General features: G+C 44.8%; 8 protein-coding genes and 1 non-coding gene across 15 annotated transcripts in view; 6 read left to right on the forward strand and 3 right to left on the reverse strand.

Annotated features, from left to right (window-relative positions):
• The window catches only part of LOC144672510 (E3 ubiquitin-protein ligase TRIM7-like), a 19,679-nt gene extending 13,198 nt beyond the window's left edge, over positions 1–6,481 (forward strand). Inside the window, exons 4-5 of the mRNA XM_078534353.1 lie at positions 1,700–1,833; positions 5,961–6,481. Coding sequence (XP_078390479.1) covers positions 1,700–1,833; positions 5,961–6,481 — 655 coding nt within the window. The remainder of the gene's footprint in view (positions 1–1,699; positions 1,834–5,960) is intronic.
• A 21,604-nt stretch (positions 6,482–28,085) lies between these two features.
• On the forward strand, positions 28,086–89,929 carry gars1 (glycyl-tRNA synthetase 1). 2 transcript variants are annotated; one of them, XM_078536412.1, is made up of 17 exons: positions 28,086–28,324; positions 36,986–37,087; positions 37,913–38,015; positions 40,993–41,134; positions 43,328–43,416; positions 44,107–44,183; positions 44,952–45,097; positions 46,141–46,290; positions 48,001–48,163; positions 50,258–50,422; positions 51,495–51,607; positions 70,188–70,328; positions 75,215–75,300; positions 76,734–76,843; positions 83,076–83,169; positions 86,605–86,795; positions 89,612–89,929. In XM_078536412.1, the coding sequence occupies exons 1-17, from the start codon at positions 28,106–28,108 to the stop codon at positions 89,726–89,728; spliced, it is 2,208 nt and encodes a 735-aa protein (XP_078392538.1). In that variant the 5' UTR covers positions 28,086–28,105; the 3' UTR covers positions 89,729–89,929. The 2 variants fall into 2 exon arrangements, with proteins under 2 accessions (XP_078392538.1, XP_078392546.1); XM_078536420.1 differs by having other exon boundaries at positions 51,495–51,602; positions 70,183–70,328.
• Positions 89,930–94,452: 4,523 nt separating this feature from the next.
• Positions 94,453–348,858, reverse strand: LOC144675940 (E3 ubiquitin-protein ligase TRIM7-like). Of its 3 annotated transcripts, XM_078536462.1 has the most exons (8): positions 348,744–348,853; positions 345,442–345,606; positions 331,350–331,396; positions 109,642–109,737; positions 107,850–108,080; positions 104,159–104,181; positions 98,826–98,959; positions 94,453–96,660 (listed from the first exon to the last, which is right to left on the reverse strand). In XM_078536462.1, exons 5-8 carry the CDS (start codon positions 107,988–107,990, stop codon positions 96,137–96,139), a joined length of 822 nt encoding a protein of 273 aa, XP_078392588.1. In that variant the 5' UTR covers positions 107,991–108,080; positions 109,642–109,737; positions 331,350–331,396; positions 345,442–345,606; positions 348,744–348,853; the 3' UTR covers positions 94,453–96,136. The 3 variants fall into 3 exon arrangements, 2 of the variants coding, with proteins under 2 accessions (XP_078392588.1, XP_078392595.1); XM_078536469.1 differs by lacking the exon at positions 345,442–345,606 and having other exon boundaries at positions 348,744–348,858; XR_013575212.1 differs by lacking the exons at positions 94,453–96,660; positions 98,826–98,959; positions 104,159–104,181; ... (1 more) ...; positions 109,642–109,737; positions 345,442–345,606 and adding an exon at positions 229,595–230,250 and having other exon boundaries at positions 348,744–348,858.
• Positions 348,859–349,067: 209 nt separating this feature from the next.
• On the forward strand, positions 349,068–539,812 carry ctdspla (CTD (carboxy-terminal domain, RNA polymerase II, polypeptide A) small phosphatase-like a). Of its 3 annotated transcripts, XM_078536481.1 has the most exons (8): positions 349,068–349,228; positions 489,106–489,257; positions 505,853–505,885; positions 508,905–509,006; positions 520,556–520,612; positions 530,997–531,089; positions 535,826–536,011; positions 538,854–539,812. In XM_078536481.1, exons 1-8 carry the CDS (start codon positions 349,159–349,161, stop codon positions 538,977–538,979), a joined length of 819 nt encoding a protein of 272 aa, XP_078392607.1. In that variant the 5' UTR covers positions 349,068–349,158; the 3' UTR covers positions 538,980–539,812. The 3 variants fall into 3 exon arrangements, with proteins under 3 accessions (XP_078392607.1, XP_078392614.1, XP_078392620.1); XM_078536488.1 differs by lacking the exon at positions 505,853–505,885; XM_078536494.1 differs by lacking the exons at positions 505,853–505,885; positions 508,905–509,006.
• A 103,001-nt stretch (positions 539,813–642,813) lies between these two features.
• vill (villin-like) lies at positions 642,814–725,486 on the forward strand. The gene is made up of 20 exons (XM_078536427.1): positions 642,814–642,957; positions 676,642–676,731; positions 680,867–680,941; positions 682,787–682,983; positions 683,897–684,005; positions 686,498–686,608; positions 687,431–687,636; positions 688,863–688,941; positions 696,535–696,633; positions 702,764–702,917; positions 703,874–703,974; positions 705,520–705,657; positions 707,627–707,785; positions 708,277–708,453; positions 710,405–710,550; positions 711,860–712,004; positions 715,491–715,679; positions 718,021–718,095; positions 719,721–719,966; positions 721,689–725,486. Exons 2-20 carry the CDS (start codon positions 676,660–676,662, stop codon positions 721,800–721,802), a joined length of 2,592 nt encoding a protein of 863 aa, XP_078392553.1. The 5' UTR covers positions 642,814–642,957; positions 676,642–676,659; the 3' UTR covers positions 721,803–725,486.
• On the forward strand, positions 649,789–649,891 carry LOC144679271 (U6 spliceosomal RNA). Its single transcript, XR_013576300.1, has one exon. It is a non-coding gene; the product is annotated as a U6 spliceosomal RNA (small nuclear RNA).
• Positions 725,487–737,598: 12,112 nt separating the features above from the next.
• On the reverse strand, positions 737,599–860,070 carry plcd1a (phospholipase C, delta 1a). Of its 2 annotated transcripts, none has more exons than XM_078536451.1 (15): positions 859,848–860,070; positions 801,216–801,380; positions 774,753–774,981; positions 767,752–767,881; positions 766,945–767,173; positions 766,241–766,442; positions 760,862–761,006; positions 751,360–751,512; positions 748,181–748,327; positions 746,634–746,790; positions 743,457–743,573; positions 742,722–742,900; positions 741,670–741,805; positions 740,252–740,401; positions 737,599–737,774 (listed from the first exon to the last, which is right to left on the reverse strand). In XM_078536451.1, the coding sequence occupies exons 1-15, from the start codon at positions 859,873–859,875 to the stop codon at positions 737,692–737,694; spliced, it is 2,250 nt and encodes a 749-aa protein (XP_078392577.1). In that variant the 5' UTR covers positions 859,876–860,070; the 3' UTR covers positions 737,599–737,691. The 2 variants fall into 2 exon arrangements, with proteins under 2 accessions (XP_078392577.1, XP_078392571.1); XM_078536445.1 differs by lacking the exon at positions 859,848–860,070 and adding an exon at positions 830,406–830,642.
• A 51,790-nt stretch (positions 860,071–911,860) lies between these two features.
• On the forward strand, positions 911,861–1,066,010 carry dlec1 (DLEC1 cilia and flagella associated protein). The gene is given in 41 exon segments (XM_078536422.1): positions 911,861–911,972; positions 915,134–915,256; positions 922,255–922,386; positions 924,006–924,098; positions 925,961–926,101; positions 927,552–927,720; positions 930,623–930,739; positions 939,932–940,122; positions 960,170–960,381; positions 961,682–961,766; positions 970,933–971,020; positions 976,709–976,882; positions 977,901–978,037; positions 981,450–981,542; positions 982,365–982,455; positions 991,062–991,224; positions 993,792–993,984; positions 999,798–999,880; positions 1,001,179–1,001,353; positions 1,002,704–1,002,797; positions 1,004,859–1,004,989; positions 1,011,642–1,011,800; positions 1,017,548–1,017,687; positions 1,018,643–1,018,796; positions 1,020,215–1,020,325; positions 1,020,984–1,021,114; positions 1,021,232–1,021,423; positions 1,024,223–1,024,299; positions 1,026,352–1,026,503; positions 1,027,980–1,028,095; positions 1,031,274–1,031,344; positions 1,040,293–1,040,513; positions 1,041,318–1,041,449; positions 1,042,399–1,042,521; positions 1,044,636–1,044,730; positions 1,045,692–1,045,779; positions 1,050,621–1,050,815; positions 1,056,896–1,057,021; positions 1,059,337–1,059,490; positions 1,061,920–1,062,043; positions 1,065,537–1,066,010. Coding segments are annotated over 39 exon segments (5,226 nt in total). The 5' UTR covers positions 911,861–911,972; positions 915,134–915,256; positions 922,255–922,278; the 3' UTR covers positions 1,065,664–1,066,010.
• A 4,972-nt stretch (positions 1,066,011–1,070,982) lies between these two features.
• acaa1 (acetyl-CoA acyltransferase 1) lies at positions 1,070,983–1,101,509 on the reverse strand. Its single transcript, XM_078536454.1, has 12 exons — positions 1,101,115–1,101,509; positions 1,097,291–1,097,384; positions 1,096,395–1,096,452; positions 1,096,219–1,096,298; positions 1,090,804–1,090,846; positions 1,086,766–1,086,873; positions 1,086,129–1,086,209; positions 1,083,757–1,083,947; positions 1,081,921–1,082,100; positions 1,073,158–1,073,213; positions 1,072,292–1,072,437; positions 1,070,983–1,071,374 (listed from the first exon to the last, which is right to left on the reverse strand). Exons 1-12 carry the CDS (start codon positions 1,101,280–1,101,282, stop codon positions 1,071,299–1,071,301), a joined length of 1,281 nt encoding a protein of 426 aa, XP_078392580.1. The 5' UTR covers positions 1,101,283–1,101,509; the 3' UTR covers positions 1,070,983–1,071,298.
• Positions 1,101,510–1,101,939: the final 430 nt, after the last annotated feature.

Raw genomic sequence — 1,101,939 nt, forward strand, 5'->3', positions numbered from 1 at the left:
TTATTGTCCCATCAGTCTACTCTCCGTCATCAGTAAAGTAATGGAAGGGGTCATAAACAGTGCTATCAAGTGACACTTACTTAGCAATAACCTGCTGACTGGTGCCCAGTTTGGGTTCCTCCAGGGCCACTCAGTTCCTGAGCTCATTACAGCCTTGGTTCAAACATGGACAAAAGAGCTGAACTCCTGAGGTGAGGGGAGAGTGACTGCCTTTGACAGCAAGGCATCATTTGACCGAGTGTGGCATCAAGGAGCCCTAGCAAAACTGGAGTCAATGGGAATCAGGGGAAAAACTCTCCACTGATTGGAGTCATACCTAGCGCAAAGGAAGATGACTGTGGTTGTTGGAGGTCAGTCATTTCACCTCCAGGACATCTCAGCAGGAGTTCCCCAGGCGCAACCATCTTCAGCTGCTTCATCAATGACCTTCCTTCCATCATGATGTCAGAAGTGAGGATGTTCGCTGATGATTGCACAATGTTCAGCACCATTCGTGACTCCTCAGATACTGAATCAGTCCATGTCCAAATGCAGCAAGACCTGGACAATATCTAGGCTTGGGCTGACAAGTGGCAAGTAACATTCACGCCACACAAGTGTCAGGCAATGACCATCTCCAAAAAGAGAGAATCTAACCATCGCCCCATGACGTTCAATGGCATTACCATCACTGAATCCACCACTATCAACATCCTGGGGGTTACCATTGACCAGAAACTGAACTGGACTAGCCATATAAATACTGTGGCTACGTGAGCAGGACAGAGGCTAGGAATCGTGCGATGAGTAGCTCACCTCCTGACTCCCCAAAGCCTGCCCACCCTCTACAAGGCACAAGTCAGGAGTGTGATGGAATACTCTCCACTTCCTGGATAAGTGCAGCTCTCACAACACTCAAGAAGCTTGACACCATCCAGGACAAAGCAGCCCGCTTGATTGGCACCACATCCACAAACATTCACTCCCTCCACCACCGACGCACAGTAGCAGCAGTGTGTACCATCTACAAGATGCACTGCAGAAACTCACCAAGGCCCCTTCAACAGCACCTTCCAAACCTATGACCCAGACCAAGGGCAGCAGACACATGGGGACACCATCCCCTTCAAGTTCTCCTCCAAGCCATACAGCATACTGACTTGTTCCTTCACTGTGGCTGGGTCAAAATCCTGGAACTACCTTCCTAACAGCACTGTGGTGTACCTGCACCACACGGACTGCAGAGGTTCAAGAAGGCGGCTCACCACCACCTTCTCAAGGGGCAATTAGGGGCGGATAATAAATGCTGGCCCAGCCAGCGATGCCCACATCCCTTGAATGAATAAAAAGAAATCCCTCAGCTGGATCACCTCTTAATCTTCTATGCCCAATCTGGAATGCACTGCCTGAAAAGGTGGTAGAAGCAGTTTCAACAATAGCTTTCAAAAGGATATTGGATCAATACCTAAAATGTAAAAAAATGATCAGGGCTAAGGGAAAGAGCAATGTAATTGGATGAATGAGATAGCTCCTTCAAACAGTCTGCACAGGTACACTGGGCAAAATGGCTTTTTATGCGCTGTATCTTTCTAACTCCCAAAGTAGCTCAGTGTCAAACTGAGCCTGAACATTTTTGTAAAGCATCTTGGACCAGTTTAAAAGTCACTGTATAAATGTAAGTTGTTTTTATTTTAAAAAATATTTTCCTCTTTCGTCTCAGGGCTAACGAGCTTCAGAACCAAAGAACACCGACTGCCCACAATGATGCCTTGGACATCCATTCTATATCTGAACAAATCAAGGCGCTGATTGATAAATCTATGATCTACTACACGATTATACTGAGCATGATAGGTAAGAAGGTGCAGCCTTGCAAACGTAAACCACGACAATCCTCGTTCACAGCTGAACAACAGCCTTAAACACTGAAAGGAGACATTTGGAGCACATTAAAGCACAGTTAGAGACAGGCAGTCAGACAGAGATCACAGAATCAAGGAACAGCATAGCACGGCAAGAAACCATTCAGCTCATTAAGTTGGGATTGGCTCCTCCGAAGGGTTGGTCAGTTAGTCCCACTTCGCCTTCTGGTATTTATGCAATTCCCTTTGGAATGCTCATGTTTTCTTTATTCTCTCGTGGGATGTGGGTGACACTGGCAAGGCCAGCATTTATTGCCCATCTCTAATTGCCCTTGAACTGAGTGACTTGCTTGGCCATTTCAGAGGGCAGTTAACAGTCAACCACATTGCTGTGGGTCTGGAGTCACATGTAGGCCAGACCAGGTAAGGACAGCAGATTTCCTTCCCTAAAGGGCATTAGTGAACCAGATGGGTTTTTACGACAATCGCTGATGGTTGTCATGGTCACCGTTACTGAGACTGGCTTTATATTCCAGATCTATTAATTAAATTTAAATTCCACCAGCTGCCATGGTGGGATTTAAACCCATGTCCCCGGAGCAATGTTTTTAAAAGGGTGGGAAGGAATCTTCGGGGAGTACCCTTTGCCTATCAGTGGCAGCCCTCCTAAGATAGTACCCCATTTTTTTCCTACCCGACTGCTCTCCAAAACCGCCCCCCCAATACCCCTCATTCCCCCTTCTCAAGCTGGCCAAACCCTCCCCATCCAATGCCCCAGACTTACCTTACTCCAGTATCCACTGGGCCGCCCTCTTGGGACTGGTCGCTGTTCCGGCAGTGCCCACTAATGAGCTGTTGGCGCTGCTGGAGCTCGTAGCCAATCCGATTGGCCCGCAGCTCCCAAGAGTGGAACTTCCTCCCCAGTGAGGGGCAGAAGTCCCACACTCCACCCGTCCGCAGCGTTTTATGGCTGCGTTTTATGTCTGCTGCCCCCCTCATGCGCCGCCCCCACTGTACAATTTTCAGCGATAGTTCCTTCTTCTTATGCATCACCCTATTTGTTTTCCATCAAAATAATCTTTACACCTGTATCTTATCCTATGTCCGATTTTAGAAACAAGAAAGGACAATGCAGCTTCTGAACACAAAAATCTGAGCTGACACTCCAGTGGTCCAGTGAGGGTGTGCTCGACTGTTTAAGGTGCTGTTGTGAGATGTTACACCTAGGCCCTCGGGTGGATGTCAAAGATCCCATGGCGCTATTTTAAAAAGCCGGAGAGATATCTCCGACGTCCTGGGTAATATCCCTCAATCAACATCACAAAAACAGATTACTTGGTCACGATTGTTTGTGGGAGCTTGCTGTGCGCATAATGGCTGCTGCATTTCCCATATTGCAGCGGTGACTGATTTCAGAAAGTACTTCACTGCCTGTAAAGCGCTTTGGTGGTCATGAGAGGCGCCATATAAATGCAAGTCAGTCTTTCTTTACATGAAAGTGGCCCCTGTAGTGTAAAGATAACAGGAAATAATCTTACCTAAGGTGCCCTAACAATGGAACAGGAATGAGACACTCCGATATCTGGTGGGACCGGAGAGGCTGGGATTGTCCTCCTTAGAGCAGAGAGGGTTGAGGGGAAATTTAATAGGGACGTTCAAAATCATGAGGGGTCACGCATGATATAGAAAGTAAGAGAAACTTGTTTTTACTGGTAAGAGTGGAGCTAACCAGCGGGTACAGATTTAAGCCAATTAGCCAAAAAAAAAACTAGCGAAGGTGAGGAGAATGTTTTTTATGCAGCATCTTGTTCCTTTCTTGTTTCTAAACTCTGTAAGAAAAATGTGAACTTTCCAAGGGTAACGGACATATGATAAGATACAGATGTAAAGATTACTTTGCTGGAAAACAAACAGGGTCATGCATAACAGGAAGGAACTATCACTGAAAATTGTACAGGCAAATTGGAGGAGATTCAGAAGGACAATGTATCAAACCAGAATGGTTACTCGTCAGCACAACTGGCTCTCCAATGTAGCAAACTTGCTGTAGCAAAGAAGCTTCCCCCTGAACTGTCCCTTAGATATAACAATGAATGTTATAACCCAGGGAATTAATCTTCTTGCTTTCAGGAGTTTCTTAATCTCAAGAATGTGGTTGGATTCCATTTTGGTGACTTGGGGAGCTCATTGATTCACAGTCTCATGCAATGAATGTCTAAACAGCTTTCAGTAAAGCCACAGTACGGTTCATCTTCCAAAAACACACACACAAAAAAAGATTTTCAGTACAGAATGAGGCCGCTTGGCCCATTGCTTCCCCTGACCAGTCACCAGAGGACACAGCAGATTAGGATAATCGGCAGAAGAGCCCAGTGTGGAGATGAGGGGAGTTTATTTCCAGCATTGCAACTCGTTGCGATCTGGAACGCGCTGCCTGAAAGGGCGGTGGAAGCAGATTCAACACCAACTTTCAAAAGGGGATTGGACGAATACTTGAAAGGGAACATTCTTGAAGGGCTATGGGGAAGGAGCAGGAAAGTGGGACAACTCGCATGGTTCTTTTAAGGCGCCGGCACAGGCTCGATGGACCAAATCACCTCCTCCTGTGCCGCAATGTTCTATGATTTAATTATAAAATAATAGCAACAGTAAGAGGCACTAGAGTCATTCACAAGAAGACCTGATAAATCTACCTTTTCTATCTTATGTTTTTCTCCAAGGTACGTGTGTGTACTGACACCGCACCCCCGCCCCCCAACTCTACCTCATCACCACCTCTCTTGACCCTGGTGTCTTTAAATTGTTAGATTTTTTTATCCGACATCCAGTACCTGATGAGCAGAAGTTTCCTCCAATTACATCTTGGGAATAAATATAACAAGCTTTGCTCCTTAGCTATTCACCCCAACCTCCTACCTGACAACTACCTGAGGCTGAACCAGACTGTTTGCAACCTGGGTGTTATGTATATATGGGCCCAGGGATGTACTTCTGGCTGCATATCGCCTCCAGAATCAAGACTGCCTGCTTCCGCCTCCCTTAGATGTGGCTCAGTTGGGTAGCGCTCTAGGGCCAGAGGCAGGAGGCTCTGGGTTTGAATCCCCTTTTAGGACAAAAATCTATGTTGACACTCCAGTGCAGCACTAGAGAGAGAGAGTACTGCACTGTTAGAGATGTCTCCAATGAGATGTTAAACTGAGCTTCTGTCTGTCCTCGATCTTAGTTGGGCGTAAAAGATACCAGGGCTTTTATCTCAAAAATGAGCAAGGGTGGTTCTCCCCGGTGTCCTGGCCAATATTTATCCTTCAATCAACACCACAGGAATATGGTATCAAGTCATCCTCACATTGCTGTTTGTGGGATCCTGCTACCACATTTCTTACATTACAAGAGAGACTACACTTCAGAAGTACTTCACTGGATTATAAAGCACTTTGGCATGTTTGGTGGTGATGAAAGAGATGCGAGTCATTCCTTTTTCCCTGTAACATCACTCGACTCTGTGCCTGCCTCAGCTCATCCGCTGCTGAAACCCTCATCTACTCCACATCCACCTCTAGGCCTGTCTATTCCAACGCTCTCCTGACTGGCCTCCCATCATCCGCCCTCATCCAGCTGCTGCCCGTACCCTAACCCGCACCAAGTCTCCCTCAGTCAACAGCCCTGTGCTCACTGACCTACACCTCCCAGGCCACCTCGACTTTTTGGGCCCTAAGCTCTTTGCTAAACCTCTCCCTGCTGTCACTGAGCTGTCAGCCTGTGGCTTAGTCCGTTGTACTCTTCCCTCTGAGTCAGAAGGTTGTGGGTTCAAGTCCAACTCCAGTCTTGTGCACAAATATCTAGCCTAGTGGAATGCGAATCTTTCTTTCTCTATCTCTCTCTCTCTCTCCTCTTCTAAGACATTCCTTAAAACCAATCTAACCAATTGTTTGGTCACCTGTGCTAAACATTACCTCGGTATCAAATTCTGCTCCTGTGAAGCACTTTGGGATGTATTACTACGTTAAGGGCGCTATATAAATGCAGGCCCCACACTGGTAAAGACTGAGAATCTTACTCTGAAGCTGTTGGTTGTGGATTACCGATGTAACAAACACCCGCATCTCTCTCCTTCTCTAGGTGAATGGGCGCAGCTCACACTGGACACCAAAACCGCGTACTGGTTCTTGACCGTCTCCGAAGATGCCCGGTCACTGACGTTCGGCTATGACTTGCAGCCTTACCCGTCCAACCCCGAAAGGTTCAGGACCCACCGTCAGATCCTCTGCTGCCAAAGTTTCACCTCGGGCTACCACTCTTGGGTGGTGCAGGCCGAGGGCATCGCTTGGGGCATTGGGATTGCGTACGGGAGCATAGCGAGGGAGGGCGAGCGCTCCGACCTGACAAACTCCAGCAAAGCCTGGTGCATTCACCTGAATCACGGTGCGCTCACGGCCAGTCACAACGGGCTACACATAGACATCATTAAGGAACCGGTGTACACCAGGTTCCAGGTTGAGTTAGATTATGAGTCAGGCTACGTGTCATTTTACCAGGTTGCTGATACTCTCCAACACTTGTATACATTTAGAACTGAGTTTACTGAGCCGGTGTTTCCAGCATTTTCTTGTTTCTACATTTCCTCCATAAAACTGTGCTAGACGGGTCATTATGTTGACTTTACAGCACAGGGTCAGGGCCATTCAGCCCAACAGGTCCATGATCTCCACATGGGCATCTGCCCACCTCAGTATATCCTTCCTTTGTCATGTGCTTATCTCGCTTCCCCTTAAATGCATCCACATTCATTTCAATCATTCCGTGCCGCACTCTGGGACTTAGTAGCTACGAGCTTTTATTTACAGTTGGGAAATACTGGAAATACGCAGCAGGGCACATCTGCTATTGGCTTCCACCCCAGGCAAAAAGCATTTTCTCCACACCAGCCATATTAATGGTTTCTTTCTTAATGTTAAGGATTTTTTTAATGAGTGATTCTTATGGGCGGAAATTTTTCCAGAATTTCATGATGTTTATTTTTGGCTTTAAAATTCTTCAGCTCCCTTAGGCAGCTCTCTGCCTTCAGGGAGCTTTCATTCCGCGCTCCCCCCGCGCCCACGCTGACTTCAGCGCTCGCTCTCTTCCCACCCCCCACCCCGGCAGTGCTGAGGTTATCAGCGCGCCTCTCTCACGCTGGTCGGCCATGAATTGGCCAGCCAGCATGAAATCGCGGTCGGGGGGGCCGATGGTGGGCGGTGGCTCGTTTCCTGGCACTCCCAGACCCGCCCACCACACCCGCCTGAAGACCTGAAAATCCTGCCCCATGAATTATGTTTCCATATGCCATTTACAGTTTGCATCCAACATTGTTAACGCTTAAAAGTTGCATAAGTACTTTATAACCACCCTATCAGTAGAGAATAGGCCCATCCCCACAGGCAACACTTTTCTTCCAAAAATATACTTCGTTCATAAAATTTGTAAAACTACATTCCCTAATGTCAAACTTGAGCTGTTCAATTTCTTTCATTATAGAATGTGGCACTGTATAATTGCAGTGAGGCACCTCAATTGCAGGTTATATTTACAATATACATTTCATGTCAAACATACATCCCCAGGGGTTATTCGCACAGTTTCCAATGCCTAGGTGTACTATGGTGGGAGGGCTTTAGAAAGTGGCCTTTCTCCATTGAGCCTTTGTGGTGGCTGCCCCAAATGGTTAGTGCGTCCCTCTGCATGGAGTCCTGGACCTTAGCCAATGCCAGTCTGCAGCACTCGGTGATCCGCAGCTCTTTTCGCTGGAAGGTCCAACAAAATTCGGCAGACCAAAGAGCGTCTTTCACCCAGTTGGTGGTCCTCCAGCAGCAGTTGATGTTTGTCTTGGTATGTGTCCTTGGGAACAGCCCATAGAGCACAGAGTCCTGCAATACAGAACTACTCTGGATAAATCATGTCCAGCTCTTCTACACAAAGATACTGTTACTGGTAACTGTGAGACATACTAATCACACACATGGCTAGTGCCTTATTTACATCACTAATGTCTCTCCTACTGTTCTATTTGCCTAGATCTGGGTTCCACATCCAATTCCCCTGTGAGAGTTCTGTCCCACTGAGAAGCACAGGTCAGATTTGGCACCCACCAAGTACACGCTCATGTACAGGATTTGTGGGCCAATTCCTGCTGCTGAAACCGCTGAGCGCACATTTTGTGAGTTTGCCGAGCTGGCTGGGAGATGTCTCACCCACCAAGAGCCAACCCTTTCAGAGCATGTCAGAGCCACCCAGCCCCTCCAATATGACGGACTTCATTTACATGAAGGAACGAAAGCTTCTTCACTTTAATAAGCCCTTGTCAACTCTCTCAGAGACGTCCTACGGAACTCCACCAGCTAAGAATGACTTTCAGACGCACTGTACATTTTATGTAGGCAAACACTGCAGCTAATTTTGCATATAGTCAGATGCCATGAGTGCCAACTGGATGAAAGAGCTGTGGTGATGTTCACGGGGTGAGGAAAGTTGTTCAGAAGCCTCTGTTGTATTTATCATTACCCAGTAGCAAGCGATATCCCGAGAGTCTCCCCTCCCATGGAGATCCTTAGTGCCTTGGCTTAATGTTGGCTTTACAAGGCTGCCCTCAATGGCTGACATGGTGTTGACCCTGCAGAGGAAATGGGGTGGACGATATTGCCTGAAGAGCTGTGCACCTTTTGGCACAGTACTTGCTGGTGAATGAGTTGATTCTCACAGCCACAGAGTGACAGTCCACACCTTAGGTCAACAAACCAACACTTGGCTGGTTTCAGACACCTCCCCCACATGAGGTCCAGAGGCTTAAACCAGTTTCCATCCCAGTTTGGGGCTCATCAGTAGGACAAGGTATATGGGGTGTTGTGGGGAACGGGGGTGGGGGATGCTTTTCAAAGGTATTATTCCAAGTAATATCTGTGAGGGTGGGTGGGGAATTGTAAGAACTTGCTATTTATTGATGGGTTGCTAATAGCTATCTCTAACTTCGATGGATCAGAGGAATTGTTAATGTGCGCAAGAAAACAGAACGGTTTGGCCTGAAATGGTTTCTTCACCACTCCAGTGGTGTCTGGGTGAGATGGGGATATTTTTACTGACTTCTGGTACTATCCTTTTAACTTTTTAAAAAAGTTCTCTCATGGGATGTGGGCATCATGGCCAAGGCCAGCATTTGTTGCCCATCCCTAATTGCCCTTGCACTGAGTGGCTTGCTAGGCCATTTCAGAGTTAACCACATGGCTGTGGGGTCTGGAGTCACATGTAGGCCAGACCAGGTGAGGACGGCAGATTTCCTTCCCTAAGGGGACATTAGTGAACCAGATGGGTATTTAGTGCAAGCAACAATGGTCAATATTACTGAGACTAGTTTTTAATTCTACATTTTATTAATTGAATTCAAATTCCACCAGCCGCCAATGTGGGATTTGAACCCTATGAGCCCAGAGCATTAACCTGGCCCTCTGGATTACTAGTCCAGTGACATTATGCCACCGCCTTATTCATTGTATGATTGGCTGATTCCTCTGCTCCAGATATTTTCACTGACTGTTTCACCAAATAATCTTTGGAAATGCTGTGTACTCATCTTCTGGCATCAAGATTTTCTTCCGTAAATAAACTGTGAATTCTCCAGCTGTTAAGTTGCCTTTTCTTTTGCTTATGTAGTGTAACTAAGGGCAAATACAGGGTAGCCATTCAGAATCGACCAAAAAAAAAGGTCAATTTCTACCACTACCTGTTGTCATATATTTAATATCTCGGAGCTATGCAGAGATGACACTGGTTTTGATGTGTGTAACAGGCTTTATTCGCAGTGCTTTAAAACGTCTACTCCATGTTTCAGCTCTGAATTCCATGAACAGGTTTGTATGGAGGTTAATCATTCCACATTAAACATGGGCACTTTTTTATTCATTCATGAACGTGGGTGGCAAGGCCAACATTTATTGCCCTAATTACCCTAGAGAAGGTGGTGATGGGGAACCACCTTCTTGAATACAACTGAGTGGCTTGCTACACCATTTTAAAGGACATTTAAGTGCCAACTGCATTGTTGTAGGGTCTGCAGTTACATTAGGTCAGACCAGGTAAGGACGGCAGATTTCCTTCTCTAAAGGACACTATTAATTCCTGGGTATGTCCTGTCCAACCGCCAGGACAGAACCAGCAGAGGTGGTGACACAGTGGTATACAGTTGGTGGGGGGGGAATTGCCCTGGGAGTCCTCTACATAGAATCCGGACCCCATGAAGTCTCATGGCATCAGGTCAAACATGGGCAAGGAAATCTCCTGCTGATTACCACATACTGCCCTCCCTCAGCTGATGAATCTGTGCACCTCCATGTTGATCACCATTTGTACTCTGGGTGGGGGACTTTAATGTCCATCACCAAGAGTGGTTCAGTAGCACCACTACTGACCAAGCTGGCCGAGTCCTAAATGACATAGCTGCTGGACTGGGTCTGCGGTAGGTGGTGAGGGCACTAAGAAGAAGGAAAAACATACTTGACCTCATCCTCACCAATCTGCCTGCCGAAGATGCATCTGTCCATGACAATATCGGTAGGAATGACCACCGCACAGTCGTTATGGAGACAAAGTCCTGTCTAAACAACCCTCCATCATGTTGTGTGGCACTACCACCGGGCTAAATGGGATAGATTTCGAACACATCGAGCAACTCAAGACTGGGCATCCATGAGGTGCTGTGGGCCATTGGCAGCAGCAGAATTGTACTTGAACACAATCTGTGACCTCATTGCCCAGCATATCCCCCACTCTACCATTACCATCAAGCCAGGGGATCAACCCTGGTTCAATGAAAAGTGCAGGAGGGCATGCTACGAGCAGCACCAGGCATACCTAAAAATGAGGTGTCAACCTGGTGAAGCTATAACACAGGACTACTTGCGTGCCAAACAGCATAAGCAGCAAGTGATTGACAGAGCCAAGTGATCCCAAAACCATTGGATCAGATCTAAGCTTTGCAGTCCTACCACATCCAGTCATGAATGGCGGTGGACAATTAAACAACTCATTGGAGGAGGAGTCTCCACAAATATCCCCATCCTGAATGATAGGGGAGCCCAGCACATCAGTGCAAAAGATAAGGCATTTGCTACAATCTTCAGCCAGAAGTGCTGAGTGGATGATCCATCTCGGCCACCTCCGACGGTCCCCAGCATCACAGATGCCAGTCTTCAGCCAATTCAATTCATTCCATGTGATATCAAGAAATGGCTGAAGGCACTGGATACTGCAAAGGCTATGGGCCCTGACAATATTCCGGCAATAGTACTGAAGACTTGTGCTCCAGAACTTGCCGCGCCCCTAGCCAAGCTGTTCCAGTACAGCTACAACACTGGCATTTACCCGGCTATGTGGAAAATTGCCCAGGTATGTCCTCTACACAAAAAGCAGGACAAATCCAACCCGGCCAATTACTGCCCCATCAGTCTACTCTCCATCATCGGTAAAGTAATGGAAGGGGTCATCAACAGTGCTATCAAGCAGCACTTGCTTAGCAATAACCTGCTCACTGGCGCCCAGTTTGGGTTCTGCCAGTGCCTCTCAGATCCTGACCTCATTACAGCCTTGGTTCAAACATGGACGAGAGAGCTGAACTCCACAGGTGAGGTGAGAGTGACTGCTCTTGACATCAAGGCCGCATTTGACTGAGTGTGGCATCAAGGAGCCCTAGCAAAACTAGAGTTAATGGAAATCAAGGATGAATCTCTCCGCTGGTTGGAGTCATACCTAGCACAAAGGAAGATAGTTGTGGTTGTTGGAGATCAGTCATCTCAGGATATCACTGCAGGAGTTCCTCAGGGTAGTGTCCTCGGCCCAACAATCTTCAGTTGCTTCATCAATGACCTTTCTTCCATCATAAGGTCAGAAGTGGGGATGTTCGCTGTTGATTGCACAATGTTCAGCACCATTCGCAACTTCTCAGGTACTGAAGCAGTCCATGTCCAAATGCAGCAAGACCTGGACAATATCCAGGCTTGGGCTGACAAGTGGCAAGTAACATTCGCGCCACACAAGTGTCAGGCACTGACCATCTCCAACAAGAGAGAATCTAACCATTGCCCCTTGATGTTCAATGGCATTTACATCACTGAATCCCCCACTATCAACATCCTGGGGGTTACCATTGACCAAAAACTGAACTGAACTGGACTAGCCATATAAATACCGTAGCTACAAGAGCAGGTCAGATGCTAGGAATCATGCGATGAGTAACTCACCTCCTGGCTCATCAAAGCCTGTTCGCAATCTACAAGGCACAAGTCAGGAGTGTGATGGAATAATCCCCACTTGCCTGAATGAGTGCAACTCCCACAGCTCTCAAGGAGCTTGACATCGGCTAGGACAAAGCAGCCCGCTTGATTGGCACCTTATCCACAAACATTCACTCCCTCACCACCGACGCACAGTAGTAGCAGTGTGTACCATCTGCAAGGTACTCACCAAGGCTCCTTAGACAGCACCTTCCAAGCCCATGACCACTACCATCTAGAAGGACAAGGGCAGCAGATAGATGGGAACACCACCACCTGGAAGGGGTGGTGAGCTGCCTGCTTGAATCACTGAAATCCATGTGGTGTAGGTACATCCACAGTGCTGTTAGGGGTTAAGGGTTCTTTGGGCCCAAGAAAAGCTAGTTCTTTTTTGACTGATGTAAACCCCCTTCTATCTTTTAGCATATTCCTCAAACCTTCTCTCCTCAGAAACACAACTTTGCTTCCTCGACTCGAGACGTGAACTCTGTTTCTGTCTCCACAGATGCTGCCAGACCTGCTGAGTTTTTCCAGCATTTTCTGTTTTTGTTTCCTTGGTTGTCCACTTTCTCAATTCTGTTAGCCTGGTGTTAAAAAAATAAAAAGGTTGTGGCTTATTTCCCTTCTCACCTCCTAAATTAAAGACTGTGAAGGTTTTTAAAGACCCATCATGATAAATCAAACAGCCTTGTACAGGAGGTGGGGGTGGGGGAAGCAGAAGAGAGATGCAACAATTGAGTTCTGAACTATCACCCACAGCGAAGGTTAACACTCAAGAGGTTCAGGTAGGGTTGCTAACTGTGATTAAATGTATTCCTGGAGGTTTCATCACATGACTTGCCCCCACACTCCAGCTATTGGTCGCCAACACATCCATCCTTGTGACACGCAGCCTTCCTACACCAATTTGAAAGCAAAAAGACTCATTGCCCAATTGGCTGATGCTTGCCTGTCAGCCAAACAGCTCGCCCCAATTTTCAATATTTTTATACCTGGTAAATAGAAATGTTCAAAGGAAAGGCCAGAAAACACAATCTTTCTTAATGTCCCGATGATTTTTCTCCAGGGTTGCACACAGCAGTGTCCTGGAGACTGATCTTCAATTCCCTGGAGACTCCAGGCCAATCCTGGAGGGTTGGCAACTCTAGGTTCAGGACGTTGAGGCTGAATTTACACTGTCAGCAGAATTTCTCAAAGTTAGGACTTTGGTATTGTAATGATAAAGCCCACAACTCACCTCTGTGATCCAGATGCTGAAATCACTCTTTATACGCAGGGTGGTGAGATAGCTCCAAATCAGGATGGCCCTGATCCCAGCTTAGTTAATCCATCCATACAGAAAGATCCCGTAGATCCTCATCACTTTATAGTATCAGTTCTTAAATGGTTCCATAGTTTTGCCTCCCCCAGAGGCCCATCCCATTGCAAAGAACATCTGAAAATTGATTAGCAATCCACTTTTCACTTGTTTGAACCATGTTTAGAAACTTTCTGTGCTGTTCACTGTCTTAGATACCCACAGCCTTCACATATAATGTTAGAACCTTGTAATCTGTCATTTCTTAACATTGAAATTTTGGGAATTCTGTGCACCACATGAAAGAACTCATGTCTCCTGCTCAACATTCTGTACAAGGCATGATTCTGGTCTTGTTTCAGCCACTGTGAATGTGACAGCTCCCAGTCCATTATATCAGGTATCCATTGCCAATGGGACCAAACCCCAGAGGATACGAAACTAACCAAGGCTACAAACTACTGAGAAACTACCTAGTGCCAACCAGCATATGGCTGGAGGAGGGAAGGACAGAGAGCCCAGGCTTAGTGACAGCTCCACCACTGGGCTGGAGGAGGGAAGGACAGAGAGCCCAGGCTCAGTGACAGCTCCACCACCTGGCTGGAGGAGGGAAGGACAGAGAGCCCAGGCTTAGTGACAGCCCCACCACTGGGCTGGAGGAGGGAAGGACAGAGAGCCCAGGCTTAGTGACAGCCCCACCACTGGGCTGGAGGAGGGAAGGACAGAGAGCCTCAGGCTCAGTGACAGCCCCACCACTGGGCTGGAGGAGGGAAGGACAGAGAGCCCAGGCTTAGTGACAGCTCCACCACTGGGCTGGAGGAAGGAAGGACAGAGAGCCTCAGACTCAGGATCAGCTCCATGAATTATTTCCTAAGAGTTAGGCAAGCTGATAGAACCTTAGTTTAACATGTTATCTGAAAGATGCAGCCTTCCACAATGCAGCAAGGGGTGCCTGCCTACATTTCAGTTTCAAGTTGTGAAGTAAACCCACTGCCTTTCTGACTCAGAGGCAAGAATGTCACCACTAAACAGAGACTAATACATCTCTCTCGAATACTAGAACCAAAGTTGGAAGCATCTCGACCTTGAAGTGTGACTGAGTTACACTCCTACCCTTGGGTTCATGAACCACTTTGGGAGCACATTATAAATTTATCAATCTAGACGATGTCAAAACCATTCATAATTTTGAAGGCCTCCATCAGGTCAACCCTTAAGCATTCTTTTTTCAAAAGAGGCCCAGCATGCTCATCGTTTCCCAATAGTAAAACTTTGCAGTTCTGATAGCAACCTTGTAAAACAATTTACACCCTCGCAAGTACTTCTAACTCCTTTTTTATATTTTGGTGACCTGTGCTGGACGGTGACTAACTCTAATGAAACAAAATAAGGGACAATTCACCCTGGTGCTGATGATCATCACTGCAGCAGGAGGTGGGTTGGAGGGTTTGGGGGAGAGATCTTCTGGTGGTGGTGAATCTTCTGGAAAAAATAGTTCGGGACAGAATTAATTAATTACGGATTAATTAAGGAAAACCAGCACAAATTTGTTAAGGGCAAATCAAACAATCTATCAAACTTTCTTGAGTTGTTTTGATGAAGTGATGGAGAGAAGCAGAGGAACCTGGGTTTATATGTGCAGAAATCATTGAAGGTGGCAGGACAGGTTAACAGCATTGTTAATAAAGCGTGCGGCATCCTCCTGCCATGTCCATAAAACATGAAAGAGATCATAAACTGTTCAAATCAAACCTTAATTTCTGCTTATTTAAAAATGGACTTCGCTGGATCAAAAACATGGCTGCTATGGGTCACAGAATCACACAGTGCAGAAGAGGCCCTTCGGCCCATCGAGTCTGCACCGACACGTGAGAAACACCTGACCTACTTACCTAACCCCATTTACCAGCACTTGGCCCATAGCCTTGAATGTTGTGACGTGCCAAGTGCTCATCCAGGTACTTTTTAAAGGATGTGACGCAACCCGCCTCCACCACCCTCCCAGACGGTGCATTCCAGACTGTCAACACCCTCTGGGTAAAAAAGATTTTCCTCACATCCCCCTAAACCTCCTGCCACTCACCTTGAACTTATCTCCCCTCGTGACTGACCCTTCAACTAAGGGGAACAGCTGCTCCCTATCCACCCTGTCCATGCCCCTCATAAACTTGTACACCTCGATCAGGTCGGCCCTCAGTCTTCTCTGCTCCAACGAAAACAACCCCAAATCCATCCAACCTCTCTTCATAACTTAAATGTTTCATCCCAGGCAACATCCTGGTGAATCCCCTCTGCACCCCCTCCAGTGCAATCACATCCTTCCTATAATGTGGCGACCAGAACTGCACACAGTACTCCAGCTGTGGCCTCACCAAGGTTCTATACAACTCTAACATGACCTCCCTATTTTTGTAATCTATGCCTCAATTGATAAAGGCAAGTGTCAATTATGCCTTTTTCACCACCCCACTAACATGCCCCTCCGCCTTCAGAGATCTATGGACACACACGCCAAGGTCCCTTTGTTCCTCAGAACTTCCTAGTGTCATGCTGTTCATTGAATACTTCCTTGTCAAATTACTCCTTCCAAAGTGTATCACCTCACACTTTTCAGGGTTAAATTCCATCTGCCACTTATCTGCCCATTTGACCATCCCGTCTATATCTTCTTGTAGCCCAAGACACTCAACCTCACTGTTAACCACCCGGCCAATCTTTGTGTCATCCGCAAACTTATTAATCCTACGCCCCACATAGTCATCTATGTCATTTATATAAATGACAAATAATAGGGGACCCAGCACAGATCCCTGTGGTACGCCACTGGACACTGGCTTCCAGTCACTAAAGCATCCTTCTGTCATCACCCTCTGCCTCCTACAACTAAGCCAAATTTGAATCCACCTTTTCAAATTACCCTGTATCCCATGTGCATTTGCCTTCTTTATAAGTCTCCTATGTGGGACCTTGTCAAAGGCTTTGCTGAAATCCATATAAACTACATCAACTACACTACCCTCATCTACACACCTGGTCACCTCCTCAAAAAATTCAATCAAATTTGTTAGGCATGACCTCCGTCTGACAAAGCCATGCTGACTACCCCTGATCAAACCTTGCCTTTCCAAGTGGAGATAGATTCTCTCCTTCAGAAATTTCTCCAATAGTTTCCCGACCACTGACGTGAGACTCACTGGCCTGTAGTTCCCTGGCTTATCTCTATAACCCTTTTTGTTCAAAAGTATTCACAAATTACACTGCATCTCCATGGTGATTTGAAATGTTGCAGTTCATCAGGCAATTGGACACATCACCTTTAGAATATTGTTTGATTTGTGAGGCACGGACGGGGCGAGCAATTGGGGGGTTGATCCTTCGAGGGGGCAAGAGCCCAGGCTCTCTGTAATTTCCTGTCCTGTGGTGGCGCTGTCATGATGTCCTTTTTGCCTCCTAGATTTCGCCCACCTGCAATTTTTTTTCCCTTTTCTTCTTTCATGGGACAAGGAGTAGGCCATGCAGCCCGCTCCGACATTCAATTAGATCATGGCTGATTATCTATCTCAACACCGCGTTCCTGCACACTCTCCATGTGGTATCATTAGCCTCTATCGATTTCTGTATCAGACATGCTCTTGTGGCATGTGGGCATCGCTGGCAAAGCTAGCATTTGTTGCCCATCCCTAACTGCCCTTGAACTGAACATTTCAGGGGGCAATTAAGAGTCAGCCACATTGCTGTGGGCCTGGAGTCACAAGTAGGCCAGATCAGGTCAGGATGCCAGATGAGTGAATCAGATGGGTCTCTACGACAATTGATGGTAGCTTGTCACAATCGCCATTATTAATGCTAGCTTTATATTCCAGATTTTATGAATAGAATTTAAATGGAAGAGATGTGAACCCATGTCCCTGGATTATTAGTGCAGTGACATTACTGCTAGGCCACCGTCCTTCCCCCACACCTCCAGCATCGGCCACAGTCAGGGCTGCCTCCCCAGTCCCAAATCAAACGCTGAGTATTTCTAGTATCTTCTGTTGTCTGCCGTATTTTGCTTCCACCCCTAGCTTTCATCTTCTTCCGGAGGTGGCGCTGTCCTCACAGGCTCCTGGTCGCAGACATTACTGTTTTTGGGATCTTGCTGTGCATGAATTAGCTGCCGGGGTTTATGGGATCCTTGGCTTTATCAACAGCGGGGCAGAGTACACAAGCAAGGAAGCTGCGCTAAATGTTGATAAAACACTGGTAGGGCTCCAGCTGAAATATCGCAGCCAATTCTGAACACCACACTTTAAGAAGCCTGTAAAGATGGTGCAGAAGTGATTTGCTAGGGATGGTATCAGGGATCAAAAACCTCTGTTATCGGGAGAAGCTAGAAAATCTAGCATTGTTACTCTGAGAGCAAAGAAGGAGAAGAGAAATTCTCAGAGGTGTTCAAAATCTGAAGGTTTGCAAGAATTAGTGATCAGAAACTACGTCACATGAACGTACGAAATAGGAATGGGGGGGGGAAGCCATTCATCCCCTTGTACCTGTTCCGCCATTCAATAAGATCGTGGCTGAGCTGATTGTGGCCTCGCCTCCACACTTTGAATGGAGGCAGGCTGCCCAAATCCTGACTCTCCAAGTCTTGTTCATCTTGGGCTTGACGACCCAGGGCAGTCTTGTTTCTGGATTTTGAGAGGGAGGTCGAAGTCAGGGCTGCAGGCTGCGGAGGGCAGATCTCCAGAGAAGATGAGATCAGTGACAGTTCTGGATACAGTGGCTGGGTGTGTGCAACATTCACTCATTCCTGAGTGAAAGCTCACACAGTCCTCCTCAGAGAAATCAGTGCGATGCGCTCAACTGGAATGAATTAGAGACCCATGTAACTCACAAAAAACGATACTGGGACAGATTCCTAGTAATATTCTCCGCAAAATATTTTTAGGTGGCAACGTCAGTCTTTCCTTCGTAGGCTTGTTGCTTCTTCCTCCTGTTAGGAACATAATATATGGGGGAGGCGATGGCATGGAGGCATTGTCACTGTGTTAATAATCTGGGGACCTGAGTTCAAATCCTGCCATGGCAGATGGTGGAATTTGAATTCAATACAAATCTGGAATTAAAAGTCCATGAAACCATTGTTGATTGTTAGGGAAGGTCTGGTCTGGCCTACATGTCACGCCAGGCCCACAGGAATGTGGTTGACTCTAAATGGCCTAGCAAGCCAATCAGCTGTAACAAACCGCTACAAAACCTCAAAAAAGGAATGAAACCAGACGGACAACCTGGCATCGACCCAGGCACTGGAAAAGACAACGGCAAACTCAGCCCTGTCGACCCTGCAATGTCCTCCTTACTAACATCTGGGGGCTAGTGCCAAAAGTGTCTCACAGAGTAGTCAAGCAACAGCCTGACATCATCATCCTTATGGAATCATGTCTTACAGATCATGTCCCACCATCACCATCCCTGGGTATGTCCTGTCCCACCGAAGCATAACCTCCCTATCTTTGTATTCAATTCCCCTCACAATAAATGATAACATTCTATTAGCTTTCTTAATTACCTGCTGTACCTGCATACTATCCTTTTGTGACTGATGCACTAGGACACCCAGATCCCCCTGCATCTCAGAGCTCTGCAATCTATCGCCACTTAGATAAAATGCTTCTTTTTTATTCTTCCTGCCAAAATGGATAATTTCACATTTGCCCACATTATACTCCATTTGCAGATCTTTGCCCACTCACTTAACTTATCCATGACAATTTGTAGCCTCCTTACATCCTCTTCACAATTTACTTTCCTACCTATCTTTGTGTCATCAGCAAATTTAGCAACCATACATCTGTCCCTTTATCCAAGCTATTTATATAAATTGTAAAAGGTTGAGACCCCAGCACTGATCATTGTGCACATCACTCATTACATCCTGCCAACCAGAAAAAGACCCATTTATGGCTACCCTCTGTTTCCTGTTGGCCAGCCAATCTTTTATTCATGCCAATATGTTACCCCCTGCACCATGAGCTTTTATTTACCACAATAAGTTTTGATGTGGCACTTTATCAAATGCCTTCTGGAAATCTAAGCACAGTACATCCACCAGTTCCCCTTTATCCATAGCACATGTGACTCCTTCAAATAACTCCAATAAATTGGTTAAACATGATTTCGCTTTGACAAAACAATGTTGACTCTGTGTGATTGCGTTAAACTGTTCTAAGTGCCCTGCTACAACATCTTTAACAAAAGCTTCTAACATTTTCCCTATAACAGATGTTAAGCTAACTGGCCTATAGTTTCCTGCTTTCTGTCTCACCGCCCTTTATGAATACAGGAGTTACATTTGTTATTTTCCAATCTAATGGAACCTTCCCTGAATCCAGGGAATTTTGAAAAATTAAAACCAATGCACCAACTATCTCACTAGCCACCTCTTTTAAGACCCCAGAATGAAGTCCATCAGGACCCGGGCACTTGTCAGCCGTCAGCTCCAACAATTTACTCAGTACCACTTCTCTGATGATTGCAATTTTCCTGAGTTCCTCCCTCCCTTCCATTTCCTAAGTTACAGCTATTTCTGGGATGTTACTTGTGTCCTCTACTGAAGACGATGCAAAATACCTGTTCAATTCATCGCTTTACTTTCCATTATTAATTCCCTAGACTAACTTTCTATAGGACCAAAGCCCACTTTGTTAACTCTTTTCTTATTTAAATATTTATAGAAACTCTTGCTATCCATCCTTATATTTCCAGCTAGCTTTCTCTCATACTCTAATTTTTCCCTCATTAAGCATTTTGTCATTCTTTGCTGTCCTTTATATTCTGTCCAATCTCTGACCTAAATACACCTGGAGACATGGAGACATCCTCATATCTCCAAGAGATAACACTGCTCAGATCTATATTCATACAAATGCTCACTTTTTCGCATTTGTTCTGGTCACTTAATCTCCGTTCCTGTGTAGGTGTCTCCACCATCCTTGTTCAGAGTATTACTTCGTTAGTTCCAACATAGTCTGTACTGATTACCTGAATCAGTTTCCTTCTATACTGATTCATTTTAAACTCCTGTTCATTCTTCCAGTAACACAGCATTTTCCAGCCACCTATTTGTCTCCTGGTTGTTGTGGGGAGTATTTTCTATGTATTTTTCCCTCATTCTGGGTTGCCTCTTTGGCGAAATGTTAACAACACATGGGAATGTTATTCCTCTTTTACCTTTTTGAAATAATGTTGGTATAACTGTGTAGCTTGCGAGGCCATTTCAGAGTGGATCCTGAGTCACATATAGACCAGACTGGGTAAGGACGGCAGATTCCCTTCCCTAAAGGATGTTAGTCAACAATCTGATAGCGTCATGCACAACATTACAGATAACCATCCTTTCTTCAGAGTTTTATTTAATTAACTGAATTCAAATCCACTAAATGGTGAGATTTGAACTCACATCTCCTGATTATTATTAGTCCAGAGGACTAGACTAAATCCAGTAACATAATCACTACGCCCCCACACCGCAGATTAATGTAATGAAATCAGATCCCGATGAATTAAAGGATGCTATAGCTGGCACTTTTAAAAGAGAAGAATTGGAACAGTTTTTTGTTCAACCTATAAGGACACAGAAGTGGGAACTCTGGACAACCCAGCAACAGCTTCCAAATCATCGATGAATGTTCGGGAAGTGACTGCTCGTACTGAACTGTGGAGATCGTTGGAACCCAGGATCGGAGGCCCTGTGTTCAGACGGTGGCTGCAAAGTAAGAGAGGCAAATCTATCAACTTGTAATACATGGTCTTATTGGGACCCCAGTGATCTCCTGGACTAGTTTTTGATTTCCTAAGGGGATTGGAGAGGAATTTCCCAGAAACGCCTTCTCCCAAGTTAGCCTTGGTTTTTTAACCTGTTTATTCACCTCTCCCAGAAGATGAGACAGTCTGGGTTGGACTGGAGAGGTCTATATATTGTGTTGCACAAGGGCATTGCGGTTGAATGGGACAGGCTGGATGGACCAAGTGTCCAATTTCCTGTGCGGCATTTTCCAGATGTTATGTTTTCAGGGTCATGTTATTTTAGTGACTTAAATGTGAGAAGTTTTAACATCTGGAAATAAATATTGAAGGAAAATGAACTGTGTGCTTTCTGATTTGTTCATGGATCGTATGAAGAGGCGAGTTTACCAATGGGGGATTGAGACTGTATATTGTCTGGGCTCAGCTATACTGATTGGGTGAAGCCTCTGAGCCAATACATCAAGCACAGCCCCGATGCAATGTACAGTCTGCACATATAAATATATAAAAGGATGGGCAAGAACAGACAATCAGGTCCATCATACTCATCCCACGCAATAAGTAATATCATCTCGCATACTGCTGTCCTACCAACTAGTAATGCTGTCTCTGGGATCGAACAAAGGAGCGTCGTCACTTTAAGAAAATTATCAGCAAATCCCCCCTCCCTCATTCCTGAGACTCCAGCAGAGTCACATGACATTCTAAATGAACCACTGACTCCCTGGAACTGGCAGTGTTCACTCAGGAACTTTTCAAGTTCTTTCTAAGGGGCTATAGTGAACCCCACACTTGCCACATGTTTGTGAAGGCTTTTTTGAGAGCATGATGACTCTGTGACAAGCCATGCCATCCAGTATCTATCAGCACAGCCTCCAGTCCTACCATCCATTCTATTTCAAATAACCACATCGTATCCAATCCCCTTAACGTTTTCAAAGCATCAATCATATCCCCTCTCAGCCTATACGTCATAAAGTAAATAACCTCAAATCTCACAGTCTATTCTAACCAAGAGCTTGTGAAGATTTTAAATCATCCTGTTACCCCTTCTGCATCTGCTCCAATGTGCCAATATCCTTCAAAAAATAGAGATACCAAAGCCTCATGCGGCCTAAGTATAGAATTCAATTGCTCTCACTGGGGCTGCCAATGAAACAACAACACAAATTATTTTCACTTATAGAGCACCTATAACACACTGAAGTGTTCCAAGGGCTTTCACAGGGGAATTATCAAGCAAAATTTGATACTGAGCCGCATACAGAAATAAAGTGGCCCACTTGTTTTGTCAGGATAACAATGAGATCAATGGCGCTCACTGTGGTTTATGCGCAAATGGTACAGAAAGTTTAGGCAAGGCGAGATGTGTGGTTTAATTCAAAAATTCAAAAGTTCCAGTTCCACTTGCATGGCTCTGCTTTTAGTTTGACGGAAAGGGCATTTCTCTGTCTGCCTCACTACTGGAAAACATTGAATGGTGTGAAGATGCTGCATTTGTGCAGGAGATTTAAACTAATCACATCATAGAATGCTAATTCTGATCCATTCCAGTATAAGTATCCTTATAATGACATGATAACTGTTAATTACTGCCACTTGACTTTTCTGCGACTGAAAATTAACTTCCACAGGCGTGGAGTATCATTCCTTCAGGTTTTAATTGTTGTTAGAGATTCTAAAAATGTCACCTTTGAAATTTAAAAAAACTGTTTTATTTTTCTCTCTAGCTCTCTTAATCCAATCTTTCTTTCCCTCTCTTTATTTATCTTTTTGTATCTGATTTGACATTTAATTCACCTCCTCTAATTTACAGATCTTTCTCAGTATTTCCAAGGTGAATTGCCCAATCCTTCAGTCTGATTGGTTGAGGAGATATGCAGTCACTAGCCCTGTTCAGCCAAGACCCGGAGGTCTGGGTTCCACCACTGCACTGTTATCAGCTCGTGCTTTTAGTGACTTGCCACACAAAATATGACAGACAATGGCAAGACTAAATTATGGCAGAAATGGTTAAGTAGCCTGTTAGAGCCAAATCTGTCCCACTAGCTAATTATGGCAGACAGGAATAGCTCCTGCTGAAACATAGAGTTATAGGGCTGGATTTCACAAGGTACCGTGGTTCCCGATCCCCCAGCTAAAAGGTCGGTGGTGAGCCCGCCCATGAGTCCGCCAGCTGCCCTGCAGCAATTTAATGTTGGGAGCAGCATTATTTGCTTCAAGTTGAGACTCCTGCATCGATCTTGGGACCAAGTCCCGAGAGCTGCCAGCCAATCAGCTCAATTACCTCAAGCTGCAGGGATGTCTAGTCGATGTTCTTCTGCGACCTTTACGGCACACACTGGCGCACCAGAACCAGATCACACAGATCAGGTTTGCAGCTAGAAGGGAAAAAGCAAACCCCTTTCGCCCAGGACCTGCTTACTTTCAATTCAGACCATTTCCACATTCCGAGATAGAACTCAACAGGAGATGGTTTCTGCTGAGATGTGGTGATATGTTTCTATTGTCTCCGCAATGACAGGCGATTAAAGTTCAGTCTTTTGCAAAGTATTTCTTCCTTTCAAGTGTCTCTGTCTGAAATGGGCCTTGACACCTTTTCAGGTGTGACATTCCATGTCTTTTCTGGACTAGTTGGTCAAGTGTAATCCACAGAGGAATTTTCCAGAAAGTGGTTACTTTACATTCTCAGCTAGCTTTTGCTTGTATGTCCTTTTTAAAGAGATGTCTTACTTAAAAAGTTGAATCTATCTGTAAGTAATTCGGGGTTGTGATCCGCTGTCATGAAACCCTTCCCGATTACATCATCCACCTGCTGCAGTTCAGCCTCCCTCCAGCAGCAGCGCTGTCCCCTCCTCCTTGATTACATCATCCACCTGCTGCAGTTCAGCCTCCCTCCAGCGGCAGCACTGTCTCCCTCTCCCCAGATTACATCATCCATCTGTTGCAGTTCAGCCTCCCTCCAGTGACAGTGCTGTCTCCCCATCCATGCCGCAGATTACATCATCCACCTGCTGCGGTTCAGCCTCCTTCCAGCGGCAGCACTGTCTCCCCCTCCCCAGATTACGTCATCCATCTGTTGCAGTTCAGTCTCCCTCCAGCAGCAGTGCTGTCTCTCCAGCCATGCCACAGATTACATCATTCACCTGCTGCAGTCCAGCCTCCCTCCAGCGGCAGCACTGTTTCCCCTCCCAATTACACCATCCACCTGTTGCAGTTCGGCCTCCCTCCAGTGGCAGTGCTATCTCCCCATCCATGCTGCAGATTACATCATCCATCTGCTGCAGTTCAGTCTCCCTCCAGCAGCAGCGCTGTCTCCCCTTCCATGCCACAGATTACATCATCCATCTGCTGCAGTTCAGTCTCCCTCCAGCGGTAGCGCTGTCTCCCCCTCCCTGATTACACCATCCAACTGCTGCAGTTCAGCCTCCCTTCAGTGGTTGTGCTGTTTTCCCCTTCCCCATTACACCATTCACCTGCTGCAGTTCAGCCTCCTTCCAGCGGCAGCACTGTCTCCCCCTCCCCAGATTACATCATCCAATCCCTCTACACCTCCATCCCCCACCAGAATGGTCTGAGGGCTCTCTGCTTCTTCCTCGAACAGAGGCCCCAACAATCCCCATCCACCACTACTCTCCTCCGTCTGGCTGAACTTGTTCTCACACTGAACAATTTCTCCTTTAACTCCTCTCACTTCCTCCAAATAAAAGGTGTGGCTATGGGTACCCGCATGGGCCCCAGCTATGCCTGTCTCTTTATGGGGTATGTGGAACATTCCTTGTTCCAGTCCTACTCCGGCTCCCTCCCACAACTCTTTCTCCGGTACATCGATGGTTACTTCGGTGCTGCTTCATGCTCTCGTCGGGACCTGGAAAAATTTATTAATTTTGCTTCCAATTTCCACCCATCCATCATTTTCACATGGTCCATCTCTGACACTTCCCTTCCCTTCCTTGACCTCTCTGTCTCAATTTCTGGTGATAGACTGTCCACCAATATCCATTACAAGCCTACCGACTCCCACAGCTACCTCGATTACAGCTCCTCACACCCCGCTTCCTGTAAGGACTCCATCCCATTCTCTCAGTTCCTTCGCCTCCGTCGCATCTGTTCTGATGATGCTACTTTCAAAAACAGTTCCTCTGAGATGTCCTCCTTCTTCCTTAACCGAGGTTTTCCACCCACGGTTGTTGACAGGGCCCTCAACCGTGTCTGGCCCATCTCCCGCGCATCCGCCCTCACGCCTTCTCCTCCCTCCCAGAAACATGATAGCGTCCCCCTTGTCCTCACTTATCACCCCACCAGCCTCCGCATTCAAAGGATCATCCTCCGCCATTTCCGCCAACTCCAGCATGATGCCACCACCAAACACATCTTCTCTTCACCCCCCCTGATGGCATTCCGTAGGGATCGTTCCCTCCGTGACACCCTGCTCCACTCCTTCATCACCCCCTACTCCTCAACCCCCTCCTACGGCACCTCCCCATGCGAACGCAAGATATGCAACACCTGCCCCTTCACTTCCTCTCTCCTCACCGTCCAAGGGCCCAAACACTCCTTTCAAGTGAAGCAACATTTCACTTGCATTTCCTTCAACTTAGTCTACTGCATTCGTTGCTCCCAATGCGGTTTCCTCTACATTGGAGAGACCAAACGCAGACTGGACGACCGCTTTGCAGAACACCTTCGGTCTGTCCGCAAGCATCACCCAGACCTCCCTGTCACTTGCCATTTTAACACTCCACCCTGCTCTCTTGCCCACATGTCTGTCCTTGGCTTGCATTGTTCCAGTGAAGCTCAACGCAAACTGGAGGAACAGCACTTCATCTTCCAACTAGGCACTTTACAGCCTTCCGGACTGAATATTGAGTTCAACAATTTTAGATCTTAAACTCCCTCCTCCATCCCCATCCCCTTTCCGTTTCTTCCCCCTCCTTTTTGTTTTTTTCCAATAATTTATAAAGATTTTTCTTTTCCCACCTATTTCCATTATTTTTAAATGTATTCCACCCATCATTTATCTATACCTTTTATGCCCTTTCAGTATTATTTCACCCCACCCCCACTAGAGCTATCTGTACCTTGCTTGTCCTGCTATCCACTCTTAATTAGGACATTCTTTTAGATAATATCACCACCTTCAACACCTCTTTGTTCTTTTGTCTGTGACATCTTTTGGTTATCTCCTCCTATCACTGCTTGCTTGTCCCAACAACCACCACCCCCCCCACCTTCTCCCTCCCCCCCTTAAACCAGCTTATATTTCACCCCTCTCCTATTTTTACTTAGTTCTGTTGAAGGGTCATGAGGACTCGAAACGTCAACTGTACTCTTCTCCGCCGATGCTGCCAGACCTGCTGAGTTTTTCCAGGTATTTCTGTTTCCGTTTTTGTTATCCATCTCCTGCAGTTCCACCTCCCGCCAGCATCAGTGCTGTCTCCCTTCCTCCTCCCATAATTACATCATCCATCTGCTGCAGTTCAGCCTCCCTCCAGCGGCAGCGCTGTCTCCCCCTCCCCAATTACATCATTCACTTGCTGCACTTCAGTCTCCCTCCAGTGGCAGCGTTGTCTCCCCCTACCAATTACATTATCCACCTGCTGCAGTTCAGCCTCCCTCCAGTGGTCATGCTGTCATAGAGTCATAGAGTTTTATAGGATGGAAAGAGGCCCTTCAGCCCATCGTGTCCATGCCGGTCATCAAGCACCTGTCTACTCTAATCCCATTTTCTAGCACTTGGCCCGTAGCCTTGTATGCTATGGCATTGCAAATGTTTATCTAAATACTTCTTAAATGTTGTGAAGGTTCCTGCCTCTACCACCCTTTCAGGTTGAGTTCCAGATACACCCCCCACCCTCTGAGTAAAAATTTTTTTCCTCAAATCCCCTCTAAACATCCTGCCCCTTACCTTAAATCTATGCCCCCTGGTTATTGACACCTCCACTAAGGGGAAAAGTTTCTTCCTATCTACCCTATCTATGTCCCTCATACTTTTGTACACCTCAATCAGGTCCCCCCTCAGCCTTCTCTGCTCCAAGGAAAAAAACCCCAGCCTATCTAGTCTCTCTTCATAGCTGAAACACTCCAGGCCAGGCAACATCCTGGTGAATCTCCTCTGCACCATCTCCAGTGCAATCGCATCCTTCCTATAGTGTGGCAACCAGAACTGTACACAGTATTCCAGATGTGGCCTAACTAAGATTTTTACAGCTCCATCATAACCTCCCTGCTCTTGTATTCAATGCCTCGACTAATAAAGGCAAGTATCCCATATGCCTTCTTAACCACCTTATCTACCTGTCCTGCTGCCTTCAAGAATCTATGGACATGCACACCAAAATCCGTTTGATTCTCTGTACTTCCTAGGGTCCTAACATTTATCGTGTATTCACTTGCCTTCTTAGTCCTCCCAAAAAGCATCACCTCACACTTTTCAGGATTAAATTACGTTTCCCACTGCTCTGTCCATCTGACCAGCCCGTCTATATCGTCCTGTAGTCTAAGGCTTTTCTCCTCACTATGTACCACACCACCAATTTCTGTGTCATCTGTGAATTTACTGATAATACCTCCTACATTCATTGTTCAAAAATATCACAGTCCCCCTCCCTGATTTCTATACCTAAATCCTCCTCGACGATATCCGGATTACATCATCCACCTGCTGCAGTCCAGCCTCCCTCCAGCGGCAGCGCTGTCTCCCCCCACTCCACGGCGCTGATTACATCATCCTCCTGCTGCAGTTCAGCCTCCCTCCAGCGGCAGCGCTGTCTCCCTCCCTCCACGGCGCAGATTACATCATCCTCCTGCTGCAGTTCAGCCTCCGTCCGGCGGCAGCGCTGTCTCTCTCTTTCCCCCCTTCCTCCCCTCCTCCCACCCACCGGCTCATGCTCCTCCGGTTGGCCGCCCGCAGTCGCGCTGCCGCCGCTGCCTTGCACTCGCTGCTGGCCGGAGCGCTGTGCCGGCCCCGGACGGTGTGTGTGGTGTCAGCCGCAAGCCTCCAGAAGCAGAAGCCGCTGTGGCAGCGCCTGGCCGCCGGGATGGAGGGAGACGCGGGCAGCGAGGAGCAGGTCCTGGCGCCACTGAGGCAGGCGGTGCGGGAGCAGGTAGGAGAGGCCGGCGGGCTGGTGGACAGGGCCGGGCAGCGTGCACTGGGCCACACCGCAGATCCAGGGATGGGGGTGGAGGGGGAATCAGGCATTTGGAGAAGCTGGGGGTTGTTCTCCTTGGAGCAAAGCGAGATTGGATGGAAGTGTACAAGATAATGACAGATTTGGGGTGTGAGGCTGATTGGTTTACTCTGCAGAGAGTCACCATGGACTCGAAGGGCTGAATGGCCTCCTGTGCTGTAAATGACCCTCTAGTGACAATGTACATTTGGCTGCAGAGGACCATTCAGCCCAGCCCGGTGACGGAGTCTATAATCTGTTAGTCTGATTATGATAATTACTGAATGTGAAATAAAAAACAAATGAGCTAATTTCAAACATTTCACTCATTTACTCACTTGATGCCGGGTTGCTGAATCCTCAAGACCATCCATTTATAAGATGCTTATGTATGTTTTTATTTGAACTATTCAGTCAGTAATCCAGAGAATAAATGCAAATCCTTTCCTTTTTGTATGAAATGGAACGCTTGCGCTTTTTTTTTTAACGGTGCCTTTTACAACCTCAGGACGAGCCAAAAAGCTCGACAGGCAATGAAATACTTTTTGAAGTGTAGTCACCGTTGTAATGTAGGAAACGTGGCAACTGATTTGTGCACAGCAAGCTCCCACAAACAAGTACGTGATTACTGATAATCTGTCGATTGAAGGATAAATATTAGCCTCGGACACCGAGGAGAACTCCCCAGTGCTTTAAATAGTGTTGTGCTATCGCTGGACCTTTCATGTCCACTTGAGAGGGCAGATGGGGCCTTGGTTTAACGTCTCATCTGAAAGACGGTGACTCCGACAATGCAGCAGTCCCTCAGTACTGTACTGGAGTTTGTACTCAAGTCTCTGGAGTGGGACTTGAATCCTCAACCTACTGACCCAGAGGCAGGAGTGCACTGCACTGCATACAGTGTCTGTGCCCTTATCCACTGTGGACTTGTATATATCAAAAAAATTCTCATCTGCTTATAGTGACATTGATGTTACGAGTTGGCTAGAAATGTTGGTTCTGGAGTGGCAAATTTTGGTATTTTTTTTGATATAAATTTTGGGGAAAAAGTATTTTCCTTGTGGTCTTAATGATTTGAAAATTTGTTCTCACCCAGTCTATTTTCCTTTGGTGTGTTATGGGAATGAAAGATGAATTCAGAGCAGTCACTGCAATCTGAGTGGGACATCAGAACATTTGATAGCAGTGATTAGGGACAGTCTGATTTTGAGGTAATGTTGAAATCAATCCATTAAGCTAATTATGAGAGTGTAGCATGTCTCTTCAGATTGATTGAGGTGATTTTTTTAAATTAAGCTGAATTCCAGTCAAGTGATTGTCTCCTTTCCAATGTTTTAAATGAAGAGCTTTGAGATTTTTTGTTTTAAATTAGACTCTGCTCCACCCTGTTCTCCTTTGTTACTGAGATTGAGCTGCTCAGAACGCACTGTGTGCCTGTGATTTTTTGACTGATTCTGCAGTCCTGCCGCATGTGTTTCTAAGTGCGATGTGAACTCAGACTGAGTAGAATATCAGCATATCCCGCCTGCTGCAGTTTCAATTGGCCGATTCCTCCCCCTGCCACGTTTCCCTCCTTCAACAGATTGCTGCAGCCTCACCCTGCCCTGTGACTGGTTTTAGCTTTTACTGCATTCTCTGTTCAGTGATCGCATACAATCGCTGCCTGGTTGTACATTTTCAGTGATGTGTCTTCTGAATCTTCACTTTCTTTTCTTTTCAATCTCCATTATCTTTGCAATGGATTTTTATTCCAAAAAAGAGCAGCGATCAAAAACAAAGCCTTGCATTTATGTGGTGCTTTTCATGACCACTCAAAACGTTTTATAGCCAATTAAGTACTTTTGAAGTGTAGTCACTGTTGTAATGTAGAAAACACAGCAGCCAGTTTGTGCACAGCAAGCTCCCACAAACAGCAATGTGGTAATGACAAGAGAATCTGTTTTTTGCGATATTGTAACATCATCATCTTTGCTCCCAGTTACGGTGTGCTGTAACCTCCACTTCTGTGCTCCCATTTGTGGTGTGCTGTAGTATCATGTCCTCTGTGCTCCCAGTTACAGTGTGCTCTAATATCATCTCCTCTGTGCTCCCAGTTACAGTGTGCTGTAATATCATCTCCTCTGTGGTACTCGCAGTTACGGTGTGCTGTAATATCTCCTCTGTGGTACTCCCAGTTACGGTGTGCTGTAATATCATCTCCCCTGTGCTCCCAGTTACAATGTGCTGTAATATCATCATTTCAGTGCTCCCACTTACAGTGTGTTGTAATATCTCTTCTGTGCTCCCAGTTACAGTGTGCTCTAATATCATCTCCTCTTTGCTCCCAGTTACAGTGTGCTCTAATATCATCTCCTCTGTGCTCCCAGTTACAGTGTGCTGTAATATCATCTCCCCTGTGCTCCCAGTTACAATGTGCTGTAATATCATTTCTGTGCTCCCACTTACAGTGTGCTGTAATATCATGTACTCTGTGCTGCCAGTTACAGTGTACTTTAATATTATTATCTGTGTTCCCAGTTACAATGTGCGGTAATATCATCTCCTCTGTGCTCCCAGTTACAGGGTGCTGTAATATCATCTCCTCTGTGCTCCCACTTACAATGTGCTGTAATATCATCTCCTCTGTGCTCCCAGTTACAATGTGCTGTAATATAATCTCTTCTGTGCTCCCACTTATTGTGTGCTGTAATATCATCTCTTCTGCACTCCCAGTTACCATATGCTGTAATATCATCTCCTCTGTGGTACTCGCAGTTACAATGTGCTGTAATATCATCATCTCTGTGCTCCCTGTTATGGTGTGTTGTAATATCTCTTCTGTGCTCCCTGTTACGGTGTGTTGTAATATCATCTCCTCTGTGCTCCCAGTTACAATGTGCTGTAATATAATCTCTTCTGTGTGCTGTATCATCATGTCCTCTGCTCCCAGTTATGGTGTGCTGTAATCCCCTGTCCTCTGTGCTCCCAATTACAGTGTTCAGTAAAATTGTGTTCACCGTTCTCCCGGTTATCTTACGGTTACAATGTACTGTAATATCGTGTTCATTGAGCTCCCCCAGTTATGATGTACCATAAAATCATATCCTGCGTGCTGCCAGTTACTATGAAGAATCATGTACTGTGTTTACCATTGAACATCAACAGTCTGTTAATAGGAGCTGTACCTGAAGGTCACACAATGTTACCTACTTTGTTTCAGGTGTACAAAGGGCATCTTTGCAGGGGCATCACGTGGTCTCTTTACTGTGCACACTGCCCTGAACTTCCTTCTCCTCCCCTTCTGTCCCACCTTTCTCCTTTCATATCTCTACGCTAGATGTACCCTAGACCTGTGATAGTGATGTGCCCATATCTTGTGCACACCACGACTGTATGCATGTGGAGCTGTGGTTCGAGCCAAGTTCCTGTCTGCCCTCTCGTGTGGATGTAAAAGATCTCACAGAAGAATTTCGATGAAGAGCAGGAGAGTCCTGCTCCAATTTTTGACCAATTTTTATTCCTTAACCGAAATAACTCTTAACAATCAGTCTTATTATTTAATTGCTGTTTGTAGGAGCTTGCTATGTGTAAATTTACTGCTCAGTTACCTGTATTGCAGCACTTCCAAAAAAAAAGCACTTAACTCAGCTGTCAAAAGCTGTGGAATGTACTGAGGTTGTAAAAGGTGCCACAGAAAAGCAAGTCTGTATTTTTTAAGAGCAAAATCAGACAAAATTCCAGGTGCAGTGTAAATGCAGTCTTGGCTGTCATTCAATTGATACAGAGCTTCACAAAGCTGGACAGAATTATTCCCAAAGGATATGCCACCTGATTAGAATTGTGGAATGGTTGCAGCACGGAAGGAGGCCATTCGGCCCATTGTGTCCTCCCTGGCCCTCTGAAGGAGCAATTCACCTAGTGTCGTTCCCCTGCAAATATTTCCTTATCCAGGTGATGATCCAATTCCCTTTTGAAAGTCTTGGTTGACATTCTCAGGCGATTCATTCCTGATCTTAACCACTCGCTGGTTAAAAGACTTTTTCCTCATGTCTCCATTGCTTCTTTTGCCAGTTAACATAAATCTGTGCCTTTTTGTTCTCAATCCTTCCATCACTGGGAATAGTTTTTCCCTATCTGCTCTGGCCAGACCCCTCATGATTTTGAATCCCACAAACAAATCTCCTCTCGATCTTCTCTTAACAGTCCCAACGTCCCCAATCTACCCAAGTAACTGAAGTTCCTCATCCCTGGAACCATTCTCATAAATATTTTCTGCATCCTCTCTAATTTTTTAAAATTCATTCACGAGATGTGGGCTTCGCTGGCTAGGCCAGCATTTATTGCCCACCCCTAGTTGCCCTTGAGAAGGTGGTGGTGAGCTGCTTTCTTGAACCGCTGCAGTCTTTGTGGTGTAGGTACACCCTCGGTGCTGTTAGGAAGGGAGTTCCAGGATTTTGACCCAGCGACAGTGAAGGAACGGCGATATATTTCTAAGTCAGGATGGTGAGTGACTTGGAGGGGAACTTCCAGGTGGTGGTGTTCCCATCTATCTGCTGCCCTTGTCCTTCTAGATGATAGTGGTCATGAGTTTGGAAGGTGCTATCTAAGGAGTCATGGTAAATTCCTGCAGTGCATCTTGTAGATGGTACCCACTGCTGTCACTGTGCGTCGGTGGTGGAGTGAGTCAGTGTTTGTGGATGTGGTGCCAATCAAGCGGGCTGCTTTGCCCTGGGTGGTGTCAGGCTTCTTGAGTGTTGTAGGAGCTGCACTCATTCAGGCAAGTGGGAAGTATTCCATTACACTCCTGACTTGTGCCTTGTAGATGGTGGACAGGCTTTGGGGAGTCAGGGGGTGGGTTACTCGTCACAGGATTCCTAGCCTCTGACCTGCCCTTGTAGCCACAGTATTTATATGGCTAGTCCAGTTCAGTTTTTGGTCAATGGTAACCCCCAGGAAGTTGATATTGGAGGATTCAGCGATGGTAATGCCATTGAATGTCAAGGGGCGATGGTTGGGTTCTCTCTTGTTGGAGATGGTCATTACCTGGCACTTGTGTGGTGCGAATGTTACTTGCCACTTGTCAGCCCAAACCTGGATATTGTCCAGGCCTTGCTGCATTTGGACATGGACTGCTTCAGCATCTGAGGAGTCGTGAACGGTGCTGAACATTGTGCAATCATCAGCGAAAGTCCCGACTTCTGATCTTATGATGGAAGGAAGGTCACTGATGGAACAGTTGAAGGTGGTTCAGCCGAGGACACTACCCTGAGGAACTCCTTCAGTGATATCCTGGAGCTGAGATGACTGACCTCCAACAATCACAACCATCTTCCTTTGTGCTAGGTAAGATTCCAACCAGAGGAGAGCTTTCCCCATGATTCCCATTGACTCCAGCTAGGGCTCCTTGATGCTACACTCGGTCAAATGCTGCCTTGATGTCAAGGGCTGTCACTTTCACCTCCCCTCGGGAGTTCAGCTCTTTTGTCCATGTTTGAACCAAGGCTGTAATGAGGTCAGGAGCTGATTGGCCCTAGCAGAACCCAAACTGGGTGTCAGTGAGCAGGTTATTGCTAAGCAAGTGCCGCTTGATAGCACTGTTGATGACCCCTTACATTACTTTACTGATGATCGAGAGTAGACTGATGGGGCGGTAATTGGCCGGGTTGGATTTGTCCTGCTTTTTGTGTAGAGGACATACCTGGGCAATTTTCCACATAGCCAGGTAGATGCCAGTTTTGTAGCTGTACTGGAACAGCTTGGCTAAGGGCATGGCAAGTTCTGGGGCACAAGCCTTCAGTACTATTGCCTCATCTTTTGCACTGATGTGCTGGGCCTCCGTCATTGAGGATGGGGACCTTTGTGGATCCTCCTTCTCCAGTGAGTTGTTTAATTCTCCACCACCATTCATGACTGGATGTGGCAGGACTGCAGAGTTTAGACCTGATCCTTGGCTGTGGGATCGCTTAGCTCTGACTATCACTTGTTGCTTATGCTGTTTGGCACGCATGTAGTCCTGTATTATAGCTTCACCAGGTTGACACCTCATTTTTAGGTATGCCTGGTGCTCCCGGCATGCCCTCCTGCACCCTTCATTGAGCCAGGGTTGATCCCCTGGCTTGATGGTAAGGGTAGAGTGGGGGATATGCTGGGCCATGAGGATCCAGATTGTCCTCGAGTACAATTTTGCTGCTGCTGATGGCCCACAGCGCCTCATGGATGCCCAATCTTGAGTTGCTAGATCTGTTCGAAATCTATCCCATTTAGAACGATGGAGGGTATCCTCAATGTGAAGGCGGAACTTCATTGCCACCGACTGTGCAGTAGTCACACCTACCGATACTGTCATAGACAGATGCATCTGCGGCAGGCAGGTTGGTCATGTATGTTTTTCCTCTTGTTGGACCCCTCAGCACCTGCCACAGATCCAGTCTAACAGCTATGTCCTTTAGGCCAGCTCGGTCAGTAGTGGTGCTACTGAGCCACCACTCTTGGTTGGTGGATATTGTCCCCTACCCAGAATACATTCTGCACCCTTGCCACCCTCAGTGCTTCCTCCAAGTGGTGGAGGATTCATCAGCTGAGGGAGGGTGGTACATGGTAATCAGCAGGAGGTTTCCTTGCCCATGTTTGATCTGATGCCATGATACCTCATAGGGTCTGGAGTCGATGTTGAGGACTCCCAGGGCAACTCCCTCCTGACTGTATACCACTGTGCTGCCAGTGGGACAGGACATATCTGTAAGGTATGATTCCGTGAGGATGACTATGTCAGGCTGTTGCTTGACTAGTCTGTGAGACAGCTCTTCCAATTTTGGCACTAGCCCCCAAACGTTAGTAAGGAGGACTTTGCAGGGTCGACAAGGCTGTGTTTGCTGTTGTCGTTACTGGTGCCTTGGTGGTCCTTCCAGTTTCATTCCTTTTTTGAGGCTTTGTAGTGGTTTGATACAGCTGAGTGGCTTGCTAGGCAGATTTCCTTCCCTAAAGGGCATTAGTGAACCAGATGTTTTTTTACAACAATTGACAATGGTTTCCTGGTCATCATTAGACTTTCCAGATTTTTACTGAATTCAAATTCCACCATCTGCCGTGGCTGGATTCGAACCCGGGTCCCCAGAGTGTTACCCTAGGTCTCTGGTCTCTAGTTCAGCGATAATACCAGTACGCCATCCCCTTCAGAAGCTTCCTAAAGTGTGGTGCCCAGAACTGGATGCATTAGTCCAGTTGAGACCGAACCAGTGTTTTACACAGGTTTATCATAACCTCCTTGCTTTTATACTCTATGCCCTTGTTGATAAAGTGCAGGATGCTGTGTGCTTTATTCACCACTCTTTCAACCTATCCTGTCACCTTCAATAATTTCTTGCACATCTACATCCAGGTCCTTCTACCCCTGCATGCCCTTTAGAATTTTACCCTATTGCCTCTCCGTGTTCTTCCTACCAAAATGAACCGCTCCACAATTCTCTGCATTAAATTTCATCTGCCACTTGCCTGCCTATTCCACCAACCTGTCTATGTCCCTTTTAAGTTCTACACCATCCTCCTCATTGTTGACAATACTTCCAAGTTTCATATCAGCCAAAAATTTTGAAATTGTACCCTGTACACCAAGGACCAGATCATTAATATCAGGAAGAGTCCTAACACCAATCCCTGCAGAACTCCACTATAAACCTTCCTTGAGTCCAACAAACGACTGTTCACCGCTACTCTTTGTTTTCTGTCACTCTGCCAATTTCATACCTATGTTGCTACTGTCCCTTTTATTCCATGAGCTCGAACTTTGCTCACTGGTCTGTCGTGTGGCACTGTATCGAATGCCTTTTGGAAGTCCATGTACACCACATCGATAGCATTACCCTCATCAACCCTTTTTGTTAACTCAACAATAAACTCAAGCAAGTTATTTAAACACATTTTTCCCTTAACAAACCCATGCTTGCTTTTCTTAACTCACATTTACCAAGTGTGACGATTAATTTTATCCTGAATTAACACTCATAGAAGCTTCCCCACCAACAAAGTTAAAGTGACTGGCCAGCTGGGCTTATCTTTGCACCCCCTTTTTGAACAAGGGTGTAACATGATCTTTTGTCATCCAGGGAACTTTGCCTACCTTTCTCCTTGGTGGGATTATACATTGACTGTGCCTGAGCCATCCCATCTTTAAAGGCATCCATTCGAACCCCATTGGAAGTTAGTATTCCCCCAGTTAATTATTCTACCCTAGATTGCTCCTTGTCCTTTTCTGTAGATAACATAAACCTTATGATACAATGATCACTGTCCTCCAAATGTTCCCCTCCTAACACTTGATCCACTTGACCCACCTCATTCCCAAGATGAACTGGATTTTCTTCAGGTAGAATTTTTGCAGGAACTCCTCTCCCAAAGAACTGCAGTTAAACAGTTGTGAACTTGATCAGCACCCCATCCATCACCTTGAGCATTCACTCCTTTCACTACCTGCACACGGTGTGTACCAGTCTGAGTTCCCTGCGCATAACGTGACTTTGTTTCTCTAGTCGGGTGGGGGTGTTGTTGAAATCCGCAGCTTCCAGCTGTGAGTCTACACGGATCTAACATGGTCTCAATCAGCTCTCTAACCTTCCTTTCCAGGGAGAACTTGTTCGGAAGCTAAAAGCAGAGAATTCTCCACAGGTGGATGTCGGTAAAGCTGTGGCAGAACTTAAAGCTCGTAAAAGGATCCTGGAGGCTAAGGTATGAACCGCAATCTGCCTGTTGGCCACAAATCAATATGACACTGATCCCATTCCTACATACCTAGCCACAGCAAGAGAAAGCCCTGTAATGAATCACTTCCACACCATGCTACCCTTCTCCCCTTTTATTTCTTATATCTAATGCTGCCCCTTTATGAAAATCACCAGGCGTACACTGTCATTGCGATATATAAGAACCACTGAGTATGTGCTGTCACTGCGGTGTATGAGAATCACTGGGTGTACACACTCTCTGTGGTGTATGAGAATCACTGAGTGTACACTCTCACTGTGGTGTATGAGAATCACTGGGTGTATGCTCTCTCTGTGGTGTATGAGAATCACTGGGTGTACACTCACTAGTGTATGAGAATCACTGGGTGTACGCTCTCACTGTGGTGTATGAGAATCACTGGGTGTACACTCTCACTGTAGTGTATGAGAATCACTGGGTGTACACTCTCACTGTAGTGTATGAGAATCACTGGGTGTACACTCTCACTGTAGTGTATGAGAATCACTGGGTGTACACTCAATGTAGTGTATGAGAGTCACGGTGTACACTCATTGTGGCATGTGAGAATCACTGGATGTACACTCTCACTGTGGTGTATGAGAATCGCTGCATGTACACGCTACTCTGCAACGCAGTTTTCACTTGTGTCAATACTAAACAAGGGTGGTATTGGTTAGGAGTCTGTCTGTATGTTTGATGTGTGTTCTACATTGAATGATTCAGGGAGGAACAATATAAAATCATAGCAATTGTTTTGCCTCACTGACTTGCTCTTATTTCAGCCTCCCATCTGTCCTTTTCCCACAGGAGCTGGCTCTGCAGCCGAAGGATGGCATAGTTGACCGAACAAAAATGGAGGACACACTAAAGAGGAGATTCTTCTACGACCAGGCTTTTGCTATATATGGAGGTAGGGGGGACCAATCTGGGGGCAATTGAGCATTTGTATAAATGTACAAAATTGATAAGCAGGCAAAGGCCAGCTAATCTATCAAGCCTGTCCCAGAGTGTGGTGACTAGAGATCCCTTTTCCCCCACTGCCTTGCAGTCTCCTGGGAGAGAAAGAATCCAGGGCCAATAGAGGAAACGGACTGTTAAATTTTTGCACCCCACCGCAACCTTCAGGCAATTGAAACCAATCCAGTAGATCACACTGACCAAGTGTGCTCTATAAAGACATTTGCCACCTTGATGCTATGTCTGCCGCAGTCAGTAACCAGCCCAGCTTCCTTTCGAAGATTCAGCATTCACGTACTGGTGGGCATTGTATTCCAGAGACTCACTACTCAGGGAAAAGAACCACTGACCTTCCAGTCTACTCTTACTTAACTTGAAACCATGCCCTGGTCTTCTCCAATCTGTTAAACTGGATTAATCTATCAATAGGCAAGTGTTTAATCCTTCAGTTCCTTACAGAGTAATATCAGGTCTTTGTTGCTCTACGGGTAACAAAGTAAGGTCCCTGAGGAGACAACAGGGCTGACTGTTCACCTGCGACCAGTTGGAGTGTGGGCGACATGGCTGAGACAGCAGTCATTGCCTCTCCCTTGTTGGACATTCAGAGTCAACCATCAGCTATGGGACAGAAATCACAGGCAGGCCAGACCTGCTTGGTGTGGCAGATTCCCTTCTCTGATGGGCAGCAATGTAGCTTTCATGGCTTTTTTTTGTCTCCTGGCACCAGCTTCACAAATTACCCTGAAAGCTCAGCGGGTGAAAAGTCTGCCCAGTATGGTACTGTAGCCCAGAGATCAGGAAGACTTCCTGTTTAACCCATGATCTGAGCTTCCTCAGCTGATCAAACACCTCATTACAGCCTTAGTCCAAAAGACTACTCTTACAAAGGACAAAAGAGCTGAACTCCAAAGGTGAGGTGAGAGTGACTGCCTTTGACATCAAGGCAGCATTTGCCCAAGTGTGGCATCAGGGAGCCCTGGCAAAACTGGAGTCAATGGGAATCAGGGGGAAAACTCTCCACTTGTTGGAGTCATACCTAGCACAAAGGAAGATGATTGTAGTTTTTGGAGGCCAATTATCTCAGCTCCAGGGCATCACTATAGGAATTCCTCAGGGTCGTGTCCTAGGCCCAACCATCTTCAGCTGCATCATCAATGACCTTCCCTCCATTGTATGTTCAGAAATGGGGATGTTCACTGGTGATTGCACAATGTTCGGCACCATTCGTGACTCCTCAGATACTGAAGAGGTCTATGCCCTCATGTAGCAAGACCTGGACAACATTCAGGCTTAGGCTGATTCGTGCCATACAAGTGCCAGGCAATGACCACCTCCAACAAGAGAGAATCTGACCATCTCCCCATGACATTCAATGTCTTGACCATCGCTGAATCCCCTGCTATAAACATCTTGGGAGTTAGCTTTGACCAGAAACTGAACTGGACCAGCCATATAAAGCAGCAGGATCAGGTCAGAGGCTAGGAACCCTGTGACGAGTAACTCACCTTCTGAATCCCAGAAGTCTGTCCACCATCTACAAGGCACAAGTCAGGAGTGTGATGGAATACTCTCCAATTGCCTGGATGAGTGCAGCTTCAATTGCCTGGATGGTTGACACCATCCAGGACAAAGCAGCCATTTGATCAACGCCCCATCCACCACCTTAAACACTCACTCCCTGCACCACTGTCCCACAGTAGCAGTTGTGTGTACTATCTACAAGATGCATTGCAGCAACTCACCAAGTCTGCTTCAACAGCACCTCCCAAGCTCACGACCTCTACCACCTAGAAAGACAAGGGCAGCAGATAGATGGAACACCACCACCTGGAAGTTCCCCTCTCAGCCACACACCATCCTGACTTGGAAATATATCACCGTTCCATCACTGTTGCTCTTTAACAGCACTGTGGGTGTACCTACACCACATGGACTGCAGTGGTTCAAGAAGGCAGCTCACCACCACCTTCTCAAGGGCAATTAGGGATGGGCAATAAAGACACTCGCATCCCATGAAAGACATAAAAAAGTGTTTATGGCATCCTGGGCTAAGGGAGGGAACGAAACTTGTAAAAGTGAAACAGCAATCCAGCTGAGCACAGATCTCCTTTTACACTGCAAGTTACAAAGTTCATTCCTGCCTGGTCACAAGAACATATTTCTGGGGTGTCTCCTGTGTTTGTTACCCGTCCCTAGCTGCTCTGGTTGTGTTAAGAATCTGGTAAAGGAGGAGCAAGTTTCTTGCCACACAGCCCTAAAAATACTTTCCCTGGGGGAACATCAGCGAACTGGCTGGGTTCATCATTTCAGCTACCTTCTTAGTGCTGACCCGTGCATCCCCAGATTAATTGACTGAATTCCCATTTCCACTTGCCACAGTGGAGTTGGAACACATAAGCATAGGTTGCTGGCCCTTTTTTAAAAAAAATGTGGAGATGTGGGTATCACTGCAAGAATGTCATTCATCGCTCGTCCCTAATTGCCCTGATACCACTGTGTGGGCTGCGAGGTTGCTTCAGAAGGGAGTTGAGAGTTAACCATGTTGGCCTGGGTAATTTTCCTTCTTTGATAGAGGACATTAATTAACCAGTTGGGTTTTTATGACAATCTGACAATTTCATCACTACTTTTACTGAGACCAGCTTTTCCGTTCCAGATTTTTTAAAAAAACTATTCCAATTCCAAAACTTCCCCCAGTGGGATTTGAACTGCGGTTCTTTAGATCGTTAATCCAAGACTCTGGTCCAGTAACATAATCACTACACTCCTGTAATTGTCCACTACCAACACTACTCAATGGGACTGAGACGGGAGTGGACTGTCAGAGCCCCAACTCTGGGGAGAGTGTGGGAGAAATCATGGTGCGAGATGAGGGAGGAATTTGCACCCAGTATGTTCATGTAAATGGGATCTAATTGCACTTCGGCCAGGTGTGAGTGGATTGTACGACTTTGGTCCTGTTGGCTGTGCTCTGAAGAACAACATCCTCCAGATCTGGCGGCAACACTTCATCCAGGAGGAGCAGATTCTGGAGATTGACTGCACGATGCTGACTCCTGAACCCGTCCTGAAGTAAGTAGAATCATAGAGCGATTAGAAAGCAGGAGGAGGTCATTCAGCCTGTCCATGTCGACACTCTGCATGAGCAACTCAGCTAGTCCACTCCCCTGTCTTTTTCCTTGCAGCCCTGCACATTTTTTCTCTTCAGATAATTATCCAGTTCCCTATTGAAAGTCCTAATTGAACCTGCTTCCACCACACTCTCAGGCAGTGCATGCCAGACCCTAACCACTCGCTGCATAAAAAAGGTTTTCCTCGTTGTCATTGCTTCTTTTGATAATTAACTTAAATCTGTGACCTTTGGTTTGCGATCCTGTGGAAACAATTTCTCCCTATGTACTCTGTCCAGACCCCTCATGATTTTGAATACCTCTATCAAATCTCCTCTCACCTTCTCTTCACTAAGGAGAACATTCCTAGCTTCTCCAATCTTAATTAGATTGGAGGACAAAAAGGATGGTGATGCAAGGCAAGAGGGGTTGATAATGGGACAATTCAGGAAACAAACGGTGGGTCCAGAGGAGCTGTGACATCTTGATAACGTTTTGCCGTGTAGAATGGGGAGGTGAATGACGTAGTGGTATTGTCGTTGGACTAAAGTAATCCAGAGACCCAGCGTAATGTTCGAATCCTGCCACGCCAGATGGTGGAATTTGAATTCAATAAAAATCTCAAATTAAAAGTTTAACGATGACCATGAAACCATTGTTGATTGTTGTAAAAACCCATCTGGTTCACTAATGTACTTTAGGGTAGGAAATCTGCTGTCCTTACCTGGTCTGGCCTATATGTGACTCCAGATCCACAGCAATGACTCTTAAATGCCTTCTGACCAAGGATTAGGGATTTTGACCAATTAGGGATGGGCAATAAATGCTGGCCTAGCCAGTGATGTCCGCATCCTATGAATGAATTAAAAAAACATTTTTTTTTAGAAAGACTTAATCACAAGGTGGTGAGCCTTCATGATCCAGGCCTGGGGCTGCTGTTCGACTCTGTCGTGCCGGCTAGGAACCAAGGGCAGGCCATGGCCATGGTCCTTGGTTTCATTGTCAGGATGGGAAATGGATACCCAATCCCCTCCCCCAACCCAAGTGAACCTACAGTGAGTGTTGATGGCGTCACATTTGGGATACAACTCAACAGTTAGTGAGCAGCCAAAGACAAAGGGGATATTATTTCAAAATAACCTTCACTGAACACTTTCATTGATGGTCCAGCAGACAGAGCAGTTAGACTGTTAATCTGGGGAGTGGAGCTCAGAACCCCTGGGAGTTGGAGTCTTAGTCATAGGAGCTGTTCTCTGGTAGTTTGTCCAAGTTTCCTTTCTCCTTTTGAGCGCTCTTGTCCTACATCTAAGTTTTGTTTATACAGTTATCCATTTATGCTGGGCATCCTTCCTCCAATTGTTTACATTAACTGTTGCAAAAACTACTGAAAGTGTGTAAAACCCACAACCTGTGACACATCGACCATCCTGCCAAAAATAAAGAAACCGTAACGAAAATAGATTTTCATTTATATAGCGCCTTTCACCACTGCAAGCCTTCCTAAACTCTTTACAGGTGATGAGGTCCTTTTCTTACTTTGTAATGTGGGAAATGCAGCAGCCAGTTTGTGCACGGCAAGCTCCCCCAAACAGCAATGAGAAATTGACCAGGTAATGTTTTGTTGATGGTGTTGGTTGAGGGATAATTATTCATCAGTATACCTCCCCTGCTCCCCTTCGAAATAGTTCCAAGGGATCTTTTACATTCACCTGAGAGGGCAGGTGGGGACCTCAGTTTAACATCTCATCCAAAAGACCTGTGCCTCAGACAGTGCAGCACTCCATCAGTACTGCACCGGAGTGCTCTGTTCCGAAATGGGATTTGAACCCACAAACTTCTGACTCAGAGGCAAGAGTGCTACCCACTGAGCCATGGCTGACACTCTGGTCTGTAGTATCAGTGGTGACCCTGTCACGTATCTCTGTGCTCAAGCACATTGTAGCTGAATTGCCCAGATAGCGTGTAGGAGGTTTTGCAGGCTTGTTCTTTAAAATAGATTATTCGGTGGGCATTGGTAGAGTTAATACAGGGTTGCATTTAACCCATTACTTTCAGGAGGGGCTGTTTTACAGGTTCAGAAGGCTGGTAGATTTTATGAAAGTGAGTGTGGTGTTGCAAACATTCTGGCACTGAACTTTGGTGACCTGTGTTGTAGAACCTCTGGACACGTGGATAAGTTTGCTGACTACATGGTGAAGGACCTGAAGAATGGCGAGTGTTTCCGTGCTGACCATCTGTTGAAAGGTAATGGTTTCCATCTTGTGTGCGGGCTGGGTTATGTTATGAATGCTCTGGTTGCCTGCACCTAACAGCATCTTGGGTGTACCTACACCACAGGGACTGCGAGGTTCAGGAAGGCAGCTCACCACCGCCTTCTCAAGAGCAACTAGGGATGGGCAATAAATGCTAGCCCAGCTAGCAATGCCCACATCCTGTAAATTGATAAAAAAAAGCCGTGAACTTCCAGATGCTTAAAAGCAGCATTGAGCTCTGGTTGACTCTGGCGATGGGAGATGCAGCAACAAATTGTTGGTGGCACTTTCCTTGTCTCAGTGAATTTTGGCCCTGGATATCATGGCCAGGAGGAGGCCATTTGGTCTATCATGTCTGTGCTGATCCTTTGCTAGAGCAGTTCAGAATCTAGCCCATGCTTTACCCATTGGCCACCCCACCACCCCCCCCACCACCACCACCACCACCACCACCACCACCCACCACCACTTCCCTAAAAGCCCAGTCATCCCCCTTCCTTGAAGTCCCCACCTCTTCCCCCAAAGGCCCTATCTGGGATGAGGGGCTGGTCCTATGAAGAAAGGTTGGACAGGTTGTGCCTAATACCCATTGGAGTTTAGAAGAATGAGAGGTGATCTTATTGAAACAAGATGCAATGTTGCCAGTACGAGTTTGATGACCCTTAATCATCTTCCGTTGTAGCTCATTTGCAGAAACTGATGTCTGATAAGAAATGTTCAGCAGAGAAGAAAGCAGAGATGGAAAACACCATCACTCAGGTACAAGGAACTGCTTCACTCTCCTTAATCTCAAGTTTGTTTTAGCTCCTTTTTGCCCTGCTATTTTACTCCACTCAGTAGTGTCCATTCCTGTTGGGCTATCATGTTATCACGGACCATCCTACCTAAGGTGTGCTGAGTGTCACATGTCCATTACCGGGCATCAGTGCAGCACAGTTTGGATTTACAAACATACGAATTAGAAACAGGAGTAGGCCACTCGGCCCCTCGAGCCTGCTCCGCCATTCAGTAAGATCATGGCTCTTTTAAAGATGTATTGTTGGAGCGTGGGTTTCACAAGTTTCCTTCATTTCTCCCACTCCACCCTTAATTTTTCCCCTTGCATTCCTTACCTCGAAGGGGTTCACTTCCACTGGAGCGCAGCTTACCCTGCTCTGTTGGTTTATTTGGCCACTAAACATCCTAGGGCACAGATGGAAGAAGAACAGAGTATTCTTCCCATGCCATAGGAACAGGAGAAGGCCATTCAGCCCCTTCAGATCTGCTGTGTCATTCAATGAATTGTGACAAATCTGTGAATCTCAATTCCATTTACCTACTTTGTCCCATATCCCTAACACCCTTGCCCAATAAAAATCCATCAATCTCAATATTGAAAGCTCCAATTGTCACAGCGTCTGCAGCCTTTTGGGGAATGAATTCCAGACTTCCATTAACCTTTGCACATCGTGGACGTGATGATTACACCCTCAACCAAATAGGTATCACAAAGGAATGGTAATTAATTTTGTTTATTTTCCTTATTAGCTGGATAATTACAGTCAACAAGAGTTAACGGATCTGTTTGTGAAATACAACGTCAAGTCCCCAGTCACCGGGAACGACCTATCTCCTCCCATCTCCTTCAATCTGATGTTCCAGACATCCATTGGACCAGGAGGCAACATGCCAGGGTAAGAAGCCTTTTAAGGGAATCAAGCACATGATAAAGAAATAGATGATTAGTCTGATAGATTGAGATGAGGAAGGATGGAAGGTGGCTGTAGTGGAGTACAAACACCAGCACAGACTGCTTGGGCCAAATGGCCTGTTTCTGGCTGTATGTCCTAAGTAATCCTTTTTTTATCGTTCATGGTATGTGGGCATCGCTGGCTAGGCCAGCATTAATTGCCCTTGTTCAGAGGGCATTTAAGAGCCAGCCACATTGCTGTGGGTCTGGAGTCACATGTGGGCCAGACCAGGTAAGGACAGCAGATTTCCTTCCCTAAGGATAAGTGAACCAGATGGGTTTTTACAACAATCTGCAATGGTTTCATGGTCATCGTCAGATTTTTAATTCAATATTGAGATTCAAATTTCACAGTCTGCCACGGTGGGATTCGAGCCCAGGACTCCAGAGCATTACTCTGGGTCTCTGGAATCCTAGTGCAGTGATAATACCACTATGCCACTACCTCCCCTTGTATAAAACTCACTGTGTACAGTGTAAGGACTGTACATTCCAATATACCCACTGTGTACAGTGTAAGGACTGTACTTTCCAATATACCCACCGTGAACACAGGACTGTACTTTCCAATATACCCACCGTGTACACAGTAAGGACTGTACATTCCAATATACCCACCGTGTACACAGTAAGGACTGTACATTCCAATATACCCACCGTGTACAGTGTAAGGACTGTACTTTCCAATATACCCACTGTGTACACAGTAAGGTCTGTACATTCCAATATACCCACTGTGTACAGTGTAAGGACTGTACATTCCAATATACCCACTGTGTACAGTGTAAGGACTGTACATTTCACCCAGAGTCTCTTGCGATGACCAAATGTTGTATTCAATGCGTTCACATGCAAGCCTTGGAGCAATGGACCAGAAATTGGAGGGGAGTTTATGTCAATCTGTCTGCCTCTTTTAACACAGTGAGTTTCTTTTGGTGGATTGCCACGTGGAGACTGACTTTAAACTCCCCCAGTTTATATTTACAGATACCTCAGGCCGGAAACAGCCCAGGGAATCTTCCTCAACTTTAAACGACTGCTGGAGTTCAATCAGGGAAAGCTTCCCTTTGCTGCTGCTCAGATAGGAAATTCATTTCGGAATGAGATCTCCCCGCGATCAGGGCTCATCCGTGTCAGGTAAATGACTCCCCCTCTATAATTTGTTGGGCCTTTTTTCTCTCTCTCTCTCTCTTGCTCACGCTCTTGCTCACACTCTCTCTGCTCTCGAGCTCGCGCTCGCTCTCTTGCTTTCTCTTTCACACTCGTGCTCTGTTTCACTCACTTTCTCACGCTCTCTCTCTCTCTCGCTCACGCTCTCGCTCGTGCTCTCGAGCTCGCACTCGCTCTCTTGCTTTCTCTTTCACACTCGTGCTGTCTTTCACTCACTTTCTCACTCGCTCTCTCTCTCTCTCTCTCTTTGTCCTTCATCAGTTATTTCCATGCTAGTTGAATTAAGTGTTCAATTCTGGCCTTGGTTATTGGGTAGTTTGAGGACGTTTTAAGCAGCCAGCTCATCCTTGTAGCTGGTTTTTCCACAGGAGCAAGGTGATATTTGTTTTAAAACAGAGAGAGAGAGAGACATGAGTTTTATTTATCTTCTCTCCTTTTCTGTTATACCCTGAGTGCCCATGTCATCGTCCCTGACTCCTTATAGAATGAAAGGACTAGGCTACAGACATCAGTGTGCCAGCTCTGCGCTTTTACCAGACAGCGCAATAGACAGCCCTGTCCTAATATAGAAGGGTAAGGAGCGCTTAGAATGAGGTTTTTTGGATTTTGAATGGAATTGTTTGTTAATTGTACAAATTAAGGTTAAGTGTACACAGATGGACAGTAGTCATTGGATGGTATAAAGAGACATTTATTGACACTGGTGTTGGGCACTACAGTTATGAGCTATACTTTTATAATGTTTCATTTTGTGAATAAATCTAAAACTGAGTGAAGATTGACTTCTGGCTTTCTCCTTCAGCTGGCTGCCAGGAGTTTAACATTGATTGGGTAGATAGGGAGAAACTACTTCTGCTGGTGGCGAAGTCTGGGACAAGAGGGTCATAACGTTAAAAATAAGAGCCAGGTCATTCAGTGGAGAAGTTAAGAAACACTACTTCATGCAAAGGGTGATAAAAGTGAGGAGATCTGTTCAATTAAAAGACAATAAATGCTAGCTGAATTACTGTTTAAACCTGAGACTGATAGATTATTTTAGACTGAGTATGAAGTATATGGATCCAAGGTGGGTCGATGGAGTTAACTTACAGATCATTCATGACGTTGTTGAATAGCCAAGGGGTTGAGTGGCCTTTTCCTGTTCCTCTGGCCAGCCAGCCCTTTCCGGTGATTATGTAGATGTTAAAGAAAGAACAAAGAAACAGTAGGAGGCCATTCAGCCCTACAAGGTTGCTCTGCTATTGAATTAGATCATGACTTATCCATGTCATAATGTTCATCTTCCTGCTAAATGGTCTTTGGTTGATGTTTGAAGGCACTTAATGACTGGTCTTAATGCAGGGCACGTGATCTAATTAAAGGCAGAACAGTCTCAAAGGGCTGAATGGCCTACTCCTGATTCTATGTTCCTTACCCTTACAGGGACCTAGTGGTTATAGTACTGAGCTTAAACGCCACCATGTCCCAATTGTGAAATTAGCTTCGGTAATCTGGTGATTTGTCGATTGCCTAGGTAAATCCAACAGGCTGATGAATGGCCTATCATGGTCTGGACTACATAGGTCCCACACAATATGATTGAGTCTTAATGGACAGAGAAAGAGACCTTTCTAAGTCAAAGGGGTTTAGGAAGGGAATCTTTGAGTAGTGACTCTAAATATCCCTCTTGTTATTCAGGGAATTCACGATGGCGGAAATTGAGCATTTTGTTGATCCCAATGAGAAGAATCACCCCAGGTTCGGCACTGTGGCAGACCTACAGATACTGTTGTACTCCAGCCAAGCCCAGACCAGCGGGCAGTCAGCACAAAAGATGCGACTTGGTGATGCTGTGGAACAGGTAACATTCGTGCCTGCAAATGCGCACGTTCGGGTTTGGACGAGGCAAGCTCGGATCTGTGAGAACGCCAGGCTGAGCAGCGTCCTTACACAGGAACGCCAGGCTGAGCGGCGTCCTTACACAGGAACGCCAGGCTGAGCAATGTCCTTACACAGGAACGTCAGGCTGAGCAATGTCCTTACACAGGAACGTCAGGCTGAGCAATGTCCTTACACAGGAACGCCAGGCTGAGCGGCGTCCTTACACAGGAACGCCAGGCTGAGCGGTGTCCTTACACAGGAACGCCAGGCTGAGCGGTGCCTTACACAGGAACGCCAGGCTGAGCGGTGCCTCACACAGGAACGCCAGGCTGAGCGGTGCCTTACACAGGAACGCCAGGCTGAGCGGTGTCCTTACACAGGAACGCCAGGCTGAGCAATGTCCTTACACAGGAATGCCAGGCTGAGCAGTGTCCTTACACAGGAACGCCAGGCTGAGCAATGTTTTTACACAGGAATGCCAGGCTGAGCGGTGTCCTTACACAGGAACGCCAGGCTGAGCAATGTCCTTACACAGGAACGTCAGGCTGAGCAATGTCCTTACACAGGAACGCCAGGCTGAGCGGTGTCCTTACACAGGAACGCCAGGCTGAGCGGCGTCCTTACACAGGAACGCCAGGCTGAGCGGCGTCCTTACACAGGAACGCCAGGCTGAGCAATGTCCTTACACAGGAACGCCAGGCTGAGCGGTGTCCTTACACAGGAACGCCAGGCTGAGCGGCGTCCTTACACAGGAACGTCAGGCTGAGTAATGTCCTTACACAGGAACGCCAGGCTGAGCAGCGTCCTTACACAGGAACGCCAGGCTGAGCGGTGTCCTTACACAGGAACGCCAGGCTGAGCAATGTCCTTACACAGGAACGCCAGGCTGAGCAATGTCCTTACACAGGAACGCCAGGCTGAGCGGTGTCCTTACACAGGAACGCCAGGCTGAGCGGCGTCCTTACACAGGAACGTCAGGCTGAGTAATGTCCTTACACAGGAACGCCAGGCTGAGCAGCGTCCTTACACAGGAACGCCAGGCTGAGCAGCGTCCTTACACAGGAACGCCAGGCTGAACGGCGTCCTTACACAGGAACGCCAGGCTGAGCAGTGTCCTTACCCAGGAACGCCAGGCTGAGTGGTGTCCTTACACAGGAACGCCAGGCTGAGCGGTGCCCTTACACAGGAACGCCAGGCTGAGCGGCGTCCTTACACAGGAACGCCAGGCTGAGCAGTGTCCTTACCCAGGAACGCCAGGCTGAACAGCGTCCTTACACAGGAACGCCAGGCTGAGCGGTGCCTTACACAGGAACGCCAGGCTGAGCGGTGTCCTTACACAGGAACGCCAGGCTGAGCAGCGTCCTTACCCAGGAACGCCAGGCTGAACAGCGTCCTTACACAGGAACGCCAGGCTGAGCGGTGCCCTTACACAGGAACGCCAGGCTGAGCAGTGTCCTTACACAGGAACGCCAGGCTGAGCGGTGTCCTTACACAGGAACGCCAGGCTGAGCAGCGTCCTTACCCAGGAACGCCAGGCTGAACAGCGTCCTTACACAGGAACGCCAGGCTGAGCGGTGCCCTTACACAGGAACGCCAGGCTGGACGACTTTTTAGATTGGAAAGCGAAAAAGACTCATTCCTTCAACAACTGTGTGTTGAAGACAGAGAAAAGATTTGAGTTTCTTAAAAGGGGAGGTGAACTCGATTGCGATTGGTATGTTGAGATTGTCACCAGCCCTGGGTCCAGGGGACGGGGGGCAGGTGCAGAAATGTTTGGTTTAACTAATTCACAGGGTGGGATAAGAAAAGTGGGGAACTTGGTCGAGGTCAGCCACAAACTAATCGAATGGCAGAATAGGCTCGAGGAGCTGAAACGCCTTCAGAAAATGTCCTGGGCTGCCCTGGGCGTATGGAGGGGGAAGGGGTTCAGAGGTGGAGTTCTGGGAGGCTTGTACAGATGTTGGGAGGGAGTGGGGGTTAGTATTCCAGATGCATTGCGGTGATGACCCCCTCCCAGCCCAGGACTCCGTCACTCGCGTGCTAACCAAACGTGGCCCCTTGTCTCCCACTGCAGGGGATCATCAATAACTCGGTGCTCGGATATTTCATCGGAAGGATTTACCTCTTCCTGGTAAAGGTGGGCGTGTCGGCCGGGAAGCTGCGTTTCCGGCAGCACATGGAGAACGAGATGGCGCACTACGCCTGCGACTGCTGGGACGCCGAGTCCAAAACTTCTTACGTAAGCACAGTTCCTGTTGGTGCTGCCAAGCTCAGCGGCTGAGAGAGACCCCGGGTGGGGGTGGGGGGTGGGGGGGCGAGGGGGTGGGGGCCTGGGCAGGCAGCAGAAGAGTTTTGATTCGTTTTGCCGTCTGGTTAAACAAGTGCCCCCTAACCACCTCACTTCCTGTAAGCTAAACAGTTTCATTTGTTTTTTTTTCCAAACCTCTCGAACCGCCTCTTCCTGAAAGGTTTGCCCCCTTTTGTTGGCCGGTGGGCGTCAACTGCCCTAATCGGTCAAACGGCTGTTTTCCCCAATCTCCGATATTAAAATGTTGAAAGGAGATGTGTGGAGAAGGCTGAGCAAACCCTTTTATTACACTTTCCACCAGCAACCCCCGCAACCCTGAGTTGCCCCCAGAGATTGATGTTCAATTGCTTGGACAATCCGGGGGGTTTGGCATTTACCCCAACACTGCACACCATACCCTATCAGGAGCCACTCTCAACCCCCCCCTGCTACTGTCCCGGTATTTGCTATAACTTTACCACAGTAACTCTGGTTAACTACCACACTCCCCAGTCCAGGGTGATGTCAGTTCAGATTTTCCAGACTGAGAGCAATAGAGTTTTTTTTGGAGTGAAGCTGTCGAGGGCTACAAAACACAGAAGGATCAATGGAAGTAAGGTACAGATCAGTCATCCTCAGAGTGAATAGAGGAATGGGCCCACTGGGCTGAACAGCCTACCCTTACCCACACCGCCCTGAATGAATATCTATCGGAGGCATGAGTCAAACTATATTTAGTTCTGGCAAACATAATTAGGATGATTTTTAAAATATTTTTTTCATGGGATGTGGGAGTCACTGGCTAGGCCAACACTTGTTGCCCATCCCTAATTGCCCTTGAGAAAGTGGTGATGAGCTGCCTTCTTGGTCCACTGCAGTCCATGTGATGTAGCTGCTGTAATTTAGATTTTAATGACTGACAGGAATGATTGGATAACGTATATTGCTCTCTTACACACAGACTCACTCTCACACCCTCTCTCTTCCATTCTCCTCCCTCTCTCCCTTCTCACTGTCTTTGCAGGGCTGGATCGAGATAGTTGGCTGTGCTGATCGATCGTGCTACGACCTCGCCTGTCATGCCAGAGCGACCAAAGTGCCTCTAGTGGCTGAAAAGGCTTTGAAGGAGCCCATATCCTTTACATAGCAAGTCCCACACTGAGGATTCAGTGGAGTTAGATCGCAGTGACTGTGTCCCTCTCCTCACTACAGTGGGTGTGTGAGATCGCAGTGACTGTGTCCCTCTCCTCACTACAGTGAGTGTGTGAGATCGCAGTGACTGTGTCCCTCTCCTCACTACAGTGAGTGTGTGAGATCGCAGTGACTGTGTCCCTCGCCTCACTACAGTGAGTGTGTGTGAGAGATCACAGTGACTGTGTCACTCTCCTCTACAGTGAGTGTGTGAGATCTCAGTGACTGTGTCCTTCTCCTCATTACAGTGAGTGTGTGAGATTGCAGTGACTGTGTCCCTCTCCTCATTACAGTGAGTGTGAGATCGCAATGACTGTGTCTCTCTCCTCTGCAGCGTGAGTGAGAGAGATCGCAGTGACTGTGTCCCTCTCCTCTGCAGTGAGTATGTGTGAGATCGCAGTGACTGTGTCTCTCTCCTCTGCAGGGTGTGTGTGTGTGTGAGATCGCAGTGACTGTGTCCCTCTCCTCTGCAGTGTGTGTGTGTGAGATCGCAGTGACTGTGTCCCTCTCCTCTGCAGTGTGTGTGTGTGAGATCGCAGTGACTGTGTCCCTCTCCTCACTGAGGTGAGTGTGTGAGATCGCAGTGACTGTGTCCCTCTCCTCTGCACTGTGTGTGTGAGAGATCACAGTGACTGTGTCACTCTCCTCACTGAGGTGAGTGTGTGAGATCGCAGTGACTGTGTCCCTCTCCTCTGCAGTGTGTGTGTGTGAGATCGCAGTGACTGTGTCCCTCTCCTCTGCAGTGTGTGTGTGTGTGAGATCGCAGTGACTGTGTCCCTCTCCTCTGCACTGTGTGTGTGAGAGATCACAGTGACTGTGTCACTCTCCTCACTGAGGTGAGTGTGTGAGATCGCAGTGACTGTGTCCCTCTCCTCTGCACTGTGTGTGTGAGAGATCACAGTGACTGTGTCCCTCTCCTCTGCACTGTGTGTGTGAGAGATCACAGTGACTGTGTCACTCTCCTCTACAGTGAGTGTGTGTGAGAGATCGCAGTGACTGTGTCCCTGTCCTCACTACAGTGAGTGTGTGAGATCGCAGTGACTGTGTCCCTCTCCTCTGCAGTGTGTGTGTGTGAGATCACAGTGACTGTGTCTCTCTCCTCATTACAGTGTGTGTGTGAGATCGCAGTGACTGTGTCTCCTCATTACAGTGAGTGTGTGTGAGATCGCAGTGACTGTGTCCCTTTCCTCACTACAGTGTGTGTGTGTGTGAGATCGCAGTGACTGTGTCCCTTTTCTCACTACAGTGTGTGTGTGTGAGATCGCAGTGACTGTGTCCCTTTCCTCACTACAGTGTGTGTGTGTGAGATCGCAGTGACTGTGTCCCTCTCCTCACTATAGTGAGTGTGTGAGATCACAGTGACTGTGTCTCTCTCCTCTGCAGTGTGTGTGAGAGATCACAGTGACTGTGTCTCTCTCCTCTGCAGTGTGTGAGAGAGATCACAGTGACTGTGTCCCTCTCCTCACTACAGTGAGTGTGTGAGATCGCAGTGACTGTGTCTCTCTCCTCTGCAGTGTGTGTGTGAGATCGCAGTGACTGTGTCCCTCTCCTCTACAGTGAGTGTGTGAGATCGCAGTGACTGTGTCTCTCTCCTCTGCAGTGTGTGTGTGTGTGAGATCGCAGTGACTGTGTCTCTCTCCTTTGCAGTGAGTGTGTGAGATCGCAGTGACTGTGTCTCTCTCCTCTACAGTGAGTGTGTGAGATCGCAGTGACTGTGTCTCTCTCCTCTGCAGTGAGTGTGTGTGAGATCGCAGTGACTGTGTCTCTCTCCTCTGCAGTGAGTGTGTGTGAGATCGCAGTGACTGTGTCTCTCTCCTCTGCAGTGTGTGAGATCGCAGTGACTGTGTCTCTCTCCTCTGCAGTGTGTGTGTGAGATCGCAGTGACTCTCTCTCCTCTGCAGTGTGTGTGTGTGAGATCGCAGTGACTGTCTCTCTCCTCTGCAGTGTGCGTGTGAGATCGCAGTGACTGTGTCCCTCTCCTCTGCAGTGTGTGTGTGAGAGATCGCAGTGACTGTCTCTCTCCTCTGCAGTGTGCGTGTGAGATCGCAGTGACTGTGTCCCTCTCCTCTGCAGTGTGTGTGTGTGTGAGATCGCAGTGACTGTCTCTCTCCTCTGCAATGTGCGTGTGAGATCGCAGTGACTGTGTCCCTCTCCTCTGCAGTGTGTGTGTGTGTGTGAGATCGCAGTGACTGTCTCTCTCTCCTCTGCAGTGAGTGTGTGTGTGAGATCGCAGTAGCTGTGTCTCTCTCCTCATTACAGTGAGTGTGTGAGATCGCAGTGACTGTGTCCCTGTCCTCACTACAGTGAGTGTGTGAGATCGCAGTGACTGTGTCCCTCTCCTCTGCAGTGTGTGTGTGTGAGATCGCAGTGACTGTGTCCCTCTCCTCTGCACTGTGTGTGTGAGAGATCACAGTGACTGTGTCACTCTCCTCACTGAGGTGAGTGTGTGAGATCGCAGTGACTGTGTCCCTCTCCTCTGCACTGTGTGTGTGAGAGATCACAGTGACTGTGTCACTCTCCTCTACAGTGAGTGTGTGTGAGAGATCGCAGTGACTGTGTCCCTCTCCTCACTACAGTGAGTGTGTGAGATCGCAGTGACTGTGTCCCTCTCCTCTGCAGTGTGTGTGTGTGAGATCACAGTGACTGTGTCTCTCTCCTCATTACAGTGTGTGTGTGAGATCGCAGTGACTGTGTCTCCTCATTACAGTGAGTGTGTGTGAGATCGCAGTGACTGTGTCCCTTTCCTCACTACAGTGTGTGTGTGTGTGAGATCGCAGTGACTGTGTCCCTTTCCTCACTACAGTGTGTGTGTGTGAGATCGCAGTGACTGTGTCCCTTTCCTCACTACAGTGTGTGTGTGTGAGATCGCAGTGACTGTGTCCCTCTCCTCACTATAGTGAGTGTGTGAGATCACAGTGACTGTGTCTCTCTCCTCTGCAGTGTGTGTGAGAGATCACAGTGACTGTGTCTCTCTCCTCTGCAGTGTGTGTGAGAGATCACAGTGACTGTGTCCCTCTCCTCACTACAGTGAGTGTGTGAGATCGCAGTGACTGTGTCTCTCTCCTCTGCAGTGTGTGTGTGAGATCGCAGTGACTGTGTCCCTCTCCTCTACAGTGAGTGTGTGAGATCGCAGTGACTGTGTCTCTCTCCTCTGCAGTGAGTGTGTGAGATCGCAGTGACTGTGTCTCTCTCCTTTGCAGTGAGTGTGTGAGATCGCAGTGACTGTGTCTCTCTCCTCTGCAGTGAGTGTGTGAGATCGCAGTGACTGTGTCTCTCTCCTCTGCAGTGTGTGTGTGAGATCGCAGTGACTGTGTCTCTCTCCTCTACAGTGTGTGTGTGAGATCGCAGTGACTGTGTCCCTCTCCTCACTACAGTGGGTGTGTGAGATCGCAGTGACTGTGTCCCTCTCCTCTACAGTGTATGTGTGTGAGGTCACAGTGACTGTGTCACTCTCCTCTACAGTGTATGTGTGTGTGTGTGAGATCACAGTGACTGTCCCTCTCCTCATTACAGTGTACGTGTGAGATCGCAGTGACTGTGTCTCTCTCCTCTGCAGTGTGTGTGAGAGATCACAGTGACTGTGTCACTCTCCTCTACAGTGAGTGTGTGAGATCTCAGTGACTGTGTCCTTCTCCTCATTACAGTGAGTGTGTGAGATCGCAGTGACTGTGTCCCTCTCCTCATTACAGTGAGTGTGAGATCGCAATGACTGTGTCCCTCTCCTCTGCAGTGTGTGTGTGTGAGAGATCGCAGTGACTGTGTCCCTCTCCTCTGCAGTGTGTGTGTGTGTGTGTGAGATCACAGTGACTGTGTCCCTCTCCTCACTGAGGTGAGTGTGTGAGATCTCAGTGACTGTGTCCCTCTCCTCTGCACTGTGTGTGTGAGAGATCACAGTGACTGTGTCACTCTCCTCTGCACTGTGTGTGTGAGAGATCACAGTGACTGTGTCACTCTCCTCACTGAGGTGAGTGTGTGAGATCGCAGTGACTGTGTCCCTCTCCTCTGCACTGTGTGTGTGAGAGATCACAGTGACTGTGTCACTCTCCTCTACAGTGAGTGTGTGTGAGAGATCGCAGTGACTGTGTCCCTGTCCTCACTACAGTGAGTGTGTGAGATCGCAGTGACTGTGTCCCTCTCCTCTGCAGTGTGTGTGTGTGAGATCGCAGTGACTGTGTCCCTCTCCTCTGCACTGTGTGTGTGAGAGATCGCAGTGACTGTGTCCCTGTCCTCACTACAGTGAGTGTGTGAGATCGCAGTGACTGTGTCCCTCTCCTCTGCAGTGTGTGTGTGAGAGATCACAGTGACTGTGTCTCTCTCCTCATTACAGTGTGTGTGTGAGATCGCAGTGACTGTGTCTCCTCATTACAGTGAGTGTGTGTGAGATCGCAGTGACTGTGTCCCTTTCCTCACTACAGTGTGTGTGTGTGAGATCGCAGTGACTGTGTCCCTTTCCTCACTACAGTGTGTGTGTGTGAGATCGCAGTGACTGTGTCCCTTTCCTCACTACAGTGTGTGTGTGTGAGATCGCAGTGACTGTGTCCCTCTCCTCACTATAGTGAGTGTGTGAGATCACAGTGACTGTGTCTCTCTCCTCTGCAGTGTGTGTGAGAGATCACAGTGACTGTGTCTCTCTCCTCTGCAGTGTGTGAGAGAGATCACAGTGACTGTGTCCCTCTCCTCACTACAGTGAGTGTGAGATCGCAGTGACTGTCTCTCTCCTCTGCAGTGTGCGTGTGAGATCGCAGTGACTGTGTCCCTCTCCTCTGCAGTGTGTGTGTGTGTGAGATCGCAGTGACTGTCTCTCTCCTCTGCAATGTGCGTGTGAGATCGCAGTGACTGTGTCCCTCTCCTCTGCAGTGTGTGTGTGTGTGTGAGATCGCAGTGACTGTGTCTCTCTCCTCTGCAGTGAGTGCGTGTGTGAGATCGCAGTAGCTGTGTCTCTCTCCTCATTAAAGTGAGTGTGTGAGATCACAGTGACTGTGTCTCTCTCCCCTACAGTGAGTGTGAGAGAGATCGCAGTGACTGTGTCTCTCTCCCCTACAGTGAGTGTGTGATCGCAGTGACTGTGTCCCTCTCCTCTGCAGTGTGTATGTGAGAGATCACAGTGACTGTGTCTCTCTCCTCTGCAGTGAGTGTGTGTGTGAGATCGCAGTGACTGTGTCCCTCTCCTCATTACAGTGAGTGTGTGAGATCGCAGTGACTGTGTCCCTCTCCTCACTACAGTGAGTGTGTGAGATCACAGTGACTGTGTCACTCTCCTCACTGAGGTGAGTGTGTGAGATCGCAGTGACTGTGTCCCTCTCCTCTGCACTGTGTGTGTGAGAGATCACAGTGACTGTGTCCCTCTCCTCTGCACTGTGTGTGTGAGAGATCACAGTGACTGTGTCCCTCTCCTCTACAGTGAGTGTGTGTGAGAGATCGCAGTGACTGTGTCCCTGTCCTCACTACAGTGAGTGTGTGAGATCGCAGTGACTGTGTCCCTCTCCTCTGCAGTGTGTGTGTGTGTGAGATCGCAGTGACTGTGTCCCTCTCCTCTGCACTGTGTGTGTGAGAGATCACAGTGACTGTGTCACTCTCCTCACTGAGGTGAGTGTGTGAGATCACAGTGACTGTGTCCCTCTCCTCTGCACTGTGTGTGTGAGAGATCACAGTGACTGTGTCCCTCTCCTCTGCACTGTGTGTGTGAGAGATCACAGTGACTGTGTCACTCTCCTCTACAGTGAGTGTGTGTGAGAGATCGCAGTGACTGTGTCCCTGTCCTCACTACAGTGAGTGTGTGAGATCGCAGTGACTGTGTCCCTCTCCTCTGCAGTGTGTGTGTGTGAGATCACAGTGACTGTGTCTCTCTCCTCATTACAGTGTGTGTGTGATATCACAGTGACTGTGTCTCCTCATTACAGTGAGTGTGTGTGAGATCGCAGTGACTGTGTCCCTTTCCTCACTACAGTGTGTGTGTGTGTGAGATCGCAGTGACTGTGTCCCTTTCCTCACTACAGTGTGTGTGTGTGAGATCGCAGTGACTGTGTCCCTTTCCTCACTACAGTGTGTGTGTGTGAGATCGCAGTGACTGTGTCCCTCTCCTCACTATAGTGAGTGTGTGAGATCACAGTGACTGTGTCTCTCTCCTCTGCAGTGTGTGTGAGAGATCACAGTGACTGTGCCTCTCTCCTCTGCAGTGTGTGTGAGAGATCACAGTGACTGTGTCCCTCTCCTCACTACAGTGAGTGTGTGAGATCGCAGTGACTGTGTCTCTCTCCTCTGCAGTGTGTGTGTGAGATCGCAGTGACTGTGTCCCTCTCCTCTACAGTGAGTGTGTGAGATCGCAGTGACTGTGTCTCTCTCCTCTGCAGTGAGTGTGTGAGATCGCAGTGACTGTGTCTCTCTCCTTTGCAGTGAGTGTGTGAGATCGCAGTGACTGTGTCTCTCTCCTCTGCAGTAAGTGTGTGAGATTGCAGTGACTGTGTCTCTCTCCTCTGCAGTGAGTGTGTGAGATCGCAGTCACTGTGTCTCTCTCCTCTGCAGTGTGTGTGTGAGATCGCAGTGACTGTGTCTCTCTCCTCTACAGTGTGTGTGTGAGATCGCAGTGACTGTCTCTCTCTCCTCTACAGTGTGTGTTTGAGATCGCAGTGACTGTCTCTCTCCTCTGCAGTGTGTGTGTGTGAGGTCGCAGTGACTGTGTCCCTCTCCTCTGCAGTGAGTGTGTGTGAGATCGCAGTGACTGTGTCTTTCTCCTCTGCAGTGTGTGTGTGTGAGAGATCGCAGTGACTGTCTCTCTCCTCTGCAGTGTGCGTGTGAGATCGCAGTGACTGTGTCCCTCTCCTCTGCAGTGTGTGTGTGTGTGAGATCGCAGTGACTGTCTCTCTCCTCTGCAATGTGCGTGTGAGATCGCAGTGACTGTGTCCCTCTCCTCTGCAGTGTGTGTGTGTGTGTGTGAGATCGCAGTGACTGTGTCTCTCTCCTCTGCAGTGAGTGTGTGTGTGAGATCGCAGTAGCTGTGTCTCTCTCCTCATTACAGTGAGTGTGTGAGATCACAGTGACTGTGTCTCTCTCCCCTACAGTGAGTGTGAGAGAGATCGCAGTGACTGTGTCTCTCTCCCCTACAGTGAGTGTGAGATCGCAGTGACTGTGTCCCTCTCCTCTGCAGTGTGTATGTGAGAGATCACAGTGACTGTGTCTCTCTCCTCTGCAGTGAGTGTGTGTGTGAGATCGCAGTGACTGTGTCCCTCTCCTCATTACAGTGAGTGTGTGAGATCGCAGTGACTGTGTCCCTCTCCTCACTACAGTGAGTGTGTGAGATCGCAGTGACTGTGTCCCTCTCCTCACTACAGTGAGTGTGTGAGATCGCAGTGACTGTGTCCCTCTCCTCACTACAGTGAGTGTGTGAGATCGCAGTGACTGTGTCCCTCTCCTCACTACAGTGAGTGTGTGAGATCGCAGTGACTGTGTCCCTCTCCTCACTACAGTGAGTGTGTGAGATCACAGTGACTGTGTCCCTCTCCCCTACAGTGAGTGTGTGTGAGATCACAGTGACTGCGTCCCTCTCCTCACTACAGTGTGTGTGAGAGATCGCAGTGACTGTGTCTCTCTCCTCTGCAGTGTGTGTGTGTGAGAGATCGCAGTGACTGTGTCCCTCTCCTCTACAGTGTGTGTGTGAGATCTCAGTGACTGTGTCCCTCTCCTCTACAGTGTGTGTGTGAGATCGCAGTGACTGTGTCCCTCTCCTCTGCAGTGAGTGTGTGTGTGAGATCGCAGTGACTGTGTCTCTCTCCTCTGCAGTGAGTGTGTGTGTGAGATCGCAGTGACTGTGTCTCTCTCCTCATTACAGTGTGTGTGTGAGATCGCAGTGACTGTGTCCCTCTCCTCTACAGTGAGTGTGTGTGTGAGATCGCAGTGACTGTTTCTCTCCCCTACAGTGTGTGAGAGAGATCACAGTGACTGTGCCTCTCTCCCCTACAGTGAGTGTGAGCGATCGCAATGACTGTGTCTCTCTCTCCTACAGTGAGTGTGAGATCGCAGTGACTGTGTCCCTCTCCTCTGCAGTGTGTGTGAGCGATCGCAGTGACTGTGTCTCTCTCCTCTGCAGTGTGTGTGTGTGTGAGATCGCAGTGACTGTGTCTCTCTCCTCTGCAGTGTGTGTGTGAGATCGCAGTGACTCTCTCTCTCTCCTCTGCAGTGTGTGTGTGTGAGATCGCAGGGACTGTGTCCCTCTCCTCTGCAGTGAGTGTGTGTGAGATCGCAGTGACTGTGTCCCTCTCCTCTACAGTGTGTGTGTGAGATCGCAGTGACTGTATCACTCTCCTTTGCAGTGTGTGTGTGTGAGATCGCAGTGACTGTGTCCCCCTCCTCTACAGTGTGTGTGTGAGAGATAGCAGTGACTGTGTCCCTCTCCTCTACAGTGTATGTGTGTGAGATCGCAGTGACTGTCTCTCTACTCTGCAGTGTGTGTGTGAGATCGCAGTGACTGTCTCTCTCTCCTCTGCAGTGAGTGTGTGTGAGATTGCAGTGACTGTGTCTCTCTCCTCTGCAGTGAGTGTGTGAGAGATCGCAGTGACTGTGTCCCTCTCCTCACTACAGTGAGTGTGTGAGATCGCAGTGACTGTGTCCCTCTCCTCACTACAGTGAGTGTGTGAGATCGCAGTGACTGTGTCCCTCTCCTCACTACAGTGAGTGTGTGAGATCGCAGTGACTGTGTCGCTCTCCTCACTACAGTGAGTGTGTGAGATCACAGTGACTGTGTCCCTCTCCCCTACAGTGAGTGTGTGTGAGATCACAGTGACTGCGTCCCTCTCCTCACTACAGTGTGTGTGAGAGATCGCAGTGACTGTGTCTCTCTCCTCTGCAGTGTGTGTGTGTGAGAGATCGCAGTGACTGTGTCCCTCTCCTCTACAGTGTGTGTGTGAGATCGCAGTGACTGTGTCCCTCTCCTCTACAGTGTGTGTGTGAGATCGCAGTGACTGTGTCCCTCTCCTCTACAGTGTGTGTGTGAGATCGCAGTGACTGTGTCCCTCTCCTCCGCAGTGAGTGTGTGTGTGAGATCGCAGTGACTGTGTCTCTCTCCTCTGCAGTGTGTGTGTGTGTGAGATCGCAGTGACTGTGTCTCTCTCCTCTGCAGTGTGTGTGTGAGATCGCAGTGACTCTCTCTCTCTCCTCTGCAGTGTGTGTGTGTGAGATCGCAGTGACTGTGTCCCTCTCCTCTGCAGTGTGTGTGAGATCGCAGTGACTGTGTCCCTCTCCTCTACAGTGTGTGTGTGAGATCGCAGTGACTGTATCACTCTCCTTTGCAGTGTGTGTGTGTGAGATCGCAGTGACTGTGTCCCTCTCCTCTACAGTGTGTGTGTGAGAGATCGCAGTGACTGTGTCTCTCTCCTCTACAGTGTATGTGTGTGAGATCGCAGTGACTGTCTCTCTCTCCTCTGCAGTGTGTGTGTGTGAGATCGCAGTGACTGTCTCTCTCTCCTCTGCAGTGTGTGTGTGTGAGATCGCAGTGACTGTCTCTCTCTCCTCTGCAGTGAGTGTGTGTGAGATCGCAGTGACTGTGTCTCTCTCCTCTGCAGTGAGTGTGTGAGAGATCGCAGTGACTGTGTCCCTCTCCTCACTACAGTGAGTGTGTGAGATCGCAGTGACTGTGTCCCTCTCCTCACTACAGTGAGTGTGTGAGATCGCAGTGACTGTGTCCCTCTCCTCACTACAGTGAGTGTGTGAGATCGCAGTGACTGTGTCGCTCTCCTCACTACAGTGAGTGTGTGAGATCACAGTGACTGTGTCCCTCTCCCCTACAGTGAGTGTGTGTGAGATCACAGTGACTGCGTCCCTCTCCTCACTACAGTGTGTGTGAGAGATCGCAGTGACTGTGTCTCTCTCCTCTGCAGTGTGTGTGTGTGAGAGATCGCAGTGACTGTGTCCCTCTCCTCTACAGTGTGTGTGTGAGATCGCAGTGACTGTGTCCCTCTACAGTGTGTGTGTGAGATCGCAGTGACTGTGGCCCTCTCCTCTACAGTGTGTGTGTGAGATTGCAGTGACTGTGTCCCTCTCTTCCGCAGTGAGTGTGTGTGTGAGATCGCAGTGACTGTGTCTCTCTCCTCTGCAGTGAGTGTGTGTGTGAGATCGCAGTGACTGTGTCTCTCTCCTCATTACAGTGAGTGTGTGAGATCGCAGTTACTGTGTCCCTCTCCTCTACAGTGAGTGTGTGTGTGAGATCGCAGTGACTGTCTCTCTCCTCTGCAGTGTGTGTGTGAGCGATCGCAATGACTGTTTCTCTCCCCTACAGTGAGTGTGAGAGATCACAGTGACTGTGTCTCTCTCCCCTACAGTGAGTGTGAGCGATCGCAATGACTGTGTCTCTCTCTCCTACAGTGAGTGTGAGATCGCAGTGACTGTGTCCCTCTCCTCTGCAGTGTGTGTGTGAGCGATCGCAGTGACTGTGTCTCTCTCCTCTGCAGTGTGTGTGTGTGTGAGATCGCAGTGACTGTGTCTCTCTCCTCTGCAGTGTGTGTGTGTGTGAGATCGCAGTGACTGTGTCCCTCTCCTCATTACAGTGTATGTGTGAGATCGCAGTGACTGTGTCCCTCTCCTCTGCAGTGTGTGTGTGTGTGGGATCGCAGTGACTGTGTCCCTCTCCTCTGCAGTGTGTGTGTGTGTGTGGGATCGCAGTGACTGTGTCCCTCTCCTCTGCAGTGTGTGTGTGTGTGAGATCTCAGTGACTGTGTCCCTCTCCTCTGCAGTGTGTGTGTGAGAGAGATCGCAGTGACTGTGTCTCTCTCCTCTGCAGTGTGTGTGTGTGAGAGATCGCAGTGACTGTGTCCCTCTCCTCTGCAGTGTGTATGTGAGAGATCACAGTGACTGTGTCTCTCTCCTCTGCAGTGAGTGTGTGTGTGAGATCGCAGTGACTGTGTCCCTCTCCTCATTACAGTGAGTGTGTGAGATCGCAGTGACTGTGTCCCTCTCCTCACTACAGTGAGTGTGTGAGATCGCAGTGACTGTGTCCCTCTCCTCACTACAGTGAGTGTGTGAGATCGCAGTGACTGTGTCCCTCTCCTCACTACAGTGAGTGTGTGAGATCGCAGTGACTGTGTCCCTCTCCTCACTACAGTGAGTGTGTGAGATCGCAGTGACTGTGTCCCTCTCCTCACTACAGTGAGTGTGTGAGATCACAGTGACTGTGTCCCTCTCCCCTACAGTGAGTGTGTGTGAGATCACAGTGACTGCGTCCCTCTCCTCACTACAGTGTGTGTGAGAGATCGCAGTGACTGTGTCTCTCTCCTCTGCAGTGTGTGTGTGTGAGAGATCGCAGTGACTGTGTCCCTCTCCTCTACAGTGTGTGTGTGAGATCTCAGTGACTGTGTCCCTCTCCTCTACAGTGTGTGTGTGAGATCGCAGTGACTGTGTCCCTCTCCTCTGCAGTGAGTGTGTGTGTGAGATCGCAGTGACTGTGTCTCTCTCCTCTGCAGTGAGTGTGTGTGTGAGATCGCAGTGACTGTGTCTCTCTCCTCATTACAGTGTGTGTGTGAGATCGCAGTGACTGTGTCCCTCTCCTCTACAGTGAGGGTGTGTGTGAGATCGCAGTGACTGTTTCTCTCCCCTACAGTGAGTGTGAGAGATCACAGTGACTGTGTCTCTCTCCCCTACAGTGAGTGTGAGCGATCGCAATGACTGTGTCTCTCTCTCCTACAGTGAGTGTGAGATCGCAGTGACTGTGTCCCTCTCCTCTGCAGTGTGTGTGAGCGATCGCAGTGACTGTGTCTCTCTCCTCTGCAGTGTGTGTGTGTGTGAGATCGCAGTGACTGTGTCTCTCTCCTCTGCAGTGTGTGTGTGAGATCGCAGTGACTCTCTCTCTCTCCTCTGCAGTGTGTGTGTGTGAGATCGCAGTGACTGTGTCCCTCTCCTCTGCAGTGAGTGTGTGTGAGATCGCAGTGACTGTGTCCCTCTCCTCTACAGTGTGTGTGTGAGATCGCAGTGACTGTATCACTCTCCTTTGCAGTGTGTGTGTGTGAGATCGCAGTGACTGTGTCCCCCTCCTCTACAGTGTGTGTGTGAGAGATAGCAGTGACTGTGTCCCTCTCCTCTACAGTGTATGTGTGTGAGATCGCAGTGACTGTCTCTCTCTCCTCTGCAGTGTGTGTGTGTGAGATCGCAGTGACTGTCTCTCTCTCCTCTGCAGTGAGTGTGTGTGAGATCGCAGTGACTGTGTCTCTCTCCTCTGCAGTGAGTGTGTGAGAGATCGCAGTGACTGTGTCCCTCTCCTCACTACAGTGAGTGTGTGAGATCGCAGTGACTGTGTCCCTCTCCTCACTACAGTGAGTGTGTGAGATCGCAGTGACTGTGTCCCTCTCCTCACTACAGTGAGTGTGTGAGATCGCAGTGACTGTGTCCCTCTCCTCACTACAGTGAGTGTGTGAGATCACAGTGACTGTGTCCCTCTCCCCTACAGTGAGTGTGTGTGAGATCACAGTGACTGCGTCCCTCTCCTCACTACAGTGTGTGTGAGAGATCGCAGTGACTGTGTCTCTCTCCTCTGCAGTGTGTGTGTGTGAGAGATCGCAGTGACTGTGTCCCTCTCCTCTACAGTGTGTGAGATCGCAGTGACTGTGTCCCTCTCCTCTACAGTGTGTGTGTGAGATCGCAGTGACTGTGTCCCTCTCCTCTACAGTGTGTGTGTGAGATCGCAGTGACTGTGTCCCTCTCCTCCGCAGTGAGTGTGTGTGTGAGATCGCAGTGACTGTGTCTCTCTCCTCTGCAGTGTGTGTGTGTGTGAGATCGCAGTGACTGTGTCTCTCTCCTCTGCAGTGTGTGTGTGAGATCGCAGTGACTCTCTCTCTCTCCTCTGCAGTGTGTGTGTGTGAGATCGCAGTGACTGTGTCCCTCTCCTCTGCAGTGAGTGTGTGTGAGATCGCAGTGACTGTGTCCCTCTCCTCTACAGTGTGTGTGTGAGATCGCAGTGACTGTATCACTCTCCTTTGCAGTGTGTGTGTGTGAGATCGCAGTGACTGTGTCCCTCTCCTCTACAGTGTGTGTGTGAGAGATCGCAGTGACTGTGTCTCTCTCCTCTACAGTGTATGTGTGTGAGATCGCAGTGACTGTCTCTCTCTCCTCTGCAGTGTGTGTGTGTGAGATCGCAGTGACTGTCTCTCTCTCCTCTGCAGTGAGTGTGTGTGAGATCGCAGTGACTGTGTCTCTCTCCTCTGCAGTGAGTGTGTGAGAGATCGCAGTGACTGTGTCCCTCTCCTCACTACAGTGAGTGTGTGAGATCGCAGTGACTGTGTCCCTCTCCTCTGCAGTGTGTGTGTGAGAGAGATCGCAGTGACTGTGTCTCTCTCCTCTGCAGTGTGTGTGTGTGAGAGATCGCAGTGACTGTGTCCCTCTCCTCTGCAGTGTGTATGTGAGAGATCACAGTGACTGTGTCTCTCTCCTCTGCAGTGAGTGTGTGTGTGAGATCGCAGTGACTGTGTCCCTCTCCTCATTACAGTGAGTGTGTGAGATCGCAGTGACTGTGTCCCTCTCCTCACTACAGTGAGTGTGTGAGATCGCAGTGACTGTGTCCCTCTCCTCACTACAGTGAGTGTGTGAGATCGCAGTGACTGTGTCCCTCTCCTCACTACAGTGAGTGTGTGAGATCGCAGTGACTGTGTCCCTCTCCTCACTACAGTGAGTGTGTGAGATCGCAGTGACTGTGTCCCTCTCCTCACTACAGTGAGTGTGTGAGATCACAGTGACTGTGTCCCTCTCCCCTACAGTGAGTGTGTGTGAGATCACAGTGACTGCGTCCCTCTCCTCACTACAGTGTGTGTGAGAGATCGCAGTGACTGTGTTTCTCTCCTCTGCAGTGTGTGTGTGTGAGAGATCGCAGTGACTGTGTCCCTCTCCTCTACAGTGTGTGTGTGAGATCTCAGTGACTGTGTCCCTCTCCTCTACAGTGTGTGTGTGAGATCGCAGTGACTGTGTCCCTCTCCTCTGCAGTGAGTGTGTGTGTGAGATCGCAGTGACTGTGTCTCTCTCCTCTGCAGTGAGTGTGTGTGTGAGATCGCAGTGACTGTGTCTCTCTCCTCATTACAGTGTGTGTGTGAGATCGCAGTGACTGTGTCCCTCTCCTCTACAGTGAGGGTGTGTGTGAGATCGCAGTGACTGTTTCTCTCCCCTACAGTGAGTGTGAGAGATCACAGTGACTGTGTCTCTCTCCCCTACAGTGAGTGTGAGCGATCGCAATGACTGTGTCTCTCTCTCCTACAGTGAGTGTGAGATCGCAGTGACTGTGTCCCTCTCCTCTGCAGTGTGTGTGAGCGATCGCAGTGACTGTGTCTCTCTCCTCTGCAGTGTGTGTGTGTGTGAGATCGCAGTGACTGTGTCTCTCTCCTCTGCAGTGTGTGTGTGAGATCGCAGTGACTCTCTCTCTCTCCTCTGCAGTGTGTGTGTGTGAGATCGCAGTGACTGTGTCCCTCTCCTCTGCAGTGAGTGTGTGTGAGATCGCAGTGACTGTGTCCCTCTCCTCTACAGTGTGTGTGTGAGATCGCAGTGACTGTATCACTCTCCTTTGCAGTGTGTGTGTGTGAGATCGCAGTGACTGTGTCCCCCTCCTCTACAGTGTGTGTGTGAGAGATAGCAGTGACTGTGTCCCTCTCCTCTACAGTGTATGTGTGTGAGATCGCAGTGACTGTCTCTCTCTCCTCTGCAGTGTGTGTGTGTGAGATCGCAGTGACTGTCTCTCTCTCCTCTGCAGTGAGTGTGTGTGAGATCGCAGTGACTGTGTCTCTCTCCTCTGCAGTGAGTGTGTGAGAGATCGCAGTGACTGTGTCCCTCTCCTCACTACAGTGAGTGTGTGAGATCGCAGTGACTGTGTCCCTCTCCTCACTACAGTGAGTGTGTGAGATCGCAGTGACTGTGTCCCTCTCCTCACTACAGTGAGTGTGTGAGATCGCAGTGACTGTGTCCCTCTCCTCACTACAGTGAGTGTGTGAGATCACAGTGACTGTGTCCCTCTCCCCTACAGTGAGTGTGTGTGAGATCACAGTGACTGCGTCCCTCTCCTCACTACAGTGTGTGTGAGAGATCGCAGTGACTGTGTCTCTCTCCTCTGCAGTGTGTGTGTGTGAGAGATCGCAGTGACTGTGTCCCTCTCCTCTACAGTGTGTGAGATCGCAGTGACTGTGTCCCTCTCCTCTACAGTGTGTGTGTGAGATCGCAGTGACTGTGTCCCTCTCCTCTACAGTGTGTGTGTGAGATCGCAGTGACTGTGTCCCTCTCCTCCGCAGTGAGTGTGTGTGTGAGATCGCAGTGACTGTGTCTCTCTCCTCTGCAGTGTGTGTGTGTGTGAGATCGCAGTGACTGTGTCTCTCTCCTCTGCAGTGTGTGTGTGAGATCGCAGTGACTCTCTCTCTCTCCTCTGCAGTGTGTGTGTGTGAGATCGCAGTGACTGTGTCCCTCTCCTCTGCAGTGAGTGTGTGTGAGATCGCAGTGACTGTGTCCCTCTCCTCTACAGTGTGTGTGTGAGATCGCAGTGACTGTATCACTCTCCTTTGCAGTGTGTGTGTGTGAGATCGCAGTGACTGTGTCCCTCTCCTCTACAGTGTGTGTGTGAGAGATCGCAGTGACTGTGTCTCTCTCCTCTACAGTGTATGTGTGTGAGATCGCAGTGACTGTCTCTCTCTCCTCTGCAGTGTGTGTGTGTGAGATCGCAGTGACTGTCTCTCTCTCCTCTGCAGTGAGTGTGTGTGAGATCGCAGTGACTGTGTCTCTCTCCTCTGCAGTGAGTGTGTGAGAGATCGCAGTGACTGTGTCCCTCTCCTCACTACAGTGAGTGTGTGAGATCGCAGTGACTGTGTCCCTCTCCTCACTACAGTGAGTGTGTGAGATCGCAGTGACTGTGTCCCTCTCCTCACTACAGTGAGTGTGTGAGATCGCAGTGACTGTGTCGCTCTCCTCACTACAGTGAGTGTGTGAGATCACAGTGACTGTGTCCCTCTCCCCTACAGTGAGTGTGTGTGAGATCACAGTGACTGCGTCCCTCTCCTCACTACAGTGTGTGTGAGAGATCGCAGTGACTGTGTCTCTCTCCTCTGCAGTGTGTGTGTGTGAGAGATCGCAGTGACTGTGTCCCTCTCCTCTACAGTGTGTGTGTGAGATCGCAGTGACTGTGTCCCTCTCCTCTACAGTGTGTGTGTGAGATCGCAGTGACTGTGGCCCTCTCCTCTACAGTGTGTGTGTGAGATTGCAGTGACTGTGTCCCTCTCCTCCGCAGTGAGTGTGTGTGTGAGATCGCAGTGACTGTGTCTCTCTCCTCTGCAGTGAGTGTGTGTGTGAGATCGCAGTGACTGTGTCTCTCTCCTCATTACAGTGAGTGTGTGAGATCGCAGTTACTGTGTCCCTCTCCTCTACAGTGAGTGTGTGTGAGAGATCGCAGTGACTGTCTCCTCTGCAGTGTGTGTGTGAGCGATCGCAATGACTGTTTCTCTCCCCTACAGTGAGTGTGAGAGATCACAGTGACTGTGTCTCTCTCCCCTACAGTGAGTGTGAGCGATCGCAATGACTGTGTCTCTCTCTCCTACAGTGAGTGTGAGATCGCAGTGACTGTGTCCCTCTCCTCTGCAGTGTGTGTGTGAGCGATCGCAGTGACTGTGTCTCTCTCCTCTGCAGTGTGTGTGTGTGTGAGATCGCAGTGACTGTGTCTCTCTCCTCTGCAGTGTGTGTGTGTGTGAGATCGCAGTGACTGTGTCCCTCTCCTCATTACAGTGTATGTGTGAGATCGCAGTGACTGTGTCCCTCTCCTCTGCAGTGTGTGTGTGTGTGGGATCGCAGTGACTGTGTCCCTCTCCTCTGCAGTGTGTGTGTGTGTGTGGGATCGCAGTGACTGTGTCCCTCTCCTCTGCAGTGTGTGTGTGTGTGAGATCTCAGTGACTGTGTCCCTCTCCTCTGCAGTGTGTGTGTGAGAGAGATCGCAGTGACTGTGTCTCTCTCCTCTGCAGTGTGTGTGTGTGAGAGATCGCAGTGACTGTGTCCCTCTCCTCTGCAGTGTGTGTGTGTGGGATCGCAGTGACTGTGTCCCTCTCCTCGTTCCTCACTCACTGATGATGTTTTAACTGTGATTTACAGTTGGGAAGCAGTAAAAGCAGGCGGGCTACATGATGTTTAAACAATGGCTCCAGGCCATGGGAGATGCTCGATTTGATCGTTGTGCTGTATGATTCCAACCATTCCTGCACCCAGGGGATAAGAAAGAATATACTGGCATTTCTTTAGTGCCTGCCACATCTGCAGGTCCCTCCAAGGCACTTTATAATCAATGACGTAACTTTTAAAGAGTCGTCACTGATGTAGGAAATTTAGCAGCTAATTTGCACACAGCAAGCTCACAAAAACAGCAACAAAATAAATTACCAGGTAATCTGTTTTTCGTGCAGTTCTTTGAAGAATAAATATTGGTCAGGAAACCGGGGGAGGGTGGGGTGGGGTGGACGTCAGGCAGGTGGAAAAACACCTTTTCACATGGAAGAGTTTTGCATCACCTAGGAGGGCAAAGTAGGCCTTAGATAATGTATCATCGGAAAGGGGCTATCTCCGACAGCGCAGCACTCCCTCAGTACTGCACTGAAGTGCCAGCCTGGACTTTGCACTCAAGTCTCTGGAATGGGACTAGAAGCAGCAATCTTCTAACTCTGAGGCGACAGCGCTGCCCCTGAACCCCTGCCGATACTGTGAGGAACAAATCAACATGCCATTCTCTAAGCATTTCAGTGTGAGCTGAAACTTATATAAAAGGTGAAAATGTTGGCAGGTGCTCGTGACCATAATCCTTGCTCACCACCTGAATTAGATTCTCGTTCCAGGTCAGGTTTGGCCTCCCTCCCAATCCCTCATCCCCAATGGTCTTTACTTTCCACGCCAGAGTTGGCAGCGAACATCATCGTGACCTTCTGTATTCTGCCTGGATTCCTGTCGGGACCAGGATGAACATCTGTCCTCAGACACCTGATGCTGCTGTTCTGAACTGCATATGTGTGTGTGTTTGGTCAGACGCTCATCGTTTAATTCACCCTCTCCCCGTGCCAATCTGACAATGATTACCGGCTGCAAGGTCCTTTCATTGAATCGGTGTCTCCGTTCAGTGCCTAGTGGGCATTGCCCACAGTAAACTGTCTCTGGGTTGGCATTAAATCGACAGTCTCACTCAGAGAAGCCATGTGGCGGAATTGGGGGAAATTGTGATGATGTGATATCCTGCTGTGTGTCGGGGGTGCTCCTGTGTGGTTTTACTGGGGCAGCGTAGAGGGAGCCTTAATTCTGTGACTGATCAAACTGCCCCTCACCCAGGGTGCTTGATACCTGAATTGGAAACTGCTCAGCTCTCCAGCACTGACCTTGTCAAGCACAGAATTCTACCTTCAATATTAATTTTGAAATAAAAAGCTCCCTCAATATCAAAAATGAGGTTTGATGAAAGGTAAAGGAACAGGTTAAATGCGTCAGCTGCCAACAGCAGCAGATGGCCTTTTGGAATTACTGTGCATGATGCCTTATCCTTAACTTCGGTACACAAAACTGTCAACATTGTTCAGTTCGAACCCAACAAGGGGGCCATTGGCAAGGAGTTCAAGAAAGAGGCCAAAATTGTGATGGAGTACTTGAATATCTGTGACGAGTGTTACATCGTAGATATGGAGAAGGAGCTGAATGAAAAGGGGTATGTTTCCCAAATCTATTCCGTTACCGCATGGCCAGGACTACATTAGTTTTGGACGTAAAGCTTTCACCTAGTCTGGACTACGCTCGGGGTTTCTTGGCTCATTCGGATTCTTGGTGGAATGAGTGGATGTGGCAAACCAGCAAATCCCCTCGCTTTACCCCAGAGTTTAGAAGGAGAAGAGAGGAGGGAAGGGAGGTACATATCTGCTGGTCTCAGCCCAGGCCACTAGGTATGGCACTATACCATTCTTTCATTACAGTCCCAAGCTGAATGATTTTAGGCTTGACATCACTGAGGCTGAAAAGAGAAAACGGACAGGTTTGCTTGAGACAGAGAAGGAGGAAGCTCCAATATTGAGTTACCAGTTTGGGCCTCTTCACTTTCACACCAGGTCCCAACTAGCTTGGGCCTGTTGTTCAGCCCCCTGGCAATTTTCCTACCTGTGCCCGAGTTAACACAAGAACACGAGATAGGAGCAGGAGTAGACCACATAGTCTGTCGAGCCTGCTGCGCCATTCAATACGATTATGGGCTTCATCTCCACTGTCCTGCCCGTTCCCCATATCCCTGTTTTCCCTGAAAGATCAAAAATCTGTCTATCCCAGCCACAAAGATATTCAATGATGGAGCATCCACAACCCTCTGGGGTAGAGAATTCCAAGGGCTCAGAACCCGTTGGGCGAAGAAATTTCTCCTCATCTTAGCCCTAAATGATTGAGATTGTGCCCTGTGCTTTAGATTCCCCCAGCCAGCAGGAACAATGTGTGCATTCTGTCAAGCCCCTTCAGAATCTTGAATGTTTCAATGAGGTTTCCTGTCATTCTTCTAAACTCCAGAGAATAGAGATCCAATTTACTCAGCCTCTCATCCCAGGGACCAATCTAGTGAACCTGTATCACCTCCAATACAAATATATTCTTTGTTAAATATAGAGAGTGAAATTGCACACAATATTCCAGATGTGGTCCAACCAAAGTCCTGTACGATTGTAGCAAGACTTCCTTATTCTTGTACTCTAGTCCCCTTGCAATAAAAGCCAATGTGCCATTTGCCTTCCTAATTGCTTGCTGTACCTGCATACTAACTTGCTGTATTCCTTGTACTAAGTCTCTTTGAACATCACCATTTACAAGTTTCACGCCTTTGAAAAAATACTCTGCTTTTTCTATTCTTATGACATAAGTAAATAGCCTTGCCACTTCCCCACGTTATACTCCATTTGCCACTTTGTTGCCCACTCATTTAACCTATCGATATTTCTTTGCAACCTCTCTGTGTCCTCTTTACAATTTACATATCCACCTAGCTTTGTATCATCAGCAAACTTAGGTACATTACTCTCTGTCTCTTTGTCAAAGCTAAATCATTAATAAAGATTGTAAATAGCTGAGACCCCAGCACTGATCCTTGTGTCACTTCACTAGCCGCAGCCTACCAACTTGAGAATGCCCCATTTATGCCTACTCTGTTTCCTGTCCTATCTACCCCCAATTCCATGAGCTCTACTTGTGTGTTAATTTACTGGTTCTCCATTATCCACCCTATTAGTTACACCCTTGAAAAATTCTAATAAATTTGTCAAACATGATTTCACTTTCCTAAAACCATGTTGACTTTGTTTGATCATACTATGCTTTTAAGCACTGTTAAGACTTCCTTAATAATAGATTCCAGCACTTTCCCAATGATTAATATCAGGCTAACTGTCCTTTGTTCCCTGTTTCTCTCTCCCTCCTTTCTTCAATAGCGGTCACATTTGCTAACTTCCAATCTGCTGGGGCTGTTCCAGAATCTAGGGAATTTTGGAAAATCATAGGTAGAGCATCCACTATCTATGCAGCTATCTCTCTTAGAACCCTAGGATGTCAGCTGTCAGGTCCTGAGCTTTGTTGCACTTTAGTCCCTTGAGTTCCCCCAGTGCTTTTTCTCTGCTAATTTAATTTCCTTCATTTCCTCACTTTTTAGCACCTAGGCTACCCTCTATTTCTGGTATGTAACTTGTGTCTTCTACTGTGAAGATAGACACAATATTTGTTCAATGTGTTCACCATTTCCTCTTTCACCATAATAATTTATCCTGCCTCTGCTTCTAAGGGACCAATGTTTGCTTTAGCTACTCTCTTCCTTTTTATATACTTGTAAAAGTTTTTCCAATCCATTTTTATATTCCTGGCTAGTTTGCTCTCATTTTCTATTTTTTCACTTTTTAATCAACTTTTTAGTGGCCCTTTGCAGGTTTCCAAAACAATCTTCAGACTTGCTACTACTCTTTGCAACCTTATAAGCCACCTATTTTAATGTAAAACTGCCCTTAACTTCCTGAGTAAGCCATAAGTGGATTTTTTTTGCTGAGCTTTTGTTTTCAATGGAATGTATTTTTGTTGAATATTTTGAATCATTTCTTTAATGTTTCCCACAGTTTATTTGCAGCCTCTTTAGTCAGTCAATCTTAGCCAATTCTCTCCTCATACCTTTAAGTTTAAGATTCTTGTTGGTGATTTAGAGAATGTTGTTTTATTGTGATATGATCATTATTTCCCAGTGGATCTTTTGGCATGAGATTACTAATTAACCCTGCCTCATTTCACAATACTAGATCTAAAATGGCTTTGGCCCTAGTCGGTTCCACGGAATTTTGCTCCATGAAACTGTCACAAAAACATGCTACAAACTCATCTTCCAGTCCACCCTTGCCCACTTGTTTCGGTTAAAATCTCAGTCTGAGTGGACATAAACATTCACTGTCAGTGCAGAAGCAAAACTGACCCGTTAAGCCTGGGCAGCTTTCCAGTGACTCCGTAACCCACAGAATTTAAGCTCCTGCTCGGGTTCTGCCTGACAGGTGGAGTTAGAATCAGCCTTGTGTGCCTTTGAACTGGATTAGAATGGAGATCACGATGTTGATTCAGACCTTGTGGAGGAGATTAACTAGAAGAGTTCCAGGGTAGAGGGATCGTAGCTAACATGGAGAAGCTGGAGATATTCTATCTCAGATAAGACCATAAGACGTAGGAGCAGAAGTAGGCCATTCGGCCCATCGAGCCTGCTCTGCCATTCAATGAGATCATATCTGATCTGATAATCCTCAACTCCACTTTCCTGCCTTGTCCCCATAACCCTCGATTCCCTTGCTGAATAAAAGTCTTCCTAGAGCAGGGAAGATCAAGGAGAGATTTGATGGAGGTGTTTAAACTCATGAATAATTTTGATAGAGTAGATGAGGATAAACTGTTTTCACTGGCAGGAGGGTCGGTACCCAGACTAAAGGTAATTGGCAAAAGAGCCAGAAGGAAGGAGATTTTTTTTTTGCATGGAGTTGATGCGATCTGGAATGAACTGGCTGAAAGGGCGCTGGAAGCCGATTCAATAATTACTCTCAATAGGAAATTGTTTAAAATACCTGAATAGGAAAGAAAATTGCAGGGCTGTGGGGAAAGGGGAGGTGGAAGGGGTATGGAGACTAATTGGATAACTCATTCAAAGAGCCAGCCTGGGGTCGATGGGCCAAATGGCCTCCTTCTGTAGCCTGGTTGAATGTTGCACCTCCTGCCAGTTTGAAGCTGACCTGGATATTCACTGTGTTGAAGCAGCATTTCAGGACAGTCGCACTCCAGCTGCTGGGATAAGTGAGCTAGTGAGAACGTTTCATAGAAATCAATGTACGACTTGAAACACGAACCGGTATTCCTTAAATTTGTAATTTTATAAAACCTGCTTCAAGGCAGAAAGCCAAAAAAACACTGGAAAAGACCAAGGGCACTGCCTAAATGAGTACGGGAGGTAGCATAGTTGTTACGTTACTGGGCTAGTAATCCAGAACCTGGACCAATGAGCTGGAGACAAGAATTCAAATCCCACCCCTGGCAGCTGGAGAATTTAAACTCAGTTAATTAAATAAATTTGGAATAAAAAGCTAGTCTCAGTAATGGTGGCCACTAAACTACCAGATTGTTGTAAAAAACCGATCTGGTTCACTAATGTCCTTACTCTGTCTATGTGACTCCAGACCTACAGCAATGCAGTTGACTCTTAACTACCCATATACTTACACCAAGTCCCGTTCATCCATCAAACCCTCTGTTCCGCTGACTTACATTGGCTCCTGTTTAAGCAGTGCCTTGATTTTAAAACACTCATCCCACTATGGCCTTGCCCTTCCCTATCTCTGTAATCTCCTCCAGCCCCACAACCCTCCGAGATATCTGGTCCCTTCTAATTCTGGCCTTTTGAACATCCCTAATTTTAATCGCTCCAGCATTCGTGGCTGTACCTTCAACCTCCTGGGCCCTAAGCTGTAGAATTTCATCACTGCACCTCTTCATCTCTCTATCATCTTTCCTCCTTTAAGACGCTTCTCAAAACCAACCTCTTTTACCAAACTTTTGGTCATCTGTCCTAATATCCCCTTATGTGCTGTGTCAAATTTTGCTTTATGATGCCCTTGTGAAGGGCATTGGGAGGTTTTATGATGTTGAAAGTGCTATATAAACAAGCTGTTGTTACTGAAATGGCTAAGCAAGTTGCTCAGTCAATAAATGCTGGTCTTGCCAGTGCCACCCACATCCCTGGAATGAATCAAAAAAGCCTTTCCATTGGTTTTCCTACCTGATACTGCCCTAGATTTCTTAAAATGACCTTGACTGTCCAGTCCAGACATCCATCCCACTCTCTCTGTGATAACTTACCAAAAAAAAAAGCTCTTTATCAGTCCCCATCAAGGAGAGGAAAAAGATAAACTATATTCAGCCCCTGTATCGCTGGGGCTTGACCTCCAAGTTCAACCCAGCTCACAGCAGTTGGATAAGCACTGAAATATTTTAATCCTGGGCTGTTAAAGGTGTTGGCAATGTGCGAGACTGATGTTGCTTTATCCCTCTTTCCAGGGAGTTCACCTTTGAGTCAGAAGGGAAAAGCTTCACTCTGAAAAAGAACATGGTTGGAGTGAAAAGGTTTCAGAAGACTTTACATGGTCAGTGGCTTCCTCTTGTTGAGCGATTGTGTTGTTATTTCCAAATTAGCCCTCAAGCTGTTTTACACTTTATCTCACCAGCTCTTTCTCCCCCACTCCTCACAGAGTTGTGTGAATTCCTTTGATTGTAAATAGTGTCTGCAAACACAGCATCACATTGTTCGTAGTCCTCTTAGTAGCTGGGTAATGCTTTGCTAGTAAATATTGTGACCATCTCTACTTTGCATCCCTATCCGATATACCCCAAAGTCTGGAGTACAGAATAACTTTCCGATAGATGTCACCCATCAGGCGTTATGCTCCAGATATAGCACCATATTAACATAGGTAATATGACAGTCATTTAGAAACATTCTGGGACACAGACTTGAAGTGAGAATTTTTACTCTGGATTGTCTTGCAGTGGATATAAATTTATGGCCCCTGACTGTCTGCCTTTCTGCCGATACTTCCTGAGGCCAGCACACGCTAGCCTAGGTTTGACAAGTGGCAGGGTCCTACTCAGTATCTGCCCTCTCTGCTGAGGCAGTTAATGTATGTGAAAGCAGCGGCTGCAGGGCCCTGTCACACCCTCACCAGGTGCCAATTTGTCATGGTACGGTTCAGTGTGGCAAGATTGGTCAGAGGGACAGAACCCTCAGTCATGCTTTTCCCATGTCTGGGGGCCATTTGGAGCTGTCCTGACTTAAGGAGCTAACTAAACACAAGACCGGGGATGAAGTCCCCTGGCATGTTTCTGTCCTGTACTGGGTAACACAAAAAGAGACACAATACTCAAGCATGGGGCTTAACCAATGGTTTGCAGCATAACCTCCTTGCTTTTGGACTCTCTCCCTCTGTAAAGCCCTTGATCCTGTATGATTTTTTTTTACAACCTTACCAACTTGTCCTATTACCTTTATGTATGTATGCCCCCAGTACAGAGTTATCTGTAGATAGGAAGAAAATAACCATCGACAGGCTGTTGCTTCCCAGCACGACCATTGCTGATGACTTTGTCCTGGAGAAATGTCACATATAAAATGACTCTTCATAGTGTTATCGCTTGGCTTTCATATATTTGTAAAAACCTGATACACGCAGCTGACAGTCATCAGACTGAGAGACTCACATTTATATCAAGAACTTCACACACAATGAACTAGTTTGAAAGTGCAGAAGATTACACAGGCAAATGTAACAAGTCATAGCGAGATCCCACAAATATGAATGTGGGGAATGGACTTTGTTCAGCTACAGCATCACGAGTGGGACTTTCTCTGCAGCTGAATCTAAAAAGACCGTGGTGAGCCTCTGGGACAGTGGGGAATATTTTCAGTGATTCTGTGGAAGGGAGTCTGTGGTGAGCAGGTTTTACCCCAGTCTCCCTGAACTCTCGAGGTTTCCTACTTTCTCACACTAATGAATCATATTTTTTATTCCTGGTGCTTCAGTTGAGGAAATTACTCCAAGTGTGATTGAGCCGTCCTTTGGCATCGGAAGAATCATGCACTCAGTTTTTGAGCACACCTTTCACATCCGGGAAGGGGACGAACAGAGAACAGTAAGTCCACACATTCTCTCTGCACCATATTTAGTATGCCAGATTCAGAGAGAAAGGGAGAGAGAGGCAGACAGACAGAGAGAGAGATGGGAGTGGGGAGAGAGTGAGCATAGAGCAAGTGAGCAAGGATGAGAATTTTAAATTGTTGTAGCTAGAGGCGGGCAGGAGGCTGTGATTGGCAGCGAGGATGGACCAATAGGTGGACAACACCTGCTGTGGAATGAAGGAGTCTGAGAAGGAAATAAAGTGGAATGGGATAGATGTAAAAGAGGGATCGGGAAGATACGAGCAGCTTGAGAGTAATTGGAGAGTGTAAAGAGGAGGACCTGGGACAGGCATTCAGTAGCACCTAGAGGAGAGTGCGAGAGGAGGAACCCGAGCCAAGCAGTCAGCAGCACCTAACATCACAGGAGAAACATAAGCTGATTGGTTGGTGAGAAACTGCTGTTGGGGGGTGGCATCAAGTAGCTGAGAATTAGAAAAGCACATTCTTTTTAAAAGAAGGGGGGGGCTACTTACATTTAAGTAAGAAACACAAGCAATAGGGAAATAAAGTGAAGCTGAGGCCAGGTAAAATAAAGTTGCATAAGTAAACCAAAGTAAAACAAAGTTAACGCGAGGAAATTAAATTGAATTCACGGCAGTACAGCTTGGTTGTGTGGAATGTGTGTCCTGTAATATGTGGGAAGTTGTGGGCGCTACCAGCGTCCTAGATGACCACGTGCAGGAAGTGTCATCAGCTGCAGAATCTTGAGCTCTGGGTTTTGGAGTTGTGACTTCAGAATGGTATGTTGCCTCCCTACTGCCAGGGTCTGGGATGTCACTGAGCGGCTGCAGAACATTCTTCTGGGGGAGGGTGATCAGCCAGAGGTCCTGGTCAACGTTGGTACCAATGACTTGGGTAGGAAAGGGGATGAAGTCCTGAAAGCAGGCTTTAGGGAGCTAGGAAGGCGAATGAAAAGCAGGATCTCTAAAGCAGTAATCTCAGGATTACTCCCAGTCCCACGTGCAAGCAAGTATAGAAATAGGAGAATTGAGCAAATAAACACATGGCTGGAAAGCTGGTGTAGGAGGGAGGGCATGAGATTTCTGAGGCATTGGGGCCAGTTAGACCATAAGACATAGGAGCAGAAATTAGGCCATTCGGCCCATCGAGTCTGCTCCGCCATTCAAACATGGCTGATAAGTTTCTCAACCACATTCTCCCACCTTCTCCCCATAACCTTTGATCCCCTTACCAATCAAGAACCTATCTATCTCGCTCTTAAATACAGTCAATGACCTGGCCTCCACAGCCTTCTGTGGCAATGAATTCCATAGATTCACCACTCTCTGGCTAAAGAAGTTTCTCCTCATCTCTGTTCTAAAAGGTCTTCCCTTTACTCTGAGGCTGTGCCCTTGCGTCCTAGTCTCTCCTACTAATGGAAACATCTTCCCCACGTCCACTCTATCCAGGCCTTTCAGTATTCTGTAAGTTTCAATCAGATCCCCCCTCATCCTTCTAAACTCCATTGAGTATAGACCCAGAGTCCTCAAACATTCCTCATATGTTAAGCCTTTCATTCCTGGGATCGTTCTCTTGAACCTCCTCTGGACCCTCTCCAGGGCCAGAACATCCTTCCTGAGATACGGTGCCCAAAATTGCTCACAATATCCTAAATGTGGCCTGTCCAGAGCCTTATAAAGCCTCAGCAGCACATCCCTGCTTTTATATTCTAGTCCTCTCGAAATAAATGCCAACATTGCATTTGAATTCCTAACTACCGACTCAATCTGCAGGTTAACCTTAAGAGAATCCTGGACTAGGACTCCCAAGTCCCTTTGCACTCCAGATTTATGAATTCTCTCCCCATTTAGGAATAGCCTATGCCTCTATTCTTCCTACCAAAGTACATGACCTCACACTTCCCCACGTTGTATTCTATCTGCCACTTCTTTGCCCATTCTCCTAACCTGTCCAAATCCTTCTGCAACCTCCCTGCCTCCTCAATACTACCTGTCTCTCCACCTATCTTTGTATCATCTGCAAACTTAGCCAGGATGCCCTCAGTTCCTTCATCTAGATCATTAATGTATAAAGTGAAAAGTTGTGGTCCCAACACTGACCCCTGCGGAACTCCAGTAGTCACCGGCTGCCATCCTGAGAAGGACCCCCTTATCCCCACTCTCTGCCTCCTGTCAGACAGCCAATCTTCTATCCATGCTAGTACCTTGCCTCTAACACCATGGGCTCTTATCTTACTGAGCAGCCTCCTGTGCGGCACCTTGTCAAAGGCCTTCTGGAAGTCCAAGTAGATAACATCCATTGGCTCTCCTTTGTCTAACCTACTCTGGGGAAGGTGGGACCTGTACAAGCCAGACAGTCTACACCTGAACAGGACTGGAACTAATATCCTCACAAGGAGATTTGCTCGTGCGGTTGGGGGGTGTTTAAACTAGGTTGGCAGGGAGATTTACCTGAGGGTAAATTCAGAGCAGGGAATAGGAGATGAAGAATTAGTGGGTGACTCTGAAAGACAGAGGCAGCACAGGTTAAAAAGTGTGCAGCACAGGTTAAAAAGTGTACAGCACAGGAATTTGGCAGTGTTAAAAGGTATATATATAAATGCAAGGAGCATGGTAAATAAAGCCTATGAGCTGAGGGTGCAGACAGACACATGGCAACATGATATCATCACTATAATGGAAACTTGGCTTGGGGAGAGGCAGAAAATGGCAGCTCAACATCCCTGAATATAGAGTTTACTGGCAGGATAGGGAGGGGGTTAAAAAAGGTGGGGGTGTAGCATTATTGGTTAAAGAATCAATTACAGCTGTGAGGAGGGATGATATACTAAATGAAGCATCAAATGAGGCCATATGGGTTGAGCTCAATTAAAAAAAGGGGTAGCCTCACTGCTAGGAGTGTACTATAGACCCTCCAGTAGTGGAACAGAGTTAGAAGAGCAAATATGTAGACAGATTTCTGAGTGCAAAAACAATAGGGCAGTAATTGTTGGGGACTTCAACTATCCTAATATCAATTGGGATACAAACAGTGTGAAGGGCACAGAGGGCACAAAATTCTTGAACTCCATTCAAGAGAACTTTTTTAGCCAGCACGTAACAAGCCCAACGAGAGAGGGCACAATTCTAGATTTAGTCTTAGGAAATGAATCTGGGCAAGTGGATGAAGTAGCAGTGGGGGACCATTTTGGAGATGGTGACCATAATATAATTAAATTTCACATCATTATGGAAAAGGACAAAGATAGGACAGGAGTGAAAGTTCTAAATTGGGGGAAGACAGATTTTACAAAGCTGGGAGGTGAGCTGGCGAGAGTGGACTGGATACAGCTATTAGAAGGAAAAACTGTGTTAGATCAGTGGGAGGTATTCAAAGGTGAGATTCTATGTGCACAGTATAGACATGTCCCCACAAAGAAAGAGGATGGTACTGCCAAATCTAGAGCCCCCTGGTTATCCAGGAGCATACAGGCCATGATGAAGCAGAAAAAGAAAGCTTATGACAGTCACAAAAGACTTAAATATTGTAGAAAGCCTAGAGGACTAGAGAAAATACAGGGGTGAAGTAAAAATGGAATTTAGGAAAGCAAAGAGAAGATATTAAAAGATATTGGCAGGTAAAATCAAAGAAAATCCTAAGATGTTTTAGCAGAACGTTAAGAGCAAGAGAATAACTAAGGAAAAGGTCAGGTCTGTCAGAGGTGAACATAGTAACTTGTGGGTTGATGCAGAAGATGTGGGCAGGGTTCTCGATGAATATTTTGTCTCTGTCTTCACTAAGGAGAGGGATGATGCAGACATTCTAGTTAAGGAGGATGTGTGAAATATTAGATACAATAAGCATAATGAGAGAGGAAGTACTGGAGGGACTGGCATCCTTGAAGGTGGATAAGGCACCAGAGCCAGATGAATTGTATCCCAGAGTGTTGAAGGAAGCCAGGGAGGAAATAGCGGATGCTCCGAGGATCATTTTCCAATCCTCACTAGATGTAGGTGAGGTCCCAGAGGATTGGAGGTCTGCAAACGTTATACCATTATTTGAAAGGGGTGCGAGGGATAGGCCAGAAAATTATACGCCGGTCAGTCTGACTTCTGTGGTGGGCAAATTATTGGAAACAAATCTGAGGCAGGATAAACTGTCACTTAGAAAGACGCGGATTGGTCAGGGTATGTCCAGCATGGTTTTGTTAGGGGAAGATCGTGTCTTACTAACTTAGTAGAATTTTTTGAGGAGGATTGATGAAGGTAGTGCAGTGGAAGTTGTCTACATGGATTTCAGTAAGGCATTTGACAAGGTCCCACATGGCAGACTGGTCAAGAAAGTGAGACCCCATGGGATACAGTGGAAGGTGGCAGGTTGGATCCAAAATTGGCTCAGCGACAGGAAACAAGGGGTAATGGTCGATGAATGTTTTTGCAAATGGAAAAGGGTTTCCAGTGGCGATTCACAGGGCTCAGTGTTGGGGCCCTTGCTGTTTTTTGTATATATTAATGACTTAGACTTAAATGCGGAAAGCATGATTGGGAAATTTGCAGATGACACAAAAATTGGCTGTGTAGTTGATAGTGAAGAGGATAGCTGTCGACTCCATATCAATGGTTTGGTTGAGTGGGCGGAGAAGTGGCAAATGGAATTCAATCGGGAATATTGTGAAGCATTGCATTTGGGGAGGGCAAACAAAGCAAGGGAATACTCAATAAATGGGAAGTTATTGAGAGAGGTTGAGGAAGTGAGAGACCTTGGAGTTTATGTCCACAGGTCCCTGAAGGTGGCAGGACAGTTGGACAAGGTGGTCAAGAAAGCATATGGAATGCTTTCCTTTATTAGATGAGGTATTGAATACAAAAGCAGAGATGTAACGATGGAACTGTATAAAACGCTGATTAGGCCACAGCTAAAATTTTGTGCACAGTCCTGGTCACCACATTACAGGAAGGACAAAATTGCCCTGGAGAGAGTGCAGAGGAGACCTGCAAGAATGTTGCCAGGGCTTGAAAATTACAACTATGAGGAGAGATCGGTAGGCTAGGGTTGTTTTCCTTAGAACAGAGGAGGATGAGGGGTGACCCAATTGAGGTGTACAAAATTACAAAGGGCCTAGATAGGTTAGACAGGAAAGACCTGTTTCCTCTAACTGAGGGGTCAATTACTAGGAGCATAGATTGGTAGAAGGATTAGAGGGAACATGAGAAAAAACTTTTTCACCCAGAGTGTTGATGGACATCTGGAGTTCATTGCCTAAGTTGGTGGTTGAAGCTGAAATGCTTAACTAATCTAAAAGGTCCCTGGATCTGCATCTGAAGTGCTGTAACTTGTAAGGCTATGGACCAGGTGCTGGAAAGTGGGATTAAAATGAGTGGTTATTTCTTCTTTCTCCTTTTGGCCGGTGCAGACATGATGGGCTGAATGGCCTGTTTCTGCGCCGTGACTTTTCTATGGTTCTATGTCTATGTCTATGAATTATTTTTACACAGTGAGGTGTTAAGATGCTCTGCTAGAAAGGACAGTGGAAACAGATTCAGTAGTAACTTTCAAAAGGAAATATAAATAGTAATCCAGAGACCCAGGCTAATGCTTTGGGGCCATGGGTTCAAATCCCACCATGGCAGCTGGTGGAATTTAAATTCAGTTAATAAAACCTGGAATGTAAAAGCTGGTCTCAGTGATGGTAACAATGAAACGATCATTGATTGTCGTAAAAACCCATCTGATTCACTAATGCCCCTTTAGGGAGGGAAATCTGCTGTCCTTACCTGGTCTGGCCTACATGTGACTCCAGACCCACAGCAGTGTGGTTGACTCTTAAGCCACTCAGTTCAAGGGCAATTTGGGATGGGCAACATATGCTGGCCTTGCCAGTGACACCCACATCCCGTGAAAGAATAAAGGAAATGAATGAACTGACAGGACTGTGAGGAGTGGGGAGTGGAATTAATTGGATAGCTGTTTCAAAGAGCCAGCAGGGGCACAATGGACTGAATATTCTCCTTCCATGGTGCATAATTCTGTGGTTATATTATGTAATGTGTAAATATTAATGCTGACATCACCTTTAAGTAGAAGTTTAACAGGAAAATGGACAGATTGAGAGGTTGGGAGGGGAATCTGAAACAGAGAAATGTGATGGCAGTGCGGGGTTCCTGAAATGTTTCAGAATACAATTTAAAACCTGAATTCAGGTTCCTTCTGTCCGATGTAATGTCTCCCTTCCATTTCTCCTGACAGTACTTCAGCTTCCCGGCGACAGTGGCTCCATATAAATGTTCCGTCCTGCCCCTCAGTCAGAACCAGGAGTTTGTTCCATTTGTGAAAGAGCTTTGTGAGTAGTCGGTGTTTAAGGAGCTTGTTGATAAACGAGCAACTTAATTCAAATCTGTTTGATCAATGTCTGATCTTTGTGTCTCTGATGTTGACTGACACTTGCCGTGTGTTTTCACTGGAGTTTATTTTTTTGGTTGTTGTTTAACCATCTAGTTTATTTGTACTCTTGATGTAAGAAGATTTGGGGGCGGTGAAAGGGAAAGAAGGAAAGACTTGGATTTATGTAGCACCTTTCATAACCTCAGGACCTCCAGAAGCACTTCACAGCCAATGAAGGACTGTTTGTGAAGTGGAGTTACTGTTTTAATGTTGCTCTAGATGCCTTGACAGTGCCTGGGACCAAGTTCACCTGACCAACCATGTAAACTGAACATGATGGCCTCGTGACACAAGGCAGCAACAGGGGTCTGGCCAACTGGTTGACACACTTGACCTTTCGCCTCTGGGACTGGCTGGATCCAAGGCCCAGTCCCCAATAGCTACAAGGTTGCAGTGTGAGATAAGATGAGAAGGATTGCAAATTATATATTGCCTAACCAGGCCTCAACTACTGTATTTCAAAGGTATTTCATTCAGTATAGTAATTTATATTCATTAAATTATATTCAGTTGTGTCAAGCTGCATGGAAGTTACAGCACAGAAGGCGGCCATTCGGCCCAGCTGCTCCATGCTTCACACGAACCTCCTCCTGACACTGACCCCCTATGTAACACTATTCATCATTTCTTTCCTGTTCAAGAAACGCACTCTCTGTTATGTGCATTCCACAACCAGACTTCATTCTGTTTATACGGCTACATTCTTTCTAGTTCTGTGTCAGCCTTGACTCAATGATAAAATCCTCATCTGAGTCATGAGGTTGTGGCTCACTCCGTAGGTTTGGTGAGATCGGCCTAGGATTGAAGGATGCTGCACGATTTGAGGTTAACCTGTCAGTTGCTTTTTGTGCACAAAAGGGCTGTTTTGTTTCCCTAGAACAGTGACTACACTTCAAAAAATATACTTCATTGGCTACTTATTTCTTCCAGAGTATTAATTTCATCTGGCAGAGCACAGCAAGATCCCACAATCAATAAGGAGATGAGTGCCAGTTAATCTGCTTTCAGTCATGTTAGTTGACGGATCAGCATTGCTAGGACAACTCTGGTGCTCCTCTTCAAATAGTGCCTCAGTTGGTTGCACTCGTGCCTCTTGTGGATTGTGCGTTCAGGTACAACGCCAGAGCATACAATATAGGCAGATTCCAGTGCAGTACTCGGGGAGTGCTGCACTGGCAAAGGTGTATTTCAGGTGTCATGTCAAACCGAGGGCCTGTCTACTCTTTCAGGTGGACGTGAAAGATTCCATGGCACTATTTTGGAGAAGGGCAAAGGAGTTCTCCCCGGTGCCCTGGTCAATATTTATCCCTCAATCCCATCACTAATCAAACAGGTTATCTGGTCATTGTCACATTGCTGTTTGTAGGAATTTGCTGTGTGCAAATTGGCTGTCGCTTTTCCTACATTACAACAATGATTACATTTCAAAAATGCTTTGAGGCAGTAAAACACTTCTGGGCATCCTGAGGTTGTGAAAACACTGTCTAAATGTGAGTTCCATGTGATGGTTTACGTTCAGTTACTTTCAGAGGGCAGGGCCACCATTTGATGTCTTCTCTGGAGTGTGGCAACTCCGACAGTTCGGCACTCCCTCAGTAACAGGTGTTAACCTAGATTTTTGTGTTCAAATCTCTGGAGTGGGACTTGAACCTTCAGTCTTCTGACTTGTAGGTGAGAGAGCTACCCAGTGGGTGAAGGCATTCAAGGCACAGGTGGGTGCAAGTCTACAGGAAAAAAGCTGTTGCTGGTTAGAGACTATGCTGGCTGCGTCTGTCTCATTCAGGTGCAAGTATGGACTGTGCCAGGGCTGTAAGACCGCTGGGATAAAAGTACATCAGTGGAGGCATTGGAGATTTCACCCCTATCTGGCCACTGATCACTTAGTCCTGGTATAAATCACAGATAGTGAGAAAGGGTCAGATTCCTCAGCACTGAAATGCATTAAATAAATGGGGCAGCACATATCAACAAAAATGTTCTTGGACACTTTCTGCCATCAAAGGCGTGACTCCAACTGGGTAATTGTAAACATTGGACCTGTTCATTGATGGAAACAGAGACATCAGTCATTAGTTCCCTGTTCTCCATGTACAGTTTTGGTCTCTTCATTTAAGGAGGGATATACTTACATCGGAAGCAGTTGAGAAGGTTCACTAGTTGACTCCTGGGATGAAGGGGTTGTCTTATGAGGAAAGGTTGAGCAGGTTGGGCCTTTGCTCTTTGGAGTTTAGAAGAATGAGAGGTAATCTTATTGAAACGTAAGATTCTGAGGGAACTCGGCAGGGAACTAGACACTGAAAGAATGTTTCCCCTCATTGGGGAATCTAGAACTAGTGGTCACAGCTTCAAAATAAGGGGTCTTCTATTTAAGATGGAGATGAGGAGGAATTTCCTCTCAAAGGGTCGTTAATCTTTGGAATTCTTTATGCCAGAGAGCAGTGGAGGCTGGGTCATTGAATTTATTCAAGGCTGAGTTAGATAAATTTTTGATTGACAACAGAGTCAAGGGTTATGGAGACAGACAGGGAAGTGGAGTTGAGGCCACAATCAGATCAGCCATGATCTTATTGACTGGTGGAGCAGGCCTGAGAGGACAGATGGCCTACTCCTCCAGTTTCTTGTGTTGTTATTTTATGGTAGATCTGACACTGGATACCAAGTTTTCTGCTGTTTCTATGATAGATGGAGCCAATGGGGACGAACCTTATCCCTTTTAAAAAGGGCACTGGCAACTATCAGTAGATACGAAGTTACTATTTACAGGCTCCACTTGCTTCAACCATCTAAAAAGGCAAATGCCACAGATGCATGTGAACACCCTCACCTGGAAGTTCCCCTCCAAGCCACTCACCATCCTGACTTGGAAATATGTCGCCGTTCCTTCACTGTCACTGGGTCAAAATAACAATAATTCCTAACAGTGGTGTGGGTGTACCTACATGACATGGACTGCAATGGTTCAAGAAAGCAGCTCACCACCACCTTCTCAAGGACAATTAGGGATGGGCAATTACCAGCAATACCAACATCCTGAGAATGAATTTTTAAAAACTATTTAATATGATAATTTTTTTGACATAAATTTGTATGTAAGCTCAGAGTTTACCCGGCAAGTAGCTGAGCTAGAGAGGCTCAATAGAGTTGTCCCTGATCTGTGTGCAATTAGCTGAACTCATAGATCAGTATGATGGAGGGAGGGATACAGTTAGTTTGAGACCATGGCGAAGATTCCCAAGGAGGTAACGAGAAATCCAGCGGGGAGGGGGTGCTATTCTGTTGTGTTTGCTGACTATCTCTGCCCCTCCCCAAATGACACTGCCTGTCCTCCCTGCAGCTGAAGCACTCACCAAACACTCCGTTTCCCACAAAGTGGATGACTCCTCTGGTTCCATTGGGAGACGGTATGCGAGGACGGACGAGATCGGTGTGGCTTTTGGCATAACCATCGACTTCGACACGGTGAACAAAGTGCCCCACACGGCAACGCTGAGGGACCGTGACTCGATGCGGCAGATCCGAGCTGAGGTAGGTGCAAGGAGCAGGTTCACTGTTCATCCTCCCCTCCCTCTATCGTTGGGTGTACATCTACCTTAATACAACAGTGAGGGTGTCCAGATATCAGGAAGCCACTATTGGTTTTGACTGCAGAACTTGGGAAGTGGAGTATTACTCCTTAGCAGAGGAGTAGGCCGATGGTCATTGCCGGTGATTACACTCCACACTAGTCTTCTCCTGTTCTTAATTATCTCTTCCCACTGTTCCCTGATCCCTCTGTTCCTTTCTCACTCAGATATGTATCATTGCTATAACTGGACATTATTAAAGATTGGAAACTGCACTTTGGTCTAGTTCCTGTAAACTGACTCAATGAGGCAACCAATATTGTGGAAATTCGCAACTTTAATGATCATAAAACTTTAATACACAGAGTAGCAATTACATAAGCTGGATATTTCCCCAATCCTTCGGTGAGCATGTCTTCAAGTATTTGTTCATTTTTTCTGCTGCTTCTCCCTCAAGACATTCTTTAATGAACCCACCCCCCCACCTGAGCTCCATGCAACAACAAAAGATCATGGGCTGAATTTTACACTCCCCCACTGGTGGGTTTGGGGGATGGTATCTGTAAAATTCCCTGGATCGCCCTCCAGCGCCCTCCCACCTGCCTGCAGTGTTACGGTGTGATGGTGAGGTGGGCTGCCCTTACCCCAATTGAGGCCCTTAAGTGGGAAATTAATGACCACTTAAAGGCTGCTTCCTGCCTGAGCCTCAATTTTGAGGCTGACGGTAGGAATTTTGGGGCTGGGGGGGGATGCCTGGAAAGTCACCCTGCCCAGGGGGAGGGTGGGAGTACAGGCACTTCCTTCAATGGCCTCCCCTTATCGGGCAGTCACCCAACTCCCACCAGGCCTGCTCCCCGTGGGAGCTGTCTCCTCCCCACACCCCACCTCAACTTGCTTCTCTTATCAAGAACCCCATCCCTCTCCTCTCCTCCCCTCCCCACCATGAGACCAACCTCGCACTTACCCGGTCCTGGACTCCGGGACTTTGAATCTGGGGACTGCTTATAGTTCCAGTCCTGGCTATTGCGCTGCTGCCACTGTTGGGACTGCAGAGCTGCCGGCACCTCTCAGGCTGGGCTCCCTCCTGAGTGAGGAGTGGAAGTCCTGTCTTCAGCCAGTTAGTGCTCCTTGGAGCACCATATATCTGCGGGGATGTGTTCCCCACTGACTCTTTGGATGGTGGGGTGGGCAATCCTGCCATCCAAAAAATCCTACCCCATCACACAATCATTGTCAGCCCCTCGGTGTCACTGCAGCTGGTTAGACCCATTTATATAGACATGCTTCCATTTTGATCCACCCTGATTCTCAGCAGTTCTGGTTTTAGGCAGACTGGTCTGTTGAAGGTTACGTTTCTGGGGCTCAGTTGGGATGTTGGGGGTTTGAGATCTCCTGAACTATTGAGCGGTCCTGCGCTGATGCTCTTTGCTGCTCTCTGGTGTCTGTGAAATCTTTCCTTTGCTAGTTCTCATTAATGTCTCGTTGCTTTCCTGACTTTATCCAGTTTCTTCTGCTGCCGGATGGTTTAGGTGTTGTTGGGGAAGGAAGAGGGAGGATGGGGGAGCCTTCTACCCCTGATTTTCTCACCCGTCCTCTCACTGCCCCCCCCTTTTTTTTCCCCGTTCTCTCTGACTGCTGAGAAGCCAATGTCGCATGAGGTTTGAGCTTGTTCTTCTGCTCCAGTAACTAGAGTGAGAGACCTGGCTTTACCCAATGTGTAGCTGAGCCATTTCAGACCAGGAAGGTTGTGGGTTGGTTATTTCAGTGATAGTTTCTAGATCAGCAACAAGAACTCTGGCATTTTCAGAGGTCCACTCAACGCCTCCCCATATCTGTCATTATGGCCCAGATCTTCCAGTGTCTGGATCGTTGGAAAGCAGACATAACACCCCCCCAAGATGTGCTTCGGCACCCTGCAGAAGTCCCAACACACTGACTCCGTGGGAATTTCCCAGGAAGTTTGAACTTCCGATGGGCAATTCCCCTGCTCCCCGGGACCCACCGACAAAGTCTCCGACTCTGAGTTAGAGCTGGAGACTTTGGACGGTTCTGACTTGCTTACCTGGATAGTTCCCAGAAAATGTTAGACTGAAAAATTCTAATCTAACTCCTGGGTAACTATACAGCTGACCCCCCCCCCTCCGCCTCACCAACCCTCCCTCGACCTGAGTAGCCCCCCACAGGCTGCCACCCATTCACCCATACACCAGAAAGTTTGGGAACCTTTTGAACACTTGGAATACGGCAGCTAGTGCGGTACAAAGAAGACACAGTTTCTGCGCTGATTCTCTTTGCCGCTCTCTGTGAGGACTCCTACACTGACGGAGTTCTGCAGGATCCTCCATCGGAAGTCGGAGCCTTTTCAATGGATGCAGGTTAAGTGGGTATTTTCTGTCCGATCAGAGATGGACCACAGGGATTCTGACTCTGAATGCAAGTTTTGAGCCTATGTCTCTATCACACCAGCTCTCATTTCTAACTTTAGTCCTCATCCAACATTCTCCTCCCAGTTTCCTATACCTTTAACATTGTCTAAAAGTCTCTGAAGTAATAAGGCACCAGATTGCTGAAGCGATTCCTCACACTGCTGCAGTTTGGCTGTGATCTGGAGTCATTGGGACATGCATGAGCTGAGCCTGTCTGCCTCAGTTCCACTCTGGACAATGTATTTCAACAAATGAACCAGCCCCAAAGTTGTTGTCATTGGAGAGAGGAATCCCAGCGTCAGCTCACCCCGCCCCCACTCAAACTATTCACTGTTTAAATGTTTTTTCACAGGTTTCAGAACTTCCACAAGTTGTCCGAGACTTAGCCAATGGATCCCTGACCTGGGCTGATGTCGAGACCAAGTACCCTTTGTTCGAAGGGCAGGAAACGAGCAAGAAAGAAAATTGAATGTTGCCCCTCAGTATCTCTCTCCCGTCCTCTGTATAGCCCAGGCACAGTGAGCTGTGCTGTGAGTATTGGTAATACAGGCCTGACTGAAAACACGTTCACCAACCATGACTGTTATACCCATGGAATGCCAACCCGTCACTGCAGGAATATGGAAGAATTTAATAAGATTCTGTACAGTAAAACCTGATAGTGAACTGGCTGGTTGTGTTTTTCTGCTGTGCCAGCCCTCAACTTGAGTTGCTTTTAGAACTAAACATCTAGGTTACAATTTGGTGGTGCACTCTGTAGAAACACTAAACAGTTTACTCTGCTAACAGGCAGTAAAGTGCCTGAGAAACTTATTTGTCCCTCTTCAGTGAATGACTGGGGAGGAGGTTTCCATTGATGAGAGAAAAGGTCACCATCAGTCATCTGAGGGAAAAGTCTCCCATTCAACATCAGCGTACCACAGGGATCTGTGCTCGGTCCCCTATTATTTGTCATTTATATAAACGACATAGATGACTATGTGGGGGGTAGGATTAGTAAGCTTGCGGATGACACAAAGATTGGCCCGGTGGTTAACAGTGAGGTTGAGTGTCTTGGGCTACAGGAAGATATAGATGGGATGGTCAAATGGGCAGATAAGTGGCAGGTGGAATTTAACCCTGAAAAGTGTGAGGTGATACACTTTGGAAGGAGTAATTTGACAAGGAAGTATTCAATGAACGGCATGACACTAGGAAGTTCTGAGGAATAAAGGGACCTTGGCGTGTCTGTCCATAGATCTCTGAAGGCAGAGGGCATGTTAGTTGGGTGGTGAAATAGGCATAATTGACACTTGCCTTTATCAATCGAGGCATAGATTACAAAAGTAGGTCATGTTGGAGTTGAATAGAACCTTGGTGAGGCCACAGCTGGAGTACTGTGTGCAGTTCTGGTCGCCACATTATAGGAAGGATGTGATTGCACTGGAGGGGGTGCAGAGGACATTCACCAGGATGTTGCCTGGGATGAAACATTTAGGTTATGAAGAGTGGTTGGATAGACTTGGGTTGTTTTCGTTGGAGCAAAGAAGACTGAGGGGTGACCTGATCGAGGTGTACAAGATTATATGGGGCATGGACGGGGTGGATAGGGAGCAGCCTATCCCCTTAGTTGAAGAGTCAGTCACAAGGAGGCATAAGTTCAAGGTGAGGGGCAGGAGGATTATGTGAGGGATGTGAGGAAAAACTTTTTTACCCAGAGGGTGGTGACGGTCTGGAATGCGCTGCCTGGGAGGGTGGTAGAGGCGGGTTGCCTCTCATCCTTTAAAAAGTACCTGGATGAGCATTTGGCATGTCATAACATTCAAGGCTATGGGCCAATGCTGATAAACAGGATTAGGTAGGTAGGTCAGGTGTTCCTCACGTGTCGGTGCAGACTCGATGGGCCGAAGGGCCTCTTCTGCACTGTGTGATTCTGTGAACTCCATTTAAAGCCACAAAAATAACCCTTCCTAAATGGAACTAATATTTCAAAGTACCCTTTAAAAACAGATACGAATATATAATGATGGGTAATGAATCTAATCGAGAGGTTTGGTTGTTTATATATAGAATAATGGATAGTCAAGTGTGAGTTACAGACTAATTGAGGGAGTCTGGGTAGTTTACATATAGAATAATGAATACCGGGAGTGAGTTACAGACTGGAATCTAATCGAGGGGTTTAGGTGGTTCATATGTAGAATAATGAATACCTGGGAGTGAGTTATGGACAAATCTAATCGAGGGGTTCGGGGGTTTATATATAGAATAATGAATACCCGGGAGTGAGTTAGAGACCTGAATCTAACTGGGGGGTTCGGGGGGTAGTTTATGTATAGAATAATGGATACCTGGGAATGAGTTGCAGACTGGAATGTAATTGAGGGGTTTGGGTAGTTCATATCTAGAATAATGGATACCCGGAAGTGAGTTACAGACTGGAATCTAATTGTGGTGTTTGGATGGTTTATATATAAGAACATAAGTAAGAAGGGGAGTAGACTGTTCGACCCCTCGAGCCTGCTCCGCCACTCAATGAAATCATGGCTGATCATCTTGTGTTTCGATTTCCACATTCCCATCTACCCCTGATAACCTTTGATTCCCTTGCCTAACAAGAATCTATCTACCTCTGCCTTAAAAATATTCAATGACCCCCATCTCTACCGCCTTCTGAGGCAGTGAGTTCCAAAGTCGCATAACCTTCAGAGAAACAATTTCTCCTCATCTCTGTCCTAAAAGGGCAACCCCTAATTTTAAAACAGTGCCCCCTAGTTCTGGACTCACCCACAAGGGGAAACATCCTTTCAATGTCCACCTTGTCAAGGCCGTTCAGGATCTTGTTTTCTTCAATCAAATCACCCCTCACTCTTCTAAACTCCGGTGGAAACAAGCCTAGTCTGTCCAACCTTTCCTCATAAGACAAACCCACTCATTCCAGGTATCAATCTAGTCAACCTCCTCTGAACTGCCTCCAATGCATTTACATCCTTCCTTAAATGAGGAGACCAAAACTGCACACAGTATTCGAGGTATGGTCTCACCAATGCCCTGTAGAACTGAAGCATAATATCCTTACGTTTATGTTCAATCCCTCTCGTAATAATGGATTCTTAATTACTTGCCGTACCTGCATGCTAACTTGTGTCAGGTGTACTAGAACACCTAGATCCCTCTGCACCTCAGAATTATGCAGCCATTCTCCATTTAAGTAATACTCTGCTGTTTTGTTCTTCCTGCCAAAGTGAACAACTTCACATTTTCCCACATTAAACGCCATTTGCCAGATCTTTGCCCACTCACTCAACCTATCTATATCCATATGCAACCTCCTTATGTCCTCTTCACAACATACTTTCCTACCTATCTTTGTGTCATCTGCAAATTTAGCTACCATGCCTTCACTCCCCTCATCTAAGACATTGATGTAAATCGTAAAAAGTTGAGGCCCCATCACACACCCCTGTGGGACTCCACTCATCACACCCTGCCAATCCAAAAAAGACTATGCATGGATACCCGGGAGTGAGTTACGGACTGGAATCTAGTCGAGGGGTTCAGATGGTTTATATATAGAATGATGGATATTTTGGGAAATGAATCTTAAATTTGGATGTTATCTAGGTCCTGCTGCAGGCTAATATAAGCTGCTCTGTTATTGGAGAACCTAAGCCTTTTTTCTAACTTTAACAAAGAGAAGGCCATTGATGAAGTAGCTGACGATGCTGTCCTGAGCAAGTCCAGTAGAAATATTCTGGGTCTATGTGGCTTCTGTTTTGTATGATCATCTCCCAATGTCGTGTATAACTACAGCTACTGAAAGGGTGTTCTGTTGACTTCATGTTTGGCAGGGCTCCTTCATGCAATTCTTGGTCAAAAGTTACCATGGTAATAGTTTCTCTCAAAATGCTACTAATTAAATTCAAAAGTGTAGTGGGGTGAGTCAGTATAGACCATGGGACTGTATCATATCATGCTAATAGGGACAATACGATTATTTAGAGTAGTCATGTTAAAATGGAGAAGGTACTGGGACAGTTAGTGTTTCTAATTTATTATCAATGACCTGAATTCAGAAATGCCAAGCAATCAGATTTTCAAAAGACTCTATTCAGATCAGCAATGGAATTGGAAATGGCAACTTGGAAACGACAGAATGAGGTGGACCAAATGTGTATTTGGGAAGAACAATGACAATTGACGTTAATGGAAACACGAGTATTACTCACAGGGATCATCAGAGAATTCAGTGTTCAGTGACTGGGTTGAAGGGTTTAGATATGGAAATGGATCTTTCAATCACCAGAGGGGACAGATTTAAGATAATTGGCAAAACAGCTGGTGGGGGGAGGGGGAGGAATGATGTGACTTTTTTTTTAATGCAGTGAGTTATGATCTGGAACACGCTGCCTGAAAGGATGTGGAAGCAGATTCAATACTAACTTTCAAAGGGAAGTAGTTACAAGGCCGATGGGGAAAAACAAAGGGAATGGGACTAATTGAATAGCTCTTTCAAAGAGCTGATGCAGGCATGATAGCCTCCTCTTGATGATTCTGTGACAATGTGAATATAGTTGAGGATGAGGTTTTTAGGATTTTGAAAGGAATTGGTAGGGCAGTTAGGGAGAAACTTTCCACAAGTGGGGAGTCACGGACAAGAGGTTGTAACATTAAAATCAGAGCCAGGCCATTCAGGAGGGAAGGGTGTAGGAGTATGGAACTCTCCCAAAGGCAGCATCAGATATTAGCTCTACTAATAACTTGAATCTGGGATGATAGATCTTTGCTAGACAGGAGCATAGAAGGATATGGAGCCAAGGTGTGTGGATGGAGTTAATATAGATCAGCCATGATCTCATTAAAGGGTGGAACAGGTTGAGAAGCTGAATGGCCGCTTCTTCTTATGACCAACCAACCTTTCCCTATTTGTATGTTCCTATGGAATGTAGGAACAGGAGGAGGCCATTCAGCCCTGCAAGCCTGTATTGTCATTCAATTAGATGATGGCTCATCCTTACCTTAATTCCCATCTGACTGGCAGATGGTCTTCAGGTTGATGAAAGGAGACACTTCACAGATAGTCTCAATGCAGACCACAGTGAAGACTACAATGAAACAATATCAAGGGGGTAAAAAGCACTGAATAAGATCTTTAGTGATCTCTGTTTTACAGTTACTACAGACAGAGAATCCCGATACATTTAATTACTGTGTTTATTTACCAAAGAAAATCTTGATATCAGAAATCTGGTACAGAACATTTCAGAACATGTTGCAGAGATTACTTGGTAAAACCATCAGTAAAAATACCTGGAGAAGAGGAATCTGCTGATTGCACAATCAGTTAAAGGGACAGTGATGGAGTAAAACAAAAAATCCACCTCGTCCAGACTGGTCACTGGAATGGTGATCAACTCATATCAAACACTTAATGTTTTCTTGTGTATATTAAGATTCCTCTTCCATCAAAATTAGCGATAACTATTATCAACACATCAATAGATACATCAAGAACAGATTCTTCAGGAACTTAAACTGCTCCCCCCACCCCACCCCACACCCACCCACCTCATATATTTGACCCCAGTGTGAACTATTCTACCCACAAATCTTCGTTGCACCAGATTGAGATGAAGCTGAGTAAAGTTCTCTGATGTCACGGAGTCTGGGAATAGTAGGAATGTTCTATTTACAGGTTTTTAATAGTGTGGAATTTATACAGGAAAATGAGTCCCTTTGCCTATAAGCACCATGTTACCAGCATGCATCCAGTGAGGAACCAGTGTGAGCACTAGTTACTGATGTTATATAGAATCATTTAGATGGGGAAGTCCGAAGTTCCTAATCCATTTGAAAAAGGGCTTTTCAACCAATCTCCTAATGCTAGATCTCCAATCTCACCTGTAAGTTTGTAAATATTTCTGACAGAATGGTGCCACCTTGCTGTCTTTTGGTGGCAGATTGTCCTGGTCCTTTGAAATGTCCAGTGTGGAAAAACTGGACAAGGTGGAGACCACAGTCATAAGAGGGAATCCACACCCTCCCCCCACACCCTATCCCATTCACCTCCCAGCTCTCAAATCTTCCTTCACGTTTGGTTCTCATTGCATTTTCCTGATCGATCCAAAGCAGCAGGAGAGGAAGGTGGGAATTTTCTCCGTCTCATTGGAGTTGACTATCCCTAGGAATATGTGTGGTTCAGAGATCAAAAAGCTCATCAAATACTGACTGCCGCCAAAAAGATGTGTAAGTGAGAGGTCATTATCTCTAGTTGTAACTAATCCAACCCTCCAAGATATCTGCGCTCTTCCAATTCTGGACTCTTGAGCATCCCCGACTTTCATTACTCTACCACAGTGGCCGTGCTTTCAGTTACCAAGTCCCTAAGCGCTGGTATTCTCTCCCTAAACCACTCTACCTCTATCTTAAGTTGCTCCTCAAAACCTACCTCTTTGATCAAGCTTTTGGCCATCTGACATAATAGCACCTTATGTGGCTTGGAGTCAAATTTTGTTTTGTATTGCTTCTGTGAAGTGCGTTGGGACTTTAAAGGTGCTATTATAATAAGTTTTTATCAAAGCAGCCACCAAAATGTGACTTGCCAAGTATACATTTGGATGGAAAGTCATGGAGAATTGATTGGTGTTATGGGTATGTATCGGTCAAAGATCAAAACAGTCAGCAAGATCATTTTTGGGGCAATTTTAATGTAACTTGCCCATCAATTCCCTGATGGGTCTGGGTATGATTCTGGGTTCACATCCCCTCCCCCCTCAGAGTTTACTGAAATAACCAGAGAGCAATATCAGGTGGAATGTGAAATGCTCCATCTGATCCCTTGTCTTTCCCGCCTGGTGAGTTTGGGTTAAAATTACCACTGGGGCCTTCATATAATATCTCATTTTAACAGTTTTATGGAGGAATTGCCCGAACAAGAGAATGCTGGAAATACAGGTTCAGTGAAGGTGGTTTTAAACGTGTGTAAGTGTCGTTGATGCTCACTGACCTGGTAAAAGGACACGGTCCCAGCCTCGTAATCCAGTTGGGTGCGCATCCTGCTAATAGCTGGGTACTTCAGTAAGTAAGTCTGCTGGTTCTTCTGACAAGCCGTCAGAAAACCACGATAGAAATATAAACACCACGACTTAGTGCTGTTGGTGAAGTAAGACTCCAGCCCTCCCCGGTCTATGGTCCCGTAAGCGACACCCACCCCCCACGCAACACCACCAGTCTTCACATCCCAGGAGTGGCAGCCAGCGGTGAAACTCTGAGAGCATAGGATCTGGTGCATGTTCTCGAACATTTTGGAGTTGTGCCAGGAGTTCTCTCCCATGTACCCGAACATCACTGTCTTCTCATCATCAGAGACATTCAGGAGCCAGTACGCCGAGTCTGAATCCAGAGTCAGCATCGACCACTGATCTACGAGGGGGAGAGAGACACAAAGTGGTCAGAAGCTGTTATTTGTTCATCCTACCAACAGGTGTCTCAAAGGTAAAGGCCACCAGTGAATCTATCAACAAGTGGGTCTATCAATCACGTTGATCTGCTCTCCCCCCTCTTACCAGACAGACATGGTGTAACAATGGGAGAGTGTGGGCAAACTCCAACAAAAAGTGGAAGGGAATTGGAGGAAGAAATATGTAGGCAAATCTAGATATATATAGGTATAGAATAATAATCATAAATGAATAGCTATTTGGTAGTACAGAACTTGAGTTTGGTTAAAAGAAGAGACATGTCAAAGCTTTTCATCTTGCACTCATCAGTACACTCGCAAGAATACCAAAGTAAGGGGGAAAACAACAATTTATACCATATGTGAAGAGAGTGTTAACTGGTTGGCAAGTGGCATTGCCATGGAGAATGCATCACTGATGGTGACTTGACAGTTATCTGCCAAGCATTGTTTACAATTTAAACCAGGCAGCTTGACCTTGATTGGTCAAGGCATTGCCCTGAGGAATGAGTCAGCTGTCATTTATTTTGTTTAGCTGAAACAGGTGCAATGTGTGTACATGTTCTTTCTGTCTGCAAAGAACAGGGCCCCGTGTATTAATATGTGTAGCTTCCAGCACACGCAAATGCGCCACATTGCGAGCCCAACTGACAATCTTAAATTGGTTTTCAACATAATTTTTTTAGCACATTGAAGATTATTTAGCAAATGTTGTCCAATTGCGGAATCACATCTAATGTTTGACATCTGGTTCACTAATGCCCTTTAGGGATGGAAATCTGCCATCCTTACCTGGTCTGGCTTACCTGGTGTGACTCCAGACCCACAGCAATGTAGTTGACTCTTAAATGCCCTCAGTTCTTAAGGGCAATTAGGGATGGGCAATAAATGCAGGCCCAGCCAGCAACACCCACATCCCATGAGTGATTAAAAAGAAACCTGATTCTTTTGCAAATCCTGTGTCTTCTGGTTACTGGCCTTTCTGCCAGTGGAAACGGTTTCTCCATATTTATTCTATCAAAACTGTTCATGATTTTTACCACCTCCATCTAATGTCCCCTTAACATTCTCTGCTCAAAGGAGAACTCCTGATTCATGCTAACATTCTGGTAAATCTCAACCTAAAATGCGGTGCCCAGAATTGAACACAGTACTCCAGCTGAGGCCTAACCAGTGTTCTATAAAGGTTTGTATATTGCTTTTGTACTCAATATTATTTATAAAGCCCAGGATTCCAAATACGTTCTTAACAGTCTTGTTAACCTGTCCTACAACCTTCAAAGATTTGTGTACATACACTCCTGCACTCTTTTTAAAATTGTGCAATTTAGTTTACACTGAATCTCTCCATTCTCCCTACATAATGGATCGTTTAATTCTTTATCTGCCAGAAACTGAACTGGACCAGCCATATAAATACTGTGGCTACAACAGCAGGTCAGAGGCTGGGAATTCTGAAATGAGTAACTCACTTGCTGACTCCTCAAAACCTGTCCACCATTTACAAGGCACGAATCAGGAGTGTGATGGAATATTTTCCACTTGCTTGGATGAGTGCAGCTCCAACAACACTCAAGAAGCTCAACACCATTCAGGACAAAGCAGCCCACTTGATTAGCACCCCATCAGCAAACATTTGCTCCCTCCACCAATACACAGTGACAGCAGTGTGTACCATCTACAAGATGCACTGCAGCAACTTACCGAGGTTCCTTCAACAGCACCCTCCAAGCCACCTAGAAGGACAAGGGCAGCAGACACATGGGAATACCACCATCTGGAAGTTCCCCTCCAAGCCACACACCATCCTGACTTGGAAATATATCACTGTTCCTTCACTGTCACTGGGTCAAAATCCTGGAACTCCCTCCCTGGAGGGATGTGGATGTACCCACACTGCATGGACTGCAGCGGTTCAAGAAGGTAGCTCACCACCACCTTCTCAAGGACAAATCCGGATGGACAATAAACGCTGGGCTAGCCAGCGATGCCCACATTCAGTGAATAAATAATGTGTTTGCCCATTTCACCAGTCTGTCTTTGTCCTCCTGAAGACTTGTTACTGTCTCCGGTTACACGTGATCTTTGCCGCCAGCCTGTTGTATTTAGGAAAGCTGCCCTCTCTTACTTGTGGTTCCCAAAATGGCTGATTGGTAGATGAAGGAATTATTCATCCGCTCTTTGATAAGTTCAGGTGCGTTGTACAGATTCAGGATGAGCTTCGGAATATCTACATCAGATGGATTCTGAGTCTCGGCAATTCTGTAATGAATGAGGAAAGAAATTTTCAACATTTCTGATCAGCAATCCAACGGTTAATGAGATATTATCCCACCGCTAATCTTTACACTGACACTAAATTATAAAGTCTTTGAGAGGGCTGGCAAACTAGTCACACTTCCCTGTGTTCTTCCGATAGCCTTTCTAATTTATCCAATTCCCTTTTCAAAGTTACTATTAAACCTGCTTCCATCACTCTTCAGGCAGATCATTCCAGATCATGATAAGTCACTGAGCATTGTTTTTATAGTTGTATAGATTCTAGGGAGCCTATATATAGGATCTGGGACTGACACCTTTATATATGCTCTGGGACTGATGCCTGTATATAGGAGCCGGGACTGAAGCCTGTATATAGAAGTCGACGACTGATGCCTGTATATAGGATCTGGGATTGGCTCCTGTATATAGGATCCGTGGCAGATGCATGTATATAGTACCTGACACTGATGCTTGTATAAGATCTGGTGCTCACACATGTAATTAGGATCTGGGATTGATGCCTATACATAAAATCTGGGATTGACTCCTGTCTACGGCAAGCGGAGTGCAGCCGACTAACTGAGTGAAGACTTGGAGTTTGGGGAGAGGGGAGCTTTTAGAGTTAATTTTGTTCTTAAATTTTGCTCTTAAAATCTACTCTAGTCTGTAATTAGCAGTAACTGGAAAGTACTGTGTAAGCAGGCTAAGTTCTTTCTTGCAGTTTAGACAGGGTAAACTCACTCTCAGCTGTAGGAGCTGAGTAGTTGATGAGTTAACTGGTTGAATCTGGTTACTGTCGCCCCAGTTCAGTTTACTACAAATTCAGGGTTCTTTAGTGTAGCCTTGGCAAATAGAGTGCAGCTGAGAAACTGAGTGAAGACTTGGAGTTTGGTGAGAGGGGTGATCAGGGGAAGGGGGTGAAGGAGGTGTCCGGTTCCTCTTTCTATCTTCCTCACCCCATAGAAATTGGTTTTTGCTTTACTACAGGGAAAGGAGCTAGTTGTTTGGTGAGTATCTGGTAAGTGGGTAACTTCTATTCTATCCCTAAGGTTTAAAATAGTGCACAATTTGATAGCAAAGTTAATAGACTATATAAGAAAGCTACATAAATAAGTGATTAATATAATTAAGTAATTATTTTAAACACATTAAGGATGGTAGGACAGGTGATGTGTCAAGCCTGCAGCATGTGGGAGCTCCTGAATAACATTGTGATCCAGGGCAAACACATCTGCAGTAAATGTTTGTGGCTTGAGGAACTTTGGCTCAGAGTCATCGAGCTGGAGGCTGAGCTGCAGACACTGTGACATGTCAGGGAGGGGGAAAGTTACCTGGATGCTTTATACACCATTTAGGATAGTGTCTTCTGATTTGGTCAGTGGCCAGGGACAGGAGGGTGTGACTGCAAGTGAGGCAGGTAAGGGGACCCAGGGGGCAGGAGTGCAGAATTGTGAGCCTCTGCAATTGTCCAACAGGTTTGAGGTTCTTTCAGCTTGTTTGGATGAGAGTGAGGGCTGCAGGGTGGATGAGCAAACTGACCATGGCACTGTGGTACAGAAAGCCATCCAAGTGGGGGGAGCAATAAGATATATACGGATAGTAGGGGGATTGACACTGTTCTCTGTAGCAAAGAGTGAGAGTCCAGACAGCTTTGTGCCAGGGTTCAGGACATCTTTTTAAAAATTCATTCATGGGATTTGGGCATCACTGGCGAGGCCAGCATTTATTGCCCATCCCTAATTGCCCTTGTTCAGAGGGCATTTAAGAGTAAGCCACATTGCTGTGGGTCTGGAGTTACATGTAGGCCAGACCAGGTAAGGGCAGGTTTCCTTCCCTAAGGGGGATTGGTGAACCAGATGGGTTTTTACAACAATCGTGAGACTTTTAATTCTAGATTTTTATTTAATTCAAATTCCACCATCTGCTCTGGCAGGATTCAAACCTGGGTCCCCAGGGCATTACCCTGGGTCTCTGGATTACTAATCCAGCAACAATGCCACTACACCATCGCCTCCCCTGTAACCCTCTGCTAAGGGCTGGAGAGGAACTTGCAGTGGGAAGAGGAGGATCCAATGGTCGTGGTCCACGTAGGTACCAATGACATGGGCAGGATGAGGAAGGAGGCTCTGCATAGTCAGTATGACAAGCGAGGCACCAAATTAAGAAGCAGAACCTCAAATAATTTCTGGATTATTATCTCAGCTACGTGCAAATTGGCATAGGACAATGAAGATTAGAGAATTGAATGCATGGCCCAAAGATTGGTGTGGGAGAAGTGGGTTCCGGTTTGTGGGGCATTGGCACCAGTATTGGGGAAAGTGGGATCTGTACCATTGGGATGGTCTACACCTGAACCGTGCTGGGGCTGATGTCCACCTAACTAGGGAAGTAGAGAGGGTTTTAAACTGAATAGTGGGGGCAAAGGATCAAATTTGGGAAGATGTGGTAAACCAAAGAATAGAGACAAGGCAAGAAAGACAGGTATTAATATGGGAAATGATAAACAGACTGTGACAGGAAGGGACAGAGAGTACAAATCTAAGGGTAAATCAGCAGATAAGGCTAGACTCTACAAAAATAATAAAAGGACAAAACTAAAGGCTCTGTATCTAAACACACATAGCATTCGAAACAAAACAGATGAACTCATAGCGCAAATAGAAATAAATAAGTATGAGCTGATAGCCATTACAGAGATTAAAAACAAAAAACTACTGCAGATGCTGGAAATCCAAAACAAAAACAGAATTACCTGGAAAAACTCAGCAGGTCTGGCAGCATCGGTGGAGAAGAAAAGAGTTGACGTTTCGAGTCCTCACGACCTGTTGAAGGGTCGTGAGGACTCGAAACGTCAACTCTTTTCTTCTCCGCCGATGCTGCCAGACCTGCTGAGTTTTTCCAGGTAATTCAGCCATTACAGAGACATGGCTATAGGATGACATAGATTGAGACCTGAATATTGAAGGGTACGTGACATTTAGGAAGGACTGGAAATTAGGAAAAGGTGGAGGGGTAGCTCTGTTAATTAATGATGGTATTAGCACATTAGAGAGGGGCGACCTAAGTCCAGGAAACCAGGATGTAGAAGCGGTTTGAGTTGAGATGAGGAATGATAAAGGCAAAAAGGCACTTGTGGGAGTGGTGTACAGGCCCCCCAATTTTAACTACACAGTAGGACAGAGTATAAAAGAAGAGACAATGGGAGCTTGTCAGAAAGCTACAGCAATAATCATGGGGGATTTTAATCTACATATGGACTGGAAAAATCGGATGGGCAAAGGTAGCGTAGACGAGGAGTTCATAGAATGTTTTCGGGATAGTTTCTTAGAGCAGCACGTTCTGGAGCCAACCAGAGAGCAGGATATACTAGACTTGGTATTGAACAACGAGATAGGATTAATTGATAACCTTCTAATGAAGGCACTCCGAGATAGCAGTGATCATAATATTAATGAATTTTACATCATTTTGAGGGAGAAACGAGTGCATCCAAGATTAGTATTTTAAACTTAAATAAGGGAAGTTATGAGGGCATGAAAGCAGAGCTAGCTAATGTGAACTGGAAAATGAGGTTAAGGGAAAAGTCAATAGAAGTTCAGTGGCAGACATTTAAAGGGATATTTCAGAATACACAATGTATACATTCCAATGAGAAAGAAAAATGCCAAGGGGAGGGCCCACCATCCATGGTTAACTGGAAAAGTTAAAGACAGTATCAAACTTGAAGAAAGAGCATATAATTGCGCAAAGACAGGTGGCAGGTCAGAAGATTGGAAAGAATATAAAGAACAGCAAAGAATGACAAAAAGATTAATAAGGAGGCAAAACTTAGAGTGTGAGAGAAAGCTAGCTGGAAATATAAAGACAGATAGCAAGAGTTTTTGTAGATATTTAAATAAGAAAAGAGTTAACAAAGTGAGCGTTGATCCTATAGAAATGCCTCTGGGGAATTAATCATGGAAAGTAGGGAGATGGGGGATGAAATAAACAGGTATTTTGCTTTGGACTTCACAATTGAGGACTCAAGCAACAGCCCAAAAATAGCCGTAAATCAGGAAATGGGAGGGAGGGAGGAACTCGGGAAAATTACAATCACCAGGGAAGTGGTATAGAGTAAATTGTTGGGGCTGCGGGCTGACAAATCCCCAGGTCTGGATGGACTTCACCCTAAGGTCTTGAAAGAAGTGACTAGTGAGAGAGTTGAGCTGATTCACTGGTTTTAATTTTCCAAAATTCCCTGGATTCAAGGAAGGTTCCATTAGATTGGAAAATAGAAAATATAACTCCTTTATTCAAAAAAGGAGGGAGACAGAAAGCAGGAAACTACAGGCCAGTTAGCCTAACAACCATCATAGGGAAAATGTTAGAAGCTATTATTAAAGATGTTATAACGGGGTACTTAGAAAAATTTAAGGCAATCAGGCAGAGTCAACATGGTTTTGTAAAAGGGAAATCATGTTTAACCAACTTATTGGAGTTCTTTGACTCCTGTCTCTAGAATCTAGCGTTGACTCCTGTATATGGCACCTTGATATAGGACCTAGGGCTCACACATCTCTAGAAGGTCTGAAACTAAAGCCTCTATGTAGGATCTGGCACTGGCGCATGTATGTAACATCTGGGGTGCACGCTTGTAAATCGGATCTAGGCCTGACATCTGTATATAGGGTCTGGGACTGAAGCCTGTATATAGGGTCTGGGACTGAAGCCTGTATATAGGGTCTGGGACTGAAGCCTGTATATAGGGTCTGGGACTGAAGCCTGTATATAGGGTCTGGGACTGAAGCCTGTATATAGGGTCTGGGACTGCTGGGACTGAAGCCTGTATATAGGGTCTGGGACTGAAGCCTGTATATAGGGTCTGGGACTGAAGCCTGTATATAGGATCTGGGACTGAAGCCTGTATATAGGGTCCGGGACTGATGCCTGTACACAAGATCTGGGACTGACGCCTGTCTGTAGGATGTGGGACTGACGCCTGTCTGTAGGATGTGGGACTGACGCCTGTCTGTAGGATGTGGGACTGACGCCTGTCTGTAGGATGTGGGACAGAAGCTGGTAGTCAGGTTTGAACCTGTCTGAAATTGGACTGTAAATTGAGGCAAATTCTTTCGCTAAGTTTAATAACCTAACTGACAGACAAAGACACAGTTACCAGAGCAGCAACAATTATTTACTGTGCGACTGAATGAAACTTACTGAGAAAGGACCTGGTTAGATTTCTGTTGGAAAGAAAGAGAGAGAGAGAGGCAATGTTAGGGCATCAAGTTAACACATGGTGAACTAAAACAAAGTTAGACTGACATTAGCAAGTGCTGTGTATCATTGCAAGTCATAGGAACCCATTCATCAAGCCTAAGGTAGCACAAGAGCACATGGTGTGAGACCCAAGCAGCAATGCTGGCTGACACTCACAATGCTCTAATAATGACCAGCCTCAGGAAAAGACCTCATACTACAACAACTTGCATTTATATAATAACCTTTAATATAGCAAAACGCCCAATGATGCTTCACAGGAGCTTAATCAAACAACATTTGACTTCAAGTCATAGAATAATGGAGTGATAGAGTACAGAAGGAGGCCATTTGGCCCATCATTTCTGTGCTAGCCCTTTGAAAGAGTAAGTCAAATAACCCTGCTTCCCCTGCCAAAGGCCCTGTGAAACTCCCTTCTATCCAAGTTTGAAAATTATTAATGAATCTACTTCCACCGCTTTTTCAGGCAGTTTCCAGATAGCTATAATAATAATTTTGATAATAACTGGCTGTGTAATTTTTTTTAATAGTTGTATGAAACCTGGGAATGTCACCTCTTCTGCTGATTAAATTAAATCTGGAACCTCCAGCCAACAGAAAGACTTTCTCCTAATTTACTCCATCAAAACCATTCACAATTTTGAACAACCCCATTAAATCTCCTCTTAACCTTCTCTGCTCTGAGGGGAACAATCCCAGCTTCTCTAATCTCCAAATAACTGAATTCCAGCATCCTAATAAACTCTAATAAATCCTAACAAATGTTAGTAAATCTCCTCTGCGTTCTCTCTAAGTACTTCACATCCTTTCTGCAGTATGGTGCCCAGAAATAGACAGATACCAGCTGGGGCCAAACGAGTGATTTATAAAGGTTTACCTTTACAAAACTTCCTTGCTTTTATTCCCTATACCTCTATTTATAAAGCAAAGGATGCCTTTTTAGCAACCTTCTTAACTTGTCCTGCCACCTTTAAAGATTACTGTATGTATACCCCAGGACTCTCTGTTCCTGCACTCCCTTTAGAATGGTACCATTTAGTTTATATTGCTTCTCTTCTTCCTTCCTATATAAGGACATATCTGGGCAAGAAGAGAGAGAGACGTGGCGAGATAGTGGTGTTTAAGGAGTGAATTCAGGAGTGTAGGGTCGAGGTAATTGAAGGTACAGCTGCCAATGTTGCAGCGAAGGATATTGGGACTGTACAGGAAAAATAATTAACAGATACTTGGAGAGGTTTAAGTTGCTAAGGAGAGCCAGCACTGATTTGTAAAAGGCAGGTTGTGCTTGACTAATCTGATTTCATTTTTTGATGAAGTAACAGAAGAGGTTGATGAAGGGAATGCACTGGATGTTTAATGATTTGAAAAAAAGGTTTGATAAAGTATCACATAAAAGGTTGGTTAACAAAATTGAGGCTTGTGGAATATGACGGTCTGTGTAAAGTTGGTTAAAAAATTGGCTTAAGGACAGAAAACAACGAGTCATGGCAAATGGTTGTCTTTCAGACTGTAGGATGGTAGGCAGTTGGATTCTCCAGGGTAAGTGCTGTTTTTGCTTTACGATTCAGATATACAGAATAAAATAGGGAACAGAGGGAATATAGACTTAATGGCACAGTTCTAAAGGGGTTGATGTGTATAAAACTTTGAATGTGGCAGGACATGGTGAGAGCACAGTTAACAAAGCAAATGGATTGCTTTAGGGAGAACTAGCATGGACTCGATTGGCTGAATGGCCTCCTTCTGTGCCATAATGACTCCAGGGGCTGGATTTAATGCTCCACCGCTGGTGGGTTTGAAGGTAGAGGGCATTTATTTCGAGAGGACAAGAATATAAAAGCAGGGATGTGCTGCTGAGGCTTTATAAGACTCTGGTCAGACCACATTTAGAATATTGTGAGCAATTTTGGGCCCCGTATCTCAGGAAGGGTTTTCTGGCCCTGGAGAGGGTCCAGAGGAGGTTCACGAGAACGATCCCAGGAATGAAAGGCTTAACATATGAGGAACGTTTGAGGACTCTGGGTCTATACTCAATGGAGTTTAGAAGGATGAGGGGGGATCTGATTGAAACTTACAGAATACTGAAAGGCCTGGATAGAGTGGACGTGGGGAAGATGTTTCCATTAGTAGGAGAGACTAGGACCCGAAGGCACAGCCTCAGAGTAAAGGGAAGACCTTTTAGAACAGAGATGAGGAGAAACTTCTTTAGCCAGAGAGTGGTGAATCGATGGAATTCATTGCCACAGAAGGCTGTGGAGGCCAGGTCATTGAGTGTATTTAAAACTGAGATAGATAGGTTCTTGATTGGTAAGGGGATCAAAGGTTTCTGGGAGAAGGAGGGAGAATGGGGTTGAGAAACTTTTCAGCCATGATTGAATGGCGGAGCAAACTCGATGGGCCGAATGGCCTAAATTTCTGCTCCTATGTCTTATGGTCTTATGGGTCAATTGAGGCCCTTAAGTTGCCAATTGATGACCACTTAAGCACCTCACCCTGCCACTGCTGGTATTTTGCCTGCAGTGAGGGGAGACCTGCACCATGCGGGAAGGCCGGCAACTTTATCTGTGCAGGCTAGTGTCAGGCAAATGGGCAAGGGGGAGAACTTTGTGTGTGGGCTCCCTCGGCCCATCTGAGGAAACCCCCAAGGTTATCCCCACTCTTTAATCTACCGCAACCCCCACACACCCGCCTCTCAAACACTGCTCCCCCATCCCCCTCATCTTCCTTGCTGGGGCCTGCCAACCTGGCCCAACGCTGGGCTTATCTCTGAGCCCAGGCTCCTCTTTGTCAAGACTGGTTGTAGTCCCAGCATTCACCACCCCTCCCGGTGGTGCTGCTGGGATGGGCTGGCAGCTCGCTGAGTTGGGATCTTCTCCCCAGAAAGAGGCAGAAGTCCTACTGCCAGCCACTTAGCGCTGCTTGCAGTGTTAAATAGCAGCGGGACAGCCATCAAGAACAGGAGAGGGTTCACCCCAACATTTTAGCTGGGGCCCGTGGACAACAGTTCCCCATTAAATCCAGCCCTATGACCCCATCGACCACCTTAAACATTCACTCCCTCCACCACCGATGCACAGTAGCAGCAGTGTGTGTACCACCTACAAGATGCACTGCAGCAACTCACTAAGGCTCCTTCAACAGCACCTTCCAACCCCACTGCTTCCTAGAAGGACAAGAGCAGCAGACACATGGGAGCATCACCACCTGGAAGTTCCCCTCCAAGTCACTCATCATCCTGACTTGGAAATATATCGCCGTTCCTTCACTGTCGCTGGAGCAAAATCCTGGAACTCCCTCCCTAACAGCACTGTGGGTGTACCTACACCACATGGACTGCAGCGGCTCAGGAAGGCAGCTCACCACCACCTTCTCAAGGGCAATTGGGGATGGGCAATAAATGCTGGCCCAGCCAGCGAAGCCCACATCCCGTGAATGATTAAAGAAAAGGAAGACTCTACGACAAGAGGCCAGAATTGGAAGGGCACAGTGACCTTGGAGGATTATAGGGCTGGAGGAGTCCATGGAGATAGAGCGGATTGAATCCATGGAGGCATTTGAACATAAGGATGAGAGTTTTAAAATGGAGGCAGCAGATCAGCAGCAGGTAGTCTGTTGTTTGTTGAAAGTGTACCTGGATAAATGAGAGGGGATCCAGATGTACCAGTTTCTGTGTTTCATCATCTATCAATCTAATTTGATGCATTCTCTTGTTCAATTCATCAAAGTATTTGACACTCTTTGACAACACCTTGAGCCCTTCCTCTTCAACCATTTTCAGGGCATAGTCTTCATCCTCCTCCAGGCTCTTCCTCCACTCAGAGAACTTCTTTGATAGATTTCCTTTCAGCTGATCGATTTGTGTCTGAAATTCCAAATCATGTTCTGGTTACAAACTTGTCAGTTACCCTAGGATACAGAGGCACGTTACTGGGTCATTGGTTTCAGACGAAGTGGGAACTTGATGAAGCACATTGGAATCTTCACAGCTTTATATTAATTTTTTGTCTAAGATTGTATGAATATTGCACTCACAACATGAGGGAATGGTAGTAGGTGGAGACCAGAACACTTCCTCATGCTGGGTGGTGTGTGCACTCAACAGGCACTCCCAGGACATGTAGAGCCTAACTTCCTCTACCCTCCCCACACACTCATCAGTCCTGCCCTCAGGAGAGAGCCTCTGCTGTACTAGAGTGATAGTCCACACTCCGACAGAGATTAATTAAATGCACATTTGTGTGTGTCTTCATGTCTCGCCAGCCGATTAGGGATTTTGACTTTGCATTAGGAATCTGCTTGGTTCTCATGGATACCCTTTGCTCTCTCTCTCATTTATTTCTCTCTCTCTCTCTCTCTTTTCTTTCTCTCTTTCTTTCTCTCCTCTTTCTCTCTGGACAACGGTTCAAATCCCACCACAGCAGCTGGCGGAGTTTAAATTCAATTAATAACCTGGAATTGAAAGGAATTGAACGCATGAAACCATTGTTGATTGTCATAAAAACCCATCTGGTTCACTAATGTCCTTTGGGGGAGGGAAATCTGACGTCCTTACCTGGTCTGGCCTACATGTGACTCCAAACCCACAGTAATCTGGTTGACCCTTAACTGCCTTCTGAAATGGTGTGGCAAGCCACCAGTTGAAGGGTAATTAGGGATGGACAATAAATACTGACCTTGCCAGCGACACACGCATCCCATGAAAGAATAAAAAAAACCCAGGCCCAGGATTCTAATCGGTGTCATTGAAAGCAAATTTTATTCGGAATTGTGCTGTCTCTAAATTGGACAAGTCACCAGGCATTCATTCATACTCACACAAAGTGGACATCGCTGGCATGGCCAGCATTTATTGCTCTATTCCAATTGCCCCTAAGAAGGTGTTGATGGCCTTCTTCTTGAAGCCCTGGTAACCCACTTCAGAGGACAATGAAGTGTCAACCAAGGTGTGGGCCTGGAGTCACTTAGAGGCCCAGATTGGGTTAAGGACCTCCAGTTACCTTCTCGAGAGGAATGTTAATGTATCAACCAGTTGAGTTTTTATGTAAATCTAACAAAATTTTCACCACTTTTACTGATGTCAGCTTTTTATTTTGAGTTTGTTTTGAAAATGATTTCAAATTCTCAAATTGGCCCACATGGGATTTAAACATAAACACGTGCATACATACGATGTGTGAGCTGGTGGTATAGTGGTAATGGTGCTGGAGTAGCAATCAAGAGGTTTAGGCTAAACCCCATAAATGTGGGTTCAAATCCCATCTATGGTAGCTGGTGAAATTTGAATTCAATTAATAAATCTGGGTTTGAAAGCTAGTCTCTGTAATGGTGACTGTCAGTTTAAGCAAGCAGCTTATTCCCATGTCTTGAGCATTCAGCTGAAGAGAAGTTTTGTCTTAAACCCTGTCCCAGGGTGCGTACTCTACCTTTATTTCCAATTCTGATATTGTCACGTCTTGGTGTTTGAAATGGCAGTCTTGCTGAATTATCCGGAGGTTCTCAACTTCTTTTGTCAATTTTTCCTATGAAGACAGTTTAAATAATTCAAAGGAAAGATGATTTGAAGCATACATTAAAAGGCATTCCACAGAGAGTGGTAGATAGTGATTCAAGGACTGTACTAAAATAAAAAGCAAAATACTGCAGACGCTGGAGATCTGAAATAAAAACAGAAAGTGTTGGAAAAACTCAGCAGGTCTGACAGCATCTGTGGAGAGAGAAACAGAGTTAATGTTTCCAGCCCAAATGCCTTTTCTTCGGAATTATACTGTCTACCTCTGGTCACTGGATTGTCAGTAAAGAAGCAAATTGGGAGTTGCATTTCTATACCACCTTTCACAACCTTAGAAGGTCTCAAAGTGCTTCACAGACAATGAAGCACATTTCAAAATTTAGCCACAATTGTAATGTAGGAAGCTCAGCAGCCATTTTAAACGCAGGGTCCCACAAATGGCAACGAGATAAATGACTATATTAGGCGAGGGATAAATATTGCCCAGGTCACTGGAAGCTGATATTCGAATTAAGCCACAGGACTGATTACGTCCGTCTGAGAGGCCAGACAGGAACTCAGCTTAACATTTCAATCAAAAGACAGTGTTTTTTGACAGTGCAGTGCTTCCAGTACTACACTGGGAGTGCAGCCTAGATTCTGTTCTCATGTCTGTAAAGTGGGACTTGATCCCATGACCCTCTGACTCAGGGACAAATGTGCTACCCACCGCGTTAAGGAATTGATGCAGCCACTGTGCAGTGGCCCGAGTACGTGTCTTTATCTGTCTGATGGGCTGGAAGGATTTCCAGTAATTCATTTACAGGATGTGGGTGTCGCTGGCAGGGCCAGCATTTATTGCCTATCCCTAATTGCCCTGGTGGTGAGCTGCCTTCTTGAACCGCTGTAGTCCATGTGGTGTAGGTACACCCACAGTGCTGTTAGGGAGGGAGTTCCAGGAATTTGACCCAGTGACAGTGAAGGAACGGTGATATATTTCCAAATCAGGATGGTGAGTGGTTTGGAGGGGAACTTCCAGGTGATGGTCCTCCCATGTATCTGTGCTGTGAGCCTGTGGACTAGGAAGGGGAATAGTATTTCCATTGCTCTTGAACAGTGAGGACAGGGTTGGGCCTGTTGTGTTGTCTCTCCTGTGGTCAAATACCCTAATGACACCCATGGTTAAGGCTCAGTTTTTTTTTGTACCTGTCCACTAGTTTTTGGTGATTTCTCTACATGGACCCCTAAACCTCTCTGCTCTTTCACAGTTCCTAACATCTAACAATGTCAAATATACTCTGATCTATCACCTTTTATAACCAAAGTGGACTTACCCATACTGAACTTCATCTAAAACAAAAACAGAAAATGCTGGAAAAACTCAGCAAGTCTGACAGCATCTGTGGAGAGAGAAACAGAGTTAACGTTTCGAGTCCGTATGACTCTTCTTCAGAGCACTACCTTATCTACCTCAGTTTTGCCCACTTATTTAATTTATCATACAGTCTTCCTTCTCTGCTTCCATTTACATTACTCACTGTGCCATTAGATTGATCAGCAAACTTCAGTTCACAGTTCATAGAATCCACTGAATTGTGACAGTACACAGGATAGGCCTATCGTGTTTGCACCAGCTCTCCGAATGAGCAACTCACCTAGTACCATTCCCCTGCTTTTTCCCTGTAACCCTGCATATTCTTCCTTTTCCGGTAACTGTCTACCTCCCTTCTGAATGCCTCGATTGAACCTGCTTCCACCGCCCTCTCAGGCAGTGCATCCCAGACCCTAACCAGTTGCTGAGTGAGAAAGTTTATTCTCATATCATTTTTGATCCTTTTGCCAATTACTTTAAATCTGTGCCCTCTTGTTCTCAATCCTTTCAAGAATGGGAACAGTTTCTCCCTAATTACTCCATCCAGACCTATCATGATTTTGAATACTTCTTTCAAATCTCCTGTCAACCTTCTTTTCTCCAGGGAAAAGAGTCCTAACTGATACGGCTCTCTACTCCTCCCCCCCCTCATCCAAGTCATTTATAATTATAGTGAAAAGCTGCAGCCTTGGTAGAGATCCCTGGGGGACATCACATAATCACATACCCGTTGTCCCTACTCTTTGTCTTCATTCTCCTAACCAATACCCTAGACATGTCACAAGGTTCTTCCCTTTTTCATAGACTTTCATTTATTGTGGACAGAGTCTTAGGTGGAACCTTATTGAATGCCTTCTGGAAGTCCTTATAAATAACATCCATAGACACTCCCTTATCTACCACATTAGCTACCTCTCCAACAGCATACAGCAGGGTTGGTTAGACATGACTTTACCCTGTACAAGTCCATGCTGCCTCTCCTAATCACATGGAATTACATAGGATCTACAGCACAGAAACAGGCCATTCAGCCCAACCAGTCCATGCCAGTGTTTACGTTTCACTCGAACCATACTTAATAATCAATTTATCCAAGCTCTTCGTCATTCTGTCCCTAATAAGTCTGTAAAGTCCTAGTTTCTCTCTCCCACCCTTCTTAAGTAATGAAGTGAGAGTGGTGATTGTCTAATCCAAGGAGGTCATTCCTGAATCGATAGCATTTGGAAGATCATCACTAACACATCAATAAAGTTTATCTGCTTCTTTTACCATCCTGAGGTTGTACCCATCAGGCCCAGGAGTTTTGTCAATTATCAATCACGTTATTTTCTCCACGACCTTTTTTAAATTTACATTAAACCTAGTTAGTTCATCCCTTGCTTCAGTTCTATTTTCAGTACTTTATTTCTTCTATTGTGAATAATTACAGGGTAATTATTTAGCAAGTCCCATTTCCCTGTTTTTAATTTTGGTTTCGCTGTGTTTGAATTTTACCCTTGGCCACTGTCTTTCCCTTACTACGCTAGTAAAAATCTTTGAGAGTTGCCCTCGATATCCCTGCCAAGGTCTGTCTCGTATTCCTTTTTTGCAATTCTTTCTATTTCCTTTGTTCTTCTTTATACCTAGCTTGGCCTGTGGGAGCTCCGCTATTACTCACATTTGTATAAGCCCTTTCCTTTAGTTTTATACACATCCACAGGTCAAACTTCCTTCTGTACCGTGACCGTTCTATAATTCAATACTATCTCATACTTCTCTTAACTGAAGTTATTGAACTCTCGCTCATTTCGATCTTTATACTATACCCCAAAACTCTCCTTAAATTTAATTGGACCATTTTGATTCCTCTCACTCACCTTAATCTGAGCTTCTGCCTTCTCCAAGCTCATCAGGGTGTGAGTTTTGTGTTTGCCTGTTATTGTACAGGGGCCACACACACATTCTCCATCATCTTCACAGTAAAACTCCAGAACCTCATTGTGTTCCCGGCACCGTCTCTCTGTTGGATCAGTCGCGGGCTCGCCGGGACTGTCACGTACTCTGGCCTCTTTTGGGTCTCCTCCAGGTGAGGGAAGCTCGGCAGCGGGGTCCGAGACGGCAGCAGCCTCCTCCGGTTTGTCCGGGCGGGGGAGACCGGGACTTGGTTCCAGGCTGGGATCAGAGGGGAATGATTTGCTGCACACTGGGCAGCTCACTGCACCTTCGGCTGCTCCCTTGGCCAGGGTACCCTCGATACAGTTTGAGCAAAGATAATGGCCACAGGGCCACTGCTCAGAGTCAGGGAATGGGCAGTGGCAGGCAGCACAGGTCAGCGCCTGGGCTGGAGCTTTGTCCTCCATCCTCACCAAAACTTTGGAAAGAGGTTTGGCACAGCACAGCAGAGAGGGTGAAACCTGGACCAGCAGCTTACAAACTGACTGAGAGGGACTGAAGACTGGTGGTTACAGTTTCAAGGTTCACTCTGGCTGGAGATTAACCCTTCGTAGGCTACAGCGCGGGAGATTAACCAGACTGCAATCTCTCAGATTCCCTCTCCATGTACAATGGTTTCCTGGGATAAGTACAATCACAAAGAGGATGACAGAACAGCTGGAGCTGGGGGGGGTATGAACACAAATCTTTAAGGGTGACAGGACAAGTTGAAAAGCACCTGGGATTGACTTTACAAACAGTGGCAGAGAGTACAAAAGCAAGGAAGTTACACTTACATAAATCATTAGCTAGGTCTCAGCTGGAGTATGGTGTCCAATTCTGGGCACTACATGTTAGGCAGGATATCTAGGCTTTGGACAGAGTGCTGAGGAGATTTGCAAGATTGGTACTAGGGCTGAGGGAAGAGCTACTGGAGAAGCTGGGATTATTCTCCTTCAAGCAAAGAAGGTTAAGGATTGGGTAGCTTTTTCAAAGAGCCGGCACGGGAATGATGGGCTGAATGGCCTCCTCCTATGGTTTTGCTTTTGGTGATGGAAGGTGGGAGGTGCTGACAAGCTGTTCTGTGTACTGATCAAACAGAGTGTCTGAATTGAGCCTCCATTCCCCAGTGACCCACTCTGACTGAGTTTGACGGAGCTCCTCAGTAACATCACTGCTGCATGTCTGGGATTTTGAAAGGTCACTGACAGTCAGCCTGATGCACAAGCCAGGCTTCAGGAAATGACCACACCTGTGGCTTCATATAGAATCTGAGGGTTAAATTTTAACTTTCAGGCTCACTCACAGTGGGGCGGGGCCGGCAGTGTGTCAGGAGCCCGGCTGTTTAACCCAAACTCTGCATTTGCATTGGATTCCCAGGTTTCCCGATCGATTAGATCGAGTGGGCGTGATGACAACCCGTAGCAGTCTCTTTCAGTTCTGTTGTTTAAAGGGACTCTGCGAGGATTATTGCAGAGGACACAAGAACACAGGAAATAGGAGCAGGAGTAGGCCATTCTGTCCCTCAAGCCTGCTCCTCCACAGTAAGGTCAAGGATGATCTGATTGTGGACTTAACTCCACTTTCCTCTCTGTCCCCCATAAGCCTTGACTCCCGTGTCGATCAAAAATCTGTCTAACTCAGCCTTGAATATATTCAATGACAAGCATATGAGTTAGGAGCAGGTGTAGGCCACTCGGACCCTCGAACCTGCTCTGCCATTCAATAAGATTATGGTTGATCTGACTGTAACCTCCCACCTACCCCTGATAATCTTTCACTCCCTTGTTTATCAAGCATCTATCTAGCTCTGCCTTAAAAGTATTCAAAGACTGCTTCCATTGCCTTTTGAGGAAGAGATTTCCAAAGACTCAGAACCCTTTGAGAGACCCCTCAGGATCTTTTTGTTTCAATCAACTCGCCTCTTACTCTTCTAAACAAGACTAGCCTGTCCAACCTTTCCTCATAAAACAACCCACCCATTCCTGGTATTAATTTAGTAAAACCTTCTCTGAATTGCTTCTAATGCATTTGCATCTTTCCTTAAATAAGGAGGCCAGTACTGTACACAATACTCCAGATGCAGTCTCACCAGTGTCCTGTACAACTGAAGCATAACCTCCTTACTTTTATATTCAGTTCCCCGCACAATAAACACTAACATTCTATTAACTTTCCTAATTACTTGCTGTACCTGCATACTAGTCTTTGACTCATGCATACTAGTATTCATGCATTAGGACACCCAGATCCCTCTGAATCTCAGAGCTCTGCAATCTCTCACCATTTAGATAATAAGCTTCTTTTTTATTCTTCCTGCCAAAATGGACAATTTCACATTTTCCCACATTATACTCCATTTGCCAGATCTTTGCCCACTCACTTAACCTATCTGTGTGTCCCTTTGTAGCCTCCTTATATCCTCTTCAAAACTTACTTTCCTACCTATCTTTGCATCATCAGCAGATTTAGCAACTATACCTTCTGTTCCTTCATCCAAATCATTTATATACATTGTAAATTGTAATTGGGATGTGGGTGTCACTGGCTGGGCCAGCATTTATTACCCATTCCTAATTGCCCTTGAGAAGGTGGTGGTGAGCTGCCTTCTTGTACCGTTGCAGTCTATGCGGTGTAGGTGCACCCACAGTACTGTTAGTGGGGGAGTTCCAGGATTTTGACCCAGCAACAGTGAAGGAAGGGTGAGATAGTTCCAAGTGAGTGGCTTGGAGGGGAACTTGCAGTTGGTGGTGCTCCCATCTGTCTGCTGCCCTTGTCCTTCTAGGTGGTAGTGGTCGTGGGTTTGGAAGGTGCTGTCGAAGGAGCCTTGGTGAGTTGCTGCAGTGCTTCTTGTAGATGGTACACACTGCTGCTACTGTGCATTGGTGGTGGAGGGAGTGAATGTTTAAGGTGGTGAATGGGGTGCCAATCAAACTTTGCTACTCTGCCTTCCCCAGTATTTTCTTGCACACCACTCCTCATACCATAAAACCTCCCAAGTTGACCCATCCCTCTCTCTCGAGGCACCTCCTCACCTTATTCTTTGACCAGCCACCACTCATTCTCATCTTTTTACAATGTTACAATCAACCCTCACAGTGACCCTGCTCACACTTTGTCCTTCCATCCTCTCAAAACACAGCTCACACTCATTCCCCTCTCTCTCTAAGACAGTCCTTAGGTCAGCAGTGGGAATGCCTGGCATTGTTCAGGTTACAGTTGCTTTTCCCTCTTCATCCTCTACCTTCTCCCTGCATCCTCACTGTTTAGAAATCAAGGTTCATTGCACCATTTCCGGACATCAGAACTGTGGAACTCACTACCTCGTCCAGCTTCTCTTCCCATCAACCCTCCAACCCCACACCCTGGCCCCACAAACCTCAGGCTTTTAAAAACGAAGCTTCAAGTCACCTAACTACTATGTCCTCCTTTACTCTGACTTCACCATTTCCAACTATAACAACATCTTGCATTAGTGGTTCAGTGGGTAACAATATCGTCTCTGAACCAGGAGGTTGTGGGTTGAAGTCCCACTTCAGAGACTGGAGTATAAAATCTAGGCTTGTTGCTCCCAGTGCAGTACTGCCGGGATGACTTTCCAAACCATGGAGTAGGCCATTCGGCCCTTCGAGCCTGCTCCGCCATTCATTATGATCATGGCTGATCATCCAACTTAATAGCCTGCTCCCGCTTTCTCCCCATACCCTTTGATCCCTTTCGTCCCAAGAGCTATATCTAACTCCTTCTTGAAAACATACAATGTTTTGGCCTCAACTACTTTCTGTGGTAGCGAATTCCACAGGCTCACCACTCTCTGGGTGAAGAAATTTCTCCTGATCTCAGTCCTAAATGGTCAACCCTGTATCCTCAGACTGTGACCCCTGGTTCTGGACTCCCCCACCATCGGGAACATCCTTCCTGCATCTACCCTGTCTAGTCCTGTTAGAATTTTATAGGTTTCTATGAGATCCCCCCTCATTCTTCTGAACTCCAGCGAATAGAATCCTGACCGACTCAATCTCTCCTCATATGTCAGTCCCGCCATCCCAGGAATCAGTCGGGTAAACCTTCACTGCACTCCCTCTATAGGAAGTACATCCTTCCTCAGGTAAGGAGACCAAAATTACACACAATATTCCAGATGTGACTTCACTGCTAGCCATTTGGGCCCATCTCCAAAGTCCTTTGCAAAAACTGCTTCTCCTACAGTGAAGTTTCTTTCATAACTATGGTAATCATGTTCATTTTTCTGGGCCTCCTGACTTCTCTCTACCCTCCCTCCTAAATTTGGCCTTATGAGGCTTAACTGTGTCCTGAGACGTCTCTTCATTAATAACTCTGTGGGAGCAACACCAGTGGTCGTATGTGGCCTGGTCCTGTAGATGAGCAGGAAGCGTGATAACTTTGTTACTATAGAGTCGCCCTGTAGCTTTTTCATTCCAGCCTTGAAGGTCTGAACAGCTCTCTCGGCCAACCCATTGGATGCAGGGTGGTATGGCGAGGTCTTGACATGTGTTATGCCATTTAGAGTAGTAAATCTTTGGAATTCCCCACTAGTGAATGCTGTTTCATTGCCAGGCACTATTATCTCTGGCAAACCATGTATCGCGAAACTGATGCAATCTGTCTATGGTGGCGGCAGATGTGGGTGATCGCACCTCGTATACATCCATCCATTTGGAATGGGAGTCGATAACTAAGAGGAACGTTGTGCCCAATAAAGGCCCCACTTAGTCAACGTGGAGGTGGACCCATGGCCTTCCTGGCCATTCCCAAGGATGCAGTGGGGCAGAAAGAGGCAATTTCTGCACCTGTTGGCACTGCATGCAGCTCTTGGTCATGTTTTCAATCTCAGTGTCCATCCCTGGCCACCGTTTGTAGCTGCACGCCAACATTTTTATTCTGGAAATGCCGGGGTGAGCGCTATGCAATTCTATCAATAATGGTTGTCTTCCTCTGGGAGGCACTACGACTCTCACTCCCCACAGGAAGATGCCATCCTGGAAGGTGAGCTCCTATCTCCTGTTAAAAAAAGGCTTCATTTCATCCGACTTTAGTTCGTTAGACAATCCCTGCAATATCTGTTCCCTGAGGTGAGACAAAACTGGATCAGAGTTGGTCCATTTTCTGATCTGTTTGACATTCACTGGTGATGAATGTAGAAAGTTTAATAACAAGACAAGTTCTCGAGGGATGGGGACATTCACATTGCTGTCCTTTAGGGGTAATCGGCTCAGCGCGTCGACATTGGCAACCTGGCTTCCCGGCCAGTGGACAAAAGTATATTCATAAGCAGTTAGAATCAGTGCCCACCTTTGGATGTGTGCCGCGGTGATTGGTTTATTGCCTTATCTTCCCCAAACAAGCCTAGTAGTGGCTTGTGGTCGAATACGATGGTGAAGTGGTGACTGTGGATGTATTGGTGGAATTTCTTAATGCCAAATACAATGGATAAGACTTCTTTCTCTATTTGTGAGTATTTTTGTTCTGCCTCACTGAATGTTCTTGAAACATAGCTAATGGGCCGTTTGGAGCCACCTGCCATCCGTTGAGAGAGTACTGCCCCTACTCCGTAAGGAGATGCATCACACGTTAAAATCAATTGTTTCTTTAGGTCAAAATGTACCAACAGGGCCGATGAATGTAGTAACTGCTTTACTGCCATAAAAGCCTGTTGTTGTGGAGCTTGCCAAGTCCACCTGTGGTTTTTCTTGAGTAATCCATATAATGCAGTCAGTACTGTCAACAAATTTGGGAGAAAACGACTGTAATAGTTAACCATTCCCAGGAAGGACTTGAGGAACTGAGGGCATTCTGGCTAAGTTTGCAGATGATACAAAGATAGGTGGAGGGACAGGTAGTATTGAGGAGGCAGGAGGCTGCTGAAGGATTTAGACAGGTTAGGAGAATGGGCAAAGAAGTGGCAGATGGAATACAACGTGGGGAAGTGTGAGGTCATGCACTTTGGTAGGAAGAATAGAGGCATAGACTATTTTCTAAATGGGGAGAGAATTCAGAAATCTGGAGTGCAAAGGGACTTGGGAGTCCTAGTCCAGGATTCTCTTAAGGTTAACTTGCAGATTGGGTCGGTAGTTAGGAAGGCAAATGCAATGTTGGCATTTATTTCGAGAGGACTAGAATATAAAAGCAGGGATGTGCTGCTGAGGCTTTATAAGGCTCTGGTCAGACCACATTTAGAATATTGTGAGCAATTTTGTGCCCCGTATCTCAGGAAGGATGTTCTGGCCCTGGAGAGGGTCCAGAGGAGGTTCACGAGAACGATCCCAGGAATGAAAGGCTTAACGTATGAGGAACGTTTGAGGACTCTGGGTCTATACTCAATGGAGTTTAGAAGGATGAGGGGGCATCTGATTGAAACTTACAGAATACTGAAAGGCCTGGATAGAGTGGACGTGGGGAAGATGTTTTCATTAGTAGGAGAGACTAGGACCCGAGGGCACAGCCTCAGAGTAAAGGGAAGACCTTTTAGAACAGAGATGAGAAGAAACTTCTTTAGCCAGAGCGTGGTGAATCTATGGAATTCATTGCCACAGAAGGCTGTGGAGGCCAGGTCATTGAATGTATTTAAGACCGAGATAGATAGGTTCTTGATTGGTAAGGGGATCAAAGGTTACGGGGAGAAGGCGGGAGAATGGGGCTGAGAAACTTATCAGCCATGATTGAATGGCGGAGCAGACTCGATGGGCCGAATGGCCTAATTTCTGCTCCTATGTCTTATGGTCTTATGGAGTTCTATGACGTTTCTTGGTGCTGGCGCCTCATAAATAGCTCTCACTTTGTCTTCTACTGGGTGAAGGCCTTGCAAGTCAACCTATGACCCAGGTAAATCACTTCTTTTGCTTGGAAGGCACATTTTTTACTTTTTCAAGCAACCTCTGGCTTGTAAGAAACACTTCAATAGCTCTTCCAAGCTTCATCAGTTAGTCCTGTTACGAGGGCATCATCGAGATAAACCACCACATGGGATGGACCTTGGAGCAAATTCTCCATCGTCCGTTGGAAAATGGCACAAGCCAATGAGACTCTGAAGGGTAACCTGCTATAACCCCTATGTGTGTTATAGTCACAAAATCCTAAGAGGCCTTTTCTAACTTGACCTGCTGGTAAGCGTGGCTCATATCGTGTTTCGTATATGCAGTTCCCCCTGCTAGCTTGGAGTACAATTTATCAATGTTCGGTATAGGGTGCCTATCAATTCTGGCCACTTTGTTAATGGTGAGTTTGTAGTCCCCGCATATTCACACGCTCTGGTCAGGCTTTGGTACTAGAACTATGGGTGCTGCCCATTGGGAAAATTGTACAGGTTGTAAGACTCCCAACCTTTCTAGCCTGTCTAATTCAATATCCACTTTTTCTCATAAGGCATAGGGGACTGGCCTCGCCTTCAAATATCTGGTGTTGCTCCAGGATTCACGTGGACTTTAGCTTGCAGTCCCTGAATCTTCCCGAGCTCTTCTCTGAACACAGAGGCATATTTCTGTAATAATTCTTGCAGATCTTTCATTCTGAGTTTAAAAATCAGTCCACTCCAATTTTATTTCCTTAAGCCAGTTCCTACCAAGTAGAGTTGGACCCTCCCCTGCTTCCATTATCAGGGGTAGGTTAGCAGACCAGTTCTGTTGAAGGGTCATGAGGACTCGAAACGTCAACTCTTTTCTTCTCCGCCGATGCTGCCAGACCTGCTGAGATTTTCCAGGTAATTCTGTTTTTGTTTTGGCTTCCAGATTGCACTGGGACCTTGCATATATCTTTCACTCGTATGTTTTGGCCAGTATATGTCTTTAGTCTGGCATTTGAGTTTTCCAGCTTCAGTGAGTGGCCACCTCCACTCAGATACTTAAACATATGTACCCCTATGACTGATGTGGATGTGCCTGTTTCCTCCATGCACCTCCATTCAAAGGGGTTTTCCATTGACTTCTGCTGTCACGTAGCTTGACTCTGTTTCACCCATTTTGAATGAAAACAAAAAGCTAAAAGCTACTGCGGATGCTGGAAATCCAAAACAAAAACAGAATTACCTGGAAAAACTCAGCAGGTCTGGCAGCATCGGCGGAGAAGAAATCAGTTAACGTTTCGAGCCTTCATGGCCCTTCGGCAGAACTGAAGCATAGTTAGAAGAAGGGAGAAATATAAGTTGGTTTAAGGTGGGTGGGGGGTGGGGTGGGGGAGAGAGAGAGAGAGAGAGAGACATCGAGGGTGTGGTGATTGTGGAGATGAGCAGATAATCAAAAGATGTCACAGACAAAAGGGTCAAAGAGGTGTTTTGTCTGAGAAAAGTGCTAATTAAGAATGGAAGACAGGATATTCAAAGTACAGCTCTAGTGGGGGTGGGGTGGAAAGGCTAACAAGGTTTTAGTTTTAGATTTAAAAATAATGGAAATAGGTGGGGAAAGAAGAATCTATATAAATTATTGAAAAAAAAAAGCCGGTGGGGGGGGGAAGAAACGGGGTGGGGATGGGGGGAGGGGGAGTTTAAGATCTAAAGTTGTTGAATTCAATATTCAGCCCGGAAGGCTGTAAAGTGCCTAGTCGGAAGATGAGGTGCTGTTCCTCCAGTTTGCGTTGGGCTTCACTGGAACAATGCAGCAAGCCAAGGACAGACATGTGGGCAAGAGAACAGGGTGGAGTGTTAAAATGGCAAGCGACAGGGAGGTTTGGGTCTTTCTTGCGGACAGACAGCAGGTGTTCCGCAAAACGGTCGCCCAGTTTGCGTTTGGTCTCTCCAATGTAGAGGAGACCGCATTGGGAGCAACGAATGCAGTAGACTAAGTTAGGGGAAATGCAAGTGAAATGCTGCTTCACTTGAAAGGAGTGTTTGGGCCCTTGGACGGTTAGGAAAGGAGCCCCTTCACTTCCTCTCTCCTCACCGTCCAAGGGCCCAAACACTCCTTTCAAGTGATGCAGCATTTCACTTGCATTTCCCCTAACTTAGTCTACTGCATTCGTTGCTCCCAATGCGGTCTCCTCTACATTGGAGAGACCAAACGCAAACTGGGCGACTTTTTTGCGGAACACCTGCGGTCTGTCCACAAGAAAGACCCAAACCTCCCTGTCGCTTGCCATTTTAACACTCCACCCTGTTCTCTTGCCCACATGTCTGTCCTTGGCTTGCTGCATTGTTCCAGTGAAGCCCAACGCAAACTGGAGGAACAGCACCTCATCTTCCGACTAGGCACTTTACAGCCTTCCGGGCTGAATATTGAATTCAACAACTTTAGATCTTAAACTCCTCCACCCCCATCCCCACCCCGTTTCTTCCTCCCCCCCCCGGCTTTTTTTTTCAATAATTTATATAGACTCTTCTTTCCCCACCTATTTCCATTATTTTTAAATCTAAAACTAAAACCTTGTTAGCCTTTCCACCCCACCCCCACTAGAGCTGTACTTTGAATATCCTGTCTTCCATTCTTAATTAGCACTTTTCTCAGACAAAACACCTCTTTGACCCTTTTGTCTGTGACATCTTTTGATTATCTGCTCATCTCCACAATCACCACACCCTCGATGTCTCTCTCTCTCTCTCTACCCGCCCCCCCCGCCACCCCACCCCCCCACCCACCTTAAACCAATTTATATTTCTCCCTTCTTCTAACTATGCTTCAGTTCTGCCGAAGGGCCATGAAGGCTCGAAACGTTAACTGATTTCTTCTCCGCCGATGCTGCCAGACCTGCTGAGTTTTTCCAGGTAATTCTGTTTTTGTCACCCATTTTGAAGTTGTGTAGTGAGTCAATATCTGAGCCGATTTCTTCTGGCTCCTCCATTATATACATTTCACGACTTCTGCCTTTTTGTTTGAATTTTGGCCTCAATCTTTCTTTACAATATCGCACAATGTGCCCATTGCGATGGCAGCAGAAGCACTCAGTTCTTTCAAACTGTCGTTCGTGTGTAGGCTTCTGGTTCCAATTCTGCCATTATGAATGTGGTTTTTATCTGCTAAGCCATTGCTTTTTGCTGGTCTGTTAATGGTGGCTGTTTCCCACCTTTCTGTGGAGCTCTGCGCTTTTACGCCATTTCTAGCCGGTGCCTCTCTCCTGACGTGAAGAATGGCGCCATTTTGTGCTCCCTTGATTTCTCCTGAGTCCCTGACTGCGTCTCCATTGCCATCGCCAACTCCAGGGCCTTGCTGAAGTCTAAATTTGTTTCTGACAATAACCTTTTTTGAATGGCGTCTTCATTAATCCCACACACTAATCGGTCTCTTGACATGTCGTTAATCAACGTCCCAAACTCACAGTGCTCTGTCAATCGTTTTCAGGCTGCTACATAGCAAGTGACTGTCTCTCCAGGGGCGCGACACCTCAAATTGAATTTAAAACGTTGCGTTGTTACCGAGGGTTTCGGCTGGAAAGGGCCTTTCACTAGATTCACCGGCTCATCAAAGCTCTTGGAACCTGGGGCATTGGGTGCTGTTAGACTACGAATTAGGCCGTATGTTTTACTGCCACACGTCAATAAGAGGATTGCCCACCTGTTCTCCTCCCCCCATATGTCACTGGCCAAAAAGAAAAACATGAGGCTTTCAATATAATGTGACCAGTCATCGGTGGTCTGATCAAACGGTTCGATGCGGCCAAATTGTGGCATACTGGAGGGAGATAACCTCGATGACTACGGTGAGGGTTTACAATTGTAATGTGCTTACAATCGGCCTGCAGGCACGGCTGATCCAGTACAGTTGAGTTTTCGCAGCTTCCTTGGTGTCGTTGACTGGCTGAGTTTTTCTCGTCAGCAGTTGACACATTCTACTACAGGTCACTTTGCCCGCAAACCGGTTGCACGCTTATCTGTCGGCAGGTGAGTCGATTACTATATGCTGCATATGCAGAGACCAAAATGAAATGAAGCACATATTATTTATTTACACAAACAACAGAACACTAACATGATGTGTGCTTCCCCAACCAGACTCTACTCTAGACTAACATTAACATTGTAGCCCGTGCTGCACAGATATTGGGTCTTACAGCCACGTGCTCACAGTCTCTTAAAGGTGTATTACACCTCAGATTACCACAACTCCACAAGTGGAAACATCCTCCCAGAATCGATCCTATCAAATCCCCTCAAGGATCTTGTATGTTTCAATAAGATCACCTCTCATCCTTCTGAACTCCAATGGATATAGGCCCAACCTGTTCAACCTTTCTTCATAAGATGAGCCCCCCATCCCAGGAATGAATCAAGTGAACCTTCTCTGAACTGCTTCTAATGCAATTATATCTATTTTTACGAAAGGATTCTGTGCAAACGGCAGGTTAATGCTACTGACACTGTCGGTGTGCCTATGAACTGGCAGGACCTCGCTGACCTCTGCCTTAGGCTGTTGTGCAGATGGGTGGGAAACTCTACTGGGATCCCACCACAAGGTTTACAGGCAGGAGGATGAACTTCCTGGACATGAGACAAGTGCCTCAGGACTCTCAGAGTTTCCCATCAAGTGGCCAGTTACATTTGCAGTTGTGTTTTGAGAATAGGTAATCAGGAACTGTTTACTGACCCCATTTGTGATGATGATGCTCTTTAAACGTTAACAGGAATGTTCAGTGTTAACGTTCACATGGAGAGTTCAAGGCTCCGATTACAAACCAAATGCCTTTCATTTCACTGAAGTCAGCATAAAACTGGGTGAAGTAACACTTTGCTCTGAGATACCATCCGAGTCCCTGAAAGAAGAGCAGCATCGGACAGCACAATGAAACATTTATCAGGTTCGAACCTGACACTGCTCTCCTCCAGCCCAAAACTCTGATAAGACAGATTTAGTTTGTATCGTGTGAGCGGATACACAACACTCCCCGCATTCTTCATCTTTAGCAGCGCTCAGCAGTTCACCAGGACTGGTTTACCAGAACCAGTGGCATTTAACCAAGTGTGAAATCAAGGAGCCCTAGCAAAACTGAAATCAATGGGAATCAAGGGAAAACTCTCTGCTGGTTAGAGTCATACCGAGCACAAAGAAAGGTGGTTGTGGTTGTTGGAGACCAGTTATATCAGCACCACAACATCACTGCAGGAGTTCCTCAGGGCAGTGTCTTAGGTCCACCATTTCAGCTGCTTTATCAATGACCTTCGCTCCATCATAAGGTCAGAAGTGGGGATGTTCACTGATGATTGCACAATGTTCAGCACCATTCACAACTCCTCAGATACTGAAGCAGTCCATGTCCAAATGCAGCAAGGCCTGGACAATGTCTAGGTTTAGGCTGACAAGTGGATAGTAACATTCATGCCTCACAAGTACCAGGCAATGATCATCTCCAAAAAAAAAATCTACCCATTGCCCCTTCACATTCAATGGCATTACCATCACTGAATCTCCCATCTATCAGCACCTTGGGGGTTACCATTGACCAGAAACTGAACTGGACTAACCATATAAAGAGAGTGGGTCTGAGGGGGAGGGCATGGGTTTGTGAATTTGTGCTGCTGGAAACGCTCTTAGGAAAGTGGGGAGAGCAAGGGAGGAAAAATGGGCAATTGCAGAAGGCCGAATGGTCTTCAGTGAGATGTGAGTGAGTGGAGAGCCCGGGGTTGGCGAGTGACATTAACACTCGATATCCGGGGTGTCTCCAGCAGAATAAGTGTTTGTATCTGCACCTTCCAAAGCTTCTTATGACATTGAAGGGTTTTGTTTGTTTCCATCCTGATGAAGCAAATGTGGCTGCAACAAAACAAGGGCAAACAAAAACCTGGAATGTTCTGCCTGGAAGTGTGGCGGAGGCAGCTTCAATTGAAGCATTCAAGAGGGCATCAGATGCTTATTATGAGCTCATCACAGTCTTGGTTCAAACATGGACAAAAGAGCTGAACTCCCGAGGTGAGGTGAGAGTGACTGCCCTTGACATCAAGGCAGCATTTGACCAAGTGTGGCATCAAGGAGCTCCCGCAAAACTGGAGTCAATGGGAATCAGGGGGACAATTCTCCACTGGTTGGAGTCATATCAAGCACAAAGGAAGATGGTTGTGGTTGTTGGATGTCAGTCACCTCAGCTCCAGGACATCACCACAGGAGTTCCTCAGGGTAGTGTCCCCTGCCCAACCATCTTCAGCTGCTTCATCAATGACCTTCCTTCCAACATAAAGTTCAGAAGTGGGAATGTTTGCTGATGATTGCACAATGTTCAGCACCATTCGCGATTCCTCAGGTACTGAAGCAGTCTATGTCCAAATGCAGCAAGACCTGGACAGTATCCAGGCTTGGGCTGACAAGTGGCAAGTAATATTTGCACTACTCAAATGCCAGGCAATGACCATTTCCAACAAGAGAGAATCCAACCATCGCCCCTTGATGTTCAATGGCATTATCATCACTGAATCCACCACTATCAACAGCCTGGGGGTTACCATTGAGCAGAAACCGAACTGAACTAGCCATATAAATACTGTGGCTACAAGAGCAGGTCAGATGCTAGGAATTGTGCAGCAGGTAACTCACCCCCTGACTCCCCAAAGCCTGTCCACCATCTATAAGGCACAAGTCAGGAATGTGATGGAATACTCCCCACTTGCCTGGATGAGTGCAGCTCCAACAACACTCAAGAAGCTTGACACCATCCACCAGCTTGATTGGCACCACATCCACAAACATTCACTCCCTCCACCACTGACGCACAGCAGCAACAGTGTGTACCATCTACAAGATGCATTGCAGGAATTCACCAAGGCTCCTCTGACAGCAACTTCCAAACCCACAACCACTATCATCTAGAAGGACAAGGGCAGCAGATAGATGGGAACACCACCACGTGGAAGTTCCCCAAGATGGCCGAGTCACTCACCATCCTGACCTGGAAATATATCGCTGTTCCTTCAATGTTGCTGGGTCAACATCCTGGAACTCCCTTCCTAACAGCACTGTTGGTGTACATGCAGCGGTTCAAGAAGGCAGCTCACCATCACCTTCTCAAGGAAAATTAGGGTTGGGCAATAAATGCTGGTCTAGCCAGCGACACCCACATCCCATGAACATATAAAAAGAAATTAGTTCAATATTCTCTTGTTAGAAATAACCATTGTCTGGCACTTGTGTGGAATTAATATTGCTTATCAGCCTAAGCCTGAATGTTGTCCAGGATTTGGGCATGAACTGCTTCAGTATTTGAGGAGTTATGAATGGCACTGACCATTTGTGCAATCATCAGCGAGCATCCCCACTTCTGACCTTGTGATGGAAAGAAGGTCATTGATGAACCCGCTGAAGATGGTTGGGCCTAGGACACTACCCTGAGGGGCTCCTGGGCCAGGATTTTGCCCTCGTCGGGCGGGATCAGCAGGAGCGGGCGGGAGCGGTCAGGAAGCCGACCACCGCCCCCGATTGGGACCCGACCGCGATTGCACGCTGGCAGGCCAATTAAGGCCCGCCCTGCATGAAACGCAAGCTGCAGCGCTCAGAGCTGCCGGTGTGGGGGTGGGAGGAGGGCGAGAGCACCTGATGAGCTTAATATTCTGCCCCTGCAGCGATGCAGGTTATTGATCTCCAACAACCACAACCATCTTCCTTTAGCTAGGTATGGCTCCATTACTGAATCCCCCACCTTCAACATCCTGGGAGGTTACCAGAAACTGAACTGGACCAGCCATCAAAACCTGTGGCTACAAGAGCAGGTCAAAAGCTAGGAATCATGCGATGAGTAACCCACCTCCTGACTCCCCAAATATGTCCACCATCTACAAGGCACAAGTCAGGAGAGTAATGGAATACTATCCACTTGCAGCTCAAACAACACTCCAGGAGGCAGCTGACCACCACCTTCTCAAGGGCAAGTAGGGATGGGCAATAAATGCTGCCTAGCCAGCAATGCCCACATCCCATGAATGAATTTTTAAAAATAACCAGTTAAGTGCTTGGGTCCTAGTGACAGTTAAGCTGCCTGGGCCGTACACTATGGCATTCCCTCCCTAAACCTCTTCACCTCTCTACTTCTCTTTCCTTTTTTAAGACGGGTTGTTTAAACCTACCTCTTTGAACAAGCTTTTTGTCATCCGTCCTAATATCTCTTAATGTAGCTCGGTGTTGTACTACATTAAAGAAAATCTATAAAGGCAGGTTGTTAATGTATCGTTAACATTCATACTGAGAGCTAACAGATTCTGATGCCCGTTAATTTTAGTTAAGGGGCCCTGGACCCTGCCCTGACATGCAGCAGCCATTGGCGACAGCAACAGAAAGGACAAAAACATGGTCAGGCAAGTGTGCAAAACTTTTTCTGTTTTTTTTCCCCATCTGTCCTAAAGAGGGGAAGCTGCACCATTCCTGGAAGCACCTGCAACACCAGGTTGAAGTGTGGAGTGGATGGAGCAAACCCCTCTCCCAAATATCAACGTTCCCAGATTTTTTTTTTTATAATCGTTCATGGGATTTGGGCATCGCTGGCTAGACCAGCATTTAATGCCCATCCCTAGTTGCCCTTGAGAAGGTGGTGGTGAGCTGCCTTCTTAAACCGCTGCAGTCCGTGTGGTGCAGGGGGGAACCTATCAGACATTAAATTGATATGGGCAGATTTTTTTTTCCCAAAAATATATTTGATTGATAACATTTGTAAAAGTCCATTCCAAAACATTCCATGTCTATGAGAATGATTGCACCTCATTTAAGAAGAGAATAAATTAAAGTAGTGAGCATGATGGAGTTATTGACTAACCACAGAGATCAATCTCCATCAATTAGGCTGTAACAGTCCCAGGCTTGAGGTGAGGTAAATCCCCAATGTTGGAGAGCTTTGGGAACCATGAGTCCAAAGTCACCTGTTCCTCCCAAGCATGTTACACTCTCTGCATATCATGCCAAATCACTCATAGACTACATACCGCAATGTTATTTTAGTAAAATGACATTTTAACATTACCTCAAAAATAATTGTTTTCAGCTCTGAGTCAGAAGATCGTGGGTTTTTGTCCCACCCCAGGGCTTGAGCACAAAATCTTCGTTGAATCTCCTGTGCAGTACTGAGGGAGTGCTGCACTGTCGGAGGTGCCTTGTTTCAAATATATTAAACAGAGGTCCAGCCTGCCCTCTCAGATGGATGTGATCCCATGACCACCACTAGAGGAAGGCTAGGTCAGTTCTCCATGTCCCGGCCAAAATATTTTCTTAACCAGCATCTTTTGGGGGAGGGTGAACAGCCAGAATTCGTGGTCCACATTGAGACCAATGACATAGGTAAGGAAAGGGATGAGGTCCTGAAAGCAGATCTTAGGGAGTTAGGAAGGGAATTAGAAAGCAGGACTTCAAGATCAGTAATCTCAGGATTAGAGAGTCATAGAGTCATAGAGATCTACAGCACAGAAAAAGGCCCTTCGGCCCATCGAGTCTGCGCCGGTCAAACAAGTACCTAACTATTCTAATCCCATTTTCCAGCACTAGGCCCGTAGCCTTGTATGCCATGGCATCACAAGTGCACATCCAAATACTTCTTAAATGTTATGAGGGTATCTGCCTCTACCACCCTTTCAGGCAGTGAATTCCAGATTCCCACCACCCTCTGGGTGAAAGAATTCTTCCTCACACCCCCTCTAAACCTCCTTCCCCTTAACTTAAATCTATGCCCCCTGGTTATTGATCCCTCCACCAAGGGGAAAAATTCCTTCCTGTCCAACTGCTCACCCCAATGCTGACTGCAGGACACTCTTCCCAGCACTGGGATTACTCCCAGTGCCAGTGCCAATGAGCATAAGAATAGGAAGATTGAGCAGTTCAACACGTGGCTGGAGAAATGGAGCAGAAGGGAGGGCTTTAGATTTCTGAGGCATTGGGATTGGTTCTGGGGCAGGTGGGACATGTATAGGAAGGATGGGGTACACCTTAACAGGACTGGGACTAATGTCCTTGCGGGGAGGTTTGCTAGGGCTTTTGGGGAGGGTTTAGACTAGATTGGCAGGGGGATGGGAGCCTGAGGGGAAGTTCAGAGAGGAGAGGAGAAAAACTGGCAGTGGGAAGTAGGGAACTGATAACTAGAATATATCACAGAGTAGTATCAAGGTAGGTAGAATACTTGTAGAGTTTGATAGAATTAGAGTAGGTAATAATAAGTTATTAGATGGGGCCGGAATAAGGAGGAAAGTAAAAAAGCCTAAATCAGAGCTAATGTGCATGTATGTGAATGCACGGAGTGTGTCTATAAGATTGGTGAGCTGCAGGCACAGGTTGACAAATGGAATTATGATATTATTGCGATAACAGAGACCTGGTTCAGAGAAGGGCAGGACTGGGTGTTAATATTCCTGGGTACTAGGTGTTTAGGAGAGACAGGAAAGGAAGAAAAGGAGGGGAGTGGCAATATGGATTAAAGATGGCATTACAGTACTGGAGAGAGAGGATGTTCTAGAAAGGTCAAGGACGGAATCTCACTGGCTAGAAGTTAGCAATGATAAAGGTGCAATAACATTGATTGGTGTATATAGACCACCAACTAGTAGAAGGGATGTGGAGAAACAAATTTGCAAAGAAATTACAGAGAGGTGCAAGAATTATAATCATAATGGGGTATTAATGAGCACTTTGTATCTGTCTTTACAAAGGAAGAGGATCCAACCCAGACCGAGGTGAGAGAGGAGGTAACTGGTGCACTAATAGAACTTACATCTGAGAGGAAGGAGGTGTTGGAAAGGCTATCTTTACTTAAAATAGGTAAGATGCCAGGACCGGGTGAGATGCAGGGTACTGAGAGAAGTGAAAGTGGAAATTGCAGAGGCACTAGTGAAAAACTTTCAGTCTCCCTTAGACACAGGGGAGGTGCTAGAGGACAGGAGAATTGCGAATGTTACACCCTTGTTCAAAAAGGTGGCTCTGCTGCTCAGAGGGGCAGGAGGAAAACAAGTGTCAGGGCTATAGTGATAGGGGATTCAATAGTTAGGGGCACAGACAGACGCTTCTGTGGCCACAAGCGTGAATCAAGGATAGTATGTTGCCTCCCTGGTGTCAGGGTCCAGGATGTCACGGAGCGGCTACAGGACATTCTGGGGAGGGAAGATAAACAGCCAGTGGTCGTGGTACAAATTGGTACCAACAACATAGGTAAACTAAGGGATGAGGACCTGCAAGCTCAGTACAGGAAGTTAGGAGATAAATTAAAATGCAGGACCTCAAATGTAGTAATCTCAGGATTACTCCCAGTTCCACGTGCTAGTGAGAGCAGGAATAAGAGGATAGACCAAATGAACACATGGCTGGAGAGATGGTGTAGCTGGGAGGGATTCAGATTCTTGAGGCGCTGGGACCGGTTCTGGGGAAGGTGGGACCTGTACAAATCGGACGGGCTGCACCCAGGCAGAGCTGGGACCAGTGTCCTTGCGGGGGCTTTTGCTAGTTTTGTTGGGGAGTATTTAAACTAGTGTGGCAGGGGGATGGGATCCCAGGAGTAGGATCAGATAGGTCAGATTCAGATCAGAAAAATGGAGGTAGAACATTAGCCAGGGATGTTGTGATAGACATGGAGTTACAGGAGAAGCAAAGTTTAAAAAGTGTGCAGCAAGGGAAATTGACAAGGTTAAACTGTTTATACTTCAATGCAAGGAGTATTACATACAAGTTAAGGGCACAGGTAGACACTTAGCAGCAGGATGTCATTGCTATAACGGAGACCAGGCTAAAGGAGGGACAAAACTGGCAGCTTAATATCCCTGGTTATAGAGTCTTCAGACACGATAGAGTAGGAGATAAAAAAGGAGGGGGGGTAGCACTAATGGTTAAAGAACCAATTCCAGTTATGAGAAGGGATGATATACTAAATGGGTCAACAAACGAAGCTTTATGGATTGAGCTTAGAAATAAAAAAGGGGCAGTCACACTACTGGTAGTATACTACAGACCCCCAAATAGTGAAAGGGAGATGGAAGAACAAATATGTAGGCAAATTTCTGCTTGTAAGAACAAGAGGGCAATAATAGTAGGAGACTTCAACCATCCTAATATCAACTGGGATTCAAACAATATAAGGGGCACTGAGGGAGAAAAGTTCATGCAGTGTGTCCAGGAAAAATTTTTCAACCAATTAGTGACAAACCCAACGAGAGGAGGTACAATTCTAGACCTAGTCTTGGGGAACAGAGAAGGGCAAGTGGGTGATGACAGTTGGCGACCATATCGGGGACAGATCACAATTCAGTCAGATTTAGCATTACCATGGAAAAGGACAGAGATAAGGCAGGAGTAAAAGTCTTGAACTGGGGGAAGGCAAATTTTGCAGAAATGAGAAGGGACTTGACTGAGGTGGACTGGACAGCACTGCTGGAGGATAAAACAATGGAAAACCAGTGGGAAGCACTAAAAAGCGAGATCCTAATTGTACAAAGTAGACATGTCCCCGACAAAAGTAAGAGTGATACTGCCAAATCTAGACCCCCCTGGTTGTCTAGAGGAATACAGGGGAAGATCAAACAGAAAAAGAAAGCGTACGATAAGCACAAAGAACTAAGCACTGCAGATAGCCTAGACAAATATAAGAAGTGCAGAGACAAAGTAAAAAAGGAAATAAGGAAATCAAAGAGAGGGCATGAAAAAAGATTAGCAAGTAAAGTTAAAGATAACCTAAAGATGTTTTACCAACACATTAACGCTAAAAGGTTAGTTAAGGAAAAAGTGGGACCTATCAGAGATGAAGATGGAAACTTGTGTGTAGATGCAGAGGCTGTGGGAAGGGTTTTAAATGAATATTTTGTCTCCATGTTTACAAAGGAAAGGGAGGATGTAGATATAGTAGTCCAGGAGGAACACTGCGAGATATTGGACGGGATAGTCATAATAGAGAGGAAGTACTCGAAGGATTGAAATCCTTGAAAGTTGATAAGTTACCAGGGCCAGATGGATTGTTTCCGAGGCTGCTGAAGGAAGTCAGGGAGGAGATAGCAGATGCTCTGAGGATGATTTTCCAATCTTCACTAGATACAGGGCAGGTACCGGAGGACTGGAGAAATGCAAACGTAGTTCCATTGTTTAAAAAGGGATAAAAGGAAATGCCAAACAATTATAGGCCAGTTAGTCTTACATCGGTGGTGAGCAAATTAGTAGAATCAGTCCTGAGAGATAGGATTAATTGTCATGTGGAAAGGCATGGACTAGTCAGGGATGGTCAGCATGGATTTGTTAATGGAAGGTCTTGCCTCACAAATTTGATTGAATTCTTTGAGGAAGTGACAAGAAGGGTTGATGAAGGTAGTGCAGTGGATGTTGTGTACATGGATTTTAGCAAGGCATTTGACAAGGTCCCACATGGCAGATTGGTCAGGAAAGTAAAAGCCCATGGGATTCAGGGTAATGTGGCAAACTGGATAAAAGGTTGGCTTTGTAACAGGAAACAAAGGGTAATGGTCGATGGATGCCCTTGCGAATGGAAAGTTGTCTCAAGTGGTGTTCCACAGGGCTCAGTGTTGGGACCCTTGCTGTTTGTGTTATATATTAACAATTTGGACGTGAACGTGGGGGGCACGATTGGGAAATTTGCAGATGACACAAAGATTGGCCGAGTAGTGGATAGTGTAGAGGATAGCCATAATCTCCAAAACGATATAGATGGGTTGGTGGAGTGGGCGGTAAAGTGGCAGATGGATTTTAACATAGAGAAGTGTGAGGTCATACATTTAGGGAGGTCAAACAGTTACAGGGATTACACAATAAATGGGAATATACTAAGAGGGTAGGTGAAGTGAGAGATCTTGGCGTACAAGTACACAGGTCCCTGAAGGCAGCAGTTCAAGTAGACAAAGTTGTAAAGAAGTCATATGGAATGCTCTCCTTCATTGGCAGAGGTATAGAATATAAAAGTAAAGATATAATGTTGGAATTGTATAAAACACTGGTGAGGCCACAACTGGAGCATTGTGTGCAGTCTGGTCACCACATTACAGTAATAGCTCTGGAGATAGTGCAGAGGAGGTTTACAAGAATGTTGCCAGGGTTAGAAAAGTGTAGCTACGAGGAGAGATTGGATAGGTTGGGGTTATTTTCCTCAGAACAAAGAAGGCTGAGAGGTGACTTGATTGAGGTGTACAAAATTATGAGGGGAATAGATAGAGTGGACAGGATAAAATTGTTTCCCTTGGTAGAGAATTCTAGAACCAGGGGACATAAATTCAAGATAAGTCGCAGAAGGTGTAGGGGGGACATGAGGAAGAACTTTTTTACGCAGACGGTAGTGGGTGTCTGGAATTCGCTGCCCAAGTTGGTGGTAGAGGCAGAAACCCTTTTAAAAAGTACCTGGATCTGCACCTTAAGTGCTGTAAGCTGCAGGGCAATGGGCTGGGTGCAGGAGGGTGGAACCAGAAAGGGCACTTGGGTGTCCACAGGCTGGCATGGACAAGATGGGCCAAATGGCCTCCTTCTGTGCTGTAATGTTTTTATGGTTCTATGGTTCTATAAAGCTGGCAACTACAGGCCAGTCAGTTTGACCTCAGTGGTAGAGAAACTTCTGGAAACTTTAGTACGGGATAAAATCAATAGTCACTTAGACCAGTGCAGGATAATTAAGGAAAGCCAGCATGGATTCATTAAGGGAAAATTATGTTTAATTAACTTCACAGAATCACAGAATCACACAGTGCAGAAGAGACCCTTTGACCCACCGAGTCTGCACCGACACGTGAGAAACACCTAACCTACCTAATCCCATTTACCAGCTCAAAAACAGAATTACCTGGAAAAACTCAGCAGGTCTGGCAGCATCGGCGGAGAAGAACAAAGTTGACGTTTCGAGTCCTCATGACCCTTCAACAGATCTCAAAACGTCAACTTTGTTCTTCTCCGCCGATGCTGCCAGACCTGCTGAGTTTTTCCAGGTAATTCTGTTTTTGCTTTGGATTTCCAGCATCCGCAGTTTTTTGTTTTTATCCCCATTTACCAGCACTTGGCCCATAGCCTTGAATGTTATGACGTGCCACGTGCTCATCCAGGTACTTTTTAAAGGATGTGAGGCAACCCGCCTCCACCACCCTCCCAGGCAGCGCATTCCAAACCGTCACCACCCTCTGGGTAAAAAAGTTTTTTCTCACATTCCCCCATAATCCTCCTGCCTCTCATCTTGAACTTGTGTCCCCTCGTGACTGACCCTTCAACTAAGGGGAACAGCTGCTCCCTATGCACCCTGTCCATGCCCCTCATAATCTTGTACACCTCGATCAGGTCGCCCCTCAGTCTTCTCTGCTCCAACGAAAACAACCCAAGTCTATCCAACCACTCTTCATAACCTAAATTTTTCATCCCAGGCAACATCCTGGTGAATCTCCTCTGCACCTCCTCCAGTGCAATCACATCCTTCCTATGATGTGGCAACCAGAAGTGCACAGAGTACTCCAGCTGTAGCCTCACCAAGGTTCTCTACAACTCCAACATGACCTCCCTACTTTTGTAATCTATGCCTCGATTGATAAAGCAAGTGTCCCATATGTCTTTTTCACCACCCCACTAACATGCCCCTCCACCTTCAGAGATCTATGGACACACATGCCAAGGTCCCTTTGTTCCTCAGAACTTCCTAGTGTCATGCCGTTCATTGAACACTTCCTTGTCAAATTACTCCTACCAAAGTGTATCACCTCACACGTTTCAGGATTAAATTCCATCTACCACTTATCTGCCCATTTGACCATCCCGTCTATATCTTCCTGTGGCCCAAGACACTCAACCTCACTGTTAAGCACCCGGCCAATCTTTGTGTCATCCGCAAACTTACTAATCCTACCCCCCACATAGTCATCTATGTCGTTCATATAAATGACAAATAATAGGGGACCCAGCACAGACCCCTGTGGTACGCCACTGGACACTGGCTTCCAGTCACTAAAACATCCTTCTGTCATCACTCTCTGCCTCCTACAACTAAGCCAATTTTGAATCCACCTTATCAAATTACCCTGTATCCCATGTGCATTTGCCTTCTTTATAAGTCTCCCATGTGGGACCTTGTCAAAGGTTTTTCTGAAATCCACAAAAACTACATCAACTACACTACCGTCATCTACACTCTGGTCACCTCCTCATGATATCCCTCTGACAAAGCCATGCTGACTATCCTTGATCAAACCTTGCCTCTCCAAGTGGAGATAGATTCTCTCCTTCACAATTTTCTCCAATAGTTTCCCTACCACTGATCTGAGACTCACTGGTCTGTAGTTCCCTGGCTTATCTCTACAACCCTTCTTAAATAGCGGAACCACATTAGCTGTTCTCCAGTCCTCTGGCACCTCCCCTATGGCCAGAGAGAATTAAAAATTTGGGTCAGAGCCCCTGCGATCTCCTCCTCTGCCTCCCTCAGCAGCCTGGGACACAAATCATCAACTTGCTGGAATTCTTTGAGGAAGTAACAGAAAAGGTTGATAAGGGAAACGCTGTTGATGTGGCGTATATGGATTTTCAAAAGGCATTTGATACAGTGCCACAAAACACACTTGTGAGCAAAACTCTATGTCATGGAATAAAAGGGAAAGTGGGCGCTTGGATAAGAAATTGGCTGAGTGACAGGAAACAGACAGTAGTGATAAATGGTTGTCTTTCAGATTGAAGGAAAGTTTGTAGCTTGAAGTTTGAAGGTTTGCAGTGTTGGGACCCTTGCTCTTCTTGATATATATTAATGACCTATACTGTGGTGTGCAGGGCATGATTTCAAAATTTGCAGGTGATACGCAGATTGGAAATGTTGTCAACTGTGATGGGGATAGTCTTGAACTTCAAAAGGACATAGACATGATGATGGATTGGGCAGACAAGTGGCAGATGAAGTTCAATGCAGAGAAGTGTGAGGTGATTAATTTTGGCAGGAAGATTATGGAGAAACAGTATAAAATAAAGGGAGAGACTCTAAAGGAGGTGCAGGAACAGAGGGACCTCGATGTATACTTACATAGGTCATTGAAGATGGCAGGGCATGTTGAGAGAGCAGTTAATAAAGCATAAAGTATTTTAGGCTTTATTAATAGGGGCCTTGAGTATAAGAGTAAGGAGATCACGTTTAACTTGTATAAGACAGTTAGTAGTTGGGCCTCATCTGGAGTACTGCATCCAGTTCTGGGCACCATACTTGAGGAAGGATGTGAAGGCATTAGAGTGAGTACAGAGGAAATTCACAAAAATGATTCCAGGGATGAAGAACTGTAGCTATGAGGATAGTTTGGAGAGGTTAGGACTCTTTTCCTTGGAGAAAAGAAGGCTGAGAGGAGACTTGATAGAGATATTCATGGTCCTGAGGGGTTTGGACAGGGTAAATTGTAAGAAACTGTTCCCACTCAAGAGAACATCAAGAACTGGAGGGCACAGATTCAAAATAATTGGCAAAAGGAGTAAATGTGATGTGAGGAAAATTTTTTTCACCCGGAGGGTGGTTGGAGTCTGGAACAAACTTCCTGAGAGGGTGGTGGAGGCAGGTTCAATCGAGGAATTCAGAGGGGAATTGGATTGTTACCTGTAAAGAGAGTGTACAAGGTGATAAGGCAGGGGAGTGGGACTAGGTGAAATACTCTTTCAGTGAGCCAGTGCATACTCGATGGGCCAAATGGCCTCCTGCACTGTAAAGACACTGTGATACTGTGATACACTTACACAGATTATCTGGTTATTTATCCTTTGCTGTTCTTGGAATCTTGCTGTGCGCAAATTGGTTGCTGCGTTTTCTACATTGTGACAGTGGCTGCCCTAAGAAAGTAATTTATTGGCTGTAAAGCTTTAGGCTGTCCTGAGACCATGAAAGGTGCTATATCAATGCAAGTCCTTTTTTGACTGACTGGTTACTATCTTTGTATTACTATGCTATATTTGAACAACGGCCAGTTATATGCTATTAAGCTGTTACACTTGGGTAACATTTGCCTCTTGCTACATGTTGTTTGTTATGCTGAGGGAAAGATTCTTTTAGCTGTTTGCTACACTTTTAATGCTACATTTCAGGGACATCCTGTGCTCATTATCTGACTCTGAGAGATTAGCTCCCACTGATAAAAGACAAGGTTAAAAGTAGCTGATCTCTCAATAGCATCATGACACCTGACAGTTTTGAGAATACAAACATATGAATTAGGAGCAGGAGTAAGCCATTCAGCCCCTCGAGCCTGTTCCTTGAGCCTGAAAATTTGCTGGTAATTCAGTGAAGCGGGGCATTTTTAGTATAAAAAGTGATAGCTTGGTTTGCATATTGTGCATCTCCCCCAGTGCCTTAGCTCATTTGCTGTTAAAATCCTCATCCATGTTTTTGATACACAGACACTTTCCTGGCTGACCTACCACCTTGCACACTCAGTAAACTTGACTTCTGCTGTCCATATCCTAACTTGGACCATCGACCCATGTGCTAACGTTGGCTCTGGCATGCCAATTTTAAAATCCTCTTCTTGGGCAGACTGGGAAGTGGGGGTGGAAGATATAGCGAGATGTAAAAAATCGGTTTCCTGACGTCCGGAAGCGAGGCTGGGACCTTCGTCTCTCGACTTTCACAGCAGGTTGATGGCGGGTCGACTTTCTCGCTGAAGCTCGATGGGGACCCATTTTAACACATCTCATTAAAACCCCAACAGACCAGAATCACGGTAGGGTCAGGGTTCATGTGTGGCAGGTGTAGTTTTCAGCCAAGAGGTCATTGAGGGGATACAAAAATGGTGGCATGGATTACGGGGGTGGGCAGGATCAGGGTGGGCATCGTCATGTGGGCTCAGCAGGGTGGGGAGGCATGTCCAGGTTGACAGTGATCGGGTCCAGGGTGAGAGGGGGAGGTTCAAGGGTTAACAAGGGGAGATTGAAGGTGGCATTGGAGGGGTCAATGGTAATGAGGTGAAGCTGGTGGGTGACAGGAAGAGGGTAAAAGGTGGCGGAAACAGTCTCAAATGTTACACACACCATCCTGAGACAGAGGCAGCTCATCAGGAAGGCCAGCTCACCCGATGTCCAACTGCAAAACATCGAGATCTTCTCGGGCGGGTGGAGCTGGAGGTCAGCACAGCTGGACAACTAAAGGGAAACCCTAATAATCACGTGGAGACTGTATGAGATCTTTTTGCTTTGCAAATCCACACTGTCTGGTAAAGGCTACACGGCGGTAGGTCTGGCCCAAAGGGTTCTCACTGCAATGAGATCCTAGTAGAGCTGCCATTCACTCTGAGCCATTGGCCATCAGCTCCAGTCAGAGTTAGGAAAGAAGGGAGGGAGGGAAGAGGATGCCTACAAGAAGCATGCAGGTGAATTGCAGCCAACTTGTGACTGCAAACCTCCGTCCTCACAGGGGAATGGACCTTCCTGACAAGGGCTCATGTCTATCTATCTATCTATTATGACAAGGCAAAGGTCTTTCTATAGAGTATTGAGGGCAGTGGAGGCAAATGGAATAATGTGAGTGGGAGGTTTCTCGCACATGGCTCTCATCACCTTTGTCAAAGAGTGATGTCTCCATGCGCAGCCATGTATTAGGGGGAGGAACACCCATCCTTGGTCCCCAGGATGTCCTTCACCTGGAACAGGTAGAGTGGATGCGAACATAACAACAACGAGTAGCAAGAATGAATCCAGGAGACTTCCAATTAGTGCAAGTGAACTTATATTGACAAGTGCCCGAACTATATACAATGATTGTACATCCATGCCACCAGTGCTCATTCAAAACTTCTGAACTTTTCTAACTCTACCACTTCATCTGAGTGCATTCCCGACATCCACAGCAAAGGTGGAGGCAGCCTGCTGACTACTATGCTCTCTTGTCAGTGATGACTTTGGCAGGCATCCTCTGGAGGTCTGAGGCCTAGAGGGCCCCGGCCTTCTTTGGGTCTCCTGCTCAGTGTCAGGTGCAACCTCTGCAGTCTGAGCAGCTGGATTTGATGGGGGCACAGGCAGAGGGGATTGGGAACATCTGGACACACTTGGCGTGTCTGAGGCAGATGTGCCTGGGGTGTCCACCTGAAGCTCCTCCTCCCTTTGGGTGCCCCAGGGCTCCTCCCTGACTCCTTGAGGAGAAGGGGCATCTGGAGGGAGGTTAAGGTGCTCCGTCCTCCTCTCGCCTGGCCACTGCTGGAATGCAGCCATGGCTGCAGCGATGGTATGCAGGTCCGATTGCATATCTGGCAGAAACTGGGCCTCCATGCCATCCACCATCCTCCTCCATGTGCTCTTATGCCACAGCCATGATGTCAGACAGCACGCAGACGGACTCCTGCATCTCTGCCGAGGGCCTTTGACACCTCTGACTGATGTTCCTGTGCGTCCCTCTGAATCTCCAGCATATTATTTATGGCCGCTTTAGAAGTTTGTCATCTGACTCTGACTTCGCAGGTGCTTTTTCTCCAGCAGTTCTCTGAGTGCCAGAGAACGTCCTGACCCTACGCCAGTAATAATGTAAGGACTAAATTTCTGACTGCACACTCCCCGGTGGAACGTCACCTCTCAAGATTATAGGTTGGGAGGTCACAGGCCTACTTCTCATCATTGATGAATGGAAAATTGTCATGAGCCCTCAATTTCCTGAAGCAACAAGGCAAGACTCCCAGCAAGAGTGCTGTCACTTACAGTGTTGGACTGTGGGAGACACTGAATGCAACACTTAAGGGGGCAGTGCTTGGGGCTCCATTGCTTTCCATCGACATTAAACCACGTCATTACGGAAACCAACTGGAAGCTTAGATTTGCACTCAGCTTGGCTACTGCAGTGATGTGGAGAGACTCGGATTGTTCTCCTTCTCTCTATGTAATATCCTTGCAGGCCTAGGGTTGCTAATCATCCCTCAATGGTGCTATGACATCACAATGGAGCAAGTAGGAGAGACAGATACCAGGTACAGGGATTGAGCCTGTGCTGTCAGAGTTATCAGCACCATACTCTAACCCACTGAGCTTAGTGGTTCTCCATTCTTCTCCTTTGAGGCAAGAAAGTAACGGGGTATATTAAATAGACACGTTCAGAATTATAAAAGGTTTTGCTAGAGTAAATAATGCAAAACCTTTTCCAGTTACACAAGGATTGGTAACCATGGAGTCACAGATTTAAGGTAATTGGTAAAAGAACCTGTGGGGGAAAGGAAGATGGCGCAATATTATATTACACAGCGGGTTGCTGTGATCTGGAATGCAGTGTCTAAAGGGTGGTGGAAGCAGATTCAACACTAACTAGACTGAGTGGCACTAATTGGATAGCTCTTCCAAAGAGCTGGTGCAGACATAATGGGCTGAATGGCCTCTTTCTGGGCTGTATGAACCAGTTAGAGATTTCCATAAGGATTTAGATCAGTTTCTCAACTGGTAGAGCTAATTGCAAATGAAAAATCGAGACAGAAAAAGCCAAGTCTTGCATTTCTATAGCATCTTTCATAACCTCAGGACATCCCAAAGCATTTTACATCCAGTTAAATACATAAAAAGTCACTGTTTTATTCATTCATGGGATGTGAGCATCACTAACAAAGCCAACGTTTGCTGCCCATCCCTAACTGCCCTTGAGCTGAGTGATTTGCCACACCATTTCATGGGGGTCTGGAGTGAATTTTAGGACAGACCAGGTAAGAACAGCAGATTTCCTTCCCTGAAGGACATTAGTGAACCACATGGGGTTCCTCTGAGACTAGCTTTTCAATTCCAGATTATTAATGAAATTTAATTTCCACCAGCTGCTGTGGTGGGATTTGAACCCATGATCCCACAGCATTAGCCTGGGTCTCCAGATTTCTAGTCCAGTGACATTACCACTACATCACCATCTTCTCAGTAATGTAGGCAAATTAATGCTACCAGAATGAGAGGATTAGATAATGGGTGAATAAAGAGTGAGATAGATATATAATAAAAGGAACAGACGGCAGCAGAAAGTGGCTATGAAAGGGACAGCAAGATAACTTTCTATGCGGAAAACAATACGGGGAAACAATATGAAACACAGACAGAATGCTGAATAACTATGTATGGGTCTGCTGAGAGTTTGATGCTCTGATCAGATCTGGAGTGGAACTATATAACACTCACTGCATCACATTTCAACACAAATGGATTCTGGAGAGGAGCAAGTGTAAAGGGTATAAACTGTTGTGTTATTATAATGATATTATACCTTGGGCTTATTTACTGTACAAGACACAAGGCACCAATTGTTCATAAGGGATTTGTTGAACAAGTTGTGGAGTCATTTATTGAGACTTGGCACATGAGAACAGTTACAAATAGGTATAAAGTTTGAAGACATCAGAGTTAGGTGTGTGTGTTCTGCTCAAATCAAAAGTGAAACTAAGACTGGTTCACATGACACATTTCCCTCCTAGTGATATCATGCTGATGTCCTTAAAGGCACATTACAACATCCCCCTTTCTTTGAAAGATACTTTTCCCCCCTTCCAAAGAAGTATAACAATTTACAATACATGTTCATGTTTAGTTACTGTTACATAAGTGTACAGAACTGATGAACCTATGGCCTGAATTTTACCATTGGGGTGTGCCCAAAGTTGGCGCAGCAGGAAGCAGATGTAAAACCTGCTCCCAGCCGAGATCGCGCTGTGAATGCGATCTTACGCTGGGCGGCCAATTAAGGCCCGCCCAGCGTGAAATGCGACTGCTGGTTGGTTTTTCTGTGCATGGGGGTGAGAACTCATCGGGCGCAGGGTCCAATGCAGAGTGTTCAAAAATGGAACAGGCAGCTCCCTGAAGGCTTCCAGGAGTTGTGGGGGAGGCTGAGGGAGCTGTTTGGAAGCTCTCCAAGAAGTGTCCTGGTGCACAGTCCTGGCCTCAGCATCATTTATTTAAAAATTAATTCATAGGATGTGGGCTTCGCTGGCTGGGCCAGCATTTATTGCCCATCCCTAGTTGCACTTGAGAAGGTGTTGGTGCCTTCTTGAACTGCTGCAGATCATGTGGTGTAGGTACACCCACAGTGCTGTTAAGAAGGGAGTTCCAGGATTTTGACACAGCGACAGAGAAGGAACGGCGATATATTTCCAAGTCAGGATGGTGTGAAGCTTGGAGAGGAACTTCCAGGTGGTGCTGTTCCTATCTATCTGCTGCCCTTGTCCTTCAAGGTGGTAATGGTCGTGGGTTTGGAAGGTGCTGTTGAAGGAGCCTTGGTGAATTCCTGCAGTGCATCTTGTAGGTGGTACACACTGCTGCTACTGTACGTCGGCGGTGGAGGGAGTGAATGTTTGTGGATGTGGTGCCAATCAAGCGGGGCTGCTTTGTCCTCAACGGTGTCAAGCTTCTTGATTGTTGTGGGAGCTGCAATCATTCAGGCAAGTGGGGAGTATTCCATCACACTCCTGACTTGTGCCTTGTAGATGGTGGACAGGCTTTGGGGAATCAGGAGGTGAGTTACTCATCACAGGATTAATAGCCTCTGACCTGCTCTTGCAGCTACAGTAGTCCAGTTCAGTTTCTGGTCAATGGTAACCATAAGACCATAAGACCATAAGACATAGGAGCAGAAATTAGGCCTTTCAGCCCATCGAGTCTGCTCCGCCATTCAATCATGGCTGATAAGTTTCTCAACCCCATTCTCCCACCTTCTCCCCGTAACCTTTGATCCCCTTACCAATCAAGAACCTATCTATCTCGCTCTTAAATACACTCAATAACCTGGCCTCCACAGCCTTCTGTGGCAATGAATTCCATAGATTCACCACTCTCTGGCTAAAGAAGTTTCTCCTCATCTCTGTTCCAAAAGGTCTTCCCTTTACTCTGAGGCTGTGCCCTCGGGTCCTAGTCTCTCCTACTAATGGAAACATCTTCCCCACGTCCACTCTATCCAGGTCTTTCAGTATTCTATAAGTTTCAATTCTGTAAGATCCCCCCTCATCCTTCTAAGCTCCATTGAGTATAGACCCAGAGTCCTCAAATGTTCCTCATATGTTAAGCCTTTCATTCCTGGGATCGTTCTCGTGAACCTCCTCTGGACCCTCTCCAGGGCCAGCACATCCTTCCTGAGATACGGGACTCAAAATTGCTCACAATATTCTAAATATGGTCTGACCAGAGCCTTATAAAGCCTCAGCAGCACATCCCTGCTTTTATATTCTAGTCTTCTCGAAATAAATGCCAACATTGCATTTGCCTTCCTAACTACCGCGTCAACCTGCGAGTTAACCTTAAGAGAATCCTGGACTAGGAGTCCCAAGTCCCTTTGCACTCCAGATTTCTGAATTCTCTCCCCATTTAAAAAATAGTCCATTTCTCTATTCTTCCTACCAAAGTGCATGACCTCACACTTCCTCACATTGTATTCCATCTGCCACTTCTTTGCCCATTCTCCGAACATGTCCAAATCCTTCTGCAGCCTCCCCGCCTCCTCAATACTATCTGTCCCTCCATCTATCTTTGTATCATCTGCAAACTTAGCCAGGATGCCCTCAGTTTCTTCATTTAGATCATTAATGTATAAAGTGAAAAGTTGTGGTCCCAACACTGACCTCTGCGGAACTCCACTAGTCACCGGCCGCCATCCTGAGAAGGACCCCCTTATCCCCACTCTCTGCCTCCTGCCAGACAGCCAATCTTCTATCCATGCTAATACCTTGCCTCTAACACCATGGGCTCTTATCTTACTGAGCAGACTCCTGTGCGGCACCTTGTCAAAGGCCTTCTGGAAGTCCAAGTCGATAACATCCATTGGCTCTCCTTTGTTACCTCCTCAAAGAATTCTAACAGATTTATCAGGCATGACCTCCCCTTGATGCAACCATGCTGACTTTGCCCAATCTTACCATGCACTTCCAAGTATTCTGAAATCTCATCCTTAATAATAGACTCTAAAATCTTAAAATTTACTAAAATGCTTTCTCTTTAGCTTTTATGCTGTCCCTGACTTCCCTTGTCAGCCATGGTTGCCTCGTCCTCCCTTTAGTATGCTTCTTCTTCGTGGGGATGAATTTTTGCTGTGTCTCCCAAATTACTCCCAGAAACTCCTGCCATTGCTGTTCCACTGTCTTTCCTGCTAGGCTCATCTCCCAGTCAATTCTGGCCAGCTCCTCCCTCATGCCTCTGTAGTTGCCTTTATTCAACTGTAATACCGTTACATCTGATTCCTGCTTTTTCCCTTCAAATTGCAGGGTAAATTCTATCATATTATGGTCACTTCCTCCTAAGGGTTCCTTCACCTTAAGCTCCCTTATCAAATCTGCCTTATTACACATCACTAAATCTAGAATTGCCTGTTCCTTAGTGGGCTCCACCATAAGCTGCTCCAAAAAGCCATCTCGTAGACATTCCACAAATTCCTTTTCTTGGGATCCACTACCAACCTGATTTTCCCAGTCTACCTGCATATTGAAATCCCCCATGATCACTGTAACCTTGCCTTTCTTACACGCCTTTTCTATCTCCTGGTGTATCTTGTGCCCCACATCCTGACTACTGTTTGGAGGCCTGTACATAACTCCCATTATGGTTTTTTTAACCTTTGCGGTTCCTCAACTCTACCCACGCAGATTCTACATCATCTGACCCTACGTCATTTCTTGCTATCGATTTAATTTCATTTCTTACTAACAAAGCAACCCCACCCCCTCTGCCAACCTGCCTATCTTTTCAAAAGGATGTATATCCTTGGATATTTAGCTCCCAGTCCTGTTCCCCTTGCAGCCATGTCTCCGTGATGCCCACCACATCATACCTGCCAATTTCAATCTGCGCCAAAAGCTCATTTACCTTATTTCGTATACTGCGTGCATTCAGATACAACACCATCAGTCCTGTATTTCCTGTCCCCTTTCTCACTGTCATCCCTTTATCTGATGTGCTTGAAGTTAGATTCCTAGCCCTTTCCAAACACTCTGTCCTATTTTGTGTTCTGGAGACTTTAATAGCCTCTCCTGGGCACTCCTTTCTTTTCAGTTTTTTCATAATTTTCCATGAAGTTGAATCCATCCCCCCACACGCTAACCTGCTGCTTTGTTTCCCATTAGTCATACTTCTTGGAGTTTTACCCTTCCCTCCCCCCAACTTTCTAGTTTAAAGTCCTGTTGACCACACTATTTACCCTTTTCGCTAGAACATTGGTCCCAGATTGGTTCAGGTGGAGACCATCCCAACGGTACAGATCCCTCCTGTTCCAATACTGATGCCAGTGCCCCACGAAATGAAACCCCTCTTTCCTGCACCACTCCTTTAGCCATGTGTTTACTTCCCTTATTCTCGCGTCCCTATGCCAATTTGCAAGTGGTTTGGGTCGTAATCCGGAGATTATAACCCTTGAGGACCTGTTCTTTAATTTAGTTCCTAGTTCCTGATAATCCCCAAATAGGTCCTCTTTCCTAGTCTTACCTCTGTTATTTGTACCGATGTGGACCACAACAACTGGATCCTCCCCCTCCCTCTCCAATATCCTTTCAAGCCGGTCAGAGATGTCCCTCACCCTGGCACCGGGCAGGCAACATACCATGCGGACCCCAGGATGTTGATAATGGGGGAATCAGCGATGATATTACCATTGAAAGTCAAGGCGAGATGGTTAGATTCGCTCTTGTTGGAAATGGTCATTGCCTGGCACTTGTGTGGCACGAATGTTACTGGCCACTTATCAGCCCAAGCCTGAATGTGGTATCTTGCTGCATATGGACATGAGCTGCTTCAGTTTGACATCCTTCACTATAAACACCATTTTCAAACACAACAAGATGAAAGGCATCATCAGACAGGATTAAAGCTTAAAAGAAACACAGAAACAGGAGGAGGCCATTCAGCCCATTGGGCCTGCTGCAATCATGGATAATTTGCGATGATAAAAGGTTAGGTGGGAAAGTATGCTGTGAGGAGGACGCAAGGAATCTGCAGAAGGATTTAGACAGGTTAAATGATTGGTAAAGATCATGGCAGATGGACTATAATGTGCAGAAGTGTGAATTTATCCATTTTGATAGGAAAAATAAAAAATGGTGAGAGACTGTGGATTATTGGTATTTAGAGGGACATGAATTGTCCTGATTCCTGATTATCATAGATATTCTAACTGAGCAAGTGAGACAGCAAGTGCCATGGTCAATGATGTTTGCAGATGACACTGAGCTATATGGGGGGGGATGATGAGAACATGACCAAGTCTCTGGAGAACTGGAGAAAAGCATTGGAAGACAGGGGTATGATGATAAATTGACCAAAGTCCCAATTTATGGGCTGTCAGTTTGAGTCTTGGGAAGCGGATCAGAAACTTCAGAAACAGACCTGGAGAAAGTGAGTAGTTTCAAGTATCTGGGGTCAGTGGTGGCAGACGATGGAAGTATAGGAATAAAAATTTAAAACCGATTATCTCTGGTTGTAGTAATTGGAAGAAGTGCAGTGGAGTGTTACATGATAAAAAGTATCACTGAAACTGAACAAAAGAATCTACAAGACTGTTGTGAGATCAGCCTAGTTATATAGTGTAGAAACTTGGGCAACATCAAGAAGAGGAACAACAACTGGAGATTAATTAGATACGGACACTGAGACAGATGTGTGGAATAACGAGAAAGGACAAAATCAGGAACCACCACATCCGGGGTGGTAGAGAACGTGAGAGCATCGAAGAAAGTAGCCGAGAGGGAATTGAAATGATATGGTCATCCATTGTATAGAGAGAGAGAGAGAGAGGAAATATGGTGAGACAAGTGATAGAGATGGGACTGCAAGGAAGAGGGAGAAGAGGAAGACGTAAGACCAGATAAGCAGATGCGGTAGCGAGGGACTTAAACACAGCAGGATTGGAAGAGGAATGGGTGACTGTCAGGAGGAAATGGAGAAAGGTGATCGATCATTTTTGTAGTGACCCCAAGTAAAATGGGAGGAGCTGAAAGAAGAAGAATTGTACATAAATCGTACACAAAGCACAGAAGGTACAGAGAGCAATTAGAAAAGCAAATGGTATATTAGCCTTTATTACAAAAGAATTAGAGTATAAAGGGTAAAGAAGTCTTACCGCAACTATATAGGGTCTTGGTGTGACCACATGTGGAGTACTGTGCACAGTTTTGAACTCTTTACCTAAGGAAGGACATACTTGCCTAAGAGGGAGTTCATTTGACAGATTCTTGGGGTGAGGGGATAATTTTATAAGGAGAGACTTTAGAAGAATGAATGGTTATTGGGGAGGCAGAGAGTGTTGTTGCAATCTCTGGTAGCAAAAGCGAATGGGAGAGTGGAGAAGAGAAAGAGAACCTAACCACAACTGGAGAAAATCCCTCTCCACCCATCATTGACCATCAGGCAGAAAGCTCTGATTTATCCAGCGCCAGATCACAGGAACTGGAACAACTGACTGGAATTAAGCTGCTTTGCGCTACCATGTAGCATAGCCCCATCTTGTGGCTATAGGAGCAACTGGACTGAGCTCAGAGATCAGGAAGTGATTTCTTTCATTTTCAGTTGTGGAGTTGCTGGAAACTTATTACCCATCCCTAATTTGCCCTTGAGAAGGTGGTGGTGAGCCGCCTTCTTGAACTGCAGTAGTCCGAATGATGTAGGTACACCCACAGTGCTGCCAGGGAGGGAATTCCAGGATTTTGACACAGCGACAGTGAAGGAGCAGTGATTTAGTTCTTAAGTGAGCTGGTGTATGAGGGATAATTGGAGGAGGTGTCCCCACTGTTGGGGAATAGAGACAGTTTAAGTAAGTTATATTTGTATTTAGGTGTGTTAAGAATAAGGTATATCTTTAATGTTTTAGTTTGATTTGTATTTCTGTATTTGTGTGTTAAGAAAAGTTGAGTTTTAGTTTCATTTTGAAAGGTGCCTGCATTTTAATGAAGATTTTATGACTCTTGAAGAGAAGTTAAAACAAGGTTAAAAAAAACTGTTGAAGCCAGCTGCCAAGAGAGGCTGGACAGGAGAGGAAACTGCAGAAGCAGGTTCCAGAAACTAAAGAAGAAAGTCTCAAAATCCAGGGGAGTGGAACAGGGGAGATCCAAAACGACAGTCTAGTCAAAGGACAAGTACATAAATCTGGAAAAGGCCCTGTTCTGTGGAAGTGAAAGTAAGGAGCAGAGGGGAAGGCTCCAAGCGTCAGGCTTAAAGAGGAGAGGAAGCTGCAGGGAGCACATTTAAAGCAAGAAGCTGGAAGGTCCAAGGAGACAGCTGAAGGTCTGTAACTCTTTACTATGGGCATGTGAAACAATGGTGTTCTGTTGTCACGACTGATTCAGTGAGAGAGAATGCGTGAAAGAAAGTTTGAATGCACGTGGCAGCCCAGGGAAAAGTTCAAAGCCCTGGAGGTGAACCCTTGTGGAAGGTGTCTGAGAGAAAGCGCCGATTGGGAGTTCTTCGGGAGTGGAGATTGGAAACCCTTGTGTGAAAGACGGGGCTCAGTGAGACCAGTTGGCCTTGTGTGAAAGACGGGGCTCAGTGAGACCAGTTGGCTCACAGTGTGACAAATGTCTGGCGGGGACGGGAAGTTGAGGAGAGATCATAGCATCTGTTTGGGGTGGCATCTGTCACTTGATTTCAGAGTGTGGTGTGTCTGACCACAGGTTGACTATTAATTTACATGGAATTTACATGCATGTACTTACTGGGAACGTTAGAGTATAAGATAACTTCTGTAACTTGTGTTATCCTTATGAATCTGAATACATCTTTAAAAGTATTGGTGTGAGTGAAGGAGTACTGTAAGATAGTTCATCTTTTCACAGGCTGACTCCTGCGACTGTTCATTAGGCACTCTCCACATATCTAAACAAAAAAAATAGTTAGGATCTATCAAGCCGGGTTCCACACTGAGATCTGGCTTGTCCAGTAGTAACGCCAGCTGGGATCATAACACCATGCACCTGCTGCCACTTGTGCGAGGAGGTGGAGATGGTTGGTTTGGGAGGTGCTGCCAATGAAGTTTATTGTGCTGAATGGAATTGCTTGAAAGGAGGCTGAATGGCCACCATTATCCTTTATACTTTACTTACTAACTTGATTGAGTTTTTTGATGAGGTGACAGAGAGTGCAGTTGATGTTGTGCAGATGGACTTCCAAAAGATTAAGTGCCACGTATTAGGCTTGTTAGAAAAATTGAAGACCATGGGATAAAATGGGCATCTGTAGCATCGATACAAAATTGGCTAAGGATAGAACATTCTTGTACTGTTCAGGTCAAAGGCCTTTCACCAGAAGTAGGAAAAGTTAAAGATCTAAAAGGTTTTATCATCAACCTGAAACATGAACTCTGTTTCTCTCTACAGATGCTGCCAGACCTGATGAGCATTCCAGCATTTTCAGATTCCCAGCATTTTCAGGTTCCCAGCATCTGGTGATGGTGTAGTGGTACTGTTGCTGGACTAGTAACCCAGAGACCCAGGGTAATGTTCTGAGGAACCCAGGTTTGAATCCCACCATGACCAAATGATGGAATTTGAATTCAGTAAAAATCTGGAATTAAATAATGATGGTGACCATGAAACTGTTTTTGTAAAAACCCATCTGGTTCACTAATGCCCTTTAGGGAAGGAAATCTGCTGTCGTTACCATTCTGGCCTATATGTGACTCCAAACTCAGCAATGTGGTTGACTCTTAAATGCCCTATAAACAAGGGAAAAAAGGAATAAATGCTGGTCTAGTCAGTGATGCCCACAAACCAAAAATAAAAATAACCAAAAAGCAACCCAAGACTGGGCATTCATGAGGCAGAATGAAGCAGCAGAATTGTACTTGTACACAATCTGTAACCTCATTGCCTGGCATATCCCCCACTCTACCATTACCATCAAGCCAGGGAATCAACCCTGGTTCAATGAAGAGTGCAGGAGGGCATGCCAGGAGCAGCACCAGGCAAACCTAAAAATGAGGTGTCAACCTGATGAAGCTTGTTATGACACAGCAGTTTGTAAAGGCTGAGTTGTTTAAATCCCAGAGGGAAACTTGAACAACTGTCATAACCTATATTTTCAATTGGTATGTTTGAAATGTAGCTCTGAATAAGACCATCGAGCCTCAAGAGGTTTTTTTAATATAAAATGAAATTAAACATTTATTAATTTAACAACAAATTAAACACATACACATGTCTACAAATTACTACCATGATAGCTTTTAAATTAATCCCCAAATTAATCACTCCCAGGTCAATCTCCACCAAGGCAACAGTAACCCATAGACTTTAAACAGACGCCAGGCAAAGCACGTTAAACCTTACAAATTCAAAATGAGGTGCCTTGCAGTTTGATTTCTTTGAGACACAGTTGCAGGGTTACAGGCTGGTTAGAACTTAAATGTCTCTGCCTTACCCGCCAACTCCTTTCTGTTTATACCTAGCTTTTCCTTTGAGTGTAAATTTCCCATTGTATCCTAATTTTTAAAATTTTACCTCTCCTAACAATAAACCCTTTCATTCCACCAATTTTATTAGTAAGCTGAGAAAAAATAACCACATTGCACGGCATCTTCTAGCTAGGTGCAAGATTTTACTCCCACTCTTAAATGCTTAAATTCAATGGATGCAAATTTACATTTTACCTTCTATTCTCCTTACTGTTTGCCCAATTAACATCTCAAACTACTACACATCAAAGCACCCAGACTAGCTGATTTTAATCCAATTAAGGCACACACAGGTACACATATACAGATCCCACCACAATTCCAATTTAAAAATAATTTCCAATAACATTATAGGCATTAATATTCTTCATGACAAAGCTATAACACAGGACTGCTTGCGTACCAAACAGCATAAGCAGCAAGCGATTGACAGAGCTAAGCGATCCCACAATCAATGGGTCAGATCTAAGCTCTGCAATCCTGCCACATCCAGTCGTGAATGGTGGTGGACAATTAAACAACTCACTGGAGGAGGAGGCTCCACAAATATCCCCATCCTCAATGATGATGGAGCCCAGCACATCAGTGTAAAAGATAAGGCTGAAGCATTTCCTACAATCTTCAGCCAGAAGTGCCAAGTGCATGATCCATCTCGGCCTCCTTGGGAGGTCCCCAGCATCACAGACACCAGACTTCAGCCAATTCAATTCACTCCACGGGATATCAAGAAACTGTTGAAGGCACTGGATACTGCAAAGGCTGTGGGCCCTGACAATATTCCGGCAAAAATACTGAAGACTTGTGCTCCAGAACTTGCCGCGCCCCTAGCCAAGCTGTTCCAGTACAGCTACAATACTGGTATCTACCCAGTTATGTGGAAAATTGCCCCAGTATGTCCTGTACACAAAAAGCAGGACAAACCCAACCCGGCCAATTACCGCCCCATCAGTCTACTCTCAATCATCAGCAAAGTGATGGAATCAACAGTGCTATCATTGCTTAGCAATACAGCCCAGTTTGGGTTCCACCAGGGTCACTCAGCTCCTGACCTCATTACAACCTTGGTTCAAACATGGTCAAAAGAGCTGAACTCCCGAGGTGAGGTGAGAGTGACTGCCCTTGACACCAAGGCTGCATTTGACAGAGTGTGGCATGAAGGAGCCCTAGCAAAACTGCAGTCAATGGGAATCAAGGGGAAAACTCTCCACTGCTTGGAGTCATACCTAGCACAAAAGAAGATGGTTGTGGTTGTTGGAGGTCAGTTGTCTCAGCTCCAGGACATCACCGCAGGAGTTCCTCAGGTAGTGTCTCGGCCCAACCATCTTCAGCTGTGACTTTCCTTCTATCATAAGGTCAGAAGTGGGGATGTTCGCTGATGATTGCACAATATTCAGCACCATTCATGACTCCTCAGATACTGAGGCAGTCCATCTCCAAATGCAGCAAGACCTGGACAATATCAAGGCTTGGGCTGACAAGTGACAAGTAACATTCGCGCCACACAAGTGCCAGATAATGACCATCTCCAACAAGAGAGAATCTAACCATTGCCCTTTGACATTCAATGACATTACCATCGCTGAGTCCCCCACTATCAATATCCTGGGGGTTACCATTGACCAGAAACTAAACTGGACTAGCCATACGAATACTGTGGCTACAAGAACAGGTGAGAGGCTAGGAATCCTGTGACAAGTAACTCACCTCCTGACTCCCCAAAGCCTGTCCACCATCTGCAAGGCACAAGTCAGGAGTGTGATGGAATACTCCCCACTTGCCTGGATGAGTGCAAATCCCACAACACTCAAGAAGCTTGACATCATCCAGGATAAAGCAGTCTGCTTAATTGGCACCACATTACAAACATTCACTCCCTCCACCACCGACACACAGCAGCATCAGTGTGTACCATCTACAAGATGCACTGCAGGAATTTCACCAAGGCTCCTTCGACAGCACATTGCAAACCCACGACCACTACCATCTAGAAGGACAAGGGCAGCAGACACATGGGAACACCGCCAACTGGAAATCCCCCTCCAAGCTACTCACCATCCTGATTTGGAAATATATTGCCGTTCCTTCACTGTCGCTGGGTCAAAATCCTGGAACTTCCTTCCTAACAGCACTGAGGGTGTACCTACACCACAGGGACTGCAGCGGTTCAAGAAGACAGCTCACCACCACCTTTTCAAGGGCAACTAGGGATGGGCAATAAATGCTGGCCCAGCCAGCGAAGCCCACATCCTATGAATGAATTTAAAAAGAAAATTATGTTTTTGTTTATTTTTAGAATAGTTCCAGGGATGGTGGATTACGGTTACATGGATAGAATGCATAAGTTGGGCTGTTCTCATTAGAACGGAGAAGGCTAAGGGAAGATTTCATAGAGATGTTAAAATGTGAAAAGTTTAGATACTGTAAATAACGGCAAGCTATTTTCAATTGCTGAACGGTCGATAATCAGAGGACACAAGTTTAAGGCGATTGACAAAAGAATCAGAGGCATCATGAGGACTTTTTTTTTTACGCAGCAAGTGTTTTGGATTTAGAATTCACTCCCTGGTAGAATGGTGGAAACTGATTCAATAGTCATCTTCAAAATGGAATTGGATAAATACTTGATGGAGGAAAAATTCACAGGGATAGGGGGAAACAGCGGGAGGAGTGGGACTAACTAGATTGCTCTTTGAAAGAGCCAGGACTGACTCAATGGGCTGAATGGCTTTCTTCTGTGCTGAATGATTCTGTAAGGGGGGAAGATCCTCCAAATGGACAAAGGTGTAATTTTAAGAATAGAGAAATCACAGGGTAGATTGTCAGTTACAGGAGCTCCTGAGCTATGAACTGTGTGCAGTGGGTCACCTGGTCCACTATTACCGTGGAACATTACCGCTGTTGTCATGAAGATATTAATGTATATAATGTTATTGGAAACTTTTTACTTTGGACTTGTAGTGGGGTCGGTGTCTGTGGGTGTGAGTGTGTGTATCTTAATTGGATTAAAGCCAGATAGTCTGGGTGCTTTGATGGATAGCAGTTTTGAGATGTTAAACAGTAAGGTACGTTTTGTTGAATAAACCATTCCAGGACTCGGGGTGAAATCTTGCACCTAGCTAGGAGACACCAAGCAATGTTTATATTACTAATAAAATTGGTACCATGAAAGGGGTTTTATTGTTAGGAGAGGTGGAGTTCAAAGGGCCTGGTGATACAATGAGAGTTTACATTCAAAGGGAAGGGTAGGTATGTACAGAAAAGAGTTTTTTGTGTGAGTCAGAGGCATGTAATATCTAAGCAGCCTGTAAATCCTACCACTGTGTCTGCGAAGGAGCAAATTGAAAGGAACCTCATTTTGAATTTGTAAGATAAAATGTGCTTTGCCTGGCTTCTGTTTAAAGTCTATGGGTTATTTTTGCCTTGGTGAAGGTTCACCTAGGAATGGTTAATTTGGAGATTTGTTTACAAGTTATTATGACAGTAATTTGTAGACATGTGTACAATTTGTTGTTAAATTAATAAATGTTGAATTTAATTTATATAAAAAACCTCTTGAGGCCCTGGTGGTTTTTATACCTGAATTCAGAGCTGCATCTCAAACATGCCAATTGAAAATATAGGTTATGACATTTGTTTAAAGTTTCCCTCTGGGATTTTAAATAACTCAGCCTTTACCAACTGCTGTGTCACAACAGTTATGAAAACTGTACTTACCTCGTTGAGAGCGGAGGTTGGGAACCTCAACCACCTCCCCCTCCCTCCCACCCCCATCCCCCACAATGGACCTCGGAGCTTTTGCATATGCGCAGACTGGGAGTGGGCTGCACATGCCAAGATGGGCAATTTTACGTTCTTTGTGAGCAGTGCACCTGTGCTTAAGGAAAAAATGGCGTGTCAACCCAGGTCAGGTGACCAGGAGTGGAGCACCATGGAAGACTCTTGTCCCAGGCAGGGGACAGGTAGAGGGGAAAGGAAGAGGTCCCAAAGGGAGAGAGGACATGGAGAGTTCCCAAAAGTAGAGCCCCGGAAAGAGGACAGGGATGGGAAAAGGCCCCAGTTCAGTTAAAAAGGGAGGAGCAGAGAAACATGCTCCAAACAGGAAAAGGGCTGCAGGGAGCAGGCTTTAGGTTAAGAAGCTGGCAGAAGGTTGGTGGCTTCATAATGCAGGCCGTTGGCCGTTATCCCTTTGGAGCAGTGGCGTTCTTCTCAGTGCAGCTGAAGATCTGAAGTTTTGTCTGTAATTTGGTGCCTCGGGAGACAAGATTGAAGCCCTGTGAGATGGGCCGTTGTTGATGTCATCCCAGTCTGGTAATTGACGAGGGCTCAGGAGAAGCCCTGAAGATCCAAGAAGGCAGCGGAAGGATGGTGACTCCATGTTGCAGGCCACTGGGGTAAAGGTACCCCTTTGGAACAGTGGTGTTCTGCTCGGCGCTGTTGAATTTCTGAAGTTGCGCTTGTGAGTTGATGCTTGAGTGTATAGTCAGGTATCCAGGGGAACAGAATCTCGAGAGACGAGGTTGAAACCCCGCGAAGTGGGCCGTCGCTGATGTTGTCTGAATTGGAGTGACTTTTGGAGAGAATTACCAGGTTATATCTTCGAAAGTGAAGACTGGAATTGATCATGAGAGAGACAGAGTTTCAGTGATATTGGTTGACTCACAGTGTTACTGATGTCTGGGTCATTTGTTGAGAAATCCAAGGACTTTGTCTTGGTTGCATCTGTCATTTAGTACACACTGTGGTGTGTACAGCCACAGTTTGCCTGATAATTCACATGTATCTCATATTAACCCTAAATCTTAGTGTATAAGATAGATAATGCAAATTGTTTTATCTTTCTGACCTTGGATAATAAAAGTTTATTTTTGTTTATTCAAAACTTGTGGAATCTTGTGGAATCTTCGCTGAGCAAAGTGTCTTAAATCTCAAACTTTTTCTACTTTAAACAAAACGTTAAGATAAAAGCAAAATACTGCGGGTGCTGGAAATCTGAAACAAAAACAGAAAAGGCTGGAAAAACTCAGCAGGTCTAACAGCATCTGTGGAGAGAAAGACAGAGATAACGTTTCGAGTCCAAATGACTCTTCTTCAGAGCATCTAGGTTCCATTCTGGGTAACCACGGTCACTTTTAATTTTCCATTTGTGTGTCAAGTATCCCCATCTGCCACAGTTTGTGTGCATGCGGTTTAGGGTTTGTTCATGAGCTGCACGGGAGAATTCTCCTGCATTGGATCCATCGCAAGGTTATTGTCTGTGGCTCCTTGTGAACTCTTTTGGACTTTTCAAGCTTCAGCAGTGTTGAAGTCACATCTTTGAAGGTTAACTGCATGGATCTAAACTCACGGGTTACGTTAATGTAACTAGTGATAACCATCAAATACAGCTGGCACAATACAGAGTTGGAGAAATAAGGATAGAGATTTCACTGATTCACGTGGGGAGTGACAAATTGTTGGGTCATTCTGCACTGAGTTCATGCTGGGTTAGAAACAATGGCAGTCCAAAGCTTTTTATGGTGCTGTGTGTATGTAGTGGTTAGGTACATAAAATAATCAAAAAGACAAGTGGAATGTTAACTTTTATATCTAATGGATCAGAATATAAATGGAAGCAAACTTTGCCACAAAGCTCTCTTCAGACCACATCTAGAATACTGTGTACAGTTCTGGGCACAACAGCTTAAAATGATATGTTGACGACTGAAGGAGTGCAGTATGGATTCACTGGAAGTCCAAAGGTTAAATTATGAGGAGGGATTACACAACCTTGGAATAAAAACAGAAAATCTGAACTGGGTAGTCAGCATCTGTGGAGAGAGCAACAAAGTTAACGTTTCAGATATGGCCTTTCATCAGATCTCGAAAAAAATTAGAGATATAATGGCCAGGATTTTATGGCCCCGCAGCCCGGTGAGACATTACGGTCCAGCCGAACTGAATGGAGATTTAAATGGCTCGTCACATCCGCTGGGGGAGACATGCCAAGGCAGGGCTGGGAAGTCCGTAAGGACCACTTAGGTCCTTCACCAAAATTTTTCACATATACCCTCTTTCCTACAGTAAACTTTCTGTCACGACTATGCCAATCATGTACAATTTTCTGACTTCCCTGACTCCTTTCCGCCCTTCCCCCCTAAATTTGGCGTTACTAATTCAATCTTGTTCTGAGGCGGCGGTTCATCAACAATTCTGCCGGTGTGACCCCTGTTGTCGTGTGAGGGGTGGTTTTATAATGGAAAAGAAAACGTGCTAACTTGGTCGCTATGGAGTCTCCAGTTAATTTCTTCATACCATTTTTGAATGTTTGAACTGCTCGCTTGGCCAGTCCACTTGAAGGAGGTGGTGAAGTTTTTACAAGTAATACTGTTGAGGCTGATAAGCTGTTGAAACTCAGCACCCGTAAATGCTGTGCCGTTATCTGATATGACCATTTCTGGTAGTCCGTTGATGGTGAAACTTTGTCGCAGCTTGTCAAATGTAACAGAAGATTTTGATGGCTTTACTTCATATGTGTCCATCCATTTTGAGTGAGCATCAACAATAAGGAGAAGCATTGTTCCCATAAAAGGTACCACATAGTCAATATGCGATTGCACTCATGGCCTTCCTGGCCACTCCCACGGGTGTAACGGAGATAACTTTTGTACTTGCTGACACTGCATACAACTTTTCACTAAGCTCTCTATTTCTCCATCCATTCCAGGCCACCATAGATAGCTGCATGCTATAGTTTTCATTTAGGAAATACCTGGATGTGCACTATGTAATTAAGTTAACAATGGCTTTCATCTTTTTGGAGGAACAATCACTCTAGCTCCCCGCAGTAAGCTACCATCTTGGCTGGTTACCTCATATCTTCTGTGAAAACATGGTTTCAAGGCACAAGTCAGGAGTGTGATAAATTACTCCCCACTTGCCTGGATGAGTGCAGCTCCCACAACACTCAAGGGGCAGAATTTTCTGCCTGTCGGGCAGGTGGGTCCGACCCAAACTCCGGTGGGTGGGGAGCCGATCGCTACCAGCGAAGTGGGCCCCACCGCCATTTTACGTGGGCGGGCCAATTAAGGTCCGCCCAGTGTGACGTCTGCCGGGAAGTGCTATGCGCCCCCTGTGCGGGCGGTGGGGATTCCCTAAAAGCAAGAGTGCGCTGTTTTGTGCATGCGCATGAAAGAGCGTACATCTCCCTGAGGCTAAGTGCAGCCTCAGGGAGATCGCCTGGACTTTGAAAAATATTAAAAATAGAAAAAAAAAAATTCCCTTACATGTTCCCCTCATGTGATAATGTCACATGAGTTGGGACATTTTCATAATGTACAGAAAACTTTATTACAATTTTTAAAACCCTGCATGAAACCTCATCCCGCCGGTGTTTTCTCTATTTGCCGCCGGGGCTCCTGGCCTGCCCGCCAGCCTTCTGGTTGGACGGGCAGGTCCTTTAATTAGTTAAAAAGTCCTGTCAATGGCCTCAAGTGGCCATTGACAGGTCGGTGGGCCCACAGCTGATTTTGCTGCGCCCCCGCCTTCCTGAAAATTTAAATGGGGCGGGATGACGTCGGGGATTGCACCCGACGTCATCCTGCGTCATTTTATGCGTCGGCGAGTGGGCCCCACCCCCTGCTCGCTGATGGCAAAATTCTGCCCAAGAAGCCAGACACCATCCAGGACAAAGCAGCACGCTTGATTGGCACCCCATCCACAAACATTCACTCCCTCCACCATCGACACACAGTAGCAGCAGTGTGTACCATTTACGAGATGCAATGCAGGAATTCACTAAAGCTCCTTAGACAGCACCTTCCAAACCCATGACCACTACCATCTAGAAGGACAAGGGCAGCAGATAGATGGGAACACCACCACCTGGAAGTTCCCCTCCAAGTCATTCACCATCCTGACTTGGAAATATATCACTGTTCCTTCACTATCACTGGGCCAAAATCCTGGAACTCGCAGAATCACAGAATCACTGTGCAGAAGAGACCCATAAGACTATAAGACCATAAGACCATAAGACATAGGAGCAGAAATTAGGCCATTCGGCCCATCGAGTCTGCTCCGCCATTCAATCATGGCTGATAAGTTTCTCAACCCCATTCTCCCACCTTCTCCCCGTAACTTTGATCCCCTTACCAATCAAGAACCTATCTATCTCAGTTTTAAATACACTCAATGACCTGGCCTCCACAGCCTTCTGTGGCAATGAATTCCATAGATTCGCCACTCTCTGGCTAAATAAGGTTCTCCTCATCTCTGTTCTAAAAGGTCTTCCCTTTACTCTGAGGCTGTGCCCTCGGGTCATAGTCTGTCCTACTAATGGAAACATCTTCCTCACGTCCACTCTATCCAAGCCTTTCAGTATTCTGTAAGTTTCAATCAGATCCCCCCTCATCCTTCTAAACTCCATCGAGTATAGACCCAGAGTCCTCAAACGTTCCTCATATGTTAAGCCTTTCATTCTTGGGATCGTTCTCGTGAACCTCCTCTGAACCCTCTCGAGGGCCAGAACATCCTTCCTGAGATACGGGGCCCAAAATTGATCACAATATTCTAAATGTGGTCTGACCAGAGCCTTATAAAGCCTCAGCAGCACATCCCTGCTTTTATATTCTAGTCCTCTCAAAATAAATGCGAACATTGCATTTGCCTTCCTAACTACTGACTCAACCTGCGAGTTAACCTTAAGAGAATCCTGGACTAGGACTCCCAAGTCCCTTTGCACTCCAGATTTCTGAATTCTCTCCCCGTTTAGAAAATAGTCTATGCCTCTATTCTTCCTACCAAAGTGCATGACCTCACACTTCCCCACGTTGTATTCCATCTGCCACTACTTTGCCCATTCTCCTAACCTGTCCAAATCCTTCTGCAGCCTCCCCGCCTCCTCAATACTACCTGTCCCTCCACCTATCTTTGTATCATCTGCAAACTTAGTCAGGATGCCCTTAGTTCCTTCATCTAGATCATTAATGTATAAAGCGAAAAGTGAAAAGGCCCTTCCGGCCCATCAAGTCTGCACCGACATGTGAGAAACACCTGACTTACCTACCTAATCCCATTTACCAGCACTTGGCCCATAGCCTTGAATGTTATGATGTGCCAAGTGTTCATCCAGGTACTTTTTAAAGGATGTGAGGCAACCCGCCTCCACCACCCTCCCAGGCAGCACATTCCAGACCGTCACCACCCTCTGGGCAAAAAAGTTTTTCCTCACATCCCCTCTAAACTTCCTGCCCCTCACCGTGAACTTGTGTCCCCTCGTGACTGACCTTTCAAGTAAGGGAAACAGCTGCTCCCTATCCACCCTGTCCATGCCCCTCATAATCTTGTACACCTCGATCAGGTCGCGCCTCAGTCTTCTCTGCTCCAATGAAAACAACCCAAGTCTATCCAACCTCTCTTCATAACTTAAATGTTTCATCATAGGCAACATCCTGGTGAATCCCCTCTGCACCCCCTCCATTGCAATCACATCCTTCCTATAATGTGGCGACCAGAACTGCACACAGTACTCCAGCTGTGGCCTCACCAAGGTTCTATACAACTCCAACATGATCTCCCTACTTTTGTAATCTATGCCTCGATTGATAAAGGCAAGTGTTCCATATGCCTTTTTCACCACCCCACTAACATGCCCCTCCGCCTTCAGAGATCAATGGACACACACGCCAAGGTCCCTTTGTTCTTCAGAACTTCCTAGTGTCATGCCGTTCATTGAATATTTTCTTGTCAAATTACTCCTACCAAAGTGTATCACCTCACACTTTTCACTGTTAAATCCCATCTGCCACTTATCTGCCCATTTGACCAACCCGTCTATATCTTCCTGTAGCCCAAGACACTCAAACTCACTGTTAACCATCCAGCCAATCTTTGTGTCATCCGCAAACTTACTAATCCTACCCCCCACATAGTCATCTATGTCGTTTATATAAATGACAAATAATAGGGGACCCAGCATGGATCCCTGTGGTACGCCACTGGACACTGGCTTCCAGTCACTAAAGCAGCCTTCCGTCATCACCCTCTGTCTCCTACAATTAAGCCAATTTTGAATCCACCTGTATCCCATGTGCATTTGCCTCCTTTATAAGTCTCCCATGTGGGACCTTGTCAAAGACATTGCTGAAATCCATATAAACTACATCAACTGCACTACCCTCATCTACACACCCAGTCACCTCCTCAAAAAATTCAAAAACTCCCTCCCTAACAGCACCGTGGGTGTACCTACACCATAAGGACTGCAGAGGTTCAAGAAGGCAGCTCACCACCACCTTCTCAAGGGCAACTAGGGATGGGCAATAAATGCTGGCCCAGCCAGCAAAGCCCACATCTCGTGAATGAATTAAAAAAAAATATGGCATTGCAGGTACAAGTCCAAAGTGACTCTTGACTCTCCAGTAGGTTCACTTCTTCCTGTCTGTTAGGTCGAAACTTCAAATACCTTTCAAAAATCATTTCACTCATCCGAATCTTTCAGATCCAATTTTCACCAGCAAGGCCCACCTTGGTGACTCCTTGTTCCTTAAACTTCCAAAAGTCCTGTCTGTTCTGTTCCCTTCCTTTTGAACAGAAAACAAACTCTCACAAGCATCCTGCTTAACTGTTAACACAAAATAACCCTCTGCTTCTCTGCAGCAGTAGCTTTCTCTCTCTCTGTGTGCCTGAAATAGCAGCTGTCTCTTTCTCTCTGTGTGTGTCTGAAAAAGCAGATGTCCCTTTCTCTCTCTTTCTCTGTGTCCGAAAAAGCAGTTGTCTCTTTTCTGTGAGTTACTATGTAAAAGGTATGAAAACTGTCACTTGATATTTCAATAGCTTTCTGTTTGAGTTTCTCCCCCATGGCAATCAGATCACATGGGTCTGTCTCCAAGTAGAGGTGTTTAGTATGACCTCACTATCCACCTTATCAGAATGTTCTGTTTCACCTTAAGTTAAAATAGACATTTTAGATCTTGTAAAGTTCAGCTTCATAACACGTCACACAACCAGACCAGCTCCCACGTGCGCAGCACAAGTTGTCATAAGTGTGAGCAAGACAATGTAGTTTTACAAGCAAGATTTATATTACTGTTGACTTTGTTTGATTAACATAGATGCAAGATAAGGATTAACTTCTCAGAAGTTTATTGTGATGATTTTGTAACACGTATTAGAATGTTTCATATAAACATGTTCTCTTATAGTAGTAATGTTTATAATATGAACATGACCATGTTTCTATGTTTCTGCTACAAATTAATAATTCATTCATAGTATTTAATAAAAAATGAATGCACAGAAATGTATTACATTTAGCGACGAAAAACTGGTAAAATATTTACAGCTTCCATAAGTTCTCATTAATTTATCTTTCTTGAGGGAACAAGGGAAAGTGGGTGGAGTAAGACTGTGGGTGGTCCATGGGGTCTTTTACCCCACCTAAGTGGTCCATGGATGAAAAGGTTTGAGAATCACTGCCTTAAAGCAGAGAAGGTTAAGGAGAGATTTAATAAAAGTGTTTAAAACTTTGGAAGGTTTTGATGGTGAATAAGGAAAAAACTGTTTCCAGTGGTAGGAAGATTGGTATCCAGAGAGAATGGATTTAAGGTAACTGGCAAAATAAACCAAAGGCGAGATGAGGGGAATGTTTTTATGCAGCAAGTTGTGATCTGGAATGCACTGCCTGAAAGGGTGATGGAAGCAGGTTCAATTAATAGGTTTTAAAAGGGAATTGGTAACAGGGCTCTAGGGTAAGAGTAGGGGGGAGTAGGGCTAATTGTATCACTTTTTCAAAGGGCTGTCTTCTGTGCGGTAAGAGTATATGATTCATGGTGCAGAACTGTTGCTGTTATTTTGAGTGTGCCCAGAAGGTGGTGCTGTCCCTTCATAGAGGTTGGAGACTATTTTTCTGCCCTCCTTTCGGTTTCCCATTTTATCTGGCTCACAGTTCTGAATATTTCCTCCGTCTGTATTCTCTGCCTCTCCCCTTCCTTCTCTGCCACTACTTGATGTGAGCAGTGGCCTAGTTTCTAGAGAGGTGGGAGGGAAATGGGGGGTGCCCAGCAAGAACGAATGTGGAAAGTCTGATGTGTTTCCTCACCCGTGGCCCCTCACCCAGGCCTCTCCTCAGCCTTGCCAGGGCTGGTGGAATGCAGCCATTGAGCAATGTGCCAGCACTCAGTTCTAGCAGGGGAGTCTCTAAGGGAGGCTCCGCTCACTTAGGGAAGAAACTGAAATGGAACTGGGGCTCCCGCTGGGAGCTATTCAGACACTCAGCCCCGGTTAAACGGAGGCCATAGAAAATTTAAAACACGGAAAAGAGCCGTTTGCCCAATCGTGTCCACACATGTAACCTGTCATTCACATTGAGAAGTCTGTACATCTTGGTTTCGCAATAATTTGACCGCTGCACAACTGATCCCCCCCCACCGACACCCACTGCCCCCAGCTCTGGCCCCACTACCTCCCCTCGCATGACTCAGACTGCTGCAGCATATACTTCATTGGGAGCTAGCTGTTTTTCAGTTTCTGTAACCTCCTCCAAACCTACAACCCTCTCGATCTCTGTAACCTCCTCCAAACCTACAACTCTCTCGATCTCTGTAACCTCCTCCAAACCTACAACCCTCTCTATCTCTGTAACCTCCTCCAAACCTACAACTCTCTCGATCTCTGTAACCTCCTCCAAACCTACAACCCTCTCTATCTCTGTAACCTCCTCCAAACCTACAACTCTCTCGATCTCTGTAACCTCCTCCAAACCTACAACCCTCCCTATCTCTGTAACCTCCTCCAAACCTACAACTCTCTCGATATCTGTAACCTCCTCCAAACCTACAACCCTCTTTATCTCTGTAACCTCCTCCAAACCTACAACCCTCTCTATCTCTGTAACCTCCTCCAAACCTACAACCCTCTCTATCCCTGTAACTTCCTCAAGCCCTACACCCCTCCCTACTCTGTAACCTCTGGGGAGGCGGTGGCATAGTGGTATTGTCATTGGGCTAGTATTCCAAAGACCCAGGGTAATGCTCTAAGGACCTGGGTTTGAATTCCACCATGGCAGATGGTGAAATTTGAATCCAATAATTGGAATTAAAAGTCTGTTGATAACCATGAAAACATTGCTGATTGCCAAAAACCCATCTGGTTCACTAATGCCCTTTAGGTAAGGAAATCTGCTATCCTTACTGGCCTACATGTGACTCTAGACCCACAAGAATGTTGTTGACTCTTGGGCAATAAATGCTGGCCTAGCCAGCTATGCCCATATCCCATGTATGAACACATAAAATAAAACCTACAACCCTGCCTATCTCTGTAACCTGCTCCATCCCTACAATTCTCAGTAACCTCCTACAACTCTCCCTATCTCTGTAACATTCTCCAGCCCCTACAATCCTTCCCATCTCTGTAACCTTCTTCAGCTCTGAGAACCCTCCCTATCTCTGCAACCTCCTCCAGCTTATGAGATATCTGGGCTCCTCTAGTATTAAATCCCTGATTTTAATTCCTCCATTATTTGTAGCCTTCAGCTACCTGGACCTCAAACTCTGGAATTCCCTCCCTCAACCTCTCTGCCTCTTTAGCTCTCTCTCTCTGTTCCTTTAGCCATTTCTTAAAACTTACCTTACCTCCTTGACCGCGTTTTTTTGCACTCCTGTCCTAATATCTCCTTGTGTCACTCAGTAGTCGTCTGGTAGTATAGGACGAGTGTTGCCAAAAAAAAAGACACATATTGTCGAAGATTTTTGTCTTGCACTCATCAGAACAATTTGCAAGAACACCAAATTTAAAGGGAAGAACAATTTTTATTGCATGAGAAGAGGGTGCTGATTGTTTGGCAAGTGGACTCTGGTTGGTAGAGGTGCTACCATGCAGAATGCACCAGTTAACTGATGACTGACAGTTAATAGCCAAGCTTCATTTAAATTCAAACCAGACAGGGTTGACTCTGATTGGTCAAGGCGTTGCCCTGGGGAATGAACCACAGAATCACAGAATCACACAGTGCAGAAGAGGCCCTTTGGCCCATCGAGTCTGCACCGACATGTGAGAAACACCTGACCTACCTACCTAACCCCATTTACCAGCACTTGGCCCATAGCCTTGAATGTTATGACGTGCCAAGTGCTCATCCAGGTACTTTTTAAAAGGATGTGAGGCAACCCGCCTCCACCACCCTCCCAGGCAGCGCATTCCACACCGTCACCACCCTCTGGGTAAAAAAGGCTTTTCCTCACATCCCCCCCTAAACCTCCTGCCCCTCACCTTGAACTTATGTCCCCTCGTGACTGACCCTTCAAGTAAGGGAAACAGCTGCTCCCTATCCACCCTGTCCATGCCCCTCATAATCTTGTACACCTCGATCAAATCATCCCTCAGTCTTCTCTGCTCCGACGAAAACAACCCAAGTCTATCCAACCTCTCTTCATAACTTAAATGTTTCATCCCAGGCATCATCCTGGTGAATCTCCTCTGCTCTAGCTGCATTTGGACATAGACTGCTTCAGTATCTGAGGAGTCGCGAATAGTGCTGAACATTGTGCAATCATCAGCGAACATCCCCACTTCTGACCTTATCATGGAAGGAAGGTCATTGATGAAGCAGCTGAAGATGGTTGGGCCGAGGACACTACCTGAGGAACTCCTGCAGTGATGTCCTGGAGCTGAGATGACTGACCTCCAACAACCACAACCATCTTCCTTTGTGCTAGGTATGACTCAAACCAGCCGAGAGTTTCCCCCCTGATTCCCATTGACTCCAGTTTTCCTAGGGCTCCTTGATGCCACACTCTGTCAAATACTGCCCTGATGTCAAGGGCAGTCACTCCCACCTCACCAGTTCAGCTCTTTTGTCCATGTTTGAACCAAGGCTGAAATGAGGTCAGGAGCCGAGTGGCCCTGGCGGAACCCAAACTGAACATCAGTGAGATTATTGCTAAGCAAGTGCCCCTTCCATCACTTTACTGATGATTGAGAGTAGACTGATGGGCTGGTAATTGGCCAGGTTGGATTTGTCCTGCTTTTTGTGTACAGGACTTAGCTGGGCAATTTTCCACATAGCCGGGTAGATGCCAGTGTTGTAGCTGTACTGGAACAGCTTGGCCAGGGGTGTGGCAAGTTCTGGAGCACAAGTCCTCAGTATTATTGCTGGAATATTGTCAGGGCCCATAGCCTTTGGAGTATCCAGTGCCTTCAGCCATTTCTTGATATCACTTGGGTTGAACCGAATTGGCTGAAGATTGGCATCTGTGATGCTGGGGACCTCCAGAAGAGGTCGAGATGGATCATCCACTCGGCACTTCTGGCTGAAGATTGTAGCAAATGCTTCAGCCTTATCTTTTGCACTGATGTGCTGGGCTCCTCCATCATTGAGGATGGGGATATTTGTGGAGCCTCCTCCTCCAGCGAGTTGTTTAACTGTCCACCCCCATTCACGACTGGCTGTGGCAGGACTGCAGAGCTTAGGTCTGACCTGTTGGTTGTGGGGTCACTTAGCCCTATCTATCACTTGCTGCTTATGCTGTTTGGCACGCAAGTATTCCTGTGTTATAGCTTCACCAGGTTGATATCTCATTTTTAGGTATGCCTGGTGCTGCTCCTGGCATGCCCTCCTGCACTCTTCATTGAGCCAGGGTTGATCCCTTGGCTTGATGGTAATGGTAGAGTGGGGGATATGCCGGGCCATGAGGTTACAGACTGTGTTCGAGTACAATTCTGCTGCTGCTGATGGCCCACAGCGCCTCATGGATGTCCAGTTTTTAGTTGCTAGATCTGTTCGAAATCTATCCCATTTAACACGGTGGTAGTGCCACACAAAACGATGGAGGGTATCCTCAATCTGAAGGTGGGACTTCATCTCCACAACGACTGTGCGGTGGTCACTCCTACCAATACTGTCATGGACAGATGCATCTGTGGCAGGTAGGCTGGTGAGGATGAGGTCAAGTATGTTTTTCCCTCCTGTTGGTTCCATCACACCTGCCGCAGCCCCAGTGTAGCAGCTATGTCCTTTAGGACTCGGCCAGCTCGGTCAGTAGTGGTGCTACTGAGCCACTTTTGATGGTGGACATTGAAGTCCAGAGTACATTCTGTGCCCTTGCCACCCTCAGTGCTTCCTCCAAGTGGTGTTCAACATGGAGGAGCACTGATTCATCAGCTGGGGGAGGGCGGTACGTGGTAATCTGTCTCACTTTGGGGAAGGGATGGCGTAGTGGTATCATTGCTACACTAGTGATCCAGAGACCCAGGGTAATGCTCTGGGGCCCTGGGTTCAAATTCGCCACAGCAGATGTTTCCGTGAGGATGACTATGTCAGGCTGAAGTGAGACAGAAAGAAATTTCCAAGAAGACTTTCTAGTCAAAAGAGGAACAGGAATCTGGAAAAGGTCCTGTTAAGTGACTTTAAGAGTGAGGAGCAGAGAGAAAGGCTCCAAGCTTAAAGGGAGGAAGCTGCAGGATGCAGACTTAAAGCAAGATAGGCTTGCAAGAAGCCAAAAGATCCAAGGAGACAGCCGAAGGTCTGTAACTCTTTACTATGGGCATGTGAAGCAGTGGTGTCCGGTTGGCATGGCTGAGCGTTTGAGAGGGGGTACGTGGAAGGCAAAGCTTGAATGCACGTGGTGCTCCAGGGGAGAGGAACATCGGAAGGAGAGTTCGAAACTCTGGAGGTGGACCCTTGTGGAAGGCATCTGACAGAACACGTTGTTTGGGAGAAGATTCAAAAGCAAATTCTTCGAGAGTGGAGATTGAAAACCCTCATGTGAAAGACGGGGTTCAGTGAGATTGGATGGCTCACGGTTTGACAAGAATCTGGGGGAGCTGATGAGAGATTCATAGCATCTGTTTGGGGTGACATCTGTCACTTGGTTTCGGAGTGTGGTGTGCTTGACCACAGATCACCTAAGGGTTTGCATGGACTGTGTACTTACTGTGAACATTAGAGTATAAGATAGCTTTTGTAACTTTCATTATCCTTACAAATCTGTATAAATCTGTAAAGGTAGAGGTTTGGGTGAAGGAGTATTGTAATATAGTTAATCTTTTCTTGTTTAATAAATGTTTTATTCTTTTGTTAAAAGATCATCAGCTGATTCCTGTGACTCTGTTCAGTAGCCACTCTCCATGTTTCTAAACAAAATATAAAAGTTAGGATCTATCAAGCCAGGTCCCATCCTGGGATCTGACTAGTCCGGTAGTAACATCAGCTGGGATCATAACAGTGTGAGTTGAGACAGGGGCAGCAGAGTTTTGGATGACCTCAAGTTTGTGAAAGATAGAATGTGGGAGACCGGTCAGGGGTGCATTGGAAGAATTGCATCTATAGGTAACAAAGGCATGGATGAAGATTTCAGCAGCAGATGAGCTGAGGCAGGGGCGAAGTCAGCAACGTTATGGAATTGGAAGTAGGTGGGCTTAGCGGTGGCATGAAAATATGACCGGAAACTCATCTTTCAGAGACAGTTGCCAGGAATAGGGATGGAGTCAGTAACGAGAGAACGGGGTTCGGAGTGGGGACTGAAGACATTGGCTTCAGTATTCCCAATATTTTACTGGAGGAAATTTCTGCTCAACCAGTACTGGATGCTGGATAAGCATTCTGATAATTTAGCAACCGATGTACATTTAATGGGATGGGCACTTGCCAGAACCCTTTAAGTGAGTTTTCCTGCTGTTAACCTCGAAACTTTGCCGGGTCTGCATGTTGACAGGGAACATCACAGCTGAGCCTAAACCTGTATAAACATGTGCATAGATACACACATAGATACACATACACGTACACATAAAAGTACACAGGCACTTGCGCACAGATACATGCATAGGTATACCCATATGTACAAACAGAAGTACACAGGCATGCACACAGATACGCAAATATATACACGCATGCACATAGATACAGGCACACATTACATACAAACAGACATGCATGGACATACACATAGACACACATGTTACAACACACGCACACACACAAACAGCAAGGTTTTGCCAGCTACAATGAGATAATAACCAAATAATCTGCTTTAGTGATGTTGGTTGAGGGATGGGACACTGTGGAAAATGCCCCCACTCTTCAAAATATCGTGTTCACCTTAGAGGGTAGATGGTTTAACATCACATCCGACAGGCAGCATCTCCGACAGCACAGGCTAGATTACGTACCCAGGTCTCTGGCTAGCAGTGTTCAATAGAAACCTGTAGTACAATAATCACAGGCAAACCACGTGAGATAGTTGTGCTTGCACAGCCTTGAGAATAAAGATGAAGCAGGAGCCTGCAGAGTGTGTGTGAGAAGCGATTTTGACCTGGCAGTGCAGGCCTGTGAGCAATGCTCAGTTTACTGCTGTTCCTTCCGGAGGGTTAGTCAGGCAGAATGACATTCCACCTTCCTGACATCATTCACAGCCAGTGTGTTATTTCTAAAAACACAACTACAATCACAGGGATTGGAATGGGAACAAGGGCGGCAACGATTGGCTAAGAGGCGAGAGGCAGATGTGCTCACAGTTAAGATCCAAATATTTAGGTGTCTACAAGAGAGTTTGAGACGGAACAGGAAGTTAGTGGGAAGGGGAGAGGTGGCAGGGAAAAGACAGCATAGGAGATGGAGGGGACGGTATGTTTTGGGTAGCTGTGGCATGTAAGGAAAGATCTTTAACTTTCTGTTTACCTGGTTTTTAAAAAAAGAAATACAACAAGAGGGATCTCACCGACAGCAGAGACACAGAGTGCCCAAGCCCTGGGGCACTAGTTTAAAAAAACACAGTTAAGCAATGACTATATTTTAAAATTCTCATCATTGTTTTCAAGTCCCTCCATGTCCTCGCCCCTCCCTAAACCCCTCCAGCTCCACAAACCTCCAAGATATCTGCACTCTTTTAATTCTGGCTTTTTGACCAACCCCGACTTTAATTGCTCCACCTAGACCCTAAGCACTGGAATATCCTTCCTACATCTCTCCATCTCTCTACCTCTCTCTCCTCCTTTAAGACACTCCTTAATACCTAACTTTCTGACCAAGCTTTTGGTCATCTGACCTAATATGTGGCTTTGTGTCAAATTTTTGTTTTTTTAATGCTATCACAATGTACCTTGGGTCCTTTTTTATTATGTTATTGGTCATCTGACCTAATATGTGGCTTTGTGTCAAATTTTTGTTTTTTTAATGCTATCACAATGTACCTTGGGTCCTTTTTTATTATGTTAAAGGTGCAAGAAAAATACAAGTTGTTCATCAAAGAAGTTCAGTTTGGAATCCCTAAGAGATACTGTTGAATCACTAAGCTCAAGGGGGCATCTTTTGGTATCTTTAAACTTTGTTTGCTTTCTAGTGTGACGATACAAACCATGAGATTGAAGAAATGTTAGTGTGGGGAGGCCTGTTAGCCCGTCGTGCTTCATACTAGCTCCACACTTGGACTATCTATTCGCTCCATCTCTCCATCTGAACGCTTTCACACTTTTACTGAAAGGTTAGTGGAAGCAGATTCAATGAGAGCTTTCAAAGGGGAATTAGATAAATACTTGAAGGGGAAAAATTTGCAGGGCTGTGTGGAAAGAGGCCGCACAATCGTGAAGAACCGAATGGCCTCCTGCGCTGTATACATTCTATATGATTCTATAAGCTGTTTATCAATTGCCCCTCAAATGTTGGCATTGATTGATCCCCAGTGGCCACTTAAGGAGTTTCTTCAGATCTCTTGCTCCCCACTTTTCTCTCCTCATTTCCCTTGAATCACTAAACCCTTGCTGGTTTTACACAGGTGTAGCCTTCCCTGCAGTACCAGCTGAGCAATCCTGTGGTTTTGGGGTCCAAGTCTCAATCCAGAGGACTTGAGCACAAAATCCAAGCTGACACTCGAGCGTAGTACTGAGGAAATACTGTGCTGTTGGGCGTACCATCCTTTGCATGAGGCATTAGACTGAAGCCCCATTTACCTTTTTGGAGGGGCAGGTGTAAAAGATACCCCATGGCATTATTTTGAAGAAGAGCAGGGTGAGTTCTCTCTGGTGTTCTGGCCCCAATATTTATCCCTAACAAAAATCATTAAAACAGATGATCATTCGTTTCTGTTTTGGGAGCTTGCTGTGCGCAAATTGGCTGGCTAGTTTCCTACACTGCAACAGTGATAACGCTTCAAAAATTGGTTGTAAAACCCCTTGTGATGTCCTTAGGTTGGGAAAGCTGCCATATAAATGCAAAACAAAAACAGAATTACCTGGAAAAACTCAGCAGGTCTGGCAGCATCGGCGGAGAAGAAAAGAGTTGACGTTTCGAGTCCTCATGACCCTTCAGCAGAAGTCTTAAATGCAAGTCTTTTTGAGCCAGCCACCTGCGCTTTTTTATGCCATGGTATGTTCTGTTGTGTGTGCGAGAGCATCCCAGAGTCCACATGAGTACAGTTACCAGCAGGGGACACTGGAGAGCAGATCAGCAACAGGGGTCCAAGCTGGGTTTCCTCCCCCTGAAGCAAAGAACACTGAGCCTCCCTGCAGCACCCCCCAAACCGCTGATACTGAGACTGTACAGAGAACGAGGGAGGGTGGCAGGGGTTCAAACCCCCTGGTCGGTGAAGCTTAGTGACACACCAGGCACTGTTTGTAGCCATCATACTATCGGTGGAAGATAGTTAAACAGCCAATAAGGAAGAATGGATGGCTGATCTTAAACCCACAGTTTTAATTATATAAGGCCTCAGGACATCCCAAAGCCCTTTACAGCCAATGAAGTACTTCTGAAGTGTAGTCACTGTTGTCATGAAGGAAATAGCAAGTTAAGCCTGTGCTCTTCACACTCAAGAGCTCTGCTGCTTAGCATGTTGCCTTTACCATTAGTCTCTTTGATATATGTCTGTGTGATTTGGTTCCAACTGCTTGGAGCTGCTTGTTGTTTAATGAAAGCAGGGTGTGATTGAATTCAGCCACTAAAGAGAGCGAGAGAGAGAAATGGAGAAAGAAAGAGTGAGTGAAAGAGAGAATGAGAAAGAGGGGGAGAGAAAAAGCAAGGGTGAGAAAGAGTGAGAAAGGGAGAGAAAGTGCGAAAAAGTGAAAGAGAGAGACGGGTGAGAGAGAGGGAGAGCGAGAGGAATCTGGGTTGGAATGTCAGCCAACAGAGGTGTCAGCAGTGAGCGGAAGTGAGTGGTCAGTATGATTTTGTTGTTGAGTTAGTCTGCTGTGACCACATGCTAGAAACCTGTGGAAGGAAAGGCTCAGGCTGCATTCCAATGAATCGTAAACAGAGCTGCAGGGGGAGACTGCTGGGACAACATAACTCCATTCACAAGCACTCTTTGGCTTCTTTGATTCAGTCAGTTTTTAATCCGCCTCAGAAACCTACCTCTTGTCCCGTACCTCCCTACTCCATGGAGTACTCACTTGTGTTGCCCAACGCCTAGGGCCTTACAGAGTTAGTTGCCAGCAAGATCTGTACTTTCTTCGAACATCTCTAGTTAATTTATCAGTAAGGTTTATTGTTCCATTAATCTGTACCTTTCCCCATAGGTTCTGGTCCTTCGGATCTTGCCACATTTTTACCCCATGATTCAAACTACCAGACTCTTTGCATCTTTTAAGGAAAAATTGAAAACAAAAATTGGAACAAAAATTTCCCATAGGGAAAGACCAGAACAGTGGGCTACAGTTGTTATTTTCATATCCTTGCTCCACTGCTCCTTATAAGAAAGGAAGACTTGTATTTATATAGCACCTTTCACAACCTCAGGACAGTGTAGTCCTACTATTTCTGCACCGGGGGAGTGACAGGCAATTAGCGCACAACAAGGTAGCTGTTGACTGGACTGACAGTGTGGGTAGTACGTATAAAACACTGGTTCGGCCTCAGTTGGAGTATTTACATCCAGTTCTGGGCACTGCACTTTAGAAAAGATATGAAGACATGAAGGAAAAGAGATGAAGGAAAAATTCATGAGCATGGTTCTAGGGATGAGGGACTTCAGTTATGTAGATAGACTGGAGAATTTGGGATTGTTTCCTTTGGAGAAGTGAAGGTTGAGAGGAGATTTGGCAGAGGTGTTCAAAATTATGAGGGGTCTAAACAGAGTAGATAGGGAGGTGGTAAGGGAACCAACAAGAGGGAAAAACAACCTGCCTGCCGCAGGTGCATCTGTCCATGACAGTATCGGTAGGAGTGACCACTACACAGTCCTTTGGAGATGAAGTCCCGCTTTCACATTGAGGATACCCTCCATCGTGTTGTGTGGCACTACCACTGAATTTTGAACCGATCTAGCAACTCAAGACTGGGCATCCATGAGGTGCTGTGGGCCATCAGCAACAGCAGAATTGTACTTAAACACAATCTGTAACCCCATGGCTCGGCATATCCCCCACTCTACCATTACCATCAAGCAAGAGGATCAACCCTGGTTCAATGAAAAGTGCAGGAGGGTATGCCAGGAGCAGCACCAGGAATACTTAAAAATGAGGCGTCAGCCTGGTGAAGCTACAACACGGGACTACTTGCGTGCCAAACAGCATAAGCAGCGAGCGATTGTTTAGGCGTCCGTGTTACAGGGAGTTAAAAGATCAAAGTCGGGAGAAAACAGTTAAATGTTAATGAGGCTGGATAATCCCACAAAGAATCAATTAAACGTGGTCTCTTTGAAGTTAATCTCCATGATGTACCATCAAATATCCAAAAAACAGAGCATTCAGAATGCATATTGAACTCCATATGGGATTAAAGTATGGCTGATGAATTATGTACTGTACATAAAGTTAATGCATGGAGGATGACTTCTCTCTGGAAATTCCTATTTGTAAATAGGATTGTACATGTTCATATCCTTTACTAGTAAGGGCTTATCAGAAGACAGTTTGGATGAGGAGTTGACTGCCGATTCTGAAGCCAGGCATTCCTTTCTTTACAGATCAGGAAATGGGGAGGAGACATGCTGAAGATTCCAAGAGGGATGGATGATACTTTGTCGACAAAAGCATTTTAATTAACAGGGATAGTAAATCCACAACAATCAAGCATACCTTGTCACCCTCAGTGCTTCCTCCAAGTGGTGTTCAACATGGATGAGTACTGATTCATCAGCTGAGGGGGGGGAAGATGGCAATCAGCAGGAGGTTTTCTTGCCCATGTTTGACATGATGATATGAGACTTCATGGGGTCAGGAATCAATGTTAAGGACTTCCAGGGCAACTGCGTCCCAACTGTATACCACCGCTAGTGGGATAGGACATACCCAGAGTTGGTGATGGTGGTGTCTGGGACATTATCCGTAAGGTATGATTTGCTTTTTTAAATTCATTTAAGGCATATGGGCGCCGCTGGCTGGGCCAGCATTTATTGCCCGTTCATAATTGCCCTTGAGAAGGTGGTGGTGAGCTGCCTTCTTGAACCGCTGCAGTCTATGTGGTGTAAGTACACCCACAGTGCTGTTAGGGAGGGAGTTCCAGGATTTTGACCTAGTGACAGTGAAGAAACGGTGATATAGTTCCAAGTCAGGATGGTGTGTGGCTTGGAGGAGAACTTCCAGGTGGTGTATCTTCCATGTATCTGCTGCCCTTGTCCTTCTAGGTGGCAGTGGTCACGGGTTTGGAAGGTGCTGCCTAGGAGCCTTGGTGTATGACTATGTCAGTCTGCTGCTTGACTAGTCTGTGGGACAGCTCTCCCAATTTTGGCAAAAGTCCCCAGATGTTGGTAAGGAGGACTTTGCAGGGTCTACAAACCCTGTAGAATGTGTCAAGACTTCTTTATTCTTGTACTCCAATCCCCTTGCAATAAAGGCCAACATGCCATTTGCCTTCCTAATTGCTTGCTGCACTTGCACATTAACTTTCTACAGTCCTTGTCCAAGCACACACAAGTTTCACGCCTTTTAAAAAATATTCTGCTTTTTTATTCTTATGACCAAAGTGAATAACTTCCCACTTCCCACATTATACTCCATCTGCCATCATGTTGCCCACTTACCTAACCTGTCTATATCTCTTTGCAGCCTCTCTGTGTCCACCCTACAGCTTACCTTTCCACCTAGTTTGGTATCATTAGCAAACTTAGATACATTATTCTCTGTCTCTTCATCTAAGTCAGTAATATAGATTGTAAATAGCTGTGACCTCAGCACCGATCCTTGCGATACTCCATCGTTCACTGCCTCATTTATGTCCGCTCTCTGTTTTCTATCCGTTAACCAATCCTCTATCCGTGTTAATATATTGTCCCCAATTCCATGAGCCCATATCTTGCTGTTATAGAGTTGATCTTCAGACAACTTTTCTTAGTGGAAACTTTTAACTTTATTTACAAGACAGCAGCAGCAACTACACGTGTGCATCAAACTCCGTAACTAAAGAAGAATTCCCCTGTCGAGGTTCCCCACGCTGTTAACACATTGGTTTACACAGATCATGTGATCTTACAACACAGGGTTATTCTTAAAGCTACAGTCCTACATTTCCCAAAACTATAATTACTACATTCCTCCCCCTTTAACTTTTCTGTACATTTTGTATTTACAAGGATATTTATCTCATGACATTACAATATATACACAGGTCATGAAATTACAAGTTCAGTCTTTCAGGTGGTTTCCTGATTCGTGTGGAACATCGCAGCTCCACAGCTTCAGATTCTTTTGTAGGAAACAGGTTCTCTGGAAACGCATTAACATCAGGTACCTCGTTAGGCACAGGCAATTCAGCGCCTCCCATTCTGACAGAGACATCAGGCATGTCTGTCCTTGGCTGAACAACTTCAACAGGAACCAGTGGTTCAGCAATGGTTACAGGTGGAACAACATTTTGTTGGGGTATCTCTCTTTTTCTTAAATGATCCACATGTTTACAGGTGATCTGGCCCTCTACTTCAACGTGGTAAGACAATGGCCCGGTCACAGAACTCACTTTACCAGTTAACCACTTTGTTCCTCCGCCGAAATTCTTTACATATGCTGCTTCTCCAACAGTAAATTATCAGTCACGACTATGCAAATCATGAGTCACTGTTTGGTCCCCTTGACTTTTCTCCACTTTCCCCTCCAAATTGGGAAGTATTAGGCTTAGTCTTGTCCGAAGACAGCCTTGGTAAAAAGATAGAGGCATTTTTGGAACTCTTGGGTAAGCAAATGGGTGCAAACTGGTATTTGTATCACTGGATTGACTTGTGTTTGACTAGCGTTTGTGTATGGTAGTTCCAGTAGTTGCAAGTGAACAAATGGCACAGCCATGGGTTGCCTCTGATCCAGAGTTCTAGAATGATTCACAAAATCAGAATGTTGAGCAATGCTGAATCCCATACAGTATGATTTTTTTTAAAAGTCAGTGCCTTATCAGCAATTCTGCACCCTCTTTCTACATGTCTTCTTCTTTTTAACTACACAATTTAGTCTCGGCCCTCTTTTTGACATCACTGTCGGCCAAACTTCTCTCAGATGCAATCTCAACTTGTCTTAGTTCAGTGGTTGAGCTACCCATGACTTCATTATCTACTCACATCTTGGAAAGTTCTACGACTTTTGCTTTTAAAGCCTCTTTAGCTTCATTCAGCTGATTCTTCAGTTCTTCTGTCTCCTTCTTGTATCTGTTGGCTTCCTCCTGGAAACCTGAACATTGCTGTGTCTTCTCTGCCATCTGGTTCTTCAGTTTGTTCAGAGAGATGTTAACATTCTTCCTGTTTCTGTTCGTAATTTTACAGAGGCACAAACTTTGACCGGAGGGATCCTTATAGTTTGTGAAGGTCTTTCAACAGGTTTTCTTTCTCTTTGCGAAGTTTGCTCACTTCATCTTGAACTCTGTCATTCAGCAGAGTCCCTTTGGGTTTCTTCTGCTGCTCTTACATGTCATTGTTTAAGGCAGTCTTCATTTCTTCAGGTTGCTGAATAGCTACACATTCCTTTTTCATCCTGTTGCGGTCCTTGGACTCTCCAGGCTCTTTCTGAAGAACCTTGCCTTGTTCCTTTTTCAAGACAGGAACTCTTCCAGCCTCCTTTTGAAATCTCACTGGCCAATTAAGGTTAATTTCCCTCAACCAATTTCAACCTACAAGGCTTGTTCTTCTGCCTTCTAATACCATCACTGATAGCTGTGCCGATTGGTGTCTATAATGAACAGTTACTCTGATGATACCTTTTACTTGGATTCCTTCGCCTGTGTGTTTTCAACTTGGCAGATATTTGTTCCAAATTTAATTGTTGATCACCTTTATTTAAATATCTGAAAGTGTGTTCTCCTATTACATTGGTAGAAGCACCTGTGTCTACTTCCATTCTTAATGGTTTGCCGTTCACTTGCATTGTAACAAATATTGGCTCTGACGTCCCAACTTTCATGTTGAATAATGAATAAATGTAAGAATTGGTTGTTTCTGGCTCTGCTACACTATAGACTTCATTGAACTTCATCTGTTGTTTGGGAGCCTGTTTAAATCTCACTTTGCACTGTCTCATTATGTGTCCACTTCTGTGACAAAAATAACATTCAATTTTTTAAAATTGCCAATCACTAGAAGACTGATTGTTTCCAGTTCGGTGAAAGTTATTTTTTGGTTCAGTTGCTAAGCTGTTTCCTCTCATTTTTCGTTATCAGGGGCTGTTTCCCACTTCACAACAGAGTCCTGGCTTTTCGCGTCACTTTCGGCTGACTGCTCCCACCAGACTAGGAGAACGGCACCATTTTGTGCCCCTTGAATTGTTTGTGAATCCCTTACAGCGCTTTCCATAGTCAGTGCTATTTCTAACACTTTCTTAAAATCAAGATTCATTTCAGCCAGCGACCTTCGCTGAATAGCGTCTTCCTGCACTCCACATACTAAACGATCTCTGGGCATGTCATTCAAAGAAATCACAATATTCCTTTAGTTGTTTTAATTTCACCACATAGGTAGCAATTGTCTCCCCTGGGGCTCTATTCTGTGAATAAAACCTGAACCTCTGCATTGTGACCGAGGGCTTAGGTTGAAATTGTCCCTTAACGAGATCTACTAATTCACTGAAAGTCTTCGAAACTGGGGCATTGAGGACCGTCAAGCTTTGAATGAAACTGTAGATCTTGCTCCCACAAATACTCAGGAGAATCCTCTCCTCTTTTCCTCCCCCGTGATTTCATTTGATTGAAAGGAGAAAGCAAGACATTCTGTATATTGAGACCAATCATCTGTGGCTGGCTCAAAGGGATCAATTCTGCCAAACTGTGGCATTTCAGATGAGTATATCTTCATTTATTTTTAATGAATTTAGATACTCACAATCGCTGGGCGAGGTACAGCACCAAATCTGATCCCATCCTCTTCGCCAGTTTGTCATAGTGTTAATCTTCAGTCAACTTTTCTTATTGGAAACATTTAACTTTATTTACAAGACAGCAGCAATAACTACACATCTGCACCCAACTCCATAACTAAAGACGAACTCCCCTGTAGAGGTTCCCTGCTCTGTTAACACATTGGTTTACACAGATAACATTACACATTTTACAACATAAGATTATTCTTAAAGCTACAATCCTACATATCCAAAAACTATAATTACTGCACTTGCCTATTAACCTTTTGTGCGACACCATATCAAATGCCTTTTGGAAATTGAGGTACACTACATCTGCTGGTTCCCCTTTATCTACTAATTATGTCCTCAAAAAACTCTAATAAATTTGTCAAACAGGAACTCCCTTGAGTAAAACCATGTTGACTTGTTCTTAGCCTGGGCCTCTGGAGTACTAGTCCAGTGATATTACCACTACACCACCATCTCCCCTTGATTTAGAGCTTTTCATGACCACTGGACATCTCAAAGTGCTTTACAGCCAATGAAGTACTTTCTGAAGTAGTCACTTCTACAATGTAGGAAACATGGCAACCAATTTGTGTGCAGTGAGATTCCACCAATACCAATGTGATAATGACCACATAATTGATGTTGACTGAGTGATAAATATTGGCCAGGACACTAGGGACAACTCCCCTGCTCTTCTTCAAAATAGTGTCTTGGGATCTTTTACACCCTTCTTCAAGCCAGAAGTGGGGGCCTCAGTTTAACATATCATCCAAAAGTTGGCACCTCAGGCAGTGCAGCATTCCCTCAGTACTGCGTTGGAAAGTTAGCCTTGATTTTTTGCACTCAAGCCCTGGAGTGGGACTTGAAACCAGAACCTTCTTACTCAGTGGCGAGAAGCTACCCAACTGAAGGTGGAAAGGGATGTGGAGAAAGGTGAGTTTGGCAGAAAGCTCCAGGGAGCAGGCCTGTAATCATGAAACACTGACACAAGGTAGAGTAGCTGTGGAAGGCGGGGATGCCCAGTCATCTAGACATAGAAGAGCAGAGAGTGAGAGCTGGGAAGAGCAGAGGGTGTGGAGGGACAGGTATTTAAACAGCAGTGAGGATTGCAAAATCAATGCATTTATCAACATGGATTCAATGATGGGCAGGGGCAGCAAGCACTAGGAGTTTGTGCAGGGTGCAATGAGTCTAGGTGTTACAAGACTTGTCTAAGTGTTTGAATGATGGTGAGGTAGGCTAGAGGTGGAACTGGTCAATATTTTGGAGATGGATAGTTGGTCTTGGTAAAGGACAGTCTGTGGAGTTAAGCAGGACCCTGAGGGTGAGGAGTGGAACCATGAAAATAACGGTGATATGGATGTTGACCATAGAGACTACTGTTGTAATATAGAAAACTCCAGAACCAATTTGCGCACAGCAAACTCCCACCTAGCAATGTGTTGATTACCTGTTGTTTTAGTGATGCCAATTTAGGGATAAATATTGGCCAAGACATCAGGAGAGATCCACTGCTTTTCTTCCAAATATTGCCATGAGAACTCTCACAGTTACTTGAGAGGGCAACAAAGCCTTGGTTTAATGCCTCACTGAGAGGTAGCATCTCCAACTGTGTAACGCTAGCGTGTCAGCCTTGATTTTTTTGTGCTCAAGACCAGAAATAAGACTTGACGTCACAACCTTCTGATTCAGAGACAAGAGTGTTATCAAATGTGCCACACTAATTGACACAGCAGGAAAAGCGATTTTAGAAGATGTCTTTGAAGTGGATGTATATAATATTTGACTCCTGATTGATCCAGTGCCAGCCCCTGAACCCCACTCCATGAGCTGAGCCTTTGTAGTTGCTGGACCCAACCCGGACCCCAAGCCCAGCCAGCACCATCCCCAGCTCTGGATCGAATCCAACTCACACCCCGAACTTCCTGACCCCCAATCCCGACTCCTGACACCCAAGCCTGACCCCTAAACCTGATTCTGGACCTGACTCCAGGACCCTGTTACTTAAGGGCATTTTTAGGGTGCTAGCCATACAACGATTTCGCATTCCTCTTTGCTGGAGAGCATCGACTGCCAAGATGATTTCTTCAGGTCTCATCATTTAGGTACAGGGACAGTAATCTGTGCTGCACCCCTCCTACCCACCCTTAACACAAAAAATGGACAGGCCAATATAAAAACAGAAAATGCTGGCAATGCTCAGCAAGTCTGGAGAGAAAGACAGAGTTGACATTTCCAGAGCAATGATTTAGAGATTTAACAATTTTTAATCAAGTACAACAGGGAAAATGTAGTTGGGGAGAGTGTGGGAGGGGAGGGGAGGGGAGGGAATAACAAAGGAAAAGGACCATGATAGGACAGAGGGCAACATAGACTAAACGATGAGATGGATGATAGAGCAAGGCAAATAGAACAAGACCAAAAACACAAGGTGTGTCCAGCACTGTGAATAACAACTGCAGAACCACTGCCAGCATCACCTGGCCCTAATGTTTTCATCTATATGGTTTAGTTTCTGGGAGAGGGAAGGGTCTAAGTAAGGTGAAATGTCAGCAGTGCTGGCGAATAGCCAATTAGAACTCTGTACGTCAACAATATATTTGTTTCAACCTCAGAAGAACAGTTCCAACTGCAGCAGTGCCACACATTGAAGCCTTTGTATGTAACATTGCCAACTTACTACTGAGCTATGAGCTATTCAAGAGTGTGAATTCATAGGCAGTAGGAACTGGGTGCACTACAAAACATTCTACAGTTTGAATTCCTCATTATGTAACAAGGAGAAGAGACTATCCCATCGTCATTCTCAGAGTTATTTTATATAACAATTCAAATCGTCACAGCCAGGAGTTAAACATGAGCATGAAGCAGCAGAGCAGAATTATTACCAACTCACTTGGAAGAGCTCAGGAACTGCGAAGAACACAGTTTGATGTTTGGACAGCTGTTTTGCCAATGTAACCAGCACAAACATATGAAAATGACAGGAAGGTAACAAAGGGATCTCAAAGTACAAATACATCAATCATTAAAAGTTGCACCACATGTTAGCAAGGCCGTTAAAAAAAAGCAAACCAAGCACTAGGCTTTGTTTCTAGAAGGAACTGAAAAGTAGGGAAGTCACACTAAATATGTATCAAATCTTGGTTAGACCACACAGACCGCGGCGTACAGTTCTGGACATCATGTTATAAAAAGCATATAGAGGCACTGGAGAGGGTACCGATAGTGATGATGATACTAGAAATGCATGATGTAAATATATATTTGATATATATATTTATGACAGGCTGGGTCTCTTCTCTTGAAAAAGGTGGCTGAGGTGTGACCTAATAGAGATATATAGAATTCTGAAAGGTTTTGATAGAGTGGATACAGAGAGAATGCTTCCTCTTGTGGGGAAGAGTGTAACTAGAGGCCGTCAATATAATAGACTCACCAAGAAATCCAATAGGGAATTCAGAAAAACTTCTTCACCCAGAGAAAGGTGAGAATGTGGAACTCACTGCCACAGGAAATGGTTGAAGTGAATTTAAAGGAAACTAGACAAGCACATTAGGGAGAAGGGAATAGAGGGTTATGATAATAAATTGAGATGAGAAAGGATGGGAGGAGGCTCAAGTGCAGCACAAGTACTGGCATGGACTGGTTGGGCTCTATATCCGATGTATATAATCCTCTGCATGTAAAGAAAATCAAGACTGCCTCAGGCTCATGATGGCTGGAACATCCTGACTAAACACTTCCTAACTCATTTCCTGCTCCACTCCCTACTCCCACAGCTATGTAATCTCCTAGCAGAGGCAAAGAAACAGAAGAAAACCCAGGGATAATAAGGGGAAAATACTCTGGAAAATTCGTCTCTGATCCCCGTCAGACAATTAAACCAGTCCAGGAGATCCCATAGTCCATGTGTTCTCTATAAAAACACTCACCTGCTCTATGATGCCATCTCTGCCCCAGTCAAGAAACAATCCATCTCCCTCTTGAAGGCAATTCAGAGAGTCAGCATTCATAATATTAATGACCAATGTTTTCCAGAGGCTCTGGGAAATGAAGAATCACCCATCACCCATTCTATTCCCACTCTTACATAATTTAAACCCATGCCCACTCATCCTCCCAAAAATTAGAAATATAATGATTAACTCCAATTCCAGCCCTGCCAGGGACACAGCATCAACTAAGCAGAATGTCACCGTAAGATGTGTTCATTATGATCTTGATCAGTATTAATTAATTAATTAAGGATGTGATGGACTCTGTACTGTGCAAAAAGTTTGTATTGGTGAAATATCCCTTTAAACCAAAGTGAAACTAAAGATAACTCTGGAAAAAGGGGTAATTGGATTTCCTGGCTATGATATCACTTCTAAGAAAGGGACTGTGACCAAGGTTGTTATAGAGATGATAGCTAGCCGACAAATAAAGGGAAGCAGGATCTAATTAGGTATCCAGTTACAGCTTGTGGGGCAGTCACTGAACTCCTGGTGTCTTTAGGAGAAACAAGCAAAGCTCACCATGAAAGGGTCAGTTTAGTGTTTGGCAGCAAGAGGGAAGTAGAACTTCTGGAGCTCTAGGGGAAGCAATGTAAGAGTGAGCTAAAAGGGACAGAAACTTATAAGTGATGTAGTCATGTCAAAGAGTGGAATGTTTTTATCAGAGATGACCAGATTGTGAACCGGGTGGCATTGGTTGGTCTTTGTAAGGAACTTTAGAAAACTACACCATCAGGACTGTCATGACCCGAGGGAGCGAGAGTTCATATACGTACGCCTTGTTGGTATTAAGCATACTCTAGGACATTGGATGGAATAGGGCTAGTCATGCACAGTCATGCCAACATGCACCAACAGGCTTCTCCTGTAAGCCCTCTGCTGTCAAAATATTTTGTGAGAATTCAATAAAATAAACCCTGGGCACCATACTTCAGGAAGGACATTCTGGCCTTAGAGCGGGTGCAGCACAGATTCATCAGGGTGATACAGAGGCTAAAGGATTCTGATGACAGGTATATAAACTTGACTTGTTTTCTTTTGAGTGCGCAGATTAAGCTGCTGCATACCTGGTATTGAGAGCATGCTCTCATCAGAGCTCAGCTTTGCTGGGTCAGCCATGTAGTTTTCATAAAAGATTCCTGATTTGAAAGGTGGTATTCTACAGTCAGCTGAGCACAGGAACCTGCACCATAGAACGTTCCAAACTGAGATACAAAGACATTCTGAATGCCAATCTCAGAGCTCATAAATTGGATCCCACTACATGAGAAAGAAACAACTTTGGACAGATCTAAATGGAGAAATCTATATCATCAAGCAATCTCAACAGTTGAGAAGAGCAGTCAGGTCTCTAGAGGACAAGCAAACACTCTGCAAAGCCACTGCCTTCACACATCCCTCCAACAGGGACTTTATATGTAATATTTGCAATCGGATCTTCAAATCAGGATTTGGTTTAACATCACATATGAGATGGCATCGACCTAAATGGTGAATAATTGTCTCCTTGTGGAATACTCATATGTCAAAGAGATGGGAGAATCCATCATTTTTAAAATTTATTCATTCAGGGGATGTGGGTGTCACTGGCTAGGCATTTATTGCCCATCCCTAATTGCCTTTGAGAAGGTGGTGGTGAGCCGCCTTCTTGAACTGCTGCAGTCCATGTGGTGTAGGTACACCCACAGTGCTGTTAGGGAGGGAGTTCCAGGATTTTGACCCAGCAACAGTGAAAGAACGGCGATATATTTCCAAGTCAGGATGGTGAGTGGCTTGGAGGGGAACTTCCAGGTGGTGGTGTTCCCATGCATCTGTTGCCCTTGTCCTTCTAGGTGGTAGAGGTTGTGGGTTTGGAAGGTGCTGTCGATAGAGGCTTGGTGAGTTTCTGCAGTGCATCTTGTAGATGCTGCCACTGCTGCCACTGTGCGTCAGTGGTGGAGCGAGTGAATGTTTAAAGTGGTGGATGGGTTGCCAATCAAGCGGGCTGCTTTATCCTTGATGGTGTTGAGCTTCTTGAATGTTATTGGAGCTGCACTCACCCAGGCAAATGGAGAGTATTCCATCACACTCCTGACTTGTGCCTTGTAGATGGTGAACAGGCTTTGGGGAGTCAGGAGGTGAATTACTCAGTGCAGAATTCCTATCCTCTGATCTGCTCTTGTAGCCACAGTATTTATATGGCTATTCCAGGTCAGTTTCTGGTCAATGGTAACTCCCAGGATATTGATAGTAGGGGATTCAGCGATGGTAATGTCAATGATTGTGAAGGGGCGATGGTTAGATTCTCTTGTGTCGGAAATGGTCATTGCCTGGCATGAATGAAGCATTTGAAGCAAAACAGATGAAGTGAGAGCACACATAGAAATAAATAAGTATGATCTGATAGCCATTACAGAGACATGGCTGCAGGAGGACATGGATTGGGACCTGAATATAAAAGGGTATAGGACACTTAGGAAGGACAGGAAGCGAGGAAAAGGTGGAGGGGTGGCTCTGATAGTTAATGATGGTATTAGCACAATAGAGAGGGATGACCAACTTCAGGAAACCAGGATGTGGAAACGGTTTGGGTAGAGATGAAAAATGGTAAAAGCAAGAAGTCACTTGGAGTCGTGTACAGGCCCCCTAATAGTAATCACAGGGTAGGGTGGAGCATAAAGGAAGAAATAAAGGCAGCTTGTCAGAAAGGCAGTATGATAATCATGGAGATTTTAATCTACATACGGACTACAAGAGTCAGATGGGCAAAAGTAGGCTAGATGAGGAGTTTATAGAGTGTTTCCTGGATAGTTTCTTAGGACAGCATGTTCTCAAGCAAACCAGAGAGCAGGCTATACTAGACCTGGTATTATGCAAGAGATGTGATTAATTAATGATCTCATCGTGAAGGCACCCCTAGGTAGCAGCTACCATAAGATGCTTGAATTTTATGTTCGGTTTGAGGGAGAGAGGAGCGGGTTGGAGACTATGGGCAGAATTTTGCGCTTGGCGGGTGGGCCCGATCGAATCAGCGGCGGGTGGGGAGCCAATCCCCGCCGCTGAAACACCGCCATTTTCCACGGGCGGGCCAATTAAGGCCCGCCCAGCGGGGTTCCGACTCCCGTGTTAATTAAATCAGCGGCGGGTGTGTTCAGACTGCCGGTTCCAGTGGGGAACCGGCAGTCTGTATAAAGAGTGGACAGGCAGCCTCCTTTAGGCTGTTTACCATGGCCAGCGACCGGGTTCCAGAGGAGGGCAGGGCAGAGGAGGAGGAGGGGGGCAGGCTGCAGGGTAGGCCAGCGGGGGATCACTGTGCCCCTCGGTTCTCCGATGCCTGCCTTGCTGTCCTCCTCCAAGAGGTGTCCAACCATCGGGAGGTCTTGTTTCCGGAAGATGGGAGGAGGAGGGCCCCCCACGTGACCAGACAGACATGGCAGGAGGTGGCGGAGGCTGTTAGCTATCAAGATGCTGTGCGGCGCACTGGAACACAGTGCCGCAAGCGCTTCAATGATTTGTTGCGCTCTGGAAGGGTGAGTACCAAGGTCAGCCTTGGCCATTTTACCCAGCAGGTAGCCTTAGCCTTTGAGTCCCCACCGCCCCCCCCACCACGTCTTAGTGTCGTTACTGCATTGGGCATTTGGCGCACGCTGGGTGGGCAAACAGATAGTGACCATGCTTACATCAGCATTAGTGGTTGAAAAGATGGGTTCTCCACGCAGCAGATATTGGTGTTTGTGGCATTTGAGTAGTCTGGGGGCAACCTGCAGGGGAGGCAGCTAGACACATACTCAGAACTCATACTGATGGTGGTGAGATGGTGGAAGGGGAGCCTCAAGGTGTTGTGGCCAAGAGCCATCTGCTGACCTCAGCACCACACCTAGTTGCGCCTCCTTGCCATGGGCGCTAAGACCCGTGTGTTATTCAAATTGATGGACACCGAATGTGTCCAAGGTGTCCGTTGGGGGAGGGGTTTGGGACCAGCCGTACTATCTTCTGGGGACTGATCACCAGTAGTGTGGCCAGGAGCCGCTGGAGGCCTCAGATGGGCCACTGTGGTTGGGGTGCGGCGTGCAGAGTACATGAGCGATCAGCCCCAATAAATGCTCTTCTCTGTTCTGCAGGCAAAAACTGAGAGCAATATGCAGGAGAGGCAGAGGACTGGTGGTGGGCACGCCATGCTCCAGCACCTCACCACGTATGAGGAGCAGGCCATGGAGCTGGGGAGGAGGCAGGCGGTCAGGGCGGCAGATGTCGGCGAGGCTGGGGTGCAGCGGCCAGGTATTTGAGGGCCACAGTCCCATCCACTCTGTCCCCCCACCATCCAAAGCACTGATGATTGCTGCAATCGTTAATGCAGCAACACTGCTCATTCCCAGACTGATACAGTCAGACGTGTGGGTCATACACAAAGGTCCCTTGGCCCCTTGAGGACGCGCGTCTCTAGCACCTTCCAAAGTCGCCTTATCCCATTTGTGACCACTATCCCCATGGCCTAACATGCCATGGCATCGCTGCTGCACAGCCAAAGACTTATTGCATCTTAGGAGGGTTTGTACCTCCACCACCCTTTCAGCCAGTGCGTCCTACATTACTCTGTCCAAAAGGTCCTCAGCACCTCACCTGTCAACCTCATGGCACTCAACTTAAATAAATGCCACCACGTTAGTCATCCCTGCGCCAAGGGGAAATGTCGCCTTCTGTCCACCCGGTCTATGCCCCTCATAACGGTATAAAGGTCAATAATGTGACCTGTCAATCTCCTGTGCTCCACGACAAATGTTGCAAGTGTTTGCAATGTTTCCTCAACACTCCAATTCTCCAGGCCAGCATGCATCCAGGTCAGGAACCTCTGCACTCTCCCAACTCCAATGCCATCCCTCCCATGAAGCGCAGGTCACAACTGAACGCAGAAGTGTCGATGTGGCCTTGTCAGTGTTTTCTGCACTTGCAACATGACCTCCCTTTTCCTACATTCTATTCCTCAGCTAATAAAGGCAAGTCTGGCTTCGACCTTGTTAAACACCTTACGTTCCTGTTCTGCTACCTTAACGGGTCTGCCCAGCAAGGTCCCTGTAATTGTCGTGACTTCCCACGGTCCTACCATTACTCATATATTCCCGTACCTTGCTTGTCTTGCCCAAGTGCTTAACCGCACACTTATCCACATAACATTCCATGTGGCATTCCTTAGGCCATCTGACCAGCCTATCTGTATGTGCATGTAATTTTGGGCCTCCTCTTGACTATTTATCACCCCACCAATGTTCATCTCCTTAGGTTCTTGAAGGTTGAGCGCATTATGAGGCTGGGGGGGAAAGGGATGAAAGGTGTTACTGACTGAACGCTAATTGATGCAATGTCCTTGTTGTTAATTTCAGCGCCGCCCCCAACACGTCCAGAGCCCCCTCCACACCTGAGGGCCAACACTTGCAACTTGCGGCACATCCTTTCAGCGAGCCAGGCACCAGCGCAGCGACAAATACTTGGATGGAGATTATGACTTCGGCTAGTATCCCGGAGCACTGTGGAGAGGGCACTTCACAATTGCTGGAGGAGATGGCATGGACAGAGAATGCTGATGGTGCCAGCAGCCGGAGGACTGCAGGGGACCAGGCATATGCTGAGTCCGGCAGTGATGTGCCTCTGGAGACGTCAGCCATGCATCAGCTGCAGGACAAGCGGCCGGGTGCGCGGGAGCATCTGGCAGGGTTGCATGAGGGTGTGCTTCAGTTGGTCTCTGTGGTGGAGGAATCCAGGCAGAGTGTCAGTGAAGGCACGAACCTCAGGACAGAGCTTCAGGCTTCCTCCATTGAGAGATTGGCGACTCTGGAGAGGGGCTTCCAGCGGATTGAGAATCTTCTGATTGGGTTACGCTCTGACCTGCAAGCCCTCACAGCACTAATGGCCACGGATGGTCATTCTCAATGTGGGAGATGTTCTAGGCACCAAGTGTTGCCGCTCGGTGCCCATCCATCTGCGGTGAGCAGGGAGGTCCAATGTGACCTCACGTCAGTGCAGCAGCTGCCTGTCGTCACTGCGAGCTCCTCTCAGGGTGCTCCGGATGAGGGCAGCAGCTCCTCCGCCCCTCTGCCAGTGACCGTTGCATCTGTTGAGGCTGCGACAACTGGGGAGGTGCCAGTTCTGGAACTGGTCACTCCCTCCCAGGCGGGGCCAGCACAGGCTCCACAGGCCAGAGGACGGCTGCCAAGGTCAGAGGCCAACAGGACAGCAGAGTCGACAGGCTGTATCACAAGCCACTCCGAGCGATGGGGCAGCACCTAGACGTAGCTCCCGCAAACGTAAGCATAAGGCACGTTAGGCATTCCACGGGTTTGTCACTGGTGATTTTGTGTTGGCCCTAGATTAGGGAATATATCATTATGTACGTCTGAGCGACGTTTGTGGTTTATTTTGGTGGCAATAAAGTCCACTTTTCTGACCATGGCTGAGGGTGTTTCCTTTGTGCTGCATTTGTATGCTTCACAGACATCTCATGAGTGTTTGAGTGGACATTGATGTTTCTGTACTAAGCCCTTAGTTGCAGCTGATGAGGTGGAAGATGTAGCACCTAAGTGCCACGTGTGGAAGTGCCAGGCAATGCTGGTCCTGCTGATCCATGTGTGTGGAGCTAGCTGAAGGTTCGTTGGATTAAAGTGTCCCGGGTGTCCCTGCCTCCTTGGTGTAGTAGCAGGTCGGCATGCTGCCTCTCATCATTGCCCTGTGCTTCCTCACCCTCTGAGCCACTGCTGGATTCATCATGTGCATCCTCATCCACTGCGTCAAGGTCTTCATCGTCAACTGCATCCCCCCTTTCCAGCGCAAGATTGTGCAAAGCGCAGCATGCTACCACTATCACAGAGACATGATCTGGGGGGTACTGGATTGCACCCCCTGAGCGGTCCAGGCAACGGAAGCGCATCTTGAGAAGACCGATGGTTCTCTCCATCACAGCCCTTGTGGTGCCGTGGCTCCTATTGTAGCGCTGCTCAGCTTCTGTTCTTAGATGGCGGAGAGGCGTCATGAGCCACCTTCTGAGGGGATAGTGCTTGTCACCCACCAGCCAGCCATCCAGCCGAGCCGGAGCACTGAAGAGCCCCGGCACCTGGGAGTGTCTGAGGATGTAGGCGTCGTGGGAGCTGCCTGGGTACCTTGCACAGACTTGTAGAATCAGCATCCTGTGATCACACACACTATCTGCACGTTCATGGAGTGGAAGCCCTTCCTGTTGACGAAGGCACCGGGCTCACCTGCTGGCGCCTTGATGGCCACATGTGTACAGTCTATAGCACCCTGGACACGGGGGAAGCCAGCAATGGCCGCGAAGCCTCTGGCTCGCTGTATCTGGCTTGCCTGGTCCCAGCAGAAGTGGATGAAGGTCAATGCACGTCTGAACAGAGCGTTCGTAACCTGCTTGACACAAATGTGGACAGCTGATTGGGAGACACCACAAAGATCACCCACCGAGCCCTGGAAGGAGCCAGATGCATAGAAGTGGAGGGAAACTGTGACCTTCAGAGCCGCTGGCATAGGGTGTCCACCCACACAATTAGTGGAGATCACAGGCCCAATCATCTGACAGATATAGTTCACTGTCCCACTTGGCAGTCAGAGCCTCCTTCGGCACTGCACCTCAGTCATATTGAGGTAGCTGCTTCACCGCCTGTATACCCTGGCAGCAGGATAGTGGCATCTTCTGCGGCCCCTTCCACCTTGGACAACCTCTTGGACCTGCGCCCCTTGTGCCTGCGCCCGGCCTCCCAAAGGTGGCTCCCCTGGAGGCTGATTGTCCACTCCTGGCCTCCTCCTTATTCTATCCCTCATTTCCTCCTCAGAGCACTGCCTCCAGTGGAGATGTCAGATCCCATACCCAGGCTACATGGAGGCCTCCGGAAAGCTGCAGGCCCGATAAAGATTACTGACTGCAGACTGCTGATGTTTAAGCTTCAAAGTACAGAGAAAGCTATTGGAAATCGATCTGAACTGCTAACAATCACACAGGCAAGTTTAAAACACTTTCTGCATTAAATACTTCAGAAAAAACACGAGCAACCCCTCTGAGCCCACATATCCTGCCCGTGGATGAGGTTTGTTAAAAAATCAGTTACCCGCCTGCCCATTGGGCCCGTGTGTCGAGGCGAAGATCACATGGGCTCCTCAAAATCGGCATCGATTGCCAAGTTAAGAGCCTTAACAAGGCCTTTAATTAATGGCGGGCGCACGTCACGTTTCATTGCGCACCCGCCCACCTAAATATCGCGATGCCACGCACTGACATCGGGACGCTCGCACGACATCGGCGCGTGACATTTCAAGCGCTGACATGTGGGCTCCGCCAGCCGCGCGTCAGCCATAAAATTCTGCCCTATGCTTTTAAGCTTAAATAAGGGCAATTATGAGGGTATGAAAGCAGAGCTGGCTAAAGTGAATAGGCAAATTAGGTTAAGGGATAGGTCAATAGAGATGCAATAACAAACATTTAAGGGGATATTTCAGAATACACAGAAGAGAGTCATTCCAATGAGTAAGAAAAATCCAAGGGATAGACACACCATCTGTGGTTAATTAGAAAGGTTAAAGATAGTATCAAACTTAATGAGAAAGTATATAATTGTGCAAAGATAGGTGGAAGGCCAGACGATTGGACAGAATATAAGGCACAGCAAAGGATGACTAAAAGATTAATAAGGAGTGAAAAATTACAGTATGAGAGAAAGCTAGTTAGAAATATAAAAACAGATAGTAAGAGTTTCTATAAATAATTTAAAAAGAAATGAGTTAACAAAGTGAGCATTGGTCCTGTAGAAAGTGGGTCTGGAGAATTGATAATAGAAAACAAGGAAGTGGCAGATGAATTGAACAGATATTTTGCATCAATCTTCATTACAGGGGATACAAGTAATATCCCAGAAACAGCTTCAAATCAGGAAATGGAAGGGAGGGAGAACTCAGGAAAATTACAATCACCAGAGAAGTGGTACTGAGTAAATTGTTGGAGTTGCACACTGACAAGAGCCCGGGTCCTGATGCACTTCATCCTAGGGTCTTAAAATAAGTGGCTAGTGAGATAGTCGATGTATTGGTTTTAATTTTCTGAAACTCCCTAGATTCGGGGAAGGTCCCATTAGATTGGAAGATAGTAAATGTAACTATTATTCAAAAAGGGAGGGAAACAGAAAGCGAGACATAGGGAAGTTGTTAGGAACTATTGTTAAAGAAGCTGTACAGGGCACTTGGATAAGTTCAAGCTAATCAGAAGAGTCAACATGGGTTTGTGAAAAGGAAATCATGTTTAACCAACTTTTTGGAGTTCTTTGAGGAAGTAACATATGCTTTGGAAACTGGTAGATGTACTATATTTAGATTTCCAGAAGGCGTTTGATAAAGTGCCACATGAAAGATTATTGTAGAAAATAAAAGCTCAAGGCATGGGGGTAACATATTGGCACGGATAGAAGATTGGCTGGCTAACAGGGAGCAGAGAGTAAGCATAAATGGGTCTTTTTCAGATTGGCGAGACATAACTAGTGGTGTGCCACAGGGATCAGTGCTGGGACCTCAAATATTTACAATTTATATAAATGACTTGGATGAAGGGATAGATGGGATGGTTGCCAAATTTGCTGATGACACAAAGATAGGTAGGAAAGTAAATTGTGAAGAGGACATAAGGAGACTACAAGAAGACACATATAGCTTAGGTGAGTGGGCAAATATCTAGCAAACGGAGTATAATGTGGGAAAATGTGCAATTATCCATTTTGGGGGAAGGAAGAATAAAAGAAACATTATTTAAATGGCGAGAGATTGCAGAGCTCTGAGATGCAGAGGGATCTGGGTGTCTTAGAGTGTGAATTGCAAAAGGTCAGTATGTGGGTACAGCAAGAAACTAGGAAAGCTAATAGAATGTAATCATTTATTATGAGGGGAATTGAATACAAAAGTAGAGAGATTATGCTTCAGTTATACAGAGCACTAGTGAGACCACATCTCAACTACTGTGTACAATATTGGTCGCCTTATTTAAGGAAGGTGTAAATGTGTTAGAAGCAGTTTAGAGAAGGTTTACCAGGCTAATATGTGGAAAGGATGGGCTGTCTTATGAGGAAAGGTTGGACAGGCTAGGCTTATGTCTGCTGGAGTTCAGAAGAGTAAGAGGCGACTTGATTGAAACATATAAGATCCTGAGGGGTTTTGACAGGGTGGATGTGGAGAGGATGTTTCCTCATGTGGGAAAATGTAGAACTAGGGGTCATTATTTAAAAATAAGGGGTCACCCATTTAAAACGGAGATGAGGCGAAATATTTCACTTAGAGGGTCATGAGTCTTTGGAACTCTCTTCTTGAAAAGGCGGTGGAAACAGAGCCTTTGAATATTTTTAAGGCAGAGGTGGATAGATTCTTGGTAAGCAAGGGTGTGATAGTTTATCGGGGGTAGGCAAGATGCGACTTGAGGTTACTATCAGATCAGCCATGATCTTATTAAATGGCGGAGCAGGCTCAAGGAGCCAAATGGCCTACTCCTGCTCCTTGTTCGTATGTTAGTATGTTCACATGTATGTTACTTGCCACTTTCTGCCCAAGCTTGAATATTGCCCAGGTCTTGCTGTCTATGGACAAGGACTGAGGAGTATCTGGGGAGTCTTGGATGGTGTTGAACATTGTGCAATCATCAGCAAACATCCCCACTTCTGACCTTATGATGGAGGGAAGGTCATGGATGAAGCAGCTGAAGATGGTTGGGCCGAGAACTCTACCCTGAGGAACTATTGCAATGATATCCTGGGACTGAGATGATTGACCTCCAACCACCACAACCATCTTCCTTTGTGCTAGGTTTGATGTGATTCCCATTGACTCCAGTTTTGCTAGGGCTCCTTGATGTAGATGCATCATACAGATTAAGGGGTGATCTCACCAAGGTTTTTAAATGATAAAGGAAGTTGATAGGGCAGATAGAGGAAATGATTTCCTTGGGACGAGAGTTCAGCTCAAGGGAGTATAATCTTTTAAAGTCAGAACTAGGCCATTCAGCAGTAAAATCAGAAAGCATTTCTTTGCACAAAGAATAGTAGAAATCTGGAACCCCCTCACCAAAAAGGCTGTGATGCTGGCATGGGAATTAAAATTCTCAACGTTAATCGATAGATCTTTGTTGGGTAAGGCTATCAAAGGAGTTTTTTTATTTATTCTTTAATGGGATGTGGACCTTGTGGGCAAGGCCAGCATTTATTGCTCATCCCTAATCGCCCTTGAACTGAATGGTTTTTAAGGCCATTTCAGAGGGCAGTTAAGAGTCAACCACGTTGCTGTGGGTCTGGAGTCACATGTAGGCCAGACCAGGTAAGGCTGGAAGATTTTCTTCTCTAAAGAACATTAGTGAACCAGATGAGTTTTTCCAACAACTGTGATTGTTTCATGGTAACTATTATTGAACCTAGCTTTTAATTCCATATTTTTCGTAATTGAATTTAAAATCAACCAACTGTCATGGTGGGATTTCAACCCATATCCCTTGAGTATTATACAAGCAAAATACTGCGGGTACTGGAAATCTGAAACAAAAACAAAAAATTGCTGGAAAAACTCAGCAGGTCTGACAGCATTTGCAGAGAGGAACACAGTTAACGTTTTGAGTCCGTATGACTCTTCATCAGAACTAAGGAAAAATAGAAATGAGGTGAAATATAAGCTGTTTGAGGAGGGTGGGACAGGTAGAGCTGGATGGAGGGTCAGTGATAGGTTGACGGTGGTGATATTAGCTAAGGAATGTGCTAATGGTGACATTAAGGGTAGAAAGCGGAATGAGCAAGTGACAGAACTGGAAATTATTGATATGATGTGGGGTGTCAGAGGAATCGTGGATGTTCCCTGGCTCCAACCGCCTCCTTTTCACCATGGACGTCCAATCGCTCTACACCTCCATCCCCCACCGGGATGGTCTGAGGGCTCTCCACTTCTTCCTCGAACAGAGGCCCGAACAATCCCCATCCACCACCACTCTCCTCCGTCTGGCTGAACTTGTTCTCTCACTGAACAATTTCTCCTTAAACTCCTCTCACTTCCTCCAAATAAAAGGTGTGGCTATGGGTACCCGCATGGGCCCCAGTTATGCCTGTCTCTTTATGGGGTATGTGGAACATTCCTTGTTCCAGTCCTACTCAGGTCCCCTCCCACAACTCTTTCTCTGGTACATCAATGACTGCTTCAGTGCTGCTTCATGCTCTCGTCTGGACCTGGAAAAATTTATTAGTTTTGCTTCCAATTTCCACCCCTCCATCATTTTCACATGGTCCATCACTGACACTTCCCTTCCCTTCCTTGACCTCTCTGTCTCAATTTCTGGTGATAGATTGTCCACCAATATTCATTACATGCCTACCGACTCCCACAGCTACCTCGACTACAGCTCCTCACACCCCGCTTCCTGTAAGGACTCCAACACATTCTCTCAGTTCCTTTGCCTCCATCGCATCTGTTCTGATGATGCCACTTTCCAAAACAGTTCCACTGACATGTCTTCCTTCTTCCTTAACTGAGTGGTTGACAGGGCCCTCAACCGTGTCCGGCCCATCTCCCGTGCATCCGCCCTCACACGTTCCTCTCCCTCCCAGAACCATGATAGGGTCCCCCTTGTCCTCACTTATCACCCTGCCAGCCTCTACATTCAAAGGATCATCCTCCGCCATTTCCGCCAACCCCAGCATGATGCCACACCAAATACATCTTCCCTTCACCCCCCCCTGTCGGCATTCCGTAGGGATCATTCCCTCCGGGACACCCTGGTCCACTCCTCCATCACCCCCTACACCTCAACCCCCTCCCACGGCACCTTCCCATGCAACCGCAGAAGGTGCAACACCTGCCCCTTTACTTCCCCCCTCCTCACCATCCAAAGGCCAAAATACTCCTTTCAAGTGAAGCGTTCACTTACACTTCCCTCAATTTAGTCTACTGCATTCGCTGCTCCCAATGCGGTCTCCTCTACATTGGAGAGACCAAACGCAGACTGGGTGACCACTTTGCGGAACACCTTCGGTCTGTCCGCAAGCATAACCCAGACCTCCCTGTCACTTGCCATTTCAACACACCACCCTGCTCTAAAGCCCACATGTCCGTCCTTGGCCTGCTGCAATGTTCCAGTGAAGCTCAACGCAAACTGGAGGAACAGCACCTCATCTTCCGACTAGGTACTTTACAGCCTTCCAGACTTAACATTGAGTTCAACAACTTCAGATCATGAACTCTCTCCTCCATCCCCACTCCATTTCCCATCCCCCTTTTTCCTAATTTTAAAAAATATATATTTTCTTAAATATATTTTTCTTTTCCCACCTATTTCTATTATTTTTAAATTTATTTCCACCCAGTGTTTTTATCTCCACCTTTTAGCCTATTTCGATCCCTTCCCCCCACCCCACCCCCACTCGCGCTATCTGTCACTTGCTCGTCCTGCTTTCTACCCTTAATGTCACCATTAGCACATTCCTTAGATAATATCACCACTGTCAACACCCCTTTGTCCTTTTGTCTATGACATCTTTGGCAATCTCTTCTTCGCCTCCACCTATCACTGGCCCTCTATCCAGCTCTACCTGTCCCACCCCCCCCCCTTAAACAGCTTATATTTCACCTCATTTCTATATTTTCTTAGTTCTGATGAAGAGTCATGCGGACTCGAAACGTTAACTCCATACCTCTCCGCAGATGCTGTCAGACCTGCTGAGTTTTTCCAGCTATTTTTATTTTTGTTCCCTGAGTATTAGCCTGGGCATTTAGACTACAAATCCAGCAACATTAGCGCCACGCCACCATTGCCCCTAACCCCCACCCCCCCGCCCCCGCCCTCCCCACCACCCCTCACTATGAAGGAAAGCAGGGAAAATGGAGTTGAGGTACAACCACGATCTAACTGAATGGAGGAATGAGATTAAGGGGTTGAATGGCCTCCATCTGTTTTAATATTCTTAATTCAAACTAGGAAGGAGCAAGGCTTAGCAAAAAGGTTAACTGAGTAAAGTCAACATCTGAGAAAGACAGATAGAGTAGCTAATGTTTTGGGATGGATCCCTTGGTAAGATTCTTGGTAAGCAAGGAGGTGATACATTATCAGGGGCAGGCAGGATGCTACTTGAGGTTACTATCAGATCAGCCATGATCTTATTAAATGGTGGAGCCAGCTCGAGGAGCTAAATGCCCTACTCCTGCTCCTTGTTCGTATGTTAGTATGTTCACATATCTTTTACTTGCCACATGTGCGACAAGAATGAGCCCTGAGGATGTGTTACACCTGAAACAATGGCCTGTTTTCTTTCCCCTTCATGAACTAATTGAAGGCAGTCAACATGAATTTGATAAGAAAAATAAAAATACCTGGAAATACTCAGCAGGTCTGACAGCATCTGCGGGGAGGAACACAGTTAACGTTTCGAGTCCGTATCACTCTTCAACAGAATTTGATAAGAGCAGTCGTGCTTGACTAACTTTCAAAAGGCCTTTGATAAGGTGTCAAGTTAGCAATCCTGATAGAAAACAATAAGGTACATTGTTAAAAGGTACATAGACAGAAGACTTATGGAGTTTTCTTCTCAAATTTGGCTACCGTCAGAAGTTAGTCACCATTCTCCACCTACTCCATGATGACATACAAGCTGTGATCCTCCCCAACAGAATCACAACAGGCCCTATCTCAGAGAAGACTGGGATCAAACAAGGCTGTGTCATCACATCAACCTCCTCTCCATTTTCCTTGCTGCAATACTGCACTCGCCTCCAGCAAATTACCCACAGGCCTGGAGATAATTTACAGAACAGACGGGAAACTGTTCAACCTACACCGCCTTCAATTAAGAACCAAAATCACTCCAACGTCAATCATTGAGCTCCGGTATGCAATGTATGTGCTGACTCAGAAACTGAGCACCAGGTCATTGTCAACTCCTTCACTGAAGCATATGAGACAAAGCGCCATTCACTAAACACTCGGAAAACTAAGGTCCTCTTCTAACGAGCTCCCACAGCACAACAACTCACCTCATTGATTAAAATCAATAGCGAGATCCTGGAAAATGTGGAGCACTTTCCATATCTTGGGAGCCTCCTCACAATGAAGGCAGACATAGGTTATGGAATTCATCATCGCCTCCAATGTACCAGGTCAGCAACTGAGGAAAAGCATATTTGAGGATCAGGACCTCAAATCTGAGATAAAGGTTATGGATTACAGGGCAGGGGTGATCCCCGCAATCTGAGATGCTTTGGAGAATTTGACAACCTACATCAGGCATCTCAAAGCACTGGAGAAGTACCACCAGTGGTGCCTTCGCAAGATCCTCCAATCCAGTGACAAGAAAGGTGGTCCAATAGCTGTGTAATCTCCCAAGCCAACAGACCCAATATCAAATTTACTCAAAATCAGCTCCTCTGGGCAGGACATGTCATTTTTATGCCTGACACCAGATTTCTGAAACAACTGCTCTACTCTGAACTTGATCATGGCAGGAGACTCCCAGGAGGACAATGGAAATGCTTTAGGGATGTCTTCAAAGCATCCCTGAAGAGGTCAAACATCGCTGCCGACTCATGGGAGTCCCTGTCTTGTGACCAAACAAAATGGAGAAGGCTCACTTGGGAAGGCACTGAACACATCGGGACTTCTTTAAGGACATGCAGAGGTGAAGTCGAGGTGTTGGAGGGAGCGCATAAACCTCCCAACAACTCATCTACCTGACCCTCCAAGCACGACCTGCCCCGCATGTGGCAGAGACTGTAGATCGAGCATTGGACTTATCAGCCATCCCAGAGCCCATTGAACCAGAGTGGGAGTAAGTCATCTTTGATCCTGTGGGACTGCCTAAAAGAAAGAGACACACGGATAGAGGGATAGCTAAAGGATAAATAAAACAGTAAGCTAGAGAGAAGCTATGTGGACTGAAGCGATGTGGATAGTACTATGGTTTAAATGATTTTATTTCCCATTGATATAGATGATTGGATATTGGCACATGAGTCATGATTTTAAGGTTTTCTGAGGATGCCAAGTTAGATAGCATGAAAGAAAGATTATAAGAGGTTGAAAGAGGACATGACCAGGGCAGCAGGGTGGTCAGTTAGGTGAAAGATGTGGATTTACTTGAATAATTTTTGGAGAAAAGAGTGGCAAAGTGTAATATTCTTAGAATGGAGGTTGGGGAGGCAGATGGATAAATGTTTAAAAGTGAGAGTTTAGGTAAGAGAAACCGTAAAAAGGCAAAAGAAATTCTATCAAAAGCAAAATACTGCAGTTGTGTGGAAGTGGGAGTCGTTTCCATTGGGGTCCAGGACAGCTGACCGTGTGTGATCTTGTGCTAACATATGCATCTGCAACGAGCTCGCCGATTCTCGCGGCAGGGGGCAGGCAGGAAGTTGCCGCATCCGCCATTACCTCATGGGGTCTAAGGTCAGGCCGCCATATGTAAAGGACACCCTGCACTATCCCTTCCACCTTTGCCTGGCTATTGCTCCACCCTTCCCTACTAAAACTCCTCCCTTCCTTGGTAATCTTCCACACAACTTGCACTGCCAGCACCTGGCTGCAAGCATAGGCTGGCATTTAGACCTCCCCCCCCCCCAAAGAGGGCAATGCAGCAGCAACTCACTATTAATCATGGAAGAAGTCTACCTCGCCAGGCACACACCCCTTATATGCAGTCATTATTTTTATTCATTCACGAGATGTGGGCTTCGCTGGCTGGGCCAGCATTTATTGCCCATCCCTAATTGCCCTTGAGAAGGTGGTGGTGAGCTGTCTTCTTGAACTGCTGCAGTCCTGTAGTGTACGTCCACCCACAGTGCTAGTGGTTTGATACAACTGAGCGGCTTGCTAGGCCATTTAAGAGTGAACTACATTGTTGTGGATCTGGTGTCCATAAAGGGCATTAGTGAACTAGATGGGTTTTCAGATTTTATTGAATTCAAATTCCACCATCTGCCATAATGGGATTCAAACTCTGGTCCCCGGAGCACTATCCCGGGTCTCTTGATTACCAGTCCAGTGACAATACCACTACGCCACTGCCTCACTGGCAGGGAACTTAATTTGGAGGGGAAACTTAATTCCGGCGAGCTGGCCTTTTAATGAGATGCATGACATTGTTTGTTAGGAAAGCTTGACCCCCCTTTAACCCTTTTAAAGTCCCAAGAACTTAATCAAACAAATCAACTTCATCCCGCCATCAGGAAACTAACTTTTGACCTCACACCAAATTAAGATCCTCTGCCCACCAAGCTTCTGGGCCGCTGGGGGAACTGGAAGATTCCACCCAATGTTTTCGGCCGATGGGATTATCATCAACCCGAAACATTAACTGTCTCTCTCTCTCCACAGATACTGCCAGAGTCTTTCCAGTATTTTCTGTTTTTAAATGAGATTGTGTGTTTTATACAGAGAGGCATTGATATGAAAAAGGAAATGTTGTTGAATTTGCAGAGCCGTCGGTCAGGAAACAGTGAAAGTGGCGGGTGGGGGGGGGGGGTGGCAGATTACGTGCAGGTTTTGCATCCCATTGTAGGATGGAAAGGGTCCTGGGAAGATTCACCAGAATTATATCAGGAATGGAAGGATATAGTTATCAAGAAAAGCTTAAAATATTTCGTTCAAATAGCGAATGTTAAAGGGGATCCAATAGAATGAAGGGTATTGAGAGGATCAACAGTAAAAGATTGCCCTTCCTGATTACCAGTTAGTGATTAAAGGCTCAGTATTACCACAGGAAGAATGCTTTTTTTAACATACAATATTTTACACAAGTGACCATTGAGGAGGAGATTAGAACATCATTTAAATGTAAACTGAATAAATATTTAAAAAGCAGGAATATAAAAGGATTTAGGTAAAAGGGCATTAGAGCAGATAGTTCTTGTGCTCAAGGCACAGAAATGATGGGCTGAATGGCCTCACCCTGTGTTGTAATTTCTGTGATTCTTATCTTTTACTTGCACCACTTTTAAAGCACAAGCCCCTAAACTTACATAACCGAAAATATCACAGAACTATTATCCCAGCCAATCATAACCCATCAATCTTGTTTTGTCAAGGTTAGAATTCCAATTTAAACTCCACAGACATTTCGCGAAACCAGAGCTGTCTGCCTAATTTCACCCCAATAAGATCATTCGCATCTGTTTTGAATTAAGTGAGCAAGTAAGTCTCATTGTTGTTTCTGAAACCTGGCTCAGGATTTAAGCAGTCAATGTTGTTTGACCATGAGAAAAAGAAGTATTTGATTTGCAGCACTAGTCATCACAAGGGTTCAAGTGCAGTTCAAGTACCTCCGCGTCTTCCCAATTCCATGTAAAGTTAGACTTTGGAAACATAAGACTCTGAACCCCAGCAATGATAGTAGGACAATGTTCTACCAACTATAGCTCCCAGGTCATTATGTATCTCTGGAAAACATGTCTAAGGGCTTCACACAGATATGCAGTTGCTGTTACATTCCTGCCGGAGGGGAATGGGTTAAAATCGTCTCTTCAGGTGGTCAGTGCTAAGGTTAGAACAAGCCAAAACAAGCAAAATATCTCATGGTTGGACAAGCTCAATTATGCAAGGTTTGAAGCCCATTCCTACTACCCAAAATATTCTTATGAACTTTGTGATTCAATAGCTCCCTCCATGATTAATGTGTAAATACAACATCCAAGGCGTGCTGATGGAGGGCGCAAGCTTCACTGCTTGTCTATGTGGAGCCAGATGCTTGCACTAGGTCGGTGCTGCTGGCTGTGGTGATGGGGGTGGCCGTACTCTAATTTGCTGCAGTGCTTTTGGGTTATTGAAGCCAGTGGTGGGGAGTGGCGGAGGGTGGGGGAGGTGGTAGTGGGTGGAAATCAGCTACAAGTCTTGCTCCTGTGCACACTGCTGGGGTGTACGTGCATATTGATTGCTAAGTGAGGACAGGATGGTGTCAATCTCTTGTCCAGTAATACTCCCGTGAAGTGTTAAAGTGGTGATATAAATGCAAGTTCTTTTTGTTGATGTTGAGCTTGGTAATGATGCCTCCCACAGTGCAATAGCTAACTGCCATACACAGAGAATTCTACATCTGAAAAGACGTGAAACAGGAAGTAACTTTTGTCCTGATTTAAACGTTAGTATAATGCCTATACTGGAAAAATACTTCACAAATGTCAGTTCACTCCTTATTTTGCTCCATCTCTTTTAGGTTCCTCTCCAATCTGGGCCATGGACACAGCATTGGGAACCCTCAAGGCACATCCAGGTTTTACTCATCTCGCAATATTTTTTACTCTTTCATGGGATGTGGGTGTTGCTAGCTAGGCTAGCATTTATTGCCCTTGAGAAGGTGGTGGTGAGCTGCCTTCTTGAACCGCTGCAGTCCATGTGGTGTAGGTACACCCACCGTGCTGTTAGAGAGGGAATTCCAGAATTTTAGCCCAGTAACATTGAAAGAACAGTGATAAAGTTCCAAGTCAGGCTGATGTGTAGTTTGGAGGGGAACTTGCAAGTGGTGGTGTTTCCATCAATCTGCTGCCCTTGTCCTTCTAGGTGGTAGAGGTTGCAGGTTTGGAAGGTGCTGTCGAAGGAGACTTGGTGAGTTGCTGCAGTATATCTTGGAGATGGTACACATTAATACCACAATGCTCTGGTGGTGGGGGATGAATGTGGATGGGGTGCCATTCAAGTGGGCTGCTTTGTCCTGGAAGGTATTGAGCTTAATTAATTTTGGTGCTGTATCCCCAGGCAAGAGGGGAATATTTCATCACACTCCTGACTTGTGCCTAGTAGATGGTGGTTAGGCTTTGGGGAGTTACTCACTGCTGAATTCCCAACCTCTGACCTGCTGTTGTAGCCACAATATTTATGTGGAGGCTCATTTCAGTTATTAGTCATGGTAACCCTCAGGATCTGGATGGTGGGGGATTCAGTGATGGTGATGCTGTTGAATGTCAAGGGGAGTTAGTTTGGATTCTGTATCGATTTCTCCTCTGCAAAGCACTTTAGGAAGTCTGTGTTAAAGGAACCTCGTGAATGCGTTGATGTTGTATGGGCCAAAGATGTCAAAATACACCAGTCCGACAGAGATGAAAAGTGACTCTGTTACCAGAAGACTTCTTTATCCTTTAGTACCCTGCCCTGGTTACAAAAAGCACCATCCCTCAGGCTTAACAGGGAAGATGACAACATGTTATTGCTTCAAAGTATAAGAGAGAGAAATGTGTCAAGGACATGAGTAGATGCACAAGTGTCAGGCAATGACCATCTCCAACAAGGGAGAATCCGACCATCGCCCCTTGATGTTCAATGGCATTACCATCACTGAATCCCCCCATTATCAACATCCTGGGAGTTACCATTGACCAGAAACTGAACTGGACTAGCCATATAAATACTGTGGCTATAAGAGCAGGACAGAGGCGAGGAATCCTGCGGCGGGTAACTCACCTCGTGACTCCCCAAAGCCTGTCCACCAGCTACAAGGCACAAGTCAGGAATGTGATGGAATACTCCTGACTTGCCTGGATGAGTGCAGCTCCTACAACAATGAAGAAGCTGAACACCGTCCAGGACAAAGCAGTCCGCTTGATTGGTACCACATCCACAAACATTCACTCCCTCCACCACCAATGCACAGTGACAGCAGTGTGTACCATCTACAAGGTGCAATGCAGGAATTCATCAAGACTCCTTAGACAGCACCTTCCAAACCCACGACCACTACCACCTAGATGGACAAGGGCAGCAGATAGATGGGAACACCACCACCTGGAAGTTCCCCTCCAAGTCACTCACCATCCTGACTTGGAAATATATCGCCGTTCCTTCACTGTTGCTGGATCAAAATCCTGGAATTCCCTCCCTAACAGCACCGTGGGTGTACTTGCACCACATGGACTGCAGCGGTTCAAGAAGGCAGCTCACCACCACCTTCTCAAGGGCAAGTAGGGATGGGCAATAAATGCTGGCCTAGCCAGCGAAGCCCACATTCCATTAATGAATATTTAAAAAATATATGCCTTTAATAACTGTATATTCTTACAGGCATAGTAAAGCTTACCATTAAAAGAATAAAAGAAAGCCTTGCATTTATACAGCACTTTTCATGACCACCGGATGTTTCAAAGTGCTTTACAGCCAATTAGTAGTTTTGAAATGTAGTCACTGTTGTGATGTAGGAAACATGGCAGCTAATTAGCACACAGCAAACTCCCACAAACAGTAATGTGATAATGACCAGATAATCTGTTTTTTTCTAATGTTAATTGAGGAATAAATATTGGCCAGGACACCATGGATAACCCCCTGCTCTTCTTCGAAATAGTGCCATGAGATCTTTTACATCTGCCTGAGCAGGCAGGTGGGGCCTCGGTTTAATGTCTCATCTGAAAGACGGCACATCCGACAGTGTAGCACTCCTGCAGTACTGAACTCCTTCAGTACTGCACTGGAGTCTTCAATGCCATTAAATATAAAGAAAATATTTCAACTACAGACAATTGGATTTAACTGGGGTCAGCTGCACTTGTATTTCCCACAAGAGCTCTCCTCAGTATCAATGCTTCAATCATCACATATCCCAAAGTACATATAATGGCCTATTTACTCTGGAAATGAGAAAGACTAGAAACTGTTACAATTTTTTAAATTGGTGAGTTATTTCTTTTAAAATGCATTCCTTTGTGCAACATGAGGAATGTTGGTGCTAGGGAAACAAGGAGGCCATTCAGCCCTTCAAGAGTGCGCCAGCTCTTTTGAAGAGCAACCTAATCTTTCCATGTTCAGCATTGGCTGCACACATCAGATCAGACAGTGTTGCTTAGATTCGTTGCAATGTCACATCCTCCCAGTCTCCCAATACTTCTATCTTAAGTCAAAGGATTGTCTTACAGTAGCAGTCTGACGTTTACCTTCCCAAAACCAGCCTTGTACAGTGCACTAAATCTACATAAGACACTAGTCCCTTTCCAAATTCAGTAGTGTGCTCAATCCTGGGCATCCAATTTTCAGAAGAATGTGAAGGATTTGGAGAGGGGATTAGGGGGCGAGGGTTACATGGAGAGACTGGAGAAACTAGGATTGTTTTCCTTAGAATGGAGAAGGTGAGGAGATTTAATAGAATTATTTAATGCCAAGAAGGTCTTAGATAGAGTAAATAAAGAGAGAGTATTTCCAATGCCTGAAGGGTCAATAACAAGAGGGCAAGATTTAAGGTGATTGACTAAAGAATCAGAGGCTACATGAGGAAATTTTTTTTAACTTAATCAGTGGTTAGGATTTGGAATGCACTGCCTGATGGAATGGTGGATACAGATTCAATAGAAGCTTTCAAAATGGAATTGGAGAAAAAATTGCAGGGATGCGGGGGGAAAGAGTGGCCTAGTGGGATTAATTGGATTGTTCTTCAAAAGAGTTGATGTAAGCTTGATGGGCCAGATGGCTTCCATGTTTGCTGTACTATTCTATATTTCTATGTTCTGCGTGAGGACACCAGCTTGAGTATCAAATTGTGCCAAATTGGATGTGAATTTTCACCCACTGGGAACTAGTTTGAATTTGCTTAAAGTGATTGCATCCCTGAGTTAAAAGGCTAGTATTTGAGCATGCAACAGCACCCAGGTCCTGCTTACTTCATCTAAATAAAATGTTTTAATTCATTGTAGCTTTGGATTCAATGTCAATTCCATATATTGATTAAGGGCATCCTTGGGATGTTTTACTACATATATGGATTGATGTCTTCCGCTCATCCCTAATAAGCGATATAGTCTAATATTCACTTTTCCGACAAGTGATCAAATTTCACATGTGTGTCTTGGCAGTGAATGAGGGCAGGTTATTAAACTGGAAGACATATCACAATGGGGCCTATGGCCAACTTCAATACTCAACACATTTACTCTGTCCAGCAAGGGTTCCTGTGTTCCTCCAATTTTGGCCTCTTGTGCCTCACTCATACCCTTTGTCTCAACATTGACAGCTTTCAACTCTCTGGGTCCTAAGTTCTGGAATTCCCTCCCTCCCTCTCTATCTCCCTCTACTCCTTTAAATGCTCCTTAAAAGTTACCTATTTGATCAATCACCTGTCCTAATATCTGTTTATGTGGGTCAGACTCAATTTTTGGCTGCTCATGCTCCTGTGAAATGCTTTTAACAATGTTAAAGGTGCCATATAAATGCAAGTTGCTGTTGTTCCTCAGTATAAGTACACATGAGCTGGCATCTTCCTCTGATCTCCATTACAGACTAATAGGTCACTTTTCCAACATATTTTCGCAGCGGTGCAAACCAGGGCTTGAGAACTTTGTAAACGTCACATTTAATGTCAGAATGGAACTCGGGAACTCGCTGCCTCTTAGCTCTTTGTTAACCTGAGCAGCCGGTCCTGCATCCCTCTAAATAGGTTCCAACCTCAAACTTAAGCGATTGTCATTCATTCAGATGGCAAAAGCATATGCTATGCAAGCACAATTGTTATGTTCATAGATCCTTGCATCAACATTATTGTTAAAAATCTTGGTGATATTCCTCCCATTAACCTTACTTTAGACCATAAGACATAGGAGCAGAAATTAGGCCATTCGGCCCATCGAGTCTGCTCCGCCATTCAATCACGGCTGATAAGTTTCTCAACCCCATTCTCCCGACTTTCTGTTGTCACTACTTTTAGTCGCACTCTCCTGTTAATATTTTTTTCATTTGTTCATGGGAATGTGGGCATCGCTGGCTAGGCCAGCATTTACCATCATAAATTCCTATGTCAACATTTCCCATTCTGTTTTCTGATGCCGCTGTGACAGCCAAAGAGTTGGAGGCTGGGCAGGACGTGCAGCAAATTGTGGAATATAGCTGTATAATACAAATTATTTGTGAATCTTAATCACTTACAGCCGTGAGGTCACCACGTGTAATTGGTAGAAAAGTGAACCAACCATTTCCATTCTAGTTGGGAATAGTGGACTCACTATCTGCAGCCAAGATTATTTGCTTTGAGCACAAAAACTAGTGAACCAAAATCCAAGCTATCAGTACAAAAATGTGGCGATCACAATGTCGAGGTTGTGCAATCTGTAATCTGAAACAGATGGTGTCACCAGTGCTGGGAAATGGGTCAAACTTTCTATTGTGTAGTTTGGACTTAAGTCAAGCTCAAATCAGATCAATTAATGAGCTTCTAAGAAAAATAAAACAAAAACAACTGCAGCCGCCATAACTGAAACAAAAAAAACACAGACTGCTGGAAACATACAACAGGTCAGTCAGCACCTGTGAAGGGTTTGGAGTGGACCACATTGTCAGAACTAGTTCTCAGGAATGGATCCTATGTGAAACCATCTTTTCTCTCCTCCGATGCCAACTGACCTGTGGAATGCTTACCAGCAATCTCAATATTACATCGGATATACATCATGGAATTGTTGGACTGAATGGTCTATATCTGTTTTTTAAATTCATTTACGGGATTTACGGCATTTATTGCCCATCCCTAATTGCCCTTGAGAAGGAGGTGGTGAGCTGCCTTCTTCAACAGCTGCAGTCCATGTGGTGTAGGTACACCCACAGTGCTGTTTGGGAGGGAATTTCAGGATTTTGACCTAGCGACAGTGAAGGAACAGTGATATATTTCCAAGTCAGGATGCCGAATGACTTGGAGGGGAACTTCCAGGTGGTGGTGTTCCCACCTATATGCTGCCCTTGTCTTTCTAGATGGCAGCGGTCATGGGTTCAGAAAGTGCTGTCTAAGGAATCTTGGTGAGTTTCTGCAGTGTGCGTCAGTGGTGGAGGGAGGGAATGTTTGTGGATGTGGTGCCAATCAAGTGGGCTGCTTTGTCCTGGATGGTGTCCAGCTTCTTGAGTGTTGTGGGAGCTGCACTCATCTGTGCTGTATATCCCTTGTAATTTCAAAACCAGTTAACAGAGGCAGTCAATTCAACCACAAAATAGTTTTAAGTTTAATGCAGTTGACTAAACCTACTGGAGTCAACAATCGAAATTGCTTCGGGTGTGGAACATTCCTTAAAAGTGTCCTTGTTAAGTGGGCTAATCAAAGCAATTGCAAGTCATCTCTAAAGCATGTAAGTACAAGTTCAACCTGATGTATAGCCTTTATTAATAACCTCTATTATTATTATTATTCGTTCATGGGAAGCAGGCTTCATTGGTAAGGTCAGTGTTTATTGCCCATCCCTAATTGACATTCAGAAGGTAGTGATGAGCCACCTTCATAAATACAACTGAGTGGCTTGCTAAGTCAGAGGGCAGTTAAAATCAACCACATTGCTGTTGTGACCAGACCCGGGCAAGGCCAGCAGATTTCCTTCCCTAAAGGATATCAGTGAACTAGATGGGTTTTTACAACAATCCACCAGTTTCATGACAACTGTTACTGGTTTTTCATTCCATTTTATTTAATTAACTGAAGTTAAATTCATCAGCTGCTGTGGTGAGATTTGAACTCATTTCTCCATATTACTAGCTCCGTAACATAACCACTGTACTACCATACCCTACGTACTTAATAATGCTAAATAAATAAATGATCAATTAATAAATGAAAACAAAAAAGGAAATGCAGATTGGATGCTGTTTTGTTCCTAATATTTCGGTCAAGAAATAGGAACTTACCTGATATCTGAGTGGTGGCCGGGAACTACAAGTCCCAACATGCCCTGGGAGTTTCTGCATATGTGTGAATCGGGACTGGGTTGCACATGCACAGCTCAGCATTGTGAGATCTTCAGATTGGGGACAAGGGTGCTTGTATGGGGGAGACAACTGGGTGAAAACCTAATCATGGGATCCAGCAGTGGAGCGCCACAGAATCCCAGGACAGGGGTATGGAAAGGGGACAAGGAGTGATCCCAAAGAGGGAACCAAGGAAAGGGGACGGGGAGAGGTTCTAGAGAAAGGGAGAGAGAGAGAACTGGGGGCCAGATCCACCTGGGGGAGACCACTAGTAGGAACAACTGGAGCGAGAAACTACTGGGGAGACGAATAAAGAAAGAGGCTCCAACCAGTAAAAGTGCTGCTGTTGACTGCTCCAAGTAGTGAGGGCTCAGAAGAAGCCCTGGAGAACTGAAAAGGCAGTGGAAGGTCAGTGACTCCGTGCTGCGGGAGGTTGGGCCAAAGATACCCTTTTGGAGTAGTGGTGCTTTGCTCGGCATGGCTGAAGAGCTGAAGTTGTGCTTGTGAGTTGGTGCTGGAGTGCAGACTCGGGAATCTGGGGAACGGAGTCTTGGGAAACAATACTGAAACCCTGGGGGGGGTGAACAGCCAATGAGGCAGTCTGAGCTGGAGTGAATTTTGGAGGGAATTCCAAGGCTAGATCTTCAAAAGGGAAGAGTGAAGACTTGCAATTCCTCATAAAGGAGACAGAGTTCTAAAGAGATTGTGTAACTCACAGTGAACACGGATGTTTGAGTGGGTTGCCGAGAAATCCATGGAATCTGTCTTGGTTGCATTTGTTATTTAACATGTAGCGTAGGGGTGAGGCTACAGTTTGCCTGTTTGTTAATTCATATGTATCTCATGTAGGTTCTGAATGTTAGAGTGTAAGATGTAAACTGTTTTACTTTTCTGTGTATTGTAAAGTTTATTTTGTTCAAAAAACATGGAATCTTGTGGATTTATTCTCTTAGTAAGTACCTGGGATTTCAAACTTTGCCAACTTTAAACAAAAGGTTACTGGTCCCTAACCGAATAGTACCAAAAACTTATTAAAAAATTCATTCACGGGATATGGGCTTCACTGACTGGGCCAACATTTATTGCCCATCCCTAGTTGCCCTTGAAAAGGTGGTGGTGAGCTGCCTTCTTCAACAGCTACAAACCATGTGGTATAGGTACACCCACAGTGCTGTTAGGAAGGGAGTTCCAGGATTTTGACACAGCGACACAGGAACAGCGATATATTTCCAAGTCAGGATGGTGAGTGACTTGGAGGGGAACTTCCAGGTGGTGGTGTTCCCATCTTGGGGTCTGGTCCAGGATTATAACATGTCTTAATTTCTTATGTCAAGTCAATTCATTATCTCAATAACAAGAAATGCAATAGTGATTAATGGTGATAAATAGTAACTGTTCTACATAAAAGAGACACACATGAGGAGACTATTCAGCCCATATTAGATGATCTATTCAGAAAGCCCTACAGTTCCCAATTACAGCATCGAATGTATCCTTAAAGGATTCTAGTGTCTTCATTGCCACTGTGTTATCCAGAGGTTCATTATTATATTGAGCCACGGAAAGGGACTGATTGGATAGTGTGGAATCTTTGACCTAGAAGCAGTACAGTAAGGAAAATTTGTAATTTCTTTAAAAGGTCTGTGGAATCTGTCATTATTTTCATGAATGTTTGAAAAGGACCTTTAAGAGTTTGCATTAATTATAAAGGGATCAATTGTAGGTTTCTTGCATAACAAGAAAAACTGAACCATGACTTGGTGACCCTTGACCTGGAAGCAACAGGAAGAAAGTTTAAGAAAGAAGCTGTGTGGTTGGCAGATACAAAGGAGAGCTAGAGGAGCTGAAGAGTGAAGGCCCAGATATAAAGACATAAAGTGAAAGCAAACAAAAACAGAAAGAGGAACACAGAGAATTCTTATGAGAAGAAACAGAAGAGGTGAGTTTTTCTGTTTGGCAGAAAAGGAGACTGGATGTCTTACAGGTATTGTACGAGTTGGCTAAAAAAGGTCTAAAACCTGAAAAGCTGTGTTAATGGCTCGGAGATGCTAAACAGCTGGGTGTTTTCTCAGAAGTGGCCAAACCGTGAAGTAGACTGTTATTGGTTAGTCAGTTGAAAAGGAACTCTGGAAATCTACAACATCAGGACTGTCATGACCCGAGGGAGAGAGGGTTCATAGAAGTTCATAGATGATAACTGTACCCATGAACCTCGAAATTGAAAACTGTTGTCGGATAGGACTCCTGACCTACTCTGCATGAATAAAGAACAGCATATTGTGGAACTGTGCAGCTATGTAGTGCCACATTTGTTTGGTGAGTGATGTGAATGCTTGTAGTTGCATGAGATGCATCTTTGTTGTGTCAACTATTTAAAGTGAAATTTACCTTCTTATTTGAAGTATCATTTGCCTGTTAACTTATGTTTAATTTGGATTTATGTTAAAGTAACGGCTACAAAAAGTGTAATCTTCTAGGTAATTTCTTCATTTTGGGTTCATTCAGTAAATTTGGTTATTTTGGTTTCCACACAGGGATTGCAACAGATATGAAGAGCTAGTATGGACCCCATGGGCCAAATGGCCTTATTCTGTGCTGTAAGATTCTATGATACAATTTGCAAAGAGCTGCCTGACATCAATCCTAAAAGTTTGCCGCTTATTAGTTTCATACATGTATCCCTTTGCCCTAATTTCATTTAGCTTGAAGCAATGTTCCAGATTTATCTTTTCTACACTATTTTCTATATAATATGCCACTAAAGGATAATTAGAAACATTGGGCGGAATTTCATTGAGCCCGTTGTAGTAGACTTGATGGCAGGGGGTGGGATGGGCCAGGTGAATTGGGTGATGGTACTTATTCAATTCCCAGCATCGGGAAAACTGTCCACAACACTGTTGGGGTGGGATGCAGGGATCCCACCCACTGGCAGTGGGATACCTAATGAACCACTTGACTCCAATTATCCCTGAGCCCACCAGAATTTCAAGGTGGCTCAGGGATTTAACAGGACTTGCACAGCTCTCTCATGGCTCCTGAAGGATGCCCAGTAAACCCTGTCAGGTTTGCCTGCACCCTCATGGGGGGCAGTCCCTCATTGACAGGCACTCACTGCCCAATCGAGGGACCCGGCTTCGGGAAGTGGTGGTAGTTAGGGGTTGGGGAGGCCACTGAAGGGCCCTTGCCTCTGAACCCTGGCCCTCTTTCTCTGGTGACCCCACCCCACCCCGCAACCCTCTGCCCCACTCAATGGTGTCAGGAATCTAGTGGCGATCCTCTGGATAGGGCTTGGAACATTACCAACAGCAGCCACCAGCCCTGGTGCTGCTGCCAGCAATGGCAAGCTCCTGGCCTCTGATTGGCCAGGAATTCCACCATCCAGGGTCCTTGATCCAGTGGGAGGCTCAACACTGTCTAGTTAAGTGCCCGAGTGCACTTATATTGTGTCAGCAGGCCTTCTCCACAGAAGCAATGCAGTTCCTCACTTGGTGGGGTGGGGTGGGGTCCTGTTGCGGGTACTAAATCACAGCCATTGCAACGGTAAACGTAGAACCTGTCGATCCACTCAGGTAGATGAAAAATATCCCGCGGCACTATTTTAAAGAGGAGTTATCCTTGGTGTCCAGACCAACATTTATCCCTCAATCAAAATCACTAAAAAACAGATTATCTAGTCATTTATCAATTGCTGTTTGTGGGAGTTTGCAATGTACAAATTTACTATCATGTTTCCTACATTATAATAGTGACTGCAATTTAATAATACTTCATTGGCTGTAAAGTGCTTTGGGACATCCTGAAGTGGTGAGAAGCTCTGTTTAAATGCAAGTCTTTCTTTCTAAGGCAGAACCGCAGCAAAAGATGGACATTAATGCTGTTTGGAAAGTGCACAGGAAATGAAACAGAGGTGCTAATTGGAATTCTTTTAGTGCTTGTGGGCAGCAGGATTTAAACATGGGGCAAGCCTAACACTTTGAAAACAAAGACTTTATAGGCTTGCAGTTATATGACACCTTTCGTGACCTCAGTGTTAGCAATTTGAGTTAGGGGGAAACGACTGGTGAAACTTGGGCCTTCCAGGCTTGAAAGAAAATGCCTGAAAGATCATTTTGAAGATGGTCTATGGTAGATAAATGGTAAATCTAGTTTGTAATTTAAGTTAAATTGCAAGAGTAGGACAAGGGGGCAATAGACTGAAACAAAGAGAAAGTAGGAGGCATGGGTATCATCTCTATAAATGAAGGAAGTGAGGCGACCAGTTCATTCATGCCAGCTCATAAGGAAACAGTTGTATAAATTCTGGGAGCATTGCTAACTACAAGCAGATTTTAATCCAGTCAATGGACAGGCTGTTGAATGCTATTAACTTGTTAACTATTAAGGGAGTCAAATCCTAAATCAATCTCAGTTTCACACTCTGAACTCCCATAAATTTATAATCAGTAAGTTATTGATGCTGAATTACTTTATGGCCTGAATCTTCTGGTCGGCATGCGGGGGCTGGGCCCCCTCGCCGACATGTAAAATGACACGCGGTGATGTCGGGTGTGTGTCCCGATGTCATTGCGCGTCATTCTGATCTTCAGTTCGGCAGGCGAGCACCAGAGTCAGCTGCGCACCCACCGAACTGTCAAAAGCCTATTAAGGCCGTTAATAATCTAATTAAACTGATTGTCTGGGCTGCCCGTCCAACCTTGAGGTTGGCTGGCAGGCAAAGAGCCCAGGTGGCCTTAGCATTTATCATGAAACCTCATCCACGGACAGGATGAGGTTTCATGAAGGCTTAATAAATTGAATAAACATTTTTATTAAAATTCATTGACGTGTCCCAGCTCATGTGACACTGTCACATGAGGAAACATGTCTGAATAATTTTTTTTTTCTTTATGTCAATTCATAATAATCAAACTAATCTCCCTGAGGTAGCTCTGTGCCTCATGGAGATTACATGCACGCGAAAGAGCACAGGCCCCAACTCTCCCTCCTCCCCCCGCCCACACAGGGAGCGCTCAGCGCTTCTGGGTGTGCGTGTCACGTTGGGCGGGCCTTAATTGGCTCGCCCACATAAAATGGCGGCGCGCAGCCGATTGCGGGCGGTGAACAGATGCGCGCGCACCTGCTCAGCACCCCCCCCATGACAGGGAGAAAATTCTCCCCTATATGTATTGCTGAAAAAAGAGACATGTCTAAGCTTTTCGTTTTGCACTCATCAGGACACCTCGCAAGAATACCAATATAAGGGGAAAACAACAGTTTATACTATATGTGAAGAGAGTGCTGATTGGTTGGCAATTTGCCATGGAGAATGCACCACTGGTGACTGACAGTTAACTGCCAAGCATTGGTTTGAAATTTAAACCAGGCAGCTTGACCCTGATTGGTTTAAATTTCAAACAATGCGTGGCAGTTAACTGTCAGTCACCATCAGTTCTCCTCACATACAGTGTAAATTGTTGTTTTCCCCTTATATTGGTATTCTTGCGAAGTGTACTGATGAGTGTAAGTTGAAAAGCTTCGGCATGACTCTTTCTTCAGCAATACTAAACTTCTGTACTACCAAATGACTACTTCTTTTGTAAGGATATCTTCATGCACACTTTTTTCTCCCTTTTGCGGAATAGTGGAGAGGTGGCAATAGGACTCGCAGGCTGATTGTCAGCTTGTTGAACCGTGTCATGAACACCCCTTCCATAGCACCCCTTCCCTGGCATGGGACTTCAACCCAGAGCTTCTAGCCCAGAGGTGGGGACAGTACCACTGCACCACAAGACCTCCTGCTGAATTACTAACTAAACATTTGTAATCTCTTATTTATCTCATCAATTGACACAATGTACTAAATGCTTTAAAATATAAAATATATTTTCCATGTTTATTAATGTTACTAACTATAACTCTAGGGTTAACGGATAGTTCATGAAGTTGTCCGTTTCGATAATCAGTAAAACAAAAAGTTAATTCATTCACTTAGCAGCTTGTGTCGATTCGGATCGGAGGTTGGGTATGCAAACAATAATATAATCTGAACTGGTTTATCCAAGGTAGCTTGGAGGGCCAAATTTCAGCATCAATTACTCCTTGGCATAGAGTGGGTTATAAACTCCCTAAAGTTCCTTGACAAGCAGTTGAGGTGATTAATTTGCTGCTTTGATAACTATTTTTGGTAGAGTATTGATTCTAGTGAACTTCTACAGCCCCTGATAAAAAGCTGTCTCTCATCTGCTGGGGTGGAGGTCTTAAGACATGTGTGAGAGAGTTCTTCAAACAGGAGGAACAACAACCAGACATGAAAGCTGAAAGTTACAGGAAAGAGTGAGATGGAGGTATTGCAGGGTGAGTCTCTGCCCCGGCTTCAACTCATTTGCTGTTGTAAACCTTATCCATGCCTTCATTACCTGAAGATTCACCAATTCCAATGTTCTCTTGACCAACCTCCAACCATCACATTCTTTAAAACTGAGCTCATTCAAAACTTTGCCCCCTATCCTAACTCGTACCAAATCCAGTATACCCATCACCCTCTGTGCTTGCTGACCTACATTATCTCCTGGTGCAGCAATGCCTCAATTTTAAAATTCTCATCCTTGTTTTCAAAGTCCTCCAAGGCCCTGCCCTTACCTACCTCTGTAACCCCCCTCCAGTATCACAGCTCTCCGAGATCTCTCTGCTTGATTCTGACCTCTTGCATGTCCCCAGTTTTCATTTGCCTCCACTGGTGGCTGCGAGTTCTGTTGCTTGGACCCTAAGTTCTGAAATTCTCCCCTTAAACCTCCCTGCCTCTTTCTTCCCCTTTAAGTTACTCCTTAAAATCTACTTCTTGGGCTAAGCTTTTGGTTGCCTGTCATATCTTATGTGGCTAAATGTTAAGTTGTGTCTGACAACATACCCCTCCCTTTGGGTGTTTCATCATGTTATGTTTATATGCTATATAAATGCAGATTGTTGTTAGTATTCTTTCATGGGGTGTGGGCATCACTGACAAGGCCAGCATTTGTTACCCATCTCTAACTGACCTTGAACTGAGTGGTTTGCTAGGCCGTTTCAGAGGGCAGTTAAAAGTCAACCACATTGCTGTGGGCCTGGAGTCACATGTAGGCCAGACCAGGTAAGGATGGTAGATTTCCTTCCCTAAAGGACATTAGTCAGGTGGGCAAAAAAGTGGAAAATGGAATTCATAGAGTCATAAAGGTCTACAGCACAGAAAAAGGCCCTTCAGCCCATCGAGTCTGTGCCGGTCAAACAAGTACCTAATCCCATTTTCCAGCACTAGACCCATTGCCTTGTATGCCATGGCATCACAACTGCACATTCAAATACTTCTTAAATGTTATGAGGGTTTCTGCCTCTATCACCCTTTCAGGCAGTGAGTTCCAGATTCCCACCACCCCCTGGGTGAAAAAATTCTTCTTCACATCCCCTTTAAACCTCCTGCCCCTTACCTTAAATCTATGGCCCCTGGTTATTGATCCCTCCACCAAGGGGAAAAGTTCCTTCCTGTCGACCCTATCTATGCCCCTCATAATTTTATACACCCTCATGTTCCCCCTCAATCTCCTCTGCTCTAGGGAAGATAACCCCAGTCTATCCAATCTCTTCTCCTAACTAAAACTCTCCAGCCCAGGCAACATTCTGGTAAATCTCCTCTGCACTCCCTCTAGTGCAATCACATCCTTCCTGTAATGCAGGTTCCAGAACTGCATGCAATACTCTACCTGTGGCCTAACCAGCATTTTATACAGTTCCAACATAATCTCCCTGCTCTTATATTCTGTGCCTCAGCCAATAAAGGCAAGTATCCCATGTGCCTTCTTAGCCACCTTATCTACCTGTTCCATTATCTTAAGGGACCGGTGGATATGCACACCTAGGTCCCTCTGATCCTCGGTACTTCCCAGGGTCCTACCATTCATCGTGTATTCCCGTGCCTTGTTTGTTCCACCCAAGTGCATTACCTCACCCTTATCCAGATTGAATTCCATTTGCCACTGATCAGCCCATCTGACCAGCCCATCTATATCCTCCTCTAATCTAAGGCTATCTGCCTCGCTATTTACCACCCCACCAATTTTTGTGTCATCCGCGAACTTACTGATCAACCCTCCTACATTCAAGTCTAAATCGTTTATATATACCACAAACAGCAAGGGACCCAACACCGATCCCTGTGGAACCCCACTGGACACAGGCATCCAGTCACAAAAACACCCCTCGACCATCACCCTCTGCTTCCTGCCACTCAGCCAATTCTGGATCCAATTTGCCAAATGGCCTTGGATCCCATGGGCTCTTACCTTTGTTATCAGTCTCCCATGCGGGACTTTATCAAAAGCCTTGCTGAAGTCCAAGTCAAATGCATTGCCCTCATTTACAGACCTGGTCACCTCTTTGTAAAATTCAATCAAATTGGTCAGACATGACCTCCCCTTAACAAAACCATGCTGACTGTTCTTGATTAATCCTTGCCTCTCCAAGTGTAGATTAATTCTGTCCCTCAGAATTGCTTCCAATAGTTTCCCCACCACTGAGGTTAGACTGACTGGCCTGTAGTTCCCTGGTTTATCCCTTCTTCCCTTCTTGAATAACGAAGGTCCCTCAACCCAGAGAAGTGTGAGGTGATGCTTTTGGAGGGGTCAAACAACGTAAGGGTGTACACAATAAATGAGAGGATACTGAGAGGTGTAGAGGAATTGAGGGACCTTGGATTGAATGTCCACAGATCCCTGAAGGTAGCTGGACAGGTCGATAAGGTGTTTAAGAAGGCATATGGAATCCTTTAATTTATTAGCCGAGATTAGCCAATATATAATTATATTATAGAATATAAGAGCAGGGAGGTTATGCTGGAACTATATAAAACATTAGTTAGGCCACAACTTGAGTACTGTGTGCAGTTCTGGTCACCCCATTACAGAAAGGATGTAATTGCATTAGAGAGGGTACAGTGGAGATTTACGAGGATATTGCCAGGACTGGAAAATTGCAGCTATGAGGAAAAATTGGATAGGCTGGGGTTGTTTTCCTTAGAACAGAGGAGGCTGAGGGGAGATTTGATTGAGATGTACAAAATTGTGAGGGGCCTGGATAGAGTGGATGGGTAGGGGCTATTTTACTTTTGCAGAGAGGTCAGTGACTAGGGGGCATAGATTTAAAGTGATTGGTAGAAAGATTAGAGGGGAGATGAGGAAAATCTTTTTCACCCAGAGAGTTGTAGTGGTCTGGAACTCACTGCCTGAAAGGGTAGTGGAGGCAGTAACCCTCAACTCATTTAAAAGGTGTCTGGATATGCACCTGAAGTGCCATAATCTGCAGGGCTACGGGCCAAATGCTAGAAAGTTGGATTAAGCTGCGTGGCTCATTTTTCGGCCTGTGCAGACACAATGTGCCAAGTGGCCTCTTTCTGTGCTGTAAACGTTCTATGATTTTAATTATCTCAATCAATGATAATTTCATGGTCACCTGATTTATATTCCAGATTTATTAACTGAATTTAAATTCCACCAGCTGTTGTGGGTGTGAGCTGAATGTATGACCCACAGCATTGGGCCTGGGATTACTAGTCCAGCGACATTACCACTACACCACCAAGGTTCTAATTGGACTGTCCAGACAATAACCTGAAGATTATTTCTCGTGCCGAATATGGGCTAGTTAGGAAGACACTGGGCGTCTTCGAGAATGAAAAGATAGAAAAAAAGAGAGCAGTGTGGAGGGAAAAAAAGGGGTAGGGGAATGAACAGCAGAGCTGGGAAAATCTCAGGAGCAAGAATACATGATGGGGGAAAACTTGAATACAGTTGGTAGGAAAAGTCAGCAGGCCTTATTGTAATCATGTGGGGAAAGTATAGTCAGAATAAAGAAACTGTAACTAGGAGAAGCTGGCTAACAGATACCTCAAAATCCTGTGTTACTAGTCTAGAGAATAAAATGAGGGATCTAGCAGTTTACATTAGTGAGAGAAACTACAGTGGAAACTTTTTACTAAGTAGTGATATGCACGACACAGATCTTGGAGAGGTGACTTGCTCTGTAGAGATTAAAGATAACAACAGCAACTAGCATTTTTATATGATGCCTTTATTGTGGTAAAACATCCAAAGATGCTTTACAGGAGTGGAATCTGACAAAAATGAGAGAAACGCAGTCTTCCCAGAATTTGAGGAAGTTACAGAGGGGAGGAGGGATATGGCCTTTTATGTGAAGGATACAATAATTATTGAGACAGGGAAAACAGGATGGTGTAAAAAGTGGAAACATTAAGAGAAAAGAAAGACACCTGTTACAGTCAGTACTAGAACAGTGTGGGTTGTAAACACAAATGTGAGTCGGATGAAAAATAACAACTTAGTGAGGATAAACTGGGGTATCTAACATGTTGAATGAAAATATGTTTCTCAACATGATACTGGATTGTTACATGTCTCAGATAGTTATAGGAACTCACACTTGGAAGGCTCATACAAGACCTTACACAATGTAACAACAACTACTGGCAGAGAACACTTTGCAAATAGTATGTACATCATGGGTGCATTTAAGATTGGGTTTACAATGGGAGGAATACAGCAGAGACACAACTTTAGGAGGGAGCGTTTTTGAGAACAGATTCTTGACTGGAACATAATGTTAGATCCAGAGAATGACACACATGACATGGAATACAAAGTAACTAAATCCCAATCCCAAAGAAGTGAAGAGAATGAAGCCATTATGTACAATAAAAGGTGTATTGACAGGGAGGTGGGTGGGGTGATGACATTTTTCCTCAAGTCAAAATCTGCAGGTAAGTCAGAGGATGAAGAAATGAGAATAAAATTAAAGTAAGTGAAGATACTCGTCAGGGAAGCTAAAACATCAAATAATATTAAGATTACAACACAAAAAAAAACTAGCATTTAGGTGAACCCCTCTCACTTTCCATGGTGTCACATAGCAGTACTCACTACGCAACCCTATGGCTGCTTGCAGCCTGCACTTGTCTTTCCTGCGGCTTGCTCTCTGACCCCTTCCCACTCACTGCCTCTCTCCTGCTAGCTGACCTCCTCCTGCTCACTGCCTCTCTCCCGCTAGCTGACCTCCTCCTGCTCACTGCCTCTCTCCCGCTAGTCATTTCCCGCCCTGATACTCCCACTCACCTACCCCTCTCGCTCTCCACCTCTGCCCGCAATAATTTTGGGAATAGCATGATTCCACAAGTGCAATGAGATAAATGCACATGAATCTTTTACATCCACCTGAATCTCAGTTCAAAGGCTCATCTGAAAAACTGCATCTCTGACTGTAGCACTCCCTCAGTGTTGTACTGAAGTGCCAGATGAAATGATGTAGGACTTGGAACCACAACCTACTTACTGAGTGATAATGTTTATGTATCACATTGTCAATCTGCCTATTACAGGAATCGCTGCTGTTTTATAGGCAAGTCAGTTTGCGCATAACAAGGTCCTACAAACAACAATGAGATAAATTAATAAATAATACCAAAGCTACTATACTCTTCAAATAATGCCATGAGATCTTATGCTTTTATCTGAGAGGGCAGACAGGGTTTTGGTTTAATGTCTCATCTGAAAAAACAGCACTTCTAACTATGCAGTGGTGTCAGTCTAGATTACCTCCAAGCCCTGGAAGGAGACTTGAACCCGCAACCTTCTGACTCATAAGAACATAAGATAATGTTGTTCCAGATATCTTATGAATAAAGTATATTTTTCAAAAAAAGAAACATAAGATAAGAAATAGGAGCAAGAGTAGGCCATTCAACCCCTCAAGTTTGTTCTGTCATTCCATATGATCATGGCTAATCTGATTGTGGCCTTAACTCTCACTTGCCTGCCTGCTCCACGCCCCCCCCATCCCCCCCACAACTCACCCGCCCGCCATAACCCTTGACTCCTTTGTCAAACAAAAATCTGTCTGTCTCAGCCTTGAATATATTCGATAACCCAGCCTCCACTGGCCTCTGGGGAAGAGAATTCCAAAGGCTAATGACCTTCTAAGGGAAGAAATTCCTCCTGATTTCCATTTAAATGGGAGACCTCTTCTTTTAAACTGTGCCCCCCAGTTCTAGATTCCCCCATGAGAGGAAACATCCTCTCAGTATCTATCCTGCCAACAGCCTCAGAATCTTATCTGCTTCAACCTCTCATTGTTTTAAACTCCAATGAGGATAGACTCAACCTTTCCTCATAAGACAAACCCCTCATCCTAGGAATCGGCCTAGTGAACCTTCTCTGAACTGCTTCCAATGCAATATGTCCCTCCTTAAATAAGGTGACCAGTACTCTAGTCTCACCAATGTTCTGTACAGTTGTAGCAAGACTTCCTTATTTTTATATGCCATCCCCCTTGCAATAAAGGCCAACATTCCTTTTGCCTTCCTAATTACTTGCTGTGCCTGCATGCTGACTTGTTGTGATTCATGTACAAGGACGCCCAGATCCCTCTGTACCACAGAATTCTGCAGGCTGTCTCCTGGATAAAATTTTTAGGAAACGCTGAGCTAAGGCAGGGGGAAGAGTTGGGCAATGTTGCAGGGGTGGAAGTACATGATCTTAGTGATGGCGTGGGTATGTGGTTGGAAGCTTATCTGAGTCCCAGATAGGAAGCCAAGATTGTGAGCAGTCTGGTTCAGCCTCAGACAGTTGCCAGGGAGAGGGATAGAGTCAGTGGCTAGGGAATAGAGTTTGTAGCGCGGACTGAAGACGATAGCTTCGGTGTTCCTAATATTTTATTGGAGGAAATTTATGATTGTCTACTACTGGATTTCAGACAAGTAATGAAGGGATGCAGTGAAGTGGTGCAGAGGTAAATCTGAATGTTGTCAATGTACATGTGGAAACTGATGCTGTGTTTTCAGATTATGTCGCTGAGGAAGCAGCATGAAGATGAGAAATTATACAAGTTGACAGGACTCGTAATGGGAAGCTGGTGATATAAGACAGCCCATGCCAGTATGACTGTGACATGTGTCACACTTTAAACACAGTTGAAACCAAAATATGAAGGTATTGCCCAATTCTCCCCAGTGTTCTGACCAATATTCACCCTCAATCAACATCATGAGCTGATCTTTATTGCATTGCTGTTTGTGGGAGCTTGCTGTGCACATATTGGCTAATGCACTTTCTAAATTACGATAGTGACTACACTTCAAGAAATGCCTCACTTGCTGTATGGTGCCTTGGGATGTCCTGAGGTCATGAGAGATGCTATATAAATGGAAACCTTTCTCTCTCCAGCTTGTGCCAAAGTAGATTCTCATTAAGGTTGGTCTCCATTTCCATGAGCTTGGACAGGTAGGGGGTAGTAGTTGGGAAATTAGTCAGTTTTCCCACTCCCACTCGGTACTCTGGAATCTGCACGTGCATATGTACACACAAGCATGTATGTGTGAACAGAGGGGTGATTGGGCTCAGGAGTGTTGCCTTATACTGTTAAATAATCCAATAAATGTTATTGCAGCAGCTTTACATTAAGAATAGCTACTCTGTGAGGTGGTGGGACCACATCTGGATCTTCAACTCCCCAAATTTGGAATTTTCACAACTATTATTTTTTTCCCAGTAAGAAAACTGAGGGGGGAATAAAATCACTTGTGAAAATTCTGGTCTAAGATGCAAGATTGCCCAATGTGAGTATAATTTATGACTTGTCTTCAGCCTGGAACTGTGATATGACATGAAATCATGGGGCTGCCACATCCCACACATTACTAACTGTCTCTACATAGCCTGGCTTTGGTTCTATAGCTAATTTACAGGCACTGGCTAATACTCCGGTCATTCTGTCTGGCCTCTTCCTCTTATCTTCATTATTAACCTGTCTCTTACATGACTGATGTTCTTCTTTCTTGTTCTAATAAGACCATCTTTCTTAAACATTAATGTTTCATCTCACAAGGCCCTGCCTGCTATTCTTGACAGAAAGCATCTGTTCTTGTTAAAGAATTGAAAGTGATGTCCGCTTCCAGCTGCAAAGGCAATTTTTAGCATTAGCTGCTCTATCAGCTCTCTCTCCCCTCAGCTGCATGTGGCCTGTGTCAGCTAACCTTCTGTTGCAGGCGTTCTCCAGAGCAGCCTTGGCTCCTTAAGGCTGTGACTGACTGAGCCATGCAGTCCAGGGAGGTCTCAGCTTCGGTCATTATCACATTGCTGGTTGTGGGATCTTACTGTGTGCAAATTCACTGCCCCATTTCCCTACACTACAGCAGTGACTACACTTCAAAGGTACCTCATTGACTGAAGCATTTTGGGATGTCCCAAGGTGCTATATAAATGCAAATTCTTTCTTTTAAAAGTAAATGTTGACTGAGTAGACCTCACTATTGGAAGGAGCAAGTACGCTTAGGATCCTACTCCTGCTTGGTATTCTGTGACGCGCTTAGTGCCAGTACATTGCATGGTGATTGCAGGTGATAGCATCATATTTGGCTGTGATTCTCCACTGATACACCATATGCTCACTGTCTTGGCTTATAGTGAAGGATGGGCCAAACAGGACAAGCTGTAAGAGGTAAACTAGCATCTGTTTCCAGTCTTCCACAAAAGATGATAAAACCAAAGTACTTGTCTGTTCTGCTGGTCCCAGATGGATTTTAATAATATCATTATATTATGCATTTGGTGTCCTAGCTAACATTCGTCCCTCAAATAATACTACAAATGATCATTCATCTCTTGGTTGCTTGCTGTATCACGTGCACAGAATGACTGCTGCGTTTAGTCACATAACAATCATGTTGTGCAGAGGATTTTCAAACATTACAACTTGGCAACATGACACACATGGGCAAGCAGTGAGTTCCTGATTCTCTGTTCTTTCATGGGATGTGGGCATCACTGGCAAGGCCAGCATTAGTTGCCCATCCCTAATTGCTTTTGAACTGAGTGGCTTGCTGGGCCATTTCAGAGTCAACCACATTACTGTGGGTCTGGAGTCACATGCAGGCCAGACCAGGTAAGGATGGCAGATTTCCATTTCCAAAGGGCATTTGTGAACCAGCTAGGTTTTTATGACAATCAATGATAATTTCATGGTCATGACACTCACTTTTAATTCCAGATTTTATTAATTGTATTTAAATTCTGCCAGCTGCTGTGGTGGTGGGATTTGAACCCATGCCCTCCGAGCATTAGCCTGGGCTCCTGGATTACTAGTCCAGTGACATTACCACTATGCCACCACCTCAGCTTCCTTTCTCTGAGACAATTGCAGAGGCTCCCTGCCTGCTGACACAGCCAGAAATATTATCACACTGTGAGATGTTCTACCATCATGTGTCTTGTGAAGCTGGGCTTGGAAAGGTTCTAGCGGAGGCATGAAGTCCAAAAGAGAATATAGAGGCCAACATTCCCTCCAAAGGACATTTACAAAGATTTCATTTCGAAGACATCCTGGGACTCCATTAATGTTAATGTTGGAATTTGATTACAATGAAGTGCATGCTTTAAGTGAGAGCAGTTGTTACTAAGTTGGGAAAGATTAGGGAATTATTCTTAAGTGTATAAGAACTGGTTTAGATCAGTGTAGGGGAGGAAAATGGGAGTTTGTACCAGTGATCTGGCGTTTTGTAAATAAACCTGTGAAAAGATAAGACTGGCTCCAGATTCATCCTTTACTCAATAATGAACAGTGAGTTTTAAACGTGGTAGCAGAGAATAAACATTGAACTCTGGTGATTGGATGTTGAATAAGGAGGCTTTTTTGTATCTGGGGAAAAAAAGATACTACTCCTGGCAGCCTTTGGTGCAAAATGGCTGAAGCCTGATGCAAATTCTCAGGCTTTGAATATCCACTGTCTTTTTCAGAGTCTAAACCATATGAGCAATGGAAAAACGAGGCAGAAATGTGTGTATGGGTTCCCTCGTTATCCTGCAGGAAGCAAGGTATGACTTTGGCTTTGTCATTTCCAGGAAGCAGTAAGATTAGAAGTAAAGTATTTCTGAGCTGGAGATGGGGGACTTGACACCAGAAAGGGATTAACTTTTCTATTACAATTTATGGATAAGATTTACAAGAAAGATGGTTGCTGGAAACCTACGAAGTGTGGTCAACTTTTGATAAAGTTAAGAAGATGGACAATCAGTCCATGGAAGAGTATATTATGGACTTTGATAGGTTGCATAAGAGATTGACAAAGTGTGACCAAGAGATCCTGGAATCTGTGCTTGCATTTCAAGTTACTGGATTGTGCATAGATTTCACAGATAGATAGACTTCTTGTACTGACAGGGGTTCAATTTCACGGCAAGGACTCTCTTTTAGGCCAATGGCTACTGCTCTTAAAAAAATTTTTGGGAAAGCAGTCATTTCCAGCGACTTTCGAATCACATACAGGCAACTGTGCAGTGCTGCAAAAAACGGAAGGCTCCACGGTTGTTGAATTTTAAGATTGCCTGAATACTAGTCACAGGCGTCAGTATAAAGACAGGGTTGCTGATGGACGGTCTGAAGATGGTCGCACTTTTAGCCATTTGGAGAATCAAGAAAAAAAGTGGGTCTGGGATGGTGACCATAGGTGCTTGAATCCTGGAAATGCACGTGGAATGAAGTATAGGTGTTATCATTGTGGTCCCAAATATCATTACATAATGAATTGCCAGAAGTGCAAAATTCGTGTCTTTGAGATAATGCATGAAACAGACAATTCCCATGCTGAAAATGATGATGAAGGAATTGTATTGCTTACTGGGAGCTTGAGTCCAGTGATGAGTGTTTTTGGTTACTAATTTGTTCAGCTGTCCGGTGAATGGATACTGGTTGCACATCTAGGGCAGGATTTTAAATGTTGGCGAATGGGGGCGGGGCCTGCTCGCCCACGCGTAAAATGACACACGGTGACATCGGGGGGGAACTCCTGACATCACCGCCAATTGAGGCCATTGACAGGGTCAATTAAGTAATTAAATGACCTGCCCGTCCAACCTTAAGGTTGGCGGGCAGGCCAGAAGCCCCGGCGGGAATGAGAAAAAACATGAAACCTCATCCACGGGTGGGTTGAGGTTTCATGTAGGTTTTTAAAAAAATTAATAAAGTTTTTGTAAAAGTTATGGACATGTCCCAACTCATGTGACATTGTCACATGAGGGGACATGTTAGGGAAATTTTATTTTTCTAATTTTATCATTTTCACATTTACAGACAATCTCCCTGAGGCTGCACTTAGCCTCAGGGAGATGAGTGTGCTCTATCATGCGCATGTGCGAAAGAGTGCACTCTCAATTTTGGGATTCCCCCCCCACTGCCCGCACAGGGAGCGCACAGCCTTAATTGGCCCGCCCACGTAAAATGGCGGTGCACCTCCGATTGGGGGCGTCAATCAGAAGTGCGCCCGTACGCGCCCGCCCTTCAATTTTCCCCCCTCCCCACCCCCGACGGGGGGAAAATTCAGCCCCTACAGTTTGTGAGGAGGATTGGTTCAATTGTTGCTTGGAATCTCTTGATGAGGAAGATCAGCATAAGGTTAAAGAGTACGAAAGCTCCACCTGCTTTAGGTTGGGGGATGACAATAAGCTAAAGTCTTTCAAAAGAGTGGACATTCCATGCTAGCAAGTACAAGCGAATTGTTTTAAAACAATGTTATTGACAGGATTAGAACAGGTTGGAAGTCAGGCTTCTGGGGCCTTTAAGTATATTGGGTTGGAAATAAGGCAGTATGGGTCTGATGTTACTTTACATCTACAATCCTATTTAGAAAGTGTTAACCCTATCACAGTCATGTCAGGCTAGGTCTTCACAAAAGGATGTTTCCAAAAATGAGAAGGTGCAGCTATGAAGTCTGGTTGGACAATTGAACTGGCTAGGCACACAGACAAGGCCAGATGCAAATGTTGATGTTTTCGAACTGAGTACTATGATGAAACACCCCAAGGTCCAGGACATTTTGTGGGTGAAGAAAACATTTAAAAAATTAAAGATGGAGAAATGTGTGCTGAAATTTCCATCTTTGGGTGACCCAAAGAATATAAAATTGATTGTTTTTAGTGAAGTCCCTCATGCAAACTCTTGTGATGGGTTTTCAAGTGCAGCTGGTTTTATAATATTTCTAATGGGAGAAAGTGGGAAACCAAGAAAATGAGTTGAATAGTGAAAAGTACCTCAGCTGTTGAAACTCTTGCACTTGTTGAGGCAGTTGACATGGCATTCTTTTTGTCAAAGACATTAGGGGAAATTCTATTTGAGGGAGATGCCAAATAAAACATATCAACAGAATGTTGCAAAGACAAGTTGTTCCCTTTGGGATATCATGCACTCCACGAGATGTGTAAATGAAAAAAAAAATTAAGATTTGATACTGCAAGTCTAAAACAAATGGTGGAGAAAAAGGAAATCTCCAAACTCAAATGGGTAGATACAAGCTATCAGTTATTAGCTTGTTTTACCAAAAGGAACGCTTCTACTGAGAAATTATTAGGAGTTTTAGAAGGTCGACTCATGACGTGAGTCTCAAATGTTTGATTTATTTCTCTTTCATCAGTTTTTTTTTGGTCTGAAAATAAAAATGCGCTTGTTAATTTTTTTTTCTTAAGAAAGAAGGGAATCTGTTAATGTTGGAATCCTGTTACAATGAAGTGCATGCTTTAAGTGAGAGCAGCTGTTACTAATTGGGGAAAGATTAGGGAATTGTTCTTCAGTATTTAAGAACTGGATTACACGTGTCGGGGAGAAAAAGGGAGTCTGTGTCAGTGCTCTGGTGTCTTGTAAAGAAACCTGTGAAAAGAAAAGACTATCTCCAGATTTATCCTTTCCTCAATGAATGATAATGAACAGTGACTTTGAAACAGATGCCTCTTCCAGTTTAATAATCTGCCCTCATTCACTGTCAAGGCACACATGTGAAATTTGGTCACTTGTGCAAGCTATTAAAATGTCTGACACTCTAGTTTGGTACTAAGGGAGTACTTCACTGTCAGAGGTGATATCTTTTGAATGATTCATTTGACTAAGGCCTCATCTGCTCTCTGATGTGGACGTAAAAGATCCTGTGGAACTATTTCGAAGAAGCGTAGGGGAGTTCGACCTGGTGTCCTTAGCCAATATTTATTCCTCAATCAACAGCACTAAGAAACAGATTATCTGGTCATTATCACATGGCTGTTCCTGGGAGCTTGCAGTGCACAAATTGGCTTCTGCATTTCCCACATTAAAACAGTGGTTAATCACTTCAAGAAGTACTTCATTGGCTGTAAAGTGCTTTGGCAGATCCTAAGGTCCTGAAAGGTGCTATATAAATGCAAGTCTTTCCTTTCTCAGGAAATTAATTGATTAGTAATAGCAAAGACAGAGAAAATATAGATATGACTGCCATATGCTAATCAGATGCATGGTGGTGTAGTCAGTATGTGGAAGCTATAGTCACAGAACGGACAAAGCACATAAATAATTCATCTTTCTGAAAAGAGCTTGTTATGAATATATTTATTAGACAAGTAGAGAGTGTACCATCACTGTTGAACTGATGGATGGGAATAAGTGGTAGGACGTACATATTTATATATCTGAGTTAGGCTGGACTGAGAGAGTGCTCTGTAAAACAAAATAGCACAAATGTTGGAAATCTAAAGTAAAGACAGTATTAGCTGGTCAGTGAGTAGCTGAGCAGAGATAGTGGGTCACTGGGACTGATTTTCTCTCTTGAACTGGCAGATTTTCATACCTTGGGATGTTGTTCTGGGTTCATGTGTTTAGCTGCCACCTTTCATGTCACCATGGATCACCATTTCAAACTATCTCTGAGGTGATATCTTGTAGAGGCAACGACCCCTGCCAACCATGTTGTACTATGCTGATAGCACTGATAGCCCACTGCTGGCAATCATATTGTGATATGGTGTGCAGTGGTGTCTCAACGATGAGATCTTGAGACTTGTACATTTAAACATGAACCGTTTATTAAGGTCTTTATTGTAGACATGAACCGTTTATTGTTAGTCTTTAACTATTTACAAGTTACTGTCTTGCATGGTGCTGTTACCTCCATGCAGGCTGCTTCCAGAATGTTCTTTCTAGACAGTTCTCTCAGTCTATTACCATGTGAATCTATACATCATACCATGGATGGTGCTATTATCCAGTGCCACATTAACCCTTGCTATTATCCAGTGCCTCATTAACCCTTGCTTTGCTGAGCAACTTTACATTACAGTGGCATGCAGGCACATACAATCATCAGAAAAGTACACCCAGGGTACTGTACATTGTATAGGTGGTAGACAATTAAACAGCTCACTGGAGGAGGAGGCTTCACAAAAATGCCCATTGTCAATGATGGGAGAGCCCAGCATATCAGTGCAAAAGGGAAGACTGAAGCATTTGCTACAATCTTCAGCCAGAAGTGCTGATTGGATGATTCATCTCAGCCTCTTTGGAGGTCCCCAGCATCACAGATGCCAGTCTCCAGCCAATTCAATTCACTCCACATGATATCAAGGCACTGGATACTGCAAAACTTATGGGCCCTGACAATATTCTGGCAATAGTGCTGAAGATTTGAGCTCCAGAACTTGCCAAGCCCCTAGCCAAGCTGTTCCAGTACAGCTACAACACTAGCATCGACCCGGCTATGTGGAAAATTGCCCAGGTATGTCCTGTATAAAAGAAGCAGGACAAATCCAACTTGGCCAATTACTGCCCCATCAGTCTACTCTCGGTCATCAGTAAAGCAATGGAAGGGGTCATCAACGGTGCTATTAAGCAGTGCCTGCTTAGCAATAACCTGCTCACTGACGCCCAGTTTTGGTTCCGCCAGGGCCACTCAGCTCCTGACCTCAATACAGCCTTGGTTTAAACATGGACAAAAGAGCTGAACTCCCAAGGTGAGGTGAGAGTAATGGCCCTTGATATCAAGGCCGCATTTGACCGAGTGTCGCATCAAGGAGCCCTAGCAAAACTGGAATCAATGGGCATCGGAGAAAACTCTCCACTGGTTGGAGTCATATCTTGAACAAAGGAAGATGGTTGTGGTTGTTGGAAGTCAATCATCTCTGCTCCAGGACATCACTGCAGGAGTTCCTCAGGGTAGTGACCTCGGCCCAACCATCTTCAGCTGCTTCATCAATGACCTTCCTTCCATCATAAGGACAGAAGTGGAGATGTTCGCTGATTCTTTCTCAATGTTCAGCACCATTCGCAACTTCTCAGATACTGAAGCAGTCCATGTCCAAATGCAGCAAGACCTGGACAATATCCAGGCTTGGGCTGACTGGTGACAAGTAACATTCATGCCACAAGTGCCAAGCAATGGCCAACTTCAACAAGAGAGAATCTAACCATCGCCCCTTAATGTTCAATGGCATTACCATCACTGAATCCCCTACTATCAACATCCTGGGGGTTACCATTGACCAGAAACTGAATTGGACTAGCCATATAAATACTGTGGCTACAAGAGCAGGTCAGAGGCTAGGGATCATGCGACGAGTAACTCACCTCCTGACTCCCCAAAACCTGTCCAGCATCTATAAGGCACGAGTCAGGAGTGTGATAGAATACTCCCATCTTGCCTGGATGAGTGCAGCTCCCACAACACTCAAGAAGCTTGACACTCTCCAGGACAAAGAAGCCGACTTGGTTGGCACCACATCCACAAACATTCACTCCCTCCACCACCGACGCACAGTAGAAGCAGTGTGTACCATCTACAAGATGCACTGCAGGAATTCACCAATGTTCTCTAGACAGCACCTTCCAAACTCATGACCACTACCATCTAGAAGGAGAAGGGCAGCAGATAGATGGGAACATCAGCACCTGGAAGTTCCCCTCCAAGTCACTCACCATCCTGACTTAGAAATATATCGCCATTCCTTCACTGTCACTGGGTCAAAATCCTGGAACTCCCTCTCTAACAGCACTGCGGGTGTACCTACACCACATGGACTGCAGAGGTTCAAGAAGGCAGCTCACCACCACCTTCTCAAGGGCAACTAGGATGGGCAATAAATGACGGCCCAGCCAGCGAAGCACACATCCCGTGAATGAATAAAAAAAGGAATGGGTACCACCAAGCCATTGCTGCTAATACTGTGAGCAATGGGAGATGCTTCTTGCTCCTCACAGTGTCCGCACACAAGTATAATTTCCTCAAGTGCTGAATTTTCATCAGTGCAAGTACCAAGTTTGTTCAAGCTGAGTTGGGGATGGTGCCATTGTTCACTTAGGTCATCGGTCGCACTTGCCTTGTCAGCTTCATAACAGTATCGCTGCATGCTGCAAAATATACAATAGATTTCTTTGAGGAACAGCAATGAGGCTGAAGTATGTTTTATACATTAATCCACGTGTAGGTTTGGCTTTATATAAAACAAAAGCACCAGGCTGCCATCTCAACACTGTAATCCTGCTGTTCAGGAAAGGTGAAAGAGAAAGAACTGTAAGTCAGTTAGCTTGACATCAGCAGGAAAAATTCTACAATCTATTATTAAGGGTGTGATAACAGGGTTCCTGAAAGGATAGGGTGAGAAATATATTCTTAATGACACAGTTCTAAAGAGTGTGTCGGGTAGAGGGCCTATTTGCATAGATTTTTGAAGACAGAAGGACAAAGTGAGGGAACAGTTTGCAAATCATATGGGATCAGGGAAGTTTATATTGAACATTTATGAAGCAACGTTTTAGGCCACAATTTCCAGGTCTGTTCACCATACTTCAGGAAGGATTTGAGGGTCCCTGAGAGGGTGCAGAAGAGATTTACCAGAATGGTTTCAGGGATGGGCAGGTGGGTTGCGGGGGGAGCAGGGGATGGAGTGGGTTTAGCTACTTTGGAGAAGCAAGTGTTGTTCTCCTTGGAGCGAAGGAGATTGAGGGGAGATTTGAAAGAAGTGTACAAGATTATGACAGATTTAGACAAGGTAGATAAAGAAAAGCTTTTCCAATTAGCTGATGACACAAGAAGTAGGGTAGATTTAAGGTTTTGGGCAAGGGATACAAGGGGGATGTGAAGAACATTTTTTTACACAGCAATTGCTAATGACCTGGAACTTGCTGTCCACGGAGGTGGTAGAAGCCGAGACGATAAATGACTTCAAAAGGAAATTGGATAGGCACTTGAGGGAAATAAATTTGCAGGGCTACAGGGATAGAATGGAGGAATGGGACTGACTGAATTGTTCTACAGAGAGCCAACATGGACTCGATGGACCAATGGCCTCTTTCTGTGTTGTAATGTCTGTATGACTATGCGAATCACAATATGTTTATGTAGTTTTATGAAAAATGAATCTATTAGGAATTTTTGGGGTGTAAATAATGGAGCAAATAGGGATGAATGCAGTATTTTTGGATTTTCAGAAAGCATTTGATATGGTGTCACACAACAGGTTGTTACACATTACACACATGTGACTGGATTCTAGCACAGACAGAAAACAGAATACAACTAAATGGGTAATTTTCATGATAGCAGGGTGTAACTAGTAGAGTGCCACTGAGCTTGGGCCTGAGCTGTTTACAATCTATAGCAATCACATAGATGAGTTTGTGATTCTTTGAAATGTTGTACCCAAGTGAGTTGTGAATGCTCAGTCATTAAGTAAATTCAAGACTGAAACCAATAGATTTTGGGGCACAATGGGAATCAAGGGATAAGGGAGCAGGACAGAAAAAAGTGGAATTGATAAAGAAATTTAGCCATGATATTGGATGATGGAGAAGGCTCGATGGAACATATGGGTTACTCCTGATGAAATGTGTTATCACCCCACCCCTGCCCCATTTGTTACTATCCCCTTTGTCCAACAATGGTACTCACTTTTGCAATAAGAGAATTTTGTTTAGTTTTGGTAACCATGCAACAAAAAAGAGATATACTTATATCCAAAAGAACATGAAAACAAGCCCTGAGAGAGATTCACTCCTGAGATTCAATCAGAAAGAACATTTTATGAGAAAAGCCAAAGTTGGAAGAATCTATCAAGGATAGACAGGCGTATATTGGGGCTTCTCAAAATACTTTGATATTACTCAGGGAGAATTAATGTATTCGACTAAGGGGCTTCAATAGGCAATGGATTTTTTTCATCTATGACACTTGCTATGTTTCTTTTTTCTAAGTTTATTTTATTTCCTCTTTCCCAGTTGAATCTCCCATTACACCCAATATTCAGGCACAATGTGAATGCCCTCTTCCCATACTTCCAGCAATGCCGTCTGCTACTTGTGAGAATAGCCCAGAGGAATGGGGAGTAATTTTGCCTTTAAGTTTACCTTTCTGCTGTCATATTCCAGAAAACCGGTTGCTGAAGGATAGAACTGGAGCCAGTCTTTATACATTTTTATAAGTTTTTTTTACAGGTTTACAAATTACAGGTATATATCTCTTAACCCAAAGTCTATGTCTATTAATAGAGCCACAAATGAATCCCTAGTTAATTCCCACCACCTGCATACATTTAAACGTAATTAATATGCAATTACAAATGCAATTCATATTTATATAGCAGTTTTAACATAAAATGTCCCCAGGTGCTTGGCAGGAGCATCATAAAACAAAATATGGCACTGAGCCACATAAGGCGATGTTGGGTCAGATGACCAATAGCTTGATCAAAGAGGTCATAAGAGCGTCATAAAGGAGGAAAGAGAGGTAGAGAAGTGGTGAGGTGCAGGGAGGGAATTCGAGATTGCGGTCGAGGTAACTGGCCCACCAATGGTGGAGTGATTAAAATTGGGGATGCACTAAAGCATTGAGAAGTTGGGGGAGATTATAGAGATAGGGAGGGGTGAGGCCACGGAAGGACTAATAAAAGGAATGCCTTATGAGGAAAGGTTGTACAGGTTGGGCTTGTATCCACTGGAGTTTAGAAGAGTAAGAGGCATCTTGATTGAAACCTTTAAGATCCTGAGGGATCTTGACAGAATGGATGTGGAGAGGATGTCTAGAACTAGGGGTCATGGTTTAAAAATAAGGGGTCGGCCATTTAAGATACAGATGAGGAGAAATTTTTTCTGAGGATCGTGAGTCTTTGGAACTCTCTTCATCAAAAGGCAGTGGAAGCATGGTCTTTGAATATTTTAAAGGCAGAGCTAGATAGATTAGTGATTAACAAGGGATGAAAAGTTATTGGGGGGTAGGTGGGAGGTTACAATCAAATCTTATCGAATAGCGCAGCAGGCTTGAAGGGCTGAGTGGCCTACTCCTGCTCCTAGTTTGTTTGTTCATATTTGAAAACAAGGCTGAGAATTTTAAAATCAAGATGTTGCTTGACCGGGAGCCAATGTAGATAGGCGAGCAGAGGGGTGATAGGAGAACTGGACTTGGTTTGAGTTAGGACATGGGCAGTAGAGTTTTGGCTGAACTCAAGTGCATTGGAGAATTCAAGCCTAGAGATAACAAAGTCATTGGCAGGTGTTTCAGCAGCAGATGAACCGAAGCAAAGACAGAGACAGGCAATGATAAAGAGATGAAAATAGACAGTTTTAGTGATGATGCGAATATGTGGTTGGAAGCTCATCTCAAGGTAAACATACGACCAAGGAGCAGGAGTAGGCCATTCGGCCCCTCCAGTCTGCTCTGCCATTTAATAAGATCATGGCTGATCAGATAGTAACCTCAAATCTGCACCTGCCTACCCTCGGTAACCTATCACCCCCTTGCTTACAAGAATCTATCCACCCCTGCCTTAAAAATATTCAAAGACTCTGTTTCCACTGCCTTTTCAGAAATAAAGTTCCAAAGACTCATGGCCCCCTGAGAAAAAATTTCAACTCATCTCCATTTTAAATAGGCGGCCCCTTATTTTTAAAGAGTGATCCCTAGTTCTAGATTCACCCACAAGAGGGAACATCCTCTCCACATCCACCCTGTCAAGACCCCTCAGGAGCTTACATGTTTCAATCAAGTCACCTCTTACTCTTCTGAAGTCCAGCGGATACAAGCCTAGCCTGTCCAACCTTTCCTCATAAGACAAACTGCCCATTCCAGGTATTAGTCTGGTAAACCTTTTCTGAACTGCTTCCAACGCACTTACATCATTCCTTAAATAAGGTGACCAATACTGTACACAGTGCTCCAGATGTGGTCTCACTGGTGCTCTGTATAACTGAAGCACAACCTCCCTACTTATGCATTCAATTCCCCTCGTAATAAAGGATAACATTCTGTTAGCAATCCTAATTACCTGCTGTACCTGCATACTAACCTTTTGTGATTCATGCACTAGGATACCTAGATCCCTCTGAATCTCAGAGCTCTGCAATCTCTCACCATTTAGAAAATATGCTTTTATATTCTTCCTGCCAAAATGGACAATTTCACATTTTCCCACATTATACTCCATTTTCCAGACCTTTGCCCACTCACTTGACTTATCTATATCTTTTTGTAGTCTCCTCTTGTCTCCATCACAACTTACTTTCCTACCTAACTTTGTGTCATCAGCAAATTTTGCAACCGTCCTATCCAACCCTTCATCCAAGTCATTTATATAAATTGTAAACAGTTGAAGTCCCAGCACTGATTGTTGTGGCACACCACTTGTTACATCTTGCCAACCTGAAAAGGCACATTCATGCCTACTCTCTGCTTCCTGTTAGCCAGCCAATCTTCTATCCATGCCAATATGTTACCCCCATGCAATGAACTTTACTTTCCATAATAACTTTTGATGTGGCACTTTATCAAATGCCTTCTGGGAATCTAAGTACAGTACATCCACCAGTTCCTGTTTATCCACAGCACATTTTACTTCCTCGAAGAACTCTAATAAGTTGTTTAAACATAACTTCCCTTTCACAAAACCATGTTGGCTCTGCCCAATTGCCTTGAACTTATCCAACTGCCCTGCTATAGCTTCCTTAATAATAGTTCCTAACATTTTCCCTATGACAGATGTTAAGCTAACTGGCCTGTAGTTTCCTGCTCTTCTGTCTCCCTCCCTCTTTGAATAATGGGGGAGAATTTTCTCCCCGTTGTGCGGGATGGGTGGGACTGGGCGTGGGCGGGTGTGTAGCCGATCGCCGCCCACACGAAAGAGCGCAGAAATCTCCCTGAGGCACGGAGCTGCCTTAGGGAGATTAATTTCATTATCAAAAATTGAAAGAAAGAATAGAAAAAATTATTCGGACATGTCCCCTCATATGACAGTGTCACATGAGCTGGGACATGTCAATGAATTTTAAATTTTATTTAGTTTATAAACCCTTCATGAAACCTCATCCCGCCTGTGGATGAGGTTTCATGAGAAATGCAAAGGCTGCCTGGGCTCTTCACCTGCCCACCAACCTTAAGGTTGGACAGGCAGCCCAGATAATCAGTTTAATTCGTTGCTAAATGGCCTTAATAGGCCTTTGACATTTCGGAAGGCGCACAGCTGACTCCGGTACACGCCCGCTGAACTGAAGATTGGAATAATGCGAGGTGACATCGGGAAGCACACCTGACGTCACCGCGTGTCATTTTATGCATCGGCCCGTCTCCGCACGCCAACCAGAAGATTCAGGCCATGGAGTTACATTTGCTATCTTCCAATCTAATGGGACTTTTCCCAAATCTAGGGAGTTTCATAAAATTAAAACCAATGCATCAACTATCTCACTAACCACTTCTTTTAAGACGCTAGGATGAAGTCCATCAGGACCAGGGCACTTGTCAACCCACAGCTCCATCAATTTACTCAGTACCACTTCTCTGGCGATTGTAATTTTCCTGAGTTCCTCCCTCCCTTCCATTTCCTGATTTATAGCTGCTTCTGGGATGTTACTTTATATCCTCTATAGTGAAGACTGATGAAAAACTGTTCAATTCATCTGCCATTTCCTTGTTTTCCATTATCAATTCTCCAGACTCACTTTCTACAGGACCAGCACTCACTTTGCTAACTCGTTTCTTTTAAAAATATTTATAGAAACTCTTACTATCTGTTTTTATATTTCTGGCTACCTTTCTCTTGTAATTTTTCCCTCCTTATTCATCTTTTAGTCATCCTTTGCAGTTCCTTATATTCTGTCCAATCTTCTAGCCTTCCACCTATCTTTGCACAATTATATAATTTTCTTTTAAGTTTGATACTATCTTTAAACTTTCTAGTTAACCACAGATGGTGTATCCGTCCCTTGGACTTTTTCTTACTCATCTGAATGTATCTATTCTGTGTATTCTGAAATATCCCCTTAAATGTTTGCCACTGCATCTCTATTGGCCTATCCCTTAATCTAATTTGCCAATTCACTTTAGCCAGCATTGCTTTCATACCCTCATAATTGCCCTTATTTAAGTTTAAAAACATAGTCTCGGACCCACTCCTCTCTCCCTTAAACTGAATGTAAAATTCAATCGTATTATGGTCGCTGCTACCTAGGGGTGCCTTCACTAATGTTAGGAAATAGGGACAGTTTAAGTATGTTACATTTGTATTTATGCATGTTAGGAATGAGTTTTAGCTTTAAGGTTTAAGTTTGATTTGTATTTCTGTTTCTTTGTGTTAAGAAAGGTCAAATTGAGTTTTTGTTTCACTTTAAAAAGGTGCCTGCATTGCTAATGAGAGTTTATGATTCAAGAAGTTATCAAATAAGAGTACAAGAATTGTGCTGTTGCCTAGCAACAGGGGTCCAGAGAGGCAGGTCCCTCCCACAGGCACAAAGAAAAGCTAGAAACAGCAGTTTTGATTTGGAAGCTGTTGGAGTTCAGCTGGTTTTGAAGATAGCTGCCAGGCATGGGAAACTGCCTAGGAGGGACAGATAGCCAGTCCTAAGCAAAAGAAAGACCCTGAAATCCAGGGGAGTGGAAGAAGGGAAAGTCCAAAGAAGACCTAGTAGTCAAAGGGAGGACAGGAACCTGGAAAAGGTCCTGTTAAGTGAAGTTAAGAGTGAGGGGCAGAAAGAAAGGCCCCAAGCTTTGGATTTAAAGAGACAAAAGCTGCAGAAAGCGAGAACAGATTGCAAGAGGCAAGAAGGTTCAAAGAATCATCTGAAGGTCTGTAACTCTTTGCTATGGGCATGTGACACAGTGGTACTGTTGACGGCTGAGTCGATGAGAGAGAGTGCATGCAAGACATCTTGAATGCATGTGGTGACCCAGGGAAGAGGAACGTCAGAAGGAGAGTTTGAAACCCTGAAGATAAACCCTTGCGGAAGGCGTCTGAGAGAAAGAGTCGGTTAGGGAGAAGATTCCAAGGCGAGGTTTTAGAGAGTGAAGATTGGAAACCCTTATGTGAAAGACAGAGTGCAGTGAGACTGGTTGGCTCATGGTGTGACAAGCATCTGTCGGTTGCAGCGGTGGGGGGTGCTGGTGGGGTGGGGGGGGTGGGGGGTGGTGAATCTTTAAATTCTTCCAAGAGAATTATTTCCCTAAGAGCTTCATACTTTGGCTCTACCTTCAATGCCCTTATCCATCAGTCAAAAATACTTTGCTTTACCCCTTTTTTTCCTTTGCCTTCAATTCAAGTTGTTTTCAGTTCCATGACTTGGTCATGTTGCTTCATTTGCAACTGGATCTTAGCTAACTCAATTGACTCAACCCCTGGAGAACGTGGTCTCTCTGTTATCCCTATCAGTTATAAATACTGTGCTATTATCCCAACCATGTCTGCTTTCCTCGCCCCTTTGGGTAATTCTAACTCCAATTTATCGGCCAATTCCATTAGCTTACTCTTGGTTAATTTCTGTAAACCAGTCAAAGTTACATCCTTTGTCTGTGTAAAAAAAAAAGTCTTAGCAACCTCCAAGGCCATTTCAAATTCCAATCTGTATAAGTTACCTCACTGCAACTCCAATTCCTATGTCCAGTACCTCAGTACCTCCACGTACTCACTTTATAAGGATTCACAGATCCCACCAATGTTCAAGGATTTCCAATCCCACCTTATAATGCTATTTCCAAAACAATTATTATTCCACATCCAATCACCTGCTGTCCACGTTTCAAATCCTGCAAGAGCCCCACTTTGTTATGATCCCAGCTGAGGTTACCCCTGGACAAGCCTGATCCCAGGGTGGAATCCAGCTTGATAGATCCTAACCTTTATTTGTTTGTTTAAATACATGGATAGTAGCTACTGAACAGAGCCACAGGAGTCAGCTAATGAACTTATAACTACAGAATAAAACACTTATTCAACAAGAAAAGATGAACTACATTACAATGCTCCTGCACCCACAACTATATGTTTACAGATATATACAGATGTGTAAGGGTAACACAGGTTATAAAAGCTATCTTATACTCTAATGATCACAGTAAGTACACAGTCCATGTAAATCTATGGCACCCTGTGGTCAGACACATCGCACTCTGAAACTAAGTGACAGATGCCACTTCATCCAGATGCTATAGATATCTCTTCAACTCCTGCCCCCGCCCCCCCTCAGATGCTTGTCACACCATGAGCCAACCAGTCTCACTGCACTTAGTCTTTCACTTGGGGGTTTCCAATCTCCACTCTCCAAAACCTCGCCTTGGAATCTTCTCCCTAACCAACTCTTTCTATCAGACACCTTCTGCAGGGGTTCACCTCCAGTGTTTCGAACTCTCCTTCCGATGTTCCTCTTCCCTGGGTCACCACATGCATTCAAGCTGTCTTCCACACACTCACTCTCACCAACTCAGCTGTCAACAGTACCACTGCATCACATGCTCTTAGTAAAGAGTTACAGACCTTCAGTTGTCTCTTTGGACCTTCTTGCCTCTTGCAAATTGTTCTCAGTTTAAATCTGCTTTCTGCAGCTTTTGCCTCTTTAAATCCGAAGCTTGGAGCCTTTCTCTCTGCCCCTCATAACTGTGACTGCTGTGGCAGTGGCCAACAGTTGATTGGAGGGATTCAAACACGGAGTTCCAGGAAAGCTGGGAGCAGAATTGATAGGTGGCAACGTGTTCAGGGGCTTTGGAGAAGAAATGGAAGTTGGAGATTAGATGATAGTTTGCAAGGATGGTGGGGTCAAGGGTTGATTTTTTTTATGTGGAGAGAGGTAATGATGGCAGGTTTGAAGGAGAGAAAGACGACATCTGAGAAGAGAAAAACATTAACAATATCTGCTAACATTCAGATTTCCTTCTCTCTCTCTGAATAAAAATTAGAGTTTATATGTACAACAAAAATGTCAAAACAAATTAAATCAAAGAACTCCATATTCTATACAAAGCATTGCATCTCCTATAATTTCTTTGTACATTCATTTATTTTTGTAAAACAGTCCTGACAGTTGATGACTTGTATCCACCCATTCAATCTTAGAGATTTCCTTTCTCTCCAGCATTTGTTTCAAGCCTTTATTCTCACTCTCACTTTTCGTAGGGTGAACATTATCTCACAAAGAATGATTATCTACATAACATTGAATGGGCATACTATCTTCAGTGCGCCCATTGAACAGAATCTCACTTCAAATTTTGACAAAAATGCCTCTAAGTAAATGGGTTTTGAGTGAGTTAAAATCAGGCCCATGGATCCCATATCCACTGTTTTCACAAAAGCCAGTGTTTCAGCAACCAAAGTACTTTAAATATCCCTTTTTATTTTCTTAGCTTTCCAAGCTGAAGGATAACGTTTCCCATATATATTAAGAAACCAGCTGCACTAGAATACCCATCAGGAAGATTAGATTAGCATAAAGCATTGCTAAAAATGGCCAGTTTAATGATCTTTGTGTCATTCAAGGATGGGAACTTAAGTATGCATTTCCCCAGATTTAGTTTTTTTCTTCATGTTTTATTTGCCCTAAACATTCTTGACTTTAGGGTATTTCTTCATAGTCTTAACTCCCAACACATCACAACTAGCAACTGGTCTAGTCTTGAATGTTCAACCAGTTTAACTTAACAATCAAGCTTTGCAATTGTACTGTCTGTTCTTATTATGATGTTTATTATTATTATGTGAGGACCTAGTGTGATTAACTAGACTGAGAGTAAATAGGATTGTTGATTTAAAGTTATCTAGATCTGTTCTACTGAATATCTAAACTAATATATTTAAAAGCCCCATAAGCCTGATTCCCAATTTTAAATTCTACTTTAATCGTATCATCTTATTAATAACACATTTCTCAAATTTTGCTGTATCACCCTATAAGAAATCATTACCTTGCAGCTTGAAAATGCCTGAAATGATACCAATAAACATACAAACATATGAAATAGGAGCAGGAATAGACCTCTTGGCCCCTCGAGCCTGCTCTGCCGTTCAATAAGATCATGGCTAATCTGATTGTAACCTCAACCCTGCATTCCTGCCAACCCCTGATAACCTTTCACCCTCTTGTTTATCAAGATTCTATCTAGCTCTGCCCTAAAAATATTCAAAGTCTCTGCTTTCACCAGCCTTTGAGGAAAAGCGTTCCAAAGACTCTCAACACTCAGAAAAAAATTTTCCTCATCTTTCTTAAATGGCTGACCCCTTATTTTTAAACAGTGACTCCTAGTTTTAGATTCTCCCATAATAGGAAATATCCTCTCCACATCCACCCTGTCAAGACCCTTCAGGATCTTATGTTTTAATCAAATCGCCTCTTACTCTTCTAAATTCCGGTGGACAGCCTTTCCTCAGAAGACAACCTGCCCATTCCTGGTATTAGTCTGGTAAACCTTCTCTGAATTGCTTCCAACACAGTTACATTCTTCCTTAAATAAGGAGGCCAATACTGTACACAGTAATCCAGATGTGGCCTCACCAATTCCCTGTACAACTGAACCTCCCTATTTTTGTATTCACTTCCCCTCGCAATAAAGGATAACATTCTATTAGCCTTCCTAATTACTTGCTTCACCTGCATACTAGCCTTTTGTGATTCATGCACAAGGACACCCAAACCCCTCTGAATCTCAGAGCTCTGCAATCTCTCACCATTTAGAAAATATGCTTTTATATTCTTCCTTCCAAAATAGACAATTTCACCTTTTCCCACATTATAACCCCATTTTCCAGATCTTTGCACAATCACTTAACCTATCGATGTCCCTTTGTAGCCTCCTTATATGTCCTTGTCAGAACTTATTTTCCTACCCATATTTGTATCATCAGCAAATTTAGCAGCCATACCTTTGGTCCCTTTGTCTAAACCATTTATATAAATTGTAAAACGTTGAGACCCCAGTACTGATCATTGTGGCACACCACTCATCACATCCTGCCAACCAGAAAATGACCCATTTATGCTTACACTGTTTCCTGTTAGCTAGTCAATCTTCTATCCATGCCAATATATTAACCCCTACACCATGAGCTTTTATCTTCTGCAATAATAAAATATTGTTGGTCCGCTTTTAATTGACCACAGCAAAACAGATCTCACTGAAAAATACCGTACCTGGAAGCATCATTCAGGGAAGCATTTGTTTAGTTTGCATAGTTTTCCTTCTGCATCTGCTGTCTTTTTGAGCAGTTTCTGAAACACTTCTCTCTGAAATGTATCGCCCTGCAGCAACGTTCCATTTATGTTGATTGATCTAAACTCCCATGAGCCACAAGATGTATTGCAGGGATTCAGCAAGGCTCCTTCGACAGTACCTTCCAAACCCACGACCATCTAGAAGGACAAGGGCAGCAGATAAATGGGAACACCACCAGCTGGAAGTTCCCTTCCAAGTCATTCACCATCCTGACTTGGAAATATATCACCGTTCCTTCACTGTCGCTGGGTCAAAATCCTGGAACTCCCTTCCTAACAGCACTATGGGTGTACCTACACCACATGGACTGCTGCGGTTCAAGAAGGCAGCTCCTGAAGGGCAACTAGGGATGGACAATAAAAAATGCTGGCCCAACCAGCAAAGCAACCATCCCGTGGATGAATTAAAAAAACAAAAAAAAATGTTCAAGTTTACTTTTCCAGCTGTGGGAGAATCCACTCTAACATCTGTAACACCCAGTCACTCTTCAAAACCTCTAGCAACTAGTCTCACTTTAATCTCAAGTCCGACTTGCAAGTGTATTTTCAGTATAATCCACCTATGTGACAAAACTGGTTAGCCCCTTATTTATCACAGAATAAACTCCAAGATCTCTCCAACTGTCTAATTCCCCTTGTTTTTCCTCTCACTAGTTTATCCTCAAATTTATTGGCAAGTAGAAAAATTTCAAGATCATGAGAATTTCTGCTTCTAGTTCTGATACAAGATGTTCTGTGGCCTTTATTTAATTGTCTAACCATTCAAGCTATGGCCTCCACTTGCACTGATCTGCTGGGACTGCTAGTGTGAGCTCACCCTCTTGCACTATTGAAGGTTCTTTCTTCAGGGCATGGCCGTTTTCTCACGAAAGAGTCTCTTCTGTATTCATTATCTCTTCTTGGACTGCACTTTCTTCCACTTCACTCTTTCCATACCAATCCATGAACCTCACTTCTTGACCATCATCCTGAACATTCAGCACTGAGAGCTGTGCGTGCGGCTGCACTTTAAATATGGCTCCCTCCACTCATTAGACCCCTCTGGAGTACATGAGGTTTGTATGTGCAGCGTTTGCCTACCTTTCACTGTGTTGCTCTCGCAGCTGTAGTTTTCTGACTGAAAATTCTTTTCTTCGTTTTCAATGTTCACCTTTGGGTAACTGTCCTCTTCTTCCAGAAAGCCACTTGGTGAAGGATAGAAGTGGACCAAATCTTTATCCACTTTATAAGCATTTATTTACAGACACATTGCAAGCATACACCCAACAACTACAGTTTCAGCCTGTCTATCCCCAGTTGATGTCCATCACCTGTTGACAAGTGAACTGAACTAATAACTACAGTTAACATTGACTGTGCCAAGGGCACCTCTGGTTAATGTGGAGAGGAAGGAGCACAGAAACCAAGGGAAGTAAGATTGTGGTTCAGGGTAAATACTGAGGTAAGGCTCTAAGATCTAAGATGGGAAACTAGAATAATTAAGTGCTCTTTAAAACCTATTAAGCTATTTTTCAAAGTCTTAATCTTTATTTCTGTTAAATATAGGTAGTAGTCCAATAAATAGAGGTTTGTCAGGGTGCCTCATTCCTGTTAAATGACAAATGCTCCATGTGGGAACTCCAGGATAATAATGTGGAAAATGTGGGGCGGAATCATCCCAGATTTACACTAAGTGTGGTAGAACACAAGAAATAGGAACAGGAGTAGACCATTCAGCCCCTCGAGCCTGCTCCGCCATTCAATAAGATCATGCCTTTTCACGCCATATTGCCCCAAACCCGCCACATTAATTATGCATTCCCAGGAAACACACCATTTCCATGGTGGGTGGGTTCTCATTTGCCTTCCACGCCAACACCTCCCTGCTTCAGCACACCGGGCGCCATATTTAAAGTGCAGCTGCACGCACAGCTCTCAGTGCTTCTAGCCCAGGACTGCTGCACAGAAGACAGGATGGCCTCAAAAGGCAAAAAGACTACAGACCCCAGGTTTAGTGACTCATCCCTTGAGCACCTTTTGGACACCGTGGAGGCCCGCTGTGATGTCATCTACCCCCACTCTGGCTGCAGGGGTGGGGGGGCAGCAACATTACCACTCTGGTTTGGTAGGCGATGGCAGTGGTGGTCAATGCCAATGCTGCACAGAGGAGGTTGGCCATCCAATGCAGATTGAGGATGAATGACCTCATCCATGCAGCCAGGGTAAGGCAACCATCTCATCACTCTAGACTCTCACACTCAAGCCCATCACACATGCACTGGCATCTCACTCACTGTCAGCTCGAGGGACATCACCACTCATTCTTTGACATATACCCTCACATCTCCATCTGGCTTCATCTGCTCTGGAGACTGCCTCCTCAGCCCTCGCCATCTTGAGGTCACTTGCACAGATCAACTTGTGCCCCCACACAAACCCTGTTATGCCCCCCTTCCCCAGTACAGCCCTCACTCTGCAGCCTCTTCCCTTGCCTGAGGCCACTTTTCCCCCTCCCTAAGCAAGCCCAAGCCCTGCAGCCATACAAAGCCACCTCCACCTAATGGCTGGTCTGGTAGGTAAAGACCTGCCCGTGAGCCCCCCTAAAAGTGTTGTTGTGCTGTCTGCAAAGCCTGGCGCTGATGATTGAGTGTTGCCTGAAGCAAGGTAGGCAAACAGACCTCAAAGCCCTAAGCGAAGTGCAGCTTGCCAGGTGCATGTCGCTTATGTGGTGTTGTGAAACAGGCAAACAATATAGCATGGGGGAATGAGTCTGGCGGGCTAGCCTTCTAATGATATGTAGATGTATTACAATGAGGTTCCCGATGTCCGATGGCAGGAAACATGGCCCGCCATCGACTGGCTGAGCAGACAATGGCAAACTGGTTTCACGATGTCGAAGGCCAACCTCCTTCTCGACATATTGTCTGCTCATACCACTGAACACACCCGATGCCAGCAGGCACGGGAAATTCCACCCGTGAACTTGTCCACTTCAGCAGGAAGAATAGAAAAGCAGCATGTTATTTAAATGGAAAGAGATTTCAGAACTCTGAGGCACAGAGAGATCTGGGTGCCCTGGTATATGAATCACAAAAGGTTAGGATGCAGGTATAACAAATGATTAGGAAGGTAAATTGAATGTTGTCATTTATTGCAAGGGGAATGGAATATAAAAGTAGGAATGCTTTGCTTCAGTTGTACAGGACGTTGGTGAGACCACATCTGGAGTACTGTGTACAGTTTTGGTCTCCTTATTTAGGAAAGGATATAAAAGCATTAAAAGCAGTTCAGAGAAGGTTCATGCGACTGAAACCTGGGATGGGGGGGTAAGGGGGTTTATCTTATGAGGAAAAGTTGGACAGGCTGGGCCTGTATCCATTGGAGTTCAGAAGCATTAGAGGTGAAAAGTGAGAGGTCAAAATCCTGGCACTCTTCCTAACAGCACTGTGGGTGTACCTACACCACATGGACTGCAGCAGTTCAAGAAGGCAGCTCACCACCACCTTCTCAAGGGCAACTAGGGATGGGCAATAAATGCTGGCCTAGCCAGCGAAGCCCACATCACCTGAATGAAAAAAAAGATCTTATTGAAACATATAAGATCCTGAGGGTGTTTAACAGGGTGGATGCTGAAAGGATGTTTCCCCTTGTGGGAGAGACTAGAACTAGGGACATAGTTTAAAAATAAGGGGTCTGCCATTTAAAATGGAGATGAGGAGAAATTTTTTCTGACAGTCGTGAATCTTTGGAACTCTCTTCCCCAGGGAGTGGTGGAAGCAGGGTCATGGAATATTTTTAAGGCACAGGTAGAGAGATTCGTGACCAACAAGGGAGTCAAAGGGGTAGGCAGAATGTGGGTTTGAGGCCACAATCAGATCAGCCATGATTTTATTGAATGGTGGAGCGCTTGAGGGGCCAAATGGCTTACTACTTTTCTTTATTCGTATGTTCGTATGATATGTCTCGTGTCCTGGGCAACCACTTGTCAGCTGCAGGAGCTCAAGCTCCAGGTTTTGAGCAGCAGCTGGTGTTGCTGTGGTGCATCTGTGAGGCTGGGGGCTTCATGGATAGCATGTTTATAAATGTGGTCACCTCACAGTTTAAGAGTATGCAGGAAGAAAGGGAATGGATGACCACAGGCAGGTAGTGCAGGAGTGCCCTGACTGCAACTTGCTCTCCAACTGGTATTCCATTCTGAATACTGGCAAGAGTGATGGCTCCTCTGGGGAGTGCAGCCAGTGCCAAGTCCACGGCACCATAGGTTTCAGCTGTAAAGGCGTACAAGAGGAAAATTGGGAAAACACTACTGATAGTGGATTCTATAATTAGGGGAACAGACAGGCATTTCTGCAGCCACAGATGTGAATTGAGGATGATATGGTGCCTCTGTGGTGCTAGGGTCAAGGATGTCACTGAGCAACTGCAGAGCACTCTGGGGGAGGAGGGTGAATGGCCAGAGTCCAAAGAGGTAGGAAGAAAGAGGGATGTAGTCCTCCTTGCAGATTTTAGGGAGGATACTAGAAAGCAGGGCCTCAAAGGTAGCAATCTCTGGATTATTCCTGGTGCCATGCCCTAGTGAGTATAGAAATAGGGGGATACAGCAGATGAGAGAAGATGCAGGAAGGAGGATGTTAGATTCCCGAGACATTGGGACTGGTTCTAAAGGAGGTGGGCTCTGCACAGGTCAGATGGCTTGCACCTGAACAGAGCTGGGACCGATATCTTTGTGGGGCAATTTGCTATTGCTGCTAGCTCCAAATTGTGGCATCACTTGTTGTGTGCCATATTATGCATTTAAAAACAAATTTATCTTGATCATCTGATATCTCTGCATTCCTCCGATTCTAGCCTCTTATGTATCCCTGATTAGTGGCTGTGCCTTCAGCTCTGGGATTTCCTCCCTAAACTTCTCCACCTTGGTCTCCTTCTTTAAGATGTTCCTTAAAATATACCTCTGTCCAAGTTTTTAGTAACCACATCTACTATTTCCTTGTGTGGTTTGATGTCAATTTCTTTCTAATTAAGAATCTATGTAGCTCTTAGGACTTCTTTGCACTAAAAGTGTTATATAAGTGCAAATTGTGTTGCTACTGTAATAAATATCAGTTGGACCATAGGTGTGATCACCTCAGAACATATGAACATAAGAAATAGGAACAGGCGAAGACCACATGGCCTACTGAGCCTGCTCTGCCATTCAATACAGTCATGGCTGATCTTGGGCTTCAACTCCATTTTCCTGATCGCTTCCTGTATCCCTTAATTTCCTCAGAGACCAAAAATCTGTCAATCCCAGCCTTAAATATATTCAACAACACAGCATCCACAACCCACTTGGATAGAGAATTCCAAAGATTCACAACTCTGAGTGGAATAATTTATCCTCATCTTAGTCCTGAATGATCAGCCTCTTATCCTGATACTGTGCCCCCGTGTTTTAGGTTCCCAACAAGTGGAAAGAATCTCTCAGCATCCACTCTAACAAGTCCTTTCAGAATTTTGTAGGCTTCAATGAAGATTGCCTTTCATTCTTCTACAATCCAGCAAATATCAGCCCAATTTACTCAGCCCCTCATCATAGGACAACCCCCCCCATCCCAGGGACCAATTTAGTGAAACAAAAACAGAAAATGCTGGAAAAACTCAGCAGGTCCAACAGCATCTGTGGAGAGAAAAAAAAGTTAAAGTTTCGAGTCCTTATGACTCTGTTTTTTCTCTCCACAGATGCTGTTAGACCTGCTGAGTTTTTCCAGCATCTCCTGTTTTTGTTTCAGATTTCCAGCATCTGCAGTATTTTGCTTTTACCAATTTAGTGAACCTTCACTGTGCTGCCTCTAATACAAGTATATCCTTCCTTAAGTAAGGAGACCAAAACTGCACACACTACTCCAGATACGGTCTCAATTATAGCAAGACTTCTTTATGCTTGTACTCCAATCCCCTTGCATTCAGTCACCTCTAGCATTTCTGGGATAGGCACAGATGGAACAAAACCCACCGGGAACTCATGACCCAGTTTGCTATTTGACTAGTTATAGAAACGTAGAAAATAGGAGCAGGAGTAGGCCATTCAAGCCTGCTCTGCCATTCATTATGATCATGGCTGATCATCCAACTGAATAACCTGCTCCCGCTTCCTCCCCATATCCTTTGATCCCTTTTGCCCCAAGAGCTATATCTAACTCCTTCTTGAAAATGTACAATGTTTTGGCCTCAACTACTTTCTGTGGTAGTGAATTCCACAGGCTCACCACTCTCTGGGTGAAGAAATTTCTCCTCATCTCAGTCCTAAATGGTCTACCCCATATCCTCAGACTGTGACCCCTGGTTCTGGACTCTCCCACCATCAGGAACATCCTTCCTGTATCTACCATTGGGATTTGAACCCAGGTCCCCAGAGGATTACCCTGGGTCTCTAGGTTACTAATCCAATGACAATACCACTATGCCACCACCTCCTCTATCTCAGCTCATACACTCAGTTGGTGGTGAACTTGCAGCTATTGAGAGGAAGTGTGGCATCTTTGGCAGGCCCATTGAAGCGTATGGCAGAAGGAGTCAGTGTTTTCTAAGATGGAGGCAGAAAACTGGGATTGAAAAATTGGCTTATGCAACATATCATCAAGGCTCCTGATCATGTATTTTTTTACAGAAAACTGGATGGAATGTGATCTCCAAAATATCAATTAAAAGTCCTTGTATCCCATGCATTAAAAATGTAATTGAACTTCAGCCAGCCTAAAGTATCACCTCTGCACAGGAATGTGCCAATTACATAATTGTCACCAAATTATCTCTCTCCCAATGGCATTTGAAAAATTTGCCAATGGCAGAGGTACTGTTATGATAAGTGATGGCTGTGCTGCCAGCCAATCCGTGTAATGTGGGGATTACATCAAATTTACAGCACAGAAACAGGCCATTCGGCCCATGGTTCTATGCAAATGATTATGCTCTAGATAATCCTCCTCCCACCCTACTTCATCCCACACTATTAGCATAGCCCTCCATTCCTTTTTCTGTTATGTATTTATCTAGCTATCTCTTAAGTACAGAGGGAGTGTTGCGCTGTCAGAGGTGTCGCCTTTCAGGTGAGACATTAAACAAAGGTCTCATCTGCCTGCTTGATTGGAAGTAAAAGATCCCATGGCACAATTTTGAAGAAGAGCAGGGGTGTTAACCTCAGTATCCTGGGCAATATTTATCCCTCAATCAAAATCACAAAAACTGATTATCTTGTCATTATCACATTGCTGTTTATGGGAGCTTGCTGTGCACAAATTGGCTGCCATGACTCTTACTTTACAACAGTGACTACATTTCAAAAGTTCTTCATTGACTGCAAAGCACTTTGAGAAATCTGGTGGGCATGAAAAGCATTATATAAATGCAAATCTTTCTTTTTCCTAAAATGCATCTACACTATTCACCTCACCTTTAGTGAACCTTTGCTTCACCGTCTCCAATGCAAATACGTCATTTCTTAAATGTGGAGACCAAAACTTCACACACTACTCTAGATATGGTTTCATCAAAACTTTGGACAACTGTAGCAAGACTTCTTTATTCTTTCATGGACTATGGGCCTTGCTGGCAATGCCTGCATTTGTTGCCCATCCCTAACTGCCCTTTAACTGAACATTTTCAGAAAGGACAGTAAAGACTCAACCACGTTGCTATGGACCAGGAATCACATGTAGGCCAGACCGGGTAAGGATGGCACATTTCCTTCCCTAAAGTGCATTAGTGAACTAGATGGGCCTTTACAACAATTGGTGATAGTTTCATGGTCACCATAACTGAGACTAGCTTTACGTTCTATATTTATTAATTGAATTTAAATTCCACCAGTCACTATGGTGGGATTTGAACCCATGACCCCAGGACATTAGACTGGACTTCTGGATTACTAGTCCAGTGATATTACCACTATGTCACCATCTCCCACTAAACTACTCTATGTGGCAGCTTGTTCCATATTCACAGCAGTATTCTCTGGGTAAAGAATTTTCTACTGAATTCTTTATTGGGTTTATTAGTGACTGGGGCAGGCACCACTCCCAAAGTCAGCTATATTGCAGGTAAATACTGAGTAAAGCTTCCACTACTTTGTCCCAGCCTTAGCTGAAATTTCCAAAAGAGCACCTCCAATGGCTCTAGTGTGGCATTATCAGCTGTCTAAGTAATGTTGGTAGTTAGAGCCCAAGTAAGTACATTTTGTGCTCGAGGACGGCGGAGGGGTACAACCCATCCATCTGGGCTGGTTTTAAACACAGATCTCAGAGGTAAAAGCCAACCTCTAACTCACTGCACCTTCCAAACCCACGACCATTACCAGCTAGAAGGACAAGGGCAGCAGACACGTAGGAACCCCACCACCTGGAAGTTACCCTCCAAGTCTTACCACTTACCATCCTGACTTGAAAATATGTCGCCATTCCTTCGCTGTTGCTGGGTCAAAATGCTGGAACTCCCTTCCTAACAGCACTGTGGGTGTGCACCACATGAACTGCAGCAGTTCAAGAAGGCAGCTCACCACCACCTTCTGAAGGGCGATTAAGGATGAGCAATAAATGCTGGCCTAGCTAGCAATGTCCACATCCCGTGAATGAATTAAAAAAAACATGTACCCCTTCAAAGATGTTTTAAAGGCAAAACATCGTCAAAGATTGATAAGGCACAAAGGGGTCCAAAGTGCCTGTGATGGATCTTGAAGATTTCCAATGTGTCCCATTCCCGTGCTCTTTACCCACTGGTCTTAAATTTTTCTCCAATGTTTCCAAATATTTGAAATGGAAAGTAAAAGCAACAGATTCATATCAATATTTAAATGGGATGCAATAGCAAACAGATTCATGCCAATTTAACTCAGCACAATCAAGCAGCATTATATTCTCTGAAACTTTTTCTAATTAACAACAGGAATCTTTTGTACTGGAGCTGAAGACCTAAGCCATGGATTATCTACTTGACAGTGTCCAAACAAGTTGCTTTTCACAATTTGATTCCGGGGGATGAAGAGACAAAACTTACCTCCTGTATCTTGTTCCGATTCCCATCCATCAAGTTTATGACTCATGACACAGTTTACTGTAAGGCTTTCACATTCCTGAGTATGAAATGTTTGTTCACCTGCCTGGACTTGACTTGTTCTTTTTTATTTGGGAGTTTCACATCCATTTGTGTGCCAGAGAAAAAGAGATTTGGGAGGCTATTTTGATGTCATTTTTGCTCAGATTACAGCAGTCCTTGTGATTCAGGGCAAGTAAATGGATATTTTAATAAATTACTGATCGCACCAGAAAATGGTCATGTGCACTGGTCGCTGTTGCTTCCTCACCTTAACTTATTCCTGCGTTGTGTAATTATCACTGAATCTGTTAAAACAGTAGGTCTTTACTTAACTAATACACACCTGATATCAACTGTTAAGGGTTAGAGAAAATGATCCTGTGGAAAAAGAGTTATTTCCCTTTACTTATGTAATGTTCATGCAGTTAAAATACATTTGTTTCACACATTGATTAAACAGAGAATCTAAACGAGGCAGCAGTATAATCAGAAAATAAGTCAGTGGTTCTTTGGATGTCTCTTCCTTTTGATGTCCAGGGCTTCACTGTTTTTCAGTTTCACTTCGTTTGTGGGTGACATTAGCAACGCCTCATTAATTGCCCATTCTTAAATAGTGGCATTGGGCTTTAATCTGAAGCAATTGCTTCATATTTAATCACTGGAAATATTTTAAGAGTCAACCATAAAAGTGTGGATCTGGAGTCATATGTAGGCCAGGCAACAACAGCAGATTCTCTTCCGTGAAGGACATGAATGAATCCCTTGGGCTTTTTGTGACAATCCAGCAGTTTTCACAGTCACTTTTCCTGGTCCCATCCCATAGATTATTAGATTCACTGGATTCAACTTCCCAAATTGTCACAGTGAAATTTGAACTCAAGTTCAGACTTGTTAGTAAAGTAACATAACCACTTAGCTACTGCATTACTTAACAGTAGTTGTAAACCACAAGAATGAGCACTTGTACCCTTTTTCTGTCAGATGAGAATCTGTGAAACTGGGAAACCTAAAAAAAACTTGGAAAAAAACCTAATTAACACCAACGAAGCCATGAATTTAATTAAAGAATTCTTGAGAAGGACATGGATGAGCGGTGGATCACTTATGAACATCTGAGTCATATTGGTAATGCTGCTCTGAAGTTGGAAGTTCAAAATCCATCACAGCAAGTGGGTTGTGGGGAAGCCGACATTGCCTGCCAACTTTTCGGGAAACCTCACCATCCAAAAAATCCTACCCTATGAATATCACAAACTTGTGCTGCCACCATCAAAGATTTCTGTACATAAATCCCTGGGTCAGTCTGTTCCTGCACCCTGTTTAAACTTGCACCAATTTGTTTATATTCCTCCTTCTTCAGGTACCATGCCCTAAGAGAGCATTGGCAACCATGGACTTCCATTGGATTGGTCCACAATTATATTTGGCAAAGTACTACAGTGCCTTCTGCAGTATGACTGACCAGGAAACTCTTCCATTCTTATCACCTGCTATCAGGTGTATCAGAAGGACTCACAGGCTGATAATCAATCTGTTTGGCGATGTTATGAATACACCTTCCATGGCTATCAAATCCTGAAGTGGGACTTGAACCCAGAGCTTCTAGCCTAGAGGTAGGGATGCTGCCACTGCACCACAAGACTTTCCTTGTTTATGTAACCTATCCTCATTCTTATCCCAAAATGCATCACTTCACATTTCCCTGTATTAAATACATCTGCCAACTTTCCTTACTTTCTCAATAATGATAACAAAGCATAGATGGTGTGGAAAATGTCTCACTGATGCAGAAGAGAATGTTATTCTGAGATTGTGGTTGAAGCATATTTCTGGGGCCAGAGTAAGAAGGGTTTTGCTCTGAGTTCCATGCTGTGCCTGACGTGGTGCTGTATCTGATGTAGAGACTGGGTGCCAAAAATGAAAAAGATATTCTATTCCCCAGCTCTGACATTTAACAGTTTGACAAGTACAGATTCACCAAATTAACGAAAATAACACATTCAATTCCTTTAGACTACTTTTAATGACCAAATAGAATTTGATAGAATTTGCATTTATATAAGTGCCTTTCACAACTTTGGGGCATCCCAAAGCACTTTATAGACAACAAAATACTTTTGAAGTGTAGTCACTGTGGTAATGTAGGGAAATATGACAGCCAATTTTCACACAGCAAGCTCCCAGACACAGCAAGTTGATAACAATCAGATGGTCCCTTAGGTGATGTTGGTTGAGGGATAAATATTGATCAGGATCCCAGGAGAACCCTGCTATTCTTCTTTTGAAATAATGGCATGTGATCTTTTCTACTCATTTGACAGGACAGACTGGGCATCGGTTTAACATCTCATCTCAATGGCTCAGCCATAGAAGTGATAATGGGCTGGATTTAATGTTTGTGATGGGGTTCTTGCACACCAGTTGGAGAACTGGTGGGAAACCCACATTGCTTCCATGGGGGAAGGCCTGATAAAATTAAGGGCCTGTCAGGCACTTGACTGGTGAGGGTTGGGCCTTCCCTGGGATTCAGGACCCAGGCAGTGGAAATCCTGCAGCCCCGCCTCCCTCCCCTCACCCCCTCCAAGGCCTGGCAGCTCTCCTTTGCAGGCAGCGCCACCGGGAGAGATGGCTGCTGCTGGTAGTGCTACAGGGACTTCACAGGGAAGGTTGCTGTATCCCTGGACCCAGGTGAGTGAGGACGGAAGTGGGGGGTCACTTGGAGAGATTCACAGAAGGTGGGGAGGGTCGGAGGCATGGGCAGGGGGTGGTTTGCAGCAGCACCTCCCTTCCCAAGGTTGGGTCACTCGAGTGGACACTGAATGTCTGACAATGAAGGAACCCCCCCGCCCCAGTAAGCCGCTGGCAAAAGCAACAGAGTTTGCTAGTGGCCTTTGGGAGGCATGGTAAAGCCGTGCAACTCCCACAACAGCCACAACTAAGTTCCGGTGGGCTCAGGGATAATTGATGTTAATTGGATCATTAATGAGCCTAACTGACATCCCGCTGTGAGCAAGCATCGGCCCCTTCCTGCCTCCGACTTAATTGCAGGAGTTTTGCCCACCACTGGGAGACTGACTGTGGCCTCTCTTGTGATTAAGCGGGCTCATCCACCATGTTTACTGCAGCGACAGGCTGGATTAATCTCCACCCAAGGTTACCATGTGGGGATAGAGATGAAGATTTGCTATTGAATATACCATTCATATACTAGCAAATTAATTTATATTCCTTGATCGGGTTTTTTGCCAAAATGTTATATGGTCAACCTACACAATAGTGAAAGGAAAAGATGCCATCACTTGACAGTTGCCGGAATATTCTTTTGAACACAAATTTGTGATGTGCAGAATAAATAATAAATTGCTATATTGACGCATTTCTGGTAAATGTTTAGACAGTCTTACACTGGCCATGGGCATTGGGAAATAGCTAGTTATTTCCAGTTCCTGTTTTGTAACCTTGAACTTCACATAATGTAACATCAATTCAGAATGGTAATGACCTTCAAATGTGTAGTTTATTGTCAAATTTGACACTTGTTTTCTTGTTTGTCCCCACCACTTTCTGCAGCAAATAATATTAAGCATCAGGAATGGTAGGATTCAGAAACTCAATTTGTGACAGTGGGAAGCATGTTTCTCCCACCCATTGTTCTACAAAGTGTCCCACTGGAAGAAGTGAATCAAGTCACTCGTCTCCTTACCATGGTGGAGAGGAGAGGCTTTTGCAAGATGAAGGAACAGGGACTACCTCTCACTATACATTAGAGAATATAGATGTGAGACACCACTACCAACAGCTTCATGAAAGATGACACCTGAGGAAGGGATAATTCTACGAAGCCCTCAAGATAGGTGAGGCACTTGCTGGAAGTATTGATATCTGCCCATTCATTGTCAGTGAATGGGAAATCTAGATCAGGTTCCTATGCTGAAAATCTCTTCTTCCTAGCCACCAAGTACAAAGCACAACACTCTTGCACTACATAACCTTGATATTAACATACCTTCCAAACCTGCGGCCTCTACTACTTAAAAGGATGAGGGCACCAAGTGTTTGGGAATATCATTGAGTCAAGTACTGCACTGACTTGGATATATATCAATGTTTCTTCATCATCACTGGGTTACCGATCAAAATCTTGGAACTCCCCAAGCACCCAACAGCACTGTGGGTACAGTTTAACCACACAGACTGAAACTGTTCAAGAAGATGATTCACTACCGCCTTCTCAAAGGCAACTCAAGATTGCCAGCTTTGTCAGCAACATCCACGCTCCAAGAATTAATTTAAAAAGCATGGATTCATGGCACAGGTCAGGAGAATTAGGGGAAAGACTTGGGGGACAAAGATAATAAATGGACAATGAAGAATGGGGAAGGCAAGATGTCTGCCTTCAGTTAACTGAGAACAAAGCAAGTGAAACTACTGCATTGTACATAGATCAGATCATGAATCACAAAGTCCAAGTGAAATAATGGCCCAACTGTACGGCATTAGGAAGGGGGGGGCTTGCCGAGAGCCACCCTCCTGTCCTCCCTGCTGACCCCCCCTCCCCTGCGACCCTCACTCATGACCCACCACTCACCAATACTCACCTGGGATCCAGCAACAATACTAGGTCTTGGGTGGGTGTTGTACTGGCGGCAGCCACCGTGTCTTGGTGGCGCTGCCGTACAATAGAGCCTTTTATTGGCCAGCAGAGGAGACCTTTCAGGAGCGAAATTAGGAAACATGTTTTTATGTCAAGGGTTGTAGAAGTTAGGAACTCTATTCCACAAATACCAATTGATGCTAGATCAGTTGTTAATTTTAAAACTGAGGTTGATAGATTTTTCTTATCCAAAGGTTTTAAGAGATATGGGGAACAGGTGGGTATGGGTATATGGTGTTAGGTTGCAGATCAGCCATGATCTTATTGAATGTTGGAACAGTCTCAAGGGGTTAAATGGTCTCCTCCTGTTCCTATGTTACCATGTTCTTGTTTCTCTTACCCATTTTCCCTGCCCCCACTTTTAATCCTGTTAAATTCTGTTAATTCCTGTTAATATGCTTGCTTATTTTCAAAGTGATTCTGATGAAGGCCTCTATCTGAAATGTTAACCTGCCTTTTCTTTTTACAGATTTTGACAAAGCTGCTTTTATGTTTTTGGTTATCAGGTTCACTTTGTCTGGCGAACGCTAGCTGCATCCTTGATATTAATACATTAGCTGGTGCTTGAAACAATACAGGCAGAGAGACCGATTAGCTGAACAAACACTGGTAGCTTTTTGGAACTAAGAACAGAGCAATTACACCATGTGTACTTCTTCAAACACCTCCAGCTCTAGGCTTACAGTTACCCAAGTAGCCCGCACTGTGTAGTGATTGGTCAATACAGTCACATGGTCAACTAACTGCATTCTCTTAAAGGTACATAGCACTCCACTTTACTACATCCCTCCCCCTTTACTTGAAAGTACACTTGACAAGCATCACAACATCCCAATTATTTACATGAATAACTATTTACTAGTCAAGGATCTCAGGAGGCTTCCTCGGACTTGTTGAGTGTCATAGCTCAACGGCCTCAGCTGGTTTCTCTGATACCCCCTTCTCAGGGATCAACAGTCCGTCAGGCTCTTCGGCAGAAGTGGACAGGTTTGTGTCTTCAACCCTCTTGGGTCCAACAGGCCCCACCGGTACTTCCAAATCGTGTGACTTTTTTTATAATCATTCATGGGATGTGGGTGTCACTGGCTGGGCCAGCATTTATTGCCCATCCCCAAGTGCCCTTGAGAAGGTGGTGGTGAGCTGCCTCCTTGAACCGCTGCAGTCCATGTGGTGTAGGTACACCCACAGTGCTGTTAGAGAGGGAGTTCCAGGATTTTGACCCAGTGACAGTGAAGGAACGGCAATATATTTCCAAGTCAGGGTGGTGAGTGACTTGGAGGGGAACTTCCGGATGGTGGTGTTCCCATCTATCTGCTGCCCTTATCCTTCTAGATGGTGGTGGTTGTGGATTTAGAAGATGCTGTTGAAGGAGCCTTGGTGAATTCCTGCAGTGCATCTTGTAGATGGCACACACTGCTGCTACTGTGCGTCGATGCTGGAGGGAGTGAACGTTTGTGGATGTGGTGCCAATCAAACGGGCTGCTTTGTTCTGGACGGTGTCAAGCTTCTTCAGTGTTGTGGGAGCTGCACTCATCCAGGCAAGTGAGGAGTATTCCATCATACCCCGACTTGTGCTTTGTAGATGCTGGAAAGGCTTTGGGGAGTCAGGAAGTGGGTTACTTGTCGCACGATTCCTAGCCTCTGACCTGCTCCTGTAGCCACAGTATTTATATGGCTAGTCCAGTTCAGTTTCTGGTCAATGGTAACCCCCAGGATGTTGATAGTGGGGGATTCAGTGATGGTGATGCCATTGAACATCAAGGGGCGATGGTTAGATTCTCTCTTGTTGGAGATGGTCATTGCCTGACATTTGTGTGACACTTCTCAGCCCAAGCCTGGATATTGTCCAGGTCTTGCTGAATTTGGACATGGACTGCTTCATATCTGAGGAGTTGCATCTGGTGCTGAACATTGTGCAATCATCAGCGAACATCCCCACTTCTGACCTTCTGACTTTCATTGATGAAGCAGCTGAAGATGGTTGGGCCAAGGACACTACCCTGAGGAACTCCTGCAGTGATGTCCTGGAGCTGAGAGCACTGACCTCCAACAACCACAACCATCTTCCTTTGTGCTAGATATGACGCCAATCAGTGGAGAGTTTTCCCCCTCATTCCCATTGACTCCAGTTTTGCTAGGGCTCCTTGATGCCACACTCGGTCAAATGTGGCCTTGATGTCAAGAGCAGTCACTCTCATCTCACCTCGGGAGTTCAGATCTTTTGTCCATGTTTGAACCAAGGCTGTAATGAGGTCAGGAGCTGAGTGGCCCTGGTGGAACCCAAATTGGACGTCGGTGAGCAGGTTATTGCTAAGCCCCTTACAACCCCTTCCATTACTTTACTGATGATCGAGAGTGGACTGATGGGACGATAATTGGCCGGGTTGGATTTGTCCTGTTTTTTGTGTACAGGACATACCTGGGCAATTTTTTACATAGCCGGGTTGATGCCAGTGTTGTAGCTGTACTGGAATAGCTTGGCTTGGGGCACGGCAAGTTCTGGAGCACAAGTTTTCAGTAGTATTGCCGGAATATTGTCAGGGCCCATAGCCTTTGCAGTATTCAGTGCCTTCAGCCGTTTCTTGGTATCATGTGGAGTGAATCGAATTGGCTGAAGACTGGCATCTGTGGTGCCAGTGATTTCTTACACGTGCGGTGCAGACTCAAGCGCAAATGATGACGGCGTTCTCTCTTGTGGGACTGTCTCTCTTCTCTGGAGATGATCCACGTGTTGTTTAATTATTTGGCCATTTACCAACACATTATAGGAGAGAGGTCCTGTCACAGCACTCACTTCGTCTAATAGCCAATTGGGCCCATCTCCATAGTGCTTCGCGAGAACTCTGTCTCCCACTGTGAAATTTCTTTCGTGATTATGGCCATCATTTCTAGCTTTCTGGGCCTCTTGGCTTCGCTCCACCCTCCCCTCTAAATTCAGCCTGATAAGAGTTAGATGGGTGCGGAGATGTCTCTTCATTAGTAATTCAGCGGGGGCAATACCAGTGGCCGTGTGTCGCATCTTCCGGTATGTGAACAGGGAGCGTGACAATCTGGTGCTGATGGAATCCCCGTCCAGCTTTTTTATCCCGGACTTAAAAGTTTGGACTGCCCGCTCAGCCAAACCATTAGAGGCGGGGTGGTAAAGTGAGGTTTTGATATGAGTTATTCATTGAAGGTTGTAAACCTGTGGAACTCCCCACTGGTAAATGCAGTCCCGTTGTCTGACACGAGCACCTCTGGTAACCCGTGCACTGCAAAAGTCTGTCACAAACGGTCTATGGTGGCAGCAGACGTAGGTGACCAGACTTCGTAGACATCCATGCACTTGGAGTGGGCGTCTATTAGTAAAAGGAACATCGTGCCCAAGAAGAGTCCCACATAGTCGACGTGGAGGTACACCCATGGCCGCCCTGGCCATTCCCAGGGGCGCAATAGAGCTAAAGGGAGTAGCTTTTGTACCTGCTGGCATTGAAGACAACTTTTGACTAGGGTTTCCATGTCCTCGTCCATCCCTGGCCACCACAAATAGCTGCGCGCGAGCATCTTCATCCTACTGATGCCAGGGTCAGCGCTATGTAATTTGGCCAGCAATAGCCTTCGCCCTCTCAGGGGCACGATAACCCGTGCTCCCCAGAGCAATATGCCATCCTGGCAGGTAAGCTCATTATCTGCGATTGAAATAGGGCTTCATGTCATCAGATTTTGGCTCCCCTGACCATCCATTCAAGACCTGCTCCCGAACGTGAGATAAAAATGGATCTCAGCTTGTCCACTCACTGATTTGTTTGGCCTGGACAGGGGAGGAATCCAAAAAATTTAGTACCAAGACAAGTTCCTGGGGAATTGGAACCTTCACGTTGTTATCTGGCAGGGGGAGGCAGCTCAACATGTCAGCATGTCAGCTTCCCGATCAGTGAATAAAAGTGCATTCGTAAGCAGCCAACATCAGTGCCCACCTCTGGATGCGAGCAGATGCAATGGGGGTATAACCTTATCCTCTCCAAGTAATCCCAGCAGAGGCTTGTGGTCGGATATAATGTGAAAGTGGCAACCTTGGAGGTATTGATGGAATTTCCGAACACCAAACGTAATAGACAAGACCTCCTTCATAATTTGAAAATATTGTCGCTCTGCAGCACTGAGCGTGCGAGATGTATAACCAATGGGTTGTTTGGAGCCACCCACCATCCGATGCGAATGTACAGCCCTAGTCCATAAGGGGATGCCTCGCAAATTAAAATCAATTCTTTCTTTGGCTGAAAGTGGACCAGTAGGGCTGATGATCTTAACAATTGCTTTACCTTCAGAAATGCATCCTGGTGTGGAGCTTGCCAAATTCATTTATGGTTTTCTTAAGCAATGCGTATAACGGAAGTACAGTTGATAGATTTGGGAGAAATGCCCATAGTAGTTTATCATGTCAAGAAGGTCTTTAGTTCTGTAGTGTTTCTCATGCAGGTGCCTTGCGAATAGCCTTGACCTTTTCTTCCATGGGATGCAGGCCCTGCGTGTTGACCTTATGGCCCAAGTAAACTACCTCTTTGGCTTGGAAAATACATCTTTCCCGCTTCAAGCGCACCCCGCTTGTGAAAAGCATTTCAGCACCTCCTCCAAATTAGCTAAGTGTTCTTTGTCAGTTTGTCCATTGACTAAGACATCATCCAGATAAATAACGACATGGGGCAGTCCCTGTAGCAGATTTTCCATGATCCGCTGGAAAAAACACATGCCGACGAGACCCCAAAGGGTAGTCAAGTATATTGATACAATCCTCGATGTGTATTGATGGTCACGAATTCCCTAGTGCCTTCTTCCAACTCTACTTACCGGTAGGCGTGGCTCATATTGAAGTTTGAATACGTGATGCCCCCTGCCAACTTCAAATATAATTCGTCAATCTTCGGTATCAGGTGTCTATCAAGTTTGGTCACTTTATTTACAGTTAACTTTTAGTCACCACATAAGTGAACACTTTGGTCTGGCTTCAGTACAGGTATTATGGGTGCCACCCACTCAGAAAATTGCACCGGTTGTAAGATACCCAACTTTTCCAGCCTGTTTATTTCAGTCTCAACCTTGTCCTGTAGAGCATGAGGGACTGGTCTGGCTCTGATATATCTGGGGGTTGCGTTCGGGTCTACATGGATTTTGGCTTGTAACCCACAAATCCTTCCTAGCTCATCACTGAAAATGGAAATGTACTTTTTAAAAACTCCTGTAGATTTCTTGTTCTGATTTGAAAAATCTCAGACCATTGCAATTTAATCTTTCTGAGCCAGTTGCGGCCAATTAAACTGTGGCCCGCTACAGCTAAGGGGTAAATTTGCAGACTGATCCCCATACTGCACCAGGACTTGACTATCCCTATCACTCTTATTTCTTCGCCCGTTTTTAATTTAGTGTCCAATTGTTCCAAACTTAAAGGATGGACTCCTTTATTCAAGTATCTGAACGTATGTTCTCCTATGACAGCCATTGATGCCCGATATCGACCTCCATCTTGATGGGTTGTTCATTGATTCGAATGACTACCTGGATTAAGAACATAAGAAATCAGATGGCATGCGATGGTGTAGTTGTATTGTTGCTAGACTAGTATTCCAGAGACCCAGGGTAATACACTGGGGACCAGGGTTTGAATCCTGCCATGGCAGATGGTGGAATTTGAATTCAATTAAAAAAATCTGGAATTCAAACTCTAATGATGTCCATGTTGATTGTTGTAAAAACCCATCTGGTTCCTTCAGGGAAGGAAATCTACTACCCTTACCTGGCCTACATATGACAGCATTGTGGTTGACTCTTAAATGCCTCTGAACAAATATTAGGTATAGGCAATAAATGCTGGCCTAACCAGTGATGCCTGCATCCCATGAATGAATGGAAAAAAAGGAGTAGGAGTTGGCCATTTAGCCCCTCAAGCCTACCCCACCAAGATCCTGGCTGATCAGGCCTCAACTCCTCTTTTGTGCCAGCTCCTGCATAGCCTTCAACTCCTGATATTTCAGAAATCTATTTCTTTAAGCGATCTTGCCTCCACAAGTCTCTGGGGTAGAGAATTTCAGACATTCAGACATTCTCCTCTGAGAGAAGAAATTCCTTCGCATCTCAGTTTTAAATGAGTGTCCCCTTATTCTGTAACTATGTCCCCTAGTTCGAGAATCCCCCACTTGTGGAAACATCTTCTCAACATCTACCCTGTCAAGCCCCCTCAGAATCTTGTAGGTTTCAATAAGATCACTCCTCATTCTTCTAAACTCTAATGAATAAAGGTCTAACCTGTTTAGCCATTCCTGATAAGTCATTCCCTTCATCCCAGGAATCAGTCTAGTGAATCTCTTTTGAACTGCCTCCAATGCCAGTACGTCCTTTCTTAAATACAGGGACCAAAACTGTACACAGTACTCCTCACAGTTGGCCTCACCAACACCCTGTGCAGTTGTAACATGACTTCCCTATTTATAAACTCCAACCCCCTAGCAACACATTTGCCTTCTTAATTACTTGCGGCCTGCATGCAAACTTTTTGTGTGTCATGCACAAGAACACTCAGATCCCTTTGTGCTGCAATTTTTTGGAGTCTCTCTCCATTTAAATAATAGTCTGCCTTTTGATTCTTCCAACCAAAGTGCATAGCCTCACACTTTCCTACATTAAACCCCATCTGCCAAGTTTTTGCCCAATCACTCAACATGTCTATATCCCCTTGCAGATTCCTTGTGTCCAAATCACAACATGCCCTCCCAGCTATTTTTGTATCATCAGCAAATTTGGATACATTACACTCTGCCCCCTCCAAGCCATTAATATAGATATTAAATAATTTCTGCAACGTATTGCTCTCAGAAACAATCCGATGTACTGGACAATTAAACAACTCCTGGAGGAGGAGGCTCCACAAATATCCCCATCCTCAATGACAGAGGAGTCCAGCACATCAGTACAAAAGATAAGGCTGAAGCATTCACAACACTCTTCAGCCAGAAGTGCCAAGTGAATGATCCATTTTGGCCTCCTGCAGAGTCCCCAGCGTCACAGGTGCCAGTCTTCAACCAATTCAATTCACTCCACGTGATATCAAGAAACGGCTGAAGGCACTGGATAGTGCAAAGGCTATGGGCCCTGACAATATTCCTGCAATAGTATAGAAGACCTGTGCTCCATAACTTGCCATGCCCCTAGCCAAGCTGTTCCAGTACAGCTACAACACTGGCATCTATCCGGCTATGTGGAAAATTGCCCAGGTATGTCCTCTACACAAAAAGCAAGACAAATCCAACCCAGCCAATTACCGCCCCATCAGTCTACTGTCCAATTTCAATCAAGTAATGGAAGAAGTCATCAACAGTGCTATCAAGCGACACTTGCTTAGCAATAACCTGCTTACTGATGTTCAGGTTGGGTTCTGCCAGGGCCAGTCAGCTCCTGACCTCATTACAGCCTTGGTTCAAACATGGACAAAAGAGCTGAACTCCCGAGGTGAGGTGAAAGTGACTGCTGTTGACATCAAGGCCGCATTTGACCGAGTGTGGCATCAAGGCGCAAAACTGGAGTCAATTGGAATCAGGGGGGAAAACTCTCCACTGGTTGAAGTCATACCTAGCACAAAGGAAGATGGTTGTGGTTGTTGGAGGTCGATCGTCTCAGCTCCAGGACATCACTGCAGGAGCTCCTCAGGGTAGTGTCCTTGGCCCAACCACCTTCTGCTGCTTCATCAATGACCTTACTTCCATCATAAGGTCAGAAGTGGGGATGTTCGCTGATGATTTCACAATGTTCAGCACCATTCGCGACTCCTCAAATACTGAAGCAGTCCATGTCCAAATGTAGCTAGACCCCAACAATATCCCGTCTTGGGCTGACACCTGGCAAGTAACATTCATGTCATATGCCACACAAGTATCAGGCAATGACCATCTCCAACAAGATAGAGTCTAACCTTCGCCCCTTGATGTTCAATGGCATTACCATCACTGAATCTCCCACTATCAATATCCTGGGGGTTACCATTGACCAGAAACTGAACTGGACTAGCCACATAAATACTGTAGCTACAAGAGCTGGGAATCTTTCGACGAGTAACTCACCTCCTGAGTCCCCAAAGCCTGTCCACCATCTACAAGGTACAAGTCAGAATTGTGATGGAATACACCTCACTTGTCTGACTGAGTGCAACTCCCACAACATTCATGAAACTTGACACCATTCAGGACAAAGAAGCCGACTTGATTGGCACCACATCCACAAACATTCACTCCCCCCTATCACCAACGCACAGCAGCAGCAGTGTGTATCATCTACAAGATGCACTGCAGGACTTCACCAAGGCTCCTTCGACAGCACCTTCCAAGATGACCACTACCATCTAGAAGGCCAAGGGCAGCAGGTAGATGGGAACACCACCAACTGGAAGTTCCCCTTCAAGCCACTCACCATCCTGACTTGGAAATATATCGCTGTTCCTACACTGTCGCTGGGTCAAAATCCTGGAACTCCCTTCCTAACAGCACTGTGGGTGTACCTACACCACATGGACTGCAGCGGTTCAAGAAGGCAGCTCACCACCACCTTCTCAAGGGCAACGAGGGATGAGTAATAAATGCTGACCCAGCCAACGAAGCCCGCATCCCATGAATGAATAAAAAAAAATACGGTAGCTGCAGCCTTTTCTGTTACTGGAAGATAACATTGGTGGATCTACACTATCTGGACCATTGTAAGCAGAGTTGAAGAGGTTCTACAGACGTGGTATTTTTGGTGAAGAACTTGTCTGTGGAACTCAGGTTGGTTGTGCGCTGCTGTTGGCTGGGGATAAAGCTAAATTCTAGAAGAAGAAGAGTTGAAATTCTTTGTGAGGAAGACAGAGGTTTCAAGGATTTTGTGACTGAGATTGATGGCATGTATGCTGGGTGTACTGCCAAGCCAATTCGTAAGATCTGACTTAGTTGTACCTGCCATTTAAGGTGTAATTTATAACTTATAATCAACTGCAATGTGTCTGTTAATTCATGCTTAAGTTATGCTGATTCTGCACTTCCTAGAGTATAGGAAAATACACAAGATAGCATTTAGTATTTGCTTTGTTTGACTCTTGTATAGTAAAAATACTTCTGTTTAAACCGTGGAATCTTGAGGCTTAATTCTTTCAATAAATTACTAGGATTTCAGATTACTTCTTTTTAAAATAGAAGTTACTGGTCTTGAGCAAGATTGTAACATCTTAAACACCTCAGGGTTAGATCATTCCCTAATCTTCAATACTCGAGGGCCAGGATTTTTCAGTCAGCGTACGGGGTTGGGCCCGACATGTAAAATGATGCGCGATGACGTCGGGCTTGCATCCCGATGTCATCGTGATGTTTCGTTTGCAGCCGATTCCGGCGTGTGCCTGCCGATAATTGAAAGGCCTATTAAGGCCATTAACTAGGTAATTAATTTCATGTTTATGCTGCCCGTCCAACCTTATGGTTGACGGGCAGGCTAAAATGCCAAGCAGCCTTTAACTTTTTTTTTAGGAAACCTCATCTATGCGCGGGATGAGGTTTCCTAAAGCTTTTATGAATGAAATAAAAAGTTTTTCAGAAAAATAAAAACACGTCCCATCTCATGTGACACAGTCACATGAGGGGACATGTTTCAATAAATTTTTATTACATTTATTTATGTTTTTCAAAAGCACTTCAAACTCCCTGAGGCAGACTGAAGCGCTTTTTCGCGCGCATGTGCGAAAGAGTGCTGGCCCCGACTCTCTCTCCTCCCCCACACCCACACAGGTAGCGCCCGAGCACTACCGCTTGTGCCTTACGCTGGGCGGGCTTTAATTGGCCCATCCGTGTAAAATGGCGGCGTGGAGCTGATCTCAGGCGGCAGTCGGCTCCACGACCACCCCCACCCACTCCCGCCCAATGCGGGAAAAACTCTGGCCGAGGGAATGTAAGTCTAGTCTATGCAATCGGTCCTCATAATATTTTATCCCCAATATTAACCTCTTGTGAAGGTCAACATCCTGAAAGCCTTTTTCATTACTTTTTGTAAGTAAAGGAATAATAAATATTACCAACTGCAGCAAGCGTGGGATTGGATGGGAAGCCATAACCCCAGCTATAATAGGGAAAATTTAACCTCTTCAGGATATGCTTGTGGCATCAGAAAAGAACCCAAATTATGTACTGGATTTGTAGTAGGTTGTTTTTTCTAGATTGAAATCCAATTCAATAAAGAATTAAGTTCAGGCCTAGATCCACTCTGTGGCATTCTTGTGCTATCCACACATTTGGAGAGTCAGGGTGGGGAGGGAGGGGGAGAAATGGCTGGAGTCTGGAAGCCACAAGTTACATTCCCTCAAAATCTGGGTTATTGAGGACACAGACTAATGATATCTTTCCAGAAAAGAGAAAGTTACTGATTGGCGTCGGCAAACAAGCAAACATGAACAGCAGCAATGAGAAGTGGGAAGCATTAGTGAACAACAGCTGGTTTCAATATACTGCACACACCCAAGCCAAGTTGTTTGTAGAAAACTCCTAGGCAGCCCTTCCTCCATCCTTAACTGTGGGAACAAATAACTCTGTAGAGCAGAGAAGACCAAGAGGAGACTTGATAGCGGTGTTGAAAACCATGGTGGATTTAGATAGAGTAAATAAACAGAAACTGTTTCCAATGGCTGTGGGATAGACAGTCCGAGATGCAGAGATTTAAAGTGTTTGGCTAAAGAAGAGGCGACATGAGGGGAAAAAAATATGCAATGAGTCGTGATTTGGAATGTACAGTGTGAAAGGGTGATGGAAATAGATTCAATAGTAACTTTCAAAAGAGAATTAGATAAATACATGAAGGAGAAATATTGCAAGGCCACAGGAAAGAGATGGGAAGTGGCACTAACTGGATTACTTTTCGAATTAGCCAGTGCAAACTCAATGGGCTGAATGGGCTCCTTCTGGGCTGTACTATCCTATGACTCCATGAATCTTTCAAGCCCTATGAGTATTATTCCTTTTACTGAATGTGAGATGGAGGGGGTATATTTACCCTTCATATTATACCTTTTATTGGATGTGGGGTGGAAGGGGATATATTTAACCTCTGTAGTATTTCTGTCCTTTTTCTAGCTGTAGTAGAAAGATTGGTAGGCATCATGCCCCAGCTGTCTGCAGCTAATGACCATGAGAAATCTATTGTGAGTGCCTCAGTGCTGACTCACTGGGGGGAGTTTTACAGACCTGACAGACAGGGAGCAGGTCATAGAAGCTAGGAGCGGGAGTAGGCCATTTGGCCCTTCCGAGCCTGCTCTGCCATTCAATATGATCATGGCTGATCCTCTATCTCAACGCCATATTCCCACTTTCTCTCCATACTCCTTGATGCCCCTAATATCTAAACATTTATCAATTTCTTTCTTGAATATATTCAGCAAGCCGGCCTCCACAGCCTTCTGTGGTAGAGAATTCCATAGGTTGACCACCCTCTGAGTGAAGAAATTTTTCCTTATCTCAGTCCTAAATGGCCTGCCCCATATCCTGAGACTGTGGCCACTGGTTCTAGACTCCCCAACCAGGGAAAATATCCTCCCTGCATCCAGTCTGTCTAGCCCTGTTAGAATTTTATATGTTTCAATCAGATCCCCTCTCATTCTTCTAAACTCTAATGAATAGAGGTCCAGTTGAACCAATCTCTCATCATACGACAGTCCTGCCATCCCTAGTATCAGTCTAATGAACCTTTTCTGCACTCCCTCTATGGCAAGTATATCCTTTCTTAGGTAGGGAGACCAAAACTGCACGCAATACTCCAGGTGTGGTCTCACCAAGGCCCTGTATGACTGCAGTAAGACATCCTTACTTCTGAACTCAAATCCTCTTGCAATGAAGGCCAACATACCATTTGCCTTCCTAATTGCTTGCTGAGCCTGCCTATTTACTTCCATTGACTGGTGTACAAGGACACCCAGATCCCTCTGTACAGCCACATTTCCCAATGTATCACCATTTAAATGATACTCTGTTCTTCTCACTGAAGTGTATATCTTCACATTTATCCACATTATACTGCATCTGCCATGCGTTTGCCTACACACACAATTTGTCTAAATTGCCCTGAAACCTCCTCACAACCCTGCCTAGTTTTGTGTCATCAGCAAACTTGGAAATATTGCATTTGGTTCCCTCATCCAAGTCATTTATATATATTGGGAATAGCCGGGGCCCAAGCACTGATCCCTGTGATACACCACTAGTCACCGCCTGCCACCTGGAAAAAGAGCCATTTATTCCCACTCGGTTTCTGGTCTGTCAACCAATTCTCAATGCATGCCAGTATATTACCCCCAATCCCATGTGCTTTTGCCCACTAGCCTCTTATGTGGCACCTTATCAAAAGCCTTATTGAAGTCCAAATACAGCACATCCACTGGTTCTCCCTTATCCTACTAGTTACATCCTCAAAAAACTCCAGTAGATTATTTAAGCATGATTTCCCTTTCGTAAACCCATGCTAACTTTGTCTAATCCTTTTACAGAAGTGTTCTGTTACCATGTCTTTTATAATAGACTCCAGCATTTTCCCCACTAACGATGTTAGGTTAACTGGTCTGTAATTCTGTTTTTTCTCTACCTCCTTTTTTAAATAGCGGGGTTACATTTACCATCCTCCAATCTGTAGGAACTGCTCCAGAGTCTATAGAATTTTGGAAGAAGACCACCAATGCATCCAATATTTCCAGGGCCACTTCCTTTAGTACTCTGGGATGTGGATTACCAGGCCCTGGGGATTTTTCAGCCTTTAACCCCATTAATTTCTCGCGAAGAAAATTGTGAGGAACCTGTAATTTGAGATTCCCCACCCACGTGATGTTTTAACTGCCCATCCCCTACCCTCAACAGTGTGTCAGTGACTTCAATGATCCTTCAACGGTACCCCAGTCTCATTGACGGGTTTAGCGTCCAGATAGCCAGTGAGCCAGTCAGTGCAGGTAATTCCACGTGGGGGGCTGGGGGGAGGGGGCTGTGGAAAATCAGAGATGGCGGGGGAGGGATTGATGGGAATTGATTGGGATGGGGAAAGGAGGGATTGGCCTCTGGGGGTTCCTGATGATGGATGCGCTCAGGAAGCTCTCTGGATCCAGAAGCTCGGTACGAAGGCACCAAGTTCATACCGAGAGGAAGCTGCCGGATTTCCTGACCCTCGGGAGCCCCAGCCGACAGCAGTTAAAGTTAAGAAACTGAACGTCAATGAGTCTCACAGACTCATTGTCATACTTAAAGTTCCAAATCGCCTCTTTGGAGCGGAGTGGCTGCCCACTCACCTTCTGGCCTCAACTAAAGACGGTAATGTATCGGTTACTGGTGGATTTGGATCAGAAAGTGATTTTTCAGGCTTTAGCCCTCTACCAACATCACTAAAACAAAAAAACATTGTTGCATTGCTATTTGTGGAATCTTGCTGTGCTTAAATTAGCTGTCATGTTTCTTACATTATAACAGTGACTGGACTTCGAAAAGTACTTCATTGGCTGTTAAGCATTTTTTGAGACATCCTGAGGTCACGAAGGATGCTATATAAACGCAAATCTTTCTTTTTGGGTATCACTTCATCCACTTTTGTACAGAGTTATGGCTCACATCAGGAATTAAGTAAAGCAGGGATTGAATCTACATCTGATCGATTTGAGGGGCCTTGATGTTCCTGGGCTGTGGGTTCAAATTCCACTTCAGAGACTTGACCACAGATTCCAGGCCCAGTGCAGTACTGAGGAAGTGCTGCACTGTCGGAAGTATCGCCTTTTGGATGAGATGTTAAACAGTGACTCCATCTACCCTCCCATGAAAAGATCCTCTGGCACTTAATTGGCTATAAATGCTTTTGGGACTGCGGTCCTGAAAGTTGCTATGCAAATGTAAGTTTTGGTTTCAAATTTCTTTTCTTTAGTGCACTGCCTCTGCAAATTGGTATATTCAGCTTACATTTCCCCTATAATTATTACCTGTTTCTAAGATCACAAAAAGCTGTTACTGAGCTAAAAATAATCTCTCAAAGAGGCTTGGAAACATTTTTAAGAGACGGTATGACATGATCCATGTTTTTCTTCTCTCCCTCAAACAGAAGTCTTGCCCATCGAGATCACAGGAGATATCAGTGTGACCATTTGCCTTCACAAATGGACATCGACTTTGCTACCCAACTCAAAGCACATTAATGCTGCAATTAATTACAAGGTGTCAGCTGTGGTTCAGTGGCTAGTACTCTCACCTCAGAATTAGAAGATTGTGGGATTTTTTTTCTTTATTCTTTCATGGGATGTGGGCATTGCTGGCATAGACCAGCATTTGTTGCCCATCCCTAACTGCCCTTGAACTGAGTGGCTTGCTAGGGTATGGCAGAGGGCAGTTAAGAGTCAACCACATTGCTGTGGGTCTGGAGTCACATGTAGGCCAGACCAGGTAAGGGTTGCAGATTTCCTTCCCTAAAGGGCATTAGTGAACCAGATGGATTTTTTAATGACAATTGCTGACAGTTTTGCAGTGACCATTACTGAGACAAGCTTTCAATTCCAGATTTTATTAAATGAATTTAAATTTCACCAGCTGCCATGGTGGGATTTGAACCCATGTTCCCGAAGCACTAGCCTGGGCCCCTGGATTACTGGTCCAGTGACATTACCATTACGTCACTGTCTCCCCACCAAGTCAAGGTTCAAGTCTCACTCTGGCGATTTGAGCATATAGTCCAGGCTGATGCTGCAGTGCACCACTAAAGAACTGCTTCATGTCTTTCAGATGAGACCTAAAACCTCTCAAGTGGACATAAAAGATCCTGCAACATTATTTCAAAGAAGGTCAGTGGACTTCCTCCATGTATGCCATTTAACCAACATCAATCTCATGGTTGACAGCACAAGATCGTTTGTAGGATCTTGCTGTACCATGTTTCCCAGAAAGGAAGACTTGCATTAAAATAGTGCCTTTCACAACCATGGAACATCTCAAAGTGCATGATAGCCAATTAAGTAGTATTTTGAATTGTAGTCATTGTCATAATGTAGGAAACACAGCAGTCAATTTGCACACAACAAGCTCCCACAAACAGCTATGTGATTGTGACCAGATAATCTGTTTCTTTTGTGATGATGATGATTAAGGGACAATATTGGCCAGAACACTAATGGCAGCTCCCCAGCTTGTCTTCAAAATAGTTCTTGCCTGAGAGGGCAGATGATGCCTCAGTTTAACATCTCATCCGAAATATGGCACCTCCAGCAGTGCAGCACTCAACTGAAATGCCAGCTTTAACTTTGTGCTCAAGTCCTGGAGTGGGGCTTGAACTCATAGCCTTCTGACTCAGAGACAAGTGTGGTGCCAACTGAGTCACAGCTGACACTCAAATAATTCATTAAAAAAGTGACTATACTTCAAAAAATACTGTAAAGGGCTTTTAGAAATCCTAAGGTTATGAAAGGAAACATTTTTTTTCTTTGATAAGCTTATTTCACATCCCCCTTGGCATTTCAAGAAAATAATGGAAAACAGGGTATCAAAATTTATATTGGTAACCAGGGAATAGATTTCCGATTTCCTTCCAGTGCAGTCAATACCATGCCAATTTCCTGATGCCAACCCATTCATCTGAAGACCAAAATCACAGTTTAAAGTTGAAAGTTGAACTGGAGACAGAATCACAGTGCAGAAGAGGCCCTTCAGCCCATCGAGTCTGCACCGACACGTGAGAAACACGACCTACCTACCTAATCCCGTTTACCAGCACTTGGCCCATAGCCTTGAATGTTATGATGTGCCAAGTGCTCATCCAGGTGCTTTTTAAAGGATGTGAAGCAACCTGCCTCCACCACCCTCCCAGGCAATGCATTCCAGACCGTCACCACCCTCTGGGTAAAAAAGTTTTTCCTCACATCCCCCCTAAACTCCTGCCCCTCACCTTGAACTTATGTCCCCCTGTGACTGACCCTTCAACTAAGGGGAACAGCTGCTCCCCATCCACCCTGTCCATGCCCCTCATAATCTTATACACCTCGATCAGGTCGGCACTCAGTCTTCTCTGCTCCAATGAAAACAACCCAAGTCTATCCAACCTCTCTTCATAACTTAAATGTTGCATCCCAGGCAACATTCTGGTGAAACTCCACTGCACTCCCTCCAGTGCAATCACATCCTTCCTATAATGTGGCGACCAGAACTGCACACAGTACTCCAGCTGTGACCTCATCAAGGTTCTATACAACTCCAACATGACCTCCCTACTTTTGTAATCTATGCCTCGATTAATAAAGGCAAGTGTCCCATATGCTTTTTTCACCACCCCACTAACATGCCCCTCCGTCTTCAGAGATCTATGGACACACACGCCAAGGTCCCTTTGTTCCTCAGAACTTCCTAGTGTCATGCCGTTTATTGAATACTTCCTTGTCAAATTACTCCTTCCAAAATGTATCACCTCACACTTTTCAGGGTTAAATTCCATCTGCCCCTTATCTGCCCATTTGACCATCCCGTCTATATCTTCCTGTAGCCCAAGACACTCAACCTCACTGTTAACCACCCGGCCAATCTTTGTGTCATCCGCAAACTTACTAATCCTACCCCCCACATAGTCATCTATGTCGTTTATATAAATGACAAATAATAGGGGACTGAGCACAGATCCCTGTGGTACGCCACTGGACACTGGCTTTCAGTCACTAAAGCATCCTTCTGTCATCACCCTCTGTCTCCTACAACTAAGCCAATTTTGAATCCACCTTATCAAATTACCCTGTATCCCATGTGCATTTGCTTTCTTTATAAGTCCCCCATGTGGGACCTTGTCAAAGGCTTTGCTGAAATCCATATAAACTACATCAACTGCACTACCCTCATCTACACACCTGGTCACCTCCTCAAAAAATTCAATCAAATTTGTTAGGCGTGACCTCCCTCTGACAAAGCCATGTTGACTATCCCTGATCAAACCTTACCTCTCCAAGTGGAGATAGATTCTCTCCTTCAGAATTTTCTCCAATAGTTGCCCTACCACTGACGTGAGACTCACTAGCCTGTAGTTCCCTGGCTTATCTCTACAACCCTTCTTAAATAGCGGAACCACATTAGCTGTTCTCCAGTCCTCTGGCACCTCCCCCGTGGCCCGAGAGGAATTAAAAATTTGGGTCAGAGCCCCTGCGATTTCCTCCCTTGCCTCCCTCAGCAGTCTGGGACACAAATCATCCGGACCTGGAGATTTGTCCACTTTTAAGCCTGCCAACACCTCCAATACCTTGTCACTCCCTATATCAATTTGCTCAAGAACCTCGCAGTCTCTCTCCCCGAGTTCGATACCTTCATCCTCATTCTCTTGGGTGAAGACAGACATGAAGTATTCATTCAACACTCTAGCGATGTCCTCTGGCTCCACCCATAGATTGCCCCCTTGGTCCCTAATGGGCCCTACTCTTTCCCTGGTTATCCTCTTCCCATTGATATACTTATAGAATATCTTGGGATTTTCCCTACTTTTACCAGCCAGAGCTTTCTCATATCCCCTCTTTGCTCCCTAATTGCTTTCTTAACCTCCGCCCTGCACTTTCGGTACTCCATTAATGCCTCCGCTGATTTGCTTCCCTTGTACCTACTAAAAGCCTCTCTTTTCCTTCTCATCGTAACCTGAATATCTCTGGTCATCCATGGTTCTCTGGGCTTGTTACTCCTTCCTATCACCCTAGAGGGAACATGTTGAGTCTGTACCCTCCCCATTTCCTTTTTGAACGCCCCTCACTGCTCCTCTGTAGATTTCCCCACAAGTAACTGTTCCCTGTCTACCTTGGCCAGATCCTGCCTTATTTTACTAAAATCCACTCTCCCCCCAATCCAAAGCATTTTTTTGCAACTTGTCTATTTCTTTGTCCATAACAAACTTAAACTGTACCATAAAAGCAAAATACTGCGGATGCTGGAAATCTGAAACAAAAATAAAAATAGCTGGAAAAACTCAACAAGTCTGACAGCATCTGCAGAGAGGAATACAGTTCATGTTTTGAGTCCATATGACTCTTCATCAGAGTTCTCCCACTCTACCAACCCTGGCTCAATGAAGAGTGCAGGAGGGCATGCCAGGTGCAGCACCAGGCATACCTAAAAGTGAGGTGTCAACCTGGTGAAGCTATAACACAGGACTACTTGCGTGCCAAGCAGCATAAGCAGCAAGTGATAGACAGAGCTAAGCGATCCCACAACCAATGGATCAGATCTAAGCTCTGCAGTCCTGCTGCATCCAGTCGTGAATGGTGGTGGACAATTAAACAACTCACTGGAGGAGGTGGCTCCACAAATATCCCATCCTCAATGATGGGGGAGCCCAGCACAGCAGTGCAAAAGATAAGGCTGAAGCATTTGCAACAATCTTCAGCCAGAAGTGCCGAGTGGATGGTCCATCTCAGCCTCCTCTGGAGGTCCCCAGCATCACAGATGCCAGTCTTCAGCCAATTCAATTCACTCCGCATGATATCAAGGAACGGCTGAAGGCACTGGATACTGCAAAGGCTATGGGCTCTGACAACATACCGGCAATAGTACTGAAGACTTGTGCTCCAGAACTTGCCGCGCCCCTAGCCAAGCTGTTCCAGTACAGCTACAACACTGGCATCTACTCAGCTATGTAGAAAATTGCCCAGGTATGTCCTCTACACAAAAAGCTGGACAAATCCAACCCGGCTAATTACCGCCCCATCAGTCTACTCTCCATTATCAGTAAAGTAATGGAAGGGGTCATCAACAGTGCTATCAAGCGGCTCTCACCACCTGCCACAGACCCAGCCTAGCAGTTATGTCATTTAGGACTTGGCTTGCTCAGTTCCTGCTCTGTTCCCGCTCGTAAAAAGATTGTGAATGAGAGGCCACACAAAATAAGCAAACGCGATGTGAGAAAAACTTTTTCACACAGCGAGTGGGTTGGGTCTGGAATACACTGCCTGGAAGTGTGATGGAGGCAGGTTCAATTGAGGCATTCAAGAAGGCATAGAGGATTATTTAAATAGAAAGAATCTGCAGGGTTACAGGGAAAAGGCAGGAGGATGGTACCGTCATAACGCTCATTCGGAAAGCCAGTGCAGACACTTGCCTGGATGAGTGCAGCTCCTACAACACCGAAGAAGCTTGACACCATCCAGGACAAAGCAGTCCACTTGATTGGCACCACATCCACAAACATTCACTCCCTCCACCACCGATGCACAGTAGCAGCAGTGTGTACCATCTACAAGATGCACTGCAGGAATTCACCAAGCCTCCTTAGACAGCACCTTCCAAACCCACAACCACTATCATCTAGAAGGACAAGGGCAGTAAATAGATGGGAACACCACCACCTGGAAGATCCCCTCCAAGTCACACACCATCCTGACTTGGAAATATATCACCGTTCCTTCACTGTCGCTGGGTCAAAATCCTGGAACTCCCTTCCTAACAGCACTGTGGGTGTGCCTACACCACAAGGGCTGCAGTGGTTCAAGAAGGCAGCTCATCACCACCTTCTCAAGAGCAACTAGGGATGGGCAGTAAATGCTGGCCAAGCCATCAAAGCCCACATCCCATGAATGAATAAAAAAGAGTTTCTCCCTATCTACTCTGTCCAGCCCCCTCATGATTTTGAACACATCTATCAAATCTCCTCTTAGCCTTCTCCTCTCCAAGGAGAACAGTCCCTTCTCCAAACTATCTTCATAACTGATGTTTCTAATTCCTGGAACCATTCTTGTAAACCTCTTCTGCACTCACTCCAATGCGTTCACAAACTTCCTAAAGTGTGGCGTCCAGAACTGTACACAATATCCAGCTGAGGTCTAACTAGTGTCCTATACAAGTTCAGCATAGCCTCCTTGCACTTGTACTCTATGCTCCTATTAATAAAGCCTAGGATAGTATGTTTTATTAATTGCTCCCTCCACCTGTCCTGCCACCTTTAATGAATTATGCACATATACACCCAGGTCCCTCTGCTCCTGCACACCCTTTAGAGTTGTACCCTTTATTTTATATTGTCTCTCCATATTCTTCCTACCAAAATGAATCACTTCACACTTCTCTGCATTGAACTTTATCTGCCACCTATCTGCCAACTCCACCAACTTATCTATGTTGTCCAACTTGTCCAACCAGCCCATGGTTGCAAAACTCAAAACAATGTCCAACATTAGATGTGCTTCTGCGATTGGACAACATTTGCTAAATAATCCTCAGTGTGCTAAGAATTACGCTGACAACCAAATTAAGATAGTCAGTTGAGCTCACAGTGTGGCACATTTGCATATACTGGAAGCTACATGTGTTAATACACAAGACCCTGTTCTTTGCAGACAGAAAGAACATGTACATACATTATGCCTGTTTTAGCTAGAAAAAATAAATGACAGCCATTTGCTGACTCATTCCTCAGGACAATGCCTTGACCAATCAGGGTCAAGCTGCCTGGTTTAAATCGCAAATGCTTAACAGTCAGTCACCATCAATTGGTGCATTCTCCATGGCAATGCCTCTATCAATCAGAGTCCACTTGCCAACTGATCAGCACTCTCTTCTCATGCAGTACAAATTGTTGTTTTCCCCTTATATTGGGATTCTTGTGAAGTGTCCTGATGAGTGCAAGACAAAAAGCTTTGATGTTGCAGAAATATAAAATAAAATAAAATAAAAACAGGAAATGCTGGAAATGCTCAGCAAGTCTAGCAGCATCTGTGGAGAGAGAAATAGTGTTAACATTTCTAGTTGGTGACCTTTCATCTGGACTGGGAAAAGTTAGATATAATATGTTTTCAGCAAGTAAAAGGTGTGGAACAGGAGAGAAGGAGAACAAAAGAGAAGGTCTATGATAGGGAGGAGGAGAGGAGACTAAATGACTAAAGGTTTCATGGTGCAAGATCAAAAGAAGTGGTACTGGGACACATAAGAGACAAAAGATCTGTTTAGAAGAGGTGTGAATGGCAGAATGCTGAATACCAGCCGTTCAAAAGCAAAGAAAAGGGAAATAAGAGAGAAACATTAGAGGAAACAACAGACCAGCAAAGGAATAAGAAAGAAAACAAGGGCTGAGGTTATGATCTAAAATAAAATAAAATAAAAAAGTGCTCAGTCAAAAGATGAGGTTCTGTTTCTCGAGCTTACAGAAATCTAACTTGGTTAAGCTTCTGAGTGCTATCTGCAGGATGTCCTGAGTCACTCACCATCCCCACAGGATGAACCAGTACTGATTTCATAGCTCCCTGTGCTATTGCTATTTCAAACGATAAGGCCAGGTGGTACTGCAGCTTAATATAGAAAAGTCTTGTAGCCCACTTGTCTCGAGATCCTATAATTAAACATGACAAGGCACAACTAATTCTATGAGCAGGCCAGCTGGCAGAACTGGCACTAGTTCAAGGTATATATGGAGTCATGCCCCAGGAAACACATCCATAGAATCCTTCAAAGGATAATTGTTGCATATAATTTAAATATATAATTTTATTTTATTATTATATAACAATATATTATATTATAATAATTAAGGAGACTCTTGTGTCATGTAGCTTGTTTCTGTGCTGTAAATTCTATGTACAGTACTATGTAATAAAAATATGAACATTTCCAGATTGGAATCTTTATAACCCAATCACCTTCATTTTTCTAATGTAGTTCCTCAGTGTGCAAAATAAATTTGTCAGTAGAATTTGTGTGGCAGGGAATTGAATTTGGAAAAATTGGTGTGTTAAATTTTGCTACCTACTGGCAATGTGCTGATTCAGATGACACTCAATTATTTTTCATAGAAGCACACTGTATTGAATTTTATGGCTTAAAATGAATTTATCACCTTTGCTAATCACTGGTTAGGATTCAGCTGGAGTACTGCGTCCAATTCTGGGCATCACAGTTTAGGAAGGATGTCAAGGCCTTTGAGAGGGTACTGAGGAAGTTTACCACGAAGATACTAGGGATGAGGGACTTCAAGTTATGTGGAAAGATTGACGAAGCTGCAATTGTTCTCCTTAGAACAGAGAAGATTAAGAAGAGACCTAATAGAGGTACTGAAAAGTATGAAGAGTTTTGGTAAGAACATAAAAACGTAAGAAACAGGAACAGGATTAGGCCATTCAGCCCTTTGAGCCTGCTCTGCTATTCAATAAGATGGTGGCTTATTGATATATATATAGAACCTTCTACTTCAACACTATTTTCTTGCACTATCCCTGTATCCCTTGATGTTTTTAATACGTAAAAATCTATCGATCTCATTCTTGAATATACTCAACAACCAAGCTTCCACAGCCCTCTGGGGTAGGGAATTCCAAAGATTCACAACCCTCTAAGTAAAGAAATTCCTCCTCATCTTAGTTCTAATTGGCTTGCCCCTTATTCTGCGACTGTGTCCTCTGGTTCTAAACCCCAAAAGCCAGAGGAAACATCCTTCCTGCAACTACCCTGTTGAACCCTGTAAGAACTTTGTATGTTTGCACGAGATCACCCCACATTCTTCTAAACTCCAGAGAATAAAAGCCCAGTCGAGTTAATCTTTCCTCATAGGACAATTCCTCTATCCCAGGAATTAATTTGGTGAATTGACAGAGCAAGTACGGATAAACTGTTTCCTCTGGCAAGTGGATCAGTAACTAGAGGTCATAGATTTATAAGAATTAGCAAAAGAACTAGAGGGTAAATTAGGAGAAATTATTTTGGTTGTTAGGATCTGGAACACACTATTGAAAGGGTGGTAGATCAGATTCCATTGGACCTTTTAAAAGACAACTGGACATGCACTTCAAGACAAAAACAAAAAGTGCTGGAAAAACTCAGCAGGTCTGACAGCATCTGTGGAGAGAAAGTTAACGTTTCAAGTCTGTATGACTCTTCTTCAGAACTAAAGAGAAGTAAAAATAGTGAAATATATACTGTTTAAGGGGGATGTGACAGGTGAAGCTGGATAGAAGTCCAGTGATAGGTGGAGGCAAAGGATAGGTTGCATAAGATGTCATAAACAAAAGGTCGAAGGGGTGTTGATGGTGGTGATACTGGCTAAAGGAGGTGCTAATGTGACATTAAGAGTAGAAAGCAGGATGAGCAAGTGACAGATGGCTCTAGTGGGGGTGGGGTGGGGGGTGAGGACGGTGTGGGAAAAACGATGGAAATAGGCTAAAAGGTGGGGATAAAACAATGAATAAAAATGGAAATAAATTTTAAAAATAATAATAATAAAAATAGGTGGGGAAAAATATATATATAAAAATTTAAAAATAAATATTTGACAAAAGGGGATCAAAAAGAGGTGAGGACAGAGGAGAGAGCTCATGGTCTGAAGTTGTTGAACTCAATGTTAAGTCTGGAAGGCTGTAAAGTGCCCAATCGGAAGATGAGGTGCTGTTCCTCCAGTTTGCGTTGAGCTTCACTGGAACATTGCACTTCAAGACGACTAATTTGCAGGGCTATGGGGAAAGAGCTGAGGTTTAGAACTAAATTACATAGCTCCTTCAAAAGTCTGGCACAGACACGACAGGCAAAATGGCTCCCCTCTATCCTGTAACCATTCTATGCGATGGTCCATCATCCCTCTGTGTTCCACCTTAAATTAAGGAATTTAGGGTTGTGCATGTGTATCACTAAATTGTGGACTTCAGCTGTGCTAATGCATCCAAATAATTCACCCCGGGGTTTGAGGAGTATGGAGGGCAGTGGGGTGGAGAAAGAGAGGGATAGAGCAAGAAAACCTGAAGGTATGTCATACATTGTGGCTTCTGGTAACCACTGTCAGAACATGGGGAAGATCTGAGAGTCAGTTGGATACTAGCTTGGCTTGGGGAGGGGATAGAGTGCGGGGTTGTGCAGTGTAGTGCAGAGAGGTCTGAAACATAAGAACAGAGAGGCATTGGAAACCATTTTATCTTCATCCACAAATTTAGAACTAGCCTGGATAGTTTTAAGAGTACATCAGGCATCCGACTATACTCACCCTGAACCCCAACCCCATTCCTGAATTGTGGACATCTTCTAGGATTACCTGTACTTTCAATAATCCTACTTAATTAGATTTTTTTTTTCCTTTGTAGCATTCTCGCCTCTGAATCACAAAATTCCAGGTTCAAATCCCACTCCAGGGCTTAATCACAAAAATCAAAACTGACACTCCAGTGCAGTACTGAGAGAGAACTGCACTCATGTAAATGCATTCGAAGCAGTTCAGTGAAGGTTTACTAAACCCACCCTGGATTGGGCAGGTTGTCTTATGAGGAAAGGTTGGACAGGCTAGGCTTGTATCCACTGGAGTTTAGAAGAGTAAGAGGCAACTTGATTGAAACATATAAGATACTGAGGAGTCTTGATGGGGTAAATGTGAGGAGGATGTTTCCTCTTGTGGGAGAATCTAGATCTAGGGGGTCACTGTTTAAAAATAAGGAGTCGGCCATTTAGGACAGAGTTGAGGAGAATTTTTTTTCTCTCAGAGGATCGTGAGTCTTTGGAACTCTCTTCCTCAAAAGGCATTGGAAGCAGAGTCTTTGCATATTGTTAAGGCAGAGCTAGATAGATTCTTGATAAGTAAGGTGGTGAAAGGTTATCGGGGGTAGGTGGGAATGTGGGGTTGAGATTACATTCAGATCAGCCATGTTGAATGTCGGAGCTGGCTCGAAGGGCCGAGTGGCCTACTCCTACTCCTAATTCGTAGAGGTGTCAGCTGTGGCTCAGTTCATAGCACCCTCGCCTTTGAATCAGAGGGTTGTGGGTTCATGTCCCACTCCCGGAAACCAAGAACTATGATTGTACTCGAAAGAGTTGCAATCTGTGACTGTTGATAACTGAGGTGTCAGCTGTGGCTCAGTTCATAGCACCCTCACCTTTGAATCAGAAGGTTGTGGGTTCATGTCCCACTCCCGGAAACCAAGAACTGTGAATGTACTCGAAAGAGTTACATGCGATCTGTTGATAACTCGAAAGAGTTACTCCTAATTCGTATGTATATATGTTTATATGTATGAGACGTTAAACTGAGGTCACTACGGGTGGATGTAAACGATCTGAGACTTAGAAGCTTCCCGCATCTAGTGACGCACAAGGCAGACAAAGCATGTGCTTATTTCTGTAGCTACTTTTCCTGGAACAGATCGCCAGCCTGTAGCTGCATCGAGCATGACTGACCAGGAGACTCTCCTGCTCTTACCACCAGCCATGGACATACGGGAAGGATTTACAGGTTGACAATTAATCTGTTTGGCCATGCTATAAACACACCTTCCATATGGGACTCAAACTCAGAGTTTCTGACTCAGAGGCAGGGACCCTACCTACTGCGCCACAAGACCTCTCTTTGTAAAAGATCCCGTGCTACTATTTCAAAGAAGAGCAGAGAAGTGTTCTGGCCGCTCCCTTGGCCAATATTTATCCCTCAATCAACATCACAAAAACAGATTATCTGCTCATTATCACATTGCTGTTTGTGGGTGAGCGTACTGGCTGCCACATTTCCTACATTACAACAGTGACTACACTTCAGAAAGTAATTAATTGGATGCAAAGCGCTTTGAGATGTCCGGTGGCCGTGAAAAACACCCCTTTGTTTTTTTTGAGCCTCTTCCACTGTTTCTGCAAGTCTTTTTGGTTTTGCAAATTTTCCCCTTTCTGAGGGCACTGATGTCTCCCTCATTTCTCTCACTTCTCTTTGCCTTATCCTTAAATGTATTATCCATTTATGCACCTCAACAGCGAGTATCTGCAGGTTACCTGTGCACAGCAAGCATTGCATCAGAGTCTTATTGACCTGGAATCACAGAGTGGTTACAGCACAGAAGGAGAACGTTCAGTCCATCGAGCACAAATTCCGGCAGGAAATCCTAGAGACTTATTTCATCTCAAACTATGGAGAATTGTATCAGCCCGAGATCAGCCACTCAGCACAAACTGTTGATTGAACATGGCAGCCTTCAGTTTTGCTGAGGTCTAGATCCTCAAAGAACCATTGGGTGAGCACTTTATAAATATTTTTCATTACAACTGGTTCAAAACTAGTGATGAGAGCATAAACTACTTCCAGTTTGCCCTTTGTTCCTGACACTCCAAAACTAACTACTATAACTTCTGTGGCATTGTAATGTTTACAGCATTGGATTAATAACTATGTTTGGGTATGGAAGGGTAGTGTCTGTGACACTATGGTAATGTACTGTCATAGTACCGAACCAGCAATCCAAAATTCAAAAGCTGTCATGGTGCAATATAGAAGTAAATTCAAATGATTCTGATAACCAGAACAAAATAGAATTGAAAGTTACCAGATTGTTGTACAAATCCAATTGGTTGACTAGGATCTCAGGGAAGGGAGTGTCCACTCTTGCCTGGTTTGGCCTACAGATGCTCTTCAGTCCAACACGACACAGTATTTTTAGCTAAATGCCCTTTCAAGTAGCTGAACAAGCCCCTCAATCACTGCCAGGATAGCTAAGAAATAGATAAGAAGACAGTTATACCAGTATCACCCACAGCCTAAGAATCCTTCTTGGTTCACATATAACAAGTGCTATTTGTATTCTTACTTATCTATTAGTGAAATTCACTATAATGGTAAGTGGCTAGAGATGGCTAGCATTTACACCTACACAGGTAATGTTGTTGCTTTTTTGGATAAGATGTTAAAGAGCCCCCATCTCCCCTCCGACGCTATTTGAAAGACAGTAGGGGAGTTTTTCCCAGTGTCCCAGTGGCCAATATTTATCCCTCAGATATCATCGAAATAGATTATATGGTCACATCCCATTTTCATTGGAACTTGCTGTGCAAATTGGCTGCTGTGTTTTCCTACATTACAACAGTGACTAAACCTCAAAAGTACTTCATTGGCTGTGAAACACTCAGGGGTATCCTGTAGCCATGAAGCTATATAAATATATGCAACTTCTTTCTTTTCTCAGTTTATTCTTTGAATAATGTCATTTCGGATTTTATGTCTTTCCCGGGTAACTGTACCCAGTCATGTCTGTGGATTTAGTGGGTAGATAGGAAACACAATGTTCAAATTTGTCTCGTTATCATAGGGCTTTTCTGACTAATCTCTCCTAACTGTCCCTTGCAGAATACTCTACAGAAAATCATGCTCTTGAAACCTAATCCATCTTGTTTGTCAGTATAACTCAGCAAACTGGGCTAGCACTTGAAAATTCACTACTGTTTTCCCTCATATAGCTGCTATCTAAGCCAGTGAAATAACTGATAATACTTGCACTACCGTAGAATGTCATATCTTCTCCTTTTATCCAATCTGGTACTACATCTTGCTTCAATCATATAGGATACCTGTCTCATAAAAATTTTGACTATAGTAGTAGTGTCTGGATTGCACTGAAAAACTGCAAGCCAACACTATCTCTGCTCTCGTGTCAATCTACTATACCAGTTGATAAATGCAACTTTATTAAGGCACATTAGATGCTGCCTTCCTATTCCCCAGCAGCTGTTTCTTCTGGGTTTATGTCAAGCTACTTCATAACTTCTCTGAAACCAACTTTACAGATCTTCTCTGTCCTAATCTCTGTCCTAATCTATGGGGACAGTAACATAGTGGTAATTTTTTAAAAATTCATTCATGGGAATTCATTCAATGTTACTGGATTATTACTCCAGAGGCCTGAACTAATACTCCAGGGGCATGAGTTCAAATCCCATCATGGTAACTGGGGAAATTAATTAATAAATCTGGTATAAAAATACTCATTTCATTAATAATCATCATGAACTACCAGACTGTCATTAAAAGCCATCTTTTTCCACTAATATTCTTCAGAGGAGGTTATCTGCCGTCCTTACCCGATCTGGCCTATATGTTCAAGGGCAATTAGGGATGGGTAATGAATGCTAACTTTGACACTTACATCCCAAGAGCGAATTTAAAAAAAGTTCTCCTTGAGAGAAAGCTGATACATCTGAATGAGTTTTTCCTCCTACAATATTCCATTTTCTTTCCTCTAGCTAGGTCTTTCTGCCCCAGTAGTTTACTGACCTTTCGCATCCTCCATCAGAAAGAACGTCTTTACCCAAAGAGTGGTGAGGATGTGGAATTCACTAACACAGGGAGTGGTTGAAGCAAACAGTATAGATGCATTAAAGGTGAAACCAGACAAACATATGAGGGAGAAGGGAATTTCTATTATGGGTTATGATGATAGATTTAGATGAAGAAAGATGGGAGGAGGCTCAAGTGGAACATAAATATTGGCATGGATTGTTTGTTTCAAGTGGCCTGTTTCTGTGCCGTATGTCCTATATAATCTTGATATCTTTCAATGGAAATCTTGTTTCTTTCAATTCTTCAAAGGTTGTTTCATCAGATCTTTCACAAGTCTAGCCAACAACTAACACCCCATACTTTTGACAGCTCCGCCTTTAATCCCTCATTATCCATCAACATTCTTGGCTGCATTATCTCTTCTGAGACCAAATGAAGCTTTTTTAAAATTCATCTATGGGGTGTGGGCATCACTGGCTAGGCCCATCCCTCATTGCCCTTGTTCAGAGAGCATTCAAGAGGTCAGACCAGGTAAGTATGACAAATTTCCTTCCCTAAAGGACATTAGTGAACCAGATGGGTTTTTACAACAATCGGAAATGGTTTCACAGTCATCATTAGACTTTTAATTCCAGGTTTTCATTGAATTCAAATTCCACCATCTGCCATGGTGGGATTTGAACCCCAGAGCATTACGCTGGGTCTCTGGATTACTAGCCCAGCGACAATACCACTACGCCATCACCTCTCCCATCTCCCACAACTTCATTGTCAAAGTTGCTGCCAAGAAGTATGTTTTAATTTTTCTTGCACCTGATCAACTTTTATCTTTCTATGGAGCTTAAGTTTATCCAAGACTTGAATACTGCTGCTGTAAGTGGGTGGGAATTGGGGGAGCTCTACTGGCCTCTCTTTCTCACTCCTAGACAGGACATAAGCAAAACCATGTCATCTGGTGATGATCCTGTTCTTATTCTAATTCACAACTTTTCTGTCCATCACATTCTTCTATTTTATTAATCTTTCAAACTCCCTTTCTTATTCTTTCAATGCTTCAAACATACTTCCGTGCTTACATCCCCTGACAGCTGAAATTAGCACACACACAGCCTTTAGACTTGGCTCGGTCCTCGTGCTCTCGTCTCAGAATCAAAAAGGTCATGGGTTCAAGCCTCATGCAAGTTACTGGAACATATAATCCACACTAACACTCTGGTGCAGTACCTAGTGAGTGCTACATTGTCAGAAGTACCATATTAGGATGAGATGTTAAACCTGTCAGTAGCATTATTCAAAGAAGAGCCTCGGAGTTCTCCCAGTCCTTTTGTCAAGATTCTTCCTCAACAAACAATACTTTAAAAAAAGTAACAACTTTAGATCTTAAACTCCCTCCCCCCATCCCCACCCCGTTTCTTCCCCCTCCCTTTTGTTTTTTTCAATAATTTATATAGATTTTTCTTTTCCCACCTATTTCCATTATTTTTAAATCTACAACTAATACCTTGTCAGTCTTTCCACCCCACCCCCACTAGAGCTGTACCTTGAGTGTCCTGCCATCCATTCTTAATTAGCACATTTTCTTAGATAATATCACCACCTTCAACACCTCTTTGATCCTTTTGTCTGTGACATCTTTTGATTATCTGCTCCTATCACTGCTTGCTTGTCCCTACAACCACCCCACCCCTCAACTTCTCTCTCCCCCCACCCACCTTAAACCAGCTTATATTTCACCCCTCTCCTAACTATTCAGTTCTGTTGAAGGGTCGTGAGGACTCGAAACGTCGACTCTTTTCTTCTCCACCGATGCTGCCAGACCTGCTGAGTTTTTCCAGGTAATTCTGTTTTTGTTTTGGATTTCCAGCATCCGCAGTAGTTTTTGTTTTTAACTTTAAAAAAACGATGGTTTGGACATTTATCTCAATGCTGTTTGTGGGACTTGGCTGTAGGCAAATTGACTGCTGTGTTCAATACATTACAAATGGAAGTGCACCTCAAATGTACTTCAATAGCTGTGAAGCACTTTGTGAGATCCTGAAATTAGTCTTAATTCTTTCATGGATGTGGGTGTCACTGGCAAGGCCAGCATTTGTTGCCCATCCTTAATTGCCCTTGAACTGCTGAGTGGCTTACTAGGCCAGTTCAGAGGGCAGTTAAGAGACAACCACATTGCTGTGGGTCTGGAGTCACGTGTAGGCCAAACTGGGTAAGGATGGCAGATTTCTTTTCCTAAAGGACATTAGTGAACCAGATGGGTCTTTACAATTCATGGTCACCATTACTGAGACTAGCTTTATACTTCAGGTTTATTGATTGAAGTTAAATTCCACTACCAGGATTTGAGCCCATGTCCCCAGCACATTAGCCTGGGCCTCTGGATTACTGGTTCGGTGACATTACAAGGGAGCTGGTAGTGTAGTAGTAATCAGAGCCTAATAATTTCTTTAACTCTTCATTCCCCAGGAATTCAAGATGATGGACCTTCTTATCTCTCTCATTTTTTCCCTTTTATTAAACTTTTAAATTGGAGCTGAGCCAGTTCTTTTTCATTTATCTCATCTTCTCTTGTATTTCTTTCAACCTTGTTGGATATTTTGGTAAATTGACCCTTCATACAGGCTTCTCAGTTTAAAAAAGAATCCTCAGTGATGTTGCACAATACCCAAGGTTTGCCTGGTTTATTTTTTGACTTATTTCACGCCAGATTTTATATCCTTTATTTTGTGACAAAAGCTGAATGTTGATTCTACAAATAAGAAAACCTGTATCAGAAATTATTTATTTTTTTTATAAATGGCCTTGGGCAGAGTGAAAGTGTTTTAGAAATGGCTGTGTTTGTTGCTAACACCGTGCATGTGCAATTCTAGTGTTTTACTCTGGCTGGGGTTTAGGAGCATAGGGACAGAGTTATGGTTGGGAAGCCAGGAAGCATGGATTTCTTTGCCTGTCTTTGAGTTTCCGACCGCGCTCTTCCCTCCAACATTAGTAACAAAGCCTTTCCAGGGGCCTTCAATGCCCGACACACAGCCCAGATCTCTGCAGGGAGGTGGGGGAGGAGGTTTCCCAGGCAAGAGGAGTGGGTTTTGTGACCATGCAGGGGATCCCATCTGAGTTTCCCCACTCCCTTTACCCACTGATCTAGTTTCCTTGTATTTGTAACTCTCACCCTGTTCTGACACAGCTGAGAAAGCTATTATTGTTTTATGATGGAAAGGCCTAACTGCCTGAGGAAAATTGCTAAACGACTCCCATCCCCTTCTAGACCATGATGCCACTAGCGATGCCAAACTATTATTTCCCTGAACTAAAAACAGAAAATGCTGGAAAAACTCCGCAGGTCTGGCAGCATTTGTAGATAGAGAAACAGAGTTAACGTTTCGAGTCCGTATGGCTCTTCTTCAGAGCTATTATTTCCCTGAACTGGATCTCTGTTATATTCTCCCCCCAGCCCCACCGGCATGATGTCATTGGATTTCTGCGCATGCGCAGACCAGTGCACATGCGCAGTCGGGTATCGGCAGCCATCTTGCGTTGGTAGGAGACGCAGTGTTTAGAAATAGCTAGAGTTAAGGTGGAAGTTACATGTATTTACAAAGCTGGAAGGTGGAGACTAATGCCTAACTATCTGCAAGAATGCAGGCAGGCCCTTTGATGTGTGGATAAACCAGGGTGCAAAGGCATTCTCGACGTTAATCAAATTATATTTGGTCAAAACATTAAAGAAGGGCTGGAGAAGCTGTGAACAGCTGTGTGTAATATCCTTTCAATGCACAGAATGCTCCATTGTTTCTTCGGACATGGTTGATTGGCAGCTCCTTTGAAGAGATTTTTTATACTCCTGACTGGCCTCAATATGTTCAGTTCAGTTTGGTTGCATTTCTGGAATTGACAACTGGACACTATTGAGTGGATAGGGATATCACCTCACTCACAAACAACACTGCTGTAGGAGTCTCCAAAGGACAGTTTCCTCCAAACGTCTGACAGATTATCAGGCTGTGCAAGAAATAAGTCCTGAAGATATTTTAACCCCTTATTGGCTGAATGAACACAGAAAATGCTGGAAATACTCAGCAAGTCTGGCAGTATCTGTGAAGAGAGAAGCAGAGTTAACACTTGAGGTCCATGATGATGAAAGGTCATCGACCTGAAACATCGAGTGGAATTTTACTGGCCCCCAGATGGCAGAATAACAGATCGGTGGCTGGTAAATGATGGGGTGCGAGTCGGGATGGCTCCCGATGCAGTCCTGCTGTTGGGGGAATTTCCCACTGGCAGAAATGGCAGTGGCCAACTTAGGCAATTAAAGGCCCAATTAAGAGCCATTTTCCCTGGCCATCAAGTGGTGAGGGGCTGGTCTTCCTTTGGCCTCCCGCGGTGTAGGTGGCCATTAGAGCCAGAGGCTTCATGGTCAAGGGATGGGACCATCTGCAACAAAGGGTCCCCCCACCGCCCCTCCCCACCTCCAATGCCACTGCGGAAGGGGTTTCCTCTTCGATTGCCAGTGTCTGTCTGCTTGGCCCTGACAAAAAAAATGAACTTAAAATCGTAGATATAGGAGGAGTAAGAGATTTGGCTCCTTGAGCTTGCTCTGCCATTCAATAAATTGATGATGATTTAATTGTGACCTTAACTCCGCTTTCCTGTCTGCCCCCATAACCCTTCAATCCCTTGTCGATCAAAAATCTGTCTAACTCAGCCTTGAATATATCCAATGACCCGGCCTTCTGGGGGAGAGAATTCCAAAGACCAATGACCCTCTGAGTGAAGAAATGCCTCCTCATCTCTGTCTTAAATAGGAGACCCCTTAATTTGAAATGGTGCCCCCTAGTTCTAGATCAAGATTCCTTCATGAGGCGAGAAATCCTCTCAGCATCTATCCTGTCAAGCCCACCCCTGGAGTCTTATCTGTTATCTTTTATACCTCATATAAACAACAACTCTCTGTGACCCTTCCTCAGCAGTAGCCACCTCTCCAAGTGGCGTTGCTGCCATCACTCTGGTTATGCCGGTAGTGTGGAAGGCCTGCCTGCATTCCTTAATTGGCTGGTTGCCTCCCCTGCCTACTCTTGATTGCCTCATCCTGGCAGTGTTACGGTGTTGGCAACCTGAAAATCTTCCCAACCTTGGGACTTCCCCCACTTCTGGGAAAATCCCACTCATTGGGCAGAACCTTCCGGTCTGGAGTATAAGTTGGGAGGCAGGAGTGGAAGTGACAGTGATTTCCAGAAGCATTTGATAAAGTGCCACATCAAAGGTTATTGCGGAAAATAAAATCTTGTGGTATGGGGGTAACATATTGACATGGATAGAAGATTGACTAGCTAACAGGAAACAGAGAGTAGGCATAAATGGGTCCTTTTCTGGTTGGCAGGATGTGACGAGTGGTGTGCCCACAGGGATCAGTGCTGGGGCCTCAACTTTTTGCAATTTACATAAATGACTTAGATGAAGGGACCGAGAGAATGGTTGCTAAATTTGCTGACGACACAGAGATAGGTAGGAAAGTCAGTTGTGAATTGTAAGGAGGCTACACAGTGACACAGATAGGTTAAGTGAGTGGGCAAAGATCTGGCAAATGAAGTATAATGTGGGAACATGTGAAATTGTTCATTTTGGCAGGAAGAGTAAAAAAGAAGCTAATTACCTAAAGTGAGAGATTGCAGAGCTCTGAGATTCAGAGGGATCTGGGTGTTCTAGTGCATGAATCACAAAAGGTTAGTATGCAGGTACAGCAGGTAATTAGGAAAGCTAATTGAATGTTATCATTTATTGTGAGGGGAATTGATTACAAAAGTAGGGATGTTATGCTTCAGTTGTATAGGGCATTGGTCACAGAATCATGGAATCTTAACAGCACAGAAGAAGGCCATCTGGCCCATCATGTCTGCACCAGCTCCCCAAATGAGCGTTATGATTTACTGCCATTGCCCTGCCTTTTCCCTGTATCCTTGCACACTGTTTCTATTCAAATAATCATCCAATATCCTCTTGAATGTCTCGATTGAACCTGCCTCCACCACACTTCCAGGCAGTGTATTCCAGACCTGAACCACTTGTGTGAAAAACATTTTCCTCATGTGCACTTGCTTCTTTTGCTAGTCATTTTAAATTTGTGCCCTTTCGTTCTTGATACTTTTATGAGTAGGAACAGCTTCTCCCTTTCTACTCTGTCCAGCCCCCTCATGATTTTGAACATCTCTATCAAATCTCCTCTCAGCCTTATTCTCCCCAAGGAAAACAGTCCCAACCTTTCCAATCTATTGTCATAGCTGAAGTTTCTCATCCCTGAAAATTCTTGTAAACCTCTTCTGCACTCTTTTCAATGTGTTCTGATCGTCCCTATAATATGGTGCCCAAAACTGTACACAATATTCCAGCTGAGGTCTAACAGCATATCCTTCCTGTTCTTGTACTCTTTTTAAAAAATTCAGTCATGGGATGTGGGTAGGCCAGCATTTATTACCCATCCCTAGTTGCCCTTGAGAAGATGGTGGTGAGCTGCCTTCTTGAACTGCTGCAGTCCATGTGGTGTAGGTACATCCACAGTGCTGTTAGGAAGGGAGTTCCAGGATTTTGACCCAGTGACAGTGAAGGAATGGCGATATATTTCCAAGTCAGGATGGTGAGTGACTTGGAGGGGAACTTCCAGGTGGTGATGTTCCCATCTATCTGCTGCCCTTATCCTTCTAGATGGTAGTGATCGTAGCTTTGGAAGATTCCCCTATTAATAAAGCCCAGGATATTCTGTGCTTTATTAACTGCTCTCTCCACCTGTCCTGCCACCTTCAATGATCTATGCACATATACACCCAAGTCTTTCTGCTCCTGCACTCCCTTCAAAATTTCACCCTTATTTTATATTGTCTGTCTATGTCTTCCTACCAAAATGCATCACCTCACACTTCTCCACATTGAACTTCATCTGCCACCTATCTACCCACTCCACCAACTTGTCTATGTTCTCTTGAAGTTCCACACCGTCCTCCTCATAGTTCACAACACTCCCAAGCTTCAAATCATCTGCAAAACTTTGAAATTGTCCCCTGCACACCAAGATCTAGGTCATTAATATATATCAGGAAAAGCAATGGTCCCAATACCGAACCCTGGGGAACTTCATTACAAACCTTCCTCCATCCCAAAAAAGTATCCATTGACCATTACTTTCTGCTTCCTATCTTTCAGCCAATATTGTATCCATGCTGCTATTGTCCTTTCTATTCCATGAGCAATAACTTTTCTCACAAGTCTGTTGTGTGGCACTGTGTCAAATGCCTTTTCAAAGTCCATGTACACCACATCAACAGCATTACCCTCATCGACCTTTTCTGTTACCTCTTCAAAAAACTCCAGCAACTAAACACGATTTTCCCTTTAGAAATCCATGCTGGCTCTTCCTTATCAACCCATATTTTTCCATTTGACTACTAATTCTATCCCAAATAATTGTTTCTAGAACCTTGCCCAGCACTGAAGTTAAACTGGCTGGTCTGTAATTGTTGGGCTTATCCTTACAACGTTTTTTGAACAAGGGTGTAATGTTTGCAATTCTCCAGTCCTCTGGCACCACCCCTGAGTCTAGGGGAGACTGAAAGATTTTGGCCAGTGCCCCTGCACTCTCTTCTAAGAGGCGACTTAATTGAAACCTTTAAGATCCTGAGGGGTCTTGACAGGGTGGATATGGAGAGGATGTTTCCTCTTGTGGGAGAATCTAAAACTAGGGGTCACTGTTTAAAAATAAGGGGTAGCTCTTTTAAGACAGAGATGGGGAGAATTTTTTTCTTTCAGAAGGTTGTGAGTCTTTGGAATTCTCTTCTTCAAAAGGCGGTGGAAGCAGAGTCTGAATATTTTTAAGGCAGAGCTAGGTAGATTCTTGATTAACAAGGGGGTGAAAGGTTATCAGGGGTAAGCGAGAATGTAGGGTTGAGATTACATTCAGATCAGGCATGATCTTATTGAGTGGTGGAGCAGGCTCGAGGGGCTGAGTGGCCTACTCCTGCTCCTAATTCATATGTTCATATGTTCCGCTTGGGGACGAGATGGCTGGTCACGTGATCTTACGCTGGTCAGCTCATTAGATATCATGCGTGAGGAGTATGGCAAATCTTGCAGAGGGCAGGCAGGATGTCAACGCCCCCGCTGTTTCCCCTTCAGTTAGACTATAGCTCGTAGAATTGCAGGGCTGCCTAGAGGTAGCATAATATATGCCTGATGTGATCTGTGAATAAATTACAGTGATCCATTTAGTCAGCATACTCTTTGAAGCTGTCCCTCTGGCCCTGAGCATTTCAACCATTGGGAGCCCTATATCTAGCATCGGTCTACTCCTGGCCTTCTGCCCACCCCACCATACTAAGAACTCCCAGATGAGTTCTTGACCATCATAGATGAACCACCCACCCCATATCAGTCATGACCACCTACCCAGGACACTTGAGGTTCTAAGCAGGCACCCATCCGCCCGGCCCTGGGGAACTAACCCCTGCCCCTCTCCCTCCATCCGTACTTTCCACAACTGCCCCTCTTGCCTTGAGTTCCCCTTCAGTGCAGACTTTACTGCAGCTCTCAACCTTACTGGGATCTCAATGTTATGAGACCTATGAGTCAGGGAGTCAAACCTGCTGTTGTGTGGGCTTCACCATAGAGAGGAGAACACACCTCAGCATGGTTCTCATCCAGTCGGCCAATTGTGTTTACCTTTAACTCCACCCCGCTGAAAAGACCCTCCTCCCACCTCAAGGATTCATACATACAGAGCATCTATGCTGTGAAGAGCCTTGAGAAAATGGTGTGCATAACTTTCCAGACATGGTGCTCCACCACCTTTTACCCTCCCCCTGTCACCCACCAACTTCGCCTGTCACCCTTGACCCATACAATATAACCATTCCTCTCCCCTCTGATATCTTTAAACCTCCCCCCATTATCCTTGGGCTTATAATCATCATCCTCCACATGCTTTCTATCTCTCCTCTGAGCCTACACCCATTACCCTCCCCATGCCCAAACTGATCCACCCCATTATCTGCACCATCTGTTTGTCCGTTTTTGTGACACCCTCCCCCATAAGACCATCCGCTACTCGATAGCCATGACCCTGGACCACACCGCAACCCACTCCTCCCTCTCACTGTGATTTTTCCCTTCTCTGCCCAGTACGCTCAGTTCAACCCCCAGGGCCCCACCATAGACAGTAGTGACCCCACCATTCCCACCCAGAAACCCCCACCCCCCATAAGTATCCTCACGTGCAAGGTCCTTCCCTCTCTCCCACTTCCCTGCATCCTTGCCTTCCCTCTCTGGCCCTGTCCCTGTCCTGGACTCCCTCCCTCAGCCAGCCTCCCTACCCTGTGCCCCTTAAACTGCCACCACCCGATCACTGCATTGCTGAACAACACTCCCCAAAGAGGAAACAGTTCAGTCCAACTCCAGCAAGTTAACTACCTCGCCTGCTGCACACCACTGATATGCAGTTGTAAATCTGAAGGCACATATTGCTTGCTCGCTGAAAGCTTAATTGGGAAGGGAACCTAATTCTGGCGAGTGACCTTTTAATGAGCATGCATGACACACAGATGCATTCAAATGCACTTCCCAAATGCAACACTTGCCATCTGGAAGCTCCTCATGCCTTCAAACTTCCCTGAACTTAATTCCAAAAGTTCCATCCCACTGTCAGGAAGCTGATTTTAGGCCTCCTGCTCAATTAAGTTCCCCTGCCCACCTTGCTTCCTGCTCCAGGGAGCAGCACAAGATTCCACCCCTTATCTCTGTTTCGCTCTACACAGATGCTGTCAAGCCTGTTGAGTATTTCCAGGATTTTCTGTGTTTATTTCAGATTTCTAGCAAACGCACTATTTTGCTTTGTTTTTACTGTTTTTCTAAATTATTTGCAATATTTCTGTCTTGTATAATTGTGTTATCTGTGAATAAATCTAACTGTTAACATTAATCTGAATGCTAGTTGTGCATTATTTACTATTGTTCACAGTGGACAACAGAGCATGGTGGGCATAAAACACAGTCTCTGGTGCACTTTTTACCACATTGGTATGCACCAGAGACTGTGTTTTATGCCCACCATGCTCTGTTGTCCACTGTAGTTAGTAGAACATCTGGTCTCCTTTGTCCTGTTTTTTTGCTATGAATACAAGTCAAAGCAATAGGAAGAGGACACAAATTGTAACAGCTTCACTTTGTTTACTCATTTTAACTTTGCTGCTGTCTTGCACTATAGCCCTGACCCTAAACTTGGGCTGTGGGCTGTCAGTGGTGATGGAATTGCATCCAAGTATATGTCATTCTACTTAGGAGCAGAGGCAATAAATGCAGGGAAAGAACCGAGAGAAAGAGACATAAAAAAGATGAACACACAGTTCTTTTAAGTAAAAATAAATTCTAAGTGGCTCTGGGGATTCTGACGCTTGTGAGGTTAAACATTTTAACAAGGTAGTCACATTTTGCAGAAAGATTAAATAAAATTCAACAGCAGATGACATTAAGGCAATAATTTAGGGGAAGGTACTCAGAATAATCCTATCCTGTCAGTCACAGCTACTATCCTTTGATGCTATATGGGACAATAAAATTGGAGGATATAAGAGATAGGATTTGCTGAATTGGTATTCCATTTAAACATCTGGGTCTCCTGCCAACTGCGGTGGAACTGAGAATGATTATAAAGGGAAGTAAGAAGAAAGCAAGAAGGAAGGTTTAGCCCACTGGCAGTTTGTCTAGCTCCCATAGACAAGTAGCCATTGTAAACTCGGGATCAAAGCTGCAAAATGAAGAATAGCCATTTGTAGCAAATAACAGGAGACACCCAGTGCCTACTGTAGGATATCTTAGCACAAATAATCACCTTCAGGGGGAAAACAAAAATTGATAAGAAAATATTTTGCATTTGGGCCTCCCAGTCAAGGGATACAGTGTCACTGTCCAAATAGATGTGTTCTTCCATGATTCCCTAAAACTACAATTCACTGAGAATATGCTGAAAATTATTGCCTTCCATTATCAGTACTGCGGATTTTCAAAATTTGCAGATGACACAAAACTTGGGTGTACTTTGAACTATGAGGAGAATAGTGACAGACTTCAAGAGGAAGGACTTAGACAAGCTGGTGGAATGGGCGGGTATGTGACAGATGAAATTTAATGCAGAGAAGTGTGAAGTGAATCATTTTCATAGGCAGAGTGAAGAGAGGTAATGGAATGCAGGAACCGAGCCCTGGGGGTATGTGTTCACAAATCATTGAAAGTGGAAGGGCAGTATCATGCCCAATAGAGGCATGTCCTATCCATAACTTTAAAACACAGACTGTAATTGGTTTGGAATCTTCCAGAACCAAATTTTGTTCAAAAAATGGACATTAACAGGTGGCTGCTGAACGTCAGATGACTTTTGTAATTCCTGCACAAAGGATTAACTCATGTCTGAACATACCTCTGGAAAGTGCTCAAATGCAAATGGGTTTCCCAGGAGCAAAGTGACTACCATTACCAGCTCAATGGAAATTATTTAATAGACAATGGCTACCAGACTTATCAGAGCCATTAGGATGGAATATCAAATAAAGTCTTCCAGTGAGCTAATCACAGTTGGTAATGTTGATGGGTTATCAATCATTTCCTCATTGTGAATGAATCACCCTGGCTCCAACCCATTATATGGACAATGGAAGGCACTGAAACCTGCTGTCAGATGACTGAAACTTACTTGAGATTACAAATTATTTTATCCCAAGAATTATAGGGAAACCAAGTCAATCTTTGAACAACAACTTCAGAGACAACAGCAGAAGAGTAGCACATTTCTTCCTTTAAAAAAACTGGAGACTGTAGTATCTTAAAAAGTCTCCCAGCCATTTCTTTTCAAAGCCCACCAGTACAGAAACTTGACCTCCTGGTAAGAAATCTACAAATGGCTAACTGTGATCTGCTGAAAAAGCCACCTCTTCAAGGGAATCCTACTGTTATATGACTCCAGCTATTGAAGACAACCCTTCCAGGTCTAAAACGCCTTCTGTAATGGGCCCGCAACAACTGCTTTTCTAAGATGAGACAAACACGCGAACTATTCTTTTGTTTACTACTTCTAAAAGTGCACTATCTTCTTGACCTGTGTCTTTCCCAAGCGTGTATGTGTGTGTGTGTGTGTGTGTGAGTGAAGTAGCATTTAGACTTTTGGGGTGAATGTGTGAATAAATAATCCTCTTTATTTAATCCCATAAAAGCTTGTAAAGGAAAGGGAACAAGGGTTTCAGTTCTCTCCCACCCCTGTCTGTAACAGCAGACTAAGAAAGTGGCTAAAAAGGCATATGGGATACTATGCTTGCAAGAATGGTTCCAGGGATAAGGACTTCAGTTTACATGGATATATTGGAGAAGCTTTGGTTGTTGTCCTTAGAAAAGAGAAGGTTGAGTAGAGGTTTGATAGAGCTGTTCAAGATCATGAGAGGTCTAAACAGAGTAGATAAGTAGAAACTGTTCCCATTGGCAGAATGATGAAGTACCAGAGGACTCTGATTTAAGATGAATGCCAAAAGAACCAACATGAGGATTTTTTTTTCAGAAAGTAAGTGGTTAGGATATAGAATATAGCACTGCCTGAGTGTGTGGTGGGAGCAGGGTCAATCATAGCTTTCAAAAGCGAATTGGATAAGCACCTGAAGAGGATAAATTTGCAGGACTATTGGGAAAGGGTAGGAGAGTGGGACTAGCTAAATTACTTTTGGAGAGAGTCAGCATGGACATGATAGGCTGAATAGCCTCCTTCTGTTAAAAGCAGAATACTGCGGATACTGGAAATCTGAAACAAAAACAAAAATAGCCGGAGAAACTCAGCAGGTCTGACAGCATCTGCGGAGAGGAATACAGTTAACGTTTCGAGTCCATATGACTCTTCATCAGAACTTCAACAGGCAGATTAAGCACTTGTTCACCGATAATTTTCTTAAAGTAGTTATGTGTGAACCTGCCTGGTAAGCACAGTTTATTGATTGTAAGTGGATCCTAGGAACACAATTTATTTTGTACCCAGCTCCAGAATGGATGAACTGGCTGTATGTCCAGATCATTTCCTGGCTGTTTGTAGAATAAAGTCCTTTTGGGCTCTTTATCAGCAAGGTCCCATCCGTAACATCATGCTACTTTTGTTGAAAAGCAGGAGGGAATCATAGCACACACCTCTCCCTCTAAATCATGATGATCTAGCCTACCTTGATGGCTAGATCAGAATAGGACTGGGTTAAATGCTGGATCACCCGTAGGTGTAGGCAACATAAAGATGGCATTTTCCATGAGGTCTCAGATGTGCTGCATCTTTCTTAGCTTTCATATAAAATACCATAGTCTTTGTTGGTCTTATTGTAGTTACTTCTGCTCTGTTTGCTTCAGACATCCCATTATCCCCAGCCCAGGGTTGAAACTAGGAATTTTGGAGAGGAGGAGTAAAGTCAGCTTCTCTGTAAACTTGAATGAGGTGATTCAAAATAGCAGGACAACCAGAGGCAATTTTCTACTTACTAAACCGATCTTAAAAGTAATCATCTATCCCATTCTGAAACTGAGCAAAAATGATCTAGAGTCTTAGGTCCTAGTTGCAATTAAGGGGAAGTTAGATAAGTACATGAGGGAGAAAAGAATAGAAGGATATGTCAACAGCATGAGATGAAGTAAGGTGAGAGGCTCATGTGGAGCATAAACCAGTTGGGCTGAGTGCTCAAAATGTTATATACTTCATATGTAGTGTCAATACATTTTATTCCACAGGTTGTTACAGGAACACGCAGACACGTTTAATTTTTTAAAAATTCGTTCATGGATGTGAGCATCACTGGCAAGGACAACATTTGTTATATCATGTAAATTTTAACACAAGACTGCATATTATGCACAAAATAATTAGGTAATTAAAAGAAATCGGTGAGATTGGAGTCTTTAACACAATTGGTGGCCAATGTTCTAGATCTGTCATATTCACACAATTTGGTGAAAAATATAACATACTGTATTATGTAGTATCACACTTTAAAAATTACATCGCCATGTACCTAACTGAGTTTATGGACAACTTTACTGGTTCTCATCATAAATCTCACTCCTAATGACTTTCTAATGTTGAAGGTGATGCAATCACACTATCCTATTTACAAACCATAATACAAGATAAAGCAAGACATATTGGGACATACGAATTAGGAGCAGGAGTAGGCCATTCAACCCCTCGAGCCTGCTCCAACATTCAATAAGATCACGGCTGATCTGATTGTGGCCTCAGCTCCATTTTCCTTCCCACCCCCTATACCCTTTGACTCCCTTGTGAATCAAGAATCTATCTAACTCAGCCTTAAAAATATTCAAGGACCCTGCTTCCACTGCTCTTTGGGGAAGAGAGTTCCATAGACTCATGACCCTCTGAGAGAAAAAAATTGCTCCTTATCTCTGTCTTAAATGTATACTTAATTTATACTTAAACTGTGTCCCCTAATTCTAGTCTCTCCCACTAGAGGAAACATCCTTTCAACATCCACCCTGTCAAGCCCCCTCAGGATCTTATATGTTTCGATAAGATCACCTCTCATTCTGCTAAGCTCCAATGGAGACAGAGCCAATCTATCCAACCTTTCCTCACAGGATAACTACCACATCCCTTTAAATAGGATTTATATTTGCTTCTAGTCTGTTTTTCACTTTAAAAATTTTTTTTTATTTTAACCAAAAGTAAAAATCAAATTTGACTACAACTCTCTGGGCATAGCCTGGAGCAAAGTGGAACTGAAACATAGTCACAGAAGCCATAAATTTGCTTCATGCTCAAACAAATTCAGTGAGATTATCCAGTGAATGATAAATTGGTCTTATTAGAAATTATTTATTAGAAATGGGAGAATTAGAGAGGATCTCTGCTTCCAGATTGCTATCCAGCAATGTACACAGGAGGTGGCTGAGTAAGGTTGTTAGGTGATGCCCTCAGAATTGAAGAATGAGGACTCCATCCTCTCCCCGGTAAATGCTCAAACCATGCTGTGCAAAACTTTGATATCGGACTGGTCTAGAATGAACATGATAGCAGGAACATCATCAGCACACAGATTGTGGTGGTTCCTGAAGATTCTTGGATCAACTGCGGATGGACAATAAATTAATCTTTCCTATAATCACAAGACTTTTCTTTGAAAAAAAACTCCAAAACTCACATGCTATCCATTGCCTAAGCTATTTATTTTCACTTCAAGGCCCACTATCACCAAAACCCTATTCGTACTTTGTCAGTTCTAGCTATTTTACCAGTTTCCATTCTTCCAAATTTACTCAAAACCACTCTTATATCATACTTGCTCACTGATGCTCAATTTGGGTTCCACCAGGGTCACTCAGCTCCTGACCTCATTACAGCTTTGGTCCAAACATTGACAAAAGAGTTAAACTCCCGAGATGAGGTGAGTGTGACTGCCCTTGACACCAAGGCAGCATTTGACCGAGTGTGGCACCAAGGAGCCCCAGCAAAACTGGAGTCAATGGGAATCAGGGGGAAAACTCTCCACTGGTTGCAGTCATACCTAGCACAAAGGAAGATGGCTGTAGTTGTTGGAAGTCAATCATCTCAGTTCCAGTACATCATTGCAGGAGTTCCTCAGAGTAATGTTCTAGGCCCAACCATCTTCCGCTGCTTCATCAATGACCTTCTTTCCATCATAAGATCTGAAATGGGGATGTTCACTGATGATTGTACAATGTTCAGCACCATTTATGACTCCTCAAATACTGAAGCAGTCTGTGCCCATATGCACCAAGACCTGGACAGCATGATAAGTGGCAAGTGGCATTTATGCAATACAAGTGTCAGGCAATGACCATCTCCAAAAAGAGAGAATCCAACCAACTCCCCTTGATATTCAATAGCGTTACTGTCGCTGAATCTCCCACATTCAACATCCTGGGGGTTACTATTGACCAGAAACTGAACTGAACCAGCCATACAAATATTGTGGCTACAAGAGCAGACCAGAGGCTGGGAATCCTGCAGCGAGTAACTCACCTCCTGACTCCCCAAGGCCTAACCACCAGCTACAAGGAACAAGTCAAGAAGGTGTATGATGTGATAATCTCCACTTGCCTGGACGAGTGTAGCTCTAACAACACTCATTAAGTTCGACACCATCTAGGACAAAGCAGCCTGCTTGATTGGCATCCCATCCACAAACATTCACTCCCTCCACCACCGACACAGTGGCAGCAGTGTGTACCTTCTACAAGATGCACTGGAGCAACTCACCAAAGCTCCTTTGACAGCACTTTCCAAACCCTTGATCTCTACTACCTAGAAGGACAAGGGCAGCAGATGCATGGGAACACCATCACCTGGAAGTTCCCCTCCAAGCCACACACCATCCTGACTTGGAACTATATCGTCGTTCCTTCACTGTTGCTAGGTCAAAATCCTGGAACTCCCTTTCCAACAGCACTGTGGCTGTATCTACACCACATGGACTGCAGCGGTTCAAGAAGGGGGCTCACCGCCACCTTCTCAAGGGCAATTAGGGATAGGGCTAGCCTAGCCAACGATCCCATGTCTCGTGAAAAGCTAAAAATACTAGATTTCAAGGGTTGTGGAATTTTTGGGGGTCATCATGAAGTATGAAACGCAATAAATAAATGCAAGTCCTGTAAATTATGTGTCAGCTGTGGCTCATGCCTCTGAGTCAGGAGATTGTGGGTTCAATCCTGCTCCAGAGGGCTGGCACTCTAATACAGTACTGAGAGTGCTGCAACATCTAAGATGCTGTCTTTCAGGACGTTGTTGTCTCAGGTGGCTATAAACGATCCGATGACACTACTTCAAAGAGTTCTCTTGGCCTGGTGTCCTGAGCAATATTTTATCTCCAACGTCATCACACGCAGGACAAAAAAAAAAGTTTATCTCGTGCTGTTTGTGGGAGCTTGCTGTGTGCAAATTGGCAGATGCATTTCCTACATTTTAACAGTGGGTGCACTAGAAATTGTTTGGGACACCCTTTGGTCCTAAAAGGTTAAATGCCAGTGCCAGGAATTTTAAACTCGGTGCGCTCTGTTCCAGCCGCCTGCGTCCTGCCGTCAGGCCGTCGCCTATTTACTTCTTTCTCATTTGCTCATCTGGCCCGCGTCAATTGGCTCCGCGCTCGCCTCTCTGATTGGCGGAGACGCTCGTCAATCGGAAATTGTTTGGGCTTTGCGCCGTCTCAGCATTCCAGGGGCGAGCCGCGCTGTCAATCAAATTCAGCCGGTTTCAAGGCTCCCCCTTCGCCATGCACCACACGCTGCTTGCAGAGTTTCAACATTTTTTTTAAAAAAAAAGCAAGCGCCGAGCTGAAAGCTCAGTTGTCACTTTCCCAACTCCAAATGCCACCTTTCCTGTTCCTTGGAAGTCTCAACAACACAAACAGTTCAGTCAAGTCTTTATAAAGTAACATCATTATAATGTTGCACGCAGGTTAACTTTTCTCACATCCTCAAATCGATCGATTGCCATCCATTCGAGGAAGTTTAAAGAATTAAAACGGTCAGCCCGGTGAGAGGATCAATTTTTGGAGAAAAGCAAGAATGCCAAATGAAAAGCACTGTTATTTTTACAGCCAATATTTGTTTTAAACAAAAATCATGCTCTAATTGTCAGTAACTGAGACGCATGATTATATATAGTATACATGCATACGCAAAAGATACACACTGCTATCTGTGGTATTGTTCATGGATAGTTTGGAACGCAGTTGTGATGTTTTGTTAGTAACTTGGCCCCATTAGGGTTACTGTCTAAATGTCTTGGAAATCAAGAAAATTGATTTGAAACTACTCATGTCAATTGCTGGGAAATTTCAAATTCCAGATCAGAAGTGGTCAATGATTAATGTATTTAAAAAAAAAATGTTTGCTGATTTAACAAAAGGTGACATCTCAGACATGATGGTTACATATTAGATACCAAATGAGCATCGATACGTGGGCAGCTAACTTATGGCATTTTTTTCTTAAGTCAGATGCTATGTTATATAATGGCGGGGCATCATACCATGTATTGCAGGATGCATTAGTGCTGCTACAGTGAAACTATGTTCTTTAAAGTCACAAAATCTAGCTACTAAGTAGACATTGGACAAGTTGAATCAGTTTAATTGGTTTTCAAGACGCAGGTCAGAACCCAGGATTATATATAAAATGTGAGGTCAGACAGAGGTTGCAGACAAAAGCAAAAAAAGTGGTGCATTTTGGAAATCTAGGAAAAAAATTGAAAATGCAGGAAATACTCAGCAGGTCAGGTGGCATCTGTGGAGCGAGAAACAGAGTGACTGTTTCGGGTCAATGATCTTTCATTTGGAAAAGTTAGAGGATCCAGAGGTGGTTTGGTACCCATGAGCTGTTGAAGCTTGTGATCCTTCACATTTGAAAGGAAGAAAAATGTTTTTTGTTAAAGTGTCGAAAGAGATGAAGGACGAAATGAAACCGTGGACCAGGACGGATTTGAGATAGGGTGCTGCTGAAGACAGAGGTCAAGAATGTGAATGTGGCAGCATGTTGGCGTTGAGTGTGGATCTCAGGATGCGGTGAGGACACCGGTTCGAGGGACATTGAACGTCTCGGGGATATCTATGATCCTGAGTGGATCCAAAACACGAAAGGTGGAGTTTCAGAAGGAATCCATGTGGAATAAGTCTGAATGGGAGACAGTCGCTGAAGAAGGTGATATGGCTGTGAAAGTTTCGTGGATACCCGATTAAACACGAGAAGAGAAATAGAGAGTAATGAAGGTGAACAATGTCAATCAAGTTATTTTAATTTGGCCAGCAACTTTTCAAAGGACAAAATGGTTGTCAGTTTTAGATTAACATCAGAAATGAAGATTGTTGCAGTGTGATGTGTGCATGGTGCGCCACATAAAAAAGCTTGCATTAGTATATTACAGTGGATTGTATGCAGATCAGACAGGAGAGGTAGTGTTGTTTCGTATTTGATCATTTTCTAAAGGTTGATTCCTCTTATGCTACTTTTTGCTATTCTTGCAAGTGTGATGTAGATTAAAGCAGATGTCTCCAACATCTCTCCACTGCATACTTCATCATTGGTGTTTTATTTTGGCATTCAAGCCTTGTATCACCTAATCACTAAGATAAAAGCAAAATAAGACCAAAAGACATAGGAGCAGAAATTAGGCCATTCGGCCCATCGAGTCTGCTCCGCCATTCAATCATCCGCCTTCTCCCCGTAACCTTTGATCCCCTTACCAATCAAGAACCTATCTATCTCGGTCTTAAATACACTCAATGACCTGGCCTCCACAGCCTTCTGTGGCAATGAATTCCATAGATTCACCACTCTCTGGCTAAAGAAGTTTCTCCTCATCTCTGTTCTAAAAGGTCTTCCCTTTACTCTGAGGCCGTGCCCTTGGGTCCTAGTCTCTCCTACTAATGGAAACATCTTCCCCACGTCCACTCTATCCAGGCCTTTCAGTATTCTGTAAGTTTCAATCAGATCCCCCCTCATCCTTCTAAACTCCGTCGAGTATAGACCCAGAGTCCTCAAACGTTCCTCATACGTTAAGCCTTTCATTCCTGGGATCATTCTCGTGAACCTCCTCTGGACCCTCTCCAGGGCCAGCACATCCTTCCAGAGAAATGGGGCCCAAAATTGCTCACAATATTCTAAATGTGGTCTGACCAGAGCCTTATAAACCCTCAGCAGCACATCCCTGCTTTTATATTCTAGTCCTCTCGAAATAAATGCCAACATTGCATTTGCCTTCCTAACTACCGACTCAACCTGCAAGTTAACCTTAAGAGAATCCTGGACTAGGACTCCCAAGTCCCTTTGCACTCCAGATTTCTGAATTCTCTCCCCATTTAGAAAATAGTCTATGCCTCTATTCTTCCTACTAAAGTGCATGACCTCACATTTCCCCACGTTGTATTCCATCTGCCACTTCTTTGCCCATTCTCCTAACCTGTCCAAATCCTCCTGCAGCCTCCCCACCTCCTCAATACTACCTGTCCATCCACCTATCTTTGTATCATCTGCAAACTTAGCCAGGATCCCCTCAGTTCCTTCATCTAGATCATTAATGTATAAAGTGAAAAGTTGTGGTCCCAACACTGACCCCTGCAGAACTCTACTAGTCACCGGCCGCCATCCTGAAAAGGACCCCCTTATCCCCACTCTCTGCCTCCTGCCAGACAGCCAATCTTCGATCCATGCTAGTACCTTGCCTCTAACACCATGGGCTCTTATCTTACTGAGCAGCCTCCTGTGCGGCACCTTGTCAAAGGCCTTCTGGAAGTCCAAGTAGATAACATCCATTGGCTCTCCTTTGTCTAACCTACTCGTTACCTCCTCAAAAAATTCTAACAGATTTGTCAGGCATGATGAAACCATGCTGACTTTGCCCGATTTTATCATGCACTTCCAAGTATTCTGAGATCTCATCCTTAATAATCGACTCTAAAATCTTACCAACGACTGAGGTCAGGCTAATCGGCCTGTAATTTCCCGTCTTTTGCCTCACTCCCTTCTTAAACAGGGGGGTTACATTAGCGATTTTCCAGTCCTCTGGAACCCTCCCTGACTCCAGTGATTCCTGAAAGATCACCACTAATGCCTCCACTATCTCTTCAGCTATCTCCTTCAGAACTCTGGGGTGTAATCCATCTGGTCCAGGTGATTTATCCACCTTCAGACCTTTCAGTTTTCCTAGCACCTTCTCCTTGGTAATGGCCACCATACTCACCTCTGCCCCCCGACTCTCTTGAACTTTGGGGATGTTACTCGTGTCTTCCACTGTGAAGACTGACGCAAAGTACCTATTCAGTTCCTCCGCCATTTCTTTGTTCCCCACTACTACTTCTCCAGCGTCATTTTCCAGTGGCCCAATGTCCACTTTTGCCTCTCTCTTACCCTTTATATATCTAAAAAAAACTCTTGCAATCTTCTTTTATATTACTGGCTAGTTTACCCTCATATTTAATCTTCTCCCTCCTTATTTCTTTTTTAGTCGTCCTCTGTTGGTCTTTGTAGGCTTCCCGATCCCCTGCGGATGCTGGGAATCAAATAAAAACAGAAAATGCTGGAAAAACTCAGCAGATTTGACAGCATCTATGGAGAGAGAAACAGAGTTAACGTTTCGAGCTCGTATGGAAACGTTGACTCTGCTTCTCTCTCCATAGGTGCTGTCAGACCTGTTGAATCTCCAGCATTTTCTGTTTTTATTATCACCTAACCACTACTTGATGTATCTCATGTTTTCCCTACTTTTCAACCTTGATCCAGCAATATGAATCATGACCTCTCACCTAGGTTTCTGACCAAGAAAAGCGAATCTGTCCTTTCCCTTCAAGAATATTTTCCAACATTTTAACTTTTATGAATTTCTGTAACGTTTGTTATAAGGATGGATATTTGAGTCAGGCAATTGCAATATTTCAGTGCTTTTCAGAAGCCCTATAGGAGAAAAAGACAATATCTGAAGTTAAGAGCTTTTTTTTGATCATGGATCTGCGTTTACAAATAGATGGCAAATATGTATAAAATACAAGGGCTGAAAAATTGGGCTTCAAATGACAGGTGAAATGCTTTTCGCCACTTCCAATGCCGCCCACACGGCATGCCATGCTGGTAGGGCGCTGGCACAGGCATGTCACGTGTACTGGAAGATTTAACAGTGGGTAGATTGTGATGTCAAGCAGCCTCTGAACTGCAAATGTGGACCTTGTTGGCCTAGTTAAAGGCATGTCCTAGCTGCGTGAGCGAACTCCCATTCCCTTTCCTCCTGCTCCTAACTTAAAGGGCTCGCCAACCAAATGCAGGTGAGGTGCTTTTGACTTGCTTTTGCCCTTGCTGGTTTTGTGGACATTCCATGGTGTGTTCTTGGAGGAAGTTTTGGTGACTTGTTGGATTTTGAAGGGAGTGTTCCTGCACCCTGACAGGGTGGCCAAAGAAGTTTTTTTGCCTTGAGTACAGAAAGCTTGCTGAAGTTCGGGGACTTTAATTGTATCATAGAAAGTTTATGGCACAAAAAGAAGCCACTTGGCCCATCGTGTCTGTGCTCTCTTAGACAGGGAAATTGAGCACAGGGTGTAGAGAGGGGAAGCTGTGCACAGATGAAGAAAGAGGAGAGTTTTCCACCAAGGGATTTCAGGGAGCAACTCTCCTCCCTCCATTTCAGCCAGGAGCAATGTGTGAGGCATGTATGAGCAAGGAGGTGGCCGCTGAAATGTACCACCAACTTCAATAGGATTTGGAGCCTCGGAGCAGGGGAGAGATGGTGCTGCAGTGGCCGTCAAGGTCACCATTGCCCTCAGCTTCTAAGGAAGCAGGAGCAGGTAAAATAGCCAACATTTTCCAGTTCGCCATTCTCTGGAGCAGCAGGGTACTGGCAGAGGCTCTGTATGGCAGGAGGGGAGATTTCGTCATCTCTTACCAGAGAGAAACAGAGTGAAATGGTTTTCCAGAGTAGTGGGATTCCCAATGGTGCAAGGAGCCATTAGCTGCACACACATGGCTTTGCAAGCCCTACATGTAAATGGGAAGAGGTACCAGAATTGCAGGGACTGCTATTCCCTCAGCTGGTGTGCAACCATGCCAGAACATCACGTTGGTGAATGCCCGTCATCCTGGAAGCAGCCATGACACCTTTATCCTGAAGCTGTCAGCTATACCCACAGTCTTTAGGCTGCCATGACAGGCTGGAGGCTGGCTGCTTGGGGACAAGGGATACTCTCTGTACACCTGACTCATGACTCTCACTGCCACCTAACCACATGAGATGTGCCTGGTCTAGCGCTGCTACGCATTCTACTACTCCAGTGGCTGCAGCATCACTGGTGGAAAGCTGCTGACTTTCATTGGGTGGAATTGCAGACGATCTTACAGGATGCTCTTGGCCTTGAGGGTCCAGCTTCAGATTGCACCACCTTGGAATGGATGGCAATAGTCTGGGCTAGCTGGCTGAGAGGCAACAGCAAGGGCACTGGTGGAGTGGCAATAGTGGGAGGATGAATGCTGTCATCCTGAGAGAGAGACCAGCAGGTTTGCGCACCACTGCCATTCCCTCAGGGCAGTGCCTCAGCATTCCTAATAAACTTCTGGAGGATTAATTGCGGGACTGCTGTGAGAGCCTGCTTGTCCCCTTGAGCATTGAGATTCACAATCATAATGGCAGCAATCTGAGGCTGCAGGACACTCTGAGCTTCCAATGCAGCCATTGAGGTGTTAGGTAGCTTCTGCCAGTGCTGCAATTTAAGCCGAGATACCACTCACCAGACACAGCAGCACAACTGGGTTCGGAAGTGCTACCATTGAGCTGGCCATGGTTGCCATGCTGCAAATTCTGTGAGACACATCGCCCAATAGCTACCTATCTTCTATATGTAGTTACGTTGGCCACACTCAGTTACCTTCACAGCTCCCTTTTGAATGTTAGCAATTAATTCACTAATCTGTGGCCTGCTAACTTGTTCCAAAGGTTGACAGCTTGCTATGAAAAGAAATAATTTTGAACAAAGTTTAATACTTATGGTCCTCCCTAACTTATTTACCTCAAATCATCGATCTACATGAACATGACCTAATTATTTGAAAGGCCTCAATCAAATCTCCTCAAAGTTTACAAAAACAAAAATTGCTGGAAAAACTCAACAGGTCTGACAGCGTCTGTGGAGAGAAAGACAGAGTTAACGTTTCGAGTCTGTATGACTCTTCATCAGAACGGGACATCGGGAACAGGAGTTCTGATGAAGAACTCTTTTTGTTTCAGATTTCCAGATCCGCAGTATTTTGCTTTTATCTCCTCAAAGTTTAACCTTCTGCAAATGGTACCAATGTTCCACAAGAAAAGTTCTTAATCTTTAAAAGATTTACCCTAAGGTAACCTTATACATTTTTAACTTGAGTTTCCTGTCACTCAACTGTAAACAGCTCCACAAACTCAGATACTAAGGCCAAGAGGAATTTTCCAGTCCTGCGAAGAGCAGGACCTGTCGTAGGCGGGAACGGAAAATTTGGAGAGCCAGCCAAAGGTCCATCAACTTTTAGGATCACAAGAAAATCCTGGCTGTGGGCGGGGCCAGGGCCGGAAAATTCCAGCCAAATACTGGACTTGCCAGCAATGCTCGCATCCCAGTAACAAATAAAAAATATATGCCGAGGGATAGAAAGCTAATGAAATTGGTGGAGGAAGAGGTAATTGTAATGGGAATTGTCAGCAAGTTAGAAGAACCGCTAAGCACTTTTTACGAATGAATTTTCACAACAGAACAAAATTCCATATCCAGTCTCGCCGCATTGCTGGTTACTGATCTTGACTGAGCTGTCAGAAGGTGCACGTCAGGCCACTTAATTTTGATTGGGCAATATTGCATGGCACAGGAGAATAAAATATGAAAGAAAATAACCAAAATTATGGGGATAAGATAAATGTTTAAAGAATTTTAATTTACATAAAGCACCATGGTCCAATACAGGACCCATATGTGGTTAATTGGAAATCCAGATGTGGCCTAACTGCCTTTCTGATTGGTAAATGAAAAGTGAGTCACAGATATCATCTTTTGCCACATGATCTCAACACTCATTCGCATGGCGTGTGTGTGTTAATTTTAACCTTTTTGTGTGCTGGTGGTAAAATGCTCAGACTAAGAGCAAGAATGGGTGAGTCCTTTTGCTCATTGTGGGTGCTTTACTTCCTTGGTAACTGATAGGCGGCAGATGTTTCCTAAGTAACTAGCCACATGTGAAATGTATTTACCTGTGTTGTGTGGGTGTATATAAGAGGTTTCGTACCAAAATTAGTGCATATGGCTAAAATGGTGTCGCTGTGGGCATACCTGTAGTCAGCAATTTCTGTTGGGCATCAATGAAAGAAAGTTCAATACCTCTCATTTATTTGGGCGTCAGAGAATTACAGATTGGTCTTCCATTATTTGTTCTATAAATCCACTTGGCTGGCTGAACATAGTCATTTGAATAAACTGTGTTTACTTAAGATTCGCTCCCTCCAGCAATTTCTGTCTGCTTCTCTGCACAATGTATAGCTTTTCAGTCACCAGACATGACTTCTACAAATTCTGTGCAGTGGCTTAAATCTGAAGTGCATGAAGTAAATAATGACAAACTGTTTCCATTGGCAGGAAGGTCGGCAACCAGAGGACACAAATTTAAAGTAATTGGCAAAAGGGCCAGAGTTGAGATGAGAAGAATTTTTTTCAATGCAGCAAGTTATTGTGATCTGTACTGCCTGAAAGGGTATGGCAGAAGCAGATTTAATTCTAGCTTTCAAAGTCAATTGGATGATTATTTGAAGGACAGAAAATTAAAGAGGAATGGAGGAAGAGCAGGGGAATGGGACTAATTGAACAGCTCTTTCAAAAAGCTGACACAGGGATGATGGCTGAATGATCTTTTCCTGTGCTGTAGGTTCTATGATTCTAATGTAAAATATTATTTAAAAACAAACTACTAGCTAGCCCACAAATATGTTAATATGTGATTACCTTGTATAATAGATAGGGCATTGTCCTTTCTCTTTTGGGATTATGGGATAAGAGTCTTTGTTGGCTCTAAGGATACATACAGCAGGCCAAATTTGCTTGGGATACGCAAGTGATCATTGAGTATTGCACCATTTACCTTAATAAAAACATAGGTTGGGATTTATTATATTTTAGGTCACATCTGTTTTAAATTTGATAAAAAAGTGTTGTGGGGGGAAGGGATTGCCAATGCTTAACAATTTTTGTACACAAGAACACGTGTTGAAAATTCTCAAAGGAAAAGTAACTACTGCTGTGAAAAATACAGCTATTACTACTTTATCTATACATTATTAAGACTTGCATGTAAATGCCCCCTTCATATCCACAAACCATATTTCCTGTTGTCACAATTTTTGGTCATAGTTTTTTATCAATGGTTACCAATGTGAATTGCTATGTCAACACTTCCTAGTCCACATTAACTGTTGCAGGCTCTGGCTATGAGATGGAGCACGTTTCTGATGTGTCTGTGGCCATCTTGTATATAAAGCAAATTGAAGTTCATCACCTGAAAAGTTCATAATGTGAAACACCACAGTAATTTACCAGGGTTATATGAAATGTTGAACTGGAAATCAATGCACAGATAAAACTGATTGGTTTGTTGACCAAATCAGGTGAATTATGCTGGAAAAAACAGGAGGAACAGAAGTAAAGCGAAATGCAATCTGTACAATCGGAGGAAGGTTTGTACTGAAGCAGTCCATGTCCAAATGCAGCAAGACCTGGACAATATCCAGGCTTGGGCTGACAAGTGGCAAGTAACATTCACGCCACACAAGTGCCAGGCAATAACTATCTCCAATAAGAAAGAATCTAACAATCTCCCCTTGACGTTCGATGGCATTACCATGGCTGAATCCCCCAATATAAACATTCTGCGGGTTACCATTGACCAGAAACTGAACTAGACTTGCCATATAAATACTGTGGCTACAAGAGCAGGTCAGAGGCTAGGAATCCTGCAGCCTAGTAACTCACTTCCTGATTCCCCAAAGCCTGTCCACCATCTACAAGGCACAAGTCAGGAGTGTGATGGAATACTCCCTGCTTGCCTGGATGAGTGCAGCTCCAACAACACTCAAGAAGCTTGACACCGTCCAGGACAAAGCAGCCCGCTTGATTGATGCCCCTTCTGCAAACATTCACTCCCTCCACTGTCAACGCACAGTGGCAGTAGCGTGTACCATTTACAAGATGCACCTGCAGGAACTCACCAAGCCTCCTTAGACAGCACCTTCCAAACCCAAGACCACTACCATCTAGAAGGACAAGGGCAGCAGGCACATGGGAACACCACCACCTGGAAGTTCCCCTCCAAGCCACTCACCATCCTGACTTAGAAATATATCACTGTTCCTTCACTGTCGTTGGGTCAAAATCCTGGAACTCTCTCCCTAACAGCACTGTGGGCTGGCTGGATCTTATTTTGGGTTTTAACTTCAGTCCCTTAGCCGGTACTTTGGTTAAAAGCAGTAATAGATTAGAGACACTAGTCATGTATCAAAGCAGTTGCTGGAGTCCGAAACAATCAACCCTTAAATTAACCATCTGTTACAAATGATACCATGGATAGATTGTAAACCTTCATTCAAGATTTGTCTAGATCTAACAGATGGAACTAAAGGACTTTATTTAGCAGTTAGTTTAGAGTGCTGACTTGAGAAACTTAGTTGATAAGCTGATGTGATTATACAGCAACAATTTGTATTTATGTTGTGCCATTAGCGTAATAAAATATGCCAAGCTGCTTTACAGAAGCATTATAAAATGGTATACACCAAGCCATATAAAATCATAGAATGGTTACTGCATAGAAGGAGGTCATTTAGCTCATCTTGTCCATGCAGGCTCTGTGCAAGAACAACTCAGCTCATTTCCCTCAACCCCCAACACCACCAACCACACACCCCATGCCCTGCCTTTTTTGATAGCTTTGATAATAATAAAAACCACAACTGAATCGGCCTCCACCAGTCTTTCATGCAGTGCATTGCAAAGTGCAATGCAAAGAAGACATGAGGTTGCTTTGGCAGATAATGTGAAGGTAAACCCGAAGGGTTTCTACAAGTATATTAAGAGTAAAAGGATAGTAAGGGACACAATTGGTCCCCTTGAAGATCAGAGTGGCCGTCTATGTGTGGAGCCTCACGAGATGGGGGAGATCTTAAACAGTGTTTTTGCATCAGTATTTACTCAGGAAACTGGCATAGTGTACAAGGAAGGAAGGGAAACAAGCAGTAGTTCCATGGAACATATAGAGATTAAAGAGGAGGAGGTGCTTGCTGCCTTACAGCGAATAAAGGTAGATAAATCCCCCGGGCCTGACATGATATTCCCTCGGACCTTGAGGGAGACTAGTGTAGAAATTGCAGGGGTCCTGGCAGAAATATTTAAAATGTTCTTAGCCACGGGTGAGGTGCCGGAGGATTGGAGGGTAGCTCATGTTGTTCCGTTGTTTAAAAAAGGCTCCAAAAGTAAACCAGGTAATTACAGGCCAGTGAGCCTGACGTCAGTAGTAGGTAAATTATTGGAAGGTGTTCTGAGAGATCGGATATATAATTATTTGGACAGCCAAGGGCTGATTAAGGATAGTCAGCATGGCTTTGTGCATGGTAGGTCGTGTTTAACGAACCTTGTAGAGTTTTTCGAGGAGGTTACCAAGAAAGTAGATGAAGGAAAGGCTGTGGATGTTGTCTACATGGACTTTAGTAAGGCCTTTGACAAGGTCCCACATGGGAGGTTAGTTCAGAAGGTTCAGACACTTGGTATCCATGGAGAGGTTGTAAACTGGATTCGAAATTGGCTGTGTGGGAGAAGACAGAGAGTGGTAGTGGATGATTGCTTCTCAGACTGGAGGTCTGTGACTAATGGTGTGCCTCAGGGATCTGTACTGGGACCATTGTTGTTTGTTGTCTATATCAATGATTTGGATGATAATGTGGTGAATTGGATCAGCAAGTTTGTTGATGACACTAAGATTGGAGGCGTTGTGGACAGCGAGGAAGGCTTTCAAAGCTTGCAGAGAGATCTGGACCAACTGGAAAAATGAGCCAGAAAATGGCAGATGGAATTTAATGCGGAAAAGTGTGAGGTGTTATATTTTGGAAGGTCAAACCAAGGTAGGACATACACAGTAAATGGTAGGGCACTGAGGAGTGCGGAGGAACAAAGGGATCTGGGAGTTCAGATACATAATTCCCTGAAAGTGGCGTCACAGGTAGACAAGGTTGTAAAGAAAGCTTTTGGCATACTGGCCTTCATAAATCAAAGTATTGAGTATAGGAGTTGGGATGTTATGGTAAGGTTGTATAAGACATTGGTGAGGCCAACTTTGGAGTATTGTGTGAAGTTCTGGTCGCCTAACTACAGGAAGGATATCAGTAAGATTGAGAGAGTGCAGAGAAGATTTACTAGGATGTTGCTGGGTCTTAAGGAGTTGAGTTACAGTGAAAGATTAAACAGGTTAGGACTTTATTCCTTGGAACGTAGAAGAATGAGGGGAGATTTGATGGAAGTTTACAAAATTGTGAGGGGTATAGACAGAGTAAATGCGAGTAGGCTCTTTCCACTTAGATTAGGAGAAATAAACACGAGAGGACATGGCTTTAGGGTGAAAGGGGAAAGGTTTAGGGGGAACATTAGGGGGGACTTCTTCACTCAGAGAGTGGTGAGTGTGGAACGAGCTACCATCTGACGTGGTAAATGTGGGCTCACTCTTAAGTTTTAAGAATAAATTAGATAGATACATGGATGGGAGAGGTCTGGAGGGATATGGACTAGGTGCAGGTCAATGGGACTAGCGGAATAATATTTCGGCACAGACTAGAAGGGCCGAATGGCCTGTTTTCTGTGCTGTAGTGTTCTGTGGTTCTGTATTCCAGATCCTAAACACTCAATTTTGCTTGTAAGACTGTTCATTCTTTTGCCATGCACCTTAAATTAGTGTCCTCTGGTTCTGAACCTTCCGCCAACAGGAAAAGTTTCTCCCTATCTATCTACTCTGTCTGATGATTTTGAACACTTCTATCAAATCTTCTTTTCTCTAAGGAGAACAGCCCAGTTTCTCTAATCTATCCATGTAAACTGAAGTGCGTCATCCCTGGAACGCTTCTCATAATTTTTTTTCTGTATCCTCTCTATTGTCTTCCTATCCTTCCTAAAGTGTGGACACAATACTCTCGTTGAGGCCAAACCAGTGATTTATAAAGGCTTATCCAAACTTTCTTGCTTTTGTACTCTATGCCTCTATTTATAAAGCCCAAGATCCCGTCAGCCTTTTTAACCATTTTCTCAACCTGCCTTGCCACCTTCAAAGATTTGTGCACATATACTCCTTGGTCTCTCTGCACCAACTTTAAAATCGTACTCTTTGTTTTGTATTGCCTCTCCTAACTCTTTCTACCAAAATGTATCACTTCACGCTTCTCTGCATTAAATTTCATGCCCGCCCATTCCACCAGCCTGTCTATGTCCTCTTGAAGTCAATCGCTATCCTCCTCACAGTTCACAACACTTCCAAATTTTGTATCATTGCCTGTAATCTTTTCAATACACAGGAGAAATTTCTGCAGGGAACAAGTTTTCTGATGATCCAGAGATTATCTTCAAGTATGTGGTAATGACAAGTAATAAGCTGGAACCGCAATTGTCTACATCACCATTCAGTTCACTCGTGAATCAGTGTCCTTGACAGAGGAGACAAGTGTTGGGCTTTAGTGCTTGCTGCAGTGTAGCAATCAATCGCTTGATAGCTACCAGGTGACGTTGATAGGAGTTCAAATTACAGCTTGAGTCAAAAAAGTTGTGGGTTCAAGGCCCACTCGAGAGACTTGAGCACTTATCTGGGCTGGCATTTCAATATAACGCTCTATTATTGTAGGTGCTGCCTTCTGTATGAGATGTAAAAAGGGGTGGGGGGGTGATGGGAGTTGGGGGAGGGTGGAGCGATAGGAGTTGGGGTGGGTGGGGGTGATGGGGGTTGGTGGAAGGGTAGGCGGGGAATGAGGTTAGTCACCTGCTTGTTCAGATGGTGTAAAGGGATGTTTAATACTATTTTATGTAAAGCAGGGGAGTTCTCCCCGTGTCATGGCCAACATTTATCCCTCAGCCCACACCAAGAAAATAGATGAACATTGCGGAGACAGGAACTGTGTATTATAGGTGGCTGATCTGATAGCCCATTTTGTGGCATGGCCTGAGACTAATTTCTACCCCTATTTTCATATAAAATTCTAGGAATAACAGTTCAAATCATGATCTCTGAAACAAGAGAAAGCAAAGAGAAATGTTCAATAATAGGAAAGCCGAACTTGTATTCATGTGGTGCATTTCATAACCTCAGGAAGTTCCAAAGTGCTTCTTTTGAAATGTAGTCTCTGTTGAACTTTGGGAAATACACACAGCAAGGCCTCACAATTGCAATGTGATATTGATCAGATAATCTGTTTTTAGTAATCTGTTCATAGAGGGATAAATATTGGCCAGGGACACAGGGGGAATTTTCTGCTCTTTTTCAGAATTGTGCTATGGGATCTTTTACATCCACCTGAGGTGGCAGACAGGAGCCTTGTCTCTTCTGAAAGACAGCAGTACCCCCTCAATACTGCCCAGGAGGGTCAGTCTAGATTTTGTGCTTAAGTCTCTGGAATGGACAGCAGACAGTGGCAGCTTACTGAACAATCAGCAGCTACTGGGCCTCCACTGCTGATGCAAATGTCCGCAGGGATTGGAGATTATCCAAACACTTGTCCCAGCTGGTTTACAGCATTAGGTTTTTTTAGTGGATACTGGCAGGAGGGAATTTCTTGGGATATCAAGCAGCAAAAGGTGCTTCCATGATGGAGAGTGACCTTTACCTGTTTATAGTTGTCACTCAAGCACAAGGTCACTAGCAACCTTAAGCACTTGTAAATCAACAGTTGATAGACCTATCAAGAAACAGACTTAGTTGATCCAGATGACATCATTGTTTATGTCAAGGACTTTGGCAGTGCTACTACGAGACTTCATGAGGTAATTGTGAAGCTGGGTTAAGCTGTAAGAGTGCCACCTGTTATAGATATAAGTTGGAGCCATCATATTCAATCAAAGAGAAAAAACAGATTCTAAAAAACATTTGCTGTCGGGAGAGATTAGAAAATACCAAAAGCAACTCGAAGCAAGAAGCTTTCAGTTTATGATTCATCCAGTAGTTTGATGGTGTCACGAGACTCTTTCAGGGATGAACAATAGAATGCTCCTGATTTTAAATTACAGCTGGTCAAGAGTATCTTTTCAGCTCAATCAAATGAAGTGTTTTTTTTTAAATAGAATTATTGTTCTAATTTTCAAAATGAAACACAAAAGGAAAATGTTTGTTTGAAATTAAAAGAAAAATCAGTAATCTACAATGCCAGAGTTGACAGATACCGTCTTAACAATAGGAGACACAGTGACTCAGAATTGCAGATATGTACAGAGGGGACCCTCCTGAGTCACCATGTGACCACCCATGTGAGTATCATCTGGCTCTGGGAATACTCTCAACCTTGCTTCACACTCATTGGAATCTCAGCCCTCAAATTGGGACCATTCCACTCGTCACTCTGCATCTGATGTGGTCTACCCCACCATTCCTGCCTATGGACCACCCTGAAAGTTGTTTACTCCCACTGCTTTGTTTGTGTACATTGCCAACTCTTGCTGGGGGGAGGAGTGGGCACCTAACATATTTAACTCTTTTTATGCCATATAAGACTTTAGCCAGTGATTGAGAAATTTTGGTCCTTGGTGTAGGAAAAGATAGTACCAATCTTGATAATGTATTGCAAATATTTACCTGCAAAATACCTCCTTCTCCAACAATTTACAGGTATTCTAAATACCTTAATATTGGTGTGATTTAATCATTGCCTCTCCAATCCTCTTCATCCTTGATCCTTCATCAAAGTTTCCCATTCCAAAGAATAGTTGCAAACCAGGGTAAATCCATGGGAATAAAAACAAAAAACTACTGTGGATGCTGGAAATCCAAAACAAAAACAGAATTACCTGGAAAAACTCAGCAGGTCTGGCAGCATCGGCGGAGAAGAAAAGAGTTGACGTTTCGAGTCCTCATGACCCTTCAGCAGAACTGAGTAAAGTTAGGAGAGGGGTGAAATATAAGCTGGTTTAAGGTGGGGGGTGGGGTGGGGGGAGAGAAGTTGGGGGGTTGGGGTGTGGTAGTAGGGACAAGCAAGCAGTGATAGGAGCAGATAATCAAAAGATGTCACAGACAAAGGAACAAAGACGTGTAAAAGGTGGTGATATTATCTAAGAGAATGTGCTAATTAAGAATGGATGGCAGGACACTCAAGGTACAGCTCTAGTGGGGGTGGGGTGGAAAGACTGACAGGGCATTACAGTTATAGATTTAAAAATAATGGAAATAGGTGGGAAAAGAAAAATCTATATAAATTATTGGAAAAAACAAAAGGGAGGGGGAAGAAACGGAAAGGGGGTGGGGATGGGGGAGGGAGTTCAAGATCTGAAGTTGTTGAATTCAATATTCAGCCCGGAAGGCTGTAAAGTGCCTAGTCGAAAGATGAGGTGCTGTTCCTCCAGTTTGCGTTGGGCTTCACTGGAACAATGCAGCAAGCCAAGGACAGACATGTGGGCAAGAGAGCAGGGTGGAATGTTAAAATGGCAAGCGACAGGGAGGTTTGGGTCTTTCTTGTGGACAGACCGCAGATGTTCTGCAAAGCGGTCGCCCAGTTTACGTTTGGTCTCTCTAATGTAGAGGAGAACGCATTGGGAGCAACGAATGCAGTAGACTAAGTTAGGGGAAATGCAAGTGAAATGCTGCTTCACTTGAAAGGAGTGTTTGGGCCCTTGGACGGTGAGGAGAGAGGAAGTGAAGGGGCAGGTGTTGCATCTTCTGCGTGGGCATGGGGAGGTGCCATAGGTGGGGGCTATTTCCATTATTTTTAAATCTATAACTGTAATGCCCTGTCAGTCTTTCCACCCCACCCCCACTAGAGCTGTACCTTGAGTGTCCTGCCATCCATTCTTAATTAGCACATTCTCTTAGATAACATCACCACCTTTTACACGTCTTTGTTCCTTTGTCTGTGACATATTTTGATTATCTGCTCCTATCACTGCTTGCTTGTCCCTACTACCACCCCCTCCCCACCCCCCAACTTCTCTCCCCCCACCCCACCCCCCGCCTTAAACCAGCTTATATTTCACCCCTCTCCTAACTTTACTCAGTTCTGCTGAAGGGTCATGAGGACTCGAAACGTCAACTCTTTTCTTCTCTGCCGATGCTGCCAGACCTGCTGAGTTTTTCCAGGTAATTCTGTTTTTGTTTTAAATCCATGGGAAGTTGGTCCAACAGGAGGTTGTTTAGGCACCAATACGTAGTGTCTTGAAAAGTACTAATTTTAGGACATTAGTAGCAAATAGGGATGTCTTGAATCCCATTCTTCCTTGGATCTCCGCCAGAGTAATCATGATGTGGTCCATCCTATGAACTGAATTTAGCTTTGGAATTATCTAACGCAATGCTAGGATCTCATCCAATTCACTGTTCCATAATAACGACTCCCATTTCCTATTTACAACATTACAGACATTAATCCTGAAAGAAAGGAATAGCAATATGCAGCTGTTTGAAGATAAAATCTTCAAGTTGAATATCCCTTTGCTTGACCCCCTTCCACAAAATATTCTAAGAGACTTTGAATAATCGTCCACCAGAATGACCGCTGTGAAACCCAAGGATCTCTCTTTTTGGCTCATCAATTGGGAAAGTGATATTCTGGAAAAGAGTGCATTTGTCTCCTGCTTTATGTTCTTAAGGACTGCTATGCAAAATGCAAGCAATGTACCCCGTAACAGCCTGGCAGGAATCCTGGGCACAAAAACATTCAGGGCATTGGTCAACTTCCACAACTACTGGCATAAGGTGGCACCTTTGCACTACAGACTTCAGATCTTGTTGCATGGTGGTGACGGGGGTGAGGGTTGCGGCAAGGGGTGAAATTCCAACACAGTATCTGAATTTTCTAACTTCAGTACCAAGATACAAAGCCTGGCTTTTTCAAGTGCTCACATTCAAATGGTATCAACAGATTACAACAGCCAAGATGTTTATTCTGGTAATATAGTATTATCTTGGCTACTGCAAGCAATGAACTTTTGTTCTTTAGCCTGTACATCGCTGTAAAATGCCTGAGAGATATTTTTCCACATTAAAGGCATTACAAAAATGCACATTTTTCTTATGAGTGTCACACCAACCCCGTTGCATATTTCTATCTGAGGACGAGATCAAAAATAATTTCATAGGTTGGGAAAGCTAACTTGACACATGACACCCTTTCATCATCCCACAATGCCCAGTCAACTCTAGCATAACAAAGGTCATGTTGCCTCAAGGGGGATCACTTGAAAGCAAAATTTTAGGTTCCTGGATAGCTCAGCTCAGTGGGTATCATTCTTGCCTTGGAGTCAGAAGGTTGTGGGTTCAAAGTTTCAGTCCAGGGATTTTGCACAAAATCTAGGCTGGCACTCCCATGCAGCACTGTTAGGAATGCCACCTTCTGAAGCAGATATTAAACCAAGGTCCTCTCGAACCTCTCAGGTGAATATAAAAGATCCCATGGTACCAATTTGAATCAGGGAAGTTCTCTCCAGTTTCTTGGCCAATTTTTATTCCTTAACCAACATCACTAAAACCTAGCCATTGGCCAGAATCGTCCGCGCCCGTTGGCGGTAGGCACCATGGTGGGCTAGGGGGAAAGTTTGGCAGAAGGGGCAGAAATTGGTTTCACGCCAGCATGAAATCACAACGGGATCATGCGATGGTGTCCGCCATCAAGAATCCCACTAGAGGCTGGCGTGCATCTGTTAATGGGATGCAAAATAAGGCCCAACCGGAATCTTCCCCTCACACCCGATTTACTGTTATCCCGGCGGGAAAACACGCCGGCCCAGAACATATCTCGACAACTGTGACGTGCAGAAGTCGGGACTCATCTTTAGGGCCTTGCTCAGATCGTGGACATCCGAGGTGATGATGATGCTGGAGGCCTATCGCTACCACACCCTGGAGGAACACGTGCATCGCATGCTGGGTGGATCCTCATGCACATGGCTCTGCTGCGAAGCAGCTCTCAGAAGGTGGGAGGTCTCCACGCAGTAGCTTCGACTTCACTGAGGCTTTGGACCTTCAGGACTTTGCCATGGGCTAACATCATGTTCCATAGTCTCTGTTGATGCTTTGGAGCTACTTCAAAACTTCACTTACTTCGCCATGGGCTGGTACAGATGATCAGCAAGGATGGGTGGGATGGGAGAGGTAGGTCTACGTGTGCATGGGAGATGAAGTTGCACCTGTGGTGGGGGGAGTGGGGGGTGGTGGGGGGAATGAAGGTGTCAAGGGGGTGAGATTGGAAGGGGGGGAATGAAGGTGTCGGCGAGGGGTGCGATTAGGAGGGTCACGAAGGGTGTCTGGGGGGGAGGAGGGAGTATGGGGGGGAGGAGGGTGTAATGGAGGAGAATGCTGCAAGTGAGGAGGTAAGTGTAAGGGAGAATGAAGACGTAAGGTAGGGAGTTCGGAGAGTGGATGGTGTACGGAGGAGGAGGGAGTAAGGGAGGAAGAGGGAGTAAGGATGGAGGAGGGAGTAAGGATGGAGGAGGGAGTAAGGGAGGGTGAAATGTCCAGGTGAACATGCAAGGAGGGGTCTGTGGGGTCAATGACTGCCTCCTGGAGGGCGAACTCAGGGTGTGCGTGGCAGGAGGAAATGGTGAGAATGAGAGGGGGCAAAGGGAGCTGGTAGGGTGGGGACATGGAGGCAAATACAGACCCTGGGGTTGGGAAGGAGGAGGTCAATGTGGATGGGGCTGGGGTTTTTAGGAAGGTAGGGAACGTGCATGTTGACCTGAATTTCTTGGAATGACAATGGTTCGGGCTGTAGGATAACTGTAGGGAGGTCGAATGTGATGCCAGGGGGTCAACTGTGATGGCAGAAAGGGCATGGGTGACTTGGAGGAGGGGAAAGGATGGAGGACCATGTTTTTCAAATCAAAAGTGAGCGGAGCCTCGTGTTGGATGGGCACAGGTGCTACATGGGAGTGCGGTCAGTGGGTAGGTGGAGATGCCGGTCAGCTCAGATGGACAACTGAAAGTGAACCCCAGCAGGCAGCATTGAAAATACTCGGGACAGTAAGATGAGTGTGATGGATCAAGGCTCTGCATGCGTGGGACAGTGCTTGCATGAGGTTCCAAAAGGCCCTGCCACACACACACTTCCTCCAGAATTACTTGTGGTGTGGCTGCGTGCTGCTGAACTGGGAGATGCGGGGAAGGACTAGCGAAGTCTGTAAATAAAGCTGAAAGAGAAAATTACACAATATTCAGTGAAAGTGAATATATTTTCAGATTATAAAGTGACAAAATGTGTTCACCAGTGCAACCAGTTGTGATCAGAATTTCTTAACCTTTCTAGGCCTACCACTTCTTCTAGGTTCTGCCTTGACATCTGCAGCAGGTGGAGACAGCCTGTGCAATGTTGGCCCTGTTGCCTATGATGACTTTGGCGTGCATCTTTGGAGAGCTGAGGCCTGGAGGGCCCCAGCTTGCTTTGGCTGCCCTCCTGTGGACCAGCTGCTCCCTCTGCGGTGACAGAGGATGAGGTTGAGGGGGTCACAGGCAAAGTGGACTCGGAGGGAGAGGACAGCCTGTGAGATTCCCAAGTGGATGACTCAGGGGTGTCCAGCTGCCGCTCCTCCTCCCTTCGGTTGCCTGAGGTCCCCGGCTTGACACCTTGAGGGAAGGAGCACCTGGAGGGATGTTGAGGTGCCCCGTTTCCTTCTTGCGTTGCCACTGCAGGAGCTCACCCATGGCTCCCGCGATAGAGTGCAGGTCTACACACATCTTCACGCTCTGCTGGACCAGGGTTTCCATGGTGTCCACCATCCTTCCCATGGAGACCTCCACATGTGCACATGTGGGCACCACTTCATCAGAGAACAGGCGGATGCACTTCTCCGACTTGCGTGGCACTCTGATCAGGGCTTCCAACAGCTCTGCATGATGTTCTCGGGTCTTCTACTGACTGTCCAACGATGAGTTGGGAGGCCGAATCCAGAGGCTCATCATCTGACTTGGACCTCACAGATGGCTCTGCCCCAGAAGTCCTCTGAGTGTCGGGGTGCTTGGCTGAACCTGCCTCGTCCTGCTGCAGACACGTGTCCATGCGGTGACCACCAGATTGTGAACCCCAGCCTGTTCTGGATCTTTAAGTCCCACCGAGGTGTGTGTTTCTGTGCTGGTGGAGGGTGTGGGTAAGCTCTTTGACGGGTCTTCCAGGCTGCTTATTTCCAGCCCTTCAATGGAGGAGGTGTCCTCTTGGCTGGAGGTGAGGTCCTGTATGGAGCTGAAGGACTGGCTGGCTGAGGGCGTCAGTCGCATGGTAGAGCTCCCTGTGAACCAAAGTAGAGACAATTAGTGCATGGCTGCAGAGTCAAAAACAGGAGAGAGAGCACTTACAGTTGCACTGAGAGAGGAATGATCTGGGAGTGGATCCTGTGTTCGCTGCCGACCACACTGTCATCGCAGGCGCAGTCCACGTCTTTACTAGTCAGCGCAATGGCATGCTCCTCAAAGTGAGTGAGGGATGTATTGTTGGCCACTACACACCCTGTCTGGGCCCTGTCCCTCCTGTTGTGAACCAGCTTCTCCTGGATGAAAAGGAGAGAGTGTGAGCAGGATGCATGTCACTGAGTAGAATGTTTGTGTGGTGAGCGGAGCAATGGATGGGATGAGGACATGAGCTCGAGAGGATATGAGCCTGATGGAGATGTGAGGGTGTGTATGAGAGTTAGTGGTGTTGTCCCTTTAGGTGTGAGATACCTGTGGATGTGTGATGGGTTTGTGAGTGTGAGAGTTCAGAGTGATGAAGTTGACTTACCCTGGCGGAACGCATGAGAGCATTCATCCTCTTCCTGCACTGGATGGCTGACTTCCTCTGTGCTCTGTTGGCTGCTGCCATTGCCTCCCACGCCAGATTAGTGACTCTGGTGGACCTCCTGCGGCTAAAGATTTATTCATTCATGGGATGTGGACTTAGCTGGCTGGGCCAGCATTTATTGCCCATCCCTAGTAGGTGGTGGTGAGCTGCCTTCTTGAACCGCTGCAGTCCATGTGGTGTACGTACACCCACAGTGCTGTTAGGAATGGAGTTCCAAGATTTTGACCCAGCTACAGTGAAGGAACGGCGATAGATTTCCAAGTCAGGATGGGGAGTGACTTGGAGGAGAACTCCCAAGTGGTGGTGTTCCCATCTATCTGCTGCCCTTGCCCTTCTAGATGGTAGCGGTTGTGGGTTTGGAAGGTGCTGTCGAAGGAGCCTTGTGAATTCCTGCAGTGCATCTTGTAGATGGTACACACTGCTGCTACTGTGCGTTAGTGGTGGAGGGAGTGAATATTTGTGGATGTGGTGGCAATCAAGAGGACTGCTTTGTCCTGGATGGTGTCAAGCTTCCTGAGTGTTGAGGGAGCTGCACTCATCCAGGCAAGTGGGGAGTATTCCATCACACTCCTGACTTGTGCCTTGTAGCTGGTGGACAGGCTTTGGGGAGTCAGGAGGCAAGTTACTCGTCGCACGATTCCTAGCCTCTGGCTTGCTCTTGTAGCCACAGTATTTATATGGCTAGTCCAGTTCAGTTTCTGGTCAACGGTAATCCCCAGGATGTTGATAGTGGGGGATTCAGTGATGGTAATGCCATTGAACATCGAGGGGCGATGGTTGGATTCTCTCTTGTTGGAGATGGTCATTGCCTGACGCTTGTGTGGTGCGAATGTTACTTGCCACTTGTCAGCCTAAGCCTGGATATTGTCCAGATCTTGCTGCATTTGGACATGGACTGCTTCAGTTTCTGAGGAGTAGTGAATGGTGCTGAACATTGTGCAATCACCAGCGAACATTCCCACTTCTGACCTTGTCATGGAAGGAAAGTCATTGATGAAGCAGCTGAAGATGGTTGGGTCGAGGACACTACCCTGAGGAACTCCTGCGGTGCTGTCCTGGAGCTGAGATGACTGACCTCCAACAACCACAACCATCTTCTTTTGTGCTAGGTATGACTCCAACCACTGGAGACTTAACCCCTGATTCCCATTGACTCCAGTTTTGCTAGGGCTCCTTGATGCCACACTCAGTCAAATGCTGCCTTGATGTCAAGGGCAGTCACTCTCACCTCATCTCACCTCAGGAGTTCAGCTCTTCTGTTCATGTTTGAGCTAAGGCTGTAATGAGGTCAGGAGCTGAGTGGCCCTGGCAGAACCCAAAGTGGGTGTCAGTGAGCAGGTTGTTGCTAAGCAAGTGCCACTTGATAGCACTGTTGATGACCCCTTCCATTACTTCACTGACGATCGAAAGTAGACTGATGGGGCGGTAATTGGCTGGGTTGGATTTGTCCTTTTTGTGTACAGGACATACCTGGGCAATTTTCCACATAGCCAGGTAGATGCCAGTGTTGTAGCTGTACTGGAACAGCTTGGCTAGGGGTGCGCCAAGTTCTGAAGCACAAGTCTTCAGTTCTATTGCCAGAATATTGTCAGGGCCCATGGCCTTTGCAGTATCCAGTGCATTAAGCCGTTTCTTGGTATCACGTGTAGTGAATCAAATTGGCTGAAGATTGGCATCTATGATGCTGGGGACCTCCAGAGGAGGCCGAGATGGACCATTCATTCGGCACTTCTGGCTGAAGATTGTAGCAAATGCTTCAGCCTTATCTTTTGGACTGATGTGTTGGGCTCCTCCATCATTGAGGATGGGGATATTTGTGGAGCCTCCTCCTCCAAGGAGTTGTTTAATTGTTCACAACCATTCACAACTGGATGTGGCAGGACTGCAGAGCTTAGATCTGACCCATTGGTTGTGGGATCACTTAGCCCTGCCTATCACTTGCTGCTTATGCTGTTTGGCATGCAAGTAGTCCTGTGTTATAGCTTTACCATGTTGACACCTCATTTTCAGGTATGCCTGGTGCTGCTCCTGGCATGCTCTCCTGCACTCTTCATTGAACCAGGCTTGATCCCCTGGCTTGATGGTAATGGTAGAGTGGGGGATATGCCGGGCCATGAGGTTACAGATTGTGTTCGAGTACAATTCTGCTGCTGCTGATGGCCCACAGCACCTCATGGATGCCCAGTCTTGAGTTGCTATATCTGTTCGAAATCTATCCCATTTAGCATGGTGGTAGTGCCACACAACACAATGGAGGGTATCCTCAATGTGAAGGCGGGACTTCATCTCCACAATGACTGTGCGGCAGTCACTCCAACCGATACTGTTAAAGACAGATGCACCTGCGGCAGGCATGTTGATGAGGATGAGGTCAAGTATGTTTTTCCCTCTTGTTGGTTCCTTCACCACCTGCCTCAGACCCAGTCTAGCAGCTATGTCATTTAGGACTCGGCCAGCTCGGTCAGTAGTGGTGCTACCGAACCACTCTCGGTGATGGACTTTGAAGTCCCCCACCCAGAGTACATTCTGTGCCCTTGCCACCCTCAGTGCTTCTTCCAAGTGGTGTTCAACATGGAGGAGCACTGATTCATCAGCTGAGGGAGGGTAGTACATGGTAATCAGCAGGAGGTTTCCTTGTCCATGTTTGACCTGGTGCCATGAGACTTAATGGGGTCTGGAGTCAACGTTGAGGACCCCCAGGGCAACTCCCTCCTGACTGTACACCACTGTGCTGCCACCTCTGCTGGGTCTGTCCTGCCAGTGGGACAGAACACCCCAGGGATGGTGATGGTGGTGTCTGGGACATTATCTGTAAGGTATGATTCCATGAGGATTACTATGTCAGGCTGTTGCTTGACTAGTCCATGAGACAGCTCTCCCAGATGGAGATGCGTACTAGCCCCCAGATGTTAGTAAGGAGGACTTTGCAGGGTCAACAGGGCTGAGATTGCTATTGTCATTTCCGGTGCCTAGGTCGATGCTGGGTAGTCAATCCGGTTTCATTCCTTTTTTGTGACCTTGTAGTGGTTTGTTACAACTGGGTAACTTGCTAGGGCCATTTCAGAGGGCATTTGAGAGTCAACTACATTGCTGTGGGTCTGGAGTCACGTGTAGTGCAAATCTGGGACGATTCCGCCCATTATCATATTGCTGTTTGTGGGAGCTTGCAAATTGGCTGCCGTGTTTCCCACATTAAATAGTTACTGCCCTTCAAAAGTATACACTGGAGAGAGTTTCAAGAATAATTGTGGGATTCTCTGTCTTCCACAGCTGCAGCTGGAGGAGACAGATGAACAGGACGAAGCCTCCTTCAACAAGGAACAGCTGGCCAAGGGTGAGGCCAAAGCTCGGGGCGGGGGAGGCAATGGCAGCCTTTACAGTGAGAAATGCAAGACACAAAATAACTGTGCACATTTCAGCTGGATTGCTCAGTCCCTGCCCTGAACACTGAAAACAAACTACTCTGTGCCAACAATCCTGTTAATCTCAGTCACCATTCCCTTAATCCTCCCTCTCTAACACTGAAATTATTCTGCCAATTTTTTCATCTATGACTTCCTGATGAGGCAGATCTGTAAACTGCTCTACAAACACACAAGAGTGTAAAAATTCCCTGGCAGGAGGAAGTAGGGGCATTGTCATTTCCATGGGGTTGCAGTTCATCACTTCCACCGATCTCAGTAGCCCCTCATAACTCTCTTTTGCAGGAAATGATAGTGTATAACAAAGGGAGAAAGAGAATCAGGAATATGGAACCAAGGTGGGTAAATGTATCTAACTGAGGGGGTTGAATGGCCTCCTCCTGTTCCTGTGTTCCTCTAAGACGGTAGGAACCCCCAGTCATTGTGGCCTTCACCCAAATGGCGCAGGAGGCAACCAAAATTTGTGGTATCCCAAGAACTGATAACATTTGAAAGGATTTGGCTGGTGGCTTCTCTTACCAGAGTTACTGCTCATCACTTGAACCCCTACATTAACTACAAGTAATTGCATCTTCGAGACAACTTTAAAACATGAACATGTGTTATCAAGCCTTGAATGTAACTGTCCAGCCTATCAATGCCATTCTAATTCTTGACACTCTCTTCTTTCCCCAAGTAATTGTCAGCAGCAAAAACCTGATCAGAAATCCTTGAATTTTATTAATTCAATTCATTATTGAATTATGGGCATCATTAGTAAGGCAGGAATTTATTGACCATCCCTCGTTCTCCTGATGTAACAATTTGATCCAACTGAGTGTCTTGCAAGCCACTTCAGAGGGCAGTTACAAGTCAGGCACGTTGGTTTGGGACTGGAGTCACATACGGATAAGTAAGATGGCAAATTTACGGGTAACATTTTTTTTTTGTCCCTCAAGCACTATCACTAAAAACAGTTTATCACATATGAACAACAAGGAACATATGAACAAGGGGTAGAAGTAGGCCATTCAGCCCCTTGAGCCTGCTCCGCCGTTTAATAAGATCATGGCTGATCTGATAGTAACCTCAAATCTGCATTCCGCCTACCTCCGATAACCAATCACTTACTTGCTTACCAAAAATCAATCCACCTCTGCCTTAAAAATATTCAAAGATTCTGCTTCCACCAGCTTTTCGGGAAGAGTTCCATAGAATCACGACCTTCTGAAAGAAAAAAATTCACCTCATCTCCATTTTAAATGGGTGACCCCTTATTTTTAAATCCTGACCCTTAGTTCTAGATTCTCCCACAAGAGGATAATATCCTCTTCACATTCACCCTGTCAAGTCCCTTCAGGATCTTGTATGTTTCAATCAAGTCGCCTCTTACTCTTCTAATCTCCAGTGGATACAAGCCTAGTTTGCCCAACCTTTCCTCATAAAGACAACCCACCCATTCCAGGTATTAGTCTGGTAAACCTTCTCTGAACTGCTTCCAACACATTTACATCCTTCCTTAAATAAGGTGACTAATACTGTACACAGTACAATGGTTGTTTATCAGACCTTGTTGTGCACAAAATAATTTCAATGGTTTCCACATTACAACAGTGACTACACTTCAAAATATTTCATTGGCTGTAAAATACTTGGCAATGACCTGAGGTCTTGAAAGGCGCTATATAAATGCAAGTCTTTGTTTCTTTCTCTAGAAATAAAATCTAGCATGGCGAGCAAGTACTACAGAGTAGTCGTGAGAGCTGCTGTGAATCTGCAAGGCTAAAATCATTGTGGGTATAATCTGGCAGTTCTACAATTAAATGAAATCCCTGCAGCGCAGACTGTTTCATTCTCTGCAAACCTCCAGAGTAGAACTACCCAACATCACATTTTATAGTTCTTACAGGGTTCAAAATGTTGTTTCTTTTAACAATTGTTTAAAGAAAGTAACATTAATTTTAATAGACTTCTCTGTTTTAAAAAATAAACAGCCCCTTGCAATATCTTTCAGTTAAAACGGGTGGGAATTATTTGAATTTTTTTTCTGAAGAAAACATAAAAAAATTAAATATTCTGTTCAAGTGAATGTGAATATTTAAAGTTCTGAAGACCAGTTTAGGAAGCAGCCTGTTAATAGTCGTAGAAATGGAGAAAAAACAAATTGACTGAAGAAAACTAAGCCTGCATCCAAAAGAAATTAATTGGCCAATTCATTTCAATGCATGCACCAACTTTAGTGCAACACTTCAGTGCTTCTTTCCTGAGAGTCAAGGAGCTCTCATCATAGAACCATTACAGCACAGGAGGCCATTCAGCCATTTGGGTCCATGCCGGCTCTTTGTAGAGCAATCCAGTCAGTCCCACTCCCCTGCTCGGTCCCCATAACCCTGCAAGTTTATTTCCTTCAAATGCCTATTCAATTTCATTTTGAAATCATCTCTGTTTCACCACCCTCTTGGGTAGCGAATTCCAGGTCATTACCGCTCGCTGTGTAAGTATTTACTTCTCAGAAATTTAATGACTAAACACCAGAAGAAAGCATTAAAAAATATAAAAGCTCCTCAGACTGTCTGATATTTCTTGCTTTCACAGTTTGAAATCTGTTATATTATAATCTGCTTGACTGTTTTGTGCTTTTTTTAAAATATCACAAAACCTCCACTCTGATTGTGGGTGTTAAGAATCCTATCTCACACAAAGAAAGAAAATACATGTGAAGCTTAATTCCATTTCAGTTCACATACTGGAGTGTACTGGAGGACTAGCACATTCCTACATAGAGCGAGAGGAGCGAACTTTCACTCCTGAGTCAGGAGCACAGAAATGGTAAAATTCTTGACTCAGCAAATGCAACTCAGGAGGAGTAAGTGCCCTGGATAGGGTGGGGTGGGGGGGGAAACAGGTGTTACAGGGAGTCGGGCTTTCTGCCTCCAGAAACAGTGTGGAGGCAGCTACAGGGGCTTCCGAGTGCCGAGATGGGTTGGATAAAAGGCCTGCCATGGGGCTCTGGGACCTTGACCCAGTTACAATAAAAACAAGAAAACAAAAAATTCTCACCCCACACAGACTCATGCCACCCCACACCCCCAACACGGTCCCTCGTATCCTCCAAGCCAGCCTATGCCCCTCTACCCACCTCATGGCCTCTCATACCCTCCAAGTCAACCTATGCCCCTCTACCTACACCTATTGCATCTCATACCCTCCTTAACAACCTATGCCTCTCTACCCACCCCCATGACCCTATATAGCCCCTGTGCCAACTTAGCGCCAATTGATGCAAACCCATGAATCCCTCACATCCACATGGTCCTTTATTGGTCCTATGTCAACTTAATGCCAAGTCATGCCAACCATTTACCTCACACCCACCACCCTGTGCCCTTCCACCCTCCATGCTAACAATGCAGTATCCACCATGGGCAGACCTCAGGAGTCATGGTGAGATAAAATAAAATAAATTTCTAAGTGTCTATTGTAGACTTCACTTTTTTTAGATACTCCCATTCATAAAAACCCATTCAATACATTAAATCAAGTTAAAATCAAGAACTTAAAATCAAGTACATTTAAAATAAAGTAAAGTAAAATAAAGTTTTCCCCTAAAACTTTAAAGGGATTGGGGATCTAAATGACTTGAAAGGTTAACAGTTCCACTGAGCTTATCTACTTTTTACGCACATTCATGTCTACTCTCAACAGTCTATCTACCTCTGCGGTAAAGAATTCCACAGATTGACTACCCTCAAAGAAGAAATTCCTCCTCATCTCTGTTTTAAATGGGCACTCCCTTACTCTGAGATTATGCCCTCTGTCCTAGACTCTCCCACAAGGGGAAACAACCTCTCAGCATCTACCCTGTCAAGCCCCCTAAGAATCTTATATGTTCCAATAAGGTCACCTCTCATTCTTTCAAACTCCAATGAGTACAGGCCCAACTAACTCAACCTCTCCTCATAAGAAAATCCCTCCATCCCCGGGATCAACCTAGTAAACCTTCTCTGGACTGCCCCCAATGCCACTATATCTTTCCTTAGATAAGGGGACCAAAACTGTTCACAGTATTCTAGGTGTGGGCTAACTAATGCCTTGTATAGTTTTAGCAAGACTTCCCTCTTTTATAAAAACAAAAAACTACTGCGGATGCTGGAAATCCAAAACAAAAACAGAATTACCTGGAAAAACTCAGCAGGTCTGTCAGCATCGGCGGAGAAGAAAAGAGTTGACGTTTCGAGTCCTCATGACCCTTCAACAGAACAGAACAGAACAGTTCTGTTGAAGGGTCATGAGGACTCGAAACGTCAACTCTTTTCTTCTCCGCCGATGCTGCCAGACCTGCTGAGTTTTTCCAGGTAATTCTGTTTTTGTTCCCTCTTTTATACTCCATTCCCTTTGAAATAAAGGCCAACATTCCATTTGCTTTACCTATTACCCAGCTTTTTGGGGTTCATGAACGAGGACCCCCAAATCCCTCTGTGCTGCAGCCTTCTTCAGTCTTTCTTCATTTAAATAATATTCAGCTCCTCTATTCTTCCTGCCAAAGTGTATAACCTCAAGCTTTCCCACATTATATTCTATTTGCCACATTTTTGCCCATTCACTTAACCTGTCTATATCCCTCTGTAGACTCTTTGTGTCATCCTCGGCACTTGCCTTCCCATTTATTTTCATGTCATCCTCAAACTTGACGATAGTACATTCATTTCCCTCATCCAAGTCATTAATATATGTTGGAAATAATTGTGGCCCCAGCACTGATCCCTATGGCACTCCACTAGTTACAGGTTGCCATCCTGAAAATGCCCCCCTGTATCCCAACTCTCTGTCTTCTCTTCGTTAGCCAGTCCTCTATCCATGCTCATATACTACCCCCAACACCATGGGCTCTTATCTTATTAAGTAGCCTTCTGTATGGTACCTTATCGAACGCCTTTTGGAAATCCAAATATATTACATCTACTGGTGTATCTATCCTGCTTGTTACCTCCTCAAAGAATTCTAATAAATTTGTCAGGCATGATTTCCCCTTCATGACTCTGCTTGATTAGATAATGCATTTCTAAATGCTCTGCTAGTACATCCTTTATAATAGATTCCAACATTTTCCCAATGACAGATGTTAAGCTAACTGGCCTATAGTTATCTGTTTTTTGTCTCCCTCCCTTTTTGAATAAAGGTGTTACATTATTTCTACTCCAACTTTGTATGTTCATATGTCCAAATACCTCCGGCTGCTTTAGACCTTTCCCCCAAATGTCTAAGGTCCACGAGTCCAATTTTGGACATCCCAGTTACGAATATTGCATCTGCTTGAAGGCCGCTACTCATCTGCATCTGATGGATGTGCAAACTACAACTTGTCCATTACCCCCACCGAGAGAAAATTGTAGGTACTGGGTTCAGGGGCAGGACTTCTGGATTCTGGAATCATGGTTCTGGAGACATATTGGCTGAGGCGTGGAGCCCTTCCAGCTTTGCGAAAATTAGGGCCATAAGATATGCTCTGACAAAAGATCATTGACTTAAAACATTAACTCTGTTTCTCACTCCACAGATGTTGCCTTACCTGCTGAGTATTTCAAGCATTTTCTTTTTCTATTATGATAAGAAACAAGTTCATTATCCAACTCTACTTAGTTCTGACCTTCCTTATGTGGGAACCTAGGAACAAAAGTAGGCCATTCAGCCCCTCAAGCTTGTTCTGTTATTCATTGTACATGGCTGGCCTATCTCTCAACTCTATTTATCCACCTTTGATCCATATCTCTTGATACCTTTAGCTGATAAAAATCCGTCGCTGTCAGTATTGAAAATTTCAATTGACCCATTCTCCATAGACTTTTTGGGGAGAGTGCATCTTGTAGATGGTACACACTGCAGCCATGGTGGTGGAGGAAATGAATGTTTCATTTGCTGGATGGCCTGTTGATCGAGTGGCCGCTTTGTCCTGGATGGTGTTGAACTTCGTGAGTATTGTTAGTAGTGCATTTGACTAGGCAAACACCTTCCCATGGTTTGTGGGAGCCTGAGAGTAGGCCTTTCATGTGACCTCTTGACCACAAGTGGAAAGCCAGATCCTGGAGGGGGTGGGGGGAGGGTTAACATTAGACAGTAAATACCTTCACTAAAATTTAAAGCAAAAGCAGTGAAAGGCATTTGCTATTGTGCTCGTCATGGATGTAGAACAGAGACATTCTCAGTGAGTCTGTTCTATTTCCAGGCTCTGAGCAAGCTTTATACAATAAAGGCAGTCAAGAGGAGTAACACTTGGTGACAGCATTCTTATCCCATACCCCTAATGAGGAGAGTACTATATATGTAGCGCTGTTACCTTCAGTTGTTATTTTCTTCTGAAGACAGGAACACCAATATTCAGAGCTGTGGAGTGGAAAAGCACAGGTTTCAATATCAAGTTCTTTCCAGTCAGAGCTGGGCTGACTAAGGAGATTACACATCTCTGAACAGGCTGCAACAACTTGCATCTTTAACATAAAAAACTGCTCCAAGGGACTTCACAGAAATTTAATCAGAAAAAAACTGACATCGAACCAAAGAAGGTATTAGGACAGGTGCTAATTAGGACCAAATGCCTGGCCAGAATGGTAGGTTTTATTGAGCATTTTAAAAGAGGGAAATGAGGTGGAGAAACAAATTGTTTTAGGGAAAAAATTCCTGAGCTTAGGGCCTTGATAGCTGAAGGTACAGCGGCCATGGTGGGGCAAAGGATGTTAGGAATGCACAAGAGTGTAGAATTTAAAGAACCCAAAAATTTACGGAGGGTTATGAGATTTGGGAGGCTTCAGAGCTATGGAGGGAAAAGGCCATGGAGGGATTTCAACAAAAGGATGAAAATTTTAAACTTGTAGCATTGAAGGACTGGTTCCAATCTAGGTCAGCAAGCACAAGGGTAATAGGTGAAACAGGTGGCAGAATTTTGAATCAGTTCAAGTTTATGGAGGGTCAAAGATGGGAGTTAATCTTAGATGCAACAAAAGCATCAATGAGAGTTTTAGCAGCAAATGGAATGAGGCGGGGTGAAGACACGTAATATTACATAGGTGGAAGTAAGTGGTCTGTGATGGATATGGGATTGGAAGCTCAATTCAAAGCCAACAAAAAAAATGAGGTTGTGGAAAGTCTGGTTCAGCCTGAGACTGTGGCCAGGGAGGGAAATGGAATTGGTGGCTAAGGAAGGAGTTTGCAGTAGGAATGAAGACAATGGCTTTGGTCATCCCAATGCTTAATTTGTAGAAATTTCTACTCACCCAGTATTTGATGTTGGACAATCAACCTGACAACACAGGTACTGAAGGGATGGAGAGAGATAGAACTGAGTAGAGTTGGATATCATTTGTGTACATGTGAAAACTGATGTGTTTTTGGATGATGTCACTGAGCAGCAGCATCTAGATGAGAACTAAGAGAGAGCCAAGGATAGGATTGGAATACTCGCCACTTGCCTGGATGAGTGCAGCTCCAACAACACTCAAGAAACCCGACACCATCCAGGACAAAGCAGTCCATTTAATTGGCACCTCATCCGCCATCTTAAACATTCACTCCCTCCACTATCAGAGCACAGTGGCAGCTGTGTGTACCATTCAGAAGATGCAAACAGCAGCTCACCAAGGCTCCTTCGACAGCACCTTCCAAACCTGCAATCTCTCCCAACTAGAAGGACAATGGCAGCAGATGCTTGGCAATACCACCACCTGTAAATTACCCTGCAAGTCATACACTTCCCTGACTTGGAACTATATCGCTGTTCCTTGACTAGCGCTGGGTTAAAAACTCCCTTCCTAACAGCACTGTGAGTGTACTTACACCAGATAGATTGGAGCATTTCAAAAAGGCAGCTCACCACTATCTTCTCAAGGGCAGTTAGAGATGGGCAATAAATGCTGGCCTTGCCAGTGACACACACATCTCACAAACAAATGAAGTAAAATTTCTGGGGGTCTTCAGTAATAACAGGAGCAGGAAGAGAAGCTATTGAAAGAGGTTGTCTGTTTATGACTAGATAAATTAAGAGTGGAACCAGGAGAGGGCATTCCCATGCAACCTGGACAACAGAGAAGAGGAAGATGGTGTGATCAACCATCTCAAGGCTGCAGACAGGTTAAGAAGGATGAGGAAGGATAATCACATAGGATGTCATTTTTGCTGTGGCAGGGAACGAAACCCTATTGGTAAGATTCAAAAATGGAAAATTAAATTGGAAAAACTGGGCAAAGGTGTAGAGATATGGCTCTTAAGGTGTGTTTCCATTGTGCCTCATAGTAGTTAGCCAGGTGCTTTGACCCAGCTTCTGCCTGTCTTCCCAACAAGAGTCACAGATGGCCTCACAGTTAAATGTGTTTTTAATATATGAAATTTATATTACTGTATATAAAAAAATTACATGAACATTTTAGCAGTTCTAAGTATCAAAGTGTGATTCAAGAGGTGCAATTATCAATCACACCTTTAGAATAAATAAAGAATAGTGATGGTGTACTACTGACGTTTTTCAAAATGATAAATAATTTATAAGCACTGCAGGTTTAAGAAATGTGATGTTTCTTACATATGATGTAATGTGAAGTAATCCAGAATACATTGTTGCTGCAAGATCCTTTATTTATTGCAAAAGTATTTACTCTTTAAATGTGGAACAAGAGTACAGGACAATTCTAATACTGTCTAATTAGTACCTTCACATAGAAAGCAAAGGCCATGTAGCTCAAGCAAATGTCAGTGGGAATTAGGTTGGAAGGAACTCAACTCCGAAACTGCTGACTACAGAACAATATTGGAAGGAAGTCAAGATCTTGTTATCTCTTGCTTTTTTGGCAATAGGAATGATGAATGGTGCAAGGCAAGAGTGAGTAATCACCACAGGGTAGGAAAAGGTTGGTGAAAGCAAATGGACCCAAAAGCTCCAGGTCACTTCTCAGTCTATGTTGAAGTTGCAGCCATCAGCCAAGGTGGCAGTAGGGGCTCTATAACTGACCTTCCAACAAATGGACTGGGAAGAACAAGATCCGGGCAGGTGTGATGCCTCTATTGTTGAACAGCCCTGCCAACAGTCATTGTTTAGGTCTGTATATAAGGAATGGGCATTTGGGCAAGGTACAACTCAAAGAACTGTACCACAGAAAGGAGTCCACACTTTAAAGAGAGGATGAGGGAATTAACATTCGTTTTTGTGAAAAATAATCTCTTTTCTTTTACATGTCTTGTGGCAAAATGTAATATTTTACTGCGACAGCTGTTGGTTATGTGGAAATGGCCAGTGGGTGACTTGTCAACTGATTTTTATCTCTCTTCCTGGGTGAAAGATCCAAGTTGTACTTGGTAAATCTGTCCGATGATCTGTTTGACATTGAGAACTCACTGGGGAGGTAAAGTTGATTTTGTGCAATAGTGTAATTGGGGCAAACCGGTAGCTTACATCACTCCCAATTTTCATTTATGTTGACTTCAGTACGAGCTGCTAATCCACTACCTCTCTTTTTCTTTTTCACTATCACACAAAATCAAAATTACCTCCACTGTGTGGTAATAGCAGGTGCACCAGAACAGCAAAGTTCTGTATGAACAAGCAGCCCTGAGAACCCTTCTTTGAAAATGAAGGAGAAAACTCAGACTGCATTTCAATGGTGCAACACGTTTGTATTTGACGCAATAGAGGGCATATATTTCTATAAGAAGAGATCCAGGTTTCAGCATATCCTGTGGAGTGAAAAAGACAAACATCCCAAAGAACTTTACAGTCAATGAAATACTTTTGAATCGTAGCCACTATTGTTATGCAAGAAACATGGCATACAATTGCAGACAGCAAGGTCCCACAATATGATAATGAGCAGATAATCTGTTTCTAGGTGTTGTCAGAGATAAATATTGGCCAGGACACCAGGAAGAACTCGCCTGCTCTTTAGAAAAATAGTGCCATGGATCTTCTGCTAAAACTTGAGAGGGCAGACCAGGTCTCAGTTTAAAGTTTCATCCAAAAGATGGCATCGCTGAGAGTGCAACACTCCCTCAGTGCCCACCTCTGCAGTGGAATTTGAATCCACAACTGATGACTCAGAGGCAAGAATGCTACCAACTGTCATTTCCATGATCCATGTCCCAGAACTCCCTGTTTGAATATCTCCAATTGTTTAACACCCGGTGAACAGAACTGATATGATCCCAGTCAACCTCACAAATCACATTCGCTATGATTGTAACTGTGTTGCACCATACTACCTCTTTGTGGCTTTTGACACAGTCGACCATAGCATCATATTCCAATGTCCTTCCTCTGTTGTCCACCTTGTTGGGATTACCCTCTCCTCGTTCTGTTCTTTACCCATCTGATTGAAGCCAGAGCATTTGCACCTCCAGCTCTTGCACTATTACCTCCAGAGTCTCCCTCTTCTTAATCTACAGGTTGCCTTGTGATGATGCTACCTGCAGACAGTCAGCTTCTTTATGTGCGCTGATGGCATAGATCTATCTTGTGACGCCTCTCCTGACCCCTCCACTGCCACTGTGTTGTCAGATTTGACATCCAGTTTTGGATGAGCTTCAATTTTCTTAAGCTAAATATGGGGAATTCCATAGTAATACAGCTTGAGAACATGTTATTCAGCCCGTCCAGTCATGTTGATGTTTACCCTAATCGTTAGACGGCGTAGTGGTATTGTCACTGGACTAGTAATCCAAAGACCCAGGGTCTGGGGACCCGGGTTTGAATCCTGCCACAGCAGATGATGAAATTTGAATTCAATAAAAATCTGGAATTAAAAGTCTAATGATGACCATGAAACCATTACCCATTGTCGTAAAAACCCATCTGGTATAGGGAAGAAAATCTATTGTCCTTGCCTGGTCTAGCCTACATGTGACTCCAGACCCACAGCAATGTGGTTGACTCTTAAATGCTCTCTGAAAGCAAGCCACTCAGATGTAACAAACTGCTACAAAGTCACAAAAAAGGAATGAAAATCAACCTAGGCACTGGAACGGCAATCTCAGCTCTATCTAACAACTCTTATTAACATCTGCGGGCTTGTGCCAAAATTGGGAGAGCTGTCTCACAGACTAGTCAAGCAACAGCCTGACATAGTCATCCTCACGGAATCATACCATACAGATAATGTCCACCATCACCATCCCTGGGTAAGTCCAGAGGTGGCGGTACAGTGATATACAGTCAGGAGGGAGTTGCCCTCTGAGTCCTCAACATCGACTCCAGACCCCATGAAGTCTCATGGCATCAGGTCAAACATGGGCAAGGAAACCTCCTGCTGATTACCACGTATCGCCCTCTCTCAGCTGATGAATCAGTGCTCCTTCATGTTGAACACCACTTGGAGGAAGAACTGAGGGTGGCAAAGGCACAGAATGTACTCTGGGTGGGGAACTTCAATGTCCTCCAAGAGTGGCTCGGTAGCACCACTACTGACCGAGCTGGCCGAGTCCTAAATTACATAGCTGCTAGACTGGGTCTGCGGCAGGTGATGAGGGAAAAACATACTTGGCTTCATCCTCACCAATCTGTCTGCCGCAGATGCATCTGTCCATGTCAGTATCAGCAGGAGTGACCATCGCACAGTCATTGTGGAGATGAAGTCCCGCCTTCAAATTGAGGATACCCTCCATCGTATTGTGTGGCACTACCACCGTGCTAAATGGGATAGATTTCGAACAGATCTAGCAACTCAAGACTGGGGATCCATGAGACGCTGTGGGCCATCAGCAGCTGCAGAATTGTACTCGAACACAATATGTAACCTCATCCCCCACTCTACTATTACCATCAAGCCAGGGGATCAACCCTGGTTCAATGAAGAGTGCAGGAGGGCATGCCAGGAGCAGCACCAGGCATACCTAAAAATGAGGTGTCAACCTGGTGAAGCTATAACACAGGACTACTTGCGTGCCAAACAGCATAAGCAGCAAGTGATAGAGCTAAGCGATCCCATAACCAATGGATCAGATCTAAGCTTTGCAGTCCTGCCACATCCAGTCGTGAATGGTGGTGGACAATTAACCAATTCAATGGAGGAGGAGGCTCCACAAATATCCCCATCCTCAATGATGGAGGAGCCCAGCACATCAGCGCAAAAGTTAAGGCTGAAGCATTTGCAACAATCTTCAGCCAGAAGTGCCGAGTGGATGATCTGTCTTGGCCTCCTCCGGAGGTCCCCAGCATCACAGATGTCAGTCTTCAGCCAATTTGATTCACTCCCCATATCATCAAAACACGGCTGAAGGCACTGGATACTGCAAAGCCTATGGGTCCTGACAATATTCCGGCAATAGCACTGAAGACTTGTGCTCCAAAACTTGCTGCGTCCCTAGCCAAGCTGTTCTAGTAAAGCTACAACACTGGCATCTAACCCGGCTATGTGGAAAATTGCCCAGGTATGTCCCGTACACAAAAAGGACAAATCCAACCTGGCCAATTACCGCCCCATCAGTCTACTCTCCATCATCAGTAAGGTAATGGAAGGGGTCATCAACAGTGCTATCAAGCAGCACTTGCTTTGCAACAACCTGCTCACTGACGCCCAGTTTGGGTTCCACCAGGGCTACTCAGCTCCTGACCTCATTACAGCCTTGGTTCAAACATGAACAAAAGAGCTGAACTCCCGAGGTGAGGTGAGTGTGACTGCCCTTGAAATCAAGGCAGCATTTGACCGAGTGTGACATCAAGGAGCCCTAGCAAAACTGGAGTCAATGGGAATCAGGGGGGAAACTCTCCACTGGTTGGAGTCATACCTAGCACAAAGGAAGGTGGTTGTGGTTGTTGGAGGTCAGTCATCTCAGCTCCAGGACATCACTGCAGAAGTTCCTCAGGGTAGTGTCCTTGGCCCAACCATCTTCAGCTGCTTCATCAATGACCTTCCTTCCAGCATAAGGTCAGAAGTGGGGATGTTTGCTGATGATTGCACAATGTTCAGCACCATTCACAACTCCTCAGATACTGAAGCAGTCTATGTCCAAATGCAGCAAGACCTGGACAATGTCCAGGCTTGGGCTGACAAGTGACAAGTAACATTCGCGCCACACAAGTGTCAGGCAATGACCATCTCCAACAATAGAGAATCCAGCCATCGCCCCTTGATTTTCAATGGCATTACCTTCACTATCAACATCCTGGGGGTTACCATTGACCAGAAACTGAACTGGATTGGCATATAAATACTGTGGCTACAAGAGCAGGTCAGAGACTAGGAATCCTGTGATGAGTAACTCACTTCTTGACTCCCCAAAGCCTGTCCACCATCTACAAGGCATGAGTCAGGAGTGTGATGGAATACTCCCCACTTGCCTAGATGAGTGCAGATCCCACAACACTGAAGAAGCTGGACACTGTCCAGGACAAAATAGTCTGCTTGATTGGCACCACATCCACAAACATTCAGTCCCTTCACCACCAATGCACAGTAGCAGCAGTGTTCACCATTTACAAGATGCACTGCAGGAATTCATCAAGGCTCTTTAGACAGCACCTTCCAAATCCACGACCACTATCATCTAGAAGGACAAGAGCAACAGATAGATGAGAACACCACCACTTGGAAGTTTCCCTCCAAGTCACTCACCATCCTGATTTGGAAATATATCGCCGTTTCTTCACTGTTGTTGGGTCAAAATCCTGGAACTCCCTCCCTAACAGCACTGTGGGTGTACCTACACCACATGGACTGCAGCGGTTCAAGAAGACAGCTCACCACCACCTTCTCAAGGGCAACTAGGAATGGGCAATAAATGCCAGTGAAGCCCACATCCCTTGAATGAATAAAAAAAATAAGGCCCTTTGAGCCTGCTCTGTCATTCAATATGTTTATGACTGATATTCTGCCTCAACTTCACTTTCCTGTACTAAGTAGTCATTGAAATATAGTGGAGTAAAATTTCTTTTAAATCCTTGAGTTGAATTTACACCCAATATAGGGGCAAGAACATAGGTGGAAAGGTGAGCAATTTCGTGCTGCCAGGACCCTCCCGCCAGCCTTCCCGAGCCATTTTTCTGGAGGCGGAATCAAGGGCGGAAGGGTTTCCACCCACAAAAAGTGGGTAGCCAATTAAGTTAAGTTGAAGGCCAACTATGAGAAATTTCTAGTTGGCTGGCAGGCTTCCCTGGCATCAGGAACAGACCAGTTGCCTGGAGGCAGTCATCTGGCAGCTGACCAGGGGGTGCTAGTGCTCTAAGCAGGCTCTGAGGCCCTTGCTGCCTACCTGGTCACAGCTGAGACCGCAGGCCAACCTTCCCCCCTCCACTATTGTGGCCCAACAGTTGTGGCTATTTTTTAATTCAAAAGTTTTGAAAGTGCTGAGAGGACACTTCAAGACGGAGGCTCCCCTACTTGAAACAGCATGCTGCAGCTATTGGCTCTCCAGCTTTGAGAGCCCGCCTGCCATCCTTAATTGGACACGAGCGCAGCCTCTTCCCACTAATTGGCCAATTCAGGGAAAATCACTGCTGGGTGGCTGCTCCCTACACAGTGCAGGGTCGGGACCCTTATTTGACCCGACATCGGAGTGTCATCCTAAAATGCAAAATCTGGTCCTTGCGTCTGTGAGTGAATTAAAGAAGGTCAATGCTAAGCTAAACAGACAAAAATTCTTAAATTTTCTAACAATCTTGTCTAATGGGTGATGTTATTCTCTCTGTATTTGTCGAGGCATAAAGGTGTGCATAAACTAGTTGTCCAGAATTAACAGTAACCCTGAGTTTGGCGATCACTCAGTCCAGGGACTGTCTGTTTTCGTAAGAATTCATGAATTACAGCCAAGTTGCACTCATGGAAGAGCATGCATGTGTTTCTTTTTACACACTTAAAAGGATCAATGACTGAAAAGGTGGAGGGAAATGGATGGATGACTGTCTGCTTCTATCTGCATTTAAATAATTTCAAGTCACATTAAAATGCCTTGTAAGACTCTTAAGTCATTTGTCAATGTTTTATTTAGGATAGAACTATAAAAGTGGAGGAAGAGATGGTGCACAGTGTCATGTTTTAGTAGGTCTCTGATTTATGTTGCGGCTCATCAATATGATGAGAGATTTGGGATGGGAAAAGATGGTGAAGTTTAAGCTGTTAGATAGGAGAACTGGGAGGCATGTCATGCTGTCTATTTGTAAGCCACTTAAATTGATGATGTGCTGTTGGTTACAGGAATATGAGCCTCCCATCACCTTCAGCACGTTGAAAATTCTAACATCTCCTTATGTGGTCGTGTTTTGTTTTATAATGCCTCTGTGAAGAACATTTTATTACATTAAATGTGCTATATAAATATAAGTTCGTATTATTGTGAATGGAACATATCCTGTGCCTATGACAGTATCTCTGACACAGCTAATTGGGTGTCCCAATAATAGGGGGAAAGGTAGTTGGGTTGGAAACGTAAACTAACAATGACAGTTTCTGGAAAAAGTTTACAATGCAATGTGCCAACGTTTCTCCAAAGCAGCCACCATGACAGCTTTTGGTTTATAGCTCCTGGAGGAACCAAGCCTTCTGCTAAAGTGCCTAACCTGATAATGATACCCTTTCAATGAAGAGTTTATGGGCTGTGTCACACCTCGTTGAACTTGAAGGGCTGCATTAGTAAGTAGTTTTAATTGCATGCAGACAGTATCTTCTGTTGGAAAAACCAATCTCATTTGTGGGACTTATCTGTGACAGTGCAAAGGCGGGCAAGACAGTGGCGTGTGTTGTTTTGGCTCTCCATTTGAGCAACGCCAAAAGCAATGACAACTAAAGAAGAACCTCACTCACTAAGATTGCTTCCATTGCAACCAGACAACCAGAGGAGGAATGGAAAAGTAGGAAGCTGCAGGGATGGAAGGAACCATTCAAAATCACAGCCAAAAATATAGGCATTTAACCCACTGTTGTCCACATTAACAGCGTCTCTGAGCTATTGTAAAATACTAAGTAAAAATAAACACCAAAAAATGGATTTTATGTATCTCAACAATCTGATTTGGCTGCTTATGGTAGCAAAGCTGAGTCAAAATCCCTTTTTATCGAGATTTGTCTCCCAAAAGTCACTGTAATGAGCCCTCAGATTGCATAACCTTATGATGACTCATTGGGTATATACATGCTAATGTGGTACCGTGCCGTACGGGCCAAGAGTGTTTCATTTTCATTCCATAGTATGTATTGCGGTAATTATTCTCTGCTAAGGACAGCAATATAATTTCTGCAATTAAATCAGCCTCTCAAAAATCAAGGCTGACACTCCATTATTGAAGGAGTGTTCCGCTGGGTGGGACATGCCATTTGTATAAAAAACAGAGAAAAAAACCAAAAAACTGTTGAAGGGTCATGAGGACCCGAAACGTCAACTCTTTTCTTCTCCGCCGATGCTGCCAGACCTGCTGAGTTTTTCCAGGTAATTCTGTTTTTGTTTTGTATGCGATTTGTATGCCTGACACTAGACTCCTGAAGCAACTGCTTTACTCAGAACTCGGTCACGGCAGATGACTTGCAGGAGGACAGCGGAAATGTTTTATGGATGTTCTCAAAACATCCCTGAAGGGGTCAAACATTGCCAGGGACTCGTGGGAGTCCCTAGCTTGTGACCGACCAAAATGGAGAAGGTTTATTCATGTCGAAAGACTTTGTTGGGAATTCGCAGAGGCAAAGTTGAGGCTCCGGAGAGAGTGCACAAACCTCAAAACAACTCATCTGCCCAACCCTTCAAGCACCACCTGGCCCGTAGATGGCAGGGACTGCAGATCGTGCATTGGACTCATCAGCCATCTCAGCATCCATTGAACTGGAGTGGAAGCAAGTCATCCTTGATCCCAAGAGACTGCCTAGGAAGAAGCCGAAGGGAGTGCTGCACTGTTGGAGGTGCTGTCTTTAAGATGACGGGTCAAACTGAGGTAAAACAGAAAACGTTGGAAACACTCAGCAGATCAGGAAGCAGCTGTGGAGAGAAAAACCAGTTAATGCTTCAGTTCTGTGATCTTTCATCAGAACTGAGGAATGTTAGAAATGTAATAGGTTTTGAGGAGGTCTAAGTGTTCAGGGGAGGTCAAACTGAGGCCCTGCGCCTCAGATGGATGTAAAGGGTACCATGGTATTATTTTGAAGAGCAGCATGAGAGTTATCTCCGGTGTTCTGGCCAATATTTATCCCTCAATCAACATCACTAAAATACTGTCACATGGGTTGCCACATTTCCTACATTGCAACAGTGAATACACTTCAAAAGTACTTCATTATTTGTAAACTGCTTTGGGATGACCTGGGGTTGCCAAGGGTGCCGTATAAATGCGACACTTTCTTTTATGATTTCTGCACTTCACTCGAGCTCCTTGGAGTTGACGAAAGAAATAAAGCACGTGCCAGGCTTTTTTTCCTCATTGATACCTGGTGATCCTATATATTGAAACTTCAGATGAAGACATATTTGGGTTTGATATGTGATACCTCTCACAGTTGAACAGTCCTCTAACAGTTATGTCAAGGCTCGCTCGTGAAAAACAGCTACTTTGATGATCTAGGAACAGCTGTTGGTTTCTGGAAACACCAGTTTTCAGAAGAGTCAAAGAGAATTGCGAAGGTGGGAGAATGAACACAATGTATATAGGAACAGTAAACTTCACAGATCATAATTAATGTGGCAGATATTGTGTTCAGTGTTTGAGTGAATGTGCGACTATCACAATTTAGCTCTTATATTGGAGTTAAGGCAGGCTTCATAACTTGACTAAAAGCAAAATTCCGCGGATGCTGGAAATCTGAAACAAAAACAGAAAATGTCAGAAAACTCAACAGGTTTGACAGCATCCGTGGAGAGAGAAACAGAGCTAACGCATCGAGTCTGTATGGCCATACCGGCATTTTCTGTTTTTTGTTTGTTTTATAACTTGACTGTTGTCCTAAATGCATTGGATTAAGGAGGTGAACTATTCTCAGCATCAAATACTCCAGATCAGGTAAAGTTGAGCTCAGATGTAGACCGCAAACTTTGTTTATTCTCTCATTAGATGGTAGTCTTGAACTTGCTAGGAACTTGGCTGATATCTAATTTATACAAAAAAAAGTACTGCGGATGCTGTAAATCTGAAATAGAAACAAAAAATGCTGGAAATACTCAACAGGTCATGCAGCATCTGTAGAGAGAGAAACAGAGTTAATGTTTCAGGTCACCTCTGAGTGAAAAAAGTTGTGCGTTCAGGTCACAGTCCAGAAACTTGAGCACATAATCTAGACTGACACTCCAGTGCAGTACTGAGAGTGTGCTGCACTGTCACAGGTGCCATGTTTTGAATGAGATGTTAAACTGGGAGCCCCGCTACCCTCTCAGGTGGACATAAAATACCCTATGACATTATTTGAAGAGCAGAAGTTGAGTTTTCCCCAGTGACCTGGCCAATATTATCCTTCAACTAATCTTTTTAAAACACAGTTTACCTGGTCATTATCTCATTGTTGTTTGCAAAATCTTGCTGCATGCAGACTGGCTTCCAAATTTCTCTACATTACAGCAGCTTCCTTGGCTGTAAAGTATTTTGGGACATCTTGAGGTCATGAAAGGTGCTATATAAATTCAAGTCTTTTCTTTTCATACTACAGAAAGAATACTGAAACACTTGAGGGTTATCTAGTCACATCTGATGGGCTCACGATTCAACTCTTGAACCTTGTCCTTTTATGCTCTTGACAACATTACATTCAAGCAAGGTATGAACTTTTATATGTACGTCAACGTTGTCCAGTATTTCTTTCCACTGTCACTTGAGTGTCAACTTGGCTCAGCTGGTAGTCACCTCAAACTTAACGTCGTAGGTTCAAGCCCCATACCAGGTTGTCAGCGCATGCTCTAGGGTAACATTTTGCTTAGAGAGTGTTGCATTGTTGAGGTTCTGCTTTTCTGGTCATCTACTTGCTCAGGTGGATGTAAAAGATTCCAGAGCATTATTTGAAGAAGAACGGGAGAATGCTCCAGGTGTCCTAGTCAACATTCATCCCTCTTTCAACACCACCAAAATACAGATCACTGAGCCATTTATTTTATTTACTGTTTGTGAGTTTGTGGTGGTCTTTTGCAAATTACATGCTGAGTTTGCCTATGTAACAGCAGTGACTATAGGGGAGCTTTAACCCCTAAAAATGACTGGGTTTGGGTTAGGTGAGATGTTAATCTCAAACCTGAACCCAATCCACCTCAAACCTGCCCGCTTCTGGTTTTAACAGAGGCAGGAAACCAACTTACTTCCAGGAAGTGGGCCATCATTAAATAATTTAGTGAGACCTTTGATTTTATCTCTCCTCTGGCTTTAATGCTGGGCAACCGGGTTCTCTGGCCTTGGAAAGCTGGCAGCTAAAGGGAGATGAGGAAGAAGTGTCTCTGCTTGCGGGCCAGGAGGAGCAGGAGTGCTTCACCAGGCCCCTCAAGATAACCTGCCTCCCCCTCCGCAATTGGACCTCCACCCGCCCTCCTCACAGACATTCTATATCTGTCCCTCATCACTCCAACCTACCATGATCACTCTTGACCCTCCAAACCGCAACCCTCTTGCGATCTCTAACTCAAGCAGCAGGAAACCTGGTCCTGGGCTGTGACCTCTTCTGCATTGTTGCCTGCCTGACAAACTTGTCTGTCGATCAAGCTGGTCTTTGGGCGAGGAACCTGTTTAAAGAAAATGCACGCTATGGAGTTAAAACTCTACAACTTTTGGTGGGGGAGGGGGAACAAATCGCCCTAGCACCCACCCATCCCCATCGGATTGTGGATGCCACCCCCACCTTCTCAAGGGCATTTAGGGATGGGCAATAAATGCTGGCCCAGCCAGCGAAGCCCACATCCCGTGAAGGAATAAAAAAATTAAAAAAAAATAAACTTTAAAGGTCCATACTTCAAAAGTAGATCATTGGCTGCACTAGCACCTTGGTAAGTTATGGGGATGTGTTATGGGGATACATAGCTAAAAACTTCTTCATTCCTGATTTCACAATCTGCACAATCACACGTTCAATCTAACTGCAAAATATCTGCATCCTCCCTAATACTGGGGTGATTGTCAAATCTTCTGTCAGGTCTATCCGTGACTCACCTTCAATCTATCACAGTTTCATCACATCCAGATAATTTCTCCAATGCATTCTTCACCTGCCATTTGACTCCAATTCATCTGGGACTCTAAGACACATATTCTGCCCACAGATCTGCTCATCTGTTACCCCTGTATTTTACAACTCCCTGTTCACAGAGCCTTGACTTCAAAGTCTTCATCCTTTTCGAGGCCATGTCCCTCTCTACTGTTGCAATCCCCATAAGCTGTATGTTCCTGTGCCATCGGTTTCACCAATGTTGATCTACTGAGCATTACCTTCTCCTTCTGCTCCCATTGGTGGAAAAGCATTTAGTTAGTAGGCCCCACACTCCAGAATTCCATTCCTGAAGCCACTCACCTTGCGATATCTTTCCCCATCTTCAAAGTCTTCCTTAACTCATTTGCGAGGTCCTAGTTCATCTTTTCTCTTGGTCAGGTTTGACTTCCAAGTACAGCGTGCGTGCTGCACTGTCGGAGGTGTCATCCTTCAGATGTGATGCTAAACCGAGGCTCCATCTGCCCTCTTGGGTGGATGTAAAAGATCCCATGGCACTTTATCAAAGAAGAGCAGAGAGTCCTCCCCAGTATCCTGGCCAATAATTATCCCTTAAACCAACATCGTTAAAAACAGATTATCTAGTTATTATCATTTTGTTGTTTGTGGGAGCTTGCTGTGCACAAACTAGCTTCGAAATCTCTTGCAATACAACAGTGATTAGTTTCAAAAGTACTTCACTGGTATGTACATTGCAATAGGTTTGGGGGGCAGAGCTGTCAATTACAATAAGATGGCCAACTGTCTAAAAGGAAGGCTGCAGCCAGCATGTGGGCAGGTTTCCAGATTTTGTATCCAGTGGTGAAGAGGGGCAACATCCTCCGCAGGAAGGGCAGAACCCTGAGCTTCAGGAGGGTACGGAGAGGAAAGATGGGCAGGAAGGCAATGGAGGTCAAACACTCAACACAGGATTGACTGCCAAAGCTGGAGTTACCTGGTGACCCAGTGCTGCTGGAGACTGTGGCTCTCCAGGCAGATGGTCATAGACATCTGAGCCCTCACCACTGAAGACCCTCACACCTTGTGGCACTGGTCACCATGCATGCCCTGTCAGTATCGTCAAAGTCACTGTGGCTTTGAACTTCTTCACTTTCCTTCTAGGTATCAGCTGTGGACCTTGGCGGCATCTCACAAACGGCAGCACATCACTACATTGCTGGTCACTGATGCCCTCTTTGCCAGAGCTGGACAGCACGTTCATCTAAAGACAGACAGAGTCTTGCAGGGACAGAGGCCATTGGGTTTTGCCAACACTGCTGGATTCCCCCAGGTGCAGGGCACCATCAATTCCATCTGTGTGACCACCAAGGTACCCAGTGGCCAGCCAGTGAGATCCATCAGCAGGAAGAGCTTCCACTCCCTCAATGACCAACTGGTCTGCGACCACAGGCAGAGCTTCCGCCATGTGTGTGCTCGTTTTCCCTGAGGCTACCATGACTCCTTCATGCTTTTCCTGTGGCTTCCTCAGATCTTCACTCCAGCCCCCAAACTATGTGGATGGATCTTAGGGGATAAGGAATATGGTTACTCACCCCTCTATGGGAGCCCCATGCAGAGATACAACCAATGCCAATGGCTCAGGGCAACCATTGAGCAGGCCATCAGGCTTCTGGAGATGCAATTCTGGTGCTCAGACAGGTCGGGTGGTGTCCTCCAACACCCTCCTGCATGGGTCTTGGTCCTTGTGGTGGTCTGCTCTGCCCTGCTCTCCATTACATGACACTCCAGAGACGTGAGTCCCTGGAAGCAGACAGCTTGTTGGAGGAGGAGAAGGGGCTTAGAAAGGAACAAGAAGAGGAAGTGGAAGGAGACGATGATGAACAGAGAGATACCCTTGCTGCGTGACGAGATGAGCTCCTCATGACATTCTCCGGGGAGAAGACCTCACTCCTCTCCATAGGCCTCTAGCATTAGATCCAGATCAGCATCGATGAAGTGAGGGGCTGCCCTACCCCAGATGCCAGGCCTCTGGCTCCTCTGTGACATCTCATTTCCCTCTGGTTCAGTGTAAAGCTTTAGCACAAACCACAGATTTCTCCTTTAGGACAACCAGCAGCCTAAATGACGCTGCCATGGGAATCTAAATGAGACTCCTTCTGACCCACCTCCGTCCCACCCCCCAGTGGCTCTAATTGGGCAGGAAACCTTCCTGCATACCAATTATGGCTTCCCCCCAGGCGAAAATCTGAGCTTGAATCAACTTCCTGTGTAGGTAGGTTACTGACCCAAAAACAGAAGTGTGACAGCGCCCAATTTCTTTTTATGGGGTATTATTTGGGTTCCATTTACCACCTACATAAGTGCTGAAATTGGGACCTTCCTTTGAAAGGTTGGGGGGGATTGCATGCTTAGAATCATAGAAAGATCCAAACTCAAGAGGTAATTCGGCCCATTGTGCTTGTGCTAGCTCTATGAAACAGCTATCCAATGAGTCCCGCTTGCACCTTAAATCTCCCTTTGCTTTGTGGTTTGATCATCCCAGTCATGATTGTCTGGTACAGCTGCATTTTTGCAGGAGGGGGCGGCGAGAGGAGGTCGCAGAGTGATAAATTAGATTAATCCACACCGCTATCAGAGGACTAATTTTATTATCGAGGGACAACTCTTGGGACAAATGCCCCAAAAAGTGCCCACTCGGGCGCTCTGTTAACCTTCGGCGGGGGGCGGGGTAAGGAAAGAGAAATAGTCTGCAGCTAAAAGCTGGTTTTGCAATAGCCATATTAAAGGCTCTCTGCAGTTCCAGGACATTTGAATGGGACGATGTTTGGCTATGCCAATTAAAACCTCCTCGAAGTGCACAGTCTCTCCCTGTAATGTGTGGCTTTTTTGCCACACTTTAATTCAGGCAGCTACAGAGTGGCCGAGTTAAGAGGAGGTGGAGTGGAAGTTGGTTGTGTATTGGGGGGGGTAGAAGTTGGTTGTGTATTGGGTGTAGGGGGGGGGAAACGACATTCTTATGCAGAGCATTAGCTCGGATTTCTTTCCTGAAGTATTATTATTATTTTTAGGCGGGGGTGTGTGAGCAGGGAGGAGTCGATGCTGTGCTGGATTTGGTGCCGTCGTCCTTGCTGATGATCATCTTGCACTGGAGCGAGAGGGAGGGAGAGGGAGAAAAAAAAACAGCCCAAAAAAAAAACCTCCCTAAAGGCCGGGAAGTTGTGAGGAAAGAAAGAAAGTAGAGAGAGAGAGAGAGGAAAAGAGAAGGGACGAGGTGGGGGGGGGAAAAAAGGGAGGAGGAGGAGGAGGAGGAGTGGGGAGGGGAAGGAAAGTGGAAGAAGGGTTTCTTGAAACAGACGGCGCACATTTTCTTGTTGTTTTTGAATCTGAGAGAAGTTCCAGCTCCTCCATATTGGAGACCAAACGACGACGTTTGACAAGAAATAATATATAAAGGGGAAGAGAGGAGGAGGAGGAGGGAGAAAAAAAAAACCAAGCCAGAAGGAGAGACGACGCCAGAGGGGAAAAGAGAGAGAGAGAAAAAAAAACATTTTTTTTTTAAAAAAAAACGCAATCGAGGCTTCGGGAGATCAAGAAACATTATTTTTTTTTTCCTCTTCAGCATTTAACGTCGGATAAAATTGGGTTTGAAATCTCTCAGCACTCACCGGACAGCTCGGCTTCTTCCTCTCTCTCTCTCTCTCTCTCCGGGCCGCGGGCGAAAGGCGGTTATTTTTTGAATTCTCCTGACATAAACAATATAAATGGTCGATTGACTGAAAAAAAATCTTATTTTTTTCTAGGGGGGGGCGGGCGGGGGGGGAGGGGAAAGGAAAGTTGCAGAGCATTATATTTTCTGCTATTTTTTTAAAAAAAAAGTATTTAAATTTTCCACCCTTTTTTTTTTGGCCTGTGGCGCATATATATATATATATATATATGTATTAATAAATAATTTTTTTTTTCTTTTTTTGGGGGGGGGGGGGGGTGGGTGGGTAAAAGGAACATATTGTTTGTTTTCGGTGCATTTTCTGAAGGAAATCGCGGAGGGCCCGACGGCCGAAAGCAGAAAGGGTTTGTTCGATGGACAGCACGTCCATTATAACGCAGGTCAGCAAAGAGGATGAGATTATTTCATCGTCCCAGGAAAAAGGTAAGAGATTGGTCATCTTTGCTCGTCTTTTATTAAACAACCCTTACACCCACAGCAGGACAAATATTGTGAAATGTTGGGGAAATTTGGGGGGGAGGGGAAAGCTGAGGGAGTCCTCTGAGTTTGAAAAGTGCAGACCAACGTTGTCTTATCCAAGTTTAGATGCCTTTTATTTTGGTCATTTTTTTTTAAAAGGAAATGCTGATTTAATTTTCCTTCTCATTGAAAGCCCGAAAAAAAAAGGGCCAAAATGCGACTTGTAAAGAAAACCTTCATGGAGAAAGATCATTTCAGTTTTGGATTTCCTCTCCCTTCCAGCTGAAAGTCATTATTTTTCAGTTGTTCTTTGGGAGGAAAAATGAATCGCAGTTAAGATGAGTACATCAATTAATTGTAGTCGAGATAGTGGAGATCTGCCCCCCTCCCAAAGTGTTTATTTTTTTTTAGATTTTTGTACGTGAGTTGCAAAAGTATCGTTAGTTTTGTTTACGGTCCGGATTAACCAGTTAATTTTGTTTTGAACTTGTAAGGCACTCTGTTACAACAAGAAAAAAATAAGTGCAGTGTTTTGGTGTGAGTTCTTTCCCACCTACTCTGGATTGTCATCTCCCACAAAAGTTGAAAGAGAGAGAGAGAGAGAAAATAGCTCCAAAAAAGTTAAAATAGAGATTGGGGAAATAGTGCTTCCTCTGACTCAGCGCAACCACTTGATGGTTTTTCACCTAAGGGAAGAAACAAAAATGTGCATTTGCTTCTGATTTAGAAGAGGGAGGCAGCGTTCTAGATTTGGTGAAAAAATATGTTACAATAGGATTGGATTAATTTAAAATATGATAACTCATATGGTTCATATTAGGAACAAGTTTTTTTTTTAGGTTATATGCCTGTGTTTCAAACCAGGATCTAGGGCATCCTTTTTTTTTGCAGGGAATGGAACATGTAGATGAGGCTTGAATATATTATGTCAGAATAAATAGTCACTTGCATAATTGTGTGGAGTTTTGCTTCAGAAGAACATTTTTAGTTTTAAAAAAAAAGACTTCATGGCAAGCATTTTAAAATCAATGTTTTCCTGACCTGATACTCAGAAATCTGAGCACCATCAAAAGCATGGGAGGGAACTGCCCCTTCCATAGTATTGAGAAGGCTCCCTGTAAAATAAATTTGCCAAAAGTACTTAGCCATTTTTATGTAGTTTTATTTTGCTTGCGAGTTTGAAGTTTTGTGTTTTACTGCATATAATTATTTCCTTCTGTAGTAATTTCAGGAATTTCCATTACATTCAGTATTCCCAAGAGGGAGGTTTTAATAAAAATCCAGGGAATGTTAATTCCAGACAAGTACTTAAGCATGTGTGGTCTGGAATTAGCTGAAATATCGTTTGTATTTCCACACTTTCGCTTCTCTTGTAATAACAAAAATGTATCTTTTAAAAATGATGCAGATGTGTGATTAGAAATGAGAGCTTGTCATAGTGCAGTAGTGTGATATGATTAATACCTGCACTCATCAGGTTGACCGTAACTCCCCTTGTGACTTTGTCAATCTCAAAGTAACTGGTCAGCTCGGTCTGTGTAGATATAATTTGTCAAATCCTGCCTGGCCGAATGGGATGATGCCTTGTGTATATGCAGTCTTTCATGTTTTCATAGCTTAAAGTGAAACAACACAATTGATATCCAGACCCACCTACTGGTTTTATGAAGACGTAGCAGGAAATGTGTATGATATAAAATATTTGTGAAAGTTTGTTTCTTTAACTCACTCCACTATTGGGTTGTGTTGCTGCCTTATATTTTTTCCCAAAAAATACAGGCTATAGTCTTCCTTTAAAAATACCTTGCCAGTACCCATGTCATGGTGTGCTTTCCAGTTCTTTCTGTTGAGTAAGGTCTTGTGATAGGAAACTGGAGGTTAATGCTGCCGAGCTTCAGTTAACTTTCTAAATGGTTCCCTTTGTGCATGCTTTTAGCTTAGCGCTGTTTTTCCTTAATTTGAAAAAGGAACATATCCTTTTGTAAAAGGTTAAATCCTTCTTGGATTACAAGGCTGACATGGTATATGCAGTACTGTGACGTTTGGTGACATTTTCACAACATGGCTCTGCCACCAGGGCACTCCTTCATCTTGTGCCAGCCCCATTGTTTTTGACTTGTTTCAGAATGATAATTCCATATACAGTAACATTAATCCAGCAAATATTGCACCAAGATTTTTTAAGCAGTGTTATGAACGTTTCTGTGCTATTTTGTTCATAATTAAAATTCCCTTTGAGTTTTCAGTGGTAGGCTGTCCAAATGAGTTTTGTTGAATAGTAGTTGAATGGAAATATACAATACCACTGTGTGCTTTATTGTCACATATACATGTGACCAGTTTTCTGAGGATGATTTCATGATAGATGTTTTATGATGGTACCAATCCAACTTGAAAAGAACACTTTGCCTGATTAATTAAAATTAAAAATGCCCTAATCTGTCAGAGCTATTACTTTACTATTAATCATACTTGCTCAACATGGTGACACTCCCACAGTAACAAGAGGAGCCATTGCTGTTTAAAAAAAACTGGCCAGAGAAATTTCCTGATCATCTGGCTGTGAGTTACATTATAGTTGTCAAACCTTGCAACATGAAAGCCTCCTATATTAAAGGATCTGTAATATAATGTATAAATTGGAATATTCCAAAGTGGTATGTCATCTTAAGGTTCAGATGTGAGAGCCATTTAAGATTTACAATCTGAATTTCTGGGCTGAGATTATTCATTTGTAATGATGATGCTCAGGTTTTGGTTTTTTACATGCTGGCATGCATGCTGAGGCTTTGTTGTAATTGTGTATTGATTATTATCTACATAAACCAATAAGGCTGGAAGTTAAATATACCAGGTTGTGAGGTCTACAGGAAGGTTGGGAAAATGATAGAGGAGGAAGAGTAGTCTTAGTGATTCAGGATGAAATTGCTTCAATTATAAGAAGATTAATGAGAGATAAGCAAGCTATATGGAGACTATATGGGTTATTATAAGAAGAAAACGATTTGAGACTGTAGTAGGAGTTGTGTATAGGCATCTTAAGTAGCAGCTCTTAAATGTTAGATTGTATAAATGCAGAAATTAGACAAATATGTAATAAAGGCAGAGCGTTTTTATGGAGGGCTTAACTTTCATATAGATTGGAATAAGCAGACTAGTACATGTCAAAAAGGTAGTGAATTTTTTGTGTGTCCCGGATAGTTTTATGTAATAATGTAGATTACTGTGTACAGCATTGGTCACCTTATTTAAGGAAGGATGTAAATGCGTTGGAAGCAGTTCAGAGAAGATTTACCAGACTAATACCTGGAATGGGTGGGTTGTCTTATGAGGAAAGGTTGGACAGGCTAGGCTTGTATCTGCTGCAGTTTAGAAGAGTAAGAGGCGACTTGATTGAAACATGTAAGATCCTGAGAAGTCTTTGTCAAGGGTGGATGTGGAGAGGATTTCCTCTTGTAGGAGAATGTAAAACTCAGGGTCACTGTTTTAAAAATAAGGGGTCGCCCATTTAAAATGGAGATGAGGCGAAATTATTTTCTGAGGGCCATGAGTCTTTGGAACTCTCTTCCTGAAAAGGCGGTGGAAGCAGAATCTTTGAATATTTTTAAGGCAAAGGTGGATATATTCTTGAAGGCAGAGGGGCATGTTAGTGGGGTGGTGAAAAAGGCATATGGGACACTTGCCTTTATCAGTCGAGGCATAGATTACAAAAGTAGGGAGGTCATGTTAGATTTGTATAGAACCTTGGTGAGGCCACAGATGGAGTACTGTGTGCAGTTCTGGTCGCCACATTATAGGAAGGGTGTGCTTGCACTGGAGGGGGTGCAGAGGAGATTCACCAGGATGTTGCCTGGGATGAAACATTTAAGTTATGAAGAGAGGTTGGATAGACTTGGGTTGTTTTCGTTGGAGCAGAGAAGACTGAGGGGCGACCTGATCAAGGGGTACAAGATTATGAGGGGCATGGACAGGGTGGATAGGGAGCAGCTGTTCCCCTTAGTTGAAGGGTCAGTCACGAGGGGACATAAGTTCAAGGTGAGGGGCAGGAGGTTTAGGGGGGATGTGAGGAAAAACCTTTTTACCCAGAGGGTGGTGATGGTCTGGAATGCACTGTCTGGGAGGGTGGTGGAGGCGGGTTGCCTTACATCCTTTAAAAAGTACCTGGATGAACACTTGACACATCGTAACATTCAAGGCTATGGGCCAAATGCTGGTAAATGGGATTAGGTAGGTAGGTCAGGTGTTTCTCACGTGTCGGTGCTGACTCAATGGGCCGAAGGGCCTCTTCTACACTCTGTGATTTTGTAAGCAAGGGGGTGATGGGTTATTGGGAGTAGGTGAGGTGCAGATTTGATGTTACTATCAGATCAGCCATGCTCTTATTAAATGGCGGAGCAGGCTCGAGGAGCCAAATAGCCTACTCCTGCTCCTGGTTCGTATGTTCATAATATGTCTTGGAACTAATAAAAGGGCTAGCCATATCAGATTTAGTAATGAATAATAGACCAGATCTAGTCAATAGCCTTACGGTGCGTGAATATTTATCAAATTATGATTATAATATGATCGTGATCAACCTTTCAAACACTCGGTAGAAACGTGAAACAGCAACTTCTAAATTTAGGCAAGGCTTATTCAATAGGACGAGACAGAGACTGTCCACAGTAAACTGGGAACATCTGTTGATGGATAAAACAAGTAAAGATTAATGGGAGATGTTCAAAAACAAATTTAAGGTCATAGAGGAACAATTTATACCCCTAAAGGGCAAGAGCTTTATTTGTCAAAAAAAGCTGCGGATGGCTAAAGAGGCAACATAAAACTGAAAGAAAAATACAAAAATGCAGAACTCAGCACACATCCTGGCAAAGTGCATAGTAAGACTTACAAAAGGGAGTATAAAAAGAAACTTGCAAGGAGTATCAAAATCAACACATTTTTACAATTGCATTAGGAAATAGAGAGTGGTCTGGAACATTGTGGGCCCCTTAAACTCAACAGTGATATTGTCAGTGAAAACAAGGACGTGATGGACATGCTGAATAATTGCTTTGTATTAGTATTTACATTAGGGGAAGAGGTCAGCATGCTGGACAACCCAAGGAAACTAATATTGAATCAGGTATAGGAAGTCACCAAAATTAACGTAAACAAAGTAACAGTAATGAAGGAGATAAGTGACATCTCCAGGACCAGACAGTTTTCATCCCAGGATTTTAAAGGAAATGTGTAACCTTCCAGGGTCCTCTTGATTTGGGAATGGTTCCTTTAGATTGAAAAATTGCGCACGTCGCTCTCCTGTTTAAGAAAGGAGAGAAGGGGAAACCAGGGAATTATATACCAGTTAGCTAACATCTGTTGACAGGAAATAACTGGAGCCTATAAATAAGCATAGGGTGATTGAACGCCTTAAATTTTCAACTGATTAGAGGGGCAGTATGTCTGACAGATCTGTTTGACCCTTTGTTAACCAAAGATAATGAGGGATATGGAGTTGGGTCACAGATCTCAAATGGTTGGCAGAACAGGCTCGAGGGGCTAAATGGCTTAGTCCTGTTCCCGTGTTCCTATAACTTGTCCATGACAGACTATTAATACCCTTATGTGAAGAGTTATTTCTGCCAAGACCATAACATGTTTTCAACTCGACGTGCATTCTGCATCAACCAAATTCTTCACTTAGAGTTTTGGTCTGTAAACTTGCTATGCGAAATCTCATAGAGATAAAAGCAAAGAACAGCGGATGCTGGAAATCCAAAACAAAAACAAAAATACCTGGAAAAACTCAGCAGGTCTGGCAGCATCGGTGGAGAGGAGCACAGTTGACGTTTCGAGTCCTCATGACCCTTCAACAGAACTAAGTAAAAATAGAAAATATATATATTATATTTCACCCCTTTTCTATTTTTACTTAGTTCTGTTGAAGGGTCATGAGGACTCGAAATGTCAACTGTGTTTCTCTTCACCGATGCTGCCAGACCTGCTGAGTTTTTCCAGGTATTTTTGTTTTTGTGATGCGAAATTTCATGGTATTTTCAGTTTACAGAGCTTGCTTTGTGTGTATAAGTATGTATTGATTTGATGTTAGCTGTATAAACATAAAATTGAGGTTGGGTCTGTGCCTGCCTTCCAGAAAGGTGGCTTTTTGTCTTCAATCCGCCTATTACATTAATATGTTCATAAAATTCAAAAAATCCTTTGGAGCTGTTAACAACTCCCTCCTGTGGACCATTGAACCTGGAGATGGTTATAACTTTTCAAATGCATTATTTTATATCTCTCTTGAATTTTCTCCAAGTTCATGAATTTCAAAGGCTGTTGGTATATTTTAAGCTGGTGATGTGCTGGACTCCAGAAGCAGACTGAAGCATGAAAGAGTGGAAATGGGCTGGTCTTGGGTGAAATGGAACTGAAAGTGAGTGTATAGACTTAGCTGGATTCTTTGTTGTCAGGACAGAATGTAATTTTTAAGGATTGGCCACTTACTGCTGCACCTGAGCTTGTGTTATTCTGAATGCGTCCTTGTTTAATTTCTGTAAATAAATTAAAATTCACCACATTGATTAGCTTGAGTCCTCTGGAGTGGGTTGGAGAGAAGTGAAGTGCATTAGGCACCAGCGATCTAGGATTGTGCGAGTACCAAGGAGTAGAAAAGCACAGGGCTGCAGGCTTCTCTTTGTACAGGAGATGAGATCCACTTGTGGGAAGTACGGTGATAATGTTGCAAAAGGGAACAGCTTCATACCTTGAATTTACATCACGTATGTAGTAGCAAGTTGTGAGAGATGCCTGCCTTGTGACACCTTCCAACGCCCTAACTTACTGAAGAGTGAATGAAAATAACTTATGTTTGGTATGCACACACAAGAGGCTGGTAGTAACTCTTGTTTTCAAAAAAAAATATTCTAGAAGGAAATGGTGTGATATCTCCAAATTGCTTATTAGCTCAGATTGACAGTTGTTGCTGCTGCTGCATGTGGGTGTTTCGGCTGGATTGGTGCCCCAATCCAATATCAACCAAATAAAATAAACGGCCACCCTATTATCAGCCTTTTGTGTAATGTGAATCTGAAGGATGTAAGAATTTTGGGACTCTGAATATTGTGTAAATGTGGTTATAGATTTGATTTCTCAGTTTATGATGACTTCTTACTGTCAACTGCAGCTTCATTGGTAGCATTCTTACCTCCGAGTAGGAAGATTGTGGATTCAAATCCCACTCCTGGACTTGAGCATAAAAATTGAGGCTGACATTACAGTATGGTACTGAGTTAGTGCTATTCTGTCTTTTGAGTGAGATGCATCGTCTGCCTTCAGGTAAATGTAAAAGATCCCATGGCATTATTTCAAAGAAGAGCAGGAGAGTTATCTGTAGTGTTCTGGCCAATATTTATCCCTCAATCAACATCACAAAAAAAAATAGATGACCTGGTGAGTGTCACATTGCTGATTATGGGAGCTCACTGTGCCAATTGGCTCCCTCGTTTCTTGAATTACAGCAGTGACTACGCATCAAAAGTACTTCATTGGCTGTAAAATAATTTAGGATGTTCTGAGGCTGTGAAAGATGCTACATAAGTGCAAGTCTTATATTACTTTCTTTTTCTTCTTGATTGGCGTGCTTTTTGTTAAGTAAGGGCATTAAGGGATGTGAATTGAAAGCAGGTAAACTCAGGCCTGTTTCTTAATATCCTAACAGACTTGAGGGACTCGATGGCTTACCTCTGTCTAAAATATGACATTTTTTAATGCTGAAATATTGTCAGGTTCCTGAGTGGAATATAAGGATCTCAATCTGAATTACTCTGTCGTCCACTTTTTGTTTCCGTGATATGACCCTAATCCAAACTCATACGCCTTAACTCATGAGCAACAAGGTGTAACAGGCAGATCTGTGAGTGAAATGTAGGTTGTCGATTACTTGTAGACAAAATAATCTATTTAGCTGCAAATTTTGAATTGCCAACTGGGAACAAAGTTATGATTTATTTCATAGGGCCTTGTGTTTTGCAAATGGGTGAAGGTGGAATTGATGTCAGCAAGACATCAAGGTTGATGAGATCTTTTCTTGTTATTTCATATGTTCATTTGTCACTAAGATTACAAGAACTTGTACACTTTTTCTCATTATGCTTAGAATAAAACGCTTGTTTAAAGCAGCAGAGTGGTGCAGTGTGCTGGAGTATCAATTTGCAGTGTCACAAAATGGTAAGATGTAAACCCCCCTATTTGTTGAGTTGATGCCCTTGGCTATGTCACTTCGGACCAGTAAAGGCACTGAGAGAAGATGCGCTTCTTGACAAGTGCTGCCCTCGAGTCCATCATCCCCTGCACTCGCTGACCTACATTTTTAATTGAAAATTCTCACCTTTCCTGCCCAAATAACTCCTTTCACTTGGTGTCAATTTTTTGTCTGAATCTCCACTGAAGCTAGATCTACATTTTTCAAGAAGCTTCCATGAAATCTATTTAATTTAAACGATACCAACTTTCTCCAGACAGTGTCTTTCAACTTTGTTATGGTAGAAAACACTAAAGTTGCATAATATATTTATTTGGAGACAACTGACTGGGAAGGCGACCGAATGGCACTTGAAATCAAAAGATAATTAAATTTGTGTATTTTAGCCTTCAGATCTGGTGAACGGTTTGCAGGGCTAATAATGTGAACTCATTTTACAGATGCATCCTAAATATTTTTATTAAGTTTTTCCCTCCAAAAACAAACTTCAAAGGCCTTAGATATGAAGGTTGATTATGCACAGATTTAACTGCTCATACATGCGTAATCCTAAGTAATAGTAAACCTGTATCCCTCTGTGCTCATCCTGCTGTTAAGAAACAGTTTTATTTGAAGAATAAATCTCACTGAATGTGCTGCTTTGGAATAGTGAATAGAGTTTCTCTGGTTGGCTGGAAGATCTTACCCCTCCAGCTCTCTCCATTCCCTAAGAGCCAGTGCTACCTAGAGAATATTCATTGACAGAAAAAAATAAGGAAGTGAGGCCATTTAAGAATTTAGCCGGTGGCCTTTTCAGTATGTTAGGCTTATTAAAACTACAGGATTTTGGTGTATATTCAGGGGCAGCTCTTTTTGATTCCTTGATTATTATAATAATCTAGCCACTAATTATTTAAGTTGCTTTGCAAAGTCATAGAAACATTGCATTTTGTCGTAGACTAGCTTATTTAACTGGGAACTACCTTCACCTAAATTGCTTTGATGTTCTTAAATATTGTACGTGAGAGGGGAGATTGATTTTGGTGTTCATACCTTCTCTTCCCTGTGCTTTCAATCTGATGATTTGCTATTTTTATTGTACAATAGTCCACCTTTCGACAGTTAATTTCAAATTTGGAAGCATGGGTCATCTGAATACAGGAAGAAAAATGAGAGTCGGTGGTGTTATGTGATGTTCTTCTACAAATATCCTGCTATTTATCAAGGTTTTATTCCTTGAAGACTCAGAATATGTTTTAAATAGCTCTGCTATATAGTGCTGTACTCCACTCTCCCTACATGTTTTCAATTATAGAGCTTTCTGTGTGTACGGCAAAGCATTTTTCAGCTCGAGTTCAAATCATCTTGTCTTGATGCTGTTTGAAGGCCGTGCGGTTAAGCACTCTAACTTACCCTGAGAGACATATCTGATCACAACCTCAATGTTGTCATCTTGTTTCTAGTCAAAGTTTAATGAGATCAATATTATTTTGGAGACAGGAGATCCATTGTATGTCAGCATTTCAAAAACATGAAGTACATGGGGACAGATAACAATTGGCCTCACTCCTGATACCTGGCTGTACAGTGTGGATGAAACCTCCAGACTGAATCCAACCACCCTTGAGACCAGAATAATCATTGTGTTGAGGGGGATTCTCAGACCTGGTAGGTGGTTGCTTGATTCTGGAGTACATGAGGGGAGTCATAAAGACAAATGCAAAAGTTTTTGTTTACAATATGTAGCCAATCTCCTGTAGCTTTGTACACAGCTGGCCCAGAGCTTGATGTAGTGATGTCCAGCTGATGGATTAGCCCGTTATTTAAGGTTGCTTGCTTTGGGGAGCTGGCCTGAATAGGTCTTGAGGCCAGTTTGGGGCTAATTATTGTTGTTTGAAGCTTCTACAGATGACAAGCTTTGAGGAATATGCTTACAAGTTTTATATAAAAAGATAGTGGGAATGAAATTAGTATATGGCAGCAGCGTGAAACGCTAATAGTGCGTTACCAACCCATTTTACAATTCCCTGATTTCTGGTGTGGACTTGATAGGCCGAATGGCTTCCCTCCTGTGCCTTAATGACTGTATGCTTCTAGATTTTCCTTTTCTGTTGACTTTTGGTGTAGACCATGAGGAGGAAGAAAGTCTTATTTTATTGCCTGCACCTTGCATTCTTCTTCATTCACTCAAGTTTATATTCTATTATTTGTTATGGGAGAAAGGAACAGGAGAACAAATTGCATTTCTGTGGTGCATTTCCTGTTTTCTCTCGTGTATTTCATACAGTAAGATAGCTCAAAGATGCTTAAAATTAGGACAAGACAAAACAGTCGGGAAATGGCAAGGGTTAGGGGAGACAAAAAGACAGGTGAAAGGGTGGATTTTGAAGAGGGGGGGATGTTTTAAAAGCAGTAGCAAGTGGAAAGGTTGAAGGAACAAAGCAAGAAGTTAGCAGGAATGTAATGGCTGAAGAAGTGGACACCAGTGGTGGAGAATGTAGCAAATGTGGGAGAGGAAAGAGTCCATTGTTGGAGGAGCAAAGGGTACATGAAAAGATCATAAGGTAGGGTGAGATCTTAAAGCAAAGCTGAGAATTTAAAAGTTAACTTGCTGAGGCACATGGAGCCAATGATGCTTAACGGAATGGTGATGGGGATGTGCGACTCTTGTGCAAGAGAGAACACATCTTTCTGTGTTCTGATTTCTGTGATTTGAAGCTGGGGGTGGTTGAGGTGGGAAGTTTTTGAGAAACCAAGCCTGAAGGTAGTGAAAGCATGTGTTAGGGTTTTGTGATGGGGGTGGTTGCTAGTGCAGGCTGTTGAAATGATGCATAGTGGAAGAAAGCTGATTGGATGCGAGGAGGGCTTAAGCAAAGCACATTAATTCCTGTGAGTGGATGTTTTTCTTAATTGTCTTACAATTGATATTTCTACACAAGTCAATGATTCATTGTTGGGAGAGCCATTGGCCTACAGTGACGGAATAAGTCAAATTCTCTCAATAGATTTCCATGAAATCTGATAGGGACCCCACTATTAATGTACATAAAGGAGAAGGTTGCTGTTCCCCATTATCAGTGCACCAGGTTATGATGAATAAGTGAAGCCCTGTTTTTATTGTTTAGAATTTCACTCGGCATTGCGAATTGCGATTCTTGCCCATTTCCTGTTCAGATTTAGTTTCATTTATCTCAGCAGATCATGGCCCTCAAGCTTTTTCTTCACTGCTGTTTTCTCGAGTATTCTCTTGAAGCCTTTAGCCTTCTGTGTACACAGAATGAAGAATATTCACTGTTTTGAGACTGTTATTTGGTGGTAGACCAAAAATGTGTCAAACTCTGCACAAAGCAGATGTTCACAAATTGAGTAACGAAGTGTAGCTCTGGGTGTTGCTCTCTGTCCTGTGAGGGAAAGTCCCTAGGCCATTGTAGCCAGGTTGTGGAAACCTCACCAACTAATTTACACAGGGCTTTGGTTGAAGTCTGCAGGGCAGCTGGTGTACCATCAGTGAGCACCATTGTCCCAATCTGACAGCTCAGGCCCATAAACCTTTTAGCATTGCAATGGTTAAAGCTGGCCTGCTCATTTAAATTCCACATTCCGACTCTCTAATACTTTGTTAAACTCCTCTTTGTATGTGGATTTGAATGAAAGAGCCTGTTATGTTCTTTGCTAAGTATATCTGATATTGCTAATTCTTGTGGGTGTTCAACTGCTCAGAGGTACAAATCTCTCCCCTGTTGATTTTTATCTTACCACACCCATCTCTCCCAAGTGCTCTTTGAAATTGTTTTAAATTAAAATCTTGAGGCCTCATGCCCTCTTCAGTGCCCTGGGGTTGGGTTTGCTGTCTCCACTCAGACTGAAGATCCAGCAAATGTTGAAATCTTACTGATTGCAAGCATGACAAAGTCTCCAAAAGAGCCAGCGTTCTGTTGCTCCCTCCAGTCTCTCCCCATGGGTCAACAGCACTTTCCTATGCAAATGTGTAATTGACTTATATACCTATTGGAATTAATCTCTTGCTCCTTTAGATAATTACGGCCTAACGATGTGATCCACACTATTGGGTTTTATCCCTTTTTAGTTTAATTGATCTTGGCAAATAGTCAACAAGATTCCATTTTCTTTAAAAAGTGATTGGCCCCAGGAAATGTCCCCTGTGTTGAAGTTTTTAACTTTTGAGATTATAAGGTCTTTAGTTGAAAGTCCAGGCACCTTTTTAAAAAAAAAAATCATAAATGGTGCCATTCTATGATGCCTTGCCTCTGAGGTAGTTTTCTATAGTGCCAGAACCAACTAGGAGCATAGGAGTTAGGAGCAGGAGTAGGCCATTCAGCCCTATGAGCCTGCTCCACCATCCAGTAAGAACATGGCTAATCTGGTTGTGTCTCAACTGTTACAACAAAGTGAGTAAATGGAGGTCTGGTTACTTTGTGTGGATGTATTTAAAGAGGAGGAAAGCAGTGTTCCAGACTGAAGTCATAGTCTATCTTATCAATACAGTCCATGTTAGCATGCGTTTAACTTAAACATCCAGCTAAAAGGATACTTGGTCAACACAACAGTAAGTTTAAGAATACTTGGAATCTACAATGGAGAGACACGATATGAAAAATTCTAACCAATTATTTATTTTATATGAATGTGCTAAGGTTGAAAAGCATTTCCTGTACACTGAACTTGTAATCAATCAGTGAATGAAATATCATCACTCCCTGGATAATAGACGAATACCTTCATTGCTCCTCACCCTGTTCTTTCCAAATTCTTTATGTTGAGAATGATTTCTGCTTTCTAGTGTAAGGACTGAAGCGCCAGCTGCGTATATAAATTGAATAGTTTATTAACGAGGTTTAAAAGTACTTCTCTTTCATTCCTTTGTTTTCCCTGGCGTGCGGGTGAGCATTTATCCCAAGACCAACATTGTTAAAGCAGATTATCTGGTCATTACCTCATTACTGTTTGTGGGAGCTTGCTGTGTGCAAATTGGCTGCTGTGTTTCCTACATTACTACAGTGACTAAACTTGATTGGCTGTGAAGTGTTTTGGGATGCCCTAAAGTCACGAAAGACAACAAATGACCGCAAGTTCTCCGCGCCCAAACTATTCTCTAGCTTTAAATATCACAGTTTAGCCAGATCCTTATCTTCATTCATTGTCTATTAATGCATGTTGCAGCAGCTCACCTTGCAATCAGGAGTGGGAACTGGCTGATTTCCCCAAGCCTTTTTCCCCTCAATGCTTTGTGAACAAATGCTTCCTAATTTCACTTGAAATGCCTGACTCTTACTTTTAAGATTCTGCCCCGTGTTCTGGGTACAGAGTAAATATATTTTTTGATCTACTCCTATTAAATTACTTTATCATTTTAAGCTTCTCAATTTGAATACCCCATCTCAACCTTCTGAACTTGAGGGAATGATTTTATGCAAACTTTGTCATAATTTAACCCTTTAAACCTTAATATAATTCTGGTGCATCTGAATTGTACCCTGTCTAAGGCCAATATCTCTTCCCTGAAATTTGGTGAACTGAAACTCCAGATGGGCTCTGATCTAGTGTTGTATAAATGTTGCATAATTTCCTGTCATTCCAATACAAACAGCTTTGTGATAAAGGCTAACATTTCATTGGCTTTTTAAATTACTTTTTGCATCTGTAGCGATTTGTGTACATGAATACCTAATCCCTTTGTTCCTCCATGGATCCTAGTTTCTCACCATTAAGAAAATATTCTGGTTTATCTTTTACAGATCTGCCATAATTTTACCTGCACTGAGTTTCCACCATTCGTAATATCCTGCTTCCAGCCACACATCTTACTGTCATCTGCTAAATTTGATACACAACTGTATTCCTTCATTCAAGTTGTTACCAATTGGAGTATATTTATCCTTACTCTGACTGCTACCTTCAAATCAGCTGCCAGTCCATGTTAAAAGGATGCCTCCAATTTTGTGCGCTCCTAGTTTTGTTAATAATCTCTTGTGAACCATAACAAATGGCTTTTAAAAGTTGATATATGAAATATCCATGGAACTCTCTTCTTCATTGTGCTAGTGATCTGCTCACAAAATTTAACAAGTGAAGAGGGCGCTCCCAAGTTCATACCTCCATCATGCTGCATTAACACAAGGTTATTACAATTATGCAACTCTTCCTTGAGGCTTTTCCCTGCCTGGTTGAAACTCTGTAACTACTAAGCTGCAAAAAGAAATCTTTTGTTTAAGAGCTTCCATCTCACTTGAGGAGGCTTCAGGCCAACCTACATCCAACAACCTGCTCTGAAAACTGCTCACATTTTGACAGCTGTGACAAATTTCACCACAGAGCTGAGACAATCCACAACATTCTAAATAAAACAACCCATAATATTCGGAAAGGAAAATTCAATTTGCTCTATCTCTTTAAAAAAAAATTTAAGATCTGGATCCACATCTTGCCAAAAACTAATCAGTTCTTCCTTGGGCCATATCTGAATTTTGTACCAAGTTTTATTGAAATCCATCCATTAGTTTGAAAGATATTGTTTACAGACAATCGGACCAACAAATGGGCGAAAGCCTCACCTACGCCCACCTTCAGTGGCTAGGTAACTTGGTGAGTCAGAATTGAGCAATCCTTCACAACTGGCCAGTACATCAGTGCAAAAGATGAGGCTGAAGCATTTGCAACGATCCTCAGCTAGAAGTGCCGAGTGGATGGTCCATCTCGCCCTCCTCCTCCGGAGGTCCCCAGCATCACAGCCTGCAGCCAATTTGATTCACTCCACGTGATATCAAGAAATGGCTGAAGGCACCGGATACTGCAAAGGCTATGGACCCTGACAACAGTCCTGCAGTAGTACTGAAGACTTGTGCTCCAGAACTTGCCGCGCCCCTAGCCAAGCTGTCCCAGTACAGCTACAACACTGGCATCTACCTGGTAATGTGGAAAATTGTCCAGGTATGTCCTGTACACAAAAAGCAGGACAAATCCAACCTGGCCAATTACTGCCCCATCAGTCCACTCTCGAACGTCAGTAAAATGATGGAAGGGGTCATCAACAGTGCTATCAAGCAACACTTGCTTAGCAATAACCTGCTTAATTTGAGTTCTGGCAGGGTCACTCAGCTCCTGACCTCATCACAGTCATGGTTCAAATATGGACAAAACAGGTGAACTCCCGAGGTGAGAATGCCTGTCCTTGACATCAAGGCAGCATTTGACCGAGTGTGGCACCAGGGACCCCTAGCAAAACTGGAGTCAATGGGTATCGGTGGAGGGGGGGAAACTGTCTGCTGTTTGGAGTCATGCCTAGCACAAAGGAAGATGGTTGTGGTTGTTGGAGGTCAATCATCTCAATTCCAGGACACCACTACAGGCGTTCCTCAAGATAGTGTCCAAGGCCCAACCACCTTCAGCTGCTTCATCAATGACCTTCCTTCCATCATAAGGTCAGAAGTGGGGATGTTTGCTGATGATTGCACAATGTTCAGCACCATTTACGATGACTCAGATACTGTCCAAATGCAGCAAGACCTGGACAATATCGAGGCTTGGGTTGGCAAGTGGCAACAAACATTTGCATCACACGAGTGCCAGGCAATGACCATCTCCAACAAGAGAGAATCAAACCATTACCCCGTGACATTCAATGGCATTACCATTGCTGAATCCCCCACCATCAACATGCTGGGGGTTACCATTGACCAGAAACTGAACTGGACTAACCATATTAAAAACTGTGCCTGCAAGAGCAGGTTAGAGGCTAGGAATCCTGCGGCGAGTAACCCACCTCCTGACTCCCCAAAGCCTGTCCACCATCGACAAGACGCAAGTCAGGAATGTGATGGAATACTCTCCACTTGCCTGGATGAATGCAGCTCCAGCAACACTCAAGAAGCTTGACACTATCAAGGACAAAGCTCCCCACTTGATTTGCACCCCATCCACAAACATTAACTTCCTCCACTACCAACGCATAGTAGCAGCAGTGTGTACCACCTACAAGTTGCATTGCTGGAACTCGCCAAGGCTCCTTCAGCAGCACCTTCCAAACCCACAACTAGTACCATCAAGAAAGACAAGGGCAGTGGACACGTGGGAACACCACCACCTGGAAGTTCCCCTCCAAGCCACACACCATCCTGACTTGAAAATATATCGCTGTACCTTCACTGTTGCTGGGTCAAAATCCAGGAACTCCCTCCCTAACAGCACTGTGGGTGTACCTACACCACATGAACTACAGCGATTTAAGGCAGCTCAACAGCGCCTTCTTGAGGGCAATTTGGGATGGGCAATAAATGTTGACATAGCCAGCTACGCTCACATCCCATGAATGAATAAAAAAAAGTCCATGTTGCCTCTTTTGATCAGCTGATACTTGTCCATTTGCTCAGTCCCTTTATCTCCAATAATAGATTCCAGTAACTTCCCCACAGCTGATATTAAATTGACACTTGTGTAGATTTCTGCTTTCTCCCTTCTTAAATAATGGAGCAGCATTTACAGTTTTCCAATTTAAAGGCACTATTGCTGAATCTGGAGTGCATTGGGAAATTATGACAAATGCACCTGCAATTTTCTCTCTAATAGTATGGAATCTGTGAGGTCTTAGAGATTTTCTGTCTTATGTCCCATGACTTACTTTACTATATAAATTAAGAAAAATAGTAGAGGAGGAACTTGATGGATTTACTTAATTTTAGGTTTCCTTTTTGGCTGATCTTTTGCCTTTCTTCCACTGTGGATAAAACATATTCATTTAATAAATCTGCCATTTCCTTATTGTCCATTATAGTGACACCTGCATTTGTCTGTAATGGATCCACATTCCATTTTATCATTCTATTCGATATATTTATGAAAAATTTTGACATTAGCTTTGACAGTTTTTTTTCATATTCCCATCAACATCCTGGGGTTACCATTGACCAGTAACTGAACTGGGCCAGACATTGTAAATACTGTGGCTACAAGAACAGGTCAGAGGCTCGGAATTCTGAGTAACTTGCCTCTTGGCTCCCTAAAGTTTGTCCACCATCTACAAGGCACACGTCAAGAGTGTGATGGAATACTCTTCATTTGCTTGAATGAGTGCAGCTCCAAAAACACTCAGAAACCTTGACACCATCTAGGACAAGGCAGCCTGCTTGATCAGCACCCCATCCACAACGTTAAACATTTACTCCCTCCACCACCAATGCACAGTGGCAGCAGTATGTACTGTGTACAAGTTGTACATCACTCGCCAAGCTTCTTTTGACCTTCCAAACCCCACGAATTCTACCACCTAGAAGGGCAAGGGCAGCGGACAAATAGGAACACCACTACATACAAGTTCCCCTCCAAGCCACATGCTGTCCTGGCTTGGAAATTTATTGCTCTTCCTTCATAATTCTGGAACTTGCTTCCTAACAGCATTGTGGATGTATCTATATCACATGGACTGCAGCAGTTCAAGAAGGCTGTTTCCTCACGTCCTCTGAACAAATAAAATAAATTTTAACCACTTACACAAAGGAAGTAGTCCCTTTTGATGCATTTTATAGCTCTCCCAGGACACATGGTTTCAGCTATTCCTTGCATTTATGTAAAAATCTTCAATTAGCTTGATACAGTCTCTCGTCTAATAATGGCAGTGGAAAGGCAGTTTTAAGCTGTCATCACCTCTTCCCATTTTTAAAAATAAAGTCTCAATCGGTCAGCAGAATTTTTTGATCGGTAAATCTGGAAGGAAAGCAACTTTGTGGTTTTATATAGAAAACAATTATGGTGCTAGCAGACTGCACCAAAGCATTTTGGGTTTATAACCTATTTTTGATGGGATTCTTCAAATACTCAATCCACCGAGTGTACACACCTGCGCGCACATGCATCCCCGCTTGCACAAGATCTTCGCTACAATAGGCAAGGAAGTTGAGCTGCAGCTTGGTTTAATCGCATTTTGTTCCAGTGCATGCAAATATCTGTGTTACAGACTCCCAGCTTACATTTCAGTGTTTCTGTGTTTGATTCTGGATCAGAGCTGCAAATGAAAAAGTTAACAAATCATTGTTTGTAGTTCAAACAAAATGAGTTTGAATTAGTGAGTTTGAAGATTTAGTAATACTTTGCGGTAGAGTTTGTAAGAGTGTTGAGTTTTAATTGATCACAATAGTGTTTCAAGTATCAGCTTCTGAATATAAGTACAGAATGAAAAAAAGTTACGTTAGTGAGCAACCAGTAATTTTGCTCAAATTGCTATTGGTTTAATACTGCCGAATTGTACTTGCAGATGTAGATGATTGTAACATCTACCATGAATACTTCTACCAATTAAGAATACACACAAATACAGACCAAAAATGGTTGATTGCAGGAAACGACACCTGATTAAAGTTGCAGTGATTGTGTCGCAGTTGTTATTTCTATAGTGGGGACGTCATGCATAACACACCAACTGCATCAAGCTCACAGGAACAGAAATAGAATGAGCATACTCCCCTTAACCCTGCGTATTAAAATATTCAGAATAACATTACTTGGGCATGATTGCAAGATAGCATTCAGATCTTGGGTCTCAGGTGACTTATAGGTGGCTCAAACTTTGCTCTTGTATTTTATTAAACTATTTGAAGGTTGCAATGGGATTAAAATATTATAATCACACCTATCCGCTGACTCTGTATAATTATGGCAGTCAAAGAAAGTGCTACAAGGATGCTCTGAAGGCTTCACTTAGGAGTTTTGATGTTGACTTCAAGTCCTGGGAGAAGCTCGCTTAAGATCACTGCACCTGGTGCAACCAAATAAAAAATGGTGCAGCTCCTTGGAAAGCAAGCATATATCAGAGGCCGAGAGGAAACCCCGAGCCAGCAACTTGTCCAAAACTTAATCATCTACGGTAATCTGTCCTATTTGCTGCAGAACTTTCTGGGTGCAGATTGGCCTTAGTAGTGACCTGCAAATCCTTACCATAGAAACATAGAAAATAGGAGCAGGAGCAGGCCATTCAGCCCTTCAAGCCTGCTCTGCCATTCGTTATGATCATGGCTGATCATCCAACTCAATAGCCTGCTCCCGCTTTCTCCCTATATCCTTTGATCCCTTTCGCCCCAAGAGCTATACCTAACTCCCTTCCTGAAAACATACAATGTTTTGACCTCAACTACTTTCTGTGGTAGCGAATTCCACAGGCTCACCACTCTTTGGGTGAAGCAATTTCTCCTCATCTCAGTCCTAAATGGTCTACCCCATATCCTCAGACTGTGACCCCTGGTTCTGGACTCCCCCACCATTGGGAACATCCTTCCTGCATCTACCCTGTCTAGTCCTGTTAGAATTTTATAGGTTTCAATAAGATCCCACCTCATTCTTCTGAACTCCAGTGAATATAATCCAAACCAACTCAATCTCTCCTCATAGGTCAGTCCCGCCATCCCAGGAATCGGTCTGGTAAACTTTTCGCTGCACTCCCTCTATAGCAATAACATCCTTCCTCTGATAAGGAGACCAAAACTGCACATAATATTCCAGGTGTGGTCTCACGAAGGCCCTGTCTAATTGCAGCAAGACATCCCTGCTCCTGTACTCGAATCCCCTGGCTATGAAGGCCAACATACCATTTGCCGCCTTTACCGCCTGCTGCACCTGCATGCTTATCTTCAGCAACTGGTGTACGAGGACACCCAGGTCTCGTTACACATTCCCCTCTCTCAATTTATAGCCATTCAGATAATAATCTGCCTTCCTGTTTTTGCTACCAAAGTGGATAACCTCACATTCATCCACATTATACTGCATCTGCTGTGCATTTGCCCACTCACTCAGCTTGTCCAAATCACATTGAAGCATCTCTGCATCCTCCTCACAGCTCACCCTCCCACCCAGCTTTGTGTCATCTGCAAATTTGGAGACATTACATTTAGTTCCCTCATCTAAATCATTATATTGTGAATAGCTGGGGTCCCAGCACCGATCCCTGCAGTACCCCACTAGTCATTGCCTGCCATTCGGAAAAAGACCCGTTTATTCCTACTCTTTGTTTCCTGTCTGCCAACCAGTTTTCTATCCACCTCAATACACTACCCCCAATCCCATGCTCTTTAATTTTACACACTAATCTCTTATGTGGGACTTTGTGGAAAGCCTTCTGAAAGTCCAAATAAACCACATCCATTGGCCCCTCCCTCAACAACTCTACTAGTTACATCCTCGAAAAATTCCAGTAGATTTGACAAGCATGATTTCCCTTTCGTAAATCAATGCTGACTCTGTCTGATTCTGCCACTGTTTTCCAAGTGCTCAGCTATTAAATCTTTTATAATAGACTCTAGAATTTTCCCCACTACCGATGTCAGGCTGACTGACCTATATTTCCCTGTTTTCTCTCTACCTCCCTTTCTAAATTGTGGGGTTACATTAGCTACCCTCCAATCTGTAGGAACTGTTCCAGAGTCTATAGAATCTCGAAAGATGGCCACCTATGCATCCACTATTTCCCGAGTCACTTCCTTATGTACTCTGGGATGTAGATTATCAGGCCCTGGGGATTTATCGGCCTTCAATCCCATCAATTTCCCCAACACCATTTCCCTACTAATACTAATTTCTTTCAGTTCCTTTCTCTCACTAAACCCTGTGTTCCCCAACATTTCTGGTATGTTATTAGTGTCCTCCTTTGTGAAGACAAAACCAAAGTATGTATTTAGTTGGTCAGCCATTTCTTTGTTCCCCATTATAAATTTACCTGTTTCTGACTGTAAGGGATCTACATTTGTCTTCACCAATCTTTTTTTCTTTTCACATACCTATAGAAACTTTTACAGTCAGTTTTTATGTTCCCTGCAAGCTTACCCTAGTACTCTATTTTCCCCTTCTTAATTAATCCCTTGGTCCTCCTTTGCTGATTTCTAAACTGCTCCCAATTCTCAGGCCTGTTTTTTTTAGCCAATTTGTATGCTTCTTCCTATCTCTAATTTCCCTTCCCATGGTTTGGCCACTTGTCCTGTTTTACTTTTGCGCCAGATAGGAATAAACAATTGTTGCCAAGCACTGCAGATGATCAACATGGTCATCTTCACCTTGAAGGACGACCAAGAGAAAGAAGATGTATAATTGCTTGAAAAAAATTGGAAAGAGCTATTGCATCAGAGGTGAATAGATTCAGAGGCCTACAGGTTGACCTGTTTCTTTGTAGCTGATGGAATGGACCACTACCTCCTCTGTTACTTCACCCGTCCTGTGATATAAGCCATTGAGGGGCTGGAGGAACAGGTCATCAATACAACGTAAAATGATGGGTGGGAGCAGAATGGCCAAATTTATAAGCTACCTTGTATCAGGCTTCTATATCACTTATCTGAAGAAGAACTGAACCCAACTTTTAAATAATAAAACTAATTTTTACATCTGTAGTTTATTTTGCTCCAACTATTTGTGCATTTAAGTGGATAATTTTCCTACAAAGTGTCTTAATTACTAATTCCTAACTTGTATCAAGTCCCGTTCACCTACAAATCCTGTGTTCATTGGCTTTTGGGGCAGCAAGTTCTCATCCTTGTGTTCAAATCCCTCCATGGCTTCTGCCTCTCCGCACCCCCCCCCCCTCCCTCTATTTCTGCAATCCTCTCCAGCTATACTCCCTCCCAAGATCTTGGCATTTCCCCAGCTTGCCTCATGTGCATTCCCTCTTTTTTTTGAAAAATATACTTTATTCATAAAATATCTGGAAGAACATTCCAAACCATTTCAAAATCACCATCACAAAAGTACAATCAGGTTCAACTTTTACAACATGTGTCACAAGGTGCATCAATACAATCAATGAATATTACAATCATTTCAATATGGTCAATCAGACAATGGTATTGGAGTTGTCAACATCCATCACATTGCACTCTGAGGTGCTTCAATACATTTATAATACAATTAGCATTCAATGCAGACATTCCTTTTGAGCTGTACAGCCCGAGGGGTTCTCAACAGTTCCCAGCCCCTAGGTGCACTGTGGCAGAAAGGTCTTAGACAGTGACCTTTCCCCATTACGCCTTTGCGGCGGCTGCCCCAAGCTTTAGTGCGTCCCTCAGCATGTAGTCCTGGACTTTGGAATGTGCCAGTCGGGGACAACTCTTTGCACTGGAAGACCAACAAGTTTCGGGCAGACCAAAGAGCGTCTTTCACCGAGTTGATGATCCTCCAGCTGCAGTTGATGTTTGTCTTGGTGTGTGTCCCTGGGAACAGCCCGAAGAGCACAGAGTCCTGTGTCACAGAACTGCTCGGGATGAACCTCGACAGAAACCACTGCATCTCTCTCCAGACCTTCTTTGCAAAGGCACAATCCACAAGGAGGTGGACAACAGCCTCGTCCCCACCACAGCCACCTCGAGGGCAACGTGCAGAGGGGGTGAGACTCCTGGCGTGTAGGAAGGATCTGACGGGGAGGGCCTTTCTCACCGCCAGCCAAGCTACGTCTTGGTGCTTGTTAGAAAGTTCTTGCGATGAGGCATTCTGCCAAATGACTTTAACAGTCTGCTCGGGGAACCATCCCACAGGATCCACCCTCCCCTTTTCCTGCAGGGCCTCTAAGATGTAACGTGCCAACCACTGCCTGATGGTCTTGTGGTCAAAGGTGTTTCTCTGCATAAATTTTTCTACGAGGGACAGGTGGTACGGCACGGTCCCACTACTTGGAGCGTTCCGCGGCAGCGTGGCCAGACCCATCCTTCGCAACACCGGGGACAGGTAGAACCTCAGCACGTAGTGACACTTGGTGTTTGCGTACCGAGGGTCTATGCACAGCTTGATGCAGCCGCACACAAAGGTGGCCATCAGAATGAGGGCGATGTTGGGCACGTTTTTTCCCCCCTTTATCTAGAGGCTTGTACATTGCGGACACGATCCATTTTCGACCTCCAGATAAAGCGAAAGATGGCTCGGGTGATCGCCATCGCGCAGGAGTGTGGAATGGGCCAGACCTGCGCCACGTACAGCAACAGTGAGAGTGCCTCACACCTGATGACCAGGTTCTTACCTGCAATGGAGAGGGAGCGTCACTCCCACATGCCCAGTTTTCTTTTCACCATAGACACTCACTCCTTCCAGTTTCTGATGTATGCCCCGGTCCCTCCGAACCATATCCCCAGCACCTTCAGGCTGTCAGCCCTGAAGGTGAAGGGGACAAAGGATCGGTCAGCCCAGTTCCCAAAGAACATGGCCTCGCTCTTCCCACGATTTACCTTGGTTCCTGAGGCCAGTTCAAACTGGTCGCAGGTGTGGATCAGTCTGCGCACCGACAGCGGATCCGAGCAGAAGACGGCGACATCATCCATGTACAGGCAGGCTTTGACCTGAGTGCCTCCACTGCCTGGGATCGTCACTCCTCATGCCCGGATCATTCCTGATGGACTCAGCTAAGGGTTCTATGCAACACACAAACAGGACAGGGGATAGAGGGCAGCCCTGCTTGACTCCAGGTTTAATAGGAAAGCTATCTGATTCCCACCCATTGATTGAGACAGCGCTACTGATGTTAGTGTAGAGTAGTTGGATCCATTTGCGAATTCCTTCCCCAAACCCCATTTTGGAGAGCACATCCACCATGTAGGTGTGCGATATTCTGTCAAAGGCCTTCTCCTAATCCAGGCTGATGAGGCAGGTGTCCACACCCCTGTCCTGCACATAGGCAATCGTATCCCTGAGCAGCGCTAGGCTGCCAGAGATCTTCCTGCCTGGCACAGTGCAGGTCTGGTCAGGGTGGAGCACCAATTCCAGAGCGGACTTGACCCGATTGGCGATGACCTTGGACAGAATCTTATAGTCCACATTCAACAGTGAAATGGGTCGCCAATTTCTAATTTCCTCCCTTTCCCCCTTGTGCTGGTAGATGAGGGGGATGATGCCTTTCCTCATGGATTCTGACATGCTGCCAGTCTGGAGCATACTCTTGTACACTTCTAGCAGGTCTGGGCCGATCCAGTCCCACAGAGCAGAATAGAACTCTGCTGGCAAGCCATCGCTTCTGGGAGTTTTACTCTTCTCGAAGGACTCAAGGGCCTTAGTCAGTTCATCAGGAGTTAGCGGTTTGTCCAGGCTCTCCTGTGTACTGTCGTCTAAGACCTCCGTGATAGAGGACAGGAAGGACTGGGAGGCCATGCTGTCTGTGGGCTTCACGTCATACAATCCGGCATAAAAGGATTTGCTGATCCTCAAAATGTCGGACTGCGATGACTTTACTGAGCCGCCTTCTTCCTTCAGGCTGCTGATCACAGAGCTCTCTCTCTGTACCTTTTTAGAAGAAGAAACATGAGCACGTCTCATCCTGCTCCACGGAGCGGACTCTGGAACGGAAGATGATCTTGGAGGCCTCTGAGGCAAAGAGCGAGGCTTGCTGGCTCTTCACCTCTTGGAGTTCCTCCTTGACATCGACCCCCATCGACTGCAGCCGGAGCAGATTCTGCATGTTTTTCTGGATTCAGGACATTTCCCTCTGTTCCTTTCTAGCTTTCTGGGTGCCTTTGAGGATGAAAAAGCTCTTGATGTTTCCCTCGATCGCTTCCCACCAGTGTGTCAGGGACTCAAAGAGGGGTTTCACGGTTCTCCAACCTTTGTAATCCCTCTTGAGCTCCTCAATGTTCTCTGGGGTCAGCAGTTGCACGTTTAGCTTCCATGCCCCCCTGCCCACTCTCTGGTCTTCCTCTAAGTGACAGTCAGCCAGTAGGAGGTAGTGGTCAGAGAAGAACACCGACTTGACGTTGGTGGATCTGACTGCGAACCCTCGGGACACAAACAGGAAGTCTATCCTGGAATGGATGGACCCATCTGGCCGCGACCAGGTGTATCTACGCTGCGCTCCGTCTGTAGGGTTGCTGAAGACATCGTGCAGCTTGGCATCCTTAACTGTTTCCCTCAGGGATCTGGACGTAGCGTCCAATCTGTTGTCGGCCCTGCCGGATTGTCCAGCCGCATCGATGATGCAGTTGAACGCATTCCCTCTTCCTTCATTCCACCATTGGTGGCATATCTTCAGTCGAGGTCCTAAGCTCTGGAATTCCCTCACTAAACCTCCATCTATCTCTTGTCCTTTTAAAGTGCTGTTTATAACTTACCTCTTTGACCAAGTATTTGATCACCTATCCTAATGTCCTCTTTATAAACCAGTGTCAGGTTTTATCTGAGTATACTTCTGTAAATCATCTTCAGACGTTTGACTTTGTTAATGCAAGGCATTACAGTAAAACATCTCTTTGCCACTAAGACTTTGTGATTGGGCTGCTAAGACATATGTCAGAGAATCAGAGTTGGAGCAAGTACAGAACACCTGTCTTTACTGAGTTTAAAACAAAGTTTGCCATTCCTAAACTAGGCTAAGAAAGTACTCCACCTTTTCATGCATGTTTTGACCTGGCTAACTTTGTTTCATGTGCACAAGTTCTTTGCTTCCTCAAGGACATTGCACAAATAGAACATACTTCCTTGATACTGTCTTTATCTTTCTGATTGCAGAAATGAGTGCAATGTGCCATTTCGTAATGATTTACAAACCTAAAAGTTTAAATAATAAATAGAAATATGAAGATTGGGATGTTCTTTGGATATTTTTCCAATCCCATGCCTCTTTACATGGGCCCTTGCTGTCTTGTATTCCAAAATACAATATATTCATTTTTTTTCTGTCCATATTAAATGCAGCCATTGCTTCTGCAAATTATTTTTCAGAAGCACTAATACTCGGTGGAGGACATTGTGACATGATTACTCAACAGTGCCTTGTGTTTATATTGTATTGAACTTCTGGTATACAATGAAGGGCAGGTGGATACTGAACAGAAAGTAAAGGAATTGGCAACAGTGGAGACTTAATTGAAGGTGCACATTTTTTGGAGGAATATGAAGCTGGGAGAGAGATAGCAAAGGAAGGGGGTTTTGGAGGAGAGTGCCAACATGTAGAGATATACATCTTTCAACAGCAGGGTTGGAGACCAAGCAGCAATCCAGATTTAAAGGGAAAGAGGGTACTAGCTGAGCATAAGACTAGAGAAAATGCCCCAAATTAGGTAGAAGAGGAATTTCAGAATGTGCATGAGACATATGAATTCGATATGTTGGGGTGGGTGGAGGAAGCTGGAAAAGACAATGGGTGGAATTTAATGCCCACCGCTTTCCTGCCTGTGCCTGAATTAAGTTCAGGGCGGAAGACTTGTGGACAGCCTTCCTGCCTGGACGATAACTGAGGCCTGTAAGTGGACATTCAACCAGTGACGGGCAGGGCTGTCACCACGCACTTAAAGCAAAAGCCATTGTATTTGCTTCCGGTGGGAGGGGTCCCTCGTTCAAAGGCACTCAGCGCTTGATCGAAGGACCCTGCACCAGGAGGGGTGGGGCTGCATGCTGAGTCACCCCTGCCTTTTCTTCCAGTACCCTTCCCCGTTCAAGCCAGTGACCTCCATCCTGCTCTCATTCACTTGTTGCCTGTGATCCTCGCTGATTCTGGCAAGATCTTGCAGGTGCATTACTGGCAGCTACCATTTCACTCAGTGGTGCTGACAGTAACAGAAAGCTGTCAACCCTCTGGCTGGTAGCTCTTTGTGGGCGGTGGCTGGGTTGGTGGGGAAATGGGGGTCCTGGTTTCCACCCCTTGGGTTTAAACCTCAGGAAAGGCTCAATGCTGGCCACTTATTTGCCTGATGGACATTTAATTCCAGTGGACCTTCCCTAATGGAGCTGACAGGGGCTCCCGCCGCTAGGCAGGTGAGATCCCCATCACCAACATTAAATACCGCCCGATGTACGTGGGACGTTTGTAAGGGGCAGGATAGCAAAAACAGCATTAGAAAGAAGTGATTTATTAATTTAAATAATGAGGCAGTGTAAGAGGAATTGATTCTTGATGTGATGAGAATGTCTGAAGATTTCAGGAACCAGAGGGTGAGGTAAAGGTGTGAGCAGGCAATGTTCTGAGTACAACCAACGGTGTTGTCTTGGTTGTACAAATGTATCCAAAAGAAATCTTGTATGCACACTTTCTGTATGGCATTGTTTATGCATAGTGGTTTCTTTTTAATTTTGTACGTTATTTCATTGGTTAATGTGTTCACATGAAATTTCTGTCTGCTAACAACGCAAGTTCAAATTAAACAAGTGAACAACTGTACATGTAACCCAGTTCAGTGATGCATTAGGGAACTTGCATCAACTCAAGGCTCCTGTTTCTGATCAAAATCTTTATTTTCAGTTTTTCAAATGCAAGGCTTAATTTTGTTTTGTAAATTTTTTGCGTGCCACACTCCAATTTCATTGAGCTGGAGACAGTATGGTAAAAGCTAAGAGGTAAAGCATTGCTTTCTCTGAATGAAAATTTGGATTATTTACAGCATGTTACATTTGCAGGCAAATGAAACTTCAAACAATGCCAAGTTTCAATTTTTTAACATGTATTGTAAATAGTTCCAGAAACTACCTTGTCTCCATTTACCCTTGGAACCCAAAAGCAAAGCTTTATACCAATACATATGTCTATGAGACAGTGATATTTAACTAATTTTAGTGAGGGGAGGAAACCCCTTTTTCAGGAAACAATCAACAAGAAACTTAAAGCTCCAGTGTCTCTTGGGGAAATTGGAGGCCGAATAGTTGCCCTCTGTTCTGTAATGAGTCTATGACTGGAGTTGTGCTTCCCGCCTCTGCTTTCATATTCCAGCAACTCTTGCTGCAGCAATGTAACTGCTGACTCATCTTTCATAATCTCAGTTGTTTATAGTACAATTCAATTCCTGAACCAGTAGAAATATCCATTAACCATATTGGGCTACTGTGGTAAAGATTTTGCATGTGTATGTATGAGTTGAGAAGGAGGCCATTTAGCCCATTGTATGTGTGCCAGCTCTTAAAAAAGAGCTAACCAATTAGTCTCATTACCCTAATCTTTCTTCATTGCTTTGCAAATTTTTCCCTTCAAGTATATCTTCAATTCTTTAAGAACCATTTGAATCTGCTTCCATCACCCTTTCAAGCAGTGCTGGATCATCATAACTTGCTGTTTAAAAAAGATTTTCTCCTCATTTGCCCCGAGGTTTTTTTTGGTCAATCATCTTAAATCAATGTCCTCTAGTTGCAGGTTCCTCTGGCAGTGGAAATAGTTTCAACTTCTTTACTTAGTTTCTCCTTATTTACTTAGCATCTCCTTTATTGACTCTATCAAAACTTCAATAATTTAGGATGCCTCTATTATTCAGCTCAAGTGGAGTTGAAGCTGAAGCTCAGCCATGATTATATTGAATGACGGAGCAGGCTTGAGGGGCCGTATGGTGGTCTACTCCTATTTCTTAAGTCCTTATTATTGTTCCATAACTTTCTCTGCTCTAAGGAGAACAATCCCAGCTTCTCTGGTCTCCCCACATAGTTGAAGTTCCTCATTCCTGGTATCATTTTAATAAATCTCTCTTCTACACTTTCTCCAAGGCCTATGTGGTGCTCAGAATTGAACACAATACTCTGGCTGGGGCCTAACCAGTGAGTTATAAAAGTTTAGCATAACCTCCTTGCTTTTATACTTTATACCTCCTAGTTATAAAGCCAGGGATCCCCATGCATTTTTAACGACCTTATCAACTTGTCCTGCCAGCTTCATTTGTGTATGCAAGCCCCCTGATCTTTCTGTTCCTGCACCCACCCCCCCTTAAAATTGTACCATTTAGTTTATAATTGCCTCGAATTATTTTTCCTTTCAAAGTGCATCACTCTTAACCATACTTCTGGGAAGTCCAGCACACAAATTAAATTCTGCATTAAGTGAAGTAATGTAGTTGCTAATGTAAAATAGCTCTTGTCTGATGTAGTGGCCGATGTCCCAAGAGACTTCCTAGTATTTAACTTTTGTATGCTTCAAATTTAACAGAATTTATATTTGTTCTCAGGGGAATATAGTACACATTGTACCTGGTGCTATGCATTATTTTTTCACACATATACAAATTAGTGTTTGTTCACTCTTGGAGTATTGATGTTCCTCCCCTGAGGCAGTGAAATTATGTGGCCACACTGTACTAAGCACTGAGTCCTATCTTCTGTAGTGCTGTTAAACAACTTTTTCCCGTGTGAATAAACGTCATAGCTGCCTGCATACTATTGTGATGGCTGTGAATCGAGTCAAGCTTTACTGCTTTGAGCGCCAAGTAAATGGTGCTACGTTTCATTAACTGTTATGAAGTGGTCATAATTGTGACATTGCACACTGACACATCCTATTTTTCTCCATTAAACATAACTATTGAGGTGCAAGTAAAAGTGTTGTATTGTATTGTGCTCCTCCAAATCTCTTGCATTGATTGATTCTAGTTATTGGAGATCAATTGTAACTGTGTGAATGGAGCTGAAGTAATGGGATTTATGTTCAGGTAGCTTGCAGAATGGTTGTAATTTTTTTAAGAAAGCAAAACTGTAAATGCTGCAAACATGAAGTAAAATGGAAAATACTGGCAATGAACATCAGGGAAGAGAAGAAATGGGTGTACGTTTTGGGAGTGGCTCTTCACTTTTCAGGTTGAAATGTGATTGAAGTTTAGAGCCAGACACTGTGGAGAAGTATCTTGACTACATTGAAAACAAAAATCGACTTACCTGGAAAAACTCAGCAGGTCTGGCAGCATCGGTGGAAAAGAAAAGAGTCGACGTTTCGGGTCCACACGACCCTTCAACAGAACACTACGAAACGTCGACTCTTTTCCTCTTCACCGATGCTGCCAGACCTGCTGAGTTTTTCCAGGTAATTCGATTTTTGTTTTGGATTTCCAGCATCCGCAGTAGTTTTTTGTTTTTGACTACATTGATGTCATACGACCTGAGGACACATACAAGCCTGGGCCCTCTCTAACTGGATGAGCTGCAATAGAATTTGAGTAACACAGGCTGGCGTAGATAAACACTGGCAGTTACATGGCTTAAAATCACTTCACCTTTTGTGCATTGGATAGGTAACATTTGTGCAAAGTGTGTGGAAAGTGCCAGGTCAGCAGTAAGTACATGGAGTGACTTGATGGTTTGGTAAGAGTACAGCAGTGCACAAGCACACCACGGGGTAAGATTGTTCTCCTAGATAATAAGCTAAGAGCACTCTTGTTGTGTAGAAAGAGTTGGGAGATAGTGGTATTGTCGTAATGAGGCATAGTTAAAGGGGTGAGGAAGATGTGCTGTGACACTGTGGTGCAACATTGCAATGCCCAGGGGAACACTGTGGTGAACTGGCACTTGCAGACTGGGACCATTAGCTAATCAATTCATTACATTAGGGAGCTTGGGGGTTTGTATGTTTACATCTTTACATTTTTAACACAGCTTTATTTTTATCCCAAATTACTCTGTGGGGGCGATTTTGGAAGTCATTATTATGAAGGAAAGCTATCCTAATTTTAGATCTTTTCTGGTAATGCATCTGTCAGAGCTTGCTCCTCATGCTTAGATATCTTGCACTTCGATGCTAAAAAGTGACTTGATGATACAAACGCCTATTTAACAGTCGTTGCTGCAGTTCAGAAGCAATTCATTATGCAAAGTGTTTCCAGACTCTTCAATATAAGGTGCTATCACTAAGGAAGCTGGAAACCTTGAGAGACCATGGCCTTTTTGGGATACTGATGTGTGATGTGATTTTTTTACTTGCCCATTCCCTGAAATAGTTCGTAATCAGTGAATTATATTTTCAAATTCAGTCACTTTTGTAGGCAAATATAGCAGCCTATTTGCATATTCTTTATATATGCTATGTATGAAATGTGATAGCTTTTCTAATCTCTGGTGGTGATCAAACCATAGATTTTTATTTTAAAATTCCATTTAATCTTGCCTGTTTTGTTTTCCTTTGTCATCAGACTCAATTGCCGGGTTGAGAATGCCGGCTGTTGACTCTCTTCAATGGCTCTACCGCTCTCCAACTTGTGCTGTTTTTTTCCCTCTTTCCTGCATCGGCCCACCCACATCCTATTGTGGGTAAGCACCGAGCCCTCATTCTGTGCCACCCACATTGTAAGTTACATAAATACTTGTATACATGCTACTGATTTTAAATAAGTGCTGCATAATAAATAGATTTACATACAAGAGTTGCATGGTCTTTGCAGTGGATGATTCTTAATATATTCAATTACCAATTCAAATCCACTGTGATTTGTTTTTCTTGCTTATTTACTTCAATGGTTGCCTAAATTATAAATAATAGAGACTCGAATGCTTATGTAAAATAAGTATTGCACAAAAAAATTACATTCCACATCATCTTTTTATTCAAGAATGTTTTCTGGATTCCTTAATTTTTGACCTAGGCTATCAGAGTTCTGGGTTATATTAACTACTGTGTTTTGTAGGAAACAATTAACTTTTGTTTTAAGCTAGGGAAGCTTATTAATTACTATCTGCCGAACCGGAGTAAACAGGCCGTCATAACATGCAATTTATTACCACACTTTAGAATTTACAACTGTTGAGTTGCAGATGATTCACACTGCATACAAGACCGAATGGAAGCCTGGATGTGTGTGCAGTTTTTGCAGACTGGAATTAGGAAGACTTCCTTCTCGTCATCCATTTTCCATGATTGCACCAGACACACTCTCAAACCCGCTGTCCAGAAAAAAAAATTTATTCTTCCAGCTTTTGCTTTCTCAGTGTTGAAGCATGTATCCTTACAGGAAACTAAATATTTATTTTTGTCCAGGCTGGCTTATGCATATTACAGAAACGGATGTTATCCCATAAGACAGTGAGGTTTTTGATTTGGAGTAAAAGAAAACACATGCCTATTATTCTTTCAGAAAGCCAAAAAAAAAAGCTGGAATAAATACAGCAGAAGCATTTTGCCAGAATGCCCAGGAATCTGGGTAAAATGGTTTGATTAATGTTGCCAAGTTTGTTCTCTTTCCTTTCTACCTCCCACCCCTCCACCACTCACCAAGATATTTATTCTCTCATTTAGTGTGGAGTTGATTTCCTTTCATAATTTTTACACAGTCGTACAGTTTGTTGCACTGATTGTCTCCCAGCAAAAATTGGAAGCAAGTGGGCCATTTCTTCAACTGTTCGCAACAGGTAAAACTGTTGATGTCATCAGTGGATGAGAGGGTAATGCTGCTGTGAAGCACCTAGGGATGTTTTGTTACGTTGAAGGTGCTATTTAAATGAGTTGAATGGCAGGGGGTGGGGGCCAATAGCTCTGACTCAGCGGGTAAGGAAAGGTAGCTAATTTTCAATTGGGAAAGTTGAGGATTAGATCAAGTTGAAACCAGTGTGTTTTGCATTGAAGCAGCGGAAAAGGGGACCGGGCTTTTTGGAGGGGGATGAGGGTACTGACATTTGGTGCCTAAGGAGCAGAGGCTTGGGTTTGACTTGAAATTACTCACGTGTGAATGGTCCAAATGCACAGAATGACACCCTTAAATTGCTACATTGCTCTCCATTTTTGCCTATCAGAGGCAAAGGGAGGGGGCAAGGCAGCTGTGTCATGCTCGATCAATATGTACCGGATTCATGTCTAACAATGTAACAAGAAATCGGTATAGTATCCAAAAATATTGGTGAGAACCTTCTATAGGTATCCAATTAAGCCCTAAACGAGAATCTCAAATGTAGGCATTAATAAATTTGCAGAGTGGAAGTATCAAATGAGGAATGTACAGATTTAACTGAAATAATATTTAGGATAATAGTACATAAAATACCTGTTCTCTTGTATCTCCCTGTTACATATTAAATTGCAAGTCCTGGTCCTTGGATAGCTGGGATACTCTTAAAGAAGGTTTGAAATCAGCATGACCAGTTGTATATGTCATCTGATTTTGGTTGCAGTGCTGTTTGCTGTGCACTGAATATTCCCTTAATTACAAGTTATCTAAATAAAAATCGCCAACATTCTTGACAGTGAATTACACCTCGCTGAAGCTCACTGCTATATGTTCTACTCTGACTTCTCCTTGCAGTTATTGGTGAGAGGGCAAAAAAACCCCATCTGTTCCGTGTCCTCAGTTGCTGTGAAAATGAACAAGCAGCTTTATAAAGAGATGATCTGCAGTGAACCCTATTAACGTACATGGTAATAATGGATCTGTGATGAACTCTGGAGTTCGGGGCAAAGAGAAACACCGTGAATGGCGTTTTGAGTGCTGCTTTAGATTGTGCAGTCATGGCTGACTTAAAGTAGCTGCATGCCAGAAATGAGGCTTATCTAAAGCTTTATAAACTGAAAGAATAGCTAACCATTAGCATTTTCCAGCGATACGATCTTTTTGCTTCAACCAACCCCAAAAGCTTTATAAATTGTGCTGACGATTTATTTTTCTCTCCATTTTCTGCTGCTTTTTTTTTATCTCCACCACCACCACCAACCTCGTCTCTTCCTCCAAATGTTGACTGTTTGCAAGGATGTATCTTTACTGGCTCCATGTGCACTCTGGTAACATATGAATTAGGAGCATGGGTAAGCCTGTCAGCCCCCTGAGCCTGCTCCATCACCCAATAAGATCATGGCTGATCTGATTATAACCTCAAACCCCACATTCCTGCCTACCCCAATAACCTTTCACCCTCTTGTTAATCAAGAATCTACCTAGCTCTGCCTTAACAATATTCAAAAACTCTGCTTTCACCACCTTTTGAGAGAGGACCAAACGCTCACAATCCTCAGAGAAAAATTTCTCCTTGTCTCTGTCTTAAATGGGTGACCACTTATTTTCAAACAGTGACCCCTAGTTCTAGATTCTCTCACAAGAGGAATCATCCTCTTCACATCCACCCTGTCAAGACCCCTCAAGATATTAAAGGTTTCAATCAGGTTGCCTCTTAGTCTTCTAAACTCCAGTGCGTACAGGCCTAGCCTGCCCAATCTTTCCTCATAAGACAAACTACCCATTCCAGATATTAGTCTGGTAAATCTTCCCTGAACTGCTTCCAACGCATTTACATCCTTCCTTAAATAAGGAGACCAATACTGTACACACACTACTCCAGTTGTGATTTCACCCAGCCCTATATAACCTCCCTACCTTTGTATTCAATTCCTGTCTCAATAACCGATAACATTCTATTCACTTTCCTAATTACTTGCTGTACCTGCATGCTAACCTTTTGCAATTCATGCACTCAGACACCCAGATCCTTCTGCATCTCAGAGCTCTGCAATCTCTCACCACTTAGATAATATGCTTTTTTATTCTTCCTGCCAAAATGGACAATCTCACATTTTCCTGCGTTATACTCCATTTGCCCTTGTAACTCTTCCTCCATTTGTAACTCTTGCCATTCTTCATTTGTGAGACTAGAAAGTGTTTGATGGGCCTGTTGACGGGGAGCATCACTGGCGAGTGGTCTGCCCTTGCCCAGCACATGTATCTTATGTAGATTTCACTGGCCAACAGTCAATATTAGGAACCCGGCAGATCTTCCCCTTAACTTGGCTTCAGTGAAACTAACTCTAGCAATCCAAAAGAAAAGAAAGATCGATCTTGAACTTATACAGTGTCTTTCAAGACCAGCACTTCACCTCCAACACATTACTTTTTTGAAATATAGTCTCTGCTGTAGGGAATGCAGTCTCAATATGCGCACAACAAGCTCCCACAAGCAGTGGTGAGATAATCTGTTTCAGTGATGTTGGTTGAGGGATAATTATTGATCACACCAGCTCCTATGCTGCTCCTCATGGCAATTCCATGGGATCTTTTACATTCATTTGAGAGGGAAGACAGGGGCCTTGGTTTGGTGACTCACCTGAAAGATGGTACCACAAACAGTGCAGCACTTCAGTACTACACTGGAGTGTCAGCCTAGATTTTGTGCTCAGATTTAGGATTTGAACCTGCAACCATGAGTCAGAGGCGAGAGCCTTAACAGTGAGCCACGGCTGACACTTGCTGTCAGTCCTGTCCTGTTATTTTGGTACCTTTGGCTTACCCTTTTAAAACACAATAGATTATTGAATGCTGTATAGGATTATTGAGCTCTTTGGTGCTCCTGATAAAGCCTAGTGGTTGTTTGTGACTCTTGGACTTTGGGACTGCGTTGTTTAAAAATTTTTGATGGCCAGTTCCGGCAGGGCTTTGATATCAACCTACTCTTTGTTTTTATATCCTCTGCACTGCGCCTCACCTTCCAGTCTCAGCAGTTTATACTGTGGGGGGGGGCCAGATGGGCTAGCCCCAAGGGTATCTGCATAGATGTTGTCAATGCTGCTTCTCTGTTGGCTCTCGAGCCTGGCTCCTATGTGCTTTGTGAATCTTGAAATAGAAGTGACCTTCTCATTTCTTCAGAAAGTTGGCATTGAGTGTCAGCCAGTGTTGCAGCCTGGTCCCTAGGCTTGCGGTTTGGAATCCTTTGACGTGTTGTTGTTGTTACATGTGACTGTTGCATGTGGGTTTTAGCCCAGTGTCAGTGAGAGAGGGTGGGGTGGGGGGCAGGGTGCGGGTGTGCTTGTTGTAGGTTTCCAAAGTGCATGGCCAAGCAGGACCTGAGCTGAATTATGTGGTGGCATGGGCTGGATTATGAATGTATGTGATTTCAACACCTTGAGTAAATCCAGCAGGCAGATGGGATTGCTACATCTGTCAGTGAAGCATTTGAAAATATTTGTTTTTATCTGTATACAGCAGAAGTTCTTTTTAAGTTGAAATGGAAAAGTTTGGCTTCCTGTGTATATTCAAAGTATAAACTGTGCTGGGTTTCTAACATACAGATGGTCAGCAAAGATTGAAAAGCTTCATTCAAGCATCAAATCTTATTGATATTTTGTAACAAACATTTCATTGTGGAGGAATGTATTTTTTATTCAAGGTTGCTCTTCAGTGAGGGCAAGTTGTTACCTCAAAGGTTTCCTTCTTTTGGAGGTTCCAACTTTGCATCTGTAGGGCCAAGGCAACAGTCCATTTCCAGAGTCCAGCCGATTCTGATTATTTTATTTTAAAAAATACCTGCCTTGAATTTTGCCTCATTTGAGAGTACAGATGCTAAGTGTAGAGAAATGTTAAACTTGCATCCCTCTCCTTGGACAAGGCAATACAGTGCACACACAGCTTAAACGTCTTGCATATTGTAATACAGGATGAAATCTATTTAAAAACCAACTTGTGTGTTTTATGTGGCCACTTCATGTCTCAGCCTGTTTATTTATCCACTTGTAGCTTGTCCGACCATCTCAATTATTGAACTGTTTCCATCACATGGCTGTTTTTGACATAACTCCCATTGGTCAGTATAGATTCAAAAGCTTCAGTCAAGCAATAGGAGGCCATGTGGCCCTTTGTGCATATGCTGGTTCTTTGAAATAGCTATTCAGTTGGTCACCCTCCCCCATAGTCCTGCACAATTTTCCCCAAGTATTTAATTGTGGATTTAATTGTGTTGTGCAGTTTCTGCTCTTTATTCTCTTACAGTGCAAATTGGTCACATTTTGCATCAAGGAGCCGCAGTAAAACGAGTCAGTGGGAATTGGGGTAAACTGTCCATCACTTGGAGTCATACCTAGCACAAAGGAAGATGGTTACAGTTGTTGGGAGGCAATCATCTTAGACCTGGGACCTTAGTCGTTGTAGGTGTTCGTCAGAGTAGTGTTCTAGGCCCAACCATCTTCAGTTGCTTCATCAGTGACCTCCTCTTCATCATAAGGTTAGAAGTGGGGATGTTCGCTGTTGCACAATATTCAGCACCATTTGTAACTCCTCAGATACTGAAGCAGTCCCTGCTGATGTGCAGCAAGACCTGGACAACATTCAAGCTTGGGCTGATAAGTGGCAAGTAACATTCATGCCACAGAAGTGCCAGGTAATGACCATCTCCAACAAGAGAGAATCCAACCATCTCCACTTGACATTCAATGGCATTACCATTGCTGAACCCCCTACTATCAATATCCTGGGGTTACCATTGACCAGAAACTGAATTGGACAAACCACACAAATACTGTGGCTACAAGAGCAGGCCAGAGGCTAGAAATTTTGTGGTGAGTAACTCACTTCCTGACTTCCCAAAGCCTGCCCACCATCTAAAAGGCACAGGTCAGGAGTGTGATGGAATACTGTCCACTTGCCTGAATGAGAGCAGCTCCAACAACACTCAACAAGCTTGTCACCATCCTGGACAAAGCAGCCCGCATAATTGGCACCACATCCGCTACCTTCAACATTCACTCCCTCCACCACTGATGTACAGTAGCAGCAGTGTGTACATCTACAAGATGCGCTGCAGGAACTCACTGAGGCTCCTTTGGCAGCACCTTCCAAACCTGTGACCTTTATCACCAAGAAAGACAAGGGCAGCAGATGTATGGAAACACCACCAACTGCAAGTTCCCCTCCAAGCCACACACCATCCTGACTTGGAACTATATCACTGTCACTGGGTCAAAATCCTGGAACTCCCTCCCTGACAGCACTGTGGGTGTACCTACACCACATGGACTGCAGTGGTTAAAGAAGGCAGCTCACCACTAGTTTCTCGAGGGCAATTAGGAATGGGCAATAAATGCTCGCCCATGCAGTAGTGCCCACATCCCATTTTTAAAAAAATCATTTGTCGATGATATTAAATTGAGCAGGAGGATATTTGAGTGTCGTGTAACAGCTGAGGAATTTGGAAGTTATTGTAGAATGGTTACAGCACAGAAGTAGACTATTCAGCCCGTTGTGTTTGTACTGGCCCTTTGAAGGAGCAGTTCATCTAGTGCCAACCCCCTGCCTTTTCCCCATAGTCCTGCACATTCACTTTTTCAGATAATGATGGAATTCTATTTTGAAAGGCTCCATTGACCCTGCCTCCACCACGCTATCAGACAGTGCATTCCAGATCCTAACTGCTTGCTGCATGAAAATGTTTTTCCTCATATTGCTTTTGCTGCTTTTGCCAATTCCCTTAAATCTGTGCCCTCTGGTTCTTGATCCTTCCACCAGTAGGAAGTTTTTCCCCATCCACTCCGTCCAGATCCCATGATTTTGAATACCACTATCAAATCTCTCAATCCCCTCTTCTCCAAAGAAAATAGTTCCAACTTCTCCAATCTTTCTGTATAACTGAACTTCCTCATCCTTGGAACTATTTCCATGAATCTTTTCTACATGCTCTCTAATGCCTACATATCCTCCCTGAAATGCGATGCCCAGAACTGGATGCACTATTTCAGTTGAGGCCGAACCAGTGTTTTATACAGGTTTAACTTAACTTTGTTTTTGTACCCTATGCCCTATTTATAAAGCCTAGGATGCTGCATGCTTTGTTAACCACACTCTCAACCTGTCCTGCCACTTTCAATGATTTATGCACATATATGCTCAGGCCCCTCTGCTTCTGCACTTAAAATCATTGCTAGAAATAAGTTCTAGAGGAATGAAAGCTGGATGGTGACCAGATGTATAGGTGGAAAAGAGAGTTTAAAATTGTACTTTAAATTGCACTTTAAAATTGTACCCTTTATTTTATATTTTCTCACTACCAAAATGAGAGACTCCACAATTCTCTGCATTAAATTTCACATGCGACTTGCCCTCCCATTCCACCAACCTGTCTATATCTTTTTGAAGTTCTATACTGTCCTCCTCACACATTATTCACAAGTTTCGTATCATCTGCGAATTTTGACCAAGGTCTATGTCATTAATATATATCAGGAAGAACAAGGAAGGGCTCCAACATCAATCCCTGGGGAACTCTCCTATAAACCTTCCTCCAGTTCAAGGAGGCAGAGGGTGATGGAAACTGTTTACCACTACCCTTTGTTTCCTGTCACTTGGCCTATTTCATACACATGTTGTTACTGTCCCATTTATTCCATGAGCTGTAACTTTGCTCACAAGTCTGTTGTGTGGCCCCTTATCAGGAGGTAGATAAAATTTGCAAGTGGATTAACTAAGGCAACTAAGATGTAACTTAACAGTTGCTACACTTATAAATGGGAGGCAGAATGGTGTTAAAGTGACGGAGGGAGGAACTGGAAAAGATTGGGAATAGCAGCAGATTGAGCAATTATTGTATCCAGTCTAGAATTAAAGATCAATCATAATACTGAGAAAAATTGCTGAATTGGCAAAGTCTGAGGGCATCATTCTGAACCTGGTTATAGTGTCTGATCAAGCCTTGAGAATTGGTGACCTGAGCAACATTCAAACTCCAGGAAGCAAGCAGTGAAGTGTTATGTATATGGTCCCCCACATCAGCACTGAGGTCTTAGGACATGCTAGAGAATGGTCACTTTTCAGCCTCGCTCTCCCGCTCTCATTCCCCCCCCCCCACCCTCATCCCCTCTCCCCCCTGCCCTCGTTTTCTCTCCCCCCGCCCTGCTCTTGTTTTCCTCCTCCCCCCCCACCTCACCTTAGCGAATCTAAACATGAGTTTCAAGATCCGAATGTGCCATTCTTGGTTTTACCATCTCTCCCCCTCACCACCACTACCACCACCACCATCCCCATCTATGATTTGTTATGTTGCCTCAATTTTTCTTGACAGGAGATGAAAGGTGTATTTTTCAGTTTCATTGTTTATTTTTCTGTTATTATTTAATTTATATCTATTTTTTCCTTCCTTCAATTTAACCACAGGGTGTAGCCTCCCCAGGGAGAACGAATAGACAGGATATAATTGTCACACTGTCCAGCTGATTAGTACTGAGTTGTGACTTCCTGTTTGTGTGGGGTGGGAGTGCCTGACCTGAATCTGCAGATTGAGAGATTGAATGCCACCAGCTCTGTGCCAACACTCTGGCAGGATGCATTGGATCTCCAGCACATTGCATCACCTGGTCACTGGCAGAAACTATTCATTGATATTTATATTGATGAAGTGGGAATTGGATGTGAAAAGTTATATGCTGTACTGTCTAATTTTTAGTAGGGACCATATTTTCTTTCCTTTTGTAGTGAAGTATGTGTAATCACAAAAGTAGCTTAAGATGCTGCAGCTGTTTAACACCAGCTGGTAGATTTGCCATGTATGCTCTCAATAGTGGACTTAGTGGGGGATCAAGGAGCCTTACCTGAGTAAAAATAAAATTAGTGTGTGAAACATCGTGCCATTCATCAATAGATCAAACACAGTTTTTATCCTCTGTAAACTTCTATAAAATTAAACAGAATTATTTCACTACCAACTGCCTTGAAATTTTTTTAAACTATCACCTCCGAGGAGAGGCGGTGGTATTGTCACTGGACTGGTATTCCAGAGACCCAGGCTAATGCTTTGGGGACCTGGGTTTGAATCCTACCGTGGCAGATGGTGAAATTTGAATTCAGTAAAATAAAATCTGGAATTAAAAGTCTGATGATGACCATTGTTGATTTGTTGTTAAAAACCGATCTAGTTCATTAATGTCCTTTAGGGAAGGAAACCTGCTGTCCTTACCTGGTCTGGCCTACATGTGACTCCGGACCCACAGCAGTGTAGCTGACTCTTAACTTGCCTCTGAATAAGGGCACACACCCACACCCCATGAACGAATAAAAAAAAATCCACAAACTGTGTTCGAGAGTGAAGTTTGTGCCCAGAATTCCAAATATTGTCTGATTCTCAGCACCTTCTCCATCATTACAATCAGTGATATGAATTTCCTCTGATTCCCCCTCACACTTCCTGATGTTCATTTGTTAAGGCTTGGGGGAAAGAAATCTGGTCACTGTTAGGGATACTAAAAAGGAGGGATAATAAATTAAAGAAACATTTTCTCTTCTGTATACCCTTTATACCCTTTTTTTCTGTTCTTGCATTTCTACTCACTCTTACCTGTCCATAAAATCCAAGTCCATCCAAGACTGTTTCCATACCTAGTGAGAGTCATCCATTGCCTTAACTCTCTTCCCTTGGACAGGAGTATAGGAAGGGGTTGTTGAGAATGATGTCCAAGTGAAGGTTGGTTGGAAGTACTGTACCAAGTGAGAGTTCCTGTGGGATTGGTGTTGGAACTCATAATCATTTTTTAGTTCGCATGAATGACCTGGGTTCAGATAGCTGTTACAAACTGATTAGAATCATGGATGGTACCAAAGTATTGAGCTACTCGAGCCTAAAGAGGAAGCCAAGTGGCTGCGAAATAAGACTGATAAAAATCTGTGTGCTAATGAGTGGCAGACCAAATATAACATTGCAGATGAAAAGAATAAAGAAAATATACTTCATGTTTGGTGTCAAAATAGCTAAATAGGAAGTGTGAAAGGGTTATATGGGTTTTGGTAGACTTAATACTTGATGTGTACAGTCATCTGAAACTATAGTTAAAATGTGTTGCCTACTGTATTGCCAAATTGGTAAGAGTATTATGTCATACAATGACGTGCAAAAGCTATTGCTTTGGTTAGATTGGTCCTTGAGCTATGAGGTAGCTTCTTAATCCCAGGGAACTGAGTTGTGATGAAAGACGTGGCTTTTAGCATAGAGAAGGGGGTGAGAAGGAGAGAATCTTAGAGGTATGTAAAGCAGTTTGCCGTTCTGGTGCTTGCTTCAATAAACCGTGGCGTTGGGACAAGAGGACACATTCAACCAGCATTTAGGACTGATGTCAGGATTTCTTTGCGCAACAAGCGATCGGCCTGTGGGCTGGCTTCTGGTAGTGTAGTGAGGCAGAAACATTTGAATTATAACATTTCGATATTGTGATGATAGAATGTAGATTTTTATCTGGATGATGAGCCATATTTTTCCAACCTAACTATTCACTTACATGCAAGCTACAAGCTTTAGTTCATTTAGCTTTAAGCTATCTCACTTACTTATAAATACCGTGGTGGTCCGTGCATCCTGAACTTTACTCTCTGGTTCCTCTTAAATTACAGATATACTACTTCAATGTTACCCTCCCTGTTATGTTTAAGCTCAGACTCGTCACTGAAGTGTTTAACTCATAATTTTCTTCACTCTTCCTTTCCTTTTTCAAACCATTACCCAAATGTCTCAATATAAAAAAGCAGATCTGTTTCCTACAGTTCACTATTTCAATGTTTCATGAATGGGTCAATTGACTTGATATTTTAAAAATAAATTGTTAGAATGTGGGTGTCATTGGCAAAGCTGGACATTTATTACCAGCCCTAGTTGCCCTTGAGAAGGGGTTGGTGGACTGCCATCTTGAACTGCTACAGCCTATATGCTGCTGGCCCTACGTGCTGCTTGTTATCATTTGATATAACCCAATGGCTTGCCAGGCCTCTTCATTCGTGTTCTTGCTGCATACTTAGTTTGACAGTGAGTATGGGCATCCTGAGATGTGGGATTTCAATTTTCTGTGTGTTGGGGTGGGAAGAGAGTTGAGGAAAGATCTGGGCTTGAAAGTCCTTTGAAAAATGGGCTAATCACTTGGTGCATGACAGATAAAGCTCAAAGACTGCGGGAAAGATCAGATAGAACATGAGGCCTAATTTCTCCTAAGCTTCTTACATAGAGAGGGTGTGTTTGCTCTTACCAGTTATACAGATTACATAGAATATACAGGCCATTTGACCCAATCAGTTCATGCACGTGATCATGTTCCACTCAAGCCTCCTATCCTTTTGCATCTAATTCTGTAAGCATAATTCTCTATGCCATTCTCTCTACTGTGTTTATCCAACTTTCCCTTAAATACATCTACACTGTTCACCTCAACTACCCTCTGGGGAAAGAAGTTTTTTCTGAATTCCACGATTGATTTCTTGGTGGCCTTTAGTTTTGGCCTTCCCCACAAATGGAAACATACCCTCTGTGTCTATTCTAGCAAAGCATTTCAGAATTTTAAAGGCCTTTATTACTTCAATTCCCTCTCCCCTCAGCCTTCAGTTTTCAAAAAAAGTGGCCTAACCAGTTTATCTGTCCTCGATTGATATCACTTCTTAGCATCCTGAGTGCAGTTGCAAGTTCAATACTGAAAGCTGGTATTGCCGTTGCGCTGTTGGATTCTTAGATTGGGATTTACTACTTTTGAACAGATGGAGGGGCAATAGGAGGAAGGAAAATCTAAGCAGAACCCTTTGCCTTCCCTGTGCTACATACAGGACTGTAACAGGCCAGTTGGCTCAACTGGTCTAATCTGGTGTCTATGTACCACACGAACATCCCAGACACCCTTCCCACCACTTCTCTTCTCCTCACACTATTAGCATAACTTTCAATTCCTTACTCCCCTCATGTTTATGTCGCTTTCCCTTAAATAGGTCTTTGCTCATTGCCTCAACTTTTCTATGTGTTAGCGAATTCCATGTAATGCTTTGTCTGCTTGCCCAGACTAGATAACGACTGAATTTTTTTTCCAAGCATATACTTTATTCATAAAATTTATAGAAGTACTTTCCAAAACATTTCAAATTGAATGTTGCAGAAAACGCAATAGAATGCAACTTTTCTCCATACAACATGATGTATTCTGAGGTGCCCCAGCACAATTTAAATGCTCTCGATATTTACAGTATACATTCCATGTCAGGCATTCAGTTTCCAGCCTCTAGGTGTACAATGGCTGAAATACCTTAGATGATGGCCGTTGCCAATTGTGCCTCTGTGGTGCCTGTCCCAAGCGGAGATGGTGGATTCTGTTGGATGGTTCTCTGAGCAGACAATCAAAATCATTTGCCAGAATGCCACATCACCAGAACTTTCAAACAAGCACCAAGATGTAGCTTGGCTGGTGGTGAGAAAGGCTCTCCCCATCAGATTCTTCCTGCATGCCCAGAGTTTCATCCCCTCTGCATGTCGTCCTTGAGGTGGCCATGATGGGGAAGGGACTGTTGTTTACCTTTTTCTGGAATGTGCCTTTGTAAATGAGCTCTGGAAAGAAATGCAGGGTTCATCCTGAGCAGCTCCATGGCACAGGACTCTGCTTTATGCGCTGTTTTCAGGGACACACACCGAGATGAGCACCAACTGCGGCTGGAGGAACATCAACTCGGCGATGGATGCTCTTTGCACTGGAAGACCATGAAGTTTCGGGCAGATCAAAGAGTTGTCCACAACCGAGTGTTGCAGACTGGCACATCACATGGTCCAGGACCACCTGCTGAGGGAGCAATTGATGAGTTTGTTCCAAGCTGCCTTTACTGTGTAAGGAAGAGTGTGTGACAATGGGGAGGAAATTATAACCCGCCACCCAACAAACCTAGCCACTCCCTGTCCCTCTCTCTTACCACATCAAAGTGTAATGGTGGAAGATTGACTATGTAAACAAGATATTTTAGATATCAGTCCTGTTTATTTGCAGATTTGCCAATGGCTTTGCATACTGTCACTAATTTCCCACCACATACTAATGGTGCCCAGCTGCCACAGACATCTCACTGTGATTGCTCTGCCTTTTTCCATCTGCCACAGAATGCAATACTCCCAAAAGTCATCAAGATGATCATTTTTAATGTTGCCTCAAACTTCACCAGCCCTGTCACAGATGTTAAAAATCAGAGGTGTCCATTCACTCACTCCCCACACTAACTCTAATTGCTACCACAAAGAATACAAAACAATTTCAAACTCTTGCTGCTTTTATTTATTTATTAATACAACAGTTTATTTCTACTTTATAAATTTACCAAGCTTTCTGCTGTTAATCAAAATGGGTTCTGGCCACTTGACTACCTTCCTTCAGGAACCTGTTTTTTTAAAAAAGGTCCTAGTTGGCTGAAAATTACAATAAACAGCTTGTCTGATGAATTGTTTCCACAGAATGTGTTCTAATTTGATGGCAGTTTTCCAGGGCAAACAAACTTCCACTAATTTGGGATCCTGAGCCACCAACTTCGACAGGCTCACAATAATGACCTGAATGAGTCCCTCATAGGACTTGACCTGTGAAGAAATGACTCCCAGCATAATAAAAGATCAGCAGCTGAATCTTTTTACTTTTTAAGTTGCTACAGTTTATTAAGAATTAGCTGCGTTACCGTAGGCAGAAAGTGATTATTAATGATCGAGGATCTAGTTGGAAGACTGGACACCAGTGATGTGTAGGGATCTGTGTTGTGGCCATTGTTATTTACTTTCTTCGGTTATGATTTGGATGTAAGTGTTGGGCAATGGGCTGCAAAGTTTGTAGCCATTATGGGTGTTTCTTAGTGTGAGGTTGGAAATAAACTAGGATAAGTTTTAAACTGAATTAGTTTTGGTTGTCTAAGGGGAATTTTCCACATTTTTCCAACCTAAATTGCCCTTAGGCATGTTCAGTGTCTTTTTTTAACTGTTGCCTCTCCCAGGAGATTACATAAGAGTTGTTGTGAATCGCGATACTTAAGGCATCATGATTATGTGTGGCAGGCTCAGGGTCGGGCTCACTGGAGTTCATTGTTTCTGTATAATTCCTTTGCACATCCAAAACGAGAACTTGAAAAGTTGAAAATTCCAAATTTGTGAATCTTGATGCACTGGGGGAGGATACTGGTGTTTGACCACTTGTATTCAACTCCAGTGTATTATTCACATAGGCATGACCAACAATTCTCTAAGTCATGACTAAGTGATAGCCAAAGCAAATAGGGTACGAAGTTACAATGCAGCAAGAAAGCAATGTAAAATAGAACACACCGTTTTCCTTTGTATGAGATTTTGAGCAAATCTCATTTAGAATTTTGGTCCCAGTTTTGTTCCCCTCCCATGGATGATATAGAGTAACTGGAAAAAGTTCAGAGGGTAGTAACTAGGATGACTTAAAATGATAATCAGTTTAAACAATCTCAGGCTTTAAAAAGCTGGACCTCTTTGTTTTCATTCATTCAGGCCTTTGGCTTATTGTCTGCTGATGCTACATCCTGAGCCATTTTCCTTGGCAGTTTTTGTCAGTGGCGATTTGCCATTGCCTTCTCACCAGGAGTAGGAAGCAGGTCCCAAGTCTTATCTCAGCCAGAACATGAATCAAACCCATTATTTTGAACCACACGCTCACCAGCTAGTCAACTGAGCTAACCAGCGCTCTGTTTGATTTAAGTATGTGTTTAAAACAATGAATGGTCTCCACTTTTTTCATACTGAGATTATTTTGACGAGATGGGTGGGGACCAGGGGGTAATGTATGTAAGTTACGCTAGGACACAGCTGGGTTAGATAGCATGCGGTTCTTCCTTTCCCAGAGGATAGTAAACCTAAGGAACAAGTTGCCAGCCCATGCAGTGAGTGCTGATTTGCTGCCTACCTTCAGGGGGAACTAGACCAGTTCCTGGCTGAGGCAGAAATCACAGCACGCATAAGGTAGTTGGAATACTAAGAACAATCATGGTCACTGTGGCCTGCTGGACTAGTTTTGGTTGCCTAAGGGGAATTTTGCACATTTTTCCATCCTAAATTGTCCATGGGCATGTTCAGTGTTTTTTTTTGTTGCCTCTCCCAGGAGATTACATGAGAAGAATTGTTGTGAATCGCGATACTTAAGGCATCATGATTATGTGTGGCAGGATCGGGGTCGGGCTCATTGGGGTTCATTGTTTCTATATAATTCCTTTGCACATCCAGAACAAGAACTTGAAAAGCTGAAAATTCCAAATGTGTTCCTCGTATCCTTATTGCGAAAGTCATGAACTGTTCTTGGTGTGGGATTGAATAGGGCAGCCACCCTATCTTAACCCATCTGCCCTGAAAGCCTCATTTGTGCCTTTATCAACTTGAGACTCTGCAATAATGTCAAAGTTGTGAATGGACTGCTTGAGCCTGTTTGGTGGCTGGATGAGGATAGAGTTGGTAGCAGAGGCTAAAGACGATGGCTTTGCTCTTCCCAATGTTTTTCTGGGCAAAATTGCAGCTGATTGAAGACTGAATGTGAAGACAAACAGTCTGACAGCACAGAGACTTTGAGGAGATCTGTAGGGAGGAGAAAAAGACTTTAATTCATATAGTGCCTTTCACGGCCACCAGATGTTTGAAAGCACTGGTTGTAATGCTGGTGAAGAGGCAGTGCTGGGTGTCACTAGTGTATATGTGGAAGCTGATCCTGTATCTATGGTTGATGTAGTCAGCTTACAGATGACGAAAGGGGGAAGGTCAAAATGGTGTCTTGGGAGACTTTGGAGGAGTGTAAAAAAAATTGTGTTGCTGGAAGTGCTGTAATTGTGAGTGGATAGGGAAGACATTAAGTACACTGTGCTAATTGCGACATTTCAATTACATCAAATTTAGAGCACAGAAATAGGCCATTTGCCCCAGCTAGTCCATGCTGTTGTTTGTGCTCCTGTCTTCTTACTTCATCTAACACTATCCTTCTATTTCTTTCTGCCTCATTTACTTTGTCTAGCTTCCCCTTAAATACAACTTAAATTATTCTCCTTAACTTCTTGTGGTTCCACATTCTAATCATTGTCTGAATAAAAGAAGTTTCTCCTGAATTACCAATTGCATTTGTTAGTAGCTCCCTCATGTTTAAGGCCTCTAGTTTTGGCTATCATAACAAGTTGATCCCCCCCAGCACACGTCTCCGCCTCCCAACCCCACCACATGCCCGCGTTTGTGTGTGTGTGTGTGTGTGTGTGTGTGTGTGTACACACGCGTGCATTTGTAAAGTGTGGGAACATAGTACTTAGAAGCAGGAGTAGGCCATTTGGCTTTTCAAGCCTGCTATGTCATTCAATAAGATCAGGACTGGTCTTCTAGTGATCCTACTCCACTTTCCTGTCTGCCCCTCCATAGCCCCTGACTCCTTTGTCCATCAAAAGCTTTCTAACTCAGCCTTGAATAAATTCAATGACCCAGCCTTCACTAGCCTCTGGGGAAGAGAATTCCACATACAGAGGATCCTCTGAAAAATAAAATTCTTCCTCATCTCTGTCTTAAAAGGTAAGCCCCTTATTTATAAACTCTGTCCACTAGTCCTAGTCTTTCCCACAAGAGGAAACATCCTTCTGGTATCCACCTTGTCAAGTCCCTTCAGGATCTTATATGTTTCAATAAGATCACCTCTCATTATCCTGAACACCAATGGGCATTGGCCTAAACTGTTCAACCTTTCTTCATAGGATAAGCCCTTCATCCTAGGAATGAATCGAGTGAACCTTCTCTGTTCTGCTTCTAACGTAATTATATCTTTTTTCAAATAAGGAGATCAAAACTGTACACAGGATTCCAGATGTGGTCTCACCAAGGCCCTGTACAGCTACAGTAAAACATTCCTACTTTTTTTTTCCATTCCCCTTGCAATAAATGCCAACATTCTATTTGCCTTCCTGATCACTTGCTGTACCTGCATATTAAATTTTTGTAATTTATGTAGGACACCCAGATCCCTCTATACCACTGAGTTGAGAGGGGCCTAGAACCAAGAGACGTAGTCTCAGATTAAGGGGCAGGCCATTTCGCACTGAGATGAGGGATTTCTTCACTCACAGGGCAGTGAATCTTTGGAATTCACTGCCCCAGAAGGCTTTGGGGCTCAGTCATTGAATATGTTCAATACTGACAGCAATAGATTTCTACATCAAGGGATATGGGGATAGTGCAGGAAAATGGTAATGCAGTCGAAGATCAGCCATGATCTCATTGAATAGTGGAGCGAGCTCAAAGCACTGAATGGCCTACTCTTGCTCCTAATTCTTATGTTCTGCAATCTCCCTCCATTTAAATATACTGCTTTTCCATTCTTCCTGCCAAAGTGGACAGGTTCACATTTTCCCACATAATCCACCTACCAATTCTTTTCCAACTGACTTAACTTGTCTATATCCCTTTGCAGACTGTCTCCCTTCTCTTGACAACTTATTTCCTCAAATTTACATCCTCAAAAAAAAACTCTTAATAAATCAGCTGAACATGATTTCCTTTTTTCAAAGCCACGTTGACACTGCCTGATCACGTTATGATTTTCTATGAATCCTGCCATAACTCCCTTATTAATGGATTCTAGAATTTTCCTATGACAGGTGTTAGGCTTACAGGCCTGAGATTTTCTGCTTTGTCTCCCCCTTGAATAAAGTTATTAGCTATTTTTCAATCCACTTAGACCCTTCCAGAATCTAAGGAATTTTGGAAGATTAGCCATGGTCTTATTGAATGGCAGAGCAGGCTTGAGGGGCCGAATTGTCTGTTCCTGTTCCTATTTCTTATGTTCTTATTGTAACCAGTGCATCTGCTATCTCTTCAGCCACTTGTTTTAAGATCCCAGGATACATGCCATCTGGTCCTGATGACCTATCAGCCTTTAGGCCTAATAGTTTTATAATAATTCATGTTAATAAACTGGCTGTCATGTGACAATGTTGTATATTTAAAATTTTTATAAAATAGTTGAGAGCTTTGGAATTCTGTGATGAGGGTACCATCAACTATTAATTGAGAAGTATGCATAAGTGGTTATGATAACCTTATTTATGTTCCAAATTGGTAAGTAAATTTCACCATCTTTAGTTCACTGCTCAGAGCTACAAATATTGGCCAAGCTGTCCCAGTGGACATTAGATATTTTGCCATAAGGACAGTGCAGAGTTATGGGTGCAGGGCACTGGTTGGCTATCTTTGGGTGTGGGAGAAAAGCAACCTAAGGAAGGGACAGTAAAAAGAAACTACTTCCTATACCCACCTTTCGGATTAGAGGGTGACTATCAGACTTGACTATTCCACTGCTTGTGTCTGGCCTTCTGTCTACCATCCTTCATAAACTTCAGCCAATTCAAAGTGGTGCTACTGATGTCCTGACTTGCACTAAGGCCTGTTCACCTGTCACCCATATGCTTGATGACCTACATTGACCTCCAGTCCAGAAAAGTCATAAATTTAAAATCGTCATCCTTGGGTACACATCATTTGTGGTCTCCCCCCTCCCTATCTCTAAACTTTTCCAGCCCTACAACCCTTCAAGAACCTGTGTTCCTCCAATTGTGGTCTTTTGTGCATCTCCAACATCGTTCGCCCTCCTTTGGCAGCCTTCCCTTCAACTTTCTACACCCTAAGCCCTGGAATTCCCTTGCTAAATCTCTGCCTCTCTACCTCCCTCTCCATAAAATCTACTTCAGTGACCAAACTCCAATCCTAATATCTGCTTGTGTGACTGGATGTCAGATTTTTTTGGTAGCATTCCTATGGAGCACCTTGGGATGTTTTACAATGTTAAAGGTGCTATATAAATGCAAATTGTAGTTGTTGATGACTCTTGAACGGTGCCTTGAAGACTTTGTGGACACATTCCCTGTCCAGTATTTCTGCTAGCCTGCATGGAACAGCCTGGCATTGAGGACATGGCTGCGGGGTGAACAGGACTTGGTGTGAGATAGGATATGAGCAGCAGAGTTTTGGATGAGCTGAAATTTCGATAAATTTTCACAGTAGCATTCATGCGACAGAGTATGAATAACAATGCTGTACAATGCCAGGCATTGGAACTGGAGCAGAATCCTGTCAGCTGAAGGGGAATGTCAATTTAAAAAGACAAGGAAAGTATTTTTAAAGAATGCAGTTGTTTATGGTTGATTTTTAGACAGCAAAGATTAGTAGCATTGGACCGAAATGAGGAGTGTTTTCAGGTGGAAGTAGATCGGAGATTAACGAAGAATGTGCATGTTAAATTTGGAATGTGCTACAAAATATCAGTTCTTGTTTGTTTTGAGTTTGGTAATAGGTAGGAGATAGGGTGTGTTACTGCACCTAGTCATTTGTCTTAATATTCCTGTGTATTTTATTCCTGAGAATGGGCTTAGTATTACGCGCAAAACTCCCCCATGTTTTCACAGTGAAATCGTGCCACAAGTGACAGTGTTTGCAAATTGTGCTCTCGGCAACGTAATCTGTGTAGGTGTTCTGATTTACCTACAGTGGTTCTCAAATGTTTATCAATTTTGGATTTTAAATCCACGTGGGGTGAGGATACGAGCAGGAGCAGGTAGTTTGTGTGTGGGGAAATATTGGCCTCCAAGAAAATCTTCACCATTTGAAAGAGTAAATTCTGGATCATTCAATGCAGTCAAACGAGAAGCAATACTTTGCAAAACTGTCTTGCCCAAAACTAAATGCCTGAAACTATCACACCTTTAGATTCTGGCCCTATAGTAGAAAAATGGTTGCCACAAAATGATCATGTTATGTGTTCATTTACCATGATAATGTTAGAACAACAGCAGTTTGCATCTTCATGGTAGTTTTAATGCGGCCAAACATCCCAAGGTGCTCCACTAAAAGGCATAAAGCACCTGAAGTTGAACCAGAAAAGGAGGGATTAGGAGAAGTGTCTGAAAGCTTCGTTGAGGAAATGAGAGGCAGAGTTTTAAGTCAGGAGTTTCAGAGCACAGGACCAGGTGGCTGAAAGTGGATGGCCAATTTTGGGGGATTCAGGTGGAGAGGCGAATGCAGAGGAGGGAGGAGGGGTGAAGAATTTTAATACATGGATGAAAAATTTTAAATCTAATGTGCTGTGCGATGGGGAGTCATGGATTTGTGCATACACATTCTTGAATTCTCAATCCAGGCTGCATCAAAAGTTTCCTTGTGTTCTTTGTACAAATTAATTTATAGATCAACAGCAGGTGACATTTGAAAGCACTTCATCTCCTGCGCTTGGCTGGAGAGACCTGAACCGGATTAAATATACAATTTGTTATGATAAGTAACTGATATTATCATTGGATTGGAGAAATCTCCTGTTCCTGTCATTTAGATATGCAAATATAAATTACCACTTGTGACATCCAGATAGATATATTACTCCAGTGGTAAGGAAATGATGCAAAGGCTGCAGTGCATAAAGGTTGCTATTCAGTATAAATACGTGTGGGGAATATATGAAACAGCCTCGTACATTCTGCTGCACGTCTAAACTTTTCATGGGAGCTTGCTGCCCTTGAGCTGAAGCTGATTGAAAGAAACATCCCGTTGTAGACTTTAAAAAAAAACACGGTTGTATGTTTTGAGTTTCACGGCAAGTTATTGGGCTGATGTGTGCAGCTCATTTTAAAAGTCCATCCATCAAGAAAATTTTATTGAGACTGAACTCAATTTGCTTCTAGGAGCTTTTAATGCGCCAGATTGCAGTAAGCATAGAGTTCCTGCACATTTACTGAGGCTGGAATTAGGTGACCATCACTAGTCAGATGAAATATTAAAAAATACTTGCATTTAAGTAGTGCTTAATCTCATTGAAATTTATCATGTAAAATAATTTGATAACAAAACAGTTGTTCTGTAATATCCTCCAGGAAATATGTGCAAATGCCTGATCAATTTTTAGCTCAGTCTGTGGACTCTTGTTCTTTTTGCGCTCTCATCTAACCCTGATGGACAATCTTAAGGAGGACTGTGACTGAGTTTGTGTGCTATTAGTCAATGCAAAATTGTATTGCTGTTTCAATTTTTTAGTACTTTTAAACATATTAGGCTGATTGGCCTTCCTTGTTGCATAATTCTGTGCTTCCAAAGCATGTCAAAGAGGAGCAGCCTAACACTTTTTCATTCGTTCTTGAGATGTGGGTGTCCCTGGCAAGGCCAGCTTTTATTGTCCATCCCTAATTGTCATTGAGAAGGTGATGGTGATGCCCTTTTGAACTGCTGTATTCCATGTATGTTAGGGAGGAAGTTCCAGCATTTTGATCCAGCGACAGTGAAGGAGTGATGATATAGTTCCGAGTCAGGCTGACCTGTAACTTGGAGGTTAAATTACAGGTGGTAGAGTTCCCATGCACCTCCTGCCCTTGTCCTTCTAGGTTGTAGAGGTCAGGGGTTTACTAGTTGCTTTCGAAGGAGCCTTGGTGAGTTGCAGCAGTGCAGCTGTACATGGTACACACTGCTGCCATTGTGCGCCGGCGGTGGAGGGAGTGAATGTTTAAGGTGCTAGATGGAGTCCCAGTCAAGTGGGCTGCTTTGTCCTGGATTATATTGACCTTGTGTATTGGAACTGCACACGTCCAGGCAAGTGGAGAGTATTCCATCACACTCCTGACTTGTGCCTTGAAGATGGTGGCAGGCTTTGGGGAGTTAGGAGGATAGTTACTCTCTGCAGAATTCCCAAACTCTGACCTGCTCTTGTAGCCATGGTATTTATAATGGCTGGACAAGTTAATTTTCTGGTCAGTTGGTAGGATGTTGGTAGTGGGGGAAGAAAGGTTAGGAAAAGTGACTGAAGGTGTGGTCAAAGCAGTGGGTTTAGAGAGGAAATCAAGAGGCGGCCCAGAGGGTATAGTTTTAAAGAAAGCATCCCAAAGTATGGGACTCTACAACTTGAGGTAGACCAGAATGTGAGGGAATGCAAACTGAATGAGAGCCAAACAAATGGGTATGTTGCCGAGAGAGGGAGGGGTGAGACTCTGGATTTTGTGGATGAGGATAAGGATTTTGAATTTAATGTGTTGAACTTTGGCAACCACTGGAAGTTGGAGAGCAGGATCTAGTGTGAAATGGATATGGCTGACAGAGATTTGGATGAGTTAGAGTTTATAAAGGGGCATTGGGTGAGGAGAACATTGCAGTACTTGAGCATGGATGTTATGAAAGCACTGATGAGAGTTCCAGTGGCAGTGAGGTAAATTAAGAGTGGATAAGATAGCAGAGTGGAGTAAAGGTGGTCTCTTGCTGCTTAGGATATGAGGCTTGAAGCTCTGTTCAGGATCAAGCAGACCATCAATGTTGTGTACTGTTGATCTTAGCCTGAGGGAGCAGGATGGAATCAGAGGGAATGGTGGGAGTTCTTGTACACAGTTTGCCACTGTGAAGTTGAAGCAAGTTCTTGCTGATCTATGATTTCATGTCAGATGAGCAGTGATGGACATGGAACTTAGAGTAATAGCAGAACAGTACACTGGGTAACGTCGCCTACAAGAAGAGAACGATCCTGTGCCATGAATGATGCAGAGGGGTAGCATGTATATAAGCAAAGGAATAGCCACAAGAAAAAGCTGACCATGTATGTGTGGGAAGAGAATTTATTGAAAGAGATATACCGGCTTCATTGGAATGGATATAAGTGGAACCAAGTAAGGGCAATACCACGAGTGGACCAGAGATGGTGGAGGATGAAGCCATAGTCAAATCATTTCAAGTTCTATAGAAAGTATAAAGAAGTGAGTGTGTCACACCGTTGCAGTCACTGAAGATGCTGTTGGCTAAATATAGGGCAGTCATAATGCTGTCGTCCAGATGGAGACTGGACCAGAGACTTCAGAATGATAGACCTGTAGGTGAGATTTTTAAGGGCCTTTGAGAAAAAAGGGTTATTGAGGGCAGATCGGTAGTTGGAGAGGCCTTTTGAGGCCTGAGAACTGAGTAATTTTTCTGTGTTTCCTACTGCTATTAATTCTTGTGGAAAAAAACCTGCAATTATAGACCAAGTATGGCGATTGGGCATGTTTAAATGGGCAATACGTGGTACATTTTTATCTCTTGTGTAGAGTACACTGTAACATCTCTTGTATGGCCAGGTAGGTTTCAGGCTTCAGAGTTTGGTGTATATTCAAGTTGCACTGAAATCTTAGCTGCTCCTCAACTGCTAGATAAGTTTCAAGCTTACAAGTATAAAGTCTGGAAGTGCTTAAAAACATGAGTGTTGCCTGCAAATTATGGCAGGGCAGAGTGTGTGTGTGCGGGGGCTGATGGTGGGGCCCCACTTCCTGAGCCGGATGGAGGAGACCAAGTACAGTGCTCGTCTTTATATAGAATAGCCGAAAGCGAGGCTGAAAATGTTTTTTTAAAACGATTTTTGGATGCCACCGCGTTCACTCTGGCGACCTCTTGTGATAGCTGCTTCAGAAACTTCCTGCCAACAGAGGCAGATAAACATGTTAGCAATCCTTGTGTCTGCAGCTTGACCCTTGTTTATCGGGCAGACAGCTAGAGACCAATGGGAATGGGTAGCAGTGTATCAGTGACTATTTGGCACCTGATGGTATTTAGAAACCTGTCTAAACAGTTAACTGTGTCCCATTTACACAGCCAAGTGGAGCAAATCTACAAATGAAAGTTTACCCTACCTCCATGAATTTGTTCTGTTTTATTGTTTGGTGCCACCTGTTGTTGGGTCAGAATTTCGGCACTGGCCCTTGATTTTTAACCGGATTTTTCTAGGACAGAGAAATTCTCTTTTCTCCAAGTTACTGGACTGCAGTAAGGCTTAGCATTGCCGTTATTCTTTGTACTTCTGGCTTCTTGTGCATCCCTGATTTTCTTAGCTCTACCATTGGCGACATGCCTTCCCCTGCCTTGGCCCTAAGCTCTGGAATTTCCTCCCTAAACCTCTCCATCTCTCTGTTTAAGTAAATCCACCTCTTTGACCCAACTTTTTATCACCTGTCCTAATTTCTTTTTATGTGACTTAGTGTCAGACTTTGATGATGTTCCTGCACAATGCCTTAGGATGTTTTTGCTATTTTAAAGGTCCTATATAAATGCAAGTCATTGCTTCAAAAAGGGGACAAAATTCAAGGAGTTCTCGTGTTGTGTGTATTGGCCTAAAACTTCTATTTTGGCTATGGGTAATAATACAGAAGCGACCCTCTTGTACTCTGCCACCACTCCCATGTGAAAGACCTATTTAGCAAATGGAGGCCCAGCTCTCACTCGCTCTCCCCCTGGCTTGTGCTCTCTCACTCGCTGGGATAAAGCTGGGAACCATGTGTCTTGAGTAAAGCCTTGTTCTTTTCCAACAACTGTGAAATTCTTTCACCAAAAACAGATTTCAACGCTCAATGAAATACAGACAATGCAATGTCATTTTAAGTTTGTATAAGGTTTATTATTTATATTTGCAGTATTGCCACTATTTTAATTATTTGACTTATTTATCCCTTTTTTATCTTAAGCTGTTAGCAGATAAGGAGGGCCCAGGGATACCCCCAGTCCATAATTTCCTGGAGACTCAAAATGCTGATTGTTTATTGGTCGCCTAAAAGCGAGTTGAATGACGAGGAAGAGAAGTTTCTCAGCTTTTGCAAGCTATTTGATTGTGGAAGCATCACCATCACCTGCTATTGTTCTTGACCCATGTTTGCACAATGCAAAAGGCACAATGCCCACTGTGAAACCTGTTCATTCCCTCCCAATCCCATTTCTTGCTTCTCCTTTCCACCCTCCCAGCATGGAGAACTGAAGCCAGATGTAGACCCCAAACAATAAGATGTTGTAATAATCCACCATTCAAAGGGTTAACCCAGAATTGTTTCATAGGAGCTAAATATGGCTGTGTAAAAGGGAGAGCCTGGACAAGAATGTAATTGGGTGGATTTGACATTCAGTAAAATTCAACAGCATTTGAAACAAAGGCTCTTGACTGGCAATGTGCAAAAGAGGTGGCGTGTACTCTGCTTACAAGCAGCGAAGTGCCCTTCGTATTAGGAGAATTGAGTTGCCTTTACCCTGATTTATAACTTTCCCATAATAGGAATGTGGCACTTAGAATAAAGCAAGCAAATCAAGATTTGTAATTTCTTCAGAATTTGAAAATTTTTGAGCAAATGTGAGGGTGAAGAAAATTCAAAACTGAAATAAAGCCATATCCTGTGTGTGAGCCTGTTACATAAATGTCTGTAAGTGTGTGCATGTGTAATATATATGTATGTTAATACAGGTGGTTGGTGTATCCACTTGAAGTGCAGTGGTAGGAATGACAGCAGAACAATCAGTAGGAGGAGGTTATCCATGTATTCCATTTCCTCTACACACACCCAGAACTTATTAACACTCAAAAGAAGTAAATTTCATGAACAACTTTGAAAGAAAATACAACCAGATTTGGTATTCCTCACCAGTTAAAATTGAGACAAATGTTTTCATGACTGGCTTACAGTGTAGAAAATTATCAAGGGACTGTCTTCAACCCAGCTTCCTGTTTCCCTCCATTCCTCCCTTGCAAAACAAAAAGACCTTTCAGCTCTAGGCTTGCTTAGAAAAATTCTTTGGAATTGTGTTACCATGGAAAATCTCTGCGACACAGCCTTCAGCAGCCCTATAAAAACAAATTGGACGAGCAGGTTTGTACGAAACTTTGGATTTGGAGAGCAAAGCTTGCTTTGTTCCCAGGACCTCTCACTCCAGAGATATGGTACAATTATAATTTCTTTTAGGAGATGACAATACTCTGATTAGCTTTTACAGCCTTGTTTGAACAGGAACTGTGTATTCTGTTTGGTGCTTGTGAGTCTGGTGTGCTAATTCTGCTGGGTTCTGTATATACATCCTAATTGCTCACATCTGCAAATGGTATAAAGATTCTCTCCTAATGGATGACCTTAAAACAGGCCCTTGGGAGTTGAAGCTATGCATCCAGACTATCTTCTGTTGCTACACAGGAGCTAGTTCCCTCGTCTGGGTACAGCTGCGATGTTGATCAAGAACAGCGTATGTATAGTAGATCCATATCTGCAAGTGTCATCGGCTTTTCTTTATCTTCCTGTTAACATTTTCTAAATTCCTTGGATGTAATTCCTCAGGCATCAGTCTGAGTTTGATGTCAGTACAAAGCTCATTCACAAATTTAATTTTAATCCAGTAGAGAATGATAGATTGTGGAAACCCCGCCCCCCGCAATGTATACCATAAAAAATATATAATAGTGTGCTACAAATTCGTGCAAATGGCATTGTGTCCCTTCTAAAACCAGTCTATAATTGCAAATTGAAGCTGATCTCAGGAAGAGAAAAATTGCTTTGTGTTATCAGCCAGCAGCGAGGTGAGGCATGTCTGTGATATCACATGCTGTAATCCAAGAGTTACAAGAGTAGTTGTTCAGTGAAGGTACTAGCGCATGCCTGTTGCACCTTCTGAAGAGCAAAGTAATTGAGGGGAGTTGGGGGTTGTTGAAGACAACAATAAAACTACCTATTAGGAAAAAAACGTCTTCCAAAGAAATTAGCGTTGTCACTGGAAGTTTGAAATCTAAGGTTGGGCTTGTCAAATTATTTTTTTATGATGACATGAACTCTTCAACAGCGCAACTATATATTTTCACATCTATTCTCTGAATGTCGGAGGCAGTGACGTGACTGTGTTTGTCGGTGGTTGTTGTTGGCCAATCATCTCAGTTCCAGGACATCACTGCAGGAGTTCCTCAGGATTGTGTCCTAGGCCTAACCATCTCAGCTGCTTCATCATAAGGTCAGATTGGGGGTGTTTACTGATGATTGCACAATGTTCAGCACCGTTTGCGACTCCTCAGATACTGAAGCAGCCCGTGCCCATATGCAGCAAGGCATGGACAACATTCAGGCTTGGGCTGATAAGTGGCAAGTAACATTCGTGCCACACAAGTCTCAGGCAATGACTATCACCAACAAGACAGAATCTAACCATCTCCCCATGACATTCAATGGCATTACCATTGCTGAATCTCCCACTATCAACATCATGGGAGTTACCATTGACCAGAAACTGAACTGGACTAACCATATAAATACTATGGCAACAAAGCAGGTCAGAGGCTAGGGATCTGCAGCGAGTAACTCACCTCCTGATTCCCCAAAGCCTGTCCACCACCAACAAGGCGCAAGTCAGGAGTGTGATGGAATACTCTCCACTTGCCTGGATGAGTACAGTTCCAACAACACTCAAGAAACTTGACACCATCCAGGACAAAGCAGCCCACTTGATTGGCACCCACATCAACTACCTTCAACCTCCACTCCCTCCACCGCTGATGCACAGTGGCAGCAGTTTGTACCATCTGTAAGGTGCGCTGCAGCAACTCACCAAGTCTCCTTCAACAGCATCTCCCAAACTTGCGACCTCTACCACCTAAAAGCTTAAGGGCAGCAGATAGATGGGAACACCACCACCTGGGAGTTCCCCATCAAGTCACACACCATCCCGACTTGGAACTACATTTCCGCTCCTTTACTGTCACCGGAGCTCCCTCCCTAACAGCACTGTAGGTGTGCCGACACCACATGGACTGCAACGGTTCGAGAAGGCAGCTCATCACCCTCTCCTCGGGCAACTAGGGATGGACAATAAATGCTGGCCTAGCCAGTGATGCCCACATCCCATGAAGGAAAAAAAATTATTGCCCATCCCCGGTTGTCCTCAAAGTAGCAGTCGGCCTTCCTTGAACTCCTGCAGCCCTTGTTTTATGGTGTTGGGTAAGGAGCTTGTGAAGCAGTCTTGATGGACCAGTTGGTCTTTTCCTGCATGTCAGTTTTGTAAAATCCAGGATTTTGACCCAAAAACGGTGGAAGAATGATGACATATCCAAGTCAGGATGGATGAAACTTGGAGAGGAACTTAGAGGTGATAGTTGTCATTCGTTATTGCTGTTCTTGTCTCCCTCTGTGCCAAAGGTTGCAGAGCAGGGAGGTATTGTCAAAGTCAAAGCCAAAGACTTATCTTTCTCCTCACACCAATACTAACCAACCCCAATCAAAACTTGAGAGTGAACTTTGGACTGTACAACACTATGGTGAATTTCTGGTGTTTGAGTTATAAGCAGAGAATTTGTGGTGAGGATGAATGAAGAATGTAAAATGTTTTTGGATTTGGTGCAATATATTTTAATACAAATCTAGTGATATCACTGGATTTTTTTGGAGCAGTTCTTGCATTTTATTTTGGATTTTCACTAATAATGTGACTAATTTGTTGAACAATTGAGTGCAATGACATGGAGGAGTTTGAGCTATTTGGCATGAGGAATTGGAATTTATGGCAGAGACAGCTGTTCGACCAGGTGCTTCCGCAGTCCTGCTACTCCATTTGTGTAGATTAGTGAAAGTTCAGTATATTGAGTCAGTTTTTTTTCCAGTCAGCAATACTTTAGCACCTCCTAACCGCCCATCCTCCTCCTCGAACATTGTAGTTAAGATTTTTAACTGATTCGTTATTAGAAAACAGCCTTCAGGAGACAGTTTTTCTGATTGCTGCAGGTGAATAGTCTCCTTGCATAGGAGTTGCAGGGTCAGTACCCACGGCCAGCAAGGATCTGAGGAACCATCTGACGATAGATGTCGTATCTACAAAATAAAAGCAAAATACTGCGGATGCTGAAGATCAAAAATAAAACAAAAAGTGCTGGAAAAACTCAGCAAGTCTGGCAGGATTTGTGGAGAGAGAAACAGAGTTAACGTTTAGAGTCCAATATGACTGTTGTTCTGAGTTCCGAATACTGCCAGATCTGCTGAGTTTTTTCATCACTTTCAGCTTTTATGTCATGCCTCTAGCTACCTGCTTTCTTGGTGTGAAAATAAAGTTCAAATTCCTCCTTTTGGTTGCAGAATCATACACTCCATTTATTGATATTGAAGGTTTCACTGTCTCCTCTTGTAACTAAGCTTCAGGCATTATCTGGCTTGATAAATCATCACAGCAAGTTTGTCCAGTCATGTTACTTGTTCTCACTACATAAAGAAAGCCATGCATTTATACAGAATTTTTCACAACCTGAGTACAATTGAAATGTAGTGGTTGTTGTAATATAAGGAAATCTAGGTGGGAATGTAAGCTGTGAGGAGGGCACAGAGGCTGCAAAGAGATAAAGACAGGTTAAATGCATAGGCCATAGGGTGGCACGTGGACTATAATGTGGGAAGTTTTTTTTATTCATTCAAGGGTTGTGGGCTTCGCTGGCTAGGCCAGCATTTATTGCCCAAGTTCTGCCGAAGGGTCATGAAGACTCGAAACGTTAACTGATTTCTTCTCCACCAATACTGCCAGACCTGCTGAGTTTTTCCAGGTAATTCAGTTTTTGTTTTTTTATTGCCCATCCCTAATTGCCCTTGGGAAGGCGGTGGTGAGCCACCGCCTTGAACCGCTGTGGTTCAAGTGCAGCCTTGATGTCAAAGACAGTCACTCTCACCTCACCTTTGGAGTTCAGCTGTTTTATCCATGTTTGAACCAAGGCTGCAGTGAAGTCAGGAGTTGAGTGACCCTGGCGGAAGTGTGAGGTTATTCATTTTGGTTGTAAGAATAGAAAAGCAGAATAGTTTTTAAAAGGCGTGAAACTTCTAAATGTCGAAGTTTAGTGAGACTTAGGTGTGCTCGTACAAGTTAGCATGCAGATACTGCAAGCAATCAAGAGGCAAATGGCTTGTTGGCCTTTATTGCAAGAGGATTGGAGTACAAGAATAAAGAAATCATACTGCAGTTGTGGCGAGTCTGCCCCTGGAATGTGTGCAGTTTTGGCCTCCATATTTAAGGAATTATAAAGGGGGAGACAGTGGTGTAGTGGTAATGCCATTGGGCCAGTAATCCAGAAACCCAGGCTAATGCTCTAGGGACATGGGTTCAAATCCCACCATGGCAGCTGGTGGAATTTTAATTTGATCAATAAATAGGAACATAGGAGCATTTGGCCCCTAGAGCCTGCTCTGCCATTTAACTAGATATTGAAGGTTTACTAGATATCTCAAAACTACCTTCCTGCATTATCCCCAAATCTCTTGATACCATCGATGTTTAGAAATCTGACTCCTGCTTTGAACATACTCAATACTGAGCCTCCACAGCCCTCTGGGGTAGAGAATTCTAAAGATTCGCCACCCCCTGACTGAAGAAATTCCTCCTCATCTCAGTCCTAAATGGCCTACTCCTTATTCTGAGTCTCTGTCCCCTGGTTCTAGAACACCCAACAAAGGGAAACGTCCTGTCGAATCCTCTAAGAATTTTCTACTCTTGAATGAGATCACCTCTCATTCTTCTAAACTCTAGAGAATACAGGCCCAGTTTCCTTAATCTTTCCTCATAGGACAATCATGCCATCCCAGGATTAGTCTGGTGAACCTTTGTTACACTCCCTCTATGGCCAGTATACCCTTCCTTCAGTAAGGAGACCAAAACTGTACACTACTGCAGGTGTGGTCTCACCAAGGCTCTATACAACTGTAACAAAACTTCTTTACTCCTATACTCAGATCCCCATACAAAAAAGGCTAACGCGCCATTTGCCTTCCTTGTTGCACCTGCACGTTAGCTTTCAGTGACTTATGGACAATATCACCAATGTCTCTTTGGGCACCAACATTTCCCAATCTCTCTCCATTTAAGAAATACTCTGCATATCTGTTTTTCCTACCAAAGTAGATAGCTTAACATTTTTCTATGTTATATCCCATCTGCCATGTTCTCCCTTATTGTGCTTGTAACATCCTCAAAAAAACGCCCAACATGTTTGCCAAACATAATTTCCCTTTCATAAATCCATGTTGACTCTGGCCAATTTTCCAAGTGTCCAGTTAACACTTTAGAATAGATTCTAGAATTTTCCCTACTACTGCTGTCAGGCTAACAGGTCTGTAGTTCCCTTTTTCCTTTCTGCTCCTCTCTTAAACTGTGGGGTCACATTTGCTACCTTCCAACCTTCAGGCACCATTCCAGAATCCATAGAATTTTGAAAGAATTACCTATCTACTATCTCTACAGCCACGTCTTTCAACACTCTGGGATGTAGGTCATCAGGTCCAGAGGTATTTAGCAACTTACAGTCCCATTAATTTCTCCAGCACTACTTTTTTACTAATACTATTTCTTTCAGATTCTCAATCACACTAGTCCCTTGCCTCCCCAATACTTCAGGGAGGCTTTTTGTATCTTGCTCCGCGAAGACAGACACACACTACTTCTGAAGCACAATGCAAACTGGAGGAACAGCACCTCATCTTCCGATTAGGCACTTTACAGCCTTCCAGACTCAACATAGAGTTCAACAACTTCAGATCATGAACACTGTCCTCCATCCTCACCCCCTTTTTGATCCCTTTTTTCTAATAATTATTATATATTTTTTATAGATATATATTTTTCTTTTCCCACTTATTTCTATTATTATTTTTAAAATTTATTTCCATCCATTGTTTTATCTCCACCTTTTAGCCTATTTTGATCCCTTCTCCCCACCCCACCCCACCCCCACTAGGGCCATCTCACTTGCTCATCCTGCTTTCTACCCTTAATGTCACCATTAGCACATCCTTTAGCTAATATCACTACCATCAACACCCCTTTGTCCTTTTGCCTATGACATCTTTGGCAATCTCTTTTTTGCCTCCACCTATCACTGGCCCTCTATCCAGCTCCACCTGTCCCACCCCTCTTAAACAGCTTATATTTCACCACATTTCTGTTCGTTTTTAGTTCTGATGAAGAGTCATACAGACTCGAAACGTTAACTCTGTCTTCCTCTCCACAGATGCTGTCAGGCCTGCTGAGTTTTTCCAGCAATTTTTGTTTTTGACACTCAGTACTTGTTTAGTTTCTCTGCCATTTCCTTATTACCCATTATAAATTCTCCATTCTCTGCCTGTAGTGGGCCCACATTACTCTCCTTTTCCTTTTTACATATCTATAGAAGCTTTTACAGTCTGTTTTTATGTTCCTCGCTAGTTTACTTTCATGTTCTATTTTCTCTTTCTTTATCAATTTGTTGTTTCGCTTTTGCTGAATTTTAAAATGCTCCCAATCCTCGGGTTTACTACTTGTGACAGCAACTTTATCTGCCTCTTTGGTCTGATAGAACCCTTAACTTTTCACGTTAGCCATGGTTGAATCACTTTTCCTGCTGGCTTTTTGTACCTTAAAGGAATGTAAATTTGTTGCAAACTATGTATTAATTCTTTAAATGCTAGCCATTGCCTGTCTGCCGTCATACCTTTCAATGTAGTTCGACAGTCTACCTCCGCCTACTTGCCCCTCATACCTGCATAGTTCCTTTGTTTAGATTAAAGACCCTAGTTTTGGATTGAACTCCATCACTTTCAAACTTAATGTAAAATTCTACCACATGATGGTCACTCAATGAGATTATTCTCAATACACAATACTAGATATAAAATAGCCTGTTCTCTAGTTGGTTCCTCAACATACTGTTCTAGAAAATCATTGCGTGTACATTCATCCTCCTCAGCATTAGTGCTCATTAGGTTTACCCATATGTAGATATGTAGTCTCCCATGATCACTGTATTACCCTTGTTACATGCATCTCTAGTTTCCTGATTTATACCATGCCCTACGTTACCACTATTTGCTGGCCTATAAACAACTACCAATGTTTGCTGCCCCTTGCTGTTTCTTAGCTCCAGCCAAACTGATTCTACATCTTGACCTTCCGATCCAAGACCTTCTCTCACTAATGCACTGATCCCATCCTGTATTAACAGTGCTACCCCACATCCTTTTCCTTTTTGCCTACACTTCCTAAATGACGAATACCCTTGGACTTTCAGTTCCCAACCTCCTTCACCCTGCAGCTACATGGCAATTAGATCAGACCTGTTTACTTCCATTTGTACTGTCAATTCATCTACCTTGTTGTGAATGCTGTGTGCATTCAGATAGAATGTCTTTTATTCTGACTTATTATTTTTGCAATCGCTAGCTTTAACTACTGGCACACTCTTATGTTTGTCCGCTCTGCCCCTTCCTGACATGCTTTGATAACCATTTCCCTTATTGCTATCTCGCTATCTTACCACCACCCCTCTCTTTTTAGTTTGTCACATCTTCCCTCACCCCCCACTATTTAGTTTAAACCCTCTCTGCTGCCCTAGTTATACGACTTGCGAGGACACTGGTCCCAGCATGTTTGAGTGAAGACCATTCCAACGGTATAGCTCCCACTTTCCCCAATGCTGATGCCAGTCCCCCAGGAATCGAAACCCGTTTCTCCCCCGCCAATCTTTAAGCCACGCATTTAAATCTCAAATCTTATTTACCCTACGCTAATTTGCTCGTGGTTCATGTAATAATCCAGAGATTATTACCTTTGAGGTTCTGCTTTTTAATTTATCCTCTAGCTGCTCATACTCTTGAAGCAGAACCTCTTTCTTAGTCCTTCATTGATACCAATGTGGACCATAACCACTCTCTCCCACTGCAAGTTCCTCTCCAGCCCAGAGCGGATGTCCTTAAACTCGGCACCAGGCAGGCAACATATTCACCTGGACTCTTGCTCTCGATTGCAGAGAAAAGGATCTATCCTCCTGACTATGCTGTCTCCTATTGCTACCATATTCCTCTTTGCTTCCCCCACTTGCAAAAATAGCATTTCTAAGTGAGGGTCTTCTGTTGTGCAATAAAGGTTTTTATATTTAGAAACAGCAATGTGTGAGGAATTTTTCTGACACCACCTAGCTTGTTTGGTCTGATAGAAGGCGGATGATGTCTTTCTAAAACAGGTATGAGTCTGTTGTGACCCATCTTGCTTGTATCCCTTTATCCTCATGTCTTTTTCCTAAAATGGTGTAGATTTCAGATAATTCTGAGATCAGTCCACATTACATTGGGCAATAATCTAAAATAAATATTTGTTTCCTTTTACATAAATGCTTGTGTTACAAACATACGCACATACGAATTAGGAGCTGGAGTAGGCCACTTGGCCCCTCGAGCCTGCTCCGCCATTGATCATGGCTGATCTGATTGTAACCTCAACTCCACATTCCCGCCTACCCCGATAACCTTTCACCCCCTTTTTTAAAATCAAGAATCTGTCTAGCTCTGCCCTAAAAATATTCAAAGACTCTGCTCCACTACCTTTTGAGGAAGAGAGTACCAAAGACTCACTACCCTCTGAGAGAAAAACATTTTCCTCACCTCTGTCTTAAATGAGTGACCCCTTTTTTTTAAACAGTGACCCCCTAGTTCTAGATTCTGCCACAAGAGGAAACATCCTCTCCACATCCAGCCTGTCAAGACTCCTCAGGATCTTTCAATCAGGCTGCTTCTTACTCTTCTAAACTCCAGTGGATACAAGCCTAGCATGTCCAACCTTTCCTCATAAGTCAACCCTCCCATTCCAGGTATTAGACTGGTAAAACTTCTCTGAACTGTTTCTAATGCATTTACATCCTTCCTTAAATGAGGAGACCATTACTGTACACAGTGCTTCAGATGTGGTCTCACCAGTGCCCTGTACAACTGAAGCATAACCTCCCTACTTCGGTATTCAATTCCCCTCGCAATAAATAAGTGTTCTATTAGCTTTCATGTATGCAGCTACAGCAAGCAATTTAACCTTTTGTGATTCATGCACTAGAATGCCCAGGTCCCTCTAAATCTGAGCTCTGCAATCTCTCACCATTTAGATAATGTTTCTTTTTGATTCTTTCTGCCAAAATGGACAATTTCACATTTGCCCTAATTATAGTCCATTTGCCAGATCTTTGACCACTCATGTAACCTATCTATTGTCCCTTTGTAGCCTCCTTGCGTCCTCTTCCCAACTTAATTTCTTATCTACATTTGTGTCATTAGGAAATTTAGCAACCATACCTTCTGTCCCTTCATTCAAGTCATTTATATAAATAGTAAAAAGTTGAGGCCCCAGCACTGACCTCTGTGGTGCACTACATCCTACCAACCAGAAAAAGACCCATTTATGCCTATTCTCTGTTTCAGGTTAGCTAGTCAATCTTCTATCCATGCCAACATGTTGCCCCTTATATCATGAGCTTTTATTTTCCTCAATGACCTTTGGTATGGTATCTTAGCAAATGTCTTCTGGAAATCTAAGTACAGTACATCCACTGGTTCCTCTTTATCCACAGCACATGCGACACCTTCAAAGAACTCCAATAAATTGGTTAAACATGATTTCACTAAGCCATGTTGATTCTGCCTTGAATTTATCTAAGTGCCCTGCTATAATATCTTTAATAATAGCTTCTAACATTTTCTGTATGACAGATGTTAAGCTAACTGGCCTGTAGTTGCCTGCTTTCTGTCTCCCCTTTTTGAATAAAGGAGTTAAATTTGCTATTTTCCAATTTAATGTAACGTTCCCCAAATCTAGGAAGTTTTTGAAAATTAAAACAAACGCATCAACTATTTCACAAGCCACTTCTTTTAAGACCCTAGGATGAAGCTAATCAGGACCTGGGGATTTGTTAGCCCGCAGCTCCAACAATTTGCTAAATACTACTTCTCTGGTGATTGTGATTTTACTGAGTTCTTCCCTCCCTTCCATTTCCTGATTTATAGCTATTTCTGGGATGTTACTTGAATCCTCTGTAGTGAAGAGCAAAGCAAAATACCTGTTTAATTCATCTGCCATCTCCTTACTTCCCATTATTAATTCCCCAGATTCACTTTCTATGGGACCAATGCTCACCTTGTTAACTCTTTTATTTAAATATCTATAGAAACTCTTACTATCCTCCTTTATATTTCTAGGTAGCTTCCTCTCGTACTCTAATTTTGCACACCTTATTAATCTTTTTATCATTCTTTGCTGTTCTTTATATTCTGTCCAATCTTCTGCGCCGTTATATGCTTTTTCTTTAAGTCTGATACTGTCTTTAACATTTTTAGTTAACCACGGATGGTGGGTCCTCCCCTTGGAATTTTTCTTCCTCATTGGAATGTATTTATCCTGTGTTTTCTGAAATATCCCTTTAAATGCCACTGCATCTCTATTGACCTATCCCTTAACCTCAATCGCAGTTCACTTCAGCTAGCTCTGCTTTCATGCCCTCATAATTGCCCTTATTTAACTTTAAAATAGTAGTCCCGGACCCACTCATCTCTCCCACAAACTGAATGTAAAATTAAATCGTATTATGATTGTTGCTACCTAGGGGTGCCTTCACTAGGAGGTTATCAATTAATCCTACCTCGTTGCACAATACCAGGTCTAGTATAGTCTGCTCTCTGGTTGGCTCCAGCACGTGCTGTTCTAAGAAATTATCCTGAAAATATTCTATGAACTCCTCATCCAGGCTACCTTCGGCCATCTGATTTTTCCAGTTTATATGAAGATTAAAATCCTCCATGATTATCAGCGTACCTTTCTGACAAGCTGTCATTATCTCTTCTTTTATGCTCTGTCTTACTGTGTAGTTGCAATTAGGAGGCCTATACACCACTCACAAAAGTGACTTCTTGCCTTTATCATTTCTCATCTCAACCCAAACAACTTCTACATCCAGGCTTCCTGAACTTAGGTCATCCCTCTCTAATGTGCTAATACCATCATTAATTAACAGAGTCACCCCTCCACCTTTTCCTAACTTCCTGCCCTTCCTAACTGTCATGCACCCTTCAGTATTTAGGTTAGCCTTTGCTCTCACTGACCTCTGAGTCCGAAGATTCTGGGTTCAGGCCCTCCAGAGACTTGAGTGCATAACCTAGGCTTCCCACTCAGTGCAGTACTGAAGGAATGGTGAAGTGTCAGAGATACCATCTTTCAGGTGAGTCATTAAACTGAAACTCTCCCTCCCTTCTCAGATGGATGTAAGAAATTCTGCTACACTACTTAAGGATGAGAGGAGGAGTTCTGTCAGTGTCCTGGCCGTTATTCATCCTTCAGTCAGCATTTTTGAGACAGATTATCTGGTCATTATTCCAATTCTGTTTGTTATGTGCAAATTGGGAATCAAAGGCTATTGGGATTAGATGGGAATGTGGAAATCGAAACACAAGAAGATCAGCCATGATCATCTTGAATGGCGGAGCAGGCTCGAGGGGCTGAATGGTCTACTCCTGTTCTTATTTCTTATGTTCTATGTTCTTATGTCTGCTGCATTTCCTACCTTACAACAGTGACTACATTTCAAAAATTACTTCATTGGCTGTGAGGGCGTCCTAAAGTGTTTGAGATCATGAAAGACGCTGCATAAATACCAGTTCTTTTTTCTTGCGCATTGTGAATAATACAAATATGATTGTAGTGAATGTCAGTATGGGATATAGAGATAAGAGAATAGCTAGATGAAATTGTAGGGTCAAGATTTGTTTGAGGAATTCAAATAATTTCTCAGCTATGGTGCAGCTTATTACGCCCTTCCTCAACATGATTCTATAGCTTTAAAATCACTTTGGCCACCTGTTGTTTGAAGTAATATTTAGCAGTTTATGGGACTTATTTGTTGCATTGGAAGATAATTTATCCACTTGAGTTGTACCCTATAATTTTTCACTTCCTATGGCTGAGAGTGGGAGCGACATGGATAAACCTTCTGCATCCAGACCTCCACCTATGCCACAACAATTCACACGGTGTAAGTAAGGATCTCTTGGAGAGGAGATCTGAAAGAGGGGCCAAAATATGGGGAAAGGAATAGCCTGGAAAAATATTATTGGCCCAGTAATTTACTGTAGTTGCAGTTAGGCAGCACCTAGCATTTCTTCGCGCACAGCATCTGCACATCAGCTACCAAGGCCAGAATTAAATATATTAATAGCATGAATTGCAAAGTGACCGTTTTATTGAAGAAGTCTGAAACTTTTACATGGAGTTTCTACTGGTCCCCTTAACACAAAGATATATGGTTTCTGGTCAGTGGATTATTTATGTACTCCACCATGTAACACTTGGTGATGTGAATTGAGACAGGATTAATTAATAACCTCATAGTAAAGGAGCCTCTAGGCAGCAGTGGGCATAACATGATAGAATTTCACATGCAGTTTGAGGGTAAGAAACGTGGGTCTAAGACTAGTGCATTAAGCTTAAATAAAGGCAATTACAAAGGTATGAAGACAGTTTGCTAAAGTAGACTGGGAAAATAGGTTGAAAGGTAGGACAGTTGAGAAGCAGCGGCAGACATTTAAGGAGATGTTTCATAACTTTCAACAAAGGTATATCCTATTGAGAAAGAAAGACTGTATGAGAAGGATGCACCATCCGTGGCTAGTTAAGGATAGTATCAAATTGAAAGATAACATGTACAATACTGTGAAGACTAGTGGTAGATACATACGATCTTATGAATTAGCAGGAGTAGGCCACTGGGCCTCTCAAGCCTGCTCCACCATTCAATAAGATCATGGCTGATCTGATTTTAACCTCATATTCCTGCCTACCCCCGATAACCTTTCACTCCCTTGCTTATCAAGAATATATCTACCTCTGCCTTAAAGATATTCAAGAACTTGGCCTCAACCACCTTATGAGGCCTTTAATAACAGATTCTAACCACCTTCCCTATGACAGATGCTAAGCTAACTGGCCTATAGCTTTCTACTTTTTCCCTCCCTTTTTGATTAAAGGAGCTACGTTGGCTATTTTCCAATTGAATGGAACCTTCCCCGAATCTAGTGAATTTTGGAAAATTAAAACCAACGCATCAACTATCTCACTAGCCACTTCTTTTAAGACCTTAGGATGAAATCCATCAGATCCCGGGGACTTGTCAACCTGCAGTTCCAATAATTTGCTAAGTATCACTTCCCTGGTGATTGTAATTTTCCTGAGTTCCTCTCTCCCTTCCAATTCCTCATTTACAGCTATTTCTGGGATCTTACTTATATCCTCTATAGTGAAGACAGATGCAAAATACCTATTCAATTCATCTGCCATCTCCTTATTTTCCATTATCAATTCCCCAGATTTACTTTCTATAGGACCAACGCTCACTTTGTCAACTCTATTCTTTTTAAAATATCTATAGAAACTCTTACTGTCTGTCTTTATGTTTCTAGCTAGCTTTCTCTCATGCTCTAATTTTCCCTCCTTTATTAATCTTTTGGTTATTCTTTGCTGTTTCTTATATTCTGTCCAATCTTCTAAACTGCCACCCATCTTTGCACAATTATATGCTTTTTCTTTAAGTTTGATGCTATCTTTAATTTAACCACGGATGGTGGATCCTCCCCTTGGAATTTTTCTTTCTTGTTGGAATGTATCTATTCTCTGTATGCTGAAATATCTCCTTAAATGTCCAGCATTGAATCTCTATTGACCTATGTCTTAACTTAAATTGCCAGTTCACTTTTGCTAGCTCTGCTTACATGTCCTTGTAATTTCCCTTATTTAAGTTTGAAATACTAGTGTTAGACGCAATTTCCTCTCCCTCAAACTGAATGTAAAATTATGATCACTGCTACCTAGGGGCGCCTTCACTATGAGGCCATTAATTAATCCTATCTCATTGCACAATACCAGGTCCAGTGTAGCCTGCTCCTTGGTGGCTCCAGAACATGCTGATCTAAGAAATTATCTGGAAAACATTTGATGAATTCGTCATCTATGCTACCTTTGCCCATCAGGTTGTTCCAGCCTATATGAAGATTGAATTCCCGGTGATAGTCACCATACCTTTTGACAAGCTCCCATTATTTCTTCTTTGATACTCCATCCTGCTGTGTGATTACTGTTAGGTCAGAAAATTGGACAAATTTTAGAAATCAGCAAAGAATGACAAAAAGTATAAGGTGGGAGAAATTAAAGTACGAGAGAAATCTCATTAGAAATATAAAATCAGACAGTAAGAGTTTCTACAGTTTTATAAAAAGTAAAAGATGGGAAATGAGGAAATATCGGAAGCGTTGAACCTGCATTTTGTATCAGTTACAAAAAGCATCCCATGAATAGTTGAAAGTCAAGAGAGAAAGGGGAGGGAGGAACTTAAAAGAATCCCAATAACTCAAGGAAAAAGTACTAGGAAAATGAATGGTGCTAAAGGCTGCAAGTCCCCTGAACTTGATGGCCTATATCTTAGGATCTGAAAAGAAGTGGCTGCAGAAATAGTGTATGCATTGTTTGCAATCTTCCAACATTCCCTGGATTCTGAAAAGGCCACAGCGGATTGGAAAACTATCAATGTAACATCACTGTTCAAGAAAGAAGGGAGACAGAAATCAGGAAACTGTAGGCCAATTAGTCTAATATCTGTCATTGGGAAAATGCTTGAATTCATTATTAAGGAGGTAATAACAGGCCATTTAGAAAATCTTAATGCAATAAGGAAAATCAGCATGGTTTTGTTAAAGGGAAATTGTGCTTGACAAAATTACTAACTTCCTTTGAGAAAGTAATAAGCAGGTTGGATAATGGGGAATCAGAAAGTTGTAGCTTACTTGTATTTTCAAAAGGCATTCAATAAGGTGACACTTAAAAGGTTACTACACATTTTTAGAGCTCATGGTGTTGTGGGTAACATATTAACATGGAAAAGAGGATTGGTTAGCTAACAGGAAGCACCTTTTCGTCTGTGCTGAGAGGTGGTGAGTGAGAGTGTTTTTAAGGGTTAATTTCTATCTAAATTCTAGTTTTCTTTAATTGAGCGATATACTAAAAATTACTCCTTAAGTTAAGAGAAGTTTTTTATTCCAGCCTCAAAATGGAGGTATACAAGCTGCAGCTAGTTAATTAGTTAGCTAACTTAAACTGGTTTTCAGAAGCTTGAATCAGTTGTTTTTCAGAGAGCAAAAAACAGGCCTTCCTCAGTGCTGCTTTGGGTGCACAGACTGTAAAGTGGAACTTTGGTGAGTGAGTGAGGGAGTTGGCGGAAGGAAGTGCTCCTCTTTCTGCCTTTTCTCAGACTCCAAAAGTTGGCTCATACTTTGGTACAGGGGAAGAAGCTGATTGGTGAATAACTGGTAAGTTACTCTATTTATTCCAATTGTAATAAGTAGTTTTTAAAAATTTATGATATGGCAGGTCAACTCAGCTCAGCTCTGGATATCCTGCAGTATGTGGGAAGTCATGGACGCATCATGTGCCCTAGACAAGCTATATCTCCACGAAGTGTCACCAGCTGTAGAAGCTTGAGCTCCCAGTTTCGGAACTCAGGTAGTGGCTGGAGTCACTGTTGTGCATCCACGCGGCAGAGAACTATGTGGATAGCTCATTTAGGGAGGTAGTCACACCACAGGCTTGGAGCATACAGGCACAGAAGAAATGGGTGACTGCCAGGAAGTCCAAGAGAACCAGACAAGTAGTGCAGGGCTCCCCTGAGTCTATCTTGCTTGCTAATTGGTTTTCCATTTTGGAGACTGATGAGGGCGATGGTTCCTCAAGGGAGTGCAGCCTGACCAAAGTCTGTGGCACCACAGGTGGCTCAGCTGCACAGGAGGGGAGGAAGAAGAGTGGAAGAGCAATAGTTATAGGGTATTCGATAGTCAGGGGATCAGACAGGCGATTTTGAGGCATTAAACATGACTCCAGGATGGTATGGTGCCTACCTGGTGCCAGGGTCAAGGATGTCATGGAGTGGCTGCAGGACATTCTTCTGGGGGGAGCGAACAGCTATAGGTCCACACTGGATCACATTAGTACCAATGACAAAGGTTGAAGAGGGATGAGGCTTTTAAAACAGATTTTAGGGAGCTAGGAAGGAAATTAAAAAGCAGGACTTCAAGAGCAGTAATTGCAAGATTATTTCCAGTGCCACATGCTTATGAGTAGGAGGATTGATCAATTGAACACGTAGCTGGAGAATTGGTGTAGGAGGGAGGGCATCAGATTTCTGAGGCATTGGGACTTTTCGTGGGGCAGGTGGGACCTGTACAAGATGGACAAGTTACACCTTAACAGGACCAGGGCTAATATCGTCTCAGGGAGATTTGCTAGTACTGTTGGGGAAGGTTTAAACTAGCTTGTCAGAGGGATGGGAACCTGACGGGTAGCTAAAATTGGAAGGAAGTAAAGCTGGTAACGGGAGGTAGAAAAATAGCAGATGAACTTAGAATGCAGGCGAAGACGAGCATCAACTAAGCTTAGAATGCGGAATAATGTCAAAAAGACCAAGTTAAGGCTGCTCTACTGAATGCACACAGCATTTGCAACAGGTAGATGATTTAAAGGCGCAAATATAGGTAAATGGGTATGATCTAATTGCCATTACTGAAACTTGGCTGCAGGGTGACCAAGACTGGGGACTGAATATTCAAGGATATTCAGCATTTAGGAAGGACAGGCATAAAGGAAAAAGAGGTGCTGTTTGGCTGATAAGGGATGGGATCAGAACATTAGTAAGGGAGGATCTCCGATCGAAAGAACAAAATGTAGAATCTGGTTGGGTGGAACTAAGAAACAGCAAGGCGCAGCAAACGTTGGCAGGAGTTGTTTATAGGCCACCAAAGAGTAGTGGTAGTGTGGGCCATGAAATTAATCAGGAGATTAGAGAAGCATGTAGCATGGGTAATACAGTAATCATGGCTGACTTCAATCTGCATGTAGACTGGGCAAATCTAATGAGCACTAATGTTGTGGAAGACAAGTTCCTGGAGTGTGTTACAGATGGTTTTCTAGGGCTGTATGTTGAGGAACTGACGAGAGAACAGGTTATTTTAGATTTAGTGCTATATAATGAGAGAGGGCCAATTTAATAATGTTGTTGTTTTACAACCTTTAGGGATGAGTGACCATAATGTGATAGAATTTTACATTATGTTTGAAAGTGAGGTAGTTCAACCTGAAGCCAGGGTGGTAAATTTGAGGTGTGAGGAGCAAATTGGCTGATGTGGATTGGGAAAATACATTACAAGGTATGACAGTACATAGGCAATGTATAGTCTTTAAATGATTATTACATAGTTTACAGCAACTATACATTCTCAAAACCCAAAAAGGAAAGGCAGTCAATTGTAGCTAACAAAGGAAGTTAAATATTGTATAAGATTAAAAGAAAAGGCCTATAAAGTTGTCAGAAATAGTAGTAAACCTGAGGATGGGAGCAATTTGGAATACAGCAAAGGAGGGCCAAGAAACTGATGATGAAAGGAAGAATAGAATATGAATGTAAACTAGTAAAAACAGTGAAACAGACTGTAAAAGCTTCTATAGGTATGTAAAAAGGAAATGTTTGGCTAAGATAAATTACATGCAGAGTCAGGAGAATTTTTAATGGGGAATAGGGAAATGGCAGAGAAGCCTTTGTGTCTGTCTTCACTGAGGAAGATACAAGAGATATCCCAGTATTAGAGATCCAAGGGACTAGGGAGAATAAGGAATTAAAAGAAATTAGCATAAGTTGTATTGGAGAAATTAATGGGACTGAAAGTTGATAAGTCCCCAGGCCTGATATTCTGCATCCCAGAGCATTGTAAGAGTAGCTATGGAGATAATGGATGCATTGGTGATCATCTTCCAAAATTCTGTAGATCCTGGAATGGTTCCTGCAGATTGGAAGTTAGCAAATATTGTCCTGTTATTTAAGAAGTGAGGGAGTGAGAAAATGGGGAACTACAGACCTGTTCGCCTTACATCAGGAGTAGGGAAAATGCTTGAATCTGTTCTAAAGGATATGATAAATGGGCACTTGGATAATAATGATCTGATTGGGCATAGTCAACATGGATTTATGAATGGGAAATCATGTTTGACAAACTTGGAGTTTTTTGAGGATGTTACTAACAGAATTGATAAAGGGGAGTCAGTGGACCTTGTATACTTGGATTTTCAGAAGGCTTTTGATAAAGTCCCCCACAGTAGGTTGGTTAGCAAAATAAAAGCACATGGGATAGGAGGTAATATACTGGCATGGATTATGTATTGGCTAACGTAGAAAACAGTAGGATCTAACGGGTCATTCTCACCTCGGCAGGCTGTGACTAGTGGGGTACCGCAAGAATCAGTACTTGCGCCCCAGCTGTCTTCAATATATATACATGATTTGGATGTTGGGACCGAATGTAATATTTCCAAGTTCACGGGTGAGACAAAGCTAGGTGGGAATGTTGCCCATCCCTATTTTCCCTTGAACTGAGTAGCTTGCTAGGCCATTTCATTCGGCAGTTAAGAACCATATCATTGGATCTGGAGTTACATGTAGGCCAGTCCAAGTAAAGATGGTAGTTTTCCTTCCCTAAAGGACATTAGTGAACCAGTTGAGTTTTTACAACAATCAATGGTAGTTTCATGGTCACCATTATTGAGACTAGCTTTCACTTCCAGAATTTAAATTCCACCAGCTGCCATGGTGAGATTTGAACTCATGACCCCAGAGTTTTAGACTGGGCTTCTGGATTACTAGCCCAGTTACATTACCATTCTGCCCCCGTCTTCTAATATAATATGGAAAAATGTGAGGTTATCCACTTTGGTCGGAGGAACGGATGTGCAGAGTATTTCTTAAATGGTAAGAGATTAGAAAGTGTAGATATACAAAGGGACCTGGGTGTCCTCGTCAATAAGCCATTGAAAGCTAACATGCAGATGCAGCAAGCAACTCGGAAGGCCAGTGGAATGTCGGCCTTTATCGAAGAGGATTTGAGTACAGGATTCGCGAAGTCTCGCTTCAATTGTATAGAACCTTGGTTAGACTGCCCTTGGAGTACTATGTGTGGTTTTGGTTCTCTTACCTTAGAAAGGATGTTATTGCCATAGAGGGAGTGCAGTGAAAGTTCACCAGACTTGTTCCCTGGATGGCAGCACTGTCCTATGAAGAGAGATTGAGGAAATTGGGCCTATAATTCTCTAGAGCTTCGAAGAATGAGAGGTAATCTCATTGAAACCTACAAAAGACTTAAAGGGATAGACAGGGTAATGTAGGTAAGATGTTTCCCCTGGTTGGGGAGCCTAGAACACAATTTCAAAATAAGGGGGAAGCCACTTAGGACCGAGATGAGAATTTTTTTTTACTGAGAAGCTTGTGAATCTTTTGCAATTCTCTACTCTCAGGACTGTGGAAGTTCATAGAGTATGTTTAAAGGAGAGATTGCCAGATTTCTAAATACCAGTGACATAAAGGGATATGGGGATAGTGTGGGAAAAAGGCCATGATCGTATTAAATGGCCTGCTCCTATGTTCCTAGAGAGTCAGAATAAATGGGTGGTTTTGGAGTTGGGCATACCCTAACTAGTGGAGTGCTGTAGGGATCAGTGTTGGGGCCTCAACTATTTATAACCTATATTAATAACTTGGATGAGCTTGAATGTATGGTAGCTAGATTTATTGATGACACGATGGTAGGTAAGAAAACAAGTTGTGAGGAAGATACAAAGAATCTGTAAAGGGATGTAGATAGGTTAAGTGAGTGGGCAAAAATTTGGCAGATGGAGTATAATGTAGGAAAATGTGAGCTTTCTACTCTAACAGGAAGAATCGAAAAGTAGAATATTATTTAAATAAAAAGTGATCACAGAGGGATCTGTGTGCCCTGATACATGAGTTGCAAAAAGCTGGCAGGCAGGTACAGCAAGTGATTGGGAAGGCCTTTATTGCAAGCAGGATGAAGTATAAAAATAGGGAAGCCTTACTACAACTGTGCAGGGGATTGGTGAGACTGCACCTGGAGTACCGTGTACAGCTTTGGTCCCATTAATTACATAGAAGCAGTTCAGATAAGGTTCACCAGGCTGATTCCTGGGATGAAATGGGTTGCCTTATGAGGAAAGGTTGAGCTTGTTAAACCTACACTCATTGGAGGTTAGAAGAATGAGAGGTGATCTTATTGAAACATGTAAGATCCTTGAGGGGACGTGATATGGTAGATGCTGGGAGGGTATTTCCCCTTGTGGAAAAGCCTAGAACAAGGGGGCTTAGTTTGAAAATAAGACATGAAGAGGAATTTTATTCTCCTAGGGTCATTCGACTTTGGAATTCTCTTCTTCAGCAAGCAGTGGAAGCTGGGTCCTGGAATATATTCAAGTCTGAGTTAGATAGATTTTTGATTGACAAGTGAGTAGGAGGTTATGGGGGCAGGCAGGAAAGTGGAGTTAAGGCCACAGTCAGATCAGCAATAATCTTATTTAATGGCAATGCAGGCTCGAGGGGATAAATGGCCTACTCCTCCTCTTTCATGATCTTATGGTTATGAACACAATTTTAAGAGTCTTATATTTTTAAAATGAAAGAACCTTTTACATTTTTCACTTTTTTGATACTACATTCTGTAGTTAACAATTTGGAAGAGTTGCTGAGCACCTTTTAAAACATGAAGAAAAGTATTCTTGGATTTATTCGTTATTTTATCATTTTCGCAGTGTTAATTCAGACCCTTTGCTCTGCTCATTAACCACACTGGCTCTTGTGTTAATGTTCCCCCCTCCCTTCCTATTACAGCCTTATAATTTTTTTTGAAAGGCTATCCCTTGGATTACAAACTCCTGCCCTTGAAAACCTTTGTTTCGCACTGTACACAAAGCTTGAGGCCGTTTAGATACTTCCTCCGATATAGGTTTTCTCACCATGAAGAATGTAAATGGAGTCCAGTGATTGATTTATAGAAATGGTAATGATATATGGAGGCAATTCTTGAAATTAGAACCCTAAGCAATTGATGTCCACACGAGTTAAGACAATTATGCTGTTTGTTTGAGTGGGATATGGGTATGGAAGACAGTTATGTGAGTACTGGCTGCCGTTAGTGCTGACTTACTGAACAAGACCGGTGTAGTCACCTTGGTTGGATGTCAACACTGCTTTGCTCTGATAACAATGTGCAGAAAAATTGCAGCAGGAGTTTGCACCTTCAGATTAGGTGTTTTATGATATGGTTTGTATCTACAATAGATTTTCAATATTTTGTATGCTTGTAGTAGTGCTAACAAATAGCAGTAACAAATAGCTAACAAGATCACAATATGGACAAGGATGCGGGAAGCCATTGAGCCACCTTAACTCATCTACTTAGACAAAAGACCTAGATTCCCCCATTGCATCACTGAACTGATTCTTGAATGTCTGAGTTTAGCCTCCACTACTCTACCCAGTAGACCCTTCCAAATATTTTCCTTTCATCAGTTTTAACCTGGTCCCTTTGTTCTAAGTAGTACTCTGAATAAACTTTATCCATGCCTTTATCTTGTTTGTGTCACTAGGGGATGTTTCTGTTACCTACTTTCAAAAGTGTTAGATTTCATGTTCTTCTGTTTCAAAATAAATTTGTTATCTGTCTTGTACTGGAGTGTGGTCAGATTGTGGAGCTTGCCACCATGGTGCAGTTGAAGCGAATAGTATCTCCATGAGGGAGAAAGGAATAGAAGGATATGCTGATAGGGGAAGATGAAGAGCGGTAGGAGGAGGCTCATGTGGAGAATAAACACCAGCTTAGCCCTGTTTATGTGTGGTAAATTTGATATAATATACACGTCTTCAAAACGTTGTCTGAACTATTTCCCCAGTGAGTGAGGGGGCCAGGGCTCTGCCATACCCCTCTTGATCCAGCCACTGAGAGAAGACTGGTGATGTATCTGCAGGCTATTTATCTTTCTTCCCTGGCCCTGGGCGTGTGTTCGAGTTCCATTCACTGTGTTCTCTCCATCCCCCTTTCATAGCTCAATGCATAAAATTGGGAAAATGGTAGCAGCTGAAAACCTGAAATAAAAACTGGCCACGCTGGAAACATTAAGCAGAGAGGGAGGTCGGGTCAACGTTTCCAGTTGATAACTTTTCGCCAGAACCGTCTAAAGACATAAGGTCATTAGCCAGAGACTTAGTAGTAAGTACCATTCTGGATGTTATAGCTCTGTGGAACAGTGTGTTGGTACAACAGATTGATGTGCTCTCTTGTAAACTTCACTTTCCAAGCTGAGTTAAATCTCAAGATTGTGGCAGAATAAATGTAGAAGTGACATTTTTGAGTGTTGTGGTTGTCTTTTTATATTTGCCTCTCTTCGCAATGTTGTGTTTGTATTGTATTTATACCTCTTTCTTCACATTGGTTCTGTTAACTTACAGTGCAGAGAATCAGAGAGCACAGAAGGAGGCCATTAATCCCATTGTGCCTGAGTCAGGTCTTCGAAAGAGTTATTCAATTAGCCCCACTTTCTCCTTCACTCTCTCTTTAACCCTGCAAATCTTTCCTTTTCAAGCGTATATCCAAATTCATTTTTTGAAAGTTACTATTGAATCTACTTTCAACATTTTGAGACAGTGCATTTCTGTGCATAATTCGGAGTAAAAAAAACATAGAAACTAGGAGCAGAAGTAGGCCATTCGGCCCTTCGAGCCTGCTCTGCCATTCATTATGATCATGGCTGATCATCCAACTCAATAGCCTGCTCCCGCTTTCTCCCCATACCCTTTGATCCCTTTCACCCCAAGAGCTATATCTAACTCCTTCTTGAAAACATATCCCAACTACTTTCTGTGGTAACGAATTCCACAGGCTCACCACTCTCTGGGTGAAGAAATTTCTCCTCATCTCAGTCCTAAATGGTCTACCCCATATCCTCAGACTGTGACCCCTGGTTCTGGACTCCCCCACCATCGGGAACATCCTTCCTGCATCTACCCTGTCTAGTCCTGTTAGAATTTTATAGGTTTCTATGAGATCCCCCCTCATTCTTCTGAACTCCAGCAATTATAATCCTAACCGACTCAATCTCTCCTCATATGTCAATCCCGCCATCGCAGGAATCAGTCTGGTAAACCTTCGCCGCACTCCCTCTATAGCAAGTACATCATTCCTCAGATAAGGAGACCAAAACTGCACACAATATTCCAGGTGTAGTCTCACCAAGGCCCTGTACAATTGCAGCAAGACATCCTCTGGCTATGAAGGCCAGCATACCATTTGCCTTGCACCTGCATGCTTACCTTCAGCAACTGGTGTACAAGGATACCCAGGTCTCGTGTACATTCCCCTCTCTCAATTTATAGCCATTCAGATAATAATCTGCCTTCCTGTTTTTGCTACATTCAAGTTTGGCCTGGAGGGACCAGAGGAACTCCTCAGTTCCCTTGGCCTTTCCAACCCCCCAGCAGTTTTGCCAATTAATTTAAATCTGTGTCCTCTGGCTACTGACCCTCCTGCCAGTGGAAACAGTCTCTCTCTATTTTATCAAAATTTTGAGCACCTCCTGTTAAGTCTCCCCTGGCACAGATAGTCTGCTCTCAAATGGTTACCACTGGCTGCCAAAAGAGATATTTGACAAATTGCCATGGCTACCCATAAGGAATAGTCACTCAACGGAGTAGGTACTGAGGCTGTACCTCTCTAATCCATATTAGTACAACCAACTTTAAATATTTCATAGTTTAATCTATTTCAAAGTGAATTGTCTGTCAGATTTCTCATGTACTGCTCTCATGAGCATTATTACTAGATCATCCAGTAGCTCACCCAGTTTCCCATTATGCATTGAGAGATTTTGGGCAATGAGTGTTGCCTTTCTATTTGCTTGGAGGGCAGGAGGTATCATAGTAAAAGCCCATTTGTTGCTTCAGCCAATATTGGTGCACACAGTTCCATCGGGTGAGATTCTCAGCAGGTTTTCTCCTCCATAAAGGCACTGGCTTTGAGGCCACCTTGGATCAGGTCAGTTAACAGTACAGATGTGAGTGTGAAGTTAGGCCATTTTTGAGTGTTCATAACTCAACTCTCTGCTTGATAAACTTCGAGCGATTGAGGAAGTTTTTGGGCTAATGTTTGAAATATTTTCTTTAGCATGATTTGATTTTTTTCACTGCACAATCTGAGCTTTATATTTGTGAAACAGATGCAAGAATCAAAAATAGAGGGGGCCCCTGCAGTTAAGAGAGGAGTGAGCACACTAATCCTATAATATAACACAATGACCTGTAATTTTATTGTTTCAAACATGTTACAAAATATAAACAGAAAATGCTAAAAATACTCAGCAGGCCAGCCAGTAGCGGTGGAGAGAAAAACATTAACATTTGAGGCTTGTGACCTTTCATTATAACCCATTGGAGTATTTTGTTGCAAAATGAATTGGATGCATCACATATTGATATTAAAGACTTTCTTTTTGATTAATGTGACTAACTATCTGTAATGTGCTTTTCACAGTGTAAACTTGGGTGGTTTGCTGAGATAAAGAAAGTAACTGGGGCTTTGGAAAGCTTTGCTTTCCACCTGGATCAGCTGATTTTACTTATCTATCACTGATGAGGTAATGTTCCATTTAGTTGCCTCAAATTTACCTGGAGTTACAACGTAGAAACAGGCCAGTTGGTCCATGCCACTGTTATACTCCACACCAGACCCCTCCCATCCTAATTCATCTGACCCAACAGCATATCCTTCTGTTCTTCTCTCCCTCATGTACTTATCCAGCTTTCCCTTAAATGCATCAATGCTATTCGCCTCAACCACTCGATGTAATGGCGAGTTCTGTATTCTAAACACTTGCTGGGTAAAGCATTCCCCTTGAATCCCTTATTGGAGTTTTTAGTGCTAAAGTGCCCTTCCACATAATAAGAAAAGCCCATGTACACCCTGCATTTTCTGGGGACACTGGCTCACCATGTTTATTAATTAGTCCTTTTTCACAGACTCCTAATGATTCAATTAATTTTTAACTGAACCTGGGGTGGCACCCTCTCATTACAATGCCATTGACTAACAAGTTATCTGACAGGCACTCCTCAGCAGAATTTCCTGCAGATCTGGTCATATTATCAAGTGAGCTGAAACCACTCAATGTATGCTCATCTATGTAATTAATACTGCTGCTGAAAATTCCACTTGCCATAAGCTTCCAGTTTTGTACAAGGCCAAAAATACCATGACTGGTATTAACGACATTTGGTGTGTGTACTGCTATAAACTGCAGTTTTCTTGCATGAACATTTATTATAGAGCTCTTCATTGATTGGCCACCTGAGGCTGTTCTTTCAGACCATAGCTGTGAAATACTCCATTAAACTATAAAAATAATTAAATGTGGAGAGGATGTTTCCTCTTGTGGGAGAATCAGAATTAGGGGGTCACTGTTTAAAAATAAGGGGTTGCCCATTTAAAATGGAGATGAGGCAGAATTTTTTCTGATGGTCGTGAGTCTTTGGAACTCTTCCTGAAAAGGTGGTAGAAGCAGACTCTTACAATATTTTTAAGGCAGAATTGGATAGATTCTTGATAAACAAGGAGGTGATAGGTTATCAGGGGTAGGTGGGATCCAGATTTGAGGTTACTATCAGGTTAGCCATGATCTTATTAAATGGCAGAGCAAGTTCAAGGGGCCAAATGGCCTACTCTTCTACCTTGTTTGCGTGTTCATAGGCCAGAAGATTGAACAGAATATAAGAAAAAACAAAGAATGACTTCCAAAATGAGGAAGAAATTAGAATATGAGAGAAAGCTAGCTAGAAATATAAAAACAGAAATTAAGAATTTCTACAGGTGTTCCGATAGGAAAAGAGTAACTGAAGTGAGTGGTCCTCTCGAGCCTGGGATTTAATAATGGGAAATAAGGAAATGACAGATGCTTGAAAAGATATTTTGTGTCTGCCTTCACTGTAGAAGGCACAAATAACATCTCAGAAATAATTGTAAATCGAGAGGCGAAAGAGAGGGAGGAACTTAAAACAATCACAATCACCAGGAAAAAGGTACTGAAAATTATTAGAACTAAAGGCTGACAAGTCCCCAGGTCCTATATATACTTTTTAAATAATGGGCTTCATTCTATGGCCTTAAAGAAGTGGCTGCTGAGATAGTAGATGCATTGGTTTTAATTTCCAAAATTCCCTAGGTTCTGGAAAGGTCCCATCAGATTCGAAAATAGCAAACATAATTCCACTATCCAAGAAAGGGAGACAGTAAACAGGAAACCATGGGTCAATTAGCCTAACATCTGTCATAGGGCAAATGCTGGAATCTATTATTAAGGAGGTTATAGCAGGGCAATCAGGTGGAGTTTGTGAAAGAGAAATCATGTTTAACTAATTTATTAGAGTTCTTTGAGAAAGTAACAAGCAACGTGGATAAAGGGGAACCTATGGATGTGGCGTACTTGGATTTCCAGAAGGCATTTGACAAGATGCCACATCAAAGGTCACGACACAAATAAGAGCTCATGGTGTAGGGGTTAACATATTAGCATGAATAAAGGATTGGTTAGCTAACAGGAAGCAGAGAGTGGGCATAAATGAGCCATTTTCAGGTAGCTAAGATGTACCAGTTAGAGTTCCCCAGGGATCAGTGCTGGGGCCTCAACTATTTACAATCCATACCAATGACTTGTATGAAGGGACAAAGTATATCGTTGCTAAATTTGCTGATGACACAAAGATAGGTAGCAGAATATGTTGTGAAGAGAACATAAGGAGTCTGCAAAGGAGTAAAGATAGGTTAAGTGAGTGAGAAGAGATTTGTTAGATGGAGCATAATGTGGGCAAATGTGAACGTGTCCACTTTGACAAGAAGAGAAGAAAAGCAGCATATTATTTAAATGGAAAGAAATTGCAGAACTCTGTGGTACAGAGGGATCTGGGTGACCTGGTACATGAATCACAAAAAGTTAGTATGCAGGTACAGCATGTGATTAGGAAGGCAAATGGGAGTTGTTTATTGAAAGAGAAATAGAATATAAAAGTTGGGAAGTTTTGATACAGTTGCACAGTATGTTGACGAGACCACACCTGGAGTGTGTACAATTTTGGCCTCCTTAGGATATAATTACATTAGAAGCAGTGTGGAGAAGGTTCACTTGACTGATTCCTGGGATGAAGGGGTATAAGCATTAGGCAGGAAAGTAGAGCCGTAATCAGATCAGCCATGATCTTACCAAATGGCGGAGCAGGCCCGTGAGGCTCAATGGCCTACTCCTCGACCTAATTCATGTGTTTGTATATATCCAAGGATATTGTTTGTTGAGCACGCTGCCTCCCACCACTGTGTACATCAATTAAAAGCTGACCAAAATGTTGTACTGCATTAAATGACACAAGTACTTCATTTTTAAAAATGACCTTTGTCTGCTTTGGGCTGATTTTCACGAGAACCATTCCAATCATCACTGTAAACTTGCATTCATTTTTTTTATCCCAATATGTTTTAAAAAAATAAAGATTTGCATTTCTGTAGATCTCAGGGTGGCCCAAAGCACTTTACAGTCGATGAAGTACTTTTGAAATGTATTTACTGTTGTAGGGAAAAAAAACACTGCAGCCAATTTTCATGCAGCAAGTTCTAGGAAATGACCAAATAATCTTGTTTTTTAGTAATGTCACTTGAGGAATGAATATTGTCCAGGTGTTTACAAATACCTTTAATCGACTTACTTTAAACAAAAATAGTTGGAAGTGTTTCACTGGGTGACACAGGCTGATTGCATCTGCCTTGATTACTAAATAGAGAATTTGCTCGCAAGCTGAGGGTTCTGTCTTGTGGTGTTAAGACATCAATTTGCACTATGATAACATAGAGGCGTTGTAGCTGAGTTATGTGGGTGTTAATTTTGTTATACAGTATATACATTATATGCGATGAATGATTCTGTTTTTAAAAAAGAAATCCTCTTGTGCCCACTGTCTTGTGACGTCAATGTAAAGAACTCCGTACCATGTGGCATGGAACTATGGGGAGGATGGTTGAATTTTTCTGGCCAGGGTGATTTGCAGTAACTGAATCTGTTGCTCCACAAAACCAGGACAATTTTTGCATTCTGAGCCTACGAGGTTCAGAAAAGCCCTAGCCAACAAACAAGTGTGAAACTATGCATCTGTCTCTTTCTTTTCGTGTTTTGCCCTTTTTACTGAATTTTCAAGTTTGCACTCGATTACATTCTGTGAAACCATTGCACATCTTGATTGCATGATTTTTGCAGAAGTGAATGCATACATTAAGGTTACTTTGCACAGTTATGCTAGGAGCACAAGGAGCTCTTGTATTGAAGTTTGATGTCTGATCTAGGAGCTGCACATGCAGAAGCTGATCCCCAACATTCTTGCTGTTAACTCAGGTTTCAGCGGATTGCCATTATGTTTGTGGGGTTAAGTAGAACTATGGAAATCAGATCTTGCAGTAAGAATGCTGAGAGCAACCTCAGATCTACTGAGCTCTGGAAATCCTCTTGAAGCTTCGGTGTAAAATTCCATTTAGGGTTAGAGAAACTTTTCCTTTGGACTGGTAGATGGATAGGTGAGCTGATGCTTATTAGTGCTCCTGTGCCTTTGGCCTGTCTGCAGATGAGTCAAGTCATTTATTTTCTAATTCCAGAAGCTTGTTGTATGTTTCTGAGATTTAAGGGACATGCCCCAGACTGCTTGGTATTTCTCCTAATCCAGGCAGAGGCTGACCATTTCCCGGTTTAGATTAGGATGCACCTCCAGTGTTTCAGCCACCTGTTTGCATAGTAAAGAAATGAGCTGATAATTCCTGTCTTCCATTACCACTTTATTAAAAAAGGATATATATGCACTGGAGATGGTGCTGAAAAGATTTGCAAAGGTGATACCAGAACTGAGAGATTATAACTATCAGGAAAGGCTGAGGCTCTTTTTGCTAAAAAAAAAGGCTTAAGGGCAAGCTAATAGAGGTCTTTAAGATTATGTAGTAATTTTAAGACTATGAAAGGGTTTAATAGGGTTTATGTAGAGAAGATGTTTCCACCAGCAGGGAAGTTCAAAGCTAGAGGCCATAACTATCAGATAGTTACTAATAAATCCAATAAAGGTGACAGGCATGGCTCAGTTGGTACCGCTGTGGCTTCACTCAGAATGTTGTAGGTTCAAGTCCCACTCCAGAAATTGAGCACAAAAATCAAGTTTGACACTTCAGTGCAGTACTGAGGGAGTGCTTCTTTGTCGGAGGTATGTCTTTTGGATGTGATATTAAACTGCAGTCCTTTCTTTCCTCTCAAGTGGATCTTGGCACCATTTCAAAGAAGAGCAGGGGAGTTATCCATGGTGTCCTGGCCAATATTAATCCCTCAATCAATATTACAGAAAAAACAGTTATCTGGTCATTATCACATTGCTGTTTGAGAGAGGTTGCTGTGCACAAATTGGCTTCTGAGTTTCCTACATTATGACTCTGACTATGCTTCAAAAAGTACTTCGTCGGCTGTAAAACATTTTGAGACATCTGGTGGTTGTGAAAGACACTATATAAATGCAGGTCTTGAAGAATTCAGAAGAAACTTCTTTACCCAGAGAGTGGTGAGATTGTGGAACTTAATACTACATTCGGCAGTTGAGGTGAATAGCACAGATGCATATAAGGGGAAGCGAGATAGATATGAGGGAGAAAAGAATGAAGGATATGTTGACAGTGTGTTCTGGAATTCCCTCTCTACCTCTCTCTTCTTTTAAGAAGCTTCCTACCTCTTCGACCAAGCTTTTGGTCACCTGCCGTATTGTCTCTTTATGTGATTTTGTGTCAAATTTTGTTTTATAATGGTGCTGTGAAGTGAAATGCCTTGGGATATTTTATTATGTTAAAATGGTTGTATGAATACAAGTTGTTGTTGTGAGGTGTGATGTAGGGTGGAGGAGACTTGTCTGGAACACAAACACTGGCATCAAACTGGGTTGAATGAAAGAAAGAAAAAACACTTGCATTTATATGGTGTCTTTCACAACCTCAGGATTTTTTTTACTATAAATTCTATGTAATTACTGCTTTAGCCCAGGCTGGAATACGGTTTAGATATTTATCTGCTCACATGGCATTCATTAGTCATTTGAATGTTGCAGCCAAGGTTTGGGTTGCCACTTTTGGTATGTTCGTTTAGCTTCACAGCAAGTACACTTTGAGAGCGTGTGTTTTATAACATTGCCTTTTTTAAATATTGATTAAAAGTCACTATTGTGTGATTTAAAAACTTGCACTGTCAATTGGGATGAAATTGGCCTGCAGTGATGACATAAAACCCATGAATGGGTAGCCAGCACAATTTTCAATTTTACTAAAAAGTGGTGATTGAAGGTACAAATTACGACAAAACTCCTCGCGGAAACTTGGGAATGGAAGATGACAGTTTGACATTAGCTTTGGTTTACAGTAGTTACCTACAAACATCTATTTAATGTTAAAATAGAGAAAATCTGAATTATTGAATAGCTGGTGTTACTCATTTCATTCTTATTCCAAATGGCACGTATTAGAAAAATGAAGTTGAATATCAGCTGCATCTTTCGTGTAATATATTGGCCTGTATAAGGGAAATATGGAAAATAGAAGCAGGAGTAGGTCATTCGGTCCTTCGAGCCTGCTCTGCCATTCAATATGATCTATCTCAATGCCATACTCCCGCTCTCTCCCCATACCCCTTGGCACCTTTAGAGTCTAGAAATCTATCTATTTCCTTAAGTATATTCAGTGACTTGGCCTCCACAGCCCTCTGTGGTAGAGAATTCCACAGGTTTACCACCCTCTGAGTGAAGAAGGTTCTCCTCATCTCAGTCCTAAATGGCTTACCCCATATCCTGAGATTGTGACCCCTTGTTTTAGACCCCACAGCCAGAGGAAACATCATCCCTGCACCCAGTCTGTCCAGCTCTGTCAGAATTATACACATTTCAATGAGACCCCATATCAACTCCAGTGAATACAGGCCTAGTCGGCCCAATCTCTTCTCACATGAGAATCCTGCCACCCCAGGAATCAGCCTGGTGAACCTTCCTACACTCTCTCTATGGCAAGTATATCCTTTCTTAGGTAAGGAGACCAAAACTGCACACAATACTCCAGGTGTGGTCTCACCAAGGCCCTGTATAACTCAATAAGACATCCTTGCTCCTGTGCTCAAGTCCTCTTGCAATGAAGGCCAACCTACCATTTGCCTTCTTAACTGCTTGCTGCATCTGCATGCGTGCTTTCAGTGATTGGTGCACAAGGACATTCAGGTCTCTTTGCACATCAACATTTCCCAACTTATCACCATTTAAATAATATTCTGCCATTCTGTTTTTCCTACCAAAGTGGATAAGTTTACACTTATCCATGTTATACTGCATCTGCCATGTATTTGCCCGCTCACTCAACTTTGTCTAAATCATCTTGAAGCCTCTTAACATCCTCCTCACCATTCCCATTCCCACTTAGTTTTGTGCCATCAGCAAACTTGGAAATATTACATTTGGTCCCCTCAAAATAAATACCATAGTGAGAACTGGTGGTACCGAGTTAGACTGCTGACTCTGCATTGCTCTTTGGACAAAGCACCATTCTTTGGCAGTAAGATCAATGCCAGTTGAATTCTTAATGAAGAGCTCACTAGAAGTGACGTTGGCTTGAATTTAATGAGTCATCACATTATTAACTTCCACCACAAATAACTATTTCAGTTTCTCTTGCCCTGGTTACTTTGTGAAGTCCCAGCTATTGTTTCTGATTCAGATCACAACTGTTGTGTGCGTGGTCATTATTTGGGAACAATAACTTGGCACCAATAAGAAGCACTGGTTTTGTTTGGGGAAAAGCACTGAATATTTCTTGTACTTACCAAGTAATTCAACAGGGACTTTTACTTGTATCAGTTTAGAAAATACTCCGGATTAAATTTTTGATCATGGTGAATATTTCTTTGCTCTATGAATAGTGTAAAAAAAGTAAGGAAGTTACGGTCAACCTATAGACTCCATTATAGACTCCACAGTACTGTGTCCAGATCTGGAGCACCACACTTAAGGAAGATGTCAAAGCTTTTTGAGTAGGTGAAGAGGAAACTTATCAAAATTTTTCAGGGTGAGAGCTTCAGTTATGTGGAAAGACTTGGACAAACTGGTATTGTTCTCCTTAGAGCAGGGAAGGTTAAAGGAGATTTAACAGAGGTGTACAATATTTGAGAGTGTATTTGATTGAGTAGATAGAAACTTTTTCTACTGATACAAGGGTCAGTAATGATGGGACGCAGATTTGAGGTAATTGGCAAAAAAATCAAAGGGAGTAGATTTATAGAATCATAGAGCCAAACAGCTCAGAAACAGGCCGTTTGGCACATCGTGTCTGTGCCGGCCATCAAGCACCAATCTATTCTAATCCCATTTTCCAGCTCTTGGCCTGTAGCCCTATACACTATGGTGTTTCAAATGCTCATCCAAATACTAAAGTGTTGTGAGGGTTCCTGCCTCTACCACTCCCTCAGTCAGCGTGTTCCAGATTCCAACCACCCTCTGGGTGAAAACATTTTTCCTCAAATCCCCTGTAAACCTCCTGCCTCTTACCTTTAAATCTATGCCCCCTAGTTATTAGCACTTCTGCTAAGGGAAAAGTTTCTTCCTATCTATCTATGCCCCTCATAATTTTGTATACCTCTATCTGCCCCCCCCCCCCCCCCCCCAGCCTTCTCTGCTCTAAAGAAAACAACCCTACCCTAGCCTAACCAGTCTCTCTTCATAGCTGAAACGCTGTAGCCCAGGCAACATTCTGGTGAATCTCCTCTGCACCCTCTCCAGTGCAATCACATCCTTCCTATAGTGTGACGACCAGAACTGCACACAGTACTTCAGCTGTGCCCTAACTAGTGTTTTATAGAGCTCCAACATAACCTCCCTGCTCTTATGTTCTATGCCTCAGCTAATAAAGGCAAACATCCCATATACCTTCTTAACCACTTTATCTAGCTGTGCTGCTGCCTCCAGGGATCTAAGGACATGTGCACCAAGGTCCCTCTGATCCTCTGTACTTCCTAGGGTCCTACCATTCATTGTGTATCCCCTTGCCGTGTTAGCCCTCCCAAAACGCATCACACACTTCTCAGGATTAATTTCCATTTGCCACTGCTCTGCCCATCTTGCCAACCCATCTATATCACCCTGTAATCTAAGGCTTTCCTCCTCACTATTTAAGACACCACCAATTTTCATGTCATCTGCGAACTTACTGATCATACCTCCTATATTCATGTCTAAATCATTAATGTATACTGCAAACAGCAAGAGTCCCAGCACCAAAGAGTGTACACCACTCTTCACAGGCTTCCAATCGCAAAAACAACCTTCGATCATCACCTTCTGCTTCTTGCCACTAAGCCAATTTTGGATCCAATTTGCCAAATTGCTCTGGATCCCATGGGCTCTTAGCTTCTTGACCATTCTCCCATGCGGAACCTTGTCAAAAACCTTACTGACGTCCATCAACTGCACTACTCTCATCTACACAACTAGTCACCTTGAAAAATTCAATCAAATTTGTTTAGACAACAGCAGCTTTCAAAAGGAATTGGATATATACTTGAAAATGAAAACTTTGAAGGACCAGGGAGTAAGAGCAGGGAAATGGGACTAGATAACTCATTCAAAAACCCAGCACAACCACAATGGGTCAAATGGCTCCCTTCTGTGCTGTATGATTCTGTGATTTCAGAGATTTGTTTTTTATATTTTGCAGCTGTGCAACTTCTGGTTATTTACACTTTTGATATAATTAACTATCTCTGTGTAATGGCCCATCAATTCCCAGTATTGCATTTTGAGAACAAAAGTAAGAGATTTGTGGTTGGTTTTGTATTTCCCCTAGGAGCATAAACTAAAAGTGTAGCTTGCTAAAACGCCAAATTAGATACTGCCTACAATCATTATTATGATATGAACGTACAAAAAATGAAGGATAGGCAGAGGCCTCGGGGTCCATCCAGCCGTCCACAAGACGTACATTCTTCATCCCACCTGAAAGGCATGTAATCTCCTGGGAGAGGGAATAAACTAGATGAAAAGCTGGAGGCCAAGTAGGGAAATAGAATTGTGAAAATCTTTCCCCATGGTGTCTTGAGATCTTGTGGTCTGTATAGCTCAGTTACCGTGTGTCTGTTTCATCTTAAACAAGAAGCTCCCATGTTGATCTAACTTGTAGTCAGCAGAATCCTACATGTTCTTATCTGTGAAATGTTATTAAAATAAACTTAAACACTGTGAACAGGAGCATATGGTTCCCATCACAAAATGGCCAGTAGGCAACTGCATACAAAGTGTTCAGGTTTTTTTTTAGCACCTAATATGGAATCCTGTCGTGGGTTAAAAAACACATTTTTGTTGTCAGTAGCAGGAGTCTCACCAATGCTGTCGTTACAGCTCTGTTAGAGGTCTCTGGAGCTCGGCTCACAACTGTTGTACGAAGAGAGAAACATTTTAGATATGGCAAATAGTGCCAACAGATGCATTTTCTGCAGTTGCTTCCAATCTTTCTTACTCAATGGCACACCGAATGCAGCAACCTACTCTTATTCAGAAGAAGTCACATTCTACTCAAAACATTAACTCTGTTTCTCTGTCCATAGATACGCCAGACCTGCTGAGTTTTCCCAGAACTTTGTTTTTACTACTCTTATTCAGTGTGTTAGCGTGACTGAATGAAAATTTGGTGAGCAGAGACATCCGGGCCTGACCTCCTAATTTTTATTTCAAAAGCTAATGACTGAATAATGCGTGTGCTGTTAAATTTTAAATTCTGCCGTTTGATTTAAACCTGTCGAAAATGTTGAACTGCTATTCCTGCAATTGTGCTTGCTGTTTTATTAACTCCTGATACGGTATTTATTGGAGTTTGAATTTTAATCTTCATGAGTGAAATTTGAAATATGTCATCAGGCTTTAGAAATGCATAGGAAAAATACTCGGCGCCTGGGCAGATTTTATTAAAAATCTATGTTGTTGGTTAGTGGAGGTTTGTTTAATGGCCTACTCTGGAGTGATGAGTCACATGCTTATGCTATAGGCTTGACAAACTCCTTTGTGGAGCATTTCCTGCAGATAATGCGCTCTGAGGAACCCACTTCTAATACTGACTACTCTCCTAACTCCTGAGAGGCAATGTCATCGATTCAAAAGAAAACAATACCATCGTTTGGACAAATTTATATTTGTATAAATATATTATGTACAGAGGGTGAGAAGAAGTCTTGTGAAAGTACGCAGTGCACAGGGTAAGTGCCTTTTGAGTGCTGCTGAAGAAATGTACTGTGACTGACACCAAATGGATAATTCATATGTGAATTCCTGAGTAGATTAAAGTCAGCTTCATAGCTGGAGATTATTGATCATTTCATACAAGGGTCACTGTTGACAATGTATTTAAATAAAATATCCTATTCCCAGAATTTGAATTTCACTACTTGAGCAAAAAAAGCTGCAATTCTTTCTTGGAAAAACCGTTACTGTTTCCCGCCAGTCTTTCTTCATACCTTTTTTTAGTCTTTCTAATTTCCATTTTTGCTTCTCTCTGTATCTTCTGGACTCTATTTGATTTTCTTTTGTATGAATGTTGAAGCACCTTTCATGACCCCAGAACTCCCCAAAGACCCTTACAGCCAATAGGTTACTTTTGAAGTGTAGTCACTGTTGTAACTGAAAAAGATGATTTTGGTGAGTTGTTTTGGAGCCTCAACAAGAATGTTTATGATTACTTTGTCACGTGCTGCCTGTTGAATTGTCATTTTTCACTCCAATTATATTTCCTCTACACTGCAAAATGTTTTGCAGTGAAGCGATACATCCCCACACTCCTCAGTTTTCCAGTTAAGTATTCGCATCATTCTACACCTTCTGCATGCTATCGGAGTATAGGCTAGTTTATGAACCACGTGCTGAGCTAGCATATGTTGTCCTGCACCTGCATCATATAAAGTTCTGGAATGCTGCCATTCTGCCAGTATGTTTCTCGCCCCCACCACCCCCCAGCTCTACCAAACTAACCCCCCACCCCCTCAGCTAACACTTCACTTTTTGCGTCATACCTCATTGCCAAGAATATGCCTCTCTGCAGGAGTGACGTAGATTAGGCAGATTAAGTTTTTTTTTGTTTTCTTTTCAGGTTCCTTGGGAGACTTGGGCCCAATTGGCTATCACTGTGCGGTGCCTCCTTTGGCATTGACCCATATAATAGTGTCTGCACCCAAAAAAAACAACTTTTAAGTGCTTCCAAAAGCTGGACGAGATGCAGTTGTCCATTCATAGGTTTCATGATCATTGCTGAAACTGCCCATTAGCAAAGCATGACACCGGAACTTGATAAGTCTGCCTAAGGCTCCTGCAAAGCATCCATAAGGAGCAGCAGCACGATATCTCTGTCATTATTGTGGAAAAGCTTAGTCCAGGGCAGTCAGTTTTAGAAGTCCAGCTGCACTCAGGTGTCTCCAAGATACGTGAAAACTGATCAATGTTGAAGATTCGACAACTTCAGTCAATACAAATTCTTAGTCTGTGGGACTGAGCAGCACACTTACCCATTCATTTATTTTTAATAGGTCTGATTTTTTTTCTTTCTAAATATTCCATTGCCATTTCACAGAAGCTTTGACTTGAATTGAAATAATTCCGTCTTGAGACAACGGTTCCTTTTCAAAATGGCTGAAGTGAGCTCAGAAGACTAGCTTGATATACTGGTTAAATGCAGGCAAAGGCCCTCGCAGGCAAGTGTGACTTGTGGGGTTGCTGTGCTCTAGGAATGGGTACCATGTTCATTCTGATTACTCTGGCCTTTTGTTGCAAATTGTAGGAACTGCTCATGGATTGCTTTACTCGCCTTAATCTGCTTTAATCACCTTGACCCAGCTCAACAAATATAAAGCAAGTTGAGAATTCGCACCTACAAGCAGATTTTTACAGCTGTAGGAGCAGGTCGGGTGGGCAGGGATCTTTGAAGAAGATGTGACAATGCATATGGTTTCATTTGACAGTTTACTCAAACTTATTGCCAAGGCAGTAACAATTAAAGTAAAATATTATTTATAGATGAGTAAGGATGGTTGAAGCAGATTCAATAATAACTTCAAAGAAAATGGGATCAATACTTGCAAAGGAAATAATTGCAAGGATATAGGAAAAGAACGAGAGGTGTGGGATTAATTGGATAGCTTGCTCAAAGAGGCAGCACAGGAACTGATGAGCTGAATGGCCTCCTGTGCATGGGATTCTATGAATATTGATGTATGTAATACCTAACTCTAACAGGAGCTGCCTGGCTGAAGGATGGTGCCACGACAGGGTGGGAGGAGCAGGGTAAGAGGCAGCATTCCAAGTGCCCCCAGGACACAGTTGTAGAGAGTAGGAACAACAGTAATGCTTTTCTTTTGTAATATAATGCAGAAGCATCTCCTGTTCCTAGTCTTAAGTAATTTGATGCTGAAATGTGCAGAACTGAGGCTTTCAACGTGCTGGTAAGTAGCAAAAACACGGATGTGTAAGATGTAGAATACCTTTGCCTTCTAACAGCAGCAGAATTTAAGGTCTTTGCAGGAAAAATATTAATGTGTAATGTTAAGTAGTGCTTGTGGTCAGTGAGGAGATAGAGAAGAGGGCAGAGGCAGTGGAAGTTTGTCCAGTATGTGCTATAGTTGATGTATTTTTGTTTTGAATTAGCCAGCTGTGAAAATGTCACTGAAATGGTGTCCAGCAGGAGTTGTTTGTTCCAGTGCCGGAGGCAGTGAGCTGACAGGTTAGGCATTGATTTGCTTCTGACTGACGTGCAGCTCTCTACAAATAACCCTGAGTCCGCTGCTTCCATTTTGTTCCGTTATCTGAGTGGAAAACACATTTGGAAGGACTTGGTAATGCCGGCCCTTTTCTTCTCTCTGTCTTGGGCAGCCTGACAGTGTTGGTTTAATCCTTTCATGGCAGAGAACGCTTCTTTCTTGTCTGCCACATTAATGCTTGAGTGCCTGAGATACTTTTTTTCTTTCCCCTCGCATTTTGAAAGCTTGCTGATGTATGGTTCAATATTGGGTGCCCTGTGGTACTTCATCCAAAATGGACATTATTTGTCAAATAAAAAGACAAAATAAAAATCCTTGAAAATACCAATTCACCTATGACCTTGTGTGCAGGAGTGGAAACTCTGGTGTGTTTTTCCTCATTGTTAATTTGCATTACCCTTTCAGATATCATCTCACTCCTCATAGATTGGGGATTAAAGCAATGTACCTATGACAGATAAACTCACGGCGCTATCAGGAAAGATATGTTCTGAAATTATTTTGCTGAATGAGATTTTTCTGCTTGCGAGAAATCTTTCAGCTTTTACCTCTGTCACAGAAGGATGTCGGCTATAATGTTTTCGCCTATGTTTGTTAATCTGTTGGTCTATTTGTGTGTAAATAATACATTTCAAAAACTAATGGCCGAATTTCAATGAAATATGACCTACTCCTGCACCTATGTTCCAATTCGAAGAAAGAGAGGTGATCTCATTGAAACTTACAAAATTCTTACAGAGCGTGACAGGATGGATGTGGGTCGGATGTTTCCCCCGCCTGGTGAGTCGAGAACCAGGGAACACAGCCTCAGAATAAGGGGCAGGCCATTTAGGACTGAGATGAGGGGCAATTTCTTCACTCAGGGTAGGGAATCTTTGGAATTCTCTACCACAGAGAGCTATGGAAGCCCAATTACTGAGCATGTTCAAGACAGAAATCAATAGTTTTCTGGGTACTAATGACATAAAGGGATTATGGGGATAATCTAGAAAAATGGAGTAGAGGTACATGATCAGCGATAATCTGTTTGAATAGCAAAACAGACTCAAAGGACCAAATGGTTTACTCTTGTTCCTATGTTCCTATAAAACTTGATACACAGATTATGGCCCAAGGAAGAATGATTAGCTTGTGGTATTTTTATTAAAGGATCCCTTAACATTGGGAGATGGGGCATATTGACTCTTTTCTTAGAATGTTGTTGTTTGTTTTAGAATGCTGTGGATTATTTCAGCTGCTGTGGTGGAATTTGTCACAGCTGTCAGAATATGAGCAGAGTTTTCAGAGCAGGTTGTTGGATGTGGTTTGGCTTGAAGCCGCCTCAGTGAGGTAGAAGCTCTTAATAAAAATATTAACTTTTTTCAGCTTTGTTGCTACAGAGCACCAGCCAGGCAGGGAAAAAGCCTCAGAGTCAGCCACAAAAGTATGAATATTATTCTGGCCAAATCATATGGTGCACTGGTGGAAGGCAAAACTTTGGTGCTGTGTGATGGCTATTCACTTTCTTTCACTCCAGGAGCATCACTGAGTTAGATTCTGTATAGAATGAAATGTGCTACATGTCTCTAACAAATCCTCAAGTTTGACAAGGTGATAAACTGTTTCAATTTTGTCCTAGTGAGTTACAACAACATTTAAATCAATGTCAGTAATTTGCAGCCTTGATTACACATTTGGATGATGTGGGGGGGGTTTGAAGTTTTGCTTTGAAAGTAAAATTAGTGAGTCCTGTTTTTTTTTCCTATAATTAGCATCCTATTTACAAAATTGGAGGTCTGTGCAACTTTGAGAAGTGTACATTCTGAGAATGAGAATTTGATATCGGAATCTACATATAGTGAGAAATGGGCATCCTCCAGTTTTGTGTCAAATGAGGAGCTTTCCCCCTTGCTGTTAACCGGCATTTGTCTTATTGGCCAATGTAAGGAAATACTGTGGCTTCTGAGTGCTGTGGTTTAGTTTTTTTTCAAAGACTGTTTCGAGAGGAAGCTAAGTTAAGCCAATTGTCAGAGATCAATAGCAACGTACTCACTCCTAGAACCACTCTTAAGAACTCATCTGAGTTGAGCACTGCTCTGCTGGTCTGATATAAATTGGATTTGATCATTTGCATCTCCCCAGAAATGTTTCAGCAGCAGCTAGTCCCTAACCTGCAGTGTTGTACTACCTGGACTTAGGCTGGACCATCACTGGCTGTCTCAATAACAAAGCTCCATAGTTTGCATACTGGCAACCAAACCAACATTTTATATTTTTTTAAAGTCAAAGTATTTTAAGCGTAGGTATTATTTTCTGATATAACATTGAAGATTGATACTTTGAGCAGAAAGTACCCCCATCCTGCTCTGAGTGGTAGCAATCTTGCCACTGAGGCAGAAGTTAGTGAATTCTAGCCCTGCTCCACGGTTTGGAAGAAAATAACTTGCATTTATATAGCACCTTTTATGACCTCGAGATATCCAAAAATCACTGAAGTACTTTTGAGAATATTCACTGTTGTATTGCAAGAAATTTTGCACAGCAAACTCCCACAAACTACGTTGAGATAATAGCCACATTTTTTTTAACTGATTTTAGTTGAGAGCTTATCTGTCTAGGTCACTATTTATATTAGTAAACAATTCAGTGCAGCACTGATAATGTTTCATATTTTCTGAGGTGCCATCTTTTGCATGAGATGTGAAGCAAAGATTCCTTCTGCCTATTCTGTAATATAGCTGGATATAATTTGAAGAGACTATTTGAAAGAAATATACTATTTGAAGGAAAGTAGGAAGTTGGTTAGTATCCTGACCAATAATTGTCCCTCAATCAATACCACCACAGTTCTCTTCCTCTTTTTATTCTCTCTTCATTTTTTTCTCCTTTTATGTCTCTATCTGTGTAATTAAGGTGGCAATTTAACAGTTATGTAGCTTTTATATTGTTAGTCTTCCTTCTGCCAGTGTGCAGACCAGCCATCTGTGCACAATGCGAATTAGCGTAAATTCAGAGCATAAACCAGGGGAAAAAATTCAAGCGATAACTGTTTGGAATAATCTACGAGACAGGTTATAAGAGGCATATGCGTTGGGATATTCAAATATGGTTTGATATCATAATGGGAGCGTTGATATAATGGAGGGCTAAACTTCCAAATGATTTCTCTCATTTCAAGATCCTTGTTTTCAAATCCCGACACAATCTCGCTCTGTCAGAATGGGAAATCTCTAGCCGTACACCCTATCTTGCATGCTGCATTCCTCTTGCTCAAGTCACCTAAAGACTCAAACTCCCCACCAAGGCTCCCTTTGCCACCTGTTCAGTGCCGCCTTATCCTGCTTGCAATCACACTTGGACCATGCTGCTACTAGATTATGTTAGATGTCGGTATTTTTTTCCTCTATTATAAAATCACAAATGAAATATCCAAATTTTTAAAAGAACTCTTTTCTGTTGGTTAAAGCTTCCAAATGCATCTTTCGTTTAGCATGGTATAGACTGGTGGCTAAATCACCAGATTAGCTTTTGTTTTCAACAACACTATTTTAGTAATCATTACTGTCTTCTTGCCTGTCCTGGGTGTGCATGTTTCAATCCTTTCCTTACCTTCTATGAATCACCCTTTCCAAATCTCTCTCTATCTCCTAAACAGTGAGCTAACCTCTAACTCTAATGTTGATGATCTTTGGTAAAGAGTTTCCTCTTCCTTGCTCCATCTATCCTGTTTGTTGTGAATAATGTCAAGTTAATTCAATCCAGTCAAGCCTGATCCTGTGCTTTCTGAGCTCTAGTAAGATTTCTGGACCTGACTTATGACCCTCACCTTGTGTTCGGAGATGTGTGCCTGCACATTTACCCCTGTTTTGTGCTACCCTTTTATATCTCCTTTGCTCCCTGTCAACCCCTCCTTCCTCTAGGGAATGTGCTTGTGTTCACCCTAGCTGTAGGAAAGATTATCTCCCTTACCCTTCCGATTACCATCCTATTGCCCTTTCATCAATGCTCTTGAAAGTTAAGAAGAACAGTAAAAAGGAAACTGAGGCAGTAGTTTGGGCTGGTATGTGTGGAATCTTAGCAAATATTTCCCAGCTCACTCTTCTGAATGGAATTCTGAGCTATGACTGAGCTGCAGATGTGTGGATTTGGAGTTTTCGGAGATGAGTTTACAACTGGCTTGTCTGAATTCATATATAATCCTTTTTTTGTATAAATTATGCATAGTAGTAAGTGCAATGAATTTTCAAAGTATTGTCGGTAAATAACCATTCTCATTAGGTGGAAAGTATTCACTGTGTGAATCAATTGAAGCATGTTCATGCAATGCTAAAAATGACCTGCTGCTGGTAATTAGCTATTACGGAGTGCACTGTGTTTTATTGGAAATTATTTGGTATTTCCCTTTGAATTATTATCCTTGGGCTGGGATGGAATGATTTAGTGACAGAGATTTGCAATTTGGATTGAAGTAAGACTTAAAATTACGCCCTTGAAGCCTCTTGAGCCTTTTGATCTTAGAACTTTTTCAAGCTATATAAAATGTGTTCTCTGCTGAAAATGCTAATGTGTGTGTATTATCTTAGAATGTGTATTAAACCTTCTAATTTTCTTTAATATTAACGCTCTAGAACAGTATAAATAGTGTATTTTATTATATGTTCCAGTAAATCCTAAAAACATTTTACAGCAGCTTTGTGCTTACGTCAGTGTCACCTCGGGACTGAATTTTACTAGTATTTTTTGGTGGGCCGGTTGGGTGCGGTGAGTGGAAGAATTGACTACTTCCCCTGAAAAGGAGTTGGTGAGGGCTTTCTTTATGAGTGGCAACTCTCTGTTCAACTTCCGAGGACATTGAAAGTCATGAAGTGTCAACTAATAATGAACAGTGCAGCAATTTCATACAGGTGGCTATCAGAATTTGACTTATGGCGAGGCAGGAAACTGGCTTTGCTCAAATTTCTCTCCAAGTCACAGTTGTTTAAAGCTCAGAGCACCTTTTACTGGGTGGAAATGGTGGGTAGTGATGAAAGCAAATGGGATTTGGGAGAGAATTCTGGTGGAGCAAGGCACCAGCAGTAATCTGGAGTTATAGCTGTGGAATGTGTGCAGCTTGAGAACATCACTTGGGTAAATTGGACGTCGCTTCGGGAGTAGAAGGTGGGGAAATTGGTCTTCCTAGGTCCTCACCATTTTCAATTTCTTGGGGCCCAGGGAGCTCTCGGACAAAGCTGGATGGGTGGGACTGGGCAGAAGAAGAGCTGAATGAAATGGAGTTCGAGAGGGACAGAGGCAAGGCCAACAAGGGACACATTAAAGAAGCTGATTCTCAAGCTTGTTCAAGTAAATTAAGATTATGTGCTTTCTGTGTCATGTTTTTTCTGATTAACATTTATTACTACGTGAGACATCAATAAACAATTAATTCTTCAGTGAAAATGACCATATTCAATCATGCAATTCAAACAAAGTTTTTCCTTTTCTCAAAGCTAACTGATAAAGTAGAGGTATTGACATAAATACAAACACAAAAATCAGGACCACAGCAGTTTTGGTCTTGCCTCCTTGGGTTATTTTAATTGACATTACACTGTAACTACTCCACTCCAGAATTCTTGGGACCAAGGTGTTTCTGGATTTTGGAATTTTTTAGGATTATAGAATAACATTAGAATGCCTAGAAGTGTGTGAACCGGATATAAATATGTACCTGTGACCTAAAACATGCGAAAACTAGTGGTAAGACACGAAAGTGCATGTTTTCAAATCCATTCATTTGAAAATATGGGCTGGTGCACTAATGCACAGGGGTACAGAATAAGATTGAGCCCCATCATGCATTCCTTTATAAATGTTCCCTAAGGATTGTAAATAACACACACACACACACCCCTCCACAACAGGCAGACGGGGCAGAAATGCAGCAAAGTTTGAAACTGCCAGTTGCCTTCCCGTCTTAGCCACGTGACCTCCCGGTTTTCCCTGTACTCTGGACACATCGGACAGTCACTGAGTTACACTTGCCTGGCTGTGCCTGTGCCAAGTTGGTGCACAAACACCCTCGGCGCTAGCAGGTAAGTGTTTGCTAAGGTTAAAGAGAATCCTTAACATGATCAAACTGCGCAAACCCAAATCCATGGTGCAGTGATGATTTGTTGCAGCGTTGCAAGTGGTGAATCTGAGAGTTGTGAGGCCTGCTGAAAAAATTTCCAGAAATCTGGTGTTCCCAGATTTTGGAGTTTTGGACTGGAGAGGTTACAGTGTATTTAATTTTGGTTGAAAATTCCTTAGCTCTGATATCTGTTATGATTTGGTAATTGGGTTAAAAGCCCCAAAGATGATATGAATTAATGGGATGAGACAGCCTAAATCAATTTTGTCAATCAGAATTTTAGAAACATAGAAAAATAGGAGCAGGAGTAGGTAATTCAGCCATTCGAGCTTGCCTTGCCATTCAGTATGATCATGGCTGATCCTCTATCTCAATGCCATACTCCCACGTTCTCCCCACACCCCTTAATACCTTTAGAGTCCAGAAATCTATCTATCCCTTAAATATATTCAGTGACTTGGCCTCCACAGCCCTCTGTGGTAGAGAATTTCACTGGTTCACCACCCTCTGAGTGAAGTTTCTCCTCATCTCAGCCCTAAATGGCCTACGCCACAACCTGAGATTGTGACCCCTTGTTCGAGACTCCCCAGCCAGAGGAAACATCACCCCCGCACCCAGTCTGTCTCGCCCTGTCAGAGCTTTATACGTTTCAATGAGATCGAGTCTCATTCTTCTAAACTTCAATGGATACAGGCATAGTCGGCCCAACCTCTCCTCATATGACAATCCTGCCATCCCAGAATCAGTCTGGTGAACCTTCGCTTTACTCCCTCTGTGTCAAGTATATCCTTTCTTGTGTGAGGAGACCAAAACTGCACACAATACTCCAGGTGTGGCCTCCAGGACACCGAGGCCCCTTTATACATCAACATTTCCCAATCTACCCCCATTTAAGTAATACCCTGTCATTCTGTTTTCCCTACCAAAGTGGATAACTTCACACTTATCCATGTTATACTGCACCTGCCATGTATTTGTCCACTCACTCAACTTGTCTAAATTGCCTTGAAGCCCCTAAACATCCTTCTCACTGCTTACATTCCCAACTAGTTTCGTGTCATTGGCAAACTTGGAAATATTACATTTGGTTCCCTCATCTAAATCATTAATATATATTGTGAATAGCAGGGGCCCAAGCACTGAGGCCAGTGGTAGCCCACTAGTCACCGCCTGCCATTCTGAAAAAGACCCATTTATTCCTACTCTGTTTCCAGTCTGCTAACCAATTCTCAATCCATGCCAATATATTATCCCCAATCCCATGTGCTTTAATTTTGTACACTAACCTCTTATGTAGGACTTAATCAAAAGCTTTCTGAAAATCCAAAAACACCACATCCACTGGTCCTCCCTTATTTGTTCTGCTAGTTATGTCCTCAAAAAACTCCTGTAAGTTTGTCAAACATGATTTCCCTTTCATAAATCCATGTTGACTTTGTCTAATCTCTTTGATATTTTCTAAGTGCCCTGTTATCACATACTTGCAGATCTCATTAACACCTCCAACAGAAAGTAACAAAGCCAAAATTGTGTCCAATTCTGGGCAGCACATTTTAGAAAGGGTGGCAAGGCATTGGAGAGGGCACAGAAGAGATTTATAGGATGATGCTAGGGATGACAGACTTCAGTTGCATGGAGAGACTAGAGACGCTAGGATTGTTCGCCTTGGAGCAGGGAAGGTTCACCTACATATGCACTTTGAGGTGCTGTAATTTACAGGGCTTTGGACCAAGAGTTGTAGGGTGGGATTAGACTAGATAGAGCTGCTTTGGCTGGCTCATACACAATGGGCTGAATGGCCTCCTCCTGCACTGTAAGCCTTTCTATGTTGACAGGAGCTTTAGTGGAGGAATCAAATTCTGAGGGATTTTGCTAGACTAATTAGGGTGAACTGTTTGCAGTGGCAGGGAGGATTGATAACCAAAAGTTACAGATTCAAGGTAATTGGAAAAACACCAGAGGAGAGATGAGATTTTTTTTTTTGTGTATTCTTAAGCTATGATCTATGAAAGGATGGTAGATAATGACTTTCAAAAGAGAATTGGATAAATACATGAAGGGGGAAAATGTGCAGGGCCGTGGGGAAAGAACAAAGGAGTGGAACTAATTGGCTAGCTTTTTCAAAATCTGGTAGAGGCCTCCTGTGCTGTATGAAAGCCAGTATTTTGTTATGCTAAGTTTAATGTGAACAAAGGTTACGAAGCCATTATTGAGATATTTGGAAGAATACCTCAGAATTTTATTTTTAAACAATCTTGCATTAAAACATCAACCTCAACAACATTGATCAATTTCAAGGCTAGAGTTTTATGTCTCGCGGGTGGATGCATGTCTGACCAGAATGGACGTGAAATAGCACAAGGTGACGTCAGGCAAGTGTCCTGACGTCATCCCACACGCGAGCAATCTTCAGGTCAGCGGGCGAGCATGGGTGTCAGAGCTGCATTCGTCAACAATTAAAAGGCCACTAAAAAGGCAATTGACCCCAGTTTTACGTTGCCCGTGCGATTTTGCGCTTGTCACATGGGCAGGCGGGCAACCCGCTTTTAACGAACCCTCATCAAAGGGTGGGATAAAAAGGGCCTGCAGTATTGTGATTAGTGAGGCGTTTAGGAGATAGTTTGCTGCTGGTTGCTTATTTGAACTTGACAGCTCCATCTATGTTCTGAGCTTAAGTCTTAGCATTTCTAGGCTTCATTTCAGGACTCATTGGTGTCTCCAAGGCCCCCAGAAGATTTTGACCATGTGGATCCTTCCAGGCACCACACAGCCTTCCCTTACCCTGGTAATGGGGATTGTGTTCTCCATTGGTGGCATCTCCTCTGAGGAGGAAGAGAGGGCAAAAGGGAAAGGAGGCATGGTGTCCCTATGCAGCTTCCAGGGGAGCGACCTGTGGGAAGAGAGGTGCAGTCACAAGGGGCGCAGGGCCAGCAGGTAGTCCAGGGTGGAAGGGACGCAGAAGACGCCACTATCCGGCTGCCAGGGTTTACAGGCAGCGATGCAGCTACCTCAACATGTCCAAGGTGCAATTCTGAAGGAGGCTGCGCCTCTCCAGGGAGACTGTGACCCCCATTTGTCAGATGATTGGGCCTGAGATCACCCCCAACTTTGTGGGCGCACACCCCATGCCAGTGGTTCTGAAGGTCACAGTGACCCACAACTTCTATGCCTCCGGCTCTTTCCAGGGGTCAGTGGGGGATCTTTGTGGAATGACCCAATCAACTGTCCACAGTTGCGTTATGCTGGTGACTGATGCTCTCTTCAGGCGGGTAATGACATTTATTCATTTCCGTGTGGATGAGGCCAGCCGGGCTGAGCGAGCCAGAGGCTTTGCAGCGATTGCTGAGTTCTCCTACATCTAGGGCACAATCGACTGCATACATGTAGCCATCAAGGCGCCAGCGGGTCAGCAGGTTGCCTTTGTCAACAAGAAGGGCTTCCACTCGGAAAATGCCCAGATAGTGTGTGACCACAAGATGCAGAATTTGCAAGTCTGTGCCGGGGTAAACTGGCAGCTCCCATGATGCTTACGTCCTGAACCACTCCCGGATGCCGAGGCTCTTCACAGCTCCAGCTCGACTGGATGGATGGCTGCTGGGTGACAAGGGCTGTCCGTGCCTCTCTGCCACCCAAGAACAGGGACAGAGTTATAATAGAAGTCATGCCTCCACAAGGGCGGTGATAGGAGGACCAACTTCTTCTGAAGTTGCGCTTCCAATGCCTGGACCATTCAGGGGGAGCACTACAATACCTCCCCAGAGCGGGCATCACTGATAGTGGTTGCCTGGTGTGCTCTCCACAATCTGGCTCAGGCAAGGGGGGACCTATTGGAGCAAGAGAATCTTGAGGCAACTCCGCAGACCACAGATAATGAATCCAGTGGTGAGTCAGAAGAGGACCCCGGTTAGGATATGGAGGCAGACCTCTGGATCCTTCAGGGAGACAGGGGCACCAGGGATGCCTTGATCCAACGCTCCTTCAGCTAGGCTGCCAAAGATCTGCTTCCACCTCATGCCAGGGGTACCCAAAGTCCATTCAGTGTCTGTGCAATAAAGTTTAGAGCCACTCACGTCCAGCATGAGATACTGGAGTGCCCTGCACCTACAAGACAAGTGAAGCATACTCAGGCCATTAAGACAAAAGCAAAATTTATATAATTTTGGCACTCACATCAAATGAGCATAACAATATATGGTGTTAATGGTCACACCAGTAAACATATTAACAAAATATGGCAGGTCAGAAGATCACCCATGAACAATCTCTCTTGTGCTCACAGTGCCTTAAACGTGTGTTTGCGAGTGCTGCGCCTTGTGTCCCCCCTGCCCCCCCGCCTCGTCAGCATTGGAGTCAGCCAGCTGACTGTGCTGTCCTGTTGGCCTTGATGACCTTGGCGGTCGTCCCCTGGCCAGTGGAGCCTGTGCTGGCCCCGCCTAGGAGGGAGTGGCCAGTGCCATGGCTGGCCTTTCCACAGTCATCACAGCCTCATCGGATGCCACGGTCACTGGGGCGGTGGAGGTGCTGCCTTCATCCAGAGCATCCTGAGAGAGCCTGCAGAGACCACAAGCAGCTCATGCGCCAACTCGAGGTCGCTCTGGACCTCCCTGCTCGCCAGTGATGGATGGGCACCTAGCTGGGATACTGGGTGTCTCATCCATCACTCACACTGGCACTGACCTCCTGAGGTCATTGCATGTGTGAGGGATTGCAGGTCCGAGCAGCCCCAGGAACCCCTGATTCTGTCTCTGGAGTTGCCTCTCCATGAGAGTTGCCACCCTCTCAATGGAAAGGGCAGTGAGCTCAGTGATGAGGGTCAACGCAGTGCTCATGCTCCGCATGGACTCCTCTACAACAGAGACCATGGCACGCAGACCCTCATGGATCTCCATCAGATCCTCCTGCACATCCCGCTGGACATCCAGCATCTGCCACCTAATGGGTGACTCCAGAGGTGGCTCATCGTCCAGGTTTCCAGCAATCCTCTAAATGCTGGTGCCCTGGACACCCTCTACCTCTGTCTGCTCCTCAAGCAAGTGCGAAGTGCCCTCACTGTATGCACTGACATTCTTGCCAATGATCTAATACCCACTGAGGTGCTGGTATCTGCGCTGGTGCTTGGTGCAGAGAAGGGTGTGTGATGCAGGTGCATCTAAAGCCCAGTGGTCCTCTGGCATCAAGGGTGGCTCTTCGGGGTCCTGTGTTCATGGGCGAGCTGGCGATTCTAGGGGAGAACAACTACAAATCATTTAGTTTAAGTCATTACACTGTCATTGTGCATGCCAGGCGCCCTGCTGAGACAGTAGAGATCTGCATCATGGTGCCATTGCCTTTCAATGATCAATGGGGACTCCGGGTTTGAGCCTCCCATTGAAGATAAGACTACACAAGAATGTTTGCACAGTTTGACACACTCAACTCTGTGCACTGCACTCTTGCCTTCATTAGAGGCCTCTCCACGACTGGCTGACTGAGGTGGAGGTGGCACTCCAGCTCCAAGACATCCATCTCCTACCTCTTCAGAATGAGGAGGTTTGGAGGGCCCCTGCCTATCTTGGTTCTTTCGTTGGTGTTATGGCTTCTCTTCTGAAATGACAGGAGCATTGATTTGTCCACTCTCTATTTGTGTCCCCCCCTCCCCACAAGCTGAACACCTTGCAAGGCACATCTGAGAGTCTGGTCCTTGATATGCAAGGCACTCGGGCCAAGCAGCCAGGGCTTACCCCCTTGGCCAGCTCCGGCGGCATTGACAGCTGGCACTTGGACTCTAACATCCCTGAGCTCCAGGATGGGGAAATGGCCAGCCCTTAACACTTCTCCACACTGATCCATGCCAACTCAGTACTCACTCAGTTCTCCACTGGTCAGGTGCGGTGGCCTCCTCATCCCTGGATACGACAGTGTCCAGCCTGGCACTGACCTCCTCCACAAGGACAGAGAGGCATTTGCCCGAGAAATGGGGGCCAAGTGCCCATCCGACTTGCCCTCTTGCCTAATCTCTCTAGCCACTGGTGAGGTCATTGTTCGAATGAAATGGTTTCCTGGACAGACTCCAAAGATTCTCCCCGGGCAGCCTTCAGGTTTTAAAGCCCATTGGGTGCCATTGGACCCGGCGTCCAACAGGCTTCTGCCCCCGCCCAGCCCTTCCCAACCATTAAGAAGACAAATTTCACGCTGGGCAGACCTTAATTGGCTATTCAGTGTGAAATCACGTTTGCAACATGACTGTGACCGGGAGCGGATTCCACATCCGCTCCCGCTCCCGCCGACTTGGCGCACACGCCAAGTGTGAATGAAACTCTGGCCCGTATATTTAGCCTGAGCAAATAAACAAACAGCCTGCTGTATTTCATTAATCATTTATGCATTCAATGGTCATACTCAGTGCAAATAAAGTGTCTGTGCCCATTGATAATTCTGCTGAAATTGACAGCGTGATATTTACACTACAGTACTGTTTTTTCTGTCTGCCAATGTTCCAGACTGCAGTCCTCTCCAACCCACCTCCTGAGATATGAACATAGCGGCTGGCAGACAAATCCCAGTGGTGAAATGCTCAACTTCATGGAACTGGCCGCCCCATTTTCTCCAACTGCTAACTCCTACTTGTAGAAGTCTGCAGGCAGATCTGCATTAAATATTCCAAATACTGGATTCCTCCAGGGCCTTAATTGATGGCAGACTGCAGTAGTCACAAGAGCTTGTTTGCCCAAGAGTCTTCCCCGAAGTGTAATTAAACATGCGTTACAGTGGTTGGAACCTGTAACCTGCCTGTCAGCAGGGGCAGACGAATGTATAACTACAGTTTACCAGATCAGCTGGTTGTATGAAACTTACTGCTCACGTTTGGTGGATTGGATTTTCAGGACTCTTTTCAAGATCTAAGTGATATCCTACATGTCTGTGTTTCCTTGACTCTGTGTTTGGTTAAAGTTAACCAGAAATTTTATTTTAATTTCACTATAGTTTAAAAATTAGATTGTGCTTACAGGAGCTGTCATCTAGCCAGAAATACCTAGCTTACGATTGCTTAAATGTTTGGATGTTCATTACTGTGAACCCTCAGCATGATGAGTAGGAAAGTAACATTATTCTTGTAGCTGGGATTATTCAGTTCCATCCTGATCCATTGAACTAAGTAAAATTTAGCACCAGTGCAGCAAGTACTATAGAGCATTTTTGTTTTCCCTCAGTAATGATTCTCCTGTCTCCACCTCTGTCGACAATTGCATGTAGAGCCTTCTGATACCTTTCACAGTCATTATTTGTCCATCAGACGGAACATTGTGTGTTCGAGGGCTCTTCAATCACAAGTGTAAACTTCACTCAGCCAAGTCCAGTCTTGCTCACCCGCTGTCTGAATACCTACACTTTGAGCAGAGGAACAAGCAAAAGAGAAAACACTGGCTATTTTTATCTGCTTGCTTTCTTGATGCTAGGAAGGTTGAGGGCAGTTGTCTTTAAAGCTGTACAGATCTACAATAAACAAAAAAGTCTGCATGATTCAGAGCAATATGCTGGATAAAAACGCTGGCTAATTTCAGCTCCACCTCTACTGTCTCTAAAAACCTCTTGAGGCTTGGTGGTTTTGTTCCTGAATTCAGAGCTGCATCTCAAACATACCAATTGAAAATATAGGTTATGACAGTTGTTCAAGTTTCCCTCTGGGATTTAAACAACTTTGGCCTTTACCAACTGCTGTGACATGGCAGGGAATCAAGGGCTATGGGGAAAAGACAGGAAAGTGGAGTTGAGGATTAGCAGATCAGCCATGAGCTCATTGAATGGCGGAGCAGACTCGATGGGGCTGAATGGCCTACTTCTGCTCCTATGTCTTACGGTTTTATTATGAGGTTCTGCTTAATTTTGTACCTAGCTCCTCATACTGACTGTGCAGAACCTCCTTCCTTGCCCTACGTATGCCGTTGGTACCTACATGGACCACGACGACTGAATCCTCCCCCTCCCACTGCAAGTTCTTCTCCAGCCCTAAGCAGGTGTCCCGAACCCTGGCACCAAGCAGGCAACTAACTAGTGCACCACTTCCCCTGATTCCTAGTTCAATTTTGCTTGGGCTCCGTGATATCACTTGGTCAAATGTTGCCTTGATGTCAAGGGCAGTCACTCTCGCCTCACCTCTGGACTTCAGCTCTTTTGTCCATGTTTAGACCAAGGCTGTAATGAGGTCAGGAGCTGAGTGACCCTGGGAGAACACAAACTGAACGTCAATGAGCAGTTATTGAGAAGTGAGCAAATATTATGAAGATCAAAGTCATTGCCTTCAGCTCCTGCCACTAACTCTGCTCCCTTGCCACTGATTCAATCCTGCTGTCTGGGGTAGAACTGGACTGTTCACAGTCTGTGTCATAGCTGCCCTACCTACTCCTTACGTGGCTCGGTGTCAGATTTTGTTTCAGAATGCCTCTGTGGCACACCTTGGGGTGTTTTATTATGTTAAAGGTGCTATATAAATGCAAGTTGTTGTATTTTGGTGGTTGGCATTTCAAAATGTTGATGTGGAAGCCACTCGTCTTCTGCCAATTTTTCACTCTTACTTAATTAATGGAGCAAAAAAAAGTGGCTGACATATTCTTCATTACTACTCTCTTGAGTTGGCATCTAATTAATCTGAAACCCGATTCTCTATGTTACTAACTAAATGGTTTGTTCACAGTCCCCCTGGGGGTGAATTTACTTGATTCAGTGGCGGGGACAGCAAATTAAAAGTTTAATTTTCCTGGCTGCAACTTTTTTTCCTCACTTGTTTCCCTCCTCCCATTCTATTATGAAGGTACATTGGACTGAAAATTGCTGACATGGCCGCTGCAGTCATTCTGTCCTTTGTAAACCAGCAGAAATGTGATCTCCGCACGTCATTGTTTCACCATCATTAAGTGAGAACATACTGTTCTGTCTTAAAAGGTCATGGACTGCTGGTTATTTGACGTTGTACCCTGTTTTACAGTGAAACAGCCATCACCCTATTTAAAAACTTAAGAATTATTAGAAACAGGAAATGGCCACTTGAGTCAACAAGCCTGTCCCCTTTCAATTGCTCTTGACCCCCACACACAACTTGTCACCCATGTCCCTCGATCTCCTTCTGTCCAAATTCTTCAATCCCCCCACATGCCTACTGTCTCACGATATGCCTGACAGCGATGTCGAGCTACAATTCACCCGACTTAACTTCTACTCCATCTCTCTGCTAGGGAAATTACATTACAGGCCCTTTTCTTGGAAGAAATTGTACCGATACAGCATCTCCATTTTCGTGCCACATTAGTACCAACTATTACAGATATATGGGCTCACTTCTGTACTTTTTAAAAACAGTGGAAGCCTCCCTATGATTTGACAACCAGAATAAAAGCTAAGTATTGTTTATACATCTCAAAAACTAATGGACGGGTATCAGTGAAACTTGGTACACAGGGGTATGGCCCAAGGAAGCACTGATTAGTTTTTGGCAAAGATTCAGATATGGATCCTGGAATTTTTTTTTAACATTTCTTAACATTGGGAGATAAGGCAAGTTGACTGTTTTTAGAATGTTGTGGACTATTTATTTTAGAATGTTATGGATTGCCTCAGTTGTTGTGGTGCAATTTGTCACAGCTGTCAAAATATGAGCAGAGTTTTCAGTGCAGGTTGTTGGATGTGGATTGGGCTGCCTTCTCAGTGAGTTGGAAACCCTTAATGAAAGGATTTCTTTTCTCATCTTTGTAGTTACAAAGCATCAACCAGGTGGGGAAAAGCTTCCAGGAAAGGCTGCATAATTGTTGTATTGTTGAGTTAAGACAACATGGCGGAGAAATGCGATCTACTGAGTGCCCTCTTCACTTGTCCTAGAAATGTAATGCTTTAATATATACATACGTTCTCAAAAATCCTTTAATGAAAGGATATGCTGGTGCCAGTTGGCTTCACTCATGCCACAGCGTCATGAGAGGACATTCATGTACTTAGCAAGCGCACCCTGACCATCCACTATAAAGGCTGTTTTATGGAGAGGGAACAGTTTGAGGTATGTGAGTGGGACGTTTATGGCATGGAGATCGCAAGTGGAATGATCTATTTGTCTGTCAACTTTGTGGTAGCGGGTGACGTAGTTCCTTTTAGGTTGGGTTGGCAAACTGATAGGAAAATGTTCCAGGTGGCTTAATATTTATTCCGCTTTAGGGTAGCCCATGTGTTACCACTACATTCTATTCGCACAGACAGAGTTGGGTTGCAACTTCGTAGAGGGGAAAAACAAAAAAGCAATACATTTTTTTTGTACTTTGTCACTTTTCTCAGCAACTCCTTTAAGTTTTTTTGCATGCCATTATTATGACTTATTCTAATGGGAAATATAGTGCTATCCTGGTTGCTGCACTGGAGTGTTAGTTAAGTTATGTGCTGTAGTCCTTGCAGCCTTCTGAATATGGTGGCTGTAATGTCAATGGAGCCATCCTGATGCAAGCAGTGCAAACTGTACATGTCTGTGTGACACACACATGTCTGTGTATCTATGAGATAGGGTAGGCATAGCATAGAAGCAAAAAACTGCGGATGCTGGAAATCCAAAACAAAAACAAAAATACCTGGAAAAACTCAGCAGGTCTGACAGCATCTGCGGAGAGGAACACAGTTAACGTTTCGAGTCCGTATGACTCTTCAACAGAACTAAGGAAATTAGCTCTGTTGAAGAGTCATATGGACTCGAAACGTTAACTGTGTTCCTCTCAGCAGATGCTGTCAGACCTGCTGAGTTTTTCCAGGTATTTTTGTTTTTGTGTTAGGCATAGCATAGGTTCCCAGGTGTCATTCAAACCCATTGTAAAACTGTGTGCAGAAGATCTAGATTGTGGGCAGGACCAGACCACGTGTCTGAAAATTAGCATTTTAATGCTACAGCTTCTCCAGTATTTGTGTAGGCTGCAGAATGTTGATCATTACTCCGACCTTTCCACACACATTCTGCTCCATGCAGAATAGCTTTTCTCTAATAAGACTGGACAAGGAGCAATATACATCAAGAGCCATGTAAATAAGCCCTGAATGTGAAGTGATTTGATGTTTAAGGCTGGCGATGAAACAAATGGAAACCATTTCAGGAAGGGATCACTGCAGATTTCTATAAAGATTTGCCTCACATTAATATAGTGCCTTTTAAGGTGATAGAGATCTCTTCAACTTCTCAATGTTTTCTCCAGCCACATGTCTAGGAGTTGTAAATGCTCTACATTTGCTTTATCAGAACTCCTGTGGCCTCCTGGTCTCCGAATACTTATCCAGCAGCAAGTGAAGCGAGTTGAAAAGTTCAGATGTTTGCCTCGGAAGTGGTTACTAAATAGTCATTGTTTTGGCCAAGAGTGAACTATATGGTAAAGCTAGGTTGCGTTTGTTCATTGTCACAATCGGATCCTTTTAATTAGTCGTTAGGTTATTTCCTTTTTCCTTTTAAATCAAATAACTATTTTACCCCTCAACCAACATCACAAACTATTATCTGGTCTTGTATCTCATTGCTGTTTGTAGGACCTTCTGTGCAAATTAGTTGCCTCAAATTCTTACAACAGTTACTGAACTTCAAAAGGACAACTTCGCCCATGTCCTGTGAATGAATAAAAAAAACTTCTCAGGAAACAGAATTGAAAACTAATGCATTTAATTTGGATTACTTTCAAACTTTTGAAGACAGTGAATTTTTAATTAATAGTGACTGCACTTAATGTGTATCTCCTAACTTATGTAATGTCATATTGTGAGCAATCTACTGATTTGCATTGCTTGACATCCTGATCAGATCCACGGACTTGCATAATGTGCTCCTGAGCAGAAATTGCATTGCTCTTGCAGGGATCTCGTTTACCAGCTTAAGTTGCATCTCTGTAGTTTTCTGATTAAGTTGGAGCAGGCCGATAATAAAAATAGAGAGTTTGTACATCCTCTCTGTGTTTACACAAAGTGGGAATCGCCAGTGACATTTAATAGGCTCTCTTTCCATTTAAATTATTCAAGTGTCAGCTATCAGTTATCAGACTTTGTCCTGGGGTTTGCTTATAGTAGGGAGCTTTCTTTTTTCCCTTTTTCATTTGAATAATTTATTGTTTTATAAATCAGTTTGTAAAGCAATTAGTGAATGCTTAAATCATTTGATAAATTAATCATGAAATAAATTCATTGCTGTAGTTTAGCACAAAATGCAGCAATGAAACTGTGCCCATGTTGCCAGGAAGTATGAAAAAATATTTCCTTTATTGGTAGAAGGGATAAGCCAAGCTGTTCCTTTTAATTAAAATGAAATGTGAATGGGGGAAATGTGAAAATAAAGGCGAAAGTGTGCACAGCAGGCCAGCTGATGTGTGAAAGTGAAGCAAAGGTTAGATCTTCAGGTGAGACCTTTCATCAGTTTCCCTGAAGGGTCTCATGTTAAGCTAATAACCTATATTTCCTCTCTCAGATGCTGTCTTGACCTGCTGTGCATTTGCAACATTACTTTTTGTTTATGTCTCTGCCTGCTTTTTAAAATTTAAATACGGGTTACAACCAATAATTATCCCTGTTTTTTCTGGTGGTTGTTATTATCTTCCCTACACTATTAAGATTGAGATTGAGTTCTGGGGCTGTTGCATATGACAGAGGAAGGTGAGTGGGTGGGGGAATGGAATGGTTGGTCTGTTGCCTGATGGTCTGGGCTAATTTTATAGCCAAATCCCTGGATTGAGGAGACCTGATCCTCAACAACACTCAAAGCACCTTAGAGCAAATTAAATATATTTGAAATGTAGTCATTGTTTTAATGTAGATGCTTATAATTTAGACTCCTGCACTGTCAGAGTTCTGGGACATAGTTCCTGGGTAAATGCACATGTACAATTCTTCCTTTAGTGCCTGTATTTGGCAAGTGAATAGGCCAGTTGAGTTCAAGTTTTAAAAATGAGGTTGAGGATCTACTGTGGTTAGTTTTTCTTTATTTGAACAGCTAATGCAGCACTAGAATGTCACTGCTGTATAGCTTAACCTCGAAAAGGTGTCATTGGCTCCAGCACTAGGGATGGGAAGAACTCTGCCTGCTTTCCTGCTGAGGATTACCCACTGGATCCTGTTGAATAGTGCATGTGGACGAATCTCAGATGAAGGCTATGTTTCCACCCTGTGAATCCAAGTCTACAGGGACATCTAGTCTGTCCACCATCTGATTAACCTTTTACATGAATAAATGGTTCCTTGGTTGAGATAACATAGAGCACCCAGCCCCTGTTGAATCATGCTTGAACAGAAGTCAACACAGTTGGTAGAAAAGGGGAGAAAATGAGAGAGATTCATAGTTATTCTTTAGCATTTGGAGTGAAACTCAGTTGACATTCCCTCTCCATTTTGAGGAAATGGTCGAAATTCTCAGCTTAATATTGATTCTGAATGCCATTCACCTGCAGGTGATTTTGAGTAGTCAAAGGTGAAAATTATGAATGAGTTTCTTTAATTTACACGTGCCACAATAGATTAGTTGCAAAGCTTTTGTTAGCAAGAAAAAGCCAATTCATAACAGTAGAGATGGGTTGCTCGGAAGTTGCAAAGCAAGAAAACAAAACCACTAGTTACAGCTGATGTTGAAAGATCTTACCTTTTAGTGTTTAAAGAAGAAAGAAAACTTGGACTGTACATTAGATCATAAGAAATAGGAGCAGGAGTAGGCCATTCGGCCCCTCAAGCCTGCTCCGCCAGTCAATAAGATCATGGTTGTCCCGAAGAAGAGTCATATTGGACTCAAAACAGTAACCCCGTTTTTCTCACCAAAGATGCTGCCAGATCCACTGAGTTTTACCAGCGCCTTCTGTTTTTATTATGGCTGATCTGATGTGGCCTTAACTCCACTGACCTGCCTGCCCCCCCACCCCCCGACTCCCTCGTCGATCAAAACTTTGCCTAACTCAGCCTTGAGTATATTCAATGACCCAGCCTTCACTGCTCTCTCTGGGGAAGAAAATTCCAGACACTAATGACACTCTGAGAGAAGAAATTCCACCTCATCTTAAATGGGAGATCCTTGTTTTGAAGTTGTGCCCCCAGTTGCAGATTCCCCAATGAGAGGAAACATCCTCTCAACATCTGTCCTGTCAAACCCCCTCAGAATCTTACATATTTCAATATGATCACCTCATTCTTCTGGTCAGGGTAATGCTTGTTCTTATATTTTTTTTCTCTAAATTGAAGCAAGCACTCTGAGCAGCAAGTACCCATCTTCGACTGTCTTCCCCTTTTTAAATGGCTTTGTAGTGCTTCAGGGGCATTGTCGTCATTAAACTAAGCACTCTGCTTAATGTTGTGGTCAGACACTACTTTTGCCTTTTTGCTTAAGTGCAATTGTTGGTCACACTTTGAATGTTGTGACAGAAACTCGACAACATGCTTTTGTTACTTTAAGGTAGGGTTAGTGAGTTATAAAAGAATCTGGAAACCATGCTTTCTATCTCGTGTAGAGGAGGAGGGAACGGTACTTGTTTTGCTCTACTTATATTGCACCACCTGCTAGCTAATTGTAGGTTACTGACGGTCACGGAAAAATCTTACAGCCAGTATATGAAGCTTGCTGACTAGAGAGAGATGTGGGAAGAAGGAGGGGAAAGGATTTGGAGGGAGCCATAGAGGGATTTCTGGATTTAAGTTAAAACGTTTGACAGTGGGGATGTGTATCACGTCACCTATTTAGTATAATAAAATTAAACCATGTTTATGGGTTTGTGCCAGAAGGATATTGCTGTTGAGATAGGGATCATGAGTGTAACTGGGGGCAAGTGGTGGTATGGTACAGAAGAGCTGGTAGATGCTAGTATATCGTAAAATGCACAGTTAGTCATGGAGGAAATTGAGACTTGCAAAGGGATGTGTCTGGAGCTGAGCTGTGTGTAGTCTGCTTTATTTTCAGATAAATGGCCATTTGTTAGATGCTCAACAGACAGAGCAAGAATGCAGTGCAGGCTACACAACATTTCCTGTAAAAATCCTTGCTTCAAAGCCACTGAACTGGCAGAGTTCCAGTGAGCAGCAACAGATCCAGACAACAAAATGGAGGAGCAGTTCGGCGACAAATCTTATTCAACATGTATAGATTTAATGAACATGTAAAGGGAGGGAAAACTGATTTATTGCTTTTTTATTTATCTGACAGCCTCAATTAACCAAATCTCTTTTAGCCCACCCATGCATTCCCTTGTTTAAGTTGTCTGTAAATAGTTTTTTTTAATATAATGATTTGGAACCTGACTTACAGTTCAGTGCTTATAGGAAGCGTTCTCCATTGATTAAAATAAAGGAGCGAGTGTACGTATTCTTTCCAGAGACATGTACAACTATTGCTTTGGTCTGTTCATTTCATCGTTTCTGAGACAAGGATTATTTATCATTCTCCCCCATGGTACCTCAGTTCTAAAAATTCAAATCTGGAAGCCTACGTTTTTTTTTGTAAACTGTCCTTGTGCATGTTTAGATAAAATTCCAAATATAATGGGGTATATTTCTTCCACTTTCAAAAGGTTCAAATGCAGGAATATATTGTAATTTTTTGGGGATTTGAGCAGACAAAAATTGCTGTAGCCAGAGTTTATATTCTCAAACTGATTCTTTATTATATAATAGTGATAGTACAAAGAACTTGTATATTTATATAGCACCTTTCACAATTTCAGGACGTTCCAGTACACTTCATAGTCAATGAGGTACTTTTGAAGTATAGTCACAGCTGTAGGGAACACAGCAAGATCCCACAAATAGCAAGAGTGATAGCGACTAGATTTTTTCTTACTGATGTTGAGTCTGAAATTTGGGAAAAGTTTCTAGATTGCTGTGATGTTGAGTTATAGGAAAATGACTTTTCATGTTGCGCTTTGGTTGGTTACGGCAGTTGCTAATCTCTGATCTGTGACTCAAAGTAGCGTGCGATCAATTGCTTTAACGTTAACTGTGAAATACGGGCTTGGATGAGCCATGTTGCAATGTTATTGAAGTTTCATTTTCATTTAGAAGCATAATATATTCCAACAGAGAAATATGACATTCAGCTCCATCAGCTCTACCTCATCTATCTAATGCCACTCTCCAGATCACTCCCTATAACCATTATTCCTTAATTTCAACCAACTATCTAATTACTGTTTAAAATAAATTATGAATTCACTTTCAACAGCAGTTTGTGATAGTGTTCTGCATTCTGTGTAAAAGAGTTTTTCTTCTAACCTCCCCTTTAATTCATTTTGGGATTATTTTTTAGTTTTGCCCTTTCATTAAAGTCTCACCAAGCATGGAAACATTTAATCTTTTCATCCCTCTGATGATGCTGTCTCATGCTGGGGTCTAATTCTAAATGTCCAGGCTCTAGTTCCAAGTGGCCGATCTTCACATGAACATTATATTCCACTAAGGGTGGGATGGGGTGGGACAGTGAAGTGACGTCATAGTCCAACTCAGCCTTGTCCTCTCAGTTTTCCACAGAAGGTGTGGTTGCATAGTGTTATGTTACTGGACTAGTAATCCAAAAGGCTGGACTAATGATCAAGATTCTAGAGTCATGAGTTCAGATCCAACCATGGCAGTTGAGAATTCAATTCAGTCAAATAAATTGGAATAAAAAGCTGATATCAGTAAGGGTGACCATGAAACTATCAGATTTTTGTAAAAGCCCACGTGATTAACTAATGTCCTCTAGGAAGGAAATCTATCATCCTTTATCTAATCTGGCCTGTACGTGATTCAAGTTTGGTTGGATCTTAACTGCCTTCTGCAAGGCCAAGCAAGCCACTCAGTTGTATCGGGATGGGCAGTAAATGGTGACCTTGCCAGTGACCTGCATATCCTGTGAATAAAAAAATAAGTTGTCCACATTTGTAAAGAGGCCAACATTCCTCCCTCAACAAACACCTAAGAACGGATTGTGTGTGAAGAATTAACTGCCATGTTTGCCCAAAACAATGTTCTGTTCAGAAATTATCCCAGGATATAGAAATGCAAGATTTTTTTTTAAACTACTAATGGTTTCAAGCTCCATTCCAGAGACTTCAGCCCATTATGTAGGCTGACATTCGGTGTAATACTGAGGTGGTGCTGCATTGTCAGAGGTGCCACCTTTCAAATGAGAGGTTAAGTTAAGGCCTTGTCTTCTCTCTCAGGTGGACAATTTCTAAGAGGAGCAGGGGAATTCTCCATGGTGTCCTGGCTAATATTTGTCCTTCAATAGACATCATAAAAACACGTGATCTGCTCATTCATCTCATTTACTGTTTGTGAGTGTTTGCTGTGCCCAAATTGGCAGCTATGTTTCCCACCATTACAACATTGACTACACTTCAGAAGTACTTCATAAAAGCTTGATGTACTTTTGAAGGTCTTAAATGCAAACTCTTGATGCCCTGCCTCAAAGGTTGCAATTTAAGTTTTGTTATCCTCATTTAGTGTGAGTTGCACTGCACAGTCTCTTCAGTGCATCACAACTGGAGTTGAAACACAAATCTGTTTTTGCTTATGTTAATATGTGGAAAATGTTAGTCACCCTGCAGTACCCAGGGAGGAAATGGCCTTGTCTCTACTGTGCAGTGTGTAGTTATTTCCTCCCTGGCATCTGGATAAATTCTGGCACACTGAAACAAAAGCCCACTGGAAACTCAGGAAAATTAGATCATCCATATCTGCCCAGCACCATCAAAGTGGAATAGCAGATTGAAAGCAGTTGGGAGTGGACCTGTATGGGTAGCAATAAATGAGGAAGGAACAAAGCTCAGTTAGTGATGCACTTCACTGGAGTTCTGAGTACCCGTTATCTGGTGTGTGCAGGGCTGCAGACAACAACATCTGCTCCACCGTGCAATGTTTTTTCACTTGTGATTTCAGAGAGAATTGAACTCTCATGGGGTGAAACAGCTAGTTATAAATATAGTGTAAAGTTTTTATGGCTGTCGCTGAGAAACCCCAGACTCAAAGAGAGGGATCCTTGCTGAACATTGTCCAGTTTCTAATTCCTAACTTGCGTTATTTGAGGAAAGTAATGTTGTCAGTTTGGTACCAGCTGGGGCTTAGTTGTTAGCACTCGCTTCTGAGTCAGAAAGGTCGTGAATTCAAGTTCCCATTCCTCCAGAGACTTCAGCGCATAATCTAAATTGACAGTCCAGTTCCGTATGGAGGGAGTGCAGCACTGTCTGAGGTGCTGTCATTGAGATGAGATGTTAAATCCAGGCCCTGTTTGCCTGCTCAGGTGGACATAAAGGATCCTATGCCTCTATTCAAGGAAGAACAGGGGAGTTCTCCCTAGTATCCTGACCAATATTTATTCCTCCATTAACATCAATAAAACAGATTATCTGTTCATTATCTGCTTTTTGTTTGTGGGGTGTTGCTTTGCTATGTTGCTATGTTTGCTACACTACAATGGTGAAAATGCTTCAAAGAATGCTTAAAAGCAAAATACTGCAGATGCTTAGAAATCTGAAATGAAAACCAAGTGCTGGAAAATCTCAGCAGGTCTCGCAGCATCTGTGGAGATAGGAAGATAAAAACAAAAGAGAAGTAGGCCATTTGACCCATCAATCCTGCTTTGCTATTCAATTGGACCATGGCTGATGATCTAACTCAATGCCCCTATCCCCATATCCCCATAGAAGAGTCGTAAATGACTCTTCAGTTCTGGCATATTGGACTTGAAACATTAACTCTGTTTTTCTCTCCAGAGATGCTGCCAAACCTGCTGAGGTTTTCCAGTGCTTTCTGTTTTTATTTCAAGAAGTACTTAATTGGCTGTAAAGTACTTTGGGATGTTCTGAGATGTGAAAGGTACTGTTTTAATGCAGATTTTTGAATTATTTGTTAAATTGAAAATATCTTCAACAAGGAAATGACAGTAGGTTTATCTAATGCTTCCTCTTCCTGCATTGGATTCGCACTGAGAACCTGAATAGGGCTCCTCGGCCTTCCAGGCTGGTACCAAATGGCATTGCTGCCTCATCAGGCTTCCTGGGCTTGATGTCTGAGGTCAGCATTGGTTGCAGTAGAGATGCTGCAATTAGTCTGAATCGAACTGGAAGAATTTCTGTTCTGGTTCTGACTATTATTGTTTCTGCCTCTTGAAATGAGACCTCACTACTGCAATACTCAGATTTTCAATCCCCTATAATTTGCCTTGCCTTTTCTAGTGCTATTTCTCAACAAAAGAATGGCCGCATGGGTTTATCTATTGTCAAGTATACAACAAATATATCCTCAAAAGTGATATAAAACCTAAGATCTGAGTTAGCTCACCCTGATCCAGTATATTACTGGTGTGTATTCCTATACACTTCAATTATATTTGGAGTGGACTGTCTCTGTGTGTGTCTCTCTCTCTCTTTTTTCCTGACGACTAACCCCTCTCAAGTAACGCTAGTTCGTGACACTTTATGTTGTGGGAAGAGGTGACAGTTTGGAATAGGTGAGAACAGTATTGAAGTACACGGGGCACTGTTTGTCTGACACTTGCTGCAGCTTGGTGCTGAAAAAGTGGTTCACCATTGTATACTCTGTATATAAATTGGAAACAAAAACACTTTGCAGATCCCCAACAAACAAGATGCCTTTTATTTTCTCCACGAGGACAGGGGGGAAATGGCCCTTTAATCCCTGTTATGCAAGGCTTGTGTATTTCCCAGGTATGTTGGCAGAATTTCAGTACAGAACTGCACTGTAAACTCATTAAAATCTGCAAGCTCACATTTGACAGTCTGAATTTGTGCTGCCTATTGTGTTCAAGTAAAAGCAACAAATACTGGAAATACCTAGCAAGTCAGTCAGTATCTGTATTGAGGAAACACTACAGGCCATAAATATAAGATAGTCACTAATAAATCCAATAGGGAATTCAGGAGAAATTTCTGTACCCAGATAGTGGTGAGAATGTGGACACTTGTTAACAAAGTTGAGATGAATAGCAAAGATGCATTGTTTTTTGGAAAAATATACTTTATTCATAAAGTATCTGAAAGAACATTACAAATCATTTCAAAATGGCCATCAGAAAAAAGTGCAATCATATTCAACTTTTCCACATAGATCATGAGGTGCTTCCATACAATCGATAAACATTACAGACATTTCAAAATGGTCATTACAGACAGTGCAATGGTATTCAAGTTATCTACATAGATCATGTTGCACTCCGAGGTGCTTCCATACAATAAGATACATTTAGTATTCACTGCATACATTTGTTGTAAGTCATACAGCCCAAGGGGTCTATACCTTTCCCAGCCCCTCGGTGCACTATGGCAGAAAGGTCTTAGACAGCGACCTTTCCCCATTGGGCCCTTGCAGCAGCTGCCCCAAGCTTTACTGCGTCCCTCAGCACATTGTCCTGGACCTTGGAACGTGCCAGTCTGCAACACTTGTTTGTCTCGGTGTGTGTCCCTGGAAGCAACCCGTAGAGCACAGAGTCCTGTGTCACAGCACTGCTCGGGATGAGCCCCGACAAAAACCACTGCATCTCTGTCCAGATCTTCTTTGCAAAGGCATATTCCACAAGGAGGTGAACAACAGTCTATCCCCCACCACAGCCACCTCGAGGGCAACGTGCAGAGGGGGTGAGACTCCTGGCTTGTTGGAAGGATCTGATGGGGAGGGCCTTTCTCACCAACAGCCAATCTACATCTTGGTGCTTGTTGGAAAGTTCTGGTGATGGGGCATTCTGCCAAATGACTTTAACAGTCTGCTTGGGGAACCATCCGACAGGATCCACCATTTCCTTTTCCTGCAGGGCCTCTAAGACGTTACGTGCCGACCACTGCCTGATGAACTTGTGGTCGAAGGTGTTTCTCTGCATAAAACTTTCCACGAGGGACAGGTGGTACGGCACGGTCCAACTACTTGGAGCGTTCCGCGACAGCATGGTCAGACCCATCCTTTGCAACACCGGGGACAGGTAGAACCTCAGCACGTAGTGACACTTGGTGTTTGCATACCGAGGGTCTATGCACAGCTTGATGCAGCTACATAGCATCTAAGATGCATTTTTTTTTAAAAAAATATACTTTATTCATAAAATACCTGGAAGAACATTACAAAGCATTTCTAAATCGCCATCACAAAAAGTACAATCAGATTCAACTTTTACACATGGATCACGAGGTGCATCAATACAATCAATGAATATTACAATCATTTCAATATGGTCATTACAGACAATGGTATTGGAGTTATCAACATACGTCATGTTGCACTCTGAGGTGCTTCAATACAATTGTAATACACTTAGTATTCAATGCATACATTCATTGTGAGCTGTACAGCCCTGCATTTAGATAAGCATGTGAAGGAGAAAAGGAGATGGATATGCAATTAGGGTGACATGAAGGTAGGAGGAGGCTCATCTGGAGCATAAACAAAGTCAGCGTAGTTGGGCGAAATGCCCTGTTTGTGTGTTGTGAATTCTATGTAAAAACTAACTAAGCGGCGGATATTTCCAGCAGTGCCTGTTTTTATTTAAGGATAGTTTTTTTCCTTATTAAGTGGAGCATACAGGACGCAGCTAACCACCTGTATGTAAATGACGCTCCAGCAGCTCTCCTCTGATGTTACTTCAATGGGTCTGCATTTTTTTTCACCAATTATCTCTACCAATCTTCCTTTCTCCCTGCAGGTTGAATAATCCACAGGCACCAGTTGCAGTCCAGCAACCCTATCCTTTCTATGTGCCATTATTCCGCAAACGTGCGGAACCAACATCAACAACAACTGGTATTTATATAGCACCTGTCGCATAACATTCCAAGGTGCCACATGAGATGGATAGGATGGGTAACCAAAAGCTTGGTCAAAGGTAGATTTTAAGCAGCATCCTAAAGGAGGGGAGTGAGAAGCAGAGAGTTATAGGAAGGGTATTCTGGAGTTTAAGGCCTTGGTAGCTGAAGGGATGGCCACCAGTGGCAGAGCCGTGAATATCTGGGATAAGCATGAGACCAGCATTGAAGGGTGCAGAGATCTCAGAGGGTTGTTGGGCTGGAAGGGGTTACAGAGATGGGGAGGGGCAAAGCCTGGGGGGATTTTAAAAACCAGGATGAGAATTTTAATATCAAGTGTTGACTGACTGTTAATTCATGGGGCCATCACTGACCCTGTGTGCTGTTAGTTGACATGCGCAAACATGCATTTCTCACTGGAGACGATCAGAAGCCGCACCCTGATTGATTTATTTAAACACACGCTGCAGCCCACGCCCCAGTCGTTGTGGAACCTCTGCTGTGAATCTGGGAATTTCCTGCTCAGACCTGTCACTGGCTAAACTTCCTGAACCTACAGGAGAGTGCTGTTTCTATATTTCAACACAGCCCAGCCAATGTCTTATTTTGTATCCAGAATTGGTATGTATTGGCAGAAAGAGCTCCTGTTCTAAAAGGCTCCTTTCATTGGCGTGAATATCCAAGTGTTGGTGCCAGGAGTTTAAAAAAGGCGCCGAAGCACAAATAACTACAGCAAACAAATCTCACTTGCTGCATGCAGTCAAATAATAAAAGGTCCACTGAACGAGAATGCCTGAGTGAGGTGTGACCATGTATAGATAACCAAGCAAAGGAAAGCATTCCAGCAACAGTCATTTCCCCCAGATTTTTTTATTCCATTGATACGTCATGCTCTCCCCCTATCACTGTAAACTTCACCAGCCCAACACCCCTCCCTATCAATGCAATCTTCTCCAGCCCTCCACCTGCAATTCTGGCCTCTTGCACATACTGATTTTAATCACTCCTGCTTTGGTGGCTGTGCCCCAAACCTCTCTATCTATCTACCTTCTCTATCCTTTTTAAACACCTCTTAAAACCTACCTCTTTTGACCAAAATTTGATCAGCTGTCCTAATACCTCCTTATGTGATTTGGTGTTACATTTTGTTTCATAATCGTTCCTGTGGATTCTTGGGTAATTTTTACCATGTTAAAGGTGCTATATAAATGCAGGTTATTGTTTTAATGCACTGTTAAATGTTGAACTATGTCTTTCTGGTAGCGCTTTGTAATCAAACTTATAATGTCACTGAAATTTGTGTTTGTGAGAAGAAATTTAACTCTGCAGTTTTCGTGCAGTTTTTTTATATAATTGCTGTGATAAGTTCAATACTCACTATGCAATGAATAGGGCTTTGTTTGGTATAATTTTTATAAAGCAGAAGGCTTAAATTTTTTTTTAAAGTGAAGCCCCGTGGGAAAAGACTGCAGTTTTTTTTACTGGGCTTGGTACATCGTTTATCAATCCTAGACTGTAAATGGCAAAAGAACCAGTTGGGAGGTGAGGATACATTGTGGAATGCACTGCCTGAAAGGGTGATAGAAACAGATTCAATAGTAATATTGAATAGAAAATTGGATAAATACTTCAAGGGGCTATAGGGAAATAAAATCAATGAATATGAGATTAATTGGCACAGGCAAGATAGGCTGAATGGCCGCCTCTTCTGTATCATTCTATGATTCCTTGAAATGATGCTGACTTTTCTTTCTATTTTCCCTTTTTGCATCCACTGTCAGCTCAGTGTGTCGTAGTCTCACCTTGATGTCAGATAGCTGTGGGTACAAGCTCCGCTCCAAGACCTGAGCACGCAATTTAAACTGACATTCAGTGCATTATCTTTTGGTAGAGATGTTAAGCAGGCCACATCTGTCTACTCAGGTGGATGTAAAACGTCCATAACACTTTGCAGAGAACAATGCGCCTCCTCATATCATGGTCAGCATTTATCCCTCAAACAAACATAACTAAAAGCACATTACCTGAAAATTTGTCTCATTGCCACCTGTGGGACTTGTGGCGTGCATAATGGCTGCTGCATTTGTCTGCTTATCAACAGTGGCCAGTCTTTAAATGTAATTAGTTGGCTGCCAAGTGGCTTGGGACACCCTGTTCTTTGCTTGCATCCTCATCACTTTGAAATCAAGAGTTGGCACACTGCTTCCTATTCTAATTCATTTTCGCCATTGATCTTAAAATGGTCATCCCCCCACCCCAACTCCCTTCATCATCCATTTCTCCTGCTTCCTGCAAGCTTCTAATACCCATTACTTTGGAGTGAAAAGGAAAAAGAAGGCAAATACTGGAAACAGACCGCGTGCTCACCAGAGAAAACAGTGTTTCAGGCAGATGCACTTCTTGAATGACTTTATCTCCTACTCTTGCTGTGATGCGTTACACAATCGCCCTTGGCCATTTTCCTACATTTATCAATTAACCTAGTTTTGTATTTCTGCAAAAAGGAGGAATGGTCAGTTCCAGGGGAATAGTCCATTTTGTGGGACTTCCTCCCAGACATAAAGCCTAACCACTGATAGCTACTTTGTGCGCTGATCTGAAATGTTGGTGTGTTAGTGGTGTAATGATGGATATCTTAGTTTGGCTGCTAATAACCTGTGTGGTACAACACTAGTTGCAATCTAGTTTACTTAAGACCTGGATTTGGAGAAAGCTGGTCATCTTTAATCCATCACACTGGGGAAAGAGCGGTTAGAGTGGGACGAATTGGGATCTTTCAAACAAGTATTTAGAAAGGAAAAGAGTAACGAAGGTGAGCATTGGTCCTCTAGAGAGAGAGAGAGTTCAGGGAATTAATAATGGTGGGGGGGGAGAAAAGGAAATGGTGGAAGCATTGAACAGGTATTTTGTGTCTATCATCATTGTAGAAGACTTAGAAAACTTGAAAATTAAGAGGTGAAAGGGAGGGGGGTACTTAAAGCAATCACCATCACCAGAAAAAAGGTACTGGGAAAACTATTAGAACTAAAGGCTGACAAGTCCCGAGCACCTGATAGCATGCATCCGAGGGCCTTAAAAGAATATAGTAGATGCATTGGTTATAATCTTCCAAAACTCTATAGATTCTGGAAGGGACCCAGCAGATTTGAATATAGCAAATGTAACACCTTTATTCAAGAAAGGAGGGAGACAGCTGGAAATTATAGGCCAGTTAGCCTAATGTTTGCCATAGGGAAATTGCTAGAATTCATTATTAAGGAGATTACAGCACGATACTTAGAAAATCATAAAGGGATCAGACAGAGTCAACATTGTTTTGTGAAAGGGAAATCCTGTTTAACTAATTTATTCACGGCATTTGAGAAAGTAATGAGCAAGGTGGACAAAGGGGAGCCTGTAGATGTGGTGTACTTGGATTTCCAAAAGTATCACATCAAAGATTACTACACAAAATAAGAGCTCATGGTGTGGAGGGTGAGGGAGGTATTAGTATGGCAAAGGTTGGTTAGCTAACAGGAAGCAGAGAAATAGGGATTAATGGGTTATTTTTGAGTTGGCAAGCTAAAACTAGTGGAGTGCAACAGGGATCAGTGCAGGGGTCTCAACTATTTACAATCTACATCAGTGGCTTGGATAAAGGGACTGAATGATATCTAAATTTGTCGCTGACACCAAGATAGGTAGGAAAGTAAGTTGTCAAAAGGAGGTAGAGAACCTGCAAAGGGAGTGAGAAAAAATTGGCAAATGGAGTATAATGTGGTAAAATGTGAACTTGTCCACCTTGGCTTGTGTGAAGAATAGGAAAGCAGTATACTGTTTAAATGTAGAGAGATTGCAGAGCTTGGTGGTACATAAGTGTCCTGCAGGTACAGCAAGTGATTAAGAAGGCAAATGGAATGTTGGCATTTATTCTAAGGGGAATGGAATATAAAAATATGGAAGCTTTGCTGCAGCTGCACAGGGCCTTGGTGAGACCACATCAGGAGTACTGTTTACAGATTTGGTCTCCTTATTTGAAAAAGGGTTTAATGCATTAGAAGCAGTTCAGAAGAAGTTCACTCGACTCATTGCTGGGATGAGAGGCTTATCGTAGGAAGAAAGGCTGAACAGGTTGTGCCTATAGCCATTAGAGTTTCGAAGAATGAGAGGCGATCTTATCAAAACATTTAAGATCCTGAGGGGAATTGATAGGGTGATGCTGAAAGTATGTTTCCTCTTATGGGAGAGACTAGAACTTAGGGGATATATTTAAAAATAAAAGGTCTACCATTTAAAACTGAGATAAGGAGAATTTTTTTCTCTGAGGCTCGTTAGTTTGTGGAAGTCTCTTCTCCAGAAAGCAGTGGAGGCTAGGTCATTGAATTTATTCAAAGCTGAGTTAGACAGATTTTTGATAGATAAGGGAGTTGAGGGTTGTGGAGGGTGGGGGGATGCAGACAGGAAAGTGGAGTTGAGACCACAGTCAGATCAGCCATGATCTTACTAAACGGTGGAGCAGGCTTGAAGGGCTGAATGGCCTACTCCTGTCCTATGTTCCGAGCTATCACAGAATCTTTATAGCAAAGGAGGAGACCATTTGGCCCATTGTGTCTGCACCGGCTCTCTGAATGAGCAATTTACTTAGTGCCATTCTCTCGCCTTCTTCCTTAACCCTGCACATTATTCCTTTTCGACTAACAGTTTAGTTCCCTTCTGAATTGAATCTGCCTCCGCCATACACTCAGGCAGTGCATTTCAGATCCTAACCACTGGCTGCTTAAAAAAGTTGTGTGCGAAACAGGTACAATAGGATGAATAGTTGTCTCCTTTTATTGTATAACAACATTTTTGATGACTAACTTTTCCAGTTCTCTGACTTACTTTATGGGTTTGGGAGCTACTTTGGTTTTTTTTTAAGTCATAGTTTCACCGGATTTAGTGTTTGTTGCTTAAAGTAAATGTGACAGTCATGTTTCACCCAAAAGAGGAAAGATGAGCGTGACGAATCTCTCGTTCACCGGTATAATTGTGCAGCTGAAATTTCAAAGTTGTGTCAACGGTAAGAATATTTTGTTAGCATCCCATTATTTTATTTTCTGTAGGTTTGGTTCTTAGGTGGGATTTTTCATTTAACTTGAAAACCAGGAAACCTGTGTCTAATTGAAGTTTGTTAGCAAACCATATAAGGTTTTGTGGTTAAGATGAGATATGTAGTCACGGTCTGAGACCTGCTGCATCCTTGCAATGCACTACAGCTTGTGTTAATAATGTTGGTGGAATTCATGGGAGGCTAGTGTTGTTTGGAGTTTCCCCAGCCTGTTTCAGGAGATTAGGATCCATAAGCATAAGATAGTTATGAATAAAGCCAATAGGGAATTCAGAAGAGACTTCTTTACCCAGAGAGTGGTTAAAATGTGGAACTTACTGCCACAATGAGTGAGACCAGTAGTATGGATGTCTTTAGGGGAAGCTAGATAAACACATGAAGGGGAAAAAGAAATAGAAAGTTATGCGAGTAGAGTGAGATGAAAGGGGCGGGCACATGTGGCGCACAAACCAGGTCAACTGAAAGTTCAGTTTCTGTGCTTTAGCTCCATACAGGTCAGTGAATGCAAAATATCATCTTGAACCTCCATGGCAGTCTGAGCTGCACAGCTCATCGGTGGCCAAGGAACATGTTTTCACCTCTGACAGCAAGTTTGATTCTCTGATCTTTCAGCTAGAGGAGGAACCACCTCCTGGTGATGCACACCAGACTGCTGTGACAGCAATCCTACCTCGTACAGTTCAGCGTGCTGTGCTGACATCAGCGCTCCTGGTGAAACAGTAAATATGCGATTAGTGTCACTGTATTCTGTAGAAGTGATGAATGCTGTAAACTATTTTGAGTTGAATGTGGCAGAGGTTTACAATATTGCTGCAATTATGCCATACACATTTTTCAGGTTTGTAGATTTCAGCAATAAATACATAACCTCTCTCGCGACACTCATTGCCTGGGGTTGATCCTTTAATGGAAGAATATGCCCTCAACGTAGCCTTGTTATGATGTGCTCTATTAGGCATCATTTCACAGAGTGCTTCCAAAGTGCATGCTGGAAGAAGCTGAGATCCAATAAATGGTTAATTACAATATGTGTATTTCAGCAGATGAAAACAACATGGGGTTTTACAGGGTGTGAATTTTACTCTTAAGAGCTGCTTTGGAGTTTGCTACTTATTTTTGGAGCATTTCAAAATATGCAGCCTGCGTTACATACAGGGCTACAGAAAGAACACTATATGAGTCACCTTATTTTAATGTAGGACTGCTGGTCAAACTGAACAACTCTTTTTTTCAAGTGAATTTTTGAAAGCATTCTGCTCTCGTCCCCCTGCTTTTTTGGGGTATTCCAGTGTAATTCATTGATCTTGGACTGAGACAGTGGTCACCCTGCCTATAAGTCTTCACTTGTGCCCAGAACATAGCCCCATGACTTTTGTTGATTGATTTATTAATATTTTCTCTCCCTTTGGGAGCACCTCACCTTGTCCGTGGCTTGGCACTTTTTCTGCGGCTTTGGAGCTTAAATCGGAAACATGCTAAGTGGAAAGTCGCTTCACAGACTGCGCTGAACCACGTGGAAGAAAAGCAAGGGAGATCTTCCTGGTCTCCTGGTCAATATTTATTCCTCAACCAACAACTTTTTTTCAAAAAACAGACTATCTGGTCATTATCACGTTGCTGTTTGGAGCTTGTTATGCCCAACTTGGCTGCTGTGTTTCCTGCGTTACATCAGTGACTACACGTCAAAAGGACTTCATTATAAAGTGGTTTGATACATCCTGAATTTATGAAAGGAGCTGTATTAATGTAACAATTTTTTTTACATGACTGAAATAGCGTGTTGGCCCTGGGGTCCCCCAAGATTCTGTCCTTGGCCCTCTCCTATTTCTTGTCTAAATGCAGCCCCTTGGTGACATCATCTGAAAACACAGCGTTAGTTTTCACATGCACGCTGACGACACTCAGCTCTACCTCACCACCACCTCTCCCAACTCCTCCACTGTTGTTAAATTATCAGACTGCTCACCTGACATCAAGAGCTGGATGGTCAGAAATTTCCTCCAGTTAAATATTGGGAAGACTGAAGCCATTGTCTTTAGTGCCTGCTCCAAACTCCATTCCCTAGTTACCGACTCCATCCCTCTCCCTTGCAAGTGTTGGAAACTAAACCAGACTATTTACAACCTTGGTATCAAATTTATTTGACCCAGAGATGAACTTCTGACCACATATCCATCGTGACCACATATCCATCATGACTAAGACAGCCTATTTCCTTCTCTAACATCGCCCGACTTCTCCCCTCCCTCAGCTTATACGCTGTTGAAATCCTCATTCATGCTTTGAGGTCATCCAAAACTCTGCTGCCCATGTCCTTATCCGCATGAACTCCTGTACTCCTATCACCCCTATGGCTCAATGATCTACACTGGATCCTGCTCAAATAATGCCTTGATTTTAAAATTCTGATGCCTGTTTTCGCATCTCTCCATGGCCTCGCCCCTCCCTATCTCTATAATCTCGACCCGCCCCAAAACCCTCTGAGGTACCTGCGGTCATTTAATTCTGGCTTCTTGAGCATCCCGGATTTCAATGGCTTCATCTTGGTGTCTGTAGCTTCAGCTGCCTGAGCTGTACCTCTACCTCCTGGTAGTACAGAACTTGAGTATTGCTGAAAAAAGAGGCATGGCTAACCTTTTCATCTTGCACTCATCAGGGCACTCGCAAGAATACTAATATAAGGAGGAAAACAATTTATACTGTATGTGAATAGAGTGCCGATTGGTTGGCAAGTGGCATTGCCATGGAGAATGTACCACTGATGGTGACTGTTGGTTAACTGCCAAGCATTGTTTAAAATTTAAACCAAGCAGCTTGACCCTGATTGGTCACGCGATTGACTGTCACTTATTTTGTTTAGTTGAAACAGGTGCAGTGTGTGTACATACTCTTTCTGTCTGCAAAGAACAGGGCCCTGTGTATTAATATATGTAGCTTCCAGTATACGCGAATGTGCCACATTGCGAGCCCGACTGATCATTTTAAATTAGCTGTCAGCATAATTCTTAGCACACTGAGGATTGTTCAGCAAATGTTGTCCAGTTGCGGAATCACATCTAATATTGTTTTAAATCTTTCAAGCGCGGGCTGGTTGGGTACAGTCTATACCCTGCCTGTTGTGAGCAGTTGTTGGGACATGCCGTTTGACATGATCTGCCAATCTTTGGCAGCGTGAAACAGTTGTTGAAACACCTGTTGTTCAAATTTTTGAGATACCTTGCCCTTCCAGGGTAATCTGAGGTAGACTGGGCACTTTTCAGGACCGAAAGTGACAGCCTTAGGCCCATTCATGGGTTAGCGTGATATACAGTGCGAAATGATGTGATCAGGGTAGCCATTATCCTGCAGGATGTGCTATTTCAGCATCAAGCTTAGGTGGTAAGCAAATGGCTTGGGCTCTATTTACAAGTTTGCTGATAAGACAATCTTATAGTGAATGGAACTGTAAGAATCCCAATGCATATATTGACCAATGAAGGTAGGCTTGTGATAAGACTATGGTAGATCTCTCAACTAATATATCAAGGAAGGGGAGTTCATTTTTACTGCTCCATTTCAGAGGTGAATTTGAGTACAGGATGGAGCCCATTTAGACATGTAAGGAAATTGTTACATGCAGCTGTGGATTTAAATATTGCAATGAAAAGTCTCTTTTTTTTCAGCAGAAGTAGGCCATTCAGCCCCTCAAGCCTGCTCTGCCATTCAATAAGATCATGGCTGATCTGTTTTGTGTTTTGAATTCCACATTCCCATTTACCTCTAATAACCTTTGATTGCCTTGCCTAACAAGAATCTATTTACCTCTGCCTTAAAAATATTCGATGACCCCGCCTCTATTGCCTTCTGAGGCAGAGTGTTCCAACGTCGCACAACCCTCTGAGAGAAAAAAACTTCTCCTCGTCTCTGCCCGAAAAGGGCAACCCCTAATTTTAAAACAGTGCCCCCTTGTTCTCATCCACAAGAGGAAACATCCTTTCCACGTCCACCCTGTCAATACTGTTCAGGATCTTATACGCTTCTTCAATCAAGTCACCCCTCACTCTTCTAAACTCCAGCAGGAACAAGCCAAGTCTGTCCAACCTTTGCTCATAAGACTTATTCCAGGTACCAATCTAGGAAACCTCTGCTGAACTGCCTCCAACGAATTTACATCCTTCCTTAAATAAGGAGGCCAAAACTGCATACGATATTCGAGGTGGTCTCGCCAATGCCCTGTATAACTGAAGCATAACATCCTTACTTTTATGTTCAGTTCCTCTCATAATAAAAGATTAGCATTCCGTTAGCCTTCTTGATTACTTGCTGTACCTGCACACTAACGTTTTGTGATTCATGCAGTGGGACATCTAGTTCCTCTGCACCTTGGAATTCTGCAACCATTCTCCGTTTAAGTAATATGCTTTTTTATTCTTCCAAAGTGAACAACTTCACAGTTTCCTACATTATACTCCATCTGCCAGATTTTTGTCCACTCACTCAACCTATCTATATCCATCTGGAACCTCCTTATGGCCTCTTCACAACATACTTTCCTACCTATCTTTGTGTCATCTGCAAATTTAGCTACCATATCTTCACTCCCCTCATCTAAGCCATTGATATAAATTGTTCAAGCCCAGCATAGATCCCTACGGTACTCCACTCATCACATTCTGCCAATCAGAAAAAGGCCCATTTATGCATACTCTCTTTTATGCCAGCCAGCCAATCTTCTGTCCATGCTAATACGTTATCCCCTACACCATCTGCTTATATTCTCCACAATAACCTTTGATGTGGCACATTATCAAATGCCTTCTGGAAATCCCAAGCACAGCACGTCTCTTGGCTCCCATTTATCCACAGAGCATGTTACTCCTTCAAAGAATTCCAATAAATTGGTTAAATATGATTTCCCTTTCACAAAACCATGCTGACTCTTCCCAATTAACTTGAGTTTCTCTAAGTGCCTGGCTATAACCTCCTTAATGATTGATTCTAACACCTTCCCCATGGCAGACATCAAGCTAACTGGCCTATAGTTTCATGTTTTTTGCCTCCCTCCCTTCTTGAATAAAGGGGTTATATTTACTACTTTCCAGAATCTGGCGAACTTTGGAAAATAAACACCAATGCATCTACTACCTCATTAGCCATCTCTTTCTTTTAAGACCCTAGGATGAAGTCCATCAGGACTTGGAGATTTGTCAGTCCGCAGCTCCAACAGTTTGTTCAATACTGCTTCCCTAGTGATTGTAATTTCACCAAGTCCCCCTTCCACCACCTGATTTACAGCTATTACTGGAATGTTTTTTATATCCTCTATTGTGAACACAGAAGCAAAATATTTGTTCATTTGTTTATTAACTCCCCACTGTCTCTCTCTAGAGGACCAACATTCACTTTACTTTTTTCTTTTTTAAATTCCTGTAGAAACTTTTGCTATCCGTTTTTACATTTCCAGCTAGCTCCCTCTCATACTCTTTAACTTCTTTCTCCTGATTAACCTTTTAGCCATTCTCTGCCATTCTTTATATTCTGACCAATCATCTGATCTGCAACTTATCTTTGTGCAATTATATGCTTTTTCCTCAAGTTTGATGCTTTCCTCCCCTTATAATTTTTCTTTATAGTAGGAATATACTTATTCTGAGTATTCTGAAATATCCCCTTAAATGTCTGCCACTGCTTCTCTATTGACCTGTCCTCTAGCCTAAGTATCCCAGTTTACTTCAGTTTGCTCAGCTTTCATGCCCACATAGTTGCCCTTATTTAAGTTTAAAATAGTAGTTTTCCTTTCAAACTGGATGTAAAATTCAATCATATTGTGGTCACTGGTACCTAGGGGTGCCTTCACTCTGAGGTTATTAATTTATCCTGTCACATTACACAATACCAAGACTAATATAACTTGCTCTCTGGTTGGTTCCAGACATGCTTCTCTAAGAAACTATCTCGAAAGCATTCTGTGAACTCCTCACCACTGCCAATCTTATTTTTCCAGTTTATATGTAGATTAAAATCACCCATGTCCCTTTATTACAAGCACTCAATATTTCTTCTTGTTTACTTTACCCTATATTGTGGTTACTGTTAGGGGGCCTATAGACCACTCCCACTCGTGACTTCTTTCCCTTACTATTTCTCATCTCCACCCAAACTGATTCTACATCCTGACCAAGGTCATCTCTAACTATTGCACCAATGCTATCCTTCATCAACAGTGCTACCCCATCACCTTTACCTAGCTCCCTATTCTTATTGAACATCATATATCCCTCCATATTCCAGACCTAATCCTTGTCATCCTGTAGCCACGTCTCCATAATGGCTATCAGATCATATTCATTTACTTCAATGTGCGCTATCAATTCGTTTATTTTGTTAAGAATGCTATGGGCATTAAGATACAGAACCTTTAGTTTTGTCTTTTTGTTATCTTTGTAACATCTATTCTTGACTATTGGTGTATTCTTTGGGTTTATTTCTCTGTTCCTTCCTGTTAATCTATGACCCTCATTTCCCGTATTACTATTATGGTCTCCTGAGTTGAATCTACCCAAGCTTGATCCCTCAACCCCTCCCCCAGCTTAGTTTAAAGCCCTCGCTACTTCCCTAGTTCTGCGATTCGCAAGAGCACACATCCCAGCATGGTTCAGGTGTAGACCGTGCCAGTGGTACAGCCCCCACTTTTCCCAGTACTGGTGCCAGTGCCCCATGGACCAGAACCTACTTCTCCCACACCAGCCTTTGAGCCATGCATTCATCTCCCTAATCTTATTTGCCGTATGCCAATTTGCAAGTGGCTCAAGTAATAATCCAGAGATTCTTACCTTTTGATGTTCTGCTTCTTAATTTGGTACTGAGCTTCTCATACTGACTATGCATAGACTTATAGACGTCTACAGCACAGGAGGAGGCCATTCGGCCCATCATGTCCATGCCAGTCAACAAAAATCTGACTACATTAATCCCATTTTCCAGCGCTTGGCTCATATCCCTGGAGGCTATAGCAATGCAAGTGAATATCTAAATACTAATTCTATGTTACAAGAGTTTCTGACTCAATCACCTTTTCAGGCAGTGAGTTCCAGACTCCCACCACGCTCTGGCTGAAAATATTTCTCCTCAACTCCCCTCTTAGCCTTCTACCTCTTACCTTAAATCTATGCCCCCTGGTTATTGACCCCTCTACTAATGGAAAAAGTGCCTTCCTATCCACCCTATCTATGCCCCTCATAATCTTATACACCTCTACCAGGTCCCCTCTCAACCTTCGTTGCTCCAAGGAAAACAGCCCCAGGCTATCCAATCTTTCCTCATAGCTCAGACCCTCCAACCCAGACAGCATCCTGTTAAATCTCCTTTGCACCCTTTCTAGTGCAATCACATCCTTCCTATATGTTGGTGACCAGAACTGCATGCAGTACTCCAGTTGTGGCCTAACCAACATTTTATACAGTTCCAGCATAACCTCCCTGCTCTTGTGTTCTATGCCTTGGCTAATAAAGGCATGTATGCCATATACCTTCTTAATCACCTTATCTACCTGTCCTGCTACCTTCAGGGATCTTTGGATATGCACACCAAGGTCCCTGTAATTTTCAGTATTTTCCAGGGTCCTACCATTCATAATGTAATCCTTTGCCTTGTTAGCCCTCCCAAAGTGCATTACCTCACACTTTTCCGGGTTGAATTCCATTGCCACTGCTCTGCCCACCTGACCATACCATTTATATCCTCCTGCAGTTTACGGCTATCCTCGCTATTTACCACCCTACCAATTTTTGTATCATCCGTGAATTTCTTGATCATACCTCCTACATTTAAATCCAAATCATTTATGTACACCACAAACAGTAAGGGCCCCAGCACCGAGCCCTGTGGAACCCCACTGGAAACAAACTTCCAGTCACGAAACTTCCCTCTACCATCACCCTCTGCTTCCTGCCTCTCAGCCGATTTTGCATCCAATGTGCCACTTTGCCTTGGATCCCATGGGCTTTTACTTTCTTGAGCAGTCTGCCATGAGGGACCTTATCAAAAGCCTTGCTAAAGTCCATGTAGACCACATTAAATGCATTGCACTCATCAACACTCCTGCTTACCACCTCAAGAAATTTGATAAAATTTGTCAAACACTATCTTCCCTTAACAAAATCCATGCTGACTATCCCTGATTAATCCATGCCTCTCCAAGTGCAGATATATTCTGTCCCTCAGAATTCTTTCTAGTAACTTCCCCACCACCGAGGTTAGACTGACTGGCCTGTAATTACCTGGTCTGTCCCTTCTCTTTTTTTAATAAAGGGACAATGTTAGCCTCACATGTGGCCAGAGAGGATTTGAAAATTACTGCCAGGGTCCCATATCTCTTCCCTTGCCTCCCTCAACAGCCTGGGATACATCTCATCCGGGCCTGCGGATTTATCCACTTTTAAGGCTGCTAAACCCACTAGTACCTCCTATCTCTCAATGTTAATTTCATCTAATATTTCACAGTCATCTACCCTGATGTCTATGCCTGCATTGTCCTTTTCCCTTGTGAAGACTGATGCAAAATATTCATTGAGGATTGCACCCACATCTTCTGGGCCCACACATTACCTCTATGCAGAACCTCCTTCCTTGTCCTGCCTATGTCGTTGGTACCTACATGAACCACGACGACTGGATCCTCTCCCTCCCACTGCAAATTGCTTTCCAGCCCTAAGCAGATGCCCCAAACCTTGGCACTGGGCAGGCAACTCAGCCTTCTGGACTCTCTCCCTTTGCTGCAGAGAACAGTGTCAATCCCCCTCACTATACTGTCCCCAACTACCACTACATTCCTGTTTGTTCCCCCTACTTGAACGGCTTCCTGTGCTATGGCCAGCCTGCAAACCTCGCTTTCGTCCACCTCAAACCTGTTGGACAATTGCAAAGTCTGAGGCTCCTCCACTACTGTCTGCTCAGTCCCAATACCTGCCTCACGTTCACACCCTGCTGTCCCTTACTGCTGACCAAAACAGATGACCCTATTCTAAGAGGCATGAACGTCTTCTGAACAAAGTGTCCAGGTATTTCTCGCCCTCCCTTATGTTGTGCAGTGTCTGCAGTTTAGCTTCCAGATCAGTGATCCTGATCTGGAACTCCTCTAGCTGCTTACACTTTCTGCAAACACGTTTGTCATGGATCGCCTTGGTGTCCAGAAGCTCCCACATTCCACAGCTGCAACGTAACACTCGTCCTGCCATTGTTCCTCATGTTATTTAGTTGATTTCATTACTCACTTAAAATAATTCCTATGTACCTCTTTCCCCTGTGCACAGAATTCTCACGTGAACCTAATTTGCTACTCACTCAGTCTCCATCTCACTCCAGTGTGGTCGCCTGTCTCCTCAAATGCCCTTTACTGATCCAACCTTCTGATTTTTGATGACAATCTGGCAGCTTTCGAGATTATTTCCGTGGTGCCAGCCTGGATTTACTGTATTCATGTTGAGATGTCGCCATGATGGGATTTGAGCTCCAGAATTGCTAGTCCTGTATATCGAACATATGAGCTAGGAGCAGGAATAGGTCACTCGGCCCTTCAAGCCTGATCTGCCATTCAATAAGATCATGGCTGATCTGATTGTAACCTCCTGTCTACCTCCAATGACCTTTCACTCCCTTGTTAATCATGAATCTATCTAGCTCTGCCTTAAAAATATTCAAAAACCTGCTCCCACTACCTTTTGAGGAAGAGAGTTCCAAAGACTCACGATTCTGAGAGAAAAAATTTCTCCTCACCTGCCTTAAATGAGCGACCCCTTATTTTTGAACCATGATCCCAGGTTCTAGATTCTCTTACGAGACGAAACATCCTCTCCACATCCGCTCTGACATGACCCCTCAGGATCTTGTCACATCATATTCTTCTAAACTCAGTGGATACAAGCCTAATCAGTCCAACCTTTCCTCATAAAACAATCCACCCATTCCTGGTATTAGCCTAGTAAACCTTCTCTGAACTGCTTCTAATGTATTCACATCCTTCCTTAAATAAGGAGGCCAACACTGTACACAGTACCCCAGATGTGGTCTCACCAGTACCCTGTACAACTGAAGCATAACCTTCCTATTTTTGTATTCAATTCCCCTCACAATAAATGTTCTATTAGCTTTCCTAATTACCTGCTGTACCATATTGGCCTTTTGTGATTTATGTACTAGGATACCCAGATCCCTTTGAATCTCAAAGCTCTGCAATTTCTCACCATTACATAATATGCTTCTTTTTCATTCTTACCATGATCACAAAAGCAGTAATGTCACAAAAGCAGTAATGTAGTTTAGGAACAGGATTACTGTTGTACGTTTGGTCAGGAGACCCAGTGGTTCTGCTGAAATTTTGGTGAAAAAGTACATTAGAAGGGATAGCTTTCCACTGTGTAAAAATAATTGCTTTTTTCTCCAATCTCTGTTTTCTTTGCCTGTTGGCCTATACCTGTTCTTATGCTCCAACCTCCATAGATTGAGTGTTGTGGGGGAGGTACACTTTATAGTACTACTTGTTCAAAGTGCTGCATAATTATTGTAGGGAAGTATCATAATGGGCAAGATCTGCTGCCATTACTACCTGACCAAGTCTTGAACTGAATGTGTGCAGTGTTGGCTGTATTGTGTCACGTCTGATCTGCTTTATTAGGGTAGTGACCACAGCAACTTCTAACATTTGATTTTGGAAAATATTAGTGAGCACCATGTGGGGGGCCTCTTGAAGGGATTGTAGTAACTTTGTTGGGGAAAGATAAGACGTTGAGTCATATAGAAAGAAACTTGTATAGAAATTGGTTGTACTTCACTCCATACTTGAAGTAAAGTGCACACTTCTAGAACATAACATAAATGGCAGCAGGAGTAGACCATTAAACTGCTTGAGCCTGCTCCGCCATTCAGTAAGATCGTGGCTCATCTGATTGTGATTGTGACTTCACTTCCTTGCCTGTGCTTGGGTCGAAAAGTCAGAAGTGGGAAGCTCGCAAATGTTCAGCATCATTCGCAACTCCTCAGATACTGAAGCAGCTCAAGTCCAAACGTAGCAAGACCTGGACAATATCCAGGCTTGAGCTGACAAGTGGCAAGTAACATTCACGCCACACAAGTGCCAGGCAATGACCATCTCCAACAAGAGAGAATCTATTGAATCCCCCACTATCAACATCCTGAGGGTTACCATTGACCAGAAACTGAACTGGACTAGCCATATAAAGACATGAGCAGGTCAGAAGCTAGGAATCCTGTGGCAAGTAACTCACCTCCTGACTCTCCAAAGCCTGTCCACCGTCTACAAGGCACAGGTCAGGAGTGCGATGGAATACCCTCCACTTGCCTGGATGCGTGCAGCACCAACAACATTCGAGGTTGACACCATCCAGGACAAAGCCTGCTTGATTGGCATTCCATCCACAAACATTCACTCCCTCCACCACCGATGTACAGTAGCAACAGTGTGTACCATCTACAAGATGCACTGCAGGAACTCGCCAAGGCTCCTTCCAAATCCATGACCACTACCATCTAGAAGACCAAGGGCAGCAGACATGGGAGCACCACCACCTGGGAGTTCCCCTCCAAGCCACTCACCATCTTAACTTGGAAATATATTGCTGTTCCTTCAGTGTTGCTGGTTCAAAATCCTGGAACTCCCTCCCTAACAGCCCTGTGGGTATAACCCACACCGCATGGACTGCAGCAGTTCAAAAGGTAGCTTACCACCACAGGGGCAGTTAGGGATGGGCAATGCACATTGACCTAGCCAGTGACATCCACACCCCATGAATGAATATAAAAAATCATGTAATTGTCAGTTGAACCCATAGACAGTCCATATTCTTGCTAACTTATTCCGCAGGTCTGTCTTTTTGGCAAAAGGTTTTATCTGATTTGATTTTCTCTGAATTCATCTGATTTTTGAACCCTTCACTATAGTGAACAGTAAGATTGGATCAGTTTTGTTAGTAAACCTTCATCTTGAAAATTCTCTTAAGAAAACAAATTAAACTTTCTTAGCTTCTCCTCAAAAATCTTAAAAAGATCTACTTGAGGGCAAGGCAAAAGGTAAGGGAAAGGAGGTAGATTTAATGGGGAAACTGAAGCATCTGAGATAAGCAATACTCTATTCTGTCAAGAACTCTGTAGCAAAAATTATGCCAACCATTATTCTTCAGCTAATTTTTTTTTCATTCCATTCTCTTTCAGTTTCTCAGAGCAGCCTCAGCTTGAAGAAACAGAGGAGTCGAAGCTTTTTCAACTCGTTCCTATGTTGCTTTCGTGACTACAATGTGGAGTCAACGAACAGCAACAGCAATGCTCAGATCCCGACGTTGGAGGAGAATGGGTCGATCGCTAAGGTGCGTTTTGTCTCACTGCTATTATTGATCAAGCATCTGGGGTGACAGTTTATCCTTTCCTTCGCTCAGTGTGACTCCCACTGTAGACAAAATATTAATCTGCTCCATTTAAGGAATCAGTTGTCAGTCAAAATGGCTTCAGATCAGAAACTACTCATGAGTGTAGTTGATGCTCCTTCTGGCCACAGCCAAGTATTATCAGCTACTTGTTTCATACTTTTTAAAATGTACCAACATTTCCATCCTTAAACTGAAAGTTGCAGACCTTTTGGTAATAGGTTTGTTGAGACGTTTGGCAGTAGATTGAAGTACCTTTCAGAATGTCTCTGTTCTGTCGCTGTTTCATGATTAATTGACTACTTAAAGCACTTGGCTTCCTCACAAAGGATTCCAATAACGAAGACTTTGCATATTTAGAGACAGAGTTACAGATGGGGCCCTAAAGTATTTTTGGCAAAGGTGCAAACTGCTCCTACCTTTCAAACCCTGGAGCACATTCAGACATTCTGGATTCCTGTTAAAGTCTCCAGTATAGCTTTTTGTTGCAGTTTTAAACTTTTCTGAAGTGTCATTTCAAGTTGAAAGTTCACACTGCCGGGGATAACAATACTTGTTTATGAGTCCTTTACTGCAAAAAATATTGTCCATTCCATTTCAATTTTAGAAAAAAGCTATTCTCAGCTCAAAGCTGTAGCCTCAAACATCCCATTCTTTTGTGTGCAAATACAGTTCATGGGTTTCCTGCACTGAAATTATGGTATGTGCTTTTACTCAAGGTCTAAATAAAATGACGGGTGGAGGGGGTGGTGTTGGTGGTGAGGAGAGAGAGTCTCATTTGGTGTTTTCATTTTATGCCTCGAATGGAATGCTCCGCTAAGTGAGACCTTGCCACCAGACATAGCTGCAGACATTCAAAATTGGCTTAAATACGTCAAAGGCTCAGATTCCATCAGCTCGGATAAATGGGAGGAAACTGGGAGAGGTTTTAATCTGAGACAGTCTCAGGGAAACTCTTGTTTCCTTGGAACTGATTGGTTTTGCTTGACTTCATCTCATGCACTGATGCAAACATAAACACTGATTACATCAGTGTTACAGTAATGAGGACTAGCTTTATTACCTTTTGTTTAAATTTCAGTTTATTTTACATAGTATGGTTCAGGCTCCATTCCAGGAATTGGGCACACAGAAAGCTGGCACTTAAGTACCTTAAGAGGGAGTGCTGCATTGTACCTTTTTGGTCATATTGACATCTTTTTGATGAGACATTGAACAGAAGACCCTTCTCCCTTTTTTAGTGGATCGTAAGGGATCACATTGCACTGATTCAAGAAGAGTCGGGAGTTCTTCCTGGCTAATACTTATCCCTCAATCATATACAAACAAAATGGACTAACAGGTTATTTGTGGTTGTATGCAGTTTAACTGCTTCAGTTGTCTGCGTAACAATAGTGATTCCTGTTCAAAAGCAGTACGTCAGTTCTGAAGCATTTTGGGGCATCCTGAGAAACTGAGAATCATAGGAATTTTCAGCACTGAATGAGGCCATTTGGTCCATCATGGCCATGCTAGTTCTTTGCTAAAGCAATTTGAACCGTTTAAACTAACAACCCTTGTCACTAATTTCTTTAGCTAGGAAGGGGTAATAGTTTTTCCAAGGCCACCCTATTACCTATAAAACTATTAAACCAGGAAAAATGTGGGGAGCAAAATCAAGAATTGTTCCTCGCCTTCATTGCCCTGACCAAGGTGTTTGATTCTTTAAATCGTGAAGCTCTATGGATTGTCCTCCAACACTTTGGTTGCCCATTGAAGTTTGTCACCATCCTGAGGCTCCTGCTTGACAACATGACCACCACCATCCTGAGTGGAGGATCTGAAACTGACACCTTCCACATCTAGACCAGGGTCAAATAAGGTTGTGTGATCGCCCCCACCATGTTCACCATTTACCAGACTGTCATCGTCCACCTCATCCAAGATGAGCTACCACCTGGTGTCAGCATTCAGAATCTTCTGGATGGGAAGCTCTTCAACCTTGGTCGCTTCAGGGCAAAAACAAATCTCACCACCATGGACATTCATGACCTTCAGTTTGCAGATGACTGCTGCGTGATGGCTCGCCCTGTACAGGACATACAAAGGACACTTGACCTCTTCAACACTCGTTTAAGAGGCTTAGCCTGTCCTTAAGCATTGCCAAGATGAAGATCCTTCACCAACCTTCCCCGGGCCAGTCGAGCATCCCCCGTGCATCCACATAGATGGGGTGGCTCTGGAGTATGTGCAGCACTTCCTTTATCTCGGCAGCCACCTCTCCCAAGAGAAAGTCCAACACGAAGTCAACTGTGCTAGCGCTGCTGCCTTCAAGCTGCGCCAACGTGTCTTTGACAACAGAGATATTTGCAAGTCAACAAAGGTTCTGGTTTGTAAGGCCACCCTCCTCTACTGCAGCTAAACATGGACTGTCTACCGATGCAATGTTAAGATCCTTGAGACCTTCCATCAACGGTGTTTGCGTTGAATCCTGGGGATGAAATGGGAGGACCACCGGACTAACGCAAGCATCCTCAATGAAGCTGCATCTACCAGCATTGAAGCCTTACTCCTGCAGAACCAACTCCGATCGACGGGTCATTTTGGATGCCCAAAAAATGCCTCCCTCGGCAGGTTCTCGTCTCACAGCTCTCCATTGGCCAACACTCAAAGGACAGCCAAAGGAAAAGGTATAAGGATACACTCAAGGTCACCCAAAAGCACAGAGGCATTACCACTACTGACTGGGAGGAGAATGCTGCAGATCGCTTGGCATGGCACCCCCTAGTCCATCAAGGCACAAGCCACCTCTTGGCTCAGCGACTCGACAGCGAGGCAGAACAGCAGCGGCAGAGGAAGAAGAAGGAAGCCAACCTAGGGCTGCAATTTCCACTCCCCTGCGCAATAATATGCCCCAACTCCGGAAGAACATGTGGGTCCAGAATTTGCTCCTCAGTCATCTGAAGTCTCACCAAGCCTGACAGACATCACCTTGGATTCCGAGGGTCTTCCGATGACGAAAACGATTAAAACCTTTCATAATTTGAAAAACATCCTGTTAAGCCTTTCCTTTTCCTAGCCAGTGCAGACATGATGGGCTGAATGGCCGTCTCCTGTGCTGTAACAATTCTGTGAAGTAACAAGTCTCCTCATAACTATAGTTTTCAACCTCTGGCATCATACTGATGAATGCTTTCCGAGCTTCACTGTCATTTCTATAGTTGGGCACCTGAAACTGAATGCAACAACTGTGGCCTAACCATGATCTTCTTAGAAAAAAATCTCTCTTTACTTTTGTACTCTTATGTTCTTAGTTAAAGTCTTTCTGGTCTTTTTTATAGCTTTATCTACCTTCCGTTGTGCTCACTGATGCTCATTTTGAATGCCTAGTTCATTTGCATCTGTCGGTGTCCATTTGGTGAATACTCCTATTACCGTGCTTTTCCTCCCACAATATAGTGCCTCACATATCTACACATTCACCTTAATACCTGATTTTTCACCATTTGCCCTTTTGTGTTACTGGCATATTTTAAGATTGTGCACCCTATGTCCAAAAGCAAATCATCTGTATACATGACGATCCAGCATCGACCCCCACCACTTGCAACCCTTATTTGCTGCCTGTGAACCAACCATGTGACTGTGTTTCCCCTTATACCTTGATGGGTGCATTTTTACAGCTAACCTTCTGTAAAACACATTAAGAATTTCTCCACCGATCTTTTTGAAAATACTCGTTTGGTAGTACAGAACTTGAGTATTGCTGAATAAAGAGACATGTCAAAGCTTTTCATCTTGCACTCATCAGGACACTTCATAAGCATACCAATATAAGGGGAAAACAACAATTTATACTGTATGTGGAGAAAGTATTGATTGGTTGACTGGTCAAGGCATTGCCCTGAGGAATGAGTCAACGAATGGCTGTCACTCTTTTTGTTTAGCTGAAACAGGTGAAATGTGTGTACATGTTTTTTCTGTCTGGAAAGAACAGGGCCCTGGGTATAAATCTATGTAGATATATTAATACACAGGGCCATGTTCTTTGCAGAGAGAAGGATCATGTACACACATTGTTCCTGTTTCAGCTAAACAAAATAAATGACAGCCATTCGCTGACTCAATCCTCAGGGCAATACCTTGACCAGTCAGGGTCAAGCTGCCTGATTTAAATTTCAAGCAATGCTTGGCAGTTAACTGTCAATCATGATCACTGGTGCATTCTCCATGATAACGCCTCTACCAATCGGGGTCCGCTTGCCAACCAATCAGCACTCTCTTCACATGCAGTATAAATTGTTGTTTTCCCCTTATATTGGTATTCTTGCAAAGTGTCCTGATGAGTGCAAGACAGAAAGCTTCAACATGTCTCTTTCTTCAGCAATACTTTTTGAAAATGTAAAGCCGCAACTAAATTAAGCATTTAATGCTATTTTAAAAATTGCGCACCAGATGAGAATCACTGAAGGATGTGCTACAAGTTAGCAAGGCCATTTAAAAAAAAAAGCAAGTCAAGCATCAGACTTTATTTCTAGAGGGACAGAATTGAAAAATAAGGAAGTTATGCTAAGCTTGAATTGAATAGTTCTTTCGTGATCCCAAAAAGGTCAGTAAGGTTGGAGCCCAGACCAAAGTGACTGAAGTGACCATGGCAAACCTTTAATGTACCGAAATTTTGTCAACTCACTGTTTTGGCCTCTAAATTGGCAATGGGTTATCCAACATTGAATTTTATGTAAGGAAGCCACAGGTAGGCAGATAGTTGGTTAGTCATGGAACATAAGCTGATAGTCAGTGGGAAAAGTGGAAGGAGGGGTTTGACTTGGATGAAGATCTAGTTTTGAATATGTTGCACATTTACATACGAACATACGAATTAGGAGCAGCAGCAGGCCACTCGGCCCTGTGAGCCTGCTCCGCCATTCCATGAGATCATGGCTGACCTGATTTGTAAATATAGTGCATGTCTTCTAACAGACTGATCCTTGCTGACCTGACTTATGGGGTTTAACCAATGTCATAACAGGAGAGAAAATGCTAATTCCTAATGCTAACTGTTCTAACACTTTGATAAGTGCTCCATATAGGCTTGTTAGTTTAGTTGTTCAGCCGACTAATCACTGATTTAGAATATGTAGTGATTCGCTGCGAGTGAGGCAAACTTCAGTTTATGAACTACACCAGGATGATGATTTGAAACTCCAAAAAGAGACCTTGTATGTTATTTCATGAACACCATATTGATCAAAAAGACCTTCCGGGAGTGGATTCAGCCGGACCTACGAGAGGCACCTCTACGCGGACAGTGGATAAATAGGGGCGAGGTGCGGGGCCTTCACTCGCCTTCCGGGAGTGGAGGCAGCCGGACCTGCGAGAGGCACCTCTACTCGGGCAGCAGATTAATAGAGGGCAAGGCTCGGGGCCTTCACTTACCTTCCGGGAGTGAAGGAAGCCATACCTGCGAGGGACATCACTATTCGGGCTGAGTTTGAAAAAGAAAATCCAGGAGTGACATCACAGAAAAACTGTAAGTTCATTAGTTGGTGAGAAGCTGCTGTTAAGGAGTGTGTTTAAATAGCTTAAAACTAGAAAAGCACATCATTTATAAAGAAGTAGCTACTTGGATTTCTGTAAGGAACAAGAGCAAAAGGGAAGTAAAGTTAAATCAAATCAAAGTGAAATAAAGTCATAAAGTTAGCATAAGTGTAGTAAAGTTAAGTTGCTAGTAATTTATTCTACTTTAAGTGTAATAAATAGTTTTTAGAGTTACGGGGTGGCAGGTCAGCTTGGCCGAGTGGAGTGTACATCCTGCGGTACGTGTGAAGTCGTGGACACACCATGTGTTCCTGACAAACACATCTGTAGGAAGTGTCACCAGCTGCACAAGCTTGAGCTCTGGGTTTCAGAACTTGAGCGGCAGTTGGAGTCACTGTTGTGCATCCGTGAGGCAGAGGACCATGTGGATGGCACGTTTCGGGAGGTGGTCACGCTGCAGGTCAGAAGCGTACAGCCAGAGAGGGAATGGGTGACCGCCAGAGTGTCCGAGGGAACCAGGCAGGTAGTATATGAGTACCCTGAGTCTAACCTGCTTGCTAATCGGTTTTCCATTTTGGATGCTGATGAGGGTGATGTCCCTCAGGAGTGCAGCCAGAGCCAAGCCTGTGGCCCACAGGCAGCTCAGCTGTACATTGGGGGAGGAAGAAAAATGGAAGGGCAATAATTAAAGGGATTCCATAGTCAGGGAATCAGAAAGGCATTTCAGAGGCAGTAAACGTGACTCCAGGATGGTGTGTTGCCTCCCTGGCGCCAGGGTCAAGGATGTCACGGAGCGGCTGCAGGACATCCTTCGGAGGAAGGGGGATCAGCCAGAAGTAGTGGTCCACATTAGTACCAATGATTTAGGTAGGAAGAGGGATGAGGTCCTGAAAGCAGATTTCAGGGAGTTAGGAAGGAAATTAAAAAGCAGGACCTCAAGGGCAGTAATCTCAGGATTACTCCCAGTGCTACGTGCTAGTGAGCATAGGAATAGGAGGATTGATCGATTAAATATGTGGCTGGAGAACTGGTGTAGGAGGGAGGGCATCATATTTCTGAGGCATTGGGCTGGTTCTGGGGTAGGTGGGACCTGTACAAGCTGGACGGGTTACATCTTAACAGGACTAGGACTGATATACTCACAGGGAGATTTACTAGTGCTGTTGATGTGCGTTTAAACTAGCTTGTCAGTGGGGTGGAAACCTGAGGGGTGGCCCAAGTTAGAAGACAGTAAAGTTGGGAACAAGAAGTAGCAGTGAGACTAGAAGGCAGGAGAAACAAAGCAGAGCATTGAGTATACTTCGAATGGAGAATGATGTCAAAAAGACAAAGTTAAGGGCACTCTACCTGAGTGTGCGTAGAATTCATAATAAGATAGGTGATCTAAAGGCACAAATAGAGGTAAATGGGTATGATATAATTGCTTTTTTGGAAATATGGCTGCTTGGTGACCAAGACTAGGAACTGAATATTCAAGGATATTCGATGTTTAGGAAGGACAGACAAGAAGGGAAGGGAGATGGAGCTGCGCTGATGATAAGGGATGGGATCAGTGCATCAGTAAGGGAGGATCTCAGATCAGAAGAACAATGTGTGGAATCTGTTTGGGTGGAGCTAAGAAGAAGCAAAGGGCAGCATACATTGGTTGGAGTTGTTTATAGGCCACCAAACAGTAGTGGTAATTTTTGGCACGGTATTAATTGGGAGATGAGAGAAGCGTGGGCAGTACAGTAGTCATGGGTGACTTCAATCTGTATATAGACTAGGTAAACTAATTGAGCACTAATGCTGCGGAAGATGAGTTTCTGGAGTGTGTTAGGGATGGCTTTCTAGAGCAGTATGTCGAGGAGCTGAGGCTTAATTAGATCTAGTATTATGTAATGAGAAAGAGCTAATTAATAATCTCGTTGTAAAAGAACCTTTAGGGATGAATGACCACAATATGATAGAATTTTACATTATGTTTGAAAATGAGTTCACTCTGAAGCAAGGATGTTAAAGTTGAATGTGAGGGACAAATTGAGGTGGATAAGAAAAATACATTGAAAGGTATATCTGTACATATGCAATGGGTAGTCTTCAAAGAACTATTACATAACTTACAGCACCTATACATTCCTTCAAGATGCAAAACCCCAAAAAAGTCAATCAACCACGTCTGACAAAGGAAGTTGAGGATTGTATAAGATTGAAAGAAAAGGCTTATAAAGTTGCCAGAAGTAGTAGTAAACCTGAGGATTGGGAGGTTATTTGAAGACAGCAATTGAAGACCAAGAAACTGGTAAAGAAAGAGAATAGAATATGAATGCAATCCAACAAAAAGCATAAAAATGGACTGTAAAAGCTTCTATAGGTATGTAAAAAGGAAGCACTTGGCTAAGACAAATGTGGGTCCATTACAGGCAGAGGCAGGAGAATTCATAATGGGGAATAGTGAATTGGCAGAGAAGCTAGATGATTATTTTGTGTCTCTTTTCACTGAGGAAGATACAGGAAATCTCCCAGATTTAGAGATCCAAGGGACTCGGGGAAAATGAGGAGTTGAAGGAAATTAGTATAAGTAAGGTTGTGTTGGAGAAATTAATGGGTCTGAAAGTTGATAAGTGCCCAGGACCTGATAGTCTGCATTCTAGAGTGTTTACTATAGAGATGGTGGATGCAATGGTGATAAATTTCCAAAATTCTATAGATTCTGGAATGGTTCCTGAAGGTTGGAAGGTAGCAAATGGGAGGGAGAGAAAAAACAGAACTACAAACCTGTTAGCCTTACATCAGTAGTAGGGAAAACGCTGGAATCTATTATAAAGGGTGAGACAAATGGGATACTTGGATAATCATGATCTGATTGGACATAGCATGGATTTGCTATTGGGAAATCATGTTTGACGAACTTGTTGGAGTTTTTTTGAGGATGTTACTAACAAAATTGATAAAGCGGAGTCAGTGGACGTAGTATACTTAGATTTTCAGAAGGCTTTTGATAAAGTCCCCCATAGGAGGCTGATTAGCAAAATAAAAGCACTCTGGATAGGAAGCAATATATTGGCATGGATTAAGGATTGGCTAACAGGCAGAAAACAGAGCATAGGAATAAGTGGGTCATTCTCGCCCTGGCAGGCTGTGACTAGTCGGGTACTGCAAGGATCAGTACTTGGGCCCCAGCTGTTCACAATATATATCAATGATTTGGATGTGGGGACCAAATGTAATATTTCCAAGTTCGCTGATGATACAAAGCTAGGTGGGAATGTGTATTGTGAGGAAGATGTAAAGTGGCTATAGGAGGATTTGGACAGACTTAGTGAATGGGCAAGAACATGGCAGATGGAATGTAATGTGGAAAAATGTGAGGTTATCCACTTTGGTAGAAGGAACAGCTGTGCAGAGTATTTCCTAAATGGTAAGAGATTAGAAAGTGTAGATGTATGAAGGGACCTGGGTGACCTTGTCCATAAGTCACTGAAAGCTAACATGCAGGTGCAGCAGGCAATTAGGAAGGATAATGGAATGTTAGCCTTTATCGCAAGAGGATTTGAGTACAGGAGTCGTGAAGTCTTCAATTATATAGAAGCTTGGTTAGACCGCTCCTGGAGTACTGTGCAGTTTTGGCCCCCTTACCTCAGAAAGGAAATTATTGCCATAGAGGGAGTGCAACGAAGGTGCACCAGACATGTTCCGGGGATGGCGGGACTGTCTTATCTTCATAAGATTGGGGAAACTGGGCCTGTATTCTCTGGAGTTTCGAAGAATGAGAGGTGATCTCATTGAAACCTACAAAATACTTACAGAAATAGACAGGGTAGCTGCAGGTAAGATGTTTCCCCTGATTGGGGAGACTAGCACCAGGGAACACTTTCAAAATAAGGGGGAAGCCATGGAAGCTCAGTCATTGACTATGTTGAAGGAAAGAGAGTGATAGATTTCTGATTAATAATAACGTACAGGATTACGGGGATAGTGTGGATAAAAGGCATTTAAGTGTTCGAACAGCCATGATCGTATTGAATGGCGGAGCAGGCTCAATGGGCTGAATGGCCGCATCCTGTTCCTATGTTCCTAAATGTGTCTTGTTTTCTGCAATGACATTTAGCTTAAGTGGAAAAATTTGTCTACACAAGCCAGTAGTTCTGTCCACTATAAACAGAAGCATATGGTGTTAATGCATTCCGTTTCCAGGTACTATTTTTTAAACCCCATTTATCCACTATCTTGTAGTCTTGTCCTCATAGACCAAACCCACAGTACCGTAAACTGAAGGACACAGTTTAATCTCACTCCTTTCCCCAGGCTGTGCTGCAGTATCTTTAATAATGAAAAAGGTAACTAAAAGCTTTGTTCATAAGCAGTCCTAGGCAAAAGATGCATTGTGCACATTAAAAAAATTGTATAAAGTTGCTATTTCAGGCACATTTAAGTTTTTAGTGTTGGACTGTTGGCATTCCCCCCTTTATCCATTGAAATGCATAATTAAAAACATAAATTTCCATTTTTCTCACTCTTGTTATTAATGTTTTACTGATGCCTTGTACTAAATTTTAACTTTTTTATACTAACATTATTAACAATGTGATACTAACAGCAGCTGAGATGAAAATATGTATTACTCCTTTATTACTGCCTGAGGTTCTCTTTAGAGAGAACACTGGCTATATCTGAAAGATTTATTCCAATGTTCCTGTTTCTCAACCAAGTACTTCACTACCCCATCTGAAACTCTTGAGATGCTGGCTATGCATTCTCCCTATGAGAAAGATGGGATGTCATTTTGCAACCAGTATCACAGTTGCTAATGTAAGGGGAGCAAAAATAACATGGATATTTCTAAAAATTAAGTTTGTTCTGACTTGAGTAATCTGTTGGTGGTGGGGGAGGGGGATTATTTGAAGGGACAGGCTCTTGGGAGTGTATCTCAAACTCACCAGAGGACAGGAGCAGTGCTGTAGAATTGTCCTTTTGCTGTTGAATGTGTTCCTGCACTTTTTATAATTATGAAGCAACAATCCATCCCACAAAGTAGTGGGATTTGGATTCACATTTGTGGCTTTGTACATGGTGAGCTCCAGATTTCAGCTGATAGAGCCATTGAATGAAGCTGGCCAACTATCAGTCCCCAGTTGTGGAAGAGCACCTGGGAGAGACCACATTTGTCCCTCCTGGGTTCTGGTACAAACAGATCTAAGGAAGGAAAAAAGAGAATAAAAATGTGAAGCTGAGAATCTGCTGTAACCCAACTGTAAAATGTGAACCTTTTTGTTTTATTCTTTGGAGTTAGTCTGAGAGCTGAAACATTTTGATCTGACAAGTTTAACATTTCCATAGCTGTGCAAGATAGATCATTCAACCCTAAAAGTACCCACCATGTCAATTTGGTAGATGGCAGCATATGGAGGTGCAGGAACCTGGAGTGCAGAGAGTTGTCAACAGTGGTGGGAGCACCTTGATTTTGAAAGCTGCTAACATTTGAACTTTATCATCTGTCTAATATTCACTTCAGTTTTTTTTAAGCTAACTTTGTGATTGTTGGTCTAGTTCAATTGATGTGCAGTGATTCTTATGCCCTAGGCTTTAAATGTGTGCTCCAGATCACCTACAATGACCTGACCTTTGAATGTTCATCTGACAAAACGATCTGCCACGTGGTTTAATTTCTTTCAGTTATGAACTCTTAATGTCTTTTCTCTTTTCCCAGTTTTCTTTACTACTCTTTACTCTGAACACAGGACATTACACTGGGATTTGGTTCAACAAGCTCTGTCAACTCTCCAAGCTCTTGTGTCAGCTTGAATTGTGAATGTTAGCAGGCAGTCTGGCTGAGCAGCATCATAGCTCAGCTGTATCTCGTCCATCAAGGAAGTCGACTGACATGCATTTTATAACCCTGTATAAGCAGGTAGCAATCAGGAACACTAACTGAAAATCTACTTCCACCTGCTCCTTAGCCCAGAGTCACTAACGTCAATTGTTACACTGCTGCAGCCCCAGCCCAGCCCCAAAAAGAACAGCACTTAACTAGAGCCAAAGTTTGCCTAATTAGTATAACTGAGTACCACATTTCGTGGTGCATTTAAAAACAGAACATTGATGAACTGAGACTAATTTTTAAGATAAAACACACAAATCCTGCCACCAGGTGCCTGGACCCCTTCTTTTGAGAAGGCGGTTAGGAGTTGTCTGCAGACCCCCTGACAGCACTGATGTAGTGGAACAATATTTAAATATGGAGCTCAGGGAAGCAAGTAGCAAAAGTAACGAGATTATAATGGGAATTTCTAATTTTCACATAGACTGGGGAGAAGCAGTATAGCTTGAGTAGCGAAAGCAATTTTTCTACAATAGTTTCAGGACAGTTTACTGGGAAAATATGCTTTAGAACCAAGGGAGGAGGCCATAATGATGATTAACGAACCAGAATTAGTGAACAGTCTGACAAGAAGGAGCATCTTGAATATAGTGATCATTATGCAATTGAATTTAATGATAGGTTTGTGAAGGAGAAGAGGGAGTCACAAAGTAATAAATTTAAGGGCAGCCTTTGAAGGGACGAGGAGTGAATTGATTGCACTGAGATGAACTGAAGTTATTATTGGGTAACTCTGCACTTGATGTAAAATATTCAGAGAAGTATTTGGCACCTTCTATCGACCAGATTATCAGTAGCATTGGCAGAGACCTGGAAACTGGTTGTATGTCCCCCCAATAAGGGAATCAGTTAAACCACGGCTCGATGGATAATCTATTGATTTTTATCTCCAAAACATGAAATTCAGGCAGACTTATGTTACTTTAAGAATACTGTTTTAAACTAACAATAGAGTAGATTATTCCTTTTAATAGTTATCCACCAATAGACCAGTTCATCTATTGTGTGCTCAATTTTTTTCTTTGCGCACACCTCCAGTACTGTGAGCAGGACGTTTTGCACATACGTGCACTCTTAAACAAGCCACTGTGTGCTGTGTGGAGCCGTATTATGTCAGATCCTTATTATAATGGAGGATCTTACTGTGGACCAAAGACATTTGTCAGCTAATGGCCCTGCTGACTGTTCCTTCTGAGGCCTCCGTTTTGAGTCCTGTGACCTAAATTGTTTTGTCGGCTCTGAGAAATCACATGCTTCTCCAGTAGTGCAAAATGACATTTGCAACCCTTTGGAGATTTATTCCTAAAATCATTGGACAAACTTCATATTTTCATGAAGTGTAAAATTATGAGGACAGGCTGCATGACCAGCGTATTATTCCCTTAACTATAGAAGATTAATGGGTGATCTAGTTGAGGTACTTAAGGTCGTTATGGATTTGATAGGGTAGATAGACAAAAATTATTTCCTGTTGCTGGGGAGTCCAGAACAAGGGGGTATAATAGAATTGGAACTTGGCTGTTCAGAAAACACTTACTCACACAAAGGTTGGTGGAAATCTGGGACCCCCCCCCCACCCCCACCCCTCATCCGTCAAAAATGCTGTTAAGGTCAGTTGAAAATTTTATAACTTGAGATTGATTTTTGCTAGCCTAGGATCTTAAGCAGTGTTGAATGAGTTTAAAAAAGATTTAATTGAAATGCAGAACAGGCTTTAGGGGCATCCTCCAAGTTTGTATTTCTAAATGGGTAGAGTTACAGAATATGATCCCCAAAACATCAGTGGTAAATCCTAGGGACCAGGTGTTTTGTAATTTGTCCTCATGGACCCACACCACCATTTTATTAGCCATGGTGTGTATTTCTTTAATCTCTGTCCCTTGGCCTTTCTTCATGTTCCTTATCCTTAATTCTCTAATATGTATTTATTAAATAGCTCAATTGATTTTGTCTGGTTTTCTGGGGCAGTGTGCCCTACGTTCTTACAATCCAATGTGTGAAGTTTTCCTAGATTCACTCTTTGTTTTAATTCTAAAGGTAATATGAACACCCTGCTCAGTTGAAACTTGGCATTCGGGCATTTAAAATGGTCCTGGTGACTCACCCTGAGACATTCTGTCCCATTCCCACTGTCTTCCATTTCAACCTACTTCTGAGCAGGTGGCAAGTGAGCTTGTCTGAAGCCCAACTGGCTCATTCTTTAAATATGCAGATTGAGATGTGATGACATCTTAGGGCCCTCACTGCTATTTTAACCGATGGCCTGAGCAGATGAGACTGATGAGTTAAAATGGCCTAGGCCTCCCTATGCTGAGGTCAGGAGTTCCGCTGTTTGCTTAACTCCTGCTCTGTGTTAAATCGGGTCTTAAGTTTCTGTCTCTTTCTAGATTCCCCTGAGAAAAAGAAGAGTTGTTCTGCACCTACCCTGCCAATTCCTTTCATTTATATTAAATGCCTTAATCGGATCAATCCTTAAAGCCCTCATTTCCTGGGGGTAGAAGTGAGTATGCCCTGTCTCTGATAATAAGTCAGCCCCACTATCCTAGACATTATCCTGCTGAATCACAGCTTTCTCCAGTAGTTTCTTTGCCAAATGGAGCATCCAAAGCTTATTGCAGAATTTCAAATGAGATCTGGCCAATGCTCTGTATATTTGCATGAGCATTTTGCTTTAATATTCTATCCCTCTTGCGATGTTGCTAATGCCTTTTTTTGCATCAGCTAGCCAACCTTTATGATTTATGCACTTGGAAATAATCCCATTGCTCATTTGTTTATCCATCCCTATTTCATTTGCATTCCTTTCTGGCATTCTTGCACCCAAAGTGTGCCATTTCACACTTCATTATGTTAAACTGTATTTGCCAAGGTTACATTCCTAATCTGCGTTCTTTCATAATTTTCTGTTCCCTTCATATATCACACATCACTGCCCACTAAAACAAGAATGTCCCTTTCATCCCACTTTCCTGATTTCTAACTCTTAACCAGTTGCTATCAGTACCATGAGGTTGCTTCAATTCTTTATAATTCAGTTTTTATTAGCAAGCTTTTGTATGGAACCTTATCAAGCATTTTTTCTGAAAATGTGTGCGTGTGTATGTATATGGCCCTTCGTTATCCACCTGCTCAATGACTATCAACTTTTTTTGTCACACCAGTTAGATATGACTTTTTGAGATAGAATCATAGAATGGTTACAGCACAGAAGGAGACCATTCAGTCTGTTGTGAACATGCCAGCTCTCTTGAAGTTCAACTGCTAGCCCCGCTCCCCTGTGATTTTCCCAAAATCCTATAAGTTTTTCTTTACAGATGCTTATCCAATTTCCTTTTGAAGGGTGCAACATTTGCTGACTTGCAATCTTGGGTACTATTTTTGAATTAAGTGAGCTATGGCAGAATTTTCTCCTGAATTCCTTATTTGATTTAATAGCAGGAATTTGTCTTAGATTTATGGCCCCTAGTTCTGGCTTCCCCCAAAATATGTGAAAACATCTTTTCTATTTCTTCAATAAGTGGGCTCTTCTGTTGATCGCAAAATCTTGTCTTGTTCCTCATGATAACTTAGATATGTTAAACCATTGCATTGAAACACAGATAGTGCCTGCCCCTTTAGAAATTTGTTATTTTCATTCTTGGAACAGTTATGTGGTTAAGCCACAGCTCATGTGGAAGCAATCGGAAACTTGTCTTGTGCAATTAATTTGTACCCCGTAAACTGAGCCTCTTCTGAAGTTAGTGATAATTACTGAGCCTCGTCAAGCTGTTCCTCACACAGGGCGTCCTATCATTCCTAACTGTATCGGCTATCATCAGGGACTACATTTAACGGTGACTCTTCATCAGAGCAGACAGGATCATAGTTGTACATATATCGCAGCTGAGATGTTACTGCCAGCACTCTGTAACTTAAGCTGTACAGCGGCTGACTAATGAAGATAGGCTTACATTCTTGTAAAGATCAATAGGGGAGAACAACAATTCTTTTACAGTTTATAGTTAGCTGCTGTTCTGAACTCTTTCAAAATCGCAGGCTCACATCTGAAACTACGTTTTCAACTTTTATTAAATTAAATTTTTAAACAACTTTTGACTCGTTGAAATTAAAAAGGGTTGGGGTTGATTATCACTGGTTTTAGCTCCCAGGATTCAATGGCTGGACACTGATGTTTCTTTTGTTCATTACTCATTTATTATAACGTCATTGCCTTTTCACCCTAACACCTTAACAGCATCCCTCCTCCTTAATTTTCTTTCTCCCTCCTCTCCTTTCCTCCATTTTGACTTTCCTTACCCCTCTCTGCTCTCTTCATCCCTCAACTTTAAACCATCCCCTGCTTACCCTTGCTCCTCCCTTTCCATTCTCACCTCCCACGCCCCGTCTCCCCTCTCCTCCCTGTTGCCTCCCCCCATCCCCCGTCGCCTCTCCTCCCCCGTCGCCTCCCTTTCACCTCTCCTCCCCCGTTCCCCTCCTGTCTCCTCTCCCCCATCTGCCCTCCTTTCTCCTCTCCCTCTCCTGTCTCCTCTCATCCCATCTCTGTCCTCTGTTCTATCTCTCTCTCCTCCCCCTCCCTGGCTCTCTCCCCCTCCTGTCTCTTCCTCCACACCTCCTCACTCCCCACTCCACGCCTCCTCAACCCCCACCCCTTCACCCCACTTCCATCTTTCATCACCTGAATTGACTTTGGTATTGTAAATTAAGCTGCTGTTAATTTTAAGCCTAAAATTAAATTGACCAGATTCTGTTAAATGTAAATGCCATGCATCCTAGTGCCATTTCTGGATTCAGTACATTAAGCTGTGATTTTTAACTATCAAATGTTTTCAGTGCTATTAGAATTCAACATTACTCTGATTTAAAAGTAAATAAATCCAGCCGAGAGTCTGACCCTCTCACAGAGCGGTACAATTTGAAGAGTTTAGGTTCAGCTTTCTATAGCGCTTTGTCTTCAGCTCTGCAGTGACCAGTGAGAAACAGGGGCAAAAATTTGACTGGGTGACACTGTTATCCCCGGTGTAACATTAAATTTTCTAAGAGGTTATTAGGCAACAGCTTTGACTTTGGTTGATTTTATTTTCTTTCCTTGTTAATTTTTTTTATGTTGCATATTGATCAGGAATTTTCTTTGTCTTTTTTGTCTTGTTTATTCGTTTTCCAGTCTGACCAGGTACAGGTCATCCCCAGTCCCAGTGTATGTATTATTATTTCATTTTCTGCTCTACCCCTTTTGCATGCTTTCAAACTGCTTGTGGGTAGTACACTTGGACTATATGAATCCCGATAACCCAGCGTACAACAGTATACATTGTAATCACTTAATTGCTGCATGATCCGAAACAAGCTTAGCTACCAGTGGAGTGATGGTAATCAGAGGTGTATTGAGACGCTGTGCTTTAAATGTGTGGTTTATTTGACACTACATTAACCTTGTGTTTCCCTTCTTTTGCCTATTAGTACTTCGTTCAAATCTCTTGATATTTCCAGTAGTGAGGGTGGGGGCGTCAACTTAATGCAGCTGCTGGTCTTTCTGTAATTTGACCAGTCGCACGGCTGGCATATCTGTCACTTGACCAGTCACATTGTGGGTGAAGTGAAGAAATAATTTTCAATCCATGTTTCAATGAGACACCGTAAACGCCCTCACCCTTGCTCGGCTTGTCACGCATTGGCTTCCTTTTTAATCTGCCTTTTTGGTTTTAGAAACTTTTTTTTAAAAAAAAGAGCGTTTGGCTGAAACACTCGACACTAATCACGCTGGATATTTGTTTGGTTCATGGCATGACATAACTTTATCATTTGGGAACTGGACCCTCCAAAACAAACCACCTAGAATTTGGTTGCAATTAAAACTTACTTCCCTGAACGCAAGTAGGAAAGAGTTGGATGGATAAGAGATAGAAACAGAAAATGCTTCCAGTGTGATGTACTCTGTTGCTGTGGGGGTAAAATTGTGTCTGGCTGACTTATACATCTGTTACAATTGGTAAGCTAAATAATAAATTTCTAGATTTTATTATATTATTTCAACCTGTATATGTTAGGAGCAACGGATGATAAGACTGTTTTTTGGATCCAGCCATAATTCTACTGAAGTTAGTGGTCTAAATGTTTAAATCAAGATTAAGTATATTATTAAAGCAATAAATGATCTGAAAGTGATACCTTGGGATTTAAGTTGTTCATTAATTTGACGTTGAGTCTCCATTTTCATTTATTGAATTTATTCCTGCTGATCAGCTCAGAGCTATTATTTAAAGGTTAGCCCTTTACTCACAATAATTGCTTCAAATGGAACGCCCAAGATGCGTTGGCACAATTACTAAAATAAAGGTAATTGAAGGCGAGTGCAAATTAATTAAAGTTTTTCATTCTTCAATTCTACTTTGAAATATTTCTTGTGGCTTCTGACTGAAATACCATGTTATTTCAATCCATATGCACAGATGCACAAGTTTTCCCCAGTGCTCCTCAAGACCACTGACTATAGCAGGCTAAAACGGGTCCCCTTGTGTTTTGGAGGTTGTATCAAACTGCGTGATTGAACCCCCCAAAACCCAAGTTATCCTTAATGGAGTTCAAGGCTGATTTGTTTTTATTGCCTCTCTCCAATTAGGAGACAAATGGCCTTATCAAAATTATCCTAAATGTCACACATTTTGTTAGACATGGAAAAGAATGGCATCGTCGTATTGTATTTCAGGGAGGACAGTGGAGAATTGTACATTGGAATGGTACAAGTGAAGCTAGAATATTGGGACACAAATAAATCACAAAGGAAATGGTGGAGCAGGGTGGGTTTAAAGATTAAAACATAGTTTTAGAAATAAATAAAGTTGAAACATTAAAATGTTGAGCCAAATTGAATTAGAAGTATACAAAAAAATTAAAGCCCAGAGAACATTCCTCCTATCCCTTAGCAAACCTCTGTATTTATACGTGTGTTAGGAACTAGGCCTCACCACAAAGAACCCAGCCACCTTTGCCGTCTCTCCATGTTAAGTGGTTTTAAAATGTTTTGAATGTAAAATCTAATCCTTTAGCAGTGTCAGCTGATTCTTCTAACCAAGCATTCCCATGACAATGTTGCAGACTTGCTCAGTGAGTATCTGAGCTTTGCAGTCACTGGTATGTGCCGAGTCGCTACAACTCAGTGACCCTAGGTTTGAGGTGGAAGGAGGAGAAATTAGCCTGGTCTCTTGCTCCTCATCGGCCTAGACTAAATTGCGGCTGGGAAGTGTCATTGTGTGGACGCCACGTGAGGAAGAAATGGGCTTGGCTATTTAGTCCTCTGTGGTTCAATAAATTCTGATGCACTCTTGTCGAATACTGACAGATGAACAATGGCTGCTAAGATTGAGATTCCAGGTGGAAAATGGCATCCATAGAACCAGGAGTCAGTGCTTTCAGGAATGAAGGGGCAGGAAGAAAATGGCCTAGTTTTGATTTTAAGGAAAATTATGTGTTTTGGGGGGGGGGGGGGAAATGTTAAATTTGAAATGTGGGCTCAACACTGTCCTACTGCACAGAGCTGGAGGTGGTCCGCTGTGTCACAGGGTGTTGGCATATCAATTGATTCTGCACAGAGTGACAGAACAGTGGCCCACACCAGCAGCATTATGCCCAATTAATTCCCAGACCTTGACTCATGCTCCTTTCCATTCTGTTCTTGGAAATAAATAGGAGGAAAACTGAAGGCAGCTCAAATCACATGAGAGTTTCTCTCTTGTGCTTTCTGGTATTGGGTGACTTGAGTTGAATCAACTCCTGGGAACATGTAGCTGCTGGTCCTCCGCACCTGGAAATGGGACCTAAAGAAAAAAAAATTGGGGGAAGGAACAGAATATAATCAGAATATAATTCTAACTCAGTATAATAACAAAAGTTCAGTGGTGCATTCCAGGTAATTATGTTCTCTGGAGCTCGTCTCAGGTTGTTGATGAGATATTTCCTGAAATCTGGTTACAGGTTCTAAGGGTGAGCATTGCAGAGACCACATCATTGAATCGATAGGGTGAAAATTGATGGGGCTGATGTATGTTTGTTAATGAAATAATTTATTCTGCAGCCTACCTGGACAGTTCAGATATCTGATTGTGCAGAATTACAAGCTTGTTCTATAGTGTTTTGGCAATATGTGTCCTGTAATTTCAATCCTGTTTTATTTTTTTCGTTTGTTTTTTGTTTGCCTTTTGTTTTCTTTTCTCCTTTAGCCTCCGGCCAAATACCTCTTACCAGAGATGAGAGTATCTGATGTTGGAAAGAAATGTGTAGTCATCGACTTAGATGAAACCTTAGTACATAGTTCCTTTAAGGTACTGCAAGTTCTTTGTTCATTCTTGTGTTCCTCTTTAACTTGTGTATTTTTTTGTTAAGTTAAAGAATACAACTTTCACATTGTCAATCTGAAGCCTGTTGTCGGGGGAGGGTGGAAAGTGGGTGTGCATGAGAAGTAATTAAGAGTGCGTAACTGTAAAAAAAAATGATTGCCAAATTTATTTCAGCATGATATTTTTGTAGTTTAAAATTCTTAGCCTGTTCAAAATGGTCAAAATCTTATTCAGGTAACTTCAGCGTGTGAGGATGGTACTTTTCCTGGAGAAGACGGGAGGAAGCAAAATTAGAGGGGTATGGATATAGGCTTGAAAAGGACAAAAGAACAGGAGGGAGTGGGACTAATTGAAATTGTTCTATCAAAGAGCTGGCACAGGTAGGATGGCTGAATGGCCTCCTGTGCTGTTTGATTGATTGTGTGGAAGTGTAGGCTATTTGAATAACTTCACCCTTAACCCCTGAGGCCTGAACTGGCTTTTGCATTGGGTTAGCATTAATGTCTTTGGACCTGCTTTCAAATCCAGCTCCCACACAGCAGTAGTATGAAAGTGCTGCTTTGCTGTCTGGGAAGGTGCTGCAGAGGTTTGGACATTCTGAGCACAGATCCCATTGGATTTGGATGTGCAGTACAAGAAGCCACCTGGATGGTGTGTGAAGGCAATGGAAATTAAGGAGTTATCATCCGAGGCTGTGCATTGATGGTACAACGGTAAAGGGCGCTTTACTTTTGTGCCTGGCTTTTTCAGATGTGACTGGGAACTGTTTAACACTGACATCATTTGTCCAAATTCAAGCATTTCCATTCTCTAGTAGTGAGCCCTCTCTGAATTGACAAATGTAAAAAGAAATCACCAGAAATGGAAGGAAAAAACCTTCGCTGCATATAAACAAAGGATTTCATTCAGCCCCTTTTGATCTGCAACAGAGCAGCTCATGCAATGTCAGTTGACTACTAGCTAGCAATAAAATATACCCATGCTCACAAAATAATGGCATGTGCTTGCCTGGATTTCAGGGCGCCTGTTCAGATGCACTGATTGTGTGATGAGTGAACTTAAATCTAGAATGATACCCAAACATATCACGTGTGATAATAAACCTTTTAAGTCCTTGCTATCTAGGCAGGGAATTGGTGACGTTGATAATGAGCATCTTGCCAGAGAGTAAAGATATTTCAGTTGGCACACTCATGTCACTTGCTTTCAGTGGTGATGTTTGCTCTGCATTGTTATTTTTAATATGGAACTGTTTACTTCATGAAGAAGTCATTTTGTTGGGAGAAATAATATACCTAGGTTTTGGTAAGTTTGAGACCTTGGATGACCGAATGAAACTAAACCTTACAGCCTGACGTTGGTCAGTAACTGCAATATCGGGTAATCTGTGAGAGCATAGATCCATATGGCCAATTTGTGTTTTGATCTAATTAATGATATGTTGTTGCCATGTGACTTTATTTGTTCCCTATTCACGCCTCTTCTCTCCTGCATGCCATGACCCATGGTGTAGTACAGACTTTATGGGTTATGCAAATAAATCAGTTGGGGGGGGTGGGTGAGGGTGTTATCAAAGTAAAAAAATAAAAGCAAAATACAGTGAATGCTAGAAATCTGAAATAAAAACAGAAAATGCTGGAAAAACTCAGCAGGTCTAGCATGCTGCTAGAAGGCTCTGAAGAAGGGTCATATGGATTCAAAACATTAACTCTGTTTCTCTCTCCACAAATGCTGCTAGACCTGGTGTTATCAAAGTGTCCATTCTTAACGTAAAAATATGTCGGAAGATGATCTAAACTTCACCGTGGAACTTGACCTCAATCTCACATCTCTTAAACCAGCAGAAGCACATTGCTGGGGTGTAGTTACGAATGATTCGTCCAACTGGGAAATGCTGAGGGCAGTTGCAGTACAATGCACTTGGGTGTCTCACTGTGGATTAGAAAGAGAAAAGAAAAACTTGCATTTGCATAGTGCCTTTTATGACCTCTGGATGTCCCAAAGTGCTTCACATTCAATGAAGTAGTTTTTATGGGGGAGGCGATGACCTAGTGATATTATTGCTGGACTAGTAACCCGGAAAGCCAGGGTAATGCTCTGGGGACCCGGGTTCGAATCCTGTCACAGCAGATGGTGGAATTTGAATTCAATAAAAATCTGGAATTAGAAGTCTAAAGATGACCATGGAACCATTGCCGATTGTTATTAAAACCCATCTGGTTCACTAATGAGGAAATCTACCATTCTTGCTTGGTGTGGCCTACATGTGACTCCAATGTGGTTGACTCTTAAATGTCCTCTGAACAAGGGCAATCAGGATGGCCTAGCCAGCGATGCTCACATCCCATGAATGAATAAGAAAGTGTAATCACTTCTGTAATTGCTTCTGATATGACTCCGGACCCCATGAAGTCTCATGGCATCAGGTCAAACATGGACAAGGAAACCTCCTGCTGATTACCATGTACTGCCCTCCCTCAGCTGATGAATCAGTGCTCCTCCATGTTGAACACCACTTGGAGGAAGCACTGAGGGTGGCAAGGGTGCAGAATGTACTCTGGGTGGGGGACTTCAATGTCCACTACCAAGAGTGGCTTGGTAGTACCACTAGTGACCGAGCTGGCAGAGTGCTGAATGACATAGCTGCTAGACTGGGTCTGCGGCAGGTGGTGAGGGAACCAACAAGAGGGAAAAATATATTTCACCTCATCCTCACCAACCTGCCTGCCACAGATGCATCTGTCCACGCGGAGTCACCACCGCACAGTTGTTGTGGAGATGAAGCCCCTCCTTCACATTGGCACTACCACTGCGCTCAATGGGATAGATAAGAGCTAACAACTGAAGTCTGGGAATCTATGAGGCACTGTGGGCCATCAGCAGCAGCAGAATTGTACTCGAACACAATCTGTAAGCTCTTGGCCCGGCATATCACCCACTCTACCATTACCATCAAGCCAGGGGATCATCCTGGTTCAATTAAGAATGCAGGAGCAGCCAGGTGCTGAGTGGATGATCCATCTCTGCCTTCTCTGGAGGTCCCCAGTATCACAGATGCCAGTCTTCAGCCAATTCGATTCACTCCACAAGATATCAAGAAATGGCTGAAGGCACTGTATACTGCAAAGGCTGTAGGCCATGACAACATTCTGGCATTGTACTGAAAACTTGTGCTCCAGAACTTGCCACACCCCTAGCCAAGCTGTTCCAGTACAGCTACAAAACTGGCATCTACCCTGCTATGTGGAAAATTCCCCAGGTATGTCCTGTACGCAAAAAGCAGGACAAATCCAACCCGACCAATCACTGCCCCATCAGTCTACTCTCGATCATCAGTAAAATAATGGAAGGGGTCATCAACAGTGCTATCAAGCGGTACTTGCTTAGCAATAAGCTGCTCACTGACGCCTAGTTTGGGTGCCGCCAGGGCCACTCAGTTCCTGACCTCATTACAGTCTTGGTTCAAACATGGACAGAAGAGCTGAACTCCCTAGGTGAGGTGAGAGTGACAGCCCTTGACATCAAGGCCGTATTTAACTGAGTGTGGCATCAAGGAGCCTTAGCAAAACTGGAGCCAATGGGAATCGGGAGAGAACTCTCCGCTGGTTGGGGTCATACCTAACACAAAGGAAGATGGTTGTGGTTGTTGGAGGTCAATCATCTCAGCTCCAGGACATCACTGCAGGGGTTCCTCAGGGTAGTGTCCTCGGCCCAACCATCTTCAGCTGCTTCATCAATGACCTCCCTTCCATCATAAGGTCAGAAGTGGGGATGTTCGCTAATGATTGCATGACATTCAGCACCATTCGTGACTTCCCAGGTACTGAAGTAGTCCATGTCCAAATGCAGCAAGACCTGGACAATATCCAGGCTTGGGCTGACAAATGGCAAATAACATTCATGCCACACAAGTGTCAGACAATGACCATCTCCAGCAAGACAGAATCCAACCATTGCTCCTTGATGTTCAATGCATTACCATCACTGAATCCCCCACTATCAACATCCTGGGAGTTACCATTGACCAGAAACTGAACTGGACTAGCCATGTAAATACTGTGGCTACAAGAGCAGGTCAGAGGCTAGGAGTCATGCGATGAGTAACTTACCTCCTGACATCCCAAAGCCTGTCTATCATCTACAAGGCACAAGTCAGGAATGTGATGGAACACTCCCCACTTGCCTGGATGAGTGCAGCTCCCACAACACTTGAGAAGCTTGACACTATCCAGGACAAGCAGCCTGCTTGATTGGCACCACATCCACAAACATTCACTCCCTCCACCACTGACGCACAGTAGCAGCAGTGTGTACCATCTACAAGATGCACTGCAGGAATTCACCAATGCTCCTTAGACAGTACCTTCCAAACCCACGACCACCATTGTCGAGAAGGACAAGGGCAGCAGATAGATAGGAACACCACCACCTGGAAATTCCCCTCCAAGTCACTCACCCTCCTGACTTGGAAATATATCACCGTTCCTTCACTGTCAAAATCCTGGAACTCCCTCCCTAATAGCATTGTGGGTGTACCTACACCAAATGGACAGCGGAGGTTCAAGAAGGCAGCTCACCACTACCTTCTCAAGATCAACTAGGGATGGGCAATAAATGCTGGCCCAGTCAGAGAAGCCCAATATCCATGAATGAATATTAAAAAAGAAGTTTTGTACCCTAAGCTCCACAAAAATCACCAGATCATCTGTCTTTTAGTGATGTTGAGCGAGGGAGCCAGATGCCAGGGAGAGCTTCCCATCTCTTCCTTGCAGTAGTGCCGTGGGATATTTTTCATCCACCTGCGAAGCAGTTGGAGCCTTGGTTTAACGTCTCGTCCTCAGCACTGCAGTGGGTGTGCCATTTTGTGTTCAAGTCTCAGGATTCGAACTTGAGCCTATAACATTCTGATTCAGAAGCAAAGGTCACTAAGCCACGCTGACACCTTGATGTGCAGCCTTGTTCCTTTCATTTGTTGCATAATTTTTAACCCCTTGACTCTGTTTCCTACTCGCACATCTGTCTCTTGTCACTGCAGTTTAATGCATAAAATTTGTAGCATAGAAACTGGCCATGAGGCCCAACTAGTCCTTTCCAGCACAAACACAGAAAATGCTGGGAAAACTCAACAGGCGTAGCAGCATCTGTGGAGAGAGAAACAGAGTTAACGCTTCGAGTCCGTATGACCCTTCTTCAGGACAGTCCTTTCCAATGTTTCTGCTCTCCTCCTTCCACCGCTCTTCATCTTAACCTATCAGAATATTTTTCTATTCCTTTCTCCCTCATGTATTTATTTAGCTTCCTCTTATATACATCTATGCTGTTCACCTTCTTAATTCATTCACAGGATGTGGGCTTCGCTGGCTGGGCCAGCATTTATTGCCCATCCCTGACTGCTCCATGTGGTAGTGAGTTCCACATTAATCCAGATTTGCAATGGTGCGCTGGAGTAGCTATGAGTAATGCCATGCAAGTGTAGGGATTTGGGCTCATGCCAGTGATCATTGAAGTACACAGTTACCAGCATCGGACATACTGTTTTAGGGATGACACCGTGCTGAAGACCATACAGCTTTAGAAACCCAGAATGAACAGTATTCATTCAATTAATGAGTCTTTGCAGAAGCCACACCCACATTTTTATCTCTGAAACCTGCTTCTGAAAACACCAACTACCTTTGAGTTTGATCATTGATTCTGCCATTCAGCACTCCACATGCAGCTCATTGCTATACACTTAGGAACAGGAGAATGTTATTCAGCTTGTTGGCCTGTTCACCATTCAGTCGGACAATGGCTGATATGTATCTCATCTTCATTTACCTGCCTTGGTTCCATATCCCTTAGTATCTTTACATAACAAAAATCTATGAATCTCTTTTTTGAAATTTTCAGTTGACCCCAATCTCAACAGATTTTTAGGGGCGAGATTCCAGATTTCCACTCGCGTGAAGAAGCATTTCCTGACATCACGCCTGAACAGCCTAACTCTCATTTAAAGATTTCATTTCCCCTTGTTCTGGATACCCCTACCAGAGGAAATAGTTTCTCTTCATCCGCCCTAACAATTAAATCAGCCCTTGATCTATACTCAAGGGAATACAAACCCAGTCCAAGCAACCTACCCTCATAATTTAAACTTTTTAGCCCCAATACCATTCTGGTGAATCTGCACTTACAATGTCTCCAAACTATGGGAAGTATGATCAGGCAGTGTGGCCTTGCCCTGCCATTGCACCGACACTGGCATCCTTCATCTGAAGGTGAATAACAGCACTGCATGTGATACCACCATCACAATACATCTTTCTGCATCATTTTTACTTGAGCGTCAGATTTCCTCCTTTCCCATTTAGTCTTCTCCCAAAGGTGCCCGAGCAAGACAGAATTCTTGGATTGAGTACATTAGCTCAGAGCTGATTCTGCTGCTTACCTCACTGAGTTGTAAACTCACTGATTAATGAGAGTGGTAGTTAACTACATAGCAGGAATTGTTAAATTCCATTTTGTTGTGCAGAATTCACCAACTCAATCTGACATGCCCCTTTTTTGAGAATTGAATGGAATCTGGAAGCAGTACTAAAACTTTCAGTAATGGCTCATTAAAGAGAAAGAACAAAATTTTTAGAGCCCATGTATTATTTGTGGAAGCATTTTTTTTGATGCTCACACTTCTCGAAAGAAACTTTTGTCACACGCCTTCAAATAATAAGCAGATTGTCAATGCATTTAACAATTCTTCCCTTCAACAAATGTTGGCGCTCCATAGGTCTGTCCAAAATCCACATCTGTCATTCTCTCTCTCTCTGCCCCCCCTCCCCCTCTCCCTCTCTCTCTTTCTCTCTGCACCCCCTCTCTCTCTGTCCCCTCTCTCTCTCTCTGTCCCCTCTCTCTCTCTGTCCCCTCTCTCTCTCTCTGTCCCCTCTCTCTCTCTGTCCCCTCTCTCTCTCTGTCCCTCTCTCTGTCCCCTCTCTCTCTCTCTGTCCCCTCTCTCTCTCTCTCTGTCCCCCCTCTCTCTCTCTGTCCCCTCTCTCTCTCTCTGTCCCCTCTCTCTCTCTCTCTGTCCCCTCTCTCTCTCTCTGTCCCCCCTCTCTCTCTCTGTCCCCTCTCTCTCTCTGTCCCCCCTCTCTCTCTCTGTCCCCTCTCTCTCTCTGTCCCCCCTCTCTCTCTCTGTCCCCTCTCTCTCTGCCCCCTCTCTCTCTCTGTCCCCTCTCTCTCTGTCCCCTCTCTCTCTGTCCCCTCTCTCTCTGCCCCCCCACTCTCTGCCCCCCTCTCTCTCTGCCCCCTCTCTCTCTCTGCCCCCTCTCTCTCTCTGCCCCCCCTCTCTCTCTGCCCCCCCTCTCTCTCTGCCCCCCCTCTCTCTCTGCCCCCCCTCTCTCTCTGCCCCCCCTCTCTCTCTCTGCCCCCCCTCTCTCTCTGCCCCCTCTCTCTGCCCCCCCTCTCTCTCTGCCCCCCCTCTCTCTCTGCCCCCTCTCTCTGCCCCCCCTCTCTCTCTCTCTTTCTCTCTGCCCCCTCTCTCTGCCCCCTCTCTCTCTCTCTGTCCCCCCTCTCTCTCTGTCCCCTCTCTCTCTCTCTGTCCCCTCTCTCTCTCTGTCCCCTCTCTCTCTCTGTCCCCTCTCTCTCTCTGTCCCTCTCTCTGTCCCCTCTCTCTCTCTCTCTGCCCCCTCTCTCTGCCCCCCCTCTCTCTCTGCCCCCCCTCTCTCTCTCTGTCCCCTCTCTCTCTCTCTGTCCCCCCTCTCTCTCTGCCCCCTCTCTCTCTCTCTGTCCCCCCTCCCCCTCTGCCCCCTCCCCCTCTGCCCCCTCCCTCTCTGCCCCCTCTCTCTCTGCCCCCCACTCTCTCTGCCCCCTGTCTCCCCTCTCTCTGCCCCCCTCTCTCTCTCTCTCTGCCCCCTCTCTCTCTCGCTCTCTGCCTCTCTCTCTCTTTGCTCCTCACTCTGTCTCTTTGCTACTCGCTTTTTGCCTCTCTCTCTGTCTCTTTGCCACTCTCTTTTTGTCTGTCTCTCTCTCTCTCTCTCTCTCTCTCTCTCTCTCTCTCACTCTGCCTCTCTTACAGACAGAATCAAAAATTCCTTTCTCTTCTCCATTTTATTCATACAGTTAAGGCCGACACTCCTCCAAGCTTTCCTTTCTAGTTAGCTGCACGCCCTACCCTACACATAACACCCTCCTCCCTATGTCCTCACTGTGCTAAAATTAAGATTGGATTCATCATCCTCTGCCCTTAAATTCCCAGAATCTCAGAACTCTCTGGAACTCCTTCCTCTTATAATCTAAGAACTTTCAGAAGGATCACTACTTGGTTTACATGGTATTTCGCTCTTTCTGACCTTGTTGCAACCTGCATCATGGGCCTTGCCCTTTCACCTTTTTTTTATTTAAATGAGTGTGAAACAAATATTTACCATTTGAGAACACTCAGTTACATAAAAAAAATTTATCCCAAAACAACAACTTTCATCATGGAGTGAATTGTTTAATGAGAAAATCACTTTAAATGCCTCCATGGTATTGGAAACTCAGGCAATGCAGGCTTGACTGCACAACCTTGCTTTTAAGCTCTTAGCTGCCATTATATTGTGATGTGAAAATCCTACACGAATGGCTGTTACCCAGCGATGCACCATGGAGTCAGCTTACTGCTGTTAACCTGTGGGCGCCCTCACCTGGTCGCTATTTCATTGCAGCAGTTTGTTTTTTGTGTGTGTGGCCTGGTGCTGTCGTAACCACACAATCTGCACTTTGGAAAATTGTAAATGTTTGGTCAGTCTGTGTTTACTTAGCAGTTCAGCTGAGTAGATGTACTGATGCATGCTATCATACATGCAAAAATTGATCCAAAAGCTCAATTTCTACTATTTGAACTTTTTAAAATCAACTAAAAGGACTGTGAAGCTAAACCTTAGTAGAAACTACAGCACAGAGACATGCCATTCGGCTCAACTGGTCTGCACTGGTGCTTGTACTCCACAGGACCCCCCCCTTCCTACCCAAATTCATCTAACCCTATCAACGTACCCTTCTAATCCTTTCTCTCTCTCGCACCAGTTTCCCCTTAAAGGCATCTGTGCTATTCTCTCCCAGCCACTCAATGTGGTCATGAGCTTCACATTCCAGTCATTTTCTGGGTAAAAAAGTTTCTTCTGATTTACCATTTGAAAGCATTCAGTTATTTAAAAAAAATCCCAAAACAACAGCTTCTGTCATATTGAGTGAATTGCTTAATTAGAAAATCCTCCCAAGGTATTATTAGATTTGTTAGTGACTATCTTATGTTTACGGTCCTACTTCCCTGGCGAGTGGACACATCTTTCCATCTACACTGTTGAACCCCATCATACTTCTAAAAACTAAAGTTTACCTTGGATTCTGTTCTCCCTTCTGCTGCCCCCACCCTCAACTGGTTAAAAAAAAACAGCAAGTAATTCATCCTTACAAACCCATTAAGTCATAAGTTTTATCCTCTTGGCTCAGTTGGCAGCCCCCTTAGAAAGTTGAAGGTTCGAACCCTGCTATGATTTGAGCTTATGAACTAGGCTGACCCTCCCAGACCCTCCTATGGGAGTGCTGAATCATCAGAGATGCTGCCTTGAGTTAAACTGAGGGCAGAACAGGTGGACCTATGTGATTAGACAACAGGGAGTTCTCCTGGTTTCCTGACCAACATTCACCTCTCAAATCAACACCACACAAAAAAAAATACAGATTTAACTGTTCGTTCATTTCATTTGTTTTTTGGATGTAGGGGATGCTGTCAAAATGTACAGGGTAGGTTAGTAGCCAAGGTAGATGGATGGAATTAAGATACACATCCGCCCATGTTTTTATTGAATGGTGGAACAGGCGCAAAAAGCTGAATGGCTCTATTCCCTGTGTTCCTAATTTGTTGCCCATCCTGAGTTTTTCTGCGAAGTTGGTGGTAGGCAACAGGAACGGGTATTAGAATTTTTACAAGGATGATACCAGAACTGAGAGGTTATAATGATCAGGAAAGATTGAAGAAGCTGTGGCTGCTAGTCAAGAGAAAGTTGAGGAGTGGCCTTTATAATTTTGAAAGGGTTTGATAGTATAGACATCGGGAAGATGTTTTTACCTGTGGAGAGACCAATACAAGGGGTCATCCTGTAGCCACTAATAAATCTAATAGTGAATTCAGGAGAAACTTCTTTACCCAGAGTGTGTCTGGAACATGGAACTCTACCACATGGAGTAATTGAGGTGAATAGCACAATGCATTTAAGGAGAAGCTAGATAAGCACACAAGGAAGGAAAGAATGTAAGGATATGCTGATAGGGTTAAATGAAGAAAGGTAGAAGGAGGCTCATGTGGCACATAAACACCATTGCTCAGTTGGCCAAATAAAAGTTACGGCAAACCTTTCTAAAACTCTGGTTTAGGCATAATTGGAGTATGGTGTCCAATTCTTGGCAGTATAGGAACAACGTAAAGCCTTTAGAGAATATGCAGGAAAAAAATTATGAGAATGGCTCCAGGGATGAGGGACTTCAGTTACGTAGATAGATTGGTGAAACTGCGATTATTCTCCTAAGAGAAGATTTGACAGAGGTGCTCCAAATCATGAGATGTTCTGGACACAGTAGTTGGAGAGAAACTGTTCATATTGGCAGGAGGATCAAGAACCAGGGGACACAGATTTAGGGTGATTGGCAAAAGAATCAAAGGTAAAGTGAGGAAAAGCAGTTTACGCGGCGAATGGTTAGGATTGAAATTTACTGCCTGAGAGTGTGGTGGAGACAGATTCGATCTGGACTTTCATATGGGAATTGAAGAGAAAAAAATTGCAAGACTTTAGGAAACTGACAAGGGAGTGGGACTAACTGGATTGCTCTTGCAGAGACCTGGCATGGACAAGTTGGGCCAAATAGCTTTCTTCAATGTATCCATTCTATGAATTTTTGATTCTAAATGGCCTGTTCAGAGCTGGACATTCTAAATAATTGGGCCAGGAAGGGGTGGGTGGGGCACTCTGGTTCCTGATTGCTCTGCAAGGGCTCATTTAGTGAAAGTGGCAATGGGGGAAGATGGATGTGGTTAGCCTTGGATCCTCCTGCCATTGAACACTGCGAGCACTCACTGCTCCTCCATGGGTCTCGCAGGAGGAAAAGAACCTCAAACCTGTAGCTCAGCACGAGTCAGAGTGTGTAACGAATGGAGGCATAACCACACACACGACCTTGGAGTGCACGGTATAGCCTGGCCTGAGAGGAAACCGGTTAACTTTAGCTTAGTTAATTATCTGTTCCCAGCTGAAATGTAAGCATCAAGTGTGCACAGTGAACAAATTAGGAAGCATTAAGAAATTCCCTGGTTTTATATTTCCACATGGAAAATGATAGGAAACTCCGCACAAGCACGTCGTTTCTCAGATTTATTTGTGTTGTCTATGGGATAAAGACAAATAAGAGCCCAGTGCAAACAGACTGCTTCAATTGTACGTGTTTGCAGTCAAACTATGTTAACAGAATTAGTTTGCATGTTTAATAGTGATGTATAATGACTGTCTTTTGTTTATTTACAGCCTATTAACAATGCTGATTTCATTGTTCCTGTTGAGATAGATGGGACTGTTCACCAGGTAAGGAATCCTATTGTAAATGATGCATCCTTTATTATACAAAATGGTCAAAGTTCAGAGGGACGAGGGCTGGACGTTGGATCAAGCTGCCATCATGTTGAGAAACCAAGCTGTTTACACAAGTTGAGTGATGCGGGAGTGGCATTTGCAGAATCACAAGTGACCACAGTATTGAAAGGGGTGCAGCTGTAGGGATGGGAAACCTGTGAAATGAAATAACTAAGAATGAAGTGGAGGTGATTGCAGATTAAAAGAATCCCACGTTTATGCAGCTTGTTAAGAGTAGGATAGAGGTAACTCACTTCCCGTAGATAATTGCTCAGAAATTGGCAGAATTGTACAAGAAATTCTAAAGCAAACTATATTTGAGAGGCTGGACATTGCATACCAGGCATCTGTGGTCACTGGTGTCATGTGGCTGCCTCATTAGGGTCTCTCCCTCACCACCAGTACCAGGGTTCACACCTCTGCTTCATAACTGACAATCGGGCTGTGATTAGACTCACCACACATTTACATGGCTCACTACTCAGGCAAGTGCACTTACTCCAATGACTATTTGGGTTTGGATCAACAACAGCGTGCATTTATGTAGCACCTTTGGAATGGCAAAACATCCCAAGGCATTTCAGAGGTGCACTAGCAGGCAAAGCTTCAGTACCGAGCCACAAAAAGACAACTTAGACCAACTTGGTCCAAGAGGTAGGTTTTTAGAAACGTCACAAAGGAGGAAAGGTATAGAGGTGGAGAAGCTTGGTGAGAGAACTCCAGAGCTTGGGACCTAAGCAGCAGGAGGATGAAGAGCCCAAGCTTTCCTTGTGCTACTCAGGGGAGTACTTCTGTTCCTCCTGGCCTACAAGAAAAACAAATAAAAACTCTCCTCTACTGGCCCTGGCTGCTGTGCCCGACCAGTTTTGCCAGCTGGAGAAACCACGAGTGCTTCCTTGCACAAGCCGCTGGTTGACATAGCATGTTGGGCCTGGATGATGCCATCTAAGGCCCTGCAGCTTTGGGTGAGTATACCTGGAGTTTGCAATTTAAAATTTCAATAGACAGGATTGGGGTGGAAAGCAAACGGGGATTTCTCCTGAACCATTTTAACTGCCCCAGTCCATTTCCCTGGGCAGGGAAGGGATGGTTAGAATTCCCCCATCATCCAGATGTATTGTAAGCCTTTTGTACAGACATTGCTTTACTACATCTGAATTGTTGGCAGCAGCTAAACTGCAGTATGACTAAGGGGTTAGATATAGATAATTTAGCTACAGGATCACAATGGAGCAGTGTAAGGCCTGAAGTATTTTTAGAATAATTGTTTTCCTTTTGTGAAATAAGAGTTTAGGTTTAATCTGTGACTGAATATGCAGCAAAACACGATTGCTGGACTGAACCATTTGTGCAGAGTTGGTGACTCTACTATGTACTCTGGCAGAAATTGAGGTCAAGTGTCTGACAACATAGTGCACAGGGTTCTGAAATCAGTGCTTCTCTGCTGGGACTTGGATTTTAATTGTTTCCCAGACAGGTGGAATGCAAGTCCTTTGCTGTCTGTAGGTGTCCCTGTTTCTAATGGTTTACAGCTCAAAGCTTTACAAGCACAGTTTAATGCTAACATTGCTTATCTCACTCATTTGAATATTCTCCACTTGTGACATGCGTCATAAATATTAGCATAATTTCAAGCCATAAAACAAATTACTGTTGAGAGATAAAAGCAAAGCACTATCTCTGAAATCACATTTCACTGGATGAAAACTAATGCAGAAAAGGCTGTTTTTGCATTGTGTTTAGTACACAATGTTGGGTGTTGCTTCGGTTTGGATACAGCCTGTGCTATCCTTTTTGTAAAGGGGTGTGATGCTGACAGCCTATGACAAAATGTTCTATTCCCATCAGCTGAAGTCTCTCACTTTGAGCAAAGAAATTCACCTGATTTTGTTTAAACAGAAATATTTGAAGTAAGGGTGAAATGAGATAGTTTGGATTAGAACATCCTTCAGCCTAAATGTCAATCCTGCAATTTTCCTATTGCAGAATTCAGCTGTTAAATTAGCTCAATGCCCTTGCCTCAACAAATCCTCCCTTCCAGCTGTGTAAAGAACGCATTTGTCCTGAATGTACCCTACGCAACCTGAGTCGGCTTACCCTATCCACAAATAATGTTCTACTTTATGTACGTCTCCGTAAAGTCCCCTCTGGGATGACTCTTTGAACTTATCAGCTGAACTTATCAGATTATTCCATGATACATGAACTGTGCGAGAAGACATATATCCATTTCTCTATCATGCACCAAAGTTTTTTCCTGACTGAACTGTTTCTGTATTGTGACAATTCACATAGATCGGCAGCTGAGGGAGGTTGGAGTGGGATTTCCTGGAACCACATCAGTAGGGGAAATCCTGGGAGTTAACTCAAAATGTTCAGCTCCTTTACTAAAGCAGTCAATCAACTAACAACTGCATAAAAGCAAAATACTGCGGATGCTGGAAATCTGAAACAAAAACACAAAATGCTGGAAAAACTCAGGTCTAACAGCATCTGTGGAAAGAAAAACAAAGTTAACGTTTCAAGTCCGTATGACACTTGTTCAGAGCTAAAGAGAAGTAAAAATGTGATTAAATTTATACTGTTTAAGCGGGGGTGGATAGAAGGCCAGCAATAGGTGGGGGCAAAGGAGAGATTGACAAAGATGTCATGAACAAAAGGACAAAATGGGTGTTAATGGTAGCGGTAAGGGCTAAAGGACTAACAACTGCAGATGGGACTAAATTCACGTGACTATTATTTAAATGGAGAGAAGGGAAGTTTTTCCTATCTCCTAGACTTAAGAGGACCTGAGTATTTAAACTAATAAGTCTTGAGCAAGATTATGGAAAGATGTTATTTAGGTTCTTTAAATATAGCAAGACAGTAATATCATGGCTATCAGCGCATTATTAAACTCAAGAGGAAACACAAGTACAAAATGTCTTCATTTACAAAGCCCTCCACTGCCTCTCACTTTCTGACCAGGATGATCTCCAACAAGTGTCCTTGCTCGCCTGGTTTACTGTTCATAACTTGCTTTCTCTGTTCTGCCATCAGTAGTCTATCTTAGTCACAATGCCAATGCCCTCTGAAACCCTTCCCCAAATCACTCTGCCCTGTCACTTCAGTCAAAAGCTTCAACATTTTCTTTTTGCCCTAAGTGCTTTTGGCCTCTTTTCTCATTATTTTGGGATGTACTTTTATGTGGAAATGCTGTGCTAAGATAAGTTACTATTATTGAGACTTTGGATTACAACACATGGGCACTGCCCACTCTCCCAAGGTTCTCCATCATTTGTGAGTCTAGAGATAAGAGTATCAGTAACTGAGCTTAGCATCTTTTTACCTGATGTTCGCACACGTGAACTTCCAACAGGCATTATTAGATAATCAGGAATTGAAATCCTGACCATTTCTCCCTCAGAAGTAGCTCTTGACTGCCACCTCACATGAAACCAACCAGTTCAGTATGGAGTGAGGATCGAGCCACTGATTGCCCTGCTCTGTGTGCAGTACCTTTTAAGAATGAAAAAGGGAGGCAACTTGCAGAACGCTGAGTACCACTAAAAATAATTATCAAGACTGATCTGTATCTTAACTCATTTACCCTCCTTCGTTTTGTAACCATAATCCTCTTGCCAAACAAAATTCAGTCCCAGTTTTGAAATTTTCAATTCATCTACAGCCTCAACAGCCTATGAGGGAGACAGTTCCAAGATTCCATTACCCTTAGTGTGAAGAATTGCTTCCTGATATCACCCTAGAACAGCTTAGCTCCAATTTTAAGGCTATGCCCCCTTGTGTATTTTGCATATCTGTCTGTGGGTGCAAGACTAAATCAATGCCATGGTTCATGCATTACACTGGCTGTGATACTCAGGACGCTGGAGCCTGTCGGCGTTGGACAATGTCTTCCATCGAAGGATGTATGACCAGACTGGGACCTGGTTCAAGTAATCCAGGATAGGCTGTGTAGCTTATGGTTGGCCTATTCTTGATTACTTGCACTAGGGGGCAGTTACAGTACACAGAATGTTGCATCTGAAGACAGAGGAACATCATTGACTGTATGAAGCATGAATTAATGATGTGAAGTAAATTGAGGTTTTAAAAGTTTTGTATTTTACTTTCCCTCTAAGGAAAGAGACAGAAACTATTTACAAATCGGAGAAAACTACTAGCTACTGTTACTTTACAAGAAATTACCAAATGTGAAAAAGTGGATTGATGCTGATTGTCTGCTGTGTGTGTGGGAATTTCCTCTGCTGTCTGTACCTAATTTACAAATATCTCTAAAACAGATTATTTAGTCATTATCTTATTGCTGTTTGTGGGATCTTATTGTGTATAAATTCCCTACATTACAGTAGTGACTACACTTCAGAAGTACTATGGCTGTAAAACACTAGAGGACATACTGAGGTTGTAATAAGCAGCTTTCTCACCAAAGTTTAGAAAATTATTACCACTCCCTCTAAAGTGGTAGATTAGATTAGACAGAGCACCGTAATCTTTATTTTTTAGCCATGTGTCTGTGTTCCATGTTTCTTTTGAGGCTCCTGGGGAGACTTGTGTGTCGCTACCAGATGGTGAACCTCCATGAATTATAGTTCTAGACTCAGTCTTTCAGGCCAAGCATAGAAAAGCAAAGCTGTATCTTTAGGTTATTTGCAGCATCAGTTACCAATCATTTACTCCTTAGACATCCTAGACAGTCATATGGAGAGCAAGTAAAGCCGGCAAAAACAAATAAGTATGCAATATATCAAAACTGAGTGCCTCCATTGGGTTAGTATGTCAGCATCAACATTTTCCAAGGCTTTAAACACTGTGCAGAGTACAGCAGTGCTTTCATAGTTGATGACTCTCCCAACGACTGTACAAAAATACTTGTTGCCTAATCGTGACCCTGTGACTAGCTAATTTTGCATTTGGTTTGCAAAATGCAAAGAAGTGTTGGATTTAGTAGCAGGATAGAGGAACACAGCAAGCCTAAACAGTACATCACAGAATATGCATCAAATCACTGACATTATAGTATGACTAGAACTCTATCTATAAGCAGAGATTGGTTGTTGTTGGATGAACATGTATTTTACCTTGAGGTAAGCTTGGGTTTGCATGCTCCTCACCCTACAGACTAAACTGCGTCCAGCTGTGTGTAAATGCTTTCTCTCCACTTCACTTCATTGTGGGTTCCCTCCTTTGAGAAGATCCAAAGATTTCCAGTGAGGTTCCTAGAAAACCTTGGGGGAAACCCAGCCCTATTTCCCAGATGACATGCCAGGAAATCTCATCTGACTTCCTCTAGAAGGTGGAATAAATAAAGGCTAAATACAAGGTAAACCAGCAGAAACCAAAGGGATCACTTCAAAATGCCTCCATCTACCTACCGGGATCATGAAAAAGTAGAAAGATAGTGAGGAACTACTCAAGGGTTCATTTACCAAAGGTATAAATGTACTGAGGCATCAGCACAAGAGGTATCCACATCTTAAATTTACTAGCTTCAAAGGCCCTGACTGCAAAGTGGACCTGGCCCCTGGATTTTACAAAGATAGTTTACCAAGTAGGTGGTTTTCATGCAATTCTTCATTACCACATTCCTATCGAGGAATTAGAGCCCTTGTATCTAAGTCAAAGCAAAGTCTTTGGCAAGCCTGGAAATGTCATTTTTAATAGGAACTTTTTGACAGGGGTGAATTATTTCTATTGCCCCTGTTGGCGTTCATTTGTCTGTCTCAGCTGACAATGTAGCTCACTATTAAAGATTTGTGCAGTCTTGCCAACCCACTGACTCTTGAAGGAACGCTAGTCAAATGCAGAGCTCAACTTTCTGAGAGCCATGTGTCTGCAGTAATATTTTCCCCATACAGCCACAATGTTCTGTGCTGATCCACATGCAGCACCCAAGAAAAAGAGGAATATTGGATCTACAGCAAGAGACCTGGCAGGAGCTGCTGGTTGTGGATATCAAATTGAAAGCAATGGGCTATTCCAGCTACCAGAAAAAGCCCATAGAGCATGACTGCAAAGGCTGGAGCCAACTTCTGCAAATGATCAGTACCTTGCCCTAAAATAGACAGAATAAAGAGTCTGTCCAATTCAACAGAACTCTTGTTTAACATGCCAACTATGGGCTCAACCGTTACACTTCAAACCCCCTCTGGCCATGAGACCACCACCTCGAGCTTCACCAGCAGAGTCCAAACACCAATATACTTTGGCCAAGGAATTTACCAATAATGGGATGACCTTGTTATGTTGGCATGGTGCCAGAGACAATGGGGAAGGTCTTGTTCACCAAAGGCTATTTCTGTTCCAGGCAGTTGTTGAAGCTGATCACGGTATTTCCAAAGGCGCTGGTGGAAGATTAAGTGCGCCCTTTATCCATTTCCTGAGTTCTGCAGTGAGATACTTAGGGCTGTGTTTAGAATCACTTGGGTGAAAACTACAGCAGCATTTGCTGTGTTACCTTCTGACAGGAAAGTTATTCTTGAGAGAAAGTCAAATGAACTCTTGGAATCTTAAGAATAAAACCAGGTGAATCTATGAGGTATCAAGTGGCTTTTTTCCCTTTAAAAGCCTTGCTTGCTCAACTTGCGTAGTGGCAAAGCCTGGTTCAGTAGCTGGCTTTTTCTGGCAGCTGGAATAGCCCATTGCTTTCAATTTGATATCCACAACCAGCAGCTCCTGCCAGGTCTCTTGCTGAAGACCCAATATTCCTCTTTTTCTTGGGTGCTGCATATGGATCAGCACAGAACATTGTGGCTATATGGGGAAAATATTACTGCAGGCACATGGCTCTCAGAAACTTGAGCTCTGCATTTGACTAGCGCTCCTTCAAGAGTCAGTGGGTTGGCAAGACTGCACAAGCTGCAGAAATCTTTAATAGTGAGCTACATTGTCAGTTGAGACAGACAAATGAATGTCAACAGGGGCAATAGAAATAATTCATCCCTGTCAAAAAGTTCCTATTAGAAATGACATCCCCAGAAAGACTTTGCTTTGAATTAGATGCAAGGGCTCTAATTCAATTCACAGAATCACACAGTGCAGAAGAGGCCCTTCGGCTCATCGAGTCTGCACCGACACATGAGAATTCCTGAAATGGAGGAATTTAAAATAGTCACAGTACATCGGTTTATTAAGACAGTGTATCTGGGGGCTGGTTAACTGCTGTAGACCTTGTATTTCAGTATCCTGGAGAGTCATGGATCAGTAACTTACGCATTTGCCACATTTGTCATTTCCAAAGTCTCCCTGTTGCTTCTATTGGAGCATGAGTAATTCAGCTGAACGTGCTCACCCAATAGAGCTTTCCAATCCTAGCCACTAAGTCTTGGTACCTCATCCGTGGATTTCATATGGTGGCCACTGATTGTATTACAGCAATCTCCATTGACAGTCAACAGGACAAGTGGTCAATTTGTGGTCAGTTGATTTAACGAAAGGTTAACTCCAGAACACTTCCAGACCCAATGGGGTTCATACAGGACAAGCTGGTGCGTGAGTTAGTATTGCAGTAGTGCGTGAATTCGATGTTCCCATTCCATCTTTCAGCTTGAGTTTCCCCTGGTATTCTCTTGGCATTTTAGCTGGGCATGTACCAGATTGACAGAGTCAAGTGTCAAGCTGAAATTACACCAAAGACATTTGCAGGAAAGAAGGAACCCCAGTTAACAATTTTCTGCGTTTCTGTTCAAGAATATGTTAGCCTGGGTGTTGGGATAGTTTCTTCTTTTATTCTTATAATTCTTAGACATCAAAAGATGTGAACAAACAGTGAAAGGCATATTCATGACACATTATTTTCCTTCCAAACTGTGGTTGGACTCCATAACAATAAGGAAGCGGTAGAATCTTATTAGTAGCTATCGCCTCTCAACAGTTGTGGTGGGTCACAGGGTGCAGTTCAGTATGACATCTGGACATCAACACATTCCAATTTGCAGCCTGCTTAATGAAAGCCAATGACTTAGATTAGGGTTTCCTGAATCTAGTCTTGATTTCTCGTTCAGATTGGAGTCTCCAAAATCTGTTGATAGATTTCTTAGTTGAATCAAACTTTAAATATTTATATTTTGTGGATTCTCTCTTGGTGTCTAGCCTTGTGCAACATATTTCGATATTATGCCTAGTTAGGCCGTCACTTGTTTCCCCTTGGTGCTTTAATTTATTTCTTAACAAGCAGAACTTCAGCTCAGTTAACTGCAGACCCAAATTCTGCACTACCTATATTTGCGTTGACATTTTAACAGGGCCCTCTTTCAGACTCTCCATGTTTTCAGAATCAACTTTATACATCTTTGGCCCAATGAAACTTGCTGACTCTCTTGACATTGCTTTCTAGCTGTTCCATCTTCTGTCTGCCACCACCCTTTTAACCCTGTAATTTAAAATTTATATTATTTGTTTCCGATAATGTAGGAACCCAGGCTAGAAAGTTAACTAAGCAATTGTTAGCCAAATGAATAGTTGAATGCATCCTATAGGTTTACATATCATTCAGGGGAGAAGCCCAGCAAACAGGTTGAGTCACTTTTCCTTCCACACCAGCCTCTATTTGATGGATATTCATGGCTGTGCTATGTTGAGAGCTAATGGAATGATACAGGCACAGAAGGAGGCCATTCAGCCTGATGTTACATTACAGCCTTGGTTCAAACATGGACAAAAGAGCTGAATCCCCGAGGTGAGGTGAGAGCAACTGCCCTTGACATAAAGGCTGCATTTAACCTAGTGTGGCATCAAGGAGCCTTAGCAAAACTGGAGTCAATGGGAATCGGGAGGGGGGAAAGCTCTCCGCTGGTTGGAGTCATACCTAGCACAAAGGAAGTTGGTTGTGGTTGCTGGAGGTCAGTCATCTCCACTCCAGGACATTACTGCAGGAGTTCCTCAGGGTAGTGTCCTTGGCCCAACCATCTTCAGCTGCTTCATCAATGACCTTCCTTCTATCATAAGGTCAGAAGTGGGATGTTTGCAAATCATTGCACAATGTTCACCATTCGCAACCCCTCAGGTACTGAAGCAGTCCATGTCCAAATGGAGCTAGACCTGGACAATATCCAGGCTTGGGCAAATAACATTCATGCCACACAAGTGCCAGGTAATGACCATCTCCAACAAGGGAGAATTGAACCATCGCCCCTTGATGTTCAATGGCATTACTGTCACTGAATCCCCCACTATCAGCATCCTGGGGGTTACCAGAAATTGGATAGCCATATAAATACTGTGGCTACGAGAGTGGGTCAGAGCTAGGAATCCTGTGATGAGTAACTCACCTCCTGACTTCCCAAAACCTGTCCACCATCTACAAGACACAAGTCAGGAGTGTGATGGAATACTCTCCACTTGCTTGGATGAGTGCAGCTCCCACAACGCTCAAGAAGCTTGACACTGTTCAAGACAAAGCAGCCCGCTTTATTGATACCACATCCACAAACATTCACCACCGATGCACAGTAGCAGCAGTGTGTACCATCTACAAGATGCATTGCAGAAATTCACCAAGGCTCCTTAGACACCACCTTCCAAACCCACGACCACTACTATCTAGAAGGACAAGGGCAGCAGATAGATGGGAACACCATCTATGGTGTTCCACACCTGGAAGTTCCCCTCCAAGCCAATCACCATCCTGACTTGGAAACATATCACCGTTCCTTCACTGTCGCTGGGTCAAAATCCTGGAACTCCCTTCCTAACAGCACTGTGGGTGTACCTACACCACATGGACTGCAGCAGTCCGAGATAGGTAGCTTACCATCACCACCTCAAGGGCAACCAGAGATGGACAAATAATGAAACAAAACAAGAAAATGCTGGAAAAACTCAGCAGGTCTAACAGCATCTGTAGAGAGAGAAACAGAGTTAATGTTTTGAATCCATATGACCCTTCAGAGCTAAGAAGCTCTGAAGAAGGGTCAGATAGACTCGAAACGTCAACTCTGTCTCTCCACAGATGCTGCTAGACCTGCTGAGTTTTTCCAGCATTTTCTGTTTTTGTTTCAGATTTCCAGCATCTGCAGTATTTTGCTTTTATCTATGGGCAAATAATACTTCTTCTCATACTCTGTCTTTGCTTCTCTTATTTTTTTTCTCACTGCCCCTTCAAACTCTCTGTATTCAGCCTGATTCTCATTTGTATTATCCACCTGACATCTGTCATACACAGCCCTTTTCAGCTTCAACTTACTCTTTGGTGCTTCATCTTGCATTCTATTTTGGGAAACATTTAGGCAAGGAAGTTTGCAAGAATATCTAGTATTATTGTAGCTTTTGTGATAGATGCAAAAAACAAAATTAGAGGTTTGTTTGTTGAGCTCTTGACTGTTGTCTGTATTCACAGGTTTATGTATTGAAAAGGCCGCATGTTGACCTATTTCTGCAAAAGATGGGGCAACTCTTTGAATGTGTTCTCTTTACAGCCAGTCTAGCTAAGGTAAGCATTCAGCATTACAGAAGCATTCTAACTGTCTCTTTGCATTTGTATGAATAGGTCTCTGGGGAAATAAAAGCTTTGTTAGCATATGTATGTATTTTGTAAAAAGAAATTGCAAAGTTCATTTGTTGTTTTAACCTTTTTTTTCTACTTGTTTGTTTCTATTCTCGTTGTGTGTGTTTTTTTTCACACTGCCTGATGGCTATAGCACGGGTAAGTTCTTTCCCCACACGCATGGCAATACGGCTACCTGGGCCCTTGACTTGGCCTGTGTGGCCTTTTCAAGAGTCTTGTGTGTTGCCATGACTGCTCTAGAAGTAGTGGATTTTTTTTTTAGCAAGCATCTGTTCATAGCCATGTTATTAGTTTCCCCAGCAGTTCAGTTCTCTAGAATTACAGGAGGACAACAGAAAGCACAAGTGCTCAGCTCACTGTGTAGCTACAAACCCCATGCAATTTGAAAAATATTCATGCTTCCCAATCCTCCTCTCTTCCAATCTCCTGCTTGTATTTTAAATGCATATCCAGAGCTGCCTTCGGCATTATTTCTGGCATTATGGTGCCAGAGGACTGGAGAATTCCAAACGTTACACCCTTGTTCAAAAAAGGTTGTAAAGATAAGCCCAGCAACTACAGGTCAGTCAGTTTAACTTCAGTGGTGGGAAAGCTTCTCGAAACAATAATTAGGGACAAAATTAATAGTCTTATGGACAAATGCGGGTTAATTGAAGAAAGTCAGCGTGGATTTCTTGAGGGAAAATCATGTTTAAGTAACTTGCTGGAGTTTTTTTGAAGAGGTGACAATGAGGGTTGATGAGGGCAATGCTGTTGATGTGGTGTACATGGACTTCCAAAAGGCGTTTGATACAGTATGACTCAACAGAATTGAGAGTAAAGTTATAACTCACGAAATAAAAGGGTCGTAGCAACATGGAAACTAAATTGGCTGAGTGACAGAAAACAGTGAGTAGTGGCCAATGGATGTTTTTCAGGCTGGAGGAAGGTTTATAGTGAGGTTCCCCAGGAGTCAGTGTTAGGACCCCTATTCTTCCTGATATATATTAATGACCTAAACCTTTCAGGGCACAATTTCAAAATTTGCAGCTGATATGAAACTTGGAAACGTGAAACTATGAGGAGGATAGTGGAGAATTTCAAAAAGACATAGGTTGATGGAATGGGCAGACAGGTGGCGGTGAAATTCATTGTGGAGAAATGTGAAGTGATTGATTTTGGTAGGAAGAGCAAGGAGAGATAATATAAAATAAAGGGTACAACTCTAAAGGGGGTGAAGGAGCAGACACACCTGGGTGCATATGTGCATAAGCCATTTAAGGTGACAAGACAGATTGAGAGCATGGTTGAAAAAACATACCAGTAGGCTTTATGAATAGGGCATAGAACACAAGAGCAAGGAGGTTATGTTGAACTTATATATGATGCTAGTTTGGCCTTAACTGGTGTATTGTGTCCAGCTCTTGGCGCTGCACTTTGGAAAAGATGCGAAGGCATTGGAGAGATGCAGAACATATTCACGGGAATGTCACAAGGGGACATAAATTCAAGGTGAGGGGCAGGAAGTTTAGGGGGGATGTGAGGAAAAACTTTTTTACCCAGAGGATGGTGACGGTCTGGAATGCGCTGCCTGGGAGGGTGGTGGAGACGGGTTGCCTCACATCCTTTAAAAAGCGCTTGGATGAGCACTTGGCACGTCATAACATTCAAGGCTATGGGCCAGATGCTGGTAAATGGGATTAGGTAGGTAGGTCAGGTGTTTCTCACGCGTCGGTGCAGACTCGATGGGCTGAAGGGCCTCTTCTGCACCGTGAGATTCTGTGATTCTGAATGGTTCCAGAGGATGAGGACCTTCAGTTATGAAGGTAGATTGGGGAAGTTGGGACTGTTTTCCTTGGAGAAGAGGAGACAGAGAGGAGATTTGATAGAGGTATAATCAGGACAGAGTAGATAGGGAGAAACTGTTCTCACTCATGAAATGATCAAGAACGAGAGGGCACAGATTTAAAGTAATTTGCAAAAGGAGCAAAAGCGATATGAGAAAAAGCTTTTTCAAGTAGCAAGTGGTTAAGGTCTGGAATGTACTGCCTGAGAGTGTAGTGGAGGCAAGTTCAATCAAGGCATTCAAAAGGGTATTAGAAGGTTACTTGAAAAGGAAGAATGTGCAGGGTTACGGGAGAAGGCAGGAGAATGGCACTAAGTAAATCGCTCATTCGGTGAGCCGGTGCAGACACGTTGGTCCAAGTGGCCTTTTGCACTGCAAAATTTCTGATTCTGTTGCTGTGCAAGGGTAGATTACTTGCCCAGATATTTCACCTGTGCAGCCGTGCCGGCGTACCCTAGCATCCTAGCTAACCAAAGCTCTGCTCCCTTTGGCCTTAGCAGAAAATTGCCACGCTCTTAGTGTGCATTGGAATATCTGAGCTTTATTTTGTGCCATTCTCACCAACTTATGTGCTAGGGTCCGAAACTAGGGGCGTAAATATAAGATAGTCATTAATAAATCCAATAGGAATTTGGGAGAACTTTTTTTTAACCCAGAGAATGGTTAGAATGTGGAATTCACTAGCACAAGGAGTAGTTGAGGTGAATACCATAGATGCATTTAAGGGAAACTAGATAAGGATATGATCGGGAAAAGAGTAGACTATTATGTTGACAGGGTGAGATGAGGTAGGGTGGGAGGAGGTGTGGAGCATAAACTCCAGCAGGATTCATTTGATCTGAGAGATCTGTTTCCTTGCTGTAACATGTATGTGAGATGCACCACTGTCATTGTCGTCCTGTTGAGAGTGGAGTCACTGTTCACAGCTGTTTTGTTCATGTCTCTATATGTAAGCTGTTTCCTGCTTGTTCTTGGCAAAGTAAAACTTGCAATGTTGTAGTATTGGCTAGCACACACTTACCTTGGAGATGGTAGAGCGAAGGTTCACTAAATTGGTTCCTGGAATAAGAGGGATGGCCTATGAACAGCTGAGTAAATTGGGCTTGTTCTGGAGTTTAGAGAATGAGAGATGACTCATTGAAACATACAACCTTCTAAAAGGGCTTCACAGAGTAGATACCGGCTGAGAAGTCAAGAACACGGGCATAGCCTTAGGATAAGGGGTCGATTATTTAACACTATGAGGAGAGATTTCTTCTCTCAAGGTTGTGAATCTTTGGATACTCCATCGTTGAGCATATTCAAGGCTGAGATAGACAGATGTTTGAGATCTCAGGGAACCTAGGGATATGGGGGTGAGAAAATGGAGCTGAAGCAGATCAGCCATGATTGTATAGAATGGTGGAGGAGGCTCAAGGGGCCATTTGGCCTATTCCTGCTCCTAATTCTTATTTTCTTTATATTCCCTGACTTCATTGCCCTTTCATTGACATTGTGCAACTTGTTTGATTTCCAACCCACCTGTGAACTAGCGTTGGGAAAAGCCCTGAACATGCTTAAGGGGGCGGGGAATGGAAAATGAGCATTATAACATGGAACAAATGTGAGGCCGTGGATTTAATAAACTGAGCTCAGTCTCTGTTCCTGCTGAAACTTTTTTTTTCTCTTGGTCTCATTCATTTCAGGAAGGGAGGAAAAACTGAGCAGGATACTAGGTGTGTGGAGAAGCATTCTATATTATGCACGTAGTGAATAACCATCCTGAAAATTCACAGGAGGCATGATTTGAACATGCAAACACGGGCACACCTAGCCTTGTTTTAACCTTGAATTGGATGTTTTCTTTGCTCATTCCACTAGAAGTCAGTGTTGACCTTAACATAGAGGTTGGTGACACAGAGTTCTGTCCTTCTGGTAGCTGAGACACTCAATGTTAAATCAGTGATCATAAAATTTATTATCAGAAGAGGTTCTTATCAATATATTGATCATATATAGATCATATATAGATAATTCAATTATTCAATGATTATGGTGTTTTTTTAACAATAGTGATGACCTCATCACTGTCAGCCCTTTACCATCAGGGCAGAAGAAACGTGATGATATAAGAGGGGTTAAGAACATAAAACCTGGAGCAAGAAAAGGCAAATCATCCCACTCTATCTCGAGTCCTCACTCGGATATTCTGCCAGCTATCAATACCATTGGTTTCAATTCCTTAAAAGAAAAGTAAGCAGGGCTATGAGGAAAGAGTGGGAGAGTGGAACTAATTGGACAGCTCTTTTGAACAAACAGCACAGATGTGATGGGCCAAATGGCCTCCTGTGCTGTTAAGGTTCTCCAACTCCCTGCAAAATTAGGGCAGTGCTATTAATTTCTCAGTATAAACCCTCAGTGCCTCTCTCAATCCAGCTGCCTTTTGAAGGTATTCATTGATAGCTGCTTTTGGAAGTGTCGTTTAAATGAATTTTATCTCATTTCTAACCCTGCACAAGGCTTGTGAATTTGATGGAAGAATGTAGTTTCAGTACCTGAAAGAAAGTGGAACGTTCAAATTCTATCTTGTGTCACCTTGCATAAGCCTATCAACCCATTTAACAATGGGACCAGTCAGGACACGAAAGCCAAGTAACAAGCAAAGTTTTTATTAAAAAGGAAAAGCTTTGTTGTTTTTGACTATGCGCACATATTTCACAACTGAACAGGTTAACTACCCCTCCAATTAGAAATGGGCTTGTAATGTAGGACCCCATTTTTATATTGTTAATGTTTTGAAGCGTATTGTGTCAGCCATTGAGATCTAACTTGTTTTGTTTGTCCCTCCTTCTCAAAGTATGCAGATCCTGTGGCAGACTTGCTGGATCGCTGGGGCGTGTTCAGGGCCAGGCTGTTCAGAGAATCATGCGTTTTCCACAGAGGAAACTACGTGAAAGATCTCAGTCGGCTAGGGAGGGACTTGAGCAAGGTCATTATAGTGGATAACTCACCGGCATCCTACATCTTCCATCCAGAAAACGCAGTGAGTGTTCTTTTCCACTCATAACCAAAGATGCTCCATTTCTAAGTAGCTCTTCTTTTGCAGAGGGCTGAGTAAAAATGAATTCTCCTTTAAGTTATGTCAGCGTCTCAGCAGAGCCTCAGGAAAATCACGCAGGTCCCCCTCCTCCTTGCCACACATCCAAAAGTTCATCCCACTTTCAGCCTGATTTTATTCGTGTAACTCATTTCAGCCCACCTTTACCACCTGGAACTGAAGCTTTCAGTATACTGTATACCTTCTTAAACATCTTACCAGCCTGTCCTGCCACCTTCAGGGATCTGTGGACATGCACTCCCCTAAGGCACCACTTTTCCTCTACACTTCTCAGAATCCCACTATTTATTGTGCATTCCCTTACCTTGTTTGTCCCCCCCCAAATCCATTATTTCATACTTCTCTGGAACGAATTCTGTTTGCCAATTTTCTGGCCCAAGTGACCAGACCAGTCCATTGATATCTAACTACAGCCTTCCTCACCATCAACCAGACTTCCAGTTTTCATATCATCTGCAAACTTTTTAATCATGTCTTCTACATTTAAATCTAATCTTTAATATATGCCATAAACAGCAAGGTACCCAAGTCCTGAGTCCAGCGAAATCCACTGGAAACAAGCTTACAGACACAAGGACTCTTGTCAACCATAGCTCCTTGCTTCCTGCCACTGAGCCAATTTTCAAACCAATTTGCCAATTTCCATTGGATCCTGTGAGCTTTTAATTTTCTGTTCCCAGCCTGCCATGTAGGACATTTTCAAAAGCCTTGCTAAAATCCATGTAGACTGCACCAAATGCGTTACCCTTATAGACCTGCTTTGTTACCTCCTCAAAAAAAAAAGCTCTCAAAGCCTTAAACAATTCTTGACTTCTCACGTGCTCATCAGATTAATTTATTGGCATTCAGAGTAATTTTCACACTATCTGAAGGACACCACATCGGACATGCCCTCACTTCCCAATCCCAGGTAAACATCAACGTTTTGCTTGCTGCATGGTTTCCACCTTCAGGTGCTTTTTGTGAAGGTATAATTATTACATTGGATTTCACAGGTTTGGTCAATACTTTTGACCTTCCATTTTGTGTGCATTTTATTAATCAGAGGTCTTCTGAGTTTGGAAACATTACTGTTAAATTAACTAGTTTAAATTCTCCTGTTTAAAGACTTTAAGTAGAAGTCTCTGTCTTGGAATGTAATCTGTTCATGAGCTCTGCTGAAGTGCCCATGCGCCAACATTTTTGTCCATAACCCTGCAAATAAACCATCAGGTACATGTCCAGTTGCCTTTTGAAAGATTCTATGGAACCTCCTTCCACCGTCCTTTCCAATTGTCCGCTCTAGATCTAAACAATCCACTGTATGAGGTTAAAAAAAAAGCAATTCTTGTTTCACCTTTAGCTGTGTCAATTATATTAAATCTGTGAGCCATGCTTACTGACCCATTTGCCAGGGGAAACAGTTTCTCTCTACTTGGCTGCCCTTACCTCTGTATTGGCCACCAAGGGAGGAAGGAGGAGCATGATATCGATCTCTCTACTTTGAGCGTGTCAAAGCTAAGTTTATGGCTCCCCAAAGTTGATGGTTCTGGTGCTTTTTGTTAATCACACAAAAGAAATATGGGGTTTGTTTTTAGCAGGGTTCACTCTCTCAGATTGAATCTTAGGAACTGATCAAAGCATTGTTATAAAGAGAGGAAAGCCTTTTTTTTTGTAAAGGCAACCTCTGGTTTGGAAAAATTTCTGAAAATGAGTGATTCACTCAATACATTAGGAATATTAGTAGCAGGAGTCAGCCATTCAGCCCCTCAAGACTATTTTGCCTTTCAATCAAATCTGTATTTCAATTCCATCTACCCTGTTAAATCCTATTGGTCCTCTAAGCATTTAAATCACCCCTTAATCTTCTAAACTCAAGGGAATATCAGCCTAGTTTATGCAATGTGCCCTTATAATTTAACCCTTTATGCCCTAATATCATTCTGCTGAACCTGCACTGCATCCACGCCAAGGCCAATAGGTGAGGCAGTGTGCCTAGAACTTAACACAGTATTCACGTGCAGCCTAAGCAGAGCTTTAAACAAGTGTACAACTTGCAGCCCTGACATTCTCATTTATGATTTTATTTTAAAAAACTCCCCTTGTGGTTCCTCCACTTCGTTTGTGAGATTTTCACAGACTGCTCGCTGGCCTGTCCTGATCCAGTTAATGGAGATGAGGAAGGGCAGTCAAGGTGCTACAGCTGGTCTCCACTTCCCAGGACTAAGTTGATGAAGAAAAGCGGAAAGAATCAGAGGTTCCTGACTGTCATTTGATGGGATATGTTGGAAAGTGGGTTGCTTTGGGCAGGGCAGATAAGACTCAGTTGGGGTAATGGGATGCTGGAATGGGGACTACATAACAGCAGGGGAGCTAGAGTCCACAGAAAACGGGGCCATTTCTTCACCACCTAGAAGGACTAGGGCAAGCAGATACATGGGAACACCATCACCTCCAATTACCCCTCTTGAGTATCAACACACTACCCCGAATTGGACATACATGATTGTTGATGGGTCAAAAACCTGGTATTCACCTGTTAACATTGTGGGAGTATTTTCACCACATGGTTCAAGAAGGCATGTCACCACCACTTTCTTGCAGGCAACTGGGGATGGGTGATAAACACTGGCCTTGCCAATGACTCCCCCATCTCAAGAATTAAGCAAGCCTATTTAACTTAAAAAAAAAAGAAAAATCCTCTGAGTTGCCTTGTCAAAGTCTTCTATCAAGTAGAATATCAGCCCACCTGCTAATCAAAATGTTTTCTCACTTCTTGTTAAAATAGGTGCCTGTGCAGTCCTGGTTCGACGACATGTCGGACACAGAGTTGTTTGATCTGATTCCATTCTTTGAAGGACTGAGTAAAGAAGAGGATGTTTACAGTATGCTGCAGAATCTCCGCGGCAGGTAGCGATTGTGCTCCGGGCGTGTCCTTGCGGCAGATTCTTTACTTTGTTCTTGCCCAATTTTTATTTCGCCCATCCATAGCCCTGACACAACACCACCCCCCCCCACACACTCCCCTTCGCAGCGTAGCATTTTTTTTTGGTAAAAAGAAAAGGAAAACCTCCTTCAGTTTCCCCTGCCTCACGCACCTGTGTTTGGATCGGAACTGCAACTTTTGGAGGAGGAGCAGGAGGAAAATATCTTCAGACAAGAAGCACTTCAGCGGCCCTGCCATTAACTCACGATGGACACAGTGATTGACGTCCATTGAGCTTCTCGAAGCCTGATGTCGGGAAGCCGCAGATGACCAGACTTCATTTAAAAAGGAAGAACTATCAGAGAAAACACATGTAGAAAGCATAACGGAAAACCTGCTTTGGACTACAGTTTGAGTAGAAAACTTTTCCTTCTCTCTACCTACCAAAAACAAGCATTTGGGCAGTTCTGTAATATTCTTAAGTATTTTTTTTTCCTCTTTTTTTGTTTATTTTTTTGGTTGTTGCTATGCAGACAGTCACACTGATCTACAGTAGCTGACCTGATTCTGTGATCTCTTTTTTGCAGAATGAAGTGCCTTTTTGAAGAAAAAAAAGTTGATAATTTTAGATGAGAAAAAAAAGCAAAGTTACTTTTTTTGTACACCGCATATTCCAGAGATCTTTTATCTTTTAATGACTGTATGTTTTAAAACAAAAAAAAACAAAAATTAATCTTTATGAGCACTGTTATTTATGCTGAACACGTTGAATTATAAGTGCTGGGTACAAGTCTCCAGAGTCATTAAACTTTTAAATTTTATACCAATTGGCTTAAATATAGTTCATGGACACCAAATTATGATTTTTTAAAAATTACTATTTTAAATATAGGGATGGTTTAGGGTTACCGATGTCACACTTATAAGCAGCCATTGCAGTATGACATGATAAGGGACGGATCAGAAGCTGGAATCATTACCAGAGCTACCAAGTACTCGGGTAATATCATGGTGCTGCCAGATACTGTGATGAATAGTTTTTTCCTTTTCTCCCCAACCTCCATGCCATCCTTCCTCTCCCTTTTTTAACCTAAATAGAGTGCCAGGAAGGTTTGCCAAAACTCGATGCTTCCGTATCTGTAGCTGGAATGCTGGCTTATCTAAACTCCTCTACTTCAATTTCCACACGACTCAACACTGCAACAAGGCGAGGGGAGGGAGAGGGTCAGCCTTGCCTTGGATTTCGCTGAGAGGCTGGCATCAGAGTGCTCTGTGCCTTGAGGGTTGTCTGACGACGTTCTCCGCAGGCATCGGTGGTGTGTGCAGTGAAGGGAAGCGGGCACAGAGACAGATGGTGGTGGAGTGGTTGGAGGGCAAGAGATTATCGCAAGCGAGGTGTATAGTAGAGTGGGAATTTTGGGGCTTTTAAAATGCAATCTTTGCAAATAACCTTACTGTTATTCTCTGTTTATTTCAAACATTAACTGCTCTCTCCGTGAAGCAATGACAATCCAAAGCAAAAGGCTTTGGATAATGCCTTGGATTTATATTGTGATCCTGTCTGTCCATATTTATGTTACCTCAAATGCTCTGTCTGATTCTGAACCTTATTAAGTGGCTTCCTTTCTCTCACTGTCTTTCGCCGGATTTTGGGGGTCTCGTCTGAAAACTGGGTGTCTCATTTCACCACCTGTGAGTATTGAAGCAACATCTGAATTTTCAGAAGACAATTTTTATTTTTCCCTTCGTTCTTACCTCTCCCCCTTTTCCCCCTTCTTCCTTCCCTTCTACCTAGACCAACTATGATTTCCATTTAAAGGTTGCTCGCTTGCGGCAGGTCAGCGTTACTGACCCATGAACCTACTGTCGCCTCGAGAAACAAGAATATCTTGCTGGATTTTCACAGCGGGGAACCGTGGAATCTCCTTAATCTCTTAGTCTCCAAGGAGTGTTGATTATGTGTCGGTGTGTGCACACATACACACAATAGTCAATCTACAAATTGTACTGTTGATAGTGGCGAGCCTGTAAATGTGAATTCCATCATTAGGGACATTTGGTGCTAGCACAGAAGTGAATTGTTAGTCAGGAGCTAAGCATATCTTTCACAGCCAAGTCACTAACAAAAATACTCAGCAGTTCAGGCGGTATCTGTGAAGAGAAACAGAGTTAACGTTTCAGGTTGATGAGCCTTCTTGAGAACTAACTCTGTTTATGAGGCCATTGCTTGAAGATCCTTTTTGTCCTCGGCATTTGCTTGTTTCCCAATGATAGTTATCCTGCTATCATTCTTAACAAAAACAAAAATACCTGGAAAAACTCAGCAGGTCTGGCAGCATCTGCGGAGAGGGACACAGTTAACGTTTCGAGTCCGAATGACCCTTCAATAGAACTAAGTAAAAATAGAAGAGAGGTGAAATATAAGCTGGTTTCATTCTTGTTGGTTAAGCACGAAGGTGACAACTCTGTTTTAGCGATTTTATCCGTTGAACAGACAGTCAGTAATGCTGAGGGAGGAGCGGGGTGGAAACATAGTCAGATTTACCACCCGGTGACTCTGTCTGGATATGCGCAGGAGGGAGGACAAGATAGGGTCGGGTGGTTATGCCAGTGTAAGCTGGGCACAGTGCTCACTGTCTGGGGTGAGTAAGTAGAATATTGTGGAATAGCAGCTGGTACTTTAATGATTGGGGTAGGGTAGAGGATTGAAATCAACAAACGCAGCATTGTGGGCTGTGGAGTAAACATGTCAGTTCTACATTCCCACTGGGTGATACCATTGAAGCAGCTTATATATGAAACTTATTGCGTGCACTCCTTCCTTTATACAATTATTTTAGTAAGACTGTATTAGGGATAGAGTCAGCTTCGCACTGTTTGCCAGGTGCTGTTTCTTTAGTGAGTGAAATTCTTGAATCAGCCTCTTTTAATGATAGATTTTATTTACGTAGCAGTTAAGTGGAATCTGTATTCTTGTTATTGGCAGTAACTTTGGGTTTTGATGGTAAAAGACGAGCTAATACAATAGGTGAAAGGATAGTCTGTTCGTTTTCATTTAGTAAGTGCCCACAGCGCCAAGTCCTGTCCCAAATGGAAATCTGACTATGGTTGCCCAGGCAGGGTGAATGGTTGATGCTGGGGAGTGTTGCTGCAAGGTGCAGTGTTTGAGACAAAATGAGAAGAAGCCTCAACTTGCGCCCGGCCCGTGCGTTGTAGAAATAAATTCACCTTGATGCTGGGTAGGAAATGTTCCAGTCGACATGCTCCCTCAACACATGCAAATTCCTTAAAGACCTTTCTATGTGTTCTTCTCATTGCTCGCTATTGCTGGGGCAACAGATCTGTTTCCCTATGGATAGCTTAGTACAACAAAGATTTTATAGATCATACAGCACAGAAGGAGTCCATTCAGCTTCTCATGCCAGTGCTGGCTCTTCAACAGAGTTATTTACTTAGTCCTGCCCCCTGCTGTTCCTCATCCCCTGTTAATTTCCCCTTTCAATTTATTTATCTAATTCCCTTTTGAAAGTTATTATTGAATCTGCTTCCACCACCCTTTCAGGCAGTGCATAAGAATTCACTATTAAAAAAAAATTCTCATCTCCCGTCTTTTTGTCAATTACTGCAAACCTGTGTCCTCTGGTTATCATAGTGGGTCTTGGCAGTGGGAACAGTTCCCCCTCCTGATGCACTCTTATCAAAACCATGTTCATTTTTAAATCATAAGCTTCCCCATATGCTAGAGTTTTCAGTAAGCTTTTTATTGTTTGTACATCTGTCGAGTTTGGAGGCTGATTTCCATGCCCCTGCTTCCCCCCACCCAATTTGCCATTTTATAGTGGGCAAGATCAGAGCATGAACAGTTGAATCAGTTTGCATGGCGTTTCTCTGATGCTTTAGCAGTGTGTTCTCCTCCTATTATTTTAAACTGGTTAACATCTTCAGCGAAAGGGAGTTCTGAAGGACGACATCAAACTTGTCAAAAGTTTCTTCACCCAAACTTGATGTTGGCTGTAATACCCTCTATAGTGGAATAGCTTGCTGGTCAACACTGTTGATGGTCACGTCCTTTTGGTTGGCATACTGATGAGGCAACTGGTTACTTGTACAACTCTGGCCAAGCAGACACATCCAGTGAGGGAGTAACAAGGAGAATTAAATATCTGAGTAAAATAAAGTAAATATATTAGAGAGCAGAATAGCTAATTGAAGAGAGAGACTAGGAGTAAACCATAAAGGGCAGAGGTAGGTTGCTGAATAGCTGAACCATGGCTGATGAAAGTTGATTAGAGCTTTGCTGTATTTGGATTTTGAGTGGGATGAAAGCCAGTTTCAGTCAGCAGCACTGAGGTAACCCAACATAGCTTTCGGTAACTGGTGCAAAGTGTGGACAGGTGAGTACTGTTCCAGGCAAGGTGCATGCCTATTAGGGACAAATAACCGAACAAATCAAACAAAAAAAATCCAAACTTCCTTTATTTAGCCAGTGTGAATGCAGTCTGCATTATCCACTTTTTCTTAAATGTCACAAGGGGATTAACACTCATGGACTTGTCTGTTATTTATCCAGGAATATTGACTGTGAAACTACCCTTGCAATAATGAACCTGCCGATCCTGTAAGTCAGATGTAGTCATGGTTTTTTTTATACTTTGTTTGTTTGGTCTCATTTCTGTTTCTGCAGATGCTGCTAAGTTACAGTATTACCCATTGGAAGCTTGACCCAAGGCTGTTTCTACCTGTTCCTCACGACTGTGTGCCTATCTTTTAAAAACATGTTAATATAAAAGCAAAATACTGCGGATGCTGGAAATCTGAAACAAAAGCAGAAAATGCTGGAAAAACTCAGCAGGTCTGACAGCATCTTTGGAGAGAGAAACAGCGTTGACCTTTCGAATCCGTATGACTCTTCTGAAGGGTCGAAACGTCAACTCTGTTTCTCTTCTGAAGAGTCATGCGGACTCGAAACGTCAACTCTGTTTTTCTCTCCAAAGATGCTGTCAGACCAGCTGAGTTTTTCCAGCATTTTCTGTTTTTGTTTTAAAAACATGTTAACTGTTTTGCTGCACATCCTTTTGGGCGCAATCATTTCTGAGGAGAGGGCGGGTACTGCAGAATTGCTCTCCTTTTTAAAAAAAAAACAAAAATTTTCTTGTATGTACTTCAAAACGTTCCATGTCAAGGAATCGGCAAAGTGTCCTTTTCTTTAGAAAGGTATTACCCAAAAGGCTATTTTTTTCCCCCCAGTTGCAAATATTTCTTCTTGTTCCAAAACAGAGTGTTGAGAGTACTGTAACTTCATGACGTGTTAATGTTACCAGAGTACATGTTATTTTATCCTCTCGAGCACCTACCCCTACATCACAAGTAGTGAGAATGAGAATTGAAATAGCTTATTCTTCCTTAACACTTGCAGTATATGCTAAGCTTCAAACACTTGCGCGTTAATCGAGCTTTTAGCATTATGGAATGGTAACGTCTAGAACGCTCTATATGGTTTGATTTCATTTCCTTTTATTTGCTTAAGCGGTAACTCGCTCTTGTTAAAGAAACTAAACTTTGTTTCAAAATCTTTTTACCTCTGTGACTTACTAGTATGTAGTATTGCAATCAAAACAAACCTACTAACATTTCTCATGCTGCTGTATGTGTGGCACTGTGTGGGAGCGAGAGTGCAAGCATGCCTGGGTGATCTTAAGGGACTACAAAAACCAACCAAAACTGTCATTGGTATTCTTTCCCCTCTGAAGCATCAATACTATGATGGTAATTAAAGGTCCAGATATACTATGATCTTGGTTGGTTTGAGAGAAGCGGGAGGGGGCTGGATAAGGGAGATGGGAGTACTATGTCCATAGTACACCGAGTGAGTGTTTGTGTGTGTGTGTGTGTGTTTGTAACGTGCTATGTATTCATCCCATGAATCAATGTATGAGGCACATATTCAGCCTAGTTAACTAGACATTACCTTTTTTTTTAAAGAGTGTAGATTATGTACTACAACTCCTTTTAATGTAATCGTGTTCAGCTCAAACCAATGGTCTGTTAGTCTTTCCATTTTTCTTTTTAAAAAACTTGGTGAACAAATGAACCACATGCCTTAAAATCCAGTAAATGAATGTTCAACGCAATTTTTGTTCTCACACAAGTTGTATAAACTCTGTACGGTGATATAAACTAACCATTTGTTTGCTTGAAGAGCAGAAGATTGTGCAGGAAACACAATCCTGGACAGCTGTTCCAAACACAGAATTGAGCATTCCGTCAGTCTTTAATCCTGTAAAACTCTCGACTGTTCTAACACCGGTGTTTGTACATGGTCTGTTCTGTGCCTCTGATTCCAAAGGTGCTCCAAAGGATGTTTGCCTTTTAAATGGTTGCTTGGGGAGGGTTGGAGGTGGGGAAGGAGGGGGAAAGGAAATGTAGCAATGGAAACTATGCAAAACAAGCTGTCAAGGCCAGGGAGGGTTGGTTCTTCCCTCACCGCATCTCTCAACACCTTTCAGTCATCGTATTATTTCCCTGCTTACTCCTAATTGTATAAAAGAACACCGGAGAGGGAGGGGAGAGAGTGGGGTGGGAGGTGACGTGCTTGTTTTTCATAGTTTTAATGTGGTTCCAGAGTTGGTGACACTTTTCCACTTTGATTAGCAATACTTGAGAAACACTATAAAGTTTAAGAGGGAAAGAAACAGAAATGGTTGTTACTGTCGGTTACTGAATAATCTGTTTCTTTACTTTCACCAATAAAATAAACTTTTAAACAACTGTCGTACAGCAAGTATTTTTCTACCGTGCAGCAGTCATTCCTGGCACAGCAAAGCCAGGAAGCTCTGTTGCCTTGTTGCCACTATTCACCAGTGTAACTAAAGGTATAGTGGTGTTTGATGTTGAAGCTTTCTTGAAATTTGAGTTTGTTTTAATGAGCAAATCTATTAAAAGCCAGCCTGCTTTCTACTTCAAAAGCCTATGACTTCAAAGGGTCTTTTTTTTCCCCCTGTTAAATGGCAGTTATTATGCAGACAGGTCCATAAGTGCTGCTAGGCACTGATTCAATGGCTGGTGAATTCCTGAGGCCTGATATCAGCCTTGGAAAGTAGGCAACTCTCAGAATGTTTACAACACTAGATGCCATTTGGCCCATCAGGTCTATGCTGGCTCTCTGAAGGGGCAATTCACATAGTGCCACTCCCTCACCTCCTTGTAGCCCTTCACATTCTTCCTTTTCAGATAGTAATCCAATTCCCTCTTGAATGCTTCGATTGAACCTGCCTCCACCACAGTGCGACCCAGATTGATTAAGGACCTTTTGTATTGGAGGTAAAAGAACTCTGAAACTAAACCATGACAGGGCACACAAACTGGGAAAATATCCAATAGGAGAAACTGAAAAGAGACTCCCACAAGTACCCTGACATGTAAAATAGGCATGGGTGTCAGATAGAAGCAAAATAATTCTGGTCTCCCACTCCCAGCTGGAGTGACTGCATGTAAACATTGGGTGGAAATTAGATTTGGCAATGATGTGCCTGCTATCAAATAGGCATGCAAATAGCTACAGTTAATTACTTTTCATAAACTATTGTCTTAATCTTAAAGCCACCATATGATGATCAAGAAAAAGTTAAGTTGTGCTTCATAATGAAAATGTGGAAATCATAACCCCACACTATTAGCCATGCATCAGCACAGACTAGGATCTTCGCTGCTTTAGATGATGCAGTATGTTGATTCTTTAATCAATGGTGAGCTCGAAGTTAATATTTCCGTTTAATAGCTATGGTGTGAACATGTGGATCCATTAATGGTAATGCACTCTGAGAAATGAGCCTAACTCTTGGCTTGAAAGTGGCCCACACTTCTCCACAGTGACTTAGATTCTAGAAGATTAATAGAATCGTATAGCAGAGAAGAATGCCATTCACCCTGTGCCAACTCTTTGAAAGAGTTATCCAATGAGTTCCACTCCCCCTTCCCTTTCTCCATAGCCCTATAAATAATTTCCCTTCAAATATTTAACCAGTTCCCTTTTGAAAGTTATTGTAAATTTATTGTCACCTCCCCTCTGGTACTTTTGCCAATTATATTAAATCTGTGTCCCCTGGTTACCAACCCTCCTACCAGTAGAAACTTATTTCTCCTTATTTACTCAACCAAAGCCCTTCATGATGTTTTGAACATCTTTATCAATCTCCCCCTGATCATCTTCAGTCTAAGGGAAACAACCCCAGTTTCTCCAGATTCCCCACATAAGTGAAGTTGAACATCTGTGGTACCATTCTGGTAAATCTCTACACCCTCTACAAGACCTTGGCATCCTTCCTAAAGTGTGGCATCAAGAATTGGACATAGTACTCCCAACTGAGGCCTAATCAGTAAAGATTGACCAGAACTTTCTTGCTTTTGCACTCTATCTCTCTATTTATAAAAGCAGTGATCCTATGTGCTTTGTAGACATGTTTGAGAGCAGGGCTCAGTATATTAAGAGATTAATGCTGCATTCATCACTTCATGAAGTAATGCATATTGGTGCTTCAACATAATGCTCTGCCCTTGTTTTGTATTTTCAATTTGGTGAAATATTCTTTTTAAGGAGGAAACCAAGTAGTGAGTGGAAATTGGAGGAACAGTGAGGCAATGTGATTGTATGTATGACTGAAGAAGTGACTAGCCAGAAGTAGGGTTGCCTACCCTCCAATTCATGGAGACTCCAGGGCAATCCTGAAGATTGATGATCTGGACACTGCGAGCAAAACCCAGAAGAAAAATCACTCGGGCATTTTAAGAAAGTGTTTTTAAATAAAAATTCTTTGAACTCTAATGTTTACTTCATATATTTAAAAAAAAATCTTGGGATGGGGGAATAAAGACTGATTGGCAGTTAAGAATTATCTTTTTGGATAATGAGGAATATTCACTTTTTAATTGCATGTGGGAAGGTGGTACACAGTGAATATAGACGTGTTGAACAACCGGTGACTGGCTTGTGGGGGGCTGGCTTGTGGGGTGAAGATAGGTCATGTAATGATACATCCAAGAATGTACCCAACCAAAGTTGGCAACCCTAAGCCAGAGGGAGGAGAGAATGCACAGCAGATGTGAGCAGGAAGAATAGGCATGGGCCAGCATGTAGGGTGGAAGGAGATGACACCGATCAAGATATATTGTGGAGAAGTGCTGTGTTGCTCAAGGGGGCAATCACTACTGGTCGGTTGAGGGTAGCAAGTTGGCACAGGATAGAGTGTGAGAAATGGAGTTGTGGATAAGATGAAATTCAGGTGACTAGTGGGAACATAGGCAGTGGGAAACCAGGAGGTGGCAGGAACACGGGTGGGTGTGGCCATCACCTTGAGGCTTGGAAAAAACCCTTGCCTACCACACAATTGAGCAGATAATAAGTTGAGCTCACAATGTGGCTCATTTCTGCTTGCTAGAAGCGTAAGAGATGAGAAATAGCAAAGGTCAGAAGTCACATGGTAGTAGTTTAGAGGCCCCCTGAGCGTAACCGTATTCTACGATGGGATATACAGGAAGAAATAATGGGGGCTTGTGAGAAATGTGCGGCAATAATCATGGGTGATTTTAATCTACATATAGAATGGATGAATCAGATTGGCAAAGGTAACCTGGAAGATAAGTTTATAGTGTTTTTGGGACAGTTTCTTAGAGCAGCATATTCCATAGCCAACCAGAGAGCAGGTAATTCTAGATCTAGTGATGTGCAATGAGACAGGATTAAGTAATGACCACATAGTAAAGGCACCCCTCAGTAACAATGATCATAACATGATTAAATTTCACTTTCAGTTTGAGGGAGAGAAGATAGGGTCTAAGACTAGTGTTTTAAACTTTAATAAGGGCAATTGTGAGGCGCAGATGGCTAAAGTTGAACTGGGAAATTAGGTTAAGGTGTAGGTCAGTAGAGATGCAGTGGCAGACATTTAAGGAGATACTTCATAACACTCCAGACACATTCCAGTAAAAAAAAGACTAGGGGAAGGATGCACCATCTGTGGCTAACTAATTAAGTTAAACACAGTATCAAATTGAAAGAAAAAACATACAATTCCATGAAGATTAGTGGTAGGTCGGAAGATTGGACAGAATATAAAACAAAACCAAAGAATGACTAAAAAGAGAGAAATTGGAGTATGAGAGAAAGATAGCTAGGAATATAAGAACAGGAAGGCCTGAATTTTTGTCATGCCAGAGAACCTATCCATTGTGACAAAAATGATGGATGAGCCCAGAAATCCTAAGTCCACCTCCAAACATGGCATACCTTATTTTTGCAGGTGTGCGGCAGGAGTCGGGCCAGTGTTCACAGATGTGCAGTTTACAGAGGCAGCTGGCAATTTAAATCATCAGCTGCCTCCACTGAAGTGGGATTTTGGCAGGCCAGGAGTGTGAAACCTGGCATCTGCAGATTAGACTAGGCAAGCTCTGGTCTGAACTTGATAGATCCATTTGGATAGCCCTTTGGATATGGTCCTGAGACACCCTTTGGGATTGTTATAAGTGGGCATGATTATATGTAATAAGTGTATAAACTCATTGTAACTGTCCAAGAAATGTCAAAGAACTGTTAATGCTGTCAACTGTCAAAACTAATTGGAACTGTAAATGCATATTGGAACTGTCAAAGCTGCCAAGGGATTTAACCCTGATGGGCTTTAATTTTTTTAAGAAGGGGAGTTATAGAAAAAAAATCAGAGCTTGATCTTTCTATCTGTCTGTTGACACAAGCCTGAGGTCATCATTATATGATTTGTGCTTCATGACTGATTTTACACAGTGGGGTGCCTGTTGAGTGAGCGGTTTGACAGCTCCAAGTGGTTATAGAATAAAAATGTTTGTTTTTCGTAAGAGATTAGTTGAAGGAATTTTAATGTATTGAATTTTTTTATCAAATGAGTGTATTTCTTAAAATAATATTTCATCAATAGACACAACTTAATTTTATGTCAGCATGGCTCCTGAGGTCTGCCCATGGTGGATACTAGGTGAGTTGGCATGGAAGGAGTAAGGGTGGTGGTTGGGGGGCATGAGCTGGCACTAAGTTGGCATAGGAGCTATAAAGGAACATGGGGATGAATTGGGAGCATCGGTTGACTAGGGTGTATAAGGGGCCTTGTGGGGGGGCAGGGGGACGACATGAGGTGGAGGCGCATAAGTTGGCATGGATGGGGCAGGGGGAGTGAAGGCTGAAGGGATGCTTTTTGTTTCAAACATTTTTTAAAATATCTTCAATGAAATGACAGAGCACAGAGGCAGCCTCAGCCTCATTTGTTCTGGGGGCAGTGGGCCCAACTTGTAACGCAGCCCGCACCCCCATGTCCCATCTCAAAAATCTGGCCCTAAGGGTTTCTACAGGTATTTAAAAAAGAGGAACTAAAATGAGCATTGGTCCACTAGAGTGAGAGCCTTGGAATTAATAATGGGAAATGAGGAAATGGATGAATTGAACAAATATTTTGTGTTTGCCATAGAAGATACAAATAATATCCCAGAAATAATTATAAATCAAGATTGAAAGGATGGGAGGAACTTAGAACAATTACAATCACCAGAAAAAGGGTACTGAAAAAAATTATTAGACCTGAGGGCTGACAAGTCCCTAGGTCCTGATGGTTTTCATTCTAGGGTCTTAAACGAAGTGGCTACTGAGATAGTAGATGTGTTGCTTTCAATTTTCAAAAAATTCCTAGATTCTGGATAGTTCCCATCAGATTGGAAAATAGCAAATGTAACTCCTCTATTCAGGAAAGGAGGAAGACAGAAAGCAGGAAACTACGGGTTATTTAGCTTAACATCTATCATAGGCAAAATGCTGGAATCTATTATTAAGGAGGTTGTGGCAGGGCACTCAATATCTCAATGCAATCAGTTAGAGTCAGTATGGTTTTGTGAAAGAGAAATAGTGTTTGACTAATTAATTAGAGTTCTTTGAGAATGTAACAAGCAATGTGGATAAAGGGGAACCTGTACATACGGTGTACTTGGATTTCCAGAAGACATTTAACAAGGTGCCACATCAAAGGTTACTACACAAATTAAGAGCTCATGGTGTAGGGATAACATATTAGCATGAATGGAAGATTGGTTAGCTAACAGGGAGCAGAGAGTAATGGGTGGAGTGCCACGAATCAGTGCTGAGTTCTCAACTATTTACAATCTATATCAATGACTTTGTTGAAGGGATGGATGCATAGCTGCTAAAAATGATGAGACAAAGAGTATGTTGTGAAGAGGACTTAAGGAGTCTGCAATGGGACATAGACAGGTTAAATGAGTGGGCAAAATTTGGCAGGTGGAGTATAATGTGTGAAAATGTGAACTTGCCCACTTTCGCAGGGCAAATAGAAAAGCAGCATTTTAAATAGAGCTTTCAGAACTCTGCGGTATAGAGGGATCTGGGTGTCCTGGTATATGAATCAGAAAAAGTTAGTATGTAGATACAGCAAGTGATTAGGAAGGTAAATGGAATGTTGGCATTTATTGCAAGGGAAATGGAATGTAAAAGTAGGGATGTTTTGCTATAGTTGTACAGTGCATTGGTGAGACCACATCAAGGATAGTGTGTACAATTTTGGTCTCATTTAAGAAAGAACATAATTGCATTAGAAACAGTTCAGAAACGGTTCACTCGATTGATTCCTGGAATGGGGTTGGTTATCTAATCAAGAAAGGTTAGACAGGAGTTCAGAAGAATGAGAGGCGATCTTGAAACATAAGACCTTGGGGGTGATAGGGTGGATATTAAGAGGATATTTCCTATTGTGGGACAGGCTATAACTAGGGGAGACAGTTTAAAAATAAAGGGCCTCCCATTTAAGACAGAGATGAGAAATTTTTTCTCTTGGAGAGTCGTGAATCTATGGAATCATCTTCCCTAGAGAGATGAAGGCAGGATCATTGAATATATTTAAGGTAGAGTTAGATGGATTCTCAACTAATAATGGAGTCAAAAGGTGTGGGGAACAGGCATGAAAGTGGAGCAGAGACCACAATCAGATCAGCCACGATCTTACCAAATGGCAGGGCAGGCTCAAGGGGCCAAACGGCCTACTCCTGCCCATAATGAGTATGTTCATATACATTCATATGCAGGGACCCATTCTCTGCAAACAAAAGGAATATGCTTAAGCCTCGTGCCTTTTTTGAATGACCTGGAAACTTATAGTTTCCTGTTGCCCTTTCCATGGCAATGCCTCAGCCAATCCAAGTCAGCTCGCCAACCAATCAGTACCCTTTTCCCCTGTGGCATAAATTGTTGTGATCATTTGAAATTTGACATTCTTGAGTTTGTCCTGATAAGTGCAAGATGAAAAGCTTTGGCAACATGTTTCCCTTTTCAACAATATTCAAAACCCTTGACTTCATATCTTTTACCTCAACTCATGCATTAAGAGAGCTGTAATTAAACTCAAGGATTGCAAGATTGATACACTCTGAAGGCTTTGCTTTTGCAATGGAAGAACTGAAACAGTTTATACCAAGGAAGCAGTAAGGGATGTTCACACTCAGCACGTAGCCTAGGGAGGGAACAAAAGCAGCCAGGACTTCTGCTCGATATATAGCGAGTGTTGCTGTAGATGTGAATATTTGACAGGGACTGGAATTGGTGGTGATGGCCTCTGCAGTGGAATAGGCTGCCATAGCTCATCCTCGGTGTCTATACATTAAGAACTGCCACATTGGCAAGACTGGAAGGGTACCTAGTGTCTAGACATTAGCAGCAAAGAGGCACAGCTTTGTGAGAGTAAGGAGATGGAAACTTGGAAAATACTTAGTGTAACAGAGAAGCATACTCCCCTGCTCACCCTCCTTGGCACCTGTGAGGCAACCAGATCCGGTGAATTTATTTACTGGCATATGCCCGTTTTGAAGGAATACTATGCTGTAATTCTCAAAATTGCTGATTGCACAAAAATTACAAGGTGAAAACAGCTATTCACCCGAGCAGCCTGTTATACACACTTAACAGTAATCCTAATCCCATCCACAAAAGCAGGTCAGGGAAACGAGTTAACATCTCAGATTGATCACCTTTCATCAGAACTGGTAAATATGAATGATACCGTAGTTTTTAAGCTAGTACAGAGACCGCGAAAGCAGGTGGGGAGGAAAGAACAAAAGTGAATGTTTGTGACGGGGTGGAGGACACGAGTGTTTAAGACCGAGATAGATAGGGTCTTGATTGGTAAGGGGATCAAAGGTTATGGGGAGAATGGGGTTGAGAAACTTATCAGCCATGATTGAATGGTGGAGCAGACTCGATGGGCTGAATGGCCTAATTTCTGCTCCTATGTCTTATGGTCTTTAAGTGACCGGAAAAAAAAGACGTTGCAAGGCAAAAGAGGGTGGAGTAAAGAAGCAAAATAGGTCTAAGGGAACTGTAAATGTCATTGGAACCATCATCAACAGCTGCAGTTACTGAAAGCAATGTCGAGCCTGGAAGGCTGCAAAGTGAATCCGTGTTGTGCCCACTCTATCGCCTCCGCATCCTTACTTTACTGTGGAGTCCAAAACTGCTCACAGCATTCCTGCGCCTACTATCTTATATAGACACTCTGGTGGATGGATGGATGTATGTATATAACAATAGACTCTGCTTCATCATTCTTCAGAAGATTGCACATCACTATAACAAAACCAATAATTAAATAAAGCAAAGAAGGAAACTTAAGGGGGTGGGATGCTGTGGAGAGGAAATCTGCTCCACGTTGTAGTGGAAAACTCATAAAGTTTATTTTAAAACAAGCTTGTAAACTGGAAGTGTTTCAGTGGCCATATGGCATTAGTCAAATGTTTTTTAAAAACTAAGTTTTTTAGTATAAAGCTGCAATAGCTCATGTGGTTAGTTTTATTGCAATATAGTTGAACCAAAAGGCTGTTACAAGCAGTGTAAGGGTCAGTACCTTGAACACTGAGGATCAGAAACTGTGCAAAGATGTACCGGGTGGGAGATAATGAAACTTTTCCGTCCAGTGAAGATCTCTATAAATTGAGAACAATGTCAGGTGAGGACTATGAAAGGGACAGCCTTAATTGGCCCAACCACATAAAATGGCAGCGCGCCTCTGATCGGAAGCGTGCCCGTATGCGCCTGCCCATCAACTTTCCCCCCGACGGGGGGAGAATTCAGCCCAATGTGTGGATATGTTCTTTCTGCAAAGAACAGGGCCCTGTGCATTAATATTTGCAGCTTCCAGTACACACAATGTACCACAATGCGAGCCTAACTGACAATATTAAATTGATTGTCCGCGTAATTCTTAGCACACTGAGGATTATTTAGCAAATGTCCAATCAAGGAATCACATCTAATGTTGGACACTGTGTTTTGAGTTTTGCAACCATGCAATGGTTGGGTATGGTCTGTACCCTGCCCATTGCAACAGGGAAGGGACGTACTATTTGACATGATCTGCCAGTCTTTGGGACATACGGCCTACATACCTAGCATCACACCGGCACTGAAATTCATATACCACATTACTCATTTGTGTGATAGGTAGACATCTTTTTGGCTTGACGGCAGCATCCTGTTAGTGGTGATTACCACTCATGTTGCTACTGCATAGTGGCAGCGTGAAACAGCTAGCTTCACCTGTTGCTCAAATCTTTGAGATACCTTGTCCTTCCAGGGTAATTTGAGGTAGACTGGGCACTTTTCAGAGCCAAAAGTGACAGGCTTAGGCCCCTTCATGAGTTTGTGTGATATACAATGAGAAATGATGTGATCAGGATAGCCATTATCCTGCAGGATGCCTTTGATGCACCTATTTCAGCATCAAGTTTGCATGGTGAGCAAATGGCTCAGGCCCTATTTACGAGTTTGCTGATATGACCAATCTTACAGCGTGTGGAACTGTAGGAATCCGATGCGTATATTGACCAGTGAAGGTCAGCTTGCAGTAGACCTTGGTAGAGAATCCCCCTGGCAGATTTCTCAACTAGTACATCAAGGAAAGGGAGTTCATTTGACTTTTCCATTTCATTTGAAATTTTGAGCACAAGATGGAGCTAATTAAGACATGTAAGGAAATTGTTACATGCAGCTGCAGATTTAGATATAGCAAACGGAAATTTGCAAGAGGTTCGGAGGTTGGGAGTCATTCCATCGAAGACATGTTTCTTGTGGAACTCAACAAAGATGTTTGTGAGAGTTGGGCCCAGAGGGGATCCCATGGCAACACCATCCCTTTGACCATACATGGTGTTGTTAAAGCTGAACGCAACTGCAGGAATTGCCAAGTTCATAAGCTCAATGCATACAGATTCATGCAATGGTGGTGGGTCTAGATCGCCATGATATAGTGCTGCAGCACAAATATTTATGGCTTCCTTAAGTGGTACATTGGTGAATAGGCTAGCAATGTCCAATGAACACATGGACACAGCACTGCTATCTATATGCAAGTCCTGTATGGCCTTCGAAATGTGAAGGAATCCTTCACTGTGTAAATGGAAAACTTGTTCAAAAGTGGTTGTAACACTTTGCCCAACTATTTGGCCAATTCATTGTTGTGCAGAACTGGTCATAGATAAGATAGGGCGTAAAGGGACATCACTTTTGTGTGTCTTGGGCAGCCTATACATACACAGATACAGCGAGCTGTGAGGATGAACCCTGTCATATCTGTCACGCGGCAGCTCATTGCTCTTACACAAGTCCAGCAAGCGTTTTTATAGCTTACTTTCAAGCAAGGCTGTCCAGTCATGTTGAGCACCAGTTCCAATGGATACGAATTTGGACCCGTCATTGAGAATGGAGTGCATTTTGTTGATATCGTCACATTTGTTAAGGATGACTATTCCCGTCCCTTTGTCAGGTTTAGTGATGTATAAGTCCGGGTTGGTCTTAAGTACTTGCAACGCTATGAAACGTTCACCTTGCATATGAAAGTCAGGCAGGTCGTTCAGAATCCCGCAATATGTGTGTGCTAGATCAGCAAGGCAAGCTTTCAATGATTCAGCATCTTCAGTGGAAGCTGGTTTGTGGTAGAATAGTTGGCAGTAGAGGAGTTTGAACTCAGCAAATACCTCTTCCCGTTAGCAGACGAGGTTAGCAAAATCCAAAGATTTTTGGACTTGAGATCCACCTTGAGTCTGTGGCTACTTACCAATCCTGTATTCATGTTCTAATTATAATTTCTCTGTAACTTCCTCCAGCTCTTGACCCTCCGAGATCTCTGCATTCTCTCAATTCTTACTCATCCCTGATTTTTATCTCTCCACCATTGGTGGCCAGGCCTTCAGCTCCCTAGGCCCTAAACTCAGGAATTTTCTCCATTATCCTATCTGCCTCTCTATCTCTCTCTTGTCTTTCAAGGTGCTCCTTAAAACCTACCTCTTTGACAAAGCTTTTGGCCATCTGTCCCAATAACCCCTTATGGCCCAGTGTCAAATGTTGTTTGATAACTGTTCCTGTGAAGCAACTGAAGATGTTTTAGCAGGTTAAAGATGCTACATAAATACAAGTGGTTTATAGAACAATAAAGCATAGGAGGGGGACATTGGGTCCATTGGCTCTGACTAAGAGTTACCCAATTAATCCCTTTACCATGCTCTTTTTTTCATAGCCTTCTAAGCATTTAATGAATTCTCTTCTGAAAGCTTCTATTCAATCTGCTTCAGTCACCCTTTCAGATGGTGTATTCTAGGTCATCATAACTCACTGTCTAATATATAATAAAATGTTTCCTCATGTAGTCTCTGTTTCGTTGGCTAATTACCCCAGTGTCCTCTGGTTAGCGATCCTTCTGCCAATGGAAAATCTCTCCTTATTGGTTCCATCAAAACCCTTGTTACGGACAGAATGTGTGTGGTCCCTTCCAGCCCATGACCCATATGTTTGTGTGTAAGGTGTGTGTATTTCCTTACCCTCAAGAGTGATTTTTTCCCCATTTAAAATAAATTCCAGCAGCAGGTTTTTTTGGTTATTTTAAAGATAAAGAAGGTTATTTATTATCACGTACCTGCCCCAGATGTTTGAAACGCAACAACTCAATCACCTGTCCCACTTACACTATCACACCAGCAAAGATTAGATCCAGATGTAGTTAAAGTTGTAATCATAAAAGTGGAATTTATAACTCAGTCTCTATGTTGACACAGGCCTGATGTCTTCTTGGCTGATACTTTAGTTAGAGTGAAGGTCTTTTAGAAACAAAAGATTTTCGTCAAGCTGCAAAGCCTCTTGTAGATGAATAACCAGCAGATTGGTTTTCAGGTGGACTTGAAAGCTGGAACAAGTACAGTACTTTGGCTACATTAGGAGACTTTCAACTATGGTGGTTCAGCTGTTTCTCTGCTGGATTTGCTTTGTTCAGGATATTTTAAACTACAGTCCCTGAAAGTTAGTTTCAGTCACATGCCTGCAGGGTTGACACTTCTGGAGTCCAGACCACCACGGTGCAATGGAAAAAGCTGACAATGGTCATTTGCTCTTATCTCTGGCCCAACTTGACCCCAAATAATCTCCTGTGTTCAGTATGGCACTCTGAGACCAATAGTCTAGAGATCCCATATTCTTCCAACATTGGTTCATCCTTAAACAATGAGATGCTTAAATTTCATAGATGACTGTGAAGTTCCCTTAGCCAGGTTCATGTTTTAACAAAATATTGATCACGGAAACCTAACGCTGGCCACACTTTAAATGTCCACAGTCACATGTTACCGTACACACACCCCCATCTTAGTAGGGTTTGTGGCCACTTTCACAAAGTATGATCCTACGGTCCATAATATCGAATATCTTCATGCTTGTACATGGAAGCCTTCGTGATGTTGAAAATCTCTATCAAATCTCCTCAAAGTCTTTCTGCCCTAAGGAAAACAAACCCAGCTTCCCCAGTCTCTCCATGTAACTGAAGCCCCTTATACCTAGTATGTTCCTAATAAATCTCTTCTGCATCATCTTCAGCATCTTGTTAAATATCCTTCCTAAAGTGTGGTGCGTCTAGAATTGGACATGCTACTCCAGCTGGGGCCTATCCAGTGCTTTATAAAGATTTAATAGAAATTCCTCGCTTTTGTCTTCTCTGCCCCTATTTATAAAGCCATAAATTCCAGCAGCAGGCTTTTTGGTGATTTTAAAAATAAAGAAGGTTATTTATTACCAAACGCCTGCCCCTGGATGTTTGAAACGCACAGTGTCAATCGCTTGTCTCGCCTACACTATGGGCGGAATTTTCCGTGCTCGCTGGCGTGTTCAGCAGCGCGAGCGGACAATATGGTGAGGAGATCAAAAACCGGTTTCACAGCGTCGTGAAACCAGTTTGCAATTTTCCTCTCTGCTGGTCAATGGCGGGCGGCGTTTCCCACCATCGGACGTCGGGAGCCTCATTGTGATATACCTGCATATCATGATAAGCCCAGCTCGCCGGAATCATCCCCCCTCCATTGCTGGATCATCCGCCCACATCAGCGGGAGAGCACGCCGGTGCAGAACACGTCTTGACAAGTGTGTGACGTGTAGAAGTCGGGACTTACTGCCAGGGCCTTGCTCACATCGCGGGCATCTGAAAGAGCCAGAAGATGCTGGAGCCCGACAGTAACAACGGGACCCTGGAGGGACGTCCATCACACGCTGGGTGGATTCTCATGGACACGGCTCTGCCGCGAAGCAGCTCACCGAAGTTGGAAAGTCATCATTGAGGGTCTGCTCACGATGGATGATGGTCAATGGGGTGGAGAGGAAGGACAAGCTGTGTTTGGGAGAGGAAGATGTACCGGGAGGGTGGGAGAGGAAGATCTAGGTTTGACTGGGAGGGGAAGGTGTGTCGGAGTGGGTGAGGCTGGGAAGGGGGGGAACTAAGGTGTCGAGTAGGGGTGAGGTTGTAAGGGGGGGAAACGAAAGTGTTGGGGGGTGAGGTTGGGATGGGGAGGGGAGGGGAGGGGTAACAGGGGAGAAGATGGCAACTGGGCAGGTAGGTGTAAGGGAACGAGTCCAGAGAGGGGAAGGAGTCTGGGGTGGGGGGAGGAAGGGGTCCGGCGGGGGAGGAAGGGGCTGGCAGGGGGGGGTGGGTGGAAGGAGTCCGAAAAGGGGAAAGGATCCAGGGGTAGGAAGGAGTCTGGATTGGGGGAGGCGTACAGGGGCAGGAAGGGGTCTGGGGGAGAGGAAGGAGTAAGGCTGGAGGACAAAGTAAGGGTGGAGGAAGGGGTCAGGAAGGGGGATGTACTAAGCGGGGGTGGGGGAGTTCCAAGGGGAGAAGGAGTCCAGAGGCGGGGGCGATGCCCAGGTGAAAGTCCAAGGGAGGACTCTGATGAGTCTATGACTGCCTCCTCGGGGGCAAATCGAGGGTGGGCATGGTATGAGGGAATGATGAGAATGACCAAGGGCAGAGTGAGGGTGGGAGGGTGAGGATGCGATAGTATCAGTAGAAGGGACGGTGAGGGTGGTTGGTGGGGACTCGGAGGCCGAGAAGGAGGAGGTTGGGGAGGTGAATGTGGATGGGGGTGGGATTTTCGGGAAGGTAGGGAACGTGCACATTCGCCTGGACATCCACAAAGGAAAAGCGTTGTGGCTGGCAGGCCACGGAGGGGAGGTGGAAGGTGATGCCAGATAGTATTGGGGGAAGGGAAATGGGTGACACACACACACACACTTCTCCCTCCAGAATCACTCGTGGGTCAGCTGCGTGGAGCTGAACTGCTAGTGGGGGGGCACATAGTGGGAGGACTCACAAAGCCTGTGAATGAAGCTGAAAGACACCATTACACATTACTCAGTGAAAGTGAATATATTTTCAGATTGTAAAGTGACAAAATATGTTCACCCGTGCGAACAACTGTGATGAGAATTTCTTAACTTTTGAATGCCTTAGACTTCTAGGTGCTGCCCTGACATCCACAGCAGGGGTGGAGACAGCTTGTGCAATGGTTACCCCTGTTATCTCTGGTGACTTTGGCATGGGTCCTCTGGAAAACCCAAGACTTGGGGGAGCCCCAGCTTTCTTTGGCTGTCTTCTTCTTCTGGGCCGGCTGCTCCCATTGCAATGAGAGACAATGAGGTTGAGGGTGGTCACAGTCAAAGGGAACTCGGCGGGAGAGGACAGCCTCTGAGAATCCTGAGTGGATCATCCAAGGGTGTTCAGCTGTGGCTCTTCCTCCCTTCAGGTGTCAAGGGCCCCAGCCTCACTCCTTGAGGGGATGGAACACCTGGAGGGATGTCATGGTTCCCCATTTCCCTTTTGTGTGCAGTAACTCATCCATGGCTACAGCGATGGATTGCAGGTCTGCGTTCTGCTGATGGTAGGTACATGTCACAGTTCTGACGGTAGGTACATGGTACAGTTCTGATTGTAGGTAGACGTTACCGTTCTGATTGTAGGTATGTGTTACAGTTCTGATGGTTGGTACATGTCACATTTCTGATGGTAGGTACATGTTACAGTTCTGACTGTAGGTACATGTCACAGTTCTGACTGTAGGTACATGTTATAGTTCTGACTGTAGGTACATGTCACAGTTCTGATTGTAGGTACCTGTTACAGTTCTGATTGTAGGGACATGTTACAGTTCTGACTGTAGGTACATGTCACAGTTCTGATTGTAGGTACATGTTACAGTTCTGACTGTAGGTACATATTCCAGTTCTGACTGTAGGTACATGTTACAGTTCTGACGGTAGGTACATGTTGCAGTTCTGACTGTAGGTACATGTCACAGTTCTGACTGTAGGTACATGTTACAGTTCTGACGGTGGGTACATGTTACAGTTTTGACAGTAGGTACATGTCACAGTTCTGACGGTAGGTACATGTCACAGTTCTGATGGTAGGTACATGTTACAGTTCTGACGGTAGGTACATGTTACAGTTCTGACGATAGGTACATGTCACGGTTCTGACGGTAGGTACATGTTACAGTTCTAACGGTAGGTACATGTTGCAGTTCTGACTGTAGGTACATGTTACAGTTCTGACGGTAGGTACATGTTACGGTTCTGACGGTAGGTACATGTCACAGTTCTGATGGTAGGTACATGTTACAGTTCTGACGGTAGGTACATGTTACAGTTCTGACTGTAGGTACATGTTACAGTTCTGACTGTAGGTACATGTTACAGTTCTGATGATAGGTACATGTTACAGTTCTGACGGTAGGTACATGTCACAGTTCTGACTGTAGGTACATGTTACAGTTCTGACTGTAGGTACATGTTACAGTTCTGACTGTAGGTACATGTTACAGTTCTGACGGTAGGTACATGTTACAGTTCTGACGGTAGGTACATGTCACAGTTCTGATGGTAGGTACATGTTACGGTTCTGACTGTAGGTACATGTTCCAGTTCTGACTGTAGGTACATGTTACAGTTCTGACGGTAGGTACATGTTGCAGTTCTGACTGTAGGTACATGTCACAGTTCTGACTGTAGGTACATGTTACAGTTCTGTCAGTGGGTACATGTTACAGTTCTGACGGTAGGTACATGTCACAGTTCTGATGGTAGGTACATGTTACAGTTCTGACTATAGGTACATGTTACAGTTCTGACTGTAGGTACATATCACAGTTCTGATGGTAGGTGCATGTTACAGTTCTGACTGTAGGTACATGTTACAGTTCTGATTGTAGGTACATGTTACAGTTCTGACTGTAGGTACATGTTCCAGTTCTGACTGTAGGTACATGTCACAGTTCTGATTGTAGGTACATGTTACAGTTCTGACTATAGGTACATGTTACAGTTCTGATGGTAGGTACATGTTACAGTTCTGACTATAGGTACATGTTACAGTTCTGACTGTAGGTACATGTTACAGTTCTGATGGTAGGTACATGTTACAGTTCTGACTGTAGGCACATGTTACAGTTCTGATGGTAGGTACATGTTACAGTTCTGACTATAGGTACATGTTACAGTTCTGACTGTAGGTACATATCACAGTTCTGATGGTAGGTACATGTTACAGTTCTGACTGTAGGTACATGTCACAGTTCTGATTGTAGGTACATGTTACAATTCTGACGGTGGGTACATGTTGCAGTTCTGACTGTAGGTACATGTCACAGTTCTGACTGTAGGTACATGTTACAGTTCTGATGGTGGGTACATGTTACAGTTCTGACGGTAGGTACATGTCACAGTTCTGATGGTAGGTACATGTTACAGTTCTGACGGTAGGTACATGTTACAGTTCTGACTGTAGGTACATGTTACAGTTCTGACTGTAGGTACATGTTACAGTTCTGACTGTAGGTACATGTTACAGTTCTGATGGTAGGTACATGTTACAGTTCTGACTATAGGTACATGTTACAGTTCTGACTGTAGGTACATATCACAGTTCTGATGGTAGGTACATGTTACAGTTCTGACTGTAGGTACATGTTCCAGTTCTGACTGTAGGTACATGTTACAGTTCTGATGGTAGGTACATGTTACAGTTCTGATGGTAGGTACATGTTACAGTTCTGACTGTAGGTACATGTTACAGTTCTGATGGTAGGTACATGTTACAGTTCTGACTATAGGTACATGTTACAGTTCTGATGGTAGGTGCATGTTACAGTTCTGACTGTAGGTACATGTTACAGTTCTGATGGTAGGTACATGTTACAGTTCTGACTATAGGTACATGTTACAGTTCTGACTGTAGGTACATATCACAGTTCTGATGGTAGGTACATGTTACAGTTCTGACTGTAGGTACATGTCACAGTTCTGATTGTAGGTACATGTTACAGTTCTGACTGTAGGTACATGTTCCAGTTCTGACTGTAGGTACATGTCACAGTTCTGATTGTAGGTACATGTTACAGTTCTGACTATAGGTACATGTTACAGTTCTGATGGTAGGTACATGTTACAGTTCTGACTATAGGTACATGTTACAGTTCTGACTGTAGGTACATGTTACAGTTCAGATGGTAGGTGCATGTTACAGTTCTGACTGTAGGTACATGTTACAGTTCTGATGGTAGGTACATGTTACAGTTCTGCCTATAGGTACATGTTACAGTTCTGACTGTAGGTACATATCACAGTTCTGATGGTAGGTACATGTTACAGTTCTGACTGTAGGTACATGTCACAGTTCTGATTGTAGGTACATGTTACAGTTCTGACGGTGGGTACATGTTGCAGTTCTGACTGTAGGTACATGTCACAGTTCTGACTGTAGGTACATGTTATAGTTCTGATGGTGGGTACATGTTACAGTTCTGACGGTAGGTACATGTCACAGTTCTGATGGTAGGTACATGTTACAGTTCTGACGGTAGGTACATGTTACAGTTCTGACTGTAAGTACATGTTACAGTTCTGACTGTAGGTACATGTTACAGTTCTGACTGTAGGTACATGTTACAGTTCTGACTGTAGGTACATGTTACAGTTCTGACGGTAGGTACATGTTACAGTTCTGACGGTAGGTACATGTCACAGTTCTGATGGTAGGTACATGTTACAGTTCTGACTGTAGGTACATGTTCCAGTTCTGACTGTAGGTACATGTTACAGTTCTGACTGTAGGTACATGTTACAGTTCTGATGGTAGGTACATGTTACAGTTCTGACGGTAGGTACATGTCACAGTTCTGACTGTAGGTACATGTTACAGTTCTGACTGTAGGTACATGTTACAGTTCTGACTGTAGGTACATATCACAGTTCTGATGGTAGGTACATGTTACAGTTCTGACTGTAGGTACATGTCACAGTTCTGATGGTAGGTACATGTTACAGTTCTGACTGTAGGTACATGTTCCAGTTCTGACTGTAGGTACATGTTACAGTTCTGACGGTAGGTACATGTTGCAGTTCTGACTGTAGGTACATGTCACAGTTCTGACTGTAGGTACATGTTACAGTTCTGTCAGTGGGTACATGTTACAGTTCTGACGGTAGGTACATGTCACAGTTCTGATGGTAGGTACATGTTACAGTTCTGACGGTAGGTACATGTCACAGTTCTGACTGTAGGTACATGTTACAGTTCTGACTGTAGGTACATGTTACAGTTCTGATGGTAGGTACATGTTACAGTTCTGACTATAGGTACATGTTACAGTTCTGATGGTAGGTACATGTTACAGTTCTGACTATAGGTACATGTTACAGTTCTGACTGTAGGTACATGTTACAGTTCAGATGGTAGGTGCATGTTACAGTTCTGACTATAGGTACATGTTACAATTCTGATGGTAGGTACATGTTACAGTTCTGACTATAGGTACATGTTACAGTTCTGACTGTAGGTACATATCACAGTTCTGATGGTAGGTACATGTTACAGTTCTGACTGTAGGTACATGTCACAGTTCTGATTGTAGGTACATGTTACAGTTCTGACGGTGGGTACATGTTCCAGTTCTGACTGTAAGTACATGTTACAGTTCTGACTATAGGTACATGTTACAGTTCTGATGGTAGGTACATGTTACAGTTCTGACTATAGGTACATGTTACAGTTCTGACTGTAGGTACATGTTACAGTTCTGATGGTAGGTGCATGTTACAGTTCTGACTGTAGGTACATGTTACAGTTCTGACGGTAGGTACATGTTACAGTTCTGACTATAGGTACATGTTACAGTTCTGACTGTAGGTACATATCACAGTTCTGATGGTAGGTACATGTTACAGTTCTGACTGTAGGTACATGTCACAGTTCTGATTGTAGGTACATGTTACAGTTCTGACGGTGGGTACATGTTGCAGTTCTGACTGTAGGTACATGTCACAGTTCTGACTGTAGGTACATGTTACAGTTCTGATGGTGGGTACATGTTACAGTTCTGACGGTAGGTACATGTCACAGTTCTGATGGTAGGTACATGTTACAGTTCTGACGGTAGGTACATGTTACAGTTCTGACTGTAGGTACATGTTACAGTTCTGATGGTAGGTGCATGTTACAGTTCTGACTGTAGGTACATGTTACAGTTCTGACGGTAGGTACATGTTACAGTTCTGACTATAGGTACATGTTACAGTTCTGACTGTAGGTACATATCACAGTTCTGATGGTAGGTACATGTTACAGTTCTGACTGTAGGTACATGTCACAGTTCTGATTGTAGGTACATGTTACAGTTCTGACGGTGGGTACATGTTGCAGTTCTGACTGTAGGTACATGTCACAGTTCTGACTGTAGGTACATGTTACAGTTCTGATGGTGGGTACATGTTACAGTTCTGACGGTAGGTACATGTCACAGTTCTGATGGTAGGTACATGTTACAGTTCTGACGGTAGGTACATGTTACAGTTCTGACTGTAGGTACATGTTACAGTTCTGACTGTAGGTACATGTTACAGTTCTGATGGTAGGTACATGTTACAGTTCTGACTATAGGTACATGTTACAGTTCTGACTGTAGGTACATATCACAGTTCTGATGGTAGGTACATGTCACAGTTCTGACTGTAGGTACATGTTACAGTTCTGACTGTAGGTACATGTTACAGTTCTGATGGTAGGTACATGTTACAGTTCTGACTATATGTACATGTTACAGTTCTGACTGTAGGTACATGTCACAGTTCTGATGGTAGGTACATGTTACAGTTCTGACTGTAGGTACATGTTACAGTTCTGATGGTAGGTGCATGTTACAGTTCTGACTGTAGGTACATGTTACAGTTCTGACGGTAGGTACATGTTACAGTTCTGACTATAGGTACATGTTACAGTTCTGACTGTAGGTACATATCACAGTTCTGATGGTAGGTACATGTTACAGTTCTGACTGTAGGTACATGTCACAGTTCTGATTGTAGGTACATGTTACAGTTCTGACGGTGGGTACATGTTGCAGTTCTGACTGTAGGTACATGTCACAGTTCTGACTGTAGGTACATGTTACAGTTCTGATGGTGGGTACATGTTACAGTTCTGACGGTAGGTACATGTCACAGTTCTGATGGTAGGTACATGTTACAGTTCTGACGGTAGGTACATGTTACAGTTCTGACTGTAGGTACATGTTACAGTTCTGATGGTAGGTGCATGTTACAGTTCTGACTGTAGGTACATGTTACAGTTCTGACGGTAGGTACATGTTACAGTTCTGACTATAGGTACATGTTACAGTTCTGACTGTAGGTACATATCACAGTTCTGATGGTAGGTACATGTTACAGTTCTGACTGTAGGTACATGTCACAGTTCTGATTGTAGGTACATGTTACAGTTCTGACGGTGGGTACATGTTGCAGTTCTGACTGTAGGTACATGTCACAGTTCTGACTGTAGGTACATGTTACAGTTCTGATGGTGGGTACATGTTACAGTTCTGACGGTAGGTACATGTCACAGTTCTGATGGTAGGTACATGTTACAGTTCTGACGGTAGGTACATGTTACAGTTCTGACTGTAGGTACATGTTACAGTTCTGACTGTAGGTACATGTTACAGTTCTGATGGTAGGTACATGTTACAGTTCTGACTATAGGTACATGTTACAGTTCTGACTGTAGGTACATATCACAGTTCTGATGGTAGGTACATGTCACAGTTCTGACTGTAGGTACATGTTACAGTTCTGACTGTAGGTACATGTTACAGTTCTGATGGTAGGTACATGTTACAGTTCTGACTATATGTACATGTTACAGTTCTGACTGTAGGTACATGTCACAGTTCTGATGGTAGGTACATGTTACAGTTCTGACTGTAGGTACATGTCACAGTTCTGACTGTAGGCACATGTTACAGTTCTGACTGTAGCTACATGTTACCGTTCTGAGCTCAGCATATAGGTTGGCCAAAGCTTTACAAATAGAAATACTCACCACTATCTGAGACTTTAAATATGTCTCCCTTGCCTTGGTTCCTTTGATTCTATGATTCGACAAAACATTAAAATGCTATGTAAGGATATAATACAATTGGCCTTTACAATAACATAATAAACCAGTTTCCTTACTAAAGAGTATTTTTCCCATTGGGCTAACAAGACCAGTGTGACTCCTTTTATTTGTTATCTTGTTGATAATTACTCTCTTGTAAAATCTAATTGATATTCTGCCAAGTGAAACCTGTAGTTATAAGTCTGTCTTTGATTCTGTATTGTCCAGCACCAGTTAATTCCTTCCATTCTACATTAAAACAACAATATTTACCCCGATGGTTTCCTTTTGTGGGGACTAACGTTTGTCCTTGCCTCCATTGCGGCTATCTGAAACCACTTTGCAATTGTTTGGCTTTAATTCAGTTCACTCAGGTGATTACTTCATCGTGAAAATTGGAACTGTGGGTTCAGTTTCGACTCAACTATTATTGGTCACTGCTTTACATTTAAACCAGAGTCCCATATTTAAGAAACGAGGCTAACATTACTACAGTATTAAGGGAAATCAATAGTGCTACTTTAGCACTGTGCAAGTCAATATGATCAACCCTTTCCTCCCACTGCCATCCGTGATAGTGGAGACTACAGGAGGGGGCCCAATAAGTTCATAATTTACCCCTTGTCCAACACTGAGTCAGAACCCAGCTAAGTCCTGCCATATATGTACCCATAGCCCTGAGCTCTGGGCCAGGTCAAACAGGAATCATACTGACAACCAGATCCCCTCTGCCAGTTCCAGTTGCTGTGTGCTAACCCCTTCCTTAACCCACCCCCCTGTCCCACCCACCCTCATGCCCAGCTGACCATGGCACCTTCCACATTGTCCCCTTGTGAAGCTCCAGAGAGACAGTAACCAAGACAAGAGGGAGAGTGACGCAAGGAAAGAGAACAGCGATAGTGGCTAAATGGCCACTTGGGGGAAACATAGCCTAGAATGGAGCATAGGAATAGGAGAAGGCCCTTAGAGGCTGTTCCATCATTCAGTTAGGTCATGCCTGATCTGTTGGTGTTGTCGGCATCCTTCCATCTGCCTAAAATGATGGACATACGTACAAGAACCAGAGGGCACAGATTCAAAATAATTGGCAAAAGGAGTAAAAGCGATGTGAGGAAAAATGTTTTCATCCAGAGGGTGGTTGGAGTTTGGAACAAACTTTCCTGAGAGGGTGATGGGACCAGGTTTGATCGAGGCATTCGAAAGGTTTGCTATCTGAAAAGAGAGAATGTGTGAGGTTACGGGGATAAGGCAGGGGAGTGGGACCAGGTAGAGTGCTCTTTCAGAGAGCCAGTGCAGACTCAATGGGCCGAATGGCCTCCTTCTGCACCATAAATACCCTGTGATTCGACTTAAATATGCTGGGGATGGGGTCGCACTCTATATGGTGCACTTTTGCTGATGACTGAAGAGGCCGGTCCCTGAGAGGTAGCTTCTTCCACAGGCGCTGCCTGTGAAGTGGTTCTCAGGTGTGGTTGAGGCTTGTTGTTTTCGGTCTTGGTGCCATGTTGCCAAGCCGCTGTAGCCACTGACTATCATGGTGGCACACGCCAGCCCACTGGTGATGTCACTATTTTTCTCGGTCATCGGTGAGTGTCTCCCAGATGCGAGATTGCAAGCCTGATCTTCGGCTTAACCCTACCTGCATTGGTCCCGTAACCCTTACCTTGCCTGGCAAAGACCTACCCATGTCCAGTTGTGAAATTTTCAACTGGGGAACAATCACAAAGCAGCTTTTCCAGGGGGTCTTGAAACCTCTCGATGTCCCCCACACACCAAATGGCTTCTGGAGAGATGCATGAGCTAAAACAGCAGTGACATTTCCCCCCATGTCTTCGGCAATTATGAAGAGATCCCGATCATCCTGACCCACATGGTTGAGGGACAAAGCTCTTGAACAAATAGTGGAATGATGTCAGTGAAAAGGAACGGACAGTATCACCTCCATGCAGGTAACGTGCTGCTTAGCGCTTGAACTATGAGCAATGCCACGGGAGATCCACACGCTCTGGTTGTATTTGTGTATATTGAGCCTGTCTCCATTATGTTGAGGTGGTCAGTTTTATTCTTCGTCATTGGCTGAGTGTTCAGGTCCCCTTTTTAATTGGTTATTTTCTGCTTTCATTAGGCATCAATCATATTATCCTCCCAATTTATTCATTCCAATTGCAATGCACTTCCCAATAATGTTCCATGAAAAACAGATACAGCTGCTGTGACTCTTCCACAGTCACTGAAGTGTATGGCCTTCTATATAAGATTGTCTAACAAATATGTTTTATATAAAATACACATTTTCCAGTAAATATGGCTATAATTACTCATTGCCACTTCAAACAATTGGCTCCTAACTTGCCTGGACTCAAGGTACACCCAGTCTAGATCTCTGAGCAGGCAGAAGAAAGTGACTCGAAACAAATGGGAAAGAGAAAAGAGATATATAAGTTAGACTGGAGAGAGGTGAAGGGGGATAGCCTGGAGAGAGGGGCTGGGGGGTGGGGATGAGAAAGTGGAGGGAGAGTGGATGAGACCAGGCAGTACACAGACGTCTAGGGTTGTATCTGCAATAAGTAAACTCCTGTGACCCAGGAGACACAGAGAGAGAGAGATGGAAGGACAGGAGCTATATTCCCATGAGGAGGGTGGGATGGAAGATTGATCCTGTTCAGAGAAGGGAGAAAGAGTAAGTTCAGGAAAAGTGAAGATGATAGACCATTTTGATGATCTGGTTGAACAGGAGGAGATGTGTGGAGAATTAAGAGCCATGTTTGAGTCTTCAAGCGTAGCATAGCCCCATGATAGAACACTACAGCCTCAGGCCAAGTGAGCAGGCTACTGAATTCTAGAAGGGGGCTTCCCTAAACCGTGAGAATGACAGAATTTCATCATCTAGATTCCTTCCTTTCTAAATCAGTTTCAATGGTGATGACAATCCTTTCATTTTGCTCTGCATTTTCAGTCAGATTTTTTCCATTAGAATTATTTAAGAAGTGCAAACCAAAGATGTTATGGTGGGAGTGCTGGGCCCAGTATATACGAGGAATATGATTAATAAACATGTTAAAGCAAACAAACCATAATTTAATTCCATATCTTTGGGTGGGGCATGGAAGAACTTGTAAATATTATAATTGGTGAGTCACCACAGCTGCTTAGGGTTGGCATTCTTTAATTTGCAGAGGGAGACAATATACACACGTTAACAAACTTAAACACATTTACACACAAACTAACACGCACACTTAGCCACACACAAACTAACACAAACACTCACACACAGACTAATACATACATTTACACACAGACTGACACATACACATACACAAACAAATACACAGACACTCCACATGCACACTTACACACACACTTACACACAGACTAACAGACACACAAAAATAAATACAGAGACTCCACACACACTTGCACACAAATTAATACACACACTTACAGACAGGTTAACACAAACACATATACACAAATGCACAGATACTCCACATGTGCACTTATACACAGACTAACACACACAAAGACTAATACACACACTTAACACACAGGCCAATACACACACTTACACACAGACTAAAACACACACAAAAACACACACACACACAGGATAATACACATACTTACACACAGGCCAGTACACACACTTACACACAGACTAACATACACACACGCAGAATAATACACGCGCTTACACATGGGCCAATACATACACTTACGCACAGACTAACAGACACACACAAGTAAATACACAAACACTCCACATGCACACTTACTCATATGCTCTAACACAAACACACACTCACCTACGTACACACACTCTAACACACATTACACTCTTACATTTGCGCACTTTCACACAAGCACACACACACTCACGAGCACATAGAAAAACAGCTTGCATTTATATAACGCCTTTAACCAGGTAAAACATCCCGAGGTGCCTCTCAGGAGTGATGATCAAACTAAAATTTGACATTGAGCCACATACAGAAATAATGGGATAGGTGACCGAAGGTTTGAACACAGAGATAGATTTTAAGTAGCTACTTAAAGGAGGAGAGAGTGGTAGAGAAATTTAGAGAGATAAATCCAGAGCTTAGGGCCCAAGTAGCTGAAGATGCAGTCACCAATGTTTAGGCAATGAAAATCAAGGACATGCAGGAGGAATGTATGGTTGCACACATACATGCACAGGCACACATACACACACTGGCACACATACATGCACAGGCACACAGACACATGCACAGGCACACACATACATGAACAGGCACACAGACACATGCACAGGCACACATGATTACAAACATGCACACAGACACACAGACACATGCACAGGTACAGAGATACCCGCACTGGCACACATACATGCACAGGCACACAGACACTTACTCTTGCACACACTCTCACTCTTTTGTTTTCCTGCCAGGAGTGATTTATTGGCTCTTGAGCCACCAGTGAAACCTGAAGGTTGTAGAGATGTTACTGTAGGGCAATCTTGCCTAGTATATCCCGAGATCTGAGGCTTTGACAATAGTTTTCACCAACAGAAATGAGAGAAAACGAAATGATTTAAGCCAGGGAGTAATGTTGCATGTGGCAGAGGGGCAGTCCAAATAAGAACGTAAGAAATAAGAGCAGGAGAAGGCCGTTGACCCTTCGAGTCTGCTCCGCCATTCAATAAGATCATGGTTGAGCTGATTGTGGCTTTAACTTCACTTTCCTGCCTGCCCCACCCCCCTTGACCCTTGACCCTGCCTTTTCCCCGTACCCCTGCACGTTGTTTCTATTCAAATAATCATCCAATGCCCTCTTGAATGCCTCGATTGAACCTGCCTCCACCACACTTCCAGGCAGTGCATACCCGACCTGAAGCAGTCGCTGTGTGAAAAAGTTTTTTCTCACGTCACACTTGCTTCTTTTGCAAATCACTAAATCTGTGCCCTCTCGTTTTTGATCCTTTTATGAGTGGGAACAGCTTCTCCCTATCTACTCTGTCCAGCCCCCTCATGATCTTGAACATCTCTATCAAATCTCCTCTCAGCCTTCTTCTCTCCAAGGAGAACAATCCCAACCTCTCCAATCTATCCTCATAGCTGAAGTTTCTCATCCCTGGAACCATTCTTGTAATTCTCTTCTGCACTCTCTCCAATGTGTTCATATCCTTCCTGTAATGTGGCGCCCAGAACTGTACACAATACTCTATCTGAGGTCCATCAAGTGTTTTATATTCAGCATAACCTCCCCGCTCTTGTACTCTATGTCCCTATTAATAAAGCCCAGGATACTATATGCTTTATTAACTGCTCTCTCCACCTGTCCTGCCACCTTCAATGATCTATGCAGATCTACCCAGGTCTTTCTGCTCCTGCACCCCCTTCAAAATTTCACCCCTTATTTTATATTGTCTGTCCATGTTCTTCCTACCAAAACGCATCACCTCACACTTCTCCACATTGAACTTCATCTGCCACCTATCTGCCCACTCCACTAACTTGTCTATGTCCTTTTGAAGTTCTACACTGTCCTCCTCACAGTTCACAACATTCCCAAGTTTCGTATCAACTGCAAACTTTGAAATTGTTCCCTGCGCACCAAGATCTAGATCATTAATATATACCAGGAAAAGCAAGGGTCCCAATAGCGACCCCTGGGGAACTTCACTACAAATCTTCTTCCAGCCCGAAAAATATCCATTCACCATTTCAGCCAATTTTGTATCCACGTTGCTACTGTCCCTTTTATTCCATGAGCAATAACTTTTCTCACAAGTCTGTGGCACTGTATCAAATGCCTTTTGAAAGTCCATGTACACCACATCAACAGAATTACCCTCAATGACCTTTTCTGTTACCTATTCAGAAAACTCCAGCAAGTTAGTTAAACACGATTTCCCCTTTGGAAATCCATGCTGGCTGTTCCTTATCAACCCATATTTTTCCATGTGACTACTAATTCTAACCTGAATAATTGTTTCTAGAATCTTGCCCACCACTGTCGTTAAACTGACTGGTCTGTAATTGCTGGGCTTATCCTTATAACCTTTTTTGAACAAGGGTGTAATATTTGCAATTCTCCACTCCTCTGGCACCACCCCTGAGTCTAGGGAAGACTGAAAGATTATGGACAGTGCCCCTGCAATTTCTACTCTCACTTCCTTCAATATCCTTGGATGCATCTCATACAGTCCTGGTGCCTTGTCAACTTTAAGTACCTACAACCTATTCAACACTTCCTCCTTATCAATTTTGAATCCTTCCAGTGACAGTTTCCTCATCTGTCACCATGGCCTGGGTAGCATCTACCTCCTTGGTAAAGACGGATGCAAAGTATTCATTTAATACCTCAGCCATGGCCCCTTTGTCCATGTGTAAATTCCCTTTTAGGTCCCTAATCAACTCCTACTCCTCCTTTTACCAACCTTTTACTATTTACATGCATATCGAAGACTTTGGGATTGCCCTTTATGTTGGCTGCCAGTCTTTTCTCATAATCCCTCTCTGCTTCTCTAGTATGCTTTTCACCTCCTCTCTGAACCTTCTGTATTCCTCTTGGTTCTCAATTGTATCTTCTACCTGACGCCTGTCACTTTTTCTTCTTTATCTTAATTTCAATCTCCTTTTTAATCCAGGGAGCTCTGGATTTGTTTGCCCTACCTTTCCCTTTCGATGGAATATACATTGACTGTGCCTGAACCAATTCTTTTTTTGAAGGTAGCCCATTGTTCAACTACTGTTTCTCCTGCCAATTTTTCATTCCAGTCTATCTGGCCCAGCTCCGTTCTTGCCCCATCAAAGTCGGCTCTTGTCCAGTTAATTATTCTTACTCTGGATTGCCTATTGTCCTTTTCTATCATCATCATAAAACATACAATACAATGATCACTGGCTCCTAAATGTTCCCCCACTGACACTTGATCAACTTGGCCCACCTCATTTCCAAGAACCAGGTCTTTTCTTGTTGGATTGGACACTTACTGCTGTAGAAAATTCTCCTGAACACAATCTAGGAACCTTTGCTCCTCTCCAACCTTTACACTACCACTGTCCCAGTCTACATTCGAGTAATTAAAGTCATCCATTATAACTAGTCTATAATGTTTGCATCTCTCTGTAATTTCCCTGCAGATTTGTTCTTCTACGTCCTTCTCATTATTTAGCGATCTATAGACTACACCAAGCAATGTAATTACACCCTTTTTGTTCCTTAGCTCTAGCCAAATTGATTCTGTTCTTGAACCCTCTGGGACATCCTCTTTGTCCAGCACTGCAATGCTCTCCTTAACCAATACAACCACCTCTCCCCCTTTCTTTCCTTTCCTATGTTTTCTGAACACCTTGTACTCAGGAATATTTAACACCCAGTTTTGCCCTTCCTTGAGCCAGGTCTCTGTTATCGCCACAACATCACATTTCCACATGGCAATCTGTGCCTGTAAGTCCCCAGTCTTATTCACTATACTCCGTGCGTTCACATACATGCATAATAACCCTGATTTAGATTTAGATTTTGTTACTTCCTCCCTCACCCCGACTTCACCTATTAACTTACTATTCTCTATACTAGTGCTACCTGTCCCTCCCAGTATTTTGTGCAACTTGGTACAAGGGTGTACAAGGAAACCCAGATCCCTCTGTACTGCAGCATTCTGAAATATCTCTCCACTTAAATAATGTTCTACTTTTCAATTCTTTCCACCTAAGTGGACAACCTCGTATTTTTCCACAATATATTCTATCTGTCAAATTTTTGTCCACTCACGTAATCTATCTATATCCATTTGCAGGCTCTTTGTGTCCTGCTCACAACTTGCTTTCCTATCTATCTTTGTCACAGTGCAGAAGGAGACCAATTGGCCCATCTTGCCTGCACCAGCTCTCCCAGTAAGCATCTAGTGCCATTCTCCTGCCTTCTCCCCATAACCCTGCAGATTGTTTCTTTTCAAATAATGATCTAATGCCCTCTTGAAAGCCTCGATTGAACCTGCTTCCGCCACACTCTCAGCAGTGCATTCCAGACCCAAACCACTCGCTGTGTGAAAAAGTTTTTTCTCATGTTACCTTTTCAGCAAATTTGTCTACAATGTACTCAGTGCCTTCATCTAAGTCATTAATATATATTGTGAATAGTTGAGGCCCCAGCACTGATCCCTGTCACATCCTAGTAGTTACAGTTTGCTAGCCTGAAAATGATCCATTTATCCCTACTCTCTGTTCCCTGCTATTATTCATTCATTCATTCAAGGGATGTGGGCTTCGCTAGCTGGGCCAGCATTTATTGCCCACCGCTAATTGCCCTTGAGATGTGGTGAGCTGCCTTGCTGAACCGCTGCAGTCCATGTGGTGTAGGTACACCCACAGTGCTGTTAGGAAGGGAGTTCCAGGATTTAGACCCAGCGACAGTGAAAGAACGGCGATATATTTCCAAGTCAGGATGGTGAGTAACTTGGAGGGGAGCTTTCCCATCCATCTGCTACCCTTGTCCTTCTGGTAGTGGCCGTGGGTTTGGAAGATGCTGTCGAAGGAGGTTTGGGAATTCCTGTGGTGCATCTTGTAAATGGTATAGTGCTGCTATAGTGTGTCGGTGGTGAAAGGAGTAAATTTGGATGGGGTGCCAATCAAGTGGGCTGCTTTGTCCTGGATGGTGTCAAGCTTCTTGAGTGTTGTGGGAGCTGCAGTGGGGAGTATTCCATCACACTCTTGACTTGTGCCTTGTAGATGATGGATGGGCTTTGGGGAGTCAGGAGGTGAGTTACTCGTTGCAGGATTCCTAGTCTCTGACCTGCTTTTGTAGCCACAGTATTTATATGCCAATCCAGTTCAGTTTCTGGTCAATGGTAACCCCCAGGATGTTGATAGTGGGGGATTTAGTGATGATAATGCCATTGAACATCAAGGGGTGATGGTTAGATTCTCTCTTGTTGGAGATGGCCATTGCCTGGCTCTTGTGTGGTGCGAATGTTACTTGCCACTTGTCAGCCCAAACCTGGATTTTGTCCAGGCCTTGCTGCATTTGGACATGGACTGCTTCAGTATCTGAGTCATCACAAAAGATGCTGAACATTGTGCAATCATCAGCGAACATCCCCACTTCTGACCTTATGATTGAAGGATGGTCATTGATGAAGCAGCTGAAGATGGTTGGGCCGAGGACACGATCCTGTGGAACTCCTGCAGTGATGCCCTGGAGCTGAGATGACTGACCTCCAACAACCACAACCATCTTCCTTTGTGCTAGGTGTGAATCTAACAGTGAGAGTTTTCCCCCTGATTCCCATTGACTCCAGTTTTGCTAGGGCTCCTTGATGCCACACTCTGTCAAAGGCGCCCTTGATGTCGAGGGCAGTCAACTCTCACCTCACCTCAGAAGTTCAGCTCTTTTGTACATGTTTGAATCAAGGCTGTAATGATGTCAGGAGCTGAGTGGCCCTGGCAGAACTCAAACTGGGCTTCAGTGAGCAGGTTATTGCTAAGCAGGTGCCGCTTGATATCACTGTTGATGACTCCTTCCATCACTTTTCTGCTGATCAAGAGTAGACTGATGGGGTAGTAATTGGTCGGGTTGGATTTGTCCTGCATTTTGTATGCAGGACATAGCTGGGCAATTTTCCACATAGCCAGGTAGATGCCAGTGTTGTAGCTGTACTAGAACAGATTGCCTATGGGTGTGGCAAGCTCTGGAGCACAAGTCTTCAGTACTATTGCTGGAATATTGTCAGGGCCCATAGCCTTTGCAGTATCCAGCGCCTTCAGGCGTCTCTTGATATCATGTGGAGTGAATCAAATTTCCCTTTAGGATTTTAAATAACTCAGCCTTTACCAACTGGTGTGTCATGACAAAGGCAGCTCACTACCGCCTTCTCAAGGGCAACAAGGGATGGGCAATAAATGCTGGCCCAGCCAGCGAAGCCCACATCCCGTGAATGAATTTTTAAAAAGTAACAAGGAGGATTGATGAGGGTAGTGCAGTGGATGTTGTCTACATGGATTGCAGTAAGGCATTTGACAAGGCCCCACATGGCAGACTGGTCAGGAAAGTGAGATCCCATGGGATACAGGGGAACGTGGCAAGTTGGATCCAAAATTGGCTGTGCGACAGGAAACAAGGGGTAACGGTCGATGGCTGCTTTTGTGAGTGGAAAGCAGTTTTCGGTGGTGTTCCACAGGGCACATTGTTGGGGCCCTTGCTGTTTGTTGTATATATTAATGATTTGGACTTAAATGTGGGAGGCATGATTGGGAAATTTGCAGATGACACAAAAATTGGCCGTGTAGTTTATAGTGAAGGGGATAGCTGTTGAGTCCAGAATGATATCAATGGTTTGGTTGAGCGGGCAGAAAAGTAGCAAAAGGAATTCAATCGGGAAAAGTGTGAGGTAATGTATTTGGGGAGGGCAAACAAAACAAGGGAATATTCAATAAATGGGAGGATATTGAGAGCGGTTGAGGAAGTGAGAGACCTTGGAGTGCATGTCCACAGGTCCCTGAAGGCAGCAGGACAGGTGGATAATCTAGTCAAGAAAGCATATGGATTGCTTTACTTCATTGGATAAGGTATTGAATACAAAATCAGGAATGTAATGATGGAACTGTGTAAAACGCTGGTTAGGCCACAGCTGGAATTTTGTGTAGATTTAAGGTGATTGGTAGAAGGATAAGAGGGGACATGAGGAAAAACCTTTTCACCCAGAGGGTGGTGGACGCCTGGAATTAACTGCTTCAGTTGGTGGTTGTGACTGAAATGCTCAACTCATTTAAAAGGTACTTGGGTCTGCACCTGAAGTGTTGTAACCTGCAAGGCTATGGACCAGGTGCTGGAAAGTGGGATTAAAATGAGTGCCCAGTTGTTTTTCTTCTCTTTTTAGGCCGATGCAGACACGATGGGCTGAAGGGCCTCTTTCTGTGCCATAACTTTCCTATGGTTTTATCCTCCAAACCAAGGTCATTTCTCACTACTGTACTCCTCTCATCCTTTATTAACAGAGCCACACCAGCTCCTTTTTCTTTCTTTCTGTATTCTGTCAAATACTCTTGGATATTCAGTTTGTTATGTCACAGCAGATGGTAAATGCTGAGCTCTTCAAATCCCAGAGGGAAACTTGAAATAACTGTCACAACTAATTTTCAATTTGTATATTTCGAGATGCAGGCTTTAAATTCAGTAATAAGACCACCGAGTCTTAAGGAGTTTTTATAAAACCAAAGAAAACATTTATTAATAAAAGAAAAGATTGTAAGCACATACATATATCTACAAATTACTACTATAATAACTTCTAAATCCCTTAATTAATTTAACTCACAGTTACACTTTTGTTAAGGCAACAGTAAAACACAGATTTTAAAAGATCCAGGCAAAGTAAAGCTTCTTGTTTTGTTGCGGGCACTGGGAAATCCACGATAGCCTTGACTTTCACATCTCTCTGAGCCACCTTACCACATCCAATGAATAGATGGATTCAATGTGAATTCTCTTAACTTCGGTCCCTGAAGGCAGCTGTTTGAGGCATAAATGCCGAAGGCTTTTCACACTTGTTGAATCTTAGACTGCCTTCCCTTACATAGAACATTCACTCCTTTATACATATTTTCCCCTTTGAATGCAAATTCCCATTGTTTCACTACGTATTTGGACTTTATCTTTCTGATAATAAAAATCTCTCATAGTACTAAGTTTTACCAGTAATCTTTGGGAAAAATAAACACACTCTTTCTAAACTTCACCTGGCTAGGTGACACATTTCACTCCCTCTTTTGAGAACAATCTAGTCTGGTTTATTTAACAATGCAAATGTTCCCTTGGCACCTATGTTTCTAAACATCCCCCATGTTTACCTAATTAACATTTCAAACATTAACTTTTCTTACATCAAAGCACCCAGACTAGCTGCCTCTAATTCAATTAAGCCACACACACACAGACACACACACACACATCCCACTATTACTCTATTTTACAATAAATTCCAATAACATTATGGAAATCATTATATCTTCCTGACATCCCCCTCCGTATTGAAAAATCAACCGTCATAATTTAAAAAGACGGATTCATTTTTATTAACCCATCTCATACTATCTCCTATACTTATCTATATACTTACAGTATTACATTACCAGATGTGTACATTAACATAATATATACACAAATCCTTCGCATCAACAGAAATCATTCCAGTCCAGAGTCCAGAGTCCAGGTTTGTAAATGTCCAATTTTCTCTTCAGACTCTTGATAAAGCTTCTGCAATCATATTTGCTCACCCAGCAACATGTACAATCTGGTTTGCAGCAATAAACTCCATCTGAATAGCCTTGCACTTCTATCTCGCAATTTCTCCAGAAACGTTAATGGATTGTGGTCTGTGTAAACAATTGTTTCTGAGAATTATTTGCCACATAAATTTCAAAATGCTGCAACACTAAAACCAAACCCAAAGTTTCCTTTTTGATTGTTGTATATCTTCTCTGTTGTACATTCAACTTTCATGAAAAATACCCTATCGGTTTTTCAATTCCATCTTCATCTTCTTGTAACAGTACAACCCCAATGCCTATATCACTAGCGCCAACTTAAATTGCTTGACATAATTGGGTACTGTCAAAACTGGTGTCACAGTTAATACATTTTTCAAGCTGTCAAATGCCTTCTGAAACTCCTGCGTCCATTGAAACTGCTTGTTCTTTTTTAATAGTTGGCAGTGGAGCAAAAACACTGCTAAAATTTGGAACAAATTTCCAATAAAACCCACTCATGCCCAGAAATCTCTAAACTTCTTGTTTTGTTACAGGCACTGGGGAATCCATGATAGCCTTGATTTTCACATCTCTCTGAGCCACCTTACCATGTCCAGTTGTATGGCCTATGTATGCAACTTGCGCTTTGCGAATTCACTTTTAGCCAAGTTCGTCACCAAATTAGCTTCTTATAATCGAGTAAATAATTCTTCCCGATGTTGTAAATGCTCCTCCCAAATAGGACTGAAAACTATCAAGTCGTCAATATAAACAGCACCATTGCTCAGACCTGCAATTATTTTGTTTGTCAGCCTTTGAAATGTTGCAGGTGCATTCTTCATACTAATTGGCACTTTAAACCAGTATAGTCTATTTGGCATCACAAAATCCGATACATCCTTTGCTCTCTCCGATAACGGTACTTGCCAATATCCTTTTAGCAAGTCAACCTTTGTGATAAATTTTGATTGTCCCACTTTCCCAATGCAGTCTTCCAACCTTGGTATAGGATATGAATCTGCTTTTGTCAGGCATTCACCCTTTGATAGTTCACACACAGTCATGGTGTTCCATCCGGTTTCAGTACCAGTACAATAGACAAACTCCAGCTACTCCAACTGGACTCAATGATCTCATTTTGAAGCATGAAGACAATTTCTTTCTGTACTTGTGATAACTTTGCCCGATTTAATCTATAAGGATGTTGCCTTACTGAAGATGAAACTTCTACAGACACACTGTGTAAAGCTAAATCTGTCCTACCCAACTTATTTCCACAAATAGCTTTGTGAGACTGCAATAGCTTTTCCAAATCACTTTGACACTTGTCTGGAAGGTAATTCAATATTTCATTTAAATTTTCAAGTACCCCCTCATTATCCAATTTGATTAGAGGAAAATCAATTTCAGAATCCTGCTTTTCTACTTCTTTCTCATTATCTACCACCACTAATACCTCCTTTTGGCCCTGTTCCCTGTCAAAGTACTTTTTAAGCATATTTACATGACAGACCCTCTGCTTCTTTCTTCTATCTGGAGTATTTATTAAATAATTTTACTTTACTCAGTTTCTTTTCGATCCTGTAAGGCCCACTAAACGTTACCTTTACTGAGTCACCCAGCACTGGTAGCAGAACTAGCACTTTCTCTCCAGCACCAAAATTCCAAGCTGTAACTTTCCTGCCTGTTTTCACTTTCATCACTTGCTGTGATATCTTCAAATGTTCCCTAGCCAACTCACATGCTCTGTCCAATCTCCCTCTGAAGTTTGATATGTAATCCAGGAGAGTAGTTTCTGAATTTTGACCCACCAATTTCTCATAAATCAATTTCAGTGGTCCCCTTACCTCATGACCATAGACTAGTTCAATAGGACTGAAACCAGTTGATGCATTAGGGGTGCCCCTAATAGCGAATACCAAGAATGGAATCCCTCCATCCCAATCCTATGGATAATCCTGACTATACACTCTCATCACAGTTTTTAGAGTTTGATGCCATCTTTCCAAAGCCCCTTGTGACTCAGGATGATAAACTGTTGACTTAATTTTTTTACCCCCAAACTGTTCAATACTTCCTGAAACAGCGGTGACATAAAATTTGAATCCTGATCTGATTGTATTTCTTTAGGTAAACCATATCTTGTAAAACATTTAGTTAACTCTTCCATAATCTTCTTTGTTACAGTTAAATTGAAGAGTGCAGGGGGGCATGCCAGCAGCAACACCAGACATACCTAAAAATGAGGTGTCAACCGGGTGAAGCTATAACACAGGACTACTTGCATGACAAACAGCATAAGCAGCAAGTGATAGACAAAGCGAAGTGATTCCACAACCAATGGATCAGATCTAAGCTCTGCAGTCCTGCCACATCCAGTCGTGAATGGTGGTGGACAATTAAACAACTCACCGGAGGAGGAGGCTGCACAAATATCCCCATCCTCAATGATGGAGGAGCCCAGCACAGCAGTGCAAAAGATAAGGCTGAAGCATTCGCAACAATCTTCAGCCAGAAGTGCCAAGTGGATGATCCATCTTAGCCACCTCCAGAGGTCCCTAGCATCACAGATGCCAATCTTCAGCCAATTTGATTCACTCCATGTGATTTCAAGAAACAGCTGAAGGCACTGGTTACTGCAAAGGCTGTGGGCCCTGACAATATTCCAGCAATAGTACTGAAGACTTGTGCCCCAGAACTTGCTGTGCCCCTGGTCAAGCTGTTGCAGTACAGCTACAACACTGGCATCTACCCTGCTATGTGGAAAATTGCCCAATGAAGATTGTAGTAAATGTACATAAAAAGCAGGACAAATCCAACCCGGCCAGTCACAAACATTCACTTCCTCCACCACCGACACACAGTAGCAGCAGTGTGTACCATCCTCAGGATGCACTCACCATCCTGTCTTGGAAATATACCGCCGTTCCTTCACTGTTGCTGGGTCAAAATCCTGGAACTCCCTCCCTAACAGCACTGTGGATGTACCTACACCACATGGACTGTAGCGGCTCAAGAAGGCAGCTCACCTCCACCTTCCTAGGGGCACCTAGGGATGGGCAATAAATGCTGGTCCAGGTAGCGAAGCCCACATCCCGTGAATGAATTGAAAAAAGTTCAGCTCCCATATGACGGGTGGGCGAGCGGAAGGGGTGGGGCTGGTGTGGGGGGCAGAGAGGAACGTGGAGTTGAGACCACAATCAGATCAGCCATGATCTTATCGAAAGGCGAATCAGGCCCGGATGGCCTACTCTTGCTCCTAAGCCTGTTCCTATGCAACCGCGTTTCTCTACTGGCTGTTTCATACCCAATTATTTCTATTTATGTTATCAATTCATCCAGCTTGCTACGAATGCTGTGTGCATTCAGACCAAGAGCCTTTAATTCTGCATTTTTACCATTTTCCCTCCTATCACCCGATTTGCTGATGCACTCTTATGTTAGTACACTCTGTCCCTTCCTGTCATGCCCTGGTTATTATTAGTTATATAGTTACCCTGCAATATTGCTTTGCCCCTTCTCATTAACTTCCTAAATCTCCCCTCACGTGAACTCTCCACCTAATTATTTCGTTTAAGGTCCTCTCTACAGCCTTAGTTATACAATTCACCAGGTCACTGGTCCCAGCAGTTTAATTGAAGACAGTCCCAACATGTGAGATGCGAACATGTGAATTAGGAGCAGGAGTAGGCCATTGGGCCTCTCGAGCCTGCTCCTCCATTTGATAAGATCATGGCTGATCTGGTTTTGGCCTCTACTTTCCTGTCTGCCCACTTTTACCATTTGACTCGCTTGTCAGTCAAAAAAATCTATCCAACTCAGCCTTAAAGATATTAAATAACCCTGACTCCACTGCTCCCTGGGGAAGAGAATTCCATAGACTAATGATCCTCCGAGGAAAAAATTTCCAACTCCATCTTAAATGGGAAACCCATTATTTTTAAATTGTTTGCTCTAATTCTAGTTGGTACAGTCCCTCTTTCCCCAATACTGGAGCCAGTGCCCCATGAATCTAAACCCATTTTTCCCACACCAACCTTAGAGCCATGCGTTTAACTCTCTAATCTTATTTACCCTATGCTACTTTGCCCGTGGCTCAGGTAGTAATCCAGAGGTTATCGCCTTTGAGGTTCTACGTTTTAACTTAGTTCCTAACTGCTCATACTCCCTTAGTAGAACCTCTTTCTTAGTCACGCCTATGTCATTGGTGCCCACATGGACCACGACAAGTGGGTCCTTCCCCTCCTACTCCAAGTTCCCCTCCAGCCCCGATGAGATGATCTTAACCCTGGCACCGCACAGGCAGCACAGGACTCGTGCTCTTGGCTGCAGAGAACAGGGTCCATCCCCCCTAGCTATACTGTCCTTTTCACTCCCCCCACTGGCTCCCCGAATGACAGAGCCGTGGTCAATTTACTCATCCGACCTGCTGCCTTTTTCTCAACCACATGGGTTACAGCAGGGAGTCCTTACAAATAATCTGTGGATTGTACCGACATTTAATGAAAACATTTGGAGTTGACCCTAGCATTCTTTTTTTAATCGTCCAAAAATTTCTACTCATAATTTAGAAAAAAAGCAACCTGCATTTATATAGCGCCTCTCTCAATCTCAGGGTGCTTTTACGATCAATGCAGTACTTTTGAGGCATTATAATGAAAGTGAAATGAAAGTCATCATAGTCCCAGAGGACCGTAGGCTTCTCTCTCATTAGAGAGAGAGAGACGACTGGTGGTGAGTTTAGCCTGAGGGTCACCACACCTCAGGTGAGGGGCGAGGTTGAGAAGGCGGGGCCTTCATGGATGACCTCGGTCAGAACTGGAATATTGGAAATGTGGCAGATAATTTGTGCACAGCAAGATCCCACAAACAGCAATGAGCCAAATGACCTTGGTGATCTGTTTCTGGTGACGTTAAATATTGGCCGCAGGCCAGGACCCTTTGAATTTGCACCATGGGCCGTTCGCATCCACCTGAGAGGGAAGGTGGAGCTTCAGCTTAAAGTCTCACCTGAAAGGCGGCACCTGTGACATTACAGCACTCCCTCAGCGCTGCACTGGCAGCGTCAGCCTAGATATTGTGCTCATGTCCCTGGAGTGTGGCCTTGAACCCACTTATGACCCAGAGGCATGAGTACTAACCACTGAGACATGGCCGGCACCGAACATTTAGGAGAAATGTGCTCAATGGAAGAAAATTGTCACTTTGCACTGTGCCCTGAACTGCTGACAAGGCAGTTTGGTTTGTACTGCCTGTGCAGTACCTTGCAGTGCCAAGTGGCCAGCCAGAGGGAGCTACTGTTGAGGGCCAGGGAGAAGCTGGCCACGGCTTTCAGTAGCAGATAGGGAAGTGGAATTGGATTTGGTAATAGACTAATAGACTAAATCCTGCTTAGGACAAGTTAACTGATAAAGATTATATGGTGTGATAGAACATGGCACATTTTGGAGCATTAGTTTGATCGACCATTCTGTTGACTTCAACTCCTCAGCTCTGCTCCCCTCCATGGTGAGGGATTAAGAAGAAAATAAGTCATCTACCTAGGGAGGAGAGTCAAAATCACTTGTAGTGCATCAATCCTACTGCCTTCCTGGTGCCCAGATAAGGTTAACAAGAGTCTAACAAGTAGGCTTTCCACTATATCTACTTGACTCTTTCGATAGAGTCAAGTAGAATCATGAGATTGCAAGTTCAAGCCCTAGAAACTGGCCTTACAGTGCATCACTGAGGGAGTACAGCATGGTCAGTGAAGTGTGAAGTCATCCATTTTGGTGGGAAGATTGGCGAGAAATAATACAAAATAAAGGATATGGTTCTATAGGTGGTGCAGTGAGAGACCTAGGTGCATAACTCATTGAAGGTGGCAGGACAGGTTGAGAGTGTGGTTAATAAAGCCCATGGTACCCTGGGCTTTATAAATAGGGGTATGGAGTAGAAAAGCAAGGAAGTTTGTTAAACTTGTATAAAACACTAGTTCGGCCTCAAAGAAGTATTGCACCTTTAGGAAGGATGTGAAGGCATTAGAGACGGTGCAGGAAAGATTAATGAGAATGGTTCCAGGGATGAGGAACTTCAGTTATGTAGATGGATTGGAGAAGTTCAAACTGTTTCCTTGGAGAAGAGAAGGTTGAGAGGAGATTTGATAAGAGGTGTTCAAAATCATGAGGGGTCTGGACAGAGTAGATAAGGAGAAACTGTTCCCTTTGGTGGAAGGATTGCGAACAATTTAAGGTAATTGGCAAAAGAAGCAATGGAGACATGAGGAGAAACTTTTTCACGCAGTGAGTGGTTAGGATCTGGAATGCACTGGCTGAGTGTATGGTGCAGGCAGGTTCAAGTGAAGCATTCAAAAGGGAATGTTATGACACAGCAGTCATTACAGGCTGAGTTATTTAAAATCCCAGAGGGAAACTTTAAACAATTTCATAGCCTATATTTTCAATTGGTATGTTTGAAATGTAGCTCTGAATTCAGAAATGAAACCCGCCAAGCCTCAAGAGATTTTTTTAATATAAATTAAATTGAACATTAATTTAACAACAAATTTAAACACATACACATGTCTACAAATTACTTCCATAATAACTATTAAACAAATCTCCAAATTAATCACTCTCAGGTAAATCTTCACCAAGGTAACAATAACCCATAGACCTAAACAGACACCAAGCAAAGCACTTTTTATCTTATGAGTTCAAAACAAGGTCCCTTGCAATTTGTTTCCTTTGCAGACAGTCATAGGCTTATAGGCGGCTGAGATCTCACATGCCTTTGACCCACACACAAAACTCTTTTCTGTACATACCTAGCCTTCCCTTTGAATGCAAATTCTTATTGTATCACCAGGCCCTTTGAACTCCACCTTTTCTAACAACAAAACCCCTTTCATAGTACCAATTTTATTAGTAACATTAACATATTGCTTGGTGTCTCCTAGCTAGGTGCAAGATTTCGCCCTCAGTCTTTGAATGGTTTATTCAACAAAATACAAATTTACCCTCTACCTTACTGTTTAACATCTCAAAACTACTATTCATCAAAGCACCCAGACTAGCTGGCTTTAATCCAATTAAAACACACAATCACACCCATAGACACAGACCCAACTACAGGGTCCAATTTAAAATAATTTCCAATCACATTATATACATTAATAACTCCATGACAGCCCCCTCCCTATGGAACAATGAACGGTCATAATTCTAAAAGACAGCTTCATTTTTTAATAACCCATCTCCTGCAATCTCCTATACTTATTACACTGTCAGATGCATGCATTAACATAACAGTATATATACACAAATGCTTGATATGAACAGAAATGACTCTAGTTCAGTGTCAAGGTTTTTTAAAAAATGTCCAATTTTCCTTTAAGCTTCAAACTCTTGATAACGCATCTGCAAACAGATTTTTTCTACCAGCAACATGTATAAACTGTAGATTAAATAGCTGTACTAATGGACGCCACATGAAAAGTCTTGCACTTTTGTCTCGAAATTTGTCCAAAAACGCCAAAGGATTGTGGTCCGTATAAACAATTGTTTCCGATCAATTGTTTGCAGCATAAATTTCAAAATGCTGCAATGCTAACACCAAACCCTTCTCCTTCTCTGTTGTACATTCAGCTTCTGTGATAAATACCCTATCGGTTTTTCAATTCCACTGTCATCTTCTTGTAACAGTGCAGCCCCAATGCCTATATCGCTTGCGTCAATGGCCAACTTGAATTGCTTGGCATAATTGGGTACTGCCAAAACTGGTGGCGTAGTCAATACAGTTTTGAAACTATCGAATAACTCCTGACTCCAGTGTCCATTGAAACTTCTTGTTCTTTTTAAATAGTTCAGTCAGTGGAGCAACCACTTGGCTAAAATTTGGTACAAATTTACGGTAAAACCCACTCATGCCCAGAAATTTCAAAACTTCTCATTTTGTTGTAAGCACCTGGAAATCCAATGATAGCCTTGACTTTCACATCTCTCAGAGCCACCTTACCATGGCCAATGGTGTGGCCTAGATATGTAACTTGCGCTTTTGCAAATTCACTTCTAGCCAAGTTCATCACCAAATTAGCTTCTTGTAATCGAGAAAATGATCCTTCCAGACGTTGTAAATGTTCCTCCCACGTATGACTGAAAACTATTAGATCATCAATATAAACAGCACAATTACTCAGACCTGCAATTACTTTGTTTGTCAGTCTTTGAAATGTTGCAGGTGCATTCTTCATTCAAATGGCATGACTTTAAACTGATATAGTTGATTTGGCGTCACAAAATCTGATATCTCCTTTGCTCTCTCCAACAACGGTACCTGCCAATATCCTTTTAGCAAGTCAATCCTTGTGATAAATTTTGATTGTCCCACTTTCTCAATACAATCTTCCAAACGTGGTATAGGATATGAATCTGCTTTTGTCAGCGCATTCACCTTTCAATAGTCCACACACAGCCTTTGTGTTCCATTCAGTTTCGGTACCAGTACAATAGACGAACTCCAGTTACTGCAGCTTGACTCAATTATGTCATTTTGAAGCATGAAATCAATTTCTTTTTGTACTTGTGATAACTTTGCCGGATTTAATCTATAAGGATATTGCCTTATGGAAGATGAAACCTGTACAGCGACTCATGCAAAGCTAAATCTGTCTTTCCTGTTGTATTCCCACAAATTTGTTTGTGTGACTGCAAAAGCTTTTCCAAATCACTTCTTTGGAAGATAACTCAATATTTCATTTAAATTTTCAGCACCACCTCATTATCCAATTTGATTAGAGGAAAATCAATTTCAGAGTCTTGCACTTCTACCTCTTTCTCATCATCCACCATCACTAATATCTCTTTTTGTTCCTCTTCCCCGTCAAAGTACTTTTTGAGCATATTTGCATGACACACCCTCTGCTTCTTTCTTCCACCCCAATCCTGTGGATAATCCTGACCGTATGCTCTCATCATATTTTTAAAAGTTTGATGCCATCTTTCCAAAGCTCCCTGTGACTCCAGAAGATAAGCTGTTGACTTAAACTGTTTTATCCCCAAACTGTTCATTACTCCCTTAAACAGCTGTGACATGAAATTTGACCCCTGGTCTGATTGTATTTCCTTAGGTAAACCATATCTTGTAAAAAAAATTTAATTCACTCCTCCACAATCTTCTTAGTTGTAATATTTCTTAAAGGTATCACTTCAGGAAACCTGGTGGACACATCGATTATTGTCAGTAAGTACTGATTTCCACTTTTAGTCTTAGGGAGGGGTCCTACACAGTCAATCATGACCCTAGTAGAAGGTTCTTCAAACGCTGGTATTGGTATTAAAGGTGCTGGCTTAATCACTGCTTGTGGTTTTCCTGTTACTTGACAAGTATGACAGGTTCTACAGAATTTGACTACATCCCTATGCAATCCTGGCCAAAAAGAATACCTCTGTATCTTTTCCTGTGTTTTCCTAATTCTTAAATGTCCCCCCATTTCATGAGCAATCCTCAGAATCACATTTCTGTACCCTAATGGGATAACAATCTGATGCACCTCACTCCAGCTTTCGTTTGCTGAGGCATGATCCGACCTCCATTTTCTCATTAAAATATCTCCCTTAAGGTGTTAACATACTAGAATACATTTTGCTTCTGTTTTTGAATAAGCTTTCTGATGTAACTGCTTTAATTGCAAATCATTTGTCTACAACTCCACTAACCTCCTTGAGTTAAACACTTCAGCTGAATTGTCCTGTAGTATTTCCTCCTGAGCAATGTTATCAAACACTGCCAACTAATTGGATTTCGACGCCTTCTTTTTGCCTTTGAACTGCCTGCCCTTTTTGTTTTTCTTGTTTCAACCTATGAGCCTGAGATCTCATTAACACACAATCTGGAAACACTCCAGGATGCTCCCTCCCTAACAGCTCTGTTGAAAACATCTCTGCAGGCTTGTCAACTACCATAGGCATCACCCACATTTGTGATCCAGCTATATCATTACCCAGAATAAATTGAGCCCCTGCAATGGGCAATTTTTCCACTACTCCAACAATAACTTCACCTGAGCTCCATTTGCTCTTAAATTTACCTTCCACAATGGATAGATTTAGCATCTCCATGAACCCCACTTATTATCACCTGCTCCTGCAATACTCCCTCTGAACAACAAATATCACTATTCCACAACATTAAGGATTGTCTAGCTCCTGCATCTCTTAAAATTTTAACATCTTTACCTACTCCACCTTGTACATATGGGAAGACTTTCCGTTCACACACAAAGTCTTTAAACATTTCTGCAAGCTGCTCCTCAGAAATGTCTTGGGTAAATTGTGAATACATTCCCACTTCTTTACCTAACACTGATTCTCCCTGTTTTACCCGTACACAAACCACTGTTTTTTCCTGTGCCTGAACCTCAGAATCCACAGTACTTTCACTTCCAGAGCTTTTCTGTACCCCTGTTATGGCACAGCAGGTGATAAAGTCTGAGTTATTTAAAATCCCAGAGAGAAACTTTAAACAACTGTCATAACCTATATTTCCAACTGGTATGTTTTGAGTTGCAGCTCTAAATTCAGAAATAAGACCACCAAGTCTAGAGAGGTTTTTATATCAAACTAAATGATCATTTATTAATTGACAACAAATTAAACACTTACTCCTGGCTACAAATTACTACTATCATAGCTTTTTAACAAATTCCCAAGTTAATCTCCACTGAAGCAACAATAACCAATAGACTTAAACAGACACCAGGCAAAGCATTTTTCACCTTACAAATTCAAAATGAGGTTCCTTTCAATTTGGTTCCTTTGCAGACAGTTGTAGGCCTACAGCTGCTCAGGTATGACATGCCTCTGCCTACACACACAAACCCCATTCTGTTATACCCAGCCTTCCCCTTTGAATGTAAATTCTCATTGTATCACCAGGCTCTTTGAACCCCTTTCAAAGCACCAATTTTATTAGTAATATAAACATTGCTTGGTGTCTCCTAGCTAGGTGCAAGATTTCACCCCCCAGTCTTTGAATGGTTTATTCAACAAAATGCAAATGTACCCTCTACCTTCCTGTTTGCATCTCAAAACTACTATACATCAAAGCATCCAGACTAGCTGGCTTTAATCCAGTTGACACACACATATACTAAACCTCTATTTAAAAAAAATTCCAACAACATTATGTACATTAATAGCTCTTCATGACAACCCCAATAATCCCAACAGATTTTTGCTGCAATTTCCAACACACTGACTTTGTTTGCCTCACTTTATGACAATAAAACACCTCAGTTTTAGAATGTCACTCCTACACTCAGCACCTTCCTTTTTATTCTGAGAAAAAACTTCCTATGAATCCCAGCTACTCCTCTTACCTGACTACCTACTTTCCTTTCACCTTCCCACTTTCTATCCTTATCCGATTTGAAAGGGTGACTAAACATAGGTTTAGCTCTATGAACTAACTCATAATCATCAGCTATCTCTGCTGTTTGTCTTACAGTTTGAACCCTCTGTTCCTCCACATGAGTTCTCACCACCCAAGGGATTGAGTCTTCAAATTCTTCCAAAAGAATTACTTCCCTAAGAGCTGCATATGTTGTCTCTATTTTTAACACCCATATCCACCGGTCAAAATTACTTTATTTTACTCTCTCAAACTCAATATAAGTTTGCCCAGACTGTTCTTTCACATTCCTAAATTTCTGTAAAGCTTGTATGTTTCAGGAACCAACTCATATGCACTCAAAATAGCCTGTTTCACCACATCATAATTCATCAATACCTTTTTTAGACAGCGAAGCATATACCTTATGCACTCTACCCAGCAACTTAGACTGTAATAATAAGGTCCAGTGCTCCTGTGGCCATTTCATCTGTTTAGCTATCTTCTCAAATGAAATAAAGAATGCTTCAACATCTTTTTCCTCAAATGTTGGAAGAGCTTGTACAAATCTAAACATCTCCCCACTAGGTTTTAAATTAAAGAGTTTTTCATCATCAGAACTCTCCTCGGAATCCAAGATCTCTTTTTTAACTTCCATCCTTTTAAGCAGGTATTCTCTTTCTCTCTCTTTCTCTCTTTCCAGAAATTCCAGTTCCAGCTTCCTTTCTTTCTCCTGCCTTCCTGCTTTCTCCCTTTTAAAAGCCATTTCTCTTTCCTTTGCTTCTAATGCAAGTTTTTCAGTTCCTTGGCTTGTTCTAATTCAAGCTTCTTCATTTCAGACTGAAGTCTCACTACCTGCAGCTGTGACTCACTGGTGTCAGGTATCACTTCCAACTGTAGATGCTGTGCTATACTTGTAATTAAATCTGATTTTCTAGCCCCTGCAGGTAACCCCAATTTTAACTTATCTGCCAACTCTGTTAACTTAGTCTTGGTAATTTCTTGCAAGCCAATCAGAGTTATATCTTCTACTCCCAGACAAGTCTTAGCAATTGCCAAAGCCATCTTGCAGTCTCACCACTTCTTAAAAAAAACCTCACCAACTCCAGAATTCAAAGTGCCTCTCGTACTCGTAACCTTAAGATTCACCAATTCCAAACCAATCAAGGGATTACAAATAATAGCTCGCCAAGAGCCCGCAATTGCTATGACATAGCAAAAGCTGAGTTATTTAAAATCCCAGAGGGAAACTTTAAACAACTGTCATAACCTATATTTTCAATTGGTATGTTTGAGGTGCAGCTCTGAATTCAGGAATAAGACCACCAAGTCTCAAGAGGTTTTTTTATATAAATTAAATTAAACATTTTTAAATTTAACAACAAATTTAAACACACACACATGTCTACAATTACTACTATAATAACTATTAAACAAATCCCCAAATTAATCAATCCCAGGTAATCTTCCTCAAGGCGACAATAACCCATAGACTTAAAGCAGGCAAAGCACATTTTATCTTACGAATTCAAAACGAGGTCCCTTGCAATTTGTTTCCTTTGCAGCCAGTTGTGGGCCTACACATGGCTTAGATATTACATGCCTCTGACCCATACACAAAACACTTTTCTGTATATACCTAGCCTTCCCTTTGAATGCAAATTCTTATTGTATCACCAGGCCCTTTGAACTCCACCTCTTCTAACAATAAAACCCCTTTCATAGTACCAATTTTATTAGTAATATAAACATATTGCTTGGTGTCTCCTAGCTAGGTGCAAGATTTCACCCCCAGTCTTTGAATGGCTTATTCAACAAAATGCAAATATACCCTCTACTTTATTGTATAACATATCAAAACTACCAAACATCAAAGCACCCAGACTAGCTGGCTTTAATCCAATTAAGACACACACACAGACACAGACCCCACTACAGGTCCTATTTAATATAATTTCCAATAACATTATATACATTAATATCTTCATGACAGGGTATTAGATAATTACCTGAAAAGGAAGAATGTGCAGGGTAACGGAGAGAAAGTGGGTGAGTGGTGCTGGGTGAATTGCTCCTTTAGAGAGCCAGCACAGACACACTGGACTGAATGGCCTCATTCTGTGCTGTAAATGTTCTGTGATTCTGTCATCAGAGGTGCCGTCTTTCAGATGAGGTCCCCTGTCCCCCTGTCCAAAAGATCTGTGGCATCTTTTTTGAAGTAAAGCTGCTCTGACCAACATTAATTCAGTCCTCACACCAAAAAAGAAACTACAGTATCTGGTCATTTATTTACTGCTCTTTCCTTTCTCCATGTTTAATGCTCAGTTAGAGTGAGACTTGCTGTTGAGCTTTCTTGGGAGAGTAGCTGCTGCGTACACTGTGGATTGTATATACGGCAATTTCTTGGAATTCATCAATGCCACTTTAAGGATTGGAATTCATTACCATTTCATTCACACAAAGGAGAGTGGAAATGAGAAACTCTCGGCCCTAAAGGCTGTGGATACCGAGAGTCCATTGGGTCTTTCAAGACTAAGATTGCTAAATATCTTTAAGACTGTCACTGACCTCATCTCATCTGGAGATCTTTCCTCCATCAGCTCTAACCTCATAGTCCCCCTACTCCGAGCAGTCCGTTTCTACCCCCTTCCCAGAATCCACACACTGGACTGCCTCGGAGGCCCAGTGTTTCAGCCTGTTCTTGCCCTTTTGGACTGATTTCTTCCTACCTCGACGCTTCCTTCTCACCTTGTCCAGCCTGTTACCACCTACACTTCTCCATTAACTCAGCTCACTTCCTCCAAATAAAAGGCATTGCTATGGGTCCTAGCCAAACCAGCTTTCCTGTGGGATATATGGAACATCGGATGACAGATGTCACTGAGTTGCAGACAAGATACAGTGGATGTGTGAGGATGTGGCAAGACAGACGAATATGACATACCATGACAGCTGATCTCCTGGTAGGAGTAGCTACAAGCAGTAGCAGCAGTGGAACATTCCTTGTTCCAGTCCTACTTGGGTCCTCTCCCTCACCTCTTTTCCCGATACATTAACAACAGTATTGGTGATGTTTCCTTGCCTGGCTCTGACTGGGAGATTTCACCAACTTTGTTTCCAATTCCAACACTTCCTGACTCACTGACACTGTCCATCTCTGATTCTTCATTTCTTCGAATTCTCTGTCTCCATTTCTGGGGGTGGGCTATCAACTACGCAAGCCATATAACTAGGGCAGTAGAGAAGGCTTTAAACTAAATAATGGGGGTGAGGGAAGATGTGATAAATGAAAGAGAGAGGAGAAGGTAAGATAGCAATAAGGGAAATGGTTATCAAAGCATGTCAGGAAGGGGCAGAGCGGACAAACATAAGAGTGTGCCAGTAGTTAAAGCTAGAGATTGCAAAAATAATAAGTCAGAATTAAAGGCATTCTACCTGAATGCACACAGCATTCGCAACAAGGTAAATGAATTGACAGCACAAATGGAAGTAAACAGGTCTGATCTAATTGCCATTACGGAGATGGAGCTGCAGGGTGACTAAGGTTGGGAACTGAAAGTCCAAGGGTATTCGTCATTTAGAAAAGATAGGCAAAAAGGAAAAGGAGGTGGGGTAGCACTGTTAATAAAGGATGGGATCAGTACATTAGTGAAAGAAGGTCTTGGGTCGGAAGATTAAAATGTAGAATCAGTTTGGATGGAGCTAAGAAACAGCAAGAGGCAGCAAACATTGGTAGGAGTTGTTTATAGGCCAGCAAATAGTAGTGCTAATGTAGGGCATGGTATAAATCAGGAAATTGGAGGTGCATGTAACAAGGGTAATACAATAATCATGGGAGACTTCAATCTACATGTAGACTGGGTAAACCTAGTTTGCACTAATGATGTGGAGAACAAATTTCTGGAATATATATGCGATGATTTTCTAGAACAGTATGTTGAGGAACCAACTAAAGAATGGGCTATTTTAGATTTAGTATTGCGCATTGAGATAAGGATAATTAGTAATTTCATTGTAAAGGAGTCATTAGGGAAAATTGGCCATAGCATGATAGAATTTTACATTAAGTTTGAAAGTGATGGATTTCAATCCAAAACTAGGGTCTTTAATCTAAACAAAGGAACTATGCAGGAATGAGGGGCAAGTAGGCTGAAGTAGATTGTTGAACTGCATTGAAAGGTCTGACGGAAGACAGGCAATAGCTAGCATTTAAAGAATTAATACATAGTCTGCAACAAATTTACGTTCCTTTAAGGTACAAAAAGCCAGCAGGAAAAGTGATTCACCCATGGCTAATGTGAGAAGATAAGGGTTCTATTAGACCAAAGGAAGAGGCAGGTGAAGTTGCCATAAATAGCAGTAAACCTGAGGACTGGGAGCATCTTAAAATTCAGCAAAAGAGAACCAAGTAATTGATGAAGAAAGAGACAATAAAGTATGAAAGTAAAGTACTGAGGAACATAAAAACAGACTGTAAAAGCTTCTAAAGTTATGGAAAAAGGAAAAGGTGAGTAAAGACAAATGTGGACCCATTACAGGTAGAGAATGGAGAATTTACAGGACGAAATCTTATGCCAGTGGGTATTTATGGTTCCATTGAGGCTGGTGGATATTTGAATGGATCGTTTCATTTTACAGCAAAATGGGGCCATAAAATTCCACTCATAATGGGGAATAAAGAAATGGCAGAGAAACTAAACAAACACTTTGTGTCTGTCTTCACAGAGGAAGATGCAAAAATCCTCCCTGAAATATTGGGGAGCCAAGCACAGATTGAGGATCTGAAAGGAATTAGTGAAAAGTAGTGCTGGAGAAATTAATGGGACTGAAAGTTGATAAATCCCCTGGCCCTGATGATTTACACCCCAGAGTGTTGAAAGATGTGGCTGTAGAGATAGTGGATGCATTGATAGTAGTCTTTCAAAATTCTACAGATTTTGGAACAGTACCTGAAGTTTGGAAAGTAGCGAATTTAACGCCAGTATTTTAAGAAAGAGAAAACAGGGAACTACAGACCTGTTAGCCTGACATCAGTAGTAGGGAAAATGCTAGAATCTATTCTAAAGGATGTGGTAACTGGGCACTTAGAAAATAATGGTGAGATTGGGCAGAGTCAACATGGATTTATGAAAGGGAAATGACGTTTTTTGAGGATGTTACTAGCAGAATAGATAAGGGACAACCAGTGGATATGGTGTATTTAGATTTTCAGAAGGTTTTCGATAGGGTGCCACACAATAGGTTAGTAAGCAAAATTAGAGAACCTGGGATTGAGGGTAATATACTGGCATGGATTGAGGATTAGTTAGTGGCAGAAAACAAAGCATAGGAATAAACAGGTCATTCTCAGGTTGGCAAACAACTGGTGATTGGTGCGGTACCGCAAGGATCAGTGCTTGGGCCCCAGCTATTCACAATCTATCTCAATGATTTGGATGTGGGGACTGCAAGTTTGCTGATGACACAAAGCTTGGTGCGAATGTGAGTTGCGAGGAGGATGCAGGGAGGCTGCAAAGGGGATTTAGACAGACTAAGTGAGTGGGAAAAAACATGGTAGACAGAATATAATGTGGAAAAACGTGAAGTTGGTAGGAAAAAAGAAATGTAGAATATTTCTTAAACGGGGAGAGTTTGGGGAGTGTTGATGTCCAAAGGGACCTTGGTGTCCTTGTTCATAAGTCACTGAAAGGAAGCATGCAGGTGCAACAAGCAATCAGGAAGGTAATTGGTATGTTAGCCTTTATTGCAGGAGGATTTGAGTACAGGGGTAAGGAGGTCTTGCTACAGTTGTATAGAGCCTGGGTGAGACCACACCTGGAGTATTGTGTGCAGTTTTGGTCTCCTTACCTAAGGAAGGATATACTGACCACAGGGGGAGTGCAACGAAGATTCACCAAACTAATTCTGGGAATTGTCCTATGAGGAAAAATTGAGGGGCCTGGGCTTGTATTCCCTAGAGTTTAGAAGAATGAGCGATGACCTCATTATAACATACCAAATTCTAACAGGGCTCAACAGGATAGATGCAGGAAGGATGTTTTTCCTGGTTTGGGACGGGGAGCGGTCTAGAACCAGGGGACACAGTCTCAGATTAAGAGGCATGCCATTTAGGGCCGAGATGAGGAGGAAGTTCTTCACTCGAGGGTGGTGAATCTTTGGAGTTCTCTACCCCAGAGGGCTGTGGACACTCAGACACTGGAAATGTTCAAAGGAGAGATCGATAGATTTCTAGATACCAATGACTTTAAGGGATATGGGGATAGTGCGGGAAGATGGTGTTGAGTTAGAAGATCAGCCATGATCTAGTTAAATGGCAGAGCAGGCTCGAGGGGCCGAATGGCCTACTCTTACTCCGACATTCCTATTTCACTATTTCCTAGCTAATATGGACTATAAGCCCATAGCTCATGACTGAATAGATATGGCAGAGCAGGCTCAAGGGTCTAAATGGTTTATTCTTATTCCTATGTTCTACAGCGTACCAGCACTTCAGCGGCCAGGTATGTAGTCACTGGCTTGTCGAGTTAGAATCATAGAATGTTACAACACAGAAGGAGACCATTCGGCTCATCGTTCCCATGCTGGCTCTTTGCTAGGCTTATCCAATTAGTCCCATTCCCCTATTCTTTCACTGTAGCTTTGTAAAACTTTATCCCTTCATGGATTTATCCAGTTCCCTTTTGGAAGTTGCAAAGAAATGGAGCTGGAAGTTTCCAAACCAACGGTTTGCATTTGAGTACTGTCAGTGCTTCCCAGAGCTGTAAGGAGCAAATGGTCACCTAGACAAAGAAAGATTTTGGCGGAGAAGTGACCTGAAGCTTGGTCAAGAGTTGGGTTTTAAGTTGGCCCTTAAGAGATTCATTTGTGTCTGTGTTATCTGTTTGTGGGTGGAGCCTGTCTCTGTTGCTCTGTTGTGTGGGTGTGTGTGTGTGTGTGCACACCTGTCTGTGTCTGTGTGTATGTGTATGTCTGCCTGTGTGTGTGTGTTTGTGTGTATGTGTACGGCTGCCTGTATTTGCGTGGGGGTGGGGGGTTTATTTGTGTGTCCATGTCCACGTCTGTGTCTACCTGTCTGTGAATGTATGTTTGTCTGTGTGGATCTGTCTCTATTTGTGTGTCTGTGTGTGTTTATGCCCGTGTATGTATGTGTCTGTATGTGTTTATGCCTGTGTATGTATGTGTCTGTATGTGTTTATGCCTCTGTATGTTTGTGTCTGTGTGTGTTTATGCCTCTGTATGTATGTGTCTGGTATGTGTTTATGCCTGTGTATGTATGTGTCTGTATGTGTTTATGCCTCTGTATGTTTGTGTCTGTATGTGTTTATGCCTCTGTATGTTTGTGTCTGTGTGTGTTTATGCCTCTGTATGTATGTGTCTGGTATGTGTTTATGCCTCTGTATGTTTGTGTCTGTGTGTGTTTATGCCTGTGTATGTATGTGTCTGTGTGTGTTTATGCCTGTGTATGTATGTGTCTGTATGTGTTTATGCCTCTGTATGTTTGTGTCTGTATGTGTTTATGCCTCTGTATGTTTGTGTCTGTGTGTGTTTATGCCTCTGTATGTATGTGTCTGGTATGTGTTTATGCCTCTGTATGTTTGTGTCTGTGTGTGTTTATGCCTGTGTATGTATGTGTCTGTGTGTGTTTATGCCTGTGTATGTATGTGTCTGTGTGTGTTTGTGCCTGTGTATGTATGTGTCTGTATGTGTTTATGCCTCTGTATGTTTGTGTCTGTGTGTGTTTATGCCTCTGTATGTATGTGTCTGGTATGTGTTTATGCCTCTGTATGTTTGTGTCTGTGTGTGTTTATGCCTGTGTATGTATGTGTCTGTGTGTGTTTATGCCTGTGTATGTATGTGTCTGTATGTGTTTATGCCTCTGTATGTTTGTGTCTGTATGTGTTTATGCCTCTGTATGTTTGTGTCTGTGTGTGTTTATGCCTCTGTATGTATGTGTCTGGTATGTGTTTATGCCTCTGTATGTTTGTGTCTGTGTGTGTTTATGCCTGTGTATGTATGTGTCTGTGTGTGTTTATGCCTGTGTATGTATGTGTCTGTGTGTGTTTGTGCCTGTGTATGTATGTGTCTGTATGTGTTTATGCCTGTGTATGTATGTGTCTGTGTGTGTTTATGCCTGTGTATGTTTGTGTCTGTGTGTGTTTATGCCTGTGTATGTATGTGTCTGTATGTGTTTATGCCTCTGTATGTATGTGTCTGTATGTGTTTATGCCTCTGTATGTTTGTGTCTGTATGTGTTTATGCCTCTGTATGTTTGTGTCTGTGTGTGTTTATGCCTCTGTATGTATGTGTCTGGTATGTGTTTATGCCTCTGTATGTTTGTGTCTGTGTGTGTTTATGCCTGTGTATGTATGTGTCTGTATGTGTTTATGCCTGTGTATGTTTGTGTCTGTGTGTGTGTGTTTATGCCTGTGTATATATGCGTCTCTATGTGTTTATGCCTCTGTATGTTTGTGTCTGTGTGTGTGTTTATGCCTGTGTATGTTTGTGTCTGTGTGTGTGTGTGTTTATGCCTCTGTATGTTTGTGTCTGTGTGTGTTTCTGCCTGTGTATGTTTGTGTCTGTGTGTGTTTCTGCCTGTGTATGTTTGTGTCTGTGTGTGTTTATGCCTGTGTATGTTTGTGTCTGTGTGTGTTTCTGCCTGTGTATGTTTGTGTCTGTGGGTCTGCCTGTGCCGATGCGGGGTCTACCTCGGTCTAGCCTGGGTGTTTTGGTTGCAGTGCCTCGGCTGTGCTGTGGAGCTGGGTGCGAGCCGGGTGTGCAGAGGGAGTTTAAAGGCGATCCCAGCCGGAGGAGTGGCAGGGCCAGTGCAAGTTCATCTGACGCTTCACGCTGCCGCTCACACCCTGATCTGTTTAAACCCCGCTCTGGAGCCGGTGCCCTGGAACCATAGCGACGGCCGGGAGAGTGTGAGCAGGAGCGGGGAGCGGGGAGCGGAGGCAGCGCAGCGCAGGGCAGGTGAGTGATCTCTCCGCCTAAAGCGAGTAACACAAACTGTGGGAGGAGGGCGCCCGGTGCAGCTGAGGTCTCTCGGTGAAGGGGAATTGCAGTTTGACACAGTTTAGAGAGGAGCTCAGGTACAATCCCAGGGGAGGGGAGGGGAGGGGGTACAAACTTTCCCCCCCATTTCTTTCTCAATTTCCCAAAATAAAACCCCTGAAAAATTAACTTAAAGGAGAAATGTGGCCCCCAGAAAGGGATAACTTTACAACCTTTGGACAGGAAAGAAACAAACTGTCTCGGTTAACTTCACTGCCTCGTTAACCAGCCCTCCTAACTAGCTTGTGTGGCTGGTTGATGGTGTCTCGGTTAACTCACTGCCTCGTTAACCAGCCCTCCTAACTAGCTGTGTGGCTGGTTGATGGTGTCTCGGTTAACTCACTGTCTCGTTAACCAGCCCTCCTAACTAGCCGTGTGGCTGGTTGATGGTGTCTCGGTTAACTCACTGCCTCATTAACCAGCCCTCCTAACTAGCTGTGTGGCTGGTTGATGGTGTCTCGGTTAACTCACTGCCTCATTAACCAGCCCTCCTAACTAGCTTGTGTGGCTGGTTGATGGTGTCTCGGTTAACTCACTGCCTCGTTAACCAGCCCTCCTAACTAGCTTGTGTGGCTGGTTGATGGTGTCTCGGTTAACTTCACTGCCTCGTTAACCAGCCCTCCTAACTAGCTTGTGTGGCTGGTTGATGGTGTCTCGGTTAACTCACTGCCTCGTTAACCAGCCCTCCTAACTAGCTTGTGTGGCTGGTTGATGGTGTCTCGGTTAACTCACTGCCTCATTAACCAGCCCTCCTAACTAGCTTGTGTGGCTGGTTGATGGTGTCTCGGTTAACTCACTGCCTCGTTAACCAGCCCTCCTAACTAGCTTGTGTGGCTGGTTGATGGTGTCTCGGTTAACTTCACTGCCTCGATAACCAGCCCTCCTAACTAGCTTGTGTGGCTGGTTGATGGTGTCTCGGTTAACTCACTGCCTCGTTAACCAGCCCTCCTAACTAGCTGTGTGGCTGGTTGATGGTGTCTCGGTTAACTCACTGTCTCGTTAACCAGCCCTCCTAACTAGCTGTGTGGCTGGTTGATGGTTAACTAGGTTTGTTTTTGATACCGGTGCTGCCGCGATGTGACAAGCCGGTGCCAGACCGTAGCGTTTCCATCAATTTTGGGGGTGGGTGCAGCAGGTCTGAGCCGCTCGTTCGGCCCGTCGAGCTGCTGCTGCCCCGCTCCTTTGGAAGCCGGCTGAATGCGGACTGGCCTGGCCCTGCCCTGCCCTCACCCCGCCTCCTCGTTCGGCCCCAGCCCCGGCGGGCAGCTTCGCCTCGGGGTAGTTTTTGAAGCATCGTCTCGTTGCCACTCTTTTGGGGAGGGGGGAAAGGGGGTTTTCCCCCTCCCCCGCCCCACCCCCCAGGTACAACCGATTGACCGTTCTTTGCACTCAAAATGTTTCTTCAGTTGTCCAATAATGAATCAAAGTGAGAATTTTAGCGCATGAACAAAAAGCAGTGAAAAGATTAGATTATTTGTAAACTCTGCACGGATGCAGAACTGCTTAATACCAGCAAGGAGCATCATCCTGGTTAGGTCCTGGGGAGGTCGAAACATAGGGGTCAGGTTCAAGGTCAGTCCATTGGCCCTCTTGGTAGGCTCTTGGTGGGGGTGGGGGTGGGGAGGGTTGGTTGGTGGGTCAGGTTCAAGGTCAGTCCATTGGCCCTCTTGGTAGGCTCTTGGTGGGGGTGGGGGTGGGTAGGGTTGGTTGGTGGGTCAGGTTAAAGATCAATCCACTAAAGATGTCTTTCGTTAGCAAAACACCTCGGAGCTAAGACAGGTCTGTTAAAGACTGGAAAGTATAAACATTGGCTGTTGAGAGCCAGGGCCTGATTGGCGTGGGGTGGGGGGGGTGGGGGGGGTCATGATGATATTCAAATCAGAGCCCAAGTTAGGTTAGGGCCTTACTCACTTTGTCCTGGGTGACATCAGTCAATATGGGCCTGATCCAGGACTCCTCCTGGTCTATTGGTCACAATTTGCATTGTATCTTCCAACCAGCCCATTGGAGGGGGGGGGTACCCTGGATTTACAGATATCGCCATGGACACCAGGGGCGGAATCTTCTGCTCTCGTTGGTGGCGAGCTTGGAGGCAGGAAGGGCGTGTAATTAGGCGGGAGGGTGGCGTAACTCTTTCGAGTTATCAACAGATCGCATGTAACTCTTTCGAGTACATTCACAGTTCTTGGTTTCCGGGAGTGGGACATGAACCCGCAACCTTCTGATTCAAAGGCGTGGGTGCTATGGACTGAGCCACAGCTGACTGAACCCTGCTGCCTCTGCCTGAATTAAGTCAATCCTCTGACCCTGCTGCCCACTGAGGCCCTTGAATGGCTAATCGATGACCACTTAGGAGCCTCATCCCGCTGCCGCCTGTATTAACCCAGCGGCGGGCGGGCCTGTCACCATGCGGCCTGTACAACAGGTAAAACCGTGCGGCCAGCCTGTCACCTCCTGGGGGAAGAAGGGAGTGTCCTTCGGTCAAAGGCACCCAGTGTCCGATTGAGGGGCTGGACTTCAGGGAACAGGTGCCTGCTGAGAGCTACCTCCCTGTCCTTGGAGACCGTTTTTATTGAGTTAAAGGCATTGTATAAATACAAGTTGCTACAGTGGTTGAATCTTGACTTCAAACTATCAGGTTGTAGGGAGAAGGCAGACTGCGTTGGTCAGGTTACACAGGAGAAGGGACACCAATAAGAATGGAGAGGAAACTAAACACTTTTGTGCCCCACAACAGCAGGCAGACCATCAAGGAATTCAATAAAGTTCATTTTTCATGCCTCTACTGTATTTTTGCTGACCTTCCAACACAAAGTAGCAGCTTTTTTCAGAGAGTGGAACAGCTTTGTTCAGCACGCAAACAATTAGATGACTCGTCAGCGCTCCTGCTCACTTTGCCTCGGTAATGTTCCACTTTAAGAACCTTTGCACCCAGCGTTACGTTACCACGGAGACGAGGCTGCCTTTGCTTCTGTCTCGCTGGGTTCCTGCAGTGTTCACAGAGCCCTGCAGAGTTAACACCTCATCCAACCATGGCCAGCATTTTTTTTCCAGCAGTGGGCAGTAAACAACGGCCTTGGCAACGATGCCCACATCCCATGAAAGAATAAAAAAAAAACTGCACACTAATTAGCGTCACAAACCGCCCATTCTGCATATTTTCCCAGTGGCTCTTTTTTCCCAATCACCTTAAGTCTCGGTCCTTCCCTCCAGCCTCGAACAGTTTCTCCCTATCTACTCGCTCAGCACGCCTGCATCAAATCTCCTCTCAACCTCCTCTTCTCCGAGGTGAACAGCCCCCAGCTTTTTTCCAATCTAATCCACGTAACCGAAGCCTCTGGCTCATCCAGTCCACGCTCACCCTCCACGTGAGCGGTTTTGCCAACCCTGTGTTAGTGTCAACTCCCGCTCGCCCCCACACGCCCACCCTGGGGTGGGGCAATGGCAGGGGCAGGGGCAGACAGAGCTTGGCACTGTGAGAACGGTGTGCAAACTAACATTCAGGAATCAAGAAGTTGCCCGCAGGCGGCAACCTGTGGAATGGGGTTCCAAATTCAGATAGACTAGGTACAGAAAGGAGAAACAGAAACACCTGGAAAAACTCAGCAGGTCTGGCAGCATCGGCGGAGAAGAGTACAGTTGACGTTTCGAGTCCTCATGACCCTTCAACAGAACTAAGTAAAAATAGGAAAGGGGTGAAATATACGCTGGTTTAAGGGGGGGTGGAGGTTATTAGGACAAGCAGTCAGTAATAGGTGGAGATAACCTTAAACCAGCTTATATTTCACCCCTTTCCTATTTTTACTTAGTTCTGTTGAAGGGTCATGAGGACTCGAAACGTCAACTGTGCTCTTCTCCGCTGATGCTGCCAGACCTGCTGAGTTTTTCCAGGTATTTCTGTTTCTGTTTTTGTTTTGGATTTCCAGCATCCGCAGTTTTTTGTTTTTATAGGTACAGAAAGGACTTGGACTTATACTAGGAACTTGATGACCTCGGGATTTCCGTTTACAGCCAGTGAGTGCTATTTTTTTAAAATAAAAACAGAAAGTGCTGGAAAAACTCAGCAGGTCTGACAGTGCCTGTGGAGGGAGAGACAGAGTTAACGTCTCAAGTCCGTATGACTCTTCTTCAGAGCTAAGGAGAGGTAGAGATGTGATGAAATTTATACTGTTTAAGGGGGGGTGGAGCAGGTGAAGCTGGATAGAAGGTCAGCGATAGGTGGGGGCTAAGGAGAGATTGACAAAGATGTCATGAACACAAAGACAAAGGGAGTGTTAACGGTAGTGGTGAGGGCTAAAGGAGGTGCTGATAGTGGCGTAAAGGTAAGAAAGCAGAATGTGTTAATAGCTGATCAAGGGTCAGCGCTCTGTGAAAGAACAAGGAACAAGCAACATATGGCCCTTTGGGGAGTGGGGGTAGGGAGTGGTGGTTGGGGAAAAAGGATAGAAAAAGGGATTAAAAGGGGATAAAACAATGAATAAATGAATCAAAATGAAAATAAGTGGATAAAAAATACAAATAAATTTTTAACAATGGGGATTAAAAAGGGATGAAGATAGATGAGACCATTCATGGTCTGACGTTGTTGAACTCAATGTTATGTCCAGAAGGCTGTAAAGTGCCTAATCGGAAGAGCTTTTTTTTATTCATTCATGGAGTGTGGGCATCGCTGGCTGGGCCAGCATTTTTATTGCCCATCCCTAGTTGCCCTTGAGAAGGCAGTGGTGAGCTGCCTTCTTGAACTGCTGCAGTCCTTGTGGCATAGGTACACCCACAGTGCTGTTAGGGAGGGAGTTCCAGGATTTTGACCCAGCGACAGTGAAGAAACGGCGATATATTTCCAAGTCAGGATGGTGAGTGACTTGGAGGGGAACTTCCAGGTGTTCCCATCTATCTGCTGCCCTTGTCCTTCTGGGTGGTAGAGGTCACAGGTTTGGTAGGTGCTGTGGGAAATTGAAATGTAGTCACTGTTGTAGGAAACCTGGTAGCCAGTTTGAGCAACAAACAGCAATGAGGTGGGCATAATTGGTTGAGGCATAAATATCGGCTAGGAGACTGGGCAGAGCCTCAGTTTAACATCTCACCCAAAAAGTAGCACCTCTGACAGTGCAGCACTGGGATACCAGCCTGGAATTTTGTGCTCACGTCCTGGAGTGGGACTTGAACCCATTGTCTTCCGACTCAAAAAGCAAGAGTGCTACCCACTGAGCCGTGGCTGACCTCTACAGGCGGGTGTTCACTGAGGAGGTGAGAGGTAAAAATGTTGTCATTTCCATGAGTGGGTTAAGAATGAGAATGAAAATCATATCTCTCAATCCTCAGTCTAACTGCTTTAGCATGTCCTTTTGGGAAGGAAATCTGCCGTCCTTACCTGGTCTGGCCTACATGTGACTCCAGACCCACAGCAATGTGGTTGACTCTTAAGTTTCTCTAGCAAGCCACTCAGTTCAAGGGCAGTTAGGGTTGGGCAACCGATGTTGGCCGTGCCAGCGATGCCCACCTCCCATGAATAAAGAACGTTGATAGAATTCTTGCTCCCGAACAGCCATTACAGTTCATTTGTCTACCCGGCACTCCTTAAACGTTGGCTGCACAAGGAGTGGTCAACCACCCTGTGGTTTCTTACCCAGCTCTTCACTTGGGAAGCAAAGACTGTGAATACACGATCATGTGGGAGACGGGTCACAGCCAATCCCAATCCTCTCCTCACATGATCCCTATTATTTTGAACGCCTCTATTAAATCCCCCCCACCATTAACCTTCTCTGCTCTATGGAGAACAAGCCCAGCTTCTCCAGTCTCTCCACAGCCCTGGTATAATTCCAGCAAAACCCCCTCTGTAGCTTCTCTAAGGCCTGGACACCCTTCCTCAAGTGAGATGGCCAGAATTGTACACAATACTCCCGCTGAGGCCTATCGTCAGTCATTTATTGTTTCTGAAACACTTGCTGAGCCACATTTTGAGGATGTTTGAAAACTTGATGTGCAAAATGTAAAGTCACCCCTTTGAGGCAAGGTTGAGCCGTCAACCTTAGGTTGGGTGCATTCCTGGAGACTTTGTCATATGGGCTCCAACCGCCCTGCCAAGTCCAACACCCTTTTCATTCAGCTCTCGCCCGCCACCATCTCCGATATCCTTCATCACTCAAAGGAAATTGAAAAAGAAATCCCTGCTCATTTTTCTCCGAGAGTTGCTCACAGATTAATTAATAATTTCTGAAGGCTCTAGAGAATCCTGATTGGAATGGCCTCAAGGACCGTCCATCACTTCTCCATGTAACACTAAGGGTCATTTAAGAGGGCGTCGCCAATATTGTGGGACTGCGGTTATATGTGGGCCCATACGGGCTAAGGGCGGCAGTTTTCCTTCCCTGAAAGACATTGGTTTAAAACAGTTCGGCAGTTTTTAATGGTCGTTTTGTTCAGCGCCGTGGATGAGTGCAGTTCCGACAACACTCAAGAAGTTTGACACCATCCAGAACAAAGCAGCCCACTTGATTGGCACCCCTTCCACAAACATTCACTCCCTCCACCACTGGCGCACAGTAGCAGCAGTGTGTACCATCTACAAGATGTGCTCCAGGAACTCACCAAGGCTCCTTAGACAGCACCTTCCAAACTCACGACCACCACTATCTAGAAGGACAAGGGCAGCAGATAGATGGGAACACCACCACCTGGAAGTTCCCCTCCAAGTCACTCCCCATCCTGACTTGGAAATATATCGCCGTTCCTTCGCTGTCGCTGGGTCAAAATCCTGGAACTCCCTCCCTAACAGCACTGTGGGTGTGCCTACACCACAGGGACTGCAGCGGTTCAAGAAGGCAGCTCACCACCACCTTCTCAAGGGCAATTAGAGGTGGGCAACAAATGCTGGTCCAGCCAGTTAAGCCCACACCCCTTGAATGAATAAAAAAAAACTCACCCAGGAACAGGAGGAAGCCAATTAGTCCCTCAAACCTCAGCTGGATTATTGGGCAGGATTTTACCACAGGCTTAAGGATCCTGATGTCAGGACCCCTCATTGCCAGGAGACAGGATGGCACAGTAATATTCCCGGTGGCAGCATCCTAATTGGTCAACTCTGACCTCGCAATCCTGGGCTAGGATGTAGATGGTGTCGGTCCGATCAGCAGGAGAGGTGGGTGGCTCCTGAGGCAGCTGAACCCCACCTTGATGCATCACTGGAGGGGGGGTCAGTGTGAACTGAAAATATCGGATAGCTGAGGGTGGAGGGACCCAGGGAATGGAGGGGACAGATTGCGGGGGAGAGTGTTTGTTCCCCGGCCTTTCCCTCAATGGACCACATGGGAGCCTCTGGCTCTGACGGGCACATTCCCCACGCCCTGGATGATCACAAGGAAATGATGCCACCAGCAGCAGAATGCCTGCAGCCACACTTAATGGCCCCCAACAGGGGCATGAATTGTTTAAATTGTCTGCCCACCTCGGTTCAGCGGGCAGCCGTTCCAAGTCATGGCACCCCACCCTCCCACATCTATACAGTCTGGAGGGAGTTGCCCTGGGAGCCCTCCTCAACATCGACTCCGGACCCCATGAACTCTCATGGCATCAGGTCAAACATAGGCAAGGGAACCTCCTGCTGATTACCACGTACCGCCCTCCCTCAGCTGATGAATCAGTGCTCCTCCATGTTGAACACCAGAGGAAGCACTGAGGGTAGCAAGGGGGCGGAGTGTACCCTGGGTGGGGGACTTCAATGTCCATCGACCTCATCCTCACCAACCTGCCTGCCACAGATGTATCTGTCCATGACAGTATCGGTTGGAGTGACCACCGCACAGTCATTGTGAAGATGAAGTCCCAGCTTCACATTGAGGATACCCTCCATCGTGTTGTGTGGCACTACCACCGTGTTAAATGGGATAGATTTTGAACAGATCTAGCAAGTCAAGACTGGGCAGCCATGAGGTGCTTTAGGGCCATCAGCAGCAGCAGAATTGTACTCGAACACAATCTGTAACCTCATGGCCCGGCATATCCCCCACTCTACCATTACCATCAAGCCAGGGGATCAACCCTGGTTCAATGAAGAGTGCAGGAGGGCATGCCAGGAGCAACACCAGACATACCTAAAAATGAGGTGTCATCTGGTGAAGCTATAACACAGGACTACTCGCATGCCAAACAGTATAAGCAGCAAGTGATAGACAAAGCGAAGCGATTCTACAAGCAACGGATCAGATCTAAGCTCTGCAGTACTGACACATCCAGTCGTGAATGTTGGTGGACATTTAAACAACTCACTGGAGGAGGAGGCTCCACAAATATCCCCATCCTCAATGATGGAGGAGCCCAACACAGCAGTGCAAAAGATAGGGCTGAAGAATTCCCAAAAATCTTCAGCCAGAAGTGCCGAGTGGATGATCCATCTTGGCCTCCTCCAGAGGTCCCCAGCATCACAGGTGCCAGTTTTCAGCCAATTCGATTCACTCGATGTGATTTCAAGAAATGGCTGAAGGCACTGGATACCGCAAAGCCTATGGGCCCTGACAATATTCCGGCAATAGCACTGAAGACTTGTGCTCCAGAAATTGCCATTCCCCTAGCCAAGTGTTCCAGCTACGACACTGGCATCTACCCGGCTATGTGGAAAATTGCCCAGGTATGTCTTCTACACAAAAAGCAGGACAAATCCAACATGGCCAATTACCGCCCCATCAGTCTACTCTTGATCAACAGTAAAGTGATGGGAGGGGTCATCAGCAGTGCTATCAAGCGGCACTTGCTTAGCTATAACCTGCTCACTGACGCCCAGTTTGGGTTCCACCAGGGCCACTCAGCTCCTGACCTCATTACAGCCTTGGTTCAAACATGGACAAAAGAGCTGAACTCTCAAGGTGAGGTGAGAGTGACTGCTCTTGACATCAAGGCAGCATTTGACCGAATGTGACATCAAGGAGCCCTAGCAAAACTGGAGTCAATGAGAATCAGGGAAAAGTCTCCTAGCACAAAGGAAAATGATTGTGGTTGTTGGTCAAACATCTCAGTTCCAGGATATGACTGCAGGAGTTCCTCAGGGTAGTGTCCTAGGCCCATCCATCTTCAGCTACTTCGTCAATGACCTTCCTTCCATCAAAAGGCCAGAAGTGGGGATGTTCGCTGAATATTGCACAATGTTCAGCACCATTTGTGACTCCTCAGATACTGAAGCAGTCCATGTCCAAATGCATCAAGAACGGGACAATATTCAGGCTTGGGCTGGGATTAGAATAGTTAGGTACTTCGTTAGGTATTTGTTTTACCAGCGCAGACTCGATGGGCCGAAGGGCCTTTTTCCATGCTGTAGACCTCTATGACTCTATGACTCTATGACAAGGGACAAATAACATTCACGCTCCAACAACACTCAAGAAGCTTGATGCCATCCAGGACAAAGCAGACCGCTTGATTGGCACCCGATCCGCAAACATTGACTCCCTCCACCACTGACGCACAGTAGCAGCAGTGTGTACCATCTACAAGATGCATTGCAGCAAGTCACCAAGGCTCCTTAGACAGCAGCTTCCAAACCCAGGACCACTATCATCTAGAAGGACAAGGGCAGCAGATAGATGGGAACACCACCACCTGGAGGTTCCCCTCCAAGTCACTCACCATCCTGACTTGGAAATATATCGCCGTTCCTTCACTGTCGCTGGGTCAAAATCCTGGAACTCCCTCCCTAACAGCACTGTGGGTGTACCTACACCACTTGGACTGCAGCTGTTCAAGAAGGCAGCTCACTACCACCTCCTCAAGGGCAATTAGGGATGGGCAATAAATGCTGGCCCAGCCAGCGGCACCCACATCCCAACAATGAATAAAAAAAACTGTGGCAGTTGAAGAAAAGCGATCCTGTCTAATCCCACTTTCCATCTTTGCCCCTAGTCCCACAGGCTACGGCATATATATCCAAGTCAGCTCCTGACCTCATTCCAGCCTTGGTTCAAACATGGACAAAAGAGCTGAACTCCTGAGCTGAGGTGAGGTGAGAGTAACTGGCCTTGACATCAAGGCAGCATTTGACCCAGTGTGGCATCAAGGAGCCCAAGCAAAACTGGAGTCAATGGGAATCGGGGAAAAGTCTCCGCTGGTTGGAGTCATACCTAGCACAAGGGAAGATGATTGTGGTTGTTGGTTTTTAACCACCCACTTAGTGTAAAACCCTTTTGGTTCACTTTGAAGTAAAGAAAAAGAAAATGACATGTACATTTATACAGTACCTTCACAATCTCACGGTGTTTCAAAGCACTTCACAGCCAACGATGTACCTTTGAATGTGTTAAAATTACTGTTAGCTGTGTCTCAGTTCGCAGAGTCATAGAATTGTTACAGCTCAGAAGGAGGCCATTTGACCCATCGTATCTGTGCCAGCTCTCTGAATGAGCAATTCGCCTAGTACCATTCTCCTACCTTCACCCCTTAACCCTGCACATTCCTCCTTTTCAGATATCAGTCTAATTCCCTTTTGAATGCCTCTGTTGAACCTGCCTCCACCACACCCTCAGGTAGTGCATTCCAAACCCTAAACACTTGCTGCATGAAGAAGCTTTTCCTCATATCACTTGTGCTTCTTTTGCTAATTACTTTAAATCTGTGCCCTCTCGGTACTCGATCCTTTCACAAGTGGGAACAGTTTCTCCCACTCTACTCTGTCCAGACCCCTCATAATTTTGAATACCTCTATCAAATCTCCTCTCAACCTCCTCTTTTCTAAGGGAAACAGTCCTGACCTCTCCAATCTGGCTTCATAACCAAAGTTCCTCACCCCCGAAAGCATTCCTGTGAATCTTTTCTGCACCCTCTCCAAAATGCCTCCACACCCTTCCTAGAGTGCAGTGCCCAGAACTGGACATAATCTCCAGTTGAGGCTGAACAAGTAGCACTGTCACTTCTGAATCAGGAGGTTGTGGGTTTGAGTCTCAATCGTGACACCTGAGCAGGTAACCCAGGCTGACACTCCAGCGTAGTACTGAGCGAGTGCTGCACTGTCGGAGGTGCTGCCTTTCAAGTGACACTGCATCTGTCCTAAAGTGGGCATAAAATATCCTAAGGTACTATTTTGAAGAAGTGCAGGGCAATTAAACCTAGTGCCCTGGCCAATATTTATCCCTCAATCAACATCACTAAAAGCACTTCATCTGGACATTGTTACACTGCAGTTTGTGGGAGCTTGCTGTGTAAAAATTGGCTGCTTATGTTCCAACATTATAACAGTAGCTACACTTCAAAAAATAGTTCATTGGCTGTAAAGTGCTTTCGGATGTCCTGAGGTTGTGAAATGTGCTCTCTTTCTCTCTCTCTTTCTCTCTCTCTCTCTCTCTCTCTCTCTCTCTAACATTACTCCCCTGCCATGAATTGTTATTTAGAAATCCCCTCACAAAAATACAGAAAGGGCACTCTGTGGGGGTGTTCAGAGAAGAATAAGCTTGGATGTGGCGGGCACCATGTGGTTCAATAGCTCGGCCAACATTAACTTGCTAGGCTGGCGAAGAGATATTGGAGAGGTGACAACACAATGGAGGGGAATCTTCTGGCCCCTACCGCAGGCGGAATCCTCCGGCCCTGCTGAAGTGAATGGATGTTTGAACGGTTCACCGCATCTTCCAGCCCCACCCCTGCCGTGATGGGGCCGGAACATTCCGCCCAGTGACCGCAACAGGCCGTGGAAGGTGCCTACGTGTGATTTTTTAAAATCTAACACGGGGTGGTTTTTGCACGCCAACTACCACATGGTCTTGGCAGAGTGGGCCCTAGGTCCAATGGCGAGGGTATCCCAAGTTCTACTCGGAACTCGGTCAGGGCAGGAGATTCCCAGCAGGGCCACAGAAACCACATTAGGGATTCCCTCAAAACACCCCTGAAGAGGTCAAACATCGCCACCAACTCACGGGGGTCCCTGTCTTGTGACCGGCCAAAATGGAGAAGGTTCACTTGGGAAGGCACCGAACGCATGGCGAGACTTTGTTGGGAATGTGCGGAGACGGAGACAGAGGCATCGGAAGGATTGCTCCTTCAAACCTCCAAACGGCCCACCTACCCGACCCCTCCGAGGACCACCTGCCCCGCCTGTGGCAGAGTCCGCAGATCGAGCACTGGGACTTTTATCAGCCACGTCAGAACCCATCGAACAGGAGTGGAAGCGAGTCACCCTCGATCCCAAGGGACTGCCGAAGAAGAAGGCGACAAATTAGCGTTGACGTGGCACCTTTAACACAGTAAAACGTTTAGGTCCCTTACGGCAGGGTAATCGGACAAAATGGCGGCACCAAAAGTTTGACTCCCGAGCCGTGCAAGGAGGTATTAGGGACAAGTTAACCAAAAGCTCGGGCCAATGAGGCGGGCCCCGGGTAGAGGAACCGAAGCAAAGGCACAAAAACCGGAAATGAAAATGGCGAGAAGGACTAACTGGGAGGAAAGTGCAAGCTGTGAACTCAAGCATGACGCAGGCTGGCGAGGGCACAACCATCTCCTTTCTGCATGAACTCATCTCAGCTCTCTCAGCATCGAGATGTCAGTCAGGGTCAGATCAGGGGGTGGGGCGTTGGAGAGCCGGGGGGCGGGGGGGGGGGGGGTAGTTGAGAGTTTGGTCGGGATAGTGGGGACTGATCGCAGACGGGACTGACTGTATGTGTTACGATCTCTCGCCCCGGTTCCTTGCAGGTAAATGAAGCTTGTTAAATAACTGGAGACAGTGAGCGGAGAAATTCCACTGCTTTGCAGGCTAGGTTTTGAGCTGTTTATTTCTGCTTCAGTGAACATTAGCCGTCCTTTCCTTCACTGCAGCAGACAGCACACAGCCTTGGTGAGCCTGTGACACACACGGAGCTGGTCTGCTGAATTGCATGTTTGTAAGATAACACAAAAAAGACGTAAAGTCAGGCAGCTTAAAGTCAGGAGGAGCGAGCTGTGCACCGGTGAGATGAAGCAACAGGGTTGGTAAAGAACTCGAAGGACGTGGCTGGAATTGAACTCCTCCATGAGGGGGAGCTTCCGACAGATGTAGCAAGCGGTTGTACTGAGCTTCACGAGGGAGCACAGGGTAATCTGGGAACAGAACATTCCTGACACATTTTCCCATCTCCACCACTCCCCTGTGAACCAGTCAACTCTGCTGCAAGGGAGGAGCTCTTTGCTTCAAAGAGTTGGACTCTGGCCTGATCTGGTCTTGTTCTGCGCAACAGATGAGAATCATTAAGGATGTGGCGAGCTCTCCCTCTTTTCCATCCCCCCCACACCACTCACCTCCAAATATATTAACACTTTTCAATCTCTCTATTTTTCTGAAAGAAAGAGATGCATGGAGGATTAAAAAACAGAAAGGTTTGGGGTAGTGGGGAGAAGAGGGGAGAAGGGGGGCATGTACGGGGAGGGATGGGGTGGGAGGGGATAGTGTGGGGTGGGGGAAGAGGGTGTGGGGGTTGCGGTGAGTACTGGGCGGTGGGTTTGGGGTGTGGTAGGGTTGGGTTTGGATGGGGTGGATATGGGAAGGGAGGGGAGAGGGTGTGGAGGGGGGGTGAGTACTGGGCGGTGGGTTTGGGGTGTGGTAGGGTTGGGTTTGGATGGGGTGGATACGGGAAGGGAGGGGAGAGGGTGTACGGGAGGGGTGACGTGGGAGCTAGGAGAGATACATGTGGGGCTGGACATGTGGAGGAATGGAAATGAGGGGGTGGGTGCAGGAGGAGAGGGGAGGGTGTGGGAGGAGAGGGATGGGTTCGGGAGGGGTGGATATGGAGGGATGGGTGCTGAAGGAGGGGGGAGGGTAGAGTTTGGAGGAGAGGGATGGGTGGGTACAGGAGAGTTGATGCAGGAGGGATGGATACAGAGTGGTAGAGGTCGAGGGTTTGGAAGGTGCTGTCGGCGGAGCCTTGGTGAACTGCTGCAGTGCATCTTGTAGATGGTACTCACTGCTGTCACTGTGCATTACCATCACTGAATCCCCTATTATCAACATGTTGGGGGTTACCATTGACCAGAAACTGAACTGGACTAGCCATATAAATACTGTGGCTACAAGAGCAGGTCAGAGGCTAGGAATCCTGCAGTGAGTAACCCACCTCCTGACTCCCCAAAGCCTGTCCACCATCTACAAGGCACAAGTCAGGAGTGTGATGGAATTCTCCCCACTTGCCTGGGTGAGTGCAGCTCCAACAACACTCAAGAAGCTTGACACCATCCAGGACAAAGGAGCCCGCTTGATTGGCACTAACTTCAACATTCACCCCCTCCACCACCAACATACAGTGACAACAGTGAGTACATCTACAAGATGCACTGCAGCAGTTCACCAGGGCTCCTCCGACAGCACCTTCCAAACCTTCAACCTCTATCACTCTGTATCCATCCCTCCTGCATCAACCCTCCTGTACCCACCCATCCCTCTCCTCCCAACTCTACCCTCCCCCCTCCTTCAGCACCCATCCCTCCATATCCACCCCTCCCGAACCCATCCCTCTCCTCCCACACCCTCCCCTCTTCTCCTGCACCCCACGCCCTCCTGCACCCCATGCCCTCTGTTCCTCCACATATCCAGCCCTACACGTATCCACTTCTCTCCTAGCTCCCACGTCACTCCTCCCGTACACCCTCCCCCCCTCCCTTCCCATATGCGATGGTTAGATTCTGGGTTGTTGGAGATGGCCATTGCCTGGCACTTATCAGCCCAAGCCTGGATATTGTCCAGGTCTTGCTGCACATTAACTAGAGAAAAAAATATCCCCTTAGTGAAATGGATCAATAACCGGTGGTCATAGATTCAAAGTAATTGGCAAAAAATCTAGAGGGAAGAAGAGGGAATATTTTTGAACTCAAGAGTTGTCGGAATCTGGAACTTTCTACTGGAAAAGGTGGTGGAAACTGATGACATGAACAATTTTAAAATGGAGTTGGAGAAGGTATATGAGGATCAGAAATTTATGGACAATAAGAGGGGATGTGGGACAGAGCATGCCAATTTTATTTTTCTTTATTCATTTATGAGATGGGGGCGTCTCCTGGCCAGGCCGGTATTTATTGCCCATCCCTAATTACCCTTGAGAAGGTGGTGGTGGTGAGCCACTCTTTTTCCCAATAGCCAGCACAGAAACGAAGGGAGGAATGGTCCCTTTTTATGTTGTGATTCTATGAACCCTGGAGGAAAACCATGGTGGAATTTTAAAAATATATATTGTGCGTTTAATTTTGTTTAATGGTTATAAAGATTTTGGAGGTTGACTGATTGACACTCAAACGTTGTCCAATCACGATAGCTTACCAATGGGTGCCGGAAGGTGGAGCACTGTGAGGATTGGGTGACCAATGGCAGTGTTTGGGTGGGGGGGTGGCGGGGTGAGAGTTCATGAGCGAGGCATGACGGGCGTTGTAAATGCCAGGTAACTTTGGAGCTATAGTCCCCAAAGTTCTTCAACACTGGGAGGTTTACTTTGGCTTATGGGTTGTTGGGGAGTAATGAATGGCGATTGATTGATGTGGTTACTTAAAAATTCTCATTATTGTTGTGTCATGTGACTACCAGGACATATTAGATGGCCTTTCTTTTTCTAGCACTTTCTATGTACTTAAATTTAGATAATGACCTTGAGCGGAATGCTGCCTTAAACGAATGATAGAGTTCAACAGAGTCATACGGACTCGAAACATTAACTGTGTTCCTCTCCGCAGATGCTGTCAGACCTGCTGAGTTTTTCCAGGTATTTTTGCTTTTGTTTTGGATTTCCAGCATCCGCAGTTTTTTGCTTTTGTGATAAAGTTCGGATGGGTTTTGTCAAGACAGTTCAGGCCCTCACTTTTGCTGTTTTCCACCAGGATTCTGAATTGGGTCAGGTTCTCACATCAGGAGATATCCAGGGTGATCTGCTGACACCACACACAAAGAGCCAGGGGTGGGGAAGGGGGAAGGTGCAGGAAGTGGGGGGGGGTGGGGTGGTGGGGGCAGGTGTGGGAAAGGGGGCAGGTGTGAGATAGGGGATGGGTGTGGGGTGGGGGGGTGTGGGGTGGAGGGGGGGGTTGGCGTGGGGAAGGGGGTGCAGGTGTGGGGAAGGGGACAGGTGTGGGGAAGGGCAGCAGATGAGGGAAGAGGGCAGGTGTGGGAAAGGGGGCAGGTGTGGGGAAGGGGACAGGGGCAGGTGTGGGGAAGGGGGCAGGGGCAGGTGTGGGAAAGGGGGCAGGTGTGGGGAAGGGGACAGGGGCAGGTGTGGGGAAGGGGGCAGGGGTAGGTGTGGGGAAGGGGGCAGGTGTGGGGAAGGGCAGCAGATGAGGGAAGAGGGCAGGTGTGGGGAAGGGGACAGGGGCAGGTGTGGGGAAGGGGGCAGGGGCAGGTGTGGGAAAGGGGGCAGGGGTAGGTGTGGGGAAGGGGGCAGGTGTGGGGAATGGGCAGATGTGGAGAAGGGGTGCAGGTGCGGAGAAGGCGCGGATGTGTGGAAGGGGGCAGGTGTGGGGAAGGGGGCAGGTGTGGGGAAGGGAGTGGGTGTAAAAAGGGGACATCAAAAACATTGGTGGGGGGGCAGGTGTAAAAGGGGGCAGGTGTTGGGAAAGGGGCAGGTGCGGGAAGAGGGAAGTGGATGCTGCTCTCTCTTTTTAGTCAGAAGGTTGTGGGTTCAGGCCCCACTCCAATGCCTTGCACACACAGTCCAGGCTGACACTCCAACGCAGTACTGAGGGAGTGCTGAACTGTCGGAGGTGCCGTGTTTCAGACAAGGCATCAAACAAAAGTCCCATCCGCCCTGTCGCTTGGACATATACGATCCTGTGGTTATTTTGAAGGGGAGCAGGGCAGTTCTGTCCAGTGTCCTGACCCAACATTTACCTCTCGATCGACATCAGTTCAACAACAGATGATCGGGGCCATTATCACATCGCTGTTTGTGGGAGCTTGCTGTGCACAAACTGGCTGCTGCATTTCCTACATTACAACAGTGGCTACACTTCAAAAGCACCTCACTGGCTGCAAAGTGCTTAGCCGACATCCTGAGGCAGTGAAAGGCGCTATATAAATGCAAGTCCTTTCATTCCTCTGTGGGTGTAACTGGGACGCTGGGAGCAGTTGGTGCCAGTGAGGTTTGAGTGAATGTAATTGTGGAATGTTGGCAGGCAATGGTGTAATGGAGCCTTTGAGAAGTCTCTCCTCTCCTGTGTTGTTTCTTTCATATCGGAAATATCATAATCTTCAGTGCAACAATAGAAAGGTGTGTAGTGAAACTAGCTTAGTTAAACATATTACTGTGGTCAAATAGCTGAACTGTTGACTCTGCGACTCTGGAAACCCTTAGTGCATAACTTGGATCTGAAAGCTGTCTGTAAATTGAACCCCACCCCCCGGGAGATTGAATCAGTTCCCTAAACTCAAAAGCCGCACTTTCATTTGGAGCCGACAGCAGTTTGCCAACCCTCGTTGGGTGTAGCCCTGTTCCCCTTAGTTGAAGGGTCAGTCACGAGGGGACACAACGTTCAAGGTGAGGGGCAGGAGGTTTGGGGGGTGGGGGGGATGTGAGGAAAAACTTTTTTACCCAGGAGGGTGGTGATGGTCTGGAATGCGCTGCCTGGGAGGGTGGTGGGGGCGGGTTGCCTCACCCTTATAAAAAGTACCTGGATGAGCACTTGGCACGTCATAACATTCAAGGCTATGGGCCAGGTGCTGGTAAATGGGATTAGGTAGGTAGGTCAGGTGTTCCTCGCGTGTTGGTGCAGACTCGATGGGCCGAAGGGCCTCTTCTGCCCTGTGTGATTCTGAGGCTTTATCACATGGACCTTCCCCAGTCCAGCAGCGTTTACTCCCAGCTCCAAATATTTTACGATAAATAAAAGACAAAAAGTTTTAAAAACGCTCTGATATCTCTCCTGGGCATTTGCATGCAGCAGTGTCCAGCGGGTCAGGCTCTCAACTCCTGGAGGGCAGGCAACCTGAACTTTCCGGAACTCGATTCCCAGAGTCGAAAACCTATCACTGGGCGTATCATTTTCTGAGGATTCCGATTTCGGCTGCGGAAGGAGAGAAAGGGTTAAAATGGCGAAAAGATGGGAGAGTGTGGATTGAAGACAACTGTTTGAAGAAGTTCGGCACGTCTGAGCAAGGGGCTTGCGGTGAGGGTGGGGAATGGGGTGGGGGGGGAAAGAAAGGAAAAAAAAGACTTGCACTGATGTAGCATTTTTCACAACCACTGGACATCTCAAAGCGCCAATGAAGTACTTTTCCGAAATGCGATTACTGTTGTAATGTAGGAAACGCGGCAGCCAATTTGTGCACAGTAAGCTCCCACAAACAGCAACTTGATAAGGGATGTCTTACTGCAGTCATACAGGGCCTTGGTGAGACCACACCTGGAGTATTGCATGCAGTTTTGGTCTCCCGGCCTAAGAAAGGATATACTTGCCACAGAGGGAGTGCAGCAAAAGTTCACTAAGCTGATACCGGGGATGGCAGGACTGTCGTATGAGGAGAGATTGGTTTGACTGGACCTGTATTCACTAGAGTTTAGAAGAATGAGAGGGGATCTGATTGAAATGTATAAAATTCTAACAGGGCTAGACAGACTGGATGCAGGGAGGATGTTTCCCCTGGTTGGGGAGTCTAGAACCAGGGGCCACCGTCTCAGGATAGGGGGCTGAGATGAGGAAAAATTTCTTCACGCAGAGGGTGGTCAACCTGTGGAATTCTTTACCACAGAAGGCTGTGGAGGCCGAATCACCGAGTGTATTCAAGAAAGAAATCGATAATTTTTTGGATATTAGGGGCATCAAGGGGTCTGGAGAGAAAGTGGGAGTATGGCGTTGAGATAGAGGATCAGCCATGGTCATATTGAATGGCGGAGCAGACTGGAAGGGCCGAATGGCCTACTCCTGCTCCTAGTTTCTATGTTTCTATAATGACCAGATGATCACCTTTGGTGATATTGATTGAGGGATAAATATTGGCTGAGACACTATGGATGACCACCCCCAACTACTCCCCCCACGCCCTACCCCCCCCCTCAATCCCCCCTGATCATCTTCAAAATAGTGCCATGGGATCTTTTCCGTCCACCCGAGCAGGTAGATAGGGCCTCGGTTTAACATTTCATCCAAAAGACGGCACCTCAGACAGTGCAGCTCTCCCTCAGTACTGCACTGGAGTGTCAGCCTTGATCTCTTTTTTGTGATCCAGCCTCTTGAACCCGGGACCTTGTGACTCAGAGGCGAGAGTGCTAACTAAAGGTACAAAATATAACTCAGGGAAAATCCTTCAATGGGAGAGAGAGAGAATTGTGAAACTGTGGAATTTAGGATTAATTTAGATCAATATTCAGGATTAGATTGGATGAAGAAAAGCAGGATATGGGAACAAGGAGGGCGATTAGAACTGTTTGCTCAAGGAGAGGATAATCACCTTTAAGGCGAGGCGATGGCATAGTGGTGTTGTTGGATTAGTAACCCAGGGTAATGCTCTGGGGACCCAGGTTTGATTCCCACTACAGCAGATGGCGAAATTTGAATTCAATAAAAAAAAAATCTGGAATTAAAAGTCAAATGATGACGATGAAACCATTGATGATTGTTGTAAAAACCCATCTGGTTCACTAATCCCCTAAGGGAATTAAATCTGCCATCCTTACTTGGCCTGGCCTATATGTGACTCCAGACCCACAGACTCTGAAATGGCCTAGCAAGCCACTCAGTTCTCAAGGGCAATTAGGGATGGGCAGTAAATGCTGGCCTAGCCAGCGATGCCCACATCCCATGAACAAATAAAAACCGCCTAGAATGGCTTGTCTCTGTTCTGTAACTTCCTGTATTGTTAAACCTTTTCTGCTTTTCCAGGTAGCATCCTCGATTATTTGAGGGCCACTGAACAAAAGCCAATTGTTGCCCTTTTACAGGGGCAGGGTGAGGAGGCAGGCCCCCAGTGTACCCACGCTGGAACAGGGATTGGACCTCTGTGCTCCTAGTGTTGTCTGATCCGCCTGCTAAGTATAGACTCTGGGTCTATACTCGCTGGAGTTTAGAAGGATGAGGGGGGATCTGATTGAAACTTACAGAATACTGAAAGGCCTGGATAGAGTGGACGTGGGGAAGATGTTTCCATTAGTAGGAGAGACTAGGACCCGAGGGCACAGCCTCAGAGTAAAGGGAAGACCTTTTAGAACAGAGATGAGGAGAAACTTCTTTAGCCAGAGAGTGGTGAATCTATGGAATTCATTGCCACAGAAGGCTGTGGAGGCCAGGTCATTGAGTGTATTTAAGACCGAGATAGATAGGTTCTTGATTGGTATGGGGGATCAAAGGTTACGGGGAGAAGGTGGGAGAATGAGGTTGAGAAACTTATCAGCCATGATTGAATGGCGGAGCAGACTCGATGGGCCGAATGGCCTAATTTCTGCTCCTATGTCTTATGGTCTAATGGTCTTATGGTCTAACCATCCAGTCAACTGAGCTAACTGGTTCCCAACTTCTTGTTGTATTGGAAAAACTACAGAACAGAAACAGGTCACTGAGACCAACAAATCCGTGCTCGTTCTTAGAGTCATAGAGTTATACAGCACTGAAACAGGCCCTTCAGCCCACCGTGTCCATGCTGGCCTTCAAGCACCTATCTATTCTAATCCCATTTTCCAGCACTCTGTATACTATGGCGTTTCAAGCACTCATCCAAATACTTATTAAATGTTCTCCACAGGAACCTCCTCCCACACTAATTCATCTCACCCGACCAGTGTATCTTTCTACTTCTTTTCCCCTGGGGTGTTTAGCTTCTCATGAAAGTTCAGGGAGATGGGGTAGTCATGGTCACGTCACTGGATGAGTAATCCAGAGGACCATAGCCAATGATCTGGGGACATGGGTTCAGATCCCACCATGGCAACTGGTTTGCTCGGCCCAGAGTCAACTCACATTGCTGTGGGTCTGGAGTCACATGTAGGCCAGACCAGGTAAGGATGGCAGATTTCCCTCCCTAAAGGGCATTAGTGAACCAGATGGGTTTTTACAGCAATCGATGATAGTTTCTTCCTCACCATTACTGAGGTTGCAGATTGCAGATTTGGTATTAATTGAATTTAAAATTCCACCAGAAGGGATTTGAACCCAGGACCCCTGGACGTCAGCCTGGGCTTTGGGATTACTAGTACCAGTGACGTTACCACCACGCCACCATCTCCCCTGATGCAGCTGAGTGGCTTGTTAGGCTATTTCAGAAACCATTTAAGATCCAGCCTCTGCGGGTTTGGAGTCACCTATAGACCAGATCCAGCAGGGCCAGCAGATTTCCTCCCCTCCAGGATATTTGTGACCCAGTTGAGTTTATACAACTGGCCCAGTAACATGAGTCGACCCTACTCCCCCCCAGTAATTGGTGTCCTTCGATTCTTATGGAGGTTTATAATGCTTGTTATTTGGTAGGAAAAACACTGGAAAAATTGAGGGGAGAAGCTAACTCAAAAAACACCAACTTGCATTTATTTAGCATCTTTAACTGTAATAAAACATCCCAAGACTTCACGGGAGCATTTCAGTCAAAATGTTGACACTGGGCCGCACCAGGAGTTTTAAAGCCAGGTGACCAAAAGGTTGGTAAAAGAGGTAGGTTTTAAGGAATGACTTAAAAGAGGAGGGAGAGGCAGAGAGGTTTAGGCAGGGAATTCCAGAGATTAGAGGCTGAAGGCGATGCCCATTCTGTCAGGAGGTCAGGACCGAGGCCTGCTCGTCCAGGGCCGAGGCCTGCTCCTCGAGGACCGAGGCCTGCTCCTCGAGGACCGAGGCCTGCTCCTCCAGGACCGAGGCCTGCTCCTCCAGGACCGAGGCCTGCTCCTCCAGGACCGAGGCCTGCTCCTCGAGGAGGTCAGGATCGAGGCCCGCTCCGTCAGGAGATCAGGACCGAGGCCTGCTCGTCCAGGACCGAGGCCTGCTCGTCCAGGACCAAGGCCTGCTCCTCCAGGACCGAGGCCCGCTCCGTCAGGAGGCCAGGACCAAGGCCCGCTCCTCCAGGACCAAGGCCTGCTCCTCCAGGAGGTCAGGACCGAGGCCTGCTCCTCCAGGACCGAGGCCCGCTCCTCCAGGAGGTCAGGATCGAGGCCCGCTCCGTCAGGAGATCAGGACCGAGGCCCGCTCCTCCAGGACTGAGGCCTGCTCCTCCAGGAGGTCAGGATCGAGGCCCGCTCCGTCAGGAGATCAGGACCGAGGCCCGCTCCATCAGGAGGCCAGGACCGAGGCCTGCTCGTCCAGGACCAAGGCCTGCTCCTCCAGGACTGAGGCCCACTCCGTCAGGAGGCCAGGACCAAGGCCCGCTCCTCCAGGACCGAGGCCTGCTCCTCCAGGACTGAGGCCCGCTCCGTCAGGAGGCCAGGACCAAGACCCACTCCTCCAGGACCAAGGCCTGCTCCTCTAGGAGGTCAGGACCGAGGCCCACTCCTCCAGGACCGAGGCCCGCTCCTCCAGGACCGAGGCCCGCTCCTCCAGGACCGAGGCCCGCTCCTCCAGGACCGAGGCCCGCTCCTCCAGGACCGAGGCCCGCTCCTCCAGGACCGAGGCCCCCTCCTCCAGGAGGTCAGGACCGAGGCCCGCTCCTCCAGGACCAAGGCCTGCTCCTCCAGGAGGTCAGGACCGAGGCCTGCTCCTCCAGGACCGAGGCCTGCTCCTCCAGGAGGTCAGGACCGAGGCCTGCTCCTCCAGGACCGAGGCCCGCTCCGTCAGGAGATCAGTGGGTACAGTTAATACTAGTGGACACTGAAGGGACACGCTGTTTGATATGATCTGCTAATTGTTGGGATGTACGACTTCTATACCTGGCATTACACCAGCACTGAAATTCATATACCACGTTACTTTTAACAACACCATGTATGCCCAAATAGATGGTGTTGCTGCGGGATCCCCTCTAGGCCCAGCTCTCGCAAAAGTCTTCATCAGTTTCCATGAGAAACATGTCTTTGATGGAATGACACCTAACCTCCTTCCCCTTGCATATTTCGGACTTGTAGATGGTACATTTGCTATATTTGAATCCGCAGATGCATGCAAGAGATTCCTTACACTCTTAAATGGCCTTTATCCTGTGTTCAAATTCACCTTTGAAATGGAGAAGTCAAATGAGCCCCCTTTCCTTGAGGTCCTAGTTGAGAAATCTGCCGGGGGATTCTCTACCACGGTCTACCACAAGCCAACCTTCACTGGTCAATGCACACGCTGAGGTCCCTACAGTTTCATGGGCTATAAGATTGGCCTTATCGGCAACCTCGTACACAGGGTCCAAGCCATTTGCTCCCTGTGCAAGCTTGATGCTGAAATAGGCCACATCAAAGCCATCCTGCGCGATAATGGCTACCCTGATCAGATCATCTCGTGCTGTATATCGCGCAAACTCGTGAACAGGCCTAAGGCCACCACTTCCCGTCCTGAAAAGTGTCCAGTCTACCTCAGATTACCCTGGAAGGGTCATCGTGTCTCAAGAATTTGAGCAACAGGGGAAGCTAGCCGTTTCACGCTGCTACTATGAAGTAGCAACACGAGTGATATTCGCCACTAACAGGATGCTGCCGTCAAGCCAAAAAGACATTCTGCCTATTACAGAAAAAAGCAATGCAGTTTATGAATTTCAGTGCCGATGCGATACCAGGTATGTAAGGCCGTACATCCCAACAGCTGATGTATCGTATCAAACAGTACGTCCTTTCTGCTGTTTGCAACAGGCAAAGCACTGACTGTATCCAACGAGTCTGGGCTTGCATAACTCAAAACATAGTGTCCAACATTAGATGTGATTCCACGATTGGACAACACTTGCTAAGCAATCCTGATTGTGCCAAGAGTTACACTGAAAACCAATTTAAGATTGTCAGTCAGGCTTGCAGTGTGGCTCACTTATACATGCTAGAAGTCACATAGGGCCCTGTTCGCTGTAGACAGAAGGAACATGTCCACACTTTGCATGGGAACAGTCATTCCCTGGTTCATTCCCCAGGGCAATGCCTTGATCAATCAGGGTCGACCTGTCCGGTTTAAATTTGAACAAAGCCGGGCAGTTAACTGTCCCATGCTGCATTCTCCATGGCAGCACCTCTACCAATCAAAGTGTACTTGCCAACCAATCAGCACTCTCGTCTCATGCAGTATTAATTGTTATCCCCCCCGTTAGTGTTGGCTTATCTTGCGAGCTATCCTGATGAGTGCAAGACAAAAAGTTTTGACAGCATGTCAGCAACACTTAAGTTCTGTACTACAAAATGACTGTAGCACATTTCTTGACATCATGACACCCTAAATTTCTTTACAGCCTATTAAATACTTTTTGAATTGTAGTCACTGATATAATGTGGGAAATATTGCTGCCAGTTTGGCTACAGCAATCTCCCTCAAGCAGCAATGAGTAAATGATCATCTGCTTTATAGTTTTTTTTTGAAAATTCATTCATGGGATGTGAGCATCGGTGGTAAAAGGCTGGCGTTTATTGACCTTGTGAAGGTGGTGGTGAGCCGCCCTACTGAACCTCCTGGTGGAGTTGGCCTGTGATGAGCCCCAGGATCAGCCCTAGGACAAGGCCTATCTGCTCAAGCAGGCATCAGATCCCTCAGCGCCTGACAGAACAGGCCTTGGACCTGACTTCCTGACAGAACAGGCCTTGGACCTGACCTCCTGACAGAACAGGCCTCAGACCTCACCTCCTGACAGAACAGGCCTCAGACCTGACCTCTTGACAGAACAGGCCTCAGACCTGACTTCCTGACAGAACAGACCTCAGACCTGACTTCCTGACAGAACAGGCCTCAGACCTCACCTCCTGACAGAACAGGCCTTGGACCTGACCTCCTGACAGAACAGGCCTCAGACCTGACTTCCTGACAGAACAGGCCTCAGACCTGACTTCCTGACAGAACAGGCCTCAGACCTCACCTCCTGACAGTACAGGCCTTGGACCTAACTTCCTGACAGAGCAGGCCTTGGACCTGACCTCCTGACAGAACAGGCCTCAGACCTCACCTCCTGACAGTACAGGCTTTGGACCTGACTTCCTGACAGCTAGCAAGGCTTGGCGCTGACCTCCTGATAGGGCAGGTCTCAGATCTGACCTCCTGACAGAACAGGCCTCAAACCAATCTCCTAAGCCCAAGGGTGAAGGCCATGCAGGCAAGAAGGAAAAGAGATCATTCTATGTTTTTAAAGTTAAAATAGAAATTTTGGTGCATCCAAGGCTCCCTCAACCATAGCAAAGGCATTAAAATATATTTCCTGTTCGATAAGATCCTGCCTTGCTTTCTTGTATTCTTTCATTACCGTGGCAACAGCAGCTCCATAATTATTTTCTTTTCCCCCGTGTCTATCTTAATGTCAGAGTGGCCACCTTACAATAATGCCTTTCATCATGCTGCCAAGTCCTGAGTAGGAGTTCATAAATCCTGTTAAAATTCACTTTTACTTGACATTTACTGACAACAATTGCACGATTTTAAAAAAGACGGGAGGGGGTTGTGGGAGGCTTGATTCAGTGCCAGAACCGTACTGGAAATGCATACCTCGCATTCCTCTTATTGTGCTACTTCACAGAGAGAACGGTAGCAGAGTGTTTCTGTTGCTCTGCGATCCCTCTGTGACCACCTGATCTGGGAAAATGGGTTCAAATCCCACCACAATTAAATACATCTGGAACTACTAGATTTGTTGTAAAAAAAAAAACCCATCTGGTTCACTAATGCCCCTTTAGGGAAGGAAATCTGCCGCCCTCATCTGGTCTGGCCTACATGTGACTCCAGACCCACAGCAATGGCCCTAGCAGGTCACTCAAAACCACGACTGAAAAACTGTAATGCACAAGGAGTGCAGAGATTCAAGAAGACGAACTACCACCAGGAATGGGCAATAAATGTTCACCTTGCTGGTGACTACCCAGATCCTAAGAATGAATAATAACTTAACAAGGGCAGGTTTCCCAGCTCATGCTACAAGTTTGGTTCCAAATCAGCCGGGCAAGGGCCTTGAGAGGAAGAAAAAAATACACCAACCAGCCAATTTAGGAGCATCGGAACAAGAGGAGGCCATTCAGCCCCTCGAGCCTGTTCCACCATTCAAGGCCCGGGAGAGGAGGAGGTGGAGGTGGGGGTGGGGGGCTGCTCAAGCACCAGGAAAGTGGGGAAGGAAATGTCTTGAGTCTGAGAAACGAAACAAAACTTAAGCAGGCTCCTGCACAAGCCACAGGAGAAGGCACAAAGATCAGCCGCATTCTTCTCAAAGCTTCTTGGTTCCATGTTGCCGTTCAGGTAGAATAGATTCTGAGTCAGCACCTGGAACCGGCCCCGGCTCACAAATACTTTTTAAGTCCGGGAGGTTTGAGGGGCCACCCGCTTCCGACGGCCACTTTCATATGAACTCGGCCAGGGCAAGCTCGCAGTGTGCGAACGCAAGGCCGGTGTTAATTAAACCCAACTCCTCAGCTCAGCCCCAGTCACCACTTTCCCAGGTGACCAGGGCTTGGGGCCTATTGTCCGCCTCTCTCTCTCTCTCTCTCTCTAGCTCTGCTTCTTAAGCGAAAAGGCAAAAAAGGTTTCATGGCTTGACTTTTTGATAGTCGTTTTTATTAATTACTCGTGTTTTTTTTTAAAAACCTATCCATTTATTGCTTTGGCATTTTGTTTTTGCTCAACAAGTTGTTTATGTTTTCTTCATACCTCAGCCTTTTTTTTTGAAGTTCATGTTTAATCTTGTGCCACACCAAATCTCAGGCAGCTGCTGTTGGGCTTCTTGCTGAAGGGGGGTGAGAGGCTCATAAGAAGCCTGATTCCTTCTGGGAGCGCCGGAAAAAAGGTTTATATTTGCTCCAGTAGAAACAGGAAGTGTTGGAGATGCTCAGCACATCTGTGCGGAGAAACAGGTCAGTGACCCTTCGTGACAACTAGTACAGGTCCTGAGGTGTTGACTCTGTTTCTCTCGCCACAGATGCTGCCCGGCCTGCTGAGTGTTTCCAGCATTTTCTGTTAATGTTTCAGGCTTCCAGCATCTGCAGTACTTTGCTCTCCTGTTCTAAGCTCCGTGCTGGGCATGTGGTTAGTTTCGATTTCAAATGAGAATTAATGCAAAATGTGCAGATAGAAATAAATAAGTACGATCTGATAGTCATTACAAAGACATGGCTACAGGATGACATAGGTTGGGACCTGAATATTGAAGGGTATGTGACATTTAGGGAGGACAGGGAGTTAGGAAAAGGTGGAAGGGCGGCTCTGTTAATTAATGATGGTATTAGCGCATTAAGAGAGGGATGATCTAAATTCAGGAAACCAGGACGTAGAAGCGGTTTGGGTTGAGATGAGGAATGATAAAGGCAAGAAGTCACTTGTGGGAGCGATGTACAGGTACCCTAATTGTAACTACATGGGTGGACAGAGTATAAAAGAAGAGATAATGGGAGCTTGCCAGAAAGGTACAGCGATAATATCTATGGAATTCATTGCCACAGAAGGCTGTGGAGGCCAGGTCATTGAGCGTATTTAAGACCGAGATAGATAGGTTCTTGATTGGTAAGGGGATCAAAGGTTACGGGAAGAAGGCGGGAGAATGGGGTTGAGAAACTTATCAGCCATGATTGAATGGCGGAGCAGACTCGATGGGCCGAATGGCCTAATTTCTGCTCCTATGTCTTATGGTCTTATAATCCTGGGGGATTTTAATCTACATATGGACTGGAAACGTCAGATGGGCAAAGGTAACATAGATGAGGAGTTTGTAGAATGTTTTCAGGATAGGTTCTGTGAACAGCATCTTCTGCAGGCTATACTAGACCTGGTATTGATCAACGAGATAGGATTAATTGATAACCTCCTAGTGAAGGCACCCCTAGGTACCAGCGATCATAATATGATTGAATTTTACATTCATTTTGAGGGAGAAACGAGTGCATCCAAGATTAGTATTTTAAACTTAAATAGGGGCAATTATGAAGGCATGAAAGTGGAGTTAGCTAAAGTGAACTGGCAAATGAGGTGGAGGGATATGTCAATAGAGGTTCAGTGGCAGACATTTAAAGGGATATTTCAGAATACACAGAATAGCTACATTCCAATGAGAAAGAAAAAAAAGTTAAAGACAGTATCATACTTAAAGAATAAAACATATAATTGCGCAAAGACGAGTGGCAGGTCAGAAGATTGGAAAGAATATAAAGAACAGCAAAGAATGACAGAAAGTTTATTAAGGAGGAAAAATTAGAGTAGGAGAGAAAGCTAACTGGAAATATAAAGACAGATAGTAAGAGTTTCCATAGATATTTAAATAAGAAAAGAGTTAACAAAGTGAGTGTTGGTCCTACAGAAATTACATCTGGGGATTTGATACCCGAAAGTAGGGTGATGGTGTATGAATTAAACAGGTATTTTACTGCAGCCTTTGCTATAGAGGAAATAGCTGTAAATCAGGAAGTAGAAGGGAGGGAGGAACTTGGGAAAATTACAATCACCAGGGAAGTGGTATTGAGTAAATTGTTGGGGCTGCGGACTGACAAATCCCCAGGTCCGGATGGACTTCACCCTAAGGTCTTGGAAGAAGTGGCTGGTGAGAGAGTTGATGCATTGGTTTTAATTTTCCAAAATTTCCTGGATTCAGGGAAGGTTCCATTAGATTGGAAAATAGCAAATAAAACTCCTTTATTCAAAAAGGGAGTGAGACAGAATATAGGAAATTATAGGCCAGTTAGCTTAACATCTGTCATAGGGAAAATGTTAGAAGCTATTATTAAAGATGTTATAGCAGGGCACTTAGAAAAATTTAAGGCAATCAGGCAGAGTCAACATGGTTTTGTGAAAGGGAAATCATGTTTAACCAATTTATTGGAGTCCTCTGAAGGAGTCACAGGTGCTGTGGATAAAGGGGAACTGGTGGATGTACTGTACTTAGAATTCCAGAAGGCAATTGATAAAGTGCCACATCAAAGATTGTTGCAGAAAATAAAAGCTCATCGTATAGAGGGTAACATTGGCACAGATAGAAGATTGACTAGCTAACAGGAAGCAGAGGGTAGGCATAAATGGGTGTTTTTCTGGTTAGCAGGATGTGACGAGTGACAGAGATCAGTGCTGGGGCCTCAACATTTTACAATTTATATAAATGACTTGGATGAAGGGACCAAAGGAACGGTTGCTAAATTTGCTGACAACACAAAGATAGGTAGGAAAATAAAGTGTGAAGAGGATGTAAGGAGGCTACACAGTGACATGGATAGGTTAAATGAGTGGGCAAAGATCTGGCAAATGGAGTATAATGTGGGCAAATGTGAAATTGTTCATTTTGGCAGGAAGAATAAGAAATAAGCTTATTATCTAAATGGTGAGAGATTGCAGAGCTCTGAGATTCAGAGGGACTTGGGTGCTCTAGTGCATGAATCACAAAAGGTTAGTATACAGGTACAGCAGGTAATTAGGAAAGCTAATACAATGTTAGCTTTTATTGTGAGGGGAATTGAATACAAAAGTAGGAAGGTTATGCTTCAGTTGTACAGGGCACTGGTGAGACCACATCTGGAGTACTGTGTACAGTGCTACTCTCCTTATTTAAAGAAAGATGTAAATGTAAAAGCAGAGGATTACTAGACTAATACCAGGAATGGGCAGGCTGCCTTATGAGGAAAGGCTGGTCAGGTTAGGCTTGTATTTACTGGAACTTAGAAGAGTAAGAGGCGACTTAATTGAAACCATTAAGATCCTGAGAAGTCTTGACAGGGTAGGTGTGGAAAGGATGTTTCCTCTTGTGGAAGAATCTAGAGCTAGGGGTCACTGTTTAAAAATAGGGGATTGCTCATTTAAGACAGAGATGAGGAGAAATTTTTTCCCTCTGAGGGTTGGAACTCTCTTCCTCAAAAGGCGGTGGAAACAGAGTCTTTGAATATTTTTAAGGCAGAGGTGGATAGATTCTTGATTAATAAGGGGGTGAAAGGTTATCGGGGGTTCGCAGGAATGTGGGGTTGAGGTTACATTCAGATCAGCCATGATCTTATTGAATGGCAGAGCAGGCTCGAGGGGCTGAGGGATCTACTCTAGTTCTGTTAACGAAACCCAATTGGTTGGATAGAAATAGCACATTATTGCAGGTGAATTAGTTGGTGCTGATTTACTGGAAGGTTTTGCCTTTTTTAAAGTTGAAAGTGAAACCAGGAGTCATGCACCAATTGAATATGTCACTGTTAGTTCAAGATATTCTCATTTGTACATGGGATTGTTGTTTGTGGTGCTTGTGGGGTTGAAGTATTTTGGGTGTTGCTGTCCGGATATTGCATAGGGTCACGTTCAAAGACACAGAGCTGGTTACATAATATGGATGACTAGGTTATGTGTAATTGTCTGACAAAACTGTGGTTGTAAAATGTATCATACCGAAACCTGCGCTTTTGATGGGCTTTATACATAAAGGCATAGGGTACAAAAGCCAAGAGGTTTCGCTGAACCTATATAAAACAGTTTGAACCCACTGTGACTATGGTTCCTAATTCTGGGCACCTGAAGGATGCGAAGGCTTTAGTAGGTTCAGAAGAGGTTTACTAGGATGTCCCCAGGGTTGAAGGATTACAGAGAATCTGGGGCTGTTCTCCTTTGAGCCAAGAATCCTGAGGGGATTTGATGGAGGGGTATAAAATTATGAAGGGTTTAGATAGAATAAATAGAAATTGTTTCCAATGACTGAAGCATCGATAAATCAGATGGCCCAGATTTAACTTCATTTAAGCTGAATGGCAAAGTAGCCAGAAGTGACATGAGGAACCAAAAACAAAAATAAAAATACCTGGAAAAACTCAGCAGGTCTGGCAGCATCTGTGGAGAGGAACACAGTTAACGTTTCAAGTCCGTATGACTCTTCAACAGAACTAAGTAAAAATAGAAGAGAGGTGAAATATAAGCTGGTTAAAGGGGTGGGGGGGGGTGGGACAAGTAGAGCTGGATAAAGGGCCAGTGATAGGTGGAGATAACTAAAAGATGTCACAGACAAAAGGACAAAGAGGTGTTGAAGGTGGTGATATTATCTAAGGAATGTGCTAATTAAGGGTAGAAAGCAGGACAAGCAAGGTACAGATAGCTCTAGTGAGGGTGGGGTGGGGTGAAGGAATCGAAAAAGGCTAAAAGGTAGAGATAAAACAATGGATGGAAATACATTTAAAAATAATGGAAATAGGTGGGAAAAAAAAATCTTTATAAATTATTGGAAAAAAAGGGGGGGGGGAAATCGGAAAGGGGGTGGGGATGGAGGAGAGAGTTCATGATCTAAAATTGTTGAACTCAATATTCATTCCGGAAGGCTGTAAAGTGCCTAGTCGGAAGATGAGGTGCTGTTCCTCCAGTTTGCGTTGAGCTTCACTGGAACAATGCAGCAGGAAAAACTGACGCAAAGAGCGGTTAGGATTTTGAACGCCTACTGTGGTGGATACAGATTCAAATTAGTGTTCAAAAGAAGATTGGATAAATACATGGAGAAAAATATTATGGGGAAAGAGCGGGTCAGTGTGGGGTGCTGCTGTGGTGGGACTGGAAAAAACTGGCGCAGACTTGATGGGCTGAATGGCCTCCTTCTGTGCTGCACTACCCTATTATATAGGACCCAAAACACGTCACGGAGGCGCTTGACAGAAGCTGCCGAGGGTTAAAGGGGGTGCGGGGCGTTGGGGGGTGGGGGGTAGGGTCTGGAATAAGGTTCCTGGAAATGGGAGAAGCACCCAGGAGCAATGATTTTCTCTTCCTGGTCCTGCCGCCATTCAATTAGATCCTGGCTGCTCTGTATCTCAACTCCATTTCCCCGTCTTGGTTCCGTAATCCTTAGCCCCCTTACGTAAAAGAAATCTGTCAATCTCAGTTTTGAAATTTCCAATTGAACACCCCCCCCACCCCCAACCCCAGCATTTTTTTGGAGGGGAGAGTTCCAGACACAGTTTACCTCAGAGAGTTCCGGATTTGCGTGAAGAATTGCTTCCGGACATCACCCCTGAATGGCCTGACTCTTAACTTTAAGGTTACGATCCCTTGCTCTGGACTCCCCACCTTGCCCGGCCACTCCCCCAACTCCACAACACCTCAGAGGAAGTAATTGCTCTCTATCCACCCGATCAATTTCTTCAATCATCTCACAGATATCAATTAGATCACCCCTTAATATTTTAATATTTTAAATTCAAGGTAATACGTACAACATGTCCTCATAATTTAAACCTTTTAACTCTGGATACCCAGGATTGAGTTACAGACCGGAATCCACTCAAGGGGATCTATATAGAATAATGGATACCCAGGAGTAAGTTACAGACCGGAATCCACTCAAGGGGATCTATATAGAATAATGGATACTCAGGAGTAAGTTACAGACTGGAATCCACTCGAGGGGATCTATATAGAATAATGGATACTCAGGAGTAAGTTACAGACTGGAATCCACTCGAGGGGATCTATAGAGAATAATGGATACTCAGGAGTAAGTTACAGACTGGAATCCACTCGAGGGGATCTATATAGAATAATGGATACCCAGGAGTGAGTTACAGACCGGAATCCACTCGAGGGGATCTATATAGAATAATGGATACCCAGGAGTGAGTTACAGACCGGAATCCACTCGAGGGGATCTATATAGAATAATGGATACCCAGGAGTGAGTTACATATAGAGTAATGGATACCCAGGAGTGAGTTACAGACTGGAATCCACTCGAGGGGATCTATATAGAATAATGGATACCCAGGAGTGAGTTACAGACCGGAATCCACTCGAGGGGATCTATATAGAATAATGGATACCCAGGAGTGAGTTACAGACCGGAATCTACTCAAAGGTTTTGTGGGGGGGTGGGTTTATGTATAGAATAATGGATGCCGGGAGTGAGTTACAGACCGGAATCTACTCGTAGGATTTGCCGGGTGGGGGGTGGTTTATGTATAGAATAAAGGATGCCGGGAGTGAGTTACAAACTGGAATCTTTTGAATTTGTTTTCGGTTGACCAGCCATGACCTGACTGAAAATCAGAGCAGGTTGCTGGGGTTGAATTGGCCTCCTCCTGTTCCCATGACAGTGTAAGTGATATGATGTACATGTACCTTTAAGGCTGCATATCTTAAACTGCTGTCAATCACTGCCACCCAGACCACATGTGATGTAGTAGTCCCATCACTTTGTATTCAGGATACAGCAGCAGTGGAAATCAGATGTGCCTCCCAGTTAACATTGTCTGTATATAGTCTTATCTTCAGATAAAGAACCACATTATTGTTTCACTGATCTTTATCGTATGTTTGGCATGAATACATTGAACAGAAGAATGTAACCAACAGCCAAGATATCTCGGGGTCAGACCAGATCCTTGGCATGTGCCTTCTGTTGGTTTGGCCAGAGTCTGGGCTCACTTCTCTGTGCCACAGAGGAATAATTTTGCGAATTCCCTGTGAGTGTACCTGCACCACACGGAATGCAGCGGTTCAAGATGGCATCTCACCACCGCCTTCTCAAGGGCGATTAGGGATGGGCAACAATACTGGCCCAGCCAGTGACACCCACGTAGAAAATAACTCCACTGCTCCCAAACCCCATGAATGCTGCTTCAACCACCCCCACCCTCCCAGCTATCCCCTCCACCCCCCGACCAATTAAATCTACCCGATCACTTCAAGGGACCAGAATGTCCCAGTAACAGGGCGGTGCCCTCATATGTTGGCGAGAAGTGGCTAAAAGTACAGAAACCCTTCTGCGAAGTTTTCTTTGTCGAAATTAGAGGCTTCCAATTTTTAATGTGGATTTTACATCGTTTTACTTCAGCATATTCGATCTCGTTCATTGTCACACCAAATATTTTCTTACAGTTACACCTGGGGAAGGTTAGCCAGAGGATGGGGTGGGGGTGGGGGTAAACTACTCAGGAGCCTAGACTCAGAGGGGAGTGATGGTCATTTGTCCCTCAGTCAATGGCCAGTGTAATCTCCGTGGAAACAGCTCTGCCTTGATCTCTTTGCCAACCCTTGTCGGAGATGAGCCGGCACAAGGAACAAGATGGTGCCAGGCGGTTCAGTTATCGTGGAGAGGCTAGAGAAACGGTGATTGCTCTCCCTGCAGCAGAGAAGGTTTAGAGGAAGATTTAATGGAAGTGTTCAAAAATCCTGAAGGGTTTTGATAGAATAAATGAAGAGAAATGGTTTTCACTGGCAGGAGGGTCAGTAATCAGAGGCCACAGATTTAATTTACTTCACAATAGAACCCAAGGGGAGATCAGGAGAATTTTCTTACACAGTGAGTTGGTAAGAAAGAAAGGCATTCTAAAAATTCATTCAAGGGATTTGGGTGTTACTGGCTAGGCCAGCATTTATTGCCCATCCCTAATTGCCTTTGAGATGGTGGCAGTGAGCCCCCTTCTTGAACCGCTGCAGTCCATGTGGTGTAGGTACACCCACAGTGCTGTTAGGAAGGGAATTCCAGGATTTTGACCCAGTGACAGTGAAGGAACGGCGATATATTTCCAAGTCAGGGTGGTGAGTGGCTTGGAGGGGAACTTCCATTTACGTATATTTATGTATAGAGCCTTTCAGCAACACAGGGGTCCCAAAGCACTTCATAGCCAATGACGTACTTTTTGAAGTGCGGTCCCTATTATAATGTGGGAAACGCAGCGGCCAATTTATGCACAGCAAGCTCCCACAAACAGCAAATGTGATACCAACCAGATAATCTGTTATTTTAGTGATGTTGATTGAGGGATAAATATTGGTCAGGACGCCAAAGGAGAACCTCTTTACTCTTATTTGAAATAGTGCCATGGGATCTTTCGCATCCATTTGAGATACAGGGCCTTGATTTAATGCGTCACCTGAAAGGTAGCACCCCTGTCAGTGTAGCATTCCCACAGTACTGCACTGGGAGTGTCAGTCCAGATTTTTGTGGTCAAGCCTCTGGAGTGTTACTTGAACCCACAACCTTCTGAATCAGAGGTAAAAATGATACCAACTGATTCATGTAGGGAAGGAAACCTGGCATCCTTACCAGGTCTGGGCCCATGTGTGACTGTAGTCCCACGCCCAATTGTGGGTGATTCATAAGTGGCCCTCTGAAGTGGCCTAGCAACCCGCTCAGTTATATCTCGGGAAGCTATAGGGATTGGGCAATAAATGTCACTAAAGCTACATCCTGAGAACGAGCTCAAAAGAAAAGTGACCTTTTTTGTAAAAAATGAATTGAAAAACCAAGGTGAACGCCTAAGGCCAGAGGTCGCAGTTCAAAACACCAACATTAGCAGGAGAGATGAGGTGACTGCCAAATTTGGCTTTTAGTTTTGGCTGTACGTGCCAAAGAAAGGGAATTCCGAGTTTTGAGGTAAGTTAGGAAGGAATGAATGTGGAGTGACTCAGCTCAGAAAGAATCCTGCAGTAGGGCGGCCTGGTATGTGTCACTGGGAGACTGGAGGAAGGCTGGTGGTGGGGAGGGAAGGGGGTGGAGTAAATTTTGTGCCCTCTGGCTCTGAGGCGAAGAAGGATAGTTAAAATGTGGAGAATCAAGCTTTTACAGGGGATGGCACGTGTGTGTGTCGTGCGACAGGGCGTTTAAAACACCAGCAATTCATTTGGGATGATGGGAAACCTAGTTGCCATGGGTTACCGTGTTTTAGTCAGAGTCTGCCATATGTGGGCTGTTAAAGTTCTGTTGGCTCCTGTTTGCACCCTCCAATCAACACTATTTCCATGGTTCTAAGTTTGTCGAGATTTGTCAGGCTTTGTTTGTGCTTTTAAAACCAGCTCATTATTGGCTTTGTGCTCAAGTCCCACTCCCGAAAGCACGTAAACCCAACTCATATTCTGGTGCGGGATTGAGGGAGTGCTGCACTGTCGGTGTGCCGACTTTCAGATGGGACCTTAGACCAGGGCCCATCTTCCCTCCTCAGGTGGATGGAACCCCCCATGACACTGGGGGGGGGGGGTCCCCCCAGCGGCCTGACCAATAATGCCCTGCCCTCAATCGGCACTGCGTTGCTGTTTGTGAGGGCTTGCGGTGTGCAGATTGGCTGCTGTGTTTCCTACATTAAAACAGTGATTATACTTCAAAAAGCACTGCATAGACTGGAAAGTGCTTTGGGACGTCTTGAGGCGCTATATAAATGCCAGTCTTTTCTTCCTTTTGAAGGGTTGTCCTTGAGTCACTCATAATCGAAAATTAATCTCAGGACACTGCCATAAGCAACTCCAGGGGAAAAATGATAGGGAATTAAAACAACTTGTTTGTTTTTTTTTTACATTTCCTTTGAATACTTTCGTTTCTAAGTTGTAAAGAAGTGTTGATGATGGTGCAGGGGAGGGAAAAGGGATTTTCAGTGAACAGGGTGACTGGAGAAGGGAGGACATGTGTGAAATCTTCTAGAACATGTCTGACTAGCGTTGACAACACGTGTGGCTATTGGAAACGGGAGTGAGTGGGCCTTCTTTGTAAAAATTTCTGGTTTTGGCATTTGTTTGTCCACCTCTCTCCCCTCCATGTCCTCTTTCTTTTCATTGGATGCGGGCATCATCAACAAGGTCAGCGTTTGTTGCCCATCCCTAATTGCCCCTGATCTGAGTGGCTTGCTAAGCCATTTCGGAAGGGTAATTAAGGATGGCAGATTTCCTTCCCTAAAGGACATTAGTGAACCAGGTGGGTTTTTAACAACAATCAGTGATAATTGTTATGATCACTATTACTAAGATTAGCTTTATATCCCAGAATAATGAATTTAAATTCCCCCAGCTGCTATGGTGGGATTTGAACCCATGTCCCCAGAGCATTAGTCAGGATCACTCGCCCTGTGACACTACCACTACCTCACCATCTGGAGTTTTGTTGGTAATGTTACTGGCAGAATAGATAAGGGAGAACCAGTGGATGTGGTGTATTTAGATTTTCAGAAGGCTTTTGATAAGGTCTCACACAGGAGGTCAGCAAACAAAATTAGATTTCATGGGATTTGGGGTAATATACTGGCATGGATTGAGGATTGATTAACAGACAGAAAACAGACAGTGGGGAGAAACGGATCATTCTCAGGTTGGCAGGCTGTGACTAGTGGGAACTTCAAGGATCAGTGCTTGAGCCCCAGTTATTCACAGTCTATATCAAAGATTTTGATGTGGGGACCTGGATAGAGTGGACGTGGGGAAGATGTTTCCATTAGTAGGAGAGGCTAGGACCCGAGGGCACAGCCTCAGAGTAAAGGGAAGACCTTTTAGAACAGAGATGAGGAGAAACTTCTTTAGCCAGAGAGTGGTGAATCTATGGAATTCATTGCCACAGAAGGCTTTGGAGGCCAGGTCATTGAGTGTATTTAAGAGCGAGATAGATAGGTTCTTGATTGGTAAGGGGATCAAAGGTTACGGGGAGAAGGCGGGAGAATGAGGTTGAGAAACTTATCAGCCATGATTGAATGGCGGAGAAGACTCGATGGGCCGAATGGCCTAATTTCTGCTCCTATGTCTTATGGTCTTATGATCAATTGTAATATTTCCAAGATAAAAGCAAAATACTGCGGATGCTGGAAATCTGAAACAAAAACAGAAAATGCTGGAAAAACTCAGCAGGTCTGACAGCATCTGTGGAGAGAGAAGCAGAGTTAACGTTTCGAGTCCGTATGACTCTTCTTCAGAGCTAATCCTTCAGTCTTAAAAGGGAAGAGCTCTGAAGAGAGCTCATTCGGACTCGAAACGTTAACTCTGTTTCTCTCTCCACAGATGCTGTCAGACCTGCTGAGTTTTTCCAGCATTTTCTGTTTTTGTTTGTAATATTTCCAAATTTGCTGATGACACGAATCTTGGTGGGAATGTGAGTTGCGAGGAGAATACAAAGAGGCTTCAAGGAGATTTAGACAGACGACGGGAGTAGGCAAGAACTTGGCAGATGGAATATAACGTGGAAAAATGTGAAGTTAGCCACTTTGGTCGGAAAACAGAAATTCAGAGTTAAAATGTGCTGAGGTAGAGGATCAGCATGATCTAGTTAAATAGTGGAGTAGGCTCAGGGGCTGAATAGCTACTCCTGCTCCTATGTTCCTATCTCTCCTGCCTAGGTGGTGGAGGAGATGGTGACATAGTGGTAATGTCATTGGAATAGTAATCCAGAGGCCCATGCTTAAATGAGGAGAGATTGGGAAATGTTGATATCCAAAGGGACCTAGGTGTCCTTGTTCATAAGTCACTGAAGGGAAACATGCAGGTGCAATAAGCAGTCAGGAAGGTAATTGGTATGTTAGCCTTTATTGCAGGAGGATTTGAGTACAGGAGTAAGGAGGTCTTGCTACAGTTGTATAGAGCCTGGGTGAGACCACACCTGGAGTATTGTGTGCAGTTTTGGTCTCCTTACTTAAAGAAGGATATACCGGCCACAGGGGGAGTGCAACGAAGGTTCACCGGACTAATCCTGGGGATGGCGGGATTGTCCTATGAGGGAAGATTGAGGAGACTGGGCCTGTATCCTCTAGAGTTTAGAAGAATGAGAGGTGATCCCACTGAAGTGTACAAAATCCTTACGGGGCTCAACAGGGTAGATGCAGGGAGGATGTTTCCCCTTGTTGGGGTAATCTAGAACCAGGGGGGTCACAGTCTCAGGATAAGGGGCGGGCCATTTAGAACCGAGATGAGGAGGAATTTCTTCAGTCGGGGGTGGTGAATGTTTGGAATTTTCTACCCCAGAGGGCTGTGGAGGCTCAGTCATTGAGTGCGTTCAAAGGAGAGATCGATAGATTTCTAGACGCCAATGACACTAAGGGACATGGGGATAGTGCGGGAAGATGGTATTTGAGGTAGAAGATCAGCATGATCCAGTTAAATGGCAGAGCAGGCTTGAGGGGCCGAATGGCCTACTCCTGTTCCTATGTTCCTATCTCTCCTGCCTAGACTGAGGGAGATGGTGACGCATGGTAACGTCACTGGATTAGTAATCCAGAGAACCAGCCTAATGCGCTGGGAATGTGGGTTCAAATCCCACCACCAAAACAGCTGGTGGAAATTAAATTGAATTAATAAATCTAGAATAAAGCTAGCCTCAGTAATAGTGACCATGAAGCTATCATCGTAAAAGCCCATCTGGTTCACTAATGTCCTTTTAGGGAAGGAAATCTGCTGTCCTTACCCGGTCTGACCTACATGTGACTCCAGAACCACAACAATGCAAACTGCCCTCTGAAATGACCTAGGAAGCCACGCAGCTCAAGGGCAATTAGGGATGGGCAACAAATGCTGGCCTTGCCAGCGATGCCCACATCCCATGAAGGAATGAATAAATAAAAAAAATCACGCCCCAGCCTGGTCAATGGGCCTATATCAGATTGGAGCCTTCAGCTGTATCAGTGGAGTAAACAATGGGTAAGTGGTGGCCACAGTCCAACAGGGCTCACTGGATAGGCTCAAAGGGACAGGGGTAAAGTTGCCAACTCTGGACATATCCCATGAGGTTTCATCACATGACCTCCTAACCCCAATGGCATCGCCCTCGCCAACACTCGCTTCATCGGTTGACCGATGCCGTCATAATGCCTCACCTTCGACTTGGCCAATCTCTTCATTACCTAACTGGATGAGGCTTGACTTCCCGCCAAAAATCCTTTCTCTTCCCAAATTCCAATATTTCCATAACTAACTGCAGTGCTGACAAAAAAAAAAGAAAAAAAAAACTTTTGTTAAAAAAAAAAATGCCCCTACAATTTATGTCTTGCGTGGTGCTCGGTGGGTGGAACTAAAAGCACAGGCGGAGGCCATTCATCCCATCAGGACTGTGCTGGTTCTGTGCTGGAAAGAGCAGTCATGCTTAGTCCCATACCACCCCACCCCTCCTCGCCTATGTTAGTTTCTCATCCTCAAGTACCTACCCAACTCACTTTTAAAGTTATTTATCCAATCAGATTCCGCCACCTTTTCGAGTAGACATTAAACTTTAATTTCTGGAGATGAGTTGGAAACTGTAGGAGGAAGCCATTCAGCCCCTTGAGTATGTTCCGTCACCCAATTGCCTCATAAATAAATGACTATCTTCACTAATAGACGCTTGATAGTACAGAACTTGAGTATTGATGAGAAAGGAGGCATGCTGTTGAAGCTGTCCTGATACTTGCACCTATCAGGACAGATTTGCACCAATACCAAATGTCAAAGGGAACGACAATTTATACTGCATGAGCAAAATTGGTTGGCAAGTTGACTCTGATTGGTCAATAGATATGACATGGAGAATGCACCAGAGAGCTATTTTCCCTCATGCTGTTGTTTATTCAAAAGAGGTGCAATGCCTGGATCTATTCCTGTTTCCCTGCAGAGGACAGGTCCCCGCACACGATTATATGCAGCTCCTAGCAAGCGCGGGTGAGCCACATTGTGAGCCCGACTGACAATCTTAAATTGGTTGTTGGTGTAATTCTTGGCACGCTTGGGATTGTTCAGCAAGTGCTGCCCAATTGCTGAGTTATACCTAATGTTGGACACTATGCTCTGAGTTTTGCAAGCACAGGTTGGTTGACTACGGTCAGTACTCTGCCTGTTGTGAACAGCCGCCGGTATATGCTGTTTGATACAATCCGCTGCCCATTGTTAGGATGTATGCCCTATGTACCTGGCATCGCAGCGGCACTGAAATTCATGCACAACATCACTGATTTATGTGATAGGTGGAACATCTCTTTGGCTTGACATCAGCATCCTGTGAATGGAAAATAACCATTGTCCTAACTCCATCTATTATTAAGCTGTGTTGGTAACAGAATGTTTAAATATTGTGACTCAGCCTGTCCACGACCTGTCAATTAAGAAGAGCAAGATAATTGGCATCAGTGCCGAGGGCGACGCCGTTATGGTTTTGTTACTGGATCAATTAATCCAGAGAACGTGGGTTCAAGCACCACCTCGGGCATTTCGAGAATCCCACTTCAGTTCTAAAGGAAAGCTGGAAATAATATTAAGCCGGTTTCGTTAAAAGTGACCGGGAATCCACTGGATCGTCATTGAAAAAAAGCCAACTGGTTCACTAAGGCCCAATTAGGGAAGGAAACCCGCCATCCTTACCTGACCTGGGCCTATTTGTGACTCCAGTCCCCTACCAACAGGGATGGCTCTTAATTGCCCACCACATCCCCCACACCACCCCCCCAGCAATGGCCTGGAAACCACCCAGTTTGCATCAAACTGCTAACAGCAACCCAAGCGGAAAGCCAACTCCTGGCAACGAGGGATGGGCAATACACGCTGGCCTAGACAGTGACGCTCACACCCTGAAAATGAATTTAAAAAGTAAATACGCGGGGCTGAATTTTAAGTCCCAGGAGCGGAGGCGCGTGCCTGACCCGACCAGGCGTAAAATGGCGCGAGAGGACATTGGGCGAGTGTCCCGACATCTTCCCGCGCTCGCGAGATATATAGCTCGGCGGGGAATGCGCAAAAATCGGAGGCGCGCCCGCCGACCATTAAGAGGGTGACTAGGCCCATTAACGGCGCAATTGCCTCCGATTTTTTTCGTGACCCCCGTCCGACCTCGCGGTTGGCGGGACGGGTGAATCGACCGGGCGGCCTTCACATTTTTCATCAAACCTCACCCGCGGGCGGGATGAGGCTTCCCTTATTAAATAAGACGCGAGTGAAAATCCGCGGGCGGCGTTTTTAACATCTGTACGTTCGGGTGACCCGATGGTGACGCTCAGACGATTTTTTTCTTTCTCCCTGATTCACAAAACTTTATTTCCTGGGTTTTCGGGTCTGCAGCTTCCCTGAGGGTGAAGAGCGAGTGGGCAAAAGAGGGAAAGCACAGGGAAAATGCACTAGGGGAGCCGGGGGGTGGGGGGTGGTGGGAGGAGGAGGAGTGGGGGGGCTGGAGGCAATGAACCAGAGGTTGGGCTGGCGAAAACTATCTCCCAGATGATGGCCCATTTAGCTTTCTTGCCCTGAAGACAGACCCCGCTCCCAAACGTCAGCAGGTTTAAGACCATCTCCAGTCATCCAGGTGATAACCTAGGCTGACACCCCTGAGAGAGTGCCGCATTGCCTGAGGTGCCGCTTTTCAGCTGAGATGTTAAACCGAGGCCCCGTGCGACCCCCAGCTCTCAGGTGGACACTAAGGATCCCGTGGCACAATTTTGAAGTTGAGCAGGAGAGATCTCCCCCTGATGTCCCTTCCAATATCTATCCCTCAGTCAACACCTTTGAAGCAGAACACCTGGCCATTATTAGATGGCTGTTTGTGGGAGCTTGCTGTGCAAGATTTGGCAACCATGTTTACTACAATAGTGACTGCGCCACAGAGGAAATTCATTGGCTGTAAAGCACCTTGAGATGTCCTGAGGTCATGAAAGGCACTATATAAATGCAATTCTTTCTTTCTTCGATTTACCTTCAATTCTGAGGGAGGGAGCGAGAGGAAGGCACGACCCTTGTTGCTCTGCTGGGGACTGCTCTAGGATCTAGTGTTTCCTTCTTTAAGTCTTCTGTGTCACTTCCCTGGGAGGCCGGGGTATCAACCCAAGGCTACCCACTCTTGATCGCTGTTCTGTCAACGCTGCTGCGATGCTGGCTTTGTGGGGGCCCTGGACAGGTTTTGGTTTGACAGTGATGCCCCGTGTAGTTGAATAGCTCCCTCCTCACCCACCCAAATCCCACTGCCCTGGATTGCACAGGCAGAATGGCCAATCTGCCGCGGCTCAGGAGGAACCCCCAGAGGAATCATCCAAGCTGCAGCAACAACAAATCAGTTGCATTTATATAAGTAGCCCAAATGTAGCGTGAAAATGCCCAAGACACTTCTCAGGTGCACAGTGAAAGAAAATGGAAGGAGAGCCAAAGAAGGAAGCACTCGGAGCAGGTGATCGGAAGCTTGTTCAAAGAAGTGGGTATTCAGATGGTCTTAAAGATGGGGGGGGAGGGGGGGGGTGGGGTGGACAGTGTTACGGCTAGGCAGAGGGCATGGGGAGGGAATTCCACAAACAGGGGCTCCAGACAGCTGAAGGCACGGCCACCAATATTTGGATGAATGGAGGGTGTGGGGGTGGGGGGGTGGTAGGCAGGGGGTGGAATTGTATGTGAGACCAGAGCTGGAGGAACAGAGGGTCTGTGAGGGTGGGTGGTGCTGGTGGTGGTGGTGGGGAGGGGTTGGTAACGTAGGGTTTAGAGGAGGTTGCAGAGATCGGAGACAGAGGAGGGGGGGTGGCCGAGACCATTGGATTTTTGATTGACGAGGGAGTCGAGGGTTGTGAGGGGCCGACAGGGAAGTGGATTTGACACCCCAATCCGATGAGCCACAACCTTACCTGATGGTGGAGCAGGCTCGATGGGCCGAATGGCCTACTCAGCTGCTGCTCTTTCCTGGGAGCTGAACCAAATCAGGCTCCTCAGGAGAGGAAATTGGCAGAAGAAAGATATTTGAATGACTGAGTCATCAGAGTGTTTGTTGGTTTTGCTGCTGCCTCCCAGTTTGACTGAAAGAGCAGGTTCGACAGGTGTGGTCACGGCTGAGTGTGCGGAGGGGCTGAGAACGAGAACACAGGCAGTTACTGCCAGCTCCTGGTGCCAGTGAGGTGTGCGAGGCAGCAACAGGTAACCTCGAAACTATATCACTCTGTGTGTGTGTGTGTGTTTGTCTGTATGTGTGTGTGTCTGTGCATGTGTCTGTGTGTGTGTGTCTGTGTGTGTGTCTGTGTGTGTGTCTGTGCGTGTGTGTGTGTGTCTGTGTGTGTGTCTGTGTGTGTGTCTGTGCGTGTCTCTGTGTCTGTGTGTGTGTGTTTGTCTGTATGTGTGTGTGTCTGTGCATGTGTCTGTGCATGTGTCTGTGTGTGTGTCTGTGTTTGTGTGTCTGTGCGTGTGTCTGTGTGTGTCTCTGTGTCTGTGTGTGTGTGTGTGTGTGTGTTTGTCTGTGTGTGTGCCTGTGTTTGTGTGTCTGTGTGTGTCTCTGTGTGTGTCTCTGTGTCTGTGTGTGTGTGTGTGTCTGTGTGTGACTGTGTTTGTCTGTGTGCGTGTGTCTGTGTGCGTGTGTCTGTGTGCGTTTGTCTGTGTGTGTGTCTGTGTGTGTGTGCGCTTTTTGTTCACTTCTCTCCTGCCCATACTGACAGAAACTTCTGGAAAGGATAATCTCAGTAGTTTTGGGCCTGTAAACGGTTTCTAGATCAATCAGGGGAGGCGCCGCCCTCTCAGAGTTAAACAATCCTTTTTTGTTTCAGTGTGTGGAAGGCGCAGGCAGAGAGTGGAGGGCAGGAGAGTTGGGGGAGGGACAGGGGGTGGGGGTGGGGGTAGGGGGTGGGTCGTGTTGACAGGGGTCCCAGCCCCACGGTGTGGGTGGGGGAAGAGAGAGAGAGAGAGAGACAGTTGGATTGAAATGAGTGAGAGACGGGTGGCTTGGACTCTGTTGGAGCTGGAATGAGAAGGGGTGGGACAGACGCAGCTTCAAGGATGGGTTTTAACTCCTTGCAGAGAGGATGTGCAGGCGCCATGTTCAGCTGCAGTGGCTGGACTGGGGGGGGAAACGCGAGGGTGGACAGGGGGCGGGAATCCAAACAAGATGCCAGGCGCTGAATCCTTAAAAAAATTAGAGCTGGATAGTCAAGCCGCCAAAACCCTTCTCACCGGCAAAGGGCTGTGGAGGTGGGAAACTGTCCAGCCTCAGGATGCTGCGGGTGCCTAGGGGCGGGGAGGGGAGGGGGAGGAGTCATTCGGAGCTCTGAGGTCGACGGTTTCTAGTTGGGTGAGGGGCGGATGAACCGCAGTTTTGGCGGGGGTCTGATGGAGTGGGGGAGCAGGCTTGAGGGGCTGAACGGCCTCCTCCTGATCCCAGCATTCCCAGAGTGTATGAGGAGGGAGCGGGGGTTTATACTGGGTGTTCTGATCCGTTTCTGATCCGAGCTCTGGTTGTCCCTTGGCGAGACAGAAAGGGCAGAGGATTCAGGGCAGAACGTGTCCCCGATTGCAGCCGTCCTGCTCCGGAGGTATCCTTTCCCCCTTGTGCTTTCCCTCAGTCTGTCCGGTCTGTCTTCCCATCCCACGGGCCTGTGGCGGAGCTCGGGCTGGGAGTGGGGGTGGTGTAGCTGAACGAGAAGGGGTGGATTTACATAGCGCCTTTCACAACCTCAGGAGCACTTCACAGCCCCTGAATAAAATATCTTTGAAGTGTAGTCACTGTTGCGTAATGTTGGAAGCACGGCAGCCAATTTGCGCACAGCAAGCTCCCACAGGCAGCAATGTGATCATGACCAGATAATCTGTTTTTTTTGGTGATGTTGGTTGAGGGATAAACATTGGCCAGGGCACCGGGGAGAACTCTCCCCTGCCCTGCTTTGAAATAGTACCACGGGGTCACCTGAGAGTGCTGGCCGGGCGCCGGTTTGACATCTCATCTGAAAGGCGGCACCTCCGGCAGTGCAGCACTCCCTCAGTACCACACTAGGGTGTCATCCTGGATTCTGTGCTTGCCCAGCCAGTGGTATGGGGTGGGTGGGGGGGTTTGGTGTGCGAATGACAGAAGGATGCTTTGGTGACTGGAAGCCAGTGTCCAGTGGCGTACCACAGGGATCTGTGCTCGGTCCCCTATTATTTGTCATTTATATAAATGACATAGATGACTATGTGGGCGGTAGGATTAGTAAGTTTGCGGATGACACAAAGATTGGTCGGGTGGTTAACAGTGAGGTTGATTGTCTTGGGCTACAGGAAGATATAGACGGGATGGTCAAATGGGCAGATAAGTGGCAGATGGAATTTAACCCTGAAAAGTGTGAGGTGATACACTTTGGAAGGGGTAATTTGACAAGGAAGTATTCAATGAATGGCATGACACTACAAAGTTCTGAGGAACAAAGGGACCTTGGCGTGTGTGTCCATAGATCTCTGAAGGTGGAGAGGCATGTTAGTGGGGTGGTGAAAAAGGCCTATGGGACACTTGCCTTTATCAATCGAGGCATAGATTACAAAAGTAGGGAGGTCATGTTGGAGTTGTATAGAACCTCGGTGAGACCACAGCTGGAGTACTGTGTGCAGTTCTGGTCGCCACATTATAGGGAGGATGTGATTGCACTGGAGGGGGTGCAGAGGAGATTCACCAGGATGTTGCCTGGGATGAAACATTTAAGTTATGAAGAGAGGTTGGATAGACTTGGGTTGTTTTCCTTGGAGCAGAGAAGACTGAGGGGCGACCTGATCGAGGTTTACAAGAGTATGAGGGGCATGGACAGGGTGGATAGGGAGCAGCTGTTCCCCATAGTTGAAGGGTCAGTCACAAGGGGGCATAAGTTCAAGGTAAGGGGCAGGAGGTTTAGGGGGGATGTGAGGAAAAACTTTTTTACCCAGAGGGTGGTGACGGTCTGGAATGTGCTGCCTGGGAGGGTGGTGGAGGCGGGTTGCCTCACATCTTTTAAAAAGTACCTGGATGAGCACTTGGCACGTCATAACATTCAAGTCTGTGGGCCAAGTGCTGGTAAATGGGATTAGGTAAGCAGGTCAGATGTTTCTCACGTGTCGGTGCAGACTCGATGGGCTGAAGGGCCTCTTCTGCACTGTGATTCTGTGATGGGGTGGGCGGGGTGCAGCATGGCAGGGAGGGTGGGTGGGTGGTGGGAACGGTCAGCGGGAGGTACGTTGGTGGAGGATTTGCAGTGGGGACGGGTTAAGTGGGACTGAGCGTTGAACAAGTCCAAGGGGCAGAAGATGGTAGGAAGATGACTCTGCCACCTGGGCACCCTTCCTGCTGGATGGATAGGCTGCCATCAACTCAGAGCCCCTCACCCATTTGCAAGTCCACCACCAAATCCAGCCCGGGTTTGATTGGTTTTATCAGGCATTAAGGAATCAGTCCGGCACTCTTACTGATGTTGTGTGCCTTTTGCCAAGAACCGTGCATTATTGGGAAGGCCTGGTTACTGTCACTCTCTACGGAGGTGGCCAATATTTCCCGGATGATCTCAGAGAGGGTGCAGCGGTTCACAAGAACGCAAGAAATAGGAGCAGGAGTGGGCCATTTGGCCCATCGAGTCTGCTCCGCTATTCAATAAGATCATAGCTGATCTGATTGTGGCCTCAACTCCACTTTATTCCCTGCCCCTCCCCCCCATAACCCTAGGCTCCCTTGTCCATCCAAAGATCTGTCTAATTCAGTCGTGATTGTACTCAATGACCCAGCCTCCACTGCTCTCTGAGGAAGAGAATTCCAAAGACTAACGGCCCTCTGAGGGAAGAAATTCCTCCTCATCCCAGTCTTAAAAGGGGGCCCCTTCCCTTTAAACTGTGCTCCTGGTTCTAGATTCCCCCATGGGGGTGGGGGGGGGGGAAACATCCTCCCAGTCTCCACCCTGTCAAGCCCCCTCAAGATCTTGTACGTTTCAATAAGATCACCTCTCATTCTTCTAAGCTCCAATGAGGATAGGCCCAGCCGACTGAGATTGATGAGAATGGTTCCAGGGATGGGGCACATGGAGAGACAGGAGAAGCTGGGGTTGTTCTCCTTTACTAGGATGTTGCCGGGTCTTAAGGAGTTGAGTTACAGGGAAAGATTAAACAGGTTAGGACTTTATTCCTTGGAGCGTAGAAGAATGAGGGGAGATTTGATAGAAGTTTACAAAATTGTGAGGGGTATAGACAGAGTAAATGCGAGTAGGCTCTTTCCACTTAGGTTAGGAGAAATAAACACGAGAGGACATGGCTTTAGGGTGAAAGGGGAAAGGTTTAGGGGGAACATTAGGGGGAACTTCTTCACTCAGAGAGTGGTGAGTGTGGAACGAGCTACCATCTGACGTGGTAAATGCGGGCTCACTCTTAAGTTTTAAGAATAAATTAGATAGATACATGGATGGGCGAGGTCTGGAGGGTTATGGACTAGGTGCAGGTCAATGGGACTAGCGGAATAATATTTCGGCACAGACTAGAAGGGCCGAATGGCCTGTTTTCTGTGCTGTAGTGTTCTATGGTTTCTATGGTTCTAAAGTGGAGAAGATTAAGGGGGGATTTAATTGAGGTGTTCAAAATTATGAGGGGTCTTGATAGAGTAAGTAAGGAGAAACTGTTTCCACTGATAGGAGGGTCAGTAACCAGAGGACACAGACTGAAGGTAATTGGTAGACGAACCAGAGGGGAGATGAGGAGATGGGCGGCTGTCGAGTGTTTATGCTCCACAGGAGCCTCCTCCCACCTTAGTTTATCTCACCCCTGCCCGCATGGAACTGCGGGCACAGCAAGCTCCCACAAACAGAAATGAGACGGTGAGCAGATAATCTGTTTTCAGTTTAAATTTTATGAGGAAAAAGTAAATTAAAATGTTGCTCAGCGAGCCGTTGGGGGGTCTGACACGCGTTGCTGAAAGGCCGGCAGAGGCAGGTTCAATAGTAACTTCGTGGAAGGGGAATTGACTTAAAAAGGGAAATTTGCCGGGCTGCGGGGAGACAGCGAAGAGGGAATGAGCTGTCAACGAGCTAGCAGGGGGAATGATGGCACGAATGGCCTCCTATAATGTGTTTTTGTGCTGGGCAAGTTGACAAGGCCTCTGCACGTCAGCTGTCAGTTTGGATGCCATGTAATGAAACCTGGGCAAGGTGGTTGTAATCTGCGTGGGCAACATTCCTCAGGATTGCTGGTTGTGAGGCCTTGAAGGGGATCGGTGTTGTTTAGAGGGAGGAACGATTGGATTGGGCTGAGATCCCTCACACAATCCGCCAAGCAGGCCTGCAACAGTTGCCGCGGCGACATGGTATGAGCTGGGGTAATTTTGTGAAGTGAGGAGAACTGGGAGCAGAGATTAGGCGCTGATCCTGGTGAAGGCCTTAAACCTCCCACCCGCCCCCCAGAGGACACCTTCCCTCATTTCTTTTACCCACCCCAAGCCCCCCTTCTCCTAACTCCCTCCCAATGAAGCTAATTCACAGAAAACTCATGCTGGGAACTCCTCTGCAGAGAGGGGATTCTCCTGGTCACCTGTGCCAGATGAACGAGGGTTGAGGATCAGGATCGGGCCCAAGCTGCGAGGGCTTCCGCGGGCAAATAGCTGCATTCATTCAACCACGCTCCCCCATCCCCTCCCAGCAGGCCAGCGTCACCTAACAGGCATGCGAATCGGGCTGGCTGTTAGACCCTGTGCTCCAGTTCAGTACAAACTCCTGCCTGGCCCATTCCCCCCGCCCTCACTCCCCTACCTCCATAACACCCTCCCCACCCCTCCCTCCCCCGGCGCCCTGGCCCACCCCCCTGCCTGTTTTTTTGGAATAAGTTCTGATTGGGTCAGGTTTCCTTCCTTGTCCCTACCACCAAAAACTTCCCTTTTATCATCTGACTGTGCAGTGGACTATCACCCCTACTCAAACCATCAGAACCCACCCCGACATCTCTCTCTCTCCCCCCTTAAAACCCACCCTCTGTGACCAGGCTTTTGGCCCACCCTGTCATAACGTCCCCTCAGGTGGCTCAGTGACACATTTGCTCTCATTGACGTTGCTGTGAAACCCCTTCGGACGTGTTGCGACGTTAAAGGCGCTACATAAATGCAAAGATAAAAGCGAAACACTCGCGGACGCTGGAAATCTGAAATAAAAACAGAAAGTGCTGGAAAAACTCAGCCAGGTCTGGCAGAGTCTGTGGAGAGAGGAACAGAGTGAACGTTTCGAGTCCAATGGGACTCTCGTTCCGATGTGGACTCGAAACGTTCACTCTGTTTCTCTCTCCACAGACGCTGCCGGCCCTGGCTGAGTTTTTCCAGCACTTTCTGTATTTATTATATTATATGAATGCAAACCCGTGGTGGTTAAAGGCACTTCATAAATACAAGTCGTTGATATAATGACCAGATGATGTTGCCAAGGGTGCCATGTAAATGCAAGTCCTTGTTATTTTAGTTGAAGTGCCAGCTCACCTTATTTGACGTTTCTTAAAAAAAACTTAATAGGGGAAGCACTGTTTCTTGGTCACTGCATGTTGGGGAATGTCGGGACACTTGGGGAGAGTTTAATCCCTTCAGCACTGGGACCGAGCAGGAACTAGAAGGCTAAAATGCGAGTTAGGCCGCAGTTGGGGTACCTAGTGCAGTTCTGGTCACCAGGCCATTGGGAAAGCTGTGATCACACGAGGGGAAGGGACAAAGGAGATGGGCAAAGCTGTTGCCGGGGCTGGAGAGTTTGAGTTCCTGAGGAAAGATTGCATAGGCTGGGGGTTGTTTACTTTGGAACAGATGAGGCAAAGGGGGGGATTTAATTGAGGCGGATTGAGAGGAGACGGTGAGGTATGGTAATGTCACCGGACTGTATGGTAATCCAGAGGCCCAGGCTGACGTTCTGGGGATGTGGGTTCAAATCCCATTGTTGCAGCCGATGGAATTTAAATTCAATTAGTAAATCTGGAATTAAATGCAAGTCTTGGTAATAGTGACCACAAAGCCTTTGCTGATGGCCATTAAAAACCCATCTGGTTTGGCAGCACATATACTAAAATTGGAACGATGCAGAGGAGATTAGCGTGGTCCCTGTGCAAGGGTGACGGGCAAATTCGTGAAGAAATAAAAACAAAATTCCCCTTTAGGGAAGGAAATCTGCCGTTCTTACCCCAGTCTGGCCTACATGTGACCCCAGACCCACAGCAATGTGGTTGACTCTTAACTCCCCCACTGTAATGGCCGAGCGAGCCCACTCAGTTCAAGGGCAATTAGGGATGGGCAACAAATGCTGGTCTTGCCAGCGACGCCCACACCCCATGAAAGAATAAATAATTTTTAAAAAATGATGAGGGGCCTAGCTAGAGTGGATAGGAAGGTCTTTGGTTGAGGGGTCCATAACCAGGGGCATGAGGTAGGCAGCTTAAGGGGATGATGAGGGGCAATTGTTCCGCCTAGAGGGTAGTGGGGGTCTAGAGCTCACTGCCTGAAAGGGTGATAGAGGCAGAAGCCCTCATAATGTTTACTTTGAAATGCTCTTGTAGTGCCATACCCTACTAGGCTCTAAGGCTATGGCCAAAAGTTGGAAAGTGGGATTAGGCTGGATAGCTGCTTGTTGGCCGTCACTGATGCGATGGGCCAAATAGCCTCCTTTCTCTGCCATAGATTTCTCTGATCCCAAGAGATATTGGGAAGAAGTTTTCTGCTGCTTCATTGCTAATTTCATCCCAGTTCATGCCACTGGCTGCCAGGTGAGCCCATTGGCATGCACTGATTCCTCATTGGGATGACCAACTCTGGCCTGGGCGTGTTCCTGCAAGTTTCATCACATGACCTCCCCACCTCTGCTGCCCCGCCCTAAGGCTCCCATCCCTGGTTGCTCTGCCCAATTGGAAAGCGGACGGGCTCCCAATTATCCAATCGTAAGCACCCGTACGATTTTACCCCCCCGTATTGCCTGCTGCAGTTTCATCTTTCATTCTTGGATACTCCAGAGCAATTCTGGAGGGTAGGCAACTCCCACCCCCTTGCTGGCCTTCCAGTTGTCTGGTGGAGAGTTAGAGGGACAAAGGGCTGATGGAACAGCCAGACCTGTCAACGGTGTCTGATGTCTCCCTCTCGCCTGTGGAGGCTCTGTAATGCAGCAAGGGGTCTCTGCTACCATCCCGTCAGAAGTCTCTGACATCTTGACACCTATCACTTTCTGACTGGCATGCCCATGGCAACGGTATCCAGGGCAGGGGTGGGGTTTGAGAGAGGAGAGGCCTGCTGCTGGAACCCCAGAGTTTCAGCCTCAAACTGGGGCTGATGTCAGTCGTCCACACGTGGGAACGTCTACAAGGAAGGAGTGACATCCATAAAGCACCATTTTTCATGACCTCAGGACAAGAGGCAGGAGCAGGCCATTCAGCCCTTTGAGCCTAACCCCTCACTCAACAGGTTCCTGGCTGATTTTCCACCTCAGTTCCACCCTTTCCCCATATTCCTTGTATCCCCTGAACTGCAAGCATCCTGTACCTCACCCCAGAGCCACACTTTTACCATTTGAGCCCAGAAAAGCAGGTGTTCCACTATGGTGGCCTCATGCCTAAGAATGAGGCTTTTCCTCTTCTTATATCGAACAGGGGGTAGGGAGGGAGAAGGGGTGGGCACTGGAGCATGGAGGTGCTCCAGTTCCCCCTAACCCTCAACCTGAGATTTTTTAAAATTAATTTAGAGATGTGGGCTTCGCTGGCTAGGCCAACATTTATTGCCCATCCCTAGTTGCCCTTGAGAAGGTGGTGGTGAGCTGCCTTCTTGAACCGCTGCAGTCCATGTGGTGTAGGTACACCCACAGTGCTGTTAGGGAGGGAGTTCCAGGATTTTGACCCAGCGACAAGTGAAGGAACGGCGATATATTTCCAAGTCAGGATTGCGGGCAACTTGGAAGGGAAGGGGCTCCTTGCGCTCTGACCGACCACGTGTGCTGGAAGTGCCACCAGCTGCAGCTACTTGAGCTCCGTGTTTTGGAGTTTGAGCGGCAGCTGAGGCACCGGGGGGCATCCGCGAGGCTGAGAGTTTTGTGGGGAGCACGTTTTTAGACGTGGTCACCCCACAGTTAACAGAAGTGCAATCAGAGAGGGAATGGTGTCAGGCAGGTAGTCAGGAAATCCCCAGGGTGCATCTCACTCGAGAACTGTTTTTCTGTGTTGGAAAACGGTGAGAGTGACGGTTCCTCTGGGGAGTGCAGCCACACTCATGGCACTGTTGAGTGGCTCAGCTGCACAGCGGGGGAGGAAAGAGAGGGGAAGAGCAATAGTGGTCGGAGACTCGATAGTAAGGGGAACAGACAGGTGTTTTTGCGGCTGTAGACCTGACTCCAAGATGGCGTGTTGTCTCCCTGGTGCCAGTGTCAAGGATGTCACTGAATGGCTGCAGGGCATTCAAAAGGCGGAGGGCAAACAGACAAGGATCATGGTACTAACACAGAGATAAAAACAAAAAACTGCGGATGCTGGAAATCCAAAACAAAAACAGAATTACCTGGAAAAACTCAGCAGGTCTGGCAGCATCGGCGGAGAAGAAAAGAGTTGACGTTTCGAGTCCTCATGATCCTTCTAAGGGTCATGAGGACTCAAAACGTCAACTCTTTTCTTCTCCGCCGATGCTGCCAGACCTGCTGAGTTTTTCCAAGTAATTCTGTTTTTGTTAAGGATCATGGTACATATTGATACCAACAACATAGGTAGAAAGAGGGCTGAGGTCCTGCAAGCAGAATTTGGGGAGCTAGGAAACAGATCCTCAAAAGTAGTAATCTCTGGATTACTTCTGGTGCCACGTGCTAGTGAGCATAGAAATAGGAGGTTAGTCCAGATGAATGCGTGGCTGGAGAGATGGTGCAGGAGGGAGGGCTTTAGATTTCTGGGACATTGGGACCATTTCTGGGGGCGATGGGACCTGTACAAGGCGGACGGGTTGCACCTGAACCGTGTTGGGAGCAACATCCTTGCGGGGAGGTTTGCTACTGCTTTTGGGGAGGGTTTAAACTAATTTGGCAGGGGGGTGGGATCCTGAGAGGAGGTTCAGCAGGGGGAGATGCAGAGCCAAAATTAGAAGAGAGAGCAAGTGAGTCTGGAAGGCATAGAAATTATAGGCCAGTTAAGGGACAAGGGTGTTTGGCAAGGTTGGATGGTATTTATTTTAATGCAAGGAGTCTGACGAATAAGGCAGATGAGTTGAGGGCACAAATTAACACATGGAAGCATGATGTCATTGCTGTCACAGAGACATGGTTGAGAGTGGGGCAGGATTGGCAGCTCAATCTTCCAGGATATAGGGTCTTCAGGTGAAACAGGGAAGGATCAAGGAATCAATTACAGCAGTAAGGAGGGATGACATGTTAGAAGGCTCCTCAAATGAAGCCATATGGGTAGAACTGAAATACAAAAAAGGAGCAATCACATTGCTGGGAGTGTACTATAGGCCCCCAAACAATCAGAGAAAAATAGAAGAGCAGATATGTAGGCAAATTTCAGAGAAGTGTAAAAATAATAGGGTGGTAATAGTGGGGCATTTCAACTTCCCCAACATTAACTGGGTTAGTCATAGTGTGATAGGTTTAGAGGGAGCAGAATTCTTAAAATACATCCAGGAGAGCTTTTTAAGCCAGTATGTAGAAGGTCCTACAAGAGAGGGGGCGATCCTGGACTTAATTTTAGGGAATGAAGCCGGGCAAGTGGTAGAGGTATCAGCAGGGGAGCATTTTGCAGATAGTGATCATAACTCTGTTAGATTCAAGGTTGTTATGGAAAAGGACAAGGATGGGCCAGAAATCAGAGTTCTAAATTGTGGGAAGGCTGATTTTAATAAGATCAGATATGATTTGGCCAGAGTGAACTGGGAGCAGCTACTTTTAGGTAAATCTGCGTCAGAGCAGTGGGACTCATTCAAGAAGGAAATAGGGAGAGTACAGGGCCAACATATTCCAGTAAAGACAAAGGGTGGGACCAACAAATCTAGGGAACCCTGGATGTCGAGGGATATACAGGATTGGATAAAGAGAAAAAGGGAGGCTTATGGCAGATACCAAGGGTTCAAAACAGCAGAAGCCTTATAGGAGTATAGAATGTGTAGGGGGGAACTTAAAAAGGAAATTAGGAGAGCAAAAAGGAGGCATGAGAAAACATTGGCAGGTAAAATAAGGGAAAATCCAGTTATTTTACAAGTACATTAGGAGTAAGAGGATAACTAGGGAAAGAGTAGGGCCCATTAAGGACCATAGTGGTAATTTGTGTGTGAAGCCGCTAGATGTAGGTAGGGTTCTAAATGAATACTTTGTGTCGGTGTTCACAAGTGAGAGGGATGACATGGGTATGGAAATCAGGCAGAAGGACTGTGATATAATTAAAGAAATTAGCATAGAAAGGGAGGAGGTTCTAAGTGGTCTAGCAGGCTTAAAAGTAGATAAATCTCCAGGCCCGGATGAAATGTATCCCAGGCTGTTGAGTGAGGCAAGGGAGGAGATAGCAGGGGCACTGGCAATAATTTTCAATACCTCTCCGGCCACAGGAGAGGTGCCAGAGGACTGGAGGACAGCCAATGTGGTACCGTTATTCAAGAAGGGAGGAAGGGATAAACCAGGGAACCACAGGCCAGTCAGTCTAACCTTAGTGTTGGGGAAACTATTGGAAGTAATTCGGAGGGACAGAATTAATTTACACTTGGAGAGGCAGGGATTAATCAAGGACAGTCAGCATGGTTTTGTTGAGAGGTCATGTCTGACCAATTTGATTGAATTTTTCGAAGAGGTGACCAGGTGTGTAGATGAGGGCAAAGCATTTGACGTAGTCTGCTTGGACTTCAGCAAGGCTTTTGATAAGGTCCCGCATGGGAGACTGATAACAAAGGTAAGAGCCCATGGGATCCAAGGCAATTTGGCAAATTGGATCCAGAATTGGCTGAGGGGCAGAAAGCAGAGGATGATGGTCGAGGGGTGTTTTTGTGACTGGATGCCTGTGTCCAGTGGGGTTCCACAGGGATCAGTGTTGGTTCCCTTGCTGTTTGTTGTATATATAAATGATTTAGACTTGAATGTAGGAGGGTTGATCAGTAAGTTCGCGGATGACTTGAAAATTGGTGGGGTGGTAAATAGTGAGGAGGGTAGCCTTAGATTACAGGAGGATATAGATGGGCTGGTCAGATGGGCTGATCAGAATCAAATGGAATTTAATCCAGATAAGTGTGAGGTGATGCACTTGGGCAGGACAAACAAGGCACGGGAATACACGATGAATGGTAGGACCCTGGGAAGCACCGAGGATCAGAGGGACCTTGGTGTGCATGTCCACCGGTCCCTTAAGGTAGCGGGACAGGTAGATAAGGTGGTTAAGAAGGCATATGGGATATTTGCCTTTATTAGCCAAGGCATAGAATACAAGGGCAGGGAGATTATGTTGGAACTGTATAAAACGCTGGTTAGCCCACAGCTAGAGTATTGCATGCAGTTCTGGAATCCGCATTATAGGAAGGATGTGATTGCACTAGAGAGAGTGCGGAGGAGATTTACCAGGATGTTGCCTGGGCTGGAGAGTTTTAGTTATGAGGAGAGATTGATAGACTGGGGTTATTTTCCCTGGAGCAAAGGAGATTGAGGGGGGACATGACTGAGGTATATAAAATTATGAGGAGCATAGATAGGGTAGACAGGAAGGAACTTTTCCCCTTGGTGGAGGGATCAATAACCAGGGGGCATAGATTTAGGGTAAGGGGCAGGAGGTTTAGAGGGGATGTGAGGAAGAATTTTTTCACCCAGAGGGTGGTGGGAATCTGGAACTCACTGCCTGAAAGGGTGGTAGAGGCAGAAACCCTCATAACATTTAAGAAGCATTTGGATGTGCACTTGCGATGCCATGGCATACAAGGCTATGGCCTAGTGCTGGAAAATGGGATTAGGATAGTTAGGTACTTGTTTGACTGGCGCAGACTCAATGGGCCGAAGGGCCCTTTTCTGTGTTGTAGACCTCTATGACTCTATGACTACGACTCTATGGAACTTCCAGGTGATGGTGTTCACATCTCTCTGCTGTCCTTGTCCTTCTAAATGGTAGTGCTCGTGGATTTGGCAGGTGCTGTCTAAGGAGCCTTGGTGAATTCCCATAGTGCGCTTTGTAGATGGCACACACTGCTGCCACTGTGGGTCAGTGATGGAGGGAGTGGATGCTTGTGGATGTGGTGCCATTCAAGTGTACTGCTTTGTCCTGGATGGTGTCAAACTTCTTGAGTGCTGTTGGAGCTGCACTCATCCAGGCAAGTGGAGAGTATTCTATCACACTCCTTGTGCCTTGCAGATGGTGGACAGGCTTTGGGGAGTCAGGAGGTGAGTCACTCACCACAGGATACCAAACCTCTGACCTGCTCTTGTAGCCACAGCATTTAAGTGGCTAATCCAGTTCAGTTTCTGGCCAATGGTAACCCCCAGGATGTTGATAGTGTGGGATTGAGCGATGGTAATGCCATTGAATGTCAAGGGGCGATGGTTAGATTCTCTCTTGCTGGAGATGGTTACTGCCTGACACTTGTATGGTGCGAATGTTACTTGCCACTTGTCAGCCCAAGCCTGGATATTGTCCAAGCCTTGTTGCATTTGGAGATGGACTGCTTCAGTATCTGAGGAGTCGCAAATGGTGCTGAACATTGTGCAATCACCAGCGATATCCCCACTTCTGATCTATAACGGAAGGAAGGTCATTGATGAAGCAACTGAAGATGGTTGGGCCCAGGACACTACCCTGAGGAACTCCTTAATGAAAGGAAAATCATGTTTAACCAATTTATTGGAGTTTTTTGAAGGAGTAACATACGTAGTGGGTAAAGGGGAGCCTATAGGCGTACTGTACTTGGATTTCCAGAAGACACTTGATAAGGTGCCACATTAAAGTTATGGAAAATAAAAGCGCATGGTTTAGTGGGTGACATGTTAGCATGGATAGAAGATTGGCTGGCTGGCAGAAAGCAGAGAGTATACATAAATGGGTCTTTTTCTGCTTGGCAGGATGTAACGAGTGGAGTCCCACAGGGGTCTGTGCTGGGGCCTCAACTTTTTACAATTTACATCAATGACTTAGATGAGGGGAGTGAAGATATGGTAGCTAAATTTGCAGATAACACAAAGATAGGTAGGAAAGTATGTTGTGAAGAGGACATGAGGTTGCAGATGGATATAGGTTGATTTGAGTGGGCAGAGATCTGGCAAATGGAGTTTAATGTGGGAAAATGTGAAGTTGTTCACTTTGGCAGGAAGAACAAAAAAGCAGAGTATTACTTAAATGGAGAATGGCTGCATAATCCTGAGGTGCAGAGGGATCTAGGTGTTCTAGTACATGGGTCACAAAAAGTTAGTATGCAGGTACAGCAAGTAATTAAGAAGGCTAATGGAATGCTATCCTTTATTATGAGAGGGATTGAACATCTAAGTCAGGATGTTATGCTTCAGTTATACAGGGCATTGGTGAGACTGCATCTGTAATACTGTGTGCAGTTTTGGTCTCCTTATTTAAGGAAGGATGTAAATGCATTGGAGGCGGTTCAGAGGAGGTTTACTAGATTGATATCTGGAATGAGTGGGTTTGTCTTATGAGGAAAGGTTGGACAGACTGGGCTTGTTTCCACTGGAGTTTAGAAGAGTGAGGGGTGATTTGATTGAAGTATACAAGATCCTGAACGGCCTTGACAAGGTGGATGTCAAAAGGATGTTTCCTCTTGTGGGTGAGTCCAGAACTAGGGGGCACTGTTTTAAAATTAGGGGTTGCCCTTTTAGGACAGAGATGAGGAGAAATTTTTTTCTCTCTAAGGGTTGTGCGACTTTGGAACTCTCTGCCTCAGAAGGTGGTGGAGGCGGAACCATTGAATATTTTTAAGGCAGAGGTAGATAAATTCTTGTTAGGCAAGGGAATCAGAAGTTATCGGGGTTAGATGGGAATGTGAAAATCGAAACACAAGAAGATCAGCCATGGTCTTACTGAATGGCAGAGCAGGCTCGAGGGGCCTAATGTTCTACTCCTGTTCCTATTTCTTATGTCCTGGAGCTGAGATGATTGACCTCCAACAAGCACAACCATCTTCCTTCGTGCTAGGTATGACTCCAACCAGCGGAGAGTTTCCCCCATTATTCCCATTGACACCAGTTTTGCTCGGGCTCCTTGATGCCACACTCGGTCAAATGTGGCCTTGATGTCAAGGGCAGTCACTCTCACTTCATCTCAGGCCCAACCCATGGAGGCAAGCAACACATTAATTTCAAAACACCTTCAATGGCTGTGAAGTTTTTTTTGGAAGGTCACAGGGTTGTGGAAGGCACTGCATAAATGTGGTTCTTTTAATTAATATTGAATTTAGATGCCTGATAATTTAATTCCTTCACTCAATCCTGGGCCTATGGTGGAGTTCCCCTCCCCCCTTCCCACACCAGAGTGCTATTCTGCTGATGTTCACCCATGGGCTTACACAGAACAATGAAAATAAGATACAGGCCATCCATCCAACCCCTCGAGCCTGCTCCGCTATCGAATAAGATCGTGGCTGATCAACTTCAACTCCACCTTCCCGCACTGTCCCCGTATGTTAAACAGCTTTAAGCCAGCTGGTGAAAGAGACCAGAAGTCAGTCTTTACTCAGTCTCAGATTTATTTACAAAGTGAGACGTTACAATTGTATAGCTCCGAGCTCCACAATCCACCACCAGTGTCAATGAGATCACACCCCCTCCCCCGCACCTGTATACACTTAACATTAACTTATACAATTAACACCATATCCCTTTAGCAGCCAAAAATTTATTGATCTCCGTCTTGGATACAGTCAATGGACCAGCATCCATAGCTCTCCTCTGAGTGAAGAAGTTCCTCCTCATCTCAGTTCTAAATGGCTGACCCCCAATTCTGAGACTTTGACCCTGTGTTCTAGATTTTCCAGCCAGGGTACGCATTGTCTCAGCACCTACCCTGTCAATCCCATTAAGAATTTTATATGTTTTAATTTGATCACCTCTGATTCTTCGAAGCTGCAGGGAATGTAGGCCGAGTCCACTCGGTGTCTCCTCGCAGTACGCTCCCCGGGAACCAGTGCTGGGTGGATCTGCGGCACTGCAGGGAAAGGGGCTCCCTGAGGTTTTGTGAGGGAACTGTAAATGGATGGATGTTTGACCAGCCATACCTCACATTTCAGAGGGGCAGTTAAGAGTCAATTACATTGCTGTGGGTCTGGAGTCACATGTAGGCCAGACCGATTAAGGACAGCAGATTTCCTTCCTTCAAGGACATTTGTGAACCAGATGGGTTTTTACGACAATCATGAAGGTTTCATGGCCGCCATTTCTGAGACTAGCTTTCAATTCCAGATATAATTAATTGAATTTAAATTCCACCAGCTGCCATGGTGGGATTTGAACCCATGTCCCCAAATCATTAGCCTGGGTCTCTGGATTACTAGTCCAGCGACATTACCATTACACCACCATCTCCCCAAAGCACAAAAGCAGGGACCTCCTAGCCTCATGAAGTAACAGTTACGGTGATATCTTTTAAGGGTGAGATAGGAGGTATGTTTAGAAACTGATAGTGTCCCTAAACCCATTGTCTCCGGAAAGGGAAAAAGAATGGTGGAGAGAGGGAATTTGTTAATGGAGTTTTGTTATGACTGAGCTAATTACGCAAATCCCTTGGTTTTACCAAGAAATCCTTTAACTTCCTGCTCACCTGCATTCCTTGTCGATCTTCACTCCTCTGGGTACAAATTAACTGGCAGCTGATCAACAGGCAAAGAAAGGATTTGCATTTATGACTTCAAAATGTCCCAAAGCGTTTTATAGTCGATAATGCACAACTCGCAGCACTTAAACCCTCCGCACTTTCCGGTACAGCCCCTGGCTATATCATAAGAACATAAGAACTAGGAGCAGGAGTAGGCAATTCAGCCCCTCGAGCCTGCCCCACCATTCAATACGATCATGGCTGATCTCATTTTGGCCTCAACTCCAATTTCCCGCCCTCTCCCCATAACCTTTCAACCCGTTACCAATTAAAAATCTGTCTATCTCCTCCTTAAATTTATGCAGCGTCCCGGCATCCACTGCACTCTGAGGTAGTGAATTCCACCAATTCATGACTCTTTGAGAAAAGTAATTCCTCCTCATCTCTGATTTAAGTCTACCACCCCTTAGCCTAAAACTATGGCCTCTCATTCTAGAATGCCCCAGAAGGGGAAACATCCGCTCCACGTCTACTTTGTCTATCCCTTTTAGCATCTTATATACCTCAATTAGATCTCCTCTCATCCTTCTAAACTCTAGTGTTTCGGCCTAAACTGCTCAATCTCTCCTCATAAGACAAGCCTCGCACATTGGGGAACTCCACAACCGCACCCCTCCTCCTATAAACAATGAGGACCCTACTTGTGAAGTGCAGTCACTGTCATTACACAGGCAGCGCGGCAACCAATTTGTGCGCAACAAGCTCCCATGAATAGAAATGAGTTACTTTTAATGGCGTTTGGTTGGGGAATTGGTCAGGTTATCACAGAGAATTACCCCTGCTCTTCATTGAAATAGTGACTGTGGGATCTGTTATGTTCACCGGAGAGGTCAAACGGGAGGGGGGAGGGTGGCGGGCCTTGATTTAACCTGTAACCAATGGCAACCTTGAAGGTAAACTTGCCGGGCTTGCTGAGGCCAGGAATAACAGGTTAAACCAGGCTGTTTCTCTCTCGGGGGCTGACAATGATACTTTGTTTTTCTGTTTTGATTTCGCTTTCTCGGTTTTTATCTCCTGGTTGGCTGCGCAAGTATTTTTTTTTATATATATGGAATTTGGGTGTCACTGACAAGGCCAGAATTTGTTGCCCATCCCTAATTGCCCTTGAACTGTTACTACTGTATTACCATGTTGATAGAGGTGAGTCATTTCCTCTGGTAGGGAAACAGAACAAGCGGGGGGGTGGGGAGGGTGGGGTCACAACCTTTCCGCTGTTCAAGAGTGAAATCAGAAAGAGCTTCTTCCCAGAAAATGTCGGGGAATTCTCTTCCCCAAAATTTTCTGTCCGTTCTAGAAGGTCAATCTGGGACGTGGACGAGAGACTGTTGGATCAACAACTTATATTTACACCGCACCTTTAACATAATGAACATCACAAGAATCTTCGCAGGAATGTTATGAAACACATAAAGAGGTATTAGGGCAGACGACCAAAGATTTGGTCAAAGAGGAAGGTTTTTAGTGTCTTGAAGGAGGAAAGAGAGGTATAGAGGTGGAGAGGGTGAGTGAGGGAATTCCAGAGCTCAGGGCCTAGGCAGCTGACAGTATCGCTGCCAATGGTGGAGTGGTGGAAATGGGGGATTCTCAAGAGGACAGAATGCAGATATCTCTGGGCTGGAGGAGATTACAGAGATAGGGAGGGAACAAGGCCATGGTGGGGGGGGGGGGTGGATTTGAAAATAAGGATGAGAATTTTAAAAATGAGGCATTGCTTGACCTGGAGTCAAGGTAGGCCAGTGAGAATAAGGGTGATGGCTGAACGGGACTTAGTGTGAGTTAAGACGTGGACAGCAGAGAATAAGCAGAATGGCCTCCTCCTGTCCCTACATTCTGGTTGACTGCGCATGTCAGCCTTTGTCAATGGAAACGGCAGCCCTCAAAATCCCAGTCCCTTTGTTATTGGAAGAGCTGAAGGGTCTCGACCATCCTGGGAGGCCACTGACCGAAACAGAGAGAGCAAAAACGGAATAAAAACAGAATTACCTGGAAAAACTCAGCAAGTCTGGCAGCATCGGCGGAGAAGAAATCAGTCAACGTTTCGAGCCCTCATGGCCCTTCAGCAGAACTGAAGCCGGCTTCAGTTCTGCTGAAGGGCCATGAGGGCTCGAAACGTTGACTGATTTCTTCTCCGCCGATGCTGCCAGACTTGCTGAGTTTTTCCAGGTAATTCTGTTTTTATTTTGTTTTGGATTTCCAGCATCCGCAGTAGCTTTTAGCTTTTTGTTTTTATATTAGAGCAAAAACGGAATCTGGTGTGTAGGAGCTGGAGAATCTTCCATTGTTGCAGTTCACAATTCAGTATCGTCAAGGGGGATACACCTTCCTAAAGTTGCCTCGAAACTGGTTGCTCTGGTTCCCCAACCTTCCTGTTGACTTTGAAGGTGACCAGCACAGGCTGACTCACACTACAGGCCTCGCCTAGATCTTTGTGTGTATCCTTGGAGTTGTTTTCAACGATTGATCACCAAGCTTACTAGTATGCGGTTTTCATGAGTATTTTTCTTTAAATGATTAGTATGTGGGAAATGGATGGCAAAGGTGACATCTACTGCCCGTCCCTAATTGCTCTTGAGAATGTGGTGGTGGTGGGCTGCCTTCTTGAACCACTATTTTGAAGAAGAGCAGGGGAGTTCTGCTTGTGTCCTGGCCAATATTTACCCCTGGACTAATGTTCCTTGCCGCATTGTGTTAGCAGACTAAATATACTTTCCTGACTCCTAATACTCTGAAACCAGTCAGTGCCTATCCCTTGAGAAGACAATGGGCCTTCTCGAGCTTGCTCTTCGGGCCAGTAGCGCAGGCCCCTAGATTACTGCTCGAGTCACATAGGTCGACCCTCGGCGCCTCTTCTTTCATTTCGCCACATCTTCCTTCGCCGATGCTCCACCCATGCTCCGGCTCGAGAGTTGAAGACCATCAGATTTTCGGGGCTACGTGGTCTGGGTAGTAGAGGACGTTCTAGAAGACATTTTGTCATTTGGGATGCCTCCCTGCAGTCGCAGTCAGCAGGGTTTGTTCGGCTTCATCCCGCCTTGCAGCGATCGGCACCAGTCCTGAGGCGTTTGAGACACAACCAAAATGGTTCGCTGGCTATTGATGGGAGGGACTCCTCATGTGCCATCGTCTGTAAATGCATTGACCAATCAGCAGGGCGGCACCTTGTGGGGGTTACAGTCTAGGGGCTGCACAGTATGTAAGGAGCTGCCCCTTGACTTGAGCCTCTTTGGTGGCTCTTTCTGGGAGAGAGGATGATGAGCATCACTGCTCTGCTTTGCCTGTTGCACTCCTGATGTAACTCACACCAGCTGGGACTAGTAAGATCAGCGGCCTGTCTGGGTCTTCACTGAATTGGTTTCCCCTGTTTGTTTAGGGCCCGATGAGATGGCTGGTTTGCCACGTTTGTCATGGTGTAAAGTGGGCAAAGTATTGGACGCTTGCTTGTCATTGAAAATACGCTTTGAAAATCCTTAGTAACGAAATTTCATGACCAAGTCTCAAATCGCTTCACAGCCAATTTTTTTTAAAGTGTAGTCACTGTTGTAAAGTAGGAAACATGGCAGCCGATTTGCGCATAGCAAGCTCCCACAAACAGCAATGTGATAATGACCAGATAATCTGTTCTTGTGATGTCAATTGAGGGGTAAATATTAGCCAGGACACCAGGGATAACTCCCCTGCTCTCCTTTGAAGTCGTGCCAAGGGATCTTTTACATCCACCTGATTTAATGTCTGATCCAAAAGATTCCCCACCATATTGAGGCAGTCACCACTGAGTTGGGCTGGTCATGATGCCGAATGCCGGACACTTGCTTACCAAAGCCAATCTTCTATGGAGAGCTCGAGTCTGGGGTGCCCTCTAATGGTGGCCAAAGAAAGTGCCAGAGGGACACTCTGAAGGCTTCGCTTGGGGGTTTTGGTGTGGAGTCCTGGTTACGCTCACTCAGGGTCGCTGTGCTTGGCTCAGCCAAATACTGATTCCTTCAGAATTAAAACCCACCTGGTTTAAGTCTTGCAGTGAAATGTGCAATGGTTGCCAACCCTGCCGGGATGGCCAGGAACCTACTATCGGAAGCGGCATCAATCTCCCGGTGGCCATGGAAAGCGATCCAGGAGATTTAGCACCGACATGTTAAACGAATCAGTCCCAGCAGCCACCAAGTAGGTGCAACCCCGCCCCCCACGAAGCATTGCCACACGGTGACACCACACCCGGCGCCGCCCAATCAAATCCAAACCTTGAACCGATTAAAACGACGGCAGGACTCTGATTGACTGGGGTTTTAGCGGGCCGCGATGGGATTGAATTTCACGGAGGGATCGGGTACGAGCAGTGAGCGTTAGCCTGAGTGCGATGACCGCGAGCATGGGTTTGGGTCACCTCCTTCCATCAAAAACACAGATGGAGAGAGAGAGGGAGAAAAATAAAATTGCTCCTCAGTTTTAGCAGCGTTCAATATCCCTGTTTGAAACCATGGCGTTGGATCATGCATTGAGCCCCCTAAGAGTGAGTGAAGATTTGGTTTCTTCTAACTTTAATGGTTATTCACTCTCGCTGCAAATTTGTACCGTGTGCCTAACTAAAGTTGGTATGTTTTCCTCTCTCGCGCTCCCTTAGAACCCACTTGTGCCATGCCACTGGCTTTCCATGACATCACTTCCACCCACGCCTCCCAGTGTTGGCATTGCTAAAAAGATGGCACGTTTGGCAATGCAGAAATCCCTCAGTGTTGCACTGCAGTGTCAGCCTCGATTGTCGTGCTTAAGCTCTGGAGTAGGACTTGTGCCCAAAACCTTGTGACTCAGAGGCAAATGTACTCCCAACTAAGCCACAGCTGACACAGATAGTTGACAATGGAAGGGAAGCTGTTATCCCTACCCAGTCTGGCCAACCTCGATGAAGCCAATCCCACACTATGAGGCTTCATAGGGAACAGAAAGAGGCCATTCAGCCCCTCGAGCCTGTTCTGCCCCTCATTTAGATCATAGCTCACCCTGTATCTTAATTCCATTTACCTGCCTTAGTCCCATACTCCTTCTCTAACAAAAATCTTTCAATCTCAGTTTTGAATTTTTGAACTGGCCCCTAGTCTCAGCAGCTTTTTGGTGGGAGGGCTGGTGGCTGGGGAAGAGTTCCAGATTCACTACCGTTCCCTGAATGGCCCAGCGATATCTGTTGGAACCAGCTCCCGGTTCCCTGCTCCCCCCTAACCCCACTGTACCCCTGCCCCCCCCACCCCACAACCTCCGCCCCCACTTTGCCCTCGCCTCCCCCAACACCCGCTGTGCCCCTACCCCCCCAACCTCCATCCCCACTGTGCCCCCTCCCCCCAACACCTACCGTGCCCCCTACCCCCAACCTCCATCCCCACTGTGCCCCCTCCCCCCAACACCTACTGTGCCCCTACCCCCCAACCTCCATCCCCACTGTGCCCCCCTCCCCCCAACACCTACTGTGCCCCTACCCCCCAACCTCCAACTCTACTGTGCCCCTACCCCTCTAATACCCACTGTGGACCTGCCCCCCAACCTCCAACCCAACATGCCCCCCACCCCACCAACCCCCCCACTGTGTCCCCAACCCCCATCAACCCCCACCGCACCCCTGCCCCCTGCCAATCAGAAGAAGTAGTTTCTCTCTATTTAACCTATCAACTCCTTCTAATCATCTTAACCATATTTATTAGAAAACTCCTTAATCTTCTAAACTCAGGGGGATACAGGCCTAGACTCATAACAACCAGTTCTCATAACTTAACCCTTTCAGCCCCGATTATCATTCTGGTGACTCTGTGCTGTACTCCTTCCAGGGTCAGAAACTTCTTCCTGAGCTTTGGTGCCCAGATTGAATGCAGTTATTCCAGAGCTTCATATAACCTGTAACTAAACAATCAATCCTGTCAGGAGAATCCCCAAGCCTGGTTCTGAGGAAGACACAGAGGCTAGGATGCTGAGTGGAGACTGCCTATTGCTCACCACAGAGCTCACTCCTCCGCTCTAACACCTTCTTCCCCGGTGTTGACCATAGAACCATAGAACACTACAGCACAGAAAACAGGCCATTCGGCCCTTCTAGTCTGTGCCGAAATATTATTCTGCTAGTCCCATTGACCTGCACCCAGTCCATAACCCTCCAGACCGCTCCCTTCAAGAAGGGTCATACAGACTTGAAACGCCAACTCTGTTTCTATCTCCACAGATGCTGTCAGACTTGCTGGGTTTTTCCAGCATTTTCTGTTTTTGTTTCAGATTTCCGGCATCCGCAGTGTTTTGCTTTTACCTTCTTCCCCAGTGCTAGCTGATTCTTCTTTATATACACACCTGAGTATAACAAACTAATCGATACCCAGTAACTGTTCACCTTATTACCTTAAACGACTGGATTTTTAACATCATCAACATAACCTATCAGTTACTAACAATCCCTTTTTATATTCCAGCTCCCTTTGAGACTGGCTAACATTCCCATTAGCCTTCTGAATTGTTTTCTGTCCCTGTCTGCTCGCGTTTACTGACTGCACTAAGGTTGTTTGATTCTTGGTGTTTGTCCTTCGAGGTGAAGATGACTATGTTGACCATTTGGGGTGTTTGGTAGGGTTGCGGTGGGCACCTGGGTGAGCGCTGAGGCTGAGGCTGAGCCGCGCTCGCAAGGTTTTGCCGCTAATAGGACAGGGCACCGCAGACTCCGGACGAGTTGCTGGCTCGGGATTTCCTCTCCTTGCGTTTTGTCTCTGCCTCCGGTATGTGTGTTTGCTTTTGAAGGAGGCTGGGGCACCGTGTTTTATTAGGTTGCGTCAGGCGCAGTGATCCTGGGCGAGCTTCTCCCAGGACTTGGAGCCGATATCAAAACTCCTAAGTGACCTTCAGAGTGACCCTGTAGCGCCTCCTTTTGACCGGCATGAGGGCGCACCCCAGACTCGAGCTCTCCATGGAAGATCCGCTTTGGTAAGCGAGTGTCAGGCGGTCTGGTTCCTTGACCAGCCCAGCTCAGTTGCGGCTGTCTCAGTTTGGTGCGGGTGCTTGGCGTGCCAGCTCGGGTGAGCGCCTCAGTGTCTGGTATCTTGTCCTGTCACCTGATCTCCAGAAGCTTCCGAAGGCAGCTCAAGTGTAAGGGGATGAGCTTCTCGGTATGACGCTGGTGCGCAGTCTGGGTCTCACACGCACGGAGCAGAGTGAGCAGGACTATTGCTCTATCGACTTTCAGTCTGATAGGCAGACTTACACTTAGCGTCGTCTGTAATAGCCGACCAAGGTGTTCAGTTTTACAGCCATTGAATATCCTGTCGCCACCTTCTCAAGGGCAGTTAGGGATGGGCAATGAATGCTGTCTTGGCCAGCGACGCCCACATCCCATGAACAAATGTAGAAAAGAAACACGCCAGATCAATAAGTAAAGTTTTGACAACAGGACGAGGGAGCCTGGGTACAAATTGGATAAAGGTAAATTTATGCACTTTTTTAGCCCAAAGAGTGATCAGCATTCGGGGCTGATTTCCTGGGAATCAGGGCTGGGGGCTCTGTTTGGTGCTGAGATTTTTTTTTCTCTTTCACAGGACGTCACTGGCTATCCAGCATTTATTGCCCATCCCTAATTGCCCTTGAGAAGGCGGTGGTGAGCCACCTTCTTGAACCACTGCCGGCCATCTGGTGTAAGTACACCCACAGTGCTGTTAGGACCCTGGTGCCCTAAGAGAGTTTGAGTTGGATGGGCTGAATGGCTTCCCTCAGCTGTACTTATCATGCCTTTAGTTGTACAGGCCCCAGGTCTCAGGGGTTGCCTCCCTAAACCTCCATGCCTCCCACTCACTGTCTCTCTCTCTCTCTCTCTCTCTCTCTGCGAGAAGAATCTCCTTAAAGAATCTCCTTATAAAACCCACCTCTTTCAACAAGCTTTTAGTCACCTGACCTGTCGTATCTCCAAACGTGACTCGGTGACACAAACCTTTGTCCGTGAAATGCCTTAGGATGTCAAAGGCGCTATTTCAATGCACATTACTGTCAGTGCGGCGAGACACAAAGGTAAGCAGAAAAGGAATGTCCTTTCAGTTAAAACACAAACAGACTCTACCTACGGCCTGCCAACTCACAAAACATCGGACCGCAGAACAGGTGGGAATTTGAGGCATTTGCTCAATCCTGTCCAAAACACACAAGCCTAGTGATGCCTCATTGCAGGCCTGTTAAAGACGGGTGGCTGGCTTAAAATGTTGTGCTGTCTCGATCGATCAGGGCTGTCAATGCCTGATGGAAGTGGGGGAGGAAGGCAGGCCCTGAGTCCTAACACACATTCTCTCGCAGCCAGGAATGCCGTCGGGGTAACAGAAGGCTCACTGTAAAGGGGCAGAGCATGATTCCTGCCAACTGCGCGTTCCCATGGCGGCTTTGGGCCACGCGCCACCCGTCATTACTTCCGATGGCTGCACACCCTGCGACGGTACACGGGGTCCCTTTGTGCTTGTGGTGTGCTGGTTCCCGCCGGTGCTTAGGAGGCTGGCACTGCACCTCAGACGCAGGGACTCTCCCGAGTGCAAGCGCAGGGATAGCTCTGAGTTTTGCCGTCTTTCTGCATTGGCAACCCGATGCCAAGTGCAGACTAATTCCCTGATAAAGAAAATAAATCTCCCATTTATGCAGCTCCTCATTACCTCAGGAAGCACCGGAGCTCTTCACAGTCAATTAAGAACTTGTGTTGTCTCTTTCTTATTTCACAGGGGTGTGGGCATCACTGGCAAGGCTAGCATTTGTTGCCCTTGAACTCAGTGGCTTGCTAGGCCACTTCAGAGTTGCTGTGGGTCTGGAGTCACATGTAGGCCAGATCGGGTACAGATGGCAGATTTCCCTCCCTAAAGGGGCATTAGTGACCCAGATGGGTTTTTTGACATTTTGGTAGAGAATTTTTAAAAATTCTTTCATGGGATGTGGGCGTTGCTGGCAAGGTCCGCATTTGTTGCCCATCCCTAATTGCCCTTGAACTGAAAGACTTGCTAGGCCATTTCAGAGGGCTGTCAAGAGTCAACCCCATTGCTGTGGGTCTGGAGTCACATGTAGGCCGGACCGGGCAAGGATGGCAGATTGCACTCCCTAAGGGGCATTAGTGACCCAGATGGGTTTTTACAACAATCGATGATAGTTTCATGGTCACCATTACTGGGACTAGCTTTATACTTCAGATTTGTTAATTGAGATTTAGTTAAAATATAAACAGACTTTAATTTCAGCTCAAAAATTCACTAGCTGAACTTAAATTCCACCAGATGGCACAGTGGGATTTGAGTGTATATCTCCACAGTGTTACCCCGGGCCTCTGAGTTACTAGCCCACTGACTTTATGACTACGCCACTTTCTGCCTTTACGTTTCGAAGTGTTAAACACTGTTATAATGCAGGGAAACACAGCAGTTCAGTTTGCGCACAGCAAGATCCCACAGACAGGTCTGCTGTTTTTCGGTCATTCTCGTGCCCTTCTTAAAACAAGCACAATGAGATCTTTTACATTCACCTGAGAGGGGCAGACAGGATCTCACCTGAAAGGCAACACCGCTGGCAGTACTGCACGGGAGGGTCAGCCCAGTTTCTGTCCTCAAATGCTGGAGCGGGACTTGAACCCACAACATTCTGAGGGTCCGCTTGATTGGCACCCCTTCCACAAACATTCACTCCCTCCACCACCGACGCACAGTAGCAGCAATGTGTACCATCTACGAGATGGCACTGCAGGAATTCACCAAGGCTCCTTAGACAACACCTTCCAAACCCATGACCCACTACCACCTAGAAGGACAGGGGCAGCAGATAGATGGGAACACCATCACCCTGGAAGTTCCCCTCCAAGTCACTCACCATCCTGACTTGGAAATATATCACCGTTCCTTCACTGTCGCTGGGTCAAAATCCTGGAACTCCCTCCCTAACATCACTGTGCATGTACCTACACCACATGGACTGTGGGGGTTCAAGAAGGCAGCTCACCACCACCTTCTCAAGGGCAACTAGGGATGGGCAGTAAATGCTGGCCCAGCCAGCGACACCCACACCCCATGAATGAATTTTTTTTAAAAATGGAGGGTGATTTTGGGTGTCCGGCCCGAACCTGTGGGATTCCCGCCTGGACGGTGAAGTTAAAATTGCGTCACAGCTGTTTCCACAGCTTGGTTTGGAATTTGCCCAGAACTGCTTACTGGCGCTTGTTGTCAAGCTACGGGGACTTACTCAACCTGAGGGCGCCGATTTAAGGTTAATGCCAAAAGAACCGAAGGCGACGTGAGGAAAAACATTTTTTTAACGCAGCGGATTGGTTAGGGATCCGGAATGCGGGTGAGAGCATGGGGTGGAGGCAGCTTCGACCGAGGCATTCAAAAGGGAATGAGATAATTGCCTGGAGGGAAAGACTTGCAGGGATACAGGGAAAGAGCAAGGCCGTGAAACTAGGTGAACTAACCTTCCAGAGCTCTCACGGACGTGACGGGCTTGAGTTCTCTCCTATTTGTGCACTGTGGGCGTCACTGGCTAGGCCAGCACTTATCGCCCATCCCTAATTGCCCTTGCTCAGAGGGCATCTTTAAGAGTCACACGTAGGCCCAGACCAGGTAAGGGTGGCAGATTTCCTACAGGGCATAAGTGAACCAGATGGGCCTTCACGATAATTGGCCACGGTTTTTTTTTAAAATTCAAATTTCACCCTCTGCTGTGGTGGGGTTCACACTCAAGACCCCGGACGTTGACCTGGATTTCAGAACATCACCACTACCCCCACCACTTACACCACCCCCCCCCGGTCTCCTGCTGTGCCGTAGCCATTCTATAATTCCCCCTTTTATACTCATGCCGCCGGTCACACTAACATCAAGACAAATGTTTGGCTGGCTTATCTCAACCCCCCCCCTCCCTCGTATCAGATATTAAAAAAACATTCTGGCCCGTGGAGTGATCATTGCTGACTCGAGCGTTCCTGACCCGGTGGGTGGGGGGTGGTGGGGGCTGGGGTGGTGGGTGGGGGGGGGGGGGGGGGGGGGGGGGGGGGTGGGGGTGGGGGGGGGGGGTGGGGGGGGGTGGGGGGGGGTGGGAGGAAGCAGGAATTATTCCTGAAACTAAAGGTGGATGCTGGAAATCTGAAATTAAAAAAAAGAAAATCTTGCCAATACTTAGCTGGTCTGGGCAGCATTTGTGAGAGAGAAACAGAGTTAACGTTTCTGTGACCTTTCATCAGAACTGACAGTTCCCGTGAATGACTGTGTGTGTGTGTGTGTGAGTGAGTGAGAGACTGTGTATGGAACAGGCTGTACTGTTTACCGAAGTGCCTGAGAATGTCTATATAGGTAGCTGTTTAAAGTAGAGCACAATAGGACATTGAAAGGAAGGGTTCTGTTGATCCAGGATATGTCTCTTGGTTATGATGAATGTTTAAAAGGGAGAGAGCTTAGAGCTAGGAGAGTTTTACCTCCACAGCCTTTGTAAAATTCTATTCCTTATCAGTTCTCTGCCTGCAGCTGAAGATGGGCCTGTTCTCAGTGTGGGTGTAGCAAGGGTCTTAGCTGCTGGGCTGACACTGTAGTAGTTAGTTATGGTGCTGGACCAATAGCCCACAGCTTCTGAGTTCCAATATTGCTGAAGTGAGCTGTGAAATATGTCGGCTTCAGAGGAATGGGCCTGCTCTGGCCTACATGTAACATGATTGACCCTATACCTTCACTGTGAGGACGCAGTGGTTCAAGGCAGCCGGTTGCACATTAGAATATTAAAGGAAAGACTTGTGCTTGTGCACTGTTCATGACCGTCAGACATCTCGAACGCTTTAGAGCCAATGGAGTATTTCTGAAGTGAGGTCACTGTTGTAATGTTGGTAACATTGAATCATAAAATGGTTGCAGCAGAGGAGGAGGCTATTCGGCCCATTGAGTCAATGCTGGCTCTCTGCAAGAGCAATTCACCTAGTCCCACTCTACCCACCTTTACCTGATAGCTCTGCAATTTTTCCCCCCCCCCCACAGTACCCCTCCAAATTGCTTTTGAAAGCCACGATTGAATCTGTCTCGACCACATTCTTAGGCAGTGCATTCCAGATCCCAACCACTCGCTGCGTAAAAACATTTTTTTTTTTTGCTCACGTTGCTTTTAGTTCTGTTACCAAACCTTCAATATTCAGCCCGGTTCTCACTTCAATTAATCAACCTGACATCCCCCTTTTTTTCTGCTTCATCTCACCCTCCTGCCTCTTACGTCACCAGCCATCCCTGGGTTGTCCTGAGAGACCGAATATTGGCCGGAGAAACTCTGACGGAACAAGGAGGCTGCCTTTAAAGAGATGGCTTGGATACGATCGGGGTACATTCCCACGGTCGGGGGGGGAAAGGAAGGGCAGACAAAATCGGAGCTCCCTGGTGCGACTTTGTCAGCATTGCCCCCGCCCTGGCAGTGGGGGGCGGAGGGGAGAGGGGAATAGGTGCCTGGAGCCCTCCAGAGCCTAATTGCTGATGTGGCCTGTTGAGCTCATTCTGATGCTAGAAAACCTGAGAAGGGCTGAAATCCACACATGTGCCACGAGGCGTTTATTTTTATTCATTCTTGGGAATGTGGGCGTCGTGGGCAAGGCTGGCATTTATTACCCATCCCTAATTTCGTAGAGCAGGTATGTGGTAAGGTGTTGCTGCAATACTGTATCTGATACAATTGAGTTTTTTTTCTATTCATCCATGGGATGTGGGCTTCTCTGGCCAGGCCAGCATTTATTGCCCATCCCCAATTGCCCTTGAAAAGATGGGGGTGAGCTGCCTTCTTGAACCGCTGCAGTCCATGTGGTGTAGGTACACCCACAGTGCTGTTAGGGAGGGAGTTCCAGGATTTTGACCCAGTGACAGTGAAGGAACGGCGATATATTTCCAAGTCAGGATGGTGAGTGGCTTGGAGGGGAACTTCCAGGTGGTGGTGTTCCCATCTATCTGCTGCCCTTGTCCTTCTAGATGGTAGTGGTCGTGGGTTTGGAAGATGCTGCCTCAGGAGCCTTGGTGAATTCCTGCAGTGCATCTTGTAGATGGTACATGCTGCTGCTACTGTGCATCGGTGACGGAGGGAGTGAATGTTTGTGGATGGGGTGCCAATCAAGTGGGCTGCTTTGTCCTGGATGGTGTCCAGCTTCTTGAGTCACATAGACAAAAAAAACAGCTTGCAGCCCAGGAGGGATATGGTTGAACTGGTTAACAACAATCTGACAGCTTCTGTGTCACTTTTAGCTTCGATTAACTGAAATCAAATTCTCAAACTCCCCCTCCAACACCCCTGGAGGGGTTTGAACTCAGATTCCTGGATTACTGGTTCAGCGATGTGACTGAGCCTGCTCCTGCCCACAGGCTGCTCTGGCAATGAGTATACCTCGGGGGAAGCTGACTGGACAAGGCCTCTGTACCACACAGTTCCCAGGGATCCCTTCATTGTCGAGTGAAGTTTGTGAATGGCGCGGGCAGCAAGATGATTAGATAAAAGCACTGCTTGACTTGATGGTGCACAGGACAGCTGGAGGTGATGGCAAACTGCAGCACACCACTCCACTGAAAAATCTAGGCGGGTGTGCCCAGATGGGCGTGTCTAGGCGGGTGGGCTTAGGTGGTTGAGCTTGGGTGCTGGACTTAGGGGCTGTATGGATGGCTGGCCCTGGGTGTGTCGGCCTTGGTCTGTGGGCCTGGGTGGCTGGGTCAGGGTGCGTGGGCCTGGATAGTTGGATCAGGGTGGTTGGCCTGGGTGTGTGTGTGGGGGCCTGGGTGTGTGTGGGGGGCCTAGGTGGCCGGTCTTAGATGTGTGGGCCTGGGTGTGGGGCTGCGTAGGCCTGGGTGTGTGGGGCTGGGTGGTTGGGTCAAGGTGGCTGGGCCTGGGTGTGGGGGTGCGTAGGCCTGGGTGTGTGGGACTAGGTGGCTGGGCCTGGGTGTGGGGCTGCGTAGGCCTGAGTGTGTGGGACTGGGTGGCTGGGTCAAGGTGGCTGGGCCTGGGTGTGGGGGTGCGTAGGCCTGGGTGTGTGGGGCTGGGTGGCCGGGTCAAGGTGGCTGGGCCTGGGTGTGGGGTTGCGTAGGCCTGGGTGTGTGGGGCTGGGTGGCTGGGTCAAGGTGGCTGGTCCTGGGTGTGGGGTTGCGTAGGCCTGGGTGTGTGGGGCTGGGTGGCTGGGTCAAGGTGGCTGGGCCTGGGTGTGGGGCTGCGTAGGCCTGAGTGTGTGGGACTGGGTGGCTGGGTCAAGGTGGCTGGGCCTGGGTGTGGGGGGTGCGTAGGCCTGGGTGTGTGGGGCTGGGTGGCTGGGTCAAGGTGGCTGGGCCTGGGTGTGGGGGTGCGAAGGCCTGGGTGTGTGGGGCTGGGTGGCTGGGTCAAGGTGGCTGGGCCTACGGTGGATCTAGGTGGGTCTACATAGCTCAGTCCAGGAGGCTGGGACAAGTTCCAAGGTTGGAAACAATAGGTCAATAGATGAGGCAAAATGGAAAAGATTTAGCAACTTATCATGTTTCCCAGCTTCACAGAAATGCTTTAGATAAATTAGTTGATTTGAAGGGCAGGACCTATTCTGTAGCTAGGGAAATTGAGAAGGAGATGACTCCAAGGCAGGATTTTTAAATGTATTTATTTTCAGAATATGATGCAAGACTGGGCAAGCATGGCAAACCCCATTCTCTGAAGAGAGTTCATAATTCATTTCAAATTCAACTCAGTGTAAAACCCTGCCTGAATGGAGAGGGGCCTGGCTGCTCGATTACAGTCCTGGGTTGAAATATTTCGGAGGACTTTATCCATGCAATTCTTGAAGGTTACTGTTGACCAGAAATTGCGTGGGCACTGGCCATAATCTTTCAGTCTTCCCCAGACTCAGGGGAGGTGCCAGAGGGTAAGTGCAAACATTACACCCCTTGTTCAAAAAAGATAATAAGGATAAGCCCAGCAATTACAGACCAGTTTGTTTAACTTCGGTGGTGGTGAATCTTCTAGAAACAATTATTCAGGATAGAATTAATAGTCACATGGACAAATGTGGGTTGATTAGGAAGAGCCAGCATGGATTTTTAAAGGGGAAATCGTGTTTAACTGACTTGCTGGAGTTTTTTGAAGAGGTAACAGAGAGGGTTGATGAGGGCAATACTGTTAATGTGGTGTACCGTGGACAGTGGCAACATGGATGCAGAATTGCCTGAGTGACAGGAAACAGTGAGTAAGGGTTAATGATATTTTTCAGGCTGGAGGAAGGTTTGTAGTGGAGTTCCCCAGGGGTCAGTATTGGGACCTTTGCTTTTCCTGATTTTTATTAATGATCTAGATCTTGGTGTGCAGGGGACAATTTCAAAGTTTGCGGATGATACAAAACTTGGAAGCATTATAAACTGTGAGGAGGAAGTGTAGAACTTCAAAAGGACATAGACAAGTTGGTGAAGTGGACAGATAGGTGACAGATGAAGTTCAATGCAGAGAAGTGTGAGGTGATGCATTTTGATAGGTAGAACATGGAGAGACAATATAAAATAAGGGGTACAACTTTGAAGGGTGTGCAGGAGCAGATGATTAGTGTTGTCAGATCTTTGTTGACTGGCATGGACACAATGGGCCGAATGGCCTCCTTCTGTGCTGTAAACATCTATGAGTCTATGAGACCTGGGTGTATATGTGCATAGATCATTGAAGGATTCAGGACAGGTAGAGAGAGCAGTTAATAAAGCATACGGGATCCTAGGTTTTATTAATAAGGGCATAGAGTACAAGAGCGGGGAGGTTATGCTGAATTTATATAAGACACTCGATAGACCTCAGCTGGAATAATTTGTACAGTTCTGGGCGCCACTCTTTAGGAAGAATGTGAACACACTGGAGAGAGTGTAGGAGAGGTTTATGAAAATGGTTGCAGGGATGAGAGACTTCAGTTATGAAAATAGATTGGAGAAGTTGGGGCTGTTGTCCTTGGAGAGGAGAAGGCTAAGAGGAGAATTGATAGAGACGCTCAAAATCAGGAGGAGGCTGGGTAGAGTAGATAGGGAGAAACTGTTCCTACTTGTAAAAGCATCCAGACTGAGAGAAAACAGATTTTAAGTGATTTGCAAAAGAAGCAAATGCGAGGTGAGAAAAAACATTTTCACACAGCGAGTCGTTCGGGTCTGGAATGTTCTGCCTGGAAGTGTGGTGGAGGCAAGTTCAATCTAGGCATTCAAGAGGGCATTAGATGATTACTTGAATAGAAACAATGCGCAGGGTTACGGGGGAAAGGCAGGAGATTGGCACTAAGTCATAATGCTCATTTGGAGAGCCGGTGCAGATGTGATGGGCCGAATGGCCTCCTTCTGCACTGTAACAATTCTGTGGTTCTGTAATTCTGGAAGGGACAGTCCAATGTTTTATAGGTGCAAATCATAGAGCACTGAAGGAGGGAATTCGGTCCTTCATGTCTGCACTGTCCCTTTGAAAAAAGCTACCCAATTAATTCGTTCTCTGTAACCTTGGGAATTCTTCCTTTCGAGTACTTATCCAATTCCCTTTTGAAAATTACTATTACTCTTGTATCTGCTGCCCAATCAGGCCTAACCAGGGGACGGAGCATACTGGTATCAGGTTACTGGACTAGTAATTCAAAAAGAGGGGTTGACCTAGGTGCAGTTGGATGATGGATGTCACAGAGTGGTTGCCCACCAGCTGCAGTGGGTGTGTGAGGATGCGCCAGGGCAGGTGAGTGTGACATACTGTGACGGCTGATCTCCTGGTGGGAGTAGCTACAAGCAGGACAGGAGGAGAACTCCTGAGGTCTGGAGAAATGAGCTCAAACTGTGACAGCAGGGAGGATTTAAACTCAATTACTGGATAAACCTGGAATAAAATCCTAGTCTCATTAATAATGACCATCTGGTTCACTAATGCCCCTTTAGGGAAGGAAATCTGCCATCCTCACCTGGTCTGGCTTCCATGTGACTCCAGACCCCACAGCAATGTGGTCGACTCTGAACTGCCCTCTGAAATGGCCGAGCAAACCATGCGTTTCAAGGGCGATTAGGGATGGGCCTGGTCATCAATTTCCACATCCCATGAAAGAATAAAACGCACAGTAAATTTGCACATTATGTGGTCTTAACACTAACTCCATTTTTTTTTGCTTGTTTCCAGTTGTGAACAGTAGTCGCCATGCCAACTGTAGTACCAGAAGCCTTTAAAAATATCAGCAAGAGCCCAGGCCTGCAAATATGGACCATCGAGGTAAGAATATTGAGTGGAGTTTGGCACACAGGGTGCAGGGGAGCTCATCTGTACTCAGCTGCTATAGAACACCTTCCTACATAAAGACACACACCGAGTACAAATCTAAACGTGAATGTGCAGATATTCGGGAGTGCCGCAAGTCAGCTTCACCACAATCGTCTTCACCTGTAATCACCTGCCCCCTACCCTGTAATCACCACCCCAGTAATCACAATCCCCCCTGTAATCACCTGCCCCCTACCCTGTAATCACCACCCCCTGAAATCACAATCCCTCCTGTAATCACCATCCCCCCTGTAATCACAATCCCCCCCTGTAATCACAATCCCCCCTGTAATCACCATCCCCTCTGTAATCACCCCCCCTGTAATCACAATCCCCCCTGTAATCACCCCCCATGTAATCACAATCCCCCCTGTAATCACCATCCCCCTTGTAATCACCTCCCCTACAATCACCATCCCCCCTTTAATCACAATCCCCCCTGTAATCACCTCCCCTATAATCACCATCCACCTGTAATCACAATCCCCCCTGTAATCACCACCCCAGTAATCACAATCCCCCCTGTAATCACCTCCCCTATAATCACTATCCCCACTGTAATCACCATCCCCCCTGTAATACCTCCCCCTATAATCACCGCCGCCCCCTGTAATCACCATCCCCTCTGTAATCACCATCCCCCCTGCAATAACTCCCCCTCTGTAATACCTCCCCCTGTAATCACCATCTACCCTGTAATCACCACCCCCTGTAATCACCACCCCCCTGTAATCACCATCCCCCCTGTAATCGCCATCCCCCACTGTAATCGCCATCCTCCCTGTAATCGCCATCCCCCCTGTAATCTCCATTCACCCCTGTAATCGCCATCTCCCTTGTAATCACCACCCCACTGTAATCATCACCCCACTGTAATCACCATTCCCCACTGTAATCGCCATCCCCACTGTAATCGCCATCCTCCCTGTAATCGCTACCCCCCACTGTAATCGCCATCCCACTGTAATCGCCATCCTCCACTGTAATCGCCATCCTCCCTGTAATCACCATTCATCCCTGTAATTGCCATCCCCCTTGTAATCGCCATCCCCCCTATAATCGCCATCCCCCACTGTAATCGCCATCCGCCCTGTAATCACCATTCCCCCCTGTAATCACCATCTGAGGTATAACTAGTGTCTTATAAGCTTATATAAGCTCTGCATAACCTCCTTGTTCTCGTATGCTCTAAGCTCTATTGCTTTATGTAGTGCATGAGTCATAAAAAGTTAGTATGCAAGTACAAGTAATTAAGAAGGCTAATGGAATGCTATCCTTTATTACAAGAGGGATTGAACATAAAAGTAAGGATGTTATGCTTCAGTTATACAAGGCATTAGCAAAACTTCATCTCAAGCACTGTGTGCAGTTTGGTCTCCTTATTTAAGGAAGAATGTAGATGCATTGGAGGCGTTTCAAAGGAGGTTTACTAGTTTGATACCTGGAATGAGTGGGTTGTCTCATGAGGAAAGGTCGGACAGACTGGACTTGTTTCCACTGGAGTTTAGAAGAGTGAGGGGTGATTTGATTGAAGTATACAAGATCCTGAACGGCCTTGACAAGGTGGGCGTCGAAAGGATGTTTCCTCTTGTGGGTGAATCCAGAACTAGGGGGCACTGTTTTAAAATTAGGGGTCGCCCTTTTAGGACAGAGGTGAGGAGAAATATTTTCTCAGAGGGTTGTGCGACTTTGGAAATCTCTTCCTCAGAAGGTGGTGGAGGTGGGGGTCATTGAATATTTTTAAGGCAGAGGTAGATAGATTCTTGTTAGGCAAGGGAATCAAAGGTTATCAAGGGTTAGATGGGAATGTGGAACGCGAAACACAAACAGAATAGCCATGATCTTATTGAATGGCGGAGCAGGCTCGAGGGGCCGAATGGTCTACTTCTCCTATTTTGTATGTTTGTTTGATTATATATACTCTGTGCCCCTATTAATAAAGCCCAGAATACTAGATCTAGACCTAGATCATTAATATACATCAGGAAAAGCAAGGGTCCCAATACCGACCCCTGGGGAACTCCACTACAAACCTTCCTCCAACCCGAAAAATATTCATTGACCATTACTCGCTGTTTCCTGTCACTCAGCTAATTTTGCATCCACATTGCTGCTATCCGTTTTATTCCATGAGCTATGACTTTTCTCACAAGTCTGTCGTGTGGCACTCCATCGAATGCCTCTTGGAAGTCCATTTACACCACATCAACAGCATTACCCTCATCAGCCCTCTCTGTTACCTATTCAAAACACTCCAGCAAGTTAGTTAACATGATTTCCCCTTAAGAAAACCATGCTGGTTCCTCCTTATCAACCCATATTTCTCCATGTGACTATTAATGCTATCCCAAATAATTGTTTCTAGAAGCTTCCCCACCACCGAAGTTAAACTGACTGGTCTGTAATTGCTGGCTTATCCTTACAACCATTTTTGAACAAGGGCATAATGTTTGCAAGGAAGGTGGATTGAGATTGGACAGGCAGGGATATTTCCACCAGAGGACACTTGGTCAAGGCTTTTAAAGTGACCTGAAGTGTCCAATTCTGGGGCCCACACTTTAGGAAAGATGTGAAGGCATTGGAGAGGGTGCAAAAAGATTCATGAGAATGGTTCCAGGGCTGAAGGACTTCAGTTACACAGATAGATTGGAAAAATTAGGACTGTCTTCCTTAGAAAAGAGAAGGTTGAGAGCAGATTTGATAAGAGGTATTCAAAATCATGAGGGGCCTGGACAGAGTAGACAGGATGAAGCCAGGGGAGGCATTAGCATTGTGGTATTGGACCTAATAATCCAAAGACCCAGAGTAATGCTCTGGGGACCTGGGTTCAAATCTCACCATAGCAGATGGTGAAATTTGAGTTCAATAAAAATCTGACCATGAAACCATTGCTGTAAAAACCCATCTGGTTTAAATCTGCTGGCCTCCATGTGACTCTGAAATGGCTTAGCAAGTGCCACCACCTTCTCAAGTGCAATAAATGCTCGTCCTACATCCTGTGAATGAATCAAAAAAAGGAATATTGTTCCCATTGGTGGAAGGATTGCGATCCGGAGAGCACAGGGTAATTGGCAAAAGTGACATGAGGAAAAACGTTTTCACACAGCGAGTGGTTAGGATCTGAAATGCACTGTCTGAGAGTGTGGTGGAGGCAGGTTCAATCGAGGCTTTCAAAAGGGAATTGGATCGTTATCTGAAAAGGAAAATTGTGGAGGGTTATGGGGAGAAGGCAGGGAGTGGCACTAGGTAAATTGCTCCTTTGGTGGACTGGCACAGACATGATGGGCCGAATGGCCTCCTTCTATGCTGTAACTATTCTCTGATTCTATTATATCTATGCAACTTCATGCTTACTGAAGCAAGAATGAATTTGTTTGGGAGACCATTCTTAACTGCAACGCGACAATTTTGCTGGGGTAAGAGTAAGCAGAGAAAGGGATAAGAAAGTAGTTTTGGAGCATAGAAGGGAAGGAGGTAGAGCTGAGAAGCTTCAAGAGATCAAATAATGTGACGGTTTCCAGAGCGTTGAGATGTCTCTGACTCTGATGCCTTGACTGGTGAACCACTTTTGATAAGGGGAATGAATGGGAGAGTCTGCACTGGCTTCATCAGGTCAGCTTTCCCAGTGTCAGCTGTGTCTCAGTTGCTAGCTCTCGTGCTCCTGAGTCAGAGGGTAATGAGTTTAAGTCTCACCGCATGGCTTGAGCACAAAAATCAACACAGATACTCTTTATGGCATTGAGGGAGAGGTGATAAGGAGACTTTAAACTGACGCCCAACCTACTTTTGCAAGTGGATGTTAAAAGATACCGTGGCTCCATTTCATGGAAGAGGGAATTGGTGCCCTGGCCAATAGCTAACCCTCAATCGACACCACAATGACCAGATTACCTGGTCATTAACACATTGCTGTTTGTGGGGGCTTGCTGTGCACAAATTAGCTGCCGCGTTTCCTACATCACAACAGTGACTACACTTCAAAAAGTGCTTTGCCGACTGTAAAGTGCTTTGGGACGGCCTGTGGTCGTGGAAGGTGCTATATAAATGCAAGTCTTTCTCTCTAATGTGACTGACAAATCTTTTACAGAAAATGGAGGTGGTCCCTGTCCCTCCGAAGGCTTATGGGAGTTTTTTCGAAGGTGACTGTTACCTGATACTGTTCGTAAGTATGAGGAATAAGAATTGCGGGGAAAGCTGATTTTAATAAGATATATTAATAATCTCTGTCACCCCTTCCAACCCACTGCACATACCTGGACTAGTCCGGAGAGAAGATTCAATGCAAATGTCTAATTGCCCCTATCCCGTCCCCATTGGAGGAGGATTTGAGTTGGAGAGGGTCCCACCAGGAAAGAAAATGATTTGACCTTTGTTGTGTTTTTTGTTGAATCTTTAATGCCTTTGTCTGTTGAGGAGCATCAGCAATGGAGAATGGGAGGCCCTTCATTTTCAGGGACCTCCAGGGCCCTATCCAATCCCATCCAGGCAAATGACCCCCATGGGCTAAAGCTGCTAACAGCTAGCCCAGTGTATGTCACTCCAGCCTTGAATAGCCAAGCACTTACGATGGCAACAACCCAATGCAGCCAGGACCCAACCACTTCAAGTTATGCAACTGAGTTTGATAAACCTGGTAAAAATGTGGGATGGTAACGGAAATGTGACCAATAAAGTTTCTAGATGATCGTAAAACCCAACTGGTTCACTAAGGGAGGGGGTCCTGCTGCCTGTACCTGGTCTGGTTCATCTTTAATCGGCATTACTGTTATTCACTCTCTGGATATGTCAAGTTGTGATTTACCGAGGTTATACAAAATGAATCAGGCCATTTGGCCCAACTGGTCCATGGTGGTATTTATGCTGCACATGAGCTTTAAGATGGAGTCTCTCTCTCTCTCTCTTTCTCTCTTACTCTTTTACCTGCAACGCCAGGCTGCAGCTCCTCCGTGCTGAAGAACCTCCTATTGGCTCTCCAGCTTCAAGAGACTGTCCACTGCCCTTGGTTTGACTGTGAGCCTGCCCTCCAGCCACTAATTGGCCAATTCAGGGAAAATCACTGCCGGATCACTGTTCCCCACACGGTGCAGGGTCACGACCCCGTTTGACCCCGACGTTGAGGTCACGGCCCAAAATCCTACCCCCTATCTCTACAGCCCTCTTGAGATCTCAGCATCCCTCTAACTCTGGCCTCCCTGATTTCTACCGCTCCACCATTGGCGGCTGTGCCTTCAGCTGCTAAGCCCCAAGTTTGAATTCGCTCGCTAAACCTCTCCATTTCTCTAGCTCTCACTCTCCACATTTAGGACGCTCGTTAAGGCCTGTTTCTTTCACCAAGCTGTCAGTCACTTGTTCCAACATCTCTGTGTCTCATCCTCTCAGATTACGCTCCTCTGAAGCTCTTTAGGATTTAAAAAAAAACTCATTCATATGATGAGGCAGTTGTTGGCTAGGCCAGCATTTATTGCCCATCCCTAGTTGCCCTTGAACTGAGTGGCTTTTCAGAGGGCATTTAAGAGTCTGGTGGGACCAGATAAGGACAGCAGATGGGTTTTTCCAACATTGAACAATGTTTTTTTTTAATGGTCACCATTAGACCTTCAATTCCAGATTTTAATTGAACTCAAATTCCACCATCTGCCATGGTGAGATTCGAACCCAGGTCCCCAGCACATTACCCTGGGTCTCTGGATTACCGGTCCAGTGACAATACCACTATGCCACTGCCATATAAATGCAAGCTGTCGAAAGCAAAATGCTGCAGATGCTGGAAATCTGAAACAAAAACAGAAGACGCTGGAAAAACTCAGCAGGTCTGAGCAGGCTGGGCAATAATTTTTTTTTTAAAGAATTCCTTTTAAGTGTTTATTAATGTGTTGGTACTTCATGTACTTGAATTGGTTTTTAATATTTATATCCATCTGTGGAGAGAGAGAAACAGAGTTGACATTTCAAGTCCGTACGCCCCTTTTTCAGAGCTACTAATAAGGCTAATTATTTCTCTGTGTAGATTAGTAAGACAGAGAGAGGGACGTCCGAAGCCCTTCACTACTGGATTGGGAAGGAGTCATCCCAGGATGAACAGGGAGCTGCGGCGATGTACATCACCCAACTGGATGATTACCTGGGGGGAGGACCTACCCAGTACCGGGAAACCCAGGGTTACGAGTCTCCGGAGTTCAAAAGTTACTTCAAATCTGGCATCATGTGAGTAAAATTGCCAAAAAAAAAACCCTTGTCTTTTTACCTTCCGGTACTTGCCTTTCATTGTGCCCTTCCTGTTACCAGATAGCACAGAAGGGGCCCGTCCAAGTTTACCGATGATACAAAGTTAGGTGGAAATCAGGCTGTGTGGAGGACACAAAGAGGTTAAGCGAGTGGGCAACAAGTTGGCAAATAACGTGGGGAAGTGTGAGGCTAGGCACTCTGGTACTAAGAAAAGGAGTGGAGAATATATTTTAAAAGGCGAGAAGCTTGTAAATGTTTCTGTTTAGAGGGACTTGGGTGTCCTCGTAGAAGGAACGCAAAAAGTTGGCACGCAGGTACAGCAAGCAACCAGGAAGGTAAACGGCCTGTCGGCCTTTATTGCAAAGGGATTGGAGTACAAGACTAAGGAAAGCTTGCTACAATTGAACAAGGCTTTGGTGAGACCACAGTTGGAAAACTGTACAATTTGGTCTCCATATATATAAAAGGAAGGATATACTTATCCTGGAGACGGTACAGTGAAGGTTCACTGGATTAGTTCCGGGATGTGAGAGTTGTCCAGCTTTTGGTCACCTGTCCTTGTATTTCCTTATGTGAGTCGGTGTCAATTTCTTTTTATAATCGCCCTGGGACATTTTATGACTTTTAAAGGCACTGTATGAATTGTTGGTGTTACTGTTGGTGTTTTCCACTCACTGTCTTGGTCTTTGAGGGGGGAGAATGGCCACCACACAGAAACCATCGTTCCTAAGAGGGATTAACAAATGGTGGACAGGAGTTGCGGGGGTGCGGGGGGGGGAGGTGGGTGTAGCAAGGTGGGGATAAAGTAATTAATGGTGAACAAGCCCACACGACGACTATCGAGATATTTCCCTGGGTGGCAGTAACCATGGCAATGTTGTGATTATAACAGGTACAAGAAAGGAGGGGTGGCTTCTGGCTTCAAACACGTGGAGACAAACATGTACAACATCAAACGGCTACTCCATGCAAAGGGGAAGAAGAACGTGACTGCAACAGAGGTAAACTGTGACTGCACCGCTGGAATGGTCAGGCCCACTTGGAGGCATCTTTGACAAGGTTAATGTGGAGGCCTACACCAGGCTGAAAGCAGTGTGGAAAAGACTTAACCAGTGAGAGAACTGACTTAACCAGTGAGGGAACTGATTTGACCAGTGAGGGAACTGGCTTAACCAGTGCAGGAACTGGCTTAACCAATGGCAGGACTGTATTAACTAGTGAGGGAACTGATTTAACTAGAGGCAGGACTGACTTAACTGGTGAGGGAACTGACTTAACCGGTGAGGAAACTGATTTAACTAGAGACAGGACTGACTTAACCAGTGAGGGAACCGACGTAACTAATGACGGGACTGAATTAACTGATAAGGAAACTGACTTAACTGATGAGGGACAAATTATATTGACCAGTGAGGGAGCTGACTTAACCAGTTATGGGTCTGGCTTTGTCAAGCTTGGGGAACCTCTTTTCCTCTTTGGTGTGAAAAGTTGGATAGTCTGGGGGTCAACACGAACAGACAGTGGGATCCCTGTAGCCATGGTCAATGTCAGCAGAAGACACCAAACAAACAGAAAACAATTTGCCAATGATGCGAGTGTCACTCACTAAGACTGTCCCATTGGATATGAGAAGCTAGAGCATGGTACACAGCACTGTCCAGTCACCATCTTTGAAAGTGATGTGGGTGTCGCTGGCTGGGCCAGCATTTATTGCCCATCCCTAATTGCCCTTGAGAAGGTGGTGGTGAGCTGCTTTCTTGAACTGCTGCAGTCCATGTGGTGTAGGTACACCCACTGTGCTGTTAGGGAGGGAGTTCCAGGATTTTGACCCAGTGACAGTGAAGGAACGACGATATATTTCCAAGTCAGGATGGTGAGTGACTTGGAGGGGAACTTGCAGGTGGAGGCGTTCCCATATGTCTGCTGCCCTTGTCCTTCTAGATGTTAGAGCTCACAGGCTTGGGAGGTGCTGTCTTGTAGGTGGTACACACTGCTGCTACTGTGCGTTGGTGGTGGAGGGAGTGAATGTTTATGGGTGGGGTGCCAATCAAGCCGGCTGCTTTGTCCTGGTTGGTGTTGAGCTTGTTGAGTGTTGGAGCTGCACTCATCCAGACAAGTGGGGAATATTCCATCACACTTCTGACTTGTGGTCTTGCAGATGGTGGACAGGCTTTGGACAGGAGTCAACAAACAGCGATGTGTTAGCAGCCAGATAATCTGTTTATTAGTGATGTTGATTGAGGGATAAATGTTGACGAGGGCACTGGGGAGAACTCCCTTGCCTTTCTTCAAAATAGTGCCACATCCACCTCAGATGGCAGGGGTGGCCTCGGTTTAACATCTTATCTGAAAGTTGGCACCTCTGACAGTGCAGTGCTCCGTCAGTACCATACTGTAGTGTCAGCCTTGACCTTGTGCTTAAGTCTTGGGAGTGGAAGTTAAACCTGCATCTTTCTGACACTGAGGTGAGAGGACTAGTCAGCTGCAACTACAATATAGATATATACAGTATAGATAAATACAATGTACAATATAGACAGGGTTGGTGCAGGGGTATGAGGTGCTCTAGATGAACCTTCAGCCTTGCGCCCACTGCTCCCCTGCCCTCACAATTAACTTATGAAGATGAATATCGTGCATTAATGTGAATAAAAAATCTGCATTTATAATTACAGATGATTCTGGTTCTACATTTCATTGTTCTACACTTTTCACAGGATATGTGCTAGAAGAAATGCACATTGTAATGTGTAAGATGGCTCACATGATGTAATACTAGGTATCACTGTAACATTTACTAGGCTCACATGATGTAACACTAGGTATCACTGTAACACTGACTAGGTGATTACATTGTGCAGTTTACACAGTCAATGATTTAAGTAAGATTGAAAAGGCTAGATTAAATTATGTTCTTTGATATCATATACTGGTCCGCAGTTTTGAAATAGTCATGCAGGTGTACAAATTTGGAAAATTGTTGCATAAACAGAATGAGGAATATCGTATGAAATTTTGGGAAACATTGCAATGAAAATCGACATGTATGTCTGTAAATGTGGATGTATAACCGTAGCTATAGACCTTTCATTCCCACTGCTGTAGCCGAAGTGTTTTCTTATTGCAGTTTCATGAACAGTTCGTTTGGGTTTATTTTTTTTGCTGCCCACTACCCACCCCTGCACCAAATTTTGTTACTCTAGGCGACTGCCTAGTTTGCCCAGTGGTTGCGCCAGCCATGGGTAGAGAGCATTGCAGCAACACTACAGCGGCACAGACAGACTCCTTCCAAGCTGTGAACACCCACGTGAGGGAGAGCCACTTGGCCAAGGTGCCGGTGAAACTGTACCTCATGGAGGAGATGCTGCGTTCATGAAGGGTGGGGTGGGAGGGTGGAGAGAGAGAGAGAGAGAAAAAGAAACGAGAGTAGGGTTTTCCAAAAGGTTCATAAGAGCTACACGTGGAATATTAAGGAACTTATTTTTTGCTTCAGGTGGACGTTTCCTGGAACAGCTTCAACTCGGGCGATGTTTTCCTCTTGGATTTGGGAAAGGTCATTGTCCAGTGGAACGCACCACGTAGCAACAGGACCGAGAGGCTAAAGGTCAGTTGGAGTACAGCGACGAAACGGGAGCCCCTTTCTCTTTAATTAATCAAGGATGAAAATAAGGACATAAGAAATAGGAGCGGGAGGGCTTTTACAAAAATCAATGATAGCTTCGTGGTCACCATTGCTGGGCCTAGGTTTCAATTCCAGATTTATTAGTTGATTTTAAATTCCATCAGATCCTGTAGTGGATTTTGAATCCATGCCCCCAGAATGTTAACCTGGGCTCCTGAATTACTAGTCCAGTGACATTACCGCTATACCACCATCTCTCCCTATAGTCCTGTCATCACTTGAAGGGTCCTTGAACAAAGTCGCCATTATCACCTGGGGGATACAGTGGTTTAGTGGTGATGTCACTGGACTAGAAGGCCAGAAGCCTAGGCTAATGTCCTTGTAACATTAATTCCAATCCTACCATGGCAGCTGGTGGAGTTTAAATTCATTAATTAATACAATTTGTCATTCAAAGTTGCTCTCAGTAGTGGGGACCATGACAACTATCATTTTTTTGTTGTTTAAAATCCTATCTGGTTCACTAATGTCCTTTAGGGAAGGAAATCTGCCATCCTTACCTGGTCTGGGCCTACACGTGACTCCAGACCCACAGCAACGTGGTTGACTCTTAACTGCCTGTCTGAAATGTCCCTAGCAAACCACTCAGCTCAAGAGCAATGAGGGAGGGGCAACAAATGCTGGCCTAGCCAGCGACCGCCCACATCCCATGAAAAGATTTTTTAAAAATCTTTTTAAAACAAGGATTTTTCAGGATTTTTCCTCACTCTTTAGCTCATCTCTCTCCTTCGTTCTCTTCCACAGGCCCTGATGCTCGCCCAGGACATCAGGGATCGGGAGCGTGGAGGACGGTCTCAAATTGGCATCGTCGATGGGGACCAGGAGGATGAACATCCCGAGCTGATGAAGATAATGAGGGCCGTGCTGGGAGAGCGGAGAGGGGAGCTGAAGGATGCTGCTCCCGATGACAGGGCAGACCAGCTCCAGAAATCCAATGTCAGGCTTTACCAGTAAGTTAGTAGTAAGCCAGCGAGTTTAGGAATAGTCAGACGAGAAGGGACTAAGACATGTCCAGTTCAACCTCGCCCATCCTGGGAGATGACGTTTACAAGGTTAATGGAAGTTGGTGACTAATTAATCTCTATCTGTTAGTCTACAACAGACTCAAAAGGAGGTTAGTAACCATCCCCGACCCAGTAGTGGAGAGTTTTGGGAGCCATAGGTCCACAATCGCCTGTTCCTCCCAGGGATTCCACACTCACCAGATGCCACATCTCAAATTAGTTCACTAAGAAAAGAAAGGCTTGCATTTACTTAGCGCCTTGACCCTCCCCAGGATGTCCCAAAGCGCTTCACAGTCAATGAATTACTTTTCTTTTGAGTGCACTCCCAGTTGTAATGCAGAAAACACAGCAGCCAAATTTTCACACAGCAAGATCCCACAAAGAGCATTGAGGTAAATTACCGGACGATCTGTTTTAGCGATGTTGGTTGAGGCATAAACATTGGCCAGGACACCGGGGGGTTGGGGAAAACTCTCCTGTTCTTCTTCAAAATAGCAGGTGTAGGATCTTTTATGCTCACCACAGCGGACAATTGGGGACTCAATTTAGCGTCTCAACTGAGAGATGGTACCTCTGACAGTGCAGCACTTCCTTGGTACTGCACAGAAGTGTCAGCCTAGATTTTACTTCTCATCTGTGGAGTGGGACATGAACCTTCTGACTCAGCGGTGAGAGTGCTGCAAACTAAGCCATGGATGACGATGGGTGGAGGAAGAAGTCTTCTCCATTTTGAGTTTGGGCTGCATTTGCAAGTTTGCCCCACAGGTGAAAGGTCAACAGGTCAACCCACCGCAACAACCCGATCGTTTGGTTTTCCTGATGGTTGAAGGAGGTCCTGTTGATCATGAAATCCACAAGGTTCAGGTTCAATTAACTCAAAACGTTAACTCTGTTTCTCTCTCCGCAGACGCTGAGTTTTTATTTCAGATTTCCAGCATCCGCAGTATTTTGCTTTTATCAATTAAACCTGAGTCAGCCCGAGGTGAATTTTGGGAATACTGGGAGGGAGGGGCAGGAATGGTAAAGTAAATAAAGAAAGCAGCCTGAGCTAACTTCTGTAAAATCCATTCTGTAAAGTCAGGGTTTGTCACTCTCTTTAGGCACACGTCTTGTAGCTGCTACTCATTCAGCCTGTCTGTAACTTTCAGTCCCTCTCCTTTTCCCTCCCGCAGTGTCTCAGATGCCACGGGAAATCTGATGGTACAGGAAGTGGCCACGCGACCTCTGACCCAGGATCTCCTGAAACATGAGGTAAGTGACAGAACTTGTTAATTATCTTCAAACCAGGTCCCATAACAGGTCGGAGACAAAGCATCCAATTTATTAACTAAACTCACCACCCATCTTGCTGGACTATGAGTGATGAGTTCTCAATCCCAGACTGGGTGATTGTTCCCAATCTCGCACTCTGGTGACATTCCCAATCCTGGGCTCTGGGTGACCATTCCCAATCCCATACTCTGGACTCCAGGTGACATTCCCAATCCTGGACTCTGGATGACCATTCCCAATCCCGGTCTCTGGATGACCATTCCCAGTTCCGTATGCTAGATGATCATTTCCTGATCCTGGATTCTGGGTGAACATTCCTTTCATCCTGAACTCCAAGTGACCATTCCAAATCCTGGACTCTGGGTGATCATTTCATGATCACAGACTCCAGGTGACATTCCCAATCCTTGACTCTCAGTGAACATTCCTTTGATCCTGGACTCCAAGTGACCATTCCCAATCCCAGTCTCTGGATGACCATTCCCAATCCTGGACTATGGATGACCATTCCCAACCCCATACTCTGGACTCCAGGTGACATTCCCAATCCTCTGAGTGACCATTCCCAATCCCGGTCTCTGGATGACCATTTCCAACCCCATACTCTGGACGCCAGGTGACATTCCCAATCCTGGACTCTGGGTGACCATTCCCAGTTCCATATGCTAGATGATCATTCCCTGATCCTGGACTCTGGGTGAACATTCCTTTGATCCTGGACACCAAGTGACATTCCCAGTCCTGGTCTCTGGATGACTGTTCCCAATCCTGGGCTCTGAGTAACCATTTCATGATTGCAGACTCCAGGTGACCCGAGGTAATGAATTCCCAAACCTGGATTCCAGGTGACCCTTTCCCAACGCCCAACTCCAGGTGGCGGATTTGATGCTGACCTACCGTTGAGTTTCTGATGCCAGTTAGTTGGTGACCGTTCACCGTCCTGGACCCCAGGTGACCATCCCTGATCCTGGAATCCAGGTGAACATCCCCAACCTCAGAGTGTGGGTGACCATTTCCTTATCTGAGACAACCGTAAACTCTTTACCTTCACCCTGGCGGCGAGTCACTAACTCACTGCAGTCGAGGGACCAAACCGGGACCTCCCTGACTCACGTTGCTCAGCGTCCAAGTCCAGCTCAATGCTTAATGTTCAAATGAATAACATGGTTTTCCAAACAACTTTAATGAGGACTGTTTTCTTGTGGAACAATAACGCAGGAACCTCTTTTGGAGGAGGTGGAGGCAATGGGGGGGGTTAGGTGGGGGGGGTGGGGGTGAGGGGGTGGGTTGGGGGGAGGGGGGAGGGGGTACGGTGGGGAGGGGAGGGGGGCATGCGTGCATGAGTGATGCTGCCGAGGCTATATTTGCTCATTGCTCTGAGACGTGGAAGTAATCTTCCTCTATAGGGATTTGTTCCTTGTGATTATGTTCTGAAATTTCCCCCACTCTTAATCTTTAAATCACCCTGTAAAGCCTAAAGCTTTGACCAAGCAATCAACATGCTCTGGATATCTTAAACTTCTTAACCTTTGTCAATCAAACCAAGCTTTGAATTAGCACCTCATCTGAACAAGGAACACTCAGCCCTGTAGCACCGACCCCCCATCATTTACCTAACCAAGCTTGAGATTCTTCCCTACTTTTCCTGCTGTAACCCCACATGATAAATGTACCTTCCATCCAGATGTAAAGACACATTGCCAATTGAAGTTTATGTTAAATTCCTGCAAGGATTAATGTCAGCAAAATTCCTGGTGGGAACTGAAGCTTCTCACTGTTGCTCAGCATCTCAAACACTGGAACTCTTTTTGTATTCATTAACGGGATGTGGGTTAAACCAGCATTTATTGCCCATCCCTAGTTGCCCTTGAGAAGGGGGTGGTGAGCTGCCTTCTTGAACCGCTGCAGTCCATGTGGTGTAGGTACACCCACAGTGCTGTTAGGAAGGGAGTTCCGGGATTTTGAGCCAGCGACAGGAACGGCGATATATTTCCAAGTCAGGATGGTGTGTGGCTTGGAGGGGAAATTCCAGGTGGTTTTGTTCCCATCTATCTGCTGCCCTTGTCCTTCTAGATGTTAGTGGTCATGGGCTTGGAGGGCGTTGTCTAAGGAGGCTTGGTGAGTTCCTGCAGCAAGACGCATTCTGCTGAGAATTAAGTTGAAATGGGATCATTCTCCATTGAACCTCCATCACTATTAAGCTAGAGGCTTCAGCTACTATTGCAGTGAGTGGTTAGTTTAGAATGCAGTGCCTCTGAGAGTGTTGGTTTTTTCAATTCTTTCATGGGATGTGGACATCTCTGGCAAGGCCAGCATTTTTTGTCCATCCTGAATTGCCCTTGAACTGAATGGTTTGCTGGGCCATTCCAGAGGGCAGTTAAGAGTCAACCACATTGCCGTGGGCCTGGAGTCACAGGTAGGCCAGACCAGGTAAGGATGGCAGATTTCCTTCCCTAAAGGACATTAGTGGAGCAGGTGGGTTTTTACAGCAACCGATGATAGTTTCATGGGGTCACCATTACTGAGACTAGCTTTAGTCCAGATTTATTAATTGAATTTAAATTCCGCTGGCTGTCATGAACCTGTGACCCCAGACAATTAGCCTGGGCTCTGGATTGCTAATATAAAATAAAAATAAAAAATGCTGGAAAAGCTCAGCAGGTCTGGCAGCATCTGTGGAAAGAGAAACGGAATTAACGCTTGGAGCCCGCATGACTCTTCTTCAGAGCCTTATAGACTCGAAACGTTGACACTGTTCCACATTCCACATTTCACAGATGCTGCCAGGCCTGCTGAGTCCTTGCAATGTTTTTTTTTGCATTTATTTAAAACTTCCAGCCTCCACAGTATTTTGCTTTCACCTCTGGATCACTAGTCCAGTGACATTACCACTCCGCCACCATCTCCCCTAAGCGTGGCCGAGGCCGATTCAATCGGGGAACTCAGAAGAGAATTGGGAGTTATCTGAAGTGAAAACGTTGACCGGGACTGCGGCGGGGAGAAGAGTGGGGAGCGGGATGAGGTGAGCTGCTCTTGCAGAGGGCCGGCAAAGGAAGGCATGCCCAAATGGCCCCCTCCTGTGTGGTAACCATTCCACGATTCCATAAAGTTAGGGGAACGTATCGATTTGAAAACAACGGTGTAGAACAGGACAAAAATAAACCAAAAAGTCACTGCGCTTCCACTCAACGTCCTATTGAATTAGGTTGATGCCTTTGTCGTGTGGCGTTGCGCTGCCAGCGGTTGCCAGAATCAGGCCATTCAGCCCAACCATCTTTTCAGGGGCAATTAATGATGGGCAATAACTGTTGGCCTCGCCAGCGAAACCCACATTCCTGTGAACGAATAAAGGCCGATGGACTCAATTGTAGGCGGAAATTCATCGGTCAGTTGGCCCGGGATAAACAAAGCCCTTTACATGTTATAACCAGCAAGTGTAATAAATGCAAATCATTATTGCTTTCTAGCTGGCATGAGTTTTAAATGTGCTGGTTTGAAATGGTGAGGACCACACTCGAAAATAGAGATGCAGAGGCATGGTTAACCATAAGATGTAGGAGCAGAAGTAGGCCATTCGGCCCATCGAGTCTGCTCCGCCATTCAATGAGACCATGGCTCAACTGATAATCCTCAACTCCACTTTCCTGCCTTTTCCCCATAAGCCTTGATTCCCTTACTGATTAAAAATCTGACTATCTCAACCTTGAACATATTTATTGACCCAGCCTCTAAAGCCCTCTTTGTAAAGAATTCCACAGATTCATTACCCTCTGAGAGAAGAAATTCCTCCTCATCTCTGTTTTAAATGGGCGACCCCTTACTCTGAGATTATGCCCTCTGGTCCCAGACTCTCCCACAAGCGGAACAACCTCTCAGCATCTACCCTGTCAAGCCTCCTAAGAATCTTATATGTTTCAATAAGGTCGCCTCTCATTCTTCTAAATTCCAATGAGTACAGGCCCAACCTACTCAAACTCTCCTCGTAAGAAATCCCCTTCATACCCATGATCAACATAGTGAACCTTCTCTGGACTGCCTCCAATGCCAGTATATCTTTCCTTAGATAAGGGGACCAAAACTGTTCACAGTATTCTAGGTGTGGCCTAACTAGTGCCTTGTATAGTTTTAGCAAGATTTCCCTATTTTTATACTCCATTCCCTTTGAAATAAAGGCCAACATCCCATTTGCTTCCCTATTACCTGTTGAACTTGTATGCTAGTTTTTTGTGATTCATGCACGAGGACCCCCAAATCCCTCTGTGCTGCAGCTTTCTGCAGTCTTTCTCCATTTAAATAATGTTCAGCTCCTCTATTCTTCCTGCCAAAATGCACAACCTCACATTTTCCCACATTATATTCCATTTGCCAAGTTTTAGCCCATTCACTTAACCTGTCTATATCCCTCTGTAGACTCCTTGTGTCATCCTCACCACTTGCCTTCCCCCCTATTTTTGTTTCATCCGCAAACTTGGCGATAGTACATTTACTTCCCTCATCTAAGTCATTAATATATATTGTAAATAATTGTGGCCGCCGCACTGATCCCCGTGGCACTCCACTAGTTACAGGTTGCCAACCTGAAAATAGCCCCCTTATCCCAACTCTCTGTCTTCTATTAGTTAGCCAGTCCTCTATCCATGCTAATATGCTACCTCCAACACCATGGGCTCATCTTATTAAGTCACCTTATGTACGGTACCTTATCGAACGCCTTTTGGAAATCCAAATATACTAAGTCTACTGGTTCCCCTTTATCTATCCTGCTTGTTACCACCTCAAAGGATTCTAATAAATTTGTCAGGCATGATTTCCCCTTCATGAAGCCATGCTGACTCTGCTTGATTAGATTATGCATTTCTAAAAGCTCTGTAATTACATCCTTTATATTAGACTCCAACATTTTCCCAATTACAGATGTTAAGCTAACTGGCCTGTGTTTTGTCTCCCTCCCTCCCTTTTTTAATAAGTTTGTCAGTTTTCCAATCCTCTGGGGCTTTTCCAGAATCCAAGCATTCTTGGAAGATTACTACCAGCGCATCCACTATCTCTGTAGCCACTTCCTTTCATATCTTAGGATGCAATCCCATCAGGCCCAGGGGACTTATTGGCCTTTAGCCACATTAGTTTCCCTAGTACTTTTTCTCTAGTGATAGTTATTGTATTTATTTCTTCCCCCCCTCCCTTTGCCCCTTGATTATTTAATATTTTTGGAATTCTATTATTGTGTTCCACCGTGAAGACTGATGCAAAGTATTTATTCAACTCCCCTGCCATTTCCTGGTTCCCCATAATTATTTCCACAGCCTCATTCTCTAAGGGGCCTATGTTCACTTTGGCCTCTCTGGATGGTTTTTATATTACTTGCTAGTTTACCCTCAAAGTTTATTTTCTCCCTCTTTATTATTTTTTTGGTCATCTTTTGTTGGTTCTTAAAACTTTCCCAATCCTCTGGCTGACCACTAATCTTTGCCACATTGTATGTTTTTTCCTTCAATTTGATACTTAACTTCTTATCCTTAACTTCCTTGGTTAACCATAGTTAAACCTTCCTACAATCCTTCTTCCTCACTGGGACATATCTTTGTTGTGAGTCATGAAATATTTTCTTAAACATCAACCGTTTTTTCTGCTAAATTCCTTTTCCAGTCCACTCCAGCCAACTCTGCCCTCATTCCTTTGTAATGACCTTTATTTAAGTTTAGCACAGTTGTTTCCGACCCAAGTTTCTCACTTTCAAACTGAATTCTAAATTCTACCATATTATAGTCACTGTTTCCTAGGGGATCTTTTACTCTGAGATCATTTATTAAACCTGCATCATTACACATTGCCAGATCCAAAATAGCCTGATCCCTGGTTGGATCCACAACATATTGTTCTAGGAAACTGTCCTGAATATACTCTATGAATTCTTGCTCGTGGCTAACTCTGCCAGTTTGATTTTCCCAATCCACATGAAGGTTAAAGTTATCCATGGTTAATGTACTGCCTTTTTTACAGGCCCTCATTATCTCGTGATTTATTCTCTGCCCTCCAGTATACCTACCATTTGGGGGCCTATAAACTTCCCCTTGTTATTTCTTACCTCCACCCATATGGATTCTGCATCTTCTGATCCAAGATCCTTTCTTGCTATCGTATTTATTCCATCTCGTACTAACAAAGCTACCCCACCACCCTTTCCTTCCTGCCTGTCCTGATTATTTAGTCCCTAGTTTTGATCTTCTTGTAACCATGGGGCAGAATTTTTAGCTCGGCCTGTGGGCGTGCACCTGACCCGACCGGACGCAAAATCGCGCGAGATGAAGTCGGGCGAGCGTCCCGAGGTCATCTCGCCCTCGCGCAATATTTCGGTCAGCGGGCACGTGCAAAAGTTGGAAGCGTGCCCGCTGACAATTAAGAGGGCAATTAAGCCCATTACTGGAGCCATTGACTCCAATTTTTCGTGGTCTGTGCGACCTTATGGTTGGTGGATAGGCAAATAGGCCAGGCGGCCTTTGCATTTTTCATGAAACCTCATCCAATGGGCGGGATGAGGTTTCCGTTATTAAATGAAAGAAAAATAAAGAAAAAGAAAAATCTATGGACAGCATTTTTATTACATATATGTTCAGGTGACTGATTATGATGCTTGCACATTTTTTTCCTGATTTTAAAAACTTTACTTACTGCTTTTCAGGTATTCCGCTCGCTGAGGCAGCTCTCTGCTTTCTGTCAGCGCTCATCCTTGCTTACATCAGCGCCCGGCCTCCTCCCGCCCCCACCCCAGCAGCACTTAGCGTCTCAGCACGCGTTTCACACTGGCTGACTGTTATTCTATGTCAGTTGTGTTCGTGGCATCAATGCTTTCCTCCAACGGCAATACACCTGTTAATTTACTATTAATGGAAGGTTGGGTTTTATTGCAGCTTTAAGTTATATCTTCCTCATGTCCTACTACACTCCCATTGTAACTAGTTATTTTCAGTGGTCATAAGTAAGGACAATGGGTTTTCTGTGTTCGTGGAAAAATAAACTGGTCAGTGGAATGTGATGCTTAAATGCCATTGAATCTCCCTGAAAAGACAAACAAGTTGCTGAAGCTTTTCATCTTGCACTCATCAGGACAAAAGCAAGAGTACATCACAACAATTTGTACTGCAGGAGAAAAGAATGCTGATTTGTTGGCAAGTCATTGTTGCTTTGTTCATGGCAAGGCCTTGGCCAATCAGAGTTGACTTTCCTCCCAATCAGCATCCTTTTTACTGTAGTATAAATTGTCGTGATTGTTTGAAATTTGGTATTCTTGCCTTTGTCCTGATGAGTACAAGACAAAAAGCTTCAGCGACATGTCTCTCTTTTCAGCAATGCTATTGAAAATATGGAAACCCGCCGGGAAGCAGTGACATTGATCTCAGCCCTAATTCACAGAGGCTGTTATTTCAGCTGCGTGGTTTGTTCCTTGAGTTGTGAGATTTTTTTTAAGATGAGTGACGTCAGTTCTTTTGAAACTATTGGTCGGGGCTTTGAAGTTTGGGCACCTAGGATTTCCCCCACTGGTGCCGTGCTGACTAATCTGCCTTCTCTCTGCAGGATTGTTACATCCTGGATCAAGGCGGTGCCACCATCTTTGTTTGGAAAGGGAAAGACGCCAGTAAAGACGAGAAACGGGCAGGGATGAACAGGGCTTTGGTGAGTATGGCCACCATGCTAAACTGAGACATGTAAGGGGGTTTGTAATTGGACTTGTCTGTGAGGTTCAAAAGGGATGGAATTGATTGAACAGGATATCAGGTATAGTCGTGTAACGGGCGGGATTGATGGAACCGAATATCTGCTGGGGTATTGTGGGTGGAATCGATTAAACTAGGTGGGATCGTACTTGGTGGTGTCTACATCACACGCCTACTAGTCGACTCTATCGAATGGAAATGAACAAGGGGCGGGTGTAACGGATGGCCAATGAAATGCCGCCTTGTTCTCATGTTGCCTACCCAAGTCCAATTTAAATCCCCCCCCAAAAATTTTACTACCAATTCCAAACCGCGCCCCCCCACCCAATACAATCCGACCACTCCCCACCCACCCCCCCAAAAGTCCCCTGTCTCTTTTCTGCTGGATGTTGATGTCCAGGTCCTCAGCCCCGGCCAGCGAGTGAGCTCAGACAGCGGGTGTCAATCACCTGTTCAGCTGTATGTGTCAGCTGGCACAGGTTCTGGAGTCTAGGCAACATGGGCAGGCCCACTCCTGTTCCTAATTCACATGTTTGTATTTGACTTGACGTTCGCCCCATAATATTCAATGGCATTACCATCACTGAATTCCCCCACTATCAACATCCTGGGGGTTACCATTGACCAGAAACTGAACTGGATTAGCCATATAAATACTGTGGCTACAAGAGCAGGTCAGAGGCTAGGAATCCTGTGACGAGTAACTCGCCTGCTAACTCATCAAAGCCTGTCCGCCATCCACAAGGCACAAGTCAGGAGTGTGATGGAATACTCCCCACTTGTCTGGATGAGTGCAGTTCCCACAACACTCAAGAATTTTGACACGATTCAGGACAAAACAGCCCACTTGATTGGCACCACATCCACAAACATTCACTCCCTCCACCACTAACGCACAGTAACAGCAGTGTGTACCATCTACAAGATGCACTGCAGGAATTTACCAAGACTCCTTAGACAGAACCTTCCAAACCCACGACCACTACCATCTAGAAGGACAAGGGCAGCAGATAGATGGGAACACCACCACCAGGAAGTTCCCCTCCAAGCCACTCACCATCCTGACTTGGAAATATATCATTGTTCCTTCACTGTCGCTGGGTCAAAATCCTGGAACGCCCTCCCTAACAGCACTGTGGGTGTACCTACACCACATGGGCTGCAGCGGTTCAAGAAGGCAGCTCACTACCACCTTCTCAGGGGCAATTAGGGATGGGCAATAAATGCTGACCCAGCCAGCGAAGCCCACATCCTGTGAAAGAATAATAAAAAAAAGGCCAGTTCCTGGGATGAGGTCCCATGGGGCACGTTTGGGCCTGTATCAACCTGTACAGGCTGGGCCAGTGGCTGCTTAAACAACAGTTCTAGTGCTGCTGGAATTCTACCAGAGGCTGGCAGGGCACCTGCCATCAGGGAGGACTACAAAAATCCTGTTGCGTTTGCCTGTGGCCTTCAGGGGGGTGAGGGTGTGTCCCTTGTTCTATGGCACTCTGTGCCCAATTAAGGGACCTGACAATGGGAAGGGGGTACACTGCAGGAAGCCACCCCTCCATCCTTGCTGTTAAACCCCCCTCAGCACCCCCACCCCCATGGAGCCCCCAATCCCACTCCACTCACTTGACTCCAGAGGAGTCATTGATCATCGATCTTCTGCAAAGCCGCAGTGCAATACCGGCAGTGACCACCACTCCTGGTGGTGCACCTGGTACTGGAGAGCTGTTGGCCTTTGCTTGGTCAACAGCTCTCAGGGACAGGATATCTGTCCCAGATATGGGAATACAGCAATTAAATGCCCCCTGGTGAACCCAGGAGCTTCTGTGGCAGGGTTTCCACTGCCAATTAGATATCCCATTCTGTTGGGGGAACCTATAGGAAGTCAGGTTGGTGGGAATGCCACCAGATGTCAGTACAGGGGTCAAGCCCCCTGCTGCCCAAGTTAAATTCTGCCCTATGATGCTATGAAAATGTCAAGAAGAGCTCAGGCAAATTACTTTGTGCAGTAAGATCTAGGAAGTAGGAGTAGACCATTTGGCCCATCAAGCCTGCCCCTCCACCCAATAAGATCATGGCTAATCTTTTTTTTAATCATTCATGGGATGTGGGTGTCACTGGCTAGGCCAGAATTTATTGCCCATCCCTAATTGCCCTTGAGAAGGTGGTGGTGAGCTGCCTTCTTGAACCGCTGCAGTCCATGTGGTGTAGGTACACCCACAGTGCTGTTAGGGAGGGAGTTCCAGGATTTTGACCCAGCGACAGTGAAGGAACGGCGATATATTTCCAAGTCAGGATGGTGAATGGCTTGGAGGGGAACTTCCTGGTGGTGGTGTTTCCATATGCCTGCTGCCCTTGTCCTTCTAGATGGTGGCAGTCATGGGTTTGGAAGGTGCTGTCTAAGGAGGCTTGAATTGCTGCAATGCATCTTGTACACACTGCTGCTACTGTGTGTCGGTGGTGGAGGGAGTGAATGTTGTGGATGTGGTGCCAATCAAGTGGGCTGCTTTGTCCTGGATGGTGTTGAACTTCTTGAGTGTTGTGGGAGTTGCACTCATCCAGGCAAGTGGGGAGTATTCCATCACACTCCTGACTTGTGCCTTGTAGATGGTGGACAGGCTTTGGGGAGTCAGGAGGTGAGTTACTCGTTGCACGATTCCTAGCCTCTGACCTGCTCTTGTAGCCACAGTATTTATATGGCTGAATACAGTTCAGTTTCTGGCCAGTGGTAACCCCCAGGATGTTGATAGTGGGGGATTCAGTGATGGTAATGCCATTGAAAGTCAAGGGGAGATGGTTAGATTCTCTCTGATTGTAGGCTAACTTCACTTTCCTGCCTGTCTCCTATAACTCTTGACTCCATAGTAGATCAAAAATCTGTCTAACTCAGCCTTGAATATATTCAATGACCCAGCCTCCACTGCTCCCTGTGGAAGAGAATTCCACAGACAAATGATCGTCAGAGAAGAAATTCCTCCCCATCTCCTTCTTAAATGGGAGACTTGTCATTTTTCATGTGTCCCTTACTTTTAGATTCCCCCACGAGGGGAAACCTCCTCTCAATCTCCTGTCGAGCTCCCTCAGAATCTTATATGTTTCAATAAGATCACTTCTCATTGTTCTAAACTCCACTGAGTATAGGCCCAATCTGCTCAACCTTTCCTCATAAAACAACCACTTCATCCCAGGAATCAACCTAATGCACCTTCTCTGAACCGCTTCCATTGCAAGTATATCCCACCTTAAGTACATAGAACAAAGCTATACACAGTACTCTAGGTGCAGTCTCACCAATGCCCTGCACAGTTGTAGCAAGACTTCCCTACTTTTATATTCCACCCCTACTTGCATTAAATGCCAACATGCCTTCCCAAGCACTTGCTGTATTTGCATACTAACATTTCGTGATTCATGTACAAGGACACCCAGATCCCTCTGTATCGCAGTCCCTTCCATTTGAATAATATGTCACTTTTCTATTCTTCCTGCCAAAGTGGTTAACCTCATACTTTCCCGCATTATAGTCCATCTGCTAAATTTTTGCCCACTCACTTAACCTGTCTAAACTAACCTGCAGACTCCTCACAACCTGCTTTTCTACTGACTTTCGTATCATCAGCAAATTTGAATGCAACACAGCCAGACCCTTCACCGAATCATTAATATAGATTGTCAATAGCTGAGGCCCCAGCACCGATCCCTGTGGCCACTCCACTAGTCCACAGCCAACCTGAAAATAGCTCCTTTATCCTGACCCTCTGTTTCCTGTCAGTTAGCCAATCCTCTATCTATGCTAATACAGGGCTCCAAACAATAGGAAGGATATGGAATCTTTAGAGTTTAACACAGATTGTTTAGGATGTTGCCTGATATGAGGAAATACAAATATGGAGAAAGACCTGAAAGACCGGGCTTTCTTTTAAAGCAACATTAATTATGGGATAACATGAGAGAAGTGGGTAAAATAATGAAAGGACAGAGAGAAACAGGCTGTTTTTCTGTACGAACAGAAGTAGGCCATTCGGCCCTTCGAGCCTGCTCCGCCATTCAATAAGATCATGGCCGATCTGATTGTGGCTTCAACTCCACATTCCACCCACTCCCAATAACCTTTGACTCCCTTGTTAGTCAAGAATCTACCTACCTCCGCCTTAAAAGAGTGCATTGACCCTGCCTCCTCTGCTCTCCCGTGAAGAGAGTCCCAAAGATTCATGACCCTCTCACAGAAAAAAAATTCTTTTTATCCCTGTGTTAAATGGGAGACTCCTTATTTTTTAAAATGTCTCCTCCTAGTTCTAGCCTCTCCCACAGTGGGGAGACATCCTTTCAGCATCTACCCTGTCAAATACCCTCAGAATCTTATATGTTTCATTAAGATCACCTCTCATTCTTCTAAACTCCAATGGATACAGGCCCAACCTTTCCAACCTTGAGGGAGGTCAAGAAAGAAGAGACATAGATACAAGACTAAATGCGAGAGATTTAGAACAGAAGGCGGGAGAAAAGTTAGTGGTTGCAACAGAGGCTAACGGCGGGATTTTCCCCACTTGCCCGCTGCCAGGATCTTCCGGTCCCGCCTCAAGCCTCAACACTTGGCTGGGGCGCTGCCTCACCCACGGCGGGTCCCACTCGTGACAGGACCGGAAAATCCCGGCCTGTGTCAACAGTCAAGATTAGATTAGAAATGTGGATGAAGGGAGGCAGATATGAGAACAGGGTGGGGAAATGCGATTAGTACTGTTTCTGTGTAGGGCGAACGCTGTCAAGGGCTAGATGGGCTGAATAGCTTGTTTCCCTGCTGTAGCCTCTAGATGGTGGTGTTGGGCTATATCACTGGACTAGTAAACCAGAGGCTCAGGCTAATGCTCTGGGAACACGGGTTCAAATCCCACCACGGCAGCTGGTGGAATTTAAGTTCAGTGAATAAAATCTGGGATTATAAAACTGGTCACAGGGATGGTGACCATGTAAAAACCCATCTGGTTCACTAATGTCCTGTTGGGAAGGAAATCTGCCGTCCTTACCTGGTCTGGCCTACATGTGACTCCAGACCCACAGCAATGTGGTTGACTCTTAACTGCCCCCTGAAATGGCCCTAGAAAACCACTATTAGGGATGGGGAGCGAATGCTGGCTTTGCCAGCAGCACCCACATCCCATGAAAGAATAAAAAAAAAGTATCTATCTATAACCAATAATCTCATGACTGTTGTAGGTAGCATAATACAAAAAGAAAAAAGTTAAGCCAACATCTAATTGTTGCTTAGTTTTCGAGGGATCTGGGTAAACAATGTCCTGTAAAAATCCATAAGACCATAAGACATAGGAGCAGAAATTAGGCCATTCGGCCCATCGAGTTTGCTCCGTCATTCAATCATGGCCGCTAAGTTTCTCAACCCCATTCTCCCACCTTCTCCCCATAACCTTTGATCCCCTTACCAATCAAGAACCTATCTATCTCGGTCTTAAGTACACTCAATGACCTGGCCTCCACAGCCTTCTGTGGCAATGAATTCCATAGATTCACCACTCTCTGGCTAAAGAAGTTTCTCCTCATCTCTGTTCTAAAAGGTCTTCCCTTTACTCTGAGGCTGTGCCCTCGGGTCCTAGTCTCTCCTACTAATGGAAACATCTTCCCCACGTCCACTCTATCCAGGCCTTTCAATCCAATGTGTATCATTGAACGATGCAGCACAGAAGGAGGCCATTCAGCCCATTGTGCCTGTTCCGGATCCTTCGTTAGTCTTTTAGAGAGCAGCAAGTGGAACTTATTAGGTAAGGGTTATCAAGGGATATTGATCAAGGCAGGTAAATGGAGGTCGAGCTACAGTTGGTCACGATTTAATTGAATGGGGACTGACTTGAAGGGCTGAATGGCCTCCTACTGTTCCTATAAGAAGTGAAAGGGCTGCCTTCACGCCTGAGGGTCCGGAGACAGTTCGCTTAACAAAACAAAAACTGCTCGCCTACCTTCCAAGTGATGACCAACCGATTGACTATTTGTACGGATACAGCTGGCGTTGTTGGAAAGCCGCGATATGCTCTGGGGGAAGCCACTCCTTCATTGTGATGCCGTCTTTCCATTCTGTCGCCTTCTAGGGATTCATAAAGGCCAAGGGCTACTCGCCCAGGACCAACGTGGTGTTACTGAATGACGGTGCGGAGTCAGCCATCTTCAAACAACTCTTCAAAAAGTGGACAGTCAAATGGCAAACTGAAGGTCTGGGCAAGAAACACACAGTGGGCAAGATCGGTAAGTCTTCACTAGGTTGCAGGACCTTTGCTTAGCCCCGCGCATCGCATCTACCTTCAACGTTCTCCCTGCCTCCACCCCCACCCCCACCACCTCCTCTCCTGAATCATAGACGAGAACAGCAAACAGCAGACTATTCGGCCCCACCGAGTCCGTGCTGACTCTATGGAAGAGCAATTTAGTTAGGAAGACCTGGAACTCCCTCCCTAACAGCACGGTGGGTGTACCTACACCACATGGACCGCAGCAGTTCACGAAGGCAGCTCACCCCCACCTTCTCGAGGGCAATTAGGGATGGGCAACAAATGCTGGCCTTTCAGCGACACCCACATCCCATGAAAGAATAAAAATAAACCCAGTTAGTCCCACTCTCCCGCTCTTTCCCATCTCCCTGTAATTTTTTCTCTTCCAATATCTTCTAATTCCCTTTTGAAGGATCGAATTGGTTTTTGCCCCCATTTTGGGCCGTGCATTCTAGATCATAACCACCCACTGTGCGTAAAAAAAAAAAATCCTCCTCTCTGGTTCTTTTGTCAATTATTTTAAACCTGGGTCCACTGGTTATTCATAGGGCCATTTACAGCGCAGAAGGAGGCCATTCGGCCCATCGAGTCCTTGCCGGCTCTCTGTAGAGCAACCCATTCAGTCCCATTTCCCCCGCTTGATCCCTGCAGCTCTATATTTCCCCCAAGTGCCCAAATCTCCGCTTTCGCCGCCCTCGTGGGCAGTGAGTTCAGCGTCCGTTCTTCACGTGAGTGTGTGAATTGTGGGAGGAGGGAAGGGGCTGTTTGTGCTGATAGGGTTAACTGGAGTGGAGCACGGGGCATAAACACCGGCACAGACCAGATGGGCCAAATGGCCCGTTTCTGCGCTTGTATGCTCTGCGCAGAATAAAATGAGCCCCTCTGTCAAGGTCCTTCCTCCAGGCCTTCATTCTCTGCCTGATCTCATTACAGCCAAAGTGGAGCAGACTAAATTTGATGTGACTGAGTTGCACGCCAGACCAGACCTCGCAGCTCGACAGAGAATGGTGGATGATGCGTCTGGGAAAGTCGAGGTAAGTAACGCTCTGTTCACCCTTAAGGCGCTGCCTGGTGGCGGGGGGGGGGGGGGGGGGGGGGGGGTAGGGGTGGGGCAATTAGTTCCCAGTGATACCTGCAGGACACCTTATTTAATTAGTCAGAATCCACGTCAGGACCTCACAGTGCAAAAGAAGGCCATTCAGCCCATCGTGCCGGCTCTTTGAACGAACTATCCAATTAGTCCCACACCCCCCCTTGCTCTACGCTTTAGCCCATTCAGTTTCTCCTTTCCAAGTATTCGTCCATTTCTCCTTTTAAAGTGACGATCACTCCTGTTCCCACAGTTCCACGTGCATTCACAGTTAAACATAACGATTAGCCCTCTCCACTCCACAACCCTTAAGGGAACATGGAGGAAGTGTCGTGATTGGGATCTTGTGGACGAGATTGACGATGGTCTTCATGGCTTGTAGCAACACCCATCGATTTGGTTTAAGGGCTGTAGCACAGGTTTTCATGTGTGGGTGCCTAAAGCGCGAGTGTTATCCAGCTATTTGAACATGGAAAGCATCACCACTCAATCCTGATGGTCCCCTCAGTTGGTTCTAACCGCACATTTCAACAGGAGGCACCAGATAACCATGGGTTACTCTTTCACCAGAGGGGAGTGACCCTAACCCAAGGCTCAAACTCGGGAATATTCTCATCCTTTAAGACCAAAGCCACATCAGGTGGTCCGTCTACTCACTGAGCCAAGAAAACAAAGGTCCCAAATTGAATTTTAAAAGGACGACTCTCCCTGTCTGGTTCTACCCATGAAGCACTTTTTTTACAGTAAAGGCTCTGCTTTAATGTACATTGTTGTTGTAATTGAGGAAGTATTGATTGAATTTGATTGATTTATTGAACAGATTGATTAGTGTGGTGAATGATTGATATATCGAACAAAGGGGATTGCCACAGTAAATCAAACTGATGCATTAAATGAAATTGACCATAGAATGGTTACAGAACAGAAGGAGGCCATTCAGCCCATTGAGCTTGTGCCAGCTTGCTGCAAGGGCAGTTTAGCCGGTCCCATTCCCCCACCCTTCTCCCCCCCACCAACCCCGTGAATGTTTTCTGTTCAGGTGATTTGAAATTTAAATTTCAAACAATGCTTGGCAGTTAACTGTCAGTCACCATCACTGGTGCATTCTCCATGGCAACACCACTACCAATCAGAGTCCACTTGCCAACCAATCAGAACTCCCTTCCTAACAGCACTGTGGGTGTACCTACACCGCATGGACTGCAGCGGCTCAAGAAGGCAGCTCACCACCACCTTCTCAAGATGGGCAATAAGCGCTGACCCAGCCAGTGAAGCCCACATCCCATGAAAAAATTTTTTTTTAAAAACTCTCTTCACATACAGTATAAATTGTTGTTTTCCCCATATATTGGTGTTCTTATGAAGGGTCCTGACGAGTGCAAGACGCAAAGCTTTGACGTGTCTCTTTTCTCAGCGACCCTCAAGTTCTGTACTGCCAAACGATTATTAATTTAAAGTGACGGCTGACGTGTTCCCTCTTCTGGATCAGGTCTGGAGAATCGAGGATAATGAGCCTGTTCTGGTGGATCCCAAAACCTACGGCCAGTTCTACGGGGGCGACTGTTACTTGGTGCTTTACACGTACATGAAAGCCAACAAGACCGCCTACATTCTCTACATGTGGCAGGTAGGGACCACACATTGACAACCGCGTGTGGGGTACAGTTTCCACCTGAGGCAGAATTGGCAAACTGAGCTTTAGGATGTCATTTTGTTTTGAAGAATTTACTTTGAAATTACTCCTTGATCTATTTAAGAGTGGTAACTTGGCACGGTTTGATTATTATAGCTGAAAATTGGTTTATCACAGTCTGTAGTCTGATTTTAAATGGCTTGAAAAAAATATGCGGATGCACTTTCTAGTTGTACTGGATACAGTGGCCAGTTTGAGACCATTCGGATTAGGAGCGGGACTAGGCCACTCGGCCCCTCGAGCCTGCTCCGACATTCAATGAGACCATGGCTGACCTGATCGTAACCTCAACTCCCCATTCCCCGCCTACCCCTGATAACCTTTGACTCCCTTGCTTATCTATCTACCTCTGCTTTCATAGTAAACTACACAAAAAAGTTACATTAACAAGCTTTTAAAATGTTGACTATGAGTGTTCCTGAGCCCGAAAGTTCCAGTTTAAGCTCTGGGGCCTCCTCAAAACCTTGAATGTGATGAAATTAGTGGAAGCTCCCAATGGTGTTTAATCGATTGGTTGGGGGGGGGGTGGATGTGGCCAGTTTTGTGGGGGGCTGGGGTTGGAATGTTTCTAGTACAATGTTTTTTAAACCTAAGGCAGTCCAGTAAAGTGTCACCAGATTGGTCCCTGGGATGTGACCATGGCTGACCTGATTGTATCCTCAACTCCACATTCCCGCCTACCCCTGATAACCTTTGACTCCCTATGTCCTATGATGAGAGGTTGGGTAAATTGGGTCTGTAATCTCTGAGGTTTAGAAAAACAAGGGATGATCTCATTGAAACCTCTAAGATTCTGAGGGGGCTTGACAGGGCAGATGCTGGGAGAATGTTTCCCCTCACAGAGGGTATCTGGAACTAAGAGGCACAATTTGAAGATAAGGGTCCCCCATTTATGATGTAGACGGGGAAGAGTTTCTTCGCCGGAGGGGAGTCACTTGTCTTTGGAATTCTCTACCCGAGGGGAGCACTGGAGGCTGGGTCATTGAATGTGTTCGAGGCTGAGTTACTCAGGTCTTTGATCTACAAGGGGGTCAAAGGTTATGGTGGCGGCAGGGGCTGGGTGGATCAGACAAACATACATACGAATTAGGAGCAGGAGTAGGCCACTCGGTCCCTCAAGCCTGCTCCCCCATTCAATAAGATCATGGCTGATCTGAATGTAACCTTAACCCCACATTCCCGCCTACCCCCAGTAACCTTTCACCCCCTTGTTAATCAAGAATCTATCTAGCTCTGCTTTAAAAATATTCAAGGACTCTGCTTCTACCGCCTTTTGAGGAAGAGTATGAAAGGCATGAAAGTTGAGTTGAGGCCAAGATCAGATCAGCCATGATCTTATTGAATTCAGAGCAGGTTTGAGGGTCTGAATGGCCTACTCCTACTCCTACTCCTTATGTCCTTTGAAAGAGCTGTCCAATTATTCCCACTCCCCCTGCCCTTCCACCATAGCCCTGCAAATCTTCCCCCTCCCAGTATTTATCCAATTCCCTTTTGCAAGTGATTATTGAATCTGCTTACAGTGCCCTTTCAGCCAGCACGTTTCAGGTCATCTTCACTTATTGTTCAGAACAAAAAATTCCCTCATCTCACCCTGTTTTCCTGTCAATGATCTTAAATCTATATCCTTTTGTTACTGAACCTCCTGCTAGTGGAAACAGTTTCTGCTTATTTACTTGATCAAAAACCCACCAGAACCCTTCATAGTTTTGATTGCCTCCCCTCCACCTCCTCAGCTCTAGGGAGAACAATCCCAGCTTCTGCAGTGTCTCCACGTAACTAAGTCCCTCATCCATAGGCGCCGTTCTAGTCAATCTCCTCTTCACCCTCTCTGCGGCCTTGACATCCTTCCCAAAGTGCTGGGCTACAGGTTACAGTGACACTCTCTGTGCCTTTGTTCAATCAGGGACTACACGCTTCTCGGGATGAGATTGCCGCTTCGGCCTATCAGGCGGTCAGCCTCGACGGCCGGTACAACGGCGAGCCGGTCCAGGTGCGGGTGACCATGGGCAAGGAGCCGCGACACTTCCTGGCCATCTTCAAGGGCAAACTCATCATTTACGAGGTGAGCCTGTCAGCTCTTCGCTTGTCCCGCGCCTCAGGCCTCATTGCCGCCCCTCCCCGGGCGGACAGCCTCCCGGGTTTTTCCGAGGGAGCGGGGCAGACGCGGGCATCGGGCACCAGGGAGAAGTTTGGGAGGAGCGGCCGGCACGAGGAGCCCCACGGGTGGCAGTTCCCGGAAGGCCGCTCGGATGGCGATCGGAAGTACGGGCGCTGGCTGGATTTTCCCGCCCTCCCCTCGACTCCCGGTGATGCCAATGCCCCATGGCCGAGATTGAGCGCCTCAGCATTGGGCGGAGGGACTTGTAAACCTAAGGGCTTCCTTGGGCTATTGGAGGGGGGCGGGGGGGGGGGGGGGGTGAAATTGGGCAACCTTACCATTGGCGGGTGGGTGGGTGGGCGCGGGGGTGGTGGTGGTGGGGACTCCACAAGGTCCAAAAAACCAAATCACCAGGGCTGACTTGCCGCTCCTTTGTCCTTGCCTGATGACTGTAGGGCGGAACAGGCCGTGGAGGAAAGAAGGACGAGCCGTCTGTTAGACTCTTCCAAGTCCGCGGCACCGATGAGCTGAACACCAAAGCCACCGAGGTTCCCGCCCGCGCTTCCTCCCTCAACTCCAACGACATCTTTGTCCTGAAGACGGAGCAGACCACCTATCTGTGGTGTGGGAAGGTAAGGCCATCTGCGGGGGAAGGGGACGCCGATGGGCATCCAAGGGTACTCAGGGGACTCAAAGGGGTATGGGGCACAGGGCAAGGAGAGGGCAGCCGTGACAGAAGATGGGGCATGATTGCACTGAATGGGGGAGGAGGTTCAAGGGGCCGAATGGCCTACTCTTGCTCCTTACATTCTTGTCCCAAGTGTAGTGAGTTGAGAATAGGCTGCGTCTTCATTGAGGAAGGAACGCTCAGAACTGGGCAGTGGAAACAGTGACTTTCAAAAGGGGAACTGAATAAATACGTGAAGGAGAAAATATTGCGGAGATATGGGAAAGAGAACGGGGAATGGGATTAACTGGATTTCTCTTCAAAAGAGGTGGCACAGGCTTGATGGGCCGAATGGCCTATTTCTGTGCTATGCTATTTTGTGATTATTTTCTTGAATTATTTCACATGGTAATTGGGTTCGATGATATTTCTTGGCTTTCTTAGGGATTGAGTGTTCAATGGGAACGATGATTACTGATCATAGAAATGCTGCAGGTATAGCAAGTAATGAGGAAATAGAATGTTGTTATTCTAACATAATAGCTAGTTATTATTTATTGCGAGGAGAATTGATTACAAAAGCAGGGAGATTATGCTTCACTTGGACAGGGCACTGGTGAGACCACATCTGGAGTACTGTGTACAGTATTGGTCTCCTTATTTAAGGAAGGATGTAAATGTGTTAGAAGCAGAGCATTAGCCTGGGCCTCTGGATTACTAGTCCAGTGACATTACCCTCTGAGAGAAGCAATTCCTCCTCATCTCAGTCTTAAATGGGAGATCCCTTATATATATATCTTGGGACACTTGCAATACACCCTAGGAGAGAATTCACAGTCGCTAGATTTAATGGGGTCCCTGAACCCTGGCCAAAAAAGTCAGGAGTGAGCTCACCCACGCACCGATGACATTTAACACTTGAAGGGGTGTTAATTACCGTCACGGGGGGAATTCTGCCCTCATCTCATCAGCTCTCTGGTCCCAGCAGCGCCACCAGGCACAGTGGCCACTGCTGGGACTACAACATTCCCCAGCACCGAGGAGCCAGAGCCGGAAGCGGACTGAAATTTGAGTGGGAGTGGGTGTAGGGCAGGGGGGGGTCTGTATCGCTGGGGTCAGGCTAGAAAGTCCAGGCGTGAAGAAGGTCTGGGGCCAGGGTAGACCAGGTGGTAGGGGGCAAGGCAGGCTGAGGGGAACCTGGGGTTTGGGGGGGGATGTAATCTGGATTGGGGCGGGGAGACCCTCTGGTGGGTCCTGTTGGCCCATTAAGGAGGTAGTCCCCCTCCCCACCACTCACCCCACTGTCCACCACCAGCTGACCAGCTGGACACTAGCCGAGGGCCTCTTCTTCTGCTGGTTCAAGCTCAGCAGTGGCGGGATGAGGCCATTAAGTGATCATTTATTGGTTGCTTAAGGGCCTCAGTTGACCCACAGGCAGATGAGCTTTCTGGTGCTTCCTCTGACCGCCCCCCATAAAATTGTGGTTGGGGGCAGCGGGCATGGGGCCCTCATGCCATTTTCCATGCCCCACCTCCCTGCAAACCCACTGCTGGGGGTGCAGTAGAATCCAGCCCAATGTCACAGGACTTGAGCTCCCCGGAGACAGAGGGCCAGATCTTGTTGATTGACAAAGTATCTATTCCGTAATTTATCTACTCCATAATAAAGGAAAAGCGAAGCCTGTGTGGAGGCCATTAGAGGGATTTGAGAATAAGGCCGAGAGTTTTAAAATTGAGACGTTGTTTAACTGGGAAGCCAGCCTAGGTCAGCGGGCACAGGGGGTGAGGGGGTGAATACGACTTGGTGTGAGTTAGGACACAGGAGACAGATTTTAGTCAGAGCTCATGTTTAAGGAGGATACGATAGAAAGATCTGGAGTTTTTCTGGGCCGGATTCAAAGTGAGTGGTTGTTCCAGGGATGCAGCGGTGATGAGCGGGAGATGGCCAAGTCGATGGCCAACAATCTGTCAAAGCATGAGAAGCAGACAGTTCTGGAAGGTCAGGAACCTGTGGATTTCTGGGCAGCTCTGGGAGGGAGAGCACCTTACGCAAGTAACAAAAGGTAAGACCCACTATATCAATCCAGGGGAACTACTATCAGTAATTGTCCAACACCTCTCTCTCTCTCTGAACCTCACTCTGTGTGGGTCAGTGATGTCTCTCTCTCTCTCTCTGAACCTCACTCTGTGTGGGTCAGTGATGTCTCTCTCTCTCTCTCTGAACTTCACTCTCTGTGGGTCAGTGATGTCTCTCTCTCTCTCTCTCTGAACCTCACTCTGTGTGGGTCAGTGATGTCTCTCTCTCTCTCTCTGAACTTCACTCTCTGTGGGTCAGTGATGTCTCTCTCTCTCTCTCTGAACTTCAATCTCTGTGGGTCAGTGATGTCTCTCTCTCTCTCTCTCTGAACCTCACTCTGTGTTACTCAGTGATCTCTCTATCATCCTCTCTCACTCTCTCTCTCTCTGTCTCTCTCTCTGAACCTCACGCTATGTGGGTCAGTGATGTTCTCTCTCTCTCTCTCTCTCTCTCTCTCTGAACCTCACTCTGTGTGGGTCAGTGATGACTCTCTCGCTCTCTCTGAACCTCACTCTGTTACTCAGTGATGTCTCTATCATCCTCTCTCACTCTCTCTGAACCTCACTCTGTGTTACTCAGTGATCTCTCTATCATCCTCTCTTACTCTCTCTCTCTCTCAACCTCACTCTGTTACTCAGTGATCTATCATCCTCTCTCACTCTCTCTCTCTCTCTCTCTCTGTCTCTCTCTCTCTGAACCTCACTCTGTGTTACTCAGTGATCTCTCTATCATCCTCTCTTACTCTCTCTCTCTCTCTGAACCTCACTCTGTTACTCAGTGATCTCTCTATCATCCCCTCTTACTCTCTCTCTCTCTGAACCTCACTCTGTGTTACTCAGTGGTCTCTCTATCATCCCCTCTTACTCTCTCTCTCTGAACCTCACTCTGTTACTCAGTGATCTCTCTATCATCCCCTCTTACTCTCTCATCTCTCTCTCTCTGAACCTCACTCTGTGTTACTCAGTGGTCTCTCTATCATCCTCTCTTACTCTCTCTCTCTCAACCTCACTCTGTTACTCAGTGATCTCTCTATCATCCTCTCTCACTCTCTCTCTCTCTCTCTGTCTCTCTCTCTGAACCTCACTCTATGTGGGTCAGTGATGTTCTCTCTCTCGCTCTCTCTGAACCTCACTCTGTTACTCAGTGATCTCTCTATCATCCTCTCTCACTCTCTCTCTCTCTCTGAACCTCACTCTGTGTTACTCAGTGATCTCTCTATTATCCTCTCTTACTCTCCCTCTCTCTCTCTCTCTCTCTCTCTGTGGATAACCTATGACCTTTTATCTGAACTGAAGGTTTCAGGAGGAAGAAAGTGATTATGACCCTCGCCTCTTCGAATGCTCCAATCAGACTGGGCGATTCATCATGACTGAAATTTTTGCCTTCACTCAAGAGGACCTCGATGAGGATGATGTCATGTTATTGGATACATGGGAAGAGGTATGAACAGCTTCAGGAGCCGTCATCACTGACCACATCAGTCCCACTGAACCTTTGCAAAATGGCCTGTCATTTTTCAGGAGCTTTGCCCAATTCTAGCCCAAGACCCGGTAACTTATTACAGAAGGTGCATCCCCCCCCATCAAGGTTTATTGTCTTAACCCTTCTCTTAAAGAGTCTGCTCCACCATCCGTGAACCCTCTGTACCAACACAGTGAGCGATGGTGGGAACTTTGATCTTTCAACCACACTTCGACCTGTCTGACCAGATGTGCCTACAGAAGGAGGTCACTGCATAGTAATCCTGACTGATTGATGACCTCCCTATACATGGCAGGTGGGGGCGTAGTGGTAATATCGCTGGATCAGTAATCCAAACGCCCAGGCAGATGTTCTGGGGACATGGGTTCAAATCCCACCATGGCAGCTGGTGGAATTTAAATTCAATTGAAAGCTAGTCTCAATAATGTGACCATGATCATTGATTGTTGTAAAAACCCATCTGGCTCACTAGTGTCCTTTAGGGAAGTACATGTGACTCCAGACCCACAGCAATGTGGCTGACTCTTAACCCCCCTCTGAAATGGCCCCTAGCAAGCCACTCAGATTAAGGGCAATTAGGGATGGGCAACAAATGCTGGTCTTGCCAGTGACACCCACATCCCATGGAAGAATAAAACATGCCATCACTCCAGCTCAGTTGATTTGTGTTGCCTGTGTGACAAGGATCATATATGAGACCTTCCTGCTCTGAATGATTTGTTACCACACGAGATGCTGCATTTAGAGCCTTTATTTGTGGTTTCCATCACCTTTTGGTCCTTTGAATTCCCTTTCAATATACAGCCCAGTGAATGTAAATTCTTGTATAAATCAGCATTGGGTCTTGTCTGTAGCGGTTTTGGTGCAACTGAATGGTTTGTTAAACCATTTCTGAGCGCAGTTAAGAGTCAACCACATTGCTGTGGGTCTGGAGCCACATGTAGGCCAGACCGGGTAAGGATGGCAGATTTCCTTCCCTAAAGGACGTTAGTGAACCAGATTGGTTTTTACAACAATCGATGATAGTTTCATGGTCACTGTTACTGAGACTAGTTTCAATTCCAGATTTTATTGAGTATCAATTGAATTTATTAATTAATTGAATTTAAATTCCACCAGCTACTATGGTAAAATTTGAACCCATACCCGCAGAGCATTAATCTGGTTCTTTAGATTGCTAGTCTAGTGATATTACCACTACACTATGATTAGTAGCATAACCTTCTGTTCCTTTCTCCCTCATGAGTTTTTCTCACTTCCCCTTAGCATCTATATCCACACCTTGTGGTAGCAAGTTCCACATTCTAACCACCCTCCCAATAAAGAAGTTACTCCTAGGTTCCTTATTGGAGTTATTAGTGACTATCTTATATTTATGGATTCTAGTTCTAGTCTCACCCACAAGTGGAAATATCTCCTCTACGTTTCCCTGACTTTACCCCGTCATAATCTTGCAGCCCTCTGTCCGGTCATCCCTCAGCCTTCACTCTTCCAGTGAAGTCATAGTAACTCTGCCAGTGGCTGTTTACAGAGACAGTACTTAGGAACTTAAGAACATAAGAAATAGGAGCAGGAGTAGGCCCTCAAGCCTGCTCTGTCATTTAATACGAACTTGGCTGATCGTCCACATCGATACTTTCCCTTAGTGTTCAAAAATCATTCAATCTCAGTCTTGAAAACATTCAGCAATGGATCTTGCCCAACCATCTGGGGTTAGAGAGTTCCAAAGACCGACAACCCCCTTTGTGAAGAAATTTCTCCTCATCTCAGTCCTAAATGGCCAAACCGTTACCCTGAGGCTATGTCCCCTAGTTCTAGATTTCCCAGCCAGGGAACAGCATCTACCCTCCCAAGCCCTCGAAGAATTTTAAATGTTTCAATGAAATCACCTCTCGTTCTTGTAAGTTCCAGAGACCATAGGCCCAATTTACTCAATCACCCTTCATAGGAAAACCCTCCCATCCCAGGAATGGAGTACAAGAGTTAAAAAGTCTCGCTCCAAGTTGTACAGGGCTTTCGTGTGACCACATCTGGAGTACTGGGTGCAGTTTTGGTCCCCATATTTAAGGAAGGATGTACTTGCATTGGAGGCACTAGGTTCATTAGATTGGTCCCTGGGATGAGGGGGTTGTCCTATGATAAGAGGCTGAATAAATTGGGCTTATATTCTCTGGAGTTTAGAAGAATGAGAGGTGATCTCATTGAAACCTACAAGATTCTGAAGGGGTTTGATAGAGTAGACGCAGAGAGATTGTCTCCGCTGGTCGGGGAACCTAAAACACAGGGGCCGTTCGTCTAGGACTGAGATGTGGAGAAATTTCTTCACTCAAAGGGTTGTGAACCTTTGGAATTCGCTAGCCCCGAGGGTTGTGGATGCTCCATCACTGAATACATTTAAGGCTGCGATAGACAGATTTTTGGTCTCTCAGGGAATTAAGGGATATGGGGAGTGGGCAGGAAAATGGAGTTGAAGCCCAAGATCAGCCATGATCGTACTGAATGGTGGAGCAGGCTCGATGGGCCGAGTGGTCCACTCCTGCTCCTGTTTCTTGTGTTGTTATGACCTTGTGAATCAACCCAGTGAACTATCTCTAACTTGAGGCCTTGTCATTAAAGTTGCCATCTTGACTGCTGGCTGCCAAAGGCTCCACATGGATTGAGACTGGGGTTCCCTCAACCCCCAACCCCCCGCCCGCCCCACCCCACCCCTCCACACAACCCCACCCCACCCCCCCACACAACCCCACCCCTCCACACAACCCCACCCCTCCACACAACCCCACCCCGCCCCCCCACACAACCCCAACCCACCCCTCCACACAACCCCACACAACCCCTCCCCACCCCTCCACACAACCCCACCCCACCCCTCCACACAATCCCACCCCACCCCTCCACACAACCCCACCCCACCCCTCCACACAACCCCACCCCACCCCTCCACACAACCCCTCCCCACCCCTCCACACAACCCCACCCCACCCCCCACACACCACCCCACCCCTCTACACAACCCCACCCCACCCCTCCACACAACCCCACCCCACCCCTCCACACAACCCCACCCCACCCCACCCCTCCACACAACCCCTCCCCACCCCTCCACACAACCCCACCCCACCCCCCACACACCACCCCACCCCTCTACACAACCCCACCCCACCCCTCCACACAACCCCACCCCACCCCTCCACACAACCCCACCCCACCCCACCCCTCCACACAACCCCACCCTACCTCTCCACACAACCCCACCCACCCCCCCACACAACCCCACCCCACCCCCCCAACACAACCCCACCCCACCCCCCCAACACAACCCCACCCCACCCCCCCAACACAGCCCCACCCCACCCCTCCACACAACCCCACCAATTGCTGGCGGTTTAAAGACTGAAGGTTTAAATCTTGCCTTTATCTCCTATGTTGTCCCCTGTCTTGTAGGTGTTCCTGTGGGTGGGCCGGTCAGCCAACGATCACGAGAAGAAACAGGCGGACATGTTGGCGATAGAGTACCTTCAAACTCACCCATCTGAACGGGACCTGGACACACCCATCATCCTAGTGAAGCAAGGCAACGAACCCCTGACATTCACCGGGTGGTTCAACGCCTGGGATTCGCATAAATGGAGCGTAAGTCAGACAGAGAGCCTCCTGAGCTGGAACACTTTGACAAATATTTGAAATATATCCACCCTCCCTCCCTCCCCTCATTTTAAAGACACCATGGCCTGTGAAACTCGCTGCGCTGAGTGTTCTTAAATAGAGAAACTACGAACCATCGACTGTGAATTTTTCTCTGAGACGTTAAGGTTCATTTATCTTCCTTTCTACTGAAGGCACTGATGTACGTTCATGGAATCTTATCGTGGCCATTCAGCCCATCTAGCTTGTGCTAGCTCTTTGGAAGAGCTCTCCAGTTAGCCCCACTCCCTTGCCCTTTCCCTGTAACTCTGCAGATTCCTGTCCTTAAGTATTTTTTTGCACATTAACTATTGAATCTACTTCAATCCCCTTTCATACAGTGCATTTCAAATCGTATCAGCTTGCTGCTTAAAAAAAATTCTCCTCACGTCCTCCCTGGTTCTTTTGCCAATTAACCTTAAATCTATGGCCTCTGCTAACCGAGCCTCCTAACAATGGAAACTGTTTCTCCTTATTTACCCCATCAAACTCTTCATGATATTGAACCCTCTGCTCATCTCCCCCTTCACCCTCTCTGCTCTAAGCCGAACAATTCCAGCTCCATGAATCGCATCACGTATCTGAAGTTCCCCTACCCCTGGTCCCATTCCTCAGTACCCTCTCCAAGGCTTTCACACCCTCCCTAAAGCGGCGCCCAGAATGGGGCACAAATACTCCAGCCGGGGCCTACACGGGTTGACTTGACAGTTCCTGGTGAAGGAAGGTGACGGTTGCTCCGATGCCCCTCCCAGTGGCCAGCTTTGGAACAGCAGCGTCTCTATGTTGGGAGTCTGAAGCCTGTTCCCTCTCTCGCCTGCAGGTGGTGCAATAAATACCCGGCTTTTGTACTCTTATGGGCTGGATTTTATGGGGGTGGGGGGCAGACTGCTCACCCATACCCCCTCCGCTCTTCACCCCCCCCACCCCGCCCCACCCAAACCCCACTGGAAAGGCACACCAGAAAGAAACCGGCCTCGCTGCCATAAAACACTGCCAGCGGGCTGGCTGAGAGAGGGGGCTTCTGCCCCCTCAGTGGGAGGAAGCCCCTCCCTCGAGAGCTCCCAGCCAATCTGCTACCCATAGTCCCAGCAGCGCCAGCGCTCAGTAGTGGGCGCTCCCAGGACTGTAGGAAGGGGCAGGAAGGAGAACAATGGCTGCCGCCCGATGGGTCAATCCCGGGCTTTTAGGGCAGGGGGCGATCTGAGTCCGAGGGGTGGTGGGGTGGTGGCGGGGGCGGGCGAGGTCTTGGACCAGGGCAGGTGGTGAGGAAAGAAGAGGGCAGTGACAACTTATGGGGGGCTGGGCGGGGGCCCTTGATGTGCACAGGGCAGCCCCCGGATGATGTAACCCCCCCACCCCCTCCTCACCCCCCCCCATCTCCCTTCCCGCCCTTTTTCACCATGGCCTCAGAAAACATGCTGCCCACCTGCCCACGCCAACCATATCATGGTAGCACAGGCAGCCCTAACATCCCAGTCAATCGGCTTGGTAACAAGGCTCAATTAACCTTTAATGATCGATTTCAATGTGGCGGGATGGGCTGCCGATTTTGGTGCCCGCCCACCTAGTGTATTCTCGGGGTGGGGGGCAGCTTGGCGTGAGGGGTGGTGGTGGGCAGGAAGGCAGTGGGCTTGCCCCTCCTTGTAATTTCCTTGCCCCCTCGCTGAGCGGGGGAGCAGGCCATAAAACCCAGCCCTTTTCCCGATTAATAAAGCCCAGGATTCCATTTGCTTTTTTTTTAAAGCAGCCTCCTCAAGTTGTCCTGCCTCATGTACACCCACTGGTCTCTGTTGGTGCAGCTCGTTGCTTCTCATTTTTCCCATTCCAAATCTACCATTCCATGTACCATGTTAAAAACGGCACAGGTTCACAGCCACTGCCTCCTCTTATTATCTTGACCAGAGGTTGGTCTTTTCAGTGTGAGCTCCATTAGTGTTGTGTTGTTCAACAATGGAGGTGCACTTCTTGCGCCATCTGTAGGCCAGAGAGGGAACAGGCTTCGTACGCCCAACCTTTGAGCCGCTGCTGTTCCAAAGCTGGCCACAGGGAGGGGCGTCAGAGCAACTGCCACCTCCCTTCACCAGGAATTTCGGTCAACCTGACCCCAATGAAGCTGCCACTTGCCCCACCCTGCCACCCCCACCAGACGCACCCTGTCCCCCCCCGCCACAGCACCTCAACACCACCACACCCAATCCATCAGCTAAAAATCAGAGCAGGAGATTGATCTTGATTTAGGTGTAAATGGACAGGACACTACATGAAGATAACTTTGCCTCTTTCCTTTTAGACTGGCAATACAAGCCACTATGATGAGATGAAATATAAACTGGGAGATGTCTCGGGGATCACGCAGATCTCTGTGGTGAGTACTGGCAGTTATTTTATTACTGTCTTATGTCTTATATTGCCTTATTGGACGAGCTCTCTCATTCCATCCATTTCCAAATCACATCACAACAAACAGCCACTCAGCACAAGATGTGTGACACCCCTTTGGGTAGTCCTCCTCTCTGCCCTTTCTAGGGTTTCTCTGCAAATCACAAGGATGGAGTGGGGGGGTTGGGGGGAGGGAGGGGTGGATGGGACTGGATCTGAGGTGTAAAGGAAGGAGTGTGAACAAAGCCCATTCCAACCATGAGCTTATGGCCGGTGTTTGCATGACATCCTGACCTTAGCAGAAACTTGGCTCACGAGTCAGGCCCTTTACTGAAAGTTCCCCACTTGGTTATCTCTCTACCGCCTGTCCCACCCCAACTTTCAACAGTGGCTGTGTGGCCCTGATCAGCAAGTCTCACTTTGCGCTGTTCTCCTCTGGCAAATTGCCCTCCTTTTGAGTCCACTATCTTCTTCCACCCCTCTTCTCTTTCCCTTAAAATTTTCATTCGCTCCCACCCACCTGAGTTCCATCCCATGTTTTCCACTGAGATTTCTTCACTGCTCTCCTCTCTCAGCCTCTGCACCAAGTGACTTCTCATCCTCCCTGATTTCAACCTCCATCTCAACTCACCTTATCTCAACTCACCTCACCTTACCCTCCCCTCTGAGTTCCTCAGAGGGATAGCACAGGATGGGTAAAGAGCACAAGAGGGAGGATCTCCATCCTGTCTTGGAAATATATCGCCGTTCCTTCACTGCCACTGGGTCAAAATCCTGGAACTCCCTCCCTAACAGCACTGTGGGTGTACCTACACCACTTGGACTGCAGCGGTTCAAGAAGGCAGCTCACCACCACATTCTCGAGGGCAATTAGGGATGGGCAATAAATGCTGGCCCAGCCAGCGAGGCCCACATCCCGTGAATGAATCAAAATGATGGGAGAGTGAGTGAGAGAGGTAGGCAGGACCGGGAGCACGGGAGAGAGGGAGGCAAGAGTGGAAGATAGACCAAGGGAAAGAGAGTGGGATTGGGGAAGGAGAAGGAGTGACAGCAAGGAAGAGAGAGAGAGAGATGGAGGAGGAGAGGGAGAGGGAGGGAGAGTGAGCGAGAGAGCAGGAAGGAGAAAGGGAGAGGGAAAACAAGAGGTTGGAAGAGAGATGGACAGAGGGAGGGAAAGGAGGAGAGAGGGAGTAGGGAGGAAGAGTGAGTGGGGGAGAAAGAAGAAAGAGAGATAGAGGAAGAAAGGGAGAAGGAGAACAAGAGAGAAGGAGGAAGATTGAGCGATGGAGGGAGGGATACTGCGAGAGAAAAGAGGGAGAGAGATGGAGGAAGGGAGGAAGAGGGAGAACAAAGAAGAAGAGGAAGGAAGAGTGAGGCAGGGAGGAGAGAAAAGCCTCAAATGAAAGACCAGCCAATATTCCCCAAACTGGAAAGGCCGTGATTGGACGCCCTAGCACTGACCCTCTGCCAAGGCTGAAGTGGTGATAGGTGGGGAACAGTCTGACACCTCCCCCTACTCCAGATTATACGTCGCTCTGACAGGTTATTTACCTTTTCAACAAAGCAAAGGCCTTTCTAACAAATGCGTTTCTCTCTCACGAACACATCCAGGACCTCAACAACACAGACCTGAACAGAAAGGGAGGCCAGACCCCTGCACCGAGCTCAGCTTTTCCCCATCCCCCAGCCGCCGCTGCCCCAACCTTCCCACCCCAAACTTCTGGAAGCACCAGCCCTGCTCCCCCAGCCTCCTCCGGACCCTCCGTTGTCAATGGGAAGGAATATTACCCACGGGAGATGCTTATGAACAAGGCAGCGGATGAGCTACCCGACGGAGTAGATCCTGGAAGAAAGGAGGTGAGAAAAGAGACGGTGCGACTTTGAAGAGGGTGAAGGCTTGGGGAGGTCTGGGGCGGGGGTCGGGTGTATGTACCCGCATCTTTGAAGATGGTAGGTCAAGTTGAGGAGGTTACCCTGGCCTTGTAAATGGAGTGACCTTTGGCCTTGCAAACTGAGGTAGAGGGTCAGAAAAGCAAGGGGTTGAAATCAGAAAATGCTGGAAATAGTCTTTGGAGAGAGAGAGAGACGGAGTTAATGGCCGGAATTTTCCAGCCATCCTCGTGCCGACAAGATCTTCCGGTCCCGCTGACGGGGATGGGGATTCTGATGGCTGTTGGGGGGTGGGGTGGGGGGGGGTACCTGCCACCGAGGTGGGGAGGGGCTGGAAAATTCCAGCCAATGTTTCAGGTCGATGACCTTTCACAGACGCTGGGGAAAGTTAACACCGACCTGAAACACTGACTCGGTTTCTCTCTCTCCCCAGTTGCTACCAGGCCTGCTGAGTATTTGCAGCATTTTCTGGGGGTATTTTTTTTGTTTCAGATTTCCAGCACCCAAAGTCTTTCTTTTCCTTTGCGAAAGGAAGGATGTTCTCCGGAACCTTCACACGTCGCTGGTCAGGCCCCAGCTGGGATATTGTGTCCCCATCTGGGCACCGTACTTTAGGAAGGATGAGGAGGCCTGAGAGAGGGTGCGGAGGAGATTCACTCGAATGGTCCCAGGGACGAGGGGCTTCAGTTAACGCGGAGAGGCTGGAGAAGCCGGGATTGTTCTCCCTAGAGCAGAGAAGGTTCAGGGAAGTTAATCGAGGTGTTCAACATTATGAAGGAGTAAATAAGGAGAAATTATTTGCGCTGACCCATGGCTAAGTGACCAGAGGACACAGACTTAGAATCATTGGCAAAAAAATAACTATAGGGGTGATGAGGAGAATTATTTCTTTAAAACACAGCGAGTTGTTGTGATCTGGAATGCGCTGCCCGAAAGGGTGGGGGAAGTTCATTAAATAATAACTTTCCAAAGAGTGATACTTTTCTTCTTTCTTGGAATGTGGGTGTCACTGGCAAGACCAGCATGTGTTGCCCATCCCTAATCTTGAGCTGAGTGACTTGCTAGGCCATTTCAGAGGGCAGCCAATAGTCGACCACAGTGCTGTGGGTCTGGAGTCACATGTAGGCCAGACCAGGTAAGGACAGCAGATTTCCTTCCCTAAAGGACATTAGTGAGCCAGATGGGTTTTAACAACAGTCAATGATAGTTTCATGGTCACCATTACTGAGACTAGCTTTATATTCCAGATTTTATTAATTGAATTTAAATTCCGCCAGTCGCCATGATGGGATTTGAACCCTTGGCCCCAGAGGATTAGCCTGGGGCCTCTGGAGTACAAGTCCAGTGACGTGCCCACTATGCCGCCATCTCCCCCTGAAAATGCTTGAAGGGGCAAAACTTGCAGGGCGATGGGGAGAGAGTTGGAGGGAGCGGGTCTAATTGAATAGCCCTTTCAAAAGAGCTGGCACAGGCGCGATGGGCCAAATGGCCTCCTCCCTGCGCTATAAGCTCGTAGGAACCAAGCTTTGGACTGGATGGGGGAGGGGAGGTGGGTGTTTTGAGGAGGGGAAATCAGATTTACTGGTGCGCTGTGGTGCACTGGTCCAATAATGTCTCCCCCGCCACCCCCCACCATAGAGACTATTGTCACCGCACTGAAAATAAGCACGATGTTTGGTTCCTCTGCAGCAATACCTGTCTGACGAAGACTTTGTGGACATTTTCGGGATGACGCGCGAGGAGTTTCGCGATGCACCTGACTGGCGGCAAATGATCCTGAAGAAACAGAAGAACCTTTTCTAAAGGAACTATCTGTCTCCGCTCTGCAGCATCTTCAGTCTTAAATCAACCAGATTCCCATGTGTCTGTGGAGGGCAGGCGCTGGGTGGAGCAATAATTAGAAAATAGAAGTCAGGATATACATATTTTTTTTTTTTTTCTTTTTTTTTTAGTTTCCAAATATTAAGCGCTTGGTGCAGTGCCACAGATTCTAAAAGGTCAATATTATAATAGTCTGCAGTTTATCAAAAAAGAGTTTTCATTGCACAGAGAGCAGGTTCTGTGGAAGGCCCACAAAAGAATGTGGGCCTCCCAATGAGGGATGCACCCCTGGTAGTTTGCCATTGTGGGTTCCTGATTCCACTTCAGGCGGTGCTGAGAGGAGTTTATTTGCCAATTATCTCACCCTTAACTCGGCCTCCGGGCTGTCACGTCTGCCACCATTTCCACATTGTTCACCGTTCAGAGGCCGTTCCCCAGTGATGGTCGTGTGCACCACTCCGTGTGCGGCACTGAGCTGAATGGGCCCGTGTCCGCTGGCACTGGAGATGCCTGCAGTGTTGCTAGTTTGGGAGGAGGGGTGTTGGGTGAGTTGAGGTGAGGTGGGGTAGGGTGGTTGGAGAATGGGGGTTGGGGGGGCGGTGGGGGAAGGTGAAGAATGGGAATTAAGGAAGGGACCTCACTCCCAGTCATTATCGGGTGATGCCCGGTGAAGGTGCGCATGTGCGGAACCTGGGGGCTGCATCTGGCTCAATTACGATGCCCTACACAGTCAAATAGGACACCTTCTGGTGCAGTGGGCAGCGTCCCTGCCTCTGAACCGGAAGCTCTGAGTTCAAGACCCACCCTAGGACTTGGCGGCCATGGAAGATGCGTTCATAACGCAGCCGCCCAGGTTGAGTAACAGCCTGTAAACTCTTCCAACACATGCCAATGGCAGGTGGTAAGGGCGGGAGAGGTTCCTGGCCAGCCATGTGATGGAAGGAACGTTGGAGCCTCTACCATGACTATCCATAGCTCCAGACTGTAACATGCAGGTAAAAGGGGGCGTGTTGCCACAGCAACTCTTCCCAAGTGAACTGCAACGCACCCCTACCCAGTCAAAATAGGCACTTTGGCATCTAACCACCCTGAGCGGTGAATGACCACCGGCCTGTGAGGGCACCTAGAAGGCAACGATAACTGTGCCAACCACCCTGTGGAACCGTAACCCCAGCAACAAGTCAATGTGGTGAAGGAAAGGAAGGGAGCAAAATGGAGGGTGCAGGAAACAGTCACCAAAATAATCCAGTAGAAGAGACGGCGACGCTACACGCTTGCTGGCTCTGAGCGGTCAATCCGATTCCTCATGGGCCATTACTCCAGAAATAACCCCATTAGCATCTCACAAGCAGCAATGCTTGAGGTCAGTGATTTCACTGTCTTTGTTACTGACCCTTTCTCCCTGCTTTTGTATTCTTTCTTTTCCTCCTTTTTAATTTTGAAGCCGTATTCGGGAATATCGAGTAGCGTGGGTCACTGGCTCAGGCAATGGACATAGAGGGCTTTCCTTCAGAGATGGGTGGGCTTGTTTGGAGCAGTTTCTTTTTGTCAAGTTTCCAGGATGGATTAGAGGGCGGCAGACTGGGGAATCGAGGGAAGTGGAGGGAGACAGCTTGTGTCCGTAAACTCCAGAGCATGCAGTCCCCTCCTCACCTAGAAGGACAAGGGCAGCAGGGGCGGGAGAGCATCACCAGATCCGATAGGAGACAGATCAGTCATGATCGCATTGAATGGGTGGAACAGGACTGAGGGGCTGAACGGCCTCCTATCCCTATGTTCCTCTCACCTGCAAGTCCCCCCTCCAAGTCGCTCACCAGCCTGACTTGGAAATATATCGGCCGTTCCTTCACTGTCGCTGGGTCAAAATCCTGGAACTCCCTCCCTAACAGCACTGTGGGTGTACCTACACCACATGGACTGCAGCAGTTCAAGAAGGCAGCTCACCACCACCTTCTCAAGGGTAACTAGGGATGGGCAATAAATGCTGGCCCAGCCAGCGACGTTCAGAGCCCTCATCTTTTTGACTAAGTTTTATGATTTTTTTGAGAACTAGGCCCCAGGTAAAATGGTTAAGAGAACTTGTTACATTTGTAAAACTCGTAGAGCGAGTTTCACCTCCGTCCCCCACCTGTGATGTGATGTGACATCATCTAACATGTGACATTTCCTAGCATGTCATGGTCTGTCACGTTAGGTGGTGTGACATAGCACATGTGATGTTACCTGACATTATGTGACGTTAACGTGATGTTACAAGTCCATCAAATTGTACATGATATAAGTTCATCAAACATTTCAAATACCTCAGTGTCATGCCATCCTGAATCAAGTGAGGGGGGTTGAATGAATGGACATTTTGGTTGGGCGGGGGTTGGGGAGGGAGGTGGGTGTAGGGGGATATAATTTTACCACAACTCCCGCAGTGAGAAACTGACACAATCAATTTCGCCAACCAATCAACACGCCCGCCTTGATTGATTTGATTTTCCGATTGGCCGGCGGCCGATTTGACTCCATCAGTTTCCTATGGGTGAGTTGGGTTAAAATTCTACAGTCCCACCCCCCATTTTCCACCCCCCCACCCCCCCGCCCCCCCAAGGATCCAATTTACCCTTCAGAGCTTCCCGAAGAACCTATGAAAATGAACCGCACTACCTGATGCAAAACCGGCCAGGCTAACTAACCCTAGGGTCTTATTTCACTATTTGCCACACCGTCCAAAATGTCTCCAGCAACCCCTGCCTCCCCCCCACCCCGCCCAAAAAAAATGACTCTTCATTATTTTTTTAACTGTTATAAACATGCATCGTCCCAACAAGCTCCACATTGGAGTTGCCAATTCTGATTGGGTGCATTCCTAGGGTTTTTATCACGTGACCTGAAACTGCCCCGCCCTCTCACTCCTGCCATTGGCCAATCTTCCAGGTGCCACTGCCCTTCAGTGGACAATGGGGAAGGGGGACAGGTACTTTGTTATCCAATTGGATTTCTCTTGACTGTCAGGGATTTTTGCCCCAATCTCCAATATTTTTGTAACTAAAAAGAGACTTATATTTATGTAGAGCCTTTTATAACTACAGGACATTCCAAAATGCTTTACAGCCAATGAAGTACTTTTGAAGGAAATGCTACTTTGTTTAAAGCCCCAGGATTTTAGCTTCATGGTGTTGGACCCAGCAGTGTCTGAGAGGTCAGGCTGGAGATTCCAGGCCAATACTAAAGGCTTGGCAACTCCTAATGACAAACCACGTTGCCCAGTAAGAACAGGGCAAGTTATCAACGATCGAACTGAGGGCAAAGGTCCTATTGCAGCACAGGTAGCTTTCGAATGCCATGGTCGCATTCACCATGAGCTGCACATTCATCAGGAGCTGCCCAGGTTGATGTTCGGACGTGGGTTAAGGGGCAGGGGTGAGGAAGCCTCCAATTACCTGGAGCGGTGAGGGGTTTCCTGGAGGGAATTTCTCCACAGTTTTTGGTTTGTTGAAGGGGGCTTTGGGGGATGGGGGGGGGTGGCGGTGGCATGTGGGTGGAGATGAATAACATCTTGCCTTTTGCTAACTAGAACTCTGCATTCTCCTCCTTTCTGTCTCAAACTGATCTGAGAATTTGACTCTACTACAGGACTAGTTTTGTGTAATAAAATAAAAACAATGAACGCTTGAAGTGTTTGCCGTGTTGTGTGTACTTTCTGAGTTACCTGAATGAGATTTCTCCTTATTCCTATGGAACCAGCAACAACCTTTTATTTACAGCACACCCCTCTAACGTAATGAAACGCCCCAAAGCTAGGGTTGCCAACTGTGATTAAATGTATCCCTGGAGGATTCTTCACATGACCTGCCCACCCGCTCTCCAGCCGTTCGTTGGCCAACATGTCCATCCCTGTGACGTACGGCCTCCCTGCGCCAATTGGAAAGCAAAAAAGACTCTCATTACCCAATTGGCTGATGCTTGACTGTCAGACAAAGAGCCTTTTCTCCCCTTGCTCTGAAAAAGAGTCAGATGGACTTGAAACGTTAACTCTGTTTCTCTCTCCACAGACCTGCTGAGTTCTTCCAGCATTTTCTGTTTTTATCTTAGCCTTTTCTCCACCACCAACCCCCCCTCCATTTTCAATATTTCTGTATCTGACAAAGAGAAATGTTCAAAGGAAATGACACAGAAAAACAATCTTTTTTAATGTCCCGATGATTTTTCTCCAGGGTTGCACACAGCAGGGTCCTGGAGATTGATCTTCAGTCCCTGGAGACTCCAGGAACTGGTAGTGTGGGGAATGGTATTGATCAGAAGATTGGGGAAGAATGTAGCGTGGGTAATACAGTAATCAATCTGCATATAGACTGGGTAAACATAAAGAAACATAGGAAATAGGAGCAGGGGTAGGTCATTTGGCTTTTTGAGACTGCTTCGCCATAATAATGACCATCGCTGATCCTCTTTCTCAACGCTCTACTCCTGCGCTCTCCCCATAACCCTTGACACCTTGAGAGTCCAGAAATCTACCTATTTCCTTCTTAAATATATTCAGTGACTTGGCCTCCACTGCCTTCTGTGGTAGAGAATTCCATAGGCTCACCACCCTCTGAGTGAAAAGGTTTATCCTCATCTCAGTCCTAAATGGTCTACCCCATATCCTGAGATTGTTCTAGACCCCACCTCCCAGCCAGAGGAAACATCACCCCTGCATCCAGCCTGTCCATCCCATCAGCAGCAGCAGAATTGCACTAAACCACAATCTGTCACCTCATGGCCCCGGCTTTCCCCCACCATCAAGCCAGGGGTCCCTGGCTCAATGAAGGGTGCAGGAGGGCATGCCAGGGGCAGCACCAGGCATACCTAAAAATGAGGCGTCAACCTGGTGAAGCTATAACACAGGACTACTTGCGTGCCAAACAGCATAAGTAGCAAGTGATAGAACTAAGCGATCCAACAACCAACAGATCAACTCTAAGCTCTGCAGTCCTGCCACATCCAGTCGTGAATAGTGGTGGACAATTAAATCACTGGAGGAGGAGGCTCCACAAATATCCCCATCCTCGATGATGGAGGAGCCCAGCACATCAGTGCAAAAGATAAGGCTGAAGCTTTTGCTACAATTTTCAGCCAGAAGTGCCGAGTGGATGATCCATCTCGGCCTCCTCCGGAGGTCCCCAGCATCACAGACGCCAGTCTTCAGCCAATTCGATTCACTCCACGTGATATCAAGAAATGGCTGAAGGCACTGGATACTGCAAAGGCTATGGGCCCTGACAATATTCCGGCAATAGTACTGAAGGCTTGTGCTCCACTACTTGCCGCACCCCTAGCCAAGCTGTTCCAGTACAGCTACAATACTGGCATCTACCCAGCTATGTGGAAAATTGCCCAGGTATGTCCTCTATACAAAAAGCAGGACAAATCCAACCCGGCCAATTGCTGCCCCATTAGTCTACTCTCGATCATCAGTAAAGTAATGGAAGGAAGGGATGATCAAGCGGCACTTGCTTAGCAATAACCTGCTCACATATGGCTAGCTTGGGTTCCGACAGGGCCACTCAGCTCCTGACCTCATTACAGCCTTGGTTCAAACATGGACAAAAGAGCTGAACTCCCGAGGTGAGGTGAAAGTGACATCAAGGGCGCATTGGACCGAGTGTGGCATCAAGGAGCCCTAGCAAAACTGGAGTCAATGGGAGTCAAGGGGAAAAACTGATTAAAAGAAAAGACCTATAAAGTTGTCAGAAATAGTAGTAAATCTGAGGATCGGGAGCATTTTGGAATACAGCAAAGGAGGACCAAGAAACTGATAAAGAAAGGGAGAATAGAATATGAACATAAACTAGCAAAAAACATAAAAATAGACTGTAAAAGCTTCTAAAGGTATGTAAAAAGGAAATGTTTGGCTAAGACGAATTACATGCAGAGTTAGGAGAATTTTTAAAGGGGACTAGAGAAATGGCAGAGAGGCTAAATGATTACTCTGTGTCTGTTTTTACTGAGGAAGATACAAGAAATCTCCCAGAATTAGAGACCCAAAGGACTCGGGAGAATGAGGAGTTGAAGGAAATTAGTATAAGGAGGTTGCCTTGGAGAAATTAATGGGATTGAAGGCTAATAAGTCCCCGGGACCTGATATTCTACATCCCAGAGCGTTGTAAGAGTAGCTATGGAGATAGTGGATGCATTGGTGATCATTTTCCAAAATTCTATAGATTCTGGAATGGTTCCTGCAGATTGGAAGGTAGCAAATGTCACCCCACTATTTAAGAAGGGAGGGAGAGAGAAAATGGGGAACTACAAACCTGTTAGCCTGACATCAGTAGTAGGAAAATGCTCAGATCTATGATAAAGGAAATGATAAATGGATAAATTGTGTAATAATGCTTTGATTGGGTATAGTCAACATGGATTTGCTATTGGGAAATCATGTTTGATGAACCTCTTGGCATTTTTTGATGATGTTACTAATAGAATTGATAAAGGGGAGTTAATAGTTGTATTTGGATTTTCAGAAGGCTTTTGATAAAGTCCCCCACAGGAGGTTGGTTAGCAAAATTAAAGCACATGGGATAGGAAGCAATTTACTGGATTAAGGATTGGCTAACAGGCAGAAAACAAAGAGTAGGAATAAATGAGTCATTCTTGCCTTGGCAGGCTGTGACTCGTGGGGTACCGCAAGGATCAGTACTTGGGCCCCAGCTGTTCACAATATATATCCATGATTTGGTTGTGGGGACCAGATGCAATATTTCCAACCTCGTGGATGATACAAATCTAGGTGGGAATGTGTATTGTGAGGAAGATGCAAAGCAGCTTCAAGGGAATTTGGACAGACTTAGTGAGTGGGCAAGAACATGGCAGATGGAATGTAATGTGGAAAAATGTGAGATTATCCACTTTGGTAGGAGGAACAGATGTGCAGAGTATTTCCTAAATGGTAAGAGATTAGAAAGTGTAGACTCTAAAAGCGTCAAGGGGTATGGGGAGACCGTGGGAGTATGGTGTTGCGATAGAGGATCAGCCATGATCATATTGAATAGTGGAACAGGCTCGAAGGGCCGAATGACCTACTCCTGTTCCTATTGTCTATGTTTCTATATACAAAGGGACCTGGGTGTCCTCATTAATAATTCACTGAAAGCCAACATGCAGGTGGAGCAAGCAGCTAGGAAGGTTAATGGTATGTCAGCCTTTATCGCAAGAGGATTTGAGTACAGGAGTAATGAAGTCTGCTTCAATTGTCTAGAAGGTGGTGGTGAGCTGCCTTCTTGAACCGCTGCAGCCCGTGGTCTAGGTCCACCCACAGTGCTGATAGGAAGGGAGTTCCAGGATTTTGACCCAGCGACAGTGAAGGGATGGCAAAATATTTCCAAGTCAGGTTGGTGAGTGACTTGGAGGGGAACTTCCAGGTGATGGTGTCTTCCGCCCTTGTCCTTCAGAGTTTGGAGCCTAGATAACTGAAGGCACAGCCACCAGTGATAGGGCGATTAAAAGAGGCCAGAATTAGAGATTTGTTACAGCCACAGTCGCATGAGATGTCATTTGCGACTTTGATAAGAGCTATTTCGGTACTGGGGCTGGGAGGGATTCAAATATGGAATTCTGGGAAAGATGGGGATTGATTTGGGAGGTGACAACATGTTCAAGGACTTTGGAGGGGAAAGGGTGGCTGGGGGTAGGCGGGAGCTTGCAAGGATAGTGGAGTCAAGGATTGTCGTTTGAGAGGGGGTGATAATGGCAGTTTTGAAAGAGAGAGGGATAGCACCTGAAGAGAGAGAGAGAGCCATTAACAATAGCAGTTAACATGAGGGCCAGAAAGGGAAGTTGGGGCAGTCAGTAGATTAGTAGAAATAGGATTGAGGGAACAGAAGGTGGGTCTCATGGACGGGATGAGCTCAGAGGGGACATGAGGGGAGATAGGAGAGAAACTAGAGAAAGATCTGAGTTCAGGACTAGGGCAGAACTTAGAATCTCTCCTACCTTCTGTATCCTATAATATCTTTTGACCATTGTAAACACTTCACTCTTTAGTCTTCTATAGAATCCATTATCAAGGAGGTTATAGCAGGATACTTAGAAAATCATAACTTGATCAGGTAGAGTCAACATGGGCTTGCGAAAGGAAATTATGTTTAACTAATTTATTAGTCTTTTGAGGAAGTTACAAGCAAGATGGATAACGGGGAGCCTGTGGTGTATTTTGATTTCCAGAAGGCCTTTGATTAGGTGCTTCATCAAAGGTCACTAAAAGGTAAGATTATATGGTGTAGGGGTTAACATATTAGCATGGATAAAGGATTGGTTAGCCAACAGGAAGCAGAGAGTAAGGATAAATGGGTCTTTCTCAGGTTGGCAAGATGTAACAAATGGAGTGCCACAGGGATCAGTGCTGGGACCTCAGCTATTTACAACCTACATCAATGATTTGAATGAAGGGACCAAATGTATGGTTGTTAAATTTGCCAATTACGCAAGGACAGGTAGGAAAGTAAGCTGTCAAGAGGATTTGACCCCCTTTTTTTGTGTGTGGGACATATCTGGGCAATTTCCCACATAGCTGGGTAGATGCCAGTGTTGTAGCTGTACTGGAACAGCTTGGCTAGGGGCGCAGCAAATTCTGGAGCACAAGTCTTCAGTACCATTGCTGGAATATTGTCAAGGCCCACAGCCCTTGCAGTATCCAATGCCTTCAGCCGTAAATTGATATTATGTGGAATGAATCGAATTGGCTGAAGACTGGCATCTGTGATGCTGGGGACCTCCGGAGGAGGCCGAGATGGATCATCCACTCGGCACATCTGGCTGAAGATTGTTGCGAATGCTTCAGCCTTATCTTTTTGCACTGCTGTGCTGGGCTCCTCCATCATTGAGGATGGGGATATTTGTGGAGCCTCCTCCTTGTCATGAAAATATAACAATTTTTATAGTATTATTGTGATTTATTGTAAAGGTAGGCTAATAGTGCGGTTTGGATTAGTTCCTGTGTGTGACGTGTTTGAGGGGGTTTTAGTTGAATTGCAGACAGCTGGTCTGGAGCTTTTGAGTTATCAAAAGAGAAGCTAGGTTTGAAATGCTAATACGTAAACATGGGCTGAAGTTTTAGAATGAGAGGTGTGAGGAACATTTGCATTTTTAGATAAACTAGAGTAGTTTGAATTTCAAAGAGTGTTACACCTAGCCCTAAGAAGTTAAGCCAAACAGTGTGTTTATTTTTCCCAAAGATTGCTGATAATATGAGTACTATGGAAGATTTATGTTATGGGAAAAAGTTGCAAAGACACATTGTAACAATGGAATTTACATTAAAAATTTACATTATGAAGGAGTTGAGGTTGTGCGTAAGGAGGAAGGCATTCTAAGAGCTAACACAAGTATGAAAAGTTTCCAGCATTAAGTTGCTTGCTGCCTACAGGAACCAAAGCTAAGAAAACTCACTGTAAATATCACTGTCCAGGGTATCGTTTGCCTGGGTCTGTTGAAATCTATTTTGCTTTACTGTTGTAACTGGGACTCAGGTTAATTAGGGAATTAGGAGTTATTATAATAGTAATTTGTAGACCTGTTTGTGTGTGCTTAAAATCTTTTCTACTATTAATTAATGTTTAATTGTAAAAAGCCCCCGCATCTCAGTGGACTTATTATTATTGAATTCAAGGCATGCATCTCGAAATAAAATACAAATTGCAAAACGGTTGTGTCGACAGTTTCAAGTTTCCCTCTGGGATTTGAGCAGCTTAGCATTTACCAGCCGCTGTGCCATAACACTAATCCAGTGAATTGTTCAATTGTCCACCACTAGTCGCAACTGGATGTGGCAGGACTGCAGACCTTATATCTGATCCATTGGTTGTGGAATCGCTTAGCTCTATTGTTTGCTGCTTATGCTGTTTGGCACGCAAGTAGTCCTGTGTTGTAGCTTCACTAGGTTGACACCTCATTTTTAAGTATGCCTGGTGCTGTTCCTGGCATGCCCCCCTGCACTCTTCATTGAACCAGGGTTGATCCCCTGGCTTGATGGTGGTGGTAGAGTGGGGGATATGCCGGGCCATGAGGTTACAGATTGTGTTTGAGTACAATTCTGCTGCTGCTGATGGCCCACAGCGCCTCATGGTTGCCCAGTCTTGAGTTGCTAGATCTGTTCAAAATCTATCCCATTTAGCACGATGGTGGTGCCACACAACACTATGGAGGGTATCCTCAATGTGAAGCTGGGACTTCATCTCCACAATGACTGTGCGGTGGTCACTCCTACCGATACTGTCAATGCAGCAGGCAGGTTGGTGAGGATGAGGTCAAGTATGTTTTTCCCTCTTGTTGGTTCCCTCACCACCTGCCGCAGACCCAGTCTAGCAGCTATGTCATTTAGGACTCAGACAGCTCGGTCAGTAATGGTGCTACTGAGCCACTCTTTGTGATGAACTTTGAAGTCTCCCACCTGGAGTACATTCGGCACCCTTGCCACCCTCAGTGCTTCCTCCAAGTGGTGTTCAACATGGAGGAGCACTGATTCATCAGTTGAGGGAGGACGGTTCGTGGTCATCAGCAGGAGGTTTCCTTGCCCATGTTTGACCTGATGTCGTGAGACGTCTTGGAGTCCAGACTCGATGTTGAGGACTCCCAGGGCAATTCCGTCCCAACTGTATACCACTGTGCCGCCACCTCTGCTGGGCCTGTCCTGCTGTTGGGACAGGACATACCAGGGATGATGGTGGTGGTGTCTGGGACATGATCTGTAAAGTAGGTTTCATTAGTGTGACTCTATGTCAGGCTGTTGCTTGACTGGTCTGTGAGACAGCTCTCCCAATTTTGGCACAAGCCCCCAGATGTTAGCAAGGAGAACTTTGCAGGGCTGAGATTGCCGTTGTTATTTCTGGTGCCTAGGTTAATGCCTAGGTCCGCCCGGTTTCATTCCTTAATGACTTTCTAGTGGTTTGATACAACTGAGTGGCTTGCTGAGCCCTTTCACAGGGCAAATAAAGGTTGGCAAGTAAACAAAAGCTTGGCGCATTCTGGTAGAGGCGTTGCTATGCAAAGTTCATTTGCCAACCAATCAGTAGCCTCTTCTGATGCAGCATAAATTGCTGTTCCCTTTGCGATTTGGTATTCTTGTGAATCTGTCCTGGTGAGTGCAAGAGCAATAATGACAGAGTATTTGTTAGTTAGGGGAACAGGCGGACGTTTCTGTGGCCATAGACGTGACTCCAGGATGGTATATTGCCTCTCCGGTGCCAGGGTCTGGGATGTCACTGAGCGGCTACAGGACATCCTTCTGGGGGAGGGTGATCAGCCAGAGGTCGTGGCCCACATTAGTACCAATGGCTTGGGTAGGAAAGGGGATGAGGCGCTGAAAGCAGGCTTTAGGGAGCTAGGAAGGTGATTGAAAAGCAGGATCTCTAAAGCGGTAATCTCAGGATTACTCCCAGTCCCACGTGCAAGCGAGTACAGAAACAGGGGAATTGAGCAAATAAACACGTGGCTGGAAAGCTAGTGTAGGAGGGAGGGCATCAGATTTCTGAGGCATTGGGACCGGTTCAGGGGAAGGTGGGACCTGTACAAGCCGGACGGTCTACACCTGAACAGGGCTGGAATGGATATCCTCGCAGGGAGATTGGCTAGTGCACTTGGCAGGTCGGGGGAAATTTAAATTAGTTTGGCAGAGGGGTAGGAACCAGAGGGCAAATTCAGAGCAGGGTACAGGAGGTGGGGAATTAGTGGGTGACTCTGAAGGACAGAAGCAGCACAGGTTAAAAAGTGTACAGCACAGGAATTTGGCAGTGTTAAAAGATATATATGTAAATACAAGGAGCGTAGTAAATAAAGCTGATGAGCTGAGGGTGCAGATGGACACGTGGCAACATGATATCATCACTATAATGGAAACCTGGCTTGAGGAGAGGCAAAAATGGCAGCTCAACATCCCTGAATATAGAGTTTTCAGGCAGGATAGAGAGGGGGATAAAAAAGGTGGGGCTGTAGCATTATTGGTGAAAGAATCAATTATAGCTGTGAGGAGGGATGATATACTAAATGAAGCATCAAATGAGGCCATATGGGTTGGGCTCAGAAATAAAAAAGGGGCAGGGTTCTCAGTGAGTACTTTGTCTCTGTCTACACTAAGGAGAGGGATGTTGCAGACATTCTAGTTAAAGAGGAGGAGTGTGAAATATTAGATACATAGTGAGAGAGGAAATACTGGAGAGTCTGCCATCCTTGAAGGTGGATAAATAACCAGGGCTGGATGGATTGTATCCCAGGCTGTTGAAGGAAGCCAGGGAGGAAATAGCGCATGCTCTGAGGATCATTTTTCAATCCTCACTAGATACAGGTGAGATCCCAGAGGATTGGAGGTCTGTGGATGTTGTACCATTATTTAAAAAGGGTGCGAGGGATAGGCCAGAAAATTATAGGCCGGTCAGTCTGACTTTGGTGGTGGGTAAATTATTGGAAACAATTGTGAGAGACAGGATAAACTGTCACTTAGAAAGACACGGATTGGTCAGGGATAGTCAGCATGGTTTTGTTAGGGGAAGATCGTGTCTTACTAACTTAATAGAATTTTTTGAGGAAGTAACAAGGAGGATTGATGAGGGGAGTGCAGTGGATGTTGGCTACATGGAGACAAGGTCCCACATGGCAGACTGGTCAGGAAAGTGAGATCTCATGGGTTACAGGGGAAGGTGGCAAGTTAGATCCAAAATTGGTTCAGTGATAGGGAACAAATGGTAATGATCTAGGCTCCAAAGGCGTCAAGGGGTATGGAGAGAAAGCAGGAGTATGGCGTTGGGATAGAGGATCAGCCATGATCATATTGAATGGTGGAGCAGGCTCGAAGGGCCAAATGACCTTCTCCTGCTCCTATTTTCTATGTTTTTATGGTCAATGGATGCTTTTGTAAATGAAAAGCGGTTTCTAGTGGTGTTCCACAAGGCTCAGTGTTGGGGTCCTTGCCATTTGTTGTACATATTCACCAAGGCTCCTTCGACAGCATCTTCCAAACCCATGTCCACTACCATCTAGAAGGACAAGGGCAGCAGACACATGGGAACACCATCACCTGGAAGCTCCCCTCCAAGTCACTCACCATCCTGGCTTGGAAATATATCGCCGACCCTTCACTGTCGCTGGGTCAAAATCCTGAAACTCCCTCCCTAACAGCACTGTGGGTGTACCTACACTACATGAACTGCAGCGGTACAAGAAGGCAGCTCACCACCACCTTCTCAAAGGGCAATTAGGGATGGGCAATAAATGCTGACCCAGCCAGTGAAGCCCACATCCCATGAATGAATAAAAAATAATTAATGACTTGGACTTAAATGTGAGAGGCTTGATTGGGAAATCTGCAGATGACACAAAAATTGGCTGTGTAGTTGATAGCAAAGAGGATAGCTGTTGTCTCCAGAAAGATATCAATGGTCTGATTCAGTGGGTGGAAAAGTGGCAAAATGGAATCAAATCCGGAAAAGTGTGAGGTAATGCATTTGGGCAGGGCAAACAAAACAAGGGGATACTCCATAAATGGGAGGACATTGAGAGAGGTAGAGGAAGTGAGAGATCTTGGTGTGCATGTCCACAGGTCCCTGAAGGTGGCAGGACAGGTGGATTAACTGGTAAAGAAAGCATATGGTGAACCTCTAGGGAGGTCAGTGCTCACATCACCCAGGCAAGACTCTCCAGGAATCTGTTCCAAGTGAAGAATTCGGGCTAAGTGGTGGAGGTTGAAATGCAAAGCAAGTCCACTAGAGGGCAGACAGCACCAGGGGAGCTAAACTCCAGCAAAGAGGCAGCACTTTTAGGACATAGAGCGAGAGAGGGAACTGTGGAGTGTTTTCATGCTGTTACTTGTATAAGCTGCTCTCTTCAGTAGCTCTGCAATATGCTCTCACTGACTGGTGGCTCAAGTCGCTTTCAGGCTTGACCACAAAAATCCAGGTGGACACTCCAGTGCAGCACTGAGGGAGTCTTTCGGATGAGCTGTTTAAACACAGGCCCTGTCTGCCCTCCCAGGTGGAGGTAGAAAGGATTCGTATTTTGACATCGTTGTGAAGAAGAGCTGGAGAATTCTCCCAGAGTCCCGATTACTATTTGTCCCTCCACCTCCACCATAAACCCTTGATCATTTGCTGTTTGTGGAATCTTGCTGTGTGCTAATTGGCTGCTGTGTTTCCTACATTATACGAGTGGCTACACTTTAAAAAGTGCTTCATTGCCTTTGAAGTGCTTTGGCATGTCCAAAGGATGTGGAAGGTGCTTGATAAACGCAACTCTTTCCTTCCATTTCATCTGATCCCTCATGTCTGCAGGAGTCTCTAAGACTTGGGAGGACAGTGGGTGTAAAGAGCTACTCTGGAGGCTCGGGTCTGTTCTCGTGCTTCTGGGTTTGGGCTACAGATAGGAAAATGGGATTCAATCCCAACTGTCCATAACCAGTAGTTCCACCCCCACCCCCAGCAGCCCCACCTCCCCAAGACCCCACCTATCTGCCCAGGCCTGAGAATGCAACACCAGGCTCCCCATGTTCCTGTCACGTGAGGCCCCTCTGCCCTCTCTGGCGGGTGCGAAAGATCCCACGGCACGATTTCCAAGAAAAGCATTGACGAGTTCTCCCTGGTGTCCTGGTCAATAATTATCCCTCAACCAAAATCACTCAGAACTGGATAACCTGGTCATTCTCGCATTGCTGTTTGTGGGATCTTGCTGTGTGCACATTACAAGAGTGACTCTGCTTCAAAATTGAACATCGCTGCCTGCAAAGTCCCGAGGTTGTCAAAGGTGCTATATAGATGCAAATCAGTCTCTTATAAAAAGATAGGACAAGTGACGGGTAGAGTGAGTTCCTTTAATAAAACTGAAGCTGTAGACAGAGAATATCCCCAACCAATCAGGTGACATTTGATGAGTGAACACAACCCTTTTCTCATCCTCACTTTGTCTATCTGGATTATTAAACTGGAATATGTAGAGACATTTTTTTAAAAAGGTTTTAAAAAAAGGGTAGAAATTGTATTTGGCGAAACGCGCAGCAGCATTGAAATCTCCGGGGTCTCCTTGGAAAGAAACCAGATATTCGATTGTGTTGTGCAAACTGACTCCTGTCCCCTACCCCTCTCCATCTCCCCCCACCCACTGACACTCCATTCCCCCTATCCTTAGCCTGCCCTCCCACCCACTCTCTCACCCCACCTTCCCCTCTCTCTGCCCTTCTGTCCTATCTTTTCTAATTTCTCCACATCAATATCTCTCCCCCCTCACCTCTCTCTCTCCCACCACCACCACACTCTCTCTCTCCCCCCCGACTCTTTCTCTCCCATCACCACCACACTCTCTCTCTCCCCCCCCACTCTCTCTCTCCCACCACCACCACACTCTCTCTCTCTCCCCCCTCACCTCTCTCTCCCCCGCCACCACCACACTCTCCCTCCCCCCTCACCACTCTCTCTCTCCCCCCACCACACACTCTCTCCCCCCTCACCACTCTCTCTCTCCCCCCACCACACACTCTCTCCCCCCTCACCACTCTCTCTCTCCCACCACACACTCTCTCCCCCCTCACCACTCTCTCTCCCCCCTCACCACTCTCTCTCCCCCCCCACTCTCTCTCTCTACCTGCTCACCACACTCTCCCCCCCTCACCACACTCACTCTCTTCCTTCCCCCCACCACTTTCTGTCTCTCTTCCCCCCACCACCCTCTCCCCCTCCCCCACTCCCTGTTCTCTCACTCTCTCTCTCTCCCCTCTCCTCTTTCTCTCCTCTCATCCCCCCCCCCCACCACCCCCCGCCACCCCCCACCAACACCCACCCCCACCACTCTCCTCACCCCGACTCAGTTCAGGGATTGTCTGATTCAGTCTGAACGTCAGGGTTTAGTTGGAAGAGGTTGTGAAGATTTACTCGATCATAACGTGAACAAACAGTGTTGCGGGGGGAAGGTGATGTCCATCCTCTGACCGTAGGTGGATGTGTCGATAGCCTGTGGACATTCAGCAAAGAGAAAATGGCGTCACCCCACGAAAGGACCAAACATTTGCTGCCTGCTCCACAGACTCTCACTGATTTATTGCTGGAGCGGGTCTGACCACCCCCCCCACCACCCCCCCCACCACCTTTATTACCCCCTCCTCATTACCCCTTCCAAACCCCATTGCCCCATTTCCTTCCCAATTACCCCACCAAAAATCTATCCAATCGCTCCATCACCCTCTCCTCTCCACACCCCTCCTCTCCCACTCACACCTTCTCTCCATCATTCTCCTCTCATTCAAAAACCCCTCTCTCGCTCTGCAAACCGAGCAAAGCTATTGTGGGCCTCTGTCGACAATTTCCCCAGTCGCCCCGCACTTGCTGACAGACTGCTCAACTATCAGAGGCATCACAGGAGAGCACTTGTTTGCTGCAGCCACTGGACCCCAACATATCAGCTCCCCCTTGCTCTGGCCCAGATACTGGGGGAGGCAAGAGGGAGGGTCAGAAACAGAGTCAGTGGACCCCCCCCCAGATATGAGTTCTCCTCTCTCCGGCCAAGGCAGGAAGGGGTGGTGACGGGTGCTGAGACCAAATGCAGAGCTTACTATCTAGAAACATGGCTGAGATCGGGTTGGCGCAGTCCAGACTCGGGCACCTTCTTGGTTCAGCTCCTTGCTGGGTGGGAGCACTCTCCACTGAAGCAACACAACCATTTTAAGTCAATTGGCAAAAGAAGAGGCCAGAGGGTAGATGAGTGGAAAGTTTGCGTTAACACAGTGATTTATCAGCCAAGGGGTAGCTGGTAGCTCTCCTGCCTCAGATACTGGAATGCACTGAAAGACCGGTGGAAGCAGATTCAATAATAACATGGATCGTCCGCCTGAATGGGTCCCCTTCTCTCTGCCACAATGGCTCTAAGGCTCCAAAAGAGAATTGGACAAATAACTGAAAAGGAAAAAAAAATTGCTCTGCCTCTGGGGGAAGCTTTGGAGGGGGAGTGGGACAAATTGGACAGCACTTTCAAAAGGGCCAGCACCGGCACAATGGGTCGAATGGCTTCCTACTGCATTGTGCGATCCTACGAAAGTGAAAATTGCTGGGAAAAAAAGAGACACGTCTCAGCTTTTTGTCTTGCAATCAGCAGGATACTTGCAAGAAGTGAATAGAAGGGGAAAACAACAATTTCTGCTGTATGTGAAGAGAGTGCTGATTGGTTGGCAAGTGGCATTGCCATGGAGAATGCACCACTGATGGTGACTGGCAGTTAAACTGCCAAGCATTGTTTGAAATTTAAAGCAGGCGGCTTGACCCTGATTGGTCAAGGCATGGTCCTGAGGAATGAGTCAGCGATTGGCTGTCGCTTATTTTGTTTAGCTGAAACAGGCGCAAATGTTCTTTCTGTCGGCAGAGAACAGGGGCCCAGCACAGGGCTATGTGCCACGCTGTGAACCCAACTGATAATCTTAAATTGGTTGTCAGCGTAATTCTTGGCACGTTGAGGATTATTCAGCAAATGTTGTCTAATCGCAGAGTCACATCTAAATGTTGGACACTGTGTTTTGAGTTTTGCAACTACGGGCTGGTTGGGTATATGTCTGTATCCTACCAAAAGGATAGTCTGCCTATCACACAAATGAGTAATGCGGTGTGTGAATTTCAGTACCAGTGTGATGCTGGATATATAGACCGTACGTCCCAAAGACTGGCGGATCGTATCAAAAAGCATGTCCCAGCCGCTGTTCGCAACGGGCAAAATTAAGCTGGCAGCCAATTTAAGATTGTCAGTGGGGCTCGCAACGTGGAACATTTGCATGGGCTGGAAGCTACATATGTTAACACACAGGGCCCTGTTCTTTGCAGACAGAAAGAACATGTACACACATTGCGCCTGTTTCAGCTAAACAAAATAAGTGACAGCCATTCGCTGATTCATTTCTCAGGGCAATGCTTTGAACCAATCAGGGTCAAGCTGTTTGGTTTAAATTTCAAACAATGCTCGGCAGTTAACTGTCATCCACCATCAGTGGTGCATTCTCCATGGCAAAGCCACTTGCCAATCAATCAGCACTCTCTTCACATACAGTATAAATTGTTGTTTTCCCCTTATATGGGGTGCCCTGATGAGTGCAAGATGAAAAGCTTAGATGTGTCTCTTTTTTCAGCAATACTCAAGTTCTGTGCTACCAAATGACTACAAGTGAGAATAATTTTGGGAAGGTGGGGGAAGGGGGTTGGAAATTCTTCAGCTAGGAGATCCCTCCTCATATCGGAATCACTGCGATTCGCAGCCCTCGCGTCTGACTTCGTTTTCAGGTAGGCCGGATGCCACTGTGCTGGTGAGAGAAGGTGAGCTGGTTCTCACTATCTGAACCATTGGGAATCTGCTGCCCCTCAGACTGCGTTGCTTTTTGGTCTGTCTCCATAGCAGTCGGGGGGTGCCATCCCCATCTGATTTGGTTAAAGAGGGCCCACCACATACGTTACCTAGTTTCAGGCTTGTGAAGGGCAGTGTGAACTGTCCAATGAAATCATTCCTGGAGGACATGTCATAGTCCTGGACCACAAATCGAACAAAGGCCAGTTCAGGGACGGAAATGTTAAACTGGAAAGTTGTATTCCACATGGGGTTGAACCCTGGAAAGATACAAAGAGAGAGCACAAAACAAGCCTGTAACTGAGGGAAACAGGTTTGAATCCCACCGTCAGGTGAGAATCTGAAAATAGTTTCAAAATAAATATATTTGTTAATACCAAAAAAAAATCATAATTGGTAAAAGTGATTGTGAAGCTTTCAGACTGCTCATTAAAACTATGAAAGGTTCACGAACGAGAATCTGCCTTACTTACGTTACCCAGTCTATAAGTGACTCCAGGCCCACACCAATTCTTTGCCATCTGAAGTAACCATGTGTATGAGGCAACAAGGATGGGCAATAAATGCCTGTCTGCATTCAGCCCTGCTGTATATAAAGGGTCAGTATAAAGTCTGACTGTACAATGGTATGTATAAAGGGTACGGTGTCTGTACCTGACTGTACAGTGCTGTATATAAGGGATCTGTATCTAGCCCTGACTGTACGGTGCTGTATATAAAGGATCTGTATCTAGCCCTGACTGTACGGTGCTATATATAAGGGATCTGTATCTAGCCCTGACTGTACAGTGCTGTATATAAGGGATCTGTATCTAGCCCTGACTGTACAGTGCTGTATATAAGGGATCTGTATCTAGCCCTGACTGTACAGTGCTGTATATAAGGGATCTGTATCTAGCCCTGACTGTACAGTGCTGTATATAAGGGATCTGTATCTAGCCCTGACTGTACAGTGCTGTATATAAGGGATCTGTATCTAGCCCTGACTGTACGGTGCTATATATAAGGGATCTGTATCTAGCCCTGACTGTACAGTGCTGTATATAAGGGATCTGTATCTAGCCCTGACTGTAGAGTGCTGTATATAAGGGATCTGTATCTAGCCCTGACTGTACGGTGCTATATATAAGGGATCTGTATCTAGCCCTGACTGTACGGTGCTATATATAAGGGATCTGTATCTAGCCCTGACTGTACGGTGCTATATATAAGGGATCTGTATCTAGCCCTGACCGTACAGTGCTGTATATAAGGGATCTGTATCTAGCCCTGACTGTGCGGTGCTATATATAAGGGATCTGTATCTAGCCCTGACTGTACGGTGCTATATATAAGGGATCTGTATCTAGCCCTGACTGTACGGTGCTATATATAAGGGATCTGTATCTAGCCCTGACTGTACAGTGCTGTATATAAGGGATCTGTATCTAGCCCTGGCTGTGCAATGGTGTGTAAATAAGGTCTGTATCCAGCCCTGACTGTACAGCTGTACTCCATGTGCTGTTGTTATTGTGACCCTCATTCTTACCATTGTTGGGAATATGTTCTGTTATTTTAGACTCATTGTCGTTGCTGACCCCAAAGACCTCCACAGTCACAAGAGGATCCACAACTGATTTAAGCTTCTGCCTGTTCGACTTTGGAAGCTGCTGGGCAGAGATAACCTGCGGGAAACAAGGAGCCAGTGGGTGAGGACCAGGGAGTTGCTGTTTTAACACTTAGGCAGCACATCAGCAGCTGATTTGATAGAACAGTGAATCAGGAATTTCACCGTAACTCCTCAAGGGATACGGGGAGCGGGTGGGAAAGTGGAGTTAAGGACGACGATCAGCCATAATCATATTGAATGGTGCAGCAGGCTCGATGGGCTGTATGGGTCTACTCCTGCTCCCATTTCTGATTTTCATAGGGTGGCAGGTTTCTTTGCCTAAATGACGATAGAGAACCAGATGGGTTTTTAAATGACAATCTGGTGGTTTCATGGGCATCATTAGCAAGGCCAGATTTTTATTGCAGATTTGATTTAATTAACTGAATTTAAATTCTCTGGTTGCCATGGTGGAATTTGCAGTCAGGCCTCTAGATTATAAATGCAGGTCTCTGGATTGCTAGTCCAGTAACTTAAGCACTCAGCTATCATACTCCTATAAAGGTACAGCCAGTGGCTGCCTTTACCCACTAAGCTAGCTGTCAGCCCGGCTGTTTCTTTGGCAGTCGGTGCTGCTAAGTGAGTGGAGGTGGAGAAACAATTTGGTAACTCACTAGTGACACGCCAGGCCTAATGTATACCTGCTCCAACATTTTAGGATTGGGCTTTCAGATTCAAAACTGCCAATCACAACCAGCAGTGTACGTCTGGTCTTTCAGCATGCAGTTACTGCATCACGAGGACAGGGTAACCATGAGTCTCTCCTCAGCAAGATAGAGCTGGCTGGTTGAGCACCCACGGTAATGGCGTCAAAATCAGGGAAGCATACGGGAGATAGCGCTGTGGCCGCTGTGCCCTGTCATACTAACGTGTACCCTGTTGGACCAATATCAGTCTTCAAAGGGTTACATCAAAGTCACGCTCTCTCTTACCATCACATGGAGCTTCTTTCGGTTTAGCCAAGCACCCTTTTGAACGTTCTTTGGATCAAAGCTTATCTTCTTTTCCCTCAAGAACTTTGGCTTCAGATTATAACCAGACAAACCATTATCAAAAAATTTCCCCTGGTTGATGTCCATCTCCTGCCCTGGGGTCTGGAAGTTTAGGGCCACTGCAGATGGTGTGATTGGGAGAGAGAGAGAGAGAGAGAGAGAAAGGAGAGAGAGAGAGGAGAGAGAGAGAGAGAGGTGAGTGAGAGAGAGAGAGAGAGAGAGAGAGAGGTGAGCGGGAGAGAGAGAGAGAGAGGTGAGTGGGAGAGAGAGAGGGGGTTGAGCGGGGGAGAGAGAGAGAGAGAGAGGGGGGGTTGAGCGGGAGAGAGAGGGAGAGAGCGGTGGAGAGATAGAGAGAGAGGGGGGGTGAGCGGGGGAGAGAGAGAGAGAGAAAGAGAGAGTGAGCGGGAGAGAGAGAGAGAGAAAGAGAGAGGGGGTGAGCGGGTGAGAGAGAGAGGAGAGAGAGAGGGGTGAGCAGGAGATAGAGGGGGGGTGAGCGGGAGAGAGAGGGGAATGAGTGGGAGAAAGAGAGAGAGAGAGAAAAAGTGTGAGTGGGGCAGGGGGTGTGGGGGGGAGGGGGAGGGAGAGAGGATAATGCTCAGTTAATCATCTATTTCATTATTATTAGACATAACAACAGCTTTGTTTGAACGCATGTGCTATCCACAATTGTCTTACCAATCTGACAGCCGGCATTCCACATATCAAGTGGAGAGTAGTTGGAGGAGTCTGTTCTTAAACCCGCTGGGTAAATCCTGCTCAGCTGACGGGTGTTGAGATGAATAAATGGCTTGGCTGCAGGAAAGCACAGCTTGTTAATATTTAACCATGTTCCTCAGAGTAACGTCCCCGGCGAGACTACCTCTGGCTACTTTATAAGTGATTTTCCAAACCCACAGTCTCATCTCCAGCTCAGTGGATACTGATTCTTCCTTTGAGTCAGAATGTTGTGGGTTTGAGTCCCACTCCAGAAACTTGAGCACACAATCCAGGCTGATACTCGCAGGGCAATACTGAGGGAGTGCTGCATTGTCAGAAGTGCTGTCTTTGGACGAGATATCAAACCAAAGCCCCACACTTTGTTGGCATAACAAAGAGGTGATGATGAGAGTAATGCAGTTGACATGGTGTACACAATTACCAAAAAGTGTTAGATAAAGTGTCACATAACAGGCTTGTCAGCAAAGTTAGAGCTCATGGAGTAAAAGGGGCCAGAAACTAGCCACTAATACTTTTCTTAAGAGGTTTATTTACAAGATACAGCATTACATAGTCTGCTTCCTACCTACCAGCTCCAGTATCCCAGCAATCTCTCTTTACAAGTGCTTCAGGTACTTAGTTAAACAATGCCTTTCACCTGTGTATCTTAATATAGTTTGCATTCCATTAACAGGCAATAGCAACATGGACATGAAATTGGCTGAGTGACAGGAAACAGATGGTGGTGAATGGTTGTTTGGACTGGAAGAAGGTTTATAGTGGAGTCCCCCAGGGGTAGGACCCCTGCTCTTCATGATATATATTAAATGCCCTAGACATGGGTGTACAAAGGCAAAATTTAAACATTTGCAGATGACACAAAACTTGGAAGTATTACGAACTATGAGGAAAACTTCATGAGGGCATAGACAAGCTGGTGGAATGGCAGATGAAATTTAATCAGAGAACTATAAAGTGATACATTTTGGTAGGAAGAATGAGGAGAGGCAATATAAAATAAAATATACAATTCTAAATGGGGTACAGGAGCAGAGGAACCTGGGGGTGTATGTGCCGTAATCACTGAAGGCAGGGGGACAGGTTGAAAATGGTTAGTAAAGCGTAGGGAATACTGGGCTTTATAAATAGGCGTGTAGAGTACAAAAGTAAAGAAGTTATGATGAACCTTTATAAAACTCTTGCTTGGCTTCAACTGCAGTAGTGTTTCCAGTTCTGGGTGCCACTTTAGGGGGATGCAAAGGAATTAGAGAGGGTGCAGAAAAGGTTCACGAGAATGGTTCCAGGGATGAGGAACTTTAATTGCATGGATAGTTTGGAGAAGCTGGGGCTGTTCTCCTTAGAGAAGAGAAGGTTCAGAGGAGAGATAGGAGTGTTCAAAATCATGGTGGGATCTGGACAAAGAAGATATGGAGAAACTATGGTCGAGAACCAGAGGACATCAATTTAAGTTGAATGACAGAAGAACCAATGGTGACAAGCGAGGGATTAGGGTCTGGAATGCACTGCCTGAGAGTGTGGTGGAGGCAGGTTCAATCGTGGCTTTCAAAATGGAATTGGGCAATTATCTAAAGATAAAAAATTTGCGTGGCTACGGGGGATTGGGGTTACCTGAGTCGCTCTTGCAGAGAGCAGGCAGACACAATGGGCCAGATGGCCTCCCTCAGGGCTGGAACCATTCTATGCTTGTGTCTGCCCTCTCAGGTGGGTGTAAAAAATCCCAGGGTCATTACTTTTTTTTTTAAAAAAAGAGGAGCAGGGGGGGTTCACCATATGACCTGGCCAACACTCTTTCCTCAGCCAACATCAATAAACAAGATTATTCGGTGGCCATCACACTGCTGTTTGTAGGAGCTTGCTTTGCACATGTATGTGTTTCCATAAAGTGCACTGAAGCCACGAAAGAAGCGACACAATTACAAGGTTTGTCTTTAAACTGATCTTGTGATGGGGCCTGTTTGAGGGGTATCAACTTTGTGGCAGACCTAGGATTTAAAAAAAAACCAGCCTTGAGAGATAGAGCCAATATTCTCTGGAATTTAGAAGAATGGGATGTGATCTCATTATGTAATATATAACATTCTTAAAGAGCTTGACAGAGTAGATGCTGAGAGATTGTTTCCCCTGGCTGGGGAATCTAGAACACAGGGGCACAGTCTCAGGATAAGGGGTCAGCCATTTATGACTGAGATGAGGTGAAGTTTCTTCACATGGGGTTATGGATGCTTAGTCCTCGAGTAAATTCAAGGCTGGGATCAATAGATTTTTGGGCACTAACTGGATCAAGGAATATGAAAATAGTTGTTTGATAGCACAGAGCTTGAGTATTGCTGAAAAAAGAGATGTCTAAGCTTTTTGTCTTGCACTCATCAGGACACTTGCAAGAATACCAATATAATGGAAAACAATAATTTATACCGTATGTGAAGAGAGCGCTGATTGGTTGGCGTGGCCTTGCCATGGAGAATGCACCACTGATGGTGACTGACAGTTAAGCATTGTTTGAAATTTAAACAAGGCAGCTTGACCCTGATTGGTCAAGGCATTGCCCTGAGGAATGAGTCAGAGAATGGCTGTCACTTATTTTGTTTAGCTGAAACAGGTGCAATATATGTACATGTTCTTTCTGTCTTCAAAGAATTCCTTGTGTATTAATATATGTAGCTTCCAGTACACACAAATGCACCACACTGCGAGCCCGAGCAGACAGAAAGAACATGTACACATATTGCGCCTGTTTCAGCTAAACAAAATAAGTGACAGCCATTCTCTGACTCATTCCTCAGGACAATGCCTTGACCAATCAGGGTCAAACTGCCTGGTTTAAATTTCAAACAATGCTTAACTGTCAGTCACCATCAGTGGTGCCTTCTCCATGGTAAACCCACTTGCCAACCAAACAGCGCTCTCTTCACATACAGTATAAATTGTTGTTTTCCCCTTATATTGGTATTTTGCAAGCGTCCTGATGAGTGCAGGACGAAAAGCTTAGGCATATCTCGTTTTTCAGCAATTCTCAAAAATGGGAATATTGAGAGGAGTTGGAATTGAGGTAGAAGATCAGCCATGATGAATGGCAGAGCAGGCTTGAAGGGTCGATTGGCCTACTCCAGCTACTATTTCTTGCGCTCGACTTACCTGTTTCCTGTGCCAGTTTATTGAACTTGTTTTCTACAAAGGATGACATCTCGTAGAAGACCTGGTTTTGCATGGCATCTTCAAACCCGTTGAAGTGGACACTCTTGCAGTAGATGACAAGGTCCGAGAGCTCTTTGGCCAACTTTATCTTCCCACTCTGGAGTAAAGAGGCATTTTGCCACGAGAGTTAAAGGTGTAGGGTTTCTTAAATACAGTTTTATCAGCGAATTCTTCGCTTGGCGAGCTGGGTGAATGGAATCCTGGCTGGCACAAAGTCAGGAGGAAAGGCCCCAGCCTTAATCCCATGCCCAACACCATATTTAGCAAGACTGCATGGAGCCCGATGATGCCCCAAGATATCAAAAATATCCAAGGAGTGATTTTCTTTTGAAGCAGCAAGTGATTTTGAACCCTCTAAAAGGGCAGTGGAAGCTGATGTAATAGAATGTAATTTCAAACGGGAATTGGATAAATACTTGAAAAGGGATAATGTACAGGGTGATGGAGATCGAGTAGGGGTGCGGGGGTAGTGGCACTAACTGGATAGTCCTTTTAAAGAGCTGGCACAGGCAAGATGGGCCAAATGGCCCCGTCTATGCTCCATACTTCTATGACTCTTCAGTCTTGAAAAGAGGCGATTGTTGGGGAAACCTCAAGTCTTATGTTAAACCACACATTTACAGGATGGGCATGTCAGTACAAACTGGCAACAGGCAAATTCAGGTTGATATGAGGGAACACGTCTTGATACAAAAACGGTGGTCATTATCTGGACTAGAAATGGAGGCAAAAATTCTGGAGTCATTTAAGAATAAGTTAGTGAAATCATAGGTTTCAACGATAGGGTAAACTTCCCGGCCTCCCTCATTAAACAGAAAACTTCCCATCACAACAACCCTCCTAGGAACATGTTTAATACGTTTAGATACAGTGTAAAGCTCCCTCCACACTATCCCCATCAAACACTCCCTGGGCAGGTACAGCATGGCATGCCTAAAACTCTCTCTACTTTTCTAACAATGCACCTCAGCCCCAAACTCGAAAGGGTGTCCCTTAATTCTAGTAATGTCCGCAGGCCAAATGATTCCCTCAGGCAGCATCTCATGTTACTTTAATGACCCCAGTGCCAGGTTTCTCCTGCTCTCTGAGCTCTTTCCAGTATTCCAAACAGATATTCTCTTCCCACTGCTCATTTTCTCTCATGAATCGTTATTACAATTGATGTAGCAAGAGTGAGGGAGAGAGCAAGGGATGGAGGGAGGAGTGGGTAATAGAGTGAGTAAGTCAAGGGATGGGTGGAGTGAGGGATGGAAAGAGGGAGGGGAGGGAAGGAGGAAGAGAGAGGAGGGAAAGGAAGATGTAAAGGAGGGAGGCAGCTCACCACCGCCTTCTCAAGGGCAACTAGGGATGGGCAATAAATGCTGACCCAGCCAGTGAAGCTCACATCCCGTGGATCAATTTTTTAAAAGGTGGAGGAGAGAAGGGAAGGGAGATGGGAGATTGGTAGGGGTGAAGGAGGAAGGGATTTCACATGCAGAATTACCCACCTTTACTCTTATTTCCTTTTTCTCATCGTCGCTGTCCTGTTCAACTGCCTCGTCCTCATCAGAAACCTCATCGTTCTCATCTGTCCCCTTGTCATCCTCTAGGCGATTCAGCCTCTTTCCCTTCACCAGGATCTTTCCCTTCAGTTGCTGCGAGACATTCATCATATAAAAAAGAATTACCAAATGTATACCGGTATCTTTTATTGAATTCCCCGACACCCCCACTTCCCCAAAATATGACCATTGGCCCACTCCCATTTGAACAGCTGTGATTGCTGCCAACGCCATGCATGCACAGTTGTATGTTGATGACAGAGGCCTGGGTTAATGGCAGCCATCTTTATAGGGGGCAACGTGCAGCAGGGGGTATGCACAGCCACCATCTTTATAGGGGGCAATGCGCAGCAGGGGGCATGCACAGCCACCATCTTTATAGGGGGCAATGCGCAGCAGGGGACATGCACAGCCACCATCTTTACAGGGGGCAATGTGCAGCAGGGGACATGCACAGCCACCATCTTTATAGGGGGCAATGTGCAGCAGGGTGCATGCATGGTCATCACTGGCCCTGGCAGCAGGAACAGAAGATGTTGTGAGTTTCTATCCTGGACTTACACTGATGGACTTTGGAAACCCCTTTTACAGCGGGTTAGGAGGAGAGGACTAACAGATGGGAAACTAAAATCTTTTCCTTCTGGGATATTTTACTGCAGTCATGTTGATCAATGTTTCAAAACTCTATCTCACTATCCCAGTAATGTATAACGATATCCTAGTAACTATATCGCCTTATCTAACACTCACAGCAACCTGCAGTCCACTTACATTACGCTTACTGTTGAATCACGGGGCGGGTGGAATTATTAACTTGACCTGCATCCTACAAAGAAAATAAACTTGTGCTGGATGACACAAACCCTCTTTGTACTTCAATTAAGTGGGAGCCTATGACTGATGGCATGACCTCTTCACACAGCAACAATCGCTCCCGGCTACTAAATCGCTCCTTTCTCTTGCTATGAAACACCCTCTTGTTTTGGTTAGAAGCTTTCACCGCACATCCCCTCCATTTGCAACATGTAGAATTTTCTGAGCTTTCTCCAGCCAGCCAGACAGAGGAGTGGCCATCATTAACACAGTAAGGCTCATCAAACTGAGAGTCCATGGAGGGTGGCCCTCGAATGAGCGCAGCCTCTTTTCTGTGGTCCTAACACGCACCAAGTCCCATTCACCCGTCACTCCCATGCTCGCTGACCTACATTGGTCCCTGGTTAAACAATGCCTCAATTTGAAAATTCTCAGCCTTGTTTTCAAATCCCTCCATGGCCGCGCCCATCCCTATCTCTGTAATCTCTTCCAGCCCTTACAACCCTCCGAGACATCTGCGCTCCTCCAGTTCTGGCCTGTTGGGCTTTTCCAATTTCCATCACTCCACAACTGGTGGATGTGCCTTCAGCTGCCTAGGTCCTAAAATCTGGATTCCCTCCCAAACCTCCCTTCCTTTAAGGCACTCCTTAAAACCTACCTCTTTTTAACCAAGATTTTGGTCATCTGACCCAAAATATCTCTATATGGCCCAGTGCCAAGGTAACTCTCCCGTGAAGCATCTTGGGATATTTTACTTGGTTAAAGGTGCTATAAAAACACAAGTTGTCACACTGTTGTTTTGGCACAAGGCAAGGTCCACCCATACCATGGTGAAGTATTTAATGAGTGTTGGTTAGTTGCCCTCACGACAGCTGATTGGCCTCTGGCATCGCACTCAAATGGCTTTCCTTCGAGCGACTCCTAGTTGTAAGACCTGCCGACGGAAAGCGCTGGCAAGCAATATGACTGCAGAGGTCTTCAAAACCAAATCAAAACTTACCCTCACCCAGGGTCTACACTCCACCACCTAGCAAGAGCGGCAGGGGTGGGGGTACAGAAGGGTTTTCACATACCATCAAGTTCAGCTTTTTACCGGTGCCCCCCACAGTCTCTTCATACCAACCTGGTAATAGTTCACACTAGACAATGTCTATATCGACTGTTATGGTGGGTAGGGTGGGGAATGTCAGTCTTCCTTTTGTTTCTGGTGGTGAGAGGAGGGCAAATGGTTCCTGTGGTGTTTGTTGCTTTAGGGCCAGCCTTACTGAGTAAGGGTCACATGGTCAGAACAGCCAATCAACACCAAGCACGGGGAAGCTTATAAGGGGCAGAGTTTTCCTAGTCTAGAGTACGCATCGTAGCCTTGCTAGAGGCCAGCAGCTAATCAAGCAGCTCTGTAAATAAAGCTCATTGTTCAGCTAAAGCAGCCTCTCAGTAGTACATCTTTACATTCACATTCTTTGCTTTCCAGTTCTCTTCCCATGTTTGTAGTGGAAATAGTTTATTTCTACCTACCTTATCTGTTCCCCTCAATATCTTGAAAATGTCAATCAATCAAATACCTCATAACCATCTAAATTCCAGGAAATACAACTCTAGTTTGTGTAATCTCTCCTCATAATTTAACTTTGATTTAACTTTAACTAGGTTTCATTCTGGTAAATCCACGCTGCATTCCCTCCAAGGCCAATATATCCTTTCTAAGGTGTGGTGCCCAGATCTGCTCAAGTGCTCCAGGCGTGGTCTAACCAGGGCTCTGTACAGCTAAAGTTCAACTTCTACCCCTTTGTATTCTAGCCCTCTAGATCACAGAATTGTTACAACGTAGAAGGAGGCCATTCGGCCCATTGCATCTGCACTAATTACTTTAAATCTGTGCTTTCTCATTCTCGATCCATTCGCGAGTGGGAACTGTTTCTCCTCATCTACTCTGTCCAGACCCCTCATCATTTTGAATACCTCTAACAAATCTCCTCTCAGCCTTCTCTCCTCCAAGAAAAACAGTTCTAACTTCTCCAATCTATAATCGATATTGATATAGAGGCCAGCATTCTATTAACCTTTATGATTATTTTCTCTCCCTGTTCATGACATTTTAATGATCTGTGTAGCCTGGTCTCGAGCCTCTTTTTTTGCACCTCCACTGTTTCTAGTTTCTCACCATTTATGAAGTACCCTGTTCTAACCTTTTTAGGGTGAGGTCACATTTGCAGCAATGTAAGGACACATGAACATAAGAAATAGGAGCAGGAGTAGACTATTCAGCCCCTCCAGCCTACATCTTTCTCACCCTGTAGAGTGCTGCTCCTTACCTCAGGCGAGGGGAAGTTGGTAGGGACTTTGCCGTCAATTGTGCTGGTGAGCAGCATGTCTCCGAAGATGTTTCTCATGTGTTCGGCCATGACAATCTGCTGCTCTATACTGCAGTGATTCTCCAGGGACAGGATGACAGGATAGGGAGAGGCCTGGAAACAAACACCACAACACGTCACTACATCAGACAGGCTTCGGCCTACAACAAGGAGTTAGGAACAGGCAACACTGTGGACAAGAGGCAAAGGGCGGGGTTGACAGAATTGGGCATCTTTGATGGAGGCTTGGCTTTATGTGTGGAAAGCTAGGGGGCGGAATTTTACGGCCCCATTGCGGCAGGGGTGGGGCCGTAAAATGCAGCGAGCTGTTCAAAACGCCACCGACTTCCGTGTAATCGTCAAATCCCGCCGGCATAAAATTCCAGCCATGGTATCAATCTATCAATGTTTAATTAGGGGATGACCTAATAGAGGCCTATAAGATTATGAAAGGTTTGATAGTGTAGACATAAAGAAGGTGTTTCCACTTGTGGAGGAGACCAAAATTAGAGGCCACAAATATATGATAGTCACTGATGAATCCAAAGTAGAATTCAGGAAAATCTTCTTTACCCAAGAGCGGTTAGAATGGGAACTCACTACCAAAAGGTAGCTGAGGAAAATAGTAATTTAAAGAGAAGCCAGATAAGCACATGAAGGGGAAAGGAATAGAAGGATTTGCTGACAGGGTGAAATGAAGTAGGGTGGAATGAGAGTCAAGTGAAGCACAAACACCAGCATAGACCAGTTGGGCTGAATGGCCTGTTCTTTGTTGGAAATTCATTCCAATCTATATTCTGGGATTTTGTTCTTAATCCTGTTGATAAAAGTTAAATGATAAACGTTACAAAGATGCAACCGTTAAAAGGAAAGATATGCATTTATATAGCAAATCTTGAAACCTCTGAACATTCCAAGATGTGTTACAGCTAACACAGTACTTTTAAAGTGTAGTCATTGTTGTAATGTTGGCAACACTGCAATCAATTTGCACACAGCAAACTCCCACAAACTGCAATGAGTTAATGATAAAATATTCTGGTTAGTGGTGTTGACTGAGGGGTAAATATTGGGTAGGACGCACAGGAGAACTTCTTCAGACTAGTGCCATGAGCTCTATCATGTCTACCTGAGAGAGCAGACAAAGTCTCAGTTTGAAGTTTCAGCCTAAATACGTCACCTCCGATGGCGCAAAGCTCCCCTCTGTACTGCACTGGAGTACCAGCCTGAAACACTGGTCTGAATTTTCCCGTCGGCGATTTGGGGGCGGGGCCCACTCGCCGACTGGAAAATGACGCGGGATGATGTCGGGAGGAACCCCCGACGTCATCCCGGTCCCTTTAAATTTTTAGGAAGGCGGGCGGACAGTGAAATCAGCTGTCCGCCCGCCGACCTGTCAGTGGCCAATTGAGGCCATTGACAGGCTAATTAAGATAATTAAAGACCTGCCCGTCCAACCTTAAGGCTGGTGGGCAGGCCAGGAGCCCCAGCGGGCTTCTGATAATACATGAAACCTCATCCACCGGCGGGATGGGGTTTCATGTCCATTTTTAAAATCTTTAATACATTTTATGTGATATTTATTAACATGTCCCATCTCGTGTGACATTGTCACATGAGGGGGACATGTTAACAATTTTTAAATTTTTCTATTTTTAAAGTTTTCTGGACTGTTAGTAATCTCCCTGAGACAGCACTTTGTCTCAGGGAGATGTGCGCTCTTTGACAGTTGGGGATTCCCTTCCCCACCCTGCAGAGGAAGCACAAAGCGCTTCCTGTCAGGCAGGCCGCTGGGCGGGCCAATGGCGGCGGGCCCCATTTCGGTGGCAGGAGTCGGTTGCTGAGCCAGTGGGGCCCGCACGCCCACCAAGGGCAAAATTCTGCCCACTGTGCTCAAGTGTCCATAGTGGGATTTAAACCATGACCTTCTGGTTCGTAGGTGACAGTGCCACCCACTCAACCATGACTGAGGCCTGTGGATTTCATGCTTTGAACAGTGATTCCTTGACTCCAGGTCACAGTTTCTTCCCAACTTCAGTTCTGGCCTCAGGTTGGAGGCTAGTGTCAGCATGAGGCTTAGGAACAAGTAGAATGCCATGGAGGTACCCAATAACCTGGAAAACACAACGCCAATATCTGCTTAACACTCCAAGTCCAGTTGCCTGAGTATGAAAATTGTGTTTTGCTTGAGAAAGTTTGCTTGCTTGCAGCTGATTTCTTAAATTGCATTACGCCACAAAAGATCTCAGCAAGGTGATAGAAAAGTTTAACATAACTTCTGTTCTTATCTTCAGGGAGACCATTAACTTTTAAAAAGGAATTCAAACTCCAAGTTATTAACGAAAGAATCACGCCACAAGATTTCATGTTCTAAACACAAGAATTAAGTGAAGCAATTACTAAATTAACACTAGATTTTGTAAACCCTTATTCTTTAAGCCTGAAAATGTTAGCAGGTCGCTTCCTGTTCTGTTTATATTTCTACCCAAGAGTTCCTCTATACATTCCAAGATTTTGAGGATTCCTTCACTTATCCTGGGACCAAACCTTGGTGTGCCACAGCTCTCAGGAAGTCACTTAGATGCTCCTCAGCTTCCCAGTCTCGTACTTAGACTTCCAGAGCTTGCTTGCTCTCTCTCTGCGTGAGGATTCCACTGTTGATCCCTTCCACCAGATTTACCAGCCAAATCTGACAATTCTGATTCCTCATGAGTATGGACTTATCATTCCAAGCATGGGCACCACTTGCAATTCCTGCTTAGTGACTCCAATTCAAGAACGTTCCTGGTTCCTAATAGCCTCTATGCTCCTTGTTCTGGCTGTTGACAGACACACCACTGCCTTCTCCCAGCCTTCTAAGCTGACTAAAACAAAAACAGAATTACCTGGAAAAACTCAGCAGGTCTGGCAGCATCGGTGGAGAAGAAAAGAGTCGACGTTTCGCGTCCACATGACCCTTCAACAGAACATCCGCAGTAGTTTTTTGTTTTTACTTCTAAGCTGACTGACTGTTTTTGTGAGAAACACACATAGATAAACCCAAATAAAAAGACTACCTCTCTGCAATCTATCCCGATGACAATGTGGCACACCTGGGATGTCCCAGATACAGATTTGAATTAATTAACTGAAATCCCCAAATTTGTCCTTTGATCTGAAATAACATGGATACTTTAAGATCTTTCCCTGTTTACCATTTGCTTTTAAACCTCTCTTTGATCTGGGACCCACATGGTTAATTTACGAAGACAACTGTAGACATCTCGTCTCTACCAAGAAACACCAAGCATTTCCCCAAAACTAAAAGCTATATTCCTACAACACAAGCACTTCTCTGCTTTTTATCCCTCTGGAACCTTAGCGCTTTGTTTTTTGATGGCCTTATTAAATGGCATTGCCATTTTGAGTGATTTGTATATCTATGGCCAGAATCTTCTGTTTGGTGTTCGGGGGCGGGCCCCGCATGCCGATGCAAAAAATGAAGTGCGGTGATGTCGGGCATGTGACCCGATGTCACCGCGCGTCATTCCGATTTTCAGTTCGGCAGGCGCGCACCAGAGTCGGCTGTGCACCCACCGAACTGTCAAAGGCCTATTAAGACCATTTATCACCTGATTAAACTGATTGTCTGGGCTGCCCGTCCAACCTTAAGGCTTCGCATTTCTCATGAAGCCTCATCCACAGGCGGGATGAGGTTTCACGAAGGGTTTATAAATTAAATAAAAATTTTTATTACAATACGCAAACATGTCCCAGCTCATGACACATGAGGGGACTTGTCTGAGTGATTTTTTTTTCTTTTTTGTAATGTTTGATTCTTAAAATAATCTCTGCTTAAAAGCAGTTCCCTGCCTCAGGGAGATTTGTGCGCTCTTTTCACGCACATGTGCGGTAAGGCGCAGGCCGCGACTCTCCCTCCTCCCCCCCCACCCGCACAGGTAGCGCTCAGTGCTTCTGGGTGCGCGTCACGCCAGGCGGGCCTTAATTGGCCCACCCAAGCAAAATGGTGGCGCACAGCCAATCGTGGGCGGCCATCGGGTCCATACCTGCTCGCGCCCGCTCCCAAACCGCCCGCCCGATGGGGAGAAAATTCCCCCCTGTATCACCAGATCCTAATTCTCTTTAGTGATTTACTCTATTATCATCCAACCACTGCATGCCAATCGGCAATTAGAATCTTCCGATTATCTTGAGCTGCGCATCAAGTTTAAAGTTTTAAAGTCCAAGGTGTATGTGGCCTCCTTAAACTTCCAACTTTCAAAATGCTCCTAGGTCAAGCTAAATATGTGCTGGATCAAGTGTAAAGTGTCCTCAACAGTGCCATTAACACTTGCTTATGAGAATATCCACTAGTGAAACATAAACTCCGCCACAGACTGGTTGGGCCGAAAGGCATATATCCCATTTGACAGGATATCAATGCAAAGGAAAATCAGGTGAGGGTGTGTAACACCAGTTTTCTGCCACCACTGAAAGTGCAAGTTACCCAGGACAAGTTGAATGGCTGCTATGGTAACTGGCAAAAGGCAAAGCCGGCTGGGGTGGAAGGAGTGTGGCTGTGAAATAATTGAGGCCCTATCAATGGCCCGGTTGCTACTGGTATCCAGCAGGAAGAAGTGGGGCGTACACACGACTACTGTCAACCAGGAAAAAATGTTGGAAACACTCAGTAGACCAGATAGCATCGAGAAGGGAGAACACAGACACGGTCATGTTTCAGAGATAGACACTGGAAGGGTTAAATCCCCTGTCCCCTCCACAGATGCAGTGAAGTGTTTTCCACATTTTTCTGTTTTTGTTTGAGATTTACTGCAACGCAGGAGTCTGCATTTTACTTAAGGCCATTGCACAGATTGAAACGGAAACCCAAATGATAGCCAAGTGGAGTGTAAGATACCATCTGATATGCTTAAAATACCTTTTTTTCCCTTTGTTTTAAGCCTCATCAAATGATTAGAAGGAGAAGCTCACAAAAATTTAAATACATGGTGCAAGAACTGGCTCCTGAATTTACTTTTTCCAGTATCATCCAACCACCATAGCCTAATCAACAAGCTTTTCCCTTTGGTCAACAGTTATTGGAAAGTAGCAATCAATCTTACAACTATCTCAAGCCCTGCGTAAAGTTTAAACAATTAAAAGCAGCATCGTAGGTCACTAAAGCAATTAAAAATGTTGACAAAGCATTGAGATTTATTTCTAGAGGTATGTAAGATTCAAAAGTGGTAATGCTTTGCTAAAATGTATGTAAACGTAAAATGTACTCTGGTAATAGTGTGCACAGTTCTGGTCTCCTTACTATAAAAGGGACCCAGAAGTCCTGGAGAAAGTGCAAAAAAAGAAAGATTTACGAAGATGGTACCAGAACTGAAATACTACAGCTATTGGGAAAGGTTGAACAAATTGGGCCTTTTTAAAAAAAAAAGTGTAGAGGTGACCTAATAGGGGTCATTAATATTACGCATGGATTGGACAGGATAGATGTTGAGAGAATGTTTCCACTTCCAAATGTAGATGCCTGTAAGTACAAGTCTGTCTTTAATAAATCCAACAGGGAAACGAGGAGAGATTACTTTACACAGAGTGGCTGGAAGGTGGAACTCGCTACCACAGGGAATGGTTGAAGGAAATAGCTTAGATGCTTTCAAAAGGAAAGTAGATGTGTACATGAGGGAAAGCAACAACAACTTATATTTATCTATCATCTAACGTAATAAAATGTCCCAAAGCGCTTCACAGGAGCATTATAAAACAAAACTTGACAGCGAGCCATATCAGTAGACATCAGGGCAGATGGCTAAAAGCTTGGCCAAGGAACTACATTTTAAGGAGCATCTTAAAGGGCGGAAAGAGAGCTCATGAGGCAGGAAGATTTAGGAAGGGGATTGCAGAGCTTGAGGGCTCAGGCAGCTGGAGGATGGTCACCAATGGTGGGATGATTAAAACCAGGGCTGTTCTGTGGGGCTGGGAGAGATTACAGAGATAGGGAGGGGTGAGGCCATAGAGGGATTTGAAAACAGGGATGAGATTATTAAAATCACCACGTTGCTTGAGCAGGACCCAGTGCAGATCAGCGTGCACAGGGGTAATAGTTGAACAGGACTTGGAATGAGGCAGGACACAAACAGCAGAGTTTTGGATGGCTTCAAGTTTATAGAGGGTAGAATGTGGAAGACCAGCCAGGAGTGTGTTGGAATAGTCAAGTCTAGGGATGAAGAGGCATGACTGAGGGATTCTGCAGCAGATGAGTTACAGAGAATTATAGAAAATAGGAGTAGGTCATTCAGCCCTTCGAGCCTGCTCCACCATTCAATATGATCATGGCTGATCCTCCATCCCAACGCCATGCACCTGCTCTCTCCCCATACCCCTTGATACCTTTAGAATCCAAAAATCTATCCATTTCCTTCTTTAATATATTCAGTGACTTGGCCTCTATAGCCCTCTGTGGTAGAGAATTCCACAGGTTCACTACCCTCTATGTGGAGAAGTTTCTCCTCATCTCAGTCCTGAGATTGTGACTCCTTGTTCTATACCCTCCAGCCAAAGGAAAAATCATCCCTTCATTCTCTCAGAACTTTATATGAGATCCCCTTTCATTTTTCTAAACTCCAGTGAATACAGGCCTAGTTGACCCAATCTCTCCTCATACGACAGTCCTGCCATCCCAGGAATCAGTCTGGTGAACCATTGCTGCACTCCCTCTATGGCAAATATATCCTTTCCTAGGTAAGGAGTCCAAAACGACACACAATACTCCAGGTGTGGTCTCACCAAGGCCCTGTACAGCTGTACCAAGACATCTTTGCTCCTGTACTCAAATCCTCTTGCAATGAAAGCCAACATACTATTTGCCTTCCTAACTGCTTGCTGCACCTACATGCTTGCTTCCAGTGACTGGTGTACAAGGACACCCAGGTCCCTTTGGACATTAGCATTTCCCAATCTATCACCATTTAAATAATACTCTGCCTGTCACTCGCAATAAGTGCTTGTCGTGGAAGAATGAGTCCAAAGCTAGTCTTTTACCTCAAGTAGGTTTATTCTCAAGGCAGCTCTTCAGTATAGCAGACTCTCCCAGTCCCTTCCACCCTGGAGTGTTACAGCTGTACCCATTTATAATTTTTATTCCTAACTTGTTCAACAGTTTATCAAAATATCAGTTTGTAGGTGAACTAATGCCCATCACCTGTTTTAACAAGCAGTTGTCTTAATGATGTATTTGCTATACAACGCAATTGCCAGTCAACAAGGAGATTTTTTTAATGGCAAAGATAATTTTTATTATTTTTTGTTAAAGGTACTAAAAGGCGAGTGAACATATAATCCACTATTACAGATTCTAGTACATGTTTGATGGGGCAGAAATTCTATCTGCTATCAGGACATGTCCATGAGTTGGCTGCGTCTCTGCAACCAGAATCATTTCTATTTTTGAATGGGTTTCCTGGGTCTATGCATATTCTCATGGTCAGTGACTCAAAAGCATCATGGCCTATGCAATCAGTGTATCTCCTTAACCCATGAGATTAATGGATTGAGAAATAAACAGTGGAATTACTGTTTGACAAGGTCAGAATTGAAGCTGCCTGCCAAGGGCTGCACAGTGTCCAACTCCATTTGCAATAATGAAGCAGTCCATGTCTTTGCAGACGACACCAGCGACTTGAACACAACAAAAAAAGAACCCCCATAAAATGCTTCAAACGCTCATTAGGTCAGACAGTCTCTGTCTGTTCATGTTTCAGCAGAACTGGGCATGCTGTTTCAGGAGTACACAAGAGCAGGTACGCTGTCACCAAGTGCCATGACTTAATTTTGTTATTGGACCGTGACAATTTAATTACTGATATATTGACACTGCCATTGTGTTTTTTCCTACCCAAGTGGACAACTTCACACTTATCCACATTATACTGCATCTGCCATGTATATGCCCACTCACTCAACCTGTTTAAATCGCCTTGAAGCCACTTTACATCTTCCTCACCACTCACATTCCCACCTAGTTTTGTGTCATCAGCAACTTGGAAGTATTACATTTGTTCCATCATCCAAATTGATATATATTGTGAATAGCTGGGGCCCTGTGGTACCTCGCTACTCCAAAAAAGTCCCATTTATTCCTATACCTGTCTGTTAACCAATTCTCAATCCATGTCAATAAAGTACCTCCAACACCAAATGCTTTAATTTTACACACTAACCTCTTATGTGGGATTTTATCAAGAACGTTCTCAAAATTCAAAAGCTTTCTGAAAATTAAATGGAGGTGGATAAGGATGTGGGGGGGGGGGGGGGGTGCGGTGGTGGTGATGGGGGGGAGTCGGACGATGTCGGAAGTTTATCTTGGAGCGAAATATGACACCAAGGTTGGGTGCAGCCTGGGTCAGTCTGAGACAGTTGCTGGGGGGGTTGGGGGAGGAACGGAGCCGGTAGCTTGGGAACAGAGTTTGGAGCAGGCACCAAAGACATTGGCTTCAGCCTTCCTAATGTCTAACCAGCGGAAATTTCTGCTCATCCGGGACTGCGGCCAGGATTTTCCGGCCCTGTCATGGCCAAACTGGCCACGGGAAATTCGGCGGCCTAGCCAAAAGTCCATTGACTTTCCGGCGGCCGGCAGGGCCAGAAAATCCCACCCTGGGCGTCAAATAAGCAGTGGCAGTGCCAGTGGTCCAAGGGCTGCGTGCAGCTCCGCAAACTGCAGTTTAGATATCCCCCTTATTCAAACACAGGGAACAAACAATAGCTAGAAGATGGAATAAGGTCACCACTTAAGCCATGGACATGTCCCAGAAGGGGTGGGTAAAACTGAGTAGATGGAAGCCCATGTGACCTCACCAAAAGGGTTAAATTCAAGCTTCTAAACCACAAGAATTGAATTGTCTGACGCCCAGGTCGATAGTTGATTTCCCTGTTTCTCCTCGCTACAAGTTTAATGATCGAAATGTGACTTGACTTTCAGTTAGCTTTTAATCCCTCCAACTTTCTTCCCTCCTCTCACAAGCGTCCTGAGAAGTGCTCCCCGGTATCAATATTTATTGGACAATGTTTATCCCTCGGCCAACACCTCTAAAAACAGATTATTTGGTATTATCACATTCTGAGAGCTTGCTGTGCGCAAATTGGCTGCTGCATTTCCTACATTACAACAGTGGCTACACTTCAAAAGTACTTAATTGGCTGTAGATTCCTTTGGGATGTCCTGCAGTTGTGAAAGGCGTTATATAAATTCAAGGCTAGTTTCTTCCCTTTGTTCTAAATGCAAGCTGTCATTTCTGTTGTTCACCCTTTTGGCTTCACCTGGACTGAATGCTAAGTGTCAGAGGTGAAAGGTCAGTGTCTAACCCCCAGTGCCACCCAGTGTCTCAGTTGAATCTATAGGAATTTCTGACTTGCGATGAATGGGGCAACTAAATCTGGAACTGAAGACTTGCGCAGAGTCCTGTGAACCTTGGCTTACCTTAAAGGCGTATTGCTTTATGGTTTGGATGACGTCTTTGAAGAGGATTTTTGAGGTTAGGGTGTAGCCGTGATAAATGACTGGCTCCCCATCACGCCCGTCCCAGCAGTCCAACTCCACACAGCGGCAGCCTTTATTCAAGGCACTATGGGGCAAGATACCATAGCTCAGCTTATTATAGCATCACACAACATATAAAAGGAGGCCATTCAGCCCATCGTGCTAGTACCAGCTCTGTAAAACAGCAATCTAATTTGTCCCATTCAACTGCTCTTCTATAGTCCTGCAATTTTTTTACCCCCTGCTAGTATATATCAAATTCTCTTTGAAAAGGTGTCATTGGATCTGCTTCCACCTCTCTTTCAGGCAGTGCACTGCAGATCACAACACTTGCTGTGTAAAAAAAAACTCGCCTAATTTCCCATCTGGTTCTTTTGTCAATTATCTTAAACCTGTGTTTATTGAGCTTTCTCTCAATGGAAAGTTGCCCTTTATTTACCCCAACAAAAAAACTTCTCAGAAAGTTGAACTCCACTCTTATTTTCTGTTAACTTTCCCTACTCTAAGAAGAACAACCCATTTTCTTTAGTCTCTCCATGTAAATGGAGTCTCTCATTCTTGCTAATATTCCAGTAAATCCCCTCTGTACCCCTTCCAAGACCTTGATATCCCTCTTCGAGTGAGGAGCCCAAAACAAAACACAATACTTCAGCTGGGGCCTAACCAGGGATTTTCAGCATAACTTTCTTGCTTTTGGACTGTATTCTGTCACCCGAGGGAAGAAGTGGGGGGAGCACAACACGGTGAAACAGAAAAGGTTGCAATCAGCAGTTTGTCACATTACCTTCAAATGCTTGGCTGCAGGGGAACATGGCCGGGGGAGGGGAGAGGTGGGTGGTGGGGGTGTTGTGAGGGAGGCACTATTCTGACTTCATGCTTCTGGCAGTGAATATCGTCCATTGGGTACAGATGTCAGATATCAGAGTACGCACAGCACCTCGTTTTCAGACCTAAACAGTATAGCAATTTGGTACAGCATGTGTCTGAATAGCTGATAGCGCCCCTTGTCTCAACTTTCTCCTCAAACTGCGGGAGAAAAAATAACCCCTCCCCACCATGAACACATAAATGGGAGATTTGGCTAATCAAAGCAATCAATCTCTTTTTAAATTGATGAATAGAGAGAGACATGTTGCCAAAGCTTCTCATCTTGTACTCACTGGGACAAATGCAAGAATGACAAATTTCAAACAATCACAACGATTTATACTACATGAAAAAAGAGTGCTGATTGTTTGAAGCGTTGCCATGGAGTACACAACAGGGAACAATAGGCTCCCCAAGCTCCCAGGTAATTTAAAGAAGGTGCAAGGCTCGAACATATTCCTTTTGTTTGCAGAGAATGGGTCCCTATGCATGAATGTATGTCGCTTGAACCAGAGGTCGGAACAACAATTTGCATTATATATCGCCTTTAATGAAGTTAACTGTTCCATAGTCTTCACAGTGATGCACAACATGGAGATGTCACTACTATTTCCTCACTTTCCCCCTGGCAACAGGATGCGCTGTGCTCACGAGGGGAAGCCAGGCACCAGTGGCTACTTGTATGGGTGCTGATTAACTTACTGATGGGGGTGGGTGAGCCACCTTCTGCTCTGGTTGCTCCGATCCTTTCAGCAGGTGTGTCCTCTGACAGCATGGGGGCACACTGGGGCAAATGCAGCAATTAGAAGAACATGGACATAGGGAGGGGTGTTGAACAGGGTGTGACTGGGAGTGGCAGACCAATCTCCCAGGGCAGGATTTGCTGTGTTGTTAACCATAGGAATAGAGGGCTTACACCAATGCTGAATATTTCAAAATTTAAGTATCTTGAGCTGTCCCCCAAAAGTCTAGGGGATCTGGAGGTGTTGTTAACAGAATAAGTGAGGGCAGACATTGGGGAAAGGCTAGAGATAGATCTCCACCACACTTCCTGCCCATTAGACACTATGCTCCTTCAACATGGCGCCCAAGACCCCATTCTCCAACTTCCACCTGAAATGCCAAATATTTCAAGTCCTCAGTGAGCCCCTTTCGTATCTTGGGAGCTCCCTCAATTCCTTCTCTCCGCTGCCCTCCTGGGGCCCAGGGATAGTGCGGCTTAATTCTGACACCTGGGAATGTTCTGGCCCTCTTTCGGGATTGAAAGTGTTGGAGACCAGCGGAAGGCTGGCAGCCAGCTTCTGAAAAGCTGGAATAGCTCCGAGAAGGTGCTAACTCAGTTTATGTAACTGAAGTGATGGGTATATGCTACATTCTGTCACTTATGCTGCAAAGAAAGACAATTTGTGGAAAAGCCTGAGGGGGAACCTCTGAAGTTGGAGCAGCACAAATTGTTGCTGCAATTCTAAGGGTGCACAGGGCTGACTCCAGTGGGGGAAACTTTCATCTTCATGTAAACACAGTAACAGTCCAATTCAGCTATATTCTGCTTCTACTGCTACCTGAGTCTTATTTCAGTGGTTTGGTAAGATTCAGACTCTGTCTTTTGAATTTGTTCTTGGGATGCAGGCATCGCTGGCTAGGTCAGCATTTATTGCCCATCCCTAATTGCCCTTGAGAAGGTGGTGGTGAGCCGCCTTTTTGAACCTCTGCAGTCCATGTGGTACACCCATGGTGCTGTTAGGAAGGAAATTCCAGGATTTTGACCCAGCTACAGTGAAGCAACGGCGATATAGTTCCAAGTCAGGAACTATATGGGTGATTTGAGGGGCAAATAATTGACAAATGAAGTTCAACACACATAAATGTGAACTAGCACATTTTGGTAGGAAGATTAGGGAGGTCAGTTATTAATTGGAAGGTGCAAGTCTAAGTGAGGTAAAGGAACAAAGGGATCTTGGAGTACAAATACATCAAACTCAATATCGAACCAGAGGTTGCCGAAGTCTTAAATAAAAGCAAACCAAGCACTAGGGTTTATATGTAGAGGGAGATAATTGGAAAGTAGGGAAGAAATACTAAATATGTAACAAACCTTAGTTAGAACACGCTCAGAGTACTCCATGCAGTCTGGTCACCATATTATATATAGGGTATAGAGGCACTGGAGAGGAGATTTACAAGGATGATACCAGAAATGGTATCAGGGAAGGATTGACAGGCTGGGTGTCTTTTCTCTTGAGGGGTGACCTAATAGAGGTACTTAGAATTCTGAAAGGTTTAGTGGGGAAGAGCATGACTAGAGGTCATCAATATAAGAGAGTCACCAAGAAATCCAATAGGGAATTCAGGAGAAACTTCTTCACCCAAAGAGTGGGGAGAATGTGAAACTTGCTACCAAAGGGAGTGATCGAAGCAAATATTGCAGACACATTTAAGGAGTGGCTAGATAAGCATTTGAGGCAGAAGGGAATAGATGATTTCGATGATAAATTTAGGCCATAAAAAGATGGGAGAAGGCTCAAGTGCAGCATAAACACCAGCTTGGCCTGTTTGGGCCAATGGCCTGTTTCTGTGCCCTATATCCTACGCAATTCTACGTAAAGCACTTTGGTATGTCACAGAATTTTAACCTTAACAAAAAAAGGAAACATACGAACATATGAGTTAGGAGCAGGACTAGGCCACTTGGCCCCTCTAGCCTGCTCTGCCATTCAATAACATCATGGCTGATCTGATCATAACCTCAATCCCACATTCTCACCCACACCACTAATCTTTCACCCCCTTGTTTATCAAGAATGTATCGAGTTCTGCCTTAAAAATATTCAACGACTCTGTTTCCACTGCCTTTTGAGGAAGAGAGTTCCAAAGACTCACGTCCTTCAGAAAAGAATTTCTCCCCATCTCTGTCTTAAATGAGCAACCCCTAGTGACCCCTAGTTCTAGATTCTCCCACGAGAGGAAACACCCTCTCCACATCCACCCTGTCAAGACCCCTCAGGATCTTCTATGTTTCAATCAAGTCACCTCTTACTCTGCTAAACTCCAGTGGATACAAGCCCAACCTGTCCAACCTTGCCTCATAAGCCAACCCGCCCATTCCTGGTATTAGTCTAGTAAACCTTCTCTGAACTGCTTCTAACACATTTACATCCTTCCTTAAATAAGGAGACCAATATTGTACACAGTACTCCAGATGTGGTCTCACCAGTGCCCTGTACAACTGAAGCATAACCTCCCTGCTTTTGTAATCAATTCCTTTGGCAATAAACATTAACATTCTATTAGCTTTCCTAACTACTTGTTGTACCTGCATACTACCCTTTTGTAATTCATGCACTGTGACACCCAGATCCCTCTGAATCTCAGAGTTCTGTAATATGTTTCTTTTTTAATCTTCCTACCAAACTGGACAATTTCACATTTGCCCACATTATACTACATTTGCCAGATCTTTGCCCACTCACTTAACTTATCTATGCCACTTTGTAGCCTCCTTACGTCCTCTTGTGTCAGTGCAGACTCGATGGGCCGAAGGGCCTCTTCTGCACTGTGATTCTGTGATTCTTCACAACTGACTTTCCTACCCTATGTGTCGTCAGCAAATTTAGCAACCGTACTAACTGTCCCTTCATCCAAGTCATTTATATAAATTGTAAAAAGTTGAGGCCCCAGCACTGATCCTTGTGCACATCACTTGTTACATCCTGCCAGCCAGAAAAAGACCTATTTATGGCTACTCTCTGTTTCCTGGTAGCTAGCCAATCTTCTATCCATGCCAATATGTTACACCCTACACCATGAGCTTTTATTTTCCGCAATAACCTTTGACGTGGCACCTTCTCAAATGCCTTCTGGAAATCTAAGTACAGCACATCCACCGGTTTCCCTTTATCCACAACACATGTGACTCCTTCAAAGAACTACAATAAATTGGTTAAACCTGTTTTCCCATTCACTAAGCCATGTTGATTCTGCCTGTTAACCCTGAACCTTTCTAAGTGCCCTGCTACAACATCTTTAACAATAGCTTCTAATGTTTTCCATATAACAGATGTTAAGCTAACTGGCCTGTAGTTTCGTTTCCCCACCCTTTTTGAATAAAGGAGTTACATTAGCTATTTTCCAATCTAATGGGACCTTCCCCGAATCCTGGGAACTTTGGAAAATTAAAACCAATGCATCAACTATCTCACTAGGCGCTTCTTTCAAGGCCATGGGATGAAGTTCGTCAGGACTTCCAAGTTCAACCAACCAGACCAACCTGGTCATTAAATTTACCTCAGCCATTACCATCTTTCTACTAATCCTCCTCCACAGGGACAATTCACTCTATCCACCTCTCCCTCTCCAATAGCAAAGACCCTCTACCACATCCAGAGCCTTTTTGAAGAGGCATTGCACACCCTCCTCCAATTTCAAGCTATTTTTTGCAGCGGGCTTCAGTACCTGATGTAGGCCTCAATGCTGCTGGGTCCTTCAAGCTGGTCCTTTGTCAAGTAGGTGTTGTGGGAGGATGAAATGTAATATTGATTGAGCGGTTTAGTCATATCCTGATAAATCTTGTTGTGGTCCTGGTTGAAAATGTCGCCGGCTGGTGACATCAGGTAGCTCATAAAACCATCCTTGGTCATGAGGGAATCAAACCTTGCTAATGACAAAACAAATGAGTTGTTACTATCATCTGAACATATTCTGCAACAGACTTGTAAAAAGGTTAGAAAGTAGAGTTGCCAAATTTGCCAGGACTGGCTTGGAGTTTCATGGATTTGAAAATTAACCTCCCGGGCACTGCTGTGAGTAACAACAGGAGAATAAAAAAAATATAATCACAGGGGCATGAAAAAATAAGTGTGTTTATTCCATTTTCCTTGAGCACTTTCTGTTCATTAGTTATAAAAATAATTTATAGATGGGAAGAAAGCTGTTTGACTGATAGTCAGGAATCAACCAACCAGGTAATGAAGAGTCTCTCTGCTTTCCAATTGGCTATGGGAAGGTTTGGGATTGATGCCTTTAATTGGACAGCCAAATGACGTGAGCATCAGAGTGGTTAAAAGCAGGAAGTCATGTGATGAAACCTCCAGGAATGCATTTTTGCAGAGCTGGCAACCCTACTTCAAAGTGGGAGCCACCACAGGGCGGTACCTTACCTTCCTCATTCAGCTCGTACTTCTGAATGAGCTGTGCAGCGTATTCCTGGTTCACGTTTTCCCTTTGCTCCTTCCGTAGGAACTCGGCCAGCTTCTCCACAGTCAGGATGCGATCCTTGTTGCTGTAGGCTTCGAAGATGGTGGTGATCTCTTCACGCTCCGTCACCAGTTTGTAAAACTCTTCGATCTCTTTGCCGTGAATGGTGCCATCTTTCGACTTGTCACATTTCTGTGGAATGCAAGGGAGACCTCGGTCTAAGGTCAATGAAGCGAAAGAAAACAGCAACTAGAAAATTACAGATTGCAGCCATTCAGCCCATCGAGCCTGCACCAGCTCTTTTTGAAGGCAATCCAATTAGTCCCAATCTCCTGCTCTTTCCCCATATCCCAGTTTAATTTATCCAACTGTGTTTATCCAATTCCCTTCCGATTACTATTGAATCTCTATCCGCCACCCTATCAGGCAGTGCTTTCCAAATCCTACCCACTCGTTGTTAGAAGGGGTGTTACACAGATGAATTTCTCCATCCCATCAGTCTCTATTTACAACCCGTATAGATTAAAATAGAGAGGTGTGGAAGAAATATTAGTGCCAGGGTTCACTAGTGGAAAACATGCCTGGACAGAAGTGGAGTTGGTTGCGATGCACATGAGGAATAGCTGACATTCGCCTTTGAGCTCATATGAGGAATATGATTGGTTAAGACACCAGGGGAAGCTGGTGTTATAGCCACACCCTAGACAGAGCCAGTGCCCCCACACCCCAAGGGAAGAAACTAGAGAAAGGAGTTGCTTTCAATACTGTACCGTGAACAGTTCCCTCGCATACAAATCATCCATCTGAATGTTCATCATTTGCAGAAATTGTTTCACTTCATCCAGATTCATTTTATTGTCCTTGTTAACGTCTGCCTTTTGGAGATAAATCTGGAACCATCTGGAGGGTTGATTCAAGGAAACAACTCAAACAGTCAGGGCACCAAGGCTGTACAAACTCCGCCCCCCCCGCCAACTCCAAACTAAAATACTTGAGCCTTATTTTAAACTCATTATTATCTATTACAACCCCTTATTAATGGTACTGTCCTCTCATTAACTACTGGCCCCTCATTAGCTACCGATCTCTTGTTAATGGAACTGGCCCCTCGTTAACTAACTGCCTCTTGTTAATTGTACCGACTCCTTGTTAACTAACAGCTCCTTGTTAATGGTACTGACCCATCACTAACTATCAGCTCCTCATCAATGGGACTGGCCCCTCATTAACTACCAGCCTCTAGCTAATGATATTAGCCCCTTGTTAGCTACCAGTCCCTTGTTAACCACCAGCCTCCTGTTAATGGTAATGGCTCCACCTCATTAACTGCCAGCCCCTTGTTACTAGTTCCTTGTTAATGGTACCAGGTTCCACGTACTATGAGTCCTTTGTTAATATTACCAATTGTTTCTTAATATTACCAGTTCCTTAGCCATACTTACCAGACCCTCATTAATACTACAAAATCCTCATTCATATTACTAATTAGTTAGCACCAGCTCATTAAGTACTACCAACTGATCATTAGCTGCTATTGACTGACTGACCTAGTAAGGCAACGTGCCACCTGATGGAAGAAGGATCAATGGAGTTTGGTTATGGCAAAAGATTGAATCAAACTGAAATCAGTTTTTAGATGATCAGAGGTCCAGTTTGATGGATATTCTTTGGAATAACCAACAGTGTACAAGTGAGAAAACAAAGAACAAAGAAAAGAACAAAGAAAAGTACAGCACAGGAACAGGCCCTTCGGCCCTCCAAGCCTGCGCCGATCATATTGCCCGTCAACTAAAACATTTTGCACTTCCAGGGTCCGTATCCCTCTATTCCCATCCTATTCTTGTATTTGTCAAGCTGCCTCTTAAACACCACTATCGTACCTGCTTCCACCACCTCCTCTGGCAGCGAATCCCAGACACTCACTACCCTCTGCGTAAAAAACTTGCCCCGCACATCTCCTCTAAAGTTTTCTCCTCTCACCTTAAATCTATCTTCCACCCTGGGAAAAAGCTTCTGACTATCTACTCTGTCCATGCCACTCATAATTTTGTAAACAAGTCGCCCCTCAATCTCCGTCACTCTAGTGAGAACAATCCAAGTTTCTCCAACCTCTCCTCATAGCTAATAACCTCCAGACCAGGCAGCATCCTGGTAAACCTCCTCTGCCCCCTCTCCAATGCCTCCACATCCTTCTGGTAATGTGGCGACCAGAATTGCACGCAATATTCCAAGTGTGGCCTAACCAAGGTTCTATACAGCTGCAGCATGACTTCCCAGCTTTTATACTCAATACCCCTGCCGATGAAGCCTTCCTGACTACCTTATCCACCTGCATTGCCACCTTCAGTGTCCTGTGGACCTGTACACCCAGATCCCTCTGCCCGTCGATGCACTTAAGGGTTCTGCAATTAACTGTATAATTCCTACCTGTATTAGACCTTCCAAAATGCATTACCTCGCATTTGTCCGGATTAAACTCCATCTGCTATTTCTCCGCCCAAGTCTCCAACCGATCTATATCCCGTTGTATCATTTGACAATCCTCTTCACTATCTGCAACTCCTCCAACCTTAGTGTCATCTGCAAAGTTACTAATTAGCCCAGTTACATTTTCCTCCAAACCATTTACATATACTACAAACAGCAAAGGTCCCAGCACTGATCCCTGCGGAACACCACTAGTCACAGCTCTCTATTCTGAAAAGCATCCTTCCACTGTTACCCTGTGTCTTCTATGACCAAGCCAATTCTGTATCCATCTTGCCAGCTCACCTCTGATCCCATGCGACTTTACCTTCTGTACCAGTCTGCCATGAGGGACCTTATCAAAGGCCTTACTGAAATCCATGTAGATAACATCCACTGCCCTTCCATCATCGATCATCTTTGTCACTTCCTCGAAAAACTCGATCAAGTTAGTGAGACACGACCTCCTCTTCACAAAACCATGCTGCCTCTCACTAATACGCCCATTTGCTTCCAAATGGTAGTAAATCCTGTCATGAAGAATCTTCTCCAATAATTTCCCTACCACTGACGTAGGGCTCACCAGCCTGTAATTTCCTGGATTATCCCTGCTACCCTTCTTAAACAATGGAACAACATTGGCCATTCTCCAGTCCTCTGGGGCCTCACCCGTAGCCAATGAGGATACAAAGATTTCTGTCAAGGCCCCAGCAATCTCCTCCCTTGCCTCCCTCAGTACTCTGGGGTGGATCCCATCTGACCCTGGGGATTTATCCACCTTTAATATTCTTCAAGATGCCTAACACCTCCTCTTTTTTGATCTCAACATGATCCAGGCTATCTGCACACTCTTCCCTAGACAAATCGACCGCTAAGTCCTTCTCTTTGGTGAATACTGATGAGAAGTACTCATTTAGTATCTCTCCCATTCCCTTCAAAAAATTAAATGTTATCCTTTGCACATTCTGCTCAGACTGAAAGATGGCATTAGGACACATAATGGATTCATATCACTACTGCTCATTTGCAGTAGAAATCTGTTGGAGTAGAAACCTTTCAGTGAATTCTGGCTATGAAACAAGCCATTATTTCTTTGAATTATTCTCAAGGCTTTGGTCTGCAGTGATAGGATCATTTGGCGACAAGAACATTGTGACCAAAAGGTTATAACAACTATCATTTGTAGAGCACCTTCACAGGAGTTAACTGTCCCAAGATGCCAAGCATCTTAAAAGGGTGAGGTGGAGGGGGTGAGGTGCAGGGAGGGGGTGAGGTGGAGGGAGGGGGTAAGGGGGGGTGGGGGGGGGGGTGAGGGAGGGTGGGTGAGGGAGGGTGGGTGTGGGGGAGGGAGGGAGGGAGGGAGGGAGGGAGGGGAGGGAAGGGGGGAGGGTGGGAGTAGGGGGGAGTGGGAGTGGGGGGATTTCCAGAGCTTGGCCCATGCAGCAGAAGGCACAACCACCAACAATGGCATGAAGGGTTGGGGGAGGGGTCTGGGTGCACAAGTGGACAGAATTGGAGGACGTCCCAAAGATCTCGGAGGGTTGTAGGGCTGGAGGCGGTTACAGAGATGGGGCGGATTGAGGGGTTGGGTAAGAGGAGACTTGATTGAAACTTGAAGATCCTGAGGGGTCTTGACAGGGTGGATGTGGGGAGGATGTTTCTTCTTGTGGGAGAATCTGGAACTAGGGGTCACTGTTCAAAAATAAGGGGTTGCCCATTTAAGACAGAGATGCCTTTGGAACTCTCTTCCTGAAAAGGTGGTGGAAGCAGAGTCTTTGAATATTTTTAAGGCAGAGGTGGATAGATTCTTGTTAACGGTTCGAGTCCGTATGACTCTTCTTCAGAACTCCGTCTTTGTCCATACTCTGTCTTTCTCTCCACAGATGCTGTCAGACCTGCTGAGTTTTTCCAGCAATTTTTGTTTATGTTTCGGATTTCCAGCATCTGCAGTATTTTGCTTCTATGGATAGATTCTTGGTAAGGAAAGGGGTGAAAGGTTATCGGGGGTAGGCGGGATGCAGGTTTGAAGTTACTATCAGATCAGCCATGATCTTATTAAATGGTGGAGCAGGCTCGAGGGACCGAATGGCCTACTTGTGCACCTTGTTCGTATGTTCTGATGTACGTATGTTGTAGGGCTGGAGGTGGTTACAGAGAGGCATTGAGGGGGTTTGGACATGAGGATGAGAATTGTAAAAATGAGGCCTGAGTGGATTGGGAGCCAATTTAAGTCAGCAAGCAGAGGAGCGATGGGTGAAGAGAAATTGCTCAGAGTTAGGAATCGCAGCAGCCAATCTGTGCACAGCAAGATCCCACAGACATGGGATAATAACCAGATAAGCTGTTTTTTTTTTGTGCTCCTGTTTGAGGGATAAGTATTAGCCAGGATATCACAGGGAGCTTCCCTGCTCTTTGAACAGTGCCCTGGGATCTTTAGTATCCACCTGGAGTGTGGCAGCCTGGACTCTGGAGCGGGACTTGAACCCACAGCTCTCTGACTCAGAGACGAGTGGTATGATCCACTGAGGAGCACACAACAATGAACAGTGGCCTTGTGTGACACAATCCTGCCTCAAGAAGCAGCAAGGTCAGGAGTTTCCTGTACTCTGCTCCTATAATCATCGTGCGGCTATACTATCTCGCCTCCCTCCACCCTCCCCACCACCCCCACACCAATATCAGATATCATGGCCTTGCTGTCTACTTGTATGTGACAACAGGCATGGGAAGAAAGAAAAGGCTCCAAGCAGAAGTTGGCAGTGATCCTAGGCCCATTGTTCCGAGAACACAAGCCAGCAGTATCTGATCGCTTATGCACAGTTGTTACTGTGAATTCCACTCACTTACAGATTTTCAGACGCGCACCATGGTGTGATATGAGTTACCAGGGATTATTTATTTTAAAATTCATTCTTGGGGTGTGGGTAAAGCTGGTATTTATTGCCCATCCGCAATCGGTATGCATTCACCTCGAGAGGCAGAAAGTTCAAGCCCCACTCCAGTGGCATGTGCACGAAGGTTCAGACTGACCTCTCGGGCAGTAACGGCGGGAGAATGAGATGTGATACCAAGACCCTGTCTGCTCTCTCAGGTCCATGTAAAAGGTCCCATGGCACCACCTTCAAGAAGAGCGGGGCAGTTATCCGCAGCGCCCTGGCCAATATTTATCCCACAATCAACATCACAAAAAAAAACAGATGATCTGCTCATTATCATACTGTGAGGAGCTTGCTGTGTGCAAATTGGCTGTCGCACTTCCTACATTACAATAGCGACTACACTTCAAAAGTACTTCACTGGCGTTAATGCACCTTGGGATGTCCTGAGGTCATGAAAGACACTATATAAATGCAAGCCCTTTCTTCCAGAAGCTAAGGAGGGGGGAGTCTCAAAGGCAGGATTCCCATTCCTGATTTGTTATCCAGCTACACACTACCTCACACTCATACCTAGGTGGTCACACACTTGCCTCTGAGTACATGGATGGTGGGTGAGAGCTCAGTTGAACTTGGGTGTGATGCTCCCTGTGGTCAAATAGTCTGTGTCCCATTCAATCTCCAAGGTCCCACAGGAAGAATAGTTCTTTGGGCGAGCGTACAGTGAGTGGCAACTCCACTTGTACCATCTTAAGAAGTGGAGGGGATGTGGGGGAAGCAAAGATACTTCAAAACAAAATGAATGATTGGTTCTCATAAACCTAGTCGAATTGATCTATACCATTCTAACACAATCATTAACCATTTTCAGTTTGCCAAATAGGTGCAAAGTTTTTTTCCATAAGCTAGTGTTCCAGAGTGGAAGTTAGGGTCAATTCTCCAATTGTGTTTTTCAGTGGGGAACAGCTACTTACTCAAGCACTTATTGGGTACAAAGGCAGAGTTCTCATGAGTGGTACCCGAGAGTCAGGGAAGCGCAGAAAAATTCATTCTGAGAATGTGGTCAACATAAGGCAATGCTGGCATTTATAGTCCATCCCTAATCACCTTTGAGATGGTGGTGGTGAGCTGCCTTCTTGAACTGCTGCAGCAGTCCATGTGGTGTAGGTACACCCACACAGTGCTGTTAGGGAGGGAGTTCCAGGATTTTGACCCAGCGAAAGTGAAGGAGCAGCGATATATTTCCAGGTCAGGATGGTGAGTGACTTAGAGGGGAACTTCCAACACCAGGCGGTGTTCCCATGTGTCTGCTGCCCTTGTCCTTCTAGGTGGTAGTGGTCATGGGTTTGGAAGGTGCTGTCTAAGGAGCCTTGGTGAGCTCCTGCAACACATCTTCCTAGCCCCTGACCTGCTCTTGTAGCCACAGTATTTATATGCCTGGTCCACTTCAGTGTCTGGTCAATGGTAACCCCCAGGATGTTGATGGTGGGGGATTCAGTGATGATAATGTCATTGAACATCAAGAGGGGATGGTTAGATTCTCTCTTGTTGGAGGTGGTCATTGCCTGGCACCTGTGTGGCACGGATGTTACTTGCCACTTGTCAGCCCAAACCTGGATACTGTTCAGGTCTTGTTATGTTTGGACATGGACTACTTCAGCATCTGAGGAGTTGCGAATGGTGCTGAACATTGTGCAATTATCAGCGAACATCCCCACTTCTGACCTTATGATAGAAACAAAGTCATTGATGATGCAGCTGAAGATGGTTGGGTCTAGGACACTACCCTGAGGAACTCCTGCAGTGATGTCCTGGAGCTAAGATGACTGACCTCCAACAACCACAACCATCTATCTTTGTGCTAGATATGACTCCAACCAGCGGAGAGTTTTCCCCCTGATTCCCATTGACTCCAGTTTTGTTAGGGTTCCTAGATGCCACACTCGGTCAAATGCGGCCTTGACGTCAAGGCCAGTCACTCTCACCTCACCTTGGGAGTTCAGCTCTTTTGTCCATGGTTGAACCAAGGCTGTACTGAGGTCAAGAGCTGAGTAACCCTGGAGGAACTCAAACTGAGTGTCAGTGAGCAGGCTATTGCTAAGCAAGTACTGCTTGATAGCACTGTGGATGACCCCTTCCATCATTTCACCGATGATTGAGAGTAGACTGATGGGGCGGTAATTGGCCAAGTTGGATTTGTCCTGCTTTTTGAGTACAGGACATACCTGGGCAATTTTCCCCATTGCCAGGTAGATGCCAGTATTGTACCTATACTGTACTGTAGATGGTACACACTGCTGCCACTGTGTTTCGGTGGAGGAGGGCATGGATGTAGAAGGCCAGTGGACGAGGGGCCAATCAAGTAGGACAATAATTCTTTCCCCACTCCCTCCCCCACTAGTGCACACGAGGTACCCAGTGAAGGATACTGGTCCAGCCGCTCTCTGTTGTTCATTTTCGAGTCTCTCTTCTTGAGCTTGTTGAGGCCATTGATCCAGTGTTTGGCTTCCTCCGCGTCAATGGCAATGAGGTCAAGGTTCTTCTTCCTGCCCCTGAAGATGATGCTGAAGCAGCGGGCAGCTGGAATTTCCATGGCGAACCTCTGCATGCCCTCAGACTGGTGGCCAGGCCGCAGTTCCTGAATGTCATCGATGGAGACTGTGGGAGAACAGAGACAAACAGGAGATCAGGTCAGAGAGAAGGCGGCCTTCCTCTGTGTCGGCAACAGGAAAACCCACATTGAAACTAATATAAGCACAACCCATCTGAGCTGAGCTTGAAGGCTGGTCTCTCACATTTTACCCTCTATAAACCTGAGGTCACCCAAAATTCCACTGCCTGTGTCTTAACTTGCAGCAAGTCCCATTCCCCTTTCACTCCTGTGCTCACTGACCTACATTGGCTCCCAATCAAGCAGCAACTTGATGTTAAAATTCTCGTCCTTTTTTTCAAATACCTTCATAGCCTTGCCCCTCTCTATTTCCATAACCTCCTCCAGCCCCACACCCCACATAATATCTGCACTCCGTTAATTCTGGCCTCTTGTACATTCCTAATTGTAATCACTTCATCATTGGTGGCTGTGCCTTCAACTGCCTGGGCCCCAAGTTCTGGAATTCCCTCCCTATACCTCTCCGCCACTCCACCTCACATTCCTCCTTTAAGACACTTGTTAAAACCCACATCTCTGACCAGGTTTTTTTCTTTTGACCTAATAATAACTCCCTACATGGCTCAGTGTCATACTTTGTTTCATAAAGCCACCTTAGAGTGTTTCATTACATTAAGGGTGCTATATAAATACAAGTTGTTCTATTGTGACTCCGTTTCGGTGTTGTAGCACCATCTCTGAAAGGGCTCCCCCTGAGTTTAGGAGAGTGGGATTGACAAGTTTGCAGAAAGAGCTTTCGAATAAAAAGTTAAACCAGGATATAAATGCCATGGCACTATTCCAAAAAGAGTAGGACGTTCTTCTGCCATTCTTCTGTCCAGTGTTTATCTCTCAACCATCACCACCATAAACAGATCAACTGCTCATTGTACATAAACAGCAAAAGGAAATCAATTAGAAACTGTTTGCCTACAAAGCCAATGACTGCATGCAAAACTAAGAGCTGGCTCTGAAGCACTTTGGGTTCATTTGGAGGATGGGAAGGGTGCCATATAAATGCAAGTTCCTTTTTTGTTCCTCCCCCAACATAGGGGCCTATCAACAGAAGTAAAGGAGGTTATTTAAAAACAAAAAAGGGGTTTCTCCTTACTTACACTATCAAAATCCTTTATGATTATGAAGGGGAGAAGGTGGCTTAGTGGCAATATCACTGGATTAGTAATTCAGAATCCTCTGGGGACATGGGACCATGACATTAATTCAATTAAAATGATAAAGCTGGTCTCAGTAATGGTGAGCATGATTGTTCAATGTCCTTTTCAGAAGGAAATTTGCCATCCTTAACTGCCCTTTGAAATGTCCTAGCAACATTCGGTTCAAGGGCAACAAAAGCTGGCCTTGCCAGTGCCATGCACATCCTGTAGACTCCCTTGTCAATCAAAAACCTAACTCAGCTTTGAATATATTCAATAAAGCTGGCTCCAAAATAACTATTTGGATAGAGCCCTAATGCAATCAATGCTGCCATTGATAGAACTCTTATACAACTTGCTTGTCTTAATTACCTTCTGTTATTCTACTTGAATGGGGGCCATGGTGGTTGGGGTGGGAGGAGGGGCATGTGAAACTTTCTCTGCATTACTCTGCTCGACCTCCTGCAGCCTCCTATCAGACTCTAATGGCTGAAATTCAAAAGGCATATCGCAAGTCAAACAGAGATGGGGATATCACGGGTAGCCAGATTTCCTGACTCCCTCCGAGCTTCCCAACGCTCACAGATTGGGACCTGACCCCTGACTCAAGTGCTTTCAGAGCCTTCTAGCCACTTCACGGACGCCGAGGTGACGTGAGATCCCCAATTCCTGTCAACCCCACACATGGTTGCGGCAATTTGGAAGTGAGAGCCACTGAGCGCTGGTCCTCGTACAGTCTTACGAGGTCTCTTGAGGTCCAGCTGGGGTTGCCAACACTACAGAAATGCCCTGGAGTCTCCAGAAATTAAAGATACATCTCCCAGGCACTGTTGTGGGAAACACCCGGGAGAAAAATCAGAGAGTGCGTATGAATAAAAAACTGCACTTTTTAATTTTCATAGTTGGGGGAAAGATGGCTGTTTGTTACATATCCTTTCCCCCTCCTTTCCAAACACAGGCATAACTCAAATTCACACATTCCTATCCAACCAAAGAAACACAACTTGCATTTATATAACGCCTTTCACCACCTCAAGAGGCCCCAAATGATCATTGAAGTACTTTTGAAGTGTAGCCATACGAACATATGAATTAGGAACAGGAGTAGACTATTCAGCCCCTCGAGCCTGCTCCGCCATTCAATAAGATCATGGCTGATCTGACAATGTCCTTAACTCAACGTTCCTTCTTACCCTCTATACCCTTTGATTCCCTTATTAATCGAGAATCTTATCTACCTTCGCCTTAAAAACATTCAACGATCCTGCCTCCATCATTCCCTGGGGAAGAGAGTTCCGCAGACCCACAGCTCAAAAAATTTCTCCTCATCTCCGTCTTAAATGGGAGACCCCTTATTTTTAAACCGTACCTCCTAGGTCTAGTCCCTCCCACAAGGGGAAACGTCCTTTCAGCATCCGCCCTGTCAGGATCTTATATGTTTCAATAAGATCACCTCTCATTCTTCCAAACTCCAATGGATACAGGCCCAACCTGTGCAAATTTTCCTCACAAACAGCCCCTTCAGCCCAGGAATCAGTTGAGTGAATCTTCTCTGAAGTGCTTCTAATGCACTGTTATAGTGTAGAAAATGCAGCAGCTAATTTGTGCACAGCAAGCTCCCACAAACAGCAATGTGATAATAACCAAGTAATCTGTTTATTTAGTGATTTTTCGGTCAAGGAATAAATATCGGCAGGACACCGGGGAAACCACATTGTTTTTCTTTGAAATAGTGCCTTTGGATCTTTAATATCCACCTCAGAGAGCAGATGGGGCCTGAGTTTAGCGTCTCATCTGAAATAACTCAGAGTGCAGCACTCCCTCAGCACTGCAACTGGGAGCGACAGCCTGGGTTTGGCGCTCCAGGCTCAGGGATGGATGGGGCTTTGACCCTGGGCATTCTGACGAGCGCAGCAGTCAGTGGTGAATGAGTGAAATCAGTGTCACAGATCGGGTCAGTACGGGTGATGCAGGGTGGGAATGGGATCCCGCGCTGATTTGGACGGAGGAGTGCAGCCTCTCGAGTCGTGGGTGGAACAAAGTACGCTGCATCTCCCGAAATAAAAACAAGGGCAGCCCAGGCAGCTTGGAGAGCCTCCAAGGACAGGAAGAGCAGGTCAGAGGTTCCAGCAGGGCCACGCAAAACATTCCCTGAAGGAAATGGATAGAGCAGATGAGATAACCAGGGGCCGTTCCAGACTTGCAGAGCCCTGCCATTTAAAGGGGAAATCAGCCACTTAAAACATAGTAATCGCTTTCTCTCCCTGCAGCCCTCTCTTGTTCAATGCTAATGTTTCATCACATGGGAGTGTGGGTCAACCTACGTTACTGCAGAACACAGCAGTCCCCGCCCTGCCCCCTTTCATAACATGCACTTAAGCAATTCTTTTTTAAACCTGGGGTCACGGTTGTGTCGAGAGAGGACCCCCTGGCTGGTTACTACCCCCTCCCTTACATGCTAGCACCGAGCCTGGGTAGGGGGGCGCAGGGGAGCACTCTGCCTGTAGGAGGGTTTTCTGCTGATCCCATCTGCGCTGTTTGTGTGCAGTAAAATGCAAATTCAGCATTTTGCACAACGCCCTTGTAAGAGGGGCCTGGCCAAAATTTATCCCTCGACATGACTTAAAAAATTAATTTGGTCATTACCACATTGCTGCTTGGTGGGAGCTTGCTGTGCACAAATTGGCTGCTGTCTTTCCTGCAATACGATAGTGATGACACTTTAAAAGCACTTCATTGGCTGCAAAGGGCTTTGAAGGTCTGAAGGGCACTAGATCGTAGGGCTGGGTTTTGAGGGGCATTGTATTGTGGGGCACCAGCGGGAACTGGCTGGCAGACCCCAGTGAAGGGCTGGGGGAGGGGTGAGGGGGTGGGGAGGGGGGTGCTGGGTGTGAGAGATCAGAGGGAGCGGGTTAAAGGCGGAGGGGTGGGTGGGTGGGTATGACCCTGGGGTGGCTGCATCCAATAAGCACAGGGGACCCGCAAAGGAGGTTTCCACCCCTCGCCCGATACCAGCCTATACAGTAGAACCTAACCAGCTACCCACTTGGCCTGAACCACCTCCTGTTGTGGGTAAAACAGCAGTGGAGGGGGGAGACGACGCACCTGAGTGGTCAATCGTTGGCCTTCAATAGGTCCAAGGGTGGGTGGGCTGCCCAAAGCCTCCACCACCCACTGTAAATTGGAATACAGGTTAGGGTCAGGGGAGAAGACAGTGGGAAAGCCCCGGGCTGAATTTTATGACCCCACTACCGCACCCCCGCCCCTCTCCCTGGCCTTCAAATGCCAGAATTCTTACAGCACAGAAGAAGGTCATTCGGTTCCAGGTGCTGTCTTTGTAAATGCAAACTGCCATTTATACTGCCTTGCCAAACGTGCTCACTCTGACTGTGGCAAGAATCAGAGAGAGTTTACTGTATGGAGCAATCGCCTTGCCTGCTGGATGCTGCTATGACATCTCTCTGCAGCTCAGCAAGTCTGTGCCAGGACTGAGATAGGGACAGGGGTGGGAGAGGAACTGCACGTTCTCTCCTTGAGCCCACATGCTCCACCACTTTTCCCTTCAACACCCATGGCCTTTCACAGCCTGGGTGGGAGAGCGCGAGGCTTCGGCCTGTGTTGCCGGCACATTTCTAGGCTCACCGCCACCTGAAAAACTGGCTTTGCCCGGCTGCTTGAGGCCAAATTAATATCATGACTTGTCTTGATGTATTTCTGAGCTTTCCCAGTGAGCCAAGCACATCCCAGCCTCAATCTGCATGGACCATGTGCACTGGGGTTGGTCCAATCTCGGCCAAGGCCGCAGCCGAACAGTCACTGTCTAAGTGTAAGGTAATAGGGCCCCACCCACTTCTCTGCTCTCCTTGAATAGCGGCTGTGTGAATTTTTGTATCTGCCAAGAGGGCAGCAGGGCCCTCAGTTTAAGGTTGCGACTGAGATGATAGTGTAATGGTAATGGCAATGGACTAGGAATCCTGAGGCCCAGGCTTTTTAAAAATTATTCTTTCACGGAATGTGGGTGTTGCTGTCAAGGCCGGCATTTGTTGCCCATCCCTAATTTCCCTTGAACTGCGTAACTTGCTAGGTTATATCAGAGGGCAGTTAAGAGTTAACCACATTGCTGAGGACCTGGAGTCACACGTAGGCCAGACCAGGTAAGGATGGCAGATTTCCTTCCCTAAAGGGCATTAGTGAACCAGATGGGTTTTTACAACAATCAGCAATGGTTTCTTCATCATTAAACACATTTAATTCCAGATTTTTTTTTTTAATTGAATTCAAATTGCACCATCTGCCATGGTGGAATTTGAACCCAGGTCCCCCAGAGCATTGATCCGGGTCTCTGGATTACCGATCTGGTGATAATACCAGTACGCCATCACCTGCCTCTCCCCATCAGCTCTGGGGATATGGGTTCAAATCCCACCACAGCATCAGGTGGAATTTCAATTCAATTAATAAATCTGGAATATAAAGCGAGTCTCAGTAATGGTGACCACGAAGCTATCATTGATTGCTGTAAAAACCCATCTGGTTCACGAATGCCCTTTAGGGAAGGAAATCTGCCATCCTTACCTGGTCTGGCCTACATGTGACTCCAGGCCCACAGCAATGTGGTTGACTCTTAGTTGCCCTCTGAAATGCCCTAACAATCCACTCAGTTCAAGGGAAATTAGGGATGGGCAACAAATGCTGGCTCAGCCAATGACACCCACATCCCATGAAATAATAAAGAATAAATAAATAAATAATATGGCACCTCCCAGTGGTGCGGCACTCCCTCGGTACTGCACTGGACTATCGGTTTAGGTTGTGTGCTCATGCCTTTACTCTCCACATTCCTTGCGTTCCCATTTCAGCCCTGACAATGTCCAATGTGTTAGATGAACTTCAGCTATTTTCTCAGCCTGAATGCTCTTCTATTCCAGCTGTGTCTGCCCCTTTAAATTCACCCCTCCCCCACCTTCCTCTGGGTTAGGATTCCTCAAATTCCAGTGATTATTGGCTAAATGTACCATTTCTTCCACTTCCCGTCATGCCCCTGGTTCTTGCCTGCCAAGCACACAAACCAGCTTTATTTTGTTGAATGAATTTCAGCCACTGAGCATTTGTTCCTCTGCGTTAGAGTGAATGTATGGAAAATGCCGGAAGGAAAATATCATCCAGCCTGGCCCCATACTCCTCGCGATCAAGATATTCCCTGTTCACCCGTGCCCCTTGGGAATAGCAGAAAAGCAGATAAAAGCCATGGCCAACTGGAAGGAAAAGAAAAAAACCCAAAAAATTCTTCTCTGACCACCAACCCCCATCCCCCCCACCCCACCCCCACCCGCCAAAAGTGATGGAGACCACACGAACCAACTTCAGAGAATCACAGAATAATGGCATAGAAGGAGGCCATTTGGCCCATCGTGTCTGCACCAGCTCTCCAAATGAGCAACTTCTGTTAATTGGTACCTAATGTAACTTAATGGCATCCTCCTGGCTTTGCGTTGCTATGCACACACACTTGCCACATCTAACATCGGATTTCTCTCAACCCCTTGTCCCTCCATTCCACCGTCAACTGACACTCATTCAGCCACATTACACCTGCCTCCGGAATTCTCCATCTCTTTCCAACTTTCAAATCCCTACTCTTGGTTCCTCTGCACAACGCCTCTCTCTGTTCACCACATTGCTTTCTTCCAACTTCACAACTTCGCCCGTGTCACTTACATCCTAATCCGTGCCTTAATCACCTCGGGACCTGACATCTCCAGTGCCTCACTATCCGGCATCCTCATGTCAATTTAGGGGAAACGGTGATGTGATGATAATGTCACTGGATTAGTAATCTGGAGGCACCAGGCTCATGATCTGGGGGACAAGGGTTCAAAACCCACCCTGGCAGCTGGTGGAATTTTAATTCAATTAATAAATCTGGAATATAAAGCCAGTCTCAATATGGTAACCATGAAACTATCATTGATTGCAATAAAAACCCATCTGGTCCATTAGTCCTTTAGAGAAGGAAATCTGCCATCCTTGCCTAGTCTGGCCAAGATGTGACCCCAGACCCACAGCAATGTGGTTAACTGTTAATTGCCCTCTGAAATGGCCTAACAATCCACTCAGTTCAAGGGCAATTAGGGATTGGTAACAAATGCTGGCCTTGCCAGCGATGCCCCCCTCCCATGAAAGAATTTTTAAAAACTGTCACAAAGTTCCCCTCCCGCTTTTCAAATCCCTCAACCTGCCCTACCTTACTATTGTCCTCCTGCCTTTACAGCACAGCATTTCCAAGAATTTCCTTCCCTCACCATCAGTGGGCACTTTTTCAGCCTCACTCCTGCAGCCTCTGGAGTTCTCTGTAGTCAGTTCCCATGCCCATCTCTCAAAAATCACTTTGATCATGTCTGCAGTTGCACATTTTCGCCTCTCCATCACCTCCCCGTCCCCATGCTTGATGCCACCATATTATATTTCTCCACTCCCCGGCTTTCCTTCTTATTGTAAAAATATCCAACAGGTCTACCTGGTTTGTGAGGTGCGCTGAATACGTGCAAGAGGTTAGAACTTAATTTTTTAACTTATTTGAATGTCAGATTTGCACATTATTTTTGTAATGTTTGATCAACTTACTAAAACCTTTCAAGCTGGACCTTGCTTTTGTGAAAGATTTCTTAACTTATTTTTCGTCGTTCACTCATTTATTGCTCATCCCAAGTTGCCCTTGAGGAGGTGGTGGTGAGCTGCCTTCTTGAACCGCTGCAGTCCATGTGGCGTAGGTACACCCACAGTGCTGTTAGGGAGGGAGCTCCAGCATTTTGACCCAACGACAATTTCATAAGCACAGATTGACAGATATGTCATGATCTAATTGTTAATGCTGGTTTGAATTGAAAGCAAGTGCTATGGATAAGAGTTCACAGTACGAGAAGCTGCTTTACGAATAATCACAGAATCTCTCCCTCCCCATTCGAGATTAGAACTGTGAAGAGGCAGCTAACCTGCTGGCCAAGCTACTGACCAGTATTTTGGTCACCTTACTTATGGAGGGACACACTTGCATTGGAAGCAATTCAGAGAATGTCCACCAAGCTGATTTCTGGGATGAGGGGTTTGCCTTGTGAGGAAAGGTTGAGCAGGTTGGGCTGATACTCGTTGGACTTTAGAAAAATGAGAGGTGATCTTATTGAAACATTCAAGATTCTGAGGAGGGCCTGACAGGGTGGATACTGAGAGGATGTTTGCTCTTATGGGGGAATCTAGAACTAGAGGGCGGAGTTTAAAAATAAGGGCGTCTCCCATTTAAGACTGAGGTAAGGAGAATTTTTTTCTCTTAGAAGGTCATTTGTCTGTGGAATTCTCGTCCCCAGCGACCAGTGGAGGTTGAGTCATTCAATATTTTTAAGGCTAAGTTAGACAGATTCTTGTCTGACAAGGGAGTCAAAGGGTATGGGTGAGGGTTGGGGGTGGTAGGTGCAGTAGACAGGAAAGTGGAGTTGAGGCTACAATCAGATCAGCCATGATCTTATTGAATGGTGGAGCAAGCTTGATGGGTTGAATGGCCTACTCCTTATTTTTTATGTTCTTATTCAAACTCCTGGTCACAATGCAACAACTTTTGGCGAGAGTTTATCACAAGTGGCTGCTTTCCAATACCTGTCCTCGGGTGTGCACTCCTGCAACTTGTCCACCTCCGACTGGGTAACTAGAATTAATCTTGCTGGCAGAGCAGTGGGCCCAACCCATGAATCAAAAGCAAACACCAGTCAGGGAAAATGAGAGAAACAGAGTACTTCATCACCCCTCTGCCAAGCCACAGTGCTTTTGTGTCCAGAACATTAGAACTGCCTCCATTAGAAATGCTTTTATCTTTAGCAGCACACACAGGTAAACTCAGACTCGTTTGTGTAGCTACATTGTTGGACTGATACTATCATCCTTGCTCTGGCCTCCACTTTATTTGCTATCAGGATATAGCTGGGGTTGGCATTTATTGCTAATTAATTCAAGGGACATGGGAGTCGCTGGCTATCGGCCTGCATTTATTGTCTAATTCTCTTCAAGCAGGCGGTGGTGAGCTGCCTTCTTCAGCTGCTGCAGTCCATGTTTTTTAAAAATTCATTCATGGGATGTGGGCATCGCTAGCTGGGCCAGCATTTATTGCCCATCCCTAATTGCCCTTGAGAAGGTGGTGGTGAGCTGCCTTCGCGAACCGCTGCAGTCCATGTGTGTAGGTACACCCACAGTGCTGTTAGGGAAGGAGTTCCAGGATTTTGACCCAGCGACAGTGAAGGAACAGCAATATATTTCCAAGTCAGAATGGTGAGGGACTTGGAGGGGAACTTCCAGGTGGTGGTGTTCCCATGTGTCTGCTGCCCGTGTCCTTCTGGTTGGTAGTGGTTGTGGGTTTGGAAGGTGCTGTCTAAGGAGCCTTGGCGAGTTCCTGCAGTGCATCTTGTAGACGGTACACACTGCTGCTACTGTGTATTGGAGATGGAGAGTGAATATTTAAGGTGGTAGATGGGGTACCAAACAAGTGTTATTGGAGCCGCACTCATCCAGGCAAGTGGAGGGTATTCCATTACACTCCTGACTTGTGCCTTGTAAATGGTTGACAGGCTTTGGGGAGTCAGGAGGTAAGTTACTCACTGCAGAATTCCCAGCCTCTGACCTGCTCTTGTAGCCACAGTATTTATATGACTGGTCCAGTTCAGTTTCTGGTCAATGGTAACACCCAGGATTCAGCGATCATAATGCTGTTGAATGTCAAGAGGAGATGATTAGGTTCTCTCGTTAGAGACGGTCATTGCCTGGCGCTTGTGGCGTGTGAATGTTGCTTGCCACTTATTAGCCCAAGCTTGACTGTTGACCAGGTCTGCTGCATAAGGACATGGACTGCTTCAGTATGAGGAGTTGCAAATGGTGCTGAACATTGTGCAATCATCAGCAAATATCCCCACTTCTGATCTTATGATGGAGGAAAGGTCATTGATGAAGCAATTGTAGATGGTTAGGCCCAGGACACTACCCTGAGGAACTTCTGAAGTGATGTCCTGGGGCCTCCAACAACTAGAACCAACTTCCTTTGGGCTAGGTATCACTCCTACCAGTGGATTTTTTTCCCCCTGATTCCCATTGACTTAGATTTTCCTGTTCCGTGATGCAACACTTGGTCAATGCTGGCTTGATATCAAGGGAAGTTACTTGCGTTTCTGGAATTCAGCCACAATTGGACAAGATTGTAATGAGGTCTGGTAACTGAGTGGCACTGGCAGAACCCAAACTGAGCAGGTTATTGATCAATAAGTGCGGTTTGATGGCTTTTTTTATTCATCCATGGGATTTGGGCTTCGCTGGCTGGGCCAGCATTTATTGCCCTTGAGAAGGTGGTGGTGAGCTGCCTTCTTGAACCACTGCAGTCCATGTGGTGTAAGTACACCCACAGTGCTGTTAGGGAGGGAGTTCCAGGATTTTGACCAAGCGACAATAAAGGAACGGTGATATATTTCCAAGTCAGGATGATGAGTGGCTTGGAGGGGAACCTGCAGTTGGTGGTGTTCCCATCTATCTGCTGCCTTTGTCCTTCTAGATGATAGTGGTCGTGGGTTTGGAAGGTGCTGTCTAAGGAGACTTGGAGAATTTCTGTAGTGCATCTTGTAGATGGTACACACTGCTGCTACTGTGTGTCGGTGGTGGAGGGAGTGAATGTTTGTGGATAAAGTGCCAATCAAGCGGGCTGCTTTGTACTGGATGGTGTCAAGCTTCTTGTGTGCTGTGGGAGCTGCACTCATCCAGGCAAGTGGGGAGTATTCCATCACACTCCTGACTTGTGGTTTGTAGATGAGGCACAGGCTTTGAGGAGTCAGGAGGTGCGTTACTCGCTGCAGGATTCCTAGCCTCTGACCTGCTCTTGTAACCATAGTATTTATATGGCTAGTCAAGTTCAGTTTCTGGTCAATGGTAACCCCTAGGATGTTGATAGTGGGGAATTCAGCGATGGTTATACCATTGAACGTCATGGGGCGATGGTTAGATTCTCTCATGTTGGAGATGGTCATTCCCTGAACTTGTGTGGCACGAATGTTACTTGCCACTTGTCAGCCCAAGCCTGGATATTGTCCAGATCTTGCTGCATTTGGACATGGACTGTTTCAGTATCTGAGAAGTCGTGAATGGTGCTGAACATTGTGCAATCATCAGCGAACATCCCCACGTCTGACCTTATGATGGAAGGAAGGTCATGGATGAAGCAGCTGAGTCTGAACAACAAGATTTCATAGCTTCCAAAATCTGCCCAGCCGCCAGTTTGACCTGCAAGTTCCCTGGAATGAGTGTAAACTGATAGATGCTTTAGTCTTGGTGTTAGATGGTTGGTAATACTTCTGTTTAAGAGGTGTTCAAAATCATAAGGGGTTTTAACTGAGTAAATAGAGAAACTGTTCCTATTGGTGGGAAAATCAGTTAGTAAGCAGAGGACACAGATTTAAGGTCATTGGCAAAAGAAGGGGCTACATGAGAAAAAAAGGTATGTTGTGCCGATCTGCAATGTGCTGCCTGAAATGGCAATGGAAGCAGATTCAACAATAACTTTTTAAAAGAAATTGGATAAACGCTTGAAGGTGCCAGGTAAGCAGGGCTATGGGGAAAGGGCAGGAGAGTGCAACTCAGCTTCTAACCTCATTACAGCCTTGGTTCAAACATGGCTATCGAATAGAAGACAGAGAGTTGGGATAAGGGGGGACATTTTCAGGATGACAACCTGTAACTAGTAGAGTGCCATAGGGATCAGTGCTGGGGCCACAATTATTTACAATATATATTAATGACTTGGATGAGGGAAGTGAATGTACTATCGCCAAGTTTGCCGATGACACAAAAATAGGTGGGAAGGCAAGTAGTGAGGATGACACAAGGAGTCTGCAGTGGGATATAGACAGATTAAGTGAGTGGGCCAAAACTTGGCAAATGGAATATAACGTGGGAAAATGTGATGCATTTTGACAGGAAGAACAGAGGAGCTGAATATTATTTAAATGGAGAAAGACTGCAGAAAGCTGCAGCACAGAGGGATTTGAAGATCCTCGTGCATGAATCACAACAAGCTAACATACAAGTTCTGCAAATATTAGGGAAGGCAAATGGAATGTTGGCCTTTATTTCAAAGGGAATGGAGTATAAAAATAGGGAAGCCTTGCTAAAACTATACAAGGCACTCATTAGACCACACCTAGAATATTGTGAACCGTTTTGGTCCCCTTATCTAAGGAAAGATTTTGTGGCATTGGAGGCAGTCCAGAGAAGGTTTACTAGGTTGATTCCGAGAATGGAGGGATTTTCTTATGGAGGAGTGGTTGAGTAGGTTGGGCCTATACTCATTGGAATTTAGAAGAATGAGAGGTGACCTTATTGAAACACAAGATTTTTAGGGGGCTTGGCAGGGTAAATGCTGAGAGGTTGTTTCCCCTTCTGGGAGAGTCTAGGACCGGAGGGCATAATCTCAGAGTAAGGGATCGCCCATTTAAGACAGAATGGAGGAGGAATTTCTTCTCTCAGAGGGTAGTGAATCTGTGGAATTATTTACCGCAGAGGGCCGTTAAGTATATTCAAGCTGAAATAGACAGATTTTTAATCAGTAAAGGAATCAAGGGCTGTGGGAAAAAGGCAGACAAGTAGAATTGAGGATCATCAGATTGGCCATGATCTCATTGAACGCCAGAACAGACTCGATGGGCCGAATGGCCTACTTCTGCTTCTACGTCTTATGGTCTCAGGGACAAAAGAGATGAACTTCAGGTGAGGTGAGTGACTGCCCTTGACATCAAGGTACCATTTCTGTACTGTTCCAGTACAGCTACAACACTGGCATCTACCTGGCTGTGTGAAAAAGAAAACGAAAAGAGAGGCTTTTAGCAGGTACATGGGGAGCAAATCAGCGGAGGCATTAGTGGAGTACAGACAGTGCAGGGTGGAGCTTAAGAAAGCAATTCGGAGAGCAAAGAGGGGATATGAGAAAGCTCGGGCTGGTAATAGTAGGGAAAATCCCAAGATATTCTGTAAGTATATAAGTGGGAAGAGGATAACCAGGAAAACAGTAGGGCCCATTAGGGACCAAGGGGGCAATCTACGGGTGGAGCCAGAGGACATCGGTAGAGTGTTGAACGAATACTTCACATCCGTCTTCACCCAAGAGAATGAGGATGAAGGTATGGAACTCGGGGAGAGAGACTGCGAGGTTCTTAAGCAAATTGATATAGGGAGTGACAAGGTATTGGAGGTGTTGGCAGGCTTAAAAGTGGACAAATCTCCAGGTCTGGATGATTTGTGTCCCAGGCTGCTGAGGGAGGCAAGGGAGGAGATCGCAGGGGCTCTGACCCGAATTTTTAATTCCTCTCTGGCCACGGGGGAGGTGCCAGAGGACTGGAGAACAGCTAATGTGGTTCCGCTATTTAAGAAGGGTTGTACAGATAAGCCAAGGAACTATAGGCCAGTGAGCCTCATGTCAGTGATAGGGAAACGATTGGGGAAAATTCTGAAGGAGAGAATCTATCTCCACTTGGAGAGGCAAGGTTTGATCAGGGATAGTCAGCATGGCTTTGTCAGAGGGAGGTCATGCCTAACAAATTTGATTGAATTTTTTGAGGAGGTGACCAGGTGTGTAGATGAGGGTAGTGCAGTTGTTGTAGTTTATATGGATTTCAGCAAAGCCGTTGACAAGGTCCCACATGGGAGACTTATGAAGAAGGTAAATGCACATGGGATACAGGGTAATTTGGTAAGGTGGATTCAAAATTGGCTTAGTTGTAGGAAACAGAGGGTGATGACAGAAGGATGCTTTAGTGACTAGAAGGCAGTGTCCAGTGGCGTACCACAGGGATCTGTGTTGGGTCCCCTATTATTCGTCATTTATATAAACGACATAGGTGACTATGTGGGGGGGTAGGATTAGTAAGTTTGCGGATGACACAAAGATTGGTCGGGTGGTTAACAATGAGGTTGAGTGTCTTGAGCTACAGGAAGACATAAACGGGATGGTCAAATGGGCAGATAAGTGGCAGGTGGAATTTAACCCTGAAAAGTGTGAGGTGATACACTTTGGAAGGAGTAATTTGACAAGGAAGTATTCAATGAACGGCATGACACTAGAAAGTTCTGAGGAACAAAGGGACCTTGGCGTGTGTGTCCATAGATCTCTGAAGGCCGGGGGGCATGTTAGTGGGGTGGTGAAAAAGGCATATGGGACACTTGCCTTTATCAATCGAGGCACAGGTTACAAAAGTAGGGAGGTCATGTTGGAGTTGTATAGAACCTTAGTGAGGCCACAGCTGGAGTACTGTGTGCAGTTCTGGCCGCCACATTATAGGAAGGATGTGATTGCACTGGAGGGGGTGCGAAGGAGATTCACTAGGATGTTGCCTGGGATGAAACATTTAAGTTATAAAGAGAGGTTGGATAGACTTGGGTTGTTTTCCTTGGAGCAGGCAAGACTGAAGGGCGACCTGATTGAGGTGTACAAGATTATGAGTGGCATGGACAGGGTGGATAGGGAGCAGCTGTTCCCCTTAGTTGAAGGGTCAGTCACAAGGGGGCATAAGTTCAAGGTGAGGGGCAGGAGTTTTAGGGGGGATGTGAGGAAAAACTTTTTTACCCAGAGGGTGGTGACGGTCTGGAATGCGCTGCCTGGGAGGGTGGTGGAGGCGGGTTGCCTCACATCCTTTAAAAAGTACCTGGATGAGCACTTGGCACGTCATAACATTCAAGGCTATGGGCCAAGTGCTGGTAAATGGGATTAGGTAGGAAGGTCAGGTGATTCTCACATGTCGGTGCAGACTCGATGTGCCGATGGGCCTCTTCTGCACTGTGATTTTGTGGAAAGTTGCCCAGGTATGTCCTGTACACAAAAAGCAGGACAAACCACAACGAACGGATCAAATCTAAGCTCTGCAGTCCTGCCACATCCAGTCATGAATGCTGGTGGACAATCAAATAACTCACTGGAGGAGGAGGCTCCACAAATATCCCCATCCTCAATGATGGAGGAGCCCAGCACAGCTGCAAAAGATAAGGCTGAAGCATTCGCAACAATCTTCAGCCAGAAGTGCCGAGTGGATGATCCATTTCGGTCTCCTCCGGAGGTCCCCAGGATCACAGGTGCCAGTCTTCAGCCAACTCGATTCACTCCTCGTGATATCAAGAAACAGCTGAAGGCACTGGATACTGCAAAGCCTATGGGCCCTGGCAATATGCCGGCAATGGTACTGAAGACTTGTGCTCCTGAACTTGCTGCGCCCCTAGCCAAGCTGTTCCAGTACAGTTACAACACTGGCATTTACCTGGCTATATAGAAAATTGCCCAGGTATGTCCTGTACATAAAAAGCAGGAGAAATCCAACCTGGCCAATTATCGCCCCATCAGTCTGCTCTCCATCATCAGTAAAGTAACGGAAGGGGTCATCAACAGTGCTATCAAGTGGCACTTGCTTAGCAATAACCTGCTCACTGATGCTCAGTTTGGCTTCCATCAGGTCCACTCAGCTCCTGACCTTGTCTGAACCAAGGCTGTAACATGGACAAAAGAGCTGAACTCCCGAGGTGAGGTGAGAGTGACTGCCCTTGACATCAAGGCAGCATTTGATCGAGTGTGGCATCAAGGAGCCCTAGCAAAACTGGAGTCAATGGAAATCAGGAGGAAAACTCTCCATTGGTTGGAGTCATTCTGAGCACAAAGGAAGATAGTTGTGGTTGTTGGAGGTCAGTCATCTCAGCTCCAGGACATCACTGCAGGAGTTCCTCAGGGACGTATCCTAGGCCCAACCATCTTCAGTTGCTTCATCAATGACGTTCCTTCCATCATAAGGTCAGAAATGGGGATGTTCGCTGATGATTGCACAATGTTCAGCACCATTCGCAACTCCTCAGATATTGATGCGGTCCATGTCCGAATGCTGCAAGACCTGGACAATTTCCAGGCTTGGGCTGACAAGTGGCAAGTAACATTCACAGCACACAAGTGTTAGGCAATGACCATCTCCAATAAGAGAGAATCCAACCATTTCCCCCTGATGTTCATTGGCATTACCATCTCTGAATTCCCCACTGTCAACATCCTGGGGGTTACCATTGACCAGAAACTGAACTGGACTAGCCATATAAATACTGTAGCTGCAAGAGCAGGTCAGAGGCTGGGAATTGTGCGACGGGTAACTCGCCTCCTGACTCAGCAAAGCCTGTCCACCATCTACAAGGTACAAGTCAGGAGTATGATGGAATACTCCCCACTTGCCTGGATGAGTGCAGCTCCCACAACACTGAAGAAACTTGAGACCGTCCAGGACAAAGCAGCCTGCTTGATTGGCACCCCATCCACAAACATTCACTTCCTCACCACCGACGCACAATAGCAGCAGTGTGTACCATCTACAAGATGCACTGCAAGAATTCACCAAGGCTCCTTCGACAGCACCTACCAAACCCACAATCACTACCATCTAGAAGGACAAGGGTAGCAAAAAAATGGGAAAACCACCACCTGAAGTTCCCCTCCAAGTCACTCACCATCCTGACTTGGAAATATATCGCCGTTCCTTCACTGTCGCTGGGTCAAAATCCTGGAACTCCCTCCCTAACAGCACTGTGGGTGTACCTACACCACATGGACTGCAGTGATTCAAGAAGGCAGCTCACCACCACCTTCTCAAGGGCAACTAGGGATGGCAATAAATGCTGGCCCAGCCAGCGAAGCCCACATCCTGTGAATGAATAATAAAACAAAAATTTGACCGAGTGCATCAACAAGAAGCATCAGATACTGAAGCTGTCCATGCCCATATACAGCAAGATCCGGAAAGCATACCTTCTTCAGATGTTAATTGGCAATTAACATTCATGCCAAACAAGTGCCAGGCAATGACCATCTCTCAATGGCATTACCATCGCTGAAAACCCCTATCAACAACCTGGGGGTTAGCATTGACCAGAAACTGAACTGGACTAGCCATATAAATGCTGTGGCTACAAGACAGGTCAGAGGCTAGGAATCCTGCGGTGAGTAACTCACCTCCTGACTCCCCAAAGCCTGTCCACCATCTACAAAGCTCAAGTCAGGGGTGCGATGGAATACTCTCCACTTGCCTGCATGAGTATAGCTCCAACAACATTTAAGAAGCTTGACACTATCCAGGACAAAGCAACCCACTTGATTGACACCACATCCACAAACATTCACTCCCTCCACCACTGACGAACAGTGGCAGCAGTGTGTACCATCTACAAGATGCACTGCAGAAACTCACCAAGGCTCCTTAGACAGCACCTTCCACGACTGCTACCATCTGGAAGGACAAGGGCAGAATACATGGGAACACAGCCACTTGGAAGTCTCCTCCAAGTCACTCACCATCCTGACTTGGAAATACATGTCCATTCCTTCACTGTTGGTGGGTCAAAACACTGGAACAACCTCTCCAACAACATTACCTGCACCACATGGACTGCAGTGGTTCAAGAAGGCAGATCACCACCACCTTCTCAAGGGCAATTGGGGATGGGCAATAAATACTGGCTAAGCCAGCAACACCCACACCCTGTAAACGAATAAAAAAAATAATTAGCTGGCACAGGAATGATGGACCCAATGGTCATCTCCTGCATTGCATCAATTTACTATGGTGGGACAGTGGATGATTCTTTAACCTGTGTGGGGATAAGTGGTGGGATTTTTGAAAGTTTTTTTTGTATTCATTTTCAGACGCAATAATATGCTTTTTAAATTATAGAGCTCTGACGTGTTAGAGATTAAACAAGCCACCAGTGAGATTTATAAACCAGCTTAGAAATGTAAAGACAGTAAGATTGTCTATAGATATTTGTAAAAGAGGTTAACAAATTGAGTGTTGGTCCTATAGAAAGTGAGTCTGGGGAGTTATTAATGGAAAACAAGGAGATGGCAGATGAATTGAATGGGTATTTTGCATCAGTCTTCACTATAGAGAATACATGTAACATTCCAGAATAGCTATAAGTCAGGATTTGGAAGGGAGGGAAGAACTCAGGAAAATTACAATCACCAGGGAAGTGGTACCGAGCAAATTATTGGAACTGCAGGTTGACAAGTCCCCAGGTCCTGATGGATTTCATCCTAGGTTCTTAAAAGAAGTGGCTAGTGAGATAGTTGATGCGCTGGTTTTAATTTTCCAAATTTCACAAGATTCAGGAAGGTTCCATTAGATTGGAAAATAGCTAATGTAACTCCTTAATATGTCATAGGGAAAATGTTAGAAGCTATTATTAAAGACCTTAAACACGGCACTTAGATACATTCAAGGTAATCAGGCAGAGTCAGCCTGGCTTTGTGAAAGCAAAATCATGTTTAACCAATTTATTGGAGTTCTTTGAAGAACTAACAGGTACTGTGGATAAAGGGGAACTGGTGAATGTGCTATATGTAGATTTTCAGAAGGCATTTGATACAGTACTTCATTAAAGGTTATTAGGGAAAATAAAAGCTCATGGTGTAGGGGGTAACATATTGGCATGGATAGAAGGTTGGCTAGCTAACAGGAAACAGGGTTGGCACAAACGGGTCATTTACTGGATGGCAGATGTGACGAGTTGTGCGCCACAGGGATCAGTACTGGGGCCTCAACTCTTTATAATTTATATAAATGACTTGGATGAAGGGACCAGTGGTATGGTTGGCAAATTTGCTGATGACACAAAGGTAGGTAGGGAAGTAAGTTGTGAAGAGGACATAAGGAGGCTACAAAAGGATATAGATAAATTTGGTGAGTGGGCAAAAATCTGGCAAGTGTGAGATTGTTCATTTTGGCAGGATGAATAAAGAAAGATGCATATTATCTAAATGGTGAGAGATTGCAGAGCTCTGAAATGCAGAGGGATCCGGGTGTCCTATTGCACGAATCCAAAAAGGTTAGTATGCAGGTGCAGCAAGTAATTTGCAGCAAGTAAGCAAAGCTAATAGAATGTTATCATTTATCGGAAGGGGAAATGAATACAAGAGTAGGGAGTGTTCCTCTCTGCAGATGCTGCCAGACCTGCTGAGTTTTTCCAGGTATTTTTTTAAAATTTTTGTTTTGGTTTTCCAGCATCCGCAGTTTTTTGCTTTTATCAAGAGTAGGGAGGTTATGCTTCAGTTGTACAAGGCACTGGTGAGGCCATATCTGGAATGTACAGTATTGGTCTCCTTATTTAAGGAAAGGTGTAAATACATTGGAAGCAGTTCAGAGAAGGTTTACCAGATTAATACCTGGAATGGGCAGGTTGTCTTATGAGGAAAGCCTGGACAGACTAAGCTTGTATGTGCTGGAGTTTAGAAGAGTAAGAGACAACTTGATTGAAATAGATAAGATCCTGAAGGATCTTGACAGGGTGCATGTGGAGAGGATGTTACCCCTTGTGGGAGAATCTAGAACTAGCGGTCACTGTTTAAAAATAAAGGGGTGGCCCATTCCCCAGATGAGGAAAACTTTTTTCTCTGAGGGTTGCGAGCATTTGAAATTTTCTTCCTCAAAAGGTGGTTGAGACAGAATCTTTGAATGTCTTTAAGGCAGAAGTAGATAAACATGGTAAACATGGGGGTGAAAGGTTTTCAGGGGCAGAGGCTAAAATTAGATTAGCCATGATCTTATTGAATGGTGGAGCAGGCTTGAGGGGCCAAGTGGCCTACTCCTGCTCCTAATTTGTATGTTCATATGTCACCGTCAATCTAATTTGGTTAATGTTTGAAAAGAAAAAGCAACTCATGATTATCGTACTAAATCTGAAAAATTAAGAGTTTATTTCTTGATTTAAGAGCCGTTGGGGTTGCCATGTTTGAGGATACCAGTTGCAGCTTTAATCTCACTGAGCAACTTGACCAGAAGTTGACCAAAGGGAACCACCCCCCACGCCCCCCCCGCCCCCGGCCACCCCCAACACCCCCTCACCTTCAAACACACCAGCAGGGGACCATAAAATCTAGCCCAAGGTTGGGGGTTGCTTCTGTGCAGGGAGCAAAATAAATTCACAGGGACGGTGGCCGAAACCTTGGGAAAGGGGAGGAAGAATCCATGGTGATGGAATTAGAATTCACCAAGGATGGTTGGAAGGGTGATGGATCCATGTGGATGGAGTTGGGAAGGAGGAGGTCTGGAGTTTCCTTTGCGGCTGTTGAAAATCTATCTGAAGCCTCAATAACTCAGCAACCATTAAATAAGACCTTTCACATAGTTTAAACACCAGACCTTTTTAAACATGTAGGGACAGGGCATCTACTCAAAACGTGAACCACAGACATTTACAACACAGGAGGCCATTCAGCTCATCGTGACTTTGCTGGTTCTGTGTGCTACAGCAATGCAAAGATAATGCCACTTCCCCACTTTCCCCACACCCTACACAGCCCTGTACCTTAATCTGCTTCAAATATTTATCCAAAATTTTCCTTTAAAAGAAACCTCAGCCTCAACTATTCGCTGTGGCCAAGCATTCTGTGCTCCAACAACCCGACATATAAAAGGTGCTTCTTCTAATCTCTCTTCAGCGTTCTCTTAGCAATCATCTTAAAACGGATGGCCTCCCACTATATATAAGAATGGAACAGCATGGAGGAGGCCATTTGGCTCATCACACATGCCCATCTTTTTGGAAGAGGAATCCAGTTCATCCCACTGCCCTCCCCCACGACTCTTTCCATATTTACGTCGTCCTCTCGCTGTTTCCACACCCAGGCAACAGAGGCTGGGAGGTAATATAGACTCACAGGGACATCAGGCAGCGGGAGATTCGTAGGGCCATCGAGCAGTCAAAGGCTGACTGTGAAACCTAATTCTGACTTATACATTAATTCTTATGGGAAAATCTGATTTGCTTCACGGTGTTGCGCTCTCTTAAGGAGCCCAACTGGAATGTTAAGTGAGAAATTCCTGTATGCACAGATACGGTTTCATAATGAATCCATTAGTGAATCCTGTTACGAAAATATAATTCTCATAATATTGTGATTTATTGTAAAAGTAGGTTAATAGTGGGGTTTGGAGAGAGTGTGAGTGTTAGTGTGATTTAATTGAGCTGGAGACAGCTGGTCTGGAGGCTTTGACTCATCAAAAAGAAGCTGGGTTTGAAATGCTAAATACGTAAACATGGCTGAAGTTTTAGAATGTGAGATGAGGAGAATTAGCATTTTTACTGAAATTCAAACCTTGGTTTATAAAAGAGCTGGTACGATGTTACACCTAGCCGGAGAAGCTAGGCCAAGAAGTGCGTTTATTTTTCCCCAAAGGTTACTGGCAATGTTAGCACCATGAAATGATTTATATCATGAGAAAGGTAAAGTTCCAAAGAGATATGGGAACAATGGAATTTACATTAAAAGGGAGAAACATGTATAAAGCAGAAGGAAGGCATTGTAAGATCTACCAGAAGTGTGAAAAGCCTTCAGTGTTTGTGCATTAAGTTGCTTTCTACAGAAACTGAAGCTGGGTAAAGCCACTTTGAATTCTACTATCTACTGTATTGTGGGGATTTGCCTGGATCTGTTTAAAATCTATTTGCTTTTTTTACTGTTGCCTTAATGGGGGTGTAACTGGAAGCCAGATTAATTAGGGGTTTTAGGAGTTATTATAGTAGTAATTTGTAGACCTATATATGTGCTTGAAATCTTTTCTTTTGTTAATAAATGTTTAATTTAGTTTTGTAAAAATCTCTATAGAGTCTTGGTGGACTTATTACTACTGAATTCAGGGTATGCATCTCGAAATAAAATACAAATTGCAAAATCGTTGTGACCGTGTGATTAAGTTTCCCTCGTGGATTTGATCCACCTGGTGCACATCATCTGCTGCGTCATAACAAATCAATGAAGAATTCAAGAGGAACATGGTTCCCCAGAGAGAGTGGTGAGAATGTGGAACTCGCTGTGTTGAGGCAAATATCATGGATACCTTAAAAGGGGAAATCTGGATAAACACCTGAGGGAGAAAGGAATAGAAGAATATGCTTATACAGTGAGATGATGGAGAGTGGGAGGAGGTTTGTGTGGAGCATGGAAACTTGTATTGACCAGTTGGGCCAAATGGCCATTTTCTATGTTGTAAATTCTATGTCATTCATCACTGACCCTCTCTGCAGAGAAAATAATCTGTTGTCCATCAAAACCCTTCATCATTTAAAGGACCTCTTATTAAGTCTCCTTTTAGCCTTCAGTGTTCCAGTGGAAACAGTTCCAGTATCTTGTCTCTATCTTTCCCTTGGCTGGTATCCCTCTGGTGAATCTGTGCTGTACACTCTTTGTAACTTTAATGTCCTCATCGTAATGGAGAATCCAAAGATGTGCACAGCACTCTGAAATAGGAACTTGTGCTCACACTTAGCCATGAACAAGGGGAGCTTCATCTGCCTTCCCTGTACCCAGCAGGTTTTAAGACATGAAACTTAACAGCGAGAGGGGCTGTGGGGCATTAGGAAATGTTGCGGGATTCCCAAAGGGACTTATGTAATAAAACAGTTGAATACTGATCCCCTGGCATGATTGGGTCAGAGGGATACAGACAAATATACAAATTAGGAGCAGGAATCGACCACTTGGCGGTGGAGGGAGGTTATGCTTCAGTTGTACTGGTGAGACCACATCTGGGATGGAATCTTACGGCCCTGTTTCGGTGGGGGTGGAGCCGCAAAATGCGGCATGCCGTTCAAAAGTCTATTGACTTCGGCTGGGTCGTAAAATCCTGCCGGCATGAAATTCCGCCCCTGGAGTACTGTGTACAGTATTAGTATCTTTGAGCCTGCTCCACCATTCAATAAGGTCATGGCTGATCTGATTGTAACCTCAACCTCACATTCCTGCCTACTCCCCCGATAACCTTTCGCCCCCTTGTTAGACTCGGCTTCCGCCACCTTTTTGAGGAAGCCAGTTCCAAAGACTCATAGCCCTCAGAAAAAATTTCTTCTCATCTCTATCTTGAGATGACTTGAGGCAAGCTGTGAATCCCAAGTTTAGCAAAGGCTGCAAAGAAGTCATACTGGACTCGAAACGTTCACTCTGCTTCACTCTACAGACGTTGCCAGACTTGCTGAGCTTTTCCAGCACTTTCTGTTTTAATTTCAGATCTCCAGTATATGCAGTATTTTCCTTTTACTGATCAAAGGCTGCTTTGTTTTAATAAAGGAGTGGCTTAAAATTGCTAATCACTTTCTACTGTCTTTTATTTATTCAATTAGTCATCTTTGTCATTGTTTGCCTCTCCTGCCACCCTGAGGAAGGCGTTTTCCCCGCGGTGGCTTCACCGCTGCCTTGGCACTACCTTACCAAAATTGAGGACAAAGCAAGGGTTGATACACTATCTGACTGCAGGGTGCTCACACAATCCTGCTTCGTTACATCGTGTCTGCACCAGTGGGTGCTTCCCCATTGTGTGACCAGACAGCATTCTGAAGCTTCCCTCTTGTCTAACCCAGTTGATGTGGGCTGGATGGCTAAAGCACAGAACCCTCTTATCCCAGCCCAGCTCAGAGCCACGTGGACTGGGGAGTGAGTCAGGCACCTTCCCACTGTGTAGGATGCTCTAGTGAGTAAACACAAGCACACAAAAATAAGAGCAGGAGTAGACCATGTGGCCTATCGAACCTGCTCCGCCCTTCAATCCATTTATGGTCAATCTTGGGCTTCAATTTGATTGGCACCCCTTCCACCACCTTAAACATTCACACCTTCCACCACCGACGCACAGTGGCAGTAGTGTGTACCATCCACAAGATGCACTGGAGCAACTCACCAAGGGTCCTCCGACAGCACCATCCAAACGTGCGATCTCTAGCACCTAAAAGCTCAAAGGCAGCAGATGCATGGGAACAGCACCATCTGCAAGATGTCCTCCAAGCTACACACCATCCTGACTTGGAAATATATCACTGTTCCTTCGCTGTCGCTGGAACTCCCTCCCTAACAGCACTATGGGTGTACCTACACCACATGGACTTAGGGGGTAGATGTTGGCATAGTGGTAATGTCACTGGATCAGAGACCCAGGCTAATATCTAGGGGACACAAGGTCAAATCCCAACATGGCAGCTGGTGGAATTTGAATTCAATTAATGGAAATCAGGAATTGAAAGCTAGTCTCAGTAATGATGGCCATGAAACCATCACCGATTGTTGTAAAAACCCAACTGGTTCACTAATGCCCTTTAGGGAAGTAAGGATGGCAGATTTCCCTGGTTTGGCCTACATGTGGCTGCAGACCCACACAATGTGGTTGACTCTTAACTGCCCTCTGAAATGGCCTAGCAAGCCACTCAGTTCAAGGGCAATTAGGGATGGGCAACGAATGTTGGCCCTGCCAGAGATGTCCATATCCCATGAAAGATTAAAGAAAAAAAAAAACTGCATTAGTTCAAGAAGGCACCTTCTCCAGGGCAATTAGGGATGGACAATGAAAATGCTGGTCTAGCCAGCAATGCCCACATCCCGTGAACAAAATAATAAAATAGAAAATTCCACTTTCCTGCCTACTCCCCATTTCCCTCGATTTCCTGAGACACCAAATTTCTGTCTATATTCAATTGTGGAGCATTTACAATCGCTGGGGTAGAGAATCACAACTCTTGAGTGAAGCTATTTCCCCTCAGTCCAGTGCTCAATGATCGTCCCCTTATCCTGAGACGGTGCCACATGTTTTAGACTCCCCGACCAGTGGAAACAATCTCTCAGCATCTACCCTATCAAGGTTCTTTAGAAACTTGTCAGAATCTAAAGAATGGCCAACATTTCAAGAACAACTTGTATTTATGCAACGCTTTTAACATAATGAAATGGCCCAGGGTGCTTCAGCAGAACATTATGAAACAAAGTATGACAGACCATGCTACCATTTTATCTAATGAATAGGCAGGGAATAGGATATGGGATGGGGTTGAGGGTTGCCAACTCTGGCTGGACTAATTCCTGGAGGCTTCATCACATGACCTCCTCCCACCAACTTCCCTGTCACTGTTCCCACCGTTGATCACCTGGCATGTCCACCCTTGCGGCTCATCAGCTTCCTATGGCCAGTTGGAACTGGAACAGATTCTTTGTTACCCAGCTGACAGTCAGTCAGACAGCCCATCTTACAGCGAGTAGGACACGCCGAGAATTAACCAACCTCAGTTGCTCCTGGTTTAGGGAAAAGGGCCCCCAGCTGCTGAACCAGTGACAATGGTGGGACAGGGTTGGACTCGGCAGTCAAAATCACCCTTAGGCCTCTACCATCCAGAATAAGGCAGGGGGGTCAACCTCTGGAGGGAGGTATCTTGGCTGACTGTTTTGTTTTGTGAGCCAGCCCATTTCAAATTATTCAGAAACACATGGCAACAACTAACAGATTTGCTCACACTAGCACTACAAAAAAGTTGCCAGTTTTTAAAAAACAATCCTGGGTAACATTTTTAAAAATTCCAGAGGTATTGTTAAGGTACAAAGTTGCCAGGTGCAGTACAGCTACATAAAAAGGCAATGCTCTGTTCACCCTGCGAATTCAACACAAACATCTGAGAACATCTACCAACATGACAGACAATATTAAAAAAATTACATAACTTCAAACTTCATTTTGGTACAGACTGACCTACAGGTCACTTGGTTGGTTGTTGGCCAGCAAGCTATTTGACCGTGGGAGAATCACAGCCAGTCCCTGCTGCTACTCCTCACCAGTTTTCGCACACCCACTGATGCCAGCCGCAGGAATCCTTGGTTGGCATTCTGTGCCCGTGTCTGAGCAGCCGGGCTGAAACCTTTATCACCAGCAAGCGACGCTGTGGTGTGGAACACCTGCCCCAAACTGAAGGCCCCCTCCCTCTACCTTGCTATCCTCCCCTTGCTTTCTCTTCACCTTCCTTTAACTCTCCCACAAATTACCAGAATCCATTCACCTCCTGGGAAGCACCTTTGTTCACCTTTGAAAACTCTATAAATATAACTCACTGAGGTTTTTTTTGTCTCTGATTTTCCTCCGCACTGCCCCTGCAGTCAAATAGCTTACCAAGACCGCACCTTTTCAAAAAAAATAAAGAAAAGAAATACGACGTGAATTAAGATGGTCTTAAAGCTTCCAGGACAGACTCACAGATTTGGGCCCTGGCCGACCTCAGGAATTTCTGCGAGTCGTACCACACCGTCCGACAGTCTTCCAGCAGCTTGTAAAAACGGGGTCTCATCCATGTGCTGGATTTGATCTTCTGCAGGTTGCTGCCTTTCAGCATGGCCTTCAGGTCGTCATCATCGATGAAACCTTGTGATGGGAAATAAAAAGAACAAATCAGTCAACGAAGTGACGGGAGCGTGCGAAGAAGTTGGGGGGGGGGGGTGGGGGGGGTTGGTGGAAGGGTAATGGGGGTGGGGAAAGGGCAACAGTGAATGGAGAAAGGGGGAAAAGGGCAGCGGAGGGTAGAGAAAGAGAGGAAAGGGCAGCGGAGGGTAGAGAAAGAGGGGAAAGGGCAGCGGAGGGTAGAGAAAGAGGGGAAAGGGCAGCGGAGGGTTAAGAAAGAGGGGAAAGGGCAGCGGAGGGTAGAGAAAGAGGGGAAGGGGCAGCGGAGGGTAGAGAAAGAGAGGAAAGGGCAGCAGAGGGTAGAGAAAGAGGGGAAAGGGCAGCGGAGGGTAGAGAAAGAGGGGAAAGGGCAGCGGAGGGTAGAGAAAGAGGGGAAAGGGCAACAGAGGGTAGAGAAAGAGGAGAAAGGGCAGTGGAGGGTAGAGAAAGAGGGGGAAAGGTGGTAGAGGGCAGCAGAGCAGTCCTAACGGGGGGCAGGGAAAGTGGGGCAAGTGGAAGAGAACCGTGACTTTATCAAACTAAAGCTGCTTTAACCCTGGAATATGAATGGAGTTGCAGGGAGAGCGGGAACATCACAGCATTTCACAGATTCAGCCATGAGGGACAAGGTGAACTGAACTCAGTCAGGCAAATGCAGCAGTCACCAGACACCAAACTCTCTCAGTACGAGCTGAACAAACACCAGTATAATGAGCAGCTATGAGGCAATCTTATCTAGGAAGTAGGGAATTAAAGTGCCTTTTCCCTTTGCTAATCTGTTATCAGCATTGCAGCGTTTATCGCATTACCCTTGTTCCCCTCATTCCCCATAGGGACTACACACTGACATGGTGGCAAGACTTGTGTACTCCTATAACCTGGAGAGCTGGAACACAAGAATTATGAGGAGTAGGCCATTTGGCCCCTTGAGCCTGTTCCCCCATTCGATAAGACGTAGCTTATCTGATTGTGGCTTTAATTCCTGTCTACCCCTCAAAACCCTTGACTGCCTTGTCAATCAAAAATCTATCAAACTCAGCCTTGGATATTTTCAATGAATCAGCCTCCAATGCTCTCTGGGTTAAAAAATTGCAGAGACTATCAACCCACTGAAAGAGAAAAAAAAATCCCCTCAGTCTTAAATGAGAACCCCCTTAGTTTAAAACTGTGTACCCTAGTTCTAGTCTCTTTCACAAGGGGGAACATCCTCTCAGCGTCCACCCTGTCAATTCCCCTCAGGATCTTGTATGTTTCAACAAGATCACATGTCATTCTTTTAAACTTCAGTGGTTAGAGGTCCAAACTGCTCAACCTTTCCTCATCAGCTAACCCCTTCAACTCAGGAATCAGACAAGTGAACCTTCTCTGAATGGCTTCTAATGCAAGTATTTCTTAAGTCCTCTTAAGAAATCCTTTCTCCACAAATTCATTCCCTCCACCACCGACGCACAGTGGCAGCAGTGTGTACCACCTACAAGATGCACTGCAGGAATTCACTGGGCCAAAATCCTGGAACTCCCTCCCTAACTAGCACTGTGGGTGTACCTACACCACATGGACTGCAGCGGTTCAAGAAGGCAGCTCACCACCACCTTCTCAAGGGCAATTAGGGATGGGCAATAAATGCTGGCCTATCCAATGACATCACATCCATGAATGAATAAATTTTTTTAAAAATCCCATCCCTAATTGAGAAGATGGTGGTGAGCTGCCTTCTTGAACTGCTGCATTCCATGTGGTGTAGATAGACTCACAGTGCTGTTAGGGAGTGAAGGAGCAGTGATATAGCTCCAAGTCAGGATGGCGTGAGACTTGAAAGGGAACTTGGAGGTGGTGGTGTTCTTAGGTGTCTGCAGTCCTTGTCCTTCTAGGTAGAGGTCGTGGGTTGAGCATTGGGAGATGTTCTTTACGGGATCTTGGTGAGTTGCCGCAGTGCATCTTGTAGATGGTACGCACTGCAGCCACAGTCCACCATTGGCAGAGAAAGGCATGAAGTTTTAATGTGGTGGATTATTTGCCAATCAAGTGGGTAGCTTTGTCCTGGATGGTGTCGAGCTTTGAGCATTGTTGGAGCCGCACTCATCCAGCCAAGAGGAAATGGGAGGGGGAGGGGAACACGAGTACAAGCTTTGCAAGGCAAAGGACTGGAGCAGAGACAAATGATTTGAAGACTAATTCAATCCTCAGGGAGGAAATAAAGAACAAGGAATACATTGGATATAGGACCCAGAAACGGGCCATTTGGCCCAACCAGTGCATACCGACGTTTATGCTCCAGTTGAGATTCCTCCTCCTCCCATCTTATGTCATCTAAATTTACCATTGTAACCCTCTATTCCCTTCTCCCTAATATATGCTTGTCTAGTTTCCCTTTAAACACATCTGTAATATTTGCTTCAACCCTGTGGTAGCGAATTCCATATTTTCACCACTTTTTGGGTAAAGAAGTTCCTTCTGAATTCCCTACTAGGGACACAACAATCTGTAGAGAAAAAATTGCAAGGTGGCAGAGAAAAAGGCAGTGAAATGGGGCTGACTGGGTTGCTCTCAGAGAACGAGCATGGACAGGAAGGGCCAAATGGTCTCTTTTTTGTGCTGTAACCATTTCGTGACTCACATGGCAGTACAGGACATGAATATTGCTGGAAAGATACACGTTGCCAAAGCTTTTATCTCATCAGGATAAACAAAAATGTCAAATTTCAAATGATAATTTATACCACAGGAGAAAAGGGTGCTGGTTGGTTGGCAAGTTGAATCTGATTAGCTGAGCATTACCATAGAGAAATAGGGAATTATAGGCTCCCCAAGCTCCCAGGTAATTCAAAAAAGGCGCAAGGCTTGAACACATTCCTTTCATTTGCAGAAAACAGGTCCCTGCACATGAATATATGTTGCTTCTAGCAAGTGTAAATGAGCCAATGACTGTCTGATTGAAACAAACAGCATATTCTTTTGGTTGTTCATAACAGGCAGAGTATAGATCATACTTAACCAGCGCAAAACCCAAACCCTCTATTGTTAGATGGGATTCCATAATTGGGCAGCGCTTGCTGAACAATCCTGAATGCCCTAATAGCGATGCTAACAACCAATTTAAGCTAATCAGTCAAGCTCATTATGTGGCTCGTTTATGTTTGCTAGAAGCGACATACATTCACATGCAGGGGCCTGTTCTTTGCAAAAAGGAATATGTTCAAGCCTTGCATCTTTTTTGAATTACCCAAAAGCATGGGGAACCTGGTTCCCCATTGCGTTCAACATGGCAGCACTTCAGCCAGAGTCGACTTGCCAACCAATCAGCACCCTTTTCTCCTGTAGAGATCATTTGAAATTTGGCATTCTTGTGTTTGTCCTCATGAGTGCAAGATGAAAAGCTTCAGCAACTTCTCTCTTTTCAGCAATATAGAATAAGATATTTAGCACATACCGGGGAGAAGACACGCTAGTGACAATCCAAATAAGGGTGTTCGAACTTGTTCCTCTCCATTTCAGTGATGTTTTATTCTGCAGTCACACATCTGAATCCAAAGGATACTCTAAAATGTGCACTGGCTGATGGTTTTGCTCACTTAGATAATGAGTCTTTTAAGAATAAGACTTTGATGTAGAAATTAAGCTGGCAGATCAATTGTCTCTCTCTCTCAGGCACATGCACATCTATTTGTATCATCAGGAATAAACACTATTTATGTTTACCTTGATCTATCCTGTCGCTGTCTGACTTGAAATTCCAATCTTCGGGCTCCTTCTTCCAATTTCTCAACTTTACTCTCCTAGCATTGGGTTCCCGTCTCCCTCCCCTGAGCTCCTGCCTCCCACCACTGGCCTTCCCTCTCCCACCACTGGCCTTCCCTCTCCCACCACTGGCCTTCCCTCTCCCACCACTGGCCTTCCCTCTCTCACCACTGGCCTTCCCTCTCTCACCACTGGCCTTCCCTCTCCCACCACTGGCCATCCCTCTCCCACCACTGGCCTTCCCTCTCTCACCACTGGCCTTCCCTCTCTCACCACTGGCCTTCCCTCTCCCACCACTGGCCTTCCCTCTCCCACCACTGGTCTTCCCTCTCCCACTCCTCACATTCCGTCTCCCACCCCTCACATCCCGCCGCCCGCCTTTCACATCCTGTCTCCCGCCACTCACCTCCAGATTCCCGCCTCTCACAAACCAGCTCTCTCCTCCAGGACGTAGATTTTCACCTCCCAGCACCGGGCTCCCAAGCCCTGGCCCCAGGCTCCCAGGCCCCGAGCTCCCCGGCCCCGGGCTCCCAGGCCCCGAGCTCCCCGGCCCCGGGCTCCCAGGCCCCGAGCTCCCCGGCCCCGGGCTCCCAAGTCCCGGCCCCGAGCTCTCAGACCCCGAGCTCCCCGGGCTCCCCGGCCCCAGCCTCCTTGGCCCCAGCCCCAGCCCCGGGCTCCCCGGCCCCAGCCCCAGCCCCAGCCCCGGGCTCCCAGGCCCCGGCCCCAGCCTCCCCGGCCCCAGCCCCGGCTCCAGCCCCGGGCTCCCCTGCCCTGGGCTCCCAAGCCCCAGCCCCGGGCTCCCCATCCCCGGGCTCCCCCGCCCTGGGCTCCCAACTCTCGGATCTACTCTTCCAGCTCTCGGCTCCAAACTCCCAACTCCCGGCCCCAGACTTTCAATTGTTGGCCCCAGACTCTCAACTCCTGACTCCAGACTCCGAATTCCAGGATCCAAATTTCCAACTCCAGGTTCCGCATTCTCAGTCCTCAGACCCCATCCGCCACCTCCGGGCTTCGTTATCCAGTCTTTAGAGCTCGCTCCCCCAACTCCAGCCTTTGCTCTCCCATTCCCGCACTCCGTGCTCTCGTTTTCGGACTCTACGCTCCCACATTCGGACTCTGTGCTCCCGTTTTTGGACTCTGTTCCAGAGCGGGTCCACCAGCCGAGGAGGACAGCGAGCCCACCGGTGACCACGCTGAGGACCAGCAGCATGGAGGTCAGGATGTCCATCAGTCAGATATGTCGCTCCCTATCTGTCCCTAGGGAAAACGGTCAGAACTGCAAACTGGTTCTCCAGAAAAAAAAAAAGACAAACAATATCACCCCACCCCGGGTGGGGGAATGGGGTGGTGGGGGAGCTGGGGCTTGGGTTTTGTCAGGGAAGGTCCAACTCAATCATAACTCTTCCTTCAAATACTGGAAATAAATGGGGGGGGGGGGAAACCCAAAGTTAATAGAGCTTATCAGATGCTTCCACTTTTATTCACCTCCGATTAATTTTGAGAGACTTTCTTTTGCAAGCCTCTCCCTTTACTGGCCCACCAGTCCCATGGCAACGCAAGATCCTGTACTATTTTGCTGTTCAAAACTAGCGAGCAGCAAGCGATGGGGGAGCTCCATGGGGGTTAGGGTGTGGATTTAAACAGCCACAGTTGCTCAATCAGGAACAGAGCCGAAGGCGATATGCATGGAGACGCAGAAGCATCTGGAGATGGTGGAGACACAGAAGTGTCTGCGGATAGTGGTTCACTGGATTGTTTCCCAGAACGAGAGGTTTGTGCTATAGAGGTTGAGTAGGATGGGCCTCTGTCGTCTGCTTAGGACAATGAGAGGTGATCCCACTGAAATGTGTAAAATTTTATAACAGGGCTTGACAGGGTAGATGCTGAGAGATTCTTTTCCTTGGAGTTCTAGAGTCTAGAACTAGGGGTGTCATAGTTTCAGAATAAAGGGTTGGTCATTTAGAGGAGGAGAAGTGTCTTCACTCAAGAGACTTGCAAATATTTGTGATTCTGTACCCCAGAAAGCTGTGAATAACACTGAAGAGACATGTTGCCAAACTCCAAAACAAAATGTCTACTGTTAGATGTGATTCTGTGGCTGGGCAGCACTTGCTGAACAATCCTGAGTGTGCTAATAGCTACACTAACAACCAATTTAAGGTAATCAGTGGAGCGCATAATGTGGCTCATTTTTGCTTGCTGGAAGCGATGCAGAAACCTGTTCTTTGTAAATGAAAGGAATATGTTCAAGCTTTGTGCCTTTTTTGAATTACCGAGGAGCATGGGAAGCCTATTGCCTGTTGCTTTCTCCATGGCAATGGGCTAATCAGAATTGACTTAGCAACCAATACAGCCTTTTGCCTGTAGTTTAAACTGTTGCGATCATTAAAAATTTGACATTCTTGCATTTGTCCTGATCAGTGAAAAATGAGAAGCTTCGGCAACATATCTTTCTTTTCAGTGGCATTCAAATTCTGTACTACCAAGTGAGAGCTGTCAATGCTCACTCATTCACTATATTCAAGATTCAGATCATTAGATTTTTGATTACTAAGGGAATCAAGGGTAATGGTGATAGGGCAAGAAAGTCGAGGTGATGTAGAAGATGAGCCATTATTTTATTGAATAGCTGAGCAGGCTTGAGGTGGCATCTAACCTAATCCTTCTATTCCTTATGTTCTTTTTATACTGACTTTGGATTGACCACCACGACACCCTGCGTCTACATACTGCGTCTTTACCATAGAAAAAAAGTGGGTTTGCAAAGGTTTAAATGAAAGGGGTGGGTTTTCAGTGGAGGAGAGTTTCAGGATAGAAATACGACACGTTCTAAGCTGCTGGACGAATGGGGAGACTCAGGTTGGGAAAGGATGAGGGGGAGGAAACAGCCTAGAGGCCAGAGTCATAAGGAGAGAGCCTGGGGGTGCTGTAGGCCCGGAGAAGGTTACAGAGGTAGTGAGGGGGAAAGCCAGGAGAGGACATTAAACACTAACCGGGAGGATGCCCGATATAACTGAAGTGAGAGACCCAGTCAATGGCCTGGGCACACTGAAGACAAGGTAATGCGTTCATGGAGGAGGATTCTACACTCTGGGCCTTGCACAGTGGTTTGAAAAGTGTTTGTCAATGGTATTCCCTATTTAGTAAATGAGCAGAAAGAATTGTGGATGAGGACAGTGGACTCTCTATGTAGGGGCCCAGAGAATCCCCGAGCCCCTGCACTATTCCCTCTTCAGGTGGTGAAAGGAAGTTAACAGCGGGGCCTGGAGATTGATACCCTGTGTGTCACACAAAGCTCGTTCAAGGACAGTTCATGATCATAGTTGCATGAGCTACTGGCCAGGCACATCTCAAGTGAGATGGAACAGTAACAACATACCTTGGACGTAGGAAAATGTTGCAAAGAGCTTCGCAACAACAATGTAGCCTCTTAGTGACGTATAAACTCATAACAGGGATACTGTAGAATACACATAAATGAAACCCTACTTCAGACTTTTACAGAAAGGAGAGTGGTTTATTGGTTTTAAAAACTTTTTAAAAAAAATGCCTTTGTGATTTATTTTCCTCCCAGAGCTGCGGTTGCTTTCTTTGCAAGCAAGAAATGCCTTTTACATATAGTGCCTTTCATCCCCTTCAGATGCCCCATAGCGCTTTTTAGCCAATTACTTTTGTTTCACATGCAGTCAGTATTGCTCTGAGAGCAAATGCAGGAGCCAGTTTGTACATAGGAAGATCCCACAAACAAGGAGGAAAATTAAAGAGTTAACCTGCTTTGGTTGAGGCACAAATGTTTGGCAGGACACCAGGCTAACTACCCTGCTGTCCCTGTGTTGGGATTCTTTGCAACCATTTGGGTCAGGGCCTCAGCTTAACGCCTTGCCCACCTCTAATGATGACCAGCGATCCCTCAGCAGCAAAGGTGAAACACCATAGATCAAGTGCTCACAACCGAAGCAAGACTTGAATTCACATTCGAGACGTGTAGCACAGATGGTCCATTCAGCCCATCATGTCTGTGCCAGCTCTTCGAATCCAATTACCCTGCTCTTTCCCCAAAGCCCTGCAAAATGCTCCTTTCAAAAGAAAAAAAAATCTGCAAGGCTACGGGGAAAGAACAGGGTTGGTGGCAAAGTAGAACTAATAGGATCACTCTTTCAAGAGCCAGCATTGCCATGATAGGCCAAATGGCCTCCTTCTGTGCTGTATGTTTCTACAATTCTTCTACCAAGTACAGCAGTGGGAGTCAAGGAAAATGGGGTGGATATCTTTCAAAACAAAATAATCGAAGGATAGGGTACAAGAATCAGTGATTGTACCCAGAGGTTTCAGAGCAGCTTCTTTTCTTCCCAATTTATTCATTCACAAGAAGTAGGCTTCGCAGGCTGGGCCAGCATTTATTGTCCACCCCTAGTTGCTCTTGAGAAGGTGGTGGTGAGCTGCCTTCTTGAACGGCTGCAGTCTGTGTGATATAGGTACACCCACTGTGCTGTTAGGGAGGGAGTTCCAGGATTTTGGCCCAGCGACAGTGAAGGAACGGCGACATATTTCCAAGTCAGGTTGGTGGGTGATTTAGATGGGAACACCACCGCCTGGAAGTTCCCCTCCATCTGCTGCCCTTGTCCTTCTAGGTGGTAGTGGTCATGGATTTGGAAAGTGCTGCCGAAGGAGCCTTGGTGAATTCCTGCAGTGCATCTTGTAAATGGTACACACTACTGCCACTGTGTCGGTGGTGCAGGGAGTGAATGTTTGTGGATGTGGTGCCAATCAAGTGTCCTGGATAGTGTCAAGCTTCTTGAGTGTTGTGGGAGCTGCACTCATCCAGGCAAGTGGGGAGTATTCCATCACACTCCTGACCTGTGCCTTGTTCATGGTGGAAAGGCTTTGGGGAGTCAGGAGGTGAGTTACTCGTCGCACGATTCCTAGCCTCTGACCTGCTCTTGTAGCCACAGTATTTATACGGCTAGTCCAATTCAGTTTTTGGTCAATGGTAACCCCCAGGATGTTGATAGTGGGGGAATTCAGTGATGGTAATGACATTGAACATCAAGGGGCGATGGCTGGATTCTCTCTTGTTGGAGATGGTCATTGCCTGACACTTGTGTGGCGTGAATGTTACTTGCCGCTTGTCAGCCCAAGCCTGGATATTGTCCAGGTCTTGCTGCATTTGGACATGGACTGCTTCAGTATCTGAGGAGTCGCGAATGGTGCTGAACATTGCGCAATCATCAGCGAACATCCCCGCTTCTGATCTTGAGATGGAAGAAAGATCATTGATGAAGCAGGTAAGATAGTTGGGCTGGGGACCATACCTTGAGGAACTCCTGTGGTGATGTCCCAGAGCTGGGATGGCTGACCTCCAACAACCACAACCATCTTCCTTTGTGCTAGGTATGACTCCAACCAGCGGAGAGTTTTCCCCCTGATTCCCATTGACTCCAGTTTTGCTAGGGCTCATTGATGCCACACTGTGTCAAACGTGGCCTTGATGGCATGGAAAGTCACTCTCACCTCACCTCAGGAGTTCAACTCTTTTGTCCATGTTTGAACCAAGGCTGTAATGAGGTCAGGAGCCGAGTGGCCCTGGCAGAACCCAAACAGGGCATCAGTGAGCAGGTTATTGCTAAGCAAGTGCCGCTTGATAGCACCCTTGATGACTCCTTCCATCACTTTACTGACGATGGAGAGTAGACTGATGGGTCAGTAATTGGCTGGGTTGGGTTTGTCCTGTTTTTTGTGTACAGGACCTACTTGGTCAATTTTCCACATAGCCGGGTAGATGCCAGTATTGTAGCCGTACTGGAACAACTTGGCTAGGGGCGTGGCAAGTTCTCGAGCACAAGTCTTCTGTACTATTGCCAAAATATAGTCAGCGCCCATAGCCTTTGCAGTATCCAGTGCCTTCAGCCTTGATATCACATGGAGTGAATCAAATTGGCTGAAGACTAGCATCTATGAAGCTGGGGACCTCCAGAGGAGACCAAGATGGATCATCCACTCTGCACTTCTGGCTGAAGATTGTAGCAAATGCTTCAGCCTTATGTTTTGCACTGACGTGCTGGGCTCCTCCATCATTGAGGATGGGGATATTTGTTGAGCCTCCTCCTCCAGCAAGTTGTTTAACTGCCTGCAAAAAGGTGGTGGTGAGCTGCCTTCTTGAACTGCTGCAGTCCATGTGGTGTAAGTACACTCACACTGCTGTTAGGGAGGGAGTTCCAGGATTTTGACCCAGCGACAGTGAAGGAAAGGCAATATAGTTCAAAGTCAGGATAGTGAGTGACTTGGAGGGGAACTTGCAGGTGGTGGTATTCCCATCTATCTGCTGCACTTGTCCTTCTAGGTAGTAGGAGATTGCAGGTTTAGGAGACTCTCACCAACAGTCTAGTAACTACTTGTCTCTTGTACCTAGTGACATGACAGAAAGCAGCTTTTGGTTCTTCTATGTCATTGACAGCAGATGGCACCCCAGGAAACCCCATATAAGGCAAGGGGCTCCCTGACCAGCTCCTTACAGCTACCAGAGCTGCAGTCTGCACTCCCAGGAAGGAGGAGACGCTGAGTGGCCCATGGACACTTCTTAGGTAAATGCCAGCTACAAAGGAGGCGAGATGAAGAGAAATGCCTTTATGCAGCCTGTGATTACGATCTGCCTAAAAGGGCTGTGAAAGCAGATTCAATAGTAACTCTTGAGAAGGATATAGATAAATACTCGAAGAGGAGAACATTTTCAGGGATTTGGAGAAAGGGAGAGGGGAGGGGTAATCAGGGGTGGGACTAATCGGATATCGTTTTTTTCAAGAACTGGAACATGCATTACGGGTCAAATGGCTTCCTTTTGTGCTATAAAATTCTATGGTTCTATGAGGTTCCCTGAAATCAGACTCACTCTGAATATCAGTAACATCACAGATCATCAGGATTGAAAGTGCATCAGACAAATTACTGAAATGCCTGCCTTGTGATAAATCTTATCAAACTGCTTTCTTACCAGATAATAAATCTCTATGGTGACACCCAGACAGAACTGGGTTATCCCCCATTGCCATGGGAATGGTAACTAGTCACAGCAAAGTCCAGCGATAGTGTACAAAGATATGTTCGGACTGGGTGCCACCAGTGGAAATGAGATGTGTTTCTAATTGAGGCAGTGGGCATACGACCTGATCAGAGTGAAGGACACCTCAACAGTGTCCAAGGTTTGTCACTTGGACCCGTTGGGGCAAAGGCAGTGGGCAGCAAGTTGGCACCTTCCCCAAGGAGGTGGTTAAAGGAAAAGAAACACCTAGGCAGGCAATTGTCCACCTTCTAACAGCTGGGCATAGAGTGGCTCTGGAAGAGATCTACAAAACTGTACAGCAAGGGGAATGGTCTGTGGCAATTGAGGCAAGAATACAATGGTCCACTTGTATTACAATAAATGAATTAGTGCCCATTTCCAACATCAGTGCGATTTTTCTCTTGAGGCTTTTACTGGTCTCTAAGTCTCCCTATGCCAGGCACCACACCTGCTCCAGGAGTGGCAAAGGGGGAGAAATCAACCTGTTCCCAGTCTTCAGAAGCACATGAAACCATTGTTGATTGTCGTAAAAACTCATCTGGTTCATTAATGTCCTTTAGGGAAGGAAATCTGCCATCCTTACCTAGTCTGGCCTACATGTGACTCCAGATCCACAACAATGTGATTGACTCTTAACTGCCCTCTGAAATGGCCCAGCAAACCACTCAGTTGTCTCAAACCACTACAAAGCCTACAAAAAGGAATGAAACCAGACTGACCGCCCGCCATCAACCTAGGCATCAGAAAAGACAACGGCAAACCCAGGCCTTCTGATCTATATTGCTGTTCTTTCACAGTCACTGGGTCAAAATCCTAGAACTCCCTTCCTAACAGCATTGTGGGTGTACCTGCACCACATGGACTGCGGCGGTTCAAGGCAGCGGCTCACCACCACCTTCTCAGGGCCAATTAAGGATGGACAATAAAAGTGCTGGCTTGGCCAGCAATGCCCACATCCCATGAATCAATAATAAAAAACCTACATTGGCTCCTGGTTTGGCAATGTATCCTTGTTTCCAAATCTCTCTATGGTCTCGCCCCTCCCTAAATCTTTCTCTAGCCTCACAACCCTCTGAGATCTCTGTGCTCCTCCAATTATGGCCTCTTGAGTCTCCTATTTTATTCATTCAACTATTGACAGTTATGCATTCAGAAGTCTGGGCCCGCAGGTATCACAATATCTTTAGAGTGCAGGAGGCCATTCGGCCCATCGAGTCTGCACTAGCTCTCAAAGAGCATTCCAACTAATCCCACTCCCCTGCCTTATCCCCATAACCTTGCACATTCTCTCTTTTCAGGTAGCAATCCAGTTTCCTTTTAAATAAAGGTCTGGAATACTCTCTCAGAACCTCTCCACCTCTCTGTTCTCCTTTAAGACGCTCCTTAAAATCTACTCCTTTGACCAAGCCTTTGGCATCCTAGTATCTCCTTACATGGATTAGCATCAAATTTTCTTTGATAACACTCCTGTGAAGCCCATTGGAACAAATTTACGGTGTTAGAGAGGCTAAATAAATGCAAGTTGTTGTTGTCACATACAGGATAACACATAATCCACAAGCTGGAGTGTACTAAATACAGGATATTTAATTTGGAATCTGTAACCTGAAGCCGACAGAGACAGACCTACAGGTCACCAATCTGAGCCTTTTGGTTCTAACGTTACAAAAACAAAATTGGTGAAATTGTCCTCGCTATGCAGACATGTCCACATCCTGTGAACATGCTGATGCTGAAATATTTCCGCGATAAATCTCACCATGGTTTTTTAAAAAAAAAATTATTTCATCTGATGTGGCTGTTGCCCAGTATTTGTTGGCCATCCTTAATTGTCCTTGAAATATGTAGCTTGCTAGGCCATTTCACAGCGCAGCTAAGAAATTTATTCCTTCATAGGACATGAGCGTTGCTGGCAAGGCCTGCACTTGCTGCCGATTCCTAATTGCCCTTGAACTGGATGGCTTGCTAGACCATTTCAGAGGGTAGTCAAGAGTCAACCACAGTAATGTGGGCCTGGATTCACATGTAGACCAGACCAGGTAAGGATGGCAGATTTTTCTTCCCTAAAGGACAGATTGTTTGATGACAATGCCACTAGCTTTTCAGAGAATCTTAACGACACAGAAAAGGCCATTCGGCCCATCATGTCTGCACCGGCTCTCCAAATGAGCATTATGCCCTAGTGGCCATTGCCCTTGCCTTTTCCCCATACCCCTGCACATTGTTTGAATAGAAACAATCATCTAATGCCCTCTTGAATGCCTTGATTGAAGCTGCCTCCACCACACTTCCAGACAGTGCATTCCAGACCCTAACCACTCATGTGAAAAAGTTCTTAGGAAAACTAAAATCTGGAGTTTTCCACATTTTATTAATTAACCAAATTTATTAATTGAATTCAAATTCCACCAGCTGCTGTGGTGGGATTCAAACCCATGGACCCACGGTATTAGCCTGGACCTGTGGTTATTAGCCCAATGACATTCCTGCTATGCCACCATAGCAGGCAGCTGACACCAGTGCAATCCAGGGGGTCCAGGCAAGAGGACCAAGAACATACAGACCGCGCCCCAAGTAGCTCCCACATCATCTGCCTTCTTACTCCTCAATGCTTCAATATGCTTTGCAGCGCAAGCAAACTTCAACATCCCCCTCACCGGGACCGCCAAAGATGATACTTCCTGGTCAAATTGTGTGATACACCTGTGTCAGCTCGATGTCTCGAAAGAGGCATTAGAAAATCCCCCCCCACCTGCTCTCTGCACTGGCGCAAACGCGAAGCATCCTGCTAGCTGCTCTCGCTCCCCCTCCCCAAAGGCAGCTGGAGATTTCGTATGATAATCCGATTCGAAAGACTAAGTGGTTAAGATCAGAGTTTTCAACAAAAAAAAACTGATAAGAGGAAAACACAACAGAGAAAACAAAACCACAGAAGGAATCCAGTTCAGTTTAGGTCCAAAACCACCTCCTGTTAACGGGTGAAACGGAAATGGTCTAAAATCAGAAATTACAATGATAAGCAACAAGGTCACATTCACACCAGCAATGCAACTGTGACAGACTCAAAACTGGTAATAAAATAATTCACGCTTTAATTACCACCCCCGATTTTTCTTAAAGGCTGGCTTAGGCATCGCTGCCTGGTTCAAGTCCGAGTCAGAGTTTTTGACTTATTCCCTTTCCTTCCTCATCCCACCCCCCAGTTCCATTTGAGCAGGCGCCCTGCTTGTGGAGTACATGCACAGGGAGTGAGGCTAATGGGCAGACCAGCTGTCTTCAGTTCTGCCGAAGGGCCGTGAAGGCTCGAAACGTTAACTGATTTCTTCTCCACCGATGCTGCCAGACCTGCTGAGTTTTTCCAGGTAATTCTGTTTTTGTTTTGGATTTCCAGCATCCGCAGTAGCTTTTAGCTTTTTGTTTTTGTCAGCTGGAAAGTTGGGCCTCTTTAAAGATTAAAGCAAAATACTGCAGATGCTGGAAATCTGAAATAAAAAAACCCAGAAAATGCTGGGAAAACACAGCAGGTCTGGCAACATCCGTGGAGAGAGAAACAGAGTTAACGTTTCGAGTCCATAACCTGAAGGGTCAAACGGACTCGAAATGTTAACTCTGTTTCTCCCTCCACCGATGCTGCCAGACCTGCTGAGTTTTCCCAGCATTTTCTGTTTTTATTGCAGCTCTTAAAGGGTTGATGTGGACTCGTAAAAGGGGTTTTGCAAGAACGAGCTTGCATGGAATTGCAGCTGTGGGACATTGGGTCAAATTTGAGCTTGGGCTGGTGGTGGGGAAAACTCCAGCTGTCAACCTTGATTTACTGGGGGTCCTGACGACTGAGGTCTCCCAAAAGAGGGCACCTCTCGGAGACAGAATGAAAAGTCCCTCTGAAAGCAGAGGTATAAGCTGCCTGGGAGATCTGAACTGGACCAGCCAAATAAATACTGTGGCTACAGCAGGGCAGAGGCTGGGAATTCCGTGGAGAATAACTCACCTCCTGACTCCCCAAAGCCTGTCCACCATCTACAGGGCAGAAGTCAGGAGTGTGATGGAATATTCTCCATTTGCCTGGATGAGTGCAGCTCCAAAAACACTCAAGCTCAACACCATCTAGGACAAAGCAGTCCACTTGATTGGCATTCCATTCACCACCTTCAACATCCACTCCCTCAGCCACTGACCCACAGTAGCAGCAGTGTGTACCATCTACAAGGTGCACTTCAGCAACTCCCCAAGGCTCCGTCACCAGCTCCTTCCAAACTCAGGACCTCTACCACCTAGAAGGGCAAGGGCAGCAGATGCATGGGAACACCACACCTGCAAGTTCTCCTCCAAGTCACACAACATCCTAACTTGGAACTCCAACATCATTCCTTCATTGTCACTGGGTCAAAATCCTAGAAATCCCTCCCTAACAGCACTGTGGGTATGCCTACACCACATGGACTGCAGCGGTTTAAGATGCAGCTCACCACCACTTTCTCAAGAGCAATTAGGGATGGGCAATAAATGCTGGCCCAGCCAGCGAAGCCCATATCCCAAGAAGGAATAAAAAAAAAAGATCGGTGGGCAAGGTAATACTAGGAGTGTCAAGTAGCTATACTCACTTTGAAAAGGTAGCTATCCTCTTCTCACACACTCACCTCTGAGTCAGGAGTCCAACTTCAGGGCTTGAGGACAAAAATCAGGTCTGGCACATAAAGTGCAGAACTGCGGGAGGGCTGCACTATCAGAGGTGCCAACTTTCAGATGAGAGGCGCCATCTGCCTGCTCGAGTGGATGTAAAAGATCCCATGATGCTATTCTGAAGAGAAGGGGAGTTCTCCCTGGTGTCCTGGCCAATATTTACCCCTCAATCAACATCACAGAAACAGATTATCTAGTTATCATCACATTGCCGTTCGTGAGAGCTGGCTGTGTGCAAATGGGCTGCCATGTTACCTACATTACAACAGAAGCTACACTTCAAAAATATTCCATTGGCCATAAAGAGCTTTGAGATGTCTGGTGGTGGCCAAAGGCATGATATAAAATCCAAGACTTTCTTTTCTTCCTCCTTTTCAAAGCTTTGACTCTAATTTAATTTGTTTTTAAAAAATTGATCTCAGGGTGTGGTTGTTGCTGGCAATGCTCATTCACAGTGGCCCTTGAGTGTGGTGGGCCACATTCTTGAGCCACTGCAGTTCATGTGCTCATGGTGTTCCCACAGTGAAGTAAGATAGAAAATTCCAGCTACCTGAGCAATGATACATTTGCCGGGATGGTGTGGGATGTGGGAGAGAGCCTGGAGTTGCTGATGATGTTACTGTTCTTGTCCTTCGCCATGGTAGAAGTTATAAGGCATGAAGTGCTGTTGATGTGGTCTTATTGATTGCATCCTAGACATATGAACTGCTCTGCTAATATATAGGGTACACTTCAAGGGCACCAATCAAGTGAACTACTTTGTCCTGGATGGTGTCAAGCTCCTCGAGTCTTGTGACCATGCCCATCAAAGTTCTCTGACTTGACCCATTTTTCTGAACAGAGCGTGAGGGCTACAAAGAGGGCTGCTGCGACAATGCACTCTCACACAAGATGCACTTCATGGAACAATGCATAGAATCATGGAATGGTTACAACACAGGAGGGCACCTGATCTGTTGTGCCCATGTTGGCTGTCTGCAAGAGTAACTCAGCTAGTTTCACTTCCCTGCCTTTTCCCCTGTAACCCTGCAAATCTTCCCTCTTCAGATAATTATCCAGTTCCCTTCTGAAAGCCTCGATTGACCCTACCTCCACCTCACTCAGGCAACGTACTCCAGGCCCTTACCACTCGCTGCGTGAAAATGTTCTTCCTCATGTCATCATTGGTTCTTTTGCCAATCACCTTAAATCTGTGACCTCTTCCACCAATGAGAACAGTTTCTCCTTATCTTCTTTGTCCAGACGCCTCATGATTTAGAACATCTCTGTCAAATCTCCTCTCAGCCTTCATTTCTTCAAGGGGAACAGCCCTGATTTCTCCAATCTAATCGTGTAACTCAAGTTCCTCATCCCTGAAAACCATTCTCATGAATCTTTTCTGCACCCTCTCTAATGCCTTGGGCAAAGGGAGGAATATCAGTAGAAGGATTATTGGCAGAGGTGTGAGTCAGAAAGGCATATCTTAAAGACAAGTCGATTGGTGGGTGGGGGGGGAAGCACAGCCATGCAGCAACCTGCAAGTCCCTGTACAGACTGCATACAAGTTGGCCCCTTTGAATTATTGTACATGCCTAGCCACACAGAAGAATTGAAATGGGCTGCACAGTTCAATCGTACTGTACTCAGTCATGATCATCAGTGTACTCCGATAACAGGCTGAGGTTTCCTACAACCGCCAGGAGACAGACCAGGTCTCCTTAAAACAAAAAGGAATAAAGCTGACAACATAGGAGAAGGAAAATACCCTTTGGAACACAGGCACGTAGGATAACAATGCCAGTGTTCAGTTGCAAAGTGGCACTGGAGAGGTAACTGCCTGGCAGAAAGCCATTTTGCTTCCAAATCTGGGCAACGGTCTGTGTCATGGGTGGAAACCAAAACTGAGGAAAGGTTAACACAAACAGCAAGGAAACAATACACACACAGACACACAGACACACACACACACACACACACACACACACACACACACACACAGAAGAGTATTTATAAATGCAGCAATACTCAGGTAGCATCAACCAAATTGGAGAGGCAAACCGAGAACAATAAAAGTGAGCTACTTGAGAAATTGGTGACAAGGACTAAACCACTGCCAACCAGCTTTTCCACTGACACTCTGATTTCACAGATTCTTCCGTCCAAATTGGTCACAGTCCCAAACATCAGAGGATACCAGGGGCAGAAAGGTGCCAAACCAGCTAATTCCATCAGTCAAGGTAAATGTGGACTGTGCCGCCTACTTGAGCTGCCTCCCGGGGAGCATAATGGTGCTCACAAACACAAGCCAGGGACCAAGGGTGGCCCACCTCCCCCTTGACCAGTGGCCCTCCCACAGTGTTTCTGGGCTGCAAGTCGATGCCTACCTGCCTGCACAATGTTGACTGAGCTGAGATTCCTTGGATTTTCCTTCATGCCTCTTGGAAAAGAAATGTTACGAGGGAAGTCGGGGATAGGCCAGCCTCCAGGCGGCAAGTCAAAGGGCTGCATTAAATCAGGAGCTACCCAATACGACCATTGTGGCTCCTGCAATTTTTCTTTGTGGGGAGAATTCCAGGAGTCAGCTTTCCCGGGATGGAATGGAGGTGGGACAGAAGAAAAAAAATAATGCTGCTGGCCTGCCTCCCTGTCTCCTTTCCCCATGCTGCTGACTTTCCCGAGCACGGGCTGGGTGGGGAGAGCAGGGTGCGAACGGGCAAGTAAAGTCACCCACCTCGTTAATTGGGCATAAAAATAGAAAGTGCTGGAAAAACTCAGCAGGTCCAACAGCGCCTGTGGAGAGAGAAACAGAATCAATGTTTCGAGTCCCTATGACTCTTCTTCAGAAGCTCTCTGACCAACAGCAGCTAGGTGGAAACAGTTTCAATTGATGCAAAAAAACAAGTGAACGTTTGGACAAAAAACAACTAATGAGCAGCAATGAAGTGTTAATAACCAACAATTCCCTACCCTATCCCAGGTCCCAGCTTTCCATTCGCCCTTGCTGCTTTGAAAATGAAGATCCTCCAGTTTTTTTTTAAGGCCCCACAAAAGTGTGGCTGCCGATTCAGACTAAATGTGGCCCGCTTCCCGCCTCTATTCCCACTACCACCCCCCCCAATGCCAGTAATCGGGCAGCAAACCCGTCTCTAGGCTCATTAAGACCCTGACCCGTGAAGAATCGCCCTTCACGGCAAGCTGGAGACAGCGGGACCGTGACGGGTCCCATCTCCAATGGGAAAATCCGGCCCCAAAAAAGGCATGACTGAAATCAGGAACTCTTCGTATGGGAAATGACAGGCACAGGTCTGTCCCAAGTTTTATTGCATTCCTTGTAGTGAATTTTGAGACACATTGTTCTGGGGCTTGAGGCCCTCAACAAAAGGTTACTGTGTCCAGAAATGGTTGGCACTGACCTTGACTTTGGGGCCTAGTCATTCTACACAGCTATGCACAGCAGTTTCAATACAAAAGACCTCCATTCGAACCATCCGGTCCACGCCAATAAGTTAATTAGGGTGAGATGAATTATGGTGGGAGGAGGTTAATGCAGAGAATAAAAAAAAAACTGATGAACTAAAAGGCCTGTTTGTGTGTGTTGTAATAATCAATGCAATTCTGTGCCAATTATCCTTCACATGAGCAAATGGTCTTGATCACATTTACCCACCCTGTTCCCATCTACCCGCCCCTTTCATCCAGCTATCCAACATTAAACTTGAATATTGGCATAGTTTTTGTCTCAACCACTAACTTAGAAAGTGAATACTCCAGCCTCACAACACTTGGATTGAATCTATGATCATCTACTCTCCTCTAAAGGATAGAATAGGGTACTTTCTAAATGATGAAAGCTAGGAACAGTGGAGGTACAAAGAGTCTTGGTGATCCAGAAACTGAGATCATTAAAATGTCATGAACAGGTACATAAAATAATCAAAAAAGCTAAAGGGTAGAAGTCAAGATTCAGATCTACGAAGACCTGGTCAGACCACATTTGGACAGTTCTGGGCACAGTTTGGAAGGATATATTGGCCTTGGAGGGAGTGCAGTGTAGAAATTTACTTTTCTTCTTTCTTGGGATGTGGGTGTCACTGGCAAAAGGCCAGCATTTGTTATCCATCCCTAATTATCTTTGAACTGAGTGCCTTGTTAGGTAATTTCAGAGGGCAGTTAAGAGTCAACCACCTTGCTGTGGTTCTGGAACCTCAAGTTGGCCAGAGTGGGTAAGGATGGCAGATTTCCTTCCCTGAAGGACATTAGTGAACCAGGTAGGTTTTTTTTTAAACATTAATTGATGAAAGACTAACTTTATAATTCCAGATCTTTTTCATTCATTTACAGGAAGTGGACATCACTGGCTAGTACCTAATTGCCCTTAAGAAGGTGCTGGTGAGCTACCTTCTTGAACCACTGCAGTCCCTGTGGTGTAGGTATTTTCACAGTGCTGTTTAGGGAGGGAGTTCCAGTGAAGGAATAGCAATATATTTCCAAGTCCAGATGGAGAGTGGCTTGGAGCAGAACTTCCAGGTGGTGGTGTTCCCATGCACCTGCTGCCCTTGTCCTTCCTGATGGTAGCAGTCATGGGTTTGGAAGGTGGAGCCTTGGAGAGTTTCTGCAGTGCATCTTGTAGATGGTACACATTGCTGCTACTGTCCATCAGTGGTGGGGGGAATGGATGTTTGAGGATGTGGTGCCAATCAAGCAGGCTGCTTTGCCCTAGGCAGTGTCAAGCTTCTTGAGTGTTGTTGGAGCTGCACTCATCCAGGCAAGTGGAGAGTATTCCATCACACTCCTGTCTTGTGTATGTGCCTTGTAGATGGTAGCAGGCTTTGGAGAGTCAGGGGGTGAATTACTCACCACAGGATTCCTAGCCTCTGACCTGCTCTTGTAGCCACAGTATTTATATGGCTAGTCCCATTCAGTTTCTGATCAATTGTAACCCCTATGATGTTGATAGTGGGGGATTTAGTGATGAACCATTGAACATCAAGGGCCAATGGTTAGATTCTCTCTTGTTGGAGATGGTCATTGCCTGGCACTTGCGCAGCACAAATATTACTTGCCATTTGTCAGCCCAAGCCTGGACATTGTCCAGGTCTTGCTGCATTTGGATACAAACCACTTCAGTTCATTAATTGAATTTAAGTTTCACCAGTTACCACAGCAGGATTTGAACCCACATCCCTTGAGAATTCTGATGGGCCTCTGGATTACTAGTCCAGTGACATTACCACCAGGCCACCATCACCACATTACCTTACAAGGATGATATCTGGATTGCAAGGTTTCAATTATGAGGGGAGATTAAACAAACTAGGGCTGTATTTCTAGAATTTAGGAAGTTAAGCGTTGATTTGATTGAAGTTTTGAAGATATTGAGGAGAACAGCTGCAGTAGTTAGAGAGAAACTATTTCCACGAGTTGGCATGTCTAGAACCTGGGGCCACAGTCAAAATTTAAAGCCAGATTCTTTTAGGAGTGAAATTAGAAAATACTTCTTCACACAAAGGGTGGCAGAAGCTCGAAACTCTCTTATGCAACTGGTAATAGATGGTCGATAAATAGTTAATTTTAAATCTCAGATTGTTTGGTTTTTGTTAACCAAAAGGTATTAAGTGATATGAAGCAAACAACAGCTCATTTATATAGTACCTTTAATGTAATGAAATGTCCCAAGGTGCTTCACAGGAGCATTACAAAGTTTGACACCGAGCCTCGTAAGCAGATATTAGGTCAGTAGACCAAAAGCTTGGCCAAAGAGGTAGGTTTTAAGGCGTGTTTTAAAGGAGGAAAGCACCTAGAGAGGTGGAGAGGTGTAGGGAGGGAATTCCAGAACTTGGGTCCAGGCAACTGAAGGCACGGCCATCAATGGTGGAGTGATTATGAATGAGAATGCACAGGATACAGAAGGAGGTACGGTTGGGTGTCAAAGGAGCATTTGGGTGGCAAGTGATAGAGTCATGTACGGCACAGAAGGGGGGCCATTCAGCCCACTGAATTTGTGCTGGCTCCCTGCGGAGCAATCCAATCAGTCCTACTCCCCCACTCAATCCCTATGGCTCTGCAGATTTCTTTCCTTCAAGCGCCCATCCAACTTTCTTTTGAAACCACTGATTGTTTCCACTTCCACAACCCCCGTGTGCAGCAAGTTCCACGCCATTACCACTTGCAGCATAAAAAAATTCTTCCTCACACTCTGCTTGCAGCTCTAGCCCAAAATCTTAAACCTATGCTTCCTCGTCCTTGTACTATCAGCTACATTATCCAAGGCTGTCATAATCTTGTACACATCTATCAAATCTTCCATCTCCTTTGCTACAAGGAGAACAACACCAGCTTTTCCAATTTAACCTTGTGACTAACTCCCACACCCCCTCCATCCCTGGAACCATTCTGGTAAACCTTTCCTGCGCCTTCTTTAAAGGACCCTCACGTCTTTCCTAAAGTGTGGCGACTAGAACTGGATGCAATACTCCAGCTGGGGCCTAAACAGAACTTCATATAGCTTCAGCTGCTTTTGTACTCAATGCCTTTATGAAGCCAAGATCCCATATGCTTTGCTAACCACTCTCTCAATATGTCCTACAATCTTCGATGCACATGTACCCCCCCAGGCCCCTCTATGCCTGCACGCTCTTTAGATCTGTGCCATTAATTGATATGGCCTCTCCACATCCTTCTGTCAAAATGAATCACCTCACACTTCTCAGTATTAAATTCCATCTCCCACTTGTCTACCCTTTTTGCTAGTCTATTCATGTCCTATTGCAGGCAATTCATATCACCTTCACTGTTGACCATTCCTCCAAGTTTGGTATCATCAGTAAATTTTGGAATTTTACTCTGTATTCCAAGATCCAAGTCATTTATATATGGCAAAAAAAGCAGTGCTCCAAGCACTACCCCTTAGGGAACACCACTGTCTACCATCCTCCAGTCTGAAAAATAACCATCTACCACGACTTGCTAATTTCTGTTCTGAAGCCAATTTTTTTTTATCCAATTAGACATTGGCCCTCCTATTCCACAAGCCTCAATTTTGTTAATAAATTACCTCAAATGTAATATCTCCAAATTTGCAGATGACACAAAGCTGGGTAGGAGGATGAGCTGTGAGGAGGATGTAGAGATGCTTCAATATGATTTGGATAAGCTGAGTGAGTGGGCAAATGCATGGCAGATGCAGTATAATGTGGATAAATGTGAGGTTATCCACTTTGGTAGCAAAAACAGGAAGGCAGATTATTATCTGAATGGCTATAAATTGAGAGAGGGGAATGTGCAACGAGACCTGGGTGTCCTCGTACACCAGTCGCTGAAGGTAAGCAGGCAGGTGCAGCAGGCGGTAAAAAAGGCAAATGGTAAGTTAGCCTTCATAACCAGAGGATTAGAGTACAGGAACAGGGATGTTTTGCTGCAATTATACAGGGCCTTGGTGAGACCACACCTGGAATATTGTGTGCAATTTTGGTCTCCTTATCTGAGGAAGGATGTTCTTGCTATAGAGGGAGTGCAGCGAAGGTTTACCAGACTGATTCCTGGGATGGCGGGACTGACATATGGGGCAGAATTTTGCACAAGGTGGGTGTGCGGGCCCCGCCGGTTTGGCAGCGGGCGGACAGCCGACCCCTGCCACTGAAAGGGGGCCCGCTGCCATTGTAAGTGGGTGGGCCAATTAAGACCCGCCCAGCGGCATCCTGGACAGGAAGCGTTATGCTCTTCCTGTTCTGGTGGGGGGGGGGGGGGGGGGGAGATTCCCCAACTGTCAATGTGCGCATGCACGCGAAAGAGCGCACTTCTCCCTGAGACTAAGTGCTGTCTCAGGGAGATCGCTGACAGGTAAGAAAACCGTAAAAATAGAAACATTAAAAAATTAACATGTTCCCCTCATGTGACAATGTCACATGAGATGGGACATGTTAATAATAAACACATATACTTTATTATTTTTTTCAAAACGGACATGAAACTTCATCCCGCCAGTGGATGAAGTTTCATGAATAATCAGAAGCCCACTGGGGCTCCTGGTCTGCCCGCCAACCTTAAGGTTGGCCGGGCAGGTCTTTAATTACTTTAACTAGCCTGTCAATGGCCTCAATTGGCCATTGACAGGTCGGCGGGCGGACAGCTGATTTCGCTGTCCGTCTGCCTTCCTAAAAATTTAAAGGGACCAGGATGACGTCGGAGGTTCCTCCCGACATCATCCCGTGTCATTTTCTCCTCGGCGAGCGGGCCCCGCCCCCAAATCGCCGAGGGGAAAATCCTGGCCATGAGGAGAGATTGAGTCAGTTAGGGTTATATTTGCTGGAGTTCAGAAGAATGAGGGGGGATCTCATAGAAACCTATAAAATCTAACATGACTAGACAGGGTAGAAGCAGGAAGGATGTTCCCGATGGTGGGGGAGTCCAGAACCAGGGGTCACAGTCTGAGGATACGGAGTAGACCATTTAGAACTGAAATGAGGAGAAATTTCTTCACCCAGAGAGTGGTGAGCCTGTGGAATTTGTTACCACAGAAAGTAGTTGAGGCCAAAACATTGTTTGTTTTCAAGAAGGAGTTAGATATAGCTCTTGGGGCGAAAGGGATCAAAGGATATGGGGAGAAAGCGGGAGCAGGCTATTGAGTTGGATGATCAGCCATGATCATAATGAATGGAGGAGCAGGCTCGAAGGGCCGAATGGCCTATTCCTGCTCCTATTTTCTACGTTTCTATGTTAACCAGCCTTTTATGTGGTACTTTACCAAATGCTTTGTTAAAATCCATAAAGACAACATTCACTGTGTTCCCTTCATCAACCTTCTCTCTTACTTCATCAAAAAGTTCCATTAGATTATTCAAGCATGATCTGTCCTTTACAAGTCCATGCTGGCTATCCTTAATTGAATGGTGGATCAGGTTTGAGGAGCTAACAAATTCCCATGTTCTTTCTTGTATGGGAACTCCTTTTTATTTCTAATCCTATGAAGAGCAGCACTTGATATATGACTATGTTTTGCAGGCATCATAGGAAGCCACCCTGTCATTATAAGGGAGGCAGGCAGGCTATAGCAGGTGAGCTGCTGAAGCAAAGAATCAGCATTCTCATTGGAAAGCACACAACATTAGTGATAAATTTTCATTTATCTTCCTACTGCAGTGCTCCCTTAGGCGAGTATGCACATCCTGTTTGACGCTGTGATCAGTGAGCTGGCAATGTCATCAAAAATAACATTGTTCTCTTCACTGATGACAACATCCAACAGAAGAGGTTAACTCCCATCTGAAGAGTAAGCGAATGTATGACAACTGAAACTATGCAGACGTGCACAGACAGTAGGTGGAAGAACATTGTGTTATCAACAGCCCTCAGAAGATCAAGCAAATGACTCCAGCAGGGAAGGCAGACCATGATAATGTCCATGCACCATAATTCTACATTGGCTGTAAAATCCCTTTGATAACTGGCATGTTTTACATGGAATTAGATAGAAATTAGGAGTGGGAAACAGACCGCTTGATCTAAGCAGTCCGTGCTGGTGTTTATTTTCAACAGGAACAAAAGCCCAAATCCCTTGTGCCCAGTCCCGTCGCATATGGCTTTATCTTCCTTTCCTTCAACCACCTATCTAATGTTTTCTTAAATGTTCCTTGGCCTCTGCTTAATCATGGCATTCCACAGCCTAAACATCCTGTGTAAAAAAAATCTGCAGCCCTGTTCTGACTCCAGGATCACTGAGCACTTGCAGAGCAACTTTCGGGGGGAAGTGAACAGCCAATGGTCATTGTCCCCATTGGTATCACCAACATAGGTAGAAAGAGGGATGTGGTCCTGCAGGCAGATTTTAAGAAACTAGGGAGGAGGCCAGCAAGCAGGACCTCAAAAAGGTAGTAATCTCCAGACTACTCCCAGTGCTACTTGGTGAGTATATAAATAGGAGATGAATGAATGGCTGGAGAGATGGTGCAGGACGGAGGGCTTTAGGTTCTTGGGACACTGGGACTGGTTCTGGGGAAGACATGACCTGAATAGAGCCAGGTCCCAATGTCCTTGCAGGCACTTTGCTAGTGCTATTGGGGAGAGTTTAAACTAATTTGGCAGGGGGATGGGTGCCAGGCTGTAACATTAGAAAGGAAAAAACAAGGTGCAAGAGGGCTGGGGGGAACAGATAGCACTAAGGTATCAGGTGGGGTTAGAGTAAGAGGAAATGCAATAAGGGTCAAGTTTATTACACCTCAAAGCACTTCATTCGACTCTGAAAGGCAAATGAGTGTTCTTTTTCCCTTCAAGGAACTTTCTACTATTGTCTTGTGATGTTGGGTTACAGTCTAATGGCTCTGCATGTGCTTATGCCAATATGCGAGATTTTTAGCAGCAGGTTGGTTTTGTTGTGCTGGGTTGGGCACTAATCCTCCCAAACATTTGTAAACTATAATAGTTGAGCGTTGGTCCTTGTGATATTACTGCTTTCTTCTTAGACAGGTAGCTCAGGAAGTAGTGCACCAGCTTCTGATCTGGGAGATGCCAGGTTCAAGACCAGGACTTGTGCGCCACAGGAGTAGCATTCACCAGGATTGACTTTTAACCCAGAGTCGACCACCACGGCGCAAATCATTGGTTGGAATTTTATGGCCCCTCCCATCGGCAGGATTGTCCAGTCCCACCAGTCAATGGTCTTTTGAACAGCTTGCCACATTATACAGCCCCACCCCCACCACAATGGGGCCATAAAATTCATACCCATCGTCTTACAAGACAAAAGAGGGTCACCATAGATTAGGAGAGCTCCCCACTTATTCCTTCCTCACTCAAGAAAGGAACTGTATGTGGGGAAAATCACTGCTCTGTGTAACAGTCAAGAGCAGCCCATTGTGTGAGATGCTTTTGATGTTTTGATGATGAGATATGTGAAATAAAAATGCATATATGATCATTTTTACAATGAACCAGAAAATGTGGCTATATAATTTGACTTTCAGAAAGAACAGACCTTACTTTTCCATCTGTTGATCCAATTCTTAATCTAGTATTTTTATTAAAAAGCAGAAGCTTAACCATTGTGGCCCCGGACAGTGGACAGCAGTTGATAATCAGATGCAGAAGGCTCTGTAACTCAGGGGTGCTGCAATTCATTGCAGCATCTCGACCAACATTAACTTACATAGGACAGGCCAGAGTCCAAATTTGGGACCTTCCTGAGCCAATGAGAAAGCACAACAATGGCTTTGACTCTATTTTCAAGAAAAATGCCCTGTGTAGTTTTCCCATTGATACATCAATGGCTGTTGTCACCTCTGTGGTCTAGGCTGTCAATCCAATCCACACACACACACACACACACACACACACACACACAGTACAAGTATCAGGTATGTTTAGGCCTTTGTACAGACAGGACAATACGTTCCTGGTATAGATAAGCAAGCAATGATGGTCAATCTACTTATGGAAAAGGGCAATGCTGAAAATGAAATAGCCCATTGAGTTCCCCTCATTTTCTTCCATGTGTGCTAGAGTTCCCCCAATAGGTCTGTTGGTGAATGGATCACTCGTGTCACACATCCATGCAAGACCGAGATGCACTATATAAATGCAAGTCTCTTTTCTAAGTTTTCTGAATAAGCATGGCTATCTAATTATAAAAGAAATAGGAGCAGGATTAGACCTTACTCTGCCATTCAATACAATAGTAACTGATCTTTTACCTCAGTGTGGGGAAACTGAAGTTGTTATCTACAAATGCATTAATTCCTTTAGTACACAACAATCTGTTGATCTGTTGACCTCTAACTTCACGCTGCCACACACACTATACCAGTCCTGAAAAAACTGTTCTGCCAAACCCACTTAGTCAGAACCACCCTGGTCAAAGTCTCCTCACAACCCGTGTGACTGCGCCCAGTGATTGCTGCCCTTCCGCATTCTGCTCCTTAACTTGCCTCTGACCAGGTTGACTATTACCCTCCCACTCTATTGTTTCTCCTTCTTGGTTGTTTGCTTAGCACTGCACTCTCATTGCCCCAGCCCTCCTCTCACAATGTGGCCACTAATGTCTTGCAGTCGCCTCGGATGTGCCTCAGCATTCCATCCTTGGGTTCTCCCCTATTCATCACTGACAAGCCACCACCTCTATAGCATCATTCAATTGAGGGAGATGGTGGCATAGTGGTAATGTCACTAGAATAGTATGCCAGAGGCCCAGGACATGGGTTCAAATCCCACTGTGATAGCTGATGGAATTTAAATTCAGTTAATAAAAAAAAATGAATATTATTGGTTGTTGTAAGAACCCATCTGGTTCACTAAGGAAATCTGTTGTCTTTACCCAGTTTGGGCTACATATGACTCCAGACCCACAGATTCTTGTCTGCCCTCTGAAATGGCCTAGCAAGCCACTCAGTTCAAGGGCAATTAGGGATGGGCAACAAATGCTGGCTGTAGGGATACAGTTAGTTGTCATTGACTTATGCACAAAAGAATTCTGCACATAAGTCAACGACAATCAACTATGTCCCTGCACTAACTTTAGTTAGTTGCTTTACTAACCAACATCCCCATCACAAATCCACTAGATAAGTGGGAATTTCCTGCAGGCCAACACATTGGTGTGAGAACTGGACCCACGAAGACAGCAAGTTTCCTCCTCTAAAGGAGCTAGTAAACCGGTTGAGTTTTTACTAACAAGCCGGCAGCTCCATGGTCACTTTTACCAGTGACCAACTTATTAAATTTCTGGATTTTTAAATTTTGAGCCAAATGCAAATTCTCAAGCTTCCAAAAAGGGGGATTCCAACTCCCACTCTCTGGATTGCCAGTCCAGTTACATCCTACCATACCCTAAGCAGACGATTTTTCAAGGCCCTTCCTTCCCTCTGCAATTCTCTTGCAAGGACCCCTGCGCTTTCCTGCCTCACTGCTGGCCTTAAAAACCCCATTGACTGTGGCTTCAGTCTCTCCCTCCCCAATTCCCTTCAGTGTTCTGTCGCTACCACCCCACCCACTGCAAAGTTGTTTTGAGGTATTTGGCTTGGGTACAGAGGTGACAAAAAATATAAATGTAAACAGAAAAATGTACAAACACTGCTCTCCTCTTTCACAGGAGAGGGCAATAAATCGGCAGAAATTAAAATGGTAAACTAACTGGCAAATCAGGGACACAACACACACCAATATAATGTAGCAGGGACATTTAATCAAGGGCAAGATCCCACACACCAGGGCAAAGGATGCAATATCAGTCAGACAGAACAGGAGGAGGGTTATTCAGCAACTGCCATGGTGATTTTTCTAACACACCAGAGACTGAAGAGAGAGATAGAGAAATATAACCAGAAACGCAAGAATCTCTGATTTTAAGCTGTCGCTGGAGGGAGTTCTCCAAAACTCCAGCAGGACTTGTCTGGGCTGGGTCAGGCACTGCTGGCAGTGTTGGGGTGGGGTGGAGAGAGAGAGAGTGAGTGAGTGTTGGCACCTCTGTGCGAGGATGTGTGTGTGTGTGTGTGAGAGACGGACACAGAAGAATCCCAGTCCCTTTCTGCCCTGGACAGATACCCACTTCCCCAGAGCCTCAGTCTTACCTAGCCGGGTTAGGTTGGAGAGGATATTCTTGTTGGACACCTCCCGCAGCCGCTCATCCTCCTGTTCGGTTCGCCTGGGCTTGCGGACGCATTGCATTTTTAAAAAGACGCAAATATTTTGCTAACACTAATCTTTTAAACGCAATTTGCACCAAGAGCGGACCAGCCTCTTTCTTCCGCCTCCGGACAGAGATTGAATCTAGAAGCTCTGCTGCTTTGCTGCCAGACCTACTGAGTGACGTGGGAGGATTTTTTATTTTCTCTCTGGTTGTTTGAAGGGGCGGGTTCGAAACTTTGGACTCCCTGTCCCGGAATATCCACACATCCGATCAGAGAGAGAAACAACAACAAAAACTTGCATTTCTAAGTTGCCTTTCACCATTTCAAGGCTCCCCAAAGCGCTTCACAGCTAATGAAGTAGTTTGGAAGTGCTGGCACTGTTATAATGCAGGGAAACTGAATAGGTTACGGAACAGGCACGATCTCAAGTTATACAGGCCAGATAGAATCATAGAATGGTCACTGCACAAAAGGAGGCCATTTGGCCCATAGTGTTCATGCTGGTCCTCTGCAAGAGCAATTCATCCAGTCCTAACACCGCCCCCACTACCCTCCTCTGATTCTCTATCCTACCCCACCTGACAATATTCCAGCAATAGTGCTGAAGACTTGTGCTCCAGAATTTGCTGGGTCCCTAGCCAAGCTGTTCCAGTACAGCTACAGTACTGGCATCTACCCGGCTATGTGGAAAATTGCCCAGGTATGTCCTGTACACAAAAAGCAGGACTAAACCAACCCGGCCAATTACCGCCCCATAGTCTACTTTCCATCACCAGTTGTTTTTTTATTAGCGTGTCCACAGACAGTCTATACATGGCCCAGCCAGAACTGGACACATTTTTGCGTCTTGTTGTTGAATTCGGCAAGATCTGCAACAGTGAAGGGTTCCTCTAGCGATAGGCATTGCAGGAAATGTTGCATAGCCTGTGGCTCAGTTCCACATTCACAAGTTGTCGGGCTGGTTGTATATCTCCATTTGCTTAGTGACAGCTTTGAACGACCTACACCAGTCCTAAGTCTGTTCAGGCACTTCCAGGTTGCCCAGTTGCAATTAGCTCCTGGGAGAAGGCTTTCATCCGGTAGAATTTCCATCGCTGGGGGTTGTTCGAGACTGGCGAGCCGGTCTTTCCACAAGGCGATGCGGGCTTCAGATGGGGTTGATTGTAATGGAACAACACTGTTCATGAAGCTCTTCCTTGACTTTAGGCGGCTGGGTGTAGGTGTATGACCATGTAGAGGGTGCCTCTCATCTGATGTTTGATGGAGTCGCTCTTTCTTGCTGGCTACAGTTCTTATATCCATCACCAGTAAAGTAATGGAAGGGGTCATCAACATTGCTATCAAGGGGCACTTGCTTGATAGCCTGCTCACTGACACTCAATGTGGGTTCTGCCAGGATCACTCAGCTCCTGACCTCATTACAGCCTTGATTCAAACATGGACAAAAGAGCTGAACTCCCGAGGTGAGGTGAGAGTGACAGCCCTTGACATCAAGACAGCATTTGATCAGGTGTGGCATCAAGGAGCCCTAGCAAAACTGGAGTCAATCGGAATCAGGGGGAAAACTCTCCGTTGGTTGGAGTCATACCTAGCACAAAGGAAGATGGTTGTGGTTGTTGTAGGTCAGTCATCTCAGCTCCAGGACATCACTGCAGGAGTTCCTTGTGGTAGCGTCCTCAGCCCAACCATCTTCAGCTGCTTCAACAATAACCTTCCTTCCATCATAAGGTCAGAAGTGGGGATGTCCTCTGATGATTGCACAATGTTCAGAACCATTTGCGACTCCTCAGATACTGAAGCAGTCCATGTCCAAATGCAGCAAGACCTGGACAATATCCAGTCTTGGGCTGACAAGTGGCAAGTAACTTTGCACCACACAAGTGTCAGGCAATGACCATCTCCAACAAGAGAGAATCCAACCATCCCTCCTTCACATTCAATGCCATTACCATCACTGAATCCCCCACTATCAACATCCTGGGGGTTACCATTGACCAGAAACTGAAATGGACTGGCCATATAAATACTGTGGCTACAAGAGCAGGTCAGAGGCTAGGAATCGTGCGATGAGTAACTCACCTCCTGACTCCCCAAAGCCTGTCCACCATCTACAAGGCACAAGTCAGGAATGTGATGGAATACTCCCCACTTGCCTGGATGAGTGCAGCTCCCACAACACTCAAAAAGCTTGACACCATCCAGGACAAAGCAGTCTGTTTAATTGACATCACATTCACAAACATTCACTCCCTTCACCAAAGACGCACAGTAGCAGCAGTGTGTACCATCTATAAGGTGCACTGCAGGAATTCACCAAGGCTCCCTAGACAGCATCTTCCAAACCCATGACCACTACCATCTAGAAGGACAAGGGCGGCAGATACATGGGAACGCCACCACCTGGAAGTTCCCCTCGAAGTCATTCACCATCCTGACTTGGAAATATATCGCCGTTCCTTCATTGTCGCTGGGTCAAAATCCTGGAACTCCCTTCCTAACAGTGCTATGGGCGTACCTATACCACATGGACTGCAGCAGTTCAAGAAGGCAGCTCACCACCACCTTCTCAAGGGCAACTAGGGATGGGCAATAAATGCTGGCCCAGCCAGCAAAGCCAATATCCCATGAATGAATATTAAAAAAAAATTCCCCATAACCCTGCAAATTTTTCCTCTTCTGATTCAATTCCCTTTGAATACTATGATTAAAGCTGCCTCCACCACACTTTCAGGTAGCGCATTCTAGACCATTTGCTGCATGAAAAAGTTTTTCTCATGTTGCTTCTGCTTCTTTGACTAGTTACTTTAAATCTGTGCCCACTCACTCTCCGTCCTTTCACAAATGGGAACACTTTATCTACTCTGTCCAGAACCCTTATGATTTTGAATACCTCTATCAAATCTCCTCTCAGCCTTCTTTTCTCCAAGGGAAACAGTCTGAACTTCTCCAATCTCTCTTTATAAATCAAGTTCCTCATCGCTGGAACCATTTTTGTGAATCTTTTCTGCACCCTCTCTAATGCCTTCACATCCTTCCTAAAGTGCAGCACCCAGAACAGGACACAATCTCCAGCTGAGGACAAACCAGTGTTTCATACAATTTCAACATAACCTTCTTGCTCTTGTACTCTAAGCACCTATTAATAAAGCCTAGGGTACTGTATGCTTTATTAACCTCACTCTCAACCTGTCCTGCCACCTACAATGGCTTATGCACATATACACCCAGGTCCCTCCGCTTCTGTATCCCCTTGAGAGTTGCACCCTTTATTTTATATTATCTCTCCATGTTCTTCCTACCAAAATGAATCATCTCACTTTTCTCCACATTGAACTTCTCCACATTGAACTTCATCTGCCACTTGTCTGCCCTTTCCACCCACTTGTCTATGGCCTTTTGAAGCTCTACACAATCCTCCTCACAGTTCACAACGTTTCCAAGTTTCATCCACAATTTTTAAATTGTGCCCTGTGCACCAAGGTCTAGGCCATTAATATATATTAATGACCTAGACCTTCCTGATATATATCAGGAAAAGCAAGAGTCCCAACACTAACCCCTGGGGATTCCACTACAAAACCTTCCTCCAGCCAGTTTTCAGAATGTGCGCATCAGGCATAAGCTTCACTCACAGGGAAGGGGGTACATCCAGACAGCCATGCCGACAAGGTCGCAATTTATTGCCCATCCCTATTTGCCCTCAGGAGATGGTGGGATTTCTCCTTTGAATTGCTGCAACCCTTTTCCTAATATTGTTCCCACAACGGCGTTAGGGAGAGAATTCCATTCTTCTGACCCACATTTGGTGAGAGCAGCAAAATACATCCAGGTCAGGATGATGCGTGAACCGGAGGTAATGATGTTCCTACAATATCGCTGCTTTTGTTCTTTTCATTGGTAGGGGTCACATGGGTAGGAGATGCAGTTCTTGCAGCCTTGCTGGAGTGTGTTCTGTAGGTCATACATACTGCAGCCATGGTACGCCAGCGAATGGAGGGGATGGATCCCGAACCAGGTAGTGGGAACACCGATGAAGCGAACTGTTCGGTCCTGTAAGGTGGCGAGCTTGAGTGTTGTTGCAGCTTCACCCATCAAGGCAAGTGGTAGGTATTCCATCAGACTTCAGACTTGAGGTTTGTAGATGGTGGGGGAGGTTTAAAGAGGTCAGGAAATAAGCCATTCATTGCAGAGTGGCTCCTGGTGTTACTACGACTGGACAAGTAATACCTCTGGCCAATGCTGACCCCCAAACTGCAGGGGAGTTAGTGTCTTTAAAGATCAGGGTACTGGTTGGGTTCTCTTTTGTTCTAGATGGTCATTACCAGGCATTTATGTAGTGCAGCTGTTACCTGCTATGTGTCAGTGGAAGCCTGGATATTAACTGGGTCCTGATGTAACCTAATTTGGGCTGTTTCAGTCTTGGAAAAGCAGTGAATGGAGCTGAACACTGAGCAATTATCAGCCAATGTTCCAGCTCCTGACCTTATGACTGAGATCAATGCTGAAGCAGCTGAAGATGGCTACGTACAAAATACACTCTGGATACAGAACATTTGGTCCAAACAGTCTGTGCTGGTGTTTATCAACAACTTGCATTTATCTAGCGTCTTTAGCATTGAAAAATGCCCCAGGTTGTTTCACAATGTTACAACCGGGTGAGGAGGGATGAACCGTCTCCCCTTTATTTAGCCTCTTTGGTTCATCGCAACAAATGTTTTTAAATTTCTCTTCCCCCATAGATGCCTTTTCCAATCAAAATGTATTTACTTTTTAATGAGGAACCAATCAAAACAGGTTTTCTTGAGGCAAAGAAAGAGTATGTTTATTAGCTATTAAACCCGAGGAAAAATAATAAAAGATGCAGCAACACATGCACACATATGCATATACCAGAAGAAAGAAAAGTTAAAGTCCAAATAAAAGTTAAAAGAATATACGATTAAGTCCTTTGCTTGTCCTTGAGGCATAGATTGTTGAAAGTTGCAGCCGTTTGAAGTTAGCTGGTTCCCTTTAAAATCCTGGGCTGGGGTTTTCCGGCCCCTTCATGGCGGGACCTGCTGCAGGAGATTCAGCGGCCCATTGACTTTCAGCGGGACTGGGTGATCCCGGCAGCGGGCGGGGCCAGAGAATCCCACCCCTGGAGTTGAATTGAGGTCCCGGTAACTGCACTTTGCTGGAGACAATTTCCTTCCTTTTAATTCCACAATCCGTCTTCCAGAAATCAATGGGCTTTTCCTGAGGTTCTTTCCGATGGGTAGTCACTGTCTCTTGGGTTGGATTTTTGTAATGTAGAAATAATGCTTTTCTTAACTTGAGAGAGAGTTAGAGAGAGATTCCTTACTGCTCCCTTCAGCAGTTTTTCCCGATGACTTTGATGACTTCTGTGTCTGGTTTGGCAACACCAGTCCTTAAAAACCTCCTGCCTAAATATTCCCAAAAAGGAATTCAATTAGCATGTCATGTTTTTATTCATTCATGGGATGTGGGCGTCGCTGGCTAGGCCAGCATTTATTGCCCATTCCTAATTGCCCTCGTTCAATGGGCTGTTATGACCAATGCAGTTGGTAAAGCGGAGTTATTTAAAAATCCCAGAGGGAAACTTTAAACAATTGTCATAACCTATAATTTCAAGTGTTATGTTTGAGATGCGACTCAATTCAGGAATCAGGCCACCAGTTCGAGGTTTTACATTAAACTAAATGAAACATTTTATTAATTACACAGGTTAAAATATATATACACATGGCTACAAATTACTACCATCATAACTTTTAACAAATTCCCAAGCTAATCTCCATTAAGACAACAGCAACCCATAGACTTAACCAAAGACCAGGCAAAGCATTTTCACCTTACGAATTCAAACTGAGGTTCTTTCACTTGGTTCCTGTGGAGCCAGTTGGAGGCTTGCAGCTGCCTTTTGTACTCAAATTGCCTCTGCTCTGCATACCCGAAAACTACTCAAGTTATACCGACCAGCCCCATTGAATGTTAATTCTCATTGTATCAACAACCCCTGAACTAAACCTCTCTAACAATAAACCTTTATTAGTAATATAAACATATTGATTGGTAGCTGCTAGAAAGGCGTCAGTTTTCACCCCACTTCTTGAATGCTCTATTCAAAAAAATACAAATGCACGCTTTCTCTCTTACATATCAAAACTAGTACCCATCAAAGCACCCAGACTTTAACCCAATTAAGACACACCAGCAGGCTAAACCTCTATTTTAAAAGAAAAATATTTCCCAAAATATTATATATTATATAATATATATATATTATATATATATATATAGCTTCATGACATGGGCATTTTTAAGAGTCAACCACATTGTGTATTTAAGACCGAGATAGATAGGTTCTTGATTGGTAAGGGGATCAAAGGTTACGGGGAGAGGGCGGGAGAATGGGGTTGAGAAACTTATCAGCCATGATTGAATGCTGGAGCAGACTCGATGGGCCGAATGGCCTAATTTCTGCTCCTATGTCTTATGCTGTGGGTCTGGAGTCACATGTAGGCCAGACCAGCAGATTTCCTTCCCTAAAGGACATTAGTGAACCAGATGGGTTTTTATGACAATCAACAATGGTTTTGTGGTCATCATCAGATTTTTAGTTCCAGATTTTTATTGATTTGCCATGGTGGGATTTGAACCCAGGTTCCCAGAGCATTACCCTAGGTCTCTAGAACACTAGCCCAATGAAAATACCACTACATTAGTGGTGTAGAACAAATAGTCACATTTAGATCTTTCATCCCAGAAACGTTTAATACATTTCAAGATAGTAAAAACCAACAAGAGATGGGTTATTTCGTCCTCCACAAAGGGGATTTGAGTGTCTGCTGGGTGTAACTGGCTGGTTAGCAGTTCCCACTGACGTTACTGTAAGATAAAAGCAAAATATTGCAGATGCTGGAATTTGAAACAAAAACAGAAATTGCCAGAAAAACTCAGCAGGTCTGACAGCATCTGTGGAGAGAGAAACAGAGCCAACGTTTCGAGTTTGTATGACTCTTCTTAAGAGCTAAAGAGAAGTAGAAATATGATGAAATTTATACTGTTTAAGGTGGGGGGAGGGTGGAGCAGGTGAAGCTGGATAGAAGGTCAGTAATAGGTGGGAGCTAGGGAGAGATTTGACCGCTTTGCAGAACACCTTCAGTCTGTCCGCAAGCATTACCCAGACCTCCCTGTCACTTGCCATTTCAACACTCCACCCTGCTCTCATGCCCACATGTCTGTCCTTGGCTTGCTGCATTGTTCCAGTGAAGCTCAACGCAAACTGGAGGAACAGCACCTCATCTTCCGACTAGGCACTTTACAGCCTTCCGGACTGAATATTGAGTTCAACAATTTTAGATCTTGAACTCTCTCCTCCATCCCCTCCCCCTTTCCGTTTCTTCCCCCTCCTTTTTGTTTTTTCCAATAATTTATATAGATTTTTCTTTTCCCACCTATTTCCATTATTTTTAAATGTATTTGCACCCATTGTTTATGTATACCTTTTATGCCCTTTTAGTATTATTTCACCCAACCCCCACTAGAACTATCTGTACCTTGCTTGTCCTGCTCTCTACTCTTAATTAGCACATTCCTTTAGATAATATCACCACCTTCAACACCTCTGTTCTTTTGTCTGTGACATCTTTTGGTTATCTCCTCCTATCACTGCTTGCTTGTCCCAACAACGCCCACCCCCCACCCTTAAACCAGCTTATATTTCGCCCCTTTCCTATTTTTACTTAGTTCTATTGATGGGTCATGAGGACTCAAAACGTCAACTGTGCTCTTCTCCACCGATGCTGCCAGACCTGCTGAGTTTTTCCAGGTATTTCTGTTTCTGTTTTTGCTAGGTAGAGATTGACTGTTGATTAAAATTCAGCACTTTGCATTTTAATCTCTTCCTTAGAGAGTGTTGGGTTTTGATGTCTGGAGGTTTTCTTTGAAATATCTCTCTCTTCACATGCCAAAGGCGACAGAGCTCCACATGAACATTGACCTAATATCATATGACCACTTGCTCTCATGTTCCTTATCTTCAGCTACCTCTCTAACCTATTCTTAAATGGTGACATGGCCTCTGCTTCAATCAATCAACAATAACTTATATTTCTATAGGGACTTTAGAGGGGATTCTTGTTTGCTTTCCTCACCTTCACCTTGGAAGGTGGCCTCGCATTTTAAAGCAGTTTGTTTTCTCATTTTTAAAAGTACCAGATTTCCAGTCAGTTGAAAGATTTAAAAAAAATTATTTTTCAAAAATAAAGAGACACTTTGCCAACAATAGGTTCATAAACAAATACTGACACTGAGGCAAAGAAGGAGTCATGAGGATGAGTGACTAAAAGCTTGGTCCAAGAAATAAATTTTTTAAGAGCATCTTAAAGGAAGAGAGAGTTGGAGAGCTTTAGGGAGGGCATTGCTGAGCCTAAAGTCTAGATTTCAGAAGGTACAGCTGCTAACGGTAGAGCAAAGGGGGTGGGGGATGATCAGGAGTCCAGGGTTGAAGGAATGCACAGCTGTTTGAGGCTTGGGGGGCTGCAGGCAGTTACAGAGGTAGGTAGGGGCAAAGTCATGAAGGGACTTGAGCTTGAGAAATAGAATTTAACATTGAGATGATGGGTGCCAATGTCAGTCAAGGATGATTGGTGACCACAACTTTGGTTTAGGTGACAGAGCTTCACATGAACATTGGCCTAATCCCATATGACCACTTGCTCTCATGTTCCTTATTTTCAGCTACCTATCTAACCTATTGTTAAATGTTCACATGGCTTCTGCTTGAATCAACTAACAACTTATATTTATTAGGTCAGATGATCAAAAGCTGTTCGAAGGGTTGGTTTTCCTACGTACGAATTAGGAGCAGGGCCCCTCAAGCCTGCTTCGCCTTTCAATAGTGGCTGACCTGATTGTAACCTCAATTCCACATTCCTGCCTACCCCCCGATAACCTTTCACTCCCTTGCTTATCAAAAATCTACCTACCTCTGTCTTAAAGATATTCAAAGACTCTGCTTCCACCGCCTTTTGAGGAAGAGAATTGCAAAGACTCACGACCCTCAAAAATATTTTCCTCATCTGTACCTTAAATGAGCGAACCCTTATTTTAAAAAAGTGACCCCTAGTTCTAGATTCTCCCACAAGAGGAACCATCCTCTCCACATCCACCCTGTCAAGGCCCCTCAGGATCTTATACGCTTTAAACAAGTCATCTCTTACTCTTCTAAACTTCAGCGGATACAAGCCTAGCCTATCCAACCTTTCTTCATACGACAACCCAACCATTCCAGGTATTAGTCTAGTAAACCTTCCCTGAACACCTTCCAACACATTTACATCTTCCTTAACTAAGGAGACCAGTACTGTATACAGTACTCTAGAAGTGGTCTCACCAATGCCCTGTATAACTGAAGTATAACCCCCCTACTTTTGTATTCAATTCCCCTAACAATAAACAATAACATTCTATTAGCTTTGCTAATTACTTGCTATACCTGCATACTAGCCTTTTACAATTCATGCAATTAAAGGATGGGCAATAAATGGTGGCCTAGCCAGCGACGCTCACATCCCATGAATGAATAAAAAAAATGCACATTTCTATTTTCTTTTCCTATCCACTATCATCCCTGTGTAATTTTAAACACCTATAAAATTGCTAAGTTCTGTTTCAATGAGTTTTAATTTTAAGTCTTCCTATATATTTGTATTCTTCATACCAGGCAGCATCTTAGCGAATCTACGCTGTGCCCTCTTTTTTGCCGCAACTTCCCTCCTAGATTGCTGAGCTCAAAAAAAAAATCACAATGCTTCAGCTGTGTCCATATTAAGACTTTTATTGGGGTTGGATTGAGCATCTTTCTCTGAGGAACTCCTGTAACAATGTCCTGGGATTGCAATGGCTGACCTCTGTCAGTTAGCACCAAGCTGCTCATTGGGCTAAGATGAGCCGGAAGTAAGCAGCATGCATATGGAAACTGACGCCAATGCCCGATGCTGCTGAGGGGCAATAAGTTCACAAATATGGATCATGAGGAGGATTCGGGAGATATTGTGGGGCACATGAAAAAATGGCACTGGCGGTGATCCTCCGGTTATGTTTGGACTAGTGGGATTGCAGCCACATGAAGTCAGTTCCATAAAATGAGATAGAGGAGAGGGGTAGGGGAGGATGAGAATGGTCAGTCATATCAAATGCTGGGGAACATGTGAGGAGAACAAAGAGGGATAACCCAGAGGGCGTGAATCTTTTGCTCAAGTCTAAAGTGAAAATAAAAAACTCCGTGATAGATATTCTTAGTGATAATATGGTAGTAAATATCTGATCATTGGTCTTTTATATCATTCCCTTTTCTATCCACTTTGGCAGGAAGACTAAAAAAGCTGAATATTATTTAAATGAAGAGAGATTGCAGTTTGCTGTGGTACAGAGGGACCTTGGTGCCCTTATACATGAATCACAATGGGTTAGCATACTGGTACAGCAAGTAATTAGGAAGACAAACAGAATGCGAGCCTTTATTGCAAGGGGAATGGAATATAAAAGTAGGGAAGTCTTGCTCCTCCTGTACAGAGCATTGGTAAAGCCGCACCTGGAGTATTGTGTACTGTCTTGGTCTCCTTACTTAAGGAAGGACATATTTGCATTGGAGGCAGTTCAGAGAAGGTTCACTAGGCTTATTCCTGGGACGAAGGGTTTATTTTATGAGGAAAGCCGCAGTAGGTTGGGCTTATACTCATTGGAGTTTAGAAGAATAAGAGGCGATTTTATTGAAACAAAGATGATTCTGAGGGAGCTGGCCATGGTAGATGTGAGAGGATGTTTCCCCTTGTGAGGGAATCTAGGAATAGGAGGTCAGAGTTTTAAAATAAGGGGTCTCCCATTTAAGACAGAGATGAGAAGGAATTTCTTCTCGCAGAGGGTCATTCGTGTTTGGAATTCTCTTCCCCAGGGAGCAGTGGAGGCTGGGTCATTGAATATATTCAAGGCTGAGTTAGATAGTTTTTTGATCGACAAGGGAGTCAAGGGTTATGGGGGGGTTGGAGGGCAGGCAAGAAAGTGGAGCTAAGACCAAAATCAGATCAGCCATGATCTCATTGAATGGTGGAGCGGTCTCAAGGGGCCGAATGGCCTACTCCTGCTCCTATTCTCTTGTTCTTAGGTAATCTACAGTACTGCTCTCAATACTTGTCCTTCTTGCTTTCCGTTTTGAATCAGAGCTCTCCCATTGTAAATGTGTAAACTCATGCCTGGTAATTAACTGTAATTATCTATGCTTAACATCAGGATTCAGCTTTCTGGTTTCCTTTTCTATCGATTTGTCGTGACTCACATCTCTTTCTCTCCTTTTCTCTCCCTCGAGGGGAGTCAACTTTCAAGCAAATGCTCACAACTGCCCTCTCTCCCTTACAAACATTACAATTCCTATGTACCAGTCTATTTGAATCTTGCAATCATTGTAAATGCTGTGATCACGATCGTTTGTATAGTGTGTGAATTGTTTAGAAATAAATACAAACAAAAAATAAACGCAGGTGAAGTTTGTTTCATTGTCCTTGGCAGGGAGCAATCTGGTCCGAAAGGATTCAAACAGGGAACTTCAGGGAAGTTAACCGTGCAGCGGGAAGGCTATGCCATGTCTGAGCTCCTTATAAAGCGCAATAGGAGGTAGGGCTGGAGTTGTCCAGAATGGATGATCAACAGAATTTTCTGAGAGGAGTTGGAGTTATAGCACTTTAAAGCCATCAACAATGGGCAGGGGCCAGGACGAGGTTGTTAAGTTGACTTAGGATCAATGGGGCAGAAAGCAGAGGGGTGGGGGTATGATTAAGAGGATAAAATACCAATTGAGATCCGGAAGAACAAAGATGGTGGATGCAGTGAGGGAGGGAGGGAGGGAGGGAGGAGAGCAGGTGCAGCAAGGGATGAAGAGGGCAGGAACAATGATGGAGGGAGGGAGGAGGAGGGCAAGAATGATGAGGGAGGGAGGGAGGGAGAAGGAGGGCAAGAACAATAAGGGAGAGCTGGATGGGTACAGGGAGGGATTCAGTAGCAAAGATATTTCCCCAATTCTGTTGTTTTATATTTTAACATTCTTGAGGGGTGGTGAGTTATTTGAGATGGAAATTTAAACTAACACAGCAACACATAATTAAAATGCCACAGGACTGTGATTATCCTGGAGTCTAACTTAATCCTAGAGATCAGTTATGTTTGTTTTTTGCCTCTTGTTGGCTGGAACAGCTTTCTCATAGGAATATGGCCTCACATTTGCTAGGTATGTTGCTGCGACTATATATGCCTCAAGTTACTGTTGTGCACTGTAATAACATTACACAGAAAGATACAGAACTGCAAACGCAGAATTATGCCACTTATCCTCACCAGTTATGTTGGTGTTCACTCTCCATGGGAGCAAATAGTCCATAATCACATGTATCCACCTTGTTCCCATACCATCTTCACCCACCTACTCAGTCTAATCTTGAACATTGAAATGGCTTCTGGCTCAACATTTACCCCTGGAGTGAATTCCAAAGCCTCACAACAGTATATGAAGTTGTAATCTGCATTGTTCTTAGGAAAAATCCAATTTTCGAGTCTTTGTTTTTGTACTCCCTTATACCAGGCAGCATCCTAGTTACATTGTGTTGTAACCTCTCTAAAGCATCAATACCCTGCTTACAGTGTGGAGACCAAGAGTGAAATTTAATACCCTCCCCCAGCGAGTTTGGTGGTGGGGGGGGTGGGGGGGGGGGGCATTTAATCAGGCAGGAAGGTGGCATAGGGACCCTGCCGCCCTCCCACCTTCACCCCGATTAATTCTGTGGAGGGAAGGCCTTTGGATGGTCTACCCACCCCACTGCCAATTGAGGCCCTTAAGTGGACAATTAATGCCTTAACTCCGAAGTCCATCCCCTTTAATGCTCAGTAGTAAAATCCCATGTTGCACCTTATGGAAGTCACACAGAGTCTGCGTACACTACATCCACTGCAATTCCCTTTACCCACCCCCCCACCCCACTATCTACCATGTCTGTTGGCTCCTCAAAGATTTCTGTGAGGTTTGAGAAGCAAGAATGTTGCTTTTCAAATCCATGTTAGCTTTTTCTAACTTTATAATCTTTATCGATAATCGTTTTATCCTTCATTTAACACCTTAATATTTTCCCCAACACAGGTCTTAAACTGACCTGGAATTACCCGGATAAGTTCCATCTCCCTTTTTGTTTTCTAAAAATGATTACAACATTGGCTACTTGTATAAGAACACTCCACTGGAGCTTTGCAATTCTGTGTGCCAAATTTCTTTATCCACGTCACTTCATATAACTTGCTCTTCGCCTTTCTAAAATCTGCCCTTGTCCAATTTGCTTTTGTACTGGCTTTTCTTCCCTGCTATTTGGATCAGAAACTTGATCCCAAGGTTCTCACCCACATACCCGATCTCCTGCACTACAAGTTCTTGCTGCGCTTCCGTTCTTATCGGCTTACTCACGTCCTGCTTGAGGAAGGGGCCTTGCACACCTTTTAGGGAATCCTATTTCCTCCCCCCCCCCCCACCCCCCCGCCACCCCCCCATGCCTCAATCGACAAGCGGATCATTAAAATATCCCAGAATAATGATGTTTTTATTCCTATTCATCTTTCTAATTCGACTGCTGATTTTCTCTTCCATTTCCTTCCCACAGCGTAGCTTACTCGGAGAGCCAGCACAGACACAATGGGCCTTCTGCGCTCTAACAACTCTGTGATTCATCTATACCTCCTTTCTCTATTAACTGATACTAGTTGGTCATATTTTCCTGTCCCCACTGCAGCCCCCCCACCGCCCCCCAACCTCCAGCTTTTTCCCTAGCTTAATTCCCTGTCAGCTCCCTATTTAACCGATTTACCATTACATTAGTATCCTCCCTGTTCATGTGACCCATCCTTGCAGATTAGCTCCCAGCTATCCCAGAGCTGGTGCCAATGCCCCAGGCAGAGTCCCCCTTCCTGGCACGATTCCTTAAACCGTGCTCTTCCATATTCTAGTGGCAGCTGGGGAAGAATTACTGCAAAGTCCTGGTTCTAAGTTGATTAATCTCCCAAATTTGTATAGCAGAAATTTATGCCGTTACACCATGGCCTCCCACATTGCCCAATCTTATCCACTCCATTTAACATTTCCCTCAACTGGGAAGTAACTATCATCTGGGATAAAAAAAAAGATTGTGTCAGTCCCTCTAACTATCCAACTCCCTAACACTACTTCATGTCTAGTTTTCTGATAGAACCATAGAAAGGTTACGGTGCAGAAAGAGGCCATTCAGCCCATTGTGTCTGCGCTAGCCAAGAAACTAGCCATACATTTTAATCCCGCTTTCCAGCACCTGGTCTGTAGACTTGCAGGTTTCAGCGCTTCAGATGTAGATCCAGGTACCTTTTAAATGAGTTGAGCGTTTCAGCCTCAACCACCAACTTAGGCAGTGAATTCTAGATGCCCACCACCCTCTGTGAAAAAGTTTTTCCTCATGTCCCATCTAATCCTTCTACCAATCACCTTAAATCTATGCCCCTTGGTAATTGACCCCTCAGCTAGGGGAAGCAGGTCTTTCCTGTCTACTCTAACTAGGCCCCTCATAATTTTGTACACCTCAATTAGAACAGAATAGGCTGAGGGGTGACCTAAGGAAAACAACCCCAGCCTATCCAATCTCTCCTCATAGCTGCAATTTTCAAGCCCTGGCAACATTCTTGTAAATCTCCTCTGCACTCTCTCCAGAGCAATTTTATCCTTCCTGTAATGTGGTGACCAGAACTGTATGCAAAATTCCAGCTGTGGCCTAACCAGCATTTTACACAGTTCCATCATTACATCCCTGCTTTTATATTCAATACCTCGTCCAATAAAGGAAAGCATTCCTGATGCTTTCTTCACCACCTTATCTACCTGTCCTGCCACCTTCAGGGACCTATGGACATGCACTCCAAGGTCTTTCACTTCCTCAACTCCTCCCAATAACAGATAATAGCTGTGTTACTAATCTCACTTTGTCCCCAGCTATTGTTAGTTGGTACCTTTAATATTTATTTGATGAACCTCCCCTCTCCCTCATTTCTCCCCTGCCTAGGAAGTTAAGATTGTTAAATCTATTGAAGACAGCTTGCTCTGGGTACTTTGGTTCTAGCCTCTCCTTCCTGTATTTTCCTGCCTCTTGGATATTTGCCCAAGCTCCTTACAGTAACCCAAGTCCCCAGGAAAATCCGGACCAGTGTCTGAAGAGTCGAGAACCCAACATAAAATGGCCAAATGAGATCATAGGATCATACAGTGCAGAAGAAGGCCAGTCAGCCCATTGTGCCTGTCCAGCAATGGTTAGCATTCAGCCAGTGGGAACAGCCTAAGAGCTCTCTCTGTTTTAGTTCCACAGGCCATATTTTTTCCTGTAACCCTGCAAATTAGTTCTCTTCAAGGAAAATTCCAGTTGCCTATTGAAAGCTCCTATGGAATCTAATCCCACCACCCTTTCAGGTAGTGCATTTCAGATTAGAACAGCCCTTTGAGTGCAAAAGGATAACTTGTATATTATCGTGGCCAATCAGTACACTCTCGCCATGAGGACTGGCAAAATATTGCTAATGAAGGACGTGAAGACATTGGAGAGGGTGCAGAAAAGATTCACAAGAATGGTTCCAGTAACGTGGAACTTCAGTTATGCAGATGGATTGGAGAAGCTGGGGCTGTTTTCCTTGGAGAAGAGAAGGTTGAGAGGAGATTTGATAGAGTTATTCAAAATAATGAGGGGTCTGGACAGAGTAGAGTGGGAGAAACTGTTCCAATTGGTGGAAGGATCGAGGACCAGAGAGCATAGGTTTTAGGCGATTGGCAAAAGAAGCAATGGTGACAGAAGGGAATCAATTTTAATGCAGCAAGTGGTTAGGATCTGGAATGCACGGCCCGAGGCAGGTTCAATTGAGGCTTTCAAAACAAAATTGGATCATTAGCTAAAGAGGAAAAATTTGCATGGGGAAAATCATGGACTAGGTGAATTGCTCTTGCAAAGGCCAAGTGGCTTTTTCTTTCTATGATTCTATGGAGAGAATTTTCTCCCCGTCAGGCGGGCTGGGAGGGAACGCAGCCGACCGCCGCCCGCGATCAGCTGTGCGCCATTTTACGTGGGTGAGCCAATTAAGGCCCAACGTAATGCGCACCTGGAAGTGCTCAGCGCTACCTGTGCGGGCGGGGGGAGGGGGGAGAGCTGGGGCCTGCGCTGCGCAGAAATCTCCCTGAGGCACGGAGCTGCCTCAGGGAGATTAATTTGATTGTGAAAAATTGAAAAAAAGGAATGAAAAAAGATTATTCAGACATGTCCCCTCATGTGACAGTGTCACATGAGCTAGGACATGTCTATGAATTTTAATAAAAACTTTTATTAAAGTTATGAACCCTTCATGAGACCTCACCCTGCCTGTGGATGAGGTTCCATGAAAAATGCGAAGGCCGCCTGGGCTCTTCGCCTGCCCCCCGCCAACCTTAAGGTTGGATGTGCAGCCCTGACAAGTACTTCAATTAGCTGATAAACGGCCTTAACAGGCCTTTGACAGTTCGGCGGGCACACAGCCGATGTGCGCGCCTGCCAAACTGAAGATCGGAATGACGCGCGGTGATGTTGGGACGCACGCCTGACATCACCGCGTGTCCTTATATGTGTCGGCGTGCGGGGCCCACCCCCACATGCCGACCAGAAGATTCTGCCCTATATGTTTTAGTGAAAATGGATGCAAGTTCTTGGATTGTATAGAGGGAGGGGAGGGAGTTGGAGATACAGTATTGTCTCCCTTTGCAACAAACACTGTTTATTTGGTTTTGTCTCGAGGGTGTGACCTCTTAAAAAGGCTAGGAACTTCCTTGGAGTTGTGCTGCCGTACGATGTTACGATGGCAGGGTGGGAGCAGTGCTGAGGAAATTCTCAGCCAAAGAGTTGGGTAAGGTTGGTGCATCTGCAGAAATTTTACATTTTGGAGAAAAGCAGGACATAAATGCCTAAACAAATTGGGGCGACTTAACCCATTCACATTGCTGGCACTCACCCAGTGATTTATAGGCACAAAGCCTTTTGGAGATTGGCAGGAGAGTCATGCCCTCCCCTGCCCTGCATCGCTGTGGTTAGCAATGTTTGTTGCCTCTAATCCAAGCGCTCAATCTCCTCTGGGGCCTTGTTACTGTCTTCTACCCAAAGCCTCAAAGATAATGAATCAGAGCCATAGTTTGAAGGCAATCACAACCTGAGAAAGATGCACTGGGATTGATGCTCCTTGTTAGTGACTCCGAAGGGAACCTACATTTATTGAAGTGTTTGTCTCGATCTCCTGCTGCCAGTCTGACCTCAGCCTGTTCCAATGCACCCTAAAGGGAGCTTGACAGCAACATTTCGCCAATCAATTCGGCACTTTACAGTCTTCCCAATTTCAGATCCTCACCACTGGCCACATTTTTCCAGACACCGACTGCTGGTGATGGTTCTGCGGTCTATATTTACACCTCCTCTAGACACATCTTTTGTTCCTTTATTAGTCCCATTACCATCATCTTTTGCCTTGCACCATCATCCCTATTGTCATTTAATCTCTGCTGTTTTCCACCTATTACAGACCTTCTCCTTTGTTCTTCTCTCCCTTCCACCTCCTGACTCTGCACTTGGTTAAAATCTGTTACATCTCTAACTTTTCCCAGTTCTGATGAAATGTCATCGACCTGAAATGTTAACTGTTTCACTCCCCATGTAGGCTGCCAGACCTGCTGAGTATTCCCAGCATTTTCTGCTTTTATTTGTTTGGAAACTTCTGCAGTGTGTGTGGTCTCAGCTCCTGTTTCAGTAATAGCCCTGCTGGATTCCAATGACACACATTACTTCGGATATCGTAAAAATACAGGACTGGAATTTCTAATACCCTTAAACCTGATCCTAAAACAAGGGGCAACTTCTTAAACCTGACCCTAAAACAAGCTCAACTCCCTGCAAAACCCTAAACCTGACCCTAAATTAAGACAGGACTTCCTGTGAAATCCTAAACTTAACTTTAAAACAGGGTTGAACTCACTGTTAAGCCCCAAGTCTCACCCTAAAGTAGCTTCAGTCTTGTTTTCAGGGCCAGGTTGCTGATGCTCTCCCCTCACATTAAAGTAATATTTCTCGGTAACAGGCAGTCTTACTTAGTAGTAAAACAATGCAGCAATATTGCTATTCAATAAAGTGCAGTCTAATATGATAAGCGATATTTTCCATTTGATGTGAGAGAGTGGAAGAAATTGGCAGAAATTCCATCCCAGTGATATCACACACAAGTGATGCATTTCAATTGGTTTTTGTCTCTCCTCTGAATTACAGTTGTCAAAAGTCTTTCCAGTCACAAAAACACGTGACTCCTTTAAAACCCGTGAAAGGAATTGGGCTGGTTCAGTCAATCTTTGTGTGGGGGTGGAGGGGGTGTGTGAAGGGTGGAGGAGGTCGGAGGGCAAGAAGTGTAGCAGGAAGGAAGGTGATAATTCTTCTGGATGACTCTTTTCCAGGTTTAGCGCTCTCAGTGTGGCCAGAAGCACACAACAGAAAGTTGTGGCCACCGGATGAACTGAAATGTGAAATTCATGAGCAGGAAAAAACATCAAATCACACACAGCACTGAATTTACGATATATGCCAGGTTTCTTTTTTAAAAAAATGTCATTCATGGGATGTGGGCGTCGCTGGCTAGGACAGTTATTTTTTATTTATTGCCCATCCCTTGTTCAGAGGGCATTTTTTTTTAAAAGAATCAACCACATTGCTGTGGGTCTGGAGTCACATGTAGGCCAGACCAGATAAGGATGGCAGATTTCCTTCCCAATAGTGAACCAGATGGGTTTTTAACGACAATCACTTCGTGGTCATTTTTAGGCTTTTAATTCCAGATTTTTATTAAATCCAAATTTCACCAGCTGCCGTGGTGGGATTCAAACCAAGGTCCTCAGAGCATTATCCAGGTCCCTAGAATACCAGTCCAGTGACAATACCACTAGGCCACTGCCTCCCCTTGCCACTGGCAGTCCCAGTGGTGAAAGAGCACCACCAGTTGCCATGTGTGGCCACCTCAGAAAGGCACTCTTTCTGAACGCACTTACTGTCTTGTTACACCAAGCAACCACAGTGATACTTCCACACCACCCTTCCCGTTTAATCAAAAAAATGGTCAACAGTAACTCTAAATGAAAGTAATTTCCTTTATGACCTAGAATCTGAAAACACTGTGGGTCCCTAATTTCAATGTGGAACTATTTTTTCGGAAACAAAGAGGGAGAGAGAACAAGGGAAAGAGAAAGAAAGTAACTTCATTTATATAGTGCCGTTCACAACCACAGGATGTCCAAAGAACTTCACAGCCGATGAATCACTTGAAATGTCATCAACGTTGTAATGCGAGGAACAAGGCAGCCAATTTGCGCATAGCAAGCTCCCACAAACAGCCATGTGATAATGATCGGGTAATCTATTTAGTGACATAAAAGCAGAAAATGCTGGAAATACTCAGCAGGTCTGGCAGCATCTGTGGGCAGAAAACAGAGTTAACGTTCTGAAGACTCATACACAGACTCGAAATGTTAACTCTGTTTCTCTCTCCACAGATGCTGCCAGGCCTGCTGAGTTTTTCCAGCATTTTCCTGTTTTTATTTCAGATTTCCAGCATCCACAGTATTTTGCTTTAATCTATTCAGTGATGTTGGATGAAGGATAAATATTGACCAGGACACAGGCAGGGAACTCCCCTGCTTGTCTACAAAATGATGTCATGGGAACTTTTACCTCCACCTGAGGAGACAAACAGGGCTCAAGTTTAACATATTATTTGAGAGCCAACACTTCTGACAAGCTGCAGCGCTCCCTCAGTACTGCAGTGTTCCCAGGCTAGTTAATGTGCTCAACACAAAAACAAACATAAAAATACCTGGAAAAAAACTCAGCTGGTCTGACAGCATCTGCGGAGAGGAACACAGTTAACGTTTCGAGTCCGTATGACTCTTCAACAGAACTAAGGACAAATAGAAGGTGCTCGATGTGCTCAACTCTCTGGAGCAGGATTTGAAGCCCCAACCTTCTGACTCTGAAGTGCTACCAACTGAACCAAAGCTGGTAGTATAAAGGGTGCAAAAAAAAAATTCTGGAGTCATTCAAGAAGCAGCTGGATGGTGCCATCGGAAGAGTGAATGAATTTCAATGGTAGACAGACTCAACGTCAATACTTAACATCTTACTGTGTGATCTGCTGCCATCTGCAGTCGGGTCAGAGTACCAACTCCAGTGTGCCAGCTAAGCCTTCAGCCAACTGAGGAAAAGACTAAAAGCAAAAAAACTGCGGATACTGGAAATCCAAAACAAAAAGACGTCAACTGTGCTCTTCTCCGCCGATGCTGCCAGACCTGCTGAGTTTTTCCAGGTACTTTTGTTTCCGTTTTTGTTGAGGAAAAGACTATTTGAGGACCAGGATCTCTATTCCAAGGCTAAGGTCATAGTTTACCAGGCAGTGATCCCTGTGCTCTTATATGTTTCTGAGACTTCAACAACCTACAGCATGCACCGCAAAGCACGGGATAAGTGCCACCAGCATTGCCTTTGCAAGATCCTCTAAATCCGAAGGCAAGAAAGGCAGTGTAACAGCAGCATCCTCTCCCAAGCTAACATGCCCAGCATCGAGGTGCTAATCACTGAAAACCAGCTCCACTAGGTGGAACAAGGTGTCTGTGTGTGCATCTATGCGTGCGTGACACCAGATTCCCAAAGCAATTGCTCTACTCAGAACATGATCATGGCAGGAGACTCCCTGGGGTACAGCGGAAACGCTTTAGGGATGTCCTCAAAGAATCCCTGAAGAGGTCAAACATCCCCACCAAACTCATGGGAGACCTTGGCTTGTGACCAACCGAAATAGAGAAGGTTCATTCAGGAAGGCAGCGAACACAGCAAGGGACTTCATCAGAAACATGCAAAGGCGAAGTTGAGGCGTCAGAGGGAGTGCACAGACAACCCATCTACCTGACCCTTCAAACACAAGCAGCCCCACAAGTGGCAGAGTCTGCAGATCAAGCATTGGACTTTATCAGCCATCTCAGAACCCATCAAACCGGAGTGGGAGCAGGACATCCTCGATCCTGAGGGACTGCCGAAGAAGAATAACTAACAAGAGCTGCATTATCTACCTAGACGTTTCCAAGGTTGGGCACAACCCAATTGTAAAGGGAGGTTAGGCCGCTAATGATAAATTGTCTGGAAGAAAATTATTGAACACCAACAGGCACACACCCCAGCAATCAGCTGAACAGGTTCTGACTCTTAAAAAGATGGCACAGCTCATCATCTGTGTCTCTTCATCCAGAAGATGACCCGCACAAATTGCAGTCATTGTGTTATTGTTGGTTAATTAAAAACAGACAATTGATTTTTTAAACAAAAAAAAATGCGTCGAGGAATGCAGAATGCATCCTAGCTGTTGCTGTTACCAGAGATACACCCAATTCGTTGAAGAATTTTTTCAGTTTTTTTTTGCAAAGCCACATTCATCTGTGTCTTAAAGCACATTCCTCTATATTTAAACTGAATATACAATAAATCACAGTGGGGTTTTATTTTATTAAAAAGACCATACAAGAGAAACAGGGCTCATTTTTATTTATTCTTTCATGGGATGTGGGTGTCACTGGCATTCGTTGCCCATCTGTAATTGCCCTTGAACTGAGGGCAGTAAGAATGAACCATCTAGAGTCATAGGTAAAGGTGGCAGATTTCCTGCATTAGTGAAGCTGATGGGTTTTTACAACAATTGATGATAGTTGGTCACTATAACTGAGACTAGCTTCAATTCCAGATTTATTAATGGATGGGATTTAAACCCATGTCCCCAGAGTGTTATCTTGCCCTCTGGATTACTAGGGCACTGACACCATCACTATGCCTCCCCGCCCCAATGCTTCAGCATACCTGTATAGAGCTGAAATGTTAACTCTAGTTCTTCTCTCTGCAGAGGGAAGTGGGCCCAATGTTCATCCTCCGTCATTTCCGCCAACTCCAGCATGATGCCACCACAAAACACATCTTCCCTTCAACCCTCCTGGCGGCATTCCGCAGGGATTGTTCCCTCCAGGACACCCTGGTCCACTCCTCCATCACCCCCTACGCCTCAGCCCCCTCCCACGGCACCTTCCCATGCAACCGCAGGAGGTGCAACACCTGCCCCTTTACTTCCCCTCTCCTCACCGTCCAAGGGCCCAAACACTCCTTTCAAGTGAAGCAGCATTTCACTTGCACTTCCCTCAATTTAGTCTACTGCATTCGTTGCTCCCAATGCAGTTTCCTCTACATTGCAGAGACCAAACGCAGACTGGGTGACCGCTTTGCAGAACACCTTCGGTCTGTCCACAAGCATGACCCAGACCTCCCTGTCGTTTGCCATTTCAACACTCCACCCTGCTCTCATGCCCACATGTCCGTCCTTGGCCTGCTGCATTGTTCCAGTGAAGCTCAACGCAAACTGGAGGAACAGCACCTCACCTTCCGACTAGGCACTTTACAGCCTTCCGGACTGAATATTGAGTTCAACAATTTTAGATCATGAACTCTCTCCTCCATCCCCACCCTCTTTCCGATCTCCCCCCTTTTTTTCCCCAATAATTTATATAGATTTTTCTTTTCCCACCTATTTCCATTATTTTTAAATGTATTTCCATCCATTGTTTTATCTCTACCTTTTAGCCTATTTTGATCCCTTCCCTTCACCCCACCCCACCCCCACTAGGGCTATCTGTACCTTGCTTGTCCTGCTTTCTACCCTTAATTAGCACATTCCTTAGATAATATCACCACCTTCAACACCTCTTTGTCCTTTTGGCTATCTCCACCTATCTCTGGCCCTCTATCCAGCTCTACCCCCTCTCTCTCTCCACCCTCCCCCCCCCCACCCTAAACCAGCTTATATTTCACCTCTTTTCTATTTTTACTTAGTTCTGTTGAAGAGTCATACGGACTCGAAACGTTAACTGTGTTCTTCTCCGCAGATGCTGTCAGACCTGCTGAGTTTTTCCAGGTATTTTTATTTTTGTTTTGGATTTCCATCATCCACAGTATTTTGCTTTTATTTTTTCCTTTACTCCTTATTGGATTTGCAACCCACACACTAGCTGGTCGTGGGAAGGTGATGGTGCAGGTGGTGTTATCATAAGACCATAAGAGCATAAGACATAGGAGCAGAAATTAGGCCATTCGGCCCATCGAGTCTGCTCCGCCATTCAATTATGGCTGTTAAGTTTCTCAACCCCATTCTCCTGCCATCTCCCCGTAACCTTTGATCCCCTTACCAATCAAGAACCTATCTATCTCAGTCTTAAATACACTCAATGACCTGGCCTCCACAGCCATCTGTGGCAATGAACTCCATAGATTCACCACTCTCTGGCTAAAGAAGTTTCTCCTCATCTCTGTTCTAAAAGGTCTCCCCTTTACTCTGAGGCTGTGCCCTCGGGTCCTGGTCTCTGCTACTAATGGAAACATCTTCCCCACGTCCACTCCATCCAGGCCTTTCAGTATTCTGTAAGTTTCAATCAGATCACTAGACCAGAGGCCCAGGGTAATGATCTGGGCACCTGGGTTCAAATCCCGCCACAACAAATGGTGGAATTTGATTCAATAAAAATCTAGAATTAAAACGCCTAATGATTGTTTTAAAAAGACCCCATCTGGTTCACTGATGCCCTTTAGGGAAGGAAATCTGCTGCCCATAAGATAAAAGCAAAATACTGCGGATGCTGGAAATCTAAAACAGAAAATGCTGGAAAAACTCAGCAGGTCTAACAGCATCTGTGGAGAGAGAAGCAGAGTTAATGTTATGAGTCTGTATGACTTCTTCAGGAGCTAAAGAGAAGTAAAAAATGCCTTTTTCAATAAAATCATGATGATTTTACTGAAAAAGCCACTTTTACTTCTCTAAAGAGTCATCGGGGCTCGAAACGTTAACTCTTGTTTTTTTTCCCCTCTCTCTCCACAGACGCAGTTCAATCTGCCCTCCTTACTTGACTCTTAAAATGCCCCGGAACAAGGGCAAATTAGGGATGGGCAATAAATGCTGGCCCAGCCAGTGAAGCCCACATCCTGTGAATGTATATATATCTAAAAAAAAGATGCTGCCAAACCGGCTGAGTGTTTCCAGCATTTATTATTTTTAAGTTCAGTTTCAATGGGGCGGGGAAAACTTTTTGAGCTTTTTTTTTAAAAAAAAAACTTGGCCAGCCCTTAAAAAAAAATGTATTTCCCAGTCAACGTGTTTGGTTCTCCAGCGTGAATCGGAGCACTCCTCTAAAACCACAACTCAACTGAGGCGTCAAAGCAAAGCTTTTCGGGGAAGTGCAGACTTACCAAATTGCGCCATGTCAAGCGGATTCTTTTTTTCTCTCTGAAAACCGCAGAGAGTTTCTACCATGTGTTGCCTCAAAGGGCGGTGGGTGCAACTTCCGTCAGCTGTGGCTCAGTTCATAGCACCCTCGCCTTTGAATCAGAGGGTTGTGGGTTCAAGTCCCACTCCTGGAAACCAAGAACTGTGATTGTACTCGAAAGAGTTGCAATCTGTGACTGTTGATAACTCGAAAGAGTTTCCTTAAAAAAGGGAATTAAACACTTGGAAAAGGAAACACTCGCCGGGCTATCGGGGCCGGGGGTGGTGGCACAGGTGCGATGGGCCGAATAGCCTCCTCTTGTGCCGTGTCATTCAATGATCAGAGATGGGGATGAACTTTTTGGGGGTTTGGGAGTCCAAATTCCACCAGTACCCGCTCCTTTCCACAAAAAAAAGACATCTCATAAATGCAAAGACGTGTTTTTTTTCTTGGTAAATGCCTGGGCTCTCGTGTCAGAGGACCTGTGATCTGTCCCACTGCAGACATTTCTAACAATTCCCATTCGCTGGCCGGGGGTTACCTGTCTGACATGACGGTTCTGACCCTCGCATACGTTTGTTTAGTTGAAGGGAATGGCACATTATAAAACACACACACACACACACACACACGTTAAAATACTGGGAATATCGCAGCACCGCCCATGATAGGGGCTGAGCTTCGAAGCAATAGAATTGAACATTAGCGCGGCTTTCCGCGATTTCTGTCCTGCACTGATTGATATATATCAGCATTCTGGCGCTCCCTCCGCAGCCCCCTCGCAAACTCGTCGCCTGTATCGTTCCCCCAAGTGTCATCTAGGAAGGAGACGGGCGACGTTACATAAAGGGTAGTGTACAGTAGGAGAGGAACGTGACAAATGACAACTTCAGGGGAGAGGAGAGAGAGAGACAGAGAGAGAATAACTCCACACAGCACAAACCACCAGAGAGACAGAGAGGAGAGAATAACTCCACACAACACAAACCAGAGAGACAGAGAGAGAGAATAACTCCACACAGCACAAACCAGAGAGACAGAGAGAGAGAATAACTCCACACAGCACAAACCAGAGAGACAGAGAGAGAGAGAGAATAACTCCACACAGCACAAACCAGAGAGACAGAGAGAGAGAATAACTCCACACAGCACAAACCAGAGAGACAGAGAGAGAGAATAACTCCACACAGCACAAACCAGAGAGACAGAGAGAGAGAGAGAATAACTCCACACAGCACAAACCAGAGAGAGAGAGAGAGAATAACTCCACACAGCACAAACCAGAGAGAGAGAGAGAGAATAACTCCACACAGCACAAACCAGAGAGACAGAGAGAGAGAGAATAACTCCACACAGCACAAACCAGAGAGAGAGAGAGAGAATAACTCCACACAGCACAAACCAGAGAGAGAGAGAATAACTCCACACAGCACAAACCAGAGAGACAGAGAGAGAGAATAACTCCACACAGCACAAACCAGAGAGACAGAGAGAGAGAATAACTCCACACAGCACAAACCAGAGAGAGAGAATAACTCCACACAGCACAAACCAGAGAGAGAGAGAATAACTCCACACAGCACAAACCAGAGAGACAGAGAGAGAGAGAATAACTCCACACAGCACAAACCAGAGAGAGAATAACTCCACACAGCACAAACCAGAGAGAGAGAGAGAATAACTCCACACAGCACAAACCAGAGAGAATAACTCCACACAGCACAAACCAGAGAGAGAGAGAGAGAGAGAATAACTCCACACAGCACAAACCAGAGAGAGAGAGAGAATAACTCCACAGGACAAACCAGAGAGAGAGAGAGAGAGAGAATAACTCCACACAGCACAAACCAGAGAGACAGAGAGAGAGAATAACTCCACACAGCACAAACCAGAGAGACAGAGAGAGAGAGAATAACTCCACACAGCACAAACCAGAGAGAGAATAACTCCACACAGCACAAACCAGAGACAGAGAGAGAATAACTCCACACAGCACAAACCAGAGAGAGACAGAGAGAGAATAACTCCACACAGCACAAACCAGAGAGAGAGAGAGAGAGAGAGAATAACTCCACACAGCACAAACCAGAGAGACAGAGAGAGAGAGAATAACTCCACACAGCACAAACCAGAGAGACAGAGAGAGAGAGAGAGAATAACTCCACACAGCACAAACCAGAGAGACAGAGAGAGAGAGAATAACTCCACACAGCACAAACCAGAGAGAGAGAGAGAGAGAGAGAGAATAATTCCACACAGCACAAACCAGAGAGACAGAGAGAGAATAACTCCACACAGCACAAACCAGAGAGACAGAGAGAGAGAGAATAACTCCACACAGCACAAACCAGAGAGACAGAGAGAGAATAACTCCACACAGCACAAACCAGAGAGAGAGAGAGAGAGAGAGAATAACTCCACACAGCACAAACCAGAGAGAGAGAGAGAGAGAGAATAACTCCACACAGCACAAACCAGAGAGAGAGAGAGAATAACTCCACACAACACAAACCAGAGAGAGAATAACTCCACACAGCACAAACCAGAGAGAGAATAACTCCACACAGCACAAACCAGAGAGAATAACTCCACACAGCACAAACCAGAGAGAGAGAGAGAGAATAACTCCACACAGCACAAACCAGAGAGAGAGAGAGAGAGAGAGAGAGAGAGAGAATAACTCCACACAGCACAAACCAGAGAGAGAGAGAGAGAGAGAATAACTCCACACAGCACAAACCAGAGAGAGAGAGAGAGAGAGAATAACTCCACACAGCACAAACCAGAGAGACAGAGAGAGAGAGAATAACTCCACAGGACAAACCAGAGAGAGAGAGAGAGAGAATAACTCCACAGGACAAACCAGAGAGAGAGAGAGAGAATAACTCCACACAGCACAAACCAGAGAGACAGAGAGAGAGAGAATAACTCCACACAGCACAAACCAGAGAGACAGAGAGAGAGAGAATAACTCCACACAGCACAAACCAGAGACAGAGAGAGAGAATAACTCCACACAGCACAAACCAGAGAGAGAGAGAGAGAGAGAATAACTCCACAGGACAAACCAGAGAGAGAGAGAGAATAACTCCACACAGCACAAACCAGAGAGACAGAGAGAGAGAGAATAACTCCACACAGCACAAACCAGAGAGACAGAGAGAGAGAGAATAACTCCACACAGCACAAACCAGAGAGACAGAGAGAGAGAGAATAACTCCACACAGCACAAACCAGAGAGACAGAGAGAGAGAGAATAACTCCACACAGCACAAACCAGAGAGACAGAGAGAGAGAATAACTCCACACAGCACAAACCAGAGAGACAGAGAGAGAGAGAATAACTCCACACAGCACAAACCAGAGAGACAGAGAGAGAATAACTCCACACAGCACAAACCAGAGAGAGAGAGAGAGAGAATAACTCCACACAGGACAAACCAGAGAGAGAGAGAGAGAATAACTCCACACAGCACAAACCAGAGAGACAGAGAGAGAGAGAATAACTCCACACAGCACAAACCAGAGAGACAGAGAGAGAGAATAACTCCACACAGCACAAACCAGAGAGAGAGAGAGAGAATAACTCCACACAGCACAAACCAGAGAGAGAGAGAGAATAACTCCACACAGCACAAACCAGAGAGAGAATAACTCCACACAGCACAAACCAGAGAGAGAATAACTCCACACAGGACAAACCAGAGAGAGAGAGAGAGAATAACTCCACACAGCACAAACCAGAGACAGAGAGAGAGAATAACTCCACACAGCACAAACCAGAGAGAGAGAGAGAGAATAACTCCACACAGCACAAACCAGAGACAGAGAGAGAGAATAACTCCACACAGCACAAACCAGAGACAGAGAGAGAGAATAACTCCACACAGCACAAACCAGAGACAGAGAGAGAGAATAACTCCACACAGCACAAACCAGAGAGAGAGAGAGAATAACTCCACACAGCACAAACCAGAGAGAGAGAGAGAGAGAGAGAGAATAACTCCACACAGCACAAACCAGAGAGAGAGAGAGAGAGAGAGAGAATAACTCCACACAGCACAAACCAGAGAGAGAGAGAGAGAGAGAATAACTCCACACAGCACAAACCAGAGAGACAGAGAGAGAGAGAATAACTCCACAGGACAAACCAGAGAGAGAGAGAGAGAGAATAACTCCACAGGACAAACCAGAGAGAGAGAGAGAGAATAACTCCACACAGCACAAACCAGAGAGACAGAGAGAGAGAGAATAACTCCACACAGCACAAACCAGAGAGACAGAGAGAGAGAGAATAACTCCACACAGCACAAACCAGAGACAGAGAGAGAGAATAACTCCACACAGCACAAACCAGAGAGAGAGAGAGAGAGAGAATAACTCCACAGGACAAACCAGAGAGAGAGAGAGAATAACTCCACACAGCACAAACCAGAGAGACAGAGAGAGAGAGAATAACTCCACACAGCACAAACCAGAGAGACAGAGAGAGAGAGAATAACTCCACACAGCACAAACCAGAGAGACAGAGAGAGAGAGAATAACTCCACACAGCACAAACCAGAGAGACAGAGAGAGAGAGAATAACTCCACACAGCACAAACCAGAGAGACAGAGAGAGAATAACTCCACACAGCACAAACCAGAGACAGAGAGAGAGAATAACTCCACACAGCACAAACCAGAGAGAGAGAATAACTCCACACAGCACAAACCAGAAAGAGCGAAGGGAAATGCTGATCACAACTCAGCCTCAGGGGCCTTCACACTGACCCAACGCAGGCAAAACATCAGCAAAGGTCTGACCGGTCAGATTAAAGAAAAATGCAGCGTTCAAATATTCCACATTTCCACTCCATCCCCCTTGAGTGATTTACAAAAAGCACCTAACTATTCCTCCACCACTCCCTTTACTTACATTTAAATATTTTTCGTAAACCTACCATTATCCACTCCATTACACTCCTGCATCTTGGATTCCCTCTCGCCCAGTCTGTGTGCTATATCAACCTTAGTTAGAATCCACTTGGCGAAATTGCGAAGATGCTAAGGAAGGCGACTTTAAATCGCGCGGGCCTGAGGTTATCCCGAGAGGTCGAGGATGGGGAGGTTAAGAAGGGAGAAGAGGGTATATGGGCAAGACGGTCGTGCCTTTACCACGCCTGCACTCCTCCACTGTGCAAGCCCGGCTGGGCAATGTGCTGAACGTGTTCTGATGGGGAGGCATTCCGCCCCTTTTCTGCTGGGGCCCCTCCTATCACTCTATGCCTATCACTCGCCACGTGTTAGGGAGCCTTCAAAAGCCACCAGCACTCCCCCCTCCACCCCTGGCAAAGTCCAAACCTCAGCTTCAGTGTAATAAGTCATTCAAAATACATTGAAGATATTTTATGAATAAAGTATATTTTTGCAAAAAAAAATCATTCAAAATACACTCTATATACACATAGATAGAATTCTACCGTTCATTAATCACATTTTTTTTTTGTTCAAAAGTTTAAGGAATATTTACTTGGCCGTGCAAATGTCTGTCCTTTTGCCCAAAGGCGAACCCGCCGAGCGGCGAAGTAAGATCTCATTTTCAGTAAAACACCATCCTTATCGTGAGCTAGAACGTTATAACAGGAGGAAAGGATAGCAAAATTAGCACTGATGATGGAAACTCGCTATGTGTGCCTTTACACCAGAAGGAATTATCATTTTTTTAAAAAAAAATCATTTCATGGAATGCGGGCGTCCGCTTTGTTGCCCATCCCCAATTGCCCTTGAACTTGCTCAGCCAATTCAGAGGGGCAGCTAAGAGCGAACCACAGGGTCTGAAGTCACATGTGGGCCAGGCCAGGTAGCAAAGGCAGATTTCCTTCCCTAAAGGGGATTGGTGAACCACATGGATTTTTTAATGATCTGAGACTAGCTTTTAATTCCGCTTTTATTAATTGAATGTAAATTCCATCTGTTGTTGTGGTGGGATTTGAACCCCTGTCCCCAGGTCATGAGCCTCTAGATTACTAGTCCAGTGACATCACCCCTCAATTGAAACCTAAAGTTCTATGTAACACGGTTACAGTTCTAGCCCTCTGCATGGCAGGGAGCCAGTTCAATAGAAATGTTCTGAACACACCAACAAGGACCAGGAGAAGGCCATTCGGCTCCTCGAGCCTGCTCTGCCATTTAATAAGATCATGGCTGATCTGATAGTAACCTCAAATCTGCATCGAGTCATAGTTAAAGGTACATTATCTAAATAAAAAAAATGCCTAAATATGTTCATTTTTTAAAAGGATACATCTTAGTGCAGAGCAGTTTCTTATCCTTAAGCTTAACCACTAAACCTAACATCCTAATCCCAATTTGGAAATGTGAGGCTATCAAATGTGGATTCAAGAAAGACCTTGAGAAATAGGAGCAGGAGTGGACCATATGACCCATCGATCCTGCTTCGCCATTCAATACCACCATGGCTGATCTTGGGCTTCAACTCCATTTTCCCACCCACTCCCCATGTCCCTTGATTCCCTGAGAGACTAAAATTCTAACTCAGCTTTAAAGGTATTCAGCAATGGAGCATCCACAACCCTCTGGGGTAGAGAATTCCAAAGATTCACACCTCTCTGAGTGAAGAAATTTCTCCTCATCTCAGTCCTAAATGATCAGCCCCTTATTCTTAAGACCAATTGGAGTATTTATGCAGTTTTTAAACACCTTGTGTTTAGGTGGTTCTAACCTTAACGCCCAACCCTAAACCCAGTCACCCATGTGAAATGCAGGATCCCAGAAAGACCAATTGGAGTACTTGGGGAGATGGTGGTGTTGTGATAATGTCACTGGACTAGTAACCCAGAGACCCAGCATAATGCTCCAGACCATAGATTCAAATCCCTTAATTTAAATTCAGTTAATAGAAAAATCTGGAATTAAAAGCTAGTCTCAGTAATGGTGACCACTAAACTATCATTGCTTGTTGAAAAAACCCATCTGGTTCACTAATGTCCTTTAGGGAAGGAAATTTGCCATCCTTACCTGGTGTGGCCTACATGTGACTCCAGACCCACAGCAATGTGGTTGACAATGGCCCTAGCAAGCCACTCAGTTCAAGGGTAATTAGGAATGGGCAACAAATGCTGGCCTTGACAGTGATGCCTACATCCCATGAAAGAATAAAAAAAATTCTAAATATTTAGAAACTGGCGACAGTGGAGGAAGAGCAAAGGAATTTGAGAGCCCAAGCAGACAATCACTAAAAGCTAATGGACACATACAAAATACAGTTAAAAAGTCAAATGAAATGCTGGTTTTTATCTAAAGGTGCCTGGATTATAAAAATGATGCTTCAGTTGTACCGAGCCTTGGCCAGACCCCCATCCGAAGTACATTTATTTCCGGGCATTGAACCTCAGGAAGAATATATTGGCCTTGGAAGGGATGCAGCACAGATTCACCAGGATAGTACCAAGGTTTTACAATAGATTGGTGGTGGTGTGTCACAGTTCACTCAGTGAGTCTGAGTCTGCTGTGGCAACATGCACTTTTACATGCATCTTGCAGTCCAGAGCTATGGATAGTGATGGAAGAGGCTCCAATGTTCTTTCCATCGAAGAGTCATATGGACTCGAAACGTTAACTGTATCCTTCTCCGCAGATGTTGTCAGACCTGCTGAGTTTTCCAGGTATTTTTGTTTTTGTTCTTTCCATTACAGCTGACCAGAAATTTCTCCTGCTCTTTCTTCCTGTGTGTTGGAAGGATTTGCATGTTGATACTCAACTTGTTTGGCTCATTTTGAATGCACCTTCCTTGGCCATTGAGTTCTGGAGCGGGTCTCAAACCTAGAGCTTCTGACCCAGAGACAGGGACACTACCTACTCCACCCACAAGATCTCTTAAAACAGTTTACATAATCTCTATTCCACTGAATATAGAAGCTTGAGGGATGATCTAATCGAGATGATAAAATGATAAAATGGTTTGTCAGGCTGTATGTAGAGTAATTATTTTCTGTGGTGGAGGAATCCAGAGAATTGAAGGGTGACTATCCAGGAGTGAAATGAGGAAGCACTTCTTACAAAAGGTTAGTGGAACCTGGAACTCTCTTCCTCTGTGCATGCTTGGGGGTCAAATTGCAGATTTCAACATTGAGGATGTTAGATTTCTTTGAGGGGAGATGGGGTAAGGGAATCAAAGGATGTGAAGCAAAAATGTCAATGGAGCTGAGGGACAGATCAACCATGATCTAGTGCAGTGACTATCAAACCTTTTCATTTATGGGTCACGTATGTGGGGCAAAAGACCCTGTGGACCAATCACCAATTTTACTCCAACACTTTCACTTGCTCCCCCATAAAACTCTAGAAATAATTGGGAATGTAATAAATCTATGTGCATTTTTAAATTACATATCATTAGTAACTTATTAATTCAATCCAGAAACAAAAGTATAGACCTTTTCAGGTTCTAAGCATCAAAATTAAAAAGAACATGTTTATTTGAAACATATGTTGTCAAATCATCATAATAATCTTCTGAGAAATGAAACACAGATTTACCTTTTCCCCTGATCTGGCATATGTCCCCAATTCCTTATGTCAAAACATATTAAATAGACATAAATAAACTGTAGACCCTAGGAGACTGTAGACACCTCATTACCATAATCCCATCAGACTTTTTTATTCTGTTACAGGTTATGAGCATTGCTAGCAAGGCCAGCATTTGTTGCCCATCCCTAATTGCCCTTGAACAGAGTTGAGCAGCTTGCATCAGAGGGCAGGTAAGAGTCAACATCATTGTGAGCCTGGAGTCACATGGAGGCCAGACCAGGTAAGGATGGCAGATTTCCTTCTCTAAAGGGTCTTAGCCATTCTTAAACTAGATGGGATTTTACCATAGTTGCCATGGTCACCATTACTGAGACTAGCTTTATATTCCAGGCTTAACTGAATTAAAATTCCACCAGCTGCCATGGTGGGATTTGAACGCATGTCCCCAAGGCACTAACCTGGGTCCCTGGGTTATTAGCCCAGTGGCATTACTACTATAACACCCCCACCCCCATTTGGGGTGGATAACTGGGCAAGAAATAATGGAAAGCATAAGACAAATAAAAGTGGCAACCCAATGCAACAAACTCCAGCAATAAGTGACAACATGGACATAAGAAGGTACCAATCAAGCTCCTACCCACAACCCCTCGCTTGACCAGTAATACCCCACCGAAAAGAACCCTAATTTTCCTAATCCTAACAACCGAAACCCCGAATAACTGACCTTATTACTGACCTTAATATTTAACCCTCACAAACTCTAACCCGAACCCCTAACGCCTAATCCTAAATCGCGCATTCTCAATCTCGTGATGCCCAATAAAAAGGCTGATTGTTTCTGCTCTGAGCTGGAGGGTCACAGGATAATCGATATAATGAAATAATATTGCAGGAGGAATTTCATATTCGCCTATTGTCAAACCTCGTCAACAACAGTCACAATTATCAATTACTTCGGGACACCTTGTAGCTACACTTTTGTATCTTTTATCTGTCCCCTTAGACATTGCCTGCGTTCAAAATTCAACCAATTCACAATTCCACTGCTCACATCAGCCCGCAGGAAAAGTTCCCTCACCAGTGGAAATGCTCCTGCTCCAACATCCCCCTCTTCTAACTGCCGTGGAACGTATCCTTTCTTTTAAACACAAATCGTCCGAATCATTGTCAGAAGCTCACATTCCAACCTTGATCACAACCGGAGTCAAGAGAGACTGAGACCAGTTAACCTGGTAAGTTTCCATTTAGCGTCCCTCTCACTCAATCCTCGAATACTGTATTCATAGTCCCTCATTTCAGGACCACACAGCCTCACTCAAGCCCCGAATACTGTATTCATAGTCCCTCACTTCAGGACCACACATAGTCTCACTCAATCCCCGAATACTGTATTCACAGCCTCTCACTTCAGGATCACACATAGTCTCCGTCATTCCCCTAATACTGTATTCACAGTCCCTCACTCCAGCATCACACCGGAAACGACAATGGCAAACTCAGCCCTGTCGACCTTGCAAAGTCCTCCTTACTAACATCTGGGGGCTAGTGCCAAAATTGGGAGAGCTGTCTCATAGACTAGTCAAACAACAGCCTGACATGGTCATCCTCACGGAATCATACCTTAAAGATAATGTCCCAGATTCCATCATTACCATCCCTGGGTATGTCCTGTCCCACCTGCTGGACAGACCCAGCAGAGGTGGCAGCACAGTGATATAGAGTAGGGAGGGAGTTGCCCTGGGAGTCCTCAACATCGACTCCGGACCCCATGAAGTCTCATGGCATCAGGTCAAACATGGGCAAGGAAACCTCCTACTGATTACCACGTACCACCCTCCCTCAGCTAATGAATCAGTGCTCCTCTATGTTGAACATCACTTGGAGGAAGCACTGAGAGTGGCAAGGACGTAGAATATACTCTGGGTGGGGGACTTCAATGTTCATCAGCAATGGTGGCTCGGTAGCACCACTAGTGACCGAGCTGGCCGAGTCCTAAATGACATAGCTGATAGACTGGGTCTGCAGCAGGTGGTGAGGGAACCAATAAGAGGGAAAAACATACTTGACCTCATCCTCACCAACCTGCCTACTGCAGATGCATCTGTCCATGATAGTATCGGTAGGAGTGACCACTGCACAGTCTTCATGGAGACGAAGTCCCGCCTTCACATTGACGATACCCTCCATCGTGTTGTGTGGTACTACCACCGTGCTAAATGCAATAGATTTCGAACAGATCTAGCAACTCAAGACTGGGCATCCATGAGATGCTGTGGGTTATCCGCAGCAGCAGAATCGATCTCAGTATTTGAGGAGTCATGAATAGTGCTGAATATTGTGCAATCATCAGCAAACATCCCCACTTCTGACCTTATGATGGAAGGAAGGTCATTGATGAAGCAGCTGAAGATGGTTGGGCTGATGACACTACCCTGAGGAACTCCTGCAGTGATGTCCTGGAGGTGAGATGACTGATCTCCAACAACCACGACCATCTTCCTTTGTGCTAGGTATGACTCCAACCAACGGAGAGTTTTCCCCCTGATTCCCATTGACTGAAGTTTTGCTAGGGCTCCTTGATGCCACACTCAGTCAAATGCTGCCTTGATGTCAAGGGCTGTCACTCTCACCTCACCTCAGTAGTTCAGCTTTTTTGTCCACTTCACTAGTATGCAGGTACAGCAAGTAATTAGGAAAGCTAATAGAATGTTATCATTTATCGTGAGAGGAATTGATTACAATTCAGGAAAGATGTAAATACGTTAGAAGCAGTTCAGAGAAGGCTTACTAGACTAATAGCAGGAATGGGCGGGTTGTCTTATGAGGAAAGGTTGGACAGGTTAGGCTTGTATCCACTGAATTTTAGGAGAGTAAGGGGCGACTTGATTGAAACCTTTAAGATCCTGAGAAGTCTTGACAGGGTGGATGTGAAGAGGATGTTTCTGCTTGTGGGAGAATCTAGAACTAGGAGTCACTGTTTGAAAATAAGGTCCTCTTCACAATTTACTTTCCTACCTATCTTTTTGTTGTCAGCAAATTTAGCAACCATTCCTTCGGTCCCTTCATCCAAGTCATTTATATAATTTGTAAAATGTTGAGGCCCCAGCACTGATCCCTGTGGCACACCACTTGTCACATCCTGCCAACCAGAAAAAGACCCATTTATGCCAACTCTTTGCTTCCTGTTAGCTAACCAATCTTCTATCCATGTCAACATGTTACCCCTACACCATGAGCTTTTATTTTCCGCAATAACCTTTAATGTGGCACTTTATCACATGCCTTCCCTTAATACTGTATTCATAGTCCTTCACTCCAGGATCACACCCAGTCTCACTCATTCCCAAATACTGTACTCAAAGTCCCTCACTCCAGGATTAGACCTAGTTTCACTCATTTCTCTTAATACTGTATTCACACCCCTTCATTCCTGGATCAGAACCTGTCGTAATCATTCTCCTGAAACCACATGGAGAATCTCTCTGAATAGAAAGATATTTTGAATCTCCTCAGCATCATATGGTATGATATACTGTATACAGGATCATATACTAGCCTAGAGATTATTATTTTCAATATTAGTAGATGAACCTTTTGTAAGCTCGTGTGAAATTCCCCTCTACATTATGATTATGGAGGTGCTAATTTTAAATATTTTAAAAGGGTCCAATTTAAACAGCAAACAGAAGGATATTAAATGTCCTGTTAAGTATTTGTACAGGAATACCAAATTCATCCATTAAATACTTGTAAGCTACTGTCATAGCATGAGTTGTTGCACATTAATATCACAAGAATGTTTTGAGTTGTTGTACATTAGACACGTGTTGTGTGGCTGTATGCCAAGACAATCAGGAGTAATGTTCAGAAGACGTGTGCACTTTCCAAAGCCAATCATAGATAAGGATACTGATGCATTGTAGAGGTCTTAGTGATAAGTCACACGAATAATTCTTAGATTCAAAGTCTAGGTAAGAGGCTGACATTGTAGATTGATGAGAGATGTGATTTACATATTTAACAATGCACGAAGAATCAAAATGTTGATAGATTTTTTGATTAAGACTGTTAGTGCAAAACTTAGAGAGCACAATTTTAAAATTTGAAGCATTTATAGTTGCTTTCAAGTTGGGAGTGTATTGAATAAACAGCCAAAAAAACAGAAGGCATGAAAGCAAAACACTTCGGATGCTGGAAATGTGAAATAAAAACAGAAAATGCTGCAAACATTCAGAAGGTTAGGCAGTATCTGGGAGAGAAAAACAGAGTGTTCTGAAGAAAGGGCACAGACCTGAAATGTTAACACTCTTTCTCTCTCCACAAATGCTGGCCGACCTGCTGAGTATTTCCAGCATTTTCTATTTTTATATTAAATAAAAATCGGAGGATGTTGTCTCAAAAAACTTCCCTCTAAAAGGAGCTGGAATAAATCTCTATTTAGGGCTGGGGTTGGGAGTTATAGCAATAGACTGAGATGGTCAAGTACCCTATGAGGCATAATAGTTCCTTTGTTGGTGACATCGGAAGGTGGGTGAGTTAACTGCCTGTCAAGGACAACAATGGTGGCTATGTGAGAATGGATGAACATTCTGACTTATTGTCAAACTTCTTTGAGAGCAGGGAATGATTGTCTAGCGCTTTCTGCCAGGAAAATAAAAGGAGCATTTTTGATAAAGACAGACTTGAGTTATATAGCACCTATCGTGACCTCTGTTGACCCAAAGTGCTTTGCAGCCAATTGAGTACTTTTGAAATGCTGTCATTGTTATAATGTAGGAAACACGGCAGCCAATTTATGCTCAGCAAGCTCTCACAAATAGCAACGCAATAATTACTAGATAATCTGCTTTTTAGTGATGTTGATTGAGAGATAAACATTGAGCAGGATGCCGGGGATAATGACTTTGTTCTTCTTTGAAATAGTGAGATCTTTTATATCCACTTGAGGAAGTTGGTGGGGCCTCAGTTTAACATCTCATTCAAAAGATGGCACCTCCAAGAATACAGGGTTTCACTGGAGTGTCAGCCTACATTTCTAATCTCAAGTTTCTAGAGTGGGACTCGAATCTACAACCTTTGGAGTAAAAACCAAGAGCATTATCAACTGAGCCACAGCTGACTGGAGATTACTTGACATGCACATTTAATGTCTGCTTTGAAACAACACCGGCAGGAACTTGGCTTGTGAGAGCTTTAGCAAAACATAGTCCATTAAAAACTTGTCCCTTAATTGGTTTAAGACGTGTCCATGTTAGGATAAATTGTATATGGAAGGAGTGGCATGATGGGCAAAATGGTCAGCTCTGGTCCCATGTTTCTTTTGGAGCTATAGTTCTTCTATTTTGTTTTGCTACAGACTCAGCAACACTCTTGTCCCCTGGTAATGTTATTATTAATTTGGAGAGTTTTACATATTAGGCCACAAATTGGTTTGGAATTAGGTTCATTTTCAGGTGCAAAATAGCCACAAGTGGTGGGATGACTTACCCCCAGTCTGTGTGCATGTTGGTCCCATTGCCAAATTCACAAATGTCCAAAAGAAGTGTTGGGACAGGGATATATAAACTAGGGACCTACGCTTGACAAAGGCACTTTTTTGGAAATTAGCCCTCAACGAGTGAAGCAGATATTGGGATTGTCCGAGTTAGAATTCTTCAGTGATCCCCCTGGCCATCAACAAAAGCTAAGGGTTTTGAGCTTCAAAAAAAATCTATGGAAACAGAAAGAGCAGGAATTCTCCCTCCAACTCCAGAGAGTTAGCGATTGCCTCCCCCGCCCCCACCAAATCTTTCCTATGCCTGATCTAACCTCCCACAGGATCCAAAACAAACTTAGACTAATTTATACCCAATTATACGCTTTAGGCTACTGATTTACATTCACTGAGGGGCAACGAGTGGCTTTGATAACATTTACTATTGCCTTGTAATTAGTGGCTACCACTGCAAGCTCCACACTGTTAAACCCTCAATCATTGGCTTTGGAATGAGTTGGAAATGGAGTGCCTGGTTATTTCTCAAGTGCAGGAAACTGGAGCTCAGCTCTTCGGAACATCTCCAGGATAACCCATGATACGTTAGAACGTCTCCTCCAGTAGCAGCGTTAAAGGAAAGAGCTTATACTTTGTCATTCTGAGGCTAAATCACAAAATTATTGACAAACGATTTAGCAGATTTGGATGAAATGTCTTTACCACTTTTACATGGGAAGGTGTTAACCCATTTACTTTAAAAAAAAACAGGTTGATGCCTTCATGAAAGCAACACGGCATAAGAATTTCACATGCCTGTGAAAATAATGCTCAGCACTGTTAAACTCTGAAGTATCAGAATTCTCATTTCTTTCAATGTTAACCTGAAGGCTGGGTTCAAACCCAAAACAGGTGGAAAGTTTCATTTTGGCACCTGTAAGGACTCTAGGTGAAATGGGGTTGGGCATTCTCAACCAGGCCATTCTTTCAGCTGGCTAGGACCTAGGTTGTGGAATTCCCTCCTTAAACATGTCTACTTCTTTCTTATTCTTTAAAGACACTCCTTAATCACCTCTTTGACCAAACATGTCCTAATACCTGTACAAATATCTCCTTACGTGGATCAGTGTCAATCCTGACCTGGACATATGACATCATTCTTTTATTGTCATTGGGCAAAAATCCTGTAAATCCCTACTTGACATCACATAAAATGCAGTTGCTCAAGGAGAAGGCCCACCACCAACATTTCAAGCAATTAGGGATGGAAAAATCACACAGTTTTAGCAGTGCATTCACAGCCTAAGAATAAATAAAAAGTACCGTCTCAAGTTACAGAGGTCAGGACTAATGTGAATTTGAAATGGAAATGTCATTTTTGCACAGGAGGGAAGTATGCATTAAAAGTACAGGTTAATACACATCAAGTACAATGTAGAAGAGAAATTGCTGCGGCCAGCAGAACAGCATTAACTAACAGCACAGGGGATCAAAGGATATGGGGAGCAGCAGGAAAGTGGAGTTGAAGCCCAAGATCAGACATGGCAAAGCAGTGGGTTGTATGGGTTACTCCTGCTCCTATTTCTTATATTTTATTTTGCTATTTTCACTTGTTTCTTTAATTCTTTGCTTTGCCACCTCTCTTATGTCTCCTATAAACATAAACTCAATAAAGAGCATTTTATCTTTTCATTAGGCACTTTACAATCTTCTGGGCCCAATACTGAGTTCACCAATTTTAGGTCATAATCTCTACTCCCATTATTTTGGACAACAATTGTTGGTAATGATTCTGATATTTTTATTTATACCTCCCCTAGACCCGCCTTTTGTTTATTTTCTTGTTCCATTGCGACTCCCTTTTGATTTGCATCATTTAATCTCTCTTGTTTTTCGACTTTAACACAGCCCTTTCCTTTGCTCTTTCTCCCCCCTCACCCCTTTCCCTTTGAGTTTGTACTTGTTTCAACACCTGTTGCATCTCTATTTCCAGTTCTGATGAGAGGTCATCAACCTGAAATGTTGACTATTTCTTTCATAGCAAATGCTGCCTTACTTGCTGTGTATTCCCAGAATTTTCAACTTTTTTCAACATAAATTTTCAATACAAAAAGTTAGCAAGCAATTAGGAAGGCATGTTGGCCTTTAGTTGCGAGGGGATTGAAATGCAAGAATAAGGAAGTTTTGCTACAACGGTACAGGGCCTTGGTGAGACCACACCCGGATTAGTGTGCAAGTTTGTTCTCCATGTTTAAGGAATGATATACTTGCACTGGAGGCAGTACAGCAAAGGTTCACTAAATTGGTCCCTGGGATAATGAACGGCTGAGTAAACTTGCACCTGTATTCCCTGGAGTTTAGAAGGATGAGAGGTGATCTCATTGAAACATACACAGTTCTGAAGGTGCTTGACACTGAGAGGTTGTTTCTGCTGGCTGGGGAATCTAAAGCAAAGGGCACAGTCTCAGGGTAAGGGGCCAATCATTTCGGACTGAGATGAGGAGAAATTTGCTGGTTGTGAAGGGCTGTGAATCTTTATAATTATTTATCCTGGAGTGCTGTGGATGCTCCATTGTTGAGTACATTTAAGGTTGAGATGGACACATTTTTGGTCTTTCAGGAAAGCAAGAGTTTTTTTTATTCATTCATGGGATGTGGGTGTCACTGGCCGGGTCAGCATTTATTGCCCATCCCTAATGGCCCTTGAGAAGGTGGTGGTGAGCTGCTTTCTTGAACCACTGCAATCCATGTGGTGTAGGTACACCCACAGTGCTGTTAGGGAGGGAGTTCCAGGATTTTGACCCAGCAACAGTGAAGGAACGACAATATATTTCCAAGTCAGGATGGTGAGTGGCTTGGAAGGGAACTTCCAGATGGTGGTGTTCCCATGCGTCTACTTCCCTTGTCCTTCTAGGTGGTAGCAGTCGTGGGTTTGGAAGGTGCTGTCTAAAGAGGTTTGGTGAATTCCTGCAGTGCATCTTGTAGATGGTGCAAACTGCTGCTGCTGTGTGTTGGTGGTGAAGGGAGTGAATGTTTGTAGATGGGGTGCCAATCAAGCTGGTTGTTTTGTCCTGGATGGTGTCAAGCTTCTTGAGTTTTGTTGGAGTTGCACTCATCCAGACGAGTGGAGAGTATTCCATTACACTCCTGACTTGTGCCTTGTAGATGGTAGAGAGATTTTGGGGAGTCAGGACGTGAGTTACTCGCCACAGTATTCCTTGCCTCTGACCTGCTCTTGTAGCCACAGTATTTATATGGCTAGTCCAGTTCAGTTTCTGGTCAATTGTAACCCCCAGGATGTTGATAGTGGGGGAGTTGATAGTTGATAGTTATGGCAGTGCCATTGAATGTCAAGGGGCGATGGTTAGATTCTCTCTTCTTAGAGATGGTCATTGGCTGGTACTTGTGTGGTGCGAATGTTACTTGCCACTTGTCAGCCCAAGCCTGGATATTGCATTTAGACACAGACTACTTCAGTTTGTGAGAGTCACGAACTGTGTTGAACATTGTGCAATTATCAGTGAATATCCCCACTTCTGACCTTATGATGGAGGGAAGATCAGCATTATGAAAAACAGATTAACTGGTCATTATCACATTGCTGTTTGTGGGAGCTTGCTGAGTGCAAATTGGCTTCTGCATTTCCTAGATTACAACAGTGGCTACTCCCCAGAGTACTTTGTTGGCTGTAAAGCTCTTTGAGATGTCCGGTAGTCATGAAAAGAGCTATATAAATACAAGTTTTTCTCTTTCAATTTAGTTATGCGGGCAAATACAAGGTGTCAAAAATCAGCAAATAAGGTAAATGCTGAATTATTGGGGATGAATATTGGCCAGGAGACCTCCCCTATTCATCTTCAAATGTTGTCATGGGATCTTTTAGATGCCTGAACGGTTTTATATCTTATCTCAAAGACAACACTTGCAGCAATGCAGAAACTATTCAGTACTGCACTGAAGTGTCAGCCTAGCTTATGTGAAGTCCTGAATTGGGACATGAACCTACGAATTCCTGCAGAGTGCACACACTGAGTAAAGATAACATTGAGCTTGAAAAGATTAGGAAAAAAGGTAAGACAAATCAAGAAGCAGTAGTTAGGTAGATAGTTCACTTCAAAAACGGTATGGCAGCTGTTGCAATGTGATCGGGAACTGTAGAGATGAACATATTATTTAGCAAGTTTATGTTTAAAAAGTTGCAGATTTTAGGAGATTAGGAAAACTGGAGGAGGTGAGCATCATTCCATTGTTCAGAGATAGATTGAGTTAAAAGTTGGAAATGGTGCAACAAAACTTAAATTTAACACAATGAGGGTGGAGAGCGGAAGCTGGAGTTTTAGAAGACTAAGAGAGGAAAGGTTAGTGAAGCAATGGTGGTGGTTGTGTGTTACAGTTCAATCAGGGAGTCCCAAGTTGCCATGGCAACGTGCACTTTTACATGCATGTTGTACTCTAGAACTATGGATAGTGATGATAGAGGCTCCAACTTTCTTTCCATCACATGTCTGACCAGGAATCTCTCTCCCATTCTTACCATCTGCCATTAGTGTGTGCTGGAAGGATTTGCAGGTTGATACCCAATCTGTTTAGCCACATTGTGAATGCACCTTCTTTGGTCATCAAGTCCTGGGGTGGGACTTGAACCTAGAAGTTTTGACTCAGAGGCAGTGAATACCCACTGCATCACAAGACCTCCCAATGGCCACTGTCGTATCAATAAAATACAGAGGGGTAAGAAAGACTATTATTGAGAGGTTTCAGGCTTCAAGTGAAGGCGATTCCCTATGACACCAATAAACTTTCTCTTAAGAATTAGGAACAGCCTGCCTATTGAGTTTCTGATCTCAATTATGCTAGTCTGGATTAGTGACAGGTAGAATACAAGTGTTACGCAATTGTGAATGGCAAATTACAAAGTTAATACCCTACCCCCTAGCATGTACAATGTGGTTACTTGCTTTGGTTGGAAACCACGCTGGTAGGTTCATTGAAGTATTTGCTTTACAGTTCCATCCATACAGGCTTGCATGATTGAAATGCTTATCCATTTTCCTAAATGGATTCCCTCAATTTGAAAGTGGGTGTAACTGCCTCAAACTCCACAACTATGATTTATTAAAAAATTACTTTACAGATTTATGTTTTTATGATTTATGTACTTTACAGATTCATGATTCATAAACAGCTGAGGTATGGGTGACTGTCTCAAGGAATAGAACAATTGGAATTTATGAGTAGGAATTAAGAGTTTGGCTTATCTGTTAGAGTAACTGACAGCAGTTGTTTTGTTGTTTTTCCGGATTGAAAGGATTATTGTGTTTTGTCTGTTGCCCCATTTTGACCAGCAAACATACCAATGTCACAAATTTCCTTTTGAGAAATATTATTTTTGGAGACAGACACGTTTATCCCATCACATCTATGCTGGCTAAAGTAATCTAAAACTGATCTCACTGGCCTCCTCACCAACCATCAACTCCCCACCTCTCCCTCCTCAGTTCTCTATCCTTCTAAATCCCTCAATGGTCTCACCTCACTTTCTCATATGATCATATGAATTAAGAGGAGTAGGCCACTCAGCCCCTCAAACCTGCTCTGCCATTCAATAAGATCATGGCTGATCTGATTTTAACCTCAATTTCCATTCCAGCCTCCTCCTGATAACCTTTCGCCCCCTTGCTAATCATGACTCTATCTACCTCTGCCTTAAAGATATTCAAGGGCTCTGCCTCAACTGCCTTTTGAGGAAGAGAATTCCAAAGTCTCACAACCCTCTGAAAGAAACTTTTTTTCCTCATCTCTGTCCTAATTATTTATTTTGAGTTCTAGATTCTCCCACAAGAGGAAATATCCTTTCCACATTCACCTTGTCAAGTCCCCCAAGAAACTAACATATTTCAATCAAGTCACCTTTCACTCTTCTAAACTCCAGCAGATACAAGCCTAGCCTGTCCAGCCTTTCCTCATAAGGTAACCCACCCATTCCAGATATTAATCTAATAAACTTTTTTCCGAACTGCTTCTAATGAATTTACATCTTTCCTTAAATAAGGAGACCAATACTGTACACTCCAGGTGTGGTCTCACCAATGCCTTGTATAACTGAAGCATAACCTCCTTACTCTTGTATTCAGTTCCCCTTGCAATAAATATAACATTCTATTAGCTTTGCTAATTACTTGCTGCACCTGCATTCTAACCTTTTGCAATTCATGCACCAGGACATCCAGATCCCTCTGCATCTCGGAGCTCTGCAATCTCTTCCGTTTAGATAATATGCCTCTTTTTTATTTGCCCTGCCAAAAAGGACAACCTCACATTTTCCTACAATAGACTCCATTTCTCTCATTGCATTTCTTCCAGCTCTGCACACCATCCTACACACACATAAGATCATAAGAAATAGGAGCAGAAATAGACTATTCAGGTTATGGCCTTAACTCCACTTTCCTGCCTGCCCCGCCATAAACCTTGACTGCCTCATCTCGAAAAACTATTTAACTCAGCCTGGGATAGATTCAATGAACCAGTCGGGGAAGAGAATTCCAAACACTGACGGCCCTCTGAGAGAAGAAATTCCCCCTCAGCTTGGACAAACCCCTTCAAATGTTCACTCTCATGTCACCTCTGGAGTTCAGCTCTTTTGCCCATGTTTGAACCAAGGCTGTAATGAGGTCAGGAGCTGAGTGACCCTGGCAGAACCCAAACTGAGTGTCAGTGAGCAGGCTATCAAGCGAGTGCCCCTCGATAGCAATGTTGATGACCCCTTCCATCACTTTACTGATCTCTAAATGGAAGACGCATTTTTTTGAAACTGTGCCCCCTAGTTTTAGATTCCACCACGAGGGCAAACATCCTGTCATTATCTAACCTGTCAGGCCCCCTCAGAATGTTGAATGATTTAATAAAATTGCCTCTCATTCTTCAAAACTCCAACCTGCTCAACCTTTTCACGTAAGACAACCCCTTCATCCCAGAAATCAGCCCATTGAACCTTCTCTGAACTGCTTACGATGCAAATATTTAATTAAGGAGACCAAAACTGTACACGGTGCTTTTTTTATTCGTTCATGGATGTGGGCATCACTGCAAGGAGCTGCACTCATCCAGGCAAGTGGAGAGTATTCCATCACACTCCTGACTTGTACCTTGTAGATGGTGGACAGGCTTTGGGGAGTCAGGATGTGAATTACCTGCTGCAGGATTCCTAGCCTCTGACCTGCTCTTGTAGCCACAGTATTTTACAAGATGCACTTCAGGAATTCACCAAGGCACCTTAGACAGCACCCTTCCAAACCCACGACCACCACCATCCAGAAGGACAAAGGCAGCAGACACATGGAAACTCCACCCCCTGGAAGTTCTCCTCCAAGAGAGGTTCTTAGGACACATATGCTAACCCATGCATCTCTCTTCCTCTTTGATCGTGCAGGAGGAGAACATCAGGATCATGGAGCCTGGTGATTTTGTGGTATGCCTCATGGCTTACAGAGAAGAAGAAGAGTGCAGCAGAGGCACCTGGTTCAGCAATGGGGGAGCACCTCCCTCAAGCTGTAGGGGTGGCAGAGCCTACTGCGCATGCAGCTGAAGACCACAGAAAGCCATCACTCAAAGGCACCAAGTTAGACCCAGGGTCTATAGACGGTGCTTGCCATTCCTGCAAATGACTGAGAACCAGTGTCACTGAAGACTGGGCATGTTTAGGGAACTGATCAGTCACATATGCCACCTGCTGCAGGATTCGGCGCCATGGGGACATGGAAGGCATCCATTGCCAGTGGCCATGAAAATGATGCTCAACTTTTATGCCAGTGGCTCCTTCCAGGGCCCCACCTATGCGGGATCTCACAAGTCTCCATGCACAAATATATCCAGGAGGTCACAGATGCCATCTTCGCAAAGGCACAGAACTTTGTTCATTTTTCCCGGGATCAGGAAAGCCAGGAAGCAAGAGTGCTGGGATTTGCACAGATCACTGGTTTTCCAGGGGTGCGGGTGCCATTAACTGCACTTGTGTGACGCTTAGATCTCTCTGGCAACAAGCAGTCAACTATGTCAACCGCAAGGGCTTCCTCTCGCTGAATGTTCAGCTGGTGTGCGACCACCACAAATGCATCCTACAGGCCAGCGCACGATTCCCAGGGAGCGTCCATGACTACTATATCCTTAGCAGGTCTCAGATCCCTGAGATCTCCCAGGGTCCAGAGAGGCTGCAGGGTTGGTTCCTCGGGACAAGGGCAACCCACAGTGGACATGGCTGATGACGCCTGTGAGGTGACCTCAGACTTCAGCAGAGTGACAGCATAGCAAGGCTCATGCCGCAACCTGGACTTGGGTGGAGCAAACGATAGACATTTTGAAAATGAGGTTCCGGTGCCTTGCCAGGTCCGATGGAGCACTGCAATACAGTTTACTGAGGATGTCGTGCATCACCATAGCTTGCTGCGCGCTCCACAACCAGGTGCTGCAAGGGGGAGGACCTGGCTGAGGAGGAGATGGAAGAGCTGCACATCTCCTTCGACAAGGAGGATGTTGAAGGCAATGACGGTGATGAGGCCCTCAAAGGCGAGGATGACAGGCGACGAGGCCATCTCACTGGCTGGACAACGCAGGCGTGCTCGGGAGGACCTCATAACTGCAAGATTCGTGGAGGATGATGACGGGATGCAGTGAGGGCAGTCCTGAAATCCTCACCTTGCATCTGTGAACGTTTGACTCCTGTGTGGCTGATGGCAGCGCACATACTCTCAGTGCTCAGGCTCATGTCATGCAGATGCAGTGGAAGCCCTAATATTTGCTAGATTCCAGGAGGATGATGATGACATGCAGTGAGGACACTCCATAGATCTTCACATTGCCTCTGTGAATGTCTGAGTCCTGTCTAGCTGAGGGCAGCTCGCTTGCGCTCTGGATCATATCATGGTGACGCAGCGGGAAACTTCAAATGCACCTGATCTTTTGTCAGCCTTCAGCACCTGACCCCTTCCGTCAGTGGTCACAGAGGCTGAAGAGATGGGAGAGCCAGCACCGCCTCAAAGGTGTTGAAAGCACACAGAGAGAATGATGGTACTCTGTGACGCCTGCCCACGACATTCTGGCAGCAATGACAAGTACCATTGAGGTGCAGGTATCACTAATGTGTCCAATGAGTGTAAAGCCGGACCATTGCTTTGGTCTGAAGGTCAAACACTGCACAGGGAAGGGTTTCTGGCCTGAGACACCTGCCTTTATCTTGTGCAGGAATCAAGGTTTTGCACCTGAGTGACACGAACACTGGTCATCGTAACAAAGAGCCATAGGCAAGGAGACATTCTTGGGAGTTTATTTACAATAGTGAACATTAAGTACAAGTGATTAACACCCATGCCCAAGCTGTGCAGCTATATTTTCTTAACCTTCCTAACCCTGCCGCTACGTCTTGGTGCTCTCCTGACATCCACAGCAAAAGTGGAGGCAGCCTGCTGACTGCTATGCTCTGTCTGTGATGACCTTGGTGGGTGTCCTTTGGAGGGCCGAGAACTGGAGGCCCCGGCCTGCTTTGGGTGTCCTGCTGTGGGTTAGCTGCACCTTCCTCGGGCTGTTGAACTGGGGCTGCGGTGGTCACAGGAAGAGGGGATTTGGATCGGCTGGATATTCCTGGAGTCACCTGGGGTGGATGGCCCTTGGGTGTCCAGCTGCTGCTTCTCCTCCCTGTGGATGCCCGTTGGCCCTGGCTGACTCCTTGAGGAGAAGGGAAAGCTGGAGTGAGATCGAGCTGCCCGCATCGCTCTCTCATACACACTGTTGGAGGCCAACTACGGCATCAGTGATGGAGTTCTGCCTGCGCAGCAGATGTCCTGGACCAAGGTCTCCATGTCAGCCGCCATCATACCAGTGTTGACCTTGGTGCTTTGGCATGCTGACGCTATGACCTCAGACTGAAGACAGATGGATTCCTCCATTGTGCCTTGCAATCTGAGGAGTGCAGTGGACATCCCTTCCTGATAGAAACATAGAAAATAGGAGCAGGGGTAGGTCATTCGGCCCTTCAAGCTTGCTCCACCATTCAATATGATCATGGCTGATCCTCTATCTCAACGCCATACACGCGCTCTCTTCCCATACCCCTTGGCCTCTTTAGAGTCCAGAAATCTATCTATTTCCTTCTTAAATATATTCTGTGACTTGGCCTCCACACACCTCTGTGGTAGAGAATTCCACAGGTTCACCACCCTCTGAGTGAAGAAGTTTCTCCTCATCTCAGTCCTAAGTGGCCTACCCCGTATCCTGAGACTGTGACCCCTTGTTCTAGACCCCCCAGCCAGAGGAAATATCATCCAGTCTGTCCAGGCCTGACAGAATTTTGTACATTTCACTGAGAACCCCTCCCATTCTTCAAAATTCCAGTAAATACAGGCCCAGGAATAAGTCCGGTGAACCTTCATTGCACTCCCTCTATGGCAAGTATACCCTTTCTTAGGTAAGGAGACCAAAACTGCACACAATACTGCAGGTGTGGTCTCATCAAGGCCCTATACTGCTGCAGTAAGTATTCCTTGCTCCTCTACTCAAGACCTCTCACAATGAAGGTTAGCATATCATTTGCCTTCTTAACTGCTTGCTGCACCTGCATGCTTACTTTCAGTGGTGCACAAGGGCACCCAGGTCCCTTTGTACATCAACATTTCCCAATCTATCACCATTTAAATAATACTCTGCCATTCTGTTTTTCCTACCAAAGTGGATAACTTCTCAGCTGCATCTGCCATGTATTTGCCCACTCGCTCAACTTGTCTAAATCGCCTTGAAGCCTCTTAATGCCCTCCTCAACACTCACATTCCCACCAAGTTCCCTGTCATCAGTAAACTTGGAAATATTACATTGGGCTTCCTCATCCAAATCATTGATATATATTGTGAATAACTGGGGCCCAAGCACTGATCCCTGCAGTACCCCACTAATCACCGTCCGCTATTCCGAAAAAGACCCATTTATTCCTACTCTCTGTTTCCTGTCGCTAACCAATTCTCAATCCATGCCAATATATTACCCCCAATCCCATGTGCTTTAATTTTGCACACTAGCCTCTTTTGTGGGACTTTATAAAAAGCTTTCTGAAAATCCAAATATACCGCATCCACTGCTTCTCCCTTATCTACTCTACTAGTTACATCCTCAAAAAAACTCCAGTAGGTTTGTCAAACATGATTTCCTTTTCATAAATCCATGTTAACTTTGTCTAATCCTGTTGATATTTTCTAAGTGTCCTGTTATCACATCCTTTGTAATAGGCTTTAGCATTTTCCCTACTACTGATGTTTGGCTAACCAGTTTGTAATTCCCTGTTTCTTCCCTCCCTCCTTTTTTAAGTAGTGGGGTTACATTTGCCATCCTCCAATCTGCTGGGACTGTCCCAGAATCTAAAGAATTTTGGAAGATGACAAACGCATCCATGACCACCTCCTTTAGTATTCTGGGATATAGATTATCAGGACCTGGGGATTTATCGGCTTTCAGTCCCATTAATTTCTCCAGCACTATTTTTTTAGTAATACTAATTTCCTTCAATTCCTCCTTCTCACTAGACCATCGATTCCCTAGTATTTCTGGAAAGTTATTTGTGTCTTTTCCGTGAAGATAGAACTAAAGTGGTTGTTTAATTGCTCTGCCATTTCCTTGTTCTGTATTATAAATTCTCCTGTTTCGGACTTTAAGGGACCTACATCTGTCTTCACCAATCTTTTTCCTCTTACATACTTATATACTTACACTTCTCTTTTATGTTCCTTGCAAGTTTACTCTCACACTCTATTTTTCCCCTCTTCCATCAGTATCTTGGTCCTCCTTTGCTGAATTCTAAACTGCTCCCAATCCTCAGCCTTGCTACTTTTTCTAGCAACTTTATATGACTCCTCTTTGGATCTAATACTATTCTTAATTTCTTTTGTTAGTCATGGTTGGGCCACTTTTTCTGTTGTGTTTTTGCACCAGAAAGGAATATATAACTGTTGCAATGCATACATTTGTTCCTTAAATATTATTCATTGCCTATCCACCGTCATGCCTTTTAATGAAGTTCCCCAATCTATCTTAGCCAATTCACATCTCATACCTTGGTAGTTCCCTTTGTTTAGATTTAGGACCCTAGTTTTCGGAATGGACTACTTCACTTTCCAACCTAAGAAAGAGTTCTATCATGTTATGGTCAGTGTTCCCTAAAGGACCCCACACAACAAGATTATTAACCCTTTCTCATTGCACAATATCAAATCTAAGATAGCTTGTTCCCTAGTCGGTTCCTCAACATACTGTCTAAAACACCATCTCGTACAGACTCCAGGAATTCATCCGCCAAAGTATTATTGCTAATTTCATTTGCCCAGTCTATATGTAAATTAAAGTCACCCATGATTACTGTAGCACCCTTGTTACATGCAACTCTAATTTCCTGTTTAATACCGTCCCTACCTTATCACTACTTTTTTGGGGTCTGTAGACAACTCCCACTAATGTTTTCCCCCCCTTGGTGCTTCTTAGCTCCACCCAGGCTGATTCTATATCTAGATTTTCTGAGCCAATATCCTTCCTCACTATTGCACTGATTTCATCCCTAACTAACAACTGCACGCCACCTCCTTTTCCATTTTGCCTGTCCTTCCTAAATATTGAATACTCTTTGCTATTCAGTTCCCAGCCTTGATGTTCCCGAGCTTGCCTTTGCAGCTTCAGCAGCTGAGGTATGACCGAGTCCAGAGACTCTCATCTGACTTGGATTCAGCAGATTTCTGGTCTCCTGCAGTCCTCTGAGTGTCAGAAGCCTGGGAAGTCCTTGCCACCACCTGCTGTAGATCAGACAGTGCGATATGCTCAACAGATTTTGACCCCGAGGTTACTCTAGAACTAGGTCCCACCAAGGTGTGTGCCTCTGCGCTAGTGGAGGGTGTGGGTGAGCATTCTGACAGATCTTCAATTAGGTCGTCTTCAGATTCTTCTTCTGAGGTCAGTCTGTTGATTCACTAGTCTGTGAGACAGCTCTCCCAATTTTGGCATTAGCCCCCAGATGTTAGCAAGGAGGACTTTGCAGGTCGACAGGGCTGGGTTTGCTGTTGTCGTTTCCGGTGCCTAGGTCGATGTCGGATGGTCCAACTGGTTAAATTCCCGCTACCGCACTTAGTGCAAATCTGGGACGATTCTGCCCTATGTCTGTAACCACCCTCCAGCCCCACAGCCTTCGAGATTTCTGTGTTCCTCCAATTCTGGTCTCATGCGCATGCGTTAAAAATAAAAAGATCTTTCTCTTTATCTTGCTCAGCATGGGGACAACACTGTTTTGATTCCTCGCCCTCAAAAGAGTATAATATGGTGGCTTTCTGTTTCACTCTTAGAAATCGAGTGCATTGAATCATGATGACAAAAATGCCATGCATTTACAGGAATGTTTCTTTTGTTTCCTGGAACTGCATGCTCTATGTTGCACAGTTTACGTAGTTGAGGATTGCTGTCTGAATGAGTAGGATTTTGCCTATTTGCAGTGTGCCTATTTGTGTGCATTGACCCTGAAGCCATTTGGCTCCTGCCCAACCCAGGGTCAGCTTTATGTTGTGGTTCTGCATTATGTGAGGCTGCTGGTCTGCTGGAATCAGTCCTGCTACTCTACTTCTTCAGCAGTGACAGCACAGTGAGATGACTGTAGAGGCGGGGTAGTTTGAAAGTAAACATTGTGACTACGTTTTTGGGAACAGGCTTTGACCCAGTGGAGCAGAAGACTCCAAAAATGTCAAACAATTTTTTTTCCCTCACTCTCAAAGAAACGTAGACAAAGAGTTAAAGCCCACAGCAGAAGATTAGGAGCAGGACAGACAATTGGATCAATGAAGGTGAAAGCACTTATTGGATTAGACGTGATCTGTGGAGAGAGGAAGATGAGGTTAACATTTCAGGTCTTGTTTTATAGGACAAATCAAAGAATAGCAATTCAAAAAATATGTTGTTGGCTTATACTCAGCCTGGCTGTGCTGCCTAAACAGGTTCATTCAAAACTCTGCTTCGTATATTCCAACTCGCTCAAAGTCTCCTTCACCCATCACCCATTCTCACTAACCCGCTTTTGCTTCCAGTTCAGCAACACCTCAATTTCCAGATACCCACCTTGTGCTCAGGTCCCCCCATTGCCTCACCTGCCCCGCACCCTACCATTTCTGTCACCCCTCCAGCCCTACATCCCTCTAACAATTTTGCATTCCTCTTCAATTCTGGCCTCATACATCCCCCACTTCACCATTGGTGATTGTGCCTTCAGCTGCTTAGGCCCTGGGAGCTTTGGAATTTCTTTCCTAAACCTCACCACCTCTTTACATCTCTCTCGCTTTTTTAAAACAATGTTTTGACCAAGCTTTTGGTCACCGATCAAATTATCTCCCTTTCTTTTAATTCTTTCACAGGATGTGGGTGTCACTGGCTAGGCAAGCATTTATTGCCCAATGCTAATAATCAGAAGGTGGTGGTGAGCTGCCTTCGTGAACCGCTGCAGTCCATGCGGTGTAGATACACCCACAGTGCTGTTAGGAAGGGAGTTCCAGCAACTGTGAAGGAACAGCGATATACTTCCAAGTCAAGTTGTTGTGTGACTTGGAGGGGAACTTGCAGGTGGTAGTGTGCTCATGTATCTGCTGCCCTTGTCCTTCTAGATGCTAGAGAGTGCAGGTTTGGAAGGTGCTGTCAGAGGAGCTGTGGTGTGTTTCCGCACTGCATCTTGTAGATGGTACACACTGCTGGCACTGTGCGTGGTCGTGGAGGGAGTGAATGTTTAAAATGGTGGATCGGATGCCAATCAAGAGGCCTTGATGGTGTTGAGCTATTTAAGTGTTGTTGGAGCTACATTCATCCAGGCAAGTGAACAGTATTCCATCGCACTCCTGATTTGTGCCTTGTAGATGGTGGACAGGCCTTGGATAGTGAAGAGGTGAGTTACACGCTGCAGAATTCCTAGCCTCTGACCTGCCCTTGTAGCCACAGTACTTATATGGCTGGGCCAGCTCAGTTTCTGGTCAATAGTAACCACCAAAATTGATAGTGGGGGATTCAGCGATGGTAATGCCATTGAATGTCGAGAGGAGATGGTTGGATTCTCTCTTGTTGGAGATGGTCATTGCCTGGCACATGTGGCACGAATGTTACTTGCCACTTATCAGCACAAGTCTGAATGTTGTCCATGTCTTGCTGCATATGGACACGGTGTGCTTCGCATCTAAGAAGCCATGAATGGTGCTGAACGTTGTGCAATCATGAGCGAACATCCCCACTTATGACCTTATGGAGGGAAGGTCATTGATGAAGCACCTGAAGATTGGGCCGTGGGCGCTATTCTGAGGAACTCCTGAAGTGATGTCCTGGAGCTAAGTTGACTGACCTCCAACAACCACAACCACCTTCCTTTGCGCAAGGTATGACACCAGCCAGTGGAGAATTTTCCCTCCTGCTTCCCACTGATTTCAATTTTCTTGGACTCCTTGCTGCCACAGTGGGTCAAATGCTGACTTGGTGTCAAAGGCAGTCACTCTCACCTCATTTCTTGAGTTCAGCTCTTTTGTCTACTTTTGGACTAAGGCTGTAATGGGGTCAGGAGCTGAGTGACCCTGGTGAAACCCAAACAGAGTATCAGACGTATGTGGCTCGGTGTTAAATTTTGTCTGATAACATTCCTGTGAGACGTCTTGGGATGTTTCGTTATGTTAATGATGCTATTTGGATGCGAATTGTTGTGACAATCTGTGAAATCTAGCAATGGGTATTTACTGCCTTTCTCCTCCCATAACGCGAGGAGGATGTTTTTCACCGCACATGCCATGCTTGTTTTTTTTTCATTCATTCATGGGATGTGAGCATCGCTGACAAGGTCAGCATCTGTTTGCCATCCCTAATTGCCCTTGAGACCAGGATCTCAAACCTGAGATGAAGGTCATGGTTTACTGGGCAGGAGTGAACCCTGTGCTCCTATATGCTTTGGAGGCTTGGACAACCTACAGCAGGTATCATTTTTAGCATCCTTTGCACGTGCCAAACTCTTACCAGGCCATGTATAACACCTCAAAATATGTCAGCCTCACCTCAAGGCAGTACACACTTCTCCATTAACATTGTAAGATATTGTGTACTATCCTGGTGAGTTTTGCAATCCAGTGTCCAAAATGTGGGTCATTCTGTGTTGTGGGTTCATTGCATGCAAGGGATTCAGACTGTGTGAAATACTGTTGGTGCACCTAACCAGATGGGCTACCACCACCTTTTCAAGGGCAGTTTTTTAATTCTTTCATGGGATGTGGGCATTGCTGGCAAGTACAGCATTTGTTGCCCATCCTTAATTGTCCTTGAACTGAATGGCTTGCTCAGTCATTTCAGAGAGCAGTTATGAATCAACCAAGGTGGCCAGACTGGGTAAGGATAGCAGATTTCTTTCCCTGAAGGATATTAGTGAACCAGATGGGTTTTTGCAACAATGATAGTTTCATGGTCACCATTACTCAGACTAGCTTAGAATTCCAGATTTTATTAACTGAATTTAAGTTCCACCAGTTGCCATGGTGGGGTTATGAACCCATGTCCTCAGAGCATTTTTCTGGGCCTTTGAATTGTTAGTTCAGTAACATTGCCACTATGCCACCATCTCCCCCAATTAGGGATGGTGAACAAATGCTGGCCTTGCTCGTGACACTCACATCCCATGAAAGAATAAAAAATGTTGAATATGTTCAGGTCACAGATTTTGGTTGCTGTGGCAGTGTGGTTTAGCTATGTTTCAGAAGCCCCACCTAACTGCTGACAAGCAACTTGGGACATGATCACTAATCCCCCCCCAACCAGAAAGCAAAATAAAAGCCTCTAATCTGCCTTCTTCATTAGTCCTGAGAAGGAGTTCTTCAGCTGCCAATGGGACATTAAATGGCATTATGCACAAAAAACATCTTGATCAGATAACTGGGTATGTGGTTGCTTGGCTATGGTAAGGTAAACAAGTCAGTGATCTACCAGCACATCCATCGTAAAAACAAAAATGTTTTGCTCTAACATATCATTGATATTTAGACCAGGTTAGCAACAAGAAGGAATGTAGATGAGGCAATCTGTAATCGAATGAGTTCTGTCGGAATGTGGAAAATCTAGTTCGTGTGGAAGCTTGCAGAATTTAGGAAGGTGGAGATTAGATTTTACACTGACAGCAAAAGGATACATGTTTCCTTTCAAATTGAATTGTCTGGTCCTCTGAAAGTGGTAAAGTATTCATTCTACTTCGGTTTGTTCACTTCAGTTGATTTTCATGACATCATAGTAAAGATCTTTAAAAAAAATCCCCTCTTCCCTGGTTTCCTATCCTTTTAGCCCCTCTCTATCCTTAGGGTAGCCTACCCTGGTTGGACATATTCCCGGAGGTTTAGTCATAAGCCCTCCTGTTGCCAACTGCCCCACCCCCACATGGCCATTGGTCGTCATGCTTTTTGTGTCCCGCCTTCCTACTTCGTCCAAAGATGAACATATTGGGCGGTTCTTGAATGCCAGTCTTTTTCTCCCCAGATCCAATATTTTTAGTCCTTGTAAATAAAAATTGTCAAAGAATTTTTTTAAAGAAATAAAATTTTTGAATGCTCCTATTAATATTTTCTCCTGGAATACTTACAGCAATGTTCTGGAGATTAATCTTCAAATCCTGGGCAGTGTGGGGTAATCCTGGGTTGGTGAGTGTTGGCAGCTCCAATTATCCTGAGGGTGGCTTGTTGAGGTTCAATTCCAAAGCTTCACTCCATTACCTCTCACCCTTTAAGTGTGAGCCCAGATGCTGAAGTGCTGAATTTCTGAATGGTATTCTCCTTGTGTCCAGCCTTACTTGGAAGTCATAGGCAATCTTCCTATAACTTACTGTACATTGAAGAATGTATTTCACAATGCGCGCTCCTGGTGGGTGAGGAGAGCACAAGTTCAGTAAAGAGGCCTTTGAACATCAGCAGATTATTTCAATCTGTGAGGCACTACAGTCGAGCTGAGCATTGTTGCCTATTCAAAAACTGAAGTAGGTTCTGGGTGATGGTGTAAAATGGCTGTTAGTAAGTCAGCAATCTGTCCTACATCTCTCCTGAATTTTATTTCCATTGCAGTCAATGTTACACTATTGTACAAAGTCAGGGCCTACCTTGTTCATAGGGGCCACGGGATAGCAGTTAGAAAGTTAGCAATTAGAAATAGGGTGCTAGGAAGCAGCAAATTGGAGATCAGCTAACAGCAAAAATCAGGTATTGGAGCCAAATGATTCCTGGCTTAGTAGTATATGGTTAGACACTAGGGAGACAGAAGCCATAGTCATTGACCATTGGTATGAACTCTCGCCACTAATTCTACCCCCTTCCCTAGCCACCATCTCAGATTCTTTTTTTTAATTCATTCACGCTAGGCCAGCATTTGTTGCCCATCCCTAGTTGCCCTTGAGAAGGTGGTGGTGAGCTGCCTTCTTGAACCGCTGCAGTCCCTGTAGTGTAGGTGCACCCACAATGCTGTTAGGGGGGTAATTCCAGGATTTTGACCCAGTGACAGTGATCGAACAGAGATAACTTTCCAAGTCAGGATGGTGAGTGATGTGGAGGAGTATTTCCAGGTGGTGATGTTCCCATGTATCTGCTGCCCTTGTCCTTCTGGATGGTAGTGGTCATGGGTTTGGAAGGTGCTGCCTAAGGAGCCTTGGTGAATTCCTGCAGTGCATCTTGTAGGTGGTACACACTGCTGCTACTGTGCGTCGGTGGTGGAGGGAGTGAATGTTTGTGGGTGTGGTGCCAATCAAGCAGGCTGTTTTTTCCTGGACTGTGTCAAGCTTCTTGACTGTTGTGGGAACTGAACTCACTCACCCAGGCAAGTGGGCAGTATTCCATCACACTCCTGACTTTTGCTTTGTAGATGGTGGACAGGCTTTGGGGAGTCAGGAGGTGAGTTACTTGTCAGTGTTCCTAGCCTCTGACTTGCTCTTGTAGCCACAGTATTTATATGGCTAGTCCAGTTTAGTTTCTGGTCAATGGTAACCCCCAGGATGTTGTTAGTGGGGGATTCAGTGATGGTAATGCCATTGAACATCAAGGGGTGATGGTTAGTCACAGCAACTTATTCAACCCCATATCCTCTCCATGACAAAGACAGCTTCCTTTCACTTTTATGATATTGCCTGTCTCCTTCCATCTTAGCCCACCTGCTGCTAAAATCCCAGTCCATGCCTTTGTCACTTCCAGATTTGAATATTCTCTTGAATGACCTCCCATCCTCCATTTTTCTTAAGCTTCAGCTCATCAAAAACTGCAGCCAAGTTGAAGGAAAATTGAAATGGGATACTTCTAGGCCCTCAGTAACAGCTCGAGAAATTCCTGGTCACATACAGCGTGGCCAGATCCGAGAATCAACAACAGCTTATATTTATATAGCACTTTTAACATGTCCAGAGGCACTTCACAGGAACATGATAAAACAAAGTATGATACCGAGTCACATAAAGGGACATTAGGTCAGATGATCAAAAGCTTGGTCAAACTGTTAGGTTTTAAGGAGTGTCTTAAAGGAGGAAAGCCAAGGTGGAGAGGCAGAGAGCTGTAGGGAAGGAATTCCAGACATTAGCGTCCAGGCAACTAAAGGTGCAGCCAGTAATGGTGGAGTGAATAAAATTGGTAATGCTCAACAGGCCTGAATTAGATGAGTGCAATTATCTTGAAAATTAGAGGGCTGTCCACTTAATCCTTAATTTTGTTATGATCACTTCCATTCATTCTCTTAGCCTTGGTCTGGATTATCCTATCAGTTCCAACTGGGTCTCTTTCAGTTCTTGACAGGACATCCGCAGTTCGATTTCCCAGCATTGTGGGTGATTTTTAGGTGATATGGCTGGAGAAACAAACTCCAATGGAACAACCTTGTATTCTGAGTTTTGAATTTCTCCACAAAGGGTTGTGGTCAGCATAGACTGTGGTATCTCTGTATCCATTTTGGACATAAATCTCAAGGTATTTGAGAGTCAGCAATAAACTTAGGGGTTCTTTCTCTACTATGGAATATCATTTCTGATATTTGTTCAGTTTTTTGGAGAAGTGCCCAATTGGTCTCTCTATTCCTGATTCATCCTCCTGGAGAAGGACAGCCCCTACCCTGAGGTCACTAGCATCGATGGCTACTTTAAATGCTTGGTTCAAGTCTGGAGCTGCAAGCACTGGTTTGTTTATTAAAATGGCTTTCAGCTTCTCGAAAGCTGCCTGGAATTTCTCAGTCCATACTATTTTTACCTTTTTCTGCAGTTGGTCTGTCAGCAGGGCAGCTAGTGCTGAACTTTGGGACAACTTGCAGTAGAACCCACACATCCCTAAAAATCTCAGGTTTCCTGTTTTATTGTGGGAATGGGAAACAGTAGTACTACTTGTGCGTTTGCTGCTCTGGGTAATACTTGTCCTTGACAAGTGTTCCCTCCCTTGGGGGAGGCGATGGCGTAGTGGTATTGTCGTTAGATTAGTAATCCAGAAACCTAGGGTAATGCTCTGGGGACCTGGGTTTGAATCCCACTACGGCAGATGATGGAATTTGGATACAATAAAAATCTGCAATTAAAAGTCTAACGATGGCCATGGAACCATTGTTGATTGTTGTAAAAACCCATCTGGTTCACTAATGCCCTTTAGGGAAGGAAATCTGTGGTCCTTACCTAGTCTGGCCTACATGTGACTCCAGGCCCACAGCAATGTGGTTGACTCTGAAATGGTCTAGCAAGTCACTCAGTTGCAACAAATTGCTACAAAGTCACAAAAAAAAATGAAACTGGATGGGCCACCTGACCTCGACCTAGGCACCAGAAACGACAACGGTAATCTCAGCCTTGTCGACCCTGCAAAGTCCTCCTTACTAACATCTGGGGGCTAGTGCCAAAATTGGGAGGGCTGTCTGACAGACTAGTCAAGCAACAGCCTGTCATAGTCATTCTCACGGAATGATATCTTACAGATAATGTCCCAGACAACATCACCATCCCCGGGTATGTCCGTATGTCCTGTCCCACTGGCAGGACAGGCCCAGCAGAGGTGGCGGCACAGTGGTATACAGTCGGGAGGGAGTTGCCCTGGGAGTCCTCAACATCAACTCCGGACCCCATTTAGTCTCAGCATCAGGTCAAACAAGGGCAAGGAAATCTCCTGCTGATTACCACGTATCACCCTCCCTCAGCTGCTGAATCAGTGCTCCTCCATGTTGAGGAAGCACTGAAGGTGGCAAGGGCACAGAATGTACTCTGGGTGGGGGACTTCAATGTCCACGAGTAGCTCAGTAGCACCACTACTGGCCAAGTCCTAAATGACATAGCTGCTCAACCGGGTCTGTGGCAGGTGGTGAGGGAACCAACAAGAGGGAAAAACATACTTGACCTCATCCTCACCAAACTGCTTTCCACAGGTGCATCTGTCCATGACAGTATCGGTTGGAGTGACCACTGCACAATCGTTGTGGAGATGAAGTCCTGCCTTCACATTGAGGATGCCCTCCATCGTGTTATGTGGCACTACCACCATGCTAAATGGGATAGATTTCAAACTAATCTAGCAACTCAAAAGTGGACATCCATGAGGCACTGTGGGCCATCCGCAGCAGACGAATTGTACTCGAACACAATCTGTAACCTCATGGCCCAGCGTATCCCCCATTCTACCATTACCATCAAGCCAGGGGATCAACCCTAGTTCAATGAAGAGTGCAGGAGGGCATGCCAGGAGCAGCACCAGGCATAACTAAAAATGAGGTGTCAACCTGGTGAAGCTATAACACAGGACTACTTGCGTTCCAAACAGCATAAGCAGCAAGTGATAGACAGAGCTAAGCAATCCCACAACCAACAGATCAGATCTGAGCTCTGCAGTCCTGCCATAACCAGCCATGAGTGGTGGTGGACAATTAAACAACTCACTGGAGGAGGAGGCTCCACAAATATCCCCATCCTCAATGATGGAGGAGCTCAGTGCAAATGATAAGGCTGAAGCATTTGCTACAATCTTCAGCCAGAAGTGCCGAGTGGATGATCCATCTCGGCCTCCTCCGGAGGTTCCCAGCATTCTACGTGATATCAAGAAATGGCTGAAGGCACCGGATACTGCAAAGGCTATGGGCCCTGACAGAATTCTGGCAATAGTGCTGAAGACTTGTGCTCCAGAACTTGCTGCACCCCTAGCCAAGCTGTTCCAGTACAGCTACAATACTGGCATCTACCCGGCTATGTGGAAAATTACCCAGGTATGTCCTCTACACAAAAAGCAGGACAAATTCAACCCGTCCAATTACCATCCTATCAGTCTACTCTCCAACATCAATAAAGTAATGGAAGGGGTCATCAACAGTGCTATCAAGTGACACTTACCTATAACCTGCTCACTGACGCCCAGATTCGGTTCTGCCAGGGTCACTCAGCTCCTGACCTCATTACAGCCTTGATTCAAACATGGACAAAAGAGCAGAACTCCTGAGATGAGGTGAGAGTGACTGCCCTTGACATTAAGGCCGCATTTGACAGAGTGTGGCATTAGGGAGCCCTAGCAAAACTGGAGTCAATGGAAATCAGGGGGAAAACTCTCCACTGGTTGGAGTCATACCTAGCACAAAGGAAGATGGTTGTGTTGTTGGAGGTCAGTCATCTCAGCTCCAGGACATCACCGCAGGAGTTCTTCAGGGTAGTGTCCTCGGCTCAACCATCTTTGGCTGCTTCATCCTACCAGTATTGGTAGGAGCACTAGTATGTAGATTCCTGGCTGAAAAGTTCAAGCCCTGGCATGTTTGTCCACCTGTTTTTTCATAGCCGTTTGGGAGATTTTTTAAGTGTTCTTGAGCCACATCCCAGGCTCTTGTAAGTGGCTCACAGAACACAGTTACGTAGTCTAACATGGAGGCTTCCTCCTTCTGTTCTAAAAAATCTCTCCTTGATTATTTTCAGAGGACCCTCACTAGGTGTCTGTAAACCAATTCAAATAGAGTAAAACTGGTGGACCCATTGGCTGAGTCTCTGGGAGCGAACAGAAGGAAACCTAGTCCTTTATCATGGGGGCACTCATGGCAATAGGCCCTGATCATTGTTTTTAGAGCCTAGTTGTACTCTTCTAGCAACCCCATCCCATGACTGCAGGTGATACGCTGAGTACTTCAGCCGGGTCATGCCCAGGTTACTCATGACTTCCTGGAATATTCAGGACATGAAATTTGAGCCCTGATCCGACTGGATCTCAATGAGCAGTCCATACTGGGTGAAGAATTGTGTTAATTCCCCCCGCCACTACTTTGGCAGTTATGGTTCTCAGGGGAACAGCCTCTGGGTAGTCACATCCATGATGGTAAGGATATACTTTTGTTTTGGGCAAGGGCCCCACACACAGTCCATAAGACCATAAGACATAGGAGCAGAAATTAGGCCATGAGGTTTACTCTCTCTTGCCTGAGGAAAGCGCAACAAGCTATGAGGCACAAAAAGGGCTATTCTAAGTACGTAGCAGTTATTGCTGGAGATGTACTGTCAGAAATTCCATGTCCTCAGGAAACAGCCTGACCAGACAAACCTGGAATGAACAGCTTAAGCAGCTAAAATTGAGACCACCTAAGAAAACCTTTGTGACATAGTTCTCCTTGAGGAGTTCAAAAACTCCATGCCTTTCCCAATAAGAACTCACATAGAGGAACAGAGAGTAACAGGGGCCGGACAGGCAGCAACCCTAGCTGATGATTATGAGCCTGTCCACAAACCCTCACCCCAAAGGAAACCCTTCCCCAGTCAGCCCAACCAACTGAGAAGGATAGAAAGTGGGAGAGTGATGGGAAACTGAGTACCCATAGGAGAGAAGGGACAGCTGGAAACACAGAGGCCAGAAAGGATGGTGCTGAAAAGAGGAGTGAGGTCAAGAAGCCTGTCTGTTTTAATTGCCGCAAAGCAGGGCACCTCTGTGCTGATTGCTGGAGGTTGCAGGAAAAACTCATGGGACTTGTTGAGTCACACAAAGCCCACACAGAAAATGCGAGTCGGTCAGAGAGCACAGTAGACCAGGCTATTGCTCTGACTGCATCAGCAAATCCCTGTAAGTGCACTGCTGTGAGCGCAGGTGAGTTTTTTTAAAAATCCCTGAGATTTACAAGGGTTTTATATGAGAAGGAAGAGTGGCCACATTTCCCCAGAGCAAGGCGCGTAAGCCTATAGTGATACTAAGGGATACCAGGGCCAGCCAAACCCCACTGCTGGTAATGTCCTCGGCCCAACCATCTGCAGCTGCTTCCTTCCATCATAAGGTCAGAAGTGGGGATGTTCGCTGATGATTTACAATGTTCAGTGCCATTGCGACTCCTCAGATACTGAAGCAGTCCATGTCCAAATGCAGAAAGACCTGGACAATATCCAGGCTTGGGCTGACAAGTGGCAAGTAACATTCACACCACACAATTGCCAGGCAATGACCATCTCCAACAAGAAAGAATGTAACCATTGCCCCTTGACATTCAATGGCATTATCATCGCTGAATCCCCCACTATCAACACTCTGGGGGGTTACCATTGACCAGAAACTGAACTGGACTAGCCATATAAATACTGTGGCTACAAGAGCAGGTCAGAGGCTGGGAATCCTGTGGCGAGCAACCCACCTCCTCATTCCCCAAAACCTGTCCACCATCTACAAGGCACAAGTCAGGAGTGTGATGGAATACTCCTCACTTGCCTGGATGAGTGCAGCTCCAACAACACTCAAGAAGCTTGACACCATCCAGCACAAAGCAGTCCGCTTGATTGGCACCACATCCACAAACATTCACTCCCTCCACCACCGACGCACAGTGACAGCAGTTTGTTCCATCTACAAGATGCACTTCAGCAACTCACCAAGGCTCCTTTGGCAGCACCTTCCAAACCCACAACTGCTACCATCTAGAAGGACAAGGGCAGCAGACACATGGGAACACCACCACCTGGAAGTTTCCCTCCAAGCCACACACCATCCTGACTTTGAAATATCTCACCGTTCTTTCACCGTCGCTGGGTCAAAATCCTGGAACTCCCCCCTAACAGCACTGTGGGTGTACCTACACTGCAGAGACTGCAGCAGTTCAAGAAGGCAGCTCACCACCACCTTCTCAAGGGCAATTAGGGATGGACAATAAATGCTGGCCTAGCTGGCGATGCCCACATCCTGTAAAATGAATTTTTAAAAATTTAAACACCCTTTCCTTTCTTTCTTTCCCTTTCCATAACTAGGGAAGTAGAGAAGGTTTTAAACTAATTAGTGGGGGCAAGGGTTCAAATTTGGGAAGATGTGGTAAACCAAAGAGTAGAGACAAGAGGGAAAGGTATTGATATGGAAAGTGATAAACAGAACATCTCAGGAAGGGATAGAGAATACAAATCTAAGAGTAAAACACCAGTTAAAGCTACAGGTTACAATAATAATGAAAGGACAAAACTAAAGGCTCTGTATCTGAATTCATGTTGCATTCAAAACAAAACAGATGAACTGATAGTGCAAAAAGAAATAAGCATGACCTGATAGCCATTACAGAGACATGGCCGCAGGATGACATAGATTGGGACCTGAAGATTGAAGGGTACATGACTTTTAGGAAGGACAGGAAGCTAGGAAAAGTTGGGTCTGCTAATTAACAATCATATTAGTGCATTAGAGACGGATGACCTAAGTTCAGGAAACCAGGATGTAGAAGCAGTGTGGGTTGAGAAATGATAAAGGATAGGAGTCACTTGTGGGAGGGTGTACAGGCCCTCTAATTGTAACTTCATGGTAGGACAGAGTATAAAAGAAGATATAATGGGAACTTGTCAGAAAGGTATGGCGATGGTCATGGGGGATTTTTATCTACATATAGACTGGAAAAATCAGATGGGCAAAGGGAGTCTGGATGAGGAGCTCACAGAATTTTTGTGGGGTAGTTTCTTAGAACAGCATGTTCTGGAGCTAACCAGAGAGTAGGTTATACTAGACCTGGTAATGTGCAATGAGATAGGATTTATTAATAACCTCATAGTGAAATTTTTCATTTTTCATTGGTAGCAGCAATCATAATATGATTGAATTTTACATTCAGTTTGAGGGAGAGGAAGAGTGGGTCCAAGAGTTGTATTTTAAACTTAAATAAGGGCAATTATGTGGGAATGAAAGCAGAGCTAGCTAAAGTGAACTGGCAAATGAGGTTAAGGGATAGGTCAATAGAGATGCAGTGGCAGACATTTAAAGGGATGTTTCACAATACACAGAATCGATACATTTTAACAAGAAAGAAAAATTCCAAGGGGACGACCCACCATCCGTGGTTAACTAAAAAAAATTAATGACAGTATCAAACTTAAAGAAAAAGCATATATAAAAGCAAAGTTGGGTGACAGGTGAGAAAATTGGACAGAATATTAAAAAACAGCAAAGAATGACAAAAAGATTACTAAGGACCAGAAAATTAGAGTACGAGAGACATCTAGCTAGAAATAAAAAGATGGAGAGTAAGAGTTTCTATAGATAGTTAAATAAGAAAAGAATCAACAAAGTGAACATTGGTCCTAGAGAAACTGAGTCTGTGGAATTAATAATGGATAGTAAAGAGATGGTAGATGAATCAAAAAGGTATTTTGCATCGGTCTTCACTGTAGAAGATACAAGTAGCATCCCAGAAATAGCTGTAAATCTGGAATTGGAAGGGGGGAAGGAACTCAAGAAAATTACAATCACCAAGGAAATGGTACAAAGCAAATTATTGGAACTGTGGGCTGACAAATCCCTGGGTTCTGATGGATTTCATCCTAGGGTCTTAAAAGAAGTGGCTAGTGAGATAGTTGATGCATTGGTTTTAATTTTCCAAAATTCACTAGATTTGGGAAGGTTCCATTAGATTGGAAAATAGCTAACATAACACCTTTATTTAATAAGGTTATTGCAGAAAATAAAAGCTTGGGGTGTATGGGGTAACATATTGGCATGGATAGAAGTTTGTCCAGCTAACAGGAAACAGAGGGTAGCCATAAATGGGTCTTTCTTTGGTTGGCGGAATGTAATGAGTGGTGTGCCACAGGGATTAGTGCTGAGGCCTCAACTTTTTACAATTTATATAAATGACTTGGATAAAGGGTCAGATGGTATGGCTGTTAAATTTGCTGATGATATGAAGATAGGTAGGAAAGTAAGTTGTGAAGAGGCCATCAGGACACTTCAAGGGGACATAGATAGCTTAAGTGAGTGGGCAAAGATCTGGCAAATGGAGTATAATGCGGGAAAATGTGAAATTGTCCACTTTGGCAGGAAGGAAAAAAATAAGCTTATTACCTAAATGGTGAGGGATTGCAGAACTCTGAGATTCAGATGGATCTGGGGGTCCTAGTGCATGAATCACAAAGGTTAGTATGCAGGTACAGCAAGTAATTAGGAAAGCTAATAGAATTGTTATAGTTTATTGCAAGGGGAATCGAATACAAAAGTAGGGAGGTTATGCTTCAGTTATACAAGACACTGATGAGACCACATCTGGGGTTCTGTGTTCAGTATTGTCTCCTTATTTAAGGAAGGATGTAAATGCATTAGAAGCAGTTCAGAGGAGGTTTACTACATTAATAGCTGGAATAGGTGGGTTGTCTTATGAAGAAAGGCTGAAAGGCTAGGCTTATATCCACTGGAGTTGAGAAGATGAAGAGGTGACTTGATTGAAACTTATAAGATTCTGAGGGGTCTTGACAGGGTGGATGTGGAGACGATGTTTCCTCTTGTGGGAGAATCTAGAACTAGAGGTCACTGTTTAAAAATAAGAGGTCACCCATTTAAGGCAGAGATTTTCCTCTCAGAGGGTAGTGAGTCTTTGGAACTCTCTTCCTCAAAAGGCAGTGGAAGTAGAGTCATTGAATGTTTTCAAGGCAGATTTAGATGGATTCTTGATTAAAAATGGGGTGAAAGGTTATCAGGAGGTTGCAGTCAGATCAGCCATGATCTTATTGAGTGGCGGAGCAGGCTCGAAGGGTCGAGTGGCCTGCTCCTAACTCGTATGTTCCTGGAATTCTCTCTCTCCTCCTTCCATTCCTGCCTCTCTTTCTCTTTTTCCCATTCCTGCCTCTCTCTCTATTTTTACCTTTCCTCAACTTCCAGTTCTGCTGCTCCAATCTCAATTTCTCTGCCATTAATTTATCTGTTTCTGTCTCCTCAATTTCCACCTACAAATGTTTCGCCAAATTTCCATTTTTCTGGCTTTCGGCTATTCTTCCGAGAACAGTGCCTTAACTTCTTGCCAGTTATCTCATCCTGTTCTATGAAAGCGTTGCCATCAAATGTGGACATTTTCACACTTCAGTATTACAGACCCAAGAAGGCCTTTTGCAGTTTTTAAATTGCCTTTGAAGGAACAATTTCCTTTCCCTGCTCCAATTCTTTGATCAGTCTCTGGGAACAATTCCAGACACGAGCTCCCAATTTTTAATATCCAGGTGAGAAGGGGTGAACTGGCTCCCCTCTATTCAACCTCCTGAATTAGTCACAACAAAGATTTAAGTTTATTTTTCACAGGGGTTTGCCTTTTCCAAATCAGAATGTATTTAACTATTTAAGCTGTGAGCAATAAAGACAAGAAAAATAATAAAAACGAGACGTCAAACATTCGATCCGCACACAGACAGACACACACACACACACACATGCACAGCTACACACACAGACAAACACACACACAGACAAACACACACACAGACATATGCACACACAGACACAGACAGCCACACACAGACACACACAGCCACACACACACATGCACCCCAGAAATAAGGGGAGTTAGAGTCCAATAAAAAAAGGTAAAAGAATATATGGTTAAGTGTCCTTTGATTGTTCTTGAGGCGTAGGTTTGAAACGCTACGGCCGATTTAGGTTAGCTGGTTTCTTGAATGAAGTCAAATGTAGAAGATGTTATGTTAGAAGAATTATTATGAGATCTCGTTTCACTGGTAGGTTTCTGGTAAAGTTAGCTTTGCGAACTGATAGACACACTTATTCCAAAAAGGGAGAGCAGCCTTCAGCCTGTTTCCTCTGCTGAAGATGTTCTTGACACTGCTTGTGTCACTTGCAATCTCTCTCATGGCTGGGCAGCCTTGCCTTGAGATACTTCGCCCATTGTGTATTTCCAAGAGGCTTTAGGTGTATCTGTCTGTGGAAGGGTTATGGGGAAAAGGCAGGAGCATAGAGTTGAGGATTATCAGATCAGCCATGATCTCATTGAATGGCAGAGCAGACTCGATGGGCCGAATGGTCTACTTCTGCTCCTACGTTTTATGGCAGTCATTGTTTCAATATCCAATACTTCACATTTTTTAATGTCTCTTCCTTAAAGAGTTACAGAATGAAAGGCGACCTTATTGAAATATATAAGATTCTTAGGGGGCTTGACAGGGTAGAAGCTGAGAGGTTGTTTCCCCTTGTGGGAGAGTCTAGGACCAGAGAGCATAATCTCAGAGTAAGTGGTCGCCCATTTAAAACAGAGATAAGGAGGAATTTCTTCTCTCAGAGTGTAGTCAATCTGTGGAATTCTTTACCACAGAGGGCTGTAGAGGCTAGACGTTAAGTATATTCAAGTCTGTGATAGACAGATTTTTAATCAGTAAGGGAATCAAGGGTTATGGGGAAAAGGCAGGAAAGTGGAGTTGAGGATTATCAGATCAGCCATGATCTCATTGGATGGCGGAGCAGACTCAATGATCCGAATGACCTACTTCTGCTCCTACGTCTTATGGTCTTATGGCAGTCATTGTTTCAATATCCAGTACTTAGCATTTTTTAATGTCTCTTCTTTAGACAGTTCTAAGTTTTGATGGGTGTCGGGATTATAGGAAATGTCTCTCTCTTTGCACTCCCCTGAGGGTGATTTGTTTGCTTCTCACCTTCACCTTGGAATGTGGCCTTGTATTTTTAGCAGTTTTTTCTGTCTCAGTTCAAATTGCAAAATTTTCAGTCAGTTGGAAGTTGAAAAATCATATTTTCAAAAATAAAGGGGCATAGCCTTGTGGCAACCCAAAGTCTTTAAAAGTTTTTCCACTTTCCTTTTAAAAACTATTGCGAGTTGTGCTTGCACCATTGTCTCTGATCAGATATTCCATGGCCAAACATTCCTCTACATAAAGCTTCCTCCACCCCATCTCAGCCTCAAAAGAAAAGTGCGTCACCTTCAACTGCAACATTTTTCCATTTCCCATACCACTTGTACTCGCAGCTTCTCTCAGGCTGTTACTATATTGACAATATTGAATTGTACATAGGGCCTGACTTGTGCAAAACACTGAAAATGCTGAACTCAGTCCTGTTCCTGCCATCTCTTGACTGCTCATCCATCCTGTCCGATCCCACAGTCAACGATGATCAGTTCCAGGAGCAAGTTTATTTGGCTTGTTGCACTAACAGCCACATAAGTCCTCTCACTATTCTAATAATTGAAGTAATCTAGCTTGCCCAAAACAGGATTTGGGGTTGATTCTAACTTGCTTCACCTGATGTAAAGCAGATGGAAATGACCTAAAAATAGGGTTGGTAGCCTTACCTTTCCCTTGATTAATCTCAAAGATGTAGCTGGCGATGTTTTGAAAGGGACCTACCACTTTGTGCCAAAGTACCTGCCGGGTTCTCTTAACCTCAAGCTGAACCATGAGGAGACGGTGTCACTGGACTAGTATTCCAGAGACCCGGGGTAATGCTCTGGGGACCTGGGTTTGAATCCCACCATGGCAGATGGTGAAATTTTAATTCATTAAAAATCTGTAATTAAAAGTCTAACGATGGCCACAAAGCCATTGCCGATTGTCGTAAAAACCCATCTGGTTCACTGATGTCCTTTAGGGAAGGAAATCTGCTCTCCTTACTTGGTCTGGCCTACATGTGAATCCAGACCCACAGCAATGTGGTTGACTCTTAAATGCCCTTTGAACAAGGGCAATTAGGGATGGGCAATGAATGCTGGCCTTGCCAGAGATGCCCACATCCCATGAACGAATAATAAAAAAATATATGGGATAATTCAGCCCATTATAAACAGCAGGAAGGAACCCCCACCAGTGCCAATTAAAGAGATCATCAATGACTTAACAAACAACTAATTGGTCATTTATTCTTATCTATTCACTTCTATCCCAAATTCCAGTGTGGTTTCAGAACTGAAAGATCTACAATTGATATGATCTTCTCAGTTTGGCAGCTGCAAGAGAAATGCCATGAGCAAAGAAGATACATCTCAGCTAAGCATTTGAACATGTGAGCAGAGGTAGTCTATTTAAGCTAATGGAGAAAATTGGCTGTCTGTCAATGTGATCTGCACTTACCGTGACACCATGATGAGTAAGGTCAGCTATGACGGGCAACATCTGAACCCTTTGAGATCTGCAGTGGGGTCAAACAGGTAATGTTCTCGCACTGACATTCTTTGGCATATTCTTCTCCTTGCTCCTGTCATATGCCTTCAGGTCATCTACACAGGGTGTCTACTTACATCTCAGAACTGATGGAAAACCGTTCTGCCTTGCTCACCTAAGATTCAGGACAAAAGTAGATCAGGTGTTCAACAGGTGTTCAACGCTGACAATGCTGCATTAACATTCCATACTGAACAACAACTGCAGTGGCAAAAGGACAGACTCTCACACCTGTAAAGAGTTTGGTTTGAGCCATACTACCAGCATTGACGTGATGTGAGAGGTTGTTGATAGCTTTGCATATCTAGGTTCTACAATCGCCAGCAATCCGTCACTTGATGCTGAAATCAACACACGCATCACAAAAACTGCGGCTGTTATGTCCACTCTGAGTAAGAGAGTGTAGAACAACAGCAACCTGACTGAGAACACCAAACTGTGAGTCGACCAAGCCTGCATCCTCAGCGCACTCCTCTACAGTGAAAGGCAGGAGAAAAGGCTGAACAGTTTCCATCTTTGCTGCCTCAGGTATATCCTCAGCATCTCTTAGCAGGACAAGGTCACCAACTCAGAGGCCCTTGAGCATGTTAATTCCATCAGCAGTTATTGCAAAGCAACCAGCGTCTGTGCTGGTTCGGTAACATTCATCGAGTGGGATCTTGACCGTACACTCAAAGACCTTCTATACGGTGAACTGGCCACTGGGTCACGACCTCCTGAATGTCTATACCTTTGCTACAAGGATACCTGCAAGTGAGACATGAAGATGGTGGATACTGACACTGACGCCTGGGAGACAGTTGCTGATGACCGTGACCTCTGGAGGCTGACTGCTTGGAAGGGCGTTGGAAGAGGCGAGCAGCAACAAAAAGCTCAGCTGGCTGAGAAGAGGACCCAGAGAAAACAGAGGCCGGTGAATCGTGCGCCTTCTCAGCCCACTGGCTTCCTCTGCAGGAAATGTGGCAGAGACTGCCATACCTAATCCATTAGAGTTTAGAAGAATGACGGGTGATCTTCTTGAAACATATAAGTTCCTGAAAGGACTTGATAGGGTGGATGCTGAGAAGACGTCTCCTCTTGTGGGGCAGACTAGAACTAGGAGACAATGTTTAAAAATAAGAGGTCACCCTTTTAAGATGGAGATGAGGAATTTTTTTTTCTGAGGGTTGTTAATCTATGGAAGGCTCTTCCTCAGTAAACAGTGGAAGCTTGGTCATTTAATTTATTCAAGGCTGTCACATAGATTTTTGATTGGCAAGGGAATCAAGGGTTATGCGAAACAGACAGGAAAGTAGAGTTGCGACTACAATCAGATCAGCCATGATCTAATCGAATGGCGGAGCAGGCTAGGGTGCTGAATGGCCTACTCCTGCTCCTAAGTCCTACGTTCCTATGCCAAAGTGGGATGCCTCAGCCACACTGGGTGATACTTAACATGTTGAAAAGTGTCATCTTACGAGATGGGAGACTGCCACAGATTTATTCTGGCTGTTGCTATGATTGTTCAAGTGTTTAGTGCTTTTCATAACTCTTTCAAGTTGCAAAGGAGTGGTGTGATAAGGGCTGAAGTAGTCACTAAACTTCTAGCACAGCAGCCAGGTCACCAAGGCCTGACTCCTGGCATTGATCTCCAGGGTTATCTGCTCCCACTGCCTTGTGTGCATGTCTGGAGGGTTTCCTTCAACCCTGCAGATGCAGAACATCTCTCCTAACTTCTCCACCAAGATCTTCACTGCAGCATCAGGAGGGAGTCAGGAGGTCAGTTACTTGTTGCAGTCTATCCTCTCCCAATTTGTAGCATTCCTCACTGTTTCCCAGGACAGATTGACTTGACTCCCAGCACCTTGTGCAGCTACAATATTCTTGAGGTGTCAGCTCTGGCTCAGTTCATAGCACCCTCGCCTTTGAATCAGAGGGCTGTGGGTTCATGTCCCACTCCTGGAAACCAAGAACTGTGAATGTACTCGAAAGAGTTACATTCGTGGAACATTCCTTGTTCCAGTCCTACTCCGGCCCCCTCCCACAACTCCTTCTCCGGTACATCGATGATTACTTCGGTGCTGCTTCATGCTCTCGTCGGGACCTGGAAAAATTTATTAATTTTGCTTCCAATCTCCACCCCTCCATCATTTTCACATGGTCCATCTCTGACACTTCTCTTCCCTTCCTTGACCTCTCTGTCTCAATTTCTGATGATAGACTGTCCACCAATATCCATTACTAGCCTACCGACTCCCACAGCTACCTCGGCTACAGCTCCTCACACCCCGCTTCCTGTAAAGACTCCATCCCATTCTCTCAGTTCCTTCGCCTCCGTCGCATCTGTTCTGATGACGCTACCTTCAAAAACAGCTCCTCTGACATGTCCTCCTTCTTCCTTAACCGAGGTTTTCCATCCACGGTCGTTGACAGGGCCCTCAACCGTGTCCGGCCCATATCCCGCGCATCCTCCCTCACGCCTTCTCCTCCTTCCCAGACACATGATAGGGTCCCCCTTGTCCTCACTTATCACCCCACCAGCCTCCGCATTCAAAGGATCATCCTCCGCCATTTCCGCCAACTCCAGCATGATGCCACCACCAAACACATCTTCCCTTCACCCCCCCTGACGGCATTCTGTAGGGATTGTTCCCTCCGGGACACCCTGGTCCACTCCTCCATCACCCCCTACTCCTCAACCCCCACCTATGGCACCTCCCCATGCCCACGCAGAAGATGCAACCCCTGCCCCTTCACTTCCTCTCTCCTCACCGTCCAAGGGCCCAAACACTCCTTTCAAGTGAAGCAGCATTTCACTTGCATTTCCCCTAACTTAGTCTACTGCATTCGTTGCTCCCAATGCGGTCTCCTCTACAGTGGAGAGACCAAACGCAAACTGGGCGACCGTTTTGCAGAACACCTGCGGTCTGTCCGCAAGAAAGACCCAAACCTCCCTGTCCCTTGCCATTTTAACACTCCACCCTGTTCTCTTGCCAACATGTCTGTCCTTGGCTTGCTGCATTGTTCCAGTGAAGCCCAACGCAAACCGGAGGAACAGCACCTCATCTTCCGACTAGGCACTTTACAGCCTTCCGGGCTGAATATTGAATTCAACAACTTTAGATCTTAAACTCCCCCTCCCCCCATCCCCACCCCGTTTCTCCCCCCCCTTTTTTTTCAATAATTTATATAGATTCTTCTTTCCCCACCTATTTCCATTATTTTTAAATCTAAAACTAAAACCTTGTTAGTCTTTTCCACCCCACCCCCACTAGAGCTGTACTTTGAGTGTCCTGTCTTCCATTCTTAATTAGCACTTTTCTTAGACAAATATCACCACCTTCAACACCTCTTTGATCCTTTTGTCTGTGACATCTTTTGATTATCTGCTCCTATCACTGCTTGCTTATCTCCACAATCACCACACCCTCAACTTCTCTCTCTCCCCCCGCTCCCCCCACCTTAAACCAGCATATATTTCACCCCTCTCCTAACTATGCTTCAGTTCTGCCGAAGGGCCGTGAAGGCTCGAAACATTAACTGATTTCTTCTCCACCGATGCTGCCAGACCTGCTGAGTTTTTCCAGGTAATTCTGTTTTTGTTTTACATTCGGTGACTGTTGATAACTCGAAAGAGTTACAATATTCTTCCCCATAAGAGGTGCAGGCTAGCTTTAAGTGGTGCTTAGAATTGTGATTTTGGGCAACCTGTTGATGTGTGCAGCCAGTGGACAGCAAATAACAGTTAGCACTGGCAGTCCACTGAAATCATTTTAATTAGCAGGTAACATGAAAATGGTGTGCTGACTGCATTTCGATTAATGGCAGCAGATTAAGTAATCATATATTCGTGGTCCAGGCACCCATTTCAGGACTATCCAAATTAGCTTCCTTGTTAATTGCAAAATACTTTTTTGTATTCTAACCCTCTGATGTACTTAATTGCTTTTTCAGTACTCAATTTTACAAAAACCTGACAGATTGCCTCTGCCCCTGGGGGAGAAATTCAATTTAATTTCTTCTATTTGTTGGCTCTAAAAAGGAGAAACTTACCAAAACTGATTTGCTCCCAAATTTCGACAGTCACCATTTCGGTTTGGCCGATTCTTAGTTGCCGAGGGTGCCCACCTGAAACAAGCTTTAGGCCTCTTAAATATGGCAATCAGGAACCTAATGTAGATAATCTGTTTTTGTGATGTTGATTGAGGTATAAATATTGGTAGGAAACATGGGAGAACTCCCCTGCTCTCTTTGAAACTGTGCTATGGAATCTTTTATGCTCACCTAAGAGAACAGACTAGACCTTGGTTTAATGTTTCTACTTGTGGGCTATCATTATAAGGCAGTAACTAATCCAATAAGGAATTCAGGAAAAGCTTCTTAAGCCATAGGGTGATTAGAATCTGGTACTATGTGCCTCATGGATTAGCTGAGGCAAATAGCAAAGATGCATTTAAAGGGAAGCTAGACATTAATGAGTGAGAAAGGAATAGAAAAACGAACATGGTTTGATAAAGTAGGATGTGATGAGGTTTGTGTGGAGCATAAACAATAACATTGACCAGCTAGGATGAATGGCCTGTTTCTGTACTGTAAATTCAATGTAATTGTCATCCAAAAGACTGCAGCTGACTTGGGTGACAGCATCAATTTTGGGCTTCAAATCTCTGGCATGGGTCTTGACCCATGACCGTCTAAAGCTGAAGTGAGCGAGATACCCACTGAGTCACAATTATCATCTGACAATCTATCGCAAAAAAAAGTAGTTCATTATCATTTTAACCACCTATTGTCTCATTGGCTTTTTATAAACTTGCGTGAATAAACTACGCTTTGAAACATAACACTTAAAAGTGCCTTGTATTTGAAATCTTTTCTGTAGAAAAATGTGTTAAAGGTCCTGAAACTTGACAATGCAGGAGAACTGCAAACATTTCTGATTTAATGGTATTTAATTGTATGAGCATCAGAAAGCTATTGCTGAGTTACACTTATCCTATTTGAACTCACTGTTAACAAATCCACAATTGCCATATTCTTGTTTAAGCAGTCATCAAATCACAAAGTCAGTGCTTTGCAAGTATTTGTTTCGCAACTGGATTCAGCGATCTTAGTCTTTTGACTGAAGATGTAGAAACAGTTTGAACACGTAGATTTGTCTAAAATTTGTATATGAGAAAACAGGTAAAAAAGGTACATGTTCCAATGATTCAAATTAAAGTTGGAACAAACTTTGTTGTAACAAACAGAATTATTGTGAAGTTGCAATTTTTTTTGGAAAGTTATATTATCTATCCCTATAAATCCTATATATGTTGTCTCTATTCGTCGGTGATTTATTCTTTCACAGTCTTCTCTCTAATTAATTATTAATCTAAATGGAATTCCACGAATACCATATGTATTTTAGCTACCAAAAGGCAAAGTCCTAAGAGCAGGTGGCAAGGGTACTTGGCATAGATTAGGAAGGACGACTGAGGAGAAAATGCAAAGTATTTTTAAAAATGTTACAGGAAGAATAGGATGCAACTTGTGGGAGCAAAATATATTTCTCAGCCCAGCTTGATCAATAGTTCACCTGTAGCCAGAGACAGATAGATCAGTTAAAGAGGCTCCATGGATGATCAGTAACTGATCATCATAAAAATGACACTATTGTGAATGTGTGATTGAAACAGTTAAATAGAAAGAGACCAGGAAGAAAAGATGCCAATACACCATGTTGTGCCTGGTCTACAGCCTTGCCATCTCCAATGCTGACTGTATCCTCTGACGAGGTGGATGGCAATCTCTTCTGTAGGTGTCAGTATTTGCAAAGTGGCAGAACCTCGTCTTTATCCTGTGTTGGTTCTCTCCCTTTTGTTGTATGCCAACATTTCCTGTGAGAAGAGTAGAAGAGGGGAAAAAAAAATACCCAGAGAAGCATTTTTAACATGTATCAGACAGTTTACTATTGTGTGCATGATAAGGAAGAAGCAACAACTGTGGCCAAAAGGGAGAAGTAGTTGCAAGGACATTTGCAACTGTTTAGGGTACAAGTCATGGTAAAATTCCCTGCTGACTTATGAAGAGATTCGGCAAGTGAGGAAGGAAGGAGAGGATTGATAGTGCTGAGACAAAGGTTGGGTTCTTGACGGTCTAAATTTGCATAAAGTATGAGTATTGTCAAGGATGAAATTCATTTCAGGACTTTAGTCAAGTCCTGGCAAAAATACTGAATGCATTCACATATTTTGCCACCGGTCACCAATTGGCCTTTGTGCCCATCTAAAATCTGTTTACAGAAAAGTTGTTACAACCTGTAGGGAACAACTAAACCTTCCAATAAGACAGCAGCTGAGCATACCCCAAAAAAACTTGCTTCATGGAAAATGTTTTTTTTTAATTAAAGCTGCATCGCAGCCGCTTGTTTATTACATGCAACTTCTTTGAGGGAAAACACTAAACAAATCACCCATGTCGTGATTCTCAGAAGCCTTCAGCATCAAGTTCCTCCACAACGAACGGCAAAAGATAAATTAATTCTTCAGATGTGTCCAGCAATTGATCTGATTTATTGAACAGTGCTGCACAGATGAAGGCCATTCGGTTCATTGTACCTGTGTCGGCTCTTTGAAAGAACTATTCAAGTACTCCCACTCCTCTGCTCTTTCTCCATAGCCCTGGAAATTTTACACCTTCAAGGGAACTCCCTCCTTAACAGCACTGTGGGTGTACCTACACCACATGGACTGTAGCGGTTCAAGAAAACAGCTCACCGCCACCTCCTCAAGGTCAATTAGGGATGGGCAATAAATGCTGGCCTAGCCAGCGACGCCCACATGAATAAAGGAGTCATCCAATTCTCTGCTGAAAGTTATTATTGAGTCTACTTCTGATTGGTACATATTGTCACCAATCCCATTGAGAAACGTTGATTTGTCTTGTGAAATGCTGCGAACCTGACAGATAGGTTAAAAAACTAGCACCTTAAAATGCTGACAACAGGAAATTTTCATCTAATTAGTGTGGGCTAGACATGAACTCGCATCCAAGAGCTAAAGGAAATATTGGGCTAACTGGCTGTGCTACCCAGCCCCTGAGGCAGTATTAGAATAAAAGATTAGGAATAAAACCCAAGACTTGCAGAAGGTGAAGTAAGGCTGAGTTTATCGCGTTCTAACAAAGTAATTATGAACAAATGACTGATAAACAGTGTTGTATTTAATTAAGAGGAAGGTGTGTGGGGAAAGTAGTGAGATAAGTATTTGATTGGTTTAGACAGTCAGTTGATTGCTGCTTGGTGTGAATATTTTACTGCATGAGTCATGGCAAAATAAACAAAGCAGCTTGAGTTTTGCGGAGCTTTGTTACACCTGAAATACTGTATCACACCCATTTCTTTCCCTTGTTAGTCATCTTCTCCCCTCTCCTACTTACAATCTGTTAATTCATTCCTATGGTTTAGGAACCGAAGACAAGAGTAGGACTTTCAACCTTCAAGCCAATTCCTCCATTCAATGCAATGATGGCTGATTTATCTCTTAAACTCTGTTTACCCACTTTGGTCCCATATCCCTTAATATCCTCACCGAACAAAAATTTTATCAGTCTTGGTTTTTTTAAATCAGTCATGGGGTTGCTAGCTCGGCCAGCATTCATTGCCCATCCTTAATTTCCCTTGTTCAGATGACTTTTAAGAGTCAACCACATTCCTGTGCATCAGTAGGTTTCCTTCCCTAAAGGACATTAGTGAACAATGGGTTTTTACAACAATCGGCAATGGTTTCATGGTCGTCGTAAGACTTTTGTGAAAATTTTTCATTCAGGTTTTTATTGAACTCAGCATCTGCTGTAATGGGATTTGAACCTAGGTCCACAGAGCATTATCCTTGGTTTATAGAATAGTAATCAGTGACAATCCCACTAGGCCACCACCTCCCCTATATTTTAATTGACTCCAGCCTGAACAGCTTTTCGCATGACAGAGTTCCAGATATCACCCCCCTCCATCCCAGCTCTCAATTGATGAATCACTACTCCTCCATGTTGAACACCAAATGGGAGAAACACTGAGGGTGGCAAGGGCACAGAATGTACTCTGGGTGGGGGACTTCAAAGTCCATCACTGAGTGGCTCCACAGTGCCACTACTGACCAAGCTGGCCTAGCCCTATAGGATATAACAGCTAGACTGAGACTGCAGCAGGTGGTGACAGAACCAACAAGAGGGAAAAGACTACTTGACCTCGTCCTTACCAACCTGCCTGCCACAGATGCATCTGTCCATGATAGTATCGGTAGGAGTGACTACTGCACAGAGTCCTGTCTTCACATTGAGGATACCCTCCATTGTGTTGTGTGGCACTTTTAAAAAAATTCATTCATAGGATGTGGGCTTCGCTGGCTGGGCCAGCATTTGTTGCCATTTCCTAGTTGCCCTTGAGAAGGTGGTGGTGAGCTGCCTTCTTGAACTGCTGCAGTCCATGTGCTGTCAGTACACCCACAGTGCTGTTAGAAAGGGAGTTCCAAGATTTTGACCCAGCGACAGTGAAGGAACAGCGACATATTTCCAAGTCAGGATGGTGAGTGGCTTGGAGGGGAACTTCCAGGTGGCGGTGTTCTCATCTATCTGCTGCCCGTGTCCTTCTAGATGGTAGTGGTCCTGGGTTTGGAAGGAGCTGTCAAAGGAACCTTAGTGAATTCCTGCAGTGCATCTTGTAGATGGTACACACTGCTGCTACGGTGCGTCAGTGGTGGAGGGAGTGAACGTTTGTGGATGTGGTGCCAATTAAGCAGGACAATGCCTGGACAATGTCAAGCTTCTTGAGTGTTGTGGGAGGTGCACTCATCCAGGCAAGTGGCGAGTATCCCACCAAACTCCTGTCCTATGCCTTGTAGATGGTGGACAGGATTCAGGGAGTCAGGAGGTCAGTTACTTGTTGCAGGATTCCTAGCCCCTGACCTGCTCTTGTAGCCACAGTATTTGTATGGCTAGTCCCGTTCAGTTTCTGGTCAATGGTAACCTCCAGGCTGTTGATAATGCGGGATTTAATTATGTTAATCCCATTGAACATCAAGAGGCAATGGTTGGATTCTCTCTTGTTGGAGGTGGTCATTGCCTGACACTTTTATGGTGCAAATAATTTGCCACTTGTCAGCCCAAGCCTGGATATTGTCCAGGTCTTGCTGAATTTGGACATGGACATGAGGAGTCATGAATGGTGCTGAACATTGTGCAATCATCAGCGAGCATCCCCACTTCTGACCTTATGTTGGAAAGTAACCTTCAAGATGTTGATAGTGGGGGATTTAGCGATGGTAATGTCATTGAATGTCATGGGGCGATGGCTAGATTCTCTCTTGTTGGAGATGGTCATTGGCTGGCACTTCTGTGGCACAAATGTTACTGTCCACTTGTCAGCCCAAGCCTGGATATTGTCCAGCTCTTGCTGCATTTGGACATGGACTGCTTCAGTATCTGAGGAGTCGCGAATGGTGAACATTGTACAATCATCAGCGAACATCCCCACTTCTGACATTATGATGGAAGGTAGGTCATTGATGAAGCAGCTGAAGATGGTTGGGCTGAGGACACTACCCTGAAGAACTCCTACAGTGATGTACTGGGACTGAGATGATTGGCCTCCAACAACCACAACCATTTTCCTTTGTGCCAGGTATGACTGCAACCAGCGGAGAGTTTTCCCCCTGATTCTTATTGATTCCAGTTTTTCCAGGACTCCTTGATGCCACACTCGGTCAAATGCTGCCTTGGTGTCAAAGGTAGTCACTCTCAACAAACCTTCGGAGTTCAGTTCTTTTGTCCATATACAGGCCAATAGGAGGCCTTCCAGCTTCAATGCAGCACCAGAATGTCATGGAAGGTAAGTGAGTGTGAGAGAGAGAGAGAGAGAGAGCGCGCAAGAGCGAGATGGGCGGGGGGGGGCACGTGCCAACAAGCAAGTGCCCAGTCTCCAATGTGTTGCAATTTAAAATAATGCCCTTTTCAGCTGGGCAACCCCTCAATAGGGGCAGCCTACACTCAGGTTGGCAGGGAGGGCCTTTAAGCCTGCGCGACTAGCTCCATTGGTGTCACTCTCACCTCATTCCAGAAACCTGAGCTCTAAAATCAAGGCTGACATTCAAGTGTAGTACTGAAGAAGTGCTACACTGTCCAACCTGCTGTATTTTGGATACGTCCATCTCCCCACTCAGATAGAAGTAAAAGATCCAAACTCAATGGAATTATTTTGAAGAAGAACACTGGAGTTATATGCAGTGATCTGGCCTATATTTATCCCTTAATCAACATCCATAGCTGGAGACTGAGATGGTGTTTAACTGAAGTGTTCAAAATTATGATGGGCCAGATATTGATAGGAAGCACCTTTTGCCCTTAGCAGAGGAGTCAATAACCAGAAAACACAGATTTAGAAGGGAGCTGAGAAATTTGTTCGCCCAGAGGATGGTGGGGTCTGAAATTCACTGCTAGGCACCCTAATAATGTTTAAATATAAACCCTACGGTTATGCACTTGAGGTAACCATGACCTTAGGGCCACGGACCAAGAGCCGGAAAGTGGAATTAGATTCACAGAATCACACAGGGCAGAAGAAGCCCTTCGGCCCATCGAGTCTGCACCTCCACGTGAGAAGCACCTGAGCTTCCTAATGACCTAAATCCCATTTACCAGCACTGGTAAAACCAAGCCCATAGCCTTGAATGGTTGGGTTGCTCCGCTTCAGTTGGCACAGACACGATGGGCTGAATTGCCTCTTCCTATGCTGTAAATTTTCTATGTTTGTACTTACATCGTGAACTCCTAAGGGAGGGCTTAAGAAAAATGGCAACAGCAGATGGTGGTTTTTTTTTCCAGACAAGCTAACGAGGATAACTTGGTTTAACATCTCCCAATCCCAGGTGTAGTATTTTTGATCGGCAGGTTTAATCTGCCGGTAGACATTTCCTTTAAAACGGTTGAGGGAAATCGCCGTCTGACCGGGGATGACTAGTGCCTCCATCAGTATCACTAAGACCCTCACATCTAATAACAACAAGCGGCGGCGCATAGCTAGAGACTCGGCGTACCATCTTTTGATTATAAACACTCGCCACAATTTGCTTCTTTGCCTTGGAGCGCGGCGCCCGACCGACGACCAGCTCTCCTTTCCTAAGATGGCGTCCTTCTCCTTCACATCGCTGTGCTCTCATTGGTCGGTACTCGAGGCCGCCCGTTTCCGCCTCTCTCGTTTCTATTGGTGGTCCCTCGCTAAGGGTAGGTGAGTCGCATCCAATGAAAAGAAGGCATTTGGTCAGGGCGGTTTCCGCGCCATCCAATGACGAGATGATGTCCCACAATTTTCCCAACATCATTGGTCAGCACTCGGTCAGGGCGGTTCCCACGCCACCCAATGACAAGACCACGTCTTCCACTTCCCTCGTCCCTATTGGCCTTTCTTCCGTTAAGGGAGGTTGAAGTGACATCCAATGGAAAAGAGGCGTCCGACGTTTTTCTCATGCTCATTGGTCATTCGTCGGCCGGCGGTGGCGGCGGCATGCAATGACATGTTAGCATCGTTCGGTCTCTCATGCTCATTGGTCGCCTCGTCGGCCGAAGCTGGTTGCCGTGGAGACCGTTGTCAAACAGACAAGATGGCGCCGGCGGGTTGGAGTGAGGTATTTTCCCTGAGGCTGGCTGACTGAGTGAGAGAGAAAGAACAAAAACAAAAATAGCTGGAAAAACTCAGCAGGTCTGGCAGCATTTGCGGAGAGGGACACAGTTAACGTTTCAAGTCCGTATGACTCTTCATCAGAACTAAGGAAATATAGAAATGTGGTGAAACATAAGCTGGTTAAAGTGGGGTGGGACAGGTAGAGCTGGATAGGGGGCCAGTGATAGGTAGAGGCAAAGAAGAGATTGCCAAAGATGTCATAGACAAAAGGATGTTGACGGTGGTGATAATAGCTAAGGATGTGCTAATGTGGACATTAAGAGTAGCAAGCAGGAAAAGCAAGTGGGGGGGGGAGGGATCAAAATGGGCTAAAAGGTGGAGATAAAACAATAGATTGAAATAAATTCAAAATAGGTGGGAAAAGAAAAATATATTTTTTTTAAATTCTAAATTATTGGAAAAAGGGGGATCGGAAAGGGGGTGGGGATGGAGGAGAGAGTTCATGATCTGAAGTTGTTGAACTCAATGCTAAGTCCGGAAGGCTGTAAAGTGCCTAGTCAGAAGATGAGGTGCTGTTCCTCCAGTTTGCGTTGAGCTTCACTGGAACAATGCAGCAGGCCAAGGACGGACATGTGGGCATGAGAGCAGGGTGGGTGTGTTGAAATGGCAAGCGACAGGGAGGTCTGGGTCATGCTTGCGGACAGACCGAAGGTGTTCCGCAAAGTGGTCACCCAGTCTGCGTTTGGTCTCTCCAATGTAGAGGAGACCGCATTGGGAGCAACGAATGCAGTAGACTAAATTGAGGGAAGTGCAAGTGAAGTGCTGCTTCACTTGAAAGGAGTGTTTGGGCCCTTGGATGGTGAGGAGAGGGGAAGTAAAGGGGCAGAAAGCCGCCGGGGGTGGGGGGTAAAGGGAACTTGTGTTTGGTGGTGGAATCATGCTGCAGTTGGCGGAAATGGCAGAGGATGATCCTTTGAATGCTGAGGCTGGTGGGGTGATAAGTGAGGACAAGGGGGACCCTATCATGGATCTGGGAGGGAGAGGAAGGTGTGAGGGCAGATGCGTGGGAGATGGGACGGACATGGTTGAGGGCCCTGTCAACCACCGTGGGTGGAAACCTCGGTTAAGGAAGAAGGAAGACATGTCAAAGGAACTGTTTTGGAAAGTGGCATCATCAGAACAGATGCAACGGAGGCAAAGGAACTGAGAGAATGGGATGGAGTCCTTACAGGAAGCGGGGTGTGAGGAGCTGTAGTCGAGGTAGCTGTGGGAGTCAGTAGGCTTGTAATGAATATTGGTGGACAGTCTATCACCAGAAATTGAGACAGAATGGTCAAGGAAGGAAAGGGAAGTGTCAGTGATGGACTACGTGAAAATGATGGCGGGGTGAAAATTGGAAGCAAAATTAATACATTTTTTCAGGTCCAGACGAGAGCGTGAAGTGGCACCGAAGCAGTCATCGATGTACCTGAGAAAGAGTTGTGGGTGGCGACCTGAATAGGACTGGAGCAAGGAATGTTCCACATATCCCATAAAGAGATAGGAATAACTGGGGTCCATGCGGGTACCCATAGCCACACCTTTTATTTGGAGGAAGTGAGACGAGTTTAAGGAGAAATTGTTCAGTGAGAGAACAAGTTCAGCCAGACGGAGGAGAGTAGTGGTGGATGGGGAAAGAACCCTGGGAGCCCCCAGGCTTTTTCACCCTGTAAACTGTGCATATGGGGCATCACTTATTAACGCTTTATAGGGTTTGGAAAGAATGGCCATTACTGTGTGGACCCAATATGTTTTGTCCAACACATCCTTGGGCATCATGTCCACTGTGTGTGTTAAAAACATGCTAATAGCTAATTATAATATTGTAACAACTTTTGATGAACCAATGCAATGGTTACAGGGTTTTGAGATGGGGGAGAGAGGGGGCTAAAGAAAGGAAGTGGGTATTTTGATGAGGTTTCACTTACTCTATGAGTGACTTGGAGGCAGTGCACAGTTTTTCTGGAAACTATTTATTGAGAACTATTCACAAGGACCTCATGGTAAGTACAAAAACAAAAAATGCTGGAAAAACTCTGCAGATCTGACCACATCTGTGGAGAGAAATACATAGTTAACATTTCGAGTCTGGATGACTCTTCTTCAGAGCTGAAGAAGAGCTCTGAAGAAGAGTCATACGCACTCGAAACGTTAACTCTGCATTCAGCCTTTTTAGCCAGTAAATGGCAAGCCCAACAAGAGAAGGGGCGGTTCTGGTCTTGGTTTTGGAAATGAATCTCAGCAGATGGAAGGCTTATCAGTGGAAGAGCATTTTAGTGGTGGTGACCATAATTCAGCTAGCTTTAGCATAGCTATGAAAAAGGATAAAGATAGACCAGAGTAAAATTTTAAATTGGGGAAAGTCCAAAGCACTTAGCTAAGATGTGATTTGACAAAAGTACATTGGAAACACACTACCTGAAAGGGTGGTAGAGACAGAAACCCTCATTGCATTTAAAAAAAGTGCTGCATATGCATTTATGTTCCAAGAGTTGGAAGGTGGGATTAGACTGGGTAGATCTTTTTTTGACATGATGGACTGAATGGCCTTCTTATGTGCCATATATTTTCTATGGGTAGAATTTAACAGCCTCCCACTAGTGGGTTTGCAGGCAGGTGGCCCTTAAAATTCCCCAGCTGGCCATCCCACCACTTTCCTGCTGAACTGACCTGTCTGCAAATTTATGGTGAGGGTGAGCGAGGCCTAGGGTGGCTCACAACCCTTGCCCCAAATGAGGTCCGCCAAAGCCTGCCTTCCTGCTGGGTGCTCTCTCCCGGCCCGATATGACACCCAACCTGCCTCTTCCTCACCACCCTGTACCTCCCCTCTCGTCCCCACCGTGAGATTCCTCACCTTTCAGGTCCTGGGGTCTCTGGCACTTAGACTGGTGGGACTGCTTGTAGTCCTGTGGCATTGCTGGGACTTTGGAGCTGCTGGTCAATCAGATTGACTGGTAGCTCTCTGAGGCAGGACTTCTCGTGAATGAGGGGCGAAAATCCTACCTCCAGCCAGTTAATGCTCTTGGAAACTCCGCCATCTGGAAAATCCTGCCCCATGTTACTATGCATGCTATTTATTTTAAAAAGAATACATACCTTTCTTTCTTGTTTATTTTTCATTCACAGAATATGGATGTTGTTGAAAAGGCCAGAATTTATTGCCCTAATTATCCTTGAGAAGGTGGTGGTGAGATGCCTTCTTGAACTGCTGCAGTCCATTTGGTGAAGATATTCCCAGAGTGCTGAAAGGTAGGGAGTTCTAGATTTTGAACCAGCAACAATGAAGGGATGGCGATAAAGTTCCAAGTCAGGTCATGTAAGTGAGTTTAACTATAACTTGTAGTGAGATGTAGGTATTTCCAAGCACCTGCTGCCCTTGTCCTTCTAGTTGGTAGATGTCTTGGATTTGGAAGGTGCTGTCGAAGGAGACTTGGTGACTTACTGCAGTGCATCTTCTAGATGGTACACACTGCTGCCATTGTAGAGGGAGTGAATGTTTAAGGTAGTGGATGGGGTGCCAATCAAGAGGGATGCTTTGCCCTGGATAGTGTTGAGCTTCTTGAGTGTTGTTGGAGCTGCACTCATCTGGGTAAGTGGAGAGCATTCCATCACGCTTCTGACATGTGCAGCTTTTGGGGAGTCAAAAGGTGAGTTACTCACTCTTTTAGGCTATGTTAGTCTTATAATAATTAATCAATAATTGTTAAAATATTTAATAACTAAGCTGATCTTTTTCACTTTGTACATATGAGTCAAGACCTGAGAAAATGAGGCTAGAGGCTGGGGGATAATTAGACCATGCCATTTTGATGTAATTCAGTGCTCCCTTTAATGTCAAACATTCTGTCTTCAAATTTATATTTCCATTATAAATTCAGAGGTGGAAGGATACAAAAAGGAGAAATGGGCAGAATGAAGATAAGGATGGTGGGGAGGGGGTGTAAGAGTGAGGAGGAGTGTGAGACGGAGAAGGACGTATGTGTGAAGAGGGAGAGGATGGATAAGGGTGATGAGAGAAGGAAGGCAGAGAATAATATGGGAAAGGGAATTGAAAGGAGGAAGAGGGGACAGAGAGGTTGATGGGGAGAGAGGAGGGCTATGTTCATTGATAAATATTCAGTGCCTATGGTAGATGCTGAGAGATTGTTTCTGCTGGTTGGGGAATCTAAAACATGGGGGCACAGTCTCAGGATAAGAGGCTGATCGTTTGGGACTGAGATGAGGAGAACTTAACTTCACTCAAAAGGTTTTGGAATTCTCTACCCAAGGTTGTGGATGCTCCATCAATGAATACATTTACGCTGGGATAGACAAATTTTTGGTCTCTCTGGGAATCAAGGGATAAGGGGATGGGAATATTGGAGTTGAAGCCCAGGATCCGGTGTTATGACGTGGCAGGTGACATGTGCCAGGCAGACCAAATCCACAAGGGAAACTTGGCTATGCTATCACAACAGTTGTGTAATTTATATTTATTACAAGAAAATTTGTGCACTGAATTCAGAAGTAATGAGTCCACAAACACCTTTAGAAATTTTAGAAACTAAGGGCAGAATTTTTCCATCGGTGTGCGGGGGGTGGGACCCACACGCCAACGCGTAAAATGACCTGGGGTGACGTCGGATGGAACTCCCGATGTCACCCCGCGTCATTTACATTTTCAGGTTGGCCAGCGCGCAGCCGACTTGGCTGCATGCCCGTCGACCTGTCAGCGGCCTATTAAGGCCATTAAGAAACCAATTCAGCTCATTAATGGACTTGCCCATCCAACCTTAAGGTTGGTGGGCAGGCTGGGAGCCCAGGAGGGCTTGTGAGAAAACACGAAACCTCATGCACTGGTGGGATGAGGCTTCATGAGGGTTTTTAAATTTTAATGAAAGGTTGCAATAAAAGTTATGGACATGTCCCAACTCATGTGACAGTGTCACATGAGGGGACATGGCAGGGAAAATTTTTTAACTCCTTCATTAAAAGTTTCAAAACGGACCCAATCTCCCTGAGGCACCACTTAGACTCAGGGAAATCAGTGCGCTCTTTCACGCGCATGCGCGAAAGAGCGCACTCCCGGCTGAGGGAATCCCCCCGCCCCCCCGTCCGCACAGGAAGTGCTATGCGCTTCCTGATGGACATCACACTGGGCGGGCCTTAATTGGCCCGCCCACGTAAAATGGCGGCGCGCCCCCGACCAGGGCTGCCCATCGGGATCTCGCCCGCTCATGCCCATCCCCGCTCTTGGGGGGAAAGTTTTCCCCCAAAATTAAAATGTTTGTTAACAAAAGAAATGATTTCAAGCACATACATAAGTTTATAGTTACTTAATGCTATAACAAATCCCAAAATCCCTAATTAACCTGACTCCCAACTACACACCCCCTCCAGGCAACAGTCCAAAATAGATTTTAATTTTAAATAGGCAGATCAGCAAGTTTACCACATCACCCACTCAACAGTGAAATTCCAAACACTTTCCTCCACCCTTGGTTACTAGACACAGCAGACTTCTGCAAATGTGGCCTGAGGCTTCCCCAAGGCTGTTCTACACAGTCCTTTTAGATCTTTGGTACATGTTGGTACCAATGACATAGGTAGAAAGAGGGATGAGGTCTTGCATCAAGAATTCAGGGAGTTAGGCAGTAGACTAAAAAGCAAGACCTCTCGGGTTGCAATCTCTGGATTACTCCCAGTGCCACATGCTAGCGAGCTTACAAATAGGAGAATAGCGCAGGTGAATACGTGACTTAAGAGTTGGTGCAGGTGGGAGGGTTTTAGATTCTTGGATCACTGGGACCGTTTCTAGGGAAGGTGGGACCTGTACAAGCGGGATGGTCTACATCTGAACCAGAATGGGACTAACATCCTTGCGGGCGGGTTTGCTAGTGCTGTTGGGAGGAGTTTAAACTAATTCGGCAGGGGGAGGGGACACAGAATGTTAGCAGAATAGGGACACATCACAATACAGTAAAACAATCATGCCAGAGGGAGTACAGCTGCATTAAGTTTTAAGGGAGTAAGGCAAGGCTGAATGGCCTCTACTTTAATGCCAGGAATATTACAGGTAAAACAGATGAGTTAAGGATTGACACGTGGAATTGTGATATAGTAGCCATCACTAAGATGTGGTTGAGGGAGGGGCAGGATTGACAGCTTAACATTCCGGGATATAGAATCTTCAGGCAAGACAGGGGAAGGGGTAAAAGAGAAGGAGACATTGCATTATGAGTTAAGGAATCAGTCACTGCAGTAAGGAGAGATGATATCTTGGAGGGGGCATCAAATGAAGCTTTGTGGGTAGAGTTTAGGAATAAAAAAGGGGCAGCCACATTGTTAGGTGTTTATTATAAACCCCCAGATAGTCAGTGGGAAATTGAGGAGCAAATATGTGCACAATTGTGGAGGTGTGTAAAAACAATAACAATAGGGTAATTTATATTAGGTGATTTCAACGTTCCCAACATTAATTGGGATAGACAGTGTTAAGGGCTTGGATGAAGTGGATTTCTTGAAATATGTACAGTAGAACTTTTTAGGTCAATATGTAGAGGGTCCAACAAGGGACGGCACAGTTCTGGACCTAATTCTGGGGAATGAATCCGGACAGGTGGCTGAGGTGGTGGTGGGGGAGCATTTTAATGATAGCGACCACAACATAGTACAGTTTAAGCTTGTTATGGACAAAGAAATAGACAAGTTGCAAAAAAATGTTTTGGATTGGGGGAGAGCGGTTTTTAGTAAAATGAGGCAGGATCTGACCAAGGTAGACTGGGAACAGCTACTTGTGGGGAAATCTACAGAGGAGCAGTGGGGAGCATTCAAAAAGGAAATGGGGACGGTACAGGCTCAACATGTTCCCTCTAGGGTGATAGGAAGGAGTAACAAGCCCAGAGAACCATGGATGACCAGAGATATTCAGGATACGATGAGAAGGAAAAGAGACGCTTTTAGCAGGTACAAGGGGAGCAAATCAGCGGAGGCATTAGTGGGATACAGAAAGTGCAGGGAGGAGCTTAACAAAGTAATTAGGAGAGCAAAGAGGGGATATGAGGAAAGCCCTGGCTGGTAAAAGTAGGGAAAATCCCAAGATATTCTATAAGTATATCAATGGGAAGAGGATAACCAGGGAAAGAGTAGGACCTATTAGGGGACCAAGGGGGCAATCTATGGGTGGAGCCAGAGGACATTGGTAGAGTGTTGAACGAATACTTCACATCCTTCTTCACCCAAGAGAATGAGGATGAAGGTATGGAACTCAGGGAGAGAGACTGCGAGGTTCTTGAGCAAATTGGTATAGGGAGTGACAAGGTATTGGAGGTGTTGGCAGGCTTAAAAGTGGCCCGCATGATTTGTGTCCCAGACTGCTGAGGGAAGCAAGGGAGGAGATCGCAGGGGCTCTGACCCAAATTTTTAATTCCTTTTTGGCCATGGGGGAGGTTCCAGAGGACTAGAGGACAGCTAATGTGATTCCGCTGTTTAAGAAGGGTTGTAGAGATAAACCAGGGAACTACAGGCCAGTGAGTCTCCCGTCAGTGGTAGGGAAACTATTAGAGAAAATTCTGAAGGAGAGAATCTATCTCCACTTGGAGAGGCAAGGTTTGATCAGGGGTAGTCAGCATAGCTTTGTCAGAGGGAGGTCGTGCCTGACAAATTTGATTGAATTTTTTGAGGAGGTGACCAGGTGTGTAGATGAGGGTAGTGCAGTTGATGTAGTTTATATGGATTTCAGCAAAGCCTTTGACAAGGTCCCACATGGGAGACTTATAAAGAAGGCAAATGCACATGGGATACAGGGTAATTTGATAAGGTGGATTCAAAATTGGCTTAGTTGTAGGAGACAGGGGGTGATGACAGAAGGATGCTTTAGTGACTGGAAGCCAGTGTCCAGTAGCGTACAACAGGGATCTGTGCTCGGTCCCTCAGTCATCATTTATATAAATTACATAGATGACTATGTGGGGGGTAGGATTCGTAAGTTTGCAGATGACACAAAGATTGGTCGGGTGGTTAACAGTGAGGTTGAGTGTCTTGGGCTACAGGAAGATATAGACGGGATGGTCAAATGGGCAGATAAGTGGCAGATGGAATTTAACCCTGAAAAGTGTGAGGTGATACATTTTGGAAGGAGTAATTTGACAAGGAAGTATTCAATGAACGGCATGACACTAGGAAATTCTGAGGAACAAAGTGACCTTGGCGTGTGTGTCCATAGATCTCTGAAGGCGGAGGGGCATGTTAGTGGGGTGGTGAAAAAGGCCTATGGGACATTTGCCTTTATCAATCGAGGCATAGATTACAAAAGTAGGGAGATCATGTTGGAGTTGTATAGAACCTTGGTGAGGTCACAGCTGGAGTACTGTGTGCAGTTCTGGTCACCACATTATAGGAAGGATGTGATTGCACTGGAGGGGGTGCAGAGGAGATTCACCAGGATGTTGCCTGGGATGAAACATTTAAGTTATGAAGAGAGGTTGGATAGACTTGGGTTGTTTTCTTTGGAGCAGAGAAAACTGAGGGGCGACCTGATCGAGGTTTACAAGATTATGAGGGGCATGGACAGGGAGGAGCTGTTCCCCTTAGTTGAAGGGTCATTCACAAGGGGACATAAGTTCAAGGTGAGGGGCAGGAGGTTTAGCGGGGCTGTGAGGAAAAACCTTTTTACCCAGAGGGTGGTGACGGTCTGGAATGCGCTGCCTGGGAGGGTGGTGGAGGCGGGTTGCCTCACATCCTTTAAAAAGTACCTGGATGAGCACTTGGCACATCATAACATTCAAGGCTATGGGCCAAGTGCTGGTAAATGGGATTAGGTAGGTAGGTCAGGTGTTTCTCACGTGTCGGTGCAGACTCGAAGGGCGGAGGAGGCCCTTCGGCCCAGTGTCATTTTGTGATTCTGTGATCTTACATGGCCCCACAACATCGCCTCCCATCCTTCTTTATATATATTTCTCTTTCTTTCATCTGTAAATTCCATTGTTCTATATGTCTTTGGAATTATGCTTTTGCCAATATGTTCAGTACCTTTGGGAAAAATCAACATACTGCTTGGCTTGTTTATCTTGTTATTTGTAAACATCCTATCATCCCTTTGAAACCCAACAACCCCTTCACTTATCTAATAATGCAAATTTCCTTTCCACCCTACATGCTAAGCTCTCATCCATGCTTACTTACTAGCATTTCAAATGCCTTTTACCCCTAACTTCTTTTGATAATTTCAAGCTTGCAGCCTGACTTTAATTCAATTAGTTCACACAGACAGAACCATCTACACCCACACCCAGCCTTCCGTGCCCGGTGGGCACCGTGGGGACTGGGGTGTTTTGTTGACCCCTTTAATCACATCTTGGTTTGATGTTTGTAAGGTTCCTTTAAAGTTTTTTCCTTGATTTTACAGCTGACCTGACTTAGGGGCTGTGCTTAATTTCTCCCTTGTTATTGTTAATTTAGTTAATTGTTTTGACTCGATAAGAGTTACACCCACACCCATAAACCAACTTTACAACAAACCACAATAATATAATGAGAAAATACATTAGTTTCATGACAAAGGCATGATCGTATTGAATGGCAGAGCAGGTTCAATGGGTTGTTTGGTCTACTCCTGCTATTTCTTGTGTTTTTATGCCTTTTTTTCATTCGGTCCATAGTCACATTATTGAACACTGAAGTAATTTGAAACCAGAGAAGGTGTCTCGGCAGATGTTGGAGATTTTATGCTGAGTATATTGTACTTTTTTCAGTGTTTATTCTCACTATGTGAGCATTGCTGGAAAGGCCGGCATTTATTGCTCATACTTGGTCATCGAGGAGCCAGCAGGGAGCTTGCTTCTTGAACTAATGCAGCCTTGTAAGGTGCAGGTGCCTCTACAATGCTGTGAATTAAGGAGTTCTGGGATTCGAATCCAGCAATAACAAAGTGTCAGCTAGGGATGGGTGAAAAATGTGACCTTGCCTGTGTTACCTGTACCTAATAACAGATCCACTTTATAAAAAGCAAGCACCTCTGAAAGTCTCTCAACACATAAACACTCACTCAGCACCGTCTGAAGACCATGAAAGTCTTATTCAAGAATCTTTACAGTACATGGAAGGTGCCTGATGAAGAGAGGAAGTAGAACAGGAGAATCATGGAGTCATTACAGCACAGAAGGGGGCCATTCAGCCCATCGAGTCCATGCCAAGTCAGCAGCCTTCTCTCTTTAACACTTACTCCTCCTTTCCTTAATAATCAAGACAAACTTGTTTTATTCGGTTAGGTTCCTGACAAGAATATTTGTGAAATGAATGAAGAAGAAACTGTGGAGAAAAACGACCTCTCTCCTTTGGAAAAAAGTAGCATTTTGCCGCAGATCCAAACTGCACAAGAGTCAGCTTCAAAAATGACAAAGGTAAAATGGCCACAGACATTAATCTAACAGCCTCTGAAGTTTATATAAAATATGACAGCTATGTCTATATATTTTTTCCTTAGGCCCTGGAATTGCTCATGCTGGGGTGCGAAAGGTTGTACGGTGCACATTTCCACTGCAATAATTTAGAAAGAGAATTGTAAGAGAACCCCTCAGAAATAGTGCACTGTTTTTTGATTGGTTCCTGTAAAATAATTACCTACTGCAATAAATTAGTAAACACTTTTGTCCCTTTAACCAATACACCTGTAACATATCAAAATTTTAATGTCTATCTAGATATCCTTACAATGGAATTATTTTCAGCTGTCGTTTTTTATATCATAGTTTTGACTTCCTCCGTTACAAATTCTTATGTAAATGTGTCACATTGTAATTATACCTTAAAGAGAAGAAAGAAAGAATTTGCATTTTTACAGCATCTTTTATGACCTCAGGACATCCCAAAGCTTTACAATCACATGTGGCAGAATACCCACCCTCTGACCAGCTCCAGCGGGCACAACATTTATGTGGCTGCTCCAGTTCGGTTTCTGATCAGCAGTGACTCCCAGGATATTAATAGTAGAGATTTGGTAATGGTGATGCTATTGAATGCCAAGGGGGGGAAGTGGTTAAACTCACTCTTACTGGATATGGTCATTGCTTGATACTTCAATGGCATGAATATCACTTGCCTCTTACCAGTCCAAACCTGGATCTTGTTTGGATCTTGCTGCAAGTGAGCATGGACTGCTTCATTATCAGGGAAATTATAGATGGTACTGAACTCTATGCACTTATCAACAAATATCTTCACTTGTGACTTTATGGTGGAGGCAAGGTCATTGATGACGCAACTGAAGACAATGGGACCTTAGACACTGCCTTGAGCAATGGGGCTGAGGTGATTGGCCTCCAGCAAACTCAACCATCTTTCTTTGTGTCATGTATAACTTAAGCCACAGGAGAGTTCTTCCCCCAATCCCCATTGACTTAATTTTGACTGAGCGCTGCCACATTCAGTCTAATGCTGCCTTGATGTCAAGGGCAGTGACTTTACATCTTCTCTGGAATTCAGCTCATTTTTTTCCCCCATTTTGGGCAAAGGCTGTAATGAGGTCTGAAGCTTGATAGGACCCAGGTTGAGCATCGGTGAGCTAGTTATTGGGAAGTAAGTGCTGCTTAATAGCACTTGGTAGCATGCATCTTAATATGTGAATGCAAGTTGCTGTCTATTTTTAGATATTTAAATTTTGATTATTAGCATAACATGAGATGCAGCCAGATGGACCTATAACTAGGAAAGGTAGTACATAGATTTAATCCTTTGTCAACAAAAAAGCAGAAAAAGCTGAACTGTAACTACACAGACAATAGACAATGGCTTGACGGTCACATTGTTGTAGCGTCTTTCAAGACCTCAGGACATCCCAAAGTCCTTTATATCCAATTAGTTGGAACTCTTCAGCATTGTGAACAATTTTGAACATTCCCTTTGTAAACAAGAAAATGTCAATCAATTCACCCCAAAGTTTCTTTTACAAACATTGGAGGTTAAAGTTATTTCGTAATTGAAAGCTTTTCTCCAGCTTGTTATTTTTTGTTGTTCCTGTCAGGATGCCTGTGAGCTGTATGAAAATGATAATGTCCAGACTGCCTCTTCAGAACCGTTTATGTACAGACATCGGCCAACATCAGGAAGAACACAGGTAAAAAACCATCAAGTCATTATACTCAGCCAAGCCAGTGAGGGTCCTTTTTATTTTTTGGAAAAATGTAAAACTACATTGGATGTGGTGCATCTGACATTGAGGTTAAGTACGTTGAGTAATGTCTATCCAAAGATGCTTTTGGTGGCAAGAACCAGAGCAGCATTTGCTAATATTGTTTTACTGATTCCACTAATGCACTGACTACTCATTAGAGCTTTAGGTCACATCCAAAGTCAAATGTGGTGAAACTTCTATGTAATTTTGATTTGTTGTCAACCAGTGGGATAACTGATTTGTCAAAGTTTACAGCTGCATAGCTTTTGTAGCATTTCTCTCATTCCTCTGGGCAGAATACAAGAGAGAACCTGCCATTTGTTTTGTGACCTATCTTTCACTTATAGCCTCCCACTATTGCTGATTTCCTGTTCTTCATTTTAACTTCACTCTGTTCCTTCTTTTAAGCTCCTAAGACTTCACCTTACTATCTGTTTGCTCTTTCCGCATCCTCATTGTTTAGGAATTAAACTGAAATGCAGCACCTGAAAGAGTGGAGTAATCAGATTCACTAGTAACTTTCAAAAGGGAATTTGATATATACTTGAAAAGGAATAAAAATGCAGAGCTATGGAGAAACAGCAGGAGGATGGGACTAATTGGAGAACTCCTTCAAAGAGCTGGCACATGCATGATGGACCGAATGGTCTCCTGCGCTCTGTGCTGTATGATACTATCTAATTAAGATTCACCATTTGGTCACATTGTACAACGATCATTACTTCTCAGGATAGTGAATTCCTTACCTCCCTCACTTTTTCCTTCCTACACCAATCTACAAGCTTTTAAAATCCTATACTTCATGATATTTCTCATCTCCTCATTAGTGATATTCTACACTATAGGCCTTGACCCGATTAATTCTGGTTTTACTATTTAATTAAAATATTACCATTCAAATTTCATCAGGTTTTGGTTTGGGCTGCATTTAGTGAAATCACTATTCCCAGCCAGAATGGAGATAAGAACATTAGAAATAGGATGATTGGATAATTCCCCAGTCAATCGTGCCTGGAGACCACATTGTTGTAAATGACTGGAATTTATTTTCTGCTGTAAATGACTGGAATTTATTTTCTGCTGTAAATGACTGGAATTTATTTTATGCTGTAAATGACTGGAATTTATTTTATGCTGTAAATGACTGGAATTTATTTTATGCTGTAAATGACTGGAATTAATTTTACGCGTGGAATTTCTCCAAAACTGCATTTTGATGAAGAAATAATCAATTTGCACCATGTAACTATCCTTCACTCAGTGTATTTTGCTGGAGAAATAATCACTCTTTATTATTTAACTAGCCTCCATTGACTGAATTTTGCTGGAGAAATAACCCTGCTTTTATCAAGAAAAGTTGCTGTTTTAGCTGTGAGTTCTGTTTGCTCGAGTTCATAGAGAGACTGTTTAAATAGACTCTGTAGACTGTTGGTCATAGTGCGTTGTTTGGATAAGCTTTGTTTGCTTTACTATTTGCTGAGTAAGTAGGCTTGAAAGTAGATAGCTTGCTTAAGTTCCACCCCACCTCTATCTCATTGGCTGACAAAGTGGTGTCAATAGACACCCTCATGGCAGACACTGCAGGAGAGCCTTACCCATAACTTAAACATGTGCACTTTGAGCAGAAGGGTCCTGGATAGTGAACAGGAGCTGGGACCCTGGCAGATTTCATCTTCTTCAACCCAGGAATACTGAGGTCAATTGTAATCCCTCTACTGCCACCTTAGCTGAGTTCAATTAATTCACCACAGATTGCTGAACAAATGTGGAATCTGGCAATATATATTTTTTTATTTGCCAAATAGGACATATCGTTTTTATTGGCAAGTATCTTCAAGGAACTTTACACTGGAAAAGTTATTGGCAAGGACGTAATAAAGAACCTTCTGACGTCACGTGGTGGAGACAATGAGTACCACGAGAGATTTGTGCAACAGCTGCAAGAGGTACGACCTTTTCCTTTTCCTCCTTCCTTGTTTTGCTGCCTTTTTAGTGTTGACGGTTATCCAAGATGTAGTTTGTGCTTGAAGCTGTTCCTTTTTAAAGATTGTTTTTTGCCAGTTTGCACTCCTTTTCTCCCATCTTCCTCTCCTGAAGGCATTCATTCTTCCCTCAGTGCTGGTCATTAGGTGCCATTCACACTGCATTCTTGCCCAAATGGCCATTCCTGGGGTGCAAACAGAGGCTATGAATGTTAGTAGGATAACCAAAAGTGAGAGGCTTACAGCTGAGCTGAGGCCTGGTCTCCTTGGTCTCCAAAAAACCCATACTTTACAGGCTGGAGTCACTGGATATTCACTGGAGCAAGAACCCTGGTTAATTGTCCACTCTTTACCCTGGAGACTGATGCCATTTATGGAGCCTGGGCTCCTAGCTTAGCTGAGAACAGATAATGGGGATCAAAACTGGATCTGCATAGCTTAATAATACAGAGCCACTGTGAGTGGAGGTGGTGTGTGCTGGGCCCCGGTTGGGGGTCCTCTACTGATATCCTACTGTTCGCACCCCCTGGGTCATATCTGCCTTCTGCCACATCCTTGGGCTAATGGGAGCGCTTTCCTCATAGTCATGCTTTCCTTTCCATCTGCCATTCTTCTATTTACACTCCTTTGGACCCATCTTTTGTCTCTATACTCATTATTAACTCATTTTGTCTTGCACCATAATCATGTGGGTCGCTTAATCGCTCCTACCCTCCACTTTATCACAGACATCTTCCTCTGTTAGTTCCCTGCTCTCCCTTTCCCCAGAGTCTGTACTTGCTGAAAAGCTGTTCTTCACTAACATCTCCCAATACTTATGAAAAGTCATGGACAGATCTTACTCCAACAGATGTTGGAGTGCTGTGTGTTTCAGGTATGTTCTGTTTTTGTTTCAGACTTCCAGCGCATGTAGTAATTTGCTTTTGTTGTTTTTTAGCTATAGATTGGCTTTACCAGCTGAATATTAGGAGTCGTTCCCCTCTCTATTTTGGAGTTTTTCACTCGTACTCATTTGGCCTCCCCCGAGTATCTGACCAAACAACAAAGGAAGTCCCAAAAAAGAACTCAAGGGAGCAAATTCCACATTTCCCTCATTCCCTAGGGAGCCTAAGATGGAGGATTTCTATGTGACGAATGGCTGGGATGTAAACTTATATCCAGGATCCACCACAAAGCTGCTTTACCTCAGTGTACACGGGCTCACTATTAGACCAAAATCGGAGGAATTATACAAATTTTAAGTCATATTTAGAACAGAAGGCACAATAGTCAGTTGGCATCTGAAGGAGATAGATAGGTTAATGTTTTACACAGGGATTTTCCATCAACAGTGAACTACTAGAGAAGTTACCCACTTTTTTTTTTAAATGTTTGTATCAATTTAAATCAATTAATTTTGATAATCACTAAATAGATTCACACAGAGTATGACAAACGAATTGCAGAAGCTGACACAGTTGAAAAGCACATCATCCAGGCCCGGGCACGAACCACAGCAGCAGAGGAGAAGGCCCTGAATAGAAAAACGGGGTATGGAATCGATTATCAATCACTGAATCAGAAATCACTGGGAGTGCCAGCAGGTAAAACTTACTGGTCACATAACGCTAGTGGTAGATAGGAAGAAATTGTTTGTAACACTGGAGTCTTTATATTCAGGGGGTTCAGAAACAAGGACTTCAGTCTTGTAATCTTCCCTTCCCATCCTCCATAGATTGACCCTTGCTGAATCTCATTCCACTGGCCTTGTTCATCCTCTGATGCTTCATCGAAAATTTATTCTTCGAGAGAGCGAGTGTTGGTGGACTGTTTATGAAGGACATTGTGATAAAAATTAAACATTGATAGTTGCTTTTGTCTTGGTGTTTTCTGCGTTTCATAATTCAGTTACAGTCCATATGGAGCTGTGCCTCGAGATCATGGGGCAGGGGCTGTGTTTTAACCTGTGTGGGGTGGGGTGGGTGTTGGGGTGGGTGTTGGTACATGCAAGAGCTTGAAGGACAAAATACCAGTGTTTTGAAACCTGACATGAACCCGATGACTTCTGGATTTAACATGTGCATGTCTTGCGGCATCTGGGTAAATCCAGAGGAGCAGGTGAGTCAGTGGTTATCATATGCAAAGTGGCAATTGAGTGAGGATTTCACCTGGCATTCTGGCTTTAATGGCCAGTGCACAGGTTTCCTGAACTGTCTGAAACTTGCCAGGGCCAACAAGGGGATTGATAGGGCTATGAAATTAATAGGTCTTTAAATACTGAACTATGACAGCTTGTTCTTTGCCTAATTCTCAGGAATAAATAATAAAGAAAGCTAAGATTGTACCTGGTATTTTGCTAATGGATCATAAAGTTTTAATAATTTGCCAATATTTTATCAGAGAAGATTGAGTTTTGCTCTGTATAACTGAAATGTGGTCACATTTGCATATTATCAAAGTCAACAGTGAATTATTACTGGCAGGTGTCCAACTTTATATCGTATTGAACTTCAAAAAGAGAAACCACAACCACACAGATTTCAATCACAGAAGCTTCAATCTTGTCTCTTTCTGAAATAAAACAATACCATAGTGTGATGTATTCAATATATGAAAAAGGACAGGCAAAGACCAGCTAGCTCATCAAACCTATCCTATGCATGCAGTGACTTCAGCACATCAGCGCCCCTGAACTGCTCCCTATCTATGCAGCCACACAATCTCCTGGGAGAGACAAAAATCCAGAGTTTAGGTTAATTTAGGAATAAAAATGCCAGAAACTCCTGTCTCCTTAAAGGTGATCAAACCAGATCCAGGAGACCATGGTGACTAGATGATGCAACCAATTATAAAAGGAATATTTTCTTCATTTCACAATTATCTCCCTGTCTCTCTTAAGTGGGGGAGAGGCGTTGGGTCAGGAACAGCTGAAGAAAGGCATAGACCAGGTGCAGTAGCAGTACTATCATTGAACCATATCTTGCACCTATTATATGCAATGTAGTAATGCTTGATAGGTTCTGAAGGCTTGTAAAGTGAATGCTGTCTTAGCGTTGCATTTTAATTCAACCTCCTTCTCTCCCCACTTTCCCACAGTGGTAGCTTCCCTGATGTGCCATTCCACAGCAGTGAGGTACCCTCCAGAACTTCATCTGTGGCCCTCACCAGTAAGAGCATGAAGTTCCAATTTTATATTTGGGTGCAAGTTCCGGCATAGGAGAATGGAATTTGGGGTTTACGTATGAATTGACGGGATTACGCTCATTCCAAAATACATGTTGAATTCCTGTGGTTACAGACGCTGGCTGAAGATGCGCTTACCCCAAGAGCATGTTTGCAAATGAGAGGATATTGGGAGCCATCATGAAGCTATTAATGTATATAATATTATTGGAAAATATTTTTCTTTTAAAATAGAGATTCAATCTGTGGGTGTGTCTTAACTGGATTAAAGCCAGCTAGTCTGGTTGCTTTGGTATGTACCAGTTTTGATATGTGAGTGAGAGTGCATTTGCATTTTTTGAATAGAGCATTCAAGAAGTGGGGTGAAAACTGACATCTATCTAGCAGATACCAAGCAAGATGTTGATATTACTAATAAAATTGGTACAATGAAAGGGGTTTCATTGTTAGAAGATGCTGGTGATACAATGAGAATTTACATTCAATGGGCAGTGGTAGGTATAACTTCAGTTTTCAGTTGTGCAGAGCAGAGGCAGTATGAGATCAAAAGGCAGCTGCAAGCCTCCAACTGGCTCCACAGGAACCAAAGTGAAAAGAACCTAATTTTGAATTCGTAAAGTGAAAATGCTTTGCCTGGTGTTTGGTTAAGTCTGTGGCTTGCTGATGCCTTAATGGAGATTAGTTTGGAAATTTGTTAAAAGTTATGATGGCAGTAATTTGACGCCATGTGTATATATATATTTTAACCTGTGTAAATTAATAAAATGTTTCATTTATTTTAATGTAAAACCTCAAGAACTGGTGGTCTGATTCCTGAATTTAGAGTCGCATCTCAAACATAACACTTAAAATTATAGGTTATGACAGTTGTTTAAAATTTCTTTATGGGATTTTTAAATAACTCAGCTTTATCAACTACTTCGGCTATAACAGGAGTGAAATGTAACATCCAACAAATTCGACCATTTTTCCTGCAGTGCAGGACTGTGACAGTGCTGCACTGTTGGAGGCTCCATCTTTGGGACAAGACATTTAATTAAGACCCTGTCTGAAGACATAAAAGATCCCTTGGCACTATTTTGAAGAAGAGCAGGAGAATTATTCCTGATGTCCTGGCCAACATTTATCCCTTAACCAATATCACTAAAACTGATTGTTACATTGCTGTTTGTGGGAGTTTGCTGTGCACAATTTGGGATGTCATGTTTCCTATATTGCCAACAATTCAAAATTGGTTCATAGGCTTTACTGCAGATTCACAGCCATTGTGTTGACATGATATACATTGCTGATAATCTTTCTTATCCTTCTGTCTCCTTGCAGCGAAGTCCGCATTCAGGGACTGCATAGACAGTGAGCTACTTAAGAAGCACAACTTAATCACTCCTGAGGATTATATCACTGAGAAGCCCCTGAGCAGAAAAACCCCATTACCTGCAGGTAAAGTCCGAAGACTGGCGAACAGCTAATGATGTTCCTATCGATAAAGATTGAGATGGAACAAGCTCAGGAAACTAACCCCAATTAGCTTAATGTCAGTGGTAGGAAAGATAATGGAATCTTTCACAAAGATGTAATAGAAAAATACCTGGAAGCTAAAAATATAACAGAGTAGTTTGTGGAAATTCCAAAAGGGAAGACCATGTTTGAACAACTTTATTCGATTCCCTGAAGAAGTAACAGAAGTTCGTGCACGAGAAATAATATATTTGTAATTTCATTTTGACTTCGATGAGGTGACACTTAGTAGATTCATGATTAAGGTCAAAACATGTGGAGTCGGAGCAACTAAACTGATACCAAGCTGACAACAAAACAGGGAAACAGCGAGTAGGGTTAAAGGTAGTTGCTCAGGTTGGAAAATGTTGGAAAGTGGGGTTCTACAAGATTGGTAATGAACCACTGTCCACCATTTACATAAATGACTTGGACTCATAAGTTGGAAGTGCAATTTCAAAATTTGCAGATGACACCAAATTGGGGAGTGTACTTAATATAGAGGAAGACTGATAAAATTAAGGAGGACATTAAAACACCTGCAGAATGGGCATATACCTGGAAAATGAAATCCAGTACAGATAAGTGCAAGATAATACATTTCAGTAGGAAGCATAAGGACTCCACATACTCCTTGGAAAACAGTGGCCGGAATTTCATCTTGGAGGTTGGAATTCTGAGTTGTGCCATTTCCCGATGTCGTGATCCCGCCTCCTGCCCAGCATAGGAATAGGAGTAGACCATTCAGCCTGTTGAGCCTGCTCTGCCATTCAATTAGATCATGGCTGATCATCTACCTCAATGCCACTTTCCTGCATTATCTCCCTATCCCTTGATGTCATTAGTCTCCAGAAATTTATTGATTTTTGTTTTGAACATGCTTAATGATTGAGCTTCCACAGCCCTCTGGGATAAAAAATTCCAAAGATTCACCAACCTCTGAGTGAAGAAATTTCTCCTCACCTCAGTCTTAAATGGCCTACCCCTTATTCTGAGACTATGTTCCCTGATTCTAGACTCACCAGCCAGGAGAAACATCCTATCTACGCTCACCCTGTGATGCCCTGTAAGAATTTTGTAAGTTTCAATGAGATCATCTCTCATTCTTTGAAACTTGAGAGAATACAGGCCCAGTTTCCTCAATCTCTCCTCATAAATCAATCCTGGCATCCCAGGAACTAGTCTATTGCACTCCCTCAATGGCAAGTATATCCTTCCTTAGATAAGGAGACCAAAACTGTACACAATACTCCAGTTGAGGCTCACCAAGGCCTATTATTGTAGCAACACATCTTTACTTCTGTACTCAAATCCCCTTGTGATGAAGGCCAACATACCATTTGTCTTCCTTATTGCTTGCTGCACTGCATGCTAGCTTTTATAGACTCATGAACAAGGACCCATGGCCCTTTGGACACCAACACTTCCCAAACTCTCACTATTTAAGAAATATTCTGTCTTTCTGTTTTTTCCTATCAAAGTGGATAACTTCACACTTATTCGCATTTTATTCCATCTGCCATGTTCTTGCCTATTCACTTGTCCAAGTCCGCTTGAAGCTTCCTTGCATCCTCCTTGCAACTCATATTCCCACCTAGTTTTGTGTCATCAGCAAATGTGGAAATATTACAATTGGTCCACACATCCAAATCATTGATATAAGTTGTGAATAGATGTGGCCCAAGCAATCATCCTTGCGGTACCCCACTAGTAACAGCCTGCCATCCTAAGAATGACCCGTTTATTCCTATTCTCTGCTTTCTGTCTGTTAACCAATTCTCAATCCATACAAGTTTATTGCGCCAAATCCCATGCGCCCTAATTTTGTTTACTAACCTCCTGTGTGGAACCTTATCAAAAATCGAAATACACCACATCCACTGGTTCTCCTTTATCCATGCTACAGGTAACATCCTGCAGTTTTGTATGCAATTTTGGTCTCCTCATTTAAGGAAAGATGTAAATGCATTGGAAGCAGTTCAGAGGGGATTTACTAGATTGATACCTGGAACGAGTGGATTGTCTTATGAGGCTTGTTTCCACTGGAATTCAGAAGAGTGAGAGGTGATTTGATTGAAGTATCCAAGATACTGAGCGGCTTTGAAAAGGTGACGTGGAAAGCATGTTTCCTCTTGTGGGTGAGTCCAGAACTAGGGGGCACTGTTTTAAAATTAGGGGTCGTCCTTTTAGGTCAGAGATGAGGAGAAATTTTTTCTCAGAGGGTTGTGTGACTTTGGAACTCTCTGCCTCAGAATATTTTTAAGGCAGAGGTAGATAGATTCTTGTTAGGCAAGGGAATCAAAGGTTATCAGGGTTGGTTGGGAATGTGGAAATCAAAACACAAGAAGATCAGCTATGATTTTATTGAATGGTGGAGCAGGCTCGAGGGGCCAAATGGTCTACTCCTGTTCCTATTTCCTATGTTCTTATCCTCAAAAAAACTCCCAAAAGGTTTATCAAACATGATTTCCCTTTCATAAATCCATGTTGACTTGGCCTAATTTTATCATTACTTTTTAAGTGTCCAGTTATCACACATCCTTTATCATAGATTCTAACATTTTCCCTACTACTGATGTCAAAGTAACAGGTCTGTAGTTCTCCATTGTCCCTCTCCCTCCCTTCTTAAATATTGGGGTTACATTTGCTGCTTTCCAGTCCGCAGGAATCTTTCCAGAATCTATAGAATTTTGAAAGATAACCACCAATGGATCTACTATCTCTCTAGCCACCTCCTTCAACCCTGTGGGATGTAGCTCACCTGGTCCAGGGGATTTATCAACCTTCAATCCAGTTAACTTTTCAAGTACTAACTCTTTACTAATATTAATTTCTTCCAGTGTCTCAGCTTCACTAATACCTTGGTTGCTTAGTATTTCTGGGAGATTTCTGTATCTTCTTCCGTGAAGACAAACACAAAATAGTTGTTCAGTTCCTCTGCCATTTCCCTGTTCTCCACTATAAATTCTCCTGTCTCCACCTGTAATGGGACCACATTTGTACTAGATAAGTTTTTCCTTTTTACATACCTAAAAAAGCTTTTATAGCCCACCTTTATGGTTCTTGCTAACTTGCATTCATATTAGAACCATAGAAAAGTTACAGCACAGAAGGAGGCCATTCGGCCCATCTTGTCCATGCCAGCCCAAGGACACCCATGTGCCCTTCCTAATCCCACCTTCCTTCACCCGGCTCATAGCCCTGCAGCTTACAGCACTTTAGGTGCAGATCCAGGTACTTTTTAAAGAGTTTAGAGTTTCTGCCTCTACCACCAACTTGGGCAGCGAATTCCAGACACCCACTACCTTCTGCGTAAAAAAAGTTCTTCCTCATGTCCCCCCTACACCTTCTGCCACTTATCTTGAATCTATGTCCCCTGGTTCCAGAATTCTCCACCAAGGGAAACAATTTTATCCTGTCCACTCTATCTATTCCCCTCATAATTTTGTACACCTCAATCAAGTTACCTCTCAGCCTTCTTTGTTCCAAGGAAAATAACCCCAACCTATCCAATCTCTCCTCGTAGCTACACTTTTCTAACCCTGGCAACATTCTTGTAAACTTCCTCTGCACTCTCTCCAGAGCTATTACCTCCTTCCTGTAATGTGGTGACCAGAACTGCACACAATAGTCCAGTTGTGGCCTCACCAGTTTTTTATACAATTCCAACATTGTATCCTTACTTTTATATTCTATACCTCTGCCAATGAAGGAGAGCATTCCATATGCCTTCTTTACAACCTTGTCTACTTGAACTGCTGCCTTCAGGGACCTGTGTACTTGTACGCCAAGATCTCTTACTTCATCTACCCCTCTTAGTATATTCCCATTTATTGTGTAATCCCTGTAACTGTTTGACCTCCCTAAATGTATGACCTTACACTTCTCTATGTTAAAATCCATCTGCTACTTTACTGCCCACTCCACCAACCCATCTATATTGTTTTGGAGATTATGGCTATCCTCTACACTATCCACTACTTGGCCAATCTTTGTGTCATCTGCAAATTTCCCAATCATGCCCCCCACGTTCACATCCAAATCGTTAATATATAACACAAACAGCAAGGGTCCCAACACCGAGCCCTGTGGAACACCACTTGAGACAGCTTTCCATTCGCAAGGGCATCCATCGGCCATATTCTCTTTTCCCTTTTTTATCAGCTTCTTGATCATCCTTTGCTGGGTTATAAATTGTTCCCAATCCTCAGGCTTACTAATATTTCTGGCATCCTTTTTAGCCACTTTGATTTAATGCAATTTTTAACTTCTTTTATTAGCCATGGTTGATTCACATTTCCTATTGGATGTTTGTGCTTTAAAGGAATGTATATCTGTTGTAGTCAGTGTACTATTTCTTTAAATACTAGCCATTGCCTGTCACCATCAAATCTTTTAGTGTATTTTCCCAATCCACCACAGCCAATTTGCCCCTCATACCTTCATAGTTTCCTTTCTTCTGATTTAAGACCCTGGTTTCAGAATGAACTATATAAATAGTCGTTTGGTAATACAGAACTTGGGTATTGCTGAAAAAAGAGACATGTCAAAGCTTTTCATCTTGTGCTCAAGTTTACCAATGTAAGAGGAAAACAACAATTTATATTGTATGAGAAGAACGTGCTGATTGGTTGGTAAATGGACTCTGATTGGCAGAGGTGTTGCCATGGAGAACGCACCAGTGATGGTAACTGACAGTTAACTGCCAAGCATTGCTTGAAATTTAAATCAGGCAGCTTGATCCTGATTGGTCAAGGCATTGCCCTGAACTATATCACATTCAAACTACAGCGAGGTTATTAATTAGCCCTTTCTCATTACATAATACTAAATGTAAAATAGCCTGATCCCTAGTTGGTTCTTCAACATGCTGCTCCAGAAACCCATCTTGTACACACTCCAGGAATTTATTCTCCACAGTATTAGTGCTGATTAGGTTTACCCAGTCTATATGTAAATTGAAGTCACCCATGATTACTGTATTACCCATGTTACATGCACCTCTAATTTCCTGATTTATACCATGCCTAACATTACCACTACCGTTTGGTGGCCTATAAACAACTCCTGCTAATGTTTGCTGCCTGTTCTTAGCTCCACCCAAGCTGATTCCACATCTTGATCCTTGAATCTAAGTTCCTCTCTTACAAATGTACTGATCTCGCCTCTTATTAAGAGTGCTATTCTACCTCCTTTTCCAACTTGCCTATCTTTCCTAAATGACAAATATCCTTGGATATTCACTTCCCAATCTTGGTCACCCTTTAGCCACGTCTCTGTAATGGCAATTAATTCATACCTTATTTACCTCAATTTGTGCATTCAAATCATCAGCCTTGTTGTGAATGTTGCGTGCATTCAGATGGAATGTCTTTAATTCTGCCTTTTTAACATTATTCTGCATTATGATCCTATTTGGTACTTTCTGTGCTTCATCAGCCTTCTAATTTTGCTTGCTACTTTTCTACTTCCTGTTGCCAGTTTTGCTTCCCTTCAACCTGAGTTTTCTCTCACGTTCCCATTCCTGCCAATCTAAATTAAATCTTCCCCATCAACACCAGCTAATCTCCCTACGAGGGTTAGTCCCGGTCCTACTAAGATGCAACCCGTCCATCTTGTACAGGCCCCATCTACCCCAGAATTGGTCCCAGTGCTTCAGAAATCAGATGCCCTCCCTCCTACACCAATTCTGCAGCCATATGTTCAATCGCTCAATCCTCTTATTCCTCTGTTTATTAGCACATAGCACTGGGAGTAATCCTCAGATTACTTCTTTTTAATCTCTTTCCTAGGCCCTTAAAATCTTCTTTCAGGACCTCATCCCCTTTCCTACATATGTCGTTGGTACCAACGTGGACCACAACCTCTGGCTGTTCAACTTCCCCCAGAAGAATGTCTTGCAGCCGCTCTGTGACATCCTTGACCCTGGCACCAGGGAGGCAACATAGCATCCTGGAGTCAATGTCTATGACTGCAGAAACACCTGCCTGTTCCCTTAATTATTGAATCCCCTATCACTACTGCTCTTTCATTCTTCTCCCTCCCATCCTGTGCAGCTGAGCCATTCGTGGTGCCACGGACTTGGCTCTGACTGCACTCCTTTGAGGACCCATCACCTTCACCAGTATCCAAAATGGAAAACCGATTAGTGAGCGAGATAGTCTTGGGGCACCCCTGCATTACTTGCCTGGTTCTCTTAGACTGCCTGGCGGTCACCCATTCCCTGTAAGCCTGCATGCTTCTAACCTGCGGTGTGACCACCCCCCTAAATGTACTATCCACGTTGTTCTCTGCCTCGCAGATGCACCACAGTGACTTCAGCCGCCGCTCGAATTTCAAAACCCAGAGCTCAAACTTGTGCAGCCGGTGACACTTCCTGCAAATCTATTTGTCTAGGACACGTGGTGCGTCTACGACTTCTGGCAAGCTACAAGCTGTACATTCCACTCGGCCGAGCTGCCCTGTCATACCTTAACTTTACATACTATTTATCATAAGTAGAATAGCTTACCAGCAGTGCACACTCACACTTTTTGGGGTGGGGTGGTAGGGATGGGCTGGAGTTGGTGTGGCTGCCAACACCTAAAGCAGGCCCGAGGCAGAAACAGATGGAAACGGAGACAGGCGGATGCTGAGGCAGGCGGGTTAGAAGGCTGTTTCCATTCACTTAGAACATCAGCCCTGTTTGCAGTAGATGAGTGTGAGGCCCCCACGCCCTCAACCCCTGCCCCCCACCCCCATTCCTCCAAAGCTCCCCACCCCCCCCACAAAGCTCCCTAATGTGAATCACTGCATTAAGAACATATTTAACTTATCCAGTATTTCAGTATGACATATGAAGTTGGCATCTTTTCAACTTGCGTGTCAAAAGGTTTCTTACCCTCCAGGGCAGGGCTCACCCATGGTTCACAACTCTGAACGTTGCCTTCGGAAGCCAGCCTGACTCCATCAAAATTACATTGGGGTCTGAAATGCCCATCCATGCAATGGAGTTGGCAACATTAGGACTGCTGTGTGCGGACTCGCTATTCACACCGTTATCCCGCGCTGCTGAAAGTTGCCAGTAACGGGAATGGGTCAGGAAATGGGTACCGTCTGCCGTGTTTTTTGCCGGCCCTCCCTCTGTTCTGACATGGATGGAGGTATGAAAATCCAGCCCCAAGTGTCTAAATGGGCTAAAGAGAAAGAAGGATCTAGGAGTGCAGATAGACAAATAAACTGGGCCTATATTCTCCAGAGTTTCGAAGAATGACTGGTGATCTCATTGAAACCTATAAAATTCTTAAAGGAATAATGAGGGTAGATGCAGGTAAGATGTTTCCCCTGGTTGGGGAGTCTAGAAACGGGACACAATTTCAAAATAAGGGGGAAGCCACTTAGGACCGAGATGAGGAGAAATTTCTTTACTCTTAGGGTTGTGAATCTTTGGAATTCTCTACCCCAGAGGGCCGTGGAAGCTCAGTCATTGAGTAAGTTTAAGGTAGAGATTGATAGATTTCTGATTAACAATGACATAAAGGGTTATGGAGATAGTGCGGGTAAAAGGCATTGAAGTGTTTGATGAGCCATGATCGCATTGAATGGCAGAGCAGGCTCGACAGGCTGAATGGCCGCCTCCTGTTCTTATGTTCCTAAACTGGGATTTCCTGTTGCTCAGCAGCTATTTTGTTTCCAATTCCTGGCTCCACGTCATTATGGCACTGAAAGAGGCCTTTCAGCCCTTCAAGTACAAGCAATCCAAATCAGTCCCATTCCCCTGCTCTATCCCCATGGCCCTGAAAGTTTACTTGTTTCAAATGCCCGTCAAGTTTCCTTTTAAAATCATTGATTGTCTCCATTTCCATCACTCTCATAGGCAGCGAGTTCCAGATTTTAAAAAATTCACTTACGGGATGTGGGCGTCATGGACTAGGGCAGCATTTATTGCCCATCCCTAATTGCCCTCGAGAAGGTGGTGGTGAGCTGCCTTCTTGAACCGCAGCAGTCCATGTGGTGTTGGTACACCCACAGTGCTGTTAGGGAGGGAGTTCCAGGACTTTGACCCAGCGACAGTGAAGGAACGGCGATATATTTCCAAGTCAGGATAGTGAGTGGCTTGGAGGGGAACTTCCAGGTGGTGGTGTTCCCATCTATCTGCTGCCCTTGTCCTTTTAGATGGTAGCAGTCGTGGGTTTGGAAGGTGTTGTCTAAGGAGCCTTGGTGAGTTTCTGCAGTGCATCTTGTAAATCATTATCACTCACTGTATTAAAAAGTTCTTCCTCCTATCCCCTATGCATCTCTTGTCCAAAACTTTAAAGCTGTGCCCTGGACATTGTCAGCTAATGTGAACAGATTTTCTTCCTCTACCTTATCGAAACATGTCAAATCTCCCCTCAATCTCCTTTGCTGCAAGGAGAACAGGTCCAGCTTCTCCAACCTAAATTTGTAACTAAAATCCCTCATCCCTGGAACTATCCTGTTAACTCTCCTCTCCACCTGCTCAACAACTCTTTCATCCTTCCTGAGGTATGGTGTCCAGAACTGGACGCAATACTCTAGTTGTGGCCTAACCAGAGCTTTATAAAATTTTAGCATAGCTTCTCTGCTATTTTATTCAATCTCTATTTATGAAGCCCAAGAATTACTCTCTCAATATTTCCTGTCACCTTCAAAGATCTATGCGCATGAGCTGCAGCTTCCTCTGTCCCTGTAACACTTTAGAAATATTCGATGTGGTGCCATGGGAATATTTTACATCTACCTCAGGAAGCAGTGCAGCCAGGGTCTTGGTTTAATATCTCATCTGAAAGTTGACGCTTCCAATAATGGACCACATTCTGAGTACTGCTTAGGAGTATATTGGAGATGGGAATGTGGAATTCGAAGCACAAACAGACCAGTCATGATCTTATTCAATGGCAGAGCAGGCTCGAAGGGCCAAATGGCCTACTTTGCTCCTATTTCGTATGTTTGGAATACCAGCCTAGATTTTTATACTCAAGTCTCTGGAATGGGACTTGACTCAGAGGAGAGAGTGCTACCAACTGAGCTACGGCTCTCTGAGCCTGGAAGCTGGCTCACAGATACCAGAAGGAAATGATATAAATTAAAATGATGGTTACAGTGATGACTGTTTCTTTTATCCTTCTTGTTTAGGAAAACCTCAGACCTATGTTCCCAAACTAACAGAAAACTTCAAGAAACGGATTTCTAATAGCCCAGTGGATGATGGATATACAGACATGAGCCAACCTAAGGCTCCCTGCACATTGCTGGAGTGCAGATCATCCTTAACTCTACTGTCGTCTTCTGAGGAATCCGTGAATCTGAAAGGGCCCAAACCCAAGGTATGTCTTCCAGGCCACATATATGGATGTTGTTGTAAGATTTTGAGATCAGGAGCCACAGATAACTAACATAGGCAGTCAAGTATTTATAAGTGATTTTAAGGTAGTTTATTAAATTTATTATGAAGTAACAATTTAGATATGATGCATTAGCTAAATGGACAAGAAAAGTATACAACCCGTGACAGTGGTGAACGATTCACAGATCCCAGAGGATGAACGGACGGTTGGCACAGAGTGTGCTAATTCCAGTAACTTGTGGTGACAGAATTCTGCTCTCTAGCCAAAGTGTTAGGGAACTCTTCCTAAGCTCTCCTCGCTCTTTTCTGGTCCATCTTCCATCCGAACAAGCTGGCTGCCACCTGATGAGGTCTCCCTCCTGACTCTGAGCACTCATTAATATACTTTATTTCTAGGGCTGGTCGTTTACTCTATGTCAATCACTTGTTTGAACCTTTCTAACCAATGAATACAGAACAGGTACCCAAGATTCCAGGATGGTCACTTCCATCTTGTCCATAACTTTAGCTTGATGTCAATTTTTGGTTTACCTCATGCTGAGGACCAATTACTAGTCCTTACTACTAATTTGCATAGAGATAAAAGGGTACACAAGACATCATCCTATTGACTTAGGAATGTCAGTATGGAAGCCTGAACCAAGAAACCTTGACATTCCTAAGGACTGTTTATATGTCTTAACAGGGAGAGAAAGAAAACAGGTTCTCTGCTGAGGTGGCCCTTGTGCTATGCCTACTATTTCCATAAGAACCCTATACTTATTCTGAAAGGTATCATATATTAAAGGTCCCATTTCTTCCAGTTCCCCCTTTGAGAAAGAAATATCATTGTTGACTTTTCACAACTAATTTTTAGACTATAAGACCATGACAGATAGGAGCAGAAGCAGGCCATCCGGCCCATCGAGTCTGCTCCGCCATTGACTGAGATCACGACTGTTCTGATAATCCTCAATTCCACTTTCCTGCCTTTTCCCCATAACCCTTGATTCCCTTACTGATTAAAAATCTGTCTATCTCAGCCTCGAACATACTTAGAGACCCAGCTTCTACAACCTTCTGCAGTAAAGAATTCCACAGGTTCACTACCCTCTGAGAGAAGAAATTCCTCCTCTGTCTTAAATGGGCAAACCCTTACTCTGAGATTATGCCCTCTGGTCCTACATTCTCCCCCAAGGGGAAACAACCTCTCGGCATCCACCCTGTCTAGCCCCCCAAGGATCTTGTATGTTTTAATAAAGTCGCCTCTCATTCTTCTAAACTCCAGTGAGTACAGGCCCAACCTACTCGACCTCTCCTCATAAGAAAATCCCTCCATTCCCGGGATCAACCTAGTGAACCTTTTCTGGACTGCCCCCAATGCCTCCACTCTACTCCTTAGATAAGGGGCATTCTAGGTACGGTCTAACAAGTGCTTTGTATAATTTTAGCAAGACTTCCCTATTTTTATACTCCATTCCCTTTGAAATAAAGGCCAACATTCCATTTGCCTTCCCTATTATCTTCTGAACTTGTATGCTAGCTTTTTGTGATTCATGCACGAGGACCCCCAAATCCCTCTGTGCTGCAGTTTTCTGCAGTCTTTCTCCATTTAAATAATATTCAGCTCCTCTATTCTTCCTGCCAAAGTGCATAATCTCACATTTTCCCACATTATATTCCATCTGCCAAGTTTTTGCCCACTCACGTAACCTGTCTATATCCCTCTGTAGACTCTTTGTGTCATCCTCACCGCTTGCCTTCCCACCTATTTTTGTGTCATTGGCAAACTTGGCGATAGTACATTCACTTCCCTCATCCAAGTCAATAATAGATATTGTAAATAATTGTGGTCCCAGCACCGATCCCTGTGGTACTCCATTAGTTACATTCTGAAAATGCCTCCCTTATCCCAACTCTCTGTCTTCTGTTAGTTAGCCAATCCTCTATTCATGCTAATATACTACCCCCAACACCATGGGCTCTTACCTTATTAAGTAGCCTTATATGCGGTACCTTATCGAGCGCCTTTTGGAAATCCAAATCTATTGCATCTACTGGTTCTCCTTTATCTATCCTGCTTGTTACCTCCTCAAAGAATTCTAATAAATTTGTCAGGCATGATTTCCCCTTCATGAAGCCATGCTAATTCTGCTTGATGATATTATGCATCTCTAAATGCTCTGCTATTACATCCTTTACAATAGACCCTAACATTTTCCCAATGATGGATGCTAAGCTAACTGGCCTATAGTTACCTGTTTTTTATCTCTGTTCCTTTTTGAATAAGAATGTTACATTGGCAGTTTTCCAATCCTCTGGGACTTTTCCAGAACCTAAGGATTCTTGGAAGATTACTACCAGTGCATCCACTATCTCTGTAGCTACTTCCTTTAATATCCTAGGATGCAACACATCAGGTCCAGGGGATTTATCGGCCTTTAGCCCCATTAGTTTCCCTAATACTTTTTCTCTAGTGATAGTTGTTGTATTTATTTCCTCCCTTTTGCCCCTTGATTATTTAGTATATTTAGAATGCTATTAGTATCTTCTACCATGAAGACTGATGCAAAGCATTTATTCAACTCCTCTGCCATTTCCTGGTTCCCCATTATTATTTCCCCAGCCTCATTCTCTAAGGGGCCTATGTTCACTTTGGCCTCTTTCTTCCTTTTTATATATTTAAAGAAGCTCTAACTGTCTGTTTTTATATTAGTTTCTAGTTTACCCTCAAAGTTTATTTTCTCCCTCTTTATTATTTTTTTGTCATCTTTTGTTGGATTTTAAAACTTTCCCAAACCCCCTGGTTTACTACGAATCTTTGCCACATTATATGTTTTTAACTTCAATTTGGTACTATCCTTAACTGCCTCAGTTAACCATGTTTGGTTTATCCCCTTCCTAGAATCCTTCTTCCTCACTGGGATATATCTTTGTTGTGAGTCATGAATTATTTTCTTAAACGTCTGTCCTTGTTCATCAACCATCTTTTCTGCTAAACTCCTTTCCCAGTCCACCCCAGCCAACTCTCCTTTCTTTGTAATTACCCTTAGTTAAGTTTAGCACAGTTGTTTCAGACACAAGTTACTCACTCTCAAGCTGAATGCAAAATTGTGGTCTTACATTCTCTCTCTCCCTGCATGCTCTTAAACTGCGGGATAACCATATTTATAAAGGTGCTATCCAAAAAGCCCTCGACCTCATTGACGCACTGTATTGATGCCAGCTCTGCTGAAGTTCCGAAACCCAGAGCCCATAGTTCTAATGGCATTTACCCACCCTCTTCCTATATCCCTTCCAACCCCCTTTCCTTCATCCATCTATTCAGCTGCTATGACCGATGCAGTTGGTAAAGTGGAGTTATTTTAAAAATCCCAGAGGGAAACTTTAAAAAACTGTCATAACCTATAATTTTAAGTGTTATGTTTGAGAGGCGACTCTAAATCAGGAATCAGACCACTAGTTCTCAAGGTTTTACATTAAACTAAATGAAACATTTTATTAATTACACAGGTTAAAATATATACACATGGCTACAAATTACTATTATCATAACTAATAACAAATTCCTAAACTAATCTCCATTAAGGCAACAACAACCCATAGACTTAACCAAAGCACCAGACAAAGCATTTTCACCTTACGAATTCAAAATGAGGTTCTTTCCACTGTGGAGCCAGTTGGAGGCTTGCAGCTGCCTTTTGATCTTACATTGCCTCTGCCTGCACACCCGAAAACTACTGAAGTTATGCCTACCACCATTGATTGAATTTAAATTCTCATTGTCTCACCAGCCTCTTTGAACTCCACCTTTTAACAATGAAACCCCTTTCATACCAATTTTATTAGTAATATAAACATATGACTTGGTATCTGTTAGAAAGGCATCAAGTTTTCACCCCACTTCTTGAATGCTCTATTCAAAAAATGCAAATGCATGCTATCTCCCTGTTTACATCTCAAACTAGTACATCAAAGCACCCAGACTAGCTGGCTTTAGTCCAGTTAAGACATACTCATAGACTAACCTCTATTTTAAAAGAAAAATATTTTCTAAAATTTATATAGTAATAGCTTCATGACATCCCCCTCCTTATCAGAAAATGAATCGTCATATTTCTAAAAGATGGCTTCATTTTAATAACCCATCTCACACTATCTCCAATATTTATTACACTATTACATTATCAGATGCATGCATTAGCATAAGAACATAAGAACTAGGAGCAGGAGTAGGCAATTCAGCCCCTCGAGCCTGCCCCACCATTCAGTACTATCATGGCTGATCTAATTTCGGCCTCAACTCCAATTTCCCACCCTCTCCCCATAGCCTTTCAACCCATTACTAATTAAAAATCTGTCTATCTCCTCCTCAAATTTATTCTGCACCCTGGCATCCACTGCACCCGAAGGTAGTGAATTCCACAGATTCACAACCCTTTGAGAAAAGTAATCCCTCCTCATCTCTGATTTAAATCTACCGCCCCTTAGCCTACAACTATGGCCTAGAATGCCCCACCAGGGGAAATATCCGCTCCACATCTACTTTGTCTATCCCCTTTAGCATCTTATAAACCTCAATTAGATCTCCTCTCATCCTTCTAAACTCTAGTGAGTATAGGCCTAAACTGCTCAATCTCTCCTCATAAGACAAGACCCACATCTCTGGAATCAATCTAGTGAACCTCCTCTGAACCGTCTCCAAAGGAGCTACATCCTTCCTCAAGTAAGGGGACCAAAACTGTGCACAGTACTCCAGGTACGGTCTTACCAATGCATTGTACAGTTGCAACACTTCTCTATTTTTATACTCTATTCCTTTAGCAATAAATGCCAAAATTCCATTTTCCTTCCTTATTACCTGCTGTACCTGCATACTAGCTTTCAGCGATTCATGCACGAGGACACCCAGATACCTTTGCATTGAAGCATTCTGAAATTTATCTCCATTTAAATAATAAGTCGCCTTTTTATTCTTCCGACCAAAATGGATAACCTCACACTTATCCACGTTAAACTCCATCTGCCAAATTTTGGCCCATTCACCTAACCTGTCCATTTCCGTTTGTAAATTTCCTATTTCTTCATTGTAACTTACTTTCCCACCTATTTTAGTGTCATCTGAAAATTTAGCTATAGTACCTTCTATCCCTGAATCCAAGTAATTAACATAGATTGTAAATAATTGGGGCCCAAGGACCAAACCCTGTGGCACCCCACTAGTTACAGCTTGCCATCCAGAAAAAGACCTGTTTATCCCGACTCTCTGCTTTCTGTTGGTTAGCCAACTGTCTATCCCATCTAATATATTACCCCTAACTCCGTGTGATCTTATCTTGTGTATTAATCTTTTGTGCAGCACCTTATCAAAGACCTTCTGGAAGTCCTGATATACTACATCTACAGGATCCCCATTATCCACTTTGCTTGTCAAATCTTCAAAGAACTCTAGCAAATTAGTCAAACACGATTTACTCTTCATAAAACCATGCTGACTCTGATGGATTGCATTTTGACTTTCCAATGCCCCATTCCTACCTCCTTAATAATGGATTGCAACAATTTCCCATCGACAGACGTTAAACTAATTGGTCTATAGTTTCCTATTTTCTGCCTTCTCCCACTTTTTGAATTAGCATTTTTCCAATCCACTGGAACCTTTCCAGAATCCAGGGAATTTAGGAATATTATAGCCAATGCACCCACTATCTCCGCTGCCACTTCCCTTAAGACCCTGGGATGTAGGCTATCAGGTCCTGGGGACTTGTCACCCTTTAATCCCAATAGTTTGCTCAGTACTTTTTCTCTAGTGATGGTGATTGTTCTAAGTTCCTCCTTCTCTATACCCTCTGCACTACCTGTTACTATTGGGAGCAGTACTAGTGTCCTCCACCATGAAAACTGAGGCAAAATATTGATTAAGCATCTCTGCCATTTCCATGTTCCCCACTATTAACTCCCCAGTCTCATCCTCCAAGGGACCAACATTCACTTTAGCTACTCCCTTTCTTTTTATCTACTTGTATAAGCTTTTGCAATCAGTTTTTACATTTTGCGCTAGTTTTCTTTCATAATTTACTTTTGCTCTTTTTATTATTTTTTTAGAAACCCTTTGTTAATTTTTAAAAGTTTCCCAATCTTCCAGCCTGCCACTGACCTTTGCAATTTGGCATGCCTTAGTTTTTGCCTTTATGTTATCTTTAACTTCCTTGCTTAGCCATGGATGCTTTTTCTCCCTCTTACCATCTTTCTTCCTCTTTGGAATATATTTTATTTGGGAGGAATTGAATATCTCCTTAAATATCTGCCACTGTTCATCAACTGTCCTACCTTGTAGTCTTTCTGCCCAGTCCATTAGGGCCAAACCTGCCCTCATGCCTATGTAGTTACCTTTGTTTAACTCCAGAACACTAGTGTAGGACTCAAGTTTCTCGCTCTCAAACTGAACTTGAAATTCTATCATGCTATGATCACTCTTCCTTAGAGGATCCTTTACTATGAGATCATTAATTAATCCCATCTCATTACACAAAACCAAATTCAGAATAGCCTGCTCCTTGGTTGGTTCCACAACATATTGCTCCAAGAAACAATCTCTAATACACTCTATGAACCCTCCCTGGAGGCTACCCTTGCCAATTTGATTAGTCCAGTTTATAAGCATATTAAAATCACCTATGATTATTGCCGTGCCTTTCTTAATGCTCCCAGTATTTCCTGGTTTATGCTGTGCCCTACTGCTGAACTACTGTTTGGGGACCTATAGATTACTCCCACCAGGGACTTCTTTCCCTTGCTATTTCTTATTTCTACCCAGACTGACTCTACGTCTTGCTCTCCAGTGCCTATATCATTCCTCACTATAGCACTGATCTCTTACTTTACTAACAAAGCTACACCACCTCCTTTTCCTTCCTGCCTAACCTTGCGAAACACTGAGTACCCTTGGATATTCAACTCCCAAACCTGCTCTCCCTGTAACCACGTCTCAGTAATCGCCACCAAATCATACCTATTTATCTCTATTTGCGCTGTTAACTCATTAGTTTTATTCCGAATGCTATGTGCATTCAGATACAAAGCCTTTAAGTTTGCCCTATTATCAATTTTCCCTACTCTTATATGATTCTTTGGTGCAATATGGCATTCACACACTCTGTCCCTTCCTTTCACTTTTTGGTAACAATCAGCCTCATCACTAACCTGCACTCTTACCATCTCCTTAAACTTTGATTTTTTATATTTCCATACAACTGAACTCTTGTGTGTGTGTATATATATATATATATATATATATATATATATATACACACATATATACACACACACACACAAGTCCTTGGTATCAACAGAAATCACTCCAGTTCAGTGTCCATGTTTTGTTTAAGTGTCCCATTTTCCTTTAAGCTTCAAACTCTTGATAGTGCAGCTGCAAACTGATTTTCTCTTCCAGCAATATGCATAATATGTAGATTAAATGGTTGTAACAATAGACTCCATCTGAAAGACCTTGCACTTTTGTCACGAAATTTGTTCAAAAACTTCAAAGGATTATGGTCTGTATAAACAATTGTTTCTGATGAACATAAATTTCAAAATGCTGCAACGCTAATACCAAACTCAAAGTCCCTTTTTCGATCGTTGAATATCTTCTCTGTTGTACCTTCAGTTTCCGTGAAAAATGCCCTATCGGTTTTTCAGTTCCAGTATCCAATGAAACTTCTTGTTTTTTAATAGTTCAGCCACTGGAACAACCACTTGGCTAAAATTTGGTACAAATTTCTGGTAAAATCCACTCATGCCCAGAAATCTGAAAACTTCTTGGTTTGTTGTAGGCATTGGGAAATCCACGATAGCCTTGATTTTCGCATCCCTCAGAGCCACCTTGCCATGTCCAATGGTATGGCCTAGATACATAACTTGTGCTTTTGCAAATTCACTTTTAGCCAAGTTCATCACCAAATTAGCTTCTTGCAGTCGAGTAAATAATTCTTCCAGATGCTGTAAATGCTCCCCCCACGTCTGACTGAAAACAATTAAATCATCAATATAAACCACACAATTGCTTAGACCCACAATTGCTTTGTCAGTCTTTGAAATGTCGCAGGTCTTCATACCAAATGGCATGACTTTAAACTGGTATAGTCCACTTGATGTTACGAAAGCAGATATCTCCTTTGCCCTCTCTGACAACAGTACTTCCCAATATCCTTTTAGCAAGTCAATTTTTGTAATAAATTTCGATTGCCCCACTTTCTCAAAGCAATCTTCCAACTGTGGTATGGGATATGAATCAGCTTTTGTCACTGCATTCACCTTTCGATAGTCCACACACAGTCTTTGTGTTCCATCCGGCTTCAGTACCAGTACAATAGGTGAAATCCAGTTACTGCAACTAGTCTCAATGATACCATTTTGAAGCATGAAATCAATTTCTTTTTGTAATTGTGATAACTTTGCCTGTTTTAATCTATAAGATTGTTGCCTCACTGAAGATGATATTTCTATACATACATCATATAAAGCTAAATGTGTCTTTCCCAACTTATTTCCACAAATAGTTTTGTGAATAGCTTTTCCAAATCACTTTGACACTGGCTTAGAAGGTAACTCAATATTACATTTAAACTTTCAAGCACCCCCGCATTATCCAATTTGATTAGAGGAAAATCAATTTCAGAGTCCTGCACTTCTACCTCTTACTCATCATCCACCATTATTAGCACCTCCTTTTGTTCCTCTTCCCTGTCAAAGTGCTTTTTAAACATATTTACATGACACACCCTCTACATCTTTCTTTTATCTGGAGTATTTATTAAATAATTTACTTCACTCAGTTTCTTTTCAATCCTGTAAGGTCCACTAAATCTTGCATTTAATGAATCCCCTAGTACTGGTAATAAAACTAATACTTTCTCTCCAGAAACAAAACTGCGCATTTTAGCCTTCTTATCTGCTTTCACTTTCATCACTTGCTGTGATATGAAATTTGACCCCTGATCTGATTGTATTTCCTTAGGTAAACCATATCTTGTACAAAATTTAATTAACTCCTCCACAATCTTCTTCGTTGTAATATTTCTTAAAGGTATCGCTTCAGGAAACCTAGTAGACACAGCCATTACAGCTCCTCACACCCCGCTTCCTGTAAGGACTCCATCACATTCTCTCAATCCCTTCGCCTCCGTCGCATCTGTTCTGATGATGCCACTTTCAAAAACAGTTCCTCTGACATGTCTTCCTTCTTCCTTAACCGAGGTTTTCCACCCACGGTGGTTGACAGGGCCCTCAACCGTGTCCGGCCCATCTCCCACGCATCCGCCCTCACACCTTCCTCTCCCTCCCAGAACCATGATAGGGTCCCCCTTGTCCTCACTTATCACCCCACCAGCCTCAGCATTCAAAGCATCATCCTCCGTCATTTCTGCCAACTCCAGCATGATGCCACCGCCAAACACATCTTCCCTTCACCCCCCCTGGCGGCATTCCGCAGGGATCGTTCCCTCCGGGACACCCTGGTCCACTCCTCCATCACCCCCTACACCTCAACCCCCTCCCACGGCACCTTCCCATGCAACCGCAGAAGGTGCAACACCTGCCCCTTTACTTCCCCTCTCCTCACCGTCCAAGGGCCTAAACACTCCTTTCAAGTGAAGCAGCATTTCACTTGCACTTCCCTCAATTTAGTCTACTGCATTCGTTGCTCCCAATGCAGTTTCCTCTACATTGGAGAGACCAAACGCAGGCTGGGTGACTGCTTTGCAGAACACCTTTGGTCTGTCCGCAAGCATGACCCAAACCTCCCTGTCGCTTGCCATTTCAACACTCCACCCTGCTCTCATGCCCACATGCCCGTCCTTGGCCTGCTGCATTGTTCCAGTGAAGCTCAACGCAAACTGGAGGAACAGCACCTCACCTTCCGACTAGGCACTTTACAGCCTTCCAGACTGAATATTGAGTTCAACAATTTTAGATCATGAACTCTCTGTCTCCTCCATCCCCATCCCCTTTCCGATCCCCCTTTTTTTTTCCCAATAATTTATATAGATTTTTCTTTTCCCACCTATTTCCATTATTTTTAAATGTATTTCCATCCATTGTTTTATCTCTACCTTTTAGCCTATTTTGATCCCTTCCCTTCACCCCACCCCACCCCCACTAGGGCTATCTGTACCTTGCTTGTCCTGCTTTCTACCCTTAATTAGCACATTCCTTAGATAATATCACCACCTTCAACACCTCTTTGTTCTTTTGTTTGTGACATCTTTTGGTTATCTCCACCTATCACTGGCCCTCTATCCAGCTCTACTTGTCCCACCCCCCCCTTAAACTAGCTTATATTTCACCTCTCTTCTATTTTTACTTAGTTCTGCTGAAGAGTCATACGGACTCGAAACGTTAACTGTGTTCCTCTCCGCAGATGCTGCCAGACCTGCTGAGTTTTTCCAGGTATTTTTATTTTTGTTTAAACTTTCTCATATAACTGTTTTAATTGCAAATCATTTCCTGTAACTCCACTAACCTCTTTGAGTTAAACACTTCAGTTGAACTATTCTGCTTATCATCTTCCTGAACAATGTTACCAAATACAGTGCCAGCTAATTGGATTTTGACACCTTCTTCTTGCCTTTGAACTGCCTGCTTATCTTGTTTGTTTTGTTCTTCCCACTGGGCCTTTGATCTCGTTAAAACACAATCAGGAAACAATCCAAGATGTTCCTTCTGTAGCATTTCTGTTGAAAACACTTCTACAGGCTGCTGAACTACCATAGGCATATTTGCGATCCAGCTATATCATTACCCAGAATAAATTGAACCCCTGCAATGGGCAATTTTTCTACCACTCCAACTATAACCTCACCATTCTTCTATTTGCTCTTCAAATTTACCTTCCACAATGGAATAGATTTAGCATCTCCATGAACCCCACTTATTTATCACCTGCTGCTGCAACACTCCCTCTGAACAATAAATATCCCTAAACAAAATCAGAATTACCTGGAAAAACTCAGCAGGTGTGGCAGCATCGGCGGAGAAGAAAAGAGTTGACGTATCGAGTCCTCATGACCCTTCAACAGAACTGAGTGATATTAGGAGAGGGGTGAAATATAAGCTGGTTTAAGGTGGGGGGGGGGGTGGGGGGAGAGAAGTTGTAGGGGGGCGGTGGTTGTAGGGACAAGCAAGCAGTGATAGGAGCAGATAATCAAAAGATGTCACAGACAAAGGAACAAAGAGGTGTTGAAGGTGGTGATATTATCTAAACGAATGTGCTAATTAAGAATGGATGGCAGGACACTCGAGGTACAGCTCTAGTGGGGGTGGGGTGGAAAGACTAATAAGGCATTAAAGGTATAGATTTAAAAATAATGGAAATAGGTGGGAAAAGAAAAATCTATATAAATTATTGGAAAAAACAAAAGGGAGGGGGAAGAAACGGAAAGGGGGTGGGGATGGAGGAGGGAGTTCAAGATCTAAAGTTGTTGAATTCAATATTCACTCCGGAAGGCTGTAAAGTGCCTAGTCGGAAGATGAGGTGCTGTTCCTCCAGTTTGCGTTGGGCTTCACTGGAACAATGCAGCAAGCCAAGGACAGACATGTGGGCAAGAGAGCAGGGTGGAGTGTTAAAATGGCAAGCGACAGGGAGGTTGGGTCTTTCTTGCGCCCAGACCGCAGGTGTTCTGCAAAGCGGTCGCCCAGTTTACGTTTGGTCTCTCCAATGTAGAGGAGACCGCACTATATCACTATCCCACAACATTATAGATTGACTGGCCCCTGTGTCTCTTAATATTTTAACATCCTTACCTACCCCACCCTGTACATATGGAAAGACTTTCCCTTCACATACAAAGTCTTTAAACATTTCTGCAACCTGCTCCTCAGAATTCCCTTGAGTAAACTGTGAACACATTCTCAATTCTTTACCTTTCACTGATTCTCCCTGTTTCACCTGTACACAAACCACTGGTTCTCCTGTGCTTGAACCTCAGAACCCACTGTACTTTTAAGTTCCAGAGCTTTTTTGTACCCCAATACTTCCTGCAGATTTTTCCTGCAACCTCCAACACACTGACTTCATGTGCCCCACTTTATTACAATGAAAACACCTCAATTTTCGAATGTCACTTCTGCCTTCAGCACCTTCCTTCTTGTTCTGAGAAAAAACTTCCTGGGAATTTCCAGCTACTCCTCTTCTCTGACTACCTGCCTTCCTTTCACCTTCCTACTTTTTATCCTTTTCTGATTTGAAAGGGTGTTGGAAAAATGGCTTAGCTCTATGAACTAACTCGTAGGGCAGAATTTTCTGCCTGTCGGGCAGGCGGGCACGACCCAATCACCGGCGGGCCGGGAGACGACCCCCACCGGAGAAGCGGGCCCCGCCGCCATTTCACGTGGGTGGGCCAATTAAGGCCCTCCCAGCGTGACGTCTGACGAGAAGCACTATGCGCTTCCTGTGCGGGCGGGGGGGATTCCCCAAAAGCGAGAGTGCGCTCTTTCGCGCATGTGCACGAAAGAGCGCACATCTCCCTGAGGCTAAGTGCTGCCTCGGAGATCGCTTACACTTTTTAAAACATATTAAAAATAAAAAAAAAATCCCTAACATGTACCCCTCATGTGACATGAGATGGGACATGTTCATAATTAACATAACTTTATTAAAAATGTTAAAACCCTGCATGAAACCTCATCCCGCCCATGGATGAAGTTTCATGTTTTATCTGTTTGCTGCCGAGGCTCCTGGCCTGCACGTCAACCTTAAGGTTGGACGGGCAGGTACACTAAGAACTTTAATTGATTTGTCCATGGCCTCAATTGGCCATTGACAGGTCGGCGGGCCCGCAGCTGATTTTGCTGTGGGCCCGCCTTCCTGAAAATGTAAATGGACTGGGATGACGTCGGGGGTTTCGTCCGACATCATCCTGCGTCACTTTATGCATCGGCGAGCGGGCCCCGCCCCCTGCTCGCCGATGGCAAGATTCTGCCCGTAATCATCAGATATCTCTGCTGCTTGTCTTACAGAATCAACCCTCTGTTCCTCCACATGAGTTCTCACTACCGAAGGGATTGAATCTTTAAATTCTTCCAAAAGAATGACTTCCCTAAGAGCTGCATACGTTGTCTCTATTTTTAACGTTCGTATCCACCGGTCAAAATTACTTTGCTTTACTCTTTCGAACTCAATATAAGTTTGCCCGGGCAGTTTTCTCATATTCCTAAACTTCTGCCTGTATGCTTCAGGAACCAACTCATATGCACTCAGAATAGCTTTTTTCGCCACATCATAATTCGCCGACATTTCTTCTGAAAGTAAAGCATATACCTCAAGCCCCCTACCTAATAACTTAGACTGTAATAATACTGTCCAGTTTTCCTGTGGCCATTTGATCTGTTTAGCTAGCTTCTCAAATGAAATAAAGAATGCTTCAATATCTGTTTCCTTAAACTTTGGAAGAGCTTGTACAAATTTAAACATATCCCCACTGGGTTCTACTCTAGAGATAAATCCTTCCTCACCTACTGAAGTCTCTTTTCTAACTGCCAGCATTTTCAGCTGGAATTATATTTTTCACTCTCTCTCTCTTTCCTCCTTCTCCATCTTCGCAATTTCTAATTCCCCTTTAAAAGCCATTTCTCTGTCCTTTGCTTCGAATTCAAGCTTTTTCATTTGCAACTGAAGTCTCACTACCTCCAGCTGTGACTCACTAGTGTCAGGTTTCACTTCCAACTGTAGATGCTGTGCTATACTTTTAACTATATCAGATTTCCTAGCACCCTCAGGTAACCCAATTGTAATTTATCCACCAACTCTGTTAACTTACTTTTGGTTATTTTCTCCAACCCACTCAGAGTTATCTCTTCTACTCCCAGACAAGTCTTAGAAACATAGAAAATAGGAGCAGGAGTAGGCCATTCGGCCCTTTGAGCCTGCTCCGCCATTCATTATGATCATGGCTGATCATCCAACTCAATAGCCTGCTCCCGCTTTCTCCCCATGACCTTTGATCCCTTTCGCCCCAAGAGCTTTATCTAACTCCTTCTTGAAAACATACAATGTTTTGGCTTCAACTACTTTCTGTGGTAGCGAATTCCATAGGCTCACCACTCTCTGGGTGAAGAAAATTTCTCCTTTAGCAATTGCCAAAGCCATCTTGCAGCCTCACCATTTCTAAAAGATCTCACCAGCTCCTGAATTCAAAGATCCTCTTGTACTCATAAGCTTTAAGATCCACCAATTTCTAACCAATCAAGGAATTAGAAATATAATTTATCCCAGCACAGCCCCCAATTGTTATGACCAATGCAGTTGGTAAAGCGAAGTTATTTAAAAATCCCAGAGGGAAACATTAAACAACTGTCATAACCAATAATTTTAAGTGTTATGGAGAAGAAATCAGTTAACGTTTCGAGTCTTCATGACCCTTCAGCAGAACTGAGTATAGTTAGGAGAAAGGTGAAATATAAGCTGGTCTAAGGTGGGGGGGCGGGGGGAGAGAGAAGTTAAGGGTGGGATGATTGTGGAGATAAGCAAGCAGTGATAGGAGCAGATAATCAAAAGATGTCACAGACAAAAGGATCAAAGAGGTGTTGAAGGTGGTGATATTATCTAAGAAAAGTGCTAATTAAGAATGGAAGGCAGGATACTCAAAGTACAGCTCTAGTGGGGGTGGGGTGGAAAGACTAACAAAGTTTTAGTTTTAGATTTAAAAATAATGGAAATAGGTGGGAAAAGAAGAATCTATATAAATTATTGAAAAAAAAGGGAGGGGGGAGAAACGGGGTAGGGATGGGGGAGGGGGAGTTTAAGATCTAAAGTTGTTGAATTCAGTATTCAGCCCGGAAGGCTGTAAAGTGCCTAGTCGGAAGATGAGGTGCTGTTCCTCCAGTTTGCGTTGGGCTTCACTGGAACAATGCAGCAAGCCAAGGACAGACATGTGGGCAAGAGAACAGGGTGGAGTGTTAAAATGGCAAGCGACAGGGAGGTTTGGGTCTTTCTTGCGGACAGACCGCAGGTGTTCTGCAAAGCGGTCGCCCAGTTGGCGTTTGGTCTCTCCAATGTAGAGGAGACCGCATTGGGAGCAACAAATGCAGTAGACTAAGTTAGGGGAAATGCAAGTGAAATGCTGCTTCACTTGAAAGGAGTGTTTGGGCCCTTGGAAGGTGAGGAGAGAGGAAGTGAAGGGGCAGGTGTTGCATCTTCTGCGTGGGCATGGGGAGGTGCCATAGGTGGGGGTTGAGGAGTAGGGGGTGATGGAGGAGTGGACCAGGGTGTCCCGGAGGGAACGATCCCTACGGAATACCGCCAGTGGGGGTGAAGGGAAGATGTGTTTGGTGGTGGCATCATGCTGGAGTTGGCGGAAATGGCGGAAGATGATCCTTTGAATGCGGAGGCTGGTGGGGTGATAAGTGAGGAAAAGGGGGACCCTATCATGTTTCTGGGAAGGAGGAGAAGGCGTGAGGGCAGATGCGCGGGATATGGGCCGGACACGGTTGAGGGCCCTGTCAACGACCGTGGATGGAAAACCTCGGTTAAGGAAGAAGGAGGACATGTCAGAGGAGCTGTTTTTGAAGGTAGCATCATCAGAACAGATGCGACGGAGGCGAAGGAACTGAGAGAATGGGATGGAGTCCTTACAGGAAGCGGGGTGTGAGGAGCTGCTTCATGCTCTCGTCGGGACCTGGAAAAATTTATTAATTTTGCTTCCAATCTCCACCCCTCCATCATTTTCACATGGTCCATCTCTGACACATCTCTTCCCTTCCTTGACCTCTCTGTCTCAATTTCTGGTGATAGACTGTCCACCAATATCCATTACAAGCCTACCGACTCCCACAGCTACCTCGACTACAGCTCCTCACATCCCGCTTCCTGTAAGGACTCCATCCCATTCTCTCAGTTCCTTCGCCTCCGTCGCATCTGTTCTGATGATGCTACCTTCAAAAACAGCTCCTCTGACATGTCCTCCTTCTTCCTTAACCGAGGTTTTCCACCCACGGTCGTTGACAGGGCCCTCAACCGTGTCCGGCCCATATCCCGCGCATCTGCCCTCACGCCTTCTCCTCCTTCCCAGAAACATGATAGGGTCCCCCTTTTCCTCACTTATCACCCCACCAGCCTCCGCATTCAAAGGATCATCTTCCGCCATTTCCGCCAACTCCAGCATGATGCCACCACCAAACACATCTTCCCTTCAACCCCCCTGGCGGTATTCCGTAGGGATCATTCCCTCCGGGACACCCTGGTCCACTCCTCCATCACCCCCTACTCCTCAACCCCCACCTATGGCACCTCCCCATGCCCACGCAGAAGATGCAACACCTGCCCCTTCACTTCCTCTCTCCTCACCTTCCAAGGGCCCAAACACTCCTTTCAAGTGAAGCAGCATTTCACTTGCATTTCCCCTAACTTAGTCTACTGCATTCGTTGCTCCCAATGCGGTCTCCTCTACATTGGAGAGACCAAACACCAACTGGGCGACCGCTTTGCAGAACACCTGCGGTCTGTCCGCAAGAAAGACCCAAACCTCCCTGTCGCTTGCCATTTTAACACTCCACCCTGTTCTCTTGCCCACATGTCTGTCCTTGGCTTGCTGCATTGTTCCAGTGAAGCCCAACGTAAACTGGAGGAACAGCACCTCATCTTCCGACTAGGCACTTTACAGCCTTCCGGGCTGAATACTGAATTCAACAACTTTAGATCTTAAACTCCCCCTCCCCCATCCCTACCCCGTTTCTCCCCCCTCCCTTTTTTTTCAATAATTTATATAGATTCTTCTTTTCCCACCTATTTCCATTATTTTTAAATCTAAAACTAAAACTTTGTTAGTCTTTCCACCCCACCCCCACTAGAGCTGTACTTTGAGTATCCTGCCTTCCATTCTTAATTAGCACTTTTCTTAGATAATATCACCACCTTCAACACCTCTTTGATCCTTTTGTCTGTGACATCTTTTGATTATCTGCTCCTATCACTGCTTGCTTATCTCCACAATCATCCCACCCTCAACTTCTCTCTCCCCCCGCCCCCCCCACCTTAGACCAGCTTATATTTCACCTTTCTCCTAACTATACTCAGTTCTGCCGAAGGGTCATGAAGACTCGAAACGTTAACTGATTTCTTCTCCACCGATGCTGCCAGACCTGCTGAGTTTTTCCAGGTAATTCTGTTTTTGTTTTGGATTTCCAGCATCCGCAGTAGCTTTTAGCTTTTTGTTTTTATTTTAAGTGTTATGTTTGAGATGCGACTCTAAACTCAGGAATCAGACCACTAGTTCTCGAGGTTTTACATTAAACTAAATGAAACATTTTATTAATTACACAGGTTAAAATATATGTACACATGGCTACAAATTACTACTATCATAACTTTTAACAAATTTCCAAACTGATCTCCATTAAGGCAACAACAACCCATAGACTTAACCAAAACACCAGACAAAGCATTTTCACCTTACGAATTCAAAATGAGGTTCTTTCCACTGTGGAGCCAGTTGGAGGCTTGCAGCTACCTTTTGATCTTACATTGCCTCTGCCTGAAAACTACTGAAGTTATACCTACCACCACTGATTGAATTCAAATTCTCATTGTCTCACTAGCCCCTTTGAATTCCACCTTTTAACAATGAAACCCCATTCATAGTACCAATTTTATTAGTAATATAAACATTTGGCTTGGTATCTGTTAGAAAGGCGTCAAGTTTTCACCCCACTTCAAGAATGCTCTATTCAAAAAATGCAAATGCACACTATCTCCCTGTTTACATCTCAAACTAGTACATCAAAGCACCCAGACTAGCTGGCTTTAGTCCAATTAAGACATACTCATAGACTAACCTCTATTTGAAAAGAAAAATATTTTCCAAAATATTATATACATCAATAGATTCATGACACCAGCCTAGCCTTGGATGTTGACATCATTTCTGACTCAATCATTAACTCTGGAAGTGAATTCCACAGCCTTAGCAGAACTAGGTGTCATTGTATAAGATGGATTCAGGCTTGGTACCAATAGTGTGACTTGTATTAACATTTAACACACTTTGGGCCAGATTTTTGCTGAGGCGGGTAGCTCGAATTGGGAAACTTCCTGACTCACCAGACCCGCCTTAGTTGAAAAGTATCTAAATTATTTGATTTTTGCTCTGGGCGTGGAATGAGTTGGACTGCCAACTCTGGAAGCAGAGCGGAGGTGGGCAAGTGCTGAGGTGGGCTAGTTAGATGGCCTGCTTCAGTTCTAAAGGACTGCATCCCCACCTACCCCATGGCCTCCCATGCTCTCCTTGCCAACTCAATGCCCTAACTCATTCCCCCTCCATGCGCCCTCCATGGGCCCTCATCCTTCCATGCCAACTCATTCCCCAACCCACCCTCCCCCCATGCCCTCACCCCTCCAGCCAATTCTATAGCCACTCCCCAGTATCCACGATGGGAAGACCTCAGGAGCCCTGTGGAGATGAAAAAAGTAAACCTCTAACAACCTAAAACAGGTCTCACTGATACATATTTGATAGTGAAAAAAGCTTCCATTCAAAGAACCCATTCAAAGCTTTTAATTCTTGTCAAGTGGTTAATCTCATAAGACCCCTCATCAAAGTCAACTAATCCTTTAATAGCCACTTTAAACTGTCAACAAATTGTGAACTTAGAACCTCCTGCTGAAATAATTGTAGCTTTAAAACTCAGCCAAGCTGATTCCCTTGGGTGAATTTTTTAAAAATTCAATCACGGCATGTGGGCTTCGCTGGCTGGGCAAGCATTTATTGCCCATCCCTAGTTGCCCTTGAGAAGGTGGTGGTGGGCTGCCTTCTTGAACTACTGCAGTCCATGTGGTGTAGGTACACCCACAGTCCTGTTAGGAAGGGAGTTCCAGGATTTTGACCCAGCGACAGTGAAGGAATGGCGATATATTTCCAAGTCAGGATGGTGAGTGACTTGGAGGGAACTACCAGGTGGTGGTGTTCCCATCTATCTGCTGCCCTTGTCCTTCTAGATGGTAGTGGTTGTAGGTTTGGAAGGTGCTGTCTAAGGAGTCTTGGTGAATTCCTGCAGTACAGGAATGTCAGCAAAGAATTATATTGAAACTGCACAATGAGATGCTAATGTTTTCTAATCTGCAGCAGATGGCCTGTCAATCATAGCAGTCCAGCAGAGGGTTTTTTTTAACTCTGTGCCAGCTACAGCCTTTTTATTTTTAAAGTCTAAGAAGCAGTGGATTTAAAAAACTTCAGATTATGATTGTTATACAGACCTTATTCGCCCTTCAAGAGCATTTACATCTACTCTATCAATTTGCGACACCCACATTGTGGGATAAGGCCTTTACAACAACCAAAATGGTGTCTGTTTGAACTCAACAGTAAGTTCCTCTACTGACAAAAATTGGATGCTGGAAATGGGGGCGGGACTTCCTCATCCGGGTCCCACTCACCACTTTTAAAGGTCTACAGGGTCGTCCCGACGACGTCAAAATCTATCCCTTAATGTCTAAGCAAGAGCATTTACAGAGATCTGAACCATATTAATCGCTCTGTTCCTGGGCAGAGAATGTACCTTTACTTTCCTTGGTTCAGTGTTCTTCACTGGTGTTCTCTGTACTCCATGCAGCCTTGTGTGTTTACAAACCACTTTCATACACACAGATCCTGAACCATCAAAACCTTGCCAGTTTCGTCTCCCCTCATCAGACATTGTATGCTGTCTGCTTTCTTACTTGGCGACCTTATAAGTTGAAGGTTGCTGTCCTACATGGTAGCTCAGATATCTTGCTCACAGACCAGATGGTTAAAGTGATCAGGTTTTACCAGCTCTGCTTTTCCCATCATTTCAGCTAATCACAGAAACTAGGCCCTCGTTATCTGAGAATGACCCCCTGATGCCATGCTTCTCGTGTAAGTTTCAACTTTTTCTTTTTCTGCCTTCTTTATGTCAGCAGTTCCTCCTGGACTAAAACTCCATCAATTTGTATAGGCAAGGCATGATGGTAAGGTAAGCAGCAAAGATGTCAGTTTCTAAATCCTTACCCAATTGTCATTCCCTCCTTCATTTGAAAGGAAGAAACTTCAAGGAAAGACCTCTGGAAGGACGAGCTCCCTGTGGCTGATCGAATCCGGGCACGGCAGGAGTTGGTGAAGTTCGAGAGATGCCACAACTTCCTGAAAAACCCACGCTACCTGCCGCCTCAACTAGGAGGCAAATCCCTCATTATGCCAAAAAAGAAGATACCAAAGAACGTGGCTGGAAGACACCTATTTGTAGACCAGAGGTATGAAATGCCCAATTTAGGACTGGGGTTCATTTCTAGTTGGATAGAATTGAAAAATGGAGAGTAATGTAAAATTTATGTAGACTGGATAACTAGACGCTTCTGGTTTCCACATATTAAAAAGGCTATAAAGGCACTGGAGAAAACTAGAGTTATACTAGAACTGAGAGGGAATACCTACCAGAAAAGGCTGGACTCGTTACTCAGGAAAAAAGGACTCAGGAATGAATTGATAGAGGTTTTAAAAACTGTGAAGGGATTCAGTAGGGTGGGTGTTGCGAGTCAGAAACTGGGGCTATAAATATTAAATAGTTAATAAATTCATGTCAATGGACTGGTCAGGTGGGCAGAAAAGTGGCAAATGGAATTCAACCCAGAGAAGTGTGAGGTGATGCATTTGGGGATGTCAAACAAGGCAGAGGAATGCACAATTAATGGGAGAACACTGAGAGGTTGTAGAGGAAGTGAGGGACTTTGGAGTGAGTGTCCACAGATCCTTGAAGGTAGCAGGACAGGTCAATAAGGTGGTTAAGAAGGCATATGGAATCCTTTCATTTATTAACTGAGAAATAGAATATAAGAGCAAGGAGGTTATGCTGGAACTATATAAAACATTAGTTAGGCCACAACTTGAGTACTGTGTGCAGTTCTGGTCACCTCATTAAAGAAAGGATGTAATTGCATTAGAGAGGGTACAGAGGAGATTTACGAGGATGTTGCCAGGACTGGAAAATTGCAGCAATGAGGAAAGATTGGATAGGCTGGGGTTGTTGTTCTTGAAACAGAGGAGATTTAATCAAGATGTACAAAATTGTGAGGGGCCTAGACAGAGTAGATGGGAAGAGCCTATTTACTTTAGCAGGGAAGTCAGTGACTAGGGGGCATAGATTAAAGTGATTGGTAGAAGGATTAGAGTGGAGATGAGGAATTTTTTTTTAACCCAGAGGTTTGCGGGGGTCTGAAATTCAATGCCTGAAAAAGTAGTGGAGGCAGAAACCCTCAACTCATTGAAAAGGTGTCTGGATATGCACTGGATAGGCTGAAGATTATAGGATAGTGGCAGTACTGAGGGGAGCCTAGGAATTCCACTGCTGAGAAAGGATGAGCAGGAACAGAAGCACTAGACTTTAATAAACTGAAATGATGAGAGGAAGAAGAGTGTGTAAGGCGCAGTATTTGTCTTCACCCAGATCCCTCAATATCAGAAATAACAAAGCATCAGGGACAAAATCCGGATGTTTTTTGGGCAGGTGATCTATACATTATATTATTATATATATTATTTCTTTTTGTGGTGCAGTGACCCCAGTGAGCCTATCCCTGTTTTTCTGGCAAATCCACCCATTATTCTCTTTACGGACTACAAGGTGGGACAGGTGTATGAGGTAAGTGCAAGTGATGTCAAGAATGTCGAAGGGGTATAAAAATGCTTAAGTTAAATTTATTGATTATTTCCCTGCTCCCTCCCCCCACCCGCCCCCAACCAATATGGAAGCAGAGATCTATCTTGTTTCAAATGCTACAATTTTCTGATCCTCAAGACTGGCTATATAGGGAGTGATCATAGGTGTGGGGGACCATTGAAAAATAAGCCTAAGTTGCAGAGGGCCCGGTCATTCCCACTTTACACAAAACCAGCTAAATGGCCAGGGTATTATTTAAATAAAGAGCCATAGCTTTATTTAAATCTTACAGAATGCACTTGAATGAAAACAAGTTCAATTTTCTCTCTGTCCAGATAAACATTGAGCTGGGTACTCCCTTTACCTATAAGTATCAAAGGGCCTGAGGTTTTTATGCTTGGGCTTTTTTAAAAAACTTCTTTCATGGAATGTGGGCAAGTCCAACATTTGTTGCTGATCCCTAGTTGCCCTTGAGAAGGTGGTGGTGAGCTGCCTTCTTGAACTGCTGCAGTCCATCTGGTACCTGTAGCAGTTTGGTACAACTGAGTGGCTTGATAGGCCATTTCAGAGGGTAGCTGTGGATGTGGAGTCACGTGCGGGCCAGACCAGGTAAGGACTGCAGGTTTCCAAAAGAACATCAGTGAACTAGATGGTTTTTTACAACATTCGATGGTAGCTTCACGGCACTATCACTGAGACTAGCTTCCAATTCTATATTTATTAATTGAATTTAAATTCCACCAGATGCCGTGGTGGGATTTGAACCCGTGTTGACAGAGCATTAGTCTGGGCCTCTGGATTGCTACTATGCCACTGTCTCCTCCAGGCTTGCAATATGAAACCTTTTACTAATTCTTTGTTGTCAGTTTAACTACAGTTTTCCATCAATCTTTTTTTTTCCTGGAGATTTTTCTTTCTCCAAAATGTTTATGTGAAACCTAAAGAGATTCCAAATTCAACAGAAAGCAGTCTTATAAAATGCTTGCATGATATCCGTGGCACAAGAAGGTGCTGAAGAAAAAGGAGCTTTTACAACACAAACTTTCACTGGGGAGCTCAGATCGTGCCAGAGCGTCTATCACAGTAGAATATCCTTGTTGGTTAGCAGGGTAAGCTAAAATTATTGAAGGGCATTGATTTTAAAGTGTCCTATTTGCAGTATCTCATGGCTGAAGTACAGTATGAGAGAGGTTATCTAAGGATCTAGAGCAGGTATCAGAGACGGATTGCTAACACTTGGCATTATACCACCAACTGTATCTATAGACTCGGGTACAACTACCTAACAGTGAAACTAAGATATAGGTCATTATGCTCTAACTGAATGGTGGAACAGGAGCAGAATTGCTCCCTCTAGTTCCTGTGTTTCTGTGACTGCACCAGTAATGACTCAGCTGCTGCTATTTACATCTCCTCTAAGCCCATCTTTTGTTTCTTTACTTGCCCCATCACTACCCACTTTTGCCTTGTGCTGTTTGTCACTTCTGCCTTCCAACCTTGCACAGACCTTCCCTTTTGTTCCTTCTGTCTTCCCCTCTCACCAGACCCTGCAACCCCCTCAACCCTCTGCTTTCCCTACCCCTATACTTGACTTTTTCCAGTACTGATGCAAGGTCATGAACCTGAAACACGAACTCTGTTTCTCCTCAGATGTTGCCAGACATGTTGAGCATTTCCAGCATTTTCTCTTTTTCATTGCTGTAAAATACTGGCTTCTCGAGCTCCTAATGAGCACAAGGTCAGTTGTAAACCTGTGCCATTTGCTGCAAGGATGCCTGCAGACATTGGAACGGTCAAAATCACCTTCTCCCTTACCTGTTTCTTTGACCACGTCCTGCCAGACAGTTTGCAGTGCTCAGTTCAAGGGACTGTGTCTTGGAGTGCCAGCCATGGCAGTCTTCCTCACATGAGCCTTATGAAGTAGCACATGGGCTTCACTCAGCTGCCAAACAGGACTTCAAGTGCTCTGTCCCTCATTTGTCCACAGGCTCCAATTTTACCAGCTACCTTTGATTTTATTGCTTCAAAACGACCACAGTTGGCCATGACTCCATGGACATCACTGTTGCCTCTGAGTTCAAATCTCCTCTCCAGAGACCTGAGCACAAAATCTAAGCCGAAACTCCAGTTCAGTACTGAGGGAGTGCTACATTGTTAAAGGCACAGTCTTTTGGATAAGATGTTAAACCGAGAATCCTATCCGCCCCCATCAGGGAGACGTAAAGAAATAGAGATAGTTTAAGTAAGTTATATTGGTATTTGTGGGTGTTATGAGTTTTAGCTTTAATGTTTAAATTTGATTTGTATTTCTGTATCTGTGTGTTAAGAAAAGGTCAAGTTGAGTTTTAGTTTCACTTTAAAAGGTGCCTGAATTTCTAATGAGAGTTTATGACCATAAGAAAAGTTAAACAAATGCAAGAGTAGAAAAACTGGGCTGTTGCCTAGCAACAGGGGTTCAGAGAAGCAGGTCCCTCCCAAAGACACACACACAAGAAACTAGAAACAGCAGTTTTTGAGTTCAGTTTTGAAGACAGCTGTCAAGCAGATGCAGCCTAAAAGGCTCAGATAGCCAGTTCCAAGCTAAAGTTGGTTGAAAGTAGCTGCTAGAGAGAGACTGGAGCAAAGGAGACAGATAGCAAGTCCCAAGCTAAAGAAGAAAGCCCGCAAGAATCCAGAGGAGTGGAACAGGAGAAAGTCCCAAGCAGACCTTCTAGTCAAAGGAAGGACAGGAATCTGGAAAAGGTCTTGTTAAGTGAAGTTAAGAGTGAGGGACAGAGAAAGGCTCCAAGCCTCAAGCTTAAAGCTCCAAGCTGCAGGAAGCAGGGCCAAAGCAATATAAAAGCTTGTGAGAAGTCAGAAGGTCCAAAGAGACAACTAAAGGTCTGTAACTCTTTGATGTGGATGCTGGAGATCTGAAACAAAAACAAAAATAGCTGGATAAACTCAGTAGGTCTGACAGCATCTGCGGAGAGGAATACAGAACTAAGGAAAACTAGAAATGAGGTGAAATATAAGCTGGTTGAGGGGGGTGGGACAGGTAGAGCTGGATAGAGGGCCAGCGATAGGTGGAGGCAAAGAAGAGATTGCCAAAAATGTCATAGACAAAAGGACAAAGAGGTGTTGACGGTGGTGATATTGGCTAAGGAATGTGCTAATGGTGACATTAAGCATAGAAAGCAGGACGAGCAAGTGACAGATAGCCCTAGTGGGGGTGGAGTGGGGGGAATGCCTTTGACAAGGTCAAAGAAGGCAAATGCACATGGGATACAGGGTAATTTGATAAGGTGGATTCAAAATTGGCTTAGTTGTAGGAGACAGAGGGTTATGGCAGAAGGATGCTTTAGTGACTGGAATCCAGTGTCCAGTGGCATACCACAGGGATCTGTGCTGGGTCCCCTTATATAAACGACACAGATGACCATGTGGGGGGTAGGATTAGTAAGTTTGCAGATGACACAAAGATTGGCTGGGTGGTTAACAGTGAGGTTGAGTGTCTTGGGCTACAGGAAGATATAGACAGGATGGTCAAATAGGCAGATAAGTGGCAGATGGAATTTAACCCTGGAAAGTGTGAGGTGATACACTTTGGAAGGAGTAATTTGACAAGGAAGTATTCAATGAACGGCATGACACTAGGAAGTTCTGAGGAACAAAGGGACCTTGGCGTGTGTGTCCATAGATCTCTGAAGGCGGAGGGGCATGTTAGTGGGGTGGTGAAAAAGGCATATGGGACACTTGTCTTTATCAATCGAGGCATAGATTACAAAAGTAGGGAGGTCATGTTGGAGTTGTATAGAATCTTGGCGAGGCCACAGTTGGAGTACTGTGTGCAGTTCTGGTCGCCACATTATAGGAAGGATGTGATTGCACTGGAGGGGGTGCAGAGGAGATTCACCAGGATGTTGCCTGGAATGAAACATTTAAGCTATGAAGAGAGGTTGGATAGACTTGGGTTGTTTTTGTTGGAGCAGAGAAGACTGAGGGGCTGATCGAGGTGTACAAGATTATGAGAGGCTTGGACAGGGTGGATAGGGAGTAGCTGTTCCCCTTAGTTGAAGGGTCAGTCACGAGGGGACATAAGTTCAAGGTGAGGGGCAGGAGGTTGAGGGGGGATGTGAGGAAAAACTTTTTTACCCAGAGGGTGGTGACGGTCTGGAATGCACTGCCTTGGGAGGGTGGTGGAGGTGGGTTGCCTCACATCCTTTAAAAAGTACCTGGATGAGCACTTGGCACGTCATAATATTCAAGGCTATGGGCCAAGTGCTGGTAAATGGGATTAGGTAGGTAGGTCAGGTGTTTCTTACATGTCGGTGCAGACTCGATGGGCCAAAGGGCCTCTTCTGCACTGTGTGATTCTGTGATTCTGTGAAAGAGGAACATTGAAAGGAGGATTTGAAACCCTGGAGGTGAACACTTGTGGAAGGCGTCTGAGAGAAAGCATCAGTTTGGGAGAAGATTCCAAGGCAAGTTATTGGAAAGTTGAGATTGGAAACCCTCGTGTGAAAGACGGAGTTCAGTGAGACTGCTTGGCTCACATGTAACAGGCGTCTGAGGGGAGTTGAGGAGAGATCCATAGCATCTGTCTAAGATGGCATTTGTCACTTAGTTTCAGAGTGTGGTGTGTCTGACCACATGGACTGTGTACTTACTGTGAACATGAGAGTATAAGATAGCTTTTGTAACTTGTGTTATCCTTACAAATCTGTATATATCTGTAAAGGTATAGTTGTGGGTGAAGGAATATTATAATATAGTTCATCTGTTCTTGTTTAATAAATGTTTTATGGTTTTGTTAAAAGTTCATTAGCTGACTCCGGTGACTCTGTTCAGCAGCCCTCTCTACTCATCTAAACAAACAAATAAAGGTTACAATCTATCAGGCTGGTATCAGGCTTGTCCAGTGGTAACCTCAGCTGGGATCATAACTATTCAAAGAAGAGAAGGGGAATTAAGTCTTTCTGAATTCTGTCCCTCACCCAGGAGTTTTAGAGAAGTGCCTTCCTCAGGCCTTATAGTCACATTCCGGGCTACATCTGGGGAACCTGCTTTATGCCCTTTACAGTTCTTATTGCCCTTTACTGCCTTACTAACTTAAAGCTGGTGCCCAGGCTATAGCTGGGAATACAGCAAAGGGTTAACCTTTATCCCTTAACCTCACAAAAAAACAGATTATCTGGTGATTATCACCAGTTTGTGAGACCTTCCTGTGCTCAAATTGGCTGCTGTGTTGCCTGCATTACAACAGTAACTACATTTCAACAGTATTTCATTCAAATTTTCCCTGCAAAGTGCATTGGGCCATCCTGAGGTTGTGAAAGGTGCTATATAAATGCAAGTCATTCTTTCTCAAAATCTGTCTGATAATGGCTGAAATACACTACTGAAATATTTACAGCCTGTTGAAAAGCTAAAGAAAAGTGCCCCTCTATGTGACTAGCTGTCTTGAAGTGTGGCAACATCCTCAGTGATTCTTTAAGGACTACTCACTTGTTTTACTTTTTAAATAGATTTTTTACACCACAGAATCAGTGGATACTGGACTTTTAAGTAAGCATATTAAGCATCTTACACTGCTGTCCCACAATATAATTTTAAAGATTTATTTGGCAGATCCACCTTTCCCATATATTGAAGTTCAGGTAAACTATAGGTACTTATAAGAAAATGTGGTGCTGAATCTAGGCCACTCAGCCCATCAAACCAACTCATTTCAACTGACTGCAAATTATTTAATCTCGGAGGGAAGTTAAAAATTCCAACTAAGACTTTAAAGGTGCTTTAAAGGCTCCCCATGGTAATGGAGGCAAAAAAAAGGGCGTCGGTCTAACATTAGAAACAATGACTCAGTCCAGCTCAGTTGCATTCCACCAATGATGAAGTAGTCAAAAGGTATTTTGCTAGAATATTTGATCTTCTTTAGCACTATAAAGGAGCTAAAGCACGTTCCCAGGATATAGCCTGGAATGTGACTAGAGGACTGAGGAAAACAGGTTTCTAAAACTCCTTGGTGAGGGGCTGAATTCAGAAAGCCTTAATTCTCCTTTGTTCACATAATGCTGCTAAGACTCCACCCTTCAATGTTAGTACATAGTTCTCTCCCTATATTCCCACACTGTACACCTCAGTAAACAACTTAGTCATGTCAGATAGAAAATTGATTACATAGGTAAAGAAACATAATAAGTATTTGACAGTCAATGATTCACAATTTCAACACAAATGTGAATATGATCAAACAATTTGAACCCAAAGCTGATAACATTCTCCTAATATTTTGCATAAGTGAGGCAGCGTTTTTATTACAATATCTATGAGTCAACCCTGATAATAATCATAGCATATGTCAATTGTAACCAATGCCCAGCTATAAGCTTGGTGAAATAAAAACGGAAAATGCTGGCAGCATTGTTAATTTTTATTCATTCATGGGATGTGGGTGTTGCTGGCTAGGCCAGCATTTATTGCCCATCCCTAATTGCCCTTGAGAAGGTGGTGGTGAGCTGCCTTCTTGAACCGCTGCAATCCATGAGGTGTAGGTACACCCACAGTGCTGTTAGGGAGGGAGTTCCAGCAACAGTAAAGGAACGGCAACATATTTTCAAGTCAGGATGGTGAGTGCCTTGGAGGGGAGCTTCCAGGAGGTGGTGTTCCCATGTGTCTGCTGCCCTTTTCTTTCCAGATGGTAGTGGTCGTGGGTTTGGGAGGTGCTGTCTAAGGAGGCCTGGTGAATTTCTGCAGCGTATCTTGTGGATGGCACACACTGCGGCCTTTGTGTGTCAGTGGTGGAGGGAGTGAATGTTTGTGGATGTGGTGCCAATCAAGCAAGTTGCTTTGTCCTGGATGGTGTCAAACTTCTTGAGTGTTGTGGGAGCTGCACTCATCCAGGCAAGTGGAGAGTATTCCATCACATTCTTGACCTGTGACTTGTAGATGGTGGACAGGCTTTGGGGAGTCAGAAGGTGAGTTACTCACTGCAGGATTCCTAGCCTCTGACCCACTCTTGTAGCTACAGTATTTATATGGCTAGTCCAGTTCAGTTTCTGTCAATGGTAGTCAGAGAGAAGAACAAAACTGATGATGACCTTTCATCAGAACTTGGTGATTCCACTTACAATCATAAAATCATAGCATAGTTACAGCACAGAAGGAGACCATTCGGCCTGCTGTGTCTGTGCTGGCTCCCTGAAGGAGCAGTTCATCTAGTGCAACTCTCCTGCTTTCTCCCTATAAACCTGCATATTTCAGATAATAACCCAGTCCTCTCTTGAATGCCTCAATTGACTCTGCCTCTACCACACTTTCAGGCAGTGCATTCCAGATCCTAGCTACTCGTTGCCTTTAAAAGTTTTTCCTCATGCTGCCATCACCTCTTATACTAATTATAAGATTGTACGTTGTCCCATGAAGAGCTCTAGAGGCTTGTATGGTTGAACAATAACTTTATTAATAACACATAACTATATACATATATACAGGATACAGTCCTGACTAGGTGCTATCTCCATGCCGGCTTCCACCAGACTCATTACCACACTCTACTACTCCCATATGACTCTGTACATTGCGATGTGGGCAGTACCGTTCCCCAGTCCCACATTAATTCTTACAGTCCTGAATACCCTAATACTACACTAATTAGGTTAAATCTGTGCCCCCTAGTCCCAAATTCATCCATCAATGGGAACAGTTTCTCCCTATCTACTTTGTCCAGACCCCTCAAGGTTTGAGTTCCTCTATCAAATCTCCCGTCCACCTTCTTGTCTCCAAATAGAATGGTCCCAACTGCTCCAATTTATGCACGTAACTGAAGTTCCTTATCCCTCGAATCATTCTCCTGAATCTTTTCTGCAGTCTCTAATGCCTTCACATCTTTCCTAAACTGTGGACCCAGAACTGAATGCAGTACTCCAGTTGAGGCCAAATCAGTGTTTTATACAAGTTTAACAAAACTTCCTTGCTTTTATACTCTATGCCCCTATTGACGAAGCCTTAACTGTTCCCTCAACTTGTCCTGCCATCTTCAATGATTTATAGCCCTTTATACCCCTGCTCCTGCATGACCTTTAGAATTGTACCCTTTCCTTTACATGGTCTCTCCACATTCTTTCCACCAAAATGAATTACCTTGCACTTCCCTGCATTCCACCAACCTATGTCCAAGCTTATTCTCCAAATTGAACACTTGTACATTCACCACACCTGGGCTCTCACATCACAACACCTGCAAACACCCTTGGGAATGCCTAGCAAACCTTGAAACCATAGCATCAAACAACCTACTCTGTGTAACTCCACGGCCAGGTTCTTCAGGTACATACAATTCGGGCAGCAGTGCGGATTTTAGATTGCTGCCAATCTGCAGAGAAACCTCCCCGGCAGTGGAAAGTACCCTTGATCTGATGTCGGAAAGTGCCTACTTACAGCAATTGTCGCTTTAAAGGGGCACACACATTAAACATATCTTCACATTAATAGCAGAATAGTAAATTGTGCATTAAGTGGTATAATGCTCTTGTTCTTTCACAGGATGTGGACATCACTGGCCAGGCCAGCATTTGTTGCCCATCGCTAATTGCCCTTGAGAAGGTGGTGGTGAGCTGCCTTCTTGAGCTGCTGTAGTCCATGCGGTGTCGGTACACCCACAGTTTTTTTAGGGAGGGAGTTCCAGGATTTTGTCCCAGCGACAGTGAAGGAACTGCAAATAGTTCCAAGTCAGGATGGTGTGTAACTTGGAGGGGAAACATGCAGGTGGTGGTGTTCCCATGCATCTCTTGCCCTTTTCCTTTTAGGCGGTACAGGTCACTGGTTTGTAAGATGTTGTTGAAGGAGCGTTGGTGAGTTGCAGCAATGCACCTTGTAGATGGTACACACTGCTACCACTGTGCATTGGCGGTGGAGGGATTGAATGTTTAAGATGGTGGATGGGGTGCCAATCAAACGGGCTGCTTTGTCCTAGGTGGTGCCGAGCTTCTTGAGTGTTGTGGGAGCTGCACTCATCCAGGCAAGAGTAGAGTATTCCAACACACTCCTGACTTGTGCCTTGTAGATGGTGGACAGGCTTTAGGGAGCCTTTGATTTTCTTTACTCTTTATCATTCTCATATTCAGTTAAGTAAAGCATCTTGTTATGTCCCGTTATTTTTTTCCAGACAAATGTTGAATTGCGGAATCTGACTTCTAGCAGCCGCCAGCTCAGAGTTATCCCACCGAGTACTTCATTCTTTTCCATTGGGCTGGGTAAGTAGACCCTTTTACTTAATGATTTTGTGATTGCCAAAATATACACAGTCATATTACAACTATGAACCTCTTGTACATCCCCCACTACACTTTGTCCTACCATGTGTTCAGCTGCTGAGGCCCTAAGTTTTGAAAATTCTTTCCTAAATCTCTCCATTTCTCTTCCTTTCAATCCTCCCACTACCCCCACCCTTGCCTTAAAATCACCCCTCTAACCAAGATTTTGGTCACCTGCCTATTTATTATCTACTTGTGTGAATTGGTCTCAAACTTCAACTTCTGTGAAGCTCCTTGGGATGGTTTACTATATTAAAGGCATTATAAAGTTACAAATTGTTGCGTAATAGGATAATTTTATGAATATGTGCTGCTGGAGGCAAAGCATATGAAAAATGCAGGTTGTCATCTGCTTACTAACTGATATTCAGCTGTGTGTAGATATAATCTCACTATGTCTGCATCTATATAATTTCACATGACGTTGCTGAAAGAGTTGGAGGTTACGCCATTTCTTCCATGTGTGGCGTTTGGCCGTGTCACACTCAATATATTGTTGTTAGTCTCATTAACATATGTGGTGACTAAAAAAGTTGAATTATGTTCATAACAAAGTGTGGCAGGAAACTGTTAAAGGAAACAAGTGTAACATTGAAAGGAAGTCCCATATGATGTGACTTGATTCTGAATGAGCTCAGGGCAACTGGGGTAATGACTGCAGCATTTCCATTATCTTCACATCCAAATAACAGACAGGTATTAACTTCTCAAATGCTTGCAAGCTGAGAGCCTGTTTTGACTTCAGGAAGCTTTTACTTTTTTCAGGGCGCGCCTTTCACATCAATAAAATTCATCACACAGGACCACACACTTAAAGCGATTATACCACACAAATATATAAAGTATTAATGTATGTAGTATGTACAGACAGCAAGTGTGTTCTTACATTGTTAACCTCAAGCAGGGTTTTAATGTTTTTTTAATTAGGTTATGAGCCTTTAGCAGGACTTGAACAATGTCCACACTTAGGATGACAAGTGACAAGGTAGCACCTGTGCCACTTAAGTGCAGAGGCAATGACTGTCTCCAACAAGGGAGAGCCTAACCACCGCTCCCTGACCTTCATCAGCACCGTCACCACCGAGACCCCCCGGCCCAAAGTAAGGGTGGTGTATTTCCACGTACAACACTTTTTTGCTCCTCCCGGCCTATAAACAAGCAAAACAAAAGATCAAATTCATTTACCTTCCTGGGATGCAACTGGCCCCAGACACAGTTTGGGTTAAGATTGTAGCTGACAATCAGAATAGTTAAAGAAGGACGCATTGTTTTCCTAAAAGTTTACCGACTTGCCTGCTCAAAACAGCATAAAATTGTAGCCATCTGGAAGGCAGCAGAGAGGGTATAAGTCACTGTGCCCTTCAGCCTGTTTTTATTGGGTGGCCAGGGGTTAAATCAGTTCTTCAATGTCAACTTTGGCATTATAAATTACTGTGCCCATATTTAATATGAAAAATGCCTATGTAAACATGTCACACTGTAATTACATATTCAACCGCTGGGTGGTTTCGTTCTCAGTTTGTGAACAATCCCCTCGTTTTAAAAAAAGAAGAGCCTTCCCTCAGTCTCTCACCATCACTTCTGTCATTTAATCACTCCTGCTCTCCTCCACCCCATCCTATCACTTTTGTTTTTCCCCTGACCCCTTATTTGCATTGGCTTGAAAGCTGTTCATCTGTAACATCTTCCCGGTTCAATTTTTAACTGTGGGTGGAATTTTACGCCGGCAGGATTTTATGGTCCCGCCGAAGTCAATGGACTTCTGAGCGGCTCACCGCATTTTACAGCCCTGCCCCCTCTCCCGACGGGGCCGTAAAATCCTGCCCTCTGTTTTATTCTCCACCAATGTTGCCACACCTGCTGAGTATTTCTAGCACTCTCTTTTAATATTTCAGATTTCCAGTAAGCGCAGTATTTTGTTTTTGTTATAAGTTCTGTTTTACAGAGGTACAACTGCTGTATATATTATAACAAGCTAGCACATTCTGTTTTGCAGAGGATATAGATTAGATAAACATGATCGTATGTTAAACCTCTGTAAAACAAGTACTGTCATGTAGAAAAAATGCTCAGTTATACATTCTGATCATCTTCGTTCAAGATGTGCAGGAATGTAAAGAATGTGGAACAAGGACACAATGTAAGGGCCATGTCAGATGCTAAATATTTCTCTGCTGATATGCTAAGATTTGCTGTTTACTAGCCTTAGAGGGTGCTACTTATTGTAAACATAATAATGATAAGAGGCCTGGGTATCAATCAGGTGGGGAATAGATGGCAGAGATACTTTTACACTCATCCTGAATGCTTTAGAACCTGACTGCATGTAATCAAGTTCCATGTACAAGTGATGGAATGATCTGACGGAAGGAAATTTGAGACAATAGGACTGGGGAGGTCATTCTTGGGTTGGGATTGGTTTGGTGTACATTTTGATCAGATCTCTGGCATTATGGTAGGATCTGAATGTCATATTTTGGTGCTTTTATGATTAGATCAAGTTTAACCCGAGACTCTCATGCCTGCCAGCTGAAGTCACTGCATAACAAGTAAACGTGGTTGATTTTTCCACTCCCTAGCTCAGAGGCGAGTTTGACTCCCTGCCTGAGATCAATAGATTCACTCAGTGCAGGCTAGGGATCGAACCTGAGGCCAGGGCAAACCCTTTACTTTGTAAGCTTCATTGTGGCAGATGTCTTGTGGTTGCATTCAAACTTAATGGACAAATAAAGTTTTTTTGCCAGACCTTCCTGAACTTAAACCAGATAGATGGGCATTGCTATAAACTGTTAAGTCACCACAAAAATCATAGTCAATGCTTTCCACAAGAAGCTGTCACTACACTTCCTCACTATTCACTCAGAATCTGGAAGGGATTGCTGAATGGTGATGGCTTTTCAAGAAGCATTATGTTCAACTCTGGAAGCATTGGGTAGTAGAAATAGATTCACTTCCAGGAAAATGGACCTAAACCTGAAAACAAGAAATTTGCAGGGCTTATGGGGAAAGAGTAGGGGGTGCGGGGAGTAGAATTAGATAGCTCTTTCGAAGTATTGTCAAGGGCATGGGCATGCACGATAGGCCAGATAGCTTCTTTTTTTGCTGTATGATTCTGATTCTGTCCATGCTGCAATGATCTATGCATGAGGTCACCCTAAAATGCTTCTTACAATCAGGAGCCTGGATTATTTTCCCCAGGGAAATCGGCACGGTCGACTAGACCAGCTTTTATCACCCATCCGTAGTTGCCCTAAAAAAAGGTGATCAATGGCCTCCTTTTTGAGTAACAGCAGCTTGTACAGGTGGGTCAGAATTCATTGTTGCATCACAGGATATGGGACGTCAATGTACAGCCATAATTTAGTTGAAAATACATCTGAGACATAAACAGCCACAAACCTTTGAGGCCTTCAAAATAACTAGAACAAGGAAGGCCATTAGAACATGGAAACCCGTGCAAAATTACGGGAAGCATCGGCCTTATCCAACTCTGCTTAGGGCCATACCAGTGTATGTGGCTCAGCTGCACGCTTATCACTGAACAAAAAGGTGAGCCTCGTCTTAAAGTAAAAACAGAAAATGCTGGAAAATCTCAGCAGGTCTGGCAGCATCTGTGGAGAGAGAAACACAGACAACATTTTGAGTCCATATGACTCTTCTTCAGAGAAGTAGAAATGTGAGCCTGGACTTGTTTTGACAATTGAATCTTGAACTTAATGAAAGTTAAACCGTTAAGATTTATTTTCCAATATAAATCTGGATGAGTAGAGATACCCACAGGGATGTGAAGTACTACTTGGACTATAAAGTCACTCAGAGTTTAGAGGGTAAATTTATCATTTGCACATTCCTGCTGACTACGCTTCTCACTGTTCCTGATTTTAAAATGATTTACAGAATTAAGTGTCAATTAAATGGACTAAAAAAATCTTTTGTCTGTGGAGCCTTGCTTGCCAATGTCTTAAACAGCCCATATTTAAATCAGGCAATTGCTTTAATCAAAAAACACTAACCATTATCATCCCTATACCTCTCCGAGATCATTGCACTCCTCCAATTCTGGCCCATTTACAAATCTTTGATTTTAGTTGCTGTGCTATTGGAGGCCACATGTTCAATTGCTTGAGCCCAAAGCTCTGAAATTCCACCCCTAAACATCTCCACCACTCTGCCTCTCCTCCTCCTTTAAGATGTTCCTTCAAACGTACAACTTTGACCAAACCAAAGTCAAATACTGCAGATGCTGGAAACTGAAAGGAAAACAGAAAATGCTGGAAATACTCAATACAGTAACTGAAAGGTTAACTGTTTCTCTCACCTCAAGTGCTGCCAGAGTAGCTGAGTATTTCCGGCTTTCTCTGTGACCAAACCTTTGGTCATCTGTCCTCATCTCCTTTGGTGTCAAACTTTGTTTCATTACGCTCTTGTGAAGCTTGTTGGGACATTTTACTGCATTAAAGATGCAGTAGTAAAGCCAATTTCAAAGTTGTCACTTAACAGTGTGTTCAATGCTCTGTGGATTTTGGACAGCAACACCGGTGCATGTTTAGTAGATTGCACGTCATTAAGGTGGCCTGAATAGAGAACAAACATAAGTAGATAATACCTCATTAATGCCCAATTATTGTATCTTGTGCACTTAATCCCCTCTAATAGTGTAGGGTTACAGATTGCATTAAACATTGACAAACAGCTTATTCAATTGCATTTCAGTTCAGTAGCACAGTACTGTAATAGCACTAGCCCATCAAACCATCCAAAGCATACAGCATCACTTAGCAACAACAGTCCCTCTTATAAGCTGTGGGAAATCATGTGCAGCCAATTATTTTATGTCCCTTAAAGGGTACAGTAATGTACTGGTTATGGTAGTGGACTTTAAACCTAGAGGTTGTGAGTTCAAATCCCACTGTGGCAAGTACTGAAATTGTTTAATGCATACGTTTGGTGGGCTGGAAGCAGGATAAATTACCAAGAAAGCTATTGGATTGCTGTAAAAACAAAACTTAGTTTATTAACATCCTTCAGGGAAGGAAAGCAGTCACCTCATCTAGCCTGGCCTACAAGTGACCAGCACATGCTGTATGGTTAACTGAAATGGCTTAGCAAGCAACGCCTCTGTTTTTGTTTATTGTGTGCGGCCTGTTCATTTAAATGCGCAGTACTTTTAAATTCTTTTGCACTCATGCGGTAAACTTAAAGGGGCCAAGATGTGCTCAGCCTGCATGGGAACTTGGGTGTTGCTAGAGGGGATGTTGATAACCAAGGAACACATATTTGAAATAATTGGCAAAAAAAACTCCGGAGATAAGGAGAATTTTTTATTCAGCGAGTTATGATCTGCTGTCCACTGCCCGAAAAGGCGGTGGAAACAGATTCAATAGTAACTTCCACAAAGAAATTGGATAAATTACTTGAGAAGGAAAATAATTGAAGGGGTATGGAGAAAAAGCCAGGGAGTAGGACTAATTGTTAGCTATTTCAGAGAGCCAGCAGAGACATGATGGGCCAAATAGCCTCCTTCTGTACAGTATCGTTCTATGATTAACTTGCCCCTTGTGATGATAAATTATGTCAAAGCACCATTTTCATTGCTTTCAGTGTTTCTAACTCTGTTTCACCAAATAGGTAAATTCCCAGGAGAGGGAGGAATTGTCGCTCCGGGGATGACCTGCCAGTACACAGTCCGATTTGCTCCTGACTCTCCAGCTGAATACGAGGATTTCCTAATTGTGGAGACACAGACACCATTTCCACTTGTGGTCCCCATTGAAGCCAGGAGAGCTCCTCCTATACTAACCTGTGCGCAGTTGACTTTCTTCTGAGGGCATTGTGGGGAGACGGTGGGAGTGGGTGTGGAAATATGAGCAAATTCACTATCAACAAAAAACAGAAAAAAATTTGTGGGTGAAGTTCTCCAGTAACTTTGTCAGAAAACTCTGGAAAAACAGCCTAGATGGTTGTTGGAGCAGTCAAGTGGGAGAACCTCTGGAAATTCCCCTTTTACTTCACAAGCAAGACAGCCTTTTTATTGTTTTTAATAATCCTTGCCTTTGCCTCTTCCTCTTTCTTGTTTCTCCCATGACAACCATGACCAAGAGGATGGGCAGGCTCATTGCTCTCAATCCTCCTTGCAGTGAGTTGCTGCTTTATCCAGGGTCTTAGCATAGCGAAATGCCTAAAAATTCTTTGGCACCATGTATTCGTTTTGATGTCTGGCTTTTTCAATCATGTGGACAAGCTTGAAAGCCATGCTATGCTGCCACTGCCACTTAAATACGTATGAGATGAATGACTAATGAATTGGTATTTCGACCCGTATTGTTTTTTTAAATTCATTCATGGGACGTGGGCTTCGCTGGCTGGGCCAGCATTTACTGCCCATCCCTAGTTGCCCTTGAGAAGGTGGTGGTGAGCTGCCTTCTTGAACCGCTGCAGTCCATGTGGTGTAGGTACACCCACAGTGCTATTAGGGAGGGAGTTCCAGGATTTTGACCCAGCAACAGTGAAGGAACGGCGATATATTTCCAAGTCAGGGTGGTGAGTTACTTGGAGGGGAACCTCCAGGTGGTGGTGTTCCCATCTACCTGCTGCCCTTGTCCTTCTAGGTGGTAGTGGTAGTGGGTTTAGAAGGTGCTGCCTAAGGAGCCTTGACAGAGGAATGCTGGCCAAGGCGCTAGGACTGCTTTATTCAGTGTTATAGAATTGTGTAATAATGTTCATTTGGACTGAGGTGTAAAAACTACTGAGAATTTTAAATGTTGTCATGTGATGAATGAATGTAAAGAATAAATTGCTGTTTCCTGCCTGTGCCCCACAGTACCTGGTACTTTAGACTGTGGATACTGCTTGGTGGGTGGAGTGAAGATTACAGAATTCTTGTGCAGAAACGATGGCTACAACTCTGGCTGTTTCTGCGTGATGCTGAAGAAAATGTGGCCGACAACAAATTTCAGGGTGAGAATTCTGTGTGGTCTTAGTGAACCAGGAGCTTGGAATCAAAGGACGAGGGCATAGGAGGTTAGGCACTCCTTGCTGTGCTTTGTCTCATGAGTAATCTACAGGAATCCTGCCCTGTTTATAGGAAACTTCCTCGCAAAAGCAAGAGACCGAAACTTTTGGTACTCTGTAGACTCTATCCGCCGTATTACGATGGATGGGTAAGGTGTCAGGCAGCCCGCCCTTAGGCCGATTGAGACCCTTAAGTGCCTAATTAATGGCCACTTAGGAACCTCATTCCACTTCTGCCGAGATCCAGAGCGCCGTCTGCCTCGTGTTACCAGGGGAACTGGCCAAACACGCCGTCTCCGAAGGCACGAAAGTGGTCACTGAATACACCAGTTCCATTAAGGTCGATCATTCTAAAGATTATAATACATGTGCCTGGGGAAGGCGGAAGGCAGGTGACCAGCCCGGCAGGTTTCACTGCATGGGCTAAAGGTGAAAAGGAAATAGGGTACCTCCTTTGAGGGGGGGATGGTGGTGGTGGGCCCTCCTTAAGATGGTACTCCTCCTCTGTGCTTTCCCCTAGCCTCTAAAGCCTGACCATGCTCCTCTCACTGGGGTCTTCAATTCCTACCTGACCAAAATGCCTTAAGTCCGGGAGGCATGTTCAGTTCTTGGGGTTCCTTGTAGCCCCAGCAGTGGCCTCTATTCTAACGCCGTTAGAGTAGAGTAGAGGTTGGCCAGCCCGAGGGGCAGAAGTCCCACTCTCAAGTCATTTAAGGCTGCCCCCAGCGTAGTATCATTGCAGGGCAGCCAGATTTAAAGCCAATGAGACTTTTTGACCTGGGGTCGAGGAATATGTCCTCCCGTAAAATTCATCTGAATTAGAAGCCCAGCGTGTGACAGGCACAGACTATCACTCTGTGCAACGGCTTAGCACAAAACAGCAAAGAAGGTGGCCGTTTGGCCCATCCAGTCTGTTCTGGCTCTTTCAAAGAACAATCCAGTTAGTCCCACTTGACAGCTCAGGCTACAACTGAAGGTATATCCACCACCCTATAAGGTAGCACATTCCTAATCCAAACCACTTGTGTTAAAAAGGTTTTGTAGTCATATCACTTTTGGTTTGTTTTCCAATCACCTTCGATGAACACAGCTCAGAAATTACCCCCTCTAAACAGGAAGGGTTTTGATAAAGTAAATAGGGTGGAATCTTCTCCACGTAAAATATTCAGGCGTCGAGACTATTCCCAGGTCCTGTCGCTGCTCAGGTCAGTGGAGCGTCAGCAGGGGAGATCTTCCAATTAAGAGCGGCAGGTGGAACAGAGACATGGGAGGCTCCGCGGAATGTCTGGCTGGCAACCTCACCAGGAGTGGTGAGCGCTACTGAAACAGAGGGAGACCTAGGGGGTGCCTCAAAAAAGTGGAGGCATTCATGAAAGGTTCACCTCCACTCTGAGGCCACTCACAGTGCTTGGCCTTGTTTTTTAAACTGGTTTTGGAACCTTTCGTGCTGGTGCGTCACTGACCTGAGCAGCATCGGGACCCGGGAATAGTCTCGACGCCTGAAAATCTTATGTGCAGAAGATTCCACCCTATTTACTTTATCAAAACAAAACAAGGCCAAAAACTGCTAGTGGCCTCAGAGTGGGGGCGTGTCCTTCCGCAAGAATGGAGACAATTGGTTCTCTTTCAGCCCTTGGCTGCTCCCTGATTTGGCATTTTGTTCAGCCTCTGATTGCCCTCTGACCTCCCACTGAGACGCTGCCTTCAAAGCATTGGTGGGCTCGCGACGTTAATTCCATTAATGTCAGAAATTGGCCCTTGACTGAGGCCTTGATTGCACTGATTGCTTCCAATGGCAGCCCGCCCCTGGGAAACCTACCAGGGGCGGGGTCACATCAGTGAACCATCCCTCCAGGGTTTTCCAACAATCTCCTAGCCCCCTCCACTTCCAAAGCTGCTTCCAAGGGGCCGGAAAGATTCCTGTCACTGTTTCCTCCCGCAGGAATGTCAGTAACCAGAGGACACCTAGGAACAGGAGCAGACCATTTAACCCCTCGGTCCTGCTTCGTCAATTTAAGATCATTTGAAAAACACTGTGCCCCCTGCCACCACAAGATAGCCGCCGCCAGTACCGGTCTGCACACGCGCACTTATCCGCACAGCCGCAGAGACCAATGATGTCATTTGCAGGAGGCACAGTGCCAGCAAAATCCTGCCTGTGTTATGGGCTTCCTTGCAGTGGTTCCACCAGCGATTTTTTTTTAAAAAAGTAAAGCTGTGGTTTTTTTGCAATCAGCGGGTTTGCAGGTTTATTTTTATTAGTCTGTGTCAGCTCTCTAGTCGCCTGACGTAATTATCCAAAAATTACTGTGGAATTTGAGTAGCCAGCTGATTTCTCAGATTTACATTACTTGAAATTAGCAAAACCCAAATAAAAATAAAAACTGAGCGCAGCACTGAAAGCTTAACATTGAAACAAGCAAAAGGGAAAAGGGTAAAATACAGAAAGAATAACCTATATGACCGCGAATAGGCCCCCCTATAAAGTTGGCGGCTGCTAATCTGAGTTTACCACCAGCATACAACTGTGCGTACATGGCGTTGGCAGCAAACGCAGCTTTTGCAGAAAGATCAGAGGAGAGATGAGGGACGGAGTTTTACACGGGCGGGATTTACGGTCCCACCGAAGTCAGTGGGCTTTTAAGACCCCCGCCCCCGCCACAAAGGGTCCATGAAATTATGCCTGAGGGTTTTTTTTTCGTGCAGCAAGTTGTTATAAACTGGGAAGCACTGAAAGTTGACTCAGTAGTGACTTTCAAAAGGAGCTTGGATAAAATAATACATGAAGAGGAAAAAATTGTAGGATTATGGGGAAAGAAATGGAGAGTGAGACTAATCGGATAACTCAAAGAGCCAGGAAAGGCACGATGGGCTGAATGCACTATGCTCCTGTACTATAAGATGCTATGATAATCTGACTGTAAGGGTTCTTGCTGAAACGGTTTTGAAAAAAGCTTTGTCAGTTGGCGGTGCGTATGAGCCCACAGCACACAGTTAGCAACCTCTCTCCTCGTGATGGCTGGTGTGATAAATGGAACCCTCCTTATTTCTGACGATGAACTTTACAGACTTCAGTGAACAGAAGGAAGAGAGCTTTACTCATTATTTATGCCATCCTATACCCTAAACCGTGGCTACATAATCTGGTGAGTCCTTCCTGCTGCCACTGGGCTCTGTAATGAGCAATTGGAGAAGTGGAGTAACTACATGTCACTATTTAGATTTAGTTGCATGCTGAGCTAATACAAAATCATGGCCACTAACTGTCTTTAAGAAAATTTTAAAAAATATTGCTTGGTGTAAGCACATCCTGCTTTTACTCAGGATTTGACCAGTGTCTTTCCTTTCTATTCCATAGAGTGTGGCAGCTGCTGGCTTTCTGGACGTAACTCCTTTTGCAATCAGGCCTGCCGTCTTTGAGCTGAATCCAGGCCAGGCCCTGATCCTGGAGGTCAGTGAATAAAATCTCTCTCACCTTTAACTCTGGCCCATATCGTGAAGTGGTTTCAATTACAGCCGTTTAAACTAGCAAGTGAATATTTTAAGTGTGAAAGCATTCAGGAAAGGGCAGATAAATGGGACTAAGGTAGAGATGTCCGTGATGTGTCGCTCATACCAGTAAAGACACAATGGGCAAAAACTTGTTAAATATCAGGTTGGCTCAATTAGTAGGACCGAGGCCGTGCCGGATTTCGGACCCTGCCAGATTTCAGGTCAGGTGATTTGGGCTATGGGCGGTTCAGGCCAAGCTGAGTCGGGTAGGGAAGGGTCAAGGGTCGCTCAGAACATGGGAATAGGCCAGCGCGCAAAGTGCTGAAGCTGATAACTAGCCTGGCCCCGCACCATACCAATGCAGCTCTTAGACAAATTGTCCCGGTTTTAAGTTAGTTTTTCTAATTTTACTCAATTAAAATTGATGCACGGCACATTGTAAAAATGTCCGGTTTGCGGACAACTCCGGTTCTTAGCAGGATTTGAGACTCTGTAAGTGTATCTCGTTATGTGGCTGTGACAAAACCTGTTTGATAGTAGCTCCTGTGAAATGCCTTGGAATGTTTATACTACATTGAAGGTGCTATATAAATGCAAGTTGTATGATTGAGACATATAGCTCAGTCCACATTAATTAACATCTCACATATCCCATGATGTATTACTATTGTCTTATGTGTATTAAACTTCAATAATATAGGTTTTTATCTCACTGACTGTTTGGGAGAATTTCATTAATACATTTTGAAAATATGATATATCTACATTTCTAAACTTGTAGGTGGCCTTCCTTCCACCTTCTTCAGAAACCTTCTCCCAAACTATTACTATGGTGTGTGACAACTGTCAAGTGAAAGACTTTGTACTAACAGGTAACATGCTGAAGATTCATCAGAGTTTTCAATCTGTAATATTACCTGCAAATCCACCTGCTACACACCAACTGATATCTTCAAACATAGGAGTGTCAGTGCATAATATGTATCATTTTATTTTTAAGCATTGCCATTTGGTGTCTTTAGGGCCATTTAGTGTCAGCATTACTTGTGAATTACATTTTGTAAAGTGAATCACCGGATCTTTACAGTGCAGAAGGAGGCCATTCAGCCCATTGAGTCTGCACTGGCTCTCTGAAAGAGCATTTTACTTAGTCGCACTCCACTGCCTTATTCCTGTAACCCTACGTATTCATTCCTTTCAGGTAGCAATCCAATTCCCTTTTGAATACCTCGGTCGAACCTGCCTCCACCATCCTATCGGGGAGTTTGTTCTAGACTCCAACCATCCTCTGGGTGAAAAAGTTTTTCCTCATATCACTTTTACTCCTTTTGCCAATTATTTTGAATCCATGCTCTCTAATTCTTGATGCCCACTTGATTGGGAAAAGTTTCTCACTATTTACCCTGTCCATACCCCTCAGGATCTTGAATACCTCCATCAAGTCTCCTTTCAGACTTCTTTTCTCCAAGGAAAAGAGTTCGAACCTCTCCAATCTATCCTCATAACTACAGTTCTTTATCCCTGGAATCATCCTTGTGAATCTCTTCTGTACTGTCGCCAATGCCTTCACATTCTTCCTCAAATATGGCGCCCAGGTCTGGACCCAGTACTCCAGATGAAGTCCAAATAGTGTCTTATACAAGTTCAACATGACCTCTTTACTCTTGTACTCAATGCCCCTATTAATAAAGCCTAAGATGTTATATGCTTTATTAAATGCTCTCTCAACATGCTCTGCCATCTTCAATGACTTATGTACTGCTATGATGCCAGCTGATGTTACCACTGGACAAGTCAGATTCCAGGGTGGAACCCAGCTTGACCCTAATTTTTATTTTTTGTTTGGAAACATGGAGGGCAGCTACTGAGCAGAGTCACAGGAGTCAGCTCATGAACTTCGAACAAAAGAGTAAAACGTTTATTAAACAAGAAAAGATTAACTATATTGCAATATTCCTTCACTCACAATTATACCTTTACAGATATGTACAGATTTGTAAGGATAACACAAGTTACAATATCTATCTTATACTCTAATGTTTACAGTAAATACATGGTCCATGTAAACCAATACATGACCTGTGGTCAGACACACCACACTCCAAGATCAGTGATAGATGCCACCCCAAACACATGCTATGGATCTCTCATCAACTCCCCCCAGACGCTTGTCACACCATGAGCCAATCGGTCTCGCTGAACTCCGTCTTTCATATGAGGGTTTCCAATCACCAATTGAAGAACTCGCTTTGGAATCTTCTCCCAAGTGACGCTTTCTCTCAGACACCTTTCACGCGCTCTCCCTCAGATACTCAGCCATGCCAGCAGAACACCACTGTTTCACATACCCATAATAAAGAGTTTCAGCCTTTTGGCTGTCTCTTTGGATTTTCTGGCTTCTTGCAAGCCTATTTTGCTTTATGCCTGCTTCCTGCAGCTTTCTCTCTTTAATTTGGAGCCCTCTCCTCTGCTCTTTGCTTTAACTTCACTGAAGAGGACCTGTTTTCGATCTGTCCTTGTTCCTTGACTTAGCTGTCATCTTGGGATTTTTCTTGTCCCCACTCCCTAATTTTTGGTCTTCTTCTTTAGTTTGGGACCTGCTCTCTGATCCTTTTCATGTCCTGCCTGTTCTGGCACTATCTGCAAACTGAACTCGAACCTGCTTCTTCTGTCTCAGTGGGCCGCCTGTTGCTAGGCAACAGCATCGTTTTTTTCTACTTCGAGTCATAAAACCTCATTAGAATGTAGGTATACAAACAAACCCCCAGAGTTGCAGGCATCTGTTTAAAGTGAAACTTAAACTCAGGTTCCCTTAACACACAAATACAGAACTTAAACTTAAAGCTAAAACTTACTTAAAGCTGTAGTTTATTCCTAACACCCACAAATACAAACACAACTTCCTTAAACTATATCTAGTTCTTAATAGTACATGTACACCGACGCCCCTCCGTTCCTGCACCTCCTTTAGAGTTTCTTCCTTTATTTTATACTGTCTCTCCATATTCTTCCTGCCAAAATGAATCACGTCACACTTCTCTGCATTGAACTTCATCTGCTGCTTGTCTGCCTAATCCACCAACATGTCTAAGTCCTTTTGAAGTTCAAGGCTATCCTCATCACAGTCGACAACGTTTCCATTCTTCGTGTCATCTGTAACTTTTGAAATCATGTCTTGAACACTACATTCTAGGTCATTAGTATATTATCAGGAAGAGCAAGGCTCCCTGGGGAACCCCACTAGAGACCTTCTTCCAATCTGAAAAACAACCATTTATCATTACCCTCTGTTTCCTGTCATTCAGCCAATTTCTTATTTAAGTGCCTACTTTCCCTTTTATTCCATGAGCGAGAGTTTTGCTCACAAGTCTGTTGTGTGGCACTGTATCAAATGCCTTTTGAAAATGCATATACACATCCAGAGCATTGCCCTTATCAACCTTTTTGTTACCTCCTCAAAAAACTCCAAGTTAGTTAAACATGATTTTCTGTTAATGAATCTATGCTGGTTTTCCTTAATTATCCTGCATTTGTCTAAGTGATTATTGATTTTGTCCCGAACTATATCCAGAAGTTTCCCTACCACTGAAGTCAAACTGTAGTTGCCGGCTTTATCCTTGCACCCTTTTTTGAACAAGGGTGTAACATTTGCAATTCTCCAGCGCTCTGACGCCACCCCTATGCCTAAAGAACACTGGAAGAGTATCACTAGTGCCTCTGCAATTTCCACTCTCACTTTTCTCAGTACCCTTGAATGCATCTTATCCAGTCCTGATACCTTATCTATTTTAAGTAAAGATAGCCATTCTAACACCTCCTCCCCTCAACTGCAAACTCTTCGAGTGTACCAATTATCTCCTCTCTCACCTCAGTCTGAGTAACATCTTTTCCCTTTATAAAGACAGATGCAAAGTACTTGTTTAATATATTATTGCGCCCAGCGTGGGACTCGAACTCACGACCCTGAAATTAAGTGTCTCATGCTCTACCGACTGAGCTAGCCTTGTTTAATACCTTTGCTATTTCTCCTGCCTCCATGTGCCAGTCCTCCTTTTTATCTCTAACCAGCCCTACTCTTTCTTTTACCACCCTTTTATTATTTATATGCTGATAGAAGACCTTGGGATTCCCTTTTATATTCGCGGCCTGTCTCTTTTCATGCTCTGTCCTTGCTTTTGTTATTAGTTTTTCACTTGCTCTCTGGTCCTTCTATATTCAGGCAGATTCTTCTGTATTTTATACCTGACACCTGTCATACGTGCACTTCTTCCTTTTTATCTTCACCTCTATTTGTCTCGTCATCCAGGGCACTCTGGATTTCTTTCTCCTACCTTTCCCTTTCAAGGAAATACACCTTGACATTGCCTGCAATACTTTTTCTTTGAAGGTGGCCCATCTTTTCTGCCAACATTTGTTTCCAATTCACTCGACTCAGATGCATTCCCATCCCATCGAAGTTGGCTTTCCCCCAATTAATTATCCCTGCTCTGGATTTTTCCTTGTGCTTTTACGTGGCCAACCTAAACCTTATGAAACAATGGTCACTGTCCCCTAAATGCTCTCCCACTGATACCTGATACACTTGGGCTAACTCATTCCCCAGAACCAGGTCCAACAGTGCCAGCCCTCTCATTGGACCAGAAACGGCAATGTAATAGCAATAATATGATAATTCCATTTGTCAACCTGTGCCTGTAGTTCACCATTCTTATTAACCACACGCCGTGCATTCACATACATGCACAGTAATCCTGATGTAGACTTTTTTACTTTCCCCTTTACTCTAACCCCATCTAATGACTGCTCTAATTCTATCAAGCTCTCCAAGCACTGAAAAAGAGTCATAAGGACTCAAAACGTTAACTCTGTTTCTCTCTCCACAGGTACTGTCAGACCTGCTGAGTTTTTCCAGCATTTTCTGTTATTATTTCAGATTTCCAGCATCCGCAGTATTTTGCTTTTGCTTTCTCGAAGAATTCTATTTACCTTGATACTACTCTCTGATATATCCCCCTTATCAATTAATGCTTCTCTACTTTCCACTGCCAGTTTTTCTCCTCTTCACTCTGAATTTCCCCTCAGGTTCCCATCCTCCTGTCAATCTAGTTTAAACCCTCCCCAACAGTACTAGCAAACCTTCCAGCAAGGACATTAATCCCAGTCCTGTTAAGGTGTAACCCATCCTCTTGTACAGGTCCCACCTGCCCCAGAACCAGTCCCAATGCCTCAGAAATCTAAAGCCCTCCCTCTTACTCCTTTTCTCCAGCCATGTGTTGAACTGTTCAATTTTACTATTCTTATGCTCACTAGCACGTGGCACTGGGTGTAACCCTGAGTTACTGCTCTTAAGGTCCTGTTTTTTAATTCCCTAAAATCTGCTTTCAGAACTTCATCCCTTTTCCTACCTATGTCATTGGGCCCAATATGGACCATGACCTCTGGCTGTTCACCCTCCCTCCAAAGAATGCCCTGCAGGCGCTCTGTGACATCCTTGACCCTGGCACCCGAGAGGCAACATACCATCCTGGAGTTACGTCTATGGCCGCAGTTATCTGCTCCCTAACTGTAGAATCCCCTACCACTATAGCACTTCTACTCTTCTTCCTCCCTTCCTGTCCAGCTGAGCCACCCGTGGCGCCACGAATTTGGCTGTTGCTACAGCCTCTCAAGAGCCATCTCATTCACCAGTATCCAAAATGGAAAAGTGGTTAGAGAGCGAGATGACCTCAGGGGATTCTTGCACAACTTGCCTATTTCTTTCAGATACTCTGGCAGTCACCCATGCCCTGTCTGCTTGTGTACTTCTTAGTTGCGGTGTGACCACCTCTCTAAACGTGCAATCCACGTAATCCTCAGCCTTGTGGATGCACCACAGTGACTCCAGCCGCCGCTTGAGTTCTACAACCTGGAGCTCAAGTTTCTGCAGCTGGTGACACTTCCTGCAGATGTAGTCATATCTCTCTCTCTCTCTCTTTATCTCTTTCTCTCTCTCTCTCTCTCTCTCTCTCTCTCTCTCTCACTCTCTCCTCTGCTTTATGGGCTACCTGTCTCCAAACCCCCGCGGCTTTATGGGCTTCCCCTGTAGCAATGTAGCAGCCAGCTCCTGGAGGCTGAAGAGGAGTAGAAAATGAGAGGATCACCCTTTCCCTCTTCATTGAACTCCCTCACTCACCAAACTCCAACTTAAGCAGCACTGGAGAAGGTCTGTTTTTATGCACCCTGATTCAAGTGTGTGGAAGGAGTGGATTAGATTGTATACAGCTATGGGAGGAATTGGTTAGATTGTACACAGTGAAAGGAAGAGCGGATTACATTGTACACAGCCTAAGGAAAAGTGGGTTAGATTGTACACAACCTGTGGAAGAGTGGGTTAGATCGTACACGGTCTGTGAAAGAGTGGTTAGATTGTACACAGCCTATGGAAGAGTAGGTTAGATTGTACACAACCTGTGGAAGAGTGGGTTACATTGTACACAGCCTATGGAAGAGTGCGTTAGATTGTACACAGCCTATGGAAGAGTAGGTTAGATTGCACACAGTCTGTGGAAGAATAGGTTAGATTGTACACGATCTGTGGAAGAGTGGGTTAGATTGTACACGGTCTGTGGAAGAGTGGGTTAGATTGTACACAGCCTATGGAAGAGTGGGTTAGATTGTACACAGCCTATGGAAGAGCAGGTTAGATTGTACACAGCCTATGGAAGAGTGGGTTAGATTGTACACAGTCTATGGAAGAGTGGGTTAGAATGTACACGATCTGTGGAAGAGTGGGTTAGATTGTACACAGCCTATGGAAGACTGGGTTAGATTGTACACAGCCTATGGAAGACTGGGTTAGATTGTACACAGCCTATGGAAGAGTGGGTTAGATTGTACACAACCTATGGAAGAGTGGGTTAGATTGTACACAGTCTGTGGAAGAGTGGGTTAGATTGTACACAGTCTGTGGAAGAGTGGGTTAGATTGTACACAGCCTATGGAAGAGTGGGTTAGATTGTACACGGTCTGTGGAAGAGTGGGTTAGATTGTAAACGGTCTGTGGAAGAGTGGGTTAGATTGTACACGGTCTGTGGAAGAGTGGGTTAGATTGTAAACGGTCTGTGGAAGAGTGGGTTAGATTGTACACGGTCTGTGGAAGAGTGGGTTAGATTGTAAACGGTCTGTGGAAGAGTGGGTTAGATTGTACACGGTCTGTGGAAGAGTGGGTTAGATTGTACACAATCTATGGAAGAGTGGGTTAGATTGTACACAGTCTGTGGAAGAGTGGGTTAGATTGTACACAATCTATGGAAGAGTGGGTTAGATTGTACACAATCTATGGAAGAGTGGGTTAGATTGTACACAGTCTGTGGAAGAGTGGGTTAGATTGTACACAATCTATGGAAGAGTGGGTTAAATTGTGCACAGTCTATGGAAGAGTGGGTTAGATTGTACACAGTCTGTGGAAGAGTGGGTTAGATTGTACACAGTCTGTGGAAGAGTGGGTTAGATTGTACACAGTCTATGGATGAGTGGGTTAGATGGTACACGGTTTATGGAAGAGTGGGTTAGATTGTACATGGTCTGTGGAAGAGTGGGTTAGATTGTACACGGTCATTGGAGAGAGTGGGTAGATTGTACACGGTCTGCGGAAGAGTGGGTTAGATTGTACACAGCCTGTGGAAGATTGGGTTAGATTGTACACAGTCTATGGAAGAGTCGGTTGGATTATACACAGCCTATGGAAGAGTGGGTTAGATTGTACACAATCTATGGAAGAGTGGGTTAGATTATACACAGTCTATGGAAGAGTGGGTTAGATTGTACACGGTCTATGGAAGAGTGGGTTAGATTGTACACGGTCTATGGAAGAGTGGGTTAGATTGTACACAATCTATGGAAGAGTGGGTTAGATTGTACACAATCTGTGGAAGAGTGGGTTAGATTGTACACGGTCTGTGGAAGAATGGGTTAGATTGTACACGGCCTGTGGAAGAGTGGGTTAGATTGTACACAGTCTATGGAAGAGTGGGTTAGATTGTACACAGCCTATGGAAGAGTGGGTTAGATTTTACACAATCTATGGAAGAGTGGGTTAGATTGTACACAATCTATGGAAGAGTGGGTTAGATTGTACACAATCTATGGAAGAGTGGGTTAGATTGTACACAATCTATGGAAGAGTGGGTTAGATTGTACACAATCTATGGAAGAGTGGGTTAGATTGTACACAGTCTATGGAAGAGTGGGTTAGATTGTACACAGTCTAGGGAAGAGCGGGTTAGATTGTACACAGCCTATGGAAGTGTCGGTTGGATTGTACACAGCCTATGGAAGAGTGGGTTAGATTGTACACAATCTATGGAAGAGTGGGTTAGATTGTACACAATCTATGGAAGAGTGGGTTAGATTGTACACAATCTATGGAAGAGTGGGTTAGATTGTACACAATCTATGGAAGAGTGGGTTAGATTGTACACAATCTATGGAAGAGTGGGTTAGATTGTACACAGTCTATGGAAGAGTGGGTTAGATTGTACACAATCTATGGAAGAGTGGGTTAGATTGTACACAATCTATGGAAGAGTGCGTTAGATTGTACACAATCTATGGAAGAGTGGGTTAGATTGTACATAATCTATGGAAGAGTGGGTTAGATTGTACACAATCTATGGAAGAGTGGGTTAGATTGTACACAATCTATGGAAGAGTGGGTTAGATTGTACACAGTCTATGGAAGAGTGGGTTAGATTGTACACGGTCTATGGAAGAGTGGGTTAGATTGTACACGGTCTGTGGAAGACTGGGTTAGATTGTACACAGTCTGTGGAAGAGTGGGTTAGATTGTACACAGTCTGTGGTAGAGTGGGTTAGAATGTACATGGTTCATGGAAGAGTGGGTTAGATTGTAGACGGTCTGTGGAAGAGTGGGTTAGATTGTAGACGGTCTGTGGTAGAGTGGGTTAGATTGTACACGGTCTGTGGTAGAGTGGGTTAGATTGTACGTGGTTTATGGAAGAGTGGGTTAGATTGTACGTGGTTTATGGAAGAGTGGGTTAGATTGTACGTGGTTTATGGAAGAGTGGGTTAGATTGTACGTGGTTTATGGAAGAGTGGGTTAGATTGTACGTGGTTTATGGAAGAGTGGGTTAGATTGTACGTGGTTTATGGAAGAGTGGGTTAGATTGTTTGTAATGAATGGAAATAGTTGGTTAGTTCTTTGTCACACAGGGAATAATCAGTTCTTGGAATGGACCCGTAGAATTATATTTGTGCATAAGTTAGCACCCTCAGCAAGGGAAAAATAATTAAGGGTCTTAATTCATGGCTTGCACTGCTCGTCCAGAACCTTTCAAATAGATTGAGGTACTATTTTGGTGAGAAGTGAACAGTGTAAAAATTAGAAGTGAATTGTTTGGCTCAGTCAATTGTCACAAAATGGTAGATATTTTTAAAAAACACATACTGTTTCTCTGTTTATTTTCCTCTGTTATCCCAGGCACTGGTCAACTTGTTGCTCTGGATTTCATCTCTATCTCTGGTGGAGAGAGTGTTACTGCCCCAGGAGAATGCAGAGATGTAACAGCAGATCACTTTGTGCGCTTTGATGCTACCAACCCATGTGTTTGTTCTCAAAAGCTACTCACCCTCCGCAACACTACGTAAGCACAATGGTCTCTGGTTTTCTAAAGGCTCAGTAAGAAAACAGTTAAAAGTTGGGCACTAAAAGGCCACTGAGTTACCAGCATGCTTGAAGCAAGAAACTGTTATTGAAAGCATTATCTTGTGGATTTTGAGCCCACTATTGTGGAATTATTCCGAGAAATTTTCCACACACGAATGTTTCTTGCCACTTATCAGCCCAAGCCTGAATGTTGTCCAGGTCTTGCTGCATATGGGCAGGGGCTGCTTCAGTATCTGAGGAGTCGCAAATGGTGCTGAACATTGTGAACATCCCCACTTTTGAATTTTTGGCCTTATGATGGAGGGTAGGTCATTGATGAAGCAGCTGAAATGGTTGGGCCTAGGAAACTACCCTGAGGAACTCCTGCGGTGATGTCCTGGAACTGAGATGATTGACCTCCAACAACCACAACCATCTTCCATTGCGCTAGGCATGACTTCAATCAGTGGGGAGGAGATGGCGTAGTGGTATTGTTGCTGGACTAGTAATCCAGAGACCCAGGGTAATGCTCTGGGGACCTGGGTTCGAATCCTGCATGGCAGATGGTGGAATTTGAATTCAGTTTTTAAAAAAATATGGAATTAAAAGTCTAATAATGACCATGAAACCATTGGCAATTGTTGTAAAAACCCACCTGATTCACTAATGTCCTTCCCCTTTGCTGCCCTTACCTGGTCTGGCCTACATGTGACTCCAGACCCACAGCAATGTGGTTGGCTCTTAAATGCCCTCATGCCCTCTGGGCAATAAATGCCAGTGACGCCCACATCCAGTGAATAAAAATTTTAAAAAGTGGAGAGTTTCCCACTGCTTCCCATTGACATTAGTTTTGTTAAGCTCCTTGATGTCACACTGTCAAGGGCAGTCAGCTCTTTTGTCTATGTTTGAACTAAGGCTGTAATTAGGTCAGGAGCTGCATGGTCTTGGCAGTACTCAAACTGAGCGTCGGTGAGCAGTAACTGCCGCTTGATAGCACTGTGAATGACCCCTTCCATCACTTTGCTGATGATCAAGAGTAAACTGATGGGGTGGTAATTGGCCGGGTTGGATTTGTCCTGCTTTTTGTGTAGAGAACATACCTGGGCAATTTTCCACATAGCTGGGTAGATGCCAGTGTTATAGCTGTACTGGAACAGCTTGGCTAGGAAGTGGCAAGTTCTGGAACACAAGTCTTCAGTATTATTGCCGGAATATTGTCAGGGCCCATAGCCTTTATACTATCTAGTGCCTTCAGCCATTTCTTGATATCACGTGGAATGAATCGATTTGGCTGAAGACTGGCATCTGTGATGCTGGTGACCTCCGGAGGAGGCAGAGATGGATCATCTACTTGGCACTTCTGGCTGAAGATTGTTGCGAATGCTTCAGTCTTATGTTTTGCACTGATGTGCTGGGCTCCTCCATCATTGAGGATGGGAATATTTGTGGAGCCTCCTCCTCCAGTGAGTTGTTTAATTGTCCACCACCATTCATGACTGGATGTGGCAGGACTGCAGAGCTTAGATCTGATCCGTTGGTTGAGAGATTGCATAGCTCTGACTATCACTTTTGGGACACAAGTAGTCCTGTGTTATAGCTTCACCAGGTTGACCAGGTTTGTCTATGTTTGAACTAAGGCTGTAATTAGGTCAGGAGCTGCGTGGTCCTGGCGGTATTCAAACTGAGCGTCGGTGAGCAGTAACTGCCGCTTGATAGCACTGTGAATGACCCCTTCCATCACTTTGCTGATGATTGAGTAAACTGATGGGGCAGTAATTGGCCGGGTTGGATTTGTCCTGCTTTTTGTGGACAAAAAGCGGTACAAAAGCAAAGAAGTTATGCGGTAATGAGGGGGGAGGTGGTGGAATGGAACTAGAGGAACATAGGAGCAGGAGTAGGCCATTCAGCCCATTGAGCCTGCTCCGTATTCAATTAGATCATGGGTGATCATCTACCTCAAGCACTATCCCCATATCCCTTGGTGTCATTAGTATCCAAAAATCAAGTGATTTCTGTCTTGAACATGCTCAGTGACTGAGCCTCTACAGCCCTCTGGGATAGAGAATTCCAAAGATTCACTACCGTCTGAGTGAAGAAATTCCTGCTCATCTCAGTCTTAAATGGCCTGCTCTTCATTCTCAGACTGTGTCCTCTGGTTCTAGACTCACCAGCCAGGATAGGGGAAACATCCTATCTACATCTACCCTGTCACACCCTGTAAGAATTTTGTAAGTTTCAATGAGATCACCTCTCATTCTTCAAAACTCTAGAGAATTGGGCAGCTTTTTAAAAAAGCTAACAGAGACACGATGGGCCAAATGGTCTTCTCCTGTGATGGTAAGATTTTATGAAACCAGCCCTCTGACATACTCTTAAGATCACATGAACAATGTCCTTTCTTGTGAGGTATGGGTGGGATTCTAAGCCCAGTATGAGTCAGGAGAGGACAGAATTGTTTTCTTGTTCAGGCCATGAGGTGCAGTAAAATTATCTTGCAGCAGTAAAACAACTAACGTTTACTAACGTGAAGAGTTTATAGATTCGGTAACTTGCCCTTATTTCTAGGCACGTGGAGCTTCCCTTTTGCTGGCAAATACTAAAGCCTAATCTGATATGTGCTACTCCTGGAGAGTCTGTCCAACCCACCAACCTGGACTATGATCAGGATTTAAAATCCGCCTTTCACATCTGCCCGGATAACGGAGTTTTGGATCCCCACCAGGATCATGAGTTCATCCTCACTTATTTCCCGCAGGAGGTGAGAAGCGCTTGTCCGTTGGTAGTTCTGAGGTTTCCAGATCGTTGGTCACACTGTCAGACAGCGCATTCTAGATCCTAACCACTCACTGCGTGAAAAAGTTTTTCCTCATGTCACCATTGCTTCTTCAGCCAATTACCTTAAATCTGTGCCCTCTCATTCCCAATCCTTCCACCAACGGGAACAGTTTTTCCCTATCTACTACTCTGTCCAGACCACTCATGAATTTGGTAACCTTTATCAGTAACAATACCACACTTTGCTACATTTCCCCAATGATTGTGTTTGCCCCCCTGTCAGCCCATAGGAGTGGAAATACCATCAAGGAATGGCTGGAAATTGTGTAATTCTTTCAATATTTTGTTCAGTAGTAACAAAACGCAACAGATTTAAGTGCCTGAGTCTGGCATAAAGGTCATAATACAGTTAGTGTTATGAACTGGAATGCGTTGCCTGGTGGATGCAGATTCACCTGAGCGGGAAAGAGCAGGGGGAGTGAAACTAATTGGTAGTTCTTTCAAAGAGCTAGTATGAACATATGAACATATGAATGAGGAGCAGGAGTAGGCCATTTGACCCCTAAGCCGGCTCTGCCATTCAATAAGATCATGGATGATCTGATTGTGGCCTCAACTTCAGTTTCCGGTCTACCCCTTTATAACCTTTCACTCCCTTGTTAATCAAGAATCTATCTAACTCAGACTTAAAAACACAATGCTCTCTGGAGGAAAAAAATTCCACATACTAACAACCCTCAGAGAAAAAAATGTCTCCTCGGCCAGAATTTTACACTCCCCCCCACCCCCCCCTCCACCCCCAGTGGTTTCTGAGGCGGGGTGGGGTGGGTGGGGGGAGCATGCAATTGCATGGACCGATTGCCCCCGGGATCCCACCTGTCCCGACCTGGTCACAATTTTACACTGAGGTGGGGAGGGCCTCTGATGAGAAGTCCCCCCTTGCCTCAGTTAAGGCCCTTAACGGCCATTTTCCGCCCAGCCTCAATTTTCAGGCAGGCTGGCGAATAAAAGCCAAATGGGGGGGGCCCGAAATTAAACAAAGTTCAATCTTGGGCAGGAAGGGTGGTGGGGGTGGCGCCTCCATCAGAAGCCCCCTTCTGACTGGGGCATCCTCCCCTTAGGGCCTGATGACCTCCTGACCTCTGCCCACACCCTCCCCCCCCACCCAACCTATCTTCCAAGACCCCAATCACACATCCCCCACTCGACCTATCTTCCAAGACCCCAATCACACACCCACCCCCCTCCCCTTGCAAACTCCCAGGCCTTCCCTAAGCTCCACCGCCGCCACTTACCTCTCCTCTGGTGCCAGGCATCCAGTTCCAGGCAGCTGACTGCAGTGCCTCTTCCAGCCAGTGCAGCGTTGTTCCTAGAATGACTGGAGAGCTGCTGGTCAATCTGATTGGCTGGCAGCTCTCCAAGGCGGGCCTTCTTCCATGTGGCTGGCAGAAGTCCCGCCTTGTGTCAATCAATGCTTGTTGGAGTGTGAAATGGTATCGGGGCTGCTGGAGTTGGTCAATTCCCCTGTCATCCTGAAAATTCTAGCCCTCATCTCTGTCTTAAATGGAACACCCCTTAGTTTGAAACTGTGTCCCTTGTTCTAGTATCTCCCACAAGGGGAAACATCCTCTCAGAATCCATCCTGTCAATTCCCCTCAGAATCACTGCCCATTCTTCTAAACTTCAATGGGTATGAACCCAACCTTTCTCCATAAGATAAGCCCTTCATCCCAGGCATGAGTCAAGTGAACCTTCTCTGAACTGCTTCTAATGCAATTATGTCCTTGTTCAAATTCGGAGACCAAAATTGTACACAGTACTCCAGATGTGGCCTCACAAAGGCCCCATGTAGCTGCAGTAAAGCCTTTTTTTTAATTGGCTCATAGGATGTGGGCATCACTGACTAGGCCAGCATTTATCGTCCATCCCTAATTGCTCTTGAAAAGGTGGTGGTGAGCTGCCTTCTTGAACCACTGCAGCCCATGTGGTGTAGTTACACCCACAGTGCTGTTAAGGAGGGAGTTCCCTACTTTTATGTTTCATTCCCCACTTTTATATTTCTTTCCCCTTGCGATTTGCCTTCCTAACCACTTGCTGTATCTGCATACTAACTTTTTGTGATTCATGTACCAGGACTCCCAGATACCTCTGTACCAACGATTTCTGTAACCTCTGTCCATTTAAATAGTAAACTATTTTTTATTCTTCCTGCCAAAGTGGACTAGTTCACATTTTCCAACATAATACTTCATCTGCCAAATCTTTGCCCACCCACTTAACCTATCTATATCCCTTTGTAGACTCTTTATCTCCTCTTGACAACTTATTTTCCTGCCTCTCTTGATGCCATTGGCAAATTTAGTTACTATACATTTGGTCCCTTCATCCAAATCATTGATATACATTGTAAATAGTTGAGGCCTCAGCAGTGATACCTGTGGCACTCCACTTTCGTTACAGTTTGCCAACCTGAAAAAGGCCCATTTATCCCTCTGCTCTCTGCTTCCTGTCATCAACCAATCCTCATCTATGCTAATATGTTACTGCCTACACCATGAGTTCTTATTTTGTATAGTAACCTTTGATGAGGCGCTTTGTCAAATGTCTTTTGGAAATCCAAGTACATCACATCTACAGGTTCCCCTTATGACAGATGTTAGGCTAACTGGCCTGTAGCTTCATGCTTTCTGTCTTCCTCCTTTCTTGAGTAGAGGAGATCCATTTGCTATTTTCCAGTCTCATGGGACCTTTCCAGAATCCAGGGAATTTTTCTGTGAGAGTCTGCAGGCTGAAATCTACCAGCCCTCTGGAGGGAGGGAAGGACAGGTGGGAAAATGGCACTGGGAAGGAAGTCCGATGTGTCCCCACACTTTTAGATTTTACTAAAGGCAGGGACAGCATTGGCTTGTCTGCCCGCCCCCCCACCACCAGAGGTGTGGAGCCAATTAAGACCATAAGACTTAGGAGCAGAAATAAGCCATCGAGCCTGCTCCCCCATTCAATGAGGTCGTGGCTGATCTGATAATCCTCAACTCTACTTTCCTGCCCTTTCCCCATAACCCTTGATTCCCTTACTGATTAAAAATCTGTCTATCTCAGCCTTGAATATACTTAATGACCCAGCTTCAACAGTGCTCTACAGTATAGAATTCCATAGATTGACTACCCTCTGAGAGAAGAAATTCCTCCTCATCTCTGTTTTAAGTGGGCACCCCCTTACTCTGAGATGATGAACTCTGGTCCTAGACTCTCCCACAAGGGGAAACAACCTCTCGGGGGCTTGACAGGGTAGATGCTAAGAATCTTATATGTTTCAGTAAGGTCGCCTCTCATTCTTTTAAGCTCCAGTGAGTACAGGCCCAACCTACTCAACCTCTCTTCATAAGAAAATCCCTCCTAGTGAACCTTCTCTGGACTGCCTCCAATGCCAGTATAGCTTTCCTTAGATAAGGGGACCAAAACTGTTCACAGTATTCTAGGTGTGGTCTAACTAGTGCCTTGTACAGTTTTAGCAAGACTTCCCTATTTTTAGACTCCATTACCTTTGAAATTAAGGCCAACATTCCATTTGCCTTCCCTATTACCTGCTGAACTTGTATGTTAGCTTTTTGTGATTCATGCACAAGGATTCCCAAATCCCTCTGTGTTGCAGCTTTCTTCAGTCATTCTCCATTTAAATAATATTCGGCTCCTCTATTCTTCCTGCCAAAGTACATAACCTCACATTTTCCCACATTATATTCCATCTGCCAAGTTTTTGCCCACTCACTTAACCTGTCTTTATCCCTCTGTAGACTCTGTGTCATCGCCCCCACTTGCCTTCCTACCTATTTTTGTGTCATCCACAAACTTGGAGATAGTACATTCACTTCCCTCGTCTAAGTCATTAATATATATTGTGAATAATTGAGGCCCCAGAACTGATCCCTGTGGCACTCCACTAGTTACAGGTAGCCATCCCGAAAATGCCCCCCTTATCCCAGCTCTCTCTATTCTATTAGTTAGCTAATCCTCTATCCATGCTAATATACTACCCCCAACACCATGGGCTCTTATCTTATTAAGTAGCCTTATGTGCAGTACCTTATTGAATGCCTTTTGGAAATCCAAATATATTACATCAATCCTGATTGTTACCTCCTTAAAGAATTCTAATAAATTTGTTAGGCATGATTTCCCCTTCATGCTTGATTTGAAAAATGCATTTCTAAATGCTCTGCTATTACATCCTTTATAATAGACTCCAACATTTTCCCAATGACATGTTAAGCTAACTAGCCTATAGTTACCTGTTTTTTGCCTCCCTCCCTTTTTGAATAAGGATGTTACATTGGCCGTTCTCCAATCCTCTGGGACTTTTCCAGAATCTAAGGATTCTTGGAAGATTACTACCAGTGCATCCACTATCTCTGTAGCTACTTCCTTTAATATCCTAGGATGCAACCCATCAGGTCCAGGGGACTTATCGGCCTTTAGCCCCATTAGTTTCCCTAGTACTTTTTCTCTAGTGATAGTTATTGTATTTATTTCCTCCCCCCCTTTTGCCCCTTGATTATTTAGTATTTTTAGAATGTTATTAATATCTTCTACCGTGAAGACTGAAGCAAAGTATTTATTCAACTCCTCTGCCATTTCCTGGTTCCCCATTATTATTTCCCCAGCCTCATTCTCTAAGGGCCCTATGTTCACTTCAGCCTCTCTCTTCCTTTTTATATATTTAAAGAAGCTCTAACTGTCTTTTTATATTACTTGCTAGTTTACCCTCAAAGTTTATTTTCTCCTTCTTTATTATATTTTTGGTCATCCTTTGTTGGTTTTTAAAACTTTCCCAATCCCCTGGTTTACCACTAATCTTTGCCATATTGTATGTTTTTTCTTTCAATTTGATACTGTCCTTAACTTCCTTGGTTAACCATGGTTAGTTTATCCCCCTCCTAGAATCCTTCTTCCTCACCGGGATATATCTTTGTTGAGAGTCATGAACTAGTTTCTTAAACGTCTGCCATTGTTCATCAACCGTTTTTTCTGCTAAACTCCTTTCCCAGTCCACTCCAGCTAACTCTGCCCTCATTCCTTTGTACTTACCCTTATTTAAGTTTAGCACAGTTTTTCCGACACTGTTTCCTAGGGGATCATTTATTAAACCTGCCTCATTACATATTACCAGATCCAAAATAGCCTGACCCCTGGTTGGATTCACAACATATTGTTCTAAGAAACTGTCCCGAATACTAGCTGCAGGTGAAGCCAAACAGGCAGGCAGGTTCTGAGTCTGCCTAGAGTGCTGGCTGCCCCTCTCTGCCACCAGGAGGTCACCTCCAAGCAGTTATGGCCTATTTCTTAAAGTCTCCTAGGGCCTGGAGGCTGACTGGAAAATTCCAGTTGGCTTCTGTCAATCAGCTGTAATTGGCCTTTAAGTAGGTCAATTGGCCACCCACTACATGTGGGCAGATAGCCCTGCCTGTTTGGTCTCTGGGAAAATTCCAGCCTGTGGCACCCAATCCATGCCTGCTACCCCTGTGCGCCTAAAAATTCAGGCCCTGAGCACCTAATCTAGGTTGAAACTCCAGATGAGGTGTCAAACTGAGGGGCCTGTCTGCTTGTTTGGATAAGGCATAAGAAATAAAAATTACAAACAGACCCATCAGCATCTTTAAATAGAAAAGGCCCTCTGTCACGTAAAGCATCTGAAGCAGCTTCTTTGAAGTATCTCCACAGATGCTGGCAGAAGGTTGTATTGGTGATGTTTTCTAATTTAATCTCTATTTTGAATGAAATATTGTTTACCCTTTGCAGCTGAAGGACTATCACAGTGTGCTTTACCTTGTATTGCGGGATATCCCAGAACCTTTGAATGCCAACGAGTGTAACACCAATAGGTAAGTTCCACATGTGCTGTTGTCCTCCCTCATGCCACACCTTTTGTTCTGCACTCATACTACTAACAGATTGGTGGCGAGGTGGATTTCCACCCCTAGGACTCCATCTCTAAGGCATTCAGAAGAGCGACCTCGATCCAGCGCACCCCAGTATTTAAAGCGACACAAGATAAGCACGTGAGGGAGAAAGGATTAGAAGGTTATACTGATAGGGTGTGATGAAGAGATGTCGGGGGTGGGGGGTGGGGTGGGCGTGGACTTGATCGAAGCATCACATGTCTGGTCCCGAAAAAAAAAAGTGACCTGAAAGTTAAAAATAGAGAAAATGCCAGTTCCATTGACTTTCAGACCTGCCTTGAGTTTGTTATGGACTTCCAATCAGTGAGCCCTGCTGTCAGCATTCTGGGCAACCCCTGAGTCTAGGTGTTGCAAAGGCTTTGTAACAGGACATAGCGATGGGAGGCTGGAAGCACTCTCCCTTGCCTCGTTACCTTGGCAGTGCACATATTGCAGGCATGAGTCCAGACCCTTCAATCCCACTCACAACCAAGGAATACTGTAACAATACAAAGGGTGGAGAGACCCATCTCCCTAAGCTTCAGCCGACTTTACCTGACCATTGTGTCAGGCATTGGGTCTTTCTTGAGAGGAAGGGCCAGGGCAGGCAGCATACCTCCTTGTCATAATGTTAGACCACAACTGCACTGAAACTGACAGTGCATTGGCTACCAAGGATCTGGAGCTCAATCAGGACACCTAGCGAAACCAGATGTTTGCTGCTGCCAGGTTTAAGAGAACCAGGTGCACTTACCTTTGGTCAGAGTTGGTGTCACTCCAGTGTGAGTGTTAATGTTTTGAACTACTGCCAACCTCCTTCTGGCTGTAAGCGTCTTTCTGCAAAACACCACCAAAACAATAAAAAGAAACAACTGCAGAAGCTGCAGGATTGTTGTCAAGAACCCACTGAATGGTCTTCAGAGAAGGAAATCTGGGACCTGCCCCCCTGATGCATAAGCTCATCCCTCACCACATCACCTTTCACGCTCGCTGAAGTGGCCTGGCAGAAGCCATTGCTTGCAGGAGGGCCCACCAGTATCTTCTAAGGGCACACCTTAGCTTGGCAAGTAAATGCACTCGTTGCCACCTGTGCCCTCATATCACAAAGGGGTCAGCTCTCCCTGGGATAAACCTAAGTGTACGGAAGTTAACCCTTCCATTTATAAAATGAAATCAAACTGTAATGTGCCACAAGTACATCCCTCCCGAACTAAATCCTTTCCTTTCCTCATAAATTTCAGGAAAAATAGCTTGGAAAGATCTATGAAAACAGCTTCTGCAGCGATTAGTAACGTCATTGGCTTGGAGCTGGAGGTTAAAGGATATACCGAGCCATTTCAAGTCCTATTGAAGCCTTACGCCATTCTCATCCCCGGCGAGCACTACATGGGCACGACTCTGAAAAAGTATTTTGAGGTCTGAATTTAAATGTCATTGACTTGGTTGTTGATCCAAACTCTGTCTAATTCAGCCTTGAATATATTCAGTTAAGGTTAAACTTTCAGGTCCATTCCCCTTCCTCAGTGGGGGACTTGCCTATTGGTGCTACCTGCCATTAACTGTCCATTCATCCTAAGTATTGGCCTTGGCTCAGTGCTAACGCTCTCACCCCTGAGTCAGATGGGCATGGGTGCAAACCCTACTCCAGGATCAAGCACATCATCTAGACTGACTCTCTAGTGCTGAAGGAGTGCTGCTTTGTCTTTCTGATGAGACATTAAACTGAGGCTCCGTCTGACCTTAATTGGATGTAGAAGGTCCCACGACACTTTTTCAAAGAGGTGCGGAGGCAGTTTTTCCCAGTGTCCTGGCCAACATTTATCCCTCAAGCAACGTCACTTTAAGAAAAAGATTCAAATGGCCATTTCTCTTACTGCTGTGTGCACATTGGCTGCTGTGCTTGACTGCACAGCTAAAGTACTTTGGAATGTGAATGATGTGTAAATACAGTCTCTTTCTATCAAGTTGTGCAAGGTCTCAACACCAGCAACATGGACCCTTCACATTATCCTATAAAAAATTAATAGATGGAGAGCATTAATGCGAACAGTGGGGCAAAGCTTCCCTGGGAGAGGCAAAATAAGCTGGCTTAATTGCTGGCCTGTGGCACCTTGTGCGGAAGTGCACGTGATTATCAGTTGAAGATAGTGTCTAGCTCAGTTCCGATGCTTTCCAGAGCTGAGTAGCTCAAACGTGCATGCCACGAAGGACAGGAGTGAACCAGATGGGTTTTTACAACAATCCACTAGTTTCTTAGTCATTACTAATGAGACTAGCATTTTATTCCAGATTTATTAATAGATTGAATTTATTTTCCCCCAGTGCCCGTGGTGAGACCTGAACTCATGATTTTGGAGCATTAGTGAATAGGAAGGACTTATTTTCCTTAGCAGAGGGGTCAAAGACATGGGCATAAATTTAAAGAATTATGAGACTGGACTTGGGGAGAATTTCTTTTCGTCTAGAGGGCTGTGGAGGTCTGGAACTCACTGCCTGAAGAGACAATAGAGACAGAAACCCTCATCACATTTAAAAAAAATACTTAGATGTGCACTTGAAGTATTGTAACCTATAAGACTATGGACCTAGAGCTCAAAAATGGGATTAGGCTGCCTCCTCTGTGCCATTCTATGTTTTACACATTGGCGGTAACCTAAACGGGCTCATCAGTTTACCTAGCAAGTGTTTTGGAAGGACTTGAAACAATTCTATTTGTACCATACTTGGTAATTCACAACAAATGCATTCATTATCTGTTATCTGCAGATGTGGAATAATAGCAAATCTACCATCTACTATGAGTGGGAGAGCATGCACGATTCTCATATCTTGGAGGTGCTGCCACCTTCTGGAACAATAGGTAACTGGTTTGATTTGATTTATTGAAAGGCCGTCATGGCGAGAGGTGCCGAATTGTGATTACAGTACAAATAAAACAAGTAATCATGATTCCGGATATAGTAATAGACAATCATTAAAATGATAAAAGGATTGCACAATAATGAACATTTCAGTGTACAAATAATTACACTGTGTTGCCAAATGCAGGTCTCCTTAATTTACAGAAGAAAAATGAGAGGTCTATTGCGCTCTGCATTTTGTATTAAATCCATAGATCATATGTTGTCAGGTTGAGTTCATTAAATTCTCAATCGTTTACGAATGATTTATGAATGTTATAGAGTAGGGGATTGAGCTGTCTCATAGTCTAGTCGCTCTTAATTTTATTTGTGGAATGCCATGTTAGTGCAGATTCACCAGAATAATATTGGGGCTAAGGGGTTTAAATAACAAGGACAGATTGCAGTAACTAGTCACTTATTCCCTTGAGCATAGAAGATTATGGGGTGATCTAATCAAGGGGTTTAAGATAATTGAAGGAATTGATATGGCAGATGGAGAGAAAGTAGTTCTTTTGGTAGAGGAATCCAGGCAAGAGGGCATTCAGAGGTGATGTCAGGAAGCACTTCTTCACGCAAAGGGCAGTGGGAATTTGGAATTCTCTCCAGAAAGTTGTCGCGGTTCAGGGTCAATTGAAAATTGAAAAGCTGAGATTGATGGATTTTTCTAAAAGCAAAACGCTGCCGGTGCTGGAAATCTGAAACAAAATCAAAAATTGCTGGAAAAACTCAGCAGGTCTGGCAGCATCTGTGAAGAGGAAGACAGAGTTAACGTTCCGAGTCCATATGTGCTGATGAAGAGTCATACGGACTCGAAACGTTAACTCTGTCTTCCTCTCCACAGATGCTGTGAGACCTGCTTGAGTTTTTCTAGCAATTGATGGATTTTTGTTTGACAGGGTTGTGGGTAATGAAACCAAGGCAGCTAAATGGAGTTAAGATACAGATATTTTGTCAAATTCCTCTTCCTTAGATTTCTGTCGATTTTTTAAAAAATCTTTGCGTGATATATATAGAATTTTTTTAAAAAAAAACTTCAGCGAAAAAAAAGACTTCATTGGGAATGTGACAATGCAGCCTAAGGGTAAAGAGGGGATCACAGGGCAGTGGCAGTGTAAAGAGCGAGAACACAAAAGTGGCAGCATTATAATCATCCAGAAAGAAAAGATTTTCAGAGCTGCGGGGAATGGGTGGGAATGGGACTAGATGAGTTGCTCCAGCAAAGAGACGGCACAGCCATGGCCTCCTTCTGTGTTGTTACCATTCTATGATTCTACTTTATGTCTCAGATTACTCAGATGTTGCTTCCCAAAGATGCTATTTTCTAAAAGAAATCTCATTTGCATTTGAATGAATGAAATTTTGAGTTTGGTTAATTCAGCGCTGCTGGGGAATTGAACCTGGACCCTTCCTAGTGTCTTCCGTATTGAATCATATGATCTGTTTTGTGGACTGTGATTCTGCTGAGCATCTATTGAGGTGGAAGGGGAGGGTTTTAAACTGGGAAAAGGCTAAGGAAGTGAATTTCACTGGGTGATGGTGTGAAATACACCACAGCCAAATCCCTCTCCATTAAAGTCAATTCCATATCGTCCATCTCACACCATTGCTAAAGTTAAAAGTACCTATTTAGAATGGAGAGAAATGTTCTGCGCACAATGCTACTTTCTGGCACATTGTGCGAGAAATATACGGGAATATTCTTGGCAGATGTTTCAGAAAAGAGAGCCCGTACATTGCCAAAGGAGATGCTTTGGTCATTATCCCATTGCTGTTTCTGGGAGCTTGCTGTGCACATATTGACTGCCATGTTTCCTACATTATAATGGTACCTACACTTCAACAGGACTTCATTGGCTGCAAGGTGCTTTGGGATGTCCTAAGGTTTTGAAAGGCTGCTGTGTGAATGCAAGTTATTTCTTTTTATACCTTAATGGTTTGGTAATTTAGCATTCAACTAGCTATAAGCTGCTGCGTTTTAAAAAAAAATGTCTGACTGGAGATTTCTATATTCTTCACAGAGCCCAATGATTACTGTGACCTGGAACTGTTACTTACTGGAGGCAAGCCTGAGAAAATGAGCCACCATCTGCAGTGTCACATCAGATATCAAGAAGAGCCAGTGGCCCTTTACATGGAGGCAACTTTTGTGGTCAGTGTGCTACCAAATTATAAAGTAGAAGCATGAGTGCTCCACAATATCCCATTGGTTAAATAATTGGCCTGCTTTGGGGGATAACAATAGCAGCAGCTTATATTTATGTACTACCTTTCAGGTAATAAAATGTTCCGAGACTTCACATTGCAAAAAAAAATGTGACACCCAGCCACATATTGAGATATTAGGTCAGATGACCAGTGGCTTGGTTAAAGAGGTAGGTTTTAAAGAGTTTCTTAAAGAGAAAAAGCAAGATGGAGAGGCGAAGAGGTGTAGTGGGGGTATTCCAGAGCTTGGGGCCTAGGCAAACAAAAGCAAAGCCACCAATGGTGGAGCAATTCAAATCGGGGATGCGTAAGAAGTCAGAATTAGAGAAGCACAGATATTCATAGATTCATAGACGTCTACAATGCAGAAGGAGGCCATTTGGCCCATTGTGTCTGCACTGGTCAACAAAGATCTGATTACACTAATCCTATTTTCCAGCACTTGGCCCATAGCCCTGGAGGCTATGGCAACACAAGTGAATATCTAAATACTTCTTAACTGTTACGAAAATTTCTGACTCAACCACCCTTTCAGGCAGTGAGTTCCAGGCTCCCTCCTCCCTCTGGGTGAAAAAATTTCTCCTCAACTCCCCTCTTAGCCTTCTACCTCTTACCTTAAATCTATGCCCCTGGTTATTGACCGCTCTACTAATGGAAAAAGTGCCTTCCTATCCACCCTATCCATGTCCCTCATAATCTCATACACCCCTACCAGGTCCCCTCTCAACCTTCGTTGCTCCAGGGAAAAGAACCCCAGCCTATCCAGTCTTCCCTCATAGCTCAGACCCTCCAGCCCAGGCAGCATCCTGGTAAATCTCCCCTTTTTTTATTCATGGGATGTGGGCTTCGCTGGCTGGGCCAGCATTTATTGCCCATCCTTAGTTGCCCTTGAGAAGGTGGTGGTGAGCTGCATTCTTGAACTGCTGCAGTCCATGTGGTGTAGATACGCCCTCGGTGCTGTTAGGGATGGAATTCCAGGATTTTGACCCAGCAACAGTGAAGGAACGGCAATATATTTCCAAGTCAGGATGGTGAGTGACTGGAAGAGGTATTTCCAGGTGGTGGTGTTTCCATCTGTCTGCTGCCCCTGCCCTTCTAGGTGGTAGTGGTCATGGGTTTGGAAGGTGCTGTCTAAGGAGGCTTGGTGAATTCCTGCAGTGCATCTTGTAGATGGTACACACTGCTGCAACTGTGCATCGGTGGCAGAGGGAGTGAATGTTTGTGGATGTGGTGCCAATCAAGCAGACTGCTTAGTCCTGGATGGTGTCAAGCTTCTTCAGTGTTGTAGGAGCTGCACTCATCCAGGCAAATGGGGAGTATTCCATCATATTCCTGACTGGTGCCTTGTAGATGGTGGACAGTCTTTGGGGAGTCAGGAGGTGCACGATTCCTAACCTCTGACCTGCTCTTGTAGCCACAGTATTTATATGGCTAGTCCAGTTCAGCTTCTGGTCAATGGTAACCCCCAGGATGTTGATAGTGGGGGATTCAGTGATGGTAATGCCATTGAACATCAAGGGGCAATCGTTGGGTTCTCTCTTGTTGGAGATGGTCATTGCCAGACACTTGTGTGGCATGAATGTTACTTGCCACTTGTCAGCCCAAGCCTGGATATTGTCCAGGTCTTGCTACATTTGGACATGGACTGCTTTAGTACCTGAGGAGTCGCAAATGGTGCTGAACATTGTGCAATCATCAGCGAACATCCCCACTTCTGACCTTATGATGGAAGGAAGGTCATTGATGAAGCAGCGAAAGATGGTTGGGCCTAGGACACTACCCTGAGGAACTCCTGCAGTGATGCCCTGGAGCTGAGATGACTGACTTCCAACAACCACAGCCATCTTCCTTTGTGCTAGGTATGACTCCAACCAGCAGAGAATTTTCCCCCTGATTCTCATTGACCCCAGTTTTGCTAGGGCTCCTTGATGCCACACTCTGTCAAATGCTGCCTTGATGTCAAGGGCAGTCACTCTGACCTCACCTCGGTAGTTCAGCTCTTTTGTCCATGTTTGAACAAAGAACAAAGAAAAGTACAGCACAGGAACAGGCCCTTCGGCCCTCTAACCCCGCGCCGATCATATTGCCCGTCAACTAAAACATTTTGCACTTCCGGGGTCCGTATCCCTCTATTCCCATCCTATTCATGTATTTGTCAAGCTGCCTCTTAAACACCACTATCGTACCTGCTTCCACCACCTCCTCTGGCAGCGAATTCCAGACATTCACTACCCTCTGCGTAAAAAACTTGCCCCGCACATCTCCTCTACAGTTTTCTCCTCTCACCTTAAATCTATGTCCCCTAGTAATTGACTCTTCCACCCTGGGAAAAAGCTGTGACAAGGTCAGGAGCTGAGTGGCCCTGGCGGAACCCAAAGTGGGCATCAGTGAGCAGGTTATTGCTAAGCAAGTGCTGCTTGATAGCACTGTTGATGACCCCTTCCATTACTTTACTGATGATCGAGAGTAGACTGATGGGGCGGTAATTGGCTGAGTTGGATTTGTCCTGTGTTTTGTGTAGAGGACATACCTGGGCAATTTTCCACATAGCTGGGTAGATGCCAGTGTTGTAGGTCTACTGAAACAGCTTTGCTGGGGGTGCGGCAAGTTCTGGAGCACAAGTCTTCAGTACTATTGCTGGAATGTTGTCAGGGCCCATAGCCTTTGCAGTATCCAATGCCTTCACCCATTTCTTGATATCACGTGGAGTGAATTGAATTGGCTGAAGACTGGCATCTGTGATGCTGGGGACCTCTGGAGGAGGCCGAGATGGATCATCCACTCGGCACTTTTGGCTGAAGATTGTTGCGAATGCACTGCTGTGCTGGGCTCCTCCATCATTGAGGATGGGGATATTTGTGGAGCCTCCTCCTCCAGTGAGTTGTTTAATTGTCCACCAGCATTCACGACTGGATGTGGCAGGACTGTGGAGCTTAGCTCTGAACCGTTGGTTGTGGGATCGCTTAGCTCTGTCGCTTGCTGCTTATGCTGTATGGCACACAAGTCGTCCTGTTTTCTAGCTTCACCAGGTTGACACCTCATTTTTAAGTATGCCTGGTGCTCCACCTGGCATGGCCTCCTGCACTCTTCATTGAACCAAGGTTGATCCCATGGATGGATTTGAAAACAAGTATGAGAATTTCAAAATCAAGGCATTACCTGCCCGGGAGCCAATGTAGGGCAGCAAGCACAGGGAAAGGAACTTGGCGTGAGCTAAGATGCAGGCAGCAGAGTTTTGGATGATCTCAAGTTATGGAGGGTAGAATGTGGGAGACCAGTCAGAAGCTTGGATAGTCAAGTCTTGAGAGAACAAAGGCCTGTTTCCAAAAAAGCACCTATTTCAGGACCATTCTCAAAATTGATTGGCACATGGCCGCAGTTTTCTTAAGGGCCACAGTAGGTAAACTAGCATTTTTTACAGGGAGCTCTTGCGGTTGACACCCAAGAGATGAGTGAAAAATCTTTTATTTACTTGAAGGTGGAACCAGAAGGAGCTGGTGTGCTGGTCTCTTGCGCATCCCCAATTTCTTCCACCCCACCATTGGTGGTCTTGCCATCAGCTGCCGAGGCTCTGGAATTCCCTCCCTCGAGCTCTCCGCCTCTCTATCTCGCTCTTCTCTTTTAAGACGCACCTTAAAGCCTACTGCTTTGACCACCTGTCCTAATATTTCCCTTGTATCCCTGTGGCAAGCTTTGTTTTGAGAAGCATTCCTGTGGGACCCTGTTATCACTTTAAAGGTGCTATATAAATGCCAGTGTTTGTTGTACCACACAGTCAGGGATGGTCCCAGTTTCAACCCGTGATTTGTGCTGTCACCCTCTCTCAGCACGAGACGCAGTTATCAGGAGAGGAGAGCCCAGCACTAAGTTAGTGGGAGAACTGGGTGTAGTATTTCCAACTCAATGAGCTGAAACTTTTTACTCACACTAACTCAATTTCTGTTCGCTCATCACCCTACTGCCAGCTGTCATACATTACCTCCTGTTCCCCTAACATCTCGGTTTAAAAATTCCCATCCTTGTGTTTAAATGCCGCCAGTGCCCTGGTCCCTCCCTTATCGAATCAGCCATGATCTTATTAAATGGCAAAGCAGGCTCGAGGCGCTGAATGGCCTACTCCTGCTCCTTGTTCATATATTTGTATCTCTGTAACCTCTTCCAGCCCTATTCGGGATGGGGGACGCGATGGCGCAGTGGTATTGTCACTGGACTAGTAATCCAGAGACCCAGGGTAATGCTTTGGGGACCCGGTTTCGAATCCCGCCACGGCAGATGGTGGAATTTGAATTCAATAAAAACCTGGAAGTAAAAGTCTAATGATGACCATGAAACCAATCGTTGATTGTTGTAAAAACCCATCTGATTCACTAGTCCTTTAGGGAAGGAAATCTGCTGTCCATATGTGACTCCAGACCCTCAGGAATGTGGTTGACACTTAAATGCCCTCCTTGCAAGGGATGGGTAATAAAGGCTGGCCTGGCTAGTGATGCCCACATCCAATGAATAAAAAAAAATGTGGGCATCACTGGCAAAGGCCAATTGCTCTGAGAAGATTGAGTAATAAGCTCACAGTGAACAGAAAAGTCTTATAGCGGCTTGCATACATCAGAAACAGCCTTGCTATTACTCAGTCTTCTCAGAGCAATTAGGGATGGGCCTTGCCAACGATGATAATACACCCATCACTGAACCATTAGATGCTGTTTTATTCCCACATTCCTCTGCTATTTAAAACAAAAACAAAAATACCTGGAAAAACTCAGCAGGAGAGGAGCATAGTTAACGTTTCGAGTCTGAATGACCCTTCAACAGAACTAAGTAAAAATAGAAGAGAGGTGAAATATAAGCTAGTTTAAGGGGGGTGGGACAAGTAGAGCTGGTTAGAGGGCCAGTGATAGGTGGAGATAACCAAAAGATGTCACAGACAAAAGGACAAAGAGGTGTTGAAGGTGGTGATATTATCTAAGGAATGTGCTAATTAAGGGTAAAAAGCAGGACAAGCAAGGTACAGATAGCCCCAGTGGGGGTGGGGTGAAGGAATCAAAAAAGGCTAAAAGGTAGAGATAAAACAATGGATGGAAATACATTTAAAAATAATGGAAGTAGGTGGGAAAAGAAAAATCTATATAAATTATTGGGGAAAAAAGGGGGGGAGGGAATCGGAAAGGGGGTGGGGATGGAGGAGAGAGTTCACGATCTAAAATTGTTGAACTCAATATTCAGTCTGGAAGGCTGTAAAGTGCCTAGTCGGAAGATGAGGTGCTGTTCCTCCAGTTTGCGTTGAGCTTCACTGGAACAATGCAGCAAGCCAAGGACGGACATGTGGGCATGAGAGCAGGGTGGAGTGTTGAAATGGCAAGCGACAGAGAGGTCTGGGTAATGCTTGCGGACAGACCGCAGGTGTTCTGCAAAGCGGTCACCCAGTCTGCATTTGGTCTCTCCAATGTAGAGGAAGCCGCATTGGGAGCAACGAATGCAGTAGACTAAATTGAGGGAAGTGCAAGTGAAATGCTGCTTCACTTGAAAGGAGTGTTTGGGCCCTTGGACGGTGAGGAGAGGCGAAGTAAAGGGTCAGGTGTTGCACCTTCTGCGGTTGCATGGGAAGGTGCCGTGGGAGGAGGTTGAGGTGTAGGGGGTGATAGAGGAGTGGACCAGGGTGTCCCGGAGGGAACGATCCCTGCGGAATGCCGCCGGGGGGGTGAAGGGAAGATGTGTTTGGTGGTGGTATCGTGCTGGAGTAGGCGGAAATGGCGGAGGATGATGCTTTGAATGCGGAGGCTGGTGGGGTGATAAGTGAGGACAAGGGGGACCCTATCATGTTTCTGGGAGGGAGGAGAAGGTGTGAGGGCGGATGCGCTGGAGATGGGTTGGACACGGTTAAGGGCCCTGTCAACCACCATGGGTGGAAAACCTCGGTTAAGGAAGAAGGAGGACATGTCAGAGGAACTGTTTTTGAAAGTGGCATCATCAGAACAGATGCGACAGAGGCGAAGGAACTGAGAGAATGGGATGGAGTCCTTACAGGAAGTGGGGTGTGAGGAGCTGTAGTCGAGGTAGCTGTGGGAGTCGGTAGGCTTGTAATGGATATTGGTGGACAGTCTATCACCAGAAATTGATACAGAGAGGTCAAGGAAGGGAAGTGTCAGAGCTGGACCATGTGAAAATGATGGAGGGGTGGAAATTGGAAGCAAAATTAATAAATTTTTCCGGGTTCAGACGAGAGCATGAAGCAGCACCGAAGTAATCATCGATGTACTGGAGAAAGAGTTGTGGGAGGGGATCGGAGTAGGATTGGAACAAGGAATGTTCCACATACCCCATAAAGAGACAGGCATAGCTGGGGCCCATGCGGGTACCCATAGCCACACCTTTTATTTGGAGGAAGTGAGAGGAGTTTAAGGAGAAATTGTTCAGTGTGAGAACAAGTTCAGCCAGACGGAGGAGAGTAGTGGTGGATGGGGATTGTTCGGGCCTCTGTTCGAGGAAGAAGCGGAGAGCCATCAGACTTATCCAGGTATTTTTGTTTTTGTTTTGGATTTCCAGCATCCGCAGATTTTTGCTTTTACCTCTGCTATTTAACACTCGTGTTGCTGTTTCAGGGTCCACAGGTTTGCATTGATCTTCCATCCCTGGATTTTTGCCTGGTAAGGCTGGGAACCAGGCCTACATCCACCATCCTGATCAAGAACACATGCCAGCTTTCAGCTTTGTGGCATTTCCAAGAGAATCCAGAGTGCCTGAGGGAACAGAATGAAGAGGTACGGACAGCTTTGGAACGAATGGGCCGGATTTTTGTGGAGTCTTGGAAACTTGGCGGACATTTTAAAATGGCAGACGGGATCCAGACCTGGAAGTCCCATCCCCATTTCTGGCATATCCCATTTTTGCTGGGAGCAGAAAGGGAATGGGGCACAAAGCATCACAGGCGCAAATTTACTGCACCATTTAAACTTAGTGCACAAGACAAGCAGATCCAATTTTTGTTCTTGTAATGGCCTCAACCCGCAGTGTGTGTTCCACGACTTTATGGTGGAGATGTAAATGCTCTTGAAGGGTGGGCAAGGTATGTAGAACTATAAAGCTATCCAGTTATTCAAATCCCCTGCCCCTTAAAATTTGGGGGAAAAAATTGCCTGTCTGTATCCGTGAGAGTACAAACTATCAGTCCGAACAGTTTTAATAGCTGTTTGTTGACCTAACCCTAAATGATATAATTATAGCATGATTGCAGTTTGACTGCTTCCACAACTTGCCATTATCACAGTAGGGAGCTGTAAGTTCACAATTTGGTCGAAATCCCAAAGAGGTTATTAAAGGATTAGCTGTCTTTGATGTGGATTTATGAATACAAATGTTTGGGTTTTTTAAATAGGAGATTAAGTACTTGAGGGGATTTAAATGCATTGAATGGTCTTTCATGAATGAGTGTGTTTTGTTTACATCGTGAAGTCTGCATATATACTTAGAACTTTATTTTATTTAATCTCAGCATGGCACATGAGGTCTGCCCATGGTGGATACTGGGTGAGTTGGCATGGGAGTTGCAAGGGCACAAGGTGGTGGGTGGGGGACATGGGTTGGCATGAAGTTGGCATTGGGGACATGGGGATGAGTGGGGACTCATGGTTTGGCATGGAGGGTATGATGAGCCATTGGAGGTGGGTGGGGGGGACATGGGTTGGCATGAGTTGGCATAAATAGAGCATGGAGAGTAGGTGGGAGGTGAGGGGTTGTGAGGGGTAAGGAATAGACCTTAACAAACAACCGGGACGAAGCTGAATGATTTGATTTTTTTTGTACATGTTGCCGTGAATCTCACACAGTCTGTGCCATCTAATGTTGATCGGTAGCACGCTCACCTCTTGCTCTAGCAGGTTGGGGCCAGCAGGCCTTGAAGCTGTAATCTATAGGCTGTTGCCTTGTGCAGTGTTGAGGGACTGCTGGATGTAGGAGGTGGCAACTTCAGGTGAGAAATTGGACCAAGGGCTTATTGGTGGCCTGTTTCAGTGGTTCTGGTGGAATTAAGTATATCACAGCATTAAAGCAGTCCAGGGGTCACCTGGTGTTGTGGGAAACATGTCCAATAGTAGTAGATAGGTTAAGTGAGTGGGCAAAAATCTGGCAAATGGAGTATAATGTGGGCAAATGTGACATTGTCCATTTGGCAGGAAAAATAAAAAAGAAGCTTATTACCTAAATGGTGAGAGATTGCAGAGCCCTGAGTTTCAGCGGCATCTGGGTGTCCTCATGCGTGAATCACAAAAGGTTAGTATGCAGGCACAGCAAGTAATTAGGAAGCTAATAGAATGTTTTAATTTATTGCAAGGGGAACTGAATACAAAAATAGGAAGGTTATGCTTCAATTGTACAGGGCATTGGTGAGACCACATCTGGAGTACTGTGTACCGTATTGGTCTCCATATTTAAGAAAGGATGTAAATGCATTAGAAGCAGTTCAGAGAAGGTTTACTAAACTAATACCAGGAATGGGGAGGTTATCTTGAGGAAGGATTGGACAAGCTAGGCTTGCATCCACTGGAGTTTAGAAGAGTAAGAGGCAACTTAATTGAAACATATGAGATCCTGAGGGGGGTCTTGACAGGGTTGCCATGGAGATTATGTTTCCTCTCGTGGGAGAATCTAGAACTATGGGTCACTGTTTAAAAATAAGAGGTCACCCATTTAAGACAGAGGTGAGAAGAAATTTTTTCTCCCAGAGGGTAGTGAGTGTTTGAAACTCCCTTTCTCAAAAGGCAGTGGAAGCAGAGTCTTTGAATATCTTCAAGGCATAGGTGGATAGATTCTTGATAAACAAAGGGGTGAAGGGTTATTGTGAGTAGGCGAGAGGTTACAGTCAGGTCAGTGGTGATCTTATTGAATGCCGGAGCAGGTTTGACGGGACGAATGGCCTACTCCTGTACCTATCTTGTATGTTCGTATGTACATCCCAGAGAAGCGAGGCGGGCCTTTTAAATAGCCCGCCTTGGCACTTGGCAGCCTCCAATCTTCGTCTTGGGGCCTCGGGAAATTTCCTGACTTGAGATAAAGGTGAAAATCTACCCCTAAGAGACATTGTGCCAAAGATTTATTTCTTTCTACCTTTCTTCACAAAGAATTTGCTAAAATTTAAAACGTAGACACAGTCTACAGGCTGTCTCGAAACCAACAGGGCCAGAGGGACATGGAGATTTTGAAAATGAATCGCTTCAGTGTGTGTCCCTTCCCTTCCTTTAAACAAAGTACATACAGAGCGCCATTTGTGGCAGTGTGGTTAACTCCAGTGCTTGTGAGTCATACAAACCAGGAAGGTTCCAAGTTCCACCACCAATCTGTGCTGATTTAGTTAACGTATTCCACTTAGGAGTGACGTCAGGAGCAATTGTTCACACAAAAGGTAGTAGAAACCGGGAACTCTCTCCCCCTAAAGTGGATGCGCAAAACTGAGATCGATGGGTTTTTGTTAGGTAAGAGATATGGAGGACAGGAGATTACATGATGTTGAGGTACAGATCAGGCGTGAGGTGCTGAATGGCCTAAGCTTGGTCCTGTCGCTAGAACACTGTAGTATAACCGGATTTGCAGGGTTTCCCGTCAGTTGGATCAATTCCTATTAGATGCAGGAATGCTCTCTGAACCAGGGCAAAAAGGGGGCAACCTCACCTGAGCGTATGTGAACGTTTAAGGGGCCAGTGCAGGTAGTATCATTAGGTTTACAATAAGGATAGACAAAGGTAAAAAATAATCTCAGCCAAAAATAACAGTGCTAGATTGGAAGCATGTTTAAAGACAATAAGCGGAATTTAACCTGAGAACCGCACTGGTTTGCATTTGAGTCCTAGGGCCGGATTTTCACTACCGAGACAGAAAGCTGGAGTTGGAAAATTGGGTGACTCACTGGACCAGCCTCAGTAAGAAGTGCCCCGAATTGCAGTATTCTCACTCTGGGTGGAGGGGGGTAGGGTTCGGGTGTGGGATGAAGTCAGGCTTACCGACCCTGAAAGCAGATGCTGGGAGGACACGGGTGGGCAAATGCCGAAGTCAGCTGGTTAGAAGGTCTGGCTTGGTTCTCTGGGACTTGGTCCTCATTGTTTTAGAAGATCTTAGGCACTTTAGCCCTCACCCTTCAACCCCCACCCACCCCGCACCTCCACCACCACCCCGCCCCCCCCACCCCCCGCCATGGCCTCTCATACCCTTCATGCCAACTCAGTGCAAACTCCACCCACTCCCATGGTCCCTCATAACTCCCATGTCAACTCAATGCCAACTCACTCAGCATGGGCAGACCTCAGGAGCCATGTGGAGATGAATAATCTTATAAATATTTAATACAGCTCTCACTATACAGACTTAAAAAACTCCCAAACGTGAAAGCATCAACGCTTTTAAATCTCCTGAAGTGGTTAATCTCTTATACAAACAAACTTCTGTTCATTCCCCTAATCCTTTAATAGCCTCTTTCAACTGTCAATCAAACTGAACTCAGAATCCTTGCTGAGAAAATTTTAGCTTTTGAAAATCAGCCAAGCATTCATAATGAATAGCTCTTGGCAAATTGTTAACAAATAATGGCTTGTCAATCAAAGCAGTCCAGCAGACATTTTGAAGAAGATTCATACGGACTCGAAACGTTAACTCTTGTCTTTCTTTCCACAGATGCTGTTAGACCTGCTGAGTTTTTCTAGCATTTTCTGTTTTTGCAGCCAACATTTTTGTTTGGCAATTGCTGACAGCTGTAGCCACTTTCTTTTAAGTTTAAAGACCAGTGATTTTAAAAAAACTTCACATCATGACAATTAAACAAACCTTATCCACCCTTCAAGAATGTTTACATCTACACTAATTCCTGTGGGTTAAGACCCTTGCAACCACCAAAATCGGGTCTGTTTGAACTCAGTGCTGCATTCAAATGGCCCTGCTGAATGTGGGTTTCCCTCCTGTGTGAACCATAGCCCACCCCTTCCTCCTACCGGCAAAAATGGGATCTGCCAGAAATGGGGGTGGGGCTTCTGAATCCAGGTCCTGCCTGCCATTTTTAAAGGAGTGGAAAGTTTTTCTGATACTGCCAAAGTCTGGCCCCTAGTCCATGCAACGTGATTCACCCTTGGTGTGGTGTCACTCTCGCCTCTGAGTTAGATGGTTGAGGGTCACTCCAGAGGCTTGAGCACAAAACCTCGGCTGACACTTGCAGTGCATTACTGAGGGAATGTTACACTGTCAGAAGTGCTGCTTTTCAGATGAGATGTTAAACTGATGTGCTGTATTCCCTCTGGTCCACGGACATAAAAGATCCAAATGCACAATTCTGAAAAGCCAGCATTACAACAGTGAGTACACTTCGAGAGCACTTAATTGGCCGTAAAATACTTTGGGACATCCCGAAGTTGTGAAAAGTGCTATATAAACGCAAGTCTTTCATTTTTTTCTTTAATGCCCTCTGAAATGGCCTGGCATGCCACTCAGCTGTTTAGGGCTAAATTTTTTTAATGTATTCTTTATTTATTTATTCTTAATTAATTTATTTATTTTAAAAATTCTTTATTAAATTATTCATGGTTTGTGGGTGTTGCTGGCTAGGCCAACTTTTGTTGCCTATTCCTAGTTGCCCTTGAGAAGGTGGTAGTGAGCTGCCTTCTTGAACCGATGCAGTCCTTGTGGTGCAGGTACACCCACAGTGCTGTTAGGGAGGGAGTTCCAGTATTTTGACCCAGTGACAGTGAAAGATATATTTCCAAGTCAGGGTGGTGTGTGGCTTGAAGGGGAACTTGCAGGTGATAGTTTTACCTTGCATCTAGTGCCTTTGTCCTTCTAGGTGGTAGAGGTTGTGGGTTTGGAAGGTGCTGTCGAAGGAGCCTTGATGAGTTTCTGCTGTGCATCTTGTAGATAGTAGATGCTGCTGTCACTGTCCTTTGATGGTGGAGGAAGTGAATGTTTAAGGTGATGGATGGGGTGCCAGTGAAGCGGGCTGCTTTGTCCTGGATGATGTTGATCTTCTTGTTGTTCAGGCAAGTGGAGAGTATTTCTTTGCACTCCTGACTTGTGCCTTGTAAATGGTGGACAGGCTTTGGAGAGTCTGGAGGTGAGTTACTCGCCGCAGAATTCTCAGCCTCTGACCTGCTCCTGTAGCCACAGTATTTATATGGCTGAACTAGAGGAAGGGATAAGCATGAATCTATTCATAGAATCTTGCAGCAGGGGAGGCCATTCAGCCCATCATGCTTGTGCCACGTCTTTGAAACAATTATTTAACTAGTCCCATTTCCAATAGTCCTGCAATCTTTTCCTTTTCAAGTACATAAATGTTGGAACAAAAACAAAAATAGCTGGAAAAACTCAGTAGGCCTGACAGCATCTGCAGAGAGGAAGACAGTTTCCACAGATGCTGTCAGACCTGCTGAGCTTTTCCAGCTATTTTTGTTTTTGTTTCAGATTTCCAGCATCCGCAGTATTTTGCTTTTACATAAATGTTGGGGGACGTGTGACACAAACCATTGTCTGATTGCAGGTCTCGCAGTTTACCTTTGAACCACCTAGTGGGGAACTGCCACCACTAGCTGAGTACCCTGTGACCGTCCTCTTCAGGCTTTGACACTTGGTTGGCGTAAAGACAGTTCTCGAGTTGAAAGTGGAAAATGGAAGTACAAGGTAAACAGGGCTAATCGGTTTCCTCCAGTTTCCTTCATGGATAAAGGGGAACCAATAGATGTAGTGGATTTGGATTCAGTGCCTCATAAAAGGTGGCAAACAAGATAAGAGCTCACGCTGTATACGAGCATGGATAGAGGATTGGCCAACTGACAGGAAACAGATAGCTGGGATAAAAAGGTTATTTTCACATTGGCAAACAGGGATCAAGTGCTGGGGCCTCCACTATTTCTGATCTAGATTGATGGCTTGGACGAAGGGACAGACTATATTGTGTTAAATTCGCTGATGATACAAATGTGGGAAAGCAAGTCGCGAGGAGGATAAAAAAGGTGGTATTTAATGGAGGCAACAGGGATTTTGCCCGCCGACTGGAGGGGTGGCAAGAAAGCCTCTTGTTGCCTCTTTAGGGAAGGCCCGCAGAATTAAGTGCCACTCAGGCATTTACTTGGACAGCAGCGGGCTGAAAATGGGATTGTGTTTCATTCTCTAGCGCCCGTATTCGCTCACCTTAACAAAGGATCAGGACTCATAAAAATTAATGCTCAAGATAGCAAAAAAATAACACTTGATAAAGAAAGGAAGAGTGAACTCGCATTTAGTTAGCCACTTTCATGACCACAGGACTTTACAGCCAATGAAGCACTTTTTAAAGTGTAGTCACCGTTGTAATGTTAGGAACGCGGCAGCCAATTTTTGCACAGCAAGGTCCCAGAAACAGCAACATGATAATGGCCAGATAATCTGTTTTAGTCATGTTGATTGAGAGATAAATATTGGCCAGAATACCAGGGTTAATTCTCCCCTGCCCTTCTTCAGAATAGCACCATGGGATCTTTTACATCCACCTGATAGGGCAGACAAGGCATCGGTTTAATGTCCTACCCAAAAGACAGCACTTAGAAACACAATAATATGCAGTGAAAGGTTTGATAAATGCTGTTTTCCTCATTAGTCACATTGCAGTGCAGGCTGAAGTCCAGGAGGTGCGGGTGTGTTTGCTGTCCTGTGCTGTCATTTTCAAAGATGTCTACATTGGGATCCCAGCACGAGAAACAGTGAAACTCTTCAACCAGACACTACTACCAACAAAATACACCTGGGGAGAGGTAAGTCTGAGAAAAGCCCAGTGTGCAGAGACAGACAATTGCAGTATCAATTCGACAGTGTAATCCTCGGAAACATGCACCCAAATATATATTTTGTGTAGCCTTAATACATTTATTGATTACACAGTACATGTTTGTGGGAGGTGCTTTGATAGACTTGAGCCATTATACCTTGCAGTTCACACACAAACCTGATCAGGCACTGCTTTAACTATCATGCATATTATTCACCAAATTTTCCTTTCAAAATGTGTGGTATAACCAGTTATCGTATCCATATACCTTTGAGCACAAGAGGCCATTCCCTCTTCCTGCTATGTGACTGTAAGCAGTGCCAAACAGTGTGTTGCGCTCTGTTATATTGTTTTAGGCTAGTTGATTGTAGGGTGCCAGTAATCTATCCTTAATGTGATGGCCGTTCTAGATGGATGAACTAATGCAAGAGGGGCTGAATGACCTTCCTCATCTATAATTATCTTGTGAATTTGTCCATTCACTGTGACAAGTTACCTGAAAATTTTCACCCTCTGCTCAGAGCTGGACAGCCACATATGAATTAGATGATAATTTGCTTTGATTTACCCTGAATATAAATATTCAGTACTATGAGGAGAATTCTTCAGAGGAGAGAGTTCTCTATAACCTAAGACATCGAAAGCTCTGCTGCGTGTATCTTAACTTGCACCATGTCCCATTCACCCTGTGCTCGCTGGGATATTGGCTCATAGGCTCTTGGCTAAGCAACACCTTGATTTTAAAATTCTTATCCTTGCTTTCAGATTCCTCTACTGCCCTGTGCCTCACTATCTCTGTAACCTCTTCCAGCCCTACAACCCTCTGCGCCCCACCAGCAGCAGCTGTGTCTTTAGCCGTGAGGCTCTAAGCTCTGAGAATTCCCTCCCAAACCCCTTTGCCTCTCTGCCTCTCTTCGCTCCTTAAAACCTAACTCTTTGACTCAGCTTTTTTGTCATCTACCCTAATAGCCCCTTATGTGGCTCAGTGCCCATGTTTGTTTGCTAACATTCCTGTAAAGCACCTTTGGAAGTTTTACAAACTTCTACATACTCATAGTTGTCCTCATCAAGCACCACTGGCTGCCTCGTCTATGCAGCACATTAGTTTTAAGATCTCTTATCTTTGTTTCAATCCTTTTTGTCCAACCTTCACGGAACCATACATCCCAGTTAGCCCCTAACTTTTGGAACTACCTTCCACAGCCTCATTACCTTTATTACCTCTCTCCCTTTCTTAACAGCCTATCTCTTTGACCCTAATTTCATCCCAACCAATGTCCCAAACCCTTGCAGTTCACAGCAAACCACTCTGAAATCTTCATTTACATGGGAAGCGTCATATAAATTCTAGTTGTTGCCTTGATAACACCAATTTGATTTTGTGTGTCTATCTTTGTTATGAAGCTGCATGAAAGTGAAGCACATCAGTGTAGAGTCACTGCCACACCAGCGAGTTGCACTTTGGGACCAAAGGAAGAGGCAGTGGTGTGTGTGGAATTAACAGCTTTCGGCCTGGTGAGTGCACTGGAACATCATGGAGTCAGCATTACCAAATGCCTAGAACTTGAGGTGTCATAATAAGGGGTTTATAATGTTGCAGTTGTGCCTCTGCCAGCTCTTTGAAAAAGCTATCCAATGAATCACACTCCCCCTAGATGTAATCCTGGAGTTTCGTCACATAACCTCCTCCTTCCAATGGCCTTGCCCCGTCATTGGTGGCCTGAAATGTCCATTCTCACGGTGCAATGCCTTCCCACATCCAATTGTAAAATAGACAGACTCTTCATTAGATAAATATTGAGTGTCAGTCATACAGCCTTGTTTCCCCCACACCATCATTTTTATGACTAATAACCAAACGTGTTGAAAGATTTTTTAAAATCCTCTATGATTTTTCTCCCGGGTGTTGCTCCCAGTAGTGTCTGGAGATTAATCTTCAATTCCTGAAGACTCCAGGACAATCCTGGAATATTGGCAGGCCTATTTATAGTTTCAGGTTCACAGGCTATAAAACCCATGATGGACAGCAACCTACCTGTTGGATTTTAAGGTACGCATATAATTGGATTGAATTAGGTTTTCATGTCATTGTGGATTTCCTGGTCTATGTCTTCAGCCTCCGGGTATTAGACCAAATACTGTTGCCTTTGAGTTATGTGATGCTTCCTTTCAGCATGAACTGAGCGGTGTGACACTCCCATGCACAGTAGAGGAGATGAAAGAACCACTTCTGTTGGAGATACTGGCTAAACCAAAGGACCTGAATGTCACTTACAGCCTTCCTGCTGACAGCGCCGAGGAGAGGTAAACCCTAGATGCATGACCACACCACCTCGCTGCTGCTTTTTAGTTCATAATTTGCCGAACCGGTACAATTTTTGCAAAGTGCAATCTTAACCCTACAGTGTCTTCTTTATGCAGTGACAAGCTACTTCTGGACTTCAGGGACATGATGGTGAACAGCACAACGAAGAAGCAGTTGCTGATCACCAACAACACTGCCATTCCAGCACCATTCAACCTGGAAGTGGAGTACTTCAGCAGCTGCCCTCCAGTGCCTCCTTCAAGCAGCAGGCTGTTAGCCAGTCAGTCGAGTAGCCAGTCGAGCAGTCAGTAAGTAGCACACTCGGGGTCTATTTTCAGTGCTGCTCATCCAGAGCTGGACTCATCTAATTAGTGAAATAGAATTACATAGAAATCACAACACAGCCTGTGCTGGTCCTTATTCTTGACACGAGCAGTAATATTAACATGGTTTCTACTTTAATGAGAGCCCCGTCTGTTAAAAAAAATTCCCTGCTGTCTATGCTAAATCTCTTATGTATAATCTTCAGTAACCCTCCAAGATCTCAGTGCCCCTGGCCTCTTGTGCGTGCCCAATTTTCTTTGCTCCAACATTGTAGCACATCTATAGCTGATGAATGTTATGATTTTTTTTATTCTAGGACTGTTGTCCAGGATTGATATTCAGCCACACATGCCCTTTCCAGGTTCACATCGATTTTGAGACCCTCCCTTCTGCTTCCTTGCCCCATTCCCACTAAATTCCTGAACACCAAACTTCCCTTCCTGGCTCCCATATGAGCTTAATTGTAAATGGTTGCCTTCCTTTAGGGACGACCCTCCCCTTTACAAATCCTCTCATCAAAAAAAACAAACCTCGGCCTCCACCTCCCTGTCCTTGCAACCATCACTAACCTCCCGTCCTTCTCCGACGTCTTAAACCTTTTGTCATCTCCCGAATCCGTGCACGTCTCTCCAGCAACTCCCCATTTAAACCTTTCAAGTCAGGTTCCCAGTTTTCCCACTGTATTGAAATGGTCCGAAACAAAATCATGAACAACATTTTCTGTAACTACGACTACAATGTGTTATCTATCCCTCCTTATCCTTCTTTACCTGTCTGCCACCTTGAACAAAGGCATCCAGACCATCAACCTCCAATGCTTCCTTTGTTGACTAGCTCAGCGATAGGTGGGGGAAACTGCCCTTGCTTGATTCCTGTCTTACCAGTCTGGATGTTGCAAGAGCATTTCTAGCAATGACCCCTGTTCCCTCCCTTGCAACATCATCTCAGGATACCACAAAGTTCAAACATTCCCCTTCTCTTCCCCATCTGCCTGTTGACATTTAGGCCATTCTCCACAGATGTGGGTCAGCTTCTGCTCAGTCCTTGCTTAACTGCTCCGCTACCTCTCTGTTGTCATCTAACCTTGGATGAGCTGGAACTGACTTCAGATTAACACTGGGCAGACCTAAGCCATAGGCTGGAATTTTCTGTCCCCTTTGGTGTCAGGCCTCAGGGTGGGCATGAGCGGACAATATGGCGGGAAGGCCAAAAGTTGGTTTCACGACGTCATGAATCCAATTTGCGATCATCCGCTCCACCCGTCAGTGTCGGGCTGCTTTTCCTGCTGCCGCATGTCGGGAATGTCATTTTAATACATCTGCATCTCATTATAAGCCCTGTTTGCCAGAATCATCTCCCCACGTCATATTTACCGCCCACGTCGGCGGGAAAACACACTGGCCCAGAACACGTGTTGACAAGTATGACGTGCAGAAGTCGGCACTTACCGTTAGGGCCTTGCTCACAGTGCGGACATCCGAGGAGCAGAAGATGCTGAAACCCTGCAGCTACCGGACCCTGGAGGAACACGTGCATCGCACGCTGGGTGGATTCTCATGGTCATGGCTGTGCATGGAATGTTTGTGTGGTGAGCAGGGCCATGGACGGGATGAGGACCCAAGCTCCAGAGGATATGAGCCTGATGGAGATGTGAGGGTGTGTGTGAGAGTTAGTGGTGTTGTCCCTCGAGATGTGAGATCCCTGTGGATGTGTGATGGGTTTGTGAGTGTGTGAGTTGAGAGGGATGAGAAGAGTGACTTACCATGATGGAACGGTTGAGACCATTCATCCTCTTCCTGCACTGGGTGGCTGCCTTTTGCAGGGCGTTGGTGCTGACCACCCCTGCCACTGCCTCCCATGCTGGATTGGTGACCTTGCTTGCTGGTCTTCACCCAGAGTGGGGGTAGAGGACATAGCAGCATGTCTCCACTGCATCCAGTAGGTACTTCAGGGAGGCGTTGCTAAATTTGGGGGCAGCATGTTCCTTCCTTTGGCAGCAATCAGTTCCCAGCAACTTTCTATCCCTTGAAAACTGCCAGCTCTTTGCATGGGTGGCCTTTAAATATGGCACCCAGTTTACTGAAGGACTGAGCTGACGGCGGGGCGGTCAAATCAGAGAATGCCCTGCCAGCAACCCAGCGTGTTTCCCAGGAATGCATAATTAATGAGGTGGAATTTGAACAATACAGCGCAAAAACCTGCTATTGCAGCCAGCAGGTAAAACATCCTACTTCCTGCCCGCTACCGCACTTAGTGCAAATCTAGGACAATTCTGTCCATTGTCTTCAGCCCCCACTACCATTTCCATAATCCTCGCTATTCGCTCTGTCTCACTCCATAGTCAGTCACAGACTGCAATTTGCAAATGCAATATTATACTTGACTCTAAGCTGTGCTTCTGGCCCCTTAGCTCCTCCACCTCAAAGACCACCTACTTCCATCCGCCTCTACCGCCGCCTAACCGCTATGAAATTCTCATCTATGCCTTTGCCTTCTCATCTTCTCATCTTCTCCTTTAAAAGACATTCTTCAAAACCCACCACTAACTCAACCTCCAACAAAACAACTTGCATTTACATAGCGCCTTTAATGCAGTAAAACATCCCCTGGTCTTCACCGGAGTGATTATCAAACAAAACTTGACACTGAGCCACATAAGGGGCTACCAGTACAGGTGACTAAAATATTCCCATTTACCATTAACATTCCTGTGATTTTCAACAATCGTGTATATTCTATAGCACATTGGAAGGATAACTCTCTATTCTGCTCTCACACTAAAGCTCTAGAACACCTCTTCTCAAGAGAACGGTGACCCTTACAGGAGGTGCAAGCAAGTCACCGAGCCAACTACAACGTGGTAAGAACACAAGGCATTATACCCTCGCTGCAAATGTGCCATTAAAAGTATCAGGAGTCAGTTCCTCAAGATAAAGCCTGCCGGAATATACCATGGACTGTAAATAGAAAAGCAAAGAAATGCTATATGTTGTGACTTGCTTCAGCAGAATGGAATTATTTTGAAGTGCAGTGACTGTTTTGGCAAATTTAGCAGCCAGTCTGGGACTAATCAGCAGCTTTTTCAGATAGCCAGCACAGGCAGGATGGGCTGAATGGCCTCCTCCATTGCTGCATGTTTTTATATGATTCTGCACAAACAGCAATGACCAGTTGATCTGTTTTTGATTATGTTGATTGATGAGGGAAATTGACCAGGCCACCAGGAGAACTTCCTGATCTTCAAATAATACTATGGAATCTTTAACATCCACTTAAGCAGGCAGACCGGACCTCAGTCTGATGCCTCCTGTGAAGGAAAATTTCCTTCAGTTTTGTACTGAAGTGTCGGCTCAGTTTATATGTTCAAGCACACAAAAACAGAAGTGCTGGGAAAACTCAGCAGGTCTGGCAGCATCAGTGGAAAGAGAAACAGAGTTGACGTTTTGAGTCCAGTATGACTCTTCCTTGTTCATATCTTCACATTCTTTGTATGTTCAAATCTTTTATGTGGGGCTTAATTCTACAACCTTCTTATCCAACGTTGAGAGCAGTACAGGCTGAGCTAAGGTAACGCAATAACATTAAGCTCATAACATAGGCTGGTAGTAAGGGAGCATGTTCAAGACAGAGATTGATAGATTTCTGGATGCTAATGACATCAAGGGATATGGGGACGGTGGGGAAAAATGGCACAGAGGTAGATTATCAGCCATGATCTGTTTGAATGGCGAAGCAGGCTCAACAGGCCGAATGGCCTACTCCCATGAGCGCTGCAACATCTTTTAGATGAGATTCTAAACCGAGGCTCTGACTGACCTCTGAGCTGGATACAGAAAGATTCCACAGTACTATTGCAAAGAGCTTGTTAATGTTCCACATTCTCTGCTTCTCTCAGGTGTAACATGTCACTACCACACAAAGTACATAGATATGCCAAACAGCTTCAGCATCTGTGCTCCACACTTACTGGTTGCAGCCCTGCAAGTTCAGTTCAGAAGTTCTGTGAAAGTTGAGCTCTTTGGGCTGAATTTTCTGGCGGGCAGGTTAGGACTCTGACGTTGGGATGCTGTAAGGTCCCCGAGTGAATGTAAATCGTCAGGGCATCCGCTGGTTCAGCCTTCCGGAGGGCAATGTCCTAATGGGCCATCTGCATGTTGGCTAATGGGCCAATACCTCCCAATGGACCGCCTACACATTGGCTGCCCTATTAAAGATGGCAGACGGGTTCCTGAGGTGGGAGGCCCAGTGAGAGGCAGAAAGACAATCATGATGGCACTTCAGTATGGCGGTGCTCTCAGACACCTTCTGCAAATTTGAGAATTAAGAGATCTACCATTGATAGGGCCATTGGTATGGAGGGATGGGTGGGGGGGCTTGTGGTGGGTGGGTGGTGGTCATTTTAGCCATGACTTTTCATCCTGATGGTTCCTTCGTTGGAAAGGAGCTCTGGCTCTGATGGTCTCCCAGCTCCTTTGTTGGGACATGTAGACTCTGGCTTTGACGGTCACCTGGCTTGCTGCCTGCCGGTTCTTGCCTGAGTCAGAAAGCCATGGGTTCAATGCCACCCCAAAGTTTTGAGCATAAAAAGCTAGGCTGACACTTCAGTGCAGTACTGAGGGAGTTCTGTACTGTTGGGGATGCCATCTTTCAGATGAGACTGTAAACCCTGCTCTTCCTCAAATTATTACTGTGGGATCTTTTACTTCCACCTGAGGGGGGCAGACAAGACCTCAGTATAGTCTTATCTGAAGGACAATACCTCCAACAGTGCAGCACTCCCTCAGTCCTGTTCTGGTCGTGCCAGTCTAAATTATGTGTTCAAGTCCTGGACTGGATCTCAGTTGTGGAAACATTTGCTGCATACTCCTTCCAGATGTTTTAACTTTTCCTTCTCCTCCTCCTCCTCTCACAGAATTTGCGGATGCACTGCTCTGTCACAGGAAGGGTGCAGCGTTTGTTGTCCAGCCGAATGCGGGGACCTTGGGGCCATTCCAGCAGCAGGCAATTGAAATTACGGCCTTTGCCAACATGTGGGGAGACTACAGCGATTATCTCGTTTGCAGAGTTGGTGTTTCCTTTCTCCATTGTCCTTTATATAGAATTTACAGTACAGAAACATGCCATTTGGCTCAACATGTCAATGCCGGTTTTTTACTCAACACAAGCCTCTTCAGCACATACTTATCTAACTTCCCCTTAGAGTACACCAATGCTATTCGCCTCAATCGCTCTTTAAGGTCACGTTTTCCACATTCTACCCACTCTCCGAGTGCAGGACTTTCTTCTGAATTCCTTATTGGATTTATTCATGACTATCTTACATTTATGGCCTGTAGTTTTGAACCCCCACAAAAGAGAAACATCTCTATATCTACCCTATCAAGTCAATCCTCATCCTTCACTTTTTGAAAGTAAAGAGGCCCAGCCTGCTCAATCTTTCATGGTTGGAAATGTCATTTGTCAATCATGTTTTTAAGGGACCAGTAGTAACTTATATAATGGCATACAGTGGAAATGCTTTACAGATCCAAGCTCTCAGTATAACCTTAATATCACTCGCAGTCTCTAGTGTAAAGGAAGGTAACTAACTGGAGGATGTGAAAACCCATCTGGTTCACTAATGTCCTTTAGGGAGGGCAATCTGCCATCCTTACCTAGCCTGGCCTACATGAGACTCCAGACCCACAGCAATGTGGTTATGATGATGAGCTGCCCTCTGAAATGGCCTAGCAAGCCACTCAATTCAAGGGCAATCAGGGATGTGCAATGAATGCTGGCCTTGACAGCAACATCCACATCCCATGAAAGAATAAATTTTTTAAAATGTGACTCTAACAAGTACTATCAACCATTTAAGAAAGAGGGATCTGTTCAAGAGTCTGTAATCTTTTCCTTTCCAATTTCTGTTTTCTTTCTCGCTTAAAGGTCCAGGCTGAGGTACAGGTCCACAGTCACTGGCTGCAATTCCCTAAGCAGCGTAAGTCCAGAGGCTATTCGGCTGTGCGAGGAACTGGTCAAACCTGAAAATATTCCTCCTTGCACATTTTCCAGCAGCAGCCTGGACCCCTGGAAGTCTCAAAGCCCTTTTCGGCCAATGAACTGTAGTCACTGCTGAAATGTAGGAAACATGGAAACTAAGTACGCACAGCAAGTTCCCACAAACAGCGATGTGATAATGACCAGATAATCTGTTTTTCTGATGTTATTTGAGGGATAAATTTTGGCAAAGACAACAGGGATAATTCCCCAGCTCTTCTTAAAATAGTACCATGAGGTCTTTTGCACCCACCCAAGCAGACAGATGGGGTCTCATCAGAAAGCCAGCAGTTCCAAAAGTGCAATGCTCCCTCAGTACTACATTGGAGTATCAGCCTTGATCGTTTCTATTTTAAGTATATTTTCTGTTATTATTAATTAATATTTTGGTTGTTTTCCTCCATGGATATCCTGGAGACTGTAGAGATGCAATGTGAATTTACTGTTTATTTTGTATTTATATCCAATGTACCTGTGTACCATTGATTTTCATTGTTCTGTTAGGTTGAAAAGCTCAAGCCTACCAATGTCCTGATGAAGTTGTCTGTTAAAGGTGTTCCACTCTACTTCAAGGTTCTAGGACCACAGAAGGACAATCAGATGCAAGGCCCTGTGGTCAGGTACCAGGATTCTTGAATGTAATTATTTTGGTACATCCTTGATATTGGGACGATGGATTTTCCAATGGTGACCCCCCCCGCTTTGCTTTTTTTCCTGGAGGAAGAGGAAAAGGAGCAATGAGCAATGAAGGTTCTGACAGATAAGTCAGGCTGCAGCAGAGACAGGTAATGCTCATCTCCCAGTACCCCAGCCCCACATATATTGGCAGAGGCCCGGCCATAGGTACAACACTAAATGTAAGAGAGTTAGAACAGAAAGGAAGAGAAACTTCTGCACACACAGAGTGTTGTGGGGCTGTGGAGCTCACATTTACAATGAGGCAAAAACTACATCAATATTCAAGGTTATATTGGACAAGTGGATGAATGAAAAGGAGTTGAAGCCCCATAGGCACAGGGACGGTAAATGTGATCGGAATAATTTGTTTACATGGAGGGAATACTCTGACAAGGGCTGATTGGACCAAATTGCCAATCTCCATTCTGTAGCTCTCATGTATTTCTATGCAAATATTCAGCTCGCACTACACCAATGGATGGTAAAATAAGGAAGAGTGAAACCTCTTATGACTTTTCATGGGATGTAGCCGTCGCTGGCAAGGCTGGCATTTGTTGCTCATCTCTAATTGCCCTTGAACTGAGTGGATTGCTAGGTCATTTCTGACAGTAATTAAGAGTTAACCATATTCCTGTGGACCTGCAGTCACATGTAGCCCAGACCAGGTAAGGACGGCAGATTTCCTTCCCTAAAAGACATTAGTGAACCAGGTGGACTTTTTCGACAATCAATGATAGTTTCATGGTCGCTATTACTGAGACTAGCTTTAAATTCCAGATTTTATTAATTGAATTTAAACTCCGCCAGCTGTTGCAATAGGATTTGAACAGGTGTCCTCAGACCATTAGCCTAGGCCACTGGATTACTAGCCTAGTGACGTTACCACTATGCCACCATCTTCCTTATGTGACTGTAGCAAAGGTAAACTCTTCCTTCTGGTTCTCTCGATCTGCCTTTGACATTATTATGATCCTAGCTGATGTTACTACTGGAAAAACCTGATCCCAGAGTGGAGACCAGCTTGATAGATCTTAACTTTTGCTTTTTGTTCAGGAAAGTGGAAGGTAGCTACTGAACGGAGTCACAGGAGTCAACTTTTAACAAAAGAATAAAACATTTATTATTAACAAGAAAAGATCAACTATATTACAATACTCCTTCACCCACAACTATACTTTTACAGATATATACAGATCCGTAAGGATAACACAAGTTACAAAAACTATCTTAAACTCTAATGTTCACAGTAAGTACACTGTATATGTAAACCAATAGGCAACCTGTGGTCAGGCACACCACACTCTGAAACCAAGTGACAGATGCCACCCCAACCAGATGCTTTGGATTTCTCATCAACTCTCCCCAGGCGCTTGTCAAAACATGAGCCAACCAGTCTCACTAAACTCCGTCTTTCATATGAGGGTTTCCAATCTCCACTCTCAAAGTACCCGCTTTGGAACCTTCTCCCAAACGATGCTCTCTCTTGGATACCTTCCACAAAGGTCCACCTCTAGGGCTTTGAACACTTCTTCTGGTGTTCCTTTCCTTTGGATCGCCACATACATTCAAACTTTGTATTCCACGCACTCTCTCTCAGATACTCAGCCAAGCCAACAGAACACCACTGTTTCACATGCTCATAGTAAAGAGTTACAGAGATTTGGCTGTCTCCTTGGATCTTCTGGCTTCTCGCAAGCCTATTTTTCTTTAAGTCTGCATCCTGCAGCTTTCTCCCTTTAAGCTTGAAGCCTTCCTCTCTGCTCCTTGCTTTCACTTCCACTGACCAGGATCTTATTCAGATTCCTGTTCTTCTCCCTTGACTTCACTGTCTTCCTGTGACCTTTCTTTTGTTCCACTCCCTGGTTTTGGGACTTTTCATTCTTCCTGTGTTCAGCTTCTCCTGGCACTTGCTTCCAACTGAACTAAAAAACAATTTTTTTGTTTTTCTCTGTTCTGTGGGTCCCTCTCTCTGATCCCCTGTTGCAACAGCAAAGTTTTTTTCTACTGTGTTTGTTTTAACTTCCCCTCAAGAGTCATAAAACCTCGTCAAAATGCAAGCATCTTTTAAAGTGAAACTAAACTCAAGTTCCCCCTTTCTTAACACATTAATACAGAAACACAAATTAAACTTAAACTTAAAACTAAAACTCATTCCTAACACCCACCAATACAAATATAATTTATTTAAACTATCTCTAATTTCTAACAACATGTTTGACCACACCATCTTACTCCAATGCCTCTCCACTGTTGTTCAGCTGGATGGGACTGCTGTCACCTGGTTGCATTCTTAAATATCTAATCGGAGCCACAGAATCAGTTGCAATGGCTTCTCTTCCTGCTCCCACACTGTTACCTCAGGTGTTCCCCAAGGAGCTATCCTTGGCCCACTCCTATTTCTCACCTACATGTTTCCCCTTGACAACATCATCCGAAAGCACAGTTCTCGTTTTCACTGGTGTGCTAACGACAACTAGCTCTACCTCCTCTCTTGATTCCTCCATTGTTGCTAAGTTATCAGACTGCTTATTCTCATTCTTATTTCAAATCCCTCCATAGACTCACCCCGCCTACTTGTAATGTCCTCAAGCCCCACATCACTCCGAGATATCTATGCTCCTCTAATTCTTGTGCATTCCGGATTTTAATTGCTGCACCATTGGTGGCCGCACCTTCAGTTTCTTCGGCCTCAAGCTGTGGAATACACTCGCTTGACCTTTCCTCATCTCTTCCTTGCTTTTTGTCCTGAAGACATTTTGTAAAACCTACTGTCATGTCTTTCCAGACAAAATCACTCATATATACAGCATGGTAGTTGGTAACAGTGAGACTGGTTTAGTCCATTTTTTCATTGATACATAAATACACGAATGGCCACTAGAGGCTCTTTTACACCTATCTCTTTGGCCAAGCTTTTGGCCATCTGCCTAAATATGACTCGGTATCATACTTTGTTTTATATGCCCCTGTGAAGTTCCTTGGGACGTTTTATTACGCTAAAGACACTATACAAATGCAAGTTGTTATGTTGCTGAAGTATCTTCTGCATGACATTAGCACATTGTTAAACTGCTAATACCTCATCATGAGAAGGGCTTGACCTAACATTTTGTTTTCCAGGTTTGGTACCCATATCTCTGGAGGTGACACAGTGTTTCGTTCTCTACGGCTCATCAATACAGGTCCCTACGGTAGGTCTTGCAACTTGCCATTTCTTTCTTCCACAGAGTCATAACCGTGAATTTGTTCAACATCAGTAGAAGCATCATCAGGCTTGGGAATCTGGAATGGTAGCTCTTCTGGGCTCAGTAGTGGGGAGATAGCTGAGTTTAACAAAGCCAGATGTAGGTGGCTCAGTTAATAATTAGCTGGGTTCATAGATGGTTTAGTTGGCAAGACCAGTGTGTAGATGGTTGAGTTTGTAAAGGGCAGATGTTGATGGCTGTCTTAATGAAGCTAGTGTGTGTATTTTTCTTTATTCTTTTATGGGATGTGGGCATCACAATCAGGCCAACATTTGTTGCCCGTCCCTAATTGTCTTGAACTGAGAAATTAGGACGGCAAATGGCACATTGGCCTTTATTACAAAGGGATTGGAGTACAAGAATAAAGAAGCCTTGCTACAATTATTGCAGGGTTTTGGTGAAACCACATCTGGAATACTGTGTGCAGCTTTGGTATCCACATTTAAGGAAGGATATACTTGCATTGGAGGCGGTACAGCGAAGGTTCACTAGATTAGTCCCTGGGATGGGGGGGTTTCCCTATGATGAAATGCTGAGTAAATTGGGTTTACATTCTCTGGAGTTTAGAAGAATGAGAGGCAATCTCATGGAAACCTACAAAATTCTGAAAAGCCTTGATAGGGTAGACACTGAGAGATTGTTTCCGCTGGTGAGGGAATCTAAAAAACAGGGCACAGTCTCAGGACAAAGTACCGCCTATCTAGGACTGAGATGAGGAGAAATTACTTCATTCAAAGGGTTGTAAATCTTTGAAACTCTCTGCGTCAGAGGGCTGTGGATGCTCCATTGTTCAATACATTTAAAGCTGGGATAGATGGTATTTTGGTCTCTCAGGGAATTAAAGGATATGGGGAACGCGCAGGAAAATTGGGGGTAATTTTACTGTCCCTCCTGCCGGATTTTCCGGTACCACCAAAGTCAAGGGAGGTTTGAACAGATTGTCATATTTTCCTGCCTCACCTCCGCTGTGATGGGGCCATAAAATTCCACCCATGGAGTTGAAGCCCAAGATCAGCCATGATCATATTGAATGGCAGAGCAGGTTCGATGGGCCATAAGGTCTACTTCGGCTCCTATTTCTTGTGTTTGTGAGTGGCTTGCTAGGGCATTTCATGGGCAGTTAAAAATCAACCACATTGCTGTGGATCTGGAGACACATGTAGGCCAGACCAGGTAAGGATGGCAGATTTCCTTCCCTAAAGGGGCATTCGTGAACCAGATGGATTTTTACAACAATCAACGAGAGTTTCATGGTCACCATTACTGAAACTAGTTTTATATTCCAGATTTATTAATTGAAGTTAAATTTCACCAGCTGCTGTGGTGAGATTTGCACCTGTGTTCTTCAGAGCATTAGCCTGGATTACTAGTCGAGTGACATGTCCACTACACAACATCTCTCCTTATACTAGCTCAGTTACTGTATTACATAGAAATTACAGCATGAAAACAGGCTGTTCAACCAGTCCATATAGATGTCTATCAAGCACAAGGACAGTGATTCTAATTCTGTGTTTCCTGTTCCCCTTATCCTTCTTTCCTTCCTACCTATTTCATAATTGTTGACTAGGGTCTCTGTTTCAATTACTGGCCACATTCCTCAGCTTTACAATCCTCTCTAAAAAAAATAAAAGCTGCTCCTGCCCGCTGTCGCGAATCTCTTACATTTAATCTTATATCTACTTCCCCTCCTCCTGGTCCCCTCAATCATTGGAAACTGACTTAAAGTCATAGCTAATTCCTAACACCCACAAATACCAATACAACTTAAACAATATCTAGTTCCTAGCAGTACATATGCACTGAGGTCCCTCTGTTCCTGCACCTCCTTTAAAGTTTCTCCCTTTAATTTTATACTGTCTCTCCATACTTTTCCTGCCAAAATTAATCACCTCACACTTCTCTGCATTGAACTTCATCTGCCACTTGTCTGCCCAGTCCACCAATATGCCTATGTCCTTTTGAAGTTCAATCTGAAAAACATCTATTAATCACTACTCTTTGTTCCCTGTCACTCAGTCAATTTCTTATTTAAGTGTCTACTTTCCCTTTTATTCTATGAGCTAGAATTTTGCTCACAAGTCTGTTGTGTGGCACTGTATCAAATGCCTTTTGAAAATCCATATACATTACATCAACAGCATTGCCCTTATCAAGCTTCTCTATTACCCCCTCAAAATACTCCAGCAAGTTAGTCCAACATGACTTTCCCTTAATGAATCCATGCTGGCTTTCCTTAATTATCCTACACTTGTCTAAGTGAATATTGATTACTGACTGGTCTGTAATGCTGGCTTTATCCTTGCGCCCTTTTCAAACAAGGGTGTAACATTCGCAATTCTCCAGTCCTCTGGCACCATCCCTGTGTCTAAGGAAGATTAAAAGATTAACACTAGTGCCTCTGAAATTTCCACTCTCACTTCCCTCAGTACCCTTGGATACATCTCGTCCAGTCTTAGTGCCTTATCTATTTTGAGTAAAGATAGCCTTTCTAAAACCTCCTCCTTCTCAACTGTAAATCCTTCTAGTGTACCAGTTACCTCCCCTCTCACCTCAGCCTGGGTAGCATCTTCTTCCTTTGTAAAGACAGATGCAAAATACTTGTTTAATGCCTCTGCTATTTCTCCTGCCTCCACATGCAAGTCCCCTTTTTTATCCCTAATCAGCCATACTTTTGCTTTTACCACCCTCTTATTATTTATATGCTTATAGAAGATCTTGGGGTTCCCTTTTATATTAGCTGCCAGTCTCTTTTCATCCTCTCTCCTTGTTCTTATTTTTTCACTTCCCCTGTAGCCCTTCTGTATTCAGCCTAATTCTTCATGGTATTTTCTACCTGACATCTGTCGTACACGCCCTTCCTTCTTTTCATCTTTACCTCTATCTCTCTCGTTATCCAGGGCGCTCTGGATTTATTTGTCCTACCTTTCCCCTTCGAGGGAATATACCTTGACATTGCCTGCAATACCTTTTCTTTCGAGGTGGCCCATTGTTCAGCCAATGTCTTTTCTGCCAATGTTTGATTCCAATTCACATGACTCAGATGCATTCTCATCCCATCGAAGTTGGCTTTCCCCCAGTTAATTATCCCCGCTCTGGATTGTTCCTTGTCCTTCTCCATGACCAGCCTAAACCTTATGATACAATGGCCACTGTCCCCTAAAAGCTCTCCAGTTTGGGCCAACTCATTCCCCAGAACCAGGTCCAACAGCGCCTTCCCTCTTGTTGGACCGGAAACACACTGCTGCAGAAAATTATCTTGAACATATTCCAGGAACTCCTGTCCCTTTGCACTATTCCTATCTCAGTGGTGTTTTAAACACCACTTTAAAATCACCCTGTGATCTCCCTTCTCCGAATAAAAGTAAACCTGGTTTTCCAAGAATTCTTTGTAGTTATATTTCTTCATACCAGACAGCACCCCAGTGAACCTCTGCTGTACCCTTTCTATTGCCTTATTTTCCCTATAGTGTGGAATCCAAAACAACTGGCAGTACATGAAGTGTGTCCTTGCCTCCCTATCTCTGAAACCTCCTCCAACCTGGCAAACCTCCAAGACTCTGCGCTTCTATGCTTTGGCTGCATCCCACATTTTCTTCACTCTATTACTGGAGACCATGCTTTCAACCATCTGGACTCTAAGCTCTGGAATTCTCTCTCCCCCTCTCTCCTCCTTAAAATCCACCTCATCTGTCCTAATATCTTGTGTTAAATTTTTGTTTGACAACACTCTTGTGAAGCAGTTTGGAATAGTTTACTCTGTTAAAGTTACTCTATAAATACAATAAGTTCAGCAAAAAGTGATCACAATTCAGTTAGATTTAGCATTACCATGGAAAAGGACAGAGATAAGGCAGGAGTAAAAGTCTTGAACTGGGGGAAGGCAAATTTTGCAGAAATGAGAAGGGACTTGGCTGAGGTGGACTGGACAGCACTGCTGGGGGATAAAACAGTGGAAAACCAGTGGGAAGCACTAAAAAGCGAGATCCTAATTGTACAAAGTAGTCATGTCCCCTACAAAGATAAGAGTGGTACTGCCAAATCTAGACCTCCCTGGTTGTCTAGAGGAATACAGGGGAAGATCAAACAGAAAAAGAAAGCGTACGATAGGCACAAAGAACTAAGCACTGCAGATAGCCTAGATGAATATAGGAAGTGCAGGGACGAAGTAAAAAAGGAAATAAGGAAATCAAAGTGAAGGCATGAAAAGGATTAGCAAGTAAAGTTAAAGATAACCCAAAGATGTTTTACCAATACATTAACACTAAAAGGTTAGTTAAGGAGAAATTGGGACCTATCAGAGATGAAGATGGAAACTTATGTGTAGATGCAGAGGCTGTGGGAAGGGTTTTGAATGAATATTTTGTCTTCGTGTTTACAAAGGAAAGGGAGGATGTAGATATATTAGTCCAGGAGGAACACTGCGAGATATCGGACGGGATAGTCATAAAGAGAAAGGCAGTACTCGAAAGGTTGAAATCCTTGAAAGTTGATAAGTCGCCAGGGCCAGATGGATTGTTTCTGAGGCTGCTGAAGGAAGTCAGGGAGGAGATAGCAGATGCTCTGAGGATGATTTTCCAATCTTCACTAGATACAGGGGAGGTACCAGAGGACTGGAGAAATGCAAACGTAGTTCCATTGTTTAAAAAGGGATCAAAGGAAATGCCAAACAATTATAGGCCAGTTAGTCTTACATCGGTGGTGAGCAAATTAGTAGAGTCAATCCTGAGAGATAGGATTAACTGTCATGTGGAAAGGCATGGACTAGTCAGGGATGGTCAGCATGGATTTGTTAAAGGAAGGTCTTGCCTCACAAATTTGATTGAATTCTTTGAGGAAGTGACAAGAAGTGTTGATGAAGGTAGTGCAGTGGATGTTGTGTACATGGATTTTAGCAAGGCATTTGACAAGGTCCCACATGGCAGATTGGTCAGGAAAGTAAAAGCCCATGGGATTCAGGGTAATGAGGCAAACTGGATAAAAGGTTGGCTTTGTAACAGGAAACAAAGGATAATGGTCGATGGATGCCCTTACAAATGGAAAGTTGTCTCAAGTGGTGTTCCACAGGGCTCGGTGTTGGGACCCTTGCTGTTTGTGTTATATATTAACGATTTGGATGTGAATGTAGGGGGCACGATTGGGAAATTTGCAGATGACACAAAGATTGGCCGAATGGTGGATAGTGTAGAGGATAGCCATAATCTCCAAAACGATATAGATGGGTTGGTGAAGCGGGCGGTAAAGTGGAAGATGGATTTTAACATAGAGAAGTGTGAGATCATACATTTAGGGAGATCAAACAGTTACAGGGATTACAAAATAAATGGGAATATACTAAGAGGGGTAGATGAAGTGAAAGATCTTGGCGTACAAGTACACAGGTCCCTGAAAGCAGCAGTTCAAATAGACAAGGTTGTAAAGAAGGCATATGGAATGCTCTCCTTCATTGGCAGAGGTATAGAATATAAAAGTAAGGATATAATGTTGGAATTGTATAAAACACTGGTGAGGCCACAACTGGACTATTGTGTGCAGTTCTGGTCACCACATTACAGGAAAGACGTAATAGCTCTGGAGAGAGTGCAGAAGAGGTTTACAAGAATGTTGCCAGGGTTAGAAAAGTGTAGCTACGAGGAGAGATTGGATAGGTTGGGGTTATTTTCCTTAGAACAAAGAAGGCTGAGAGGTGACTTGATTGAGGTGTACAAAATTATGAGGGGAATAGATAGAGTGGACAGGATAAAATTGTTTCCCTTGGTAGAGAATTCTAGAACCAGGGGACATAGATTCAAGATAAGTGACAGAAGGTGTAGGGGGGACATGAGGAAGAACCTTTTTTACGCAGAGGGTAGTGGGTGTCTGGAATTCGTTGCCCAAGTTGGTGGTAGAGGCAGGAACTTTAAACTCTTTAAAAAGTACCTGGATCTGCATCTAAAGTGCTGTAAGCTGCAGGGCTATGGGCCGGGTGCAGGAAGGTGGGATTAGAAAGGGCACCTGGGTGTCCTCGGGCTGGCATGGACAAGATGGGCCAAATGGCCTCCTACTGTACTGTAACTTTTCTGTAGTTCTAAATGCGAATAGCTCATGGACTTTTTTGTCACTAAGATCATGGGCAGAATTTAGTCCTCGATGGACGGGCGGGCCCCTCCAGCTCGGCGGCGGCGGGTGGGCCGCCGAACTCTGCCGTCGAAACGGGCCCCACCACCATTTTGAGTTGGCTGGCCAATTAAGGCCTGCCTGACGGCGCTTCCTGTGCGGGGGGGAAGGGATTCCCCAACTGTCAAAGTGCGCTCTTTCGCGCGCTGCTCCCTGAGACTAAGTGCTGTCTCAGGGAGAGTGCTGAAAGTTTAATAAACCTAAAAAATAGTAAAATAAAAGAATTATTAACATGTCCCCCTCATGTGACAATGTCACATGAGATGGGACATGTTAATAAACATTACATAAAATTTATTAAAACAGGCATGAAACCTCATCCCGCTGGTGGGTGAGGTTTCATGTATTATCAGAAGCCCGCTGGGGCTCCTGGCCTGCCCGCCAGCCTTAAGGTTGGACGGGCAGGTCCTTTAATTGGGTTAATTATCCTGTCAGTGGCCTCAATTGGCCATTGACAGGTCGGCGGGCGGACAGCTGATTTCGCTGTCCGCCTGCCTTCCTGAATATTTAAATGGGGCAGGATGACATCGGGGGTTCCTCCCAATGTCATCCCGCGTCATTTTCCCGTCAGCGAGCGGGCCCTGCCCCCAACTCACCGACGGAAGAATTCTGGCCCATGACTATCTAATTTGCTGCTCCAACAGCACTAGAAAACGTTTAAAAAAAAAGCCGTTGACTCCAGTATCCTTTCAAACTACTGTCCCATCTCGAACCTCCCTTTCCTCTCCAAAGTCCTTGAACACATTGTTGCCCTCCAAATCTGTTACCATCTTTCTTAGAATTCCATATTTGAATCTCTCCAGTCAGGTTTCTGGTCCTGCCACAGTCCTGAAGCAGCTTTTTTCAAAGGCACAAATAACATCCTAAGTATCTGTGACAAAGGTATACTTTACTGTACTTCTTGATCTGTCTGCAGCCTTTGATACAGTTGACCACACCATCCTTCTTCATCATTGTTGTCCAGCTGGTTGGGACTGCTCTCACCTGGTCCCATTCTTATCTATCTAATTGTAGCAGATAATCACTTGCAATGGCTTCTCTTCCTACTCCTGCACCATTACCTCAGGTTAATCTATCCTTGGCCCCCCCTCCTATTTCGCATCTACATGCTGTCCCTCAGCAACACCACCCAAAAGTTGGTTTTTACATGTCTGCTGACAACAAGGGGAGGGCACACACTGAAGTCAGCACGGGTGCGGTGGGGAGCGCTCACAGGAAGCTCCCTGAAGGCAGAGAGCTGCCTCAGGGAGCTGAAGAATTCAAATCCAATAAATACAGATTTTAAAATCTGGGAAAAACTGCCCACGAAACAGAAAGTCACCTGAACATATACAATATGAAAATTCTGTACAAACATTTTGTTTTAATTTAATGACAGAAACCTCATCCTGCCCTTGGATGAGGTTTCCTGAAAAATGCAACGGTCGCCTGGCCGATTCGCCCGCCCGTTGACCGTAATGTTGGACGGGCAGCAAAAAAATCCCAGTTAATTGTGCCATTAATGGGCTTAATAGCCCGCTTAATTGTCGGCGGGCACACTTGCGAGTTTAGTGCGTGCCCGCTGACCAAAATATCGTGCGAGTACGTGATGACATTGGGCCGCTCTCCCAATGTCACTGCGTGCTATTTTACGTTCAAATGAAAAATTCTGCCCCCTATCTATGTAAACTCTTCCAGCCCTACAACATCCTGAGGTTACTGCATTCCTTTAATTCCGTCCCCTTGAGCATCCCCAATTTTAATTTCCGCACCACTGGTGGCCGTGCCTTCACTTGCCTAGGCCCAGTCTCTGGGATACCCTCCCTATGCCTCTCTGCCTCTCTATCTCACTTTTCTTCTTTAAGACACTCCTTAATACCTGTTCTTTGTCCAAGCTTTTGGTTTTCTGACCTAATATTTTTTTATATGGCTCTGTATCATATTTTGTTTTATAATGCTCCTGTGAAGCACCTTGGTATGTTTTATTACTTTAAAGATGCTATATAAATGCAAGTTTATTTTGTTATGTAGATTCACCATTACCTTTCGGCTTTTATATTCATCAACCTCTTGCTATAAAACTCAGTATTCCATCAATTTGTATGGCCTTAACCCACTTGACTGCTTGCAATGATCTGCAAACCTGGACCACAATCCACCTGCTTTTCCAGATGCAAAGTATGACTGTCACTTTTTTTAAAAGTAAATGTACCATACTCACATTTATTGACATTGAATCCCATCTGCCACATTTTAGCCCATTTCACCATCTTATCAATATTCTCGTGCAATTTTGTTCAGTCCTTAGGATTAGTCACTGTGCCTCCTATTTTAAGGCCCTCTCTTTTTAGCCCTATACCCAAATCATCGTGGTGCACGATAAACAGCAGTGGTTCCAGAACAGAACCCTGTGGCTACTGCTGTGGGATATGCATGCAATTAAGCGGGTTGAACCAAGTATTCCTCCTTTCTCTCTATTGGTGGTGGGGTTGGCGGGGAACGTTCTGCTTGGAGGAACATAAACGTGACCCTTCTGAGACATCATCCAACCTCCCCAGCTCAGGTACACATGTGAGTAATTGGGTGCACAAACCCACACCTGACTACCTACACGGCGAGCAGCCTGGAACTGTGATGAGCCAGTTTCGCGTGTGACCTCATCGACTTTATTCGGCAAGAAATTAAATGCGATGCATTTTCAACCAATGGACCTGAAGTCACTCTAGATTAAAGATGTTTCTTTTAATTAAAAACCCTAGACATTCGATTGGACTGGGAGACATACAACCAAGAGAAGGACGACTTGCAGCTGGTGGATCTGATCATTTCATATGGGCAGCAGTTCCCGCTGAAGGATGAAAGCGGTAATGAGATCATTGGAAGCAGCATCGCTTCCAGCGAGAGCGAACACAGCTTCAACTGGGATGCTGTTCCTAACAGCGTAGGGAGCAGTTCTTTAGAACTCCAGACAGCAGAATGTGTAAGAATATGATTATTCACAACCTGGTGTTCAACCACTGGATCAGTGGGGTGTATTGGAGTGAGTGATTTGATGCTTTATGTTGATTTAATGGGGTATTGGTGCCACTGCTTCACAATATTTGGTTCTTATGTCAGCTGGCAGCAACCTTGGGGTTATCTTGGATGCTTATGCCACCCATGCTGGAAGACGTGCTAACACTGCCACCTTCGGTCAGCACACATGCTAACACTGCCAAGATCAGATAGTGCAGAACAATACCATTCCCGAATTCAGACAAGGCAAGGCAGAACACTAACACTAACAGATTTGTCCTGCTGCTTTGTCCTGTACAACAAAACAAACATTTAAAGGATATCACCAGTGCATGTTCAACACCACATCACAACCAGCAAGACTGAACACGTCCTCACCTGTTCCGGGCAGAATCTTTCTAAATTTTAGCTTTTAGTTTTATCTCCCTTTCTGGCTGATCTTGTGCTGATTGTGTGCATCTTTGGTGTCCTTTTTGTACTCTAACTAAGTTTCAGATTTTACTTTGAGTGGCAGTTATTGCATGGCTTAGTTTCAGAGCTGGTTTTATCTCAGGTTTGACTTAATAAGCTTTTCCTATTCCTAAATGGGGTTTAATTGAACTTCATTGTTGGGCTACAGTCGAAGGAATTTCATTTTGAAACCAAGCCCATCTTTACCTGAGCTAGGAGTATTTGATTTAAAAATATGATATAAACATTACATTTCAGGACTTCTCGCAGCAATTCACAAAATAAATGGTTTCCTTTCTTTAATTGTATTAATTTTTAGGAACTGGAAGAGGAAGAAGAACCAGAAGAGGAAGAAAAAGAGTCGCCAACAAACGCTTTAATTTCTGTGGCCCTACGAGCTCACGAGGGCACTGCGGCAGACTATCCATATTACTTGACCCCAAGACAGGTGGTGAGTGGATACTGGTGCCTGTGGAGCCCATCAAAGAGAGCAGCACAGTGCACAGGGCGGTGAAGCAGCACCAGTGTCCTGTCAGTATGAGACTCCTTTCCCCCTCCCCTCAGAATTCTCTATCTCAATCATGGAGGCAAATGATATTGAAAATGAGAACGCAGGTGATCTAGGGCAGGAAAGGTAGCTGCTAGAAAAGCAATTGGTTCTGAAAATAAATGAGCAGATCTCCACCTGTCACCAGCCCTGATCGCCCATCTTAGGCTGATAGCAGAGGGCTCAAGTTCCAATTTTCTCATTGTTCCTTAAATTTTATACTTGTGCTTTTGGACAGGAAAGTGGCCAATGGAACATGCTGCTTTCTCCAGAAGGGAGAGATGGATAAAAAGAGTAACTGTAATCCAATTAGTTTAGCATCCGCCGTGTCAGTCTTGATTTTAACCTAACTCATCCAGTGGGAATGGAGCGGATGCCCATTTTACACCCTGCCTGTAAAATCGGATAGGGTGTAAATCAGGCATCTGACCTGAACTGCCCCATTGCCTCCATCTCCCCAACCATCATCCCCACCCCCATGCTCACCAAGCAGGTTTGATTAAAATTAAGACTTTAAACTATAATATAAAATTAGGACCATTTAGTAATACATAAGTTAATCAATGACAGCCAATGTGGAATTGTTGAAGGAAAGTGGGATTGAAATAGGGAACCCGGTAGCCAAAGTGCATATGGATTTTCAGAAGTCATTCATCACTAAAGTGATTCATAAAAGGTTTGTTGGAAAATTTAGACATATGGTATATGAGGAAATACAGCAACAGAGTAGAAAGTTAGTTGATAGTCAGAATGTTAGTCTGCTTTACTGATTGACTGTTTGCAATTGATGGGTTTGCAGGGTGTTCACGATCATGGATGATAATGATTTATTTTTAATTGTCTTGGTTCCCAGGTAGTTCCTGCTGGCGGGTTTGTCACCATCAATGTCTCCTTCACCCCACTTACACTGACTGAAGTGACAACAAATGTTGAGTGCGAGGGCTTTGCCTTGGGATATCTCAGTCTAGATGATCAGGTGATGTACTGTCTTTGTTAAGGTACAGAATTTCACATAAAATGTTCACATGCTGATAATCACAGAGAAGAGTAACAGTGCCTGAAATTCTGCTGTGTGGATATTAGTGTTGCAGAGTTTATTGTGAAATTTGTTTGCTGCTATTTTTTTGTCCATTTAACACTTCAAAAATAACTTAGTGAGTTAAGCATTTGTAGGGCAGTTATATATGGGCAGTGTAACTCCAGAGCTCCGTCTTCCAATAATAAAATCCCAAGACTAGTGCAAATGGGAGAAATCTGCAGAAGCTCTGTCAGTATTTGAAAAGAGAAAGGTAGCACCTTTCACTTAAAGCTGAATACTCACGCAAAAAAAAAAGCAAAAAAATGAAAAAAAGGAATAAAAACTGAAAAAGCTAGAAAATCTCAGCAGGTCTGGCAGCATCTGTGGAGAGAGAAACCGAGTTAACATTTCAAGTCTATATGACTCTTCTGAAGAGTCATACGGACTCAAAACGTTAACTCTGATTCCCTCTCCACAGATGCTGACAGACCTGCTGAGTTTTTCCAGCTCTTTTTTTTGTTTTTATTTTAGATTTCCAGCATCCGTAGTATTTTGCTTTTATCACTCATGAAAAGGGTGTCCTTTTTCTTTGCAGGTTTTGGTTTTATTGTCTTGCTTCTCTCTTTCTTTGCTTTAAGGCTGTTCATTCTTCTGCCATTCACGCCTCTTCTAGATACATCTTTTGTTTCTTTATTTGTCCCATTCCCAATCCCCTTGACCTTGCACCACCAACTGTTTTGTCATTTAATCTCTCCTGTCTTCCATCCTATCACATATCCTCCATTTTGTTCTTTCCCCTGAGCATCCCCTTTTTACTTGCTCAAAACATATACATTTCTAACTTTTCCCAGTCCTGATGAAAGGTCATCGACCTGATACGTTAACTCTATCTCTGTTTCCACAAATGTCGCCTGACCTGCTGAGTAGTTCCAGCATTTTCTGTTTTTATATAAAATTCAGACTTTAGGCAGTATATTAGATTAGGAAAACATCTCTTCCCTTGGATAATGTAAAGTAGGGGAGGGATTCACAGGCTGATTAAGAGTCTGACAGGCACAATGTTAACAGCCCTTTCGTGGCAGAAACCAACTTTACACCAGCCAATCAGTTAGGGTGGCCAGGCCCGGAGGTCACTAAAGCCGGACACCGTTGCGATGTGTTGGGGGGTGACATCATCACGTTCATAGATTCCGCGCAGTAGGACAGAAAACACGGGCAGGGTGGGGGAACAAAGTATAAATACAAATCTATTTTTTTGTGACCCCTGTCGCATCGAGGCTCCTGCAGACAGGGAAAGGAACGAGCACAGGCCTCTGCCACTGCTTCACTAAGGTAAGTTGACTAAGGGTCAAAATGGGACTGTGGCCAGACTGTGGCTAAAAGTCGGACTGTCCAGTACAAAATTGGACACCTGGCTACCCTAGAGTAAGGGTAAGTTGTACACTGGTAGACACGATGAGGTTGGAAGTTGTGCGGTAGGGGGTGGGGGTAGGGTGCTAACCCAGAGCTCAGAGCCAAAGCTCTGCTCCTCACTTGCCAAGGCTGGTTGGAAAAAGGTTCTGGTGTTGCACTTCCTGGTTCAGAGGTACCAATACTACCACTGAGCTAAAGGCTTGCTCCAGGATGTCACATCGGTGGAACGGCCTGTTGGAGAAGAGAGCTGGAACCCTCATCCATGCCTTTGTTATATTCAGATTTGATTATTCCAATGCACACTTAGCCTTGCCCTTCCCTATTTCTCTGACCTCCTTCAACCTTACAACCTTCAAACTAGCTCTGTTCCTCCAATACTGCCCTCATTTTAACAGCTGCACCATTGGCAGCTATGCCTTCAGCAGACTGTGACATTAGCCTGGAATTTCCTCTCTAAACCAATTCACCACTCTCTTCCTTTAAGACACTCCTTGAAACCTCCCTCTTTGATCATCTGTCCTAAAATCTGCTTTTGTGACTCAGTGTCACATTTTCTCTGATTAACGTAGTAAAATGTCCCAACTGTAAAAACGCTATATAAAATTGTTATTTTCAATTAGTCAAATAACTTTCCCTTATATCTTGTGTATTTTCCCCAGGTGGCATTCGGAGTACCTGGAAAGGTGACTCGAGCCCAAGGATATGATACAGAGGCTTTACGTTTAGACTTCAAGGCAGTTGTAGAGGCTGCTTTGTGAGTACAAACACTGTGGCTTTTCCCAACTTCCTTCTCCTTTATTACTTTGAGTCTTTCCACACTATGCATCTGTGGGTGAGAGGGCAGCGTACCAAGTCTGCTTCACAGGAGCTGTATGACAACAGCCTAAGGATAAGTTTTGCCTGTCTCCCCTCTCCTCACCCTACTATTTCCGCTTTCTCCTCTGAAAGTATTATTTCCTCAGGTAGTAGGAGCTCCCTGTATGACCATCCTGAAGTGGCCATTCTTTATGTGTGAGCACTAATGGCAGGGAGGTCATCATAGCAGAACCCATTTCTCTCCTCACTTGATGTCCACATACTTGTACTTTCTAGTCAAGGTCACTGATTAGTGATCAGGAATGGGATTCTGGCCAATCTTTCCCCTTACCAACCCAGGACACTGAACTTGATTGTGACCTACAACACAATTTTAGACAAAAATAAATTTTGTAATTACCTTACTGCCTTTCATGTCCTGCTGAGTTCAGTAAAACCAGCCCAGACCTAGAATCTTCATGATCCATATGGCTCAGGTGTCCCCTGGTGTCTTTACCCACTGAGTGCTTTGGGAGAGCAGCTCAATTGACTCAAAAAACAAGATCCTGGAGCCCATCAGGGGTGAAGCACAGTCAATAACACACCAGCTATAGGTTTGAGACCCATTTATTACCTCCTCCCTTCAATGATGCCCTGTCTGGCACTTAATGATACGCCTCCAATCAAAAACTTGGAGTTTACTACCAGCCCTTTAAGTCCTAGAATGTAAAGTATACACGAATTAAAAGGAACACTAGTGGCATTCAGGAGGTAAGGAATACTGAAACCAGGAGGGGTACATATGAGGGCCGTTTAGAGTTTGAGGGGAACTCGGAACCCAGGGGCCTCACAGAGCATGATTTTACAGGCTGCAGAAAACAATAGGATGGTTCTTGTACTCACAAACTTTCCATGCGCAGGTTAAGAGTGCAGATGGATGACGACGATGAAGACCTTTCGTTTTATGCAGCTGCAAGTGACTTGATCCCAGATGGACTGGAAGGCGGAGTGAGTAATCCAACATTGACTCAGATCTCTGGATGAGTCTTCCCTTTGTAGAAAAAATTGTACCCTGCCCATCAAAGGCCCTGATTCCTTGCTGGGATACAGTTCAGTGAGTGCCTATTGGGGAAGGTCTCTTCTATCTTAGCCAAGTGATTTTTCTCTGACTCATGCCACGAGACTGATTGGCTAAGGCTGATCTTATCCTCACACAATGCTGACACATGCACTTCCCAGAACAAGAACCTTGGCTTAATTTCTCCCTCCCCAATATACCTCTATTCTGTTAGCCCAGGACAGACCATCCATTCCTTGCTCACACTTTTGTCACCTCCTCCGTGCTCTGCTTTTAACATATCAGCCCCCATGTTTTTCCCTTTATAAACTGCATCCATCATTGCTAGCCTATCAAGATTCAAAATCTCCATCCCCGATTACAACTTCCTCCAATGCCTCACACCTCCATATTTGCTCCAGTCCTATTTTAAAACTTCTTTAGTTGAGGATCCAGCTCTGATCCGAAGCTGGAGCTCTGATATTTGTGGCAGTGTGGGTCCTGATGGTGCAGAAGTGCCTCACTGGGGCTGCTACAATCCACGTTTCTTTTTTTAAATGCTCCCGAAGTCAGGGCTTTGGATTGGATCTGGATCTTCAACGGGAAGGTAGGTCCAGGAGAGGGAAGCGGCGAGAGGGTGAATCAGAGAGGTTCGGCAAGAGGGTGGGTTGGGGAGGGGGTGCGAGGCCACAACTTTGAGGTTGGGGAAGGGAGAGGTCACTCCAAGATTGCACCAATCGGTTCAAGCAGGAATTTAAAAAAAAATTTTCACTTATGGGACGTTGGCTTCACTGGCTGGGCCAGCATTTATTGCCCATCCCTAATTGCCCTTGAGAAGATGGTGGTAAGCTGTCTTCTTGAACCGCTGCAGTCCATGTGGCGTAGGTAAACCCACAGTGCTGACGTTAAAACGAATCTCGTGACACTCAACAAGATTACGGGCCTCATTAACTTAGCAATGTTAAAGCGAAACGAGGCAACATTAAATGACGACTAACTGTATCCCTGCATCTTTTTTCTCCTTCAAGCATTTATCTTCTTATGATCCCAGCTGAGGTTACCCTGAGACAAGCCTGGTCCTAGAGTGGAACCCAGCTTGATAGATCCTAACTCTTATTCGTTTGTTTAGATATGCGGAGAGTAGCTTCTGAACAGAGTCACAGGAGTCAGCTGATAAACTTTTAACAAAAGAATACAACATTTGTTCAACAAGAAAAGATGAACTAATTACAATATTCCTTCACCCACACCTATACCTTTACAGATATATGCAGATTTGTAAGGATAACACAAGTTACAAAAGCCATCTTATACTTCAATGTTCACAGTAAATACACAGTCCATGTAAACCAGTAGGCACCTCGTGGTCAGACACATCGCACTCTGAAACTAAGTTACAGATGCCACCTCAACCAGATGCTATGGATTTCTCTGCAACTCCACATCCCCCCCACTCACCCGCCACAGACATTTGTCACACCAAGAGCCAACCAGTCTCACGGCACTCCGTGTTTCACACGAGGGTTTCCAATCTCCACTCTCCAAGACCTCACCTTGGAATCTTCTCCCAAACCGATGCTTTCTCTCAGATGCCTTCCGCAAGGGTTCACCTCCAGGGTTTCAAACTCTCCTTCTGATGTTCCTCTTCCCAGGGTCGCCACATGCATTCAAGCTGTCTTCCAAGTACTCTCTCTTACTGACTCAACTGTCAACAGTACCACTGCTTCACCTTCCCATAGCAAGGTGTTACAGACCTTCAGTTGTCTCTTTGGACCTTCTTGACTCATGCAAGCTGTTCTCACTTTAAATCTGCTTTCTGTAGCTTTTGTCTCTTTAAATCTGAAGCTTGGAGCCTTTCTCTCTGCCCCTCACTCTTAACTTCACTTAACAGGACCTTTTCCAGGTTCCTGTCCTTCCTTTGATAGGATAGTCTGCTTGAGACTTACCCCTGTTTCTGTCTCACTCCTTTGGCCTTGGGACCTTTTGATTCTTTTGGGAAATCTGCAGTTCCCTCTCCTAGTGTGTCCAGTCTCTCTGGGGTCTTGGCTTCAAACTGAACTTAAAACTGCTGTTTCTTTAGTTTTTCTGTGTGTGTCGGTGGGAGGGACCTACCTCTCTTGACAACTGTTGCTAGGCAACACCCAGTTTTAACTTCTCTTTAAGAGTCATAAAACTCATTAGAAATGCAGGCACCTTTTTAAAGTGAAACTGAAACTCAATTTGACCTTTTCGTAACACACAGATACAGAAATACAAATCAAACTTAAACTTTAAATCTAAAACTCATTCCCAACACCTCCAAATACCAATATACTTTACTTAAACTATCTCTATTTCTTAACAATCTGATTCCCTTATGAAGTCTGCTATTGAATCTGCTTCCACCACTCTGTCAGTGTATTGTAAATCCTAATCAAATCTTAACCTAACTCATCCGACTTATTCTCTTTCAATTCCGAAGAAGAGTCATATTCGACTTGAAATGTTAACTCTGTTTCTCTCACTGCTGATGCTGCAAGACCTGCTGAGTATTTCCAGCACTTCCTATTTTTATTATGTATTCATACAAGCTTATACATGAATATATGAATTAGGAGCAGGTTAAGGCCATTTGGGCCCTCGAGCCTGCTCCGCCATTCAATAAGATCATGACTGACTTGATTATGGCCTCAACTCCACATTCCACCTACCCTCAATAAACTTTGACTCCCTTTTGGTCAAGAATCTATCTACCTCTGTCTTAAAATATTTATTGGGTCTGCCTCCACTGCTCTCTGGGGAAGAGAGTTCTGAAGGTTCACAACCCTCTGAGAGAAAAAATGTCTTCTCATCTCTGTCTCAAATAGGAGACCGCTTACTTTGATGTGTCCCCTAGTTCTTGTTTCTCCCACAAGGGGAAACATCCTTTCAGCATCCACCCTGTCAAGTCCCCTCAGGAGCTTATATGTTTCAATTAGATCACCTCTTATTCTTCTAAACTCCAATGGATACAGGCCCAGTCTGTCCAACCTTTGCTTGTATGATAACCTCCCCTGTCTCAGGTATCAGTAGAGCGAACCTTCTCTGAACTGCTTCTAACTCATTTATATACCTTCTTAAATAAGGAGACCAAAACAGTACACAGTTCAAGATGTGATCTCACCAATACCCTGTACAACTGCAGTAAAACATCCCTACTTTTATATTCTATTCTCCTTGCAATAAACAATTCATTCTCAGGATGTGGGTGTTGCTGGCTAGGCCAGCATTTATGCCTATCCCTAATTGCCCTTGAGAAGATGATGGTGAGCTGCTTTCTTGAACCGCTGCAATCCATGTGGTGTAGGAACACTCATAGTGCTGTTAGGGAGGGAGTTCCAGGATTTTGACCCAGCAACAGTGAAGGAACAGTGATATATTTCTAGGGCAGGATGATGAATGGTTTGGAGGGGAACTTCCAGGTGGTGGTGTTCCCATGTGTCCACTGCCCTTGTCCTTCTAGATGGCAGTGGCCATGGGTTTGGAAGGTGCTGTCCAAAGAGGCTTGGTGAGCTTCTGCAGTGCATCTTGTAGATAGTATACACTGCTGCCACTATACATTGGTGGTGGATGGTGTGACTGTTTGTGGATGGGGTACCAATCAAGCAAGCTGCTTTGTCCTGGATGGTGTCAAACTTCGAGTGTTGTTGGAGCTACACTCATCCAGGCAAGTGGATAGTCTTCTATCACACTCCTGACTTGTGCCTTGTAGATGATGGACAGCTTTGGGGAGTCAGGAGGTGAGATTCTTGCTACAGGATTCCTAGCCTCTGACTTGCTCTTGTAGCTGCAGTATTTGTATAGCTAGTCCAGTTCAGCTTCTGGTCAATGCTAAGCCCCCAGGATGTTGATAGGGGGGTGCTTCAGCGATGGTCATGCCATTGAATGTCAAGGGGCGATGGTTAGGTTCTCTCTTGTTGGAGATGGTCATTGCCTGGCATTTGTGTGGCGCAAATGTTACTTGCCACTTGTCAGCCCAAGCCTGAATATTGTCCAGGTCTTGCTGCATTTGGACATGGACTGTTTCAGTATCTAAGGAGTCTCGAATGGTGCTGAATCTTGTGTAGTCACCAGCGATTGTCTCCACTTCTGACCTTATGATGGAAAGAAGGTTATTGATGAAGCAGCTGAAGATGGTTGGGCCGAGGACACTACCCTGAGGAACTCCTGCAGTGATGTCCCGGAGCTGAGATGACTGACCTCTGACAACCACAACCATCTTCCTTTGTGCTAGGTATGGCTCCAACCAGTGGAGAGTTTTCCTTCTGATTCCCATTGACTTCACTTTTGCTAGGGGTCCTTGATGCCACACTCGGTCAAATGCTGCCTTGATGTCAAGGGCAGTCACTCTCACCTCACCTCAGGAGTTCAGCTCTTTTGTCCATGTTTGAACCAAGGCTGTAATGAGGTCAGGAGCTGAGTGGCGCTGGCAGAACCCAAACTGAGCGTCCGTGAGCAGGTTATTGTGAAGCAAGTGCCACTTGGTAGCACTGTTGATGACCCTTCCATTACTTTACTGACGATTAAGAGTAGACTGATGGGGCGGTAATTGGTTGGGTTGGATTTGTCCTGCTTTTCGTGTACAGGCCATTTATGGGCAATTTTCCACATAGCTGGGTAGATGCCAGTGTTGTAGCTGTACTGGAACAGCTTGTAGCAAGTTCTGGAGCACAAGTCTTCAATAGTATTGCTGGAATGTTGTCAGGGCCCATTGCCTTTGTATCAAGTGCCTTCAGTCGCTTCTTGACCATATCCCATCCTTATCTCCATCCAGATCCAAAGAGAAATGTTGACGACACGTGGCTTGAAGCTGATGAACCCCACTGAGACCCCTCTCTACTTTCAGTTTTTGCTGCATAGACCATTCTGTATTTTGAACGTGGACCCCAAAGACAGCCTTAAATCTTCAAACAGTGACCGGGAGGAGAATACGCAGATGTTGGTACTATACCCACAACAGCACATGCATGTAAGTGTCGGGGGGTATGGAGGAGTGGGAGTTAAGTACACCCTTCACTTCAGACTAGGCTCTGGAGTGTGATATAGGATTTTCTACCCCCCCCCACCCCCTTTGCCTCTGCCTTAAGGCCATACCAGAATCCTAATTGAAGTGTTTTCTTCCACTCTGCCACCAAAGCTTTGCCCGAAGTGCAGCTGCAGAAACCCTGGACGGGATTTTCTGGCCCTGCCTGCCGTTGGGACCGTCCGGTCCAGCCGAAAGTCAATGGGCTTTTGGCTGGGCTGCCGAATCTCCTGCAGCGGGTCCCACCACGTCGGGGCTGGAAAATCCCGGCCCCTGTTTATGTGTACAAGGGAGTTTCTGTCAAAGGAATTGGAGTAATTCCCAGCAACGGTTACTAAATGTAGAGAGAACTGCATACCAAAATCTGTGCTCTTATATGTACTAAGTGCGTGGATTCGTACAGCCATGGTAAACACTTACCTCTCGTTACAGCATTTAATATGCTGCCTCCTGCCTCCTTTAAAAATATAATGCCATAAAGCTGATATTTATTTAGAACCATAGAAAAGTTACAGCAGAGGAGGAGGCCATTTGGCCCACCTTGTCCATGCCAGCCCGAGGACACCCAGATGCCCTTTCTAATCTCACCTTCCTGCACTCGGCCCATAGCCCTGCAGCTTAAAGCACTTAAGGTGCAGATCCAGGTACTTTTTAAAAGAGTTTAGAGTTTCTGCCTCCACTACCAACTTGGGCAGCGAATTCCAGACACCCATTACCCTCTGCGTAAAAAAAGTTCTTCCTCATGTCCCCCCTACACCTTCTGCCACTTATCTTGAATCTATGTCTACCCTGGTTCTAGAATTCTCCACCAAGGGAAACAATTTTATCCTGTCCACTCTATCTATTCCCCTCATAATTTTGTACACCTTTAGTTGAATCATGCATAGAACTAGTGAGGCACCACAAGATACTGTGATTGCCGTAAGTTGCATTTATACAGAATCTTCCCCTTTTTCAAAGCACTTTACAGCCGAAGAATTGCTTCTATTGTGGAATAATTGTTGTTTTATAGACAAGCAAAGTAGCCATTTTACACACAGCAAGGTCCCACAATCTGCAATGCAATAAATAACTATGGTAGTTGATCTCTTTTTGGGGTTTTGAAGGAATTAACGTGTGCCACGATCATCATCATATGTGATCTGCCCGATCCTTCGCTAATAGTCCTTTTCATATCTCTCTGTCCTGTGCCAGTCTTTCAGATAACTTCCTTCAATTTTTAAGCCTCTCAGCATTAATATTCCCTTCCTTCCTCTTCCTCCTTCAAATCTTCCCTACATAATGACTCTTACTAGTCCATTTGCTAAATACTGTAGTTTGCAGTGCATAAGTGCGCCAAGCATATAACTAACCCAATCATTTCACCTCCAAAGATCATGCTTTTGCGCATAGTCAGTGTATAAGTCAACCACACAACCCCACTGCCCCACCCCCCACCCTTTTCTGCCACAAACTGCTATGCTTGCAGAAGTAATCCCCAGAAGTGCATGTTTTACTTATTTTATATTATAAATCGGCGCATGGGATCAAACAGGTGATATATGTTGCGAAGATGTGCGGGAGTTTAAGACACACTTACACACAGCAGACCGCACATGGCATGGCAAGTGATGAACAAAATGAGTCCACCAGCAAAAAGGATGAAGTACAAAGCTGCTTTCAAGCTATAAGTCATAACATTTGCTAACTCGTCAAATAGCTGTGCTGCAACAATGGAGTTCGATGTTCGTGAAAAACTGAGAAGAAGGAATCTGTCTTGAAGAAGATGCCCAAGATCAAATGTGCCATCAGAACAGGGATCAGCCACTGACCCAATCTTGAGAAGCATATATTGGAGTGGGTCCTTGAGAATCACCGGAATGGTTACATCGACACCAGAAAAGCAATGCGTATATCCACACTTAGCTGGGCCAAATCAAACCCAGAGACCAGCAAAGATCTCAGACCAACAGCTAGTCTAGTGTTGAAACAGAAGACCAAGATTGATCAGAAACTATCAAAAGGCCTTGATACCAAAATTACTAGTTTCCAGCAATTCGCCATCAGACAGTGGCAACACCACAAAGTACACTGTGAGGGAATCTATATTTTAAAACATAATTGGTATGTTTTTGAGGCAGGCCCTACCCCAAAACATAAGCTGAACTGAAAAAGGAAGCAGGGATGCTAAACTTCAAAATTAAATTAAATTTCCCAGTCTCTAGGGAAATCAGGAGCAAGCTGACTTTGGGAAATCAAAACTAAACCTTGTTGAAAGATATAAAAGGACACAGATCAGCCCAGGCTATGCAGTAGCAGTTGTTGAGTCCACTGGAGTAGAACAGACAAGCCGAAGGAGAGGCTAGATCCAGAAGCTGAGAATAAACAAAGAGAATAAGTTGCTGCAGTTGTTTCTGTTACTTGAAGATAACAGTTGATGGCTCTGCACCATCCAGATTGAGTTCAGGAGGTTCTACAGACGGGTACCATTTGTGCTGAAGACTGTTCCTGTGGAATTCGGATTGGTTGTGCGCTGCTGTCGGCTGGGGATCAGACTAGCTCCTAGAAGGAGGAGCTGAAATTCCTCGTGAGGAAGACAGAGTTTGAAAGACTTTGCGACTGAGTGTGATCACTACAATCTGAGTGGACTGCTGAGCTAATTCGTAAGATGTGTATTAGTTGCATTTACCATTTAACGTGCAATTTATAGTTTACATTCAACCACAATTTGCCTGTAATTCATGTTTAACTTATGTTCATTCTGATGTTAGAGCATAGAATAGATAGTATTTAGTGTTTGCGTTGTTGACTTTTGTATGGTAAAAATTCTTTTCTTTGAAACTGTGGAATCTTGTGAAGAGCATCCAGTGGCAGTGGCAGTGAAAGTTACCGCTGCACTCAACTTCAATGGCAGTGGCTCCTTCAGGGCTCCACTGGGGACCTGTGCGGGATTTCACAAGCCTCCACCCACAAATGCATCCAGGAGGTCATAGATGCCATTTTTGCCAAGGCACACAATTTTGTCAGCTTCAACAGAGATCAGGTGATCCAGGCCGCAAGAGCACTGGGCTTTGCTGAGATTTATGGATTCCCACAGGTGCAGGGTGCCATCGACTGCACTCAAGTAGCCCTTCAATCTCCCTGGCAACAAGCAGCCTAGTACGTCAACTGCAACTTCCATTCCCTCAGTGTTAAGCTGGTCTTCATGTTTGCGCAAGATACCCCGGAAGCATCCACGACTCCTACATCCTCAGGAGGTCACAGATCTCTGACATCTTCCAGGACCACGCAGCATGCAGGATTGGCTCCTTGGGGACAAGGGCTACCCATTAAGGACGTGGCTGATGACAGCCGTGCGACAGCTCAGACTCCGGCTCAGAGAAGGTATAACGAGGCTCATGCCACAACCCGGACTTTGGGATCCTGAAAATGTGATTGCAATGCTTGGACAGATCTGACAGAGCACTCTAGTGCACTCCCCACAGGGTCTCTCGCATCTTTATGGCTTGCTGCACGCTACATAACTTGGCGATGCAAAGTGGGGGGAAGACCTGGCTGATGAGGAGATGGAAGTGCTGCATGCCTCCTTCGATGAGGAGAAAGTCAAAGGAGACGAGGGTGATGAGGTCCTGGAAGCCAAGGAGCCAGAAAAAGAGGTCATTACACTGGCCAGATGAGGCAGGTGTGCTTGTAAGGCCCTCATTGCCAGAAAATTCCAGGAGGAGGATGACGAGATGCATTGGGGACGCTCCTGAACAAGTCCCCTCTAACATGGGCCTGAAGACAGCATGAAGATGATCATTGCTACTCCTCTAATTTCAGCCATGAACTTCCAGACAACAATGCATCGTTGCACAGCTTGCTCACATCGCCCTGATACTTTGAAGGATGGTGATGTCTTAAGGGCATGTGTTAATCCTGAGATGATGTGCTACCTGAAGCAGGTCTTTCCGGCCTCAGATGTCAGAAACTGCTGCATCCTCACACATTCATCCAACACCCCAGTTGCAGCACCACCCTAAAAGACACACGAGTAAATGGACGATCGTGAGTGTGATAATGGCTGCACACCTTCGATCTGGCATGGCTCCTCAGTGAGATCCATCGTGACCAAGGCAGCCACACACGATGTGTTATCTTGTTGGTGAGGGATAAACATTACACTTGGGACAAGGGACCCGATGAAATCCCACTGGTGTGACAGCACGTACAGATGGCTCAGTGGGCTGTGGCACACTCTCATCTGGCAGTTTCATTAATCACAGTGCAAGAATGAAGGTGGCACACTTGAGAATGACGAGGTCAGACACTTGGCTGCATAACATTGAGATGCCTCTTCTGACATATAAGCAGCGTGTCCTCGTGGCCAGACCTTGCCCCTGCGAAGTCCAAAATAATCAGACAACATGAAGCCCTCAAGGGTACAGGTCTGGGCTTATGAGGAGTCCTGTTTAGGCTCATCACACATTTGTTCCTATTGCATTGGTCCTCAGCACATTCTGATTCCAGTGCAAGCCTAAAGGCTGACGTAGCCTTTAGAGAACACCGTTTGCAAGCTGCATCAGTAACCTGCTGGAGAGTGAAGGCGAAGGGACAAACATTGCTGTCCACCAACTTTGTGAAGATACCATTCTCCCCGCAGTAGTCACAAGTTCAGGGTTGTCTGACTTTGAGCTGAGTCATCACATTGCATCTGGGAACGCCTGACACCTGTCTGGCTGAGGGGAGCGCACATAATCTCTGTGAAGAGGCTCATAGCATGGAGACCCTGCTGAGAGTTTCAGAGTACATGAGCCTTCAGCAAGCGTCGTCACCTGTTCCCTTCAACACCTTCACCTCTCAAGAATGCAGGCGTGGTTGGGGGGGACACCTCTGTCTCTGGTGCAGAGCCAATACAGGACATCACGGAACCCTGCGACACTTGGGTACGAGATTCTTGCAGCAACCACACTTTACATTAAGGTGCAGGCATTACTGACCTGGAGAGTGACGTTGAAACGGGACGCTCAGTGTGGTCAGAAGATAATGCACTGCACAGAAGAGAAGCCCAGGATACCGACAATTGCCATTAGTGTGTGCTAATACACACACATACACAGGGGGAATTGAAATGATTGGGAGTGCACTTACATTCATGAACATTATGTACAAGTGTTTAACACCCGTGCCCATGTTGTGCAACTACACCATCTTCACTTTCCTTACCCCGCCGCTACATCTTGGTGCACACCCGACATCCACAGCGAAGATAGAGATAGCCTGCTGACTGCTGCGCCCTGTTGTCTGTGATGACCTTGGCGGCCGTCCTCTGGAGGGCCAAGATCTGGAGTGCATTCAGGATCCTGCTGCACTCTCCTGGTTGCACCCTCCTCGTCCTGCAGAGCTGGAGCTGGTGGGGTCACAGGAGGAGGGGATTTGGATCGGCCGAACACTTCCAGAGTCACCTGGGCGGACTTTGCCGATTTCAGGGAAAATCCCGGCCTGGGACTAAGTGGACTGAGGAGAGTGGAAATTAAAGATTTGAAAAGTTAAGAGGATATAAAGTTAGGATAGATTTTATATAAACCAGAAAAAGAGGAAAGGTACATTTAAAACTATAAAATTAAGATAGGAAGAAAAGGGACAAGAGTGGTGAGCGCAAATGAAGTTGTTATAATTTTAACTGTGTATAAAATTGTGTTGTAGATGTTAAGTGCTAATATTACAGGAATAAATGTGATTCTGCAAATTAACATATTTTAAAGTTTGAATTTATTTTGCCTCGATGCTTTACATCACAGAATAGGAAATACTGCACACTGAGAGGAAGTGAAAACATTGTTCAATATTGGATTGACAACCTAAAGGCCATCTATGTATCGGTTCTTCCTGTAAAGCACTTTGGGCGCCCTGAGGTGGTGAAATGTGCTGCATTAGTGCCTGTCCTTTCTTTCCTTACATGTGCTATGCACTTTGCATTTTGAATGTGAATTTCACTGCAGCACTCTAATACATTAAAAGGTGCTCGGTATTGTACATGGCTGATGTCTCCAGGCATGTCTTTGCAGGTCACCATTGCATTTTGCACTTCCATGGAGCTGTTGAAACCCCAGGAGAGTTGGTATCAGAAGAAACAATGGAAACTGGAGTTTAACCAGGACCTTGTGATCGAGTACAACACCAAGACTGCACAGGTAAGGTGGGGGCGGGATCCCTGCACAGAACCTTTTTAAAGCTTTTGCGTCATGTTCTCTATCCTCTTGTCTGAAGCCTTTAAAAATAAAAACGGAATTTTGTTGGCATTCCAAAGTGGGTTTTGCCTCTTTTTGAGAAGGATGTTTGGAAATTTCTAAAAATGCAAACCTGACATCATAGAGAAATTTCATCTGGTCAGTTGTGTGTGCGCCATTTGTTTTTGGGATGATGGCAGAGCTACGTTCATTGTCACTGCTACAGTTACTCAATCACCTTTTGAAAAACCCAGTACTTTCTGTTGCCTGGCAGATTACTAAAGAGTGATAAATGTTGGGGCCGGTAATTATTACAGTAAAGGAGCTACTTCAGGGGTCTATTCCTGCTTTCCCTGGCCACTATCTCAAGCTAAACCAGATTGCTAGCAGCAGCCTTTCCACATGGTCAGTCGGAGCAAAAAAGCTCCCGCCATTTGGTATGGGCGCTGAGAGTTTAATTAGTCAGAGGAGAAGACTTAGCAGCATGGGTACTGCAGAAAAGAAGCTGGGGCTTGTCTCTGCATTTCAGAGTTTTGGCAGAAGGGAGTGAGGCCCGATTGTATTTGGCGTGGTCTGGCCAGATCTGATGATGGATGGTTAAGCCAGTTGTGTTCCAGATACACTCAAGTCTACACTGCGTGGAACTGATGAAGGAAAGATGGGGAAAGACAGGATGAGGTTTCGCACAGGGAGTGGGGTACCACCGCCTTTGATGTCCTTAACCCCTGGAAAAATCTGGTCAAAGATATTGACTGCTGTGGAAGTACCATGACAGAGGGAGGGCCTAAACCCAGGCAACTGAAAGTTTAAAAGTGCAGTCGTAAATGCTCTGGTGACAATACTTTATTCCTGCAAACACAGGAAGACTTGGGGTTGAAAGGGTGGGACCATGCAAGGAAATAGAGATGACCTTGTCAATGAAAATTGCCTTGTCAGCGATTGAGGCCATGAGAGATAGAAAAGTCCAAGGAATGGCCATGAATATTAACTTGGAACTATATCGCTGTTCCTTCACTATTGCTGAGTCAACTCCCTCCCTAACAGCACTGAGGGTGTACCTACAACACATGGACTGCAGCGGTTCAAGAAGGCAGCTCACCACCACCTCCTGAAGGGCAATTAGGGATGGGCAATAAATGCTGGCCCAGCCAGTGATGCTCATATTCTGCGAATGAACTAAAAAAAATGTATAACAGGTTTTGTATGGTAGGAGAGATTTAGGATGGACCAGAAGGCAACGAATTCAGAAGTCAAGAGAAGCTGAGATAGAGATTCAAATTAACAAGAAAAGGAAGCAGAATCTCCATTCTTCAGTCACCAAGCATTGTGAAGATGGACCTTAGAAGAGCGGCAGAATTTAAAAGGAGCCAAATCTACATTGTTCAGATGCCTTCCTGACGACATTTCCATTGATTTTTTTTTTAACCCCTGCCTCTGAAGATAATGTTTTTGCCCCTGTTTTGTTAGTCCGTTAGCCCGTTTCTCTGTAAACAACATATCTAAAAAAACTAATGGACCAATTTCAATGGAAACCCCTGATACACGGTACGGCCCAAAGAAGAACTTTAGTTTTTAGTGAAGACACAGATCCATACCCTGGAATTTTTTTTAAAGGATCCATTAACATTGGGAGACAGGGCAAATTGACTTTTTCTTTTAGAATGTTGTGGGTTAGTTTGTTTAGAATATTGTGGATTGTCTCATCTGCTGCGGTGCAATTTGTCACAGATGTCAAAATGTGAGCAGAGTTTTCAGAGCAGGTTGTTGGGAGTTAGGGTGGCCTGCAGCCTCCTCAATGAGATGGAAGCTCTTAATAAAAAATGTCTTTTTTCAGCTTAGTAGTTGCAGAGCATCAACCAGACAGGGAAAAGCCTCAAGGGAGAGCTGAGTAATTGTAATAACATTAAGTTAATACAGGTTTGCACTCCATTCTCTTCACTTAGGTTTAAATTAAGTAGTTGTAACTGAATTGTCTATTTAAGTTTCATTTTAACATGTCTCCTGGTATTTGAATTCTTTTCCACAATTGACCTGGAAGATATTGAGGAGCTCAGTTTTCATCACATCAAAAACCTTTCTTTTGAAAGGCAACTTTCTTACCAACTCCTCAGATATGGTATCATGATACACTCTCCAATTGTCCCTGACCGGATTGGGAAAAAAATAAATGCAGACTTGCAATCTTTTTTTATTTATTATTTGAAATACCATAATCTATTTTTATGGAATATTTATGCTATTAAGGAGATTGTGATTGAAAACCTGATTCCTTCTTACAGTTCATTCCTCTCCACGCTTTCTTCGCACTGCCATTCTTCGAGCTCTCCGCCAATAACATCGATTTCGGCATTTGCTTAGTCGGACAAACTAGGAGAAAGGAGATCTTCCTCCTGAACAGGACGGGATCAAAGAGCTACTGGACTGCAGTCATCGGTGAGGCTTGAAATCCCTTACTACTGGCTGAGGCGAGGATAGCCGTCCATTTTATAACCCAGCATACTTTGTATAGTAGGCTTTACAAACGTACGGGCCGGGCACAGTGCTTTGTGTTGGGAGATGATCTTGATACCATATGTAATTTACTTCACTGCTAATAGCAAACACCATAATTTCAGGCTTTGGTCTCTTTATAAACGTAGGGTTTTGTCAGTTGGATTAGATCCAAGGGTCTAGCAGGAGGGAAATCCACGATACGCGCACAGAGTCTAGGTGGTAGAGGCCTAATAGTCCAAAGGGTCTGATAATATTTGATGTTTTCATATTGCCTTCAGTTATCAGAAGCAGCCCAATGACTCTCGTCATAGTCGGCTAAACCAAGCCTCTTTTTTTTTAAACTTCGTTCCGAGGATATGGGTGTCACTGCAAGGCCAGCATTTATTGATCGATTACCCTTAAGAAAGTAGTGGTGTCGCCCTCTTGAACAAAACTGAATGGGGCTTGAGAGTCCATTTCAGAGAGCAGTTAAGAGTCAACCACATTGCTGAGGGTCTAGAGTTGTGTGTAGGCCAGACCACATAAGGATGGCATACTTCATTCCCTAAAGTTCATTAGTGAGTGAGATAGTTTCTTGGTCACCATTACTGAGACTAACTTTTTATTCCAGATTTATTAAAAGTTTAAATAATTGAGCTCTTAACTTTCCCAGCTACCATAGTGGGATTTGGACTCATGGCAGGAATTTTACATGCAACCTTGGCCCAACACGGGGGCAGGATTGCAGGCATTGGGCACTATGACACCATTCCCAGTGCCTACCCACCCCCACCCACCACCTGCTGCAATTCTATCAGAAGCAGAGGAGATGTTGGGTGGCACACCTGCCCATGGCCCAATTTATCCCCCATAACTGGCCACTTAAGGGACTCTTCCTCCTACTGCTGGGATCTAACCCGTAGCAGAGGAGGCCTGTGTCTAGACTGCCAGGTGCCTCCTTTCCAGGACCCCTGTGCCGATCTGAAGCTTCCCCCTCAAGATATCCCACTCTTCGCTGGGGCCTGCCAGCCTAGTCCTTGCAAGACCCCGGGCTTACCTCACAGTCCAGTTCCATCGCAACTCGCTTCCCTCTGAACTTTGCTCCAGTCCCAGCAGCGGCCAGCGCTTCCAGTGGCTGGCATTTTTGGAGGTGGGACTTTTCCCCCCCCCGATGGGGACAGCAGTTCCACTTCGAGCCAGGTAGCGTCTTGATGAGTGCTAAATGGCTGCAGGGGTGAGCCGGCCAATCTGGGGCGGGCTTTTTCCTGACTATTACACTGGGGCCTAGGGATCCTGCCCCCAGTGTAAAATTCAGCAACGTCTTTGGATCATTAGTTCAGATCTCTGAAACTCTGGGTAACCATTATGCCTCTGAATCCCATCATAAATTTTTATAAGAATTAAACTGCAAGAAAGGAGCATTTTTAAAAATTCATTTACAGGGTGTGGGCTTCGCTGGCTAGGCCAGCATTTATTGCCCATCCCTAATTTCCCTCGAAGGTAGTGGTGAGCTGCCTTCTTGAACCGCTGCAGTCCACATGGTGTAGGTACAGCCACAGTGCGTTATGAAATATTTCGCGTAGTGCGGTTCTTAAATCTTAAAATTATTGCTAGGCTGTTCAGGAGTTGGCAGGAAGCACCTTTTCACATACAAACGGAAAGCTTGTTAAGAGAACTAGCACAGGGGAAAATGGGCCAAATGGTCGCCCTCCATGTTTTAAAATTCTGTGATTTTAAATAACACGAAGTTGCTGTTGCTTTCTCATGGCCCAGACTAGACTGTCCCCCACAAGCAACAGGCAGAAGCTCTGCTCCAAACCTTTCCTGTGCCTCTGCGTGTAACATGGTGTAACTTTGCGACTAAGTGATGACAATGCGACTGGGAGCTACTGGTTTGGATAAAGTGCTGTCTTCTCTGTGACCTGGGCTCCAATACAATGGATGTAAATCCTCTCTCTAGGCTGCAACAGTCACTCGTGAAATGAGGGTCTGGACCATTTCATTCTTGTTCTTAGCAGCGATGGGCCTACGTTACAAAACCGGCATTTTATTGATGATTTCGAGGGTAATTAAGGATGAGCAACAAATGCTGGCCTTGCCAGTGATGCTCACATCCCATGAAAGAATAATAAAAACTGAGAATGGCTTGTGCGAGCAATGGAAAATGGCATTGGTGCAGCTGGGATTGGGACCATGACACAATGGAGGCAGCATTACAGGGTGCTATACGTAATCAATATTGACACTGGATCCCAATATTTCAAAAGTGCCGCACCGCCCACCCTCAATATTGGCTTCAGCCTATCCAAAAGGAAATGATGAACCCTCTTTTGTTGCCAGATTGAACAGATAGTATCAGTCGGTGTTGAATTCCTATCATCTCTCCACAGCTCCAAGTGAAAGCCAGGAGGACCAGGGAGTGTTTGAAATTTGTCCCAAGCACGGGGTTCTGGAAGCGCACTCCATCCATTTATCAGTAAGCCGAGTAGCAATACAGATCAACTTCACCGCAAGGTAACCACTCTCGAATACCTGTTACACTGCACTGAGCCGTCAGGCTGCTGTCATCTGTAATGAGATATGGGCATAGTCATGTACTGGTTATGTTACTGGTGAAGTAATCCAGAGGGTGGGTGGATTCAAATCCCACTATGCGCCTTTTAAGAACGTGAATTCAGTTTTTAAAGTCAGCAAAACTAGCTGGGATGGATTTTTGCAAAGACACAACTAATGTCCCATAAGGAAGAAAATCCTGCCAATGTCACCACACCTATACGTGACTTGAACAAGTGGCATAGTAAGCCGCCACAAAGGATAAATACCCATTCCAGGGCAATTAGGGAGGGCTACATCTCAGGAATGGGCAAAGAAAAAAAAGTCAGTAACAGGTGACATCATAGTGCCATCAAGTCTATAATTGGGTTTTTATTTGATTAAAAAGAACTTTGTTTTTTCTATATAATGCCTTATTGCATCCCTCAAACATCCCAAGTCAGTTTGCATATACTGCATTGAATTGCATACAGTATCCTAGGCTTTATTAATTGGGGCATGGAGTACAAGAGCAAGGAGGTTATAAACAACAAAAAACTACTGCGGATACTGGAAATCCAAAACAAAAACAGAATTACCTGGAAAAACTCAGCAGGTCTGGCAGCATCGGTGGAGAAGAAAAGAGTCGACGTTTCGAGTCCTCACGACCCTTCAACAGAACTGAGTATAGTTAGGAGAGGGGTGAAATATAAGCTGGTTTAAGGTGGGGGGGGTGGAGAGAGAAGTTGAGGGGGGCGGGGTGGTTGTAGGGACAAGCAAGCAGTGATAGGAGCAGATAGTCAAAAGATGTCACAGACGAAAGGATCAAAGAGGTGTTGAAGGTGGTGATATTATCTAAGAAAACGTGCTAATTAAGAATGGATGGCAGGACACTCAAGGTACAGCTCTAGTGGGGGTGGGTGGAAAGACTGACAAGGTATTAGTTGTAGATTTTAAAATAGTGGAATGGGAAAAGAAAAATCTATATAAATTATTGAAAAAAACAAAAGGGAGGGGGAAGAAATGGGTTGGGGATGGGGGGAGGGAGTTTAAGATCTAAAAGTTGTTGAATTCAATATTCAGCCCGGAAGGCTGTAAAGTGCCTAGTCGGAAGATGAGGTGCTGTTCCTCCAGTTTGCGTTGGACTTCACTGGAACAATGCAGCAAGCCAAGGACAGACATGTGGGCAAGAGAGCAGGGTGGAGTGTTAAAATGGCAAGCGACAGGGAGGTTTGGGTCTTTCTTGCGCACAGACCGCAGGTGTTCTGCAAAGTGGTCGCCCAGTTTGCGTTTGGTCTCTCCAATGTAGAGGAGACCACATTGGGAGCAACGAATGCAGTAGACTAAGTTAGGGGAAATGCAAGTGAAATGCTGCTTCACTTGAAAGGAGTGTTTGGGCCCTTGGACGGTGAGGAGAGAGGAAGTGAAGGGGGCAGGTGTTGCATCTTCTGCGTGGGCATGGGGAGGTGCCATAGGTGGGGGTTGAGGAGTAGGGGGTGATGGAAGAGTGGACCAGGGTGTCCCGGAGGGAATGATCCCTACGGAATGCCGCCAGTGGGGGTGAAGGGAAGATGTGTTTGGTGGTGGCATCATGCTGGAGTTGGCGGAAATGGCGGAGGATGATCCTTTGAATGCGGAGGCTGGTGGGGTGATAAGTGAGAACAAGGGGGACCCTATCATGTTTCTGGGAGGGAGGAGAAGGCGTGAGGGCGGATCCGCCCAATGCGGTCTCCTCTACATTGGAAAGACCAAACGCAAACTGGGCGACCGCTTTGCAGAACACCTGCGGTCTGTCCACAAGAAAGACCCAAACCTCCCTGTCGCTTGCCATTTTACCACTCCACCCTGCTCCCTTGCCCACATGTCTGTCCTTGGCTTGCTGCATTGTTCCAGTGAAGCCCAACGCAAACTGGAGGAACAGCACCTCATCTTCCGACTAGGCACTTTACAGCCTTCCGGGCTGAATATTGAATTCAACAACTTTAGATCTTAAACTCCCTCCCCCCATCCCCACCCCGTTTCTTCCCCCTCCCTTTTGTTTTTTTCAATACTTTATATAGATTTTTCTTTTCCCACCTAATTCCATTATTTTAAAATCTACAACTAATACCTTGTCAGTCTTTCCACCCCACCCCCACTAGAGCTGTACCTTGAGTGTCCTGCCATCCATTCTTAATTAGCACGTTTTCTTAGATAATATCACCACCTTCAACACCTCTTTGATCCTTTTGTCTGTGACATCTTTTGATTATCTGCTCCTATCACTGCTTGCTTGTCCCTACAACCACCCCGCCCCCCCTCAACTTCTCTCTCCCCCACCCCCACCCCCCCACCTTAAACCAGCTTATATTTCACCCCTCTCCTAACTATACTCAGTTCTGTTGAAGGGTCATGTGGACTCGAAACGTCGACTCTTTTCTTCTCCACCGATGCTGCCAGACCTGCTGAGTTTTTCCAGGTAATTCTGTTTTAGCAAGGAGGTTATGTTGAACTTGTTTAGGATACTAGTTAGACCTCAGCTGGAGTATTGTGTACAGTTCTGGGCGCCACACTTTAGGAAGGATGTGATCACGTTGGAGAAAGTGCAGAAGAGGTTAACAAAAATGGTTCGAAGGATGAGAAACTTCAGTTATGAAGATAGATTGGAGAACTTGGGACTGTTCTCCTTGGAGAGAGGATTAAGGAGATTTGATAGAGGTGTTCAAAATCATGAGGGGACTGGACAGAGTAAATAAGGAGAAACTATTCCCACTCATAAAAGGATCAAGAACAAGAGGGCACAGATTTAAAGTGATTTGCAAAAGATACAAATGCGATGTGAGAAAAAACTTTTTCACACAGCGAGTTGTTTGAGTCTGGAATGCACTGCCTGGAAGTGTGGTGGATGCAGGTTCAATCAAGGCATTCAAGAGGGCATTAGACGATTATTTAAGTAGAAACAACGTGCAGGGTTACAGGGAAAAGGTAGGAGAATGGCACTAAGTTATAATGCTCATTCGGAGAGCCGGTGCAGACACGATGGGCCAAATGGCCTCCTTCTACACTGTAACAATTCAGTGATCCTGTGATTCTGCTTTTGTTGTTTTTGTAGTTAATTGTGCAGCTGTATTGTACACAGCAGGATCCCAGGAAGTGGTGTCTGCTGTCCTCTGAATATTGCCAAGGAGTCTTTAACATCCATTGAACCATCAGGCTGGGCAGGTCCTCGGATTAAAGAAAGACAGCACCAGTAAAAATCAGCGTTACCTCAGTCTTGAGCTTCAACCTAGACTGTTTGGGTATTTAGAAGACAGTCGGGTGAATTTAGAGAGAGAAGAGATTGAGGGATAAGGTGAGCAGGTGGGGTTAGGTCTGAACAAAGAATGGTCTCTTCCAGCCCAACAACTTTCTCTACTGCTACAAGTCTTCACAGGTTTCCAACATTCATTCACTCCTGCAGATGAAGTAACTTCAGTTTTCTTTTGCTTCACCACAGAGACGACAATAAAGTATATCAAACAAGCGTTACCATCCAAGGAATACTGGGAGAGACCCCCGTAGAATTCTCAGTTCAGGGAAGAGGGTCGTTTGACGAAAAATACGAAACTGTGTTCACTCCGTAGCCTCAGCAGAGATCGAAAAAGCACAGTGCCTCCACTTTATTAACAAACACGACGACTTAAATGATTTGTTGTACCGTCTTCGTGAACTCTTAACATCTGAAATATTTTCTATTAAAACTAAAATTTCTAGTGACAGAGTCTAGTTTATGTGAAAGGGATGCAGCAGTGGAGGTTTATTTTAAACTTAATCCGCATCGTGAGGTGCCCACAGGATGAATTTTTACACCCTACCTAATATTGTTCCCTTTTGGTTCAACAGAGAGTGATATCGGGCAAAGTGTAAAGGTGCCATTGCATCTGATCCCATTGTTTTCTGATGGGCAGATTAGATTAAAATTTTTTGCATCATTTCAGTTGTTAATTAGAATTGTTCTCATTTCTGTTCCTCTCCCTGTCTCCAATATTGTTTCTGTAGAATAACAAATGTTTCATCAGGAATACACTTACCAGGTAAGCGGAAATGAGAATCACCATTCAACCTGGGGTTGTTCATCAATCCAGCCAGGCCTCACTGTCCCCTCCCCATGGCCACCTCCAGTTGCTTTGTTATATAACTCCAGGGCTTTCATCTTCACTGTCCCCATCTGCTTGTTGTTCACAATTGAAAGAATTTACTGATATTAGTCCTAACTTTTCGTGCTGTATTGTTGGAAGTAATTTTCCATACAATTTAATTTTTTTACTCATTCATGCGATGTAGGCATTACTAGCTGGCTAGGCAAGCATTTATTGCCCGTTCCTAATTGCCCTTGAGAAGGTGGTGGTGAGCTGCCTTCTTGAACTGCTGCAGTCCATGTGGTGTAGGTACACCCTACCTCCAACAACCACAACCATCTTCAACCAGTGGAGAACTTTCCCCCCACCCCCGATTCCCATTTACTTCAGTTTTGCTAAGAATCCTTGCTGTCACACTCAAGTCAAATGCAGCCAAGGGCAGTCACTGTCACCTCACCTCTGGAGTTCATCTCTTTTGTCTTTGTTTGAACCAAGGCTGTAATAAGAAGTACTGAATAAAACCATTACTCAGTCCATCCTGGTTATCCCCTCTGGTACAGTTCACACGCCCCAGTTCGTTAAAGTCCAAGGGCCGCAGACTTGAAAGGACGTTGCGGACAATTGGTTTATCTGGCTGAACCACACAGGTCACCGTTGGGACCTGCTCTCATCTGCTAAAACTGCCCACTATTCCAGAATCATCCGGGAATGCAAAAATAACCTTCGGCTTCTTTTCTCTCCTGCAAATCATTTTCTTAAACCCCTCTCTCCTCCACCCTCCTCTCCAATAAGTGCAAAGAGCTTGTGGCTCCTTTGTCACTAAGATTGAGACTATCTGAGCAGCTGCCTTTGCTGCTTCTGCCATTCCCCTAGCCCACCAGGACAAACTTCCTATAAAGCTCCCCCACCACCACCCCACTCTAGCCCTGAACTCGCATCTTTCTCTAGGTCCTTTCCTAACTGCCCTCATGCCCTCTCCAAGCTCATCACGTCCATAAGACCCACTTCTTGCTCTCTTGACCCTATTCCCACTAAACTGCTGACCTCCCAGCTTCCCCTTCTGACCCCCACTTTAACCGATACTGTAAATAGTTCTCTCTTCCTTTTCTCCTTTAAATCTACCATAATTACCCCCCTCCTCAAAAACCCATTCCTTGACCCCCACTATCCTTGCAAACTAGCATCCCATCTTCAACCTCCCTTCCCTCAAGTTCTTGAACATGTTGTTGCCTTCCAAATCTGCCCAATCCATATCTAAATCCATCCAATCAGATTTCCTCCCCTGCCACTGTACCAAAACAGCTTTTATCAAGGTCGCAATTGACGTCCTATGTGACTGTGACAGAGAGAGAAGCTATTCCTCCCTGTCCTTCTTGACCTGTCTGCAGCCTTTGATATGGTTGACCACACCATCCACCTCCAATGTCTCTCCCCTCTCACTAGCTGGGTGGGACTGCTCCTGCCTGGTTCCGCTCTTATCAACCTAATCGTAGCCAGTACTTTTTGCAATGGCTTCTCTTCCCACTCCCACACCATTACCTCCTGTATCCCCCAAGGATCTATCCTTGCCACCCACCCCACACCTCCTCCTATTTCACACCTACATTTCAGTGACATCCTCAAAGTGCAGTTAGTTTTCACTTGTGCATTCATGACACCCAGCTCTACCTCACCACCACCTCCACTGTTGCTAAATTATCTTCAAACTGTTTATCGGAATCCAGTACTGGATGAGCAGAAATTTCCTCCAATTACATATTAGACTGAAGCCATTATTTTCAGTTTTCACTCCATTCCCTAGCTACAGACTCCATTCCCTCTCCCTGGCAACAGTCTGTTGCAATCTTGGTGTCATAGTTGACCCTGAGATAAGCCTCCAACCCACTTACTTGTGTCATCACTAAGACCACCGCCCACTTCCATCTCTTATAACATCACCCAACTTCCCCCCCCCGTCTCAGTTCATCTGTTGTTGAAACTTTCATGCCTTTGTTACCTCTAAATTTGTCCATTCCAATGCACTCCTGGCTGATCTCCCACATTCTACCTCCTGCACATTTAACATCGTTCAAAACTCTGCTGCTCTTGTCTTAACTCGCACCAAATCCCCTGTGTTCGCTGACATACATTGGCTCCCGTTCAAGCAGTGTCTCATTATTGTTTTCAAATCTCTCCATGTCCTCGCCACTCCCTATCTCTGTTCTTTCCTTCAGTCACAAAACTCTTCGAGATATCTTCGGTAATCTAATTCTGGCCTCTTGTGCACTCCACTATTGGTGGTTGTACCTTCGGCTTCCCTTCAACTCTATAATTCCCTCCCTGCTTCTCGACCTTTAAGACAGTCCTGAAATCCCAAGCTTTTGATCATTGGCACTAATATCTCCTTTTGTGGCTCAGTGTCATTATTTAATTTTGTAATGCTCCTGTGAAGCGCCTTGGGATGTTTTATCACGTTAAAAGACAACATAGAAATGAGTTGTATTTGTTGTGGACACAGGTGCCAATAGGAGGTGAGTACGTTTCCTCAACCCTTTCAGATCTTAAGAGGACAACAAATTGAAATGTCACCATCAGATGAGAATGGAACCAATAACAATATTTTTTTTAAATAACATCTGTATTAGAAAGCAGACTGAGAACAAGTCAGCCTAATGTTAAAGAAAAAAATTAACTTTGTCATGAAACAAAAACACATCGAACAGAACAATCCCCTCTCTGTGCCTAACAACCTAAGGACTTAGGACGGATGTTTCTCTCATTTATACATGATCAAGTATATCCTAGTTTTAATCATGTTTAATAAACTACACAGTTAACAGTATAACTTGTTGCTGAAATGGAGGACAGTAACAGTGATTTATAGCCCATACTGCCAAATAGCCTGGATGAGTGAAGCCGTGCTTCATACTTTTACTGAATGAGACAGGTTTCAGCCCCTGTTCAATTATTCGAAGGGGTTCCTCGACTTCTGGCTGCACTTCAGTCCCAGCTCCTGACCTTCAGCCTCCCGGTGCTGGGAGGGAGCGGGCATTATTGCTTCGTATGGTGTTTGGTTCAGGAGGAGGAGGAAAGGATGCAAATTCCTTCTCAAGGATCCCACACGTCCATTCCAGGCTGGTCACATCGAGTGGACTCCAAGCTTTCTGTCGAGAGATCTCGGGGTGGCCCCTTAATGCAGGCCACCAACACTGAAGAGAGTAGGAGAGAGGCGGAGGATCGGCTCAGTTGGAGGGCCGTCAGTGTTGGGTTTTCAAGGCCTGCAAACTGTGTGAGGAAGGGACGACTGAGGGAGCTGAAGAGTTACATGGTGAGGAGATCGTGCAATGAGTCTTGACTTCAGAAGTTAGAGGGTCGCCATTTAGAACAGTGTACATGCAGCTTAGGCCAGTTGACTGCAGATCAAGCAAGGTGGCTGAATTTAAAAGGGCAGCTTGCAATCATTCCGTCATTGCTATGCTCCTCCTTTTGAATCACTGAGGTTAATCCTTGCAACCCAAAGAAAAATTCACACTTTCCCTTTCATCACAAATCCCAGTATACTGGAAGACTGATGTACTGTCCCACAATTATTCCGTTGACTTCCAAACTCCCCAAAAATTCTTAATTCGAGCAAGACAACACCCCACCCTGAAGAGGAGGAGTCCAGTTGAGGTATCGATAGAAAATCAACTCAGCCCATTCATTGTGTGCAGTTCTGGTCGCCACATTATAGGAAGGATGTGATTGCACTGGAGGGGGTGCAGAGGAGATTCACCAGGATGTTGCCTGGGATGAAACATTTAAGTTATGAAGACAGGTTGGATAGACTTGGGTTGTTTTTGTTGGAGCAGAGAAGACTGAGGGGTGACCTGATCGAGGTGTACAAGATTATGAGGGACATGGATAGGGAGCAGCTGTTCCCCTTAGTTGAAGAGTCAGTCACGAGGGGACACAAGTTCAAGGTGATGGGCAGGAGGTTTAGGGGGGATGTGAGGAAAAACCTTTTTACCCAGAGGGTGTTGACGGTGTGGAATGTGCTGCCTGGGAGGGTGGTGGAGGCGGGTTGCCTCACATCCTTTAAAAAGTACCTGGATGAGCACTTGGCACGTCATAACATTCAAGGCTATGGGCCAAGTGCTGCTAAATGGGATTAGGTAGGTAGGTCAGGTGTTTCTCACGTGTCGGTGCAGATTCGATGGGCCTCTTCTGCACTGTGTGATTCTGAGATTCCCCAGAGTATTAGTATTAGAACTGGGCAGTTAATGTTCTAGTGTTGAGCAGGAAAACAGTGCAGCAAAAAGGGGGAGCCTGAATTAAAGAGAGGATTACAATTATACGGTTCATAAGATCATTATGGTTTAGGATTGTATCTTTGGGTTTATAAGATTACTATATTTTGGGACAGTAACTTTAAATGTAGGGTAGGTGAAAGGGGTCACGTGACTTATGCCGGTATACCACAGACTGACAGCAGTCGTAGTTTTGTCTTGTGTGATCTGCAGCCAACTGAGGTAGAGAGCAAGAAGAAAAAATAATAGCCAGGCCTGTACCTTAAGCAGAGAAAATGCTGACTCTATCGTTCATCACATAGAACAGTGGATGGGAGGTCATGCTCAGTTTGAAGAACAAGTTCATGAGGAGTTAAAAGAGGCTGGAAGATTTACTTAGCTTGGAGCTAAAGGAAGAAATCTACAGTGTAACCGTCACAGTGAGAGACAGCCCTGGGATTAGAAGTTACTTAGCTGGGCAAGTAGATAGAAAGCAACTCACTGGAAGCTGAGAGCAACTATGAACTGTTTGCTACAAGACTTGTAATTCTGGGGAGAATGATAAGCAACAAGTGAGTTGACTTCTATCATTTAGAGTATACGTTATCAAAACAAGAAAAGCTTTTTAGTCAGTAGTGCTTTTTAGTCATTTGATACAGCAAATAATTTTTAAAACGTAAAATCTTGACTTGCCACACTTTCAGCTAATAGCTGGAAGTTTGAATTCCTCTTTCAAAGTGATCAGTCTTTACAGAGGTCAAAACAGGAGAATAAACAGGGAACAGCACATGAAGGGACGGTCGAATCGAGGATAAACAGGTTCTTGCGTTTTGTGCTCATTATTATTGGTTGTCGGGCAGTCTCTCTTTCTGCGTTCTTTAATGCTGAAGATCTCAGTTTGCCAGGTACTCAAACACGGCAGCAGCTCCCATTCCCGTCCCAATGCACATGGATACAACGCCATAGGCTCTGGAACACAAGCAAAGAGTCATTAAAAACTCCAGACTTATCTCTGACTAGAAAGGAGAACCAAAGGACATCGATGGGAATTTGTGAAAAATAAACTTGGGGACAAACATCAGGGGCCGATTTACTCCGAATAATTACTTAGTAAAGAATGGAAAACAGGGGGAGAAAACACGGGGGCTATTCAGAATACATTTAGATTCCACGATGGAAGATTCAATGAACTATTGTCAGCCGTGGCTCTGCGGGTAGCACCCTTCACTTCGGAGACAGAGATTATGGGATCAAGTCCCACTTAAGCACAGAAATCTGGGCTGACACTCCAGTCCAGTACTGAGGGAGCGCTGCACTGTCAGAGGTGCAGTCTTTTGGGTGAGATGTTACAATGAGGTAGGTGAAAAGATCCTACAGCACTTCAACAGAGAAAAAGGGGTGGGACGGGGGGAGAAAAAGGGGTGGGGCGGGGGGAGAAAGAGGTGCGGGCAAGGTGCTCACTAGTTTCCTGAGCAACGTTTATCCCTCAACCTTCATCACTTTATTAAAAAAAAAAGACCAGCTATTTTCCAGGATATTTCTCTCATGTCTTTGGGATGAGAAACTATTTAATGAAAGTAATTTATTTTCTTTCAACAGTAACTTGCATTTATATAGCGCTTTTAGCATAGTAAAGCATCCCAAGGCGTTTCACCAGACAAAAAGTTCACTGGGACGAGTTCAGTTGGACTGAGTAGCCTTTACTCATCCTCGACCCTTTCCCACCGTGTAGGTGTTTAAAATGGTAGTGACCCTGATGGGGAGCGGGGACTCGGGACATTGGATCATTAAATTCCTCTTTAATGATCAAATGCCTTACAGGTCCCCAAGTGTGGCCTCTATTCATTAAAATTTCTGCCGCGCACTGTACAGACGGACACACTCACCTCCTTCCCCTGCGTTTCAGCTCATTCAGCAAGGTAACAATCTGCCGCGTTCCAGTGCAGCCCAGTGGGTGTCCCAGTGCTATGGCACCACCATTAGGGTTCACCTTCTCCATGGGGATGCCCAGCTTCTCAACACAGTACAAAGCCTGAGGAGCAAGTAAAGACAGAGAGAGGAGTCAGTCAGTCATTGTTTAGCCCAGTTCCATCAGTTTTTTTAAAAATTCTTTCATAGGGTTTGGCGTCGTTGGCTGGGCCAGCATTTACTGCCCATCCCTAATTTCCCTAGAGCAGGTGGTGGTGAGCTGCCCCCTCGAGCCGCTGAATTCTACGTGGTGTAGGTACAACCACAGTGATGTTCAGGAGGGAGTTCTGGATTTTGACCCAGCGACAGTGAAGGAACGGCGATAGAGTTCCCAGTCAGGTTGGTGTGTGACCTGTCAGGTAGTTTGCTGGTGGTGGTCTTCCCACGCGTCTCCTGCCCTTGTCCTTCTAGGTGGTAGTGGTCGTGGGTTTGGAAGGTGCTGTCAAAGGAGCCTTGGTGAGTTGTTGCAGTGCATCTTGTAGATGGTGCACAAGCTGCTGCTACTGTGCGTCGGTGGTGGAGGGGTGTTCTCCTTTTATTAATTTTCATTTCATCATTTACTTACTACGAGTTACCAAGTTTAGAAACTACAACAAAAAGGGAAAGACACTGGAAACCCTGTGGGTTAGTTGCTACATCTGAAAGAGAAAACATGGACAAGCAACTCATTAATTAGTCTTTCCTCCTTCAACACCCACAGGCTTGCTGTGTACTTCCAATGTTTCCTATACTAGATTCCCCACACTCAAGACAGTTCTCAATGTTTAATATAAATGTTTCTCACCTGACTAGCGAACGCTTCATTTATTTCAAACACATCGATGTCATTGATTGTAAGTCCTGATAGAGGGGAAAAAATAGTAAAGTTCAGAAATCAAATCAAACACAGTCCTTAGTCATCAATGGACTCAAGACCATGGCGGCTGTGGTCAATATGAACATACAAATTAGGAGTAGGCCACTCGGCCCCTCGAGCCTGCTCTGCCATTTAACAAGATCATGGCCGATCCGATTTTAACCTCATATTTTCTGCCTACCCCTGTTTAGCTTTCACCCCCCTTGCTTATCAAGAATCTTTCTACCTCTGCCTTAAAGATATTCAAGGACTCTACCTCAACCAGCTTTTGAGGAAGAGAATACCAAAAACTCACAACCCTCAAATTTTTTTTCCTCATCTCTGTCCTAAATGGATCACCCCTTATTTTTACACAGTTCTAGATTCTCCCACAAGAGGAAACATCCTCTCCACAGCCACCCTGTCAAGTCCCCTCAGGATCTTAAACATTTCAATCAAGTCGCCTCTTACTCTTCTAAACTCCAGTGGATACAAGCCAGGCTAGGACAGGCTAGTCCAACCTTTCCTCATAAGACAACCCTCCCATTCTAGGTATTAGCCTAGTAAACCTTCTCTGAACCGCTTCTAATGCGATGGAGATCAGTACACAGAATAATGCAGTACAAGAAGCCACTCTGCCCACCGTACCTGTGCTAGCTCTTTGAAAGAGCTATCCAATCAATCTCATGCCCTAGCATGAGTAAAACAATTTTCATCCCCCTCAACGCCTCATACCCTGGTTCTTTGGCCAATTATCTTAACTCTGCGTCCTTTGAATATTGTGTACAGCTCTGATCGCACAGTACAGAAGGACATTGCGGATGGAGTGATTGGATTGGATTATGAGGAATGATTGGGTAAATTAGCCATGTTCTCACTGAGACATGACACGATTGCTATTTTTCGGATTCTGAAGGGACTAGATTATGTTGACCATGACAAATTGTTCCGTCTTGTCCAGGACAGCAGAGCCGGAGATACAGCCTGCTTTTAAATTCAAAACTAGCCTGCGGAAACCATTTTTCAGATGGTAGGATTTCCCACCATGCCTCCTGAAGAGTCAGTGGGGAATGCATACTGGCCGCCCCACAGCCATTTGACGCTCAATGGGGCATTAGTTGGCTAAGGGTGAATCATTAGTGGCGTAGTGGTATTGACGCTAGACCATTAGTAATCCAGAAACCAAGGGTAATGCTCTGGGGACCCGGGTTCGAATTCTGCCACAGCAGATGGTGGAATTTGAATTCAATAAAAATCTGGAATTAAAAGTCTAATGATGACCGTGAAACCCATCTGGTTCACTAATGTCCTTTAGGGAGGGAAATCTGTCATCCTTACCTGGTCTGGCCTACATGTGACTCCAGACCCACAGCAATGTGGTTGACTCTGAAATAGCCTAGCAAAGTCTCAAAAAAGGAATGAAACCGGACGGACCACTCGGCATCGACCTAGGCACCGGAAACGACAACAGCAAACTCAGCCCTGTCCTCCTTACTAACATCTGGGGGCTAGGGCCAAAATTGGGAGAACTGTCTCATAGACTAGTCAAGCAACAGCCTGATATAGTCATCCTTACGGAATCATATCTTACAGATAATGTCCCAGACTTCACCATCACCAGAGGTGGCAGCACAGTTGTATACAGTCAGGAAGGAGTTGCCCTGGGAGTCCTCAACATCGACCCATGTGACTTCATATTGAATACCACGTACCGCCCTCTCTCAGCTGATGAATCAGTGCTCCTCCATGTTGAACACCACTTGGAGGAAGCACTGAGGGTGGCAAGGGCAAGGGTGTGGGGGACTTCAATGTCCATCAAGAGTGGCTCGGTAGCACCACTACTGACCAAGCTGGCCGAGTCCTATATGACGTAGCTGCTAGACTGGGTCTGCGGCAGGTGGTGAGGGAACCAACAAGAGGGAAAAATATACTTTATGTCCTTTAGGGAAGGAAATCTGCCGAGCTTATCTGGTCTGGCCTACATGTGACTCCAGACCCACAGCAATGTGGTTGACTCTTAAATAACAGGGCAATTAGGGTTGGGCAATAATTGCTGGCCTAGCCAGTGGCGTCTGCACCCCATGAATGAAAAAATACTTGACCTCATCCTCACCAACCTGCCTGCGGCAGATGTATCTGTCCATGACAGTATCGGTAGGAGTGACCACTGCACAGTCATTGTGGAGACAAAGTCCCACCTTCACATTGAGGATACCCTCCATCGTGTTGTGTGGCACTACCACCAAAGTTTGAACAGCTCTAGCAGCTCAAGGCTGGGCATCCATGAGGTGCTGTGGGCCATCAGCAGCAGCAGAATTGTACTCGAACACAATCTGTAACCTCATGGCCCGGCATATCCTCCACTCTACCATTACCATTAAGCCAGAGGATCAACCCTGGTTCAATGAAGAGTGCAGGAGGGCATGCCAGGAGCAGCACCAGGCATACCTAAAAATGAAATGAAGCTATAACACAGGACTACTTGCGTGCCAAACAGCGTAAGCAGCAAGTGATAGACAGCTAAGCAATCCCACAACCAATGGGTCAGATCTAAGCTCTGCAGTCCTGCCACATCCAGTCATGAGTGGGGGTGGACAATTAAACAACTCATTGGAGGAGGAAGCTCCACAAATATCCTCATCCTCAATGATGGAGGAGCCCAGCAGAGTGTAAAAGATCGGCTGAAGCATTTGCTACAACCTTCAGCCAAAAGTGCCGAGTGGATGATCCATCTCGGCCTCCTCACAGGTGCCAGTCTTCAGCCAATTTGAATCACTCCATATGATATCAAGAAATGGCTGAAGGCACTGGATACTGCAAAGGCTATGGGCCCTGACAATATTCCAGCCAACAGTACCAAAGGCTTGTGCTCCAGAACTTGCCGCGCCCCTAGCTAAGCTGTTCCGGTACAGTTACAACACTGACATCTACCCGGCTATGAGGAAAATCACCCAGGTATGTCCTGTACACAAAAAACAGGACAAATCCAACCCGGCCAATTACCGCCCCATCAGTCTACTCTCGATCATCAGTAAAGTAATGGAAGGGGTCATCAACAGTGCCAGAAAGCGGCACTTGCTTAGCAATAACCTGCTCACTGGCGCCCAGTTTGGGTTCCGCCAGGGCCACTCAGCTCCTGACCTCATTACAACCTTGGTTCAAATATGGACAAAAGAGCGAGTGTCAGGCAATGATCGTCTCCAACAAGAGAGAATCCAACCATCCCTCCTTCACATTCAATGGCATTAATATCACTGAATCCCCCACTATCAACATCCTGGGGGTTACCATTGACCAGAAACCATTATGAACTGGACTAGCCATATAAATACTGTGCCTACAAAAGCAGGTCAGAGGCTAGGAATTCTGCGACGTGTAACCCACCTCCTGACTCCCCAAAGCCTGTCCACCATCTACAAGGCACAAGTCAGGAGTGTGATGGAATACTCCCCACTTGCCTGGGTGAGTGCAGCTCCCACAACACTCAAGAAGCTTGACACCATCCAGGACAAAGCAGCCCGCTCGATTGGCACCACATCCACAAACATTCACTCCCTCCACCACCGACGCACAGTAGCAGCAGTGTGTAACATCTAAAAGAGCACTGCAGAAACGCACCAAGGCTCCTTAGACAGCACCTTCCAAACCCAAGACCATTACCATCTAGAAGGGCAGCAGATAGATGGGAACACCACCACCTGGAAGTTCCCCTCCAAGTCACTCACCAACCTGACTTGGAAATATATCACCGTTCCTTCACTGTCGCTGGGTCAAAATCCTGGAACTCCCTCCCTAACAGCACTGTGGGTGTACCTACACCACATGGAATGCAGTGACTCAAGAAGGCAGCTCACCACCACCACCTTCTCAAGGGCAACTAGGGATGGGCAATAAATGCTGGGCCCAGCCAGCGAAGCCCACACCCCATGAATGAATAAAACTAAACCCATCCCCATTTGGGGAGGAAGTCCCGCCTTGAGAGAGCTGCCAGCCAATCGGATGACCGGCAGCTCTGTGATCCCAGCAAAGGCAACTTCGAGGGGCGCCCGCTCATGGGACTACGGGCAGTCCCCAAAGGAGGAGGTGGTTATGGAGGACTGAAGGTAGATCCAGGGTATCGGCAGGGCTTGGCTGTCAGGCTGCAGTGAGGGGGCTGGGGGACTGGATTTGAGAGGCTGTTATGGGGGGTGGGGTGGGTTTAAAATGGTTATGATATTGGCAGCGGTGCCTCCAATGGGCAGAGGGGACCACCCAAAGGAAGTACCCCCTCCCCACCATTGACTGTCGCCAGCCCACACAGCGAAAGCTGCCGGGCTACCCGCTTGGCGTGGGGCCGCTTCCTGCTGCAGGGTAAAACAGCAGCTCGGCTGGGGTGGAACGAGGCACTTGAGTGGCCATTAATTGGCAGGCGGACCTCCCAATGCCTCCACAGCCCCACATAAAATGGGAGACAGGTCAGTGGGGGCAGGCGCTGGAGGCACGCTGCATTTTCTAAGCCCCGTCGCCTTCAAACACACAGTCGAGGAACATAAAATTCATCCCAATATCCAGTGGTCAATCCATTGGATAGGCTCCTGAGGGAAATGCTGGAAGCCATTAGCATTGATTCTCGAATATGCTTCTGAGCGACTTTACTTCAGAAAATAACATTTGGGTGCGCAGAGTAATTCGCGGCCTGATGTGGTGGGGGTAACCCTGCTTGAGAGGAACGAGTGACTTTGGAGCAATGCTCTCTACTACTGGGTGGGCGCTTTCCCCACTTCCAGTCTCTTGTGGATTAATAGGCATCAATTGATTGTGGAATTTAATCAAAACTCCATTCCCGTGGGAACATGCGACTAACGGGACAGGATGGCAGAAGGTCTACCAGATGGAACTCTTTAATCCCTCTGTTCTTAGGTTTACGACTGGTGACATTAAACTTGATTTTGGCCCAAGGAGACCAGAGGGTTAAACGCACATTTTCCTCAGAACAGCTCACTCATTAATCTGCAAATAGAACCAAATCGATTCAATCAAAACAAATGCCACTAAATTTTGGTTGGCTAAACTCTATGCAGGTTGTGGACCATGAACAGTCTAACGCCCCCCCCACCCTAACTGATGTCTTTGTTCCCTGTCATAAAGGTGCTGACGAACTGGGGGAGGGGGGGGGGAGGGGGTAGTTCACTTACTAGTAGCTCACTCAAGCGGGGTGTTTCTTCATTGTCAGCCTCAGACTATTTAGCAGCGAATTCAACTGTTGCTGGGGACGGGTGTGGCAGGGAGGGAGAGGGTTTTTCAAAAAATATATAATTAATTTTTTGGTGGGGGTGGGGGGGTGGTGTAATCATCACAGGCAAGGCCAGCGTTTATTGCCCATCCCTAATTATCCTCGAGAAGGCGGTGGTGAGCCGTTTACTCGAGCCACTGCCAGTCCGTGCGGTGTAGGTACACCCACAGTGCTCATTTCTACAGTGGTTTGCTGGGGCCATTTCAGGGGGCGGTTAAGAGTCAACCACATTTCTATGGGTCTGGAGTCACATGTAAGCCAGACCAGGTACTCATGGCAGGTTATTGCGGAAAATAAAAGCTCATGGTGTAGTGGGTAACATATTAGCACAGATAGAAGATTGGCTGGCTGGCAGAAAACAGAGAGTAGGCATAAATGGGTCTTTTTCAGATTTGTAGCATGTGACAAGTGGAGTCCTGCAGGGGTCTGTGCTGGGGCCTCAACTTTTTACAATTTATATCAATGATTTAGATGAAGGGAGCAAAGACATGGTAGCTAAATTTGCAGGTGACATGTATGTTGTGAAGCGGACATAAGGAGGTTGTAGACAAATATAGATATGAGCGGGCAAAAATATGGCAGATGGAGCATAATGTAGGAAAATGTGAAGGAAGAATAAAAAGAGCAGAGAATTACTTAAACGGAGAATGGCTGCAGAATTCTGAGCTGCAGAGGGATCTAGGTGTTCTAGCGCATGAGTCACAAAAAGTTAGCATGTAGGTACACCATGTAATCAAGAGGCTAATGGAATGCTATCCTTTAGTACGAGAGGAATTGAACATAAAAATAAGAATGTTGTGCTTCAGTGGGCATCAGAGAGACTATATCTCTAATACTGTGTGCAGTTTGGTCTCCTTATTTGAGAATGGATGTAAATGCATTGGAGGGGGTTCAGAGGAAGTTTACTAAATTGATACCTGGAATGAGGAAAGGTTGGACAGACTGGGCTTGTTTCCACTGGAGTTTAGAAGAGTGAGGGGTGATTTGATTGAAGTATACAAGATCCTGAACGGCCTTGACAAGGTGGACATCGAAAGGATGTTTCCTCTTGTGGGTGAGTCCAGAACTAGGAGGCACTGTTTTAAAATTAGGGGTCACCCTTTTAGGACAGAGATGAGGAGAAATTTTTTCTCTCAGAGGGTTGTGTGACTTTGGAATTCTCTGCCTCAGAAGGGGGTGGAGGCGGGATCATTGATTATTTTTAAGGCAGAGGTAGATAGATTCTTGGCAACAGAATCAAAGGTTATCGGGGTTTGATGGGAATGTGGAAATCGAAACACAAGATGATCAGCCATGATTTTATTGAATGGCGGAGCAGGCTCGAGGGGCCGAATGGTCTACTCCTGTTCCTATTTTGTATGTTCTTATTTCCTTCCCTAAAGGACATTAGTGAACCCGATGGGTTTTTATGAAAATCCAGTAGCATTATTGAGACAAGCACTTTATTCCAGATTTACTAATTTAACGAATTTTACAAATTTTAATTTCCCTAGGCTGCCATGGTGGGATTTGAACTCACGTCTCTGGAGCATTAGTCCGGGCCTCTGGACTAGCCCATTATAATAGTCCGTCAACATTACCACCCATGTTACCGACACCATTAAATATGAGTTGAGCCCAGAATTCAGTCTAATCTGCTGAGTATTTCGAGCATTTTCTGTTTGTAGTTCAGATTTCCAGCATCCACAGTATTCTGCCTTTGAATTAGCTTGGAGGGGTCAAGTGAGGCAGCCCAGGTTTTAACAAGCTCGATCATTTTCTTTTTATAGACAAATGAGCACTGGCCTCTGGATGGGCGATGGTCAGCTCCGCCAGGGCTGCAGGTCCAGGGGAGGTGGGGAGCTGCCCAGGCCAATCAAAGAAAGGGAGGACTACGTTCACCTTTCAGATTAACTGGCTCCCTCACAAGACCAGTGGGTGGCGTGAGTAAGGGGAGATCGTGGGTTCGAGGGACTGGGACACCTCCACTCTCTGATGGTGGGCAGACGCCCGGTCCCCTGGCTCTGTAGATGGGCCAGCTGACAGACATGCAACAGTCAAGGCACAGCTCCTGCCAGGTCCCCCTTCATACGCAGAACTGTTGATGGTTTCTTTCTGCACCGGTTTAAACTTGCCTGCTGGCCCCAGAAAGGTCTCAGCTTAATAAAAAAAAGAAAAATTTCAACCTCCAGCTCGAATCCTTCCATGGCCCTCGTCCCCTCCCTATCCCTGTAATCTGCTCAACCGTATAGCCCTCAGAGATGTCTGCGCTCCTCCAATTTATACACTGCCGACTTCCATCACTTCACCATTGGCGGCCGTGCCTTTGGTTGCCTGGGCCCTGAGCTCTGGAATTCCCTCCCAAAGGTCTCCTGCCTGTCATTCTCCTCTTTCAAGGCGCTACTTAAAACCGACATTCTGATCCGTCTGTCCTGATACCTTACATTGCTTGGGGTCTATTATGACGCAGCCGATGGTAAAGGCCGAGTTGTTCAGATCCCAGAGGGAAACTTGAAACAACTGTCATGATCCATTTTTGCAATTTCGAGATGCAGGCTTTGAATTCAGTAGTAATAAGACCACCGAGTCTCAAGAGATTTTTTTTTATATAAAACTAAATTAAACATTTATTAATACAAGAAAAATTGTAAGCACAAACAAATGTCTACAAAATTATTATAATAACTACAAAAGTACCCTAATTAATCTGATTCTCAGTTACACCCCCGATAAGGCAACAGTAAATTTCATAGATTTAAACAGACACCTGGCAAAGCACAACCTGCACAGTCGCATTCAAAATGAGTTTCTTTCAGCTCTGGGTCCTTGCAGACTGCGGCTTGAGGCGTCTCACACTTGATAGATCTTAAAATGCCTCTGCCTTACACAATTTCCTTTCTCATTTACACATATCTTTCCCTTTGAATGTAAATTGCCCATTGTATCACTAGGCTTTTAATTTCACCTCTTCTAACAATAACATCCTTTGATTCCACCAATTTTATTAGTAAGCTGGAAAAAAATAAACACATTGCTTGGCATCTTCTAGCTAGGTGCAAGATTTCACCCACAGTCTTGAATGGTTTATTTAAAAATGCAAATTTCCCCCTTGATACCTATGTTTCTAAACTTCCCCATGTTTATCTAATTACCATTTCAAACCTACTTCTTCCTATACATCAAAGCCTCTAGACCAGCTGGCTTTAATCCAATTAAGACGTACACACACACATAGACACAGACACCACTAAACTCAATTTAAAAAAATATTTCCAATAACACTATAAACATTAATCTCTTCCTGACAGGTCAAATGCTCCCATGAAGCACTTGACGCATTTGAAGGTGTTATGTAAATGCAAGTTGTTGTTGTATACATTGAGACAATGAGCCATGTTGGAATGCCGCCAGGGTGGAAGAGGTCACACTCTGACTGATCCCAGTCGCCCAACTAATCTTACCGGCTTTCTCCAGTGCTGCTGGGATGGCGTAGGCGGGTCCGATTCCCATTACGTCAGGTGGGACTCCAACCACCGCGTAAGATCTCAACATGCCCAGGATGGGAAGGCCAAGCTCGATGGCCTTGGAATGTCTCGCCACCAGAACTGCAGCAGCACCGTCACTAACTTGGCTCGAGTTCCCTGGGCAACGGTGAGAAAATCGTCAAGGTTTACGTTCAAAATACACAAAGAACTGTGGTACATCAGATGACAAGGGGTCGGTCACAGATGAAATGGGTTAGGGTGACTTCTAGCCTCATCAGAACCTTACAAGAGGAACTCAACAACACAGCCACTGTGAAAGTCTGACCTTTCCTGCACACTTTGACAACCTAGTGTGCACCTTGGGCACACACATCACTAGGGGCCTTTACTAAATCCACTCCTGGCAACAAGTTCTACCATGGAGCACTAGGCAAAGTCTCAGGGCTGACAGTGTGGGATGATTCCAGGGTTAAGAAGAACAAGAGAGGAGATAAATCAAGAGTCTCCCCGTGTCCTAGCACTGACATCCCTCAATCGAAGCACATCGCTATGTAAGGTTACAATCAGAGGAGGAGAGAGCACGGGAGGAGGCCATTGTGCCTGTGTCAGCTCTTTGACAGTGCTATCTAATTAGTCCCACTCCCCTCTTTCCCCAATAGCCCCGTAGATATTTCCTTATCAAAACATTTATCCACTTCTCTTTTGAAAGTTATTATTGAACCCGCTTCCGCCACGCTTTCAGGTGGCGCGTTCCCAATCCTCACAACCCGCTCCGTAAAAGCTCATCTTCCCTCTGACTCTTTTGCCAATTACCTTAAACCTGTCTCCTCCAGACGACAGCCCCCTCCTGCCGGTGGAAACAGTTTCTCCCCATCTACTCAACGTAAGCCGCCCTTCATTTTAAAGATTATTAAAATATTAAATCTCGTCTTTAACCTTCTCTGCCCAAAGGAGAGCAACCCCAGTCTCCCCACATAACCAAAGTCCCTCACACCCCTGGTACCGTTCTAATAAATCCTCTCTCCACCCTCTCCAAGGCCTTGACTATAAAGTGTCGTGCTCAGAATTGGATGCGATACTCCAACTGGGGCCTAACCAGCATTTAGCAAAACGTCCTTGCTTTTGCGCTCTGTGCCTCTATTTCGTCAAAGTCAAGGATCCTCATTAGCTTGCCAAGCAGCCCTTCTCAACTTCAAACGATAGATAGCTGATATGCCAGAACGAGGACGGTTAATATCAATCGGACACCACACGCGTACACGGTATTGTCCTCCGACACTCACAGATCCAGCCAACGCGTTTGTTTTAAAAATCCCTTCGTGGGCTGTGGGCGCCGTTGGCGAGGCCAGAATCTGTTGCTCATTCCTATTTCCCCTTGAATTGTGGAGGGCCTTGCCACACCATTTCACAGGGCAACCAGTGAAGAGGCAACCGCACTGCGGTGGGGTCTGGAGTCACACGTAGGCCAGACCAGGTGAGGACGGCAGATTTCCTTCCCTAAAGGGACGTGAGTGAACCGGTTGGGTTTTTACGACAATCGACAACAGTTTCACGGTCACCATTACCGAGACGAGCTTCTCAATTCCCAGATTTTATTGACTGAATTTAAATTCCACCAGCTGCCAAGACGGGATTTGAATCCACGGCCTGCAGAACGTTAGCTTGGGCCTCTGGGTTTCAAGGCCGGTGAGATTACCACTACTACGCCACTGTCGTCCCCGAATGGTGGTGGTGGTGGGGCGGGTGGGGATCCGTTTAAGTAACAGGGAGAAGCCTGCCCTCGGATTTGGTAAACGCTGGTGGCTCCTGTACCTGCAGTCGTGGTGCCATTCTCCTTGAATGCAGGCCGCAGCTTGCTGAGGCCGGCCAGGGTCGTGCCAGCTCGGATCCCGTCGTCCTGGGTGACGGTGATGGTTCTCTCATTGCCGGCTTCGTCGAGGACGGTCGTTTTAACCGGTGCGATCTCGGCATCAAATACGCCCGTTCTCTGGGCTTTGGCCGCTCTGCAACGTGAAATACATACGTGTGTACACACGCGATACAGTTACGACGCCCAAAATCCAGTTGCAGTGCTTTAAAAAGATCTGCCTACTCGCCCCCACCACCCCCTCGGCCCTCCTCATTCTCCGGGCGCAAAGCTATCTGCTCCACTGGCGGGTAATCCAAAATCCAGGGAATACCCAAAATCCGGTACAGTCTCGGTCCTGAGGGTACCAGGTTATGGACATCGGACCTGTAGATCAGGAGAGCAGCGCAGTGGTTAAGACACTGGGCCAGTAATCCAGAGGCCCGGACTAGTGATCTGGAGACACACGTGACAGCAGCTGAGGGAATTTAAATTCGATTGGTTACAAAAAAGAATATCAGGAATAAGAGCTAGAATCAGCAATGGTGACCATCAAATTACATTGTTATAGATTAGATTGTTATAAAAACACATCCGATTCTCTAATGTCATTCAGGGAAGGAAATCTGCCATCCTTAGCTGGTCTGGCCAACATGGCCTCCAACGTGGTTCACTCTTAACTGTCCTTTGCAATAGCCTAGCAAGCCACTCAGTTCGAGGGCAATTAGGAATGGGCAACAAATACTGGCCTTGCCAACGACACCCACATCCTGTGAATAAATAAGTAAAAACACAATAGATATAATAGGGAGAGGGAAGTTACAATTTGAACAGAGACACAGGATTGAGCCATTTGGCCTTGAGGACCAGGTGCTTTTACCAAAGGAACTGGATGAATGGTGAAAGACCACGTGGTCTATTGAGCTTTCCCATTACTCACAGTCATGACGTCTTAAGCATCATGAATCCCAAACTCCATCCCCCACTCCCGCCAGCAGCAGCAAACCCATAATCTCCCGAAACATTTTTAAAAAAAACACGCACATCTGTGAAACGTTCCCTCTGCTCTTTTATACTCCGTGATCTCGGTCGATATTGGGGTGCATTCGGACACAGAATGGACGTGGAGTTCATCACAATCTGTGAGGAGGAGTGCAGGCGGACTGGAGATTGGGATGGGAGAGGAGAAACCAGGAAGCCTATAGGGAAAAGGTATTCCCTCCTGTTGGTGTGTTGAGAGGTCGTCTTCTTTCATTGGAATGTGGGAATCGCTGGCAAGACCAGCGTTTGTTGCCCATCCTTAATTGCCCTTGAACTGAGTGGCTTGCTCAGAAGGGCAGTTAAGAGTCAATCACATTGCTGTGGGTCTGGGATCACATGTAGGCCAGACCAGGTAAGGATGGCAGATTTCCTTCCCTAAATGGCATTAGTGAACAACAATCAATCAATGATAGTTATCATGGTCACCATTACTGAGACTAGCTGTCCAGGACAAAGCAGCCCGCCTGATTGGCACCACATCCACAAACTTTCACTCCCTCCACCACCGACGCACAGTGGCCGCAGTGTGTACCATCTACAAGATGCACTGCAGGAACTCACCAAGGCTCCTTCGACAGCACCTTCCAAACCCACGACCACTGCCACCTAGAAGAACAAGGGCGGCAGATATTTGGGAACACCACCACCTGGAAGTTCCCCTCCAAGTCGCTCACCATCCTGACTTGGAAATATATCGGCCGTTCCTTCACTGTCGCTGTGTCAAAATCCTGGAACTCCCTCCCTAACAGCACTGTGGGTGTACCTACACCACATGGACTGCAGCAGCTCAAGAAGGCAGCTCACCACCACCTTCTCAAGGGGCAATTAGGGATGGGCAATAAATGCTGGCCCAGCCACCGAAGCCTACATCCCGCGATTGAATTTTTTTTTTTTAATTCCAGATTTATGAATTGAATTTAAATTCCACCAGCTGCTGTGGCGGGACTTGAACCCGTTTATCCAGAGGATTAGCCTGGGCCTCTGAATAACGGGTCAAGTGATGTTACCACTAAGCCGCCATCTCCCCCATTAAATTAAGTTAAAATTGTCAGAGTGGGAAGAGAGAGAGAGAGGTTAGCGGGATTTTATTTTAATAATCAGTGGGTGGGTTGCGGGGACGTGAAATGATTTGCCAACCAAACGATTGAGAAACAGACCATTGATTATCTGAAGCAGTGAAATGATGCCGGGCTAGCGGGGGGGGTGGGGGGCGATGAGAACAAAGCAGCAGCGGGAGTGGGTTAATCTAACTGGTGTACATACTGAACTGGCGGGGGTGGAGCAGGAAGGAACGTACTTTTGCTGAGAGGCCACTGCGAAGGCGTCCTGCTTCTCCCTGGAGATTCCAAACCGCTCGGCCACGTTCTCCGATGTTATCCTGTGGGAAATCAGCACTCGGGTCAGCCCGGGGCACATCACAGTTATCGACCGGGAGAAAGAGTCTACGCGTGAGTTGGCTCCTACATTAAAAGAAGAGTCACACTTCAAAAGTGCCTCATTAGCTGCAAAGTGCTTGGGAACATCCCGAGGTTGTGAAAGGTGCTATACAAATGCAGCTCTCTCTTTCTTCGCGTGCTCATTATCTCAAGAATTAGTTATCCTGCTTGATGCTTACAAGTTACGGCGATAGTGTCCATTGAGATGGTGTCACATAACGTTAGGTGTAGCCAATTCTAATCAATTAGTCAAAGGGAATTCAGCTCCCAGGTCTACCTTGCAGCAGCAGTATCTCACAAACCTTAAGACCACTTACCCTTTATAGCTTCTTAAATAAAGGGGCAGTTTCAAACAATATAGATACTAGTGCCATGGCAGAACATGCACTGTTAGTTTAACAATAGGAGATTCGAGAAGGACATTGCTGAGTCAGGAAGGAGCCGCTCAATTATGGCTCATATACAACACTGAGGTGCAAAGAGAAGAGAGTGTGTTACCCCATGGGAATCAGGCAGTCCCTGGCCTTCTTATTGTCCATCATTCGATTACTAATGTCCCCCAGGCTGTCAGGATCGCCTGCAGTTCTTCGACTCATGCTCTCAACTCTGCATCAAACAAAACAGTATATTGTTCAAAATAATGAAAATGACCATCTACAAATGACCCATGTGCCTGGATGAGTGCAGCTCCCACAACACTCAAGAAGCTGGACACCATCCAGGACAAAGCAGCCCCGCTTGATTGGCACCACATCCACAAACATTCACTCCCTCCACCACCGACGCACAGTAGCAGCAGTGTGTACCATCTACAAGATGCACTGCAGTAATTCACCAAGGCTCCTTCGACCTTCCTTCCAAACCCACAACCGCTAACATCTAGAAGTACAAGGGCAGCAGATAGATGGGAACACCACCACCTGGAAGTTCCCCTCCAAGCCACGCACCATCCTGACTTGGAAATATATCGCCGTTCCTTCACTGCCGCTGGGTCAAAATCCTGGAACTCCCTCCCTAACAGCACGGTGGGTGTACCTACACCACATGGACTGCAGCGGCTCAAGAAGGCAGCTCAGCACCACCTTCTCAAGGGGCAATTAGGGATGGGTAATCATTGCTAGTCTAGCCAGCAACGCCCACATCCCGTGAATAAAAAAACTTACTTTTTTGGTTCAGCCCCAGCCATCTAACTTTGAGCACCAGACTTTAGGAGGGATGTTAAGGCCTCGGAGAGGATGGTGAGGAGATTTACTTGAGCGGTACGAGGGATGAGGGGTTTCAGTTGCATGGAGGGTCTGGAGAAGCTGGGGATTGCTCTCCTTAGAGCAGAGAAGGTTAAGGTGAGATTTGATAAGAGGGGTTCAAAATCATGAAGGGGTTTGATAGAGTAAATAAGTGGAAACTGTTTCCACAGGCAGGAGGGTCGGCAACCAGAGGACACAGGTTTAATAGTCGCTTGGTAGTACAGGACTTGACTATTGCTGAAAATAAGAGATGTGTCGAAGCTTTTTGTCTTGCACTCATCAGGACACTTCGCAAGTCTCTCCTTTTTCAGCAAAACACAGATTTAAGGCAATTGGCAGAAGAACCAGAGGGGAGGTGAGGAGAGGGTGGTTTTCTCTTTAAAAAAACACAGCGAATTCTTGCAACCTGAAAGGAGGGCGGGAGCAGATCCAGTGGTAACTTTCAAAAGGGAATCGGATTTTTTTTTAAAAAGTGAAGGATTTGAGTTTGCTACAGGGAAAGGGGGCAGTGGGAGTGGAGCTCGAGGGATTGCTCTTTCAAAGAGCCAGCACAGGCGTGATGGGCCGAATGGCCTCTATCGGTGTTGTAACGATTTAAAGAAAAGCTACCGTTCAAAAAAGAGAAGTCTCCAGTCTTATTTAGCGAGAGGTGCCAAAGCAGGTCAGCAACATTTAACGTTAGCAGTTTATTAGACCATAAGACATAGGAGCAGAAATTAGGCCATTCGGCCCATCGAGTCTGCTCCGCCATTCAATCATGGCTGATACGTTTCTCAACCCCATTCTCCTGCCTTCTCCCCGTAACCTTTGATCCCCTTACCAATCAAGAACCTATCTATCTCGGTCTCAAATACACTCAATGACCTGGCCTCCACAGCCTTCTGTGGCAATGAATTCCATAGATTCACCACTCTCTGGCTAAAGAAGTTTCTCCTCATCTCTGTTCTAAAAGGTCTTCCCTTTACTCTGAGGCTGTGCCCTCAGGTCCTAGTCTCTCCTACTGACCAATTGATATAACACAATGATCTTAATTTATCACTTAGAACTATCGCCTCTGGCGACAGGTCCCGGGACTTCCCTTCTCTTGCTCTGGAGCTCTCTCCGTGCACAACCCACGATTGGAAGGGGTCATGAGGACTCGAAACGTCAACTGTGCTCTTCTCCGCCGATGCTGCCAGACCTGCTGAGTTTTTCCAGGTCTTTCCGTTTCTGTTTTTGTTTTGGATTTCCAGTATCCGCAGTTTTTTGCTTTTACCACGATTGGAAGGGGCGGTGGGGGTGAGGGCAGTAATTTCTAACTTTGCCAATTTTTCAGCAGTTCAGGCGGACACCGTGTGAAAGTTTCCCACTTCCCCGCCGCCGCGGGTTTTCTCCCATCTTATTTCCGGGTCCGTCGGGAGATTAATGGAGAGGTTTTTTCTTTTTTTTAAAACCAAAACGAAGAGGTTCAAACCAAACAGGGTTCGAGTAGCTGTCAGCGTCCTTCAGGCAGGAACTGTCCCCGCTTCCCCCCCCACACCCATTGGAAATAGCAGAACGGGTTCCGTCCGGATCACTCTCCCCGGAGAGAGAATCCGAGGCAGAATCGCAGGGCGGCTACAAACTAGAGAAGGGAGGGCCGAGGGGCATTAGGTGGGGGGGTGACGGGGTTCAACGGGCTGAAGGGCCCTCGTCACCTGAAGTTGGGCTGTGGTAGAAGCACATAATAGAGTCGGCAGCTTTTCAGCCAGCACAATGCCGGAGGTACTTGGCCCACCAACGCAGAATCAATACGCTGCGGCAATACTGGTTTCCTCAGGCAATGCTAGTCTGTCTTGGCTGCTCAGGTGCTATGGAAGCAAAATTAGCACCGGGCAAAACACAACAATTCTCCGATAAAAGCAAAAGCGACCTCCCTGTCGCTTGCCATTTTAACACTCCACCCTGCTCTCATGCCCACATGTCCGTCCTTGGCCTGCTGCATTGTTCCAGTGAAGCTCAACGCAAACTGGAGGAACAGCACCTCATCTTCTGACTAGGCACTTTACAGCCTTCCAGACTGAATATTGAGTTCAACAATTTTAGATCATGAACTCTCTCCTCCATCCCCTCCCCCTTTCCGTTTCTTCCCCCTCCTTTTTGTTTTTCTTTTCCCATTTATTTCCATTATTTTTAAATGTATTTCCATCCATTGTTTTATCTCTACCTTTTAGCCTTTTTCGATCCCTTCACCCCACCCCACCCCCACTAGGGCTATCTGTACCTTGCTGGTCCTGCTTTCTACCCTTAATTAGCACATTCCTTAGATAATATCACCACCTTCAACACCTCTTTGTCCTTTTGTCTGTGACATCTTTTGGCTATCTCCACCTATCACTGGCCCCCTATCCAGCTCTACCTGTCCCACCCCCCCCTTAAACCAGCTTATATTTCACCTCTTTTCTATTTTTCCTTAGTTCTGTTGAAGAGTCATACGGATTCGAAACGTTAACTGTGTTCCTCTCCACAGATGCTGTCAGACCTGCTGAGTTTTTCCAGGTATTTTTGTTTTTGTTTACAACAATTCTCCGCTCCCGGCTGCTGTTTCAGTAACTCTCCACTGGGTGGAGCTGATTAGATTAGGGCCCCCACTCCAATCTCCCTCCCGTCTTGGTCAAGCGTCCACTGGGGTAAGCTCACACGCCAAAGGGTGGAAGGCGAAACGGCCACTCGGCCCGTCAACCTCCTGGCACAGGTACCCCGCGCGCCACCACCAGCCCCTGGTTCGCAGACTTCGCCAAAAACCCGTTCAAACCGCGAGCCAAGGAAACCAGCCGGCCAACGGTGGGACGCGCTCGTGCGGAGGGTGCTGAGGGGAACGCGGGCCAACCTCACAGCCGTATCCTGGCAACGGGTCACCGTGGGACCGCGAGGCCAACCTCACAGCCATATCCTGGCAACGGGTCACCGTGGGACCGCGAGGCCAACCTCACAGCCGTATCCTGGCAACGGGTCACTGTGGGGCCCGCGATGCCAACCTCACAGCTGTATCCTGGCAACGGGTCACCATGGGACCGCGAGGCCAACCTCACAGCCGTATCCTGGCAACAGGTCACTGTGGGGCCCGCAAGGCCAACCTCACAGCCGTATCCTGGCAACGGGTCACCGTGGGACCGCGAGGCCAACCTCACAGCCGTATCCTGGCAACGGGTCACCGTGGGACCGCGAGGCCAACCTCACAGCCGTATCCTGGCAACGGGTCACTGTGGGGCCCGCGAGGCGGGGACATAAAACCGACGCGGAGCACGCGGTCCAACAACGAACCTGAACCTACCCACAGGCCAGGCCAATGTCGTAGGAGCCATTCCTGATGCCACCTGGAAAGAAACACATCGCTTCGGTCAGTGAGTGAGTTGTTCATCATCGGTCACACACACAGGAAAATATATTTGTTAAAAAGCGCGGCCAATTACACTTCAAGTGACTGTGACTTTAGCCCCTTCAAATTCACCCAACGCCACAGCACAGGAGGCCACTCTGTCCATCGTACCCCATATCAGCTCTTTGAAAGAACAAACCCTGCAACTTGCTGCCTACAAAAGGTGGTGGAAGCAGCAGCAGCAGCAGCCAATGATTTCCAAAGGAAAAGAAACTTGCAGGGGCTACAGGGATCGAGCAACTGACCGGACCGGACTGGACTGTTCTACAGAGAGCTGACATTGACTCGATGGGTCGAAGGGCCACCTTCTGTGCCGCAGTGACTCTTATCCGACACACCTTGCTCTTTCCCCATAGCCCTGCAACTGGCTCCCCCCCCCCACCAAGTATTTATTCATCAGCCATGATTGAATGGTGGAGCAGACTCGATGGGCCGAATGGCCTAATTTCTGCTCCTATGTCTTATGGTCTTATCCCCCTTTTAAAGTCGCCGCTCAGCCTGCTTCCACAATCCTTGTGCAGGCAGCGTATCCCCAGATCGCAACAACTCGCTGTGTTTGAAAAGGAAAAGGTTTCCTCGTCTCGCCCTCTGGCTCTGGACCCAAACGGCCAAATCCGGCGTTTCTCTGGTTACTGGCCTTCCTGCCAGTGGAAACAGTTTCTCCCTGTTGACCCCATCAAAACCCCCTCGCCGCTATCAAATCTCCCATCAGCCTCTACTGCTCCAAGGGCACCAATCAGATTGGGTACTTTGGTCTAGAGAGAGAGAGAAAGAGACAAACGTCAGCCAGAGCTGCTCAACAGCTACTGGACAGTCAGAGGAGCTTCACCAAGAGAAGGGCAGGGACGAAGATTTATTTATATTTATCCCACTTAAGACAGAGGTGAGGAGGAATTTCTTCTCTCAGAGGTTAGTCAATCTGAGGAATTCCTTACCGCAGAGGGCTGTAGAGGCTGGGTGACTAAGGATATTCAAGGCTGAGACAGGCGGATTTTTAATCAGTGAGGGAATCAAGGGGTTATGGGGAAAAGGCAGGAAAGTGGAGTTGGGGATTATCAGATCAGCCACGATCTGATTGAACGGCACAGCACACTCGATGGGCCGAATGGCCTACTTCTGCTCCTACGTCTTACGACAATCGGTTAAGGAGGAGATCTCCGGTGGGTCGAAAATTAGAATCACAGGAACTTACAGCAAAGGAGGCCGTTCGGCCCGTCAAGCCTATGCTGTCAGTTGGTTCTCGAAAACAGTGAGCAGCGATTACCGCTGGCTGCACGTCAGTAGATAAATTTATCGAGAGAGAGAACAGAGGTTCAGAAAAACGCACGTTCGTTTTGTACACAAGGGTTGTTAGAACGTGGAGCGCCCAGTTAGAAACAATAGCAAAAACATAGACTCCACATGAACTTTGCAAAGGGAGGCAGATTAATGTTTGATAAAGAACAAGAAGTGTAAGGGACAGGAGATGGAGGAATCGGAGTGAAAGGATAGTTCCCGCACAGAGCCAACTTGGACATGATGGGCCAAATGGGACAGTAATGTAAAAATTCAAAGATAACCGTGGAACACCCTCAACCTCAATCTCCCACAGCATCCACCGATGGCGCTGGGCACAACCACCTGACTTCCAACCTCGGGGGTTGTTGACTCAGTTGGTAACACTCCCTCCTCCGAGTCAGAATGTTCTGGGTTCAAGTCCTGCTCCAGGGCTTCAGCGCAAAAAAAAAAACCAAAAACCAAGGCTGACGCTCTAGCGCAGCGCTGAGGGAGTGCTGCGCTGTCGGAGGTGCCGCCTTCCGGGTGAGACGTTAAACAGAGGCCCTGTCTGCCCCTCCCAGGTGGATGTAAAAGATCCCAGGGCACGAATCCCCTCCCCCCCCCGGTGTCCTGGCCAATATCTATCCCTCAACCAACATCACAGAAATATCACAATGCTGTTTGTGGGAGCTTGCTGTGCGCAAATTGGCTGCCACGTTTCCTACATCACAACAGCGGCCACAATTCAAAAGTGATTCATTTACTGTAAAACGCTTCTTGAGACAGCCGGTGGTCACAGAGGGCGCTATATAAATGTAGGTCTTTTTTTTTTGTTATTGATGTGGAAGTCAGGTCGACTGTCCACAGCGCGTTAAGTCTGTTCAGACAGGCTTGACTGAAGGTACGATTCTCGAGAGTGCAGTGACCCACAAACTCAGCCTCAACCACTGCCCTTCATCCAAAGTCCAACTCTCCTCAAACCATGATCAATATGCACATGTTAAAACCAAGTGAAAAATCCCAGGGCATTTGGAGTCAAGTGCAACTTTCACAGCAGAATGAAGCTCGCTGTTTTCAGATTGCCTTCAGACAGTAAGAATAAAACGAGCATTAAATCTGTCCCACTTCACAGGGTGAGGAAGTCAACCCGCCAATGTTCGGCAGACAAGCTATTAAAGATCAGCAAAAGTGATTATGACCGTCACAAAAAATACTGTGGCTACAAGAGCAGGTCAGAGGTTAGGAATCGTGCGTCAAGTAACTCACCTCCTGACTCCCCAAAGCCTGTCCACCACAAGGCACAAGCCAGGAGTGTGATGGAATATTCCCCACTTGCCTGGATGAGCGCAGCTCTCACAACACTCAAGAAGCTTGACACCATCCAGGGCAAAGCAGCCCGCTTGATTGGCATCACATCCACAAACATTCACTCCCTCCACCACGACGCACAGTAGCAGCAGTGTGTACCATCTACAAGATGCACTGCAGTAATTCACCAAGGCTCCTTTGACGGCACCTTCCAAACCCACGACCACTACCGTCTAGAAGGACAAGGGCAGCAGATAGATGGGAACACCACCACCTGGAAGTTCCCCTCCAAGTCACTCACTATCCTGATTTGGAAATATATCGCCGTTCCTTCACTGTCACTGGGTCAAAATCCTGGAACTCCCTCCCTAACAGCACTGTGGGTGTACCTACACTACATGGACTGCAGCGGCTCAAGAAGGCGGCTCACCACCACCTTCTCAAGGGCAACTAGGGTTGGACAATAAATGCTGGCCCAGCCAGCGAAGCCCACACCCAATGAATGAATAAAAATAAACTGGGGAGGCGGTGTCGCTGGACTAGTAATCCAGACACCCAGGGCAATGCTCTGGGGACCCGGGTTCGAATCCCACCACGGCATTGAATCCAATAATAATCTGGAATTAAAAGTCTGATGATGACCATGAAACCATTGCTGATTGTTGTAAAAACCCACCTGGTTCATTCATGTCCCTTTTGGGAGGGAAACCTGTCGTCCTTACCCGGTCTGGCCTACATGTGACTCCAGGCCCACAGCAATGCGGTTGACTCTTAAATGCCCTCTGAACAAGGGCAATTAGGGATGGACAATAAATGCTAGCCTAGCCAGCAATACCCAAAATCACACGAGCGAATTAAAAAAAAACAGGGCTCAAATGTAAAGCAGCTGCTTTTAGTGGCGCAGGAACGTTAGTGGATGTGGGGGACTTCCAACCTTTTGGCAGTGAGAACAGGGAAAATCTGATGCACCCACGTCCTCAACACCCAGTAGAGCTGCCATCACTGGGAGAGATCCCACAATATAAACCTTCCCCCTAACACCCACTTTCCCCTGCCCAGACAGATCCCAAGTCTACAGCGATGTTCCAATGCCAAACCATATACGGTCATTACCATGGACCTGTAATCAATCTCTTCTTAATCAGTTGTTGGGTTATTGTCCGATATCCCTATCGCTCTTATATGGAGGTTTTGTTTTTTTTAAACGGGTGTGGGTGTCGCTGGCTAGGCCAGTATTTATTCCCCATCCCCTACTGTCCTTGAGAAGGTGGTGGTGAGCTGCCTTCTTGAACCGCTGCAGTCCATGTGGTGTAGGTACACCCACAGTCCTGTTAGGAAGGGAGTTCCAGGATTTTGACCCAGCGACAGTGAAGGAACGGCGATATATTTCCAAGTCAGGATGGTGAGTGACTTGGAGGGGAACTTCCAGGTGGTGGTGTTCCCATGCAACTGCTGCCCTTGTCCTTCTAGATGGTAGTGGTCGTGGGTTTGGAAGGTGCTTGTCAAAAAAGCCTTGGTGAGTTGCTACAGTGCATCTTGTAGATGGTACACACTGCTGCTACTGTGCGTTGATGGTGGAGGGAGAGGATGTTGAAGGTGGTGGATGGGGTGACAATCAAGCTTCGTCCTGGATGGTGTCGAGCTTCTTGAGTGTTGTGGGAGCCGCACTCATCCAGGCAAGCAGAGAGTATTCCATCGCACTCCTGCCTTGTGCCTTGTAGATGGTGGACAGGCTTTGGGGGAAGTCAGGAGGTGAGTTACTCTGCAGAATTCCCAGCCTCTGACCTCTCTTGTAGCCACAGTATTTATATGGCTAGTCCAGTTCCCCTTCTGAATGGAGAAGAGGATATCCTATTCTAGGGTATTGTCATATATTTTTCACCTCCAGTACATGCTCAAGGCCTAGGGAGCATCTGGTTATTACCCTCAACTAAAATCAAGTCAATGATAATAAACTGTGTGTAAATGGTTGTGTTTAAGATAAATTCTCAACATGCCAGAGACTCTTTCAGGAGATCATAAGTATATCGTCTTGACTATTTACAGCAAGATTCAGTCCCCCAAGGAGTTCTAGTATTGGTATTTTTTATATGTTACTCCCTATAACTGGTTAATCTCCATTCAGTACGGGTCCCTTCCCAGTGCAACCATAACACAAGTCGACTCATACAGATGCCTCCCCTCCATACCCTTAACTAATTTAATGTTTCTTAGCTTCTGTCAGTTCTGGCGCAGTCGGTGGCATTTTCTCCTCCGATTCAGGTCCTGGCTTCAAATCTAGAGCTTTGAGGTGCAAAGTCCAGTCAGATGCTTCCGTGCAGTACTGAGGGAGTGCTGCACTGCCGGTAGAGCCATCTTTCGGATGAGATGCTAAACTGAGGCCCCAACGGCCCTCTCGAGTGGACATGAAGGTCCCACGACCACTGTTCCGAAGAAGAGGAGGGGGGTTTCCCCACAGGGAGAATATTTATCCCTCAGCCAACATCATAAAACAGATTACCTGAACGTCGTCGCATTGCCGTGTGTGGGGGGATCTTGCTTGGTCCAAATTAGCCGCCGCGTTCCCTACATTACAGCAGTGAATACACTGCACTGGTTGGGAAAATGCTGTATAGCCGCAAGTCTTTCTCTCTGCATTATGGATGGTTAATGAGGCTAACGGCTCCTGTACTCCAGGCCCTACAGTTACAGAAAGAGAACATTTCCATTCATACAGAACGGCCGCAACGAGACCACAGCACTCACCTGCAATGTTGATAAAAGCCTGAAGGCCCGAGGAACACTGTCGGTTGACGCAGTACACAGGGACAGACTCAGGAATACCACTAACCAGGAGAAACAGTAAACGGGTTAAAATGAGCGAGCGCACAAGAGTCTGCGGGTCCAAGCAATTTGGAGAGAAGCAGAATTAAAGCCCGTACCTCATGAACTGAGCCACCCTCGCCATCAGCGCTCCAGCACCCGGCTGTAAGACGTTTCCTAGCGGAAGATCAAACGAACGCTCATTGTGACGGCAACAAGAGACCCGCGTTTCGTATCGTCGACGCAAACACTCGAACCGTTTCGCCCCCGTGAATCTTCTTTCTATTTAAGGCCACCGACTGTCGCACTGTCCTTCGAACCCGCTACTTCCGCATGATCGAAAACGTGCTCGGACTCACAGGCCGGCGGACGGTGCAAAGAGCGGAGAGAGCTGCCAGAAAACTCGGCCGGTCTGCAGAGAGAGGGGCGGAGTTAACCCCTCGAGTCCCACACGACCTCGCCAGAGCTCCGATGGGTCATCTCCTCGATGGCGGTGTGAAAATACGCTACGTCGGAGCAAGGGCCACATTTAAAAGTGTGGCTTCGTTGGCCATCGGAGTGCTGACTGTTGTACAGGAGAGACAACCTGGACTGTGCACTCATAGATCTTAAGGATTTTTTCCTAATGACAGCACTTTCTGAAAAATGCATCCATGGGGTGAGGGCATCGCTGGCTGGGCCAGCATTTATTGCCCATCCCCTAAGGGTGGGGCAATTAAGATTCAACTGCTGGAGTCACACGTAGGGCCAGGACAGGTAAGGTCGGCAGATTTCCTTCCCTAAAAGGACATTCGTGAACTAGATAGGTTTTTACAACAATGGTGGTCGTTTCCAGACAATTCAAACCTCGCCATCTTTCGTGGTGGGATTCGAACCCTGGTCCCCAGAGCATTACCCTGGGTCTCTGGATTACCAATACCACTAATGCCACCGCACCCCCCCGGATTGGATTTAAAGGCCGAAAAATAAAAGGGAATTTTGAAGAAAACATAAAAAGAGAATAGTCATTAGTTACCGACACATATGTCCCCCAAGTGATGAGGGTCGAGTTTGATGTCCCTGAGCACAGCCAACATGACAGCGGAGAGCAGTTCATCTGGTGTCGTGTCCTGTAGGAATCACAGGAATTACTGGCCCACCCGTGTTAAGTCAGAGATGCGGGAAGTGGAGAAATACTGTTGGAAAGATACTTCCCTCAGTCTGGTCTTGACCCAATAAAATCAGAGCTACGACAGGAACGGCGTCTAGGCATTGTACCCCCAAATACAGGTTTGGGGGAAATGCTTCCCGGGGGAATTATTCAGGAAGGACAAGAAAGCTTCTCACTCAAAAACTAGTGTGAACCAAATTAGCCAAAAAGTTCAGTGAAGCAGACAGTGTCCGTTCAAGGAGGGACCTGGGATTAAAAATTATCCTACAGCAAAACAGCTTTAATAACTAAACCCTGGCATGCCCCATGGACTCCCCCCACCCCAACCCACCCCATGGGAGAGTTGAGCATCTTTGTTTTCCCACTGCAGTGATGCAGTGTCACACCCCACCCAGACAGGGAGCTGCGGTATCCTGGAGCAGTCAGGGGATAGGATTAGAGGGTGACTGGAGAGGGGAGGGCGAGTGGAATGGGGGTGCGAGTGGGGAATGGGGGTAGGATCTGAAGCTGGTGTGGGGGTGGGGATATGGGGGGAGATAGAGGCCGGGGGTGGGGATATGGGGGAGATAGGGGCCGGGGTGGGGAATGGGGGTTACATAGGGGCTGGGGGTGGGGAATGGGGGTTACAGAGAGGCTGGGGGTGGGGAATGGGGATTACAGAGAGGCTGGGGGTGGGGAATGGGGGTTACATAGAGGCTGGGGGTGGGGAATGGGGGTTACAGAGAGGCTGGGGGTGGGGAATGGGGGTTATATAGGGGCCGGGGGTGGGGAATGGGGGTTACAGAGAGGCTGGGGGTGGGGAATGGGGGTTATATAGGGGCCGGGGGTGGGGAATGGGGGTTACATAGAGGCTGGGGGTGGGGAATGGGGGTTACATAGAGGCTGGGGGTGGGGAATTGGGATTACAGAGAGGCTGGGGGTGGGGAATGGGGATTACAGAGAGACGGGGTGGGGATATGGGGGTTACAGAGAGGCTGGGGGTGGGGATATGGGGGTTACATAGCGGTTGGGGGTGGGGAATGGGGGTTACAGAGAGACTGGGGGTGGGGAATGGGGGTTACAGAGAGGCTGGGGGTGGGGATATGGGGGTTATAGAGAGGCTGGGGGTGGGGATATGGGGGTTACATAGCGGTTGGGGGTGGGGAATGGGGGTTACATAGCGGTTGGGGGTGGGGAATGGGGGTTACAGAGAGGCTGGGGGTGGGGATATGGGGGTTATAGAGAGGCTGGGGGTGGGGATATGGGGGTTACATAGCGGTTGGGGGTGGGGAATGGGGGTTACAGAGAGACTGGGGGTGGGGAATGGGGGTTACATAGGGGCTGGGGGTGGGGATATGGGGGCTACATAGGGGCTGGGGGTGGGGAATGGGGGTTATATAGGGGCCGGGCGTGGGGAATGGGGGTTACATAGAGGCTGGGGGTGGGGAATGGGGGTTACAGAGAGGCTGGGGGTGGGGAATGGGGGTTACATAGAGGCTGGGGGTGGGGAATGGGGGTTACAGAGAGGCTGGGGGTGGGGAATGGGGGTTACAGAGAGGCTGGGGGTGGGGATATGGGGGTTATAGAGAGGCTGGGGGTGGGGATATGGGGGTTACATAGAGGCTGGGGGTGGGGAATGGGGGTTACAGAGAGGCTGGGGGTGGGGAATGGGGGTTACAGAGAGGCTGGGGGTGGGGAATGGGGATTACATAGGGGCTGGGGGTGGGGAATGGGGGTTACAGAGAGACTGGGGGTGGGGAATGGGGGTTACAGAGAGACTGGGGGTGGGGAATGGGGGTTACAGAGAGGCTGGGGGTGGGGATATGGGGGTTATAGAGAGGCTGGGGGTGGGGAATGGGGGTTACATAGCGGTTGGGGGTGGGGGAATGGGGGTTACATAGAGGCTGGGGGTGGGGAATGGGGGTTAGAGAGAGACTGGAGGTGGGGAATAGGGGTTACATAGGGGCTGGGGGTGGGGATATGGGGGCTACATAGGGGCTGGGGGTGGGGATATGGGGGTTACATAGCGGTTGGGGGTGGGGAATGGGGGTTACATAGAGGCTGGGGGTGGGAATGGGGGTTAGAGAGAGACTGGAGGTGGGGAATAGGGGTTATATAGGGGCCGGGGGTGGAGAATGGGGATTACACAGGGGCTGGGGGTGGGGAATTGGGATTACAGAGAGGCTGGGGGTGGGGAATGGGGGTTACAGAGGGGCTGGGGGTGGGGAATTGGGATTACAGAGAGGCTGGGGGTGGGGAATGGGGGTTACAGAGAGACTGGGGGTGGGGATATGGGGGTTATAGAGAGGCTGGGGGTGGGGATATGGGGGTTATAGAGAGGCTGGGGGTGGGGAATGGGGTTACATAGCGGTTGGGGGTGGGGAATGGGGGTTACATAGCGGTTGGGGGTGGGGAATGGGGGTTACATAGAGACTGGGAGTGGGGAATGGGGGTTAGAGAGAGACTGGAGGTGGGGAATGGGGGTTACATAGGGGCTGGGGTGGGGAATGGGGGTTACAGAGAGACTGGGGGTGGGGAATGGGGGTTACATAGAGACTGGGGGTGGGGAATGGGGGTTAGAGAGAGACTGGAGGTGGGGAATAGGGGTTACATAGGGGCTGGGGGTGGGGATATGGGGGCTACATAGGGGCTGGGGGTGGGTATATGGGGGTTACAGAGGCCGGGGTTGGGGAATGGGGGTTATATAGGCTGGTGAGGTTTGGGGATGGGGGCATCAGAAATGGAAGGGGTTAGAGAGAGGGGGCAGGGTATTAGAGGTGGTAGGGGACTGGAATTGGGGGTGAATCTCTCTACACTACAAAGTTCAGATATTCTATACATCGAAACTGAGCCAACAGCCAGGAGGCAAAATCTAGATTCAACTGATGAAAGGTCACAGAACAGAATCATTAACTTTCATTTCTTCACCTCCCTAATTACCCACTAACCCACTTTCCTACCCCCTCCCCCCACTCAACACCCTCCCCCTACCCCAACACCCCACCCTCACCCCCCCTACACCCCCCACCCTCACCCCCCCTACACCCCCCATCCTCACCTCCCTACACCCCCCACCCTCACCCCCCCTACACCCCCCACCCTCACCCCCCCTACACCCCCCACCCTCACCCCCCCTACACCCCCCACCCTCACCCCCCCTACACCCCCCACCCTCACCCCCCTACACCCCCCACCCTCACCCCCCCTACACCCCCCACCCTCACCCCCCCCTACACCCCCCACCCTCACCCCCCCTACACCCCCCACCCTCACCCCCCTACCCCTCCACCCTCACCCCCTCATACCCCCCACCCTCACCCCCCTACCCCTACACCCCCCACCCTCACCCCCCTACCCTCAGCCCCCCACACCCCCCACCCTCACCCCCATACCCCCCACCCTCACCCCCCTACCCTCACCCCCCCATACCCCCCACCCTCACCCCCCTACCCTCAGCCCCCCATACCCCCCACCCTCACCCCCCATACCCCCCACCCTCACCCCCCATACCCCCCACCCTCACCCCCATACCTCCCCCACCCTCACCCCCCCAACCCCCCCCACCCTCACCCCCCCATACCTCCCCTACCCTCACCCCCCCAACCCCCCCCACCCTCACCCCCCCACCCTCACCCCCCATTCCTCCCCCACCCTCACCCCCCATACCTCCCCTACCCTCACCACCCCCCCCCCCCCCCACCCCCAGTTACCTTGAAGCTCCCTCTCTTGGCTTTGCCGATCGCTGTCCTCACTCCATGAACCAGAACCACCTCCTGCTCCGGCCCTCCAGCCAGTCCCAGTCCCAGCCCCAGTCCCCGGGGCCGCTGCTGGCCGGAGCCCGGGGCCAGGTGGCCGGACAGGACCTGAAGCCGGAGCATGTGAGACCCGGGGGGGGTGTCTCCGGCTCTCGGTGTCTCCCTGTAACTGTCTCCCTGTCTGTCTGTGTCTCACTCACTCTCTCTATGTTTCACTCTCTCTCTCTGTTTCTCTCTCTGTCTGTCAGTGTCTCTCTCTCTATTTCACACTCCCTCCCTCTCAGTCTGTTTCTCTCTGTCTATCTCTCTCTCTGTTTCACTCTCTGTCTATCTCTGTTTCTTTGTATCCCTTCCGTTTTCCCGTCACGTGACCGTCTCTCCAGTCCAATCCCGGAATCAGAATCAGCAAAATTCAGCGGAGATCTGGACACTGTCCGCAAAAAACACTCCCCCAACTCAGAGATCCCTGTACATCACTGTCCACTCACACAGAGATCCCTGTACATCACTGTCCACTCACACAGAGATCCCTGTACATCACTGTCCACTTACACAGAGATCCCTGTACATCACTGTCCACTTACACACAGAGATCCCTGTACATCACTGTCCACTTACACAGAGATCCCTGTACATCACTGTCCACTTACACAGAGATCCCTGTACATCACTGTCCACTTACACAGAGATCCCTGTACATCACTGTCCACTTACACACAGAGATCCCTGTACATCACTGTCCACTCACACAGAGATCCCTGTACATCACTGTCCACTCAC

The sequence above is a fragment of the Cetorhinus maximus genome, chromosome 3, assembly GCF_964194155.1.
Source record: "Cetorhinus maximus chromosome 3, sCetMax3.hap1.1, whole genome shotgun sequence".
Lineage (NCBI taxonomy): Eukaryota > Metazoa > Chordata > Chondrichthyes > Lamniformes > Cetorhinidae > Cetorhinus > Cetorhinus maximus.

Coding starts and splice junctions, on each gene's coding strand:
- gars1 (XM_078536412.1), top strand. CDS start 28,106: ATGCTCCTCCGGTTGGCCGCCCGCAGTCGCGCTGCCGCCGCTGCCTTG. Junction 43,417..44,106: donor TGCTGACCATCTGTTGAAAG/GTAATGGTTTCC, acceptor CTTCCGTTGTAG/CTCATTTGCAGAAACTGATG. Junction 86,796..89,611: donor TGCGGCAGATCCGAGCTGAG/GTAGGTGCAAGG, acceptor GTTTTTTCACAG/GTTTCAGAACTTCCACAAGT.
- LOC144675940 (XM_078536469.1), bottom strand. CDS start 107,990: ATGGTTGAAGAGGAAGGGCTCAAGGTGTTGTCAAAGAGTGTCAAATAC. Junction 104,182..107,849: donor ATCCCCTCTCATTTATCCAG/GTACACTTTCAA, acceptor TCTTTCCAACAG/AAATCTAACCAGGTCCTTTC. Junction 96,661..98,825: donor AGCCATTTTGGGAACCACAA/GTAAGAGAGGGC, acceptor TCCCCCTCGTAG/ATCAGTGGTCGATGCTGACT.
- ctdspla (XM_078536481.1), top strand. CDS start 349,159: ATGGACAGCACGTCCATTATAACGCAGGTCAGCAAAGAGGATGAGATT. Junction 505,886..508,904: donor AGGTCATCCCCAGTCCCAGT/GTATGTATTATT, acceptor TTTCTCCTTTAG/CCTCCGGCCAAATACCTCTT. Junction 509,007..520,555: donor TAGTACATAGTTCCTTTAAG/GTACTGCAAGTT, acceptor GTTTATTTACAG/CCTATTAACAATGCTGATTT.
- vill (XM_078536427.1), top strand. CDS start 676,660: ATGCCAACTGTAGTACCAGAAGCCTTTAAAAATATCAGCAAGAGCCCA. Junction 708,454..710,404: donor CCTATCTGTGGTGTGGGAAG/GTAAGGCCATCT, acceptor TGGTTGTTCCAG/GGATGCAGCGGTGATGAGCG. Junction 712,005..715,490: donor TATTGGATACATGGGAAGAG/GTATGAACAGCT, acceptor CCTGTCTTGTAG/GTGTTCCTGTGGGTGGGCCG.
- plcd1a (XM_078536445.1), bottom strand. CDS start 830,502: ATGCAATGCGTCCGCAAGCCCAGGCGAACCGAACAGGAGGATGAGCGG. Junction 761,007..766,240: donor AGCATTGAGGCCTACATCAG/GTACTGAAGCCC, acceptor CTTGCCCCATAG/TGCCTTGAATAAAGGCTGCC. Junction 740,402..741,669: donor AGAACATATTCCCAACAATG/GTAAGAATGAGG, acceptor GTATCTTTCCAG/GGTTCAACCCCATGTGGAAT.
- acaa1 (XM_078536454.1), bottom strand. CDS start 1,101,282: ATGCTCCGGCTTCAGGTCCTGTCCGGCCACCTGGCCCCGGGCTCCGGC. Junction 1,083,948..1,086,128: donor GCAGTGGCCTCTCAGCAAAA/GTACGTTCCTTC, acceptor TTCACGTTGCAG/AGCGGCCAAAGCCCAGAGAA. Junction 1,071,375..1,072,291: donor CTGAAACGCAGGGGAAGGAG/GTGAGTGTGTCC, acceptor CTTGTGTTCCAG/AGCCTATGGCGTTGTATCCA.